This window comes from Manis pentadactyla, chromosome 8, assembly GCF_030020395.1.
Source record: "Manis pentadactyla isolate mManPen7 chromosome 8, mManPen7.hap1, whole genome shotgun sequence".
In the NCBI taxonomy this organism is placed as follows: Eukaryota; Metazoa; Chordata; class Mammalia; order Pholidota; family Manidae; genus Manis; species Manis pentadactyla.
This window is the reverse complement of record NC_080026.1, coordinates 35,627,938-36,781,370: the sequence shown is the minus strand read 5'-3', so window position 1 is coordinate 36,781,370 and position 1,153,433 is coordinate 35,627,938. Positions and strand designations below refer to the sequence as shown.

Below are 1,153,433 nucleotides of genomic sequence, written 5' to 3'. Positions count from 1 at the left end.
TGACCTCCTGACAGTGTTCAAACATCATCTGGACCACTGGTGTTTCAGTTGTACAGATAACATGGCTCTAGCTGATGTTTCCTCATTGTAAGTTAACACCCTGTGTTCAACTGTTTACTGAAAGTACTGTTGATTAGACACTACTCCTCTTCCCCAGCCAACTGCTGCCTGGCTCCCCCTTACCACATCAGGGCTCCCCACTACAAGGCCCAGAATATGATGCAAGCATCCCCTTCAAAGCTATCTTTCTTAAATCCCAAACTTTCAAGGAAAAAGTTATGCTCTGCTTTGAAATGGTGGCTGGTAATTAAACTTAATTATTTTTTCTTCTTTATTTCAATGTAGTGTTCATAATGCAGGAATTTAATTGAGTAAATGTCTAGAAGTAACTATAATATAGCAACATAAAAAAAATTCTGAGAGCAAAGATAAAATCATCCACAATTTCATCATCTTAACTCCCTTACTTCTATCATTTTGATGCACCAAACTATCTGTTCTATATGTAGTTTTACATAGCTGAAGTCAGGTTCTACATGAAATGTTGCATACTTTAAAATTTTGCTTGTTTTCATGATATCATCAACATTATTTTCCATGTTGCATTATGGGGATGGGGGGAGTTTCTAACTACTGTTTTTAATACTTGTATAATTTTCCTTTAGATGTCTTATAAATTATTTTTCTTCTTTAAATAATTCTGTGAGTAATATCTTTGTGCATATGAATGCTTCATACTTTGGCAATTTTACATGGACTGATTATTGTTCCTTCTCTCTTTGATAAGCTCCTCCTCCACTCTCCACTCTTTAATGGTCAGGATTCTCTTGGATTTCATGAGTTATCCTCTTTTCACACTCCTCTTCTCCCCTAGGCAAGCTCATCTACAGTCAAGGTCTCATCTCTCAAATATTACCCAGGGTCCCAGACCTATTTCTATTAACCCAGCAAAAATATACCATGTGATACCTACTGAATCCTCAAATAGTTTCTCCAATACTAAATACCAACTTATCCCAGAAATTGCTCTGCCTTTTAGGTGGATATGTAATAGCACTCAGGTAATGGCACCCCATCCATCCAGTCTCCCAGGTTAGCAACCACATGACAAATTTTCTTTCTTCTTTCATATCTGATAGTTCTCAAGTCTCCTCTTAGAAATTTCTTTCACACCTCAGGCTGCTTCTCTCATGGACTCCCACAAGTCCACTACCTTGGTCCAGGCCTTGTCTGCTAACAGGTTTCCATGCTAACAATTTTGAAATCACCCCACTCCAACCAGTCTCATCTTGAAGTTCACCCAAACCTGTATCTTCTTTTTTTTTTTTTTTTTTTTTTGCTGATAGCATTGTCAAACTTGAGCATGCAACAGAATCACCTGAAGGGCTTGTTAAACCAGAGATTTCTGGGCCCCATCCTCCATAATTTCTGGTCAGTAGGTCTGAGGTGGGGACAGAGAATTTGCATCTCTAACAAGTTCCCTGGGAATGCTAATTCTGCTGGTCTGGGGACCACATTTTGAAGACCACCATCTATAAGATAATATTTAAGCTTCTGATTGTGCACATTTTAGAATCTGGGCTCAGTTTGCTCTTCCAGCCTTGCTCTGTAGAACCGGTCTATGAAACTACTTTCCTGCTATGTTAAAATTGCCAACTATGCTCAGTTCCTGATGGCTTTCAGAATTGTCCCTCATTGTATATGGCTGCCTGAATAGGCCTCATATTCAAGTTTTCTTTTTCTATTGGAAAACAACTACTACAAAATTATGAACTCAAGCAAGTATCTGAACCAAGTAAGTACTAAAAATGCATAAAACAAGAGCAACCAACATGAAGACAGTTCTGTTTAAAGGAGGAGTCTCTATTGAGCTCCTATTATCCTCCTGAGGCTATTGCCAAGTCTTCAGATTTTTTCCAAAGAAACCAGAATTCAAGATTTCTAAGCAAAATTTCCAGATTCTTAGATGCTGGCAATGGATTAAAAAAAATCTAAAACCAAGAAACCATATGCTGGCCGAATTCAGCCCAAGGCCTGTAGGTCTGCAACAAACATTGCATCTTGACCTTGTCCAAGCTAAGCCCAGTATCTGTTCCTCAAAGCAACTGTCTTGATGTGTCCCACCCCCAACTGTACACTCAATGTGGTCACACATACATACATACGCACACATAAAGGCTAAGTTGTCCTGTCCTTTCTGCTCCTATGGCACTTTTGTTAAACTTTATATGATAGCATTTATTTCAATTAAACTTTTTACATAAGTGTTACTCCCACTGCAAAGTAAGAAGCTCAAGAGCAAAAACTAAGTCTTATGCTTCTTTTATTCTTATATTTATTCCAAATGTAGTGTGCCCAACAAGCATTTGCTAAAGAACAGAAAGCAGGATAATCGACTGAATGTGCTAGTAAAGGTAAACTCTCCTTTCATGACGTGGAACACAGTATTTTGTTCTACATAGTATAGCCGCCCTTTGTTCGACTTCCTCAGTGACATATTAGATTTCCCACAATGAAACATTCAGATTTCAGCCATGCTTTCAACAGATGTACGGAAAAACGTTAGTCTAAGTAATCTAATATAAACACTGGAAGTATTTAGATCAAGCAGCATTATCTTGGCCTGTTTTTCCAGAAGGAAAAGATGGGTGTGATTCATGACAATGACTAAAGGCATCAGTATTCTCTTATCATAACTCCAGGTAATCTTTCAGATGCATGCAATTAATCACAGTGTTTAGAAATGGGAAGATTTATGCACCAACCCAAGAGCCAGCTGTCTTCGACCTACTTAATCCCCCCCAAAAAAACATAAGAACAACAAAAAACAATTCCATACTATGCCTGACAGAGAGGAAGTCAAACCAGAAAATTCTTTATCCTCCATCCTGGACTTTCTTTTACTCTTGAAATTATCTAGCCTCACAAACCTATGTATGATGTGAAAGCCATCAAACAAATATAAAGTTGAAATTGAATTTAACCAGAGGGCTTCTTGAGCCCTGAAGTTCTTCCATAATAAGAAAATGGTATTGTCAATGGTGCCCTTCAAGTCATACTTCCAGTGTAAATAAAAGTCATTGCAGAGTGGAATACAAAGTCAGATTTTCCATCATTCCTTATTAAACTCTAAAGCATGGGGAAAGAAAAAACACTTTCAGATAATTGAAATTTTTTTCAATTATAAAACAGAACTTCATAACCTGAAAGGCTTTTTATTAACCAAGACTCATCTATTGTAGTCGGGCTGCCCTCTTATTGGAGAGGCTCCTGCCAGTGTAATTACAGCTGCTGATTCTGCTGACAGTGCTCTTCAGTTCCCAGAGTCCTTATCTGTGGTGGATAAGTCTTCACACAGCAGTGCTAGCACTATGTACCATGTTCTGTGCCTTCACATTTTAGCACAAGAGCTAATCTCCATACTTCTAATTTACTCTTCATACATTCTTCCCCTAGAACCAATTATATTAAGCAGCGTAAAAGAAAAAAAAAAAGTTAACAGGTTACATTACATTTTAAAATGTTTAAATTGAGCTGTTCATCCTTAGTCTGCCTCTCCCCGTTCACACTGAGTAACCTTCATGCTCTTATATAGCACATTGATTTTTATATTATGAATTAATATTTTCTTTAGGGAAATACTTCTGATTTCCCATATCCTCCAATATAAAAAGCCTGAATCAATAAGGTCGTTGCTGCCGATGCTATTGTAATTACTTCTTCTCTTGGTAGACACTTTCCCATTATGAAGCAGGTGTGGGATAGAGCTCGTGCCACAGTCCCTGTTGGAAATCACCCAGGCTACCACAACTGTGTCCTGCCAGTCTTGCTCTGTGCAACCTTTCCTTCCTTCACTTAGCTTTTGTTGGTCATCTTCAATTCTCTTTCCCAAAGTATGCTTTTAATTGTGATTTCTCGCTTACGAAGAAAACTTGAAATTAGTTCGAACTACGCTGGACAGCAATTAAACATTTTTTCCAAAGCTGTTGAACAATATGATCCTAATTTTACTTTCCTAGAAGAAAAAAATGGGGAGGGGAGCACCTTGAGTCCAGGTGCCCTGGCCTAGTGGCCTGACTAGTCAGCTGCTCCTGCTACAGGTTCCAGGTCTGTGGACTCTGCTCGTTGCCCTTAGCATATAGTTGGAGAACTGTGCTTTATCCCTGTGATAAAATCTTCTTGGATGACTTATTTCAGGTTGGACATCCCGCTCACTGCTCCACAAAGACCAAGCTGCTTTTGGTGCCCTGCTTGTGACTTCTGTATGTCTTCCACTTAATTACTGCATTTTACAGTGTTTCTCATAAGCATTCTTTTGTTATTCAGTTTCTAATGGTCCCATATTATACCTTTAAAACAGAGGGAAAACATGGACACCAACAAAATGAATCACATCTTCAGAATCTGGCTTCAAACTCACTTTCTCTCTTAGATATGTCACAACAAAACTCACTGGGCTCCAATCATGCCAGCAAGCCTCTTGCACTTTAATCATACCAGTAGCTGCTTTTGCATAATGACATATATTCCCAATACATATTCCTCATGTGTTTCCTTGCATTTTTCTGGAAACCTTATTTGATAATGAACTCCACAAGAGCAATGACCTTTGCTTTCTTTAAAATTTCCTCCAACAGACATAAGCACAACCCTGGATTTGGAGTCAGTAACTCTATCATTTACTAGTAATAGGAACTTGAGCCTTTCTATTAATCTCTCAGAGGCTTGATTTCTTATCACTAATAATAGGAATAATCATGCCACCAACCATGTCATCTCAATAGGAAGGGCTGTGGCTGAAGATCAGATAAGCTGTCATCTATTAGGACACTTTGTAAACTGCCAAGTCTCCCACAGATGCTCTAACAATTATGCTGAATAAATACTGCTGATACATAAGCCAGTAAATATTTAAGATAAACACAAAGAGTAGTGATTTCTCCACTCTTACCATAGTCAACTAAAATTCATTTTAAGTTTTCATCTATTTTCTATCCACATGAAGAAGCTGAAGTCCTCAGCACAAATGCATAAGGATTAGGGAGGCACTAGAAATATGTAAAGAAGACCTGGCATACAATTTTGTTAAGATATGCTGAGAGCTGTGGCAAACTGGAGAACCTACATGTTATCTAAAGCAGAAAGGTGGGACTGCATCAATTAATTATACCATGCAGAAAGGATAGCCAAATATTTCAAGAGAAACAGCAATCCATACTTTTATAAATGAAATATCTAGATTTTTTAATTTTGGCTTTTAGTTCAGTTTTTAAAATAAATGTATAATGGTCAACTACATTGGTAATGAATATGCCCCATGGGTCATAAGACTTCACAACCACTGGCTCAAGGTTCCCAACAATTGAATTTGTATGAATAATCAACAAGTGTTCCTGAGAACTGGTGATAACTAATTCTGAAACAAGTTTTTTAGGTAATTTTCAAAAGAAGTATAAGGCACGGTCCTTATTATCAAAGTACAGGAATTGGTCATTATTAAGTGCTTAGCATTTATTCAGTTACTTTGTATAAGTAATCAGTTCACTTAATATAACCCCTATGAACTTATAAGGTGATGACTACCAGACACAATTTACTGATGAAATAAGCAAGGTACAAGGAGTTAATTTCCCAAGAGAATTGGCATAACCAGCAAGCAGTGAAATAATAATTCAAACTCAGTTCTGGCTATTGTTAAAACTCACGTTTCTCTACAATGGAAAGGAACAGAATCAAATATTAAAGACCTAGTGAATAATTGGTGACACTGTGATACGACTTAAGGGTGTATGTAACTCTGAAAGATTTAGTGGAGGATGGGGGCCCTGAGTTAGTTAAGATTTGGATAAATGGAAGAGAAGTAGAACGTGCAGCATGAATGAAAGCTTGGGCACAGAAGAGGAACTTACCAGGTCCTAACAGGTTTTTTTCCCCCTCTGTCTCTCCAGCAAACACCCTCCAGCTTCAGTTAAGGAATACGTGTGGGTTTTGCTTGACTCAGTGTTTACCCATATTTCAGTAAAAGCACTCTTTTGCTGGTTTCCTTCAGGGAACCGTTCTGGCACTTCACTAAGGCTGAAGCTAGAGTCACTTGCCCAAGGACTCAGGCATTCAGACATTCTGAACCCAGAAGCCAAATGGAATGAACCCCATGGAGGCAATACACAATTGTGAGGTGTCTCTTCAATCCCCTGGGTAGACAGTTTTGCTCTTCAGAAGGTACAAGCCCGATCGCCCACCAGATGCTATGGCGGTGGCCCATGCAACACCGCACCTGTGCATGGTCTTGCCCTCCTCTGAGTCACTCTTGCTGCCTGGGATCACTTTCCAAATGAACTGCCTCTTCCAAGTCCTCAACTGATGTCCTGCCTTGGGGGAACTTAGGACAAGACAGCTACTCGAGCTGAGATTCTCAAACTGTCTTCTGCCTAGCCTCCCCAAGGCAAGGTTATTCAGCTTGTAATCTGATACTGAACTATCCTCTACTTTTCTAACTTCCTTGTTCCACTTGTATCAGCAGGCATCCATTTCTGTCCCTTACCACCAAGAACCCTAACTGATTTACAGCTTTATTTCAAGTGGACCTATATTATACCACTGGATAATAGAAGGAAAGTTCTGCACATATACAAATATAGAAGTCTTACTGATGATCAGTGTGCTTTTGCTTTAAATGGTAAGAAATTCTGAAACATCTGAGAATATTATTGAATGGCTCTTGAAAAGCTAACGTTATGGGTGGGCTGTACAGTCATCTGGCAGTGATTCATGGTGTTTCTGCCAATGCCCACACCTGGCATGATGAAGTGCTGAAATCCAGCATTTCCCTGAACTGCCTGGGCATCTAAGACCAAGACTCCATCTGCATTTATACCTTCTTTAATAGCTCACCTAGCACTTCCCTGAAATCATTACCTTTTGGTGTTTCCCACCTAAGGGCCATACCTGTGACAGAGTAATCCTTGGAGGAAAACACAAATTACTTTCTACCTCCCCAGGCAAGGAAGTAGGGGGCAGACACAAGATTCATCCTTACATCTACTGGTTTCTGAAGACACTGTTTATCTACAAAATCATACAGCTGCAACTGCCACTTCAAATAAATGAGCCAGATTCCTATTAAGTCCAAGTGTAACTATCTACTTACTCTATCACCTTTCTCCCTACCAGCTATTATTAGGTCTAATCTCAGTGGCTTCAAATATACAAGTATAGTCTTGAAAAGTGGCCATTTTTCTAAAATCTGTAATTGAAATTGCAAATAGAAAATCCACATTATTATAGTGCATCTGGTCCTTGTTAATTCTTAATCTCCTGTATCTTTTACTGTCATGATTTTTCCAGATGTGCAAGTATCCCATTAGTTAATATTTTACATAAACTACACTAAAGAATTGTTGAAACGAAGTAGAAACTCTGTGGCTCCCAACAGTCTCTCCATACAGGAGCAGTCTAAGTCTAGCTGACCAAGTGCCAAGATCATAAAAATCCACTGACTAAGAAACTTGCAAATGAGTCCAAATTTCCCCCAGCCTCATTGGGTGTGTGTGGTAATTTACACTCTGTTTGATTTATAAAAGAAGAAATGCTAAGAGAAAACCAGCATTTCACTAAAGTAATTTTTAGTAACTTTTTGATAACTAATACCCTACAAAGAAATGGGTCTTTCGTCCCCTAAAATAGAACTAGAACTTTGGGTTTGCTTTTTAACAATGGGTTAAAAAATAAAACTTGCCATTGGACTGCTTCTTGAGATTTTCTAGAATGGTAGCTTCCAAAGGTAGCCCCTTATTAGAATCACCCATGAGTTATTAATAAAGATTCCAGGGTCCCACCCTAAAACTATTGAAGCAGATTCTCGGTCAGGTAGGTCAGATTTCCCTGGTGATTCTGATATTCAGCCAAGTTTAAAAACCATGGCTAGAGTCTAGAGTCTGAAGATTAAATATTGCCTTAGCAGTTAAAACTTTAGTACTTGTGATTATAATTTTATTATATTAATTTCCTTTAGATTTATATTTTAGAAGAAAGTCCTGGATGGGAAATCATTTGACCATTATTTTGCCCAAATCCTCCATTTTGAAAAAGCCCTTTGCAAAGTTGAAAGAGACCTTCAAATGATGGATTTGCCTGCTGGGGTCCTGACCGTTTTTCGCAGTACCTCTGATTTCTCCTGGCTTAGAAGCGCACCTCTAAGAGCACGAGGACAGGCCTGACGGGAGGATGGGAGTTACTTCCACCCCGGCCGAATCATCAGGACTGAGTCAGGAAGCTGGAAGGCACCTGGGGGGACCACCTGGCTTAGTTCCGGTCTTCATTTGGTTGTGACTGGCTTCTAGGAATTTCAGAACTGTTCCAGGAGAGTTCACTGCTTGTGTTCCGGTATCCCCACAGTGAGGGGATCCTTCCGGAGAGCTGTCTGGTGCTGCTACCAAGTCGGCATGTCCTGATCCTCAGTGCAGGGAAAAGGGTGTATTTCTCCATCGTTCCCTGTTTACTCCTTAGGACCAAGAATCTACACTTAAAACAATATGAAAGGATGGGTTATAACCCTACTAGGAGTATAGTACCATAAAGAGAACCACAGACCGAAGTAAGAAATTTAGACAGTAGTACCAACACTGCCACAAACAGTATGCAAACAGGCTCATCACGAATACTCCAGTGTTTTAGTCTCTTCATCTGCAAATTCAAGAAACCAAACTGTTTCTGGCTTAATGTTGTGTATGTCTTAATTGTTCCATCATTCATTTACTTCCTCATGGAGGCCCTCGACTGCCTTCCATAAGCTTCGGTGAGCTGCGGGCTGGGTAAAAGGAGGGAGAACAATAAACATGCTCCCTGACTCCAAATGACTTAGGGGCATAAGGAAATCAGACAAATAATGAATGATAAATATGTAATTACACTGATATTATTTTGGTAGAGGAAAAGAAAGATGTTGAGGCAGTCTAAAGGAGCCCTGCGGTCTGGAATCTGTCTTCCCACAGACAGCACACCTGGCCCTCTAAATCACTCAAGTGTGGAAAGGCAGATGGCCCGTGTGTTCCAAGAACTCTCCAAATGGACTGAATTACCCATTAGTATGAAACTGATCAATCTTATTAGATTTTGGCAGCTCCTAGAAGATCATATTTGAGAGGAAATATCCACATTTGCTTGTAGAATTATATGAATAACTTCCAAGAAAACCAGTAGGGTCTCCAAACTTTAGAGACTAAAGTGATGTGGCTCCAGTGTTAGCATTATTACTTGGCTACGAACTAGTGACAAGGTCAGTCATAAATTTAGCCCCATTAACTTCACTTAGAAAAAGTGTTTTATAGCCACAAAATAAACTATTAACATTGGCTCTTCTCCCAAGCATGAGTTGACTATAAAGGAACCCAAGAGTATATGGATAGCTTGGTCAAATTTATCATCAGTAATAGGAAACATCTTCCGTGGTATCCTATTTGCTGAATACTGGTTGGTGGGGGGGAGTGTTAACCCAGTATTAATAAACTCCAATTACCAGCCATTTCTTTAAAATGGGGCAGCACCTGTAGCCATCCAGGATGTCTTTGGGACAACTGCCACTGTGATACACCCAACAACTCTGTGAGGCAGGTGGGATGATGAATGATATTACCTGCCCATCTGAAAGAAGAAAACTATGGGCTAAGGGGGTTGAGTGAATCACTTCCAAATCATGTAGCTAACTGGCAAACACGTACACATGTGTACATACACACAGACCAGAAATCTGTGTCTATACCAAGGGCTGCTATGTGGACACTGGCAGTGACTTTAAAAAGAATAATCCATGGTAGACGATACATAGATTAGATTACTTAGAAAAGAACAGACTATGGCTAGTCTCTGAACATCCTACCAAGTCCATTGCATTCTTTCTCAGAAAGCTGAGAGCCCAGCAACTATACTAAATATCGAAGTAGGTATATATCATATGTCTTGTTTTCTTGTTTGTTGTTAAAGAAAAAAGACCTTAAGCAAGAATCCTCAGTATTGTTTTAATTTCACCTGAAATCTTTCATTATTATTGTTACTGTGATCAGCAGCAGTGTCACCATCATCGTTTTTATTATTCTTTTGGGATGGAAACTCAAAGTCTACAATGTGAAGCTGGCCATGTAACAATAATGACAAACACTTGTTCTGTCACCTGAGATACATTCTTAGCAATCCCTCCTATATTTACCTGCTACTCAAAGAAAGTATGAAAGCTCCTAAACATACAGTCTGACACAGAATCAGAGACTATAGATGGGTTAGCATTCAACACATGTGATTAACATAACTCAGGTTTTATGGGCTTGAATTGATATTAGGTTATCAGAAATTTTGATTCTGTAACAGGTTGAGTTGTGAACTTTAAAAAGTATCTCTTACTCTCAGCAACTATGCAAAAAGCTAAAGATTTTGATGTAGTTAAGTAGAGCCAGGCATTATGAAGAGCTCCATATTGTTTTTTTTTCTGATAAAAACAATTAGTAATCTATTCACTAGAATCATTGATGGACATCAGTTCATTCAATAGGTCATTGTGTTTCCTGTCATTCAGTCTTCCCACACTTTTTCACAGGGGCAGTCATTGGCTGGGACCCTCTTTGGATGAGACAAGCCATTGAAGAAACAATAACTACAGCCTTTCTGAACTGCACCCTGGAAAACACAGCCCAGCATGCTGCAGGGGTAAAAGGCAGTGCCCAGTCTTGTGTCTTTGAAAGCGTGGCTTAAAAATAGCCTGGGGCACTTTCCTGTTTGGTGAGCTCAGCAACAGCTGTTCATAGCCCACATTTCTTTCATACTTCCCTCCTCACCACAAAGAAAATACAACTAACACTGGTTATAGGGATGGACGTTGTTCAACATAAATGTGATTTAAAAATAGCACAGGAAGAGTCATAGACACAATGAAGGGAAAAATGAGGAAAACTTAGGAGGAGTAGAGAGAGTAGTGGGGAGACACTTCCAAACAATGAGAAATTTAAAATAAGCAGGAAGGCAAGAAAGAACAGGATTTGTAAAGGTTGCTTCTGTTGGTGTGGAAAGAGCACCATGGTGGGAATTATAATCATCAAGATTTTTGTTAGCTCTGACACTCACTCATTAGTCCTGCCTTCTTGGGCATGTACCTTAACATCTCCCGGCCTCTTCCATAAAATGCGCTAGGGGCAGAGGAAATAGAGCTAAGTCAGTCCCTAAAAACCCCTCTAATTCTGAAAGTGTTGTATTGTTTGAAAGAACACAAAATGTGGGCTCGTGGACAGTAGAGGGAGGAGCACTGGATTTACCTTGTAAGTACTGACGTTCCAGTTGCCTATAGAAGAGCAGTAAGGAGTATGAAGATGAGGCAAGCCAAAGTATGCCCGGCTTGAGGGCCACCTCTTCCCCCAATCTAGGAGGACTGCCTAAGGGGGTGGTGAGAAAGCTGTCCTCACAACACCAAGCTATAGCAGCAGCCCAATTCTCAGCCATCCACAACCTCACAATTCCCTCCTATCTTCCGTGGTGCTCACACGAAGGCTCCTTCCCAAAGCTCACAGAGTCAGGATGGCAGCACACAGCCTCTGACTGGAAGCCATGCAGCATGCAGGTAAAGAGCTCAGGTACTGGAGTCAGCCTCAACTCTGCTGAATACCAGACCATGACCTTTGGTCAATTACTATTTCTCTGATCTTCAATTTTTTTCTTAATTTACTAAAATGCAGCCAGAAATGCAGCTATGAGTGTTAAATGTAGTTATCAAAGGGCATGACACAGAGTGAGCACTAAATACATGCTATCTACCATTATTTGGGAACATTATTTTTGTGGGGTGTCTTCCTTACTTAGCTTAGAGAAAGGTTTTTTGCTTTTTTTTGGCTAGTTTTTTAAAAATTTAATTTATTTTTATTTTTTTGAAGAACATTATGTTTACTAGGCTCTCCCCTACCCCAAGTCCCCGCAACACACTCCATTACAGTCACCGTCCATCAGCACAGTAAGATGTTGTAGAATCACTACTTGTCTTCTCTGTGTTGCAAAGCCCTCCCCTTTCCTCCACCCCCCACATTATACATGCTAATCATAATACCCCCTTTCTTCTTCCCCACCCTTATCCCTCTCTACCCTCCCATTCTCCCCAGTCTCTTTCCCTTTGGTAACTGTTAGTCCATTATTGGGTTCTGTGATTCTGCTGCTATTTTGTTCCTTTAGTTTTTCTTTTGTTCTTATACTCCACAGATGAGTGAAATCATTTGGTATTTGTTTTTCTCCGCTTGGCTTATTTCACTGAGCATAATACCCTCTAGCTCCATCCATGTTGTTGCAAATGGTAGGATTTGTTTTCTTCTTATGGCTGAATAATATTCCATTGTGTATATGTACCACATCTTCTTTATCCATTCATCTACTGATGGACACTTAGGTTGCTTCCATTTCTTGGCTATTGTAAATAGTGCTGCGATAAATATAGGGGTGCATCTGTCTTTTTCAAACTGGAGTGCTGCATCCTTAGGGTAAATTCCTAGAAGTGGAATTCCTGGGTCAAATGGTAAGTCTATTTTGAGCATTTTGAGGAACCTCCATATTGCTTTCCACAATGGTTGAACTAATTTACATTCCCACTAGCAGTGTAGGAGGGTTCCCCTTTCTCCACAAGCTCGCCAACATTTGTTGATGTTTGTCTTTTGGATGGTGGCCATCCTTACTGGTGTGAAGTGATATCTCATTGTGGTTTTAATTTGCATTTCTCTGATAACTAGCGATGTAGAGCATCTTTTCATGTGTCTGTTGGCCATCTGAATTTCTTCTTTGGAGAACTGTCTGTTCAGCTCCTCTGCCCATTTTTTAATTGGATTATTTGCTTTTTGTTTGTTGAGGAGCGTGAACTCTTTATATATTTTGGATGTCAAGCCTTTATTGGATCTGTCATTTACGAAAATATTCTCCCATACTGTAGGGTACCTTTTTTGTTCTATTGATGGTGTCCTTTGCTGTACAGAAGCTTTTCAGCTTGTTATAGTCCCCACTTGTTCATTTTTGCTTTTGTTTTCCTTGCTTTCCCAGGATTGCTTTGGCTATTCGGGGTCTTTGGTGTTTCCATATGAATTTTTGAACTATTTGTTCCAGTTCGTTAAAGAATGTTGTTGGCAATTTGATAGGGATTGCATCAAATCTGTATATTGCTTTGGGCAGGATGGCCATTTTGACGATATTAATTCTTCCTAGCCAAGAGCATGGGATGAGTTTCCATTTGTTAGTGTCCTCTTTAACTTCTCTTAAGAGTGTCTTATAGTTTTCAGGGTATAGGTCTTTCACTTCTTTGGTTAGGTTTATTCCTAGGTATTTTATTCTTTTTGATACAATTGTGAATGGAATTGTTTTCCTGATTTCTCTTTCTATTGGCTCATTGTCAGTGTATAGGAAAGCCACAGATTTCTGTGTGTTAATTTTGTATCCTGCAACTTTGCTGTATTCTGATATCAGTTCTAGTAGTTTTGGAGTGGAGTCTTTAGGGTTTTTTATGTACAATATCATGTCATCTGCAAATAGTGACAGTTTAACTTCTTCTTTACCAATCTGGATTCCTTGTATTTCTTTGTTTTGTCTAGAGAAAGGTTTTTTATTTGTTTGTTTTTCCCAGGTCCTTCAATCTCCTGAAACACTCCATCGTCTTTGATGAAAATAAAACTAAACTAAACTAAAACAACCTGCTAGCTTGGGATGGTCACATAGCAGTTGATCACACATTGACTAAAGCTCTATCAAGCAGACAAAAATCAGTTCTTAAACCCCTAATGTGGACTGCTTAGTGAGTAAATCTAAAGATTTAAAAATGGACTCCAATCTATAGTTGCAGTTCCCTAGGGCAACAAATACAAATTTTTGCATCTAGCCTAGACATGCAAGGTTTTCCTTACATTCACCCCTCCCATCAAGAACAGGGACATAGCATGTCTGCATTTTGGCAATCTCACAAGACAGGGTATTTCCTCTAGTTCTGCTATGGTTGAATTGTGCTGAGAGATCAACCAAGAATAAATGGAAACTACAGGCATAAGATGCTAGCTTTTGTGTTAGTCTTTTCTATAGACACGAAGTGAGATCATCCGGAAAGACCCCCAAGGGGCAAATCATCTGAAGTGAGAGAAGAACACTCGGAGGAACTAGTTAATATTCAGGGACATACAACTTAAAAATGCCAGAACTGGGAGAATAGACAATCATCCATCCAGAAGGATTTATGATTATTCCTGAAAGCAAAGCTTTAATAGAACTATATTTTCTAGTAATTTTTACTTCTAAGGCACATCCTCTCACAGCAAAGTATAATTAAAGAATTTTAAAGTAGCAAGAAACCTTAACAGACTCTTTAGTTGAACTCCTTCCTTTTATTTGCCCAGGTAATTACTTGTCTGTATTTTTTGGCTGGGCCCTGAGTACATCTGTTTAAATGTCCAAGGCTCTGAACATTAGAGATTTCAGTTTGAAATCAGTGTGACAGAAGAGACATGCCTGAGGACCTACCAAGGAAGACAGCACACCCAGAAACCCAGGAAACCCAGGGATTAATACAATTGGTAGAAATTGTAATAACCAACTCTTTCAACCTATGGTTTTGATTTCACACAGGGAACTAGACAGGTTCCAAAGAAGAGATTTCCAGGGCACTAGGTAAAGGTGGCTATGGAAGAGGTTAGGAGAAAAGAGGCTTAGGATGATGGCGGAATAAGATCTGGAGTGTCCCTCAGACACCGTCGATCCTACAAAAGATTGAGAAGCTTCCCTTGGCAATCCTGTTCTTTTGAACATAACAATTTCCCTAAGGTCCAAGTTGGGAGCACTCAGGACAAATCTTCCTCTGCTCAGCACCAATCCCTGAAATCCTGGATTTGGGTGCAGCCAGGTGGTGCAGTGGCCTTTAATCCATTTCTTGAGTGGAGTTTGTCTAGTACATTGGTCCCAGCCCAAGAACAGCCATGGAGAGTAGCTATGGTGATACTAGCTTTCTCTAGGGCCCTGAGGGGTCACCTGTTCCCAGCTGATTTCAAAGCAGGTCCAGAAAGCAAAACAGGCGAATCCTATCGACACTTTCTAGATTTCTCAGGCCTACTGAGTGGGCAGCTAAGACATGCCCTATGGCAGTAACAGTGTGTGCTGCAAAGTCCAAGAGGATCACCAAGGTTATGATTGAATCTAGGAGCATCTCTGAGCAAATGAACCTGGCAGGAAAGAGGAACAATGGAAAGAACAAAGGCAAAAGATCCCATCAAAAGTTCAAAACACAATCTCTGTGGCAAGGGCATGTTCTGCACTGTCAGCATAATGAAGACAAGATCTAGAACCAAGAGACTAGGGTTTGCTTGGAAGGAAAGTCAAGTAAGGACAGTGGGAGAAAGAGGCACCTTATGTATCATCATTCAGCGTTAAGCCAATATTTTTAATACCACTGGACATAACCAGTCAGACCTGGACTGCTGGTCCCAGGAAAACAGAACTAACACAGTTGACTACAGTATTTTTTGGTGCCTGATTAGAAGAAAATGTTCTTTTTCAGCCAAGTCTTCTTCATGGAATCAAGCTCTGCCTGTTTTCTTTGAATTTTCTGAGTTCATAAACTGTTTTATGGTTTCTGCTAAGAGCTGTGAGTTTTCCTCAAAAGTCTCAAGTATGTCTACTTACACTTCCAGAGGAACCAGAAGAAATTGCAGGGAAACACTAAGGTGAGGAAATGGGAAAAAAAATAGAATTTGATATTGAGAGAGAATATGAGAGACTCTCAAACTCATCTCAAATTCACCTAATATTTCTAATTCATATTGCTCAATATTCATTCATTCATTCATTCATTCAATAAATATTGGATATTTATGACATGTTGGGCCCCAAAACCTTTTTAGGCACCTAAAAAAGGGTAATAAAAAGCTGTGCTTGTGGAGTTTGCCACTTGGCATAGGAGACAGTCAATATACAAATAAGCATGTAATTAATTTCAGGTAATGATAATAGCTCTGAATGAAACAGCAGGAATTGGTTGCCTGTGGTGACCTACTGTAGATATGGCAGCTAGGGAAGGACCTCCGGGAGGTGGTAGTCAGGCAGAGGTTCCTATAAAGTGAGAGAGGGAGTTTTGACAAGAGGTGAAGGATTAGTGAGCCTTTTCTCTGAGATATGAGCATAGTTTAAGGGCCTTAAAATGACCAATACAGCTAAAGCCAAATGGGTCAGGCTAACATGGAAACAAGAGACAAGTCATTTCCCCACCCAGGGCCTGTTCGGTAAGGAGTTCAGCATATTGTTTGCCATATATGGGTCTGCAATGTCTTTATGTCTGTTCATAAAGGCTTGTGAAAGTTTAAGGTTCTTGTAAGTGTGCTTAAATCTTTTTCATGCATTTTCATTGCTTGTATTATAGGAGGGCTATTTTTTCATTTCTTCTCTATGCTACTTTCCCCTAGAACTCCTGTTCTCCCAGTGCTTTCTGTGAGGCCAACCCATTACAGGCCAGAATGCTTGCTCATTCCTCTGAGCCATCTCTCAGTCTGATGCCTCTGCTCCACATGCTACCTGGTCCACCAGCACTGGAGGCTGGATCTAGTTGGGTTTTGCATGTAGGTCTGTGTCATCTCCGGAGAGGCCCTTAGTAAAAACGTGGGTTTTGGAGTTAGGAAAGATGTGAATTCTAATTCTAGCCCCACCACTCACTAGTTGTAGACCAGTTTCTCAGCCTCCATGGTAAAATGGGATGGATGTACTAGCACCTACCTTATAGCATGGTTGCAAAGAGGGTACAGTATAAAAAGAATGCTCAGTAATTGTAGTTGCTGCCAGCAGGTCTGTAGGTGCTTGTGGAAAGGGCTATGCTTTTGATTTTCAGTTATGTCTCACAGTACCTACAATACATTCCCTGTCAATGGTCTTTGAAGATAGCATAATCTGCTCCAAAAAAGCTACATTTGGAATTATCAGGGACAGATTCCTTCCCAGGTTCTGTCACTATTTATATGACCAAGAATAAAAGTCTTTTAACTCCTCCAAGACTCAGTTTCCGTATCTATAAAATAGAAATAATCATCATAAACTCACAGAGGTGTTAGATATAATCTATGAGATAATATAAAGAAAGAAGAAAGCATTTTTTGCTCTAGAATTGTGATGCTGTAGCTCTTAACTCTTGATGGTTTAATATAAAATCTAGTTATATAAATCCACAATCCCTATAAAAGGGAATTCATAGACTAAGTACCAATTTGTGACAACTCCTTGCTGGACTAATCAAGGAGTGGTCAGAGTCATCTTGCAGTTGCCAAAAGTCACAAAAAGAAGGCCAATGTTTAAAGTCCCTGTGATTTAGCTCAGGTCTATCAGAATCCCATGTCTTTTTTTCCAAGGCGAAGGTCATTTAATGATCTATGCACTGGTAAGCCTGATGAATTGTTTTGTATTTTTTTCAGCTTCTACCTGAAGCAGTCATGTGATGTTATAAATATCTCAGCAAGTGGCAGTGCAAAGATGGGTGTAGCTAGGAAAGGTCACTGTGCCCTAGTAGATATGTTTGGCAATGTTTTGCAATACTAAATGATACTATGACCTTGATGGGATTTACATTTTGCTGATATACTTCAATGTGGTGTGGACAGAGCCAGATGTAAAGTAGCCAAAGACTTTGGCAGGTATGAGGGCCAGTATAGGTCCATAGGGCAGGAAGAAACTAGACTGGACATAGGAAAAAGAGACGCATAGCTGAAAGCAACAATTACCATTAGCTAATGACCAAATAGCTCTATACTATTCTTGTTTAAGACCATCACATTATCTTCACCATAACTCTGGCAAGCTTATGCAATCTGGTGACAATATGGACACTACTAAAATATTTTGCTGGCCCAATCTATGGGCACCATGAGAGCAAGGAATTCTACATTTTGCTTAGTGATGTGCCTCCAACACTACGAATGGTGCCAGACACACAGTAGGCACTAAAAAAATGTTAACAAAAAAGGGAATGAATGGATGAGAATCTTATGTCGGGTTTCCTGCTGGATTCCTAGAGCATTTTATACTGTGGTTACAGAGCAATTTGCATTTGGTCATCATTCTCTTACACAATTAAAAGCTTTCCACTAATTATGTTATATAGCTAGCTTTTCCACTTACAGTACAGAGAAGGGTACTGAATTAGAATGGGCAGTGCCACTGAAAGAAAGAAAAGTGTGAACAATGAGTAAGATGATGTGACCAAGGTCACCAGAAAGACACTGACAAAAGGGACGGACTGGAAGGTCTAAGCTCAGCCAGCTCCTCTGTGCTCCATCACCTGAAGACCTGGCTGCTCATTTTCTGGGAAGCAATAAAGCAAAGAGACAGAGGTTGGGTTTCTCTTACTTACCCAAAAATTCATTCTAACATCAGGAAAAGACAGGTTTATGAGACTAGGTTGCTAGTTCTTCAGCTTGTTCTGCATGGGTACGCATTCTTTGGCTGGCTCTCCTGTTCAGAGATGATGCTACAGAGCATAATGAAGCCTCTGGAATGGGGATTAAGAGGCCCACAGAGGGCTCCTCTTCATACCTTTTTACTATTAGAGGGACATATATTTGCTTCTGCAACCTGAGGCTACCTCTTCATTGCACCTGAACTGTCTATCCTTACCAGACCAAAAGCCAGACAGGCTTACTGACAACTGTGTTAATAGGGCCTGACTTCTACTGGAGCCTACAGCTTTCCCCTGACCCTCACTTCCTGTACACTCAAATTTCTCAATTCTCTCTCTCATAACAACCTTCTCTGCATTCCCACTGCCATGAACTTAATTTGGGAAAAGCCCAGGAAAAAGTTGCACTAACAGAAATATTTCTTAACCAGTCTCCATGCCTCAACTCATGCCTTCAATCCATTTTCTAAACTTCCATCCCAGATGTGATTCTAGAAGGCAATCCTAATTGTATGATACTGTAATGGAAAACCCGGTTCCTTAGCGCAGAACATGAGAGCCTTCATGATCTGGCTTCTGTCTCCCTTTTCAGCTTCATGCCCAACCCCTGGCGACACTGCCTCACAGCTCTGCTAACCCACTTGTTATTCCTGAAGCACGCCAGTACACTCAGCTACTGTGCCTTGGCCCACCCAGTTCTCTGTCTGAAATGTCCTTCCCTGACACCTGCCTGCTAATCTCCTTGGGGGATTTTTTAAACCTATCAGAGGGTTAAATCCAGTCTAAATCTCTGTGGTTTCTCTAATGCCATTAGGCAGACCTCAACCTACTCATCTCTGTGTTTCCCCAGCACCTTCACTTTCTATCATAGCAACCATAACACTAGATTAAAATTTATTTGTTTACTTACCTCTCCTTGAAGACTGTGCTTGATTTATGTGAATACATACACATACACACACAGAGCAATACACAACAAATGCTCAGTAAATAGCTGTGGACCAAATAACTGAATAAATGTATTACTGTCTCTTAGATTTGTCCTTTCATTCTTCCTGATAATAATTTGGTTGCTGATTTCCCAGATACCAGAAAGCAGCCAGTAGAACACTTGGGGAAAAAGTCAACTATACTGCCATTTGGAAGACTGAGGGGATAGAAAATATGTCCTACCATGCCCAAACAAGGCTATTGGTCTGTGGGAAGGAAAGAATAAATATCCATTTACTATATTTGAAAGGGAAAACTGAAAATACAATCGTTGGCAGTGTGCACTCCCCAAGCATTTACTGAGCCCTACTGTGTGTTGATCACTGAGCTATATGCTGGGGACATGCCAAAAAATGGGGAATTGTTCTGGCTGACTAAGCAGTTAGAGACAAAGCTGGGACCAGAGGGTGGAGCCCACACAGCTACTCAGCAATTCACCTGGCAGAGTTCTGCAGTTGGGTGCCTTGTCTTCCAGTCATAGAGGACTAGATGTGTACAGACCAGACCAAGCAACATGTATGCAGACTTACAGAATAAGGTAACAACCAGACGTTACCTACCAAAAGCAATCAGTACTTAGACTCATTTAGGATTTGTTAGTCCACTGGCAGAGCATCTCCTTTAGTTATTACAGTTCTTTTCCATGACAGCCTATGTCCAAAGGGCTACAGTTTACTTGTATATAGAAAGACCTCCCAACCATTGATGGATAGGGTGACATACAAGGATTCAATCCTGAGACATGAGCACAGAGTGGAAAATAGAGGCTCAATTAGTCACACATAGACATAACCCCACTAATTCATCTGGGTAATATAAATAGTAGACCAGGGAAGAATTACCAGCTAAAAAGTCCATTTAAAATAAACAAACAGTAAAACACTTCCTTTGCTGGTTACTCTCAGGCAAAATTTTATGCCTGCCTCATACAATGTCACAATGTCTCATGATCAAAATTAACTTAACACACTTCTCTGATGATCATATGTTCATTCAGAAATTCATTAAAACCAGGAGCATGTATAAAATCCAACAACATTCAAGGCGACAGAATGTTGTTTTTTTAACCAAGGTTTTAGTCCAATATATCTAACAAAATGCTTTTGGAGATAATATTAGCAAACAAGGTCAACTCTCTGATGTTACTTATAGACAAGCAGACATTACTTGCTTAAAAAAGCAGTTCTTAGGGAATCTTTCTTGAATCCCTGATTGATTACAGCAGGAGGAAGTCTTGTAGAAGTGGAAATCCTGTTCACCTGGGAAACAGTTAACCTGGTGGTGACCCATGGGGGCAGTTCTTCAACTCAAGTCTGGGTATTATTTCTGACTAAAAATTAGCCGCCTTATGAAAATTACATTTTCCACATGCTTCTTGGTCAGCTCCAATCCATTATCTTTTCTGAAGTCTACTCTGGGTCCTCCAGCTCCTGTTCATCTCTATTTCCTTAACTATTTATAGGATTCATTTTCTATTCCTCTTGGTTTGGATGTAATTTACACATAATCAAGACAGAGAAAATAAACCCAACAACATTCAGGAAAGTGCTAACTAAGCAAACAGCAACTGCTCAAAAAATGCTTTCTGAGCTTTATAGCCTCTTTGTAGCAACTCAACATTGGCAAGACCTGTGGTTCCCAGCCCATCAGATCAGCTCACTTGCGAACTCATTATAAATGCAAATTTATAGCCCCACCCAGACCTGCTGAATCAGAAACTCGGGTGGGACCAGTAATCTGTGTTTTAATGGGCCTTCCCTGTGATTCTGGTGTAGTCTCAAATTAGAGAATTACCATATTAGGATTACAAATCCCCATCTTTTTGGAAAAATTTGACCAGTTTATGAGAAGAGAGAAAGATTGAGGTTCTTATAATGGATTCAAAGAAGTTAGAAAATGAGACAATTTCCAATTATCTTTGCAAAGAGCCACCTCTAACAGAAAGTGCACATAGTAAAATTAGACATCTAAACAAAAACAAAAACCAAAACAGAAATGTTTGTCTAACAGAGCAACACAGATGATATTTCTGCTTATCAGGAAAGTTGCTTAGCACTGAGTGTCAAGACAACCACAACCTCCTGAATTAATTCAGATTCTGGGCCGAATGAAGGTGCAAAGCTATTCCCATGGAAACTGAGCACTTTACAGATTGATAGGGTTATAGAACATTTAACTGAGCCAAGGCAATTGCCAATTTTGAAAGATCAGCATTGAAAATTTGATGCAACACATTTATTTTTGCAATATCAGACATGCTTCATCTATATTTGAGGATAAAGGACTGTCAAAATTTGATTTACAGGAAAAGAAAAAGCCTGACTACAACACATCCTATCATTTTTGAGCCCCGGCCAAAGTGAGGCAGAAGCTCTGTTTTCTTAATACTCCCTTAATTACAAGGCGACTGTTTTGAAAACTGGTATTAAGCGGTTGCTAAGGCTTCCTGCCTGGGAGTTCAGCATGCCAAGTTTCAGTCATGAGCACACTATGAATGGGCTGAATGGGTCTCACCCACCCCAAGGCCGTGCCACAGAGCATCCACAGGAAGGTTCTGGGGAGGCAACACAATGTTAATAGTGGCTCAGCCTCTCCTCATTTTCCAGATTTTCCTACGGTTCTCACTAATCACCTTGTCACATAGGACTTTCCCTGAATTAAAAAGGGCTGTGTCAAACAGCTGCAGATCTGTTGCTGCCATTTCTGAGCACAGAGAACCACGTGGAAGTTTGTGAGACCTCCAAAAGATGTGTTTGTTTGCCCTTTGGGCAATTTCAGTGTTTCCAAATTTTATATATGACTGTGACCAACCAGGAAGAAGGCAAATAAGTTCAAAGCAAGACTTAACTAGGCTCAGATATAGGCCTTTGTGTCTGGTAAATAATAGAGAAGTAACCACAGGGGATTTTATCTCTATGTCCTCAGAGAGATACAAAGGACCTCAGGTAATACAAACCAGAATGCTCAAAATGAGCAAGTGCACCCCACAGAGCTAGGCTTATACTTATCTATTCAAACATCTAATGCCCCTCTAGCTTTAAAATTCTCCACTTCTCTGATCTTGTAAGCTCCTCATAGGGATTAAGACATTGAAATTTCATGCCAGGTTTTAGTAATTTAGGTTGTCAAGAAAGAAAAAGTCCACAAGCAACACATGCCGCAAATTTGAGGTTGTTTTTGTAAATGCTTAGCATTTCAGAGCTGTGCCTTCCATTTTGAGGAGCCAGTGGTAGGTTTCAGAGTTTTCTATTTTGGAAGGTATGTGTCTCACCAATGGGTTTCAGCCCCAGGCAAGTTCACTCCTGATTCAGTGAGACTGGAAAGTGACACTGGAATGTTCTCGGAGTGAAAAGGTTTATACCCAGCTTTATTCTCACAGTGGCAGGTCAAGCACTAGAATCCCACCCACCCCAGGGCAAGTCTGCACAGCAGCAAGCTGGTCTCTGCTTCTCAGTCTCTCCAGCCCGGCAGCCATCTCAGCCTCTGTCCTTAGGTGCTGCCACCACTCCAGCCTCTGCTCTCCTGCAGCCATGCAGCCCAGAGCACTGGGCGGAGCTCTTAATACAGAGTCAGTACTAACATATTGCCCATACGTGTGCAATAGGCAAGTGGACAAGGGTCAGGTGAGACTCCTGGCCATAGGAACTTTCATTTTCTCTACAGTATGGTAAGAACAACAGATTTTTGGTAAGCAAGTTGCTGAGCAAGGCTTGGGGGTTGGGGGTGAGGGCGGGTGGGGAGGGGTGCAGACAAGTTCATGGATTCCTATTAGGATATAATTGCTCCATCTCATCTGCCCCCAGTGGATGTCTAATACTGCAGATAGTATCAAACCCTATATATGGTTTTTCCTATACAAACATAATTACAATAAAGTTAATATATAAATTAGGCACAGTAAGAGGTGAACTAATAATAAATTAGAACAAGTATAGCAACATACTATAATAAGTTATGTGAGTGTGGTTTCTATCTCTCAAAATATCTGAATATACTGTTCTCCAACTCTCCACACACTTCTTGTATGATGTGAGATGATAAAATGCCTACTGATGAGATGAAGTGAGGTGAGTGACCAGACACTGTAGCATAGCCTCAGGCTACTGCTGACCTTCAGACCTTATGTCAGAAGGAGGATCGTCTGCTTCCTGACCACTGTGAACTGTGGGTAACTGAAACTTTGGAAAGGAGACCACAGGTAAGGGGGAACTACTGTATTTACACCAACGTGAGGGAAGGAGCAGTGGGAACGGAGGTCAGCAGTGGCACAGAAAAGGAAAGGAAAGAGGAAAGGGAAGGCAGCGAAGACTCTAAGAGACGAAGGGAGTTTGTACTCCTTCTCCAAGAGGTAATTAACTCATATCACAGAACTTGACATGATTATCTCACAAGCTTTGATAGTTGAGTATCTTGGCTGCCAGAAGCACAGCTGTTTGATGGCTCCAAGAATAACCCAGTCCTTCCTGAAATCTAGCAGTCCTGCTGTGGCCAGTGACCTTTGGGTTCAAGGAACTTGCTGGCTGGCAATATTATTTGAGCTCTAATACACGTTGCCAACCCATCCTTTGCATGGGAGGAGGCGGTTCTGTCAGACTCAAAGGGAAGTTATCAATAACGTTCCAGTTACAGGATGGAGGTTGCCAGATGTCAACAGCTGTATCTGTTTGTTTACAACCTGTACATATTGGCCAAATTCAAGCTACTTTTGGTTTCAGACAAATGCTAAATTGGTAAAATGAACCAGCCTTTTTGAGAAGAAAAGTTTTCTATTATCTGGATGTGAGATAAGTATTTAACTCATAAATCTTGCTTGCAGTTAAACTATTACAGGAGAAGGAAATATCCAAGTTTTTCTGCCTCAGTCATCTGAGTTCTAAAAATGCACAAGCTAGATGGAATCTCTCAAAATACATTTTCAAATCATCACGTGATGAAACCCACACCAGGTGGACACATCTTGCTATCTCTATTAAGATTATAATACAGGGAATACTACAAAAAACAGACCATGACTCAATGCCAAAGAAAGGTGACATTAATGCCCATCTGTTCTTATTTGGCAGATTCCTTGATTTTCAGAGGTAAAGAATGGATCTCAACTTGTTTCTAAGCCAAAGCTATTTTTCAAATACTTTCTCTGATGATTCACAAATACTGTAAATATTTAGAAGTTTGGACTTGGTTATCTGGAAATGTATGACTGTTCAACCTGAAATTTGCTTGAGTCCAAGTCATCTTTCAGAAGAAACACAGAATCTTATTAAAAGATTCTTATTAAAATGCAACTGCTTTTAAGAACTTAAATGTTGATTTTAAATTTGCAAAGCAATGCCAATCATGGGTGACTTAATTCTAATAAATTTTCCTCAGGAAAATGTCTATTCACTATTAATTCAACTGTAATATAAATTTCAAAAGACTTAAGCTTCAGCCCTCTAAAAATTATACAATTATGTAGACAGTCTATTCCAATTTATCCAAATCAGTGAGGTCTGACCATTTATTCAACCCCTCTGGGGTTCATGAAAGTGTGACTTTTGACAAGACTTTTCCCTATAATTTACAATGCAATCATGCTTATTACTGACACATGTCTTTCTATAGCCGAATTTAGAAAGTAGAGGAGTTCTGATGAACAACTTGGGTGGGAAGTCTATAAACCATCCACAGTAATAATTTATCTCAAATACCAAAGGTCAAGTGCAATGGCCACATCCAATGAGACAACAATGCCCTTGGCAACGCAGGATCCTTACATTATTGTAAAGCTGACAAGGTAGCTTCAAGCAAAATGGATTGAAAGTCCGAACATTAAGTGGGGATGGCAAAGTGACTTAAAATAAGTCTATCTTGAGACATTTGAAAGAAAACTAAGCAAATAATTCATTTTCAGAGAGTATAAATTATGTAATATTAAATTTTCCTCAGCCTTGAATCTTTATAAGTAGGCTTTTTATGATAGTCATCTATTTGTGCAGGTTTCTTTCTCTATAAGATCTCTCTCTCCTCCCTGTTCATTGTGCCTGGAATTAGAAATTTCCACCATTATCACTTACTTAAATGCAACACTAAGGAGAGGCCTGCTATGCTTTCTCAGTCACTGAAACTCCATCTTTTTGGCTGAGGACACACTAATAGCTGGAATCTTGTCCCCCCTTTGGTGCTGCTCACCCTATACAAGGCACTTGATATCATAAGGAACTTAACAGATCACTGGGCCCCTTCCTCTGATCACAAAGGTGAGAGTCCAAAGCTCAGAAGAGAATGGAGAATTGTTCAGGCTGACTCAGCAGTTGGAGACAAAGCTGGGGCCAGAAGTGTGGAGCTCACGCAGTTACTGTGCAGTCCACTCCCCGAGCATTTCCTGAGCGCCACCGTGTGCTGGGCACTGAGCTATATGCCGGGGGCATGGCAACGGACTCCAAGTGTCTTTTCCCATAAAAGCTGGCAAAGGAAGTGAGCTGAACAAACTTGAAAAACAGTATACAATGGATCTACCATTCTAAGTGTAATTATAGAAGTGAGTCTTTAATTAACCTTTTTTTTTTCATTCAATCTAAGGAATTTAGTAACTGAGATACAAAAATTATTTTCTTACAAGATTTCCCTTAAAAAGAAATACTAGAACTTAGAATCCAAAGTTTTTAACTGAGATTCCAGCAAAATTAATTTAACTTTATAATGAGATTTTTTTCACTTTCTTTCATTTAAAGGATATGAATAGAGAGCTCAAGCATTTTAGTTATAAACTCGGAATTAAAGTTGTGTTTATTTGTTTAGTCAATTTATTAGGTGTGTTTACAAAGAATATGGACACAGAACTCGATCTGATTACTCTTGTTGTTCAGATCTAACTGGTTACTATTAACAATGGTTAAGTTATTAACTTTTCTAAAGGATCAATTTGTACATTGTCATGGATAATGGTGAATCTTACTCAAGTGTGAAACCTTAGTCCATTCAGTTTTTCATGAATTCTCTTAGATAATTAGTTTCAAGAAATACCACCATGTGGCACCTGATCATTTTCTAGCCCTCCTAGGAATTTCTGAGCCATGTGACAAGAACACTAACCACAAAATTAGATAGTGAGGTGACATTAACATTCAGTATTTGACCAGGGTCTCCCTAGATTTTTGAGTGCCCATTCACTTCACATACTAGAGATAACCACAATGCCTACTGCTTTGGGGCCTGGCCTCGGGTTTCCTCAATACCTCAAAACCTCAGGATAGCTGTCTGATCCTTTACCCATATAATCAATTGGTTCTTATGTGCCTTTTCCCAAATGTGTTGGATTTATTCACTTTTGGAAATGCGCAGAAAAATAATGCCCAAGTTGTGACCTGCCATTTATGTGGTCTTCACCTAAGCCTCAGCCATGCAGAAATTATGTGCCACTGTCCTGTTTCACTCCAGAACATCACATAAATGTTGGCTGATTTTTGTGGACTGAGAGAGCAGAGAAATTGGATCCATTTATTGGGAAGCCATTGTGTGTATATTGTTGTTTAATCACTTTTCTAGTTTCTCTTTTTCCTTTTGCCAAAGAGCCACTGTCTCTGGAGTTATTCCAGCATCCAGACTAACTCCATGCTCCGTCCTCTTTCCTCTTTATGTTGGGGAGCTATGCCATCCTCTAGACGTTCATCAAGGGCCAAAGCAGGGAAAGGCTCCTGAACGCAGCCCTCCAAGCACGTGCCCTGAGCTGCCGAGGCTTCCACCTGTGTGGCTTCCCCAGGAGCTCTCGCCAGAGCGCTCAAGAAGGCATTGCAGAAATTCAGAGGAAAAAAATTACTGATTTTTAAAGATACTTACGTTCTTTAAAAAATGTAATAGGAGTGCAGCCCCTTGGACATAATGTGCTTGATGAATATTTAATAATGAAAGGATGAATGGTAAACTTCCAGATTTATCTGGGAAATGACACTCTTGTACAGGTGGGCCCTTGGGTGGGGGCTGCCACTTTTCCTTGCCCTGTGTAGTGGCAGGCACTGGAGAGCATCTTAGATGTAGCCCAGAGGATGAGCCTTGGCATCTGCAGGGGGGTGGGGGGTTGGTGGGTGGGCAGAATCGCCTCCAGCTCTTCCGGGAGAGCCGTCTTTGTTCACTGAATAAAGAGTGCATGTAGCTTACTTACAATACTCACTAGAATAAAGCTTTACTTGGTGGCTGTAGGGACACATAAAAGGAGCACAGCCAGTGCCACTAGCAATGACACTTATTTTTTCCTTTGTTAGAGTGACTGTTGCATTCCTTTTCTTTCACCCAGCCATTCATGGGACATCTTGGATGCTCCCCTCTTGTAGGCTTTGGGTATAACTGTGAAGAAACCAAAACTCTACTCTTTATCCTAGTTCTCACACTATCACAGTTCTCATTGCTGTGGGATATAATTTTTCACTTTCTCAAACAAATTTTTTTTTTGTTCTGCTGTTTCTTGATGCTTGTGTAATTCCAGAAGAAAATGGAGACTCAGAAAAGCTGAAAGGATTTGAGGACCTAGCTTGGTCTTGTTTTATGACACCAAGAGCTATATACCATTTCTAGCGGCAGTTTCATTTTCCTTTTAAGGAAGTCCTGCAGCAACATGCTTATCAACAACGGCAGTAATCCTTAGCTGGATCCTCTGTGAGCAAAGGACCCTGAACACGAAACGTGTGCCATGCATGGCTGTGGTTTCACTAATAAGCCGTGTTTACTTTTCCAGTTTTCCACTGGTGTCTGGTAACCACATAGGGAGAAGGACAAACTATTTCCTGCTCCTATTAGACTAAGACTCATTCTAGTTAATCCCTCATTTAATACAAGTTTTTTATGTCATTAGTTCCAGACAATATTTAATTACCAAAGAAATGTAGATTTGATCCTTAATTGAGTGTTGCAAATAGTACAGGGGATGGAAAACCCAAGAAAATGACTCTTGATCAGACTTGGTTCTGGCTCAGGAACTTGGTGCCACTAACTTAAGTGACTTGGGGCCAGTTACTTAAACTTTCTGAGCCTCAGTTTCTGCATCTCTAAAATGGGAATCATAATACATGCATTACAGGTTGATGGGAGAATCATTTGAATTAGCTCCAGGAGAGAGACATTGACTATCTTGTTCACCTTTTTGAAGGACAAAGCACAATAAATATTTGTTGAAAAAAAGACAATTAAAATATGTATGATGGATCTGGGCACTTTCTAGCTCATCACCAACGGCCAATAATCTACATTTAATTTACGCTCTTTCTGCTTTGTCTTTCATCTACTCAGGAGATCGGGGGCCAAGGTATGTGTAAGAATAAATGTTAAGTGAATATAATTTGCAATGAGGGAAGAACTTTTATAGACTCACATGCCAGAAAAGTCTGTCAGAGACATGCGGGAGGGTTATAAGGTATCTACATCCCTCTGTATTAACTGTAGGAGGCCCCCGTTCTTTGCTACAGAACACGCAGTTGACCATCCCCACTGGAGCTGTCAAGGGTGGAGAAAGGAAGGACACTTCCAGGCAGGAGCCAAGGCCTGGCAGTCCTGGTTGTGACTCTTCTCTTCGGCCCCTAATGAAAACACCCTCCATGCTTGAGGACAGGCTTTCTAGGCCCTCAGAGCTCTGGGGAAAGCACTTCAACCCAAAATATCATCTATGTTCTGTTTTCCATCACAGGAAAAAAAAAAAGGTCTAATGTTAAATGTTTAGCCCCATGGGAAACTACTACCACAAATTGAATTTTGAAAATTCAATTCAATTTAAAATCCATTTAAGTCTATTTTTAAAAATCTTTTGGTGAGTCCTTTGCCATGTGAGGAATCTCTCTAGAAAGAGGAAGAAAAACCCTGATTTTGAATAAATCTAGATTCACATAAATATAACTTTCTTAAATTGAGGTGTAAGGGCATCATTTGCAAAGGAGCATGGGCCTGCACCTCTTCCAGGTACTTCTTCAGAGCTGTCCCATCTTCCCATTGCTCAGAAACTTGTCTGGACCTCTCATCACAACACAATGGAGGAGAGTGTCTATGCACAAGGGAGGCCAGACTGTTATCTGAGCAAAGGCCTCCAAGCCAAGAGGAACCTGTTTTGAGAAGGGACCACTATAAAACTGGCCAGGAAGCTATGGCTTCCTGGAAGTGGCCAGCCCCTTCACTGCAAGGAAAGGAAGCCAGAAACTCACTGACCAAAGCACAGAGAAGCATGCTGCTCTCAACTGTGAAAGGATGCATGTGGATGGTGTAGATGTTAGCTACATGAGCCTGGTAGTAAGAGAGACCTTGGTGTATAGTATCACGTGATCCTGGACAAGTTATTTAATGTGTGAGCCTCAGTTTCTTCAGTTGTATAAGGGGGAGAGTATAGAACCTCCCTGTAGAGTTGTTGTGAAAATTAAATAAGCTAACATAAATAAAATATTTAAGCCCAGTATCCAGAAAATAGTAAATATAATGTTATTTGCCATAATTATTATCAATAGCATTGATTCAGATGGGAACAAAAAGCCATATGGATATTTTAAGGTCATCTGTTCAGTAACACTGTCATCAGTTCATAGTAAATGACCACACATTGAAGGGAGTATGTAATTGACACCCCCCACTTTCCATCTCAGAATTCAGTATTCTATACATGTTGGGGCTACTCTATACTAAGCCAATGGCTGGATCTTGGTTTCTTTCCCTCCCCAGAACATACCAGATCTATGCTTCATTCTCTCAAAATCCCTCCTCAATCAAATGACAATTGGATAAGCTGGTTCCATTTACACCAGCCCTTTAATAAAGGTGACATGATTCAGCTCACTGTAGCACTTAAAAAATAATTTTAATTCTAGAATCTCATTGCCACTCAGCACTCACATCTAAGGTAGCAATGCACTCAAGCAAAGGATTAGGCCCTAACTAGAAGCAGGCTGTAAATACTATGTAAGGACCCTGGAGTTCCTGCTCCGTTTAAGTTACACTGAATTCCAATCATGCATTTTATCTTTTGGCATGCATACATAGGTGCCCAATAAATGTTACCTCTGGTGATAATAAAACAAAAGTCTAACTTTCAAAAGTGAAATATCCAAAAGACCATTGTCTGCATTCTTGGCAGCAGCCAGAGAGCTAGTTTTCCCAAGTCAGCAGCCTCTAAGGAGGCTGGCCAGGGGCCAATTCCCAGGGTTGGCGCATTCCTGGGACCTGGCAAGAGGCCACTGGGACCCTGTTTCCTCTTTCTCTCTCTTTATGTAGTGGAAAATCTTTCCCGCTTCAGCCCCTCTGAGTCTGCTTTCCCCCATCGAAGACCAGGAGTCACATGGGAAATGATCCCAGCCCCTTCCCCAAATCTCATCTCCCACTGCTCCAAGTTGGCACAGCTCAAAGCAACTGAAGGCCTAAGACAGACAAAGGAGTGCTCTACAGCCCAGTCTCCAGCCTGATCCTATCTGGGCCTGGGCTGAACACCCGCAGGACCCTGTGCACAGGGAGCCATTGTACACTTGGTTACAAGGCTATGGGCACTTCTGGAAGCCTTTGGAATAAAATTGCCTGTTATAAATAGACATTGGCCAGGCTTCAAGGGTGAGAGCAGTAGGCCAAAAGTTCCAGAAAAATATAATGCTTCATATAAGAAGGTCTACAATATAGCTCATTAACGGGGAACTACTGAGCCGTTGGACTCAGAAGAAAGAAACCCAAGGCTTGGTCAGATATAACCTGTAGTTAACACCTGGTGAACATTTCTGGCTGATAACATCATGGATATGCCATTCAGTTTTTAAACATCATACATTCATATACCCAAACCAAACACTTAAAAAAAATCTTTTCTAAATGCCTCCTTCCATCTGCAGACAAAGAAAACTGCCATCTGGAGTTGCCACGTCAGCCGGCTCCACATATTTTCAGAGTTGAGGAGGAGACTGCATGCCAAGCCCTGTGCTGTGGGCTCTATTGGAATCCTTTCCGTAATTCTTTTGACAGCTCTTTAAGTAAGAGATTATCACCTCTTCCTCTAGACGAGAATGCAGAGCTCAGAGAAGGCAAGTATCATGGCTAAGCTCACAGAGACAAGGCAGTACGTGGCAGGTTGAGATTCCAATACAGCTCAGGCTGGTTCTCCAGCCAGCCATGCTCTTTCCACTTCATTACATGGCATGGATTTCCACTGTACCCTTTCAGATGAGTGCTCTGCACACAGTAGGTGCTTAGTACATGTTTCTTCCTGCTGTAAACATAAGCTATTATTGCTGATATTTCTGGTAAGTTTAAGCTTAGCAGGTAGAAGCTTCATCACTGCCTTAATTACAATACCTTTCCTTTGCAGAGTCCTACACAGTCTATAAAACAATCCCTTTATTCCCTTGACTCTCATAGAGACCTCACTACTGAGCACATAGAGATTCAGAGAGTTTAAGAAACTTGCTGAAGGCCACACAGCTACTAAAGGGCTCACCTCAAGTCCCAACAGATTTGGAGTTCTACTGCAGTAATCAACCCACTGCATCACCCTCCTGGCACCTCTGCCTCCACAGAGCATCTACCCAGGCCTGCACCAGGCCTTTTCATTAGGACCTCTGAGAGAAGACCGTGTCATTGACCACACAGAACTTACACTGTGAAGGTGTCATATCTGGTCAGACCAAGTGGGTGAGACTGAGAAAGCAACACATGAGACCCCATTTCTAATACTATAACAACCGTAAACTAGTATGACCTAGATGGTGTTTTCTTCTCATTCCAGAAATGTGGGAAGACACATGGAGGCTTAACAACACGCTCCTAAATAATCAATGGATCAATGACCAAATCAAAATGGAGATCCAGCAATATATGGAAACAAATGACAACAACAACACTAAGCCCCAACTTCTGTGGGACACAGCAAAAGCAGTCTTAAGAGGAAAGTATATAGCAATCCAAGCATATTTAAAAAAGGAAGAGCAATCCCAAATGAATGGTCTAATGTCACAATTATCGAAATTGGAAAAAGAAGAACAGATGAGGCCTAAGGTCAGCAGAAGGAGGGACATAATAAAGATCAGAGAAGAAATAAATAAAATTGAGAAGAATAAAACAATAGCAAAAATCAATGAAACCAAGAGCTGGTTCTTCGAGAAAATAAACAAAATAGATAAGCCTCTAGCCAGACTTATTAAGAAGAAAAGAGAGTCAACACAAATCAACAGTATCAGAAACGAGAAAGGAAAAATCACGACAGAAATGTGGGAAGAGAGGACTAGGTGGGGTATGTGTTCTACAGGATATATTTGCTGGATGCATTCTGTTGGCCCCTATACATCCTCTCTCTGCCCTTCTCTGCACTGCTCTGGGCCTCAGGCTGCCCTGTGGGCCCCTCTCCCCTGCGTTCCAACTGGGCTTAGCAAATGGGAAGTGCTGGGAGAGCCCTGGCAAGTGGGAGCAGAGTGTGGTGGGAGTTTTCATGTCCTGCTCCCCTCCCTGCTTGGCCAACACTGGCTGGTGGCATCGCTCCACCTGAAGTGTCATTTCCTGCTAAGTGGCTCTCTCCCTGTGGCCACATGGTTCTGTGGTGCTTCCTTCCCTGCCCTCCAGACTGAGCAGCAGTAATGGCTTCCACAGTTTCTAGCTTTGGGGTGCTGCACTATTATCCCGTTGAGTTCTCTCCATCCTGCCACCCTTTGTAAGAGGCCCTTTATTAAATCCTCCCCCATCCTGACCTGACTGTGCCATCTGTTTCCTTTTAGGGCATCACCTGGTACAATAAATAAACAATAGAGTTGATGCAGTTTTTATAGGCAAAACTATGGAATGTTATTCAGATCCTTCAGAGAGGATGAGAAATGCTAACCATGTTAGACTGGGCTTTCTTCTACCTTCACTTCCTCTTGCTACACCTTACCAAACAGGAATCAGGTCAGATTTTCTGCCTCAGTGACTTACCAGCAGAGCTCCAAACCTGGCCTGGGAGATCTCCAAATAGCACCTTACTGCTGTCATTTGGCTAGGACGCCCTCTGGGGAGGTGGGATGATAGCACGAGCACATCCCAGGCATGTCTAGTTGGCACCCTTGAGGACTTCACACTCAGCCTTGCGCTCTGCCACCCAAGATTACCACGAGTATCCATGGCCATGCCATCTCACAGGATAGCAGGCCTCTGATAATGGCACCTTCTCACAAAAAGGCCAACAGTTTCTGAGCCTGCTTATCTGCTGGCTCTAACAGATGGATCCAGAATTTATAAGACTAGATAATTTTATTTCCTGCAACACATCTATGTGCGTGAGAGCAGTCAGTGGATTAATTGTATTAGGAAACCTACCAAGCTGAAGACAATTGCTTATAACTAAGAACCAGAAAGGTGCTGAAAGGCAAGAAGGCAAGCCATCCTCAGAGGCATCTTGGGAAATGGACAATTATGATCCATTTAGCCTTGTTAAGGAACTGAAATTTATGAGGAAGAAACATCTGGAACTGCCTGGAAAGTAAAGGAACCCAGAGGATTCACTGTTCGGGCTTGTAGAGAGCAGTCTGGACAAATGCAATTCCATGTCAGGAGAGAATTGCAAAATTAGGACATTAAAGGAACAGAATTGAGGCAGTGCATCTGGTGTTACATGAAGCATTTTAATACAGTGGCTCCTGGATTTGCTCTTAAAATATTAATTGAAATTGGGATGAAAATTAGGGCTGTCATTTGAATTAGAAAACTGGCAGAAAGATTATAAATACTAGTTAAGCTGAGCCAAGGCACCAGAACATGGTAATGCCACAGAAAGTAATAAAAATGCTGCCTAATTCACAGCCATGAACCCTGTGGATGTTTAATAAATATTAATTGGTAATAATGAACTTTAGTGTGGGGTGGTAAATTACTGTGAGACAGGCTGCTGAAATCCAGCTAATATATGTATATATACAGTTGGTATAACATAAACTGATAAGTGAATGAGAAGAAAGGAAATCAAAATGATTTAGCTACATGATGCATTTTGCCTGCATCACAAAGTATGGGTAAGAGAACATTAATAGAGGGTGGGAGGGGCACTAGAGGAGACAAGAGGAAAGTTAAGATGATAATTCAGAATTGCAATAGAGCTTTCTTATGGTCTCGGCAATTCCTCAAGTATAAGTCAGGCACCTTGGAGTCGCACGCTATTCTTTTAAGGCACTGTGGTTATCTCAATAAATTTCTGCTTCAGGGAACACAGGGACACCAAAGATTAAATCTGGACCAATTTCCTAGAGGGGGATATGAAAGCTCTCCTCCTTGGGGAAGCATTTCCTAATCAACACATCCAGAAGAGCAACCTCCTCTTTCCAAATCCCATCACTCTTTGTTTGCACCACCATATTCCTCCTGCTATTGCTATGATTTGTGTATATATGACTGGGTTTTTTTAAGCTTTGTAAAGCAGAAATCACACTTTGAATTTCTTAGAACTCACTCAGCTCTTTCACTCCTAGCACTTCACAGTGCTTCAGACCTATTGGGTGCTCAGTTCCTGTGCTGATCAGTTAGGAACTCTGGAAGGGAAGGCAGGAACCTATGAGAGAGGACATCCAGCAGACTATGGGGTGTGAGGACCAGCTTCCACAGAGATCGATGAAAGCTCTACCTCTGCCTAGAGACAAAGCACTAGAGAGTCTGCCATGGGAATGATCTTAGGCTGGAGGAGGAAGATGCAGAAAACTCAGTTGCCATGGAAACTTGTATGATCTGATGATTCCCATTGTTGAATGATGGAGAGACATCAGGAGAATGACAAGCAGATCGCTGAGCCCTTAGAAAACACAGAAAATGCCAAGCAAATGTCTCTGCTCATCTGTACTTATTTCTGCTGAAGATGCAGTATTGTTTTCATCATCTATCAATAACATAGCATTTGCAAAGAGCTTTCAAAATGTTTCCAGTTCCTGTTTTGATTTAGTAATCTCTGAGACCTCAAATATGCACAGTGCTAGGTCTGAGAATCCGATTATACCTATGGACTTATTCCCCAGAAAAATGCACATACACATAATAGCTAATAAAATATACTTCAGAGAATTCAAAACTCCTGAAGTCTTTCCCTAAGTTTGTCCTATCAAGTACCTTGGGACTCAAGAGGGTCCAGATACCACATTAAAATCTCTGATGTAAAACAAAATTCTTTATACACACACTACAATCATCCTTGGAGAAAACTGAAAAGCAGGGTGTCATCTATTCTCTCCCCCCTTCCCACCAGCCCTCAGTGCCTTCTCCAGGTGGATTGCCCCTCCTCCATACCCAGTATCTCCTGCTGGTGTGTACCTCACTCATGAACCGCTACAAACTGCTAGGTTCACTCATTTATTCCTTCATTTGACTGAGTGTTTTCTATGTGTCAGACTTGAGGGATACAAGTGTGAATGTGACATGGCTCATAGTAGCTGACAGTTCAGTTAGGGCTGATTTTGCTTCCCAGATGTTTAGCAATGTTTGGAGACAGCGTCAGTTGTCACAACTGGGGAAGGGTGCTATTGTCATCCAGTAGGTAGAGGCCAGGGATGCTAGTAAATAACCTCCACTGCACAGGACAACCCGCAACAAAGAATACAGGGCCCAAAACATTCCAGTAGTGCCTGGATTGAGAAACCCCGCTCTGGAGCAGACAGGAATGTGGCATTGGGGTAAGTGCAATGATTAAGACCAGAAGTGAGAATTCAGGCAGCTCAGGCAAGGACATTTTCATAAGAACTGTGGAAGGTACGGCTCCAATGGCAATCTGTCTTATTTCCAATGATGAGAGGAAAGAAAAAACAGGGAAGAGTCACTCAGGGTAAGCCATCACCTAATGAAGGCAGACTTTCCTCTGGGCAATACCAGAGGAGGCAGCACCAGCCACAGGTGGCGAGCAAACAAATGGCATTTTGGGGGGAATCTCCTCATGGGAAATGAGTGCTGAGTCCCCATCCTCTCCATCTGTTAGTGTTCTGGCCAAAAGAATGTGCAGCCACTTGCTAGGATCATCACTCAAGTTTTAAACCCTGCTGCTACTGGGAACAGCTGTCATTCGGCTGTGTCCCGTCATTCCCCCTTCCTCCTTTCTCTACTCCCATTCTGGTCAATATTTCCACCTCGTACACATACACACCACAATTAGGCCCCATGTAGGTAAAAACTAAAATTATAGATACATGGTATTAAATACATTATATATTTTATATATGCTGTTATAAACTTTAATCTCTGTGGAAGTTGGTTCCAAGACCTGGTTAATTAGAAAAAGCACCAGACCAGAAATCAGCCCTACACCAAGTTTCAACACACGCATTCTTTATTCCTTGTAATTCTCCTCCAGCACCTCCACCCCTCTGACCACTGTTTGGCCAAAATCACATGTGGTCTTTCTCATCAATAGGCACAGAAAGAAAGGGCAGTTGTGCGGATGCACAGGTACACCTCCAACCCTACTGAGGAGGCACTGTTGGAGGTTGGGAAGCACCCTGCAAGGAGTTCCCAGCCACGGGCAATAAAAGGCATTCTGCCTCTGAGCTGGTAGCTGTGCAGTGGCAACAGTCTGGAGGTAGCCAGACTGCCACTGAAATCCCAGCTCAGTCACTCAGCAGTTCTATAGCCTTGAGGAAATAAACTTGTTAAGCTTCACATTTCTCACTTGTAAAAGAGGAATAATTAGAGTTGCTACCTTAAAGGATTGTCGTGAGTATGAAGTGACAGTTTCCATCTAAAGCACTGAGCAGAGTGCCTAGCACATAGTAAACCTCAATCAGTTCTGGCGATTACTTCTAAAGGAAGGAAGCCATCCCAGTCCAGACTCAATGCCTGAACATCCTGAGCTGTCTGCTAACAGGACTTCCATATTACACCCACCAGCCCTCACTGCTGACATACTCAGATCCCTTGGCTTGGGCTCACTCACCCTACTTCTGCTCCTGTCCTGAGCTGCATTTGGACTCTGCCTCAGCAGCAGTGCTGCTCAAATCTCCAGGCTCCCTTCCAGCATTCTTCTTGTTGGGGTCTGATCACCTTCTGTTCATCTGGAACCTCTTTAAGACCTTAGCAACCAGGTATTGTGGGCAATGCCCACCTGGCTAAGCCTCCTCTGTGTTCTCCCGGCCCATCTGCACCAACTCTCTCCATAGCCCCCAAAGATCTGTGCTGCTGGAGGGCAGCTGAGCAGGGCATTTTTCCAGCATTTTCTTGTCCTGCTTCGATGGGCTCAGCTGGGCTGTAGGCAGACTCACCAGGTAAACATTCATGTAAGACTGACACTTCTCTGACCCCACCATTGCCAGTGTCAGGGGGACAGTCACAGATTCAGCATGCCACTTTGGAAAGGGGGCTGACGCAGGCCAAAGCTGAGCTATTATCCATCTGTTACTTTTTTCGAAATGGCTTTAGCTGGATGCTCAGATATCACCACACCTTCCCACATCTGGCTTTAGTGCACAGTCTTTCTAATTCTCAGGACATCCAGGAGATGGTTGACACAACAGTGCTGTTAGTGGGGATGAAGCATTTGGGGGAATAGAAAGCTTCCTCTCATTCACTGACCCTCCTCTACTTGATACTCACTTGGGAAATCTCAAATGATCTTCATATCAGAGAACAAAGGTCAGGTTTCCAGAGAGCATCTTGGCCTTTGCCCAGTGGTCAGAGGCACAGAGGACACTTTACTTTATATATGCTCCCATTAGTACAAAGGATCAGAGGTAGTTGGGACTTGAGTAGCTAATAGCCTTCTCTGGCAACCTGGTGGTTTGTGCTCTGTACAGCATTGCTGTGGTGAGTGGTGGTCTAATTATAGCACCAAGAGAGTCAAGAAAGCTACAGTCATGCCTGAAACATTAGAATATGCATATGTTCTCCTTAGTATTCATAATCTACTGGCTGCACTGAGCTACACTAACAATACCCCTATTTTGCACTTTGAAAAAGTCTTAGCAAGCTTTGAGCTTTCTAAAATATTTCCCTTTGTTTAACAACTTGCTACTTGGAAACATACATCTTTGTTCACCAACCTAAACCTGCCCTTTGCCTGCCTTGGTGTATTGCATAGCTTGATGGTAAACATAAATCGCTACTAAAAGTTAGCTCCCAGGAAAAGGGAATTTGGACTCCCAAGTTTCCTATTTCTCCAGTGTGAGCAGATATCCTTTAGAATCCAACTTGCTGCTTGTCTTTATAAATAAATAAAGATTTCTTGAAACATAAGCCATAGCCAATTGTTCATGAATTGTCTATGACTGCTTTCCTGCTACAAGAGCAGAGTTGAGGAGCTGTGACTACTCATCAGGCCTGCAAAGCCTAAAAGACTTATTTTCTGGCCTTTTATAGAATTTTCTGACTCCTGCTTTAGAATCACTTCCAATTACTAACCAGGGGGGAAATAACTGGAGACAGAGCAGCAGATACTTATATTTGTGTATTTGTCAGGGTTCTGTTTCTCTATATGTGTATATATAAATATGCATACATATATAGGAGGCCCAGGGAGGCCAGTATGCAGTTCCAGCCCAAGCCGGAAAGCCTGGGAATTAGGCGGGCAAATGGGGTAAGTCCTATTTGGAGCTCAGAGGCCCGAGAACTGGAAGTGCCCCTGTTGGAGGACAGAAGATGGATGTCTCAGCTCATGCAGAGAGCAGGTCCACCCTTCCTCTGCCTTTTTGTTCTATTCAGGCCCTCAACAGATCAGATGATGCCCTCCCATGGGGGTGAGGGCCGTCTTCTTTATTCGGTCTACTGCTGCAAGTGCTGATCTCTTATGGAAACACCCTCACAAGCACACCCAGAAGCAATGTTTTGCCAGGTATGCAAGCACCCTGAGCCTAATCAAGTTGACACATAAAATTAATCATTGCAATTTGATGTAAGGAAGGAGTTTCCCTGGGAGAAAGTAACTCAGCAATGAAATGAGCCGTCCCCAAGGAGTAGAGAGCAGTAGTCTTGGGTTGTTTTCTTCTTCTATCATAATTCTCACCTACCAAATTCTCTCCATCACTTCAATTTTAGTACCTGTGTTGCTGAAGTGAGCACTCCACATTGCTCTGAAGTGTGGTTCTAGCTACAGGTCCTCTGTGATGCCTCCCACATCTTCCTACAATGACCTCCGTCCTATCGCTGTCGGGTCACACTGTCTACTTCCTCAAAGTTATATTATTTTTCCTCCTTATTAGATCAGCTTCCAAAAATAAACTATAAACTCCTTGAGGAGAAATATTTCCTTGTATCAGTCAAGAGGCCCCTGCAGGAAGGAGATGCACACTAAAATCATCTAATTGAGGAGCTTTTGGTAAAGGAACTGTTCAACAAAGTACTGGCTGGCTTCAAGTAAACCAACACAACATGGGCTGACAATCTCCAGAGCCATTACTACCAAGGAGCCTCAAGGAGAATGGAGAAAGAGAAGGTGCCAGAATACAGAACTGTGGTTATAACTGATGCTGGAGCTGGGGAAAGGACTGCGCAGCAAAAGCAGTGACCTTAGGCAGAACAGCCCAGTCGATGTAGTCCATGACCATGTACAGTAAGAGCAGAAAAACAATGCCCTTGACCTCTCTCTCCTCTCAACCTGTGACCTGCTGCCAGGTCGTCCCACTGGCCAACCCAACCAGATGCTATAAGACAAGGGGTCCTTTGGTTTAAGGTCCATGTGGTACATCATCCAGGGGTGACAGCCATATAAAGAAGGATAGAGAGCATCTGGAGAGAAAAATGGTGACTATCCAGAATAGCCCATAGCTACTAAAACATCTTAAATATAACACAGATTTTCAATGTTGCTTGTAGATCTGACTTAGTTAATGTGGAATTCCCAATTACTCTAGTGATTTTGATGAAAACTGTTAAGAGGCTGAAGGATGAATTGAAGGGCTTGTGTAGGGTCTTTCCACTCCTACTAGCCCATCAAAACTGCACTGCTATCAGAACCAGGGATCTGGTATACCCAATATTTTGTCTTCCTTTCAGTGGGGGAGAAAGGAATGGGACACCATGAAGGAATTGATCATTCCTAAGAGAAACTGTGACTCCCATCTGTGTTTAAAGCCAAAAGTAATTTTTCTCAAAATTAAAAGAGAGCATTTGCTATTGAAATGTAAGCTGGTAGGAAAGGTAATTCACTCCCCAGCCTCCTCATCAGCCAAATGCTATCATAGCTGTAAGTGTCAAATAGCTATACAGGCAGCCTGGGAATGATTCTTGCAAATAAAAAGGCACAGTGTGAAAAGCTGACATTTTATGATCAGAAAACATCCTGAGGCAGGATGCACAGCTCTGGGTCAAGAAAAGGCTTTGATTTCTGGGGTGATTTTTATTGTTACCAGAGAGAAGACTGTACTTGCCTTGAATCTGCAGCTACTCAGCACACTCCTACTGGTGGAGGCAAACCTGTAGTCACTTGTCTTTCTCTCAGGGTATTTGCATCCCACACTGAAACATATTTTTCACTTCAGTTTCACTTATTTGCCATTTTCTTCTTAAAAAGGATGATTTATCAAGTAAAAAATCAGCAACATCAAAGAATACTCCAGAGGTACTAGGGTGCGTGCCCACACAAACGCACGCATGCACACACACACATACATGCACATACATGCACACACACTTAAACCCTCCCCTGTGTCATGGCCTGAAAGCAAAACTGTGACTAAGGACCACAAACTCACATCCCCCAAATGGGAGCTTCCTTCAATATATGGACTGTGAGTTTCTTTATTCTGTGGTTCCTCCAGCCTAAAAATATAAAAGTTGTTGCAAAGGAGCTATGATTTCTATTCAACACTTCATGATTTGATTATGTAAAATAAAAAGTATAATGAAGTTAATAGAACCTTATTCTTGCAGTACATTATGAGGAATATTTGTCCTGCAAAATGTAACAGTGGAAATTTCTTCTGGGCCTTCTACCTCTCAAAAATATGGCTCATAATGATTACTGTAGTGGAATTTCAAGATGTAAGAATTCGTATTTTTTTTTTCACTGTTAATTTTTCCAAAAGGACATCTTCTTTTACTGGGATATTATATAATGAAAAAGAACTGAAGTTATGGTAGGAGACCTCAATTTTACTTTTGGATGTACTCTAGTTGTGCGACCTCAGAGAAAACATTTAACCTCACTGAATTAGTTCTTCTGCAAAGTGAGGAGACTGGACAACCCATTACCAATTTAGCATTTTATGATTTTAAAATAATATAAAATTGAACAAAATCAAGTAAAACAAACATGCCTTGGCAATGAAGATTGTGTTTTATGATGCCAGGTGTTCTTTCTCCTTTCCCTTGTATTTCTTATTCCCCAGCAACAGAATCATCCTTATGTGCTTCTAGTTATTTGCCTCATTATTTGTGTGACTTCAGCACAGAGCCAATGAGGGCAATGTCTTGGGTTCAAGTCCTTTACAGACCAGTCAGCTTTATTCTTATCCCCCTTCATCTCTCTTCCTAACGGTCACAATAAAATTCACTCAAAGGGCTTTTGAAGGGTCTCACTCTCAAAGAACCATCTAGAAAAGAGCACTCTCACTGGCACTGTACCAGAAGTAGTGTCTTACATAAGAAAAGAACACTAAAAAGGAGGGTAAAATTATAGTGAGATGGCCTAACTTTTATAATATCCAATAGCAATAAGCACCCCCATACAGTGGGCCACATAGTCATTGGAAAGCCATTCTTTGTCAGGCTTTTCCCAAAATTGTATACAGATTTAACACATAATCTGCCTCTAGGAAACAAGGAAGATATTTCATTATCATGTAAAAACTCTCTTAAGCGTCATTTAGGGAGATTTAACAGGATTAAGTTTCTCAGGTAGTGCCCAGCAACAAGTTCTCATTTTCACAGTGCTCTTTAATGTTATAAGAAACAGATTCACAACCCCCAGAAGACTTAGGGTCAAGCCATATGCCAATGGGAGTGCAAGCATGGTTTCAGGCTTTCAGCTAGCACTGGTGATATGACAGGCTGTGATTTGTGCTCACAGTCAAGCCTGTCCCTAAGCAACATGTAAATGTGGGCAGAGATTTCATTGAGACTGTTTCCTCCTTCTCTGATTTTCAGACAGCCAATGCCTTCACAGTAAACCACTTCCCAATCTTCTATTTTCCCCAACCCAGCCTTGCATTCTAGCACTCTGTTTGTTACCAATATGCTCAGCAAAATTCTGCTCATGCAGTTGATGTTTGGAAATGATCCAAGACCTTTTATGAACAAGCGCTACTGTGAATTATTGAAAGATAATAGCTCAGCATGCTTGTTTTTATTAGGTCTTTGCATATTCTCTGGGACCTAAGAGAGAAATGGCAACTTTAGGGACTAAGGATGGTATTTTTGGGTTAAGAGAACCTTTCCTGTGCTGCTCAGATCATACTACACGGGCACCTATACCCTCTGCCCAGGCATAAGACAGACCCCTTTGGTAGGTTGATAATGTAAGAAGTGTTTTCTTTGGCAAAGGAGAGGCTGAGAAAATATCTTTTTATTCTATGTTTTCCCAGAACTTGCAAAGCAAATAGACATATGAACACACATACACACATACACACACACACACAAAATCTTCACCACATTCTACCTGTATATAGGAAGGCCTAAGGGATAAGAAAATAGCACATCCATTGGGAAGAAAATTTAAAATGCTACAAAAGTTCTCATCCTTTGAAGTTCTTAGGCTGGTCAGTGGACAGCCCACATAGACACAGAAGTTAACTCTAATAACAAGAGAAGAACTAGACACAAAGGTTTAATGCAGGCCTGTTCCCAAGTCCTAGAAACTCACACCTATGAGCAGCTTATGATATGAAGCCTCTGCAGTTTGGGGTAAATACTACTCATATGCTGCCCATGCAAGAGCCACAGCAGCAGCCCTGGAAAAGTGCAACTAATAAAGCAATTCAACAGGTATTTTATTGGTACCTGCTCTGACCCAGACTCCTGGCCAGGTGGTCAGAGTGCACAAATACACCACTAATGAACATGGGAAAGAAGGAACTACACTAAATTCAATTTCAGTAGTTGAGCAAAAGAAAAAGGTGACTTGCCTGATTTGATTTTTGGCTCTGTTCATATGCATTATGGAATAAAAGAGGTGACCCACATATCTTAGCTCACACTATGAAAGACTGGCCAACCTTCAGAAACCAGTGTCTTAGTCTATTTCCTTTGGCTGACCAGATTCTCATACACAAAAGCAACCCAACCATGTTGTTAAGAATGATGCTTATCATTATTGTTAAGAATGATGCTTATCATCATTAAAACTTTAAGAAAGAAAGTTTATGGACAGTTGAACGAGTTTACATACCTAAGAAGATCTCAGAGACTTTCTTCACTCTTCAATATTTGACGCTCTATTGAATTCTCATTCAACTTAACCCAAACTTAAGATAAATGGCAACAGAACAACTATATACAGGCTTGGCATCTGGCATCAGCTGTACAGTAGTGTTTCTGTGTAGGTTAATGTCTACTTCAGCTGGAATTAATATAATTATATATAATGCTGACAGATTATGACATTTCCCTATTATGACACTACACAAACATTCCAATAATTTGCTGGCTTTTGACTTTGTAAAAAATAAATGAAACAAAATCTCAGGGGATATTGCTAATGGGATAACTGGAATAGAGGTATCAAAAGCACAGGGTTCAGGAAATAACAGTCAAAGAATAATGCATTTTAAGCCAAAACTTATAGAGTGGTAAATGAATATTTAGTACTTACCACAAGACTGCTGTCTAGAGACAGCCTTTTTCCAAAGTCCCTTTTCTCAAGCTGTCTCTTTCCCTCCATGAGTGAAGTTATTTATTTTCCTTTGTGATTTATAAGAATTCCCCTTCTGTTTCCAGGGTCACTGCAAAAAGTGAGCATGTGTTTTACTATCCAAGTGAAGAGTGGTTAGGCCCTTGTTTTTTACTTCCTAAACAGGAACAAGTGTTGGAAGCCAAAAATACCCAGACCCAAATAATAATTATAGAACTGGACTCTCTCAACTAAAAAAAAAAAAAAGACCTCTTTGGGTTGCAAATGTCAGAATCATCTTTATGGAGGCCCCTGTGTTTTTATAGGTTTTGCTAATGGAGTTGGGGAACGGGTTTGCAGGTCAAATCAGCAGACTGTGGAAAAAAGTAAACAGTCCATTTCATGCCACACTTGCTCCACACCCTTCCTCTATCAGCCAGAATCATTCTGTTACTGTGCACAGAGATGCTGTCTGCAAATTCCATGAGATCAAACTGACAAAACCACACTCCATAACCAAGAGTTGTCAAGCCCAAGGCCCAATGAGGGGAATCTGAAACATGACTATTATTGTCAATATTTCATTTAAAAATATTTCATTTACACATATTTAAGGAACATTATGAGATACATTCCCTTTGGACAGGCTGATTCAGAATGAATGGTGGATGACATCATTATAATCAACGAGTATTTGAACACTCACTGCATTTCACCTTTATGATAGCTAACCCCTCCACTCCACAGAGATTGCTTATGAATGATCAAGTAGTCTGACTAATAAGGATGCACCATATGTAATAAGCACTAGCTTCTAGTTTTCACCAAGATGTAAAAGTCTTCAAAGAAAAGAAATAGGTCTGATCCCAGGAGGCATTCCTACCCATTAGCTAACTAATCTTGGGCAGTCATTTAGCTTCTCTGAAACTCATCTTTCTCAATTGCAAAAACATAACAATGGCAATCAAGTGATGTATGTAAAAATTGCAATAAATTATGACTTACATATAAGTTATAATTATGCACAGGTTACACTGAAAAACAGTTAACCTTAAATACTAGCTAGCATAATTAATATGTCTTTGATGATTCAGAAGGCACTTTGAGGTACAGAAGTTTCCCATAAGCTACACAAAACACATAGCCATTGTACCACTGAATTTAATAAAATGCCATACCAATCTGTTTTTATACAAATTAGTTTTTAATAAAGCTGAAAAGAAATATTTTTCACAGCTTTCTCAATCACTTCAAGTTTGATGAGGGTGCAACAGACTCGACCTCTCAGTCCATGGCATGCAGCCCCTTTTCTTAGTTTCTTCTTCCAAGAAGAGGGTTGAGACAGCTATGACCCAGACAGCATATGCCCAAATGATATCCAACCGTTGGAAACTTTTCCAACCATGGGCTGCCTCTTGTTTCTTGTTTTTTCTCTCACTTTCAGAAATATTAATGTTAATTCATTAGCAGTCCATATTGAATTCAAGATAAAATCCAAACTTTTCAACATCATATTCAAGGTCCACTCCCTGCCAACTAGTATTTTACAATCCCCAGATACACCGTGCATGTTTATGAGGCCTTGCTTTTGATCATACCTCTCACTTCCATCTGGTCCAGCCCTCTCCTTGTCCCAGTGCCTGGCTCCAGTCCCATCTCCCTCACAAGACCTTCCTAGTCACTCCATTTGGCCATGATTCCTTTCTCTCCCAAGTTTCACAGAAGTCCTACTTACTTTATTTACCACCATCATTGCCTAGGAGGACTTTTTTACATATAGTAAATTTTTAATATTTTCTTGTTGGTAGAGCCTAGTAGTTAGAAAGAAACAAACTATCAGCAGTATTTTTCAGAACGAAGTTAGTTCTATACTAATGTCTTATGTGAAAGGATCAGTTAACTGAAATTTGAGGGGCTTTTCTCTTCCACTTTAGAATTCCACCCACTTGGCAGGCCCGTATCTCAGTGACTGCGTGCACTGGGGGCCCAGAATACCCGCTCTGACAATGAATCCCACCACAGAGTCTATTCAGGCTCTGAGATCTCTCCCTCCACCAAAACTTGCCCTCCAAGTCTTATTCTATAGAGCTTTGAAGTTTGATAGATCATAACAGATACTCCTTTGGCATTTAGCACATATTTGTTCAGTACCTAATGTATGGAAGACCCAGTACTTAGATGCCGGTGTCACAGCCATGTATGAGAGAGACCAGGTCCCTGCCTTCATGAAACTTACATTCTAGTGGGATGATATAGAAAATAAATAAGCACACAAGTAAATTCAAACTATGAGAGTTACCTGCTATGATGAAAATGACCCCCAGTATGTGGTGGAACAGGGTGTCAAGTATGTGGAAGAGAAAAACACAGTAAGGGTAGCAGCCAATGTAAAAATATGAGTAAAGATCATTCCAGGTAAAGGGTCCAGTCTTTCCTCTGGGAAGGACCTGGGAAAAAGCTTTGTGTGATCTAGAATAGGGGTCCAGTTTCTTAGGAACAAAGTAAGCAAGGAAGAGAATATGCGAGACAAGTTCCATGGAATGATTAGATCATACAGGGTCTTGAAGGCCAAGGTAACTTATTTGCCCTAAACACAATGGTTAATCTTAGGGTATAATTCTCTACTTTCCTTCTTATTTGCTGATAATGTTAAATCAATTAACCTATAAAATGGCAGTAATAATAGGACCTTCTTCATAGTAGGCTTCTTGTGATGATTAATGTGATGCTCCATTTTAAAGAGTTTCCAGTACCTGGCACACAGTAGGTAAGCTCTAAATATTAGATATATTGATTATCCTTTCTGATAAATATGATTAAACTCATTAAGGAGCAACTGTGGTGACTGGATTTTATGCCCTGTAATAGACTGGCGAGGCTGTCATTTTCGGAAATAAGTATCCTTTTGACAGTTCTTAAATAGCCTAATCTGCTCCATGGAAGGCTGATTGAACAGTTTATCCTGGTCAGTTTCTTTTCATATTTTATGTTAATTATATGGCCAGAGATTGACGGTTAAAATGCTTAGCAACTGACACAGCACAGGTATCGACTAATCAGAAGGGCAGAGTCGATGGCAACAAGCCGCACTATGTCCTGGCCACTTATCAGCCCAGTGTATGTACCACGCCCATTGGAAGGACTTGAAAGTTTGTGAATTACACCATAAAACAGTCACGGAAAGGATCAAAGTAGTTATCCAAAAGAGTCAGAGCAAGGCCACCCAAAAGGAACAACATGAAAAGGGGTGGTATCCGCAAAGGAAAAGTCAGGAAGGCAGATTGAGGCCACCTCTGGCACTCAGGCAAGGAGATGGCCCACATTTATACACACGCAGCAAGAACTCCGGGTCTAGAGGTGAAACGAGCACGTTAGATCCCACAGGCACGCTCATGTTACACTGGCCATTTGTACTGCCCAACAAACTTCCTTGCTCAGAGAAGTCTGTCATCAAACTACCTTCTAATTTTCTTTGATTCCCATGTAGTTTTACTTACAGAAGAAGAATGTGCTGACCAGCAAATGTAAGTAGGCTATCTTTTGGAAAGTTACATTTTTAGTACAAATTTGCAATTTAGCATCTGACTATATTCATCATTTATGTATTTGCGTAGGTTGTTAAGTCAGCTTTTCTGCCATAGAAGAACAAGACAGACATGGGGGCTTTAACGACAGAAATTTGTTTTCTCACAGTTCTGGGGGCTGGAAGTTCAAGATAAAGGTGCCGGCAGGACTGGTTTCTGGTGAGGAATCTCTCCTTAGCTTGCCTTTGGCGGCCTTCTTTCTATACCCTCACGTGGCCTTCTCCTTTGCATGCATGCTTTTCTGGTGCCTCTTCCTTTTCTCAGAAGGACACCAGTGCTATTGAATGAGGGTCCCACTCTTAATATTTCATTTAACCTTAATTTCTTTAGGTTAAAAGGCCTCTTCTCAAAATACAGTCATATTGAGGCTTAGGGCTACAGTATGAATTTGGGGGGATACATTTCAGTCCATAAGAGTTTGTTTTAGTCAGATTTCAAAGCATATCATATTTCAGCATACTAATCATCAAATTTCTGAGTCTAAAAAGCAGAGAACTCTCTGGGTGCCAGTGGCTACTCCCAGGCCCTATCCCTCTCATTATCTGACTGCTGGATTTCACCCCCCCAACACACGCACACACCATGCCCGGCTATACTCATCTCTGTATTGCAGGTCCAGTGCTACATTATGGAGACTTAGATGGTCAAGTTTAATTCTGCCAATAGGAGACAGTGAGAGATCAGAAGGCAACAGAAAGCGAGGAGGAATGTGTTTTCAGCTCCAGATGGACAGCATCAATAGCAGGTGACAACAGGCTCCATCCAGTAACTTCTGTGATTCCTCCAGCAGCTCAGCCTGAGAAAGGGCAGTAGCAGCTTCGTGGTCTTTGAGTACCACCACCTTATGCCTCTTTCTCCTCCAACCCTTCCAATGGCTTCATAACGAATTCTTTGCATTGAATCCCTCTCTGCTGAAATATCTAGTTTCTCTTTTCCAGGCTTAACAATGACTGATGCGTACCCCACAGAAATACTTTTGTACATGTAGTCAGCCTGCCTTAGACAACTCCTGGCTTCCTTCTTGTGGACCTTCTGATATAATAGCATGGAATTAGAAACTCTACTAGACCCTAAGCTTCTGGACAGCAGGGACAGTATTTTATGCTCTGTGCTCCTCTAAGTAGGTAATGCCTGATGTATAACAACATGGCAGACACTCAATAAGCAAATGAGTGAATGACTGTTTACAGCTGTCTTTGTGAACATGTGAAGAGCAGGGCAGCAATAGAACATTGCTACACACAGAAATGCTGTACACATTTATAACACTGAAATTACTTTTTTAGCTGAACACACAGACACACCCAAGCCGCAAAGAAAACATTTTATCATGATTTTAAAACTATCATCAACCTAAAAATTACTGTTTCAGCCTTGCCTGCACTTACAAAGGACCATGACCTCCTTGGGTTCATGTCTGTTCCATTTCTTCTTACAACTCTGGTTATAAAGGACACACATCTGCCTCTGGGTGATGGGCTAGAAGTCTCTCCCTCCCTTCATGGGGAGGAAAACGGCCAGAGATGCGAAGGAAGACAGGATATTAAGCATCTTTTTTTTGACTAATGGTCACTGATACTGATCTCCCCTCCTCCCTCACATACATCTCTCTCTAGCTGATGAAAATACTATTATTTGTATCTATAGAAATCTGACTTGGCTTTAATAAACTCTCTTTAATTTTCCTCACAGATAGTAATGGTCTTTCAATGCTAGACAGACCCTTTAATATTCCTAAAGATGTCAGTAATTTCTTCTTTGTGCTAGACTTTGTTAACACATTGTATAATTTTCAAGGGACAATAACCAAACACCATCATCCAATAAAACCTCAAAGGCATATTTCCTCACATGTACATAATTGCACATATGTAGACACATATTCTCACATATACAGATACAAACTCTCATATGCTTATACACATTTTGAAAAGTTTTCTCCATCGCAATTCCTGCCTCTCTGATTCCACTACTTCCTACCCCTGGTTTGACATTTTAATGGTAGTGTCAGGAGAAATGGAGAAAAATGATAGAGCCAGAAGGCATCAGAAGATCTGACTGCCAGCCCTCTTTGCCATATAAATTTGAACACATTGCCTGTCTCCTGTGAGTTTACATTTCCTAATCTGTTCTCACCAGGTTACTGTGAGGTTCCAATGAGATACAGTGTGAAGAGGCCTTTCCACATGTAGATTCAAAATATTTTTTAGTCAGCCTCATTAAGCAACAAATAATGCAAAATGTGATTGTTTGAAGCCATATAAACATCCAGAGAAAAGAGACTGCATCAAACCCATTGGCACGTTCCTTGCAGGACCCAGCACACTGGCTTCTTGGTAGTAAAAATCCAACAGGGAATAATTTTGGGATTGAAACACACTGAAGATGAATCAAGAGGGCAGTGAGTTTCCTGTCCCCCACAAGGCAGCTTAGCACATCTCCACCCTGGCTGCTCCTTAAAATCAAGTGGGGAGATAGCAAAACATACCAATGCCCAGATCTCATCCCAGGCCACTAGTATCTCCACAGTGACAGGCCCCAAGCTCCAGAGTACACTGAGGGCATTCAGGGTTGGCAACCACTGGTTACAGCAGTGGTTCTTAAACTTTGCTGCATATTGTAGTCACCTGTGGAGTCACTGAGACCCATCCCCAGATCCCCAGACCAAATAAATCAGGATCACTAGAGGTGAGAACCAATCATCATTATTTTAAGATCCCTGACTGTCCCAACACATAGGCAATTGAAAACCAGTTTGAGAAGGTGAAGGGATGCCCCCTTTCTGGATCTCCCTCCTTTTTGCAAGGGCTAAGGAATACTCAGATGTTGGCAGCAGTAATTGTATTTCTTCAGCCATTGCTGCCTGCAAACTCTGAGCTCAAAGAAGTGAAATGTCAGATACAAGCAATTTGGATCTGCACTTTCCTCCCTTCCTCCACTCTCAGGCTCCTGCTTAAACTGGTCTTCGACTTGGGCAGAAAATAATGTTGACTAAAGATAGAAATAACAAATCTAGATTCCAAATTAACGCACAATGTCTTAGAAAGTTAAAATGAGGCAATCATCCAGAGAATGATGGAATGACCATTCAAAGACAAGAGTGACAGAAAATCCTGATTCAGATGCTCCCAAACCAGCTTCCTCCTTTCTCTAGACTATTCTCCACGAGCACCATGCTCTCCTTTCAAAGTGCAAACATCAGGAAGGAAAAAAAAGGAAATGGTGAATCTATAAAATTTGCTTCTAGACACCAAGCAGAATATTTGAAACTCCTGTCAGTTTTTCTTTGAAATCTTTCCATCTCAGTCTATTAAGTCTACATAAAAGAAAGCAATTGGCTTATTTATAATTTAAACACACATACACAGCAGTTTCCTTGTGAAAGATATATTGGCTCAATAACTTTCTGCTATTGATACATTCATTTGGGAAGTATATGGATAGGGATGTGTGTGTGTGTGCACACATATGCATATCTATGAATTGTTATGTGCACTACATGTAAGTGTGTGAATGTGTACGAGTGCATGAGAGGGTGTGTGTTGTGTGTGTGAGTGTGCATGCTTGTGTGTATGTGCACTCTGAACAGAAAACCACTACCTCCCTTTTAGACGTGTGTATAAAAATAACAAATTATATGACTTTCAATAATAAATGACTATTTATATCCTAAGAGCACCTTGAAGCTGATTTAGAAGAAAACTGAATGCTAACAGATTTCCTGAACATGGTGTCCATCGTTACCAGCAAGATTAATGGCTGGAAGCACTCTGAGGGATGTGATGAGCTTTTTGTCTTTGCAGTGGAAAATTTTGCATGATGATGACAATTGGTTTAAAAAAATAGTTTCATGAGCTCATGTATTAAACTTTTCACCCTAGAAACTATTTAGTAGCTTGTAGTTGATGAATTAAATACTAGATAGACCTCTAAGAGTCACTGCTCTGTAGTCCCCTCCTCAGATACGTGTGCCTCCAGCACAGGGGCCGGGGAACTACAGTGGATCTGGATCTGGTGATCTTTGTTATTGTTCAGCATGCAGCTTCAATAAACAGGAGCAGTTAAACAATTAATATTAATTTGAACTAAGTTCCTTAGGAATGGAGGACAGAGAATGTTCTTGGAACCTTTAAAACATCCAAAATTCAGTAATTTCCAACTCTTATTATTCAATTTTTAAAAATTGAGGCATAATTCACACCCTGTAAAACTTACCCTTCTAAAGTGCACAATTCAGTGTCAACTCTATTATCCAATACTTATTTATGTGCTACAAAGACTGGGGGTTATTATTTTCTCTCAGCAGTGGCACAAAGAAGTTCCATCAATCACTGCTTGAAGGTCAGTCGAGTCTGACTATCCCAGGCCACCATCATTTTGTATAACAGCATCCTGAATAGTCCTGAGTTCAAATTCTCTAGCTGAAAATTTCTGTGACCATCAGCAATTTCTCTGATGTTGAGCAATTTAACTCTTGGCCTTTGTTTCCTCTTGGATGAAACTAAGATTATAATAATAACAATAGCAATTGCCTTAACGAGATGGTTCCAAGGATTAAAACAATACTTGTCTTAAAATACTGGAGTAGATACTCAGTAACTATTAGGTATAACAACTGAATTCCTTTCACTCAGAATTCAGTCATATTTACTCAATATCTGTTTTGTCCCAGGCTCTGTTAGGCCCTGAAGAGAGAAAGAGAAGAAGAAAGAGGAGAAGGAGGTAGAGAGAAGAAGATGCAAAGGAAATAATCTCAAATTTCAAGGAAGCTTAAAATTTAAGAGGGAGAGAAGATTTATATATTGACAGTAAAAAGTTACCGAATGCATGGAGGACAGAAAGAAGGAAGGAGGGAAGGAGAGAGGGAGAGAGGAAGGAAGCCATTGCAAAGAAGGTTGGGGTAACTTACCCATCATTCGAAGTATTTCCAGCGGATTTCCAGACAGAAACTACTGCTACATTTGAACAGTGTACGAACTAAAAACTAAGAGACAGAATGGCAGGGGCTTGGGCCAGGATAAGCATTTCATCTCTGGCTGCTCTTCTCAAACCATCTGTTCTTTCTCTCCCAGCCTTCCTTTGTAAAGATTTTCCCCACTATTTAGTTACCTCCTCTGACTCTTCTCCATTTATCTCTTTAAGAAAGGTTTCTAGTTCTTTACATGAGATGTCTACATGTTGCCTATGAACTCTTAAGGGGAAAGTCAGTGTAAAAATGAAACAAACAAGTAATTTTTTAAAATATATACAGTGTACACATAACCCCAGAAAACTGGAAGAATATTTAGTTAAGCATCTAGGGAAAAGAATTTTCACACTGTGTCATCTGCTAACACTAATGAGTTAATTAAATTAGAAAAATTCCACTGCCGAAAGCAAAAACATCCAAATATGTGGGATGCTGGGGGAATTATAGGCCCCGCTACTAGATGCATTCTGTTCAAGCTTTTTTTTTCCTTTTGAGAAGGCTTTGGAGAGCGACACTTAAAAAACCATCCAATTTCAAGAGCGTATTTTCCATCTGGGTCCAGTTAGGTAAGAGTACGCTCTAAACTCTGCAAAGCCTGCTGAGAAGCACCATGACTTAAGAAAACTGTTTATGCAAAACAATGTTTTGTGAAGATCCAGCAAAAGGTTTAACTGTGATGTTCCCATACATTACTTAATTCATTATTTGCCACTAAATGCCTTTGCGCACAAGTGAAAAACCAAAATAATTCAGGAAGTAGATACAGTAAAGTAAATCAGAAGCCAGTATATTTTGCCAAGGTGTTAGCTGATAATTAGGATATTTCCAGCTACCCAGAAGCCTTCTTCCCTTTAAGAGGTTCTTTATAATAACTCCTTCCACAACTCCCTTGCCCCATATAAAATGATGTGAAATAAATCCTAAAACCTAGTAAATCAAGATTAAGGGATTAAACCTTCAAAACTCACTAATATGGTGAAAATAATAGAAAATTCTTAATAAACCATAAAATGTAGAATATGATATTAAAGATGTCCTAAGTAGTAACAGCTGTCAAAATGAAATGTAAGAGAAAAGTTTCAAATATATTTATCTTTTTCTATTCAATGTTGAATTAAATTTAAGTGCTGTTCACTTGGGGGTTGGGAAGTGAGCTCACATCTCTTCATGAAGTAAATTAGTTGATGACCACACACTTATACTACAGCTAGAAAGAGTTAGGTTTAGGTTCTCAATGTATGCACGTTTATGTATGATATACGTATGCATATGTATGGATGTGGACTATATACATACAAACACATGTATTGGTCATGTTTTCTTGTCACCAGTTCTCTCTGGTTATGAACAACAATAATCAACACATAATTACTTATACTTTTTTTTCATGTGATGGGGTGTTTCGTTTTATTTGGGCTTTGAAGGCTCAGGAACAAGAAAAGGTCTAGGGGTAGTTGGATAAACCAGTTCTTAAATTCAGGAACAGGAATCACTGGTGAAGCTCATTAAAATGCAGAATCTAATTAAGTAGGTTTGCAGTAAAGCCTGAGATCCTGCGTTTCTAATAAGCTGATGCTTCTGCTCTGTGGATTACACTAGTAAAGGATCTGAAACCTAAAATAGAGAATTTAGCTGTATACAAGAGTGAAATCCCAAGAATTTTCCCATTAAGCTATGCTCATCTGGCTAATTGTTTTGATTTGTTCTTGACATAATCAAAGATATTTCATGGACTATGGTTTAGGTCATGTACAATGATTCATGTGTTAACTTCTATTCAGGACATTTGCAATCCCAGAACCTGAGTTTATGGTCTTTTCTGGGCCCCCTCTCTTCACCTTCCCACCAACAGAGTCATTGCCTCTAAAATAAACCTAACAAGTGGTTGGTTGCCCTGTCTCTGCTCGTCTCTTCCAGTAACAAAACTCACTGCCATATACAGCAGCTCATTTCACAACTGGGGGTCTCATATGGTCGGAAGGTTTCAATCCGTCTCTTGGATTTTCATGCACTGGCTATATCTCTGTTCCCTGGAGCAAACAGAACTTTTCTCTTATTCAAGCAAAATACCTCCAGTTTCTTCAACATTTTCTCTTCTGAGAAAGTTGCTGCTACCCCAGCCCTCCTTGTCACTGTCTCTGACACACCTAAAACTTGATAACACTCTGAGGGAATGACGCCTTTTATTCTGATTGTCTAAAATATTACATCATAATATATGCATTTACTCATTGTAAAAGATAAATGCAGTAAAAAACGTATATAGTGAAAATCGTATACTTTTATTATCCCATGTTTTACTCCTCTCCCCAGAGATAATCACTTTTAATAGTTTTCTATTTGTTTACCTGCAGATATAGGTAAATATATAAACTTGACATTTTTCTTTCTATATAAATAAGATCAACATCTGTTTGTCTGTGACTATACTTTTTTCACCTGATATATTCAACACACATGGGTCTGATTTTTTTTTTTACAGCTTCACATTATTCTATAGAATGAATTCACAATAAACTGTTTATTAATTACAGGTAGAAATTTAGACAGGCACTGATATTTTCTGATTCTAGACAGTCCTTCCATGAGTGCTGTATATGCCTCTTTTATGCCTGTGTTTCTCTACAAGGTGTATTTTCTAAAGTACAAATTTCTACAGTTAATTAAAATTGTTTCAGTTTTGATAGAAATTGCCTAGTGGGCTACTAAAAATACTTTACAAATGTACACTACCACTGAAGCATGTAAGACTACTTACTTCCTACATAATCACCATTGCTGAATAGAACCAATCTTAAAACTTTTCCAAATTGGTTAGTAAAAGAAAAAAAAAGATCTCATTGCTTTCATCTACATTACATGATTATTAGTGAAGTTGGGCATCTTTGTATGTTTATTGGTCATTTGAATTAATTTTCTCTGCATTGCCCACTTAAATTACTTGCTTCTTTAATTGCCTAATAGAAACTATTAATTCATTTTGAATATTCTTTGTTAACAGGCATTGCAAATGTATTATCTCAGTCTGTCTCTTGGTTCTTCACTTAGTTCATTATTGTATAGAATAGTATACTTTATTTGTGGTCGAATGCATCAATCTTTTCCTTTTTTATTTTCTAAATTAAAAGAACATTTTCCATTATATTCTCTTAATACTTTTATGGTACCATTTGAATATACATTTGTGCTTGGTGTAAAGCATAGATTTAACTTGATTTTTTGAAAGAACATTAATTTTGTGGTTGAAGTACCCCTCAATTTGAAATTCCTCCTAATATTAAAGTTCAAAGATTCTTTTCCTTGACTAATAAAAAATACTTATCTATTTGCCTATCTTTGCAATAGTACCACACTGCTTTCTGAAGCCTTAGTAAATTTTGATGTCTTGGGCAGGTTTCCCTGTTGTTCTGTTTGGAACTTTTCTTGGCTATTTGCGCTTATTTTTGTCTTCCAGTTGAACTTTAGGACCAGCTCATTATGTTCTACCAAAAGTACCATGTGGATTATTATTGGGTTAGATTTAACTTTATAGATTATTTGGAAGAGAATTAACATCATAATATTCTTGAGTCTTCCTATTTAGTGATGTGAAATGTGTGTTAGATTGCTTAATGGTCAAAAGTTCCTCACATCCCAGGATTTCTTTTCTCCCTTGTAAACTGCGTCTCTGATGCTCTTCCAGGCTAGGGGTGGTGTCCATTTCTCCATTCTTGAATATGGAAGGACTATGACTCTCTTGACCAATAGAAAAGGACAAAAATGATACTGAGACTTGAATTTTCTATCTTCTTTCCTAAAGATGACTTGAAGCTTCTGCCTTCTGTCTTGGAACCCTGAGACCACCATGCTGTGATGAAGCCCAGCCTAGTCCACCGGAGAAGTGCTGAGCTGCCCTAGTTGACAGCCAACCAACAGCCAGACATCTGGGTGAAGCCACCTTGGGCACTCCAGCTCTAGTCAAGCCCTCAGATTACCACAGTCATATGAGTGATCTCAGGGGAGACCAACAGAGAACCCACACAGATTGCCAACTACTGAGTTAGGGGAAAAAAGTCATTGTTATTTTAAGTAACCAGGTATGGGAGTGGTTTGTTATACAGCAATAGATAACTTAAATAGAATATTTCTCCATTAATTTGGGTCGTTGTTCATGTCCTTAAGCAAAGAGTTATAACTTTTATTAAATAACCTTGGGCATATCATCTTTAAATCCCAGGTATTTTTTGTTACTCTTGAGAATAATTGTTTTAAATTACATTTTGTATTGGTTATAGGTGGTATAGAAAAATCAATAAACTTTGAATTTCTGTTTAACCATTTTCCTGAACACTCTTGCTGGTTCTAAATATGCTTGTTTTTATTCTGTTGGATTTTCTAAATACAAAACAGCAACACTTTTGGCTCTTCCTTTCTAATATTATAATTCTTATTTCTTTCTCTGGTCATATTGCATTGACTAGAAGAGCAAGTTGATAGTTTCATTCCTTACTTTAATAGAATTAATTGCAATTTTTTCATAGTAAGCCTAAGATTAGTTTCTTTGTAAGTACCAATTACCAGATTGAGGAAATTTCTATATATCCTTGGATCTCTTAGAATGCTTTAAAATGCTTTAATTTTAAAATTAACATATCAAAAAATATACAAAGTAACAAATACTCATATACCTACCATCCCTATTTAACAAAGTTAATCTTTTGCCGTATTTGCTTTAAGTTTTTGTTTCTTTCCATTTTTTAAAGAAAAAAATGGCAGGTATAGTATACAGCCCCATTAGCAACTATCATGTTGTGGGGAAGCATATTTGTTGTACAGAATTATATTTTTACTATGTAGGCGTACACCAAGAACAATGAGTAGCATTGTTTAATGTGCATTTTTATCAAGTTTACACATATTACACATATAGTATCATGTTTGCTCTATTGAATTGCTACTTTCTTTTCCACTTAATGTTACTGCAATTTTTTTTTTCACTTAACATTATGGCACCAAGATTTATCTATGTTGATAAAAGGAATCCTCATTCGTTTTCAATATTTTAAGAATCTTACTAAATGAATCTATGACAGTTTATCCAGTTCCCAAAAAATGGGTATTTAGATTATTTCCAGTGTTTTGCATTCACATTATAAATGATGGGTCAATGAACATTCTTGCTCATGCATTCTTCTGAACAAAAGCAGAGTTTCCCTCATTCAGAGAACTCACTGGGTCAAGGTTATTCACATGTTGAATTTATCAGGGAGTGTCAAAATATTATTCAAAAATGGTTACACTATAGCAATTTATTCTTACGTGAACAATATTAAAATCTCTGTTTTCACCTGACCCCTGGCTTTCTACTATATGATCCAGCAATCCCACTGACGGGTAATAGATCCAAATGAAATGAAATCACTACCCAAAGAGATACCTGCAATTCTGTGTTTACTGCAGCACTACTGACAGTAGCCAAGACACAGAAACAACTTAAGTGCCTGCTGCCAAATTAATGGATAGAGAAATGTCTCACACACACCCACACAGAAATTACTCAGCCATAAAAAAGAAGGAAATTCTGCCATTTCTGACAATATAGATGGACCTTGAGGGCATTATGCTAAGTAAAATAAGTCAGATAGAGAAAGATAAATACTATAAGTGCCCACTTACATGTGCAACCTGAAAAAGTTGAACCCATAGAATCAGTAGAATGGTGATTGCAGGGCTAAGCGGTGGCAAACTGAGATGGTAATCAAGGGGTACAAACCTCTAGTTATAAGATGGATATGTTCTGGGGATCTAACGTACAGCATGGTAACTACAGTCAATGATAATGTACTGTATACTGGAGAGTTGCAAGAGAGTAAATATTAAATGCCTCCACCACACAAACATACCACATGGTAATTATGTCAGGTGATGGAAGTGTTAACTAACCTTAGTGTGGTAATCATTTTGTAATATATACATGTATCAAATCAACATTGTATAAACTTAAACTTACATAATATTATATGTCTTTTATATCTCAATAGAGTTGAGGAATAAAAAAGGAATGCTTAGTTATTTTTTGCATTGGATTAGATAGCCTCCTATGTGTTTGGACTTGAAGGCAGTGTCTCTACTATGGGTTGATTACTATTTTCTTTCAACACTTATTCAGGGTTCTTCCCATGAGAAGGAGCCACATCTGACTGGAAAACACTGAGCCAGGTATTAGTCTTTCTGAGTCTTGAGTCCTTCCTCTACATCAGTGTTTCTCAACCTTTCTCATCTTATATGATGTACCTACTCAGCACCCTTAACATTTTTTTCCCTAATTCCTCCCCTTTCACCATGAAATTTTAATATCACAGATACACTGTATATTTATTTATGTACCATAGTCCTTTGGAGGACCACAAACCACTGAGAGATGTCTAAGTTTTTTATCCTAAAGATCAATTGTCTTTCCCATTTGGAATGTTTCCATCTAAAGAGTCAAACTACTTTCAGGTTTCTCAGTTTCCTTTTTAATTACTTTTTAATTGAAGGGTAATTTTGACTTGATTCTCCTACATAATCAGCAAGGCCTATGACTCTTTTGACCAATAAAAGGTGACTACAATGACAGAGTCTTGAATTATTTCACTATATGGTGCAGTGTCTTATGGGAAAAGTCAAGAAAAAAGATGACTGAAAAGTCAGCAGCTGCAAACCCAAAGGGATAATAAATCAGGAAGACAATGTAAATGAGGCTAACCCCAGGGGAACTGCATCACCTGGGAGCTCACATCCTGTCCAAAAAGGGCAGCTGGCACTCAACAGCACCCCAAACCACCATGTAGGAATGAAGGTCCATTTTACCAAACAATTCAATTTCTCAAGAGAGGCTCAAAGTTCTGATATTTAAGTAAAGTCTCTCAATTTTTATAGATTGCTTAGATTTAAAAATTAGATTTCACAAAGCACATAAAATTCATCTCAGAAGTATGCAGCCTATAAACGACAAACGTGCAAACTTGGGCTACATGAGTTCTCATAAACCTCCCTTTTCTAAAATTTTATAATTATTTTTAAAACTTCTGAATTAATGTAAAACAAGAAGATTGCAGTCTTAAATACTAACACAAAAATCTAACAGCAATGGATGGGGGAATGGTAATTTAATTTCCCATCACCTGCCTAGGCAAATGGAGGAAATCCAAACTTTCTTTTCAAAGATAATTTATTCTCCTTTTATGTGAAGTCAAAATGTGGAAGCAATTATCATAACTTATAGAATAAGTTCATAAAGCATACAGTTTTTTTCTCCTTACTTTAAAATTAGCATATTACCTGGGTTACTGAATAATTTTTTAGATATTCATGTGTGCCACTGCAGCATAGAGATTTAAAGTTCTCTCCTTCAAAGCCAATTCTATATATTTAACTCAATAAGAGTTTCTGAGGTATGTGAATACATACTTTTGTAATGTTTTGGCTGTCTTTATGTTTTTTTTCTTCCTTGTTAGTTTTAGTACTTCTGTCTCATCCACACAAAAAGTAATTAAGGTCACGTGGATATTTGATATGTCACACTCATCGAATTACCTGAATTATGACCCCATTGTTACCTCATATTTTGCTGTGTAGATGGTTTCTGTGGGGTTGGCACATCTTGATACATTTTGGAAATTCAAAGGTAAGGTTTGTATATTTGGTTCTATCACTATCTACCTATATACCTTCAGACAAACTATTTCTCTAGTCCTCAGTCTACTCATCTCACATATGTAGGGAAAAGAGCTAAGTGGTCTCTAGTATTCCTTTTGGCTTTAAAATATTTTAATCTATAAAACAATTAAAGGGATTAAAACTTTTGGTTTTAAATTCATTGCATCTCTTATTTATAGCCTTATTAAATCTTAGTTCATATATTATAATACTGATTCATTTAAAGTATACTGTTCAGGGGTTTTTAGTGAATTCACAGTTGTGCAACTATCGCCACAATCTAATTTTAGAACACCTTCAACAGCAAAAAGAAACCGCACACACATTAGTGACCCTCCCCCATGCTCTTCCCCCTACCCAGGTGCAGGCAACAACTAAATCTGTATTGTCTCCCTGGGTTTCTGTTTTCATGGATAAACATTTCATATAACATAAATGGAGCCATAATAACTGATCTTTGTGTCTGACTTCTTTCACTTAGCATAACGTTTCCAAGGGTCATCCATGTTGAAGCATGTATCAGCACTTCACTCCTTTTTATGGTTTAATAATATTCCTTTTCTGGATTACCATATTTTACTTATCCATTTACCAGCTATTAGACATTTGGATTGTTTCACATTTTGTTATAAACCTTCTTGTATCATTTTTTTGGATGGATGTATGTTTTCATTTCTCTTGGGTATATATCTACAGGTGAAATTGCTGGGTCAAATGGAAATTCTTAGTGTAGGATTTTGAGGAATTGCCAAACTATTTTCCAAAATGACAATAATATTTTACATTTTCACCAATGTATTAGAATCCCAGTTTCTCCACACCTTTGTTAGTATGTGTTATTGTCTCTTTTTTTATAGCCATTTTAGTGGGTGTAAAGTGCTGTTTCACTGTAGTTTGACTTGCATTTCTTTCATAACTAATGATGTTGAGCATCTTTTCATGTGCTTATTGGCCATTAGTGTATCTTCTGTGGAGAAACATCTCTTCAGACTTTTGCCCATCTTTTCATTAGGTGATTTGTCTTCTTACTTGTTCAGTTGAAAGAGCTCTTTCCTCATTCTGGTTACAGGTCCCTTGCCAGATATGCTTTTTGCAAGTATTTTCTCCCATTGTGTGGGTTATCTTTTCATTTTCATGATCATGTCCTTTGATTCACAAATATTTTAAATTTTACTAAAGTTGAAGTTAACATTTTTTTGTTTTGTTGCTAAGTTTTGGTGTTGTATCTTAGAAACCAATGCCTGATCCAAAGTAATGGAGATTTACTCCCATTACAGGAATTTCATAATTTTAGCTTTTATAGTCATATCTATGATTTTGTGTATAATGTGAGGTAGGAGTCCAGATTCATTCTCTTACACAGTTGTCTTATTACTTTTATCAAAAAGCTATTCTTTCCCCCACAGAATTGTCTTGGCACTCTTGCCAAAAATCAATTGACCATAAGTGTGATAGTTTTATTCCTGCACTCTCATCTCTGTACATTTGATGTTTATGTCTAGCCTTGTCAATACTACACTGTCCTGATTACTATATTTTGTAGCAGGTTCTGAAATTGGGAGTCTCCTAACTTTAGTGTTCATTTCCAAGATGGTTTGGCTATTTCCCATATAAATATACCTTATATTTCCATATGAATTTGACCATCAGTTTATAATTTCCTGTAAAAAGCCAGCTTGGATTTTGATAAGGACTGTACTGTCTGTAGATCTATTTGGGGGTGTTGCCATCCTAACAGTGCTGTCAACTGATCTATGAAAATGGGATGTCTTCCCATTTATTTAGATTTTTAAAATTTCTTTCAACAATGTTTTGTAGATTTTGGTGTGCAAGTCTTGCACTTCATCTACTAAATTCATTCCTAAAAAATGTTACATTCTTTTGGTTGCTATTGTAAGTGGTATTTTTTTCTTAATTATAATTTTAGATTGTTCACTGCATGGTATCTCTCTAAAGTTTCAAGTTGAAAAATGAGATAATACTTCATTCTGACTTTTTTTGCTTTAATTGATGCACTCATTGTAATTTTAGTTTGAAGTAATATATTTCTATTTTCCAGTTTTATCTTTATATTTCATTTTTATTAAGTCATGAAAGGACTCATAAGAGTTGTACACAGTATGTTTGGATTGAAGTTCAACTGGATACTTAGCCTAAACACCTGGAATAAATTTCAATAAACTTCAATCATTTTTTACTAGCAGTCACTGAACACTTACTGAATGCACAACACTAACATTGTCTTAGCAGCCCATATTGGCTGAAAACGCATTCCTCAACCATCTAACAAGCAAACTGCATTTAACTCCCATGACCTCAGAAAACAGTTATTAAGAGACCAAAACATGAATAAATACCCTCATCATTTCAAGCTTGTTGCTTTGATTAAGTGTTAGCATTTTTTTCCATTAGAGGAAGCATTTCCTTTGGCTGCCAAAGAAAAAATTATACTATGAAGCCAATTTTCAATCTTACTTTTGGGGAACTCTGTTCAAACCTTTCTAAAGCTGCCACCGTATACTGGCTTTTAAATTTATGCTAATGTTGCTGAAAATATAAAATGTAATTATATGTCTTGGAAGAGGAATAAAATAAATTCTGACTACTATGTCTTTTCCTGACAAATACCAACATGCATTCTAATAGAAAGGGTCATGTTCGGTCAGTAGCTCTTGAAAACTTTGAGGGCCAGAGGAAGTTAAATGTCCAACACCCTGAAAAAATATAAACATTTAACATATGCACATTTTTGTGCATACTTTTAAGAATTTGTGATTACTCTGAAGCTCAGTCATGGACAAATGGACCTCAAAGTAAGAATTTCCCATTGAATAATAGTTGAGAAAGATCTGCAACTGTCAGAGGCAAATTCCCTGGAATATTTATGTAAACAAGGTGAACATCACTATGAACCAGAAACTGAGCTCAGAGAAGGAAAAAGGTACTGAAGTCCTGGGCCTACTGAGTTTTGGGTCTAGAGGCACACAAAAAATGGGAAAGAGTTTGACACCTAATATGCAGTGATATTAAAAATGTTCCATACTGTTTGAAGACCAAGGCTCTCTTCATGAAAACATCAGGAAAAAAGGATCCCTCAATCTTGAAAGAAGGTTGGCAAAAATCACCTGCTGCCTGAGACTACAGCTTATATAGGAGGATGATCTGCATAGCAGAAGGAAAGAAAATCCCAAAGATAGGACTTGAACACAAGTCATTTGCAAGCTCAGCTTCATCTGAGATGTGCCCAATTTTATACTACAGCACAGATGCATCAAGTCAGTTGTATACAACCTGGTTATGGACTGGATGTCTGCTGGCCTGTGGTAAGCATCCACAAATCCTCTAGAGGAACAGGAGTATGCAGAGAGCAGGGAGGAAAAATTCCATTCAAGATGAAATGAAACATTTAAAGAATATGGGAAACATACGGAGGTTCCTTAAAAATTAAAAATAGAACTACTATGTAACAACCATATTATCCATCAATCAAATTCTGAGTATGTATCCAAAAGAAATGATATCACTACCTTAAAGAAATATCTACACTCCCATATTCACTGCAGCATTATTCACAGTAGACAAGATATAGAAACAGCCTAAATGTCCATTTGATGAGTTGATAAAGAAAAAGTGGTGTGTGTGTTTGTCCAAATACAACAGAATATTATTCAGCCTTAAAAAATAAGGAATCCTGCCATTTATGACACCATAGGTGAACCTGGAGGACATTATGCTAAGTGAAATAAGTCATACACCAAAAGAGAAATACTACACAATCTCAATTATATGCAGGAACAAAGAAAGCCAAACTTATTAAAGCAGATAGTAGAATGATGGTATCCAGAGACTAAGGGGTGGGGAAAATGCGGACATGTTGGTCAAAAGGTACAAAGGGTCTGTTATGCTGTGTGAATAAGTTCTGGAGATCTAATGTATGGAATTGTAACTATAATACGACAATACTTAATAAAATTATGTTGTATAATTGGAAGCTGCTAAGAGGACTTATCTAAAGTGTTCTCCCCCCCAATAAGAATGAGTAAAAATCAAAACATAACAATGAAATTTCTTAAGAAGAATGAGAATTTTTGATACAAGAATTGGCAAATAAAAAACACAAATAAGTGGAGATGAAGAGCGATATACTATAAACATGGATAAACAAAGCATGGTCTGAAATAAAATGCCATAACCAAGATAAAGTCTGGACAAGACAATCAAAAAAGAGAGAATTAGTGAACTAAAACATTGTACTGATGATTCACCTAGAATAAAGCATGGAGAAAAAGCTGGAGATGAGAAATAATTGATCAAAACACATCTAAAGGGCTCCAAAAGGAGAAAATAAAAGGGATGACATAGAAAACATACCCTAAGAAAGAAGGGCTAAATTTTTTTTCAAAATGGAAGAACATGTGTTATGATTGAAAACATAATATCAGTAAAACATGTACAGTATTAAAATTATAGAAAAACCAAGCTAAAGAGAAAATCCTTAAAGTTACTAGAGATGTTTTTAAAGTGACATACGAATGGAAGCCGATTAGATAGCTATAGACTGCCAGCATATTTTTAGTCATCAAATACAAATTTCTGGGTAAGAAAATAAGGTGTTCAAAGTGTTAAGGGCAAATAAGTATAAACCTAGAATTCCAAACTGAGCTAAAATAAAACCCAAGAATGAGAACAAAATAAAATCTATTTAGGCTTATTAAAACATAAATGTTTACTTTTTCCAGATACTCTTTAAAACACTACTGAAGGATATTTTGAAAGTAAAGTTCATGATTTTTTTCTTATGGTCCTTTTTTACTTTGGTATAACTTTTAATTTAAAATATGATAATATAGTAAATTAAACAATGAAGTTACTTTTTCAAAAGGAAAATAGCAAAGTAAGAAAACAACTGAAATAGAACTGTAAATGAGGACAAAAGATGAGAGCAACATTCACAAAAAAGTGTAATTTAGTAATATAAATTAATTAAAGATGGTAATAAAAATTTTAAATAAACTTTATATAATATGTTAATTACATTATGGTTCTTCAAATTCTTAATATCCTCATACACCTTTGAGAAAAATTCTTGCCAAAATTATTTAAGGAGACTTTCCTGACTGTATATATAATACATGGACTGGAGGTCGAGAAAGTATCATTAAGTATGTTTACTTTTAGTACCTGGCTTAATACTCAGCAAATAGTGGGTAGTTGATAATTTTCTGGTGAATAACTATTTGCAGAAAATAGGAAAAAGAACAATAACAACAGACTAGTGTCAACATTGTATTGTAATTCATGTTGACTGAGTAAGAAGTAAAGGATATTATTCCTAAAACATAATGGGTGGCTCAGAAAATGGTTGGAGGATGGGAAACAGACTCAGGACTAAGTTCTCTGAAACAATCCCCCAAACCACACTGCAGAACTGGGCTTATAAGGAAACTGCTGTCACTGCCTCAAAAAGCTACTCCCCACTGTACCCCGTAATAAAATCTCACTGTTCCTGCTGCCATCACCCATTCAAGAAAATGGAAAGCTTTGCACAGAAATTGTCTGCATGCTATACTCACTTCAGGAGTGAATTGTTTCACAGAGTGCATCTGGTTGGCAGAGCCCAAGTCATATGCCTGCATCCTAGCTGCAAAGGAGGATGGAAATTTGAGTTCTGGCTTCAGTGCTGGCGAGGAGGTGGTCATAATGTCAGAATGTCCCCAAACAGAAAATCTGTTCATAAGATGACAAGCAGCCACAGACATGACAAACGTATATTATACTTATAAAAATGGGAATGCACACTATAAAATTCTCTACCTTCATCTATGTAGTATCACTGAATGCCATTAAATATTCTTCCACAGTATCATTTTTGAAGCCTGCACAGACTCTCATTGACTGGGTAAATCATAATGCGTTTTAGCCATCCCTTATTATTAAACAGGTAGGTGGTTTCCAAATTTTCATTACAGTTACTTAACTGTAAAACACCCACGTCATTTGCCTCAGGTTAAATTATGATCTTAGAGATGTTGTTGAATGTCATCTACCATTTCTCTTTCATCTCACAATATCCGGACTTACCAACACTTACATTGCCTCCAAGTAATGAGCTTTGGAACATGCTACCATGTTCAGGAGCTCCAGCTCCTGGTTCTCAGTCCCCTTTGCTTCCCTCACTGCCACAACTGGAGTGAAGTCAACCTTCACATGGATTTCCTGAACAAGTTTTACACTAATTTTCTTCCCATTACCATTTGCAGTCCATTTGAATAGCCATGTTCTTACCTCCTGAAAGACTTAACCTCTGAAAACTGTAACTCCCAGATACTGCCTTTAGGACAAAACCTTGAGGTTGTCTACTTCTGGATGCAGTACTGGCATAATGGTTATCATCAGAGGTTTAGGAGCTATTTGGATCTGGTGTTATTATGTTATATAAGTAAGTTAGCTTCTTTGAGTCTCAACTTTTGTTATTTATAAAATGGAAATCATAGCACTGCTTTATCGTAGGTAGGACCACAACACTATTTGCATCATAGGGTTGCTATACTATATAAGGATTCAATGGGATAACTTATATGAAGTACTTAGCAGAGTGCCAGGCTCATAGGGAGTGGAGTGTTCAAGAAACATCAGCTATTAAAAATAGCCATTATAAAATTGCCTTTTTTTGTAGGTCCCTTGAAGTTTCATATCCAGTAATATTATTTCAATGCAATATTATCACTACTGAAGTCCAGAAATGAACTTCCCATCAGCATCAAAACCTCTGGCCTTTTGACTGTCATCACAGTGCCTGGCCGTGAGCCCTCTCGCACCTTCATTCCCCCTATATCCACCCTAGATCCCAGGATCTGCCTCACATGCTCCCCTATGAAAACATATTTCTCTTCCTAAAAATAAATAGTATTTGTTTTCTTCTTTGCACTCCCACACCTTGTTCTCTCAGGTACTTTGTTTAGCCTTCTATTGGAGTGAGAACTCATGAATAAACCGCAAGTGTTGACATGTCTATCCTTCCCACAATCATTCTCCCTCAAGGTCTGGACCACAGCTGGCTCATCTAGTCACCCAATCCCAGTACTGATGCTTAAGACACACTCAACTTGTTTGCAATGAAATCAAACTCCTGAGCAATGGGTTTCTTTGCAAATAACTTATGCTGTTCCATGCCTACTTAGAAATAGCTGGAGATTTGTATAACCACTTTGATTTGTAGCTTGAATTAAATATTACGATGTCTGGAAACTGTAACTCACCCAGAGAAAGCTGAGATTCTGTCTCTCTTTTATGTCACCTCAGGGTACTTAACCTGGAAAAAGTAAATTTCTTTCTCATGACCCCATGAAATAATCCTTCAGATTATCCCCTTCTAATTAAAATATATAAAACTAAATACACATGTATATACACATCCACATGTAGATATTTTTCAAAAGAAATACATGTAGAAAGTTCTCAAACTGAAAAGTTAAAATTATATAGAAGCTTCTGTGGGAAGTGACAAAAGTTTCCTCTGTACACACTCCCAATTTTATCTTCCCAATTAGAAAAAAAAAACACCTATTAATAATTTACCTTCCTAGAATTTTTCTGACCATATATATAAAATGTGTGAAATTAAATATATAATGTTTTGAAACATAAATGGTGCCCTGTTCTACATAATTTTTGACAACTTTTTTTGTTTGTTTAATAATTATCAAAGAGGTCTTTCCATATAAGGGTACAAATGGCTCCTCTTCAACCTTTTAATTGCTACATGGGCTTTATGGTATGAATGGAGCATTATTTGACTATTTTCTTATTGATGGCCATTTAGACTGCAAGTAACTTATCTCTATTACAAATGATGCTGTAATGTGCATTCCTGTGCACATCTCTTTGCACACATAGATGTCCTTTTCTAGGATAAATAGCTAAAGGTCCCCTCTACTTCTGAATATGCTCACATTTCTACTAATTTAAATCAATCACTAGTTCCTTCCTGTTGTGTCCCAATGATTGCTTGTTTTTGGCTCAGAAATGCAGAGACTGATGCCCACAGGTTCCCAAAAATGTAGCTACCAGCCTTCAGAATCAAAATCTGAAGTGTCCCTGACTATACAATAATTCACTTTCAAGGCATTCTGAGTCAATAACCTAGAAATCCTGTGCCCCCATTCTTCAGTGACCTACTAATCATGATCTCAGGGTAACAGTAATTCTTGATAGCTTTGAAAATCTGAATTAAGGGTATGCAGGAAGGCAGAGTGCCTTTAGATCCCTGGAGAACACAGGCTTATGCAAAGTCCTGATCAAGTCTTGGGAAGACACACCCAAAAAGTAATACAGAGACATGGTACCAAATACCAAAGCAGCTGGCATGGAGACTTTGAGACTAAAAACATTTTTTTCTTCATCCAATTTTCTTCATTATCTGCTACTGAATTGCTTTTCCCTTAAGCTCTTCTCAGCAAAACTTTCTGACTGTTCCTGTCTGAAGTCAATGTAACAGGAGATGCAGAAATAACCAAGTTGGGTTGCCTAATTCGCAAGGCAGTTCCCAGAGCAAGACTTCTTTATCAAAGAAACTGACCAACGCAGTTAGTTCTCCACCTCCCTTTGCCTGTGATCTGCACAGATTTAGTAAGCTAGAGGTCAAGGCAGAGAGTGACGGTGGTGATGAAAATTGAAAGGCAGATATGGACTCTAAAAACAAGCATTTTTGTTTCAATGGTCCACATTGTGGTACAGCATGTATGGCTGCCTGAAGACTGTGCTGCCCCACAAAGGCAGCCTCCAAACTGAAATCAGCTTCAGTCAGTAACACACAGAGCTCCTCTACTAGCTACCTAGATGCTAGCTGTAAGAATCTACACTGTGTAATTCTTCATTGGTAATAAGTATACATCAATAACACCTAAGAAACAAACTGAAACATTTTGAAATCATATGTGAGAATTTGGAACTTTACAAGAACACAGGATGATGTGGGGCAGAATTCAATGGTCCCAGTACTTATATTTGAAAAGACTTACAACCACTTAAGCATAACCCCAATGATATTGGAGAAAATGGCACAAAACCCTCTTCATCAAGCAGAAAATGCTTTTGATTTTTGTTGAAAAGATTAATGCAACTAGTTAAAATACACTAATTATTTTAGTTTGATGTAGTGCCTTCTAAGTTCAATGAGTTTAACCAGGAAATCTGAGGGTGTATAAAATAACATTTTGCTTCTGTTTAAAATGGCAAAAACAGAAACTCTGCAATTCAAATGCCTGTGCTCTTACGCATATACACACATACACAGCACATCTTACCCTGCCCACCTGGCACAGTTCAGATCTTCTGATACAGTCAAAAGTATTCAAGAGAAAGCCAGTGGCAAATAGTACCCCAATGAGGAGAAGCTCCATAAAAAGAAATTTTCAGGAAAGACAAGTAACGAGAGAGAGTTAGGGGACTCACCCTTGCTCAAAAGATTATATATTTTCAAAACAGCAGAAAGGGCTTAAAAGGAGTATCTAGAGGAGTATAATCTTTCAGATTTTCTACAGTGACTGCCTCTGTAGACCCTCCCTAGAGCATTCTTCAACTCTGTATGATAAACCACTCAATTATTTTCCATGTACCAAATGCATCTTGCACTGTAACATTTCCAGTGATGTCATGGATGCATCCAGGGAGTAACAGCATGGTTGCCATCCTAAGTGCAGCACATTCACAAGGCTTTGGAAGGAGAAAGGGCAGTGCCTGATGATTGAGGGGTCCACCCCCAGCCCTGTTGCTAGAATGTGCCTGTTCACAGAACTAGGAGACTTTAAAAAAAAAAGAAAAATTGACCCCTGAATAATATGGATTTGAAATGCATGGGTCTGCATATACATGGATATTTTTCAATAAACATAGTGGAAAATTTTTGGAAATTTGGATATTTGAAAAAACTCACAGTTGAACTGCATAGTCTAAAAATACCAAAACATTAAGAAAAAGGTGGGTCATGAATGCATAAATGTATGTAGATACTAGTCTACTTTATCACTGACTATCATACAATCAACAGTAGGCTATTAGTAGTTGAGTTTTCGGAGAGTCAAAAGTTACATGTGGATTTTTGACTGCACATGGAGGGGTCAGTGCCTTTAACTTACACACTGTTCAAAGGCCAACCATACACCTCCATGTAAAGCCATTGCAGGCAGATGAACCACTCTGAGAGACACAAAGATCCTTCCTATTAATTCTAAAATCTTACCTCTGCATTGTGCTAGCCTCAAATACTTGAGTCTAGAAAAAAGAACAATTCTTCATTCAGTGCTTCAAGAGATAGGAAAAGAGGGTGAGGAAGGAGGCAAGGAAAGGGAAAAAGGAGAGGAAGGAACACTATTTGTATAAGGCAAGAACCTTCTCCTCTCAGCCAACTACCAGTCTTCAGTTTTCTCAACACTATTCCTATATGCTCAAATTGTACAAGCTCTAAGAGGACATGAAGAAAGTATGTCAGTCCATGGTTTAGAAAGTTTTGCTGTTGCCAGGGAAACAAGATTCCTGTACAGCTATTAGGAAAGAGTTACACAGGTTTTCTGTTTATTTACTTCCAATTTCTCTCCCAAGAATTTGTGATTACTTATAATCATACACACAAAACAAAATGATAAAATAAATAATTGAGGAAGTAAAGCCAATGGGAAGATTCAAGCAAGAAAATAATAAAACCAGGGTTAAGATTAAATAAAGAAATGTACAATATGCTGTCAAGGCTAGAGGTGATGCATAATTTTGGCTTAAAGTTTTGGAAGCCTTAAACACAAGCAGTAAATCACACAGGGACATGTACACAGAGCTGACTTGTGCAAGAACAACAAGGCAACTGTTGCCAAACCTGGTTGCCCAGTGATATCACCTGGGAAGGTTTTCAAAAATTCAGTAAAGGACCAGAATTCCTGGGACGGGCAGCGAGGGAAGGAATTCTGGGAATATGCATTTTTTAAAAAAGAAAACCTCCCTGATGTCAGTTCTCCTGGTTAGGTCAGGCCCACACAGGAAAATCTTTTTCTTTTCTGAAGCAACTCAAAGTCAACCAATTCAGGAAGGACCTTATTTACATTTGCAAAAATCTCTCCACCTTTGCCATAAAATATAACCCAATCACAGGGTTGACATCCAGTGTTTTCTCAGGTCCTGCTCACAATCAAGAGGGAGAGGATTATATATCAGGTGCACATACAACACCTTGGTGTCCATCATGAATCCTGTCTACCACATACAAAAATAAGAGAATGAAAAATTACAAGTCTTCAGAATATATCAGGAACAGAGAACACGTTAAACGTGCTGATTTGGCCTTGAACTTTCTGGGAGATGAAGTAAAAAGGAGACATGATCAAACTACTTACTACTTTCTGGTCAGTTCCTAGTACTGACTTATACAAGGTATTTATCCTGTCTTTACATAGGAATCCTGAAATAACACTGCATTGAAGTAAGGTGGAAGACATAAGACAGAGTTAGATTGAACTTGACCCAAAATAACTGTCAAGTAGCAGGTGTGTTGGCACCCACTGCTCCTCTATCATGAGGAATCGGCAATGAAGGGAACAGAGCTCAATGGAGTGCTTGGTTGATATCAGATACCATGGCCTGGTGATTGGGGTGCTCATAACAGAGATTCACCATGAAGAGATACCATGAATTGTTCCAAGGGAAATGAGAATACTAAAGTAAGAACAAAAACTGACGTTAGAAATCAGTGGGATCAAATGTGTGAGAGACCAAGAGCAGAAGTTCAGGAACTACATAGCCTCCAATGCTTCATGCAGAAATGTTGCCTTGTTCTGATTGTCCACTGACTATTATCTGGGGGAACCACTTTCAGTGTCTCAGCTCTGCTTTATGGTGCTCGTAATTGGCCTGAAGCATTCAATCGAGTGAACTGTGTCAACCCGTGTTCCATTCACCTTCTAAAATAACTCTGACGTTGCATGCAAACTACTTTTTTTCCTTCCTTCTTCTAATATATTGTCTTTTTCTTCCCTCTACTAATACATTAACTCTTTTTCTTTTATCTACTAATACATTATCTCTTTTTATGACCCTACTCAATTCCACCTCTTTCTGCTAAGGCCCATGTGGCTGTCTCCCTTCCCTGAATGTCTTCTGCCCCTGTGCACAGAGTCAGCACTGTCTGTGTAACATAATCACTCCTGCTCACCTACATCTTGTCTCTTCAATCTGAGCATTTGGTCCTCAGCAATGATGTCTTCCAGGTTCTTTCATCTTTCAGTTTCCATAGAGCTTATTAATTTAGATTTACAAAGCCAGTAAATGGAAGAGGACTTAGAATCCTCCAGCTCACCTCTGTTCTCAAAGAAGGCCACCCCATCACTTTCTGAGAATCCAGGGACAGGAAATTACCTTATAAGGTCTCAGCTTCTTTTTGTGAATTTCCCAATGATCAAAAGCTTTGCCCAGTATTAGGCCATGATTGCTTTTCTTTAGCTTCTATCCAAGCAGGGTTCTCTTGAGTAAATTAAAACACCACCTTTACCTTCATATATTTTTAATGGGAACATAAATGGGTACAACCACCTAAGAAAATTAGCAGCAATATCTCCTAGATATCCTGTAATGTAGCAATCATACACATACACACACACACTCAACAGGTATGTTTATGTTTATTCACCAAGGAACATGTACCAGAATATTTATAATACCACTAGTCTCAAACAGAAAACTATTCAAATGCCCATCAATAGTAGAAAAGATACGGTGTGATATAATTACACAATGGAATATTACATAATAAGCATGAAAACTCTATAACTAAACAGTAATATGGATGAATCACACAAACACAATTTGAAAATAAGAAAATTATACATACTGTGTGATTGCATTTATATAAAGTACAAAACCAGCAAAATTAATCTATGCTACTAGAAGTAAGCATGCTGATTTCCTTAAGGTTGTAACCAAAAGGGATTGTGAGGAGAGCTTCTGAGGCACTGGTGATTATTTCTGGGTTTGAGAGCTGGTAATACAGTTGTATTCAGTGTGTTAAAATTATCAAGGTGTACACATGTGGATTTATCTGTAAGTGTATTACATGTCAAAAAAAAAATTTTAAATCCTTTTCATCCTCCAAATGACCAAATAAATCAAACTCCTTCAGTTAATTTTTAATAAATATGGATTTTAGAACATTCAAGATCCTAGTCACCTTACGAAACCTTTGAATTTGGCAAAGCTCTGATCATTCATTTGGTTTGTTGTGTTTTTTTTTTTAATGTCCCACATGAGATTAACTCCTTTCCTCCAGTATTTTGTGAACCCTATAAAGACAGGTGTTTTCCCTTTCTAGTCGCTAGTAGCATATAAATTCAGGGTCCATCATACACACAGAAAATACTTTCCTCCTCATTTTTAGAACATGCAGAAAAAAAAGATGGAATTTCCATGAGGCCTGTTTGATTAAAAAACCCAAGGATTCTCTTCTTTTTTTAAGTTAAAGTCTTCATTTACCCAGTGAAGCCAAATTTTATTTTGCTCTCTTCCCTCAAATTGATCTAAAGACTGACCTTTGCCCTGATTTATGAGCCCTTTTCAGAGGTTTCTGTATGGAGAGGTGGAGACTATTATTAAGCAGACTCCTCTAAAGCAGTGATGTGGTATTTCTCGCTTCCTTTCCTCCTCTGTCATCCACAAACTGATCTAATTTCTGAGTCCCTTCCTTACAATTTTCTCTTCTTGAGGAAGAAGCATACTGATTTGGACAATAAGACAATGAGAAAGAAGTATTCTTAGTCATGTAAAGTTAGTGGCATCATCCTTCCCAATGGGCTAAAGAGTAAGATAAATGTGTAATAGACACAAACCACATCTCTAATGGAAAGAGAATTCTGGGTTCTAAGTAATAGAATGAAAATAAAGCTTTCAAGGTTGATAAGGCTTCTGGCCAATAACTTATCTTTCCAGAACAAATACTGCCAGAGAAACCTGCAGACATTCACATCATGAATGCTGGTTTTCTCTCTGTTCACATGCTCATTTACACACTTGGCATGCTTGGATGCTGTACAAGATTTGCTGAATTTTCCTTTCTCACTTTACACTTCCAAAGAATATTCATGGGCATCAGTCAGTTCTATGAACAAATGGTAAAGAGAGAGGCCAGCTTCTTGGCTATGCTCATACTCCTGTATCCCAGCTGCCTTCATAACCCATGGTTCAGTCTATACAAGCACAGTCCACCCTGCCCCAGGCTTTATAGACAAAGGAAAAGAGAAAATGAAATTATGAATCTGAAAAGGTTCTTACCAAGCCCACTGAGGAACCATCTCTAGAAAACTGAAGACACATGTCAGTTCTTTATAAAGATCATACAAAACAGAGAAGGAAAATCTAAGTGAGCTACTCATGCAGAAACTATTTAATCAAAGAGTAAAGACAATTATAACATCTGTTAATCTTCTGTGGAGGTCATAATTAAATGCCTTGGAGATACACCCTTTCAAGGGTGATGCTCTAACATCTGTTGAGAGGCCTCAGCCTTGTGCAGTGACAAATCACTTTGGCAGTTTAGGAAAAAGGGACTTTTGGGGATCACAGACCCTACAGAGCCCCATGCACGCAGCCCAGACATGCACCCACTGTTCTGGGTGAGGGGTTTTGGTGCTCAGCTTTGGAAACTGTCTGTGTGGTGAGTCAGACCACAGCCATTGTGTATTAAGGAATAACAGGATCATAGAGCCAGAAATGGCCTTGAGACTGTGTGATCTCCTCCTTCACTTTTCAGACAGGCAGCTTAATCCCATATCCTACAGCTGGCTGTGGCAAGACTTTACAAGCAGGGTCTTAAATTTCCTTCCAGATTATATTCCACTCCACCAGGCTGCTTACTCTTTTGGTTTCCTGTCTTACTTAGGCTTGTAATTTGGATGCTTCTTTGTTTAACAGGATCAGCATTATAATGAGGTACTAGGGCATTTGAAGTTTAAGGAGAGGTGCAGAACCAAAATGCTTCCCTTCTTCTCTATACCGTGGTCCACCATGACACTGACCACCCTCACTCCTCCTCCACTCTCCCTCTGCGGGGAAGGTGGGGGAGCAGAAACAAAGGATGAAGGAGAACAGCAAAAGATATGAGAAAATAGGGGGAGAAATGGAGAAAGAGAAAAATGTGAGAGAGAGAGACAGAGAAATAAGGTGGGGTACAGAGAGAAAGAGATGGGGAAGTAGTAGGTGGCAGGAGGGGCTAGGGAAGGTGAACCATGGATGTAGAAAAAGGATATCAAATTAAGACCCCACCAAAAGGAGCTGGATACTCCTTACCCATCCTATTCCATAACCTGGTTCCACTGTACTTCAAATAAGCAGATTTACACATACTAAAGACTACAGGATTTGGCAGTTTTGCCAAACAAAATGCAGAGATGATAAAGCCAGTGCAACACATCCATAGATGCAATGTGTTGAGCAATGAAAAATATGCCCATATGGTGAGAACATAATAAGGCCCAGGAGAGGGCTGGGAGTGGGCAGTGGGGATAGTTTTGGGCTGCAAATACTGGTTTGTGACAAAATGCTGAGTAAATGGGGCTCTTGACATTTGGCATCAGGATTAAACAACCAGTTACTATGAAGTTACATAGTAACTATGACCAGGACACATAATGTTGCCATCAGCCCTCTCATTTCCTTCAGCCATCACCTACCTACAAGGGCCCATAATGTCCTCAGTGATAAGGAGCAGGTAATGATGATAATCATCACCATGGTTTGCAAGTCTGCTTTTGTACTGGCACTCCAGGTGCTTTATCTCTTTTAAGGCTCACAGTGATCCCAGTTCAAAGTCTTACTCTGCAGTCTGGAACATATTAACCCTTCATTGCCTTGTTTTTTTCTCATTTTACCACTGGACCCAGGAATTCCATTCCAAAAATGGGATCAATAGTAATATCTATCTCAGAGGGCTATTTTGATGATTAAATGAGAAAATAGAAATAGAAAGCACAACAGGGCCAGACACATTGTTAACATTAATAAATATTAGGTGAAATTATTCTTGATATTATATTTTATGGATAAGGAAACTGAACTTAATGCAGTTAAATAACTTACCTAAAGTCAGTGGAAATTAAAACAGAGATTGGAAGCCAGGTATATCCAAGGGTAAATGCCACATGAGTGTGAGCTGGGGCTATTTGTTTCGCATCACTGTATCTATATTAACTGACTCCACTGTTCTAGTGTATGATGCAGCCTCTCAGAAAAAGGGTATCCAGAAAATCTCCATTTCAACCTGGGAAACATAAAAGGATAGATCATTCAGCTCAGGATATTTTCCTCTTGCCACTCCTCTGCCCTCATCAGTGAGAGAAGAAATCCTTTTCAGTTCTCTTCTTCATTCATTCTCATATCTATAGAGCCCCCATTTGACAGGTGTCATGAATACTGATGCTTACAGAACTGGAAGTAAACAGGCACTTCCTCTCTCATTGAAAGCTAGATACAAAAGAATGCCACGCCTCCATGCCCTGAGTCCTTACACATTCTGAATGCTGTGAGATTTGAATCATCAGTTGAGTTATAAAAAAGGAATGGGTTCAGCCAACATTATACTTAACAGCAAGAAGCTGAAAGCTTTTCCTTTAAGATCAGGAACAAGACAAGGATGCCCACTCTCCCCACTTTTATTCAACATAGTTCTGGAGGTCCTAGCCATGGCAATCAGACAACAAAAAGAAATAAAAGGCATCCACATTTGCAAGGAAGAAGTCAAATTGTCCCTGTTTGCAGATGACATGATATTGTACATAAAAAACCCTAAAGAATTGACTCCAAAACTACTAGATCTAATATCTGAATTCAGCAAAGTTGCGGGATACAAAATTAACACACAGAAATCTGTTGCAGTCCTATACACTAACGATGAAGTAGAAGAAAGAGAAATCAGGAAAACAATTCCATTCACAATTGCATCAAAAAGAATAAAATACCTAGGAATAAACCTAACCAAGGAAGTGAAAAAACCTATACTCTGAAAACTACAAGACACTCATGAGAGAAATTACAGAAGATACCAATAAATGGAAACACATCCCATGCTCATGGATAGGAAGAATTAATATTGTCAAAACGGCCATCCTGCCTAAAGCAATCTACAGATTCAGTGCAATCCCTATCAAAATACCAACAGCATTCTTCAATGAATTAGAGCAAATAGTTCTAAAATTCATATGGAACCACAAAAGACCTCGAATAGCCAAAGCAATTCTGAGAAGGAAGAATAAAGTGAGGGGAATTACACTCCTCGACTTCAAGCTCTACTACAAAGCCATAGTAATCAAGACAATTTGGCACTGGCACAAGAACAGACCCATAGACAAATGGAACAGACTAGAGAGCCCAGATATAAACCCAAGCATATATGGTCAATTAATATACGATAAAGGAGCCATGGACATACAATGGAGAAATGACAGCCTCTTCAACAACTGGTGTTGGCAAACCTGAACAGCTACATGTAAGAGAATCAAACTGGATCATTGTCTAACCCCATACACAAAAGTAAACTCAAAATGGATCAAAGACCTGAATGTAAGTCATGAAACCATAAAACTCTTAAAAAAAAAAAACAAAGGCAAAATCTCTTGGACATAAACATGAGCAACTTCTTCATGAACATATCTCCCTGCGCAAGGGAAACAAAAGCAAAAGTGAGCAAGTGGGACTATATCAAAATAAAAAGCTTCTGTATAGCAACAGACACCATCAATAGAACAAAAAGACATCCTAGAGTATAGGAGAATATATTCATAAATGACATATCCACTAAGGGGTTGACATCCAAATTATATAAAGAGCTCACACACTACAACAAACAAAAAGAAAATAATCCAATTAAATAATGGGCAGAGGATCTGAACAGATAGTTCTCCAAAGAAGAAATTCAGATGGCCAACAGACACATGAAAAGATGCTCCACATCACTAATCATCAAAGAGATGCAAATTAAAACCACAATGAGCTATCACCTCACACCAGTTAGCATGGCCACCATCCAAAAGACAAACAACAACAAATGTTGGCGAGGATGTGGAGAAAGGGGAACCCTTCTACACTGCTGGTGGGAATGTGAATTAGTTCAACCATTGTGGAAAGCAGTATGGAGGTTCCTCAAAAAACTAAAAATAGAAATACCATTTGACCCAGGAATTCCACTTCTAGGAATTTACCCTAAGAATGCAGCACTCCAGTTTGAAAAAGACATATGCACCCCTTTGTTTATCACAGCACTATTTACAATAGCCAAGAAATGGAAGCAACCAAAGTGTCCATCAGTAGATGAATGGATAAAGAAGACGTGGTACATATACACAATGGAATATTATTCAGCCATAAGAAGAAAACACATCCTACCATTTGCAACAACATGGATGGAGCTAGAGGGTATTATGTTCAGTGAAATAAACCAGGTGGAAGAAGACAAGTATAAAATGATTTCACTCATCTGTGGAGTATAAGAACAAAGAAAAAACTGAAGGAACAAAACAGCAGCAGACTGACAGAACCCAAGAATGGACTAACAGTTACCAAAGGGAAAGGGACTGGGGAGGATGGGTTGGAAGGGAAGGATAAGGGGGAAAAAGGGGCATTACAATTAACACACATAATGTAGCAGGCATGGACTTGGTGAAGACAGTATAACACAGAGAAGACAAGTAGTGATTCTATAGCATCTTACTATGCTGATGGACAGTGACTGTAATGGGGTATGTGGTGGGGACTCGATAATAGGGGGAGTCTAGTAACCATAGTGTTGCCCATGTAATTGTACATTAATGATACCAAAATAAAAATAAAAACAAAAGGAATGGGTTTACAATGTAAAATTTGGGAGGAGCTTGCACTAAATCAAAGTCAGAAAACTTGCTTACATCTATCAATTCTCCAAATACTTGTTAGGTCACCTACCATTTTCCATCCACTATTCTAAGCGCTAAGTCTATACTGTTAAACAAGATAGATAAGGCTCTGCCTTCATGGAAGTTAGAGCCTACATGGACACATGTTCTTAATCAAATATTGAACCATATCTTTAATTACACTAGTGATAAGTACTTTGGAAAACAAGTACCTGAAGTGACCCGAGTATATACACGTAGGGAAAGCCTTCTTGAGGAATGGCCATGTAGGCTCAACATGAGTTGTCCCAGTGAGGATAGGAGAGAGGGTAAGGCTTCCTAAGAAGGGGAGATTTTGGTAAGAAGAATTCCTGAAACAGGCCAGTGAGTAGGAAGAGAAAACTCTGCCCTAGCCCAGTGAATGACTTTAGGAAAGTCATTTCAACTCCCCACAACTCTGTTTCTTTTACTGGAAAACAAGTGTGATAGAGAACTTGTTTGGGCTCTCCAGTTCCCACAGATACTCTGGATTCTCTTTCCCTGTGTCCATGTCAGTGGCCTACCATAGAGTGAGAAGATTCTGATCCAGGTGCTGGGAACAGAAAGCCCACTTTTGTTGATGGGTTTTCCCATTTCCTACTCAAATGTAGGAAGTATAAATCGCTCTTACGATAGGAGAAACATCATTTCATCCCCCATATTCAATATCCAATACTAGTTTCCTCCTGAAAGGCTAACGGACCAGTGCTCCAACTCTGAAGGAAATGTCATATACGACTTTTCAAACAAAATCCTGGCTTGGCCGATGGATTATTAATGATCTATCTATCTGAATTCCCCAATTTCCCCCTAAGAAGATAATGAAAATGAAAAGGTAAGACTTCTAATTTACCCAGATAGAAAGAAATACAATATATTTTTACAAATTTACTTTGACAGCTTTACTGCTCTTGATCAGCTATCCTAAAACAATGGCTACTTGAACAAGGTAACTTGCAATTGATTTCAGTGAAATTTTATTCAGTTTAATAAGGCCCTCTACTGGCAATCTCCGAAAACACAGTCTCTTTCAAATTATTTAAGTAAATTGTTATAACTACTCTCAATAATAAAGTATCTCACATTCCTGATTATACAAATCTCGGCTGAAAGAATGAGTGAAAAGAAAATGAGAAAAGGATGAAAAAAATGTCATTTCAAGTGGGCTGTTCATTTAGTTATTCATAAAATAACATTACATGAAGTATTATTTGCTTTCCTCTGATGAAGCTGTTCTAGATGTCAAAGGTACTCAGAAACAAAGGATATTTCTTACACTACAATGTACTGAGTATTCATGGAACGATAAACAAATTATAAATGTTATTTACCAACTACAGTAAACCAGATAGTGTCTGTTTATCCATGTATGAATAGCTGGCTGTAATTAGAATAAAAGAAATGTTGAGGGTGGGCCTTTTACATTGCTTCTGATATGGCATGACTAATAATTAACTTCTCCCATGTGACAACTGATGAGAAGACAGTAAATGATGACTTAAGAATTTAACTATTCATCTAAGAAGAATGTTTTAAAAGTAGGTTATCTTTGACACATTGGTCAAAGGGCTGTTGGAACAACTGGAAAAACTGAACTATAGACTCCTGGAAAACTACATTTTTTAAATGAGGTAATTAATAATATTTAGAAAAAATATTTTTAACAGAAATAAAATGTGATTATAATAAATTATTTGACTCAACATAAACATTATTTGAAATTATGATAATCACTAAATAACATATAATTAATACTTGTCATATATCCTGTTGGAGTACAGGGAAGGTATGGGAGGTGTAGGAAATCTATCATAAGGAATAAACAGACACTATACTATAAATAGATCTACCAACATTGTTTAGAAATGTTACAGAAAAAACAGCTGAAAGAGCAGAAAAGGCCTCTGAGGAGCAAGACCGAGGAACGGGGAGGCAAGGGTGGCCAGGGTGGCTCAGGGGACTGCACAATATAAGTTGTCTTCATATAAATTTATATACATATGTGTTTATATGCAATGTTTATATAGATAAACATTTTATTACTGTCACATAGTATATGTATTTATATATGCATAGATGATATATACATCTATGTATTTATAGATTATGTATACATTTATATACTTATATAAGCATTTTAATACTACTTGCTTTTCTAAATTAGGAGCATATATTAGATTTTTTTTTAATTTCTAGAAACAGGCCGCACTGACAATGGGAACCATGTGGGACATGTCTTTTGGGCTGGCCTGGATCAGAGTTCTCTGTTTCCAGATTCAATTTGCCAAATGAAGCAAGTACCCTTCATGGAACATTTCATCACACATACATCTCGACAGTAACACTTCTTCCCACATTTCAGAATTAACAGCTCTTCTTTCCACACCATAATATTTATCTGCCATATTATTATCTGAACTTATATTCCAAAATGGGTTTGGGACTTTCCTCTTGAACTCAGTCCACTGGGTTCCTAAGGTGCATCCAAATTCTACTTAAAGGAACTATTAATCCAGAAAGTTTATTTCTAAAAGAAGAGATCTGGTTTCTTGCCCTGAAAATACCAAGATTAATTTATGAAACGACTGGGAAGTACCTGTTATAACTGAGTTTTCCAAACCAACATGACATACTTCATTAGACAAGTATGTATTGGGGCATAGTAAATGTTGTGGGTAATGTTCTAAGTATCCAAGAGATTTATTGTTTCATCCCATAAAGAAAGCACTACAGGGAATCCAAAGTTCCAAAGGTATTAAACTTTGTAGGATTAGAGTAGATAAAAACAAGACTAATAAGGTACCTGTGTTTAATTTGTTCTATGACTTGCCTGTGTTCAACCTCAGCCACTCTGTTTAAATCCACTATCACAAAATACTACCACTTCCCTTGGTGAACTTTTCTAGGGAACAACCAAATGGCTAAATATTATTTCCATTTTCTTAAACCTAAAGCCCTTGAATTACACTCTTGATCAAGCTGAACTCAGCCTGCCAGTACTCATACCAAGAATACACATAATCTTGATGTTTGTTTAGGCATAAACTTGGACTAACCTGCAAGGGAATTCATATCTGAGATTAAAAGACAAAAATACTGAAGGGCCAGGTGTGGGCTTCAGACACTTCTGAAACACTAGAAAATGTGAATCACCAGTTCAGCTGGTTGACATCTAGATGTGTTTACCTGATTTGCTGCTTGGCCAATATAATCAGTCCAGGTGAAGACAAGAAGAATGAAAGCTCTACTGTGTGCAATGCTCATGAGAAAAAATCCTTCCACCTCGAGAGAGCAGCACAATGAAACGATAAGAACATGGGCTCCAGTTCAAATCATGCCTCTGCCTCTTACAGCCTATATGACCTTTGTGCATTACCTCATCTTTGTGAAGCTCACCATCCTTGTCTGAAAAATGAGTATAATGATCATGATGACACAACACATGCAAAGAACTTAGAAATGCACTTGTGTACAGTAATCACTCAATGGGAAAGAAAACAGTTTAAATTTCCCCTGACAGTGCCCATCAGGCATTCATTCATACATGTATTTTTTCATCATTTTTTAGGAACTCGCTCTGTGCCAGCTGTGGAGCCATGCATGAGATTACAACTTTGGCAAGGTCCTGGAAAATAAATTGAATGGATGGAGAGGTGCCCAGGGCAAGAGTCAAAGGTGACGATGTGCTAAAGGGAATACAAGCCCACGTGTTCCAGCAACAGAAAGCAGCTCTTGGTAACTAAGCCAGAAATTCCCAATCAAAACTTCTGAGGAACTTGTTCACTCTGCCTGGGTCTAAATACCACTTAGAGATGCTGATACAGTAAGTCTGGGATGGGACATGGGCATCTGCGAGGGAAATATGACAATAGCTAGTATTTGCTAGTATTTAATGTATGCCTGGTAATATACTAAGTGTTTGAGCTATATTAATTTATTTAATCCTTCCCTATGCCCCCATGACATGGGTGTTCTTATTATCCACATTTCAGATATGAGAAATTCAAACAGATAAGTTATTCAAACAGAATTAACCAAGGTCACAAAGTCAGAAAGTGGTGGAAGCAAGACTTGAGCCCAGGCAGCCTCATCCCAGATACCAAGTCCTCAGTCAATATGCCATGCTGCCTCTTAACCCTCCATGGAAGATTCAGGTGAGCTGTCAGGCCAGAATCTCCAGGGCAGATATGTTAGTACATGCAGAGGAGTAAGGAAGTGAGGAGCCAGGTAAGCTGGTGGACATTCCATCAGGAGAGGCCCTGTTTGTATGCTGAGGAATGTGGCACAGAGAGCCTTCAACCACCGTGAGGAAGAGTTTTAAGCCACTCAGCACAGTTATGTGATAATTTGCCAACCAAGTGCAGAGAACTGGGTGTTTGATTCAGGAAAAGGGATACTTAAGATCAGCAATTCACTCATTCATTTAGCATTATACACTGAACACCAGCTCTGTACTAGGTGCTGTGAAGATAGGAAGTACTAAAGCATAGTCCTTGTTTTCAGTAAGTCATTTACTTATGTGGCAAAGAGCTCCAGGTCCCACAGCAAAAGTCAGGACAAGATACCATGAGGGTCCAAAGAAGCAAATCATCACTTCAACCTGGAGAGTCCGTGGAGGCTTCTAATAGGCAGGGGTATCAGGGGTAAGGAGTATGGAAGGTTCCAGAGAGAAAAGGAATGTCAGGTGGGTAGAATCTAGTTGAATGTTAGAACCTGAGGTCCAGGCTGCAGCAAGAGAATGAAGGGGGAGGAGAATCAATGAGAAAGTCAAGGGACATGTCTACTGGCAAGAGGGGTCCCAAGGAGGAAGAAGAAAAGCAAGTAGTCAGTAAAAAGAAGTTTGAGACTTGGATCTAAAGCAGAGACACAAAATGCCAGAGCAGGGATCCACCTGTCGTCTCTCAACCTGTACCCGATGCAAAATGCCTTCAGTATTACTTCAACTGCCAGAATTGCCTTGCTTGCCTTTTGGCCATCAAAACTGAAATAATCACAGACTTCTTTAACAAAAACGCTGAGGAATAGAGACATCAAGAAATGTACCCAGAGTCAAAGACAAAATAGGAATGCTCTTTCCTTGCTCCCTTTATATACGCACATAGCCCTGCTCCTACAAGAAAGCCTGTTAAGCATGTATGGCTCCATTTCTTGTATAATCTTTGGAACTGAAATGTGGAATACATGCCAGAATGAGCACGGGAGACTCAGTTTCTGGTTGTAGTGCTGCCACTGTCTTGCCAGGTGACTGGGCAAGTCATTTTCCTCCTCATGCCTCAAGTTTTATTTCATAAAAAGGATAAACTTTACTAATAATTTGAAAGCTGTTTTTGTAGCAAGTCCCTTATTTAAATGAAAATTCAGAAAAATTACTGAGCTTTAATATATAAAACATATCCAGGCAGAATGCACTCTGATGGAAAAATTTGAGGCTGACAAGCACACAGGAATTTGCCCACCTTAGAACTCCATGGAAAACAGTGGAATTTTTTAGGACCTTTCTGGCACTAGTTTCTTACAATTCTCTGAGACCAGAGAAAAAGGGAAAGGCAGTGAAGGCTGTCATAGCTCCCCAGGGCTGGTCACTCAGTAGCTGAACTGAGGAGCAAGGCTGATCTCCATAAGTGAGTCAGGGAGATCGCGTGCAGGACATAACAGGCTACCAGCACTTCCTGCCAATCCACATAGCACTGCTGTCAGTTCTAGGTGGCAGGAATCAGCCATGATTCACCACTGGCTGCAAGGGGCCGAAAGGCAGGCGCTCAGGAGCAAACCCAGCAGCTTGAAGCACGCAACAGAAAGATAGATTCACACGGTTCTTAAGCAGAACTTGCAGGTGGCTGGCCCGGGGCAGCGGTGATAAGAGGGAGCCCATGCTTCCTATTCCCCACTATTTGGAGAATTTTAAAGAGTCCAGAGGAAAACGACAGACAGGTTGTAAATACTGAATCCTGAGCTTGCCAAGTACCAAGTTTGACTACTTTAGTAGTACATTAATTCAAAGTCCTAACTCAGAAGACAACTCAGAACTGTGAGAATTTCTCCAAAAACTCGATGGGAAAAAAACTGGGTAGAAACAGTTTCAATTTCAAACATTTTTCTATACTTCCAAATTCCCCAAGAATGAATGAGCTGGGGTGTGCGCCTGTTTGTGAATGTTCAGGGAGGGGACGGAGGCAGAAGGGAACAAGACATTGTAAACAACATGCACATATGAGAAATCTTTAAACCACAGACAAAAACAGAAAGTGGGTTTCCCCCTCTAGCATACCAGTTAATTAAAAATTGGTCTTTATAGCTTTCTATTAAAATTCCTAGCTCAACCTAATAGTTTTTTGTATGGTTGGTTGCTTTTTAAAAAATTCCAACCTTCCTGCAGAGGCAAATGTGGATTAGGAATACAGTATCTTGTTAGCATCTACACCCTGGTGCCTATTCTCAGGGACAACGAGTCCCGTACACCTACCCCATCCACTTTAGCACATTGTAATTAATTGGAACAAATGCATACTTGCTGCAGCAGCAGAGAGAGCCTGTAGAAATACGTAAACATCATCATCTCACTTTAAAAGGAAAGCAAGCTGTCTAAACAAGAAAAACTGTTACAAGAGTTTTTTAAAAAGTCTCAACAGTCTTACTTGTAGTTAGCTCTTCAGTCAACACATGTCACAGTCCTGGAGACAGACACAGAACTGCAACAACTCTCTCCAGCTAAAAATTTCCTCCCGAGTTTATCCTGTTTACTTTTGAAGCATTAAAAGGCCATGCTCAGAAAACACGCTCAGTTTTCCTGAACATCCAAACAGGCAGCAAAGTCCTGCAGTGAATTTGGAGCAAGTTTGCGGAGACTCGCTCCCTGAGCTGCGGCTCCGTGGTTGCTCCAAGCTTGTAAATACAAGTTCCGCGGACAAAGTCCCAAATGACATCACTGGCAGCTGCTTACTGTTGAGTCTTTATTAACTGACTGTCAAAAAGAATGGAGGGGGTGGGGAGCTAGAGTATCTTTTCTGCAGCAAAACCGGCATCTTGGAGTAGACTCCAGTTATACATACATAAATAATCCCATTGATTTCGAATTTTCAAGAGCTTGGTTTCTCTCCAGTCGGCTCCTTTCTCCTGAAAAAAGACTTGAGAATTGCCCTCACCAATTTATGTGGGATCAACTGAAGACGGGAAGAAGGAAAACTTTGAAATACCAGCACAGCACAGCCCCATCCAGTTGTTTGCTCACCTGTTTCCAGTCAGCTTCAGAGTCTGATGATTCATAAGTATATAAATATTAGTTAAGTCTTACATTGCCTCACAACTTGTACTGAGACATATATACCTGGCTAACATTTTTCTACATGGATTGCCCTGGATTGCTACTCTTTTTAGATGCACTGTAGAGTTTTTCAACTTGGGGGTACAAGAAAGAGCTCCCTGAAATGTAGGCAAAATGCTGTGTGCACCTGCAAATAGGCTGGAGTTTTTCTGAGATGTGTGCTGGAAGCTTTCTTCAGATTCTCAAAATGTTAATGACCTACCTGTGCCACCCCCATCATGCAAAACACAACAACAGAAAACCTCAGCCCTGTACAGCTAGTATCTCAGGGAGACTGCAAGCCCAACCCACTTCCCACTACCAAGATAAAAATGGGTACTTCCTCCCCTATTTTCCACTCTCTCATGGAATCTCGCTTGTGTCAGCTGGTTCTTAAGGTTTTTATGATCATCTCTTCACCTACCCCATCCCCACCTGGAGAAATCAGCAATCCTACACTGCGTCCCTGCCATGGACCTGGAACTCTAGAGGCTGTTTTCCTTCCTTCCTCTGAACTGCCCTATTTTTATTTATGTGCTGCTTTTTATATACTGACTTGTATTTTTAGCTTGTTTTTAGCTGTCTGTGTTCTGTCTCCCCAGCCCAGTGTGAAAGGTCTTTGAGGGCAGCCAATGTGTTGTGTTGTTTATACCCAAATAACCAGCCCTCTGTAGTGAATCTGAAGCAGAAATGGGGGAGGTGGGCACTGAGGGTGCAGGCAGGAGTAAGGGTAGATTCAGTGGAATGGGGTATATATTTAGAGTAAGCATTCTCCCTACCCTGGAAAACAATGACCTCACATCTCACTAATTACCCATGGAGGATGCTCAAGCATCAAAAGTTCTTTTTCTCAAAGAACATAGATAGATTACTGATTTGGTAGGGTCCCCAAATATTCCACTTTCACATAAGAATCATTTATAGGAAGTGCATGTCTTGTATGTCACTAATGGGTTTAAATCAACAACATTTATGGAAAACAACTTAAAAATACCTAAAGATTTTGTAAGTCCAAACCCTTAGACCCAGTAATTCCCCTTTTTCAGAATGATCCCATAAATATGCTCACACAAGAGCCTAAGGATATAAGATCAAGAGTGTTCTTTGCAGAATTATTTGTAAACAAAGAGACAACCTAAATATTCATTAATCAGAGAAAAAGTATATTATATAAATTATGATATATGTGGGGTATAAAAAACTTGGAGGGGATTGAAAAAATGTACTAACATAGGAGGAAGTAGGTAGTTGCTCATTGAATGAATAAAACAAATTACAGTACAGAATTTCTGTGTGCTGGGGGGAATTATGCAAATTATCAACAGTGGTTATCCTTGGTCAGTATGATTGGGGAGTTTTCACTTCATATGCTCCTGTGTGGTTTGAATTTTTTTCTCAATGAGCATGTTCTACTTTTGTTATTAAATAATAAAAGTACATGATTGTACAATTTTCAAGATTAATTACAAGGAGAAACCTAGCTATTCCCACAAGTGTCTGACAAATAGTAGGTGCTCAGTATATGGCTGTTGACTGGATGCATACTGATGGGGTTTTTCCTAGGTTACAGCACTTCCTGGAGACAAAATGGGGTAAAGAGGGAGAACCAGGCATTGGGTTTTCATTTCTGATTGAATGAGACCTCCTCCCCTTAAATGTGAGGACTGATTTGAAAACCTCTTAGACTCTGTCCACCTTAAGAAATGATTAAAGTTAAGTGCTCAGAACATAAAGTGTTGACCTTTCCCTTGTGCAATTGCTGTTTGACAAATGGAGTTTTAAGGTAAGACAAGTATGAACCACTTTGGTTCAGTTCATTGGTTGCTAGCAAGCACTGAAAGGAAAACTTGTAAGGGCACAGGTTTACCCAGCTCCTTGTCATGGCTAGTCTAACATTAAGGAACTCTGTGAGGGAGTCGGGGGGGGTGGGGGTGGGGGGCAGTCAGGAAAGTCTAATCCACAGGAGTCTTCAGAGCTTTATTAAGAAGGTACTTGGGGCTTTGGAAGGCAGTGGCCTGTGGTGATGGCACAAAACACAAGGCTGTCTGCCCTAGGTATGGTCTACAGGTCTCTATAGTGGAAATTCCCAAGTATAAGCCCTGTATTAGATACTATGTTTTTCTTTAGGGAAAAAAATATGTTCAAGAAAAAGAGTGATTGAAAATTTCCACCAAGGTACGACAGGTTTTTCGAAGCACTATTTCCATTCCTCTAGAGAAAACATACTGGAGTCATGTCTTCCTTCCTAGTGAGAAGGTATCTCATATCTGTAATAATTTCAAGAAAAGGAAAGCACAGCCCTTATTTCCTTGCATGTTTTTATTTTGCTATGATCCACACATTACAGGAAACTGAGGCCACATTCTATTTAAATGTACATTTGGAGCCCCTTGGGTGTGATAGTTATACTTTAACAAGTGAGAGTTAAATACAAGTATTTAACTTGACTTACAACTTAGTATAAAAACAAATAAGGGAAAGGTGTGGGGGGGAGCTGTTTTCTCCACCTCTATCAGGTGCTCATTAATGCTGCTGCCAAAATGTCCTGCACCTGCTGAGATGCTTGGCCCACCTTCCCTTCCAGTGCCTTCTAGTCCTTTATTTAGGCAATTTTTCTCTCCCCAAGGGGCCTGCCCCTCACCCATGGAGGATTGCCAGGCAGTGTTATCACAGGCATGTGTATGTCTATTTCCTTGTTCATGTTTTTAAAAGTCTTAATGCTGCATTCTTTATGTTTAAGTGCTTTCCATCTTAAACTGGAAAATCTATAAAGTAAAAGCAGGTAATCAGATCTGCAAGGTGTAAACACAGCCCAAAAGGCCCCTTAGAGGGGCTTGCTGGTGATGATCATATATTACTAGAGACCCAACAAGACATCACAGGTGCAGTTTCTACTTCCAGTGTCCGATTTCCTCTCTGTCTACCCCCTCTCATCCCCATAGACAAGTATAATTACTGCCATTTATTAAGCTTTTATGTGTGCTATTTAAATACATCACCTAATTTACCTTTAAAATAATCCTTTGAGTTGCTTACTATTTTCACTTCTCTTTTACAACTGATGAAATGGAGGCCCAGAGAAATAATGTGACTTAAGGAATTTGACTTTGATCACACAAACAGTAGGCAATAGGTCTCAGCTCAGGTCTACATGACCTTCCAGTGTCCTGGGGAGACCTAGATCCCTCTGAGGATTATAAATATTGAAAAGAGATTTGATAAACCAGTGTGAATCATGGCAAATTGGAATTAGATGCATGGAGTCATCATTAAAGTGCTGAGTTCTGATTCTTGTATTTGATATATGGCAGTGGACATTCAACAGATATTCAGACTCCAATCTCAAACTAGTGTGACTTTTGCTGCTTTCTATAACCTGCCCCTCTGCTTAGCAATTAGAGGGCATATAGCATAGGCCTCAAAGACCATGAGAATCACAGTCACATGACTTAGTCCCACACCATCACCCTGGAGTGAATTCTCCATGCTTTTAGAGATGTGCAAGATCCAATTGTGAGGAGAAAATACTGGAGAACAAGCATTCAAGTGTGCTTACTGCCTGCTTCCCTTCACACTGAGAGCCTTCAGTAAATCATATTCCTTTCCTCAAATGTCTATTTTTTTCTGGTAAAGTTAATGGTTCTACCAGTGCTTACAAAACAGCCTGTTGCCAGCCAGTAAACTGTATTAGGAGTTAATGTGATCAGAAATAGGAAACAGAGATTTTAGAAGGAGTAACATAGGAACACCTCAGCAATCCTCAAACAAATTAGCATGGCTTTGAGAGTGTGAGTTTCTAGGGGCCCTGAGAATCTGCATGTTTAGAAAGTGGCCCACATCACTCTTATGCAAATGGTCCTCAGACCACATTTTAAGAAGCATTGGTTATAAAAAGAAAGGTAAGTATACAACCCTCTTGCCCACAATCAGACATTGATGAAGATTGTGTAGCTTTGTTCAGGTTCCTTAGGAAAGAGCACTGTGATCAACTGACAAATTCCTGGTACCCATTACCAATGATAGCTCACATTTGACACAAAGTTTGTGCACAAAGTGTAACTTGGAAAAGAAGAAACAGGTGCCCATTAATGGTTCCAAGCACATAGTTGGATGAAGATGTTTGTTGGCTTTAATTGCTTCAGATGTCACAGTAGTCCCCATACATAAATCAAACCACAAGAGTAAACCATAAAGTGTGAAGAAGTCCAACAAAGTTCACATTACTCCATACCAACTGCTTTGATGCATTTCATGATATATCACATTTCCAACTTCCAAATGCTCTTTTTCCTCACTGGGGGAACAGAGAGCTGCTTTCCAGTACCCTCAACACATGGGCAGTCTACCTATCGGGTTGTCGACACTATGGTACACCACCGCTGGAGTGGGGCTGATATGGCAGTTGCCTGTTGAAAGAGGTGAAGTGGGGAGATGTAAAATTTGTCACCCACCATGACAATTGTCCTGGAAATAGTGTGCCATACCCCCAAACATTTGCTTTCTCAGCCAACCTATGCTCCAGGCCCAGCCCCAGGAGGGTGAGCAAGGGTTAATGTTCCTGAGGCACTGGAAGGCTCCTGATGAAAGGCGCTATGTAAGTATAAAGTATCACCGTGAAGTTGGAGGATTTTATTTCAGTCTCCTGATTGTGTTGTTGACAGTGCATACTGTGAGTTTGACATTTTTAACTACTTTGCGTGCCCCAAACAGAAAGGGCTGGGCAAGAAGAGGTGGGAAAAGGGGAGGGGTCAGGGGCCATGTTCTTCCCTTGACTTTGATTTCACACCAACCCAGGGCCCAGCGATAGTCCGGTTTGTGAGCCGGGTCCAACAATGCTACCTCAGAGATTTATGTTAATTCATTAAACTACAAGATGCAAGCTGCATTCCTTTTAACCTGAGAACAGAGTCCCCCTGAAACCAGAGCCTGAGGGAGGCCTTGAGGGACATGGATGTCTGTAAACGGAGAGAGCAACTCGTTTTTTTGGCCCATGGTGATTGTCTAAATAAAAAGACCCTGAGTTCGATTTTCACTAGATATGGAGAGGCCAAATTAAAATCAGTGACAGCACAGGGAAGGAAGAGGATAGAGACAGCCACTGACTTTCCCAGGTGTGTGATATCTCTGATGTTCTCAGATTGCTGTGTGATTAATGCCTTCAATAAAGTCCACCCTGAATGGCCTGACAGTCAGTGCCCCAGGTTCCTGAAACACACTGGGGCTCCTGCCCCTAACAGCCTCACCCACTCCGCCTCATATGAGCCTCTGACAACAGCCCTGGGGTAGGAAGAGGAAAGGCTGATATAATGTTAGGATGCCCCAGGGAGGAGGTGCCCTGGGAGGAGGCAGGGTGGGGTTCCCAGGGGACAGACTCCTCAGCTTGAACCCCTGCCTACTTTTCCTCAAATGGCCAGCAAAGCCCTGGGCTGACTCAAGCACTCAGGTGGCCCCAGCTTTCTTCCTTTCATTCTGACAAACTTTCTCAAGTTAAAAAGACAAAAGTAGGGATGCTGGCAGGGAAGGCACGCCAGGGGTCTGTTGAAAGGATGGGCTGGAAAAGGGGGCTGCGTTTTCTTCTTTACTTTCATTTTTCTTTTGGAAGCACACACAGACACACACACAATATAAGCTCTTTTCTCTAATCATCTGATATTTTAGGCTCCAAAAACATCATATTTTTGTGGCAAGTATTACTCAAAGGCCCTTTAGAAAAGCCATCCTTACAGATCAGAGAAGGAGGCCACTCCCATCTGTCTCCAGCCAAACAGCCCTGGGAAATCAACAGCAGTAGCAGAAATGGATGGGCAGGGGCAGAGAGAGAGCCCACTTAGATGCAAAGAGCACATGTGGAAATACAGGCCACAGTTTCAGGGGATACGGAGGGCTGGGCCTTGCCTCAGGTGGGCTTTTCCAGGTCCAGGGCAAATACTGCCCTCCTGCCTGGGCCTGACAGAGGGAATAAGTCACCATGCAAGCATGGATGGATGCGCATTTTGCCTCTCACCCCAGAAAGGAAGTGCCGGTTCCTTCCTCACATTCCCAGGCAAAGCTCACTATGATGAACTACAGTACTGGAATCTTCCATATTTCCTCTGAGGAGTCAGAAAGCCTGCAGGACCCAACTCTGTGCTATTAGACCTTTGGAGATAATAGCTCCTTCTGCTCTATTGTCACTGCTGTTTTAAACTTCATACAGTAAATAAATCCAGGGGAATTACTCTAAGACAGATTAAGCCTTTTCAAGGCACAATAATCTATTGTTAAACCTAAAAATCTACTAGTGGAGAAATTATTTTAAAGTATAGCCTTCGTATTGACAGCAGAGACTAACCATACAGTTTATTAGTTATCACTTAATATTTTGGCTGATTATAATAACGCATGTCCTATTGGTCAAGGTTATAAGATGCTACTGCTGGTTAGAAATCACTTAATGATATGGCTAATACCTTCTGAATAAATATAAAAATGATACATTCCTTGTTTTATATAAGAAGAGTATAGTTAGCATAAGGAGGCCTTGGATGTTATTTTAGCAATAGGATACTTTTGAAATGAAATCATAGGAGGAATTTGGTTATGCAACACAGTTCCTAGGGTGGTATCCCTGGGTGAGGGCCTACAGCTCCCCCTAACAGCCCTCCTCAACTCCCACCTGCCAAAAAGAGCAGAGAAAGGATACACACTTAGGTGCAGTGCTGGATGAACTCAACAAACCACATTATTCTTTCCTGATCCACGCCATCTCTTTTTGACCCATACCCTCTGTACCACCCAATTTAGCACTTAATTATATGCAGCAAGGAGGTGCATGTTCACATTTGCTTTTGGTAGGCAACTCTTAGCTCCCAGCCAGATTGTTGTCATCCTGATGCGTTAGTGTAGGAACTGTGGAAATACACAGTCTATACATCAGTAGTTTCCTTTGTGCCAGCATGGTGCTAGGCATATACAAGCTGTTTAACCAAACGGGCTTATTCCAATTGGAGACAGAGACTTAAAGTCACAGGTGGGGCTAAAAGGTAAGGGCAAGCAGGTAGATTTAATCCAACTTGAGATGCCAGTCACAGAATTGAGTGGATGGTAGGGAACAGGGGAGGCAAGGCATCAGGGCCTCAGATCAGGGAACTTAACTCTCTTCTGTCTTTTTCTCCTTTTTTCTTTTCCTTCTTCAGCAACCCCTCTTCTAAGCCACATGTCAGATGCAGATTTTCATGACTGCATGCTCCTCTAAAATACAGTCACTATCACTCAATAATGGTGAAAAATATTTTTGGAGTATAGGTATATTATTTCTAATAAATGTCACGTGAACTTGAGGGCTACACTAATGTATTCATCTTTTAAATCATTACCTTTTAAGTTAGTATTGATTTTCGAATTCCCTCACTGGTTCTTTCACCAAATATTATGTGGAGCAGTTTACAATTTATACAACAAATCCTCATTGAGCACCTCCTATATTCCAGGTTCTATGCATATTTTAGAATCTAAGCTTCTATGAATATTCACAGAATAGTCTGTGGGTGTCTACTAATTGGGAGATATAATGGAAAAATTGAAAAAATAATTTCTACTGCTGCTGTTTTGATAAAGATAAAGTCAAAATGAAGGAGCCATTAGTCTAAGGGTGAGAGGTGGTAATTGATATTTCATGTTAGAAAAGTTAAGACAACCTGACAATAAAAAGCAGCTAATTCAGCAGGATGCAACAACATTTTGGACACAAAGAACTTAGTTATTAGTAGGGAGCCCAGTTAATCAATGCAAATGTACTTGTGGACTAAGAGTGAACTATGGTTTACATGAGGTCAGAAAGTCCAAAGGTCACTGAGAGTGAAACATATCATCTTGTCAGAGCCTTTCCTGTAAACCTTTCCATAGTTTGGAAACAAAGTAAACGGATCTTGCTCTCATTTCAATGTAGAGACAAGACCAGTATCCATGAAACTCTTTGGGCCTTGTACTTGGATTAAGCAACCCCGACAATGTACTTTCAGAAGCAGGAAACCTCCCCACTCCCTACACCAAACTTCCACACCAGTGCCAAATTATGTCTAGTTCCCAGGGGAGACTCATTCATTCACGGAGGGGGCAATGGTGGATATACCAGGTCAGTTTGGGGTAGAAATGGGCTTCTCACTAATTTAGCATGTATATGTTAAATAATTTAACTGATTTAACATGAAACATGTATGTCCCTTGAGGAGGAGAGAAGGAAAGGATGTTTCAGAATCAACGAGGAGAGGGCACATATGGAGGGAAGGCTTTTAGGGTATTTCTATGGTGCACATGGGTACAGGAGCAGTCCAGTCTAAAGACACTGACTCAGGACGTGGCCTGACCCTTATAGCATTGTAAGTATTCAGTGCATTATAGCATTTAGCTCTGGTTTGTGACCTAAATTTATTGCCTATTTTATCATTTTTTCCCTGTCTTCAGCAGTTCGTTCCAAATAATTTTCTTTTTTAATTCATTGCCCTCATGTTCAATTTCCTTTTGATCTATATTTATTAGCTGCCAAGTACATATGAAGCCCTGCAGGAACCATCAATAATGTCTCTGTTCCCTGTCACTCTTAAGTAGATGGAAAAACACGTGCGCATGGTTTTCCAACCCTCCACTTGTCTATTATTCCATGGCTTCAGTTGTAACTCCATGAGGTGACTTGGGAATATCTTTGAATCAGCCTACACAGGACCAAAGTTTAGCACTGAAAGTCCAGTGTCTCGGGGAACCCCTTGGTCCAGGCAAACCAAGAGGGTTGATCACCCTAAACCTACCACAATTTCTATTAGAATTTCCCAAAGCCTCAAAAAAATGTAAGTGGAAACATTGTGTCTCTATATAAATCCTCTAAGACCCCCAGAATCGTTTCCATCAGCCTTACCTGTGTAAAGAGCCTACAATGGCTCCTCTAGTTCCTGTTGAGTCCCACCTCCTACAATAACATAAACTATGCTCCAGCTTTTTCAAAATTTGCCTTGCTCAAGGGCTCAACCTTCCCAAAGTGACACATATCAGATCCATATTACTGACCCAAGTAGGACGATAAAGGAAATTCTGAATTGATGTGGGTTTACAGGAAAGTCTCTGACATCATGCTCAATTGACACCCTATTTCTTCCTTTTCCATCCTAACTTGTTCCTCTTTCCCAAGGGCCACATGCACCCCACAGCTGTCTGCAGGGTTGGCACAGTCTCTGTCAGGCCGCATCACACTTGACCTCCTCTCGCCATCCAGCCCACAGTGTTCCCTCCACTTCGGCAGGTGCCTCTCCCCAGTGCACATCCTAGAATAGCCTAACCCAGTAAAAGGACAGACGCCTTCTCAGTTTCTGCTTCTACAGAGTCCAACCTTGTCATAGCCTCAAACTTTGAGAACTTTTAAGTACAAAAGGGGAAATTATGGTTTCTTCAGAGTCCTCTATAAAATCCATTTTTCTTAGATAACTGAGACACTGAATCAGGGTGAGAAATTATGATCTGGAGAGCCACAGGATGTGCCCCAGTCCAGAGGCAACCCAACAGAGAATCTGAAAGAAACACACACTTAAAGCAGAGCAGTAGCTTGAATTATTAAATAAGTTGTCTAAAGTCAAATAATAACAGCTGGAATTGTAACGACCACAGGCATTTCCACTGCATTTAGTATGTGCCAAGTACTAAGCCCTTTCATAGTGCCTACATCTCTTAACCAATTAAACTTCACCACAGCCGTATGAGTTAGGTCCTTTCATTACCCTCATTTTACAGTGAGGAAACTGATGCACACCAACACTGAGTAACTTGCTCAAAGTTGCACAGCCAGTGAGTAGGCCGAGCTGGATTTTAACTCAAGCTGCTGGTGTCAGTCTCTGTTAAACTGTCCCCATCAGTGATGTGAAAGGTAATGTACTCCATGTATTTATAATGAGATTAAAGAAGAGGGTGAACAGTTAGTGAGAAATCAGGCAATGTGGAACTGAATACACACAGAACTCAAAAGGACTCAAATGGGACAGGAGAATAGCACAGCACACACATTGATTCTGTGTCTATTCAGGCCTCGCTCCCATCCTTCCTTTACAGGGCAAGAGGCTGGCTCAGGGTTGACCAGCCTAGTCTGCATGTGAAGGCAGATAAGTAGCTGTACCTGGCTAGAGTAAAGGATTTGAAAACAGGAATGCAGGTAACTCTTGCAGAAACAGGAAACTAAACTGCCTCAGTGGAAAGGAACCAAGTGATAATGTTAATAATGCCCTAATCTCACTCCTCACAATAAACATCATCCTCCATCATCAATAGACTAGATCAATATTTTGATGATCTTGCTTTATCCCTCAAGAAGGAAATCCTCTGTCTTAAACTGAGAAACACCCAGGCACAGTGTCAAACCTCCATGCCAAGGTCCCTGTGGATAACATGTATGTATTTTTCTCTCCCCATTATGGTTTCCCCATGAAAACATCATTCCTTTAATTCCCTGCAAATCAGATAGATAAAAACACCGTATTTTTGGCTTCCATATATGTCAATACAAACAATTGTTTTCCTTTTGTCCAACTATGGTGCTTCAGAGAAGCTGGACAAATCAATGAGCACACTGTCAACACTTCATTGAAAAGGTACAGGGGAAGCTATGGATTCCTTCCCTGGCACTCGAGAGGCCAGAGTTTCCTGGCTTCCCCTTGTGAACTGTTTGCTCACCCATGAGTTACTACTACACTGGGATAGCCAGGTTACTGCTGCTGCTTGGAGATGAAATTTTAAACCATATTCTATATCCTTTCTCTCTCCTCGAGAAAACATAAAAAGAGGAAGATAAATTTTTTTTAAACACTAATTGCAAATTATTCATATGCCAGGTCTTTGGTCAAGCAGGATCTAAATTCCTATACCTCTGTTTCTCTGAGCTCTGTGTATTATTCAGATGGATGTGGAGACTGAACACCAGGCTAAATGCATAGAAGGGAAAACAGCTATTTTCTCTTTTGCCATGGAAACCCTGTGCACCATGGGAAGCTAAGGAGAAATGAACAGCTTTAATAACTTGGGGGGATGGAAGAATGGAGTTTCAATGCAGCATAAATCACAGTGTCTAATGCAGGCTGTTTCTGAAAGCTCAGGGAAGCTTCTTGCTCACTTAGAAAAGATCAGCATGGTTTACTCCCCAGCCAGATTAAGCATTTCCCCACAAGCTTTAATCACCTCTCATTAGCTTGGAACACTCAGTGTGCAGGCCCTCAGAGATAAGGGAAATCAGTGTGGATGGGCTTTGTTTGGGTTTACATGTGTTGCTTCCATCCTGATTACACAATCACACCATCAGAAACATTAGTCATGATTTTGTAAGACCATGTCTCAGTCTCAGACATATGTACAAATATATGAATATATGACCCATCCAGAATATATAATAAGTATAAAGTCTCTCTCTCTCTCTCTCCCCCTCTCTCTCTCTCTCTCTCTCTCTCTCTCTCTCTCACACACACACACACACACACACACACACATGAGCTTCCTGGAAAATAAATAGTTCCAAACTCCACAGTTATTTGCAATCAGTTATTAAAAAGCTCAATTGACACCCTATGTCTTCCTTTTTCACCCAAACTTCTTCCTCTTTCCCTTATCTTTGCCCACTGTTCTCATGTGATTTAAGTCAAGAAGAACTCAGTAATATCTATATCAGTCCATAACACTCTTTTTCAGAACTGTTTGACATGGAATGACCTCATCACAAGTTAATCCTCCATTGCTGCTAAAATAAATCTGTATTGAATGACGACATTTGTTTTCCTCTCTTCAATATGAGTTTAAAAATGTTTTAAAGTAAACTCAGGAAGGAAATGTGTCAGATGGATCTGGGTTCCTAGTGAATAGCATCAGAGCATTGCACATGTAAGACATGGCTGGAGACAGTTATCTAATTGGGCTTCTACACCTCTTCCCTTTCTTCATCCACTTCATATTATGTAGGAGTTCTTCCTATGGAAAGTGAGCCCTTTTAGTTGGAACACACTGGCTAACTCAGGCTCCTCTGCTCTTCCCAGTTGAATCTCATTGGCTGTCCCAAGGCCCAGGTGTCAGTTTGGGAATGCATTCTCCCAGGGCAGGCATCTGGCTTTGGGTCCTTGGCAAACTAACTGCGACAGGTTCCTCCAACAGCTGTTGTGGTAGGCTGAACTTCCAGGTGACTAAATAATCCTGCTCTCTGGCCTGCTCATGTGCTTGGATTGGAGCCATTTCCCTGGAATGGGGCTGAATGAAACATGGCTGTCTGCTCACTAACCACAGCTGGGTGTCCATGGTCTCAAGTCCCTTCTGAAATCATGAACTGTCCCCTTATCTTTCCCAGGTCATGATAAACCTAGAGTTATCACAGACATGACCTTGGAAATATAAGATCTTTCATTCACCTGAAATGGAGCTGAAATTTCACTTTCTTTACGAATAATTGTTAAATTTGATAGCTCTGCTTTGAAAAGCAGGAGCTAATTCTAATACTGACTTGAAAATAGTCCTTTTTTGCGATATTGGGTATGCCCATACAATACACATGCAACTACATGTGTATACCAGATAAAGATATGGTTCAAGGAGAGGTATAATCAATGAATTTTCTTTGTCCAAGGACACAACACCATGTCCTGGAGAAATAATTAAAAGACTGCTTAATGTTGCTGATAAGCGAGTATCTGTGGCCTCCCATTGAATAAAAACACAAATCCACACATAGCAGGTAGCAGTTTAATTTAATGATAGGCTCTGCAAGGGGATTCTATAGACCAATGGTTTTAAAAATGTGGTTGCTGGACCCCAGGATCAGTGTCACTTGGAAACCTATTAGAAGTGCAAATTCTCAAGCCCAACCCTACCTACTGAATCAGAAACTCTGTGGATAGGACCTAACAATGGTTCAACAAGCCCCCAGGTGATTCTAATGCAAGAAAAATTTGAAAACTACCATTCTAGGCAATTGATATAATCTAATTAAGTGAGTGTGAGAGTGGTTCTGGAGTTACACAAGCATGCTCTCTAAATAATCAACCCACTGTGATCCATCATTTGTGTAAAATGTGAGCTCTGTAGACATCCAGATGTATCAACGCATCACTAAATTCTACTCAAAATCCCTTCAAGGGATAGACATAAATACCCCCATTTTACAGATGGTAGAAATCTAGGTTGCTAATCCAGGTCTTTCAATTAAGACAACATAAAAATCGTTTTGGTTCACCCTTTCTTATATGAATGACATATTTTCAGCCTCCTGGACCAGTCAACCTGACAAGAAATCTGAACTCCTAAGACTCTTCTCTGAGCCTTATTCAGCCTCGACCAGGTAAGAGGTTGAAATAGGGATTGTCTTGCCCGAAGGAGACTGAGAAAGGACAATGGAACATTCTTGGGGTAAGAGGGTTTACATCGAACTTAATTCTTATGCAAGAAAAGTTTGAAAGAGCACTGGGCAGAGCTCTTTATATAGTGACAGTAATACCTTATTGCCAATTGGTGTGAGAGCATTAGCCTAGTAGAAGGTCAATTACGTCATTCAATAGTTTAGGGTTAGGTGAGGATCCTGGCCATAGGAACTTCCATTTTCTCCACAGGGATAGACTGTTATTTGTTGGAGATAGCTCCAGTCAAAAATACAAAATTTTCATAGATAAAATCATCTTGCAAAGCAGAATTTGGGATGATATCCACTCTTGATAAGACATGGTGAAACAGGCATTTTCATATAATGCTAACAGGAGTTGTAACCTGATACAATCTTTCTGGGAAGCAATTTGGCACATCATTTGACTAAATAATTATACTTCTTGGAATTGATAAAAAGGAAATTGTCCAGAGATAAAAATGATTAATATATAAGAAATTTCTCTGCAATAGTATTTTTAAAAATGAAAAAGAAGGAACAGTCTACACTTCAAATAATACATGGTTCATAAACTGTAGTTCTTCCATAAGATGGACTGTAATGCAGCCATTTATAAGATTCTTGAGTACAAGTTATTAAATAATAGTCATAAGATAAAGTTAAGTGAAAACAGGGTACAAAGTTTTCTAAACAGTAAGATTCCATTTTTTAAAATGACTTAAAACACAATATACTCACAATACATACATCCATGTGAACACACAGAGATATTCATCAAAAGTGACTGAATAGGAAGCACTGATATATTAAGAATGGTTACAGTGTTTTATTACACCAAATCTGGGGAAAAATTTTTACCACCATTTTACAGATCAAAGAATGGAGGCCCATAAACACTAGCTAGATTGTCCAAAATTACTTAATCAATAGAGATCAAAGTCATCCTTGTCTAAATTAAAGCCCATGCTTTGCATACTCAGTTGTCCACTACTTTCTATGGGTTAAGTGGTTTGACATATCATGGTTGAGTTGGGAATGAACACAGGTTTATTACTTTTGTTCTTATTCTATTTCAAGGAACACACAAAATATCATTTTGTTATAGGTCATAAACCACCTCCATCTAGATTTCCTCCAATTATTTCAAGAAGCAACAATAATAAAAATTATAATTATTTGATGCATAATATATATTAGGCATGTGCTAATTATTTTACATATGTTATTTCATTGAATAGTTTTCATGACAACTCTGCATACTACAAGCACTATTCACCTTATTTTGCAAATGAGGAAACTGATTCAGAGGGTTTAAGTATCCACCCTGTGCACACAGGTAGAAAGTATCAAAGCCAGAATTTAAACATCTGCTGAACTACAAAATAAATGCTCTTATTTTGCCATTCTGAACTATTTCTTCAGAAAAATATTTACCCAATTCCTTGCATCTCCTACTCTAGCATCAAGTTCATGTATTTTGGCATAAATAACATCTTGGCATGATACTGATCATTAAAAAAGAGGAAGTGGGAACAAACAGAGTTTGGCTTTCATAAGAGTCTGGAAGTCAGGATGAACAGATATTAGAGATAATGAGCAGGTCTGGCATTTTTTTCCTCAACATCTTTAGCAGAGAGTTCATTAAGAGCTGAGGTTTTCAATAGTAAAGGTTCATTCAGTTACAATTAACTCAGGCCCTTAGTAGGGCCTCATTAAATGCATAAGCATTAATGACCAGTTGAAGCCAAACATGTTCTAGGTGTTTAAATGCTTGCATCTAAGAACACCCCAGCAAGTTGCCAACACAGGTGCCATGTGGCTCACAGGCCAATGATACCCTCACTGAATCCTCGATAGCTCCCTCTCATTTTGCTTCCAATTCCTGGTCAGTTCCTGACCCTCTGACCTGGGAGCTTGTCTCCTCACTTGCCCCTAAGACCCGATGCTCTATGTGGGTGATTTATCATTGCCTCAACTTCCTCTTTCAACTGCAACTTTTGATCATTATTTGATCCCACACTATTACATCAGCTTCAGGAAAAGAGGTTCCAGATTATTCCTCAAGGTCTGGTACACTCCCCTTGGGTTCTCCTCCAACAAACAGGAACCATGCACTTTCACTAAGATGTGAAGCACTGTGAGAAGAATAGTGGCTAGTCCATGCCCAAGTTACCTTCTGTTCATCTTCAGGGTGGTGACTATGTGATGTTAAGAGATCCAGTTGGTACTGAAGACATTTGGCACTTGATGTCATTGTAAGGTGGCAACATCTCACATGCACATACGTGCACACAAACTGCCTTCAGAAACTGGGCAGGTAACAAAAGTGAAGAGCGGGGTGGGGGTTAGTGAGAATGGTAGGGACTATGATGAACTGGGAAGTGCATGGCCAACAAAGGTATCAACATCTACAGTTTTTTAAGCATTTAGAGGAGCCAAACAAAAGAGGTCTATAGCCAGCTCGCAGTCTATGAATTGGACAATCAATATTTTAGCCTTCATTAACTGTACTTCTTTCAAAATTTGAATTCAGAGAAAAGTAGGGTAAAGGAACTCATAAGGGGTGTGCCCTGGCCCTAATCTAGCAGGCTACCATCAAAGCCCCTGAGTTTCTAATTTTGCTTCATGAAACAATAGGCTGACACCTATTTCACTACAGTCATCACTCACATTTAAAAAAAAAAAACAAGTAGTGGGTAAGAACAAGAACTCAGGTGCCAGATTGCCTGGATTCAAATCCTAGGTACACTATTTACTAGCTAGGAAATCTTGGGTAACTTACTTAATCATACTCAGAACTGCAAAATGTGGAGATTAATGGTACCACTGTCTCACAGAGTTGTTGCAAATTACTTAGAATCTGGCACATAATAAAGGCTCAGTGTCAGATAATGATCATTGTATGACCAGTGGAAATGCGGCAAGTCTACTTCTGAGAAGATAACCTGAGTACAACATACTCAGTCATCTCTCAGTACAGCAGGAAACATTAGAATGGAAAAATTTAGAACAAGTACATCTTTCTGGAAAAGGTATTGATGTGGGTGACAGAAGAGCAGTTAAATTGTGTACACACAGTCTCCACCTGAAGTGAAGGATGGGAGTAGTTCTCAGGATGGCAGAGGAAAGCTAGACAGGGTTTGAAACCAAGTTTATTGAGTCTGGAATGTGGTCCCTAACCAACTTTCCTGTGCCATGAGGATGAGGTGTCCTGCCATATCCCTCTCTCACATTCTCCCTCGATGTCATCTTACTTTTAAAACACCTTCCCATCGGCATCCAACCCATGCCTCTCTCCTAAAGCACCCACGCTAGAAAATTGCCATCTCTCCCCATCTCTAACCCAAATGCCAAAATTGTACAAAGCAGTCTGATTTAACTAATTCCCAAGACAGTGCACAAGACTAGTCACCTCACTTGCATTTTAACCTTTATCCCCCATCAACACTGTAATATTCCCTCTAATCCAGTGTTTTCAAACCGCAGTTTATAACCCATTGGTGGTTAAATCATTTTAGTGAGTCCAGGCTGTCTTTGTGTTAATGCAATAAAATAGAAAATGTTAAAATAGAATTTAGAATTAAAAGGAATAGAAAATAGAGTGCATTCCATGTAGTAAATACATCTACCTATATCTCTATATATGTATATGTCAACAGTGTCATAATGTAAAATATGTGTTTTTTTAAGTCGCATTTTATTTAAGTTGGAAATTTTGCATCAGGTTAATGCTCCCTGTGTTCCACAGCCTCATTGGTAACGTCCAAATAACAATCCCTGCTTCACAGGACTGTTGGGAGGAGCAAAGGAGAAAAAGCATCTGAAGACTGGAGCTCAGAACTGGATACATAAAATGTGTTTCTTTTTGAATATTCATTACGAAAAGAGTTTAAGAAACACTGCTTTCATGGAAAATCCCATCGGCCAATGTGCTTACATTCTGGCCTAACAGGACTCATGACTCCCTTCTCATTTCTTCCTCCTTCCCTCTTTCCTTTTTCTTTCCTTCCTCCATTCATCAGAAACTTCCTGAGAGCCTACAGAGAATCAGGTACCATTCTAGGCACTAGAAGTATAGAAGAGAACAAAACCCATACGTCCCCCACCCTCATGGAGCTTACATTCCAGAAGGAGAAGTGATGCAATAACACGTAAAAATAGACATAACATGGAAAGTGGGGACAAACGTCATGAAGAAGCAGTAAGAGCAGCAGGGCATGGAGGTAAGTGCTGCTGCAGGTCAGAAACTGTCTCTCGAGTAAGGGGGCACTGACGCCGACTTGAGAGAAGGGAGGAAGAAAACCAGGATAATGTTTAGGGACAGATGTTCCAAAAAGGCCCTGAGATGACAATCTGCTTGGTGCTGGGAAAAACAGCAAGAAGCTAGCATGACAGGAGCCAGGGCAGGGGGTGGGGATTTGAGGAAAAGAGTGGGTGGTGGGTAGAGATCAAGGTAAGCACTGTGGCTTGCACTTGAAGCACAAGTGGGCCCACTAGTGGTTTGGAGCAGGGCACTGACCTGATGCTGCTTACATTTCTAAAGGAGCACTAGCGCTTCTGGGGAAAGATGGGAAGCAGAGAAGTCAAGGGAGGCCCTAAGACACTAGGTGGGACATTTTTTTTTTTTAATCCACACAGTGACATGCTGGGTGCGTCTGGCCAGACAGTGGAGATAGTGCCATGTCTCAGATTTGGGAAGCACTTTAAATGTAGATCAGACACACTGATGAAGTAAAAATGAAAGTGAAATGAATTAAAAATGCAAGAATAAATCCAAGGATTTTACCTGAGAAGCTAGAAAGATGGAGTTACCTTTCCTGAGAAGGGGGAAGACTGAAAGTGAAGCAGGATTTAGGAGTAAATTGGGAGTTGTTCTGAATATGTTAAGGTTTAGTGCCTATTAAGCATCTAATTGGAGAAGTCCAGAATGCCACTGGATATATGAGCCTGGGATTCAGGAGAGAGATCCAGGATAGAGATACAGGTTTGGGAGTTGTCAGTATATAACTAGTATTTAAAGCTGAGAGGCTGGATGAGATCACCAAGGAAGTGCACATAAATAAAGAAGAAAAGATATTCAGACAGTGAGGTAATGTTCAGGTACATTATAATCTTCTTCATGCCCACCAGATGGCCGAAACCCCTTTATATGTGTGAAGGGAGCTGAACGGAAATATCTGGACCACTGCATCAGGAAGGCTGTAGTTCTTCCATCCAGGAGATAGTTACTGACTGTCTACTAGTGCCAGGCATTGATGGCCTCAAGGAGAAAACAAGATGCAAACACATTAGGCCTTGAAGGCAAAGAAGGGACTCGTTAATGTTCATGCAACTCAAACTGACGTTATTTCTGCAGTAAAAGAAATTTCATTGAGTTTCTCCCCGCTGCCTGAAAGCACCTTGGCCAGGGTGCTTTGCAGGGTAAAGACCACCAGTGGGCTCGGGCTGAAGCCCCTCCCTGCAGGAGTCCCCCAGCAGAAGCTTCTGCTGCCTGCCTTCCTTGTTGACCACTCTGCCTGACCCTGCCCTGCCTCCCTTCCCTCCCTGAACTCCAGGATCTTCTCCCGAGGAGTGTCCACCTGGCTGGACCTGGTGAACAGGGCAGGCTTCTCACTTCTCTGTTCCAAGCGTCCTTGTCTCAACACTTGCAGAGAAAACTAGCTTGCCTGGCTGTGGGCTTGGAGGACGGAAGGGTGAGCCTAACAACCAAGGTAAAACCCAGCACAAAGGTAATGACGAACCCAAAAGGAGGAGTAACTGGTGGATTCTCATTTTAGTGAACTGTCATGTGTCTTTAAATATCATTGCCTAAGGCATGATTATTGTTCACAGTGGCCGCCTGTAGGTGTGTGGAGGGAAAAATCACTTTCTGCTAAGTGCTTTGACTCACTAAAGCAGAAAACTCTTCTGTTTTAATAAGCAGTATTTTTTTTGCCCTTTCATATTTCTGAGCATTTGTTCAGTGGATATGCCATGGTGAGTATGTGGGATGTATGCATGTGACTGTGGAGTGTGTGTGTGTGTGTGTGTGCGTGTGTGTGTGTGTGCAGTGTCAGTGAGTGGCATGTATTGTGCATGAGTGTTTTTAAGTGTGTGTGAATGGTGTATGAGTATGTGAGCACGTATGCAAGTGGTATATGTGTGAGTTCTGTGTATTTGAGAGAGAGAGAGAGAGAGAGAAAGAGAGAAAGAGAGAGTGTGTGTGTATGTGTGTCACTTGCTGAATTTGTGTCATTCCTGTGCTGGGGCCCAGACTGCAAAGTAGCTGTAATAAAGCTAAGACCCACTAGGCAGGAACTTCCTTCCCCACCTGGAAGATAAAGTAGGGCTGCATGTCAGGTGCGGCAATGAATCATTATTTAGATCCTAGTGATCAACATTAAACTAAGAGCACAAATAAACAGTGTGAGCTAAGCTGGGGCCTCACAGAGCATTCGGATTGCTGGATTTCCCTTCCTGATGAGGCTGTGTGTTTGCCAACCGAGGTTTCCTGAAGTCACAAGTCTCCTAAAACAGCTGTCCCATCCTGCTGCCAGGGGAGCTGCTGCTGTCTCCTCCTCCTTCCAAATACTGTAGGATCTCCCACTGCACTGGGAGCACAGTCCCGAGTACTTCTAGGAAGGAGAGGGGAGCACTGCAGGGCAGGCCAGGAGAGAGAGTATAGTCTAAAAATCCCGGCCCTCCATAACAGCTTGGAGAAAAGTTTAGCTACAACTTTTTTTTGGTACCCGGCTCCCTCAACTCAGATAGAGGGCTCCTGGGCTATACTACAACAGAAAAAAAATATATATTATAACCTTTGGACCCCATGTTAGAATGTGCAGAGAACTTTTACCAATATCATACCTTTTGTTCCTCTTATCAACCCTGAGAAATGAACTGAAGCTCAGAAAAATCAGTATCATGGAAGCAGCCTCAGAAATGAGACTCAAGCCCAGGTCTTTTATTTTGTCCTAATTTTTATCATAAAAGTAATACATGCTTATGATATGATTATTATTTTTCAAACTATACAGAGGAGCATAAGACAAGAAAGAAGTTTAAAACTCTGTTCACTTCTGGGACTTCAGAATCAGTCCTCAGGATAATTATCTATTGTTCATTATGTCTTGTATGTCCTTCCCAAAACGGTCATATCCTTTTTTAAAATGTAAAAAGGATTATTTGGTATATAGATACACATGTGGTATACAGATTTTTCACTTGACAATCTACCTTATTCAGTTTTCATATTAGTATATACTATCTACATAAAATCTTTTGAACCACTGCACCTTACATTATTCAACCAATTCCTTACTGATGAATGTTTAGATGGTTTCAAACCCAAGTCTCTCAGAGCAGGCTTTCTTGCTAGCAAACTGTATTGCTTAGTCGGAGAATGAGAGTTCCATGTCAGTTTCAAACAAAATAAAAGTTACTTATGTGTGTAGGTATTTATTTATACACCTAATATCAGATAACGCTTAAGACCTTCACGATCATATTTCTCTTTTCTGAATCCCTTTGTCATTTCCATGCTCTTGAGCTTGTCCCTATTACCCTATCAAACCTCTAAATTGCTAGCAAGGCACTGGAAACAATTTCTTGACTTCATGGATGCCTTGTACTTTCACAATGCTGAGAACTACTCATTAGAACACCAACAAGTTGGTGTCACAATGACCAAGCTGCTCACTGAATTTTCCAGTTTTGATCATTGATCTGACGTTGTATAACACAAATGCACGGATATCATAAAAGTAATACATGCTTATTTATTACTTCTATTTACTTTCACAAAAGGCAAGTTTCATTCTTCTTCATAATACACTTTGCCTCCCATGGCCTTTTATAAAAGGGAAAAGTTTATGTGTTTGAAATGAGTATAAAATCTATGTTCAGGTTTTGATAAAAAGTGGTTTTTGTTTTTGTTTTTTATCAGAAATGCAAACATTCAGAGATTTTACACAGTCCCACAGTTTATGAGGCTAGACGTCCAAAATCAAGCTGTCAGTAGGACAATGCCCCTTCCTAACTTCCGCTGGTCACTGGCAGTCCTTGGCGTTCTTTGGTTTATACCCAATTTCTGCCTCTGTCACATGTGGCATTCTCCTTGTGTGTCAGTGTGTCTCTGAATCTTTACCTTTCTATAGGGACACAAGTCATTGGACTTAGGGCCACTTTAATCCAGTATGATGTCATCTTAACTTGATTGTTTCTGCAAAGACTCTATCTCCAAATAAGGTTACATTCACAAGTGCTTAGGGTTAAGACTTCAACATGCCTTTTTGGGAGGATACATTTCAACCCACAACAGACAGGTTATTTCATCTTAAGTGCAAACCTGGCACTGTTGAAAGTCTCATGTGTGACAAGTATGGGAAGAATGGGAGGCTCTCATAGGCCCCAGCAGGAAGGAGCATGGGGATCAGTTACCGATGCCCCCTGGGAGTTGTGGGGGAGCCCATAGGCTCTCCTGCCAGGTGTCTGCCTCACTGCCCCAGAGGATGGGAGGGTGGGGGGAAGTGAAACTCCCATGTGGAGTGTCTAGGTGGGGAATCTGCGAATCTGGCTTGGCAATAGGAGGGCGCCTTCCCAAGGGGCATCCTAAAGAATTGGATAATGCATACATTATCTTGCATATAAGACACACTTCACTGACTTCAAGGCAGGCCTGGCCTTCACTATGTTAGCTGAAAAGAAAAAGAGAGACAGGAGAGGGGCAGTGCAGGGAGACATGTTGTGGGAATGTGGGGTGCTGGGAGGCAGTGAGGCCCCTCTTGCCCTCCACGTCTGGGACCCTGGGTGAGACGCCAGAACTCAGGAGGGTCTCCACAGGCATCTGCCTGGAAACTCTCTCCACTGCCACAGAGGGCATGAAATCAGAAATGGGCAGGCGAGAGGAGCTTTCCCACTGCCTTTTGGGAAGAATCCAATCTTCTTATCCATGCCTAGCAACAGTTTTAAAGCCAATCACTCACACACCCCATAGAGAGGTGAGGAAATGCCAAAAGATTCTGAAGAGTTGGAGTTGAAGCTGCCTTCTGTCTGATCCACTGGCTGCCGTTCAGTTTCCCCAGGTTTGCCTACCATCCAGCCTAAACAACCGCCCTCTGCTTATTCAATCCCAAGTGAGGGGCTTGACTGAAGGAAGGGACTCACTGAAGGAAGTGCCTGTAAAGAAAGTGAGCCTGTCTTTGCCATAATTTAATAATAGATCTTACAGAAACTTAATTCAGTTAGGGAATCAGTTGTTGTCTTGTACATATCCAAATGGCCCATATCTTCAGATGAAATGGACGTGATTCCATGAGCATTTGCCAGATAGGATATTTATCTTCTGGTTTCTCAAGACCAGAACTCAAAATGAGAGAAAGAGTAAGGGAGAGAGGGAAAGAGAAAGGGAGGAAGGGAGGGAGAGAGAGAAAGTTGGCCTATAGGGAAAAAGAAATACTTTTGTCCTGGCACATCTGCAGCAAGCACACAAAAGCCTTTTTGTTCCAAGGCCAGACCCTAAACAATGAGCCGCAGGGGCGCCTTTGAGAAACGCTCACGTGCCCACTGAAGCAGAGCTGACCATGTTACGAGCAGGGAGCCTGGGAGTTGTCTATAAATTGGTGTAAAATGGAGTTCCATTATAAATCCCTTTAATGGGAGGCAGCTTGGACACCTCTCCCTCCTCCTGATGTGTGACACTTTCTCTCTCCATTTGAGAAAAGGTCCATTCCTAGAGGGCAGTGGCAAAAGTTCTTTACAAGTGAGTCCTTCCTGATGAAGAGACCTCTGACAGCAGCAGTCAGACAGACACCAATGTGTGGAGATCTGCACACACTCTCAAGGCTGTGGCTGGATGGGGACAGGAGGGTCCCTGAGGCACACCTGGCTCACCTCCAGGGTTCCTTTCCTGTGCCTCATGCCCCCAGGCAGGCAGCACCGCATTGCAAGCAGACTCCAACCCCTTCCCACAAGCATGTTCTGAGCTGCTTTCTCAGATTTGTCTGCATATGCATCTTGCTGCTCTTCTGATTTCTACCTCCGACTTCAAACTTCTTTTCTCATGTGAGGTTCTACTTCAACTGTCACCAGGCCACCACCCTGCCAACAATCCCCACAGCTCCTGTTCCTGAGGACAATGGGTTTCACTTCTCCCTCCCGTCATCAGCCTCAGCCCACCCGGGGTAAAGCTCCAGCCCCTCCCAGCAGAGCTCACCCATGGTGCACACAGACTGACTGACCAGACGTGGACTGATGGGAGGGCAAAGCGAATTGTCTGCAGATGAGCTGATGGAAATGAAATCCGGCCTTCTGAAATAAAAGGCAGCCAGTCTGGCTTTCTGGCCTCTGCATGAATGATGTGTGTTATGTATTTATTCAACCACCATTGCAGATTGGAAGACCAGGAATGCACACCAAATCATTCATTCAACAAATATTTATTACGGACCAACAGTGTGCCAGACATGGGTCTGGGCACTGAGTATACAGTGGTAAATAATTTGTTTGCTTATTTTTAAGTCCTTACCTTGAAGGACTTTTTAAACACTTTTTGCAAATGCAAAAGTCCTGTGATGGAAACAAGCCTGGCATGTTTGGGAGTAGAAGGAGGTAAGCACAGCCAGAATGCAACCCAAGCAGTGGCCCTCAGGAAGCAAGAGGTCCGGCAGAACCCATCACAGACCTGGAAGCCCTGGGTCAGGTTAATTTTATTCTAAGAACAATGAATAGGAGGGTGAAGTCATCTGAATAATGTTTTTAAAATATCAATATATCTGCTTTGTGCAGAACAGATTGCAAGAAAGCTAGAGAGGAGAAGGGAGACCAGTGTGGAGGCAACTGTGGTTCTCTCTGTCAGTGTGGACAGGCATAGGCAGTGCCCTATGAAAGAGGGTGGGAATCCAAAGAGAAGGTCTGGAACAGTCTTTCCAATTGTGGAAGCCATGGAAGGGGCAGCATTTGATCTGAGCCTTGCAGATTTGGGCACAGCACAGGTGAGAGGAAGGGAGAATCCATCCTGGCATGATGAGCAGAGAGGTGTGAGTTTGTAGATCAGGAGTAGGCAGTGGTGCTAGAGAACCTGAGGTGGTTGCAAAGGCCAGAGAGCCAGGTGGAAGCCCTCGTCGTTTATTTTTCAGGTGAGAAAGAGCCACCGGGATTGTTCAGGAGGGAAGTAAGGGCACAGCCATCTCTGGCAGCAGTGTGGAAGGTAGTTTCAAGAAGAGTGTAGAACAGGGATCTGCAAACTTTTTCTGCAATGGGCCAGATAGTGACTATTTTAGGCTTTTCAGGCTATGAGTTTTCTTTTGCAACAACTCAACTCTGCAGCCCTAGACAAATACATAAACAAGTGGGTGTGACTTGTTGCAATCAAATGTTTCTTATAAAAATAGGCATGGGGCCAGATCTGGGCTGCAGGCTGTAGCTTGTCAGACTCTGGGTTAGAGGAAGGGAGAGAACTTCACCAGCTTTGCTAACAAAGGATGTGGAGAGGTGCCTGTGGATAAAATGAAAGTTCCTGTGACCAGGATTCTCACCTGGCTCTGGTTGGCTAGCTCAGTACACACATGTGGACAATACATTGTTATTGACTCCATATAAAGAGCTCCGCCCAGTGCTCTGGGTGACGCGGTGACACAGCTGCAAGGCTGCAGGACAGCAGAGCAGAGGCTGGAGTGGTGGCAGTGCCGAGGACAGAGGCCCAGAGGATGGCTGTGCGGGACGACTATGCAGGCAGAGAGGCCCAGAGGATGGCTTGCTGCATGCAGAGTCAGAGTGAACTGGATTTTAGTGATTGACCTGCCACCATGGAAATAAAGTTGAGTATAACCCTTTCACCCCAAGAACATTCTACTGTCATTTCTTTGGTCACATTGAATCCATAATGAACTTGCCAGGGGCTGAGACTCATTGGCAAGACAGTGCCTGGAAGGATGACACATCTAAAGGCATTGTGCGGATTGTCAGGGGAGACAGAGAAGAATGGGAGGGGAGAATGACTCCAAAATTTCTAGGCAGAAGGACTTAATTCATTAGCTAAGATAAAGAGCATGCAATTGGTAGGAGGTTTAAGCTGTAGAAGAAGATGAACCACCCCTACCTCCCAAACACATAGAGAGGAGAAACAAAGGAAAGGAGCGTCTCTGCTTCTGGACAGCCAAACCATACAAACCAGGGGCTCCCAGAGAGTGTCTCTACCTAGAAGCAGGCTGGGGGCACTGAACATATCAAAGAATTAATCCCTTGCCTGGCTTCTTGCACATCTTATTCCAGTCCTCTAGCCATTAGGCAGCACCTGTTTCCTGAGCACCTACCAACTAGTCAACCTTGGGCCACGGATTCTGAGGAGCCACAAAAGACATGGTGTGGCCCTTACTGTAAACATGGATGAGGCACAAGCCACTGGAGGGCCTAGGGCAGTCCAGCTCATGGCAGTGTCTGGGAGTGCTTCCTGAGGGAAGAAGGGGCCTAGAAAGGCAGATAAGGCAGGTGACAAGTCCCAGTGCGGATAGAAAATGCAAATCAGCCAATGACAGCAATGTACAGGACTGACCAAGACGATGGACAACGAGTCTAGGCTGTTACATAATTAACATTGAAACAAATGGGGGAATTTTGACTTTTTCTTGGTTTCCTGTAGCCTTACTGCACTTGGTAACTCTGAGAGGCAACAGAGCACAACAGTAAGAACATGGACTCTGGAGGCAGCAAGGTGGTTTGGATCTCCATCTTTCCTATGTCACTTCACCCCTCCAGGCCTGTTTTGTTCCCCTGCAAGGGGAGAAGGTAGTAACAGCACCCTCCACACAGGACTGACGTGGGCATTATATGTCAGTACATGTGCAGGGCTCAGAGCTGACTTGGTTCAGGATGCCCTGCGTCAGGGCTCACTTCTGCAGTTCCTGTCCTGTTTCTGCTCGGGGCTAAGTAACAGAGAAATGCGGGAAGTGGCTGGAGACCTAAGGACTCCCTCTGCTCCATGCTGAGGACTGCCTATTTCTCTTTTTCTCACTCTAAACATCAAGGTGATGAGAACAAATGAGCCAACCTCACAGCTGTCACGATTTCCTATCTTCTTCCCATGCTTTTCTGGGAAAGATTTTTCTTTCTCAAGATTGAAACCAGGCAGGTAGAGAGCAACATTTTGCAGTTTTAATTAATACAGATTTATCTACCTCCCAGGGCAGTTTGCAGGATTAATCCCTACCTGGTGCCACAAGCTCCTTAACAGACAGGCACTGTGTTCTCACCAAATAAACTGGACTCTCAACCCTTAAGCCCAATTCTCTCAGTCACTGCCCCCTCATCTCAAATAACGGCCTCTTGCTCACTTTAAATTGGTTGTTTGGTCTCTGTGAATTTGAGTTTATCCTCTGCCTGGTGCAATTATGTGTGAAAAATCCTTGATCCTTGCCTGGGGTGAGGGGAGGCAGGGATATTCGTGTGGTCTGAGCACTGAGCTTGGGTTCAGTCCTGAAGTGACTCTGACAGCTGATGCTGCAGCCTCTGACCTCCTTGGTGGGTTTCTGAGCAACTCGTGGAGGGTGTGGAGACCTTGGGGGTGGGGGTGGGGGAGTGGGGGGCGACAGGGGTGAAGGGGACTCACAGAGGGAGAATGAGCAGGGTTGGAGGATATGGATGGATTTGATAACTTGGTGGAATAGCCTGAAACCATGGCCCCTGAATTAGTCATAAGGCCCAGTTTAGAAATTGTTGCAAGAAATAACTCTGCTCATGGATTTGTAAAAGCTTGTTATGTATAGGGTATATCAATATAAATAATTTGCATCTGGGGTTTTTCCGAGCTTAGTACTTTGCTTTTGTTGATTTGATTTGTTCCTATGTGGGCATCTTACTCCCTCAGAAAACCCACAGAACAGTGCCTCAAAAACATATCAGCTCTTTGAGCATATTTAAAATTTCATTCCTTGCTACTTTAGCATGTTTTACAGAGCTGCAATGACCTGGGTAAATCAGGTAGAAAAAGACAGCAGGAGGCCTCCTCTGAGGCTCCAAGAGCCATAATAAAATGTTAGAAAAGATACCAAAGAATACATTCACTAAAATTTATATAGCACCCTCCACACAGGACTGACGTGGGCATTATATGTCAGTACATGTGCAGGGCTCAGAGCAGATGTGTATGCCACAATTGCATCAGCGGTTAATGTAGAGAAAAATGCTAATTTTCACGTGAGTTAACCAGTGGAAATGCCATAGTCCTCACCTTGGCCTTGCTAGTACTGACCAGACCTAACTTGAATCAGATTCTAACACAGCTTCAAAAATTCTTCAAAGCAGACTTTCCTAAATAAGGAACAATGCACTCTGTCTAGTAATATGCCTTATGCAAAAAATAATATCAGATCCAAATAAGTTTAATAAATATCCCATATTACAACATCTCTTGGGAATTAACAATGAGAGAATAAGACACTTAAAGGTCCTGAGAAATCTGTAGAAAAGTGACTGCCTTAATGTACTTAAACAGGGAAGTCTGTTTATCACATGGAACTTACTAACAACTCCTGAAATAGTTTTCCATCAAAACACACTTTGGACTTAGTTCACAAATTCAAGGAGTAAGCTCATGCTGCCCTCTCAATATTGGTGATAAGGACAACTGAGAGACTCTTAAATATCCATCTCCCATCTAAAACACCTGGGTCCACAGTGAAGAATAGAACTAGTGGCTGTCCCTTTGAAAGCCTCTTAAACAGTGGTTCTCAAACTCTGGTATTTATCAGAATCACCTGGAGAGCTAATAATAAGTACAGAGTCCTGGGCTTGTTGAGTTAGGACAGCACCTGGGCCTCCGAATTATTACCAAGTTGTCCCCACGATTCTCTGCACACTGGAGCTCTAAAAGACAGCTCCAGAAATGGAGAGGAACCCAAGAAAGGAGGAGGTTTTTGGCCTGGCCTGAGAGCTTGTCAGAACCCTGACCCTACAAGTACTTGCTGAGTGCCAACCATCTTTAGGCTTCCATAGTGGTAATATCTTGGGGCATTTTAGGAGGTGTACTGTTTGTGGGATTTTTTGTTTGTTTGTTTTTGCTCCAGATATTTCCCATCAAGGAATTAATAGACAAAATGGAAACAGCACAAGGTACAGCTCAGTTGGCCTCCAACTGTCCCCTTTTCTAAACAGTGCCTTTCCTAAACTCATAGCCGATGACCTAAGGACAATGGACAGCGATTGAGAATGAAGGAGACCATCATTTTCTCTCTCTCTCTTATTTTTGCATCTCCAGAACTGACCCTGAATATACTAAAATCTACAATGTTTTAATGGCTTCCCTAAGTTATTAGGTCAGTATCTGTACTATATAGAAAACCCTCATTACTTCCAACCCCTTTAATTTGTAATTTTAATAATTCTGACTTGAGAAAAAATGCCAGAAAGCTGTTTCCAGGCAGTTTTTTCACAAAAATTGTCTAATTAACTTATTAATGACCTCTGAGTTATGGAGGTGCGTTCACTGTTTCCTTCCCAAGCCTACTGCCAGACGTGGGAGACCCCTGTTGGAGCGGGGCAGACCATCTCCATGTAGATGGGATAAAATTGCATCTCTTCAGTTTATTATTCAGCCAGTTTACCAAGTCTAGCCAGCCACCCATACTCCCTCTTAGAGAGAGTTTCCTCTCAGTCAAGGATCAATTAGATCTACATATTGGCCCAAATCAAACAAGTGAGACAACACTGGATTAGATCCGAAGACAGGGTTGAAAGGGACTGAGGATGTGAGACTCTCTGAAGAAGGCTTCCTGTGAATAACAAATACTGTACATTATGAAATACATTTGAAGATTCCTAAGGGTATTTTAATGCCCCCAAAGTTTAAATATGACAAAGCATGAAAAAAAAGCACCCATAATTATAAAAGTCCAACCTTAAATTTACTAAAGGAAATGGTGAAATGCCTAAGCACTTGCTTAGAAAGAATGCATATCCCAGACAAGCATGATTCAAATTCTTCCATCACTGCTGATATATCCCACCAAGGAGCCACAAGGAAATCCCCATGTGTACTTTCTTGCAGGGTGAGTCTGGGACTAATTTTAATGACAACATCATAGTCATGTCCTTCAGTCATGTCCTGATAGCTCAATACTGATGAAACCCTGTAATAACTTACTGATATTAACTCACATTTTGTTAGAAAATTCCTACTCCTATATCAAGTTTCAGTGATTCAGGAAACTTTTTTTATTTTAATCTGTGGATCTGGTGAATACCTAATATGACTCTGATTTAAACATTTCATCTGTTTCCAAGATAAAATTATTTATTCTATTTGATGACACTCTTAAAAGTGGCTTCTTTTCACATCAAACAACTCAACTGAAATAGAACTACACGTCTAGAGTCCTTCTTATTGAAACTCACTAACAGCCTTTTCTTTTTCAACATATCTTTTCTAACGCTTAAATAACTTTGCTTTCTAAAGATATGTTTCAGCCATTTTCAAATATTTTTCATCCACCTTGTGAGAAGGGTTTGTAAGAGTGTATAAAATTAATATATTAACTATATATTCATTATTTAAGAAAATATAGAACTAACCACCAAATTAACTACTAGCTCTTTTTTAGTCATTTTACTAAAAAGTAAATTCTAGTTGCAGAGTTGTCCGAATTGCTGAGGATCAAGGAAAGGAGGATCACGTGTATTTTTGGTGAAGTTAAAGGGGCAAGAGTCCAGAATGAGTTTCACAATTCATAGTAAAAAATTTTATCCATTAAAATAAAAAAATAGCAACATTGCTCTTTTGATCAAAAATGTTATGCCCTACAGACCCGGTACTTCTTTAGTATTACTACCTTAGAGTCAAAGGCCAATAGCTTATAGGCAGACACACAGTCATAATGAGGACATTGTGGAATTGGAGAGTCGCTTTCTTGCCATGGAAAGGAAAGAGCACTAGCATCACCAGGACCAAACTAAGAGGCAGGTTCCTCGGCGTGGCTCTGCACCACCCAGCATGCCACCTGGGACAAACCTGACCCCTCTCCATGTGTATTCTCTCTAGGTGAAATAGGGACAACAGTCCTAGCCTGACTGCCCCCATGGTTTCTTTTGGATTCAATGTTGATGGTAGAGGCAAGTATATAGTATCATAATTGAATACTGTCAGTCTCACCTTTTCAATTTTTCTTGAAATGCCCTCACAATTATCTTCCTAAAACAAAGTTAGATCACATAACTTTCACCTTCAGAGACTCTTACTTGCCTATTATCTAGAGAATAAAGTTCAAACTCTTTACATAGTATTCAAGATCTCTCATGGTATGCAGGTTTCTCCTACTACCTCTCTCTGTGTTCCCAGACTAATGAATTTATTGGCACATTTTCAACATTTCATGCATGCACCTTCATACTGGGTCTTTGCACAACCTATCTAGTCATCTCCTGACAAAATCTTGCTCCTCCTCAACATTCAGGCCAAATGTAACATTCCCTTAAAGATATTTTCCCTGACATTATTCATCCATTCAATTATTATAAAGTGATTTTTATGTGCCAAGCATCAGAATTGTATAATTTTCTTTTCCCTACAATGGCATTTTATTGCCTTTCTAATGGAATTCTAATGTCAGCCTGCTTGGTGGGGTTTTTATTACTTTACCACTAGATTGGAAGATCTTTGAGGAAAGAAATTATTCATGTTTCACCCATGCTAGTGCATAGAAGGCAACTGATTAATGTTTGTTTAATGAATAAACTCTGTTTTGCTCATCTCAAAATCCTCACAGTTTTGTTATATAGTCACATGAGCTTAGTGGCACGTCATAAGCTCTGAATGGCTGAAGGGCAATTTCTAGGAAGAAGTAATTACAAGTCATGCATATGAAGGCTTTTATTACTACAAACTAGGAAAACCATGCTCTCATCTGCTGCTTCCCTCATTAGTGTCTAGAGACCAGGACGGAAGCAAAGTTGAGACTATGGCCACTCTTCCTGATTTGCTCTTCCTCAAAGATGACCATTCTAACTTCATGTCTAGGATAATCTATATGGATGGCTTGGCCTCCTCCATCATGCTGGCCCACCAGAGCTGGGTTTTATATCCCAAACCTCACCAAGATAGTGAATAAGAAAGTTGTAGAGACATAATAATGATCCATCACAAATTTTGGAAACTTTTTCCCAGAATGATAAAGTTCACACATTTGGAGACGGTGTGTCAAGACTGACTCATAACAAATAACAATAATAATAAGGCAATTAGTAGAAAAGAGGGTACCACCCATACAGAGCATTTCCTTAAGAATTTTATTCTAGATTCCTAGGTCAGTGTCATTCTGAAGAAATGTACATTTTAACCTTTAAAAGCTTACTTAATCCCAGCAGAAGGCAACTGATCTAAGAGAAGCTGGAGTCCTTTCCTGTTTTCTGGGGTCTCCTTCATCCTCATTGTCAATAAATAACTTCAATATTCTACCCACAATTCATGCTGAATAGGGGTTCTTGCTCTTAAATCATTTTTCTCTCCTTAATGCCATGGAAAGAAACACAATGGGCTTATTTCTGTGCAAAATTGTGACCTGATGGCTGCAAGAGGCATATTTCTCGTATAATAGCCAATCTTGCAAGTACCCTGACGTCCAGAGGATTGATGAAAGAGACAAAGGAGGCAATAAACTGTTCAGATGAAGATGAATTGGAAGTGTATTTGTATGGTAGCAGTGTGTGTCTTAGGAATACGCTGGGAAGGTAAGGAGAAGGGAGGCTGGAAGAGATAATTTCTCGACTCTGGACTAAAGAACCAAAGGATAGTCTAAGAGCCCCTCACTATTACTGTCCAGGCATCTCTGATCTCCATACTGCCACCAAAAATAGCAATCAGTACCCAAAAAGGGGGTACTTTCCTCTCAGTGTGCCATGCTACACACCCAATATCCAGAAGAAGAGTTAATAGTCTAATCTGCAAGTGAAAAATGAAGCTGTTCAAATGGTCTGGCTGTAGTCCACTGGTTAAAAGCTAATAAGTGTATGTATACATGCATACACACATACATACTACACCAAAGCTTTTAAAAATAGACCAAAAGAAAACATGACAAAATGTTTACAGTGCTTGTTCCCCAGTGATAGAATACTATAGGTTATTTTACCTTCTTTCTATCTATCTATATTTTCTACAGCAAACTTTTTTTTCAAATAAAAATTTTTCTTTAAAAGTCTGCTTTTTATTAGCAATTCTTTCACCTGACAAAGACTTCCAAGAAAATACAATCTGTATTGGTCAGAGGGATGGAAGGGTTAACAAGGTGCTTTAGTAAGAAGGGAAGAATACAGAGTCTTTGTTTTCAGGGCTTTTGGGGGCTTTTGTACTTTTTCTTTTCTGTTCTTAGAAATGTGAGAGTGACCTCCTACCCAGAGAAATGACCTTGGATTTAAATTTGAAATACTAGCACAGTCTGAATGCCTGAAAAGGGGCATTGCATTTGAGAACAAGAGGTGAAGTGTCCCTCTGTTCTTTGTTGACACATGATGCATCCATTAGATCACTTGCAAGATGCTGCATCTCTCAGAGACCCCTCCATCTCTGCTGGATGCAAAAAGCACTTCTCATCCCCTTCCCCTGTCCTCAAAGTCACAGTAGCCTAGTCTTCAAGGTGAGACCCAGAATGTGGCAGAGAGAAGGCAGGTGGTTATTTGAGGAGAATTCACCCTTTCATTTTATTGCTTTCTTTTGCCGCATCTGTTAGGATGGCAGGTTCACGGGCCTCTCAGTTTCCCAGGTTCTGTGCTTTCACTTGTTTGCTTGGCTGTCAGTCAGAGGAGACAAAAGAATTCTCCCCTTTAAAGGTTTCTTGTGGGGTTTTTTTTGTCTTTCTTTTATCTTAAAAATTATAGCAAGACTTCTTACCCCCATGAAATGACATGATGTCTGAGATTTGCTTTAAAATTTTCTACCCAAGATGAAAAGACTGGGTGAGAGCAACTAACAGCCTCTCCCTGTAGGCTCCCACAGGCTGTTAGAGACCTTTCACTTCTAAGTGAGAGAAGCTAAAACTTCCTTTCTCCTATTAAACCCTCTTCAAATAATCCTCATTTTCAAATTTCTAATCTTTTTTATTACCGACTGTCCAGGATGGTGGGTTTTGATCTAATTTGTTCACTTACAGCACAGCCTATGTAGAAATGGCTAGCAGTATCCTATAGAATGTGGGTCTACTTACCACCTATAGATTTCAGCTTTGGTATGTCAGCTAAAATTCTCAGGCATCAGGATGGGCATTTCAACACTGTTCTGTGGTCACATATGTACAATTACTATTTTGCTCACAAATAAAAGAGTAACATTTCTCTCAGTAGATAGCTCAATGCTTAATCTGGCTACCATCATAGGATATAACAGACTTCCAATATTCTTGAGAACCTCAACACCATTGATGATCTTAGAATTCACAGGGAAGATAAGACGGAAATTTGAAATGAGAAAATGCCAAGCAAACTTCTAGAGTGATACCCCAAGTTTAATTATGGAAATAAGATCTCATTGTGTAAAGAAAAACAGAAGTTGGCATTGGCTAAAATATCTGGACTTAGTTTTACAACAAATGACACAACTAATTTATTCCCACAGAAAAAAAGCAAAATCTGAATTAACTAAGAGTATCTGGGTTGAAGAGGCATATCTTTCTTTATTGCTATTTGATCTCCAAATGTAAATACTCTAAACAGTGGTTTTTACTAAAATATTTATAAGTGTGGCATTTCATTACATATCCTGAAGTACTTTTTAAACTGCAAAATGATGAAGAAATATGATACCATGATCACCAAGTTCATCTTTTATTTTTTATGATTTTAAGCTCTTTTTAACAATCAATGTAAACATTCTCTCTGAAGAACTACATTTCCCTTTGTCTCCTTGTTAATACACTGATTCTAAGAAATGCTAAGAAAAATACAGATGTAAGTTTTGGCCACAATATGGTAATGTGGCAAGGAACTGGATCAGATTAATGCCAAGAACTACTTTTGTTTTGTCTCCTTGACCTATAAGACTGACAGAATAGATGTAAAGCCTTCTACAATGCTATCCTTAAGAGGGTTTTGCTGTTCAATAACTCTGTCCACTCAGAACGTGTATTGAGCACCTACCACAAAGCACTGGTAAGCAACCAGTACTGAGAAGGAATACCTCAGAATGGATGCTACAGAGTGGATTCCCATGAAGGAAAATGACAGCATTAAGAAATCAAAAAGCGAAAATAAACAGTTTATGAGGGCTAGGTGGAGCATCCCAGAGCTGAATGAGTTAGACTTACATATCCAGACAGTCCCTTGAAGATCCATTCTCCTTCCTTCCCCAGAATCCTAGAAAAATCACAGGACAGTAAAGTCAAAGCCTGTGTCACATGCAGACATTCCCCCTGCACCGTCTCTATCCTTTGATAGAATTATTTCCCTAACTGGGAAGCTCACAATATGAGAATGGCCTGCTCCACTCTTCTAATGTTCACTGGATGCAAAAGTACTTTGTAATGGGAAGGATTTATACAGATGTCCAATGCTATGATTATTGAGAAAGATTTTCTTTATGAAGACTTTATTATCCATCCATACAAGGCCAGGACTAAAATTAAGGTTGCAGGAACAGTAGCTCAATAGTATTTATCTAGCTCACCTCTCATCAAAGAATTTTAGCTCCTATTCAATTTGTCAAAATAACTCAGGAAGTATCTTATAATAGCTTGAAAACAGAATCATCTAGGATATGAAAAAGAGTTAGAGACTTCTAACACAATCTTTTGGCTATGATGTGGAACTCGCCACAACCCTCCTGTCAGTTCCAGAGACATCTATACTATTTCTTGAAGCTAAGTGAGAAAAGTCCTCTACAGCTGCTTTTGTTCCACGTGGGGCCTCACTCTGTTCTGAGGCCTCCTTCTTCATTCTCTTCCCTGTTCTAGAGGTGGTCCAGCAGTCCCTTCAATGAAGTAGGAAAGCGGCTCTTGTCCAACTCTGAACAGCACATGACTATACTTAAACTATAAAACAGGAGTTGGTTGCATTCATGGAGGATTAACAGAAACTTGAAGAAAGAACTCTTTTAATTTTGTCTCCCTCTTTCTCAAACCTCTTGCATGAGTCCTTGGAGAAAGCACTCAATCTTCTGAAGCAGCCCTCTCCCATGATCCACTGACAAGAAACAAAGTTCTGTCCCCCAGGTGTTGTCTCTGAGGAGGAGTTTCTACCCACAAGCTTCTCAGCCCCTCCTACAAATACACCCCAGTGGGGATGTGCCACACACCTCCAGACACCTGGAGTAGGATCACCACAGATCAGCAATGCTCCATCCTCCACTTCCTACCTCTGTGTTTTTTGTTCAGGGCACAATTTCAGACACTAGAATTTTCACAGCATAGCTGATGGGATTAAAAGGCTCAAAGGCACTATAAATAAGTTGGCAATAATTATAACACAATTGCTACCCAGTGTCTTCCAGTGCATATAAAAGCATTCAGTTATTGCACTATTCATTTGTTCCCCCTTCAGCATTATGATGCTATTTGAGTGGAACCATTTCCTGTCCTAAGAATTCCAATAGACTCAGGATTCAGGACTCTGACATGTTTCAGCACACATGTGATGATTTTGGATGCCATATTATACATATCATTCTTTTAATGAAACTTTTAATTTAATGTTCCAACTATGAGATACAGATACAAGAGAAGAGTTTTAGAGTTAAAATATTCACAGATTGGTCAAAATTTAGCAATCTCTAAAATCTGAAAGCAAACTGAAACAAAGTAATCTATGTCTGGGTTGGTATCATAATGTGTAGAGAGGAACCAGTGACTTTCACTGAACATTCTTAGTGGAATATATCCTAAGATAGAGTCACACACACACACCTGAACTAAACAACTAACAATAAGCTCTTTGTAGTAATCAATTGTTGAAATAGGTTTGGCAGTTATTCTGAGACTACTGCATGTATATTGTAAAATAAAGCAAATTAGTAATTATGTTGGTGTCATTACAAATTGATTTTTAGCTTTTCAAAAAGAAATACAGGTGTAAGATTAGTATGGCTAAGTTAAAATTCTGTAGTCCTGAATGTGAAGCAGAAGAACCTATTTCAATTCACAATATATTTTATCTTAAATATAATACACATATGTTTGGACTCTGAATAATGAAAAAGCCCTGGAAACAATGACCAACCCATTAGCAATGAGCCTCCCCTAGAACTCAGACTGGGCTTTCCAAATATCAATTTCCACCAGAAGGAACCAGGGTTCCTCATGTAAATAAATGACCACAACATGAAGCAGCAGATATATACAAAGGGAGACGGACACATCTTGTCATGCCAGAGACCAAGGAAGTCTCACTTCTAAGACCATGCCAAAAGGATTCAGAAGCTAACTCAAAGGGCTCCTACTGGCCAACATGAGAAAAATATGAAAATAATAATATTAACTGCAGCTGTGTCACACAGAAGCAGCAGACTGAAAGATTTATTGATTAACTTTGAGGTGTGCTGGAGTGGCAGGGATCTGTGGGAACGTTCACTGACAGACACCATTTTTCTTACTCTCCCTCAGCCTAGTTGGCCAAAGTCAGTTCTGACTCTTTGTATCTACCATGCCAGCACTGCTTACTCCACCCTAGTATTCCCATACAGAGTGGCCCTGCTAACATGCCTAGCCAACAGGTGTCCCACCAAAGCAACTACCACTCCAGGAGGGAAGGAGTTAGCCCCATCCACCAGCATTCTTGCAGTAGTCCTGCTGGTCACTGCTGAGACACAGGCTGACAGCTGGCCTAGCTCACCAGTGCACTGCAGGTGCTATAGCCAAGGCTTTCAGCCACCACACTGCAAGGAAGAAAAGCCACCACACTGCAAGGAAGTCTGGAATAGTCACACTGATCATTTCTGACTGCCAGGCAGAGGGCCAGCCTCACCCACCAGCCTGCTCACAGCAGTCATGGCTCAGCCACAATAGGAGAGTGCACACAGCCTAAAAAGGGGACATCCCTGGAGCACTTGGTCTTGGTAATCAGGGAATACTGTATTAATGGGCACTAAAGGATGCTTACCACAAAAGGCTACTGCTTCCAGACCAGAAGATATAGATGACCTACATAGAAACAAAGAGAGCCAGACAAAATGAAGAAGCAGAGGAACATGATCCAAATGAAAGAATAAGACAAAAAATCCAGAAAAAAATTGTTAAATGAAGCAGAGATAAGTAGTCCACCAGATAAAGAGTTCAAAGTAGTGGTCATAAAGAGAATCACCAGACTGGAGAGAAGAGTGGAAGAACTCAGTGAGAACTTCAACAAAAAGACAAAAACTATAAAAAAGAACCAGTTAGAGCTGAAAAATATATTAACTGAAATGTAAAATACACTAAAGGGAATCAAAAGCAAATTAGAGGATGCAGAAGAATGGATTAGTGATCTGGAAGACAAGGTAGTGGAATGCAAACAAGCTGAGCACCAAAAAGGGAAAGGAATTTTTTAAAATGAGAAGATGCTCAAAGATCTATATGACAACTACAAGCAAAATAACATTAGCATAATAGGGATCTCAGAAGGAGAAAAGAAAGGGGCAGAAAACATATCTGAAGAAATAATAGCTGAAAATCTCCCTAAGCTGAGGAAGGAAACTGACATCCAGGTCCAAGAATCACAGAGAACCCCAAACAAGAAGAACCCCAAGACACATAGTAATTAAAATAGCAAATATTAAAGATAGAAAATTTTAAAAGCAGCTAGGGAAATCCCATAGGCTGTCAGCTGACTTTTTAGCAGAAACTTTATGGGACAGAAGGGAGTAGGATGATATATGCAAAGTGCTGAAAGAAAAAGAAGAAAAAAAAAACCTACAACCAAGAATACTCTGCCCACAAATGTTATCATTCAGAATTGGAGAGATAGAGTTTCTCAGATAAACAAAAGTTCAAAGAATTCATCACCAATAAACTGTCCTTACAAAAATATTAAAGGTGTTTCTTTAAATGAGAAAGAAAATGTTATCACTAAAGGTGGTGAAATTAAGAAAAGTAAAAATTTACTGGTAAAAATATATAGTAAAGGTGGCCAAACAATCATCTACAAAGCTAGTATGATTTTCAAAAGACGAAAGTAGTAAAACCAATTATATACACAAAAATTAGTCAAGGGTTGCACAAAATACAAAAAAATGTAAATTAGGACATTGTATACATAAAATATACAAGAGTAATAATAAAAAATACTGCTTTTAGAACATGTTCATACTTAAGTTACTATCAACCTTATCTAGACTGCTATATACATATAGGATACTATATATGAACCTCATGGTAACAAATCAGAAACATATAATAAATAAATGAAAAATTAAAAGAAATCCAAGCATAACACTAACAAAAGTCATCAAATCACAAGGGAAGAGAGCAAGAGAAGAAACAAGGAACTGAGAAAAACTACCAGAAAATAACTAGAAAACAGTAAAATGGCAGTAAGTACATACCTATCAATAATTACTTTAAGTGTCAATGGACTAGATGCTCCAATCAAAGAAGACAGAGTGGCTTAATGGATATAAGAACAAGACCTGTCTGTATGGAGCCTACAAGAGACTCACTTCAGATCTAAAGACACATATAGAGTGAAAATAAAGGGATAAAAAATATATTCCATGCAAATGGCAGTGGAAAAAAAAAAAACACTCCAGTAACAATATTTGTCAGACAAAATATACTTCAAAATCAAGAATGAAACAAAAGACAAGGAAGGGTATCACATAATGATAAAGGGATCAATCCAACAGGAGAATATGACAATTATAAATATCTATACATCCAACAGAGGCGCACCTAAACTTATAAAGCAAAAATTAACAGACACAAAGGGAAAAATTGACAGTAATATAATGATAGTAGGGGACTTTAACTACACTTACATCAAAGAATAGATCATTGAGACAGAAAATCTGGAAAATCTGGCTTTGAATGACACATTAGACCAGATGGACTTAACAAACGTATACTGAACATTCTAACCATAAGCAGCAGAATACATATTCTTCTCAAGTGCACATGGAATGTTCTCCAGAACAGATCACATATTAGGATCACATATTAGGACACAAAACAAGTCTCGATAAATTTAAGATTGAAATTGTATCAAGCATCTTTTTAGACCACATATGAAACCAGAAATCAACTATAAGAAAAAAACTGGAAAAAAACACAAATACACAGAGGCTAAACAACATGCTTATAAGTATTAATGGTCAATGAATATATAAAAAAGGAAATCAAATAATACATGGAGACAAATGAAAACAGGAACACAACAGTTCAAAATATGTGGGATGCAGCAAAAGGGGTTCTAAGATGGAAGTTTATAGTGATACAGGTTTACCTCAGGAAATAATTTAACGTTATGACCAAAGGAAGTAGAAAAAAAAAGCAAATCCCAAACTTTGTAGAAGTAGGGACATAATAAAGATCAGAGCAGAAATCAATGAAATAGAGAATAAGAAAATACAAAAAAAAATCAATGAAACTAGGAGCTAGTTTTTTGAAAAGATAAACAAAATTGGCAAACATTTAGTTAAACTCATCAAGAAAAAAGAAAGAGGACACAAATAAAATCAGAAATAAAAGAGAAGTTACAACTGACCCCAAAGAAATTCAACAGATTATAAGAGAATTCTAAGAAAAATTATATGCCAACAAATTGAACAATGTAGAAGAAATGGATAAATTCCAGAAGCATATAATCTTCCAAGAATGAATTAGGAAGAAATAGAAAATCTGAACAGGCTAATTATTAGTAACATAATTGAATTGATAATTAATAAGCTCCCAAAATTGAAATCCAAGATCAGATGGCTTCATAGTGAATTATTCAAAACATTTAAAGAGTTTAAACCTATCATTCTCAAACTATTCAAAAAATAGAGGAGAAAGGAATGCTTCCAAGTTTATTCCATGAAGCCACTGTTACTCTGATACTAAAACCAGACACTACCAAAAAAATATAAAAAGAGAAAATTACAGCCAATATCCCTGGTGAACACAGACATAGAAGTCTTCAACAAAATACATTAACAAACCAAACTCAAAAATACGTTAATAGGATCCTTCACTATAACCATGTAGATTTTATTTCAGGGATTCAAGGATGGTTCAGTATCCACAAATCAATCAGTATAATATTCCACATTAACAAAAGAAATAATTAAAATCATATAATCATCTCAACAGATGTTGAAAAAGCATTTGGCAAAATTCAACATCCATTCATGATAAAAACTCTCAATAAAGTGGGTATAGAGGGAATATAACTCAATATAATAAAGGCCATATATGACAGACCATAGCTAACATCATACTCAATGATAAAAAGCTGAAATTCTTTCCTGTCAGATCAGGAACCTTACAAGGATGTCTAGTCTTATCACTTTTATCCATCATAGTACTGGAAGTCCTAACCACAGCAATCAGACAAGAAAAGGAAATTAAAGGCATCCATGTTGGCAAGAAAGAAGTAAAACTGCCACCATTTGCATATGACATGATACTATACATAGAAAACCCTAAAGACTCCACCAAAAAAACTATTAGAATTAACAAATGAATTTAGAAAAGTCACAGAATACAAAATCAACACACAGAAATCTGTTGCATTTTTATATATTAGTAACAAACTAGCAGAAAGAGGAATTAAGAAAGATAAACAAAATTTGGGAGGTTTTCAGCTATTATTTCCTCAAATAAGTTTTCTGCCCACTTACAATTCAACAAAAAAGAATAAAATACCTATGAATAAATTTAACCAAAGAGGTAAGAAATCTGTACTCTGAAAACTACAAGATATTAAGAAAAAGAAATTGAAAACATAAATAGAATGATAGGTCATCCTCATGAATCAGAAAAAATAATATTGTTAAAATGTCCATACTACCCAAAGCCATCTACAGAGCCAATGCAATCCCTATCAATACCAATGGCATTTTAGAAGAAATAAGCCCAAAATTTGTATGGAACCACAGAAGACCCAAATAGCCAAAATAACCTTGAGAAAGAATAAAGTTGAAATTATCATGCTAATTTCAAACTAAACTACAAAGCTATAATAAACAAAACAGTAGGTATCAGCACAAAATAGACACACAGACCAATGGCACAGAATAGAGAGCCCATAAATAAGTCCAAGTTTATATAGTCAATTAGTCTATAGCAAAGAAGGCAAGAATGTACAGTGGGAAGAATCTTAAATAAATGGTGTCAGGAAAACTGGATGGCTACATACAAAAGTATGAAACTAGACTTTGTTATACCATATAAAAAGAAAACCTCAAAATGGATTAAAGATATAAATGTAAAACCTGACACCATGTAGCTCCTAAAAGAAAACATAGACAGTAAACTCTTAGACATTGGCCTTAGCAATTTTTTTCTGGATGCATCTCCCCAGGCAAGGGAAGCAGTAGCAAAAATAAACAAGCTTAATAGGGACTACATCAAACTAAAAAGCTTTCTGCACAGCAAACCATCAACAAAAAGATAAGGCTATCTACTGAATGGGTGAATGTATTTGCAGATGATATTTCTGACAAAAAGTTAATATCCAAACTATATAAAATTCATACATGTCAACACCAAAAAAACCCCCAAATAATCTGATTTTAAAATGGGCAGAGGACCTGAATAGATATTTTTTTTCCCAAAAAACATATAAACATGGCCAACAGACACACAAAAAGATGCTTGACATCACTAATCATCAGGGAAATGCCAACTGAAACCACAATGCGATATCACGCCACACCAATCAAAATGGCTACTATCAAAAAGACAAAAAATAACAAGTGGTGGCAAGGATATAGAGAAAAGGGAACCCTCATGCACTGTTGGTGGGAATGTAAACTGGTGCAGCTACTATGAAAAATAGTATGGAGGTCCCTCAAAAAATTAAAAATAGAAATATCATATGATCCAGGAATTCCACTTCTGGGTATTTACCCAAAGAACACAAAAACACTAATTCCAAAAGATATATACAATCCTCTATTTACAGCAGCATTATTTACAATAGCCAAGATATGGAAGCAACCTAAGTGTCCATCAATAGGTGAATGGATAAAGAAGATGTGACCCATATATATGTATAACGGAATATTACTCAGCCATAAAAGAGAGTGAAATATTGCCATTTGTGACAAGATGCATGGACCTAAAGGGTATTGTGCTATGCGAAATAAGTCAGAGAAAGACAAATACCATACTATTTATATGTGGAATCATAAAAATCATGTTTTCAAAATGTAATCATTTTTATCATTGATAACATTATCAGTGATATAAAATTTTAATGATAATGAAAAATGTTCACAATGGAAAATTAAAGGAGGTTATAGAATTATATGGAAAGTATGATTTTCAATTATACAGATGTGTGTGTGTTGTATCACAGAGGGAGATTTGACCTGAAGTCTTATTTTAAAGATGGCTGTTTTAAAACTTGCTTGTAGTGTCTCACTATCTCTGGGGAGAATCTTCCTGGCTTCTGTGTGGTCCCTTCAAGTTATGTAATATAAAGCAAGAACAAATATGTTAAATGTGTTGAAGCAATCTATATGCAAAAGATTCTGAGATATTCTATGCATTTACAAATTATCTCCCTGAAGATCAGTTCTTTCAGAGAATGTTTCTTCTCTGAACCTGGTCTTAGATGGCCATCTACCTTCAAATCATTGCTTGTTCTTAAAAAGATGTGATATTATTTTGTGATCAGTTTTTGCAAATGGAGATGTTTGATCTTTTCCAGATCAGAAAAGATCTGGAAATCAAGGACCATGTTGGGCTTGAGGCAGCAATAACCTACACTTTGGGAAATATTCTCTAAAATTAGTATGAGTGATCATCTGTCCCCCTGGCCAGATACACCATCTCCATTTGGGCGGGGTTGGGGGAGCTTTCATTTCCTGAAGGGAAGGGAAGCTCCTTCTTTCAATCATTCTGTAAAGGGGTTAACACTGGAGCAGTCAATGAAAACTGGAGAGAGCGACTCTTGGACTCCACTGGAGTGGAGGATTTCCATTTCCTTTGGGACTGGGGCCAGTTCAACTTTATAAGTAGGCATTTCTAGAAGCAGTTTTAAGTTATTTTTTATGTTACATTTGTCTTCTCTATTGTTTAAATGTCAGTACATTGTTCTGAAAATCACAGCCTATTCTCAGCTATGCATGGGAAGCTAGAGAAGGGCTATCCCAAGAATTGAAAGGCAAAGAGATGAACAGTGTTTTGTCCTGAAAGTTTAAGTGTTGAAACCACTAGCGGTCATGATGGGAGGCCCAGGGGAGGAATCAGCAAATTGGTCCATATCACATGTATAGCAGCAGAGGCAGCAGGGCTCTATGCAGCAGAGGCCAGAACAGAACAAGAGTCTGTTTCTGAGCATTTATGAGGTCCAGCCTTTAAAATTTTCTCAGAAGCTGCTAAGGAACACTTTTGGCAACTACATTGTTGGAAGTCAAGCTAGCATAATTGGACATTAAACACAAAGGTTAAAGAAAACTAACAAGGTGACCTTATTTTGTTAGCCTCAGGCAAAAAAGGGCTGCCTGGGTTAATAGTTTATATGCAAATATGTAAATGTATGTGCAGGGAAAAAAAAAGACTAGAAGGAAATGCACCAAAATGTTAATGAATTGGGTCAATTCTTGCTGTGGGATTATTAGATATTTTTCTTTTGTATACTTTCCACATTCTCACAAAATTTCTACCATAATAATGAGAACAAATGTTATTTTCTAAAACTCATCAAATGGCCTTCTTTTAAGCATAGTGTATAAATGTCTGAAAGGTTGCAGTTTCCCAGAACTCTTCTGTCTCTCCCTGTCTGCTTCAGAGATTGGCCATCTCCTCCTGTAAACTCTATATTTTGTATTCACAGTGATATCATTTCTCTTTATCATTTCTTTAGTTTCTTTTCAAATATTCTCCTCCATGCTGTTACCCTTAGGTTCTTCCAGGAAGACTTACATTTTATAGTGGTCAGAATTACAGAAATGCAACTGTAATCAGTGAGAATCCAATCAACAGCCAAAAGGCAAGGAAGGTGTTTGGGGCTGTTTGGTCTTTCCCAAAAACTAAGAAGTCATTTCATCCACATAGTACCCTAGATATAATAGATTTTTAAAACTTAATCACATATAAAGCCAAAGACTTTGAAACTTATTTGGGGGGAGATTAGGACTGCACAGGGCTTAATGGGTGGCTTGGAAGAGACCCCTCTTTCCTCCAGCCCTCCTGCAGAGGGCTGCTGTGTAGCAGCAGCATACACAGGCTGAGGACCAGTAGCTTGCATCTGGAGATCCTGGCAGCTAAGGCTGGTCCAGAGCACCTTGCCTTTTCCTTCAGGTCACTCCACAAAAGCAGATGATTGGTAAGTCTCCAAATCCTAACAGAAATGAATAAATTCATCCTCTATTTTTCTCTGTCACAAAGCTAGTATATCAAAACTGGTGAAGGGAATGGAGGAAAGGAGTACAGGTAGGGGAAGTCATGTTCCTGAAGACAAACTGCCTACTTCATAACTTGACCAAGAAGGAACTCATCAGGCACACAGTACAGACACCAAAGTTTCCCCTTCCTGGGCAAATGGCAGCCTTCATCAGTAACCAATTAGGGGCTATCTTTCATCAAACCCAGAGCAGCCTCATGGCCTTTCTCAACTCCTTACTGCAGGCAGCCAATGCCAACTGATGAAGTCAGCATGGGAAAGGCCAGCCCTCTGTCATGTCCAGCCTAGGGCAATATTCTCTCTCATCTGTAGTGTACCCTGAAATTAAGGTGTGTCAAAAGAGTCAGACATGCAAGCAAGGAGAGGGTGTCTGGGACAATGGGCAACATCCCCAATGTCAGGCTCAGGCAAAGAGCTGATCACAAGACAGCATACAGATAGAGAGGGACAGGCTCCTTCTCATGAAGCAATTTGTAAATGCCAGGCAGTTAATAAACACAGTTAATCCACAACAAAACCCTGAGAGATGGATAGCATCAGCTTCATTTCATAGATGAATTTATTTTATTGAGGTTCTGAAAGTTTTTGTCACGATTCAAGGGGTCAGAGCTGGGGGGAATTTGAACCCAAGTCAGTCTGATTAGAATACTCTTGTACTTTCAATGGCACTGCTAAGTAGCAGGCATTTAGAAGATAATAAACCATGATTAATTGGGCTCATGAATAGGTGTATCTTACCCCAAATCACATAATCTTGAAGACTGTCTAAGGCTTGGGACAAAGAGATCATTGAATTATTCAGAAATGTGTTGCCTTATCCTGAGTAAAGAATAGAGCTTAATCCTTCAAATAGTCCCTCAAATTTTATCTGTACATGGTTAGATTGAGATTTTTACGAGCCACTTCTGTCTTACCTTAATCACTGTGCAGCTCCTCTCCAGCTATGATTTCTAAGCCTCTCTCTTTCTCAGGGAATATTTCATACATGAAGTAATGGAATGAAGAGCTATGCACTGTGTTCTATCCTTTTGGTTTCCATTTAAATTTACAGCTTGCTTGTATGAAAAGATTCCCAGGGCTTTAACCAAGGTGGTGATTATACTGTCTATCAATTAGTTTGCATCTTAGCACAATGTTCGTGTCTCCTTTCCACTCCCTCATAGCAAAGGGCTGTTGAACTCAACAGATACACACACATGCTTTCTCCCAGGCATTCTGACCGAGTTACAGAGTGTGTGTCACCCAGATGTGCCTGCCACAAGACGTTAGTTGTTTTGGAAAAATTAACAAAAACATACTTATGCTAGTAAACTCCCACAGCTGAAATCAGCTTTTCACTACAGTACTATTTTTTCATGACCCCACTTTAGAATTAATTATACTGTTGCCATGTTACATTCCTCTCCACACTAAAAATTTTCAAGCTAAGGAATCTTTGATAATTTTCTAGGGAAAATCACTTTTATAGGGCTTTCATTTCTGAATGTTGAAATGCTTCCTTTGTGTTCTTTTTAAGTGATTACGGTGATAAGAAAAAAGAAGCTAGAAATGGTACAGATGTTGCCAGATAAAATACAAGATGCCCAATTCAATTTGAATTTCAGATAAACAATGATTTTTTTTTCATGTAAATATGTCCCATGCAATATAGGGACTTATACTAAAAATTTTGTTATTGTTTATCTCTAATTTAAATTTAACTGGATGTCATACATTTTGATTTGCAAAATCTGGCAAACCTGTTAAGACAGAGAAAAAGGAAGGAGGACAAGATTCATGGGTATTACATATATTTGAGTTGATATAATAGCATAATCTATTAGAACAACTACTTTAATTCACACATTGTGATAATTTTAAGTAAAGAAAGGGAAAAAAAGGATTTGGGGAAATGAATGAAAATATATCAAGGGCCACGGAGGTTATAGGACATTATCGGGGAGGACTTTTCATGAGATTCTAGGAATCCCCAGTGTTATGGCCAGTATAATGTTAGATCTGTCAGATCTAACACAGAAATTAGACTTCCTTGAAACTGTGGGAGATTAAGGGAAGTACTCTTCCAAACTGAAAATCAAGCTTCATATTGTTTCTGCAGTTCTAGCAATTTTTCTAAGTTGATCTTCATTTTTGAATAAAACCTGGTATGATACTATAAATCCTATCTAATATGTCCTCATAACCACTAAAGACAGGCATCTTAATTGAATAATCAATGGATTTGTTGAAGCTACCAAATATAGAGCATTGTGCTCAGAATTAAAGTAATAAAATGAAAACAATGGTTTGTACCTAAAAAATACAAAGAGAGAAAGATAAACTATGACAAACAGCACAATACACATGTGTTGTATGAACGCATGAATAAAGTACTGAACAGCCAGCTGGAGGTGGGAATGGGTCAAACCTTCATCAAGGCAAAATCTGAGCCTAACTTTGAAGGAAGCATATGGTTTCAATATACAAGCAGTGAACAGCAGTCACTCCAGGGTTATGAACAAACACAGAAGGAGTGAATGTTGATGATGATAATCATGGTCCAAGAAGCACAGGGAATTACAGTGTGTGGAGAGTCTGGTAGCTGACAAAGTTGCAGAAAGAGTAGCTAACAGTTGCACTGTTGAAGAATTTTAATGTTAAGATTATATATTTTGGCAATAAAGAAGTTATCAAAGATTTTCAAGGGCAAGAATAGTCCTAAGATATGTTTTTCAAGAAAGGTAACTGTAGAAAACAATATGAAAGCTAGACTTCAGAGTTTGGAGATCAGAATACTAGCTTAGGAGTATGCTGACTGTCCAGGAGGCAAGTTTATATGAAGAAGCAGCAACAGAAAAGAGAGCAATTGAAGACTGACAATGCTGATCAGAGACATAGAATAGTAAGAAGAAACCGGAGTCATAGAAGTCAGTGAAAGAGAAAGTTGAACTGAGAATCAGAGCTTTCAAGTTGGCAGCTCTCAAGAAGAGTTACTTGGATTTAGCAATAAACCATCCCTGGCAGAATTTTCAAAGGCAATGTTAGATCAGTGGTAAGGTCAAGGGCTTGGTTGAAGGATGAATAAAAGTGTTTCTGCTCCCAGAAATATAACTGATAAACACTGCAAACTCTTTTAAATGCATGTCTCACTTGAAAGGAAGGGGAAAATCCTAAGAGCTAAAAAATCCACCCAAACAGCCAAAGAAACCAAAAAGGAAGCAAAAACACAAAAAGGAAAGCTAATGCTGAATTAGTGATCATGCTGATAGAATTTCACATTCCAGGGACCTAGAATCACTTGGGAAACAAGACACAAAGCCTCCACAAGGTGGGAACTAGAACTTAGATGCCCACAAAAACTCAAGACCTTTGAAAGACTAAATGCTCCGTGAAATAGTGGACTAGAAAAAAACAAAATCTACTCATCTACAAAGGAAGACAATATGGAAGCTTATCATGTCAGCTTCAGCTCTTGTTAGGAAAACAAAACCTCCCTATGCCTTACCTAGATAAGATCTAGAATATTTCATGGGACATACTTAGTATTTTTTTAATGTTATTATTTATCTGAAAATAAAGTTTAACAGTGTCCTGTATTTTTATTTCCTAAATCTGTCAAATGAACCTTCCCACCCATTCCAGTATCCAAGAATTTTAAAATACAGACCTATTCCATGTGAGCTTTGAGTTCAAATTTATACAAACATCAGGGTTTGTAAAACCACAAGCCAAAATGCTAACTGAATGTTGCCCTGATTTGGTAGCATCTCAGAATGTGTAGCAAAAGCAAATGCAAAGGAATAAAATGCTCACCCAGAGCTCTCAGGATTTCCACAGATAAAGAGTGTCAATTTAAGTTTCTATTCTGAGTTGTATCTAAGGAAACAGACACTAAGGAAAGGAGTTTGTAGGACTAAAAACTATAAAAGTAGACTCTCTAGGACTTCATATATCAGAATTTTTGAGAGAGAACACAACACAAATAAGCAATATTGAAAGAGAACTAAATTGGACTTATAGATATTAAAATATAATCATTAAAACATAATTGAAATAAAAATTCTTCAATGTGTAGTTCAAAAGGTGAATTGGACAGAATATGGAAGGAAGAACTAATGAATTGGAAGATAGAATTTTTTTAAGTTTATGGAATGTAGCAAATAGACCTAATGAAATTAAAGAGTTTTAAGAGAAATGGAAAATGAGATTTAACATACATCTAATTGGAGTTTCAGCAGGAGACAACATTTGAAAATACAATGACCAAAAAATATCCTTGATGAAAATCATGAATCCTCAGACTCAGGAAGTACAAAAATTTTTTAATTAATATTTTTAAATCCACTTAAAAATTTTTTTCAATCCACACCTAGACATACCATACCAATTCTACAGGTCACTAAAGACAAACATGACCTTAAAATCAACCAGAAAGAAAATATTTTTTTTTGTCATCATTAATATACACTTACATAAACAACACTGTGGTTACTAGATTCCCCCCATTATCAAGTCCCCACCACATACAGAAAATACTTTCAAAAAATACATTAGACTCACCCCTACAAAGAGATTAAATGCAGATCTCTCAGAAGCCATGAGAAAATAACTTCAATTTACAATTTCATACCTAGCTGAATCTCCACTCGAGAGTGAAGTCAAGGAAAACGTATTTTCTGACAAACAAAAATTTTAGTTTACCATGAATTTTTCATTAAAAGAATGACTACAGAATGTCTGAAATGAATGGTAAGCAAAGAAATTGTTAAATGTATAAGTAAATCTATTCAATCCTGGCAGTAAAAAATAATATGATAATGTCAAATTAGAGAAGTACAATAAGTAACAAGATAGAAACTAGAATATTGCACAATAAAAAGTTTGTAAGACTTTTTTCCCATAAGGGAAGTGATAGCTGTTAGATTAAGTTAAGCACACATACAGACTTTTAAGGGTAACTAGTAAGGCAATAGGGTCTTTTAAAAATTAGAGGAAAAATGAATTAAAACAAAACTCATTGTAATTATGAATAAAAAAGTTCTTTGAAACTAGGCTTACATTCAAATATTAAACTTCTGTCAAACATAAGACCATTAGCAATGTTTTAAAAAATATATAAGAAACCAAACAGCCACAGAGTCAGAGGAGTATTTGCAACATACAGATCCTTACAGAGTAAACATCCAGAATATAAGATGCCTATGAGTCAGAAAGAAAAAAAAATTCACAGGAAAAAAATGACAAACAGATAGGAAAAAGCCTGTCACAAAAGAGGCTACATAAGTGACCAACAGATGTAAGATAACCTGGTCAATCTTGATCATCATTAGAATACCTCTCTGAGGTACCATCTCATACCACCTATCAAATTAGCAATAATTAATAAATTTGGACAGTATCGATTGTTGAAAAGAACGTGGAGCAATAGGAACTCACACATTACTGATTGGAGTACAAGTTGGTTCAATTATTTGAAGGACAAATGGCAACATCCAGTAAATCTGCCAAGGCATAATCACTACAATTCAGCAATTCTACTCCTAGGTATATATCCTTGAAAACTCCTGCACATGTACACAAAGAAACATGATCATGGCAACATTATTTGAAACAGGAAAAAACTGATTTATAAAGTAACAAGCGATGATCAATAAGGAACTCTCTCTAAATTACCTAGTAAGAAGCTAATAGGATTAGGAGCTTCCTTCCTAAAGGACAGGCTGTACTTCCTGTTGTCCCTCCAAACCTTCAGGAGTTAGGCAGCTTACATTCCCAACAACTGCACACAACTAATACTTGACCCTCAGACTATTTGACACCAAAGCAGTCTGACTGTCCCCAGTCCTATGAGGATCTTATGTTCAGTTCACAGAAAGAGAAACAGGGTGGGAACGTCCCACTGGTGGAAACTCTCTGCAGGGGACCCTTCCAACACTGCATCCAAATGCACTTGAGCTCAAGTGCACCTTATGTTGCTGAGGGACCACCTCCCATCACTTTCCTGCCAGTGAGTATCTAATTGCACCAAGTGATAATGCTGATATCTGCCCTGACCTCTTGACACAAAAGTTGCAAACTAAGTGTCCACCATAGAGAGTATATGAATTATGGACTATTATACAATGGAACACCATCTCCATGGATGAATCTCACCAACACAGTAATGAATGAAAATTCTAAGAAGATACCAAGTTACAAACATATAGTATAATACCATTTATATAAAGCTTAAAAATACAGGAAACAATATGACACATGATTGATTATGTGTGCATACATACTTAGCAGTACTTTAAAGAATGATATGGAAATGATAATTACCAAGTCCAAATTCATGATGGTGGTTGCATCATTGTGTATTTGGTGCAAGTGAGATGGGTCTAGAGATGGGCACACAAGAACATCAATTTTATTGGTAATACCTTATTTATTAAGCTGAGTGGTGATATTCAGTCTTCATTGTGTTCTTCTATACACTTTCTTATCTTAAATATTTCATAACAAATTAATGAGAATGAGGTAAGGAATGATGTATGCAGAGTCAGCACATATCACTCTTGTAAAGAGGAAATTTACAAGGGTTGAGGAAGGTTTCTTGGTTTATGGAGATGTAGGACCCCTTGGAGGCCACCCAAATGGGATTCAGTAGGAAGTGGGATGTTCTTCAGAATGTTCTGAAGTCATTGACATGCTTATAAATAGAATCGTATTTTCACTGGACTAGGGAGTTGAACTGTATAAAAGTTTCCTTTTAATTAATCAAGCAAACTTCTGCACAACAAATATTCATTTTGCCTATTTTTAAAATACCAAACAACCCCTACACACAAAATCACTTCACTTGCAAATAAACTGCTTTCTGTTAGTTATACAAATGCCAAAATTTCAGCTGGAATTGCATTGATATTCATTACATATACTTCTGATCTCATTGGTAGCTCTGGCTGTAAGTATTTGCCCAATGAATGAATGAATGGAATGAATTAAAAATCTCTTAAAGAATGAATGTGTGCTTAAATGGCTCAAATTCACATTGACTGCAGCCAATGCACAACTTTCAACAAATATGAACAACTACAAATCAAGCACTACACTACCCACTGATGAGAAGAAAGTTAAATTGCTTCTTAAAAGTCCCTGCCAAAATTGTATCATAACTTTTATTATTTCTTATGGAAATGACTCCCCCATTCTTAAAGCCTTTATGAAAACAAGGATTTTGCTCAATGTCTCTTTTTTTCCCTATTCAGCAAATAGGCAGAGATATGGGTAAATAAGGGTGAAAAACTGTACAGTCAGTAGCTCTTTGGGGGTTTTCTGGCATGTGGAGATCTTTTGCATCTCTGTTTACATGGACATCAGAAATTTGTTCTTAGCTGTAAGAATAGCAATGTAAGCAACAAGATATTTCTCTGCTTTCTCATAGTAAAAGATTTCAATTATTTCTTTCCTTCTTTTGTCTTACTGAAGTTCTTTATCCCCCTTCATGCAACAAAAATACTTTATGAGAGAAAAATACATTTCTAATTTTAAGAAATACATTATTTTTACCTTTCTCAACAAGCTAGCGGCTTCTTCGACAGCTGCATCTGGTTCTTCATTTTTCTGGCCACCAAGGGTGAGGTTCCTGAAGTTTGGTCTATAACCCTAGCCCATTGCAGGAGGCCAGCCAAGAGCTGGGAAGACTCCGGAAATAGGGTTTCTGGAACAGGCCAGAGTCAGGCACCAACTGCCCTGTCCATGGTCATCCCCTGCTCCTGCCTGGCTGCGCCTGGCACTAACAGTGGGAGATGATGAAGGCAAGCACGTGGGCACAGCTTCCTGCCAGGGCAGGAGCCAGCCCTCAGGCCACAGCCCAAGAGCCTGCTCGGGGAGGCTGTGGTTTGTCCAGTTTAACCAGCTCAACCTGAGGGAACCTCGTGCTTCGCCTCAGCACGCAGGGACTAGAGTAGGTGGCAGAACTTCAGTAAGTCAGATGTCTGCTTAGCAAAGCCACCTTGAGTTCAAACTCTTCCAGAGCAGGCTCACCGTCAATGGCCTCTGCCATGGAAGTGGAAAACTTGAAGCAAGATGTCTTTCCCATTTCATGATCAATACATCTATCCTGCTTAAGCCCTCATCAGCAGATCAGTCCATCATCTTTCACCATTTTATCCAGATGAACCTATAAAAAGCCTTGTCTTCAGAATCAGGCAGTCTTCGCCTGTTTTTTTCTGCTGTAGCAATTCACAGAAGAGTGTGAATCAGTCAGCCAGAGGGGAGGGGAAGGAAAATGTGGTTGATCTACCCTAACAAGAGGGGCTGGGGAATTAAAATATTTATAACTAGAGTATAGTCTTCATGGAGTGAGGCTAATATGTTTTTCAAGCAGGCAGAACTGTAAAAATTCAAAACCAAGATGCCTGTGATATTTCACATTGTCCCTGAAATATTGACAGGAAATACTACTTGCAGAACGACTTTTATAAAGTTGAGATAATATCGTGAGAAATCTAACTGCTGAGGAACTGGATTCCTGGCTTCTAATAACAGTTGGTCCACTCATTTATGGCAGTAAATAAATGTTATGAAAGTTCACGTAGAAACCATTACCTAAATGGCTAAGTATGAAAGGCGTGCATTATGGTCAGGCATGCATTTCTGGCAAAGGAAGTACAAGTTTGTTCACAAAGTCTTTTTTTAGATTACTTTGAGGAAGAATGTCATCATTGGAATACTGCAAAGCATAGCAAGTTTCATCTTTTTTTTTTCTTTATGGAATGAGAAATGACATCAGTTTACATGTCATCTGAGAAGAAAGGAATTTATTTTGTTGAAAGGCTTCCAAATCTCCCTGTTTTTGGTAGGCTTTGTTCTGAAACAAACTTTATCATTGTTAATTGTTTGGCCATTTATGGGATTGGTAGCTAAATAAAAGTTTGTTCCATCAACAAGTCTGTACATTTATACATATTTTATTGACCTAGTAATTTTACCACTGTTACACACCCATGACAATTTTAAGGAAATGCTAACATTTAAAGCCCCATTATTCTAAACTCAGTAGGAAAATGCCATGAAGAGGAAAATCTTAAGTCATTTACACACACACGTGTGTATGTGTGTATAAACTCTCTCTTCCTCCTCTTTCTTATAGTAATAAAAGGATTCCAGCCATTCCTCAAGCCAGGATCCCAAGAATCATGCAAGGCTTCTCTATTCCCAGCTCCTTCATCTATCTCATAGCTGGGCTGTAACTTCTCATATTTTAATCATTCTTAAATATATCCCCACTGCCATTGCCTCTGTTCAGTCCCTTGATATTTTGCACCTGAATTGATCCAACAATCTCTCAATCTCCCCACATTCAATCTTCCTGTCTACAACCCAGTTTCCAACTAACTCCACTATCCTATTCAAAATCACTTTGAGGCTCCCACAGCTTTGTAAATAGAATGCAAAAGCCTCCATATGGTACCCCAAATCCACATGAACTGGTCCACCTTTTCTCCCTCCAACTCTTTCACCATTCAACATACCAGATACATGGAAATAGTTGCAGCTGTTCAAAGCACCAGATTCTCTCTCATGTGTAAGCCTTCATATCTTTGGTTTCCTTTGCCTAGAAAGCACTTGTTCCCAACTACACATACCCCCCCACACACACACCTCCATCTGAAACTTTTACCTGTTGAATTCCTACTTGTCTCTTAGAACTCAGCTCTGCCATTATTTCCACATGTAAGCCTTCCCTGACATGCCTCTGCCTCTACACCTTGGTTAAGTGCCCTCTCTGTGCTGAGTACTAAGTGTTTAACATGTTTGTGTAATGAATTCTTTACTCTAGTATATATTTCCAATCCCATGAAACCTCTGATGTGACCATCATCATTTGCTTGCAGTCTCATGAATACACCATGTACATGCTTATCTCCACATCTTTGTCCACCCTGTTTATCCACCTTGGGATGGTTTCCTTCTTCTTTGGGGAAGATTTCTCTGAACATTTCAACCCTAGGCAGTATTTCTGACCTCTGAATTCATGGCACATTTTGTGCGTGTTTCTCATTTGACATTTATTTATACATAGGGCTGGTGACATCATTTATATTTTTATTTTTGAGTTATTTAATTTTTTAATGGATATACACATAGTCCCCCTGCCAATTATACATTAAGCTTCTTAAAAATAGGGACAAAATATTACTTTGTACTCTTCCTTCTTCCCCAAATTCACATAGTTCAGCACAGCATACATAACAGATAATCAATGCATATTTAACATCTGTTATGTGATTAGAACAAGACTGATAAATGATGAGAAGAGTGCACAATGTAACAAATATGTTTTGTTTTCAAAAGAATAAATTATTTCACATGAGATCATAAACAAAATGAGAAATTCATGATCATGAACACAATTTACTGTGGGCTGGCATGTGAACGTAAAGCTTTGTAAAGCAGCAGCTGCAGTGGAAACTATAATTATCATGCCAACAGTGTGAATGCACTCAGCTGTAGGACAAGCCAGATGTCAATCAAAAGTAGAATAAAAACAAGATGTACACTCTCCAAACCAATTCGTATGTATATTTAATCAAAGAGCTAACAGTCCATATGGCAACAGTAAAAGGAAAAGAAAATTAAAGGAAAGATAAAAAAATGCAAAACACTAAATGTCAAAAATAAATCAAACACATCATTAATACAACAACTGTAAGTGGGTTAAACTCCCTTAATAACCATTTACACTCATCACAAACAAAATCCAGTATGTGCTTCCTAGAAGAGATACAGATTAAACAAAGGGATTCTGAAGGGCCTGTTCATCCTACAACTATTTTTTGGAAGGGTATCTACTGTATACCAACAAGATGCTACATGACATAAAGGTTAAATGTTAAAAGATAGAGATCTACAAGGCAACTACAAACAAAAAGGAATCAAGAGTCACACTATTAACATTAAAGAAGCAGCGCTAAAGTCAAGAAGCATTATGTAAAACAATCATTTTGTTTATTTGTGTGTTCCTCATTGGAAGTGATAAATATACCTATCTATCTTAGAGAATTGTAAGTATTAAATAAGAAAATTCATCTAAAACACCAAGCATAATACCTGCCACAGAGCACATACTCAAAAACTATTGGCTTTTTTTTTAGTATCTGCATTAGTATTAGTATTAACAAGATAGATAGTCATTTATATTCATGCTGCAGAAAACATAGCATCAAAGTATATAAATAAAAATATTAGAGAAATCCTGCCATTTAAAACAACTTGGGTGGACCTAGAGGGTATCATGCCAAGTGAAATAAGCCACGTGGAGAAAGACAAGTATCATATGATTTTACCTATTTGTGGAATATAAAAACAAAACAAGACAAAATGAACAAAACAGCAGTAAACTCATACACACTGAGAAGTGACTGGTGGTTACCATGTGAGAGGGGCTGGGATTGATGGGTGAGGAGGGTAAGGGGGATAAAGAGGCACAAAAATTCTCAATCATAATATTGTTAGGCAGGAAAATAGATATGAGCAGGGTGAAAAGAGAGTAAGGTCAGTAAAGCCCACTAAAGGGCACTCAAAAATTTAACCAGTTAAAACCAGAAACCCAAAAAAGACTCAGAGTTAATAAATTAATCAGTTAAAGCTCAAAAGGCCAGGAGCAACTTGGCCTGGAATGTTTGAATATTTCCCAGATAAGGAGGGTATCTCAGCATAGCCCATGTTTTTATTGTGTTAATCATGCAGGCCCAGCTTATTTTTTTAACTCTACCTATATGCTGTTTTCCTCCTTCAGCCCTAATCAAATAATTTGAAACCTGGGCAACCAATTTAGCAAGCAGGCCCAGCCATAAACAACATAGTAAAAGGCAGGAAGGATCCCATCTTAAAGATTAGATTGCATTTTAAAACCCAGAAAGTTAAGAAGTAAGATTCTTAACTTACTCTTCAGCAAGCAGACAATAACTTAGCCCACTTTGGGGACTGGGAAGGTGGTCTTGTTTAATATGCTCCCAGACCAAGAAGCTGGTATCTCAGAAAGAAATCAGAGCAGTAAATTTCTTGTGTTAAGTTAATTTTAAATATTTAGGAACCACTTAACAAGTCTGCATATTAACAAGTCTTTGTCACATTCCTGAAAAATCCTTAAAAGGGCAACCCCCAACCTTTCAGTGTGCTCCTCTTTCTGAGGTCACCCGCGCTTTGTAAGTACATAATTGACTGTTTCTTAAGACTTTTCCTCAGTCTTTCAGTGCACACCTCCCTCCTAGGTCACCTGCACTTTTTAAGTTTGTAGACATTCTCTCCAACCTTTAAGGGCGCACCTCTCTCTGAGGTCACCGGCACTTTGTAAGTGTGTAACTTTAAACTCTCTCTCTTCAACCTTTCAGTGCGCTTCTCTCTCTGAGGTCACCTGCACTTTCTAAGTACGTAGCCTTAAACTTTCTCAAACCTTTCAGGACACCTCTTCTCCCTGAGGTCACCCATACTATTTCTCTCTTTAAGTAACTTTAAATAAATCTTTTACTCTGCTTCACAACTGTATCTCTTCCCTTCAATTCTTTGTTGTGGCGGGGACAAGAACTGAGGCAAATACACAACACCCCCCCAACATATTTGATGCCATAACTCAGATGGATTTCCATCCCCAGGAATGGAACCGACCTCTCCACCAACAATATGAGTTGGTACAGCATGGAGAATATAGTCAATAATTCCACAATATCTTCCCATGTTGACAGACAGTAACAGCACTAGTGGGAGTGAGGATTTAATAATGTGTATAACTGGTGAACCAGTGTGTTCTATATCTGAAAATAATGTAAGATTATACACCAATGAAACTTAAACAAAAAAAGAAAAATATTACAAATATTAGGAGAAATTTACAGACTCATATTAAGAGGAGAATGAGTAGGTTTTACTGCTCCTCTTTTTGTTCTTGAAATAACAAGTGACCAAAAAAATGGTAATAGAATATAATAATAATAGTTATAATAATAATAATAATAACAAATATATATATATATATATGTATATATGTTAGAGAGATCTTAACAAAAGCATACCTTATACTTAGCCTAAAAATTTTGAAGATCTCAATCTAGAGACAAGTTTCTCTTGAAAAAAAACCTTTTTAAAATTAACTTAATAGTTAAACAGGAGAATTTAAAGAATTTAAAGGAGGGAAAATGTTCAAAAATTCTTTTTTAAAAAGCTGTTCCATTATTACACCCAACTAATTTGAAGAAAAAGATAATTTCCATGCAATGATAACAATATCATCACCACCATCACCATCTTTATCATCACTATTTTATAACAGCCAAATATATTTAATGCTTACAGTGAGCCTGTAACTGTGATAAGGGTTTCCTTATATAATCTCATTTAATCTCACAAAGCTTCCATACAATATAGGTGCTTGTGTTTACATTTTATAGATGATGAAACTCATGTGTAGATAAGTTAAATAACTTACCCAAGGTTATAAAACCGGCAAGTGAACAATCCAGGATTTGAATTCAATGACTGTGCTTCATTGCCTTCTCTATCTAAACAGTTTCTAAAATACTGAAAAAGATGAATGCCTTCCGAATTAATTCTGTGAAACTTGCACAAACCTGATAGCAAAACTTGAGAAGCTAGAAAATAAAACAAAAAAGAGAACTCCAGGTAAATAAGCTAGCAAATAGTAAAAATGGTTACCTATAGATGGTGGTGATGATGATGTTTATGAATTTGTAAATAAAAGAGAAACAAATGAAGACTTACAGTTCAGAAAAGGAAGAAGGAATCATAAACAAGAATTATTTGCTATGATCTAATCTCTTACAGCACTAGACCAAATAGATCATACATATCTATACAGATGCAAAAAAGACATTTATGAAATTCAACACCTATTCCTGAGTTTTGCTAACTCAAAGTGAATCAGAAATAGATGATTACTTCTACAATATGGTAAAGAACTTCTATCCAGAACTAATAGCAAAACATAGTAAATAATAAAACATGAGCTTCATTCCTCTTTGCACCAGGGACAATACAACAATAAATGAACAAAACATTTCTAGCAGTACAATGAGAATAGAAATAGAAAGAGAGGAGATACATAAATATTTGGGGGAAATTAGTGTTTCAGACTTTCATTTTTTTGCTTTGAAAGGTAAAGGAAAATAAGTAAATCAAGTTTGGTAATTCCACACTCCAGGCAGTGAATGGTATAAGTACTTCAAACAGATTTGAAGTAGAACATAAATCCATACTTTTATGGTTATGCAGTTTCCTTTTCTAACCTCAGAAACTTTTAGAATCTTTCACTTAACAATTTTGTGCTTTTACCATATGCTGACTCAGAAAATAGATTATGATTAAAACCTATGAGTTCAATAACATTTAAAAAGGTCACTGTAGTTCATTATACTATACCCCCCCCACACACATATGCATACACATATATTATGTTTTCCTATATACTTCTGAAATATAGTGGTATACATATGGCTGTTGGCATTCTTATGAATTTATAACATCCTTCACAATAACCGCATAGCCCTCCCACTCATAGGAGCTCATGGCCCACAGGCAGGAACAACTGCTGAAGACATCTTCAGAAATTAGGAGAACAAGAAATCTGAGTGGGAGAGTATGGCCCAAAGGAGATGGGCTCTTGATCTAACAAGTCTACAAGACTACTCAAGAATGGCGAGGTGACTCACTATTTTACAAAAGCTATAAAAGGTACCTGATAAGCACACAAAGTTTGGTTCCTGTATTTACATACTGAAATGGAAGAACTGTGATTCACCCATGTAATTCCTAATAAGAAAAGATCAGATAGGGAAAAGCAAGGTCTCAATTTTAATAGAGAAAGATACATATTACATAGTAAAGAGAACCAATGATAATCACAAGGGCAAGAGAAGAGGATTAGAAGTGTTCAGTCAGATAGACATTCATTCTAAGAAAAGAGAACACACAGTTTATGAATATAAATTTCCACTGCCTCCCAACAGAGTCACGTACATACTTGCAGAAAGATTTACAAATAAAATAGTGAACAGTAACAATTAGATGGAAAGCAGCAACTTATTGATGGAGGACTCATCCATTAAAAGCTTTTCTACTCAAAATGGATCACAGCCAGAACTTAGCTCTTCATTCCTCCCTGTAGTATGCATTCTTGGTGGCTACTTTCAGAACACTGCCAACACCATGACACATTTGCTTTATATAGCTTTTGAGTTGCTCTGCAATTTCCCTCTAGCCAAAGAGTTTTACAAAAACTACTAGGGGAATAAGAAGCACAGACAGGTTGTCTCCCAGGCTTGGAATCCTTGCCTGAGCAGTTACTATCTAAATTTCTGCTGCTTCCAGTAGAGGTAGAATGGATAGTGATCTCAGCTAATTATTATTTTATCACTGAGTTTAGCTGACTGTATGAGGATGAACTGGTGACCTGAATCCAATTCTCTTAGTGATTTGTCACCACCCACATTGAGATTTTTTTTTTTAATCCAGGTAGAGCTAGAGACAAGCCCAACTCCAGCCTTATTAACTGGGAAAAAATTTTACCTTGCCTCTCTGAACCTCAGTCTCTTGATCAGTAATAGGAAAAGAACATTATCACATGGAATTATCACAGTAATGAGCTTAAAGTACATGGTTCACATCAGGCTTTGCCAGGGGATGCTTCCTCACTTCTCCTCTCTTATGTATCTTAGGTTCCCAGTTTTAGGGATCAGAACTTGGCCTGTGCTAGCTGTAATTTTGCATCCAATTCTGGTTTTATGACTTTTAAATGAATTTTAGTATTAGAGACTGTCTTGGGAAAGCATTTTATCACCTCCTTCAGGATTCAAAACTCAACGTACTCTCCCTTCTCTATCCTCTCTTTACTCTGCCAGCAATTGGAACGTGTGCTGTCAATTCAAAGCACATTAAAGAATGTATTGCTAAGCTTCTCTGTGATTGTTCACATATGTACGCCTCATTTCAAATAAATGGTAAGGTTCTTAGAAATAAAAAGAATGCTTTCTATTCTTTTGTTCCCCTACAATGGAGCCCAGTTTACTTCTCCATACATAGTGGCACTCAGTAGATACTTGTTATCCACCATCACTATTATGAAACAAACTAGGGAATTTTTCAAAAATAAACATGAGTCTCATTAATCAAATACCTTGTAAATGTCTTTTAAAGATAACACTATTACAAATCACCTTTAATTGATCTGTAAATTCAAATGGTTAAAGAGTTGGGCAGAAATTTCTATAAATAATCTTTCTCATAAGTTGCAAAACATTTTCAAGACTTGATTCAAGCAAACTCAGCAACATCTAGGACCAGATCCTACAGATCAATGAGTGGTTGTCGAAATGTCTGGAGGCAGGTACTGCATTTAGTCTAACAAATAACACACTTCTGCAAAAATCAGCCTTTCTGTTATAAAGAAAAACAGAAATGGTAAGATCACAGACTTGAGGACTGAAAGAAAATTAAGGAGATCAGGTGGCCCAGCCTTCACCTTTAGGAAACTACAGTGTTATTATTACATTTTACTGATCAGACAACTAAGAAAGTGTTTTGATCCTTTTTCCAAGATGAATGTTGAGGGGCTTTTGAGGGTCAGGAAAAGTTCTGGTCATGACTAGACCTATAAAGGCATCTGGTCTTTGGGTCTGGTACATTTTTTTTGGTACATCATATGCAAGTTTAATAAATTCCTCCAATCTCTAGATTTGGAATTAGCAAGATGACTTAGATACATAGTAGCACCCTACTCCCAATATCTTCCCCCTCCTGGATCAGGAGCAGAGATTTTCTGCCTGTGTCAGCGAAGACTCCATGTCCATCTCAAAGGCTCTGCCTGAGCAGCTTCCCCTTTTGCAGATTTTGGTTCTGGGCTGATGTCACTCATGTCTTATCTCTTGCTAATGTCCCAATGATTTTGGGGGACAGTGACTATGTCATATTCACAAAACTTTCCTAGTGCCTTGCTCAATACCATGCACACAGCAGGTACTTAGTACTGTTTTTGAATGAATGAGGAGTGCCTCAGGTGCTGAGTCTACGGGTAGTAGTTTGATCAGTAAAATTGGTGAAGGAACCACATGCCCTATTTTCCATCTTCTTTACCATCATAGAGTTTCCTGATGGGGCTCTTTTCAATAAGACAGAGATGCCATAACCTTCAACTGGGGTCTTGGGGCAGATTCCTGTGTCACATGGCAGAAGCATGAGGCTTGGCAATTCACCCGAGTTACCCCTTCAATCAAAGCTGCCTTCAGCTGAGAACTTAAACTGTAGGCAGACACAGACCATCATTCACTCAATCATTCAGCTCTTTTTTTGGGCTCAACTCCTACATTTCTAAATGAGGAAATTATTTACTCCTACAGCTAGTGAGATCATAGCAACTTTATGAAGAAATATTCTCTGAAGCAATACTGTCCTCAGTATCTTTTATGTGATTTTATTCTACTGTGGCAATTTTCACTTTTCTTAGTAGATTTCCACACAAAAGCCTAGTTTTAATGTACTGGTAAGTCAGTCAAGGTAAGCAAAAGGTACATATTTTTTCTAGAGGTGAAATTATATTAAATCAATGTAAGCCACCATACCCATTTTAAAAATTCACTTCTGATTTAATTTCTTTTCTAATATGGTCTTAAGTTAGAATACTAGCCTAGCATCTGGCACAGTATGGATGTCAAGAGAGAACAGAGCCCCATAACATTAGGAGAGGTTGAACTTCCCACCCTACTTTGGATAACTCTCCATCAACTTTACCATAGACACTCATTGAGATCCTGCACAGGACTAAGAAGGACTTGGGAGATGGTCTTAGAACGGTTTTCTCATCAGTCCAGATTCTCAGGGTATGGCCTTCTCTGCCTTGCCCTCCCTTTCCCAAGTCCAGAGAGGAATGTGATCCCAAAGGTCTGAGAAAGGGCCTTAAGTGCCATCCTTAAAGTAGTGGATGATACAAACAGTGGTGCTAACAGAGGGAATTGCAACTACTAAGATTAGAAGCAGCTGCTGAAACTTAGTAACATGAGATATTGGCAGCAGGAATTGAGAGAGGTTCCATTTGTGAGACAATATGATTCTGATGCTCAGCTGAGCATATGTGGGTCTGAAAGTTACATGGAGCTAGAAGAGCTTGGAGAAGGTGTGCCTGTGTATTCAAGGCCAGAGGGATGGGACCATAGAGGACAGAGCTTAGTAACTAAAAGCATTAATTGAGGACCCAAGATTATAGCTTTCACAGGGGACCCATTAGCTGCTAAATTATCTGCACTCTGACAGATTTTCTGTTAGATATTTATTCTCATAAATCTTCAAATGTTTAAATGTTTCTCTCTCCACCTGTTCAAATGTGTGACATACACCTCAAAAGCAGAAGGACAAAGGAACATCTTGAATATTAGTCAATAAAATGCATATGGGTTCTAGAGTCAAAGAGAACTGAGGTCAAATGCAGACATTTCCACGTTATTTATTTAACCTTGGACAAGCGATTCAGCTTCACTGAGCCTTAATCGCTCCATCTACAAAATAGCCATCTTTTAGGAGGCAATGAGGTAAGATGCACAAAGCACCTGACACATGGTAACACCAAAACAGAAGCGATTGTTATGCTTTGTGGTTAGAATAGTGGCAGGCACACAGTAGGTGCTCAATAAGTATGAATGGAATCCTATCATCAGAACTCAAAAAGCAGACCTGAAAAATGGGACATGGGTTTTGCCTGCTGTCTGGGATCTGGAAAGCAGCCTTGAGAAGAGGGGAGATGAACCTAAAATAGTCATAGGGAGTAATAAAGGTAAACACCCACCTCTCCTGTCCCCAAATACTCTCCCCTGCTTCAGAGTTCCAGCTCTTCCAGGCAGAGATTTCACTGAAAAGGCTCTTGTGTTAATGGAGTAAAGAATTATCAATAATCGAAGTCCAAATTAAAATAAAAGGTACCAAGTGTAGGACCATCTCCATTATCAGTCTGGACTCTAAATACAAAGAGGATTTTTCTTAAAGCTTCACAATTGGAGTTATCTTATTTCTCCATGGATTCAAGTCCTAATAAACAAGAGATGATTCCCCCATCCAATTCTCCCATCACCACCACCACCATCACAAAACAACTTTATCTCTCTGACATAAAGACAACACACCTCATTGTGTCCCTGACCAGCTTCCCCTCCACCCACCTTCACCATGCGCCACAGTAAGAAACAAGGCTGGCAGTGCAGCTGCTGGTCAAGGGTATGTGTGCTGGGGAAGAATGGGAGGAGGTGGCTGCATATTAGCCAACCATTAATGAACAATGTTGACAGTCCGAACCACTGAAACCCACTTAATGTATTTTTTCACTCAATTGGAGGTAATGATTGCTGCCCAAGAGGGAAATACCCTTTAAGCATGGCATGTGGCCTTTGCAAACTTTTTACAAATTAATGGCTGGATTTATTTACCTTTCCTAACCTTAAACTTTCTCTCCTATCCCATAAGAAAACTGTTATTTACAAAGATGAAGGAGGGACACCTACTTTTTCAGATGTCAAGAGACATTTCAGCCAGCAGTTCCAAAGGACAAGAAAAACTGTAGCAGGACAATAACAAATTAATACTTTTCATGGTGTCTAGAAGCCTTTGCCCTGAATATATATGATCAAAATAAGAACCCAATGTTACTTTGCAATGTGGCCACTTTTATTATGAGCAGATCACACAACCCGAGGGGCTTTGTAAACTGCAGCAAGTAGTGAAGGGAGCTGGGAGAGGCAGAAGAGAGAAGGTCCTCAAAGCTCTGAGTCAGAGCTCAGCTATTTGGGGGATTCCACTCATCTCCCTGGGGGTTAGCAAAGCTGAAAAGACATCCAGTTCTGGCCCCTGATGATAAACAAGGGAAAGAACCCAAAACTCCACACAATTTTAATGGTTGAAAGAAGCCCTAAAAAGAACTACCTTAAAGATCTGGAAAGTTAAAAATGAAGGCAATGTTAATAGAAATGTATGGGCAAGGCTAACACTTTTGGCCCACTGTCCTCCCATGGCAGAGCCCACCATCTCCAAGCACCCTTTGCCCTCCTTAGAAGAAGGCTGATGTTGAAGGGGGTAAACAGTCCCTGTATATCCCAAGGGTCCTTTGGATCATTTTGAACTGAAAAGAAAATCAGACTTAAGATGATAAACTGGCTAGCAAGAATCCACATATGGGTTATGAAAAATTGACTGTAGTCCCTGCAGCATCCTATAGTCATCTGCAATTTCAGAATACATCCTCTAAGCCTGTATTTAAGGGGCAATGGGAGCTGTATATTAGTGGTGTGTAAAATATGGTTCCTGACCACAGGGAGATTACAGTCTCATTAGGAAAATAGGTCATGTGAAATATTGAGAGGACTAAAAACAAGACGGAAACAGTTTGGCTCTGAGACTCACTGATAAAAAGAAAGGAATTAGAAAAGCTGAAGGAAGAGTCGTTCTTCTATCATTCTCAGACTGGGCCTTTTCAGCATCCTCTCCCCCTCTTATTTTGGAGGGTTCCAAATGGAAGGCAGGTGGGACAGGGTGCTCCTTAAACCCCTGCCCACACAGTGCGGGCACACAATTCTGCTCAGCCAGCCAGAGGCTCACGTCTATTTCTGGATCTAGACCTACACTGTAAAAAGTGGGGGACAATCGAATGTACTCACGGTGTCCACAGTAGGGTTCTGCAATGGCTGTGATGTTCTGGCCTTGCCACCCTGGCCCACCATTCTTGGAATTCCTATTTCTGAGGTGCTGGATTTGCCTTGGTTACATTCTCTTTGCTGGGTCTCCAGTCTCCTGCTGACTGTCTGAGTCCCTGACTGTGGCTACATACACTGGTTTCTGTCATTTTGACCCAAAATACTGACTTCTATAGCCATCTTACTTGTAAGAACTGTGCTTATTCATTTTTCCTAACCCTGGAATTCCGGTCACTACATCTCCTTGGGAAGGATATATTTAATTGAAAAAAATGTAAAGGCATCCAGTGACAAGTACTCTGTTTTGGGTGTGTTTGTTTTACCACTACCTGGCATGTAGTAGAAGCCCATTTTGGTGTTGTTGAAAAAGTCCTGCCTCTGGAGTCAAATTAAATTCCACTTCTTACTTGGAACTCCTCAGGATCTCAGCCAAGTCACTTCACCTCCCTGAGCCTCAGTTTCCGCATCTGCAAACAGGGACAACAATTCCTACCTCATTGGACGATTGTGAAAATTAAATCAGACATTAAATTTGGAAATAACAGTTCTTTCCAACAAATGGTGCTGGGACAACCTGTAGAAGAATGAAGCTCACCCCTGATTACCTCACATCATATATAAAGATTACCTCCATATTGATTACAGACCTAAATGTAAAAGCTAAAACTATAAAATTCTTAGAAGAAACATGGAAGTAAATCTTCATGACCTTGAATAAGCAATGAATTTTTAGAGATAATAAAGAAAAGTACAAGCAATAAAAGAAAAAAATAGATAAAAAGGACTTCAACAAAATTAAAAGCTTTTGTTGATCAAAGGATCTATCAAAAAAATGAAAAAACAAACTATAGAATGGGAGAATATATTTGCAAATCATGAATCTGATAAGGGCCCCATACCAGAATATATTGGGGTGTCTGGGGAGAATGAGTGACTGTTAATATGTAGACAGTTTCTTTTTTGGTGGTGAGAATGTTTTAAAATTACAAAGTCATGATGGTTGCACAAACTGAATATACTAAAAACCACTGAATTGTATGTTTTATATAGTATGCTATCTCAATAAAGTTACTGCAGATAAAGTGACAGTGTATATATAATCATGCACATATATAAAATGTATACATCTAGGGGCGGAAGATGGCGGCGTGAGTAGAGCAGCGGAAATATCCTCCCAAAACAACATATATCTATGAAAATATAACAAAGACAACCCTTCCTAGAATAAAGACCAGAGGACACAGGACAATATCCAGACCACATCTGCACCTGAGAGAACCCAGCGCCTCGCGAAGGGGGTAAGATACAAGCCCCGACCCGCGGGAGCCGAGCGCCCCTCCCCCCAGCTCCCGGCGGGAGAAGAGCAGGCAGAGCGGGAGGGAGACGGAGCCCAGGACTGCCGAACACCCAGCCCCAGCCATCCGGGCCAGAGTGCAGGGCGCTCGAAACTAGGAAAACAGGGCAGCAAGAACAGTGAGCGGGCACTGGAGGCCGGGTGCCGGAGGACATAAGAAAAGCACGCGACCATTTTTTTTTTTTTTTTTGCTTTTTTGCTGTTTTGTTTTGGTGAGCGCTTTTTGGAAGTCTTAAAGGGATAGGGACCCCAATACTAGGGAAACAGAGCAGCAAGACCAGTAAGCAGAGGCCTGAGGCTGGCACCGGGGAATAAAGAAAAATGAGCGACCACATTTTTTTTTTAATTAAAAAAAAATTTTTTTTTTCTTTAATTTAAAATTTTTTTTCTTTTTTTTTTTGGTGGTCGTTGTTTTGTTTTGGCGGGTGCTTTTTGGAAGTCTTAAAGGGGCAGGGCGGGACACTTAATCCAGAGGTAGGGAATCCGGGGATCTCTGGGCACCCTAACCCCTGGGCTGCAGGGAGCAGGGAGGCCCCTTCCGGAGATAAATAGCCTCCCAGCTGCTCCTGCTCCAACGCGACTCCACCATTTTGGAGTAGCTGCCCGAGCCAGGCCACGCCCACAGCAACAGCGGAGATAAACTCCATAGCAGCCGGGCAGGAAGCAGAAACCCTGTCTGCACGCAGCTGCCCAGCACAAGCCACTAGAGGTCGCTGTTCTCCCAGGAGAGGAGGGCCACAAACCAACAAGAAAGGAAGTCCTTCCAGCCATCACTCGTCCCAGCTCTGAAAACTATTCCTATCACCATGAAAAGGCAAAGCTACAGGCAGACAAAGATCACAGAGACAACACCAGAGAAGGAGACAGACCTAACCAGTCTTCCTGACAAAGAATTCAAAATAAGAATCATAAACATGCTGACAGAGATGCAGAGAAATATGCAAGAGAAATGGGATGAAGTCCGGCGGGAGATCACAGATGCCAGAAAGGAGATCACAGAAATGAAACAAACTCTGAAAGGGTTTATAAGCAGAATGGATAGAATGCAAGAGGTCATTGATGGAATTGAAATCAGAGAACAGGAACGCATAGGAGCTGACATAGAGAGAGACAAAAGGATCTCTCCAGGAATGAAACAATATTAAGAGAACTGTGTGAGAAATCCAAAAGGAACAATATCCGTATTATAGGGGTCCCAGAAGAAGAAGAGAGAGGAAAAGAGATGGAAAGTATCTTAGAAGAAATAATTGCTGAAAACTTCCCCAAACTGGGGGAGAAAATAATCGAAAAGACCACGGAAATACACAGAACCCCCAACAGAAAGGATCCAAGGAGGACAACACCAAGACACATAATAATTAAAATGGCAAAGATAAGGGCAAGGAAAGAGTTTTAAAGGCAGCTAGAGAGAAAAAGGTCACCTATAAAGGAAAACCCATCAGGCTAACATCAGACTTCTCGACAGAAACCCTACAGGCCAGAAGAGAATGGCATGATATATTTAATACAATGAAACAGAAGGGCCTTGAACCAAGGATACTGTATCCAGCACGACTATCATTCAAATATGACGGTGGGATTAAACAATTCCCAGACAAACAAAAGCTGAGGGAATTTGCTTTCCACAAACCACCTCTACAGAACATCTTACAGGGACTGCTCTAGATGGGAGCACTCCTAGAAAGAGCACAGCACAAAACACCCAACATATGAAGAATCGAGGAGGAGGAATAAGAAGGGAGAGAAGAAAAGAATCTCCAGACAGTGTATATGACAGCTCAATAAGCGAGCTAATTTAGGCAATAAGATACTAAAGAGGCTAACCTTGAACCTTTGGTAACCAAGAATTTAAAGCCTGCAATGGCAATAAGTACATATCTTTCAATAGTCACCCTAAAGGTTAATGGGCTGAATGCATCAATCAAAAGACACAAAGTAACAGAATGGATAAAAAAGCAAGACCCATCTATATGCTGCTTACAAGAAACTCACCTCAAACCCAAAGACATGTACAGACTAAAAGTCAAGGGATGGAAAAACATATTTCAAGCAAACAACAGCGAGAAGAAAGCAGGGGTTGCAATACTAATATCAGACAAAATAGACATCAAAACAAAGAAAGTAACAAGAGATAAAGAAGGACACTACATAATGATGAAGGGCTCAGTCCAACAAGAGGATATAACCATTCTAAATATATATGCACCCAGCATACATATGTGAAACAAATACTAACAGAACTAAAGGGGGAAATAGACTGCAATGCATTCATTCTAGGAGACTTCAACACACCACTCACCCCAAAGGATAGATCCACAGGGCAGAAAATAAGTAAGGACACGGAAGCACTGAACAACACAGTAGAGCAGATGGACCTAATAGACATCTATAGAACTCTACATCCAAAAGCAACAGGATATACATTCGTCTCAAGTGCACATGGAACATTCTCCAGAATAGACCACATACTAGGCCACAAAAAGAGCCTCAGTAAATTCCAAAAGATTGAAATCCTACCAAACAACTTTTCAGACCACAAAGGCATAAAACTAGAAATAAACTGTACAAAGAAAGCAAAGAGGCTCACAAACACATGGAGGCTTAACAACACACTCCTAAATAATCAATGGATCAATGACCAAATCAAAATGGAGATCCAGCAATATATGGAAACAAATGACAACAACAACACTAAGCCCCAACTTCTGTGGGACACAGCAAAAGCAGTCTTAGGAGGAAAGTATATAGCAATCCAAGCATATTTAAAAAAGGAAGAGCAATCCCAAATGAATGGTCTAATGTCACAATTATCAAAATTGGAAAAAGAAGAACAGATGAGGCCTAAGGTCAGCAGAAGGAGGGACATAATAAAGATCAGAGAAGAAATAAATAAAATTGAGAAGAAAAAAACAATAGCAAAAATCAATGAAACCAAGAGCTGGTTCTTCGAGAAAATAAACAAAATAGATAAGCCTCTAGCCAGACTTATTAAGAAGAAAAGAGAGTCAACACAAATCAACAGTATCAGAAACGAGAAAGGAAAAATCACGATGGACCCCACAGAAATACAAAGAATTATTAGAGAATACTATGAAAACCTATATGCTAACAAGCTGGGAAACCTAGGAGAAATGGACAACTTCCTAGAAAAATACAACCTTCCAAGACTTACCAAGAAAGAAACAGAAAATCTAAACAGACCAATTACCAGCAACGAAATTAAAGCGGTAATCAAAAAACTACCAAAGAACAAAACCCCCGGGCCAGATGGATTTACCACGGAATTTTATCAGACATACAGGGAAGACATAATACCCATTCTCCTTAAAGTTTTCAAAAAAATACAGGAGAAGGGGATACTCCCAAACTAATTCTATGAAGCTAACATCACCCTAATACCAAAACCAGGCAAAGACCCAACCAAAAAAGAAAACTACAGACCAATATCCCTGATGAACGTAGATGCAAAAATACTCAACAAAATATTAGCAAACCGAATTTAAAAATACATCAAAAGGATCGTACACCATGACCAAGTGGGATTCATCCCAGGGATGCAAGGATGGCACAACATTCGAAAGTCCATCAACATCATCCACCACATCAACAAAAAGAAAGACAAAAACCACATGATCATCTCCATAGATGCTGAAAAAGCATTTGACAAAGTTCAACATCCATTCATGTTAAAAACTCTCAGCAAAATGGGAATAGAGGGCAAGTACCTCAACATAATAAAGGCCATCTATGATAAACCCACAGCCAACATTATATTGAACAGCGAGAAGCTGAAAGCATTTCCTCTGAGATCGGGAACTAGACAGGGATGCCCACTCTCTCCACTGTTATTTAACATAGTACTGGAGGTCCTAGCCATGGCAATCAGACAAAACAAAAAAATACAAGGAATCCAGATTGGTAAAGAAGAAGTTAAACCGTCACTATTTGCAGATGACATGATACTGTACATAAAAAACCCTAAAGACTCCACCCCAAAACTACTAGAACTGATATCGGAATACAGCAAAGTTGCAGGATACAAAATCAACACACAGAAATCTGTGGCTTTCCTATATACTAACAATGAACCAACAGAAAGACAAATCAGGAAAACAACTCCATTCACAATTGCATCAAAAAAAATAAAATACGTAGGACTAAACCTAACCAAAGAAGTGAAAGACTTATACTCTGAAAACTACAAGTCACTCTTAAGAGAAATTAAAGGGGACACTAACAGATGGAAACTCATCCCATGCTCGTGGCTAGGAAGAATTAATATCATCAAAATGGCCATCCTGCCCAAAGCAATATACAGATTTGATGCAATCCCTATGAAACTACCAGCAACATTCTTCAATGAACTGGAACAAATAATTCAAAAATTCATATGGAAACATCAAAGACCCCGAATAGCCAAAGCAATCCTGAGAAAGAAGAATAAAGTAGGGGGGATCTCACTCCCCAACTTCAAGCTCTACTATAAAGCCATAGTAATCAAGACAATTTGGTACTGGCACAAGAACAGAGCCACAGACCAATGGAACAGACTAGAGACTCCAGACATTAACCCAGACATATATGGTCAATTAATATTTGATAAAGGAGCCATGGACATACAATGGCGGAATGACAGTCTCTTCTACAGGTGGTGCTGGCAAAACTGGACAGCTACATGTAGGAGAATGAAACTGGACCATTGTCTAACCCCATATACAAAAGTAAACTCAAAATGGATCAAAGACCTGAATGTAAGCCATGAAACCATTAAACTCTTGGAAGAAAACATAGGCAAAAACCTCTTAGACATAAACATGAGTGACCTCTTCTTGAACATATCTCCCCGGGCAAGGAAAACAACAGCAAAAATGAACAAGTGGGACTATATTAAGCTGAAAAGCCTCTGAACAGCAAAAGACACCACCAATAGAACAAAAAGGTACCCTACAGTATGGGAGAATATATTTGAAAATGACACATCCGATAAAGGCTTGACGTCCAGAATATATAAAGAGCTCACACGCCTCAGCAAACAAAAAACAAATAACCCAATTAAAAAATGGGCAGAGGAACTGAACAGACAGTTCTCAAAAAAGAAATACAGATGACCAACAGACACATGAAAAGATGCTCCACATCGCTAATTATCAGAGAAATGAAAATTAAAACTACAATGAGGTATCACCTCACACCAGTAAGGATGGCTGCCATCCAAAAGACAAACAACAACAAATGTTGGCGTGGCTGTGGAGAAAGGGGAACCCTCCTACACTGCTGGTGGGAGTGTAAGTTATTTCAACCATTGTGGAAAGCAATATGGAGGTACATCAAAATGCTCAAAACAGACTTACCATTTGACACAGGAATTGCACTCCTAGGAATTTACCCTAAGAATGCAGCAATCAAGTATGAGAAAGATCAGTGCACCTTTATGTTTATCGCAGCACTATTTACAATAGCCAAGAATTGGAAGCAACCTAAATGTCCATCGATAGATGAATGGATAAAGAAGATGTGGTACATATACACAATGGAATACTAGTCAGTCATAAGAAAAGGACAAATCCAATCATTTGCAGCAACATGGGTGGAGCTGGAGGGTATTATGCTCAGTGAAACAAGCCAAGCGGAGAAAGAGAAATACCAAATGATTTCACTTATCTGTGGAATATAAGAACAAAGGAAAAACTGAAGGAACAAAACAGCACCAGAATCACAGAACTCAAGAATGGACTAACAGGTACCAAAGTGAAAGGGACTGGGGAGGATGGGTGGGTAGGGAGGGATAAGGGGGGAGGAGAAGTAGGGGGGTATTAAGATTAACATGCATGGGGGGGTAGGAGAAAAGGGAGGGCTGTACAACACAGAGAAGGCAAGTAGTGATTCTACAACATTTTGCTATGCTGATGGACAGTGACTGTAAAGGGGTTTATAGGGGAGACATGGTATAGGGGAGAGCCTAGTAAACATAACATTCGTCGTGTAAGTGTAGATTAGTGATACCAAAAACAAAACAAAACAAAAAAAAAAGGGCAGTTCCTGTGTGGTAACCTCCAATGAGTTCTACACAAGGGTATAAAGGGCATATAAAAGTGTAGGCAAAGGGTCTGTTTGCGTTTATACAGAAGATCAAAGGCTAATTGGGCTACCCCGAAAATGAAACAAGATACGATATGAAAGAGAACTTCCAACATCAGCACTCTCTGGAAGACTCATGCCAGAATATGATCATCAAAAAACCCCAACAAAGATCCACGCACTGCTACAGCTGTATATGCACTCATCCCACCAGCTCCTGGACTTGCCATGGGAATGAAGGAGATATCTAAGCTGGCCTGTGCATACAGTAAAACAACAAATTTGACTGGATCTATACTGTTGGAACTCAACCAAGAATTAGGAGAAGTGCAAATTGTAGCGCTCCAAAATCTTACAACTACAGACTATTTACTGTTAAAAGAACATAAGGGATGTGAACATTCCCCAGGAATGGGTTGTTTTAATTTGTCTGATTTCTCTCAGACTGTTCAAGTTCAGTTGGACAATATCCACCATATCATAGATAAGTTTACACAAATGCCTAAGGTGCCTAACTGGTTTTCTTGGTTTCACTGGAGATGGCTGGTAATTACAGGTATGCTTTGGTTATGTAACTATACTCCTATTATGTTAATGTGTGTGCGCAATTTAAGTAGTAGTCTAAAACCTATACATGCTGAAGTTACTCTACAAGAAGATATGTCAAAGAAATAATCAATCTTCCCAGGTTTTCTTCCGCCTGCTACTTCTATAGCTTTTCTTCTTCCTTCCTAATTACAACCCTTAAATAGAATTCGTGCCTCATATCAAATTTACCGAGTATCATAATTCTTCCAAGTGGTAAAGATACCTCAAGACAAATGCTGGGCATAGAAGCTACAGGGCATAAATATGCAAAGAAATAAAAAGCTCACCATTTCAAACAATAAGGCTTCTCTCTCACGTAACAACTTTACATTTCCCTGTATGGCCCCGGAAGATGACTGGTTAGCCAGAGACGGGAAAGATTCCTCAAGGGAGGAACAACCTAAGACAGGCACATTTGCAGGGGGTTCATCAGGTGAGAAATTGGGGATCAACAGAGGTGGGGCTTAGAACTTCACCCCCCCGTTCTGAGAGAAATCTTCTGCATACGTGGATGTTTTATTGCCCTTGTCTAGCTTGGATTAACACATAGTCTACAGGCACACACCTGATCATCTACATTTGCTCTCTTACAACACTAAACTATGTTTTCTACCTTTATCTTGTATCTACCTACCACTTCAGCATTTTATTAAAAATAATAATAATAAAGAGAGAAATGTGGTATCCACATATAAATCAAGTATAAAAACCAAATGAGTATTCATATTTGAACTGACTCTTTATAGTTCATAATGCATGAGCAAAACCGAATGTTTCTGTGATGACTGCCCTTGTACTGTTCACTATGTAACTTATTCATTATGTAAGAATTTGTTCTCCATGTAAGAACTTGTTTGTTATGCCTCAGAAGATTGGAGACTGACGAAAATTAGGCTTGGGGTGGATTAATGATTGTGCATTGAGCATTGACTCCCCTATACAGAATTTTATTGTTGTTAACAACCATTTGATCAATAAATATGAGAGATGCCCTCACAAAAAAAAAAAAAGAAAGAAAAAAAAAAGGACAGACTTCCAATGGTAAAATAAATAAGTAACCGGGATGTAATGTATAGCATAAGGAATATAGTCAAGATAATGTAACAGCTTGGTAGGGTGATAGCTGGAACCTAGAATTATGTATATAAATGTTTTATCACGGTGTTGTACACTTGAAACTAATGTAATGTAATACTGTGCGTCAACTACCCTTCAATAAAAAATAATTATCTAAAAACAAGAAAAAAATGTATACATCTAACCACTGTATACAAATATACATGTACTAAGTGCTCAAAATATTTTAGATTTTATTGCTTTTATGTATGATGATTGATTGATTGATTGATTAGGCAGAAAGTACTAGAGACAGAAAGACTAATGGAAGGTGGTTCAGGCTGGATTAGTACATGAATTCCTCTCACCCAAAGCCATTAGACTAATGTGTTCTTTCAAAAGAACCCTCCGAATTTCTCCCAGGAGCTGTAAGTTGTGTTCATATGTATTTCACCTGTATTCTCACCTGTCATTACTGTGTCAAATGCCCCAAATGATTCTACCTTCATTGGCCTTCATCCCTCCAGTCAAAATGCACTTAGAATGTTGCTGAGAAAGTACTCCTTTTCTCCTCTTATGAGGTGGACTCTGACTTTCTTGTTACCTCAACTCTCAGCATTTTCTTATTGCTTAATTGCATATAGAGTGAATTTACCATAAAAATCTAATTCTTGACACTCAAATTCTTATTTCAAGGTTTTTTTGTCTCCATTATTTCATTTGCCTGTTTTTTGTAAAAGCATAGCAAAAAGATTAGAAGAATACATGCCAGTATTCTAACAGTGAGTATGTCTGATGATGGGATTATATGTAATTTTTTAAATCCTCTTCCATATATACTTTGTGATATTTTTCAATATTTATAATAAATCATTAAAACATGCCATGAATATAAAAACGTTGTATACCTAAAATGGTATAAATTAGCCCCAGATGGTTTATGAAGATAATTATCTCGAAGTCAAGATGCCCTCAAAGGTATATCACAAAGTTACTGGACTAAATGTGTATGTGTTTGTGTGTGTGTGTGTGTGTAAGAGAGAGAGAGATTTATGTATACTTTGTCTTCCATGCTTCCCATGGAATTAGGAGGACCTGTGTCTGCCGATTGCAGGTCGAGGTAATTGGCAAATGTTTTTTCCAGTTTGCATATTTAACATGGCGACTTGCACCCATTTTACATACACCTTTTGACCTTTCCTTATCACCTTCTGGCTGGACTCTTTTAGGTGAAGAAAACCAGAGTAATTGGTATCACCATGCCACTTCTCCTATGACAGTCTTGCAAAAAAAATTGAGTCTAGACAATAATTAAAGTCAGAAATGTAACTTAATTAAAGCACAACTTTCCCAAGCCCAGAGGGCCATTCCTCAGTGCTTGCATACAACCCTGCACACAGCAGTGTTGATGTAGACTGCACTGGGGCACACTTGTACAGGCCTAACCTTCCCTTCCAGTCTCCTTAAAGGATTATGAGAAAGAACCAGGGTCAGGGTAGCTGGCTTAAATGGGTGTGAAGAAGATGGAAGCAGGATGTTCCCCTAAGTGTGTAAGGACAAATGGCAAGAGTCACAGTGGTGTACTTAATACATCAAGGAAACAAACTGAATTTGATTAGCCAGGAGCCTCGTAAACCCTACACAGAATCTGTCCCAGAAAATAACAAACCAGCAACCTAAGGGGCTTTGATGGCCTTTAGATATATTTCAGTTGGCCTACAAAATATTATTTTGTAATTACTGCTAGCTTTTAAAATGGTGAGATTTTTGGGGGAGCCAATATGGCGGCGTGAGTAGGACAGTGGGACTCTCCTCCCAAAAACATATATATTTTTGAAAATACAACAAATACAACTAATCCTAAAAGAGAGACCAGAAGACACAGGACAACAGCCAGACTACATCTACACCAGCAAGAACCCAGCACCTGGGGAAAGAGGTAAGATACAAGCCCCGGCCCAGCGGGACCCGAGCACACCTTCCCCCAGCTCCCGGCGGGAGAGAGAGGGAGCCCAGGACTGCTAAACACCCAGCCCCAGCCACCCGCACCAGAGCGCAGACACAGTGCATGCGTGGAGGGCTGGAAACTAGGGAAATAGGGCAGCAAGACCTCTGAGTGGGTGCCGAAGCTGATGCCCCTGTGACAAAGAAAAGCGAGGGCTTTTTGAAAGTTTTGAAGGGACAGGGATTTAACAGCTAGATGGAAACAACACAGGTCACAGCCCAGTGACTGGAAATTACAGGGAAAACCGGGCGCACTAACCCTCTGGGCAACAGCTCTGAGACCCCTCATGGAGGTAAACAGCCAAACAGCCGCCCCCCGCCCCTGGCCCATTACCCATCCAGGCGCTGCGAAAGCAGAGAAACAGCCTAAGGCAAAACACGCCCACAGAAAGGCAGAAAGGAAAATTCCTACACTTCGGCCGGGCAAGACACAAAGACCCAGCCTACACACAATTACACAACACATGCCACTAGGGGTCGCAGTTGTCCCAGTAAAGAAAGGCCAGTAGCAAGTGAAAAGTTTGGCCCTCCCAGCTGACAGTCAATAGCACCTGTCAACATGAAAAGGCAAAAAAATATGATCCAGACAAGACTAACCCAGACAGCTTCAGAATCTGCTACATCTTCCCCTGAGAAGGAACCTGGGGAGATAGATTTATCCAGTCTTCCTGAAAAAGAATTCAAAACAAAAGTCATAACCATGCTGATGGACTTGCAAAGAAATATGCAAGAACTAAGGAAGGAGAATACAGAAATAAAACAAACTCTGGAAGGACTTCAAAACAGAATGGATGAGATGCAAGAGACCATTAATGGACTAGAAAACAGAGAACAGGAATGCAGAGAAGCTGATGCAGAGAGAGATAAAAGGATCTCCAGGAATGAAAGAATTTTAAGAGAGCTGAGTGACCAATCGAAAAGGAACAATATACGCATTATAGGGATACCAGAGGAAGAAGAGAGAGAAAAAGGGATAGAAAGTGTCTTTGAAGAAATAATTGCCGAAAACTTCCCCAAACTAGGGGAAGAAATGGCCTCTCAGACCACAGAGGTACATAGAACTCCCATGACAAGGGATCCAAGGAGGTCAACACCAAGACACATAATAATTAAAATGGCAAAGATCAAAGACAAGGACAAAGTATTAAAGGCAGCCAGAGAGAAAAAAAGTCACCTACAAAGGAAAACCCATCAGGCTATCATCAGACTTCTCAACAGAAACCCTACAGGCCAGAAGAGAATGGCATGATATACTAAATGCAATGAAACAGAAGGGCCTCGAACCAAGACTACTGTATCCAGCACGAATATCATTTAAATATGAAGGACGGATTAAACAATTCCCAGACAAGCAAAAGTTGAGGGAATTTGCCTACCACAAACCACCTCTACAGGGCATCTACAGGGACTGCTCTAGATGGGAGCACTCCTAAAAAGAGCACAGAACAAAACACCCAACATATGAAGAAGGGAGGAGGAGGAATAAGAAGGGAGAGAAATAAAGAATCATCAGACCGTGTTTATAATAGCTCAACAAGCGAGTTCAGTTAGAGAGTAAGATAGTAAAGAAGCTAACCCTGAACCTTTGGTAACCACAAACTTAAAGCCTGCAATGGCAATAAGTTCATACCTTTCAATAATCACCCTAAATGTAAATGGACTAAATGCACCAATCAAAAGACACAGAGTAATAGAATGGATAAAAAAGCAAGATCCATCCATATGCTTACAAGAGACTCACCTCAAACCCAAAGACATGCACAGACTTAAAGTCAAGGGATGGAAAAAGATATTTCATGCAAACAACAAAGAGAAGAAAGCAGGGGTTGCAATTCTGGTATCAGACAAAACAGACTTCAAAATAAAGAAAGTAACAAAAGACAACAAAAGACATTACATATTGATAAAGGGCTCAGTCCAACAAGCGGATATAACCATTATAAATATATATGCACCCAATACAGGAGCACCAACATACCTGAAACAAATATTAACAGATCTAAAGGAGGAAATTGAATGCAATGTATTCATTGTAGGAGAATTCAACACACCACTCACTCCAAAGGACAGATCCACCAGACAGAAAATAAGTAAGGACACAGAGGCACTGAACAACACACTAGAACAGATGGACCTAATAGACATCTACAGAACTCTACATCCAAAAGCAACAGGATACACATTCTTCTCAAGTGCACATGGAACATTCTCCAGAATAGACCACATACTAGGCCACAAAAAGAGCCACAAAAGATTGAAATCCTACCAACCAACTTTTCAGACCACAAAGGCATAAAACTAGAAATAAACTGTACAAAGAAAGCAAAAAGGCTCACAAACACATGGAGGCTTAACAACACACTCCTAAATAATCAATGGATCAATGACCAAATCAAAATGGAGACCCAGCAATATATGGAAACAAACGACAACAACAACACTAAGCCCCAACTTCTGTGGGACACAGCAAAAGCAGTCTTAAGAGGAAAGTATATAGCAATCCAGGCATATTTAAAGAAGGAAGAACAATCCCAAATGAATGAATGGTCTAATGTCACAATTATCGAAATTGGAAAAAGAAGAATAGAAGAGGCCTAAGGACAGCAGAAGGAGGGATTTAACAAAGATCAGAGAAGAAATAAATAAAATTGAGAAGAATAAAACAATAGCAAAAATCAATGAAACCAAGAGCTGGTTCTTCAAGAAAATAAACAAAATAGATAAACCTCTAGCCAGACTTATTAAGAAGAAAAGAGAGTCAACACAAATCAACAGTATCAGAAACGAGAAAGGAAAAATCATGACGGACCCCACAGAAATACAAAGAATTATTAGAGAATACTATGAAAACCTATATGCTAACAAGCTGGGAAACCTAGGAGAAATAGACAACTTCCTAGAAAAATACAACCTTCCAAGACTTACCAAGAAAGAAACAGAAAACCTAACAGACCAATTACCAGCAACGAAATTGAAGCAGTAATCAAAAAACTACCAAAGAACAAAACCCCCAGGCCAGATGCATTTACCTCGGAATTTAATCAGACATACAGGGAAGACATAATACCCATTCTCCTTAAAGTTTTCAAAAAAATACAGGAGGAGGGGATACTCCCAAACTAATTCTATGAAGCTAATATCACCCTAATACCAAAATCAGGCAAAGACCCCACCAAAAAAGAAAACTACAGACCAATATCCCTGATGAACGTAGATGCAAAAATACTCAACAAAATATTAGCAAACCGAATTTAAAAATACATCAAAAGGATCGTACACCATGACCAAGTGGGATTCATCCCAGGGATGCAAGGATGGCACAACATTCGAAAGTCCATCAACATCATCCACCACATCAACAAAAAGAAAGACAAAAACCACATGATCATCTCCATAGATGCTGAAAAAGCATTTGACAAAGTTCAACATCCATTCATGTTAAAAACTCTCAGCAAAATGGGAATAGAGGGCAAGTACCTCAACATAATAAAGGCCATCTATGATAAACCCACAGCCAACATTATATTGAACAGCGAGAAGCTGAAAGCATTTCCTCTGAGATCGGGAACTAGACAGGGATGCCCACTCTCTCCACTGTTATTTAACATAGTACTGGAGGTCCTAGCCACGGCAATCAGACAAAACAAAAAAATACAAGGAATCCAGATTGGTAAAGAAGAAGTTAAACTGTCACTATTTGCAGATGACATGATACTGTACATAAAAAACCCTAAAGACTCCACCCCAAAACTACTAGAACTGATATCGGAATACAGCAAAGTTGCAGGATACAAAATCAATACACAGAAATCTGTGGCTTTCCTATACACTAACAATGAACCAACAGAAAGAGAAATCAGGAAAACAACTCCATTCACAATTGCATCAAAAAAAATAAGATACCTAGGAATAAATCTAACCAAGGAAGTGAAAGACTTATACTCTGAAAACTACAAGTTACTCTTAAGAGAAATTAAAGGGGACACTAACAGATGGAAACTCATCCCATGCTCGTGGCTAGGAAGAATTAATATCGTCAAAATGGCCATCCTGCCCAAAGCAATATACAGATTTGATGCAATCCCTATGAAACTACCAGCAACATTCTTCAATGAACTGGAACAAATAATTCAAAAATTCATATGGAACCACCAAAGACCCCGAATAGCCAAAGCAATCCTGATAAAGAAGAATAAAGTAGGGAGGATCTCACTCCCCAACTTCAAGCTCTATTATAAAGCCATAGTAATCAAGACAATTTGGTACTGGCACAAGAAAAGAGCCACAGACCAATGGAACAGACTAGAGAATCCAGACATTAACCCAGACATATATGGTCAATTAATATTTGATAAAGGGGCCATGGACATACAATGGCGGAATGACAGTCTCTTCAACAGCTGGTGTTGGCAAAACTGGACAGCTACATTTAGGAGAATGAAACTGGACCATTGTCTAACCCCATACACAAAAGTAAACTCAAAATGGATCAAAGACCAGAAAGTAAGTCACAAAACCATAAAACTCTTAGAAAAAAAACACAGGGAAAAACCTCTTAGACATAAACATGAGTGACCTCTTCTTGAACATATCTCCCGGGCAAGGAAAACAACAGCAAAAATGAACAAGTGGGACTATATTAAGCCGAAAAGCTTCTGTACAGCAAAAGACACCATCAATAGAACAAAAAGGTACCCTACATTATGGGAGAATATATTTGTAAATGACACATCCGATAAAGGCTTGACATCCAAATATATAAAGAGCTCACCAACCTCAACAAAAAACAAATAATCTAATTAAAAAATGGGCAGAGGAACTAAACAGACAGTTCTCCAAAAAAGAAATACAGATGGCCAACAGACACATGAGAACATGCTCCATATCGCTAATTATCAGAGAAATGCAAGTTAAAACTACAATGAGGTATCACCTCACACCAGTAAGGATGGCTGCCATCCAAAAGACAAACAACAACAAATGTTGGCGAGGCTGTGGAGAAAGGGGAACCCTCCTACACTGCTGGTGGGAATGTAAGTTAGTTCAACCATTGTGGAAAGCAGTATGGAGGTACATCAAAATGCTCAAAACAGACATACCATTTGACCCAGGAATTGCACTCCTAGGAATTTACCCTAAGAATGCAGCAATCAAGTATGAGAAAGACCAATGCACCCCTTTGTTTATCGCAGCACTATTTACAATAGCCAAGAATTGGAAGCAACCTAAATGTCCATTGATAGATGAATGGATAAAGAAGATGTGGTACATATACACAATGGAATACTACTCAGCCATAAGAAAAGGGAAAATCTTACCATTTGCAGCAACATGGATGGAGCTGGAGGGTATTATGCCCACTGAAACAAGCCAAGTGGAAAAAGAGAAATACCAAATGATTTCACTCATCTGTGGAGTATAAGAACAAAGGAAAAACTGAAGGAACGAAACAGCAGCAGAATCACAGAACCCAAGAATGGACTAACAGGTACCAAAGGGAAAGGGACTGGGGAGGATTGGTGGGTAGGGAGGGATAAGGGGGGGGAGAAAAAGGGGGGTATTAAGATTAGCATGCATGGGGGGTGGGAGAAACGGGAAGGCTGTACAACACAGAGAAGACAAGTAGTGATTCTACAACATTTTGCTACGCTGATGGACAGTGACTGTAAAGGGGTATATAGGGGGGACCTGGTATAGGGGAGAGCCTAGTAAACCAAATATTCATCATGTAAGTGTAGATTAATGATAAAAAAAAAAAAGCAGTTCCTGTGTGGTGACCTCCAATGAGTTCTACACAATGATATAAAGCGCATATAAAAATGTAGGCAAAGTGTCTGTTTGTGTTTATACAGAGGATCAAAGCCTAATTTGACTACCCCAAAAATGAACTAAGATACGATATGAAAAACAAGTTCCAACGTCAACACTCTCGGGAAGACTCATGCGAGAAGACGATCATCAAAATACCCCAACAAAGATCCATGCACTGCTACAGCTGTATACGCACTCATCCCACCAGCTCCTGGACTTGCCATGGGAATGAAGGAGATATCTAAGCTGGCCTGTGCATACAGTAAAACAACAAATTTGACTGGATCTATATTGTTGGAACTCAACCAAGAATTAGGAGAAGTGCAAATTGTAGCGCTCCAAAATCTTACAACTACAGACTATTTACTGTTAAAAGAACATAAGGGATGTGAACATTCCCCAGGAATGGGTTGTTTTAATTTGTCTGATTTCTCTCAGACTGTTCAAGTTCAGTTGGACAATATCCACCATATCATAGATAAGTTTTCACAAATGCCTAAGGTGCCTTAATGGTTTTCTTGGTTTCACTGGAGATGGCTGGTAATTACAGGTATGCTTTGGTTATGTAACTATACTCCTATTATGTTAATGTGTGTGTGCAATTTAATTAGTAGTCTAAAACCTATACATGCTGAAGTTACTCTACAAGAAGATATGTCAAAGAAATAATCAATCTTCCCAGGTTTTCTTCCGCCTGCTACTTCTATAACTTTTCTTCTTCCTTCCTAATTACAACCTTAAATAGAGTTCGTGGCACATATCGAATTTACCGAGTATCATAATTCTTCCAAGTGGTAAAGACACCTCAAGACAAATGCTGGGCATAGAAGCTACAGGGCATAAATATGCAAAGAAGTAAAAAGCTAACCTTTTCAAACAATAAGGCTTCTCTCTCACTTACCAACTTTACATTTCCCTGTATGGTCCCGGAAGATGACTGGTTAGTCAGAGACGGGAAAGATTCCTCAAGGGAGGAACAACCTAAGACAGGCACAGTCGCAGGGGGGCCATCAGGTGAGAAATTGGGGATCAACAGAGGTGAGGCTTAGAACCTCCCTCCCCCTGTTCTGAGAGAAATCTTCTGCATACGTGGATGTTTTATTGCCCTTGTCTAGCTTGGATTAACACATAGTCTACAGGCACACACCTGATCATCTACATTTGCTCTCTTACAACACTAAACTATGTTTTCTACCTTTATCTTGTATCTACCTACCACTTCAGCATTTTATTAAAATTAATAATAATAAAGAGAGAAATGTGGTATCCACATATAAATCAAGTATAAAAATCAAATGAATATTCATATTTGAACTGACTGTTTATAGTTCATAATGCATGAGCAAAACTGAAAGCTTCTGTGATGACTGCCCTTGTAATGTTCACCATGTAACTTATTCACTATGTAAGAATTTGTACTCCATGTAAGAACTTGTTCGTTATGCATCAGAAGATTGGAGACTGACGAAAATTAGGCTTGGGGTGGATTAATGATTGTGCATTGAGCATTGACTCCCCTATACAGAATTTTATTGTTGTTAACAACCATTTGATCAATAAATATGAGAGATGCCCTCACAAATATATATATATATATATATATATATATATATGTATACACTTCCAATTGTAAAATAAATAAGTAACCAGGATGTAATGTATAGCATAAGGAATATAGTCAAAATATTGTAACAACTTGGTATGGTGATAGCTGGTACCTACAATTATCATGTATATAAATGTTGAATCACTGTGTTGTACACCTGAAACTAATGTAATACTGTGTCAACTACCATTCAATAAAAAATAATTATCTAAAAAAAAATGGTGAGATTTTACCTAAAAATAGATTTCTAGCTTCTTTTAAATAATTGAAAAAATTAAAACACAGAGCCAGTTCCACTTTGTCAACAATTGTTGATACTGAGTAACAGCTACATCCTGCAGAGGGTCAGCAGGACATGCTCTCCAGTTCACCCACATCTCATGAGTCTCTGCCATTTCTCTGCCTCAGTGAGACCCAGTGGTAGTTCCATTTATTATCATGTAATTGATTTGGTTTTACTCACTCCTGGTAGTTGTCCATTATTTATATCACCTGTATGTGCTTTGCAGATATTAGGGTTTGAGGCCTTACCCACCTGCCTCCTGTTCCCAAACCCCTTTTTCTGGCCTATGCCTTAGCATATTCATTCCTTTATCTAGAATTCTTTTCTTTATGCTCACTGGTGCTTTATTAGAAAACAAAACCAGGTTCAATCCTGGGACTATCTTAAAGGCAATATAAACTTCTGAGAGAAGAATAGATTGATCTAATATAGAACACAGAATTAGAGTCAGTAAACTCAGATTTGTGTCCCAATAGTAACTGAAACTAATTTAGATTGTTGGAAAAATGTGGAGTCAGATCCAAGCTTCTCAATTTTCTAGTTTTGAGATCCTGAGCAACGTATTTAACCTCTATGAAGTTCTTTCCTTTTCTGTAAAATTTAAATATTTATTCTGCCTGTCTTACAGAATTGTTGTGAAAACTAAAGAAAATATTCCAAGAAGGTGATAGGCCTAAAGGAGTTTCATAGAACTGAATCAATTTAGGATAATTTTAGGGGGAGCATGGGGAATAAATTATAAATTACTTTGGGTAGGTTGGCAAAAAATCCACATTATCAAATTTTCCAAATTCTCTCGATGTAAATGTGAATAGTGTAGCAGTGTGGTTTCTGATTTGTTTTTGCCATTTATCCAAGTCTATGGGTTGTTTACCTAAATGTACAGTAGTGTTTTAAGTGTGTACATGACCTTTCTCCATGATGCTCAAGAAGACCCAACTAACTAAAAATCTTCCTGCCATAGTGTCTGCAGTACCCACTGTTACAGGAGTTTCCATATACAAGAACTTTGAAATTGGCTTATGCCATACATCTGTTACGTATACACACTTTTTTGTATGTGAATTACTAGGTATAACTACAGCATTCTGATCTATGGCATCTATAAGAGATGATGGTCACAATACAAATAACTCTTTTGAATTGTTTTACATTTTTCTATGAAACTATTAGTTACAAATAATTTTGTATGGCTGTTATTCTTGTTGTATTATAAATAAACACTGCTAATTAATATTTGATGCATTTCCTTCTAGTCCATATAATCATTTTTTAATTTATCATCATTTAATTGACTTTTAAAAATCACTGTATTAGTTATATATTTCATCTTATGAATGTAACCTTTTATTTATTTGATTGCAATGCTGAATAGTAAAGCTTCATGCTACTAATTATGATATTAATATATATTAATCAAAGATAAATTCAGCAATACAAAAATATGCAATAAAGAAAGTAAAAGTTATCTTCTCATTTTAGTGGAAGTACTTTAAACTTTTGTTTGAATGCAGATACACATAGGTAGGTAAAGACATAACTTTTTAAAAATGAGTTTGTGATACTCATTTATTTTTAGTGTACATTTTTCACCAGCTGTTTCATAGGCATCATTCCTATCAACTAGATCTGCATCTGTTTTTCATGGCTATATGGTATTCCATTATGTGATTATACTATGATTTATTTAACAATCACCTATGAGTAGATGTTGGATTACTTTGTTTTCACTAGTATAAGTGGTACTGTGTAAATATGCTATGAAGATTCTTTGTAGACCCATTGATTATTTCTTTAAGATACATTTTTACAAGTGCATTACTGAGTCAAAAGCGTACTGTCTCCCACCCACATTGTTTCTCTCTAAATTTGTCCCAATTACATTCCCACCAAGAATAAATGAGAATGCTTGATATCTATTTCATCAATGGGGATATTTAATCTTTGCTAATAGGTAAAATTACATCTTGTCAATTTCATTGGTAGTCTTTTACTTATTAATGAGATAGAACATCAGTTCAAATGCTTCTTGGCCATTTATATCTGCCCTTGGCAAATTATATTTAATGACCTTCAACCATTTTCTATTGGGATAGTAATCCTTTTGTTGTTGACTGAAAGAGCTCTCTCTAGTCCATAATTTATTTGACCATTCACCTATTGATGTTGTTTTCCATATTTTAGTATTATAAATAATATAGTATGAACATTTTCATAAGTAGCTTTTTTTACATATCACATATGATTTCCATTGAATAGGTCAAAATTAGAATAGCAAAGATTAAAATACTTGAACACATATTGCCACAATGCTTTCCATAAAAGCCACACCAATTTACACTCCCACTATCAAATTATGGGTTAGCCTACCTCATAGCAATCCATTTCACATCCAATCAGAGTTGGATTGGATTGCAACAGAATGCAGATAAAGACATAAAAGAACATGGCATGTAAGTCACAGAGTTATATTCAGTTATTACTCTTTATTCTCCTCTTAAGAAATCTTACTCTTTCCAGGGATTTTGACAGTCAATCCTACAGGATCTCTAGGAGACTGGCTAGAAGAGGAGGATCTGAACATTTTGGTAGAACTGAAATGCAGAGGCACGCAATATTCACCTCCTTTAAAACCTGGCCCAAACCTAGCACCTTCAGTGCTGATTAAAAAATATGACTGCTGCTAATTAAAGATTAAAAACCCGATTAACACACCCAACTTCCTACCCTCCTGTATTCCACCAAGGAAGTCTAACCACGTATTGCGCAAATACCTGATCTCTTAGAAATGCTAAATCCCTGTAAATCCAAAAAAACAAGAACACAGCTATTTCCTGGCAATAATGTGACAGTAATGACTCCTGAAACCAGGCAGGGATAACAGGAAATAGTACTTGCCCTGCGTGTTTCAGACAAAAGCTTAAGCCAGTGAAAACATGCAAATTTTACTCATTCAGTAAATAAACAAAAAACCTGGCAACACCAAACTTAAACCAATGGTCTTTCAATAACCCAAAGTAGGCAGGTTCTCGGTTCTGGGTGCTTTTCCCAGTGAACAAGTCACATAATTTGTCAAAAATTACAGCATGTGGGGGAATGGCAGCAGCAGCAAGAATGCAAACATGCCAGCAATGCCTATGCAGAGAGCTGATAAGCAATGTCTAATTAATGGTTCTGAAGTACTTCCCAGGTAGAAACCCAATAGCAATATTAAATAATATCATCATCCAGTTAAGGCAACTAAGAATTATCAGCCTGTTTTTCTTCTTTCAAACACAGGTTACTGAACAAAAACAATCATAACAAGCAAAGCTACACCAGTAACATATGCTTTAAGTTATGTGTATTTATTTATGTCAACTATAATTTGTATCTAACTTAAAAGTTCAGTTATATGTTTTCCTATTATGATTCTGCTAATTTTGGTTGTTCTTCCCAACTGTTACTGGTCATGATCATATTATAATCAACATTTCCTAACCAATAGCATCAACCTTGCTACATGATACTCTACAACATGAAAGTTTCTTGCACATGGTGTTATATTTGTCATTTGCTTTTAGCAGGAACATTTCAGAGTCTGATTATTAAGGGTACAGCTCCATTGTGTCTCTACACATTCAGTTACTACTATTTATTCTCCTCTTAAGAAATCTTACTCTTTCCAGGGATTTTGACAATTGTGATGACTTTTAAACCATTTTACTGACTCAAAGCTCTTTTCTATGCTCCACGTATGTGCTTCGAATTGCTAATTGGTCACTTCCACCTAATGACCCACAGAGAGCTCAGCCTCACATACCCAAAACACAGCTCTCAAGATTCCTTCATTCCTATTAAAACCCACTTCATTTTTCTTTTAGTAATAATATCACCAGGCTGATTCACTGAAACTCTTATGGTAAGCTAGCCTCTTTTGCTTTTCTCTCTTCCCTCCTTCCACTTCCACATCCATCTCTGCTGATCAAGCTTTTAGAATATCTGCTCTGTCACCCCTTCTCCATACCTATGACATTGGTTTGGGTCCTCTTCAATTGCTGGTGAGTCTATCGCCATAGCTTACTGCTCTCCCCAGGATCTCTTCTACTCACGCCTTGACAGAGCTGCCAACAGGCTGTTTCAGAAATGATAAGACCACAACACTGTTCCTAAAGCTCTTGCTGACTTTCTGCAGCCAACAATATAAAACTGTTCATGGGCAAAGGTATGCTTATAAACGTAGGAGAATAGAGCATATTTAAGACTGTGTTTGCCTGATCCATAATGTTAAAATATTTGACTTGTGGCATATGGGCCTCTATTTGCACTCTTGCATCATGCTCAAAAACAGGTAAGGTGGACGGGGAACAGAAGATGGCGGTGTGAGCAGAGCAGCGGAAATCTCCTCCCAAAACCACATATATCTATGAAAATATAATGAAGACAACTCCTCCTAGAATAGAGACCAGAGGACACAGGACAACATCCAGACCACAACCACACCTGCGAGAACCCAGTGCCTCTTAAAGGGGGTAAGATACAAGCCCCGGCCCAGCGGGACCCGAGCGCCCCTCCCCCCAGCTCCCGGCGGGAGAAGAATAGGCAGAGCGGGAGGGAGACGGAGCCCAGGACTGCCGAACACCCAGCCCCAGCCATCCGGACCAGAGCGCAGACACAGTGCATGCGTGGGGTCCTGGATACTAGGGAAACAGGGCAGCAAGACCGGTGAGTGAGTCACTGAGGACAAAGAAAACGAGCGGCTCTTTTTTTTTTTTGAGAATGCTTTTTGGAAGTCTTAAAGGGACAGGGACCCCAAAACTGGATGGAAATATCCCGGGACACTTAGTACAGCAGCAGGGAATCTGGGGATCTCTGGGCACTCTAACCCCCTGGGCAGCAGGGAGCACGGAGGCCCCTCACAGAGATAAATAGCCTCCCGGCCATTCCCCCTCCAATACAGCTCCATTTTGAAGAAGCAGCCCAAGCCAGGCCACGCCCATCGCAACAGCGGAGATAAACTCCATAGCAGCCGGGCAGGAAGCAGAAACCCTGTCTGCGCGCAGCTGCGCAGCACAAGCCACTAGAGGCCGCTGTTCTCCCAGGAGAGGAGGGCCACAAACCAACAAGAAGGGAATTTCTTCCAGCCGTCACTCGTGTCAGCTCTGCAAACTATCTCTATCACCATGAAAAGGCAAAATTACAGGCAAAGATCACAGAGACAACACAAGAGAAGGAGACAGAACTAACCTGGCTTCCTGAAAAAGAATTCAAAATAAAAATCATAAACATGCTGATGGAAATGCAGAGAAATATACAAGAGCTAAGGGATAAAGTCCGGAGGGAGATTACAGATGCCCGGAAAGAGATTACAGAAGTGAAACAAAATCTGGAAGGATTTATAAGCAGAATGGATGAGATGCAAGAGGCCATTGATGGAATAGAAACCAGAGAACAGGAATGCATAGAAGCTGACATAGAGAGAGAGAAAAGGATCGCCAGGAATGAAACAATATTAAGAGAACTGTGTGACCAATCCAAAAGGAACAATATCCATATTATAGGGGTACCAGAAGAAGAAGAGAGAGAAAAATGGGTAGAAAGTATCTTTGAAGAAATAATTGCTGAAAAATTCCCCAAACTGGGGGAGGAAATAATCAAACAGACCACGGAAATACACAGAACTCCCAACAGAAAGGACCCAAGGAGGACAACACCAAGACACATAATAATTAAAATCGCAAAGATGAAGGACAAGGAAAGAGTTTTAAAGGCAGCTAGAGAGAAAAAGGTCACCTATAAAGAAAAACCCATCAGGCTATCATCAGACTTCTCAACAGAAACCTTACAGGCCAGAAGAGAATGGCATGATATATTTAATGCAATGAAACAGAAGGGCCTTGAACCAAGGATACTGTATCCAGCATGATTATCATTTAAATATGACGGAGGGATTAAACAATTCCCAGACAAGCAAAAGTTGAGGGAATTTGCCTCCCACAAACCACCTCTACAGGGTATTTTAGAGAGACTGTTCTAGACGGGAGCACTCCTAAAACTAAACAGATGTCACCAGAGAAAATAAAATCATAGCAAAGAAAGCAGACCAACCAAATACTAACTAAAGGCAAAAAAATAAAATCAACTACCCACTAAAAGCAGTTAAAGTAAACACGAAAGAGCACAGAATAAAACAACCAACATATAAAGAATGGAGGAGGAGGAATAAGAAGGGAGAGAAGAAAAGAATCTCCAGACAGTGCATATAACAGTTCAATAAGTGACCTAAGTTAAGCAGTAAGATACTAAAGAGGCTAACCTTGAACCTTTGGTAACCACGAAACTACAGCCTGCAATGGCAATAAGTACATATCTTTCAGTACTCACCCTAAATGTAAATGGACTGAATGCACCAATCAAAAGACACAGAGTAATAGAATGGATAAAAAAGCAAGACCCATCTATATGCTGCTTACAAGAGACTGACCTCAAACCCAAAGACATGCACAGACTAAAAGTCAAAGGATGGAAAAACATTTTTCAGGCAAACAACAGAGAGAAGAAAGCAAGGGTTGCAGTACTATTATCAGACAAAATAGACTTCAAAACAAAGAAAGTAACAAGAGATAAAGAAGGACATACATAATGATAAGGGCTCAGTCAAACAAGAGGATATAACCATTCTAAATATATATGCACCTAACACAGGAGCACCAACATATGTGAAACAAATACTAACAGAACTAAAGGGGGAAATAGATTGCAATGCATTCATTTTAGGAGACTTCAACACAGCACTCACCCCAAAGGATACATCCACCAGACAGAAAATAAGTAAGGACAAGGAGGCACTGAATAACACAGTAGAACAGATGGACCTAATAGACATCTATAGAACTCTACATCCAAAAGCAATAGGATATACATTCCTCTCAAGTGCACATGGATCATTCTCCAGAATAGACCACATACTAGCTCACAAAAGGAGCCTCAATAAATTCCAAAATATTGAAATTCTACCAACCAACTTTTCAGACCACCAAGGTATAAAACTAGAAATAAATTCTACAAAGAAAAAAAAAAGGCTCACAAACACATGGAGCCTTAACAACATGCTCCTAAATAATCAATGGATCAATGAACAAATTAAAATAGAGATCAAGGAATATATGGAAACAAATGACAACAACAACACAAAACCCCAACTTCTGTGGGATGCAGCAAAAGCAGTCTTAAGAGGAAAGTATATAGCGATCCAGGCACACTTGAAGAAGGAAGAACAATCCCAAATGAATAGTCTAACATCACAATTATCGAAACTGGATAAAGAAGAACAAATGAGGCCTAAAGTCAGCAGAAGGAGGGACATAATAAAGATCAGAGAAGAAATAAACAAAATTGAGAAGAATAAAACAATAGCAAAAATCAATGAAACCAAGAGCTGGTTCTTTGAGAAAATAAACAAAATAGATAAACCTCTAGCCAAACTTATTAAGAGAAAAAGAGAATCAACACGATCAACAGAATCAGAAATGAGAATGGAAAAATCACAACAGACGCCACAGAAATACAAATAATTATTAAAGACTAATGTGAAAACCTATATGCCAACAAGCTGGAAAGCCTAGAAGAAATGGACAACTTCCAAAAAAATACAACCTTCCAAGACTGACCAAGGAAGAAACACAAAAGTTAAATGAACCAATTACGTGCAAAGAAATTGAAACGGTAATCAAAAAACTACCAAAGAACAAAACCGAATTTACCTCAGAATTTTATCAGACACACAGAGAAGACATAATGCCTATTCTCCTTAAAGTTTTCCAAAAAACAGAAGAGGAGGGAATACTCCCAAACTCATTCTATGAAGCCAACATCACCCTAATACCAAAACCAGGCAAAGACCCCGCCAAAAAAGAAAATTACAGACCAATATCCCTGATGAATGTAGATGCAAAAATACTCAATAAAATATTACCAAACCGAATTCAAAAATATATCAAAATGATCATACACCATGACCAAGTGGGATTCATCCCAGGGATGCAAGGATGGTACAACATTCGAAAATCCATCAACATCATCCACCACATCGACAAAAAGAAAGACAAAAACCACATGATCATCTCCATAGATGCTGAAAAAGCATTTGACAAAATTCAACATCTATTCATGATAAAAACTCACAGCAAATTGGGTACAGAGGGCAAGTACCTCAACATAATAAAGGCAATATATGATAAACCCACAGCCAACATTATACTGAACAGCGAGAAGCTGAAAGCTTTTCCTCTGAGATCGGGAACAAGATAGGGATGCCCACTCTCCCCATTGTTATTTAACATAGTACTGGAGGTCCGAGCCACGGCAATCAGACAAAACAAAAAAATACAAGGAATCCAGATTGGTAAACAAGAAGTTAAACTGTCACTATCTGCAGATGACATGATACTGTACATAAAAAACCCTAAAGACTCCACCCCAAAACTACTAGAACTGATATCGGAATACAGCAAAGTTGCAGGATACAAAATCAATACACAGAAATCTGTGGCTTTCCTATACACTAACAATGAACCAACAGAAAGAGAAATCAGGAAAACAACTCCATTCACAATTGCATCAAAAAAAATAAGATACCTAGGAATAAATCTAACCAAGGAAGTGAAAGACTTATACTCTGAAAACTACAAGTTACTCTTAAGAGAAATTAAAGGGGACACTAACAGATGGAAACTCATCCCATGCTCGTGGCTAGGAAGAATTAATATCGTCAAAATGGCCATCCTGCCCAAAGCAATATACAGATTTGATGCAATCCCTATGAAACTACCAGCAACATTCTTCAATGAACTGGAACAAATAATTCAAAAATTCATATGGAACCACCAAAGACCCCGAATAGCCAAAGCAATCCTGAGAAAGAAGAATAAAGTAGGGGGGATCTCACTCCCCAACTTCAAGCTCTATTATAAAGCCATAGTAATCAAGACAATTTGGTACTGGCACAAGAAAAGAGCCACAGACCAATGGAACAGACTAGAGAATCCAGACATTAACCCACACATATATGGTCAATTAATATTTGATAAAGGGGCCATGGACATACAATGGCAAAATGACAGTCTCTTCAACAGCTGGTGTTGGCAAAACTGGACAGCTACATTTAGGAGAATGAAACTGGACCATTGTCTAACCCCATACACAAAAGTAAACTCAAAATGGATCAAAGACCAGAATGTAAGTCACAAAACCATAAAACTCTTAGAAAAAAAACACAGGGAAAAACCTCTTAGACATAAACATGAGTGACCTCTTCTTGAACATATCTCCCGGGCAAGGAAAACAACAGCAAAAATGAACAAGTGGGACTATATTAAGCCGAAAAGCTTCTGTACAGCAAAAGACACCATCAATAGAACAAAAAGGTACCCTACATTATGGGAGAATATATTTGTAAATGACACATCCGATAAAGGCTTGACATCCAAATATATAAAGAGCTCACCAACCTCAACAAAAAACAAATAATCTAATTAAAAAATGGGCAGAGGAACTAAACAGACAGTTCTCCAAAAAAGAAATACAGATGGCCAACAGACACATGAGAACATGCTCCATATCGCTAATTATCAGAGAAATGCAAGTTAAAACTACAATGAGGTATCACCTCACACCAGTAAGGATGGCTGCCATCCAAAAGACAAACAACAACAAATGTTGGCGAGGCTGTGGAGAAAGGGGAACCCTCCTACACTGCTGGTGGGAATGTAAGTTAGTTCAACCATTGTGGAAAGCAGTATGGAGGTACATCAAAATGCTCAAAACAGACATACCATTTGACCCAGGAATTGCACTCCTAGGAATTTACCCTAAGAATGCAGCAATCAAGTATGAGAAAGACCAATGCACCCCTTTGTTTATCGCAGCACTATTTACAATAGCCAAGAATTGGAAGCAACCTAAATGTCCATTGATAGATGAATGGATAAAGAAGATGTGGTACATATACACAATGGAATACTACTCAGCCATAAGAAAAGGGAAAATCTTACCATTTGCAGCAACATGGATGGAGCTGGAGGGTATTATGCCCACTGAAACAAGCCAAGTGGAAAAAGAGAAATACCAAATGATTTCACTCATCTGTGGAGTATAAGAACAAAGGAAAAACTGAAGGAACGAAACAGCAGCAGAATCACAGAACCCAAGAATGGACTAACAGGTACCAAAGGGAAAGGGACTGGGGAGGATTGGTGGGTAGGGAGGGATAAGGGGGGGGAGAAAAAGGGGGGTATTAAGATTAGCATGCATGGGGGGTGGGAGAAACGGGAAGGCTGTACAACACAGAGAAGACAAGTAGTGATTCTACAACATTTTGCTACGCTGATGGACAGTGACTGTAAAGGGGTATATAGGGGGGACCTGGTATAGGGGAGAGCCTAGTAAACCAAATATTCATCATGTAAGTGTAGATTAATGATAAAAAAAAAAAAGCAGTTCCTGTGTGGTGACCTCCAATGAGTTCTACACAATGATATAAAGCGCATATAAAAATGTAGGCAAAGTGTCTGTTTGTGTTTATACAGAGGATCAAAGCCTAATTTGACTACCCCAAAAATGAACTAAGATACGATATGAAAAACAAGTTCCAACGTCAACACTCTCGGGAAGACTCATGCGAGAAGACGATCATCAAAATACCCCAACAAAGATCCATGCACTGCTACAGCTGTATACGCACTCATCCCACCAGCTCCTGGACTTGCCATGGGAATGAAGGAGATATCTAAGCTGGCCTGTGCATACAGTAAAACAACAAATTTGACTGGATCTATATTGTTGGAACTCAACCAAGAATTAGGAGAAGTGCAAATTGTAGCGCTCCAAAATCTTACAACTACAGACTATTTACTGTTAAAAGAACATAAGGGATGTGAACATTCCCCAGGAATGGGTTGTTTTAATTTGTCTGATTTCTCTCAGACTGTTCAAGTTCAGTTGGACAATATCCACCATATCATAGATAAGTTTTCACAAATGCCTAAGGTGCCTTAATGGTTTTCTTGGTTTCACTGGAGATGGCTGGTAATTACAGGTATGCTTTGGTTATGTAACTATACTCCTATTATGTTAATGTGTGTGTGCAATTTAATTAGTAGTCTAAAACCTATACATGCTGAAGTTACTCTACAAGAAGATATGTCAAAGAAATAATCAATCTTCCCAGGTTTTCTTCCGCCTGCTACTTCTATAACTTTTCTTCTTCCTTCCTAATTACAACCTTAAATAGAGTTCGTGGCACATATCGAATTTACCGAGTATCATAATTCTTCCAAGTGGTAAAGACACCTCAAGACAAATGCTGGGCATAGAAGCTACAGGGCATAAATATGCAAAGAAGTAAAAAGCTAACCTTTTCAAACAATAAGGCTTCTCTCTCACTTACCAACTTTACATTTCCCTGTATGGTCCCGGAAGATGACTGGTTAGTCAGAGACGGGAAAGATTCCTCAAGGGAGGAACAACCTAAGACAGGCACAGTCGCAGGGGGGCCATCAGGTGAGAAATTGGGGATCAACAGAGGTGAGGCTTAGAACCTCCCTCCCCCTGTTCTGAGAGAAATCTTCTGCATACGTGGATGTTTTATTGCCCTTGTCTAGCTTGGATTAACACATAGTCTACAGGCACACACCTGATCATCTACATTTGCTCTCTTACAACACTAAACTATGTTTTCTACCTTTATCTTGTATCTACCTACCACTTCAGCATTTTATTAAAATTAATAATAATAAAGAGAGAAATGTGGTATCCACATATAAATCAAGTATAAAAATCAAATGAATATTCATATTTGAACTGACTGTTTATAGTTCATAATGCATGAGCAAAACTGAAAGCTTCTGTGATGACTGCCCTTGTAATGTTCACCATGTAACTTATTCACTATGTAAGAATTTGTACTCCATGTAAGAACTTGTTCGTTATGCATCAGAAGATTGGAGACTGACGAAAATTAGGCTTGGGGTGGATTAATGATTGTGCATTGAGCATTGACTCCCCTATACAGAATTTTATTGTTGTTAACAACCATTTGATCAATAAATATGAGAGATGCCCTCACAAATATATATATATATATATATATATATATATATGTATACACTTCCAATTGTAAAATAAATAAGTAACCAGGATGTAATGTATAGCATAAGGAATATAGTCAAAATATTGTAACAACTTGGTATGGTGATAGCTGGTACCTACAATTATCATGTATATAAATGTTGAATCACTGTGTTGTACACCTGAAACTAATGTAATACTGTGTCAACTACCATTCAATAAAAAATAATTATCTAAAAAAAAATGGTGAGATTTTACCTAAAAATAGATTTCTAGCTTCTTTTAAATAATTGAAAAAATTAAAACACAGAGCCAGTTCCACTTTGTCAACAATTGTTGATACTGAGTAACAGCTACATCCTGCAGAGGGTCAGCAGGACATGCTCTCCAGTTCACCCACATCTCATGAGTCTCTGCCATTTCTCTGCCTCAGTGAGACCCAGTGGTAGTTCCATTTATTATCATGTAATTGATTTGGTTTTACTCACTCCTGGTAGTTGTCCATTATTTATATCACCTGTATGTGCTTTGCAGATATTAGGGTTTGAGGCCTTACCCACCTGCCTCCTGTTCCCAAACCCCTTTTTCTGGCCTATGCCTTAGCATATTCATTCCTTTATCTAGAATTCTTTTCTTTATGCTCACTGGTGCTTTATTAGAAAACAAAACCAGGTTCAATCCTGGGACTATCTTAAAGGCAATATAAACTTCTGAGAGAAGAATAGATTGATCTAATATAGAACACAGAATTAGAGTCAGTAAACTCAGATTTGTGTCCCAATAGTAACTGAAACTAATTTAGATTGTTGGAAAAATGTGGAGTCAGATCCAAGCTTCTCAATTTTCTAGTTTTGAGATCCTGAGCAACGTATTTAACCTCTATGAAGTTCTTTCCTTTTCTGTAAAATTTAAATATTTATTCTGCCTGTCTTACAGAATTGTTGTGAAAACTAAAGAAAATATTCCAAGAAGGTGATAGGCCTAAAGGAGTTTCATAGAACTGAATCAATTTAGGATAATTTTAGGGGGAGCATGGGGAATAAATTATAAATTACTTTGGGTAGGTTGGCAAAAAATCCACATTATCAAATTTTCCAAATTCTCTCGATGTAAATGTGAATAGTGTAGCAGTGTGGTTTCTGATTTGTTTTTGCCATTTATCCAAGTCTATGGGTTGTTTACCTAAATGTACAGTAGTGTTTTAAGTGTGTACATGACCTTTCTCCATGATGCTCAAGAAGACCCAACTAACTAAAAATCTTCCTGCCATAGTGTCTGCAGTACCCACTGTTACAGGAGTTTCCATATACAAGAACTTTGAAATTGGCTTATGCCATACATCTGTTACGTATACACACTTTTTTGTATGTGAATTACTAGGTATAACTACAGCATTCTGATCTATGGCATCTATAAGAGATGATGGTCACAATACAAATAACTCTTTTGAATTGTTTTACATTTTTCTATGAAACTATTAGTTACAAATAATTTTGTATGGCTGTTATTCTTGTTGTATTATAAATAAACACTGCTAATTAATATTTGATGCATTTCCTTCTAGTCCATATAATCATTTTTTAATTTATCATCATTTAATTGACTTTTAAAAATCACTGTATTAGTTATATATTTCATCTTATGAATGTAACCTTTTATTTATTTGATTGCAATGCTGAATAGTAAAGCTTCATGCTACTAATTATGATATTAATATATATTAATCAAAGATAAATTCAGCAATACAAAAATATGCAATAAAGAAAGTAAAAGTTATCTTCTCATTTTAGTGGAAGTACTTTAAACTTTTGTTTGAATGCAGATACACATAGGTAGGTAAAGACATAACTTTTTAAAAATGAGTTTGTGATACTCATTTATTTTTAGTGTACATTTTTCACCAGCTGTTTCATAGGCATCATTCCTATCAACTAGATCTGCATCTGTTTTTCATGGCTATATGGTATTCCATTATGTGATTATACTATGATTTATTTAACAATCACCTATGAGTAGATGTTGGATTACTTTGTTTTCACTAGTATAAGTGGTACTGTGTAAATATGCTATGAAGATTCTTTGTAGACCCATTGATTATTTCTTTAAGATACATTTTTACAAGTGCATTACTGAGTCAAAAGCGTACTGTCTCCCACCCACATTGTTTCTCTCTAAATTTGTCCCAATTACATTCCCACCAAGAATAAATGAGAATGCTTGATATCTATTTCATCAATGGGGATATTTAATCTTTGCTAATAGGTAAAATTACATCTTGTCAATTTCATTGGTAGTCTTTTACTTATTAATGAGATAGAACATCAGTTCAAATGCTTCTTGGCCATTTATATCTGCCCTTGGCAAATTATATTTAATGACCTTCAACCATTTTCTATTGGGATAGTAATCCTTTTGTTGTTGACTGAAAGAGCTCTCTCTAGTCCATAATTTATTTGACCATTCACCTATTGATGTTGTTTTCCATATTTTAGTATTATAAATAATATAGTATGAACATTTTCATAAGTAGCTTTTTTTACATATCACATATGATTTCCATTGAATAGGTCAAAATTAGAATAGCAAAGATTAAAATACTTGAACACATATTGCCACAATGCTTTCCATAAAAGCCACACCAATTTACACTCCCACTATCAAATTATGGGTTAGCCTACCTCATAGCAATCCATTTCACATCCAATCAGAGTTGGATTGGATTGCAACAGAATGCAGATAAAGACATAAAAGAACATGGCATGTAAGTCACAGAGTTATATTCAGTTATTACTCTTTATTCTCCTCTTAAGAAATCTTACTCTTTCCAGGGATTTTGACAGTCAATCCTACAGGATCTCTAGGAGACTGGCTAGAAGAGGAGGATCTGAACATTTTGGTAGAACTGAAATGCAGAGGCACGCAATATTCACCTCCTTTAAAACCTGGCCCAAACCTAGCACCTTCAGTGCTGATTAAAAAATATGACTGCTGCTAATTAAAGATTAAAAACCCGATTAACACACCCAACTTCCTACCCTCCTGTATTCCACCAAGGAAGTCTAACCACGTATTGCGCAAATACCTGATCTCTTAGAAATGCTAAATCCCTGTAAATCCAAAAAAACAAGAACACAGCTATTTCCTGGCAATAATGTGACAGTAATGACTCCTGAAACCAGGCAGGGATAACAGGAAATAGTACTTGCCCTGCGTGTTTCAGACAAAAGCTTAAGCCAGTGAAAACATGCAAATTTTACTCATTCAGTAAATAAACAAAAAACCTGGCAACACCAAACTTAAACCAATGGTCTTTCAATAACCCAAAGTAGGCAGGTTCTCGGTTCTGGGTGCTTTTCCCAGTGAACAAGTCACATAATTTGTCAAAAATTACAGCATGTGGGGGAATGGCAGCAGCAGCAAGAATGCAAACATGCCAGCAATGCCTATGCAGAGAGCTGATAAGCAATGTCTAATTAATGGTTCTGAAGTACTTCCCAGGTAGAAACCCAATAGCAATATTAAATAATATCATCATCCAGTTAAGGCAACTAAGAATTATCAGCCTGTTTTTCTTCTTTCAAACACAGGTTACTGAACAAAAACAATCATAACAAGCAAAGCTACACCAGTAACATATGCTTTAAGTTATGTGTATTTATTTATGTCAACTATAATTTGTATCTAACTTAAAAGTTCAGTTATATGTTTTCCTATTATGATTCTGCTAATTTTGGTTGTTCTTCCCAACTGTTACTGGTCATGATCATATTATAATCAACATTTCCTAACCAATAGCATCAACCTTGCTACATGATACTCTACAACATGAAAGTTTCTTGCACATGGTGTTATATTTGTCATTTGCTTTTAGCAGGAACATTTCAGAGTCTGATTATTAAGGGTACAGCTCCATTGTGTCTCTACACATTCAGTTACTACTATTTATTCTCCTCTTAAGAAATCTTACTCTTTCCAGGGATTTTGACAATTGTGATGACTTTTAAACCATTTTACTGACTCAAAGCTCTTTTCTATGCTCCACGTATGTGCTTCGAATTGCTAATTGGTCACTTCCACCTAATGACCCACAGAGAGCTCAGCCTCACATACCCAAAACACAGCTCTCAAGATTCCTTCATTCCTATTAAAACCCACTTCATTTTTCTTTTAGTAATAATATCACCAGGCTGATTCACTGAAACTCTTATGGTAAGCTAGCCTCTTTTGCTTTTCTCTCTTCCCTCCTTCCACTTCCACATCCATCTCTGCTGATCAAGCTTTTAGAATATCTGCTCTGTCACCCCTTCTCCATACCTATGACATTGGTTTGGGTCCTCTTCAATTGCTGGTGAGTCTATCGCCATAGCTTACTGCTCTCCCCAGGATCTCTTCTACTCACGCCTTGACAGAGCTGCCAACAGGCTGTTTCAGAAATGATAAGACCACAACACTGTTCCTAAAGCTCTTGCTGACTTTCTGCAGCCAACAATATAAAACTGTTCATGGGCAAAGGTATGCTTATAAACGTAGGAGAATAGAGCATATTTAAGACTGTGTTTGCCTGATCCATAATGTTAAAATATTTGACTTGTGGCATATGGGCCTCTATTTGCACTCTTGCATCATGCTCAAAAACAGGTAAGGTGGACGGGGAACAGAAGATGGCGGTGTGAGCAGAGCAGCGGAAATCTCCTCCCAAAACCACATATATCTATGAAAATATAATGAAGACAACTCCTCCTAGAATAGAGACCAGAGGACACAGGACAACATCCAGACCACAACCACACCTGCGAGAACCCAGTGCCTCTTAAAGGGGGTAAGATACAAGCCCCGGCCCAGCGGGACCCGAGCGCCCCTCCCCCCAGCTCCCGGCGGGAGAAGAATAGGCAGAGCGGGAGGGAGACGGAGCCCAGGACTGCCGAACACCCAGCCCCAGCCATCCGGACCAGAGCGCAGACACAGTGCATGCGTGGGGTCCTGGATACTAGGGAAACAGGGCAGCAAGACCGGTGAGTGAGTCACTGAGGACAAAGAAAACGAGCGGCTCTTTTTTTTTTTTGAGAATGCTTTTTGGAAGTCTTAAAGGGACAGGGACCCCAAAACTGGATGGAAATATCCCGGGACACTTAGTACAGCAGCAGGGAATCTGGGGATCTCTGGGCACTCTAACCCCCTGGGCAGCAGGGAGCACGGAGGCCCCTCACAGAGATAAATAGCCTCCCGGCCATTCCCCCTCCAATACAGCTCCATTTTGAAGAAGCAGCCCAAGCCAGGCCACGCCCATCGCAACAGCGGAGATAAACTCCATAGCAGCCGGGCAGGAAGCAGAAACCCTGTCTGCGCGCAGCTGCGCAGCACAAGCCACTAGAGGCCGCTGTTCTCCCAGGAGAGGAGGGCCACAAACCAACAAGAAGGGAATTTCTTCCAGCCGTCACTCGTGTCAGCTCTGCAAACTATCTCTATCACCATGAAAAGGCAAAATTACAGGCAAAGATCACAGAGACAACACAAGAGAAGGAGACAGAACTAACCTGGCTTCCTGAAAAAGAATTCAAAATAAAAATCATAAACATGCTGATGGAAATGCAGAGAAATATACAAGAGCTAAGGGATAAAGTCCGGAGGGAGATTACAGATGCCCGGAAAGAGATTACAGAAGTGAAACAAAATCTGGAAGGATTTATAAGCAGAATGGATGAGATGCAAGAGGCCATTGATGGAATAGAAACCAGAGAACAGGAATGCATAGAAGCTGACATAGAGAGAGAGAAAAGGATCGCCAGGAATGAAACAATATTAAGAGAACTGTGTGACCAATCCAAAAGGAACAATATCCATATTATAGGGGTACCAGAAGAAGAAGAGAGAGAAAAATGGGTAGAAAGTATCTTTGAAGAAATAATTGCTGAAAAATTCCCCAAACTGGGGGAGGAAATAATCAAACAGACCACGGAAATACACAGAACTCCCAACAGAAAGGACCCAAGGAGGACAACACCAAGACACATAATAATTAAAATCGCAAAGATGAAGGACAAGGAAAGAGTTTTAAAGGCAGCTAGAGAGAAAAAGGTCACCTATAAAGAAAAACCCATCAGGCTATCATCAGACTTCTCAACAGAAACCTTACAGGCCAGAAGAGAATGGCATGATATATTTAATGCAATGAAACAGAAGGGCCTTGAACCAAGGATACTGTATCCAGCATGATTATCATTTAAATATGACGGAGGGATTAAACAATTCCCAGACAAGCAAAAGTTGAGGGAATTTGCCTCCCACAAACCACCTCTACAGGGTATTTTAGAGAGACTGTTCTAGACGGGAGCACTCCTAAAACTAAACAGATGTCACCAGAGAAAATAAAATCATAGCAAAGAAAGCAGACCAACCAAATACTAACTAAAGGCAAAAAAATAAAATCAACTACCCACTAAAAGCAGTTAAAGTAAACACGAAAGAGCACAGAATAAAACAACCAACATATAAAGAATGGAGGAGGAGGAATAAGAAGGGAGAGAAGAAAAGAATCTCCAGACAGTGCATATAACAGTTCAATAAGTGACCTAAGTTAAGCAGTAAGATACTAAAGAGGCTAACCTTGAACCTTTGGTAACCACGAAACTACAGCCTGCAATGGCAATAAGTACATATCTTTCAGTACTCACCCTAAATGTAAATGGACTGAATGCACCAATCAAAAGACACAGAGTAATAGAATGGATAAAAAAGCAAGACCCATCTATATGCTGCTTACAAGAGACTGACCTCAAACCCAAAGACATGCACAGACTAAAAGTCAAAGGATGGAAAAACATTTTTCAGGCAAACAACAGAGAGAAGAAAGCAAGGGTTGCAGTACTATTATCAGACAAAATAGACTTCAAAACAAAGAAAGTAACAAGAGATAAAGAAGGACATACATAATGATAAGGGCTCAGTCAAACAAGAGGATATAACCATTCTAAATATATATGCACCTAACACAGGAGCACCAACATATGTGAAACAAATACTAACAGAACTAAAGGGGGAAATAGATTGCAATGCATTCATTTTAGGAGACTTCAACACAGCACTCACCCCAAAGGATACATCCACCAGACAGAAAATAAGTAAGGACAAGGAGGCACTGAATAACACAGTAGAACAGATGGACCTAATAGACATCTATAGAACTCTACATCCAAAAGCAATAGGATATACATTCCTCTCAAGTGCACATGGATCATTCTCCAGAATAGACCACATACTAGCTCACAAAAGGAGCCTCAATAAATTCCAAAATATTGAAATTCTACCAACCAACTTTTCAGACCACCAAGGTATAAAACTAGAAATAAATTCTACAAAGAAAAAAAAAAGGCTCACAAACACATGGAGCCTTAACAACATGCTCCTAAATAATCAATGGATCAATGAACAAATTAAAATAGAGATCAAGGAATATATGGAAACAAATGACAACAACAACACAAAACCCCAACTTCTGTGGGATGCAGCAAAAGCAGTCTTAAGAGGAAAGTATATAGCGATCCAGGCACACTTGAAGAAGGAAGAACAATCCCAAATGAATAGTCTAACATCACAATTATCGAAACTGGATAAAGAAGAACAAATGAGGCCTAAAGTCAGCAGAAGGAGGGACATAATAAAGATCAGAGAAGAAATAAACAAAATTGAGAAGAATAAAACAATAGCAAAAATCAATGAAACCAAGAGCTGGTTCTTTGAGAAAATAAACAAAATAGATAAACCTCTAGCCAAACTTATTAAGAGAAAAAGAGAATCAACACGATCAACAGAATCAGAAATGAGAATGGAAAAATCACAACAGACGCCACAGAAATACAAATAATTATTAAAGACTAATGTGAAAACCTATATGCCAACAAGCTGGAAAGCCTAGAAGAAATGGACAACTTCCAAAAAAATACAACCTTCCAAGACTGACCAAGGAAGAAACACAAAAGTTAAATGAACCAATTACGTGCAAAGAAATTGAAACGGTAATCAAAAAACTACCAAAGAACAAAACCGAATTTACCTCAGAATTTTATCAGACACACAGAGAAGACATAATGCCTATTCTCCTTAAAGTTTTCCAAAAAACAGAAGAGGAGGGAATACTCCCAAACTCATTCTATGAAGCCAACATCACCCTAATACCAAAACCAGGCAAAGACCCCGCCAAAAAAGAAAATTACAGACCAATATCCCTGATGAATGTAGATGCAAAAATACTCAATAAAATATTACCAAACCGAATTCAAAAATATATCAAAATGATCATACACCATGACCAAGTGGGATTCATCCCAGGGATGCAAGGATGGTACAACATTCGAAAATCCATCAACATCATCCACCACATCGACAAAAAGAAAGACAAAAACCACATGATCATCTCCATAGATGCTGAAAAAGCATTTGACAAAATTCAACATCTATTCATGATAAAAACTCACAGCAAATTGGGTACAGAGGGCAAGTACCTCAACATAATAAAGGCAATATATGATAAACCCACAGCCAACATTATACTGAACAGCGAGAAGCTGAAAGCTTTTCCTCTGAGATCGGGAACAAGATAGGGATGCCCACTCTCCCCATTGTTATTTAACATAGTACTGGAGGTCCGAGCCACGGCAATCAGACAAAACAAAAAAATACAAGGAATCCAGATTGGTAAACAAGAAGTTAAACTGTCACTATCTGCAGATGACATGATACTGTACATAAAAAACCCTAAAGACTCCACCCCAAAACTACTAGAACTGATATCGGAATACAGCAAAGTTGCAGGATACAAAATCAATACACAGAAATCTGTGGCTTTCCTATACACTAACAATGAACCAACAGAAAGAGAAATCAGGAAAACAACTCCATTCACAATTGCATCAAAAAAAATAAGATACCTAGGAATAAATCTAACCAAGGAAGTGAAAGACTTATACTCTGAAAACTACAAGTTACTCTTAAGAGAAATTAAAGGGGACACTAACAGATGGAAACTCATCCCATGCTCGTGGCTAGGAAGAATTAATATCGTCAAAATGGCCATCCTGCCCAAAGCAATATACAGATTTGATGCAATCCCTATGAAACTACCAGCAACATTCTTCAATGAACTGGAACAAATAATTCAAAAATTCATATGGAACCACCAAAGACCCCGAATAGCCAAAGCAATCCTGAGAAAGAAGAATAAAGTAGGGGGGATCTCACTCCCCAACTTCAAGCTCTATTATAAAGCCATAGTAATCAAGACAATTTGGTACTGGCACAAGAAAAGAGCCACAGACCAATGGAACAGACTAGAGAATCCAGACATTAACCCACACATATATGGTCAATTAATATTTGATAAAGGGGCCATGGACATACAATGGCAAAATGACAGTCTCTTCAACAGCTGGTGTTGGCAAAACTGGACAGCTACATTTAGGAGAATGAAACTGGACCATTGTCTAACCCCATACACAAAAGTAAACTCAAAATGGATCAAAGACCAGAATGTAAGTCACAAAACCATAAAACTCTTAGAAAAAAAACACAGGGAAAAACCTCTTAGACATAAACATGAGTGACCTCTTCTTGAACATATCTCCCGGGCAAGGAAAACAACAGCAAAAATGAACAAGTGGGACTATATTAAGCCGAAAAGCTTCTGTACAGCAAAAGACACCATCAATAGAACAAAAAGGTACCCTACATTATGGGAGAATATATTTGTAAATGACACATCCGATAAAGGCTTGACATCCAAATATATAAAGAGCTCACCAACCTCAACAAAAAACAAATAATCTAATTAAAAAATGGGCAGAGGAACTAAACAGACAGTTCTCCAAAAAAGAAATACAGATGGCCAACAGACACATGAGAACATGCTCCATATCGCTAATTATCAGAGAAATGCAAGTTAAAACTACAATGAGGTATCACCTCACACCAGTAAGGATGGCTGCCATCCAAAAGACAAACAACAACAAATGTTGGCGAGGCTGTGGAGAAAGGGGAACCCTCCTACACTGCTGGTGGGAATGTAAGTTAGTTCAACCATTGTGGAAAGCAGTATGGAGGTACATCAAAATGCTCAAAACAGACATACCATTTGACCCAGGAATTGCACTCCTAGGAATTTACCCTAAGAATGCAGCAATCAAGTATGAGAAAGACCAATGCACCCCTTTGTTTATCGCAGCACTATTTACAATAGCCAAGAATTGGAAGCAACCTAAATGTCCATTGATAGATGAATGGATAAAGAAGATGTGGTACATATACACAATGGAATACTACTCAGCCATAAGAAAAGGGAAAATCTTACCATTTGCAGCAACATGGATGGAGCTGGAGGGTATTATGCTCAGTGAAACAAGCCAAGCGGAGAAAGAGAAATACCAAATGATTTCACTTATCTGTGGAATATAAGAACAAAGGAAAAACTGAAGGAACAAAACAGCAGCAGAATCACAGAACCCAAGAATGGACTAACAGGTACCAAAGGGAAAGGGACTGGGGAGGATGGGTGGGTAGGGAGGGATAAAGGGGGGGAAGAAGAAAGGGGGTATTATGATTAGCATGCATAATGGGGAGGTGGGAGAAAGGGGAGGGCTGTACAACACAGAGAAGACAAGTAGTGATTATACAACATTTTGCTATGCTGATGGACAGTGACTGTAGGGGGGTTTGTGCGGGGGGACCTGGTATAGGGGAGAGCCTAGTAAACATAATGTTCTTCATGTAATTGTAGATTAATGATAAGAAAAAAAAAAGAAAGAAAAGGGGGATTACTCCCTGATAGGATAAAACTAACTGCAAATCACTGATTAATGCATGCTTTAAATATCCTTAATTTTGATCATTTAAAGGGTGTCAGATGATCAGCTATGGAAGTACATTTTTCTGATAATATTCCTTTCTCTTAAGAAAAAAAAAAAAGCAATTCCTGTGTGGTGATCTCCAATAAGTTCTTCACAATGGTATAAAGGGCATATCAAAGTGTCGGCAAAGGGTCTGTTTGTGTTTATACAGAGGATCAAAGCCTAATTTGGCTGCTCAGAAAATGAATTAAGATACAATATGAAGAAGAACTTCCAACATCAACATTCTCTGGAAGAGTCATTCCAGAAGATGATCATCAGAAAACTTCAACAAATATCCTGGTGCTGTTGCAGTTGTAGCTGCATTCATCCCACTGGATCCTGGACTTGCCATGGGAATGAAGAAGGAGATATCTAAGCTGGCCTGTGCATACAGTAAAACAACAAATTTGACTGGATCTATACTGTCTGAACTCAACCAAGAATTAGGAGAAGTGCAAGTTGCAACACAAAATCTTGTGACTATAGACTATCTACTGTTAAAAGAACATATGGGATATGAACAGTTCCCAGGAATGTTTTTTTTTAATTTGTCTGATTTTTCTCAAACTATTCAAATTCAGTTAGACAATATCCATCATATCATTGATAAGTTTTCACAAATGCCTAGGGTGCCTAACTGGTTTTCTCGGTTTCACTGGATATGGCTGGTAATTGTAGGACTGCTTTGGTTATGTAGCTGTATTCCTATTATGTTAATGTGTGCACGCAATTTAACTAGTACTTTAAAACCTATACACGCTTATGCTACACTACAAGAAGATGTGTCAAAGAAATAATCAATCTTCCCATGTTTTCTTCCGTCTGCTACTTCTATAGCTTTTCTTCTTCCTTCCTAATTACAACCCCTAAGTAGAATTCGTGCCTCATATCGAAATTACTGAGTATCATAATTCTTCCAAGTGGTAAAGATACCTCAAGACAAATGCTGGGCATAGAAGCCACAGGGCATAAATCTGCAAAGAAGTAAAAAGCTAACCTTTTCAAACAATATTGCTTCTCTCTCACTTACCAACTTTACATTTCCCTGTATGGCCCCGGAAGATGACTGGTTAGCCAGAGACAGGTAAGATTCCTCAGGGGAGGAACAACCTAAGACAGGCACAGTCACAGGGGGGCCATCAGGTGAGAAATTGGGGATCAACAGAGGTGAGGCTTAGAACCTCACCCCCCCTGTTTTGAGAGAAATCTTCTGCATCCGTGGAAGTTTTGTCGCCCTTGTCTAGCTTGGATTAATACTTAGTCTATAGGCACACACCTGATCATCTACATTTGCCCTCTTACAGCACTAAACTATGTTTTCTACCTTTATCTTGCATCTACCTACCACTTCAGCATTTTATTTTAAATAATAATAATAATAAGGGAGAAATGTGGGATTCGCATATAAATCAAGTATAAAAATCAAACGAATAATCATAATTGACCTGATTGTTTATAGTTCATGATGCGTGATCAAAACCGAAAGTTTCTGTGATGACTGTCCTTGCACTGTTCACCATGTAAGAACTTATTCACTATGTAAGAACTTGTTCACCATGTTAAAACTTGTTCGTTGTACTTCAGAAGATTGGAGACTGTTGAGAATTAGGCTTGGGGTTGATTAATGATTGTGCATTGAGTCGCCTATACAGAATTTTATTGTTGTTAACCATATGATCAATAAATATGCGAGATGCCCTCTCAAAAAAAAAAAACACAGGTAAGGTGGACCTGATGCTGAGGTGACTAATTACTCTGGTTCTCTCCTTAACATTTTTTAAAGGAACAGATTTATTGAGGTATAATTCATATACAATCATTTTTTTCAAAGAGCACATTTTAATAGTTTTTAGTATATTCACAAAGATGTGGAACTATCACCAATATCTAATTCCAGAATATTTTATTATCCCCCAAAAAGAAACACTTTGCCAATTACCAATCATTCCCTCAATATCCCTTTTTGCTACCCCTAACAACAATGAATCTATGACTCTATAGATTTGCCTATTCTGGAAATAGGCCTATTTTCACATAAATGAAATCATACAGTACATGGCTTTTTGCTTCTGTATTCTTTAATTTAGCATGTTTTCAAGCTTCATCCATTTTGTAGTATGCATCAATACTTAATTCATTTATATGGCTTGGTAATATTCTACTATATGAATATACATTTTTTAACCTATCAGCTGACAGACATCTGGGTTCTTTCTGCTTTTTGGTAATTATGGTTAATGTTGATAAGAATATTCACATTCAAGATTTTGTGTGGACACATGCTTAAGATTCTGTGCATATATACCTAGTAAAGGAACTGCTGGATTATATGGGAACTCAATGTTTAGTTTCTTTGAGGTATTCCCAAATCTTTTCTAAAATGGTTGTACCATTTTACATTACTACCAGCAATGTATGAGGTTTCTAATTTCTCCATATCCTTGTTGACATTTGTTATTGTCCCTCTTTTTTTATATAGCCATCCTAGTAGATGCCAAGTGATACCTCATTTGGTTTTGTGTTTACCCTTATCACTAATGATGTACATATTTTCATGTGTTTATTAGACATTTATCTTCTTAGGAGAAATGACTGAGTTCTTTGCCTATTTTTAAAATGAGTTTTTTTTCTTCTTATGAGTGAGTAGTAGTAGATCTTTGCACATTTTGGTTGAATAATATTCCATTGTATCATCTACAAGTTCCTTCTCAGATGTATGATTTGCAAATATGTTCGTACATTATAAGTTGTCTTTTTACTTCCTTGATGGTGTCCTTTGAAGCATGAAGGCTTTTAATTTGTGTAAAACCCCATTTACCTTTTTTTCCTCTTGTCACTTTTACTTTTGGTGTCTTATCCGAGAAAATTACCTAATTCAAAATCTTGATTTACTCCTATTTTTCTTCTAAGAGTTTTAGAGTTTTAGTTCTTACATTTAGTTCTGTGATCCATTTTGAGTTAATTTTTGTATAAGGTGTGAGTTAGGGATCCAACTTGATTCCTTCATATGTGGATATCCATCTTTCACAGCACCATCCTTCTTCTCCACTGAATTGCTTTGGCACCCTTGTCAAAATCAAATGACCATAAATGTAAGGGTCTATTTCTAGACTCTTAATTCTATTCCACAATTCTATATGTCTAGGCTTCTGCTAATAACACTATTTTTATTACAGTTACTTTGTAGTAAGTTTTGAAAACAAGAACTCTAAGCTACAACTTTGCTCTTCTTTTTCAAGGTTATTTTGACCATTCTGGGTCACTTACACTTCTACATAAATCTTAGTATCATCTTGTCGGTTTCCTAGAAAAAAAGCAGCTTGAATTTTGATAAAGACTATGTAGAATCTATAGATCAATTTGGGCAACTATTGCCAACTTAACAATATTAAATCTTCTAATATATGTGCATAGGGTATCTTTCCATTTATTTAGATCTTCTTTAATTTCGTTCAGCAATACTTAGTAGTTTTCAGTGTATAGATTTTGCACTTCTTTTAACTTTCTTCCTAAATATTTTATTCTTTTTAATGTTGTTACAAATTTCATTGTTTCTCTTCATTTAATTTTTAAATTGTTCTTGCTATGTATACCCAAAAGTTGATTTTTGTATATTGATCTTGTACCCTGTAACTTTGCTGAATTCATTTGTTAGGTCTTTTTTTTTTTTACAATGGATTCCTTAGGATTCACTATGCAAAAAATCATGTCACCAGCAAATAAAGATAGGTTTATTTATTTGTTCCAGTCTGGGTGCCTTTTATTTCTTTTTCTTGCCTAATTGCTGTGACTAAAACTACAGTATAATGTCAAATAGAAGTGGTAAGAGAAAACATCTTGTCATTTTGCCTGATTTTAGGGGGAAAGATCTATCACTGTCAAGTGTAATGTTAGCTCTAGGATTTTTGAAAATGCTTTTTATTAGGTTGAGGCAGTTCTATTCTTAGTTTGTTTAGAGTTTTTATCATGAAAAGATGTCAGATATTGCCAAGTGTTTTTTATGCAACTATTGAGATGATCACATGGTTTTTGTCTTTTATTCTATTAATATGTATTATAGTACATTTATTTTCATATGCACTACCAGTCTTGCTTTCCTGGGATAAATCTCATATAAGCTTGCATATAATCTTTTTTATATGTTGTTGGATTTGGTTTGTTAGTGTTTTGTTGAGGATTATAGTGTCTACAGTCATAAGACATATTGGCCTATTTTTGTTCCTTGTTTCTTTGTCTGTTCTGGTTATCAGGCCTTGTAGACTGAGTTGAAAAATGTTCCCTTCTCTTATTTTTTGGAAGAGTTTGTGAGGGAATAATGTTAATTCTTTAAATGTTTGATAGAATTCTCCAGGTAGCTATCTGGCTTGGGCTTTTCTTTGTGGTAAATTTGTTGGTTACTAAGTCAGCTTTTTTACTTGCTAAAAGTCTATCCAGATTTTCTGTTTGTTTTTGAGTGAGTTTCAGTATTTTTTATCTAAGAATTTATCTATTTCATCTAGGTTATCTAATGTAACAATCTACTTGGATTAATATTTGCTGTATTTCAATAGTATACAAAAACTTGGCTTTTATATAGCTCCATTTCCCACCTTCTCCTTTGTCCTTTTATTATTGTACACATTACATCTTTACACATTCCAAGTTCATCAACATAGTTTTAAACTTACAGCTTTGTCCTTCGGGTATCTTTTAAATAGATAAAGAGAGAAAAAAAAAAGGCATTATAAACAAAAGTACATGTTTACTAACTTATATTTTACCAGTGTCTTCTATTTCTTTGTGTGGATTCCAGTCACTGTCTACCGATATTTCATTTCAGCCTGAAAGGATTCCTTTAGTATTTCATGTAGGAATGGTTTGTTACTGATACATTCTATCACTTTTGTTTATGTTTTAATTTCTCCTTCATTTATGAAAGATATTTTGCTGGATATAGAATTCTTAGTTGACAGTCTTTTCTTTCAGTACTTTGAATGTGTCATCCCATGACTTTATGGCCTTCATGGTTTCTGATGGGAAATTAGGTGTTAATATTAGTGAGACCCCCAAATACGTAATAAGGCACTTATCTCTTGCTACTTTCAAGATTCTCTTTTTAATTGGGGCAATTTGATTGTAACATGTCTTAGTGTGTATTTCTTTGAGTTTATCCTACTTGGAATCACTGAGTTTTTTTGGATATGTAGATTCATGTTTTTCATCAAATATAGGAAGGTTTTAGCCATTATTGCTTCATATTTTCTTTCTGCCCCTTTCTGTCTCACTTTTCCTTCTCAGACTCCCTTTATGTGTATGGCAATACATTTGATGGTATCCTACAGGTCTTTGGGTTTCTGCTAATTTTTCTTCATTCTTTACTTTCCGTTCTCAGATTGAATAATCTCATTTGACCTATCTTCAAGTTTTCTGACTCTTTCTGCCTATTCAAATCTGCTGCTGCACCGTACTAGTGAATTTTTCCCTTTAGTTATTGTACTTTCCATCTCCAAAATTTCTATTTGGTTTCTCTTTATAACTTCTCTATCAGTATTATCTGACTGGTGAGATACTGTTCTCATCTCTTCCTCATTTCTTTATACATGATTACCTTTAGTTCTTTGAACATACTTGTGGTCACTGACTTGAAGTCTTTGTCTAATGAGTCCAATGTTGGGGCTTCCTCAGGGATAATTTTTATTGAGTGCCTCTTTTTCCCTGTGTATAGAACATTTTCCTGTTTCTTTGTATGTCTCATAAGCTTTTTTGCAAACTGGAAATTAAAAATAATATAATGCAGAAACCCTGGAAATCAGGTCTCTGCCAGCCATTGTTTGTTGTAATTATTGTCTCTATTTGTTTCATGTAACTTTACTGATCCTATTCTGTGAAGTCCATGTTTTCTGTTATGTGTGGTTAGCTGAGTGGTCAGCTAATGGCTGGGGAGATATTTTTTAAATGCCTTCATTCACTAAGTCCTCCAGCCTTTGCTGAGGGGATTCCTGTGTATGGTGGGGCACACCTTCAATTTGTCAGCTGTTTACAGTTCTTCCTTGGCCTTTATTCCATTTATTCAAAGCCTAGACGTCAGCCATAGGTGGGAGATTATGGCCTTTTTGGGTCTTTCCTGAGAAAGTGCATACTTCTGCACTTGTTCATGCCTTTTATATCCCCAGGAAGATGTACGAGCTTTTGAAGCCCTGATGGACATATCATTCCCCACCTGTTAATTTAAAATTTTTAAATTAACATCCTGTTTGCCCCAACTGTAATTGCTGCTTTAGGCAGTGAAATGTTAAACAGTTACTGTGATTGTTTGTGACAGGTGTCCCAGGAAAAAAGGTCCTCTGCCCTGACTGAGTTCTGAATGATGTCCCCCTAAGACCAGAACTGCAAATAGGAGTCTCCAATGAGCTACCAGGTCAAATCCTGACAATTTTCTGGGAATGAGGCTCTTTGTGGAGCTCCAAACAGGTTTTTCCCCTTCAGTGCTTCTAGGCTACTGGTTTTTACAGCTGACATAATCACAAAACTGTTGATTTTCAAGACTTCCTCAGAGCTGAGAAGAGGTAAATGGGAATACAGGGCAAGTTAAATGATACAAATGTCACTATTCTTACTGAGGTTCAGGTGTTTTGCTCTGAATAAATAGTCCTCAGGTTGTTGCAAAACTTTATTTTATTTCCCTATTTCTACAAATGTTGATTTGACCATTTTTGTCAGTGTTCTTACTTTTATGGAGGAGTAGAATTTCAGAGGTATTTATTGCACCATTCCAGAAGCACTTCTCTTCCCCTTACCATTTATAGAATATAGAGACTACAGTCAGAAGTTTAAGTGTTTTTATCTTACCATATACATTGTTGTAAGGTAATCTTTGTTGGGTATCCCACCCCTTGCCAGAGCCTCCTTCCTCAGAGATATCTCTAAGTACTTTAAAATGTTAAAGGTAAACATCATTTTTGACTTGTTTTCTGTCATTAAATGACAAGTCACGATTGTTACCTAATATAAAGTAGAATTTCAACCAAACAGAACACAAAGACTTAAAATTTTTAATCAAATATATACTGTGAGGGTGGAGGGTTGTCCCATTACAAAAGAAATACTCTATTCTCTAGGATTTTTTGTCCTAAGAGCAATTTTTGACACCCTTAATCACTGTAGATCTCATACTCTCCTACCTCTTTTGTTCCCCCATCTGTAGATCCAGAGATTCATTACTGATATTCACCAATGTTCAGCAATGATGACCAGGGACCTGCACTGATATCTCAGTCCTATGACTAGCTTTCACCTTGCTAAGACACAAAGTAGATAATGCAATAGATTAACCTATTAACTAATTAATCTATTAATTAATTGATGCACTAGGATGGAAACAAAACAATAACCAGAAAGATAAACTATATACAGGATTATAACTACAGGTTAAGGTACAAACTTAGGTTCAGAAAGCCATAGGATTAAATCTGGTTGCACCACTCACCAGCTCTGTTATTTGAGGAAGTCGCTTTACCAGTCAAAGCCTCTGCTTCCTCTCTGTACATGGACACAATGTCTACTTTATCAGGATATTTGGCAGATCAAATGAGCTAATAAATACATAGCACTTATGTAAACCATGGTTTATAATAATCACAGTAAGTGATAATATTAGGTAGTAACCAGAATACTCCCATTCCTGAGCAAACTAACCATAGCTATATGAATACATTACAGTTTTGAAAAACAAGGTATGTTTCAAAAGTGAGACCACTGCCTATAGGTAGTTTTCCATCTCTCACCAGAGACATTTCCCAGGCTGATTTACATTCATTAATCTCCCTCATGTGAGATTAAAGATGGCAGCACAGAGGAGAGACAGAAGCTTCCTCCTAAAACTGGATACAATTAGAAAATATAGTTGGCGCAACTAATTCTGAGAGAGCAACAGGAAAGAGGATGGCACCAGACTGCACACACCTGGAGAAAAGAGCAGATCTCACTGAACGGGGTAAAGTACCAGAGCTGTGGCTCTGCGGGACCGAGCCCCTCTCCTACCCCAGGTCACCGGCAGGAGGAAGAGAAATGGAGCAGGGAGGGAGTGGAAGGCTTGGGACTGCTGAATACCTAGCTCTGGAGATCTGCTCTGGGAGCACAAACCTACATTTCATGGTGCTTTCATAAGACTCGCATGACTACCGGGTTGGAAAGTTAATACAGGCAGAATTCCTGGGGAGACTGGGATTCCAGCTGCTTGTGGAAAGCAGGGATCCTATCTGGCTGCTCTGGGACAAAAACTTATACCTGTGTGACTGGCCCACTGGCTCAGGCCGTGGAGACAGGCACAGGAGCCAGGAGCCGGGGAACAGCTCTTTCCTCCCCCCAGGCACCAGTACAGCTCCCCAGTGACCCCAGACATTGCTTCAGGGGCTGAGCAGCTCCAGAATAGAGCTTCTGGACACCAGAGGGCACCATATACAAATATGAAACACCAAAGAAACCTGGTCAAGAGTAAAATTATTAATACAATTCCTGAGAAAGATTTAAATAATATGGACCTCATGACTCTTCCTGAAAGGGAGTTCAAAATAAAAATCATCAACATTCTAATGGAGGTACGAAAAAAAACATCCAAGAACTCAGGAATGAATCCAGGTCAGAGATCCAATCGTTGAAGAGCACGATGGAGGGTATTAAAAGAAGGTTGGATATGGTGGAGGAGACAATAAATGAAATAGAAACTAGAGAAGAGGAATACAAAGAAGCTGAGGCACAGAGAGAAAAAAGGATCTCTAAGAATGAAAGAATATTGAGAAAACTGTGTGACCAATCCAAGTGGAACAATATTCGCATTATAGGGATACCAGAAGAAGAAGAAGAGAGAGAAAGGGATAGAAAGTGTCTTTGAGGAGGTAGTTGCTGAAAACTTCCCCAATCTGGGGAAGGAGATAGTCTCTCAGGCCATGGAGGTGCACAGATCTCACAACACAAGGGACCCAAGGAAGACAACACCAAGACACATAGTAATTAAAATGGGAAAGATCAAGGATAAGGACAGACTGTTAAAAGCAGCCAAAGACAGAAATAAGATCACATACAAAGGAAAGCCCATCAGGCTAACATCAGACTTCTCAGCAAAAACCTTACAGGCCAGAAGGGAGTGGCATGATGCATTTAATGCCATGAAGCAGAAGGACCTGGAACCAAGATTACTTTTTCCGGCAAGATTATCATTTAAATTTAAAGGAGGGATTAAACAATTTCCAGATAAGCAAAAGCTGAGAGAATTTACCTCCCACAAACCATCTCTACAGTCTATTTTGGAGGGTCTTCTATAGATGGAAGTGTTCCTAAGGTTGAATAGCTGTCACCAGAGGTAATAAAACCACAGTAAAGAGAGTAGAACAGCTAATTACAAAGCAAATGCAAAATTAAATTAACTATCCCCAAAGTCAATCAAGGGATAGACAAAAAGTACAGAATTTGATACCTAATATATAAAGAATGAAGGAGAAAGAAAAAGGAGGAAAAATAGAAAAGAACCTTTAGATTGTGATTGTAACAGCATACTAAGTAATCTCCCTCATGTATGCCACATGCTACCCTCCTATAAATCACAGACTTCCAAGGGATGTCATTCATTCACTCATGCACACGTTCATATGGTCAACATGTACTGGGCAGGTTACACATACCAGGTACTAATCTTAACATCAGTGTAGGGTAATGAACAAGTAGACAAGATCCCAACCCTCATGGAGATGGCCTTTCAATAGGGAATGGAGGCAGATTCAGATGACTCCATTCCAGCACAAGAGACTTAAAAAACCTCTAAGATAGCATTTTTCTGATTCTCATGGCTTGAGTTCTGCTGTGAACCAGATTTCACCCAGGAGACACCTCCTCCCTGCCCTTAGTAGTATTTGAAAGTCAGAGTGAAGGTTATGAGGTAGATTCTGTTTCTACTCTTACTGCTAGAGGTTTTGGGTATTCTGCAATCTCTCTAGCTAAGGTTCCAGTATCCTATCTGCAGCTTCATGTGTTTCAAGAAAAAGAGATACTCATTTTGATGGAGATGAAAGCAGAGGTCATGTGATCATGGAGATAGTGGTGGCACCAGCTTCCAGATTCGTAGTTCTGTTTAGTGACAGAGACATAATGGTAAATTCTGTTGTGTTGTCCTAAGCATTATGTCAAATCTCTGCCTGTTCCCACACTCCTACAAGATTTTATATGTCACCTAAAAAAAGTATAAAACCTTTCTGCTTCAGCCAGCTGAAATGAATTATGTTATCTGTTACTTAATCCAGACCAATACAGGAAAATAAATAATAGGAAGATAAACAATACAAATATTGTTTATAATAAGTGCTACAAAGAAAGTTTGATATAAGACTAGGTTAGTTTTTTCAGACAGAGTGGTCAAAAGATGTCCTTAGTGAACTGAACTGAAGCAGAGACCTAAAGGAAAGGAAGAACTAAGGGAAGACTTAGGAAAAGAGAGTTCCAGGTGGAGCAAACATCACTAGCACAGATCCAAATTTGGCAAGAGTTTGGCGTATTCAGTCCTCAGAAAGAAGAACAGCATGGCACAAGGTGAGACTAGAAAATTAAGCAAGAGCTACCACTGCTCAAAGTGTGATCCAGTCTGGGGCTAGTCTGCAAACTATTTGCTAAGGATTCATGATGAGCACAATGTAAGTGTAAACATTTAGAATTTTTGTTGCAATCTGACATCACAACATTCAAGCAACAATTTTGTCATATTTAATAAATCAGTCCATAACAGATTGGAAATTTGAAAAAAAAACAGTCCTTCACCACAAATGGTTAAAGCAGTGTTCTCCAGGTCTAACTTCTCAGTCTTTCCTGTAAAGGGCCAGACAGTAAATGTTTCAGGCTTTATGGGGCTGTCGGAACTCTGCTGCCACTTCTCAGCCCTGCTGTGGTAGCACAAAAGCAGCCACAGATAATAAACAAGGGGGTGTGGCTGTGTTCCAATAAAACTTTATTTATGAAAACACAAGTTGGGCAGATTTTGGCCTGTGATGTGTAATTCATCAACCCTGGTCTAAGCCACAGGAAGGAGACTGGACCTGACTCTAAAGGCAATAAAACCACCTGCTTAATTGAGGCCATCTCTCACTTGATCCTTTCTCATCCTGCAGGTATTTGTAAAGGCCTTGGCTCACTGACCCTAAATCAGAAAAACCGTGCAGCTCCTCCCAGTTCCAATTCAGTGTTCGCATAAGCAACCCTGACTGATGAAGTCTCTATATTCACAGGCTTGTGTTTAAAGGAGGGGTCTCTTTTGCTATTACCTGCATCCCCAAGGAATGACAATGACACTGTTTACCCTACATTAGGCTGATGAGCAGCCCCACAGCCATAAGAGGTCATACCCTTTCATTCTACAAGACCTGGTCAAACAGGTTCACATTGTCCTCTGGGACATTAAATCACTTCAGTGACAATTTTCTTAGGTTTAGTACCCCATTTTTCTTCCATATGAAGTTACATCTCTGTCCAAATGGATTTCTGTGACCGCTGCCCATCTCTGGCTCTTTTGGTATGCCTAAAATGATTATATTGGACAAGACTATTACCTGCCTCTGGCTCTTTGGGCATGCCTGAAATGGTTATATTGGACTACAGGCCCCACACACACATAGCCTTGTTTTCCTCTGGGCTCAGATGCCACCACAGGCAGGAATATTTTCTATATCCACATGTCTTCCTTCACACAACATGCATTTCATAAACACAACCCAACACCCGCACAGTAGAGTGCCTTATTCTCTCCCCAAGGTAGAGCCTAGCCCGTGGTGTGTGCTGAGGAGATGAACCCCCACCAGTAGGCCTCTCTCAGAGGATATAGAGCTGAGGCAGTTCTTTCTGAAATCTTTAAGATTTTTTTCATTAACTCACAACAAATTCAATGGGTAAAACTCTGCTGTTGAATGTTTCCTTAAAATATCCCTTCTGGGCCTACCACCGTTTATCTTGGCAGCAGGTAGCTTGGAGAGTTTTGGAAAGTCTCAGTTTGGCATAGCCTCAGAGCTACTGGCACATTAAAGATTAATAAAGTGCATTTAACTGAGCCCAGGACACTGCAACATGATCCTTCACCATGAAATGTGCAAGATTCTTTGTTTGCAATGAACAAAACTGAAGCCAAACAGGGCCTACCATGACAGGTTAAGATAGGAAACAATCAGGAACTTTGCATGTCTTTTGCTGGTAAATTGATGGGTAGGAATCAATGCCCCTGCTCAGTCACACTCTTACTTAGCATTCTCAGGGTTTTAAGGTGGGCACTGAAGGATGACCCACAACGCTGGGTATTTATTGAGTTTGCAGGACCACAAAGATAGGGTGAGCACAGCTGCCTTCATCTAGGATAGAAAAAAGTGATTCAGAATAAATTCTCAGTTTATCAGCTTCTCCAAAGAAAGTAAAGATAAAGCAAAGCATTCCAAACATTTTCGATTTGCTTTCATGAAACAGAATGCTTGTGTCTGACTGAATATTAACCCAGGAGTAAGAAGACGCTTTTCCCAAGCATCATGTGGGGCTGACCGCAGAATGACAAGACGTAAAATAAAAATAAAAATTAAACAAGCACGTACATCATAACAATTAGGTTCACAAGCGGGATCTACTTACTGTCAATCTGGGGACACCTGGCACAGGCAGCAAATACTGGGACAGGTCGGTGGAGGAAAACATTTAAAAACGTGTCACTCTGAATTCTGGAGAAGCACTGGCAGACCCCACGTGCTGGGTAATGCCTTGGGTCTATGTCCACAGAGCAAACCCCTCACATCCTCCAGAAAGATCACAGGCACACTGCACTCTGCACATCAGAGCTCAGCAGCAGAGCACTTGGCTCATCGGACGCTCTTCCCTCCACATCGACATAAACATTCAAGAGGAAAAAAAGAAAAAAAAAATCTGTCCTTACCGAAAAGGCATGGCAGACAGGGACGGTGAACGTGTCACTTAGCCCGCTCAGTACTTTCTCTTTCATTCGCCCGTGTTCTAACGCTACTGATGAGAGTTCCCGGGGTTTTTGGATCTTCCTTCAAGAGTTTTAATCACCGGCTTCCCCAGCCCGGGTTTAACAAACACCGCTGTGTTCTGTCAATATTTGTATGCAGCACCACATTGGGCAACCGGCCAACACACAGAGTCTCAAGAGGCGAGGGGAGAAAACTGACACCCTAACAAACATGTTCCTCTCTTTTGTGTGTTTTAAGGTGGTGCTCCAAGTGTCATCTCTGATTCTGACAGGGGCTAAAGATAGCCTCTTTTCATGACTTTCTCCACTGCCCCCAGACGCCTGGCAAGGCTGCCTGAGCTGGGTTCCCCAAAGTTTGTTTTTGTCTCCCTGCCCTGAAGTTCTCCACACAATCGCCCGGCTTGCCTCTCCACCAGCTGCACTTTAAATGTATTTTAATTGGCTGGAATGTCGAAAGAATCCATTTGGCAGTCGTTTACATGTGAAGCACGCCCAGGGCAGCTGAAAGAGGCCCCAGAAGCGGCCGATTACTTCATCAAAAGCTGCAGTTTGAATACCATTGACTCCTACATAACTAGAGTGAACTCAATTCTATAGGCAAGGAGGAGTAACTAATAATTTGCTGAGAAAATTCTTCATTCATCTAAGAGCAAAAAATGCAAAGGAAAAAAAAATCCCTGCAGACACAACAGTTCTTATGAAAGGCTTGATTTATAGCCCCCAGTTCTCCTCTTCACAAACATTGACTTTGTATAGCATTACAAGAGGGGGTATAATGCATAATTTGGTTTGCCTGAAAAGTTAATTTAAGTAATTTTCCTTTTGAATGATCCCCTGAGATACATCATTCTATTACCTCTTTATACATTAGCCATATGCTACAATACATATTGTCAATACTTGTGGCATTTCCTCATTCCCTTGTTTTTCTTGGTTGGTTGCAATAATTAGTTTGTGGCTTCCACTAGATCCAGTCACAAATAAACTCACTCTGAGTTAAAGTGGATAACCATCACTACACAGAATTTGCAAGGCAACTTTAAGTTAAAAACACTCTGACACAAATGTCAGTTTACACAGATTCTAACATCAAAGATAAAGTGGGGTGGGGAATATATATGCATATATGTCTCAAAAATAAAATGAGAACATATACAATATATAAGATAAGAAATAAATGGTATAGCTTTCAACTGGTTCTTTACCAATGTTGTGCTGAGAAGCCTTTTCAAACACACAGAAAACTGAGTTTACAGATGTAGAAACCCTGAGAAGTATATTCTGAAGAAGCACCCCAATTAATCCTGGTTTTCACCTCTCATTAAAAATTCCTGGTTTAGAGTCAGAATATCTAGGAGGATCTTGGCACTCTGAGGATACCTTTCAATGGAAAATATGAGCCAGAGAACATTGTCAAATTTGTTCTGATGCCTTATCCTCACTTCAATAAAATTATCTGTGGTTAATAACAAGACAGTACAAGAGAAAGAATGGTGCATGCAAGTTGCTTGGGTAGATTTGTCGAATAGTCCAGCGACAGAAAACAGCACCCCAAGAAAACAGGCTTTATTTGCAGGAAGGAAGAGGAACAGAAGATGGGGAGAAAGGACAAGGGCCAGCTCCATGGACATGCAACGAACTCTATGGTCGCACAGAGCCCCATGTTCATAAGGGACCAGCTCTTAGGTTAATGCCATGCTGATGCCATCTTGAAATTCTTCACTCTTCAGCCAGGGGCCCAGTATCTCCACTTTGCACTGGGCCAAGCAAACTATATAGCTCGTCCAGAGAGAGACAGTATAAACCGATTTCAACACATAGCTGAGACTGAAAAGTGCTGGGAAGACCATCCAGAGGGTGAGGGTAACACTACTTCTGGCTTGCCCTACATTGTGCCTTAGATTTTGGAGGTCCTGAAAGAACCAAGGAGGAGATTTGGGAAGAATCCCTCCAGCAAACACAAGGGCTGAGTGATCTGGCAGGTTCTGACTGGTCTGCCATCTGCTGATGGTTTACTGTTTGTTGTGTGACCACACTTCATCTTACTGGCTCAGAGGGGTTTTGTTTGTTTGTTTCCCACAGTCAGTCCCCAACTGTGTTATTCTGTGGGCAGAAAGCTCCACGTGTAACTATCATCTATTTTTATATTCCACTAGAGCCTTGATTCATGGTTTGACAAAGTTAAACTCTGTGCCAAAGGCTCAAAAGCACTGCTGGCCCACTGCTGTGGGGCCAAGAGCTCCCAAGTTACTGAAGTGCTATGAAATGAGTACCCACAGTCACCTTCTGCTCCCTAAGTGTTCTCCAGGACCAGCCCTTCCATCTGGGATTTGGCCTGCTCCAGTCTCAGCAAAAACCTTACAAAAAAGAATTTTTCTTCTACAAAAGAAGTTGGTCTCAGATATCAAATATATGTTGTTGGTATCTTGTACCTGTTAGCTGGATTTCTAGCGCTCCCACACCGGTACTTAATAAAACAAATTAGCATTCTAGACATAGAGTAGAATTTAGAAATAAGCTGGCCCAAACTACTATTTTTTTTTTAAAAGGATAACTGAGATGATTAATGACTTCCCAGAAAGTCAATAAAATGTGTCCAGGTCACACACTGCGTTTTGCTACACATGTTCCTAGGTTGGACTCACCACCCAAGTGGTTCCCCATTCTGACTTGCCTACTGACTTCTAGATATTTTCCTGGCTCTTGTCTACTTTCACACCTCCTGACTTAATTTCAAGTGCCCAAGTCCAAATTCCTTGCCTCACCCTGATGAGCCACTCATACACAACACTGAGCATGCTGCTTCTTACACAAAGACACATGGCATAATTATCATAGAACAAGGCCACCTAGGAATTCTTAGATCTTGTGACAGAAATTCCTCTGCCACTTATAGAGCTTTATTATGTATCTTGGCAATCTTACTCCACAGTAGAGGCAGGTTTGAGAAGCTCACAGTGCCCAAGGAATACCAAAGCAATCCTGTTTTAATTCCCTGCCAGAGCTTGTTAGATCATGTGGTCCCTTTTTATCACACTCTGATGCATAGGCTTCAATAGGTCAGCGATTCCTTTGTAGCAGATCAAAATGCAGCCATATAGGGACATATTATGGGTCATGGACACATAGCAAGAAACCATTTATTTTCTGGATGCAAAACAATCTATTAAAATAATCTGGTAAGTTCTAGAAGTCACAGAAAAGTCAAGGGTCAGAGCCAGGAAGGCAATGTGAAAGGATCTATATCAGAATGGGAAGGTCTTGGTGCTGCAGAGAAATAAACCAAATGCCCAGTGAGCCCCTTTTCAAGCCCTGACCTTAACTGGGCCTCATCATCATCATGTGTCCATTGGTAGCATGAACAAAGCTATACAAACTGTACCTGCCACCCAAGGTTAGCACTGGGATGTGCACACTTACTACACTCCTCAATCTGAGAAGCCCTGACGCCATGTAAGCTTGGAGATTATCGGGGCCCACATGACAAACCTAGGTCAGCCAGGCAGTAGGTCAATATCCAAGAAGGCAGATGAAGCAAGGAAGTCCCAATTTCTGGCAAACCAGAAAATTCACGCAAGGCAGGTGGACAAATCATTGAAAAACAGTTAAAGCCCAGGTCTCTCAGTTCTTCAGGAAATAAAGGGGAAAATCAAGGAAGACCACAAGTAGATTAAGATACCAGTTTTTCAAAGATGCTGATAAGAGGCTTCTGCATAGAGACTCAGGAACCTTGTCTGAAACACAGCCAGGCTGTCCCTTAGCAGTGGTGTTTACTAAGCAGTAAAAAACCATAAAGATAGGCCAGACAGAGCATTTTGTTTGTTAAATTCAATCAGACTGTTATTAATGGAACACAAGCTGAGTGTAAGGTCCTCCTCAGGATCACAGGAATGAGCAAGAAACCATCCTAGCACAGGGCTGTGCAAATCTGTGCTCGGGCTGCCGTAACAAAGCACCATAGAGTAGGGGCTTCAACAACAGAAATTCATTTTCTCACAATTCAGGAGGCTACAAGTCCAAGATCAAGGTATTGGCAGGGTCAGTTTCTTCTAAGGCCTCTCTCCTTGGCTTGTAGACAGCTGTCTTTTCCCCGTGCCTTCACATGGTCTTCCCTCTGTGTCTCTATGTCCTAACCTTCTCTTCTTAGAAGAGCCCACTCTCATGACCTCATTTTGCCTTAATTACCTCTTTAAAGACTCTATAGATAAATACAGTCACATTCTGATGTATGGGGGTTAGGACTTCAAAATATGAACTAGAGGTTGTGGGGGGCAATTCAGTCCATAAAAGGTGTTTTTTGGATCATCTCAGGACTAGCCAGTGTTTGTTCTTTCCACAATGTGACTGAATCCATATTAAGTGCCTTGGAAGCCATTTCTTCTCCCCTCAAAGCCATCTTACTATTTGCCCAGGATGGAGAAATTTGGATTTATAGATATTAAGAGGTATGCTGGAGGACCCAGAAAGCCAATATGACTCTAGATCCCAAGCTCTTAAGCCAATACCTAGCTGTCTTTCCAGAAGCCAGGCTGGTTGGTATTTGACTAAAATGACTCCCAAAACACCTGATACCCAGAATCTGTATCTCATACTCCCCGAGCTCCTGGAGGTTGGCTGTGATAGGTCCAATCTATCAAGCATTTACTGAGCATTGATCAAATAGGCCAAATTTCTCTGCTTGCTCACAATTTTGCCCAACAGATAAGATATTCTCAAAAGTGAGGAAAATTGATCATTAAGTTTTAGAGAAAGATGAGACCTAAGGACATGGGTCTAATGACTTGAGGTCTATTGAGGAGCGTCCTATGGTTAGAAAGGGAACCTGAAGGCTGAAGGGGAAGTTTTAGGTCAATGTTGAGACTTCAGGAGCCAGAAAACCTTATCTCAGGTCCTGAAAGTGACAAATATCCCAGAAGCTATCCCTTAGAACCATACTAGAAGCCTTGAGCAAATGGAGGATCACATCTAAGGAAGGAGAAAAAATGAGGGAAGAAAGAAAAGAAGGAAGGGAGGGTAGGAGGGAGGAAGGCAAGGAGGAAAACAAGGTAGGAAACATTTGACTAGTACCCGCTATGCGGCAGGTATTATGCTAGACGCTACCTACATTGTCTCCTCTATTCCTCACAAAATGCTATAAAGTAAATAGTGTTTATCTTCATTTTACAGACTCATAAACTGATGCTCAGAAGTGTTACAACTTTTGCTCACATGGTCACAGAAATTGGCAGAGCCAAGATTTAAACCCAACTTAATGTATATTTTCCTTAAACCATCCTGGAGCCAACTCTAAACTAAGTAACAAGGAAACAAGTAGGAAGTTCATGGCTCACAGTCAGTGAGACTGTGCTAGATGACACAGACCTCTGATGGGTCTCCTCATCCCCACAAGTTCAGTGCCTCCAGAGGGTCAAAGCCCCTGGGTGTGAAACCATGACACTGATCTCCAAGCAGCCTGGCTGCTGGTGAGACAGTACGATCCGCTGTGAACTGAAGTGAGAAAGGTCAGAGAGGCTGTCTGCTGATGGATAGGGCTGGCACAAAGCTAGTTCTGATAATAAAATAAAAGGGGTTTATTGATGGGGTTCACTTACTTTATGCAAATGATTCCACTCATGTATTTATTCCTTTGTTGTGTGGGGGTTTGCCTCAGTAAAATATATCAGCTCCAACCACCAGGGAAAATAAATCTTTCTGGCCATTCAGAAATCAGACTCCAGATTCTGAGCTAGATGAGACATCCTTTTAGAGAAATCAGTGGGCTGCTAAGCACAAGGGAATTCATATGTTGTTTATCTAGTGAATAGATAACGATTTATAGCTGTGAGAGAGACAGGGGCAGAGTCAGAGAGGAGAGAAAAACACCCTGAATTGTATTTGTATTCAATGACTGCATTGATACTTAAAGAGCTGCCAGAACATCAGGGATGAATCAACAATAAACCAATATTTTGGCAAGCCACAGATGGTGGGCCATATATGAAGGTGGATGCCAAAAACAAATACATAATTCCAAATTCCATTTTATCTTAACCATTGAAGAATTCATCAAAATAGTGAATAAGAAATAAAATGATTTCTCTGGGTTTAGAAATGCATTTTTGGTGATTCTTCCTAATTTTTGTCACACAAGGGTGGTCATGAGCACTTATATCCTCCAGGGTTTCATTTACCAATTACTTGAGAAGCCAGTTCAATAGCATGTTTGAGAGCCAGCCCACGCAGCGTGCTTTCAGTGGACCAGGTCTTGTTCCCAGCACCTCAGGTAGGACAGCTTTATGAAGGTCAGTGTGGTATTACTCCCGTTTTACATATGGAAGAACCAAGACACGGTTACTTGTCTTTCATTCATAATGACATAAGTGGGAAAGCAGTGATTTGAACCCGGAAGCTTAGCTCCTACACAACTGTCTATCCAGAGCTTTAGAAGTTGAGCTGACATAGAGACCCAGCTTTATCTGATTTTGTTTTATTGTCCTGACTGTGCTTCTACAGCTTTCTCCAGTGGTCAGGGGCTACCTTCTCCTCACCCCTCACATAGGGCTATACAAATGCCCAGTTTTATACAGGTATCTTAAATGTTGTTATTGCTGTTTTGGTTCTGCCCAGGAAGACATTGTGCTAAAGCATGCTGTACAGACTAAACTTTTCTTGTCAAGGCTCAGTACCTTCAAAAACAAGGTAATGTTTTAATTTGTTTTAATGAGTTAATGTTTTAACAAATTAAAGATTTTTCTCATGGGCACTTTCTGCCTACAAAACTTACCTGGGCTATTTACAATCTTGTTACTCCTCCCCATACACCAGAACTAAGGTAAAAAAAAAAAGGACACCTAGAGGTAACTAGGCAGGTCCCAATGGAAAGAGCAACCCTCACAGTCTTGCTTAAGGTCAGCCTCTCCTCTGCCATTTACTGTCTGACCTTGGGTAGGTAACTTAACCTCTCTGAGCCTCAGTCTTCATCCCCAAGGAGGGATGATAATGTGACTTTGGAAGGTATTCACAGATCATAAAATGTGAAAATGCCTGGTTTATTATTAGTGGTCCTTAATTCATGTTAATTCCTCTTTCCCTCCATTGTCATGCCTAGACCAAAGCTGACATGAAGACAGCTGGGCATTCTCAGAGCCCTCTTCTCCGGTGCTCTCGACTAAAACACGCTGTAGCCATGCATGGGGCTCCTAACAAAATTACCTTTTGCTACATACCAAAACCAGTTGCTAAGAAGGCGTTGTAATGGTAAATACCTATAATGGTAAATAACATCATTTAATTGTCCTGTAGGACTCTTGAACTGAGCATTACTGAATTCTAACTATGTTTGGAAGAAACCAGAAAACACAAGGACTCACAAGCCAGTCTGCTCACCAGACTTATCCAGGGTGATAAGCCTTTAAAATGACTCACTGATAAGGATACATGTAATTATTTAATAGCTTTAAGAATCATCTCAAAGAAAAATCTTATCCTATTTTTTTAAAGCAGCAAAACCAATAACAATTCTTTAAGTGTGATTGCACTTTAAAAAGTTAATCTTTCAAAGTCACTATATTTAAAGGGCATTTTTCTTATCCTCCCCATTGGCCATTTTTCAATGTCATCCCTCCATTCTACTTTGGTTCCTTTTCATTAAATTATAGGAAAGGCATTTAGGAAAGTCAGATTGGGGAATGTCATGGCAAAAAAAAAGGAAACAATTTAAAAATGCAAGCCCAGTAAAGCTAGAGCTAATTTTTTAATATATAAGCACGCTAAGTTTAGTAAATGGCAGTTTCACATCCAGCAAAGATTTCTGGAAGAGATCAATAATGTAATTATTGATTTCTTATTTATGTATTTTAATCCAAAAATGGCTTGAATCATGTATGAGAAGAAGGGAAAATTTATAATAGCAAGCAAGCACAGAGATCTGACAAGATGTGTACAAAATGATGATATATGGGAACAAAAAAACTTTAAGAGGGGAAATCAATAAATGACCAAAAGGGAAGTCATTTACTTTGAAGCCTAAGATCAAAACAGTAAGATAGTAATTAGAGCATATTTTTCCAGGGCTGAGTTCCTTTATCCTTCACTTTTAGATGATGACTTACCCAAATGCACATAAGTAAGAAAGTTTTTGTTTTATATTGACAGAACACCTTGGTGATGAATAAAGAAGAAGTAAAAAAGACTTTTGTCCCAAACCTAATAGAGTTTCTGGTTCAGTTAACCTCTGTAGAAATTATAAACACTTAGGAGAAAAGCAAGATTGAAGTACTAACATACCTGTTCTCTGAAGTGCCAGATAAAGGGGTTCATTTGCAAACTACAATTGTAATCTCAATTCTGTACCTCATTTCATTTCAAGTTCACATGATTGGTCCTCAGGCTACCATTTGTCTCCTTGCTTTCTTTCCTTGTCCCAATCTCTCCATTTACTCACTTGTTACCCATCTGCTCTAGATAATCTTACTGTAACACTTAACACATTATCTTCAAACACACGCACACACACACACACACACACACACACACACACACACATACACTCCACACCCCCTGCAACATCCATCCACAGTATGACCAAGGGATATAATATCTCTTCTTGGCTGAATCTTCCAAGGCTCAAGGTAAATCCTATCTCCACAGAGAAGTTTCCATTCCCGATCACCTCAGTCTGCAATGAAATAGGCATTGTTCCCTCTTCGTCAATGTTAAGGGGCAAATAGTAGTAAAATATGCCTTATACTGGGATTTCTTCTATCCATTTACAATTGGTTGTAAGCTTTGAGCATTTTTTACCTCTCCGACCACTGACATCTGGATTTTGCACAGAGACAGTGATCAACACTCTGCTCACCAAAGGCTGGTGCCCTTTCTGGTGTCAGCAGTCAGCTTTAAAACTCTTCCAACAAAAAGAAATAGAAAATTCACTTAAGATTATTTGCCTGGCTATGATGGGGTATCAAAGACCCATGAGAGGGTTATTTCTGTCATGGCATAGAGCAGGTGGCCTGAAGTCATATGATGCTTGCTACCTGTGTGATGCTGGGATAGTTTCATAACCTTTCTGTGCCCTGGTTTCCTCATTCATAAAATGGAGATTGTAACACTTATAATGGCCAATAGTTATATCATGTTCCTTAAGCCTTTTGCAAATAACAATTCATTTCATTCTCATAACACCACTATAAGATAGGAGTTCTATTCATATTTTATACATAAGGAAACAGGTATAGAAAGGATATATTTCTGGCCCACAAGTCACAGAAACAAAGTTCCAGGGCCAGAATTTTAATTTAGGTAGTATAACTGCAGAGCCCATGCTCTTAACCACTAAGGTAAACTGCCTCACTTCTATCATAAGTAGTACTATGTGCTCTTAGTACAAATTTAATAAGGACAAAGAATACATATATGTTATTGGAGACCATAAAAGGAAGATACAATTCACCCTTTTTTTAATGTAACTGCTTTATAAGATGCAAGGGGGTCCATACAGAATGTGTTGCCTTCTTTGACAGAGCAAGAATTAGGGCTGTTGAAAGGACAAAATAAGATGGGCATGTTAAGCAGTCAGCACAGTGCCTGACAACTAATGTGACCTCATGAGTTTGGAGCCATTATTGTAATTGTTATTCTGGTAATGGTGGTCACTGGGGCTCAGGCACCATTAAAGTCACTGCTGGCTCTTTGCCCTGACACTGTTCTGCTTTACTCTGACCAAATCTCTAGTTGGAATCAAAGACAGATGGATGGGGTCAAACTTATCCCTTAAGGATATGAGGGGAGGAGCAATGAGGTACCCCCCATGGTTTGATGCCCACCTCAGCTTTACCGTGGAAGATCTAGGATCTAAACAGTTCCTCCACACTGCAGCCAAACTAGGTTATTTTGCTCTCCTTAATGTCTTGTACTTTCCCAGTTCTAAAGCTTTGCTCAGTCTGTGCCGTCCACCACAAATTCTTTCTCTCTCATATGCACTGGAGTCTGCCAATTCTTCTAAGTACCTTGAAATTTTACCACATGCACAAAGCTTTTCCTCCTTCTGCTAAGTAAATGAATGCTTTTATCCATTTACTCATTTCACAAACATTCATTGATATCTATTCTACTGGGTGGCAGATACTTTGAAAGGCACTGGAGATGATCAAACCCAAAGAGCCTCAGCCTCTGCCTTCAAGAGAATGAGAAAAATCCATGATTAAATGCCATGTGGTAAGTGCTATGAATGCAAGTTGGACAATATTGCTCCTTCCTTCCTTTGAGCTTCATATCCACTTCTTGGCATTGTTTTTGAGACTTAGCATATTCTGTCTGCTGTTAAGTTATTTATGCTCCTCTTTTACACCCTGATTACTATATAAACTGATTAGTATATAAACCAGGGCCAAGGAACATGACTTTTGCTCCATAGATTATCAAGGCAACCTGAAGGTCAGAATCTCCCAAATGCCTAAGAAATACTTTTTGCATTGAACCCACCATGCTGTAGGTTATAAAAATACTCCATTTACAAGAACAATTCTGCACATTATCATTAGGAAAAAAACAGAGATGTTTCTTCATGACCTTCCAGGGTTCTTTACCAGGCAACACCCAACCTACCCTCAACCACACTCAGACACAATGTGAGAAACAGGGAGATTTAGAGCTTCAGTTGCTTGAAAGCCATTGCTTTGGCAATCCAGCAATGACATATGGCTCTTTATTACTGGGCCTTACAGCCCTGAGCAATTTTATCTGCCAAAGGGAGAATATTCACTTCAGAATTTTGGATGTAAATATTCAGTCTCTCGTGCTTTGCATGTCATTGCTAATGGTATATGAATAATGATCCAAGAGAAGTATAAATAATCATTTGGCTCCACAATGAAAATAACAGTTCTGACTATAACCAGCAAAAAATGAAATAGTGCAAACTTCAAACTCAAATCAGGAGGTTATCATCTATATCTGCCTCAGAAAGGAATTCTTACAGTCAGAGGACAGAATGAATTTTATTTTAAGGAAAGCGCCAGCCCATTTCTGCAACCCTATTTCAGTCAAAAAAATAGGCAGACCCCAAATTACAAGTGGGTTATATTTCTAAGGCATTTTGTACGTTAAATGTTCAGAACCCAATTCTAACATGACTATATAATGGTGATCCAGTTTCCAGGAATAAACCTTCCACAAGGGACCTAAACATCTTTGAAAGTGTTTCAATGGGAACATGGGATTCCAGTCCAATTCTAAAACACAGGAATGGGAGGACAATGTGCAAGAATTGATTTGGCTGCTCAGTATGGATAAGCAGGTGTCCCCTTCTGTGTCTGATTGTGAAAATGGCCACAAAGATCTCCTATACACATGCCTGTTTGCAATGTGACTTAGCAGCTCCTCCAAAGGAAGTGGTGGAGTCAAGATCTTCCATCTTGAATCAAGCAGTAGAATCTCTGTTTTCATCCCTTGAATTTGGGCTCAGCCACTTGAACTGCTCTGGCCAGTGAGACAATAGCAAATGTGATACAAGCAGAGACTTGAAAAGTGCTTGTGCATAAGGACTTACCCTCTCTTGCTGCTTTTGGGAACCCTCCATAGCCAAGTCTCACCCAAATTAGATCAAGCCAGCAACCATTCACCTGAGGGAGTCTGTCCTAGACCACTTACCCACATCCAAGCCACCAGCTGACTGCTGAGATCAGCTGAGCACTCTAAGACCAGAAGAAATGGCCACCCAATCCACAGAATCATGAGAAATGAGAAATGTTTGTTGTTTTAAGACATTTCATTTTGTTGACATTTTATGCAGCAAAAGCTAGTTGGTACACCTTCATCCCATGCTATCTGGTCCATGTAAATCTCTACCCAAATTCCACATTTTGGGTAGGGGAAACACCGACCCAGAAATTGGTTAAGCTATGCTCAGAACTTAGTGTTGGAAGTATCTCCCTCTTTCACAGTCCTGGGGTAATAGCTGAAAGGTAGGAATTGGGATGCTGGCAATTGCCAGAAGAGACCATCCTGCAGTCTGACATGAGCAACACCTATGGTAGCACTGATGGGGGAAGAGGGGCTCTAGGATAGAGAATGTGAGCAGTTGGAGCTATAACAGTATGGGAAATTCCAAAGTGAAAGATTTGTATATTGGGGTCTGCCTTTCCCCAGCCAAACCATTCAAATCCACTCTAGCATCCACCAAACACCCTCTAGACCTACACAGGAGACTGAAGGTCCTGTAAAGGGGGCCCGGGTAGGTTCCACACCCTAGAAGAAGCTTGGCATGAGTGTTGAATGAGTCCAACATACCTACCACATAACTAAACTCTGGCCAAGTTCCTCGCTCCTGACCATTTTGCTCTGATAACTGCTTCCCTAACTGTGCACATTTTCTAGCACCAAATATATGTATTTGGCCTTGAGGTGCCCTGAACCCAGCACAAATGCCACCCTCCCTCACCACCAATGGCTGTTACTTGGCCAAATCAGTTCCTGCAGGGCCCAGCGCCAGAAGTCCTCCTGTCACATTGCTCCACAAATCCCCTTGCCAATCCGAAGTGAAACAAAAACTGGCCTCTTCTTGCCATCTCTGTCATGACTCCATCCTGAGCCACACTGAACTCTGTTTTGTCCACAGTCATCGTGAACACTGTGTCTATCAGTTTCATTTTCATGCTTTTCCCATATCATGTACATTACTAATAGACAGTTTTAAATTCCTTTCTTATCTTTCTTTTTGAAGTTTATTTTCTTTATTCTGCCTGAATGACTTTTAATTTAGGTCACTTCACTTTATCCCATATGTCCTCTACCATACATCTGTATTGGGACAAAGCGATATAAACCTATAAACTATTTGTGTAATTATCTCTTTTATTTTATCTGAAAGCAAGAATTTGTTTTTGTTTATCTAGTGGTTTTCCCAATTTTTCTGTTATAACATCTTTCTAGATTCTGGTTTTTTTCAGCCAACATATGACTTAGCCCTCCCAATTTCATGTTCTCCAAAAATGTGGTATATGGGCCTTCTGTGTCTTCATCCAGGTTCATGATAAAAACTGTCAAACAAGAAAGAAAACTTTGGCACACTGCTAAAGATCTTCATCCAAACAACCTCAAATCATTCATGAGATATGAATCTACCAAACATTATAGGATCTAACCCACATTTCGAGAATGCTATCCTGATCATCTCTCAAATGCCTGAAGACAGAAAAGGAACATTCCATGCAGGGGGGGAATAAAATGACAAAAAGAGAGGAGAAACATACGATCTCTTTCTGAAATGGAGAACATTTTCTTATATTAAAAAATTGAAGAGAGATTAAACATGGCAGTGTGAGAGGTGAGACAGAGGCCTCCTCCTACAACCACATATAATACAAAAATATAATTAATACAACTAATCCTGAAAGAGCAACAGGAAAGAAGGCTGTGCCAGACTGCATACACGTGGAGAAAAGAACAGACCTCACGGAACAGGGTAACATACCAAAGTATGGGCAGGACCCAACCCCAGCTCACTGGCAGGAGGAAGAGAAATGCAGTGGGGAGAGAGTGGAGGCCTAGGACTGCTGAACTCCCAGCCCTGGAGATCTGCTCTGGGAGCACGAACCTACATTGCATGGTGCTCTGGAGATAAGTGGGGTTGGAAAGCTAAGACAGGCGGAATATCTGGGGAGACTGAGATTCCAGCTGCTTGTAGAAAACAGGGATCCACATCCAGCTGCTCTGGGACTAATGAAAGGCGGGCAGTCTGAGAGACTTCTTAACAGTGAAAGGGCTGCTAAAGGGGCAAGGATTACACAGAGCTTACTGGTCAGGAGAAAGAACAGGTGGACAAAATTGCCTAGCCGCACTCTGCCCTACAAGTTGGGGACTTTCAGGAGCTGCATCCCCCTGGCTGGCTACACAACTCCGAAGGCCCTCCAACATGACATGCAGCCTGCTGCAAATTCCTCCCAGCCAGCCGGCAACAGCTCACATACTGGCAGCTCATGCCTGGGTCAGGCCAACCAGAGGGAAGCCCCACCTATGGCAGCCACAAACACAAAGCATAGAGGCTTACACCTGTGTGCTCAGTCCACTGGTTCTGGCAGTAGAGGCAGGTACAGCAGCCAGGAAGCATACACCACCCTCCAGGCGTGAGTGCCACTCCTGTGCAACCCCCAAAATCACTCCAAGGGCTAAGCAGCTCCAGAGAGTAGAACTTCTGGGCACTAGAGGGCACCACATACAAATATGAAATGTCAAAGGAACCTGGTGCAAACCAAAATCCCACAAACACTAGAAAAACAGTCAAGTGAAACTGAACTCATGAATCATTCTGAAAGAGATTTCAAAATAAAAATCATAAACATGCTCATGGAGGTACAGAAAAATATTCAAGATGGAGATTCAATCATTAAAGAATAAAATATCAGAAATGAAACATACAATGGAGGGATTTAAAAGCAGATTAGATATAGTGGAGAAGATGGTAAATGGAATAGAAATTAGAGAAGAGGAATACAAAGAAGCTGAGGCACAGAGAGAAAAAAGGATCTCTAGGAATGAAAGAATATTGAGAAAACTGTGCAACCAATACAAAGAGAACAATATTTGCATTATAGGGGTACCAGAAAAAGAGAGAAAAAAGGCAAAAGGCATAGAAAGTGTCTTTGAGGAGGTAATTGCTGAAAACTTCCCCATCTGGGGAAGTAGATAATCTCTCAGGCCATGGAGGTGCATGGATCTCCCAACACAAGGGATGCAAGGAAGACAAAACCAAGACATATAATAATTAAAATGGAAAAGATCAAGGATGAGGATGGATGATTAAAAACAACCAGAGAGAGAAAAAAGATCACCTATAAAGGAAAACCCATCAAGCTATCATCACACTTCTCAACAGAAACCTTACAGGCCAGAAGGGAGAGACATGATATCTTTAATAAAATGAAACAGAAGGGCCTTGAACCACTAATACTCTACCTGGCAAGATTATCATTTAAATTTGAAGGAGTGATTAAACAATTTCCAGATAAGGAAAAGCTGAGAGAATTTACCTCCCACAAACTGTCTCTACAGTGTATTTTGGAGGGAACTGCTATAGATGGAAGTGTTCCTAAGGCTAAATAGCTGCCACTAGAGGAAATAAAACCACAGTAAAGAAAGTAGAACAATTAATTACTAAGCAGATGAAAAATAAAATCAACTACCCTGTAAGTCAGTCAAGGGATAGCCAAAAAGTACAGACTATGCTACCTAATATATAAAGAATGGAAGAGAAAGAAAAAGGAGGAAAAAAAGAAGAATCTTTAGATTGTGTTTGTAATAGCATACTGAGTTGTTAGACTGTTAGATAATAAGGAAGTTACCCTTGAACCTTTGGTAACCATGAATCTAAAGCTTGCAATGGCAGTAAGTACATACCTATCTATAATCACCCTAAATGTAAATGGTCTGAATGCACCAATCAAAAGACATAGAGTCAAAGAATGGATTAAAAAAAAGACCCATCTATATGCTGCCTACAAGAGACTCACTTCAAACCCAAAGACATGCACAGACTAAAAGGGAAAGGATAGAAAAAGATATTTCATGCAACTAATAGGAAGAAAAAAGCAGGAGTTGCACTACTTCTATCAGACAAAATAGATTTCAAAACAAAGAAAATCACAAGAGAAAAAGAAGGACATTATGTAAGATAAAGGGGTCAGTCCAATAAGAGGATATAAGCAATATAAATATCTATGCACCCAACACAGGAGCACCTATGTAAGTGAAACAAATACCAACAGAATTGAAGGGGGAAATAGAGTGCAATGCATTCATTTTAGGAGACTTCAACACTCTACTCACTCCAAAGGACACATAAACTAGACAGAAAATAAGTAAGGAGACAGAGGCACTGGACAACACATTAGTACAGATGGACCTAACAGAAATCTACAGCACACTCTACTCAAAAGCAGCAGGATACACATTCTTCTCAATCGCCCATGGAACATTTTCAAGAATAGATCATATACTAGGGCACAAAAAGAGCCTCTTTAAATTCAAAAAGATTGAAATTGTACCAACAAGCTTCTCAGACCACAAAGGTATGAAACAAGAAATAAATTAGGCAAAGAAAATGAAAAATCCCATAAACACATGGAGGCTTAACAGCATCCTCCTAAACAATAAATGGATCAATAACCAAATAGAAACAGAGATCAAGCAATATATGGAGACAAATGACAACAATAATTCAACACCACAAAATCTGTGGGACACAGTGAAGGCCATGCTCAGAGGGAAGTATATTGCAATACAAGCCTACCTCAGGAAAGAAGAAAAATCCCATATGAACAGTCTAAACTCACAATTAATGAAACTAGAAAAGGAAGAACAAATGAGGCTCAAAGTCAGTAGAAGGAGGGACATAATAAAGATTAGAGCAGAAATAAATGAAAGCAAGAAGAATAAAACAATAGAAAGAATCAGTTAAAGCAGGAGATGATTCTTTGAGAAAATAAAATAGATAAACCCCTAGCCAGACTTATCATGAAAAAAACGAGAGTCTACACACATAAACAGAATCAGAAATGAGAAAGGAAAAATTACTGCGGACACCACAGAAATTCAAAGAATTATTAGAGAATACTATGAAAAATTATGTGCTAACAAACTAGATAACCTAGAAGAAATGGACAACTTTCTAGAAAAATACAACCTTCCAAGGCTGAATCAGGAAGAAACAGAAAATCTGAACAGACCAATTACCAGCAACAAAATTGAGTTGGTAATCAAAAAACTACCTATGAACAAAACCACTGGACTGGATGGCTTCATTGTTGAATTTTATCAAACATTTAGTGAGCACCTAATACCCACCCACCCATCCTTAAAGTTTTACAAAAAGTAGGAGAGGGAGGAATACTCCCAAAGTCATTCTATGAGGCCAGCATCACTCTAATGCCAAAACCAGGCAAAGACACCACAAAAAAAGAAAATTACAGACCAATATCCCTGATGAACATAGTACATATCAAAAATACTCAACAAAACATTAGCAAACTGGATTCAAAAATACATCACAAAGGTCATCCATCATGATCAAGCAGGATTTACTCCAGGGATGCAAGGATGGTACAATATTAGAAAATCCATCAACATCATCCACCACATAAACAAAAAGAAGGACAAAACCACATGATCATATCCATGGATGCCAAAAAAGCATTCGACAAAATTCAACATACATTCATGATAAAATCTCTTAAAAAATGTCTATAGAGGTCAAGTACCTCAACATAATAAAGGCCATATATGACAAACCCACAGCCAACATCATACTTAACAGTGAGAAGCTAAAAGCTTTTCCTTTAAGATCAGTAACAAGACAAGGATGCCCACTCTCCCCACTTTTATTCAACATAGTACTGGAGGTCCTAGCCATGGCAATCAGACAACACAAAGAAGTAAAAGGAATCCAGATTGGCAAGGAAGAAGCTAAGCTGTCACTGTTTGCAGATGACATGATATTGTACATAAAACACCCTAAAGAATCCACTCTAAAACTACTAGATCTAATATCTGAATGGAGCAAAGTTTCAGGATACAAAATTAACACACAGAAATCTGTTGCAGTCCTATACACTAATGATGAACTAGCAGAAAGAGAAATCAGGAAAACAATTCCATTCACAATAGCATCAAAAAGAATAAAATACCTAGGAATAAGCCTAACCAAGGAAGTGAAAGACCTATACTCTGAAAACTACAAGACACTCATGAAAGAAATTAAATACCAATAAATGGAAATACATCCTGTACTCATGGATAGGAAGAATTAATATTGTCAAAATGGCCATCCTGCCTAAAGTAATCTACAGATTCAGTGCAATCCCTATCAAAATACCAACATCATTATTCAATGAACTAGAGAAAATAGTTCTAAAATTCATATGGAACCACAAAAGACCCCAATAGCCAAAGCAATCCTGAGAAGGAAGAATAATACTGGGGAATTACATTCCCCAACTTCAAGCTCTACTACAAAGCCACAGTAATCAAGACAATTTGGTACTGGCACAAGAATAGATCCATAGACCAATGGAACAGATTAGAGAGCCCAGATATAAAGGTAACCATATAGGTTAATTAATATATGACAAAGGAGCCATGGACATACAATGGGAAAATGACAGCCTCTTCAACAACTGATGTTGGCCAAACTGGACAGTTACATGCAAAAGAATGAAACTGAATTCTCGACTAACCCCATACACAAAAGTAAACTCAAAATGGATCAAAGACCTGAATGTAAGTGATGAAACCATAAAACTCTTAGAAGACAACATAAGCAAAAATCTCCTGAGTATAAACATGAGCAACTTTTTCCTGAATGCATCTCCTTAGGAAGGGAAACAAAAGTAAAATGAACAAATGGGACTACATCAAGCTGAAAGCTTCCATACAGCAAAGGACACCATCAGCAGAACAAATAGGCATCCTACAGTATGGGAGAATATATTTGTAAATAACATATCTGACAAGGGGTTAACATTCACACTATATAAAAAACTGACATGCCTCCACACCCAAAAAAGCAAATAACCCGATTAAAAAATGGGCAGAGGATATGAGCAGACAATTCTCCAAAGAAGAAATTCAGATGGCCAACAGGCACATGAGAAGATGCTCCACATCACTAATTATCAGGGAAATGCAAATTAAAACCACAATGAGATATCACCTCATACCAGTTAGGATGGCCAGCATTGAAAAGTCTGAGAACAATGAATGCTGGCAAGGAGGTGGAAAAAGGGGAACCCTCCTACACTGCTGGTGGGAATGTAAACTAGTTCAACCATTGTGGAAAGCAATATGGAGGTTCCTCAAAAAACTAAAAATACAAATGCCTTTTGACCCAGAAATTCCACTCCTAGGAATTTACCCAAAGAATACAAGTTCTCAGATTCAAAAGACATATGCACCCCTATGTTTATTGCAGCACTATTTACAATAGCCAAGATATAGAAGCTACCTAAGTGTCTGTCAGTAGATGAATGATAAAGAAGATGTGGTACATATACACAATGGAATACTATTCAACCATAAGAAAGAAACAAATCCTACCATTTGCAACAACATGGATGGAGCTGGAGACTATTATGCTTAGTGAAATAAGCCAGGCAGAAAAAGACAAGTACCAAATGATTTCCTTCATTTGTGGAGTATAACAAAGCAAAACTGAAGGAACAAAACAGCAGCAGACTCACAAATTCCAAGAAAAAACTAGTGGTTACCAAAGCGGGGTAGGGGAGAAGGCGGGTGAGAGGGAGGAAGAAGGGGATTGAGGGGTATTATGATTAGTACACCTGGTGTTGGGGGGATCATAGGGAAGGCAGTGTAGCACAGAGAAGACAAGTAGCAACTGTGGCATCTGACTACACTGATGGACAGTGACTGCAACGGTGTATGTGGGGGGGACTCAGTAATATGGATGAATGTTGTAATCACATTGTTTTTCATGAGAAACCTTCATAAGAATGTATATCAATAATACCTTAATAAAAAATTGTTTAAAAAATACTGAAGTGATCTCTCTCACTTACCAACTTTACATTTCCCTGTATGGCCCCGGAAGATGACTGGTTAGCCAGAAACGGGTAAGATTCCTCAAGGGAAGAACAACCTAAGACAGGCACAGTCGCAGGGGGCCATCTGGTGAGAAAATGGGGAGCAGCAGAGGTGAGGCTTAGAACCTCCCCCCTCATGTTCTGAGAGAAATCTTCTGCATACATGGATGTTTATTGCCCTCGTCTAGCTCGGATTAACACATAGTCTACAGGCACACACCTGATCATCTACATTTGCTCTCTTACAACACTAAACTATGTTTTCTACCTTTATCTTGTATCTACCTACCACTTCAGCATTTTATTAAAAATAATAATAATAAAGAGAGAAATGTGGTATCCACATATAAATCAAGTATAAAAATCAAATGAGTATTCATATTTGAACTGACTGTTTATAGTTCATAATGCATGAGCAAAACTGAAGGTTTCTGTGATGACTGCCCTTGTACTGTTCACCATGTAAGAACTTATTCACTATGTAAGAATTTGTTCTCCATGTAAGAACTTGTTTGTTATGCCTCAGAAGATTGGAGACTGATGAGAATTAGGCTTGGGGTGGATTAATGATTGTGCATTGAGCATTGACTCCCCTATACAGAATTTTATTGTTGTTAACAACCATTTGATCAATAAATATGAGAGATGCCCTCACACACACACACAAAAAAAGTACACACTTCCAATGGTAAAATAATAAGTAACCAGGATGTAATGAATATAGTCAAGATATTATAACAGCTTGGTATGGTGATAGCTGGTACCTAGAAGTGTCATGTATATAAATGTTGAATCACTATGTTGTACACCTGAAACTAATGTAATGTAATACTGTGTGTCAACTACCCTTCAATAAAAAATAATTATCTAAAAAAATATATATATATATTGAAGTGAGTCTATAAAAAACAATTCCAATTTATTTGAACAGCTCCACATCTGAAAGTGTTTTGAAAGTTGTACTTGTTTACCTTAATTTAAGAAAATTAAATACTCTCTCACCTTTATTTCTATAAAACTTGATTCCTATGTTGTATTTAGAGCTGGCAGTCATTAGCGTGGTTCAACAAATAATTCTCTTTCTTTTCTTTCTGGATGCATATGGTTTCAGTTCCCCAACCTCTTTAAGGTTTGGAGTGTTCATACGACTTGCTTTGTCAAAAGAAATGTGAGTGAAAGTGCTGTGTTGTTAGGGACTGAAGCTGATTTTCCTGTCATGGTCTCCTGGAAAGCAAATGTGGAGATGAAGCCCCATCAGCACGACCATAAGCAGAGCTCTTGTGCTGAACTACATCGAACTTGTATGCGAATGAGGAGGCACTGGGTGTGTTCGTTACTGCAGCACACACACCCTGTCCTATCCAAACTAGTATAGAGTTTTCCTGGGTATACACATATGAGAGTGTATGTCTGTAGGGGGCTAGGGGAAATGAAGATGAATTGGGCATGGGGCTAGAGCACTGGCACAATAGACAAAATTCCCTGACCTTATGGAGCTTACATTGTATTACAGGAAGCCAATAACCCTCTGACTTTTCATTTCATGTTTTTCAGAAATTTCATTATCAGTTGTGTTTATAGTGGGTTTTATCCAAGAAAGCCGCACATTGGACATCCTCTTTCCCTCAGTCATACAGTGTTGGATAAAAGACACTGTCTTACCTTCTTTCTTGAATCCATCTATTCTGAAGCATGCCCTCAAGGCAAGGGGTCCTTCCATTCCCCCCTCAGCAACATTCAGGCTGCTGCATTTGCTCCACCAGCTCTAGCCAGCTCCCAGGTGAGATCCTGATAGAGTATGCATCACATGCTGAGTTGGAAGGGCTTCAGCTGGGATGTCCTAACATCCTCTGCCTCCCCAGTTTCTCAGAACTGCTGGAGTGGGAGTAGGGTGGGAAGGCAGGTGGAATCCAGTGGTGAGGTGTGGGTCCTCAGTTTAGATTTCTTTTTTGGTTTGTTCTTGCCAGTGTACCACAAGCAGTATGTTTTCTTTCATTTATACTTACGCTGGTGGCTCATCTGAATCAGCATTTTTTTTAAAGTGCACCTGTGATGCTGTACTCAGCCCACAGTGAAGAACCCCTCAGCACAGGTGCCATTTCCAAAATGACAGAAAACTCTTTCTCTAGAAGGTAATGTGCTGAGGCCTCCCCATGGAGAGTGAGCAGTCCCCTTATTAGGTAGAACAGAGTTCCTTGCTTTTTGGAGTGGGTAGAGATGAAGCTATTACTCAGGAGAGACATTAACCTTTAACAGCACCTATGCCTGTTGTTCCTCGGTTAAGTTCCTTAGAGTTCATTCCTCCCACTGAGGGAGGGTCTGCCAAAATCTCCTTCTATACAATGTACCTATATTAGATGAAATCTAACATTTATTTTCTGTAAACTCATGCACCTTACTGAACAGAATGTGGATTTTTCTCTTATTTAATGCTCAGATTTTGATTGTGATTAAGTTCTTTTTTACCCCTTTCTTCTCATTGTGAAATAATCTGCCATTCGTTTCCAGCAGGTCTGGTCAGTGAGTTAACTTTCCTGACATTTAAGCCCTGGGCTTCCAGAATTTCAACACTTGCCTTTATTTACATCTCCAAGCCTTTAACTGGGCCTTGAGAAGTCATAATCCATTTAACTAATAGTCCTGGCCACTATGTTGAGAAAAAGAAGACAATGAAAAAGCTTACTGAAAAATAAGAAAATATAAGAATTTATCCTCAGGCATCAGCAAGTTGTCCCAATTTCTACAGCAGTGTCATACAAACTGCACATTGTCACATATTAGTGGCTCACAAAATCAGTTTAGTCATTTGTGACTAGCATTTCCAAGGACATAGAATAGAAAATATCAACATCTGCCAGACTTAAGATACTGTTTTGTGAAATCGTATTTCATATACACACCTGTGAATGTGTTTGTGTGTTTGCAGTTCTAGGCTTGAGTGTGGCTGTGATATAAAACATATTGAAGATCACTCATCTAAAGGGTCTCGGGTGACAAAAAGTGTTGGAATGGCCCTTTACCATGTCCTTCACCTTCCTATTAACCACCTTCCCCTGTGTCTTTCTGCCTCCCAAATGCCTCACCCTCTTCCCATAAAGCTGGTTTGGTCCAAGTAATAGAGTGAAGCACATTAAGGGTGAATCTACATGAGCATTGGATTTCCATCAATCCAGTCCTGAAGTCGGCTCACATAACCTTTTGTCTAGCTAGAGGGTGTATTATAGCTAACTGTACAGCCAAGTAAAACTAATTCACAGACAGCCAATGGAGAAGCAGAAAACCCTGTGTGAAAAATTCCACCCAAGTTTGTAGAAACAAATGTTTTGAAGGCAAACAGCATTATATACAGCTCAGGTAACTTATTTTCAAAACACAGGGCGTTTTCATCATCACCCCAAATTTTAACACTAAGTAACCCAGCAGAGCAATATTGGGAATTTAACATCCATTTTCAATCACTCTTTTACCGCATCTTTTTGCTTTTACCCCTGGATGGCTTGTCAAATGAAAGCCGAAAGTTTGAAGGAAAAAAGCCAAAGTCAAGAGTAGAATGATAATGCTTGGGAGTGAATAGAGGAAGAGAAAAATGCAAACAAGAGCAACCCCCAGGGGGATAGGAGAAGAGAAGTTTTGGGAGAAAGGGACCCCACAGGGGCAGAACAAAACATGTTCAGACCAGCTTCAAGTAATTCTTCATGGCTGGGCACAGGAGGAAAGGTTAAAATAACATGTACTTCCCTCAGTAAAACTCAAATACAAAAAGACTGAGCAGGACCAGGGTTTTGTATTTGCCTGCACCTGTTCTCTCCAGGAGGACCTGGTAGACACTGGGAATGGAACGCATTACAAGCAATGATTTTACATTTGATGGGTAAATTAATGATGAAAATAGACACGGCTACGACAACCATGTAAGCAATTATCATGTAGAAAGGTAAAATGAAAAGAGTCGTATTTATTAGACCATAGCCTTATATATTCCAGATAATAAACCAGAATTGGAATTGAACTTCCCTAGATATTCGTCCAAGGTAGACATCCATCCAACCCCAGGTCAAAGACACATTTGGCAAAGCTTGTTAAATGCTGTGAGCTTCAAATGATATGCCAGAAATCATTTTTTTGCAGTGGACTCCCAACTAATTTTTAAGAGTCCCTCCATTAAACTCATTACCAGTTTTACTGCTGAAAAGATCAGAATCAAATTGCAAATATGTAAGTCTAATATTTTTTATGAAGTAACTTGAAAAAAATTATCAACTTCAATAATCTAAACATTGACTTTCACAAACTAAACTGTAGGCAAACATCTTGATTCACAAATAGTACTTAACCTTTTAGGCAACAATTTTGGTGAATACTAAACTATTTATTACCTGATTTTATTATCTGCTCCATGCTACCAGGGCAGGCAGTTCTGCAAATATTTACTAGTACCTAATACAATCATCTTTAAGGTGAAAGTATCACCCTGTATGTTTTTAAGGCTTACCATTTGATATAATTTTACACTTACTTACAGAAAATTTGAAAAACTGTAATTTATACCTTTCTTTTTTCTTTGTCAGTCTGCCTAGAGGTTTATCAATTTTATTATTGCTGTTACTGTTGTTTTTCCCCAAAGAACCAGCTTTGGGTTTCATGAATTTTTCTCTATTTCATATTTGCTTTCAATTTTATTTTTTTCTGTTCTTGTATTTATTATTTCTTTTCTTCTGCTTGTTTTCAGTTTACTTTCTTCTTTTCTAATTTCTTAAAGTAAAAACTTAAATTATTAACTTAAGACCTTTCTTCTTTTCTCATGTAAGCATGTCATGCTATAAATTTTCCTCCAAGTACTGTTTCAGTCACATAATGCAAATTTTTACATGTGGTATTTTAATTTTATTTAAATATATTTTAAATTTTCTATTGATATTTTCTCTTTGACACATTTGTCATTTAGAAATGTGTTAAATTTCCAAATATTTTAGAATTTTCCATCTGTTATTGATTCCTAGTTTAATTCTATAATGGTCCAAGTATACTTTGCATGACTTCTATTCTTTTTTAATTTAAGGTTTGCTTTATGTCATCAAATATGGTCTATATTAGTGAGGTTTTCATGTGTTCTTGCAAAGAATGTGAGGTCTAATGTTGTCAGGTGGAGTACTCCATAAAGGTAAATTAGGTCAACATGGCTGATCAAATTGTTTAGGCCTCCTACATTCTTACTGATTTTCTGTCTGCTTGCACTGTTAAATACTCAAAGTGTTGAAAACTCCAACTATATTGGTGAATTTGTCTATTTCTCCTTTTAGTTCTATCTGTTTTTGCTTCATGTATTTTGAAGGTCTGGCTAGGCACATACACATTTAGGATTATTATGTCTTTTAAGAGAGTCAACCCTTTTATCATTTTGGAATATCCATCTTTATCCCTTATGACATCCTTGTATAAAACCTACTTAGTTTGTTTAATACAGCTACTTCAACTTTTTTACAGTTGGTGTTTGCATGGCATATCTTTTTCCATTCTTCTATTTTTAGCCTATTGATATATTTATATTAAAGTGGGTTTCTGGTATGTAGTATAGTGTTTGCATAGCATTTTTCCTATCCGGTAGGTTGTCTTGTTTTCGTATCCTATCTAACAATCTCTGTCTTTTAACTGGTTTGTTTAACCTGATCATATTTAATGAGATTATTGATACAGCTGAATTAAAATCTACCACCTCGCTAGTTGTTTTCTGTCTGTACCATCTGTTCCTCTTGTACTTTGCATTGGAATTTCTACTAGAATTGCAAATTGGAGAATTGCATTGGAAGGCAATTCTCCATGTTTCTACATGTTTTGTAGCACCTACTGTCTCAGACTATGTTTGCAGGAATGTTTGTATAAGCAAACAAAACAAAACCTGGAAGGACAGAGATAGTGTCTACTTCTAAAACAGAAGACAGATTTGTTTCCTGACTAGGAAATCTGACCTTTGTTCTGTGAGTTTGGTTTTTATTTGCTTTGTTTTTAGGTTCCACATATAAGAAAGATCATAAAGTATTTGTCTTTCTGTCTTATTTCACTTAGCATAATGCTTTCAAGGTCCATCTGTGTTGTCACAAATGGCAGGATTTCCTTTTATTTTTATGGCCGAATAGTATTTCATTATGTATGTATATATGTATGTATGTATGTACATGTACATGTATCACATTTTCTTTGTCCATTCATCTGTCAATGAATGCAGGTTGTTTCCATGTCTTGACTATTTTAAATAATGCTTCAGTGACCATGGGGGTGCAGATGTCTCTTCAGCAGAACGATTTCATTTTTTTCAGACATATATTTAGAGGTGAAATTGCTGGATCATGGTAGTTCTATTTCTAAGTTTTTGAGAAATAAATAATTTTAAATAACAGAGAAACCCTGCTATTCTCTTCAGCCCTTTAACTCTGTCCTTCCCAAGGAAAGGAGGATTTATTTGATTGGTGACTTGAGAAATAGGTCATTATCCATGTTTGACTTAGACCCTCTTTGGTTCTCTCCAATGAAACCTGTGAGCCCAAAGACCATGTTCCTTTCCTCATCTGCTCTTTTGTCCTTCAATTAGCAAACTAACACATGAGGGTAGAATCCTCTACTGGTAAGGAGGCTTTTGTTGTTCAGTCTTAGATCAAACCCACAATCTCCAATCCTGCTCTACCAACAAAACAGTAGGTATTTGGCACCCGATCAGATGTTTGCATCTTTTTCTCCTTGGGTCACAATTATCATTCATCAAAACCCCATGAGTAGTAGAAGAAGAATTTGATGAGATGAGGTTAAACAAATGAGGAAGTAGAAAGGGTAAGTCATGGAAGACTTAGGTTGAAAGCAAAAGTGGAGATGATAACTACTGCCTCTGAGGCTGGTATATTTGCAAAGTGTTAAGTGTTAATGCATGAAGAAGAAGTGCCACACTTGTTTTTGGCCCTGGGGAAAAAACTGATGGTGGATCTTTCCTGTGAACTACTTCCTTTGCACCAGAATATCCCTGGCTTCCTATTTTGCCAAGGGAAAACCTTGGGCAGCAAGCTATAAGAACTTTTTTGAAACCTTTTGCAGTGCCTTAACACTTCCAAAAGTTGAGCCATAATGTGAGGTTTTGTAAACTAATGATCTTTAAAGTAAAAAAAATTCCCTTGATCGAATTCTATTGATCAAAATTGTACTTGTCATGGTAAAACACTCCCTCATGTAATGCAAATATTCGCAGGATTTTCTAAAATAGGTCAGCCAATAACATAACTGGTTTGGCCCTATTGTATATGCCAAGCAGGTTATCAAACCAAACCAATAACCCTCCCATTTGTATGCAGGTCAGAAAAGAAAGATTCCTAAGAGATGTCTACATTATTCCATGAACAGAAAATACTGTAGCAAGATATTCATATTTTGATCTACAATGCCAGTAAGCATTTTTTATTGTCATTATTATTTAGCATAAAGCATCAGGCTCAGAGACAAGCTTTCATTCAAACACAAAAACTATTCGCCTTTGTGATACAGGTGCTATCTGTGTCACATAAAAACCTTTTCTATATTCTTGTAAATAATGTACTGTTTGTAACAGATGTCAGTTCAAAGCATAATTGTAAACATTTTGTGCATGGTAGTTGCTGTAGTGTTGATACCCTGGACTGTTGAAGTCTGTGATATAAAGATGGGTAGCAAAAAGATATGAATAGCTCAAAGAAGGAGCTGAAGTAAAACTATTATTTTGTTACTTACTAGAAACTTTCAAAATCTTGTTCTCCAAATATACTGGGACTGAACCAATTTAACTCCCACATTTGACCTTTATGAATTGAGAACAATGTTTTAATTTACATAAACACCATCACAAAGAAAAAGCCATTAACCTCATTCCAGTATGTCTGAGAAAATTTTTAGTTCTTAAGAAAGTTTAATGAAAGGTCAATTCAAACTCTAATTTCTAAAAATTCATGATTAACTGAAAAGATATGAACAGCAACACATATTTATATTTAGGGCAGTTAGAAAAACTATAACTACTAGGCTACTGATCTTAATCAGATATTCAGGTACATAATTTTTGAAAAACTATTGCTTTCAACTGAACTAACTGCATTTATAACCTCTAACAAGAGGTACCATGAAGAATGGGGCAATTCCTCAACCTGGAATAGAAGATATATCATAAATACATTTAAAGTATATAAATGGTGTGTACATGTCACTTGAAGATTGTATCTAAGCAGTCTTGGGATTTTAAAAGTGACTTGACATGATTATCTGACTAATTCACACACGCACACACATGTACATACCTAACAACTACTGAATGATTAAGCTTGGGAAAGTTAAGAGCAGGAAAAATGATTAATGCAGATTGATGATACAAGCAGATCAAACCCTCAGGGTAATTATTCAGAATCAGTTTTAATCTGGTTAAAGATTATTTTCCTTTTCCTCTTTCCAAATGGGAGAAATTTTCCAGATGCAAATAGAACAAAACAAGTCTATTGCCTTTTGCCTTCTTTGACTCCTCCCCCAGGACAAAGCAGAAATCTCAGCTCTTGCCTCCAGAACGAGCCACCCTGGTAGCTGACGGAACCCTGAGAGACTCGGGGCCAGAAGAGATCAAGGCCAAGAATTCCTTCAGCAGGTTACGGTGCTACAGGAGCAAAGGCATGTCCAGACTACCCCAGAGAGCAGAGAACAGCCAGAGAGGATCTAAAGGGTGGTGTTGGTTTCCTATTGATGCCGTAACAAATTACCAGAAATTCACTGGCTTAAAACAGCACAAATTTATTATCTTGCCATTCTGTAGGCCAGAAGTCCATCATGCTTCTCAGTAGGCTAAATTCAAGGTGACTGCAGCGCTGTGTTCTTTCTTAACGCCCTAGAGAGGAATCCATTTCCCTGCCTTTTCCATCCTCTAGAGGCCACTCACATTCCTTGGTTCATGGCTCCCTTCCATCTTTGAAGCCAACAACGCTGTATCCTTCTGACCACTCCTCCATTGTCACATCTTTTTTCTCTCTTCTTCTGCCTCCTTCAACTTTTAAGGACCCTTGTGATTACACTGGCAATCACACCAGATACACACCATGCACCCAGAAAATTCAGAATAATCAACCAACCCCCAAATTTTAATCACATCTGCAAAGTACTTTTTGCCATGTAAGAGAACATATTCACATGTTCTGGGGATAAGGAAGTGGACATTTCGATGGAGTGGTGGGCATTATTCTATCTACTACAGAGGCTAGTAGGAATGTACTTTAATCATGGTTACTATCAATAGTGATTGTCTTTCATGGGACCAAGCCACCAATGCATGAATGAGTGACCAGACATTTCAAGTCATATCCTGGAAAACCAATCACCCCGTACAATGTATACACTATAACTGCACTTAAACACAAACTATCATCCTCAAATACTGCCTTTGAACTTTCTTTCTTAAAACTATGTAAACAGCTTTAAATGAAGCTGTCTCTTTAAAATAACTGCCTGAAGTCCAAAAAGGGAAAGACTCTTGACAAAACAGCATTTGCTTGAAGGGCTGTTGACATCATTTGCGAATGACATGTAAGAAGACAAGATAAATAATTTTCTATCAGTTTTCCTCAAAACTGTGTTCTGTGAAGCAATAGTCTTTGAGATGCTACACACACACACACACACACAGGATTCTGACCAAGGAGATGCTGAACATTATCCACCTCTTAAGGATTCTCAACACATGTCAACATTTCAAAGGTCTGAGAAGTTCCACAGTAAAGAAATATGTGTATGGTCCATCTCTGGCTTTTTGAAAAGTACAAAGGGAGCATCCCACTGTAATTTGACTTCTGTTTTGGTCCTCTGTTGTAATCACTGATCCCACACCCTTGTAAGTTTCCCATTTGGTTCCAGAATTCCTTCTGCTGAGCTTTAAGTCAGTCTACAGTAAGCTTGCAGACTTCTGTAAGAGTAGTTTACAAATTTATCCTGATTTAATTGTCTACTTCCTCAAATATATATACATACACATATACATAGACATTAAAAATATTTTTTACATTTAATGTGTAAATTATATACATGTACTACTGTACTAAAATATACATACATCAAATAGATAATCATAACATAAAAATTAAATAAGCATTATTTTATATATTATAATTATTATGGTCACTTCATATGACCAATAGTATCTCAAGGAGAAGTATACATTTGGGGTTAGAGTTGTCTTTACTACACTTGGATGTCAATTCATTCTATCAGCAAGTTTCCTCCCTGATTTTCAATGCTTTGGCCCATTACTTATCAGATCTTACAAGATTATGGCCGTTTTTACTTCACAGCGTCATTGAAGAAGTTCTCATCCTAGAAGTACAAGCAGCAGCTATTTCATGTTCTGGGACCTGACTAGGCTTGCTTTTTTCATCTTGGATATGTTCATATGTTTGTTCATTTTATTTGGTTATTTTGCAGAACTTATTTCAAGCCATTTGTCTATTTTGTGAAGATCAGTTTAGAGAAAAGGAGATAACATAATATGTAATTGTAGTTAACCCAGCACATGTGTCACAATAAGCTGAAACCAAAGGGGGGCAGTACTGATGTGCCCTGTCAGCTGTAGGATATCCATCTTCATTCAGCATTTGCTTGGCTTGGTAAGCAGAGGGCCTGCTGACACACAGCCCGACTTTATATATCTGTATATCAGATATTAGCAAAAATTGATTCCTTTCTCCCTTTTTTAAAATAAAAATCAATAAATAAAAGTTCTAACATTTTCCTCCTGAACCTATTAGTTTGTCGTGTTCACCCTCCAGGAGTTCTCCCCAAATTCCACGACAGCCTTTCATTCCAAAACTATAGCTATGAATTCAGGGAGGTCAGGATTTAATTCCAGGTCTGCTATTCTAACCCATTTCAGAATTGCAAGTCAAAGTGCTCAAAGGTGCCCAGTAGTGCTCTCAGGAGGATAAACATGGGATTTTTGTTTGGAGAGATCAGCCTCAGGAAGATGGGGGCAGGCCTGCTCTGAGACACTGATCTTCTTCCCTGAGGGGGCTGCAGTCCCCTGGAGCACAACAGGCTTCGTGGTTAACTCAATGTGTTAGGACAGAAAAAAGGCCGGGTAACACTAGGGAAGCTCTTTCCCCAGGCCTCAGGTCCCATATGGAGGTACACCCATGAGTAACATTCTTGGGCTCTCCTGAGGAGGCACAGCTAACTGTTGGGTCATTGAAGAAGTACTCATCCTAGAAGTACAAGTGGCAGCTATTCCATGTTCTGTGACCTGACTAGGCTTGCTTTTTTCATCTTGGATATGTTGGGTGGACAGATTAGAGCACAGAAGCTGGATACATGTAGCTCAACCCTTTCCTTTTTCTAGGGCACCTGCCTGGCCTGCAAATGAGACACTCATGGGTAGAGGACAGCCTCTATCCCTACTGGGGAGGCCAGTGTGTGCCCGGGGCTGCCTTTGAATACATGTGCATGTCTGTTCAATTCTGAAGTTCCATTTTAGATAGCCCACTGTTGCCATATCCTAAGTCACATTCTCTCAGATTTTTTTGGGCTTATCCAATTAGCTCCTTATTTACTCTAAAGTGGTTCCAGACTGGGTCAGGAAAATGTAACACTGAAAAACTGGAATATCAGGCAAATTTACTTTAACTCAGTAAGTGTCTGTTCCTATGCCTGCAAAATGACATTGTAGCATCTTCCTTTTAGGGATTACCTAGCCCAAACCTTAACACTTATCAACTATTTATTACGTGCAGGCATGTAGTAAGTCCTTCGTTACATTTTCTCATATTATCTTCACAATAACTACCCAGGTGGGGATTATTAGCATCCCTGTTTTAACATGAAGACACTGATACTTGGAAAGTGAATAAGAGCATGGACCATGCCCTCATGAAACATATTTTAATGGTGAAGCAGGGAAAGCATTCAGACCTGCAGCCCAGGCCTGGATTCCTTTCCAGAAGAGCAAACCAAATGGAGATGACAGGGGCTGAAACAGGAACTTGGTATAAAATGAGTGCCCTACCACCAACTAATTATTCTTTTCTCTAGTGGTCTTCGTGGTTCAGTCCTAAAAACCCTACTCCCACACCCAAAACCTCTTCTTTGTATCCAGAGTACTTAGAAATGCGAGTCATGGCACCTCAGTGACTCAGGAAATCAGCTGGTGGTTCAAGGTCAACATTTTTCTGAGGGAGAGGAAGAGAAAGGAAGGAAATCACACAGAAAAGGAATTGCCAGTGTGTATACCAACATAAGGACCATATTATATTATTTAATGAAATGACGGGCATGCATGTGTGTGTGTGTGTGTGTGTGTGTGTGTGAGAGAGACACTAGGTTGATGTATTTTCTTCCTGAGGATCAGGATCCAAAATATTTTAAATTCATGATTCCATCTACTTTGGCTCATTTTAAGCTTGTTTTCATGGTGTTAAGCTGGTTTCAACCTTGCTTAAATTCTCCTTCCTCACCTATCTTTCTAAGCTGCCTCTGGAAGAGAAAGGAAGGAGGCCTGTGTGCGTAAGACAGTAGTAAAAGGGACTGTGGCAAAAAGTGCAGATAGAAGTGGGAAGAGGTGGATGGTCAAGTCTGGCAGGCCTTGAATGGCTTATATGGATTTTGTTCTTAAATATAAAGGAAAGCCTTGGAGGACTTTAGATGAGGAAAGTGGTGTGATTCCATTTATATTATAAAAAGATCCCTGTAATTGCTGTGTGGAGAGTGAATGGTTCAAAACAAGTGAGACAGGTGGCATGTTTTAAGACAGCAACAGCCTAAATGGAAAACAGTCAAGTCTTATGTATCAGCCAGGGTTTCCTCAGAGAATTAGAACCACTAGGAAATATATAAAATAAACATCATACCTAACACAGTGGGAAGCCAGATACAGTCTATGAGAGACTATTGTTTCTGTGCCTGGTGCTAGAGCTTGAAGGCCATAAGGCAGGCAATTGGGAGGGGAGCAGTCCAGGAAGTGGAGGAAGTAAGGACAAGTAGGAAGCTGTGAGGCTCAGCTGGAAGTCACCAGGAGAGTCTGCAGCCTGCGCTCTCTCTCTCCACCTCCAGGCGTTCGTTTGGATGATGCCAGATTCCGGAGTGAGAAGCTGGACCTGTCATCAAGGTGCTAAGATTAAGATATACCTGGCCCAAGACTCAGGCAAGCTGGAGCAAAAGATATGCAGGAGCTGGAGACTATAAACCCAGCCACTCCCCAAACCAAGGAGGTGACACAGCAGATAAGCAACCACATAGGTGAACTGCAATAGCCCTATGCTCTGCACCCACCTTTTGAGTGTAAAATGAAACCATCCCCTCATCCTCTGTTGCAAATCTTATGCAAAGTTTTTCTTGAGGTCTTTGATAACTAGGAATTATGCATGGAAGAGAATTCTAGGAAATGTGTTTCCAGCTTAGCTAAGTTGACATGAAACAAATACATCAGAAGGGCTTTCCTTGTGCACAGAAGAAAAGCAGCTTTAACTTTGTGTTCCTGGGAAAAAGACAACCCTCAAATGGAACATAGCTAAGAAAAAATCCTGCGTAAATAATAACTCACAATCTCAGCATGTTGAGAGAACACATTTATTTCTTTCTCACACAAAGCCCACTGTAGACCTCAGCAATTCTGTAAGGCAGGTCTCTGGTAACCTGTCTACCCTATGGATCCTTCATCTCAACACAAGGCCACATGATCACGACAATAGAGGAAAATAATGGACCTTGCATTCTTCAGACTGAAGGGTTTACTGCACTTCTGTTCACAGTGCTTTGACGGTCATAAGGCATTATCACCATCATTATCACTGTGGTCCTGTGGCATGCAAGGCATGCACTGTAGACACTCCTGCCACTCACATCACTCTCACCAGGTAATAAAATAGCATTTCACCATCACTGCCACTGCACTAAAATGGCATATCCAAAGGTTGTGTTACACCCATCGGCAATGTGGTATGATTTCTGCATCACTACACTGCCTGCCAAACTCATGTTTTGCACTGGGCTGCCACAGATGCTCAACTATTCAGAACACTTTTGAAGTAAGGTGTTGAGGTTCCCTGATTGAACACCCATCTATTGCCTAGAAAAGAAGAGTTTCACTTTGATGTTTTAGTAATTTTAATACAAACTGAATTGGCCCTAACAGAGATCAGGGGCTGTGTGATGTTTTCAAAAATCACAGCTGAGATCAAATGTGTGGGTTGTTTCCTGAAACAAACCAATTCTCCAATTCTCCAGCACCAACTGGGTGTCCAACAACTCAATTCAATTCTAACATCTTCAGTTAGCACAGATCCTCCCAGATTAAGGGCTCAGTCCCACAACTGCCCCCAGTTTAGATGCTAGCCTCAAATGGGGTGCCCAGGCTACCCACACTTCTGCCTGGCCAACTACAGATTTGAGAGCTCCCACAACACCACTCCTTAAGGTCTGATAATTCACCAGAACAACTCACAGAACTTCATAAAGTGCTGTATTTACTATTACAGTTTATTAAGGATATAAATGAATGCCCAAATGAAGACATACACGGGGTGAGGCCCAGAAAGGTTTGAAGGGCAGAAACCTCTCCTTTCCCCTGGGGACATGCCCCACCACTAGCACAGGGATTTGTTGACATACTTACATTCTTGGGAGATCCCTGAACCCCACTGACTAGGGATTTAAGGAGATCTTTTTATGTTAGACATGATTGATTAGATCATTGGCTATTAGTGATTGAATTCACTCTCTAGTCCCTTTCCTTTCCCTAGAGGTTTGGGAGTGGAGCTGGGAGTTTCAACCTTCTAATCATGGCTTCTATGTTCTGGCAGTCTCCTATCCTGAAACCATCTAGCCCCCTGTGGATAAAATGAAGGTTCCTGCGGCCAGGATTCTCACCTGGCCCTGGATGGCTAACTCACTACACATGTATGGGTCATACGTTGTCACTGACTCTATCTATATAAAGAGCTCCACCCGGTGTCCTGGGTGACAAGGTGGCACAGCTGCAAGGCTGCAGGAGAGCAGCACAGAGGCTGGAGTGGTGGCAGCGCCAAGGACAGAGGCCCAGAGGATGGCTGTGCGGGCAGATGCTCAGAGGCAGAGACCAGCTTGCTGCATGCAGACTCGCTCTTAGTGAACGGGATTTTAATGATTGACCTGCCACTGTGGAAATAAAGTTGGGTATAAACCCTTTCACCCCAAGAATATTCTACTGTCATTTCTCTGGTCACACTGAATCCATAGTGAACTTGCCGGGGGCTGAAACCCATTGGCAAGAAATCCCACTCCCACCATCTCATAAGCATACGAGGATAATCATCACTCAGGAGATGCCAAGGGTTTTAGGAGCTCTGTGGCAGGAACTGAAGAGAAAGACCAAATATTTATTTATTTTTATTATTCTACAAGGTCTAAAGATTTTATGACAAGGGGAGAAAACTCCAGCACTGCTCAGAGTATGAGAGAGAGGTAGGAGTGCTTGGCACCCTGGCAGCATGTACTAGAAAGGCAAAGGGGATGACTGACAGATGAATGCACACAGACATCCTACCAAAGATCGCCTAGAATGGAAAAGTTGGGGTTCTACTCCCTTCTTGAGCAATGATTAGCTGTGTGTTCTACTACGCATCAGAACTGAGCAGAGCAGAGCTGAGAATTCCATGCATGGAAAACAGCCCATCTCCTTCAAAGAAGAAAATATTCTAACCCTGTGTGCCTTTCCTCAAAAACAAGAAGCTTATTTGGGTTATTATCACTTCGAAGAATAAATAAAGAGTATTAGATAAGCATTTATTTACAAACTACCCCAGATAACAGTGGTTGCAATGAAAGTCAGAGGTAACAGGACTGTGTATTTAGGTGTGTAGGAATAATAGAGAGAGAGAGAGAGAGAGAGAGAGAGAGAGAGAGAGAGAGAGAGAGAGAGAGAGAACTGTGGAGGGCACTGGCATTTCCTAATTGATGCCATTCTCCTGGGAGCCAGGACTCTGTGACTGCTTAGGTGAATGATATGGACAATTACCTTGAATTGAGTAACTAATTAGGTGCTTTCATTTCAAATGATATACAGCCTTGAAGGCACTCCAGGGGAGCCAGGAATTTTTTGGTTTTGTCTTGTCTGTCTTTAAGACTGTAAATAAGTGATAATGTGTGTAAATGATGAAAACAGAAAGTTTTTAAAAGGTGACACAAAGGAACTCAATAATACATCAGCTATGTTTTATCTATTATTGAGTGGAAAGAAAAATATTTCTCAGTTTTAGATAAACATTTTCCCTTTGGGGACCAAGTTTTCTGGGTGTTCTTGTGCTTCATCCCTTATTTGGACCTGGTTGGTTACACAAGCATGTGCAGGGGTCACCTGATTCAAGGCATCCCAAGAAATGACTCCTTCCCAAGTGAATAAAATCCACTTAACACCCTCTACTATCATCTCTAGGCCTGTATTTAAAATGCAAATATCTCTGGGGTAAGTGGAATACAGACACTTTCCAGGTCCCTCACAGTGACCACTGTGAAAGAGGTGACAGTGATGGGATGCCTTCAAGAGAAAAGGGAGGGCCTCTTGGCAGGTAAGGCCTCATTAATCATGGCTTAGAAAACAAATATGCTGAAACAAATTTAAGTCCTGATTCCTCTGTTTCTTCCCCTTTCTAGGCTGATTCTGCCAAATGTTCTTCATCGCTGGATTCAACCTTCATGAGACAGGGACCGTGGGTGTAGTCAAAGTAGGGGGAGGGCCTCTGAGAAAATCAGGGTGGAATATTTACAATCAGAGTGATGTAACACTGGGCAAAGAAGTCCCTGTTGAAACTCTATGTTAAGCATTATGCAAACTCAGGGTCACACTAATTCTCTAGGGAAAGATATCAGACTAAGAATATAGACATCTTCAGTGAGATCAGTTAAAGGTCAAAAGGCCAGGAGCAACTTGGACTGGAACGTTTGTGTGTTCCACACCGGTATCTCAGCATAACCAGTGACTTCACTGTAAACAGCCCTAGCAGACAGACAATAGCTGAGCCCACCTTGAGGGCAGGGCAGCTGATGCAAGTCCACACCCCTAAGCCTTTTTTTCATGTTCCCAAAAATCCTCAATTGCCTGTAAAACCCCTAGACAATGCACCATCACAGACTCTCTTGTCCCCTCCTGGCGTGAGCTGGGAGCTCTGTCCTTTCACTTTATCTCTAAATAAAAGCCTGTACCTTGCTCTCCTACCTTGAGTGTTTGTGAAGCTCATTCTTCGGCTCCACAAACAAGAACCCCGGCATCATTCACACCTCGCTCAATTCCACCTTTTCTTCACCCTTTGATCCTGACCTTGAAGCTGGTGAACTTGCTCTGTTCCCTCAGCATTTGCTCCCAGTTTTTAATTTCTGATGCAATTACAACATTAGCTCAATGTTCCTTTCTTTCTAGTAAGTCCATCCCTTACTAGGTATGTAACCACGAGCAAGTTAAACTCCGTGCTTCAGTTTCCTCGTATGTAAAAGAGGAAAATAACAAAAGGGAAGCAGCAACATGGATGACATGTCACCACATGAAGGTTTTTGAATCTATACAAAATAAATGAGGCTTGATCAAGAGAGAAAAAAGATCTAGAGGGTCTGAAAGGTCCACTGTACCAGGCCAGCCTACTGATGCCTGCACAGAACATTCATTTCTCATTCCACAATATGGGGCTTTGCCTTAACATAAAAATAAATTCATAATGTCAAAGAGGCTACTTTTATGGGAAACTTGAGTTCCAAGGACTGGGTCATTATATAGTCCAATTCCAAGAGTGTCATTTCCATAGAGTTTATGTGAATGGTGCTGCTGGAGTTGTAACTGTGCACACCAAGGGACTAAGATACTCATTTCAGATGTGAATTTACTAAGTTTTGCAGAAATAAATAAATAAATAAATAAATCTCCTCCTCCTATGCCATTTAAACCTAAAAGGGCCCAGATCAGCTTTAAGAGAGTGCCCCTTCATAAACAACAAGCTGCTCCTACAGTTTAGCCTGGCTTTGTCACTAGTACCTGTGAGATCTGGAACACATTGAAGAGTCATTATATTTCATTGATGAGAAGTACCTCAGAACCTTTGATGATCATTTAATTCCAATCCTGATCATTGAATCCATCCAGTTCATCCGAGAGAGATAAAATGAGTTGCCTGATATCGCAATGCTTGTTAACTAGATCAGAACAAGAAGCCAGGGCACCATGCTGTGAAAGCCATTCCCACTAGATCTTAATGTCTTTGAGGTCAGCTAACTACTTCTTTATTTTTGTCCCTCCAGGAAAATGTGCAGTTGTTACAGTTGCTCAGTAAATGAGAACAATATAAAAGAATGTGCTAAAGCACTTCCAAAGAATAGAATCATAAGCACATGTAGAGTAAGATTATTATATCAGGCATTATTGTTACAACAGGGCTCTAGCAGAAGTCCACCCCTTCCTAGATATGTAACCATGAGCAACCTCTATACCTCAGTTTCCTCATATGTAAAAGAGGATAGTAACAAAAGCTTAGAACAGAACCTCTGTGCAGTAGCAATCAGTGTTAGCTATAATCATCACTTTCCAAACATTAAGATGGTCTAGTAAAGACTAAGAGTTCGATGTCAATTTACATAAGAAAGAACATGGTGAATACTGTATTGTCCCAGCTTATAGATAATTTTACATACTGAAATGGATTTAAATCTCACTTCAGTTTTAATGACTATTTCTCTGAGTATGTACCCCTGATCAATCATTCAGCAAGCTCACCATTTAATAGAGGAGACAAATAATTTATACATGGTAAATACACCAAGAGATATCAGTGTTAAGGCATGTGGCAAAGAAGAGGGACTACTTAATCCTAAAATCAAGACCTGTGATATGTCATATATATTATAATTATATATGTACATATATGTGTGTGTATGAGCCTGCATGTGTATATATATGCATATTTGGCCAGGTCCTACGACAACAAAATTCTATGTAAAAATCCATGCTGATAATTTTCTATTATTTTAGATCCAAATAGAGCCAAAGGACAGTTGGGTGGGAGAAGGGCCTAACTTTTAAGAATGAAGGTTCCTTATTTCATGTTTATGTGGTATTACTTGTTTAAAATTTTCCTTTCTGTGAGTAGCCTCAGAGTTTAAAAGATAATGACATTGGCTTTTCTATGATTCTTTAGGATTGTAGTAATTAGTTACCTAGCTCATAAAAAGCATTTTGAGTCATCTCCAAATGGCTCTATTCTAATAAAAATCCCTTGAAAGGAGAATTTCAGAAACTATACCTTGGAATTATAGAACATATTTGCTCCTAACATATAGCATCTTAAATTGTGCCACGCATCTCCTGTAGCTAAATAAATACTCGCTGCAGGACTATGTTCTTAGAACTCATACTTACAAGACATTGTACTGGGTGTCATGGTGCTACCAAGATGGGTGTGACCCATTCAAGGAATCTGTATGGTGGTAGAAGGATACTGAGGGTGGAAAGTTAATAGTTAACAAGACAGAATGGGCTACGGACTGCAAGAGAAGTAGTAAGATTTGCATCCATGGAGGAAGGTATGATGGACTCTTACTTATGGGGTCAGAGAGAGCTTCAGGAAGATGGGGCACTGGAGCCACTTTTAAGGGCAGGAAGTCTTTTGACAGGTGGAGGAGGGAAGGAAAGGACATTTCTAGCATTGCTGGCAAAGTTTGCTGTGTGCACAAAGGCCTAGAGAGTGGATGAAGGGGAAAGCTAACCTACTAGGTTAACTAACAGTACACAGAAGTGGAGCCAGAAATTAGAAAGGTAACTGAGGCTCCATTACGGAGCACCCTAGGAGCTTCACTATATTCTGCAGGTCCTGGAAAGTTGTTCCAAATGTTACGAGTAACAGAGTGACATGAGGAGTCATATACATTTGTGGTTCTGAGGGTGGAACCTGCAATCAAACAGACCTTGGCTTGAACCCCAGCTCTGCTGCTGAGGTATTTAACTTCTCTGTCTTGATTTCTTCATCTGAGGAAGGGGAATGACAGTGACACCTAATTGTAGGGTTTTTATGCGATATAATTCAGATGAGACATGTGAAAGAAATTAGTACACTGGCTCCTACTGAGTAAATATTCAATCGATGTTGAGGATGACAGTGACTACTATGATGATGAAATAGGAAGAGGAAAAGGAGAACAAAAACAGAAAAGCTTCTGGACAATGAGGTTAAGGTTTGAATTCATTTTTATGTCCCAACACCTACAACAGCATCCCTTGGAGATACTGTTGGTTTTGTTCCAGACCACCACAGTAAAGTGAGTCAAATGAAATTCTTTAATTTCCCAGGGTCTATAAAAGTTATGTTTACTCTATACTGTAGTCTATTAAGTGTACAATAGCATAATGTCTAAAACAATGTCTGTGCCTTAATTAAAAAGTACTTTACTTCCAAAAAATGCTAACCATTATCTGAGCTTTCAGAGGGTCATAGTCACTGAACACAGATCACTGTAACAAATACAATAATAATGAAAAAGTTTGAAATGTTGAAAGAATTACCAGAGTGCAATAGAGAGACTCAAAGAGAGTGAATCCTGTTGGAAAAACAGCACTAACACACTTGCTCAACTCAGGGTTACCACAAACCTCCAATTTGTGAAAAACACAGTATTTACAAAGCATAATAAAGCAAGGTATGAAATAAAACAAGGTATAACTGTATAAAGCTTGGCACGTTGTAGGTGCTCAAAGTGTTTGCTGAATTAGACTAAAGAATAAATTTATCCCAGGGAACTGTTAAGTACAGTAGTCCTCCTCTATCTGTAGGGCATATGTTCTAAGTCCCCCAGGTGGATGCCTGAAACCGAGGTTAGTACTGAACCATATACATACATACATACTTATAATAAAGTTTAATTTATAAATTAGACACAGTAAGAGATTAACAACAACTAACAAGAAAAATAAAACAACTGTAACCTCACAGGTAGTCCACTTTCGATGAAACCTCTCAAAGTTCCCATTAACACAGAGGAGCCAAAGTCCCTTAATCATGTTCCAGAATGTAGAAATTAGATGGGGTAATTAGAGATTCAAGAAAACGGAAGTTTGCAAAGCAAGGTAAAGCAAACTAAACAGACACAGGATTTATAGTTCCCCCTCCAGGCCATAGATAAACTTGACTCATGTATTCTTGAGACATTTTACAGGAACTTAAACCCTCACAGGACAGGTCACCTCCTAAAAACAAGCACAGAGACCCCAGACTGGCTGGAGTCAGAACACTGACAGTTAAAACTCCTGAAACAATCCTCTGGCACCTCACCACTGACTATCAGAAGAATGGGAATAAGCTGATCACACACCCTGCACCCCTTTCCCATAATTTTGCCTTTAAAAAGTGCTTGTAAGCCAACAGGGAATTCAGAACCTTGGGCATTAGCCTCCAGTTCACCTTGCTTGGTGCCCTGCAATCAATACCCACTTTCTTTCACTACATCCTGACATCAATGTTTGGCTTTGCTGCACGTCAGGCAAACAGATATGGGTTTGTTTGGTTCAGTAATACAATTATGACAATATATAATAATAAAAAAGTTAAGTGAATGCTGTCTCTCTCTCAAAATATCGTATTGTATTGTACTCACCCTTCTTGTGGTGACGTGAGATGGTATAATGCCTAAGCGACTCGGGGAAGGGAGGCAGATGGCGCAGGCACTGTGACGTAGTGTTAGGCATGGTGCGGCATTAGGCGTGACATAGTGTTGGGCGTGGCATGGCATAAGGCGTGATGCAATATTAAGCGGGACAGAGCGTTAGGCATGCTGTGACACTGGGCAACTACTGATCTCATTGGGCCAAAAGGAGGATTATTTGCTTCTTGACCATAGTCGACTGCAGGTAACGAAATCCTCGGAAAGCAAAACCACAGTTAAGAGGTACTACTGTATATCTATCTGTTGCATATCATCACCATCCTCAGGGTAATAAGGGAAAACAAATGTAGGCAAAAGAAAGCAGCCTGAAGAAGAAAAATGTGGACTGGATCATTTGGAGTGGTTATGAGAAAAACTCTATAATGAGAATAATTACTAATTATGCCAGCGTAATCTATTATCTTTACATCACAATTGGAAGGAAAATGTCAAGGTCAGTGAAAACCACAAAGCTGAAATGGAAAACCTGGCACTCTTGAGAGGTAATTGGGTGTTCCTACTGGTTTCCCTCTCGTTAGATTTGTTGTAATTATTTTTAAAACGTCAAGACATAATGACAAGTGTGTATTTCAATATAACCCTGATGCAATAATCAAAAGGGCATTTAAAATTCACTGTACAATTACAGTCCCATTAAATCTAAGTTAACTGCCCATTTGAGTCACTAAATCTAATCTGTTACCTTGCAACACACATGCAGTGCGTTTCCATCATGACTGAATCATAGCCAGAATTTGCTCACAGCTCTGGGAAAAGTTCTGCAATAACATTTTAACAAGTGCTGGGTGATGCATACATGGAATAACAATTTGCCTACAGACTCACTGGAAGGCCAGTGCTCATTTTATCACATCAGCAGTGGGAAAAAGGGCAGGACCAACTTAATTTATGCAAGCAACAGGTAGCCTGATACATGCTGCTTGCTCTTCCTACTTTTCTTGACAGGGCATTTTTGAAAGCATTGCATGTCTTTGCACTCAAAGACCTGACTTCAAGGCTCCCCCATTTTCTTGTGGACAACTTGTGAGGGATCAACCAAGATGATCCCTAGTTTGCATTCCTCCACCCACCACTATAAGAACACTTCAAAAGAGTCCAAAATGGGACTGGCCTCACAGCATTCAAAACGTGCATTCGGGACTTAAGAGGAAATAGCTTTGAAAAGACAGCATCAAGTACTCCTGGGACAGGCAAGAGAAAGAAAAGATCCTGCAGGGAGGCAGCTGGCCCATGCAGCTGCAGAAGAAAGCAACGTGATGGATGGCTTCCACTGGGGACAATGGACAGCCTTTTTGTTCCCAGGTTCCTGCACTCTCTCCTTTGACCTGCCTCACTGACCTGTGTGCTTGTGCACATGGCAGGGATGCCCTGGCCCTCTGCAAATTAAAGCAAGTTAAGGCTCAGCACGATTGCTCATGCAAAGGGCCCACTGCCTGCTGCTCCCCTGCCCCCATTTTCTTGTAGTCTGGCCAGATGGTGACAGGGTTGGAGGTGGAATCCTGGACTACAGAGGACAAGGCTTCTAATATGCAAACTCATTCCAGGATTAGCACATATCAATTGCACAGAAATATAAGAACTGAGGGATGGGGGTGAGCACTTGTTTTTCTCCAATGGAGAGAGTAAGTGATCACACCCAGCTGGTTGCTTAAGGCATAACTAATTTGTGTTCCCAGAGATATTTTCCAATTCAAAGTAAAAAGAGGACAGATCCAAGAAGGTGAAATTCAGCACATTCCTCCCAAAACAGCAGATTTCTGGTCAGCTTTGTGGTTGTGAAAGGTAGGTCCTGGCCTGCAGTGGCCCTGTGTGCCTCGTCCACTCTGGTCTTGGGATCCTTGTCCATAAAGCATGTTAATACTTTCTAACCCTTCCTGGTCATGAGAGCCCCACTGGAATAACTGAACTTAAAAACACTATGAAGAAAGAAAAAGACTGAATGACCTCACTTACATGTGGTATTAGCAGTACTGTGACCTAAAAAAATTGAATTCATAGAAGCAGACAGTAGAATGTTAGTCATCAGGGGCTAGGGGGTGGGGGAAATGGGGAGATAGCAATCAAAGATACAAAGTTACAGTTATGTAGAATGACCCAGTTCTAGAGATTGAATGCGTATAGCATGATAACTATGGTTAATAATACCATATTGTAATTTGTAAACTTGCTAAGAAAGTAAATTTCAGGTATTCTCACTATAAAAAAAAATATGTGAAGAGGTATACATGTTAGCTTGACTGTAATAATTTCACTATGTGTATGTCAAAAGATCATGTTCTACACATTAAAAATACAACATTTTCATTCTTTAAATTAAAAAAATTTAAGTGAATGTAAGTGACAAAAAAATACTGTAAAAATAATGAGCAGGACTCACCCAGTGACTTAAAATGTATAACATTTCACAAAATATTGCAATCAGTGGTGAATGCCAAAATCCGGTAATAATACCTAATAACTATAAATTACTCTGCACCTACTTTGTGGCAGGTAAAACTGGAAGCACTGAAGTCAAGCATCACTAAGCCTGGCAACCCTGCTAGCGAGCCTTATTCCTAATCTCATTTTACGCAAGAGGAGATGCAGGCTCCCAGGTGTTATGTGACCTGCCCCAGGTCATGCAGCTCATGAACAGGTGAGCAAAGTTTGAACCTAGTCACCAGCCTGGAAGCCTGCACTCCTCCCTCTGTGCCACATCCCCTGTGTCAGACTCCAGAACCCCAAGGCTGTCCTGGAGCTCAAGTTCAGGTCTAGTGGGAATGCAAAGAGGTAGGTTGCAAAAGTTCAGGTCTAGGGGGAATACTTTCCACCCAGACCACCTGGGCAGTGTCGTGTCACCATCAACAAGCCTCCACATTGACACACTGACCCCTCATCACCAGCAACATGCCTTCTCAGTGACTTTGGGTCACTTCTCACAGATGTCACCTCTCTACCTGAAGTTACCACATCCAAAAGCACATACATGTCTGCCCAACCAGCACATCCTGTGATTGCACCACTCCCAGTCACTGGGTGGAAACACAATACCACTGCTCTTCTCTTCCCTTCTTCTTCCACCTCCACTCCTGCAGCCCCCACCCTAGTTTAGGCCTTTATTATATTCTACCTGTGTATTTATCGTAATGACCTATCCTATTTATCCTAGAAATAGATCTAATATTACTTCCTGTAATTACCTTGCTCAGAAAATAATCACTCCCTGTTATCACCACAATGAACCCTAAACTCTTTAGTAAGAATTCAAGACTCTCCTTAATCTGACTTTAACCTACATTCTGGGATGAAGCCCCCAGTTTTCTCCATCACATACATTAATCTGCTTCCAGACCCAGCTAGTCAGAACCCAGCTGGGCAGGATTTGCTGAGGCAAGGACTAGATAGCAGACAGATATTCCATAGCTGAGGGGGCTCTGGCAGCTGCGCTTAGACATCTGGGCTGGCGAATGGCCTGGAGCAGATCAAGGGGGTCTTGCCAAATCAGTCATGCCAGGCACAGGACCCACATTCCATATCTGCCAAAAACAAGGTATGTTCCCAGGTCTTAGGAAATTTGAACACCAGTCAGGATACAAGCCAGATAGAGGGAACAAGACAGAAACATCAGTCAGGAGTTCTCTTTCAAGGTGGGAGTTAAAGCACAAAAAACAAGTAAGAGCCCAGGTATTTGAATAAGGATAACACAGCAGAACAGACTGGCAGGTAGATTGCCTGGTCCCTTAAATTCTTTGTAATTTAGCAGTACTGTGGCCATAGGTTTGTATTGTTTCGCTTTTTAATTCCTTAGGTTCAAGTTACAGTAGTAAATCATAGGCATTCTCAATCTGCCTTCCCTACATCAGAAGTGGAGGTCTGTGAGCAGGGAAGCATAAGCTGGAACGCCGGTGGTGGAGCCCTTCGTGATATGTAGAATGTAGTTTACCCCTGCTTTTTGTTTCTACCATGCTGAACGATTTGAAAAATTCACTACATCCCTGAAAAAATATAACCGAAGAGTGAGTTCCATAATTTGTGTGGCTGGTTTTATGCACAATTATGTTTCATGGTTTCTGAGGTTCCTGGCAGTTATATTTGTAACTTGCCCTAGTGCTGGGATGTTACATTTTGATATGGGAAGGGTGGAGGAGAAATATTATAAACTAGGGGAAGATGCTGGGTTCTTGGGCTCTCTCCCTCCCCCACCGCACTATGTAACTTATAAAGAAAAATGTGATTCTTGTTTTGGAATTTGGCTTTAGTCACCAACTAATTCTTTGTCATAGTCATCAACCTCAGAGTCACAGAGCCCTACAGGCACCGTTCCACGTCCTGGGCTCTCTGTTTTGTCTGATATTCTAGTGTTCAACTTCAGCACAACTGAATGAGTCGATAGCAGCAAAACCACTTTAACAGAATGGATGCCTTAAAAAGATGTAATTCTGGCTGGATGTGACACAAGCACTCCAATATTGCCACAAAGAAGGAGACAGCTTGCAAGTGCTTTTTTCTAGAACTGATGTAAATTAGAACATTTCCTAAGATAGGAGAGCCTAGAGTCATTTTCCAGTTGACTTGTCATATAACCAGGGGGCAAGCTCCCACGTCACCATGCAATGCAGATGGAAACCCCTTGTAATTTCTCTGGGGTTTTCACATTTGTGCATTTATGATGTGGAAAATCTTTAGTGTGTGGCTCAAAGTCTGAGCAGGCTGGTGGGAAGCTTTCCAAAGCTAAACCTGACATAGCAGGTGCTTAATAAATAGCTGTTGATAACCACTGTGAGAAATGAATGTCCTTCTCGTCACTCCACGCTCATATACTCAGCAGTTGCTTTTGAAATTTCAGTCCCTTCAGCAGCTCCAGGAATCCTGCTATATACATTTTACCGCCAAATTGGTGTGAATATAAAACTAGGGTTTGGGTCCATTTTAAAGAATTTTTTTTAAATAAATGAAGCCTTTTATTCCATTTGTCCAACATATATGTATTGTTTAGTATTTATCAGACTTTATGGCCTCCATCATCACTTAAACAGCCTTCCTATGTTTGGAGAATTGTGCTTCACTCTCAGCCTGACCTCCCCAAGGTGGAAATTAGTGTTGTATACATTTTCCAGCCTTGGATGTCAAAAATTGGATGCACTCACAAGAGGTGTCACTGTACAGTAAGGCGAAGAAGGCAAAACCAGGAGGAATGTTCTCCAGCCTGTGCTGGAGGAAATACTGTGATAAGTGGCAAAAGTGGCAGAGGCCCTTGCCTCATGTCCAGCATCAGGCTGGCATCTGGTATTTATGCCCAATGGAAGAAGCAGTGGGGTCTTTTCTGACCAACTTCACTGGATGGATAGGGATTGGACATTGCCCCTGAGTGAGTGGTCTCCAAGCCATAAATTCTGTGAACCCTGAACTAAAATATTTCATTTGTACATGTGCTTTAATTAGCTAGAGATTCAGATATTCCCAGTTAAGAATGCTGACTGCTATTAACTGGTATATAACTGGTCTGTAGCTCTAGTTTCCACCTTGGGGAGGTAGGGCTTAGAGTGAAGCACAATTCTCCACACATAAGAAGGCTGTTTAAACGATGATGGAGGCCACGTGGCTGAGACCACATTCCCACAAGGAGTGCTGAACATTGTGCTGAATTCCATAGTAGATATGGGGATTCAAAGACAAGACATGAGGGCAGCTTCCAAGATTCCACAGCCTAAAACAGGCACAGACTCGAAGGTAATACAGAGTGATCAGAGATGAGAAGTGGGCACACGGAGTCACGGGTACAGCAGGGCAGAGGGAAGGGACAGCGCACGTGGGAGGTGCACTTCCGTGAGCCTTAGCAGTGGTCCTGACGGAGCCTCAGGCCACAGAGCCTCAGGCCACACCCTTCTAGAGGGCTCAGTTCCACCCGGGAACATCTGGGATGTCAGGTACAGCAATCCTATCCCCTGTAGGGCTCAAAATTAAGCACGAGCCCAGCCCGGAGAAACCGAAGTACAGCCTCAACACCTGGGCTCCTCCCTCTATCTTGCTGTTGATCAGATCTGGGTTTTGGACTGGAACTTCATGTCTAGGAAAGCTGTGGCCATGGGGACAAACACAGCCACAGAGAACTCCAGCAGCTGAAGTGGGGAGTGCAGGGAGAGTGAAATTCATTGGCTCAGCCAGCTACTAACTGCAGGAGGAACGAGTCCTCGTTTGAACCTTTAGCGGGATGGAGCCCAAATAATTGTTTGGGGGTACGTCTAGCCTGCGAGGGCAGTGCCCTTTCAACATCTTCTTCTCAAGGTCTGACCATCAATGTTGCCATAGTGTTTCATTCTGCTTCCTTTAACATGTTTTATTTATTAATTTATATGATAATATTAACAACGCTATAGTCCCATGGGTCACAGGGCAGCACAGTAAGGAGCCAGGAGATAGTGAAAATGTGGCACCCAGGGATGAAGCCAAAATTAAAGGCAGAGCAGGAAATTTGGGTGTGTAGGGGCTGGGCAGAGGGGCAGAAACCCACCGCACAAGGGAAGGAACGAAGCTGGTAAGTGTGGTCCCCAGGATCGGGTGTGCTCGGATACCAACTCCCAATACCTGTGCAGCCCCAAATCTTTACCTCATTACCCTCCCCGGGTTGGGTCCTCCTCCCTGCTGCCCACAGGGGCACCTTTGGGCCTAAGGAGAGGTCTGTCAGTGCGGGTCAGAACAGCAGTGTGTGCCTTCTGAATTGCTCTGCCACCCCAAAAGCCTGCCTCTGCTAGTGGATTTGAACCTCCCAGCAATGACTTTGCCTAAACCACAACTAAATTGCTTTGGACATCATACGCAGCAACCCTCATCAGCAATAGTCACCAAACTGTGATTGTTCCCTAGAGTGCCTTCTCCGACCTGAGAGTAGGGGCCTCCCGAGGTGGGACCCCTCCCAGGCTAGACATCAGGTTCCTTTATGGTGTATATTCACGGTGAGAACACAGGGAACGCCCTGGCCGGTTCTCTTGCTGACGATCCCTTCTTACATCAGAGAAGCAGTCTCAGCTCAGGCCTGGTATGTCTTCAACACCTCCCTTACAGTTGTTAACCTTCTTCAATAACAAGAAAACCAGTCTCAAGCTTAGGACTTCCATGACAACAATAGCTAGCTGAAAGGTATTAATAATGTTTTGTTTTCATTCTATTTATACAATGGATACAAAGATACACATGCTTTATTATTTACCTACTTACACTTAGGGTAATAATATTGATATTAATTTCCCTTTTAATTTTTAAATATATTTTTAAAAATAAATTAATGCAACAGAGACGAAGCAAGTAAAATGTTTAAAAATTATGAGGACATAGAAATGGGAAGGCCCTGGAATAACTGGTTTGGTGAGCACACCCCTAAGATGTGGCTCTCCACCCGGCTTCTCTTTGCTTTCTGGCTCAGACTCAGTTCCTGGGGCAGGGTGGGGTGGGGGGAGGGGTCTCACCACGGGCAGCCAGCTAAAGCTGGGGCGTTTTTAAGTCGTTGGTATCTTTTCTCTTTTTTAAGTTGTTTTCATCGATGTTTGTCCTTCGCCACATTTCCCCATTAGGGGGCGGGTTCCTTGAGGGTAAACACACTGTTGCTCCTCTCCTTCCAACTTGCTCACAGCTGCCAGTTGCAGTACTGGGCACACAGCTGGCGTTTGATAAAGGCCACTGCTTGACATTCAACTCTCAGGCAACACCCTACATCCCCATTAATGCCAGACACGGGAAAAAATAGGTCATCTCTTTGGCAAAGGCAGCAGGATTCGTCAGCACAGGATCTGTGAATGGTGTAGATTAACAGCGACAACAAAAAATAGCAAACTCAGCCTTTTGGAAAAACTATATCTTTGTTGCAAAAATGTCAAAATGTCTGAACATGGCTAAAACCAGGGAATTTCCATAGTTGAGTTGTGTGGTTTAAATAATTAGACTTGAAGGCCTGGCATGAGATTACTGTGAGTGAAACATGAGCAGGTTCCAGGCTAAGTTTAGCCATGTGTAAAGAGAAGCCCCTTAGACTGACAGGCAAGGAATTAAAAGAAGGAAGAAGTCAAGAAAAGAAACTGAAGCCTAGAGAGCACAGAAAAGGCTTGTGTTATATGGGCTTGGCCTAGAGAAGGGTGTGCAGAAAAATCAGGCGATATGGGGAATATATTTGCAATTTTACAGAAAGAGTCCAGTCTATATTGCAGGCATTTCAGGTATTTGTTTTAATAACATTCTAAGTGAAAGCCTTGTCTCTGGTAATAGAATTTATTTCCATTTTTACAAAGTCAAAAATGAAAAATAAGCTAAAGCAAAAGAATCTAATTTGCTATAATAAGGTTTTGTTTTTAGTCACTTATATATATGTGAAATAATGGGACCTTGGACACCAGAAGGCATATGTTGATCATGGAAATGAAATAAAAATAAAATAAAATCTTAGACACCCACTCATAAATATTGACCTTCCCTTTTCCCTACCTCCAGCTCCCACCTAAAACTTCACACGTGTGTGCCCACACACACACATACATTCACACACCCAGGGAGAAATAACAACACTGGCTTTCAGAGGCTGTGTGAGAAAAACTGTGAGCTGACCTGTTCTCTAGATAGAACACATTTGTTCAATAAATTCATCACCTCTGCGTGGAAGTCCATGGAATTTGACACTGCTGCCAAATATGCTCAAACTTAGAAGTGGTCAGGAATACCACATGGTTCCAAGTAGCCCACTGGAGGCTTAGACTTTTCAGGGCCCCCTTGACGAGGGTCCATCAGAATTAAACACCAGATCCTTTCTCAACATGGTCAAACTCATCTTTCATCAGCCAAAGGTTATGGTCATATTGCAGGCTATGGAGCCAATACAATTTCTCAGTGTCAATTCTTTTCTCAATTCAACCTAAGCCAGGTACCCTGTAGCCTATTTAGCACATCTTTTGTCCATAATACTGCCAAGAAATGCTCATGAATCTTTGGCTTCATCAATTCTCCCCAGTTTTTCTTGTTCTTGAAATAGCAAAGGTATGACTCCCACTTCCTGTTTATATATATTTGAAAATGACATCATGAGTTCTGAGCCAAAGTCACCCCTCCCTTTGTTCCTTTCATTTTTGTATCTTTAAGATCACTGGTCTGCCTATTTCCAGGACACAAACTAATTTTGCATTCTTATCCTATAAAGCCACATGACTTCCTCTGTATTAATTGACAGTCAGTCTTACCAGTACCAGGAACAGTCATCAGTTATGCAAATTGGGTCAGATCTGTGGTCCATGTAATATCTTCCAGTCTTGGCTAGAGGACCTCTTCCTCCTCCTCCTCCTCCATTTGCTTCCTCCCTTCCGGAGGTCCTGCCTCTCCAATGCACCCACGCATTGACCGTGGTTCATAGACACATGTGGGAAATCTATCCTTGACCCCCAGAAACCTAGTCTAAATCCTTATCACTTTTTTCACGTTCCCCTGATTATAGCCTTTATCCTTTTTTTCCTACATGGGGCAATGTTCATCCAGAACCAGTTATTCAAAGAAGAGGAATTATTTTTGGTGACTCTTCTTTTGTTCTTTAATTTTTGGAATCTAATTGCTGCTATGAAGGAGTCATTGGAATGGTTGAATGAAATATCACTGTCTTGTGTGTGCATATTCATGTTTATACACATACAGAGCCAGAGCCATGGAAAGAGTGGGAGTTTATAGTCAGCCAGACCAGCTCCCCTAAACACATCAGGCACCATCATTGACCCTTATAAGCTTCAATTACCTGATCTGAAAAAAAGCAATGAAGATACTACAAGCTAGTTCAGTAAGTTGCTACAAGAATTAAATAAGGCCCTTTGCACAGTGTCTGAATGTAAGGTCTCAACAAATGCTAACAAAATGTTAGGAATGGTAATTTTATTAGTATTTTAGTTTTAGTATCAGAATTACAACTAGCAGTGGTACAGTACTGCTATTATTTGAAATCAGAAGACCTGGTTTCCAAACTAGCCCTGTGAATAACTTATTTTCCTAGAACAAATCTTTGAATGTTATTTATTCCTCTGCAATAGAGCATGAGGGTTAAGACTGTGGATTCCTATTCTAATTCGTCGTCGTCCTCTCCATTTATTAGTTTCAGAATGTTGAGCAAGTTCCTTAACTGCTGTGAGACTCAGCTTCTTCATCTATAAAATGTAGGTGATAATAGCACCTACTCCAAAGGGCCATTGTACTTATTAAATGAGTTGATGCATGTAAAATGTTTAAAAGTGCATGGCACATAGTAAATGCTCAAGAACTGTTTTTAAAATCTGTAATAGGATGTACTGACATGCACCATGCATGTTAGGGAGAAGATTTGAAATAATGCATGACAAGTGTCCATCCCACCCCAGCATCTGCTGTAAGTGGTTCCTATGCCAGAATTGTCTTGAATTACCTGAGGATATTTTAATGAAACTAATGCTTCCTTCTCATCCCAGGCCAATTACCACAGAATCTCTAGGAACAGAGCCAACGCATTAAAAAAAACTCCTCCATATGATTTTAATGTGTAACCAGGGTGAAAAATTGCTTATAACATACCATTTGTTCATAAGCATTTATTATTTAACATTATCTTCTTCTACAAGACATTATAAAAATTGATGCTTTTAGAAATGAAAGTTTAGGTCCACACATACATACATATCTATATATCTAAAGATGACCCTCATCTACCAAAAAAATGCTTAAAGTATTTCATATACTTTAGCTAGAAGGTGTAATAATATATATTCTAGGAAAAACTATTTAATATTTTAGCCTTTTAAATTATATGGACATTTTGTTAATGCAATCAACCTCTTTTCCCAACAGCACCCAGATGAATGAGGCTGGTGGCAATGGACTTGACAGGGCAGAGGGTCACCTGCAGCTTTAACCTCCTTCCAGAGGAGGATTTGGGTGTGGGCATACTTGCCCCCTCAGTAATTCCCAGGCAAGTCCTGCCTGCTAGTTCTTTGGCTTCCATTGAGCCAACCTTGAAATTAACTCTCACCTCCCTCATGGGCAGAGATAAATCACAGGAGGCCCTGATTTCTGGTTGGTTCCATTAGGGTTACTGCTGTTTAACTGATCTGCCAGTTCTAATATTATTTTTAAAGTCTCTTAGGATAGCCTATTATGTTACCCATCCAGGAGCCTTTTACACCTACTCCCCTACTTTACACAACCCCAAATTTTGTTCAGATTTTAAAGTACACAATCTCAAGGGATACCTTGTGTTTGCTTTTATGGCCATCATGGTAATCCATTTTTGTTGTTGTTATTGTTAGTGAATCGCCTTGTAGGTGGGCAAGATTTCCAAGTCTGGCTAATAAGGGAAAATTGGCTTGAAGGTATATTGGAAATATTTCTTACTTGGCTTAAAAAAAGATAGGGAATTCAAAGATAGTCCAGCCTCTTCACTCTCTTCCTTGAGTATTATTGTGTGTAGATATTTTGAGACTATGATGGGAAAATATTTTCTATATGCAGAGGTTGGAAGAGCAGAAGAAAGGCAAGAGCCAGGGTCCATAGTGAAATTATCAAGCTTTTGAATCGACTTTGAAATTGCCTACCTTTTGGCATCCTAGTCTACAAAATAATCAAATACTTTGTTACTTAGTCTACCATTACTTAAGAGTCTATTACATGTAATCAGAAGGATGTTAACTGGTAAATCTACTAACATAAAGGCCCATAGTTCCTTCTAGGCCAGGGCTTTCCAATAGCATGTCAATATTAGGTTTGGCTATATATAAGCATAGCTTAAACAAGTAAAAGTGAAAGAAGTTCAGAAGTAGGGACTCCAGAACTAAGGATGGGTCCACATTAAGAACTCAGGCTTCTTCTCTCATTCTATACTATCATCCTTAAGCTGCCATCTTCAAGACCTCATAGTCCAAGGTGGCTGAAGCTCCAACTATCACATTCACATTCCAGGAAAAATTAAGGGGAAAGTGTGAAAGAACAAGACAGGAGAATACCCTAGACCTGAGTCTCCCATAAGGAATATCCTGGAAGTACCATAAAACACTCTATTTATAGGTCATAGACTAGGATTAGGTCGTACGGTCACATCTTATTGCAAAGAAGGCTGGGAAATATCTTCTAGCTGAGTACATTGATGTGGGGCCCTATTTTTAAGAAAAGAGGTTAAAATGGATAATGCAAAGACAATTTCTGCAGACAATCTCTGCAACATAGGGGATAAGTCCTCAATTAATCTCAGTATATTCTTCCATTAAACAAAGGTGACAGAAGTTGCTTTATGCAAAGTCTCTCCAAAGAAGTTGGGCTGGTGGACACTACATGCATCAGATGTCTCCAGTGTGATAAAATGTTTGTGCCTTTTAAGATGGCACTTTTAAAATGGATAATGTATTTTAAAATGAAATTGAAATCAAGCTGTTGGGTTACATGCAACTCAGAAAACCAGTGAAAGAAACATCACTAGTGACACCGAGGTTATGCAGAGGATTCTGAAACTGCCCAGGTACAATTTGAGATGGGAAACCATCAGAAGAAAGAAATAGCACTGAGTACCACAGCTCTAATTATCAAAGACGGTTTTTTAACTTTAGTTTTTAAAAATTAATTCATGGGAAACAACTAGTATACTAACTGTGTGCCAATCAAACTTATTCTGAAGGAAAATTTAGGATAAAATATCTTCTGCTAATTTGGTTTAATTTAAAAGTATTCTGGGAATAAATAGCAAGTTACTTAAAATACATTTAACTTTTACTGCCCCTTATTTGTGTAAACCACTGTTTTCTCAAATCTGTGGCAGCAAGGGAAAAACATCTGGAACAAATTGAGTCCTGGAACTGATAAGACTGTGACATTAAGTTCTAATTTCAAATATTGCATATAATCAAAAGTCCTATTTTTCTCATTGTTAGCTTTATATAAAATAAATGTCAGAGATTTTGACTTACAGTATAAATTCATGTTGATAAAATACTATGTTGTCTATTCAATGTTGTGGAATCTGGAGTCAGATTTAATTTGAAAACAGAATTCTGCTGCCAAAAAATATTTGGAAGCAATTGCGAAATTGTTTGAACACTTGCGTCTTATTCTAAAACTGAAAGTCAGCCCAAATGTGGTTTATACTTCACTTCTGAGTTCCAAACCAAAAGCATAAAAACAAGCATTACAAATCTTACAATTGGATGGAAACCTTACCTGCAGCCATATCCTAATTTCTGCCTGGATATGACTTTATAGCCTATCTCAGACCGTATGCTTGGATTGTAACATCCTACCCCCACAAATCACCAGCGTGGCATAATTTCAGGCTAAATTGATAACAGGAACTTTCCCTTGAATTCTCCACCCAAACACCCCAAGGAAGCAGATATGTCTCTAAATCCACCAACTCACCATCATCTCTCTGCCAGTTCCATCTACCAGGCTGGCCATGCTCAGCGCAGCATCTTCTCAAGCTCTTTCTCCCAAGCTCTGCAAACACAGGCTCGTAGCCGCCGCTCCCTGATTAGTTTCCATGTTCTCACATCTATTACTCACTATCTCGTTGCTTGGTGGCTGCTAAAGGGTCTCATGCTGCATGACGCCCAAAATGTGTTATTATCTCACAAGATTTAGAAATCTTGCATGCAAGCAGAAATGGAACCGGAATTCTTCCTGTGGTTTTCAGTGCTGCTGCGTGAAGCTGCCTCAGTGGCTGCAGTGAGCCAGGAGACCTTCTCCTCCCCAAGAGCAGCCCCTCTTGGATTTGTCTTATGTATCAAGTTTTCACATAAAATGTCATCAGAACAAAAGCTGCACATTTATGTACAGAACTTTGGAAACCTGGTTTCCTCAGAAACGGCTTGCAGAAAAGCAAAGCGCTTGCTCTCCCTGATACGTGAAAAGTGCCAGCACTCATACCACACACCCACTGTTTTGAAGCAACGCATCCCTCTTTTTGTTCTAGAACAAGAGAGGCCACCTGTTTCTTGTCTTGTGAATTTGAAAGCATAAGGTTTTTGTGCATGTTGTCCCTATTATGGACTTAGAATAATATTCCAGTGCAGTCCTTAACCCTTAACTGAAGATTATTTTTAAGGATCAGTCCTCAGGGGAAAACCACTTGATCGTTCCAGCTGTACCTCTCATGACTGTCTTAGACTCAGCAACAGCTGTTTCAGGGACTGGCATCGGAGCTACGAAGACTCAGCACACTGTCCCTTCTGGGGCATTTGGTGGCATCCTGGCCCAGCAACACATTGTCCTGTACTATGTCCTACAGGTGACTTTCAGCCTGCCATGCTTTAAAGACTTCCTGTACCTCTTTACTTCTCAGCAGTGCTGCCATATAGCCTAGCAACTGAGTCCATGAACCCCGGCGTCAGACTGCCTGAGATTACATCCCCACTTTGCCACTTACCTGCTGTGTGACCTTGAGCAAATTGCCTCACCTTGCTAAACCTCAGCTTTGTCAGCAAAAAAATGCAGATTTCAACTATGTGCTACTTCTTCGTAGGTTGCTTTGATAAGGTGACATGGGAGCATGGCTCAGCCTGGGTCTGGCAATGCTTGGTCCTCATCAGCTAACATCACAAATAAAACTAGTGTCCATGCCTCCAGTAATACAAAAACTATGTACCAGGGGCCAGCTGGCTTATAGCCTTCCTAACAATTATGTGCTGAACAATGAAGGGACAGATCCATGAAGTCTGAACTCTCTTACAGAGTGTGGACCATCAGAAAGCACATGAGCTTTGCTGCCAGCTGGCTCTGAGTCCACATCCTGGTCTCTCTGTTCCAATCATTCAACACATGGCATCTTGGCTGCCTGGAATATTAAATGATGAATGTGTCACATTGCAGGATGACTGAGGATGAAATGGGGTCACTCTGGAATGTCAGAATGGACTTGACTGGGGTCTCCTCCTCCTCAGGGAAGGTCACCTAGAGCACAGGGAGTTGGGTGCAGCCCCTTTTGGGGTCCAGTGAATAGAGGCTGTTTTGGAAAGGAAATAGATGTATTCTTAGCATAACACAATCAGGGTTACAGTTCTTAGGAAATAGTGTTGAAACTATGTGAATAGGGGGTCTGTCAAGAGGAGTTGTCTTTGAGCTGTGAGGTTTGCTGCAGTTTAAACATTTTAGCCAAGAACAAGCTGCAGCCAGTGTGGAAGTTTGCTTTTTGGCCCTCCCTATACCCCAGGTGATCAGCACTCACCCTCTCTCCCAGCCCCCCAGGTTGGGAGACCCCGAAACAGTGCTTTACTGTCCACACTGAATGGCAGCAGAAACCGCAGAGGAGCAATGCCTCAGGTAAGTGGACAGCCAAAGCAGGGAAACACGTCAGATACAAGGGAGAATATGGAACTTGATGGTTTCCAAGGGAGGATAGATGGTTCCAGAAGTCTGGGGAGGGGACTCTAGGGAGGAAAAGGAAGATTAAATAGAGAGGAACTTGGGGATGGGGCTGCAACAGCTATGGAGGTGCCACTAAGAGCAAGAATTTCTGTCCAGCTACAAGAACAGCAGTTAGCTGATGGCCTCTAGCTGTTATTGCCTTCAGAATTTGTCTTGGCTGTTTTGCTGAAACCACACTCTTCCTGGGCATCCACCAGCCAGTGACAGCAAGACAATCTGACTATGTCCACCCAAAGCAGAACCTCTCTAATGGGCATCTTTGTTCCAAAGCTCTCTGCTGCATTGGCTGAGGTTGGTTAGACCTGCATCACAGCCTGAGGACTCCCCACACCATCTTGCTCTTCTTTCTCTTTTCATCTTTCACAGACATTATCTCTCCCCTGTTCCCTACTCCCCTTCCCTAAATATCTTGTGCTCCTAACTCAGTCTCAGTATCTGCTTTTTGGAGGATCCAACTGACTTGGGAAGAAGTATCATTAGAAAAGGACAGAGGATGTTCCTGGAAGGCCCTTGAAAAGCCTAAGAAGCATCTACCCTGAACATCCTTACGCAGTTAAATCCTGCTTCTCTGTTCTGGGCAAGGTGGTTTGGTGGCCAATTATTAGGATTAGGGCCGAAATTTGAGGATTAGGGCTCAATAGTCAACTGTAAATACCCCTCCCTCCCCCACCATGGTTTGTTTTGAGCATATTGTCTGATCCTTGATTAGAGAAACACTGAAATCTTCTGGCATTTTTGTGTTGGCATTAGGGCACAGCACAGGAACAGCCATCTACCACAAGGTCATTGACAGGCATCGAAATAGCATGACTGAGAACTCTGGGTTGTGAGGAGATCTCCTTCTAGAAAGACTGTATAATGCCAGTTTTATCAGCCCTGGCCATTCTCCCCCCAGCAATAGCTGGAGACATAATGGAAAGAAAAGGGAAGGAGTTACTTCAGAATGTCCAGGATGTAAAACATAGCTCAGCACCCTGAAAATAGTTCATGCTCAAAAATTTGTACTATCTTTTATCCATAAATTGATTTAATCCTACTTTTCCAAGCTAATCTCCTATGTCTGAGTTAGGTTCTCCTGCATGTAACAGGGCTCTCATTGAGAGTGACTTAATATAAAAGTTTATTTTCTCACTTTCATGAAAGACATCGAGAATTGAATGGTAGCTCTGTGGTCAGCAGGGGCTGAGGCACTGTGTTCCTTTTTGCTCTGTAATCCTTATCTTTAGTTTCCAGTTTCAAGATATGATCTCATTATTATGAATATGATTATCTCTCAAATCAACAGCACAGTGCTAGGCACTATTTTAGTTACTGAATGAACCATGTGCTAAATTAATTATACATTTTTCTAACTCATTTATTCTCTAAATAAAGTTCAAATTATTCCTCCTTACAGTGCACTCAAATGACATTTTCTTTATCTTCACAGAGTTGCATAAAGTCTTCCCATTGCTTATTCCCACTCATTTGGCATTTAATCTCACCAAGGGACTTTGTGTAAAAAGTAACCTGAAACATACACTATGTATATGCCCTCTATCCAATCAGATGCCCTACTCAAGCATAGATGTCTAACCTACCTTCAGACAGGAGACAGGGAGGCTGTCATCTTATGTCAAACACTGCTAACTGCCTGTGACATATCTCTTCCTTTCCCCACTAGCAGAACTCTGATTTGAAGTAGAGGCATGATAGAAGGCAGTGATGTTCCCAGCTTAAACAAAAAAAACTATCTTCCCATCCCACACAGCCCTAGCCAATGAGCTGGATAGAGGGCCGTGTGACACAGCCCTAGCCAATGAGATACAAATAGGAATTATTCAATGATGCCTTTACGAAAGCTCTTTTGACTTATCTGGCATTCACATTTTTGCCTTTCATCCTTCCCCTCTTGCCCAGCTGTAACACAGACAAATGTAAGTGGTGGAATAACCATCTTGGAAACCATGAAATATGCATGAAGATGAAAAACACATGGTAAGAATGGCTGAAGAGAAAAATAAGCAACTGGTCCTGCTGGCACAGTGGAGCTGAAGCTCTGGACTTAATGTGATAGAATGTTTAGTAACTCTTACTCAGGTCTCTGTAAAGCTCAGCAGAAAGCGGTGCTAACCAGTACTCCCGGGGGGCTGTGGGGATGTCCAAGCAGCTAAATGGTCTACCTAAGTAGAAGTCGCTTTTGGATTGGGTGCTCACGTAGCACAGTATTTTATATGCAGACTTCCCGGAGCTGTGCTCCTTTAATTGGAATCTGTGGCTGTGTTGGGCACTGTGCTGTTGCTGCCAGACCTTCCATAGACACTGTAATTCCTGTTCCCTTCAATTTGGCATAATGGACAATAAGTTTTCATCATTAGTGGTGCCCCAAATGTCAACAACTTATGCATTTTCATGAAGTCATCAAACAAATGAAGGGAGAACAGTAAGCCATGCATCATTCAGAATGCAACAGAGGGAAAGCTGATGAAAATGACATGCCATCCCAATTATTTCTTATTTATCAAGACTCACATTTTTAACCTGGTATGGCATACTTTTAAAAAAAAACTCTATTTTATCACATGATGCTTAATCTAATTCTAGTGTGTTTCAGGAGACAGCATAAATCTTTTGGCCTCACTAAATTCCAAGAAATATTTTTTTTTCTTAATCATTGTAAGTAAGTGTTAAGAAGACACAGTTGGCCCTTCAACTCTCAGAAAAATTCAACTCTCCCTTAAACAGCTTCACGGGGTGACCAATCAGTGGTCTCCATTTGCCTGAGACTCAAGGGTTGTGAGGATGCAGAAATTTGCCATTACAACCGGGTAAGTCCCAGAGATGGATTAGTCACCCTGCCATCCCAAGCCTCTCAACAAAAACTAGAAAGCGGTGGAAGGGTTCAGTGCTTCTCTTAAGTACAACTCACCCCTCAGGCCCTTTTCTCAATGTCTGTGGTAAGTCATTTAATGGGCATTTTTAACAAGTCTAGGTGCCTGTTTTATCACTCATGTTCCAGGCACCGGTCTAGGCCCCGGGGCATGCAATCATGAATAAGAGAGATGAGATCCTTCCTGCAACACCATTTGAGTAGGGAAGATTGCTAATAAATAAGTAAAAAATAAACAAGATAACTTCAGAGTAGGAAGAGTGACAAAGAAACACTAGAATGAGAGAGGAATTGCTAGAGAGAGCCAAGGAGAGTGAAGGCACCACTGCCCTTGGCCTTGTTGCGACCCCCTCAAAGCTTGGGACCTCCCGGAGGCTGGTGGGGGGAGGGAGGATTAGCGAAGCCTGTGGGCTGTGAGGACACCCCTACTACTGCACCTGCGCCCTCCCTTCGAGATGGCATGCCAGGAACCTGGGGCCCCACTGCCCCACCCCAGTGACCCAAACCCCTTTGCCCTCTGACTGCTGGTGGGCTCAGCAGATCAAAGGGCAGGATGAGAATGAGCTGGATGTTTATCCCCCTGACTCCCTGCCTAACTCACTGTCACAGGTTGGCTGAAAGGAACAGCTCCCGTCAGGTGGCCCTTTCCTGCAGCCATGCAATCTGGGTTCTGGAAACTGCTCCCTCTCTCATCCCTTCAGACTTGCCGGTACCTTTGTAAGGATTCTCCTTATTTGATTCTCCCCAGTTTCCCCATTTGAGTGTGACATTTGTTTCCCACTGAGTATGAATTCCACGCAGTATTAAAACATAGAGTATTTGCTGGAAAAAGATAGTGTATATCCTACATACCCCTCCTAAGGCAGGGAAGTTTCTAATGTATCGTCAGAGCACTTCCATCTAAGATGCAAGTGCTGCATTTGAAGAGGCAAGATTCAGTTGTCTGCAATATTTGCTTATATGCAACATTTTTTTTCTAAGACAGGGCTGAATAAATGAGTATTTTATATACTTTACAGGTCTCTTAATATTTCTCTTGAATAGTACTTTTCACAATTGAAATTAGTTATTTGTATTTTTTCTTCCCATCTCCTTATTAAACTCTAAGTTCCGTGGAGACAGTCCATGGAAATGGTCCATGAAGAGATCTGCCTCACTGCCTGCTGTATTACTAAGACCCAGAACAATACCTGAAATAGAATTTAATAGATAAATATTGTTTGCAGATGGAACTGAAGGAAGGACGACAAGGGGACAGAAGAAAGAGGAAAGAACGTGGGATTTAGAATTGGAAGATGAGATTGTGGACCCCAGTTCCCCAGTTACCTACCATTAGCTCTGTGTTCATACAAATCTCACTTCTCAGGGCTTCTACTTCCAGACCTATATATATATATACAATTAAGATAAGAACACCTTCCTACCTAATATTTATGGAGATCAAATGAGGTAATACTTATAAAAGTAAATGAAGCAGTAAATGAAGAGGCTGTCAAATAGAAGATGTTATTATTACAATAAAACATCAGTCAGGTGGGGCCGGGCCTGGTTCTTCTGCAGCACACATCAGCTTTTGCATGGAAATATATTATAATTTTTTACAGTTTGCATTGCAGAATAATACGGCTCAAGTGGCTGCAAACCTTGGAATCCAGTAATATGCATCTAGGTGTTCAGGAATTCAGACAGCTGTGTATAAAACATGACAAGATAACATGTGCCTTATTCTCCCTGGCTCCTAAAGCAGTAAAGTGAAATGAGATGCCAACAGACATAATCACTTCAAGCAGCTTCAGGTGCACGGTACACGGGGTGCCCTAACTCCATCACATCCAGAACACCGCTGCCAGAGGGCCACGTAGGAAGGCGTGGGACTGAAAATCCTAAGAAGCAGGGAGTTAACAAAAACAGACAACCCCCCTTCGCTATAGTGGAGTTAAATCTCTTTTGAAGGATCCTGAAACTAATAGCATATGTTGATATTGTGTATGGCCATAATCCATGTCTAAATCGTAGGGCCAAGTTACCGTTCAAGCTCTGTGGGCATGTCCCATGTCACTGCACCTTTCTAATAGTTTCTCTCTTGCTGGGTGTTCTTTCTTCTTCCACTTTTCAAAGTTCTGTTTACTCTTCAAGGTACTCACTGAACTTTCCCTAATATTGCATTGGCTTCCCCATTCCTTTTCCCTAATCAGAGTTAATTACTCACACCTTTGGGCTTCTGTACATAATCCCCTGTTCAGAGGTCTCAACATGGTCTGACCTACTTTATAGTTTGCTGTGCTAACAAAATCATAAGCTCTTTGAGAACAGAAACTAGGATTTATTGCTTTTTTTCATTCCCAGTAGATAACAGTGTCTAGTATAGAATAGGTCCATTATTTACTATTTATTTTGTGCATTTATTTGTCATATAATAGATACACTTAATTGGTATATAATAGATGCATTTATTTAGAACCCAAGTGGAGCTAGGCACTAAACCAATTATACATGCAGTACTTTTAACACATAGAAAGCCTGAGAGTTAAATATTATCTGCATTCTGCAGATGAAGACACTGAGGCTCAAAGAGGTTAACTAATTTGCCTAAGACCATATAAAAGCCTAATTTTCAGCCCAAATCTGACTCCACCACAAGATGCAAGCAATCAAATATCTTACTCATGACAGTGCAACTCCAAAACAAAAGACAGTACACTTACAAGAGGAAGGGCAATTGCTATTATGACTTTACTGTACAATCTTGAGAAATGAAAATTATCATTGTCTCTCCCTTGCCAAAACAAACACCAACACAGGGACATGATTTTGCTTTACAATTTTTACTGAAAGCAAAAAGATTGCATTTTCTCATTTGTATTATTGAATTGGAAATGTTTTATGGATTAATGAAGTTGAGGAATGAGTAGCTACTAAATCTAGCCATAAAAGGAGACATTCTGGATCATAAAGCATATTTTATTCATCTTGACAGTTTTAGTTTAATTTTAAGTATTTATGATATTACTTCATAGCAAATATGTCTAATTCATGGAAGCTAGGTAATAAGAAACCCAACTTTGGAAATTTGCTCAACCTTTTGCCATTAAAGCTATGTGTAAATGGATTTAGGACTAAGAATTATGGGTTTTATGTAGTAATGACATGAAAATTATCCATATTCCACTCAACTGTAAAAGCACTACTGCCATGGCTACTACTGTTACTATTACCAAGACAACGCTTGATTTTGTGGAGATAAACAACTAACATATCCTCTATTGTATATCGTTCGAACTGAATATGAAAAATGCCACAATGGGGAGTCATTATTATACTTTAAAAACTTTCACCACTTGAGCTTACTTTAAAAAATAAAATCATCATGCAGTGTAGATTTTGTAAGAATTACACATTCTTATGTCAACAATGTTTTTACTTTTAAAAGAAACAGGTGAGTCTTACAGAAAATCATTTTTTGATACTATACATTTGGGGCTAGGGAAAGAGCAAATGGGATTTTAAGTGATTTAAATCTTCATAAAAACCACAGCTATGACTCCACCCCCAGCTGTGTGGGGTCCGGGGTTCAATGGTCTGTGACATATTTGTAAAAGAAGACAGAGAACATAACCTGTGGCTTCCCTGAAAATTCTTGCATGAAAGATTTGGCAGTGATTTTGGGAATCACAGCAAGGAGGTGTCATAGGGGTTTCTGACCCTGCTCATGCTTATGACCAGTTGTTAGTCATAAAAACCCACCGAGACCCTCTCTGTTACCCATAGTTCATATTTTGGATACCAAAGAGGAGAGTGCCAGAGTATGGAAGAACTCTATTTTGAAAACACAGCAAAAATTAAAATAAGAGAAGACTTGAGATCCAGTTTCTACCCTGCTAAGGAGTGGAAGACAAGAGGAACGCCGGTCAGGCTGCTCCCATCACTGCACCTGCGAGCTCTTCTGCTCCAGCACGCTTTGGAGCTTCCAAAGTCTCTCCATCAATACTGTAGAAAAGTGCCAAGAAGCTTTCCTAGTATTTCATCATTGATCTGCGATGCAGGCAAATGGCACACCTGAGCTGCAGGGACGGGGGCAGTGAAGAGCTTTTGCTGCCATGGGAAGGCCCTGGTGGCTGTTGGACACTGTAGATTAAACTCTGCTCCCTTGTAGAAGCTGAATATGATAGGGAATGAGCAGAGGGTAAGAATGCACAAGAACAGAGGCATCCCCCCCAGACCACAAGGCAGACCATAACATTTTCAGCAGATACCATCTCAATTTTAAAAAAAGAAAATCCACTTTACCATGTAGCCAGAACCATTTGGGCCAGGCCTCCCATTCTCAAGGTGCTTTCAGATTTAGACTTTAGAAGCCATCTTTGAAAGAGGCTTTCATATAGTTAGTTACAGAGATACATGGACAAGATGGGAAAGTGGAGGTGAGCATCATACATTTTTAATTTACTGCCCACTGGCTGGATTCCACCAACCAACTTCAGTGAGCAATGAATAGATATATGGAATAAATCCCACGATTATCTTTTGTGTGTATATATATTTTTTTATCTAAAAATCAAAAAACGTAATGCTTTAAAAATCTTAATTTTTTAGCATACTAGAAACTTCCAAATGTGACACTCAAGAGAGCAACACCAAAAGTGAGAGAGAAAGGAAAAAAAGGGAGCCCCCTGCATGTCTGCTCAGATCCTTTCCATAGAATGTCCTTTCCGGTCTCAGTGCTACAAACCTACTTAACTCTCACATAGTCCTATCTGTTTCTGAGACACACTGACCTCTCCCTCCTCAGAATTCCCACAGCACTTCAGCACCTGTCATTCTGGTACTTAGCTATTTTGATCTTTCAATCTGATCAAAGAAACTTTGACTTCCACGTTCATTTCCTTCTTTCCTGGCAAAATTCTACTCAAGCTTTAAGCTCAGGCATCTCCTCCTGCAAGAACTCTTCCAAGGCCCACCTCGCTTGGGCCCCCAGCCCATTCATCATCCCCTATGTGCTCCTTTAGGGTACTTGGCACCCCTCTATCTCAGCCCCTGCCGCAGCAGAGAGATGGTGTTTAGGTGTTGGGCTCACTAGGCTGGGATCTGTTCTGAGTCAAGAATTCTGTCTTAAGGAACCTTCTCTCCCTGGCAGCCAGTACAATGCATGGTGCAGAGCTGGAACACAATAAATGATTGTTGAACTTCATGAACTACTTTGATTTAGTTATTCCAACTTAAGCCTTATCTCCCTTGTCAGTCTCTCTCTACTCCACCAGATGGGTAAGATGTGTATCTGATCATACAAACATCTCCAACACTTGGTGCATAACAGGACTTAATATTTGTTGAATGACTGAATGAATGTGTCCTGACCTTAGCCTCTCACTATAATTTCAGAAAAGAGAACACAAAAATTTCATCTGTGAAAGTATTTTTCTTATTTACAACTGATTTTTATTTCTAAATTTGCTGGTAAGAGGATATCATAGATTTTCTTTGGCTTTTGCCAGAACAGAACATCTGCTAGGGCCTAGAAGGAAGATATACCTGTGGTTAAGGGTGAGGCAGGAACTCGAGAATTTTCCAGATGTTTTCAACAAACCTCTGATATTTAAGTTATCTAGGGAAAGTCATCAATGAGGTCTAGCTCAGGTAAAATAAAAACCATTGCCAGCGTTCATTCAGTCATTCACGTAATTTGTCAACAAACATTTATTGAACATCTCTAGGCTAGGTGAGGCTATGTGCTAGCTGTCAGGGAAACAGATGGGTAACAGACAAACTCTTGTCCTCCAAGACTTCAGAGACTAGCAGAAAATTAGCAACAATCAAACTAGCAACTCCAATTCTGTGTGGTAATTGCTGTGTCAGCAATAAATGTGGGGAATGGGCGAAGCAAAGATTAGTTATTCATTCTGTACACTTGCCTTTACTTCCTGAATGGGCAGGATCCATGTGTGAGAGCAGGATGCCAATGGCTGTGTAAGGCTGGTGGTTACCCTGACTAAGAAGCTGATGGCAGGGCGGCCCTGGGGCAGGAGTGAGGGGGAACAGAGAGTTGTCTACATTAGGATCTTTCTTCTCCAGGCGCTGGGTATGCACCACGGCCTCCTAAGCTTTCTCATGCATTTGAACCATCTGGGAAGTCTGCTAAAAATGCAGATTCTCATTTGGTAGGATCAAGAAAAAGCCTAAGATTCTGCATTTCCAACAAGCTCTAAGGTGATGATGATGCTGTCTGGGAACCACACTTGGAGGAGCAAGAAGACAGAAGAAAGGGTTGCTGGCTTTCAAAGGCCAACAGAATTGAATGCCACATCCCAGCTCTAACATCTATTATCTTCATGGCTCTTGCTGAATTACTTTTGCTTTCTGATTCTCAGTTTACAGCATTTGTATAAGAGGATAATCAAGTCCACATCATAAGGCTGTCATGAGGATTAAATGAGAGCCTTTGGAATAGGTACTCGATAATTACTAGCTATTACCTGGGGGATTTCCATTTGTTCCTCAAAAGTCTTTGGAGATTATCAGAAAAAGCTCTGAATCTTCCATAGCCAAATAGGATCTTCCTTACTTTTGGTCTGTATTCTTGGTTTTTCTTCACATGGGTCCACTGTCTGTTTGGGATTTCTTTTCTATTCCAAACACCTCTCAGTTTCATATCAGATGCTATTCATGAACTAGATGGCTTGTTTATCTGGGTTATTAATGAAGTTGTTAAGTGAGGCTGGAGGGGGAAGCCAGAAGAATCCTGCTCTCTGCCTCCCCATAAATCACCACCCTGAGCTGAGGCAGCTTCTGCCCCTTGTCAGTTCCTATCATCCCACTCATCTCAGTGAATTTGAATGAATTTCATGATTAAAGTTTCACTAAATGCCACACCAAACATTCTCTAAACTTCAAGGTCAAACACTTCAACAGCACTTGCTTTTGTCTTCTCAGCTTCCAGTTTTATCACACAGAAAAAGCATGCAGGTGCATCTTACAGGATAGGAGTTTTCCTTTAAACATCCCCACTGCTGATTCCCCATAAAGCTGTTATCTCCTCGGTGTTGAGCAGCTTGCTTTCAGCCTCACCTCTCCACCTGACAGGTAACCAATTGGCTCTGCGTATAATATAAGCCTTTTACTTCAGTAATAAATCTTACAGCTATACAAACGACAGCCTGTCCATGGCTCCAGACCCCCACACATTCATGCTGCTAGACCCAGGCTGACATTTTCCTTCCTCCTCTCACACACACACAACCTCCTCCACATACAGTCATGTGCTCCCAGACCCATGAGAACAACTTTGCTGTGATTCTGACCGGCTTGGGTTCACATGCTACACAATAGAAGAATAAGCCTATTTGCTTTTGCAAATGGAAATAAAGTATTCCCCACCTGGAATCTGCAAGGCTTTCCACTATTCAAATACCTCTACATGTTAACATCATCAAATGAGTCTTCCTTGGGCCTCTCTGAACAATTCAGGATCAAGTGAGTTGATAGCCACAACTCCAAACTCTTGAAACACTAATGGGACTCTACAGAAAAGATCAAAGAAACCTCGATTCCCATTGCCAGGAGAAGGATATGAGGGGAGCTCAATGTGGTAATGATAACAAAAGTAACCAATGTTGATTAAGCTCCGCAATGCACCTGGCTTTGCACAAAATGCTTAACTCTTGTTCCATACTCATCACAAGCCTATGAGGGAGGACCAGTTATACAGCCTTTATGCAGGCAAGGAAACCAAAACTTGGTGTGGCCAAGTCAGGACCCAAAGGCAAAGATGTATGCACGGCCAAGCTGGCTTGCAGTGCAGGCAGCTGACTCTGGAGTTTGGCTCTTGGCCAATGTGCACTTGGTATCACAAGTCTCTTAAAACCACAAGACTCCACTCAGCTTCGATCTTTGCCAGGAGACCAATGATTTCTTCCCTGATGGCTGGATGCATGTGAAGATTCCTAACTGTCCATGAACCACAATTGTGCTCTTTTAATTTTTAAAATAAAAAGTAATATCTCTAAATCCTTTGGAGACAATGAGATAGAATATGGTTTTCTGGATTTCCATTTTTATTGCAAAAGTGATAATGCTTGTTATAAAAATTTAAACATTATGAAACTGAAATAAGTTAAAATTTTCTCTTTATTTCTTGACTTGGCCATACTAAGCTTTTGTTTCCTAATCTGCATAAAGGCAATAATGATTTGTCCTCCCTCACAGGCTTGTGAGGAGTATGAAGTAAGAGTTAAGCATTTTGTGCAATGCCAGGTGCATTGTGAGGCTCTGTCAGCATTGGTTCCCTTGGTCTTCACTGCCACATTGAGCTCCCATCATCCCCCTCTCCTGGCATTTGGAACCAAGGTTGCAAGTTGACCAAGTAATCTGAAGCAGCCAAGAGACCAGAACAACTAACTTAGAATGCTCAATAGGGGGTGTGAGTATGAATGACAGACTATGGCCAAGTAACTACCAATAACAAATGTAAGAGGCCCAATATATGAACACTCCCTGAAGTGCTACGTGCATTTCAGCCCCGTAAATCCAACCAGTGTTCATCATCTCCCAGAATAAGGGGACAGTTCTGTTCAGAAATGTGGTCTCTACCATCGTTCTCCTGAAATCTCTTAATAACCTTATAAGCCTTTCTCGTTTTCAAAGCTCCCACTCTTGGTTCATAGATTCTACCTTTTAGTTATGAGGAAGTGCTCAATGCAAAGCTCAATGCAAAATACCAGAAACTTTTTTTAAGGACAAAGGCCCGGAAAGTACATGTTCTAGACTTAATTGCCAAATGATTAAATGGTATAGTTTTGAGAAAAAATGTGTCAACAAATTATAGTCTGCCCCAATGTCTATCCTGCTCCATCTGCTTGTATGTGGGAATACATACACATTTACACATTTACACAGACACACACACACACATAAACAGTTTGTGACCCATGTTTTTAAAGACTATTTTGAAATACAAGTCACAGCCAGCTTAATAAAACATACTTGAGGCTGTGTTCTGTTTGTTCATTAAACTGTGAAGCATTTAAAATTACAATTAATTCTAGGTAAATTAAAGATATGACAGAGCCATGGTACCACTAGTAGAGCATTTTGTGCTAATATCTTGTTTTACACTGAATCATCCTGCTGAAAGATTTAACAGCCCTTCATATTTATAACTGCTTTCTAGATTTTTTTTTTTTTTTTGCCTACCTCAGTTGTCAAAGCATTAATGAAACTGGCTTTTGGGAAGAATTCCAATTCAGAGTTATTTTTCCATGAGGTACTTAAGACTCCACACAGCAGCTCGTGATTATGTTGGCAGTGGCTTTGCATAACTGTTGGTTTCCTGTAGCATAAATAAGTGAACAGTTAAGAATGCTAATGTTTTGCTTTGACCAAGAAAAAGCTCTCAATAAATGACAAGGAATTACCCTCATTGGACTACTTAAGTTTTTTTTGTTGTGGTGATGGTTCTTTAAAGGGGTACAATAAACCAAACCAATGGAGATAAGTGATTATATAATACATGCTACTGCCTTGAGATCATCCTTCAAATTAAAAAGAAAATTCATTCATTCAAATTATCTGATTCCCTAAGTCCTTTCTAGTTGACAAACTCAACTGGAAAAAGGCCATGAGGGTCTTTGGTGAACACCGATGCAGGCAATGTCCAGTTGTGGCAAAATGCAGTAGTACAAAGCCCAAGCCTTTGCCCTGTTGAGACTTAGACCAAAAAGGAAGAAAAAGGAGCCTGGGCAAGAAGAGAGAACAGACCAGGAGGTCAGGAGGGAGAGACTGCAGAGGAGAAAGCTTGGCAAGAAGGGAACATGCAGATGGAATTCTGAGGAGCAGCTCCTAAGAGAGGCTTGGCTTCACGTCAGTTGTCATGGTCAAGAGCTGTACAAGAACTCAGGGATGAAATGTTAAGGACTTTGCAAAGAGCAGCACACCTTTTGCTTCATCTACATCCTCCAAAATGCTTAGCACTAACTGTTCCCCAGACAGTCTCATTTCTCTTCACTCTGCCCTCTCATGCAACAGCCCAGCTATATTGAGCAAAAGCCAGGTAAATGTCCTCCCAGAGTGCCCTGCTGTTGTCACTTGCCTCCCACCTTCCCTTCTCCTCCTCTGTCCTGTGAGCTTCCTAAGGCTCATATTCCAGACAGGGAATCCTTTCTGTGCAGGATGGGTCCACAGCACGTCCTTGGTGCTGAGTCATGTCTTATGTGACTGCTATTCATGGGTTCTTACTTGTCTGTCTGCCCCACTAGAAAATAAGTTTCCCAGGGTAGGACCATGACTTAGATGATTTTTATCTTTAGAGTCTAGTTTAGTGCTGGCGTACAGTGGGCTCTTTGGAAATGTTTTTTGAAAGAAAGAACAAATTCATTAATGAGATGTGTGTGTCCATAGTTGTCACTGCCCTCATTTATGTGTTACCTGGTGATAAAATACTAACAAGTATTACCTTAAGTAAATCATTTAAATTGATTATTTAAGTACTTTTAAATCGTTTTAAAATACCTTTAAAAAGTATTTTAAAAATTAAATACTTTTTAATAACCTAGTGATTAACTAGAAAACATATATATCCCTATCAACCTAATGTTATAAAAAACATTACATTATATATCAAACAGTATTTATTTATATAGTATAGGTTCACACCAATAAGTTTCACAATGAATCATTTATAGGCATATGTTACCTTCTCTATCTGCCATTAAAAGAACTAGTTGAACAACCATTTTTTTGCCAAGAAAGAATTTTTTTATAATAGGCATGTCCTTCATACACAGAATGAGAGAGAATGGTATAATGAACTACATGAACTCACACCCAACAATTTTCAGCTCACTATATTTCAGTAGATATCTCTTAGAGAACTCCTTTTGAAATATAATATCAAGATTTCACCTACAAAATTAACAATAATTCCTTAACATCTAATACATAGTCAGTGTTCCAATTTCTAACCAAAACCTAAATGTTAATAATTTACTATAGTTTATGGAATCAGGATGCAAGTAAGATGCATATATTATGACTTTGGTAAATTCCTTAACTTTCTTTCAACCCATACATTCCCCACTTCATCTTCTTCTTTCTTACAGTTCAGTTGTTGAAGAAATAAGGTCTTTCATCTAATCAGATTCAAGTTTTATCCATTGCCATGACTACTTCAAAGAGAATGGTGTGTTCTTGGTCAGCTGGCACGTAAAATGAGGTCGATCCTCTTTTTTTTATTATTTTGGTATCATTAATCTACAATTACATGAAGAACATTATGATTACTAGGCTCCCCCTTCACCAAGATCCCCCCCACAAACCCCATTACAGTCACTGTCCATCTGCATAGTAAGATGCTGTAAAATCACTACTTGTTTTCTCTGTGTTGCACAGCCCTCCCCGTGCTCCCCCCACACTATACATTACATGGTAATCGCAATGCCCCCTTTCGTTTTCCCCGCCCTTGTCCCTCCCTTCCCACCCATCCTCCCCAGTCTCTTTCCCTTTAGTAACTATTAGTCCATTCTTGGGTCCTGTGATTCTGCTGCTGTTTTGTTCATCAGCTTGGTTCTTATACTCCACATATGAGTGCAGATGTACATAAAAAACCCTAAAGACTCCACTCCAAAACTACTAGGACTAATATCAGAGGTCGACCCTCTTTTTGTGATGCAGCAGTCACTCACGCTCAGTGCCAAGATCCACCCATTCATCAGCAGTGCCATCATGGTGATATTCCAGTGTTATCACCTCTTCTCTTGTTAGTTAGACACTTCTACAAATACAAATTTATCATTATCTACTATTTAGTTACTACAGTGGTCAGTTTGTATAGAAAAGACAAAATAAATATTAGGCATTTTTCCTTTAGTGTTCATCATAATGATTTGGTCCCCCAGCATCCTTCACTGGTGAGCAATAGGTTCTTCATCCAACATCATTTGAACTCACGGATTAAATTATGGTTGATGAATATCACTCCACTGCAATTAGTTTCCTTGTTTGATCCTCAAATTGTTCCATCTTTAACCAGTGGAGTCTGCTTTAAGTTGGCTCTTGATTCTTTTTGATATGAACCTAGTAGTCCATGACAGTCATTTTTAAGACAAATTAAAATATCCACAGAATAAAGAAAATTTTCATGCAGATAAACACCTCTCTTCTCTCCCAGTTGGTAGCATGTCTAACAAAAAGGCCTTGTTACCCACTGAAGTGCACTTGATTCAGAGACCCCCTGAGGAATGTTCCAGGAAAAAGACTGGAACCCAGGGGCTAGAGGAATGTCCTGTTTCCCTGCAATTTATTCTCCAAGTACTCAGGAAATACTAGTGTTTTTTGTTAACTCTTAGGAGGCTTACATTGTTGTTTTCTTGAAACCACAAAGCTCCATTTGAGTTGACGATTAGTTTGTAAGAGTATATAATTGCAGCAGTCGATTTCATAACGATTCCTTCCACAAGTAAAAATTAAATATAATGTAGGGGACACCCAAGATCCAAATGGCAAATGGGATTAGTCAAGGTGATCCCATGGGGCTTGACTTCTCTTTGACTACTTCCATCTAGTGGTGGGCAGTCTTCCCATCTCAGGACATGGCCCAGATGTCAAAGGCTCAGCAATAGGACAGCTGCAAGGGTACCAAAAAGGCACCAGCCGCCACTGATAAGTGTGCAATATCTATTCCTGAAAGTGCTTACAAACAATGGGAAAAAGTATTTGCCTTGGACGATTTAGGGTGGGTTATAATTTAATATAATAGAGTGGGTAAATCAATTTGGAAGTTCCTTCCAGCTCACGTGAGACTAATGTTGTCTGGCCAGTTAAACAGAAAATATAAATACATACATGATCGTTCTGTTTCCTATCAGCCATTAAGCATTTTTACTGTCTCATTCTCACTCCCTCAACACCATTTTTCTCATTCCTTCATTCCTTCATTTAATCATTTGTGCAATAACTAGGATTGAACAAATTCTATATGCCAGGAGCTAGGGATACACCATGGTGAACAGAATAGGTAAGATCTTGGCTTTTAAGGAGCTTTCTCCCTGGCTGGAGCACATAATCAAAATAAAAGTAAATAACTCTACAAGACAGTTTAGACAGTGACATGTGCTATGAAGAAAATAAAACAGAGCAAAATGATGGAGAGCTACTGTGGGGCTAGCAAAATGGCTGCTGGGAGAGGGCTGCAGATAAACTAGAATAAGGATTGGTAGGTTTTCTATAAATTGCCAAACAGTAAATATTTCAGGTTTTGTGGGCCATATAATCACAAATACAGATCTTCCTGGACTTCTTTATGATAGAGCTACCACAGGTAAAAAATACCCTTAACCTACCAAAGATCATAGTTTAGCCTAGCCCACCTTACACGTGTTCACACTTACATTGGCCTGCAGTTGGACAAAAACATCTAACACAAAGCCTATTTTGTAATAAAATGTTGAATATCTAAAGTAATTGAATGCCATACTGAAGGTGAAAAGCAGAATGGCTGTATGGGCACAGAATCACCAATGTATTCCTTGTTTGCCCTCATGGCTTGCTGCCACTCCCAGCATCACGAGAGAGTATTGTACAGCGTGTCGCACACTGGGAAAAGATCACAATTCAAAATTCCAAGTATGGTTTCTATTGAATGTGTATTGCTTTCACACCACATTAAGTAAAAATTTCATTAGTCAAACCACTGTTAAAACAGGGACTCTCTGTACTCAGCTCTGCCATTGCCGCATGAAAGAGGCCATAGGCAATATTTACATGAAATGGTAGAGCAATAAAACTTTATTTACAAACACAGGTGGATTTGGCCCACAGGCTACAGTTGGCTGACCCCTGAACTAGACATGTATTTCATTTAAGGCTTGATGGTCCTACTTGAGAGGCCAGTATCTTTCCAGAATAGTGTTTGTAGACACACCAAAGCCAATCTATTATTCTAACCACTTTGCAGAGAAAGTTGGAGGTCTTTAACTCCTACTTGGCTTAAGTCTCACTACCCAAGTGTATAATAACTGAGGATTTAAGATAGTACTCTTAGGAAAAGAAAGAGGATAATTAAGCTTGACTTGAGCCATTTACTGCAGTGACTGAAGCACTCCTCTGCAGGAAGTCCAGAGAAGCCACCCAATGTGTACACTTATTTAGCAATACATTGCACAAATCCTAATAGTTTAAGTCCACTGTCTCATAACCCTCTGCTTTCCATGTTGCCTCTTTCATTCTCTCTCTCTCTTTCCCACCACATTTGTCAACCAAGATTTACCCTTTGCAAAACCACAATGGCTAGTTTTTGTCAATTCGTATTTCTCCAGATGTTTTGTGATCTCATTCCTTCTTAATGTCTCTTAGGTCTGCCTACCTCAGAGGTTACGCTGGATGGTCTATAATTTCTCGTCCCCTGTCACTCTAAATGGGTCCCTGGCTAAGGAACAGCGCCTTTCAGTGAGGTCAGCCAGAGAGAGTCATGCATACCGTAAACATGCAGTGAGCTGTTCAGCAATAACATTCAGTGGAGTTTGCTTTCATTCAGAGGCCAAGGGGATTTGGCTGAAAAAATACACAAAAGGCTGTTCTATTGGAGCAAACTTGACAAAGTCAACTGCTAGAGAAAACTAGAGCCAGACTTTGGATATCTAGAAAAGGAAGAAAAGATACTTTTCCCATCCAGTTCTTTGATGTCCCAGGATAAGAAAACAGATACTATATGTGGTTGCCTGTCTGTTCATTATGACTTCACTCTTCTCATGATTCAACTGCAGTGTCAAATCCAAGTTCATCAGTGACCTGCCCCCAAATTATGGGCTTACCTGCTAGAGGCACAGCCTGCTCTGTGAGTGGGTCTGCCCCAACTACACAAACTGATGGAAATGTGCAGAATCTAGTGCTGAAGGAACATGCACTGCTTAGGAGCTTTGCCATATGCTCATTTCTGCGCCTTGTTTCTCATTCTCATCTTTTTTCCTCTGAGATACTAACCCAACCTGACAAAACTCAATGGTTCCTGAAATTTGCATCAGATTTTCCTTGCTCTTACAACCCTAATTCTAACTTTTACCCTTTGACCCTGTGTGATGCAGTTGTGAGCAAAGAGTCCTCTCAGTTTCCAATGCAACCCTGACAGAGCTGGGCCATCCAGGCTAGTGCCACCCAGGCTCCTTTGTAGAGATTGGAGAAGTGGGAAAATCATTTACCAAAAGCTGAAATACAGGAGCACAGGGATGAGCGGAAACAGAAACTGTACATGAACCCAATTCTGGAAAGTCACATTAGGCCCAGAGTTAAGGGCTGGTGCAGTTTCAAAGGGCATCAGTAAAAACAGCCTTCAAGTGTGCTTCTGGGAGGTGATCTAGGGCAGATAAAACCTGAAATATTGGACATCATGGCTGGAAACCCAACCACAGAGATATGGTGGCAGCAAGGTCAGAAACATGAAGGGAGTGCAGACCAAGACAGAGCTGCTGAAATGGGGCTTCTGCCTGTGGCCTAATGAACAGCCACATGGGGGTCCTTGAGCATGCAGTGCAGCAGGGACCAACGTGCAGCAGGCAAGACTTGGTCTTCAGCTGTCCTTGGCCTTACATTCAAATGATTGCAAATTCTCCTGTTGCAGCTACACAAAAAGGATTGAAGCAAAAGGTTTTGTCCATGTTGGGCTACAGTGTTCAAGAGGATGTAGCATCCCTCCCAACCCTGCCTAAGATGTAGCTGGTGAGGAGGTGGTACTGGGGTGGGGGAGAAGAGTGGAGATAGCCCCCAACTGCTTTCAGAGCCACCCTAGGCCATCTCAGTTTCTCTGTAAGAAAGAAAGCGGTTTTTTCCCAGTGTGGGAAGAATGTGGCGTAGGGAGTCTCTGTCAAGTAAGCGTGTGAAATCAATGACATCACCCATGGAGACAATGAATTGTCTTGAGTCACTAGCATCCTGGCCCCACATAGACCTCATGGTGTTGCAAGCCTGCTGGTTGAGATCGAAAGGACAGCCCGAAGTCATGAAAGAATGTTGACTGGTCCACATTAAACTGGAACTCACAAATGCTGGCCCACACCACTGAGCAATAATGACTAAAAGTGGCCTTTTTAATATGCCCTCACCCCCACTCTGTGATCTAAAATGTTACAACTATGCCCACCATTCTGCAGAAGGCTCGGTCACTGGTAAACTCAGGTGGTTCATTGTCAGGAACCAACAGAGGGGGGAAGTTTCCCAGACCGAGGCCCAGCTGTTTACACCAAAGCCTACTTCTCTGATCAGCAGTTAGGTCTTATCACTCAATGGAGATGAGCCACATCTAGCATACGAGCAGCACAGTGTGCCCAAGTGGGATGCAGGCACGCAGAGACGGCTGGAACTGGACACGCCTCTCTCCAGGCCTCTCCCTGCAGGGATGAGAGGCTTCCCGTTCCTGAGGTGCTCCCTTTGGTTCCTGATCTGCCCCCCCTTTCTTCAGGCCAGTTCTTGGAGCCTGCCTGTTCTCAGGCCTTTGCCTCGAACCCTGCTGGGAGGTGACACCAATCCAATCAGGTCATCCCTCAAGAGGTAGGACAGACAGACAGAGGCTCCCTTACCATTTCTTGCCAAGGAAACATTTGAATGTTCACACAGTCCTTCAATGGCTCAGCCCAGATAGTGCTAAGTGGAAGATGGGAGATATTCACAGGCCTTTTCGAATGTAACAGGAGGAAATAAAACACTGGATCATCACTAGGATAACCTGGTTTCAGAGCATATTATTCTATATGGTGTGGGGCAGATCACTCTCCCTGAGCCTGTTTCCCCTTCCCCTATCCTCTCTTTCTTTCTTCATAGTAACATATCAGTGAGCACCTTCTCTCTATTAGGTTCAAGAGTAAATTGAGAAAAATAATAACTGCTTCACAGAACAATTGTGAGAATTCAATTAGTGATCATCGATAGTCCCATGCGTAGCACAAAGGAGACATTTAGGAAATGGAAACTCCTAAGCTTCTCTGGGTACTGACAGCCTCAGTCAACTGAACTGGATACTCAAGGAGTCTCAGAAAGAACTTAATTGTTCATATTAGCCCTAGGTGGCCAGGCGTCTTTCTCTTCCTAGAGGTAACTGCAACATGCTAATGAGTGTTCTCCGCGGCCAGGAAAGCAAGGGGAAGATGAATAGTGTGAACTTTCACAGGTTGGTCAGAGGAACAAGACTTACACCGTATAATGTTGTTAGGGAAACCTCCCACTCTGTGTTCAAAATTCTACACTTAAGAACAGTCCTGAAAATCAAAGCTGAGAATTCAAGAGCTGATGATTACTGTAAAATCTCAGCCACAATATTCTAAAAATCCTTTTAAAATTTTCATCTGAAGTTCTAACAACATGAAAGTCAAGAATTTAATTAAAAAACATTTAGAGCGACAAAGGCCTTTTGGGATAACTGAGGCTAGATATTTGATATATAAAGAGACTGGGGGGAAGAATGGCCAGAGGACAAGTGTCTTGCAAATAGTTAGTGAAAGAGCAGGAATTACAAAGCACATCTCATGATGCCCAGTTTTCATATCCATCTGGTTTCTGCATTTCCTTGAAAGAAAAAAGAAAATGCAACCTGGGTTTCCTCACAAAAGAAAAAGGAGATACGTATGGCTGACAGAGCATGGGCTAAACATTCTGCTTATGCAGTGTAAGCCCAGCTCTGGCTACCAGGCTGGGTAGCTGGGTTCAGGTAATAGCACCATCTCCATGTTTGCGACCAGAAAGCTCTTAAGCAGCTGCCGAGAGCTTTGGCTCCTTTCCCTAACTCCAGATATTACAGGCATGCGACTCTCCCCACAAGAGTAATAGAACACCCAGTGTGTACTTGGCTAACAGACTCACTTCCAGTTCTTTTCCCCACTCTGTCCAAATAAAGGCAACTTCTCGCTGCCCATCTTTTGTCAATAGCGTTTTTGTGCTACCATCCCCAGGGTCACTGGTGGTTTGTTCTTGGACTGTTTTCTGGAAAGCTTTTTTTACTGCCATGCTGAGCCTCTGCAGTGAGCTTAGAAGAGCCTCAGTTACACAGGGTGCCTCAGAGAGAAAAGAAAAGAAAAAAGAATTGCAATATTAAGCTGGCCTATCCCAAACCACACAGTGGCAAGCTGGGCACGTGGAGGTATGCCTTCCTCAGACTCTGAAATCTTCTGCCACTAAGGCAGCAATGGATAGGTCAGGAAATAAGTCTTTGCTGGCTGAGACAAGAGGGTGAATCTTTGGATTTAAATTCCTCTCTTCACTGCCATGGATTTAACTCAACGACTATGCAGTGAGCAGCTGCTCTAAGCTCAGTGAAGTATTATGTCAGGAAATAAAAGAGAGACAAAGGCGGAGAAGTTATATCCCTGCCTTCAAGGAGACTGTGGTCTGGTGAGAACAGAATAGTGACCTCACACCCATAACACGAAGCAGAAAGTAAGTAACTCATTTAGCCATTTGAGTGTTCTTTCCTTCTGTAGACATAAGTTGTGGTGTCTGCTGTGTGTCAGGGTAAAATGCTTAGCACTGGCAATTCAAAGAGTAAATAAGCCTGGATCCCAGCCTTCTGGGAAATCATTGTCCCATTGTGGATATATATTTGTCTGGTGCCATAAGATAGTCAAAGGAATTCAGAAGGAAGGACTTTCATTATGAGGTGACTAGACCAGCCCCCAAAGCAGAAGTGACATGTAAGGGAGAGCTTGTACATTTCTTGTGCTATACTTAGAATCAGTTGTGTCTCCAAGGACATCTAAAAACAGAGGTGTAAAGGAAGGGTAGTCCAGGTGAGTATATAGCAACTATAAGTAACAGAAAGAATCATGCATTCATTCATCTTTCCAACGTGAAATGTACTGCTGGAACCCACACTTTAAATGAAGGGAAGTTTATCTTCATAGATGTGTTCCTGCTGATAAATGAATAAGGAATGAAGGAATTTAAAATATCACCCTTTTGCCACTTCTTATGAATGAATGGTTCTAAGCATCAATGACTGTTAAAAGTGAGAAGAGCAGATGTTATGTGCCTTCTACACCACTATGAGTTAGTCTTGACAAAAAATAATCTGTAAATCAAATCTGTAGATCTACCAATCAGTTTATAGGAAATACAAGGGACAAAGGAACATACCTAATAACATCACAAGGATACAATTAGCGACATCCAGACTGTGGGAAAGATCTGAGGACAAAAGAACTGGTTTCTTCAATGAATAAATTACAAGAGAAAGAAAAAAGAAGGAGAAATGACTAGAGCACCTATAGATTAGAAGACATTTAAAAATGTTATTGACTCAGTCCCAAATGTGGACTTTGCATGGATCCTGGTAGGACAAGCTGAAAAATAAAGCGATATACAACATAAGAGTATATGCTAATATTAAGAAACTATTGCAATTTTTTATTTTGAGCTGTAAATGACATATTGTCGTTATATTTCTTAAAAGTTCCTTATCTTTTAGGAATGTTTGTGGATGAAGGGACATAATGTGTGAGACTTGTTTCAGTATAATACAGATGGGAAGGATCCAGGTGGGAGTATTGTTGCTGATACTTGTTGAAGTCGTGATGAGTGCATGGGAGTTTATTATAGTATCTACTTTTGAAGGTGTTTTATTATTAAAAGGTTAATAATAAAATCAAAACAATAATAAAGCAATGGAGTACTGAATAAGGAACTGAGTAGAGAAAGGCAAAGACAAATGGCAGAGACATGTCTGCCTTGGCCTGAAGGGAAACCCAACCCTGGCAGGCGGCCCAGCTGGGGAGGTGCTCAGGCCCTGACAGCTCTTGGCTGTTTCTCTGTCTTGGCTCAAATTCTCCTTTGTTTGGATTCTCCTATCTCTTTTGAAAATCTTCTCACCTGTAATATTCTGGCTAAGCTTCACCTACTCTTTGCAGGTTTTCAGGAGCACCACCCCCTCCCCAGGCACTTCGGGCACCCCCAGCTCTGAGCTGTGCCAAAGCACCTCAAACTCTTCCCCCATACTGTCCACCTCTGCTGAGCCCAGGGACTGTATCAGAATGCATGTTTGTATTCCCCATGCCTAACAAAATGCTGGTCACACCACAGACACTGAAGGCATTAGCTGAACAGTGAGCGGGTGACCCCGAACTTCGGGTGGCCAGACGAAGGGAGATGCCATTTATACAAGCGAGGAGACCGGAGGTGTTGGACGGAAAAGTGGAGGATGCATTTCATTTCAGACATATTGGGTCTAAAGTGCAAAGGACTTATGCTCAGAAAAGAAAGTTGGAGTCAGAACTACATACTGGAATACTGGAAGGCCCCTACAGAAATGACAATGTAGGCCCTTGGAGTAGATGTACTCAGAAGGTAAGAGGAGCATTCAGTGAGAAGGCTTTTGAGGATACTGAGACTCAGAACTAAGAGGGTACAACCAAGGGAACACATGCTCAGAACTTTAAAAGAGAAAAGAGAGTGGTCCAAATTTTTATAAAGGAGGTGGGGTGTAGGACAGAATTTCACATGGATTCTCAGAAAAATGAAGCCCTGTAGACAGACTAAGTTATGCCAGGAAAGGAAGCCCCTGGTGCCCTACCAGTAAAGAAAAGGAGTGACTGAGGCTAGAAGCCAGACTCCAAGGGGCCAGAGATGTTGAAAAAGGAACATCTAACTGTGGCTCCCATTTCATGAAGCTGGTGATGAAGAGAGGGTAACAGGTGGCGGCGGCAGAGAAGGACTTGGTTTAGCATTGCAAGAAACAAGATTATGATGCAAAACATTCCTGGGAAAGACATGGGGAAATGAGAAACTCCTGACTTCCAACCTCTGAGTATTTGCTCTTTGTTTTCCTTCTGTGTCTGATGGAGATAATAAAATGTTACTCTCACTGTTTCTTAGAGCCATGAGCAAAATTATACAAAAATAGATAGCATTTATGTAGCAATTACCATTGCCATTTCTAAGTATTTTACTTGTATCATTTTATTTTATTTTACTTGTATTGGCTCATTGAAATCCCAACCCAACCCTTCCAGTAAGGTGCTAGTATTATCATCCCATTTTAGAGGTAAAGAAATTAAGGCATCAATAGTTTAGGCAACTTGAGCAAGGTCAGTTTGTGAAAGGGCGATCTGGAACTTGAACCTGATGATCTGGCTTAAAAGTCTGTATTCTTAACCACCACACTCTATGTCTTCTTATGCAAGGTGAGGTAAGTTTTATTATCTCCATCTTATGGAGGAGAAAACCGGTTCAGTGAAGACAAGTAATTTGTCAAACAGTCAGAGGCAGAGCCAAGATTCAAATCCATATCTTCCTGTGCCAAGAATTCTTTCCATTACCTACTGTTACCTTGTTTTGGTAAAGACACAAGATGTTACCTGTGAAAAGTGAGAGAAGATTCCAGGGAAACTGGGCACCTGCAGAGAACTTTTAAAAGAAAAAAGTTTGAAAGAGTTTTTGTGAATAATGCAATAATGAGTCAACAATTTCAGTGCATATGTTATAACCAAAAAGCACATTCCAACAGAAAGGAAGAAAAGTCATCAATAAATATTTGTTGAATAAGTGAATTAATGAATGAAACTGCTAGACAGCTCCTCCTCCTCCATCCATTGAACTCCAGAAACATAACCCCAAATAAGCTCTATCAATAAAAATAGCAGCTAGTACTCATTGAAGCTTATTGTATTCCCAGTACTGTATCAAGCATGTTAAAGATATAATCTCATTTACTTGCCATAACATTGCTATCAAGTACTATACTATTACTGTTACATCCATTTGACAGAGATGGCATATGTGCCTTACCTAAGGAAACATACTAGTAAATTGGGGCCTAAAGTTCATTTGGACAGGCTCCATAGCCTATTCTTTTTTTTTTTTTATTTAGATGTAAAATTTCCTTTATTTATTTATTTATTTATTTTTTGAGAGGGCATCTCTCATATTTATTGATCAAATGGTTGTTAACAACAATAAAATTCTGTATAGGGGACTCAATGCACAATCATTAATCAACCCCAAGCCTAATTCTCAACAGTCTCCAATCTTCTCCATAGCCTATTCTTAATCACTAAAAATGCTGGTCAGAGTTTTCCCTGTCCACAAGACTTCTAGGATACTTGGCCATGACCTCACCTATTCACATCTCAGGGCTCCCATTGGGAACTGTCTAATCCAAGCCCCTAACTTGGCTGAATTTAGGGGGTAGGCATTTAGACCAAGTACTGTTCCACTAGGATTTGATGTAAAAAGATGGGCTGGAACCATTAGATTTATCATGTGAAGATTCAGAATTGGCTAACCAAGGCTCTAAGAAGTTTGGAAGAAGAAATAAAATTGTATGAGCATGAGCAGGGTTGGACCAGACAGTCCCTGAGGACCATGTGTAAGCAACTGATGGAATAAGGGGAGAAGTCGTACCTTTCAGTCTTCTTGTTCTAGTTCCAATGAGGTCTGGAAGTTGTGAGTTCTTTACTCTGGGCCATTCTTCAAGAGGGCACCCAGTGGTCAGCCTGTCCTGGTATTCACAGCCCTGTGCAGCCTCCTCCCACAGGATTCGTATGTATGATAATAGAATATGGTAACGTGATGGTATGTCCCTTCTGGATCATAAAAGACTGTTAGGATTTAAGACTGGGATTAGGTCATAAAAGACTGTGGCTTCTGTCTTGGGTTTTCCCTCTTGGATCCCTCTGAGGGGGCCAGCTGCCACGTCATGAGGACAGTCAGGCAGCCCATGGACAGCTTGCCTGCAAGAACAGAGGTTTTCAGCCAAAAGCCATTGAGGGGCTAAGGCCTGCCAATGATGTGAGTCAGCTTGGAAGCCAGTCCTACTTTAAGGTGGCCATTGAGCTGCAACTTTCTAAGAGACCCTGAGTCAGAACCACTCTGTTAGGATGCTCTTGGATTTCTGACCCACTGAAACTATGAGATGTAAATATTCATTGTTTTAAATGACTAAGTTTGGGGGTAATTTGTTACATAGCGACTTGTCACTTAATATATTTTCCTAGCTCCTAGGAGACCTCTGTTCCATGTATCTATTGTCCTATATGCTTCTTTTTAAAAAGCACCCACTTCCTTGAAGTAGTTTGAATATGACTTTTTCTTCTGGCTGTAAAGTGCAGACCTGAACCCAAGCCACTGCATTTGGCTTAGAGACATCTCTCCCTGGAGCCCCGACAATTTTCTTTAATTCCTCATCCATTTTTATCCCATCTGTTTTCTCAAATAACTGCCTGGGTTTGGACCCATCTTATTTTCTTCTTGTATCTGCATCCACTGGGTTCCAGGCCAGGTGCCCAACTGTAACCTGACAGGCTTGTAACTTGACTCCCAAGCCCCAGTTAGCCGACCATCTGGGTGCTCCCCTGGCCTGGCTGGATGCAAGCCCAGCCAGCCTTCCGGTCTTCTTTCTGAGTCTCACAATACTCACTTTAAAATGTGTCTTCTCTTTCCACCATTGCCAAAGTCTCAGCCTTGAGGAGTACTTCTATTTTTGTTCTTCACACTGCTTTTCTAAAATTCACTGCCATGTTCACCTTAAACACACCTTCACCTATACCTACAACATGGCAGGTATTATGCCAGTTACTGGGATTATAGAGATGAAATGAGGCACAGCCCCAGTTGTCAAGAATCTTTCAGTCTAGTTAGAGAAATAAATAAATACTAATTAAATGAGATGTGAAGATTACCATAGAAATGGTGACATTTGAGTGGTTCAGAAAAGCCAAAACAGGAATTCTCTAATTAAAGCATGAGAAGGGAATTGCAGACAAAGGGAGCAGTAGAGGAACATTTTGCAAAACCAATGAAAACAGAAAATTCTCCTTAGAGCTTGCACTAGTTAGTTACTTAGAAAGTAGCCATTGCATACACCTGTACTTTGATCAAGTAATTCCAAGACTTTACCTTACAGATATCTGAGAGCCTAGCCAAAAATGGATCTTATGAATAAATTCAAAATGTAGTTGAAGACATAGATGCACAAATATTATTGCAACCTTATTTTTCATTAGAGGAAGAGTAAACAAGACCTAAATGCCCATTGGTAGTGGACGAGGAGGAAAAGATTGCACTGTGTGTGTACGTGCTTGCATTCTTGCTTATTAATTTATTCATTCAAAGGATATTATTTGTTGAGCTCCTTCTATAGGTGCTGCACAATTCTGGAAGCTAGAGATACCGTGGTGAACAAGATACCATGTAGAACACCCAGCTTCCCTTTTAATGCACATTATATGCATAGCCTACCTCCGCAATGAAAGGAGAAGCTAGTAGTAACTGCTGCCTGGGGCGGGTGCACTGGAGGGCTGAGGGTCAGGAGAGTGAGCTTCACTTTTCCTCTGCATAGCTTTTGGTACTGTTTGAAGTGTTTACAATGTTCAACAGTTATCTAGTCCCCTCTCAGTTTTTAATTAGAAAAAGACAATAACCACTTCACATCATTAAGCCATTTGCCTTGAGTCAGATTTACTGCTGTTTCAAAGCACTCATTGTAAACTCCCTACCCATTCAATTCTTTCTCTAAAGATAAACTCAAGCCAAGAAATGATTCTGGAAATATCTCTCAGACTGATGGTTTCTGGTCTGAGTTTATCTCTGGACTAGAGTAGGGTCAACTGTATTCAACATGTGTGATTTTTAAAGAAGAAATTCCCCCCTAAAGTCATGGAGAGAAATAAATTGATTTTTGTGATAGGCTCTGAGTTGGTTACTAACACATAGTCCCTCCTGCAAAAGAAATAACAGAGCTGGACATGATTAGTATCATTCTAGCCATTGCAACAACATAACTTTTACAAATGATTCCCAGCAACAAGGCAGGAAGAATGTGCCAAGATTCAAGTAGCAGCCCTAATGGCCGGGTTTTGCAATAGTTCTGGGAGGAGGGACACTTGCTGAAATATAAGACATAATGTTTTTGTTCAGGTCCTATGGAAACACCCAATGCTCCCTCTGCCAGCTGACTAGCTTGCAAGCAATATATTACCCTCATCTCAAACCAACATAATTCATTAATAATACTGCAGTTAGAGAACTAAGTTTAAGCATGCATTTGGATTAGGTGTGATCTGTGATGACAGAGGTTTCAAACTAAGCACAAATAACAAGAATGGATATATGCAGGCTAGGATGCTCACTGTGGCTATTTATCACAATTACAACATTTTCCTTCGAGGTGGAGAAATGGAAATAAGAACCCTGTGGATGAGCCTCAGAACACCTCTGACTGGTTCCAGCCACACAGAGGAAAGCACTGTTCGAATGCCCCCACCCCCACCCCCCGCCAGCACTCTGTCCTTGTCAGGGCTCTCCTGACATCCTACATCATCCTGGCTGGTCCTGTCAGACATCTGTCTTTAAACAGAGGCTGCGATTCAGACCTGACCAGATGAGAGTCTTGTGATACCTACCTATCCATGCCTCCCCAGAGCAAAATGAGGTCACTAAGTACCTGGGAGGGTCACCCCTGTGATTGGAGGCAACAATCTGACCTAAGATTCCAGAATTTGAGCCTCTATCTGCCAGACTCCATTGAAACTCCCTCTAACTTACATTGACTTCAATGTCTCTTTTTGTTCTTTTCCACAGCGTTTTATGGACAGTGGGTTCCCCTCCCTGCTGGATATGAGGTGTTGTAGCCTCCCTGGGCCAAAACCACTCTTGGCCCAGAAGGCTCATACTTGGCTTGCAGACAATCTTGGCAGATACTGCCCATGATGTGGCTCAAGGCCTGCTCTACAGACTTTTAAAGCAGTGGAACCAAAACAAGGAGACCTCAGAATGCAATGGCTAAACATTGCAGGTTCGGTTCGATTTACAGGCTAAGAGAAATATCACAGCCAGTGTTAACTGGATTGCATCTACATGTAAGGTATAATTACTCCTAGGGTCTATAGCATTTCAGTATCTTTGACATTCTCCCCTGGGTTTCACAGTATCTGGTGTACCCTCAAAAGCACTGTCACTGTAAGACACATATCAGTGTGAGCAAGGAGAGACTACTTGGGTATGTCCAAACCAGGCTATATGTCAGGCACGCTGAGAAGACGCTGGCAGGCACAAGCAATGTACACTGCCTTACTCCTCACCATAACCCTGGGTGAATAGGATATGGAAAACATCACTATCCCTCTTCACAGATGAAAAGCTAAGAGTAAGAGAACAGCAATGGTTTCCTCCAAGTCACAGAGCTAGGAACTCACACAGGCAGGATTTGGACCTGCTTTTATGACCCAGAGGAAACACTCATCCCACCAGCCTTGGTAGCACTAAGGCACTAAGGTCTTATAAGGCAGTTGAGTGTGTTTCTGGCACATGGAGACATATGCCCAGGAAACAGGCACAATTACATGCACAACTCCATGCACTGAGTCCTTTATTTTCCTGTAAGCAGCTGATCAGTTTGTTACCTCCATTCTACCAAGAAAAACCCAGGCAATAAGGGGAATTCAGAAAAAAAGGGATACAAAGTAACTAATGAAAGGGAGAATAGTTTAATCCAGAAGTAGAAAACATTACAGTCATATGACAAATAATTTTCAATTAACGATCAAGACATATCTCAGGGTGACTGTGTAGAAGTAATGAGAGTTGCCAGAAAGTCCCTCCACTGCAAGTTTCTTCAAGAATCTGCCACTTGAGCCTAAAAATTCCATTTCCTGCTTGCCATTCATTTGTATCACCTTATTAACCTTTAGTACCTTGTCACAGATTAAAACCCAGCCCTTGCATGTAAAAACAAGGCCCTACAGAGAGCAGGGCCATGCAGGAATAGAATGCGGGCTAGGTTTGTTTTAGACAGAGAGCAGCAGGTGAGTTCTGTGGGTCCGAGGGCAGCTAGACCAAGCAAGTTGGTGATAGGGTGATACAGTCTGTGGCATTTGGGGCAGTAGCAAAGTGACAGAGATGCTGTCAGTGGGGAGAGTAGCAGGGAAGCTGGTCATCTGGAACAGAGTAAGCTCCTTGGAGCACTGTGCATCCACATGAGTTTTGTGCAAGGTGGGTATACAGGTGGGACTTTTGCTTTAAACTTTATGCATTCATTTTAATGTACATAGAAAAATTACTGCCATCTTAGCAAGCCTGTCATTTTACAGATATTAGTGCTTACAACAAAGCTAGGTTTTTAAAACGCAATTTGATTTAAAATCAATCTGATGAAAAATGCTAAGTTAAATTTAGCATTTTACACAGGAACCTGAGACATGGCAAAAACTATAAAGGTGGCATCAAAATAACCGCAGTTTTGAAAACCCTGATTTAGACCCTGGCATGTTCTCAGCAAACATCGAATGCCTCCTGGGGTGCCTGCCTTCAAAGGGTGGTGAGACAACAGGGGTGTTACCAAAAATGTGCCACAGACTCTGGAGATGCACAGAGGCAAGGGACCTACTCAGGGAGACTGCCCAAAGAGGGGTGTGAGAGCTAAGTTCCGGAGCCTTTGTAGGCGTTGGACAAACAGACAAGCATGTGAGGGGCATGGTGCCCAGCCAGAGCCCATCTGCATCAAACCTCGGGCATCTGGAAGCAGCTACTTTTTCCACCGCCTCTACCTCTGTGAGCCTCTACCTCCATGGAGAGTGGCTGGCGGGGTAGCAGGTAGACAGGAAGGCAAAGTGAGAAATGACAGGCCAGCCAAGGGGGCCAGGCCCAGCAGATACTGGAGGCCCACCAGCACTCTCTGCTGGCTGATCTGATTCTTAGTCCCAACCCTATCCCCAGCCTTGGGTCTGGGCTTCCCCAGGTGCTCTGCCTGCTGACCTTCAGAAGCTCTGAACCCCCTTCCTGCCATTCAGGCTGCTTCCCCCAAATCACCAATTCTGACACTGTCAATACCACCAAGCCCTGCTCCCCTTTGTATGTGTGTTTGATTATTCAGCCTTTTCTTCCTGACTAGACTGCTGCACAAACCCAATGCCCTCCCTGCTGTGGGGAAGTGAGGGCCTAGATCCCTTCCCACAGGACCTCCTAAAATCAGGTGCATTGTACCCATGGATAAAGCCACATAGACATGAACAGACAGTTGATTGCCCTTTTCCTAAACGAGTGCCCTTCATTTCAGAAACTGCGAAAACGTGCATTAAAAAGTGAAATTCATTTAAATACCTAAAATCCACTGGCAGCGGCATTCAGAAGAGCAGCCAACTAAGAAGCAGCAGTTGGCACCACCACTGCCTTGGACTGCCCCACTGGGCCCTGCCAGTTCAAAGAGAGAGGCCCCGATGGCACCCGGGAGGCCAATAAAGGGCCATTTGCAGCCTTGAGATGCTGCAGGGAACATGCTGCTGGTACGAATTGACTCATCCAGCAATGACGTAGCTGGATACCTTTAATGAACACCCAAATACACTTTTTAAAAAGATTTTACAATCATACCTTTCTTGCAACCAATTTTCTATATTGTTCTACCCCAAAAGAAGGAAAAAAGAAAAATTAAGTGATTGGGGAATAATAGAAATATTAAAGACCTTTGCATCTCTTTTGTTCTTTGGTAAAAGAAGAGGACCTTGAGCTGAACATAAGTGCTCAATAAATATAAGTCATATAAGGTTATGGATCCAAAGAACACAAAAATACATTTGATCCCTTGCTGAGTATTTTCCCATAGATGTTGTTAGGAGGCACTGAAATGAAGGCAATACCAATATTTGTCACAGCCTGTAATAAGTGTGATATTCACCTTTGTTTTGTATCATTGTCTCTTGTATTTCCAGCCCTACACCCACATGGTCAGCAACATTGGGGGACCCTATTTCCCTTCCACAGGCAAGGAAATCGAGGTGTAGAGGAGACACTGCCACCTGGCCTGGTAGCTGACAGAAACAGATCCCCTGACTCCGATGGCTCCTCTCCTGTATCTTATTTCAAGTAATAATTGTGCCTCAACCCTGGTTCTTAATTGTGTAGAGATGCTTCATACTGATTTCCTAAATGGGAACAACCTGGAGAGCAAAGACTTTGAAGAAAAAACTGAATCTTATTTCTAAAGCAAATCTATTTTACAAAGAGTTACCAGGCACTCAACCAGTGAGTGAGCCTGTGTGCAGCCATCACACTCTGAAGAAGAGGGGGTTAAGGAAGGAGTGAGAGCAATTTCCTCAGCGGTGAGCAACACCCCTAATTCTAAAGGTGGATTAGCATGCTCAAAGAAAGATAGTTTTCACCTTAAAGTTAGAATCTACCATGGAGATGCGGTAATTTCAACAAGAGATGTCCTGTTCCCAAGGACATCTCTTCCCAACAGTCTTCCTCTCATCGCTGAACCTTCAGAGTTTTCGTGTTTCTCCTCAACAAATTCCCCCCAGAATTCCATATGTTTCATCAAACTATGTTTCTCTTTTCCATTTTATGAAACTTGAAATCCATTCATACTGTGAAACTTGCCATCATTAAGCCTGTTTCCCTTTAATCAGGGCAGTATACAGCCCTCCTGCAACAGGTACACGCTATACTTCGCCCTAAATTAGTTGGCATTGGCTTCTGTGTATCTGACCAAATTACAGCTTAGGGATGATGTTTTCTTTCTCCCCTTACAGTGTAAATTCTGCAGGGCAGAACTCAGAGACTCATCCCTTCTTGGTGTCCGCTTTCTCGTTTCTCTGCTCCAAAATGTCTAATTCTCTTGGAGATATTGTTGATTGAGTCTGCCTCCCTCTCCTCATAATCCCTTTCTCTCAAAAACCATAATCATTTTCTCACCTAAAGACGATTTTATCTGGCAGATAACAAAATCATAATTCAACAAACAACTCCCATGTGCTCAATGAGACAAATGTCATTTAAAATAGTATTAGCAGTTTAACTACACTTTATATTTTACAAATTACTTTCACATATATGAGCTCCTTGTTTGCGAATTCCAGGCAGTCTTCCTGACTAGAATTCCTGTTATCCCAAAGAGAAATCATGAAGGAAAGTATCTTCAATTGCTTAATTCATTTCAGCTATTTAGGTATGAATCTAATCCACACAGTTTTGCTGTTATCACTTAATAGCCATTTTTTTTTTAAGTTCAAAGATTCCATTTTTCCTGGAAAGAAGATTGTATTTCAGGATTAAAAAGGGGAGGGGAGTTTGGTGAAGAAATGATTGCTGTTTCATTAAGAGACCTAATGCAGCAACTTCACCCTTTCCAGAGGACTTTCACCAATTTTCTGCTTGCTTATCTGGATAATGATCTTACTGGGAATTAAGAAAACACAAAAAAGGTTTAAGCTGTTCCATCCACCAACTGTTTCTAAAGACTCTTAATTTAATCCAGGGAGGTACCTTTCTCACACCAAGTAATCCTGTTGGGAAACCTCTTTGTACTTACTGTGAGCAGCAGCTTTCATTCTTCTAAACCAACAATGAAGGATCTAAAACTGGGGGCACAGCGCTATCTAGTGTTCGAATGCATAGACCCGGAGCTTTGAATCAGGTGGCTCTGTGATGACTGTTGAGACCACTTCTGTCTGCATCTCCACCCAGAATCCGAAAAACTTAGTTGTTCTCTTCCATTGAGATATACAATATTGTTAGGACATTTGGTGAGCAGCAAATTCTTAATGACAAGAGTCTGTCCTACCTGCTTAATGACAAGGCTTTCTCTCCAATTATAGAAATACGGCTTAACGGCTTAGGTGGAGAGTTGCTCAGAACAGGCAATTAAGCATGGAGGATGGAGAAACCAGGCCTTCACGATAAGATATGGTAAACTCATGGACCAAAAAACCATTTATGGACACAAAATAATGTTGAGTCTACTCAGTTCTGAGAAAACAGGAATTTGGAGCATGATGATGACGGTAATGGTGGTGATAGTGGTGATGTGATGGCTAACATTGAATGCATACTATGTGCCATGTAAGTACCTGTAATAATGTATTAAATCCACCTGTAGAAAAAATGGAAGATCCATGGCCAGGATTCTCACCCGACCCTGGTCTGCTTGCCCCCTGACCATGCACTGTGCTCACAGGTGCAGGCTTGCACACATGTGGGCAATGACTTAATATTGACTCTGTATACGAGCTCCACCTGGTGTTCTGTGGTTGCAAGGCAGTGGAGAGGCCCAGAGCTTGGCTCGCTGCATGCAGACTTGCCCTAAGGCATATGGAATTCTAGCACTTGACCTGCAACCTCCAGAATAAAGATGAGTTTAAACAGTTTTACCCACAATGTTCTATTGTCATTTCTCTGTCTCACAGAATAAGCCAGAGTGAACTGGCCCAGGGCTGAAACCCTCAGACGAGACACTACTCACAACCCTGTGAGGGTCATTTCACCGTCGAGAAAACTAAGGCAGAGAGTGGCTAAGCACTTTTTCCAGGGCTCTACAGGTAAGTAAGAGGCAAATGTAGGACTTGAACTAAAACATTTCAAATCTGGAGCATGTGCCCTTAATAATGATGTTCAAGAAAGTGCTCATTTTCAAATTTAAAAAGTCATCTCCTTCTGTAGTATACCATCTCCAGAGCCAGAACAGAGAAGAAGAGTAGAGTAGCATCCAGGGTCCCACAGTCCACATTTGCAGACTTTGCTGTGACCAGGCTCTCTGGTTTCCTATTTATCCCCTCTTCCCACGTGCGCTCATAGTGCAAACTGTTGTGCTGACCAACAGAGCAGCCTTGATGTTGCGACATGGGCGCATGGGCTGGTGCTGTTGGAGCCGGAAGAGGCCCTGCAGATAACTTTGTTACAGTTTCCCCTCCATTTTATGGATGACAAAACAAGATCAAGAGATAGTTATTTTGCACATTCAAATTTATTAAATACTTATTGGAGACTTCATGGAGGAAGGCACATGTGTGCCAGACCCTTAAGGGTATATTAGTTTTTAACCAGTGTGGATAAAATGAGAGTTCCTGTGGCCAGGATTCTCACCTGGCCCTGGTTGACTAGCTCAATGGACACCTGTGGACAATACATGGCTGTTGACTCTATATAAAGAGCTCCACCCAGTGCTCTGGGCACGACACAGTGGCAGGGCTGCAAGGCTGCAGGAGAGCAGAGCAGAGGCTGGAGTGGTGGCAGTGCTGAGGACAGAGGCCCAGAGGATGGCTGTGCAGGCAGAGAGGCCCAGAGGACAGCTGTGCGAGATGACTGTGCAGAGAGGCCTGGAGAATGGCTGTGTGGGACAGAGGGGCCCAGAGGCAGAGACTGGCTTGCTGCCTGCAGACTCACTCTGAGTGAACGGGATTTTACTGACTGACCTGCCACCTGGAAATAAAGTTGAGTATAACCCTTTCACCCCAAGACTGTTTTGCTGTCATTTTCTTTGGTCACACTGAATCCATAGCAAACTTGCCCAGGGCTGAAACCCATTGGCAGGACAACCAGTAAATGGGGCTCAGTGTATTAATTTCTTGGGGACCCTCTAATAAATTACCAAAAATGGGTGGCTTAAGATAACAGAAATTTATTCTCTCACTGTTCTGGAAGCCTGAAGTCAGAAATCAAGGTTTCCTCAGAACTGCACTTCTTACAGGAGCACGAAGGGAGAAGCCACTCTTTGCCTTCTCCAGCCTCTGGAAGCTTGTGGTCCTCCCACTGCAAACACTGCCTCTCTGGCCGTATTGCCTCCTCTTCTGTCTGTCAAATCTCCCTTGGCTTCACTTTTATACGGATAATTACCACTGAATTTAGGGCCCACCAGATAATACAGGATGACCTCCTTACCTTACCTCCTTAATTAGACCTGAAAAGACTTTTTCAAAATCAGGTAATATTCACAGGGCCTGGAAATTAGGATGTGGACGCATCTTTTGGGTAGTGGGGGGCACCATTCAGCCCACCAGCCACAAGCAAGGGCAAGGGCAGCCAGAAAGCACATGGCGAGGCTTGGGGGCCAAAAGCCATCTGGCTTGGTTTCTGGTACATCCTGAAATCAGGCAGTCAGTTCCCCACCCTTGTTCCTCTCCTTCAGTATGTGTTGGCTATTCTTGGATTTTTACCTCTCCATATAAACTTTAGAATCAGTTTGTTAAAATCCACAAAATATCTGGCTGGGATTTTATTAGGATTCCACTGACTCTGTAAGTTACTGTGGGAAGAAGTGCTATATTGGCAGTGCTGAGTCTTCCTACCCCATGAACTGATTGAGTTTCTGAAGGTCCAGTGGAAAGTTTGGTGTGGCCAGGTTGTGCAGACCTTCCAGGTGGTGCTGAAGATGGTACACTTTCTTCTGTGAAGGAGAAGAACTGAAGAATTGCAGGCAGAGGAGTGACAAATTCAGATGATGCCTGAAGCATTGTGTAAGATGGCCAGGAGAGACACAAGGGAGGCCATCGTTTGGGGGGCCTGGGAATGGTCCAGTCCCAGTGCAGTAAAGGCCTGAGTTAGAGCAGTGGCCATGGGAACTGAAGGAAGGTAGAGACTGTGGCAGGTGGAGGTCATCCTCCCGCCTATAAAAGCAGTGATCAGCAGTGCACCCTCAAACAGGAGGGCTGGAGAGCCCCCAGCCGGCTCCACATGTTTCACTCACCATTTCTGGGTGAAGCTACCTGGTCCCCTTTGTGGTGAGAACAAGGAGTGTTTCATTCAAATCTCATCTTTTTAAATCTTATGGTGGTGTGAGTGGTGATGAGGTCAGGGCAGATGCCTTTGTACACAGTAGATGAAGGGCCCCTTTTGCCAGTCCACAGCTCTGGTACCTGGCCGGTGTTTAGCAATACACTATGTACAGTAAGAGATGCCAAAGAAAAAAAGAAGTCATTCTTATCCTCTAAGTGTTTATAAACTAGTAACACAAATACAATGAAAGTGAAGAGGATTTGCTTTTGACACACACTAGCAAGTCAGGTAGCCTGGAGTTGAAACTGGGGGGATGGAATCACAAAGCCCAGGACTGTGTACAGCCAGTGAAGTATACAGGGTATACAGGGTGAAAAGCTGTGTTCATTCATTAGGCAGCACAGTGTCTGGCAAGGGTAACTGCCCAGTAAAGCATGGCTACTGTAGAAATATGGGGATTTGCATAAATATGGGGAGCTGCAGGGGTGGGATCCCTGGCATGGGTTTCAGCTGCACCCACAGGGGAGGCAGGCTTTGGAAGAAAGAATAAAGGGAAAAAAGGAGTGGTTTGTAGGTGAGGACAGCCTGACGGAAGATGCAATGCTAGGGCTGCGTAGTATCCAGCTGTCCGTGTAAAGGTTCCTGCAAGGATCCGCAGGTCCCGAGCTGTCAGCACTCCCACCCTCTGGTAGGCTGTCCTTCTCTCTGTACGTCCTCTCTCCGAGTGCAGTGCCTCCTACGACTCCCATTACATCTCTCCTCCACTGCCCTGTGTGCCCAAATTTCCTGAGCATTTCATCTAATAGGAGTAATAAATGGACTCTTACTGAGGTATCCATGGCTAATCCACAGGTGGACATATATACATAAACACAAACCCACATGTGGAAATGTTTTTTCATTGAATTTTTTTGCATTGATTCAAAAGTGTGACTATAATGGTAGCAATTTCACATGTTTAGAGCATGGTATTTGAGTCAGAGCAGCCTCTGAAAATGTAAATAATCTTGGACTATATAGTTGCACCTACAATAATCCAATTGAGGATAAATTATTAACATATACATATGTCAGACATCTCTTTTCAACAAAGTACTCTTCTTAGGCTTTCAAAGAGTCCCTGCATAATAGGAGACTTGAATTCTGGTGTGAGTCCTGCCTCTGGGAAGCTGTGAAAATCCTTTGCCTCGGCCCCTTGCCTCAAACTGGCAATGCTCTTCGCACCGACTCTCTCCTCAATTCACCCATTGTATCCACTGTCCCTGGCTCCATCCTCTTCCCCGCCCCCGCAGGCCAGTTATATGGACCGAACCAAATGGTGTCCTTGCTCTCTGGCTTCCAGCAGTGTTTGGCTAATGGGAGCCTTGGCCAGGCAGCAGAGGAGGGGAGGAGAGAAAGTCCAGAGTGTCTCTTCTATGTCACCTGCTCTTGCTCAGCAGTCATTGTAAGCAGATTCCTCCCTCTATCTATGGAAGGGAATAGCTCCGGGAGGCCCTACTGACTCTGAGTTGGAAACTGCTCTCTGCCTCACCTCTCAGGCTTTCCAGACACAGGTACTGACTACCCCTCTGGTATCCCTATGCCCTGCTCACACCTTTGAAAGAGTCCCTTTATGAAACTCTCTTCAGTTGGTGCCATTTTTACTTGCTGGGGCTGCGAGTAACATGCCAGTCATTCCCTGTCTATTCATTGGCTCACACACTTGTCTAAAGAAAACTGCTTTGTCTAAAGCCCCACTCCCTAAAAAGCCAGGTGTTGTGCTATGTGAGTTTTCTGCCCACCCCAGCCACAGCCGGCTGGCCCAAGTGTGGTCACCTAACAAAACATCCCATCGCAGGCTAGATTGCAGCAGATGAGCCCAGCCAGTCAGATTCACCTCTTAGGAACTGAGAATTGAAGGACAGAGACAACAGGGCTTCAAGCTGCAGAAACCAACCCGTAGGAATCATGAGGCAGACTTGTGGAAATATTCAGGGTCACGTTCAAGTAAATGGTCGGAGGCAGCTGTGAGGAGAAAGAAGAGAAAATGGCAGATGTGCAGAGTGGTGTAGGTAAGCTGCTCCCTGAAGCTGTGTCATTGCTCAGTTATGACGTCTCACCTCCAGGAAGCCCTGCAAGAAACTGTTCCTGAGCTTGAACTCCCATGAGATCACTGTATTGGTAAAAAAACATTCCTTGCACTGTTCACCATGTAACTTATTCACTATGTAAGAATTTGTACTCCATGTAAGAATTTGTTCGTTATGCATCAGAAGATTGGAGACTGACGAAAATTAGGCTTGGGGTGGATTAATGATTATGCATTGAGCATTGACCCCCCTATACAGAAATTTATTGTGGTTAACAACTATTTGATCAATAAATATGAGAGATGCCCTCACAAAAAAAAAATATATGTATATATATATATAAACACACTTCCAATTGTAAAATAAATAAGTAACCGGGATGTAATGTATAGCATAAGGAATATAGTCAAAATATTGTAACAACTTGGTATGGTGATAGCTGGTACCTAGAATTATCATGTATATAAATGTTGAATCACTGTGTTGTACACCTGAAACTAATGTAATGTAATACTGTTGTCAACTACCCTTCAATAAAAAAAAAAAAAACATTCCTTTCCTTGAACAAACTGAGCACCTCGTATCTGCCAGGCACTCTTCTAGGCCTATTGAGAATAGAGGTGAACAAAACAGACAAGGTCCCAGCCCTCGAGAGGCTGACAGCTTGTGGGTTAGTGGTGACAAAATGGTGTGTGAAATACACTTGACAGGATAAAAGTTAAATTACAAAGAGTCTTAGAGACAGTAGTGTCTCCTAGAGAATGGACACAGATGCTAAAACTATTGAGTAAAACTGTGATGAGAAATGGGATATTTATAGTGTCAAAATATGTCCTCATTAGTTACTTACTAATTAAGAAGGGAAATGTCATTGTTTTACAAAAGGGAACCCTGGAAGTCACCATCTTACCAACTGGTCCAAATCAATGTCACCATTGCCAGGATGTGGCCATCAAGTGCCTCCTGATCTGGTGCATAGAGAAGGATACAGCTTCCCTTCCATGGTAGTCCAGCCAAAAATGCAAAACCTGAGTCTAATCATCGAAGTCAAAAAAGATGCGTTAAGTCTTCCCTGTTAAACGAGACCAAGGAAATATGATAACAAAATGCAAAGTCTGACGCTGCATTAGATCCTGTGATTTTTTTTTAACTGTTTGTTCAAAGGACACATGGAACACTTACTGATGAGCAAAATGAGACCTGGAATACTTACATAAAGACATTGGACCAGAGCACACACAACCTGCTTCTCAAGTTATGAGCTTCCCAGTCTATCCTACTGTCTCCCAAAAATGTAAATTCAAATTCTAGTTTTTTATATTATTTCTATATGCTCATCAGCTCACCCAAAAATAATGTGTAGCCATAAAATCTTAGCAATGACTCTCCCTCTGGTCTCAGGACTCCTGATGCCCGGAGAAAATTCTGTCCTGCTGTTCATACCTATTAAATGACAACCTGTCATGGAGCAAAACCTGATAAGTTGGATGAATTTCCATTTCTGTTCAAATCCAATGTCTGATGATGTTTCAAAAATAAAAATCCAAGTGATCAATGGTTTCATTGTGGCAGTATCAGTTCCTGCTGAAAGGTCTATATTTTTGGATTTAAAAAGTATTTCAAGGGGCAGTGAATGTTTTGAAAACTCTGGGAAACTGGGAAAGAAGTTCTAGGTAACAAATGTCTATTCAGGGACTGAGTATAAAGCACTGATAGATGGCTTAGGTTTGGTGTCAGAAAAGATAAAGGAATAAAAGGAAAACCTTTAGCTTGCTTGAGGCTTTCTGGTGGGCTGCTAAAGCTTAATTGAGACACAGTGAGCTGTACAAAAAGGTGTATGTTACATAATAGAAGCTTAAATGAACAGGCATCACCAATGAGAGAGAAAGAGAAATGAAAGCAACTTTTTGTACTGACAGACTTGCTGACTTTTGGAGCTTTTCATTTTTCTCCAAGATAAAAATGTACATTTGATCTTGGTTTTGTATCTATCATTTTTATTAAATATGGGTGTCTCTCCCTCCGTGATGAATTCCCAATTTCCAATATTAGAATGTCCTCAATTGCTCAACATTTGATTTCACTCTGTGTGTTTTTTTAATTAATTATTTCCACTCAGTAAAAGTGCTTTGCCACTTGCTGAAGCATTAGACATGTATAGTAAAAGCATGGCTCTGCTGAACATTTCATCTTTGACCTGGAAGAAGAGAATAAAGGACAGGTCCACTGAATACAGTGAAAACTCTTTTGAGTGCACAACACAAAACTGATCTAACAAAATAAACTGTGGTTGGTAAGAAGTCACTTTAAATAAGCCAAGAAGTGGGAAAAAACTGAAAAGAAATGTTTAATAAAGATTACTATATTGCCAAGATGAAACAAAGATACATATTGAATAATCATCATATTAGCAAATACTGTGTGTCATGGCATAATTCTAAACACACTGTATATAAAATGCACTATATATTAGCATAATGAACTAACATGCATTAACTAATTTAATCCTCACTAAAACCTTTGAGGTAGGTACTACTATTAGCCCCATTTAACAAATAGGAAAACTGAGGCACAGAGAGAATGAGTAACTTGACTATGTTCTCACAGACTGTGAGTATCTGGGGTTAGATTTAAACCCTAGCAGTCAGGCTCCAGCATCCATGCTCCTGCTCACATTCAATCAGCCAGTAAGTATTTCATGACTTTCATGAGTACTGTGTTTTCAGTACCACCTAGACTGTATTAATCAGTTTTTGCTGTAGGAAGAGAAAACCTCATTCCTAGTGGCTTACTGCAATTACTTCTTGTCCACATTACATAGGGCTTTGGGTTGACTGTGACTTTGGTTAGCTCTGCTGGGCTGGGCTGGGCTCCATTCAGCGAAGTCCCATGTGTCTTCTCCTTGTAGTACCAGGATAAGGGAGGAGCCCCTCTCTGGGACATGCAGCGGACAAGAATTTAAGAGCAGTAGAGAGAAGTTAAGCAGAGTACATGTTTACTGCCTCTGCTTGAACATAGCAAATGTCCAGTCTGCTCACATCCCACTGGCCAAAACAAGTCACATGGCTAAGCTCCAAAATCAACTAGATGAGGCTGTCTGCTTCTCCCCTGGCTGGCATGGGCTAGTCATACAAAGGAAGTGAAGGCTGAGAACAGTAACTCAATAGCTCAAGGTCTCATTATCCTTCCCAGGTGATCTCACAATTCAATTAAGAAAATAAGACTAGCATAAAAATAACTAGAGAACCATGCCAGATATGGGCTATCCTTACTTTTCATGGCCCCATGTTAAATGAAACTTGTTCACATAGGAAACATGTTCTTGCTTTGCAAGATTCTATGGTAACTGAGGTTTGAGCATGTAGTACCATGCAAAGAAAGGATGCCTGTACTTAATAATAATACTTAATAAATACTTAATTGTGAAATGGTACCTTAGTGCAAGTTCTCCCCAGGGCATTTCAAATGAAATCCAAACCATGCTCGCAAGGCCCCAAATCATCTATCTTTTGCCTACCCACAGACTCCATCTCCATCCATCCCCTTTTTCATAATCTAGCCCTAGGACTTTGGCACATGCTTTTCTCTGCTGAGGGCCCTTTCTCCCAGATCTTCACAGGGCTATAGGCACTGAAGTCTCACATGAGAGCTGATCTCTCCAGAACTTTCCTGGACAGTAACCTAAGTGAGCCCTCCACCACTCTATCTTTTCCAAGTCTACTATCCTGATTTGCTTTCAATATAAGCCTTTTTACCACTTGAGACTCTTATCAATATATGTGCTTACATGTTAATAGCTTATTTCTTTTATTGGAATGTAAGCTCCAAAGAGCAGAGAAATTGTCTGACTTGTCATCATTCTAATCCTTATTGCCTATGTCACTGGTTGGCACATGCTGGACATGCAATAAGAATTGTCAGATAAATGAACAGCTGTGGATGGGGACCAGATCATATAAGGACCTGTGATCATGTTTCGGATTTTAGTGCAAATGCGCTGGGAAAACTTGCATAATTTTCTAATTATACATAGTCATATACAGGTTTCCTAATTGTCCCTTGTGCTTTCTTAATCCAGTTGTGTCATTTCTGGGGTAGAATCAACACTTCCTAAACTTGGTCACATTTTGGAATCAGCTGGGGTGGGGGACAGGGGGCAACTTTAAAAAAGTCCTGCTTCTTGGTCCCAACCCCCAACATTATGATCTAACAGGTCCAGGCTGAGGCCTGGGAACAGGAGCTTTAATGATCCCTGATATTCAACCACATTTAGGACCCACTGGTTCCAGGGGCACTGAAAGTCCCAAATTGCTTTTTGGCTTATTGAATGTGGCTGATTTGAGCACTTGGCTTAATTTTGACAATGTCTGACACATAGTAGGTGCTCAATCAAGATTTGTGAATTGGCTTTCCAATAAATATTTAATGAAGGAGTAAATGAATAAATAATTTACATGCTGCTGAAGACAAAGTTGAGAGAAAGAGAATGAATTTGTAACTAATTGTTTTGTGTTTCCTCCTCTCTTCCCTTCCCTTGACTTTTCAAATGCCACACACCATAAAATTCCAATAGCTAATCTCACCCCACAGCTGTGCCACGTCATTAAAAAGTGGAAATTGAAATTCTAGAGCAACCAAGTCTTCCAAATCTACTATATTTTCATGCCAATTTCTAGGAATAAACCAGTGGAAAATTAAACAGAGTAGCCCTGAAATGGGGACTAGCCTGGGGCTGGTCCCTAGGAAAGCTGCCTCAACCAGTCTACATCTTTGAACACACATTTTGCCCTTTTGATGGGGCAAAAGCTGAATTCCTTCATTCCAGATGCCAGGATAAGCAACACCAAGAATAGTCATGGCACACAGCTGCATAGCAGTTACCCTGATCGAGATGAAAGTTCAGAAAGCAATAGAAACAAAAGAGCTCAAGGCAGTAGAAGAAACAGGTGTCTCCTTTCCCTGGCTGGGAGGAGTCTTTGAGGGCTCTCATTTGAAACATACTGCAGAGCACAACTGCTTAAAGATGGCTGCCTGGGTCTGTGGCAGGTTTTTTGAGGTTCGCCTAAGTGAAGTCAAGCTCATTTCTGTCTTGGAAAAAGACAAGGATGTAACATGCTGTCAAAATTTCAAAGAATCCAGAAGTGTTTCAACTGAAATCTGGCTTTCACTACTCCTCCCCTCCTCTGTTGCTCTTGTAGGGAGGCACACTTGCTACCAGCGCCTCCTACAGAAGCCAAGGAAAAGAACAAAACCTGAATTACTCATGGTTGTTTGTGAGAACCCTAGGAAAAGACCTGGGGCCTTTGTCCAAAACGGCACTTGAGAATATCATGTACACATGTCCTCCCCTAGCTACTAATGTATCTTCTTACTCCCTGGGTAGAACATTATGACTCAAATTATAACATGAAATGGTCAGACCCATGGTCCAGCATTCCCAAGAAAGGATCCGTGTAAAGGAACATGGAAGGTGTCCTATTTATAACCTTTCTTCCTGAATGCCTAACCACTCTGTGATGCTGTGAATCAATCCTCTAAGATCTATGTTTGCTATCTTTAAATCTTTTTAGAACTTAATATTTTCAGTAAATTGTCTTCAACATGTGTACCCTTTGAAGAACTAGTTCCACAGATTTGTTTCTTTCCCTATCTCACTTCTTTAATTAGATGAAACTTGGGACACTGGATTAATTAACAGGACATAGTCCTTAATAAAACAGTGAAACCGAATATAACAGGAGGTACTTTAGCCACTGCATAGGGTAGATCATGCATCTCACCTTGAGACTAAGTATTTCCTTCATTTGAAATAGCTGAGCTCCTAAACATGGCACTTACACAAAGTGTATAATTTGTCATGAGTTTTCAATATGAAAACTGTTTCTCTCAACAATTGAGGTATGTAGAACAAATATTTTCATCCAACATGAGTATCAAAAGGTTATGCAAAGATGCAGGGAAGAGACAAGTGTGAGAGAAGCATGGTAAAGTGGGAAATTAGCAAATGTGAATTTCAGCACACACTTTATACCTCAGCATCAAAACTTGATCCCATAACTTGGTAAATATATGGCATTTTATTAAGTAGTAAGCCTCCAATGGTGGAGGCTCAAGAATCTGACATTTTTAAGCTTTCCTTATCACCTACCATGGCCAGAGTCAACTTCTCTTTACAGGCCCAAACCATCCCAGGCAAATCCCTGCTTCATAAACACTAGCCAGGGCTTTGGGGCCAAAGTTCAGTATGACATCTACCCAGTAAGCTGCCTAGGCATGGAGGCATGTGGGGCCAGTTCTCCTAGACTAGAAGCAGAGGTGGGCCTCAGCAGTCTACCCCTTGCCCACTTCTCCAGGCCCACCCCAGTTCTTCAGCTTTCCAAGGGTAGGATCATCTAACTAACTACCCTGGAATGCATACTAAGGACGGGAATGCCATGAAAGCATTTACTTAACAGTAAACCTTAAAATTCCTCATCATAAGAAAAGAAATGTGTAACTATGTGTGGTGATGGATGTTAACTAGACTTATTGTGATGATCATTCCATAATACATGCAAATATCGAATATCATGTTGTATACCTGAAATGAATATAATGCTGTATGTCAATTAAATCTCAGTTTTTTTGAAAAAAGGGATTTGCCCCTATGGTTTCATGTATATTTGTTTCTTTCTCCTCCTCCTAAAAGGTTTTCCCTTAGAGAGATAGCCTCGTATATATCACCCCTGAGCATGGAGTGTGTCCTTAACCCACACCAGAGCTCCTCTCCATGATGGAGCTCCTGGAAGTGGGTAGTCACCAACAGTGATATCCCATAAAAAGACCTGCAATAGTGACTTGAAAATTAATAAAATTTGGTTCACCCAAACATGATTAGACTGCATTTTTTAACCAACCATCATACATAAAACATTTGGAGTAGTGCAGAGCTTTCTGAGGACTAATTGCTTTATAAATGTAGACATGTTGTGATCCTTCCAGAAGGCACAGCATAAAAAACCAAATCAGAAACTAGCCTCAATCATAGATTTTTCAAATCCCTACAAATTGATATCTAGCCTTCAGGCTGAGAAATATTCTGCAGAAAAGCAGCCTTTCTTATAATCTTCTTTGCATAGAGGTTGGTTTGCCCACTAATGGTAACAGGTGGGCATTTTCAGTCTAATTTTCTCATTCAGTGGAGCCAGTTACAAAGCCTTCCTTTTACCAAAGTGTTTCTCCCTGATACTTATCTGATGCAAATGTTAAGAATAGACTAATTAATGTAGGAACCTCAAAGGGGATCTCAAAGGACAAAAATATCTGACATGTCTGAGGCTTGTGCTGGCCTGGTAAGTATGCTGATAGTCCTGTGAGTGACAAGCATCATTGGACATTCCCCAGTTGAATCATTTCATTCAGGCAGATGGAGAGGACCTTTCAGAAGGACAGACCACTGATTCTCCATAATTTAAAGGAGAGAGCCACATTATGCAGCCCTCTCACTTGAATTATATAAAACTTAGAGAAAAGCATTCCCTCTCTGTGATAGGAGTGGAGGCCCATAATAGCCATAGAACTAATTTCCTGAAAGAGTTCTCATTTGCACACTTAGCAGCTGCTGGGAGAGACGTGAGCAGCCAGCTAGCGTCTACAGTGAGCCAGATTCCCAAGCTCAGAGGAAAGACGACGGAGGCGTGGCCAGTGGGGAAGCTGGTCACTGATTAAACACCAACATTAGTTTTGCTGTTAGTCTCCAGTGTTAGACCATTAGTTCCAGGACCCTGCTGAGACCCAAATGTTGCTAGAATGGGAACATTCTTAAGCATTCAGTCTGAGAGGAATGGTCACAAATGTCATTTAGGGTGACAACTTTTTCCTACGTGAAAACCAGAGCAGCAGTGGAAAGGCAAGTATTTTGTCATGACATCAGCTAATGTGTCGACTTCTGACATGGCAGCAGAGCAGTGTCCTCACTTGTGTGTCCAGCAAGGATGTCAGAGGCCTTCCTGGGTACTCAGGTACAGAGCATCCTGAGGGAGCTGCAGGGCATGAGGACCCGGTACAGGCATGAGGACACCAGAGCGGCATCACTGCTGGGAGGCCAAGGGGTCAGATGTTCCATTTTCTTCCTTTTTCTCCTGTCCAGCCTCTAGTAGGAAAAGGGCAAAGTAAAATAAAAGGGAGTGAGGAGCCTGACAAAATTTTGGTTAGGAGGGCATTGATCCGAGATTGGCCCACAGGAAATAAATATGAAATGGACAGGGAGCAAGGGGAGCCGAGGGTGCTAGGAACCAAGTCCACGAGCTGCACTGATGGTCACAAGTGGGTCAGCTGAAGTCCGTCACACTGCAACAAGGGCACTAGCAAGTGGGAACCTAAGAGCAAAGTCCGGGGTTTGAATCAGAAAGAACAAAGACTGACAAGAAAACCACCATGTGCGTAGAAGCGGAGAGGAGGACAGGTAGGCGATCAGAAAGACAGGCAGGGCCGAGGCCTCGTGATTCACGGGCACTGCAGGCTGCGCCCTGCGTACGGGACATGGGAAGATAGCATGAGACAGCACCAAAAAAATAAATAGGTGATCATATAAAAGTGTCTAAAATCCAAAAAGAATATGAATGGGAGAAGTTTGACATTATAAGTAGTCGATTATCCTGAATAATCATTCAAAACCAATAGCTAGGCACTTTTCATCTTTCCAAAGTGCTACAACATTAATTATTTGATTCTCTTAAAAAATTCTTAGTGAGAAGATAGTTCTGATGGTTAATTTTATGTGTCAGCTTGATTAGCCACAAGGTGCCCAGATATTCGGTCAAACCTTATTCTGGGTATTTCTGTCAGAGTGCTTTGGGTGAGATTAACGTTTAGAAGCAGGTTGTTCTCCCTCCTGCGGGTGGGCCTCCGCCCATCACCTGAGGCCTGAAAAGACCAAAAAGGCTGACCCTCCCCGAGTAAGAGAGAATTGGTCTTGCCTGACTGCTTTCAAATTGGGACACCAGCGTCTTCCTGCCTTGGACTTATACTGAAACACTGATTCTTTCTCGGCCTCCAGGTGGCTGGCCTTCAGAATGGGACCACGCCACCCTCCCTCCCGGCTCCTTAGCTTGCTGGCTCACCTGCAGAACTTGGGACTTTCAAGCCTCCATAATCAGGTGAGCCAGTTCCTCATATATGACACGATATATGATATATGCATAAAGAGAATAAAATATACCAATACATTTGTGTATATAGATAAATCGATTTGTAAAAAAATTACATACAAATATATAGAGAGATTTGTTGGTTCTCTTTTTCCTGAAGAACCTTGGTGAATATGATAGTATTACCACTATTTTATAAATGAATAAACTGAGCTCTAGAGAGATTTAATGACCACCACAAGGTCACAGGAAAGTTAACAGCAAAGAAGAGCTTGAACTCAGGTCTCCTAACTTAAAGTTGTGTTGACTTGCTCATCCCCATGCCTGGGATAAGGTCATGGGTAGATACATAACCCATAGCTTTATTTTTTAATCAACTGACTTTACTTTTTTAGAACAGTTTGAGATTTGCAGAGAATGGAGCAGATAGTACAGAGTTCCCATATACCTCCTGCAACTCTTCCCCTCCCCTATTTTGACATCTTGCATTAGTGTGGTACTTCTGTCCCAACTAATGAACTAGTAATGATATATTTTATTAACCCATGTCCATACTTTATTCAAACTTCCTTAGTTTTATCTGATGTTCTTTTTCTGTTTCTGGATCCCATCTAGGATGCCACATCCCATTAGTAGTCCTATCTCCTTAGGGTCCATTTGACTGACTATTTCTCAGATTTCCTTGTTTTTGATCACTTTGACAGGTTTAGGAGTATTGGCCAAGGATTTTGTAAGATGCCCCCTAATGGAATCTGTCTGATGTTTTCTCATGATTGGACTGAGGGAGGTTATGAGTTTTAGGGAGGGAGATCAGAGAAGCAAAGTGCCATTTTCAACACATTGTATGAAAGGTACATACTACCAGCATGATTTATGACCATTGATGCTGACTTCGATCACCTGGCTTAGGTAGGGTCTGTCAGGCTTCTGCACTGTAGGGTTACTCTCTTTCTCTGTACTCTTTGGAAGGAACTCATAGTGTACAGCACACACTCATGGGGAATGGGGAATTATATTTCTATAGGATGAAGTATGCACATAATATATTTGGAATTGTATACAGGAGAATGGTCTCTTCTCCCAATTTATTACTAGATTCAGTGATTTTTTGGGCTCATAAATATATGTATTATACTTTGGATTATGACCAATGTTATTTGATTTTATTTCACAAATTATTCCAGCTTTGGCCATTGGGAGCTCTTTCAGTTCACCTCTGTGTCCCTTTGACATACCCCACTGATGAGTTATTCTTTGCTGTGTTTTTAGTTTGTGCACTTCCTTACTTTCTGGTACTACAAGATGATCCATGTTCGTCTTGTGTATTTTGTTCTCCAGTCCTAGAATCAGCCACTTCTCCAAGGAGCCCTGGTGCCTCTTACTGGAGAATGGTATTAGAAACCAAGATCTGGATATTAGGTGAGCTCACTGCTGCTGGGGTGTCATTACTTCTAGGCCTTCTCAGTGACAGAGCAAAAAACTATATTTGTATATACCACTATCTATAAACATTTATATATGTAGCCATCAACATCTACATTAATAAACATTCATTCTTAGTGATGTCTCCAACTCTAATCTACATTGATCGTTCTTTTAAACTATTTTTATTTTATTAAGACATAGTTGACATATAACATTATCTTAGTTTCAAGTATACAACAAAGTGATTGAATGCTTATACATATTATGAAATGATCACAATAAGTCTACTTAATATCCATCATAACACATAGTTATGCTTGTTTTTCTTGTAATGATAACTTCTAAGATAACTCCATTAGCAACTTTCAAATGTACAATACAGTATTATTAGCTATAGTCACCATGCTGTTCATTACATCCCATGACTTACTGATTTTATAATAGAAGTTTATATGTTTTGGCCACCCCACATGGATCATTATAACCTCCTCCCCTTGCTTATCTGCAAAGTCCAACTCCAACAGTGAGAAACCTTGATCCCACCATCAACCATCCATTTGCTAACTTATACAATTCCAGTATACAGAATTGTTAACCTGTACCTTTTTGGAAAACAACTTTATAAACTAGAATACATCTCTTAGTACAGTTCCTTTTGCATTTAGACTTACAGACTTCATTAATTTCCAAACTCACTTAGGGCAGCACCTTTCCCCATCCCCTTCAGTGGGTTGTTTCATATATTTATAATACAATTAATTCTCTTGTTACAGTGTACATTCTGTCCTGAAATTCCCTGATTTCCTAAACTAGTTTGTAATTTGTGTGCATTAAGTTTCACTCTTTGTGCTATAAATTTCTATGGGTTTTAACAAATGTGTAACATCATATCCAATATTATAGTATCGTACAGAATATTTCAACCCCTTAAAAATCCCTTGCACTTCACCTATTCATCCCTCCCCCATCTCCCTCTGGCAATTGCTGATCTTTCTACCTCTATACTTTTGCCTTTTCCAGAGTGTCATATAGTTGGAAACATGTAGTTTATAGCCATTTCAGCTGGCTTCTTTCACTTAGCAATATACATTTAAGATTACCCCATGTCTTTTTGTTGCTTGATAGCTCTCTTCTTATTGATGAATAATATTATTTTATGAATGTACTACAGTTTATTTCTCCATTGACTTATTGAAGGACATCTTGATTGCTTCCAATTTTGGACAATTATGAATAAAGATGTTATAAATATTTGAATGCAAGCTTTTATGTGAACATTAGTTTTCCACCAGCCAGGTAAATATCTAGGACCATGATTGCTGGATTATACTGTAAGATCATGTGTAGCTTTGTGAGACACTGTCAAACTATATATCTCAAAGTGGCTGTACCATTTCATATTCCCCTTAACAATGAATGAGAGTTCTTATTCCACATCCTCATCAACATTTAGTATTGTTGGTTTTCTGGATTTTAGTATTTTTAATAGGTGTGTAAGGGTATCTCATGGTTGTTCTAATTTGTAATTCCCTAATGACAAATGATGTTGAACAGAAGATTTTTCATATATTTTAGGTACAAGTTCTTTCTGAAATATGTTTTGCAAATATTTTCTCCCAGTTTGTGATTTGTCTTTTCTTTTTCTTAACAATGTCCTAGAAAGAGAGCAAGGTTTTTCATTTTAATAAGGTCTTTTTTCTTTCATGGGTGATGCATTTGGTATCATATCTAAAAATTTGTTGCCAAACCCAGAGTCACCTGGATTTTCTCCTGTTATCTTCTATAAGTTTTACTGTCTTTGAATTTTATATTTAGGCCTTGAATTCATATTGAGTTAGGAAGGACATGAGGTCTCTGTCTGGATTTTTTTTTTTTTGCACATGGTTGTAGAATTTTTCTAGCATCATTTGTCAAAAAAAACTATCCTTTATTCTTTGAATTGCCTTTGTTCCTTTGTCAAACATCAATTGACTGTTTTTATGGGTCTGCTTCTGGGCTCTTTATTCTTGTCCATTGATCTAGGTGCCTATTCTTTAATACAATGCTTTCTTGATTATTATAGCTTTATATTAAGTTTTGAAGTCAGGTAGTATTAGTCCTCCAATTTTGTTGTTTAGAATTGTGTTGACTATTTGGGGTCTTTTACCTGTTCATATAAACTTTAGAATCCATTTGTCAAGATTCACAGAATAACTTTCTGGGATTTTTAACTGAAATCACGTGGAATTTATAGATAAATTTGGGGAAAATCGACACCTTAACAGTAATGAGTCGTCCAGCCCATGAGCACAGAATATTTATTTAGATCTTCTTTGATGTTTTTCATCAGCATTTTATAGGTTTCTGCATATTTTGAACATATTTTCTTAGATTTATCCCTACATGTTTCCTTTAGTGACATAATAAAAATGGTATTATATGGTTGTTTTTATTTCAAATTCCAATTATTCATCCCTGGCATATTGGAAACCAATTGACCTCTGTATATTGACTTTGTATCATCTGACCATTACTATAATTGCTTATTAGTTCCTGGAAATTTTGTTGACTCTGTGGGGTTTTCTAAATAGCCAATTATGTCAACTGTGAGCAAAGCAGTTTTATTTCTTTCTTTCCAAACTTTATACCTCTTATTTCCTTTTCTTGTCTTAATTCACCAACTATGACTTCCAGTATTGAATAGGAATGGTAAGGGGATGTCATTGCCTTGTTCCAGATTTTAGGTAAAGGGCAGCCAGTTTCTCACCATTAAAATGATGTTAGCTGAGGTTTTAATCAAGTTAAGAAATTTCCCCTTTATTTGTAGTTTGCTGAGAGACTTTTATGGTGAAGGGGTGTTGGATTTTGTCAAATACTTTATCTGAATCAATTAATATGATCATATGATTTCTTTAGCCTATTGTGGATTGTAATAATTGATAATCAAATTCAAATTTTGAGCTAGTCTTGCATATCTGGACTAAAACCCACTTGTTTGTGGTGTATAATTCTTTTATACATTGTTGGATTTGAGATTCTGTAGCTTGTTAAGACTCAGAAAATAATGACTAGTCTCATTCTTTGAGGCATTAAAATATACACTATCATTTAAAAACCTTTTTCTTTAGAATACTATTTAAAAATGCAATACTATTAATAAATATTAAACACTAAATCAACACTAAAAAGTAAAATACTATTAAAATATTTAACTTTTCATCCTATTTAGAATTTCTTGCCTCTCTGGTTTGTTTTGCCTCCTTCTCTAGACTTAGATGCCAGCAGCAGGGATGGGAGACTTGGTAAGAAAATTTGCTCTTCTTCCCACCACCTCCTTCCTGACTCACTATCTGAGATTTTTGACCACCCCTGGGATGGCTTAGGCTTGGGAGGAAAGGAAGAAAACACTTTTCTACATGATTAGCACAGCTGCCATGCGCCTTGAGCCTTGTTGATGTGTCACATTGCAGAAGTGCCGAATCTCTCATGAGGCATATGGAAAATTCTTCGGAGGACCAGTTCCACACTGGGGCTGGGGGCTGGAGAGCCCTCCACCTGCAGGTCCCCTGCCATGAATGATGTCTCTTCTGACTGTCTGCTTCGGATGCTCCACTCAGTCTCTGGCTTGCTGTGGTTCTCCCTTCTAGTGGGGATCGCATCACCTCTCCAGAGGGTCCCCTTGAGGAGGCCCCTTTATAAGGAGACTAATGCCTTCAAAGGACCCACATTAGGCCCACATAGGAAATACATCCATACACATCTGCACCTCACCAGTCCAAGGATACCTTGACTTTCTGTCTATGGGGTGCAACTGTAAGTTTTACCAAGTGTGAGTTAGATGCCTGTCTTTATGTGTCCAATTCCAAGTGATTATAGCAAGCAGTCCAATTACCTTTTTTAATGTTTGACCTAAGGTGAGGGAAATCTCCATATCCACTCCTGCCCCACTTCAACTTTTCCCTGGGCAAGATGTGGACAACATACCAGGTGCACTGACCACTCCCTCCTCGTGAAGTCCTGGCTCCCTTGCAGGGCCTGGAGGTGAGTGATGAGCTGACAGAGGCAGGACCTCCTCTCTTCCCCCCAGGTATGTGGGTATCTCTTATTCATAAATGGCCCTCTCCAAACCACAGAAGCCAACGAAGAAAAAGAGGTAATGAGAAGCCAAAAAAAGACCACAGACTGGAGGCAGTTTTCCCCCAAGGGAAGTGAAAATTCCTATCATCAACCTTCCTAGAAAGAAGTCAATCTCCTGGCAGGAAATGAAGACCCCTAGAGTGGACCTTAGACCTGGGGAAGGGGAAAATTTTGCTCTCTGGTCCTCAGAGCTGGGGACCAGAGCTTTAAAGGGCAGACACCACAGAGCACTGCCAGGGTAGGGGTGAGCTGGCCCCCTAGCATGTGAGGCAGGACCCCAGCCAGGCCAAGGAGAGCTCTGCTTCTCAGTGGGAAAGGCATTTCTGGTGATGGTGCCTTAGAGAGGGCTCTGGTCCCATAGGAATCCTAGTGCTTGTGGAGGTGCATGACCTCCCTGCTTTCCAGTATACTCAGCCTCCAACTTACTGCTATCCAAGGTAGCCTGGTCTTGGCTGTGCAGCAGGGAATCTAGGGAAAGACCTGTCCCTTGCTTGGAGAAGAGTGCTAACAGGGAAAGCCATGACCTCTCTCTGCCCACTGCTCCCTACTTGTGCCGGATAGGTGGGGGCAGCACAGGCATGGTTGAGCTCCAGGATGAGAAGGCTCGACTGGGAGCCATGAGCCTGCAGTGACCTATTCCCAAGGTCCCAGAGACAACACCAGGGAGGATGTCAGTACTAGCCTGGGAAGGTGCAGGCTGGAAGTCAGTCTCGCCTTCATCCGGGTATAATGAACAGAAATGTAGCCTTGTTTTTAAGCAAGTGCAGGGAGGCTCAGACCTACCAATTATAGGAACAAAGCAGTCAAGAACTTCAGGCCAGAGACCAAAACTGCATAGAATATATTCTGCTTGTGATTTCCCCAGTGGAATTGTTGGTCTTCTGTATGTCTTTTCTCTAATGAGTAGCAGTAAACTCTCAGAGCGAAAAAGGTTATAGTTTGTTTTGGGGGCACAAATAATAGGTGGACAGAAAATTAAGGCAACAGACATATCTGTTAATCAGCTTTTCAGGAAAAATAATTCCAAGGCATAGGTAAAGTGGGGGTTTCATCACAGACGAAAGGGAAGTGGTACTTAAGGCCAAAAAGGAGTGTGTGTAGAAGGGCTGGGCTTGAGAAAGCTCCTATCTCCTCCAACAAAAATTGGAAAACACCCTCACTCCTCTGCAAAAAAATCTGGGTTTTGCAACCTAGCACTCCAGAGTTAGCCACCTGCCCCTGAAGCTTATGCGTCTTTGGGAAAATTGTCTCTGAGCCTCAGCTTCCTCACCTTTAAAATGTAGCTAACACTGCGTCTACTTACTTTTGGCTTATTGCAGAAATTAACTGAGATAAAACATGTAGAACACTTAAAACAGAGTAAGCACTCAGCCAAGTTTTTTTTAAAAATCTTACTCTACTCAATATGCCATAGGGAGAACCCTGACTTCCACACAGTGCATTAATGGGTGTTCTTAGTGAAGATATCCTGAGATTTTGAGATAAACTTAGAAGTTTGGCACTGGAAGTCTTCAGTCTTCCAGAAAATCCATTTATTCAGAAGGTTTTTCAAAATAACCACAGTCATTTTGACAGGATTAGGGTGTGTGTCACCCTCCTCTGTATCTTCACAGCCTTATAGCTGCTTCAATGGATAGACCCTAAGACTTTGGGTCACCAAAGGCCATGCAGCTGACACCTACTCCTCTTGGGATGCTCACTCTAGGGAAAGTTAGCTGCCATGCAAAACATCCAACTGTCCTGAAACCACCCTTCTGAAGAGGCCACATGGAGGCCTTCAATCAACAGCCATGGCCAGGTGACCAGCTCACAGCCAGCATTAAATCCCACCCTGAAAACAGCCATCTCGGACATCCAGCCCATGGAGCCTGCAGATGACAACAGCCCCAGCCAACCTCTGGTGACAAACATGAGAGGTCCCAAGTGAGCACTAAGCCAGGGATGTTTTTAATTTCTGACTCACAATTTGGTGAGCAAAATAAAATGGTTGCCACTTTACGTGCTGAGTTTTGAGCATGTAAGACATGCTATAGAAACAAGAGCATTTGTGTGGAATATCCCATTAGCCTGTGATGAAAGGTAGGCTCAGTGTGGCAGTACTCTCCTCACACCACAGAGACAATTCACCTACACAAGTAAGTGCCCCATGAACGCAATGCTTCTAGATTCTTCCCATTTCCCTAATGCCTTTTTGGTCAGTGAATTCAGAATCCTAGAAATAAAAAGCCTTTTTCTCATCCCCATCTCTGCCGCCTGCCTGATCATTTTGATGCTGATGCACAATAATTCTGTGTTTCTTACGTTCCTCCTAGTGTAATGAGTGACTCTCACGCTCCAAACCAGGACAGAGCACCTGTGCCCACTGCAGGTGGGACTGTAGTCGGCAGGAGACCAGCAGATGGGCAGGCCCCGCCCTCCCTTCAGCAGTGCGGCAGCCCCTCTGTCAGCATCTGCCTGTGTGGAAAATAAACCATTGTTGGTGGAATTTGTGAGCCACCAATTTGTCAATAGTCATGCTTTTGAAGGGAGGAGGGTGAGGGTGGTGAAAAGAAATACAAATCCTATTTTTTGATCCTCTGGGGTTTCATGTCTGTTTCCCTGCCATTAAGATTTTTGAGAGATAGAGTATGCCTGGGAAAAATACCGTGGCCAAGGGAAAACAGTACAAATTGGTTCCCATAGCAACTCCTCAGAGAAGAGGAATGGTCCCAGCCAGCCTAGAGAGAAAAGTAATAAGACGAAAATATGCTCAAACTTAACACTTCGTGACTATTTTTCATTAAGTGTTTCATTTTATGTAACTTGCTTGCTGCACATAATATGATGCTGACCATGGAGTGTTTCCCTGTGATTCCCTGTTTCTGAGGAACTCCTGAAATGCAGAACTACACTCTGAACTATACTATGTATAATGACATAGTCTACCTCGTTAAAAGAATAGAGCGTAAAATGTATAATGTAAGAGAACCTTAGAGAGTCCAGCCCCCAGACCTAACATGCCCAATGTCATTCTTGATTGAATACTTGAAAGTTTACCTTGTGTTCACTTTACTTACCTAAAAATGGGTTCCTTGGTGTCTCCCTATTTCACAGGGCTGTTGTGAAGATTAACTGAAACACAGTATAGAAAAATCTTGGTGCAAATCAAAAATACGGACACAGTAGTAGTAGCAGCAGCATTAGTAATAGTAGGAGTATTAGTAGTATCATCGGGGGTATTGGCACAACTAGAACAGAGGTGTCTTGAGTATAACACTAACCTTGCTTTTATCTGCCACTCTCCCAGTAATGGAGTCAGAGCCTCTTAATGAAAATATAATGGAACAGTATCCATCCAACCAAGAGTCAATCTCACCCCGGTCAGACCCAGTCAGGGCTTAGGTGATGTGACAAAAGATAGAAGAGTCAAAGTATAGTGAGGTTCCAATCACATCTCCTACCATTTATTGGTTTTTTTAATTGGTTCTCTGTCCTGTTGTTGGCAGTACTTGCCTCTTCTCACAGGGGCATTTTAAACACCACAGCTGTTATGACCCAGGGAATGTTAAATGGATTGGGGGAAAAGAAGAATGAGAGAGAAAATGAATGCCAACCAGACAGAACAAGAAGTTACAGAAACATTATTTTGGCCAACAATGAAAACCTAAACCTTATATTTAAAAACAATTTTGAAATAAATAAATGCATATTCTTTTGTTTTAGGTTTTTCTACCAAAATCAATACAATATTGGCTCTCAAAGTAATACACCATGAAAGGCTGTGGTTTGCAGTGCAATTTTAGCACTGCTATTTAAAAAATGACCTTTGAGCTAGAAATTAAGCTCTATTACTTCAGAATTTAAAACTGTTAGTGATCAAAATTGTGTTATCTCTTCTATTCTCTAAATCATTTCCCAAGTTGGCCATGAATTATTTTTGGTTGTTTCCAGAAATCACACTCACCTTCAAAGAACAAAAAGTCACCACCACTGAAGATAAGTAAAAGCTTGTGTTCTGAATGCAATTAATTCCTACAGAGGCTTGAAACTGCTCTGGGCAATAAAGATATTGTGGAAATAAGTCCAAGATGATTACTTTGCACTAGAGAAAAATATGGCTGTAAAAGTCCCAGTATATTTGGTTCTAAAAATTAATTATATTACTTTGTAATTTGAACTTGAATCATTCACATATTCATCAATTTGTTCATTCAACAGATGCTCATTTTCACCCCTACAATACAGGTACTGAATATTAAGCTAAATATAAGGTAGTCTTACCTATATACTAATGATTTCCAAACTTGTATTTCCACCTCTAACCTCTCCTTGCATTTTAGGTCCATATTTATACCTGCCTTCTGGAACCTCTACCTTGATGTTCCTTAGATAATTCAGACTTTATATATGAAACTTTTTGTCTGGCCATATCATTTGGGAACAAAAAAAGCTTCCTTTTGTTTTTCTATTTAATCATTGTAGCACCAATTTATTCTTACTAATAGGAAGTCCAGATGCTCCTTCCTAAGGCCAATACTTGCCCAGATTCTTTGAGGTCCTACAGATTTTTTCAGACCCAAGGGGTCAGTGTGATTTCAAAAGCCAAACATAGAACTATAAGGCTCAGTTTGCCCACTACATTCTTGAATATAATCACAGAATGAACACTAGCCCCACACAGGTCAATGGTGTTTTGCCTTGACGATATTCTTGAACACCTAGACCATGTTCTACGCACTGAAGAGATGCTCTTGGTCATTCCAAGGCATGACCACCCCAGTATGGCCTGCCCGTGTCTACTGGCCTCGGCCACACCCTGCTTCCCTCACATGTAAACCCTTAGGCAGCCCGGACTCCCCTCCTGGTGGTTCTCTCTGCTGTGATGTCACTGTGTTTTTTCCCTCACTCTCCTCTGTATTAAAATAAAGTAAAATATAAAAAATACATAAATGCTAACATAAAAATGCCCATGTCAGTGTTCTGACCTACACTATCACTGTACTCATAACTAAGAACTTTGAGGACCTGCTATGTAGCGGGCACAGATACTGAATAAGTAAAATCTAATCACTATCATCAAGAAACCTAGATTTTGGAGGACACAACCAACAAGCAGAACAATCCACAATCATGCTGGGTGCTTCAGTGAATAAGGTGCTGTGAGAATCAAGGGAAGATCTTAGCTACCTCAGAATTTATGAAAGGTCTGACTCTATTGCTCTTCTTTTGGTTCAGACCTTTAGGCTTTTGGTTTATGAACAAGGCAGTTTCAGGAAAATGATCTGATACATCAGAGTTGTTTCTATAAATCAGCAAACTTACAGGGATTCCTGTAGTGTCCCTGAGAGAAAAGGCAGCTGCTATGACCTTGTTTTCCCCTTTCCCACAACCTTCAATGCTCCCACTTCTAGCTCTTTTCTTTCCCCTGTGAAATAATTTAATCTTGTATGTGCAAAATGGCTTGTCAAAAATGCAGCATGTATGGGGCTGATAGCTCCAGAGGGGGATTGTACACAAGCACAGGACCTACTAGTTATGCACAGCAAGTGGGTTAGAATGTCTATAGCCATAAACAGCCTCTGAATCAGCAAGTTCTGAATCCTCAGCTGTCAGGCAGTGGAATTCCAATAAAGTGGGTGAGCACAAACATCAGCAAAATGAATCTGAGACCTGAAGTTGATGACCATCTTAGAAAGGAAGGCTACCCCTTCATTTATTTCATTCTGCAACTCGCTCCTTTGGCCACATTCAGATTTCCAGAACACAGGTAGCTTAGGCTTAATACACAGGTGCAAACACATATTGGTCTCTCCCATGCCACCTTCAGTGATACCAGAGGACCCCTTCCAGTGTTTTCAGGAGGGTAAGGAACTCCCCCTCCATTCACCAGCCATGAGAGCAGAAGTTCAGTACAGAACTACCACGTCCCAGGCACCTGTGATGATTGGGAAACGTTGAAGGGATAATTTTAAAAAAGGGAAAAATGGACAAAAAAGGGAAAATGGACTGATTAAGGGGAAGCAAAATAAGGATGTACCACAATTAGGCAACGTAGACTGCTGATTGCAGCATGTCACTTATGAGACGCCCAAGAGTGTACTTAACTAGACACACTAGTCAACAACTGGATTGCTGAGGAGGGCACCTGGGCAAGTCATTCCATTTGGATTAAGAAATGAAGATTATTTATCTGCAAAAGCGCCAGGGCAGGGTAACACATAACCCAGCTGTACACACTATTGCATTGCCATGGCTTGCAATGCCAAGTTACTTAGCCAGTCACTTAGCAGGACCTTGAAGAAACAATGAAACATGTAGGTCATCTTCCATGACAGGAGGAGACAAGAACTGGAATGTGGTGGACAGAAAGGGAGGTAACCTGAGGTGTGTCAGCTCCTGTTCAGCCACTTTTATGCAACAGTTTCTAATGTTTTACCATGTTCCAGGTACCATGTATGGGAATATGGAGAAGAACAAAGCCCTCAGAGAAGGGATGTGTGTGTGTGTGTGTGTGTGTGTGTGTGTGTGCATGTGCACATACACACATGTGACTGTGTAGGGGAAGAAGCAGGCCCACTAATAACCAGTTACATTACAATGTGAAAAATGCCATAAGAGAAAGACATTGAAGACGAAGGAACAATTAATTCCGCCTTGAGCAGAGAAAATGGCACAGGTCTAAGAACGTTACTAAGGGAAAGACTGACTTAAATGCTGAGAAGGTTGGGCCAGTGGACTGCTAGGACCAAACTCACTTCCCAGTCAAGGAAGGGGGCTTTGATGCAACTCCCCTGGCCCATTTCCACAGAAGACAAAACCCTTTTTCTCTCAACAGATTTCCAATCAGAAACACATTTGCCAGACCCACCCATCTTCACGTTTACAGCTCCACCTTTTAGCTGCAACACATGGGAACCCGTCAGTCTGGGTATGGGGAAGTTGGGGTTTCTATGGCCAGGATCCTCACTGAATTTAAACCACCTGATGATGTAATGGGCCTGTTGCTAGGCTACCACTTCCACACCTTTAGGCAATAAGCCATTATTGTGCTATAAAGAGAACTCAGTCCGTACTCTGGGTAGAGGCAGAGATGTTAGTGCTCAACCTACCGCCAGTGAACAAACTGGATAATAAACCCTTTCACCCCAAAGAATGTTCTGCTTTTCTTTGGTCACATTGAATCCATAGCGAACTTGCCCATGGCTGAAACCCATTGGCAAGACACTGGGGATAGGGACGCCCCAGGAAAGCAGTGCAGATGCTGCCAGGCCATCAGCTCTTGGGCAGGCTGGTGGCTGGAATAGTCCCTGGAGTCCCCTGCCTGTCAACCCCATGCTGCCGAGAGCTTCCAGGCCCCCAGTCCCTCTCTTGACTCTTGCCCCCCTAGTTTCTATAGACTGCCCCCAAATTTGCTGCATAGACTTTGGCCAGCCATCTAGCTTTGCATTCTGACTTTTGGTCTCTTTACTGTCTCCTGACTGACTGCCACCTGGAAGCAGGAGGTCCCCTTCCACCATCCCAACAGTCCTCTGGCTGCAGACCACAGCTAGGCTTGGTAAAGAAGTTGATTCTTCAGGGAGCACAGCAGGAAAGCTCTCACACTGGCTTCTCTCCATTGGTCCTTCTGGATGGATGGTTCTTCTGTGGCAGAGACAAAGAGAGACTGTCTTCCTTCTTGGCCCAGCACCTGTCTGTGCCACAAATCCTTTCTGAGCACTGGGATCCAGTAGTGAACAACACTGTGGAACATCCTGCATTCCTGGGGTTTGCATCTAATGGACGGAGAGAAACAATAAAGTAAAAATTACACCATGTTAGATTATGGTACTTGCTACAGGGAAGGGGGCAGAAGAGGAAGGACAGGGGAACAGAGTACCAGGGGTTCAATTTGATATAACATGGCCATGATGGACTGACTATATTTCTGTGTGCTACACAAGATAAAAGAAAATCCCAACTTCAAAAAATGTGAGAAAATTCATTGTGAGAAAATTTTGACTAGCTGGTTGAAGGCAACAAGTCAGGATTTCACATGCCGTTATGTTTAGAGAGAACCAAAATAAAAGAAAACCAGAACTGACAATAAGTATTATAACAAAATAAATATTTAAGTACTTTAAGAACTTTATTTACCTGACTTTGTATCCCAAGCCAAACAACACTTTATTCTAAGATATGGGGAGAACAGGAAAATTTATCCCCAGAGATAGGCATGAAAAAATTAAGAAATTGCTATTTCAAGAGCTAGTTCAGGCAAAATGATTTTTCTTTCCTTTACATTTTTTTTCTCCTGATAAACTCTTTCCTTCCTGTCCATTTTAAGAAGATTATAGTCTGTCTTTGGTTCATTGCTTCAAGGGTGGTAATGTGTCAGGGAGGAAGTGTTCAGTGGACCTTATAGGATTTAGATCATAACAAGATGCTTTGGAGAAGCATTATTAAAGAGAGCAGCCCCTCTGTTCCCCTCTCCCTTCACTGCCTCCAGCACCAGGCAAGTACTCTCATAAGAAGAGGCCAGGGAGGGTGGGGTGAACTGGACAGCTATGCTTCCCTATGTGAGCAAATGATATTCAGGTGCACCCAATCCTGCAGAAATGAGGACCCAGCTTGATCCGATCTTCCATTTTTCAAGAGTACCAGAAAGCTGAATCTTCATATGACATCCCAAGATTTTCAAATGCTAGCAGGAAAATCAAATGTCTGTGTATCACACGGAGCCAGTTAAACAATACAACTGTGGACTGCCTTTGTTTTCTGGCCAGATTTAGCTTGACCACAAGTGTGGCACTTCTGCTTTAGAGGGAAATAAAGGCAAACACCAACATTGGGTAACAAGGAATAGAACTCTTCCTTAGCCCCAATCCATCAGTACAGAAACAGTGTGTGCAAGAGATGTTTGCAGAAGACAGCCACGGAAGTGAGTGGCATTCCACATCTGAGATGCTGGGTTCAGAAGAGAGAGAAAATGTAGGACCATCAAAAGACCAATCTTCTCAACTACATGGCAGACACAGGAGCTCAGAGCCCCCTGGAAAAATCAGAGCAACCCTGTCACCTAAAATCTGGAGCAACGTGGGCCCCACTACACAGTGATAAGGTGCAAACCAGTTTGATTTGGAACACAAGGACGGGGTGACTCAACTCACAGCCAAATTATCTAAGAGGAGGACACTGTACTCAGAGAGGTAGAGGGATCTGCTGGGTTTGTACAGTTAAAAGATGGTATTAGCAGTCAGAAGATTGGAGACTGTTGAGAATTAGGCTTGGGGTTGATTAATGATTGTGCATTGAGTCCCCTATACAGAATTTTATTGTTGTTAACAACCATTTGATCAATAAATATGAGAGATGCCCTCTCAAAAAAAAAAAAAAGATGGTAGAAGCAGGAGCTGAGTGCTGGTCTAGCTTCCTGGCAAGGAGATGTTCTTTCAGTAACACCACTATGCTGGGGTTTGAGTTTATTCTCCTCAGTTCTTGTCCCCACTGCAAAAAAGAGATAAAAAGAATTGAAAGGCAAAGACACAGTAGTGAAGCATAGCAAAAGTTTTATTTGAATACACTCCATGGGAGGAGCAGGCCAGAGTCAAGGTAGACAAAGACAGGTTTACTTGAATAAAGCAGAGAGGTAGGAAAAACAGAGGGAAGAAAGGGAAGCTCATTGAACTCCTGCTCAGCATTGGGCACATCCCCTGCCAACTCCTAAAGCCAGGGTCACCTGGCATCGTGTCTACTTGAATCTTCGCAGCTAAGTAACTAAGTCCCTACCACTCCAGGATTTGGGAAGCTGCAGAGCACTAAATGGAGTGAGATAGTGTTTCTGGGAACTTCCCAAAGGCAAAGAAGGCAGATTTTCAAGCTACTGAAAAGCACAATAGTACAGCTGCAGTTCCATCTGGGTCACCCAGGTGATGGGAACTTGCAAGCCCAAATCAGAGCTCCCAGCAGCCCCTCCTTACTTATCTGGAGCAGGACAGAGAGAGTGAAGACTTGTGCTTAACGTCTGGAAAGTAGAATGAAATAGCAAAGGGACAAAGACACCACTGGAAGAGGACAGAGACAAAATGTAGTAAGCTGAGCAGTAAGAAGCCTTTTAAAATTACACAGTACAAGAAAGGGGAGTATGGGCAACCTCAGAGAGGAGGTGCCCCTAAGGGTTTAGGGTGTGGGGTTTTATATGACTTTTGGGGTAAGAGTCAGCATAAGGCATGATGTATACAGTTGATTTATAATCCTTTGAAGTTTTGACTTAAGAATAGTTTTATTTAGGTGACTGTATTGGTTTGGACCTCAGCATTCTTTGTCCACATAGGTTTATTTACACTTTGGAGGTCCGTCTCCTGCCCTGGTTGCAAAGTTCCTTGATTAAAGGGCTGGGAGAAGAGGAACGTAGGTTAAGTTAGAGAATAAGTTGGGGCTTTTAGCAGGCTCAAGTCAATTTTACAATGGCATGATCTAATTGGTATAATGAAGACTCAGGCTGCACTGGGATACTTTGTTTTATTTGGAGAACATCCAGACATTCCAAGTTGCTTCTGGCCTTCGGAACTTCAACTCATTAACTCACTAACTCTGTGAGTCCCTCTGGCTCTCTGGTTTTTTCTGGTCAACTCTTTGAGCCCCTTTCAGTGGGCTGTACTGGCCCTATTCTTCCTCCACCCAGTCACATCTATGTTTCTGCCTAACAACTATGAATTCCACAGTTGGCAGATGCATCAATCAAGGAAGACAAAGAGAAAGCAGAGGAGGAGCAGGAAGAAGAAGAGGAAGAGCTTTAGAGGGATGGAGGAGGAAAGAGGGGGGGAAGGAATAAGATAGAAGCAAAGAAAAGAAGGAAGAAGAAAAGGAAGGGAAGAATGGAAAGAGAGGGAAGCAAGCAGGAAAGGGAAGCCAGAGAAAGATGGGATGAAAGGGAAACGGGAAGGGACCGGGAGGGAAGAAAGAAATGCTGCAGAGGGAAGCGGACAAAGCAAGCGGAAACAGACTGTGGCAAGGGCAGAACTTGAAGGGAGCAAGAGGGAGACGAGGGAAGGAAGCATGATGAGGAAGGAAAGGCGAAAGAACAAAGGGGAGGAAAAATGAGGAGCAAGGAAAGGAGACCAAGAAAGAGGGAAGGCGGAGGGAAGGATGATTCAGACGCCCATAAAAAAGTGAGTGACCACTGCCCTTTACACAGCCTCTAAAGGAGGTTCCCCCCCGCCTCTCTGGGCTCTAGCCCGGCTGCAGGTGAATCAGATAGAAATGGGAGAGGAAGGGAAACCACAGCAAAGACAAAATTCCTTTGCCTTCTGTGCCTGGGGCAGTGTGGGGAAAGGGCTTGGGCAGCCTGAGGCCAAAGGGAAGCCCAATTTAACGGATGATTTTTGTACTGAGAGCTAGGTCTAGCAATAGCAACTCCATACACTGAAATCTTTGTTATCAGAGCAGGAAAGAATGAAGGCATTTACTACACCATTCATGTTTCCCCAGGTGGTCATGCTCTGCTCGCCTGCCCTGCCCTCAGAGGACGCGAGGGGCCCAGCAAGGCTGGACAAGCTTGGAAACATTCTTTACTCCAAAGCTGCAGCGGCTTATGAAGAAGGTGTTAAGGTGTTCCCCAGGATGTGAAAGACAAGGTTGGTACTATTTCCACCCTGGTATTAGGCACCTGGCCACCCACTACCTCCAGCATTCACAGGGAAAGAAATGGAAAACAAAAACTAAAAGCCCTTTTCTTGAAGGGCTAGGCTCATGGTGGACGCTGCCAAGGTGGAAAGATGGAATGTTACTCTCTGAACTTAAAGTCCTGTATTATCAACAGATTCCAGCTGTGATTTCTGGTAGTCTCTGGAATGTTCTGCCTCATTGCTTTCTGAATCTGGGAAATGAGGACACCATCCACATCAATGGAGGATGAGCAAACCTGCTCTCCTCTTTTTACAAAAGAAACGGAAAGGGGTGGATGAAAACCATCATTTCTTAAGTTGAGCATGGAGAGTTTTAATGACTTCATCCTTACAGGTAAATGAGTATCTTGTACCCCCCCGTGATGCCTAAACCCTGGCACAGCATTTGCAGGTTGCAGATGTCTGCTCAAAACTGAAGTAGAGTGGTGCATGGGAAAGAGCTCAGCACTGTTTTCCCCCGCTTTGACAATAACCAAACATAAGTCATCAGCAAGTCACTAGACAGCTCTGGTTGTTGATTTCTTCATCTTCAAATTAGCACACTGATTTGGTTTAGGGGTCTCAAACTGGTGGCCCTGCAGCCGCATCTGGCTAGCAGACATGCTACATGTGGCACAGGCCATGTGACGCCAGGTCTGCCTGGCTCATGAGTTGCATGGGTGACATCCTGCGGGTCCTTACTGTGATGATACAGCACCCATTCCCCCAAGTGAGCAAACAGGGTGGTACCATGCCACTGTCCTTCCTGCCCCTGCCACCTGCTTTCCAGGCACCTTTGGTGGCTTCACTTCCTCTGTCCACCTCTTCAGTGTGGAGGTTCCTCAGGGGCTTCATCCTGCCAGTATGCACAACAAACTCAGGGTGCTCACTTCAGCCCTCAGTGCTTCCAGGGCTGAGTAGGTGATGCCCCAAACTACATTTTCACCCCTAGTCTGCTCTGCTATTTCTGAGCATCTCCATTTAGATGATGTAATGCACTGCAATCTCAACATACCCCAAATGCAACCCATGCTTTATCCCTTCCCTTCTCTATCAACCCACACCCCAAACTCTGCCATTCCATTGCTTGGATTAACAACTTGCACTTCTCTCTTTGCCCGACAAACTCCTGTCCTCCAGATATTGGCCTGCTTTCTCAAAGATGCCCACTCTGACCACCAACACTATGCCTCTCTGTAGTTTCATAACTCCCTGGATTATTACCTCCCTCACAGCTGGGCAGTCATAACTTATTCACTCATTTACTATCAGCTCCAGAAAACAGGCTCCCTGTCTTGTTCACCGTTACTTCTCCTGTATCTAACACTGTACTTGACTCAGTAAATAATGTTGAATAAGAAAATTAAATTGAGACAGACACTTGCTCCTCTTTCCTAAAAATGTATAAACAACCCCCAAGGATCCTTTTGTTCATTTTCTTCTCCTAAGCTTAGCTCATAAATCAATAACTTACCATGATACATTCTTCTCCAGTTATTGTCCAATGATAAAATTTGTTCACTGAAGCAAAAACTATTGTCTGTCTGAATTCTCTTGCATTTAAGTCACTGTCTCTGTGATAGCAGGATAACCACTAAAATAGAAATGTTTGCCAAGGATTGGAAGTTTACCACTTAATTCAACATTGGGTAGATCTGGTAGAAATGAATTCCACAGTACATTAGATGTCTCTTGCTGGGAAGGCCTTTCTGAGCCTGGATAACATGCATGACATGTTTCTGGTGTTAACAGAGACTTGGTCCAACTTGCACGTTTACAGAAGATGGGTCTCTATCCCTCTCATCTCCAACCTCTGACCCCTTAACACTCATTGCCACTTCAAGCAGCACTGGCATGGTGATTGGGTTTTGTGCACATGATAACACATTTGCAATTCACCTGCATCTTTAACTTGACCTTGGCCATAGGACTAGGTGGTTGAGGTGAAGATTAATGAGACATTATTTTTACACGGAATACAAAGAACCTGACGTGATTGTGTTAGCAGCAGCCATGGCATTTGTTGCTCCTTAGTGACTAGATTTTGCTCCTTGAATTCTGAGCAGTGGAAAGTCAATGCAAACTGTTTTGAGGTAATCACTTATAATGGAGAAAAGTAAATTAAAATAGTTCTTGATATCTTTACAATAAACACTATTAAGAGTGAAGTCTCTTGAAAAACAGAAGGGTAGAGTAGAAAAACCTCAGAACAAGGGCTTAGCACCACCACTTCTAGTTCTGGGACTCATACAAGCCATTTAAAAACCTCAGCGCTTCTGTTTCCTTATCAGCAAAATGGGAACAATTATTCATGAAAAGGAGGAAAAATGAAAAATCAGTATTTAATGTAAGAACCAGCTAGAGCCACTTTTGTATAAATTGGGAATTCAAATCTGGGAGATGGCTCTTTATTTAGGAAAATACCGTAATGAGGTTATTTGAAAACAAAAGGTGAGACGGTCCAGAGCATGGTCTGAAAAAAAGAATATTAAAAAACAAAAGCAAACAAACAAAAACAAACAACAGAGAAAGGAATTGTTCTGCCAATCCAAGTGAGAGAAAATATAAGCCCAGAGGAAAGGCGTAGCGAGTCATCGGAAGTGAGGAAAGAAGAGGCCATGTGGGCAGCAAGAGGGCTCCTACAGTGTGGCAGCAGGTGTGTAAGGCACTCCCCATGTGAAAAGTGCTTAGATGTCCAGGAATGGGAACATCTGAATGGGATGTGGAGTGGTTTTCTGCCTATGGGTAATTACCTCCCCTTTTCCCCAAATTTTCAATAAAGACTGTAGCACACAACAACCTGGTGTGCGAGGTGAATTGCCAGGATGAGGAAAGGGGCTGACAGGACACAGGGACAGGAGGCACAGTGCGTTTGCAGGTCAGGGTGAGACAGCGTCCTGAAGCAGGCGGCCAGCCAGCTGGTAATGTGGCTGAGCAGGGGCTGTAACCTCCCTCTCTATGTTCCATCCCCAGCCCCAGGCTTGTCTCCTCCAGAAATTCATGGAACCACTGGGGGCTCCTGCCCATATCACCACAGAAGGGCACCTTGAGTCCTTTCTTATTTGGACATTCAAAAGGAAAGGGACCCCAAAAGCCTGAGGGACCTGGATGCATGTGGGTTTCAAAGCTGTCCTGACCACCTCATAGAGATGCAGTAAGGACCACATCAAATAATAGAAGGGAAAGTAGTTGCACAAAAACTACTTTTCAAAAGTAAAGCACTTATTGAAAATAAAGCGATTATTATAAATAGTTACAACATACAAAGTGAGGTACTACCGTAAGTAGTAAGAATTGAACTATTAGAGCACAGTCTGCGATAGACCCAGATAAACCCACTTCTCCCAAGCAAAGGCAAAGGACTCTGCCGCTCACTCGGGTTCATTAGGAAGGCTCAGAGCAAGTTAGATCTTGCTGTTGTTACAATAACCAAACACAAGGCTTCCAAGCATATTTTATTAGTTAAATAACAGTATTTAATAAGCAATATGAGAGGTATACAATGGAGGGATTAATAAAAGGAAGCATTATTACATAGCCGCTGAGTACAGAGGTTTAATGAAGATTGAAATTCACAGAAACTTTGAGAACAAGAGCAAAGTTGGTCAGATGGACGTTCCAAGCCCCAGTCCAGCACAGAGTAACTGTAACCTTGAACAAATCACTTAGCCTCTTTCGGCTTCTTGTCCTCAGCTGTCAAGGAGCAATAAATATGCCTGCTCTGTCCTATTTACCTCTCAGCATTGTGAAAAGGATAGAATGAGACAATACATACAAAAACCTCTTAAAAACTATGAAATACTGAAAAATAAGGCATCATGGTGAAGAAATCTTTTCTGAGTGTTTATTTCTTCATCACTTTATATCTGCCTGGTGTTAGGTGAACTTTGCATTAGGCTGTGCTTGCTGCATAAAATGTCTGATCTCTTTAAAACTACTCAGTGATAAATCACTCACCCAGCATCCTCAAGGGGCTTGGTTCTACTCCCCTCCCATATGCTGGAGAACAGAAGGGCAGAGAGCAGCCCAGAGGGAAAATGATTCAGCTCAGGATCACCTTCTGGTTGTTTTTATATGCATGACAACTGGGAGCAAATACAAAATACCAGAAAACAGTAACTGCATGGGATAGCAGAGTGAGATTGCAGGTCCCTTTTTTATGCCTTCAGTGTTTCCTTTTTGATAGCTGTAATGTTCTTGTGCAATAAATAAAAATAAGGAAGAAAATCCCCTGATATACACTTTGCAACACTTAGCAATTTACAGAGTGCTTTCACAGATAGCAGTTGGATTCTCACTACTGCTCTGTGAAGTGGAGAGAGTGTTTTTATTGACCCCAATTTACAGCCGAGGAAACTGAGGCTTGGAAAGAGAACACAGGATGGAGGATCAATATGTTCTTTCCATTATTGGACTCTACTTGCCAGAATAAAAGGAAATAGTGCTCCAGGGAGGAGCTGATAAGAGGAAAGGAAAAGGGGAGATATGATCTAGCAGAAGTTTCCTCAGGAGATTGTTCTAGAATGAACCAAGGTCAGGCTGTGACTCAGGGCAAGACTACTAAAGGCTTTGGAAGATTGGTGAAGATGGTCAGAGACATGTAAGATTGTACTGATCTTGCCTATGAGAAGCAAGCTCTGTATTTTCATGAATACAAATGAGCAAGGAAACCCTTCTCTCTCCCCAAAGGAAGATTAAGCCCCAGTGCAAACACACATGGTTGGGATATTGGGGGTATGGGCTTTTTCATGTAAGGGTTTCTGGAGGTCACAGATTTTTGTTGTAATTTAATGACTTTAAAAGTCTGTCAAGATTTTATAGAACAGACAGTTGTCCAAGAAGAGTTGCTGTGAGTCAATAATATTAGCAGGCAGTGTCTTTGAGGGGGCAGCAGGTCTGAATGGTAGCCGAGCACCTTGTGTCCAGGCTCGTAGTGGATCCAAGCTGAGGAGACACACAGGTTTGGACAGCACTGAGCAGCAGGACACTGAGTAAGGCAGTGGTGCGAAGAGGCAGCCCATAGACCAAACCTGGCTCCTGGATTGCTGTTTGCAGCCCCCAGAGCTGTTATCACAGGCAGTGGTGGTGTTTGACACAAAAATCTACATCTCTAACTTCTTTTGAAAATAGCAAATGTTCTGGCTTCCTGGGCCCAGGATGCTGGCATGGAGGCAGTTTGCTGGGACACTCTCTGCTCTTTCCCAGGCACCCCTAGTCCAGGGCCTTCATGTACTTTATCTGGATGGGCCCTGTAGGCAGTTGAGTTCAGGACCCTACTCTAGTGCTGAAGCAAAGATTTGGAAGACAAGCCCAGACAGCTCCAGGAGGCAGCTCCCAGAACCCAGGGTAATGCCAACTGGAAAACTTTCTTTGCCTGTGTTGCACAGGCTCTATTTTTTCAGTTCCTCCCATGTCCACCTGCCTGAGGCACCCAGACTTAAAGGTTAACTGTCTTCCTCCCTGAGGAGAAGCAGAAACCAAAGCTGAGCAATGGCAGAAGCCCAGTTGCAATGTTTACCAGGAGACCCCAAACAGAACAGATGGGCTCAGAGCCAAAAAGCCTTTGGGAGCAAATAAACAGACAAGCAGCTGCAAGAGCTCTGCTGGAGGATGTCTGGAGCAAATCTTCTCAGCTTGGGTGATTTGAACCAGCATGCCTTTTGAAGGCTCTGCACCCCACTCACACGGGGGCGCTTTTATCCCTAAGACCAAAAATGGGAGTCTCTGAGTTCAGTCCTGACTGAAGAGGAGGAGCAGGGGAGGGTGAGGCTCTGACTAGCCTGCTGCCTCCATCAGGATCAGCTGCATGCCTATCACAATGAAGACCTGCAAAGTTATCTAAGAAATAAATGACTGGATCAAGTCTGCATCTCTGACGTTAATGGTGAGACGGCGCATTGGTGCGACCGCGGAGGACAACATGGCCATTGCTAGCAAAACCACCAAAGAATATAAACTTGGCTCCATCAGTCCTACTTCTTGGAATTTATCTTAAGAGCAATGTACACACAGGTACAAAATGGCATGTATATGAGTTCATTCATTGCAGTTTTGTTTATGCCAGAAGATTAATTATATCTTATGGTACAACCAAAGAATGGAATACTATGCAACCAATTTTTTAAAAAGAAAAATGTGGCTTTAGGTACTAATGTGAAAAACTGTCCCCCAAAATGAAGTGATAAAAGCAAAGTCTATAACAGTAAGTGTAGCATATTATCTTTTCTATGTGAAAGCAGGAAAGATTTAAAAAAATCTATATTCATGTTTGCCTTTTAAACTTCACACACACACATATAAAGAGTAATAAAAGCAGAGATCTATCTGGGGCAGGTAGTAGAATAAGGCAGATGGGGGATGGAGTCTGGGGGGAGAAAGCCTTTTCACTGACACCTTAATTGTTTTGCATTTTGAGCCATATGGATGTGTTGCTATTTAAAACACAAAGACATTTCTTCTTGAATGTCCAGTCAGCAGGTGGAGGCATCAGTGGGCCTGGGTCCCACCAGAGCACAGCCTGGGTAAAGCCAGGGAGCACCGTAACCTCAAGATCCAGGGCTAGATCTTCGAGAGCCTGCTCTGACATGCCCTTCAGTTCACCTGGAGGTCCGTAAGGAAAGTTAAGGGCCCAGAAGCAAACTCAACAAACTCATTACTCAGGATTTGGAATAGCACCATTGTGGAACATGACATTCTTATAATTATTAAAATATAACTAAATGTTTATATATACTGACAACTGTTAACATTCACACAAGTAAATCCATCGAATATGAGGGAACAAAAGAGATGTCCCTGAGGTGCTGTCTGTTTGTGCCCAAGTGTAGGTATGTGATGACTTTTTCTAGAGAATTTCAAATATACTTCTCACCCTGCGACTCTCCTTGCCACTGGGGCTTTCAGGCCATGGAACTTGACATTTCAGGAGGGGTCGACTCCCAGTAGAGCAAAGTCATAATAGATGTTGGGCTGACAAGAAGTCTAAAACCCAGCATGATTCAGAAAGAAAGGAGTATCTAGATTTTCTTAGCCTCTTAGGAGTGAAGCCTGGAAGATCCAGACGACATGAAAATGGGGTCATATGAGGACACAATGAGAAGGTGGCCATCTGCAAGCCAAGGAGAGGGGTCTTACCAGGAGACAACCCAAACAGCACCTTGGTCTCAGACATGCAGACTCCAGAATTGTGAAGAAAAAATTTCTGTTGTGTAAGCCACCCAGTCTGTGGAACTTTGTTCGGGTGGTCCTAGCTCACTAAGACACACCCAAGAGCCCCGTGAGCTGTTGTTGGGTGGGATGTCCCAGCAGGTGCAGCAGGAGTTGGCACTGTGTGTTCCCCACGTGTGGCACATAAGGCCTCAGAGGCCCTAGTGGGGGTCTAGCTGGTGCTGCAAGCCCAGCAGAAGCCTGGGGTCCCTAAGGATGGATCAGAACTTTGAAACTGGATACAAAAAGTGGAAGCCAGTGTCTGCAACATGAACGACCCTTTATCAAACTATCTGGACAACCTCATTGGCTCCCCATTGGTGGCACCAATCCCACACATCACAGTCCTGCCTCACTGCACCAGAGGCCAGGGATTGCCCAGAGCATGCCCAGCAGATGCCATGCAAGGGTCTCCATCTTCTCTCCACTGCCCTCAGGTGACCTAGCCACACACCTCCTCCTCTCGAGTACACAGGGACCACTTTGTTCAAGAGAAGGGAAGGAGGCAGGGAGGGGCAGAAATAGGAAAAGCAGCATTTACTCCAAAGAAACCAAATTACCTAGAGACACTGTTCCAACTATTGATTTAGCTAAGATTGCCAGACTAAATTAAGTCCCTCCTGAGATTCCACAGCTCTCCTAGGAAGGGGCCTCATAAGGGAAACCATATCAGTAACAGTGAAGGAAGGAAAACATTCCCCTGCACATCTGAGTGGGAAGAGTAATCCATTAATCCACTTTCGTAAGTAATATATCTATATGTATGTGCAACACCTCTGATTTGTGAAAGACCATCTAGGGCCTTACAGCTGAGCACTCCACTCAAAGGAAGGACTGAATGCTGTGTAAATTTTAGACAAACTTTCTTTCTGATTTAGGATTGCCCAGGGGAGCCTCTGATAGCACTTTTCTGGCTTTGTCCAAAGCATGTACCATCTGGGCACATGCCCTGATAGACTACAGCCTTAGAGTACACTCACACTTCCAGCCAGCAAAGCTGCTCCTCTCGTCTCCATGAACCTCCCTACCGCCCCTCCACAATGGAAAATCTCATGGCCTTGGGGCCACACTGCCCATATACTGAGGACAAATGAATGGGATTATTCATCTTACTGTTTACCTTTCCCACAAAACACTACACTATTGCTGGATGTGGAGATACCATGGCTCACGACCTCCCTGAAGGTCAAAAATAAGGAGAGGAAAAACCAGATCGGATGGACAGCTTAGATCCCCACCCTGCCTTTTTTCTGGTTTTGCTTTTTCAAAGCAACTGCATGTGTCTTATAGCTGAGAAGCAATCCAAAACAAAGCAGAAATGCCTTTTCAAATAGGTTTTTATCAATGGCGAGCAATCAACAAGTATTTATGGACTCCTATACCTACTGGAGGAGGCAGACAACCCCAGAGTCCCAGGCACTTGGCAAGATCTGCCCTGGCTCAGACCCCAGGAGGACCCCAAGAAATCAGTTCTCAGGAAGCACAGTGAGAAACTCACAAGATATCAGAAACTTGAGCGAGGTCTTAACGTGGGAACCGAGTGGGATGGTCAAAACCAGGAGACATTAATGGGGTAAACAGGATGGTGGAGAAAGAAAAGTGCTGCTAAAAAGCAGAAGAAAATGAAGATGAAGTGGGGCAGAGGAAGGGTACAGTGCAGTTCAAGGTGGGTTTGAGACCCATTTCACAGGCCTTGGCTTATGGTTTTCCTGCTTTGTTTTGGCCTGGTTTGTTTCTTTTTCCTGTGTTGCCACAGGATCATCCACACCTTTACAGTCCAGGGGGACACAGAGTGTTGACCTGAAGGATGAAAGCTAGCTGTGTAGGGCATCACACACACAGGGAACCAGAAAAGAGGCACAGATGACGGCCTGCCCAGAAGCGAGGAGCATCGCACCCAGAAGTCCAGGGGAGGCTTTCTGGCCTACAGACTTGGGCAGGGCTGCACAGATGGGAGCCAGTGGATACACTGCGACTCTGCATCTCTTGACCCAGAGAAGACCTGACCCTCTTCTTTGTAACCTCAGCCGAGCTCAGAACACCTTGGTCCTCCAACCTATCTCTCACAGGATGGTCCAAATCTACTCTGTCTGATATGGTAGCTACTTGCTGCATAGGCTATTGAAATTGAAATTAACTTAAATGTCATTTAATTTGAAATCTAGTGCCTCATGTACCATGTAAAGACAACACAGAAAGTGCACATTTCTATCTAGCATCACAGAAAGTTCTATTGGACAGAGCTGGTCCAAAAAATATTTCATAGTCAGTGGCAGTCCAGTAATATCAGTTTAGGCTCAGAATATATGGAAACTTGGGGTTGGGAAAATACAAAAGTAATTTTAATCTAAAAAAAAATCTTAATGTAAATAGTTTAAATTACTGAATAATTAACCAAAAAGATTATCCCAAGAAATTTCAAGTCCAGAACTAAGATTCCTACAAAAAACTAAAAGGGATTTCATTGATTTTCCTTGATTCTTTCCTAATAATGTTTCTGACAAATATGGAAAAAGAATTATGGTCTGAATGGTTTACAGGAATCATAAAAATTTCATCCCACTCACCAGGGAAATTTTGAAAATTTATGCTTTTTTGTCTCTGCCCACACAGTCACTTTGTGTAGAGAACACAGCTGTTCGTCTATAAATGATCCGTGGTGTTTGGGTGACCTCTGGGGTGGTCTGCAGACATTGTGCCCATTAGCAACCCTAAATATTTTGATAGATAACTAAGGCAGGCAGGGCCATCCTATGGCCCCAGATAAAGACCTAGCATGTACCTGTCACATTTTGCATTCATAAATCAGCCAAAAAGGTTTCAAAACCTCCACCTTGGAGTAGCAAAAATATGTAATGGAAAATGATAAATGATCACGTAGCTGCTCAGAAAGTCCCCTGCAGCTCATGAGCTGCCTTGGAAAAAAGCTCTTCAAAGAGCAGCCTGGTTGATCTCAGATCAAAGAAGAAAAGCAAAGGAAAAAAATCCAGACAAGTCATTCACTCCATTGTCTGCTGATTTGCTTTAAAATAAAAAAAAAACAATAATAATTTACCCAATGACAGTATGGCCATATATTATGTACTCAGTCTCTTTAGACGACTCTCCTTTAGTCCTTCAGTCATTAGATCCAACTCATGTGCATTTTGTCCATGAATGAAATGATTCATCTTTTTTAATATGATTCTTTCCCCTTGTCATGAAGATGCAGAACAGTGATCGATTCTGAACTCTGGGGTCTGGCTTGGCTGGGGTGCTTTTTGTTGTAGCTCACTAGCAAAAAACAGTAAAAAACTGGAGACACTCACTTGGATTTGCCCACAGAATGGTGGTTATGATTACTACCTAATGCTTATTAACTGCTTACCATGTGCCTGGCACTAGGCTGAGCAGGATTCATGTGTGCTCTTATTTGACCTTCATAACAGCTCCACAAGGAGAGGCCACTAATACCCACGTTTGGAGAAGACAGACTGTGAGGCACAGAGGCACCCAAAGTTAGCCACTTGCAGAGCGAAGACTCAAAGCAGGTGTGTCTGGTGCCACGGCAAGGCTCTTACCCACCAAACTGTACCAGCCTCCATGAAGCTGGGAGACAGTCTCCTCCAAGAGAAGAGGGGTGCACAGAAGACAAAAATGAATGTAAACCAGGCCGGAAGTTCCCCAGGGGGTGTCTCAGAGGATGCCGAAAAGGAGGCTGGAGAACAGAGACCAGCAGCCTTTACATTTCAGTTGGGACAATGCCTACCAACCCTTTGGGGGTCATCCTATAATTATATAATTTATTAAGTAGTTCACCTTTTCATTTTTCTCTGTGGTATAACAAAATCAAAAGGATTTTGTATTGTTTTGAAGGCAATAGGATGAGAAGAAATTTGTTACATTCTCTGCTTGGGTTTCATCCAGGGAGGGGTGGCCATGTACCAGGACCCTGCAGGAGAAAGGGGGATCAGACCTCTCAGAAAGGCCTCAGGGGTAGTAAGGAAAGTTTTGTAGATGCATACTCCCCCAGGACACATCTCTGGGCAGAGTGGGGCTATAAATGTGCCGATGTCTTACAGATCAATTAAACTTTGGTTGATCAGTTAATCTCTTTACCTAATTTACTGACACCTGAAATCCTGAAATGCCACTATTAAGACTTTCCATTTAGTTTAAGATGTTACTTTCTAGTAAAATTAAATGTGACAGGTAGAGTAATTAGATTTTAGGCCAGGAATAGTAAAAAAGATTATCTGATAAGCAGTCTGTCAGTGAATAGAAGAATCTGGAAAAAAAGAAAACTGGGTATATATTTTGGCTCCATCACTAACCAGTTTGAGATTTGGAGCAGATTACTGAGTCTTGTAGGGCTTCTGTGTTCTCATCTGTAACTATGGATTCTACCCACTCTTCATCATTTTACTAGGAGAATCTCTGACTTAACTTGTTGAAGATGCCTGGTCCACAGCAGTGCTCTTACTGTTTCGGCAGGAGAAGCAACATGCATTTATTCAAACCTACAATGTGCTGTGTCCTTTCACATAAGTTTTCTTCCTTAATTTTCATGACAATCCATTTTACTGGGAAGGATAGAACATTGGAGAGATTGAATAATTTGCCCAAGGTCCTATATTTAGTCAGTGGTAGAACCAAAACTCAAAGCTGGATTTGGACTTTGAGTTGATTGTCCTTTTACTTTAGCATATAATCTCTCAAGAAGGGAAAAGGAAAGACTGGGGAGAGGTCCTTGCCCTTGATCTTATCAAGCTATGCCACACAGGCAGCCATCTTCCCTACCCATGGACAGATTCTACTGCAAAAACTAGGATTAAGTTCTCTTTCGTCACGTGGCAGACCGGATGACCTCTTGAGCTTCTCTGCATTTCATGGAAGCTTTGCTCCATGCCAAGCAGGTAGTATTGATTACATTATTACAGGATAACAAGCAGATCCATGAAGCAAGCACCAGAACTGATTGGGCCCGGTTTGCTATAGATTCAAGTTTTCTGGCTGAGCAGCTTGTGAATTGAATTAAACCAAAGCCATTCCTGTCTTCTTTGGGTCTTGGACATTGGTATATTCTTTGAGATCCTTCTCCGGGCATTCTGGGTCATGAACCAAAGAGCTAGAATGCTCTTTCCAGTGCACATTGCAATGGTCTTCCCTACTGACTCGAGGGGAAATATAAGGAATGGGACACCAACAGAGAGGAGACAGAAAGAGAAGCAAATTACTATTCTTTTGATGCCAACCATGTGGTGGGCAATGCATCTGTAACTTCTTTCCATCATCTGCAGTAATTTGTATTACACCCTTTTAACACAGTGAATAATTTGGAACACTAGCATTTCTAGCTCAGCCTTTGATCTTATCAAATGAGTCCAAGAAGGTCAAATATGGAGGGGACTCAGAATGACTTTTAGCTAGGATTCAGATAGTCTGATAACCTGGTGAAGAAGGCCTGCTGGAACTTCTTGGCATTAAGTCTAAGGAGCCTCCTGGCAGACAAATGTGCTAAGATAGTTGAGTGAGAACAGGCACATGTTCATTGAGTAACTAAGATCTATTCCCCACCTCTTTCTCGTTAAAAGAATCCGATTAGTAGTAGGAATACCAATATGCTTAGCTGAACATTTGCTTTCCCAGCATTCCTTGAAGGAAGAAGTGATCATTATTACTGAGTTCTGGCCAGTGAGACACGAACAGAAATCTGCATAGAGATTAGGGAAACTTCTACTTTCCAAATAAAAGGGGAGAAATGGAAGTGGTACCACCTTGTCTTTTCCATCTTCATTCTGCCTTTAAGTATGAATATGATGTCTGGAGTGGCAGCATCCACCTTATGACCATGAGGCAACAGTACAGAGGAAGCAGTACAAACTAGACCAAGAGGTTGGCAGAGAAGTTGACCTGATATTATTTCAGTATCTACCTCCAGACTGTTTGTCACATGACAAAATTATATCCCTGTTATTTTAGGCTTCTGCTGTTTGATTTTTTTCTATCACTTCAGGCCAAATATATTCTTCACTAATACGCCCAGCAACAGTCTGTCTCTTTTTCCACATTAGACCATTGTCAAAGTACTGAGGAAAGCAGGGGACTTATGGAAAAAATAAGTTAACAGAGCTCCTTCTCTTCAAACACTATACCCTTCCAACATCTCTAGCTTGAAAGGGGGAGAATGTAGTATGGGTTAGAGCCCTTTAGATTTAAAAGTGACAGACAACATCCATAGCTGGCTTGAGTAAAATGAGGAACAAATTGGCTCACAAAACTATCAATCCAGGGGATGGTCATTCTTCAGGCACATTATACCCAGGGTCTCAGACAACATCATTGGGCCTGGATCTGTCTTGATTTTTCTATTCTGCTCTTCTTTGTGCTGGCATCTCTTACAAAGGCTCTCTTTTTATTGCAGCCTACTAATTCCAGGCTTGTGTTTTCAAAAGTTCAAATCCATCAGACAAGGAATGCACCTTTCCTGGTATTGCCACAGAAAGTGGAGTTTCATTTGCCTGACTTGGGTCATATGCCCATTGCTGGAACTTGGGGAGGAAGTGGGCTAATGACGCCTACACAGGCTACATGGACTGATTATGGGCATGGGGTGGTTTGCCAAGGAAAATACATTCCCCAAAGACATAAGGGGTTCTTGGCAGGCAAAAGCAATGCCATTACTGCAGAGATGCTCTTCCCAAACCTATTACTTAATAATAATAAAAGGCTAGGCACCAGAAAACTCCATAACTTGGCTGTGGTGGGAACAGTGATGCTCCCTGAATATGGAAAACACCAGAAAATTCCAAGAAAGAAATCTCAGACAGTAATGGTGCCAGAAATAGACTTTTGGGGGTAATACATTTAAGACATCACCCAAGGTCATTATTATCAGAGTCCAATGTCTTATGTCAGTAGATAGAGTCTGAAGCCTGTTTTATCTGGATTTTCTATTACTATAGGTTTTTTGTACCCAAGGGTTAGTAAGAACAACAGATTAGACCCTTATCTAACAACTACTTTGAGCCCATCTTGTGCAGAGTAGTTAGTGGGCTGGGGAATTGTGAGGGAATCTAAGACTACAAGACATGCCAGCCCTCAAAGATTCTACAAATATATTATTCAAAAATAGCTAATAGTGCAAAGCAGAATATGTGGAGAACTGGGACTACTTATACAGAAAAAAAAAAAGAGTGAAGGCTGAACATGTCAAGGAAGAATCCATGAAGAGAGAATGAGTATTCAGGCTGTGAAGAGATATTTCCTTGCTATGAAACAAATACTCCTCTACAAATCAAGGCTTTTCTCTTTCCCAACATCTCCAAATCAGGAGTGCAAAGTCCATGTTTGGCTTTCCAAAATTTACCTGCTCCTCAGGCCTGACCCAAGGGAGGGCAGGTGGGAGTGATTTACAAGCACCCTGCAGAGACAGAGCTGACCACTGTGGGTGGGCTGAGATGGTCCCTTCCAGGCAGGTCAAAAGCTCTCGGGTCATGCAGGCAGCATGTGGAGTCAGTCCACAGGCCATCCTGCTCTCATCTGATCCAATCAAATAAACAGCAGCTGTGGGAGACAGAGGGGGCCATGCTCAAAGGGCACATGGGGTCAAGGGGAGGGCACTTGTCTTAGGATAGAGGAGACGGAGGACATTTCACTGCTGAGGGAAAGGCTCCACATGAAGGCAGACTTGTATACACAAGAGAGATAATTAATCAGAGCAGGATTCCTGGGGAAGCAAGAGGGTTGTCGCAGGGCAAGGAGGAGATTAAAGATTAAACCTAAAGATTAAAAGGAATTTAAAAAGTCATCCCATTGATATGTGTGGACCTTATTTGGATCCTGATTAAATAAGTAACTCTTAATAAACAATGAGACACTAGAAATTCTAAAACAAACTGAATGCTTAAAATATTTAATAAGCGTTATCAATTTTTCAGAGGCCTGGCTGGAGTTAGGGTCTCTGGAGGCCGACTCTGAGACAAGAATTCATATGTCAGTGCTTTTTTATGGAAATGCCTCCAGGAAAACATGGTAAGGGAGCTGGAGAAGGAAGACATGGAAGAAGGAGGCACAGGGCAAGGGTGCAACTTGAGGCAAAGTCCCAGCCTCAGCCTGAATCTGCAGGGAGCGCCAGAGTGGAAATTACACTGCAGAGATTGTCCCGCCAAGAGGCAAGGGAGCTGGGCTTTCATAGCTAGGCAGCAGTTACTGGCTATGGGAGGAGAGGGGACAGGAGGCACTACTGGCTCTCGGTGGGTCTGGGATTATCACATACTCTACATCACCACTTCTGGAGAGCACAGTCTGATCTTAAATGTGGACAGGCCTGACAGTAATCTCCCCCAAAGCCTAGGGCCCTTCATGCAAATCAGCCCCTGGAGCCAGGCAGGAGTGTCTCCAAGCTCCCTGAAGCACTTATGCAAATCTGGAGCTAAAAGTGACGTTTCCTTAAGCATTTTTAATGAAAATCCTACCATGTAGCACATCATAGCACTAAGGTCAATGAAGAAAGTTTACTGAATATAATTAAACTGTTCTAAATGACTTACAGTGACTTAAAATATATCCCATACAAAACAAGTTCCAAAGAATGCTATAGGTGCTATGCAGAGAAAATTTTCCTAACCCACTATGTCTGGGAGAAGAGAACTCACTCAAAGTTAAGTAGATGTCTTTACTGCACGACAGGGCTTTTGGGAGTTGTTAACATGCCGATGAGCAGTATAGGTCTCCCAAAGGTAAGGATTTCCCAAACCAATAATGTATGTCATCAATTCTAAGATGCACATCTTTTCCCCCATTTAAACATTCTGAATCCAGATGCATCTTACAATGGATCTTAGGAAATAGAGATAAGAAACTACAAAACTAAAAGTTTTCAGTGTACAGCCCAGCTTCCAGTCTAAGTCCATCCTAAACAATCGCAGTATGAACAGAAAGGGAGCTAAAAGGCCTACTATGTATGCACTGAAAGTCCTACTGTGTGCCTGGCATAAGTGCTCAGTTTTCAAACTGTCTTCCACAAGACATAGAGGGACTGATATCTTCTCTCCCCACCATAAGGAATTTGGAGTTTTGTCTGATTTACTGGTCCCAGACATTGGTGAAAGTCTCAGCTCCCCACTTGGTCCAGAGCACCCTCACCTGCCTAAATAACAAGAATTCCTCACCCAGGGGTTCCACCAGAACAGACTCCTCAGCCTTCACCACTGGCAGGCTCCCGCCAACAGCCTGTCCAGGCAGCCTTGTGGCTGTGCCACACAATTTATGACTCAATACTGAACTTTCTCAGTGGTCTTGACTTCTGCCATCTTCTCAATTGTCCCTTTTCCGTTCAGATATTTTTGTCCTGCTTTACAAGTCCTTGTTTTTCATCTGCTGCAGGCTGAGTCAGAAAACCAAATCTGCTAGAATAGAGCATCAACTGTGAATCAGAAAATTCTGAATAAAGGTCTAAGGGCGTGATGAGGGTTCCAGACTTCACAGTGAGGGCTCCAGGGCTTCACGGTGTGACCAGTGGGGAGGGAGCGGCTGGGATGGTGCAGCAGGGGCCAGGAAAGCCAATCACTCTTTCAGGGCACCCTGAGGTGTCCATTTGCAGTCACCCAAGGGAGTGTCGCAAAGCTGGTCTTAGTTCAGGCAGATGCTCCTCTGAGGAGCTTCCACCCAGGGGAAAGATACTACAGACAACAGGGAATTCCTGAGTTCTTTCCTGGAGGAGTAGCAGGTTTGAATGGTCAAGAACTCAGTCCACCTATAGCCGGAGACCAAGGTGGACAATATCCCTGCCTCAGGCTGGTGTCGGGAACAGAGAATCGGGCCCTGCAGGGTGCAGGAGGCTCAACAAGAGGACAGAGGCCCCGTCCTGCAGTTTGGGCCAGCTCAGCTGCCCCTCAGTGATAATCACAAGATTCAGGGTCTCGTCCACATGAAGCTGGGCCCCCAAAGGCCCACAGAAGCCAGGTAAGTCCCCTGGCAGCCAGGCAGTGGGTCAGTTGGCAGGTTGGCTGAGAGAATGAAGGCAGCGCTCACCACTGAGTTGAAGGGCATCTCAATTTGAATTTTTGAAACATGCTTTGCAAGACAACCACAACCCCTCTTGGGGAGAGCACGGCCTGAGGGAGGCAGACTCCAAGCAGGAGAGGGCCCCAGCGAGCACCCCACGCAGGTCAGGAGGCAGGAGGGCTGACAGAAGGCCTCGGCTGCACAGGAGGCAGCCACCTCCCTCTCTCAGGGCCTCCTTTGTTCACGTCCTGAGACCTGACTGTGGTCCAAACAGCAAGCCCGAGGGTGACTTCAGTGAGGAGGGGAAATTCTGCCTAAGGCTCTCCAGGGACCCAAACTGCCTTGCTCGAGGCCTGCCCTGGGCCCACAGTGCCCGCAGTTGTCCCTGAGTGAGGAGGCTCTCGAGGACTGCGGGTCCACAGGGCTTTCGGGTCAGTCTCACGTGGTGAGTCAGAAGGCCACCCATGACTCTGATCTCAGATGATGGCCAGGTTAAGGGTTTGAGGGAGTCATCTTCCTGAGGTGACATTGCAGTTGAGGTGACAAGGAGAGAAGATGAGATCAACATTTGATCAAGTCATTCAGCCCTTGAGGGCCGACAGAACTCTTTCCACAGAAACCTTACCGAACTGCCCTCTTTTCCTCCCTTCTGCTTCACGAAAAGATGTGCAAGCGTCGTTATTCACTCCTGTATGAGCACCAGGCAAACAAGCACTCCCGACATCCTGCTCTTGCACTGCACAGACATGCCTGACTCGTGTGCCCTTTCTCTGAATCTTACTTTCTCTATGGCCCTCACACTCCCACACCCCCTCAGGATTAGGAGCCAACCTTTGGTGAGAGCACAGGCATATGGGCCAGCATCTGTCTGTTCAGTTAAGAAACAAGTGTATTTCCCTTACCATGTGCTGGGCACCAGTCTAGTTATTTTACAAATACTAACCCATTTAATCCTCATGAGGTGGGTACTACTATTATCCCCATTTTCAGATGAGGAAACTGAGGCACAAAGAGGTAAAGTGATTTGCCCAAATTTCCCCAGAAGCCAAATCTTGCATGCTGTATGTTCTCACTAATTATTGACCAAAAAGAAATCCTACTGATTGTGTATGTGTGTGTGCACACGTGTGTGCATGAGTGCCTTTGTAAGATGAAAGAGAGAGAGAACTCACATGTGAGATACACATAATAGCTCCTACACTATTATAAACAGAACATAGTTTGTGCATAGAGCCTTCCTTTGCTAAGCAATGTTCAAATATATCCCCATATTTTTTCTTTAGGTCTTGCCTCTTTAAAGAGGGGTCTCTCTTGTTTGCCGAGGGGTTTGCTGAAGGCAGACCAGATGACATCTTGAGGTCTTTCTAAAAAGGTACTTAATGGACATGCATGGTGTGCCAAGGACCAAGCTGCAAACTTTCCCTGCATTACTTTATTTAAACCCTCAACAATCCAAATGTAGTCTTTTTATTATACCCATTTTGGAGTAGAGGAAACTGAGATTTATGGGGATTAAGTAACTGTCCCAGGATCCTATAAACATGGTCCTTCTGACTGCACACCCCAAGTTCATAGCCTTCATGTTAGATGGTAAGGTAGTGAAGGATGGGGGTTTATTGGAAGTGAGGATAGGAGTTTATGGCCTTTATTGGTAAATATAATAAATGCACTTACCAAATCTGACACAGTGAAAAATAATAATCTGTAACTCTTGGGGAGAGTTTGGGGAAACAGTTACTGAAATACCTCTTGGGAGAGAATTAATTGGTACACATTTTCTGGAGTGCAATTCAACTCAAAAGCCCTTAAAAAGTGACTATGCTTTAATTCTGTAATCTCATTTCTAGGCATTTTGCCTAAGAATATAATTGGACAATTATACAGACATATGTGCAAAGCTGTTTATTATAGAAGTTATTACAACAGTAAAGATCTGGAAAAATCAACCAACAATAGGCTTATTGGTATATACAATGTAAGGATTTTATGGTTCCTGGGTTAATTTTTCTTCTTTATATCTTTCTTATCCATGTTAACTTCCAGGCCAGAGCTGGTTAGGTGCCATTTAGCTTCCAAATAACTTACTCATCCATGGAAAGAGAACAAATACAAATTCATGGAAAGTTCTGCTGCCAGCTGATATACTGACAAGAAATAACATATATGATTTTTTTGGTTGACATGCAGGTTAGAGACCAAAAATAATGCTTTTTTTTCTTGAATAAAAGCTGGAAAACAACCCATCCAAGGTGTTTGTAATGGTTGTTTCTGATTAGTGAGATTTTAATAATTTTTGTTTCTTGATTAGCTGAATATTCCCATATAAAATAGTAACTGTGCAACTTTCTAAAAACTAAAAAATATTTTAAAAAATAAGCCCTAGAGCAAAGAAAGAGGAAGTCGCTGACATGGTTCTGAGAAGTAAACAACAAGGTCTTATGTCCTAAGTCCCCTCAGGAAATCGTACACCACACAGCACCTAAATGCCACTGGAACCAGTTCTGGCCTGAAGTTAAAGTGTATGAGAAAGATATAAAAAAGACAAATCAAGTCAACCAAGGAACCATAAAACCCTTGGTATTAACTAATCATCAAAGCAAATGTAGCAGAAATCATTTGAGAAGAAGCTTCTTATCTTCTACCCTTGAAAATTGATTCTAAAGCAGTAACTGCCTCTCCAGCGGAGTGGCCTAACCTCGGAGGCCCACTGCAGGGGAAGGGGACCGTTGACAGCATTGCCTGCATGATCTCAGGTCAGGGACCCAGCGCCTCTATGGACAGACCATGGGGAGGCGCCCTGCCTTCCCACTCAGCCTGGGTTCTTGAGTGACTTCCACACCCATGAACTGTGAATAGTCACCCCACCCCCACCCCAATTCCCTTGGGAACCCCACTCTCTTAGCAGCAGAGAGTGTATACCTCCTGGGATACTGGGAGGTTAGACTCTGAGAATGCCAAGATCCCCAGGGACCCACAAGGAAAGATTTCATTTCATATCTTCAATATCTGGAAATATGAACTGTGACAGCCTTTTGTAAAGCTATTTGGAAACATCTATCAAAACTAACTAGCTACATATCCCCACCCAGCAGTTTTACTCCTGAAATCCATCCCACAGCAAGATGCAGGGTCACACAGGGAAGCAACAGAGTCCATCAGGGGGCAGAGGCAGTGAGAACATGTGGCCAAGAGTCTTCACTGTGGTCCCCAAGGGAAGGGACAGTGAGGCAGGGCACACGGCGTCCAATTGGCTAGTTTGAATACTTTCAGCAAACAGGCTCAGGGGCATAGAGGCTGCCCCTAGCTTCCTAGTACCTGATCCAGGTGTGATTCAGGCAGGACGGTAGTGGCCCAGAGTGTAAAAGCCTGATAGAGGAGGCGTGGAGCATGGACTCTGGATTGGATTGCATTTGAAAGGAGCACTCCTAGGCAGGTCCTTTCCAGTCTATACGAAGTGGTTAACTAACCCTGGGAGGGGCAGTCTCAATTTACAGCTGACCAGGCATCCCATGGTTCACATTTCCCCCACCCAGGGCCAGAGAACTAGGAGAGTCAACCAATCAGGCTGCAGAGAGAGAATCATAACAAGGCCCCAGTCCTACAGGGACCAACACTGCAAGGGGAGAGAAAGCCAGAAGTGCTGTCTGGGTGGGTGAAGTGTCAGTTGTACATGGGACCCTGTAACTCCAGGGGAAAATCCCAGGGCAAAATACCTTTGAAACTGAAATCAGTCAAAGGGAGAAATAAAGTTTAAGAAACCCATTTATTTCTTAGAAGCAGTAGTCCTACATCTCTCTCAACCCCAACCCAGCTGCAAAAGAAGTGAGAGCTCCAGCCAATCACTCCAGTCCAGATAAGCCCTGCTAACCCATGTTAATTACCTACTGATGTGGAGATGGACTACTTCTCTCCACCCCTTGGAAACACCTATTGATACGGAGATGCACTAAAGCCAGGCGAGAGATTCTGGAAATATTGCAATTTTTACCACAGACCCTCATAGGCCACAGAGCACATGCAGCCTGTTGAAGACCTTCACTTCTAAATTTGGGATTATAATCTAATTTCAAGGCCCAGCATAATGTGCTGCATTTCTCTCTGGGTGATATTCTGCAGAGAGAAACTGGAGACTGAGGAGCACCTGAGTCCCCCAGGGGAGTAAAGAAGCCAAGGAGGGGGAGAGACTCTTTCCTTCCCTTGTACCAAGACCAAATTCCAAGACATGGGTGGCCTTGATCATGAAGTGAAGCATGCTCCAAATGGGAAGTCTGACTTCCAACGGTGCATGTGCCTATGAGGAAGGAATGGGCCATTGCTTTCAAACACGGCTCACTTGCATCCCCCACCCAATCTGGGGGAACTGTGGCACCACCTCCTCACTCCATCTACTTCCTAAACAGCGATTACTATTGCTCTTACTCTAGAAGAAGGGAAACCAGATTGGACAATACTCCTGCACTAGTCTGGGAATTTAAAGGAGAGAAAGAGTTTGTCTTCATCTCAGCCAAAGCTGGGATGGCACCCTGCTTTGAGCTCCTTCTCAAAGCTCCTTCTCAAATTATTTAAATACTTAAAATCACTTGTGACACTTGCACAGAGGCAGATATTGATCTGATATTTGTAGTGGTCAGGAAAAGAATGGGAATGACCGCTTTGGGCAACCAATACCCTTATTTAATGAGCGCAAAAGTCTCCTAACCAGGAGGGCTGTGACTTCCCTGCTGTCTCCAGCTAACCCAGCAGCCAAATTGTCTCACTTAGCACCTAGAATCCCCGGGATGGTCTCTGGGCCCAGTCTGAGGCAATATCTGAGCCACTTGGCTATGGGAAATCCTTGACATCCATGGGTTTTGCCTGACAAGGCTGGATGTTCCCAGCTTGGACAGCCCTCCCCCACTCTCATATAAGGAGATACCTTCTGACTCCCGGTGGTCTTGGGCTGCCTGAATTAATGTGTTTGTGCTGAGACACATTTCTTTTTCTCATTATTAAATGCATTTTGAATTTGGCAAGATTTTTTATTTTTACAAGACGTGTTTAAAGACATTAATGTGACTTCTTGCCCTTTCCTACCACCTTTCCATTTAGGACACTGCATGCTCGCTACTCACCAGAAGAGCTGTCTTTTTCTATTTGTCACTAATCCATACTTCAAGCCCTAAAATGGCAGATATGTAACCCCAGCCTGTTATATAATGAAATGGGCAGCCACCCCCCTACCAGCGCCTTTTTTTCTCCTCAAAGGCAGACTGTAAACACAGGTCCTGATGACTGATAATAATATGCCCACCCCAAGAGGCAGGCCCAGCCCTTCACCATGTCACCCCCTCCCTAGTGGACTATGAGCTATTGGAGCCAGCTTTTAAAACTGTCTCATAGGGCTGCTTATCTCAGACCTAAAGAACATACAGACCCCACAGGGATCTTGTTAAAATATAGATTTGATGCAATAGGTCTGGTGAGACCCAAAATGTTGCATGTCCAACAAGCTCCCAGTGCTGCTGAAGCCCCTGTTCCACGGACCACACTGAGTAGCAAGGGCATAGGGAACATACCGCACTGAGCTTCGAACACATGCATACACATACGGGCTTGCTGAGGCAAACAGAGACAGCTTACAGGGGGACACTGTAAAAATGGTGTGTTTGTCTGTTTCTGAATTAGACTGCTTTAAAGATCTCTAGATTCTCACATGGCTTCAAAGGGCTGTCATTTTGAAAACACAAACACGTCTTCTAAAAACAAAATCTTGCAAATTCAAAATGCATTTAATAATGAGAAATAGAAACAACTGAGAGAGAGAGACAACTTTGGGCCTCTTGGTAAGTCCCCAGTTGCTCAAGGTCCCAGAGGAAAGCACTGACTTACGGATGTGGAAATTGAAACTGAAAAGGCCCCAGAAATAAGGGCAGGTAGCCCCCGGCTCCGGAAGCCCGCAGCTGGGCTAACACAGACCGTGCTTGGGCTGTAGGAGGCTCGCTGCGCTCACTTAACGGCAAGATGGCTGCTCCTGAGGGTCCACCTGTATTTTTGCTGATACCACTGTAGAGGACAAACCTTAATGTAATTTGACCAAAAAGAGTTTTGGAGTTGGATGCTTTTTCGTTTTCTTCTCTTTTTTCTCCAGTTTTGCCTCAAGAAGAGTATCACTTGGAGGTGATACTTGTTTGCTGTCCTGAGGCTTTTATAGACCGTACACATCCTACTCCTCTTTGTATAGACTAAATATTTAAGTAATACAGGATGAGATCACCGGGGAGAATTCACAGAAGGGTCCATATCCTTCCAAACTATTCAGTAGCCAACCTCTCCATTTTCAGAAGGCAACCTCACCTTTAAACAGTCTGCGCCCTTCGAAAGCACTCAGGTCACGACTCGTCTTAGGAGGGCTGCGTGTCAGCCGCCTCAGACTCACTTCAGAGGCCCCGGAATTTAATGCTTAAATGCTGGCAGTGCCGAGGTCTGTCCTGGGATTCCTCCTGGCTGACTGGCGCCTGAGCTGCTCTGTTTGCTTTAATCTCATTAGGCTCCCTCCGAACTGTTTCTAAGCTCTCTGGCGCCATCTCCTGGAAAACTGCAGACATGGCAAAAAGGCCAGTTTCCCGCCGGAATCCCAGGGAAGAAAAGAGCACTTCAGGCCATTTGATGGGTGTTCCTGCAACAGCATGTTGCCTGTGTTCCTACCTCTAGTAATGTAACCATGTACATACCGGCTCTGAGAATTATTCATTTCTCTGCCTTCCCAACAAATAAACACTATATTTTTCCTTTCAAAACATTTGTTAAATCTTTGCCTTGTGCCAGGCCCAGTGTTGGAAACTAGAAATGAAAGATGAATAAAACATAAATGCTCCTTTTAAGGGGGAGGGCCATATACAGTGCTCAAAGCTCTGGAGCCCAACTCCCTAGTTATGAATACCAACTCTGCCACTCAGTATCTGTGGTCATGAGCAATTATATAACCTCTTTGTGACTCAGTTTTCTCATCTGAATAATAGGCATAGTAATATCTACCCCATAGTGTTATGAAGACTAAATGAGGAGAGTGACATCATCAACTTGGAAAAATTAAAATTTTCTATCATCTTCCCCACAAAGAACACCAATTTTTACAATCACCATGGACAAGAGGGACTTTGTGGAAATCCAGGAGTGTAGCAGAGAAGTTCCAGCACATGGTTGGAGCAAAAGGACATCTAAGACTGGACACGATGAAGAGGGTAAGAGATGAAGAGGGTAACAGTTTCCCTTAGCTGCATCTCCCCTTCCAAGTCAGCACAGCTCAGCACCAAGAGAGAACTTCTTGGCCAGTGATTCTTCCCTCAGGGAGAAGTGAGAGCATGTGAGTGAGTGCCTGGCTTCCCCACCTGTTCAGACACTGCCAAGAAAGTCCATTTGTCTCTTGTCCCACCCAGAAAACTGAGTTTTGAGCTGCACAACTGGGGGATGCTGAGTGGCTGAGAGGACAGCAGCCAGGGCTCCAAACAGAACATACAAGGGAAGGCAGATCCTCCTAATCACACCAGTGACTCCATGGGAAGCCCACCCATGAGCCACTGGGGAGGCCTCACCTGCAGGTCCCCCCACCGGGTAAGCAGGCATCCTCAACACTTGGTACACTTCACCCACAAACCCCACTGCACCCTATGGCCGGTTTTTTGTGTATACTACCAATGGCACCAAGAATAAACCTTTGCAGATGGCTAGTGAGCATGTGCAGAAAGCAAGCCTGACTCCACAGGACTGAGAGAAAACACACAGAGCTGAGAATGTATCATGACCCTACGAAAAGCAAGCAAAGGGAAGCTGTCAACACCCAACCTAGCTTTGCAGGCATACAGTCTTACTCTTGAGGTCAATCTTAAGAGTCATCCCTCAATAAAGAACAAGAAGAGTGGAGTAGGTGTATACATAGAAAAGATCTGAGAATACTCAGAATCCTTAACATAGCTGAAGGAGGGTATTTCTCTCCAAAGCCAGTCAGTAAAGACTAGAGGAAGTAAATGTTTCTTCAAATGTGAAGACAGCACGGTAAAATTTCAAGGAACATGAAAAATCAAGGAAACATGACACCACCAAAGGAACACAATAATTTTCCCATACTGACCTCAAAGAAATGTAGATCTGTGATTTGCCTAATAAAGAATTCAAAATAGTTGTCTTAAGAAAGTTCAATGAGCTACAAGAAAACACAGAAAGACAATTGAGTAAATTCATACATGTGCAAAATGAGAATTTTAACAGATAGAAACCATAGTAAAAAAATTAGCCCCAGAAATTCTGGAGCTAATGAATGAAATGAAAAATGCAATAGAGAATATCAACAGCAGGCTGGGTCAGACAGAATAAAGAACCTGTAAAGTAGAAGACAGATCACTTGAGATGATGAAGTCAGAAGAAAAAATAATGAAAAAGTGATGGGGACGGCCTTTGTCTTCTCACATGTCTGAACGCAGAATGGGAAAGCACCTTCCCCCACATCTGAATACAGCATGGGAAAGCACCGGTTTGAGAACAACTGGTGCAGTCCTTGGACCTTATCTGCCCACTGAAGCATATCTTGTCTTCGAAAATGAGCCAAAAAGCCTCACTCTGAAAACAGGGAGACCTTGAGGACGTGTGAAAACACCGCCCATGCTTACTGGGCAGACTTTAAGAAAATCAACAAGGTGCTCTGGCCCGTCCCCCCTGAGAAGAGAAAGATGAGTATAGCACTTGGCTGAGGTCCGAGAAAGGCAGTATAAAAATAAAGGTGCTGTGCCACATTAGGCTGCAACCATTGTCTGTCTGTCTGTGTTGTCTGTGTTATTTGTTCTCTCATTTCACCCAAAGAAAACGTGCGGCACACTACAAAAAGGATAAAGAAAGACTATGTGACTGTCTTGCCAATGGGTTTCGGCCCCAGGCAAGTTCAATATGGATTCAATGTGACCAAAGAAATTGACAGCAAAACATTCTTTGGGGTGAAAGGGTTTATTACCCAGCTTGTTGTCCCGGCCGTAGGTTGAGCACTAATGTCTCTGCCTCCGCCCAGAGCACTGGGCCGAGCTCTCTATATAGTACAATAATAGCTTATTGCCTAAAGGTGTGGAAGCAATAGCCTAGCAACAGGCCAGTCACATCATCAGGTGGTTTAAGTTCAGTGAGGATCCTGGCCATAGGAGCCTCAACTTCCCCACAGTGACCTATGGGGTACTATTGAGAAAAACAGTCTACACATTATTAGAGTCCCAGAAAAGAGAAGAGACATAGAAAGAGGCAGAAAGCTCCTTTAAAGAAATAATGACTGAGAACTTCCCAAATCTGAGAAGAGATGTGGACATCCAAGTTCATGTAGCTCACATTACCTTTCCCAATAATTTTAACTCAAAAAACACATTATAAGAAAGCTGTCTAAAATCAAACACAATGAGAATTTTAAGAGCAGTAAGAGAAGAAAGATTTCTCACATATAAGGGAACCCACGTAAGGCCATCTGCAGATTTCTCAGCAGAAACCTTGCAGCCAGGCCTTGAAGATTCGGATGATATAGTCAAAGTCTTGAAAGAAAAAAAACAACCAACCAAGAATATTTTACCCAGGAAAGTCATTCTTCAGAAATAAAGAAAAGATAAAGACTTTCCCAAGCAGCCAAAGAGCTAATAGAGTTCAGCTCCACCAGAACTGCCTCACAATTAATGCAGGAAGGAATTCTTCAAGCTACAATCAAAGGATACTAGTAACAGGAGTCCATATGAAGATATAAAATATGCTAGTAAAGGTAAGTATACATAGTGTACTTAAATATATAAGTATATAAGTCATATTCAAGATGCTCTAATACTATAATATGGTGGTGTATGAAGGACTGAACTATCATATAAAGGTTAATGGACAAAAGTATTAAAAATAACAATAGCTACAATCATTCATTAATGGATCCAAAATATAAAAAGAGGTAAATTGTGTCATTAAAAAAACACAAAATATTGGAGAGAGAGTAAAAGGGTAGAGTTTCTGTATGTGATTCAATCTGAGTTGTCAGTTTAAACGGGACTGATATATCTGTAAGACATTTTATGTAATTCTCATTGTAACCACAAAGCTAAAATCTACTGTTGATAACACAAAAGATAAAGAGAAAGGAACCAAAACATACCACTGTGTTAAATTACCAATTTACAGAGGAATAAAAGAACAAAGGAATCACAAAACAGCCAAAAAACAATTAATAGTCAGGACATGGAAACCAACTGGTGATGGATAAATGGATAAAGAAGATGTCACAGACACATACAATGGAATATTATTTAGCCACAGAAAAATGTTAACCCTGCTCTTTGCAAAAACATGAATGGATCTTGAAGGCATTGTGCTAAGTGAAATCAAGCCAGAGAAAAACAACTGCTGAAGGATCTCATTTATATGTGGAATCTAAACAAGCTGAGTTCATAAAAATAGAGAGTAGAGTGGTTAGTTGACAAGGGCTGGGGGCAGGGGGAGAGGGAAGATGATGGTCAAAGGGTTAAAAACATCCAGTTAGAAAATGCATAAGTTCTAGGGATGTAATATACAGCATGGTGATTACAGTTAACACTGTATTATATACATCAAAATTGCTGAGAGTAAATCTTAAATGTTCTCACCACACACACACACACACACACACACACACACACAAAAGTAATTAGGCGTGGTGAAGGAGGTATTAAGGAGGCTTATGTGTATCATTTTACAATATATGTATATCAAATCACAGCAGACATCTTCACTTACAGGATGTTTGTCTTGCTAATGGGTTTCAGCAGCCCCGGACAAGTTCACTATGGATTCAGTGTGACCAAAGAAAATGACAGCAAAACAGTCTTGGGGTGAAAGGGTTATACCCAACTTTATTGTCACAGTGGCAGGTCAGTCACTAAAATCCTATTCACTCAGAGCGAGTCTGCATGCAGCAAGCTGGGCTCTGCCTCTGGACCCCTCTGTCCGCATTGCCGTCCTCTGGTCTCTCTGCACAGTTGTCCCACACAGCCGTCCTCTGGGCCTCTCTGCACAGTCATTCCGCACAGCCATCCTCTGGGCCTCTCTGCCTGCACAGCTGTCTTCTGGGCCTCTGTCCCTGGTGCTGCCACCACTCCAGCCTCCACTCTGCTCTCCTGCACCCTTGCAGCCCTGCCACTGTGTTGTGCCCAGAGCACTGGGCGGAGCTCTTTATATAGAGTCAACAGCCATGTTTTGCTCACAGGTGTGCAGTGAACTAGTCAACCAGGGCCAGGTGAGATTCCTGGCCACAGGAACTCTCATTTTATCCACAATGTTATATGTTGATTATATCTCAATGAAACTGGAAAAACCAACAACAAAGATTAAACATGTTTGTAAACATTCAGAAGAGTTAAGACATGAAATGTTTTTAAATAATGAAGTAAAGAGGCATAGGATTCAGAGGCAAAACCAGCCCTAAGGGGGAGGTCAGGAAAAGCTTCCCAGATAAGACAGCGAAACTGGTCCTAAACCTGAATCTAGCAGCATGAGCAGGGGCCCTTCCAGGGAAATAAAAGAGAAGCAGAGACCCTGTAATATTCAGGCACCTAAGCTTCCTTTCTTTGTTCGTCTGCTGTCTCCATCTTCTCCAAGGTTCTCCGGAGGGAAGAAGAGACAGGCCCAAAACCTAGAAGTCCCCATTGGCTAGGATGACAAAGGAGTGCTCCTGCGTTTTGTTTTCAAAACCTCATCTTGGATTGGCCCGTCCTTGGACAATTGGTCAGCCAGTCTCCTAAATATAGTCATGTTTCACAGGTGTCCTCGGTGACTGGGCCAGTTTCAGCCAGAAACGTGCTGCAACGGAGATTCCAAGTGGATAATGTGAAAGAGCTGCGTTTTCTCTGGGTTGGAAGGCCCTGCGTGAGAGAAACGCCGAGCAGAGCAACGTTGGGGGGCGGATGGAGGAAGACCAGCCCTTAGTGAAGTCCAGTCTCCCCTGGCTGGCTCTGCAGAGCTTCCTCCCAAAGAACCCGAGCCCAGCCCGAGAGAGAACCCAGTCCAATTTGTACTGGACAGTAGAGATCAGAAACCTCCCCCGTTTACTTCTGTGTGCCTGGTAAAGAGAATTTTCAGGAACAAGCAACAAAAGAAGGCTCTCACTCATGAAATTCACACCCCGCAACCTCACAGGTAAGACGACTCCAGCCTTCTTCTCACCGCAGAATTTTTAAGACAAGAACTCTGTGAGCGCCCTCCATTCCAGCTCTGACTCTTCCCCTTACCATAGTTCCCTTTGCTGCCCAGGTGTTCTTCTCTAACCACCCCATGCCAATTAACTGATGTCCCAAAGCAGATACAGAGGGGAAGATGGGCATATAAAAGAAGCCTGCCCATTATTGTTCGGCTTCCTCTCCCAAAGGCAAGTTCCCAGAGCTCAGTAGTTGACACCCAACAGAAAGAAGTGATACTGAATGAATTGCTCATCAGGACTTCAGTAATTACTGAGCTCCCAGTTGGAACTTGCTGAGTGTACCTGTGGAGCATCTGGCCTAGGGCACTGCAGATTTCCCACACCCACAAGTAGAGGGTTTAGTTGTGTTATAGCCAACCTTATTTATGGAGTTCCCCAAATGCGTGTGCAGTATAAACTCCATAGCTATAGCATTAGTGCCTTGGTTCGGTGTAGCTCTGAAATAGCCTTTTATTTTTCTTTTAAGCTGAGCCAGAGTCACAGAGGAAAAAGCCCTCAAAGCCTGTTTTCCATCTACCTTGTTCTGGAAGCTGGAGAACAGCCTCATGCATGGCTGGCACCCATTCTGTCCCATGAGCATACGTCTTGCCAACTATAATCCTTAGTCCTGTGACTCTTGAAATGTGGTCCCCAGACTGGCAACAGCAGCATGAGCTGCATGGGACTTGATAGAAATGTGGAGTCATGGGCACCCCTCCCTCCATACCTCTTGAATCAGAAACTCTAGGGTGGAGCCCAGAAATCTGTATTTTTCTTTAAGTCCACCAAGCAGTTCTGAGATGCATGCTCAGGCCTGAGAACCACTGACCTAGTTTTTGCTGTAAAGGACCAAATCACACGTATTTTAGGCTTTGTGATACATGTATTTTTGTTGCAACTACTCAGCTTTGCTGTAGTACTGTGAAAACAGCCATGAATGCCATGTAGGATAGATGAGTTCAACTGTGCTTTAATGAAACTTTACTTACAGAGATAAGCAGGAGGCCAGATCTCATCCCCAGGAAGGTAATTCAGTGACCCTGAGTTTCTATGGTGTTTGCCAAAGATTTTTTTATTTCAGCATATCTCAGATTCTGGGTTCTTTTGAAGTCCTTTTTGTTTTCTGAGGTTTTTTTTAGAAATTGTATTTACCCACAATAAAAAAGAAGTAAAACTATACAGACAAGTAAAAAGCATTATATCTTTTCCAAAGGCCTGGGAATTATGTAATAGACCCATTTCACAATGAGGAAAACGAGGCCCAGATAGGACACGATCAGGGCCCGCCATGCTGCACAGTCAACACTGTGCCCCTTGAGCACAAAAGAGGAACTGTGTCCACCAGAATTGTGCAACGGTGACCCGGACATATACTTACATTCAGCCCAGTGCTGATCCCAACCGAGCGGCCCCTAGAAACTCAGTCTCACTCTCTCTGATTTAGACATCTACACTACTCTACCTCCTCCTATTTGGGGCCACACAAACAAGAAACAATGGAAGTGGACGAAGTAGTTAATTATTGGCCCATGTATTTCCCTAGACTTTATCAGCAGATGATCCTATTCTGTCTACAGGCAGCTGAACCTCTTTCCTCACCATTATAAAGTACGAGCATTTTCAGCAGGATGGGAATAGGTTTGGTCTAACCAGAATGGCACCTAGCTCTCATCTGAAGAGTTTTGGCTAATGTGATTCCTCCAAAATTGGGGGAGGGAAGGGGGAAGGCTTCAGTCCAGAAACATAATTATCAAGAAAATTGTAAATTGACATGCTGGGCTACCTCACTAAAAGCACAAGTGAGGTGTTGTGCATAGCCTGATGATAACGGAAAAAGTGTGAAAGGACTTGTATTGTTTCTCATTGACTTTGGATTAGGGTGAGATTATTTTACGGTAACAGCCCCCAAGTTTCAGTGGCTTTAATGCAACAAAGGATTGTGGGTGATGCAAGTCCCTCTATAAGGCAGCTTTCCTCCTATTGCTGCTCTGGGGACCAGGTTGTTTAAACCTTGCAGCTCTGCCCCTAAAACAAAGCCTCCTGTAGATCACACGGCCTAGGAAAGATGGGCATGGCTTTCTACTGCCTCTGCTCCCAGGTGACTCAGACCTAGGCACATGGCCTACCCACTCTCAAGGTGGCCTATCTCACGCATGCCTGGAAGGGGAGAACTGCAGATGATACTAGCATATCTTTCCACAGCACCAAAGGACATCAGCTAATGCAAAAGCTGACCACAGCTTGGAGGAGGGTTCCTAAGAGCCCTGACATGTCATATGTATATTTAGGCATTGTCATTCCCAAGCATCCATTAAACATGGACCCCTGATCTCACAGTTCTCAGCACAGGCCTATACCAGATTTACTGTGACTGCTTCCCCACTTTGTAGGTCAGATCAGCTGACAATACAGACAGAAAGGGTATCCATGAAAGAGGGCAGACAGGGAATTACCACCACTAACAGCAAACACAGAAGTGGAAACCAAGACCAGACAAGCAGTGAGGTGCCTGCTGTGTCTGTCTGCTTGACTCTTTCCATTCTCCTTGGCTGTGGACACAAACCCCCCTCTAGCAGGACAAGTTCCCCCTCTAGAGTCTCTTGCTTTAGCCCACTTCAGTATCTCAGGCTGAAAGGTGACACTGGATAAAGCTCTGAAAGATAAGGGCCTAGGACTCCCCTTCCTGTGCTGATCCTCTGCCTGCCCACTCCTCATCTGTCCAGTGTATGTTTCTTTCAGAAATACCCATTGTGTGTGAGGCACAGCGATAGGAGCTTCATATGTATTCTCTTATCTAATACTTCAATAGCCCTGTGAGGAGGATGTTGTACTCCTTTTGCAGACTAGAAAGCTGGGAATGAACTAGGTTCAGTCAGTCCTATATGAGGGTACACAATGAACAAATGGCAAAACTGGAACCCACACTCAGGAATGACCATTGCAAAGCCAGATTAGGGTACATCTGCTGTGCCATGCTGATTTCCTAATCCTGGCTTTTGTTTGCATTTGTCAAACATCCAGAGGGTGCCTACAATGAGTCCTACATTGTCACAAGATCGACATGGCAGAGAGAGATGCCCTCCGGTTGCTCGCAGCCACAAACGTAGTGGTAAGGATGTGCACACAATGCTTGGGGACCCCAGAGGTGAAGTTGTAATCCACCTGGAGAGGCTGGAGAAGATTTTAGAGAGAAGGTAACTGATTGTTCTGAGGAGGAAGACTTGGCGGCTGAGGAGGTGGGTAAGAGGGAGAATTGGCACTGGCACCCACTAGTGCCCTTTGAATGTCAAGGTCCCGGTGGGGCAACAGCAGGCATGTGGGATTGGACTTAAGTTACTTTGGGGGGAACACAGATCACACACCCTCCCAGTTGCCCATGGCGACCCCCACACATCCGGAACAGCCCCTGGATTCAGGCCAGCAAAGCCAGGTGGTAGGACTGGTCACGGTCAGCTCCTCATACGAGCATCCATATGAGGATGTGGTTAAGGCTGCTGAGAAAGGACTAGAACTGGCCCTGGGCCCTGGGCAGGAATGGGTGGTCCTTCCAATCTCCCAGGTAGAATTCATCTGTAAGAGTCTCCATGTTAGTGGAAGTCTGGCTCTAGATGCAGAGGAATAATGTAGCCCAGTGTTCTCAAAGCATGGGGGCCAGACAAGCGGCAGCATCAACTGGAAACTTGTTGGAAATGCAGATTCTCAGGTTCCATCCCAGACCCACTGAATCAGTTTCTAATCTGTGGAGAAATCCCACTCCAGAAATTCTGTTTCTCTTCCCAGAAGACACTTGGGAGCTTGAAGGGCATATAGGGGTTTGTCGTTTGACCCTTGCATGGGCCTGTCCCTCCCGCCCATCATCTCTTGGACCAACCTGGGCCACCCCCAGAGAACCACAAGCTCTCACTGCCTTCAGGCATCGCATGGCATAGAGCAGTGTGAGAGCAAAGGAGGAATGGTGGGGGTATTGACATGTGGAGTGATGGGTTGGTTGTCCAGGGAACAGCCTGGAAGGGAGTGAGGGGGCACTGGACCTTGAGAGGGAGAGAGAAGAGGTATGCTGGAGCTGAGACTATAGACTATTAATGGTGCCACAAGGACACAGCTATGCTGTGGGCATTGTCCCAGGTGCCAAGAGGAGGGGCAGGAGAGAGAAAATATGGGATCCCCTCAACAAAGGAGCAGTTAGAAAACAGAGTGCTTCAGTTTAGCACACTGTTTATGGAGCAGGTACTCTGTGCCAGGCACTATGAAAGCAGAGGCAATTCAGAGAAGTGGTAAGAATGTGGACCCTGCAGCCAGACTGCCTGGGTTTGGATCCCCATGGTGGGTGATGCTCAGCCAGGAGCTGAATAGACACGACAGCTTTGTGTTCAGATAGAGTCTGTTCTGAGGGGTCACAACCTTGCCTCTGGCTGGACAGTGCTTGAATCATCCTGGTTGTTATGTCTTTTGACTGTCACCTGTGATGTCACTTACAGAGTGAACTTAACAAGTTATTAAGCCTCTCTACATCTCCATTTCTTTATTTGTAAAATGGGAAAAGTCACAGTACCTACCTCAAATAGGTACTGTTATGAGGATTAACTAAAGTAGCATAAGGGCTGTGTTGAAAATGCTGCTTGGTGTATAGGTTCTTGTTAAATATTAGCTATTTTATTCTTCTCAATTAATTCTAGCTAAATTAATTCTCTCCTAACTATGAATAGTGCCTGAGCAAAGGCCTGCTTCCTGGAGTTAAGATGTCCAGACAGAATGGCCTGAGATGTTAAAAACAAAAACTTGCTTCCAATAGGGACTTAATTCCAGGGCTTGACACCCACGGTCAGCTCAGAGCAACAGGCGACAGCTGGATGACTACAGCTCGTGGGGGAGGGACGATGACACCAGCGCTGGGCTGTAGACAAAACAGAGCCACTGCACATGCTAACAGCCTGTTCTGCTCCAGAACATGCAGGTGTTCTGACCCAAGGACTGGAACAGACCCTTGGAGTCCATTCAATTATGGGGGAATATTTAGATCCAGTTGAAACCACTCCAGATTGTTGGCTCTTATTTTAGATAAACAGGATAAGCAAACAGCCTAAATAAGAACTAGTAATAAATACTCTTTTCCTGTCTTTGTAATTCTTCAAGGTCAAATGCTCCAAGATTAATGTCTCATGGGGAATGTCTGAAGGATTTTTGGAGCATTTGCTTATTTGGTTAATAAAAATTCTTTACATCATACAGACCTTTCACATGTGTGTGATGTGCACAGTGCAGCAGAGAAGAAAGGACAGGTGGTCTTATCCTCATACTAAACAACTGGAAGCTGAGGCCCAGTGAGTGTAGGTGGTCTGTCCTGAGGCTCATGGGCATTTCCCGTGGAAAAAGGGACATGAAACCATCACTCTAGAAATAAACAACCTTTCCTCCTCATTGACCAGTTGGATTCCTTTCAGCACACTCCTTCCCCAGACACTCACCCCAACAGGTTTTCCTGAAGATGTCCATGTACACACATACCCACACACATCAACAATAAAGAACATGACTTCTAGCGGGGAGCAGAGCCTCTCATCCCAGCAAAGACTGGACACCCCTGATCGTTCAACTACTACCACCACCTCCCTTGAGCCTAAACTACTGAAAGTCAGTTCTACACATGTTTTCACTCCTTCTGGTCACAAAAGAGAGAGGTAGGTATATATCTTCTGTATCCTAAAATAGGCATTTTGGGGTATAGCAGAATGAAGTATTTTAAAAATATTTAAACTACATACATCTCTGCAAGAGAGATCACCAACTTCATATACAAACAGGATACTATGCAAGAATTAAAATAAGAAAGGAACTGATGTGGTAACTTACAACTTTTCAAGCAAACCTGGGCAGGAAGACATCACTTGCAACCATGGAGAAGAAGAACTAGACAATCTAGTGTTTATTATGCCATCGGTTCAAATGTGCAAATATATTCAATGTATTTTCAGGCTCCAGTCTAGCAAAATAAGCTCCACAGCCTTACAGAAATAATAAGTAAAATAAACATTCCTTTCCATCATGAGAAATCATGAAATCAGCTAAAAGACACCAAAGTACTTCTAGCCTGTAACACACTTGTTAATTTAGGCCCAATAAGCGCTACTGCTATTTTGTGAGTTAGACAATAATTTCATGAGAGATGCCTAATATGCATGTCTTTATGTTGGTCCTTCTCCACTGGAGGCAGGGAGAATGCCCCACACAGTCAGAGCTCGGAGCTCCTCCATGAGCAGTCTGATCAACATCCAGTTCCAGCACATGACGATGAATGAGAACAAGGCGTAGAGCCAAGGACCATCAGTTCTTCAAATAAAACGAACCCCTATTTGGTCTTCTGATACTGCCCTGAATCCTAATCCAGGGCCCCCATCCTCCCTGCCTCACAGCCTGACCAGTCCCCAGCCTTTCTGCTTTTGGTTTCCTTGAATGGACGCTGGCCAGATTAATTTTCTGCCTCCAGACATGAACAAACCGTTGAGCACAGTCAAGCTGCTCAGTCCCAGGGAGTCATCTGCACAGTCTGGCCCTGCTACACCTCGGCCACTCCAACCGTTGCTCCCTGGCAGAATCTGCCACTGCAGCCAGAAGAGCTTCGACATGACGGCTCCATCCTCCTTAATCCATCCAAGAAGCTCTTCCTTCCTCTTCCTGACCTGTTCCAAGTTCTTCAAATTTCATCACTTTCATAAGTGTTTCATCAGTGCCACCCTCTAGTCTGAAGGGTTCTCCTTTCCTGATCACTTTGAGAAAAGACCAGTAATTACTAAAGTCTGGCATAAGATTTTGCCATGAGCCAGCAATTCCAAAAAAATCCAGGGCATGTATGCACCAGGAGAGACACTGGAAAATTCGTGGCTGCACTAATCGTAATAGCCGCATACTAGAAACGACCCAAATGTTCACCAGCTGGAATAAATAACTTGAATGAATGAATACAATGACTTAAAATACAGCAGTGTAAATGACATGGGCAAATCTCACAAACATAATGACAAAAGAAAAGCCAATGACAAAAGAAATGGGGGAGTGGTTAGAAAGAACACAAAAGGGGTTCTGGTAACAACCTGTCAATGGATCTGGAGGCAGGCTAATGGATGTGTTTATTTTGTGAAAATCGATTAAGCTGCATACTTCTGAGAAGTACAAATTCTCCTGTACATGTTATATAAAACTTACATTTAAGGTGTGTGTATGTGTATAACAGAGAGAGAGATACTCCCAAGTGGAAAACAGGGGGAGAAGGAAGTAGTTCAGAAACCATAAATGAGATCCACAAGCACAGAGGGCTGGCTTCCTGGGCATGTAGTTACCTCACACAAGGCCCTGCGCTGATATGGTCCATGGTTCAAAGCTCTGCTGTCACTGTCTTACTATTCTTCGTAACTTTGGAACCACGGACCTGCATTTTCTTTTTACCCAGAGCCCTATGGATTCATAGCCAATTCTGAGTACAGGTTTATTGCCAGCTCCCAGTATCCAGGAGCTCTGAGAGCAGGTCACTGAATTAAATAGATTTAATCTCTGAAACACTTTTGGATGCCTTTTCAGGGAAACTAGACTGCAGCTGCCTTGCTTACCATAAATCCCAGGGAAGTCAGTTGACTTCAAAGCCTATAGTAGGTCAACAAGGGGTGGGGGAGGGGCTAACCAGAGGGCGGAGGGGGCCGCTACCCTCTGAGTCAGTTCCTGCACGGCCCAGGAAAACCATGTGGTTCAGCCAGCTGCTAGAGGAGAATACCGAGTCCCCACTCTGCTGATTACCGCATCTCTGGCCTCTTTTCCCATCAAGCCGCTGATTGATAAATTTGCGAATGGGTCGTGCTTATCTCAGCAACCCCTTCTCCCTCTAGGGAATGAGCTGGCCTCAGATTGCCGGTGTTTCTGACTCTCCTCCAGGGGAGGGTCTTTCCACCGTGCGGAGAGAGGGACTGCCATTTCAAGCGCCATAAGTTTCGGTCGGGGGATGGGCATGCCTAATTCTGGGGGCACTGATAGACCTAAAGCCGTGCCTGCCATCCTGAGTTCTGCTAGAAGTGAAGGTGACATGTGGCTTCTACCTGCCTCTCCTCTGTCTTGGTTCTCAAATCATTCAGAACTTCGGCGGGGAAAGAGAAATTCAGCAGATTTCTGACCTTCTAGAAAATTACTGTGCTTTGCCTTCTCTTTAAAAATAGCATCAGAACTCTTGTGCAAGAGCTACCCGCAAATCACCTACAAAGTCCCACGACTACATCCACATGATGAAAACCAGCCTCCCTACTGGCTGCTGTGTGCTTGGCTTCCAGCACGAAGCTCTGCCTCTCAGATAAAACAACGCTGTCCTCCCTCCAGACGCTAATGAGCTTTCTTCTCCGTTCTCCTCCTTCCCACTGCCTTTGCGGACAGGAATCCAGCCTGTCCTCACTGGGCAGCCCAGCCACCAAGGTTACTGACTCTCCTTCAGTTCTGGGAGTCCAACCAGATAGGCTTCTTACCCTGAAAATCACTTCCTGCTGAATTAAACCCAATTCCACACTCTGGGCTGAACAGCTGATACAACAGCCTGACCATTATCTCTGTTTTCCACCTGAATTTTGTTCATAGTTCATCTGCTGAAGGCCCAGGAGATTTTCTGGGGTTATTTCACATGAAAGGAAGAGCTCTCTGGTTTTCAACTGAGAATCGATAAAACTCCCAGTGTACACCTCAAATAACGGCTCCTGCTGACTCCGGGTAACCAGTCTGATGGCTGCACTCAATTTCAATTAGCCTAAGGAAACCTTTCCTTCTCATGTGACAGTAGCAATAATAGCTTTTTTTTTTTTTAAATCTGCTATCAACTGACAGAATTCCAAATATGAGCCACACATTTTTACCACTCGCTCATCTTTGGAGCATCTGTCCTTCTGCGACTCCTCTATCCACGGGCTCCCTCACCTCAGCAATTTCACATCACCATGCGTGCATGCATTCATTTGTTCATTATCTGCTTATTCATAGCACTAAGTAGGCATTCATCCCTCTGCCCTACTCTCTTTCCACAAACTTTGCTTTGTGTTCTTCCATTAGTACCATTCCCAAAATGTCTTCCTTGATTAAGTCCATTCTCTTCTGAACAGAGCCCTCTGACTGTTCTCTTCTGTGTCTACTCAGTATTAACTGCCTAGTCTGCTCGTGCTAAACTCAGTCCTAACCCCCATGGCTCCCCACACACATGTATTAAGCTGTAGTCAATGAAATAGGGAGGAGGATCTGGAGTGAATCAATTAAAGAGTAGGCCCTTAAAGGTTTACAAAAATCATATCCAATATTTCACTGTATTTCAAATAAGAAATATTTGTATGGATTTTTGTAATACAACCTATGTGAAGTATAGCTTGATAAAATCTCCCCGATCTGGGGGAATACAAAGAAAATATAAGGATTGTGAACGGGGACTTGCCCCTGTAAGAAATGATCTGACCCTTAGCCAAGGGAAGGCAAAGTCTTTCTGTCAGTCTGTCCTAGAAGTATGGGATTCATCTACGCCCCCAAGACAAGACTCATGTTTCATAAACCTGTGTTCAAACTCTTTTCCCTGCTTGGAAGGCCTTTCCCTCTCCTCTATAAAATCCATCTGCTCTCAGTGAGCTATTGTAAATGTAATTTCATACTTTAGACTTTCCTGGGTCTACCAATAGTAAGTGGCCTTTCTTCTTCTGAATTTCCTAAAAGATGCCTCACTATGGCCCTGATTATACTGTGGCCAATATTAACACCCATCCACCCTCCTGACAGTAAGTTCTCTGATGGTAGGAACCACGTACAAGTATGACTGTTATGCCAGATCCCTAAGGTACAATAAAGATGTCTTTATTCTTTCTCTCAACCAAATTAAATCAGTGCTAAGCTCTACCATCTGGCTGGAGACACATTAGATTTCAGCCTTTGGTGGGCTCCCTCCAAATGTCTGCCTTCCTGCCACCGCCATAAGATGGTACAACAGCATCAGGTTTACGTAAGACCAGGTTATATGGACAGAGGTCTCCTCCTCTGAGTAGAGTGGTGTCAGCTTTGGTGCTCACTGCCCAAGCTCACATGGTCAAGTTGAAGCAGGTGGCTCTACCGCCTCATGTCATCTCCAAAGTCTACTCTAAAGCCTACTCCCAATGAGGCCTTCCCAACCCTTCCAGCAGGATAGATCTTTCTCTTCTGAACCCTGTCTCTTCACCCCGTTTGTGACCGCCTGCATCTGCCTTGGTATCTATTTTGTACACACCCCCTCCAATTAGTCCTACCCTGGGCTCAAGAGGAAGAAATTGTCCTGGTCATGTTTGTATCTCCTACCAGAGTACCGCTAGACTACAAGCTCCATGAGGTCAGGCACTAGTTCTGCTCACGCTCTGTGTCCCTGCCTAGAAGCCTGATAACTGGTAGCCGTTCAAAGAAATATTGACTTAAATAATAAATACCTCCTCCCCCTACCATCAAGGTGATTCGCTTTTAGCTGTGTTTTTATTTTCTGAAGTTGGAAGATGCATTCAAAGTCATAGGGTAATAATTCTCCCCTAAAGTAAAAGCAAAGGCTCTTCCCCAACCAGGACCTCCCTTGAAAAGCAGAAAGTGAAAATCAAGACCCTCATCTATTTAGAAGGCACATTCTACCACCTCCTCCTCACTTCCATGCCTGTGGTCCTGTTACAGAAGATCCTTACCCCTTTCAACTTTCCCTTCTGCACAAGAGAAATTCAAGCAAACATGAGCAGAAATTAAAATTCTCTCAAATATCTACATGGAAGCCCTTCTTAGGGGCCATTTAGGCCATTCTAACTAGTATTTTCACCTCTATAATGGGCGGCAATAAGATTTCAATATGTTTGCTTGAAAAGAGCAAATAATTCAATTAATTTGATGTGCTAGGCAATCAAGAATTAACAGTGTATAATTCTAAGTGAGAATGACGCTGATGACTTTGTGGATGACCTTAGAGTACTGTGAGGAACCTGGTTCTCGGTGCTGATGGAATCATCATATTTTAGCTATTTAGGTTTAAATGGGCCTCTTCTAGTAGGATCTAGATCTGCACTTTCCCATACAATAGCTACTAGCCACCTATGGTTATTTAAATTTAAATTCAACAAAAGATTTAAATTTTCTGCCTCATTTGTCACATAGTAAGTGCTCGAGAGCCACTTGCAGCTAGTGGCCACCATATGGAATAGTGCTGTATCACATATCTATCAGTACAGAAAGTTCCATGGAATAGCACCTTGGAAACACACCAAGTTGAAAAATCATCTCAACAAAAAGACTTGCACTTAAATAGGGAATGTTCAGTAAACCATTCTTTTTACTACACGCCAGATTCTATTGTATGTGGTTCACACACAGTGTATCATTAAATCCTCACAATTGGGAGATACATAGCATCACAAAGTATCACAGGCAGGTGACTCTACGTGATACAAAGTTGAAGACCAGTAAAATGAGTCAGATGAATGACCCTACTTACCCACTTCATTTTTCTTCCTCTTTACCCTCCTGACCATAAAGCCATAAATGTCTCACAATGGGATGTGTCCTAACTCCACACCCAGAGAGATGGTAAAGGTAATAAATCCCTAGCACAGATGCATGCCTGAGAGGGCTGCCTCCCAGGGACAATGGGCAGCTGTCTCACAGGGCAAGGCTGGTGCACTGAGGCACAGGAACACCATCATTACCTGGTGGGATTTTTGCATTGAGATATACTAATTACCAGTATGATGGGCAGGGAGTAAAAAGCACCATTTCTCTTCCAGAAAAATTAAAATAACATGCAGCCGGCTCTCTGTTAACCACAGAAACTGGAACAATGAGAACACAGGCTATTGAAATTCACAGATAACTCCAAAGCTTTTCTCTAGCCAGTGACAGCAAATGAGCTCATTTTCAGAGGTTTCAAGGCCAATTCTAATGCAAAAAACAGAGATAGGAATTGTGTGAATGCCACACACATATACACACATATTATACATATGTGTGTATATGTATATATATATATAGAGAGAGAGAGCTTGGGAGGAACCAGCCCAGATACCCATTCAGGCTCAACATGGTTCTGCTAAGCCTTAAGGCTTCATGTTTATAAACTCACCACTCATTCAGGACATTTGGGTTTAATGCAAATTAACTAAACTGCCATGCAGCTCATTTGACCATTATTGAGGTTTTAAAATAATTAAGAGTGAAGGCAACTGATTAAAGCCTTTCAAGGCTGCTGTAGCAGTTTATGAGTTATATAAGCGCCAGATTTAATGTGACTCCTCTGTGACTGTAGATTAGCTGGGGGGATGTTCATTAAGATGGAATAAAAAGGCAACAGTAGCCTTTTGTTTCATGTTCCCTGACAGCATTCCAGGGCGCTCAATGTGCAGCCATAAATAACATACTATATTTCTATAGCATTTTACAAACAGGATATTATTATTTATCCCATTTGTTCCTCCCACTAATCCTATGAGCTTGGCGAGGCTGGTGTTATTCTCTTTGTTTTACAGTAAAAGAAACTAAAGCTCAAAGAAGTTAAGTGCTTGACACAGATAGAGAGGGAACAGAGGCAAATTGCCTAGGCCTGCCAGCTCCCTATCCAGTGTTCTTGCGGATGCTATGGTGCCTCTCTTTCTTAAAAATCATGCTTCTCCAAAAGCAGATCCTCCCTCCAGTCTGAAATTTCTAAAGAGAGATTCATTACTTTGGCTTAAAAGCAAAGATTTGTATATTAAAATAGAGAAGGATTTTTCACCGAGATGGAAGAATGAAAATATTTTTGTTATACTCTCTCCTTACAACTCCATTAAAACTATAAAAAGAAAGAAAAGAGAGAGAAATAATACTATTTTAAATAAAGTAAGGAAACAAGCACACAGCCAAAACATAAACAATGGAGCGTATCTGCCAAATACCACAGAGCTGAGTGTAGTTGAGAGCATATGGTGAAAGCCAACTCATCAGACCTCACAGAAGACGCAGATTTTCCCCAAAATGAGTGTCCCTAAGAAAGAATGTCATCCTTCCATAAATCCTACCAGAGACTTTGTTTTAAACAAAGGGTTCTTGCTAGCTCATTTTATGATTTATGATAATGTGGCACTGAAAGCAGTGGGGAAAAGACAGTCTTGTCACTAGGCATCACTGATCAATTAGATTTCCATATCTAACTGAAAGAAAACCAGATCCCTACCTCTTATTGAGCAAAATAATCAATTCCAGATGAATTATATATTGAAATATGAAATGTGAAACAATGAATCTTCTCTAAGAGAAAAAAACAGTAGTATATCCTTATGACCTTGTAGTAGACAAAGATTTCTAAAAGACATGAAACCTACCAACCATAAAGGAAAAGATAATAAATTAGACTAAAATAAAAACTTCTGTTCATCAAAAGACTCCATTATGAGTGTGAAAAGACAATCCACAAAAGGAGAGATTTTTAACAATACATATAACTAAAAGGGACCCATATCCAGACTATAAAAGAACTCCTACCAGTACATATGAAAAAGATAACCCAATATAGAAACAGGCAAGGAATGGCCAATAAACAGAAATTATGTCTATATGTATATCTTTTATATATAGGAAGATGCTCAACATCTCTAATTATCAGGGAAATGCAAATCAAAACCACAATGAGATTTCACTTCACACCTGTTAAGATGGCTACTATTTATTTAAAAAAGAAAAAGATAACAAGTATTCATAAGTTATAGAGAAATTATGACTTTGTAAACTCTTGTCCTTTAACAGGAGAAAGAAAATGTGGCATGTACATACAATAGAACATTTAATCTTTAAAAAAGAAGGAAATTCTACCATACATGACAACATGGATAAAACTTAGGACATTATGCTAAGTGAAATAATCAAGTTACAGAAGGACAAATACTGCATGATTCCACTTATATATGTAAAATAGTTGGATTCATAGAAACAGAATAGAATGGTGGTTGACAGGGTCTTGGGGGAAATGGGGAGTTGCTGTTCAATGAGTATAAAGTTCAGTTTTGCAAAATGAGTAAGTTCTAGAGATCTATATAGCATTGTGCCTATAGTTAACAATACTGTATTTACATTTTGAAAAATTAAGAGGGTAGATCTCATGTTAAGTGTTCTTACCACAATAATAATAATAATAGTAAAAGACCAAAAAGGAAAATATGCCCAGGTTCATTAAGGGAAGTACATATTAAAACTTCAGTGAGATACCACTGTACTACCTTTTGCATGGATAAAATTTAAAAGCCTGTCAAAACCAAGGGAAAACAACAATCTACAGCAACTGAAACTCCCATATGCTGCCTATTGGAATATAAATTGTACAAACACTTTAGGAAATTGGCAGTAGGCACTAAGTTTCAACATATGCACATTTAGTAACCCAGGAATTCCTACATATGTATCTAACAAAACATTTTTTTTAATTTAAATTCAAATAAAGTCAAAACATAGAGAAATTCATGTTTATGAGCACCAGAAAGTTATGTACAGTAAAGTTCAAACATCAGTATTGATAATAGCCTCCAAACTGGAAACAATCCAAACATTCATCACAGCAAAAGAATTTTAATAACTTTTTTGTGGTATGTGTATAAAATGAATTCACTACAGCAAAAAAATACTTAACTATAACTGCTTGTAGCAACATGGATGACTCTCACATGATAATGTCCAAAAGAAGCCAGAAAGTAAAGAGTATATAATGCATGACTCCATGTGTTAAAGTTCAAAAATGGGCAAAACTAACTTATGGTGTTGGAGGTCAGGATTAAAGTTACATTGAGGAAAAACAGAGGTGTTATTGGATGGGTAGGTACACAAAGGGTAATTTTAGAATGCTGGAAATAGTCTTTCTCTTGACGTAGTTAATAGGTGTATTTACTTTGTATACTTAGTGTTGGACTTTTCTGAGAGTTATATATCAATAGAAAAGTACATTTCATTACCATAAAAGTCATAGCCAGTGATCATTACATTAAAGCCAATGATCTTTCCGTTAAAGATCCAGCATCAAGGAGTCATAGAATAGGTAGAGGAATCTCTATTAAGACAGAATTCAATTCCTTACAGGGACAGGAAACAGAAATCTGAAAGAGAAACCCCACCAGCATCCTATTTCTATTCTTTCTTTTTTTTTATTAAGATATTATTGACATACCCATAAAATCACCCCTCTAACATGTAAAATTCAGTAGTGCAGCTATCACCACTATCTAATTCCAGAATATTTTCATCACCCCAAAAAGAAAGCCTGTGCCCGAATCACTCACACCACCAACACCCTCTCTCTAGTCCTTGGCAACTGCTAATCTACCTTCTGTCCTACAGATCTGTCTATTCTGGACATTTCATTTAAAAAATTGACACATTATATGACCTTTTGTGGCTTCTTTCACTTAGTATACTGTTTTCAAGGTTCATCCATGTTGTAACATGAATCAGTACTTGATCCTTTTTATGGCTGAATAATATTCCATTGTATGGCTATACTACATTTAAAAAATTTATTCAGTAGTTCACATCTTAGTTGTTTCTGCTTTTGGACTATTACAAATAACTGTGTCATGAACATTCATGTGCAATTTTATATGGTTTTATGTTTTCAGTTCATTTGGGTATATGCTAAGGAGTGGAATTACTGGGTAATATGAAAACTCCATGTTTAACATTTTGACCAACTGCCAAACTGCTTTCCAAAAGGCTGCACCATTTTATATTCCCACCAGCAATATATGAGGGTTCCAATTTCTCTGCACCTTTGTCAACATATGTTATTATCTGTCTTTTTTTATTCTAGCCATCCTAGTGAATATGACATGGTACCTCATTAAGGTTTTATTTGCATTTCACTAATTACTAGTGATGATCATCTTTTCATGTGTGTTGGGACATTTGTAAATCTTCTTTGGAGAAATATCTATTCAAATCATTCAAGTTTACCCACTTTTAAATTGGGTTTGTTGAGTTGTAAGAGTTCTTTGTATGTGCAGTCTGTAAATAAATCCGTTCTCAGATGTATGATTTGCAAATACGTTCTTTCATTCTGTGGGTTGTGTTTGCACTTTCTTTATGGAGTCCTTTGAAACACAAAAGCTTTTGGTTTTGATGAAGTCCAGTTTAATCTGTATTTAATTTTGTTGCTTCTGCTTTGTGTCATATCTGAAAAACCATTACTTGATCTAAACTCACAAAGATTTACAGATGTGTTTTCTTCTAAGAGTTTTATAGTTTTAATTCTTACATTTAGGTCTATGATCTGTTTTGAGTTAAGTTTTATATATAGTGTAAGGAGTCCAAATGTATTCTTTTGCATGTGGGCATCCAGTTGTCCCAAGATTAATTGAAAAGACTATTTCCTCATTTAATTTTCTTGGCACCCTTGTCAAAACTCATAAATAACTGTAAATGTAAGGTTTTATTTCTGGACTCAATTCTATTGCATTGATCTATATGTCTACCTTATGCCAGTGACACACAGTCTTGATTCTTATTGCTTTGTAATAAGTTTTTAAATTGGCAGGTATAAGTTCTCCACCTTCTGTTCTCTAAATTGTTTTAGCTATTCTGAATTTCTTGCATTTTCATATGAACTCTAGGATCATCTTGTACAATTCTAAAAAAGCAAATGTCAGTTGGGGTCTTGATAGGTATTACACTGCATCTATAGGTCAGTTTGGGGAATATTATCATCTTAACAATATTAAGTTCCCATTCATGAACATGGGATGTCTTTCCATTTGCTTCAGTCTTCTTTATTTCAATAAACTTTTTAAGTTTTCAGTGTGCAATTTACACTTCTTTTGTCAAATTAATTTTTCAGTACCTTATTTTTTTGCTGCTATAGTAAATGGAATTGTTTTCTTAATTTCATTTTGGGATTGTTTACTGACAGTGTATAGAATTACAATTGACTTTTGAACATTGTTTTTATATCCTGCAACCTTACTGAACTTTTTTATTAGCTCTAATCATTTTTTATGGTGTGAAATCCTTAAGATTTCATATATAAAAATCATGTCATCTGCAAATAGAAATAGTTTTTATTTTCCTTTCCAATCTAGATGCCTCATATTTCTTTTTCTTGCCTAATTGCCCAGATTAGAACCTTTAGTACAATGTTGAATGTAAGTGGTAAGAGTAAACATCCTTGTCTTGTTCTTCACCTCAGGAGGGAATAATTTCAGTTTTTAAACATTAACTGCGATGTTGATGGTAGCTTTTACATAGATGCCCTTTTTCAAGTTGAGAAATGCCCTTCTATTCCCAGTTTGATGTATGTTTTAACATAAAAGAGTGTTTTATTTTGTCAAATGCTTTTTCTGCATCTATTGAGATGATCTTGTAGTTTTTTTCCTTCTATCTACTAATACTGTATTATGTTAATTCACCTTTGTATCTTGAAAAAACTGAATTCCTCGGTAAAATTCCAGTTGTTCATAGTGTATAATCTTTTCTTAAATTGAGCTATTTGAAGTACAACATTATATTAGTTTCAGATATACAACATGATTTGATATACTGTGAAATGATCACCATAATAAATCTAGCTAATATCCATCACTATGTCACTATAAATTTTTTCTTGTGAGAACTTTCAAGATCAAATCTCTTAGCTACATTCAACTATACAGTATAGTATTATTAACTGCAGTCACCATGCTTTTCATTATATCCCTATGACTTTTTTATTTCATAACAGAAAGTTGTATGTTTTGTCCACCTTCACACATTTTGTCCACCCTTCACCCTCTGGCAACCACCAACCTTTTCTCTGAATCTATGAGTTCAGGGTGGTACTTGGTTTTTGTTTTGATTTTTTTCAGATTCCACATATAATTGAAATCATATGGTATTTTTCTTTCTCTGTCCAACATACTTCATGTAATAAAATGCCCTAGAGGTCCATCATGTTGTTACAAATGGCAAGATATCCTTTTTTATGGCTGAATAACACTCCATTATGTATATGTGTATGCATATCCACATCTTCTTTATCCATTCATCCATCAGTGAGCACTTAAGTTGTTTCGATGCCCTGGCTCTTGTAAATAATGCTTCAGTAAACATGGGGGTGCATGTATCTTTTAAGTTAGCATTTTCATTTCTTTCAGATGAATACTCAGAAGTGGAATTACTAGATCATATAATAGTTCTATTTTTAATTTTTTGAGGAACCCCCATACTGTTTGCCAGAGTGGTTGCACCAATTTATGTTCCCAACAATAGTATACAAGTGTTTCCTATTCTCCACATCCTTGCTAACACTTATTATTTCTTGTCTTTTTGATATTAGCCATTATGAGTGTGAGGTGATTTTGATTTGCATTTCCCTGATGATTAGTGACATTGAACATCTTTTCATGGGTCTGTTGACCATCTGTAAGTCTTCTTTGGTAAAATTTCTATTCAGGTCCTTTGCCCTTTTTTTAATTGAATTGTTTGGTTTTTTGCTATTGAACTGTATGTATTCTTCATATATTTTGGATATTATTCCCTTATCAGATATATGATTTGCAAATGTTTTCTACCATTTGATATGTTGCCTTTTCATTCTCTTGATGGTTTCCTTTGCCATGCAGAGGCTTTTAAGCTTGATGCATTCCCACTTATTTTTGCTTTTGTTGCCTTTGCTTTGGTGAAAAATCCAAAAAATCATCACTAAGATGCATGCCAAGGAGCTTACTGCCTTAGTTTTCTTCTAGGAGTTTTACGTCTTTACTTTCTTTCAGGCCTTACTTTCAAGTCTTCTATCCATTGTGAGTTATTTTTTGTATATGGTGTCAGATGGTGGTCCAATTTCATTCTTTTGTGTGTGGCTGTCCAGCTTTCCCAGCACCATTTATTGAAGAGACTGATCTTTACATTGTATATTCTTGGCTCCTTTGTTGCTAATTGACCATATATACATGGTCAATTATATATTATAAAATCATTATACAATTTATATATATATTGGCTCTTGATTATGTTCCATTGACCTATGTGTCTGTTTTTATGCCAATATCATACTGTTTTGGTTACTATAGCTTTATAATAATATAATTTGAAACAAGGAAGTGAAATGCTTCCAGTTTTGTATTTCTTTCTCAATACTGCTTTGGCGATTGAGGGTCTTTTGTGGTTCCATACAAATTTTAGGGTTATTTGCTCTAGTTCTATGAAAAGTGCCATTAGTATTTTGATAATGATTACATTGAATCTGATATGTTGCTTTGAGTAGTATGGCATTTTAACAATATTAATTATTCTAATCCATAAGCATGGAATATCTTTCTATGTATTTGTGCTCTCTTTAGTTTCTTTCACCAAATTCTAACAATTTCAGTGTACAGGTCTTTCACCTCCTTGATTAAATTTATTCCTTGATTATTGTATTCTTTTTGATGTACTGAAAATGGGATTGTTTTGTTAACTTCCTTTTGATAGTTCAATATTAGTGTATAGATATGCAACTGATATTTGTATATTGATTTTGTATCCTGCAACTTTACTAAATTTATTTACTAGTTCTAATAGTTTTTTTATTGCATTCTTAAGGATTTTTTATTTATAGTGTCATCTGTAAATATTGAGTTTTACTTCTTCCTTTCCAATTTAGACAACTTTTCTTTTTCTTACCTTATAGCTGTGGTGAGGACTTTCAGTACATTGATACTGTGACAAGTGGGCATCTTTGTCTTTTTCTTGATTTTAGAAGAAAAGCTTTCAGTTTTTCACCACTGAGTATGATTTTAGGTGTGGGATTGCATTAGATAGCTTTTATTACACTGAGGTATTTTGTCAAGAGCTTTTTCATAAATGGATGTGAATTTTGTCAAATGCTGTTTATGTATTTATTGAGATGATCATATGATTCTTCATTTTGTTTATGTGATATAGCATCACATTTGATTTATGGATGTTGAACTACCCTTGATCCTGGAATAAGTCCCTCTTGATTGTGGTATATGATCTCTTAGATGTACTGTTGAATTTGTTTGCTAATGTTTTGTGGAAGATTTTTACATCTATGTTTATCAGGAATATTGACCTACAATTTTCTTTTCTTATGGCATATTGGTTCAGATTTTGGTGTCAGGGTAATATTGGCTTCATAAAATGAGTTTGGAAGAGTTCCCTCGTCTTCTATTTTTTGAATGAGTTTGAGGAGAATTGATATTAGTTCTTCTTTGAGTTTTGGTAAAATTTACTAATGAAGCCATCTGGTCTTAGACTTTTGTTGGGAAGTGTTTTTTACTGATTCAACCTCATTATTAGTAATCAGTCTGTTCAAATTTTCCATTTCATTGTGATTCCATCTTGGTAGGTTGTATGTTTCTAAGAAATTATCTTTTTTTTCTAGGCTATCCAGTGTTTGGGCATATAATTGTTCATAGTAATCTTTGTATGTAGTCACAATCCTTTACATTTCTATGGTATCATTCATAACATCTCTTTCATTTCTGATTTTACTTTTGAGTCCTCTCTCACAGCCTTATGATCTTTTTTTCCCTGTAAGGTTACTAATGAAGTTCCCTCTTTTGTTACTGACTTCATTAATTTGAGTCTTTTCTCTCTCTTTTTTTTTCATCTGTCAAGCTAAAAGTTTGTTAATATTTTTGATCTGTTCAAAGAACCACAGGAGTAAACAAGAAGAAAGATTTATTTACTCACATTGCAAAAAATCCCAATGTAGTGAGGCTCTGGGTAGGTTAATTCAACAGTTGCAATGTCATTGAGAATCCAGATCACTTCCATGTGCCTGCCCTGTGATTCTCATGTTGATCTGGCCCTTGCTTGCCCCATGGCTGCCACATCTGCAGGTGTCCGTGCAGATGTGGTAGTGTCCAGTAGGAGAAGAGTAAAACACCAAAATATTTTCAAGACTTCCCTATAGACCCTCCCCCACATTTCATTGCCAGAACTAAGTAATATGCTCATCCTAAATCCAGTCTCTAACAAGGCAAATGGGACTATAATTATGGTCATAAATTATATATAGGATGAGGCCTGAGCAAAATTATAATAAAAAAGAAGCAACTCAGTAGATACTGCCTGAACTTGGAACAGGTAGTTAAATGTAATGACTCTAATTTCTGACAGTTTTTCATATATTTCTTTATGAATTTTAGAATGTTTTTTATTTTTTTAAAGAAATTGATGTGTCTTATGTTGGAAGAAAATTATTTGAGATTTTTTTTCTATGTTCATATCAATATCAATACTCTATTTAATCAATACACATACTATAATCCCAGTTTATAAAAATGGAAAACCTCATAAATGGTAGCTATTTTTACTAAAACATGACTGGAAGAGTTGTCATGTAAATGTAAACAGCCTATAGTTATTTTTTTATGTCATTATCAGCCATCAATACCTTTGTCAAAATTAACCCAGATTAATTTATCTGTCACATTGGAAAGCAAAACAGAGTACAGCTTGGGACGAAAAAAGATTTCAGAAAATGTATAGAACTGAACGGAATGTCATGGTGGGAGAAGGCATGGGGATCTTGAGCAGCTCTCAGATAGCAAGGCAGTGCTTGGAGCCATATGGGAGGGCACACAAGGGCTAGACAGTTGATTTTCTTGTATCTCCCCCTCCTAAATGCAAAGAAAGTCTCCTGTGAAACATTGGAGGTCTGAACCACAGTATCTATTTAATATTGACAATATGGCCTTGGGCCAGAAGTTGATGATACAAGGATGACTATGACTCAGTTCCTGCCCTCAAGCACTCACAGTCTAATGGGAAAAATGAACTCATAAAAAGCAATTTTGAGTGCAACAATGGAGGCTGGGTGGTATGAGGTACAGCAATTGCCAGAGGGGGAGAGTGATTAATTCAGTTTCAAAAGCAGAGACAACTCTATAGAGAAAAAAATAAAAATCAAAGGATGCATTTGAGTTCACCAAGTATAAAACAGAAGAAAGGACTTCCCAGAAACTGGGAACGGAGATTTGAAGCAGCATGGCCTGCTTGAGGAAGCACAGGCCAGAGAACCATCAGGAGAAGGATGATATTGATGCAGTGTGACAGTGAGGGAAAAAGCCAAGAGGGGAGCCGGGGACCTGACCTCAGAGCACCTTCTTTGCCTCACCAGGAAGAGTGAAGCTTATCCTGTGGATCATGGGAGCTACTGAAACTTTTTAAGTAAAGAAAGGTACCACCTGAAATTTTTAGAAAAAGCCCCTTGGTAATTCTTGGTAGTTCTATGGAGCACATATCGGAGCAGGCCAAGACGGAGGGCTGGAGAACCATCAGGAGAAGGATGCAGGTAATAGGTGTTGGTGCCTGATGAGGGAAGTGATAATAAGAAGAGACAGAAGTAAAAAATAGTCATTGACTGTTTATAAAGGCTGATAATGAGAATGCAGAAAAATAAGACATTCAGGCCTCTGGCTTGAGCAACTAGGCAGGTACCTACAGGAAGTGAGTTCACACCAAGGACACTGAGCTCACTCCAAGCTGTTGGTAGGACAACCCAGTGAAGATGCACATTTGGCGGCTAGACACAGGTCTTGTCCACAAATGTTAATTTAGGAGGCTTGAGCTGCCATCCTCTACAGCTACATGGGGAGGTCAATTGGCCTGGGGAGAGAAGAGAAGATAGGGAGGGAAAGTAGGGGAGGGGAGCCTCCACAATTCAGGAATGAGTGAGTCAGTCTCCTGACCAGGACAATCAGAGAGGTCCATGGAGAGACAAGAAAAATCAGGGCATCTGAATCCAAAGGATGAAAAAAATTCTCTGAAGGAAATAATAATCTCTGTAAAAGCAAATTTAAAAAGAGGAGGAGGAGACATACTCAGGTATCACTGGCAGGGAATGATGGTTACGCATCCCAGAACTGCACGGGTTTCCGTGCCTTTTCTCCAGGGAAAGGTGGGGTGTGATCAGGTGGGGCCTGTGTATCCAGGACCCTGCAAGAGGGAGCAGCAGAAACCTGTTCCCGCAGGAACCCTTCTTCTCCACCCACCTGGCCTGCCACAGGGGAGCTTCCTTGGTCAGCTTTGTGGAGAAAGTGCAATCTCATTATGAGGGAGTTTTCAACCTACATATGCTTCCATCTCACCCTCTTCTCCCATCTGACATCATGAGAAGGAAAAACTCAGAACCCTCCAGGAGGCAACTGAAGAGAAGCCTGAGCAATTGTATCCACTTTGGTTTCTTTCAGCCATGGGCCACAAACTGAAGGTGGAAGATTTCCACATCCTGAAACTCAGGCTGTCAGCCTGCTCCCTCTGCCACCCGAAGGTGGACAAGTCTGTTTGGAGACACACACACACAGCCTGACAGCACAAGGACACCATCCACATCAACTCCTTGGGGAACAGGATAGAAACAGACTTTTACCAAGAGCCAACTCAGTGCCAGGTGCCAGGTTAGAGCTACGTGTCTGTTAGCTCACTACGTAGGGGCTGAGGTATGTGGTTTCATGCCTGTCAAAGAAACTCAGGCATGCACCCTCCCTAAGACCACCTGGCTATTAGTAAATAGAACAGTCAGGGTTTGGTACCACGTCTTCATGATCCAAAGTCCAGGGGTTTCCCTCTATAAAGAGTTAGTTTCTGTTAAAATGTTTTTAACATGTTAATGGCTCACTATTCTTCAGATTCTAATACGCAGATGAGTTTCAGAGAGAAAGACATGAGTCCCTGTAATGTTGTATGTAACTGAGCTTTTGTAACTCAGATAGTATTTCAAGGATCTTAAGTTTCATGACAAATCCACTTTCTACATCAAAGCACCCTTTCACGAGCAAGGAGCCATTCCCTAATCTATCTCAAGTTTCATGTGTCAAATTTCCTTAAAGCAGAGCCCACTTCTGCCACTAAAGAAACCAGCCACCCCGAAAAAGCACCAAATCTAAAGTCATGCTTTGTCCGCAGTGAGAGCAGAGGGGCAGAGCTGGGAAACCATCCTGGAGGAAGACCCCAGTGTTCCCACCTTGCCTCCACAGACACCCTTCTCCTCACTGAGACGCTGGTGAGACCCCAGGACCTCGAAGCCCACTCTGTCAGGTCATAACAGACTTTTGTTCCTATACATTCTTGGAACTTCTGCCTGACTCAGCACAGAGTTGTCCTTTCCCCTGGTCACATGAACCCCTCAAACAGAGATAGACTCCGGGGAAACTGAGGTGCATCACTTGGATGCGTCTGTGAATCTCTGACTCCTCTACCCCTTCTTAACTTCGTAAGTCTATAGGAGTTTCCCACTGCACTGCCCAGGAATTAAACAGGCTAATTCAAGGACAAGTGTGGATAGTTACTTCCATGCCCTCCCTCTTCCTGCATCTGTCCTGAACTTATGAAGAAGTTTGTGCAAATCCTTGTATACCAAGTGGGCTGAGCCTGAGGTTACCCAAACAGAGACACTGTTCTCTTAGCTTGGACTTAAACTCTCCAGCAGGCTCATCTTTCATGCTGGTCATCTGTGTCATCTACCAAATGTTCCCAGGTCTTCTCCTGGACACAAGTATGATTACCCTTCCCAGCCCCTTTAGAACTGATCATGTGGCTCACTTTGGTCTATAAAATGTGAGAAGTGACATGTGTCACTTCTAAGTGGAAGCTTTAGGAGACAGTGTGATGGTGGAGACAAGCATTGAGATGAACCTGCTGTCAGCCTCCGTCCCTAAGAGATGATCCTGAATAGAGCTGCCTGTCAAACCTCAGGAGTCATCAAGGAAAAAAAGCCCATGGGAGTCCTTAGGAAAACTCCTCACAGAAGAGGAGGCTGATTGGGGAAGACTTAGGGAGGTTGAGCTGGTGCTGCATAGGAGTGGAGGCTGAGTAGGTGGTAATCAGGTAAAGGGGCTGATGATACGGAGCAAGGTGGAAGGATCATTGCAAGAAAATGAAACAGCATGTGCAAAGGCCCAGGGGATCAACAGCCAGAGAGTGAGGAGGGAGGGAGGAGGGTCATCAGCTGGCTTACCTAAGGACTCCTTCTTCCCTGGTAAACGCTGGTACCACCCAACCCCAACCAGAGAAAAGGAAAAGAGAGTGAGAAAAAGAAAAGGTATAGTGGAGGAGAATGAAAAGAACAGATAAGTGGATTTAAGAAAAAGAGGGCTTAAGGAGAAGAACAGGAAGCCCAGGAAATTCAGACTAGAGGAGAAACAACAAACCCTAGGCAGTGGATGGGATAATGGCCCCAAAAATGTCAAGTCCTTGCCCCTGGGACTTGTAAATGTGACCTTATGTGAAGAAAGGGTCTTTGAAGTTGTGCTTAACTTAATGACATTGAGATGAGAAGACTGCCCGAATTAATGGGTCCTAAATGCCATCACAAGTATCCTTATAAGAGAGAGGTAAGAAGCAGCTCTTACAGGGAACAAAGCCGTGTGACCACAGAGGCTGCGACTGGAGTTTTTGCCACCAAGGAACACAAGCCAAGGAGCACCTGGTACCACCAGAAGCTGGAAGAGGCCAGGAATGGATTCTTCCCTAGAGATTCTGGAGGGAGCACAGCCCTGCTGACTCCTTAATCTCAGACTTACAGCTCCAGAACTGTGAGCAAATGCATTTCTGTTGTCTGGGCCACCCAGGTTTTGATTTGCTCCAGCAGCCACAGGAAACTGGTGCATGAGATGCCAGAGAATAATTCCTGCTGCTTCTTGGTAGTCACCCACCCCTACCCCCAACACACACACACACACACACACACAACCCCCCCTTCCACCCCCTTCCCCACCCCACACACACCCCTGCCTTAGCCTCCCAGCCTCCATTAAGCACTTCTTGCATTTTCCTACCTGGGTTATTCACTAACCCCACCCTCCCTTTTCCTTCCTTCCATCCAGCCAGGCCCCACCCCTGCACTCGCTCCCCCGTTCCCCTTCTCCAGCCACCCATCTCATACTCCCCCAGCCCTGTGCCAAACAGAACCACCATGTTGTTGGCTGTGTTTCTCCCCCACAGATGGATTCTAAGCTCTTGGAGACAAAGATCTATAATGAGGCCCAAGTATTCTGTTCAGTGTCACTCACTGCACAGATTTGAATGCATGAAAGGCAATTGATAAATATTTGCCATTTGCTGATAATTTGGACTTGGTTATTACCACTGTAGTAAATAACCATTTATGAAGTGCCTGTTAGGTTTTAGGCATTAAATAATGAGAATAATAGGAAGAGCCATTATAATGAGCTGTTATCATGTGCTGGCTACTGTGACATGCACTAGAAATGCATTATTTATTTAATCATCACCACCATATTTTGATTATTATCACCTTTATATAGATGAGTGAGCCAGGCTAAGAGAGGTTAAGTAATTTGCTCAATGTCACGGAGCTAGCAAGCCTCAGAGCCAGAGTTCAGATTCAAATCTGACTGGCTCTCAAAACTATGTCTAAGTAGCATATTTTGGGGGAGAAAAATCCAGATTGCCCTATGCAGCCATGTCCTTGGCCACTGTTTTAAGGTGCTTTCATTTCTGAAACATTTTGGGGTATTCCTTAGACAATGTGAATCCAGGTTAATCAGCTTGACATCCGAGTCTCAATTCCAGGACCTGCAATCAACCGAGTTAGCCTCTAGGTGGCACCAAAAAAGTGCGTCTGAGACAAAAGCCGCCAAGCCAGGGAGGTTTCTGACTCTGAGGTGTTCCAAGGGGTGAGCTCCAGAGGCAGGGAGGCAAAGCCGCCCAGAAGGAAATAAGCCAAAGGTCAAAGAAACGGATTGAAAAACATGTTTCCTGAGGTAGGGAATGCTGACTTGAAACACCAGCAAATCCACATGCTTGTATTTCAGTGAAAATCATAATCCTGAGAAATGCAAACAATTTAAATACATCTGTTTACCAGAAGCACACAGAAATCCCGTGGGTGCTCCAAGAAAAGAAAAATTATAGGCACAATCACCGGTAGTTAGGATGTCCAAACACCTTTAAAAGTCCTTGTTGAAACGGCAGTTCTTAAATGATTCAATTGCCTTCTAGCCAAAACACAGAGCAACAGCCATAAATACACTATAATTAACATCACACTCAGAGCAAAGGAAACTTTGAAAATATTTCATTTAGCATCTCAAAGAAGTCACTGATATTCTTCCCCATGAATGAGGATATTGTCAAATAATTTATCCAGAGCCAGCTGTGATTCTCTGGGCTGTAAAATACCTAGAGATTGCTATGTATTTAGTAGGAAGAATGACAGCTCATTGGACAGCACCACATTCCTAAATTCAGGCCCTGCTGGAGGGCTGGATTCCTGCAAGATGTCTTGTCCTGCACCACTGCTGCACCAAGTGGTTCACAGCGTGCTTCCCATCTGTGAATTTTTTGCAACGAGTACATGAGGAGGAAAATACAGCAAGAGAGAGTGGGCTTTGAAAACTGTGCAGCAATTTGATCTTGCCATGATAGGCCAGGCTGTGATTAGTTCCACAGAACTGGAAGAACCAGTTGGGATGCTGCCAAATTGCTGGTGAGTCATTTGTGGCAAGAGATATGGACTAATCCCATGCAGCAAGCCCTCTTATTGATCTGAAACAGACTGGAAATGAACTGGCCCCACCACAAGTAGTTTGGCAGATTTCTCCAACCCTGTCCATCCAGTGCCCTGGCCTTGAGAAGCAAAGGTTGCTAGGTGGGTGGTGATTAGAAGGGTGGCTTTCAAAGTCAGAGGGAGAGAAATCCAATTGTCGCTATTAATTACCAGTGATGTGGCATTAGGCCCTGACTTTTTGGGTCTTTACTTTCCTTAATACTAGGAAGGGGCCAATAAATACTTTGTAGAATTGTTGAGAGAATACAAAACGAGATGGAGGTGGTAAGATTATGAACACGTAGATGGTTTTCACACCTCCTCAGTCTCCCTCTGTCTGTCCATCTCTCTCTCTGCAAATAACACCCTTTATCTGTTTGGAGAGTTTTTGAAGAGGAAGCCCTCTTGGTCCTCAAGAAAACTGCATTATCAATACAATTTTGAGAGACCCTTAGAACCAAGTCTCTGGGTTCAGTCACTCATCATATCCTCTTGTGAGAGAGGAGAAAAATATAGATTAATGGACAGAAGTGAGAAAAGAGAAGGGGCTTAGGAATGGAGTGAAAGGGGCAGGAAGGATTCTCTTGTGTGGGAGGACAAAAGGATGTCTTAAGACCTGACACAGAGGCAGTGGGAGACATAAGCTTGATGCTGATTCTGGAGGAAGGTTCCAGAAGAGATGGCCCACTGCTTGGAAAAGTGGGAAGCACTCACAGGCCCTAGAACTCCCGGGACAGCCTGGTGCACTGCTCAGAATCATGGGTGAGCCACCACCCCTTCCTCCCCCAGGGCCATGCCAATGTCCCGGCTCTATTCCCTGGAAGGCCTTGACTTTGTCCACACTACATCCAGCACCTCACCTTGATCACCTGGAAAGTGATGCCCATCCAGGACATATCACCTTGCTGTCTCCATCTTAACCTGTCACCCCCAGTAAAATCTGGAGCCCTGCTAAGTGCCAGGCACTGCTTCAACAACGGAGATCCAGGAGCCAGCTCAGTCCCTGCTCTCCGGGAGCTTGTTCTCCAGATGTGGTGGGAAAGACTAAGAAATATCAAGTAAGTGACAGTCCCCCATCATGGAATAGTGGTACCCTGTAACTGCATGCAGCATAGACAGTGTGCTCTGAGTATTTGACTTTACACTCTGGGGCAGGGCTTCATGCTGAGCCATAGATGGAACCCAGATCTAATAAAAACATTACATCTTTATTCTCACTAGCCTCTAACTAAACTTAACATTTCCTTTAAATATGAAAGCAGACAGCCATCAAAGCTCCTCTGATTCTGTAACCAAAAGAAATTACTGACACTTGCATTTCACATTACAACCATTGCAGGTGTTTGGAAATATCATTTATGCTTATCACTTACGGTAGTTTGAGACCACTCCCAGATCTTAACACAATAAAAAAGAGGCACATACATTACTGTATCACATATATCGGGTTTTCAAAGCTTCAATAACTATATTCAGTATAATTTGCGTTCTCCATTTAGAAACATTACTTGTAAACATTACCCTGGAAGGATCAATGGGGTTTACTAGCCCACCTAAGAGGTCCAAGGCACAGAAAAGACAAGAACCTTTGGTCTAGGGCTGCTGTTTCTTAACATCTGAAGGACCCTTATCAGGAATCCAACCTCCAGGGATTGTTAGCTCATGAAAAACCCCCATTAGTCAGGCACACCCCAGAGCTCTGTGGTGGCTTTCCCAATCTGGCAGTTTTGATCAGTGCTAGAGGGCTTACACATTCGCATCAGGGTTACTAAAAGCCATTTATCTTGGTGGAATAAGTGGTGTTCAATATATGTAGAAAGAATGTAAATATTGCACAGGAATATTTGTATGAACAGGGATATAAGAATTCAGTGAACCCAGATGCCTAAACCTTCTCAAATGGGACACAAGGCCCTCAAACTCCCATTTGATCACATGTTCAGATATTTAGATGAAAATTCCAAGAGGATACTTAAGCTATCTTGCCTCTCTTGTCTAGGTGTTATCTCCTCTACCTCTGATTGATTGAAGTTCTGGGCAGGGAGTTATGGAACTATTGAGGGAACTGAGTTCCATAAACCTACAGAACAAGTTTGTATGACTGTTTTGGTGCTTGCTTGTAACTCTCTGTTTGTATGTGTGGCAGTTCTTGAGACCTGCTTCCCTTGTGGCATACTACCTGGTAGCACGGTTGTGGGAAGGAGACCACAGAAATGACGGAGCCCACCCACCGAGAACATCTCAGAGCTCGCTAGAGCAAGGGAGTCAGCCATCATCCCTGGCACTGGGAAGAGACTCATTGGCAGGCAGAGGAGTGGGAAAGCTTTATAGTGGAAAAAGGAAGACTTCTAAGAACAGGTTGCTGGTGTAAGGAAGCTGGAGTCAGGCCATCTAGGAACAGAGAATTGCATACAGTTGACTGGAGAAGCATATTTGGATTTCTCTGCTTGGTCTTGAGTTGGAAGCTAAAAAGTAGGGAAGTTGGTTTGGCCTCCTGGACTAGGTTCTCCAGAGGCTGTGGGCCACTGTTGTATTGTCGTATACAGCCTGGCCATTGTGGCCATTGCATATTCCATCTGGCAGGGCGTCTAGCAGTGAGCTCTTAGGGATGGCTGCCCCGAAACAAGGTTTTGACTGTGAGAGGCCAATCAGTTCAGGTCTGTTCACAAGACGCACACACGCACACGGGCATCTCCAGCCTAATAAGGTCTTGGATACAGGGCATCCAAGGTAATGACGAACCAACTTTCACATCTGTACCTGAAGCAGCTGCAGTAAGCATGATTTACTCCCCCTGAGCTGATGTGGTCGATGATACTACTCCATAGGTAAAGCTCTGGACACAGTGCCTGATACATAGTAAGCACTCAGGAAAACACTTATTTTTTTAAGAAGAGGTAGCATTTTGCTAAGGAAGTAGACTCCATTGCCAGTGCTTCTCAACCAGGAGCAGTTTGAGCTCCCACGGAATATTTGACAAGGTGGAGACACTTGATTGTCCCAAGGAGTAAGGGATGCTCCTGGCTTCTAGTGGGCAGAAGCCCAGTTTGCTGCCGAAATTCCTGTGATGCACAGGACAGCTCCACAACAAAGAACTATCCAGTTCAAATGCCAGTCATGCTGAGGTTGGAGGAAAATGGAGGAGGTGTGGGTAACAGAGGGCTATCCTGGTGGCAGTACAGCACAGTGATCAAGAGAGTGGGCTCTGCAATAAAAGGGTGGTTTGCACCCTGCTTCTGCCACTTCCTGATGACTATGGACAAGTTGCTCGACTCTTCTAACCGTGGGGCCTCCCTCGTGGGGCTTATTGTGAACTGACTTAAGTGAATTCCATCTTGCACATTTCTTAGGTTCCTTTAGGTGGTAGATACAGATAACCTAAGAGGGTTGAGGTAGGGGAGGGTTGGCCAACTCTTCCTCTACAAGATAGCCACCAGGTTGCAAAGGAAGGGATTTTCAAAATTCTGGCCCACATGTAGATATTTGTTAGCAAGCAAATCCGGAAGTACTCAAGTGCCTGTGTGTAAGCTCTTGGAGATCTCTATTTCCCCACTGAAACCCATTTCTAACAGTTACTACACTACTTTACAAGCCACCAGTTTCACCAATCAAATATTTCCGACATTCTCTAAGCTAACAGAACGTCTGCTCTTGATGGAGATGCAGATACCAGAAGCCTGTGTTAGCCCTCTGGAGAGGGTCCCTGATTAGAGTGCTAGCTGACCAGTCCCTCGTGTTCAGAATGCCAGCTGCACCTGGGTGACTGCCTAACTGCCACTCACACACAAGAACACATTGTCTGCTTCAAAGGTTTAAAATAAGTCACAGACCACATAAGGGAGCTCAGAGACATAACCTATGCAAAGCATTTAGCACTCTTCCTGGAATATTAGGAAATATGCAACACATGTTGCTATTTGTGTAATCGTTTTTTAAAGCCTTCCTCCAGCTCCTTGAAGAAAGGAAGGAGAGTTTTAATACCCAAGGGGAGTAAGGAAAGGAAGGTGATAGCATTTGTTGAGCACCTACTGCATACCAGGCACTTCATTGCTTCGTGGCATTTAACTGCACAACCGTTTGGCTGGGTGGCTTGATTTTCACTGATTCCCACATGAGGAAGCTGAGCCTCAGATGGCACGGGTACCAGGCCCAAGGCCGCACAACCAGATAGGTGCCTGAGCCAAGACCGAAACCCTTAGATGGGAAAGGCTGCCAAGTCCCAGCTGTCTTCACAGAATTGCACTTTGAACTCCCAGTGATAGGAAGATAATCAAACTCAAGTATCAGGAAGATAAAGCTGAAAAAGTAGGAGACAAGTGGGAATTACACAGAATCACTGCCAAAGGCTGCCAGCCAGCTCTCCACGGGGTGGGGACGAGGGGACATGGTCTGACATAGAGGGGGCTAACTGAGTATTAGCCACCCAGAGTTGTCACAGGGTGGCTTCTCCCAGAAGCAGACTTGATTCGGGGGTGCAAGACAGCAGCAAGAGAGTAGGGGCAGGCAGCAGGAGAGGCAAGGGGAGGAGAAGGCTTTTGTGCAACTCACAGGCAGCTTTGGGGCCCTGGCTCCCAGGCAGGCCTTAAGCTCCATAGGCTATTCTTGCTCTTCCAGTTCCCCTGTCAGGGACAGCTCCAGTGTGCTTTGGCAGACCTCTGAAAGCACACAACAGCCGGCCCCCCGGAAGCTCCGGACTGGGTACCAGCAGCGTGTACAGTGGTGGTCATGGCCAGCACCCAAGGGTGTTCATCCTTGGACATCCCATAAAAGCCCAGTCCTTCCCTGGGCCCACATGGCCCCCGGATTAACCGTGTTGGGCTGTGATATTGAGGCTTAGAAACAAATTATTTTTTAATAAGTAAATGAGAAACAGAAACTTGATGTTTTAGTTGCTTTTACAACTTACTGAAAGATGCATAAATTATTTCTACATCATTTTAACCTTCTTTCAAGATGCATCATTTACGTCTCAGTAGTTTTGATGCTACCTAATATTTACTCAATACTAAATTCAAATTATAGCAAATAAATATTAAATAATACCTTGAAACTCATATGAATACATGTATTTGAATTAAAAGATGATGTCAGACTATTTATGTCACCAGAGTCAGATTTAATTTGATTTAGCGAAAACAAATTGATGGAGATGTCTTTTAAACTGCAGGTTCCTGGGCCCCATCCCAGGTCCACTGACTCTGTGGTGGTAGGGCCCTGGAATTTGCATTCTTAATCAGGCTCCACAGAGAATTCTAGTCTCATCTATGAAGTCTGAGAATCCCTGTGATGTCTGCCCTCAGGTGAGCGGGGATGTAGAATGAGCAGTGAAGGGAAGGGGGAGCTAGCACCCTGGCAGCCTCATTCTCCCAGGTGCTTGGTAAGGGACCATGTGATAAAAAGCCTACCTCCCTTTCTCTTAGACGGTGAAAAGGCTGTGTTCCCTTCTGGCCAAAAATACCACATCTCTAGAGGCCTACTGAGGTGGTTCAGCAGCTAAATAAACCAAGTTGGGGGAGGCAGGCTGGATTTCACAAGGGAAATGAGCTGGAGAGGAAGCAGAATAAAAATGATGGGCCTGCCAAGTAAAGCAGGTGAACATTAACTAAGGGTGATGCTGCTCAAGCTTTCTTTGAGATGCAGTGGAAGGAGAAAAGAACTTCTTTGAAAGCAGTCAGCCCCAGAGTTACAGCCAGAGAACATCTCTGTGGCTTCAGGGAAAGAGTATGTGTCTGTGACGGAGAGGCTGTGGGTTCAAGGCCTAGCTAGGCCGCTCATTTGCTCTGTCTCTCTGGGAGGAGCAGCTCACCATCCTGTCCGTAGAGCTCCTCACCTATAGAAAGTGCACGATTTCCCTCCTTTCCCCATGCCTTTGGAAAGGTGGGCTGATGGAGTGGGCTGTCTGAGAGAAACTCCTCCCCATGGACAACCATGCCTACAGTTGTGCTCCACAGGAGGGAACAGGAGCACCTCTGCCCCCAGTTTCCAGCCCCACAGTCTACTTCCCACCGCTTGACCACAGCTGGTGCTCGCCCACCAAAGACTTTGAACTTCCTCTTCTTCCTACCTAGTCCGGTCTTTCTCTCCACCTCCATGTTGGCTTGAGGTTCTTTTTTTCGCCTAGGACATTCTTTTCATCTCCACATGCTGCCTTCTTATCATTCAGGTCTCAGCCTAACTATCACCTCTTCAGGGACACCCTCCCCAGCCTCCTGTTCCCGTATTTTTCCCCCTCTCTCCTCCCCAGGCCCTCTCTATTATGTCACCCTCTCATGTCTTTGTCTCAGGACTCAGCACGCTCTGACACCATCTCTTTCCTCCATTTGTTCATGGGTTGACTGTCCAGGCCTTCACGGCGTGTGAGCTCCTCAAGGGTAGAAGGCTTCCTTCCCATGAGCACGCCCCTGGGGCACGGTAGCCGCCCGCACCTAGCCACAGAACAAAGGCACACACTGACTTGTCCCTCTCTTGCTGCCTCTGAGCCCACGTGCCCTCTGTTCCACTACCAGCTCTTCCCTTTATCTCTTTTGGTCTTTGTATCTCTGCCCTTCCCCCAGCCCCCACCTCATCCTCTAGGGCCCCCGGCTGGGACTGAGACAGTTTCCCCTACATGGCACTGGAGAGGAAGGTGGTATAAGCCCTTCCACTCCTTCCAGGACACTGGGCTAAAATAATCCAGGTTCAGCAGGAGTCACCAAAGACCTTCTCTACCTAATGTTGCTAAAAACATGGCTCTAATGTATCATTCTGCCCACAGTTTCTCCTTCTCATCAAAGACAGTCTTACAGCTGCTCAGTTCCAGAAGGGTGGGACTCGGAAGGTGGAGGGTGAGAACTCCATCCTGGCACGTTATCTGACAGGCATTGGTGATGAGATATGGGGGGGTCCAAAGTGAAAAGCCCTCCACGGAACTAGAAAAGGAGGAAAGTAAGATTGCCCCCCAACAAGCAAGCAGGAAACTGACCAAGCTTGTATCAGGACTGCACACTGGGGCACGTCTCAGTGAAGGTGCCAGCATTTCTAAAGGAAGACTCTCTCCTGGACAGAGGGGTTAGTTAGTCCTGGAATTAGAGCACATTTTTATTAAGCCTCATTAACTTGCCAAACACCTCACTGAGAGATATCCTTATATTAGTGCCTATAATCTTCCCTGCAGCCCTTTCTTTGCTGTAACTGCTCTTATCAAGACTAGATTACTGAAACCCATGGGAACAGGAATTCTTTTGTTTCTCCTAATTCTTTTGCTTACAGTTTTGTCCAAACATCACAGCACACACACAATACTGGAAGGAACAACCAACATTGGTTGATTAATTCCTCTGGCCAGAGGTGTTCCTCCCTTGTGAAAATAACCTCCTCCCTTTGCTTCTGCACTTACCGTGACCGATTCCTTGCTCTTATCCTGAGGTCTTTCACCTTTCTGTTCCTTCTGTGAGGAATGCCTCTTTCATCTTTGACAGACACCTCTTATTTTAAAGCAAATAGCCTGGCATATGGCTGAGGGTGTTCAAAAGCTAAAACTTCCCATTAAAAAGTAAGTCCTGGGGATAAAAGGTGTAGCATGGTGACTACAGTTAATAAGACTATATTGCATATTTGAAATCTTCTAAGAGAGTACATCTTGAAAGTTCCCATCATAAAAAAAAAAAGAATGTGTAACTGGCAGTGGATGTTAACTAGACTTAGTGTGATCATTTCACAATATACATAAATATCGAAAATCATGTTGTCCACCTCAACTAATGTAATGTTATATGTCAGTTCTCTTTCTCTCTAAATATGTGTGTATATAATGTATATAAATGTGTGTATAATATATAATATGTATATAATATACAAACACATATATTTAGCTTGGTGGCTGGGCAAATAGACATCTGAAAGTAAGACACCCATGTCTGAGGTACTGCCACAAATAGCCATGTGACATTGGGCAAATTAACCATTTGTGTCTGTTCCCTGCATTGAATGGATCTAAGAAAAGCTAATCCTACAGCTATTGTAGGAGTTAAAGCATAAGGAGCTAATTATTACAATAAGAGTTAAAATGTGATTAAAGACAAAGTACAGTACCTGGAAGGGAAAGACAAGCTGGAGGGCATATTTTGGTGAGACGGTAGTAAGTGCTGATCAAATGATACCTGGTAGAGGTTTTTGGTTTGCAAGCGAAAGAAATTGCATTTGACTAACTTAAGTGCTTTTTTAAAAAGGAGTTTATAAAGATCTGGAGCACTAGTGGGATCAAAGAGTAATCTGAGTGATCAGCCTTGGGAAGGATGGGCCTAGAGGGAATCTTCACCTGTTGAAATTCTGGGTGTTGTACTGAGACGATTTAGCTCCAGTTGCCTTCCATTCTGATCCGGGTTTCAGTTCCCTTAAAACTTAAATTCTGGGATAGAAATTCTGGGTCAGGTTGTGTGTTTTCTTCTGGGGGGAGAAGGAAGGCAAGAACGGTGATTGGGAGTCACCAGGATCATAAAGAATGGGGCCCAGGTTGAAACTGGTATCAATTTCCTGTCGCTATCATAAACTACCACAGCACAGAAAAGAATAGAACCTGTGTTCAAGGCCTGCTGCTCCTTACATCTGAAGGGCTCTCATCAGGAATCTACCTTCCAGGGACTTACAAATTTATTATTTGTTATTTTATTATTTTACAGACCTGGAGATCAAAAGTCCAAAATCCATCCCAGTGGGCTAAAATCAAGATATCAGCAGTGCTGTTACGTAACATAAGGTAATCATGGATTTACTGTTGCTTCACCTTTGCCATGTAAAGTAACCTGATCAGTGGAGCAATAGCCTATTATATTCCCAGCTCTTGTCCACACTAAGGTGAAGGGATTATGCACACCATCTGTAGGTCTGAAATGTACCTTTTGGTAAGGTGAGGACAGACAGGTAATCATATTGTGGTACAGCAAATGAGCGTTGGCACAAAGGTGTGATTGAGACCTTATGGGAAATTATGAGCAGAAGTGTCTGGAGAAGGTGGGGAGGAGAGAGGGGTTCAGAAAGGAGGCGAATTCTGAGCTGACTTTTGATGGATGAGATTTGGAAGCTCACTTTTAAAGCGAGCTTCACATGTAAGCCAGGGGAAATCAAATACAGGTTTCTGGGTAAAAGACTAATGCTTTAATCTAGACCACAGCTGAATTTTAAAGAAAAAAATGCCAGAAATTAAATCCAGGCAGAATTAATCATTTAATCAGCCAGTCAGGCCACCTTGACTTGCTCTGGTGATTTAAGAGGGCTTAGACAAAGCATCTGGAGCCCATTTCTAAAGCTTGCCGCATCTTGAAATTCTTCTCATTTTAGGATTCCTAGTGAATTTTCCAAATCTTTTTGCTAAAAAATGCAAGAAAAGAGCAGACATATGTTGAGTTGCTGGGAGCAAAAAGAGTCATGATACCATCTAGATAGTATGGTAGTTGAATTCACCAATCAACCAGTTGCCCTGGGCTTATTAGTCTCTTTTTAATCTTATATTGCAATATAGAACTGCAGGATGGCGTGAAATGTGAAAAAGAAAAGGGAGGGAGGAGGAAAGATTTTCAAAGCAAGCACAAAATTGAAAGGGAGCAAGTAGAAAGCAGGGCATGAAGTTCCAGCTGGCTAGCAGTGATTGATCACAGCTCCATTTGCTATTAGAGTTGGCCATGGCGAGGGTTTATTCCCTACACATTCCTTTTTCATCAGTTCCAGGGGTGGCCCAGCCTAGAGTTAACCAAGCCTGAAGTCTTGGAGAATTCAAAGATTTTTTTTTTCATATTTGTAAATTTTTATCTAAGTAGCACATGCACAAATTTTTTAAAAATCAGATTTTACAGAGGGATTTGTAATGAAAGACAGCAATGTCTATCCCATGCTCTCCTCTCCAAAACCTATTTTCAGTTGTTTGAAGAGTTCCTAGCCTACCTGCAAATGATGTGTTTATGTCACTCTTGTTTGGTGCACATTTTAAGAGAAGATCTCCTGACTCTCTTCAGTAAACATAGATTTAGCTTCCATGTGGCATCATAGCAACCCCTCACTTCCATAAAGTTTTATTACTTTTTGTACTTCCTCTATTGATTATTGTTATCACTTTAAATGATATTCCATAACCTCTATTTTTTGTTCCTTTGTCTGTAAACAATAGGGCCTTTCTTCCTGCATTGAAAGGACTTTTTAACAGGTGATGCCAACAGGTGAAAGTAGTTACATCAGTTGTTAATAAATGGGCCACTGAAAAGGTATTTCCTGTGTAAATAAGCTTAAGAAACCTTGAGTAAATAGAACAAGTTTCTCTGTAATGGCTCATCTCAGAGGCTTTGATGTGCAAATCTGTGCTAGGATGCCTCAAAGGGCATGTAATGTGTAGCATTTCCCAAACTTTTGATCATAGGGATGTTTTTTCACAGAACATCTATTACTGTCTTAGGGAAATGCTTGTAGAAAAGCAAAGGAGGCAATCTCCTCTTTGATGTGATAGGAGGAACATCAAATCCCCTTTTAGCCAAATGGGAGTAGTCCGCTCCCGCACCGAGCCCTTGCTAGCTACTGGTGCTGCACTAAAAGCCAGCACTGTGCACCCCATGAGCTCAGTACTAGTAGTATCTCCATTTCACAAAGAGGGAAACTGAGGCATAGCAAGGGTAGTTTGCTCAATGTGCCACAGCTAGTCAGATGGTGGGGTCAGGATTCAAACTGAGGCCTCAGGTTTAGAGTTCCCAAACCACACCATACTGTCTTCCCCATGAACTGCTGCGCTTTCTGAAATGAGGGCAATGCAAAAGGACTTTTCAAAGACCTTAGGCATTTTAACTAGACTCTGTTTTTTCTCTAATCATCATGCTGTCTCTTATCTCCACAGAGCAATTTATAATATTTTATAACAGCATGTATGTTCCCTATCCCATTTGAGTCTTCTCTCACCCAACCCTGTTAGTCAAGCTGATGAATATATAGAAGTTCAGGGTACTGGTCAACTCAACGTAGCTAATCAAGGATTTAAACAATCAGGAGTTTGTCTTCTTACTGGCTATATCCAAGTGAGTAAGTTTCCAAATTTAGCAAAGAAAAACTGGCTCTGGTTACCTTAGGATTTCATGTAAAGAATGAATTATTCTTTTAGTATAAGTATGTCTGCAATATTTGAGGCACACACTAAAACATTATCCATTGTTTATCTGTAACTTTTATCCACATATTATCTGGCAGCCTTATGAATAAGAACAGAATTCAGAACACAGGCTTATGTGAGAGAAGAGCAGAGGAGGCTCAGGGACCAGGAAGCAGTGTGAGAGTACCCTAGTTCTCTGAGCTTCCTTGCTAGTGTGTGCCAGTGGTGTAAGGTGGACAGGGAGATACTGACTCCCTAAGCCCTCCTTGCAGCTATGGAAGCCTGGACTGGCAGAAACACAAGTGGCAACTCTAGCCACAGCAGTCTCCTCCAGGGCTCTGTGAACGGTGTCCCGGTTGGCAAGGTCTAACCGTGCGCCCATGGATCTCTCAGGCGGTATCCAGAATAGTTGCATGTAGACCTCTACCTCAGCAGCCAGCTGCAAAATGCTTGGCTGCCCATCGTGGGCAAGGGACCCATGGACCCACGAGAGTTCATATTCCAAATGCCCACAGAGCAGGGCTCACAGCCCAAGCCACAACTCATTGCAGTCAAAATGCTCAGGGATCCCTGGCAGGCACGGCTCCAGGCAGCGTAGGCCCACACAAATCTCTTTCAAATATATCCGTTAAGTACGGCTTTGTGGCTGATGGCACCTACTAGCAACCCCACTAGCTTCCCAGTGATGGCTTTGCGTGCATGTTCTACAAATTGGAGTTTCACTGTTAGTTTCCAATACTTAATATGCAAAAGATACTTGTCATTGAACTCTGTTTGCAGTTATAAAATAAAATTTAACATACCATTCATCAATAAAAGAAAAGGAGGCCTATTAAAGTCTAAATATAACTAACTCTTGCAAATGTTTGAAGGGTCATAAAAAATGGTTTCGAGTCTTTTATCATCTCTGTGTGAAACTGTTTTCAATGCTGATGAGAACGTGAAGAGAACATATTAAAAAGTCAATTAGGATTTGCTTGTAACCATTAAGACATAAAACTTGATGGGAAAAGCTATGTTGACTTCCACTTTCACTGGGACGTAGAAAGTCCCAAGAGAACATTGCTCCCACCCTAACAACAAGAACAAGCCAGGTGAGCTATACAAAATCACAATTTTTTGAAAGCCTGTAGGAGCGTTCAGGTTGTAAAGAAACCTAATGAACCAAAATCCCGAAAGTGACAAGGACTTCCTAGGAGAGATGCTTTTATCCTTGCCAGTGCAGTGAACGGAAGAGGAAGCTGGTAAGAACAAATAGCTGAACCTTCAGAGCAATTTTAAAGCGATTTAGAATCCCCAGGGGCTCAGACCCCGAGGCGGTCTGTACCTAGCCCCTGACCTTTTCCCAGGGGTCCTCCATGAGTGTGCCCAGGACAGCACTGGGGGCACAGTGAGACCGCGGAGCACAGCTGTGCCTGCTGACTCCGAGCAGGACTGAGAGAGCTGGCCCAGCTCTACGGTCATGGAGCTGAACATGAGGCGGCAACTGCTCACCCCTGGGTGGGGGAAGGGCAGCCGGGGATGTCATTTGACCCCAGGTGCAGGTGGGCGGGGCCTGCGGGAGTCCCAGCAGGAGGCCGAGGGAATCGCTCCCGCGTTACACTAGGTTAGGGCCTTCTCCCTACTGGGGGAAGGGCTGCAGAGCCTGCTGGAGTCCAAGGGCAGAACAGGGATATTGGGAGAAACCCCCAGGCCTTGCACTGAGCCCAAGGCAGGGCTTGTATATCTGGGAGAGGGCAGAACGCAGACAGGCAAGACGCAAAACCAGACAACACCTGCTAAAGCCCAAGACTGAGAGAAGAGTTGATAAAATCCCCCAGGGCCTTCATGTCCCAAGTCCTGTTAAAGGGAAGGTTCTGATTCCCCCTTCAAATAATGTGAAGCCCTTGGTGAACTGAATCTAACTAAAGCAACAACACTTTAGACCAAGATAACTTTAGGGTGTCTCAAACTTTCTCATTCTGCAAAACAGAAAAGGTCTGCCATTTTCTAGATAGGACTATTCTTTTCTTCCAACTCCACTATTCATTTGTAATTCATGATGCCTGAATTTAATCAAAATCAAATTAAAAGACACATGAAAAAAAATGGAAAAAGTTACTCTTCCCTAAAGAGAAAACAGTAAATAAAACCAGACCTACAGAGTAGAATTGTGGGAATGATTTAAAATATTAATAATAAATATAGAAAACGATAGAGTGGAAAAAGTGAACAGATGGACAATTTCAGAGCCAAATGGAAATGCTATAAATGAAAAATATATCAGATATAAAGAATTCCTTCAGTGAGTTTATTAGCAGACTGGACATATCAGAGAAAGGAATCAGAGAAATTGAAGACAATCTGAAAATTTGCATTTGAACTCTATTTGCATATATGCAAATATATACGTTTTATATATGCAAATATATATAAAATCAAACACATAAAATATTCAGATGGTCTAGAAATTTTCTAAAATATATAAGACATTAACCCAAGATTCAATAAATTCCAATCCAAGGAAGAATAAGTACAAAGAAACAAAGATGTGTCTAAAGAACTCTTAGACAATTCATAATCAAACTGCTGAAGAGCAAACATAAAGAGAAAATCTTAAAAGCTGCCAGAAAAAATAAGACATATCAAGGGCAACAACAATAGAAATTATAGCTTCTCCTTGGAAACACTGGAGACAGAAGACAGTAGAATGACATCTTTATAGTGTTGAAAGGAAAAATATCAATCTAGAATTCTAGGTCCACTGGAATTATTTTCCAAAAGTGAAGGTAGGCAAAACAAAGATATTTTCAAAAAGTGATGGAAATTGTCTCAAATGAAGCTCTACTGTAAAAGATATAAAATAAATTATTTAGGTATTTTATTTCTCAAAAAGAAACCCACCAGATAGAGACCAGTTCTTCAGTAAAGAATGAAGAAAATTAGAAGGAAAAAACGTTAATAAATATAAAGGGTATTCAACACACACATAAACACACATATACACACTATAAAGACTACTGATCTTTTACAGTAAAAATAATAACAATGTAATATAAGGCTCTGGCATATTTAGAAGTAAGGTTTTTTGACAAGAGCACAAAGGGTAAGAATGGTAATTAAAATACATTGTGAAGTAGTAGAATAATTTTTTATTGTAGATGTGACAAGTTAGAGATGCGTATTATAATCTCTAGATCAGAAAAAAACAATTCTGTACTACAAAAAAAATACAAAGACATAACCAACACAGAAAATAAAAATTAAAATGAATACCTAAGAATACTTAATTCACACCAAAAAGAGGCAGGAGGAATTAAAAAAACAAAGAACAGAAGAAGCAACATAAAATATTACTACAATTGATTAAAACCCACATATATCAATAATTGCATATGGACTAAAGAGCCAAATGTAAAGCCAGAGATGATAACATGGACTGAAAAAAAGGAAAAGCCAGAGATTATCAAAATGGCTTTAAAAAAGTACATTGTTCACAAGAAACACACTTTAAAGACACAGAAAGCTTAAAAGTGAAAGAATGGAGAAGGATATAACATTCAAATGTTAATCATTAAAAATCTACCATTGAGATATTTTATAACAAAGCAGAACTTCAAGACAGAATATCACCAATATAGACATTTCATAATAATAACAGAGCTAAGTCATCAAGAAAATACAGTGATTTTAAGTGTTACAGAGCTGAAGAAAAGTATAGATAGATCCAAAATTATTGTTAAAGAATTTAACACCTATCTCTCAGCAATTGATAGGACAATTAGACAAAAAAATTAACAAAGACATGTAAGCTATAACTCAACTTATTTGACAGTTAAAGAACACTACACCCAACAACAGAAAAGAATTGTGTCATCATTTTAAGTGCACATAAAAAAATTCACCAAGATAGACTGTTGTCTGGGCCATAAGGCAAGTCTTCATAAATTTCAAAAGTCAAAATTGTACCAAATACGTTCTTTGGCTATAACAGTACTAAATTAGTAATCAATAGCAATAAAATATTCCAACAGAATTTTCTGCAATGATGGAAATGTTTTATATCTATACTAACCAACAGTAGTCACTATCCACGTGGGACTACTGAGCACTTGAAATTTGGCTTGAGTGACTTCGCAAATTAATTTTTAATTTTAATTCATTTTAATTAAATATCCACATATGGCCAGTGGCTATTATGTTGGACAGTAAAAATCTAGAAAGTCTCCAAATATATATCACACACAAAAGATTTTAGGTGAATCAGAGATCTAAACCTAAAAGCTAAAACTATAAATCTTATAGAATAAAACACAAGAAAATATATTCATGAACTTGGTATAGTAAGAATTTCATAGAGAAACCAGTAACTGTAAAATAAAATACTGATAAATTAGACTTCATTAAAACTAAAATCTTCTGCATGCAAAAAGTTACCATTAAGAAAAAAAAACTTAAGTTCTAGTTTGGGAGAAAATAATTGTAAAATAACACCTGACAAAGGAGTTGTATCCAGCATATATGAAGAGTTCTTAGTACTTGAAACAAAAAGACAAATGAACAAATAAAAGTGGGTAAAGGTTTACCCAAACACCTCATAATGGAAGATTTATAAATGATCAAAAAGCACATGAAAATCATGTTCAACTTAATTATTTATCAAGAAATTGCAAATTAAACAATTAGATATCACTACCAACCAAGCAGAATGGCTGAAATTAAAAACACTGATACCACTAAACATTGACATAGATGTGTAAACAACAGGAATTCTACTGGTATAACGTGATACCATTTAGAAAACCAGGAATTTTGTATAAAGCTAAACGCACATCTACCATATTACCCCACCACTTCACTCTAGGTATTTATCCATGGAAAATGAAAATATATGTCTACAAAAGGACTTGTGCAAGAATATTCATAGTAACTTTATTCATTAATAGCCAGAAACTAGAAACAACCAGCTAGTCATCAACAGGAGACTGGATAAGCCATATATGGCTTATTTATTTATGCAATGAAATATTAACCAGCAATTAGAAGTAACAGATCGCCCATACATGCAACAAGTTGAGTGAATCTTAAAAACATTATGCTTAATAAAAGGAGCCAGACACAAAGGAGTACACATTGTATTATTCCATTTCTATGAAGTTCTAGAATAGGCAAAACTCTAAGAGTCCAGATCAAATAGCTGCTTCTAGGTTCCAGGTGTTGACTGAGAGCAGGCACAAAGGATCTTTCTAGAGTCATATAACTACATTGTGACTGGGAGGTATGTTTTACTTGTCAAAAATGACCAAAAGTATACACATTTAATCTGTGTGTTTCACTGGATGTAAGTTAAGCTTCAAAATACATTTCTAATATATAATGAAGCTATGTTCAGGAAAAGCAGGCTTAAGTGTCTCATTAAAAAATGCAGAATACTTTGGAAGTATAGTGCAAATTCAATATTTAATATCTTCTACAATATATGAATTTTATTTTTCTTATTTTATACACACACACACATATATATATATATATATATATATATGATTTTTTTGCACCCAGCCTTATTGAAATGCTCCAGAATGTCCTGCTGTTTGTTTCAGCATGTCCTGCAAATGTAACACTTTTCCACATGGGCCGCAATGGGAAATGCTGAGAAGTACCACTCCGCCTGGAGTTGAAGCAGAGATAGGACTGGGAGAGAGAATGTTTGGGAGGCAGGATGCACAAAAATGTGAAGGGCTGTCTATGTCATAGGGCTGCTGTAATGATTAAAGTGAAATGGAGGCTACAGAAGTAAAATGGTATCATATATCTAATGTTCTTGGCACAACTCTTGGTTCCATAGCAGGTGTTAGTAAATATTATCTCCTCTCCCCTCTTGGGTTCTATTGTTTTGGAGAGGTGTGGATTTTCTCTTTCTATATGGAAACCGACAAGTTGTATTTAAGGAAACATTTTTTAATACCTTTTTTCCTACAAAACGTTGGAGTAGTCAAGGGATCCAGTTTGGGTGGCTCTTCAGAAATGGGCTAATTTGTGAAAAAATATTCTGAGTCTTCATAATTGCGGTCTTAAGCTACATGCAAATAAGTAATTCAAAATTCATTAATTGGTCTTGATGCAATCATGTGAGTTATGAAAAGGGTAATATTTCTGCAAAACTGAAACTTTGTCATAATGAAGATGTCAGTAGGGAGCTTTTCAGAAATATAAATTGACTTCTTTCCAAACAATAGGCAAATACTTAATTTAAAATATCAAAGTTAGAAATTAATTTATTTGTTGATACGCAATTTGTTTATTTATTGGTATGCAAGATGAACCAGGAAAAAAAAGTTTCTTCAAATAGTCCTTATCATTTAATCTCTCAAGTTAATTTAGGAAGAATATGTCATGGATGAAAATGTCTTTCAAGGCTGTTTTAAGCCAGTAAATTGAAATAAAGGGTTGGTTTTTAAGTGGTACTACTGTTTTAGACTCAGGGTAATTATCAAAATAAGGAAGGTGCTGGGTTTTATTTCCTGCTTTGAACATGAGGCCTGAAAGCTAGGTTTCTTTTGGGTTGTAACATATTCTGTATTTCTCTAACATTTGACTTTTATTTTATAATTTTCAAAGACATGCATGGAGCACCCATGGAATGCCAGGTCACACACATTTCTGCTTTTACCTTTTCATACCCTTCCTTCTCCCATTTCACAGTTGGTGGAGTTGAGGGGCATCACAGGGTGGTTAATATAGCTACCTAGAGTCCACAGCTGATAGAAAGCTCAGCTGGGATTTAAGTCTTATGCCGTCTCTATTTCCCAGCAGTTTCTATCATCCCACCCTGACTGTGGGCACCCATAATCCATGAGGGAATCTGACGGGAAGAGGCCACTATGGCGTCAAAACACCCTCAGCCTTCTGCAGGAGCGTGTGTCAGACAGGAAGATCTCAGAGCAATGCGGCCGACGGCAGAAGCACCAAGCCGGCAAACGCAGCTTACAGGGCTCTCCTGGGGTCTCTCTGCCCAGCCCAATCCCCCAAAAGGGTTTCAGTGATGTTTGGTTTTCCCCACCTGGGTGTGCTTCAGAGCATCTCTGGTCTAGGATCCCGGCTCCCCACGCCCCAGGCTACTCACAGCAAGCAGATCCCAGCATCCAACAAACACTCATTTCTCGGCCTGCTAAGGACTGTGAGGATGAGTATTGGCCCCTTGCATGTACAATAAACAGCACCCAGCTACCCTGGTGGATTCAAGAGGCATAAAAGGCACACTTTTGTGTGATGTGAGAAAAGACATCACAGTCTGTTGCAAAGCTATGAAACTCTCACCATTTTATTCGCCTCCCAAGGGCCTTCTGCAATCGTTTCTCTTTTAACTAGTTTAAATTATTTTTCTTATCTAAGTTGAATGCCTCAGCTAACTCAGGAATTGGTGAACTTGGTTAATAGGACTCCTGAGGAAAGCAAAAGATGAACAGATTTGTCTTTTTTATATTGGAGTTGTTCTTGCCAATGGGTTTCAGCCCCAGGCAAGTTCACTATGGCTTCAATGAGACCAAAAAATGACAATGGAATGTTCTTGGAGTGAAAGGGTTATACCCAACTTTATTCCCATGGTGGCAGGTCAGTCACTAGAATCCTGTCCACTCAGAGCAAGTCTGCATGCAGCAAGCTGGTCTCTGCCTCTGGGCCTCTCTGTCCCTGCAGCTGTCTCAGTCTCTGTCCTCAGCGCTGCCACCACTCCAGCCTCTGCGCTCCTGCAGCCGTGCAGCCCAGAGCACTGGACAGAGCTCTTTATATAGAGTCAATAGCAACGTATTGCCCACATGTGTGTAGTGAGCAAGCCGATCAGAGCCAGGTGAGAATCCTGGCCATTGGAACCTTCACTTTCTTCACAAGTTGACATTTCGTCCATATATCCATATAAGTCACAGGCAAAGCTTACATCCTTCCTAACATGTACCTTTTTGTTTGCACTTTATATTGGCTTCAGAAATTGGAAAAATGAGGATTTGGAAGCAATTTCCCTCATAAAACAATATTATTGGCATTAAGACTCCTTATCTGTACTTTTCAACAGGTTAATATTTATCCGCAATTACCTGAGACTTAGTTATAGCCTTTAGGACACTCTTAACTTTTGAGTGACCATTCAGTACCAGGCACTTTAGATATGCTTCTCTAATGATTACCCTGTAATAAAGATATCACTTCTGCATTTTACCAATAAGGAAACCAAGCCTGAGAGATTAAATAATAACAAAAACAGCAATAAAAGGGAAAGTTAATAATTAGTAAGCACCCACTAGGTAACAAGTACTGTGCAAAGTACTGTGTATATCCTTGAAAACCGCATCCCATTTCCTCTTCACAGCAACACAACGAGCTTGATACTATTATTACTCCACTTCACAGATAGAAAAAAGAGATTAGAGAGGACAGGTAACTTGCCCCAGGTCACATAATTCGTGAGTGGCAAAGCTGGGATGCAAACATGGGTCAGATTGACACCAAGTCCACACCGTCACTCTACTTAACAGTTGGATTCCAACCCAAATCTAACTCCAAAGCAGATACACTTTCCACTGCCATGTTTCCTAGCAAGAAATACCAACACCCTTCCGTGTTTGGAGCACATGCTTAGAGTTTGTCAGACCCATTCCTCCACTGCCTCCTATGGGCTGAGTGACCTTGTAGGTGTTACTCAGCCACTCTGAGCCTCCATCCCTGATACCTTAAATGGGAGAAAAATAGTACCCACCTTTGAAGATTGTTGTACAAATTAGATGAGAAAATGTTGAGAAAATCTTGGCATTTGGTAGATGATTATAAACAATAACTGCTATTATAACATACCAAATAAAGATATACCAAATAAACAACATATTTAGGAGCAAAATATCACCCATGTTTTCCATCATAATCTTGTCATTACCTAGCCTGGTGACTTTGATAAGTTACACTGAGGTCTCTTAACCTCAGTTTATTCATGGATAAGATGTGAACAAATGGCTAGATGTTTTTTAAGTTACCTTCAAACTCTAATATTTGAATATATGAATATGTATGAATTGCTTTGTAATTTAGAGATTACTATAAAATTTACTGTATTATTACCATAATCACCTTCTTGATCACAGAGCTGAGAAAGAGAGCAGAGTTGATACCTATTGGCAGGCACTGTATGTGTGTGTTCTATTCTATTTCTTCCTCAGGTGCCTCCAAGGGGTTGGTATTTTGAAACAAATGTTACAGGAGAATCTGAGGTTCAGAGAGAGAAAATGACTTGCCTGAGTTTGGACAGTCAGACAAGAGGGGATAGCTTTCAAATTCACATCTATCTGTCTACCACAATCAGCCTTGGAAGTGTCCTCTGAAGATTCACCAGGCTCACTGGGAACTTCAGGACCAAGGGGACATATCTATCTGTAGCTTCAACAAGTACCTCGCCATGTGTAGGGATTTTCAGGCCTTGCACCTTTCCACGTATCTCAGCCACGAGGAGCAAAGGAACCACTGGGGAAAGGGAAGGGACACAGGAATTACAAGGCTCCTCTCCCTACTGCTGGGCAACCAAATGCAGAGCACCCTCTCAGAACTCAGAGTAAAAATGCTCCTTGAAAGAATTTGCTATTTCCCCCCAAAAGCAGGGATGTTAAAAAAAATGTAGGTCTACAGTTTATACTGGTTCAATTTGAATTATATATGAGGGGTAACTATAAATTTTTAATTTATAATTTGAATAATATATTGAGGTGGGGCACTATAAACTTTAAAAAATAGATTTTCTTTTTTTGATCATTTTTAGGCTCACAGCAAAATTAAGCAGAAGGTACAGAGAGTCCCCATGCACCCCTTGCCCCCACATGGGCACAGACTTCCCCATTATCAGCATCTGCACATTTGTTTCTATCCAACCTGCACTGACACATTATCAACCAAAGTCCATGGCTTACGTCTGGGTTCGCTCTTGGTGGTATAATTCTGTGGGTTTAGGTAACTGTAGAATAACATGTATCTAGCACAATAGTATCATACAGAGTAGTTTCACTACTCTAAAAATCTTCTGTGCTCAACCTATTAGTCCCTCCCCACTGCCCCATCAGTTCCTGAACACCACTGCTCTTTTGACTGTCTGCATAGTTTGTCCTTTTCCAGAATATCACGGAGCTGGAATCGTCACACAGCATGTAGCCTTTAAGATTGACTTCCTTCACTTAGTAATAACACATTTAAGATTCCCCCATGTCTTTCTATGGCTTGACAGCTCATTTCCTTTTAGCACTAAATATTATTTTAATATTCTGTAGTACCACAGTTGATTCACATTCTAAAGAACATCTTGGTTGCTTCCAAGTTTTTAGCAATTATGAATAATCACTATAAACATCTGTGTGGGGGTTTTGGCATAGACATAGTTTTCAACTCCTTTGGGTAACACCAAGGAGCATGATTGCTGGATTGTGTGATTGATGGAACAGCATGTTTGGCTTTGTAAGAAACTGCCCAACTGTCTTCCAAAGTGGCTGTCCCGTTATGCATTCCCACCAGCAATCCTGTTGTTCTACATCCTCACCAGGATATGTTGTCAGTGCTCTCGATTTTGGCCATTCTGATAGGTGTGTAGGGGAATCTCGTTGTTTTGATTGCATTTCCCTAGTGACATATGATGTGGAGCATCTTTTCATATGCTTATTTGCTATCTACATATCTCAAATGGTGAGGTGACCATTTGGCTCTTTTGCCCATTTTTAAATTGGGTCGTTTTTTTATTGGGTTTGAAGAGTTCTTTGAATATTTTGGATAAGAGTCCTTTATAAGGTGTGTTTTTAGCAAATATTTTTTTCCCCAGTCTGTGGCATGTCTTTGCATTCTTTTGACCCTATAAGCTTTTCAAGTCTTAAAGCCTTTAAGGTTATATCCCAGGCTTAACACCATCTCCAATCTGTCTGAGGCTGGGGAAACTGAAAGGACTATATTGCTAACATGGATGCCTCCCAGCCCCCAAACACCAGAAGTGTTAGCAAGGAAAATTACCTGAATTCAGATCCTATGCTACTATCTACCAATCCACGCAGACAACCAGGTCCACTTTATCTCAGATGTGGTTACAGAGGAGCCTTGGGAACATGGAATGTGCAGACTGCTCACTCACAAAGCACAGAACCCCGCTCCAGAATTTCCAGTCCATCATATCAGGGGCTTAATCTGAGCTCTACCTCTGACAGGGACTGTTGCTGGAATTACAGGTAAGGAGACCCTGAAGATCAAGTTTGACAAATAAGCATTCATTAGTCTTTCATTATAATGAAATATTATGTATTATACATCAAGTGACCCCTATGTTTATGACATAAATTAGTTATAAAGACATACACATTTCTCAAGTTAATTATAATCTTCTGGGCACTATATGACACATATAAATGTGAATTGCTTTTCAGGTAAGAGAGGCAATATATGTTGAGAATTACTGTGGTTTATTGTATCCATAAAATCTTAGATTAGGGAGAGAACTTAAAGTTCATCTCATCTAACGTTCATTTCAGTACAAGTATCAGAAAAGCCTCGATGGGAACTCTAGTTCCAAATAACTGGCTTTGTGACCATAGGCAAGTTGTTTGATGTCCCAAGGACTGTGCCTTCTCTTCTGTAAAATATGTATACTAAACTTCTGGTTAGACATGGCTGATGGAACACATGTGTTTGTCTCTACTCTGTCCTGAAACTCTTTTAAAATGACAGCAAATAATTTTTTACCCATGAAAAACAAGAGAGTGGGAGAGGATACATTCATGGGCAAACCAGTTACTGTCCAGTGATTCTACAACAAACAAGTTTGTTTCATGTCACACTATTCCATTATTGTTTATTTTTCATTATATTTTAAACCTATCTCTTATCATTTAAATATTCAAAAATATTTACAATTAAAGTATAAATATTTTGCATAATCATATTTGTGAAACCATGAAAAACATGATGTTTATGTGAATATAACAGTATTTCCTTGACAGTTTTATCATTTAACTAGTGGACATCCAATGATCTCTTGGTTCCTACCATATTCACCCCCTTATGATCATGACTTATATGTGGTCTTTAGAATAAACCACAGCATTCTGAAGACTTTTTATATATAAGATGTATTTTATATAAAAAATTTCATTTTTACTCTGATTCTTAGAGTAAGACTTAATTATGTCAGTCTTTCTTATTGTAAACTATAGGAACTCTAATATAAAGTATCCATAATAGAAATACAATTTATTTCTATTTTTCTACTATTTTTGTTATGAGAATAACTTGTTCTTGGGACTTGAAAGAAGCCATTCCAGAATGAAAAAGTTCAGAAGTGTGGTTACTTCTGCAAGATCCAGGTGGGGAAGGATGATAGGATGTAGAGGAAACTCCAGTACATTGACACACAGCTATTCATTTGTGATATTATTAATATTGCTTGAAATAATTCTTTAAGAGGCTACTTCCTCATTCACCTCTAATGTACACTTAAAGAGCAACTTGTATGAAATAAATTTAAGTAATGATAGTACCATCTTGCTTAACATATCATATGTTTGCTTTCATTTGATTGCCTTCATTTGATTGCTTTCCAAGAGAGCAGCCACTTTGACAACAGCAATATTCAATGCCTGCAAATGTGTATCATCCACACACCTGTGAATATGCATCTTGAGCACCTATCAGCTATCTGTGATGACTTGTTTCACTTGTGTTAAGAAAACATCTTAAAGTGCTCGGAACTCATTAGTTTCTGCATTATCATATAACATGGTCAGTTCATATACTGCAGCCAGTTATAAAAGGCACCCACCTGAACCTCAACTATGAGAGCTTACAGTACAAGAAATACAATATATTTATACCCACTCTATTTCCACTTTAACAACCCATATGAAGAAAAGTTGATTAATTATTACCAGTCTGCAGGAAGTTGGAAACAGGCTTAATATTACACTGTCTCTAAAACGTAAGTAAATGATTTTCTCCTTTAGCTGATAAAGGTTAGCATTTTTCTTAAGCATTAATTTTGAAAAGAAATTTTACAGATTGCAGTAATGTTTCCCTTCTGTATACATGTGAATAATGTAACTTAATTACATTTTTATTCTGATTCTTGCATTCTTTTATTAAATAATTTTCTTCAAATGAGAACTAGTCCCTCTAACTCCATCTCTGTAGCCATTATAAACATGTGTTCCTTTGTTAGGACAACTCAACCACCTGGTGCTGAACATTTAATTTGAAGAGAAACTCCAGCACCTGGCATTAACTAACTGTTAGTCTCTCTGCATCTATTTCAGCTGTGATCTTTGTGTATTTGTGTTAGTCATTTCACTGACATTTTATAAAGAAAAAGAATGCAGAAAAAACTAGGAAAAGAGAACAAGTAATAGTAAAGTCAAAATGATATGATGTGGTAGGATTTTCGGTAAAAAAATAAATGCAAAATTAAAGAGATGGTTATAGTGTCTTGCCAATGGGTTTCAGCCCCAGGCAAGATTGCTAATGATTCAGTGTGACCAAAGAAAATGACAGCAAAACGTTCTTGGGGTGAAAGGGTTATACCCAACTTTATTTCCAGGTGGTAGGTCAGTCACTAGAATCCCATTTACTCAGAGCAAGTCTGTATGCAGCAAGCCAGACTCTGCCTCTGGGCCCCTCTGTCTGCACAGCTGTCCTCTGTGCCTCTCTGCACAGTCGTTCCGCACAGCTGTCCTGTGGGCCTCTGTCCTCAGCGCTGCCACCACTCCAGCCTCTGCTCTGCTCTCCTGCAGCCTTGCAGCCCTGCCAGTGTCGTGCCCAGAGCACCAGGCAGAGCTCTTTATATAGAGTCAACAGCCATGTATTGTGTGCAGTGAGCTAGTCAACCAGGGCCAGGTGAGAATCCTGGCCATAGGAACTCTCATTTTATTCACATATAGAAAGTCTTTTAAAGCTGAAAAAAATATATTTTAGAATTTAGTGTAATAGGTAAGATTTGCTCATTTTATAAAGAGTGTGGTAGGCGTCTTGCCAACGGGTTTCAGCCCCAGGCAAGTTCACTATGGATTCAGTGAGACCGAGGAATGACAAATGGAATGTTCTTGGGGTGAAAGGGTTTATTACCTAGCTTGTTCTCCTGGCCATAGGTCAAGCACTAGAATTACATCTGCATCCAATAGTCTGCAGGTCTGTAATCCTCCTACTGCCTGAGCACTGGGCAGAACTCTTTATATAGTGACTCAGTCAATAATAGCTTATTCCGTATGGGTATGGAAGCAGTAGCCCAGCAGCAGGCCAGTTACATCATCAAGTATTTTAGGTTCAGGTGAGGATCCTGGCCATAGGAACCCTAACTTTCCCCACAGTATAATAATTCCTATTTCATATCATTTTTATGAAGATTAAATGTAAATATACATAAAACACATGTCAAGCATGGTGCTTCACACATAGAAAGCCTTCAATAAATTATACCTATTAGTTGCTCCCTATTTATCGAATGCCCAAATAAGCGGGTATTCAAAATCTTAGTTTGAATTGAAATATGATTGGCATACAATATTATATTGGTTTCAGATGTACACCATAGTGATTCAGCAATTATATACATTGCTAAATGCTCACTATAAGTAGTTACCATCTGTCAACATACAAATACATTACAACATTATTGAGTTCATTCCCTATTCTGTATTTTTATCCCTGTGACTTATTTATTTTATAATTGGGAATTTCTGCCTGTTTATCCCTTTCAGCTATTTCATCCATCCTTCTACCCCCTTCTCTATGGCAAACACCAGTTTGTTCTCTATGTTTATAAGTCTATTTTTGTTCTGTGTGTTTGCTTATTTGTTCATTTGTTTTGTTATTTAGATTCCACATATAAGTGAAACCACATGTTTGTTTTTGTTTGACTTATTTCACTTAGCATAATACCCTGTACATCCTTCCATGTTTTTGCAAATGGCAAGATTTCATTCTTTTTATGGCTGAATAATATTCCATTGTATTTATGTACCATTCTTCTTTATCCATTCATTTATCAGTGAAACCTTAGGTTGCTTTAGTATATTGGCTATTGTAAATAATGTTGTGATAAACATAGGAATACATATATCTTTTTGAATTAATGATTTTGTTTGCTTCAGGTAAATTCCTAGAAGTAGAATTGATGAGTTAAATGGTATTTCTATTTTTAGTTTTTTGCAAAGCCTCCATACTGCTTTCCATAGTGGCTGTACCAATTTATATTCCCACCAGCAGAGTAAGAGAGTTCCCTTTCTCCACATCCTTACCAACACTTATTTCTTATCTTTTGGATAGTGGCCATTCTAACTGGTGTGAGGTGATATCTCATTATGATTTTGCACTTCCATGATGATTAGTGATGTGGAGCATCTTTTCATGTGTGGGTTGGCCATCTGTGTGTCTTCTTTGGAAAAATATCTATTCAGGTCCTCTGCTCAATTTCTAATCAAATTATTTGGTTTTTTTTTGGTCTTGAGTTATATGAGTTCTTTATATATTTTGGTGGATATCCAAGTTCTCATCTGACCTTCCCATTAATAGAGACCTTGATACTTCATTAGGTCATCCATTCCATTCTTAGACAGACCTGATGCTTAGAAAGGCAATTTTTATATTGAGTCAAAATCTGCATTCCAACTCTCTGTTGTTGGTATCAGTTGTTCATTGAAACAACATGTCTACCACAACCCTTTCGACATTTGGCAACCTTTAAACATTTCTACATGGCTACATTCTCCTCCTCCAGGTCTTCTCTTTCTTGACAGTGCTCTTTAGGAAGTTGAACCTGGAAATGACCACAATAGTCCACACTAATGTAGCCAGGCCAGAGCTTAAGATTAGTGTTACCTAGAGATTTGTATTTTATGATTATCCCACCCTTCTTCTGGGCACTATAGTTGGGGATTATGATTATATATTATTACTTAGAACATTTTGCATTGTAGATGACAGAAAATTAGCTTGAGTTAAAAAAGAATTTATTATATTCTATCAGATGATAGAAAGAGAGAGGAAGAATGCCACCAAGCCATGAGGCAACTGACCAAGGAACCTAAATTCAGACAAAGGTCTCTCTTTCCATCTCCCACTTGTCATCATCGCCTCTCTCCCCAGGCCAGATTCCTCTGCAGTCACAATGGTGGATACATGCTACCTATAAACCCAAAGCTTTACCTCTTAGAACCCAGGCTTCCAAAGAGAAAGTGACCTACCATTCTCTGATTTTAAAATTTTTAATTAATACAAACTTAATACTTATTAAGTGAGAACCTTTAAAAGTGCCAGAGATGATTTTTGGATATTTTTCCAAAGAAGACAAACAGATGGCCAACAGATACATGAAAAGATGTTCCATATCACTAATCATCATGGAAATGCAAAATCATAATGAGATAATCACCTCACACCAGTTAGAATGGCCACTATCCAAAAGATTTTAGAATCGTCAGAGATGGATTTTCATTCTTGAGTCAAATGTCCACCCCTGAAGCCATCAACTGCAGCCAGGGGACCAGGTCATGTTGTGGCTTAAGTGGTTTTATTACAATCATTTAGATTAGGTAAAAGGGAAATTTTTAGAAAAGCTGTGTTGGACAGACAGGCCTGCAAATGTTCACACTGGAAGATCCATTGTTTTGAGTTTCCCTTTTGTGGGACTGGCAGTTAGTTAAACTCCCACATCGTTTATATTTAAAACTCAGTGTTGTCTCATGTGTCCCGTTCTACACTTGTAATGTTGGCTACCTGAACCTATGATATAATTTACACATACTGAATTTCCAAACATATTTGCGGCCTATTGAATTGTTGTATCATAATTTCTCATAAACATATGTTCCTAATGAATTTCAATTGTTTACTTGAAGTCTGGCTTTCATATCATCATGAGTGGATGAGAAAATGAACAGTCACAGACAGAACCTTGTTGCAGTCTATCAGAAATTCCTTTTGGAGTTGACTTAAATCCATTAATTAACACCTGCTGGGTCAAATTATTCAACCAAAATGCTGTCTTAGAAATTAGTCTTTCCAGAAGCACATGGAAGTAAATGTCAGACACTGAGGTTAGAAGATCCATCATCTCCTGCCAGGGGTAGAAACTCTTTGAGGAGCAGTGTTTCTGCAACACTGAAAAAAAGGGAGAAATTCTTACACAGTGACCTGAATTGCTGATTTTCCCCTAACAGAAGAGGTGGCATACCCTGTAGCATTGTACAGATCATTATCTCAACAAGTCACTTTTCTCATGAAAAGCAAGCTCATAAAAAATTTTCCAAGAAATCCCAGTGCTTACAGGAAGGACAGAGTCTGTAAAGCCCCAGATAGAAGGAGTTGGGCAGATACCTTCTGTATGATGTCCAGATGTTGGGCCCAGGACAGGTACTACTCTAAGCTGCCTCCCCACTGTGCTCTGATACCCTCAGCACTCAAATACGAAGTCATGCATGGAAAGTTCGGATTTCCTTGAATATTCCCTCAGCAGACTTGGCTGGCACCATTTCATTTTCTAGGTACTTCTCAGTTTTTAACTGGTGTGTCAAATTGTGTTATCAGTGCAGTGAATGAATTATGCAATTCAGTTACAGAAAGCTTCAACCCAATTTTGATGCTAAATATTCAGCTTATTCATTTATTCTTCCATTCATTTAACAAATATTAATCAGGCATTTAGAATGAGTCAAGCTGTGGAGATAACTTAATTCATAAAACATAATCCCTAATTTTGTAAAACTTAAAAGCTCTACTTCAGCCAGACAAGTCTGCTCGCTGACCACTGAATCTTCCAGCACTTCCCTGACCAATCTTTTAACCCAGAGTTCTTTCCATGCCAAGGTCTCATGTTTTAATCCATCTCAGAGGGTGCCTGCTCCTCCACAAGGCTCCCAAATCAACCCAGCCTGTGGTGCTCTTTCTGCTGAGCTCCTGTAAGTGAATTGCTTGTCCACTCATGGGCAGCAATCAGCTCCATTTGCTAGAAAGAAAGGAGCTTTGGAGTGATCCACATTTATGTCCCAGCTCAGTGACTTACTAGATTGTGTATTCATAAATTATTATCATCTAGTATTTATGAGCCACATGAGTAGAGTGAGTATAATGCCAATTTAATAGAGAAGTTCTGAGTAATTTATTCCACATGACATGTTTTTTTAATACAACCACCCAGTTCTCTAGCAGTGGTGTAAAGAGAAGAGAATACAACTTGGAGCTAGAGGAAGAGTGAGTGGCTCTGTACTTCTTGGCTTTGCTCCCTTGGAAATAACATCATTGCAATATCTGAGTCTCAGTTTCCAGAAGGGCAAAATAAGGATAATAATTCTTATTTCAATGACTGTTGTGAAAAGGAATCAGGAGAATTTATAGAGAGCTAACATTTTATGAGCTAGAAAGTACAAAACTCATGGCGTATTCTGTCTTGGTGACTGTTAGGGAAGTTTCTCTGTCTTGGTGACTGTTAGGGAAGTTTCCTAATGGTAACCAGTGTTAACCCAATTGCATCAGTGACTATATCTTCCATTTCTCTCCTGAGCCTCTTCTTTTCCTACAGAGCACAGAGACAGTCAGCAACCCCAGCGCACGAAAACACATAGATGCAGACACACATACACATAGACGTGCATACACCTCTTCACATTCTGTTTTACAAACTTTTTAAAAATATATAATATACATGCAAAAAGTATACAAATCTTAACATAGTTTGATGAATGTTTTATAAAGTTTACCCAGCTCAACTCACAAAACATTACCAGCAACCCAGAATCCTCCACCTCAGAATCTGTCTCACACGGTTGGCCACCATTCCAACTTCCATAACCAAAGATTAGTTCTGCCTGTGTTTTTATACTTAATATAAATGGAATCATACAACGTGAACTCTCATCTGGGTGCAGGCTCATTTCACTCAGCCTGAAGTCTAGAGATTCACTCTTTGTTGCAAGTAACAGTTTGTAATTTTGTTGCAAGGTCATTATTTTCATTGCTGAATACTATTTATTGTATGACTATGCCAATGATCATTTATTCATCCTACTGTTGATGAACACATGTCTTTCCACTTTGGAGATACTTCAAACAGTATGATGAACAGTCTTATACTTTTTTGGGTACACTATGTATTTCTATAGTGTGAATACTTAGGAGTGGAATTACTGGCTCATAAAATGCACATATGCTCAGCATTAGTAGAAACCACCAAACACTTATCCAAGGGAGTTGCACTGATTTGCCCTCCATTTGCTAGCAGTGAATGAAAGTCCAGTTGCTCCACTCCCTTGCCAAAATTTGGTTTTGTCTGTCTTTGTTTTGGCTGCTCCAGTGAATGTATAATGGTATCTCATTGTGATTTTGATTTGCATTCCCTGATGATTGATGAAGCTAAACATGGTTTGATATATTTATTGGGTATTTGGATATCCTCTTTGATAAAATTACTATTTAAATCATTTGCCTAGCTTTATATACTTCTTAACAATTTTCAGTTCTTTATATATTCTAGATATGAGTCTTTTTTATTGAAATATTATTGATATACAATCATATTGGTTTCAAATGTACAACTAGTGGTTCAGCAGTTACCCATATTATTAAATCCTCACCCCCTCTAGTGCGGTTACTATCAACATAGAAAGATGGTACAGAATCTGGATATGAGTCTTTGTATATGTACTACCAATATATTCACAACATTGAATGTGTTGTGTGGCTTATGTTTTCCCTCTCTGAATGGTGTCTTTGATGACTAGGAACTTCCTCATTTTAATAAAGTCCAAGTTAACATTTTATGGTTAGTACATTTTCTATCTTATTCAAGATACTTTGTTTACGTGAGATAATCAATATATCCTTGCCTTTTTACTGAAAGCTTTTCTATTGTTTAGCTTTTACATATATAACTCTATAATGCACCTAGAATTGGTTTGTGTAAGAAAAGGATAAAGATTAATTTTCTCAGGTAGATAGTCAAATAAAAACACCATGTATTAAAAAGATCTTCTTTCTAGACTACATACTACACTATACACTTTTGTCAAAGATCTGGTAACTGTACAGATGTGGGACTGTGTTCTTTTCCTTTGTTTCTTTATCTGTCTTTATGTAAACCTCAATATGTCTTAATTTTAGTAGCATTATGGTTGTCTTGACATCTGATAGTAGAAGTTCTCCAGCTTCTCCTTATTAGTGATCGCCTTGACCATTTTTGATCTCTTACGTCTATATATGAATTTTAGAATCAGCTAGTCAATTTCTACACAAAACCTGCTGAAATTTTAGTTAAGATTGTGTTTAATCTAAAATTAATTTGGGGAGAATGTACATCCTAATGGTTTTAATTCTAATTTAATTCTAACCCATGAAGGGTAATTCTAATTTAATTCTAACCCATGAAGAGTAACTCTCTATTTAGGCTTTTTAAATTTCTCTTGGCAAAGTTTTCAGTGTAGAAGTGTTGATCATCTATTATTAAATACACTCCTAGATTTTAGAGGTTTTATACTAATGAAAATTACGTCTTATTCATTTTAATTTCATCTGCAATTTTTTATCGCTGGTACATAAAAATACAACTGGTTTTATAACATTGTACTTGGATCCAACAACCTAGATAATTCGCTTATTCATTCTTGCAGTTTGTAGATGTTTAAAAAGATTTTCTATGTACACAATCATGTGTCTGAATAATCACAGTTTCATTTTGTCTTTTCTAAACCTTATGACCTTTCTTTTTATTGCCTCTCTGCATTGCATAAGATCTCCATTTTTCTTTTACTAGAAATAATGATAACAGATGTCTATATCATGCTACTAATCTCAGAAAAGTTTTAATAATTCACTCTTAAATTGACTTCTCTTCCTGATTTACTAAGAATTTATATCATAAATCAATATTTGGTTTTATCAAAAGCTTTTTCTGTAGTTATTAAGATAATCATTTGATTTATCTCCAGTTCTCTGTGGATGTGGTGAATTATGTTGATTATTACTGGTAAACTATCCTGGAGCAAACTTCAGTTGGTTGTGATGCATTATCTGTATTATATATCATTGAATTCCATTTCCTGGTATATTATTTAGAATTTTTACATATATGTTCATGCTACATATTAATGTCTACTTTTCCTTATAATATTTGTAACTAATTTGACTATCAAGGTTACGCTGGCCCCATAGAAAGACTGGAAAAGTTAACTTCTTTTTCTATTTCCTAGAAGAGTGTCTATAAAATTAGAGTTACTGTTTTCTTTAATATTTACAAGAAATCACCAAAGAAAGCATCAGGGCCAAGAATATGCTTTATGGACAGTCTAAAATAAAATGTCTAATTTCTTTTGTAGATATATGTTATTCTGATTACTCTTTTTTATTGTGTCACTTTCAGTAAGTTATACTATTCAATGAATTTAATTTAAATTGACAAAGTTATTTATAATGTCTTCTTTTACATATCTATAAGATCTATACTAATGTCTCTATTCATTGCTGATATTAGTTTTTTGTTTTCTTTCTTTTTTTACATCATTGTTGCCATAATAGTTTTATCAATTTGATTAATCTTTTTCAAGAAGCAAACTTTTGATTTTCTTTATTGAATTTCATTTTCTATTTTATTTTTACTCTTATAAAAATAAATTTATAATGTGCTTTTTAAAATTATTTCCATCTTTGAAATAACTTATTGTAGGTAGTATTTTGTTTTCTTTGTTTTAAGATGGAAACTTGAATCAGTGAATATATAGCTTCTTATCTTCTAATATATACATTTAAGAATATAAATTTTGTTTGGTTTTACTGCATGAATTCTCTGTTTTTGTTAATCGGAAGATATGTCTATCTGGGTTTTATATTTGAAGGATTTTTTTATGATAATTGAGTTCTAGGTTGGCAGTTATTTGCTTGATCACCTTTTAGCTGTTTTACACATATTATGACTCACCACATTTTCACTATCATTGTTTTTAAATTATCATTTAGTTTAAAATATTTTCTGATTTCCATTATGTTTTTCCTTCTTTGATTCTGAGTTACTTAGAATTTTATTGCTTCATTTAAAGGAATCTATGCTCTTCTAGTTGGCTTTTGTCACGGGTTCCAAGAACACTTTCACTGGACTCAGTCATGCTCCGAATAATTTCAGTCTTTCAAAGTACACTGTAGGTTGCTTTATGACACAGCATATGGCAAATTCTAGTAAATGTTCCATGTGCATTTGAAAAATGCTCTGTATTCTGTCATTGTTGGATGCAGTGTTCTATGTTAGATATTTAGAATAGCTCCAGGATTTTTGCTATTATACATCTTACTGTATGTGTAATTTTTGTTATTGCTGAAATATTTCCTTACAGTAAATTGTCAGCATCACAAGGTCAAGGGATTAAGAATATCTTTAAGGCTCTATTTATACAATACAGCTTATTAAAAATATTGTATCTAATTACAATGTCAGTCAGAAATGCATGAAATCACCCAATTCCCCACAGTGTTGAATGTTGTAATTGTTTTGTTAATAAAGTGGATACTAAATTGTAACTCAAAGTTGACAGTAATTTTCATGTCTTTGATAATGAGACAAGATGGATGCTTTTCTAGGTGTTCGTTTACTCTTTCAATTTCCTCTCATATAAATTGCTATTCATCTGTTTTCTAATCTACTGGGATCTTGGTACTTCTAGAATAAATTTGAATGAGTAAATCTACAGTAACAGCAGTTCACCCTTGGCTTACATATGTGGTGCCAATGTTTTCCCAATCTATTATCTTTTTAATTTTAGCTTTGGTATTTTTCACTATATAATCATGTTCAATTAGTGCAGATTTGAATGTGTGACTACTCCTATCACTTCAAAACTATAACAATGTCTGATTCATTACCATCTTCCTATTTCTTTTTTCTTATTCTAAAGCTTTTATTAATGTATGGTTTAGAACAGCACTGCCCAATAGGAATATAATGTGAGCTACACATGTGATTTAAATTTTTCTATTAGCCACATTCAGAAAGTAAAAAGAAACAGAAGTAATTAATTTTAATTATATACTTTATTAAATCTAATATCCAAAATAAGGGCAGATTTTGCTTTGCATGGTTCCAATATGCATGAATTTCAGTTACCATTGCTTAGTTAAATAATACTAGTTTTCCAGTAACACCTGGTTCAAATTTCAGTTACTATTGTATATTAACTGTGAATAATTTTATAGAGTATAAACTTTGCTGCTAGAACTTCAGTACACAAATGACTACAAAAACAACACGTGTGCCGTCATTGTCAGTGACCAGTCATATCATCAAAGACCGTTGGTGAACTGGTCACTGCACATCTCTTACCGAGTTCATGCATAGATAACCCAGTATGTAGTGGTACTGCCTCCTTGTCTCTCCGTGTGACATTTTACAAACATGGAAAACCTAAACAGGGAATTGGCCAACAGAAGTGAGAGGATGACAAAGAAACAAAAAATGATACTGTGGAAGCTGAAAGTAGTTACGATGAGAAGAATGAATGACTGTGGGAGGATCTCACTTCTGCTGCTGAAGAGACTCTGGATGTGCAGCCAGAAGAACTTAGTGAAGGCAAACTTATGGCAATAAATGAATATTTTGGTCATGATGAAAAGAATGCCAATGGCCCAGATGAAATGACACCAGCAAAAACCTTCACTTTAAAGAAATTTTCAGAGATATTTCATGACCTTGGGAAAGCAAAAGATAAAATGTTGGGATCTGATCTCTGAAAGGAGTATGACAATTCAAAGCTTAGAAAAGATGCCTGCTCCATACTCTAAGTTACATGACAAGGAGGCAGCAGGCACTCTTCAAACTACTCTTGATAAGTTTATTACAAAGGAAAAACAATCACTTTAATCTCAGTGTTTCTAATATTTAAATGACTGTGTACCAAATAAATTAGTTTTACTACTATATTCATTTGTGCATACATTTATAACTGACAGTAAGAATTATTCATGTTTGGACAACAATTTTTACAAGTCACACAAGTATCATAATTTCTTCCCATTGATTAGTACAATCATTTGTAAGGTTTTGGCTTGCACAATCAGGTTTATGTTTCTGCACCACCACACAAAGCAACGACTGCCTGTAGCAACCAGCATTTTAACATAGAATCAGTATAAAAGTGTGATATATATTGAATTCTTTTTTTTATACTGTCTTTAAAATGTAATACGTATGCATTTACAGAACGGTTCCACTCAAACTAGGCACATTGCAAGTGCTTAATAACCACACAAGCTCATGGCTACAGTATTTGACATCATAAGTCTAGAGTTTCCTTTCTTCTCAAGCCAGAGTTGAAAAGCATGTGCATTGGTGTGAATATGAGTAACTGACTAGTAAGTGGCTGACCCGACAAATCAAAATTTAATATGGGGAACAGCATGGAAATACGCTGTCTCCCTCGGTGATAATGAAGGCAGACATTACTTCAGCCTCCTCTGGAAGAAAAGCTGCGAAAATCAGCCTTGAAGTGTTCTCATAAACTCATTGGAATCAGCCTCGTTGGCACATAATGGGGAAGAAGAAAGAACTGGTCTTCTAGGGAAATTCTGGCTCCTCAGTATCCCAGGTGAGCTGAAGCAGCTTGGCTCATTTCAACTCTGAGTGATTTGCAAGAGCTTTTTGGTTAATACATTACCTCCAAAATATCACTTAGATTCTGAGGGTCTCTGAATAGGGAGTAATCTGCTTAGAATTTTGAAAATACCTCTGCAAGTTAGTGCAATCAGCAAACGATTTATCTGATTTCCTCCTCAGTCCCACATTCTGGGAACTCCCAGCAGCCTAGTAGGAATGGCAACACCACCTGCTCGGCTGTTGGTTTGCAGGCATCTTCCTGCCTAATATTCCCCCAATGATTACTCTGCCTATTGTCCCAATATCTCTAGATTTTTCTTTGGTGAACAAGATTATAACATCTACTCCACTTTCTTATCCTAGCTCCACCTGACAAGTGGCCCATAAATACTTGTATACAGTTAGCATCTGAAGTTAGATGCAAAATGTGTGTGTGCACACACTTTCTTTTTTAAGCCACTGCACTTGACTTTTCCATTTAATGAAACTTGGAAATGTACCACAGTTGCCTCATTCTCTGTAACAGCTGTATTGTTTTCCATTGGATGGATAAAACAAAATTTATCTAATCCCCTATAGATAGACATCTAAATTGTTTCAATATTTTATTAGCAAAAGTGATGCTGCAATAAGTATGTATATATACATATACTCATGTTTCTGTAAGACAAATTCCTAGAAATGTAGTCATTAGATCAAAGTGTAGGTAGTTTTAATTTTTGTAGATTTAGCCACATTACCCTCCATGAAGGTTTTGCTGAGTTATATTCCCACTAGTAATACAAGAGAGTTCCAGTTTCCCCACACACTCAGTCTGCATAGGTGATTTAAATTATATGACCTTTTCCATGCTTTTCTTAGGCAGAGCAATCTCAGCTTATTCAGTACTGTATCACCAGTCACATGACCTAATGAAAGATTTTTGTCTGTTCTACATTTTCCTCCAGTGGAATCTTTGCAATCTACCTGGCAGCATTTAGGCTGTCTTTTCTCCATGGCCCTGAACCCTCAACCCTCCTTTTCATCCTCTGTGCTCACAAGGATCTCTTCCACAATGTCCCTGGGGGTGCATTGTCTGAGTCAGCCTTCTTAAGTCTGGAAAACCTCCAACTGGCCTGGGAGCAAATGGCTTGGGTAAGAGTGGAATTTTCATCCCCCACCCAGAGTCTGAAGCATTTGTCATGTGAGGTACACAATGTCCTTCACTAACTCCATTTCCTTGGTGAGTTAGCCAGATGCTGTTGACTAAATCATGTTGCATTTTTATATGGGAATACCATACATCCCTGAAAAATGAACAGCTGCATGTATCAACATAGGTGGATCTCAGGGATGTATTGAAAGCAGAAAAACAAATCACAGAAAATGCTCTATTAATTAGTAAAACAAGCAAACCAAGTGATGTGTTTATTCATATACACACGCATGGTAAAACTATAAAGATTTTGAGAGAATGACAAATACAAAATTCTAGATTGTGGCATCCTGGGGCAAGGGGAGGAGGCAGGGTGATCAGATCAGAGACGGGCCCAGGGGTGCTTCAGTGGTGTGGGCAATGTCCTGCTGCTGAAATTGTATGTGGGGTTCTGGTTGCTCATTTCATTCTTCTCCGTAATAACCTCCATGCTACTTATGTACTTTTGTATATACAACTATTTCATAATAATTTTCTGTGGAAATCTTTGGAAGAAGTATAAACTAGAAAGATAGTCATAATATATTAAGTAAGGAATAACAGATAAAATGGTATGTACATTATGATCCTACCTCAAGCAGGATACATACACAGACACACACTATATTCTATATCAATAGTTATTAAAAAGATAATAATGGATATCTGGATTTTAGAATTATAATTTTTTAAACTTTTCTTATTTTTCTGATATGGATTCCCAATTTTTCAACATTATTTTTTCCTTTTGTAAAGAGAAAATATTTTGAAATATGTAAAAATAATCTAACAGAGACAGTGCTCAAGATGGCAGCATGAGTAGGGCGAGAGAAATCTCTTCCCAAAACCATTATATTTTTGAAAATACAGCAGATTCACCTATTCCTAAAAGAGAGACCAGAAGATGCAGTACAACAGCCAAGCTACATCTACATCTGCGAGAACTCAGCATCTCACGAAAATGGTAAGATACAAAGCCATGACCTGGCGGGACCCGAGCACTTCCTCCACCCCAGCTCACCAGCAGGAGGAAAAGAATCAGAGTAGGGAGGGAGGGGAAGCACAGGACTGCTAAATAATGAGCCCTAGTAATCTGCACCGAGAGCACAGACACACATTGCATGGTGTACTGAATATTAGAGAAATGGAAAAGTAAAATCCCAGAGACTGCAAGCGGGTCCCCACAGCCAGCTGCCATGGGACAAAAGAAAAGCTGGAGCTTTAAAAGTCTTAAAGGGACAAGGGTTTAACAGGTGGACAAAATCATCCTGGCACACTCAGCCCAGCAGGCTGGGAATCTTAAGGAACTTCAGGTGCCCTAAACTCCTGGGTGGCAACGCAGCTCTGAAGTCCCTCATAGTGATATCATCCTGCCATTCATTCCCCTCTACCAGCGCTGCAAGGAAACTGGCTGACCCCCACCAACTGCTGTGGTGCAGCTAGGGAGCAGCCCCACCTACAGCAACCACACAGGGTCTTCTACCAGTGCACAGATAACCAGGCCAGACCCAGAGGCTGCCGCCAGCACAGAGCTGCCTGGCACAGGCAGAGGAAGCTGGGGCAGGATCCAGAAGGCATGAAGGGGTGCCATTCTCACAGGAGAACACACCCGGAGCATCTGAGACCCCTGCAGTGCCCTAGGCTATTCTGAGGGCTGCCCCACCCATGGAAGCTCAGGGAATTGACCCAGAGACTGCTCCTGGTGTGTGGGTAACCAGCACAGGCAGCAGAGATGGGCAAAGCAACCAGCAAGCAGGAAGGGACTTTGTTCTCCCAGCTGACACATGTGCCACCTGCCAGCAATCACTTCTATTGTCATGAAACGGCAGAAGAAGTTGGTCCAGTCAAAAAATCACTCAAACAACCCCAGAGAGAGGGCCAGGTGAGAAAGATATAACCAATCTTCCTGAAAAAGAATTCAAAATAAAAGTCATAACCATGGAGCTGCAGAGAAATATGCAAGAGCTAAGGGATGAAGTCCAGAGGGAGATAGCAGAAAATAAACAATCAATAAAATGACTTAAGAGCAGACTGGATGAGGTGCAAGAGACTGTTAATGGAATAGAAATCAGAGAACAGGAATACAGAGAAGCTGAGATAAAGAGAGATAAAAGGATCCCTAGGACAGAAAGAATATTAAGAGAACTGTGTGACTAAACCAAACAGAGCAATATTCACATTATAGGGGTACCAGAAGAAGAAGAGAGAGAAAAAGGGCTAGAAAGTGTCTCTGAAGAAATAATTGCTGAAGACTTCCCCAAGCTGGGGAAGGAAATAGTCTCTCAGACCATGGAAGCCCACAGATCTCCCAACACAAGGGGCCCAAGGAGGACAACAACAAGACATATAATAATTAAATGGCAAAGATCAAAGACAAGAACAGGGTATAAAGGCAGCCAGAGAGAGAATAAAGATCACCTACAAAGGAAAACCCATAGGGTTATCATCAGACTTCTCAACAGAAACCTTACAGGCCAGAAGAGAATGGCATGATATATGTAATGCAATGAAACAGAAGGGCCTTGAACCAAGAATACTGCATCCAGCAAGAATATCATTTAAATTTGAAGGAGGGATTAAACAATTTCCAGATAAGCAAAAGTTGAGGGAATTTGCCTCCCACAAACCACCTCTACAGGATATTTTAAAGGGACTGATCTAGATGGAAATACTCCTAAGGCTAACTAGATGTTACCAGAGAAAATAAAATCACAACAAAGAAAGCAGACCAACCAAATACTAACTAAAGGCAAAAAATAAAATCAACTATCCACAAAAGCAGTCAAAGGAAACACAAAAGAGTACAGAATAAAACACCTAACATATAAAGAATGGAGGAGGAAAAATAAGAAGGGAGAGAAACAAAGAATTGCCAGACTGTATTTATAATAGCCTAATAAGTGAGTTAAAGTTAGATGGTTAGATAGTAAAGAAGCTACCCTTGAACCTTTGGTAACCATGAATCCAAACCCTACAATGGCATTAAGTACATATCTATTGATAATCACCCTAAATGTAAATGGACTGAATGCACCAATCAAAAGACACAGAGTAACAGAATGGATAAAAAAGCAAGACCCATCTATATGCTGCTTACAAGAGACTCACCTCAAATCCAAAGACATACACAGACTTAAAGTCAAGGGATGGAAAAAGATATTTCATGCAAACAATAGGGAGAAAAAAGCAGGTGTTGCAGTACTTGTATCAGACTAAATAGACTTCAAAACAAAGAAAGTAACAAGAGATAAAGAAGGACACTACATAATGATAAAGGGCTCAGTCCAACAAAGGATATAACCATTATAAATAACTATGCACCCAACACAGAAGCACCAACATATGTGAAACAAATACCAACAGAATTAAAGGAGGAAATAGAATGCAATGCATTCATTTTAGGAGACTTCAACACACCAGTCACTCTAAAGGACAGATCAACCAGACAGAAAATAAGTAAGGACACAGAGGCACTGAACAACACACTAGAACAGATGGACCTAACAGACATCTACAGAACTCTACACCCAAAAGCAGCAGAATACACATTCTTTTCAAGTGCACATGGAACATTTTCCAGAATAGACCACATACAAGGCCACAAAAAGGGCCTCAGTAAATTCAAAAAGATTGAAATTCTACCAACCAACTTCTCAGATCACAAAAGTATAAAACTAGAAATAAATAGAACAAAGAAAACAAAAAGGCTCACAAACACATGGAGGCTTAACAACATGCTCCTAAATAATCAATGGATCAATGACCAAATTAAAATAGGGATCAAGCAATATATGGAGTCAAATGACAACAACAGCACAATGCCCCAACAACTGTGGGACCCATTGAAGGCAGTTCTAAGAGGAAGCTATATAGCAATCCAGGCCTCTTTAAAGACGGAAGAACAATCCCAAATGAATAGCCTAAAGTCACAATTATCAAAACTGGAAAAAGAAGAACAAATGAGTTCCAAAGTCAGCAGAAGGAGGGATGTAATAAAGATCAGAGAAGAAATAAATAAAATTGAGAAGAATAAAACAAAAGAAAAAATCAATGAAACAAGAGCTGGTTCTTTGAGAAAAATAAATAAAATAGGTAAACCCCTAGCCAGACTTATTAAGAGAAAAAGAGAATCTACACACATAAATAGAATCAGAAATGAGAAAGGAAAAATCATGACAGAAACCACAGAAATACAAAGAATTATTAGAGAATACTATAAAAACCTATATGCTAACAAATTGAATAACCCAGAAGAAATGGATAATTTTCTAGAAAAATACAACCTTCCAAGACTGACCATGGAAGAAACAGAAAATCTAAACAGACCAATTACCAGCAGTGAAATTGAATTGGTAATCAAAAAACTACCCAAGAACAAAACCCCCAGGCAAGATGGATTCACCGCTGAATTTTATCAGACATAATATCCATTCTCCTTAAAGTTTTCCAAAAATTGGAAGAGAAGGGAATACTTCCAAACTCATTCTATGAAGCCAGCATCACTCTAATAGCAAAACCAGGCCAAGAACCCACCAAAACAGAAAATTACAGACCAATATCCCTGATGAACATAGATGCAAAAATACTCAACAAAACATTAGCAAACCGAATTCAAAAATACATCAAGAGGATCATACACCATGACCAAGTGGGATTCATCTCAGGGATGCAGGGATGGTACAGCATTCGAAAATCCATCAAGATCATCCACCACATCAACAAAAAGAAGGACAAAAACCACATGATCATCTCCATAGATGCTGAAAAAGCATTTGACAAAATTCCACAAACATTCATTATAAAAACTCTCAACAAAATGGGCATAGAGGACAAGTACCTCAACATAATAAAGGCCATATATGACAAACCCACAGCCAACATCATACTGAACAGCGAGAAGCTGAAAGCTTTTCCTCTAAGATTGGGAACAAGACAGGGATGCCCACTCTCCCCACTGTTATTCAATATAGTACTGGAGGTCCTAGCCAAGGCAATTAGACAAAACAAAGAAATACAAGACATCCAGATTGGTAAAGAAGAAGTCAAACTGTCACTATTTGCAGATGACATGATATTGTACATAAAAAAACCCTAAAGACTCCACTCCAAAACTACTAGAACTAATATCAGAATTCAGCAAAGTTACAGGATACAAAATTAATACATAGAAATCTGTTGCTTTCTTATACACTAACGATGAACTAGCAGAAAGAGAAATCAGGAAAACAACTCCATTCATAATTGCATCAAAAAGGATAAAAAATACCAAGGAATAAACCTAACCAAGGAAGTGAAAGACCTATATCCTGAAAACTATAAGACACTCTTAAGAGAAATTCAAGAGGACACTAACAAATGGAAATTCATCCCATGCTCTTGGCTAGGAAGAATTAATATTGTCAAAATGGCCATCCTGCCTAAAGCAATATACAGATTTGATGCAATCCCTATCAAAGTACCAATAGCATTCTTCAGTGAACTGGAACAAATAGTTCTAAAATTCATATGGAACCACCAAAGACCCCGAATAGCCAACACAATCCTGAGAAGGAAGAATAAAGCAGGGGGGATTTCACTTCCCAACTTCAAGCTCCACTACAAAGCCACAGTAATCAAGACAATTTGGTACTGGCCCAAGAACAGTCCCATAGACCAGTGGAACAGTATAGAGAGTCCAGACATTACCCAAACATATATGGTCAATTAATATATGATAAAAGAGCTATGGACATACAATGGGAAATGAAAGCCTCTTCAACAGCTGGTGTTGGCAAAACTGGACAGCTACATGTAAGAGAATGAAACTGGATCATTGTCTAACCCCACACACAAAAGTAAACTCGAAATGGATCAAAGACCTGAATGTAAGTCATCAAACCATAAAACTCAGAGAAAAAAATATAGACAAAAATCCCTTGGACATAAACATGAGCAACTTCTTCATGAACATATCTCCCTGGGCAAGGGAAACAAAAGTAAAAATGAACAAGTGGGACTATATCAAGCTGAAAAGCTTCTATACAGCAAAGGACACCACCAATAGAACAAAAAGGCATCCTAAAGTATGGGACAATATATTCATAAATGACAGATCCAATAAAGGGTTGACATCCAAAATATATAAAGAGCTCACACACCTCAGCAAACAAAAGCAAATAATCCAATTAAGAAATGGGCAGAGGATCTGAACAGACACTTCTCCAAAGAAGAAATTCAGATGGCCAACAGGCACATGAAAACATGCTCCACATCACTAATTATCAGGAAAATACAAATTAAAACCACAATGAGATATCACCTCACACCAGTAAGTATTGTCACCATCCAAAAGACAACAAGAAATGTTGGTGAAGATGTGGAGAAAGGGGAACCCTCCTACACAGCTGGTGGGAATGTAAATTAGTTCAACCATTGTGGAAAGCAGTATGGAGTTTCCTCAAATAACTAAAAATAGAAATACCATTTGACCCAGGAATTCCACTCCTAGGAATTTACCCTAACAATGCAGCAGCTCAGTTTGAAAAAGACATATGCACCCCTATGATTATCGCAGCACTATTTACAATAGCCAAGAAATGGAAGGCAACCTAAGTGTCCATCAGTAGATGAATGGATAAAGAAGAGGTGGTACATATGAGCAATGCAATACTATTCAACCAAAAGAAGAAAGCAAATCCTACCGTTTGCAGCAACATGGATGGAGCTAGAGGGTATTATGCTCAGTGAAATAAGCCTGGCAGAGAAAGACAAGTATCAAATGATTTCACTCATCTGTGGAGTATAAGAACAAAAAAAAAACCGGAGGAGCAAAACAGCAGCAGACTCACAGAATCCAAGAATGGACTAACAGGTACCATAGGGAAAGGGACTGGGGAGAATGAGTGGGAAGGGAGGGATAAGGGGGAAAAAGGGCATTATGATTTGAACACATAATGTAATGGGGGGCACACGGGGAAGACTGTACAACACAGAGAAGACAAGTAGTAATTCAGTAGCATCTTACTACACTGATGGACAGTGACTGTGATCAGTTATGTGGTGGGGACTTGATAATGGAGGGAGTCTAGTAACCATAATTTTGCTCATGTAATTGTTTTATAATGATACCAAAATAGAAATAAATAAATAAGTAAATAAATAAGTAATAAATAAATAAAATAATCTGACATACTAAAAGCCACTACCAAGTAGTTACTGACAGCTAACTTTTACTGAGCTGAGTTTATTCTGTTCTGTGCCAAATGCTTTACAAGCATTTTCATATTCACTCGTCTTGAAAAGTCCGCGTAATCAGCAGTACTACCCTCATTCCACAGAGAATAAACTAGAAGCCTGAGGTATTAAGTCACTTGCTTACAGTCACATAGTTAGTGGCAGAGCTGAGATCAACTCCATCTGTCTTCCTGTCAAGCATGTGCCCCAGCCAATACTCAACTGCCTAGGGGAGCCCAAGGAGCTACATTGTGTCAATAAGCCTTACAATTTTGCCTCACTCTTCAAGCTCCTAGCTAGCCTGTTGCTTTTTCCTGGATGCTGGCAGAAGTCACAAGACTCCTGGGTCAGAAACAATGGTCTTCAGTAGTCTGAGCCAGTAAAGCCTGAGCATTCCGTCGGTTCGTGTCTGTTCCTTATGCTCTCGAAGTCCTGCAAGGCAGCACAGGTGTCTACACACATCTGAGTAGTGTTGCAGGAAAGGAGCACTGACCTCGGGAGATTTCCCACCTTCGTAGCAAGTGGAAGCAAGCCTGCTCTGCGAGAAGGGTTACCTCACCCCTCAAACTACTCAGAGCAAACACAATCCTGAGAAATGTCTCAAGAAAAGATCAGTCAGGGCCTTGAATTCCTGCCATATGTAGCAAGAATGTGCAGGACCCGTGGCAGATTGCTCCCCAGCTCCTGAATGGTCAAGACTCTGAGCTGCACATTACAGGAACCCAGCTCAAACAAAACAAATAGAACAAAAAAGAAGGGCTGAAGAGAAATGCATTGACTCAAAACTCCTCCCTCTCCCTCTCTCTTTCTCTCTCCCTCCCTCTCTGTTGTCCTCACTGATAGGCAACCCCCTTGTGGTCCTAAGAGGACTGCCTGGAGCACAAACCCCAAAACAGCATGCCTTTTTCCAACCCTTCTCAGTAAGTCCTAGAATCAAGTCTCAGTGGTTCTGTGTGGCCTGGACTAGGTCACAGGTCCATCCTAAACCAGTGACAGGGACCAGGTGATGCAGTGCTCTGATTGCCCATACCTGGGTCCCATGCCCCTTTCCAGAGCCAAGAGTGGGATCAGTTCCTCCCCAAACATAAGAATAGGATTTTCCCCCCAGAAAACTTGAGTGCTGTTAACAGAAGACTAAGGAGTGAATGCTGATGAGACAAAACACATACTGTGCCCAGGAATGGATTATCGGAAAAACATCATGTATAATATGCAATAAGATAGTTGGGTAGACGAGGTGGATCATAAGGTATGTTGTAAGATTCACAAAGCCTCACAGATCTCAGTGGTTTTCTGCAGAAATGGTGCCGACTGCTGGCACTACCTGTGACTTCTGACATTTGAAGCGGTTATTGAAGGTTGTCACAGCTTGGCTGCACCCACATGCAGTGAGCATGGGGATTTGCCAATACAAAGAGGGGCAGGGGAGAAAGAACAAGAACTGTTCCAAGCTAATCGGGTTAGAATTTATTTCAATACCCTCCTTCAGTCTGATGTGTCTTTTCTTCTGAATTTCCTAAAATTAAGAACCAGGAGTGATATTCCAACAAGATCATACCCAAGGGAAAAATCCACTGGCAGGAAAATTATCCAGGTGCCCAAGGTTGCTTTTGCTAGAACATGATGTTTTGGATGAGATGGGAGTATTCCCTCATAGTGGCTTAGGGATTTCCAGCTAAAACTAGCAGAATCAAAAAGATTGTACCATTACCAATATCTGGGCTGAGTCTAGGCTTTTAAGGGGAAATCATAGTTGTCCAATTTCTCCTTCATAACTACCTTCACCACCACAACCACCCCTTTCCATTTTCAGTAAAGTAGCACCTAATTTTGTTAGAACTATAATGATGGCAGCTGAGAGTCACTGACTCAGAACCCCCGGCCTCACAGAAGGAATGAGGACTGTAAATGTCACTCACAGGCACAGTCCCTCCTCGCAAAGATGTCCCCAGTAAAGGGCAGAGGCCAGGGCAGAGCATGTATGAGTGTGTGACACACATGAGTGCAGAGTAGGTTGCAAAAAATAATTCTGATTTGAGTCAAACTCAATAGCAGAATGGCCCTCCTTTCTCATCTCTACCATGTGATGCTATTTCTCCAACTTAATCCAACCCACTTAGTGAAAATGCAAGTATCATCTTTTCAATAAAATGAACTTTTGTAACTATAGAGAACACATTGGCGAGAGGAAGTCCATTGCAGACCTTGAAAGCCACATGCAGCATTCTGAGTCTCCCCTCCTTCCCATCTCACCACCTGAAGCCTAACTAACAGAACCCATTCTGTTATGCCCAGCTCTATACTGTGTATTATCATGGATGCTCTTTCCAAAAAATTTCTCATCCTACAGCAAGAGTTTCTGGAAGGTAAAGACCATGTACTAGTTATATATTACTGAAAACTAATAACACCCAAACTTAGCAGGTTAAAACAGAAAACATTTATTATCTCACAGTTTCTGAGGGTCAGGAATCCAGGTGGCTTAGGTGGGTGCCTTTGGCTCAGGGTTTCTCCAAAGGCCACAACCAAGGTGTCAGCCAGAACGGAGTCATCTAAAGGCCCACCATGGGCTTCGAAGGCAAGCTCCCCTACTTGGCTGTGGGCAGAATTCAGGTCCTCACTGCATGTTGGCCAGAGACATCAGTCCATTTGCACATGGACCTATTCATGGGACAGTTAATAACAGCAGCTGGCTTCCCTCAGAACGAGCCAGAAGAGAAAATGAGAGAGAGGGCAAGGTAGAAGCCATAATCTTATTGTAACCTAATACTAGAGGTGGCAATTCATCACTTTTGCCATATTCTGTTTGGTAAAAGCAAGTCACTAGGTCCAGCCCATAACCAAATGGAAAGATTCACAGGATCATGAGCACCAGGAGGTGGAGATCACCAGGGCCTTCTCAGAGGCATCCTTCCACCAACCACATCTCAAGTCATGTGGGTGTGCCCTGCACCTAACAGAGGGTCAGACAAATGATAGGCTCAATAAACTTGTTGCACTATAATTAATCCACTCCAAACCACTCACACCAAGTAGAGTAGGGTACACACAAGAAATAAACAAAGAATGGTGTGGTTAGTATGAATTTTATTCCACCAACTCATATGTGTGAGAATTACAAAATTTTCTATAACTCAATTTTTATTTGAGCCCTCATCCTGCTTGGATGGCAAAAATGTAATCTTAGTCCATGGAAATCCACTTCCACTCTTCCCGGGATAGTTTTTCAGTTCAAGAGAGATAACTTAGTGCCACAGCCACTGGGGGTGGGGGAAGAGGATCTCCTACTCATGGGTGTTGGCTGAAATGTGCCTCACCCCATTTGCTACTCAGTCACCTATCCATATTTTGAGATTCCTGTTCATGTGGCCTCTTTGGGGCAATGCTTCTCTGTTTTACTTATGACCCATTGTGAAGTTCCTGAGCCAGAACAGGATGCAAGGTTCTCACCCAGGCTTTCTGTGGTCCATCTCTTGAGATATCCTGCTCAGACTTAACCCATTTAGGCTCTTGCAGTCTCTCCGGATTGTGGCTGTGGAAGAAGGTAGCAGAAACCCCTGCTCTCCAACCCATCCAAATTCTCTGCAACAGCATGAGCTCCCAGTCCCTGCCTCTGAAGTAGTTTGCACAATGGCCTTCTGAGACCTGATGATTTTTCTGTTCTCACTGTCATATTTCCAGCTCTCTTCTTCCCTCTGACCCAACCCTCAGCCCAGACAACCCTTGTCTAGTCTGAGAATAGAAGACTAGAGGGAAGAAATTCTTCTGTGTTGGCTTTGTTCTTCTCCTCTCAGAGGCAAGCATGCCCACTTGCTCATCTCCACGCTTTCGTGTTATTTCTCTACCCTGTCTGGCACATTCCACCTGCTCTTCTTCATGCATCAGGCTCCTGATATCTGAAGCCAGGGACTGGTAGGCTACTTGCCCTTTCAAATCCCTCCCCAAGGCAATGAACATGGAATGAATCTGGCTTGCACAGGAAGGAGAGAGAGAGAAAAAAAAAAAGACAGGAGGGAATTAGAAGGAATATTTTTTTATTGGTGAATCTTTCAAAAAAATATTTTCCTCAAAGGCAAATAGTTTGCACGAAGCCAAAGGCCTAGAAAGCCTTAGCTAACACTGTGAAAAAGAAAGGAGAGGATGCAGGGAGCCAAAGGGCAAGCAAAGGTGAAAGCCGTGTTGGTCACACAGACGGTGCAAGCGGGAGGAGGACCAGGGCTGTGCTCAGCGCTCTGGCGGATGACTTCTCACCTCTCCCTCCTCGCTCTCTTGGTCCCACTGTGCACAGGCCTCTGGCCCACTGCCTTTAGCCACTCCTACCATCAGAAGGAAGCTTCTGGGGCCTAGCATCTCCCAAGCATTCCATGATCTGGGCACACTCCTGAGGAGGTGCACAGCCTCCACTTGTTTCAGAAGGAAGGGAAGCCCAGGTAGAGCCTCTCTGGAAGTAGGTTGCCATCTTCAAGAGTCTGGGAATCTAATAAGGTGGCATTATTATTAAGAAAAATTATTATTAATGCAGCAATAGTACACTAATAGTAAAAAGAACACTTAAATTACTAAATTCCCTTATTGTTTTCAAGTTTCTCCTTAATTCTCACATCCTACAGTTAGCTATTACTAATTCTATAACTGATAAGGAAACTGAGCCCATCAGGACAGGGATTTGAGACATTGGCTCAGATATTCTTCCACTAAATTCAGTGACCTTTCAATTAAAATATGGCAAAATGGATCTTTCCAAGTAAAGAATAAAAAGCTGAACCATTCTCTGGATTGGTATGAGCAATCATGTACATTATTCTTTTCTTCAGTAGAGTTTCTTACTAGAAAAAAAGAAGATAATTTTTCATTTCTTCACTTTGTTTCAAATATAAAGAAAGGCTGTAGCAGCAAGAAAGAGTAAAGTATTCTCATGAGATTTCTGTTTGCCTATTTTCTATTTTTATAAAGACTGGTAATTGGAGATGTCAAAGAAAAAAATGTAAGGTGATTTTTGTGGCTTATTTGTTCATCTGAATATTATTGCCAGTTAGCTCAGTTGTTAGCACACCTTTTGAGCAAAGATTCCAAAGCCAGGTGAAGCAATCAGCATGGTCAGCCCGAGACAGCAGCGACAGCCGCCCAGTATGGGGTTTCCTTCTGTCACAAGAAAGTGAACTCACTGCAAGCATTGGGTTGATTGTGGTCAATTGCTATTGTTATTTAGTTCTCAGGGGTCAGTCCTGACCAACCCACCTTCTTCTGGGGCTGAGGTATCCTGTACAGACAGATGAAACTGCTACATAAGAAGAACTTTTGTGCTGACCAAGGGTTCTCAAAGCAGGAACCAATGATGTTTTTTTGCAAATTATATAACAACCTTATATTGGCTGAAGACAAAGTATTTAACTTTTCTACATTATGTTTCATGATGTCTCAACTGTATGCAGATTCTGTTATGAATTAATAAAATACAAATTCACATAAAAGCATTTTTGGATTCAAAATATGTTTTTTTCCTTGTTTACTTAGGCAAAAAAAAAGTTATAGTAATCCCCCTTTGTCCATGGGGGATACATTCCAAGACCCCCAGTGAATTCCTTAAACCAAAGATACTACTGAACCCTGTATATATTTTTTCCTATACACATACCTGTAATAAAGTTTAATTTATATATTAGGCATAATAAAAGATTAACAATAATAACTAATGATAAAATAGAATATGTATAACAGTATACTGTAATAAAAGTTATGTGAATGTGGCCTCTCAAAATATTTTATTATTCTGTACTCACCATAACTGTGATGTGAGATGATAAAATTAATAGAAAAGTACAGTTTTTTCCTTCCAGGAGGCAACAGTAATACTCGCATTATAAGGGATTTTGGTGCTCAAAACTGTTGGGAATCATTGAGGCAAGTTATTCAGATGACTCATGCTCAGAACATTTTGAAAGCAAAAGGATTAAAATTCATCCTGGAATACTCTCCAAGCTGATCTACAGATTAATGCAATCCCTACAAAGTCCCAGCTGGCTTTTTTTTTTTTTTTGCAGAAATTGACAAGGTTACCCTAAAATTCATATGGAAATGCAAGGAATCTAAAATAGCCAAAATAATTTTGAAAAGGAAGAACAAGTTGGAAGACATACACTTTCCTGTTGTAAAACTTATTACAAAACTACATGAATCAAGACATTATGGTATTGGCATAAGGGTAGACACATAGCTCAATGGAATAGAACTGAGAATCAAGAAACAAACTGTCACGTATACAGTTGATTTATTTTCAGCAGGACTATAAAGACAATTCAATGGGCAAAGACCAGTCTTTTCAATAAATGGCTTCACATGCAAAAGAATGAAGTTGGACCCCAACCTCACACTACGTCCAAAAATTAACTCAGAATGGATAATAGACCTAAATGTAAATGCTATTGGAAAAAACATGGGAGCAAATCTTTGTAACATTGGATTAGGCAATGGCTTCTTAGATATGGCACAAGAAGCCTAAGTGACTAAAGAAAAAATGGATAAATGGGACATCAGCAAAATTTGAAACTTTTTTTTACTTTCAAGGATATCATCAAGAAGTGAAAAGACAACCTGCAGAATGGGAGAACATATTTGCAGGTCATATATCTGATAAGAGGGTGGAATACAGGATATATAAAGAATCCTTAGAACTCAAGAAAAAAAGACAAAGAACATAATTTTAAAATAGACAAAAGATTTGACAGACATTTCTCCAAAGAAAATATATAAATGGTCAACAAGCACATGAAAAGATAAACAACATTCACATTGGGGGAAATACAAATCAAAACCACAATGAAATAATCCTTCATACCCATAGGATGGGCAGAATCAAAAAAGACAGACGAAAGGAAGGGTTCAAGATGGTGGTGTAGGAAGATTCTGAACTTACCTCCTTCCACAGACACAACAAATTTACAACTACATGTGGAATAATTTTCTCTGAAAAAGGTCTGAAAACTGGATGAACAGGGCCTCCACAGCAATGAATAAAAGGGAAGCATTGAAATGGATAGGAGAATCAGAGACATGGTCTCACAAAAAAATCCCACCCCAGTATAGCAATCCATGATCAGTAGGAATCTACTAGTCCCGGAACCAAATGCAAAAGCATCTGTTTAAAGAGCACCTAGACTGTATGTGAAGGAGATCCATTTACTAATCTTAAAGTTTAGATTTAAGGCAGGAACTTGTTGGGACTCTCTCTGAGGACAGAGAGTGTGGTGGGTGCCATTTTTACAATCTCCTTCTAACTTGTTAGTTCAGTAAGGTGTGCCCCACTGAGGGACCCACCCACCCTCATGCCTTGGCTGTGGCCCCACCACAGCAGGCAGGAGTGCATAGCTGACATAGGGAATACCCCTTGAACACCTGTCTCAGGTGACCAGTGGGGATAGTGCTTTTGAGCCCCACAGGATATCTCATACACAAGACCACTCCTTCAAGACTGGAAAAGGTAGCTGATTTGTCTAAGACACAGAAACAAATAGAGTAACGCAAAATGAGGAGACAGAGGAATACATTCCAAATGGAAGAATGAGACAAAACCTCAGAAAAATATCTTAATGAAATAGAAATAAGCACTCTACCTGATAAAGTGTTCAAAGTAATGGCTATAAAGTTACTCACTGAAGTCTAAACATAGTGAGAACTTCAACAAAGAGATACAACATATGAGGAAGTACTAAAGAGAAGTTACAGAGCTGAAAAGTACAACAACTGAACTGAAAAATACACCAGGTGGGTTCAACAGCTGATAGGATGAGGCAGAATGGATCTGAAAACTGGAAGACAAAACAATGGACCTTACCCAGACAAAGCAGCCAAAAGAAAAAATATTAAAAAGTGAACATACCTTAAAGGACCTTTGGGAAACATCAAGAAGAGTAACATTCATAGTATAGGAGTCCCAGAAGGAGAAAGAAGAAAGGAAAAATGGCCAGAAATTTTACTTGAAGAAATAATAGCTGAAAAGTTCAATTTGGGGAAGGAAATAGACATCCAGGTCCAGGAAGCCCAAAAAGTTCCAAATAAGATGAACCTAAAGAGATCCACACCAAGACACACATAGTTAAAATGGCAAAAGTTAAATATAAAGAGAGAATCTTAAAAGTAGCAAGAGAAAACTAAATTATTATATTTAAGGGAAACTTCATAAGGATATCAGATTTTTCACTAAAAGCCTTATGGGCCAGAAAGGAGTAGCATGATACATTCTAAGAGCAGAAAGGAAAAGTTTCCAACTCTCCAATTAAAAGACAGACACTGGTTGAATGTATTAAAAAAAACAAGATCCATCTATAGGCTGTCTAAAAGAGACTCACTTCAGAAGAAGAACACACAGACACTGAAAGTGACGGGATGGAGAAAGATATTCCATGCCAGTGGAAGTGAAAAGAAAGCTGGTGGAGCTATACTCATACATCAAACAAAACAGACTTTAAACAAAGTCTCTAGTAAAAGACAAGTACATCACAACATGATAAAGGTATCAATCCAGCAGGAAGATATGACATTTATAAATTTTTACACACCCAACATAGGAACAACAAAATATGTAAAGCAAATTAATGAACCTAAAGGGTGAAATTCATGGTAATACCATAGTAGTAGGGGACTTTAAACCCACTTACATGTATGGATAGATTGTCCAGACAGAAGTCAATAAGGAAATATTGGCCTTAAATGACACATTAGAACACATGGATGAATAGATATTTACAGAACATTCCATCCAAAAGCAACAGAATTCACATTCTTCTCAAATGTACATGGAACATTCTACTGGATTGATCATATTAGGCCATAAAACAAATTTCAATAAATTTGAGAAGATTGAAATTGCATCTCGCATCTTCCCTGATCACAATGGTATGAAACTAGAAATCAATTAGAATAAGAAAACTGGCAAAACCACAAAAATGTGGAGATTAAACATGATCCTGAACAACCTATGGGTCATGAAACAAATCAAAGGAGTAATAAAAAATACATACAAATGAACACAGTAAAAGACATATCAAAGTCTACAGGATGTGGTAACAGCAGTTCTAAGAGGGCAGTTCATAGCAATACATGCCTCCCTCAAGAAACAAACAAACAAAAACTGGAAAAATAACTAACAAAAGAAGCCAAAAGTTAGCAAAGAGATGAAATTATAAAGATCAGGTGGAAATAAATGAAATAGAGGCTAAAAAACAATAGAAGTGATGAAGGCACTAAGATCTGGTTCTTTGAAAAGGTCAAAAATTGACAAACCTTTAGCTAGGTTAACCAAGAAAAAAGGAGAAATTAATAAATAAAATCAGAAGTGAAATGGAACTTAGAATTTATACTACAGAAATACAAAGGATCATGATAAACTGCTATGAACAATTATATGCCAACAAATTGGACAACCTAGAATAAATGAATAAATTATTGGAAACACACAATCTTCCAAGGCTGAATCATGAATAAATGGAAAATCTGAATAGATTGATTTCTGGTAAGGAGATTAAATCTGCAATCAAAAGTCTCCCAACAGACAAAAGTACAAAAACAAACAGAATTCAGTGGTGAATTCTACAAAACATTCAAAAAATTAATACCACCCTTCTCAAAGTCTTCCAAAAAATTAATAGAGGGAATGCTTCCAAATTCATTTTACAAGGCCAGCATCACCCTAATAGTAAAACCAGACAACACCAAAAAAGAACAAAGAAAAGAAAATTACAAGCCAGTATCATTGATAAATATAGTTGCAATATAGATGCAAAAATCCTCAACAAAATATTAGCAAACCAAATTCAACAATACATTAAAAGGATCACACACCCTGATCAAGTTAGATTTATTCTGAGAGTGCAAGGATGGTTCAACATCTACAAATCAATCAACATTATATAACACATTTACAAAATGAAGGATAAAAATCATATGATCATCTCCATAGATGCATAAAAAGCAGTTGATAGAATTCATCATCCATTTATGATAAAAACTCTTAACAGAGTGAGTATAGCAATAACATACTTCAACATAATAAAGGCCACAATGACAACTAACATCTATTCAGCTAACATCATATTTAATGGTGAAAACTGAAAGCTTTTCCTCTAAGATCAGGAACAAGAGAAGGATGTCCACTCTCATCACTTTTATTCAGCGTAGTATTGAAAGTCCTAGCCACAACAACAAGCCAAGAAAAAGAAATAAATTTCCTCAAAGATCAGGAACAACACAAGATGTCCACTCTCACCATTTTTTTTCAACATTGTACTAGAAGTTCTGGCCACAACAATCAGGTAAAAAAAAGAAATAGAATAGGCATGCAAACTGGTAAGGAAGAAGTGAAATTGTAACTATTGGCAGGTGATGTTATACAGTATCATGTCAGAAAACCCTAAAGACATCATGAAAAAACTGCTAGAACTAATAAATGAATTCAGTAAAGTTTCAGGATATAAAACCAATATATTAAAATCTCTTGCATTTCTGTATACTAATAATGAACTAACAGAAAGAGAAATTAAGGAAACAATCCCATTTACATTTGCATCAAAAAGAGCAATACCTATGAAAAAATTTAACCAAGGAGGTAAAAGACCACTGAAAATTATAAAATATTGATGAAAGAAATTGAAGGTGACGCAAATAAATGGATATTCCATGGATCAGAAGAATTAATATTGATGATAATACCCATAACAATCTACAGAGTCAATGCAATTTCTATTAAAATTCTAATGGCATTTCTCAAACAACTGAGTACATAATTCTAAAACTTGTAGGGAACACAAAAGATTCCAAATAGCCAAAGCAATGTTGAGAAAGAAGAACAAAGGATCATGCTCCCTGATTTCAGACTATACTACAGACCTATAATAACCAAAAACTGCACATAGATAGCATAAAAATAGATACATAGAATAATGGAATGGAGTGAAGAGCCCAGAAATAAACCTACACAATGGAGAAAAGACAGGCTCTTCAATAAATGGTTTTGGGAAAACTAGACAGTTATGTGTGAAAGAATGAAATTAGACATCTATTTTACACCATATACAAAAATTAATTCAAAGTGTATGTATTTCAGGCTTAAGTATAAGACCTGGATCCATAAAATTCTTATAAAAAAACACAAGTAGTAAGTTCCTTGACATCATTCTTAGTGATGTGTTTGTGGATCTGACTCCAAAGGCAAGGAAAGAGCAGAAATAAATGGGACCACATCAGACTAAAAAGTGTCTGCACAATGAAGGAAACCAACATCAAAATGAAAAGACAACCTACTGAATGGAAGAATATATTTACAAATCATATATCTGATAGGGAGTTACTATCTAAAATATCAAGAATTCATACAATTCAATAATGACAAAACAACCTGATTTAAGGGGCAAAAGATCTAAAAAGACATTTTTCCCAAAGAAGACATATAGATGGCCAATAGGCATATGAAAAGATGTTCAACATAACTGATTATTAGGGAAATGCAAATCAAAACCACAATGAGATATCACCTCACACCTATTAGAATGGCTGTTGTCAAGATGATGAGAAGTAAGTGTTGGAAAGGGTGTGGGAAAAAGGGAACCGTTGTACACTGTTGATGGGAATGTAAACTGGTGCAGCCACTATGGAAAATAATATGGAGTTTCCTCAAAAAATTAAGAATAGATCTCCTATATGATCTAACTATTCCACATCTAAGTATTTATCCCAAGAACACTAAAACAGTAATTCAGAAAGATATATGCACCCTATGCTCATTGCAGCATTCGTTATTTACAATAGCTAAAATATGGAAACAACCCTAGTATACATCAATGGATGAATGGATAAAGAGGAGGAAGTATAAAAATACAATGGAATACTACTCAGAGATAAAGAAGATTGAAAGCTTGCCATTTGTAAACATGAATGGACCTAGAGGGCATTATGCCAAGCAAAATAAATCAGAGAAAGCCAAAATACTGTATAATGTCACTCATGGGTGGAATCTAAAATAACAAAACAAATGACCAAACAAAAAACAATGCAAAAACAAACTCATAGATATAGAGAATAGATTGATGGTTACCAGTGGGGAAGGGTAGGGGAAGGTGCGGGGAGTAGGGGTTGAAATGAGAGGAGACCAATTGTATGGTGATGGGATGGTAACTACACTTTTGGTAGTGTACTGCATTATACGTACTGGTGTCAAATCTTAAGTTGTATACCTGAAACTTATATAATGTTACATACCAATTTTACCTCAATAAAATAAGATGGATAATAACAAGTGTTAGCAAGAATGTGGAGAAATTGGAACCTTCATACATTGCCAGTGGGATTCTACAACAGAGCAATTACTTTGTAATACAATTTGCCAGTTCCTCAAAATCTTAAACATATATGACCCAGCAATTCCATGCTATGTATATACCCAAGAGAATTGAAAACTTACATCCACACAAAACCTGTACACAAATGTTCACAGCAGCATTATCCATAATAGTTAAAAAGTGGAAACAACCCAAATATCCATCAACTGATGAATAACAAAATGTGGTATATTCACACAATAAATATTATTTGACAATAAAAAGAAATGAAGTACCGAACATGCTACAACATGGATGAACCCTGAAAACAATATACTAAGTGAAAAAAGCCAAGTACAAAAAGCCACATATTACATTATTCTATTTATATGAAATGTCAGAAAGAGGAAAATCCATAGAGATAAACTGGCAGTTGCCAGGGGATGGGGGCTGAATGCTAATGGGTAGAAGGTTTCTCCCAAGGTGATGAAAATATTCTGAACTTTGACGGTGGTGATAGTTGCATAATTCTATAATATACCAAAACACACTGAATTGTATAGAAGTAAGCAAACATTTTCTGTAAAGGGTCATACAGTAAACATTGTAGGCTTTGTGGGCCATACAATCTTTGTTGCAGCTACTCAGCTCTGCCCTTGTAGAGCAAAAGTAGCCATAAGCTGTATGCAAGTGAATGGATGTGGTTGTATTGTAATAAAGATTTGTTTACAAAAACCAGGCAATAGTCCTCAGCACACAGACGTAGTTATCTTTACTCTAAACAGGGAGGTCTTTGAGGCAGGGGCCATGCTTTATTCTTCTCTATGTCCTCTGAGGGCCTAGGCAGTAGGGGCTACTCAATATATACTTACTTGAACTGAACAGGAATGCCATTGCACCATCTTCCTTCCACAGACAAAGTTGTTACTAACATTTCTTCCCTCTTGGCCTCTGGCAGTATATGGGGATGTAGTGACCAGTTACCCTCTGGTTGGCTGTGGAAGAGGTCCTGCAACATGCAGACAGCTGGGCCTAAGATGCAAAGAAGGGGATGGAAATAGCATAGGAACAAGTGCCAACCAACTGATGAAAATTAAATATGAGCTCATTTAACAATGGAGTTGCCTCACCCGGAGCATTCCTGGAACAATAGCACTGGCTGCAGAAAAAAGGTCTGGGCTAGGTGTCCCAAGGACTATCCCTCCTAGAGCTATAGCCTTAGTGCAGACCCACGTATCCCTAACATATCTGTCACGCCAAGCGGAAGTAGAGTGTATGATTCTCTTCTGAGGAAGGACTTTGATGTAGTGTTCCAATCCTAGTTAAAGCTTTGCTACAGACTTTACCTAAGAAGCCCGCTTGCAACATTTACCCAGAGTCTCCAAGGAGAGAGGGTAAATGCATTAGAACATTTACCATTCTGACTTAATGGGGTTGTTTCAAATTGTGCATGTCCCAAAACTATAAGGCTCCAGCAAAGGCTAAGACGAGAGATGGAGCAATAAGATTTTGTTCCATTAAGGGCAGTAAGAGAAAATTAGGGCACATTTTCCCTCTCTGGGTTTTCCCAGTGATAAATGTTGGGGATGTTCCATTGATCATTTCTGCTCCTCTGTATTCACAGGTCTCAGCTCTCTGCAAATAACACAGCCTGCCTGTCCTCCCTTTAGGAAGACACCACAGAGTGAGCAATAAGTATGAGCTTTGAGCTATGTCCAGTGGTGGGGGTAGGTACAAGTCATCCCCACCCTCTGACCTATTTAGAGCTTAGTGACCTCAGTACAGTGGCTTATTATATGTGCAGTCTAAGCCGAAGACAATTACAGATAAATAACTACTAGTTTCCATAAAACCATCATGCAGTTGTTTAATACTCAAGCAGAAAATATGTTGGAGAAACATTACTGAATATTTTAAAGAATCTTCTCTGTAACAGAACATGTCAGATAGAAATGGTGCTATAAGCTGTGACTCTGTTTTTTCACAAGGCTAATTTACATGTTTGTTATGTCTAGAAAAACAGACTATGATATTTGGAAGATACAGTTATCCAACATATGGATTTATGTACCTTTATTTTCTTTTAAAGTTTCAGGTACCAGAAGGAAAAGTCAGAAGGTCTACTAGGCATTGAGCTAGAAAGGACATGAGAAGTTATCTATATCCAGGGTCTTCAAAGCCCCTTAGGGCAAGTATAAATGGGTACTGTCCACTTAGGTCACAAGTGGACAATTGGAACCAAAAGATCTCTTAATTCAAGATGAGCACACATAACCCATACTAACTCTGCATGACTGTAATGCTCTAAAATTACCAGCCAGGTTCCTTGCAGTGTCCCACTGTCAGGCATTTCAGAAAGTGGTACTGGAAGGATCAAGTAGAGCAATGGTGTGGACACAAGGAGACAGCCTCCCCATTGAAGATGTATAGTGGTTTTTTCCTTACAGAATTGCCAGCTTGCAATAAAATCCCATGTCATTTTATGAATTTTACCTCTATAAATTCAAAACAAAACACAAGTCTGTGTTGTTAGGACACTTTCAGCTGCAAGTAACTAAACTTAATGAGAAGCTTAAACAGTAAGTTATTAGATCACATAGCAAGAGGACCAGAGATAAGAAGGGGACCAGGTATGTGGTAGTAGAGTTTCAGCTCCATATCTCTGCAACTCTCTCGTTCCTCCCGTTCCTGCAGCGCTGGCTTCATCAACAGCTGGTGGCAAGATAGTTATAGCTGATCAAGAATCTGGATAGTGACAATGTTGAAAGGAAAAGGACTCTATCTTACAGCCCTTTATTAGGATCAAAAAAACATAATTGCCCCCAGGCAGGATCACCCTCATGCTTCAAAGGCCAAAACGGAGTTGCATGGCCCTTTCTAAACCAGTTACTATATTAGAATACTGGGGACAGGGGTCAGGGATCACCTTTCTAGAAATCACCTAGAGTAGGGGTGATTACCTGAACAGAAATCTGTTAGGAAGAGCAAGAAAAAATAGTAGATAACCAACCAGACCCACAGCAAACACAGAGACCACTGTGTCAGGCGTGGCTCAATGCTCTAGCGTTGGGGCTCCCCCTGCCAGTTAGCCTACGTACCTGCAGGCTCCATGGTCCCCCCACCACCACCCCTCCAGCTCTAGGGCCGATTCTGACCTGAGATGGGAACTCTGTAAGGAGGGGGCTGCCTGTGTTTAAGTTACCTGTTGCTGCACGACAAAACTGCCCCCAATCTTAGTGGTCTAAAGCAACAATCATTTTATTTGCTCACAATGCTGAGTCAGGAATTTGGGCAGACACAGTGAAGACTCATTTCTGTTCCTTTATCCCTGGGGCTTCAGCTAGGGGACTGGCCAAGACTATTCAATCAGAGCCATACGACTGGGACCTAGAGTTTGGTTCTTGGCTGGGTTGCTTGGCTGTCTTCTGTGTTAAGATCCCACCTGGCTAACTTGGGATTCCTCACAGCATAGACTATAAGAGTATAGATCCAATGTGCAAGTGCTTACCAGGCCTCTAAGTGATCACATTTGCTGATGTTTCATTGGCCAAGGCACATTGCCTGGCTGAGCCATGAGTCAGTATGGGAGGGACTATACAAGAGTGTGAATACTGAGAGAAAGGCTTACTGGGGCCATGAATGCAGCAGTTACCACCACCTGGCTCATCCTTGATTCCTGTCCAGACCTGATCCTGTGCCCCAGTTCTGGTCATTTTGCTCTGCCATCTCCATGAGCTGTCACCTTGAGCAGCTTTCTCTTTATCCACAACCTAAGCCACAGATAACCTATAAAAAGCAGCTACACCAATCTTCTCTTCAGCGCAGGGCTTTTCCAACTACCTCTTTCACTCCCCTTTGAAGCTCTTCTCTCCTATCAGTTTGTCCTCCTTCCTATCTACAAATTGTTACCATATCTCCCCTGGCCTAGCCTCTTTGAAATGACAACTATTACTTAGGACAAGCTGTTTGACTTTTATTATTGGGTTTCAACTCAGAATCTATCCCTTAGACTGCCTCTTTATTGCTCTGCACCAGACTAACTGCCCTCCCCAGGCCCCACCTGGGCTTCTGGGTCCAGCACCTTAGAGCCTGCTTGGCTAAGGATAGCATTCAGATCATCTACATTCGCCTCCTGGTCCTGAGTCCTTGACTGGGAACTCATTCAGGGCTCCAGTTCCTCCAGGACTGTCAGCTTCCTCCCTTCTCCCCAAAGGACTTGAGTCCCATCCTGAAGCCCAGTCCAGAAGAGGAAACTTTGCTATTGGCTGACACATTTCCATGGCAGTAAGAACAACCTGTCTTCTAAGATAGCCAGTGTCCCAGGTCCAGGGATCCTTGTTCTTTATACCACCTGCCTGGAAGGAAACATCCCTGCTGCTTCGTCTATGAACAGGACACTCAGAGATGGGGATTTATGGGCCACATAATCAAACCAGGGAATAACTGGTCACAGAAATAATGGACACTGAGACTAGCACATAATCATAATCTACTTTCTAGTTCCACCTCTTACTGTTGCTGTCTTTATCTTGATGTCTTTACCTTAAATGTTGACTTTATCTTTACTCTCTAAAGACCATTTCCTCTAATGGCAGGAACCATGGCCACCAGTAGCCCTGGAATCTTTAGTGGGTCTGGATTTCAACACCCAAATTAAAATTCCTTAGCTCCCAGAGCAGAAGACTTTATGCCCAAGCTACTTAGCAACAAAGAGAGAAGAAAAAGGTTTATAGGATTTTTAAAGCCTTTATTATTGCTTATTTTCCCACTCCATTTTGACCTGTAGCAAAAAAGGAGACTAGAAGCAGGAGGATGGAGATAAGCAGGAGCCCACCAGATCCCCAGGTCCTGGGAGTCTGCATGGAGCTCTTCAGTGTTCCCAGGTGGGACCAAGTCCTATGAGTCCTATGAAACTGCCCCACCTCAGGGTGACTTTTATACACTTGCTTGGGCTTATAAATCCAAAACTCTTATCCGAGACCTTTGGAGTCAGATGAGTTTTAGGACTTTTCCAGTTTTAGAAACATAGGCTATATACCATGTATTATGTGTCACGCCCAGTGGGTGTAGAGCAGCACCCCTCAATCAAACTCATTAACTCTTTTATGGTAAAATGGATGAATATTCACACTTTTAAGATAAATCATGTTTATATAGATACCTGTGTTAACTCAGGTCAGACTTTGCTACAAAATGCACAACATAAACCTTTTGGTTTTCAGAGTTTAAGGATTTCAGAGTAAAGGATACAAGATTGTAGATCTATAGCAGGAATGTGGAGAGTGAAACTAAGACCTGTCTCCCAGTGTGAAAGACCATCTCTGATGGAAGCCAGGGTCTGTGGTGGGTTTAGCGTGTGTGAGGTAACTGTGTCCGATGCTTCTACCTCCCCCATGCCTACCCAGCCATGCTCCCAGCATCAGGAAGACCACAACGCACCCCTCCCCAATATTTCCTGCCTCACTGTTACCATCTACCTAAGAATCGACTTTCCAGGAAGAGGCTACACACTTCAGTTTGTCCAGCTCTAGACAGGAAGCCATCAGTGCTCCTCCCATCTGGCCCTACATTCCTATTTCCCTAGGTCATCACAAGATGTCCACAATTCCAGGTATGTCTTCTCCACTAGGACTCTCACTTCCATAGAGTTTAATACATCCCTTAATCAAACCTGATTTTCTACTCCTTCAAACTCTCTCAGTGTGCCCTCTGAAACTCATGGTCCATCATCAGCAATTTCCTTCTACCTTAATCACTGAATGTTTCCTTCTCCTTGTTCTGGCTGAAGTTAGACTCTTGCCTGAGGACACTTTCCCTACCCCTGCAGCCCTCCCATATCATAGATTTACCTCACCCCTCTTGCATCACTGAGCCTGTGGTGGGAAAGGTGTCCTCCTTACTCCTCATTGCCACTTTCAGACCATCATTCCTCCCTTAGAAGCACACACACACACACACACACACACACACACACAACTTCTTTGAAACTCATGCACCATATGACACCATCTATTGCTCCTCCTCACTAGAGTCATTTAAAGATCTCTGGACCACTCCTCTTCAATTCCCTCTCTCTCCCCTGATACTACTCATACAGTGTTTGATGCTTTCAGTGTTCAGCTAGATGATACCTCTAGGACCTTCACGTCTCAGTTTTTCAATCTTCTCATCTCCACTTAATTTGTCCACCCTCTCTGCTCACCCCATTACCATTCACTGCCTCATTGCACAATCTGTATTTTGAATGTCCATTTTTCCAATCAGTCTTGTATCTCTTGATCTTATTCCCACTTGCCTCCAATACCACTGACTCTCAGACTACATCAGGATCTCTAACCCTGCCATCATCTCCCCCTCCATCCACCTGTACCCTAACCTCCCTCATTGGAGTCCATGTTCCCTCACTGTGATCATCCCTTCACAGGCATAATCAACTCTCTTTGCTCTCTTACTCTGTCAGACTCACCTGGCAGAAAACCCAGTCCTGGTTGAATCCCACTTTCTGCCTGCTTTATGCCCACATAGCTGAAAGTGGTCAAAGAAAAAGCACACAACTAGGATAAGTTCTCAATTTAGTCACTCTGGCAAGCCCCTAGTGCCATTTGTCACTCCCCACATCCCCTTAGTCAGTACACTCCCCATCTCAGTAATGAGTAATTCACCCTTTCTGTCTTCTCAGGTTGCCCACCCCCTTCCATTCCAACTTTCAGCTGAAGACCTTGACTTTAATTTCACTGAGAAAATAGAAATAATCAGGACTTTCATATGCCTCCATATGCTTTTCTCACCCTCTTATGCTCACACTCATTTTCCTTCATTCTGTGTGTCCTTCATTTCAGCTTTTCTCTGAGCATTTGATTCAATCCCTTCCTCCTGAAGATCACCATTTCCACCTCACTTTTTCTTCAGTTCCACCACAGTCACCTTAAAACAGTGACCTCAGCCCCAAAAACCATTGACTTGTTTCTCAGTGTTCCAACTCCAAATTCCTAGGATGAAAAACTTGATTGGCCCAGCTTGAGTCAGGTGTTCCCCTCCAGTCCAGTCAGCTGTGGCCGAGGAACGGGGGTGACACTGCACCTGAACCTCTTAGAAAGAGACTGTGCTCTGAGGAGGCGAAGCAGGGTGATAGAAACTATAAGACAGCAAACAGCCAAAAACGAACAAACCAAGAAGAAAACCCCTCCAAAAGTTTGTTTTCCACCAGAAAAAAAAAAATGACTACAACAGGTCATTTAAAAATTCAGAGAACAGAGCTTTACAGAAATTACTGAGAAAGGAGACATTGTTACCAGAGGAATCTGAGGCAAGCACATATTTCACTCTGTATCCTGTAGACAATAGGAGTCCCAGAGCCTGGAACTGGCCATACTGATCTTTAAACCCAGTATGGAACATGGTACCTACCACTCAGTATTTGATGGATTGAGTGGGATCCCCTGGAAGATAACAGTGGCCGTGGAGGTGGTGGGGGGTGCGAGGAAGGACAGCCTTATGGGCGCTGCAATTCTTGTCTCTAGACAGGCAGAATTCAAGTTTTCCTGAAAAGGCTGATTTTTCTCTAGCACTGAATATTGTAAGGCATTGTGAAGAGAAATCTTTATTTGGACGACATTTGGTCCTATAATGGACAATGGCCTCATCTAAAGCTGTGCCAAAGATTCAAAACTGCCCTTCAGCTCTCTGTTTCTTGTGTTATCCCTCTCTAAAAGCCAAGGGAGTAATGTGGCATCACACGTTCAGGTTGGCATTTCCATGGAGAGAGGAGCTAATCCAGTAGACTCCCTGCTTTCTGACCAATCACAGGAAGAAAGCTTAGAAAACCTGGAGATGTGGCTCTGAGCAATGGTGGGGGGAGGACTGGCAGGCAAAGAGGTGAATCAGAACCGCCTGGGAGGATTTTTCAAAGTGTAAACCTCCCTCCACTGTGATTCTAATATTACCCGTGTCCCTGAGAAAGGGGGTAGGGAGGGATCCAAAAGAATCCCGGCATGTGTATTTTGAAAAGTACAATTCCCTTTCCCTTCCTCCACCCTTACCCTCTTGACTACCAATAACCTAGAGGGATTCATTCGTATTTGATATGTCTTTCTCCAATATCAGTATACATTTTATGTATGCATATACATATGTATTTATATGCCATCTCATTCCAGAAAGGATGGCAGATGGCTTACAAGGATACATAGAATATTTAAAAGGAGCATAAAAAAATAGAAACAAAATGCCAAAGAGAAAAAAAGTTGGAAATTTAAATGTGAGTACCCCTCTGTACACTTTTACAAAGTCCAGCTGGCTTCAACTCAAGAGAGGCTGAGCTCACCAAGAGGAGACATAAGCATTGAAGGTGAGCTGGGTGTTCAGGGGGCACATGAGCATCAGGCAGTGAGTCATCTCCTGGAGAAGCTGATCATCTGTTACCAAGATGGGGACCCTGGACTCTTGAGTTTCCACAAAACAGAAACAATCTCACCTGAAAGAGAGGTGGGCAGCAAATTCCCATTTTTTGTAAAATCAGGGTTGCCCCACGGTGTTCATAAGAAAGCCTGGCCAGGACAGCACTTGAAATTTGAGGAATTAGAAGGATTGTCATTAGTAAAGGATTGTTATTGTTATTAGGTCTTATTACTGAGTCTCCTAACCAGAGAGATGCCCCAGGTTGAAGCACCTGGAATTCAGCATTTGATACTCAGATTCTATCTTGACCAGTGACTGAAGTAGATTAGAAATCTAGGTCTTCCTAATTCTGCTTCTATTTGATTAATTCTGCTTACTGCATATACTACAAATTTATACTTGAAGGGTAGGAGCGATCATACTTGGAACATGAACAGGTACAGATACAGGATCCCACAGGTGGATGGAAAACATTGATGTATGTGTGGAGTACAAGGGAGGAAGACATTTAGGCGAAGGAAGGAAGAAGATTAATTAATTCCAGCCCTGGATAATAATAATTACAGCTAATATTACTCAGATCTTTTAAAAGCTGGATGCACAAAGTAAAGTAACCCAGTCGTGGATATATTTTTATACTTCAGGAATGGCACCTCTGACCCTCTCAGTGATTTCAGTCCTTCAGATAGTTAATCCTACAGAATAGCATATGGGTATGAAAGATATAATTTGGTGATTATGCAAAATTTAGGATATATAGGAGGAAATTAACTAAAAGCAAAATTCTCCAAAGTATTCAAAGAGGATAAAAATGGATTTTTCTCTCATGGCTAGGTCTAATGATAAGAATAAATACCAACTATTTATTAAATGCCTACTATGCATCAAGCTCTTTATAGTCTCTCTAAACCTCATGACTTCCATGAGGCAGTACCCAATTCAGAGAGGAATAAACTGGAGCTCAAAGTACTTTTCCTACCAAACAGAAGGAACAGGCATAAAATCCAAGTAACAATAGCATTCTTTCCCAATTCTGTCATCTGCTCACCTCAATACTGAAGACCAAAAAAGCTGGCAACGCAAAGAAGCTAATTAAGGGAAAAGTTAGTTTCCTTGCTAGTTAGGATGTATGCCTTACCAGTCTCTTAGGAACCCAGTGGAATGTATGTCATGATATTAATGGTAACCAATAAGGTCATTAAATCTTGTTGATTCTCTATCCCAGCTTTCTCCTCCACTCCTTCTCCACTCCTGCCTTAGTTCATGTGGAAAGAATATAAGCTTGGATTGGGCCAGATTTATTGATAAAGGTTCTATAATGGTTAATTTTGTATGTCAACTTGACTGGGCCACAAGGAGCCCAGGTATTTGTTCAAATGTTATTCAGGGTATTTCTGTGATGATGCTTTTGGGTGAAATTATGTTTAACCCAGTAGACTGAGGAAATCAGACTACCTCCCTGATATGAGTGGACCTCAACCAATCAGTTGAAGGCCTGAATAGAACAAAAGGGTAGACTTATCCATGAGTAGAGGAGAGTTCTCCTGCCAGATGGCCTTCAAACTAGGACATCAACTTTTTCCTGACTTTGGACTTGAAATGAAGCAGTGACTCTTCCTCGGTACCAAGCCTGCCCACCTTCAGACTGGAACTAAAGCCATCAGCTCTCCTGGGTCTCCAGCTTGCCAGCTCGCCTCGCAGATCTTGGGACTTACTAGCCTCCATCATTATGTGAGCTAATTCCTTATACTAAATCAATCAAGAGCTCTCTCTCTCTCTCTCTCTCTCTCTCTCTCTCTCTCTCTCTCTCTCTGCATCTGTTCAGTCCTGTTTTTCTTGATAATTCTGACTAATATAGGCTCACTGAGCAGAGAATCCATATTTGATGATTTAGCTCAAGGAGATAGGAGCAGCTCCAACATTTTGCTTGATTGGTTAACTGAACTGTTTATCTAAAGGTAGTCTGTAGTATATAAAGATGAAATGCCATAATTTCCTTGTATACTATAAAGGAAGGTATTCAAAATTCTAAAAAGACTGGGATGCAAGAATGCATTGATCACATAAGGCCTCTAGAAGGGTCCAAAGAACATACTCTACACTAAGGCTGTGACAAATTCATGAGGGGAACTCCTGGGCCAGTCTCCTTAGAATTCTGTGGCTGTTCCTCTCTGTAGGTCAGATACTACAGTGTGAACTGAGATGGAACTGTGACTTCTAAATGCAATGGGGATGATAGGATTCTGGTGGCAGGGGGCTGAGTGACAGAAGAGTCAAAGCAGTAATCAGAATAGTCGGACACCCAGAGATCTTCAGCACTGCCTAGTTGATCATGCTTTCCCTAGAACTAAAATAGTTAGGGAGTTTATTAAGGTCTTACTTTACCTGTATAAGCAGAAAGCTCTAAGGCTAATGAACAGAAGTCTAGCTTCAGTCATCAAATTGAAGAGTCACAGCCTCTCAAGCAATTCCCAGACTTGAGCCAGCTCACCAACCGAGTCATTGGGTCCTTGAAGAAAAAGCCTGCTACACTGTCAAAAATTTACACTGTCAGAAATGTATTTCCCTCCCCACCTTCTCCAAAAGTACCTGTGACTATTTACTAGAGTGACTATGGCTTGGGGAAGGAGAAATAATCAGACTTTGCAGGGATTATGGGACAGTGGGTCTAAACTGGCAGTAATTCCTGGAAGTCTGAAGTGTCACTGTGGTCCACCAGTCAGTCTGGAGGTTTAGGAAGGTCAGGTGACTAGTGAAATTTTGGTTCACTTCATCTGAGAGTGGGCCCAGTGGATCCCTGAAACCATCCTGTAGTACTTTCATCAGTTCTGGAGGGCATAGCTGGTGTAGGGTAGACATAACTCAGCAGAACCTCACATCGGTTCTCAATTTGTAGAGTGAGGGCTAGTATATGGTAGAAAGGGCCAAGTGGAAGCCACTAGTATTCTCTAGACCACGAAAATAGTAAACCAAAAGCAATAGTACCCTTCTGAAGAGACTTCAGAGTTTAGTGCCCCATCAAGAACTTGAGAGATGCAGGGATGGTAATTACTACCACATCCCTGCACAACTAGCCTATAATAGGTCACCTGTGTAGAAAACAGATGGAGGCTGAACTATCTAAAACTTAATCAAGTGGTGAGTTCAGTTGCAGCTGCTCCTCCAAATGTGGTTTTGTTCCTAGAGGAAATCAACACATTCTCTGGGACCTGGTATGCAAGTTCCAGCTTGTCAAATGCCCCTTTCCTTTTAGCAGTCAATGCCAGCAGAACACCTTCATTGATCTACTTCAGAGCCACAGAAACTCTCCAGTCCTATCCCATAATCTAGTTCACAGGGACATGACTACCTTTCCATCCAGTAGGATATCTGTGCTGGTCCATTACATTCATGACATTTTGCTAATTGGAACTGGTGAACGACTCCTTTAGGTACACTGAGACAACATTTGAGAAAGATAAGGGAAATAAATCCTGCAAAAACCTCAGTAAAATGTCATTGTCTGGAGCATGTTGAACTATCTCTTCCAAGTTGGAGGCAGGCAGCTACAGCTGGCCCATCCTGGACAGTGGGTCTCTGGATTTTGGTGGCAACATATAGCCATTCACCAAGTGACTTTAAAAGTTGCCCGTTCTAAGTGGGTCCCAGAATAAAAGAAGGCTTTAAGTAGGTCCAGGCTGCCATGGAAGCTGCTCTGCCACTTGGACCACACAACCCACAGATTTAATCATGCTGAAAGTGTCAGTGGCTGATAGGTATGTTGTGTGGAGTCTTGGAAGGCATCTGGATGTGAATCACAGAACAGATCTTAGGATTTGGGACAAAGCCATGCCATCTTTGGCAGATAGCTGCTCTCTCCTTTTGAGAAATAGCAATGGCTTGTATCTTTCCAGTGGGTCTTAGTGGAGGCAAAATGCTTGACCGTGGGACACTGCATGATTATATGACCAGTGGAAGTGGCATATATGACATCAGGCTTGAACAGGTCTTGAGCACACAGTCACATGATGAAGTAGGCAGGCCCCTGTGGCCCCTCCATCTACGGTTTGGCCTTCTCTCTTTGAACCTACACCTGTGGCTTCACAGGGCGACCCCTAACATCAGCTGACTTGGGTGGGGGAGGAGGAAGCTTGAGGCATGGCTTAGAGTCGGCTCCTCACTTGAAAGCAGGTAGCTGCCCACGGCCTCCCCACACCAGGATAGGCCACAGGACAGTGTGAAGGGACATACTCCCAGCAGGTGGTGTTTGGAGCAGAGTACCTGATTGTTCATTTCACCTGGAAGTACAGATGGCCAGAAGTATGGGGCTAAGCTGCTTCGTGGGCTGTAGCTAATGTTTGGGCTATGCTCAGGGACTTAGAAGGAACAAGCCTGGAAAATTAATGGCAAGGAGGTATGGGAGAGAGGTATGAGGCTAGATGTCTCCAAACGGGAATGGGATGTGAAGGTGTTGCAGAAATGCTCACTGAAGGGGCTCTTATCAGAGGAGAGGCCTAATAATCAAGTGGATAGGATGACTCATCCTGTGAATACCAGTTAGCCCTTTCCCCAGCCACTCCTATTGTTGGTCAATGGACTCATGGACGATGTGGTCCTGTGGCTCAGGATCATGGACTTCTCTTCACCAGGGCTAATGTGGTGTCAGCTCCTGGTGAGTCCAATCAGCCAAATGCAGATTCAGGAAATGAGAAATGACTGCCAAGACCCTTGAACTGTGTCCCAGGACTAAAATAATCACACATCAGCTGTGCTCATCAAGGACCCAAAATTCCTCTCTTATCTGCACACATCTTGGGAGGATGTGATTTCCTTTTCATTCCCAGTAAACCATGAACCTCCTCCAGCCTTTCACCAAGAAGCACATATTCTTATCATGTGAAACTGCACATACTCCTACTTTCACCCAAGAAAGGCCTGTGAGCTCCCATTCTAAAGCCTCCATAGCTGCCACTCATTGTCTCTAATGCTTTGTCTTTGAACCTTCCCCCTCCCCCACACTAGCAGCTGACCTGATCCTTCCTGGTGAGCCAGTCACATTGTCATCCATCTTTCATTATTCTGATAATGTCATATGTTTCCTACCCCCAAAACTATTTTTGCTTGTGGCTCAGGAGCAGCGATGGAGGGAAGAGGGCCACCTCAGAGGGTGGACGGGGAAGCAGATCTCATCTTCTGACCCCCTCACCCTGGGTATTCACAGTGGCGAATGATAGGAGCCCCCTCTTCCTCCAGACATTTCTGCTCTTCCGAATTTCTCAAAACTTCCTCTGGGAAATGCTACCCCTGAATCATGACCAGGGGGACCTGGGTCTCAGTGATCCACACTGCAGACTGCGGTCAGACCCAAAACGCTTAGGGACTGGCAGAGGTGTGGAAGGAAGTCAGGAGTCATGGTGAGACTGAAGTCAAGAGCCCTCTTTAGAGGCTGAACCCTGGATACTAACTTGCTTAGCATACAAAAGCCATTAAAAATACCCTTACCTCTTAACAATGTAAGTGTTTAATAATAGCATATTGAGTAGCTATGAGAAATCATATTTTCACTATTTTCAGGAAGAAAGAAGTGACCACAAAGTGTTACGTCTTCTTTAAGAGCAAGTGGCAGAATAATGTAAGCCCATTTGCTTATTTGCTTTAAAATTTAAATTATTGACTATGCCCAGGAAAAAAGTCTCAAGCTGTTAACAGTGATTTCTTCTGGAGAGTAGTTTTGGTGAGCAAAAATTTTCTCTTTCCTATTATATACAATTCTGAATTATTAGGTTTACTTAAAATAATAATTATTTTTGTAATTCAAAAATAACTAAAAATCATGTTTTGAAGACTAGTAAATAACAAACTGTTGATTTTCAAAAGTGGGACACAGTGTAAATAAAGGCTAAAATCCCATGAAACATCCCCAATAAAAGAGGGAAAGACATTAAATGGAAGGAAATAATTCAATATGCACGCACAGGTTAATTTTGGGGTATTAATGTTATAGGTAACACATGTCCTTCAGGATATTTTTTGTATTCCCAAAACTTATAAAATGTAAATTAATTTTTGAATCAGAAAAAAATAGAACTTTTTTTTCTTTTATCATCAGGCTTATATTATTACTAAGCCAGGATAGCTGGATAGGACTCACATTTCTTTTTTCTCCCCACACCAAATTGTGTGGGGAGAATTTTCTCACGGATTCCTGTAGAGAAAGTTGAGACAGAAAACTTGGAACCATCCTGCCATGGCCACCTGGGAAGCAGCCCCGTGGGCCACCTGGGCTCTTAGCTGCCCCACCTGCCCCTCCTGGTGTCTCCAGTGGCCACTGCTCCACTTTATCAGTTCACTGGCAGACTTTTTTGTACCCAGTTCACTAACTCATATCTGCTTTCAAGCACCATTCTCTTCCTTTTATCAACAGTAGAAATCGAGTGGAGCATATTTAACTCACTGACAGAAAGGCCAGTCCACAGCAGACATCTAACTGCTCCTGCCCACGTGTTTTCAGGCTCTTAATGCCAGCCATTGGTGGCACTAAGGGCATGAGAACCACGTGGGCATAATCCTCGTCTTTGGGTGCTCATATAATAGGCAAGTTGGAGAAAGGAAAGGGGGCCAGAGAGGAGCAAGAAACAGGTTTAAAACTACTGGGACTCACCAGTAGTGATGCTAATGAGCAAAGGAAAACCACAGCCATTGCCATGGAGACAGGGAGAAAATGTAGGATGGGGAAGAGGAGAAAAGCAGGGCGGAAGCTTGTCTGTTTTCTGAAAGCAGGGCATCTCCATATGGTCCCCAGCCCAGCAGCATCAGCGTGTTATTGGGCCCCACCCCAGGCCTCCTGGGAACCGGAAGCTCTGGAGGTGGTGCCCAGCCTTCTGCATTTTAACAGTGCTCTTCTCCACGCCTCCCCTCTTCACTTCCCTCAGCCCAGCCTCCACCATGAGATTCTGACATCTGCTAAAGCTCTAGGGCCACCGATCTAACATTCAGTGAGGGGCAGATGTTAAAAAACCCAGAAAAGCAAACACCCAACAGAAAACCTGGCAGAGATGAGTCACCTGCACCTCTTGGCAAGACCAGAAAAGACACCCCAATAGAGGCTCTCCCAAGAATAGCCCCCCAAATGTCCTGTTCTGGCTGCAAATTGATATCTGGAACTGTTTATCATATGCTAGTTCCAAAGGTAAGTTAACCGCCTATTCGAACAACCCTGAGGAAGAACGCTTGCCAGTATTTCAGCCGTTCCCAGGAGCACTGAGAGAGAAGCCAAATTCTGTGGATCTAGAGAACCACGTAAATTCCAACCTGCCTGCACAGGTGGTAGGATGTGATACATTCCTTATTAGAAATTTGAACACGATGTGACAGAGCACACAGGGAGCAATCCCGGGCTGCTGGAGATAAAAAAGACAGCTGTACTGAATAGACAACATTTAATGTGGAGCTTGAATAACCAGAAGGATTCTACCACATGGAGGAAAGATCAAGAGCAAAGGTCAGGAGTCATGAAGGCCTCGTGGGTGGGAGAGGACAGAGAGGGAGACGCAGGCTGGGTTCCGAAGAGCCCCCATGCCAGGCCAAGAAGATAAACTTTCTTCATAGAAGGTTCTGAAGCAGAGGAATGGGGTGATGAAATAGACAAATAGAAAGACCGTTTCACCTGGCTGGAAATGGATAGTAGAAAGGGCCAGTTAAGTAGATTCTGGTTGATTTTTACTTTTGGTTGTTTGTATTTTTTTCTACCATGGATATTTTAATCACCACTTCGTTTGCAATTAAGAAGTGTGCTGGGGATGCCATGGAGATCCCAGCTTAAGACACCTCAGAGCAGTGGCTGAGACCATAGTAGAAGGGTTAACACTGCAATGGGGTGAGGCCATCTGTCCTTCGAGATCAGAAAGAAGGCAATAAATATCATGAAATATAAATGTTTGAAGTGGAATAGAGCTGAGATCATTTACACCAGAGCCCTCTCTTTCCTCAGTAAGGAAGGCAGCAACCTCATCGCCTGAGGCCACAGGGCAGGGCTGGGGGTGGGGGCGTGAGGAAAGCTGCTGAGACTTGGAACGCTAATAGCTAACACCCCTGGCCTGTGTGTGTCATGTGCCAGGCACTGTCCTGAGTGTTTATACATGCTGACTCATTTAAGCCTCACACCACCAGGAGGCCTCATCGTACCCGTTCTACAGAAGAGAAAATTAAGGCACTCTGGTTGCAGACACCTAGGTGGTATGTGACAAAGGTAGGATTTGAGCCCAGGCAGTCACCCTGCTGGGACTCAGAGAAGGAATGCCCCAGGAATGCCTGAAAGATCCTAAAGTAGCATTGAACTCCCAGCTAAAAAGCCATGTACTCACCACAGCCAAGTACTTCAATCGGGAGTACTGTTTTCACTCACTCCTACAGAGGGCCCTTAGCAGAACTATCTTATCTTCCCTCAAGGAAGGACTTCTGGGGCCACCCTCAAAGCATGGCCATGTGCTGAGTTCGCAGAAGGCAATGAGCTCTCACGCCATGTGAGAAAGCCTCGGCTGGAGCGTTCCCGTGGCAAGCGCCAGCTGGGGGCAGGTGGACGCCCTGCTGAGCCTCAGGCCACCCGTGTCCCCGAAAGCAGGGAGCCGCTGTGGGAAGAGGGCTGCTTCCCAGCCACCTCATCCTTGCCTCATCCGCCTGAGGAATTGGAAGTTCTTCAAGTATTTGAGGGAAGAGCAGCTGCCAACTACGCTGAGTCAAAGGATCTAAAAATAGTTCAAGAAAGCACAAAGACAGAATGTGAAAATCAGATTATCTGGGAAGCCATGCCAAACTTAGAAAAACTACAAGCTGGGCGGGGAGCAAGAAAACAGAACTGCGGCCTCGGTAACAACTGCCGCCTGATCGTTTGCTCAGCAGCACTCTGCCCGCTGTTCTTTCCTGTTCTTTTCTCCCTGGTGAAGACTCTCTCAGGCCACTTGCACTTGACATCAATCAAATCAGATAAGCAAACTGCTTTGCCTGGTCCTGAGCTCACTGTCAAACGAAATCCTGGGACAAAGAGGGCTCCCTCCACCAGTCCCTGCCTTCGGTGCCTGGGCCTGCCTTACATGCAAGCAGAATAAATTGTAAAACCTTTTATTTCCAAAAAATGCCCAGCCCCCCAGGGTCCTTTCACATGATGTTTTGAGATGCCCAGAAGAGATGCAGCTGAGGTATGGGTCAGTTAGAATGCATTTGGCTACTGCATCAGAAACCCTCCTAAATGGTGGCTTCACCCGTAAGGGTATATACATTTAATATAACAGGACAATTTGGGGAAGGTGGTTCCAGGGTCACTGTATAATTCTACACTGCCAGTGCATTGGTCAGGGCACTGGGGGGCCTTGTCACTGTCTTTCACCTGAGTTACATAGAGGGGCTCGTTTTTTGCTCAGGCTGATGTCTTAACATGCTGCCCTTGCCAGCGGGCAGTAACATGTTTCCCAGCTACAGCCTGCAATTGGCTCTCTTGCATTTTCTACCTCCTGGAGGCCACTTGCATTCCTGGACTCATGGCTCCTTCACCCATCTTCAAAGCCCAGCTCTGCTACCTCTGCTTCCACCCTCACTTCTCTTCCCCTCTCCTCTGACATCTTGTCTGACTCTTTATGGAGATGCTTGTGGTTACACTGGACCCACCTGGACCATGCAGGACAATCCCCCCATCTCAAGGTCCTTAAAAGCTAATCACATCTGCAAAGTCCCAATATATTCATTGGTTCTGAAGATTAGGGGACCAATATTTGCCTACCACTCAAAAAAGTATTTCTTTGTCTATGTCCTCTATGCTTTCATTCACTCTAAAGAAACAAACCACTCTTCCTAAAGATTTATGTCAGGTTATTCTGGAGGTTTCCACGTGTATTCCTCAGACAGTGCTCTTGTTTGCCCCATAGCGATTTGGCTACCTCATGGCAGATGTGATTAGGTTAATGGTTGACCCTTTAATTTGGGTCACCCTGGTAATGCTTCTTGACAGTGTGTATTAGGAGTTTTCCAGAGAAACAGAACCAATACTATATAGAGAGAGAAAGAGAGACATCTTATAAGGAATTGGTTTATGCAGTTATGGAGTTTGACAAATCCAAAATCTGCAGACTATGTTCCAGTTTGAATCTGTAGGCTGAAGCTGCTGCAGAACCAGGAAGAGCTATTGTCCCAGTTTGAAGGCATCAGGAAGGAGAATTCTTTCTTACACAGGGACAGCCAAACTTTTTGTTTAATTCAGGCTTTCAGTTCACTGGCCAAGGCACATTAGGAAGGGCAATCTGCTTTACTCAGTCTGCCAATTTAAATGTTAATCTCACCCAGAAACATCCTGAAAGAAATCCCCAAAATAATGCTTTACCAAATATGTGGGCACCCCATGTCCTAGGCAAGTTGACCATAAAATTAACCATCACACAGTGCCAGGGGCAGGGATGGCTGCTTGTGCCCAGCTGAGCCCTGTTGGACTGGGTGTCACTAAGGACTGACAGCCACTGGCGCCCACTACAGTTTGCACCAGGGATGCTCAGAGGCCACCAGCACTGTTGCCCCTCTCTGCAGGGTCAGCACACCACCTGGGATCTGTGGGGCTGATGCAGGGCAGCCTGACGCGCCACCACAGCAGGAAGAGAACTTGTGTTGTCTGCGCCAAACCCTTCATGTGGCTACCTCTTCCTGGCAGAGGTGTGCGACGTGACCCACATCACCTTCATCTCCTTCTTCACCCTCTGAACCAAACTAAGAACTTTAGCTTTCTTTCCTGTTACCTTGAGCTCTTTCCCACAAACTCCTTTATTTTTCACATAATAGCCCCCCTGGCAGGCCTCTCACACCTCCTCCCCCACCATCTGCTCTCCACATGATCAGGAAAACCTGGGTCCTAAATAAACACAGTTCAAAATTTTAACCAGGCTGGGAAACCTGCTGAACATCTCAAAATCTTCAAGAGTAAAGGAATGAGTCTCTGATGTCAGCAGTGTCCTGAGTATCTGGGGCTGGGCAAGTGGGAAGTTTGGGGCAGAAGGATATGACAGGGGACTCAAGCCATATCAGATAGGCCCTGTCCTGTCTCTACACTGAGTAAGTTTCCTGAGAACAATCCAGTTTACCTACCATCACCCACAGATCCTGCCCTTGGGCAACCTTTTTGGTCCTGAGCTGCCCTTGAAATGTGAAGATGCTCCAGCCAGAACTCCTCTCCCTTCCCCCTTGGTGACAGACAGAGTAGCTGAATAAGAGTGGCTCACTTTAGCTTGCCTTATCAATTGACCCAGCTGATCCAGACAGACACAGACTTCCCAAGACCCTAGGAAAATGCTTGCATATTTCATAGAAACCTAATACAGTTGAGCATATGGAGGGTGGAAAAGAAAGAAAGGCAAGGTAGTTTTTCCCTCGTGGCCGGGCAGGCTGGGCCAAAGCAGTGCAGGTCATGTGCTGGAAGCGGGAGCTCGAAAGTGCCAGGAGAAAAACTGACTTCTTAGGCCCAGTCCGCAGAGGTAGGTGGGCAGCAGAGGCACTGAGCAGACTTCAGGTTCAGGGAGCATAAGCTGCTCAGGGGGCCTTGACAGAAACCTTTCAGCCAGGACAGAATAGGGGCTGACCTTCAGCTCTGCTGCACACAGGTTCCTGTATGGCTTGTTTCCCAAAGGTTAGTCAGGGGCACCCTTGTCTCACATCAGTACAGGGTGGTAGCTAAGATGGCAGACTAAGAATCAGATAGCCGGGTCTTAATTCCTGCATAGCCCACCTGAGGAGGAAGATGTAAAGTCACTTACTTTATCTCTCAGAATGACAAATCTTCATCTATAAAGACCTGTCTCATATGAGATTTAATAACAGTAGCATTACTAACTCTGCAGTGCCATCAGGGACCCAGATTTCTTTCTACTGTCTCTCTAGCACATGACCATTCTCAAGCTCAGCTAATGGTCCAAGATGCCCTTGGAGCTTTCTAACTGTAGGCTAGAAGGAGAAGAAAAGTCAAAATGGCAAAAAAAAAAAAAAGGCCTCTTACAGTTTAGTCAGCTCCTTCTAAGGAGCTGCCCACACAAGATACATTTCTGCTTCTCTTTTAAGGAGAGAGCACAGCCACATGACAAGCTATAGGACACAAGAGCACCTGGGAAATATTCTTTTATGTGCTTTCATTAAGCTGGATTCATGGCTCACCATCCCAAACATAATCAGGCTCCTGTTACTAAGGAGGAGGGAGAAATGAACGTTGGAGGAGACAATGAACAGTTGCCACCAAGCCTCCCTCCTCCAGAGTCCCCTTCTCGGTCACTCCAGTTCCATCCTGTTCACTTTCTCTTGACAATAGGGCCAAGAGTCAGGTTTCCCGAGAGGGAGACTGGGACACGGGCACAAAATTTAAGGAGGACCTCACTGTCAGGTCTGTGCAAATGCTGACACTGGGCTTGTATGAACTGGGAGTGAGAGACTCCTTCAATTTTGCATCCTGGGCACCTTGCAGACCTCACCTTAGTTCCATCTCTGCCTAGAGTTGCCAGGTGAACATGCCCAGCCCTTTCTTCTCACCACATTGTGCGTGGCAATTTCTTCCCATCACATCTGGTTTTCCAAAATGGGCAAACCTCTACTGGGATCCTCAGAATTTCGATCAGTTTAGGTTCTCCGAGACCTTAGAAGTCTTCAGAACACCCAGGTCTCATCTTCACAGCCTCACCCATGCCCCACCGAGCACAGGTGAATGTGTGCAGATGGTCAGGCTGGCTGAACTTCACCAGGAAGGGCAAAGCCAGCCACCCCATAGGACATGCCTCATTGCTTGGATTTCCGAACTGCTGCAGAAGGCTTGCAAAGGCAAGGGCTGCAGCTGGCACCATTCCTCCCACCCCCACCTCTGCTTTGAGTTCTTCTAAGAACATGCCAGCCACACTAGCACTAGTATCTCATAAGCCAGCTGGCCTGAAACAAGTCTGGATACATTGTGGGTTCTATACACAATAGGTTAATTTCCAGTCCAATTATAATAATGGTAATAATTGGCCCCACTCAGGGAGCTGGCAATTACCACTATTTTTAACCTGCATCACTAAGGCAAATGGTTTTATGTATAGCTGGTTCCAAAAGCGCTGAGTTTTCTCCAGCTGGGTAGTCATGTACCAGAGTCACACCCACCCTTCTCTTCTCTGATGCTCTTCTCCATGTGGCGTCACCTACAAGCCCCAGGCTCATGGGCCCATCAACCTGTTCTCCCCTCTTGCCCCTCCTTCCCAGCTGGCTCTGCAAACCAGTAGAGATCTGATTTATCTGTTACCATTGATGGATACTTGGTGTCTCTTGAACTCTAAGCCCCACTCAAGGCTCCTATTCTTACCTCATCATTCCCAAAGGAAATGTGTACTCCTAGTTTTATTTTGACAACGCTCTTCCTAAACCTTGGCGTGGGTCTCCTGGCTCTGGGTGTTTTTCTGACATCATCATAGGCCTGACCTCCTCTCTCAAAACCTTTGCCAAGAAAGAGGAGGTATTGGCAGAACACCAGGAGAACCACACCTATTGGGAACCAAGAGGGAGAGAAACCCTCCACAGCCTCATGCTTTGTACTGTGGATGAGAGGAGGAAACCTAGAAAATCTCTTTTCTGCAAGGATCCTAGGGCAGATGAAACTTCTAGCAAAGCATGATGCCTACTTTGCAACATCTCTTTCTGGTCCTGGTGCTCGGGTCTATCTCTTATCTTCCTTCTGTATCATGACCCCCATAGTGGCAGAGATTGTATATTTTTCTGTTGTCACCCAGAAGAGTTTCTGACACTGTCTATACCCAGTATTTGTTAAATGAACAAATATCATTGGGCAGTTCTATGGCCTGGAAATGTTCTGACTTCACCAAAGGGGAGTTCAAAATAAGTCACATTAACATCATTCATATATCACATGCGTTATTTCAAAAGGGCCCAATAGATGATTTTCCTTTGTGTGTTCTCACTGGGTTCTTACAAATGGGTAAATAAGAGGACAGAGCCAGCACTTGGTAGAGCACAGGAGGGCACTCAATTTGCAAAATTTAAGGGAGTACCAAAAAACTCAGGAATCATACAAATAATATTTAAATGCAATTGCGTTCGTTTTCCAGGGCTGCTGTAATGAAGTGCCACAAACTGGGTAGCTCAAAGCAACAGCAGTGTATTCCATCACAGTTCTGAGTGTGAGAAGACAGCAGGGCCAGGCTGCCTCCAAAAGCTCTCCAGGCAAATTCTCCTTCCTCTTCCTGGCTTGGGCCAATTGCCACAGTCTTTGCTCTCCTTGGCTTGCGTCTGCATCCCACCAATCTCCACCTCCATCTTCGCGTGGCTGTCTTCACACTGTGTCTCTGTGCATCCCACGGCTTTCTTATAAGAGCACCAGTCACTGGACATAGAGCCCACCCTAATCTGATATGACCTCATTTGAACTAATTACATAGGCAAAGACTCTTATTTCCCAAAAAGGTCACATTCTGAGATTCTGAATTTGAGAGGGGACATTATTCAAGCCAACAGAGAAATACTTCTTTTCATCCAAATTAATGCAAAAAAAAATCCATGAAGGAACATTTCAAAATTCTAAATAATGACAGCATCTGCCCCTGTGCTAGCAGGATGCTCCTCATTCACCTGCCCCTAGACCCAGCCCTTTTCTAACCTCTAGAACAATGTCAGGGAGCTAGGAAGACATGATACACATTGATTTCTTCTACCAGTTTGCTCTGTACATGTTCTCGCGAAGAACTGTCACCTGTTTCTGGGGTCAAAGAGTACAAGCTCAGTGAAAACATTCTTTTTCCCTCTCACCGAGCTGCGCATGCTGACATGACTCCACTCTTAACAAAAGAAAGGCATTTAGGAGAGAGGCAGAGCCCATGCTTTACGCCCGATGAGACCTAATTATTGCAAAGAGCATTTGAGAGAGTAAGCAGCCATGGAAACAAGAACCTCCCTGAGGCTCCAGCCCTGTGAGGAATCCTAGGGAAACAGCCCTAGGTCTGCACAGCAGCCTTTCTCTATCGTTCTAGTAGCTTGCCGTACACTTGGAAAGGTTCCCAAAATTTCCAGAGAAGACTTTACAGAAAAACACACAGTCTCTGCCTGTACTTTGGTTTCTCAGCAAGGGACCAGAAGAAATAGCACAGCTGGGGCTGCTGTGATTCAAAAAGTAGGTCATAATATCCTTGAATCAAATTCCTGGGGCTAACGGCCAGCCGCAGGCACCATCACAAGCTGGTTCCACGTGGTTTATTTTTCCTTCCTTTCTAGAGTTGCAGAGATGAAAGTGATGAAATACTCAAGTGTTTCTCACTCTGAAAAAAGAAGTGGCAGAGAAGTCAGCACTTTTAATATCTATGGATTTTTTTTAATACATACAAAATTCCATGCACCTTCAAGTGTAATTTCCATGAAGTCTAATGGACGATGCTGACATTGAATCATCCTTGGGTGCAAAATGAGAAATGTCTCAGAGACATATCTGACTCACCCAGTGTGTCCCAGGCCAGAAGTGTGGTGGCAGGACTGGAACCCAGGACAAAGGCATGCCTTCAAACACTGAAATCATGCATCTGGTTCACAGACTACATGCAAAGTAGCGGTTCTGATGGTTTTATGATCCTTCAGATGACTCTGGAGAAGTTGAAAACAAAAGCCAAAATTGCTCTACATCACAAGCCTGTGAAATGGGCGTGCCATCACCCATGCAATTCACTTCTAGTAATTTGCCCTCAAGGCACAATCAGTAATATACCCACAACCGGATCTGTAAGGCTGCTTACGGCAGTGTAATGAATGATAGTGAAAAGTGGGGGGAAAATAGCCCAAGTAGGGGCTGGTTAAATAAACTGTGAGGCACTTATGGCTGAAGGGCCCCAGGCTTTCCAGCCCTGTGCAGTTACCCTACTCTTTAATACTCATATAAAACAACTGGACTTCCCATTGTTTATGACACAGGCATTCCTGAATGTTTCCAACAATTTGTGGGGAGCAGCTATAGGAACTGGTGGTAGCTATCACCCCTTGGTTCATGCTGCTCTTGACTTCTATTATCTTCTGGCCATATATATTTTTTTATCCTTCCTCCACTTTACTGCAAATGTGGAAATAGCCCCCTTCCTTCATTTCTTAAGTCATAACTTGGGTGTGCAACTATGGGTACCACAGTCTTTCCAAAGGAGATCACAAAAAGAATACAGAGCAGAAAAATACAACCTGAATCTCAAAGTCAGGCATCACTATTCCTAAGTCCACATTTTGTGCTTCAGCAAAAGGAGCTCCTCATTGACCGTCTCACCTCTTGGTTCTAGCCCACCTTCCCCTGCTAGAGTCAGCTCCTACTTACATCTATGCCTTTCTCACTTCCCTGGGACATAGGCCTGCAGCCCCTGACTCCACATGCCCAAACGAGGCCAAAAACCTGCAGCCAGCAGAACAACCCAAGGAGGCAACTTCTTCTGTGCTCTTTGTCTCCCTGTCTTAGGCTTTGGCTCCAGTGCAGGTCTTAGTTCTTGCCTTCGCATAATCAAAACGCTCATTGAAATATTTCTTTTATCCTAATTTTTTCACAAAAGGCAATTTCTCCCTCAAATGAATTTTGCTACCACACCCTAGAGAAACCAAGACAAACTGCCAATAGCTTTTAAAATAGCAACTTATTTTCCTTCCCACCACACATTTAATTGAATTCCTCAGAGCCATTAAAAGTCATGTTGTAGAAAAGTATTTAATGACATGGAAACAGTGTTCACGGCATATGGATAAGTGACAAAAAAAAACTATCAAAAAGTACGTGCAGTAGAATCCTAATTATGTGAAAGTTGTGTATATATTTTATTATGAAAAAAGGCTCAGATTTGGAAACATATTGTTGTGTTTTTCTTGTTTCCTTCCTACATCCATCTGCCTTGGGGTGAGGCATATTACAGATGCCAAGAGACAGAATTACTGTTTCACTTTTGATACCCAAAATAGGACTTTACACCTGAGATGGGCTTGAAAACAGGGCACTGGTTAAGGAGAACCATTCAACATATCAGTGGCTTTGCTTTAGAAATTTAAGGGAGGAGCAATGGAGACAGAGTGTGGGAGATGTTCGCGGAGAAGCGGCATCCCCTGAGTTCAGGGGACCTGAAGCAGACTGGACCTTATCCTAATCGCCTTGGGACTTGGGGCACAGCCCACTGGGCAAGGCAAGCCCACGGCACATGACTGATAAGGCAGAGTGACACAGCGGAGCTGAGCCAGCATCCCCTTGGGGCAAGGATTCCAAGTTAAAACAGGGACAGATGACAGTGTGTGTGGACCAAGCTGGTCAAGAGTAAATAGAAGGTGTGGTAGAAGGTATGGGGCTCTATGGTATTCACAGCAGCCATGGAAAGTCCTGGACAGCAGAAAGAGCCCCCTGGCCTCTGAACAAACTGAGAAAGAATAGGACACATGTCAGCAGTCACAGGTATCAGGGGCAGCAGATAAATGCCAGCAGAATGTCCAGAGATGAGCCCAGGCCAGCTGTCTCTCAGCACCAGCAGTTAGCACCTGGGGGAACTCCAGGACAAGCCCAGGGTTCCCCTGGTCATGTGGACATAGAATCTCAAGCCCCATATCCATGTTGCCAAATGCCATTCTGGGTGGAGTTGCATGAGGGGGGCAGGGAAAGAATCTGAAAGACTGGGCAATCCTCCCAAGGAGATGAAGTTAAACCTAAGAACACTGTATAAATTATTGGCTTGGACAAGGTTTAAACTCCACTGAGCTGAAATGAGAATCTTCCAGTGATCCTGCATAGCAGATGGGGTAGGGATCAGAATGGGGCAGTGGCTCAGAGGATCAGAGTAGTTATAAGGCAGTAGTTCTCAAACTTGAATGTACATTAGAATTGCCTAAAGGGCCAGCTAAATCACAGATCTCTGGATCCACCCCCAGAGTTTCTGACACTCAGGAGGTCTTAGGTGGGGCCTGAGAGTTTGCATTTCTAAGAAGGTCCCAAATAGTGCCGGTGCTACTAGTCCGGGAATGACACCTTGAGAACCATTCTTCTGGCTAGTTAAGGACTCCATTGTCTTGGCACAGCTCAGTGTAGTGATGTCGAGGTTTCTCCATCGACCTACCTATGACCAGAAGTACATAACCCAAATGGCACTTGTGGTTATAACCAGGTTGTCGGATTATGGATAATTTGTATTTTTTACTTTGCACACTCTAAACTTTTATAATTACCTAAAATGAGCATCTTTTACTTTTGCAATCTGAAAAGAATATACCAAAAGTGTTATTCAAAAGGCAGAGAGACTTGCTGCCCTGGATCCATCTAATACAGTCCAAGAAAACAAGTGTAACCAAAGGGTCAGGCTCTCACTCTTCCTGCCACGCTTGGGCTGCTGCTTCCCTTCCCTAAAACTTGTTCTATAGATACTTTACAGCAAAGCCTTTTACGGATAGAGAAAGCAGCCACCAAATAGGTGTTATCTGAGGGGTAAAACACATCCCACAGGTCCTTAAATATCTCCCTCATCTACCTGCTCAGGTCCCCCAGAAACTGCTCCACAGACTGATCCCTGAAGAAAATTTAAAGATGTGCAGCATCACTGACTCAGCCTCTGTGACACCTGATAAGGGTCATTGTTCACTTTCCCACCAGGGAAGCTGTAATATAATACAACACCTGGCTTGACCTCAGGTCACTAGGAGACAGCAGGAGTCTGAGGGGTTGGGACAGGTGACAGATCGATTTTACTGGTAGGTTCAGTACCAGAAGTTCCAGGGTACATGACCCAGCCTGAAGGAAGTAGTGGGCAGCTGTGGGCATCTGGGGGTCCACACAGGAAGGGGGCCTGGAGAGAGGGAGCGGAGGCCTACTTGCACAGGTAACACTGACTGAGCATCTCAGGGCCCCAGCCTGGCAACAAGGCAGCCGGGGACGCACTGCTGCTCCCAGCTGGCCCCAGCCCGCCTCAGGACAGCTCACACGCACAGGGCCTTGGCGGTGGGCCTGCTGCAAAGAACAATTGACCAATACAGGTGGAAATAGTACATTTCACACACAATTAAGTTTTAAAAGCAGTTGGACTGTTTGTGGAAAATTGTCCTTTGACTGTCTTGGGACATCTTATTTTTCCAAAGGCAAATTTCTGGACAAGACATGGTGCTGGAGGCCCAAATATGGCTCATAATTAAAACCACAGAATGCGTGGTGATTCTTTTTTAAAAGAAATCTCATTTCTTACAGAGACTCGGCTTACCTTCTGCAAGCACCACTGCCCTACCTTATTTTCAATCTATTGCCTTGTTTATAAAAATGGCTCAAATATGGATTTCTTAAACTCTGCTTCGGGGATATCTCAGGCTTAGAGCTGAGCAGACCAAGAGGATGCATTTACTTAAGGCATTAAAATCCATCTTCTTTGGCAGTAACACTCTGCCAAAGAAGTTGATTATTCCCCTCCCAGCTCAGGGAATAAATCCTCCAGCAGGCAGCATTAACAAGCTATGGAGTAGTTCTCTTGAAATAGTCCACTGGGCTGAAAATCCAAGTTCTCTGTATACAAGATGACATGGATATTGCACACAGGGGCACAGATGGCCCACTTACTGCTCAGTGTTTGTCCATTCCTATTTTATTCTCCCTGCTTGGCTGTAAGCTCCTTGTGGGCAGAAATCATATCTGGATCTTCATTGTCAGTGTGAAGGCCTAGCACTGTGGCTGGTGCATGGTAGGCTCATTAATGTTTGTTGAATGAATAAATGATTCAATAAATGCATAATAATGATGTCTCTCATAGAAAGAACATTTACTAGGTATCCAACAATATGTTAGACATTTTATAATTCCATCTAATCCTTCTAACAAATCATTTTATAAATGAGAAATGAATGGAGGAGATGAATAAATGGGAAATGAAATGAGTGGTGAGATTAAATGGGAAAAGAACAAGAAAAGAGAGGATAACGATAAAGGGAAGGAAGGGAAGGGTAGCTGAGAAGATGAAGGAAACCAGAAGTGGCACAGAAGGTGGGGGAAGAGAAAGGGTAGGACAGAAAAGAAAGGGGAAGGATTGGCTAGGGAGGGAGGCAGTGAGGAGAAGTGGAAAGGGGGGAAGGAAATAGAGAGGCAGAGAGCGAGGGAGGGAGAAATCAGGCACTTGCAAGTAGCTTTTCCCGGAGGGAGGCTCCAGTAGTGGAAAGCACTGCAAGGATTTTAGCTGAGGCAGTAGAGCACACCACCTGGAGGGGTTGACCAGAGGGGCCTAGTGCAATGCCACAACAGCAGTCGGCACCAAGAATCCGACAGGAGTGACCTGCTGGAGAGCAGGTCCTGGCAAAAGTCCTCTCCCTGCAGGTCAGATCAGAGGACCAAGCAGGCAGACTTGGTAAAATCTGTCAGCAAGCAGAGAAGCCAGAGAACTGGATTAGAAACCAGAGACTGGTTTACCAACAGAGGTTACAATCCCAGCTTACAAACAAGAGACTGAGGCCCAGAGCAGAAGGCAGGAATCCGTTTACAGAAAAGAAGCACAAGGCAAGTGCTTCCAGTCAGACTGAGGGGAGATATTTAATATATTATGGCAAAGTGTTCACATATTGTTTGTTTTTAAAGTAAGGACTTCAGACACATAAGCCAATGAAACAGAACAGAGAGCCCAAAAATAAACCCATGTATATATATATGGTCAGTTAAAATATGACAAAAGAGGCAAGAATATACACTGGGAAAAGACAGTCTCTTCAATAAATGGTGTTGGGAAACCTGGGCAACTACATGCCAGAGAATGAAACTGGTTTACTCCCTAATGTCATACACAGAAGTAAACTTGAAATAGATTAAAGACCTAAGTATATAACATGAAACTACAAAACTCTTAGAAGAAAACGTAGGCAAAAGTCTCCTGGAGATAAGCATGAGTAATTTTTTTCTGGACATATCTCCCTGGGCAAGGGAAAGAAAAGCAAAAATAAACAAGTGGGACAACATCAAACTAAAAAACTTCTGCACAGCAAAGGAAACCATCTACAGAACAAAAACTCAACCTATCATATGGGAGAATGTATTCAAAAAAGATATATCCAATAAGGGGTTAACATCCCAAATATATAAAGAACTCATGTAACTCAACACCAATAGTAATAATAATAATAATAATAATAACCCTATTAAGATGTAGGCAGAGGACCTAATAGACCTTTTTCCAAAGAAGACATACAGATGGCCAACAGGCACATGAAAAGATGCTCCACATTGCTAATCATCAGGGAGATGCAAATCAAACTACAATGAGATAACACCTCAAACCAGTTAGAATGGCCACTATTCAGAAGTCAAGAAATAAGTGCTGGTGAGGATGTGGAGAAAAGGGGACCCTCCTACACTATTGGTGGGAATATAAATTGGTACAGCCGCTATGGAAAGCAGTACAGAAGTTTCTTAAAAAATTAAAAATAGAAATATCATACAACCCAGTAATTCTACTTCTAGGAATTACCTGAAGAAAACAAAATCTCTGATTTGAAAAGATATATGCACCCCTATGTTTACTGACACATTATGTATAATAGCCAAGATATGGAATCAACTAAGTGTCCATCAATAGATGAATGGATAAAGATTACTGGTACATATATACAATGGAATATTATTCAGCCATAAAAAGAAAGAAATTCTGACATTTGTGACAACAGGGATGGACTTAGAGGGTATTATACTAAGCAAAATAAGCCAGGCAGAAAAGACAAATACCATATGCTCTTACTTACATATGGAATTTAAAAACAAAACAAAGCAAAATGAACAAAACAGCAATAGGTTCATAGACACTGAGAAATGAGTGTTGGTTACCATGGAGGAGGGATTGGGATTTGTGGGTGAAATAGGTGAAAGGAATAAAGAGGCACAAAATCTCAACTTTAATATAAATTAATCTTGGGAGTGAAAGTACAGAATAGAGAATATAGTCAATAGTTCTGTAGCATCCTTCTGTGTTAACAGATAGCAACTACAATAGTTGGGGTAAACATTTAATATTGTATATAACTGTTGAACTACTATGTTGTATAATTGAAACCAATTAATATTGTATAGCAACTATACTTCAAAAGTAATATGTATAAAAATAAAAAATAAAGTAAGGACTTCATTGGGGGGAAAATATGTGGTCATTATATAATAAAGTTAGGCAATATAAAATAGAACAAAGTTCAAAGAATAAAACTCATTAAGTTGTATTACCTAGAAAGAAACCTTGTTGCTGTAGATAGATTTCATTTCAAACAACTCTAAGCATGTATACCCAGAGAAACATAGATAAATAAATGGAGGGACACACACAGATGGACACCTGAACAGACAGGTGGATATTTACTAAATGTTATCTTTAAAGTATTGAAGTTCATTTTATTGATTTTACTTACATTTGCTTAAACTTAAATTTGTGGCCCAAATTCATATTTCCTCATGGTGTGAAAAACCACGATCCAAAGATATAACTTTGGTCATTCCAGACTGTGATATTGCCTTAAGGAAGGCACAGAGCAGAAGCAAATGCAGTTCCTCTCTGGAAGACCACCTTCATTCCAGGCCCCTGAGAATTTCTACACAACAAGCTCCAAAGAAAATGAGGAAGTCAGAGTTTAATGTCACAAAACACATAGGAAAACAAGGCGCCACGTTTGAGAGGGCTAACACAACATGAAATGTTTCAGATAGAATGATCGGACACATAATTTAAAATTATGTTTAATATGTTTAAAGAAAGAGAGGGTACACTTGAAGATCATCAAGGAACTGAAAACATAAAGTGTACCCAAACAGGTTTAAAGAACCAAACAGAACTTCTAGAAATCAAAAAAAATATTCTTATAATTGAAATTAATACTTCAATGACTGGCAAAGCAGATCAGTCACATCTGAAAAGAGATGTAATGAACTGGAAGTAAAAAATGAATTATCCAAAATTAAATTCAAAGAGAAAAAAATTAATAAAAAGCATGAAGAATGGAGTAGGAAGGTATAACATATATACAGCTGGAATTCCAGAAAGAGGAGAAAGAGAATGAGGCAGAAGCAATCTTTGAAAAACTAAGAGCTAAATATATTCTAAAAGAGAAATACATCCTGAGATACATCATAATCAAACTGAGAAATTCCCAAAATAAAAATCATATCATAAAAGAAGCTAGGAAGAAAAGACAAATTAATTTCAAAGGAACAATAATTAAGCTACAAATCTCTTCAACATAAACAGGAATATAGTGGGATGATTTCTTTAAAATAAAAATTAACACTTACTATGTTATCTATAATGTGCCTAAGAAATGTTCTAAGGGCTATACTTGCATTAATCCATTTAACCTTCAAAATCACAATGAGGTAGGCACTACTATTCTCATTTTACATGCAAGAAAACTGAAGCAACAAGCTTAAATAACTTTCCCATACTGATACACTAGTAAATGTAAGAGTCAGAATCAAATCAAGTTAGGCTGGTTTCTGACACTATGCTCCTGACTATGACATTCAATTAATTCTCTGTGCTGAGAAAAATAACTGTCAGCCTGAGTGTTTTACCCATGAAAATATCTTTCTAAAATGAGGCCATAGGTAGTTTCCTCTTCTGATAATGGCAGACTACATAAAAGTCAATTAAAACTTTGAATCTGTAATTAAAAATATTCTCACAATTTTTTTTAAAATGTGAGACCCAGACCCAGACCCAGATGGCTTCCCTAACAAATTCTATCAAATATTTAATAAAAAAATAAAGCCAATCTTACACAAACTCTACCAAAGTAAACAAGGAAACATCCCAAATTCATTTTTTGAGGCAAACATAATCCTGACAAGAACATTATTACAAGGAAGCAAAATTATAAGTCAAACCCACCCATGAACATAAATGTAAAACCTTAATCAAAATATTAGCAAACCAATTCCATCAGAGCAATTTAGAAGAATCTGTTCAATTAAAAATGTGTTTATCCTATGACCTGGCAATCATCATTCTGGGAATTCATTCCATAAGATTTAACTGCCCTCATATAAAATGGTAGGGTTCACTGCACCATAGAGTATTCATTGCATCATTTTTGTATTAGAAAAAGATCGGAGGCAACCCAAGTTTCTAACAATAAAGCCCTCATTAAATAAATGATTGTACATTCATACAATAGCATATTGTACAGCTATATAAAAATAAAGACAACTTCTATGTATTATATGGAAAATTTCTAAGGTATAGTGTTAAATTTTTTAAAAATCAAAGACAACAGCAACAGTGTTTACAATACACTGGCTGTTGTATAAGATAGAAAAATAATTTATATTTATGCTGTTTGTGTGAATACTAAGGAACACCAGAAGATTACAAAAATCTGTGTGGGGAGTAGGGAAGTAGGTGAGGAGGCAGGTTGTAGTCAGTGATAGGAGAAAGAATTTTTTATTGAACTTACCCTCTCATAATGTGTTTTGACTTTTTGAACCAGGGACTGTATTATAAAAACCAAATAGATATATTTTAAAGAATAATAATCTGTTAGAGGAGAAGGTAAAACAATATTACAATAAAATACATGACAAAAAAGTATAGAAAGAAAGAAAGACATGATTGAAATTGATACTCATTGTCAGAGATATTGAGCAAACACATTGGTTAACTTTAGAATGCAATAGGTAAGTATTAATGTTATTATTTCTAGACTATTACTGAAAGAATAGAAATAGTGGCATATAACTTCTGAATTTATAGAAGAAAAAATGGAATAAGAAAAATATTCAATCTCTCCAAAAGAAGAAAAGAATAATGGAAAAGGCACAAAATAAGACATTGGAAATAAATCTAAATATACAAGTAATAACTATATATATATATATAAAAGAATAACTACATATAACTATAGTTAGATAGAATGTTCATTAATACATAAAGAATGAGAAATTTTAAAAATCCAATTATATGCTATTTATGGTCATATATAAACATAAGGACATAAGAAGGTTGAAAATATGTAAATAATGTAATGGAAAAACTATACCAGGTAAATATTAACCAAAATAAAGATATTTAAGTTATATTAATGACAGAAAAAAAATCAATTTTAAAGCATAAAGCCTTTCTGGAAATAAAGTTTAAATTATGTAACATTTATTTGATCTTATATAACAATAAAATATTTATTTAATTGGTATAATATACATCTAATAACATAGCTTCAAAAAAAATAAAGCCAAACTTGACAGAACTGCTAAGAGACATAGATATCTATCTCTCAATCATAGTGGGAAATTTTAATGTACCTTTCTCAAAAATGTATGGTTTCAAGCAGACAGAAAAATAAATAAGGATATAGAAGATTTGAACAACATAATAAGCAATGTTGATCTAATAGCCATATACATAACTCTGGACCCAATAATAAGAGAAAATATATGAAACACATTATAATCATTTGTAACAACTAACTTTGCTCTGGGCCATATAATAAATATATAATAAATCTCAGTAAATTTTAAACAGCTGGTAGTGTCTGACTATGCTTTCTTACTACTAGTCTATTAGTATAGAAATTCACAACTAAAAATGTAAAACATCTAAAGAAAATTAATTCCAATCTTACCCAAACTATTGAAAGATTAAATAAAACTCCAACTCATATTAGGAGGCAAACATGACCTTGACTCAAAAGCAAAGCAAGTCATTAAAAGACAGTAATATTACAGTCCAATCTCACACATGAACATAAATTTTAAAGCTCTACACTAAATATTATGTTCTGTCTATTGGAAGAGAAAGAAAGGGTTAGAAATCAAAGTTTTGCTGACACTGTGGACAGAATGGCAGATGGGAGAAAGGAAGTAATGGTCCAAGGAAGAAGGCACTCATAACTCTTGCTAATAACTGGGGGACTTCAGCTCTGTTTTGCAAGAGTTCTAGGTCTAAGCACCAAATCCAATTCCCATGTGCATTTTCAGGGCATGGAGGGAAGTCCTCATCTTTCTGCTATAAAATCAACTTAGCTATGTAAAATTCTTCAGTCAGTGTGACTTAAGAATTTTACATAGTGTGCGTAATTCTTTTTTTTTAAGGTATCATTGATATACACTCTTATGAAGGTTTCACAAGAAAAACAATGTAGTTATTACATTCACCCTTATTATCAAGTTCCCCCCCATACCCCATTGCAGTCACTGTCCATCAGTGTAGTAAGATGCCACAGAGTCCCTATTTGTCTTCTCTGAGCTACCCTGTCTTTCTCATGACCCCGCACACACCATGTGCACCAATCATGATACTCCACAATCCCCTTCTCCCTCCCACACCACCCACCCTCCTACACCCCTCCCCTTTGATAACCACTAGTCCGTTCTTGGAATCTGTGAGTCTGCTGCTATTTTGTTCCTTTAGTTTTGCTTCGTTATTATACTCCACAAATGAGGGAAGTCATTTAGTATTTGTCTTTCTCTGCCTGACTTATTTCACTGAGCATAATACCCTCTAGCTACATCCATGTTGTTGCAAATGGTAGGATTTGTTTCTTTCTTATGGCTGAATAGTATTCCCTTAAGTATATGTACCACATCTTCTTTATCCATTCATCTACTGATGGACACTTAGGTTGCTTCCATATCTTGGCTATTGTAAACAGTGCTGTGATAAACATAGGAGTGCATATGTCTTTTTGAATCTGAGAAGTTGTTTCTTTGGGTAAATTCCTAGGAGTGGAATTCCCAGGTCAAACGGTATTTCTATTTTATATTTTTGAGGAACCTCCATATTGCTTTCCACAATGGTTGAACTAGTTTACATTCCCACCAGCAGTGTAGGAGGGTTCCCCTTTCTCCACATCCTTGCCAGCATTTGTTGTTCCTAGTCTTTTTTATGTTGGCCATCCTAACTGATGTGAGGTGATGATTTGTGTGAGTAATTCTTAAGTGTGACTTAAGCTCCTTACCTCATAACTCTGTAAGTATTATTTCACTGTGTTCTTGCTTGTATTGTTCCTCCACTTCTCTCTCCATGCCTCTCCATTTATCATGAAGTAATTGTTGATTTATTTATTTCTAGAATGGCTCATATGTATTTATTCCCAATTTGCTGATGTAATTTATTTTGTGTCATACATTTGTGTGATATGATTATAGACATTGTTTCACTGAATTTTGCTATGGAAGTTGAAAGAGAGCTTGGCTCTTGTTCAAAAGACTTCCTTATTCTGCATGATGACCTAAAGAATGCTTTTTCCTTCTCCAATAAATTTACAAGTATACATCTCAGAGTTTACTGTCCAAACCAATGTTTTTCTACAACTCAGCTTGTTTTTCACATCAAACTCAGGTAGTCCTTTCAGGAAGTTTTCTTCTATGAAATCTTAAACAATTTTTCTATTTTATCTGCAGGGTTCTTTGCTTCATATTTATCATCATTTGATCATTATTGTCTCTCTTACATAACTGTTATCTTCTCTTTCTCTAATTCTTTAAGTCTCCTCCTCTTAAATAATTTAAATTTATTGAATTTAGCTTTTTCTGGATTTCAATGATTACATTTCCAGCCATAATTATTCTATTCCTTCCTATTTTTAATTTTTTGTTGCTTCTGTGGTGAAGGTGTTTTATTCTTCATTTTCCTTTCTTAGCTTTCCAACCCTCATTCCTATCTCATGCAGATGTTTTATCATGTAATTTCTGAGCTCTTCTAAAATTTAAATTCGAGTTCTTGTTAAATTGTATAAAATAAAATATTTGCAGGGAATTTTCTTCCGTTCCTTATGTTCCATTCCAGAATGGTTTTTTCAGGTGTCAACTGAACTCTATGTTCCTTTTGCAAATTGTTATTATTTATATTATTACTGTTATTTTTGTTCACTGTAATTCATTGACTTAAGAGCCATTTGGCTTCTTTTGATATTGCCTGTGCTTAAAAGGGAAGCTCTGTTTTATGATGGAAGGTGGGTGAATTTTCATTGACTCCCTTCCCACTTGAAATATGTTTCTCATTACTCCAAACTTGAGTTGAAGAGCTGAGTATGAAATTTAACAGAGGAAGAGATGAGTGTGGGCTGTGTGCAGTCTTTGTTGGAAGACTTGGCTCCTCTGACCTCTCTCATCTGAGATTCAGTTAAATGTCCTATCAAAGAGTTCATTCCTCTTAATAAATAAAGTGGGCAACCTTAGTCCTACACTTGGGTTTTGAATTATACTCTTAATTCAGTGTGACTCCCTGGGGGACTGTGCGTCATCTGAGGCTGTCAGTTCCAGTTGTTTACTTCCTCTTTTCACCCATCTCTTCCCAGCAGCTGTTTTTACTTCTCCAGATAGAAAAGATCCTGGGCTTCCTGTTTAACTTTTATTCATTTTCCTCACCAATTAGAGAATATATGCAAAAGTTCTCAGGACTTTGTTGATTAATCTTCTTTTTTCCATATCCTACTTTAAGGGGTTGGAAAGAGAATCATTTGTCTTCTTGGTCACTATTTTAGAAGGTTATGATGGAGTTGTGTTTCTTTCTTTATTTGGTTGCTATAGAGTTTTATATTTGTATTTCTTTAGGGAGGTTTTTTGGCTGCTTTTATTTTTTTAGACATAGAGGGAAATAAATTCTGTGCACCAACTTCATTCCACTACATTATCTGGAAACAAGATGGATACATACTGACATGGAGAGATAAATTGTTGAGTTAAAAAGATTATGAAACAGTGTTTACAATTTTTAAATTATTATTAAAACACACATATGATCAACTTGTGCATGTATCTATAAACCAATGTCCATAGATATTGATAGATAGATAAAGATGTATACATAAGTCAATACATATCAACATAGATACATATAACTATAACATGTAAATTTTATGATATTGGTATAAATTTTTATTATAGAAATTTTATATAAAAATATGTAAATGTATATACCAAAATGTAAATACTGGTATTCTTTACACGAATAATTTTCACTTTCTTCTTTATACTTGTCTACATTTCCTAAAATTTCTGCAATACACATGCATTGCTTGTTTTAAAGGCATTCTATTGTGTCCATTTTTTCCTTGGTTCTATTTATAGCCTGCCTTTTTTCAAAATGTATTTGACATGATTTTTCAGCAGAAGAAATAGACAGTGAGGTTAATGAAACAGAAAATCAGGACCAAGGGAAAAACAAAGAAAGCAAATAAGGAAAGGGGAGAGGAGGAAAGGAGTAGCAAGGATGATCTGATTTTGTCCTGAAATAAGTTGCAGCACGTTCAGTCTGGAAGGGCCCTAAGCCCTTTCAGGGGAGTCAGTGGGGTCCAATTAGGAAAAGGGGAGTCATACAAAGGATGAAGCGGGGGCCAAACCTACTTCTGCCCTTGAGCTGAAAAGTTATTTCCCCACATATCCCAGCAGAAATCATCCAGCCAATGCCATCAGGACACATATGAATGTGCTTTCAGGGAGATCTTAACAAATCAACACTTGGAACATTAAATGGGACATTAGAATTGAAAGCTAACAGGGGGATGATTGTTAGCTAATTGTTCTCCTCTGCAGGGGCAGGGGTAACATCTTCATATGACTGTTCACAAGGTTTGTGGTGGATTACTACCTAAGCATGTGGATTGGACAAGCAACCCAGTTGCCCGTTCTGCCTGCACACATACCTAGACTATTATTTGATGCTGCCTCATTTTTGTTAAGCATGGCAGAGTATATTTCATCACCCAGCACCCTCCACCCCAGCCACTATCCTAATGCCTCCCCATTCTCTACAGGATAAAACGTAACTTCCACAAACAGTTATTTCAAAGCTCTCACTAATCAGTCACACCCTGTCCATCTAGATTATTTCCAACTCAAATTAGCAAAAAGTTTCTCAGAATGACAGATAGGAATATATATAACCCCATAACTTTCCCCCTAAAATCCATCTGCCTAACAGAAGACATAGATATATAAACTAATACCAATAACAGAATGTAGTGATGGAATAATTCATTCATCTGTGTAGTGTGAAGGGGCTCTTGGTGAAACCTAAGATGGCTAGGAGTCACTGGAACTGGGTCTTGGAGTAAAAAGGAGAACTTTGCCAGTGTGTAAGCTAAGGAAGCTATTCCAGGTAGGATGAGAAAAGGGTACAAAAGTGTGGATGTACATTTTGGAGGGGAGGTACAGAAATCAATCCAGAGATGCGAGAGTATAACCGGCCTATTGCACTGTAAAACTCTCAGACATTGATGACTTTGCATTTCATGGGGTGGTGCCCCTGTGAATGGTGCCCCATGAAGCTGTGCAACATCAGTGGCCCCTGAGCATCTAGGTGAGAAAGGGGACATGACTAGAAAGATAGTTTGAATTCTAAATAATTTATACTTTGTTTTATGGAAATTAAGACAACTATCAGGAATTTTTAAGTCTTGGAGTGACTTGATCATGTTTGAGTATTCAAAAAGACATTCATCTTAAAAGATCACTCTTAAAGTATTCAAGAAGATTGTGTGTGTGTGTGTGTGTGTGTGTGTGTGTGTGTGTGTAGAGAGAGAGAGAGAGACACAGAGACAGAAAGAAAGAGAGATTGATGAGAGAACTATAGTTCTGTTAGGAAGCAGTCACAACAGTTTCAGCCAGTGACTGGGAAGTGAGTACTGCGGTGTCAGGGTGATCAAGTGAATGGGACTTATGAGACTTGCAGAGACAGACTCAAAGGAAACGAGTGACCCATTGCTGGTGTAAGAGAGCAAGAGTCAACAACAAGTCTGAGTGGGTGAGAACAGCAGGCACCAACATGAGAAATTCCAGGTAGGAGCTTGTTTCTGGGGAATGATGACGAGTTTCACGTAAGTTATATAAATGTAAGAGGCTTATGGGACATTAAAATAGCTAGAGATAAAGATCAGGGATTCTTTAGCAGTGTCCTGGCTCGACATGTTGATTGTAGTTGGAAGTCTAGGTTTTTAGCTTTCAATGCTGATGTAGACAACTGCAATAGATCATAACACTCTTCATAGCAACTAGAAAAAACTGTAAGCTAAAATAAAATGTATATTTTTAAATGAAATCAGAGAGTTGCAAAAGCAAAGAAGTTTGAAGGAACAAAATGCCAATAAAGGATGAGATGTCGCTGGGTGAGAAGAGATCAGAATGTCTCTCTGCTGAACCTTGACACAAGTCTGTAGAGAATCCAGCTTATCCCAGGCAGAGGGTCTTTACAGGGATAAAGATAAGTGAGTGGAGCTTAGAAAACCCTGTAGGCTGGCAAGAGAAATTGGAATCCTTAAGAGTTTTAGATGTAGAACTAATTCTTCTCCATGTCCACCCGTGGAGCTCCATTCTCCCCATGGAACACATGCTGGGTGTGCCGTCACAGCTATGAGAGAAGCTGGGGCTGGGCTGCAGAGCAGAGGCATCCACAGTCATTCAGTGCTTGGAGTCCACAGTCCCTAGAGAAGGAAGGGCCTATAGAGCACCTTAACCCTTATCTCTCACCATATGCAAAATTAATTTGAGATGGATCTATGAAATGTGAAAGCAGAAATTATTATTTTTTAATTGATAAATTGGGCCCGGTCAAAATGAACAACTTTTGTTCATGACAAGACACTGTTAAGAGATGTCTTACCATTAAAAGAAAGCCATAGACTGGGAGAAAATATTCACTATGCAAATGTCTGCCATAATTTGTATATAGAATATGTAAAGAACTCCTAGAAATCAATAAGCAAAGCCCAACTACCTAATTAAAATATAGGCAAATGATTTGAGGAAGCATTTCACAAATGGGGATATCAAAATGATCAAAAATATATGAAAAGGTACTTAAAATAATTAGTTATCAGTGAAATACAAAGTAAAACCACAGAGAAAATGAAACTGCAAGCATTGGTGAGGATGTGGAGAAACTGGAATTCTCAAATAGTGGTATGAGTGCAAAATGGCAGAACCGCTTTGGAAAACTATTTAACACTTTCTACAAACTATAATCCTAAGCTTTCTCTATGGACAAGCAATTCTACTCCAACCTAATTAACCAAGATATATAAAACTATACATCCACAAAAGGATTGTAAAAAGGTTTTCAAAAGAATTTTATTCATAATAGCCAAAAACTGAGAATATTCTCCATCAACTATAAATAGATAAGCAAATAGTGGTGTAAATGGAAATTGGATTAACAATGGAATACTAAATGACAATGAAAAAAAGAATAAGCTATTGATACACACAACATGGAAAAATCTCAAGAAATTATTACATAAAAGAAGCAAAATATAAAGCCACCACTTGATTCCACTTATATGCAACCCAAGAACATGAAATAGTTATATAAATATAGTTAATATATAAAGATAGATGGGAGAATAATTGTTCCCTTGGGGTGGGGAGTGGCAGGAGCCATTGACCGGGGAAGGATACAAGAAAATATCTTGAGTGGATAGAAATGTTCTAGATTTTGATCTTGTTAGCAATATGGGTATATGAATATGTTTTAAAAAGTCACCAAAGTATACATTTATGATTTGTGCATTCTCCTGTACAAGATAATTGTATCTCTAGATGTATTACCCTGAAAAATCTAATATCACCCATGCAGTGTTCTGGCAGAGAATCATAACCTCAATATAATCATAAGGAAATATCAAATGAACACAAAATGAGGAACTTTCTATTTTTAGAAAATGTTAATGTCATAAAATACACAGAGAGACTGTGGAAAAGTTCCAGGTTAAAGAAAGCTATGGAGACAATTCCATGAGATAACTGACCCTAGACTGAATCTTGACAGGGAAGGGAATGCTAGAATGCTATACAGAACATTGCTAAGACAACTGACAAAACTGGATTGTAGACAGTAAATTAGATTAAAGTATTGTATCAGTATAAACTAATGAAGTTAGTAACTATACTCTAGTGATGGTCTTAGAATAAACTCCCTAAAGAATTTAGGTGTAAGGGGTCACGACATATATGATGTGCCTTCAGTGGATTCAAAGGGAGAAAGCAAATGATAAAGCAAATGAGATTAAGATGAATCTAGGTGGGTTTTCTTTTCATGGTACTATTTTAATTTTCCAAATTTTTATAAATTTGGAATTATTTACAGATTAAAAGTCTTTTTTTAAATAAAAACACTTTAAAAGGTGCCCATAGTGAGAAAAGAGCAGATTAGACTGGATGTATACTGGGTGATAATGCCAAAGTGCTAATAGTGGAATTATGTAGAGATAAAGGATAAACATTAACTTTTTTCTGTATTATTTGAAAGTGTCACACTTCTAATATTATCAAAGGAAAGGTTATTTCTATTTTTTCAAAGTACAAAATGAAAACTGAAATGTGATTGTACTCATTTTCTCTGGTAGCTCAGGCTTGGGGCAAAAGCCAAAACATAAAACACCTAAGACTTCTTCATCCTTTAAGACTCAGCTCAAATTTCACCTTCTCTGGAAAGTCTTCAGTTTTACAAAGGATTCTTTTGGTTGCAAGGGACACAAACCTAACCAAAACTAATAAAAACCAGTGGTGAATATGTTGGCTGTTGATATACAAGGAAAGCTTGAGCAAACAATTCAAAAAGAGGGAGAAGTTCCAGTTGGGTTGTAGAAACAACTGGAATCAAAATATAAGGCCACCAGACTCTTTGTCTCCTGAATCTCTCTTATTTGATCACCATTCTCTCTCACTGCAGCCCATTTTTCTCCACATGACAAGAAATATGTTACCTGTAACTCCTTGGAACTTTTCATCTTAAAATGTATGCTCTTTAGAAAGAATCAGAGACATTTCAGGGAAGGAAGTAGATTGGCCAAGTGTAGTTAGGTTCCTTCCCTAGACCAATCAACTATGGCCAAGGGATATGGAGCAGCTTGAGTGAGGTCCCTCCATTGGACCGAGAGTTGAAACTATGTACAGATAAGGAAACTTTTTTAGGAACCACAGAAGAAGGAGGTGATGCTATACTCTCCCATAATTCTGTTTCAGAGCTCAGATCATTTTCGGCTAATATTATGCTATTTGTGTGCTTGCCATACTCATCAGTAGACTGTAAATTCCTTAAGGGTAAGAACCATGTCCTTTTCTCTATGGATATTCTTCACATCAGTGGCATAATGTGTTCCATGTAATAAATAGATTACAATCTCCAAGAGGAGAGAAATGTTATTCACCATTTTCACTGAACCTTGAACTATGCCTGACACATGATAGACAATAAATGTTTGTTGAGCAGAAGAATAATACATGGTCAGTCTCTACAGGATGGATGGATGGATATGTAGGTTTTCTTTCAGTAAAGATAAATTTGTCCTCTGGGGCAACCAAAGTATGCTTCCTGGGCCTGGGTTGGTGGAGCTGACTGTGGCCATCAGGCAAGCCCAGTCCATTAACACTTGGAATGGTCAGGCTCTGGTGATTCCAGAACAGACATCTGGAATGTCATCAGTACGTGCAAACTGTGCATTGCAACTTTAGGACTACGCGTGAACTGGAGAATAAATTTGTCTTCTAAAATGTTTTCTTTCTCTGAAAGATAAAAAGTCATCTGAACCCAACTTAGAAGCATTGGTTTATGTAGGAATTCAATTACAAATGCTTGGATCTGTACTGCACACCAGACAGTACTCGCAGTCTGGACACCTAATAGAAAACAGGATGGGCATAAATGTGCTGGTGCTGGGAAAGGAAAGTACAAGTTGCTAACAAGGTATATAACATGTGGATAGAACCTAGCCTTGGAGTCATGAAGGCTCCCTGGAGGAAGTGACATTTTAAGCTCAGACTTGAAGAAATAAGTAGAACTTGACTAACCAAAGAGCCCAGAGAGAGGGAAGCACTCCAAGTAAAAACCAACAGCTTGGAACATAAGAGGAACTGAAAAATAATCAAGTATGTGGATCAAGACTTATCTATAAGGATGGCCATTATATTTTTCTTTACGACACTGAAAAATAAAAATGACCCAAGTGTCTGACAACAGGGGAACCATTCAGAGGATTTTTAGGGCAGTGAAAATGATGGATACATGTCATTATACATTTGTCCAAATCCAGAAAAAGTACAACACTGAGAATGAGGCCTAATGTAAACCTGGGACTTGTGTCAGTGAAAGCACATTAACTGTGGCAAATGCACACCCTGGTGGGGGATATTGACGATGGGAATGCTGCACATGTGTGGGAGCGGGAGGTATCCGGGAAATCTCTGTACCTTCCCTTCAATTTTGCTGTGAACCTAAAACTGCTCTTTAAAAAAAATCCTTTAAATAAATAAGCTATGCTGTCCAAGCAATAGAATCCAACAAACCATTAAAAATAATGCCTCAGATAACAATGCCCAATATAAATGGAGTTTTAAGAAAAAGTAGAAGTGTATACAAACACTGTCGTCCACATTTTGCCCTATCTGTATTTTATCTTATGTTTGCATTGCATGCCCAGACCAATTACCCCACAATTCTACCCACAGTCATATCTGGGTAGTAGAAAACAGGTGATAATCATTTTCTACTTTGTGCTTTAGAGTGTTTTTCAAAATGAACATACACTTCTTTTGTCACAGAAAAAAATTCTAAAGAAAAATGAGACTTGCTTTTTCAGTCCCTCTCTCTGCATGCCCTCCACGTGAAAGCATTGGTAAGCCCAACAAAGGCCCAGCAAGCAGCGGAGCGGAGCAGGCCCCAGGCTCTGCTGCTCAGCCAGTGTGCCTCTCTTGGGTCCCTCTCATGCCACATTCCGTAGGAGGCCCCAGGTCAGAGCCACCTGGGGTGGTGACAGTCCTGCCCAAGCCTGCTCGCGTGTGGGCATTTTCCTCCCTCCCCAGGGTCTGTTTTACCTTCCTTCTACAAGAGCCAGCCCTCTCAGAGTGGCCTGACTGGATGAAAGGAGCTTTAGTAAGGGGCTCAACTGCAGGAAGAACACAGGAAATGGAGCCAAGCTGCTTTAACCAAGTAGTCAGGACCAGCTGCTTCCCTGTGGCTGTGGCACCAGGAGTGGACATGCCTGAGCCTCTGCTAAGGGACAAAGGGCTGCTGCTTCATGGCCACCCCTTGCCACTTCCTACCCAGTGCAGAGGTGGCCCCCTCTGCCCCAAAACAATGGCTTCCTTCCAAGGTGGGAAGATTCCAGGAGTGAGGCGGGAGTGTGGGAGGGCTCTGGACGTGAGCACGTGTGAGCCGTTGGTCTCAGCTTTGGCTGGCACTGGGACCGCGGGAGAGCTTTCAGAGACACCGATGCCTGAGGCGCACACCCGGAGGTCCTGATCAAGTCTGTCTGGGATGTGGCCCGGGCCTGGGGATCTGGTGCCCTTTCATCTTCTCTCCAAAGCTTTATTCCTGCCTTGCATTTTCCCTCCTGAGCTGCTCCCTAGTGCCCTTCCCACACCACCATGCTGCCCAGCTCTCTCCTCTCCATCTTCTAAGCCAAATTTGGAATCCTGTTTCCTGGAGCAACTTCCAGTTCTGCTACTAAGCCTGTGCAGTCTTACGGCAAGTCTCTTTACCACTTTGAGCCTCATTTCTCACTCAAACGGACCTGGTTTCCTGTCCTTCCAACCCTTGTGGAACGAGCCTCACAGTGTCCCCTCCCTGAGACAACAGCAGCAGCCGGACCGCAAACACCTCCTCAGAGGTCTGGATTTGGGCTCCTCCAAGCTTCTAAGTGTTAACAGTTCAACCCTTCTGCTTTGTTCCCTGCAGTTCTAGAGGGAGAAGCTGCTTCCCACCATTGCTACTTCCTCAATACCTTGGCACTGAGCAAGAGTAAACAAATGTTTCTGGCAATTTTTTAGACTTTGCACACCATATGGTCTCTGTTGAAACTATTTAACTCTGTCATTATAGCACAAAGAAGCCATAAACAATATGTAAATAAGTGAGTCTGGCTATGTTCCAATAAAACTTTATTTACAAAGGCAGCAAGCCAGATGTGGCCCACAGGTTGCAGTTGATATAGATCCCTGCCTTATTCTCTTTTTAACCATCTCAGTTACCTAGTTCACATATCTATTTAACAATTCTTTATATTAAATTGTCTCTGTTCAAATAACTGTTGTTTTTGTCCCTTAACTGGACTCAGCCTCATAGAACTTCTCTGATTTTTTTCATTAGGTGGGGGAAAAAATTTAAAGTATTCTCTTCAACTCTACTGCATTTTTGGTTTTTTATAAGCATAGGTTTTTTTGGAAAAATTTGACCTAAAAATGTATTTGCCCTTAATAAACACTTCGTACTACTATTCCTCTGCTTTAGCAGCAAAGGAAGATTATTTATGTTAAATATTTCATTTAACTTTTTCCTCTGAGGATGAAATCTTTGTACCCTCAGAAATACCACTGCTTAACATTTTGAATTTTTGCTCTGATTCTGACAAATTTGTGTTTTAAGCATATATTTTTAGAAGAAGCAAAAGAATAATAGCTGCACTGCCAACTCCAGGGTGGTTGTGAAAAACAAATTAGATAATGGATGGAAAAAAATGCTTTGAGAAGTTAAAAATGCTGTGCAGATATGAGAAGGTGGAAGAAATCACAAAATCCTTTCAGCCTACCTAATAAAGGCTCTTAGTGTAGCTTAGGGAAATATTTAATCTACTTAATTCCTGGTTTTTAAGTGCATTTCTTTTGTAAGTGGATATTCCTTGTGTGTTCTTCCTAGTCCCCTGCATTACATGTGTACAAGATGACGGGCAGAGGCCATGTCTCCACTCCAAGCAGGGTGCAGCCATGGGTCACCGAGCTCTTAGTAAAGGCCTTGGGATTGAGGGTTGGCTGGAGATTGTACCCACCCCTGCTTCTTTGTCCTTGATGTCCCCTAAGAGAATCCTCCACATGGAAGCATTCCATCCCAAGGTAATCTTCACTACAGAATACCTGGGGAAGGAGAAAATTTATATTATACCCTGAAACAGGTATAATCTAGGGTCTGTGTCCTTGGTTGGACAAAAATACTGAAGTTAGGCACTTCCTTCCATTATGAATATAGGCAACAGTGTGGGCAGTATCTGTGACTTTCTTATTAACAGAAATCATGGGCATTTTCATATCACATTAAAGGTTTTGTGTCTGGAAAAAGATCCTATACTCACCACTACCTCAAAATCTGTGATGATTAGACCCACTGCTAGATCTTTTTATGTAAAGTGCCAATAGCAAAGCATATATGGTACTGTATCTCAAATTTTTAAAACTATTTTGCTAATTATACTTCAATATAATTGGTTTCCTTTGTAACCTTATGTGTTTAAATAGATCTACAGGCATCACCAGATGACCAAGGGGCACATGGTACACAGAAGGTTCAGAACCCTCACCCTGGGATAATAGGCATGTTCTCCCAAGATGTTTTTTTCTTATTTACATTACTGAGGCTATATTTTTATCCTCACTGGTTCCGCTCTTTCACTCCCAGATTCTTACACATAATCACTCCAATTTCAAATTCTTCACCCCACTGTACCATGTAGAGCAATTCACCTCAGCAGCTACATCAGGGTGCTCAGTAAAATGAGGGTCTCTCCCACCATAAAACTCACTTTCCTTTGAAAGCAGTTGACAGATTTTTTTTCCCTTGAGGGAGATGTTGGAGTCTTATCCACTCCATCATAGGCTTACTAAATTATCTGCTCAAGAGTAATTTTGATGAATTATTGTAGGAAATAAGATCTCAGAGTCCAGGCTTTCAGAACACTTTATTATTTATCTAAAAGTCTCATACAAGAAGAAATGAAACAAATACACGTAACACAAAATTTCACGCCCAGGTCCTTGAATGCCTTTCTAGACATATAAAATTTAAATCTACAAAACAAACAATGGATTCTTTTTTGTTTTCTGATATATTCTCTTTCGATGTTTGTGTGTGTGTGTATATATATATATATTATTAAAGTATCATTGATATGCAATCTTATGATGGTTTCACATACACAGTGGTTTCAACATTCACCCATATTATCAAGTCCTCACCCCCTCTATTGTGGTCACTGTCTATCAGCATAGTAAAATGTTATAGAGTCATTGTCTTCTCCATGCTGTACTGCCTTCCATGTGACCTACATATATTGTCATTGTAAATTATAGTGCCCCTTAATCCCCTTCTTCTCCCCTACATCCTCCCCTTTGGTAACCACTGGTCAATTCTCAGTGCCTGTGAGTCCACTGCTATTTTGTTCCTTCAGTTTGGCTTTGTTTTGTACTCCACAAATGAGTGAAATCATTTGGTATTTGTTTTGTCTTTCTCCACCTGGCTTATTTCACTGAGCATAATACCCTCAGATCCATCCATGTTGTTGCAAATGGTAGGATTTCTTTTCTTTTTATGGCAGAATAATATTCCATTGTGTATAGTACAACATCTTCTTTATCCATTCATCTATTGATGGACACTTAGGTTGCTTCCATATCTTGGCTAACAATGGATTCTTTTAGATACATTAAATTAAGAAGCAAACCAATCATGGCAAAATACCCCAATATGACAAGATAATTTCTTCAGTTCTCTTAAAATAGAGCCTGGGTCAGCAATTTCTAAAGAGCCATTTGTTATAACTGACTTTAGAAAGAGGTTATGCTACTACTTGTTCAGAATAACTAAAAACAAGGTCCTTTTTTTTTCTAAGATCCTTTTAATGCAGTGTTTAATTTGGTTTGCTAGAACTGTGTGGAGAATTTTTGCATCTATATTCATCAGAGATATTGGCCTGGAGTTTTCTCTTCTTGTAGTGTCCTTAATCTGTTTTTTTTTGATATCAGGATAATGCTGTTCTCATAACTGAATTTGGGAGTGTTCCCTCCTCTTCAATTTTTTGGAAGAGTTTGAGAAGTAATATTGCAATAATTCTTCTTTAAAGACTTGGTAGAATTCACCAGTGAAACCATCTGATCCTGGGTTTGTCTTTGCTGAGAGGTTTTTGATTACAAATTCAATTGCCTTACTCATTGCTGGTCTGTTCAGATTTTCTATTTCTTCATGAATCAGTCTTGACAGGCTATATATTTCTAGGAATGTATCCACTTCTTCTAGATTATCCAGTCATTCATAATAGCTTCTCATGATTCTTTATATTTCTGGTGGTATCAGTTGTAATGTCTCTTCTTTCATTTACAATAGGTTTATTATTTGAGTCCTCCCTTTTTTTCTTGGCTAGTCTAACTAAAGGCATGTCAATTTTGTTTATCATTTCAAAGAACCAGCTACTAGTTTCACTGATTTTTTTATATTGCCTTTCTGGTTTCTATCTCATTTATTTCTGCGATAATCTTTAGTACTTCCTTCCTTCTGCTAACTTTGGGCTTACTTTGTTCTTCTTCTCCCAGTTCCTTGAGGCATAAAATCAGGTTTGTTGGGTTGTTGTTGTTGTTTTTTGAGATATTTCTTTTCTCTTAACGTAGGCATTCGTTGCTATAAATTTCCCTGTTAAAACTGTTTTTGGTTGCAAATCACAAATTGTGGTATGTTGTGTTTTCATTTTCATTTGTCTCAAGATACTTTCTGATTTCCCTCTTGATTTCTTCTTGGACCCATTGGTTGGGCAGGAGTGTGCCTGTCAGATTTCCATGCATTTGTGATTTTTTGTTTTCTTCCTGCTATTGATTTCTAGTTTTATATCATTGTGCTTGGAAAAGATACTAGCTATTGTTTCAATTAGATATTAAATTGTTAAGGGTGACTTTGTGGCCCAAGTTATTATCTATCCTGGAGAATATTCCATGTATACTTGAGAAGAATGTATATTTTGGTGCTGTTGGTTGGAGTGTTCTGTATGGGTCTGTTAGGTCCTTTTGGTCCACTGAGGACCACTATTTCCTGATTAATTTTCTGTCTGGATTATCTAGCCAATGTTGACAGTGGGATATTGAATTCCCCTAATATTATTGTATTGTTGTCATTTCTCCTTTGAATTCTGTTAATATTGGCTTTAAATAGATGCTCCAATGTTTGGTGCATGTATATTTACTTTTGTTATATCTTTCTGATGAAGTGACTCCTTTATCATTATATAGTGACCTTCATTGTCTCTTGTGACCAATTTTCTCTAAAAGTTTACTTTATCTGATGTAAGCATAGCTACTCTTGCTCTTTTTTGGTTACCATTTTCATGGACTATCTTCTTACATCTCAATTTTTGGCTTACATGTGTCTTTAAAACTAAAGTGACCACATTATAGGCAGCAAATTGTTGGATCTTGTTCTTTAATCAATTCAGCCACTTTGTATCTTCTGATTGGATAATTTAATCCAATTATATTTATAGTGATTATTGATAGGTAAGAACTTACTATTACCATTTTGTTAATTATTTTCAACTATTTTTTAGTTCCTTTCTTCCTCTCTTACTGTCTTCCTTTGTGATATATTTTTTGTAGCACTACTTTAATTCCTCTCTTTTTACCCTTTTCTATCCACTATAGATTTTTTCTTTGTGGTTACAATGAGGCTTACATAAAATATGTTATAAATGTATCAGTCTATTTCAAGCTGATAACAACTTACTTTCAAGCACATAAAAAACTTCTACACTTTCACTTTTCTTCCCCCAACATTCTATATCATTTATGCCACACTTTACATCTTTTTATATTGTGAGTCCATTAACAAATTATAACTTTAGTTATTTTGAATATTATTGTTTTTAAATTTGTATACTAGATCTCAAAGTGATTTACACCCCACTGTTACAGTATTAGGGAATTCTGAATTTGACTACATATTTACCTTTATCAGTGAATTTTATACTTTTATATTTTTTCATGTTGTTACATATCATCCTTGCATTTTAACTTGAACTCCTTTTAACACGTCCTGTAAAGCAGGTCTAGAAGTGATGAATTACCTTAACTTTTGTTTGTTTCTTTCATTTCTGAGAGACAGTTTTTCTGGGTATTGTATTCTTGGTTGACAGGTTTTTTTCTTTCTGCACTTTGAATGTATCATCACATCCCTTCCTAGCCTGCAAAGTTTCTTTAGAGAAATCTGCTGATAGCCTTCTTGTGTGTGGCAGGAAGAGGAAGCTTCTGTATATGTATGTGTCTATATGTGATAAGTTGTGTTTTTCTTGCTCATTTGAGAATTCTCTCCTTGTCTTTGACTTTTAACATTTTTGTCAGAATGGGTCTCATAGTAATCTTTTTTGTGATGATCTAGCCTGTGGTCCTTTAAATTTCCTATACTTGAATGTTGATAATGCTCCCAAGATTTGGGAAGTTTTCAGCTATTATTTCTTGAAATAATCTTTCTGCCCCTTTTTCATTCTCTACTCCTGGGACACCCATGATATGATTGTTTTGTTCACTTGATAGTGCTCCATAATCCAAATAAGCTTTCTTCACTCTTTTTTCATTCTTTTTTCTTTTTATTCCTCAACTGATTATTTTCAAATGATCTGTCTTCAAGCTCACTGATTGCTTCTGCTCATTGATTGCTTCATGATTGACTGTTGTTGAAGCTTTCTATTGAATTTCTCAGTTCTGTTATTGTAGACTTCAGTTCTAGGATTTCTATTTGGGTCTTTTGTATGATTTCTATTTTTAAATTAAACTTCTTATTTCCTCAATGTTATTTTCCTGCTTTCATTTAGTTGTCTGTGTTCATTTGCATTTGATTATTTCTTTGGGATGATTATTTTGAATACTTTATCAGGCAAATCATAGATCTCTATTTCTTTGGGGCCAGTTACTGGAGCTGTACTAGTTTCATTCAGTCGTGTCATATTTGCCTGATTTTTCATGATCCATCTAGTCTTGTATTGGTGTCTGTGCCCATGAAGAAGCAAAGGTCTCCATTCTTTATAGGTTGCTTTTGTCAAATAAAGCCGTTCTTCTGTCTTTTCCCTTGGCTGATGGAATTACCTCTGGAATTGCAGTCATGCTGGGTTGGAACCTGTTATGAGTTCATTTGGTCTGCAGTAGAGTCCACAGTTGGCCAGCTCTTTACCAGGGGGTCAGAGACACATGGATCCTATGTGGTCACTGAGTGAATGGGACTTCTTCCAGTAGCTTGTTCAGTAGGGTGGCACTGGGGAAAGGGTCTTCACTTTAGGGTCCTTGATCAGTGAACCTATTACCACATGCATGGTAGGCATGGTTCTCACCAGATTCCTGGGAGGGCTGCTGCCTGGTCACTGGACGGGTCCTAAGTGGGCAGGAGTGGCCCTGTACTGTGGCTGAAAAGGGCTAGAACCAAGACCATGTGCTGTTTCAGGTTCCACAGCCATGACTGAGGTTTGTAGACATGTTGCAAAGATGACAAAAAATAAAAAATAAACAGTGAGACTGCATCAAATTAAAAAGCTTCTGCACAGCAAAGGAAACAACAAATGAAAAGGCAAATTTCTGAATGGGAGAAAATATTTGCAAATCATATATCTCATCTCATAAGGAGTTAATATCCAAAACATATAAAGAATTCATACAACTCAATTGCAAAAACAAAACAAAACGAAAACACACAAGTAATCTAATTTAAAAATTGGCAAAGGATCTGAAGAGACATTTTTCTAAAGAAGACATATGGATAGTCAACAGGCACATGAAAAAATGGTCAACACCACTAATCATCAGGGAAATGCAAATCAAAACCACAGTGATATATCAGAACAGTTACTGTCAAAAGTGAAAAGAAATAACAAGTATTGGTGAGCAAATACATCTTTGTGAGGATGTGGAAAAAAGGAACCTTGGTACACTTTTGGTTGGAATAAAAATTGGTGCAACCATTACAGAAAACAGTGTGGACATTCCTCAAGTAATTAAAAATAGAACTACCACATGATTCAGCAAGTCCACAACTGGGTATTTATCTGAAGAAAACAAAAATTGTTCGTTGCTGCATTATTAATAATATCCAAGATATGGAAGCAACCTAAGTGTCCTTTGATAGGTGAATGGATAAAGATGTGGTGTGCACATACACACACATGCACACACACAATGGAATATTACTCATCCATAAGAAGAAGAAAATCTTGCCATTGTGAAAATATGAATGGAACTTGAGGGCATTATGCTAAGTGAAATAAGTCAGACAGAGAAAGATAAATACCATGTGATCTCATTTATATGTGAAATCTTTTTAAAAATACCAAACTCATAAATACAGAGAAGAGATTTGTGGTTACAGAGGCAGGGGATGAGGGATTGGAGAAATGGATGAAGAAGTGGGTCAAAAGGTACAAAATTCCAGTTATAGAATAAATAAGTCATGGGGATGTAATGTACATCATGATTACTAGTTAATGATACTGTATTGCATATTTGAAAGTTTCTAAGAAAGTAGATCTTAAAATTTCTCATCACAAGAAAAAGAATTTAATACTATGTATAGTGACAGATGTTAGACTTATTGTGATCATTCCACTATATATTCAAGTAATGTATACATGAAACTAACAAAATGTTATAAGCCAATTATATGTCAACTTAAAAAAAGAATAGTTCAACCAGATAAAATACATTGTATAATAAACAGATATTAGAAAAATGGCAGATATTACACTGTAAAATTTTACTCAGAACAAGAGAAAGAACTGCCTATAAACAAAAAACAGCTCTTTTATAGGAAATGTACAAAACCTGTAAAGGAAAAATTTCAGTATTCCTGAAGGGTACAACAGCAGAGCACTGGAAAACAAGCAGAGTCCAGCAGTAAGAGATCAGGTGAAAAGACCATGGTAAAGCCACACCATGGAGTACTATACAGCTAAATAAAAAAGATTTGGAGGCTCTCCATGTATGACAAAGAAAGTTGTATAGGTTGTACAATAAGTGAAGAAAGCAAAGACTCTCATACTACCTTTATTATGTTACTCTTTATGTGAGAAATAGCAAGGAAATAAGAATAAATATTCATACTTTTTAGTGATAAAAAGCAAGGAAATAAGAACAAATATTCATACAAAAATTCTGTGCTCCACAATTTGCAGAAACAAACACTAGGATGATAAACAGGAAATTAATATAAATATAAATAAAATGGGGAATAAACTGGATGGAGTTGAAAAAGGGTAAAAGTAAACATTTTAATGTATATCTTTTTATATTGTTTTGATTTTATTAAACCATGAAACTATATTGTCTATTCAAATAAAATAAAATTTATCTAAAATGTTCAAGTGGAAATATTTCTCTAGATGCATATATTTTTTAGATTTTACTAAAGGTTTTACTAGCACCAATTCATGAAAGACATCATTTTTTACAATTGTAACTAGCGTAATACAATTTACAATGTGTTTCAATGAAATACTGTATTATATTACAATAAAGTAATTGCTCATTTGTCTATGGAGAAAAACAATAAATCACATTGTTCTTATTAGAGTAAAATGTTAAGATTCCCATTTTCATTATGTAAATGTTTTTATCCACCTTTTGAAGTGTAAAGGAATATTATAAAAAGGTCTCTGTATTTAAAAAGCATGTTTTAGAAAAACAAGATTCGCGAAAGACTTTTTAAAACAAAAGAACACCCCCACATTCTTGCTTTTCCTAGAACTGGGACTTTTTATTCCTTGGCTTGTGTTCTCTTAGTAAAAAATCAAAAGTTTTTCAACCTAAGACCATGATGAAAATAGAGCTCTGGTTTTTAAAGTAGTTTAATTCATACTTTTTAGCTTTACACAAATAAATTCACACATCTTTCCTGGCCATAAAAGCACACAGATTTTAAGAAAATATTTGAACAGAAGTACTCATAGCTTTATCAGTGGAAATTCATACTTTCAATCAAGTATTTTTTCCTTGTTTACTTGGAAAGAGTTGCAAGTTGTCAGTCATTCTCGAGACTCTGCAATCACAAAACACTCTTTTTATTCAGTACTCAAAAAAATCTGTGTTTGTTTTGATGAATGATTGTGTCTTTGGGGAATTTTCTATGATCCAATATGTTCCATTAGTGATCAGTTATCGGAAATTGTGAAGCTAGATTTTTGCCAAAGACCTAATGGTTGATTATGTATCACTCTTGTTAGGCTTGCGGGGCCCTTATGTGATGCACTGATGGCTATGCAGCATCTTGCCTGGCATTGTTCCAACTTCATTTCTATCTAGAGGGCCTCATCCAAACCATGGAATTGTTCTAAGATGAAATACTTATAGCAAGTCCATGAAGACAGTCCTCACCATCATCAAGAGGTCACACACGAAAGACCAACGTTGACATATTTTCCAATGCAGGTGCTGGTTTTATGGAACTCATTACTAAACTACTTGTTGAGGTATTGTTCATGAATGATGGGAATGAGTAAAGGCTCAGAGACACTGAGAGCTGAGGTACAAGGCCAGACGGCTGGAGGAAAATCTTTCTGGCAGACATAGCTAGCTGCAAAAGTACCCAGAGTAAAGATAGTAAAGATGGTTAGTTAATAATCCAATGGAAATATGGAAGCTCAGCTTTTTCTAGTCTCTGTCAAATCCGGAGATCATATAACCTGTATCTCCAAAGAGTTCTTAATTATTTCTTTGCAAGCTTCACATAGTCTTCACTCAGTGACTGACACAAAATAAACCCCTTTTCCTCTAGAGTAGGGGTCAATAAATGTTTTCTATAAAGGATTAGATGGTAAATATTTTATAATGGGTGGGTCATACTGTCTCTACTGCAACTCCTCAGCTCTGGCTCAGACAATACAAAAACAATGGGCATGGCTGTGTTCCAATAAAACTCCATGGACAATGAAATGTGAATTTCATGTACTTTTCACAAATGAAATAATTTCTTCTTTTCCTTTCAACCATTTAAAAGTGTAAACACTGTTCTTAGCTTGCAGGCCATACAGAAACAGACGACAGGCCAGTTTGGCTTGTGGGCCATAGTTTACCAACTGCTATTCTAGGTGTTAGATGAAAACAGCTGGAATATAAATTGAAACCATCCCCTTCCAGTTTCATACAGGCTGAGCTCTCTGGCTGCAGAGCTGCATGTTCATTGTGATCATTGTCTTCTTTGAAAAGTCTACTTAATTCTTGCTTAATGTCGTAATTTTTGCTCTTTACCTTGTCAAAGCTTCTCAAGCTCACAGGGCCTGTGCTTAGAATTTATGGTTTATTTAAGCCCTTACACAAAAATTGGAAAACTTATCCCATAAAATTGGAAACTTATCTGAGTCTATGTTGAGGAATGTATTTTTGGAGCAAAGTCTTGGCAAAATAATAATGTCTGCTTTCCTCTAGAAAAACCGTTCTCAAGGTGTGGTCACCAGATGGGCAGCATAAGTGCCACCTGGAAACTTGTTAGAAATGTGGATTCTTAGGCCCTGATTAAGACCTACTGAATGAGAAACTGAAGATGCAGCCCAGAAATCCATGTTTTAACAAGCCCTCTAAGGGGTTCCTCGTGCATACTAAAGTTTGGAAACCACTCTCCTTGGAAAAGTCCTTAGACCCTCTAGAAAATGAACATATTAATCAAAACAGAGGTATCACTTGATAGGAGAAGGCTGATACATCTAATGTGTTGGTGGGTAAAAGGCATTCAGTTCCTAGTCTAGTCCTGGATGGTTCCTGGACCAGCTTCCCTGCACTGTAAGCAGTAAGCACAGGCAATGACAGCTGCTATATTCAATAATCCAGGTACACACAGGCAGTTCTGATTTGTTCTGTTCCCTCCACTTTCCCAGGTGTCCCCCTCCAACTGACATACTGACTGGTAGAAAGGACATAGGAGTTAGGGGATGAGAACATGGTTGTAAACAGGGTAAAGGAGGCAAACTGTTGTTCTCTTGATGGTCTTTCTAATCAGGGGCCTTGTTCTTTAAATCATAGTTGTTTTATGGTGGGTCTGTGGCAAAAGAAAATAGATGGTCCTTGAGAGAGGCTGTTTTAGTGGCTGCCACAGTTCAAGCAATTTCCCAAACTAAACTCATTTGTGTAATTGATGTGAGCTATTGATCATGGTAGAAAAGGCAAGAGGATTGGGAATGGGAATATGCTGGAGAGGAAAAATAATGCATTGGCCAAGGAAAACAACAGAGACCTGAGTTGGGATCCTAGAAGGGATGGAATTAGCCCTGGGAACTATGGGGTGAACAGGGCTGACGTCCGCATTAAGGTGCCAGAGGTTCACTAGCACTAGACTTGTCTGCCATCAGAGTCAAAATTTCCTGACCTCTTCACTAGGTGTCTAAAAGTATATGGACTCTAGCTTAGAACAAAGAAATGTTGTTTATGTAGGTCATTAATGTAGGGCTCAAAACCTTGTCTGCTTATTCTGAACATAGGTATTAAGGCATTCAAGTGGCTGCGAAGGCAATTTGGCTTTGATTGGAGGTGCTCTAAGCTGATTCTCCATCTCACCAGGGTAGCAGCCCTCAGACAGATGGGACTTTTGCAAGGGTCAGAGTCAAGCGGAACAGTGCTTCTGACTTACTCATTGTCAGTTCTCCACTCAAGGTGGTCCACATCGGAAGATCAAGTCCATATACACCATGTTTGAAGTGCAATACATCACCATATTTAATTTATAATGTAAATTTCAACTCAGTGTGCATACAGGTCAAGGAGAAAGGGAAGGTTCCTTTATGAAGCATTCAGGGAAGGTTTGGGGTCATTTATGAGATAATGGCTGATTGCTCTTCTTCAGTTCTTCATGCATTAATCATCTAACTAGATAGTGGACAGAATAAACAAATGATAACATTGAATAAGTAACCCAAGTGTAAGAAAACTCTATGTTTCTGTCCATAATGGGATGTAGGATTGGTAGGTGGAAGGGGGGAAAGGGAAGGAAGTTGTGGGTGAAGTGGCTGGAAGAACATCCTAAGTCCTGCTTCAGTAGAGGGGCAACATGTGGGAGTTTCAGAAGTTTCCAAGGACATCATGTCTTCCAATGTCCTGGGGTTCAAAATAGTAGCAATTTGTTGGATGGGGTTTAGGGAAAAGTTTCCACTAAAGTATGAGGTTATGACCCACTGCTCTTATAAACTTTTAATTTGAAGGGACTTAAATTAGCTTCCTCCCTTTCTTCAAGTTTTGGATCTTACTGTGCCCATGGAGGGCTGCTCAGGTGAATTCATTAGTCATTCTCAGCTTCTTGGCAAAAGGGGTGAATAAGAGGCCCACAGGCAGTCAGACAGTTGAAGCTTATGTGCCATCCAGAGCTAAGGAGGAGTGGGGAAGAGTCTAGGAGTTTAAAGGGAAGGAAGACAATTCACAAAAAGATGAAAAAGAGTAAATGTTTCCTAAACAAATGTTTGCTGGGCCACATGGAAACAATGGGACATGGAGAGGAATTTCAGCAAGCTGACTTTGCTAGGTTCCTCCCTGTCCCCCAACCCTAGTCTGTATTACACTGTGGTTATCCACGGTGATAGCTCCCTTCCTGAGGCTGGCCCTCTACCTAAATTCTTTTAGGCAGTTAGGGGGAAGACCAAAGCATTCTAACTTCTGTAAAGTAATCAGCCTAAAATAATCCACATGCCAAAGAGACACGTTTTGGAGTGGCAAATCTTACTCTCCTGAAGGGTCGTATAGGAAAGAGATCATAGGTGGAAAATGGTGACAGAGAGAATAAAAAGACAGGGAAAACTCTCCGTTTATGACCAGAAACTGAAACAACAAAGCCTCTGAAACTGAACCTATTCAGGTTCAGAGACAACTGCCTGGGCCTAGACAGCAAAGGGAAGTCAAGAGCAGGAACTGAAAGTCATGAAGCAGGAGGCCATGCTGCCTGCCCCTGGCCCACAGGGTCTCCAGGTCACAAGGCTACAGACCCTGCTGACCACACTAGCCTGATGGGAAAAGATACCAGGGTCTCGTATTTTCAAGCAAACACTATAACTCACTAAAATCGGCAAGCAGGACAAAAAACAAGGCACATATTTCCCAGAAGCATGTACTTCAGTTCCCCAGCATTGTTAGTGCCTTAAAGCAGGAGTCAGCAAAGGGCCTGTAAAGAGCCAGACAGTAAGTGTGAAAGGCTCTGGGCCTACAGTTTCCATCACAACTACTTAACCCTGCTGTTGAAGCAAGAAAGAATGAATGGGACTGTGTTCCAACAAAATTTTATTTGTGGAAACTATTATATGAAATTCATATAATCTTCACATGGCAGAAAATGTTATGATTCTTCTGATTTTTTTCAACCATTAGAGTTTAAAAGCCATTGTCACTGAATTATAGCTTTAAAATGACTCATTTTATGTTACATGAATTTCAACTCAAAAAACAGTTAAACCACTTTAGCTTGTGTGCTGTACAAAAACAGATGGTGGGCCAGATTTGGCCCACGGGATACCACTTGTGACCCCTGCCTTAAAGGTACAAACATTATTTTAGATACCTATATGTGGAACTAGATGAATACTTAATACATTATTTAATTCCACTAAGTAGGCTGTGTATGATAATAAACAACTTTTAGAGACAGACAGGCAAGTTACACACGTATTCATTAATCTTCCCAAGATTAGGTCCCATAACCAGTCAATGGCAATGTCAAGATTTGAATGTTAGGTCTTTCTGTGTACCTTTCCTTCATGAAAAGTAGAAAAGCTAACAGATATTGAATATTTAACACATGCCAGATGCTGCTCTTATTGCTCTAGGCCAGTGCTTCTCAACCAGTGAAATTTGCCCACTGGGGACATTAGGCAATGGCTAGAGACACTGTTGGTTATCACGGTGGGGGTAGGTAGTTACTGGCAGGGAGAAGGTAGAAGACACGGATGGAAATATCCAACAATGGATTGAACAGACTCCCACAGTAAAGAACTATCCAGCCCAAAATGTCTATCGTGCCAAGTCCAGGAAATGCTGCTGTAGATGTATTATCTCATTTAATCTTTACACCAACCCTGAGAAATAAGTGTCCTTACGATCCCCCATATAATGGATCCCCATAAACAGATGAGGGAACTGAGGTTTGGAGGAGTTAAGGAGCAACCCCAGTGTCATCCAGCTAGCAAACTGAATCTGAACTCTGTACCCTTCCTTCAGAAAGGCACACGCAACTGCATATACTGGTTCCACCATGCCATACTTCAGAGGCACTATTGCAGCTTGAAACTATGCATTCGTTGGTGGGATTATTCCGTTACTTCTCCCACTACACTAAAAGGGGCAGGGACCTTATTAGTCTCCTCTTACCTTTGTATCCCTGCACCTCACCCAGGGTCTGCTTCATGAAAGATACTCAGGGAATGAATGAATGAATGAACAAATGAACAAGTGAATGAAAATAACATTATACACAAATAATTCCAGAGCCCCTGCTTTTACCATCACTGTAACTTTCCATTTATTTCAATAGATAGATGATGATTGATGTAGATAGATAGATAGATAGATAGATAGATAGATAGATAGATGATAGATAGATATAGATAGATGATAGATACATACATACATACATACATACATAAATACATACATAAATATATACATAGATACATAGATAGATAGATGATAGATAGATAGATAAACTTCACATTAGTGAATTCTTCTCCAAAATGAAAATCCCTTTCCCTTCCAAAACTCTTTCTCTCCAGTTTTGGAGAGAAGTATTTTTAAATCTTATGGCACACATTTCTTATCCTTAAACATTGAGCTGAATAATTGAACTCAAACATTTACACATTTACTTAGTGCTTTTAAACTCACAGAGGACTTCCCATCTTTATTATCTTGTCTTCCCAAGAACCCTGTAGCAGGTGTTCTAATATTATTATGCACCTCAGCCCCCTTTGGAAAATGTGAAACAGCTGTGAGGGGTGGTGACTTGCTAAAGGTCACACAGCTGGCACATGGTGGATTTGGGGCTCACCCCTGGGTGTTCTGGGTCAGCCTCTCATTTTCTTTTCCTGAAGCCTGCTGCTGTCCCCCATCAGTTAACCTTGCCTTGAGAATTCAGGGCCTCCTTCTGCCCATGGGTTGCCTATGCTGACATGCTACAAAGCTATGTGAAGTGGTTATGCCTCCAGTCGCTCCAGTGCTCTGTTCTCTGTACACAGAATTGTTATTATGTACTGTAATAAGTTTTAGTCTCTTCCTTCATAGCTTTGTAGGAAACAGGCCCATCTTTAGCAGCCTCCCCTGACACATACACTCTTTATTAGCTAAAGTTCTCCTCCGAAACAAAATCAATAGGGTATATATATAGATATATATATATAAATATGAAGAGATTTATTATGAGGAATTGGCTCACATGATTTGGGAGGCTGACAAGTCCCACGGTCTGCCTTCTGCAAGCTGGAGACCCGGGGAAAGCCAGGGGTGTAATTCTAGTCTCTATCTAAAGGTCTGAGAACCAGAGGAACCAATGGTGTAAATCCCAATCCAAGGGCAAAAGAAGTTGGATGTTTCAGCTCAGTCAGGTAGGCAGGAAGCAAAAAGAGGGCATCTCTTCTTCCTCTGCCTTTTGTTTTATTCAGGCCCCTAGCAGACTGGCTGATGCCCACCCACACGGAGCAGGGCAATCTGCTTCACTGAGTCCACAGATTCAAATGCTAATCTCACCACAAACGCTCTTACAAACACACCCAGAAATAATGTTTCTTGATGGAAGGTATTTTTTTCTCAGCAACATTGTTAATAGGTGTAGAATCTGAATAAGTGGTCCTTATAAGTGATGTGTGTATAATAGGACATAATGTAAGTAATGTGCTAGCACTGCATATTTCCTGTTTCCTGGGCACTTTTTAAAGTGCTTCACATGGATTAATGCATTTGCCCCTCACATTACTAAGAAGCAGGTACCATTACTCTCTCCGTTGTACAGATGAGGGAATGGAGGCACAGCGTCACTCCATCAGTCAGCTGTGTAGTCAAGATCACACTTAATATTTCATCTGCCTGGAACATCTTTTTAACACCACACCCTGTCCCATTCATCCCTTACTCACAGTTGAAATCTGATTGAGATTTTAAGGCAGATTTCTGACAGCAACCTCCTCTCAAGCAACCTTTCTTGACCTTCCTGACCCAGCAGCTCCCTCGCTCTCACAATTCTGCCAGAGCTTTGCTCCTTTCTTGGCCTTGTGCCTGAAACCTGACTCTGCTTTGTAGCATGGCTATTGGAGATCTTGTCCATATTCTATAGTGAAGCTTATCAAAGCACTTCTGTGAAACCAACTAAAGTGTACTAAAATAAGTTGTTGGGTCTTAATCAGTATTTTCAAAAATAAGTGGAGTGGAATGGAATAGAACAGAATTTTAAAAATCACAGTGTGTCTTATCTAGTAAAAGCAAGAATTGTTTCATGAGATTTTTGTATCAGTGAGGTTTGTGTGTGTGTACATGTACATGCTAGGTTGAAAATATATATTAGGGGGAGTTATTGTATAAAGGGTGTTAATTTTCAGCTTTGCAAGAGGACAAGAGTTCTGGAGATCCATTACACAACCCTGTGAAGTCCTTCACACTCCTGACTGCACGCTTAAAGATGGCAAAGAAGGCAAATTCCATATTATGTGTAGTCTACCAAAATTAAGCATAAAATAAAATTTTAAGGTATTTCTTACCATGTATCAGGGCCCAAAAAGTTTCAGAAGCACTGCTCTATTGGTTTGAAATCATTATAGGGCTCAGAACATGTGTGATTCATCTTTTTATCAAAGCAGTACACACCCAGCATAGCAGCACCCACTCCAAGAAAACTCATGAAGGGTCCCTGGGACTGATGACATCACTCACATGAACACGTTTCCTTGCCATCCAGGGTAACCCATGCTCCTTCCCCATCGTTACAGCTGCCACAGAGTCTACCCCAGCAAATACTGGGGAGGAAAATGATGAGACCCGAGGTGGGCTACTCTGATGGCAAATGGTTCTCTGGTCTCTGATAACATCCCCACCATGCCTGTGGTTGAGTAAGCTGCTCCCACTTTGGGAGAGGAGCCCTTCCCCCAGCCCTCAGCATCCCAGGCTGTGTGTGCTCCCTGTGTCATCTGCACGGTGCTCCCCATGCATTCTTGCTCTCTTCACCAGGAGGGAGGCTTGGCATCCCCAGGAGTGGAGGAGCTCTCTGAAGGGTGGTGTCTACATTCCTCCCAGGACAGTCCTGGTGACAGCCATCCTGCTGCCGAGCTGAGGATATGGGCAGAAAGGCTGTTCCTAGACACTTGGGGACTCTCCTGGAGCTAGAACCACACAGGCAACCAGAGAATGAATGGGTCTCCCCCTCAAAGAGGTGGTATTCTTGTGTCACCATTAGTGGGTAAGTGGTCTGTGACTGACTTTATTCCTTTAAACAGGCCCAGACAGGCCTGGAATAAGGACTAGGCAGTAAGGGGTGTTCTGACACCATGTGTAATACTAAAAAATAATACTTCCCATTGTGGAATGGGGTTGGCACATGGATAACTGTTATATGTAGGGGACATCTTACTTTGTTAACATGAACTAGAGATTGCATTATCTGAATTGGTTGTGTCTCTGAGAGTTGACTCGTTAATTGCCCCCTGGACAACAGAAAGCATAATCTGTGTGACTAAACCTCACACTGGCAGGAAGAGCTCATAAGAGACCCAACTCAAGTGCCAAGGCCCACAGAGGGCTGTCCTGCTAGGTCCAGTGCTAGGGATGGCAGTCTCCAGAAGGGGAGGAGGAACTGGGGGATGGAGGCCAGAGGGAAGAGAAATTTGGGCAAAACCAGCCCTCTGGGACAGGGCGGTGGGCCTTTCCTGAAGCCTCAGAGGTTTGAAGTGGCTTCTCTTCAGGACTGCTGCATTGCACACCTCCAGGGGCTGCTGTCTCCACCACATGCTGAGTGATGGCACCCCCAGAGTTGGCAGTGAATGTACATGTTAGCCCCTGAATCTCTCCGAGTCAGCTGACCTGAGGGGAGGGAACAAGGCTAGGAACTGGGGTGTGTCACCTCTACGAAGGGCTGTGCTTTTCTCTTGGTTGCCATAGACGGCAATTGTACAGTGTAAGAAGTGTCTGCCTGTGTGGCCGTTCCCTTTCCTTACCCCTCCACTACACCAAAGAGATCCAGCTCTCTCTCCCAAACAACCTGAGGAGGGCTTGTTGTGAGATACTGAGGGCTGGGCACACAGAAAGGGCACTCTGCTCAGACCCTCCTGGGGAGGGCTGGTCCCAGTGGGCAGGACACAGGAGCCCAGGGACTGCCGGAGCTGACGGGTGGCTAGGGGAGAGGTCCCAGGCTGTGCTGGGGGGTGAAAGCAGGGGATCCCACCAGTCACAGAGGAACACCTCAGGGGCACATCTGAGGCAAGCATCTTCCTCTCCATGTCTTCCAAAAGAGGGCACCCTTCAAGGAAGAAGCAAACAAAGTCGCACATACCTTTTGGGTCCAAGGGCAATGAATTTGCTCTCACCTTTTTGGGCTGTGAAACATTCTGTGTGGCTTCTGATCTGGAGAATCTTTACTTCTTTTTTCTTTCTTACTTTGTGCTCTTTTAAACAGGACAGCATTTTTTTAAAGATGTAATCTTCTAAATCAGAGGAAAAATAATTTTTCCAGCTGTTTTCTCTTGGAGCAAAATAAAAGCAAACAGAAATCCTCCAACATGGAGGGCAGCCCCACATAAGCAAGATCAGGTGCCCCTTGCAGGAATTCTCTCCACAGGGGGAGGAAGCAACGAAGCAGAATCTCAGCTCCCCAGGGATTTCTGATATGCCTTTCTGCAAGAATGTGTCTCGATACCCCCCTTCCTCGACCTGCATCCCCAATACTGAAATAGCCCTAACTAAACCCAATCCTTTGGAGGAAGTGACATTTTAGCAGTCTTAAAAGTTGAAGTAGATGTTTCTCCAGTAAAGAAGGCAAGGAAGGGTGATTCAGACCAAGGGACAGAGATTTGGAAAAGTGTAAGCATTTAGGACACTTCTACAGGTCATTTTGTTTGGAAGGTGCCCAGGTGGGACACAGGTGGCAGTGATGGGAAAGAGAGTGAGCAGGGAGGCCCAGGTGGATCCAGGCTTGAAAAGCTAAAGAACCCTTCCAGCTCCAAAGTAGTTCCTATGTGTTTGCAAGAAGTTAATTTCCCTATTTGGATAATATTAAGTATTCAGCTGGGAGAGAGGAGGGCGGGGGCGGGGGGGAACTTTCAACAAGGCTAAGAGAACCCACACCTTGACAATTCACTCTGCTATCTGATGAGCACTAAATTAACTTCCATATTAACGCATTATGTAGAGATAAGACACAGAAACACGAATTACAAGATGTGTAAGACTCTTATTACATTTCCGAGGAATACAGTGCATGTGTTGGTCTGAAGCCCGAGAAACCTAATGCAAGAGAGATTTGCAAGGAACAACTATACAGAGACGGATTACCAGGAGAAATACTGGAGCTGTTTTCTTTCCCTCTGTGAATGGAACAAGATAAGACACATTTCTTAAAAAATGTAACTGTTTCTGACAAGCTCTCCACTGACTCCCTCTCCCACTGCCCCCAAGTGCCACCAGGAGGGAGACCTGCTCTCACTAGGAGGCAGAGAGCCCAGGATCCAGCCACAGGGGCCTCCTCAACACTGGTCCCAGTGGCCCTTGCAAATGAATTCTGCAGATTCTGGGAGAAAATGCTAGTCTTGATCCTCTCAGTCTTGGATGATGAATTAATGAATTCCCATGTGGATGAAGACACGGAGACTCCATCACCACCAAGCCTAATCCTAATGCATTTTTAACCTTCCCCCTTTTAACCAGGCACCAAAGAGGAAAGATTGACCTAAAAAGATTCCCTGGACAGGCTCTCAAGAAGCCAGAAGGATGTGTACCACTTTCTGTGAAAGGCTGAAGGCCCTGGGAGTAGAGGAGCTGCTTGGCTGTGGCTGGGACCAGCTTGGGCCCCTCAGGACGGTCTGTGGCCTGCTAGTCCTCTCTGCCTTCCTGTGGAGAGTCCAGCAGGTACATAGCAAGTGAGCTGCCCTATCCTGGAACGAATAGAGACAAGAACAAGGATTTGGTCTACCTGGACCTTGCTGCAGCCTTGGGCAAGTCACTGAAACCTTCATTTTTATCACTTGTTCAATGAAGAAGTTGAGCTTCATGATCTCTTCTACCCTTGTGAATGTTAATATCCTACTATCCCTATTATTCTATTAATTAGCAACAACTTTAGGCTTTCACATTATGGTAGACATTGTGATGAGCCGCCCAGATGACCCTTCAGTGAAGACCTTAGTGTCCAGTAGTTGAGAGTGTCACAGAGAGGAATGACCTGAAGCTGCAGAGCTGTCTGGCCAGGGTCCCAGCCAGTCCTGGGACAGCTCACACTACTGGCTACAGGGTATAAAGGCCTGGCCCTCCCACCCCTACTGACACTATACCTACAGATGTTCTAGATCCAGAGCACCCTGTGCAGTTGGTCAAGGCTTCCTTGGGTCTCAACTTCTCCCTCTACCCAATCACACTTCAGCCCCTTCCCTCCACAATGCTGCTCCCACAGCTCCTCCTTAACGAGCAGCCTGCATGCTAACCACTTCCCAGACTTGGCTTCCTAGGGAACCTAACCTGCCATGTCTGTTTCCACAGACTCCATATAATTTGAGCCTCTGATTGCAGCCCCTACCAAGACCTCCTCCCTCATATTATGAATGAGGAAATGAAGGTTCAGGGAGTGATTTACCAAGTTCATTCCATTGACAAAACTAGGGAGCTAAGTCCTCAGTTTCCCAAGTCTTGATCGTGTCCTCTTTCTATCACAGCTTACTGCCTCACAGCCAACTTATCTCATTTTCCTTGCATGGTGGAGAGAGATAAATCAATTCATCCATCCATTGCCACTGCAAGGAAAAATAATAAGCAAAGGCATTAATTCATGAGTTATTCACAGCCTCTACTTTAAATAAATAAAGCATCAATTTTCACTTCATTTTTTTTAACCTCCTTGTGAAGCCAGATCACATAGACGCACAAGTTCTGGCTTAGGAATCAGGACATGAGTTTTGGTGTCAGATTCTCACTCTTACTTTGAAAAGTGGTCGCTGTTTGATATTTATTAGGCTCTTTCAGATCCCAAGACCTATTGCTGGGGGATAATGGATGGGGTTAAGGGTCGGGAGAAGATTAATCATGCTGTGTAACGATAACCAGTGATGATGGTTGTGTAAGATGTTGTCACTGGGGGAAGTTGGGGGAAGGGTACACAGGAACTTCCTTATTATTTTTGCAATTTCTTGTAGTTAAAATTATTTTAAAAAAGAAAAAACCTTTGAAAAATGTAGGAAAATGGAAGTTCCTATGGCCAGGATCCTCACCTGACTCTAATCTACTTGCCCACTGAACTTGCACAGTGATGTAATGAGCCCACCTTGCAGGCACACACTTACACACCAGCTGGCAGTGAGCCGTTACTGTCTGTGTTGCTGTATAAAGAGCTCCGCCCAGTGCTCTGCTCTGGAGGTGGAGGCTGAGCAAACTGTAGATTACAGACTTATAGGATGCAGACGTGTTTCTAGCACTCCACCTGCCACCATGAGAATAAAGTTTGGTATCAACTTTTTTACCCTCAACATTCCATTGTTGTTATTCGGTCTCATTGAATCCAGAGTGAACTTGCCCAGAGCAAGACCCTCCAGTGAGACAAAAAATTAATAACCGAATGATGATTGCATTTATTCTTATAGGGAATGGATGACTTGAGGTGGGATGAAGGGGGAAAAATGGGCAGATTACAGAGCATATGCAGGGTAACTATGGCACACTAAGCATGTGGTTTTGAAAACATATCCACCATGACTAAAAAACATAAGGGCTGACATTCTTTAAGCCACAGCCTTGAGAAATGTCTGCCTCAGCACCTGTTTTCTGTTTGGGTTAATCTCCCCCAGATGAGTCTCTCCTACAGCCAGGAATACATCCTCTGGGTCTGACTGGTGTCTTGTCAATGGGTTTCAGCCCCGGACAAGTTCACTATGAATGCAATGAGACCAAAAAATTGACAATGAAACGGTCTTGGGGTGAAAGGGTTATACCAACTTTGTTCCCACGGTAGATCAGTCACTAGAATCCCATCCACTCAGAGTGAGTCTGCACACAGCAAGCTGGTCTCTGCCTCTGGGCCTCTCTGCTCCCACAGCTGTCTCAGTCTCTGTCCTCAGCGCTGCCCCCACTCCAGTCTCTGCTCTCCTACAGCTTTGCAGTCATGCCACCATGTTGCCCAGAGCTCTGGTCAGAGCTCTTTCTATAGAACCAATAACAACGTATTACCCACACACGTGTAGTGAGCAAGTTGACCAGGGCCAGGTAAGAAACCTGGCCATAGGAACCTCCACTGTCTCCACACTAGTAAACAGTTTGTGCAGGCTGCCCAAAGTGGCTGATTTAATATAATAAAAGCAAACAATTCCAAGTTACAAATGAACATCTGGCCAGTGGTTTGTAATGTCTTGTCTTTATTCAAAAGCCTAGAGTAGGAGGAGCAGAAGCCACATGCAGCTGGACCCAACCCTGTGTAATGGCATCAGGGACTGTCCCCTTCCAGCCCACAGGCCCTAATCAAGAGCCATGAGTGGCACAGTCAAGCAGGCTGTCCAGAGCAGCCCCTGGGAAAGGACCCTGAAAGCAGGAGCTGTCCTCAAATCACTCAAGGATTGAACATTTTCAGTTTTGAAACTGAACTGCATTCCAGGATACTGTCAACCATAAATCAAATTCACCTTTAAAAAGCTAAGAAACTAATCACCTTAATGGAGACAGGTGCCTCCTATCACAATATCACACAAAAGGTCCATGTTTTCTCCAAATTCTAATATTCTCCTAAGAAAAGGAATATTTTTGCAGTTACAAGAAAAAAGTACTAACCCAAACTGCTCTTGATTCAAATGTATGCTATCTTAATGGGGTTTAATGTCCAATTGTAGATAAAATGAAGGTTTCTGTGGCCAGGATTCTCAACTGGCCCTGGTTGGCTAGCTCACTACACACGTGTGGGCAATATGTCATTATTGACTCTATACAGAGAGCCCTTCCCAGTGCTCTGGGTGACACAGTGGCAGGGCTGCAAGGCTGCAGGAGAGCAAAGTAGAGGCTGGAGTGGTGGCAGCACCGAGAACAGAGGCCCAGAGGATGGCTGTGTGAGCAGAGAGGCCCAGAGGCAGAGACCAGCTTGCTGCATGCAGACTTGCTCTGAGTGAATGGAATTTTAGTGATTGACTTGCCACCGTGGAAATAAAATTGGGTATAACCCTTTCACCCCAAGAACGTTCTACTCTCATTTCTTTGATCACACTGAATCCATAGTGAACTTGCCCTGGGCTGAAACCCATTGGCAAGAAAACCAATAAAATAGAAACGACCTCTATTTTATATTTCAATGTCCAAAGTCCTGAGGACAGTTTGATGTTTCATCCATGCACATTTTGAAGGTTGTCTTGCCAATGGGTTTTAGCCCCAGGTAAGGTCACTATGAATTCAATGAGTTTGAAAAAATGATAATGGAATGTTCTTGGGGTGAAAGTATTTATACCCAACTTTATTCCCAGGGTGGTAGGCCAATCACTTGAATCCCACCCACTCAGAGCAAGTCTGCATGCAGCAAGCCAGTCTTTGCCTCTTGGCCTCTCTGTCCCCACAGCTGTCTCAGTCTCTGTCCTCAGGGCTGCCACCACTCCTGTCTCTGCTCTTCTGCAGCCATGCAGCTGTGCAGCAGCCCAGAGCACTGGGAGGAGCTCTTTCTATACCTGGAAAACACCACCCTGCCCAAGATAGAGAATATTTCCAACACCCCAGAAGGTTCCTAGTCACAATATTTAAATAACATTTAAATATAATGCAAATTGAGCCTCCAGCCTCCCCAACCTGGGTGGCCAGCTCATCCCAGATTTGGATTAAAATCCCTGCCCCAACATAGTCAGCTAAGAGGGGTGGAAAGACTTATCTTAAAGGCAGGTGCAGTTTTCCAGAATTCCCACCAACTGCCTTCTCAAAGCAAGCCCATGCCCTTGAGAACATTTTCTTGACCAACAGAAAGAAGCCTGAAGGCAAGGATGAAGGGAATGGGGACTGGGTGAGAACAGCCATGAGATGAGGTTTAAAGGAAACCCAGATCTGGGGGACAGCAGAAAGGTAACAGTGAAATCTGAGAGGTTAGACTTATAAATTAAATCATTCTAGGATGCATTTAAAAATCCTTCATACTTAGAATCTTCCTCCCTGAAGGTTTCTCTAGGAGGGGCATGACTACCTACTCTTCCTATTAGAAACTTGCTGTGTCTTCCAGAATTCATATCTTCACTGAAAAGGGGGGTTCAGTAGCTTCCCTGATCTCCCAAAAGCTCAGCCTCATGTCCTTCCCACAGAGCCTGATTAGCTGATGAACTCAGCCAAGTTGAACTGAAGACAATTTTAAATCAGGCACTTGAAACTGTGGACTGGATTGAGGCCTTTAGAATCAGATGGGGTTAGGATAACCTCAACCAACAGAGAAAAGAAGATAGTAAGTAGAAGGCATCATTTCTCAGAGGATCCAACTTATTCTCTGTAATCTGCAAGCCACTTTACCCCCACTTGCTATCTAGCATAAGTGAGAATTTTGAGGAAATAGCAAATGTATGGGTTTAGAACTTTCTTTTTCTTTTTCTACAAGTTGGGGTTTGATTCAGCTGATTTCAACAAGGTTGGAAGAATGTGTGTATCTATAGCATGAGATCCCAGGTGAACTTAAATAGAAGTTCAGCCCCTGCTATGGAACTAGTAGGCTCTGGTCACACCTTAGAATTTCTAGTTACATTGAGCTGATATAGAGAAGGATTTGTTTTCTGTCTTCAGGAAGGAGAAAGAGTTTTGTGCAGAGATGTCTGGACAGAGAAATCCCACTTTGCCCTGAAGGTTTATTTTTTCACCTACTATTTATAACCTGCCCCCCTCAATAGTGTTTTTCTGATTATGATATGCAAGTATCACACATTCATCATAAATAATTCAAGCAACTTGTAAAAATATGTTTAAAATACAGAAATATATTGCACAATCCTAAGATAACCAACACTAATGTTTTAGTGCCCATTTTTGTAAGCATCTCTTTATGTGTACATGCATTTATGTCAGTTTATAAAAACAGGATCTAGTATGGATGACAATTTTTCCTGTGGACACCTTTTCCCACCTCTCTCTGTCCTCATCCATATCAGCAGCCCAAACCCATCTCCATTTTCCCCAAGTAACCTATGTGTCTTAGCTAAAAAGCAGAGCCTGAGACAAGGGTTTGCATACAAGTCATTTACTTGGGGAAGTGAAAGCAAAAGGAGTTGAAAGATGAGAAAGAGTAAAACAGAGAAGGAAGAAAAGCCAATGTAAGGGAGCTTTATTGAACTGGAGTCACTACCATGAGCAACTGGGGCTCAATCAGTCTGCAACCCTCTACAGAGTTGTGTGGAATACACTTCAGAATTGTCCACCTGTGGAAGGATGATGGAAACATTTATTCATAGCTTGTATCTCCCCTCGTTCAAGGATTGCCAGATGGTGTACTAATTCCCTCTTACTTTTAGATTGTGTGTGAGTGAGCAGCTGCCAGACCACCATACCAGTGGTCCCATAGAGTGGCCCCAGGCAGAAAGTGAGAAACAGGATACAGATGAGAAAAGGTACCAGAAGGTTATATGTGCATGAAGCTGGTCACTACAGCAATAGAAACGGTAAAGGGTGGGCTGAAGAGGTGGAAGGCAAGTGACATGAGAGATGACCAATACAGTTTACACCACTGAGATCTGCTCACATCCTCCACTGAGTCCAGTGACAATCTCCACAAAAGTTTTAATGCAGGAGGGTTAGTGGATCAAGCTACAGTTCCCCTAGCTGCAACTGGTCCTAATACTATTGCTGATGTGCTTCATGTTTTTCTTCCACACCCATTCCAGAATTCCCTCACCCTCAGCCAAACCTTCATCCTTTGTTCCTGCAGAGTTGGGACCTTAGTTCCCTTACTGTTGGATCACGGTTGTTAGGGTGGCCTATTTATACTTACACTTGGCATGAAGCATGGGTTCCAGACATGCTCCTTTCTTACCTGACTGGGGCAGCAACCCTAGCTCCTCATAGGACTCAGGGTCAACTATCCCCACCAGTATAGTTCTTTATGGTCCACTGGCTCAAGGAATCAAGGAAAAAATGACTAGGTAATACCCTACTGATTCAAGCATGCCTCCAAACCCCCATCCACCCCACCACCTTGGAAGCCTCTAATCCAACAGAACATAAGCTTTCAGGGTAGGGATTATGAATTCCTCAAGTGGGTCACTAGGAGCAATGACAAGGGTGGCTAATCCTTCTTTCACTCACTGGTTCCAGGATCCATGCATTCTGGCTGTTGGAGACCCAAACCATATCCTGACCATATCAATAACACATCTTGGAAGCTACACTCCAAAACCAGAGTGTTGTGCCCAGGATAACATCTTAAAGGACTCTAATAGGTGTTTCGTCCTTCTATGAGGATGTCAACTTGCAGGTGATGTGCTATGTGGTACACTAGTGATTCCTACAGTCATACATGTAATGGCACACCTCTTGTATAAAATGTGTTCCTTATCCAAGGCAATATTATACAGGCTCTGTGCTGGTAAATCAGGCATTCTGTAGTACATTACAGATACTTTTAACACTATTGGTGATGCTGGCAGTCAGAGGAATCTCTTATTCAGGGTAGGTGTCAATTATTATGAGAACAAATTGCTACCCCCATGAGGGGCATCTGAAGGAATCCACCTGCCATGGTAGCTGGATGGTCTGATTGAATGATGTCATCACATTGAGAGTTTGGCTATGATTTCTTTGTCTAGAAACTAGGTGTTCATCAGGGGAAGTAGCTAGGTTAGCCTTGATGAGAAGATGCTTATGCTGTTGGGCCCAGGTACATAGCCTTGATCCCTCTTACTATGGCATTCAGGGAACTATTGAATGAGCCCTGGGGTGGCCAAGGAGAGAGGCTGACTCTTATCTACACAAGTTGGGCATTCTCTGTGGTAGGTGCTCTGGTGAGAATTAACATTAGACCCAATACTCTTATGCACTGTGCCCACTCCCATGGGCACAAATGCCTCATCTCCTGACTTCCTTGTCTCATCTGCCCATCTTGTTCCTTTCAGGCCCCTGACCACTCAGTCAAGCCACTTACCACTGCCAGGAGTCTGTATATAGTCTCTGGCCGTCTCTGTCTCCATACAAATTGAGTAATTGTTTGCAGGAATTCCCATACAGAGGATTTCTCTTCTCACTGTCCTAAGGGACACTCCTGGTGGGACTACTATCTGAAGGGTCTGTTTTCACTTAACACCAACAAACTGAGCTTACCTACCTATGAACGATGCCCAAGTTCTTTCCTCCTATGTCAGTGGGTCATAAGAAACCCCCCATGGGGCTGCAGGTGTAGGTTGATGGAGAGGAAATGGTACAACAGAGGAAGGTGGTGTGGGAATCAGGGCTACCTGTTCATGTCATTTACTTGTACCCTCTGTGTCTCTTCATGTGCAATCTAGAATCTATCATTTTTGTAATGTGACAGATTGCAGCTTCGACCATCCAATCTTATGATTTAGTTCATGCCATAATGCCCTCCTTTTGATTGACCCAAGTTGACAAACAAAATGTAGATCAGTATTCCCAAATGTGTTAAACAGCCTCCAAAACAGAAAGAGGCAATATAGGATCTCCTACTTGGTTGTAGGAAGTACAAGAAAAAAATGAGTTGTATTTTACAACTTATTGGGACTGTCCTTGCATGTTCCAGACCACTGGGCTCCTAAACACTTCACTGATGCACTAGAGGCCAGGGATTATTACCAGCCCACTTGCTGCCAGCAACAGTCCTTATCACTATCTGTCAGTGAGGGAGCCAGTGTCACAATTTCATCTTGAGATTCTACACTCTAAGGTCATTTCTCGGACCATGTGTCTTAGCCTAGATTTCCCCCCAGGAAACAAAGCCTGAGACCAGGGCTCACATGCAGGGGATTTACATTGAGAAATGATCCTAGGGGGTGGCAAGGGGGGACTGGGGAGAATGAAAGAGGGGAGGGAGGAAATCCAACCCTTCCATTCTTTAGCCTGCCCCAACCATCCCAGTGAGTGCTGGATCCCACTGGGGATACTGTGTTAGTTTCCTGTGGCCGCTGTGACATGCTGGCTTAAAAGAACATAATTATTCTTTCATTATTCTGTTGGCTACAAATCTGAAATCAAGGTGTCAGCAGGACCACACTCCGTCTGAAGGCTCTAGAGACGAATCCTTCTTTGCCTCTTCCAGCCTCTCGTGGCTGGTTGCATTCCTTGGCTTGTGGCTGCATCTCTCTGTGCTCTTTATATCACCTTCTCCTCTGTGTCTGTGTCTTCTTGTCTACTGTCTGTCTCTGATTTTTCTCTGTCTTGCTCTCAGAAAGGCTTGTCATTGGATTTAGAGCCCATTCTGATAATTCAGGACAATCTCTTCTCAAGATCTTTAATTTTTTAATAGAATATATTTGACATATAATATTGTTAAAGTGTACATGTTAATTTGACACATTTATATGTTGTAATATGATTGTCATATTATAAGGCATATGAAAGATAAGGATAATTAGCTCCTCTATTGCATTACATAGTTGTCCTAGTCTTTTAGAAATTTGATGATTATATTACAATATGGTCTATAGTCATTAGACTGTACATGAATTCAATCACATCTGCTAAGATGCTTTTGCCAAATGAAATAACATTCATAGGTGCTAGAGATTTGACATGGACCTCTTGGGGGAGGCCATTTTTTTGGCCTACTCCAGATGCCTGAGTATCTGTGGGGAATGTACATCAGAATTGCCCATCTGAAGAAAGGAGGAGGAGAAAATTAGTCCACCAGCTCCTGAATCCCATTGGTCAAGGGTTGCCATATGTGTGTTAACCATGTTGAACTTCCAGGTTATGTATGCATGCATGATAGTAGGTGGGATCCAGTAGGCATTCTATACAGGGATCAGAAATCCTAAGTGAAAGTAAGCAGTGGAGCTGAAGGGAGGTGCTGTCAAGTTACGCCTGCCTGAAGCTGGTAGCTGCAGCGAAGTCTGACACAAAATATGGACTGAAGCACAAGGAACAGAATAAGAAAGTAGACAAATGGAATGACATCAAAATTTAAAACTGTACATCAAAAGACACAAACAGAGTGTAAAGGCAGCTGATAAGATGAGAGGAAATATATACAAATCATATATCTGATAAGGTGTTAATATCCAGAATATGTAAAGAACTCCTACAACTTAACCACAACAAAAACAAATAACTGGTTTAAAAAAAATTGGCAACATATTTGAACAGACACATCTCTAAAGAAGATATACAAATGAGCAATATATACATGAAAAGAAACTCAACATCATTAATCATAAAGCAAAAGCAAATTAAAGCTATAGTAAGATACCACCTCACACTCACTTTGATGGCTACTATCAAAAAAAGAAACCAGAAAGTAATAAGTGTTGGTGAGGATGTAAAGAAATTGAAACCCTTGTGCATTGTAAGTGAGAATATAAAATGATACAGTCACTATGGAAAACAGTGTGGTGGTTCCTCAAAAAATTAGAATTAGCATATGATCTAGCAATACTAACTCTGGGTATATATCCAAAAGAATTGAAGGGTCTAAAGAGTGATTTGCATACCCAAATTGAAAAGAGCATTATTCACTAAAGCCAAAAGATGGGAACAACCCAAGAGTCCATCAACAGATAAATGGATAAACAGAATGTGGTATGTAACATACAGTGCAATATTATTTGGCCTTAAAAAGGAAAGAAACTGACATATTCTACAACAAAGATGAACCTTGAGGACATTATGCTAAGTGAAATAAACCAGTTACAAGAGGACAAATACTGTAGGATTCCACTTATGAGGTCCCTAAAGTAGTTAAATTCATAGACAGATAGTGGAATGGTGGCTGCCCAGCGCTTGGGGGAGGAATGGGGAGTTACTATTTAAAGGGTTTGGAGTTTCAGTCAAAAAAGTGAGACGAGTTCTGGAGATGGATAGTGGTGATGGTTGTATACAAGATGAATATATTTAGTGCTACTGAACTGTACACTTGAAAATGGTTAAGATGGTAAAATTTATGTTACGTGTATTTTACCACAATTTAAAAAAAATTTTCATGAACATTTTTTAAAGGTAGACTGAAAAGATGTGAGGTGGGGTACAAGAGATATCTGATACCTTTATAATAACCTGAGTTATGTCCTTCCATTTTGTTTCTTAATATTAATAGAATCTTATAAAGACCATATTAAACAACTCTTGTACCTATGCACATCTACCAAACATATGAGGGATTACATTTTTGTATAAAAATGGGATCAAATCTCATATACATTTCTACGTCTTTTATTTGCAACTCAAATTCCTCCAAGTCAACTGAAGAACTATTCCTTCTGATATTCTCACACTATTTTGTGGTAAGGCTATATCCCAATTTACTCAGCCAATTTCTTCTCCTGATGGGAAATCAGTTTATTTCTAGTTCTGCAATAGTAAAACACATCTGCAACACATATTCTTACATGTATTTCTGATGGTCCAGTGTGGAGCTCTATGGAGAAAGGAGGTCAAGGTTGAAAGTCACAAGTAAGATAGGTATAAGCAGTGATGCTTTGGGGCCTTGCTGATAAGATGCAAGAGCTCTCCCTGCACTACCCTGCAGACCTGGCATTGGAGGACACAGGCAGCCCAAGGGTTGCATGAATGGTGTGCCAAGCAGAGTGCATTCTCCTGGGATCTCCATCAGCAGAGACAGGACATAAACAGACATGTCTCTGAGTGCAGGTGAGGTATTTTTGGAGACTCCCAGAAATCACTGGGGAGACTGTGTCCAAGCTTTGAGTTTCCACAGTCACCCTGCAACCATTTGTACCACAGGTTGTTGCAGCCTGGGGACATCTGGATTAAACTGGGAAGGCTCCGCACGTTCCTCTTCAAGGAAACCGTGATGCATCTCAAAGCAACTTTGCTCTGAGAAATTCAAGAGATTTGGGGTTTGGAATCTTCACAGGGATTCTACATTTTGCAGAGCAAGCTAGAGAATTGCATAAGGAGCTTTATTTCTCCTCAACAGTAAGAGTAAAATAAACCTAGCAGGAGAGGATGCTGGGAATATAAATGGCAAATATCAGAATGATAAAAGATTCCAAAAAGTGTGTGGTCTGAATAAGAGAGAGAGAATTTGGAGACTTTATCCAGTTTCCCTCCCTCTCAGTGATTCTTAGTTCTCTACTTGATTATCATACATTTAAAATTAAAGTGTCCATGAGGGTCTTGGAATAGAGAAAATATGTCCAGGGGACCCTGTCCAGGGACACACTCCATGCAAGCACACCAATCACCTGGATTTATTTTTAAGTTCACAATATACTGAAGTAGCCAGTAGAAGGATGGTTAAGTGTTCACTCTGGGAACACTGTCTGTGTTAATGCTAAGTCATTTACATAATAATTTCCACAGAGCTGTATGCCGTTTCCACCTGACTCTACTCTCCTCACACATTCAGACATAATTACAATATTTTAGATATCTTTAAAACTCAGAGGGTGGAGAAAAAGAGGAGGCAGAGCAGGAGAGAGAAAAAAATTAATTTCTGAAATGGCCACAGATTTCCTGCCCCACCATCTGCTCTGCTATCCTTGCTGCCTCCTCCTTTCAAACTGAAGCTTGCACCCTATCCCCAGGGCTCTGTGATGTTTGCAGGATAAAGTTCAGTCTCCCCTGCCAGGTTGGCAAACCCAGCCCCAACCTCACCTGCTTTGATTTCCTGCTGCCCAACCCCCAAGTACCAAGCCCTGGCTCCCCTTTGATATCATTTTCTCTCTATCAAGGACCCCTCCCATGATCAGCTCAAGCTCCACCTCCTCCAAGAATGTTTCCAAGAATGTAAGGCCCCCCTAGGAAGGGAGTTTTAGCATATTTCGTTCACTGATGTCTGCCCATGGAGCCTGACACATAGTAGCTGCTAAATAAGTATTTGCTAAATGAATGCAAAGCTAAGGATACTAGTGACTCAATCTGTCTTAGCACCTGCCAACTATGAGAACATCTGTGGCTGATCTCACCTGCATTTAGCTCCTTCCTCGTTGCCATACAGTGCCTCATCTGCCCAGGCAACTGGTGCATGGTTTGTCATTGTCTGCCTCTCAGATGGAAGGATCCTGCAGAGTAAGGGTCTCTTCTGACTCTCCTTTGAGCTGTCACTCACTACCATATCATTCAGTTAGGCTGTGGGCTGTTTAGTTTACTTTAAATCCTGCAGCATCAAATGCGTAATAAATGTATATGTTAATTTTCATCTTCTACCATCCCCAGGGACAGGGGTTAGTTTGAAATCTCTAATCAGGCAGCCACACACCACAAGCCTTCAGCCACCGTTACATCCAATCAGCACTAGAAGGTTTCCTGAGAGCTTGAGGGATGGTGGGAAGTATTTTTTTTCATCACTGAAAGGCACGGTATGTGGATTGCCTACAAATACCACTCAGGCTCATCTGCCGTCACTTAAACAGAGTGCCAGCCTCTCTCTCTTGGAGAAGTGCAACAGCTTCCTAACTCAGCTCTTTAAACCTGCTCCCCTGAGTAGTCTTCAAGGAGACCATGCAGCTCCAATCCAGTCTTCACCATGCAAAATGATATTCTAAACCATGAGGCTAACTTGTTCCTCATTCTCTTAAAGCTCTTTGGTAGCCTCTGTGCAGTGCATAGCTGCAAAAGGGCTTCAAGGCCATCCCCTGCCCACTTCTGCCTAGCTTCATCTTTCACCACCAACTACCTTATCACCTCCCCCCACCACACACACATACACACAACCATTTTACTCCACACACACTTACAGAGCTCACACTGTCTGGTGAACAGAGTTTGGGGACTCATACAAATGCAATTTCCCACTTTATCTACATCGGCTGAATGAGAAACAATAAGTTGAGTCTATAAACCCCTATAAGGCATTTCACCTGTGAAGCAGAAGTAATTCTCTCACTGCTGATTCTTCGCTGCAGAAATTTCAGTGAATCCATTGAGGATACTACAGTTTTCAGGTTTTAAGGTTAAAGAATAGGTGACTAGAACCACTGCTCAGAGGGAAAAGGCTAAGCACCAACTCTGAGTATCATTGCTTTGGTGTAAATTATTGTTGGTCTTGGGATGCAGAATAACAAACCAGCCAGCAGGTGAGCTCTGATGCCGTTTTGTTTAAAATCAAATCTCGAGGGGGCGGAAGATGGCGGCGTGAGTAGAGCAGCGGAAATCTCCTCCCAAAACCACATATATCTATGAAAATATACCAAAGACAACCCTTCCTAGAATAAAGACCAGAGGACACAGGACAATATCCAGACCACATCCGCACCTGAGAGAACCCAGCGCCTCGCGAAGGGGGTAAGATACAAGCCCCGGCCCCGCGGGAGCCGAGCGCCCCTCCCCCCAACTCCCGGCGGGAGAGGAGCGGGCAGAGCGGGAGGGAGACGGAGCCCAGGACTGCTGAGCACCCAGCCCCAGCCATCCGGGCCAGAGTGCAGACACAGTACGTGCCCAGGGGGCCCTGGATACTAGGAAAACAGGGCAGCAAGAACAGTGAGCGGGCACCGGTGGCCTGGCGCCGGAGGACACCAGAAAAGTGAGTGACCACTTTTTTTTTTTCCTGTTTTGTTTTGGCAAGCGCTTTTTGGAAGTCTTAAAGGGATAGGGACCCCAATACTAGGGAAACAGGGCAGCAAGACCGGTGAGCAGATGCCTGAGGCTGGCGCCGGAGAATAAAGAAAAACGAGCGGCCACCCTTTTCTTTTTTTTTTTAATTAAAAAAATTTTTTTTAATTAAAATTTTTTTTTTTTTTTTTTTTGGTGGTCGTTCTTTTGTTTTGGCGGGTGCTTTTTGGAAGTCTTAAAGGGACAGGGCGGGTCACTTAATCCAGAGGTAGGGAATCCGGGGATCTCTGGGCACCCTAACCCCTGGGCTGCAGGGAGCAGGGAGGCCCCTTACGGAGATGAATAGCCTCCCAGCCGCTCCTGCTCCAACGCGACTCCACCACTTTGGAGCAGCTGCCCGAGCCAGGCCACGCCCACAGCAACAGCGGAGATAAACTCCATAGCAGCTGGGCAGGAAGCAGAAGCCCTGTCTGCGCGCAGCTGCCCAGCACAAGCCACTAGAGGTCGCTGTTCTCCCAGGAGAGGAGGGCCACAAACCAACAAGAAGGGAAGTTCTTCCAGCCGTCACTCGTCCCAGCTCTGCAAACTATTCCTATCACCGTGAAAAGGCAAAGCTACAGGCAGACAGAGATCACAGAGACAACACCAGAGAAGGAGACAGACCTAACCAGTCTTCCTGAAAAAGAATTCAAAATAAGAATCATAAACATGCTGACAGAGATGCAGAGAAATACGCAAGAGAAATGGGATGAAGTCCAGAGGGAGATCACAGATGCCAGAAAGGAGATTACAGAAATGAAACAAACTCTGGAAGGGTTTATAAGCAGAATGGATAAGATGCAAGAGGCCATTGATGGAACTGAAACCAGAGAACAGGAACACATAGAAGCTGACATAGAGAGAGACAAAAGGATCTCCAGGAATGAAACAATATTAAGAGAACTGTGTGACCAATCCAAAAGGAACAATATCCGTATTATAGGGGTCCCAGAAGAAGAAGAGAGAGGAAAAGAGGTGGAAAGTATCTTAGAAGAAATAATTGCTGAAAACTTCCCCAAACTGGGGGAGGAAATAATCGAACAGACCACGGAAATACACAGAACCCCCAACAGAAAGGATCCAAGGAGGACAACACCAAGACACATAATAATTAAAATGGCAAAGATCAAGGACAAGGAAAGAGTTTTAAAGGCAGCTAGAGAGAAAAAGGTCACCTATAAAGGAAAAGCAATCAGGCTAACATCAGACTTCTCAACAGAAACCCTACAGGCCAGAAGAGAATGGCATGATATATTTAATACAATGAAACAGAAGGGTCTTGAACCAAGGATACTGTATCCAGCATGACTATCATTCAAATATGATGGTGGGATTAAACAATTCCCAGACAAACAAAAGCTGAGGGAATTTGCTTTCCACAAACCACCTCTACAGAACATCTTACAGGGACTGCTCTAGATGGGAGCACTCCTAGAAAGAGCACAGCACAAAACACCCAACATATGAAGAATCGAGGAGGAGGAACAAGAAGGGAGAGAAGAAAAGAATCTCCAGACAGTGTACATGACAGCTCAGTAAGCGAGCTAAGTTAGGCAATAAGATACTAAAGAGGCTAACCTTGAACCTTTGGTAACCACGAATTTAAAGCCTGCAATGGCAATAAGTACATATCTTTCAGTAGTCACCCTAAATGTTAATGGGCTGAATGCACCAATCAAAAGACACAGAGTAACAGAATAGATAAAAAAAGCAAGACCCATCTATATGCTGCTTACAAGAAACTCACCTCAAACCCAAAGACATGTACAGACTAAAAGTCAAGGGATGGAAAAACATATTTCAAGCAAACAACAGCGAGAAGAAAGCAGGGGTTGCAGTACTAATATCAGACAAAATAGACTTCAAAACAAAGAAAGTAACAAGAGATAAAGAAGGACACTACATAATGATAAAGGGTTCAGTCCAACAAGAGGATATAACCATTCTAAATATATATACACCCAACACAGGAGCACCAGCATATGTGAAACAAATACTAACAGAACTAAAGGGGGAAATAGACTGCAATGCATTCATTCTAGGAGACTTCAACACACCACTCACCCCAAAGGATAGATCCACTGGGCAGAAAATAAGTAATGACACAGAGGCACTGAACAACACACTAGAACAGATGGACCTAATAGACATCTACAGAACTCTACATCCAAAAGCAACAGGATATACATTCTTCTCAAGTGCACATGGAACATTCTCCAGAATAGACCACATACTAGACCACATAAAGAGCCTCAGAAAATTCCAAAACATTGAAACCCTACCAACCAACTTTTCAGACCACAAAGGCATAAAACTAGAAATAAACTGTACAAAGAAAGCAAAGAGGCTCACAAACACATGGAGGCTTAACAACACGCTCCTAAATAATCAATGGATCAATCACCAAATCAAAATGGAGATCCAGCAATATATGGAAACAAATGACAACAACAACATTAAACCCCAACTTCTGTGGGACACAGCAAAAGCAGTCTTAAGAGGAAAGTATATAGCAATCCAAGCATATTTAAAAAAGGAAGAACGATCCCAAATGAATGGTCTAATGTCACAATTATCGAAATTGGAAAAAGAACAGATGAGGCCTAAGGTCAGCAAAAGGAGGGAAATAATGAAGATCAGAGAAGAAATAAATAAAATTGAGAAGAATAAAACAATAGCAAAAATCAATGAAACCAAGAGCTGGTTTTTCGAGAAAATAAACAAAATAGATAAGCCTCTAGCCAGACTTATTAAGAAGAAAAGAGAGTCAACACAAATCAACAGTATCAGAAACGAGAAAGGAAAAATCATGACGGACCCCACAGAAATACAAAGAATTATTAGAGAATACTATGAAAACCTATATGCTAACAAGCTGAGAAACCTAGGAGAAATGGACAACTTCTTAGAAAAATACAACCTTCCACAATTGACCCAGAAAGAAACAGAAAATCTAAACACACCAATTTCCAGCACTGAAATTGAAGCGGTAATCAAAAAACTACCAAAGAACAAAACCCCCGGGCCAGATGGATTTACCTCGGAATTTTATCAGACATACAGGGAAGACATAATACCCATTCTCCTTAGAGTTTTCCAAAAAATAGAGGAGGAGGGGATACTCCCAAACTCATTGTATGAAGCTAACATCACCCTAATACCAAAACCAGGCAAAGATCCCACCAAAAAAGAAAACTACAGACCAATATCCCTGATGAATGTAGATGCAAAAATACTCAAAAAAATATTAGCAAACCGAATTCAAAAATACATCAAAAGGATCATACACCATGACCAAGTGGGATTCATCCCTGGGATGCAAGGATGGTACAACATTTTAAAGTCCATCAACATCATCCACCACATCAACAAAAAGAAAGACAAAAACCACATGATCATCTCCATAGATGCTGAAAAAGCATTTTACAAAGTTCAACATCCATTCATGATAAAAACTCTCAGCAAAATGGGAATAGAAGGCAAGTACCTCAACATAATAAAGGCCATCTATGATAAACCCACAGCCAACATTATATTGAACAGCGAGAAGCTGAAAGCATTTCCTCTGAGATCGGGAACTAGACAGGGATGCCCACTCTCCCCACTGTTATTTAACACAGTACTGGAGGTCCTAGCCACGGCAATCAGACAAAACAAAGAAATACAAGGAATCCAGATTGGTAAAGAAGAAGTTAAACTGTCACTATTTGCAGATGACATGATACTGTACATAAAAAACCCTAAAGACTCCACCCCAAAACTACTAGAACTGATATAGGAATACAGCTAAGTTGCAGGATACAAAATCAACACACAGAAATCTGTGGCTTTCCTATACACTAACAATGAACCAATAGAAAGAGAAATCAGGAAAACAACTCCATTCACAATTGCATCAAAAAGAATAAAATACCTAAGAATAAACCTAACCAAAGAAGTGAAAGACCTATACCCTGAAAACTACAAGTCACTCTTAAGAGAAATTAAAGGGGACACTAACAGATGGAAATGCATCCCATGCTCATGGCTAGGAAGAATTAATATCGTCAAAATGGCCATCCTGCCCAAAGCAATATACAGATTTGATGCAATCCCTATGAAACTACCAGCAACATTCTTCAATGAACTGGAACAAATAATTCAAAAATTCATATGGAACCACCAAAGAGCCCGAATAGCCAAAGCAATCCTGAGAAAGAAGAATAAAGTAGGGGGGATCTCACTCCCCAACTTCAAGCTCTATTATAAAGCCATAGTAATCAAGACAATTTGGTACTGGCACAAGAACAGAGCCACAGACCAATGGAAGAGACTAGAGAATCCAGACATTAACCCAGACATATATGGTCAATTAATATTTGATAAAGGAGCCATGGACATACAATGGCGAAATGACAGTCTCTTCAACAGATGGTGCTGGCAAAACTGGACAGCTACATGTAGGAGAATGAAACTGGACCATTGTCTAACCCCATATACAAAAGTAAACTCAAAATGGATCAAAGACCTGAATGTAGGTCATGAAACCATTAAACTCTTGGAAGAAAATATAGGCAAAAACCTCTTAGACATAAACATGAGTGACCTCTTCCTGAACATATCTCCCCGGGCAAGGAAAACAACAGCAAAAATGAACAAGTGGGACTATATTAAGCTGAAAAGCTTCTGTACAGCAAAAGACACCATCAATAGAACAAAAAGGAACCCTACAGTATTGGGGAATATATTTGAAAATGACGCATCCGATAAAGACTTGACGTCCAGAATATATAAAGAGCTCACACGCCTCAACAAACAAAAAACAAATAACCCAATTAAAAAATGGGCAGAGGAACTGAACAGACTGTTCTCCAAAAAAGAAATACAGATGGCCAACAGACACATGAAAAGATGCTCCACATCGCTAATTATCAGAGAAATGCAAATTAAAACTACAATGAGGTATCACCTCACACCAGTAAGGATGGCTGCCATCCAAAAGACAAACAACAACAAATGTTGGCGAGGCTGTGGAGAAAGGGGAACCCTCCTACACTGCTGGTGGGAATGTAAACTTGTTCAACCATTGTGGAAGCAGTATGGAGGTACATCAAAATGCTCAAAACAGACATACCATTTGACCCAGGAATTGCACTCCTAGGAATTTACCCTAAGAATGCAGCAATCAAGTATGAGAAAGATCAGTGCACCCCTATGTTTATCGCAGCACTATTTACAATAGCCAAGAATTGGAAGCAACCTAAATGTCCATCGATAGATGAATGGATAAAGAAGATGTGGTACATATACACAATGAAATACTACTCAGCCATAAGAAAAGGGCAAATCCGACCATTTGCAGCAACATGGATGGAGCTGGAGGGTATTATGCTCAGTGAAACAAGCCAAGTGGAGAAAGAGAAATACCAAATGATTTCACTCATCTGTGGAGTATAAGAACAAAGGAAAAACTGAAGGAACAAAACAGCAGCAGAATCACAGAACTCAAGAATGGACTAACAGGCACCAAAGGGAAAGGGACTAGGGAGGATGGGTGGGTAGGGAGGGATAAGGGGGGGGAGAAGTAGGAGGGTACTAAGATTAGCATGCATGGGGGGGGTAGGAGAAAAGGGAGGGATGTACAACACAGAGAAGACAAGTAGGGATTCTACAACATTTTGCTATGCTGATGGACAGTGACTGTAAAGGGGTTTATAGGGGGGACCTGGTATAGGCGAGAGCCTAGTAAACATAATTATCGTCATGTAAGTGTAGATTAGTGATACCAAAAAAAAAAGGGCAGTTCCTGTGTGGTAACCTCCAATGAGTTCCGCACAAGGGTATAAAGGGCATATAATAGTGTAGGCAAAGGGTCTGTTTGTGTTTATACAGAGGATCAAAGCCTAATTGGGCTACCCCAAAAATGAACTAAGATACGACATGAAAAAGAACTTCCAACAACAGCACTCTCTGGAAGACTCATGCCAGAAGATGATCAGCAAAAAACCCCAACAAAGATCCACGCACTGCTACAGCTGTAGATGCACTCATCCCACCAGCTCCTGGACTTGCCATGGGAATGAAGGAGATATCTAAGCTGGCCTGTGCATACAGTAAAACAAGAATTTGACTGGATCTATACTGTTGGAACTCAACCAAGAATCAGGAGAAGTGCAAATTGTAGCGCTCCAAAATCTTACAACTACAGACTATTTACTGTTAAAAGAACATAAGGGATGTGAACATTCCCCAGGAATAGGTTGTTTTAATTTGTCTGATTTCTCTCAGACTGTTCAAGTTCAGTTGGACAATATCCACCATATCATAGATAAGTTTTCACAAATGCCTAAGGTGCCTAACTGGTTTTCTTGGTTTCACTGGTGATGGCTGGTAATTAAAGGTATGCTTTGGTTATGTAACTATACTCCTATTATGTTAATGTGTGTGCGCAATTTAAGTAGTAGCTTAAAACCTATACATGCTGAAGTTACTCTACAAGAAGATATGTCAAAGAAATAATCAATCTTTCCATGTTTTCTTCCGCCTGCTACTTCTATAGCTTTTCTTCTTCCTTCCTAATTACAACCCTTAAATAGAATTCGTGCCTCATATCAAATTTACCAAGTATCATAATTCTTCCAAGTGGTAAAGATACCTCAAGACAAATGCTGGGCATAGAAGCTACAGGGCATAAATATGCAAAGAAATAAAAAGCTAACCATTTCAAACAATAAGGCTTCTCTCTCACTTACCAACTTTACATTTCCCTGTATGGCCCCGGAAGATGACTGGTTAGCCAGAGATAGGTAAGATTCCTCAAGGGAGGAACAACCTAAGACAGGCACAGTCGCAGGGGGGTCATCAGGTGAGAAATTGGGGATCAACAGAGGTGAGGCTTAGAACCTCACCCCCCCTGTTCTGAGAGAAATCTTCTGCATACGTGGATGTTTTATTGCCCTTGTCTAGCTTGGATTAACACATAGTCTACAGGCACACACCTGATCATCTACATTTGCTCCCTTACAACACTAAACTATGTTTTCTACCTTTATCTTGTATCTACCTACCACTTCAACATTTTATTAAAAATAATAATAATAAAGAGAGAAATGTGGTATCCACATATAAATCAAGTATAAAAATCAAATGAGTATTCATATTTGAACTGTTTATAGTTCATAATGCATGAGCAAAACCGAAAGTTTCTGTGATGACTGCCCTTGTACTGTTCACTATGTAACTTATTCACTATGTAAGAATTTGTTCTCCATGTAAGAACTTGTTTGTTATGCCTCAGAAGATTGGAGACTGACGAAAATTAGGCTTGGGATGGATTAATGATTGTGCATTGAGCATTGACTCCCCTATACAGAATTTTATTGTTGTTAACAACCATTTGATCAATAAATATGAGAGATGCCCTCACAAAAAAAAAAAAAAAGTACACACTTCCAATGGTAAAATAAATAAGTAACCGGGATGTAATATATAGCATAAGGAATATAGTCAAGATATTGTAACAGCTTGGTATGGTGATAGCTGGTACCTAGAAGTGTCATGTATATAAATGTTGAATCACTATGTTGTACACCTGAAACTAATGTAATGTAATACTGTGTGTCAACTACCCTTCAATAAAAAATAATTATCTACCAAAAAAAAATATCAAATCCCATCTCCATCACACACTTTCTGTGAGAACTTGGGCAAGTTATTTAATCTCATGGTGATTCAGTTTCAGGGTATGTTAAATGATGGCCATAACAGCATCTACTTCTCTGGATTTTTGTGAGAATTAAATAATACCTATAAAGTACCAAGCATAATGCCCAGCACATAGTGAGGAATCAATAATACAGCATTTATTATTACAGTCACCCACTTTATAATGCAGAGATCACTATATTGTTACCTTGATGGTATAATCATGTGCAGAGGGTGATGGAGTGTGGTCAAAGAGCACCATCTTGGAAACACTGTCCAATCTCAGCTCTGTCACTTACTGACTGTGTGGCATTTGCTGAGCCTCTTCCTAACTCTGGTACTTGATTTTCTCAATGAAAGTATTGAATGAAACAATGCTCTTTAATTTTAGCACTGGAACCCTCTTCCTAATGATAGCTTTCTGGGGCTGCAAACATAGAAAACAGTGAGAAATGATGCTGTTCCTCCAAGCTGTCCCTGCCCAAGCCCTCTAAGATACCTCTGGCTGCCCTTAGAGCTCCTTGTTGAGATCACTAGCTGACCTTAATGGATGTTTAAGTCATGTAGGAGTGACTTTCCCTTCAAAGTGCACTCAAAAGTTCTGGCCACAGAGTGAACACTCGATAAATATTAGCTGTTATCTCTGCTGGTTGTCATTGATAGTGACGGAAGTTCTGCCGTGCCTGACATCCTAACAAGCCACTCTGTTCACACACACATTCAAACACATGTATTTTGAAGAGCCTGTTATGTGCTCAGGCTCTGGACTAGTGTTGGATCATTTGAAGCATGTCATCTCTCTAACATGAGGATGGTAAATTTTCTCTATGGCCCAGTTTCAGTCATAAGATGAAAATGAACTTAACACAGTGACAAGGATCCACAGGAACCAATCCCCAGTCCAGGCTCCTTCCACAGTCCCTTTCCTAACTGCTCTAAAGCAAAACAAATCTCTGCCAACTAGTCATTTCCTTTTTCAAGAATACTGAATAAATACCCTGAGTTCCCAACCAAGAAAATTCCCATATGACACAGTCTGAGAATGTCAACCATGGGAGCCCAAGAGATTATTTTTAAAAAAATACCCATCCTGGGTAAATGAGCCCATCTAGCTGTTTGCATACATCAGCGAACTGAGAAAGAGAAGGTCAATGACACCTTTGGGAGGAAGATTCTTAAGAAGGAACAGAAATCCCGTTGGCCATCGTGGTGGCTGTCATTAGTAGGGAGAGATTTCTGGAGAGGAGGATAAATCCTCGGGTCCCAATGATATAGAGTGTCTCTCTTCACTTCTAACCTTGTAGGACTGGATGGTGGTTTATTAAGGAAGCCAGTGGAGTTTCCTTACAGATGCTCCTCTTCACCACACGTCACCCTGTTTCCCACAACTGCTATGTACTCACCACCTGCTTCTACATCAGCCTGTGCCCTTTCTGTCACTGTTCTTTAAAGAACTGGCCCATGCAGAAGCAGATGAGGTAGGGGCATTGGCAGGCTGACCCTGCAGAGATAAAGTGGATTGGGCTCTCTCTGAAGTTTCACCTTTAGGAGATTGCTAGAGAGTGAGATGGCTAGTGAGGATTGGGTCCCCCTCTCCCAAATTCCTGTGTTGAAGCTCTAACCTGCAATGTGACTGTGTCTGGAAATAGGGTCTTTGGGAGGTAATTAAGGTTAGAAAAGGGACAAGGGTGGGGCTCTAAGCACACAGGATTTGTGCCCTTAGAAGCAGAGACACCAGAGAGCTTGCATCTTGCTCTCTCCACATGCGTGTTCAGGGGAAAGTCCACATGAGAACACTCAAGAAAGCTCCGTCTACCACACTAGGAAGATGTCTCACCAGAAATCACATCCTGCTGGCACCTTGATCATGGACTCTTCAGGCTCCAGAACAGTGAGAAGTAACGGTGAAGCCACACAGTCTGTGGCGTTTGGATATGGCTTCCCAAGCCAAGACAGAGACATTTGTGTGGTGTACCAGGATGTCTCATATGAGGCTTTGGGCTGCTGAGCTGACAGAGGAAATGTATCAGGGCACTTCATCTTCCCCTAGACAGAGACTCATGCTGGCAATCAGAGCCGACTCCATTCCATTCTTTATAACTCTCTGGAAGCGTTTGAATTCTCTGGCAATGTGCATGTTTGTGCCTTTGCAATGTGGCAAATGGAAAAGGGCTTTGAAAGCCTCTGTGAGACCAGGTTTTTGAAAACCTGGCTTAGTGGATGAATGACTCTTAGCAAGGATTTATGCTCCATCCCTGCTAACTAACCCAGAGCTTGCCCCAGCCTTCGCCACACTGCAGGGATCAATGTCAGGAAGGTGGTGGTAGGAACATGCTTCCAGTCCAAACAAAATACATTTAAAAATATACAGAAGTGCATATACACAGATAATCTGGTTCTAATATATGTTCATTGGAGAAAAACTGAAAAATTCACTTAAATATGAAGAAGAAATTTTCATAATGCCCTGCCTAGATGCATTTCCTTCCAGTCTTTAGTGTCTGTGTATGTAATTTGTTAACAAAATTAAGGTCATGCTATATAGCAATATATACTCCTCTGTCATTTAACATTATACAGCATGAGCATTTTGTCAAGCCAAGAGGTTTCTTCCAAAACAACAAGTATTAATTTAATGGCATTTTTTTAATGCCGTGTGATTTTTACCCAAGTCAATACATGTATTAATATAAAAATGCAGAGGGATAGTAGGAAAGGGTGTGATTGTAGCTTCACTTGCACATTTCAACACTCCTTAGTAGTATTGCCAGATACTAGGATGAGCTACCAAGAGAAACTGGAGAATCTCTTCTCTCTAGAAGAATTTGAGAGCAGAAGAGTTCCATCCAGCTGGCATGGCTTCAGCAGGTACTGGAATCACATCAGTGCAATTTAAAAAAATCACATGGGCATGCCAGGCATTTTAGGTCACACTTGGGCACGTTTCCTCACCTTGTTGTCCAGACACAGCCTTAGAAGGAGGCTGACAGACAGACAGACACACTGGTTTCCCTCCTGCAGGCTGGTGCCTAAAATCCCAGATTGTTGAGTCCACTCTTTCCATCTTGTGGGTTAGGAAACTAAAGTCTAGGAAGTGGAGGGTGAGCACTGGTGAGAAGCAACGCTGAGGATTCAGGCCCTGCCCCCTGGGGCTTCTTTCTGTCGCAGTCTGGTTTTGCTGCTATAACAAATAGCACCAATTGAGGCGGGGGCAGAGGGGTGTGGGTTGTTGCTTATAAACAGCAGACATTTATTTCTCACAGTCCTGGAGGCCGGCAAGTCCAAGTTAAGGTGACAGCAGATTTGGTGTCTGGTGAGGACCTGCTTCCTGGTTCACAGCTGGCCTCTCGCTGCATCCTCACATGGAAGAAGGGGTTGGGGGCTCTGTGAGCTCTCTTTCATAAAAGCACTAATCCCATCCATAGGGCTCCTCCGTCATGACCTGAGCACCTCCCCAAGGCCTCCTAATACCATCACATCAGGGGTTAAGTTTTAACATCTATAGATTTGTTAGAATTTGTTAAAATCTATTTAAAATCCATGGATTTGTGGGTGGTCAGTCAGTCTATAGCCCTCTCTGATTTTTTTATTACAATGAAGACTTTTTCAGGCATACCCAAAAGTACAGCAAAATAAGACAAGCTCCTTGTGGCCACCACCCAACTTCAGAAATAAAAAATATAAACAAACCTCTGTGCTCCCCTCCTTACATCCGGCCCTTCCTCCCCACTTCACCAAGTGGTGACCATGGGGGTGTGTCTTGAGTGTGTTCTTCATGCCCATGAAGATTTTCATAACTTTACTTCATATGTGCATATTAGATAGTATATTTTTCTGCATGTTTTAAGCTTTATATATTTGCTGTCCTACTCTGGGACCCTTCTGCAACTCTCTTTTTTCATTCAGTTCTTTTTAAAATTAAGCTGTATTTTAACACCTGTAGCACTCTCTTTTTTGAATTTTTCATGATATTGTTACTATTCACAGGTTCGTGAGCATTTACAATATTTTGCCATTACAGTGGCACAGCAATGAATATTCTTGCACGGGTCTCCCGATAGTTCCAATGCTTCGTCCACCAACCTAAGCAGCCTGTGATAGTAGCTACTCCCAAATGTGTGTAGATTCCAGTTACTACAGTTCTGCTGGAACTAAATGCATACTGTGCCATCCTGGAGAGAGTGGAAAGGAAGCACAGCAACAGTGGAACGTACAAGTTCTACCCAGAACAACTTGGCAGATGGAAATACATGTAAAAACCCCCTCTTAAAAAGTAGAAAGGGAACAGAAGTTCCAAGAAAACCTGTTCCCCCACCACCCCCATGATCAATTCCCAAACTCCTCTCCCAGAGAAGCTCCAAGGCCTCTAGGACAGATATTCAGGTATTTATTGATTGGCAAGGATTAAGTCTGACTCTGTCTTTTTGACCATTAAATTAAAAATGTCCTCGATGTTGAAGTTCTTCTGAAATATTTGACTAATTTCCTGGAGCTGAAATATTTTGTTCCCACCATTGTCTCTGAATTTTTTTCAGTAACAAATTTTTAAGCGAACGCTCTAGAAGACTTCAAGCAACACCATCAAGTAGCATTTATTCATTTAAAGTTCTGCCCTCCCTTTCCATTTTTAAGACTCTCAGAAAAAGTTAAACATTTATCATTTTGACTTGGTCTGTTTTAGCAAGTGCTAAGATTTTTGCCCTGAGTTTTTAGCTTTTAATGAAGCTGAAATTAAAATGGCTCTCTTGACCCAACTACAGAGGAGATTCTTTTATGTAATGTCCTTCACCTGCATGAGAATCAAGCTTATTAGTCTGTCATTTGCCACAGAAAATGAAATTCTTTAAATCTCAGTGAAACAATGTTTGTCTTTGGCCCTCTTGAACGAAAAGATGAAGGATTTAGACACAAAGAAAACAGACAGTTGAAATCTTGGCTCCTTTCCTCCCCAGAATGTGCTTGCTCCAAAGTAGGTCAGACTGTTGCTATAAATTTTAACAGTCCTCTTTAATTCTTCCACTGGCTCCACTTGGGGCCTTGGAGGGAGGGGAACTTGTCCATTTAATTAAAGAAAAATCACAGTAGAAAAAGAAAGGCTTGTGAAGTGTTGATGATCTCCATCTCCACCCCCAATGAGTTCATCAACATGAAATTTATTATCAAAAGAATTACTGGTGGTGAGACAATTATTATACAGGGCCTGTTTCAGTAGCCTGCCACGGCTGACCACAAACATTCAGTCTCGCTGCTGGTGTCTGAGGAGGCTGACACACAGCTCGGGAGAAAGGCCCAGATGGAGCTCCAAGAAGAGGATCCCGGAATGAACCTCACCACACTGAGCTTGAGATCCCTCCCTGGAAATCTCAGAGAATGTCTTTTCAAACTAAGGACTGAGCATAAGCTTGCTAGAAGACTTAGAATTCAACAGACTGTGGGTGATGTGAATAGGGTGAAAGCATTCATAATATATGAGTACATACTTTTCCTGAATCCAAGTCCTTTCTTTTCTTTGGCCTCTAATTTATATGCCTACCTCAGCCATGGAGTGGTACAGTCATTCCCAAGAGCAACCTCACCAAAGAGTAAATAGTACAATTTGCCACTTAATTAAAATGTTGCATATAAATTCTAAGTCTGTATTTGTGTCTTCAAAAACTTTAAAACTCTTTTTGGAAATCAATTGCAGGCAATAAAACCTGCAGGGTTTTAAGGGATTTTAAAAGGACCTCTAGTTTATTCTCTTACCACATCTGAGTCTCTGCAAGAACTTATTTTGGAAAAATGGCTCTTCATTAACCTTTCATGGAAAAAATTTTCCAGTGTTCCCCAATTAACCAAACGTAGTACCATGAACCAATTCTTTCTTCTAAGTATCTGAAAGATAGAGGCCCTTTTTTTAGTCTTCACTGGGAAGGCATATTGTTCCTCTATTATATTTTATGTCTCTAAAGTTACTTTTTTAACTGTATTCATCAGTTATTGCCCAAAATATGCTACCTCAGAAACAATCCCAAAACTCAGTGACATAACAAAAGTGTGTATTTTTTGTTCAGGCATTTGTGGGCTGTTAAACTAATCTAGGTCAGCATCAAGCTGTGGGTGGGAACTGGAGCAACTCCATTTGCCTCTCATTCTCCTCAAATCAGTGGTTTCCTGAGGATGGTCTTCCTGGGTAGAAAAGCAGAGGCACAAAGAACACACCCAACCCACCATAACCAAAGTCTAAGCTCACTTCCCATCCATGGACACTCCTTTGGCCAGAGCAAACCACATGGCCAAACCAAGATCGATGAAGCCAGAAGACAAGCTTCATTTCTCATGATAGGAACTGCAAACTCACGTGACAAAGGGGGTGGATTGGAGGACAATACAGGTACTCTGGTTTATCGCCCCCCTCTGCTCTATGTTAAACTAAAGCAGTAGTCCACAGCCCCACTGGGAACCTTAGAAAATGCCACGGAGAATCTGATAAAATTTCTAAATTTGCATGTCAGCTTTTCTATTGACTGACCGGGTAAACTTGGGGAAATTATTCATCTTTTCCAGGGCCCAGTTTCTGCATTTCAAAAAAGGGAGAGCAAATTTACTTTACTTGACTGTTGGGATGACTCAGTGAGATAGTATGTGTTTAAAGCTAGCATAATGCAATGCCCATGGTAAAATGTGCTTAATAAATAATAGCTGTTAATATTGGGCCATTCATTTAATAGGCATTAATTGAGAATTTACTAGATGCCAGGCATTTTGCTAGGCCATGGTGATACAAAGATAAAGGACACAGTCCCTGAAAATGATGACTATGCTTCAGTCAGGTAAGAGTCACTAGGGAAGAGGCACCTAACCCAGCCTGGAGCATCAGAAAAAGTCTCCTGGAAGAGATGACATATAAATAGAGTCTTGGAAAATGAATGGGAATTTTCTAGTTAGATGGGGAAGTGGGTGCAAGGAGAGCGTTTCAGGCAGAGAAACAGTCAAGAAGAACCTGGTGTGCTCAGAGGACTGAGTCATTCAGTGGGCACGTTGGAAGGAGGGAGAGAAGCTGGAGAAATATGATTGGGATAGGGGACAAGTTTAGTTATCTTAAGCTTCCTTTACTCTGAAGTTAGGTTATATGCCAAAGTCATTAGCCATCAAATGGTGTCCAGATTGGAAGCATTCATTTAATGACATCTTTTCCAAGTTACATTAATGCTTCATGGAGTCATTAAACTCCGGTGACCCGGTACAGAGAGAGGTCCGGAGTCTGCAGGAAGAGATCTTTAGTCACAGTTGCTAGGAGGAAGAGAGGACCTTGACTGCACTTTCAATCCCATGAAATTCAGCAAGGGCTTAATGGAATGTCCTTCTGTGCCCAGTGCTGTACCTGGAACTTGGCGTGGGGGGTTGAAGTAGGGTGAAATGTGTGAACAGACAAGAGCTCTGCTTCTAGAAGTTCTTAACCTTGAGGGTTGGGATCTAGCTAAAAGGACCCCAGAGTACGTCCTGTAGAATCGCTGCAGCTATCACATGCGCCCCATTCCCTCATCCTCCAGCCTGTTTCCTCTCAGGCCACACCCACTCTGCGGGTTATGCTTCCTGCATCAGTCAGCAGGGATCCCCTCCACTGAGCAGGATGATCTGGCAACGCTTTTCTGGGTTTCATCTGATGCCGGCTCCCTCTGTCCAGTCTGCACTCCCTATTCTTTCCCCAGGAAAAGAAGATGGAGTCATTGGGGGAAGGTTGAAAAATAAGGGAGGCTTGGACTCATTGTGTATTGTCTTTCCTTTGGGGACAGATAAACAGACTATGAAGCCCATTTTGTGCTTCATGAGCATTGAAGATAGGGATTTTAAAAAGCTGATTCTAGGAATGAATTAGTAATGAGCTTCTGCTGAATTTTTTCAAGTTGTACTTGTCACACCATTCAGTTGTTACCACTCCTTTTGATGGATCCACAGGGTTTATTTTTAATTTGCAAGAAATTCAGAGCTTCAGGACAGACTCTCTGCTAGTGAATCCTTCAGGCCAAGGCTGTTCTTTCCCCCTGTAGGGCTGTCAGCTCAGGGGAACCCCTCATGCTTCATCATTTTGCCCCCAGATTCCACCTCTCCAGATTCTCACCTGAGCCCACCCTGCTTCTGCCACCTGAGTTCACGCAGTTCTTTCTTACCATAACCAGCTCCACTCCTAATGCTGGACCAGTAATGAAATGAGCCTGTCATCTCCTCTTATGAGTATTGGGTGCTATTTCATTTCATCTCATCCAAGGATATTGGGAGCCCAAGGCCAGAGACTCCCTCTCAGACCTTCCTGCTTTCCCAGCTCAGAGCCAGTGGGTGAGATTCACCCTCTTTTGTGAATGATGACAATGGGGCTGGCCTCCCACCAGGAAGGCTTTGGAGGCAGGCCCTGCCCTGACCTAAGTCAAGCAAAATCCAATTTTCTAATTCTATTCATTTCCTGTTGCAACTGTAACAATTTACCACAAACCTGGTGGCTGAAGACAACCTAAATAGATTATCTTACAGTCTGGTGATAAGACGTCTGAAGTGGGTCTCCCTGGGCTGACATCAAGGTATCATTAAGGCTGCATTCATTAGAATAGAATAGAATAGAAGAGTAGTAGGCTCTCGAGGAGAACTGACATGTCCAACTTCTAGAGGCTGCCCACAGTCCTTAGCTGGTGGCCCCTTCCTCCATCTTCAGAGCCAGCAATGATTGGTTGAGTCCTTCTCCCTCTGCATCACCCTGACACTGACGCTTCTGCCTCCCTCTTCCACATTAAGGACCCTGTGATCACATTGGGCCACATGGACAATCCAGGATTATCTCCTTTCCTTCGCGTCAGGTGGTTAACAACCTTAATCGCATCTGCTCCCTCAGTTCCCGCTTCCCGTGTAACATACCACATTCACAGGTTCCGGGGACTGGGGCAGGGAGATGTTTGGGGGACCATGACTGCCAACCACACTAATCAGCATGAGGGAGACATGCAAGACAAACATTTCCCGAGCTTGGTTAGTGGGACAGACACCACTCGAGACAGACACTGCCACTGGGTGGACAGCTTTGAAGAGGACGGGCCATGGAAATACCGTGAAACATTGCCTTCATGCACCTTCTGTCCTCTCAGTATTTCAGGTTGCCAAAAAGGCAGGCGCCCTTCCCTTTGTTTATGGCTGTGGCTCTGACATGCTAATGGCAGAGAGATTCTCTAGCCTTGAAAGAGTGGGGAGAACAGACGAGAAGGGAAGTTAAGCCTGCCTTTCTTACATCTGCTGCGGGCCTCTCGGAGCTGTCATGTGACCTCGTTCTGTGGAGGGTTTCCTCACATGTTCCAGGAGGATGAGGCCATCTGCTTCTCTGTCTGTAATTAGTTGCACACATGTGCTTCTGCCACTATCACACTATGTCATTATGTTTGGTTTTTTGAAAGGATGATGTGTGCCTCCCTTATTTGAGTTAAGACTTCCTCAGACAATAGCACAACTTTCGTTTGGTTCTTACACCTCCCTCAGCAGTGCCTGAGAGAGGGCGCTGCGCTTTAGTGGATGCAAAATGAATGTGGATTTGGCTGGTTAAGGAGTCCCTGGGGGATGTCTGGAGTCCTTGCATAGCAGTGAGGCCTCTAGCATGCTCCTGCCTCCTGGGAAATAGGAGTTGCAATAAACAGGAAATCAACTGCCATCAGTTCTCAAAATCTTGTGCAAGCTGCTCGGCTTTGCAATTCAGGACAGAACGGAAGCACTGCTAGTCATCCAGAGCCAGGAGACTAGAAGGGAGAAAGGGGATCTTAAGTTGGAGGTGGGTAAATCTCACCATTTTATCCTCAAAGAGAAAAATGCTGGCAGTGGGAGCCAAGCAGAGGAAAGGGCAGGTCCTAACCTGAGGGGCAGGGACAAGGGAAGCCCTGGGAATATCGCAGGTGGCGCTTGGTTCAAAGCTGATGGGAGAGTGAACAGGTGAAAAAACAGCACGTCCCTTGGCTAACTGGTGTCACACGCTCTTGTTTTTATGGTAGTAATAACAACTAGCATATCAACAAATTACCTGTGTGAAAAATATGGAAAGAGCTTTCCTTTCAGGAAATGTGTTAAGAGAACCAACTGCTGGCCTGGGAACTTGCCCCAGACCCATTTTAACTTCTGGGGACTGGAGGATGAGAGGGGAGTCAGATCACATGGCCTGGGGGTCTCCAAGAGGGACAGAAGCCACCCATCCTGGAGGATGGGCATCTTGTCTGGGCGGGAGAGCCTACGTGGAAGTTGTCCCTACTCCCCCACCAGGCCCTGCTGCCCTGCCATTTTTTGGTGGAGAGCAAGGGAAGCCCAAACCAGGTATTCGGAACTCACCTGTATCATTAGACTTTAACAAAAGCAGACACTGGGTGTGGTCATGGTTTCTATCGGTGAGATATTTTATTTTGAATATATAATACAGCCACATACTATAAAACTTAAAAAAAACAAAAGGATACACAGTGAAAAGTTTTCCCCCTACCCCTGACTCTAGGCACCTAATTATTTCATGTGAAACAACTAATATAATTAAGTTCTTACATACTGGCCAGAAAATTTTAATTCATATATAAACAAATACATGTAAGTATTCTCTCCCCTCATATTTTTGTTTATAAACCCTTAAATCTTTAAAAATAGGCTTTATTTTTTAGAGCAGTTTTAGGTTTACAGCAAAATTGGGAGGAAGGTACAAAGATTTGCCATATGCCCCCAGCCCCCACACATGCATAACCTTCCCCATTATCAATATCCCCTACCAGGTGATACACTTGTTACAACTGATGAGCCTACATGAATACATTATTATCACTCAAAGTCCATGGTTTACATTAGGGTTCACACTTGGTGGTGTATATTCTGTGAGTTTGGACAAATGCATGATGTCATGTATCTATCTTTATAGTATCATACAGGGTAGTTTCACTGACTCAAGTCTCCTGTTCTCCCCCTATTCATCCATCCCTGCCCCCCAGCACCCTGGCAAATATGGATCTTTTTATTCTCTCCATAGTTTGGCCTTTTCCAGAATGTCACATAGTTGGAATCAGACCATATATAGCCTTTTCAGATTGGCTTCTTCCCCTTAGTGACCGCATTTAGGTTTCCTCTATGTCTTTTCATGGCTGGATAGCTAATTTCTTTTTAGTGCTGAATAATATTCCATTGTCTGGATGTACCACAGTTTATTTATCCATTCACTTACTGGAGGACATCTTGGTTGCTCCAAAGTTTGGGCAGTACTGATTAAAGCTGCTATAAACATCCATGTGCAGGTTTTTGTGCAGGCATAAGTTTCAACTCATTTGGGTAAATACCAGGGGGAGTAATTGCTGGACTGAACAGTCTCCCCTCCCTTTTAACACAAACAATAGCATCCCATATACAATGTTCTGCCTCTTGCTTTTTTCCTTTATATCTGTTCCAATGAATTCTTAATGGTGATTTTAAGAAATTGCATGGAAAGGATCATGTATCTAAGCCTGTGACAATCAGGACACTTTTTTTCTTTGGTGAGACATGACCATGGAGGATGAAAATTCCTGTTGAGGAAAAATCATGGTATAAGTAGCTGATTAACCTTAAACCGTTGGTGAGTTACTTTCTGGAAGCTGGGACACCATCATGGGGTACACGGGTTAGTCACAGGATTTGGCAAAAAGAACAAAGGATCTAGACTCAGAGCTGGTTCAGACCCTGGCCACCCCCTCTTACGAGCTGTGTAGCCTTAGATGTATCATTCATGGATCATGGTCCTTCATTTCCTCATCTATAACATAAAGCCAATAGCAATGGTATGTCCCAGGTTTTTGGAAGAGCCAATAAGATAATGCATGACAGGGGGCTTTAAAAAGCATTAAGTGGCTGCATTCATTCTCTCAGCAATATCTGCCCAATGCCTGCTGTACATCCCACAGTTTCAGGAACAGGAGTACTGGGTGGAAAGATGACATGTCCTCTCACACCAGTGGGGCTTATGTTCTCATGGTACAGGGAGAATGAACAAACAAATCAACAACAAAATTTTAAAATGTAGTGCTGTGAAGGAAATAAAACATGGAGACCTGACAGGGGTAGTTGGAGGGTTGCCCAAGAGGGGAGGTCAGAGAACAGACCCACCGAGGGCTGCCTATGGAGCTTCCACCCATGTGACGAAGGAGGGATCTCAAGGCTGTATATAAATTCTGTGCCCATCCAGGGCCCGGGGAGTGCTGGGCTGGGGAAGGAAGGCTGGTAGAGGGACAAGTTGTTTTCCCCTTTTTCAAACTGAAACTCCTTCTGCTGGTGCTTTCCCTGTCATGAGGCATGTCTGGGGCTGACGGCACAGAGTGGGGCAGCAGAGCCCACAAGCTTCTGTAATACTACTCTCATCCATGCCAGATCAGGATCAGGAGACTCGGCGGAGAGCCTGTCCAGCTACGTGCCTTCCTTCCATGCTGCCTCTGCAGCTGGGCCAGGCTGCTTGCTTATTTGTTTGGATTGTTGGATTTTTTTTCCTGCTAACACTGTAAAGCAGTGTGTTTACATATGTGTGTGTTTATGAGATGGTGTGCACTGGAAGAAACCAACTTTGCTCTAAAACATGTACATTTATAGAGCAGTATTTCTAAGCTCTTGCTTAGACTTGCTGTACTTCTAAGAGCAGTAAGAGCTAAAAGCTTTTCGGATTCACCTTCCATTCAAAAGGAGGACTGGAACAGCCTCAGGCAAGGCTAACGTGTCTTAAACTGCAGAAAGCTAATCCAAAGGACACCCACCTAGACTCCTAGCCCTAAAGGCCCCAGAGGTTCCTGAGAGGCTCCCAGCCTAAATCCAAGTTTTTTGCAGGCAACCTGGTGAATAATAGTTGTAATAACCATCCTCTATTGAAGTCATACTATATGCCAAGTGCTCGAGCTAAGTATATTCCATATATTTCTTTTTTTTTTTTTTAATGCAAGATACTTCTGCGATGGGTCTGAGGGATTGGTAGGCAGGGGAAATCTACAGGAGAATCCATACCATCCTCTAAGGAAGGCTTGATTTAAATAACATTATGTTGCTTGACAAAAGACAAAGCTAGTCAGTAGCAGAACTGGGCTCCCAACACAGAAGCATCTGATTCTAGACCCAGTGTCTCTCATCTACAGCACTTCATTCAGGCCCCTGTGTCCCTGCAAGGCACCCATATCCTTAGGTTGCTGGTCTCCTGCTCCGGGACCCCACTAGAGACCACCAGCAGTCCCGGTTTCCCAAGCTGGGTCTGGGTCTGGCTACTGCTGGTGAGGAGTTCCATATAACCTTTGACTGCTGCTTGTAGGATGCAGGTGGGCTTGACACTGGCCTTCCTGCTGTCTCATTTGGGTTCCTGCCTCTGTCCGCTGTCCCCTGACCAGCCTTAGCAAGGTGGAAGACCAGGATAGAAATCTATTCTGATATTTTCTTCCTCACAACCATCTATCAAAGCCTACCTATACCAAAAGTATATTGGTGGTTGCCTAGGGCGGGCAAGTGGGAGGAATAGGGCAGGACCACTCACGGAGACGGGTTATTTTCAAGATGATGAAATGTCCTGGAATTAGATAGCAGTCATCGCTAGACAGTACTGTGATTGTACTAAGAACACTGGATCTTACACCTTAAACTGGTCAGTTTTATGGAATGTCAAATACACCACAATAAAGCTATTAAGGAAAAAAACTCCTTTCCTTTCTCATTCCCTGTTTCTGCATGGCTTTTTGGTGATTAGCTGTGGTGAGTTTTAAGTATGTCTACACATCTTTGACACACTTCCACTCAAGAAACAGAGCTTAATTACCCTCCCCTTTAGTATGGGCTGGACTTTGTGACTTTATCCCAAAGAATGGCATGTGCCAAAGTCAGAGAGTCTAACTTCTAAGACTAGGTTATAAAAAGCATTGGGGCTTCCCCCTGCTCCTCTCTCTGGTATCACTCATTCTTGGAGGGAAGCCAGCAGCCAAGGGGTGAGGGTACTAAGCCCCGTGGGGAGGACCCAAGGCCTCCTGCCAAGAGCCACAGGAGTGAGCACATGGGAAGCGTTCAAGACTTCAGGTGCTTTCGACCCTTCAGAGGTCTGCAGCCCCAGCCAGCATCTCCACCGCAGCCTCCTGAGAGACCCTGAGCCACTCACAACTGCCAGCTAAGCCCCTCCTGAACTCCTGATGCACAGAAGCTGTGACGTAAAACATTGTTCCTGTCTTAAGCCACTAAGTTTGAGGATCATCTGTTATACAGGAATAAATAACATTAGATATAGTAGAATACATGATTAGATAACTCATTACGTTATACTAGCTAACAATTAGCCAATGTAGGCTAAAATTTGACAAACACTGGTGGGTTAATGCATTATCCCTCCAAAATGACACCTTTTCATTTTAACAGAGGATGCCTGGAGGCACAGTGCCTGATTCAGAAGCACTGTGACAATGGTGAGCATTTCTGTCTTGGTGGCAGGCCTGTAGGGAGGTTATTTTTGGTTCAGGGCTGAGGAGTTTATGCGACTTTCTAATCATTGCATGCAGCCAGCTGCCTGTGTGTCCTAGGACTGTCCCTACTGTTCCCCAGGTGGCCTAGAGAGACAATCCCTGTCAGAGGGATATGGGCAGGGACTCAGTAATGTCACCCTGTTCCGGTAACAGGAGAATGTTCCCCTCTCTCCAGGACTCTCATTCCCCTTTCTCTTCACGGCACCAACTCCTTTCACTATATCCCATCTCACATGAATAAAGGTCAGCCATTCTCTCCTCTATCTCCTTCACTGAGGGGGTCTTTCCATTCCAGATAATTATATCTTTTCTGCCTGCTGACTTTTCCTTTTTTTCATTTCTTTGGTCTCTTTTGACATTTGTTGGTGCTACAGTACTTTGGAAGTCCTGGAATTCATCAACAATTTACCGAGAGCTGGGGATTGGAGTGTAAGAGGCCTAGAGTCCCCAGCAATTGCTTCAGAGTGTTTTTATGCTTGGCTGAAACAGAAGTGCACATGCACACACACACACACACACATACACACACACACACAGCACACCACCACCCCAAACAACCCAGAGGCTGGTGTGAACCTCACCGTGGACAGGCCTGGGGGGGATGGATAACCTGGCTGAAAGTTATTACTAGGTAAAAGAAAACCAAAACCATTCATAAAGGATTGATAGTAATCTCTCAAGCACACATTATCTCCTTTGATACATTCTTTACCTTCCGGTGTTTCATTTCTCTCTCTGCTTTGCATACGTTCACGAATTTTCTCTTTCACTAATAGTGTAAATGATTGCTTCTCCAAGTCCTGAGTTTTGTGGTTTAATTGCTGTACCTCTTTGGAAACCATGGACTATACTGTGGCCCCAGGATGCCTGTATTGGGCTCTTTGGTGCCTCAGAGTGCTGCAGGGGGAACTCACGGGAATTTCCTGGATGGGATATTTTAGACTTTTTTTCTTAAGGGGAATGCATCAATGCTTGACATTGAGGGGGCAATAGCCTGAGATAATTCACAGTTCAGCATTAGACCCAACTATGTTCTTTTTGATAACACCACATCTTTGTAAATTGGACTTTCAGTGGTCACGATAAAAAGGAAATGTCATCCCAAATTCGATGTGGAGCAGAAAATGAAGATGACGGTGCCCAAAGCGATTCCAAGGTTTGTGAAGCTGCCGTGTTCAACAGGCACATGCATCCTGCTCCTCAGTGATTGTGATCTGTTAAGAATGGAATGACAGTTTTTCTTTCAGTTTATATGCATTTTCTCTTCAAATAGCAATAATTATTAGGACATATATAAAGCTATATATTAAAAACATACATAAAGCTATAAAGCTGTCTGGACACAACGACTTAATACATGGAACTCTTAGGGATTTCCTTTGGCCTCAGTTGAATTACCTGCAAGGGTGAGCAAAAATATGCCTTACCTGCCCAAAGAGAGCACAGAGACCGGCTTACCACTTAAGGGTTCTCTCACACCAAGAATCCAGGATTCTACAGTGATTAATGAAACTGTAGAGTTTCCAGGCCATTGAAACAGGATCTCTGTGTGCAAGATAAATAGATCAATGAGGTAGAAAAAGAACTTCTTCTTAATTTAAGCATTGAAATTCATTAAATAAAAGAAATCCCTTTTATTTGGTATATACACATAATTGAGGATCCAGTTCTTTGTTTTTGGCCTAAATTGGTAGGAATTTTGCACAAATGTAGGCCAGGCTTGATTTTCAATGAGATCCTCCCAGGTTCCAGGCATTTTTCTCAAGGCTGACTTTGAACCTGAGTAATGAACTTTTCCCTAATCCCATGGAACTATGGTCTAAATCACAACATGATCTCTGCCACTGTTTTCTTTGATGTTTTGGATTGTTTACTCACAAATTGCACTTTCTTCTGAACTGCAGTCTCACAGATCTTCTACTTCTCTCTTTTGCAGTTCTTAAGTCTTGTCCCAGTTGGATCTTTTGCCTAAAGTTGTACACATAGTTAAATCTCATCTGCAAATGAATCACCCTCCATGGCCCCTGCATAATCATCTAGTTCTCACTTGAGCCCTTACACCCAAGCTTCAGAAAAGAGTGGTCTAACCATGCTTTAACCAGGGTTAGGAGCTGCCTGATCTCCATCTAGAATATACCTTCTTCAGGTCTGATATGCCTGACCCTGTCCATAGCATCTGACCTGGGAAGGCTAATTGAAACAAAGATGCTGGACTCCACCTCGGAATTTCTAATTTAGTAGATCTGGTCTGGGGCTCTAGAACATGTCTTTCTAACAAGTTCCCTGGTGATGCCAAAATGTCTGATCTTCAGACCACTGGGAAACATTACTGGGAATGATTTTGCTTCCCCTGACCCACCCTGAAACTTGAGCATTTGGCAATATCTTGAGATATTTTCGGTTGTCAAAACTTTGCAAAGGGGATCTTGGAGGTGGTGCAGACCTGGGATGCTAACCATCCTAAAATGTATGAGACAGCCATACCCCTCCTTGCAACAAAGAATTATCAAGACAAAAATATCAATGTCACCAAGGAACCCTTGAAAAACCCTTTCTTTGAAACTCCCTTTGGCTGGTTGATCTCGATCACACCTTGTGCTTATCCAATAGGTCCCTATAGCATTTGGTTCCACCTCATATATGTCTCGTCTGTCTTCACCTCTTCATTTTCACTGCCCCTCCTTATCTGAGACTTCATCACCTCATATATGGATTACTTGCTGCAGTAGCTTCTGAAATGGACTTTGTGACAAGGCCATCCCTCCCAAATCAACATGAAGTCTGAGCATGTAGCTTTCCTAGTTAAAAGCCATCCGTGCTTCCCCTCCCCACTCAGGGCCTCAGTGAGAAGACCTTAGACCCTTGGAGAACTGAGGCCCCTGCCGACCTCACCAGTCTTGTCTGTCTACTGCCAACCCCCGACATACCATGCTTCTGCTCAACAAAGTTAAATACAATTGCCCAAAAGTACCATCTGCTGTCTCATCTCCAAGCACATATTCTATTCTCTCTTCCTGGAAAGCCTCTTTCTCAATCTCTAGTTGGCTAATTATTTTCCAACCTTTAAGACTCAGCTCAAGTGCCACTTCCTCCAAGGAGCTTTCTCTGCCTCTCCTCACCTGCTGAGTTAGGTGTATATCTGTGCTCATCTATCCTGATGCTTATCACTCAGAAGGGACAAGATAACATAGTGTTAAACACTACAACTGTGGGTGAAACTCCGTGATTTGAATCCCAGTTCTGATACCTACCAGCTGTGTGACCTTGACAAACCCAATCAGCAATTTGTGTCTCAGTTTCCTTAACTGTAAAATGGGGCTGATACGGTATCTACCTCAAAGTATCAAATGCTCTAATATACAGACATACTTTATTTTATTGTCCTTTGCAGATATTGCATTTTTTTACAAATTGAATATCTGTGGCAATCCTGCATGCTGCAAGTCTACCAGCACCATTTTTCTAACAGCATCTGCTATTACAACTCTGCTGTCTTAGTTACAGATGTTGAAGGTAAGGTGCAGAGAAATTAAATGACTTGCCCAAGATGGCCCTTTCAGTGGAAGGGTCTGTCTATTGAAACAAAGGTTTTTCAAACAACCATACTAATGCCATCCTCTTCTAACCTTTCAGGAAATAGAGGCCTGAGGCTTCTTATTTAGTTACAAAGTGGTTTTCAACTTCAAATTCTAGAATCTCAAGAACTCTCAAAGCAAATTGTGAAGAAATAAGCAAAGGGGATTTCATCTCTGTTCCAGTCATTGATTGACCTCTTTCCTAACTTCTCTGACATTCTAGATCCAGCCTACGCCAAAGCCTCTTCTGTCAATGCTTAGCATATAAGAGAAGCTCAATGGATGCCCATTGAACTTTGAATCCTCCATAATTTCTATCAGTGGGGGATTATCTCTCTCCTCCAAAACACATCTTCTGCACCAGTCAATGGCAGTTGTTATAATCTCTCTTATGACTATTTATGCACATCCTCTTTCCAGAACTAGATTATAAAATCCTGAAGGAAAGGATTATGTCTAATTCATTTCTATACATTAATATCAAAACTTCATCTCAGGGAAAGAGCTACTATAATCATTTAAGCCTTGCTGTAAATTAAGATACATCATTTCTCATGCCACATTAACCCAGACATATTGCAATAACAAACAACCCCCAAATATCACGGATTCAACTCAGTGAAAGTTTCTTACACATGGTACAGACCTCACAAGGGTCAGCAGAGGACTCTGCTTCATATACTCCCTCAAGATCCAGGCTCATGGGGGCTTGACCAGTGGCCTCCTCAGCTGCTACAGCTAGCAAAAAAGGGTGCTGACGGCCTCACACTGGGTGTCTCATACCTTGGCCTAGAAGTGATGCAGCAACTTCTGCTCAAAGCCCATTAGGTAGAGCCAGGTATGTGGTCTTTTCCAACTGCAGAGCACAGAGAAATCTAATCATTTCATGTGACTAGAGAAGGGGAAAACCAGATGTGGGTGAGCCCTAGAAGTCTCCACCACACTACAAGTTTATAAAATTTAAGCTTTATTTGTAATAGTGGAATGAAAGATAACAAAGTCCCCACCATACTCAGAAGAATTATCCCTTTAACAGATGTGGGGTTTTTTTTTGTCCTAAATAAATGGAGAAGCCACTGAGGAATGAACAGTGCAGAGAGAAGGTATCCAGAAATAGCCTTTCCTTTTGAGCCAGAGTCAAACAGGAGCCTTGAGCAGACTGGCAATGTACACTCTGCTTTTGGGAAATGCCAAAGTTGTCTCTTCAATCAGAGTGGATTTTTAGAAGAGCACAAAAATTCTTTAACGTTCTCTAAGCTGCTCTCTGGCCTGGGCCCAGGAAACATTGTTATTGTAACTCAGATCGTTGGGATATTTGGCAGTGTATGTTCTTGTTTGCCCCAGTGCAGCTCTTTATTTATTAAAGCCTCAGGGCTCTTCGGGCCATGGTTTAGTGTGTTAATTTATGTAGTTTGCCTCCCTAGAGAGAAGACTAACTTGAGTACCCCAAGCTTCAGTATGACCCAGTTTACTGCCAAGAAATCAACTCTGAAGATTTTTCTTTCCTCTCCTTTTTCATTATACCTGTAAAAGGTACTTGGGATCTGCATTAGGCAAAAAGTTAGGATCCAACACCTCACCCCTCCCCTGTTAAATGCTCCTTTCTTCCTTCACTCCCAACATGTATCAGACTCTCAGTTTAATTCAACCTATTGTAAATTAATTCAGTAAATCCAATATTTATCGAGTGCTAATTATATGCAAGCCATAGGCTACCATGAAATAAATAACACCTAGTCCCTGTCTTCAAGGGGCTAGGATTGTACAGAAGGTCCCCAATTTACAATGGTCCAACTTTTTTGACTTTATGATAGTGGGAAAGCATAAGCATTTAGTTGAAATGATGCTTCAGGTTTTGAATTTTGATCTTTTCCTGGACTAGGGACATGCAATATGACACTTTCTCAAGATTCAGGGCAATGGCAGTGAGCACAGCTCCCAGTCAGCCTTGCAGTCAGGAGGATCAACAACCATTACACTTAACAACCATTCTGAATCCATACAAGCATTCTGTTTTTCACTGTCAGTACAATATGCAGCAAATTGTATGAGATATTCAATACTTTATTATAAAATAGGCTTTATGGTAGATGATTTTGCCCAACTATAGGTTAATGTAAGTGTTCTGAGCACATTTAAGTTGAGGTAGGATAAGCAATGTTGTTCTGTAGGTTCAGGGTCTTAAATATATTTTCAACTGACAATCAGTTTATTGGGATGTAACTTCATCATAAACCAAAGAAGATCTGTACTGGGAAGACCTATATGGAGACAAGTTTTTCCAGGAGAGAGTGTCAGGTGCACAACTAGAAATAAATACAAGAGTGATGTGGAGGAGGGGGCAGGCATTCTGCCTGAGAGGCGCAGGGCAGGAGGTTTCTGAAGAAGGGTGCCTGACTTTGGTCCTTAAAGATGGGTGAGAGTTTGCCAGAAGTAGATGACTGTGTGTCCCAGCCTGGGTCAAAGTATGATGGGGTAAAATAACATTCCATGCTTGGGGAACTTCAAATAATTTCAGCTGGCTCAAGCACAAAATGAGTGAGAAGAGGTTTGGAGGTGAGAAAGGGGCCAGATCATGGTGGACCTTGTTCTTTGAAAACAGTTTAAGCCATGCCCTTCCCAAGAGTTTTGGAGAATGGATTCCTGAAGACCAAAACATCTCCAGAGGTCCTAAAATAAATTTCAGTTATGCCGACAGAGTCCTAACAGAAAACAGCACTCTCCCATTAGGATAATTTAAAGATGTGTTTATTTACAAAGGAATTATTGACTGTGATTGGAGTGAGGAAGGCCACAGGGAAAATGTGATGTCCAGAGGCCCAGTAGCAGAAGAGCTGTTACCACCAGCAGGCTGGAGGGATGGAGATAGGGAGTAGATCGTGGAACCCAGAAGGGGAAGTTGTATAGAAGAAAGTTGTGAAGGGGCACAGCCAGGAGAATAAATTCTCTGACCACCTTCTCCCCTCTCCCTCCAGTTTTCTGCCAAGTGTCCCTATGGACCCACTCCAACCAGAAGCCAGAGCCCATTGACATAGCTGAAATCTACTCTACAGGCTGTGAAAGACAAAATACAACAGACAATTAATGAGATGATTTTATCCAGGCTATTGCAATAGAGAGAACGTTCATTAATGAGCAATGGCTTACAGAAAAGGAAGGGGAGCTGGGGTTTTGTAGAGGCAAGTAAATAAGGGAATCATGAAGAACAGAGATGGGTCTTATCTATATCATATGGGGAAGGGTGATTCTTTGTGGCTAGACATTTCCCAGAACACAAAATGGTAGGGGACTAACTGTCACTGTTTTGGAAGCATAGGCTCAACATTATCAGTTCCTCCTCTCCTTCAAGAGGAGTGAATATTATTTAACCCTTAACAACTCAGAAGCAATCATAAACCTCCTGAGTACAGTGAAGTTGGGTGTAGGAGATAGTCTCTCAGGGACTGCTTTTGGTCCAAAATCAATTGAACAAAATCGATTGAACCTTCTGTTGAGGAGTAGTGTCAAAAACCAGTTCTTTTAAAGTCCTGGGTATCCGGCATCTTGTAAAAAGGAGAAATATCAATATAAATGTTGTAATAAAGCAGAGAGCCAGGAGCTGAACTTTGAAGGTTACTGGTCTAGTGGAATCCAGGTCAGTGGAAGAAAATCTTTCAATTATGTAACTGCACTCATTGAGTTCTTGAAGCTAGAATGTGAATGCTCTGGTGATGTCCTGGTCTTGGTTAAGGTCTTAGATAAAGGCATACATGACCTCAGCATTTTACTGGACTTCCTTCCCTAATGCCTCAGACAATAGCTAGTCAGGGAAATATCTCACCCATGCATGGCATGGTCTGCTGAGTGATGAGTTCTTTGGGGTTTATATCAAGTCAATGGATTTTAATTCTCAGGGCTCCTTCAAGGGACCAGAGGAAAGCCACTTAAGAGTCCTAATAGTCAGGAATATAGATGGTCAGTTTTTAGTTCTTCATGACACTAGATCAGAGGGAGGGAGGAAAATTAGGAAATGTAGTGTGGAGCTTTGTAGCTAGACATTGATGGGAATAGAAAGAATAAAAATTTGGTGTTTTTGGACAATTTGCCCAGGGCAACAGGATCCAGTCCAATCTGCAGGCAGATACCACAAAGAATGGGGGAAGGAGAAGTAAACTAAATCTCTACCACATAGGACAGAGTTTGTGTATCCATCAATTATTTTTTTTTTTAAATAATTATTTTTTATTGAAGGGTAGTTGACGCACAGTATTACATTACATTAGTTTCAGGTGTACAACACAGTGGTAGAACATTTATATACATAATTCTAGGTTCCAGCTATCACCCTACCAAGCTGTTACAATATCTTGACTATATTCCTTATGCTATACATTACATCCCGGTTACTTATTTATTTTACCATTGGAAGTCTGTCCTTTTTTTTTTTTTTTTTTTTTTTTGTGAGGGCATCTCTCATATTTATTGATCAAATGGTTGTTAACGACAATAAAATTCTGTATAGGGGAGTCAATGCTCAATGCACAGTCATTAATCCACCCCAAGCCTAATTTTCGTCAGTCTCCAATCTTCTGAGGCATAACAAACAAGTTCTTACATGGAGAACAAATTCTTACTTAATGAATAAGTTACATAGTGAACATTACAAGGGCAGTCATCACAGGAACTTTCGGTTTTGCTCATGCATTATGAACTCTAAACAGTCAGTTCAAATATGAATACTCATTTGGTTTTTATACTTGATTTATATGTGGATACCACATTTCTCTCTTTATTATTATTATTTTTAATAAAATGCTGAAGTGGTAGGTAGATACAAGATAAAGGTAGAAAACATAGTTTAGTGTTGTAAGAGAGCAAATGTAGATGATCAGGTGTGTGCCTGTAGACTATGTGTTAATCCAAGCTAGACAAGGGCAATAAAACATCCACGTATGCAGAAGATTTCTCTCAGAACAGGGGGGGTGAGGTTCTAAGCCTCACCTCTGTTGATCCCCAATTTCTCACCTGATGGCCCCCCTGCGACTGTGCCTGTCTTAGGTTGTTCCTCCCTTGAGGAATCTTACCCGTCTCTGGCTAACCAGTCATCTTCCGGGGCCATACAGGGAAATGTGAAGTTGGTAAGTGAGAGAGAAGCCTTATTGTTTGAAAAGGTTAGCTTTTTACTTCTTTGCATATTTATGCCCTGTGGCTTCTATGCCCAGCATTTGTCTTGAGGTATCTTTACCACTTGGAAGAATTATGATACTCGGTAAATTTGATATGAGGCACGAATTCTATTTAAGGGTTGTAATTAGGAAGAAAGAAGAAAAGCTATAGAAGTAGCAGGCGGAAGAAAACATGGGAAGATTGATTATTTCTTTGACATATCTTCTTGTAGAGTAACTTCAGCATGTATAGGTTTTAAGCTACTACTTAAATTGCGTACACACATTAACATAATAGGAGTATAGTTACATAACCAAAGCATATCTGTAATTATCCATCAATTATTTGCAATTTTCACAGAGATCAAAAATAGCTCAAAGGCAATGAGCAGAGCCAGAATCTGATAACTGAGAAGGATGTGCTATGGACAATGCATGGTTTTTCCACTGACCCACAAAATTTCTCCCTGTAGTCATCCTCCTCTTGAGCAAAACTAATCTCCAAGAAAGACTATTCTTCATACCAAAATAAGGCTAATCACTAGAATTGGCCTAATTATTTGCATAGGTACAGCAAGAATGGTAATTTACCATAAGTAGGTCTTCTTACATTTGCTTTGATGAAAATTTTCATAAGGAATCTCAAGTCGGACTTTTCAAAGCCTCTTGGAGCTAGGAAGCCACAAACATTAAATATCTTACCTGCAGTACTCACAGACTGAGGTGAAATCCACATTTTCTGAGGTTTCCCAAATTATCCTAAGATTCCTGGGTCTCCCAAAAAGTGAGAGCTTTCTTACTCACCTATACCACTAGAAACTCTATATGCCTGGTACAAAGGCAATTTTTCCAGAAGGGCTTTGTAAACATTGGCTCTATAAAGTCAACCCTTGTTTCTAAAAAGTGTTTGGTCATATTTGAAGTGAGCATCATCCTCAAATATAGCATTCCAGGCAAGGTCATGGCTTCATGGCTTTCTAATTATACCCTGCTGACAAGGAAGACTGATCATTATAGAATCTATTCAAATAACTATGTTGTCATGAAAAGAAAATACTTGATAGTTACTGAATTCTAGAGGGGTCACGTAAGCAGAAAAAGATAAAAGCATCATTTCTGTTTTCATAAAAGCACAATCTACAAAATTGTTATGAGTTATAGACAGCTATATAAAGGCACCAGAAAATAGAACATTAAAATATCAACAATATTCCTAAAATAAGCCACATCATCCTTCATCATCATTCAGTCCTATGCAATTAATTCTTGTTCTGTTCTATCTTGGGCTAGCAATCTTATGAACCCATCTTTTTTGACTAATATCCTAGAAATCTTGACTCAGTCCACTTTCTCTAAATTGTTTCAGTGAAGCCTTCAGAAGTGTGTCCAAACGTATCTGGCAAGGTCCTTTTCCATGGGCTCTGAGACAGCCCTCTGTGGAAGCAAAGCAAGCTGGGCCCATGTCTGAGTGGTACAGGTAAGCTCTTTCAGGGAAGCTTCAGAGTAAAGCAAAATTTATCTGTAGATGAAAAAAGACTCAAAATGGTTGTGGTTAATTTATTACTGATCATTTTCAAAAGTGAAAGCTCTGATGCAGTTTCATTACATGAATGATGTAGCTGTGAAGGAAATTTAGGTGTTTCTATGATATGCAAAACAAAATAAAAGTTGATCCAAAACACGTTTTAGGTAAAGTATCTATAAAACATAATGATTAATTCTATTTTAAAAGAAGAGTGGATATCATATCTAATTTTTTTAAATGGATAAACATGATCTTTTCAGAGAAAAAAAAACTCTTCAGATTTAACATATAATAATTCTAAGACATAATATACATGCATATGAAGCACATAGTTAGAATATACCAGGATTATATTGAGAATATCAAGTAAAGAGATTCAATAGTCTGGGGAAGGTCCTATGTATCTATAATTAATAAAATTCCATAGGTAAATGATATGAATCCTCACTAGAAAATCACTGATCTGGCTGCTAGACTCCAATTCAAGTTGCTAGATTCCAATTAAAGAAGTAGTAGTAACCAAGTTAACATTTTAAAAAATAAGTGAAATTATGACTATTAATACTATACTGTTGTCATCTAGTATCAGGCAAAGCAGCACAAGGACTCCAATAAATAGAAACATATTATGGACAGTGAGGGTACTGAGAATTCTCTGGAAACTTCCCATATGGCATATCATTTGAAAATATTTGTATTAATAACATTTATCCATACAAATTTAACCTAGGGAAGGTTAAGTGTCTTTTCTGATTTGATAGCATTTTCCAGGCAACTCATCAATAGTAACAAATCAAATAAACCTAATTATCAAAAGTTGTGGGGAGATTTGAACACTGGATAAGATAGGATCATAGAGTAACAAAAATAACACTTGGTTACCAATTTAATCAGAGTGACAACAGATTTAAAAAATAAACATAGGGAAGGACTGTGATGATAAAGACCCTTAGTTCTTTCAAAATTGAGACTTCAGTTCTTAAATTCTTAAATAATATGGCAAAGTCAACATAAAGCACAGGAAATTATTCTTGCAATATACAGAATCTTTGCTATCTAGGCAGATTGAATAAAAGATAAGAATAAATATTTGCATTCTCTTATCAAGAACAGACCAATAATCTCAGAATATTTTGTCATTTTAATTGAGAGAAAACCAAATTCAAGTTTTCAATAGTACATAGACATTAAAGGGGTTTTTTTTTTTTGGAAAATCTTATAAATAAATCATAAACCTTAGCCAGCTTTGACCATGGCAAATAAAATTCCCTTTCTGCAAACTTTCTACAACATTTTATACCCATTCAGGTTTTGTCCTGAACTTTCCTATTTCTCATTCTTGAACAACCAGTCGTTTAATTTTAGGGCAAAACTGCTCTCTTTTTTTCTCAACAAAAACACATCCTCTTTAGTACAATTTGTCAAAGTGGTAAAAAATGAACAAATTTATAAATAAATCCAAAAATGTGGCTTCTCTATATCATATGGGAATTTTAAGAATATTCAGTTTATGTGTTTATTTATCTCAAACAGCTTTTTAAAAGAGCTCTTGAAGGAATACAGCATAAATTCACAGACACATATACATACAGATAGTGCTCAAGAACTTGTAGCTTTAATTTTAAAGTTTCAGTCATGATTCAAGCATAAACACAGAAATGCAAAATTCACCAGTTCATATTAAAAGAGCTGTTCCCTTCTCATTTGTTACAGCTCCTTCATTGATTTGAGTTCAACATAGACAAACTGACAAAGAGAAAAGAGTAACAGGCTGGATTATCTGTCGCCTCTCACCCAGCAGAGACACGGTCTCTATAAATCATCAATCCATTTATAGAGATCACAAATGGTCAGATCATAAAACCAAAAAGAAGCTGGCACTAGAAATCAAGGAAGCACAGGTATCCCCCACTTACTCAAAGTTTGAGTTAGGCTACTTCACTTTTACGAAACACCTACATAAGTACAGTAATGGCTTTTCTCATAAAAGGGAAAATCCCCTTTGGCTTTCTTTCAGTTAACAAAAACAGGTACTAATGTAGATGTTCCCTAAAAGCAAAGTGGCATAATGCGAATTTTTGGAATGCATTAATGCCATTAATGAGGAATTTCAAAGAACAGGAAGGAGACCATGGGGTTTCATGCAATCAGGTAAAGGAGTTGTGAAGAACAATGGTGGTGTTTTAAGTTGTATTGGCAGGGAGGAGTTCTTTTCCTTTAGCTGTTTACTGTAACACAAAAGGGGTACGGGGTACGGGTTCAGAAAACAAAAGGATAGGAGGATTTCTTAACTGTTGCTGTTTTCGTGGAGCCTAGGACTCAGATAAAGTTTAATATCATGAGGGCTTATCAAGCAATGAAACATACACTATGGTTGTTATTGTTATTTTAGTGGCTTTTGACTTTGGCGTCATACCCAGTGATCACTGTAATCCATTGTAAGAGGCATCAGAAGATTTCTTTTTTTTACTGTATATCAGTAAATACTAATGGCATAGAACTTTAAGTGCTGAAGTTTAAAGGTGATTTATCTCTTAAACCTGATTTCAGGTAGTCAGTGGCATTCCTGCTCACTTGCTGCACCATGTGGGAGGGAACAGCTTGTACAAAAGCATCTACACACAGTGAAGCAGCTTCAGGGCACCCAGTCAGCCTGTCCGGAGAGTGGAGAGAGGAGCGGCCAGGGAAAGGGGAGGCTGGGGAGATAGCTGGGGACAGGGGCAGGAGGGCCCTGTGGGCACCTCTCACAAGTTAGAACCCAATCTGGAGGGGGATGTTAAGGGTTTGGAATTAGAGGGCTGATGCCATTTTACAAAGAGCTTGAGCCTTGTGGCCAAACTCTCCGGGTTTGGTGCAGATTTTGCCACTTGCTGGCTCTGTGATCTCCGGCAAATTACTTTCCCTCAATTACCTTCATTGTAAAATGAGGTTAATAGCCTAATTTTCCATGGAATGCCGTGATGTCATATAAGTAAAGCACCCAGAATCATGTCTGGCATGTGGAATTAGCTATGGCCACTCCTGGAACTTCAGTTGTTGCTGTTCTTACACTTTTCTTGCCTAAGTGTTGCTCTCTGGGAGCACTGACACAGTGGGCCTTCAATATGCCCCTGCGGGAGTGGCGCCGTGGCACCAGCCTCGCTGGAAGCTGTGGGGGTGGGTAAGGGCTCCACTTGGTACCGCATCTGCCTAGATATTTAGGCTACAGTGACTAGAGCCAACTGATCAGATTAAATAGTGCGGTATTGGTGGGTGGGTGTGGGTACAGTTCTGCCAGTGCCACTGGAAACAAGCTTGACTAATGGCTATGGCTCTGGTTTGCACTGCATGGCTCCAGGAAGTTTACTTCTACATCAGTATCTACCCAGAGCCCCAGTTTGTTTGTTTGCTTATTTTTATTGAAGCATAGTTGATGCACAATACTATATTGATTTCAAGTGTATACACAGTGGTTCGAAAGTAATATACATTGCTAAATGCTCACTACGTAAGTGTAGCTACCATCTGTCACCATTCAAAGTGATTGCAGTATTATTGACTATATTGCCCATGCTGTGCTTTTCATCCCTGACTTATTTTATAATTAGATGTTTGTACGTCATTATCCCCTCCACCCAGATCACCCACCCTCCCCCCATGGTAACCATCAGTCTGCTCTCTGCTTATGAGTCTGTTTCTGTTTTGTTTGTTCATTTGTTTTGTTTTTTACATTCCACATATATGTAAAATCATATGGTATTTGTCTTTCTCGGTCTGACTTATTTCACTTAGCATAATAACCCCTAGGTCTGTCCATTCTGTTGCAAATGACAATATGTGATTCCTTTTTATGTTTGATAAATATTCCATTGTATATATGTGCCACATCTTCTTTATTCTTTCATCAGTGGATGGACACTTAGTTTGCTTCCATGTCTTAACTATTGAAAATAATGTGGCAATAAACATAGGGGTGCATATATCTGTTTGAATTAGTGATTTTGTTTTCTTAGATACAGTCCCAGAAGTGGAATTACTGGGTCTTATGGTATTTCTGTTTTCAGTTTTGTGAGGAACATCCATTACTGCTTTTCATATTGGCTGCACCAATTTGCATTCCTACTGATAGTGTAGGAAGGTTTTCTTTTCTCCATATCCTCACCTACACTTATTATTTCTTGTCTTGTTGATACTAGCCATTCTGACAGGTGTGAGGTGATATCTTATTGTAGTTTTGATTTACATTTCCCTAACTATTAGTTATACTGAACATCTTTCTATGTGTCTGTTGGCCATCTGTGTGTCTTCTTTGGAAATTGTCTATTTAGGGCCTATGCCCATTTTTTAATCAGATTATTTGTTGGGTTTATGAGTTCTTTATATATTTTAGATATTCGTCCCTTATCAGATACATCATTTGCAAATATATTCTTTCATACAGTAGGTTGCCTTTCCTTTGGTGACAGTTTTCTTTTCTGTGCAAAAACTCTTTAGTTTAGATGTGGTCCCCCAGTGCCCCTGTTTAAACTTCTGCTACAGTGAAAATGGAGAACTCCAGTAACACACAGGCAGGGAGAGGCACTGAGGGCCTAAATATGTATGAGGCTTGGAATGCAAGGAAAGTCATAAAGCAAAAGCAAAACATTGAATATGTTTGTCAAAATAAGTGACGTGTTTCATCAAAATATGAAAAATTCAAAAAGCAGCATCTCAGCTTCCTCATGAGGATGGCCACACAAAAGTAGATCCTAAGATTCTCATCTGACACAGAGATTGTGCCACTCCATAGCCTTCATTAGCAATGCCAACTTGAATTGTTTCTAGTTCCCAGACCAGATGAGCTGGTGAATTATTGAATTATTCTGGAGCATTCAGTCTTTCAAATTACCATGCAAGTGCCTGCTGGCTGTAGACAAGGGCCATCAGCATGACTCAAAGTCACTTCTGTCTTCCACCTCACTTAAGGATGGCATTACCAAGGTATGTGGCATAGCTGAGAGAAGGGCAGCAGGGACCACCACCATCTTTTGAGATCATGGAAACAAAATGCCCATTCCTTTCCCATTATTGACATAAATTGCAATTTGCAGCCTGAAACATTTGGATGAAATACCCACACACACCCTGCCTCCCAGTCCCTGAAGCTGGTTAGAAGGACAAAGAGAAAGACAGAAACCTGAACACCCATGGCAGAAAGATCCATAGAAAAATGCCTGTTTCCATATTAATTTGGGTAGTTTCATTATTTTCCTTGCTTTCAGGGGCAGCAGTGGTTTATACAAATAGATTGTTAGTACTACGGGGAGTTGAAGTTTACTCAATCACTAGGAGAAACAAGGCTTTCAGAGCTTTTGACCACGACCTAGTATAAGAAACACACTTTCTCTACATTTGCTCTCTTACAACACTAAACTCTGTTTTCTACCTTTATCTCGTATCTACCTACCACTTCAGCATTTTATTAAAAATAATAATAATAGAGAAATGTGGTATCCACATATAAATCAAGTTTAAAAATCAAATGAATATTCATATTTGAACTGACTGTGTATAGTTCATAATGCATGAACAAAACCGAAAGCTTCTGTGATGACTGCCCTTGCACTGTTCACCATGTAACTTATTCACTATGTAAGAATTTGTTCTCCATGTAAGAATTTGTTCGTTATGCATCAGAAGATTGGAGACTGACGAAAATTAGGCTTGGGGTGGATTAATGATTGTGCATTGAGTATTGACCCCCCTATACAGAAATTTATTGTTGTTAACAACTATTTGATCAATAAATATGAGAGATGCCCTCACAAAATATATATATATATATACAAACACACTTCCAATTGTAAAATAAATAATTTTTTTTTTTAAAGTAACCGGGATGTAATGTATAGCATAAGGAATATAGTCAAAATATTGTAACAACTTGGTATGGTGATAGCTGGTACCTAGAATTATCATGTATATAAATGTTGAATCACTGTGTTGTACACCTGAAACTAATGTAATGTAATACTGTTGTCAACTACCCTTCAATTAAAAAAAAAAAAACCAAAAAAAAAAAAAAAAGAAACACACTTTCTAATATGACCTAGCACACACATCCAAAACTGAAGCAAGATTTCCACGGTTTAAGTAGGTCCGCCAGGGCTCATTACTAATTATCTACCTGAGGTCACTGAGCGACTGAACATGGAGCTGGGAAGAGTGGCACACAACCGGCTGTCAGCACACACTGCTACGCACGTACACAGCACCACCACTACCACCACCGATTAAGACTGCTGAACTAGGACAAAGAGCACTTTGGGAAACCCTTCCTAATTTGCAAAATTTGTAAAATGAGGAAAAGAGTCAATGCACAACACCTAAAAACTGTTTTTCAGGTAGACTGTTTCAGTATGCACCCCCTCTCATATTTTAATCTTCTGTTGCAGATATTCCAAGAAAGGTGGTCCCTCTATTTTAAGTCATTGACTTCTCTGATTTTTCTGTGACTTCTCTTTGCTTCATACCAGATGACACTTTTTTAGAAGTAGTTTTTATAGAGCCCTAAAAAATTAAGTTTGATACCCTATAAAATAAAGCATGTGTGTGTGTGTGTGTGTTAAACTTCACATGACTAGGTATTCTGAACAGTTGGATGGATATTGGTAGTTTTCCCTTAGGCCTTAAAGTTAATGTGCCAAATAAAATAATTGTATTGCTGCATAACAAACCACCCTAAAAGTCAGTGACATTCAACAATAAGCATTCTCACATTTGAGGGTTAGCTGTGGAGACTGCCTGCTCTTCAATGAACTTACTCTTGTTTGAGGAGCAGCTGGAGGCTCCACTCTAAGCTGGGTTAGGGTGGGGCAGCTTCACTCCACTCATCGCACATCCATCTCATGCAACCACTGTGCCAAACTGACGGAAGCATTCCTTCTCGTGGCAATGCCAATAGCTCAAAAGACAGGAGGAAAATTTGAAAGACCCACTGAGGTCATTACTTTTGCCTTTTACAATTAGTCAAAGCAAGTCACAGGGCCCAGCCCAGAGTCTGAGGGTAAGGAGGACATGCCACCCACAGAAAGAGAGCACAGCAACATTTTATGACAAGGGGCATGGTTCCAAGGAGAAGTAAAGAATTAGAGGCTGTCCTAGGCTGAATAATGCACCTTAAAGAGGTCACACCCTAATCTTTGCACCCTGCACATATCACCTCATATGGCAAAAGGGACTTTACAGATATGATTAAATGAAGGATTTTGACATGGAGAGATTATCATGGATTTTCTGAGTGGGCCCAACCTAACCACAAGGGTCCTTATCAGAGGTAGGCAGGAGATCAGAGGTAGAAGAAGGATATGGCCAATGGAAGCAGAGAAAAAAAAGGCAACGTGATAGGAGGCAAAGAGCCAAGGACTGAGGACAGCCTCCAGAAACTGGAAATGGCAAGGAAAATGAATGTCCTTTGGAGCTTCCAGAAGGAATACAGCCCTGCCGACACTTTGATTTCAGTCTTCTGACCTCCAAAGTACTGTTGCTGGGTAGCCGCGTCTGGGGAGGCCTTTCCCTGTGCACCAGGTGAAACCTAAACCTGGATGGGGGAGAGTTCTTGACTCTGATTGCGAAGGAATTCTCCAACAGGTTGGAAAAGTGTAAGGAAGGAAGGAATTCATTAAAGTGAGAGTAGCAGGGAATGGCACCTGCCTACAGACAGCAGAGATCAAGGAAGCTGAAGTAGGGCAGAGAGAGTGAAGACTTGTGCTTAAGTCTAGAAAATAGAATGAAATAACAAAGTAACAGAAACACCACTGGAAGAGCGCAGAGACAAAACACTGAGCTGAGCAGTGAGAGAGCTTTATTTAAAAGTACTCACTTAAAGAAAGGAGAGTGTGGGTGACCTCAGAGAGGAGGGCGAGCTTAAAAGGCTGGGGGTTCTTTTTTTTAAGGATTTTCAGGAATGTGACAAAGGGCCAGGGGATATAGACTTGTAAAGTGTTCTCAAAATGCTTTTCTCTGGTGAGAGACATTTTATCTCCTCTCATCTATTATCAGTCCTCCAGGTAATTCTGCAAAATTAACTTAACACAAGGAACTGGTCAGTTCCTCTTCAGGATAGCAGCTTTCCTCTGGGAACATATCAATCAAGACTGCCCACCCTGCCACCAAGTGGGTTGATTATTATCTATTTACTAAAGAATATGTTAAGAATTTTACCTCCTAACTTTCTGGTTTTTAAAATGGAATCTTAGCCTTAAGACTGAATCCTTCCTGTTCTTATTATACTGTTTATATCTTGGCTTTTTGGAAAAATTAAACATGATGCCTGTCCCATGTCTCTGCCCTATCGCAGTATTCGAGAATAAATTTGTGTTGTTTTAAGCCACTAAATTTGTGGTAATTTTTTATAGCAGCAATTGAAAACTAGTATAGATTTTGGTATGTGGATGTGAGGTGCCGCTGTAACAAATACCTAAAAATGTGGAAGTGACTTTGGAATTGGGTAATTGGTAGTTACTGGAAGAAGTTGGAGGAATATGATAGAAAAAGCCCAGGTTGTTTTGACTATTAGTAGAAATATGGATGGTAAGATCTGCTGGTGAGGGCTGAAAAGGAAACAAGGAATATGAGGTTGAAAATTGGAGGAAAGGCAAAAGACACAGAGTAATAGAATGGATAAACAAGTAAGACCCATTTATATGCTGCCTACAAGAGACTCACTTCAAACCCAAAGACATACACAGACTAAAAATGAAGGGATAGAAGATAGAAAAAGATATTTCATGCAAACAATAGGGAGAAAAAAGCAGGTGTTGCACTACTTGTATCAGACAAAATAGACTTCAAAACAAAGTACCAAGAGACAAAGAAGGACATTACGTAATGATAATGGGTCCAACAAGAGGATATAAACATTATAAATATCTATGCACCAACACAGGAGCACTTACATATGAGAAACAAATACTAACAGAATTAAAGGAGGAAACAGAATGCAATATATTCATTCTAGGAGACTTCAACACACCACTCACTCCAAAGGACAGATTAACCAGACAGAAAATAAGTAAGGACACAGAGGCACTGAACAACACACTAGAACAGATGGACCTAACAGACATCTACAGAAATCGACACCCAAAAGCAGCACATTCTTCTCAAGTGCACATGGAACATTTTCCAGAATAGACCACATACAAGGCCACAAAAAGAGCCTCAGTAAATTCAAAAAGATTGAAATTCTACCAACCAACTTCTCAGATCACAAAGGCATAAAACTAGAAATAAGTTGTACAAAGAAAACAAAAAGACTCACAAACACATGGAGACATAATAACATGCTCCTAAATAATCAATGGATCAATGACCAAATTAAACAGAGATTAAGCAATATATGGAGGCAAATAAAAACAATGTCCCAACTTCTGTGGGACACAGCAAAGGCAGTTCTAAGAGGAAAGTATATAGCAATCCAGACTTAAGCAATCCTTCCTTAAAGAAGGAAGAACAATTCCAAATGAATAGACTGAATTCACAATATTGAAACTGGAAAAAGAACAAATGAGGACCAAAGTCAGCAGAAGGAGGGACATAATAAAGATCAGAGAAGAAATAAATAAAATTGAGAAGAATAAAAAAATAGAAAAAAATTAATGAAACCAAGAGCTGGTTCTTTGAGAAAATAAGCAAAATAGATAAACCACTAGCCAGGCTTATTAAGAGAAAAATAGAATCTATACACATAAACAGAATCAGAAACGAGAAAGGAAAAATCACAATGGACACCACAGAAATACAAAGAATTATTAGAGAACACTATGAAAATCTATGTGCTAAAAACTGGATAACTTAGAAGAAATGAACAACTTTCTAGAAAAATACAACCTTCCAAGACTGACCAAGGAAGAAACAGAAAATCTAACAGACCAGTTACCAGCAATGAAATTGAATCAATAATCAAAAAACTACCCAAGAGCAAAACCCCCGGACCAGATGGATTCACTGCTGAATTTTATCAGACATATAGAGAAGACATAATACCCATTCTCCTTAAAGTTTTCCAAAAAATAGAAGAGGAGGGAATACTTTAAAACTCATTCTATGAAGCCAGCATCATTCTAATACCAAAACCAGGCAAAGACACCACAGAAAAAGAAAACTACAGACCAATATCCCTGATGAACATAGATGCAAAAATATTCAACAAAATATTAGGAAACAGAACTCACAAATACATCAAGAGGATCATACACCATGATCAAGTGGGATTCATCTCAAGGATTCAAGGATGGTACAACATTCGAAAATCCATCAACATCATCCACCAAACAACATCCACAACAACAAAAAGATGGACAAATCCACATGATCATCTCCATAGATGCTGAAAAAGCATTTGACACAATTTGACATTCATTCATGATAAAAACTCTCAACAAAATGGGTATAGAGGGCAAGTACCTCAACATAATAAAGGCCATATATAACAAATCCACAGCCAACATCATACTTAGCAGTGAGAGGCTGAAAGCTTTTCCCCTAAGACCAGGAACAAGACAAGGATGCGCACTCTCCCCGCTTTTATTCAACATAGTACTGGAAGTCCTAGTCACGGAAATCAGACAACACAAAGAAATGCAAGACATCCAGATTGGTAAGGAAGAAGCCAAAATGTCACTGTTTGCAGATTACATGGTATTGTACATAACAAACCCTAAAGAATCCACTCCAAAACTATTAGAACTAATATCTCAATTCAGCAAAGTTGCAGGATACAAAATTAATACATAGAAATCTGTTGCTTTCCTATACACTAATGATGAACTAACAGAAAGAGAAATCAGGAAAACAATTCCATTCACAATTGCATCAAAAAGAATAAAATACCAAGGAATAACCCTAACCAAGGAAGTGAAAGACCTATACCCTGAAAACTACAAGACACTCTTAAGAGAAATTAAAGAAGACACTAACAAATGGAAACTCATCCCATGCTCTTGGCAAGGAAGAATTAATATTGTCAAAATGGCCATCCTGCCTAAAGCAATCTACAGATTCAATGCAATCCCTATCAAAATACCTACAGCATTCTTCAACAAACTGGAACAAATAGTTCTAAAATTCATATGGAACTAGAAAAGAACCTGAATAGCCAAAGCAATCCTGAGAAGAAAGAATAAAGCAGGGGGAATCTTGCTTCCCATCTTCAAGCTCTACTACAAAGCCACAGTGATCAAGACAATTTGGTACTGGCACAAGAACTGACCAGCGGAACAGTATAGAGAGTCCCGATATTAACCCAAGCATATATGGTCAATTAATATAAGATAAAGGAGCCATGGATATACAATGAGGAAATGACAGCCTCTTCAACAGCTGGTGTTGTCAAAACTGGACGGCTACATGTCCGAGAATGAAACTGGATCATTATCTAACCCCATATACAAAAGTGAATTCGAAATGGATCAAAGACCTGAATGCAAGTCATGAAACCATAAAACTCTTAGAAGAAAACATAGGCAAAAATCTCTTGGACATAAACATGAGCAACTTTTCATGAACATATCTCCCCAGGCAAGGGATACAAAAGCAAAAATGAACAAGTGGGACTATATCAAACTAAAAAGCTTCTGTACAGCAAAGAACACCATCAGTAGAACAAAAAGGCATCCTACAGAATGGGAGAATATATTCATAAATGACATATTTGATAAGGGGGTGACATCCAAAATACATAAAGAGCTCATGTGCCTGAACAAACGAAAAGCAAATAATCCAGTTAAAAAATGGGCACAGGATCTGAACAGACACTTATCCAAAGAAGAAATTTAGATGGCCAACAGGCACATGAAAAGATGCTCCACATCACTAGTCATCAGAGAAATGCAAATTAAAAACACAATGAGATATCACTTCATACCAGTTAGGATGATGGCCACCATCCAAAAGACAAACAACAACAAATGTTGGCAAGGATGTGGAGAAAGGGGAACCCTCCTACACTGCTGGTGGGAATGTAAATTAGTTTTACCATTGTGGAAAGAAGTATGGAGGTTCCTCAAAAAACTCAAAGTAGAAATACCATTTGACCCAGGAATTCCACTCCTAGGAATCTACCCTAAGAATGCAGGAGCCCAGTTTCAAAAAGACATATGCACCCCTATGTTTATCATAGCACTATTTACAATAGTGAACAAATGGAAGCAACCTAAGTGTCCATCAGTAGATGAATGGATAAAGAAGAGGTGGTACATATGCACAATGGAATATTACACAGCCATAAGAAGAACACAAATCCTACCATTTGCAACAACATGGATGGAGCTAGAGGGTATTATGCTCAGTGAAATAGTCAGGCAGAGAAAGACAAGTATCAAATGATTTCACTCATATGTGGAGTATAAGAACAAAGAAAAAACTGAAGCAACAAAACAGCAGCAGACTCACAGAACCCAAGAATGGACTAGCAGTTACCAAAGGGAAAGGGACTGGGGAGGATGGGTGGGAAGGGAGGGATAAGGGGGAAAAAGGGGCATTATTATTAGCAGACATAATGTAGGAGGCAGTGCATGGGGAAGGCAGCATAACACAGAGAAGACAAGTAGTGATTCTATAACATCTTACTACACTGATGGACAGTGACTGTAATGGGGTATGTGATGGGGATTAGATAATGGGGGGAGTCTAGTAACCATAGTGTTGCTCATGTAATTGTATATTAATGATACCAAATTTTTTTAAAAATTGGAGGAAAGGGGATTCTTATTATATAGTGACAGCAAAGTGAGCTGAATTGTGTCCTATACTTATGTGGAAAGAAGAATTTATCAGTGATGAACTTGAATACTTAACTGAGATTTCCAAGCAAAGTGTGGAAGTCACAATCTAGTTTATTCTTATTGCTTGTAGTAAAATATATGAAGAAAGAGATAAATTGAGAAAAGAATTGTTAAGCAGATGGAACCAGGACTTAATGACTTTAGGAAATCTCAGCCTTATAGATTGCAAAAAAAACCTAAAATTAGAAGATCTACTGTCAGGCAAGCATGCTCTGGAGAAAAAGCAAAGGCTGTGTGTCGACAATCTTTTGCTAGTGCCTGGGACGAAATTCAGTCACACAGAGGGCTTATTGAAGGGATTAAGGATATGACTCATGGATTCTGTCAGCTATCTCACTGGCCTATCCAGGAAGAGGAGAAGGAAGCCTTTTGTCTAATGCAGGGTATCTCTGTGACATACACAAGAGATTCACAAGGTTCTTGATCATGTTATACTGGCAGAAACATCTAGCTTGAACTGAAATGGATAGAGGCAACAACAACAAAAAAGACCGTTAGACCCCCAAAATTCTACAGATAGGAAACAGGTTCATAAAGCTATTCAGGTGAAAACATGTGCTCTTCTTCATGAAAAAGGAATGACTCCAGGTGCACTCCTGGGCTCAGAGACTGGAGCCAAGAGATACAAAGAATTAATCCCAGGCCCTGAACTAGAGTTTTCACAGTTGGCTTTCAAAATTTCTTGGCACTGGGGACTTCTTCCTACCCTCTGTTTTATTCTTTTTTGAATGGGGTTGTCTACAACTGTTATCCTATGCCTGCCTCACCATTGTATTTGGGGGAGCAGATGACTTGTTATCTAGTTTCACAGGTTTATGGATAGAGAGTCATTTTGTGCCCAGGTAGATCATGTCCAGATCTTCTCAGTCATTCTTGATTTAGATGGTGACAATGAAGTCACTTGGGACTTTTGAATAGGTAATATTCAGAGAGATTTTGAACTTTGAGTTGATGCTGTGTATGTCGAGTCTTTGGGGGATATTGGGAAGGGGAAAATGTATTTTGATGTGGGAAGGATGTGCATCTTTGGAGACCAGAAGGCGTAATGTGATAAATGAATAAGGATCCTCCCAAGATGTTTACATCCTAATCCCTGGAACCTGTGAATATCACCTTATATCCCAAAAGGTGCTTTGTACCTGTGATTGTTAAGTATCCTTAGAAGGGGAGGGTTATCCTAGATTACCTAAGTGAGCCCTAAATATAATCACGAGGGTCCTTAAAACAGGCAAGAAGGTCAAAGCAGGGAGAAGATGATGTGATGATGGAAGCAAAGACTGGAGTCTGCAGCCAGGGACTAGAGAATACCACAGCATCTTGAAGCTAGCAGAAGCAAGGAACAGGACCCTCCAAAAGGAACCAGTTCTGCTGATTTTAGCCCCTTAAGACTCATTTTGGATCTCTAACCTCCACAACTCCAAAATAATAAATTTGTATTATTTTAAGCTGCTAAGTTTGTGGTAATTGTTATGGCAGCAATTGGAAATAAAACAGGGTCATTAATACAATCTTATATAGGAATAAACCTAGCTCCTCTATTTTTGTACATAATGTCATCTTATGCATTATAATTATTTTTTAAATATATGCTATTATTTTTAAGTGATGTAGTTTGTGAACATTTGACATTCCCAAATGTGATTTGACTTCATTTTGGAACTAACTTATCTTCCAAGAGAAGGCATCTTTACTTTAAAAGTGAAAGTGAGTAATAGGATCTGAAATGCACAAATATGCATTATAAGCAACTAGAAACATAATTTAAAAAGGTAAACCTAAAAGTTATATGTCATGGATCAACAAGTGCTGATACAGGAGTGTTAGGAGTCACCAAAGGGAATTTTGCAGTTGCAAATGACCCCTCCTCCCAATTAAAAGCCATTATAAAGACAGAAACAATGGGGAAGAAGAAAGGAGAAAAGAAAAGAGATGTGGAGACCTATGGAGCAAGATGTTCTGGGGCAGCTAGATGGGATGACTAGTAGACAGGAGAAAGGGGGTTTGTTTAATGTATTGCTGGAAATTATATAAACGTATTTGGATGATCTTTAAAGTTTTCAAGAAATATAGAGTGAGAATATATGTGATTTGGGGATTTCTTCTGGTTGTTGGAAGGAAGATACGTAGCACCTATATATAACTTAGGATCCTTTGTCAAGAGTTACTTTATCATTTGGGAATGCTTCAGTTTGCAAGTGTTAGAAAAGTGGACCAATGTTACCTTAACAAGTAGGGATTTGTTTCCTTCATATAACAAAAAGCCTGCAAATACACAGTTGTGAGACTGGTTCTTCAATGACCCTGGCTCTTTTCATCTTTGTGTACCAGTCATCTGAGTGACTTTGAAGCATAGGCTTATATCTTGAATGATGGCTGATGCAGCTCCGGGCATCATGACCTCATCCAAAGGCAGAAAGTATAGGGGAAGCCAAGGTGAGAACCTGTCTCTTCCTACATTTCTATTATAAGAAAAAAAAACCCCATCTTTCCCAAAATCCCTCAGCAGATTTTCCCTTAGATCTCATTGGCAGAATTTAAGTACCTATTGTCAATCCCCCAGTACGTGCAAGAATCTGGCTTTCCAGACTGTGTAGTGGGCTGCAGCAAAGGAAATGGGCCTGGGAATGGCTTTTGGATAGCCATTCAATGCTGTCTGCAGCAAGTGTCCAGTCTCCTCTTTATTCAAGGGGCTCCAGGTTGGTGGGCAGCAGATTTGGGAACTGAGGGCTCTAACTCTATGTAGGAGTGAGGTCTGGCCTCCACAGAAATGTCACAGCAGTCCTCTTAAAAAATGCTGGTGTTCCCCTCACCAGTGGACTTCTCAGGGCAGTGGCAAATATTTATCTTCTGGCCCATCTTGGGGAACATGGTATTGGAATGGATTAGTAGGTCACACTTGATAAATCTGTTACATCATTTCCCTGAATTCTTGGATTCCTCCTGCTACATAATATCAAGGTATTTTTGGCATCTCATCTCCATAAGCAGAACTTCAGCAGCATAGACCTTAAAAGCCCAGAGTCTAGGACCAGGCTATCTGATTCCAATCTCAGCATTATCATTTAAAACCTCATGTGTGAGATGGGTGAATCTCTGAATGCTTCAGTTTCCTCCTTTGCACACGGGGATGATAATCTTACATGCTTATCTTTACGATTAAATAACTTAATATGCAGAAGTATTTAAATAGTGCTTGGCACCTAGTTAAGAGAGCTGACTGCCAGCTAGCACTGTTATTTATGCTGGCCTCCTGAAGTCTAGATTTTAACAACCCACTGAGCAGATGACTAACAGTCTCAGCAGCTCAAGTGAGCATGTTGAGTCTAGAATTTGGTAACTGCCCCACATCAATAGATTGATCCTGATCTAAAACTATGTTTCTTCCTCTTTGATCTAGAATTCTCAGGCTCTCTTGTCACAAGTATTCCCCAGATTTTTGCCTTTATAAATAAGGAGAATCTCACAACTCCTGTAACGGGTAAATCTTCTCCCTCAGGGCTTGTGTTTTCAATTGGTCTCCTGAGCTGTGCTGGAAATCTAATCACTGCCTTCATTTGGCAAGGGAAGCCAACAACAGGCTTGAGGGGTGTGGCATTCAGTCATCTGAATTCTCTCCTGCCTCTCCATTCAGTCCTCAGGGTGTTTTTCTGTTCTAATCAATGCATTTGGTTTCAAGTAAAAGAGTGTACAGGCTGTGAATTTAAGTAACTTTGTAATGGAGCAACCCCCAAGATCAAACTTTGTTTTTGGTTTTTACCTGTCTTGACCTCCAGTTGCTGGAAAAAAAGAAATTGTGTTTTATTGTCATTTCCTTGTCGGCTGCAGAAGTCATAGAATCCATGGCATGTATTTCAGCTGAGAATTTAGGAATTTGAGCTGAGAAATTAGGAGTTAGGGCTTGTTATTTTCTTTCCTTAAGCTGTCCAACTCCATAAAAAACAATCACCTTAGTCCCACAATCCTTACAGTCCTCAGTTGCTACTTGGTCCACCCAAAGGTAGATTTAATGGATATTTGATTTCATGTGAGTACAGTTGATAATTTTAAAAACTGTTCTGCCATTGCATGACACAGGCTGCCTGCATTAAAACCCTTTAAACCAGTTGGATTTTTAACTCTCAGCCTTAATCAGATTAGGTAAACGATCCCTGATTTCTTTTGTTTCTCTGAGGGTTTGTGCCTGGTGATGCTAATGTTTGTATCAATCAGGCTACTTAAGTGCAAGCAACAGAAATTTACTTTGATTTTAGGAGAAAAGGAATTTATTTCAAGGAAAGGTAGAGTCAGCCCTCAGAAGCATATGATCTAGAAACAATCCCTAAAACCATGTCATAGAACTGGTAGTAAAGACACTGCTGTCTCTACCACTATATCCTAGAAATCTCAGCTTGTATGGTCAACACCACGGCATCTATCACTGTTCTAGACATTTAATCAACCACCTTTACCATCAGAAGCTCCACATCCCTCCAGACTACATAGTGAATAATTTCCAAGCTGTTAAATACAGTTCAGATCATGGGCAGGGAAAAAAAATTCATCTGTTTATTTCACAGCGCTCTGCTTCAAAACTGAATCACATGGGTCCCAGGTTTATAAGGTTTGTATACACTATTATTTGGTTGCTTATAATTTCATACAATTTGAGTAGGTCAAAAAATATCATTTATGTATTGTACCTTAAATATCTCCTTTAGTACTTAGTGTACTCTCCAGAGTGATTTCTGACCTGATCATCATTTCTTCCTGGTTTCCTGGGGGTGGACAGCCTAGTCGAGAGAGTGGGAAGATTCTGGGCCCTGGAGTCAGAAAAACTGTGGATTCAATCCAGACTCTGGCCTGATCAGTAGTGTCCATCAGGGGGCATATTACTTAGTTTTTCAGAGTCTTGGCTTCTTCTGTAAGAGAGGTGGAGTGAAATCTGCTCCATGCACTGTTATAAGAATGAATACAATTTAAACAGAACTTACTATGAGATGTTTAGAAGCAAGAAACTTGATTGTGTGGACAGAATTGTGTTTACTAAATTTGCAATTGAGCAATTACATAAGGTAAGGTACATGGGACAAATAAATGGAAAGAAGTGGAGCAGATTTAGCAATACCAACAGACACTGTTACATTGTTGTGAAGTAATCCCAAACATCCTTTTTCTTTTACTCTAACACTCGTTTTTCACAAATGGTGGACATGTTAAAGATGAACCACTGTTCACCAGGTAAGTAAGACCTTGACTATCAGCTGCCAGGGGTTTTGCTATGGAAATCCCGCAGAGTTATTTTCTTCCTGTCTAAGTTTGTAATGAATTCTTTCTTGAGAGGACATAATGAAATATACAACTCCACTCTAGCAAGCACCTTTATTTCTATAAGCAGTGTCCTTTAACAATTACTAATATAAATTACAATTTTAATTCTGTAAGAAAAACAATTGAGATAGTATTAATTTCCCTCAAAGGCCTTACAAGTATATTATTTATACAAATAAATAGAAAATATATAATACAAATATGCTTGTATTATATCAAATACATATGTTTTATACTTTATTTCTCTATATACACATACACTTAAAAAATTCTGAAATAATAATCATCTGTAATAACCTCTATAGAAGTAGGGCTGCAATGTTTAAATGATGTCTTTCAGAAATCTCTAGTCAACCAGGTGGTACAGTTATTAACCATCCTTGGGAATTTGGCTTCCAGGGGAATCAATTAGGATTAGAATCTGTACCTTCTATATCCAAAGCACAGAAAGTCCTGGCCACCAGATGTCACCATTCTTCTATTTCCCTTCCAGTACCCCAAGAGAGCTGGACATGTTTTCTTCCAAGGGACTGAGGGAAATGCGTGCTTCCCAACATTCCTGGGATTTCACCAAAAGGTCTTCGTAAGAGGAATTGTCTCACACATGTGGTTCTGAGTGTCAGCTAGATGGTTCTGACAGCTGAGGATCCAAATGGCTGATAATTTGGGACTCTTCTGGTTAGGAAATGTGATAGCCATTTCCTTCAGCTTAAAGTGAATGGTAGGACTGACCTATTATGCCTAGACCCTAGAGCTAGCTCAATGCAGAAGGCACAGGGTGAGTTTTACTAAGATCCTGGAGTCAGGGCAACTCCCAAAACACTTGGGCAGCCCTAAGAGCTCACTTCCAAAACGAGGGAGTTGGACTAAGTCACTTCCAGGGTATAAAAATTTAATGATTCCCAATTTTTAAATGCCTCTGCTTGGGAGGTTGGATAGCAGAGTGGGATGATCTAAATTCAAGAAATCCTACCCCAGGAAGCACAGTCATGGGGATGGAGAAATCCTACAGGGTAGATGAGGGAAAGTTAGATATAAATCCTCATACAGTAACCTGATGTAGTGACTGGTTATAATAGCACCTGGAAGTTGCTGGTGTTATGAACCTTGTCATTTCCGCCCTAAGTAATTCACCAGGCCACTCTCCTTCCATTCCACATTCTACTTAACAATGATCTATAATGCTTAGTGTTGTAAACATATGGCATTCTCTCTCCTGGGGCTTGGTTGAATTTAATATGTCATGTCAGTCAATGTTCTTTGTGGTGCCTTCAGGGCATGGGATATGTTTTATTTCGTTTTGAATTTACAACAGGACGATGTTCAGCTAGTTGGTTCAGAGTATTCATAAAACTGGGGGGGGGGTGCGAGGGGAGAGAAAAAGAGAAATGAAATTCATTTATTGAGAGCCTACTAAGTGTCAGGTATTGCTATACACTTTAAGTATATTTTGTTTCATCTTTATAAAGAAACCTCATGAAGCAGCAGTTACTATGCTCATAGATAAAGAAGCTGAATTCAAATGATTAAATAAATGGCTTGCCCAGGTCACAAAAACTAAGCAGCAGAAACTCATGCTGTTACATATAACCCATTCACTCAATGAAGGAAAAAACTGAGACTCAGGGCATTTATTAAAGTTGCCTATACCTGTAGATGGCTGAGCGCCCGCCCCCCCCCCCCCCCCCCCCCCCCGCCCCCGGCTCCACCTCACTGAGCTTCACTGCTTGAAGGGTGCTTGGAGTGCTGGACTGCACCACTCTGGAGGATGCATGGTCATATCAGTATTTGCACACTGCCCTTGACCTTGCTGGAATATTATTTATTGCAGCGATCAAACTGTCTCCCTTGCTCCTTTCCCTCTTTGGGCTGCGGAATTGAGAGGCTGGTAGAAGTCCCCTCCGACAGAGTTGAGAGTTTGCAGACGGCCCCTGAGAGGCTGGGGCGTTCCGAATTGGCTGAGCGCTGCGCCGGGGAGGGCGGGGAGTTTGCTGCGCGTCCCTGGCCGGAATCCCTGCTTTCTCGAGCCGTGAGTCCAGAAGCGGGGAGAAGTTGGAGAGGTTGGGTAGTGGGTGTTGGAAGAAATTGTGAACAGAGCCCCCCACCCCGCCCTGGTCGGCTGAGCCCCCGAGGAGCTTCTCTGTCGCGTCTGGGCCAAGTGTGGACGCGCTGTGCGCGGCCCCGCCAGGGCTGGGAGTTTGCAGATCGTCCCTGCCGCGGCCCGCTCGCGGCGGCCCTGCGGCTCCTGCCGCGGCCCCAGGCGCGATCCAGCCCAGGTAGCCGCGCCGCAGGCTCTGGGTGCCGCGTCCCCGAGCCCCGCCGCGCCGTGGGCCCCACAGAGACGGCGACGAGTGCGCGTGCCGGCCGCTGCTGCTGCCCAGCAAGGAGGTGAGAGCCACGGGGTCGGAGCAATCGCGTGGAAGCTCGCCATCCCGGCGGGAAGATGCACGCAGAGGGGAGCGCGGAGGGCGCGGGGAGCTGGGCGAGGGCGGGGACAGCCCGCACGGGGGCGGCTCGGCAGGGGGCTTTCGCCCGCCGCCTCTCCGTCGCCTACGTGGGTGCCCCGGCCGCAGCCGCTCTGCGGGACGCGCGAGTGCAGACAGGGACGCGCCTTGAGGTGCCCACCTGCCCGGGGCAGCCCCTCCCCAGGGGAGACGGGCCCCCAGAGTCCTTGAGCAGAGGGCTTGTGGGCTTTTCAAGGGACTGTCCAGAGGATGCTTTGGTAGCGCGGGCTTGAGGCGAACGGCGGGGTAGCAGATGGGCGCTCGAGCGCCTAGGAACCTGGGGGGTCACGCTGCACATTGGGCCGGGCTGGGGTCCCCGGGACGTGGGCGAGCAAGGCGGGGTCAGCCACGGGCCAGTGGGGGGGAGGAAGAGGGAGGCTGGCTCCTGGCCCCAGGGGAGGAGGAATGCGGCGGGCACGCGCTCTGGCCCAGGGGACCCACGGAGGCCCCGGGGTGCCCCCCTCCCGTTGGGTTCGGCCGCCGGCCGCGATCGCTTGTGCGCTCCGTGAGGCTGCCTGGCCGGAGAGGCTGCGGGGAGCGCAGAGCCCACACCCGCGCACACACTCCCCAGAGCATGCTCAGTGCGGCCCGGGGAACTTCCTGCCGAGTCGCCAGCGGCCCCGGCCCGCTCCCGGCCCGCAGCTCGCAAAGTTGGGGGCGGAGGGGCTTGCGGGTGGGGGGCGCGGCGCCCGTCTGTGGCCCTTTAGAGTCCCCGGCCCCTGCCTCGCCTTTGCTGGCCTCTCCGCGCTGCTTTCGCTGACCACCCCTGCGGCTGGGAACGGGGGTGCGGATGTCATCCCCTCTGCCCGAGGCCAAGGTTCGAGGCCGGGTGGCCAGAGGCCTGGCGGTGCGGCCGCTTGCCGCGTGGACCGGGTGGAGATGCGGTCGCCACGCGCGCGGACCCCGCGCCGTGAGCAGACTGGGTGGAAGCGGGTGTGTGAGCCCGGGGACGTTCGCTCACACTCGCTGTCATACACGAAGCTGCGGTTCGTAGCTACCGCGCTGAAGAGGGAAGAGGTGGTGCTTGCGTTGTCCAGCCGCGTTTGGAGCGCCAACAGGGTGCTCAGAGCCTGGACGCGGAGGGAACCAGACGATGCATTGGTTTTCAGAGATGTGCTGATCGAGCTTTAGGGCCCAGTACTTCTGGTACCGGCCGCCAGGCCTGGCGCTGCGGCCCAGTTAGGGAAGGTTGGGCACTTACGGGCCTAGGGGGAAAAGCTGAGGTTTGTATGGGGTTCGAGTGGGATAGCAACAGTGTACCTGTGATCACACTCAGCTCCAAGTGTTAGGAGCAGGATCTCATTCTAAAGAGAGGCGAGTGGGAAGCTGGTGTTCTTTGCTCGTGATCATTGTCAGGACCTGAGCCGCTTGGTTGTTTTTATTCTAAGAGACACTCCACGACATCCCCACTCCCACCCCTCGCCCCGTATTAGCTACCGTGTCACCCACATCCTGAGCCTTGACAGAGGAGCAGAACTCCTTTGTTTTTGATTCGAGAAAATCATGAAACAGTTTTTCATAATAGGCAAACCATCACAGATCTGCCTTAATAAATGAATTTTTACCCCCTCCCTTCTTGCCTACAAATTATTTTTTGTTGCTATTGTTCAGGGATAAATTAAGTATCCTTAAATTTGATACTGTTAGGATTAGAGCAAAGCTCCTCTTTCTGGGGGCCTTTTTATTTTTCTTCAGTTACCAACTTGATGTTCACATAGTGAACTTGAAGTGGAGAGGTTCTAGAAAAACAAGGTGACAAAGGAAAGGGAAGATGCTGCCCTTTTTGCTCCTTTTAGGGAGAGGGAGAAGAGGAGAGGGAAGCTGCTCAAGCCTGACACCTGCGTTTAGCAGAGCTGGGGGCTTGGACATAAGGTTTGGGCTTTTCCTTTGGTCTCCTTCTTTGTTCCATCTTTTCTTCCCAGGTCTGGGATACTTGACTGGAGTGGCTGGCAGAAAGGAGTCTACAGGCCTGGTTTGGGTCTTTGCAGGCTTTGTATCTGCACAAGTGGCACCACTTAGTTGTAGGATGGACTGCAAGGGCTGGAGGGCTTGGGACTGCCCAGCTCTGCCTGTGATATCTGTGTGCTCCAGCTGATGCTGCAAAGCAGCTCATGGGCTGTTTAATTTTCTTAGTAGTGTGCATTTCAAGTGCTTTGTGTTTGAAGTGTGAATGCATACTCATTTTTATATATTCACACATCCGTGTGTGTGTGTGTATATATATATATATATATTCTTATAAAAAATCATGTGCATATGTATGGACATATGCAGTGCTCTTTGGTTGCATCTTGGAGCTGGAAGGGACCTCAGGAGATCATAAGAATTCAATTTTTCTCCCTTTCCATTCAGTTTTCTCAGTTTCAGAATAACTACACCAGCCTTCTGCCCAGCTGTCCTCAAAAAGTACTGAAATGTCAAGTCCTCAGTGATCTTAGCCCAGGGATTCGCCTTTGGTCCCTCCCCTGAGGAGTGCGGCTCCTCAGGATCTGTTCTAGACAGCACTCATTTGACATGACTTCTTCTAATGCTCCGTGTGGCTCAGTCACTGCACAGTCACCCTCAGATTGATTTTGGCAGAGGACAGGCCTGTGTCCCCTGCTGATATGTCTGGAAAACTGCAAAGAGAAGTCATGAGTAAGTCTTGGGTGGGAAGTTCACATCCTCTTGTACTCTGTGGTCATCCAGGCAGGTGGTGGCTCTGCTCCTCCTCATGAGGCTTAAAGAGCTGTGGGGACTCATATTATTCCCTCCTCCTGGCTCCCAGACAGTGGTGTGGTGGTTGGGGGTGGTTTCTTATGTGACGTTCTATAGTAGGACTCAGGAGAGCTTGTACTGCCAGGCACTTTGTCCCTGGGGTTTTGTTATGGTGGGGGTCAGTTTGAGAAAGGGTCCTGATGTTAAGTGAACAGTTAACCGATAGTTTTGGCTGAAGGAAGGTACATGTGTCCCAGAATCCGGGTATATTTAAAAAAAAAAAAAAGAGATAACTTTATATTTGGGGAGGGTACCAGGTGGGTGACAGTTAAGAGGTTTGGGTCAGAAATAAACTTGGGACTTGTTCGTGCAAGTTTTACTAGGCTGCCTTTAAATTTCATAATTGCTTTGAAGTATAGAGACACTCTTAATGACCAGAAGATGGTTATACTTTGCCATTTCTGCTTGGAATTGAGTACAGATCTCCGCAACTCTGTCTTCTTAAAGATTCTAATCTAAGCCGTGTCCCTGTACTGTCTTTTATCCTGTGTCAACATCAGAAAGCTGAGCACAGTTGTGACCTCTGTTCCTGCAGATTTACTCAGTGCGTGTCGACTGGGCGGGCACCATGAGCCATGTGCTGTGCTAGTGCTGGCTATAAAGATATCCTTCTTCAAAATTACCTTTTCACTTTTAATTTATCTGACCTTTGCCTTCAGTGTGTTAATGCAAACTAAGAGCTCCTGGAAGGCCGCCAGGGTGAGTCCCAGGAGCCTTAGTACTATAACCATGTTTTTAGCTGGAAGAGTTGGGACTTGAGCTGTGTTTGTCCGCTTGGGCTATTTTATTTATTTACTAGATTTTTCAGTGCCACGATTAAATGGATCCTTCCCTGACTTTGTTACATCTGGAAGGCTGTATGTGTGCATGAGAGGGGTTGGAGGAATCACTTTATTACTTCAAAATAACCACAGCTGTCTTGCCTGAACACATAAGCTTCTGGAAAGCAAACAGGGGCCTTCCTGTTGGGGCCTTTGGTTCAGCCTCAAAAATCTGGACAGGCCAAGGGGGATAAGCTGTCATGGCTGGGTTTGGTGGGGGCAGTACTCTCTAAACAGGCACCCCCACTGCCATGCCTGTGTTCATGCCTGCTGGACCCAGGGTTGCAGCTGGGGCAGTTACCCTGGATGGCTAAGGAGTACTTCTTCACCCCATTACCCATGAGTTCAGGAGTCAGGTGTATCCAAGTTCTTGTTACCTGAAAGAGTTAGTACTGGTGTTTGCAATTAATTTCTTTAGAAAAAATTCAGTACTTCATGGTTATCCCTGAAATAATAACAGCTTCACTTATTTGCACCCCTCTGATACTTGTGGCTGGCCCTTAAGGGAAAGTGTGTGGCCTGCGCTCGCCTGAGTTCCACTCCTTAGTGTTGTAGTTTTGAGCACAGTGTAGAAGTCCTGTCATGCTGGAAAGATACTGTTCCTAAGTATTCTAAACAAAACAGTCTTCCACTGTAATAGTTTAGAATCTCTTTAGTCTCTTAGCCCACCCATAGGATGGGTTGTGTTAGTGATCAGCATAGAGATTGTATTTCTTGCTGGAGAAATTTTGAGAACAGGTGGGTGAGAAAATAGGAACTCTGGTGATGAAAAAATCAATCTTCTATTATTGACATGATTGTGAATGATTCTTTTGTATTTCCTATGCTCCTCCCTACAACACTGCAGTAAGTGTTGTTGTTATTTTCGGTTTATACAGAGGGCGACCAAGACATTTGGAAGTGGTGAAACCTGGCCCAGTTCACACAGCTAGCAAGTGGCAGGCTGAGGATTCGAACCCAGGCAGTCTAAGTCTAGAGCGCACGTTAGCTAGACTATGCATAGTTGTTCAGGCTAGCAAGCTCACCCTTCCTTCCTTAGCCAGCACCTTCCTTCCAGCCAAAGCCAAGAAGAGGCTTAGACACTATGGGGCTGGAAGGGGCCTTGGGGATCCCTCTGGATCCCTTCTCTTTCTGTCTGAGGTCATTGGAGTGCAGACAGGTAGAAGGACTTGCTGGAAGTCTCACCAACAGGCAGCAGTCACAAAGCTGGGCCTCAAATGGTCCCATGGGAGCAATTGATAACCAATGATAAGCAGTGTGCCGCCTTTGCTTATGGAGTTGGTCCAGGAAGAGAATATGACTGTCTTTGGCTATCTGCCCCTCCCATTCCAAGAACCCCCTGAACCCAGCTTCACCTTGGGATTTGGCTGGTGAGCTGGTGGGCGTGTCCAGGTCTCTTGGACATCCCCAAATGGGAGAAGCTAAGCGACTTAACGTGTCTTTAAGAGAGGTGTTCTGTTCTCCATGTTGCCTTTTAAGTTTGACATCTTAAGAATATAGTCTAGCGTGGATTTTACATTCACTCAGATTTTCTCTCTTCCTCTATGCTTCTCTGTTTCTGCCTCTCTCTGTGTGTCTCAGGGCTCCCGGGACCTCTTTGAGCATTAATTTTCATTCTTTAGGAGCATGGAGTGGGCAAGGGGTGACCTGGCAGAGGCATCAGGGCTATTCCTTGACAGTTCCTTAATAAGGGTGGGTGGGGATATTCGCACTGCGTCTCTGGAATCCTAGAAAGATTGCTGAGGCCCTGCAGAATAAATCCCTGGGATTGTCCCATTTCCTGGAATTTTCCCATCGAGCATAGCAGTGCGCCCATTTCCTTCCATTTTATTCCTTATATATGACCCAGATTGCATCAGGTGCATCTGTGCTCTCACCTGCTCCTGATTCTGAACGTTTCTGGTTAATAAATAGCCCCTAGCTGCTTAAGGAGTTTAAAGTCTAGGCCTGGCCAGGGCCTACACAGAAGAGTTAAGTTCAGTTATGAGGCAATATGCAAATGATGACCACATTAATTCAGTCCACATGACCAACTTTGGGCCTCAGTTCTTATGTTGAAAAGTACAAGGGGGTGGAAAGAGCTCCAAAGTTGTGTTCAGTGATAATGTTGTATAAGCCTATATATGTGGCAGAGGAGTAGAGGGAAGAAAGAAAATTCCCTTATTGAATAAAAAAGCAAATTCACATTGTTATGTGGTAGACTCTCTTGAGTAGACAGTTGAAATGCTTACCTAGGAAGAACCAACCCTTTATTATCACTATCTTTTGGGATGTTAATTTGTGTATGTTTAGAAATAAAAAGCCTTGGTCCCTATTTCTCAGCCTAGAAATAACCTGCTTTCCTAAGTAAAGCTAGTTTGGGAAATTAAGATTCAAGGAGTGCATGACCAGGCTCACAGTGTTGTGTAGTTACAGGGCCAAGTGCCCTGGGGAAGGTGGCTAAGTATTTACACTGCCACAGGCTGGGCCAAATTCTGTTTATATGCCTCATCCCTCTTCCCTGTGAAACAACTACACTGAATACCATTCTTCATCAAAGAGAGTTTGATACCATTCTTCCTGCAGCTGTTTTTTTTTTTTAACCATCTGTTATTCTCAACTCTCTGATTGTTTTATTTACTAGTGTTCATGCCAATGAGGAGTTTTCTCTTAGGCATCTTGCTTAGGAAAGCACGGTCTCTACCTCACGCTAAATATGATCTCTCTGTTTCTTTCCCTTGGGTACTTTTCCAGTATTTCTGTTTGCTGTACTTCTCTTACCCCTGTCTTGTAATTTCTCAGAGCCACCAAGGTTCAAGGCAGCACTAAGTGGGGTTTGGAAGGGAAAGGGCACCTAACTTCATCTCCCTTCCCAGTGGTGTTCATCATGAGTGCCCAGTCTTACATGAGACCTTTGCAAACACAGCCTCAAGCACTCCCCAGTCCGTGGGGATTGCCTTCCCTCTTTATCAGATCTCTTGTCTCCAGTGACCAAGAAGGGTGCATATTCCTCTCCTCTCTTTATGTGCTTTCTAATAATTATGTTTGCTGGATTTTAAGCAACGTTGTTATGTAGGTGATCTTTCACTGTATATTATTGAGTACATACAGGTGTAATTCTCCTGGATACATGTTATGAACTTTCTTCTATAGGTTCACCATTCCTTATTTGCTATTCTGATACCCAGTGAACTCCAGAAAGAAAGGAGTTTAGAGCTCTGGTGGGCCCGACTGGAAGCTCCATTGCCTTGCACAGGGCCTGATGCCAGAGTCACATGATCACCTGGGCAGCCCGGCATCGTGGGTCAACTCCAGATGGGCAGGTGAGGCCTCTCTGCAGTGAGCTGGCTGTCTTCATGCAGGTCTGTTCAGTGCTCTATGAAGTCCAACGAAGTGGGACTGTGTGTGTGTGTGTGTGTGAGAGTGTGTGTATGTGCATGTGCACATGCACGTGTATTCACATCTGCATACCACTAGGGTGTAGCTGTAGATCTGGAATAGCCATCAGTGAAATGAATTCTGTAGAAAGTTTTTGTGGAAGAACTTCATTAGTATGGTTTTTCCCTTGGAACATGTCTTGGAATTGCATGGTAATGTTTTTATTGTACCTTCATATAGACTGCAATAAAGTGTTTTCCATGATAATGAGTTGCTTATTCCATCATCATGCCTTTTCTCTAATTGCCCCTATAACCAGAATCAGATGCAACTGTCTATTTTTGGTGCCATGCCTGGGTAGTGTTCTCCAAGTTCCAGAGTTTCTTCCCAGCCCAGTGGTTTCAAGAGACACTTTTCTATTTCCTCATTGTCAGCCTTTAGTGTGAAGATTACAAGTTTACATAGTCACTCTGTTACTGTTGTAATAAATAACCACAGACTTAGTGGCTTAAAGTAACACAAATTTGTTGTTTTATAAATCTGTAGGTCAGACGGCCAGCAGAGGTTTCATTGTCTAAGATCAGAGTATCCATTCCTTCTGGAAGTTCTCGTGTGAATCTGTTTTCTTGCCTTTCCCAGAGACCATCCACATTCATAGACATGTGCCTCCTTCCTCTACATCAGAACCAGCAGTGTTGAGCTGAGTCCTTGTTCCTCTGCCCGCAGGCTGGCTCTCTGACCACACATGGGAAAGGTTCTTTGATTATAAGAATCTATGCTATTAGGTTGGGCCCACCTGGATAATACAGGCTAATCCTCTCATCTGAAAATCTTTAATTTAGTCACCAGTCCTCTAAGGTGACATATGGACAGGTTCTAAGGCTTAGGGCTTGAACATCTTTGCCACCATTTTCCTGCCTCTCATAGTCCTCAAAACTTTTTGTGAAGAAATGGTTTTTTACTCTTGATGTAAATAAACTCTTTTGTGAAGGAACTTTGTGGTCACAGAGATACACTGATTTCTTGGTTCCTCATCTTTTTGAATGGATTCAAATCAACTGTTTGCAAAACACACTAAGATTTGAGTTGTGCCACGGGCCAGACATTGAAATATGCACATTTACATCTTCCAGCCTCTGTGATTGTCAGGAGTCCTACTGTTACATTGAGAAGACTGAGCTGTGGCAGGAACTTGCCCAGGGTCATGCAGCCAGAAGTGGCTAAGCCAGGGTACAAAAGTGAATCTCATTGATTTCCAAAGCCTCTGCTCTTCTCACTCGGCCTTTCTGCCTTAGAAGTGATAATAGAAAAACAAAATGAGAACTGGTAATGGGGAAACTTAATGTAAAATCTCTCTGCTTCTGCCAGGGTGATGGCAAACAAGAAATACTGCGTGTGGTAGACTGACACACTCAGGGCCTGATGAACAGGCCTCCCACTCTTTGCCTTGTTACTTTGTAGTCCCCTTCCTTTCCCTCCGCCACCCCTGGGCTTAGTCACATGACCTGCTTTGGCCAGTGGGATGTTAGCAAATGCTGAGTAAATGGTTATAAAAGAGCCTTCATGTTTCTGATTGCCTTTTACACAGCTGGGTTTGCTCTCTCATGTCCACTCCATCTCCATGAGAACATGTCCAGGCTAGCCTGATGGAGAGACCTGAGAGACACCCATTGGGGTGAGCCCGGTGGGGTCAGCTGAGGCCATCCTGGACCAGCCAGCCCCCAACTGAACTATCAGCTGCTTGAAATCTCCGGAGACTCTTGAAGATCAGTTAAGCCTGTCCTAGATCACCAGAACCACCCTGCTGGCCTGTAGAGTTGTGGAAATGGCTGATGCTTATTGTTTTAAGCCACCCAGTTGTGGGGAAGTTTGTTATACAGCCCTTGCTAACTGATACCTTGCTCATTTCAGATATTTGAATAGCATAAGTGTTTTTAGTGTCCTTTTGAAGATTATTTTGGACCACTTATAACTAATTAATATTCTTTTTAAACATTTAATATATTTTAAAATATTAAGATTATACTGTAGGCCCAAGACCTTGCCCATAATAGCTTACAAAAGATTTATCTTTTTTTTCTTTTTTTTAAACATGAGAGTCCTTTAAACTGTTACCAATTGCAGTCAGGAGCAGACTTGTTTTCCCTTCTCAAACTATTATTTCCAATATGGTGGTGTTTGACCTCCCTCCCCCCAACCTATAGTAAGAAATACATATTGACTCAGAACTCACACATACAGCAAAAAAGTTTTCATGTAACAGTGCTTACCTTTCTACTCATGTTTTCTATTCTATTTCATTTCCTTAAAAATTGCAAACCAGGAGTTAGCACTGTGGCTGATGTTCATTCTGTAAATAAAGTTTTACTGAAACACAGCTACTCCCATTTGTTCACGTATTGTTTATGGATGCTTTCAAGTTCCAATGGCAGAGTTGAGTAGTTGTGAGAGATTATCTCTCTGTAGTAAAACCTGATGTTTTTACTATCAGGCTCCTGAAGAAAAAGTTTTCTGACACTTGCACTGAGTTGATGTCATAACCCATCAGTTAGTTAGGACCTTCCATTTAGAAGACAGTTGTCAAGTGACCTTGAGCTCTCCTGATACTCTCCTGGAAATTACACTGAACAAATCTGATGGATGTGAAAACTTAACTTTTTTCCTTTGTCATACTCATACTTTCTCTTCTATTTACTTAGATTTAGCAATTAAGTTTTTGCTATTTAACTTGTACCTGATTGACTTATGTAGCAAACTTTTGAAGCATTTCTAAAATGTTTTGTTCTGAGCAATATTATGCACCCTCCCCTTTTCTAATTTAAATGAGGCCTTCTTGTGGAAACTAGCTGGAATTAAAGTGCACACAAATTCCATTGAAGTTGTAGTTATTTATTCATTAGATTCTAGCAGCACCTTTTCTGTGATGGAGACCATTAGTAGGAGAGTAGTAGAACAGTGATCTTGGCTTCTTTTAGAACACCCTTCTGGCAACTGGTCCTTATTGCCACATTGCTGATTGAAGATGATTTCTCAGCATAATTAAGTTTAGATACATTAAATCATGAACTTTGGGGGTTGGAAAGACTTTAGGAAAAAATTTCTTTTTCACTCCAACCAGTTGGGCCCTTAAAGGCCAAATTCTCGAACACCTTAATTGTCCAAGCCTGTCAAAGAAGGACAACATTGTTGGCTAATGAGATTGAGGAGAAGGAGCTGAGGTGGAAAAGGATTCAGGGTGATCTGGATATATCTTCCTAGAATTGGAAATGCCAGGTGAAGAATGTTCACTGTCCCGTTTGTTTATTGGCAGTGAGAGCAGAGTCTAAATAAATGAGCTTCAACCACACTGTGAAGGGCTTAGGTCCAATCTGAGGAATGTCCCCCAAATATGGTAGGTCCTTTAGCATTATAATAGGTTCTCTTGGGCATTTTTGATCTTAGCTGCCTCCGTTGGTTCAGGCAGGGGACCATCCCCACAAGTGGTTGGGTGTGTGTCAATAATAAAGACTCTTCTGGGTGCTAGCAACAGAAGCCTGATAGAGTTTACTTCCGCAAAGTGGAGAATTCACATTCGGCTACAGGAGCAGGAGCCACCTGCAGCCTGGGGGCCCCAGGAACTCCCTTTACCTCTTCTCTGCCTCCATCTGCTTGGCTGCTTAGTTCTTCTCCCTCCTTTGTTCTGCTTTTCTTGTCCCACAGTGAGGGCACATATTACTGGATAAGCCATCCAGCAAGACTGGTCTTTCTGTCCTAATGCAAATTCCAGTTTTCCTGGGGGGTGTCCCCTGAGTGACACAGCTTTACATCATCACCCAGAGGTAGGCAGAGCCTGAGGGCTGCAGTATGGATTTTGGCTAGCTCTTGGAGCCTTGCAGGGGCAAGAAACTTGTGGGGCAGTTTTGGTTGTCAGTAATTCAGGGGTGCTGCTAGCACTTACTGGGTGGGGACCAGGGATGGTAACCATTTGCAATGGACAGACCAGTCTTACGCTTCAAAATATATCCTGTGTCCCACTATGAGATGATCATGGACAACAAAATCTGTTTATTCCCTGACCTAGAGACCTAACCTACATGTAAATAAAGAATATTTTGCATGTTTTAAGTACACATTGACTTTCCCAGTTGATGAGGAAAGACTGTACCTTGTTTTGTTGGGAAATTTACCAAGAGGTGTTTGCTATCTTAGTAAAATCATTCATACCACCTATGGCATCTCCACATTTGTAACTGACACGTTTTTTGAATTTACATTGAAGTACAACATCTAAGACTCCATCATGATTTGTAGATTGGTCTTGCCCACCCAACTGATTTCATATTGACATATTCTTAACACTAACCATTTAAAAAATAAAGAACAGTGGCTCATGCATGGGGTGCAACTGACTGAAAAGAAAAAGGAGAGAGCACAGATGTTGGCCCCATACTGCTCTTCTCCATCAGTGGTGAACTCTCCATTGTGCAGACCCTCCTCCTTCCCATATGTGTGGTTTATGGCTCCTGCTGGGCCAGGGCTCATTGTGGTGTCCTGCTCATTCTGGAAAAGCCGAAGGGGGTTCCGGTTGCAATCAGATTATCATATGAATTTCCTTTGAGCAACTGCAGCCCACTTTGCAGGGCTTCAAGGGGATCTGTGAGCTTGCATGGGAAAATATTACACCTTGATTTTCACTAACCTCTAACCAAAATTGAGCAATTCCTTAACTGTTTCTTTTTTGGCCACAAATCACAGTAATATTAGCATGTCCATGGCTTTGTCACCAGTAGTAATCCAAAATTTTCATATCACACTATATATGGCGTGGATGTCTTGAAATACCAGTATTCGTTATGACATTAAAATTGTGGTAATTACACCTGCTACTAGTGTTCTTAATAAACATATGCATTATTATATCACAATTTAAAAATCATTTTGGTAACTGTATTTAAGTATAATTGACTTCCTCCTTAATCCCACATATTGCAGTTTATGCATTAAAAAGTTCCCGAGAAGGGGTCTTTCGGTCTCACCTAATCCTGAGAATGGGTTGATGGTACAGAAACCATGGAGTAGAACTGTGGAGTGCTTGCACACTGCACCCCTCACCACTGCCCTGTCTCTTCTGTTTGTCCATAATTGTACTCTGCAGCTGTGGCCTTTCCCCAAGACTGCCAGATAGGGGTGTCGAGGGGGTATAGGCTTATCTTCAGTTGGCCTCTGTTCTTTGACAATGTCAGAGAATTGAGCTTGATCACCCTTGGCTCATTCTTTTGTCATACACGAGGAGGCAAGTTTGTCAGAACATTCCTCTGGCAAGGCTGTATTGATCAGTACAAGGCCCATGATGCATTTAAAGCCAAAATGTTCTGATAAATGAATCCTAAACAGAAATGTGATTTCTGGTTCACTTTTTCAAATGGAGAAAAACCACAGACATTCTGCAGGAAAATTCCTTATATGCATACCAACTTCTGTTTACTTCTTCCTGTGCTTCACAGTTGCATAGTCACAAAGCACCTCTAAGAAGTATCCCATTGCCCAGGAAATAATGTCGCACAACTGGCTGCCAGGGGTGTTTCCCTGTTACCATATGGCTAGTGGGGGGAGAGGTATTTCCTAGAGAAGAGGATTTGGGATGGAGGTGGACAGTGCCATGGGTGTGTACTTCCTCCTGGTTGTGACCTTGTCACCCAGCGAGCCCAGCCAGGAGTGTTGTGCCTCAGCTCTTGCTGGATTTTTGGGAATGGTGTCAGCCTTTTTCTTTCTGAAAACCTCTGTTGGTAGGACATGGCTTTGCCACTGAGTAGCCCACTGCTCTGTTCCTTGCTGTCCTCCAGACACAGTCAGTATTATGCTGCCTTGTGCATTTTTTCCTCTTCAGCTTCTAAGTCTATATTTAGAGCATGAACATGCTAAACATTTCCTTTCTAATTCTTTAGAAGTTGAGCTTGGGGAGGGATCCTCAAGCATTCAATACTGATATCTTAGACAACCATGTTAAATAATGGTGGGAATAAAATGTTTTCATTTTCTGTTTCAAAGAACATGCTGAGGATTGGACTTGAATAGTTTCAGATTTTTAGCCTTCATTTTTCTATGGGTTTAGGAATTGATCACATTTCTCACTGAGTCAAAGCCACTCCCCTTAAGGAAGTAGGAGCAGCCCCATTAATGTGATTGATATCTGTTACTGCTTGTGTCAGAGTAAAGAGAACATTCGTGTATTTAACAAACTTATCAATAAAGTGACAGCATCTCTGTCTTTTTGTAAAAGGGAACAGCCAAGTTCTGTTGCTTACTGAGCAGCTGATTGCTATTACAGATTCACGTGGGTACTGTTGTGTGGGTGCTAGTCAACCTGATTTTTAAAGTGAGATACCCTCATATCCTTTTATTGAGAAACTCTCATATCATTAGATTGGTAAGGTCAGTTTTTTTGGCTTAAGAAAGCAGGAAATTCACCAAATTCATTGGCTGAGGGGTGCTGATTTCACTAAGTTGAAGGGTCTCTGAATAGCTCCCCCAACCCACATTCTGAGTCACATTCTCTTGGTCTGTTTCTCATAGAGGTTTGGTTTGGGATGAATTTTGATCTTAATCATATCCTTGTGGAGAGAGTAAATAAAGTCCAGAAGCTCTAGATAGATTACAGGAGTTTAAATATCCATGAGTGATTCGTCTCCTGGTCAGATGGAGGACAGAATTATTTGTGCAGCTGTTGGACACAGATAGATTGCATTACCATTTTATAGACATTATCACTGTGAAAAGTAGAAAATACAGGTCCGTCTTCAAACTGAGAATTGAAAGGTGAGGACCTCCCAGAGTGGTGCTTTTCCACAGAAGTGGCCCTCTTCGGTATGTAGCTGGTGTACAGGGCAACACTAGGCATTCCTGGGGACCAGGCCTTGAACACATGTCTAATTCCATGCTTATGACAACCCTGTAAATTAGAATTCCTTGTTTTCTTTGAATAAACTTTGAACAGAGGTGTGGAGGTTTTGTGTATTTTGTCTGTGGTGACTCACGTAATCATAAGGTGCACATGTAATTTATCAGCCAAACCTGACTTGAGAGTGAAAGTGCTAGCAGTGATTGTACTGGAGTAACAGATGTACATGGGGACACTTGGCCCCCCTGCGAATGATGTGCAGATTGGGGTTCTAATCCAGGTCACTGATGCCCAGGCCTCCCTGTTCTCTGTTAGCTGCATGAGATCAGGCTGCCTCATCTACAAGTAGATTGATACGGCACACTGAATAACTTTCTGAAGATGAGTTCTGCATTACGTATGGGCCATAGAGAAATTCTTCTAAGGCTAGGTAAAAAGTTGCTTTTGGCAAAAGAAATGGCTCCTAGAGATCTTCTTTATATAAAAACAGAAGGGGCTTTGTTGGGAAGGCAGATGGTTTTCTCTTCCTAAAACCTGGCTTTCCAATTTTTTGTTTAAAAGAATGGATCTACTTTAGCATTTATAAGAAAGGTAAAGTGAAACTCATAAAATCTCATATCCAGGGTAAACATCTTCATAGCCCACGGCTGTTGTGATACAGAGTTGATAGAATGAATTCTTCACCGGTAATGTGTGTACATGAAATTTACTACCCCTGTTTTTACCACTCTGCCCATTGCTGTTGTTGTACAGGCCATCTTGTGTATTATAATCATTACTAAGAGACCGCTGAGATAAAATCCCAGCATCTGAATACATTGCACCAGATATAAGTATCTGGCTTATGACAGGCCTCTGTGAGCCTCAGACACACAGGTGTGAACACATGTAGCAGAGGTGCAGACATGAAGACAGATGATGCTCCAGCTACTTATAACTGATATTACAGCCCAACCGTGAGAAGTAGTAGAGACCAACGCACAGCACTCCAGGATTGATGTGTTCACTGTGTCATGTTCTCTTGCTGCCTTCTAGGCCAGTTGAAGGGTGAAAGCATAAGTGTCCTTACGCAGCAATTCTGTAAATACCATGGCCTCAAAAAGCCCTGCTGGACTGCCGTTCCATCCTCACATGCCAAACAATGAGGTGCTGTTCAGCAGCCACTGCTGGAGACCTGGAGCAAGCTGGTGGGTGCGTGAGAGTTAGGTTCGGTTGGGAATTTGGGGTCTGGCTTTTGGCTGAGAGCTGTCACTTGGCTTTGATTCCACACCCAGGTTTGGGAAGATCCACCTCCTGAACCTTAGAGCATCCCAGGAGGATTGAAACTCAGAGAAGGCAAGAGGGAAGTTTCTGGCAATGAAGCATCAAGCCTGCCCCCTTTGGAGTGACCAGCGTGACCAGGACAGGGACTGGGGGGCTCAGGGATCACGCACTTGTGATTTGATTTGAACTGTTCCCTGAAGAATACAGTGGTTTCTGGTAGTTCTTCTGAAGATCTGGACTTTTCCCTGGAAATAAGAGAACCACAGGTCACAAGACAGAGAAAGGAAAACAGGGCTGGAGGAGAGACATGAAAAGGGAAAGCAAGGGGACAAAAGAGGTGGCCTGGGTGTCAAGCAGCAGTCTTTCTGCTGTGGAAGATGAAAGACTGTGGAGGCTGCAGAGCTGCTGTGCCGAGTCTTCTTAGGACAGGGCAGGAAATCTTAGCTGGGAGGTCAGGAGTTCTGGGGGCTGGCTCTTTCCCTTCATCTAACTGGCTTTGTGAGCCCCTGAGTTGTCTTCTGCATAGTGACCAAGTTGGGTCCTGACTTCTGGCTCTACAGGTCTTTGGTGGTGAGCCACTGAACCATGGTGGTAGCGCTCACCAGTGCAGCCGAGTACTTACATGGCAGCTTGGGGGCACAGAGGTGAGTGCAACACCTGACCCTACATCTAGGTTGTGACCCTGTCTTCAGCCCTTCCATTGCTCCAGTCATATGAAGAGCAGCTCTTAATGAAGCGTTTATTATATGCTGGGCATTGTTATGGATACTTTCCACTGATTTACATCTATTAGCTCCTGTAATCCCCCCCATACCCTATGAGGTAGGTACAACTGTTCTAATTTTAGAGATGAGGAAACTGAGGCACAGAGAAGTGAAGAGTAATTGGTCCCGGTTTTCCCAGCTAACAAGTGGTGGAGCCAGGATTTGAACTCAGGGAGCCTGCCTCCAGAACTCACACTGTGCAGCACTGTCTAGTATTCTTATCTCTGTGGCTGGCCTGTCAGCTGCCTGAGAGCATCAACCATGTCTGCCTTGTTAACTATTTGTATTCCTAGTGCCTGGCCCAACAAAGGAAGGCTCTTGGGGCATTGTTATTGAATGAATGGATGGATGGATGGATGGATGGAGTAGATAAGCAGGTTCTTCAGGGAGCTTATGGTCTACAGGAGAAGACAGATCCGTGAACACCTAATGTGGGTCAGTGTCAGGCAGGAAGGGTGCTTAGTCCAGTCTGGGGCATCAGGGAAGCCTTCCTTGGGTGGGTGATGCCTGAACCGAGCCTTGAAAGATGTGCAGAATTTGGGAGAATCAGGTGGGAAAGGTGTGACGAGCAGAGGGGCCAACTAGCATGGCCTCAGCTGTACTGAACACAGAGGGCGAGGCAGGGGCCATTGGAGAAGCACCGGGTCAGAAAAAGCCGTCCCTGGGAAAGAGTTTGGGCTTGCTCCTGAGAACAGTAGACACCCCCTGGAAGGAGTTTGGCAGGGGAATGACATGGGCAACTTTGGATTTCGATGGGGTGTCCTGGCTCTAGTGTGAAGGGTAGAAGGAAAGGAACGGGGTTGGGGCAGGGGTGAGGCAACTACAGTTGTCCCAGCAAGAGATCATGGGAACCTGCAGTGGAGAGAGGGTAAGGAGAGAGATGGCTAGAGGGGCAGGAGGTGAGGGCGACCTGTCTCTTGGGGCATGTTGTGATCAGGGTGTCCTAGGGCCGCTGGGGTGCTCTACAGGTGCTCCCACGATAGTGCGAAGCTGGGCTGAGCCTGGTGGGGAAGGCCCAGGGTGAATGTGCGTTTAGGCATTGCCTGCATCAGGTGGTGGTGAAAGCCAGGAGGGTGGGTGATATCAACCTCCCAAAACAGTGTTACTGTGGAAGAGCCAGTCCCTGGAAGCTGAGTCAAAGAGGCCCTGGAGGAATGTTTAGAGAGGGCTGGTCCTCCCAGAGTACAGCATGGCCACTGATAATCCTCACTGTAGTGAGAAGTTTTTGAGCTCTTACAGTTATGAGCACTTTGGGGACTTATGCTCATTTGCTCTTTATAAAAACCTGTTAACCTTGAAAAGAAAACTGGCAGTTATGCCAGCAAAAATAGGTTTATTCGGGAAGAGCGGAGAATTGCAATTTGCAAAAAAACAAGCTCTTGTCGAATCATAGGCAAGTCTGGAGAAGAAAGGAGAGGACCCTCTGCTAGAGAGGAAGGGGCAGGGCTGGGAGCAGCTGTTACAAACAGAATCCCTTGGTAGAAAAGAGGGAGATGACATTACTTGGCTTCTTTGGAGGAGTTGTGACAATCTCATTGGCTGGACTGTTGCTGGAGGAGGAGAAAAACCTTTCTTCCGGGCTGGTAAAACAGTAGCAAAAGTGGAATCACCTTGCAACGGTACTCTCCTCCTGTTGGGTCTGCACTTGATGAGTGGCAGGCAGTGATAGCTCCCCCTGCTGGCCTCCTGCTCCATTACAGTGAGGTTTCTTTTTTTTTTTACAATAATAAAATTATTTTATTTGCTTTTTATTGAAATATAGTTGACATACAATATTAGTTTCAGGTGTACAGCACAGTGATTTAACAATGATATACTTTACAAAATGCTCACCACAATAAGTGTAATTAACCACATGTCACTATACAAAGTTATAATATTATTGACTATATTCCCTATGCTGTACTTTTCACACCCCTATGATTTACTTATTTTATAATTGGAATTTTGTACCGCTTTGTTCCCTTTACCTATTTCACCCATCTCCTTCCCTCCTCCCCTCTAACGACCACCAGTTTATTATTTGTATTTATGAAGTCTGTTTCTGTTTTTCTTGTTTCTTCATTTGTTTTGTTTTTTAGATTTGCCATATAAGTGAGATCATACAGTACTTGTCTTTCTCTATTTGACTTATTTATTTATTTATTTATTTATTTATTTATTTTGGTACCATTAATCACATGAACAGCATTGTGGTTACTAGATTTTCCCCATTATCAAATCCCCACCACATACCCCATTACAGTCATTGTCCATCAGCATAGTAAGATGCTATAGAATCACTACTTGTCTTCTCTGTGCTATACTACCTTCCCTGTGACCCCTCCTACATTATGTGTGCTAATCATAATGCCCCTTTTTCTCCTTATCCCTCCCTTCCCACCCATCCTCCCCAGTCCCTTTCCCTTTGGTAACTGTTAGTCCATTCATGGGTTCTGTGAGTCTGCTGCTGTTTTGTCCCTTCAGTTTTTGCTTTGTTCTTATGCTCCACAGATGAGGGAAATCATTTGGTACTTGTCTTTCTCCGCCTGGCTTATTTCACTGAGCATAATACCCTCTAGCTCCATCCATGTTGTTGCAAATGGTAGGATTTCTTTTCTTGTTATGGCTGAATAATATTCCATTGTGTATATGTACCACCTCTTCTTTATCCATTCATCTACTGGTGGACGCCTAGGTTGCTTCCATTTGTTGGCTATTGTAAATAGTGCTGTGATAAACATTAAGTGAGGTTATTTTTTATTAATTGTCACAAACCCTGTGAGGTGTTACTCTGACCCCCATTGGACAGATAAGGAAAGTGAGGCACAGAGGTTAAGTCACAATTCCCTAAAGTCACATGCATCACATGACCAGAGGACTTGGTATATCAGGCCCCCAAAGTTTTTATTGCCTTTGTCAATATGCAAATCTCTGAGGACCGTTGGCACATCCCACCAAATCATTTCATTTGGGGGCTGACAAGGGGAGGAGGGTGTTGGAGCTGTCTTGAGGGCATGAGGAGGTAGGCTCAAGGTGGTGTCTGCTTTGCTTTTTAAAGGATGAGAGGGAGCCAGCTGAGGAGATTTTGAGGATATAGGCTGCAGAGGCACAGGGTTTCAGGACATATGCACCAGGTGATGGAGCAGAAGGATGGAGAGGAGAGGAGGTCTTGGAGGAGGTGGCAGAGGCTGGAGGGAAGAAATTGGGAGCGGCAGAGCTGTTGCCAGAACTGGAGGGGAGTTGTGTGATTCCATTGAGAGGAAATAGTCAGAAAAAGTAAATCCACAGAGACAGAAAGCCGGTTAGTGATTGCCAGGGGCTGGGAGTGGGGGAGAATGGGGAGGACTGCTTAATGGGCCCAGTGTTTCTTTTTGGGGTGATAAAAGTGTTTTGGAACTAGGCAGTGCTGATGGTTGTACAATACTATGAATGTCCTAAATGCCTGAACTGCGTATTTTTAAAGGTTCTTTATATGAATTTTACCTCAAAAAAAAATTGGGTGGAAAAGTAGAAAGGAAACAAAGTGGGTCACATCCAGCGACAAGGATTTTCTGACCCCTGCTTGCTCCCTATTACATTAACAGCCTTACTTTCATCATTTCCCCATGCCTGACATTGTTTTGTTGACTAACAGGTAGGCATCTGTCTAGTCCTGGACCAGCACCTGGCGCATAGTGGGTGCTCAGGAGATGTTGGAAAGCAGGAAGGAGTGGCCAAGTGGGTGGGTGAGGCAGAAATAGAGTGTTGTGGGGTGCTGGTGTGGAATGGTTGACTGAACATAAAGGGAAGTGTCCCTGCCTGAGGACAAGGGAAAGTGCAAGTTCCTGATGTCACAAGCCTTCGGAGGAATGTACGAGTGCCCTGGAAACTGCCTGCGTGTTTGCAGTGTATTCATGGCCTTGCCCTGGTGCTGCTCAGTTGCTCAGTGCAGGCGAGAAGGGGACTCTTCTGTGAGACTGAATTTGTTGTTACACTTTAGGGATTTTGCTGGGTGATTACATGGAAAGAAAGGGATTTGGAGTAAAGAAGGCATTGGCAACAAATGGTTCAGCTAAGTGAGGGAATCTGGGAGATATAGGCCATGGCCCCCCCAAAAATGGAAAGAGGTGATCACAGGACTCTCAGGCACGACAAGCAGGCCATCAATGTTGGCAGTGGAGACCAGGACAGCTGACCTGGATGGGCGAGATGCCAGGGATGGGGCTCTGGTGGAGTGAAGGTGAGGATCCCTGGGCTCCAAGTAGTTGCTGTGTTGCAAGCCCAGGGTAGTGATTTCTAAAATTTGGTACTCGGAATAACTTCTTGGGGTATAGGAAGAAAATATGACAAGTTTAACTTAACATTTATTTTCCCCCTTACAAATTAAGGACTTACGTTTTAGTAATAGTTACATGTTCACTACTTGAAAGTAGATTAACATACAGTAGGGGTGCACACTCACTTTTTGCTAATGAATGTTTGACCAAAGTAGTTGTGAAGACTCCTGGTTGGGAAGGTTGGGCGAGTCCTTGGATGACATGTTTTGAGTGTGTCATGAGACCAGGTCATATGACTTGGTGAAACAGAAGCTCTGTGTCTCCTGTGTCTGTCACTGCCTCCTGGTTGAACAACTAGGGATACTTTCTGGAAAGGGCGTAAGATTTATGGGGAGTGACAGGCTCATTGCAAACCCATTATATGCTGTAGATAACATTTTTTAAGTGATCACAAACCATTTGCTGAATATTTCTTGTAGAATTTTAATACCAACTTCAGTAGTTACTGGAATTCATCCCCATCCCCTGCCTGTTTTTGTTGTTTTTTTTAATAGGTCATTTTAAAAATTTCCTTCTCTTCTGACTTTTTGGATATTCAATTATGTTCTCCCCTCTCCCCCAACAGATAATGACCTAGGGAAGTTTTTTTTTAAGACCTTGGGCTACCATTCTCCTGAATCTTAAAATTTCAGCTGAAAGTATCTCAAAATCTGAGGAGTAAGGGGCAGGAGAAAGAGTGGGGTCCTGAGCCAAGAAACCTGGCTTCCAGTTCTAACTGTGCTGTTTTGAGCTGTGTGCTTCTGGGAAAGTTGCTTAACCTCCCTGATGAATGGTTTCATTTTAAAATTGGAGAGGTGTGATTATCCATCTGATAAGGTTGTGAGAAAAATTACAGGAGTTACTGATGCATATGAAAGTCTAGAGCCAGGACTCTGTAGATTCTTGTTCTTTCTTCTCCCTGACCCCACCCATAGTTTCCTCTTCTGCTTGCCTCTTGTTTATTTCCACCCTGGTGGAAGAGACAGATAAGAACACAGGGTGAGTCGCCCAGACTTCCTGTTGGGCTGGTTTAAAGGCGGCCATGATGTTGGTTAGCCCGCTCTTTCCCCATGATCTCTCTTGTGGGTTCTCTTCCACAGTCTTTGTTCTATTTTAAGGAGCATTTCAGGCATCTGAAGTTCTGTTATGATGCTTGCTTAATGTTGAAACAACTCATTAACTACATCCCCTCCCCTTCACCCCATTAAATGCCTTCACGAGGAACTGATTTCCCAGGATGGAAAACAAAATAATGCCACCCTCTCCTCCCTACCCCATTTCAGATATTAAGTCAAAGGAAACGAGTTTCTGAGAACATTTCCAATCAAAATGTGTGAGTACGGTCATTTCAAAAGCCCTCTTGTAATTATGGAATGGTGAAGCTCCCTGTTTGAAGAAATGGTGATGTTGATAGCTAGCCCCTCACCCCACCACCCTGCTAGCACCCTATTTGGGACGTTACCTAGGATAGGTTTGCGGACTGCTGGGTTCCTGTCTGGGTTTATCTCACTAAAAAGACTCAACTGTTTTATCTGCCTGAAGACATCATCACATGAGTGCCAGGATCTTGGGATTTAAAAGGAAGTTTTTTGAAACTTTGCAAGTGTTTTATCAATAGCTTCCTTTTCATGTAGCGCCACGCTGCTGGGCTTCCCTCCCGGCTGGGGTTCTGTGCACTGCTTCTTTGACAGCCATGTGCCTGTGTGCTGGGTCTGATCATGCCATTCTCTCCTGCATTTAATCAGAGAACTCTAATACTTCTCAAATGCGACAGTGTGAAAAGTCATTCTGGACTCTTTAGAAAAGGTTATGAAGAAAAATAGGTCTTTGAGTTACTTGGTCTAGCTCAGTCTTTTGCTAAGAAAAGTGTGTAGTGGTCCCTCCCCACTCCAGAAAAATATTGTATTGTTTAGTTAAAAATAACTACCTCTTAATTTATAACTGGAATTGCAACAGAGATATTACTATGTTTTGGGTTTCCTTTTTCTTCTTTTTCTGAGAATGATTTTGTAATATCAGTCTCTGCTTTGAAGTTCTTAATTATTCTATTTCTGTATTAGTAAGATGAGATAATAGTACAGCATTAGAGCCAATTCAGGAAGAGAGCCTAGTGCTGTACCTGGTATAACAGCTGCTCAATACATGGTAAACGCTATTTTAAATTCAGATTAAAGAAGAAAAGCATTCAGCTTCTATGCAAGCAGCGTGACACTCTAAGAAAAGGAAACTATTGATTAAACACTTAGAAAGTTTCAAAAAAACCTCCTTTTAAATCCCTTGATGTTGGCACTCAGGTGATGGATGTCTTCAGGCAGATAAAACAGTGGAGTCTTCTTAATAGAAGAAATAGGGATTGTTTCACATGAGTGGTACTTGAAAAATATTGCTCTAATTAAAATATACAGTGTAGTTGGTTTTCAGACATTTTACATATCATGAAGGAGCCTTACAGAGTTACTTATAAAAAAAGGAACAGCCTCTACTGGAAATTAGCATGGGATAAGGTTGAAGTTTTTTTTATCTTCCCTTCTGTTTGAGATCTTAACACCTCCTGGTAGAACTGATGTTGAAATGAGTGAGTTCTGGAAGCCTGTGCTCTGACAGCGCCCTCTCCTCCTCCTGCCTCACCTGGAATCTCTGAACTTGAATGAGAAAAAACTTCCATGTTGATGTACAGTGAATTCTAACCAAATGTTGTGATTTTCTTCAGTTATGAACAAAGGTAATAAGTCAAAGTAGCATTAGAAGTATCTCAACTTTGTCACCATTAAATCCTTGTCACACTACAGTTCTAGATATCTGCAAATATTATTTACACTCTCATCCCTGCTTCAAAATGTTGGTAGATAACAGAGCTACACTTAGATCTTTCTACTTCTGCATTCCTAAAGAACTTCTCATGTTACTGTATCACAATGTAAAAACACTGTGACAACTCTAAGTGTAGTTTGTCTGAATGCTTTGTGTTTCATTTTGTGCATTTAAAAACATTATTCAGAGGAGATATCCAGGGTTTTCCCGCCAATGCCAGTGGGTCCATTACACATTAAGACCACCTCTTCACCTGTGGTTTAAATTTTATCCAAAAGGACTAGGAGTAAGCCAGTGGCTCTCAATCCTGGCTGCCAGTTAGGATGCCTGGAGGAGCTTCACAACTCCCAGTGCCAAGCTGTACCCAAGACCCATTACACTCAAAGGTCTGGGGGTGTGACCTGAGTGATTACAGATGATCCCCATGTGCAGCCGAAGTTGAGAACCGTTGGTCTGTATGTTCAGAAAAACCATTCTACTTCCCTCTTTCTGACTCTCTAAATAGGAAGTTATATTTCATGCTCATGGTAGAAAATTCAAACTGTACAGAAGAGCATGGATGTCAGACCTCCCTAGAAAAAAAAATGATTGCTGACAATTTTTGTGTATGACAATCATTATAGACATACACATCCACACATGTATCCACAGTGGGGTTTCGCTGTGCACGTTAGACCATACAGGTATACTGTGCAAGTGTTATCACTTATAGAGCATTTTCTTAACCAATTTCCGAGCTAGTCCTTGAGATTGAGTGCTTGGTGTTTTGATTTGTGTGAAACTAGGCAGTCTGATCCATCTAGGCCCAACTCAGGAGTAATTTGGAGACCATGAATCCTTATTTCCCTCTTTTAAGAGCTAGTGCAACAGAGTGGAAAGAGCAGCATTGGGGTCAGGCCCATCTGGGTTGCTTATCCATGTAAACTTCTTTGAATCTGTTTGCTCATCTGTCAGATGGAGACAGAAAATGCTTGCTGGCAAGGCTGTTGTGAAATGGGCATGAGGCTGGTGACAGGTAGCTATTATTCATCATCTTCTTGCAGATTGTACTCCCCAAAGGAGCTTGACCTGTTCCTTGGGCCCTCAGGGTTCTTTTTAGCATGCAGATAGCAGAAAGCACAGGGTATGTAAAAAAATCCCTCTGCACCTACTACAGACAGAGTCTAAAGGCCCTAACCCCATGCCATAGGGTTGCTATCCTCTGATTGGATTAGGCGTTGCATTCAAGGCCACACTGAAGATGAATTAGCCTTGGTAAGCTTTCTCAGCCTTGTACTCAATACCAGGGTAACAAACTCTTAGAAATGCCCTCACATGCTTATTGACCTACATGTTTGCATTTCATCTCACTTGCAGAAGCAATTATGTTTAGAGTGAAAGCCAGTCTCAGAGCTCTTGGGAGGAAACAGAATTCATCCCCAGTGGTTTGAATGAAGACTAATGAACAGTTGCAGAGGTGCTGGCCAGACTCCGTGTGGCACCTGGGGACTGACAACACTGGGAGACATTATCACCACCAGGGCTGAGGGGACACAGGGAGGAAGTAGAGTTTCTGGAACCCAGTGAGTTCTGGAACTGGAGAGGGGCTGCCCAGCAGGAGCTACAGTCAAGAAGAATGGTGCCCAAAGATGTGGCATCCAAGGAGGAAGAGAGCTGGGAAGAAATACCCTTAACTCTCTCCTCCTTTCTTAAAACCCCCTACTGGGCCTCTGCTGGGCTGAACCAATGGGAAGCCAGCAGGCAGGGGCACCCAGGGGAGCCCAGTCAACAGGTGTCAACTGGTCAGGACACAGAATAAGGCTGAGAATAGAGGGGGGCAGGGCAGAAAGAGTAACCAGATAGCCAGCATGGAGGTTCTCAGATGCCAGAGCAGTGTGAAGTGCCGGTCAGCATGCCGAGCACCGAGATGGTGCAGGCCAGTGCTGTTTGCTTGCCCTTTGCCTCCTAGGATGTGGATGGCAGCTTGTCCACGCCTATCTTAAAGAAGCACCAGCAAGGCCATCGAGGCAAAGAAAGCAGGAGGAAGAACTTCACCTATTATAAAGCAAACCCTGAAATCATGATCTGTCATATTTTTCTGAGCTCTGGCTCTCTTGGTATCTGTGTCCAGAAGCTTTTGATGGGAATTGTCCCCCAGTTAATGGCGACCACTGTGCAGGCAGGCCACCCAAGTCCTGGGGTCCAGTGAGGGAGATGTTAATTTGGAAACTTCTCTCTTGTTTCTCCTGACACCCATGCCAGGAGATTCCAGTGGTCATCTCTGGTAGCTGGGAGACCACCACTGGTGTAACCCCACGAGCCTCTCTGCAGGTTGGCCTGCTGGAGCTCGGGAAGACCAGGCAGCTTCCATAATTTGAGCCTTCCAATATACTTGAAAGGTGAGAAAGTGCACAGGAGGATTTGAAACACCAGAGGGAATCTCAAATATTTACATGTGAGAACTGAACATTTTTTAACACCAAGAAGCATAATACAACCTTCATGCTTTTCATAAGATAATTAGAGGAGTCACAAAAGTATGGAGACATAGCTCGTTATGGGGTGGTCTGATAATGGGATGCCAGTTTAAAGTCATATGCTGAATGTCTTCTGTTTCAAGCCCATTTTGGTATCTCTGTGACTCCACTGGGAGAAAGTACCAGAAGTCTGGGTCTGAAGCGGCTGTGATTTGGGCTTTTGTCAAATCTATCCCCTACCCCTCCAGGTTCTGTATCCTTTGATTCCCTCGACACCTTCTCAGACCCAGGTTTGGAAAGATTGAAGGTTGGGGTATGTATGCATTTGGCACAGTTACCAGGCTGACAGCTTACAGGGACCTCCTGTAGAGAGCAGAGTGGTCCAGCTCACCACTGTGGTGACAGCCCTTCTTCCAACTCCAGATGTGGACTTTCTTGGATAACTGCCAGCCCACAGAGACTTCACCAAAGGAAAAGAAGTAAATATGGAATCAGTGTCTTTTTTTTTTTTTTTTCAAATAATAAACTGTCTGCTGAAAGATTTGGGGGCCAGAGACTTGGCTGATGAACCTGGTGACCTGTGTTTTATATCCAGGTTACATGCAGATGTGATTGAGACTATCTCAGTTTTTAAAGAAAGTGTGAATTGTTCTCCCACCGGGGCTGTATATTAGCAATGCATGAATAAAATAGGGCAGCCTTTTGCCAACTTCAGTTGTGTAAAAAGGACCAAAGTAGCTTATTTAGAAAGGAGATGTTAGGCCCCACTGTCCCAAGGCTTCATGTCTTGCCAGTGGGTTTCAGCCCCAGGCAAGTTCACTCTTGATTCAGTAAGACCAAAAAATGACAATGGAATGTTCTTGGGGTGAAAGGGTTAATACCCAACTTTATTCTCACAGTGGCAGATAAAGTGCTAGAATTCCATCTGCTCCAGAGCAAGTCTGCATGCAGCAAAGCTGGTCTCTGCCTCTGGGCCCCTCCATCCCTGCAGCTGTCACAGTCTCTGTCCTCAGTGCCCACCATCACTCCAGCCTCTGCTCTGCTGCATCTGTGCAGCCCAGAGTACTGGGCAGAGCTCTTCATATAGAGTCAGTAATAACTTATTGCCCACATGTGTGCAGTGGGTGGCTGACCAGGGTCAGGTGAGAATCCTCACTATAGGAACTTTCATTTTCTCTACATGTGGAGTCCACTTTTTTAGCCAACACCCCAGGTGGGTTAAGAAACATACCTTAGAAACTGCAAAATGGGATGTTGACCCTCATAAGCCATTTTTAAGGTGCTGACACTTGATCAGGAGATCGTTGGTCTTTTTTTTTTTTTTTTTTAATCAGAATAGTAAAATTCCTCAGGACCTGCTTTCTAACTGTACTGTTTTGTTTTGACCCCTGTACCTCAGGCAGCCTATCTTTGGCAGGGCAGATGCACAAGTAATTTCCCTGAAGAGGGAGCCTGCTGTCACACGGTGGGAGATGTTGTCTTGTTTAAAAACAGAGAAATAAAACCCTTCATTGAACTTGGTGGTCTCCCTGAAGAAGCTAGGAAAGTAATACAGTGGTATCTGTTTGTTTCAACCCTGTGTTGTTATTAATCCTGTTCCAAATGATAATGCTTTCCATTTGCAGGCTTGCTGTCTCAGAGGAGTTTTATGTATCGCATACTAGACCCTGCTGGGTGATTAAGCCACTTGCTCAGCATCTTACTAAAGGCCACTCGAGAACGATTTGCTTATGGCAGACTGCACTTCTCAGAGAGTTCACTGAGTGGCATGTTAAGTGTTGCTTATGGTTCCTTTGGGAGGGTCCTCAGGGCTGTGCTATGGGGTTGAGTTCCAGAGAGATGGGGTTTGCCTCCTGATCCTATCCCATTCTCCTTCCTACATCATTAGAAGCTTTTTGGCTCCTTCAAGTGGGACAGGGACAGGGCTGTAACTCTTCCATTTAAGGTCCATCATTCCATAGGGACAAAGTCGAAGAGCCCTACAAAACAAGAGGTGGTTAATTTAATGCTTTCGTAATGAAAGATGTAGCGCTTTTTACCCACCAGGTTTCAATTTAGAATACGGAGACTTTGTGGCTAATTTAGGACTGAGCGTGAGGAAGATGAATATGGGACCAACGGGTGGTGGAGGGGACGGATAGTCATGCAAGAGGGAGTTTCAGAGGGGCTGTCTGCCTACTTCTACGGCCTTTTAAGACAAAACCCTTCAAAACTCCAACAACCGTGTGGCCTTTTCATGATTGTAGTGAGTGAGGCTGTGACTGATTCACACGAGGAACCAGTACGTTCACTGTCCGCCATTCCCAGTCACCCTCTGAGGCCGCCAAACTCCACACCTGGCCTGTCCATGCTGCATTCAGACATGTGGGACAGAGGGCTAGTGGGCCAGTGGGCCAGCAGGCCAGCTCAAGGCTTGTCCTGGGAAAGAGGAAGCCCATGGTGCCCTGATTTGACCCCTCATGGGCTGAAGGAGGCCCCTGGCTCCGCCTGTTGGTTGGGGAGGCCCCATTCCCAGGCTCTGTAGGATGATGGGTGAATCCTCTGCCCCCACTTCCCCTTTTTATTTTAAGTCGGGAACACTGATCACACCCCTCACATGCTAAATCTGACCCAAGGAGATGGTTGAACCCTGGCCTCTCTAAACCCATACCATTTACCAAGTCATAGGCAGGACTTTTCTGGAATTGCAAGTCACCCTCCCTAACTAACTGCGAAGCAATCAAAATTATTAAAGGAAACTCCTGCTTGTTAAAATGTGAGCAAGACAGTTCATCTAAGTTTGAATCTGACCAGTGTTTATGATGGTGCTGTGTATGGCATCGTGGCCATTTGCGACCTTTCTTTGGGGATAATGACATCCATTCTAAACAAGGAACAGATTTTTTCCTCAGAATGCTGAAGTTTAAGAATAACAGGGGCTCGCTTGGATGCTGGTATTTCTGCCACAATGACGGCCCTCTGTTTTGGGTTAGCCCTGTGAGACAGGTGGCCCTCTTTTTCAGCCCTTACTCTTAAGTCCGTGATGGAAGGTGCAGGGAGCTGGTTAGAAGGTGCTGACTTGCTTCTGGGGCTTTAGAGCTTATGAGGCAGCCCCTGGGAGGGTTCAGTCTTTATCTGCCACCCAGACATTTCTGTTGCTGGGACATCTCTGCTGCCATCCCCCTGACCCCAGCCACTGCCATTTCTTGATTGGGTGGTGCAGTGGCCTCTGCTTCCATTCTCCTCCCTGTCCACACACCGTCCACCTCAAGTGTTTGAGAACTCAAACCTGCCCATTATCACAAGCCTACTGCTTCTTCACTGTCCTGCTGAGAGGCAGTGTGGTGAGGTGGTCAGGAGCTTGGGGCTGAGGTTGACCAGCTGGGCTCTGATCCTGTGCTTGCTGGGTGACTCGAGGCAACTTCATTAACTTCTGTCCTTGTCTGTAAAATGGAGACGATGGTGATAATAGGACCTACTTAGGGGTTGTTGTAGGGTCACATTTTTATGTGGAGCATTTGAACCAGTGCTGAATGAATGTTAGTTATTATGTTTGCTGTCAATATTCTGCCCAAAATCCGAGGCATTCTTACAAGCTTAGTTCCCAACACAGGCTCTTGACCAAGGCTGTGTGACATAGCATGATCTGAGGCCAGGCAGCTTCTCCACCCTTTTCTCCCAGCTACTACTCCTGCCTCCTCCTCTTGTTTTCTACCCACACTGGCTTCTTTCAGCATCTCCAAAGCACCAAGCCCTCTCCTGCTCCAGGGCCTTTGCACAAGCTTTTCCTCTACTGAGACTGTTTACTCCCTTCCCCTTTTACCTTGGCCACCTCCTGCCCCTCTTCCTGCCTCAGCCTAATGGTTCCTTCCTCAGGGAGGCCACCTTGGACCACCAAGGTAAAAGTGGAACCCCACCATTCTCTGCTGTACCACTCCCATTCTTTCCTTGCACTCTGCCACAGTCTGTAGGTTTGCTTGATCTTCAGGCTCTACTACGCTTTACGTTTCATGAAGCCATAGCACAGACCTGGCCTAAACTGGCCACACTGCCCCCTGACTTTTGATGAAGGAATGCTACTACTCCAGCTGGACTCATGCACTTCTTCCCTGATCCAAGGTGATGCACGACCACAGATATGTAGTGTTTATTTTCAGACAAAGACCTTTCTGAGTGCATTTCCAGGTCACAGGTCAGCTGTGGAGGAGGGAACATATAGCCTGGTGGTCCTCAAACTGTAGCATGCATCAGACACACCTGGTGGACTTGTTCCAACACAGATTGCTGGGAGCCTCCCCGCGTTTCTGATTGCGTGGGCCTGGGATGGGGCCTGACAGTTTGCATTTCTCACAGGTTCCCAGGTGATGCCCATGCTGCTGGTTTGGGGCCAGGCTTCGAGAACCACTGATAGAGATACACAGATAGCAGAGCAATTATCCTAACAGTGCCCAGACCCCGGCCAGGCCCTGAAACAAAGGGAACGAGGGCCAGGGGAAAAGTGTACAAGGTGGCTTGTTACCGGCAACCCAGAGGAGTTTGTCCTTGTCCCTGTCCCACTCTCTGTGCATGTCCCTGCCCCCACTTCTGTGTGAGGGTAAAGACCTCAGAGTAGGAAAAGCTTTTCTTCCTACTTCTTCTGTTGCTCAGGTGGTAAAACCTAGGGGCTATAAAGGCTTGAGGTGCATGATCCCCCAGGAGAAGAATGTTTTAAAGGAGCTCATTATAATCCTGCTTTAAGGGCCCTAAAGCAAGGATTCTGGTGGTTTGATTCAGGGAAGATTTAGGATAGTTATTGATGGCAATTCCTGTTGCCTGTTCCTCTAGAAATGCTTCTTGTAAAGACTCTTCCATTGCTTTTCTCAGTTCCTCTTCGCAGAGGGCCAAGAAAGCTCTTAGGCTTGCCAGTGGCCCTTGAACAGGTAGTCACTCTGCAGAGGCACGATCCTCTCCCTGCCTTCTTCCCCGTCATAGGCTCCGCGATATTTCTGTGGGCACTGGGGGCTTTCCATGGGCTCTGAGCAGCTCCTCATCTCTCCGTGCCAGGGAGGGAGGAGGCGTTGCTGGAGCAAGGCTTTGGAGTCAGACCCATCCAGGTTTGCTGCTGTTCTGCTGGCGTCCTCAGGTAAATGCCTTCTGGTTGGTTTTTCCTGTCCCATAAAATGGGGGTGGTGTTATCCCGGGAAGGGGAAGCCTGTGGTGAAGGGATAAAGCAGAGATCAAGTTCAAAAGGCTAGCCTGTGTTCACACTGCATGTGACCATGAGCAAATGATTGAATCATACTAAGTCTCAGTATCTCCCCTCTCTGGTTGGGGATTAGAATGGTACTTACATCCTAGGGTTCTTGGGGAGATGAATACATGTGAAAATGGGTAGAATGCAAATAAAGTCTGTAGTTAATGGTTGTATAATGTTAATTTCTTGATTTCTTGATACATGATAAATGTATCAGCTTGTGTGTAGGATGTTAACATGGGAGAAGCTGGCTGAACAGTATACAGGAAGTCTGTGCCACCTTTGCAACTTCTCAGTATATCTGGATGAAAAAAATGTTTGTAAAGCATTTAGCAAGGTGCTTGGAATTTAGTAAGCTCTCAATAAATGGTGGCCATTACCGTGATTAATACAGTTACTACTATATCAGTTGTAACCAATATGTGTCCAGCTGGCTGCTCTATACACGGCATATGAATTTCCTTTTGCTGCTACAACAAATACTAACTGGTAGCTTAAAATAATGCAAGTTTGTTATCTTACGGCTCTGGAGGTCAGAAGTCCAAATATGTCTCACTGGGCTAAGGTCAGGGTGTCAGCAGGATTGCTTTCTTTCTAGAGATTCTGGGGACACTGTTCCCCTGCCCTTTCCAGCTCCTAGAGGGAGCCCATGGTCCGCCCTGCATCTTCAAGGCCAGTAGCCAAATCACTTTGTCTTCTGCTTCTACCATTACATATGCTTCTTCTCTGACTCTGAAGTTCCTGCCTCTGTTTAATGAGGTCTCTTGTGATTACAGTGGGTTTACCTGGATTAAGTCAAGATGATTTCCTATCTCAAGATCCTGAATCACATCAGCAAAGTCTCATTTGTTGTGGAAGTAATATATTCATAGGTTCTGATGGTTGGGACAAGACATCTTTGGGGGGGCGTTATTCTGGCCCCTACATCTTCCTTCTTTTTTCACTTGCCTGTGTCCCACGTTCCCTGTACAGTCCCCTGGATGGAAGGGTGTGGGGAAAATGGAAGTTCCCATGGCCAAGATCCTCACCTGACCCTATACTACTTGATGATGTAATTGGCCTACTGCTAGGCTACTGCTTTCACACCTGTAGGCAATGAGCTGTTATTGACTGAGTCACTATATAAAGAGCTCTGCCCAGTGCTGATTATGGGCCTGCAGACTGTTGGATGCAGACATGATTCTAGTGCTCGACCTACCTCTGTGAGAGTAAAGCTGGGTGTAAACCTTTTTACCCCAAGAATGTTCCATTGTCTTTTCTCAGTCTCTGAATCCATAATGAACTTGCCCAGGGCTGAAACCCTCAGGCAAGACAGAGGAGCCTGTTGTTTTATTTCCTAAGGTAGAGTTGATGCTCACCCAAGGGTAGAGAGGAGCTTGCTCTCCAGCTATTTTCCTTGGAAGCCTGAGCTCTGGGGGTGGTGAGTGCCAAGGGTTCAGGCTGTTCTTTGGTGTCTAGTAGGTGTGTATGAGGTATAGCTAGGCACCATGGTACTGAGTGTCCATATGGTAATGGACTCTGATTTTTCAGCTGAGGACTTGGTACTTTTGGGCACAAAAATGGTGACACCAGCTATCTCTTGGTTTACAAATCATGCTAATGTCAGTACTATTGGGTCTGAAAGCTGATTACCCTAACCCAATATGAGTCCAGATTGTAGGTCATAACTGAGCCTGGATGTCACACTCCCCGAGTTCTTTATTCAAGGCCTTATTCCTCCCCCTTGTCTTCCTCTTTACCTGCCCATCTCTGTCTAAGTCTGGGTTGTTTATCTTGGTAGCAGTACGGCTGTTGAGCACTTGAAATGCAGTTAATCCAAATTCAGATATACTGTAAATGTAAAATATACATTGAGTTTTGAAGACTTAGTATAACAGAATGGGGAATATTTTTTCATTAATGGTATTTTCATATTAATTACATGTTTACAGTAGTATTTTGGATATATTGGGTTAAGTACAATACATTATTAAAGTCAATTTCACCTGTTACTTTTGTACTGTGGCTACTGTGTAACAGTACCATGGAACATTTTAAGTTATGTATGTGGCTTGCATTATATTCCTTTTGGTGAGTGCTGGTCTAAATCCTATTCATAATTAGTGTGTGTATGTGTGGGGGGTTCCTGTTATTCTTGTTACAGCGTCGTGTAAGGGACTTCCCAGGACTTCTCTTTTTCTCTTTCCCATCTCCCTCCCGCCCTTCTATCTTTCTGTCTCCTCACTCCTTTTCTGTGTGTTTGCTTGCGACAAGTCTACTAACTGAATCTCCGGAGATGGAAATATGAGATCATTTGAGCCATATAGAGTTGCTCAGAAAAAAAGGTACCTGGTGCTTTACACAGCCCGCAAAGTTCGGGAGTTAATCACTACTTCCAGCTCCTCTTCTTACTTTGTGTCCTAGAAGATTCTGTTTTTTGGGGGGAGGGGGTGCTGTGGCATATCTTTTTAAAAGCCCCTGGGGGAGTCTGATACCCTTCTTCCCACTCTGCCTTAAAAATTGCTGCTTTGAAAAGGGCAGTGGTCCAGTGGGTTCTAGACAGCATCAGGTTACCTGGGAAGATTGATGCAGATTCCTGAGTTCTGTGCTGCTGGTTTGTGTTGGGAATGAGGATGGATTTACCCCCAGCAAATCAACAAACTCATTGCCTGACTAGTGTGGTGGGGCAGCCCGGGTCACATGGTAAGCTTCCATGTCCACTTCTGCAAGATGCCTTCTGGCTTGGCTGAGCCCCAGAAAGGGCTGATGAGGAGGAGGGTGGCTGCAGCTCTGGACGTATGTATGTTGGGGTGGCAGGATCTCACCTGCGTTGTGTAGACACAGCTGGGCCGCCCCATGCTCCCAATACTGGCACCTCAAGATGGTTTGTTGGGCCTAAGAGGTTATTCTTTCCTTAGCACTCTAGAGAAAGGACAGATCAAGAGTGACTGGCATGTATGTGATCAGGACAAAGGTTATGGGGAATGGCTCTGTGGTTAGGCCATTGGGGTTCACATCCTGGCTTCACCACCTCTTAGCTGTGTGACTTTTGTGGATTACTTTAACTCTCTGCATCTCAGTCCCTCTGTCTGCAAATAGTAGCAGCTCCTATGAAGAGTTGTCACAGAAGTTACACGGCGAGCCTTGGGCTGGTGAGTGGCAGTCAGGAATGCCGCTGCTGCTTGCTGCGGTCACTAGTGTTACCTGATATTTCTGGTGGACGTCTGCCTCTGATCAGCCAAGGGGATCCAGCTGACTTATGGCTTTAGCAAGGAACACTTGTGAGCCAGGAGGCAGGCAGGCCAGGAAAGAAGGACAGCAGGAGGTGGTGGAGGACGGAATTGAGGAAAGTTGGGGACACAGGTGCTCTGAGCATTTGGGGACACTCTGAGTTTGCAGCTCTTTAGAGAAATGTGGGCCCTTGTGAAGCAACACTCAGTCACCCTGAATTGCGACAAGCCTTCCTGGACCTCCTTGGGACCGAATGCCTGGCGTTGCGTCCCTTCTAGTAAGAGCCTGTGTGCCCAGGACAGCCCAAGCCTTGAGGGCGCTGTGGGGCCCTGTCTGGGGGCTGGGCTGGGCCTGGGAGCCCCTGGAAGGAAGTGAAGTCATTCCTTAGCTCTGTGGAGTACCCCATCCTGAGGAGACACAGATTTCTGGAGGGAACCTGGTTACCTGGTAACTAACTCATATCCCTTCTGAATACTGGCCTTTCCCCTTCCCCTCCCCTCCAGGCTTTGAGGGACCTGAGCCAAGGCTTGGTGCATTGGGCCTGAGCTTGGAGGGGGTGGAAGCCAGGAACTACGGAGTCCAGGAAGGGGAGAGTGGGAGCACTGGTTTTCTCTTTGCTCTGAGTTCCCCTCCGAGTTTTCAGAAACCTACAAATTGATCTGAACGAATAGTGTTCATTTTTCTTCCCAGTAGGAGCATGATCCTGGCCAGGGGCTTCCTTTGTAAGGTTGTAATATTCCATACACTTGTTCAAATATTTATTTCAGATCTGTGGATTTTTCTCAGATTCGATCATAGATCCTTTTTTTCAAAAACTAACCAATTGTACCAGTGGATTTTTTTTTTTCGGGAATGGCCTTTCTAGTGTTATATATAAATATAAGTAGCTATGAGTATTATGAAATTAGCAAAGTGATAACAATGAGGGTGTCCACATTTGCCTGAAGGAAATGGGTCCCCTTGCCCTCCTCATGGGAACTTTCATGCATTTTCTGAGGGCCTTGCTGATGACCCGAGGAGCCAGGGCAGTCAGCTGGGAAGGCCAGGGCCTGGTTTGTGGGCTTAAGGAATGGGACTGGTAGATGACAGTGATGTGAGCGAGGAGCGTGAGGGTGTTTTTTTCTCTCTGGCTGTGTTTCAACCAAGTTAAAAATCATATTTTGTAAATGCCACAGTTTGAGCTGCTGACTGTGTACTGGGAGCTTTAGGTATATTCCCTCACCTCATCCTTAGACTAATCTCTAAGGTTGATTGTTAATTATTGAGGTTGATTGTTAATTTCACTTTGTGGATAAAGATACTGAAGCTGAGTTGTTGAATAATTTCCTCAAGTACCCCAGCTAGGATCTGAACAGAGTTGGGATTTGAACCCCGGTGAGGTTTATGCCCATGGCCATGTTAATTCTGTGCTACCTGACATTTTAAGGAGACTTACTAATAAAAAAAGAGGGGTAAAGGAGCATTTATGGAATGCCTGCCAGGAGCTAGGCACCATTGTAAGTGCTTTACCTACCTTGGAGGGGGTGGGGTGGAGAGGGTAGGTACAATAATTACCTGCAGAGGTGAAGCTGAGGTGGTATGTGTCTTGGTAAACAGTGGAGCTGGATCAGGAGGCAGCCTGGCTCCAAAGCCTGGGCTTCTTCCCTCAGGATGGAGCCTCCACGGACTCCTGGTTGGCAACTGTGTACTGAAGGGGTCCTAGTGGTCAGAGAACCCACTGTCGGATAAGAAACTGACAAGCATGGAGAGAAATTATTTTCTGTGGCTTATCACATACTTGAGTGTTGATTTTGTGCAGGATTCTGGGTCTAAAATGCTCCAGAGATACCAAGAAGCATGACTAGCCCTGCTCTTGAGGGGTTGATAGTCTGGTTTTGGGTCCCCCACACAGGGACCCAGCTCTTTGGGTCTGGGAAAGGTTCCCAGAGGGCAGGTTGTTTCTGTTATAGGAGGGTAATTTGCATGTATTGGGGGTAGGGCAAACCAGATGATAGAGAGAAAGAGAATAATAGTTAGCTTAACAAAGCTGTCCTTCCTGACTTAGGAGGACCTCAGGCCAGCATTTGGTCTTAGAGATGGCAGTACCTGAGCCACCTTATTGAAGTGGAAAGGCCTGGCCTCATGGTCTCTCCCAGGGTTCATCTGGCAGGTGGTCACAAATGGATTAGAAGGGAAGAGGATGAGGCTGGAGAAAGTCCACCAGGTTACAAAGCTGTTGTGAGCTGCTAGGCAGGAAATGGTTAATGCTGGAACTCCCATGAGGTTAGTGATTCAACTGGTTGTAGTTCTTAAGCCCCATGAGTAATGCTGAGAAGAGAGGCAGGAAGCAATTTTACTGATGGGACTGGGTTGGGAGAGGCAAAAGGGAACATTTACCCAGGATTAAATGACTTTCATAGGCTCTGAAACAGGAACATGTTAGTTATCTCCCTACCCCTTCACAGGAATGAATGGATTTGCATTTTTATTAGAAAACTCTCTACTTTGATTTCTTGTTCCAGCTTTACAGAGTTGCCATTCATTACTTTATTATTGTGGTGAGAGAGGCCCAGGCCTGCCTTATTTGAGTCTGGAACTGTCAAGGGGTTGCCAAAGTTCCCTGGAGGAGTTGGCAGTGGAGGTGGCCTTAAGACTTGGGTCTACTGTTTTATAGACCAGTGTTGGCAGTCATGAAGGCTGGCTCAGCTTGGGTGCAGAGGTCAATCCCAGGGGCCCTATGTGCAGACATAGCAGGGAGGAAGGAAAGTGAAGCAATGAAGAACCCAAGGAGAGAGAAGTGCTCCGTGTAGGGCACTTGCAGGTTGTAACAGTGGAAAGTCATATTGGTGACCTTGCCTGTTTGACACTCTGCATGCCCCACCCTGGGCTGTTCTAATCTAATAGTAAGCAACACTATTTTAGGATCCTTCCCCAAACTGGAACTATACCTAGACTTTCTCAAGTTTTTATTCCTGGAAATCTTTTAAGTAACTCCTTTCAGGTCAGGTATCACCAAGGGGACTGAGGCTATCTTTTCTTGCCTGCTGTTAAAATTGTCATTGTCACCAAAAGCTCGTCTCATTTCTGATTATCCAACTTTTAGTGGAGCAATTGAGAGTGATTGGTAGCAAAAACAATGATTTGAGAGGTAGTTTCCTTGCCTTGATTTCTTTAATAATTAGAAATAAAAGAACGTATCTGGGGACTTTGTCTTGCCAGAGAGGAGTAGCAGAAGTTGAGTTCTCAACAGGAGAGCACTTTGGTGAGGATGCCCCCTGCTTGGTTGGTTATGAAGGTCTTTGTGGAGCTGCTCCTGGGTATCCCTGACCTACAGTTACAGAGGGTGGTTAATCTTGGATGGAAGGGCTTATGGTGATGTTTCTTAGGGCCTCTCATTTCTGACGCTTTCTCTTCTGGGAGCTTAGTCCACTTGCTTTATTTATAAATTTATCAAATGACCTAACTTACCAAGGAATGTTACACAGTTAGCCTGATGAAAGCTTTCATTAGTTCTTTGGGAAGAGGTTCTGTCTTCCTGCACCCTGATGGTGGGATGTTAGAGGAGAAGATGCCGTCCTGAAATCTCTCTAAACCAGTGCTGTCCAGTAGAACTTCCTGCCGTGATGAAGATGTTCTATACCTGTGCTGCCCAACATCACAGCCACTAGCTATATTTATTGAGCACTTCAAATGTGGCTACTATTTCTGAAGAACTGCATTTTAAATTAAATTTAAATAGCCACATGAAGTAAGTGGCCGCTATATCGGACAGCAGTGTTCTAGATGATGGCTAGAGATGACTGATAGCTACATTTAGAACTTAGATATAAGTCCTAGTTGGGCAGGCTTGTTTGTGAGGGGAAATTTAAGGCACAGGTTATTCTAGTGGATATTAGAAAATCTAGTAGATAGCATGAAATTGTGAAATTGTATTTAAATGTTGAAATTCAAAGACAACTTGGGTTGGTTGGAGCTGGAGTAGGCAAAGATAATGATGGCACACCTTGCATTCAGGTCTTCTGGAATAATGTCTAGGCAGCTAAAAATGTTCAGTCTTCTCTTGCCTCCAGGGAAGCAGTATTATGGAAGATTCCATGCTTGGGAGCTTGACAGATCTGTATGAAGGTGGGGGTCACCTCTGCAAAATAGATTTCTGAGCCTCAGTTTCTTCATCTGCAGAATGTGTGTAATAGTACCTCAGAGAGCTTACATAAAGCCCCTAGTGTCTTGGCACATAGGGTGTTCTCTGTTAATGTAGGCACTACTATCAGAAATAGGATTAGCATGCGTAAGCATATATAAACTTCATGATGAGACTGAGTTCATGATCCTTTTCTTCAAATCCGCTGAAGGGGGAGAACTCTCTCTTCACACGTATTGAGCTAGGAGTCCTGAGACTGTCACAACAGGTTGAATGAAGTGTGCAGAGACTCTGTCATACACATAGAGACCCTCGGGAAATTGAGAATTACCGTGTGATAAATCCATCTCTTCAGTCAGTGGTTAGGGCACAAGTTTATCAGTGCATATTACAACCTTCAGAATTTCAGCTTTCATTCTCCCCCCCAGGAAAAGGATTAAGTAGAGTTTTACATCTTAAACACTCTGGGTTTCTGGGCATTTATTTGCATGGGCTTTGGACACCTCCTAGAGAGGATTCCATTATCATTTCCTTATCTGCATTCTCTGTTTACTTGAACACTTAAGGTTGATTTAGTATCTTACAAGAAGTGAATGTTGTCTTCCAGACATCATTAATCTCACCTTTCTTATCCAGCTTAAGTGTGAAATTAATCAAAAAGAGTAGGGAAATTAATATACTTTGGTGCTCACAATTCATCAGGAGACCTCATGGCAGGTATGAAATTAACACTTTGGAGTTATACCTGCCCCAACCAATTAAAGATGTAGAGAAGGGTTATTCAGTATTTGGGAAATGCCCCTTCATGCTCTCCTGCATTGGTGTTTGGTTAGAGGATTGGTGGAGTCTGGTGATAGGACCCTTCAGTATTGTGAAGTCAGCATAGGACCCGTAGAAAGCACCAAGCAACTTTTCTTTCCCCCGTATTTCACTTAGATGGATGAGATACAGCCAGATGGTTAATGCATACAGTACTTATTTCCTGTCAGTTTGCCCAAACACTTGAAGTTTTGGTCTCTATTCACAATAAGCTACATTTCATCCCAGGTTCTGTGTTTCCTTGTTATGATGTGGTATGATCAATTTCAAAGGCTACATTGTTACGAACACACCACAAAAAAGAACGAAAAGTTGTAATTCCAACTCTCTGTTACAGTTTTTGCCTAGGTTGATAAAGGACACAGTTTTGTTCCTAAATTGTTCCCGTAATTACATCAGAACTAACAGGCAGCAGTCACCTTCTATTAGGGGTAGAAGGAGCCTTACTATTTCAGTGATCACATAAGGTGTTGAATGAATCATCCTAAGCCTCATCATGAGGAATTAAAAATAGACGTGAACAGTTGACATCATCCTATAGCAGGTTTTTAAGGAACTGAAAAATGCCAGAGTTTTTTAAGGAAGAGCACTGTCTGAAGTGATGTTGCAGCCCGCATGCTAATTGCCTGCTGGGAGTGGCTCTCAAATGTGAACATGCATCCATGTCTTCCGGGCCCCCGCCCCAGTTCCGTAAGGCGGGTATGTGGCAGGATCTGATATTTTGCATTTCCAGCTTCCCAGCTCCTGTTGGTGTTGCTGGTTAAGGGACTACACCTCGAGGACTGTTAGGCTGAGGGACAGAAACAGGTGGAGTTAGGGGATGGTTCCAGAAACAGAAATTCAAGGTAAAGTCCCTAGTACCTGTTAAAATAATTTTTATGAGAATTCAAAATTTGATTTTGGGATGGTGTGCAAGTTGTATGAAGAGTATCTGTTCTTTGTGGCATTATAAATGAGCATTAAAAAGAGTTACATGCCTAGATAAGTGGTCTGCTGGCCCTCCTGGCCTTCTGTCTTCATGTCTTGGTAAAATCTTGGATTAATTTTGTTGGTAACAAATACTCTCTATAATCCAAGTTACTGATGAATTCAGAAGTCGTAAGGTTTGAATTTTTTTCTCATTTGTAAATCAAGCACACTTTACCTGGCTTTCATTTGTAGAACAGTCACTTTAACGGTATTTTCAGTCCCAAGCTACTGAATTGGTGTCACACCTGCATGACAAAATAGCTGTCCACAAAAGGAAAATATAAGGCATTGAGCATCACCAGCGGTCATGAGTGGCTCTGGGTGGTTCTAGAACTGCCTTTTTACTATCTGATTAATTTATTATACTGTTAGAGCAACCACAGTAATAATTGCTGACGTGTGTAGAGGCTAGCTGCCTCTCTGAAACTCAGATCCAGCTTTCCAGCACCCGTGCTTTTGACTGCGTTGTTTTAGATCGCAAACCCCACCACTGCTCTCTGAATGAGGTACTGGGATCACTTCTGTTTCAGACACAAAGGGACGGAGAGTTGGAGAGGGAGTTGGTTACCCTCGCATGGTTTATGAGAGTTAGACGTCTGTGACTGAGTCCAGGTAGTGTAAGCCATTTGGGACAGGCTTACATTTGATTTTATTTTGGGAAACTTTGAATGGAGGCTTGATGAGAGACCTCACTGCAATGGGAAGATGCTGGAAAGTTTTGAAGAGCGATGCAACCAAATGCATTTAAGGTTAAGGTTGTGTAAGTTCTGATGTCAGCGACCACTCCAGATCTTTGTAACAGCAATTTCACTGGGTGGCGAATTTAGTTGCTCTGCCCAACATAAGATAAAAGCCATATGGAGCCTACATTGTAATTATGGGGGTCTTTTTCTATGTGACTGATATTCCACAGGGAAGATTGAATGACTTAAAGCTTATGAACATGGGTGTAATTTGTTTCTAGTGTGTGTATCTAGGTGGTCTCATTTGAAATCTCTTTTCCAGGTAGGAAATTATTTTAGAACCATAGATTCCCTTCACCTGTTTTCTTGTGAATAAACATGCAGGACAGCTTTCATGTTCTCAGTGAGCCACCTTTGCTTATTAGGTGGTGGAAAAGGAGAGAGAGACAACCTGCTTTGAGTTATGTCCATGGTTGTTTTTGGCACCAGATTCTGAAGGTCTCTATTTGGAGAGACAATGTCCATTGGGAATAAGAGGATATAAAGCTCACATGTAAATTTGAAAAGGGATTAATCCAACAGATTCCACGACTGAAGGGCATGAGTAGGGGTGGGAGGTGTGAGACCTACAGATCTGGAATCAGTGTCATCAGAGCCAGAGTAGATACTGCAGGGGTGGTCCTTGAACATGCTTGGTTTATCATGGCTCACCTGTAGAGATGCTTTGAATTAGAGGTGGGGAGGGGGGAAAGGTAGGCAGGAAACTCAAATACACATTTCTAGTGAAGTGCCACCCTAGAGTGCCAAGCTTCTCAAGTAAGTTATTTTGTGTGTGGGCCACTGACAGTTATCTTTTATCCAAAATAAAAAATAAGAATACTCAGAGGGGACTCAAGATAGTGGCGTGAGTAGGGTGGTGGAAATCTCTTCTCAAAACCACATATATTTTTGAAAATACAACAAATACAACTATTCCCAAAAGAGAGACCAGAAGAGACAGTACAACAGCCAGACTACATCTACATCTGCAAGAACTCAACATCTCGCGAAGGGGGTAAGATACAAAACCATGACCTGGTGGGACCGAGCACTCCCCCCTACTGGTGGGAGGAAAAGAGTCAGAGTGGGGAGGGAAAGGAAGCCCAGGACTGCTAAATGACCAGCCCTAGTACTCTGCACCGGGAGGACAGACACACATCCCATGGTGTACTGGATATTAGAGAAATGTAAGGGTAGGGTCTGAGACGGAGACTGCGATTGGGTCCCCACAGCCGGCTCCCCTGGGACAAAAGAAAAGCAGGTACTTTTTAAAAGTCTTTAAGGGACAAGAGCTGAACAGCTGAACAAAATCTTCCCAGAATACTCAGCCCAGCAGGCTGGGAATCTTGAAGAACTTTGGGCCCCCTAACCCCCTAGGGGGTAAAGCAGCCCTGAAACCCCTCATGGCAATAAGCAGCCTGCCATTTGTTCCCCCCGGCTGGCACTGCAAGCAGACTGGCTGACCTGGCACAGCTGCGGAGCAGCCAGAGAGCTGCCCTGCCCACAGCAACCACACGGAGTCTCTTCGCAGCATGCAGCTAACTGGGACAGGCAGTGGAAGCTGGAGCAAGGTCCAGAAGACACGAAGGAACGCCGTTCTTGCAGGAGAACACACCCGAAGCAGCTGCAACCCCCCCTTTACTCCCCTACTTGCAGTGCTCTAGGCTAGCCCAAGGACTGTCCCGCCCACAGCAGCTTAGGACATTATCCCAGAGACTACCTCCTGGTGTGCAGGTAACTGGCATAGGCAGTGGAAGCCGGAGCAAGGTCCGGAAGGGATGAAGGGGCCATTCTCACTGGAGAACACACCTGGCATGGCTGTGAGCCCCACAGTGCTCTAGGCGAGCCCAACGGGCACCCTACCCATAGCAGCTCAGGAGATTATCCCAGAGACTGCTTCTCAGTGTGTGGATAACTGGCACAGGCAGCGGAAGCCAGAGGAAGGTCTGGAAGGCACAAAGGGGCGCCGTTCTCACAGAAGAAAACACCCAGCACGGCTGCAACCCCCTGCAGTGAGCTAGGCTTTTCCTAGGGCTGCCCTGCCTACAGAAGCTCAGGAGATTATCCCAGAGGCTCCTCCCTATATGCAGGTAACCGGCACAGGCAGCGGAGAAGGGCAAGACGACCAACAAGCAGGAAGGGACTTTGTTCTCCCAGCTGACATACATGCCACCTGCCTGCGACCACTTCTAGCACCATGAAAAGGCAGAAGAATCTGGTCCAGTCAAAAATCACTCAGCCATCCCCAGAGAGAGGGCTTAGTGAGATAGATATAACCAATCTTCCTGAAAAAGAATTCAAAATAAAAGTCATAACCATGCTGATAGACCTGCAGAGAAATATGCAAGAGCTAAGGGATGAAGTCCAGAGGGAGATAACAGAAATGAAACAATCGATAGAAGGTCTTAAGAGCAGACTGGATGAGGTGCAAGAGACTACTAATGAAATAGAAATCAGAGAACAGGAATACAGAGAAGCTGAGGCAGAGAGAGATAAAAGGATCTCTAGGAATGAAAGAATATTAAGTGTGACCAATCCAAGTGGAACAATACTCACATAATAGGGGGCCCAGCAGAAGAAGAGAAAGTTAAAGGGCTAGAAAGTGTCTTTGAAGAAATAATTGCTGAAAACTTCCCCAAGCTGGGGAAGGAAATAGTCTCTCAGACATTGGAAGCCCACAGATCTCCCAACACAAGGGACACAAGGAGGAGGACAACACGAAGACATATAATAATTAAAATAGGAAAGATCAAAGACAAGGACAGAGTATTAAAGGCAGCCAGGGAAAAAAAAAAGATCACCTACAAAGGAAAACCTATCAGGCTATCATCAGACTTCTCAACAGAAACCTGACAGGCCAGAAGAGAATGGCATGATATATTTAATACAATGAAACAGAAGGGCCTTGAACCAAGAATACTGTATCTGGCACGATTATCATTTAAATATGAAGGAGGGATTAAACAATTTCCAGACAAGCAAAAGTTGAGGGAATTTGCCACCCACAAACCACTGTGACAGGGTATTTTAAAGGGACTGTTCTAGATGGAAGCATTCCTAAGGCTAAATAGATATCACCAGAAAAAATAACATCACAGCAAAGAAAGCAGACCAACCAAATACTAACTAAAGGCAAAAAATTAAATCAACTATCCACAAAAGCAGTCAAAGGAAACACAAAAGAGTACAGAATAAAACACCTAACATATAAAGAATGGAGGAGGAAGACTAAGAAGAGAGAGAAATAAAGAATCACCAGACTGTGTTTATAATAGCATAATAAGAGAGTTAAGTTAGATGGTTAGATAGTAAAGAAGCTACGCTTGAACCTTTGGTAACCACGAATCCAAAGCCTACAATGGCAGTAAGTACATATCTATCGATAATCACCCTAAATGTAAAAGGGCTGAATGCACCAATCAAAAGACACAGAATAATAGAATGGATAAAAAAGCAAGACCCATCTATATGCTGCTTACGAGAGACACACGTCAAACCCAAAGACATACACAGACTAAAAGTGAAGGGATGGAAAAAGATATTTCATGCAAACAATAGGGAGAAAAAAGCAGGTGTTGCACTACTTGTATAAGACAAAATAGACTTCAAAACAAAAAAAGTAATGAGATAAAGAAGGACATTACATAACGAAAAAGGGGCAGTCCAGCAAGAGGATATAACCATTTTATATATATATATATATATATATATATATATATATATATATATATATGCACCCAATACAGGAGCACCGACATATGTGAAACAAATACTAACAGAATTAAAAGAGGAAATAGAATGCAATACATTCGTTCTAGGAGACTTCAACACACCACTCACACCAAAGGACAGATCTATGATACAGAAAATAAGTAAGGACACAGAGGCACTGAATAACACACTAGAGCAGATGGATGTAACAGACATCTACAGAACTCTACACCAAAAAGGAGCAGGCTATACATTCTTCTCAAGTGCACATGGAACACTTTCAAGAATAGACCACATACTAGGCCACAAAAAGAACCTCAGTCAATTCAAAAAGATTGAAATTCTACCAACCAACTTCTCAGATCACAAAGATATAAAACTAGAAATAAATTGTACAAAGAAAACAAAAAGGCTCACAAACACATGGAGGCTTAACAACATGCTCCTAAACAATCAATGGATCAATGAACAAATTAAAACAAAGATCAAGCAATATATGGAGACAAAGGAGAACAGCAAAAAGCCCCAACTTCTGTGGGACGCAGTGAAGGGAGCTCTAAGAGGAAAGTATATAGCAATCCAGGCCTATTTAAAGAAGGAAGAACAATCCCAAATGAATAGTCTAAAGTCACAATTATTGAAATTGGAAAAAGAATAACAAATAAGGCCCAAAGTCATCAGAAGGAGGGACATAATAAAAATCAGAGAAGAAATAAATAAAATTGAAAAGAATGAAACAATATAAAAAAATCAGTAAAACCAAGAGCTGGTTCTTTAAGAAAATAAACAAAGTAGATAAACCCCTAGCCAGACTTATTCAGAGAAAAGGAGAATCAACACACATAAACCGAATCAGAAATGAGAAAGGAAAAATCACGACGGAACCCACAGAAATACAAAGAATTATTAGAGAATTCTATGAACATCTATATGCTAGCAAGATGGAAATCCTAGAAGAAATGGACAACTTTCTAGAAAAATACAACCTTCCAAGACTGACCAAGGAAGAGACAGAAAATCTAAACAGAACAATTACCAGCAACAAAATTGAATTGGTAATAAAAAAAATACCCACAAACAAAACCCCCAGGACAGATGGATTCACCACTGAATTTTATTAAACATATAGCAAAGACATAATACCCATTCTCCTTAAAGTTTTCCAAAAAATAGAAGAGGAGGGAATACTTCCAAACTCATTCTATGAAGTCAACATCACTCTAATACCAAAGCCAGGCAAAGACCCCACCAAAAAAGAAAATTCAGACCAATAACCCTGATGAACATAGATGCAAAAATACTCAACAAAATATTAGCAAACCAAATTCAAAAGTACATCAAGAGGATCGTACACCATGATCAAGTAGAATTCATCTCAGGGATGCAAGGATGGTACAACATTCGAAAATCCATCAACATCATCCATGACATCAACAAAAAGAAGGACAAAAACCACATGATAATCTCCATAGATGCTGAAAAAGCATTCGATAAAATTCAACATCCATTCATGATAAAAACTCTCAACAAAATGGGTATAGAGGGCAAGTACCTCAACATAATGAAGGCCATATATGACAAACCCACAGCCAACATCATACTTAACAGCTTGAAGCTGAAAGCTTTTCCTGTAAGATCGGGAACAAGACAGGGATGTCCACTCTCCCCACTTTTATTCAACATAGTACTGGAGGTCCTAGCCACGGCAATCAGACAAAACAAAGAAATACAAGGCATCCAGATTGGTAAAGAAGAAGTCAAACTGTCACTATTTGCAGATGACATGATATTGTACATAAAAAACCCTAAAGACTCCACTCCAGAACTACTAGAACTAATATTGGAATTCAGCAAAGTTGCAGGATATAAAATTAATACATAGAAATCTGTTGCTTTCCTATACATTCACAATGAGCTAACAGAGAAACCAGGAAAACAATTCCATTCACAATTGCATCAAAAAGAATAAAATACCTAGGAATAAACCTAACCAAGCAAGTGAAAGACCTATACCCTGAAAACTACAAGACCACTCCTAAGAGAAATTAAAGAGGACACTAACAAATGGAAACTCATCCCATGCTCTTGGCAAGGAAGAATTAATATTGTCAAAATGGCCATCCTGCCTAAAGCAATCTACAGATTCAATGCAATCCCTATCAAAATACCAACAACATTCTTCAACGAACTGGAACAAATAGTTCTAAAATTCATATGGAACCACAAAAGACCCCAAATAGCCAAAGCAATCCTGAGAAGGAAGAATAAAGTAGCGGGGATCTCGCTTCCCAACTTCAAGCTCTACTACAAAGCCACACTAATCAAGACAATTTCGTACTGGCACAAGAGCAGACACACAGACCAGTGGAACAGAATAAAGAGTCCCGATATTAACTCAAACATATACGGTCAATTAATGTAAGATAAAGGAGCCATGGATATACAGTGGGAAATGACAGCCTCTTCAACAGCTGGTATCGGCAAAACTGAACAGCTACATGTAAGAGAATGAAACTGGATCATTGTCTAGCCCCATGCGCAAAAGTAAATTTGAAATAGATCGAAGACCTGAATGTAAGTCATGAAACCATAAAACTCTTAGACAAAAACATAAGCCAAACTCTCTTGGACAGAAACATGAGCAACTTCTTCATGAACATATCTCCCCGGGCAAGGGAAACAAAAGCAAAAATGAACAAGTGGGACTATATCAAGCTGAAACGCTTCTGTACAGCAAAGGACGCCATCAATAGAACAAAAAGACATCCTACAGTATGGGAGAATATATTCATAAATGATGTATCCAATAAAGGATTGACATCCAAAATGTATAAAGAGCTCTCACACCTCAACAAACTACAAGGAAATAATCCAGTTAAAAAATGGGCAGAGGGTATGAAGAGACATGTCTCCAAAGAAGAAATTCACATGGCCAACAGACACATGAAAAGATGCTCCAGATTGCTAATCATCAGAGAAATGTAAATTAAAAGCACAATGAGATATCACCTCACACCAGTAAGGATTGCCACCATCCAAAAGACAAACAACAACAAATGTTGGTGAGGATGTGGAGAAAGGGAAACCCTCCTGCACTGTTGGTGGGAATGTAAATTAATTCAACCATGGTGGAAAGCAGTATGGAGGTTCCTCAAAAAACTCAAAGTAGAAATACCATTTGACCCAGGAATTCCACTCCTAGCAATTTACCCTAAGAACGCAGCAGCCCATTTTGAAAAAGACATATGCACCCGTATGTTTGTCACACCACTATTTACAATAGCCAAGAAATGGAAGCAACCTAAGTGTCCATCAGTAGATGAATGGATAAAGAAGAGGTGGTACATATACACAATGGAATATTATTCAGCCATAAGAAGAAAAGAAATCCTACCATTTGCAACAACATGGATGGAGCTAGATGGTATTTTGCTCAGTGAAATAAGCCAGGCGGAGAAAGACAAGTATCAAATGGTTTCACTCATATGTGGGGTATAAGAACAAAGCAAAAACTGAAGGAGCAAAATGGCATCAGACTCTCAGAACCCAAGAATGGATTAACAGTTACTAACGGGAAAGGGACTGGGGAGGATGGGTGGGAAGGGAGGGACAAGGGGTTAAAACGGACATTATGATTAGCAGACATAATGTGGAGGGGGTCCGGGGAGGGCTGTACAACACAGAGAAGACAAGTAGTGATTCTATAGTATCTTACTATGCTGATGGACAGTGACTGTAATGGGGTATGTGGTGGAGACTTGATGATGGGGGGAGTCTAGTAACCATAATGTTGCTCATGTAATTGTAGATTAATGATACCAAAATTAAAAAAAAAAAAAGGAAGGTATAATGTTGTTTGAAAATGGGATTCTGGTTTTTCCCAGCTTCTTTGTCGTGGTCCTGTAATTACTGCCTTATTCTTCTTTGATAGAAATCATGGGAATCCAATTTCATCTACAAATACTTTCCCAGTTTAGGTAATAATTAAGAGGGGAAGATCAAGACCTTACTCCGGGAAGAGATTGAGGGAAGCTGCTTATACTGAGAAAAGATCATTTTGGGTGAAAAGTTAATGTAAGCTAAGTAGGAGTTCTATTTCAAAATTCAGGAAGGAGAAAGGACTTCGTTCAATGTTTTCTTCATCTACATACACAACTAGAAGTGGCTATAAACTATGCAGGAAATGATATTTCAGATTAATTGAACATTAAAGCTTTGTTGAGGATAGAAGTGAATGGCCTTTTGGTTTCTTGGTGGCTATGAATTTTGCTAATATATAGAACCAAGGGTGATGCAATCATTTGCCTATGACTTGGAGTAGCTTGTCTGATTAAGGTAAAATCAAGATTGGTTTCTTAATGTGATTAGTATTTAAAAATCCTATTAGAGAATGTTGCAGTAGGTAAAGGGTGATGAACTTTTTTTCATTTTTCTTTTCTTTTTTTTTGCACATCACTAACACTAAAACTTTTTGAATCTTACATTCTTAGTCCTGGTAGTGTCCGTAAGTCATTATTGCCTGTGTGCTTGATCCCAATATTCACAAGGACAGTTGTCATAGAATGTGCCAAATGATTTGTCAGTGAAAACATGCAGAAAAAGAGTAAAAGCATGGGAAATAAGTTGACACTGAGGCATCAATATCATTTCATCTTATTTTCCATTTTATTAGCCTACTCTAGAACCCATGAATGAAGTGCTTCTGATGTTGACCATTGTGCTTAGGATTACTTTCTCTAAATGTATCTTGATAGCTGGATTTACTGAAGTTAGCAGCTTTTTCTGTATCCTGATACTCCAGTTTCAAAAACCATTCCTTCACCTCAGAGCTATCTCAGACAGAAGCTTATATGGAAAGGGGGGCATGTGGTCACTGGCATTGACTTAGTTCCTTCTGACCTTTCATCCTTCTTTAGTAAACGTTTATTAAAGCCAGTTTCATGGAGATGGGGATTGGAAATTGAGTGCAGGTTAAGCCAGTGTATAACTCTGGTATTGCTCAGAGATGGTTGACACAGACAAAAATGTTAATGCTGGGGAGGGTAGTTCTATGCTGCAGAACACACGAAGAGGGAATTGGCTTGTTTGGATCAAAAATAACAAAACTCTCAGACATTTTTCAGCAGAAAATGGTACATACTCTTCTGTGAGGGCCTTAAGTAAAAGGTAGACCAGATGGTCAGATTTACTGGCAGTCAGTTTGAAGATGTGTCTGTGCAACATTGTCTGTTTTTTCCCCTGTCTTCTTCTCCTCTCCTCCCTTCCTACTGAGATGTCTTTCAGTTTTATAATTATCTGCTGATAAATTCTGTGAATTTCAGAAAAACACTGTACATATCTGTTAAAGGACGTGTCCTTCCCCTTTTGTTTTTTCATAAAGGAGTTTATAGAGGGAAAATATTAGGTATATCAGAAGCACATAGTAGATATTTTTCTAAAATGGCTCTTCACTGCTTTTTTTTAGTTTTATTCTTCAAGGTAAAGTGGCTATAAGTGATCTGTTCTATTTGAATAAACAGGCTTGCAATTCAATTGGCTTTATCTTATCTTGCAAGTGTTTTTTTGTGATAGAGCTATCTCATTTTAAAATTGGATGCATACCTATGCTCGGGACTGTGTGTGTGTATTAATGTAGTCTAGTCCAGAAAGCAGTAGGATTGCTAAAATGCTTTGATTTAATGCCTCCTGAGACTTAAAACAAACAATGGTTTTGTGCAGCTGATCCATCTTTGCCAATGTAGCCTTACTCCTGCTGAACTAATAATAGATGGATTTGGGTCTTAACAAGGGAGATAATACAGTTTTTTAGATAAGTACCTCCAGGTGTTGAAGTCATAGGGCTTCCCACCTAGCTATTTTTAGGTATCTTATTTGGGGGAGACTATATTAAAAGGCATTTGGGTTCCAAAATAGGGCTGTGGTAGGAAGCCAAGGAAACAGTTTCTGTTAAGGCTTCAGGAATGTAGAGGAAGCACAAGGTGCTTTGGTGCTTGAGACTGAAACAATGTAACAGTGTATTCCCCCCCCAACAGGACTCAGTGGTATGGAACATCTGGTTGATCATAGTCATGGAAGCCCATTAGTTTATAATACGGTATCCAGATAACCTTTACAGAGATAAATTAAAATATAACTAGCATCCTGAATACGTGACCTAATAGCTCCCACTGCAATGGTTCCTGGGTGCTGACTGCCCCTCTAACCTTGTCACGAATGTATAAAAGGCATGGCCCTGCTGCACTCGGAGCTCAGCCTTTGGATATGAATCCGCTGAGCCAGGGCCAGCACTAATAAATGCTGCTTCTCGCCAAACGTCTCCGTGTCCCGACTCCTTGTTCGTAGTTTCCGCGGTTTCTGCAACATGAGAAGCAAAGTTCATAGAAGCTCTTTGTCAGCCTCTTTGCAATGGATCAAGTCCTTAAAGGGGAAAAACTTAAAAATGTTTTTGTCCTTGTGATTTCAGGAGCAATTACTGTTCTCCAGTGGACATTGGAGGAGGATCCATTAGGTCATGTAAGTACTGAAGTAAGCAGATATCCACCTGGACCAGCACAAACCCAGGAGATCTGCCCTTGGGAGGGGAAGGACCAGGTAGTTCATGAAAGTGTTGGCAGTCGGAACCATCAAAAATACAGACATTAGTTCAAAGGGGCCAAGAGGTGGCTCTGCCAGTGCCACCCCAGACCTAAGGGACACCTCTAGCTGTCTGCTTAAGACTTGGGGAGTTGCTCTTTTGGGATAATTTGGCAAGGATATTTTATCTGACTAGAATCTAAGTGGAGCAGAGGGCCATTTATTTCTTTATTCAGTGCTTATCAAACACAAACTTATTTAGCTTGATCACGGCCAGTTACTCTTACGTAGAAGGCTGGCCCCTTCACAGCAGCCCAACCAAAGCTGGTGCAGAAGCTGACGCTGTGAATGTAAGCAGTCAGTGAGCTAGAGTGTGACTCAAAGGCTGCATGATCTCTGAACTGTGTCTTTATCAAGGAACTGTTGTTCAAGGAGCACATTTTCCTACATCCCCAGTTATGAACATATTTTATGGAGGAAGCAATTGGCTATTTACTTCCTTATTTTAATGGTCTGAATAGTCTAGTGTTTATAAAGCCACTGTGCAGGCTATCCTTGAGAGTTACCTTAGTAGATGCGACTTTCAACTTGGGAGCAGAATTTTTGGATTTCACAGCCTGATAGGATTTTGGTGTCAAGGTTATGGGACCAACAGAATGAAACATTAAACATTCCTAAATCTTCTTTCTTTTATGTACGTGAGTTTTTGAAGAAACTTTGTTACCAACAACATCGCAGTGGTGGGGGGAACAAATATGCCAGCATCTCATAAGCAGATGAATGTCTTATGTGAATAAAAGCCTTCATGTTAGAGCTAGATAATCATGTGACCATGTGACTTCTCAGAGGCTTCTCTGTAGTTGTCACCTTGAGTGTGTGTCCTGCTGTGAGAAAGAGAAATAAGGCGTGTCATCTTTAGAACCTCAAAGGGATTTTGAATCTCTAAAGACACTGGATTTTGCCTAAGATGCAACAAGGATAGTTAATCCATCCCTCCACCCCCAGCCCTGCCCCCCATTCACACACCACACATATCACTTAATTGGAATGGGACTTCATTTTAGAGACTGAAATACTCAACAGTCTATCTTCAAGGGTCTGATCTGAAATTACTTTAGTGTTGACAGATAGGGAAGGCCACTCTCTTAGCTTCCAAGAATTGTCAGGCATTGTGCAGCTGAGGGTAACAAGCTGGCCTGGTGGGACTCAGAGCTGGGACTGTAGTCCCTGATTTCCAGTTGCTGTGGCTTATGCTGTGAGAAGGATGAGCATCTGCCTGCCTTTCTGAGCTGTGATTTCTGTGTGTGGCAGCATCTGCACTTTCCTCCTGCTCTCTGCTCTGCACTGTGTAGGGCTGACAGCCCTCAGGAAGCAGGCTGATGTGTTGGCATCGTGTGGCACTCCTGGGTTGTGTCTGTCTGCCACCAAATATGTTGTCACCTCCCCTCTTCACTCCGTACCTAGCTGCCTTTGGAGAGGCCTCTGGGCTCCTCTGGGAATAACCGTTGAAAGAGCAGCTGTCTGTCAGCCTCCCCGGAGCCAGCGGATTGGGCCATGGTTGGAGTGGTTCCTAGTGCAGAAGACTTGGCTGTCGGTGACATTTATAACTTGAAAGCCATATCACAGATGAAGTTTGCATTTCTTATAATCCTTTAAATTGTCTTCAGGGTATAAAACATGTGGCCTCTACACACTTTGGCAATCTGCAGGTGGGTGGCCATAGTGGGGTCTCCCTGCAGGTGTAGATGCAGCTTACCATTCCTGCCTGACCATCCTGTGAAGTCCTTGCTCTTCTGATTTAGAGAGGAAGAGTTGACCTGGCTTTATGCTTAGGTTTATATGTAGTCATAGGAGTCAGTTTAGATAAGGAAGATTGCCTTCTAAGAACAAATGACTCTTTAACTCTGCCTATCAGAGAGCCTGTGATAAAGAGAATATTACTGGGAATTTAATATCAGAAAATATATCTCAAATGGGTTGGTAGATTCTATACCTGTTGGTTGTTTTTTTTTTAAATGCCCTCATTTCTCAAAGAACCAGCTTTTAAGCTTCATTTCTTAAGATATGATTAGAAGAGAAAGATGCAGTGTTCATGGTAGAAATAAAAACCCAAGTTCCCCCCACAGATCATGTGAGCATGTACAGCCAAAGACAGTGGTGAAAGTGCAGAAGGGAATGGGAATTCATTTTCCTGTGGGTCTGGCTAGACTGTAAATCCCTGGAGGGCAAGACATAGCTTACTGCTCCTCACACTGCCAGTGGCTGTCCCAGAACCTGGCACACGGCCGCATGATGAGCTGAACAATCAGTGTTAAAAAAGAAAAGGTTTTAAGTAGAAAATTTTTTGTTTCTATTTCATTTTACCCTGGTAGTGTAGACATTGAAAACACATTTCATCAGCAAATCTAGATTATGGGATTTGAAGTTAATGACATTTTCCTGTTGGTGTCAAAGAAGAGTGATCTGGGAAGAGGTATAACAGAAATGGGAGTTTAGATGGCCAGCCTTAGATGTGATTAAAATAAAACACCTTCAGTGCTTGTGCTCAGATTTCTTCCCATGGTTCTTGGGACGTTAGGCGTGTGTGATGAACTGTAGGTACGTGACCTTGGCTGTGCGCTGCGCAGCTCAGTCCGGAGCAGAGCCTGCCTAGAGTGGGGCAGGAGCAGATTCTTGAACCAGCCTGATGGTGGCCATGGTCTCTGGAAGGAATGTTGGCTGAGGAGTGTGTGTCCCCTTCCTGGCCATTTGCCCTTGGTGCACATTTGTATTCCATCTCAGTCTTCCTTCTCAGGGCCCACGAAGTACTGGAGTTGGAAGACAGTGCTCTTAACAGCCGCTGCCATTGTGGACAAAGGGGCATGGTGGGTTAATGCCCCTTTCACCCTACCTCCTTCCTGCCCTAGGGGAAAGGGGGCTGCTGGGGCAGAGGTCAGGGCTTTGGGCAGCCACAGCCCTGTCACCAGGGGACACACACGGAACAGCAGAGCAGCTGTCTTCACGAGGTGTGCCTGGCTTTGATGACTAATTGGAATTGCCGGTTCACGGCAAGAGGTTTCAAAGCGCTTCATGCATCGCATCTATTCTCTGGTTTTACTTTTTACTGGCCTCCCATGTAGTGGGTCCTGCTCAGCAGAGTGGATGTTCTCTCCACATCCTGTTCTCTTCCCATAATACGTCATCATGCATGGTGCCACATGCAGACAGCTCATTTTGAAATAAACCTCATTTCCCTGAGCCAGTATGGGGTTGCTCACTGTTTGTCGACCTCCCAAGAAAGGAGGCCATTTCACTTTGCCTCTCAGGTTTAGAATGATGGACAGACAGCCTCGTCAGGCAAGACCTGTTGACAGGTTTCTAGTCCTTTCTTGTTTTACTGTAGCCATTTTCTAGGACCAGAGTCCTATGTTTTTTTAGGTGCATTGATGGATGACTGGCCATTCACTTACTCTTCCTTTTGGTCTGAGCCTCGGGATGGCATGCGGGATGGGTGTCCACAGCTCACACCTGGGAAGGAGAAGGAGCTGCTGAGCCAGTTGAAGCAAACCTGGGAGAGGCAGGAAGGCTTGGGGTGGGGTGTGTAGCCACCTCGGGAATTTGGTGGAAGAGTTTAGGGATTCCAGGAGCTTGGAAAAACAGTTTTTAAAAATTCTACCATCATGAATGGGTTCAATAAAAATAAATTACTAGGAAAATGAAACAAGGAAGTCCAAAATACAAGCCTCCGATTTTATTATTGGATTCAAAGACATAAAATTATCCTGTTAAATTGCTATCAAAGTTTCCAAAACACCCTCAATTTTGGTACTTATGTCTTCAGAGACCGCGGTCACTTTGTGGACTGGCTCTGCCTGTGCCTCACCCCCTTAGAGTAGCACTGACCTCTCTGAATCCTGTTCTTGTGCTACGAAGTGGAAGTGGTGCTGGTCTGCAGGGCACTGCTCTCCCAGACAGGCAGCGCCGGGGTGGAAACAGGTGCTCATTCCCGAATGCCCCACCCAAATGGCGTTCCTTTTAGACATCCTTCAGGGAGAGACTGCTGGGGATTGTTTCCTCTACCTCATCAGCCACCTTGACCCAATGTCTGCCCAGCTTATTAGAAAGGCATGTGTCCTGCATTTGTGACCTTCTGTAACAGATGGAGCTCTGTGTGCATGCATGTGTGTCTCTCTATGTGTAGTCATTTGCACCCAGTGTGAGTTTCTTTCTGGTTCATAGTTTTAGGCTGGTGGTAGTGTTGGTGAGGAAATGACCCCTTTTAAGAAGCATATAGCAGACAAGGCTAAATAGTCTTTTGAACACAGGCGCCCCTGGATCACCCCGTGGTAATCTTCATTCTAGCCCACTGGAGGTGGGGGACAGCTGGAGGAGCCAGTGTAGGGGGATTTTTGGCTGGGCCTGGCAGTGGTTAATATAACTTTCCATTCATATTCCATTGCCTAGAACTTGGTCACCTGGCCAGTCCTTGCCAGGAAACATAGTCTGTGTGTCCAGGGAGGAGAGAGCGTGGATTCAGGGAGTAGTGAGCATGCTCCGTCGCCTCCTTTCTCCTGCTTCTCTGACTCATTATCAGAATCTTGTTCACTATTGTATTCTTTTATCCAGTGAACTTGTTTATTCCTCTTTTATGCCTTGTGTGATTATGGCCAGGCATTACATTTTTATGCTTTAGGTTAGAAACAGTGATAAGAAAAGAAAATGGAAGGTTGCCTGAGAATTAATGGACAGTGATTATGCCAGGAGTAGCGGCTGCTGACTGTGAGAGGAAGTTGGCTATGTGCCATAGGCCACATTTGGATTTTTAAAAAAATCAAGGTATTTATGAGTTGAGAGTAATGCTTAGTCTTTAGAAAGTAAATAGCACTTAAGCAGAGGGAAATCACTGGTGCAGGGGCAGCCAGTAGCTCATGTTGAAGGGTGGCAGAGGTAATATAACTTGATGAAAAGCTGAAAAAATCTGAATTTTTATAAGTGCGCTTTTTCCCTACAGCAGTGAACTTAAAAAAAAAAAAAGAACAAACTGTAACACCTGGATTTGTTCTCAGTCCAGAGAAGCCAGAGAGTCAGAGCGTGAGAGGTGAGACCGCTGGGCAGAGAGGGATGATGTGTGTGTGTGTGTGTGTGTGTGTTGGGAATGGTCTTGGCAGAAGAGTTGCAGGCTGTAGCATCCTTCTGGAGCCAGTGTTTAATGAGTCTCAGCAGGAGAATGGGCCTGGGCATTTTGAACAGAGAGCTTACAGAAAATTGAGTATGTCGGTGACGGACGAGGGAGGTCCAGAAGGAAGATGTGATGACTCAGAGACTTGCAGCCACAGAAAGATGTCCAGCGCCCAGGGCCACAGCTGGGTGCAAGTTGGTGGTACTTCAGAAATGGGGAGTGGTGCCCCCATGGGGGAGATAGTGCCGGGCAGATGCAGAGAGGGCAAGATGCCCTGGCCGCTTCCCTGTGGCTGCCCTCCCATCTTCTTAGGTGCCTCCCACAGGCCAGCCATACATGGAAACCGGCCGGCCAGGGAATTTGGAAAATGCAGTATGCTGTGATACGTTGCAAGAAGGACAGTGTGTGTGGAGATTGGATTTGAAAGCAAACAGGTAGGTGGCTGGCATGGGGAGTGCAACGTCTTGGTGGAAAGCGGGAAAGGTAAATAGATCAAGAAAATGCTTTAGGAAAGAAATTTTATGAGTTTTGATTTTTCATTTCTTTCCTCCATGCCATATTCCTGCCTGTGTGGTTCTGTTGCCTTCTATATTTTTTTCATAAGTTTGCTAATGCTGTGCACACCATGTGATATTTTATGGACACATTTGCCTCCCTAGTAGTAACACCTAACGTTTGTTGAGTGCTCCCTGGGTGCCAGGAAGGCAGTGTTCTTGGTGCTGTGTCTGTATCGATTCATAGAATCATCAAAGCCACTCTGCAAGGCAGGTACAGTAGATCCTCACTCCTTGTGGATTCTGTACTTGCAAATTTGCCTACTTGTCTGTTTGCAATACCCAAGTCAATAGTTGCTGCACTGTAGTGATCATTCACAGACATACAGAGTAGAGGAAAATTTGAATGGCCTGTTGCTTACCTTCCCGGCTGAGATGGAACAAGCAAGCATGAGTTACAGTGCTGTTGGCCCTGAGTTCATTGTTTCTTTTTTTAATAGGCATTTTTTATTAAAATTAAGTTTATGTACAATATTATCTTGGTTTCAAATGAGCAGCTTAGTGATTCAGCAATTATACATTATAAAATGCTCACCATGATAAGTAGTTACCACATTACTATACAAAGATGGTACAGTGTTATCATATATGTTCCCTATGCTGTACTTCCATCCCTGTGACTAAATTGTTTTATAATTAGAAGTTGTACCTTTTTATCTCCTTCACCTATTTCACCTACCCTGCCTCCCACCATGATAACCAACCATATATTCTCTGTTTGAGTCTATTTCTATTTTGTTTGTTTTGTTTTTCACTTAAGTGAAATCTTATGGTAAACCTCTTTCTCTGACTGATTTATTTCATGTAGCATAATACCCTCTAGGTTCATTTGTGTTGCCACAAATGGCAAGGTTTCTTTCTTTATGGCTGAGTAATATTCCATTGTATGTCTATACCACATCTTCTTTATCTGTTCATCTGTTGATGGACACTCAGGTTACTCCCATATTTTGGCTATTGTAAATAATGTTGCAGTAAACATATGGGTGTGTGTCTCTTTTCCTTAGTGGCTATACCAATTTACAATCCCACCAGCAGTGTAGGAGGGTTCCCTTTTCTCCACATGTTGTCAGCAGTTGTTACGTCTTGTCTTGTTGATATTAGCCATTCTGACATGTGTGAGGTGATACCTCATTATGGTTTTGATTTGCATTTCCCTGATGATGAGTGATGTTGAGCATCTTTTCATGTGTCTGTTGGCCATCTGTATTTCTTTGGAAAAATGTCTATTTAAGTCCTCTGCTCATTTTTAATTGGATTGTTTTTTTGGTGTTGTATGAGTTCTTTATGTATTTTTAGATATTAGCCCTTTATCAGATATATCATTTGCAAATATTCTCCTATATGTTAGGTTACCTTTTTGTTTTATTGATGGCTTCTTTTGCTTTGTAGAAGCTTTTTAGTTTGATATAGTCCTACTTGTTTATTTTTGCTTTTGTTTCTCTTGCCTGGGGAGACATAGCCAGAAAAAATTTTCTTATGTTGATGTTTAAGAGTTTGCTGCCTATTTATCTTTCTAGTAGGTTTATGGCTTCAGGTCTTATATTTAAGTCTTAAATCCATTTTGAAATTATTTTTGTGTATGGTATAAGAGAATGATTTAGTTTCATTCTTTTGCACATAGCTGTCCAGTTTGCGCAAAACCATTTGTTGAAGAGACTGTCTTTTCCCCATTGTGTATTCTTGTCTCCTTTGTCATATGTTAATTAACTTTCCTGAATTCATTTATTCTAATAGTTTTTTGGTGGAGTCTTTAGGGACTTCCATCTGTAGTATCATGTCATCTGCAAATAGTGACGATTTTACTTCTTTCTTACCAATTTGGATGCCTTTCTTTTTCTTGTCTGATTGCTGTGGTTAGGCTCTCCAGTACTATGTTGAATAAATATGGTGAGAGTGGGCATCCTTCTCTTGTTCTTGATCTTAGAAGAAAAGCTTTCAGCTTTTTACCTTTGAATATAATGTTAGCTGTGGGTTTGTTATAAATGGCCTCTCTTATGTTGAGATATGTCGAGGGTTTTTATCTTGAATGGATATTGAACATTGTCACATGCTTTTTCAGCATTATTGAGATGATTATACAGTTTTCATCTTTCCATTTGCTTATGTGGTGTACCGCATTGACTGATTTGCAGATAATGAACCATCCTTGTATCTCTGGGATAAATCCTACCCTGAGTTCATTGTTAATGATTCAACAGCATATATTAAATAAAGAGTCTTAAAACAGGAACATATAACACATAGTTATATATTGATCGGTTGGCAAAAATGTTCTGATCGGAGGCTCACAGGAACCTAACCTCATATTTCCTGTAGGGGCCATGGTCTAGTATTCACTAATTCACTGTTCACAATGACTATACAGAACACAACTACTGTGAGTAATGACAATCAGCTGTGCTGATTTTATCGCCAGATACTGAGGCATGTAGAAGTCAAGGAAGCTGCTTAGTGTCACCCAGTAGGATCACATCCTAGACAGCCTGGCTCCATGCCCTTCATTCTTCACTGCTGTGTACTACTGTCTTTTATATCTATTTCATACTCTTTTCCATTCTTCTGAATCTGTTGTCAATGCTGCTGAAATCAACCCTATGGCTGTTTTCAATGACTGAAGTCCTTTTGATAAAGCTAACCATTAGCTCTGATTGAGAATCATGATGTGTATAAGCCCATAATAGAGGTAATAGTATTTGACATCTGTATGAAAAGCTCCATATATTTCATATGAGCTGGTTTGCACAGCAGTATCATGAAGGTCCCATCACCATCCGATTCATAGACAAAAACTGACGTCTTGGGAGGTTGTGATTTGGTCACGCCTCCAGGGTGAGGAAGTGGTAGAACAGACTCACATCCAGATTTCCTGGCTTCAGATCCCTCATTCTTTTTTGCAATATCAAGACTGGCTCCTGACCAGGCTTTGGGGACTAAATGCTTCTGATCTGCTGCTGTGGCTGTTCTGATTTGCTACTTCCATTCTCCTTTGACCTGGAGAAACTACAGAAAGTGATTTCAAGGGAGGGGCCAAAATGACTATTTCCATGTGTATAGAAGACCTTTTCATGGGGTGGAATGGCCTTTTTAGAATGATGATCTTTTCTTTTTCCTGTTCCACTAGGGAAATATTTGAAAGCAAATGATAAAAGAAAAATACTGAGAGGGCTCTTGGCATTTTCTTAATGGTATACTCTCTCACCTAAACATTGTGCCTGCCTCGTCTCTTTATTGTCCTATGTGTATATTAAATATGTGTGTTGGAGTAAGAGGTGTACTTAATAATTAAAAGGATACAATAAGAAATAAAGTCTCCTTCCCCTGGTTGTGAGCAGTGCTCCTGGAAAGGCGTTATGATTTCCACCCTGGTTGATTCTCCGCTGGTGGTGAGCGGAGGATGTTTGTCACCTCTTGGGTGGCATGTGGGGAAGAGTGTGTCACTGGCATGTAGTAGGAGTAGAATTTAGGGATGCCGATAAACAGCCTGCAATGCACGGAACAGGCCGACGCAGAGAATTCATCATTCCAAATAGTGCTGAGGTGGGAGCACCTGCTCTACCCTCAGTAGGAACTGCAAGGGCTGTCTTAACAGTGAAACACAGAAGCTTTTGTGTCTGTGTCTTCAGGAGACTTCTGCATTCACGGTTCTTTTTGCTTCTGGCTGTGCGCAGCTGCTCCCCGGGGGTGGGGCAGTGGGAGCGTCCTCTTCAGGTGCTGCTAGACTGGGGTGGTGCTTGTCTATAGATACCAAGAACAACAAAACTGACTTCAGCCCATCTGCTTGTTTGTTATCATAATGTGTGGACAATTCTCAATGAAGCCAGTGACAAAATACTTCCTGGAAAAAAATCTCTTTTGTCTGAGTTGTAAATAATTGCTGCTATTAATAATTATATACAAATATATGTAAATTTATATTTATTTTTACTTACCCTTTAATAAACATTGTATTCTGTGAGGAAATTAATTTGGAGAACTCCTTGTCATACGGTTGGCCCTGACGCACAGTTTGAGCTTTGTGTTGCTTTGGGAGTAGTGAGTTCCTAATAGCTCAGAGATGTTCGAGGTTGCTGTAGGCATGCTGCACGCTTCGTGCCCCTAACTCCTAAGGTGCAGCATGTTCCTGTGTTTAAGTAGAGCTTTGCAATAGGCAATGGTAGCGCAGTTTATGACAAAGCAATGGAATTGGAGTTTCCTCAGTTGTTGCTCTGTGTGACCATTGAGAATTTTTACATATGATTCATATCTTGAACAGTGAAAGAGTGAGAACACATAGGTGGAATGTTGTTTGGTAAACACTTATTTTAGTTTGTAGAAGAAAAATTTCATTGAATTGTAGAAGTAACTTTAAAATTGGTATTCTTTTTAAATGGTGGTTTTAAAGCTAAAAAATGATTCAGGCATATGATGATGATTGCTTAATGTGTGATTGTGGCTGGAAATAATGTTGTCATATGGAAGAGGGAATGTTAAATAGTGATCATCCTATTTAACTGGGCATCCCCTATGCTAGGATGCCCTGGGCATCCCCTATGCTAGGTATGCCACTGCTAGGATGACTGGATCTGAGAGAAAAGTGAATCAAAGCAGGCCCAGCAAAGCATTTAGGGTTTATGTTGATCTGGCTTCTGTCTGTGTGAAACCGGTGCTCTTTGAAAAGCCACATGGGATTGAAGTTCTGACCTACTGTGGTCTTTGTGAGAGTAGACAAATTTTGCCCTCCACCCTAATTTTTAAAACTTCTTACTGATTTATACAGTAAGAGCAGTGTACACATTGTTAGTATACAGTATGAATTGTCACAGCCAAGCACATCTGTGTAAACCTACCTGGATCAAGAAGCAAAATGCAAACAGGACCCAGAAGCTTCCTCTGGCTCCCGTCTAGTCCAAATATCTGTTCATCCCATACCAGGGTGATCTGACTTCTAACAGCACAGATCAAGTTGGCCTATTTTTAGATGTTAGGTAAATGAGGTTAATTGTACAATACATAAAGAGAAGACTACTTTCTTACCCATTTCTCTGAATTTTGATTCTTACTGCAGACATTCCAAAATGTGGCAGTTAAACATTTTGGCAACTTTCAGTGGTAGATTTAACAAAAATTCTCAGTCTAGTTCATGTGTGGCTTCACTAATGGAAACATTGGCTTTTGAGGTAATAACATTTAATAGGCTTGCTTCTGTAATGAAGAACACAAACAACCAAATTATGATGTCACTTTGTTGGGCTTTAGAATTTTATTTGGAAGGCAGATAATTGTATAGAAATTAAATTGGAGTTTGTGTATGTATTGAAGCAATCAAGTTCATTTGAAGCTAGAGTAGTTTATAGGCTTAAAGTGTGGTCAATAAGCTAAATACACCCTATAGAAGCTTATAATTGGATTTGGGATGGAAACTGTAACATTGCTGTGCACTCTGATTGCATCAGTGTATACAGAATAACATTTTATGAATGGTAAGCATGTCTTGTCTATAGGGACAGAATAGATAGGATGCTTAATAGTTGAAGTTTGAAGTTGAAGCCACAGGGATCTGAAATTGCCACTGTGGGGAAATTCAGGGCTCAGTTGAAGGCTTTCAGAAATGTTACACTGTTAAATTAACATAAAACTAATTATTTAGAAAAAATAGCCTTCTCTGCAACCATTGTCCATGGTGAATATATGTACTGTCCCTCCTTTCTGGATCTGCCAGAGGCTGGCTCATTCATGGTAAGCTGCGGCAGCCGTCGGAAGGTTGGTGTGGCCCCTACGAAGGTGTTACATGGCAGAGGGCCACATGGGATGTGAGAAGAGTTTGCCATGAAGTTTCTGTTGGTCCAGGCAGACAGGAAAATGAATAGTTCTGGCAAAATCGCTAAGTCAGGGATGTTTGTCTCTGAAAAGCTGCTCTTTGCTCACTTAATTTTTTGGTCTGTGTAAAACATCCTCTTCTTTCTTTCCCTTTTAGGGGTTTCTGGCTGTCTTCTCTAATTAAGCCAGGGGAGAATCATACGCTTTATTCTTTGATACTTACTTGTATCCAGTTGTTCAGTTTGCCTGTTTTTTTGCATTTTCAAGCCTCTGATGCAGGAGAGGCAATGCTTGTAAATAAAAACCAGTTCAGGAAATTATATCTGAAATGGGAATCAGATCATGTCACACTCCTGGGCTTCAGGCTTTTAAACTACCAGGGAGCCCTAAGTCCTGCTGTGCCATCCAGGAAGCCTGGGCAACCTTGTCTCGCTGCGAAGACTTGCCTCGCACCCCCTGCCTGCCCGGAACGGTGCCCCTGAGGGTGGCTGTTCACCGCTGCCTCAGCTCCATGCACAGGCTCCTCTCCCAGCTGGGGAGGCCTTCCTCCACCATCCTCTTTTCATCTTTCAAGATTCCAGGGCTTTCTCACTCACAGAAGGCTTCCTTGATCCCCCCAGACAGGATGAGAGTCGTTTCTTCTGTGTTCTTGTGATACCCTGTTGAGTGTCAAGTACTGCTGCGTTTGTCCTCTGGTATGTGCCCTGCCGGGTAGGTGCTCAGCAAGTACTTGCTGGACCAATAGATGGAGTCCACTTTTAGACTGTATTCTAATGATCTGTTGATGGGTCGGTCTGTCTCCCCCACTAAAGTTTGAGGGTGGAGATTGTGCCTGTTTGGCATCACATACTCAGTGTCCAACAAAGATACTCACAATGTTTGAATGGAAGGCCCATGAGGCTGCCCTGTGTGGAGAGCATTTCAGAGGCAAGGGAGTTTTCCTTGCACTGCAGTCATTTGTATGGAGTCCTGAGTGTGTGGGCAGAACCGCGTCCTGCAGTGCAAAGGAATCCCAGAATACTGTGGGGTACCAGCTATGCCCTGATACTCCCGCATCCCTACCCACTTGTTTTCCAAGTGGGAGTGCTTCTTCATGTGGGAAGGTGGTGATAGGAGTGTTCATCCCTCCCAGAAAACCTCTGACAGTGATGTCCGTTACCCTGCTGATTGTTGATGCGGGAAAATATCCGCCAAAAAGGAAAACAAAAAAGTGGGTTATGTAAAGACAGTATCAGTTATGATCCTCTAAGGGAAGTAACCGCCATGTTTACAGGATTGCTTTGCAGCCTCATAAAGGCCCTGTGTTGCGTGTCTTGTTTCATTTCTGTAGTGATTTTGGTATGAGTACTTCCCTGGATTCATGTACTTGGCCCCTAGTTGTATCATAGTGCTGGTTCTTTAGTTCCCAGGAGAAGTTCAGGGATGGGCTAGAGCTTTCCCAGATTTGAGCCTTTCTTTCCCCACCCTGCTCAGATCTTTGGCAATCACTTACTTGCCAGGGAGTGCCAGCGGGGGGTGAAATGAATAACCAAGGAAACAACAGATTCAGCAGGAAAACAGACATGCAGCTGTAGTATTTTCTACACCCTGCTGAGGTACTGAGGCCTCTGTCCACAACACATGCCCTGTCCTCCCCATCAGATAGTTCGTGGTTCCGAAGGGATTCCAAGTGGTGGGATTCCCTGGTGTCCTGAGAGCCCAGTGTTAGGGGCTCTGCTCCCGGCACAAGTTTGAGGACCCCTGGCGTTACGAACACAGACACGTTACCTGAGGCCATGGCTTCTTGCTCCAAAACTGGAGGACGGAAAATGAAAGAGAAGACTGATCTCAAAACACATTCCTGAGCCCTGCCTCTCCCCAAATGGGAGAAATGAGCAGGTCACTGTGGATGGTCTGTGTAAAGCCCGTTATGATGCTAGCCTGGAATGCACAGGCCTTCTGTGCAGTGATGGTTCCTTTGAAGGGAACACCCTCCAGTGACTTGGGGACAAGGGCAATGTGCTCAGTCTTAGGGGTAGAAAGGAGACAAATGCAGATGGAGCAGCCACAGGTGAGGGACTTCTGTCGAGACAGTCTCACCTGGCTGGGAAGCTGTGTACAGAGTCTGCTGATATCTGTTCTGCCGTGACAGTGCCACCTCGGACGGACAGTCCTTTTCCCGGGCCTGAGGTGAGCAGGCTCTGTGTCACCATGACCTGTTCTCAGTGCCACTCCTCTTGTCCAGAGGAAGGGAGGAAGGTTGGCTTTGGGCAACATGGAAGCACTGAAGGCAGCTTTGGGGGTGAGGTTTCAGGCAGGGGTGGGGCTGTCCTCTCCTTCCCTCTTCCTCACCCCTCAAGGAGATCCCCAACTGCCTGGACTCCCCGAGGGGGCCGAGGACTCCACCTGCCAGGCCAGAGGTCCTGTCAGCTGCTGGTTCCTCACTCCAAGGTATGGGGTCTGGTGGTGGCTCTTGGAAGGATGAGGTGCTGGGGCTTCTAAGTGATGGGCGCAGAGATGGCTGCCTTCCCCATCATCAGCCCCAGGGACTACCTGCTGGGGCTCTTTGCATTCTTAGGGCCAAGCCCGCAGTTCCACGCAGGCGCAGCTCAGTGAGTGGTGGCAGAGCCTATGCCAGAAAGGGGGTCCCTGGGGACATTTTTTACCTAGTCAGAAATTCTGTCCACCCTTTTAGTTGAGGAAAGGATTAGAATTGGCAGCTCTGCCCACTTGGGTAAATTCATCAACCAAGAATCGCTTTGAGAATCTCTTATGTAAATGTTGGGTGGTCACATACTTTTGTAGGACATCTTCAACCTATTAGGATCAGAATCACAGGGTAAGTTAGGTGGAGTGATTGGCTCAGTTGGATGGAAGACTGCCAGGTGACCTGGGCAAGCTCCTTACCTCCTGTACCTCAGTGCCCTCATCTATGAAATGGGAAAACAGCAGTACTGACCTGTCAGGTTGCTATGAGCACTGGGGTGAATTAATACATGTGGTGGGTCTTAGCTGGGAAAGCAGGTACTCAGAACATTTCAGCTGCTGTTGAGTGGAGGAAATTTGCTATCATTAATGGTTGGTGTAAATTTTAGCAGATGAAAATTTTGTTATTTGTTCCTGGGTATTGAACCAGTATAGAGCATTTGAGTTAACTGTAAGTGTGTGTGTCTGTGTGTGTGTCTGGGGAGGGTTCTGCCACCAGCTGGTGCACTGCAGTACAATTACGATGCCATCCACCTGAATTAGGGCAGATCTCATAAGTTTAAGGGGATGGTCCCCATAAGACGGCTCCTGCTTCAGATGCCAGCTGCAAGTGTGGTCCCCAGAGCACTGATACTTCCGACCAGTAAGCTACTAATCCAGGAGGTTCCCATGACCCCCTCGGGTTTGGCAATTCACTAGAATGACACTCAGAACTCAAGGATTTTATTTTATTTCGAAGGACCTAAACCAAGGATTTTATTTTATTTTAAAGGACGGAAATCAGGACCACCCGAATGAAGAGGCACATAGGCAAGGTCCGAGAGGATTCCCAATGCTGAGCGTCCATCCCTTCTCCCTGTGGTGTTAGAGTGTGTCCCCTTCCTCGCACGAGGATGTATTTACCAACCAAGAAGCTCCATTCAGCTTGGTGTCCAGAGTTTTTATTGGGCTTCCTTACACAGGCATCATTGATAAATTCACTGGCCATGTGGATGAACCCAATTGTCGGTCCCTCAAGATCGGGCTCAGAGTCCCAACCCTCTAATCACGTGGTTGGTCTTTGGGGTGATCAGCTGCCAATATGTGTCCATCTTTCTTAGCATAAACTCAGGTGTGATCCAAGGGGCTCGTGAAGAACAAAGGTACTTCTGTTACTTGGGAAATTCCAAGGATTTAGTCTCCCTTTCAGGAACCAGAGACACAAGCCAGTCACTATTTCACAATAGGGTGTTATGTTGGAGATAGTAAGGTACAAGTTGGTGGCCCGGAAAGGGAGCCCAGCTCTCCTCTTGTCTCGGTGTCATTGCTGTAATCCAGTGTCAGTTTGGATTTATGGTTAGGCAGTAGCAACAGGTGATTGGCCTTGATAGCTCTAGCTTTTCTTTCTTTAGAACAACTTTTATTTAGTCTCATGGTGATTAAGCTGTCTTTCGGGATTCTGTAGTGACCTTCTACTAAATGAATCACAAAGGAAGCATTTCTGAATTTGAATCTTTCAAAAATGTGGCTTTGAAACCATCTGTGATGCTATGTGAGTACCATAAGTTGCTGACTGGCAGTGAGCTGTCCTTCTGGCTCCCAGGGGTGCCCTCGTTAATAAGTGCCCCCCAAGTCTGGATGGACACAGAGTGCTGGCTTTTGGATAGGCAGTCCTTCTGCATTCAGTGGTGCTGACCCCCGATGCCCTGAGGTCAGGCGGCCTTCAGGCTTGTGGCAAGAGCTTTCATGTGGGCGCCCTTGTTAGTCTCAGTAGGTATCAGTTGAAGGGTCTGATTTTCCCATGTGTTCTTTGGTTCCTGTAGCATGTGGGGTCTTTATAGTCCATTTCTTTGATTCTCTGGTTTTCCTTTGTTATTCCAGACAGTACAAGTCAGTACCTGTAATGAAAGATTTTTTTCCAGAGGTTTTGTCATATTTTCTTAAGCATTTTATAAGCATTCTTAAACATTCTTAAGCACTAAACTTCTGTTGAAGAGAATTACCTAGAGGGCTTATGAAGATCTTTTTAGGGCCCAGATGTCTAAAGCACCCTAACAAGGTGCAGAACTCATAGGAGGCTCTTCCACATCCTTTTGTGTGTGTGTGAAATATATAATAAAACATTTTATTGTTTTAACTATTTTTAAGTGTATAGTTCAGTGACATTCATATTGCTGTGCAGCCATCACCACTATTGAATCTCCAGAACTTTCTCATCATCCCATGTTGAAACTTACCCTTAAACAGTAACTTCCCATTGCCTCTACTCCCAAGCCCTGGAAACCACCGTTCTTTTTTGTGTCTGTATGAGTTTGAGTACTGTAGGTCCCACAGATTAGTGGAGTCATACAGTATTTGTCCTGTTGTGTCTGGCTTCTTTCACTTAATGTAATGTCTTTGTGGTTCTTTCATAGTATAGCATGGGTCAGAAGGTTTTTCCTTTTTCAAGGCTGAATAATATTCCATTGTGTGTACATACTACAATTTGTTTATCCATTCATCCACCAATGGACATTAGGTTGTTTCCACCTTTTGGTTATTGTGAATAATGCTGTGGTGAACATGGGTGTGCAAATATCTGCTCTAATCCCTTCAGTTTTTTTGGGTATATATCTAGAAGTGGCATTGCTTGATCCCAAATCCTTTTTTAACACAAGGAAACAAGCCCATTTTCTTTTATGTGATTAGTGTGAATAGGCAAATAATTACATGCCAAAGCAGTAAACCCAGGTCACCTTTTGATGAAGGAGCCAGTAGGAAGTTAATAGTCTGCTTTCAGATTTGGTTTGCCAGAACAGAGAACTTTGTCTATCTCTTACGGGACTTCCCCACAAATGGTGATGTTGAACATGTAAATAAAGGTTAGGGTGTGATTGGCAGGATGTATTTCCAGTGGTTCCCTCTGCCAAATGTTCATCTTATCCCTTCCTCTTGTTCTTCCTCGTAGTTCTCCATGTGGTTGTATGGTGTAGTGTAGTGGTTAACAGCTCTGACTCTGAAAGCAGATTACCTAGGTTCCAACTCCAGCTCTTCCAGTTACCACTGGGCAAATTACCTTACCTTCCTGGGCCTCATCTTCCCCATCTTACAATGGGATTAAAAATATAACCCTACATTAAACAGGTAAATCACTTACAACAGTGCCTAGCACATAGGAAGTGCCTAGTAAATGTTGTAGTTTTTATTATCGATGGTCATTTGCACCTATCTGACTGGCAAATAAGTGACAATAAAATATAGATAATAGAAATTCCAGTATACCTTTGAGAGCATATGGGTATATGGGCATTTTAATACCTTGCTGGTAGGGTATAACTTGGTATAACTTTTCTGAAAGACAACATGGGAATATTGATATGTCAGAAGCCAAAAAATCCTCTCATCTGATCTTATAATTCCTTTATTTTAAGGAAACTGGTGCAGTCACAAAGGTAGGAGTGAAAAGCAGTTTATTGTTGTGTTTATTTTTTAATAAAGAAAAATGGGAGAAAAATAAATGCCTAATACTTTAGAATTCAGTAAAACATGTAAGTGCAGTAGAGTACTATTTAGCTCTCAGATTGTGTTCAGAAAATACTTACCATCATGGGGAAGTGTTCAAAATGTATTGAGAGAAAAGGCTGTAAGAAAGCAAGTATAAAACGATTTTGTGATACATATGTATGTACATATATGCACCATATATGTGTGCTTTTGAGAAACAAATATCTACCATACTTCTAAGGTCTGCAGCTGATGGCATGAGAAACAGTTTTTAGAATGTCTATGTGGTTTTCTGGTTATTTGGCACTGGGCAAATGGTTGGCATTGAGCAAGTATTAGGTTTCTATTAGAGAAAAAAATAGTAACTTCACTTGGAAAAAGATGACTTTGGTCGTTGTGAGATTCAAAGAAAGCAAGTCCTGCAGAGTGGGGCTCCCAGGCATTGCTGGCAACCCGTGACAGGCCAGCCTTGGACCCAGGCATGGGGCACTTGCCCCTGGAGCCATTCTGCCCAGAAGCCCGGCTTGACTGTGAGCCTGCAAGTCTTTGGGTATCTGTGTATGCAGGGCAATCTCCCCTCCCTCACATATCCAACGTCCTTGTGGTTTCTTCCCAAAGAGCTTTTAGCCGAGCCACTGTGAGGTTTGCTGGGATTCTGCATGGTGGGAGGGCATTGTTTAATCAAGCTTGCTGAAAGCTGGCTTTTGCAGGATCCCATTTTTGGATCCCATTTTCCAGTCTCGTTAAGCCTCCCTGGCATGCCTAACGCAGACATTTATGTCCTTGTAGTTTTGTGCCTAAAAGGGTAAAAATAAACTTGCTTGCTGCTCAGAATTGATCCGGAGCAGTCTGTCTTCCGCTGGACTGTGGATGCCAGATGGTGTTGCACCTCCTGCTGGGTTAATGAATAGGCATTTGCTAAAAACCTTGAGCTGCTCTTGAATCGTTCTGTGCACCCTAAACACAAAACTCTGTGAGTGGCAATTTGCATTTGTTTATTTATTTTTTCCCTTTTTGATTTTAGGAAGGAGAAAGAGGTGACACTGTCTCTCTGGAATAATTTCCTGTGAATTGCATTAATTTTATTGCTAGTGTTGTATAGATATATATCCCTAAATAAACATGTTGTGTCAACTTCTGGGAAAAGTATATTTCTTCTCAGAGCTGTCTGCAAATGGAAGCTTTAAAACACAGTTCTGCTTCTGCCTTCGGTGGAACCAGATGCATGTAGGTAGTAGTGGGAGTGGAGCCAGTAAAAGTGGGGTTTGTGGCTGTATTACCACTTCCTTGGGATGTTCCATCTGCATTCTGGGCCATGCACTCTCACGAAAGCCTTGGGCAGTAACAAGGAGGTAGGTAGCAGAATATTACCTCTCGAGTCCACCTAGTAGTTGGTCACAAGTTTGGAGATAAGGTGGCTGTCTAGGTGTTGTGCAATAATAATAAATGTTTGAATCCATCTAATCTTTGCTCACCCGTGAGCAAAGATGGTTGGGGGATTTTCAGAATCCAAGCTTTGGTCTTGCCAACATGAATTATTTTCCTGCCTCAGGAGTTGCAGACCCCTCAGAGAATATAGATTGGACCATTTTGCTCTAATCATTTAAGCAGATTGGGAATCCTGCCTTCGTCACCAAGTCTTTTGAGAGATAGGCGTCTTCCTGTGTCCTGCCTCCACTGTTCTGCACTGGCTAAAGCATTTATGTTTTGTGAGTATTTGTGCCTCGGCTTGATATTAGTTGGTACTTGGTGGCTTAAATGGTCAATGCTCCATGAAAACCTCACTGTAGGAAGCCAGTAAAGGGTCGAAATTGGGAGCTGTTATACCAAAATCCAGTAGCCTTGCCCCATCGTCCAGGCAGATTGCTCAGGATGTTAAGGTCCAGCAGTATTTATTAATGGCTGTGGCTATGAAGGTCACATGTCTGTTTTATTTTCATGGTTTCTGATCTCAGATGTCATCAGAACACAGATGGCATTGGTGTTGTTCATGATGGGATAGTCAACTTCCGGAAGTGATATACCCTTTGGAATATTCCTGTCAAAGGGTGGATTCTTTCAGGTTCCTAAACCTAGAAATGGAAGAAAGTTCCAAACACTATTCATGGAATCTGAACTGTCCTATATACCCTGTTCTCATGTGCAGTGTTGGACGTAGCACATTGTTGTATCGTTTACATATGTAGGTTCTATTCCTTTTAGTCACTCTGAGCAGCGGGTGGAATGGGTTTCCTTTAACCTCATTCATTTGTGCAATCCTAGTACTACTGCGTTAAGTAAATCCCATTGTAAAGTTTGCCTAGAGCCTTTTAATGTCTATAATCTTTGCTCTCCTTGATGCTTGGTGTGTGTGTGTGAGCAAGAACTTCTGAATGGGCTGGGTGATCTCCATTCATTTAATTCAGAGAAATTAAAAAGTGGCCTTTATTCTGTGTGCTGTTCTGGGGGAAGACTACCAGTTAGCTTTGATTTGAGGCCTGGGGAGTCTAGGCTTTGCTGTGCCCATAAGACTTGTTCTCTCCAGCAAGTCACCTAATCTGTCTGGGCATGTAGAACAAATGAGGTCTCCCCACCTTTAAATGCTGTGAGTTTAAGAATAAGGTATACCTGCACTACTTGGGTGTGGGGGGGAATTCCAGGATATAAAAGATTAGATTATCCTCATGGAATAAAAAATAACTTTTTATTGGCTTATCATTCAAGGTAGCTCTCCTAAGGCTCCTTTTTAGCACTCTGGATATGGTCTTCGGGAGAGAGACTTCTCATTGCCTATATTGTTCTTTAACCTTCTGTTAGACACTGTTTAGGGCCTATGCTATCTAACTAAGTAGCAGAAGTGGAAACTTCCTCTGAGCATAGAAGTGGTCCAGATTTGCCTTGTGTTTGGGAATTACAACTCATGGCCTATCCTTGGTGTTTGAAAGAATATTTTTTCCCCTTTCTTGAAAATATTTTAGACTGTTGGCTCTGGTGCTCAGGTACTAGCATGGATTGTATATTTAAAGTTTTTTTTCCTTCAGATCTTAAAGTAAAAAAAAAAATTATGTAGTATCTAAGGGAACTTAAAACATTCTTCCGTGTGGTGTTTTTGGATTCAATGTAGGATCTATTTTCAAAGCAAAGTGATCACTTAAAAACATGACAGCTCAGATTTCTTCTTACACTAGCTAATTGTTTTCTATTAGGTGTGAAATGGTTTTTCTATTCTGTACAGCTCCTCATAAATGATAGTTGATACTTGTAAATGTTATGGATCTTTGGCTCCACCTTTTTCCTTTAAAGGCTGTGCCTCCTATCTTAACAGACTAAGAAGTATAATAGTTTGAAGGGAATACTTGTGTGTTAATTGGATTTACAAGAAGAGTTCCTTAAGTCATAGGCTTCCCCTTTGAATTTTCAACTATTTAAAAAATTCCTCTCAAAGTAACACAGTTAATTCAATGATTTCGTTCATTCATTAGTTCACCAGACATTTATTGCATTTTTACTATGCCAGGGACTGAGGTGCATGCAGGGGAGTGGCTGGCGGATCAGGGATGCAGAGATGAATAACCAGTTCTTGCCATCAAGAACTCAACACATTCGAGAGTTAATAGGCATATATACCACAATATACTTAAACCCATTTAAAAAAAAGCCCTCCAAGCCCTTAGAAATTGGGATATTTTTCCATTCGAACTTTGCTATGATGTTGAGGAAATTTCTGAGTCAGGAAGGGCCTTCTAGGCAGAGGGGAGAACATTGGCATTGGTGAAGTGATGTTAACACTTATTCCAGAAATAGTAATTATTGGTAGAAAATTCACTTAAAAAGGAAGATTGAGGCATTGATTGTTCAGAAGAGGACTGCTTATATTTTCAGGTGGGCCTAACACTTCAATTTCCAGGCCTGGGATTAAAAGGAGATTTTTTAGTCTACTGGTAAAACTTGCTATCCTTTGGTATAGAAGATGATACCGTCTGCTCTATTGTTAGGTGGAGGAAGAAAAGGAAGGTGTGGAGGGCTCACTTCTTGATCTGTAGTCATTCTTATATTACATGTAGGAAAGAAAACTCTTGAATTAGGATTCATGTCGAACTACTCTAACAGAAACCCAAACAGTAGTGTCTTAAACGAGATAGAGTTCATCTTTCTTTTATGTTAACATTGGCTAGAGTGGTATGTCCATTCTACTAAAGTCTCAGGGTCCCAGCTCCTTCTGTCAGTTGCTCTGCCATCTCCAGTGTTGCTGTCCTTCGTATGAACCCAGACAAGGGAGGAAAAAGGGTGGGAGGCAGGGCAAGAGGAGATGATGACCCAGAGGTTGCATGTGTTTCTTCTACTCACACTGCATTGGGCAGAATTCGATCCCATTGCCACCTACTGCCAGGAGATGCTCGTAGTCTGCTCAATTTCCACTTGTGTGGAACAAGGGGAGAATAGCTTTGGGGGAAGGGTGGCAGTCTAACAGAGCCCTGTTTGGACCCTGTCGTCTGTGGCTGATGCTTTCGCTAACTAGGAAGAAGAGGTTCTTTAAACCCTGAGTAACCAAGAAGGGTAGCCGTAGCCCACTTTCTTGGAGTTCTTTGTATTGAAGAATTAAAGAGATTTTACTATCTCCATCTGCCTCTTCAGACTCTCAAGCTGCCCTCCAGGAGCATCACCACCATGGGCAATACAAATGCGCTGCTGGACATGCACACTGCTTGCTCTCCAGGTCTGCCTGGCACTGAAGATGTCCGGCATTCTGACTTAGCAGTCCTCAGAACTGCTGAGCAATTGGCAGCAATGTCCAGGGAGTTTGCTGGAAGGTGCCTTTTGCTCTTGGGTCCAGCTGGACATGAGGCTTGGCTGTCTTAGTCCATCTGGACTCCCTCCAAGGTGGCCGAGTTAATAAGATCTTCTGGGCATTTCAGTACAAAGTAGCCTGTGGACCTGGAGTTCCCTTCATGTGGGTTAGCACAGTCATGCCACCGTGTTTCTTGTAGCAGCTGCTCCCAAACATGCCTCCAGACATCGACCACCTGCAGGAGAAGCTGGTTAAATATGTGGGTTCCTGCAGTCCACCACAGTGGACCAACTAAAGCAGGTTCTTGGGGTGGTGCCTAAGAATGGACATTTAAGCAACACCCCTTCCACATGGGGCTGATGGCGGGCCAGGTTTGGGAACCACTGCTTGGTAACCATTCACTTACTACTTACAAGGCTTGGTAAGCACATCACATTTCCCCTTCCATTGAGGAGTTTATGTTTCAGCTTAATTTGTAAATGGTAGACTCAGTAAGTATGATAGAAGCAAAAGTTTGTTTTCGGAATGAATGGTATTTGTGTGCAGCTCCCCAGCTCCGTTGAAATGTATTCTCATGGCATATTAAGTTGTCTTACAACATTTCAGTTAACAGAAGGTAAAAATTAGCACACCAGGAAATGGCTGCATGTTTATCATTTCAGAGAAATTAAATACTTTTATATCTTCCAAAATTGGTGATAGATTTGAAAGTAAACATTAAACTCCATTCTGGAGTTTTTATGCTAAGCCAGTGTTTCTTAGGGAAATCTTTTCCACATAATTTGACTAAATTCTTAAAGTACCTGACTCCTTCCTTTCTTCATTGTGCACCTTTGCTTCCCATTCTCCACCACTCCCAGGAGGGCAAATGTTTTCATGTTTCCTGATAAGACTCAGAAGCTTGTGTGTCCCCTAGAACAAAGTCTCCCAGGTTGGGGCTGGAGTCTTGGAGACAAACAGGGCAAAATGCTTTAATCTGTAGGTCCAACTGTTGACTGAAAACCACTTTCCCTTTTGGGCCACCTGTTGTCTGCCAGGCTGTGCTCCTGTGGAGGCTGGTGGTTCAGGGCTGGCTGCAGGTTGCAGCTGTATTTTGTTTGCTGCTCTCTTTTCTTTTTGTAAAAACAGTAGCCTGTACTTCATTCTTGTATTCACCCTGTGGGGATCAAGCATTAAATCTCTGTTGAGAAAACATAATGATTTTCACTGTGTTCTGCATGCTTGTCCAGCAGCTCCTAAATGTCAGCATTCTATGTTTTTCTCCAACTATCTGATCATTTCTATATTCATTCTGTGGTTTTATTCCTCTTGTCATTCAGTATTTTCTTCTTAGGGTTGACCAGGAATCCTCTGCTTTTTCTTCTCCTCTTTTATTTGAACCTTCAACTTGGGGACGGTTACCCAAAGATCCTTTGCTTGGGAAATGCCCCTGCATAATGACTGCTCAGCAGTCCTGTTGCTGTGTGGGTGAAGCAGGTATTGATTGGGTACCACCTGGGTGCCCTGTACATGGAAGTTCAGCCGATGGCAGGATTGAACATGGTCCTTGCCTGCAAGAATGTCAGTGGTCTGACAAAAATAACACCTCATGCACAGTTAGACTCCTAATGCCATTGACTAGAAGTGTGTTTCTGGAATACCCGAGGATTTAATTCTGTTTGCCTCAAGTTTACTTCTCTGAAATGAAGAATTGATTACATAGGCCTTTAAAGATGGCAAGAAGTCTTTTATTTGGACAGTGATGACTATTTTCACTGTCTCTCCCACCCCCCAATAAAGGCTGAGAAAGTCACAAATTTAGGGAGGTATTCCAGAAATACGTGGATGACTGACCTTGGTAAGGACACTTAATAGTCATGCTTGAAGGTTTCAACAGATTTCCTGCCAAGGGCATGTAGCCTTCAGCTTGATTGCTTCAGACAGGGCCATGTGGAGGTCCCCTGACACTGTCTCCTTTTGGGAGTTCTGGAAGTTTCTTTCATCTGTCCAGGGATGCTGCCTTTGCAGAGAGACAGCTCTTCTTCCTGGGCCATGGCACTCATTGCTTGTTAATGGTACCACTGCTGTCTTCCCTTCTTATCTCTAACTAGCCATTGTTCAGTGTAAACAGACGAACCCAGTTTGTCTTTGAATGTCACCTCTGTCAGTGATCTGCCTGTCCCCATGCATTCATTCACTCAAGGAATAGTGGAACACCTGGGCACACAGCCCTGTTCTCATCTCCAGTGGTGAACAAAATAAATGAGTCCTCCGCTCTCATGGAGCTTATGTTCAGGCAAACAAAATAAACCAAATAATTTCAGATAGTTACATGCCTGCAAAGGAAAGGGAAAGTTAAAGGAGAATATGCATTTTATAAAACAACCAGGGATAATTTGATCCCTTACATGGAGATAGTGAGTTGAAGAATGAGGGGTCAGCCATGGGAGGAATTTGTCAGGCAGAGGAGAAAGCATACACAAAGACCTTGGGAGGCCAGAGCAAAACGGGCAAGGTTGTTCTGGCGGGGGTGGGTGTGGGGGGCGTGTGGTTGACGTAGCAGAAGGCCTGGCCAAGACAGCCTGCATATACCCAGGGTAAGGAGTATTGAATTTCCTTCAAGTGTGATGGGCAGTCATCGGAATAAAGAAGACAGCTTTATTATATAGCCAAGAAGCCTGTGTGAATGGCCTCACATTACTGTCAGCGCCAGTATTCTCGGGTTACCTACTGCTTTGTGGACATTGGCGATCCAAGGGCCAGGTTATAAATTTTATTCCCTAGAAGTGACATGCCATGCCAGCTTTGCTGCCTTAATAGATTGATCCCACACAGTGGAGGCCTTTATCTGCCACAGCAGAAGCTGTACTTTGTGACTATTTTGACTGGTGAAGGGTCTGTGGAAGGAAAGTTTGGGCCGCTCTGATGGTCCGTCTACCCCCACACTGCTGTTAATTAATACTCCTACTTGACTCTCTGTGGTGTAGGGAGAGGAAAGGGAACTTGAATAAAGTCTGGAGCAAGTCACTGTTAGTCCCTGTTCTGTGTGCTGTGACTCTCTGTCTCCCTCCCCTCCCTTTCCCTGCCCCAGGGACTGTGCCTGGGGTTTTCTATGTCTTCCTCTACTGTCACTGCAAATGATTACCAGGGCTCATAAAGACTTAAAGGTTATGTGCTATATAGCAAATAAAAAGCACATCCATAGACTTTAAGTTATGATAGTGCCTGGGAGTCGATAAATTGCGTTGGATTTTGAGCACAGACAAAAAAAAAAAGATTTACACTGTCATTTTGGGGAGTTTATCTCTTGGGTTTATTTGTTCAACTGCTTTAATAAAGGCTGTCTTTGGGCTTGCGCTTACTCTGGGAGCTGCTTCCTAATGATGGAGAGGATGTGGTGTTGGCCTCTGGGGCCAGTTTGGTCTAGTTGATGCAGGTTGACTTGTGAACCAATAGGTACAATAAAGTGTTAAGTGATAATGCAAAGGGAGGTCCAGGCATCATGGGAGCATAAATGTGTCTTTGGGGAGCACCAAAGGGGGGTTGTCAGCACACTTTGAGCTGGTGCAGGGGATGGGGTATTGTAATCCTCTCTTATTCTTTGGCCATAATAAGCAAATAATTTTCCCCTGTCCCTTCTGTTCAAAAAGCCTCTCTCTTTTCATATTCTTTGGTGTTAGGAAGCCAGCAGGTAGAAGAGAAGACAGTTTGCTGGGGTGGGGGAGGGGAAGAGGAGCATCACATGGCCTTCTGCAGCCATGGGAGGCCCCTCGGGAAAGAAGTCCCCATCCTCTGCCATGTCCAGTCACCCTGTAGCAGCTCCAGTCAGGGTGAGCAGTTTTTATGATTTGCCTCTGTATCCTTTTCTCCTTTTGCCTCCGGGGTGACCTGTGCCTGTCAGACCCCCAAGGCCGACATCACTACTTAGTTGAGGCGACAGCTGCAGGAAGCTAATGAGAAAACAGAATGGCTGCCCGAGGAGACCTGGGTGGCCGCAGGGCACCAGCATCTTTATTGGATACACTGCTCGGGGGCCCGTCTCCCTGTGCCAAGTACCTGCTGCATTTTTATTTTTTATGAATATGAGGACAGTGACTACTCATTCCTCCAGAAGCTGCTGATTAGCACTCAGGTTTAAACTGCTCCAGGCTAATGTGTAGTTTGCTGTCTGTAATACAAGCCGTCAGGGTTTGGTATGGTTGCTAAATTATTTTTCTTCCCATTATTATTAATACAGTAGTTGATTGATACTAATGAATGCATGCAACTAGTTTTATAGGATTATGATTATTATTGAATGCTTTTGAAACCGCCTAACCCAAGAACTTGGACTTGGCAGTAACTCGCATCAGTCTGGGTATTCCTCTTCCCTCCCACCCCCTGCCTCCTGCCCAAGCAGCCACTAGCCAGAATTTTATGTTTATTGCTCTTATTTAGCTTGTCTACCATGTGGCTGGCCCAGGATGGGGTACCCAGATAGGAGTGTTCTGGAGGTATCTGCCTCCAGCTGCCAGCCTCTGTTGCCTCGCTCACTTTTTTTTTTTTCTTTTTTTATGTGGATGAGTGGGTGGGGAGGGAATGTCCTTAGGGACTGCCCCTACTTGTGAGATAGCAACATCTCATAGTTCGTTCAGCCAGGATCTCTTTAGTCATTCTTAATCCTGTAAGGCCCATTTTTCTCCTCCTGTAGTAATCATTTTGTAATGTTCTTTTTGCTATCCTGAATGCAAGTCAAAGATAACATAACCTTACTAGCACACATTAATTTCAAAAAAGAAAACCCATGCAATTTCATAGCTAATGTACAAGAGAAATGAAAGTAATGCATAATCAAATAGGTATTTTGTTACCTAAATGCTCAGGCTCAACTGTACTAAGAAGAGAAAAAGAAGTCATCAGATAGGTCCCTGCACCTACCGGTAAAATCCCCTATAAATACAGCAACTCCAAATACAGGGTTGACTCAGTGATTCATAGAAGTGGCTTTGTCATCAGTGATACAATTTTTTTTTTAAAGCCTGTGGTAAAGTTCAGAACAAACCAAAGTGTATTCTTGGCTCTTCATACATGATAGGTGCATTCTGGGAAAGTTTAAGAATATGTGAAAACTGCAAAAAGTAGTTTGTCCTCATATTTGCTCCTGACTAGTGGGTCTTCATTTCCACAGCAGGTCAGATGCCCCCTGGGTGCTGGCTGGTGGTACAGATTCCTGGGCTCTCCCCTTGGAGATCAGCAGGAATGGGGGGGACTCTGGAATTTGTACTTTTATTGAACATCCCTGGTCATTCCAGTGCAGTTAGTGGGTCCTGGGACAAGTTTTGGGATATACCGTCTGAAACTGTCTGTCCTTATATGCCTGGAGTGCTCTCTCAGGGGAGTCCTAGTGAAAGGGGACAACAGGACTATCTTTTATTTATTTTTTATTTATTAATTTTTAAAATTTTGATATTGTTAATGTACAATTACTTGAACAACATTATGGTTATTAGACTCCCCGTTATCAAGTCTCCCCCACATACCCCATTACAGTCACTGTCCATCAGCATAGTAAGATGCTGTAGAATCATTACTTGTCTTCTCTGTATATACTGCCTTCCCCATGTCCCTACCCCCCTACATTATGTCTGTTAATCGTAATGCCCCGTTTTCACCCTTATTCCTCCCTTCCCACACATCCTCCCCAGTCCCTTTCCCTTTGACAACTGTTAGTCCATTCTTGGGTTCTGTGAGTCTGCTGCTGTTTTGTTTCTTCAGTTTTTTCTTTGTTCTTATACTTCACAGATGAGTGAAATCATTTGATACATGTTTTTCTCCACCTGGCTTGTTTCACTGAGCATAATACCCTCTAGCTCCATCCATGTGTTGTTGCAAATGGTAGGATTTGTTTTCTTCTTATGGCTAAATAATATTCCATTGTGTATATGTACCACTTCTTCTTTATCCATTCATCTACTGATGGACACTTAGGTTGCTTCCATTTCTTGGCTATTGTAAATAGTGTTGCGATAAACATAGGGATGCATATGTATTTTTCAAACTGGGCTCCCGCATTCTTAGGGTAAATTCCTAGGAGTGGAATTCCTGGGTCAAATGGTATTTCTATTTTGAGTTTTTTGAGGAACCTCCATACTGCTTTCCACAATGGTTAAACTAGTTTACATTATCAGGGCTATCTTATTTTAATATTTTTTAATAAAAGAACTGTTGGTCTTCCAAGTAAGCTAAGGATCAGTCACAGGAGAAATGATCCGGTTTTTGGTGAGCAGTGTAAGGTACGTTTCTAGCTCCATGATTCTTAAAAAAGGCATCTTCAAAAAGTGGGATGCTGGAGGCATTCCAAAACCGTAGAGGTACCCAGGGTCTTATGAGGCACGGAAGTATGAAGAGGCCCAGTGGTGTTCTAGAAAAGGGTAGGAACTGATCTGTACTTGTTTTTGTACAACTCTTGACTGATTGTGACCTTAAGCAAGACATTCAGCCTCTGCAGATGGAGTGATCAGACCTCTTTGACCTCTGAAGGCCCAAGGCACTTTGGTTTTAGTAGACCGCTTTCTTCATTACAAATATATTGAACTCGCAAAATATTGAACTATTGAAAGTTATATTTTAAGATTGCATCCAAAATGGATTATATTCATTTTTATTTTAAAAGAATGAAAACATTGTTAAGGGCCCCTAAAAGTTTCATGGGCTTTAGACTCAGTGTATCATCCCTTGTGGATAAGCTGGCCCTGCACCTTTCCATAGATTCCTTTTTCACCTGAAGAAGTGAGGTGGCAGTTACTTGGCAGGAATGTTGTAGGCATTCGATCTGATATGAGCAAAATCCTCTAGCATATTCACTGTCTGGCATAAGTGGAGTTGTTGTTTATGGGCCAAGAGGAAGCATTCCATTTAAGACCAAGCTTTTGTACAGGCATTTGTAAAAAGTTCAGACTTGCCCTTTCACTGCTTAATTTTTCTTAATTCATCATTTTGTTTACATGGAGATTCTTTTCCCTCCTAATCTTCATTCTCATTCTTGCCAACACTTCTTGCATGTGTCCTTGTGCTTCCCACCATCTATCAGGTTTGAAGCCCCTTGCATGCCTTTGGGAGGATCACGTGGTCACGTACTCAACTTTTAAAGGCAATTGAATGGCGACGCATTTAATCTTACTACTTCTGGGAGGATTTCTTCATATCGATCCTAGAAATCCTTATTTCTGCCTGAGCAGTCTTGTTCTAGGCTGTGTCTTCTTCCCAGACCAGTGGGATTATCTCTCAGGAAGCTGAATTGAGAGACTCAACACTTAGTTGGTAGCAAGCTGGCTGATAGAGAGGAGAGAATGGGGCACAAGTAAGAGAGGGAGTGAGAATGGAGTGCAGGACCCCAGGAGGAGATCTTGATGCCTTTGCTGTTGGAGCTCAGGAAATCATTATTCCTTCAAGCCCAAGAGGCTGGCTGAAATGTTATCTTTTCAGATAATTTGATACTGCCCTTGGATCGTAAAACCACCGAGCAGCTTGTGAACAAGTACTGAGCTCCTGATGTGTGCCAGGCACTGAGGATGTTGACCTCAGTGAGGAAACGTCCTTCTGGGAGGGAATCACACACTGCTCAACAAACAGCTGAGACCATTTTGGGTATTCCTAAGTGCTCTGAACGTGACAGAGCAGGGCAGTGTGGATGTGTGTGACTGAGGGCCTGCTGTCCCTAGGCTGGGATGAAACACATTTGAGATGAGGCTTCAGGGAGCAAAAAGCACAGTCCTGCATAGATCAGGACAGAGAACATTCACAGCAGGAAGGGCAGCCAGTACAAAGGCCCCGAATTGGGAACGAGCCTTGGGACAGTCCAGAAGAGGCCAGAGGCTGGTGGGCATGCACGCTGCTGCACAGGGAGAGAAAGGAGAGAGGTGGAGGGCCAGATCGCATAGATCATGGTCCCGTGTGGAGTCTGAGTGTGTCTGGGAGCCCCTGGATGGTTTTACGGCTGGAGTTGGTATCTGATTTATACATTTGGTGACCAGTGCCCTGTGGAGGGTGAAGGCTGGTTGTGGCCATGAGGGCGAGTGAGGCAGAAAGACCAGCGGGGAGCCATGTCCTAATCTGGGTGGGAGGTGAGGGTGCCTTGGATTGGGGGTGAAGTAGTAGAGATGGTGAAAAATAGTGATATTTGGGATAAATATAGGAGGCAGAAGTATTAGAATTCCCAGAAGATTAACAGAGAGGTGGGAGGGAATGAGGAGATGTGCATATGCAGCCCGGGTTTGGTTTGAGCGCAGGGTGTCATTTGCCAGGCAGATGTGCATGGCCGTCTGGAATCAGCTCCCTTCTGGGCCAGCTAAGCTGGGGCAGTTCCTAGACATTCAGGTGGCCAGTGAGGAGACACTTGGATATTTGGGTGTGGTGTGCACTCCCGTGAGGGGGTCAAGGCTGAATGTATGAATTTGAGATCACGGCATGGGGTGCCCTCGCTATGGGAGAGGAGAGAGAGAGGAGGTCCCAGGACAGAGCCCGGGGCTCTCCCAAGGTGGGGAGGCCAGGAATGCTGCAGAGTCCCGAAGGCACATCAATAAAATGAGCAACACTGTAAATAGAAATCCCTACAGAGATGACAGAAAACCAGCAGCATGCCTTGCCTTGAGAAGGAACAGTGATTAATAGGTGCTTTAGAAGTGTGATGTTCTTCTCTGAAATATGCTACCTGAAGAGGCTGTTGCTAATTGAGCAATATGGTCCTTTAGGGTCTTAACATTGTCTCATATTTGTGGTAGCAATTATTGGCTTTGTGGCAAAGCCCTTTGACATTTGTGGATGGAATGTATTCATTATTATTAAGTAGAATTTCCTGAAATGAATGTCAGTTTTTTTTTCTCCTAAGCTTTGCTTTATGAATTACCATAAAGTGTATTTAAGCAACTCATGAAAGGTGAGCAGAAAGAGAGAAGGGTGAGTTCTGAAGCTTCTAAATGGCCTCTCTCTGCTGAACCTTGGCATTCTTCCACATGTAATGGGCAAGAGGCCTAGCACGGGTAGATGCTAAGGACCCCCAGGTTGCTGCTATGAATAGTAGGATGAGCTCGCTCTTTCCTCTCAACCAGGCCTTCCCTGATCTGTAGCACACATCTGGGGGAGAGGGGCCATATTAGTTTCCTATTGCTGCTGTAACTAATTACCACATTTGGTGGCTTACAGCAACACACATTTATCTTGTGGTTCCAGAGGTCACAGATCTGAAGTGGGTTTGTAGTAGGCTGAATGATGCCCTCCAAAGATTTCAGGTTCTAACTCCTAGACCCTGTAAACATTACCTTACATGGTTATGGTACTTAATTCCATGCACAACTCATTCTACCCATCACAGGAGGCAATTATTTATGAATCATATATAACATGAGGCAATTGGTCTGTCAGGAAACCTAACTTGCCCACCTGAGGTTATGGTGGCCTGGTTATCTTCCTTCTCCACCTAGTGAGCCAGCCAGACGTTCCCTTGCAGCCTCCATATCAAGCTTGCCTTCTCAAGGCACACAGCAAGCCTCAGCATGATGCTAACAGGGTAAGAAAAGACAGTTGCTTACCGAGATGCTGATCGTGGGCTTCTGCCAGGCTCAGAAGTGATTTTGAAGAGCCTAATGAATGGCCCTTAGAAAGCGTTGCCTTCCTGGGAATCTTGAGCACAGTTGTCAGATCTGACACCAGGCTGAGTGATGTGTATTGTTTGTGCTTTGCCAATTGCCTGCCACCTGCCTGCCACCACGTAGACCTCAGGAGGTCAATGCCTGTAGGCTTGGTAAAATGGTTTTCCTCGGGTTGGGGAAGGTGTAAGAGTGGGATTAGCTTTTACTACATTGCTTTGTTGCTTTGTGTGTCAAAGCTCAGTAAGGCTCAGGGTCTTAGCTGGACAGTGGCCATTCCTGTTTGGAGGTGAAAAGATCTTGGGTACCATTTCAAAAGATTCACATTTGTCACACTGCCCTAACCCTGTCAGCTCTGTCGCTGTCATGCTGGTGAGGCCTATCTCGGGGAGATGAGTGTAGGAGGCCCAAGGACACAGCATATCAGCACTGAGAACTGGTATCATTAATGTACAATTACATGAACAACATTATGGTTACTAGACTCCCCCCATTATCAGGTCCCCACCACATATCCCATTACAGTCACTGTCCATCAGCATAGTAAGATGGTATAGAGTCACTACTTGTCTTCTCTGTGTTGTACTGCCTTCCCCATGCCCCCAACTCCACATTATGTGTGCTAATCATAATGCCCCATTTTCCCCTTTACCCCTCCCTTCCCACCCATCCTCCCCAGTCCCTTTCCCTTTAGTAACTGTTAATCCATTCTTGGGTTCGGATAGTCTGCTGCTGTTTTGTTCCTTCAGTTTTTTCTTTGTTCTTATACTCCACACATGAGTGAAATCATTTGATACTTGTCTTTCTCCACCTGGCTTATTTCACTGAGCATAATACCCTTTAGCTCCATCCATGTTGTTGCAAATAGTAGGATTTGTTTTCTTCTTATGGTTGAATAATATTCCATTGTGTATATGTACCACCTCTTCTTTATCCATTCATCTACTGATGGGCGCTTAGGTTGCTTCCATTTGTTGGCTATTGTAAATAGTGCTGCGATAAACATAGGGGTGCATCTGTCTTTCTCAAACTGGGATCCTGCATTCTTAGGGTAAATTGCTAGGAGTGGAATTCCTGGGTCAAATGGTAGGTCTATTTTGAGTTTTTTGAGGAACCTCCATACTTCTTTCCACAATGGTTGAACTAATTTACATTCCCACCAGCAGTGTAGGAGGGTTCCCCTTTCTCCACATCCTAGCCAACATTTGTTGTGGTTTGTCTTTTGGATGTTGGTCATCCTATCTGGTGTAAGGTGATATCTCATTGTGGTTTTAATTTGCATTTCTCTGATGATTAGTGATATGGAGCATCTTTTCATGTGCCTGTTGACCATCTGAATTTCTTCTTTGGAGAAGTGTCTGTTCAGATCCTCTGCCCGTTTTTTAATTGGCTTATTTCCTTTTTGTTTGTTGAGGTGTGTGAGCTCTTTATATATTTTGGATATCAACCCCTTATCAGATATGTCATTTATGAATATATTCTCCCATACTGTAGGATGCCTTTTTGTTCTGTTGATGGTGCCCTTTGCTGTATAGAAGGTTTTTAGTTTGATATAGTCCCACTTATTCATTTTTGCTTTTGTTTCCCTTGCCCGGGGAGATATGTTCATGAAGAAGTTCATGTTTCTGTCAAGAGATTTTTGCCTATGTTTTTTTCTAAGAGTTTTATGGTTTTATGAGTTACATTCAGGTCTTTGATCCATTTCGAGTTTACTTTTGTGTATGGCGTTAGACAGTAGTCCAGTTTCATTCTCTTACATGTAGCTGTCCAGTTTTGCCAACACCAGCTGTTGAAGAGCCCGTCATTTCCCCATTGTATATCCATGGCTCCTTTATCATATATTAACTGACCATATATGTTTGGGTTAATGTCTGGACTCTCTATTCTGTTCCACTGGTCTATGAGTCTGTTCTTGTGCCAGTACGAAATTGTCTTGATTACTGTGGCTTTGTAGTAGAGCTTGAAGTTGGGGAGTGAGATCCCCTTGCTTTATTCTTCCTTCTCAAGATTGCTTTGGCTATTCGGGGTCTTTTGTGGTTCCGTATGAATTTTAGAACTATTTGTTCCAGTTCATTGAAGAATGCTGTTGGTATTTTGATAGGGATTCCATTGAATCTGTAGATTGCTTTAGACAGGATGGCCATTTTGACAATATTAATTCTTCCTAGCCAAGATGAGTTTCCACTTGTTAGTGTCCTCTTTAATTTCTCTTAGGAATGTCTTGTAGTTTTCAGGGTATAGGTCTTTCACTTGCTTGGTTAGGTTTATTCCTAGGTATTTTATTCTTTTTGATGCAGTTGTGTATGGAATTGCTTTCCTGATTTCTCTTTCTGCTAGTTCATCGTTAGTGTATAGGAAAGCAACAGATTTCTGTGTATTAATTTTGTATCCTTCAACTTTGCTGAATTCAGATATTGGTTCTAGTAGTTTTGGAGTGGAGTCTTTAGGGTTTTTTATGTACAATATCATGTCATCTGCAAATAGTGACAGTTTGACTTCTTCTTTACCAATCTCGATGCCTTGTATTTCTTTGTTTTGTCTGATTGCCGTGGCCAGGACCTCCAGTACTATGTTGAATAAAAGTGGGGAGAGTGGGCAACCCTGTCTTGTTCCCGATCTTAGAGGAAAAGCTTTCAGCTTCTTGCTGTTAAGTATGATGTTGGCTGTGGGTTTGTCTTATATGGTCTTTATTATGTTGAGGTACTTGCTCTCTATACCCATTTTGCTGAGAGTTTTTATCATGAATGGATATTGACTTTTGTTGAATGCTTTTTCAGCATCTATGGAGATGATCATGTGGTTTTTGTCTTTCTTTTTGATGATGTGGTGGATTAGGTTGATGGATTTTTGAATGTTGTACCATCCTTGCGTCCCTGAGATGAATCCCACTTGATCATCTTGATGTATGATCCTGTTGATGTAGTTTTGAATTTGGTTTGCTAATATTTTTTTGACTGTTTTTGCATCTATGTTTAGCAGGGTTATTGGTCTGTAATTTTCTTTTTTGGTGGGGTCTTTGCCTGGTTTTGGTATTAGAGTGATGCTCGCTTCATAGAATGAGTTTGGAAGTATTCCCTCCTCTTCTATTTTTTGGAAAACTTTAAGGAGAATGGGTATTATGTCTTCTCTATATGTCTGCTAAAATTCAGCAGTGAATCCATCTCATCTGGGGTTTTGCTCTTGGGTAGTATTTTGATTACCAATTCAATTTCGTTGCTGGTAATTGGTCTGTTTAGATTTTCTGTTCCTTCCTTGGTCAGTCTTGGAAGGTTGCATTTTTCTAGGAAGTTGTCCATTTCTTCTAGGTTTTCCATCTTGTTAGCATATAGATTTTCATAGTATTCTCTAATAATTTTTTGTATTTCTGTGGGGTCCGTCGTAATTTTTCCTTTCACATTTATGATTCTGTTGATGTGTGTAGATTCTCTTTTTCTTTTAATAAGTCTGGCTAGGGGCTTATTTATTTTTTATAGTTTCTCAAAGAGCCAGCTCTTGGTTTCATTGATTTTTTCTATTGTTTTATTCTTCTCAAGTTTATTTATTTTTTCTCTGATCTTTATTATGTCCCTCCTTCTGTTGACTTTGGGCCTCATTTGTTCTTCTTTTTCCAGTTTCAATAATTGTGACTTTAGACTATTCATTTGGGATTGTTCTTCCTTTATTAAATAGGCCTGGATTGCTATATATTTTCCTCTTAGAACTGCCTTCTCTGCATCCCACAGAAGTTGGGGCTTTGTGCTGTTGTTATCATTTGTCTCCATATATTGCTTGATCTGTTTTAATTTGGTCATTGATCCATTGATTATTTAGGAGCATGTTGCTCCATGTGTTTGTGAGCCTTTTTGCTTTCTTTGTACAATTTATTTCTAGTTTTGTACCTTTGTGGTCTGAGAAGTTGGTTGGTAGAATTTCAATCTTTTTGAATTTACTGAGGCTCTTTTTGTGGCCTAGTATGTGGTCTATTCCGGAGAATGTTCCATGTGCACTTGAGAAGAATGTGTATCCTGCTGCTTTTGGGTGTAAAGTTCTGTAGATTTCTGTTAGGTCCATCTGTTCTAGTGTGTTGTTCAGTGCCTCTGTGTCCTTACTTATTTTCTGTCTTGTTGATCTGTCCTTTAGAGTGAGTGGTGTGTTGAAGTCTCCTAAAATGAATGCATTACATTCTATTTCCTCCTTTAATTCTGTTCGTATTTGTTTCACATGTTTGGTGCTCCTGTGTTGTGTGCATAGATATTTATAATGGTTATATCCTCTTGTTGGACCAACCCCTTTATCATTATGTAGTGTCCTTCTTTATCTCTTTTTACTTTCTTTGTTTTGAAGTCTATTTTGTCGATACAAGTACTGAAACACCTGCTTTTTTCTCCCTATTATTTGCATGAAATACCTTTTTCCATTGCTTGACTTTTAGTGTATGTATGTCTTTGGGTTTGACGTGTGTCTCTTGTAAGCAGCATATAGATGGGTCTTGCTTTTTTTATCCATTCTGTTACTCTATGTCTTTTGATTGGTGCATTCAGTCCATTTACATTTAGGGTGATTATTGAGAGATATGTACCCTATTGCTATTGCAGGCTTTAGATTCTTGGTTACCAAAGGTTCAAGGGTAGCTTCTTTACTGTCTAACTGTCTAACTTAACTCTCTCATTAAGCTTTTATAAACACAGTCTGATGATTCTTTATTTCTCTCCCTTCTTATTCCTTCTCCTCTATTCTTTTTATGTTAGGTGTTTTATTCTGTACTCTTTTGTCTTTCCTTTGACTGCTTTTGTGAGTAGTTGATTTTATTTCTGCCTTTAGTTAGTGTTTGGTTGGTCTGCTCTCTTTGTTGTGATTTTCTTTTTTCTGTTGACATCTATTTAGCCTTAGGAGTGCTTCCATCTAGAGCAGTCCCTTTAAAATATCCTGTAGAGGTGGTTTGTGGGAGGCAAATTCCCTCAACCTTTGCTTGATCCCTCCTTTATATTCAAATGATAATCGTGCTGGATACAGTATTCTTGGTTCAAGGCTCTTCTGTTTCATTACATTAAATATATCATACCAATCTCTTCTGGCCTGTGAGATTTCTGTTGAGAAGTCTGATGATAGCCTGATGGGTTTTCCTTTGTAGGTGACCTTTTTTCTCTCTCTGGCTGCCTTTAATACTCTGTCCTTGTCTTTGATCTTTGTTATTCTAATTATTATATGTCTTGGTGTTGTCCTCCTTGGGTCCCTTGTGTTGGGAGTTCTGTGGGCTTCCATGTTCTGAGAGACTATTTCCTTCCCCAGTTTCAGGAAGTTTTCAGCAATTATTTCTTCAAAGACACTTTCTATCCCTTTTTCTCTCTCTTCTTCTGGTACTCCTATAATGCAAATATTGTTCCATTTGGATTTGTCACACAGTTCTCTTAATATTCTTTCATTCCTGGAGGTCCTTTTGTGTCTCTCTGCTTCAGCTTCTCTGTGCTCCTGTTCTCTGATTTTTATTCTGTTAATGGCTTCTTGCACCTCATCCAGTCTGCTCTTAAGTCCTTCCAGAGATTATTTTATTTCTGTTTTCTCCCTCCCAACTTGATCCTTTAGCTCTTGCATATTTCTCTGCAGCTCAATCCGCATGGTTTTGACCTTTATTTTGAATTCTTTTTCAGGAAGATTGGTTAAATCTATCTCCACAGGCCCTCTCTCAGGAGTTATCTCTATAATTCTGGACAAGACCGTATTCTTCTGCCTTTTCATGGTGATAGAGGTATCTGTAAGCAGGTAGTGAGTGTGTTAGCTGGGAGAACAAAGTCCTTTCCTGCTTGTTGGTCACCTTGCCCTTCTCCGCTGCCTGTGTGATTTACCCGGACACCTGAAATAGCCTCCAGATTAATCCCCCAGATGCCGTGTGCGGGGTTGCCATCAGGGTTGCCCGGAGCCCTGCAGGGAGTGGCAGGCCCATCAGGTGTGCTCTCTTGGGAGAACAGTGCCCCTTCACACCTTGCCCCCTGTTTCCTCTGCCTGTGCCAGGCAGCTGCACACTGGTGGCAGCCTCTCGGTCTGGCCTGGTTGCTGTGCACCGGGAGGAAATTCTGAGCGGTTCCTGTGGGCGTGGCCACTCTCCAGCTGCTCTGCTTATGCAGGTGGGCGCGGCCCCTCTTAGGCTGTCCTCCTGCGACAGGCATACCCAGCCACCATGGGCGCACATGGCCACTCTCCTCCTGCCTGGCCACCACAGGCACACACGCCCCTCTCCAGCTGTTCTGCCTCCATGGGCATGCGCGCCACTCTCCGGCTGCTTGGCCACTGTGTCAGGGCTGCACCGGCTGAGGGAATGACTGGCAGGCTGCCTATCGCCATGAGGGTCTTCAGGGGTGCATTACCACCCAGGGGATTGGGTTGCCTGAAGTTCCTCAAAATTCCCAGCCTGCTGGGTTGAGTGTGCCAGGACCCTTCCTTCCAGCTGTGAGGCCACTGTCCCTTTAAGATTTTCAAGAAGCACTCACTTTTCTTTTGTCCCAGGGGAGCCCGCTGTGGGGACCCGCTCACAGATTTTACTTTTCCGTTTCTCTAATATCCAGCACACCATTCAACGTGTATCTGCGCTCCCAGTGTGGATTATTAGAGCTGGGTATTTAGCAGTTCTGGGCTTCCACTCCCTCTCTGCTCCGACTCCTCTCCTCCCTCCTGGGAGCTGGGGTAGGGGGAGCGCTTGGGTCCCACCGGGCCACCACTTGTATCTTACCCCCTTCATGAGGTGCTGAGTTCTCACAAATGTAGATGTAACCTGGCTCTTGTACTGTATCCACTGGTCTCTCTTTTAGGTATAGTTTTATTTGTTGTATTTTCAAAAATATGTATGGTTTTGAGAGGAGATTTCCACTGCCCTATTCATGCTGCCATCTTGGCTCCTCCCCTTTGTACTTTTTTTTTTCCTATCCCTTTTTATTACCTCTGTGACAGCTATTTAATATTGGGAACACTTCCATCTATAGCAGTCCCTCCAAAGTAACTGTAGACATGGTTTGTGGGAGTTAAATTCTGTCAGCTTTTGATTATCTGGAAATTGTTTAGTCCCTCCTTCAAATTTAAATGATAATCTTGCCAGATAAAGTAATTTTGGTTCAAGGCCCTTCTGCTTCATTGCATTAAATATATCATTCCACTCCCTTCTGGCCTGTAAGGTTTCTGCTAACACATCTGATGATAGCCTCATGGGTTTTCCTTTGTATGTGATCTTATTTCTCTCTCTGGCTGCTTTTAATAGTCTGTCCTTATCTTTGATCTTTGCCATTTTAATTATTATATGTCTTAGTGTTGTCCTCCTTTGGTCCCTTGTGTTGGGAGATCTATGTGCCTCCATGGCCTGAGAGACTATCTCCTTCCCCAGATTGGGGAAGTTTTCAGCAATTACTTCCTCAAAGCCGCTTTCTATACCTTTTTCTCTCTTTTCTTCTTCTGGTACCCCCTATAATACGAATATTGTTCCATTTGGATTTGTCACACAGTTCTCTCAGTATTCTTTTATTCCTAGATATCCTTTTTTCTCTCTGTGCCTCTACTTCTTTGTATTCCTCTTCCCTAGTTTCCATTTCATTTATCATCTCCTCCACTGTATCTAATCTGCTTTCAAAACTCTCCATTGTGCTCTTTAATGATTGGATCTCTGTCCTAAATTCATTCCTGAGTTCTTGACTATTTTTCTGTACCTCCATGAGCATGTTTATGACTTTTATTTTGAAATCTCTGTCAGGAAGATTTATTAATTCAGTGTCACTCGGTCCTTTCTCTGTTGTTGAGATTTTGCTTAGAATCAGGTTCCTTTGACATTTCATATTTGTATGTGGCACCCTCTTGTGCCCAGAATCTCTGTTCTCTGGAGCCGCTCAGACCCTGGAGTGACATCAGGCATTGCAGGGGATTGGTGCTGGTGCCTGGGGGAAGGATAGAGCTGTTTCCTGTTCCCTGGATGCTATGCCTGTCACTACTGACAGAACCTGTAGGCTGAACACACAGGTGTAAGCCTCTATGCTTTGTGTTTGTAGCTGCTGTAGGCGGGGCTTCCCTCTGGCTGGCCTCATGCCAGGACATGGGCTGCTGGTTTACAAGCCAGGTGCAGGCTAGCCAGGAGGAAGACACAGCAGGCTGCATATCATGGTGGGGGGCCTTGGAACTGCGTAGCCAGCCAGGGGGATGAAGCACCTGAAGATTGTTTAAGTTCCCAACTGTCTTGCCAATGGGTTTCAGCCCCGAGCAAGTTCTCTGTGGATTCAGTGTGACCAAAGAAAATGACAGCAAAACGTTCTTGGGGTGAAAGGGTTATACCCAACTTTATTTCCAGGTAGCAGGTCCATCACTAAAGTCCCATTCACTCAGAGCGAGTCTGCATGCAGCAAGCCGGTCTCTGCCTCTGGGCCCGTCTGTCCTCACAGCCATCCTCTGGGCCCCTCTGTCTGCGTAGCCATCCCACACAGCCATCCTCTGGGCCTGTCTGCACAGTCGCCCTGCACAGCTGTCCTCTGGGCCTCTGTCCTCAGTGCTGCCACCACTGCAGCGTCTGCTCTGCTCTCCTGCAGCCTTGCAGCCCTGCCACCATGTCGTGCGCAGAGCACTGGGCATAGCTCTTTTTATAGAGTCAACAGCCATGTATTACCCACAGGTGTGCAGTGAGCAAGTCAACCATGGCCAGGTGAGAATCCTGGCCACTGGAACTCTCATTTTATCCACAGCAACCTGCTGGCAGAGTGCACCCAGACAATTTTGTCTACCTGTCTTTTGTCCTGAGCAGTAAGCTCTGTGCAATCCTTCCCCCTTTAGCAGCCCTCTTGCTGTTAGGAATTCTCTGTGCCCACCCAGATAAGCCAGATATGAATTCCTGTTTTCCACAAGCAGCTGGAATCTCCGTCTCTCCAGGTATTCCACCTGTCTTAGCTTTCCAACCCCATTAATCACCAGACCACCATGCAATGCAGGTTTGTGCTCCTAGAGCCCATCTCCAGGGCTAGGTGTTCGGCAGTCCCAGGGCTAGGTGTTCGGCAGTCCCAGGCCTCCACTCCTTCCCCACTCTGTTTCTCTTCCTCCCAGTGAGCTGGGGTAGGGGAAGGGCTTTGGTACATTACCCTGTTCTGTGAGGTCAGCTCTTTTCTCCAGGTGTATGCAGTCTGGTTCAGCCTTCTTTCCTGTTACTCTTTCAGGGTTAGTTGTATTAATTATATTTTTGTATTATATATGGTTTTAGGAGGAGGTCTCTGTCTCACCTCTCATGCCTCCATCTTTAACGCAATCTCCTGCTTTCTTTAATAAAACTTTATCCTACTCTCAGCCTCTGGTGAAAATAACAGCATCAATAAGGAAAGGCCCCACTCTTGTGATCAGTGTGAGCTTCCACAGTTTCTTGAGAGCAGGTTGCCTGGTGGTCTCTGTTGCATCAGCTTGGCATAGGCTGTGTGCATGGAAGGACCAAGACCTGGCCTGCTACCCTTTGCCCCTGGTGGTCACTTGTCTTCCTCTTTCTCTTTTGTGTCTGTGTGTATGGGATTGGCCTCTGTACAGCAACCGAAAACCTCTGATTTACTTGTGGCAGAATGATTAAGTTAATTCCTGAGCTACCTCTTGCCCAATGTTGAAAGAATGTAACGCAAGAGTTTTCTGGAAATTTGGAGCATCTCGAACTTTCTCAAAAGTGAAGGATCTGGTTTTACATGGAAAATCATGGGGAAGACCTGAATTTCCCCATTCTTGCAGTCTGTTCCTGTCTTGTCAAATTTCTCTGGAAATTCTCCTTTATTATTCAGTTGTGTTATATCAAACTATTATTTTCCAGGGAATGGGAAGATGTCAGTAAGACTTTGAGACTTGGCATTTCTTGACTGATGGTGGTAAATGGACTGGTTTGAATGCTGAGCTCCACTTGGAGTAGAATGCTGATTTGTTGAAGCTGATGCTTATGTGAAATATTTGACTCATCTTCTTGACATCAAGATACTGTTTTGCTCTTTGGAAGGGCTCTATCTGGACAGACCTTTTGAATATTTGCATTTTATTTCCAGAGAGTTTGCTGCTGACTTGGGTGAGAGTGTCGCTCTTTGTACCCCCTCACTCTGAGGAGGAAAGAAAGGAAGCCACGTGACAGGCTGGCAGCAAATTGAATTAGGGGCTGGAATTGCAGGTCAGTACAGGGGGTAGCCCAAGTGATGAAATGCCATTTTGTCTGATCAGACATTGGGCTGGCTTTGGAAGCATTAAGTCTGGGTGACCAGGGGCAGACTCCTTCCCACTTTAAGGCACACCTCATTTGTTTAGAAAATATTCAAACATAAATATTGGCTCAGGCTCCCTCACAGCTCGAATCCTTGAAGATTCTAAGATCACCCACTCATTCATTCCCCCCATTCTTAGCTTTCACACTATGGATCACATGACAGGTAGAAGTCTGCCAGGATTAGGTTTAGGGCTCAGCTGGGACCTGAGCTAGCACCTGACACTCAGCCTCTCATCTTAGAATGGAAGATTTAAAAGGACACACTCCCAAGTCTCACTTGGATTTGTTTAATGTATATTTGATTCCAAAGGACTCGGTTATGTGCTTTTCCTTTGTGCTTATAATGGACTTTATAACCTCCACTGTTTTAGATGGTGACCTTAGAGAGGCACTATTTTAAGTGTTCAAGGAAGCTGATGGGTTCTAACAGGCTCCATCATCTTTTAGCTATCTGCGAGAGAAGCTTGTGGAATTGGTGTCTTATACTAAGTAATATTTTGCCTTCACTATATGTTTGATTTGTTGCAGTGAGATCAGCAGAAATAAGGAACAAGGTCCAAATCAGACCAGCTTCATTTGGTTTAGCTGAATTCATAGTACCAAGCCTGGACATTATAGTTGTATACAGAGGTGTCAGTAAGTAAAAGATGGATAAGTCTGAAGCTTGTTCAAATGGAGGTCCTGTGAGCCCAAACTTGATTTTCAGGTTTTGCGTGGAAAATTCCCTGTTGTGGTCCAATACACTTCCAGGATAGAGGGACTGCAGAGAAGAAACATGAAGGTGAAATAGCTCAGAACCACTTGACAACTGAGAACACAACCATGGTGTTACTACTTAGCATGGAGCCCAGGTTTTTCTGTTGGTTGAGGCAGCTTCATGATCTAAAAAATTTACTGTGAATATCCTGCAGGAAAATTAAAGCTTGACTAGGAAATAGTCCTGGGATCTGAAGCATACTAGAGAGACCCAGGTCTCCTTGTGTAAGCAGGTAATATGATGCATTCCCCAGCTATTTTCCTGAGAGTTTCACACCCAGTATAGGAAGGTGATCAATGAAGACAGATTTGGCATTGTTTTTTATGCTGCTCTTTGCCATTTCTGCTCTTTAACTAGGGACTTCGCAGGTCCTCAGTGATGAGGGACGTGGGCATGGGGTGGTAGGGGCGAGGGCTCTAGAGCTGGGGGTGTGGGGTGGTGTGACTCCTGTGGTGGGCAGGTGGGGGCCGGCTGAGTGGACTGGAGTTATGGAGTCTTGCTTAACACAGGGGTGCTTTTGCCAACAAGTAAGGCCAGTGCGGGCTTGGCAGAAGGATGATGTCAGTAGGATAATGGGATGGTGTTTCCTAGGACCCCAATGGTTTGTTTTCTTGTTAGCTATTCTAGGGATTGTGTAAGGAGGTTGTTATCTCTTCTAAGAAGATAAATGTTCCTCAGGTAAGATCCTCAGAGGCCCCAGGTGGATTATGCCCAGCATGGTGTTGGGTAAAAGTTGAATGAATATCTATGATTTGGGGGTATGACTTTTAGGACTTTATGCTGTAACTGTTATTATATTCTATTGGGCAGAAGGGGATGGGTAGTTGTGTGTGTGTGTGTGTGTGTGTGTGTGTGTGTGTGTGTGTGTGTGTGTGTGCGTGTAGTGTAGTCAAAACTGTGTTTTTATAGCTGAAAAGAAAAAAAAGAAAGCTTTTTTTGAGCACTGATAGGTGCCTGGAACTGTGCCAAGACAGGACTCTCATGTTACACTGTCTCAGTCACTGTCACTGGATTCTCTATTTTATGTATGTGAAATTGAGGCTTGCAGAAAGCTTAATAATTCACTAGACGAGAGTTACCTGGGAGAGTGTAAGGGAAAGTAAGTGTTGGTAGCTGGAAACTGAGCTGAAAGCCACCCTCAAGAGGAAATCCATCACAGAGACACCACGTCGGCCCCCAGTGCAGCTGGAACCCTCAGCAATCACATTTATTAGACTGTTTTATTTAAGAAGTACAGTTGAGTGGGGAGCTTCCTACAGTACAGTGCTGCTGCTTCCCAAGACAGGTTTGGTTGCTAGTACATTTTCCTTTTAGAAGGCAAGCGCTGAGGCTCACTGCCTCCTGTGGATTTCAGACTTTTAAGGTCAAAAGGAATAAGCCTGGACCTCTGCTGAGAGAAGAGGTCTTTCACTTCCACAGACTGAGTTCTTTGAGGGCAGAAGACCTGTCTTTTGTATCCTCAATGCTGAGCACCAAATGAGGCCTTCTGTTGGCTGAAGGGAAAACACTTGGAGAGTTGCAGGGAAAGAGTGGATCATGACGTAGAGTAGGGTTTTTGTGCCTTGCTCTTTCCCAAAGAATTTGATGTCATCACCAGAAATTGTCCTGAGATTGGTTGAGAACTGGTTCTCAGGCAGGTGGTGTGCATGGAGGGTGGATACACTAGGCAGTCAGGAAGTGCTCACTGTGACTGTGATCACTGGCTGCTCGGCAGTGTTATGAGAAACAGGTCCTTGGTCCTTCGCTTGCATTCCTTTCCTCCTAAAGGAAGCTTACCAGAACACGTGGGATGTGTCACTGGTGAAGGTGCCAATGAATCCACTCTGACTTCAGACACAACAGATCATGATACACCTCTTAACATGTTGCCACACTGTGCTTCACAGCGCTGGTTCTCCAAAAGGCACAGAAGAGAAGCTCACAGCCCTGCCCTGTAGGGACGTCACCGCCATGTTAGACTCTTCATTCATTGTCAGTTCACTGTTACCACAGGACAAGCTGCCCCAGCACTTGGTGGCTTGCAGCAGATCTGCAGGCCAGTTGAGTGATCCTTCTGGTAGGGTAGTTTCACGCAGGTGACTAGGTGGTCAGTCTGCTGGCCTTTCCATATATTGGGGGGTTGACTGGCTGAGTCCGGTCTTGGGTGGTGTCCGTTGGGACAGCTGAGTTCCCTTCCATGTGGTCTGCCCTCTTGCGGAAGGCTAGCCCACGTTTTTTTTGTGGTTCCAAGAAGGTAAGCAGAAGCGTGCAGTGAATGCCTTGTGAGGCCCGAGTTCAGAACTAGTAAACCATCACTTCTGCCTTTTATCAGCCAAAGCAAGGTGTAAGAGCAGTCCAGATTCAAAGGATAAGGAAGGAGACTCTTCTCAATGGGAGTTGCTGTGCAGAGTCTTACTGCAAGGGGCATGGATACGAGGACACCGTTCATTGGGGCATTAGTGCAATCAGTCTGCCTCATTCCTTTTACATTCATCCCATAATCCTAGGGGTCCCTTAAGCATTCCTTACTTCTCTTGTTCCATTCTTTATTAATTAAAACTCGGGGAAGACTGTGTACCATTTACTGTGCATAGTCTCTGAAGATGTCACCAAGATGAGTAAGACACTTCAGCACTGCAGAAGTTCATGACCAAAGGGGTAGGGGATATGGACTTGAAGGTGGCCAAGAAGGAGAGGATTGGAGAGAGCCCAAAGTTTAGTGGATTGTGACCTAGAGGAAGGATTGAAACATGTCTGTGGGTGGAGTGGCTTCCCAGAAGAGGAGCTCAGATACACCTGGGAGCTGGGGGCAGGAAGTGGTTGGAGAGAAGGGTCAGAAGTGGTGGGGGGACCTCAGGAGCTTGCTCTGGAATCTTGGTTTACTGTAGGGAGGGAGTCATGGGAGTTAAGGTTGGGCAAATGTGCTTGGGTCTTGGGCTGGGTGGAAAAGCCTGCCCTTAGGTTTGGGGTCTTAGACACTTGATGGCTGAAAGGCAGTTGTTAACAAATTATTTCTGTTTCCCATTCCTGTGACCTGTGTACTGGAAGGAACGTATGGTGTGATGACTGTGTATGGGTGCTTTTCCCTCCTCAGGAGGCAGGAAGGTGAGAAGGTGTAGTTTTTGGAGTCCAAGCTGTCTGCTGAGGTGCCCTGGGTGCCCCAGGAGAGTCACATGGGAGCCATAGGATAGTGCAAAATTTTGCAAAAACACAGCTACATCTGCCTGACACCACTTAGCTACTGCTGTTAAGTTGTTTGGACCTAACTACTTAGTAAATAGAGCTTTTATTGTTTCTTTTGGTTTAAGGGTATCATGAAAAAATTACTGAATTACAAACATCTCAGTAAAGTGGAAAAATTAGTTTGCAAACCTCTGGTGGAGTTCAGAGTACTGCGTTTGAGTCTTGCCTTGCCTCTCGTCAGAGGTGTGACCTTGGGGCAGTGAATTATTTTCTCTGACCATTTTCCTCATCCATTATGTGGAGATGGCACCTCCCTCTCTGGGGTTATGGACAGGAATAACGAGTTCATATAAGCAACGTCTAGAAGTGGAGCTGGCCAGCACAAGCACTGACCACAGTAGCTACCCTTGGGCCTTCCCACTGTGAAGTTAGCAAGGCCACAGCTGCTGGGCTGCAGAGGTCAGTTCTGTGAAGGCAGCAGACACACAGTCCAGGTGCCCCAGTTGGAGGAAGTGAGGCCTGCAGAGAAGTTCACGAGTCTTTGAGCAGCAAATAGGACTTTATATTCTTTGTGAAAGTACAGGCCAAGGTGGATGCTTTTGTACATCTTTATGCTTGTCCCTGGAATCCCAGTTCTCCCCCCAGCCTCTCGTTTTAAGAAACTGACTTTTCTAACACAGTGCTGGTTTCAAAGTGATGTGTTTAGGCACCTCCATTCATAGTCTGTCTCTTTGCTGTGTGCCCAGCCCTCAGATGATATGGCCTGTCTGTGCAATGGATGTCTCAGGTGAAAGGAGCACGAGATGATATCTCTGCCTTTCCTGCACTAAGGGACAGCAGCAGGACGACGAGCCGGGAGGGAGTGTCCCACAAGTGCCAGCCAATCCCTGCCACACACCAGGTGGTGCTCTTGTTGGTCATCATAAGCTGATTTGTGATGTTGAGGTGCCCCATTATTTTTCATTTCCAGTCGGTCTCCTCCTTTTCTCAGGAGGGCATCAGGTTGCATTGGGTTAGATGTTTGCTGTCCTCAGCATGTGGCTGTGTGCATTCATGCATGTGTGTGTGGGGGGGTGACACTGTTGTGTTTTCTGCAGTGGTGATCTGCCCACTCTCCTCCTCAGCCCCCTCTCTCCTTCAGTCCAGTCTGTCTGCTCCCCTTTTGTCCAGGGAACTTTTTCTTTCTCCATCTCCACAAATGTCCCTCTGACTGCTTTTCTCTCTGACTTGTCACTGGGATTTGGCTGTGGCCTCATTTCACATTCTGATCGTATGCTTTTTGGATTCTGGCAAATCTCTTTAGCATTTGTTTTTCACCTCTGCATGCTATTCTGTTAGCAGTTCAGTGAGCCCTTTCCAAGCTAATTTCTCCCCATTTGCTTTTTAATTAGTTTTTCTCTCTTCCACTCCTCTGGCCTGTCTTCCTTCTGTGGGTAACCAGTACAAGTCCCACTATTTCTGGCATGCTTTTAAGAAAATGTGGGCTGGAGGAATGCCAATCATGGTTATTATTTCCAGGGTGCTGGCTTCATCTTGAAATTTTCAGTTTATTCGTTTTCCATCTCACTGTGTAGTACAGTTTATGCCGTTTGTAGGCATTTCATGATCTACAGTAACTTTCCAGAGGCAGAGACTTGGTATCTCCCTTGGAGTATTTGTTGGAAAGGATTCGTATTTTAAAAATAAAGTGTTCTGTGTAATGGTTAACCTATATCTTTAAGTCTTCCAGAAGACAGAGAGCAGGCTTCCATTTATAGATTATAGATTCAGGCACAGTCCATAGAAACCCAGAAATGTTAATACCTTTAGTATCTATGTATATTTTGGGGGAAATAATGTTCATAGCTTTTATCAGACTCCTGTAGGAATCTATGGCCCCCAAATATTAGAACTCCCTGCAAGAGTTATTTAGAAAGCCTGTAGAGATTTGAAATTATAATATGTGATCTGGAAGACAAGGATAGAGGCTGCAGGAGCAGATACCTGTTTCTAGTGAGAATAAAACCCTTATTAGGCACCTTGGGGTGCACAAGTCCAGTTAACTACAGCTATGACATCTAAACAAGGGGTGGTCATGCAGGAGGTTGAGATTTGTTTTTGAGAGCCCCTCCTACACCAATTCTTAACCCACTGGGTTGACTGCGATAGACTGAGATTTTTAATGGAATAAAAGAGAAAAGTTGGGTGCCTTAGTAATGTCCATTCTAAAGCATACCACATCAAACTCTGTCCTCTGTGACAAGGCAGCTCAGTTCTTTGGAGCGTCATGTAGGCTGTAAGGTGGTTATGGGTCTCTGCTGGAGTTCCTACATCTTTGCTACTCAAAGGGGATGAACAAACTGGTAGTATCATTGCCACCTGGGAGCTTGTTTGAAATGCAGACTCTGGAAACACACTGACTCTATATCTACAGAATAACTGGATTTCCAGGTGATTCTTGGGCACATTTAAATTCAAGGAGCAAAGTTCTAGGCTCAGCTTGTTTCATGGCAGTAGCTAGATCTCTCAAAGGCATTGTATCCTGGCCATTGTCCCTTAATGTTTTAGATTAAGTGCTGATTTCCTATTACTTTTATGATAAATTCTAATACAGAGTAATTTAGATACATAACTGTATGCCTGTATGTGATTTGATTTTGTACCTTTCTGTGAATGTTCACAAGCAAATACATTGATCACAAAAATAATCCTTTCTTGCCTTTCTGCTTGAGGTATGGGACAGGAAGATAGCATCATGCTTACCTTACGCAATCACCATAGAAGGCACTGGGGGCAGAGACACTGGTTCTGTCTTTTAGAAGTGTGGTGCAGCGAGATACACATATCAAAGGGTCATTTCATCTTATTGAACTATATCTTCTGATAGTGTTAGGGAGAAAGACAGACATGAAACTGGGTGGAGAGAGAATAAAGCCAGTAAAGCTCACTAAAAGGGACTCAAAGAGTTAGTCAGATAAAACCAAGGAGCCAGAAGTGACTCATAGAGTTAATTAGTTAATTAGTTGAAGTTTCAAAGGCCAAGAGTGACTTGGAATGTCCAGATATATTCTCCAGATAAAAAACAATTCCCCAGATAAAGAAATATATCAGAGCATAGCTCGAGTCTTCATTGTACCAATTAGATCAGCCTCCAAGGCCAAAGATTGTCAATCAAGGACTTCTCTGCCCTACCCCATGAGGCAGAACAGGGAAATGGGACAAGGGTCAGGCTGTTGTAAAATCTACTTAGCCTGTGAAAAAGGCCCAGTTTATTCTTTAACTTAATCTTATGTTGTTCTTCCTCTTCTTCAAGCCCCTTATCAATTAAGTAACTTTGTGACCAAGACGGAAGCTAGACCTCTGAAGTGTAAATAAACTTATATAGACAAAGAATGACAAGATCCAGATCAACACAGTCACCTAAATAACCCTATTCTTAAGGCTTTATGAATCACCTGTACACATCATGCCTTATGTTAACCCCTACCCAAAAGACCCTATGAAACCCAGACCCTAAACCCTTAAGCACACCTTCTCTCTGAGGTTGCCTGCACTCCCCTTTGAGTGTGTGTGCACTTTTGCCTTAAATAAAGACTTCTTACGGCTCAACTTACTACATTTTGTGTCTGCGCTCTTTCAGTGCTAAACATCTTTGTTACTTTGCTATATCATTCTATTTTCCATACTTAAGCTCAAGTGTTCACTGTGTTTCTGTTCTATTCCAGATAATTAGGGAGGGGCTACTGAGAGCTCTGATTTGGGCTTTGCAAGTTCCTGTCACCTGGGTAACCTGGACAGGACTGCAGCTATAGGATCATGCTCTTTAGTAGCCTGCCTGAAAAAATCTCCTTTCTTTGCCTTTGGGAAGTTCTTAGAACATAGTCTCACTCCATACAGTGCTCTGTGGCTCCCCCAAATCCTGAGGTGGTAGGGACTTAGTTCCCATGCTGTGCAGATCCAAGTGGACACTGGATGCCAAGTGACCCTGGCTTTAGGAGTTGGCAAGGGATATGCCCTATGCCAAGCAGGAATTCAGTGAGCTTCCTTTTCATGCATCTGTTCTTCCTTGCTCTCTGCTGCCTGCAAGGCAGCTGCCATTCCCTACTGTTCTTGCTTCCTTACCTTTCACTCTGACTTTGCTGTGTCTCCGAACTGAATTCCTTCCCAGCAATAGCATAAGGAGCCAGATGATGAGTGGATCAGTGTGTGTTGGGGGGGTGGGAGTAGGGAGAACAAACATCAGTGTTAACTGATAGGTTGACAGCCATATATGATAAATACATTTTTAGAGTTTACAAGAATTCTGCCCTCTTCATGGAGGCTGCCCTGATGCCTTCAGACTGAATAGATTGCAGCTTCTTTCTTGTCAAGTAAGTAGCTTAAGTAGTTGTTTGTGTAGTTACAGTCTTGGTGTGTAACCTGAAGATGTTTGTTGAGTGCCTTTTCTGCTGCTCTGCCCCTTGGCTAACAATTCACCTTGCCATTAAGTGGGATGATATCTACCCACCATGACCTTTTGTCCTTGTGACCCGAACTTGAAGGCATACTATGTTTCAATTTAATGGTTTTCCTTCCAAATTGCCTAGCTAAAGCATGGTTGCTCATCTCTGTAGCAGAAATAGCTCCACCTGAAGATTTAGGAGGTGAATTTTGACTCTCTTGATGCAAGTTTCTTAAGGGTTTCACAGAAGAGAGAAGCAGTGACCCTATAATATTTACTTTGTGTTTACAAATGTGGAACATAAACTATATGGGAAACCAGAGGGTGTTTGCAGTCAGCCTATTGCTTTTTTTTTTTTTAACTAGAAGCTCTTTTTCTATACCCTGACTAGCTTTTCCACACTCCTTTGCTTTGGAGTGAAACTTAAGATCAAATTCTGTAGTCACTTACTAGCTGGGTGAGCTTTGGAAGTGTAGTTAGCTTATTCTGTGAACCTCGTATGTTAAATGGGGAGCAAATACTTCAAAATGGTTATGAAGAACAAAGTGAGTTGGTACATACAGTTTCTAGTAGACTCCATGCAATCATTTATTTGTTGTTGAGTGCTTAGCATTTAGCTGGCAGGGTTGATGGGTACTAGGTAGGTACTATGTTGAAAAACACCGATGAATAAAAGCAACAAACACGACTTGCCCTCCTTGGATCTTGTATTCCTTCAGTATATGACTAAACTGAAGTTCTAGGCAGGTAACACAAAATGTTAAGTAGCCTGTGTAGGTTCTATGGAAGATTGGAGAGCCATGCCTCTGTACTGTTTCTGCGAAGATCCCCTGTAACTCCAGGGGAAATATGTTCCCATCCTGGGTCAAATAAACCTTTGAAGCCAAAATCAGACAGAGGGAGAAATAAAGTGGGAGAATTCCATTTATTGCTTACAAGCAGTCATCTATTCTTGCTTGCCTGTGTCTCTTGCAACTCAGCTACAAAAAACACTCCACCAAACCTCTCCAGTCCAGGTGCCCACTAGCTTCCTACCCTCTTGTAATCACCTATTGATGTGGAGATGGTCTACTTCTCTCTACCCCTTGGAAACACCTATTGATATGGAGATGCATGAAGGCCAGGTGAGAGATTCTGGAAATATTGCAGTTCTGCCCACATTCTCTCACAGAAAAGGGGTCAGTGTTACCAAAGATTCCCATTTTTTAGGAGATACCAGAATACCAGATTTTTATGTGGAATCTCCCTCTTTTTCAAATGTTGACAACTAATTTTTTTTTTTAATTCCTTACCCAGTTTCTAGTCTAGCATCAAATAATAAGGGTATATCCTTATCAACAAATGTGGTTTTGATGTTGTACCCTCTCTGGCCACTTTACCATAAAGCATGACTCCATCCTCCACCTCATCTTCTGTTCACAAGACACATTTCCAGTGCCTGTATCCAGGAGCCATGGCTACACTGTCCTCCTTGTGAATCAGGGACTGCACAGTAAGAAACCTGACCATAGCATGACCACCTGTCTGTGAGGCAAAACAGCTTAGAAGGCCTATCCTGGATTGAACGAGGGGGTTGGTCTTGTTACTACCATGTTCTACTTACCATTGTCACTTGAACCCAGAAATGAAAACCGGAATTAGGGTGTTGTAGAGACTAGCTCTTCTTGGCAGGACCTTCATTTATATTCATTGTCGGCAGGGTTTGGCATTTGTGAGCACTCAAGTTCTGAGCTACAAATTTTGCTTAAAACAAATAAAAAATAGTACTTTTCAAAACACGTTGGCACCAACTTCTTTGTCAGTATCACATTGTTATAGACTGTGTACTGAAAAGCTGAACTCGAACACATGTCAGCTTACCTTTGAATTGCATAGTGTGGTTCCTGGGGGTGAACTTGGCAGGGAAGTCTTCCTCAAGAAGAGTAGTCCCTGGATCCTCTTCATGATTTTCTTCAGCATCTCCTGTAGCCTTAGGCTGTTCTGTTTCATGTCTGGTGTGAACTGCTATATTCTTTGGTTAGTTCCAGGTGCTTTGGTGTGGCAGTCGCTGGTGCTAATAGGTTGTCACGTCTATAGTTCTGGAGATCGGTAGGTGGGAACATTTCTTTTAGGCCCCAGTTGTTGAGCTTTTCACTCACCTGCCACCCATTAGACAAAACGAAGCCTGGTTTAAAGGCCCAAGGCAGGGAGGAATTGGATCCGGTAAATATCAGGCTCACAATGGTGATTTCTAAATGAAAAAATTAGCACAAAGTTGGAAGGATTTATACCGAGGGAGTAATTTTTCTGCTAAACAGAAAAAGAGCCAGAATATTCTTAGTCACTGTTTCAAGGCATAATAATCAGAATGGCACTGAACTAGTGTGTGATCAGCCACGGGAGCATCACTCATTACAACATTACGTGGGATTGTGCATGTTTAGGGGGTTATGGGAAAAGAAGAAAAAAGAAACAGGAGTGAGCTTGAAGGTAAGAAGGGGTGTTGCTTTGAAGGGGAAGGCGAGGGTTCACAGGAAAGTTGAGAAGGATTCTTAGCATTATAGATGTATAAACACTCAGAATCAGCTTTCGGCAAATTATAGGGTAAGAAAAGCCCCAATTAAAATCCTTGTTTTGGTGAAAGTTGCCTAAGGTTCTCAGCCAGAGGATACTACACAACTGTCTTTCCCTGGGGGGAAAAAAAAAAACATATATATATATATATATATATATATATATATATATATAGCATTTCCTGAATGTATCTGACCATACCACAAGTGACGTTACTGATTTATAGCCTCTTAGCTCTAGATTTGTCACTTTTTCCTGCTCTGTGAAACTGGATCTGGGCCCCTTAAATATTTGTCCTTTGTTTTTGGCACAGTGGTAAGCTTTGTCAGTAGAGAGTGATGGAGAGACATTGCTGGAGGAAAGGGTTTTAATTCCTGATTCTGTGTGCTCTGTGGGAGGGCTTTTCCAGGCTGTGTGTCCTCTCCAGTGTCCTGTTCCTATGGCAGGAGCACACAGTGGCCAGCAAGCCTTCCCTGGAAGCCCCTTGGGTGATGTTGTGGCAAAGTGCCTCCATTGAGATACCTCCCCATGAATACCTTTACCTGGTACCTCAGAGGACACATTCCTAGCATATTTGGCCAACCAGCACCACAGTGGTTTCTGTGCCCTCTCCAACAAAATGAGGATCTCTGCCTTGGGGATGGGGCCTCTTCCTTAGGCGCCCCATCTCACTTGCAGGGGTAAGAGGCGCTCATTATAGCTGGTTTTCCTGTATGCTTTCGAGTTCCTTGTATACTTCTTACTAGTCAATCTCTTGTTACCCCAAAATCCCTGGTTGAAGTTAATAGTTGTTTGTATTAAGCTTTTCTTATTCAAAATACTGGGATTTCCATCTCCTAATTAGACTCTGACAGATATAGCACACCCTGAAGAAAAAAAGGATTGTTAAGAAAAATTGTGATAGGCTCTGAAATAGGCAAAAAAAGGTTACTTAATATAGAGTGTACCCTTCTGGGTTATCTGTGCCTTTCATTTTCTTTAAACTTGTAAACTTTGTATACTTCGGCAATTTGTAGAAAAATGATAGTAATAGAAATTCTTGTTCATGGAAATGCAAACTAATTTTGTCCAGTGGAGGTGCTATCTATCATTCCAAAGAAACCAGTTTTATATAAACAAATTTATTTCAACATTCCTGATTGCCTACATATGTGTGTGTTCTTTGCATTCTCTTTTATTGTCATACCCTTCTGGTTCCTTCTTTAATTAATGAGCTAAATAAAATCTTTGAGATATGTTCATTTTATATGTGTAAGAGAGTCATGATTTTATCTTTAAAAAAACAAACCCTATAATGGCATGATGTAGTAAGGAGCTCATGAGATATGCCTACTTAGATTAAAATATACTGTAGATAATGGTGATATGAATTGCTAGAAAAATGATTTAAATGTACTTTTAATACTTTATAAACCAAACAATAAAATAGAGAATATTTATAAAGAAAAATAAAAAAGCATTACAATTATGTTTTGAAAATAGATGATCATATTCATAACATAACCACAGACTGGGAGAATATACTTGCAACTCATATCTGACAAGGAATTTGTATTAAGAATATATTAAAAACTCTTCCAACTCAGTAACAAAAAGACAGCCCAATTAAAAAATGGGCAAGGAATCTGAATAGATAACTCACCCAAGAGAAACACAAACAGCCAATAAATAAATGACAAGGCTCTTATCATTGTTAGTCACCAGGGAAATGCAAATCAAAACCACAGTGAGATGTCACTTTATATCTACTAGGATGATTGTAATAAAAAAGATAATAAGTGCTGATGAGGATGTAGAGAAATCAAAACCTTCATACACTGCTGGTTGGAATGCAAAGTGTGTTGCTACTGTAGAAAAAAGTTTAACAGTTCTTCAAAATGTTAAACATAGTTACGATATGACCCATCAATTCTATTCCTCCCTGTAAACCCAAGAGAAATGAAAACATATGTCAACATGAAAAGCTGAGCATGAATGTTTGCATAGCATCTTTATTCATAATAGCAATCAAGTGATGAACAGATAAGCAAAATCAGATACTGCTCTACAGTGGAATATTATTTGGCCATAAACAGAATGAAATATACTGGTATCTTCTACAACAAGGATGAACCTTGAAAACATGCTAATTGGAAGAAGCCAGTCACAAAAGACCACATGTTATCTGATTCCCTTTGTATGAAACTTCCACAATAGGCACTTCAATAGAGACAAAACAGATTAGTGATTGCCTAGGGGTGGGAGTGAGGATGGAGGATTAGGCAATGATAACTAAAGGGTATGGGGCTTCTTTTTGGGGTGTTGGAAATGTTCTAAAACTGATTGATAGAGTCACACAACTGCGAATATTAAAAGCCATTTTACACTTTGAATGGGTGAATTGTATGGTGTGTGAATTAATTCTCAATAAAACTGTCACCAAAAAACAGTAACCAAGACTAATAAAATAGTCAAATAAACCACATTCCTCAGTGGTGGGTGGTCAATGCTGCCTGTGCATGAATGTGCAGATCCATCGTCCTCATGGCGGAAGATCTTCTTGGGCTTTCTTTTCTGGTGTCCTCTCTTAGAGAACTTTTCTGTTTATTTGGAACAATAATTTCTTACAGGGAGATTATTGCAAAGTGAAAGGAACCCTGGCACGGTTTGCTGATGGGTGTTCTTCCCGCCTCCTGTCCAGCTTCGGGAAGCAGCTGGGAGAATGGATACTCTAGCTGAACCTTTATTTTTCCTGTTCTTTTATCACTGCTTAAGTGTTTAATGTCTCACTTTATGTCTTTTTCTCTCAGGATCTTGTAATGGTGGCTGTTGAAAGGAATCTGCATATTCGTTGAGCCAAAAATGGTATCTAGAGCTTTTACTGACAAAAACCATCCAAAGAAGAACCACTAGGCTAGAACACTGGACCAAAGTAACAATAAAAAATGTACTGGGAATAAACAGGAAGTCCTGCAACCCAGGTTCAAAACAATCAATTAGATCAACCCAGAATGGAGAAGACCTGGCTTAATTCCAGTTATAAATAAAACTATGTTGCTTTTAATTGAGGCGTGGTGGGGAGGCTGAATAAGAGCCCAAGATTGCAGTGGCTTCCAGAAAATTGACTTCTGGTTTTGTTCACACCCCAGGTCAACCACTTACTAACTGAATGGCCTAGAGCAGGCTACTTGGCCTCCTATATCTCAGTTTCCTCCTCTGTAAAATGGCAGTAATAGTACTTCCCTTATAAAGGTGTTCTGAAGATAAGCCAGGTTAATATTAGTGAAGCCTTAAACAATCTGTACCTGGCACAAAATAGGCATGATATGATGTGCAGGTGACAGAGTTAAAGAAGTGGGGATTCCAGGTTAACGGTCATGACAGTGCCAGTACTTGGCAAGAATCAGATCCCACAGGGAACACTGGGCTCTGGGTAACAGAATCGACTGAGGGAAGTCAGGCTGGGGGTGGGCCTGATGGAGGAGGGACTGGGAGATACGAAGGCAGTTTAAACAAATAATTACTGAGTAACTTTTGTGGGAAAACGTATGTGTTAGATGTGGGGACAAAAACCTCCCATCACGTATGTAATGTGGGGTAACCTCAGGCTTACCAGAAGGGGCACCTGGGTTAGGACTGTAATAGGAGGGCTCTGTACTGGTATCTCGGTCTCAGGTTCCACATATATAAAATGGATGTTTTTGTTGGCTGTGAGGATGAATTAAGATTTACTTAAAGCATCTAGCTGTTGCACAGTGAGTACTCAAGAAATAGTACCTCTTATGTAACATACTTAATAATCGGGAACGAGACACACAAAAATAACTATGGCACAGATGTTAAATAAAAGTCATGAGAGGTACAGAGGTCTCTGGGAATTGGAGAAGGGAAGGAGCTTGTGTGTTTAGAGTCTGACAAGGCAGTGTTTTATTTGAAAATGGCCTTTCCACGAAGATTGGGATGGAGAAGGAGGCTATGGTGAAGAGGCTGATTCTGATCATCAGTGATCCTGTAGAAGGGGTCCCTGTGGGTATGGAGAAGGTAACTACTTTTTACTTCCCCTTCTACCACTTAGGATTCTTGATATGTTCCCTTTTTGTCGAAGGGGTTCTTGGAGTGTTAATTCTGTACCTCAAAGAAATGCAGCTCCAAGTGAAACTTGAGCTGTGGCACTCCCCTGGGAAATGTTTGCGTGGGGGCCTCTTCCTGTTTCCCACTAACCTGGACTCCTCCTCCAAGTCAGAAAAAAGGTGAAGACATTTGTTGTAGGATGTTCTGTTTTGAAAACAAATTCAAGTCCGATTTCCTAGGGCATTTAGTCCGTATTATAGAAATGCTGGAATCCAAGAACCTCTAGATTCTCTGGGGAACCTCTCCATCGGGTAGGTTTCTCCAGGTGGTGGGATGTGAGGATGATCTGATTCGGGCCGAGTGGCTGGTGGAGCTTGGCAGTGCCACCCTTTTCACCTGCTGTGTTAGGTTGCCCCGGTACTTAACGCCCAGTCACACAAGGGAGAGGGAATTTCTCCACTAGAGGAGGAAAACTGTTCAGTCAACACTATATGATGTAGCACCGTGGCCCCGGCGCTGTAGAACCTTAGGCAGCCTTCTGTGTCCCCCCTTACAGACCGGCTTCTCCATCACCCTGTCTTGGTGAATGACGCACTCCGTCTCCTCAGCTGCTCATGTTGAAAGTCTAGCGGTCATCTGAGACTCCTGCTCCCCCATTCCCTCCATGGAGTCATCATCCATTGCCCTGCCCACGTGACCTCTTAAATGTTTCCAGCTCCTGCTCTCTACCTACCATGACTACCACTGCCCTGAGGGGACTTTATCTGACTCATTCCTCACCCACAGTTGCACAAACTGCCTCTCTGGGCTCAGATCCTCTACACAGCAACAATGGTCAAATATAGAGGTCTCTCCATTCCTAAAAGTCTCCAGGGACTTATGTGGTTGGGATGGTGGTTCTCATTGAACAGGGGAGGTTTTTCAGAATCATCTGTAGACTTTTCGGAGTATTTAGGTGTGGGTCCCATCTTGGACCCGTAAGTAGAAGGGGGTCACTGGGAAAGGTGCTTGGGCTTCTTTATGATGAAAAAATCTCTCTTAACAGGAAGATATGCAATCATTCTTTAACTTAATCACTTTTTATTTTGAAATAACTATTTCACAAGAAGTTGCAAAAAGAGTACAGAGTGTCCCATGAACCCAGTATCCCCCAGTGGTGCCATCTTTTATGCTCTAGTAGGATATTAAAACCAGGAAATTGATATTGATACATTACAGTTAAGTAGATTACAGACATAAGCATGACTTAGCATGACTAATGCCCACTTCTCTTGCCCGATTAAAATGTAGCACTTCCCGTTACATGAACGATTGGGTCATTTCTTCCCTTCTTTGGGACAGTTCGCAAATGGTGTGGACATTCTTGGTTCTGTGAGTGGTGGCGCTGGTGGCGGAGCGTGTTGTATGTGGGTGTGCATTAAGAGTTTGAAAGCTACCACTTGTTTATCCTTGTAAAGTGGAGTATACTCCAAGGAGCTTGCCAAGAATAAATTTGAACAGTGTAATTCTATATGGTGACCTAATGTCATAACTTTCTTATGTGAAAAGTCTGAACTGCCACAACAGGTTTTATGGCAGAAGAATAGTACAGACATTTATTCTTCTTGAATGAAAGATACAGGTAGCTTAAAATTATGTCAGTGTGAATTGTTTCCCAGGCTTGTGTAAATCTTGGTTTGTTTTATCTTGTTTAGATTATAAAACATATGGGGATAAGGCTTGTTTGGTTGTTTTTCAGTCTTGTTTTGGTTGTAAATCTGTAATACAGCACCTGCCAGGGAATGGCTCTATGCAGTGCATCAGAAGGTGTAGTTTTGCTATGAGAGATGCAGTATTATTATGGGCTATAATGAATTCAGTGGAATGGATTTCAGACTTCTAGGTGCTGACTTAGGGAATTCCTTGAAGCAGCCACCCTTACCAATACTGAATCGGGTTTGGTGACTGAACTCAGCTTGTTTTCCTCTTCAAACTGATGGACAAGATTAAAAAAAATACAAAAACCCACAAACCTTTGTATCAGTTGTGGTGACATTTTGCTGATACTTGCCTGTACATTTTGTGTGTGTTGTACTCGGACTTGCTTGTATCTTTTGAGAAAGGAACTGAAGAGCACTAAGAACACCATTACCTGCTTCAGAATAAAACTAGGTCAGAGAAGGCCAATTGCAGTTTCTAATGGCTGACCTCGGGTTTTCCCACCAGACTCACAGAGGCGTCTTAGGAGTTGTGACACTTCTTCAGTAACCTCACCTCTCCTCAGGGGCCAGGCATTGGACTAAGCCTATTGCAAATTAAAGCCCTGCACAGTAGACGTTTTAAAGATAAGGAAACTGGATTTCCATTTTTGTAACTTTCCAAAGGAGGCACAGGGCCAATTCATGTCAGTGCTGAGATTGGAATCTGAATCTAATTCCCAAGTCTTTCTACCACCCCAGATTGCCTTTCCATCCATGCAAGACACCGCGGGGGTTCAGCTCTGACCCTTTTGAATGATTCCAAAGCAGGCTTCTGAGAAAGTATTGCTTTCACGGTTGAGAAGCTGCCTTCTGAGGTGTATCTCCTGAGTGGAGAATTCAGAACCACATGGGTGGCATGTCCCTTGATGATGAGTAATAACCTCATTAGAGTAAGAAGGAGACTTTGTGGCCCAAGGAGAGAAGAAAGCAGCCAGCTGACAGTTACTCATCTGATTCATTTCTTTGTGTTTCTTGCACTTCTTGTTAGCGAAGTGGTGAAGCAGTTACTGGATCTAAGGAGTCTTGGGTGAGTTGTTGAGACCTCCACATTCTTCAGAGATTCCCCCAGCAGTGATGGCTGCATTTTCTAAGGATAAAACCAGCAAGCATCTTAATTGACCAACGGGTTACAAGGACTTTTCTAAGCAAATATTAAGTACTCACTTTGCAGGACTTGAATCCCTTCCTTCAAAGAGTTTGAATCTTAACAGGGAGCAAACTGTGAGGCTAAAATGTGTGTATGTGTCAAGAGTTAGCACATTATAGAGGTGTGTGCATAAGGCACAGCGATGTGACTCTGTCCTTCATCTAGGGTGACCATCCATCTCTCTTTGCCTGGGATGGGAGGGTTTCCCAGGTCACAGGACTCCCAGTGCTAGCCCTGGGACAAAACTGGTCACCCCATACCTTCAACAGGCTTTGTGCAAGGTGACTTGGGCAAGTCACTTAAGCTTTCTGAATCCTGGGGCCTGAATCTCTCCAGATGATTTTTAAATTCTTTCCCAGTTTCTTAAGATTGGCAATTTGGTGTGACTGATTCACCAGCTTGTGTTGAGTAGAGTGTGTGGACTACAGGCTAGTGCTCAGAAGCCTTTGATAGTGATGACCAGAAATCAGTATTTAATTGAGAACAATACTGGCTACTGTTCAGGAAGTTAAGAACAGGTAGGCAGTTAGGATAAAGTAACAGATACCTGTAATGAGGTGGATTGAGCTGGTGAACAAGATTGTAAATTCCTTTGAACTTTGGCCCACCCAGAATTTTTTTTTTTAAACCCTTAGTGCCAACAATTAAAAATACAGAGATTTGACCCCAAACTCTGGGTTTTTGGCTACTTTGGTAAGATTGGAAGAGCTGGCCCCCCACCCAGACTGCCTTTCCTAGAGTTATGAGGTAGTGCCCCTTCTCCATGAGCACATGGTCTATAATTCATTATAGTCCCCTCCTCCCCCACTCTCCCACCTCAGACTTGTGTTCACCCCCAACCCCATCTTCTCCCTGCTCATTTTTATTACCTCCCTACTAAGGTAGTTCTTAACCCCAACTGCACCTTTGAATTTTGGAGTGTGCTTAAAATTATATTGGCTTTGTGGCCCTGCCCAGACCAATTACAGCCTTGGGAGGGTGTTTGGGCTGACTTTTGTGTTCAGAAAGCCTCCGCATGGGATTTGGATGCCCAGTGAGGACTGAGAACCAGTGCTCGGCTTGATAGTGGGGTGGGTTTTGATGGGAAGAATCACCGTATTGCAGAGGAGATGAGGACACGGTTCACCTGATCCTGTTGACCGGGGCAGTCACATGGGAGTTAAATGTTAACTGAGCTCACTGGGAAAAAACCAGGGAATGTTTAAAAAGCAAATACCCTAGTGTTGTATTCATGGCACGTTTAGCTAAGGTATTAATAAACTCACCCCAGATCCTGCGGGTCTGCTGTAGGCATTTAAGTCATTATAATAATGACCACAGTTTTTTGCATGGTGCGATTATAAAAGTATTTTTAATGGGCTTATAAATTTAGTGGTCATGAGAGGCAAGTGACATGAATTTAGTATATTTGAGGCTAAGGATGAAAGAGAGGACACAGTTAAAATGAGGTTTAGTGGTTTTCTGTTTTACATAATGGCTGCATTCATTCATCCAGAATTCTCTCACTATAAATCAATCCCTATCATCTCTTGCCCTATCCCTCTCCCATCCAGGATCTCATTCTAGACTATGAGTATGGTCATCCTGAATTGTTAAAAAATTCAAGTAGATGGTAAAAAAAAAAACACAAAAAAACTGTTCTCATCGGAAACTTAAAATGGAAGGAACTTCAACCCCATCTATTTCTGCTGCTTCAAGGCAGACAAAACTGAGGTTTTGAGGTGTCAAGTGACTGTTTCAGAGCTGCACCCTTCATGGAGCTCTGCATCCTGCTTCCCTTCCACCAGCTGAGCCCTTCTTCTCAGGACCCTGCAAGTGTGGAGAAACTGGGTCCGTCTGATGCCATGTGCCTTCCTTCAGCAGCTTGCAGTCACAAGCTTAAGGAACTTTCTTTGATTCACCTTTTATCCCTCGGTGGGGCCTGGCCTTAGCTGGAGCTCAGATAATGAGGGATAATGAAGGAAAGAGACCAAGTCAGGTCACAGTGTCTGCACGCATTCTCCACCTGGGTCTGTGGAACCCAGTGGGTGTGCCCTGGGAGGAGCCCCTGAGCAGCAGTGCTCTGTGCTGCTCTGTGTGATGGGGAGGAGAATTGGGTGTCTCATCTTCTGCACAATGAGTAGGACCCTGGAGAGCACACAGAGAGGTCCTTCCCGTGCCTGTTGGCTGATAGGGTCTCACCTCTCTACTTGGCCTCTCTTGGCCCTTTCATCTAGTTTTCATTGTATGGAAGATACTCTAAATGCCACACTAATGTCCCTTTGATGAAATCACAAGAGCAAAATAGTAAGATTGATAGGTCACTTTCTAAACCGGTGACTTGTGTCTGTAATCTCTCCTTTCCCTCAGATGGCCTCTGCCGTATAAGGGATGGGTGTGTCTGTCCTCTGGCTATGTTTCTGGCTGCTGAGCTCTGACAGCACAATCATTTAGCGCATGTCTTTGAAATTAAGTCCACGCGATACCCTCCATGAGGCTCCACGCTCAAGCCATTCTGGGTTCTACTCTCTGTCATGGAGCCTAGACACCTCCTGGCAGAGATTCTTTGCTGGCTGGGCTGGAGGAGGACACGAGAAGGTGTCTGAGGGTCACCTGAGAAGTTACTGTCTTTTAAAAATCCCCAGATAGAGTAGAAGCCCAGCCCAGAATGGTAACAACAGAATTTGGAGAAGAGGATGAGGGAGTGCTCTGCTTAGGCCATAGATTTGGAAGAATTTCTGCCTGCTTATTAAATCACTGGCCCCTCATTTGAAAACAGATGGCTTACAGGGTTTCCTTGATGAAATGGGGAGAGAAGCCTAACCCTCAGTGGGAAGCAACTCAGATATGCAGTTTATTGTTATGTGCCAGTCAAGTGACTTAATCCTGGTTTTTCTAAAGACTTACTCCTTTTATTCGTAAGTTTGGACACCTTTGGGGCGGCCAGCTCCCTGACAGGTGTGTGGGCATTTTGGGAGCACTGGTTAAGCAGAAGCCAGCCAGACAGCTAGAGTGTCCAACTGCTTCACCTCCAGTAGCTGTGTGACCTGGCTGAGCTGAGTAGTTCATGCCTCGGTTCCCCACTAAGTGGGGGTGGTCACAGCACCTCCCTCATGAGCTGAGAGGGTGTGTGTCAAGGTGGTAACTGCAGCTTTTATTTCAGTGACGATTAGGACAGTCCTGCCTTCATAGAGCAGATAGTTTGGTGGCAACCAGGGTCCAGAGGGGAAGCCCTGGGGTCAGCCTGTGTGACACTTGGGACATTTGACCCTGTTTGTGCGTTCCCCATCTTCCCTACTTCTGCACTCCACCCCCAATCGGTGCCTTATTTATGTATAAACAAAGAACTCAGCTTATGAATTTTTAGAGCTGTCCCATAAGTCTGTATTACATCCATCACCAAGTGATGTGGTGGCTTTTTTATGAAAGGTGGTTTGGGTCAGAGCCGTAGAGTGACGGACCCAGGCATTCCAAGATACCTGAGCTGCTCGCCCTTACGCTGATGGCCCTAGACTTGTCCTTGCCTGCAGTCACTTCTTGGGCTGTCATCTTCCTTGGGAGCCCTCCCTACTTCTAAAATTCTCAATCTATTACAACTGGAATAGAACCAGCGGTTGCCAGGAGAAACCAAATAATCAGACTGGTTAAATCAGTGTCCTTGGTTTTATGAAAATGACTTAGCAAATAGTCTGAGGGTTCTTGAAGGGTGACTGTTGTGTCCTTCTGACCCACCCTCTGCTCGTCTTTTTCTTTAAAGACCGTGTGATTACCTTGAGCCAACCAGGATAATCCAGGATCATCTCCCTATTTTAAAGTCCACTGATGGGCAGTGCAATTCCACCTGTATCCTCAATTCCCCACTGCCGGGTAATAGAACAGGTTCTGGAATGAGGATGCGGACATACTTGGAGGGCCATTGCTTTACCTACCACAGCTGTCTTGTTCCTTTTTGTTTAAGTACTTACCATGATATGTTTCAAAAAGGATTTTGTTTTCTTTTTTAACACATTTATTATCTCACAGTTACTGCAGGTCAGAAGTCCAGGCACATGGCTGAGCTCCCTCCTCAGGGTCTCACCAAGCCAAAATCAAGGTGTTGCCAGAGCTGCAGTTCTCATCTGAGCTTGGGGTCTTTTTGAAAGCTCACCTGTTGTTGGCAGCCCTAGTGATGGTAGGGTTGAGGTCTCCATCTTCCTGCTAGCGGTTGGTCAGAGTTCTCTCAGCTTCTGGAGACTGCTTGCAGTTCCTTGCCAGAAGTTGCCATCTGGCTCCGTAGGTGGTTCACAACTTGGATGTTCGCTTTCTTCCAACCAGGCTGACTGCATCTCTCTGCCTTCCTCTTCTGTGATCAGCCAGCTGAAGAAAACCTGCTTTTCAAAGACTCACCTGATTAAGTCAGGCCCACCTATAACAGTACAAAATCATGGGAGTCTCCATATTCATAAGTTCTATCTACTCAAAGGGGGTGCAGACTGTATGAAGGGGTAGGTCATTGCAGGTCATTTTAGAATTCTGCATACCACACTTTATACTTATAAAAAGACAATAAGATACGGGTGTATAAGGGTGTTCTTGTTTTTTAAAAAAATTCTTACTGAGGTATAGTTGAAATAATATAGTTTCAGGTGTACAGTGTAGCAACTTGACATTTTTATACATTATAAAATGCTCACCATGATAAGTGTAGTTACCATCTGTTGTCATACAAAGTTTTTGTCAACATTATTGACTGTGTTCCCTAGGCTGTACTTTCCATCCCATGACTCATTTTATAAGAAAGTTTGCACCTCTTTATCTCCTTTGCCTATTTTGCCCATCCTCCCACCTCCCTTCTCTCCAGCAATCACTAGTATGTCCTCTGAATCTACATGAGTTTGGGTTTCTCTTGTTCATTTGTTTTTTTGATTCCACATATAAGTGACATCATATGCTATTTGTCTGTCTTTCTCTTATTTCACTTAGCATAATAATACCACTTAAGTCACAAATGAGTAGATTTCATTTTTTATGACTGAGTAATACTCCATTGTACATATATGCCGCATCCTTTTTATCCATTCATCTATCAGTGGACACTCAAGTAGCTTCTATATCTTGGCTGTTGTAAACAATGCTGCAGTAAACATAGGGGTGTGTTTTCATTTTCTTTAGGTAAATACCCAGAAGTGGAATTGCTGGATTGTATAGTATTCCTATTTTTTTTTTTGAGGAACTTCTGTATTGTTTTCCATAGTGACTGTACCAGTTTACATTCCCCCCAACAGTGTATGAGAGCTCCCCCCAAAATATTAAAATATGTAAATGAGAAGATAAAAATACATTTAAAATTAGGTAAGGATATGAGGCAAGGAGAAGAAAATAAGAGTAGGAAAATAAGAGGACCAAGGTTTAAATACAAAATAGAAACCACTTTACTTTTTGAAAGTGGACTATGATTTTGGCTCTGAGCTTTTCCTAACAGCTGTCTTGAAGAAGGAAGCAATGTCAGTTATATTTTTAATGTGTCATTAAGTAAAATCTGACCAGTTTGTTCAGAAGCCCAGATAAATATTCTTGATGCTAAGATCCAAAGAGACCTTTTCTTCTTTAGGTCCTCCTGGATACATGAAGTATAATGAGCAAAACCATTGCCATGTTTTAAACCCAGTGATTTTTCACCTGGTCTTTTAAAATATGTATATTTATTTACTTACTTGTTTGCTTGTTTGTTTGTTTATATACTGATTTCTATTTTAGGTCAAATGTGTATTGCTTTGAAGACTGCTTCCAAGACATGGTCCAAGACCAGGCCAAACTTAGGGATTCGAAATATCTAGAGCAGTGGTTTCCATCTGGTGGTTCTCATGCCCCAGGGATTCTCCAATGTGCTCTGAGCTTTTATTCTGAATGGCAATGACCTCTGTTTCCCCATTTTTATTTTTGAAGGTTATTAAATAAAATACATATTGACATATATGATCTCTGATCCCTTTTAAAGGTGGAAGAGTCTGAGAGCCTACCAGTATTTAGCAAGCGCTTGGATCGTGGTTACTGATGTTTAGAAGAGTGCTCTGCACTAGCAACCCCGGGGGGGTTTGAAAATGATATGTTATAATAAAAAATATTTATTTATATCCCTTAATGGACTGTTGGTTAAAGACAGGATGCATTAGGAGCACTCAGGTCAAAGTATAAATTATTGAGCATTGTGCTGATAATTCTGTCGTGTTCCCTGCGGATTATCTCCCCTTTAGCCAAAGGTTGCATTCATCTGATCAGGATTTCTTTGGCACTATCATATGGCATTCCTTAAAAACATTTAGAAAAAGAAAATATTATGACTGTTAACGGTCATTTTGTCTCTTAGTTTATTAGGATTAAAGATTCATACACCTGTAAAGTGTTATTTGTGGAGAAGTGCTTTCAGATAGCTGCCGGAAACCACCTGTCTTATCCTGATATTTAGAAACAAAGCAAAAAAAAAAAAAAGTAAAAATAAACTTGTGGGGGTTTGGAGATGCCAGTTAATCATAGCTTTCATGCCTTCTGGGTTCTGAACTAGAGGAAACAGAAGCCAGATGAAGATTAAAGGACAGTCCCAACTTTATTAAAGCAAAGCTATATTGGAAGATGTGTCTTGGGTGTAAGACCTTCTGATCCACCCTGGATGGAATCCATGCATCTACCCAGGTGATAGCTGGGCAGCTGTGGGTGAGCTCTTCTTTCCTTTAGCCCATGGCAGCAGGAAGAGAGTGAGAGTGTACCCATTCCCCTCAGGGCAGGAAACCCAGCAGGCCCCCCAAGCTTAGATGCTGTCCTACCTCCCCCAGAAGACCGGTGAGTGCTCTGATGCAGAAGCAAGAACAGAATCCTTTCTGTGATTTCTTCCTGTGATTCACACATTCCGCTTTAAAACATATCCAGAGGAAGTAAGGAGTCCTCCCTTTGTAAACTATTTCATTTGTTTTTAAATTCAGATGCAGGAAATCCAAACATTGGGCTGTTTCTTGTTTAGTTTTGATGCCAGGGCCAGTAATTAGATTGCTATCTGGTTTTGAATATGCATCTGGCCCCTACATCAAGTGTATACTAATAAGAATGTAATTTTAGAATTGATTTTGTTGACAAATCATACTTTTTTCTAATAGAATTAAATTAAATGTGGTGTGTTACAGGCTAAATGGGCAAAAGGTAATTTGTCATTCATCATTTTGAATGTTAGCAAAGATGGTACCAAAATGAATGAACTTCATAAGCCTTAATATCTTGTTTCAAAATGAAATAAGATTTTACTTTAATATTCTATCTTTATCATATATATATATGTAAAAATTAGGAAGTGATTAAAAAGTTCCAAAGGGGTGTGCGTATTTGAGAGTGAGAGCCTGAGAGACTCTTAGAGGAGTACATTTGTCACACAAGGTTGGGCTAAATCGATCTAGAACAATGGATGGATTGTGTATCCCTTAAGTCATCCTTCAAATATAGTTTCTTTCAGCACAGCTTTGAAAGGCTTTTTCAGTAGCTCAGTTACGTGCCCTGGAAAATATCAGAAATCAGAAGCATTTCCAGAAATTAAATATTGGTTGACATCATCTTTTGCAAAATTAAGGCACCTAAGGAGGATGCTTGCCTCAGTCGAAGGCTGTTCTACTTTGAATTCAACTGGGAAAGCTCTAGCAGTTGTGAGGTGTTCTAAAGTGAGCACCTCAGCAATTATAAAACAGCTAAAACTCAGTTAATCCCTAGTGATGTCTGACTTTGAGCAGTGCAAAGTATATGTTGGGAAGTGCCTGAGGTGGTTTGCTATATGGAACTATGTGCTGTATCAGAGTTAAAAGTTGGAAGACATGTATCCAAACTGTGTCTTTGATTTTAGCATAGTGGATCAAACTCCTGCAGTTAAGAAGCACTACCAGTTACTTTATTTGCACTCCCAGTTCACAGTGACACACCTGTGCCACCTGCATATTTAATTTTCATCTCAGCTGGATGCATCTCACAATTACTAGGAATATCTGTAAGACAGTTGGTGTTACTGACATGCATCCAGCTTATTCAAAAGAATACCAGTTGTTAAGTTTTGTGCTCATTAAAAAGGAGAGGAATTGTGCCACATTCTCTGTCATCCCCCACTGAAAATTGGTGTCTGATTTGCCCCATTGTTACTCTCCTGAGAAGAAGAGCAGTGAATCTCTCTAATGTGCAAACAAGTACTGGGGATCTTGGTGTAAACACCAGTTTTGAGTCATTGGTCTGAGGATAGGCCTGGGATTCTGCATTTCTAACAATCTACCAGATCGTCTTAATGCTGCTGGGCTGCATACCAGACTTTGCAGCAAGGGTATAGAGGTGCTGGTTACTGGAAGCATTGGTAGACATTGAGGCCATTAGGTTATCTTTTCAATGATTTCTCACCTTTGAAGCCAAATGCCAAAGAAAGGCTAATTAAGCCCTAACTGTCCAGCATTATTCTCAACAGGTCCTTGCAGTGCATGGTGGCGATCTAACAAGGCTCTGTAGTGGACCAGCTCTTCCTGAGAGGCTGCCTCCTTCGGCACTGGCCTGAGAAGACCAGCTTGCAGTTCTTTAAGGGGAAAATCAATATACCTTGCAGGTGGATTGTCTAGTAAGCCAGTGGAGCTATGTTTATAGAGAGCAGAGAGTTCATCTTGAGAAACACTGGGATAGACTGCATTGCATCCCACTAGGTAGGACCCAAGGGCTGGTAAAAGGAACATCTTTTCAAAGAAGTGGCTGCATATAAAGTGAGTCAGCTTAAAAATAAGAACACCCCAGCTAGGGCCACATCTCAGATGAAGTGAATCAGAATTTTGGGGTGTGAGACCTGGGCATCTATGTATTATAAAAAGGAGCCCAGTAAGATTCCTCAAGGGAGGAACAACCTAAGACAGGCACAGTCACGGGGAGGCCATCAGGTGAGAAATTGGGGATCAACAGAGGTGAGGCTTAGAACCTCACTCCCCCTGTTTTGAGAGAAATCTTCTGCATCCGTGGATATTTTGTTGCCCTTGCCTAGCTTGGATTAATACTTAGTCTATAGGCACAGACCTGATCATCTACATTTGCCCTCTTACAGCACTAAATTATGTTTTCTACCTTTATCTTGCATCTACCTACCACTTCAGCATTTTCTTAAAAAAAAAATAATAATAATAATAATAAGGGAGAAATGTGGGATTCACATATAAATCAAGTATAAAAATCAAACGAATAATCATATCTGACTTGATTGTTTATAGTTCATGGTGCATGATCAAAACGGAAAGTTTCTGTGATATGACTGCCCTTGCACTGTTCACCATGTAAGAACTTATTCACTATGTAAGAACTTGTTCACCATGTAAGAACTCGTTCGTTATGCTTCAGAAGATTGGAGACTGTTGAGAATTAGGCTTGGGGTTAATTAATGATTGTGCATTGAGTCCCCTATACAGAATTTTATTATTGTTAATGACCATTTGATCAATAAATATGAGAGATGCCCTCTCAAAAAAGAAAAAAGGAGCCCAGGTGATTCTTCAGTGCATCAAGGTGGAGAGGCCCTGGTCTTGGCAGTCCTTAACTGGGACGGCAGGAAACTCTCCTGAGATGCCCCATTTTAACTTGAGTCAATTCATCATTGGTGTAGTCCGAGGGTGTGACCAGGCCCTAGTCAGGCTGACCTAAGGTATTTGCAGTATTTGGGAGAGTTGATTGGCTCATAAATGGGTGGACAGGTATGCTCATCAGCCAGCATCTGATGGTTGAGGTTCTTCCCTAAGAAAATGCAGACCTGGGACAGTGTATGTCCCAGGATCTGCCAATGCTTGGGACTTCGTATGCCATGTGGACTTACTGTAGCCCCATTTTAGAAAAGATGGAAAATTCGTTATAAGGTTAAAATCTGATAAGCCTCTGAGTGCCTACTTCAGATTGTGTGTGTGTATGGACCTTCTCATCAGCTGATTAAAAAACTTATTTAACCTGTTAGTCTTTATCAAATCAAGTGCTTGGGGAGCTGCTCTATTCCTGCAGACAGTGCAACTACAGAACTCATGGGGTAGGCCAGCACCCAGCCTGTGACCCCTGCAGGTGAAGGAAGAGGGTCCTGGGAGTGGGGTGATTGGCCTGTGGGACTCAAGGAGCACTTGTTTAATAATGAGCTCTGTCTTGAGGGCATTGCCCTGTTTTTTGGAAATAATTTTTATAGTTTCTGTGGCTTTTTTTTTTCAACTGGGTCCGTTTGGGGCCTGTCATCATTCATAGATGTTTTCTAGATATAGGGAGTTGCCAGAAATCTGATCTTCAGAGGAAGAAGTCATTTTATACTTACCATAAAATTTCTTTGTCACTTTACTGTCCTTTGGCTCAGAGTGAAAGTGAACCTTTTGAGTGTTTCCATTCAACATTGAAGAGACCTACCTAACAAATTTACACTGTGATCTTTTCACAGACCATTCCTTTTCTTCTTCTTAGGGAGTCATTATCAACCTGCCATAATGTGCATTCATGGTTTCCTGGGCTGAATGCCAGATGACAGTCCTGCTGTTTTTAAAGACTGACTGATGTAGCGCTGTCCAGATTTTGTCTTCTCAAAGCCTTCTTCCTTGGCTTGGTGATTTATAGACTAGGTCTTTGTGGAGCAGAGCCCCAATGCCATATACTAATTAGTAGGTGTGGGCTCAGCCGGCCCTAGAATGAGCCCCCTGGCTGGTGCCAAGAGAGGGTTGGCTGAAGGATGTGGAAGAAAGTGAGACTCACCTGTCAGTCAGCTTGTGACAGCATCAGCAGGTGGCCCCGATGCTCTGGCCTTGAGCCTTAGTGGAGGGCTCTGTGCTTCAGGGCTGCTGGTTGACTCCTGAAATCCCCCTGGTTGCTTCTCCTTGCTCTGCAATCTAGTCCTACGGGCTGAACATCTCTGAGTCTCTTTGTGTGGGGTGGGTAAGGTCCTGCTCGTTGGTTATGGCAGGGGTTCTTAACTGGAGTGTCTTTTCCTCTAGGGGATATTTGGTGATGTCAGGAGACATTTTAGATTGTCACAGTTCTGAGAGGAGGGTTCTAATGGCATCTAGTGGCTAGAGGACAGGGATGCTGCTGACAGATGTCCTACAATGCACAGGACAGTCCCCTCAGCCCCCCATCCACAAAGACCTAGCCTATTTTGGGCCAAATGTCAGTTGTGCCAAGGACTGAGAAAGCTCTGGATTAAAGAGATTTATTTCCTTTTTCAGGGATCCATGCTTTTTGTTTCAGTTTAGTAGATGTTTTCTGAATTCTTGAGTTGCTGCAGTTTCATTTTTTGTTGATGGGAAATTCTGTCAACTGTGAATACCCTGTGGGCCTGGTGAGTGAAACCCACGGGCCACGTGAAGAGCTTATCTGATCCAGCAGTGACAGCTTCCTCCTCTCTCCTCATCTGCTTTCCCCTTTGTGCACCTGCCAGTTATGTGCACACCCAGGAGGCTAAGTCAGGATCCCATCTTCCTGTGCTCATTTCCAGCTGCTCTCCCTTCCCCTCTGCACCCTCTAGTGGAGATAGCCACCTGTGAAGTGGCCTGAGGACCGTGGGGATGCGGATGGGTGGGGAGGGAATCAGAGGCCAGGAAGGAGGGCCTGTTCTGGATACAGAGCTGATAACCTGTCCTCAGTATTTGGAAATTTATTTTGCTGTTGATGCAGGTTTGGAGCCCTGAACTACACTCCGGGAGCTGTCAATCAGGCAGTGGGGATAGAGGCTGTCCTTCTCCTACCCACACCAAGAGCCCAAGCAGAGCATGACACGTGCCCCTTGGGTGCAGGGCTGTCTGGCTTTGATGAGTATGAAGGTAAAATGACTGGGACATTTAAAACCCAGATGTGGATAAAAGCTCCCCAAGAACACCAAAGGTGTGTGCTTTTAGTGGGTGTCTTTCAGTTAGTGACTCAAAGTAAGACTTGTTTAGCCAGTTCTGAAGGGAACAGGCTTGTTTTCACTTGGACTGTAGTTTTCCAGGACAGGTCAGAGGACCAGGTCATAAGGTGGAAGAGAAGGGCCCTGTGCGTACCTCTTCCTGGGCAGCACCCCTGCTGGCTCCTGAGCTGCTTTGCTCCCTGGAGTGGGAGGTACGCCAAGTGATTCCCACAACTGTCACTTCAGACCTGGGGCAGCTGCTGGTGGCTCTTTGACAGGTGTTGAGGTGGTGGCCCCAGACCTATGTATCAGGGCCATCCAGAGGAATGAACAACCGATCTCAGAGATATCTTCTCAGGACTTTGGACTTATTCTGGAGGAAGAAGCTACTTCACCTCTCTTTTTAACAGGACAAGAACACTATATTTAGAACAAGAGTCTCCTCCCAGAACATCTGCAGTCTTACACCAGTAATCTGTAAATGTATTTTTCTTCCTATCATCTGTTGATTCTTCCAACCCCTTGAAGTTGGTAGGACATGGTGTGAGACTCTCAGCTCCTCAGTATACCCAGACTATGGTTTCAGGTTTGTGTTTCACACTAAGTCTCTTCTGCTTTGAGTTTCTGCAGGCAGCTGGTAGACACAGCATGGTGCGGAGGAGGCCGCATTGCATAGGAAGCAGGACTTGGGCTGGACAGATGAGTATTCTGACTCTTCCTGGAAAATGTAATGTTTTCTGGGCCTCGATGTCCTCCTCTGTAAGTGAAGGGTTTGTACTTGCTTATTACCTTTCTCAGCAAGACCTAATTTAGTACCCCAGTGTGTATAGAAGTCTGTCGCATATTTTAATTTTATCGTATTTCCTTTTAAAATCTATCATTTGGCCAGGGGAGCTCTGGGGAGCAGAGAGTTAGGAGTTTGGTAGGATGGGGAGCAATTATTTCAAGGTTAAAATCCAGTTGGTTTTTGTACCACATTTTGGTTGCAGAGTAGTGGCAGCCCAGGTTCACTCAGATTGCAAGTGGTAATGGCTACTATTTTTTAAAATGGTTTTCCAATCACTCTAAGTTGCACTTACTGTAAATTGATACAGAGGTTAGAAAGAACAGTAGTAGTATATTTGTTTCAGAGTTGAATCATTAATATTATCTAAAGACTGTTGTTACTACACATAAAGAAATCGGACAAGCCTCTGAAACTTACAATTTATGATTGACTCTCCTCTAGCATTTAATTAGCATATCTCAGTGTTTTCCCTTGTATATGCGTGTACTGAATTTTATAAAACAAATCAGCAAACAAGACACAGCCAAGCATTAACTTCCTGACCAAACAACATAGAAATTTAGAGTTCAGACTCAACCTATAGAGGTAGCTAAGTAAGTTTTGTTCTGAGTCTTTATAGTATAAAACTTCTTCTGACAATTTTTTTGAAGAATATATTTTAAACCAGGAAAGATGAAATTCAAATACAGACATTTGTGGAACCCCTGAAACCTCTCTGGGAACTCTGAAGTCCTTTGGAACACAGTTTGACAACTGTGACTAGACTCATTCACCCCCTTTACATCGAGTTCTAACAATGTTCTGTGGTTATACAGCTTTACCCACTTTATACATGCAGAAACTGAGACAGACTTGGCCAGGATCACAGTGCCAGTGGGTAGAACAAACTGTAGATCACAGGTTTCCAGGCCTTGGGGGTGCGGGTTCTTAAAGTTCTTCTTCATCCCCGCTTCTGATGTCTCCCCACGATCATCTCCCACAACCAGGGAGGAAACCAGCACCCTCCACCAAACGTTACCCTTCCTTTGTTTCCCCTTCCATCCCTTGACACGGACATCTTATTGTTCCCTTGATCACTGTTCCTTCTAGAATTTTTTCCCGGAGCTTTCTTTCCCTCTTCTAATACCTACCAACCACCATAACCACTTTAGTTTAACCCCGTCTATTCAAGAGCAGAATGATTTTTCACTGCTACTTGGCAAAATCTTAGGGTAAAAACTTCTGAGAAATACAGTCTCTGAGGGCCCAGTTCTGTGCAGTTCACACCAGAAGGAGGTCTTGGAGGTCATTGCCCATTCAGGTTTCTTCATCTCATTTTCACCTTCCTGTCCTTTCATCTAGCAAACACTTAGTGACCACCCACAGTGTGCAAAGCATGGCCATGCCGGACATTTCCTGTCTTTGGAACATATACAGACCCCAGAGGGGACAGGAAAGAAAGGATTATCCTGCAGAAGCCCTTCAGAAGGAGCACAGACTCCTGTGTGTCCCAAGGAGCATGAGCTGTTCTCCATGTGCAGAGCCCGCGGGGGCTTTATGCACTTGGGGGATGTGGGTGGGATTTCCCAAGGCACCATGGAAGATCAGCATAGACTTAGGATTTCCTGAATGTTTCTGCACAGGATGAGGCGAAAGGCCCCAATAACCCTTACTTAAAGACAGGTAGGAAGTAGTTCAGGTGCTGTACACTTAGGGCAGAAGAGGCGTGTGAATGGCTAAGTTCAAGCATTGCTGCCCCATGAATGCTGGCCCTGCAAGCAGTAATGGGATTGTCCTGTGGTTGGGGCTGGCACTGTGCCTGAAGGGCATTTCCAACATCACGCATCCCTTCAAGAGATGAGTCCTGATGTAAGAGCCAGGCCCTCCCACGATGTGTGGGCACCTGAAGGGACTGCTTCATTGTCTGTTTAATCCCTTGGAAGGGTTCTGTCTTTCAGTGTGCTCTCAGATGGGCTGAGAAATTGGCATCTGACTGGCAAAGCAAACCTTGCTTTGAAGGGTGGTCTGTGAGGCTGTTCCAGAGCTCATAAGAACAGCTGTGTCTGGTACACTGGTGGCAAGTTTCTCTGCGTGATTTCCTTCTGTAACTAGGCCTGTGGTCACCCTCAGCCATGGTACAACCTGACCTTGGTTGTTGTCTGGCCATGAGGGAAGGGGTAGGTCCTTCCCGGGGCTGCAGTGAGCCCATGAGGCTTACCCCTGCCTGCCTTGCAAGTACAGCTCTTCCTCTTCCCAACTTTGAAGGTGGGCTTGCTTGCTTTTCTGGGGGTTAACAGCTTTATTCAGATATGATTCGCACATATAGTTCTCTCATTGAAACTGTATAATTCAGTGACTTTCGGTATATCCATCAACACAGTCAATTTAAGAAAGTGTTCATTATCCCCCAAAATACACCATACACTCTCAGTCACCTCGCAGTTTCTCTGTTTCCTCCAGCCCTAAACTACTGTTGTACTTTGTGAAGATTTGCCTTTTCTAGATATTTCCTATTAATGGAATCATACAATATGTGGTCTTTTGTGACTGCCTTTTTTTACTTCACATAATTTTTCACGAATCATCCAGGTTGTGACACATATCAGTCCTCCATTTCTTCTTCTTGGTGAATGGTGTGCCAGAGTGTGGGCGTATCACAAGTTCATCATTTGTCAGGTGATGGGTGTTTGGGTGGTTTCACTTTTTGTCTATAATGAATAATGTTACTGTGAGCATTTTGTATAAGTTTCTGTGTGGTCATATGCTTTCATTTCTCTTGGGAGAATTCCTAGGAGCAGTGTTGGCTGGGTCAAAGGGTAACTCAGGGCTTAACCTTTGAGGAACTGCCAGACATATTTTCCAAACTGGCTGCACTGTTGTATATTCTTAGCCACAGTATATTAAGGGTCCAATTTCTCTACATCCTCACCAACATTTCTTCTTATCTGTTTTTTTTATTATTATTATAACCATCCTCATGGGTGTGAATTGTATCTCATTGGGGTCTGATTGGCATTTCCCCAGTGGCTAATGATGTTGAGCATCTTTCATATGCATTTATTTTTGAAATTAAGAGAATTAAGTATTTCCTTGCTAAAGATCTTTGATCACATTTGGAAAGGTAGAAGTCAGATTTTGTTGTGTTGAGGAGGGCATGGGAAGGAAGGAAGTAAATGCTGTCTTTGTAGGAAGTGCAGGAACAGAAGAGATACATAGTAAGCTGGTTAACGGCAGTGATGGATCGAGAAACTTAACTCCTTGCAAACAGACGTGGTACAAACTTCTTTTGGGTGTGGAGGAGATGAGGTCATGTCCCTGGGCTGGCCATAAGACCTCCTGAAATGTACTGTGTAGTCCTATTTTTTCCTGTTGGGTCCACTTTACTAGAGGATCTTGGCATGCCGATTCTGAGCCTGATCAACTTTTTGATCACTGTTGTTCTGCAGCCTCTTAATTCTGTGGCCATTACTGATGATTGTCATTAAGACTTTTTGTGGCACCACCACCCTCTGGTGAGGATTGCTGTCCTGTTATTCTCTTATTACTGTGGAAGTTGGGGGTATCTCCAGACTAATGATTTTGAAAAGTCTTTTAAAACTCTTAGTAGGAATTGTAGGGATGAATTCTAATTGAATTCTCTGTATGCTCCGTGTATGCTGATACAGTGGCTACTATTTCAAAACTGTAGATTCCACTGGAGAAAAGGATATTCCTGGCAGTTCTATAGGCACTTAAAATCCGGGCCCTCAATAGTCGGAACTGTGCTTGGAACTGAGGGATTTTCACCCCAAACCTGTATGTCTCAGCTAGAGTAATGTAACGTTGGCTGGGTTTCTCGACCACATGTTTTGTCCTTCAAATGCACCACCAGGGTGGTTCTGACTCTTCCCCAAAGAGAAACCCAACACCTTCAGCTTGCTCAGTTCTTGGGTCTGGCCTTTTCTTTGCTGAACTCTGCAGCCTTGCATGGCTTCTTAAGGGACTAATTGAGGAAGCAGAGTGGGGCTTCCCGTATGAAAGTTGACAAGTCATTTCTGTGCATTTGGGGTTCTCTCCTAAAATAGTAAAAAATAAAAATAAAAATAAAAAAATCAGATGACTGTCTCTTTTGGTACAGCGCCCAGTGTACTTGCGCAGGAAAACTCCCCAGCCCTGGGGTGAAACTGACTGGTGTGGGTTACCGAAAAGGCAGCGCAGCCATTTCCTGAGGAACAGGGGCGGCGCCCAGGTAGAGGGATGGCTTCCTGAGCCTCAGCCCCTCGAGGATAGGGTGTCTGTCCTGTTCCTTGTTTGGTCCCTAGGGCCTGAGCGGTAAGCGCTCGGCACACACCTATAGAATGAGTGGAGAAAGGGAGGAAGGCAGGTGTCACGCCGCTGGCCTGCATTTAGAAGGGATGGGGAAAGTGCTGGGTGCCGGGACAAGCTCGCTTAGTCGGGGGGAGTTCATTGTGCCGCCGGGGCCCGTGTCTTTCCCTGAGAAGGGGTGTGGGGGAATCCTTTGAAGGATGGCATAGGATCGTACCCAGAAACTGGTGAACAGTCTGTGGGGACAGACAAGCGTTCTCCAGCTGGAGCCTAGGAAGGAGCCTCGCAGGCTGCAGCCGCGGGGGACGTGATCTGAAGCAGGCGGGACTGGAGCTGGGGCTTACTGAGTAGGCAGGTGGGTTTGGATGATGGGTGTGGTATGCGGAGAGCCCGCCGGGTAGGGGAGCGACTTGAGAGAAGTCCGGAGCCCCTGAGAACGCGTGTGCAGTGTTACTGGGGTGGAGGGTGGGCGGGAGACGGAGGACCTCGCGTGATGAAGGAGTGCGCAGTGGGGTTCGAGCCCCGTTGTGCTGGCAGTGTGGTAGAATGGCCAGCGGCAGCACCCTTCTGCCTGGGTTAGGGCTCTCAAACTTGAGTGGGCATCAGAATTGCCTGCAGGGCATGCTGAAGCATAGGAAGCTCCCCACCCAACCACCCGGTTGCTGATTCAGTTGATTAGCACATATTTTGTATGTTGTATGTGTTATATACTGCATTCTTACAATGAAGTAAGCTAGAGAAGAAAATATCTTTTAAATGCTCTCAAATCTCCCCCAAATTTTGCAATATAATTATAAAATCCACATATAAGTGGACCCATGCATTTCAAACCCATGTTGTTCAAGGGTCAGCTAGAGTTCTTAATTGTATAGAACTCTTGTAAGAATTCAGTGAGCTACAGAGAAAGACAAGTACCAAATGATTTCCCTCATTTGTGGAATATGACAGTGAAGCAAAACTGAAGGAACAAAACAACAGCAGACTCACAAACTCCAAGAAAGGACTAGCGGTTACCAAAGGGGATGGACGGGAGAGGGGGGGAAGAAGGGGATTGTGGGGTATTATGATAAGTACCCATGGTGTGGGGGGAATCATGAGGAAGACAGTGTAGCACAGAGAAGACAAGTACTGACTCTGTGGCATCTTACTACCCTGACGGACAATGACGGCAATGGGGTATTGGGGGGCACTCGATAATATGTGTGTGTGTAGTAGCCACATTGTTTTTCATGTGAAACCTTCATAAGAGTCTATATCAATAATACTTTAATTTTAAAAATTGCATAAAAATAAATAAATAAAACAGTGAGCAAATTCAGTGAGCTAAAGCACAGTAGGCTTTTATCACAATGCCTGGAACATATCTAGAATTTACTATTTACTGTTTATCATTAGTATTAGTAGTGGTATTACCAACTACTGATGACTCTTGATAGACAAGGGAAAGACAGGGAGAGAAAAGAGCCACACAGATTCACTGCAATGCTAATTGCTCCAAGATCCCGTTATCATTTCTCCTTGGGCTGCTTATGAAGAATCTTTTGAACTGAAACATATGCACCCTCTGAAACATCCTGGGTTAGCCCCCCCTAGGAGATCATTGCTCAGCCCTTCCCTTGGCACACTTAGAAAATGGTGCCATTTGTAAGCTGGCTCGTTCGTGGGTGTAGAACTCTGGCTGAAAGGGCGGGTATCTTGGCCTACCTGTAATCCATTCACATCCCATGCTTTAGCTTTATTTCTTGGGAAGCCTTGATTAGGATCTGGCTGCATTAGTATTGAAACTATGCCCTTTCACCTCTCATTTTGCCCCATCGTGTGAGTGAAAGTGAGAACCACAGGAAAGCAGGTTACTGTGTGCACCACATGCCAGGCTGGAGTGTGTGAGTGGTCAGTAAAATGCAGCTCTCACTCCGGTAGCTAGAGTGGAAGGACCACTGGCTACCCCAGGCATAGTCTCTCTGTGCTGCTGCCAGGGAAGAGGCCTCCTGATGTCCCTGAGAGATTCAGCTTGTCTCTGGACACTGTTAATGAAAGTTGCCATCATTAACTCCCCTTTCCTTGGAGCTCTCTCCCCTTTCCTTGTCTGATTGCCCTGATGGACCATCCACTTTCTTGCTCACCACTCCCATTGCATGCTCTAATCCTTGCCAGAGCATATAATAATGACTTTGTAAGCTCAAGTTACAGAGGCACAAAAGTGCCCTATGGTGATGTGACTCCACCCTTCACTTGGGTTTTTGCTGACATTCAGCAAATATCCTTCCATCTCCTCCTCACCTTGCAAAACAAGCTTCCTGTTTTGAACTTGGTCCCAACTGGAACAAGCCTGCTACACCTGTTAACACACTGAAACACACATCTCCCCCTCTGTATTTGTACAGCTTTTTGTCACCTAGACAGATCTCCCCTCTCAGCTTACAGAATCATGACATAAGTTTTTGAACCAGCAAATTAAGAAAAAAGAAGTTCACATTTTACAGCTGTTTGAGTAAAAACATGGCATCTGGTTTATTTCACTGTTTTGCCATGATCGTTCTGCTAACTGTTCTCCTCCTTTACAGTAGAATGGAAGTGAGAAAAGGAAATCGGCTGACGCAGGAGCCAGAGTGAGACCAATGAACCCACAAACCCAGCCTACACCATGAACTTGTGTCTCCCTTCTACGCTTTAAGAGCCAAGGGCAGGTGAAGTTGTTGGAAAGCAATGGCTCTTTTTACTCCATGGAAGTTGTCCTCTCAGAAGCTGGGCTTTTTCCTTGTGACTTTTGGCTTTATTTGGGGAATGATGCTCCTGCATTTCACCATCCAGCAGCGAACTCAGCCTGAGAGCAGCTCCATGTTGCGTGAGCAGATCCTGGACCTCAGCAAGAGATACATTAAAGCGCTGGCCGAGGAAAACAGGAATGTGGTGGATGGGCCATATGCTGGTGTCATGACGGCTTATGGTAAGTGCATTGTTTCTGGGGCTTCGTGTTTGAGTGTGGCTTTACTTTGCAAGGACCCGAGAGGCTCTCAGACTTGGTCTTCTCATGGCTTGAGTGTATCCTTGGCCACTGCCTTCAAGGCAGGGAATTGCACACACGTATAGAAAGCTAAAGCAGTGCCATTGGGGGGATTCTGAGCTCTCGTGTCCCCTGACACCAGCCCCAGGAGCAGTGGACCACAACAGTCAGCATTCGATTGTTGCCTCTGTAGCCAGCTCCGTCTCCCTCAGCATATTTCTGGATTGCATGATCTCATCTGGGAGGATGATCAGGGAATGCAAAATAATATTCTCATTATCTTTCCCCAAGCAAAACTTAATTAGGACTGGTGGGAGTAAGGTAAGGAGGGTGGGGAGAAATGTCCTTTGGATGCCAAGAAACCCAAATGTGTGCCTCCTTCCGGCCAGTATGCAGGGCCTCAGGGCTCCTGTGCCAGCTGAGAACTTTAACCTCTGGCTTTCAGAGCTTGCTGCTCTTCTTTCTGGTGCTTGTCTCTAAGTACTCTTTCTTTGAAAGAAATCTTGTACTCTTTGCCTTTTTTCTCTGGTGCCTAAATCCCTTTTTGAAATGAAGCTGGGTGAAAAAAAAATCCACATACGGAATATTATTTTTGTTTGGCAAAAGTTATACTTAATATAGAAAAAGGAAGCAGTCAACAAGCAAAAAAAAGAAAAAGTAAATCACATATAAATCTACTCTAGGAAATAACCACAATTAACATTTTAGTATCTATAGTTCTGCTATTTTATATATATATATAAATATATATTATATAAATATATATTATATATATAAATATATAATATATGCTTAAATGTATATACAAAAATATATGCATATATAGAGAGACACAAATTACTTACAAAAACTTATATAAACAAATAATGAAACAAAAATTATAAACAAAATTTGTATCATGCTATTTTTAGAGAATCCATGTCCCAGCTCTGCTGTGGTCCCTGAGTACTAGAGTGGACTTGATCTGCAGATGACCTCTTGTTATTGTTCAGTGACAACTCTAGTCACTGAATGGAGACCAATGTCCATAGGGTTTGGGACCCTGAAATGTAAGATAAATGAGATACAAGGATGAGGTTGAATGAGATGGAAAAGATCGGTCTTTGTGACCCAAGTGAGGACTGTGAAGTATGGGAGTTCACACAAGGTAGTTGCTGAAAACATGCAGCGACAGGTTGAAGCCTGAGTTCACACAAAGGAAATCATACTCAGTTTTACGTGTGTGTGTGTGTGTATATACATATTAATTTTTTTAAAGGATCCAGGAAACTTGGTTACTTATTAATTTTATATATATTTTGGTAAGGAGAAAATGGTTGCTTTTAACACATAATGTGGAAATTCTTTTTCAGTGCCTACTATTTGAGTGGTCACACTGTCTACTTTTAATCTCTTCTTTCAAGATTTGGCAGTGTCTATAGGTGTTGACTTTTAATACATCCAAATCAAATGCCATCTGTTTTGATCTGATGGATCAAAAAAATGAGACTCCATTTTAAGAGCCTACATTGAAAAACAATAGGTAATTTTTCAGAGGATGCATTTTAAGATTACTCATTGACTTTGATCTGTAATATTTCCTGAGGACTATAGTTAAGCCACCAGAAAAACACAAAGAAAGCAGATTGTCACTATTGGTTTTCCCAGTGTGCAAAAACTAATACAACAAGTAAAACAGATGCTGTTTTCAGGTTTATGGTTCAGTGCATTCCATGTCACACATTTTAGGGGAAAGAGGAGCAGTCAGTAATAATTTCCTCTTTCCTTTTATCTCTGTCTATCAAACTTTTTCCATGGTAAGGAAGAAACCACATGAAGGTGAATTTATAGGCTTTAAATTTCTCTAGTTGTTTTGGCTCTTTATTTCTCATGTGCTGCTGAGCATCTCCTGCTGTGGGCTTCCTCCACATTCGGAAGGCCAGTGATCTGGTCTTAGCTTTTCAGCCTCACAGACACATTATATTTTTTAGAAAGCTACCAGAAAAACCTAGAGTGGTCTATTAGAATTCCACCTACTTTCTATGCTTACAATCAAAGGACTTCAGAGTTTAAAGAAACTACAGAAATTTATCCCAACTTTCTTTCTGTACAGGTAAGCCTTAACAAAGTATTTTTCTTTTTCTGAGAAACAACAGAGAAATAACCAAACAGGCCCCACTGGCAAGTCTAACTCACACTGCTATTTTTCTCTATCATCTGATCAACTCAGCATGTCAATTCAAGTGGTCTTTGGAGCTGAGATTTTGGAATTTTCACTGGACTATGGACTGTGCATATGTGCCTGAGGCATTGGCAAAACAATCCCACTAAGAGTTTCTCACCGTGGCACTATTGGCGTTGAGGCTGGATAATTCTTTGTTGTGTTAACGTTTATCCTGGTCTATTGAACTTCTTCCATAGGAAGGAAGAAACCACATGAATGGTAAATTGGCTTTAAATTCCTACTGTTTGCACACTGTGGGATGTCCAGCATCTCCGCTGTATCTACCCACTAAATGCCAGTAGAACCTCCCATAGGGTTGTGACAGTCAAAAATGTCTCCAGACATGCGGGGCAAAGTTACCCTCCCTCTGCACCTTGGAGAACCACTTCACTAAGAATACAAGCAGCAAACACTCTCTAGGAGCATCTTCTTACAGAAGTTCTCAAACAGATAACTGTTTTTTTGTTCTTTAAAATTTGGCAGCCTAGCTTTCTCCCTGGGTCTCAGTTCTGGGCACTGACAGGTGAGACTGAGCAAGACGGTATAGTCCAAGACCAGCCCTGGAGAGCTGGAGAGCCATTCTGTGCTTCTCCTAGGATCTCTCGGTACTGGTTGTGGGCATGAACAGCCAGGCAGCTCTGATAACACTTGGAGATGCAGCGACTGCAGGATTTTCAGTGGCTTAGCTGGGCTGGTAGAGCGTGGATGAGGGTGCACAAGCTACTGGCTTGCAGTCTGTCTCTCTACCACAAGGCAGCCCATGTACAGAGTGCTGCCGAGATGTCTGATCTGAGGAAGTGAAGAGCTGATCCTGTGTAACTGGGAGTTGTGTCTGGTTTGAATGAATCCAGTTAATAGACCTCCCCCCTCCCATATCCTTTCCTTCTTCCTCTCATATCATTTCCATGTTGGTATATTCAGAGGTTCTTAGTATACTATAAACATGTCTTCAGTAACTGTGGCCGGTGAAGAAGTATAGTAGATGTGTTTAGATTATTACTGATTTATTAGAATCCCTGACTTAAGATCCTAGAGCAAAAGGATTTAACAAGCTATAACGTGTTAATTTCAGGTTAAATTCAGACCTTTGCCTATTTGTGTAAATAGTTTTATTGAAACAGCCACTCCCATTTGTTTATAACAACTTTTGTGACAGAAATATAATACCAGTATTTATTTCATATGACATCTAAAACATACTGACTCCATCTTTCAGCAGTTACCATAGTTGATTATAAAACACTCCTCTGACCATGCCCCTCTTTGACGCCAGAATTTCCCAGGACTGTCATGATCTAAACATGGTCAGCAAACTGGCCTTGGGGCCATGTCCTCCCATTTTTACATGTGAAGGATTTGGAACCAGCACACCCTTTTTTGAGGGTGTCTGTGGCTGCTTTTGTGCTCCAGTGGCAGTGCCAGAGAGACTGCAAAGCCTGAAATGTTACTGTTTGATCACTTATCAAAAATATTTGTCAGTCCCTGATCAATAGAGTCCCTGGGTCAGTCTTTTTAGCTACAGGATTTTGTTTGGTGTCCCAAGTCTTTCATTTCTGCATTTGGATTTGCTCAAGACTTCATCATAAGACCTACATCCAAACGCCATGTTTTTCTGTCCTTGGAAATGCTGCTTCTTAATGGTGTGATGGTTGGGAGCACAGGCTTTGGGGCCACCCAGCTGGGCTTTGCTACGTACGTCCTGGGCCCTGGAGATACAAAGTACTTCGAGCACAGAATGTCCGTCCTTACCTCAGCCATGTGAGTGGGAAGTGTGCACAAGGGGCTCCTCTCGGGAAATCTTCTCCTCCCCTATCCTTGCTCTGGTTATTTCTTAGAAGAGAGACTTCTGAACCTCTGGGATTTGGTAATTCAGAAATAGTGCTTGGAAGATGTCCCAGGCAGCCTGTGTGAAACAAAGCATTCATCCCTGGGTGTGGAGGGCATTTCTGTGTGCCTGCCCCTTGGGGAGGACTGTGTGGAGCTAGCCTCCTCTGCATCTCCCAGGCCCACATGCAGAGCCAGGCCTGCCAGTGACTTCACGGGAATTGTGTCATAATTGGTGTCACTTGCCCCAGTCAATGCCATTCTTGTTTCTGAGGTGAACTGATCTCTGTCTCTGATGGCCTGACCCAAATTCTGATCCCCAGTGATCACTCTTATCTACAGTATGGGCCTGATCCACTTGCGTTCCCTGCATAGTAGGAATGGAAACCTGAGGCAATGGAGACACCCCTACACACACTTGTGATCCATCCATACTTTATTATCCCTGACCTTTCTCACCTGTTTGCTTCTCTGGGCACTGGGATGCTCTGCCCTGGACCAGTCCCCCGCTCAGACGGAAGCAGCTTTGGGCCCTTAGCTTCTCTGCCAGCCCCCACCCCATATCCTGTTTCCCTGCTGCTGGATCCCCCCTGACCTCCAGGTCTCTGCACCTGCTCTTCCTTACCTCCTGTCTTCCGGTTCTCTGAACTTCTCGGGCCTGCACTTGATGGGCTCTTATCTGTCAAGCCTGTCACTTTGGGAACTGTCTGTGCCACTGGCTGGTATATATCAGTGCCATCTAGGCATTGTGTGTACAGCTGGGAAAACATCAACCAGATCTCTGCTCTTACGGAGGCTGTTGGATTTGGGAGCGGAAAAATAAACAGGACAATCCCAGACAGTGATAAAGTCCAGGAAGAAAAATGACAGAAGGAGATGGGATTTTTTTTTTTTTTTAAAGCACTGAGGAGTTAGCTTTGGATGAGAAGGCCAAAGAAGGCTTCTCCCAGGGGGGGTGTTTAGCCCACACGACACCAAGCTGCTGCCGGGTGGGGTGGGAGGAGGGAGTTGTGGCAGAGCATGCCAGGTGCCAGACGGGCTGTGTGCCAGGTCCTAAGGCTGCATGTGCACTCCACAGGGGGAGCAGAGGCAGCCGCAGCTGGAGCAAGGAGCAAGGAGCAGTGTGGGCACTACCTGAGCACTGGGCAGAGGTCAGTGTCTAATGGCCCTGCAGGCTGTGGGTCTCAGTGTGAAGAGAGGGAAGGTGGGGAGGGGGTGGGTGTTCCTGAGTGTGACCTGGCTGGTGCTGGCCTTGGCCTGCTCCGTCACCCACTGTCACCTCCGTAGGTGGGGAAGAGAGGCAAGGAGGAGGTTCTTCCTGTTTCCTTCAGTCTGTAGGTATACCTACCATGAGGGTAGAGAACCGGGGTAGGGCTTTGGTTGCTGGTCTGGGGGCCTCGCTGGCTTGGGGATGCCTGTCTGTGTCCAAGGCAGTAACACCATGTAGGGTTCTGCACAGAAGCTGATGGGAGGCCCCCACCATGGCCCTGGGTGGCTGCATGAGGTGGCTCAACTAAGGTAGCCCCTGCACCATGTTGCAAACCTAGGTAGTGTTCTGAGTCACATAGAGAGCTTTTACATGTGTTTCATTCCAGCTTTCTTATGGAACTGAAGAAGAAAAAACTTAACGTTGGATGTCATTGGAGATAAAAGCCTGTGAAGGTTTTACTTTGACTTACATTTTGCTTTTTGTCTCTGTTCCCACCACTATTACCAAGGATCTGTTTTTTGGAGGGCTGGGTGATGTGATAAGACACCATCACCAAAGCAGAAATTCTCCACCCTCGAGGAAAATAGACTGTTCTTTGGAATTAAACTGTTAGGAAAAAAATGAGCTGGGTAGTTTGGTGTGTCTGAGGAGGTCTTGATTATTCTACTGTAATGTGGCCAGGGTGATAAAAGAAACGTCTTTCTGCTTTAAAACGCTTGGAACCTAGGTCTGTTTGTGGCTTGGGGCTCTTGCAGTGATCTGCTAGTAGAGGGCCAGCCCACCCAGCACCCCCACGAGAGCCTGGCCAGGTTCACAAGCTACCCAGCCAAAGGTCTGGGGAGGCCCCAGGAGTGCTGTGGACAGGAGTGCAGTCAGAACACGGGGGCCTGGGAGGAATCAGAGGCTCGTTCCTTTACTTTCTTTGCCAGCAAGGCCTTTTCCTTCATGCCTCAAGTCCTGGCTGGAGGGGAGTGTGCTCATGTGAGGGGGTTTGACCCGGGCTCAGAGTAGGCCAGTCGCTGACGTGGGGTTCCTCACCACGCCCGGTGGTGGGTGAACCTGCCTGGTGGTGGGTGGATTCTTCTGCCAGAACTGCTTGGACAAGTGTCATGCCCCTGTGGCCACCGTGAGAGCTGCTCGCCCTCCTCATGCCTGCCTTCACACCTCAGCTGCCTCTCAGGGCCAGTGGGCGGTGGCTGAGCATCTCTTGTCTGAGTCCCTGCATCTGCTCTTCCTTCCACCTGTGAGCCTTCCTTCCTGGGAGCTCACTCCTGCTCTCCTTCTGTCCTTTCAGAGGTAGGGCCCAGCCCCTCCTTCATCCTCATTCTTCACATTTACACTACCTGTCATTGCATATTTATTGTATATGTTTGTCATCTCTCTCCCCCACTTAGAACACAAGTCCCCAAAGGGCAGGGAGTTTTGTGTCTCTTGTTCCCCACCTTCCCCTGAGTGAATAGCAGCACGTCTCCCACCTCAACTCAGTCTGTGTGGTACAGTTATAGCCGGGCTAATTTGAAAATCACAGTGATACAGTAATGTTTTTAGTGAGATTGGAAACATGAAGAGAGTCCCTGTGGACTCTGTGTCGAGGAGGTCCCAAAAAGCTATTCTGTATGATTCAGACATGGGAGCCATTGTTTATTTCTGGAAAGCAGACAGTTTATACATGGCTTAAGGAAGGGCTCTTTACTAGATGTCTGAGCTTGGGCAAGTAACTGATGTTTCAAGAGCCTGCTACCTCTTTTATAAAACAGAAGATATAATTTCACCGACCTCATAGGCTTGTTGTAAGGATTGCATGTGACAAAACTTGTTGAAGCACCTATATTAGCAAAGTGCATTCATTACTGTGAATTGTCACTAACTGGCGGGCATGTACTGCATCTGTTACCACCCGACCAGAATTGTCTGTGTAAACCTGACATTGTTGACACGTTTGAACACAGGGCTTCAGGAACATGTTGATGTAGCTGTCCTTAGCATTTACAGGCAACAAGACCTGACCAGATATGGGAGGAAACAAGCAGTGCTCCAGAGGAAGGGGGGTGTCCTTACAAAGAAAAAAGAAAAAAAGAAAATTTTCTTACTCTCAAGTCCAGATAAATTTTGATTTCCCTCCAGTCCTTTGCAAATAGATATGCATGTGTATGCTTGTTTAAAAAAATAGAAATATTTTATATACAGTTTTTAAAATTCACTTTTGTGTAATTTTCTCGTGAGATATTTCTAATCGCTATATACTTTACTTCCTCATCCATCCATTCAGTAAATATTTATTGAGCTCCAGATGTTAATGGCTGGTGGCAATAAACAGAGATGACAGGACAGACTTCTCTGCCTTCCTTGAATTTCCAATCTGGCGATTTACAGACGGACATAATGTAATTTAATTTTTTTGGTGGATATTTGGGTAATGTCTGGTTCTTATCTATAATCAATAACACTACTCTCTTTTAAAACTAACACTCCTTTTAATGTTTTTGTACAGAATGAATGGCCTGTATTTTGCTCATTACTACAACTGTATTATCTTTCTGTGGGAAGGTCACTTGAAAATTAATTTAAAAACATATAACTGATGAAACTTGACATTCCTGGCAGTCAGTGGGAGTGAGAGATTGGGGTTAATTCCTTTCTCATTAGCACCTTTCTTTCTCATTAACACTCTGTCTTTGCTGGTTTCTCCAGAGCAGTAAGTGGGGCTGCTTTTTGGCTCTGTTGTTCTCACTCTGCCTGTCTGGCTAACTGTGGTGAAGAGGGACTTGCATTAGGAATGAGTGCAGATAGAAATTATTTTTGGCAGTTCAGATGTGCTCCTTGTTCATTGCACAGTTGGTTCTGTGCTAGTCAATCATGGCAGCTGTACCTTAAACGTAGTTCTCAATCGTGGCTGTGCTTAGAATCCTTAACATGTGGGTCTGCAGATCTTGAGTGAGCTCCTTGAAGATAGGACTGGGTAACTGTGAGTCCACAGGCAAAACTAATGCACAGCAGGCTGGAGAACCTTCGCTTCAGAAGCAAGTCCCAGGGAAAGGGTGGGGGCATAGCATAGGCCCTAAGTATAGCCTTCTTGATAATTGTTCAAGGGTTGATCAGCTTGATGATTGGGGCAGTTGGGGTTTAACCATCCAGCCTCATGGCTTTAGCTAACAGACCTATCAGCTGACAGACCTGTCTCCACCTGCAGGACCTCCTTGCTGAGATCCCATCTCCCCGGACTCCAGCTATGAAGGAAGGCATAACTGCCAGTTTTATCTCCTTGGCTGTCCTGCTCAAGGATGTGGCAACACCTCCCAGCCCCTTCTTACCCGCTAGTGTCATGGCTTTCTGGAGATGAAAACTTGCAGAAGCTGTCAGAATACCTGTTTGAGATTTTGTTGATCTCACCCTTGATCAAAGAACATCTCTGGCCTGATAGAAACCAAAGTGTACTTTCTCCAGGGGCACATCTTAAATGTTTTCGATGGTGTTGCTCTCATCTATATCATGTACAATAATTTTGAGGAACACAGAATTGAGGTAGTAATGTTGGGATTAAATTTTTATTGGTAAATCTGAAGCACAAACAACATTCTAAAACCCTATTAGTAATTTAAATTTGTAGTCCTGCTGAGGACACATTTTACTGCTATAGTAACTGTAAAACACAATGCTAAATATAAAAGTATTATACTAGAATTTGGAGGAATGTTTATATCTTTTCTTTGTTAAGTGCTATGAAATTATTCTTGGGCGTACAGTCTCAATGGATAAATGGGTTATCAATAATACTAAAACAGAAACCAGAATACTCTGGTATTTGTTTAAATTTGCAGTAAAGCTCTTAATAGTTTTTGCAGGTTTACCTGTAAAATACAAAGGTGAGGAATATTTTCATCACCTAGAAAGGTGTAATTTATTTGGCCTTATTTGTGGGAAATTGTACTTCATTTATTCGTTGGTCCCTTCATTTGTTCATTCCCTGAGTTGCTAATATAATCCATGCTAAGTATTATAATGTTCTAGGCACTGTGCCAGCTGGTAAGAAGACAAAGGTGGGCTTAACATCATCTTTGTCCTCGTGTGTTTTATTGACAGGCTCTTTTATCTTGTGTTGGACTGTCTTGAAATAATGACTCAAATAGGTGCTTCAGTTGAAAATGAACTTTTTTTCCTTTTGTGTTAGGAGAGAGGGGAACACCACCATCATGCTCCTCATATTGTCCTGGCAGGATCCAATGAGTTAGTCCATGTAAAGTACTTAGGACAGTAGCTAACACACTGAATTTACTCCGTGAATGGTGGTAGTGGTGACGGTGAACGTCAGCACCCTCCTCCTCATTGTCGGTTCCCTCAGCCCTACCGCACAGAGTCACAAAAGGTCCATCCAGTAGGTGAGCTCAGCAAGGGACAGTAGGCCACACTCACTGGTGGGCTGTATTTTAAGAGTTGAGGTAGTAACTTCTTAATGCTGATATGACTGATGCCTTTGTATTCTACACTGGGGATGCTCCACTGATGACTGATATCGCAAACTATGGGTTGGAGGACTCTGTCCATAGTCCTGTTGACTTTTAACAAAAAGGCAAAAGATTACCAGCCCTGATGAGACCAGCACAAGGGCTAGCCTCTGTCAGCTCCAGAGGGAGGCTGACATTACTCATTGTCCTTCCCTTCCTGTTTGTAGCCATGCCTCCTGCCTCGAGGTGGAAGTCACACAAGAAGGCAAGGTCAGGGAATGGCTGCCCACACTGTCATTCCCTCTGTGTCAAAATTCTCTGTTCTCTCTCTACAGAGGGGCAGTTGGGAAGACAAGGATTGGGAGAAAATACCTTAATTAGTGGTTCTTAAATGGGGGTAATGGTGCACCCCCTCCCACACTCACTGGGACATTTTTGGTTGTCACGTGGGGGGACTCCTACTGTCATTTATTGGCTAGAGGCTAGGGAGGCTACCAAGCACTCCACAGTGCACAGGCTGAGGGGTGCTGGTCCCACAGCAAAGAATTATCTGTCCCAATGCATCAGTAGTGTCAAACCTGATAAACCCTGAGTTAACCCAACCTAGGAGGCCAGGGCTTATGTGTGTATGGCTAACTACAATTGCTGGTAAAAGTTGATGCCATTTTTACATGTGGACACTGGAGATGGGAAAGATTGATATCCTTTATTTGAGGAGTGTTTTCTTTTTTTAAATTGACTTACATACAACAAAATGCACTAATCTTAGTGTATAGATTGATGAATTTTGACTTGTGTATCACTCCTGTAACCATCACCCAGATCAATATCAAACATTCCTATTAATTTGATTTTCTTTACCCTTTAGCCTGTGGAATAGTTTCTTTATACTGAAAATACAGCCACTTCTCAGTGGCACCATTGGCCTCATCAGCATGGTTAGCCTCTGGCAGTCTTGAGAACTAGCTGATGCTTTTGATTCAGTGTAAGAGCCAAGCCGGAGACTGACTCCTGCTGTCCTTGCCGCCTAAGGACGTGCCAGGGACGGGCTGTGAGTCATCTGACCCTGTGGCTGCAGCTACCAGGCGAGAGTGATTTCACCACACTTTGGATAAAATGATAAGGCTTTGCGTCCTTCAGGGAGAGATTTCTTCAGGAAGGATGAGAGCATTTTCCAGAGCAAGGTTTTCTTTCTTATTAATATATGTAATAGGCACTAATGTCGCACTTTCAGTTTATTATGTGCCAGCTGGTGTTCACAACATGTTATAAATATTAATTAATTAAGTCCTCATAACAACTCCAAATAGGTAGGCTTATTTTTATTTATTTATTTATTTATTTTGGTATCATTAATCTACAATTACATGAAGAACATTATGATTACTAGGCTCCCCCCTTCACCAAGTCCCCCCCACATACCCCTTCACAGTCACTGTCCATCTGTGTAGTAAGATGCTGTAAAATCACTACTTGTCTTCTCTGTGTTGCACAGCCCTCCCCTTTCCCCCACCCCACACATTATACATGCTAATCATAATAACCCCTTTCTTCTTCCCCACACTTTTCCCTCCCTACCCTCCCATTCTCCCCAGTCTCTTTCCCTTTGGTAACTTAGTCCATTCTTGGGTTCTGTGATTCTGCTGCTGTTTTATTCCTTCAGTTTTTCTTTTGTTCTTATACTCCACAGATGAGTGAAATCATTTGGTATTTGTTTTTCTCTGCTTGGCTTATTTCACAGAGCATAATACCCTCTAGCTCCATCCATGTTGTTGCAAATGCTAGGATGTGTTTTCTTCTTATGGCTGAATAATATTCCATTGTGTATATGTACCACATCTTCTTTATCCATTCATCTACTGATGACACTTAGGTTGCTTCCATTTCTTGGCTATTGTAAATACTGCTGCGACAAACATAGGGGTGCATCTGTCTTTCTCAAACTGGAGTGCTGCATTCTTAGGGTAAATTCCTAGAAGTGGAATTCCTGGGTCAAATGGTAAGTCTATTTTGAGCATTTTGAGGAACCTCCATATTGCTTTCCACAATGGTTGAACTAATTTACATTCCCACCAGCAGTGTAGGAGGGTTCCCCTTTCTCCGCAACCTTGCCAACATTTGTTGTTGTTTGTCTTTTGGATGGTGGCCATCCTTACTGGTGTGAGGTGATATCTCATTGTGGTTTTAATTTGCATTTCTCTGATAGCTAGCGATGTGGAGCATCTTTCCATGTGTCTGTTGGCCATCTGAATTTCTTCTTTGGAGAAGAAGAAATCTGTGGCTTTCAGAAGAAATCTGAGTCTGTTCAGCTCCTCTGCCCATTTTTTAATTGGATTATTTGCTCTTTGTTGAGGTGGGTGAGCTCTTTACATATTTTGGATGTCAAGCCTTTATCAGATCTGTCATTTACGAAAATATTCTATACTGTAGGGTACCTTTTTGTTCTATTGATGGCGTCCTTTGCTGTACAGAAGCTTTTCAGCTTGATATAGTGCCACTTGTTCATTTTTGCTTTTGTTTTCCTTGCCCGGGGAGATATGTTCATGAAGAAGTCGCTAATGTTCACATCCAAGAGATTTTTGCCTATGTTTTTTTCTAAGAGTTTTATGGTTTCATGACCTACATTCAGGTCTTTGATCCATTTTGAATTTACTTTTGTGTATGGGGTTAGACAGTGATCGAGTTTCATTCTCTTACATGTAGCTATCCAGTTTTGCCAGCACCATCTGTTGAAGAGACTGTCATTTCCCCATTGTATGTCCATGGCTCCTTTATCATATATTAATTGACCATATATGTTTGGGTTAATGTTTGGAGTCTCTATTCTGTTCAACTGGTCTGTGGCTCTGTTCTTGTGCCAGTACCAAATTGTCTTGATTACTGTGGCTTTGTAGTAGAGCTTGAAGTTGGGGAGCGAGATTCCCCCCCACTTTATTCTTCCTTCTCAGGATTGCTTTGGCTATTCGTGGTCTTTGGTGGTTCCATATCAATTTTTGAACTATTTGTTCCAGTTCATTGAACTATTGGTAATTTGATAGGGATTGCATCGAATCTGTATATTGCTTTGGGCAGGATAGCCATTTTGACGATATTAATTCTTCCTAGCCATGAGCATGGGATGAGTTTCCATTTGTTAGTGTCCTCTTTAATTTCTCTTAAGAGTGCCTTGTAGTTTTCAGGGTATAGGTCTTTCACTTCTTTGGTTAGGTTTATTCCTAGGTATTTTATTCTTTTTGATGCTATTGTGAATAGAATTGTTTTCCTGATTTCTCTTTCTATTAGTTCATTGTTAGTGTATAGGAAAGCCACAGATTTCTGTGTATTGATTTTGTATCCTGCAACTTTGCTGTATTCCGATATCAGTTCTAGTAATTTTGGGGTGGAGTCTTTAGGGTTTTTTATGTACAGTATCATGTCATCTGCAAATAGTGACAGTTTAACTTCTTGTTTACCAATCTGGATTCCTTGTATTTCTTTGTTTTGTCTGATTGCCGTGGCTAGGACCTCCAGTACTATGTTAAATAACAGTGGAGAGAGTGGGCATCCCTGTCTAGTTCCCAATCTCAGAGGAAAACCTTTTAGCCTCTCACTGTTCAGTATGATGTTAGCTGTGGGTTTATCATATATGGCCTTTATTATGTTGAGGTACTTGCCCTCTATGCCCATTTTGTTGAGAGTTTTTATGATGAATGGATGTTGAATTTTGTTGAATGCTTTTTCAGCATCTATGGAGATGATCATGTGGTTTTTGTCCTTCTTTTTGTTGATGTGGTGGATGATGTTGATGGATTTTCGAATGTTGTGCCATCCTTGCATCCCTGGGATGAATCCCACTTGGTTATGGTGTATGATCCTTTTGATATATTTTTGAATTCGGTTTCCTAACATTTTGTTGAGTATTTTTGTATCTACGTTCATCAGGGATATTGGTCTGTAGTTTTCTTTTTTGGTTGGGTCTTTGCCTGGTTTTGGTATTAGGGTGATGCTGGCTTCATAGAATGAGTTTGTGAGTATTCCCCCCCTTCTATTTTTTGAAAAACTTTAAGGAGAATGGGTATTATGTCTTCTCTGTATGTCTGATAAAATTTCAAGGTAAATCCATCTGGCCCGGGGGTTTTGTTCTTGGGTAGTTTTTTGATTACCACTTCAATTTCATTGCTGGTAATTGGTCTGTTTAGATTTTCTGTTTCTTTCTGGGTCAGTCTTGGAAGGTTGTATTTTTCTAGGAAGTTGTCCATTTCTCCTAGGGTTTCCAGCTTGTTAGCATATAGGTTTTCATAGTATTCTCTAATAATTCTTTGTATTTCTGTGGGGTCCGTCTTGATTTTTCCTTTCTTGTTTCTGATTCTGTTGATGTGTGTCGACTCTCTTTTTCTCTTAATAAGTCTGGCTAGAGGCTTATCTATTTTGTTAATTTTCTCAAAGACCCAGCTCTTGGTTTCTTTGATTTTTTCTATTGTTTTATTCTTCTCAATTTTATTTATTTCTTCTCTGATCTTTATTATGTCTCTCCATCTGCTGACCTTACGCCTCATTTGTTCTTCTTTTTCCAATTTCGATAACTGTGACATTAGACTATTCATTTGGGATTGTTCCTCCTTCTTTAAATATGTCTGGATTGCTATATACTGTCCTCTTAAGACTGCTTTTGCTGCGTCCCACAGAAGTTGGGGCTTTGTGTTATTGTTGTCATTTGTTTCCATATATTGCTGGATCTCCATTTTAATTTGGTCTTTGATCCATTGACTATTTAGAAGCATGTTGTTAAGCCTCCATGTGTTTGTGAGCCTTTTTGCTTTCTTTGTACAATTTATTTCTAGTTTTGTACCTTTGTGGTCTGAAAAGTTGGTTGGTAGGATTTCAATCTTTTTTAATTTACCGAGGCTCTTTTTGTGGCCTAGTATGTGGTCTATTTTGGAGAATGTTACATGTGGACTTGAGAAGAATGTGTATCCTGTTGCTTTTGGATGTAGAGTTCTATAGATGTCTATTAGGTTCCTCTGTTCTAGTGTGTTGTTCAGTGCCTCTGTGTCCTTACTTATTTTCTGTCTGGTGGATCTGTCCTTTGGAGTGAGTGGTGTGTTAAAGTCTCCCAAAATGAATGCATTGCATTCTATTTACTCCTTTAATTCTGTTAGTATTTGTTTCACAAATATTGGTGCTCCTGTGTTGCATGCATATATGTTTATAATGGTTATGTCCTCTTGTTGGACTGAGCCCTTTATCATTATGTAGTATCCTTCTGTATCTCTTGTTACTTTCTTTGTTTTGAAGTCTATTTTGTCTGATACTAGTATTGCAACACCTGCTTTTTTCTCCCTTTTGTTTGCATGAAATATCTTTTTCCATCCCTTGACTTTTAGTCTGTGCATGTCTTTGGGTTTGAGGTGAGTCTCTTGTAAGCAGCATATAGATGGGTCTTGCTTTTTTATCCCTTCTGTTACTCTGTCTTTTAATTGGTGCTTTCAGTCCATTTACATTTAGGGTGATTATTGAAAGATATGTACTTATTGCCATTTCAGGCTTTAGATTCGTGGTTACCAAAGGTTCAAGGTTAGCTTCTTTACTACCTTACTGTCTAACTTAACTCGCTTATTGAGCTATTAAAACACAGTCTGATGATTATTTCTATCCCTTCTTATTCCTCCTCCTCCATTCTTCATACGTTGTACGTTTTGTTCTATGCTCTTTTTAGGAGTGCTCCCATCTAGAGCAGTCCCTCTAAAATACCCTGTAGAGGTGGTTTGTTGGAGGCAAATTCCCTCAACTTTTGCTTGTCTGGGAATTGTTTAATCCCTCCTTTGTATTTAAATGATAATCATGCTGGATACAGTATCCTTGGTTCAAGGCCCTTCTGTTTCATTGCATTAAATATATCATGCCATTCTCTTCTGGCCTGTAAAGTTTTGGTTGAGAAGTCTGATGATAGCCTGATGGGTTTTCCTTTGTAGGTGACCTTTTTACTCTCTCTGGCTGCCTTTAATACTCTGTCCCTGTCCTTGATCTTTGCCATTTTAATTATTATGTGTCTTGGTTTTGACCTCTTTGGATCCCGTCTCTCGGGAGTTCTGTGTGCCTCTGTAGTCTGAGCAACTATTTCCTCCCCCAGTTTGGGGAAGTTCTCAGCAATTATTTCTTCAAAGACACTTTCTATCCCTTTCTCTCTCTCTTCTTCCTCTGGTACCCCTATAATGCAGATATTGTTCCTTTTGGATTGGTCACACAGTTCTCTTAATATTGTTTCATTCCTGGAGATCCTTCTATCACTCTCTGCATCAGCTTCTATGAGTTCCTGTTCTCTGGTTTCTATTCCATCAATGGCCTCTTGCATCTTATCCATTCTGTTTATAAATCCTTCCAGAGATTGTTTCACTTCTGTAATCTCCCTCCGGATGTCATCCCTTAACTCTTTTATATTTCTCTGCAGCTCCGTCATCATGTTTATGATTTTCATTTTGAATTATTTTTCAGGAAGTCTGGTTAGGTCTATCTCTTTCTCAGGGGTTGTGATTTTGCTCTGTATCAAATTTTTCTACCTTTTCATGGCGATAGAGATAGTTTGTGGAGCTGGCGCAAGCGATGGCTGGGCGAATGTCCCCTCTTGTTGGTTTTTGGCTTTCCTCTCCTTGGAGAACAGCGACCTCTAGCGGCTTGTGCTGGGCAGCTGCACGCACACGGGGCTTCTGATTCTTGCCCGGCTGCTATGGAATTTAGCTCCGCGTTTGCTGTGGGCGTGGCCTGCCTCGGGCGGCTGCTCCGATATGGCGGAGCCGTGTCGGAGGGGAAACGGCCGGGAGGCTGTTTTATCTCCGTGAGGGGCCTCCAAGCTGCCCTGCTGCCCAGGGTGTTAGAGTGCCCAGAGTTTCCCGGGATTCCCAGCTGCTGGGCTAAGTGTCCCAGGATGCTTCCATCCAGCTGTGGGGCCCCTGTCTCTTTAAGACTTTCAAAAAGCACTCGCTTTTCTTTGTCCCAGGGGTGCCTGCTGCAGGGACCCACTCACAGGTCTTGCTGTCCTGTTTCCCTAGTTTCATACACTGTGTCTGCACTCTGTTGGGGATGGCTGTGGCTGGGTGTTTAGCAGTCCTGGGCTCCCTCTCCCTCCCCGCTCCAACTCCTCTCCTCCTGCCGGGAGCTGGGGTGAGGGGCGCTCGGGTCCCACAGGGCCGTGGCTTGTATCTTACCCATTTGCGAGGCTCTGGGTTCTCGCAGGTGTGGATGTGGTCTGGCTGTTGTCCTGTGTCTTCTGGTCTCTCTTTTAGGGAGAATTGAATTTGTTGTATTTTCAAAAATATATGTGGTTTTGAGAGGAGATTTCCGCTGCTCTACTCACGCCGCCATCTTGGCTCCGCCCCTGGTAGGCTTGTTTTTATCACTCTTTTACAGATAAGGAAACAGGAACAGAGAGTAAGGACTCAAACCTAGGAAGTTTGGCTCCAAAGTCTGGACAGTTAACCATGGCTTTGGATGACAGACCCTGAATTTTATACTTGGTTTCTTTTCTCTCCCTGGCTCTTCTGGCTGGTCCCAGTTGAGGCATGAGGGAGTTAGGCAGACCTGAATCGAGTTCCTTTTCTGATTTGTTACCTGTGTAATCACTGGCATATTACTTCATGTCTGTGAGCCTCAGTTTTCTCACCTGTAAAATAAAGTCATACCTACGTCACAGAAAATATGAAAAAAATGGGATTAAAAAAATATATATGTGTGTGGCATGTAATAGGCATTCAGAAAATAGTAGTTCCTTTCTCCCTTTCTTTGTTACAGTCATATGTTTCGCACTATTGCTCTAACATCATGGCTGGCCTGTCTTCAGGTAAGACACACTGAAGAGCAACAGCTGGGCCTGATCAGGTGGTGGTTTGAATGAGTGAACCAAGTGCTGTAGAGCCTACCCTTGTGAAGTCTGATGTCTGGGCTTGGACGAGTGGTGGGGAGAATGAGGTTATGCCAAGCACACAGAACCAGACTTTCAGGATAAAATGTGGGTTTTGTTTCTGTTCGTAGTTTTTCATCAGCTCCAGCTATGCTGCCTGGAAACCACTAAGAACACAAGCTTCCGTGTAAATGATGTATTGATGTTTCTATTCTGAAGAGTTTCTCTCTTTACCTGGCAAAATAGGACAGCCCAAGTACCTCTCGGCCAAGGTCCATTGGCCATGCTCTGAGCTTGGTGAATTGATCGGGTGTGTATTTCTTTCTTGGCCAGATCAGAGCACCTGCTCAGAGCACGTTTGCTCTGTTCCCAGCAGAATGGAAAGTGGCATCTTCTGGGTTTCAGTTCAGGACTTTCCCACATTCTGCCACCCACATGGTACCTCTGCCCCAGCCTACTCCCGCTTCATTAATGAGCTTGGATTCAGTTCACATGGTAGCTGTCCTATTGTCCTTCTGCCTTTCTCACATATACAAGTTAGTATGTCTTTGTTTGATCATCCAGAGGAGAGGAGGGACTAAGTTAGTCTTTGTGTATGTGTGGCATATCTTGTGAACAAACTTAACGAATGCTTATGTAGATGTAAGGATAATGTGTCTGTGATTGGTCTGAAGAGGAGTACAGTGCTCTTCAACCCACAGTTCAGATGTCTTAAGAAAGGGAATCAACTCTTAAACATAAGCAACATAAGAGAATATCCCCAGCATCTAAAACAATGCCTGGCACATAATAGTTGCTTAATAAATATTTCTTGAATGGATGAATGAATCTAGTTTTTATTTTAAGTATCTTTCTAAATCTCATTACCATTAACTCTGGGTTATCCAGCATGCCCAGGATCTAGCACAGTAACCTTTATTAAGTATTACCTTATATAACCAACAGAAATAAAGACATTGCAAAAAATTGGGCCATATTAGAGTATACAGCTCGGGAAAACAACAATGAACTTGATTGAGAAGCTACTTCAGCTTGCTGCCCTTTGGAGCTGTCATTCTGTGTGTCAGTAAAGATCATGTACAAGGAGGAGGAATTGATTAAAGTGTTTTGGTAGGGTGCTACGTAACAGGAGTTTTCTCTGTGGGCCTAATAGATGAAAATAATTTTTATGTCATTTATTGCCAGCTTGCATTGCAGAACAGCCGATTTTTTTGTGTGTTCTCTGGGCCACTTGAAGATGGCCTCTGTCATCTTTTAAGCTATAGTTTGTTTGGACTGGTCTTTGAGCAGTATCTTTGGACTGTGCCACTTCCGGTTCTTCAAGTCAGAGAGTGTGAGCAAGAGAGCCTGTGAGTGTGCACATGCCAGACAAATACACAAGGGCTGAACAGTTTTTGAACTCTGCGTTCTCTTTTCCAGATCTGAAGAAAACGCTGGCGGTGCTCTTGGATAATATTCTGCAGCGCATTGGCAAGCTGGAGTCAAAGGTGGACAATCTTGTAATCAATGGCACAGGAACAAACTTGACCAACTCTTCCACAGCTGTTCCCAGCTTGGTAGCACTTGAGAAAATTAATGTGGCAGGTAAGAACAGCAGTTCTGTGCCCTGACATGGAGTCAGACCCTGCTGTAAACTGGGAAAAGAATGAAGGAGCACAGTGGTTCTTACTAGTGTAAGATTAAGTCCATAAACTTACCGTTGCCCCTGTAAGTATTTTATTTTTGAATTACATGTTAAAACGTGTTACAGTCTCATCATGATGTGGGATATCTGGTGGTTCTATGACATATTTCACATAATGAGCTCCTGGAATTCACTTTGAATGAGAAGATTCAGAGTAAGTGAAATGGGTAAGTGAAATACAGAGGGTATCAGGAAGCTCATGGCAGTTAGAGCGCCTTCGTCCTTCCCATTTTCATCAGACAGTTTCAAAATAGTTACATGCAATAGATTCTCTCCTCTCTGTTGTTAAAGAAGGGCCACCATTGCGGAACATGCCTCCCTTGTACCTATGGGGAAATATGAATTCTGGAAATGGTGCTCAGGAAATGAACGGCCCTTTCTGTAGCCATTCTTGGATGCCAGCAGGCAGTTCCCACTGGAATGTGTTTTGTCTGGCCCCTTCTTGAAACTGGAATCTTGGATGAGAAGAAAGAAACTCCTGTTACGTAGCACCCTACCAAAACACTTTAATCAAAATCGAAAGCAAAACCCAAACCATATACAGCATGTATTGTCCACAGCTCACAACACCTGTGACATGTATGGGATCCCACCCTCCCCACTGACCCCCACAGCAGCCCTGTTACACAGCACTTTGTGGTTGAGCCAGGTGTTGCTTGCCCTTATTAGGGTAACCGCTGCTGTTTCCTAGGGACCCAGCACAAAGCAAAGAGCTTGAGGATTAGAATTAGGTGTCTTGGGTAAATGGTTGTGAATAGCTTGTCTATGTACCTGGTAGGTGATAGCCAAACACTAGTTGATGGATAAAATAAGTAGCTGGGTTACTTTGGAAATTTATAAATCATTTCAGTACACTTTTTGGCGTGTTTCTCTCTGCCTCTTTCTTACAGAAATTCACAGACTTAAGTGGGAGAGATGCTTTTACTTTCTTACCTCCCAGTGTCAAAATATTTAATTGTTTCACATTATGCAAGGTTTTTGTATTACCTTTCTGTTATGTTCTTTGCCCTTTAGCGAGTTTTAGATGGCAAAATATATTTCTAATAATCCAAAGTATCCAACTAAACAAAGGTATTAAAAATAACTTTTAATTACAACACAGAAGCAGTGTCATCTAGGCCATAAATCCTGTCTTCCCTGCAGTTTCCAACAGCTTCTGTAATTAGAGAAGAAAACCTCCCACTGTGTTGAGCTGCTTATTAATAAATGGAACCCATGCCTCTCCCAGCCCCACTCCTCCACCCCCGTCCCCAGTAGGAAATGCTATTGAAAAGATCCTATCTGATTGCACAGCTGCTCTGTTACCATATTTCTAGGGGTGGGGAGGGGTGTTTTGCCTCTGACTTTGCTGCCTCCCACTGCCTCCGTCCTTAAGGCCCATGTAAACACATCCACTATCATTCTCTTCCTTGATAAGGGATCTTGCTGACTGTCCTGTTTGTGTGCCAGGCCCACAGGAAGAGTTCTCTGCCTGGGCTCCAAGTCCCAGGGTACACAGTTGTGGGTAGACCTCCAGGAATTAGGGCAGGGAAGGAGCTGGTGGCTACTTCTTTCAAATGGGATCCCATCCCCACATACTGAGCCAGTTTACGTGTTAACAAACATCTCTTGCATATAGTCTCAACATCATTAACTCCTAGTGGGGCTCCCCACCACCACCAAAATATGCCACTGGTTACTGAGATTTTATTAATATTCAAAGAACCAAAGTATTTTGGTTCTTTTTCCTTTGTGGGAAAGGGGAGCAAGTTTAGAGTTTTTTCCCTAAAAATTAACCACATTCTTCTTTGCACCTTTCATTTGTATGGGATATGCTCCATGCCTTTGAGATTTTTACTAGCCAATTAGGAAAACTACATATATGAATAAAATAACACAAACCATGGTTGCTGTAAGTGGAAGACATCCCACAGGAAGGTAAACTTTGAAGGTGGGTAGGATTGAGGCATCTGGATCTTGTGGAGGAGATGCAGACTAGAAATGGACTGACCCACAAAAAAGTTGGAAAGAACGAGAGGAAACTAATCCAGCAGCCATCCTGTAAATAAATACCAGTTATTATTCCTGACCCTTGGAGGCACATGATTTTATCTTCTCAGCATCTCCAAGAAGTGGTTTCATAGGTTTTACTGAGCTCAGGTATTTGGGAGAGGGGACCCCTGATTCTAGGATCCCCTGAGCTCTGCTGTGACCTAGTGACATGTAGAGAAGAGACTGTGAATGTTCCATATCGCTTCCATTTGTAAATCATCATAAATGCATGCGTATAGAGAAATGTGCTACCATTTTCTTAGAGGTTCCTGAAGAGCTAACGGTTTCCTGGCATATTTCATTCCTTGTCTAATGAGGTTCTGTGTGTCTAAGGGTTTGTGTGTAACCGTGCGTGTGTGCATGTACCTCACCTTCCTTAGACATTGCTGTGGCCACAGTGCATGTAGGTGTGAAGCAAGAGTTGAAGGCATCCTCCTGTATGCCCGCTGCCCCTAAGGTGGGAGGGTCCATTATGTTTAGTTAACCCCGATGTATTTCTAATCGTTTTGCTGTGCCTATAGATGAGGATGCCAAAAAGGAAGACGAGAACTTAGGTTCATAGGCCTCCTTCATGAAAAGCCCCTCATTGCTTTTGTTACCCTCCCTCCCATCTGTGGTCATAGAAAGAATGGCTCTTGAGCTGTGAGAGAGTTCCTTTTTAGAGGGTTCCAGTCCTAGTTGAGCGAAGTTTTTCTTTCTCTTACTGCATTAAGACATGTGGTAATTGCTCAGAAATGTTCTCCCTGGTGTGTCTTTACTGCTTACTGATGTTTCTGATTACTGACTGTTGTATCTTATTGCATGCCGATCTATCTTCTGGTTGGCTATAAACTGCTTCTAATTGGGCACCATGGCAGTTGAAGTGTTTCCTCATTGATTTTCTTCTTAGGGACAGGTGAGTGTTGTGTCCGTGTGTCTGTTCTTTCTCTGTTTAGCTGTATTCTGTGTGGTTTTTACACAAGATGGCTTTTCTTTCCAAGTTTATCGCTCTTGGGCTTTTTTATTAACATGAAAATGAATGTTCCCCTAGAGAAATTTAGGTGGGAATGAACTTTATTGAAATCGAGAATCAGATTAAGCTGCATTTTTGTGCTTGGTTTATCTTGTGGAAAAGGCAGAATCAAAGAAATGAAAAAAAAAACCAAATTTTAAGAAATTCCCTCCCTTCGACCAATCACATAGCAAATCAGTTTCTCCAGGTTTACTCCCTGAAATAACTTGCATGTTCCCTTGCCAAAGTGTCTGCTTTCAGACTGAAGCTTTGTTTTTGTGAAAGGCCTATTCTGCTTTTCTCTAGTTATGTGATCTTAAATGACAAAGTAGAGCAAAGAGCATTGGGTCTGTAGTTCTTTGCCATGTACTAACTTAGGGGGAATATGTATTAATGAAAATGCTTGCCTTCTGAGGACTGACAGTGCCCACTTTGTCTTTGACCATCTTGTCTTGTGCAAAGCCTACCTGTTGGAAGTTCTCAATAAACGCGGCCCATGTGGGTCAGATTGTGCTGGAAGGGACAGCATTTTGGTAGCATTTGGTTTCGGTTCTTTTTCTCCACTTCTTCTTGTGGGTATTTGCTTTGAAGTGGGACTTGGTGTTTCATTTCCCTCTCTCAGATCTCAGCAGACACCGCCTAAGAAGCAGGACTCCGTTTTTGTTGGTCATGACTGAGCTTCCCATAGATGAGTCTGTGCTGTACAGCCTTCAGAGAATGTGATTGATTGTTACAAATTTAGACCGTAATATTTGGGGAGGCTGGAGACATTGTGTATCCCTCTATAAAAAGGAGGGGAGTGAGCATGGGTATGTGGCTGCTGTGCATTTATTTAATTGTACCCTGAAGAACCAGTTGTCCTTCACATCAGCTGAATAACTCACTTGTATTGAGAATTAGATAAAAGGCAAAATGTCATGATAGCATCCCCTTTGTATTATGACTGCTTGCAATCACAGGGTAGATAGGGAACCACAATCACAAAATCAAAGGTGTAGGCATAGCTCAAGTGGCCGTTTTCTTATATTTAGTCCAAATTGAACTGTTAGGTGGCCCTGCAGTCCCCAAACATCAGTTGCAGCATATTCTAGTATTTGCATTTGAAGTGCAGCATATTTGTACTTGGGTGCTGTTCACAATAAAAAGCACCATAATTATTGTACTTATCATCTGAAAATTGAAAATGCAAACTGTCCCTGCTGAGTTCCAGGGCTTGCCTTTGGAAGTGCAATTTTCCCCTCTTTGTGCTGCTAATGGACCTGAAATTAAGCGGCCCCTGTGGGGTTTCCTTGTTGGTGTACCCATGTTACCAGTTGCGTTGGAGAAGCACCCGAGGTGTCGCAGCCCCTGCCAGGCAGGTGGCTTTCCCTGGTTCAGTTATCAGCCAGTGAGTGACATCCCGAGTCTGCCTAGAGAAAGGAGATTGCAGAGTACTTTCTTATTTGAGCAAGAAACAAACGTGTTTCTCCTGTCTACTGTCACTTTTTGTTTGATTCTTTGCAAGGGCAGCAATAAACATTTGGCTACTTGTCAGAAAGAGTTCTTCTGGTATCTTCATAGAAAAATGAGTATCATTGTCGGTGTGGTTTGCACTTTGCATGGCCCAGGGAGTTTTGATTTTTATCATGAAGGAGAAGGAGGGCAGGACAAGGAAATGGAAGAAAAATACAGTTCAGGAGAAAGTGGTGCTGACCGTTGAGCCTGTGTGTTTACAGCACTGATTCTCAGCTGCGAGATTTTGTCCCCAGGCAATGCTCAGCAATGTCTGGAGACATTTTTGGTTGTCACAACTGAGGAGGTGCTGTTGATATCTGGTAGATAAGAGGCAGGGATGCTGCCAGACACCCCACTATGCAAGGGCAAGTCCCTACAACAGAGAACTCTCTAGCCGCAAGTGTCAATTGGCCTGTGGTTGAGAGCTCTGACACAGAGGCCTCCTCAGAGTCTGGTGTTCCTATGTACGATCAGCGCAGAGAGGCGCTGAGTCCTTCTGGTTTCCTGAGGGGCCAGCTGAGACCTAACGCCCCCTTCCCTCTTCCTAACAAAGCTGTCAACAAGTCCTCCACCACCTACCACTGCTAGCTTTGCAACTAATTTTTGACACCTCTAAAAAAGAGATCTTATAAATTCCTAGAAGACTGTTTTGGGATCCTGACCTTAAGAAACTCCTTTCCTGGACCCAAACTAGTAAATTTTTAGCAATTTTCATTTTCCTTCTGCTTATATAGAAGGTTATTATTTTCATGAAAGAGCTGCTAATTCAGAATGATGATGGCAGAGTAGTCTGAGAGAGTAGATTTAAATTACAAGAATGGTTTAGAAGAAAATCCATTTTATTAATTTTAAGCAGAGTATGTAATTATCAAGATATGAAAGAGTAAATTAAATGAGTTAAGGAAAACAAGACAGGTCCCCAAAGATCTAATTCACAGCATGAAATACCTTGCATAGCATATTTGGAGCAGTATAAAATGAGATAAGACTGGAAAGGCAGGTTGGGGGATTTGTGAGTTTTCAGGGTAAAACTAAGGAGTTTCTCTTTTGTTCTGTGGGCACTGACAGCTGATGAGGGTTTGAAGCAGGCAGGTGATTAGCTGAGATCTGTATTTGCACAGGAAAATTAATGGCTATGTGGAAGCAGGATGCTTTTGCAGGGGTCACCCCAGAAGCCAGGTGAGAAAGTTCAGTTGATTCAGGTAGGAGTCATGTAGGCTAGACTTGAAACTAGCATGAGGTCCAGGGAGAAGGAGCTGACGTGACAGGGGCACCAGAGGACCACGGGGAAGGGTGAGGAGCAGTCATAAGGATTCCCAAGGATATAGCTTGAGGGATGAGAGGGTGAGGCATTAATTGGGGGAAGCAAGCCAGCAAGGACAGGATTTGGGGGAGACAGTGGCCAGATGGTGATGTGGATGTAGGGAGTGTAAATTGCCTTGCTGCGGGCGATTCCTTTAGGAGTGTCAGTTTAAAGGAAGTTGAAAGGTTGGTTCTAGTGCTCTGGAGATGAGGACCAGGAAAGGCCAGGCTGCCTTGTTCAAATCCTGGCTCCACCACATTGTACCTGCGTGACCTTCAGCTTGTTTCTTAATCTCTCCATGGCTGGTTTCCTTATCTGTAAAATTGGGGAAATAATAGTAGAGCCCATTTCAAGGAGATTGCCAATGAGGAGAGTGAAATTATAAACTGCTTAAAAACATGCCTGGTACGAAGTTAGCACTGAATGAGCACTTGCTAATTACAGTTTAAAAGCTCTGTTTGGACTTTTGATGAAAAAATAGTAGAAATTGCATTAACTAGTTACTAAGTTATCACCACTGATGATGGTGATACAGTTAATAGCTATATTTATATGGTGCTTTATAGATTAGAAAATATTTTCACATATATTACTTCACTTGGGTGCTTTAAAATGTGCAGTTCCCAAATTGACCTTTTGTCAATACTTAGAGACCTTTTTATCAATATTTAGAGGCTTAGCAGGAAATCCGGTATTTGTCAGTAATCTCTTGGTTGCAAGAGGCCAAAAGCCTTGAACAGAAAGGGAATTTGGAGCCCAGGTAATTGGAAAATTCAGAGGGTGAAGCTGAGCTCAGCACTGCTGGATGCAGACATGGGAACACGGTCAAGAAGCTCAGCTGTACTGCTGTGTTAGTTTAGGTGATGCTCAGCATGGTGACGGAAATGGTCACAGGTGGCTCTGGCCCTCTGGCAACAGTCTTGGGGAGGGTTCTGGTCGGCTTGGCTTGTGATACCTGCCCTCCGTGACCCACTCACAGTGCCCAGGCACATCCTGACTGGCAAGACCTGGACTGTGTAGGTCACCCTGAGATTTTGTGGTAGTGGGAGAGTCCCCAAAGAGTTTCCGGGGAAGCAGGTAAAATAGGTGTAACTACCAAAAACCCATACCACATTACAGTTTGGATTTCCAGGGTTCTCCTAAGCTTGACTCAAGCTTCTCTTTCCTTGAGGGTTCAGAAGGCAAAGCTTCTGGAATGCTTACATTTCTGGCCCCATCTTAATGCTGCTGGGGCCGAGTGCACTTCAGCCCTGCCTGGGACTGGCCTAGCCCACAGCATGCTATTTGTTTATGCCCTTACACATTTACACGTTTTGGCCCTCAGCCTAGAAAGCCCTTTTTTCTGGCTCATCTTTCAAAACTCATCTATGCTTTTCTTGCTGTCACTCCCACTCCAGAGATTCCTGGGGCCCTTGCTCTGCGTATCCCTGGACAGTTCGTTTGATGCTCTGCCAGGCTCTAAGCTCTTCAAAGGCTTGGGCAAAATACCCTACACTTTTCTTGTAAACCCAGTACCTAGCTGGGAACCTGGCGAATAGCAGGTTCTCAATAACCAAATGTACTCCTCCCTCTCCTGAACACACACCAGGTCACCACTGTCCTGGAACTTCGATCAGGACAGTGATGGCCATGTACTCAGTTCTAGATCATCATGTCTGCCACAACTGTCACCCACTTGGGCAGTTTCTTGAATATTTTAGGAATTCCAGAAAGCACCTGGGAAGTTGACTGCTATATGCTTTTGCTTTGCTACATTTTCTGAAAACTGAGATCCAATAAGAAGATAACTTATTTTGTAATTTCTTGGTGGCTAATTAGAACAATGCGAGTAGGATTAAAGATCATTCTAACCAGCTACACTCTATCAGAGATTGCTCTGAATGAATGGTTCTTGCAGAAAAGAAGCAGGGACCCACCACTCTTAGTGCCTTGGGACCCATTACTGACCCTTCAGGGAATACATTGCTTTTTTCATTTCAAAAAGTGAGAGTTTGTACCCCTGTGGGTTATACTGTTCTCCCCCAGCCATTTGAGGGGAAACAGCTGGCAGAGCAGCAGCTCTTAAGATCGAGCACCGTGGGGCTGGCCTCGGGAACCTGTGCAGGCTGTTCTTTCATGTATGAAAATACCTCCACCCAGGGGTGTTCTTTGGGTGGGAGATAGAATGTCCTGAAGTCAAACTTGTTTTAATCAGAAGACCACAGATCCCACTTGCTCTAATTTGGCTAAATGAGGTATGTGTACAGTGCTATCAGCTTACATATGGTATTGATTGAGTAGGTATTCCACAGCTACAGTGAAGCATATGCTCTCCTGCAGGTACATTCTCTTCTCTTTGCCATTGGCTCCTTCACCTACTTCCATTGACACATATTTTATGCAGGCATTCTAGAACCTGAGATTTTAAAATTCAGACAAGTTTTAAAATTAAAGCTGTTTTGATAGAGGTAGGGGAATGAATCCATCTCTGTGTTGTTGAAAAGGTTTTTTTTTAGTTTGGGGAGTGTTTGTGGGATTTTCTTTTATGCTGTGCTTTTGACTTTGCATATCCCCAGCTTCTAGAATTAGGCGACCTCAATAATAATCAGTTACTAGTTTTGTTGTTGTTTTTCCATTCTCACTGTATCTTGGAAAAAGGAAGAGATAAACCATATATGGTGAAGGTGGTCAGAAATGCTTAGCTGAGCTTAGAAGTTAGGATAACAGGTATCCAGTTAGATACGTTATTATGAGGGGCTGAGAGCTGCCCTGCAATTCTAGACAGCAGAAATCATGTTCCTTGCATTCTCCTTCCTCTGGCACTCTACACCGTTGGGCATTAAATCAATCTCCTGCGCATGACTGCAGCCCCCAGTCCATTTATGTCAAGCTGATGGCCTGTAGCACTGACAGAGCCAGCAGAGAGACTACGTGTCTGAGGTTGACGGAGGGTTTAAACTGCATTTTGATTGCCTTGTCAGAGTTGGCTGGCTACACTGTTAGCTGGTTTTAAGCTGCCTTGATGTTTCATGTTGGTGAGCTTATGTGTCAACATTTACAGTAGGGACTCTGCACCCTGGTACAGTTGGAGATGGGCTCTTGCACCAGAGTCATTGTAGAGAGTTACAGTGAACATCAGGGGAAAGGCTTGTGCTAATGCTTTCCCCTATTGGAGGATGGGCTTGGGCAGCAGCCATAGGATTGTGGTTCACACAGACTCGACACTGCCTACCTGGGTTCTCATCCGAGTTCCGCCACCACCTGGCTGTGCATTCTCCATTAAACCCAGTCAGTTTCCTCACCAATAAAATGGGTCAAGTACCTGTGCTGTGGTAATATTGTGAGGACTGTGAGTTATTATATGGAAAACACTCAAGGCCAGGTACAAAAGAAATCAGTAAGTTTTGACCATTGGGACACTACTTCTATGGACCCAACTCACAGTTTGACCCCTGAGCCAGTTGTATAGCAGATGGTCATTCCTTGATGAGTGTGTGAACTAGCCAGTCTAATGCTGTATTTAAAAGAGAAAACTAGACCTGGGAAAGGGACTTCTGGAAGCTTCCTGGTACTCACAGGCTGGACCTGGTCTTTGGCATCAGATAATCTTGAGCACAACCATGACCCCTTACTTGCTTGCTGTTGGCACTTACCATGGCTGAGCCCTGCCTTTATTCTCTAGACAGTGGAAATAGTAGCCCAGCAAGGGTGCAATGAGGTCGTGTGTCCTGAGAGCCTGGTGCTGCATCTTATCCCCACTTACCTTCAGACCCTGCCCTGGCTGGTTAATCCCTTGTTAGCAGTGAGGGGAGGCACAGACATAATACAGCAGACACTGCTGTGTCTTTATAAGACGGTGCTGTCTGCATGGTGCCAGGCTTGTGAGAGGCAATGGAAATACAGCAGGAGAGAAGCTGACTGCCTGTCAGGAACATAGGGCTCACATGTCACCCGGGGGCTGGGGGCAAGAGCTTCTGGTGGTGCTTGCAATGCCTTTCTTGACCCTCAGCCTAGAGCTTCTTTCACTCTGGTCCAGAAGGACCTATTGGCTTTGCTTGACCTTTTGACCTTGAGAATGACCTTCAGATTCTGGCTGTCTGGAGATAGGGAAAGGAATGACCCACAGGAATTGGGATGGACTTGAGGCAGAAGGGATTTCACTGTGAAACAGTGGAAGCCCACAGCCCTTGTCACAGCAAACTAGCAGTCTGGAAAACTGTGCCTGACCCCTCGCTGTACCTTCTCGCTCCAAAGTAGGGAGGGGAATTCCTGTGCCACAGAGCTCAGCTCTCAAGGGAAGACAGTCATTAACCTGTCTAAACTTTATGCTAATAGCACTCTCCATAATTGCTTTCATTAAGTATGGTTACTATACGCAGTACAAGTTACAGCAAGGTAGCAGAAGAACAAAGTAAATATTGAAGACTTTATTTCAGGGTGCAGTTGGGGCAAGGAGAAGATTAATAAAAGCTGACTTGGATGGTATCTGACACCAAAATATAGTGAATCACTTGGATCCAGTGGTTTCTCTTCAGTGGCTTTCTGGATTCCAACTCCAGGGAGGCAGATGGGTGTCCTCCAGGGGGACTGTGGTGAGCTCTGCTCCCTCCTTAGGTTTCTGGTCCCTGTCAGGCAGAATAACATAGTGATGAAGAGAAGCTGCCTTCCCTGCACTTCCAGGAATGCTGTGAGGATTAGGAAGGTGGCTGTTGGCCCATGGCTGTGCCATGTGTTGAGGACTGCTGTTCCCTGAAGGGAGAGGGCCAGAACTGGCAGCTGAGCACTTGCAGGAGAGCCCGTGATGAGTGTGTGCCCATGGCTGAGCGTGCTGACCTGTCGTCCAAGGACGTGGGGGATTGATATAGCCGTGGTCTGTATGCCTCTAGGCTACCGGTGACCGAAAGCAGCCTGATCTCCATCTTCGGCTTTATGTAATAGGGTAGTATTTTCAAAAGAAAAGCCTTCTAAACAGAACATTTATAGGATAAAATTTTACTGCTAAAGATTTGGAAATTAAGCAATAAAGCAAGTGAGGAGCAGCAGGGAAGGGGCGCTGTGGGGAAGTTGGGGTTCCTATGGCCAAGATCCTCACCAAACTTAAGCCACTTGATGATGCAGCTGGCCTGTTGCTAGGCTACTGCTTCCACACCTTTAGGCAAGAAGCTATTATTGTGCTATATAGAGAGCTGGGCCCAGTGCTCTGGATAGAGGCAGAGATGCTAGTGCTCAACCTACCACCAGAGAACAAGCGGGTAATAAACCGTTTTGTCCAAAAGAAACATCCTACTGTCATTTCTTTGGTTGTATTGAATCCATAGTGAACTTGCCTGGGCTGAAACCCACTGGCAAGACAGGCACTGTTTCAGGTTGTGCGGTTTGTCAGGGAACACCTCTGAAGAAGTGACCCTGCACAGAGGCCCAGGTGAGTGAGGGAGCTGTTCCAGGCACAGGGGTCAGAGGCACATTCCTCCTGGGTGTGCTTAAAAAACACTGTTGTTTTAATCTTACTGTAGAAGGTGGCTTATTAAGCCCCAAGAGACCATTTACTACCAAACCAAATCCTTTGTGACTTACACTTTTTTGAGAGAGTAGGACTGGAACCATGACCAGGTGTTGATTGTTAATGTGGTGGTTGCGGTGTAGTGATGCCTAGGTGAATGCCGGACCAGAGCACAGGCTGCACGCTCAGGCGGCCGGGTTTGAGTCTGAATCCCATCAGAGTGATCTTGGCCAAGTCACCGAGAGAGGTCACATCTCAGTCCCCTCACCTGTACCAGACACTAGCTCATGGGGACACTGGAGGGCCACTTGAGAAAGTGCTGTGAAGGGCTGGTATACAGTGCTTGGAAAATACCACTACCGTAATGAGCAAAAAATGGTTTCAGCAAATGGTTTTAAAGGCTCTTCATGTGACTTTGTTTCATAGAGCTTCTAACCAAAGCTAACAAGCTTCAAAATTGTATGAGAGGCACCACAATGGGGCAAGTTCTATTCATTTGCCAAAGAATAAGCTAAATGTAATCAAGGCTTTACCAGAGGATCTCATATCTGGAGCAGGGTCTGGACTTTGGGTGCAGAGTTTGTGGAGACCAGCTTCTTATCTGTCCCAGATCAGATTTAAAACCATTGTTGAGGAATGTGGTGCTTTTACAGAAACTGTTCTCAGGTTTGGGAATGTTGGTGTATGATCTTCTTTAGAAAGCCACAGTGAATTATCACTGGTCCTATGTGGTATTTGTAAGGCTTGACCTACTTTGGAGTTCCTGATTTTGGCTTAATGCTTCCTGAAAAATGGTACTTGGATAAGTACTGATCATGGTATGTCTGGCTCCTACATCCAAATTTTCTAATTGTTTAGTTACCTGCTCAACTTCCCTTGACTCAGTGAAATTTGGGACATAAGGAATCATGGTGGGGGATCTGGCCCTACCTCTGAGGCAGCACAAGAATCCCTTCTAAGCATGACATCTATCTGCCTACTCTGTTCTTAGTCTCCAAAGGGGAGAATCGTAGATTCCCTGGCCAAGAGGTTCCCTCTGTGTGATGTCAGGGCTGTAAAGACATGGGCGTCCATGTAGGAAGTTCCCTGAGAATTAGTGACTGCCGAGTGATTGGCCGCATTCGAGAGACTTGAGAGTGTAAACTGGCCGTGAGCTGAGAAATACCAGGCTAGGAACTGTGAGCCACAATGCAGGAATGTAGGCCCAGCACCAGGAGGTCTGGCTTCTAGGCCACTGCTGCTGTCAGAACTCACTGTGAGATCATCTAGTGTTTCAGTTTCTTACTTTATAACCAGTTTTCATGGACTTTAAAAAGTAGAAGAGATGAGGATGTTCAAATCTTTTTCCAAGTTTGAGGGACTACAACCTTCCCAAAGTCCTTGGGTGGGTGATCTTACAGCCTTATCTGAGCCATTCCAGATGTTACACAACTTCAGTGGGCCATGTTCATGTCCTAGGCTGTATCCGGTCAGCAGACAGGGGCCAAATCTGGCCCACTGCCTGTTTCTATAAATAAAGTTTTGGAATACAGTTTTACCCACTTGCTTCCTGACATAGCTGCTTTCGTGCTACAACTACAGAATTGAGAAGCTGTGGTAGAGGCCGTATGGCCCACAAAGCTGAGAATATTTGCTCTCTGGCAGTTTACAGAAAAAGTTGGCTGCCCTTTGGTCTAAAGGAGCAGTGTTCTCAGAGTGCGTTGCACAGTCTGGGAGGCCCCCATGTGCTGTGGCCCTGGTGGGGCTCAGCTGCTGGGTTTGAGGCAATTGTGATTTGGTATTTTCACTTGCTGATCTTGGCTTCCCCTTCGAGAGCAGCTCCTCATCTTTGGAGACTTGAGTCATATTCCTTTTCAGGCCGGACATACTCACCACCCTCAGGCCTGTCATCAGTCCATTCCTGGTGCAGTGTCCCGATTCCTTGCCCCTCTGGATGCCCTCCTCTGAGCATGTGCCAGTTTGGAAGGCCCTCTACTTAGGGTGGGATGTCAGAGCTGCGTTCATTCTTCCAGAAACTGTGTGGTCCTGAGCTCAGAGAAGAGGGCACTCATGCAGTCTGCACACCAGGCTTGCTTAACATTGCCTGAATGCATAGCAGTCACGGGTGCAACTCTGAGTCAGGGATCAAGCCTTCCAGTGTTTTCTGTATGGACTATTGCGAAGGTGGGTTGTCTTCCTATACCCACTCCTCTTTTGCTCCCTGGCAATTCATGAGTTATTTGTATCTCCAGAGTATGGGATTTACCTTAATCTCTATTTAATATCATTTTATTTATTTTCTAAATATTTGAATATTATTTTGACTCTTCGAGACTTTTGTTGTCTTTTGAATTACTAGTTCTTTCTTACAGATGAGTCATCTATATTTCCATTTTGGCTTTCATGATGATTCGCAATAGAGACAACTTCTGGGTCAGCTCAGGTCTATTGATCAACATTGTTTTAGTATAGTTGCTCGATCAGTACAAATACAGCTAGATAGCCTGCCGCTTTCCCATCTTATCCACAAGGGTATCATTAAAGAGCTAAAGTCGAGATGTGTGTCCTGGGATATTTCACCATTTCATTCCCTCCATCCTGGTCAAGTACCCTTTTAAAAAGGGCAAGGGAGACTTGTGGATTATGTTAGTTCAGTTGGGTTTCTGAGCACTCTTAAATCATCTGTTCAATTATCTTCTCTAGAATTTTGCCTGAAATAAACATAAAGTTTATTCTTTCTTTTCATAATCATATCTCCCCTGCCACATTTAAGGATGGAAGAAACATGCTCATCCCTGGTCTTTGCAACACATTCTTAGTAATGGTGTATAGCTTCCTCATCTGTCAAATCTACATCACACTTATTCTTGCCATCCTACAGGTTTTGGCAGTTGAAACTAAAAGCACAGTTATTGAAAGCACTATTAAAAATATATAAAGCACTGTATAAATTTATGATGAAAATAATCACCTGCATATGCCTCATATGGATATAATGCATTGACCTTTGTAAATGCCAGTCTAACTAGGAATGTTCTGATTCATTTTCCAACAGTATATATACTTTTTTTTTATTTCACTGCTTTACATCTCATATCACTTGAGCTTTCATTTGCTACTTGTAAAAGAGAGCTCACAAATCCTTTGCCAGTTGATCAGATTCCCTTTGAAATAGCTGCTTTCTTAATAAAGGATGAAGTTGTAAAAATGTGACATGGTAAGCTAGTCTCTGCTGATAGCTCTTTGAAGTCTGTCTCTTCTTTCAGCCCTTCTCAAGCCTCACACATGAGGCAGTAGTTGAGTCTGGGAAGAAGAGCCAGTGAAGGGATGAGAACACAGTTACTATTAGTGAATAATGGCTAAACAGATTAGACTGGTAGAGTGTTTATAAAATAGAATGAAAATAAAACCACCATTTATTGATGGATGATTATTATGTCCCAGGCACAAATAATCATTTTCAAGGATTGTTATGTCCCAGGCACAAATAATTATTTTCAAGTACTTTGCTCATTCTTTCCTCAGAGCAAACCTGCAAAATAATTATCCCAATTTAGTAGAAGAGTGACAGGGTGGGGGATAGTGTATAACCTGCCCGAGTTGCTGAAAGCCTGAGCTAGGATTCAGATCCTCGTTGGCTCAAATCTAAAGTCCACATTCAGAGATGCTGCCCACAGCTGGGACAATGGAATTTCATTGAACATCAATACTGAAAGGTCACGAATGGGATGCTTTCAAAGATGAGAAGAATTTTAAGCTTGAGAAATGATAACCTGAGAAGATCTTTTTGGTGATTTGAATGTGACTGTAAATGTTTGAGGTGCCAAGCATACTTTATTATGTGAGTTTGGATTTTTTGTCTTTTTGCCATTGTGTGTTTAACTGCCCTTTGATTTTCTTCTTAAGTATTAAATATTGAGAAATATCAAAAATTGTTTTCCAGTTTTCATTGTTTTTCCTGCTTTAAAAATTTTAAACGCTGTAAAAATGCTTGACAGTATGATGCAAATTCATTGTAGGAAATTTGGAAAATACAGAAAAGAATAAATAAAAATGATCTGTAATCCTCTTAACTGGAGCATATGACTGCTAACTTGTTGTTATTTCTTTCTGGTCTTTTTTCAATGCATGTAGTAATAAAAACTATAATTATACTCAGTATGATTTGTAAATCCTGAATTTTAGGGAGGGACTCTCTCATGTCTTTTTTTATTCTTCAAAAGATTTTTAAAATATCTACATAATATTCTCTTATTTCATTAACTAGATCTCTATTTTAAAACTTTTCCCCCTTTTTTCCTGTTACAGAGTTTCTTAGATAATGAATGGCCAGGCCTGAAATATGAGCACTTTTTAGGTTTAATTTTCATTTTTATCAAATTAAGACACATACATAATTTTAAAAGTCAAATAACACAAGGCTTATAACAAAACCTCAGTCTCCTGCCCTGTATTTCTCCATTCTCCTCCCCTACTTACATTCCTCAAGTGCAAATATCTAACTCTTTTTAGTTGCTTTTTCCACTGTATATTTTCATATAACTCATTAACATGTTTATGCCACTTTTTCTTATCGTACAGTTTTTGACATTACTGATACTCTTACAGAAAATTTTCTCACAGAAGAAGTGAAGTTAGCTCTCTAACAGTATATACTACATACCACCATTGCTAGGAACCCCTTCACACACACTTTTTCTCCTCATCCTCCAAATTCTTAACAACCTGATTTTTTTTTTTTGTTAAATCAGTCGTCAGTGCTACTCAGTGAAGACACTGCTTAGTCACCTTGTAAAATGGTTTGATAGTGAATTTGCCTTTCTGATCCATTTTTGTTTTTTTTTCCCCAGAGCTAGTAGTTTACTTTTTGCAGTTTTAAATTTCTTATTTTAATTAATGTAGTATGTATTTACCAATTACTGTCAAGGTTCTGAGAATGCACCAGTGAAAAATAAAACAGAAAGTCTTGCCCTTAACAAAATTTAGCCCTAAACTACCTATCAGAACCCTTCTCAATATGGCCAACAGATCAGCAAGTCTATGGGACATGTGTTTTGTTTAGCAACTCTCTTCCTGGAGCCTTCTGTCCTCCTCTTGACTGGCCTGGTTGCTTTCTGAGCCTGCCTCTTCCCACACCCTGAGAGAACCCCTTCCCTCTCTCCAGTGCTAGGTCTCCTATTTCCTGGATTCTGTGTCTTCCTGTTGATTAGCTCATCCAGGTAAAGCTCATCAACTAGCAGCTTCTTGAGAAAGAGGGAACATGGGGAGAAAATTTTTGAAATCTCTTGACTGTTCAAAAAATTGAGATATAATTGACATATTAGTTTCAAGTATACAGTATGATGATTTGATATTTGCATATATACTTGGCCCTTTAACGACACAGGTTTGAACTCTGCAGGTCCACTTATATGTAGGTTTTTTCCAGTAAATGTATTAGAAAATTTGGGAGGATTCATGACAATCTGATGAAACATTTTCCTTTCTCTAGTTTACTTTAAAAGTACAGTTTATAATACACATAACATACAAGATACGTGTTAATCAACTATTTACATTATCATTAAGGCTTCTACTCAGCAGTGGGTATTAGTGGCTAAGTTTTTGGGGGAGTCAAAAGTTACATGCAGGTTTTCAACTATGTGGGGATCAGCACCCCTCACCCCATCTTGTTCAAGGGCCAACTGTGTCGTGAAATGGTCCACCATACAAGTCTGGTTAATGAAAACCATCTTTGTTCTACCTCGAGTGATAAATTGGTTAAATGTGGAAAGAGTTGAATATAAAATTCAAGGTTTTTCTAGGTTTGGAAATTACTTTCCTTAAAAATTTGAAAACTTGTTCCTTCGACCTCTGGTTTTCAGTGTTATTTTTGAAAAGTCCAGTGGCATTCTCACGCCTGGACATAACCTATGGCCCCTCTGGAAACTTGTGGGATTTTCTTTCTGCCCTGTGTTCTGACATTTCTTGTGCCTGGTGTGGGCCATATTTCAACATGATTCTTACCCGTTAGCAGACTCTTCCACTGGGTATTTTTGTCTTTCTTGTCTGGAAAGTTTTCTTGAGCTATATTTGATGGTTCCTTTTCTACCACATCACTCCCCATTCTTTCTTACTTTTTCTTCTAGAATAACAGTTGGAATCTGTACTTAATTGATTTCCTCTTTCCTCATGCCTATCTTTTCTCTCTCTCTCATCCTTTTTTTCATCATTTTGCTTTTTCTGGTAGATTTCCAGGACTTTATAGCTAGCTCCTCTACACACGTGTTAATTCTTCTGTTTTAGTCTTCATTTCCAAAGGTGCTTGTCCTTTCAAGGTTCTTTAAAAAAAAAAAAACAGCATCCTATTCTTGGTCTGGTTTCATGAATTGATGTATTTCTTTGCTTACTATCAGATATTTATTATATCTTAAAAATATTGTTGAATTGTTTTCTGTTTGCTATGTTGTCTGTATTTCCTCTGGGCTTTGTCCTTTTCCTTTCTCTCTCTTTCTGAGTTCGTTTGATTTCTTTCATGTTAGAACGTTTTCTCAAAGGTCTGATAACCTTTAGGTGTTATTTCAGTTTCGAGGTGCCAGCCATCTGGAACACTGTGGTTGGCCCCGGGTGAGGATTGTTAGCTGCTGGGCTGTCTCACAGGAAACCGAAGATGACTTAGAAGCCCCCAGATGTCAGTATTAGTGTTTTATCTCTCTGGTTAGTTTCCTCAGAGATAAATCCTTCGGTGCCCAGGGTAACAGAAGCATCACTGCTAAAACTCTGCTGCCCAGCTGAGAAGCGGGTGCCTCTTACAGTTTGGATCAGGGACCTCACTTTCAGTTCTCTATCCTCTCATCTGTTCTAGGTCCAGAATCTTCTTTGCTTCCGTCTCTCCAGAGAGTATGCCTTACACCAGTCTCTAGTATAAGCATCTTAACACTTGATGGACATAATAAGTTATACTCTCACCAATAACATATGCTTTTCTCATATATTATATTTTACACTCTCTATCTAAAGCTTGGTATTTTCCTTTTTTAAAAAAAACTTTAGGGAGGGATGGGGGGAAGAAAGGGGGCATTACGATTAGCATGTATAATGGCGGCACGGGGAGGGCTGTGCAACACAGAAGACAAGTAGTGACTCTGCAGCATCTAACTATGCTGATGGACAGTGACTGTAATGGTGTTTGTGGGGGGGACTTGGTGAAGGGGGGAGCCTAGTAAACATAATGTTCCTCATGTAATTGTAGATTAATGATACCAAAATAAAAAAAAATAAAAAATAAAACTGCCAGTATGCTACATAGAAAATAATATTTTACATGTGTTGCATTAATTACTAGAGAGTCTGGATGTTTTCCTCACGTTGCATGGGACTTGTGTACGTTATGAACATCCTCTTCATATCCTTTCTTGTTTTCGTACTCTTGCCCACTCATTTAGGTTTGAATCCTATGGCTGGCATCTGCAGGTGAAGGTCTCCTTTGTTTTTGTTGATTTTGTGTGATTGTATCTCCCTGACATGGTGCTAGCAGACTCCTGGGGAATAGAGGCACCTGAAATGCTTTATCTGCTGTGTGATGAATATTGTTTATCAGGTCGGTCAACACCGGTTCAGCTAAAAGCCAAAATGGCCACCTAAGCCCTGTTTCTCTGCCTCTTACAAGTTCTATATGTGAATTACACTAGTGGTCAGCCTGTGGTGTCCCATAGATCACAATCTAGCTCACAGCCTGTTTGTGTAAAAAAAGTTTTACTGGAATACCACTATGCCTGTTTGTTTAGGTATTGCTTATGGCTGCTTTCACGCTGCAGTGGCAGAAGATAAGTAGTTATGACAGAGACTGTTAAAGTCTAGAATATTTATGACCTTTTAGAAAAAGTTCACCAACCCTTGAAATAGACGTCTGCTGGTTGCTTAGTACCACATAAATATTTGCAAAGGCTCATGAAAATGGATGGTTTCTTATTCTCATGAATAAAAACTAGTAAGTGTGATTGTCATGCCTTCTGCAAAACTAATAAATAAGGTGACGGTGGCAGTCATTTCTTCACATGATGTATGTGAATGTAATACCTGTGTCAGCCTACCCTTTCATGAACTCCCCCAGGTAACTGGTTTCCAGGAATGTTGATTTTGTGGGCACATTTTACTCTAAAGCCACCCCACTTCCCTTTCGATTCTCCTCCCTGGCTCCACACACTTTGGGAAATATCAGATGTACAAAAGGGGCTTGACCTGCTCAAACCTCTCATTATCAGTATTTTCACAGCATCACAAAAACAAATTGAGTTTAAAAATACTAACAGCTGATGGATACCAATGGTTAGCAGGCAGAAGCTCAAAAACTCTGTTTAAACCATCCATCTTTTTTGGATGTCCTTCATCACACATGCCCAGAGAGCCCCAGTCTTCCTCCTGTGGTTTTTCCATGTCCACGCTTGTGGGTATCCCCCCATCCCCTTCAGGATCCAGACTCACTTCTCCAGGGCTGTGCCCGTGCTGGGGGCTGGGCACCCTGGCTTGGCCAACCCCTGCTTCATGGCCTTTGCTCAGTGCCGCTGCTCTTCTGTGTGGACCTGCCTCTACCTCTCCGACTCAGGGAGGAGGGTCCCTGCAGGCTCTGCCCACTCGGAGACTGCCTTTTCTTGTCCTGTGCTAATATCTCCTGTGTTGCTCTTCCCTAGCCTCTGCCAACATCAGCTCCCCTTGGCAGTGGCCTGAACACAAGCTGCTGCTTCCCATCCACTCTCATGCATGCTTTGTGAGGCAGGGGTGTCTTGGCAGCAGCACACGGTGGTTATGTACCTATAGATGTGGCAGAGCTGGGTATGGTGTACAGCTGTGCATGCAGAGAGGGTTAGCACAGCCGGCCTGAGACTGCTGTCCTTAGAAAGGTTTTGGTGCATGGCTGATGACAGTCAGTTTGGCTATTGGGAGGGCTCCTGCCATTCCCTGCTAAGAGTGGCTCACTTGGCCTAAACTGTGAAATAATATGGTTTATGCTGAACATCTCCTTGCCTTCTGGGAGTCATTAAACATGTCCTGTGAACTCCACTAAGGGAGGACTCTGAAGCTTGGGCCTGGCCTCCTCTGGACTTCGCCCCCTGCACCTTTCCCTTCGCTGGCTGTGCTTATATACTGTTACAGCTCTTAGCTAAGAATCCTCCTAGTGAATCACCAAACTCGGGAGTGGGCTTGCACCTGCCCCTGATGCATGGCTTATTCTCAATGCTGGTTCTCAGAATGTCCAGATCTCTCCAGGCTACTCAAATTCGAGACAGACTACCCAGTATATGATAATCCTACACCATATTCTTGTGTTCATTCATTCTCTCTTTCAAAAAGCATGGCCTTGGAGCCACTGAAATGAAACAAGAGGAGCCGTCCTGTAGCTCACCAGGGATGCACTATAGTGTGTTCTCCGCTTTGACTCTCCTACTGGTCATGGCTGGAGCTGTGTCCTTTTTCTTTCTCTGATCATGTTGCCTGGTAAGAGCCCCTCAGCAGTCTCTAGGGGCTTTGTGAGAGATTAAAGCAGGTGAAAGAGCAATTCCACTGACAGTGCAGTAAATTGGGGGCTGTGGTTTGCTCATCCCCTTCCTCCGTCATTCTCTTCCTTCCTGTGTTCCCCGCACGCAAATAGAGCCTGCCTTCCTGCATCTGGTCGTGTCTCACAGTTGGTTTATACTGATCTCTGAACATATAAGTTGTTTCTCTAACACCTCTCCTGATCTTCCATCAGGTTCCCTGTTGGACACGTGGCCTCCAAGTCTGGTTTTGCATTAAAAGAGGCACCCCTCCCCTAAAAATGGGCACTGGCTGGCTGGCCAAGCATAATTGGTCACTGTGGCCAAGGGGCTTGCCGACTCTCTGTTTTGTTCCCTCCTTGGTGTCTGCTGACAACAGAGAAAGAAATACTGGAGGGATTCAACTACAAAGCAAAACCAGCTCCTTCAATTCTTTTCAATGGTAGTAAAAAAAAGCATTGTAGACAACACTTTCCGCAGTGGAGGCTGACAGAGCAAGACCACTTGATGAGTCTGTAGAATATGTGGAGTCTGAAAATGGACTGCATAACTCAGTAACTGCGTTAATTGAGCCTCTTCTAGGTGCTGGGGACATAGTGCAAAATGAAATGGACAAGGACCTCATTGCAGAAAGCTTACATTCTCATTAGGGACAGAGAAGCAGATAGTCAGGTTTGCATATAGTCATGTCAAGAAGTGATAAGTTGATTTTTTTTAGAAACCATAAAGCAAGGTTAAGAGAGAGAAAATAGCCTGGGACAAATTTGAGAGTTCATTTGGGATAGTTGGGGAAGGCTTCTGAGGGAATACTGTTGGAGCCAAAATCTGCATGAAGTGAGGGAGCCACTACCTGGAAAGCACTGAAGACAGAGGGAACAGCAAGGAGAGAGGCTGGGAGTCAGGATGTTCCTTAGCATGTCTGTAGGCCCAAGTGAGGCCATTGTGGCTGGCATGCAGTGAGGGTAAGAGCAGTCTGAGCTGAACTTGACTGCCTTGTAGGCCAATTTAGGGTCATTCACTGGGTGCTGTGACAGTATATTTATGCCAACTGTGACAGCACCTGCATGGTTACTTAGTTTTTCCTAGAAGCTGATAAAAGTTGGCCCATCTTTTGATCCGTATTTGGTGGTCACTCAAGCAGTGTTAAACATGGCACTTCCTCTCTCTGTTTATATCAACAGTCATAAAGTTTGGTTCTTTTGGGGACCTTTCATGACTGTTTATCTAGAAGGTTCCCTTTCAAAATCATTCATCCAGTAGGCTGTGTCAGGACAGGCTGGGTTGAAATGTAATTGTCATTTTTTAAATTTTTTGTTCTGAAATTTGCCATTTGTAATTTGTGGAAAGGTTGGGTCCATTCAGAATGAATTAGTTAAAACAGGAGCTTTCCTTTCCCTTGGCAGGTAAAAACGTTGCCTCATTTAGTGAAGAGTTTTCAGAGTGTGTCTGTGCCTGTGTCCTCAGAACGGAGTGTACCCCAGGAAAGGTAGAACCGGAAGCTGTTCTAGAATGTCCCCGCTAGTTCTCCTTTGGAGGAGAGCAGTGAGGAGTGTCATTCACTCAAAAGCCTCCTGCTCCTCAGTAGAACACCTGAGACCCGACTCCCTGCTTTTTCCAGTTCGTCGTGTTATGTCCAGAAACACGAGAGTTTGCTTCTAGTGGTAGCTCTAACTTGAGGATAAAGCCAATTTCTGGTTTCTTTATTTTGAAATAAGAGGATTATCTCTGAGGTCTCCCAACTCCAAACTTCTATGATCTTAATAGAATTTTGCTTTATTCCCTCCCACCATCCCTGTCCCACCTTGGCCAATCCAGGGGCCCAAACATCACTGAGGGTTTTTTTTTCCCCCATTAGAATCTCTCTTCCTCATTTTATTTGCCTTGGGCCTTAGCTGGTGGCTGAATTTCTGTTTCAAAGTCTCTGTTCCAGGAGCAGCTCTTGGAGCAATTGCCTGTGCTGTAAACTCTCCTTGACATGTGGGACGTCTTCTTCAAAGCATATGACTTGCTGTTCTTGCAGCTCTTCGAAAAGCCCCTGCAGCTGACCCACGTACCTAAGTTGGGAAGAACAGGCCTGGAAGGCCATGGTTCAAGGTGGAGTCTCCAGGTAGCTTTCAGATTAACAAGGTGAGGGGCCTCCACCCACCCCTTGGCAGATATGGGCCTGGCTCAGGGCAAATCCATTGTTGGCACCGGGATGAATAGCAAGCAAGCGTGCCTCCAGGTGAGGTGGGTCCTTAATGCACCTTCACACATGAGAGGCAGCCTATTCTCATTTAATTACAATTCATTTTGGGTACTGCTGTGCACCCTGGCCCCTCCTTAATGATTTTATAACACATATATGATAATAAGTCTTCCTATTCATTGAGTAGAAAATATGAAAATTGAAAATGGATGGTGGATTCATTAAATTGCAAACGAATCCATTACCAGTGGGCACTTGGACCCAAGCACTAGGCTATTGACTCGTGCTGTGATTTTAATATAATAAGTATGGGGGGAAATAGCACAGCCTGCAGGTGTTCATACAAGTAAGTGTTTTGCTCCCTTCTCTTTCTTCCCTCTTTTTCCACATAGCTGCCCCTCTCTTTTTCCTTCCTTTCCTCTTTTTATTCCTGCTTCTCTCTCTGCCTCTACATTGAGGAAAGCCAAGCCAGAAAACCGTCTCTGAATGGAGTTGACTGACATGGGGATGTGCAGCAGCTCCCGGGTCTGTGGCTGTGGCTTTGCTAGGACGGGGAGAGACCCGCTTCTGTCCTTGCCCTTCATCCCTTCCTTCACAGAAGCCATGGAGGGTGGGAAACATGGGGGCGGTGGGGTGGGCTGGAACCCACCCTGAGGCAGGACACCTGCCCCCTTTGTTCCCCCACCACCTTTGTGCCTGCTTGTGCTCTGGGTGTTTCAGTGTCGGAGGCAGGAGGTGGGCCTCGTGGGGAACAGCTCTAGGGCTGCTTCACAGAGCATTTCCTCTTCAGGAAAGAGATCCTGTCCACTTCCCTGGTGGCCTCAGTCCTTTTGCCTCTGAGTGAGGGTCAGGCTGAGGAGAGAGATGTGACTGGTCTGCACTGTTTGGGGCATTAATTAAAGACAGCACCTCTTGGCTAGCCCCATGGGCCACATACATTATGGGAGATCTCCACGCTGGCAGTAAATTCTTCGTTTTAATGTTTGCATTTTTACTTTCATGTTTCCAAGTCTTCACATAGGGTCTCAACATAAGGATATTATTGGGGTGCTGTGTGATTTTGCCTCAGAAATCGCTAGTATTGAGCATTTAGGTATGGTGCTCATATTTCTGAGACAAATTTAGAAATACATAGGCTAACAAAGGATTCTTATCCCCACCTACATCCCACTGCAAATCAAGTTCTGTATACAGGGATGGTAGTCCTATATGCTGAGGCCTGTGGTTTTATAAAAGGCAGGTCCAGATACAGTTTTGGATGTCCTCAACCGTGATTGATCATTCGTGGCTCTTAATGGGTATGGAGACGTCAGAAGAGAACAATTGGAGAGTTGGTATGGCAGCAAGATCTAGAAATTATGGTTAAGGCATTTATAAATTGAATATAGCCATAGTAGAGCCAGATTGTGCTAGAAGTGTTTGCGGAGGCTGGCCATGGAACTGGGAGTTCCCTGGGTCCACATCCCCTACATGGCATTCTTCAGTCGGGCAGGGGAAGTGCAGCCACTTGGGGGTGCTCTCTCAAGTAATTTCCAAACATTAGAGCGGTGAAATAGGATATAATTGTAAAGAAATCTTCATGGTGTCTTTGAAGTATTTCCCCCCGTTTGGCCTTCTTTTTATTATCTTTTTTCTCTGTCTTGATTATAGTAGATAGTTCTATAATCATTTTACTAAGGGTATTCATTCCATTTTGACACGTCACACAGGCTCTCTCCAAGATCTCTAAGAGCAACAGCGGTGGCCTGAGAGTGGTGTCAGTGACGTCACTGGCCTCAGTCAAACCAGAAAGGTTGCATAGTTTCTCTGGGAAGCGTCAGGAGTGCTGTTGGGGCAGCTTTGATGACCAGCAGGAGTGGTCTCTGGAAGCTTAAATTATAGGGAGCTGCAGATTGTTTTTCAGCTCGGTTTCTTAACCTGAACATAACAAATACTCCCCTGTGGTAACCTAAACTCTGCTTAAGGATAGGGGGATGGGTAAAATGGCTTTGCAAAATTCTTTCCAAATCTATGGATCTATTATTTGTAGTGCGACCCAAAAATGATTGCATCTTTTGGGAGGAAGAAAGTAAGGTGGAAATCCTTGGGAGGCATGGCCAGTGGTTCATCTAGTAATGTTTGGCAGCTTCAAGCACACATGTTTGTTCTTACTTGAATTTTGACCGTTTGGAAAAAGAAATAGTCTAATCTTGGCCCTTTAGGCAAAGAGGCGGGATGGAAGGAGAAGCAAGTGGTGAACAGACTAAATTCACTAGAGTTCTTGCAGCATGGGAGGCAGAGCCAACGGCATATGAGTCATGTTTTCTACATGGCTGTGTTTCAGGAAATTGGACTGGGGACTCCCTGGTAATCAAGAAAAAAAAACCCACACAATTAAAAAATTTGCTATTATCATATATAACTAGCTGAACTTGGGAGTCAATTTCTAGAATTTGTGGATACTAAATAAACACCAAATATTAAATTACTTTATTAAATATTAAATTTAAGTAGTGGCTGGCTCATTCAGTTTTTCTGAATATACTGTTCTTAATATCCTTGGCTTGAGGTTTTTATTGGTAGAAGGTTAAATAGTCTTTCCCCCCCCCTTGACAGCATTTATAACTTAAGGTTCTTTTGCTTCCTCTTTTTGTCCCTCTTTTGTTTCTTCCCTTCACCCTTTGGAATTAATACTTGAAGCAAAAATCACTTTTCTTATCCCTTATAGAGTCTATGAAAGATAGTCAAAAATAGAAAATCTGTTTGTACAACTCACCTTAATCTACAAATGCTTTAATCTGTTTCATATAAACTCTCTTCTGTTTTTTTATTTTACTTTACTAGAATAGACTTACTTGATTATGAAGAGAAAAACCTGTATTCAAACTATATTAAGAGCTGCAGAATCTAGAAAAGGGTAGATGAGAATGATGATTTTCAAACTAGTTAATATGAAGAAATTATACTTACCCATTGCATAGTTTTTGTAATTCTTGGAGCACGATATAGTTTGGGGACAGATCTTCCAGTATGGTGGAGGGAGCTGCTTGGCAAATCCTCTCTAACAAAGCAATGATAATACTGGACAGACATGTTTTCAGGGCTTTGGAAACTGATGAAAGGTGTACACCGCATAAAGAGGTGATTGCTTGTGAAAAACTCATGAACTCTATGTAAAACAATGGTAGTTGATAGTGTTTTGCCTGGAGGTGCTGCCATTCTCTACCCCGACTCAGCAGGACACTTCTAGAAGAGCAAAACAAACTGAGAACAAACCAGCAGAGTCATTGATAGAGAGGGGGTTAACTTGATTTGGAGCAAAGCACAGAAAAATCCCATGTCCAGTCAGTAACAGTAGTGATCTTGTCAAAACAAAATGGGAATACTACTGGCCTAGTTAGATGGAGGCTGCTTTCTGGTTCAGGGCAATGAACCACAAAACTAGCCATATTTTTAATATGGAGATGGGGGAAGATGGCCATAGGTAGCATTTATAAGCTCCACAGATCTGTTCAGGTAAGACCTCAGAGAGGGCCCAAGCTGTCTGTTCATCCTTAGCTGACCACGAACCTGTGTGCACACATGCAAAGGAAACATAAAGGCAAGGCCAAAAATTAAAAGGTTGAATAATGGAGTCAAATACTGCTGCATAGTGAATGTGCTACCAACAATCTTTGACCAATATTGGCTGACTACTAAGCTGTGCAGATACAGGGTGATCTTGGTACTCTAGGATTAAGAATAAAAAACAATTAAAAAATAAATATACCTGAGGAGAGACATCAGTGGCCAAGTACCACGGAGGAAACAAATTGTAAATAAACAAAATAACAGTAACAATATATAATCCAAAACATCTCGTTTAAGCAAAAAATTATGAGACATGGAAAGAAACAGGAAGTGATCTATATTGACTGGGGAAACAGTTTAATAGAACCTGTGAGTGGGTCCAGATCTTGAACTTAGCAGACAAAGACTTCAAAGCAGCTGTTATGAAAACTAAAAGAAACCATGCTTTAAAAATTAAAGAAAAGTATGATGATGATGACTGAACAACTAGAGAATCACAACAAAGAAACTGTAAAAAAGAACCAAATGGGAATTCTGGAGTTCAAAAGTAGAAGTAAAATAAAAAATTGACCAATGGGACTCATGGCAATGTCTGAGATGTCAAAAGAAATAATTAGTGGGCCTGAAGATAAATAGAAATTATCCAATATGAAGAATGGAGTATAAAAAGAATGATCAAAAATAGTCTCAGACAGTTCTCCAAAGAAGAAATTCAGATGGCCAACAGACACATGAAAAGATGCTTCATATCACTAATCATCAGGGAAGTACAAATTAAAACCACAATGAGTTATCACCTCACACCAGTTAGGATGGCCAGCATCAAAAAGACTAAGAACAACAAATGCTGGTGAGGATGCGGAGAAAGGGGAACCCTCCTACACTGCTGGTGGGAATGTAAGCTAGTTCAACCATTGTGGAAAGCAATATGAAGGTTCCTCAAAAAACTAAAAACAGAAATACCATTTGACCTGGGAATCCCACTCCTTGGAATTTACCCAAAGAATACAACTTCTCAGATTCAAAAAGACATATGCACCGCTATGTTTATCGCAGCACTTTTTACAATAGCTAAGATATGGAAGCAACCTGAGTGTCCATCAGTAGATGAATGGATAAAGAAGAGGTGGTACATATACACAATGGAATACTATTCGGCCATAAGAAAGAAACAAATCCTACCATTTGCAACAACATGGATGGAGCTGGAGGACATTATGCTCAGTGAAATAAACTAGGTGGAGAAAGACAAGTGCCAAATGATTTCCCTCATTTGTAGAGTATAACAATGAAGCAAAATTGAAGGAACAAAATAGCAGCAGACTCAGAGACTCTACGAAGGGACTAGTGGTTACCAAAGGGGAGGGGTGTGGGAGGGAGAAGGGGATTGAGGGGTATTATGTTTAGTATACATGGTGTGTGGGAATCACGGGGAGAACAGTGTAGCACAGAGAAGGCACATCTGTGGCATCTTACTACACTGATGGACAGTGACTGCTTTGGGGTATGGGTGGGTACTCAATAATATTGGTAAATGTAGTAACATTGTTTTTTCATGTGAAACCTTAATAAAAAAAAGAAGAAAAAAAGAATAGTCTCAGAGACCTGTGTGAATTCAAGCATGTTGATATATATGTGTAATAGGAACCTCAGAAGGAGAGAGAAAAACAGTGGGTAGAAAAAGTGCTTGAAGAAATAATGTCTGCAAGCTTACAAAATTCGATAAACATTAATCTACTGTCCAAGATGCTCAGTGAACCCTAAGTAGTATAAACATAAAGATATTCACACATCATAGTCATACTGTTGAAAGACAAAAAAGATGAACAGAAAATTTTGAAAGCAATTAAAGAAAAGCAACTCATCACTCAGAAACAGTGGTGCCTAGAAGACAGTGTTATACTTAGTGCTGAAAGAGAAAAACTTGCAGTTAATTCTCTTTCCAGCCAAACTGTCCTTCAGTAGTGAAAGCAAGATGAACCCATTCCCCAGACAAATGAAGACTCAGAGAATTTGTTGCCAAGTAGACCTGCCTTGCAAGAAAAACTAAAGGATGTCTTTTATGCTAAAAGAAAACTGGCACCAGGTGGTAACTTGAATCCACACATAGAAATGAAAAACACCAGAGAAGGTAAATGTGTAGATCAATATAAAAGGTTGTAGATAAATACGGGTATGTTGTTTTCTTTTCTTAAGATCCTATAATAAATAATTATAATATTTTTGGGTTAATAACATATATTAGTGTGATTTATGTGTTTAAAACCTTATGTTAGCAAAACAAGAAAGGTTCCAATTAGTAACAAGCCTCTACACTAAGAAATAAGAGAAAGAAGAGCAAAGTTAAACCGAAAACAAGCAGGAATAAGGAAATAATTAAAATGATAGTGGAAATCAATGAAATATAAATCAAAACAATGGAGGAAATCAGTTGAAACAAAAGTTGGTTTTTTGGAAGGATTGAGAAAATTGACAAATACTTAGCTACACTGATGAAAAAGAAAAGAGGAGATAGAAGTTACCAAAATCATGAATGAAAAAGGAAACATCACTAATGACCTTATAGAAATTAAAAACATTACAAGGGAATACTGTGAATAAGTTTATGTCATCAAGTTAGACAATTTTGATGAAATGGACAAATTCCTTGAAAGACACAAATAACTCATACTGACTCAAAATTGAGTAGCTCAGTAACAAAGAAATTGAATTAGTACTTAAAGCCCATCCAAACAAAGAACATTCCAGGCTCATGGCTTCATTGATGAACTCTATCAAATATTTAAAGAGGAAATAATACCAACCTGTCATAAACTATTGTGTAAAATATAAGAGGAGGAAATACCTCCCAACACATTCTGTGAGTCCAATATTATCTGAATCCCAGAACTTAGACAAAGACATCACAAGTAAATCTAACTACAGACCATGGATTCCTATGACTACAGACATAAAAATTCCTAAAATTAGGGACTCAAATCCAGCAAAATATAAAAAACATTATATATCATGACTAATTGAAGTTTATCCCAGGAATGCAAGGTTGGTTTAGCATTCAGAAATCATTACTATAACATACCATATTAATAGAACAAAGGTCACAAATCATATATCATCTTAATAAATTAAGAAAAGCATTTGAGAAAATCCAACTCATGAAAAAATTCTCAACAAACTAAGAAAAAACTAGGAAAAACTTATAGGTAATGTCATACTTAATAGAGAACAACTGAATGCTTTCCCCCTTAGGTCAGGAAAAAGGCAAGATTGTCTAATCTTGTTGCTTGTATTCAACAATAAAGTATTGTTTAAGCTAAGCAATGGGTAACAGTGGTTCATTATATCATGCTTTCTACCACTGTGTATGTTTCAAATTTTTTCTAATAAAATTTTAGTAAAAAATAACATAGGTTATTAAAAAAAAAAACTACCAAGTCCTTCTTAAGTCTGTTGTACTTTCTGTTCAGCTAAATTATTTAAGGTCATGTAAGTAATTATTTTCTTTTTGAGTATGAATGTGTATATCTTTATGTGTTAATGTTGAGTCTTTGTATAAATTATATAATTGGAAATTTAGAGTTAAAACATAATATCTATATGTAGTAAGTCATGTTACTTATTTTTTTTCTAGCCCTGAGAATGATCAGAGAATTGGAAAAACTGTTTATATGGGGAATTGCACATCATGGAAATCAAATTTTCTCATTACAAATCCTTGTTTATCAGATTTTAATATCAGCCAAATAAAGTCCTGAGTTTCCAGGTGTCAGAAGCTATTTTCAATATGACATAAGTTTAGGACCACAGATCAGTGTGGGTGGATGCTTGGAATTTCTTTTGATTAGATGTTATCAGAAACCAAAGAACTGAATCTAGAAGGTTATCGAAGAACTAAATATAGACTAGAAATTGGAGAAAAGGGGGTGAGCTTGTTTGGTGGTGGTGGTTGAGTGTGTATGTATAGATGGAGGCTGTTTGTGTTTGCTTGGTAGAGGCCATGGGTTGGAATTGGGGCTGGTTGGGTGTAATGTGTAAAAGCTGAGATGACTTCAAAGCAATAAGCATGAATGCAGGTTAAGAATCTAGCTTCGTGGAGAAGGCAAAAGAAGAATGGAAGGAGAAAAAGTGACATTTAAAAAATTATTTTTTAACTTTCCTCTGAAAGAGAGATGTCCTCATTTGAGAATATTTTTGTCTTCAGTGTTTCTAACAGCACTCTTACGTCATGCCTAGAAACACACGGACCTGCCATTTCTTCTTTTCCCCGGGGGTTCATATCTGACCTTTCCAAGGTCACCACTGCCATTATTAATTCACAAGAACTGTGTCCATTGTGTGAGCCATTGTTGTTCTGGGGAATACAAAAGATAGCTGATACATGGTCACTGACCTTGTGGAATTTAGTCTTACTGACTTTGCAGTATTTTGGGGTGATGCTCAGGTGTTCACACACAAAAACACCCCAATCAGAGAACAAAGTGAACACAAGACAGAGTTCTAGATTGTCTGGCACAGACTTGAAATTGGATAGAAAAATTCACAGGCAACCTGAAGGTATCTATTTGAGCTGAAATACTCTTGAAAAATTTCACGGATGAGGGAGAGTTGGAGCTAGACCTGCAGGCTGGGTAGGATTTTGAGTTACTTGCATGACCTTCATTAAGTTGAACAAATGGGAACAAGATCTATATTTAAGTTTTTATAGTTCTTTGTTGTATTTTTTTTAATGGAGTGCATCTATCTGTATCATCTTTATTCAGCTTGGTGATGAACTGAAAGTGTTGGTAAGGGTAGCTGTCCCCTCCCTTCTGAGTCCATAGTGGTAAGGCCAACCCAACAGGAGGCCTGCCTGACAGACCTACAGGTTTCTCCCTCTCTTATCTAGTAGTTAGGTAATATTTAGGCAAATGCCTAATATTTGTCCCCTGTCTCACCTTGTAATTTTTCAGTAACTTCAGGTTGGGTATGTACAGGCTGTATCAAAAAAAAAAAAGTTTCTACTTGAAAGCTGTCTTCCTTTAGTCCCATGGGCTGTGTCAGAGCCTCCCTGGGCAGGGTCCCCATCCCCTTCCTGTAGCAAACACCCCTGGAACATACAGACCTTGTTTCTTCCCAAGTTCCTCCCTGGCTTTCCCTCTGCTTTTCCCTCAGTTTATGTGGAACTCTGTGACTATCCTCAAGCTCATCTGTGTAATTTGGTCATGTAGTTACAGCAACCATTAGTGATTATTCGTGGACTTGCAGTTCTGTGGCTGCAGTTACTGTTAGAGTTTCTGTGTTCTTGTGAACAGAATGGAGGTAATTCCTGACGGTATTGGTTGTTCACTGTAAGTTTTGCAGGAAACAACCATTTTCTGACCCTTTGTTTTGTTACTTATACCTAATTCTGAAAAATGAAAAATTCCTAATTTCTCCTCCTATTTCCTTACTTAGACTTCCTTTCCTTTTCATTACTTACTTACTTAGCAACTTAGCTTGAGAGGCAGAGAGCTACATACTACAAATAGACTGATAAATCAGGGGTTGCATATTGTGAATTGAAGTCAAGTGATTTCTGTCAAAGGCTACAGACAGGGAGGAATGAAATCACAGCCTTTCTTCTGTGGAGTGTCTTTTGGGTGACTATTTCCTGGGACTGCTGACTCTTTCTGAATACATGCAGTTATATTTTATAGCAAAGGCTGTTATTTAAACCCCTCTTCAACTTTGGGCTGAGCTCAATAAACACATAATTAACTAGTCTACTCCCAATAAGAGGCACCTAGGTGCAGTCAGTGACCGAGAAAAATCCTTTGCCAACAGGTTGTGCTTAACTCTGAGGTGGTAATTTCCAGAATAAAGAAAACATATCAGTTCTCTGTGTGCTTTTGTAACCAGCCTGAACTGCAAGAGCCCCTCACAGTCAGCCCACAGTGAAACATGTGATATCAGGGGCCACTGAAATTACTGTTGCTTGAGGGGCTTTATGCATAAGAGCTTATTGAAGAGTAAAAGTCTTTCCTCTGAAGGTGGTTGGCAAAGGGTTAATAGGTGGAGATGAACGGAGTGAAATAATATTCCTTCATCTGTATTCCTAAGTCACAGAGCATACATTTTTTACGCAACTTAGCTTAATTTTTATGTGAGAGCAAAATTACATATAATGTAAGGCACAGATCTTTAAGTATACAACTTGATTAGTTTTGATAAATGTGTACATCCATAAAACCAGCACCGCAGGCAAGATACAGAACATATTTATCACTCCAGAATGTTCCCTTGTGCCTCCTTCTATTCAGTCTGCACCCCCATAGGCAGTCGTTGTTTTGATTTCTATCACCATAGATTAATTTTGCCTGTTCTTGAGCTTCATAAAAATGAAATCATACAGTATAAACATTATTTTGTGTCTGGCTTCTTTCTGTCAGCTTAATATTTTTGAGATTCATCCACGATGTGGCATATATCAGTAGGGTTGTTTTTTTTTTAATGAGAGAATGGTATTCTGTTTTATGAATAATAGCATAATTGACTTACCTGTTTACCTGATAATGGACATGTGAGTCATTTCCAGTTCGGGACTAATGAATAATGCTGCCAGAAATACATGGGCCCATCATTTCTCTAAACAGTAGACTATATTGCCATAAATTGTTCATAATTTTCTTTTATTCTTTTACCATCTGTGGAATTTGTAGTGAAATCCCTCTTTTAATTCCTAATATTATTCATTTATATTTTCTCTTTTTCTTGATCACTCTTGCTAGGGGTTATACATTTTGTTTATCTTTTTCAAAGAACCAACTCTGGCCTTGTTAATTTGTCTCTCAATCATGATTAAATCACAGAAGCAGAACCAGTAGGAGGGGACTTACATGTATGAGAAGTGTATGTGCACATGCATGTGTGCACATATGTGTACATTACAGGATTTGTTAAAGGGTCTCGACCTTACACAGTTGCAGGAGCTGGTTTAACAGTTTCTGTAAGGTACTGTCTTTGTGTCTGATGCTGGAGTTTGAAATCCACAGGTTGGACAGCCAAGAAGGAAAGGTAAATGTTAAGTAGAGGAGAGTAAGAACATGGTAAGCCCACAAATATGAGCGGGAGCCCATGGTGACAGTGACCCCCATGCGTTTTCTTTTCTTTTCTTTTTTTGCCCCTGAACTTGGAATGTAGACTTTGGCAGAAGCTGAGGCCCTTTGTCTTGAAATAAAAGAACTGAGGAGGAAACAAATCATTGCTAATCTACTTCCTAGATAACAAAATAGGAAAAAAATCTGTAAGAAGTAAAACTGATCACAGCACTTGATAGAAAAGGGGTTGAGAAACTTTTTCTGTAAAGCACCAGATAGTAAATATTTAAGCTTTGTGGACCATATGATCTCTGTTGCAGCTGTTTAACTCTTGCCATTGTCATTAAAAAGCAGCCATAGACAATAAGTATATGTGTGGCATGGCCATGTTCCAGTAAATCTTATTTACACAAATAAGTAGTGGGCCAGAATTGGCCTCTCAGATCTCTCAGATGTAGTTTGCTGTCCCCTTTTCTAGAGATTTCAATATTTTTTATTAACTTATCACAATCTACTTACTGTTAATATTCCAAATGTCATGCTTAATTCCATTAATCCTGCATCCCTTGTACTGTTATTGGTAGATATCTTCTATCTACAAATGTTTTAAACCTCATTATACCATATTATGATTTTTACATTAGACAGTCTTTCATATTTACCACTTACTAACATTTCTGATGCTTTTCCTTTCTTCCTGTAGTTCCAGATTTCCATCTGATGGTATATCCGTTTCAACACAAAGAACTTCTTTCGTTAATTACTTTCCATGAGGTCTGCTGGTGGTGAATTCTCTCATCGTTCACTTATCTGAAGATGGCTGTTCTTGGGCCAGCAATTTTCAGGACAGAATTCTGGGAGAGAATTCTGCATTGACAGTAGTTTTCTTTCAGCACTTTAAAAATACTGTTTCTTTGTTTTCTGGTCTCTGTCTTTTTCTGATGAAAAGTCAGGCAACATTCCTGTCTTTGCATGCTTTCATGTAATCCGTCTCATTTTCTCTGGCTGCTTTCAGCATTTTCTCCTTGTCTTTGACTTTTAGGAGACTGATGATTGTAAATGTAATTGTCTTTGTATTCATCTTGCTTGTGGTTCACTGAGGTATTGGATCTAAAGTTAATGTCTTTCACTAAATTTGGCAAGTGTTAGCCATTATTTCTTCAAATATTTTTCTTCCCCATTTTCTCTCTTTTCTGTCTCTGTCTCTGGGTATCCATTTACAGAGTTCAGCCTGTAAGATGTCCCAAGGTCACTGAGGCTCTGTTCATTTTCTCTCCTCAGTATTTATTGTTCTGTCTTTCAGATTGAATAATTTCCATTCTTTTGCTGTTTCCAAACTGTTGTTAATTCCATTCTGTGAATTTTTCATTTTGGATAATATACTTTCTCATTTCCAGAAGAGCAAGTGTCTTTTTTTTCTTTGTCTTTAGTCATATTTATAAGAGCTGCTCTTAATTTGTCAATTCTAATATATACCATCATCTTGGGATATGTTTTTGCTGACTGCTTTTCTTGACTTTGTTTCCCATTTTCCTATTTCTCCACATTTATTAATTCTTTATTATACATTGGACATTATTTATGTGATGTGTTGTAGAGTGTTTGTATTCTATTATCTTCCTCCAAAGAGTATTCATTTTTGTTTCAGCAGGCACTTAAATTACTGACTTGCCACCTTGAACTTACAAAGTCTTTATGTTAGGGTTTGTTGGGTGAGTGGTTTAGTTTTTGCTGTAGTCTTAGGAAGTCCTAAGTCTTAGGACTGATGCAAGACCTTGAAGGGGTTTCAGTGGAAAGCTTGAAAGTTAACCAAACCCCTCTGGCCTGGCAGGATTCAAATTCTGACAACCCCCTCAGTGAACAGCAGCTAACTCTCTCAATGCTTCTAGAGTTTTCCTTGGAGTCCCCCCTATATATGCTCTGTTTTGGGGTCATTCAAGGATTCCAAGATATTTTATGTACAGATGTTGAGACTCCCCTTCTTTGGTTCCCTCATTTTGTAAATATCCTGTGTCAATTTGTAGCCACCCCTATTCCCTTTACTTACACTAAGACTGTATGTAGCCTTTTGCTTACCTTCTAGTCACCTCCCATGCCCAGATGGAGAGTCCCATCAGGGGCAAAGCCATGTAAATGTGGATCTAATGCAGTGCAGTTCCCTTTTTTAAGGATTAAATTCCTTCTAGAGTCCCAGATTCTTCATTGTCTTATTATAAGTATTACCTATGTGAAGATTTTGCCAATATAGCTTTGCTGCAATTGCCAGTATATAACATCTCAGCTGTGTTTTATGAAGAGGTCCAAGGTAAATGGATCCCACACTTCTTGCATGCTGTACTGCAGTCCCGCAGGGTACCCTGTCTGACAACCTGACCGATTTCTTATCACTGCTCTGCCTCCTGCACTTCAGTATGCCAGCCCTTTCTTGCTTTCGATACAATAACCACCATGTCTGGATTGGCAGGGAGAGAGTGTTTTTAGTGATGGCCCTACCTCTGCCCTGGACACCATTCTAGATACTGGCATGGTGGAGCACGTCTTCTAATGAAGACCTCCAGGTAGTAATCCCACCACCAGAGGAGCAGAATACTCAAAGAACTGACTAAAAACCAAAAACCAAATTCCAGTCTGGGAACAGACTACTTCCTGAAACAAATTCCCAGGCTTTTGAAAACCCTTGTGTTTCATTCAAGGAAGAACTTGCATTCACATATTTACTAACCTTTTCTATTGAGTAGATGAATAACATTTCAGGGTAATACTTACGTTTAAGAACATGCACATTCTCTCAACTTCACAAGCTGAGTATCATTGTCCAAAAGTACATGGTCTTAACACCAGGCATGTTTCCTTTCCACAGGAAGAAAAACCTGCTGAGGGCTAGGGAGAAGAGAGCAAAGGAATTAAAAGACAAGCTGGTTTTTCAGAACCATCCCTTGCCAAGGACATAGCCAGCAGGCATAGCGTGTATGTTTATGTCAGTAGGCTTGTAGTGTTCGTGCAACTTGGAATAAGTCAAATGAGACCTAAAAATTAAGTAGCTCTCAGCCTTTCTTCAAGCTTATACACAAGGTTTTGATGTACTTGTGGGTGTTCTCAGAATTTTAGGCCTTCGGCTTTTTTTGTTCTCTTTCTACTTTTTCTAGTACCCACTTATTATCAAGGTGTCATCTTACTTCTAAATTAATGTACAACTTATTTTTTCCATGTTAGAAAGGGAGGAGGAGGAGGAGGCTATAACCAAGCAACCAAAACAAAATGAAAACTCAGTTTATATGAGAGAATGAGAACGAAAATTGTAGTTGATCATCTATGAAAGGAACAATCAAAGCACTTCTTTGTTGCTTATAGATGTCTGGATGGCCAGTTAGAACACCTGTCCTTTACGAATAGCCCTACAAAGGCTTCTTGACAGGTGGTTCAAAACAGTGGCCTATATGATGTGAAGAGACACCCATATTTGTCAGTTCAGTATAATTAAAATCGCCTAGAGATATAGTCTATCTTCTATAGTTATTAATTCTATGTTCTTCATTTTCAAGAAAGAAGTACAAACATACACTCACACATGTATGAACTGTGTATGTATTTCCATTTTCCTTAACAAAATGCAAATTCCAAGCATCTTTGACAGTTTCATAAGAACAGTCAGAAATATGTGAGCTGTGCTTAACTATGTTTTAGAAGAAAAATTGAACCGCTTGTTGAAGGGAATGAAGACAGATGTGTGTGCTCCACATTCCAGGGCACACTGCTGCGTAATGCATCTTTCCTTCTCCAGTAAATTGCATGTGTGAGAGGGGAAGTTATGAAGGCTGTGCCCTACTTCACTTATTGGAAAAGGAAAATAGGTGTAAAAATTGCCTGAGGGCCCCAACTTGAAAAATGGTGTCGTTTTGTAAGTAGAATCTTTAACTTTTAATGTCTTCCACCTCCTTCCCCAACTACTTCCTTAAATCTAAATTATCAACTGTGCATCAAAATCTGTCAGTATGGTATCTTATTTTTTTAAATATACAGAAACATTTTTTCTGGAAATAGGACATCGGTATAACTTTTTCTTTTATGGTTGATGGATAAAACTAGCACTCTCCCAACTCAGTGACTGTTAAGCCCATTTATTGTAACTGGATACATACATAATACCCATGTGGAAAATTTTATGTCCTTGTATTGTTACTTAAAATGCTGAAGAACATTTTGTTGCAATGACAGCAAAAATTAAGTATAAATTTACAGAATGTGGCATTTACATAAAAATGAATACATGTAGATTTATGCATAAAAAGAACTCTGATTATCCAAATCATAATGCAAACTCAATTTTGTTTTTCAATCCCAGAACTATTAAAATATACAGTATATGCCCTTGTGCTATTTATTTTAAAAGATTTGAACTTTTTCCTTCTATAAACCCAAACCATTTTAATCACTGTATCTCTGACTTTGACAAGCATTGTGACATAAAATGAATCAGAGATGGGCTACACAGACCCAAAGAATGTATGGACAGTTGAACAGATATGTTGGGACAAAGATACAAATTAAGTGAATGGGAAGTAGTGAGCAGTATTTCAGTGTGGGGTAGGCAGTCTCTCTTTCTCATGGCTTTATTTCCTTCAGCATTCCATATTTGACTTCCAGGGTTGTTCTGAGGGTGACGTGAGGCAAGCAATGAGTGCCTGGCACAGAAGGGGTAACTCAGATGTCAACAGGTTTTGCTGACTGTTGCCTGAGGAAACAGGCTCAGGAAGGTTCAGGAACTTGCCCAGGTGGTCTAGCTGGGAAGCCTCGGAGGGGTCATTCCCACTGAGGTCTCTTGGAGGACCCTTCCAGCCCCTGCCCTTTCAGCACATAGTTGACTTTTACTCACCCTTCCTGCCATTTCCATGGCTAGGGGTGAATGTGGTCAAGAACTTGAACTTACTGGAACGCAGGAGTGCTGCTCTGTCTCGCAACATCTTACAGTGTCAATTTCAGGAGCAGGTTGCTTTGTAATGAGAAGGTGATGGGCAGTTCTAGAGAGAGAAAGTGCCTCGCGTGGTGGCCAGAGAGGGGACATGAATTCGTGAGAGGATTGGTCTACTCTTTGAAGATAGAGGAGACAGGAGACAGATATTTATAGCTTTATAACTTCAGAGGTTGAAGCAATGCCCCTTTGGAGATACACTGGAAAATTTTGAAAGGATTTACCAATTACCTACAAAGTAGTCACCAGTGAGAGTTTAATTAAATGAAAATGGGTGTTCAAAGGGCTATTTAAGAAAGATATTAGAAGCTGCTGTAAATCAAAGAAACGGTTGAACATTCATAATTGTCATTATAGACCCTGAGTGGGAAGAACATCTTGGACTTCCTTAAGGTGAAAGACAGCTTTTGATCCTTGATGACTTCCAACTTGAGGTGTAAACTCTATTCAGCTCTAAAAACTTAATGCAGTAGAATCTTTCAAGGTACATATGGTAAAATTTTTATCCTCAAATATGGCTCTTGCTCTGTTTTTTCTTGGATTTCACATTTTTCAGCACGTTGTTTCTCCATTCAGATGCTCCATTACTTCCCCACAACACTGTACCCAACCACTCAAGGGTATGCAGCCACTTCCTGTTCCCTGCCGTGCTGAGCTGTCTTCTCCTAAGCCTGGATTCTGTGGCATGAGGTGCCGGCTTACCTTTCCAGCCTTAATTCTTACTGCCCTGAGTCCTGTGCTGTAGCCAGTTGGACTCCCTCCCCTCTCCCACATCCTCTCAGACATAGATGATTGGTTGCTCTGACCTACTGGGGTTGGGTTTGCTCTCTGAGTAGAATGCTCTGTGAGCTGAAATACAAGATAAAAATCTGTTTTCCATGTCTGGCCTTTCCTCTTCCTCAGTGTACCCACCTTATTTCACCATTTATTTTACTAGTTCCTGATGGCGGTGCCCATTAGAATCACCTGAGGTGAAGGGAGCATTAAAAAAAAAAAAAAGGCACTTTCGGAACCATTCCCAGACTGTTTAAGTTAGAATCTCTGGATCATAGGGTACATATTTAAAGTCATTTAAAAAGTGATTTTAATATGCAAGCAGGGTTAAGAAGGGCAGATTTATTCTGTGATCTTGGCCAAGTTACTTAGTTTCTCTGGGCCGGGGTATCATCTTCTGTAGGATGGATCACATTTTGTGTGTACCTTTTGGTGAGAAGAGAGAGAACCAATGAGAAGGGGTTATAGGCGGAGCCCGTGGCAGTGGGCGCTCAGTCTGTGTTGCTGTGACTAATACTGTTGGTCTGTGTGCCCTTCCTCCACTACCCTCCTGTCTAGTCTTACTTGGGTTTTAAAGCTCAACTGAGATCCCACTTGTCTGGCAATTCCTTAAGGTGCAAACAAAGCCACTGTAACAGAGACCCAGACATACAATGCCTACACGAGACAGGGGTTTCTCTTTCACGTGGTGATCCAGTTGCAAGCAGGCCAGGCCTGCCAAGTGAGTGCTCTCCACAGGGCGGTTCAGGATTCCCAGTCCCTCCTGCTCTGCCGCGTCGTTGCATGGCCATCTTCCGGCCCACAGGAAGGGGGTCAGAACTGTACACTCAGCCCGGCAGATTTCCCCTCCTATCCTCTTGACCTGAACACAGTCGCATGGTCACCTCCAGCTGCAGAAGAGGCCCTGACTGGGTGGCCAGGTGTTCAGCTAAAAATTCTGTGACTGTGGCGGGAAGGGAGATGAGGTCTGGGTGAAGGTCGATAGGCTGAGACATCCGGGCTGCCATGGTAGGCGTCTTCCTCTTCTTACCTGTTCATCTATTGTCTCTGTGGCTGGTCCCTTGTTCTGTGTTGCCCTGGGCTGTTAACTACCTTTTCTAGGGTGTAAGTTTTAGGTATATTCTCGGCTTCCTTGAGATTTTAAGCTTGCTTTGTGTTCCTCTGTGTCCTTCCTAGGAAGGTACTGAAAGCATTGCAGATGCTCATTGTCGTATAGCATTTGTTGAGTGAATCAGTGGCAGAGTTCTGTGGGTTTTGTTTCTTTTCTAAGAGCTTTATTAAGATATCACTGGTGTACCATGCAGTTCACCCATCAAATGTGTATGGTTCAGTGGCTTTGAGCATATTCACAGGGTTTTGCAACCATCACCACAATCAATGTTAGTTTTCACTAGCCCCCCCATCCCTAGCTGTCCTTCCCCCAGCCCTCAGCAACCGTTCATCTACTTCTCTTTCTGTAGATTTGACTATTCTGGGCATGTCATATAAATGGAATTATATAATATGTGGTCTTTTGTGACTGTCATCTTTCACTTAATATTTTCGAGGTTCATCCATAATGTAGCATGAATCAATACCTCATTCCTTTCTATGACAAGTAAGTTTCCATTGTATGGATGTGACATACTTTGTCCGTCCATCAGCTGATAAATATTTGAGTTCTTTCCATCTTTTGGCTATTATGAGTAATGCTTTTACAAACACTCATGTATAAGTTCTTGTGTAGACATGGGTTTTCATTTCTCTTGGGCATATATATCTAGGAGTGGGTCTGCTGGGTCACATGGTAACTCTATATTGACCTTTTTGAGGAGCTGCTAGACTGTTTTCCACAGTAGCTGCACCATTTTTACATTAGCACCAGTCATGTTTGAGGGTTGTACTTTCTTCACATCCTTGCCAACACTTATCTGAATTTTTTATTATAACCATTTTAGTGGGTGAGGTGGTATCTCATTGTGGTTTAATCTGTATTTACCTGGTGATTTATGATAGTGAGCTTTTTCTTTTTTTGCATGTCAGTGGCACATACTTAGCATTGAAAGTTTTCTGCTCACGATGCATATGTGCCCCTGGGTATGTCATAACCAACTCTTCCTGCCTGAACATGCTTAGGAATCTGGCATGCATTCATGAATACCTGTGCCTGAGAGCTTATCAGAATAGAGGGGTGGTATTTGTGAATCTGACCTTCCTAGAGACCCAGCCCCTCCTACTGAGAATCTTAATCCTGAGTCCTCTTTTTAATTCTGTTTTAGCAACAAGAGGAAAAGCCTTATTAATGCTGGCTTAAAAGCTTAATTAGGCAGACAATCCTGTAAAAAAAGTAATAAATGACAGGGTATGACAAAGGGAAGCATAAATAAAATAACTAGGATTATTTTGCTGTTACTGTGGTTTGAAATTTTAAAATGATTATACTTGGCAGTGGGTTTTCATAGTCTTCACAACTTCATTCGTTTTACATGTTAGTTCCATTCTTGAAAAGTCGTGTACTGTTGAGACACTGTGCAGTGAATATGATTTTCTTGTTGACTTCTGTTACATCGGCAATACTGTTGGTAACAAGTCCATGAGGGCCTTGGAGATGCTTATTCAGCAAGAAGCAAGAATTTGTCATTTTATTCTTCTGTGTTGACTCTTCAGATTTTCAGTTCAGAATGTGAAGGTGGTAGTGATGGTAGTAATATGCCTTTTAATACCTAGAAAAGCTGTAGTGGAAATAATCTTGACTCAGAAGATTTTGAAAGAATTTTGTATAATCAGTGAATGATGAAGGCACTTGATCTTTGCCTCAGTTCTACAAATTGGGAATGGCAAGTAGTTTACTAATATGGCTTCAGAAGACCTTTGCAGCTCTAAAATTCTTTGGTATGATGATTGTATTTCTAGCTTCTTAGGTTAAAAAAACAAAACCAACCAAATATGAACAGCTCTTTTCCAGGTGCCCAGTGTGCGTCCCTGGCGGTCTGTGAGTTGTGCCCCTTACCTGTTGTGACTCTCCAGCAACTTCAGTGGGCAGAGAGCTTCCTGTGACTGTGGGCCCTGGTGCTGGAGTATGTGCACAGGACTCACTCATGGAAATTAAATCATTCTTCTCATAATGCAAATGTAAAGTGGCCCTAAATGAATATTTGCCAAACTGAGAATGACTGGTGAGGTCATTTTTAATGGAAGATTGTATTTCACCATGGCTGATTTTTATCTGATTTATTGCTGCTAACTCCTGAAGAAGGCCAGCTGATGGAGGTGCTGGCACGAGCTCGGTCTCCAGGCTGCGTGCAGAGGTTGCGTCAGTTCCCGGCTGGCACAGAGCAGCTGGGCCCGTGGCGTGCTCACACAGATGCTCTGCAGTGGCATCTGATAATTGCAGCTGCATGTCCCTATCAGGTGTTCCGAGGGAAACATTACCTCATCTTACACAAAAACAGAATCGCTGGAGACCCTTTATCTTTGGAGAGGAAATAAATATGTGTAGGGTGACTTTGGGTGGAATGGGGTCCACACTCAAGAAGATGGCTATCTTTGCTGTTGGCAAAGGAACTGGACAAGGAGATTGAAGTTAGTTTCCTGAAACTTTCTGGGGCAGACAGATGGTCATGCTTTTTGAGGTTTCTGAGAATTCTCTAAACCCACTTTCTCTCTTTTCTCCCCCTTCCCTTTAAAATAGTGATGGTAAGAATCCGACGCTGTTGACCTATCACGTGCCTGTTCGGTTCTAGATATAAAGCTAACAACACTGTTTTCTACAACTTCTTCAGATGTGCCTTTTCAAGCCCTTGTCTTTGCTGTAACTAATGTGCAGAAAAGTAGGCTTTGACAAAGGAAACACACTTCTTGATAGGGTCAACTTTGCGATAACCGTCTTCTGTGTGGGGCTCCTTTAACAAGCTCCTCCTCACTTACTATGCCAGGAGCGTGTACTCAAGTTTCTTACATGCAACATCACCTGTGAGCACTGGCAGAATCGGGATTTAGAGTGACTCCTGACTGCCAGCCTCTTCTTGTTTGTTTTGAGCGTCTTTTTGTAACCATATTTCTGGATCTCTTTTGTTCAACAGTGAGGAGTGGTTAGTATTAACTTTAAGTTTGTAGTAGGTGAGTGTTTCATGAGGTTGCAAAAGTTGGTAGTTGATGATGCTTCAAAAACACACATGACAGCAGCTCGATGTATGTGTGTTGAACTGGGCAGCTAAAGATGAAGGTAAGCATCCTTGTATGGTACCCAGGGGGGTCTTGCATTTGACTGGTAAATGCGTCAGGACAATTAACAGATGATTCATTAAGATCACATCTTACATAACTGGAAGCCTCTGTTTTTTAAATACCTATAAGGTATGAATATCAGTAACTCACACAGGCAGTAGGCCTCCTCCCCTCTCCTTGCATTAGAAGTGACTCTTCTTTTTTTTTTTTCCTGCCATTTTCCTTCTGTCGACCCCAGATTCCTTAGGCTGAGCATAGTGTATAATCCAGAACTCGGAACTTCTGGTTCCCTAATTCTGACTGGGAGCTTCCCTCCCCCTTTCTTGTGTGGCTCTTCCCTCTTCACTTCTCTGGGATTTGGGCTTTTCACTCCTTTGCTACATTTGTTCACTCATTTGTTTAAAAAAATACTGTGGAGTTGCCAGTGTCCCGCTGTGTGCTGGGTCACAGCACCGGAGGGGCTGTCCTGCCTCCCAGGAGCACCGTCCCAGGGGCGGCCGTGTTGTCTGTGGGCCGCCGCCCTGAGGAGCTCCTTGACGGGACGACCATGTCTTTCAGGGGTGCAGCTCTGACATTTCAGCACATGGCAAGCAGCAGGCTTTTGAGTCACATTCCAAGTGACTATTGGCTGAGTGTGGAGGTAGATGCTAAGGATTTTCAAGTTTCTCCTTTCCAAACTAGATAAGGAGGTCTTCCTTTTTCAGGAGGATGTGGTTAGTAAAATGTGATAATCTATGTGACAGCACTGTAGGAAGGCAAGTAATACATCACAGGAAGTTAGTGACCCCCATCTTCACGCCTGTCTCTCCCTATTTCTGTTCATGCTGCCCCTTTGAGACCATCTACCATTTATGTCTGCTCTCTCTGCCCTCACTTGCTGCCCACTTTCCTTCCTTCCTCAGGCAGAGGAAAGCATGAGAAAAACTGTCTGGCTCCATGTCTCTTTGTCTCTGTCACCTCCAAATGTGTATGTGAAATGCTGCTGTCCCAGTATGTGTCTCTCTCAGTGTATGTAGGAATGTTGGGACGGTCGCAGGGAATCTGGCCCTGCAGCTGACAGGAACGCCTTGTGTGTTATGACATCTTTTGCTGCTTCAGTTCCTGCTGTACATGTGTTCTTCAAGTCATTAGTGTTTTTGATAACAAGGGAAGTGTTCTTTTAGATTAAGCCCAACATTCGAGCCCCTGCTGCACTGTGTGGTATAGGTCACTGATGAAACAACAGAATTGTCACACATAGATGATCTGCTGTTCGTGCAATACCTGGGTGACAGTACCATAGAATCAGGACAGAGGGGGTTTGTTTCTGGTGAAAGATACAAGGTGGGCCGGTGTGTGAGGGTAAGGAATGAAACTCAGTCCCAAGCAGTAGTAAGAGCTGAGCTTTGCTTACATTAACATCCTTTTTTTTCCCCTTGGCTTTCCACCATTTAAAAAAATTGATGTATCAGACAGTATGGGGTGAACAGCAGAGAGAACCTTCTAGTAACATATCTTGGCAGAATCCTGGCTTTGTGAAGGAGCCTCATGTACAGTAAACTAAGTCTCCCCAGAAAAGCAGTAACAGTAACCTTCTGTGGCCTGGGGTTTTTGTCTTTTAACCAATCTTAGATTGGAGACCCTTTCACAGGTAGGAAAGACTCTTGTGGGCACAAACTGCCAAAAGCATCATTTTTTGAGTTTTTGTCATTGTGATGGAAACAAAACAGGGAGCTGTCCTCTAAGATGTGCTGAAACTCCTCAGGCGCTGAGGGTCCTGGGGGTCTTGCTCAGGTTACTACTGGTGGTCAGGTTCCAGGAGCACTAGGAAAGCTGTCACCTCTCTTTTCTCTCTCCACAGACCCTTCCTACCCCGGAGACTTAAGTCATTAATCTTTGGAAGCCATAGTCTACTGAAACCCATACTGTGTAACTAAATAGAAAAGTCATCACAAGATACTGGAATCGCAGAGGGGACCCTGTTGGATCACTGACAAACTGCCCGTTGGGGGAGAAGTAAAAACCATGGCCTAGCAGGAGTCTCCACTCAGTCTGCTTCTCCCTGATCAGAGTCAGGCCCACGGGGAGGCAGAGCATGGTTCTTCTGATTCAGTCAGGCAGCACTTACTGAGTGCCCACTGATGGAGCAGGAAGACGTAACCTTCACACAGTGTCCTCAGAGACCTGGAGGGGAGATGGACAACGTAAAGAGGGGAGCAGGATTGTTTACTGTGGTGGGAGGGATGTAAACAGGAGGGCAGCACTGAATCCTAATTAAATCCTGGTTTGGCATGGGAAGGAAGGATTTCCTTCTGAATGTGATGATCAAACTGGGTCTCAAAGAAGGAGGGGGTTTAAAGAAAAGTTTTTTAATGAGAAATAGTTAACATGCAACATTATATTAATTTCAGGTGTACAACACAGTGATCGACAATTATATGCATCATGAAATGCTCATCTTAAGTGTAGTTACCATGTCACCATACAAAGATATTATAATATTATTGACTATATTCCCTATGCTGCCCTCTTCATTCCCTTATTTATTTTATTCCTTGAAGTTTATCCCTCTTTATTCTCTTCATTTATTTGACCCATCCCCCATCCTCCTCCCCGATGGCAACGACCAATTTGTTTGGGTGGGAAAGGTAGAGGGCAGAGGGGGTATAGGAAGGGCATTCCTGGCAGAGGATACCTGAACATGTCCTTGAAACAGTCAGGTGAAGTCTGCAGAAATGAGCATCCTCATTTTGGGACTTTCTTACTGGTATCGAAAACACGTGGGATCTGCACCTATTTTCGTAAATAAAGTTTTATTGGAATGTGGCCATGCCCATTCCTTCCCCTATTGTCTGTGACTGCCTTCCTACCACAACCCAGATGGCCTGCTGAGCCTAAAATATGTACTGTCTGGTCCTTTACAGAAGAAGTTTGCCGACTCCCCACCTAACATTTTTATTCCTTGGAACTCAGAATGAAGAGGACCCACCGGCTCTGCCCGCAGCCCTTCGTCTCCAGATGGTTTATTCCACCCGTGTTGATGTCTCTTCACCCCACACCACATCTCCAGCCCAGTAGCCTCTAGTTTCAATCAATTCTGGCTCTGAATTGATTCCAGAACTAGAATATACCCATAGTGTGTGGAGGAAAGGGGGCATTTCCCCCTAACTATCCCCTTAAATGTCTGATCACCCGTTTTAGACTCTGCTTACTTTATTGGAACCTCGGCTACTGCTTCCTTGTTTGATAAATGTTTCCAAGCAAAATCAGAATTAAAAATAGCCATATGAGTAGTAGTCACTGGAAAACATCTCTATTGTCTGGTGAGGCAGTCCTTTTGTGAGTGGATTCAGGAGCTGGCTATCCCCTTACATGTGAGAGAGAAGCTAGGCTATGGGCAAACGCACCACCTCCAGCCGGCATTTATTTCAAAAACACAGAGAATGTGTTTTCAGAAGCAGCTGTGCATTTGAAATACTGGTTTCCTGGATATAGTGAATGAAAGTTGTGTGGAATTCCATAGCAAATGCTTTTCAGACTTTTAAGCACCTGCTGTGGTCTGTGCTGTCAGCTGTTGGGAGTGCCAGACCAGACTTTTTACAAATGTTAGCTTATTTAGTAAGAGCTGAATGGAATAGAGGTACAGTTACTTCGGTTTTACCGATGTGGAAACAGAGACCCGACAAGCTAAATAAGTACCTTCCATGTTAACTACTAAATGACACTGCCTCTGATCTGTGATAAGGAGGATATTGATTTTTTTATGCTCTGATTATCCTTAGCAAGTAGAATGCTCACTGAAAACACTGAATCAGGAGGTCAAGAATTTCTGTTTCAGACAATCAAAGGAACTGATTTTCAGGGGGCAGGTCCAACTAAAACCCCTCTTAGCACTAACTTTTGTTTCTGCTGCAGTAGCCGACATTGTTTAAATACCACTGCCAAATGATACTGTAGTTTGAGATCTCACTTCTCATTAGTACTTTGTGTAGAAAACTGTTGGCAGTAAGTAATGGTGACATTTTCCAAGCGTGTCTAAAAATATAGTTTGTCCAAAAAGAGAAGCATGTAGGTTTGAGGTGTCCTACTTTCCAGCTAAAATGATCATTCCAAAACCAAAATATGATCTTAACCATCCCCTCCTTCAAACTCTTCAGCCATCTGCCATGCCCTGAGCATAAAGGCCAACCAAGGACTTTATCATGGTGCTTGGGGCCTTTCTGGTTTGGGCCCCACCTGATCTCTGGTCTGGCCTCTCAGTACCACACACTTGACATTCCAGGCAAGCATGACCTTGCATTGGGAGCCCCTCAGTGCCTTGTCCCCCTGCCTGACCACTCCTGCTGCATGTTCACGTCTCAGCTAAGAAGTTCCTGGATCTGGGAAGCCTTCTTGGACCCTTAGTGACTTGGGCTGGTGTCCTCCCCGTGCCTGCCCAGCACAGAGACTATTACACTGTTGTTCAAGCACTTACTGCTCATCTGCTGTCCATCACTGAACCATAAGCTTCTGGGAGGCATTCTCTTCAGTTTGGGCTCTGTAGGTAGAAGGAATAGGAATCCACTTGAGCTCATTAACAGAAGGGAGTTTCTTGTGAGGAAGTACTTGAAGCTATCAGGAGATCTTTGTGGAAACTGAGGATCCTTGCAGATGCATCTTGAGGCTTTCTGCTCCTCTGTGCATTGCTTATATTTGCCTCTCTCTGTCTTGCTGGCTGCCTCCACTAAAGCCCTTTTCTTTGCAAAGCTGCTCATGACCTCGGCTTCTCTGCAAAGCCTCCCATGGCCCCACTGGCCCTGGGGAGCCCTCCTAATCCCATGGCATCATTTCCTGCTCCCCACTTGTTTGGTTTCTCAGTTTCCCAGTTGCAGATTTCCAAATGAACACTCTGGCTGGCCTAGCTCACCCTTTCAAGGTGGGCGGCACAGGTCCCAGGTCTCTGGCCGTCCTTTAGGGGGCCTTCTTTGGGTCAGCTCACTGCCGTCCAGTCAGACCTGTTGTCAGCTGGCGGGGTTCTGTGGGTCAGAGCATGGCTCCCTGTATAGATTTCTTTTGTTTGTTTGTTTGTCTCCCTGCCCCTTGCTTGCAAGTATGTTGGACTTACGGTTCATAAACTTCATGATACCCTTTGTTCTTTTCATCATTTACAGATATCATTAATGGAGCTCAAGAAAAATGTGTATTGCCTCCTATGGATGGCTACCCCCACTGTGAGGGGAAAATCAAGGTAAGGCAGAAAAGATGCACATTCATTTGCATCTTCCTCAGTCCATACCCACCTCCCCTCCCCCTACCCCTTTCTGTGCCTCCCCAGCTACACAGATGGGCAAGCGAGCCCTTTAAGGGAGTCCTTTAAGGGATGCCTCACTCCTGCTAGTTCTGGGCTGTGGCCATGACAACCCTTCTCTGCTTATGCCAACTCCACCGGGTCAGCCAACAATGACTCTGGCCGGTCAGACCCAAAAAGCCTGGGCCGCTTGAGGCGCCTGCTGTGTCTTTGAAGCTGCCACCCCCTTGCTTTCCCAGCCCCCAGCAGGTGATCCTTCAAGGGCCTAAGACAAGGGGCTGCCATTCTTTAGGGTCCAGCTTCTCTCTCCCCCAGGCTGAAGCCTCAGATTGTGATTTAAATGTTACATTTGCATTTGAGTACCCAGGGACACTTGGCCACCCTTTCACTCCTAACATTTTTTTAAAATCCTATTTATACGGCCAGCCCTTGGGCAAACCACTTCCCTGCATGGTCGTTTTCAAAGTTTCGGTTCAAATATATACTTAGGATGGTGAGACCGAAGCCCAAAAAAACACATACGTGGTCTCTGTTGGGGACTTAGGCAGCCATTGCTCCCCCGCAGCAGTTCACGCTGTTTTCCAGGCTCTGTGCTAGACCAGTGAAATGTCCTCTGGGAATGTCAGGGAATCCTCACAGGGGTCCCATTAGGCACTTGCTCTGTGTAGGACAGTTCTCGCCATTGCATCTCCTGGGCTTTACTGTCTGGTGTGTCCTATGTCATTTCTCTGCTCCAAGCACCGCTGCTGAGGCCCAGCCCAAGCCAGTGTCTACCTGTGGATCATCCAGGGGCCAAGTATCTGTTATGTTGACCTCACCCAGTGACCCAGAGCTGTAGGCCACTCCCCATCCTGGCCCTTCATGCCAGGCCTCTGCTACCAGCAGCTCAGGGCCACCGGGAACGGGCTGCACAGAGATGTTCTCACCTGGCACTTGTTGTTTCAGTGGATGAGAGATATGTGGCGCTCAGACCCCTGCTACGCAGACTATGGAGTGGATGGGTCCACCTGCTCTTTTTTTATTTACCTCAGTGAGGTGAGTAGCTTCTTGTGGCTTCCGGGGATAGATGTGTGTAGTCAATCTATTCTGTAGCTGAGCCAGAGTTTGAAAAGTTTAAAAACGTGAATTGTTTTTACATGGTGGACCTATGGTTCCCTTCATTACTCTCCCCCTTGCCCCTAAACAGGGTGATTTTATTTTTTCTTAAGGGAAAAAACAGGTTGATCTTTAGGGAAAAAACAGGTTGAGTTAGCTCTTTACTTTTTTTCTTAATTTAAAAAAATGTGGTAAAGTACACATAACATGAAATTTGCCATCTTAATCGTAAGTGCGCAGTTCAGTGGCATTAAGTACATTCACATCTCTGTGCAACCGTCACCACCACCCATTTCCAGAACTCTTCTTCTTGCAAACCTGAAACTCTTTCCCCATTAAACAGTAACTCCCCATTCCTCCCAGCCCCTGGCAACCACCATTCTGCTTTCTGTCTTGGTGATTTGGACTCTAAGTCCCTACGTAAAATCATGCAGTACAGTTGGCCCTTGAAGAACATGAGTTTCAATTGCAGGGGTTCACTTATATGTAGATATTTTTCAATAAATACACTGGAAACTTTTTTGTGATTTGTAACAGTTTGAAAACATGTGAACTGTGTAGTCTAGAAATAGTGATAAAATTAAGAAAAAGGTATGTCACAATGTGTAAAATATATGCAGATTCTAGTCTGTGTTTTCATTTAACACCATAAAATATATACCAATCGATTATGAAAAGTTAAACTTTATCAAAACTTAATAAACATCCAAACAATTGCTGACTATACAGGATACCATTTGCAGTTGAGAGTCATGTATACAAATTGTTGCAAATTGCCAAAAAAATTTTTCCAATATATTTATTGAAAAATTTCTGCATATTAGTGGACCCCATGCAATTCAAATTCACATTCAAGGATCAACAGTAGGCTATTGGTAATTAAGTTTTGGGGAGTCAAAAGTTAATATGTGGATTTTTGACTATGTGGGTGTCTGCACTCCTAACCCTCGGTGTTGCTGAAGCGACAACTTGTTTCTTTTTGTGATTGGCTTATTTTACTTAACATAATGTAGTTAAGGTTCATCCATGTTGTAGTCTCTTTTTGAATTCCTTTCTTTTAAAGCTACGTGATCTTCCATTGTATTATGTACCACATTTTGCTTTTCCATTCATCTGTTGGTAGATATTTGGGTTGCTTCCACCTTTTAGCATTGTAAGTAATGTTGTTATGAACATGGGTGTACATGTAACTCTTCGTAGACCTTGTTTTCAGTTCTTTTGGGCATATATCCAGAAGTAGAATGGCTGCATCATATGAGGACTTTATTTTTAATTATATATATTTACATATATAGACACATACACACACATATACACACACAAAAGACTTTATTTTTAATTGTATATATTTACATATATAGACACATACACACACATATACACAATATTTTAATATATTTTTATGTTTCATATTTTATATACTATAGTTTTATATATTTTTTCATATGTATTTATGCATTTATGTATACACATAAATGTATATAGTATTAAAAATACCTTATATATTACATATATATTATACATATACTTATTTATATAATATAAATATGTAACACATATAGTGTGTATATATATGTGTGTGTGTGTGTGTGTATACACATATACATAAAATATATAAACCAATGTGAGGAACTGCCAGACTTTCCAAAGCATTTACACCATTTTGTAAGGCTTCCCACCAAGAGAGCACAAGTGTTTAGTTTCTCAACATCCTCACCAACATTTGCAATTTCTTACAGTCGTTACCCTCATGGGTGTGAGGCAGTAACTCCGTGGTTTTGATTTCCTTACTGATAAGTAATGTTGAGCATCTTTCATGTGCCCATTGGCTGAGTTAGCTACTAACTTATAGGCTGAGTTACTTACTCCAACGTTTGTTTGTTTTCCTTTTTATCTGCTGGTCATTTTTATTTGTAGCCTTGAATTTAAATAGCAGGGTCTTTTGGGGGTTGCGGAGCATTTTACAGACCACGTGGCATATGTTCAGTGCTTCAGTGATCTCCCATTCACCTTTAGGAGAACTGAGGGGGTGGGTAGAGTTAAGGCTTTATCCAGGGCAGGCCACAGGGAAAGCGCTGAGTAGGGCTTGGAAACTCGCTGGCTCTGCCGCCACCTTGGCTCTGCCGCCACCTTTATGGACAGGACAGCCCAGGGGGTCTGTGAAACCAGTGCTGGCTAATTTCAGAGGATGTGCACTTGGTAGGTTCTTGGCTGCTGTTTCTTTTTTATTCTCTCTGGTTTGGTGGCTGTTGCTGTTGGACCAACAGTTAAAAACAGCTCCCTGGTGCTACCAGGAGGAAGGAAAATGCCTTTCTGAGGCTAAGTTACATGCTTTTGCTGTAGTTTTCCTTGTGGGACTCAGGCACCTCTCCTCTGTGTTGTAAGGTGACAGGGATGGCTTTTTGGGATGGAAGCCAATGCAGTGTTGCTACAGGACATGTGGCCCTGGGTTCTGTGGAGTTTGTCCCTCTCCTGCACCTTTGTGTCTCCTTCCTCTAAGATTCCCTCAGGCTTTTTTATTTTTATTTTTGACAGTGTTGCACCATGCCCACTTCATGGCCACCTTGGGAACCCTCAGAACTAGTAATGATAGTTGAAATACCCCTTGGAAATTAAAAGCACAGGGAGTTAGTTGGGTGTGTGGTGCTGACATTAGCAGGCTGCTGGCAAATTGAGTTTGTAATGTTCATTTGAGTGTTTCTAGCTTGGGTAGCCTGTGGCCCGCCTTCTCATTTCCTTCTCCAGATGAGGAAGGCCTGGGGCCATGGGTGAACCTTCACTCCACCTAGGAGAAGTCATTTAGATGCACCTTCCTGCTCTGAGGAAAGCTTCCCCCTTCGGTTTAATTTTCAAAAGTTTTCTTTCCCTTGCCATTTGATAGAATTTAGTCAGAGTCCAACTGTGCTCCCTGATTGACAAGCTGAGTTAATATCACCCCTTCCTGACAGTTTGCATGTTGAGGTGGACTGTGGCAGGAAAGGTAGAGGATTTTACATTCCCTCCCACCCTCTTTATCCATCTCAAATCCAGAGCTGGGAAGGTGTGGGAGAATGGTCCAGAGGAAAGCAGAAGAGATTATTTGTGCCCTAGTTCCCTTAAAATGCCACCCTACCCCTGCCCACAGTGAAGGAACATGTAGCTGAGAGAAAAGGGGGGGGAGGTTCTGGTAAAGGTAAATTGAGAGGAGTGAAATAGATCAGGCTGTGTAAAGATGGGACGATCATGTACACTTCATATTGGAGCCTTGGTGTTTCATCAGAGCCTTTAACTGTTTTTTTTCTCTCCCCCAGGGTGTTTCCTTAGCCTATTTCACTTTCTTCTTACACAGAAGAGCAGGTTTTTCTTTTTGTTCAGCTGAATTAGTTCAGTGAACATACTGAACATCTGTTCTATCCTTTGATTGTCAACAATTCCTGAGAACTCATTTTCTTGGCACCATGCTATGTGTTCATTATCTTTTTTTTTTTTTTTTTTTATTGAAGGGTAGTTGACAACAGTATTGCATTACATTAGTTTCAGGTGTACAACACAGTGATTCAACATTTATATACATGATAATTCTAGGTACCAGGTATCACCATACCAAGTTGTTACAATATTTTGACTATATTCCTTATGCTATACATTACATCCCGGTTACTTATTTATTTTACAATTGGAAGTGTGTTTATATATATATATATATATATATATATATATATATATTTTGTGAGGGCATCTCTCATATTTATTGATCAAATAGTTGTTAACCACAATAAGTTTCTGTATAGGGGGGTCAATACTCAATGCACAATCATTAATCCACCCCAAGCCTAATTTTCGTCAGTCTCCAATCTTCTGATGCGTAACGAACAAATTCTTACATGGAGTACAAATTCTTACATAGTGAATAAGTTACATGGTGAACAGTGCAAGGGCAGTCATCACAGAAGCTCTCGGTTTTGTTCATGCATTATGAACTATACACAGTCAGTTCAAATATGAATACTCATTTGGTTTTTATACTTGATTTATATGTGGATACCACATTTCTCTCTTTATTATTATTATTTTTAATAAAATGCTGAAGTGGTAGGTAGATACAAGATAAAGGTAGAAAACATAGTTTAGTGTTGTAAGAGAGCAAATGTAGATGATCAGGTGTGTGCCTATAGACTATGTGTTAATCCAAGCTAGACCAGGGCAATAAAACATCCACGTATGCAGAAGATTTCTCTCAGAACATGAGGGGGGAGGTTCTAAGCCTCACCTCTGCTGCTCCCCAATTTCTCACCAGATGGCCCCCTGCGACTGTGCCTGTCTTAGGTTGTTCCTCCCTTGAGGAATCTTACCCGTCTCTGGCTATGTGTTCATTATCTTAAGAGTCCAATGGAAGAGGTAGAATGGATGCAGGTAATTGAGCCTGGATGGGGGTGGAGGTAATTCCCCTAGGAAGAGAATGAGGAACTTCTTTTTCAAAGTTTTCATCTGAAAATAACCTTGAAATTCCACACTCTTAAAATAAATTTCCATCTTATCATAGTAACATCTTAATAGGTGTCCCTGTAAGGGTTAGAGGAGAACTTCACCAGTGTGGCCACTTCAGGAGGAAGTACTGCCCTAGGGCCTCTGACCTGACTTCAGCTTGCGTTTGATGCTTTCTAAACTCTGCTTTTGGGAAATAGACTTCTTTGTGCCTCAGATTCTTCCTTTATAAAACAATAGTTTTAATTTTGTTGTTAAAGAATTCCACCATGAGGATTTCTGAGTATATATATATATATATATATATATATATATATATATATATATATATATATATATATATATATATATATGGGAGCATGCTTAGAATAGAGCCTGGCAGATAGATGACACCCAATAAACATTGCCATTTGCATAGCTTTTGATATTGTCAATATTTGAAGATAATTGTGGGGACATTTTATATGGGACCTTGATTTCATTTTAGAATTGAGTCAGTTTCTGGTTCTCATTCAGTAACCTAATCTAATTTTTGAGCCCTTGACTTCCAGTAATACAGGAATTCAGCTGTTTTCCTTTTCTCTGGGTAGGACACTTACATACACATTCGAGTTGTGAGCTGGATGTATGCAGCAGCTGTGCACCCTACCTTTGTTAATGTGAAATTATTTGAAATGTTTTCCAAAGCCAATTAATTCCATTCCAATGTTTTTTAAAAACCTGGACGTATCTATGGCTTTATCTTTTTTTTGCTCAGTTTCTTTTTTCTTGCTTTCTTAAACCTTTCCTTCTTTTGTTTACTTCATTTAACCTGTATTGTCTGCCAGGTTTCTCTGGCAATTGGGAACATGATTAAGAGAGACATCTTCATTTAATTTATTTACTTGATCAACAGATGCACAAGTGACTTATTTTCTTAATCCTTATTGAAGAGCCAATTCTTGTTTGCATTTATGTCTAACTTCAGAACTTTGACAGATGTAAGAAAGGACATGAAGTTAAATGTCTCTGGCATGGTCAGTTGCCAGTGGAATTGAGGCATTTAGATTCAGGCCAATCTTAGGAGATGGCATTCTTCCTCGTTTCTTCCCATTCATCGCCTCAGTGTGTCACCTTCCACTGCATTATGAAATTATAAACTACTTTTACCCTCACGAATGTGAGGTCTACAAATCTCTTTTGGTAAATCCTAGGAAGTAAAGCCATCAGCATTTACCCACAGACCCTCATCATCCCCACAGATGCTGGTTCTGTGTCTGACACTGTACTAGGGATGGGTCGGAGTGGTGGAGGTCTGGTCCTTGCCCTTGGTGGATAGCAGGCAGGGAAGAATGAACTGAGTCCCACTGTATGCCGGACACCTCAGAAACCTCTCCCTAACTCTCTGAGCTCCATGACTTGGCTCTCTACTGTCAGAGTTGGGGAGAGGTTTCTGAGGTGTCCGGCATACAGTGGGACTCAGTTCGTTTTTCTCTGCATGCTGTCCACCAAGGGCAAAAGTCACGGAGCTCAGAGAGATGAGGTTGCTTAGTACCTCTGCACCTGCCATTACTGTTGCCCTTTCATGTTGCAGGAGCACCAAACTCAGGGAAGTGATTTGTCGGTATTGACTTTGCATTCAGTTTGCACTCAGGGCCACTTGTGTTTGGAATAGGTTAGTATATAGAACAGAATTTAGCTAGTCTGCATTCATCAGTCTTCATAGCCACTTTTCAAATACTCACAATTTTAATATCCTACCCCCAAAAAAGAGTGACAGCATGGATTCTCCCTGGGACATAACTCATGGAAACCAGGTGCTCAGCCTTTCCAAGTGGTGGGGGTGAATGAATGATTCATTAGACAGCCTTGCATTTCCAGATCATCAGGCAGTTCATTTTCTGTATCTTTTTTTGTGAGCCATGTAACTACTCTGTTACAAAGACAAGGCCCTATAAAGTAATTACTTTGTCATTGTTTTAGGTATATTAACTTAGCCCTCTTCAGAGCCTTTTATTGCTATCAGCTGTTATGAAACTTAGAATGAATTTCTTTACCCCTATTGATATTATATTGATAGATGATGCTGATATATCTAACACCCACACATATTTTTCTATTTATACAATTATTCCAGCAATAAGCAACCATCACCCCCTCCAAACTTCTTAATTTGTTTGTGCTGGTTTTCCTTAAGCACTTCTGTTGCCATTGCCAGTATAGTTGCTCAGAAATAATCAAATTGCCCAGTGATGAATTGCTAGATGTTAGGATATGTACAAGCTGTTGCTTCAGATGCCAGTTTGAACGGGATGAGTGAGTGTTGTGTGCACATGGGTGCATGAATCGCTCATAAAGGAACAAAAGAAGCAATTTCATGCTTTACACATCAATCTTTTTCTTATATTTCACCAACAGGCATAAAGGTCTTTGCCTCTTTCTGTTCTCCCTTGGCAATATGTAAAACTAATATTGGCTGAGCTTGCTATTAACCTTGAGTGTAAATTCAGCATACTTAATCCTTTGATTAATGCCAAGATTAATGCTCAACAGCAAAGGTTGAAAGCTTAAATGTTTGTGAATATGAGCATGAAATGAAATACTAATAACCAGTACAATGATTTGGATTTATGGGCTGTGTTAGCTGCTAAAGATAACTTGGAAATGGCGTTGCATAGACTAATTTTTCAAAGTGGGCTGTGATAAAGAATTGACTCTTTAGGTTGCAGGAGAAAACTATGAATGAAAAAACATAGTTAACATTTGGGGGTGGGTTGGGGAGTACTTTAAAAATATCACTGAACTGTTGCCTGAGAATACCAACATACACCTCCTAAATGTTTAGCCGTTTGAAAGAGGAAATTCCCTCTCTGTGAGATAATATTTCTTGGCGGTAAGGGAGGTGGCAGAGATTTATGATCATGTTCTTTTCACTTTCTAAGTTCAGCTTTTATTTGTATCTTTTTCATCTATGTGTTTTCATTGCTTTTATTACCTACATTCTAAGACATCCTCACAGAAAGGATTTTTTAAAAACAACCCTGAGTTTACAGAACAGTATTTGTCAGTCAACCTAACTGACCTCTCAGTTCTCTGCCTTCAACCTCTCCCTGATCCCTAAGTTTATCTTCTTAGTGATGCCTTCTGTTTGTAAGTTTCAGGTATTGCAACATTTATATTTAGACTTAGTGCTGAGGCCTCCACCTTACAAAAATTTGAGGCATAAGTAGCAGGACTTGCCTACTCCAAACCAACACCTCTTTGCACCTTGAAATGCATATAGCAGATTGGGACTCCAATGTGTTTTTTACAAACTTTTAAATACTGTCTGTTATGATTTCTTTTGCTTGTGTTTTCATTGAAACAGTTGTAGAATTTTTGTTTTAAACTTTCTTAACATGGAAATTTCAAAGTTACAGAAGAGTGTAATAAACCCCCGTGTACCCATGACTCAGATTTAACAGTTGTCAATTCAACTCATTTCATTTACACTCTCCCTGGTCCATTATTTTGAAGCAAATTCCAAAGGTCGTATCCTCCTCTGTGAGTATTTCAATATGTATCTTTAAAAGAGACTCTTTTAAAATAAGTAACTACTCCCGTTGTAACTACTAATACCATTTCATATCTGAAATTAACATATCATTAATATCATATATACCAGGTTAACATTCTCATTTTCTAAGTAGTCTTACTAATTAAAGTTTATTTATTTGAACTGGGTTTCAAGTAAGGAACATAAATTGTAATTGTTGGTGTCTCTTCGGTCTCTCTTTAATTTTAGGTTTCTTTCCATCTCCTGTTTTTTCCCTGATATAATTTTTTTTTAACAAACTTCATTTGCCTTAGAGAGTTTGCTATACTCTGAAAGTTGATGATTATATCTCCATGTTGTTACTTAACTTGTTAACCTGTGCCTTGTTAGTTCTCATAGTTGATAGTTAGATCTGAGGCTTGATAAGAGTCGAGCTTTATTTTTTTTTGCAAAGCCTTGTCATGGATAGTATTATATACTTCTGTCAGGAGGCATATAGTGCTCCATTGTGTATCTTTTTGTGATGTTAGAAGCAATTGATGATCGGTGGCTAGACTCATTAATTCACTAGGGAAAGGTTCCCTCTTAATTTATCAGCAATACCTCTATGAATAGAAGTGACTCTTCATCTGGTATTTGGTTTCCCCAAGGGACAGTTCATACAGGAAATCTTTTGTTTATTTCTCTCTTTGTTTTCTAGCATCTTCCACTGGTGACCAGTATCTTATTTGTCTGTTTATCTTCTTGTTGGTTTTTATCATTATGAAGTCATTTATTGAAACATATTTCATATGCTCAATCCCTTCCAAGTATTTTCTAACTGATTCTCAAATTGCCCCTTTATTGGCCAGTGGGAACCAATTCTCGAAGTGTCTTCTGAATCCTTTTGATCTGATCTTGATCATTTTTAATGGTTTTTGGTTATCTGGTATGACCAAATCTTCCAAATTCATCTTAAACAATTTCTGCCCTAGACCTGGAATCAGCCATTTCCCTAAGGATCTTTGGTTCCTCTTAATGGGAGGTAACCTTAGAGATCACACTCTGGGTGCCTGGAGCCTTCATTGTTACTGGGTTTTCTGGGTGCCTGGGATATAACAGTGAACTAATTGACAAGCTCTCCTCATTAAGTTATGTTTTGTAGGAAGAAACAACAACAACAAAAAACAGTAAGATATGTCTCCTAGATTGTAGTAAGTTGTGATGGAGAAAGGTAAAACAAGTGAGGGGGCTAAAAACTGTTGATGAGGAATAATGGTGTCAGCTTTAGATAAGTCAGAAAATGCCCTACAGAGAAGAGGGGAGAGGATGATGTTTGAGCATCTATTTGAAGGGAATAAGAGAGAAAGAAATACAGATATCCGACAGAGATGTTTAGGGGGCAGTGGGAACAATAAGTGCAAAGGTCCTGGGGTGATCATCAACATCCAACATTAAGAACAAGTGCATGGAAGGTAATCTCCAGAGAGATGTTTGTCTGTTTTGTTCACAGGAGTAATGGTGTCTGGCAGATGTATTTATTGAATGAGTGGCACTATTTAAAGCATTAAAAAGTGGGTGGTAGATTATTTTGTTTGTTCTCAGTAACTTCTGCCAGTTATCACCTTTCTATTCATTAAAAAAAGGTTACTGTAAAATTTGTAGCATTAAAATCTGTAAAACATTAAGTTTGAGACATGAAGTAGAGCATTTTGACCACTTACTAGCAATTTTAAAATAATGCTCTTTAATATATCTAAAAGGCATGGCTGGAGATTAGATTAGACTATCAGAATGGAAGGCTTCACAGAAGAGGCACAGCTTTCTTGCCCATGTTTTATTCTTATTGTCACTTAGCACTCTTTGCCTGGATCTATGCTTCAGTCAAAATTGCACATTAACACCAAAGAGGAACTAAGTCCCTGTTCCTCTAGACTAAAACTATTGTTGTAAGTTGGGTGACTCTGGCTGTCACCGGGCCCTCTGTGCAGATGCAGACCTGATGGGGCCTGTTTGGGCACCATGCCCCAGGAAGTGCGCTCACTGACAGTGGGTAGGCAGTATCTCTGCATTGTCTGTGGCTGGCAACAGAGGAATTCATTTGCTGCCTCTCCTGTGTAAAGGAAAATTGATAGTTCTACAGCTGTTTGGGCTGGGCTTCTGAAACTCTGGGGCACCCTGTCCATTGGTAGCCCACTGGTTTTGTGGCATGTGCAGAGTTGCTGCAGCTTTGTCTTTACGTTCTGGCCTTTGCCTGATACCCTGAGCAGAACTACATGGATTGCCCTAGCCCTCGGCTCTGTCTTGCCATTGTTGGTTTCAGACTTCCAGTTCGTAATATTCCTGCTTCCCTTAGTGGGTGGGAGCACAGTATTATGGAGAACACAGGCCTGATTGCCTTTCTGGAGCCCCCTCCTACCTAGAGCTTTGTGGCCTAGACCTTTCCCTTGAGTTTTCAGTCCAGTTTCTCCTGAGTTCAAGGGAAAGCCTGCCTGGCCTGCCACAGTGTCTTGTGGAAAGGTTCTAATAAAATAATTAAGAATGGACAGATGCCACGTACATGGAAAAGAGCATCACTGTCATGACTGTCTTTAGTGCTCAAATCGTGTCTTTGATTTATTCATTCACTACTCAACAAAGAGTGACTGAGTACCTACCATGTGCCAGGCACTGTTCTTGGGGCTGAGGATTGAGCACAGAATAGGCAAATTGAAATTTCTTCCTTACGGAGCTTACATTTGGATAGGACAGCAAACAGTGGTCAACCATATTTACATGAAATAATTTCCGCCAGGGGTGAGTAATCCAAGCAAAAAGTAAAATAGAGTAAGGATGTAGAGTGGCCAGGTAAGCAGGTCGCAGAAGGCTTCTCTGAAGAAAAGTTGGAGCTTAGTGTGGAAGTTAAGGGGGTGATGCATGGAACTGTGGAAGAGTGTTTCGGGTAGAAAGAATAGCAGATGCAGGAGCCCTGTGGTGTAGGGTTACCAGGCAAAATAGAGGCTACCCAGTGAAATTTGACTTTCAGGTAAACAATAACTTTTTTTTAACTATAAGTATTAGACAAATACTGCATGGTCCCTATTTACACTAAAAAAAGTAATTGTTTATCTAAAATTCTAATTTAGCTGCATGTCCTTCTTTCACCATCCCCTGGCCCTGGTCTGGTAACCCTTGTGAGGTAAGAATGTCTGTTTGGACTTGCATGGAGGTTCTTGGACGTAGGGCAGGGTGACTGAGGCAGGCATGTAAGGGTTGAGGTCAGATTCTGTAGGATCTTGTTATGAATTCTGGGTTTTATTCCGAGTGCAAGGAGAAGCCACTGGTGGGCTGGAGTTAGTGCATGGTGTGGTCCAGTTTAGGAGAACAGTGAACCCTCTTGCTGCACAGACCAGATGTTAAGGGAAGAGTTGCAAGGAGGGAGCTACTGCTCTCCTTGTCCTTTCAGTGCCACCCCATTGTAGAAGCAGATAGAGTCGTTTGATGGGTTTTACACAGAGGATGCAGGCAGTAGTAGTCTAATATCGAAGACTGGACATACTTAAGGCACTGCAGGAGACCGGTGTCTGCTTTCCTTGCATGTGGTGTGGTGATCAAGTGCCTGGGCTCTGGAGCAGGACTGATGGTGCTCAGCCCTCAGCTGTGGGCCCCCTACACTTGCGTCCTTCTGGCTGAAGAGCTGCCTTTCCCCAGGGATGATTTGAAGACCAAATGAGGTTATGTGTGTAACATGCTGATCCTAGTGTTTGTCTCCTGGTGTATTGGAGTTTTGATGTTATCCTTTGTGTCCCTCACCCCGCCACCCCACCCCAGACACAACCATTTCTAACCAGCAGTTTGGCCACAGTTTTAATCACTTCAGGTGTTTGGTGCAGAAAACTAGTCTACGTAGCTGAACCACCTACATGTGTAGACAATTTGCATTGCCTTTTTGAAACTTTTATAGAGTGGGCAGCAGGTTAGAGTCGGGTAGAGAAGTCCTTTTTTTTTCTTTAAGCATATACCTTAATGAGCAACTTCATTTGCTGTGTCATCCATATAACAAATATATGTATATATGTGTAGTAATCAGTGTTATCAAATGAATAGACATATATAGTCAACTGTATCCTTTTGATATATAGCCAACTAATCTGATAGGATGATGTCAAATTCTTTTTTTCAGATCTTAATAGTGTAATAGAACTATTACTAAGTCACCTGAGCCAACTCCTTCATGTTTATAGATGAGAAAACTTGAGAGTCAAATGGTTTGAGGTTATATGCCTCACGGTTTGTAGAGTTGGGTGTCAGATCTTTTTGGCTCATTCTCCTTGCAGTTCTCTTTCCCATCACCAGCTCTCTTGTCCTTCATAAGCTTGGCCGTTCAGGTGACTCTAACATACCCTGGTCAGGGGAGCGACAGATCTCAGTTGTCTCCCAGCCCACATACCAGTTGTCAGCCCCGCTGCTCACTGGTGAGCTTATGTCTGCAAGGTCCTAACCCTTTAAGCCTAGTTTCCCACAGGTAACCTGGCAATGGTACCCACATCAAAGGGCATTTCAGGGCATTACATGAGATGGCGCACGCAAGCTTGCTTTCTTTCCCTGAGGCCCTGACATATTGTAAACCTTCAGTAAATTATTCTATGCTTATATGACTCCCTTAGAAATTGTTCCATTGATGTTCATTGTAATAAAACTCATAATGTGCAGACCAGCATAAAGGAGAAAATGAAAGTCTCTCAACCTGCCCTTTTCCTTGCTTTACTTGGGTTTCACCAGATTCATAGGGGAATTTGCTCCCGGAGGGGAACCCCCTTATTTCCAGAGCTACACACCCATAAGACCATCATCTAGAGATCATCTCAGAGTTTTCTTATGCATTTTTCTCATTTAGTTTTGGTTGCACTCAACTGTCTGAAAAATACAGCATGAAATTCTGTATGTTGGTGATTCATTAGAGCAAAACACTCACGTTAATCACAAGAGAGGCTGTTAACAGCCTGACCATTATTCTTCCAAAAGCATGAAACGGTTATACCTAAGTACATGCATATATACAGTAAACCTCTTACATGTTTTTGTTACAATTTTATTACTTCTTTTCCCCTTTAAATTCCAACTTGAGCTGTATATGGATCTACCAGCAGTTTCTTTTTTTCTTAAATATAATGAGTTCATCCTATGGACCTTGAAAATGTGACCAGCTTGAGCTCTGTTTAGGGACTTTGCTTTGATTCATGTTGCTCATAATGAAGCTTCAAAACCTTCCCAGATCAAAGAGGTTTAAATCATTGAGAGGAGGCATGTCAAAAATCAGATTGGTTAATTTTCTATCTCCCCATTCAAGGAAAGTGATTTATAGGACCCTCTCCAAGGAATATGTGCTAATGTTCCAGAGTTCTAGCCTGGCTGGTCTTTTTCTGTTTTTGCTGTCTCCTTATTTTGTGGCCCAAGGGTAGGGCCACTAAAAAGATTAGTTCCTGTCAAGGAGTTTTGCTTCAAATTGAAGTTTTTAGAGTAATGATTCTGCTCCTCTATTGATTGTTGCATGCATGTCGCCATGAACTCAAAGACGGTTTTCAATTCTTAGACTTAGTGTGGTGATTTGTGGACTATTTTAAGGCTACGCAGTCCCTTCCTTGGCAGGGGTCTTGAGGCTGGGCTGCCGGCTCACAGGAGTCAGGAGGGGTTGGGGCACTAGGGGGTAGACAGTAGACAGTGGGAGGGTCCAGGGCCATAGCTGTGCATGACCGCACCCAAGACAAATACAAAATTCTGTCCTAGGGTCACAGGTGGAAAGGTGTGCCCAAGCCAGTGGAGGAAGGAAGGTGACAAGAGGTAGGTGTGGGACACTAGGGTTCTGAGAGCTGGGAGGAGAAGAGATGGTAAGAGTTATTTGAAGTAGAGGAACTTCCAGATCAGAAAGGTGGAGGGCTTGTTCTGATGTCTAGCTTTCTTGGCAGGCTGCTGACCTGGTGGGTTAACTCCTTAAAGGACCCTGGGTAGATGGGGCAGAAAACAGGAATTAAGAGGTTGAGTTACTAGCCTTGAGCAAGATTTTCCCTGAGTGTTATATTAATGATCCTGTTATTTAGAAAAATGTTGCTCATTTGAGGGCTGTTTGAGTATTTGGAATTACTTGCTGGCTTTCTTCCAATCTGGGTAATCCTCTGAGGTCTCAGGAAGAAAAGTTGATTTTTTTTTTTCCTTCTCCCCATGGAGAAATTGGTTTATGTGTAATTTAATTATTAACCAGTTACCCTATCAGTGTGTACAAAAATAACCTTAAAAGTCCACCATCCTCATTCTGTGTCAAGTTATTTATAATTAGTTTTTCATCCATTACGAGTGAATATGCAATGGCAAGATTCTTGCTGAAAGCTAAAATAGACTGACTCTGTTTTCCCTATTTTCAGGAATGCCCTTGAAGCTTTGCAAAGTATTATCCAGTGATTTAAAAATAACAAGAACTGACATAAATGATCAGTTTCAAAGAGGAATTAAAGTCTTGAGCGTTCTGTAGGGAAGTCATATTTTTGAAGATCACCTTGGATTATATTTTCATTGGAGTGACTTTTGGAAGATTCTTCTTAGGTCAGAGGAGTGAAGAAGGAATGCACTCTCCTTGATCAATTGCTGGTCTCACTAATGTCTCTCCTTTTGGCTGATTTCCTTTATTCATAGTCTTGGTTCATCTCTGCCTGCTGTGCTATTCGTGGGGAGATTTTTTATCCTGACATGTTGCTGTGTACATTTAGTATTTATTTAGTGTGAGGTTGCCTTCAAATTTGTACCCTGCTTGCTCATCCCTATCCTTCTTGTGTAGGTTTGAAAGTCTCACAGTAGGTTGGAATCTATGTGAAGCCTTCATGTTATCCATTTGCTTTAGAGTAACGTTTTATTTAGTCCACTTACAACAATTTAATTTGAGTTAAATAATTCAGTCCAGCCTAAGAAGACAAGGTACAGAGGTGTCCAGTTCTGCGTGGACCAGCTGCAGCTCCATCCACTTGCAGGGTCTTCTTTCCCTCAGGTTGTCCCTCATTTTTCACATGTGTGGAGCTCCAGGTGATAGGGCTGCAAGGTCTCAGTAAACAGACATGGGCATCCAAGCAAGCTATTATTTTCTTTTTTTTTATGAGTGAAGACCATTTCAGCTTTCCTTAAGGAGAGTCGTTTTGAGTCTCCTGAAGTCATTCACAATTTTATTCCACAAGAAGACAAAGAAGATATTGTACTTTTCCTATCCAGGGAGTCCACCCTCCCCGAAGCTTTGCTGCCCTCTGCTTAGTGCAGTGGCAGATGGCTTTATGCAAATCACCCAGTTATTTTAGACATACTAAAAATCATCTTACATTAAGAGCAATTCTAGATGAGTGAAACTGATGTTTCTTGGAAAACTTATCCATAGCTGGAGGGCAAGCCATCCTGACTGTCTTGACATTACTGACCCAGGAAGCTGCAGCCTCATACAGTCCCTGCCTTCTCAGTGACCCAGCATGTCCCCCACCCTATTGCTCTCTGTATTTCCAGAGGTCCACTTGGCCATACAAAAAATTTGTTCAATATAGAAAAGCCAGTGAGGTAAACTCTTATTTAGAGTTTAGTACTAGAAAAGTTTTAAGAAACTGGGTATCTTCCTTTCATTCAAAAATGAGATATTTGTAACTAGTTTTATTTTCCCTTTTTGACTTGGCTGTCAGGAATCTCAGAACTAAGTTTTATGTTCAATTACAGTAACTATTCTCAGCCTTTGATTTCTTGGATTAATCCAGTCTTTTCTTTTTACTAGCCCCACTTAACTCTCATCTTTCACCTTTGCTCTAATGGCTTTCTTAAATCTATTTTATTTATAAAATAAAATTTTAAGCAGGTGGAGTCCTTATCATTTACCATTAATACCAGGACACTTTTAGGAGTAAAATAAGAGCAATTAATAATTAATCTGGGACAACAGCTTAAACTGAGATTGTCCTGGGCAAAATAAAAATATGGTGTCACTCCAGAAATAAATAATAAATGTAACAGAGAACAACCATTATTCCATTCCCAGGTTGGGGATAATTAAAGATAAACATGTACCCTAAAGACAGAATCAAAGTTAAGCTATGTGCTTCTTATTTATCATGTGTTACATCTGTTGATTAGAATTTAATATTTATTACCTCTTGGGAAATTTTGTAATTAGCCTCTGTATCAGTAGAGAAAAAATCCTGGGCTTTTAAAAATGTATTTAATTTCTACTAAAGGGGAGAGGGGGATACTTTAGATCTGGAACAGTGATCACAACAGAAGTTTCATTTGTTTGTGATTTATGAAGCCTTGGATAAATGCACTATTGACCAGTATCAGATTTCTAATGACTCTATCTTGTTTTTCCTAAGCAACTTCTCATAAACTTTTGTAATATCTTGAGCAGCCAGCTGATACTGTGCTTCAAGCCTGTTTACAGAGCTATTAATAAATGCTGTGTGGCAACTCCAGGAAAAAAAAAAATTTGTTCAAGGGCTGTTTATTAGCCATCATTAATGACCTCAATATATACTCGGAAATGGGTGATATGCTGTCTTGGAATTGTGTGGCCAGACTGCATTACTACTCAAAGTGTTTTTCATCTCTCCTTTACTAGAAAATATGCATTTGCCTAATTTTCTTTGTTAACCTTATTGAAGTAATTCCTTTAAAATCTGGCACTTTTCCTTTCTCTTTTTCTCCTCCCCTCATCTCTCTAAACTTCTAGGTATTGACAGAACAGTCTTCCAGAATGGCTCTCAGCATCACTGAAGGGTTTTTTTTCCCCTTTCATCTCTTTTTCAAATAGCTTTTACCATCTCATTCCTTGAGATAGTGAGAAGTGAAGAGCCAGAAAATAAGGGAAAGCCTTGATCGATTAGCCTCAAACTGTCAGCTGCATTGCTAATTCTGAGATAAATGATTGAGTTCTATGGCTCAAATGCCATGCTATGTCCTTTCTAGACATGCCACTGCAGATAACAAATCATTCCTGTCCTTTTGCTAAATAGTCACAGCGGCACCTTTACATTCTCATTCCCCTGAGTAATGTTCATCTTTCAACTTTCTGCCACAAGCCCCCTTCTCCTTCTGGTGTAGAATTGTAAGGATTAAATGCTTAAGGAATCAGTTGCTGTAAAGTCCTTGGAAGGACAGATGTAAAGTGTAATCATGTGCTTCCTAGGACCTTTGCTGATTATTGTTTCCTCTGAGAGGACGCCTGTCTACAGGTTGGCAGCTAAAAGCATGAGAGTCTAAATCGTAATAAGAACACAGTTAAATAGTGCGCTAGTTGTGTGCCAGCAGCTGTGCTCAGTGCTTTGTACGTACAGTAATTCATTTGTGGATTGAACCACCATACCTAGTGTCTCTGATATATTTTTCAGGTTGAAAATTGGTGTCCTCATTTACCTTGGAGAGCAAAAAATCCCTACGAAGAAGCTGATCATAATTCATTGGTAAGTGCTTTTGGGAAGTAGATTTATGATTTGGGTCTGATGCCAAATGATATTTGTAGAATCTTCTAGAAATGCCATCTGTAACCTACAACAATGGTAAAGTGAAGAACTTCTATCCCCAGTCCTGTGGAAGTTTGAGTGACCAAATCAGTCAACCAGTTGGCCTATATTTTTTGAGCAGTTCCCTGACAGTTCCTAAGTGATATGAAGTAAGACCTGGAGCCAGATATGGAGGCACTCTGTGATCTAATGACGGTGATGGTTATTAATAATGACCACATCTGTGTAAACACTGATATATAGGTCCATGGAAGTTGATGAGGAAATGGCGATCTCAGCCTGCAGGGTTTAGGAGAGATTGCAAAGAGCTGAATTTAAAATCATGGGTGAGTTTATACTAGATCAAGGGAAGAAAGGTGTCTGTGTGAGGAGAAGAGATACAGTGCAAGGGTGTGGTATTTCAGGGGTATAGGCATGGTTCCGTGGGATAAGGTTAATAGGGTTTTGCATGAATTGTGGTGAAGATGAGATTGGGAAGGAAGGCAGGGGCTGTGAAAGGCTTTCTGTGCCACATCAGAAGCTTAAGTCTTTATTCTTAGACCAGGGATCAGCAACTTTTTCTTTAAAAGGCCAGATAGGAAATATTTCATCTTTCCAGGCCTTGAGGTCTCTGTTCCAACTACTTAATTCTGACCTTGTAGCCAAGAGGGCAGCCATAGGCAAATATGTAAATGCACGGGCGTAGCTGTGTTCCAGCAAACCTTTATTACAAGAACAGGTAGGTAGCCAGGAGGATTTGGCCCAAGAGCCATAGTTGACTGACTCATGCTATAGGCCAGGGGAAACTTGGGAAATAATGTTGAACCAAGAAAAGACATTATCAGACGAGTGTTTAGAATGAGTTATGGTGACTGCTGAAAGATGGAATCAACAGGTTTTATTTAGATGTTACTTGAAGTAAATAGTAGTGTTATTTTTCTGTATTTCAGTCACTGGTTGTAGCCAGCTATATTATACAAATGTTCTTAGATTTTTAAGTTTTTGCTGCCCGAATTTACATTTTATTCAGCTATGGTAGGAAAATGGCTTTTAAATTCCTTAGAAAATAATGACTTTTTGTTTGTTTTGGACTGGAACAAAACTAAAAGATGAGCATTTACTTCCCTACTTAACTCTGTAGACAGCATAAGGCTTTTTTGGCAACCTACACAATTAGAGGTACCCTGTTAAGAATTGACATCAGTTTTCCCAGGCATCAGCTGCCTTGCAAGAGATCCAAGTGGCGTATAAATTTCGGTGCAGGAATTTCAAGGTACATGAAGCATGCTCACTGTATTAAAAAAAACATTTTAACATAGCTCAAGGCTTTGCAATGACTGTGCTGCCTTTCTCAATTTCTAATTTTTTAATGATGTCCCTTACAGCAGATCAGCAGCCAGTGGCCTTTGCTTCAATTTGCAGTCATAGGACCTTAAAGTAAAATTGTGCAGACAAGCCTCACTTTTGAAGCCCTGTATTTAATTGACTATGTCTTTCAAGTTTCCAAATGTCACATGAAAACCATTATGCTTTCTGACTTCTTATCTTCTATTCTTTTTTATTAAATTCCTGTTTCTAGGCAGAAATTCGTACAGATTTTAATACTCTCTACAGTATGATGAAAAAGCATGAAGAATTCCGGTGGATGAGACTAAGGATCCGGCGAATGGCTGATGCATGGATCCAAGCAATCAAGTCTCTGGCAGAAAAGCAGAATCTTGAAAAGAGAAAGCGGAAAAAAGTGAGCTTCTGATTAATTCAGTTCAGTTAGATGCCAGTTGTGTGTTTTTGTTTTCTTTTTACAATTCGATTTTGCTTGGAAACAAGACTTAAGAGAAATGTAATGTCTCAAAATGATACTCCCTCAGGGTGAATCTGCTCAGTTTCTTGGACAGCCATTTTTGGGCTTTCCTTCCCCCAGTTACAGTCATCTTCCTTAGCAGGGACTGGCACACGAGTTCCTTGGGTGGAGCCAAGCAGAGTACTAGCCTGTCAGATTTTCCTTTGAACCATATGACTGTCTTTCTCAGTGGCATGGAAACTTAACTTTCTTGTCTTTACCCGAATACAATCTTTGAGAACTGCCCATGACATCGTCATGACAACTTCATAGTTTTGCTCTTTGTCATTTCTGGGGTTTGGGCACCTGATGAGTCCCATTTCTGTTCTGTTTGGTGAGTGCATCTGCTTATGTTCCTGAGACAGAGATGCTATGAATTAAATTTGAGCCAATTTTTTGAAGTTCATGGGGAGATGTTAGAAAACCTCAGGAATACCACTGAGCTTGGAAGATCTTCTGTCCTATTAGTAGTGGATGAAATGGCCATGGCTTTAGTTGAACTGCTCTGAGGATGAATAACTGAGCAAATAAATAATCTGTTCCCATATCTAAAAATAAATTAAAAATGAGTTTCATATTCCAAATGAGACTAATTTGATACCCTCAAAAAAGAAACTTGCAAAACCCAGAGTCACAGTTTGGTGGCTCAGTTTTGCTCAATTCCCTTGAGTTTATAAGACAGCAAGACCAACTGCCTGGCACCAGACAGTCATCTATCGAAGAACAGATAGTCAGAAATGCAGATGGGCTGTAAAAATACAGAAAGAGTATTTTTATATAATCCTATATGGTAATCTCCAGTTTATATTGTTAAATGAAGAAATATTGTTAGATGGGGAGTAGTGAGCATTATTTTTTTAAAGGGAGGGAGAATTTATGTATCTGTATCTGTACCTATATTTATGCCTATAGATATATAAACATATGAATAATATGTAGAGATGCTTATTGTTCATATTTTTTAAAAAGAATCATAAACCATGAAATTAAAAGGAGATGGGTGGTAGTGATAGTCACACAACAGTGCAAATGTACTTAATGCCACTTATAAATGGTTAAAATCATAGATTTTATGTTCTATATATTTTACCACAATAAAAAAAGTTCAAAAAAGGGAAGTAGCATGGAGGCAACAGGTAGAGAGATTAGGCTTCTCTGAATGTATCTTAATTTGTAGATTTGATACTAGAATCATTTTACATAGTGTAAAACAAAATTCAATTACAAAAAAAGCAATACCTAAAAATCACAAGGAAAATAAAACAAATGAACTGACCTGTATCCAGTTTTACCATAAACACACAAAAGAGGATGATTCTTAGTGACTAGGACACGGTTAAGTTCAGCATTTCCAATGGGATATTAAAAAAGGAAAAAATACTGCAAAAATATCATAAAAGAAGTTTTACTAATCATATGGTCAGTGTACTGGAATAAAGCAAGTGAGTAATTGTTAGTGTCCCTGAGAAGCGGTTATTTTCAGGGTGGGAGAGAAGAAATACAGATGTAGGATGGATAATGTTATGTAAAGGCACTATAATCCCGAGTTTGAATTGGAATTGCTGATGTGAACTCCTGATTTATTTTATCCTTGAGGAAAATAAGTTTCCAGCTCTGTCCACTGAGAAATGATATACATAGTGTATAAACTGGAAAAGCCTAAGCACGAGACTTTGATCTTTAAATACCATTTCCACTGAATGGTATGAGAGGTTCTTGGAAAAATGGCTAAGGAAGATCTGAAACAGAAGTTGTACATGATGAGCTTGGAACACTTTGTCATCCTAGGGAGCAAAAAACTATCAAAGACTCCAGGGTTGTGTCAACAGAATTTACAAGCCAACCTAAACAAGCCTCTGTTGGCCATGATAGGACAATTTAATGATTAGTAAGGATAGTAAGTGGCATTTATTGAAACACATCAAATATACCTATGATTTTATTTGTAAAATCTTTATGGTCATTATTACTTACAGTAGGCTAAAGAACAAATTTGTTACTTTGAAAATGGTAAATAAAGGGAAAGAATTAAGTATTTGCCTGGTTTGTTCTATGTAAGCTGTACCTCAGAATAATGAAATAGTTGATGAAGGTAGCTTCTCTTTATAATAAAGTATTCCAGCTAATAAATGCAGAAGGAATGATAGAATAGCACCATTTTGCAACACCTCATGGATGAATGCATCTAGTTAGTGATCACCAGCAGCTGCTAACATGACAAAATAGAGACATCCAGGCATTGTCCCCACCAATGGAAGTCCTCAGCGCCACCTATGGAGTAGTATTGCCAAAAAAATCAAATATTCATTTGATCATGTATACAAGTAATTACTAATTTACCATAAATACCAGGGACAGAAGAATCTGTTACACACTCAGCCCCCTCTCAAGTGTGAGAAACTCTATTAGAGATGCAACCCAATTTGTTTGACAAATAAATTACAGTCTCTCCCCCAACCCTCCCAATGATGATCAGGTACTACAGTATGTTGGAGAAGGTTGGAAGATACGTGAGGCAATTACAATTTATGCACTTCCTCTGACATCTGACTCCAATAACTGTGCTGGAAAAAAATAAGGGACAGTTGAAGAAGTGTAAACATTAACTGGATAATGGATGATATTAAGGAATTAACAGGTATTTTAGGAGTGAGAGTGATGTTATGATTATGTTAAAGTGAATATTTATTTCTTTTTGAGCTCCAAACTGAAATATTTACAAATGAAAGGATACAATGTCTGAAATTTGGTTCAAGATAAGCTATAGGGGGTTGAGAGAAAATGAGGGTGTACATTAAATAAGAATTGTCCCACATTAATAATTGTTGACATTACGTGATTAGAACTGACTATATTGTCATGTCATCTTTTGTAAGTGTTTCATATTTTCCATGTTATAAGCTTAAAAATACCCCAGCTGTGGAGAAAAGCCCAAGACTATTAAAAGATATTTTATTGTCCTAGCTTACTCTCATTTAAGTCTGATTTTCCAAATATAGCCTGCTTTTTATAGGGTATTCCTCTAAAATAACAGTGAGAGCCATTTCCTTCTATTCTTTGTCCCTGCTAGAAAAACTGCTTACCCCATATTGCGATTTCATTAGAAAGTAAACATGACTTGAGAATTGGTTGACCGCTTTTTTGGTGCGTTACCATGGAGTTTGTACGTGGTTCAAAGGGATCTTCTTCTTTGTGTTTTTTCAGGTCCTCGTTCACCTGGGACTCCTGACTAAGGAATCTGGATTTAAGATTGCAGAGACAGCTTTTAGTGGTGGCCCTCTCGGTGAATTAGTTCAGTGGAGTGATTTAATTACATCTCTGTACTTACTGGGCCATGACATTCGAATTTCAGCTTCACTGGCTGAGCTCAAAGAGTAAGGAGATTACTTTTCAATTTTAAAATCAGAACACAAAAAAGAAATTGTAAACTCTTAAAGCCTTCTATTAGTGTATAATTTCTTGTGGAGGAAAATGAAAGTGATAATTCACTAAATAGGAGATAAGAAGATTATTTTCAGGAGCTAAATACATACACTGTGAAAAGGATAATATGTTTTCATTGTAGCTCTCGGCTCCAGAGGCTTCACAAATGAATGCCAGAAAATTCAAACTAAGGAGCTTATTCTTTGCTATTACAGGTGCTTCCAACATCTGCAGCACAAAACATTACTGACTTTCCTAATTCCCTGTCTCTTGCTGAAATTCATACCATTCCCTACTCAAAATCAAGCTTTCTAAATCTTAGAACAGGGCAGGTTCCTGTTTATAATTTAATTTGGATAGAATGAGTTTTCAGTAAGCCAACTTTCAACTCTGAGTGTGTTAACCAATTGGGTTTTCTATTTCTCTGAAATTTGCTTCCAGCTCTAGCCCTCTCTTAATCCCTTTTAGATTGTCACAGCTGGCTAAGCAGGAATGCTTAGAGCCCCTTCACTCCTTCTGGATGACTGCCCATGGAGACTTGCTGCCCAGCAGCCAAGTTGTCATGTTGCACTGTGTCAGTGTTCCAAAAGAAATATCTTGAATGAATATTCTAGAGATGGAAGGGATGTTAAAACAAAATATGGCCCACCCTGCTCCTACTTCATTGTATAAGATATGGACACCCAGAGAGGTCACTTGTGTTAGGTCCAAGGTCCATGCCTGATTAGTGGCAGTATTGAGATGAAAGCAGTAATATCAGGAAGATAACAGGGGCCATCAATGTGAAATGATTCCATATGTTGAAAGTGTGATAAGAGTGATTATAGCAGTAGTGTTAACACTTATTGATGACAATAGCATTGGTGATGACTATTCACAGCTAACATTTGTTGAGCACTTACTGGGCATTAGATACTAAGTAATTTACATGATTTTGCAAATTTAGTTCTTAGCACAAACCTGGAAGTAGGTGCTATTGCTTTCTGCCTTTTAAAGATAAGGAAACTGAGGTTCAAACCAAAAAGGAAGTTGTTCAAGGTCACATGGAGAGTATGTGGGAGAGCCAGGATTTGAGTCCTGTGTCTGTCTGACTTCCAAGCCCATACTCTTGACTACTGTACTGCATTGCTCCTTTCAGATCTAGACAAACTTGATGTCTTCTGAACCTCAATCATTACCCTTATCCTTTTAGCATGCTGCCTCCTGCTTGCTGTAAAACACATTGGGTGCACAACCTATGGAGTAGAGACATTCATTCTTTCAGTGCTTTCCGTGGGCTGGTTCTTGGTATGGTATATACAGAGATGAACAGCATGTGGTCAGGAGGTGCCAGTCTTGATAATTACAGCTAATACATTGCATAATCATTACACTAAGTATAGTGTGGTTAGTACCAACTGAGGTGTGGCTGCTAGAATGTAAGCATAGGGATACTGAAACTGTGAGTATGATTCACCACTATGTATTTAGCACCTAGAATAGTGCCTGTGCACAGTGGATGCTCTTATTTATTGAACAAATGAGTGAAGGGATGAATGAATGAGTGGGTGGGTGGACAAATAGAGCACTCTGAGAGCTCCAGGGAGAAGTGTTCCCTAGGGAGGTCAGAAAAGGCATGTTAAGGATCTACCAGGCAGAAAATTTGTTGGCGAAGAAGTCTGTAGAGGTCTTTAAGCACTGGTGAGAAGTCCAGATGCATTTTATTTAAGAAAAGAATTGTGGAGGCAGCATAGAGTGGTTCCCAAACATGCCTGCACATTAGAATCAACTAGAAATCTTTTTAGATGCTTAATGCCTGGTGCATAATCCCAGGCTAATTAAACCACAACCTTTGGGGTAGCACACAGGCTTAACTATCTTTTGGTGCACAATTCAGTTGTGCTGACAGAGTTGGGAACCACTGAATGCAGGCGGACCAGGAATCAGCACAATGGTGCATGGGCCAAATGCACCCATTTGTTTTTGTTAATATTAAGTTTGATTGAACACAGCCACAATTATTTATGTATTATCTATGACTACTTTTAGTCTCCAAGGGCAGAGTTGAGTAGCTGTGACTCATGGCCTACAAAGATGACAGTGTTTCCTATCTGGCTCTTTACAGAAAAAAATTTCAAATTTTTGGGAAGAAATTGGCTATACAGAACCTAGCTCTTTCGGAAGTGCAGAGGAGAGGAGAAGGGTGCCTGAAGTGGTGGCAGTGTGGAGCTAGAGCAGAGTCCTGTGGATGACTCTTGTCCTTTGGAGTAGGATGTCCATAATTTGGTGAAGGATTGTTATTGCCATGAGCAGGGATAAAATGCATCCATGATGACAGGTTTCTGGGTAAATGGCAGTGTGGTTAGTTTAGTTGTTATTCACTCCCACGTGAAGTGGGTGTACAATCAAGTATGTTGACTCTCAGTGCAAGGGTGGATGTGTATGGACAGGTGGGTGAATGAGTGGATTGAAGGACAGGTAACTAAGAAGTATAAACCATAGTGCCAGGTCTGTAATGCAGTCTGGTTCCCAAGGAAAAGTTTGAGAAAAAAATAGAGAAAAAATTAAGAAATAGTACAAGACAGTATAGAAAGACGTTTATGTTGTGGAGGCTAGAAACTGAAGACTAAATTTAGGAGGTTAGAGCTAGAGTAATAAACAGGCTATGTGGGAGAAACTGATAGTCACTGAGTACCTAGCATATATTAGGTACTTCCATTTCAGTACCTCCTTTAGTCACCCAGAGAGCCCTGGAGAGGTTGCTGTCGTATTTTCTCTGTGTCCAATCCTGTTTTGTGGTAGTTTGCATGAGGATGAGGGAAGAGTCAGTAACCTGCCTAAGATCTCCCAGCTGCTGGTTAGTGAAGACAGATTCAGACCCAGATCTCTCTTGGTTTCAAAGATGGGTTTGTATGCCACTACTTGCCTTTGCAAGAATCAAAATTCAGGGCTCTGGATGGGCCTTGATGGGTGGGTAGAATTTGGGCAAGCAGTGGATTGGGAAGGGTCATACCATTGGGAAGGATGTTTATTTGCCTGTTGAAGTTACTAAGTGTAGTACCTTGAAGTAAATCATTTTTCTTTTTTCCTCTCTTCTGCCTTTTCTCTAGAATAATGAAGAAGGTTGTAGGAAACCGGTCCGGCTGCCCAACAGTAGGAGACAGAATCGTTGAGCTCATTTATATTGATATTGTAGGACTCGCACAATTCAAGAAAACTCTTGGACCTTCCTGGGTTCATTACCAGTAAGTAATACATGGCTGTGAAGTTTTTAGAGTTTTTTTATATTTTTGAACAAGGGTTACATGTTTGCAGGCAGAAAAATCTTATCAAATATCATCTTTTGAACTGTGTGGAATATGTTTCTCATTGCTAATTGAAATTCAGATTTTCCACAGTGACTTTTTGCTTTCAAGGGCTATTCATTATTTTCATTGATTTCTTTTAAGAGTAGAAAACAAATGTCCAACCTCCTCTTTACCTTCCCTAATGCTTCACATTCTGCTCTCCAGGCTTGCCTACACCAGTCTTATTTATTTAATTAAGTAGCAATTTGGACATTACCATTTCTGTGTTCCTCGGGATGACTCACTTCTCTTTCCTTTTCCCTCATCAGTATTCCTATGATTTTTGGAAGACAAAGCTGTGAATACCTTGTCTGAATGCAGAGGTCTTGCACTTCCTAAGATAAGACTCATGCTTAGTAAGACCAGAGTGCAGGTGTTAATTCTGCGCACAATCTTTATTCTTCAGCAGAAGAGTTCAGTGTTTCCCTGGGTGTGGGTTTGGGACCATGACTTAGTATTTGCAATGATTTTACTAGGTAAAATCCACCATGTGTTTCTTTTCCATTGCTAACTGACATTGAGTTATATAACGAAGTTCATCAATCTTTTGCTTTTCTTCCAATCTTTCTGAAAAAGAAAAAGGCCTAGCTTGATGCTACTACACTTTCAACCCTAACACTTGTGTGAATTTTTAATAAAATAAGAGTAGCTGTAAATTTGAACCTTAAGCAGGCAAAAATATCTAGTTTGAATTTAATGATACTTTTTAAAAAAAAGAAATGTGCCATTTTGTTATGTTCCATTATTTGCAGTTGATACTGGCTTTTATTAATGGTCTCTAAATGATTCCAATAAATTTAAATACATTTTATTTAATGGGGTCAATAGTACAGAAATTTGGGTAAAAATCATAAGTTAGTGCCAGCTTTACCAACTGATAATAAATGTTAATCTGCAGTTTGAACCAACTTCCTAAAAGAACAGTCTGAAAAACTTTTCAATGAGCATGACCTAGAAATTCCTCCATGTGTTTCTTTTCCATTGCTATTGGTAAAGAGATATCTTAATGCATTCTTTTAAATTAACTAATAAGTGAATCCCTAATGGCCTGGACTAGGTCTATTTCATGTCAGCTTATAGCTTAATATTACTAACTTTATTATTTATAGTTTAATATTATTTTAATATTATTAACTTTATTAACAAGGTTTTGTCAGATTGGAAGTCCTTTAGCAATTCAAAAGAAATGAGAATTCTAAGTATTAAGAATCTTCTGCAAAACATAAAGGTGGGGAAACACCCATTGTCTGAATTTCCTCACAATTTTCTTTCCAATAACAAATGTTTTTCCCTGAGTAGTGAAATGCTTGTGGACAGAAGGGAAAGATGATTGAGAAGACACTGTGTGCATTTCATTTCTTTTTGGATGCAGCTTCACATAAAAGCAAAATAAAAATCTTGGTTTGGGCCAGGATAGTACTCCACCTTTTGTGTTTCTGTGTCAGGTTTATCCTGTTTGATTTTTTCTTGAAATCTTCCTAAATAACAGGCCATCACATTTTTTCTCAGTCATGTGGAAAGAACCATCTTTCTTCTTGGTTAATAAGCCATGTCAGTAAACATACTTTTTTTTTCTTTTTAGCTACAGCATTAAAAAAAAAAAATAGGAAGGCAAAGTCACTGTTCTCTGGCATTTTGTGAATGGCAGACATCTAATAAATGTGCAGCAGAAACTGGGCATTAAGGACATCCCTAGACTCACATGCCATTAAGGAGGGCTTTTTGGGTGGGAAAATGTTCTCAGTGGTAGCATTTACGTAAGTTAAAAAGGATGATTTCATTATTAAAATGGTCACCATTGATTGGTATTTGATTCTTGTTGGATGACAAGGCACCATCTTGGAGGGGATTTTATGGAAGAGTGTGTTGTCGATCTCCCCTTTAATAAATCATCTACATTAGTGAGATTAACTGGTAGGAGGTCTGTAGCCTGAAATCTGTGATATGATGAAGCTAAGATTTCATCAAAAGGCCAAGGAGGTCCTAGAGAAAGTTTCTTTACCATTTCTTTCCCTTTTGAAGATTAGAAATGACTGGGGCTCTCTGTATTCATCTTGGTTGGTGGTAGATGGTATGAGTTCCATTAAACGTAAAGTTACCATCTGATCTTTCATTTAGGAGCAAACTTTCAGTCCTGTTGATCTTGAAAAAATATTTGTGAATGCTTATCTAATTTTTTTAGGGACCGAGAAAATTCAGTTAAGCATTTATTAAATACCTACGTGTAACTAGTATGTTCCTAGGTACTGTAAGACTCATACTCACTTTCTTTCGTATGAGGTCTTAGCTGAACATTGAGGACAGACAGAAAAGTTAGAGAAAAGTAGTCCAAGAGAGACTATGTTTTACATCCAACTCCAAATGAGAAAGTAGGTCCTGGCAAGGAGGTTGTGAGCATCCATCCCATAATAGTGTGTGGCTGCGAGCTAAGAGAATGTTCCAGGAGTCTAGTCTTTGGCATTGCTACAGCGATCCCTGTCAGAAGGTGGCCAGCTGCCACAGGCAGCAAAGCAAATATCTTTCTAAGTCATCAGTCTATTCCTGATGCTCCATGCACACAAAAGACATTAGAGGAACTGCATAAATATTAACAACACAAACACAGTTCCAAAACACACAGACGTAGAAAGTGATTGAAGAGGAAAACTATAGTGTGAAGCCTCCCCTGTAGTAGCTAGAGACCAATCTTTTGCCTCTGGTTTGTAAAACGAACCCCACAGATAGGCTTAAAAATAGGCAATTCCCAAACCTCAGCCTCAAGCCTGTAAGGATGTAGAATCACAAGTTTTTGAGACATCCGGTCACGCATTGCACAGCTGTGCGTTGGGAAGAAGCCCATCACAGAGTTTACGTGAGGTGGTGTAGGAGCCCAGGCTTCCAGTAGGTAGGCTCCTGCCAGGCATCTCTACTCCTCAGGTTTGTTTTAATTACCCAAATTTAAAATAAAACCAATAAAACTGCAAGTTAAAATAGAGACACCAGTGAAAGAAAGCTAGAGAAGAATGGAGACTGTTAGAGCCCGTTGCAAATTAGTGGAAGCAGCCAAGCCTTCAAGGGAAAAGTTCCTTACGCCAAGGGAGGCCTGTTGCTCCCTGCGGTGCCTGCACAGGATGCTCTAATCTTTGAATCTTAGCTGCGGTCTCGGGCAGGAGCTGAGTCTCCCAGAGCTCCGCCTGTCAGTGGTCCCTCCCTGTCCTCCTTCCTCTGGCAGTGACCTTCTGCAGAGTTGTCACTGTCCCCCCTGCTGTTTTTTGGGCACTACAGAAAATATACTGCCTCCAACCATTTGCTTCCGTATCTTGCTTTAAAAAAGAAGTTAAGAAAGAGTTACTTAATGTACAAGTTTTTAAATGGATAGTTTTTAATTAAGAGTTTCTTAATTAAGTTACATTTAAAAAATTCAAGTTAAGGAATGAGAATGTGTTATTAAGAGAAAAAAGAATGCCCTGAGTTATTAAAAGAGCAGGGAAAGCATGCATTGGTCAGTTCTGTGGGTCACTAAATCTCTTTTTCCTGGACTGTGGGCTCCCATTTCTGTCCACCTGTTTGTTGCCAGACTGATGACTGTTCTTGGTGATATTGTGAAAGTTGTCACTATGATGACAGCATGTTCCCTGAGAGCGATGGAGGAGTCCAAAACAAAGAAACTGAGTGTGTACTTCACTTTGTAGCCATGACCCACTTTCCGTCCACTCTGCCTTTCCTCTTTTCTTCTCTTCCTTGTCTAGACAACTGGTGGGGATCTCTGATGAGAAAATCATCGTACTAGATGACAATTTACATTTTCTAAAAAATCCAATTGCTGTTTGGTTTTATTTTTCTTTATCACATGTTGACACAAAAACAAAAATTGAAAGTGACTTCTTTGTAGTGGAAAAGGGAGGAAAGAAACTGAGTCTTTGCCATCATCTGATTGTAAAATGTGGGCTTTAATATGTATTTACTTTTATGCTTATTAGTCTAGATTTTTATTGGCCAGTCATGAACTAAATTTACATCATTATTTTGAGCATTAGTGATGAAATAAATGTAACCAAAAATCAGTGAATTCTGTTTCTGTATTGATTCCTTTCTTCCAATTGATCTTCCTTTGTGGGCTCTAAAGCAGAAATCTGCAGGCTATTTCTGTACAGGGCCTTATAATAAATATTTTAGGCTTTGCTGGCTATTTGGCTAACTTGAAAACAATAAACAGTTGGGTGTGGCTATATTCAAATAAAACTTTATTTTTGAATGCTAAAAATTGAATTTCATGTAATTTTCACATGTCATAAAACATTTTTTTTTCAACTATTTAAAACATAAAGATCATTCGTAGCTCAGAGACCACACAAAAACAGACAACAGACCAGATTTGGCTGACCCTGCTCTAATGCTTTAGTGGAACAGCCAAATGAACATCTTTTATTTTACTTCTTCAGGCTCTGAAAGAAAGCAGTAATGTTTACTGTCCAATACATAAAAATCATCACTGCCTATTGAGTAAGATTCTAAACTTTGTCTGAAATAAAATACTCCTGTTAAAGGATGAAAATGTTGAATGATTGTTGAAAACAAAAGGGTAAACCAAGTGCTTTAAGCAGCATAAACCTCCGTCTTTGCTGAGGCTGCTGTGACAAAATACCACAAACTGGGCGGCTGAGAAACCACATTTACTGCTCACAGTTCTGGAGGCTTGGAAGTCCAAGATCAGGGTGCCAGCATGGTTGAGGAGGGCCCGCTTCTTGGTCTCAGACTTCTCGCCGTGTCCTCACGTGCTGGAGGGGACCAGGCAGCTCTCTGCTCTTTTATGAGAGCGCCGATCTCATTCATGCTGGCTTTACCCTCGTGAACCTAATTGCCTCCCAAAGATCCCACCTCCTTATACCACCACCTTCTGAGGTTAGGATTTCAACTTATGAATTTTGGGAGGGCATAAACATTCAGACCGTAGCAACCTCTAAAAATGGTTGCTCTTTGTTTCTTCAACAACCACTAATCAGGTACCACTGGATGCTCAGCCCTGGCTATGGGTACAGCAGTGAACACGGTAGTCTACAGTTCCAGTTCTCATGGAACTTTCTATTTTGCTGGCATTTGAGTGATCTTCTGTGATGAGTAAACTACTATGAACATATCATGTCTCCTGTATAAGAGCTCAGGCTCGAAAGGCACACATAGAGAGATGTTTGTTGTATGCAAGCTGTTCTAAAACCTCTCAACTTCCTGCCCAGAGCATTTCTAGTTAAAAGTGTTTGCCCACTCATGGTAGTCCCTGAGGGAGGGGTTGGAGCTTTTACCTTTAGAACGCTGGGGTCAAGGTCAAAGGTTTACCTGCGCTGCCTTTTCCTTGCAGGTGCATGCTGCGGGTCCTGGACTCATTCGGCACCGAGCCAGAGTTTAACCATGCTAACTATGCCCAATCAAAAGGCCACAAGACCCCCTGGGGAAAATGGAATCTGAACCCACAGCAGTTCTACACCATGTTTCGTGAGTATACATGTTTGACCTCTGCTTTCCAGAATGCCACCAAAGACCAATGGGAAAATAATTAGACCACTGTGTATTTTGGCTTATGATTCCCAGGACCCTTAGCTATAGAAAGTGTGCTATGGAACCTGGCCCTTGGGAGTAACTGAAGGTTTGTTTTGGTATTATTAATTGGAGTTGAAAAGCCATCTGAGCATTTTGTGAAAAGCCAGAGATGCTCTAGAGAAAAATGTTCAATGTGAAGCATCCCTGGAAACCATTTGGGAAAGGGCTTTGGGTGACTGGATTGGCAGGCACTAAACACACAGATGCTGTTTAGGGTCCACTTGATGACTGACAAGGAATAAGGTCTTTTGTGTGGATACATTTTCCAAAAAATTAAATCTTAATTATTTAAGCGCCAAACTTTGTAAAGAAAAACGTTAGCTTTTAAAAATGAAGCTACTTTAAAGTCTCTTTCATACTTCCGTGGCTTCTTTTAACACTGAGCCCAGAGTGAAATCCCACCTTCTCTTGCTCACATGGTGCCACTAATGCTTGTTTTAGGTGGTGTAGTGGGCACCCTGAAAGGTGGTGAACTAACTGGTCCATCTGTGGCCTCGGGGCGTTTTTCTGTAGCTTTCTTTCCCCACGCTCACCATTTCTTACTGCTGCGATCCATTTACCTGCACCTCACTATATATGGCATGTTAGGTGACAGATGGCTGGTCAGCATGGTAATTAGCTGAGGACTATGAAGGCAAATACCATATTTGATTGTGTTCATGTGAAATTAAATTTCTTGTTTAAGTCAGTAGCCCTTGACAATAAGGTAAAGTCCTGTTCTGGAAATGATAGGCCACATGAGTTAAACAGTTCATTTGCATGCCCAGCTTGGAGAATTCCCATTTTCCAAAGTTATCAGGATAATTTTAGTCCAGAGGTTTCCATCCTAGACTTCATATATGAGATGTGAATCTGTTTCCTTGTTAAGGCCCAAGGGACCCCTGCCCTGCCTTTTCCCTGTGTGGGGATGTCCTGCCCCCATATATAGCCACCAAAGATGTAAACATCCACAGTGTCTCAGTGTCACTAAATGTAACAGCAAACACATGGGATTAATCCTTGGGTATGAGGTGTGAGAGGAGATATGGCAGATTGGTGGAGCAGGGGCAGGAGGTGATTTTAAAAGTCAGCTTCATGTTTAAAAGTTCTTTTTAGCCCAGAAAGATTTGTGAGAGTGTGTTATATGCATGGTAAACATTATTATTATTGTGCCTGGAGCTGTATCATCCTGTTACTGCAACCTGTCCCTGGGGCACAGTTTAGGAGACAAACTAATATACGGCATGTTAGGTGACAGATGGCTGGTCAGCATGGTAAGGAATGATTAGACTTAGCCTTTGGTTTGACTTTACTGTATAACCCTGAGGGGCTGGGATGATAAAACAGGTGTGTTTTATCAATTGGAAAAATGTTTGCTGCTCTAAAATACCTGAAATTGCCTGGATGATAGGCTATGTGTATCCCCTCCATGAGTTGGTATTTCTCTATATTCAGGGAGTAGAAATAGGAAGCTCTTCCAGAAAATATAATATTCTCTTTTGGAATGTTATAATTCAGTCCTGAAAAACCTATTTTGTTCCCCCTAACTGGGGGATTTCAGAAATGTTGGCTGATTGAAATAAAAGAAATACACAGCTTAACATGTAACTAAATATGAAAACAGATTAATTCCTGTTAACCTGGGAATAGAGTAAGTTTCCTAACTGACTCAGAATTCACCATAAATTGGAAGGAAAATTGATACATTTGACTGCCTTTAAAAAAACCTGTATGCAAAAAGAACAACAATTAATACCATAAGGAAATCCTACTGCAGAGGACAAATATCACTAATACATAGAGCTTCTAAAAACTTAAGAAATTCTACAGTCTGAAAAGAGAATGGGCAAAAACTGCAGCTAGTTCAGAGAAAAAATAAATGTATTGCCCCATGATATAAAAACAATAAACTCATAATAATAATAACTCATAACACAGAAGTCTCAGATTATACCAAGATGTCAAATCCCACATATCTGAAAAAGCAGTAGCATAGCGCTTCCAGGAGGGAAGCTCAGGGAAAGCGTCTTTTCCTCCCTAATGGTGAGAATGCAGCAGGTACTAACTCGTGTTTGTCACCATCTAGCAGAACTCCCAATGCATCTTTCTTTGACCAAGCAGCTGATATCTAGGAATTTATCCCAAAGATAAGGGAGCAAAAGTAAGAAATGGCTTGTGCACAAGGCCATGTATTGTGGCACTGTCTATAATAGGGCAAGACTGGAAATAACCCAAATGTTCATAACAGGGCACTGAGTGATAGAGTGAAGTTCAGTGTCACTGTAAAAGGGGTGAGGAAGGTCTCCAGAGCTCTGGAGGGAGATGTCTAGTGTATATAAGTGATCAAAACCAAAGTGCAGGGCAACATGCAGAGTTACTCTTTCTATATAAGAAGAATATGGAGGAAGACTATGTGTATACATTCATGGACATGAATTTGCTTGTATTTTCAAAAGAAAGAGTGGAAGAATAAATAAGTTGATAAAAATGATTACCACTGTAGGAGGGGTGTGCAGGGTCAGGGATAGCAAGGGGAGGCTTTTTAACATACCTTATTTTGACTTTCGAACCATGTAAATATTTGACATCATTTAAAAAGAAAAATCAGAAGGAAAGCATTCAATGAAAACTGGTGACAGGTTGAAAAAAATGAAACAAACCCAGTGATATGTCAGGCTGGTATTAATCTCTTGCACAGAGAAAATTATTATTTCTAGCGACTTTAAGACACAATCTTTGAACTGTACATGTAAAGCAGGAAATAATAATATTGTTATTTGAACCCACTGTAGGTACACTCTAAGAACTAAGATTATCAGTATACAAGAAGGGGGAGTCCTTTAAAGAATTTGGCCATAATCTGCAGCTTGAATAGGAAATATCAGTATGAACTTATTTTTGCTCTATAAAAAGGAAATGTTTCCTAACTCTGTACTTCTCAAAGGATCAAAAGTAAGGACAATCCAGTAGCAAGGAGTATCCTTAGCACTCAGATTGGGATTCCCTACATAACTTGCCCGCAAAAGGAACTTCCTGCCCAGATGCATAGCTGATTACAAGTCTAGGGCAGAAAACATAGGTCATCGTGGCATACCAGGAAGAAGGAAGCTGAGAAGCAGCCCTGGGCTGGAGTCAGAGGACACAGGAGCCAAAGATGGGGTAGTTTGAGCATCAAAAATAGTGACTGCAGTGGCTTTCAGTAAAAACAGTAACAAATAATCTACGAGTCCAGAATGATACTCCAAACAAGAAAAGCCCACAAAATCAATCGGTCACCTTTGCAAATGGCTAGGATACCATTTCATTACTCTGAAAAATAAAGGGAAGGGATCCGGCTTTGATCCTGCCTTTCTAGGATAAATTGTATTTAAGATAATCAAATAGTTGATAAGGGAAAGTTGTTCATCATGGACAAATCACAGCTAATAAATGCAAAGGGAATGAAGAATTAGAAAATCAGCATTTTAAAACTCCTAATGAGATAGTGGACCAGGTGGGGATTGCAAATGGCTGCTAAATCCATCAAGTAGCAGCTTGATGGAAGACTTCCTGTCTTGAATGGAGGAAATAGGGAAATAAGCAGTTTGAGAACTTTTCCATGTTGAGATGTGTTTGGGCTGGAGAATTTGCAGCAGAAAACAGTGACTCCTGCTTCCCTGAGCCTGCCCACAGAGAACTTGGGGCCATGCTTGAGAGAGGGTCTTTACTTCCCCCAGGACAAGGGGGTGGGGTCCACTCCAGCCTCCTCATTCCCACAGACTCTCATTTCCTTGCTCTTTCATTCTAGTGGTATGAAGTAGTAAGAAGAACATGTCAGAAGTTATATTTATTTATTGTTAATTTTTTAAATGAAATTTACTGGTACGTAATATATGGGCTGATAGAAATGATCATATAAATATGTACATGCATATAAATATGTACTTGCATATAAATATGTGAAAGGAAAGAAGAGATGTGAACTCAACCTGACAGGGACCCCTCTGTTCTGGCCAGCAGAACAAAGAAGGTGTCTCTTACAGGCTAAGAGGCTTTTTATGGCCAGGTTTTTTGGTGGGCTTTTGAGAGGATGGGTTAGGGGAAAAGTGGACTATGGCTTGCTGATGTGTCCTCCAGAAGATGCTTGTAGCCTAAGTAAGATGGTACATCTAGGTCTCTCTGAGATGGCAGGTGGGCTTATTCAAGAAGCAGTAGCTGGTGCTATTACTGTCTGGGCTCTATCAATATATACATTAACTGTGGGTGTACTTAGATTGTTTTCTAAGGTTGGGGTGCAAAATGAGGTTTGCAGACCATAGAAATGGTGCTGTACTCATAGAATGAAGTCATCTTCGAGTCCAGCTTTCTTGGGAGACTGAGCAGTGTTCCAGCATGTGTGCCAAGCAGAAAGAGGATGGGGAAGGCTGGTCAGACAGGGCCCAGCTGGAGCAAATACAGAAAGAAAACACACCATTGCTGGAGCATCTTAGGAGCAGTGGAATGAGAAAGTCTTGACCAGAGCGCATGCCTCTTGAATATTTAGAGTGCACATCCCACTTTAAAGCTGCTTGCTTGTATTTCTGCTTTAACTCATTTCCTAAGTTTTGGTGGACCTTCTACAAGTTGAAAAGCCTGGTTTTTCTTTATCAGTTTATCCCATATCATGGGATTTCACTGCACCATCCCATCTCTGTATCCTGTTTGCAGCTGGGCATTTTTGTATGTGTCCCATTAGACTATTCCTAATACCTTCCTACATAAGCAGCTTCTCCATGGACCAGTTGAGTAGCCATATAACACTAAGGGCATTTGACTAGATCTACTGAGTGATGGTTGTTTCTAAGAAGCTGACGATCCGGTTATTCCTCCCTCAAGGCAGGCTGCTTGTGGCCACACTCTGGCATGGCCTGTGAACTAGGCACTAAGGCCTTCCTCCTGCTACCAAAGCTCTTGAAAGCTCAGGTTGCACCAAGCTGTTGCTCCTCAAAGACCACAGTGCCTTTCCTTTGGCCCATGGAGTCATGTCCCAAGTCCATAGCAAAGTACTCAGAGCCTCCTGCCCTTCCCTCAGCCCTTTCTCCCAGGGGCTGGCCCAGCCTCACCTGACAGCCTGCTGGTCTCTGAAGGTGCCACACAGATTTCTCACCACTCTTCCTTCAAATCACCCTGATAGCAGAATTTTCTTTTTTGCTTAAAGACTCTATTTAGATGATTTTCTCCCTCTTTCCAATCAAATTAAAAAGAAATGTAACCCAATTACAAAAATGGGAAAAGCATCTCCAGATGGGAAAAAGGCTCCCGTACCCTAATGTAGGCATTACTATCTTTTTCATGGAGACATTTTTACAAAACCATTATTTTGAAGACAATTTTATAGTCCATCAAGTGACCAGCTCCTAATTTGTATTTATTTTGGGATACTTTTGTTATTCTTTGTTGAGAATTCATTATTGATTTTTCTAGGCTTGCCAGGGACTTGACCCAGTATTGAGAAGTTACTTCAGTTAGTGGCTTCCCGTCTGCTGTGCATACTACTTTTTCTAAACTCCCGAAGGCGATGTCTTTTATTTTTCTCAGTCCCCAAAGAGGTACAGTATATCTCAGTAAATGAATGAAGTCTGCCAACACAGGAAAACAAAATAGAGAAGACATTTGCCCATTCCATTTTATAAGAAAACTAAACCTCAAAGTTGATGGCTTGTACCTTGAGTTATCCGATATTCAGATGGTGCTAATTATCCGCATGACACCCTCTTTCACATCTTCATCTGGCTTCTGTAAAAACATCAGCAGAGGTAAAACACCTTTATCTAACTGAGGTTTATCCTCTCTTTCCCTGGAGACTGTGGCTAAAAGTAGCAATAGCAGGGATACCAGATTCAATTCCCTGGTTTCAGGCAGAGTTCATCTCAGTCTTATATTTATTTCCTATCAAAGTTTCAGTAACATTTCATCATCTGTTTAACAACCTCACTATCCATGTCACTCTCCTAGAACATTTCCTCTTCTCTAGACAAAGTCTGTTTGCATTGGTTTATTCTTAATTAGTTTTTTAAGTACCTGCAGTATTTCGGCTGCCATTCACCCACCATATGAAGACAGCAAAGAATTTGCCTGTTAGCTCACCTTCTGCAGTTACAGTCAAGGCTGGGGAATATTCAGCATTCTTGGTACATGTGGACATTTGGGGCAGAAAAAAACAGGGAGCTACAAAGGACTTGAGTGAAGGTCAGGTTGGGGATTCTGGAGGTGTCAGTTTAGAGCCTTCCCCTTTGACCTGCAGCCCCTTTCCTTGCTTTACACTGTGGCCCCTGCTGGCCTCTCTGATGTGGCCTTGGCTCTTCTTGGCTTTTAGGTGGCTTCCAGGGAACCACGTGCTCCTTGACATCCAGGCCACGCAGTGTGCTGGTGCTTTGTGTAGACACCCCGTCCCTCACCACCACCCGCCCCATACATACACCCACTCATCCTCAGGGAGGAGCTGTGTGCCCCAGAAAGCGTTGCTCCCTGAGCTGCACACCCTGCACTGTGGCTCTCACACTGCCTCTATTCCAGCTGTGAGCCCTGCAAGCCTGATTACAGCCGAGTCCTTAGTACCTGCAGTGGTGGCATCATTGCTGATAAATATTTGCTGAATTAATGAATAAATAACCAACAGACCCAGTGTTTTCCAACTTCAAAGTGGCATTAATTAAAACATAGGTCAGGTCTGGACACTCCTGTGCCCACAGTGCTGTGGCATTGCACTGTAGGAAAAGACGGGTCATCCTAATGGCCTCAAGTCCTCGTGTGCTCTAGCCCTGCTGCCTGTCTGGCCTCATCTCTTATTACATGGCCTCTTACTCACTGCTCTCTCACCTCCTTGCTGTTCCTTAGATGGGCCAGGCACACTTCCACCCAGGACCTTTGCATTGGTTATCCCATCTTCCAGAACATTCTCCCCTTTGACTTCCATATCTCCTTCAGATCTTAAGATCAAATGTCACTTCAGTGAGACTAACCGTCACCTCTCCCTTTTTTAAATGCAATTCCTTTCTCCCCCAACTTCCTATGCCCATCTCCTTCCGTATTTTCTTCCATAACTGTATTACCTCCCAGAATTTATACTTCACTTATTTGTGTTTATTTTCCTTTTTCCTCCCCTGGACTCTGAGGCATGTATTAGTAGGGGTTTTGTCTGTATTGTTCCTTGCTGAAATTCCAACACCTTGAAGAATGCCTGGAATATGATAGGCATTCAGAAAATATTTATTGATTGAATTAAATTGAACAATAACAGCTTATCTGTTTTTTAGTCCATGCAACAATGCAGAGAAAGGTGAGAACTGTTTTACACATTTGAGGTTCCAGAAGTTTCTTGAAGCAGTGGCCTCCTGTTACTCTCATTCCTCGAAGTGTTAAGTCACACTATTGTGTTTGTTCAATACCATATCATCATCAACATTCTAACTCTTTGCACTTTTCCCAGGTCTGGGTGCTCACGGTCATGTTTATTTGCATGATCAGGTTGGTATAGTGGCTTGCAGACCCAAACTTTTGCCAGACAAAACACGAATTTTAGAAGCAAGCCCTTTCCCTTTGTGTAAATGACGAACTTCCTGGTTTCAGCCAAGAATCGGTTTCTTCCATGGGCAGTTTCATTTGTAGGGCGTGACGAGCGAAGGAGGTGTTTGTGATTCAAAACTGCCTTTTTGGTCTTTAACTTGAGTCAGAAGACTCTTGCCTTTTACCCTCTGTGCAGACCACTGAGTAATAAAATCAACGTTGCCATTTCTTCAGCCTGAGTCTGTGCCTTCAGGAGTGACATTCTTCTAAGAAGTCCGTTCCCTTCTAAGTTGTTTTCTTGACACTTAAAGTATTTACTCTGGCTTGCCTCTGTCAACAGCTCAGGCACTCATCTTTCAGCTCAGCCAGACATAAGAGTTTCCCAAGCCTGTACCCCAACCTTCTCTCTCTCTCCAAGAGACTGCCATTGCCACTATTTGGAGGAAAAAAAATCAGTTTTGGTAAAATTTGAAGCATGATATCACTATCTGTGTACAACTTTTAAAACCAGACTACTTTTTGTATGATGTGACTTTGTTTTTTATAGTTGTTTGTACCATGCCAGTTTCCTCATCACTGGAATGAGCATCATGAATATGATGGCAGCCACTATTCTTCTCTGTTTTGTTTTAAAAAAATTTCAGATATACATAAAAGGTGAAAGAAATGCACAATAGAAGCCCACAGCCTAGACTCTACAATTAACAGTTGGCTTTATTTGTTCTATGATGTAACAGTCCATATGTCTGTTTTCTCTTTATCTGTCAATCCACCATTTTTTTTGATGCATAAAACAGCAACCCTTAGATGTTTCAACATAATATGATTAGCTAGAGTTCAGTATTGGTCATCTAACCAATTGTGTTTATTTTCTTTATCTATACCCTGGAAACATTTTGCTTACGAATTTCCTATCTGCCTCCTCAGCTAAACATAAGCTCAATGAAGGGAACTGCACTCATGCTGTTCTTGTTCACTGGCATATCCTTCACCCCTAAGAAGAGTCAACTTAAGTTGTTGCCTGGTACATGTAAGTGCTCAGTAAATATATACTGTTGTTGAATAAATGAGAGTATTTAGAAACCCATGATGTTAGAATTTTAGAAGTCGGTATCACTGATTGGTTTCCCTTCTTCTTGATATCAACTTTGTGTCTTAGATAAAGAGAGATGTTAATTTATCAACTGAATAAGTACTTATTGAGCACTTATAATATACCAGGCCCAGGCTAGTTTCTGGGATAGAGTGATGAGCTGCCTTGGCCAATGACTAGTCCTATGAAGAATGATGGGCTTTGGTTTGGAGCTTTTATGCAAAGAGAATGATGCTAAAAGTGGTTTAGGCATGCCCTCTGCTGCCTGGTGATGTAGATCTACCTAGAGAGTCATTCACACCCAGTAATTAAGTGTTCCTCATTGACTTAATCAATCACGCATTCAAAAAATATTTGCTCAGTTCCTTCTATGCTCCAGGAAGTTAGAGATATGTAAAACTTAGCTCAGCCCTCAAAGAACATATCGCCTATTAGGGGAGATAATGTGTGATAAGAGCTCTAACTCTGTATGGTCCAAGAGGAGGAGGATTTATCTTTGTCTTACAAAGTTAGGAAATCCCTCACCTGGGAGGTGATGGCAGCTGAGACGTGAAAGGAAGAGGGAGTGATAGATATGTCAGACTTATACCAGCATCAGATGGGAAACATGGTACTAAAAAACCCCAAGTAGGTTATCATGGAGCAGAGGTGTCACTAGGAGGGTGACCTGAAGTGATACTGGAGTCCTAGGAATGCTGGCCCCTGCTTCATCCTGAAGGAGGTGAAGATTTTCACCAGGAAATTGCTGTAGTCACATACATGCTTCAGAGCACACCTAGTCAAGCAACACAGAGGATGGACTGTAGTTAGAGAGCAGACAGAAAGGGAGGAAGTATGGAGACTGCTTAGAAATCCACGGCAGAGTTCACCAGCATGCACTGACATGCAAACTGGTTGATTTAGATAGTCAAAAATTGGAAACCTCCTCAGTGTGGTAGAGTGTGTTAGGCAGGATTTGTGTCTTTAGTGACTTGGTCATAGCGTTTGTTGGCTCGTGTCACTGGGAATTGTTGAGACTGGCTTTAAGCAGAGCTGGAGTCTGGGCTTGGAGAATATCTCTATTATCGCCCTGTCTCAGCTTCGCCTTTCTCCAGATCGGCACCGTTTTCAGGCAGGTGGTCCTCACGTGGGCATGCAGATGACAACTGTGGTACTCAACTTCCACTGGGCCAGCTTAATGGCTGTAAACAGAAAGGCATTGACTTCAAAAGTAGCTCTGACTCTAGCCCTGGAGCAGCTGTAATTGGCAGGACTCAGATCATAAACCCTTCTTTCAGCTGAGTCTTGGTCGGGTAGTGTCCTCTGGATTAAGTGCCCGTCCCAGAGGCATGGGCAGTGGGGAGAGTTAAGGGGTCAGGAAGGGCAGCAGCCCAGCCCCCTGAGGGGGACAGAATGGCAGGGCCTGGGAGAAGTGGTTGGTTCTGCAGGCAGGGCTGGCAGCCCGGAGCCCAGACATCCCAGCTGACGGAGTGAGTCCAGGCCCTGAAATACTGTGCTTCTATAACAAGCAGGGATGAGCCGAGGTTGTTAACCCACAGAGATACCAGTGGCACACTGTGTAAGTGAGAGAAGTTCACTAAAGAGTAGGTGTAGTAGGATCCAATTTTGATTTGAGGATAAAAAAGATGCAAACACCCGGAATAAAAGTTCACCGATGGTGGTTATTTCTAGGTAGTAAGGTGATGGATGACACCTTTTTTTCTTCTCCTTATCTCTGCCTCTGTTGTCTAAAAAGCGTTTTGTACTGAAAGTATATTTCTGTTATAATCAAGAAAACCAAAAAATCCCATTTCTATTTAGGGAAAAGAAAAACTTACCATTGCAGACATCTCAACAAGTATTGATGAGACCCAACTAAGGGAAGGAGCTGAGGGACTTTGAGAAGGTGATGTCCTTAGGACATGTGGACTGGCTGGCTCTGAGGGCTGAGGGGGAAGCCCAATCTGGCTCTGGGGTTTCTGCCCCTGGTGACCTGGTGGTGTGGGGGTCCCCAACACTGAAGAGCCAGCAGTCATTGAAGGCCAGCAGGCACCCTGTTAAAATGAGTATTTCCACTTCTCAGATGTTTCCGACTTAGTCGTGGGAAAAGCAGACCTTGCGGATGTATGCAATTGAAAGAGGGTCAGCTTAATGAATGTGTTGAATTACTTTTAAAGGAGGACATTATTACTGCTTGGAAGACACAGAGTAATGCCTCAGTTATTACATAGTTGGTAAGCTCCATGAGGGGAGAAACTCGTCTTTAGTTGTACCGCCTCAGTACCTAGCATATAACCTGGTTTGTACAGAGTGCTCTAAAATGTTATTGAATGAATTAATTCAAGCCGACTAAGAGTTGTTCTTAAAAGAAGTCATCCCTGTAATCTGCTCAGGAAACTCATTAAGCTGATTTGTAATTATTTGTAAATAGGCGCTTCCAAAGTGCTTAAAATAGTGCTTTTCTCAATAAATGTTTGTCCTAAGTTATTTTAAGACCACTATTAATGTTTAGCAAATCTGCTCCAGTTTGAATCATGTAAAAAAAAAATCAGCTTAGTCCCACATACATACAGCTTAAGATGCTCAAGAAAACAAGGTAATCTGCACAGATTTTATTCCTTCATCTTTCATGTGTATTTTGGTCTACCTTAAAACATTTTCCTCTAAAGCATGTTTTACCACTGTAGTTCACAGAGCCCAGAAAATAAAATATTTGGACTATGAGGCGGTATGTTAGAGTCTTTAAGGAGCTTGGGATTCGGAACCAGCTGGTTCCCAGTGTTGCCATTTCCTAGCGTTCAGACTTGGGTAGTTTAAGTAACTCCGTCTCTCTCTATTTTCTCATCTGTACAAACATGTTATAAGGCTGTCATGAAGATAAAAAGAAATAGTCACTATAGAGCACTTAGCACAGAACCCAGTGCATAGAATTCAGTATCAGCCATTTTTTTTAAATCACATTTGTTTATCTCCTGGGACTGAGTGATTTCCAAAAGTACAGTATTTCCTGTGTCCCATTTACAATGGGATTCCTTGATTTATCTTGAAATGTAAACCCTCCTAACACAGCTCAAGTCTGTGTTCCCATCTTAAGGCAGAGCAAGACAAAGTTTGTGCTGAGGTTAGATGTCTACTTCATTTTAGATACTATCAATCTGTACTTGAGGCTTTTAATTAATTATAAGCAGTTTTAGGACTTGTGTTCAGACCAGGGCTCTCAGCAACAATGTCACCCAGCAGGCACCCAGCTGCCGGCCAGCTCCAGGGAACAAGCCACAGGGTCGGTGGTCACTTCCAGTTACCTGTTGGGTGAGTCACAGCTGAGCAACCCTCGTGTTGCCAACACTTGGAGTCCTGTGACAGGTTCAGCGCTGCCAGGGAAGAAGTCTGAAGGGTCTGAACTCTGCTCCTGATGGCGGTGCCGCTTGTAAGCGCTGCCAGTACTTCTCCTTAAGTCTCATCTGAGGTCCTTAAACCACCTACAGGTTGCCTGGTCTCAAGTTAGCATCTGCAGAGGAGAGAAAGGAGTTGAAATTAAGTATTTGGATGAAAACTTAGATGGAGGAGAGCTTGTACATGGCATTCATTCCTCGTACTATGTCAAAGTTGATTTGGCCCTAAATTATAGTCCTAATGCAGTAGAAGCCCATCATTCCTCATGAGTTTTAATGGATTATTTACTCCCTCTCCCTCTCACTGTTCAAGCTATAAGCTAGGGGAATCTTTGACACAAAAACAGATACATATGAGTTTTTTCCTTTTGGGGTTTTGACAGTCATCTTACTTTTGATTGCACCTTAGTATATTATACTTTTTAGCCTAGGTATTTTAGATGCTAGATTATTTCCCTTTGTTAAGGAAGTGCCCATGTAGGGACTAGATAACTGAATCGCAGAAACACATCTGTAAAGCATGGAGCTTTAGTCACCACATAAATTTCCTGAAGATTAAGAAACAATCTAAAAGTTTAAAGCATCAGATTCTATTTCAAAATTTTTCCTATTAATCAACAGTTTTTCAAACTGTGGAATGCTTTAAGCTGCCTTATTGACATATTGAAGGCACACAGACTCTTTTTCCCTCCCCTAAATTCCTTCAGATCCCCGCCCAGGTCCTCACAAAGAAAACAGAAGTAACCGTTGCCTCTTGTTGGCAGTAGAATTTATTTGGTAATTTACTTCCCAGCCAACTACAGCCATTGCTATTGCCTCCAGGCACTTGTTCAGAAACACAAAAATGAAATACAGATGGACCAGACCTATCACAACTCCTGTCACAACCGTATCATCTCCTCATTCTGTCACCCCCGCATTAGGCAAAAAGTCCAGGGGACTGCATGGTGATGACGCAGTATTTATGCAGTTCACGGCTTTCTGCTGGTGTCCCTTCGTTCTTCTGTGGGGACGGTGTGAGTGGGTCCTGGGGCTTCATGTCTTAGGCCTTCAGTGCGGGCCCAGCCCAGCCCATATTATAGGGCTTGTGTGTGAGCTCCCTACCTGGGGAAGGGCTCCTGAGTCCTTGAAAAACCAGATCAAGACAAAGGAATCAACTTCCCGTTGGTTGACCATCCATCGAGAAAGGAATATGGCGAAGCTGCACTGTGTGGATTTTGCTGAATGTGGAGTCACTCTCCATTTAAGTTAGAGCTGTTCTAGTCAGGCCAGACTCAAGCAGAGCAGTTGCTTCATTTACTTCTCGAGGCCTCTGCAGGGCCATCTTCTGAAAACCAGATTTCTCTAGACAGGCTGAATGCACAGGAGAAGAGGTTCTCTGCTTCATCAGGAGAGAGTTTTCTGATTATTTCTTCTGGTGAAATTATTAGGTAGAAAGACAGACATGAGCAGCCAAAAAAGGGAAGTTAAGGTTCAAAGAAAAAGCCCCCCACATTCTGCCCAGGTAGGGGGTCCCATGTGAAGACAACAAAGGCTTTTCAGGGAGAGAACTTCCTCCTCAACCAGATCCCAGTGGGGGGCGATCAGACGGAACTAAGAACTGCCCAGGTCACACCTCAGTGTGGGGAAAGAACAGGCTTACTGAGAGGGAGAACCATACAGAAAGACCTATAAATCAAATAACCCTACCTTGTCGGTCAAAGAGATGCCTTGTAACCAGAAGGCAGTATATAGGCCTCCCACTGAACAGATCAAGGCCTTTGTCTACCTTGACTCTGGCTGGCTCCTCCTTTGGAGTGTATTCAAATAAAACTCTCACTCTCCTTTGCTATTGTGTCTCTGCCTTGCAGTTCTTACTTACGGGAAGGACAAGGGCCAAGGAAAACAAACCCAGCCCTTTAGGAGTAACAAAACTTCTAAATTTGTAGGCACGAGAGGCAAATGGTTGAACAGGATGTGGGGATGCCTTCCTGCTTGGCCAACTGTTAAAGTAGAGACATTTTAAAACTCAAATAGTGAAATATCCAGAGGACAATGCCTTTTGTCTTCCAGAAAAATCTATTCTGTGAACTAGACGTGGTTCCTTGCAGTGGTTAGCTTTTGGAGGTGGTTTACATTCCAATGAACTTCACCTTTTTATCTGTCTTGATTCCATCCATCTGTTCAGTCCAGCCTCATAATTCCATCTTTCATTAATGAGTAATTCTTAGAGGAGGTGCAAGGTTAGGGTGATGTTGGTTGGTTTTGCTTCCAAATTCCCCCAGCTGGGTGGTGAACACAGTTGGAGCTGGACCCTGGACCACATTGTGTGGGGCCCACAGACAACGGCTCACCCCTATTGAGAACCACTGATTCAGCCCCACCCACTGCAGATTCTAGTTGGTAAAACCTGAATGAGGGCATTTCTGTCAGGAAACAGTAGCCTTATACTGAAGAAACAGGAAAGGGGAGAGCACACAGCTCAATGCTTTCTAGATAGATGCATTTTCTGCCAGGAAAAAAAAAAAGGCCGGATTTGATTCAGGTTACTCCATCCAGGGGAGAATTACTCTCATGTGAAGGTTTTACTTGGGATACGTAGGAGCAGGCAGTTGCTTCTCCTCCCAGGTAAAGAAGAACAGGGTAGAATGAAAAGATTTAATTATGTACAAGATGGCTTGTATTAGATTTGTAATTGTTGTTGTTTCTTCTTGCTGATTAAATCCTAACTGCTCTGTCCTTTCTTTTCCACATCAGCTCATACCCCAGACAACAGCTTTCTGGGGTTTGTGGTTGAGCAGCATCTGAACTCCAGTGACATCCACCACATTAACGAAATCAAAAGGCAGAACCAGTCACTTGTGTACGGCAAAGTGGATAGCTTCTGGAAGGTGAGTCAGTCTCTGTGCATGTGTCTCTCTGAAAAGAAGCTTGTTGGGTAATTTAATCTAACTTTGATCCAGGGAGTAATCAAGCCAAGTGCCCAAGGCTTAATGGGATCTGCTTAGAAATAAACAAGAATATGCAAGGATTTGGTTGTTCAGCATTTGGGTATCTAATAAAGACTCATCTGTACCTGCTCAGCTGTAAGTGGCTGTACAGCAAAGCCCTGTACTGATTGCATGTTGGAAGTGACAAATGACAGCTTCTTTCACATCTGCACTTGCTTCTGAAAGCCAGGGCCCCCAGGGGCTGGGTATCTTTCTGGAGCAAGGCATTACACAGAGAGACTCTTTGCCTTTACCTTCTGTATAAAGAAGGTGTATAAAGGTAGGCAGCTCCCTTTGCCTGGGGGGCATGCAGTGGCCTTAGCATCATCTTTGCTGTGGTCAGTACTCACCTCCCTGGGAAAGGAAAATGCCTGCTGGTGCTGTGGGTAGAGTTTGTTCTGCTCAGTTCTTGTCCCTGTCAAAACAACTGAAAGGAAGAGACACAATAGCAAAGCAGAGTGAAAGTTTTATTTGAATACACTCCAAGGGAGGGGTGAGCCAGAGTCAAGGTAGACAAAGACAGCAAACTTTTAGGGGAGAGCTTATTTATCATGTCCTTGCAAGGTGGTGCTGCTTTGATTGACAGAGTGAGGTCTTTTGATTGACAGCTCTAGTTATATGCCCATTCTTCTCAGTGCACATGTCTTTTCCCAAAATACACACAAAAAAGCCCATGAGTCGGGGGGCAACACTGCAGTTTTAGTGAGATGATGATGAGGCACAGTTTGGGTGGTTCTTAGTTTTGTATTGTGATCTAATTGGAACCGGTTTGGCCCAGTGCTGATAGGCAAGGAAATTGTTATCTCCCTGCGAGATCTTTGTTGTCTTCAAGTGGGACCCCCTAACTGGGCCGTTTTTCCTTGAACCTTGTCTTCTCTTTCCCCAGCTGCTCATGTCTGCCTCTACCTAGCGTTTCCTCTTCAAGCAGCTGGGACCCAGTTCCTTGGGCATCAGGGCAACAACTGTTCTGGCTGCTTCCTGCTGAGGGAGGGGTGGTGTACATAACTGGGCCCCAGTGCTTGCTCCCTGTCAGTGGGGGTTTGGGGTTATGACTGGTTAGGTCCTGCAGGGCCCGGGCTCCGGGAGACCACATCAGGATGAAGGTTCTGGTGGATCTGTGCAGATGGACGGGAAGGATGTCTGGACTGGCTGACAGCCATCTTGAATAATCAGTTGTAGATGTAGAGCCTAAAGCCAGGAAGAGAGAGATCGAATAAAGAGGTTAAGGAGTGCTCAGCAGAAAGGGCTACGACTGGTAAACTAGGGGTAATGCCAGAAGTAGGAGGAGGGACATTAGCCCTGGTTCCCAGTTTTAGGCTGTCGTGCCCAGTTTGACTCCTGTCTGCGGAGTCTAGGATCTGGCGGACGTCTGCCTGTGCTTGGCCTGACTGATGTAGAAACAGCATTCCTCCCTTGATATAGGCAGGTTCCTCCCTTGCTCACCGTGAGGTCTAATGCTCTGCGGTTTTGAAAAGCCACCCTAGCAAGTGAGTCTAATTGGCTCTGAAGCCCTGACAAGGCATTCAGTCCCTAGGCAGGAACCTCCAGAGGCTGCCCCTGCAGTTCCCAGGGAGCCGTGAGCCCCACTGCTAGTGAGAGAAGGGGCCCCACCCATTTGGTCAGCTTCGATTGGTGATACACTGGACAAGGGAAGGATGTATTGGCCATAGCCAAGGACATGTCTGTTACTATAAACCCAAAGAGCAGCATCCAATCCACCTGAGAGGGAGCTTAAAATAGGCTCTATGTCCAGTCACCTGGTGTAGTCCCAAAGAGGGGGACAGGTGGGCAGTGAAAGGTAGTGAACAGGGCAGTTACAGTGCTGGTGCTTCCCCATCCATTTGGAAACTTCTGCCCTCAAAGTTGAGTAGTCTGGGCAGCTAAATTGTCTACTTTGAGGGGAGAAACAACTGGGTGGTGGGATATGGTTTGATTAAGTTGCCCCATGGGTCTGGAAGAGAGGGTGCCTTGGGCTGGGCTCCAGAGTAGCTGGTGGCCTGCTCATGTGAACAAGATGTACAGTTAGTGAATGACTGATTTAAGAGCAGACTGACAAATGTGTAGGCGGTGGGCCACCCTTTACAAAAATCAGTCTGGTCGGTGGAAACTTACTAGGATGCTTTAGCTCATTTGTCACAGGGGAGGCTGTAATGCTCTCCCAGGGATGCCTTGGTCCCAGACGTTAGCGAGAACAGCATTCTCCCAAGAGTCTGGGCTCTGTCCTGGGTTCTCCCTATCAGTCTGCACAAAATATAGGGAAGTCTGATGGGAGGGTCATTCCCACAGAGTGACTCGAGATCCCAGTTATTGTAGAATATTCTGGCCTTACATCAGGTATTACCAGGAAGCTGTGGGGAAAGGTACAGCCTTCCCACAGACAGCACAGAGGGGGAGTAAATGGCAGAGAAGTTGGCTTACCAGTAAGTCCCAAGACAGTGCAGGCTCTTGAGGTGAGGGGTCTGGAAAAGGAAGTCAGAACAGAGTAGGTGGTCCAGTATCCAAAAGGAAGTTCCTGTCCTACCTGCAACATCCATTGGTGCCCTTGGCTCCAGTCCAGTGATGGTGATGTGCAGTGGGGCCCCATGGAGGGGGCCACGTCAGTCCTGGTTGAGCAGTTGCAGGCCTAGGGCTGCCTCAGCTACCCACCACCTCAGATCCCTTCAGTTTGGGGGCAGAGGGCAGCCCAGTGCTCTGCCTTTCCGTGTTTTGAGCAGGCAGTGACAGGTGACCTATCTGTCCCTTGGGGGACATCCTTTGGCCCAATGTCCTGCTTTGCAGCAAATACAGCACCTCGTGGAGGCCCCCTTGCGTGTGGTTTGTGAACCAGCGGGCTGCTTTCAGCCCTGTAGGGCCACCACCATCTGGGCACACCTGGCCTCTCTTTTCTGTTCCTCCTCCTGGTGCCTCACCTTTTTCTTTCCCTCTCTTGAGCCCTGGCCTCCATGACCTGCTCTTGCTCGTAAAAAACCACAGTTGCTACAGTAAGCATGTCATCTGTCCTGGCCTCTGAGTACTCAACTACCTTTTGGAGTTTCTTCCTAATGTCTGATTCTGACTGGGTCAGAAATCTGTCTTTCAGGGTGAGTCTGCTCTCATGTGAGTCTAGGTCAAATTCATATGTTTAATGAGTGCCTCTTTAAGCCTTTCTAGAAAGGTGGCTGGGTTCTCAGCAGACTCTTGGGTCAAAGCAGATTTTTGTATAGCTTATAACCTTCTGTCTGCCAGCCTTAAACCCAGCCTTTATGCATATCAAATAATGATCCCCAAACCAGCATTGGTCAGACTTAACAATAGTCCCATCCGGGATCCAGGAAGGGGATAGCTGTATGTCCTTGTGGGATAATTAGGTTCTGTTAGGTGTAGGTTGTTTGCAAATTTCTTTGGCTCTCTAGTTCTGTGTCTGTAAGAGTCTGAGTCAGAATGACCTAGACATCTCTCAACTCAGATCATAGGCAACTGTTACATGTTGGAAGCTCTCTATATAACCATCAAGATTGTCAGTACAGCTTCCCAGGTCTATTTTAAGTTGTTTAGGTTCAGTGAGAGAGGAGGGCTTATGCACAAGCTGGGGGCCGAGTTCCCCTGCTGCCTCCGCAAGGGGACAAATCCTCTGTGGAGGCAGTGGTTGCTGTCCCACACCAGGGTGGCCCTCCAGATCAGGGGGATAACAGGGGACATCAGGAGGAGTAGAGGTTTCTCTGAGGGTATTGCCTTGTTTGGACCCATACCCTCCATAGAAGGCTTAGGTTCTAGGGGTTGAAGTGTTCCCAGCATCAGAGGATGCAACCCAAAAGGCTATTGCAGGGAATCAAGTGTTGTTTCCCCATCTAAAATGAATGGGAAGGACTAGTGAGTGAAGCAAGCCTGATGTTTTCAGGTCATTATCCAGTAGCCTAGTGCACATCTAGCACCAAACAGTGCTCTGGATGCCTGTTTCCATCCACTGCAGTCATGACAGCCAGTGAAATGGTACCTTTTGACTGACATTAGTTCCCAGGTATCTAGATCCAGCCTAGGAGGAGAGCCCTATTACACTATTAGAGCAAGGCTTGAGAATCAAAGGGTAAAGAGTCCAAGCAGTGCTTCTTGGACATCCCAGGGGAGCATCCATTAAAAGTATCTGGCATATCCTTCTCCCTGCAATCTATTGGAGGGACAGCATCCTCAAGGGGCAACACTCCTAGCTCCAGGATTCCCTAGTGACATTAGGCATTAAGCAGCAGCATTACATTGAGTGGGTGGTACTTAAGATTGTTTCCCCTTATAGGAAGGGGCAGGGGTGGAGTTATTCCAGTCATTCACAGAGGAAATGGGAGAATAGGATTCTAGGGGAGCAATCCTCAAGGTAACTTCAATCTCAACACCTGTAGCAGCAGCTACAGGTGCCAGGGTAAAGAGGAAGGAGAGGAGGGAGATGGCTCTTAGCTGAGTCGCAAGAGTCAACAAAAGGCATAAAGGGAGAGTTCTGGCCAGGCGAGCCTCCTGGAGATCTTAAAGCCTCATCAGGGGTCAAGAGAAAGAGACCTGAGTCAAGGTCTGGACCCAGAGAGACCACCAAATTTGTTGATAAAGATCATCTTGGGTTGCCCAATGGCCTAAGGCAGCCATGAGAAAAAAGTTGCACCAGGGAAGAGGTTTTGGCCATGGGCTATGTTGCTCCTGCAGATGCCTGTGCAGGCAGGAGAGGCAGGTTCACAGTAGGAGATCATGGTTAAGTTGGACCTCCAAATACTATCAAGAATAAATGTCTCCATTCCCCTCTAAAAGGGAAACAGAACAAATGCAGCAATAGAAAGAACTCTTGAGTACAAAAGGGACATTGAATCATCAAAGCGAGTCAGAAGGCTCTTAGCTCCTGCAGGGAGCTGTTGGTGAAAAAGTGTAAAGGGAGAATTCTGGGACTGCTCTGGGCAACATTCCTGAGGACCTGGTCATGACCCGGCTCCTGAGGGAGGGGTTCTCCACAAGGTGAGCCCAAGCAGGTACTACCTCTGGCTGGATCTGGTGGACATCTCTTGGCCAAGGGGATCATGAGTTGGGGGTCTCCAAAGGATCCCTCAGAACATATCAGAGGGAAGCCTGTCATGGGAGTCTTAAGATCAGTGGCCATCCTGTTGACTTTTAACTGGCTATCCAGTGCTTGAGTGTTTGGTAGTGACAATAAGCTTCTGATTAGCTGACCTATAGGTAACGCAGAAAGCAAAAGAGGAAGAAAAATATGGTGAGTAGGAGATATTCAAGAACATAGAAAAGGAAGTCTCTTGTATGGACATGTTAAATACTGCTTAAGGATTTGCCACAGGGTTGGAAGTGGGTGTTTTTACAGTGTGCCTCCATTGCAAGGATGTTGTCTTGCAGTCAGCAGGGTGCCTAATGCAATCTTCCCTGGTCTATAATTGACATGAGTCACAGGAGTCTTCTTGCAGCAAGCATCCTAGTGGTGTTTCCGGGTTTGACCCATGCCCACAGGTTGCAGCTGTTTTTGTCCACAAGAGACAGAGAGGAGGGGAAGGACCCCCAGAGGATAGGTAAGTAGTGCCTCCAGCCAGGGAACAAGGCACATGCAACTTACTCAGAGTTGCAATCCAAGTCATGGCACCAAGTATGTTGCGGGTTGAGTTGGTTCTCCTCAGTTCTTGCCCCCACCAAACAAAGAACTGAAAGGCAGAGACACAATAGTGAAGCACAGCAAAAGTTTGATTTGAATCCTCCTCCAAGGGAGGAGCTGGCCAGAGTCAAGGTAGACAAAGGCCCGATCTTTTAGGGGAAGGTCTATTTATCATATCCCAGCCAGGAGTGCCTCTTTGAGGGACAGGGTGAGGTCATTTAACAGTTCTAATTATACACCCATTCCTCTTGTTGTGCATGTCTTTTCCCAAAATGCACACAGAAAAGCCTGTAGTGGGGGGTAGGGTAGAGTAAAACCACAATTTTAATGAGATTATGATGAGGTGTGGTTTGGGCAGTTCTTAGTTTTCTTGAATTGCCCTTGTGTTGTGATCTGGTTGGGACCGGTTTGGTCTGGTCCAGATAAGCAAGGAAGTTATCTCCTGCAAAGCCTGTGTTGTCTTCAAGTGGGACCCCTAACTGGGCAGTTTTTTCCTTGAACCTAATCTTCCCTTTCCTCCACTATTCATATCTGTCTATCTACTTAACACTGGGGCTGACTGCAGGCATTTTGCTCAGAGAGATCTTGGACAAAACGTTCTTGGCCACAGTGTGAACCATTTTTCCCAAAGCACTGGACTGTTGAGCTCTAAAGGGACTCTTGGATGATTTCTAGGGTCCAACAGAAGAACTGGAATGGGGTGTGACCTGTTGACATGACATGTAAATCTTTTCAGATGGAAAGTCGCCTTTGTATGCAAATGTCATGCTTTTGGGGTTTTTTTCCTTGCTTTATTTTGGGACCATGTTTATGTAGGACAGAACAGTATCCAGGACTTCAAAACATGCCTCTTCGTAAGCATAAAAGTTCATCACTTTCTGGCACGATCAGGAACTGCAGTCTCATGTTGTCCTGTCTCCCATATTGAGGGAATTAAAAATCCAACCACTGAGGGAGGACAAATGATGGACAGGGAAGAGAATTCCCTGCTATTGGTTTTCTGACCCCATGTTCAGGAAAGGAAAAGCATGCCACCCCTCTTTAGTTCTGAAATGCTAATTATGCCAAAAGGACAATTAAATCAGCCTATTTCCAGAGAAACTGATTTAATCCCAGGTAACTTCCTTTGCCATAAACAGCTAGAATTCTTAGTTTAGTTCAGCTGGGGTTAATTTCACCTCATGGGGGACATTTGGCAATGTCTGGAGACAAATTTGGTTGTCATGACTGAGAGAGGCATCTAGTGGGACTCAGAACAGCCCCACAACAAAGAGTTGTCTGGCCCAAGGTATCAGTGCCAAGGTTGAGAAACCTGGGCCAGTAAATAAGAATTATTTCCTACATATATTATTCCACATTTTCTCCTCTCTAGTAAAATAAAATCAGTTGAGATTATAAGTGGTTATTTAAGGTGTTCCCATGAATTTATACATCTTTGCTTCCTTTTTATCAGAGTCTCTCCTGGCTTAACAGAGTGTTCTTCCTTTGACTCTCAGCTAAATTTGGGTTAAAAAGAACATGTTGGGTATTCTCATTCTCAGCTTGGTTGTAGAATGAATGAATCCTGGTAGTGGTGTTAGGGAGATGCCAGCTCTTTTAACAACATCAAAAAAATACCCCAGCAAAACTCCTTTCTCCCCTCTATACCTGCTCAAAGAAAATAGTTTACCTGTCTGTGTGGACTTGACCTTGAAATTATATCAGTTCTGCTTTGGAACCAAGTGCAACTTCCTTGTAGATGCCTCTTAACAACTTTTTCAATTTCCCTAGAACAAAACAGTAAGTTGGTTCTGAAAGCTTTTTGGCTACTTTTTTTGGATGAAATAATACTGGAACTAAAACGATGATTTCCTTGATGCCAGTCAGAGTCCCAAAAATGTAAACCATACTGGCCCAGGCTATCTGGGTGTGATCTGGAAATGCTTCCGAAACTCCACGGGTGACCCACCCACCCTTGTTCTGTGCGTCGCCCAAGTGTTACAAAGGCTATGTGGCAGCACTGTGCCTGTCTGTATTAGTCTCTGCCTGAATACCAAAAAATCTGGGGTATTCTTTCAATTTTATTACATAATTATTATCAGTATTCTTTGATATGAAAGGCCTCCAAAGATGAAAAATACTGTAAAGTTTTCACATAAATTCGGGATTTCTCTAGCTTTTGAACACAGACCAGTATGTTAGAGTTGTTTCTTTTTCTGAAATATCCCCATGACGTGGTACTTAGTGATTGTGCATGGGAAACACATGCCTTCAGTGCAATGTTACTGCATCCACGTTTCCAGAGTTGCAGTCAACATGGATGTTAGCAAGCAGGAAGTTTTGTATTGTTTCCCCATCCCTGCCCCATTCTCTCCCCTTACCCAGTGTCCTCTGCTCAGAGATCTGTGGAAAGGGGAGGGTCACTCTAGGATTGCAGAGGGGGCGAGACAGGTGTGCACGAGATGATGTCGGGAGGTCCTCCTTCACCCTCAGATTCTAGGACTCACTGAAATTCTGAAGGTGCCTCCTGTGCTGTCAGCCCTCATGGGCTCCTGTTCTTTTGAGGGAGTCTCCCCACCTGCTGGGGCACTTGAATGGGGAATGCCACCGCTAGCCCCCTCCACCAAGGGTGACTGTCCCACGGGATGTCCTCCAACCCAAAGCAGTGGTTGGCCCCATGCTTTTGGCTCAGAAAGCCAAGCTGGACCAGGGAGGCTCCTCACCCAGCACTGGAAAACAGGACAGTGAGTCAGGGGGACAGAAATCAGAAGTCATGTCCAGAGTTGTGATGCAACCGAAGCAGAAGCCTTCCAGGAGCGCAGTGATGACAGCGATGAGGAGGCAGGACCGGTTGGGAAAGGGAGAGGGAGCTGTTGAGACAATGATGGAATAGCTACAGGAAGCAGAGATACGGATGCCTCATCTAGGAAGATAGACATACAGACAGAAACAACCCATGCAGCCTGGACAGATGGACAGAGAGAAACAACCCATGTAACCTGGAGAGAAAGAAGAAGTAGCTGGCAGAGTTCCTGGAAGTTTTCTTTTTCCAGGTCCTGCATCCTTTAGTCATCCTTTGTTCCCTTCCAGTATCCTGAGTGGTTTCTGTTCCTGATAGTCATATCAAGGATATCTGCTCAGATGTTTGCCTTCCCTGCATTCCACATGCCTATCAAGAAACACAGTCTATTAAATACAGAGGCTCAGGAAGGGGCTACCGCCTCAACTCCCCCCATCAGCCCCCAGTTCGTGGCTGAAGTCCCCTGTGCTCTTGTCCTGATGTTATAATACATAGTGGGAGAGAGAGGACCTTGCTGCCTGACTCTAGAATCCCGAAGACAGCACCTGAGAAAGCACCACTGCCCCAGACCCTTAGCGTCAAATGAGACAGCCTGCAGCCTACTCCCTTTTTCTTTTTTAGCCCAAGAACCCACAGGTCTGGGTTATTGGCACCTACCTCTAGGGCAGCCCAATTGTCATCATCAGCTAGCAACATGTGCCTAGAAGAGAAGTCTATCCAGTGTGGCCACACTTCAGGGCCTTTAGCATCCTATTACCTAAGGTCATCAGGGAATGAAACATCAGTCAAGTTTGTAAAAATGAGGGATTTTGAAAATTATGGAAATTAAAAGTCTTGCTTAACTATATTACTTAGTTCCATGTTTCTTTAAAAATACTCTCCTCCTTTGAGGATAACTGAGTCCTAACTGAATTGGATTCTGAATCTTCTGTTGATGATGTAAGGTCAACAGTTTACATATCTGTGATTCCACCATGTGTTCTTATTACTCATTGATACACAATTGCTGCTGAAGGAATGCCCTCAAGGTCTTTGAGCCCCTCAGGGGAGCAAGCATAGCCTCTGAACCCCAAGTGGAGGTTCAGACATTAGCCTGTGGTTCTCCAGCACATGACATCAGGTTCCTGACCTGAAATGGGAGCAGTTACAACTGCCACATCATGCAGGGCTCCTCAGCCTTGAAAGTGTGTGAGAATCACGCAGGATCTTGTTGGAACACCGATTCTGATTCAGACCCTCTGGCATGGGGCCGAGACCCGGTGAAGTGCTATGCTGCTGACAAAAGCACGCCTTGGGTAGCGAGGCCTTGGGATGTCTGGGACTGTGTGGCGTGCTTGGCACTGAGTAGCTGACCAAGCAGTGAACAAATGAGTCCGATCTCTTCTTTACTTTTGCCTGCCTGCTACTCTTGTCAGACGGCCAACTGTCATGTTACTTTTGAGTCCTGTTAGTGCCTGATTCCAGCCACCCCAAACTCCTTTCTGCTAAGTGCCCTGGCGAACCGCACTGCCTCTCATCCTTGGTGCCTGACCCCCCAGAGTGGACGAGACCCGTGGGAAGCCGTGGACTCAGACAGTGTCGTCTTTGTCATCTGGGGTCCTGGTTTGTACAGTCTGTGCCTGCCACCGTGGTCAGGAACGCAGCCTTGGAGCCAGATAGCTGGGTTCACGGCCTGCCTCTGCCACCAGCTTGTTTCCGGGTTCTTGATTTTGTTCTCTGTCACTGAGGCTGATGGGTGAGCAATACATGAAAAGATGAAGTGTGACCTCACTAAAATGTCTGTTAGTCTAAAGACAAAGCCCCAGGCCCTAAGCCTGCATCTCTCAGTAGGCATTCAACAAAGGCTACTACTTATGTGATAACTAACTAGTTGGTAGTAAAAGAAGGCCTTATATTAGTGTAGTGTTTACCTTTTTCCAAGCCTTTCACAGCCATCATTTAATGTCACTGTGATGGGATGTGCTCTAAGTTTAAAATGCAGCCATTGGAGGGTTTGGGGAAATGGTATAACACTATCCAGTTTATGTCAGGCTCCCAGCTGATTCCGTCTGAGGAAGCAAGGGCGGCTGTTCCCTTCCTTCACCAGGCTGATTCTAGACGAGGTGCTTACTCAAGAAGATGGCGCGACTCAGCCAAGTGACTCGGTCCTTTAGCACGTGACGTGACAAGTCCAGAACCAGGATCGGGGTTCTGACCTCCCACCTGGGGGATCTGGCTCCCTGCTGCTACTTGAGGAGCCAGCCTTACTTGGAGGGTGATGCCTCCTTTAGAACGGGAAGCAGAAGCCAGGGAGTGAGGTCTGTGTGAGTGACTTACGTGGGCAGCAGGAGCCCTGGGCAATAACAGGTAAAATGTTTCTCCCAGCTGCTTCCTCCACAAGCGGGGAAGCCAGCGACAGCCTTGCAGCCTTTTAGAGTGGATAGCCTTATTTGAGCAATTGAGCAATTCAAGTTGTTTCTGGCTTTGGACCCCAGGGACCTGGCTTGCCCAGCCCTAGACTGCTTGGCAGCAACCAGAGTCACCCAGTCTCAACTGAATTTGGAAAACTTCTTTTTATCTAGATGTCAAACACCATATGGTTTTAAAACGTCCCCTAGAATGACAAGCAGTCCCATACCCACAGGCCTAAGAAATAGGGCTGCAGTCTTTCCCTCATCTCCTTCCCTAGCTTCCTGCCCTCAGCCCATTCTCCACTCGGCAGCAGTCAGTGATCTTTTTAAAAATGTAAATTGGATTGTGTTGCTCCTTTTCTCAAACCCTCCAATGGCTTCATTTTAAACTTAGAGTTCATCACATTACAATGAAATCCAGTCTTCCTTGGGTGGCTCAGACAGCACCCATTGCTCTCCCTCAGTTCCCAGGCCCTGGCTCTGCAGGGTCCCACATCCCACTCCCTCCACCTCTGTAAGGGGTGCTACCTGCCCCGGCTTGCTAAGGGCCACCCTGTCCCACACACATGCCCTCAACCAAATGTCACCCCTCCCATCGCTATCCCGGCATCCTCTTCCTTCCTTTTATGTGATTCTAATCATTTTTTTGGTCATGTCCTTCTTTTTCTTTCAGTCTCTACTTAGTTGCTAGACTCGTAGGCTCTTTGAGGGCAGAAGTCATTGATTCTGCTTTGCCTAACACAGCACCCAGCACAGAGCAGGCGCTCAGTGACTACTGGATGAATTCATATCCTTCTCATTTCATTTCACACTGATCTGTCTGGGGATCCTGGGATATGGCTTGGAACGTGTCCTGCAGTGTGGCACTGCCCTGCGCATTCGGGTCTGAGGGACTCTGGGAGAAGGGATTTGAAGGAGAAGGGCTTCCCCTGTGCCAATCCTGCAGCCCACAGACAGGGAGCACAGATTGCAGCCCCCCAGTGAAAGTAGCAGTGAGATGGCATGGGAAGAGGGCGCTGTGTAGGGCAGCAGGGGCCTGACCCCAACCCAGTCTGCTGGGCACCTCCAGCCTCAGTTTCCTCACTGGTATGCAGGAAGGTATAGGTAAAAAGAAATGAGTACTGATAACAACACCACAGCAGGCCTCAAAATAATTATGCTGGGTGGAAGAACCACTCTGGACCATAAAAAAGAGTCCCTACTGTATGATACTCTCTATATAAAGCTCTGAAAAATTGAAACTAATCCATAGTGACAGAGAACAGATGGCTGGTTGCCTGGGGAAGGGTGAAAGTGGAGGGGAGGATATGTCCGCTGTCTTCATTATGGTGATAGATTCACAGTATATCCATATGTCAGCACGTATAAAATTGTGTACTTTAAATATGTGCCGTTTATTATATGCCAGTTAAACCTCAGTAAGTTGGCAGTGACCTGTGAGCCAAATCTGGCCTATGACCTGCAAGGTAAAAATGGGTTTTACATTTTGAAAGTCATAACAAAAGAGTATCTGATGCACCTTAAGTGATCCCACAGTCTAAAATATTTGTACCTGTTCCTTTAGAGCAAGAAGTGTGCTGACCCCTGGATGAGTTCAGTGCTCTTTAGAGCCCTGGGGACCACTGCTGTAGGAACTGGGGGGGCAGCCACACAGTAAGGGCTCCACTTACCACAGCAGCCTTTGTTTGTGGCACAGATTTGGATTTCCAGTAAGATATCACTGGGAAAAGGGCTCCACTACTCTAAGCAACCGAAAATCTTGGAAGTCTCTAGACTAGGTGACCTCTGAGTCTGAGATAGAATCCCTTTCTAAAAAGTATGCAATTATCTAGCTCACTGATTTGGTTAACTTGGGCTTAGTTTAAATTAATGCAAAATTAGAAATGTGAGTTGCTTGGAGAAATGCTGTTTTATTTCATAATAGGAATTAACTTCTCTTATTATATTGTTTTAATGAACTGTCAAAAACCTTGGCAATTAAAGAATGTACTGAAATTGTTGAAAAGAACACATTTTTATAAGTAGGTTGAACCTTGTCCTGTTTTTTCTTTAACCTGCTTGGCCACATTTTTCTTCCCAGATAATGTAGAGATAAACCAGATGAATTTAAAGCTACCTTATGTGAAATTGGCAGACATTTTGTAATAATAAAATTGAATCAGTTTTGTTGAATTTTCCTGGAAAATCTAATGTGATCACAGCTCTTGGTTCTGGTTACAACCAGAAGAGCATTCTGGAGCATCTCTGTATCTCCTCTAGTTTATTCCCCTTAAGGGGAAAGTCAATCAGGAAAGACCTTGTCATGATCCCTTGGCGACCACACCTGCCAGAAGCAGGGAGCAGATTGCTCTTCCCCGGGGAGGAGTCCAGCGTATCCCAGTGGAGATGTAAGCCCTCCAAGGCAGCCACTCAGCAAACCTCAGTCACTTGTGCATGTATTTCTTTCTGGCTTAGTTCCTGGCACATGATAAAGTGCAGGCACATTGCAAAGCCTTTCCCCCCAAAAAAGAGCCTTTCAAGTGCAGACTTGGTGAGGGGAAAGCAGAGCAGAGAAGAGAAAGCAAATGCAAAGGGAAACATCAGAGATGAATCACTGGCTTTTTAAGATTCCAAGGGCTGCGATCCCGAGGACATAGAGATTTTTCAAAAATAGTGCTGGCTGTGTGCTGACTGTAACCTAACCCCATGTGTTCTCCATCATAAGCATGTCAGTATTTAATGAGAAAATGTGTGCAGGAATGAACACTGAACCTGGAGCTCCGAGATCCCTGGGAGAAACATCCCTGTCTCTTCAGTAGTAGGCTGCTCCCTATTAAAGCAAGCTTTCTGCTATCAGAAACCCATTGAAGTTTACTTGTCCACTGGTAGAATATACATTCTCTTTGTCCTACTTCTGTTTAATCCTGGAAATACTGATTGGAGATGGTCTGGAGCAGCTGATGGAGTTCTGGGTGGGGAAGCAGATGCCTGGAATCTAATTTGAGCTGCACCACTCACTGGCTGCTAATCCTTGGAATTCATTTGCCCTCAGGTCTTGCTTTCCTCATCTGTAAAACGAGGCAGAGGACTGGATATTCTCAAGTTCTGCTCCCCAGAGTTGTTCCATGATTCTATAAACTAAACTCCTTTTGGCCTTCTTTAATTCTTGCAAGAGCAAGAGCATGGAGAAGATAGCCTGTCAGACACCTTTATGGGCCGTCAGAAATAGGGCAGAGGGATGAGAATTGGGTCAGGCCAGGCACAGAGGCCATAAAACCAAGTGCCCAAGGGAAAGCTGGGGCTGCTGTGACTTAGCATCCATGTGTGTAAAAGAGATTCAAGGGGTTTGTTGTAAGGCCATGTGAATCAACAGTGTGAGGTGCCACCAACAATTGGAAATGGGCCTTCAGTGGAGGTATGACATGTAGAATGAAAAGCTGGTAGTTCCCATCCATTTGAGAGCACCTACTGCTTGCCAGCCCCTACCTGGAGTACCGAGAGCATGGACTCTGGAGCCAGAATAGTGGGTTCCATCCTTGGCTCTACAGCCATGTGATCGCAGACAAGCGCCCAAGGCCCCCTGTGCCTCTGTTCTCTCATCTGTACAATGGGTGGTAATAATAGCACCTATTTTAGGGCTCTTGGGAAGATCATGTGAGTTAATAAATATAAAGATATTAGAACGATGCCTGGTAGTCATTAACATCTTTGTGAGTTTTTGCTCACTAATTACTAATATTATCTAGGCAAATTACAGCGTTTTGATTGGAAGGATCAAAATGTGGGGAGATTTAGAAGCATGCTTTATCAAGACTGAAGAAATTGGCATGTCTGACCTGGAAATAAAGGCTTGATGCTGCAGGTAGGCAGGCAAGGAAGGGATGGCAAACAGATGAGGAACCACATTTGTCCCGGATGACCCTCAAAAGGGCAGAAAATAGGCTGCTAGTGACCTTGCTGAGCTTTCAGAGAATGACAGAGGAAGCATAACGCAGCTGATCCACCATCTAAAGATGAGGTGAGCCTCCTGGGAAGCCACGAACCCCCATTGCTGTTGGCTCAGGGATCGTTGGCAGGGCGTTGGGAGCAGTGTCACTAATGCCAGGGTGACGTGGGACTGTCTGCACTGTATTGGCAACCCAGAGATTCTGTATTTGTAGAGCACAGGTAGAAAAGGGCTTGAGGGAGAGAGATGGGCAGGAGCACTCCAAGGAGGAAATGCTTATCCACAGGCTGGTGGCATCAAGGAAACACGTCCAGCGGACCACTGTCTTGTTGGGCACAGTTTTATGCCGCAAGCAACAGATACTGCCTCGGACCCCACAGTACGAATCTAACTGAAAGACATTTTTGTTTAGGCAGCACACTGGTTTTTAAATTGGGAAATTTGCTATTTGGGACAGATTGTCTGAAAAGCCAGAATTCCCAGCTTCTCTTGATGGCGTAGGGGATATGGTAAGCTGGGACTCATTCCTCACATGCCAAAGATGGGCTGAGCTGGGCAGTGGCTGCCTGCCTGTGTGGATTAGGGGTTGTTCCAGAGATGAAAGTCCTTCCAGGGCCTTCTCTAACCCCCACCATGACTTGTTGGCCTCCCAAGATGTTTGAGCTTACAGCCTTGCACCAGGGAGGCCAGGAAGAAGCCACTGTTTTTGTCTGGTCCCCTCAAAGAATAGGTTTCCTCTGAAGACAGTAAAATTAGAGAAGGAACTTTGAATGGAATAATAAATTCCATGCTTCATCCAGGCCAGCTCATCCTATGAATGGCCTGTCTAAAAGTCTGTCAAGTTTGGAGGCGTAAGGGTGGGCAGAGAGGAAGACACTCTTTTTTCAGCACACAGCTCAAACAGGATCCCCAGGTTCTCGAAATCTGTGTTAGACTCTTTGAGTTTTCTTTCTTGTCAGAGCCCAGCTCATGAGCATTTTCCAGTCAGCAGCCCAGCTCCGAATAGGGGCTGCCAGAGCTGCCTCTGCCAAATTGTCTTGTGGTTGAAACAAAGTTTTATTTTTTGGGCTGGTGATTGGTGTGGATGGGAAGAATGCTTGTCAGTGGGCTCTGATTCTGGGGTTGGAGCCTGTGGGCTTACTGCTTTTGCATAATATAATCCTGAGGTTTCTTCCTACCTGGGAGTGCAGACCTCTCCTTAGAGTCCAACTAATCAATCCTCTCACGGCTACAGTTGTAAGCAGCAGCTCTGTTGTGGGTCCACGCAGGAACTGGGTATGGTCCTCTGCAGGAGGATTGATTGATTGATTGATGTCCCCCAAGGACCCGCCCTCTTATTTCCATGTAATAGGAAGGCACCTGAATTAATCCACGCGAGGGTGATATCAAGCTGGCATGGATTCCAGGGACTTCTCTCTCAAGAGAGAAGCATTCTCTCAAGAATGCTTGCCTTTTAACCCAGTAATTCTCATAACAACCTGCAGGAATTTGAGAGATTACAAAGCATTTCCACAGGTGAGAGTCTCAGAGCTGTTTAGGGGAGACTGATGCATCTTCAGGTATGGATGAGTGTTGGTTATTCAGTGCCCTTCCTTTCAGTGGAGCAGGTGTACTCTGGAGGGGTCAGTGATGAGCCGAAGATTTTTATTAAGAGTAGTAGGGTTTTAGGCCTTGTTGCAGGCTTTGGGGGAGGCATTGAGGGGTCTAGGGGTGGAGAGAAGTTTTCTTGGTGCCCCTCACAAGAAGCCCTCACAGTTGCCTACTCTGTCCTGCCTGGCAGCACCCCCAGAGGCATCAACAGCTGAGTGGAGAGGACTGCAGTTGTGAGGAGAAAGCATATAAAAGTATAGTGGGTGAAAAGAGGCCCCTTGTGCTCAGCCGAGGGTCTCCTCCAAAAGCCAGGACTGACTTGGGTAGCAGGAGGCTGAGGCAGCCAGCAAACGTCCCAAGGGTGGGGTGCTTCTGGAAGGGTCCGAATCCCTGCCTGTCTGCCTGCCTGCACTAATAGTGCTGGGATGAGTTCATTTGTAGCTCTTAGTAAACACAGCTGTTGTGGTTGTAATTTGCCTCGAGGCTTTTTACTACAACTCCAACTCTAAGTTTGGCAACCGATATGGGAACAGTGGTGTTTAAGGGATGGGAAACTAAGTTGCCATCTAAGAGCAAGAGAGAGAAGAGCAGCAGCTGTCTCTGGACAGAGCCTCTGAGCAAATGCAGGCATGTGAAAGCCATGCTCCATGGAGGAGGAGGCAGCATCCCAGGAGGTGACCAGAGGGTCGTAGGTGCCCAAATGCTGCTCAGCACAGGGAGCAGCCAGAGGACTTATTCGGACAGGAGTTACAAAAGCACTGCACGGTCGTTCCTTCAAGTGGAGAAACAGTTACTACGATCGTTTTTGAAGGGAGAGAGACAGAATGCCCTTGAATTTCTAAGTGTGAAAGGCATAGCTTTCTGAATGTGATTAGGCACAGTTATAAGAATAACTGAGATACTGTATTGATTATGATATTTTCCTCGAAATAGGTTGTCACTAAAGCACAACTTATAGGAGAACTATTCTGAGATGAGAATTCTGGTCACAGTCTGAATTACGGCAGTCATGCCAGGCAGCACTGGCTGGGGCCCGAAGGAATGGCCACGCGTTAAATACCGAGGACTGGGGCACAGCCGCTTGGTATTCCCAGGCACCTCCCTGCAGTGTCTCGGCTCAGCTGATGTTGTGCAGTCCCCGGGAGACTTGAGGTTGCCAGGGGCACTGCCACCCTCCCCATGCTGGGAGGGCTTCCTCGGGGAAGGGCAACTTGGATGCCTTCATTTGAGTCAGGAATGTAAAACCCTGAGGCGGCCCCAGCTTCCTCCTGGGTGAATCAAGTCAATCCCCCATCGGCACGGCTGGGGAGGGGTTCAGACATTCCTGAAAAAGGGTGCCTTCTGACAAGTTTCCCGCCTTACATCAGCCCTTGTTTGGAAGCTCAGCCACAAAAGTAAAATCACAGCAGCAGAAAAGAGTAGAAGTTTGGGTTTCTGGAGAGAAAATGTTTCTTGGAGAGAAAAGCAAAGTGGAAGTACTGTTTGACACTTGTGGTGAAAAAGCAACTCACACATCTGGGAATGGGATTCCGCTAAGCCAGCTGAGTTGAGTATGCTGGGCCAGTTGGAGTTTGCTGTCCGCACTGCCATGGAGAACAGGTAGATGAGGTGTCAGGGTGATTCAGCAACCAGGTGGCTTCCCGTGCCAGCTGGAATCCTTGAGGAATACTTTTGAGTAGAAACTGAAACCATGGATTTGCCCCATGGAACCGTCTACTCTAGTGCAGAGCCACATCACTGAGGGCTTGAAAGAGGCCCGTGAAAGACAGAGCTTGTCAGCGGAGTCTCACATCAGAAATACAGACTGCGAGCATATTTTACAATGTGGAGTGTTTGTTAGAAGCCAAATCAAGCATTTTATTACAAGAGGTATTATGACATTGAGTAACAGTGATAAATCAGTAGAAAATATTTTTTGAATGTAATAATGTGTGTGCCTCTAAAATCATATTTAGCAAGCATATACAATTTCATCCTTAAATAAAAATCATATAAACAGCATATGCTCATAAAATCTGGCTGTGCAGCCCTCAGTACTGAAAGAGTCCATCTGTACTTGAGATGAATCAGGACTCCCCCTGGAGAATCCTGGTTCAGCCTCCAGGGACAGCAGGCCTCCAGGGAACACTGGTGTGAGCCCTGCTCAACTGGAGTTTTTACAGCCGGCCTGGCCTTTGCTTCTCCCTTCTCTGTTTCTGTTTTTGGCGAGATTGAGCTCCTTGGGGAAGTGATGATGAGAATGGCTAACATTTGAGTGCTTCCTGTGTACCAGGTATGATCTCACAATAGCTCTATCAAGCCAATACTGTGAACCCCAGTTTTGAGTGAGGCACCCGATGGAGGTTGAGGTCTCGAAGGTAGTAAAGGGCTGAGTCAAGGTTTGAATTGAAGGGGCATGTCCTGGAACCACTACACTGGACCGCCTCCCAAGGAATGGTCTCTCTCTCCCTTTTTCTCTCTCTCTCTGGCAGATTCTTCCTCTTTCTCCTGCCCATCCTCTCAAATCCTAAGTGGCTGAATACATCCATGATGACATGGGACCGATTTCAAGAAATAGTCCTGTAGGATTCTTAGTTGGAGACTTACGATCCCTTATGAAGAGCTAGTGACACTGCCTGGTGAAACTCATTGCCTTTGTCTCAGATCTGATAGACATCTAAAGATGAAATCTGGCCGTTGTTAGTGTATTTATAGTGACTGTTGTCATCTAGAGCCAGGTATTAGGAACTGCTTGCATATTGGGACTTGCTGAGGCATGTCTGCCCTCAGAGAGCTCAGGGAGGCAGAAATACTGACCTGGACATGTGAAAAGTGAGGGAAATTTAAAAATGAAGGTAAACAAGGTGGTAGAGCATGAGATGGGTTTGGAAGGACAGGTCAGGAGTACGGGGACAGGACTTGTAAGGCACGAGTGATGGCATGTGTAGGGGTTTGGGGAATTCCGTCTCCTTAATTAAGTGACAACACACCTCCCTAAGTGTAGGGGAAGGTGAGGGCCAGTACGTAGTGCTGGTGGAGGGAAGGCCTCAGAAGCTTTGACCTAGCTATTTTCATCCTCTGTCCAGGAAGCTGGGGAGATTCATGAGCAGAGGAGGAGTCCATGGGGCAGCGCCCTATGTTCCTGCAGCTTGTCCTCAGCCAACACTGGAGGGCACCATTCCCATTTCAGGGAATGGAGTAGAGCAATATACAGCCCCCTTGACCCAGACCAGTTAGAGGTCATTCTGGGTCCTCAAGCCTGCTGAAGTTTGGGGGCCTCCAGATGGTGCCAACTCACTTGAGTGAATACTCAGGTAGACAGGAGCCTCCCACCTGCCCTGCGAGGCAGCACCTTTATCTGCACTGCCAGGAGGAAGCCAGGCTTGGGAGACACGCAGTTCAGACCCACTGCCACAGGATGGCTGTGTCAAGTTCAAAGACTTCCTTTACTTTCTTTCTTTTCTTCCTCCCTTTTGTCTTTTCCTCTTTTCTTTGCCCTCTTCTCTCATTTCCTCCTCCTCCACCCTTCTTTCTGTTTCCATTTTTTTTTAAAAGTATAGATTTGCTAGAATTGATGTAGAGAATTTGTCCTAAGTCAGACAGTGTGTTTTTATTTTGTTCTTCTTAACTTAGTGATGTTTTTGTGAAACGAATTGGCATTTGAATAATTTAAGCTAGTGACCATTTGAGTAACAAACTGAAGGAGAAGCAGAGGTGTAGCTGCTTTCATGGAGGAATCTCTCAGCGCTGGACCAGAGAGTGGCCTGAAAGCACAGTGCATCTGGTCTGGAAGAGCCTTGCTCTTGAGCCCAGGGGAGAGAAACTACCCCTCATCCTTAGTAAATGGCTCACTTGATGGCAGCTGAAAGTGGTAGGCCTCCTTCATTGATTAACTGAGGCCCAAGTCCAAATTGGCTTTGCTTACTTATGTTTTCTGAGAATGTATTCATTCTTGCAGGATGACAATGCAAGGATAGAGCCCCCCAAAATGGAGCCCACTTGACAGCTAGGGTGGGTCTTTCTACTAACACCTCCCAAGGGGATATGTGCACTCAGTAGACGTAGACAGATCCCAGCTCTGCCATGAACCTTGTGTCTGCTCTGCCCAAGGGGCTTCACATGCCTAAACCATGTTCTTATCCCTCAGTTGGGCTCCCAGCACCTGCTCTGCCTACTTCGTGGGGTTGACATGAGAATCAAGTAGGAGGGAATTGTGCAAATTCTTTATCACAAGCTAGACATGTATACCCGGGAGCTGTTCCTCTCCTTCCAATCGAGGTGTGTGCATGTGGAATGAGCAGGATACCCCACCGACAGTGAGTTGAACTAGAGCTGACTTCTCTCCCATTACAAAGTTGGGGGATCAGCAGCCCAGGGTGGGGGCAGTTTCTCCACATCAAGTCACTGAAGACCCAGGCCACTCCTGTCTTTCTGCTCTGTCATCCTTAGCCTGTTGGCCCGTGGCCTTCTGGTCACAAGCGTTGACTGGAGTCCGCAACCCGCACAGCCACTGCAGTAAGAAACAGAGTTTATTCAGAGTCTTACAAGGACCAGGACCAGGGATGACAGTTGATCAGAGTTCTGATCAGACTGCTTCGTCCAAAAGATGGTTTATATCCAGTTTGCCACAGGGGAAAAGTTACATTAATTAGTATATCAGAGTGTCCAGGGGACATTTGGTTTAGTGCCCTAAAAAGTAGACTGTGCACATTCTGTTGCTGTGTGCAAGAGCTGGCAAGGGTTAGGATTGATCTTTTTTTTTTTTTCCATACCAGCCCTGGACTATGATCACCAGGGTTATTTTATTTTATTTTATCATCATTTTTTTTAAATTAAAATACCATTGATATACAATCTTACGATGGTTTCACATAAACAGCACTGTGGTTTCAGCTTTCACCCTAGGACTGATTACTTTTTTATAAAGGATTCTATCAAGGACCTGAGAACCTGCCTCCCACTCAGCTTTGTTTTCTTCAGTCGTTCAATACATTTTTCTTCTTTCCCGTCGGGGAGGGCCTGCCGCAGTCATGCTACATGGGCAAGAATGGCTGTGTGGCTTCGTCACAGCTCAGCAGGAGCTGTCCTGGCCAACTCAGGGCCTCTGCAGCTCACAAAGCTCTCCTCTCCTGTGGGACCACTGTGGGGGCCCTAACATTTCATTGGTATTTCACACCAGGACTCCTGCGATCATCGCAAGCGTATCTGTGGTCAGAGCAGAAAGAAGGGTGAAGGGGCCATGTCTGTTCCTTTTATCAGGAAACAGGAGCTTCCCCTGATCATCTTCCACTGCTCGTTCTCATTACCTGGCCTGGGTCACATGGCCATCCTTGGCAGCAAGGGAAGCAGCAAAAGTGGAGGAAGGAACTCTCTCTGTGATGGGCTTAGCTGTAGGAATTCTCTGTGTTCTCAAGAGTAGTGGGTTCTTGTGACAAGGCAGAAGATAATGACAATGGACTTCGTGTCTGTGGCTTATTCACTTACCCCTTTCTCTTTACCAAAACCAGATGACACCTTGGTGGATACAGCACATTTTAGGAAATATCGATAGAGACAGAGTCAAAGCCTGTGTCCTCCCAGGGCCCTGCCTTCTCCAGCTGATGTGACTTGATCATTCAGAGGGCTTCCACCACCAAAACTGATCTTTTTTTTTTTTCATGATTTTGTCTTTTTTCCCCTACCTCATTCCTCATTCCTGTTTTCTGGAGCAGAACTTCTGCCAACTTCTCTTCTTACAGACAGCTGGCTAATGCCACACTGGCCTCGCTGCCACGTGTCCATGCAGGTACCTCAAGCTAAATTCCAGCACAGTCCTCAAAAAAATACATGTGGCGTCTACTACACCCAGTATACACCTGCCAACTTTTTCTAGCTCTCCACCCCTAACCCCACATAGATGGCCTGCAGACACATGAAGTTCCATGACCTTGGCATGAACTAAGCCAGCCTGTTGGTTATCAGCTTCCTTCTGCTCAGCAACAAATTCATCCTTTCTCATTGCTCTGTGAAAATGGATGGACCCTGAAAATATTTCGCCTCTGCAGCTGGCTGTAAAGTATTCTCAGCAGACAGTGCTAGAAAGACAATGCAGGAGAAAAGGATTTTGCATCTGGTTCTCTAGTGGCTCCTACAGCATTCAAGTCCTGTAGGAGGGAGATGGAGACTGTATAGCTGGGGCAGAGTGTGTGAGCTCAGGGCTTAGCACCTGGGAAGCAGAACCTGTGGCCAGGTTCTCATCTGTTATCATCAGTCAAAGTCCCTCTCTCTCATTTACCCTTACCAAAGTCAGATTTTACAGGCCATTCAGCCACAGATATGTCTGTAGGGTCTATAGGCAGGACCTAGCAATAAAAAGCATGGGGTTTTAGAGACACGTTAGGATTTGTTAACATGCTCTGCCACTTGCTGTGTACTCTTTTACCTTACCTCCTTTAATTAAGCCTCTGCTCACAACTGCACAATGGGGGTAGGTTGTGTGGATTGAGATAATTTTAATCATTGAAAACATTCAGTGTAGTACCTAGCATATGGTAATCTCTTGATAAATGCTGACATGGTTATGCTGTGACTGTTGTCGAGGCCCTCCAGCTCTCAGTGGGTGAGTGGAGTGGATCATTTCTGGGTCTCTTTCACTTGGAACCCTCACTACAGTGTGCATCCACCTGGTCTCATGCCTCCTGCCTCACCTCATCTGTGTATATGGCTTTCTCTCCCTTTCTTCCTCTTTCTATTCTCTGCTCTTTCTCTCTCCCCTGCTCTTCTTCATCCTGTTCTTCTTATGCTTCTCTGAATCTTTCTCCCTATTTTTAGCTTTGTGCCGTAATGAATCAGCAATGGTCTGATAAGACAGTTTAGAAATATTTGCTTAGGGCTTTGCAGAAACACATGTGCATTCTGAATATTTTACTATCTTGTGATGACTTGCTAGTATTACTTGTCTAGGCTCAAGTGTTCCCATCTAGTTCTGTTCTTTCAGGAATAAGATAAGAAGGGAGCGTTCTTCCAGCCTTGGTCCAGAAGACAGATGAGTCACAGCTCAGGAACAGACACAGAGGTCTCAGTGTAAGCGGTTTTTTGGTCCTTGGGAGGAAACATCTGTAACTTTCGAGGGCTCCCCTTTGCCAGCTGGATATGGAGTTCAAAGAATTAAATTTTATGCAGGCAAACTAGCAGACGGAGGCAGCCTGCCAGCACCTGGAAGCCCAGAGGAAGTGGTTCTGTGGGCGAGGACCTCCTAGGGCAGGTTTGGTATTACCAGCCAACAGCTGTAGGCTCCAGGGCAGGATGCCTCAGGACAGACACCTGGGGTCTGGTTCACATTTGCATCCCCCGTGCCCAGCCAGGCCCTGGCCACAGGAGGAGCAAAATAATATTTTAAGAGAATGAAAAGGGAGCATGGGGATAAGGTGGGAGAAGAAGATGCTGTTGATTCCATCCCCTCCTAATAGCAGCTCCAGCATTTTCCAGTGAAAAGAAAAAGAAAACTCAAGTGGTTTACGTCTTGGAGCTGTGTTCCATGGTGAAGTGGTTAGGCCATGGGCTTTGAAGTTGATCTTGACTCCATCCTTTGCCCTGTGTCCCTGGTCATGTTGTAACCTCTGCAAACCCAGCTTTCTTGTCTATAAAACAAGAATAACCTTCACAGTGCCTGGATCACAGGGCTGTAGCTATGAGATGAGGAAAGTCAAATGCTTAGAGTCTGCCACAAAGTAAGTTCTCAAGGACGGCTTGCCTGCAGCCTCCTTCCCTCTAAGTCAAGGAAGGTGTCATTTAGACAGAAATTTTTAGCACTAAGAAAGGGGTTAAGAGATCATTCTTGACCATTCTTTGCCCTGTTTGTCCTTTACCCCGCAATTCTTTTAAACTTCATCTGCTAAATGAGGGTCATACTCATCTCAAAGGATTGTGGGGTGAAGTAAACAAGAACTATGCATGTCACATGGTTCCTAGCACACAGTAAATGCTCACTAAATGGTAACTGTTATCACCTTATTACATCTTATTACTTAGCACCAAATACTCATCATTTATGATTGCACTTAAGTTAGCTTTTTGGAGAAAAACCGTTGTCTGGGCTCAGCTTTATGCCATTAAAATGCAGACGCACCCTCCCTAGCCTTGCTGTGCTGCAGTTGGAGTGGTTAAGAAAGGAGGGGGCATGGATTAGAGGCAGACCCTGCCTGCTTAGGATCATAGCTTTCAGCAGGCTATGTGTCTTCTCCAAGCTTCAGTTTTCTCATCCACTACCTGGCAAGTTTGTTCCGAAGATCTCATGAGAGAAGAGTGTAAAATACTGGTGCTGTGCCAGAGTGGAAGCCATTGTTTTATAATTATATTGTAATTCAGTTTTGCTTTCACTGCTGTCTGGTTAGCTCTTGCCACGTTTAGCTGTTTGTATGATAAAAAACACATTAGAAATGTGTATTTTTAATGAAAACCATTATTTTGCCACACCCCAGCCAAGTGGGTCATACTCAATTTCTAACTTTCCAGAGGGCAAGAACCTTGCTTCATCCCTTCTGAATACATGTGTACCTAATGCCATTTTTCTAAGGTCCAGGCCTGTATAAGTAAAAAGGGCTGTTAAGTTTGCCTTCCTGGAGTGTATACTCTAGTCAGGAAAAAGAAGGCACTGGATAAATGTACAGTACAGTGGCACTTTCTATGCAATAATCAAACAAGGTAAGGAAACTGAGAATGATGAGACTTGCCCCCTGTTTTTTTGGACAAGGTTCTCTTTTTTTCTTTTTTAATGTATGCCTACCCCTCCTCCCCAAATTCCAGTGAAGTCCTTATATATGAAGGGCCTGTGTCAGTTTTTTTTGTGGAAATGAGTTCTGAATTACTGAATCACAGGCAAGTTGAGCCCGTGCCTTTGGCCTGATTATGGTGACTTTCCAAAACAGTTGTGGTTCCAGGTACTCAACTAGATGCCTGTAGAGAGTGTCAGTTTCAGAAATGCACACATTTTCCAGAAATTCTGCCCAGGCTCCCAAATGCATGTCTTAGTCTCAGCTGCTTCAGAGCTTATAATCAGCTCTTGTGAACTTGGCCTTTAGAGATTTGTTCTCTCCATCATTTCAATTTGCAGTTCTTTAGAAGTTGAATTTTAGCTGCCTACATTCCCTGGGCCCTGCTTAAGTCTTTTATGATAAAAAACACATTAAAAATGTGTATTTTTAATGAAAACCATTATTTGCCTAAAAAGCTCTGGTTACATGAAACAAGTTTGGGTTTTCAGGAATTTAGAAGAGCCTTTGTGATCTGGCCCCATCTGTACTGTTAGCTGTGGTGCTTCTCAGCCCCAGCTGCTACTCTGTGAGTTACCTGGAGAGCTGTTAAAAATCAGTGCCCAGGCTTCACCCCAGACCGTTAGATCAGAATCTCTGTCAGCCTGATAAAAGTACCCCAGGTGACTACAGAATACAGGCAAGGATGGCCACCACTGTTAGAGAGACTTCTGTTGTGTCCTGTGGGAAGGTTCAGGCTGCCAGGCAACCTTCTTTAAAGGGTGGCTTTCAAATAAAGCATGCATCAGGATTGCCTGGTAACTCAGCAAAAGCAGGTACCACCCCCAGAGATCTGGTGCAGTAAGACTTGAGTAGGGCCTGAGGATCATAGGTGTTCTAGGTAGATTTGATACATAGAGTAGGGGAATCAAACTTAGAGCTTTTCAGCCTCTGTCTCCCCAGATGATTGATAGCCATTGTGCTGGAGAATTCAGAGTAGACCGTAAGATCCCTAGATCAGCCTCCACGTCTCAAAGCCTGATGAAGCCACATCTGCCATTCCCTTTGTCACGTATGCCAAAGCAACAGCCCATGGATCGTTGGGGCTGCCACAGTGGCCACACACTTCTGCACCCACAGTCTGAGTTTTGTGCATATCCAGTGTCAGGTGTGTCTGCTACCAGACCTCTTCATGCCACCTGTTTTGCAATTACATGATTTCATAATTATAGAAGCTGATAGTATACACATGTGAAACCTCAGAGCTGTCCTTTCTATATAAACTAAGGTTGTAGCTTTGGAAGGATTTGATCAAGATGAGACCTCTGAAAAGAAATTCACTGTTAAATTAGGGATTGTTGAAGACATCTGTAAAATAATGGGAAAATTCACAAGAATTTTGAGGCTGCATTTACACTGCTCTGCAAGTACTTTTAAGTTTACATGACACTTAAATGTTACTGACTGCAGTGTAGTTTTAGGTTAAAATAAAACATTCCTGGGATATAGGCATCACTTTTCATTTTTGTCTGCTTTAAATGATGCTGTTAGCTGATCGATTACTTCTCCCTCTTATGTTGACTAAGAAACAATGAGCAGTGATGTCTGCTGTGGGTGAGAGTAGCTGTCATAAGCCACTAACATATTAATACAGGGTTATTTTTCTATTTATTTGAATAATAGCACATAATTTAGCGAACTTTCTATTTTTCTTACCAAACAAAGTACCTCTAATTTAAATCAAATACTGAAAGGAAAATAGTTTAAGGACCTGTTACTAATCTAGCTACTGAGTTGTACTTCATTGAAAGGTTTGCTTTTGAAATTATCTTCCTCCTCCTGGCCTCCCCAGCTTATTTCCAGTACTGCTTTTGTCCACTTTTGCCAGCTGGTATCAAATTATTATTTACCATACAGTGGTTAATCTCAGCCGTAATACACCTCACAGCTCTAAAGCAGAGGTTGGCTAACTTTGACCCACAAGCCCACCACCTGTTTTTGTATGGGCCATGAGCTAAGCATGGTTTCTATTTTTTTTTCAATTAAAAACAAAAAAAGAATAATAATGTGTAACTTGTGAAAATTATATGAATTCAAATTTCACTGTCCCATAAAAGTTTTTTTTCCCCCATATAATTTTACTAGAACACATCCATACCCATTTTGTTTACTACTGTCAGTGTCTGCTTTCACCGACATGGCAGAGTCCATTAGTTGCAACAGAGATTTTCTGGTCCACAAAACCTAAAATATTTTTTAATGCAATTTAAAAACTAAAAACAATATACCCGTTTCTCCCACCGCACCCCTCTCTCCCCTGCCTCTGGTAACCTCCAGTCTGTTCTCTGTGTCTGTGATCTTAGTTGGGAAAGACAGGTTGATAGATAGTAGAGGGATAGGTAGATAGATTCTACATATAAGAGAGATAATATCTGTCTTTTGTGTCTGACTTATTTCACTTAGCATAATGCCCTCAAAGTCCATCCATGTTGTCACAAATGTCAAGATTTCATTCTTTTTGTGGCTGAGTGATATTTCACTCTGTGTGTGTATGTCACAATTTCTTTATCCATTCATCTATCAGTGGACACATAGGTTGTTTCCATATTTTGGCTATTACAAAGAATGCTACAGTGTGCATAGGGGTGCATACATCATTTTGAGTCAGCATTTTCATTTCTTTCAGATAAATACTCAGAAGCAGAATTACTGGATCATATAGTATTTCTGTTCTTAATTTTTTGGAGGAACCTCCTTACTGCTGTCCCTAGCAGCTGCACCAATTTACATTCCCACAGGGTACACAAAAGTTCCCTTCTCTCCACATACCTAGCAATGCTTGTATCTCTTGTGTTTTTGATACCAGCCATTCTGACTGATGTGAGGTGATATGTCATATATCATTGTGGGTTTGATTTGCATTTCTCTGATGATTAGTGACATTGAGCACCATTTCATATACCTGTGGCTATCTATATGTCTTCTTTGGGAAAATGCCCACTTTTTAATTGGATTGTTTGTTTTTTTTGCTATTGATTTGATATTTTCACTGATTCAACAGGTTGCCTTTTCATTCTTTTGATAGTTTCTTTTGCTGTGTAGAAGCTTTTTTGTTTGATTTAGTCCCACTTGCTTATTTTTGCTTTTGTTGCTTATGCTTTTAGTGTCAGATTCAAAAATCATAATTAAGACCAATGTCAAAATGCTTACTGCCTATGTTTTCTTCTCAGAGTTTTATGGTTTTAGGTCTTACATTCAAGTCTGTAATTCAGTTTGGGTTAATTTTTGTATGTGGTATAAGATAGTAGCCCAGTTTCACTCTTGCATGTGGCTGTCCAGTTTTCCCAGCACCATTTATTGAAGAGACTGCCCTTTCCTCATTGTATATTCTTGGCTCTTCTGTCTTAAATTAGCCGACTGTATACATGTGGGCTCTCTATTCTGTTCTGTTGATCTGTGTGTCCATTTTTATGGCAATACCATACTGTTTTAATTGCTATAGCTTTGTAATACAGTTTGAAGTCAAGGCCCGTGATGCCTCCAGCTTTGTTCTTTCTCAAGATTGCTTTCACTATTTGGGGTCTTTTATGGTCCCATACAAATTTTAGGACTATTTTTGCTATATCTGAAAAGTGCCATGGGAATTTTGATAGGGATTGCCTTGAATCTATGAATTGCTTTGGATAGTATGGACATTTTACTACTAATTCTTCCTATCCATGGGCACAGAACATCTTTCCATTTACTTGTGTTTTCTTCAGTTTCTTTCAATAATGTCTTACAGTTTTCAGTATATGGGTCTTTCACCTCCTTGGTTAAATTTATTCCTAGGTATTTTGTTACTTTTGATGCAGTTGTAAATGGGATCGTTTTCTTAATTTCTCTTTCTGATAGTTCATTATTAGAGTATAGAAACACACCAGGTTCTTATGTATTGATTTTATATCTTGCAACTGTACTAAATTCATGTATTAGTTCACTAAGCATAAAAACATTTTTTATCTGCCTCTTTAAGAAAAAAGTTGTAGACCCCTGATGCAAATACCTGCTCTACCCAAGTTTCTTGTCTGCTTAGCTGTCCCTTTAGGCAGCCACTGCCCCTGTACTGCCCTGCTGTCCTTGAGGGCTTGCTGGTAGCCTGCCTTTAAAGGAAATGTGTTAGATGTACTGGGTCCATTTTTCAGGGGTTCCTTGTTCATCTACTTAATTCTGGCCAAACCTCTGCTGGCTAAGAACCTGGTTCTTCTGAACCATAAAATATTTGTAATATTAAATCTCTGCTTTAAAAATTGCAAATGGATTAATAACTATTTGATTTTTACAAATACACATTTATTTTAAATTCCTCCAATTTCCTTTGGTGCCACCATTATCTTTCTGAAGTGTGATATACAAGCACTTCTGCTGTGTTATGATATCTGTATTCCTGAGGAATCTCAAACTACATAATTGCAAACTAAAAACAACAAAACTTATGAGAAAAGTAGAGTGGGCTAATGCAAATCTAAATAATTTTGAACCACAGCTGTTATAAAAAATAACAATCCTAATAAAAATGGTTTTAAAAGACTCATTTAAACCTAAAATATGAATATTATAATAGACAGCTTTACTTTTAAAATAATCAATTTAGCATGCTTGGGCAGTGCGGTGCTTAGAATGATTTGAGGCTATCTCTATATGTAATACAAAAAGGGTAAGATGCACATGATGGGAAGAACCCCAGGGGAGCACTTCTAAGACAGATCCCCTGGCTGCACTGAGCCAGAGGGAGAACAGGTATGGTGTGTGGCACGGTGTCTCTAGCTTATTGCATGCAGCTGACAGAGTGTATTTTGCATTGAGCTTCTATTATTGATTCGAGAGAATATTTAGCTGGGAAAAAATTACCTATGAACCAAAGCAACTTACATGTTCTGTTGACAACATTCTCTGCTTATCCTTCACATATGAGCTTATTGACTTGGCAAAACATACATTGTAGCAGAACTGACTACTTCCTCCTTTAGTCTCTGTCTTTCTCCAAATAATGTTATGCATTAAACAGTCTGGGCAGGAATATCTGAATCCCAATAACTGGCAAAAAAAACCAAGCAGATGCCAAATAAGCATTAAAAGTTTCAGGTCAGCCTTTATGTCAAGATTGCATGTTACTCCACAATGTATGTTAAATCCAAAGAGAATGAAGAATAAAAGGGTGATTGGAATGTCATTAATGGCTTAACCTTTCTTGTGTCATTTATGCTTCTCACTTCTGGCTCCCACTTTGAGGAGCTCTCAGCTGCTGATTGAGCAGTTTGTTCACTTCAGATGGGCACCATTATGCACAAATGTACATCACACAAAGTAAGGGTGGAGGGCAAAACTGCTTTAATACCACCAGAATTTGAGATAGCAAGGTAAGCCTGAAAGAGTGTGTTCTAGATGTAAAAGTACAATTTTTTTAAGGTACACAGAAGGTTGGGTATTTATGAATATGTATCAGCACATGTTTAGAACATGACAATAGGAAAGTGAAAGTCTTTAGTAATATGACACTGTAGAAATACAATAAACCCACTGAAAATATTGAACATTCTCAGGAGGAGGAAAAAATACAGAGAATTAGACTTTGATAAATGCTTGTTAAAATCTAGCATTTTTACTGAAGGCCTATAAAATGAGGTCATCTTGGTCCTAATACATGAAGAAAATATGGAACAGCTAAGCAGAAGTTATTCTAAGCAACAGTAGAGTCTCTTGGAAGGTGAGATAAGGTATAAGTAGCACCTTGTTTTCAGCCAGAATCATATCACAGTAAGCGCGGGAACATTTTGGTATGCTAACAAATCCTTAAGAGGGCATCAGAGCAACAATTTAATGCAGAGTAAAATAATAGGTTATTTTTAAAGGTGCAAAATTAGCTTGTGACTGGACTTCAGAGAATTAGTTAGTGTCAGGGTATGAAAACAGCTGTCAGAGGCAAAATGTAAAATGTTTGAGCAATCATTGATGGAAAATGCAGAAGGGAGGTGTGACCTCAGAGGTGTTAGAAGAAATGCTATTCAAATTAGTGACTATGTAGATAAAATATTGGTGTTAAAATCTCCGAAAATTGGAATGCTGCAGTTGGTAGGTTTATGAATTGAATTAGAATTGCATTCAAGTGTAAATATTAGATTACACATGCACGCACACCATAAGAAAGAAAGTTTTGTTTTTCTCCTACTTAACAAAGATAGGCAATTCCAGGGCTACTTTAGTGGTCTGTCGTCAGGCACTCAGGCTATTTCTATCTTTCTGCTCCACCGTCTTAGTAATGATGTCCATCCTCAAAATTACCTCTTGATTCAGGATAGCCGCTGGAGCCCCCAGCCATTAGGTCCTCAGCCCATTTAGGATTCAACAGGAAGAAAGGAAGGATAGGAAGGCCATGTTTCCCTGCTAAAGCCACCCTCTTTAAAGAGGTCTATTGGAAGTTGTATCTAGTCTTTACCTATCCCAGTTCCTAAGGTGGCAAGAAAATGTGATCCTTAAGCTGGGACTGTTGCCACTCCAAATAAAAGTGAGGTTCTGTTGAAGGAAGATGAAGTTTGCAACAAAGGGGACATGTGCTGAGCTAATCTTTTTATTAAATTGAAAGGGTAGGGAGAGTAAATGCCATATGCCTAGGAAACATGTCTGTGTGGGACATCTCAGTATAAGTAAAAGTTGGGATGAAGATAAAAATAAAGAACAACAAAAATGTTACCATAGTACAAGTATGTCAGGACCATTTGGCCAGAGAAAAGATACATTATGATGCATTCTCATTACTAAGGTGGCATAGAAACTTCCATAGAGCGGTGGTAAAGAGCTATGTTATAATCCTTATTCTGCCTCGTTACTTAAAAAATGACCTAGTCAAGTTTCTTGATCTCTCTGGGCCTCAGTGTGTTCCCCTATAAAGTGGAAATAGCAGTCCTTTCCTCCTAAGGTAGTTGCAAGGATAAACTGAAATGCCACATAGAAAGTCATAGTACAGAGCTGAGAGTCAAGTGCAGGGCCACTACACCCACCAGTGTATCCATGCCATCTCAGCTAGAAGTCCCATTTAGCTGAGAGCAAATGACCAGGCAAGCTCTTGCCTCACGCCACCTCTTGCTGGAGGGAAAAGGAGGAATCACACTCATCCTTGTGACTTAGTCCTAAACAACACAGAAAAGTTGCTTGGTGATGTAGGACAGAAATGGCAGGAATATTGGGAGAAAGCAGCCCTCTGGTAGCCATAGAGGGTTGAGTATCCAACTACCTGCCCAGGAGCTCCAAAGCCAGAAGAAAAATAGATCTGTGAGTGGAAGACTGCGAATGGAAGCCCCCAATGGAAGATGACTGGCCAGGTGATTGTTGAAGAACTTGCCACATAATTCTGTGATCATGGCAATCCCCAGGGTGAGAAATTAGGAAACGCCAAAATCACCAGCTTGAGTTCTTGGAGATCAGAGCCTTGGATTTAAGAAGGATGCGCAAAAGGGCAATGAATATAGGGAAGGTAAAGATCTGAAATGTAAGGTTAGCATGGCCACAGATACAAAGTTACCACCTCTTCCCAAAAAGTTGAGGACAAAAACAAAAAAGAATTCTCCTACTTCCAAGTATCTGAAAGCTTTCTTCAAAATAAATTACAGTGACTCTTTTTTTTCTTTAAATGGGAATTTTATCTGTTTGTCTTGGAAATATTCTAGTAAAAGGCAGTCTAATGAACATCCCTGTGCTCATCACCCAGCTCTGCCAGTCATGTATCATTTTTCTCCCCCGCCATCAGGTTATTTTGAAGTAAACCTAAGACATCTTAACTCAGTTCCTAAGTACTTCCGCGTGTACATCTAAATAAAACATAGTGACTCTTTTTACAAAATTCAACTGCGGTACCATTGTCAGACCTAAAAATAATTAAGAAGCTCTTAATATTGAATACCCGGTGTTCAGATTCCTTAGATTGCATCATAACCTTTTTTCATTTCGCTCAGTCAGGGTGCAAATAAGATGCACATACTGTGACTGGGTGTGTTCCTCAAGTCTCTTTTAATGGAAATTTATTTGTTGAAGAAACCAGGTTATTTATCCCATAGAGTTTCCCACAGTGTGAAATTCACAGTGTGAATTTTACTAATTGCATACCCGTGGTGTGGTTTACCATCTTCCTCTCCCTGCTCTATTTTCTCAAATTGATAGATAAGATATTACAGCTTGATCAAATTCAGGCTTGATTTTTTTCAAGTCTCCCTCGTAGGTGTGGTTGGGTATTAGCATGAGGAAGCATGGGAAGTCTGTTTATCTTGGTTTTCTTTATGTTCTGAGCCATTAAGAATTATTGCCTAGATTCATTAGTTCATTAGTGACTGCAAATGGTGATATCCTAATTAAGTGTCTTATGAACTCACTTAATTTCAATATTTTTAATGTTTTTCAGTCCTTTGAAGTTATTTTTACTGATTCTATATTGACTTTTAAATATAACCGATTTAAATTTCATATATGCTAAGTTTGGTAACATCTGAAAAGTCATCTAAGGAAGAGGCCTGGATAACATCTGCACTGAGCTAACAACCTCTGCCTCTTCCAGATCTCCTTTTTTGAAAGGAAAGCTTTCTCACTGTAATTTTTTTAAGTAGAGTTAAGTCTCAGCCTCTGTACTCCTTCCATATGCTTTACCAGCTGAACTCTCAGACCTACTAGCTAGATAGGCTCCCTAGTGATTAATTTTTTCTCCTGGAGACCTAGAGGCCTGCAGTCATGCACATATGGTATCTAATGGCTTGGTGGGTAACTGAGTTAATGGTGTGTGAAGGTGACCTGAATAAATTTGAAATCAAAACTAACGTGGAATATGGCAAGCTGCGCTACAATAAATCTGGGGTACTTGTGCCTTTGCCTAAGTGGGTGTTAGGTGACTTGCAGAGAAGCTAGGGAGCCTGAGCTCAGAAATCCTGTCAAGGACACAGTAAACTGAATGCATCCTTTCCTGAAAGTTTTAAATGAAGATGTTCACTGCCCCTTACAGATATTCTGCTGGCATTTAGAAGATAATTGCTGCTCTTTTACAATTACTCTGACTAATGACCAAGACAGAGCAGGCACTGGTTTGATTACATCAGCTTTTCCCAACCCTACGTTCTAGGAAAAAAAGATGCCCGCAGAATTTGACTTGCCTAATCCACTTTGCTGTGGGTGTGTGGTCATTTGCAATCTTCTGGGGAGGGGGCTGGATTGCCACTTTGTCTTCAGTTTGATTTTGATTGTTGCAGCCATGTCAATGAAAAAGGTTTTGAGCATAACCTCCCAATCCATAGATACTAATTTACTGGTAAAATGTACAGTACTGTGGTAATGTTATATACATTCTAAAAATAATTTTAAACTGTAAGTAAACATTTTCATGTCTTTTTCTTACATCCCATGAACCTTTTTGTGCATTCCACTTTGGGGTCCACTTCCTTAGTTACATGAGGTAATGTCTGAGGTTCCAGGGAAACTTTGGTATCCTCCAGACAAATAGGACACCAAAAGCAAAATACAACTTTAGTTTTTAAAATCAGAAAATGTGTAACAAAATCGTTCTAGTTATTTTCAACATACAAGTTTCTACTTTTTTTCAGAAATGAAATTTTATTTTGAATCCCATAGCAGAGCCTCATAATCATTTCACAGGTAGGACTTCTTGAAGGACGTTAATACATTTCCATAACTATCTGCATGTAGTAGTCTGGACATGTATTCTAGTACATGAAACTTAAATACCCACCCCCCACCCCCGAAAATCTAAATAAGACAGTGGTCACTGATTTTTGCTAAAATAGTCACTGCAGAGTTCCTGTCAATCATCAAATTATTTGAACCCATATCTCCACAGCAATAGGCCACTTCACTCCCCCACATAGTTTCTTTTACTGGGTAAACATCACTTCTTCAGTGTAGGTTGTTCCAACTCTCAAACTTCTGCTACTCTTTGTCTTGTTCAGACCCTAGAGATCTTTGCTTCTTGGACTCCTGTTTCATTTGGCAGATACTGATTGAACAACTCCTGCTGGCATTGATCTAGACTGATGATCAGAAATGTATTTGACTAGGTCCTTGCTCTACACAAACTTGGAATCAAGGAGAGGAAGGAGTCACACTGAACCCTTAAGTGATGTTTAACAAGGTGGGAAACAGACCAGAGGAATTAGAGGTCCCTTGGCTGGGGGAGGCAGGTGGGTGCTATTAGTGATCTGTTTGAGTGTCAAAATGTCAAAAAGAAGGAGCCACTCAGAGTGCTTCAAAAGGGTACTGCCTAGGGTGGTAAATGGCAGATGGTTTTTCTAAGCAGGAGAGTCTCCTGAACAAAGGCGAAATAACAGTTAGCCATGAACGCGGGATAGAGGAGAAGGGCTGGACTAGTGTGGACCGCAAGGTTGCAGAATCCTGAGAAGAGCCCTGGCCAAGGGTGGCACAGCTCACTGTAGTTTTAAGAGTCCCTTGTCCACATTATCTCATGTGAACTTGGAATCTGTCTGGAAAGGAGAGTCATTGTTACCTGAAGACTTTGGGTGCAAATGAGTGAAACCACTTGCCCAGTGGCACATAGCTGGTAAATGGTGGAGCCCAGGCTGAAACCCAGATCTCCTGACTCCAGGCCTTTCTTCCCTTGACCTGACCTCCCTAGGGCAGGTTACGGGTAGCACGGGCTTGGGACAGAGCTTCAGAACTCACACAGAGCCAGAGAAATGTGAGGGGCTTGACAGGGGGAGGGGGCGGGCTGACTGAGTGGGAAAGAGGAGAATATAGAAAGTGTGGCCGAGGTTTTCCAAAATGATGGACAAGTGTGAGACCTCAGCTTTAGGTGCCCACTGTGTCTTAGTTCTTTCTTTTTCAAACCCCTTCTAAATCAGATACTTGAGTTGCTTATCCTTCCTAAATATATTTATTTACAGCATTTTAGATTCAAATGTGTGCTAATTAGGCTGGTCACTTGTATTTCACTGTCTTTATGTTTCCAAATAGTTGGGAATGAAGGGAAGAAATTTCAGGAAGCATGTGATTTATTCAAGGAGAGGGAGGGGGAAGGTATTTTTAGCTTCCCTCTTAAAATCAGCCCTTCACTGAAAGACCAGCAGTTAGCTGTACTTTGAAGGGAACTTGCATTGCTTGGCCATGGTCAGAATCCCAGTCTGTACAATGTGGCTTCCTCAAAAAGCTCAGAAAGATTATGCCTGAAATTCAGAAGGTTGTTCTTAGTTTCCTCAGATCAAGGAAAGGAAGGAGCTGGAGAGAGGCTTGTGTTTTAAATGGCCTGGTTTATTACATGTCAGGTCTCAGCCTTTACAACAAAGATGTGTTGACACTAGCTATTCTGAGGGGAGAGATTATGCACATTGTTACAAACTGACACATCCATCATCATGTAGTCCTGGGTATTAATGCATATGGCACTGGGCTCAGTGCCTTGGAGAGGAAATGTAACAAGCACAGCCCTTATGAACTAGAGCTTAAAACTAGAAACATGCTGTGGCCATGTGGTGGGAGCAAGCCCATGTGGTCCCCCCCCCCAGAGGTGGGGGAGGATTCCCTTGGGCAGTGGTTCAGTGCAGAGGACAGAAACCTCGTGGATGAGTGAAGGGTCTGCCCTTTGTCATGGAGCCATTGTATCCTGGGGGTCAGTGGGGGGCCCTTCCAGAGGCACAGCAGAGAGTGGGAGCTGTAATTGTGTGTGGTGTGTGTGTGAGACAGTGTGGTGGGAATTATGACCCCTTAATATTGCAATAAACAAAACCCATTTGTTTCTGTGTGCTCTCCTATGAGATAATAGGGCAGGTTTAATATCCCCTTATTTTATAGGTAAGAAATCTGAAGCTTGGGAACTTGCCCCAATCCCCACAAGAAATTAGTCCCAGAGCTGGAATAAAAACCCAGCTTGCTTCATTCTTGACCCCAGACCGCCTACTAAAGTTTACACAAATGCACACAGGTCCCCAGTAAGGCCATAGTAATTCAGATCATTCATGGGGTGGGGACTGGCTTGTGGGTTCAAAGGCTGTTCACAGACAGACCTATTCTCGCTTCTCTTACTCTGACTGATGAAGCCAGGCTGGTGAAAAGTAACCCAACTCTGCCATTCTGGGAGATGGTGTAAGTGCTAAATGCCAGATACTGGCAATAGCCCCCAGAAACCCTCCCCATTTCTGAGGTAGTGCTGTTCACACGGGCATTGCCATCTCCGCAGGGAGAGTGTCCCAGCTCGGTAAGTCATGGCCTGTTCAGAGATGTCACCTTGGCAGTTAGGATCTGGGCTGGCCCCGGAGGCCACATTTGTGACCCACCTGAATCCACCTGCTTTGGTACCCCAAAGAAGTGCTTGTATTAGGGCTCCAGAGAGCAACACCTCCAAATACTGCCATAGGGTCAAACCATTTTGTTGAGTCTCTTACAGTAAATTAAACACTAAATGAAACTTTTTTTCATTCCCAGACTATGTGTGGCTGTGTTTCTCCACAACACAGTGGCCCAGTGTTTTTTGTAATTCAGAATCAAATTGATGGCCCCAGACACCCCTCACTTGTTCTTTTTTGCAGGGACCAAGGAAGAACTAGAAATTATAGAAAAACTAGAAATTACTCTTCCTCCTGGCATAAGGCAATCACCAGTTGGATATGTATTCTGCCAGTCACTTTGTGTGTTCATATTTGTGTATCTTGCTTTATGTGAAAGAAACTATTTGAAATTAATAAATGTTCCTTGATAAAATGTAAGATAGATGGACTATTATGGCTTCACTGCCCACTAACGTGAATACAGGAAGAGTGTTGCCTTTGGAGTCAGTGTCAGATCTATAGAAGTTACCACCTGAAAATAGAAGATATAATGTTATTATTCATTACTGAAAGAGACCATTACAGAGATAATATATTTTCCCTTTTGTAGAAAAATACATTTAAGTGATTAAAAGGTATTAATCAACCTTTCTGTTTTCATACGGAGGTACTTTTATTCTTTATTGACATAATTATGTATACAAAGTTCAGAAAAGAAAAAGTTCACTGTTTACTTTTCTGATCATTGCTGTTCATTTTATGTCATGGTTATTACTGACAATAGTCTCTGACCTACAGGAAGGGGTGTTAACAAATGATCCCCTTTGGGTGTAAAGTGAGTTGGAGGCCAGCCTCAGTCTGACTCTTTGGGGAAGTGGAGGTGGAGAATGAATTGTTGCAGAGCTAGAACCTCCTGGTGGTCAGGCATTGACGCCCCTCCGTGGAGGGCAGTCCTCTGCATAAGGGCAGCTGTGAAGGTAACACCCAGGGATGGGTGAGTTGCTGGGAAAGGGAACCTGGGTGGCCAGCAGCAACCACTACACCTCCTTTTCTTTGCAGACGAATGGGTGTAGCACTTGGGAAGGCAGAGAGGAGGTCCTTGAAGTTTTACACTTCAAAAACATGGACTTGTGGGCTTTCAGGACCTTCAGATCATCAAGCCCCTCATTTTACAACTGATAAAACTTGAAGTCACAGAAGGTGTAGTAGGTTGCCAGGCTTGTCCAGGCAGTTCCAGGGAAGCTAAGCTTGTACCAAGCCTCCTGCCTCCCAAACAGCTCACTCTGAACAGCCCTGCCTAGTCTCACCCAAGAAAGAGGCTTTCTTCGGGTAGCTGGAAAGATTCACAGGGGAGAAGGTCATTCCAGGTTAGACGGCGGGGTGGCGGGGGTGGGGGTGCAGGGGGGAGGAACTCCTTGCTGGGCATTTCTTGAGGGGTATGTAGTTGACGAAGTGTGGTTCACAAGGAAGCATTCCATTCCTGGGCTTTGGCAAAGTGAGACAACATGAAGTGAAAATGCCCGACCACCTTCTTCCCCCTGGACTCTCACCACTCCCACCCACCCCACCTCTCCTGTCTGTGCATGCTTTCGCCACGCAGAAGCATGCTGCCCCGTGCCCCTTGCCTTTCTCCTTTTCTGTGGTCTGATAAGGAAGTGGCCTTGAGTCCCCTGGCCATGTTTTTGCCACTGCGCTTGATGGCATGGCCAAATGTGGCCCTTCCTTGCCCCTCAGTGTCCTCACTGCGAAATGAGGCCTCTACCACACACTGTAGGCATCGGTTTCCAGACCAAAGTCATCCACACCAAAGCCACACTTTTGTTACATCCATACCCCACCTGGACTGTTTTAATTACTTGATATTTTTAATAGATTCATTTGTACAATAATTACTTTAGCTTTGCTGTAAGTGATTAATAAGCATTAAATCACATGGATATGTTACTTATGTTTTTCTAAGCTACATATAGATTTACAGCTATTAAAACTAAACTTTTTATCCACATTCCACCTGAAATCACCTTATATATGTAACCGTTAAGTTGAAAGAGTGGGACTGTTGAATTCAAGCAAGAAACTTTTTACTCCCTTGAACTATACAGTTAGTCTTGGCATCCCCTTGGATACAATTTTGAGCAGGTCCTGTAATAGCCAAGGGGGGGAAGCCCTTCTGTTACTTTTAGTTCCGAGAATAACCTGAGTACAATAATGAAAGTATCAACTCTAGTTTGACAGTGGCAACTCTGAACGTGGTTTTAAGTTAAGCTCCTCCCCTCCCGATTCTAAGCACTTCTTCGCCGGAGAAGCCTGAAGTGGCCAGGACACGTGGTCATCTTCTTACCCTCCCCACCATCTCCCTACCTCCCAGATGGGACTGCTGATAGTTCCTGCACAGGTACAGTGGGGAGCAGGCAGGAAAACGCGTGCATGGATAAAACTGGCACCATCTAGTATTAGTGTTACCTGGGCTCAGCAGGTAGGTGCCCAAAGGGGGTCTTTTCTCTAGCAGGACTGCTGCAGGTCTTGGGGTCCCCCCTCCTCCCAGGGATCACTCACCTGCAGGAATGTGTTCAGGGCTGGTTACCAGCAGCCCACCTCTAGGGCCCTTGGGAGAGAGGTCTCGTGGATGGAGCACACCTGCACCAGGGAACCAGTCACCCATTCCTTTGGGACACTCTGGGAGCCAGGCTCTGCTCAGGGCTTCTCCTGCAGGGCATCCTCCCAGCCCATTGCCAGCCAGACAGCATGTCAAGGCTTGGGTCTGGCTTATGCTGCGTGCCCCAGAAATGCCCAGGTATACACACACAACTCAGCCAAGTGGTCTGGTCCCCTGGAGGCCCTTTTTACCTGGATAGGGAGAGCAGGGAACCAGCCAACAGCTCTCCAAGGATCGCCTGCCTGCCCCCCTCTGGGGGTGTGGGAGGTGAGCTGGCCACTCACTTTGGGAGGTACTCAGTGCTGTGGGTTGACTGGCCTTTGGGGCCTCAGTTTAATTGGTGGGAGAAGCTCCCTGTCCACAGCATCACCCACCCCCACCAGTATGGCTGGGATGCTCTTCTGGGGCAGTGCCCAGCGCCAGCTCCAAACCCCTTCCCTGGGGGCTCCTTGCCTGGAGAGCACAGGACAGGACTGCATAGTGACTGGGTCTCCTTCGCCTTCAGACAGCATCTGATTGTCAGGCACTGGCCAAAGCCCCTCAGGATGACATCTCCTCCAATTTTTCAGGCATGGGTGAGATGCACGGTTGAGTCCGTTCCATCCCCAATTCACTGACCCTGTGGAGGCTGCATAAAAAACGCAGCTTCTATGTTGCCTCTTGGTTTCCTAAGCTCCCATTGTGACACCTGGGGTGGGTTGCAAAGGTCTGTTTTGAACTTTTCAGCCTGTTTTCTAAGCACAGCAGCATAGCCAGTGGGCTTTGTTTGCTCACAGCTTGCAGCAATGAGAGTAGGTAAGGGGCCTCCTCATCCATAAGTGATGCCTCTCCACTGGGCAGGGACAGGAGCCAGCTTTGCACTTTGAGGACTTCCTGTCCTTCTCAAAGGAGAAAGAAGGTCATGTCAAAGGGCTTCCTGTTTTTACAAACTGGCTGGCAGGTCCCCAGGGTCCTATAAGAGGCATTTTTATTCAGTAGTGAAGGAGAGCTCCAGTGCTCAGGCAAAGAAATCCCTGAAACCTCAAAGTGCTGGGAAAGGAGGAGGCAGACTGCTCACCAACCCATTCAGACTGAAAGATCGGATGGGGCATGGGCATCGGTTCAGAGTGGACAGTGAGGTGAAGCCTCTCCATCTTGCAACTCCTTTCTAGCTGGCCCCATTTTGTGGTTTGGGGGCAGTATTAGCACCATGTATTTTAAAATGGGGGTATATATCTAAAGAGCTTTACATACATTTTATCATGCTCAATTCTAGCTCAGCACATAGAGAAGGTGTCTAACTGGCAAGTGATATTATCCCCTACTTATAGATCCATCAAGTTGCAAAAACCGGCATGTTGCTCCTTCCGCATTACCATTTAGCCTGAGAAATCTCCCAGTGTTTTACTGTAGGTCAAAGACCACAATTTTCATCTCACCCAACAGCAGAATGACAAGTAAAGCACTTGTGACTATTCTTCCCTGTCACTCCTCATCTATTCTTTGTCCTCTGTTCTGGACTCAAAGGGAGGTTGTCCAACCATGCATATCATACATGAGTGCAGCCATACATACGACTCTTCACCCGCTGACCTAGGTGAATCATAATTTATTCCAGAAGAGGTCTAGTCAAAAATAAGTGCAGAGCCCAGTACAGCAAAGGCAAGGAGATTCCCTTCTTTTTGTTGCCCGCAGGCCAGTTTGGAGGCAAGGAGACAAGGTTCCCTGAATGCTCCCACTGTAATTATTGAGCACTGTCCTTTCTCCTTGAGAGGCAAGGATTGGGGAGGAGGTTTTAGGGTAGTCAGGCTTTGAGACTCTTAGCTTCTCAGGTCTTCCAGAGCCCTGAGAGGCCTGGGAGGGACACAGCGAGGACCCCCAGCCAACACACACCTTTACCTTGAGAGGTTAGGTGACATACATGAGCCAAGGACTGCAAAGTCGAAATTACTCTGTGATGTAAATTGTTCCTGCCTCGCTACTGAAATTCACAGGGATTTGCATTTTAGAACTTCTAATCTTGGAATTAAAGATGTTTTCTCCTTGTTGAATTTTTGACTTCAGGAACAGGCAGATGTAGTTTCTTTTGGTCTCCCTCTTTTCCTTCCTTTTACCTCACAATTCCTAAGAGAGAACCTTACTCCTAAGAGAGCTATGCTGAAGGAAAGAGGAATCAACTATGAAATACGCCTTTTAAGGTTTACAACTCTCCTATTTTATTTTTCGTTAAAATACACCCTTAGGTAAAGTCATGGACCATAAGCTCATTTGCTGGAAGAAGGCTCTGTGGTAGCATTTGGCTCCTGAAGCAGGTGGGCGGGTGGGAGGCAGGCCCCGGCCCTGGTTTTCTGAAGGAGCTGGACCTTGCCTGGGACCCATCTTTTCCCTGAGACCATAAACACATTGTGGCTCATGAATCCTTTTTGCTTTCTTGTCCAGCCAGTATGTGTTTACTGAGCCACCTACTCTGCGCCAGACCTCTGCATGTGCTGAGCCGCAGTGCCCTGCCCTTGAGAAGTTCACTGTCCCACAGGGTGGATGCACGGGGACAGCATAGTCCATAGAGCAGGAGGACAGTATTAAGAGAGAAACTGAGGCATATTACAAGACTTGAAGAGTTTATTTGAGCAAAAATCAATTCAAATCGGGCAGCACCAAACCAGAAATGGTCAGGACCACTCTGTGGACAGAGGCCAGGATGCTTATACAGAGAAGGTGTGGAAGCAAAGAAGGTTTGGCTCTAGCTTAAAGCCTAGTTGGCTGTTTTGCGACTGGTTGGTTTAATTTTGTAACCTTGATGCATTATAGGCTTAGCTTACATGGGCTGCCACAGCATCAGAGCCACATTAGTCTAATGGCCTACTTGTTTAATTAGTTATGTTAATGGCACAGAGGAGGCAGCAGCTAACTTGATCCGAGGGAGCGCAGGACTGCAGACTAGTAAAGGATGAGGGGGAAGGAATCCACCCGGGAGAGAAAGAGAGGGAGGAAGGCACGCCAGATGAAGGCAGGGCAGGCCAGACGTATGCCAAGAGCAGGAGGGTTTGGGAGTGAGGAGTAAGTTCATCATAGGTGGACCTCAAGCAGAAGAGGAAAGGGAGTCATCAGAGATCAAGCTGGAGAGCTTGTCGGAGCCCACACTGTGAAGGTCCTGTGTGTGCAGCTGACGTGGTCTCTCTGCCACAGGGAGCTTTTAAAGACTTTATATAGGGGAATTAAATCTTCAGTTTGGGAAACTAGTAGCACTGAGGAGGGTGGATTGAAGGGGTGAGGGTACAGAAGTAGTGTCTTAGCCCAGGGCCTCTAGAAAGTGGAGCCTGAGGCAAAGATTCAAGTATTACTAGTTTTAGGGGGAGAGGGTGCAAGCCCAGGACAGTAAGCTGAAGGACGAGGGGAACTGAGGCCATGAGGAGTGGTGTGAGGTCAGGTGATGGAGTGTATGACCTGCTGGCTCCCGCCTCACTGGGAGTCACACAGACGGCAGCGTGGGCACGGGGCGCTCTGGATCCTGGAAGGTTTTCAAGGAGGAGCTGTACCTTAGCACAGTCTGTGGAAGAGAGAAAGGGCAGATTTATTTGCCCTGCTTCCTCCTGTTTTCTGCTTCTCACAGACTCTGGTTCACCTCACAGGGAACTAGTGCCCTTGTACTTCTCGGGTGCTGTTAAGGAATGGGGGCCCCCCGTCTCATGGTGTCCTTCCCAGTCTGATGGTGGAGGGCAGCCTGGCTTGTGGGAGCACCAACTGAGAAAGGAAGAACAGGAGGCATCAGGGGAATCTGAGAAGGTTTATAAGGTCCTGTCCCCACTCAGACGAGGAGCTCAGCTCAGCGATGACGACAGTAGTTCCAGCAGGAGGGCGTGGATGCCAGAGTGAACAGAGGCGGCCAGGGTACAGAAGATCTTCATTCACTAGAGTCCCTAAGTCCATCCCAGCCTTTCGGGGAGTTACATCACAGTAGTGGTTAGTAACAGGCTTCTGTGGCTAGTTTTGGGCAAGTCATACTCTTTGGCCTTGTGTTTCTTAAGGAAAATATATGATGCATCAATCAGTGTATGTTTGTAAAACCATGGAGTGAACCAAGTCCAGTTTCTGTACTTGTGGGAAAGGGAGTGGAAGCTACTACTTTAAACATAATTAAAAATCCGTGTTGGTCCAAATGGAGACCCCATCACAAGTGTGCTTGCCAGGCCTCCTGCTGAAATGGCAGATGCTGATGCTGCAAGCTCAGGCCACAGCAGGGACTGCTGACTCTGGGGACCCAGGGGAGGGCAGGGGTCCACCAGGGCCAAGTCAAGCTGTGGACTGAGACACTGCCAGGACCCGTGTGCTCTCGCATTGGCCTTCTCTGTGTGAGGATTTAAGTTTTCTGCGTGGAGCCCGGCCTCCGTGCAGCGGCGCTGGGCTCGTTTCCACAACCTAGTTCTGCAGCTCCCTGCTTTGACTCTGGAGAGGCCTTGATCTTCCACACCCACTCAGCCCTTCCTGGGAGGATGCTCCCAGCTCAGCACTTACCAGGTGCTCTCCATGGACCAACCACCTCTGGGCAGAGCGACAGAATTATTTTTTTCAAACCTGGAAGGTTATAAGGTGCCATGTGGAGGAGGGGAGGAGGAAAATTGGGGTCCAGCAGAAGGGATGTGTGTGTCTACACTGGGAGGCAGGAGTGTCTCTGGATAGCACCCACTGCAGGCAAGAGTTCAGAATGCTACCATTCACCAAAGAACATCCCCACACTCCTTTTGATTGCCTTTCAAATTTGTAAGTGACTGGGTTTCAGGAGTAGACAATTTTCTTTGACCTTGGTCTCTTAGGTCAGAGAGAAAAAATTTTCTAGGGAGTGATCTGGATCCAGTTCTTCGATCAACAAGCAGTCAAGTTCCATGGTGTGACCTTTACCCTGGGCCAGAATGTCTAAAATAAGGGAGGAGAGGGCCATGCTGGAAAATGTCCTCACCCAGCATAGCCACCAACCCACTTTGGGCCTTCCCGTGAGTTGCAAAAGGCAGGCAGAGCCATGCTAATTTAAGAAACTTTAGTGCCCGTTTTCTCAAACACAAAACATAGCATTGTTCATTGGAGAGAGAAATGGATCCTTTGAACCTCCTCATGTTAAGGACTGAGCCTTCCAGTGTGGTGGCAATGGCAGAAGCTTTGAAGTCCTACAGACCCATTTCTGTATTTTCTTGATCGCAAATATTGAAATTTTTTCTATTTTAATTGCCTAATATACTGAATATACCCACCACCCAGATTTATAGATATTAATATTTTGCAATATTAAGCAGAGAAATTACATACTCCAAGTATCATTAAAGCTCCATTCACTTTCCCAGACCCTCCCTCCCTCCTCAGTAATCCGTATCATTTTCAAGTTGGTGTCTGTCATCCCCATGCATATTTTTGTACTTAAACACAAATGCCTGTATGTAAGAAGATTATCCATATGCATAATATTGCCTAGTGTTGCTTTGTGTCGTTAAAAAAGAACCAAGCCATACAAACTTTTGCCATCAGTCCCAGTGCTGCTGCTTATAGAAACCGTGGACAAGTCACATCACCTTTTTCAGCCACAGAGATCTGTTACAATGCTGGTGTATTAATCCTGGTGCAGTCCAGGTAAGGATCAAGACCTGGAGAGGAGAAGACAAATTTGGTATTATGGAGGCAGAGTCAACAGGACTTTGTGACTAATTTGATGTGTGCAATGGCAAGCTTGATTCTGGTGCAGAATAATGTCTGTCTCTGAAGATGAGGAACACACAGGAAAAGCAAAATGATGGCTTCCCTTTCTGACCTATTGTGTTGGGATTGCATGCAGCACATCCAGGTGGAGAGGTTCAGGAGGCAGTTGGATATTTGCACCCGAAATTCAGGCAAAGGTACAGAGCTGGAGTTGGCTCTGTGGGTTCCTTTAGCATTCAGTGAGCATCGACTTCGGGAAGGGAGGCAGAAGGTGTGAGTGGCTCCTCTGTCACCTTTACCCGGAATCCATTGCATGACTTACCCTTACACAGTTTCTACCAAACTCTAACAAGTGGCAACAAGAGCCTTGGGTGGAATCACCTAGTTGTCATGTCAACTTCAAAGGTTAGAGTTCTGTTCGAAACATTTTTTTTTCCTTTAATAACCTGCTGTGATTTTCTCGTTCATGAAATTGCATAAATCCTCTCTAGAGGTAATTTCTACTTCCAAGACTTTACTGAGCCTTAATGTTACTACATTCACAGACTTTATTAACCCCTGCATGTACTTCTTTAAATTGCATGAACTTGTCGTCTTGTTATGCTTCAAGGAGCCCCTACCTTTTCCGGGGCTCATGGCAGTACCTGAGTATCGTATATAGTGTTCTCTTCCCAGGCATGTGATCCGGATCCTTATCTTGGGTCTGTCTGCAGCCAGTGCTCTCTAGGACGGAAACCAGGTGGCCTTTCGCTGCTCTCCTTTGTCACTCACTGCAGACCTAGTCCAGGGGCCTTTGGTGCATCATCACTAGCGAGCAGCTGGCTTTTCACAGGGAAGTGTCTCCTTTCGCTTAAAGCAAGGGTGCCTGCCCCCACCCCTGCCCAGCCCCTGTGAAAGCCCAAAGGATGCCCTGGCAGGCTGCCTTCTGAGAGGGGTCCAGCCAGAGCAGCCCAAGTGAACATGTGGGTGGGGAAGTGCAGTCGGCTGTTGTTATTGTAAGGCTCCGGGGAGACCTGGGGAATTTGGGCTAGGGGACAGCTGCAGATGCCGCGGGGCCCAGAAGCAGCTCCGGCCCTGGTGTTCTCTCCTCTGTGTCTCCCTGCTTGCTTTCTCACTTTCCCCTCATTGCCTTTTCTCCTCCTCCCCCCTCCACCCACCCCACCTCCCCCTCACTCTCCTCCTCTCCCCTTTACCCCTGTCATGCCTGCGGGGTGACGTTAGGTCTCAGTCACTTTCAAGGTCCCTCATTACCAAGTGCCTGTCTCCCCTTTCCTCCCCTCTTTCAACTCTTACCTGGTTCTCTCCCCACCTCCACGCCCACCCCACACCTCGCAGCTGGCTTCCTCAGGACTTGTCTCTGGCCCATAGTTGCCCAGACTCCAATACGGAATGACCTTTTTGTAGCCCACAGCCATCTGGCAGTAATCTCTCTCCGTGCAGGAGTCTGAGCTCCCAAGAGAGGGTCTCACGGCTCAGCTCAGCTCCTTGAGCCTGGCCACGCTGTCCCAGGCTGCTGGCCAGTGTCCTCCTCAGGTCAAACACACACTGAGCTGGTCGCCCTGGCCAGGGGTAGCATCACAGAATTTCCTGCCCGCGTGCCGGTGGCTGAGGATGGGGATGGGGTCTCTGAGAGGGGGCATGTGTGGGCAGGGGTTATGGGTACATCTAGCGAAGCACTGTGCCATAGAACCCCTCAAATTAACTTACCCTGTGGAGGTGATCTTATAATTGGCTTAAGCTGTGGATGGGAAGCCATGGTTATAAACTTCCTGGTCACATGTGCACTAATTTCAAGTAGACACCTCTAAAATAATGGATTTGGCATCATCCAGCCACACCAAACATGGCATGAAATTACATTCTCAGTCCAAGTGTCTATTTTATTCATATGTTAGGATGCAGGGATGGACTCAGTTGATTCTGAACAATATCATCCTGGTACATAGAATGGAGAATGTGGACTGTATTGTTTTTCCAGTCGTGAGGACTTCTGATACACAATTTGAAACATGTATCTCCCAAAGTTGCAGGGCCCTTTGTAATATTCTCTACCAGGACAGTGACTAACAGAGGCCAGGTCCTGAACTCAGCTCATGATGCTATGAGGGTATCCCTGGCACCCGAGAGGTGCTGCGGCCCCCTCACCAGAGCCCCCTTCCCCTACTCTGTGCTCTGTGGCTGCTGACGCCACACCCGTGTCCCTTGCGATCTTGAGTCACCAAACTGCCTATTATTACATTTTCCTGGAGTGTGTGTGAAAGCAAGCTTAGAATGGGAAAACCTTGTCCCACTTCTGTACAACTGGAAAACATTATGGAACTTGAATCTTTCAGATTTCCACCAAAAAAAAAAATTGAAAGCAATCTACAAAATCCAGTTTGTGCAAATTAGTCACACGGAAATGCGAGAAGGGAAAGTAAGCTTGCTTCCGCTTCACAGGTGGCTTTGATTTAGAAAATATGCCTCAAAATTTAGTACAAAAAAGAGGTTTGTTTCACTTCTAATAAAAATAAAACTACTTTCGAATGTTTCAGGGTTCATCAGAGTTTACATTTAATCTTTTTTCCACTTTTGTCTACCTGGATATGCTCATTCTCTCTCCAGCTGCTAAGTCAATCAGTGTATATTGTGGGAAAATCTCATCTCTCTATGATCTGAATTAGGTGGGATCCAGTTCTGACAACATGCATTAATCACCACTAGAAATAGTGGCAAGAGCCAGGGATGTTTGTATTCCTCAGGGACAGCTTAGCATCTCTGGACAAATATTCCAGTCCAGCTGACTGCCTTCTCTGGGCTTTCTTTCCCCAAACTTCCTCCCCCATTATGCAGGAGCCAAAAGCAAAGTGTTGGGTCCCTGGTAATTTACTAAGTGCGGACAACACTAGAAAACAATTGGCCTTGAGCTCTCATTGGTATTCAGTAATATGTTGCTATATATATATTTCTTCTTGAAAAACTGTACAGTGGCAATGTAACTGATTTTGCCCTCAAAGTCTGATTGGATTACTTTCTAAAGAAACTTTAGGAGTTAGACTGCCAAATTTCTGCAGTCTCTGTCTTAAGAACTCCTGTCTCTGTGGCCTCTAGCTATGAGACAGGTTGTTTCAAGAATGAAAAGAGAAATGTCTTCTCTTTCTTCCCTCTTTAGAATAAGAAGATCTACTTGGACATTATTCACACATACATGGAAGTGCATGCAACTGTTTATGGCTCCAGCACAAAAAATATCCCCAGTTATGTGAAAAACCATGGTATCCTCAGTGGACGGGACCTGCAGTTTCTTCTCCGAGAAACCAAGGTAAGTTTTAGTAGTTCCATAAAAATTCATCAGTGATGATGTTTACAGGTTTGTTGGCATTGAAAGTGGAATCGGAATCTCTCATGCTTTCCTTTCAATGCTTCAGTAGCTCTCTAGGTCATGTCTGGCCAGTGGTTTTCTAGACTGCAGTGTAAATATGAATTGTAGAAGGAGGTTGCTACATTTTGAAGTACATTTGCTGAGGACCTACTCTGCCTGGCGTCAAGCAAGGGGCTGGGAGTACGGTGGCCACCAGGAAGAGGAAGGCTCTGTCTTGAGGGTCAGACTGATGATAAAGCAGCAGCTTTCACAGCAAGCCGGGGGTGCCTAACTCCTCCACCTCCATAGTCACCTCTGATCAAGAACTCGGTCCCCAGCTAGCTTTTCCTTGCACCTCCTCATTCAAAAAGTTTACACTGGACACTGAAGATGTTCAGATGTTTGGAAGAGGGAAAAGTCTCTTTGGGCCCAAGGAGCAGGGAATGAATGTATCATGAAAGATGGGAGAGATGAAAGATGAGTGGGGTGTGGGTGCATTTGGCATTCAGACAACCAGGAGGAAGAGTCAGATGGTGTTGATGGAGATGACACATTCAGGAGCGAGCCAGAAACCAACCATGTAGTCCAAGTCCTGGGGAATCATGGAGGATAAAATCAGACAAGTCGCTGAGATGTCCAGTTGCCACAGACATAGTAGACAGTTCAGACCATGCACTGTAGGTAGCTGGGGAGCCACCCATGGGGGACCGTGTTAGTGACATGGTGAATGTGTGGTTTGACACTGTGGGGAGATCCACGCAGTGTCTGTAATTCTGCCATGGAAGTATCGTGCAGTTAGAGGACTTGCCAGTAGACCAGAATTTGGCCTTGAAGGGTCAGTTGGCATTTGAATGTATTAGGTATATTCCCTCATGCTTAGTAACACTCTCTTATTTATGAATATTGCAAATACTTATTGAGTAGTTGCTATGTGCCAGGCATTGTACAAGGGATACAAAAGTAAGGAAAATAAGCACCATCTGTCTTAGGCTTTCCCAAAGTGTAGGGAAGCTTATCAATAGTGAATTTTTCTGCTTGGGTCCCTGACTGACTGTGTTTTTGTCTCCAAGGTGGGAGAGACAAGCTGAGTGTGTGAATTTCTGTGGCTTAAGAGTGATCTCTAATCATTACGTGATACTTGGGTTGTGGAAATTGTGTTCACATCTGTGTCCTGTTTAATTCTCAGAGCAGCCTGGAGAGGTATCAGGGCAGGCACCATCATTAGCTTAATTGTAAACATGAGGACACACACTGGAGCATGTGCCTTGTCCGCAGTCACTCGGCTTGTCTTGGAGGTGGCCCTAACTCAGGATTTTTGTATTGCATATTAAAACTCTGCTAGGCTTTCCATGCACCAGCCTCGTGAATAAACACCCAGTCAAAAGAATATGCAGCGCCTTTCTGTCTCAGTTTCTCTGTATGTAAACGCATTTTATCATTTGTGTCTCCAGGTCATTTGTGTGATGCCATAAGGAAAAGAGCTTGATAAATTATTTATATCCTTGGCCAAAGATCCGGTTTGTTTTAATTAAGATTTTTTGTCTTCACAAGGTCTCATCTGTAGTCTGATGACTGTTGGTGGCAATTCAGGAGTGAAGTTCATGCCCCACTTAGCGCTGTTGGCTCCCCACACACCGTCTCTCTCAGGATGACATTTGAGAGTCGTTGAGAGTGCCAGATTCCTTAGTCTGTTTGCCATTTGCCTCATTTTACTTTTCTCCACATCAGACTGTGGAGAAAGCTCGAGCTCCTTTAAAATTACACTTGGCAGCGCTGGTTTTCAGCAGCATGTCATTACTGTCTCCCGCACTTCCATTAACCCACCTTGTGAACGTCGTACTCAGCCTTGCAAATTTTAAAAGAACCCTTACTTACCTACCATTCACTTACCCTGTCTGAGAATGGCAAGTAGGTCCCTGATGTCTAGGAGAGGAAAAGAGGCCCAGGCCACAGTGTCAGAGATTGCCTGACAGCCAAGGACGACAGCTTGAATGTTGAGCGTAAGGGGCATGTATTTTGCCTTGAAAAACTGGTACCTTCAGAGGATGTCACTGATCCCATTTTGTATTTCCTGTTCATCTGACTGGAATATATTAAAGTACCCCGAGTGGAATTATGGCTAAAATAGTTGGCAAATATGATGAAAATGAGGCAGTGGATTGCTGAGACTCCCCTTAAACCCAGAACACAGCAGCAGGCACTAAAATGAATGAATCTTGGGCTTTAAAATAATGACACTAAAGACCACTCGGGCTTTGCATCTATAACCTGTTCTACCTCTAACTCCTTCCTCTGTGTCTCTGAGCAATTTAAAAGTGATTTATTCCAATCCATGTTGAAAGTGGAGAACTGGAGATGCAGAGAAGCAAATGTCTGTGGAATGAATGGGATTCTCAGACTCCACAGACTCCTCACCAGAGAGAGGCAAGCCTGGTGCTCCTTGGGGTTAGAGACATATTGAAATGATTGATGCTTAATCAGCTTCTGACTCATTGTTTTTCTTTATGAGCCATCTCTGAATCTCTGCACCAAGCCCCACAAACCCTTGGCTCAGCAGAATTTTGTCCTGACATGCCATTAGGGGCCCAGGTGTCATTAGCAGGCTCCAGCTGCAGGGAGCCTCTAAAGACAGGAGAAATTCAGTATAGCACTAAAATTGGGGCTAAAAGAGCTGGGGAGTTGTTGAATCTGGAAGATTCTAATAGGCATATAAATTTAGATGAATCAATTATTTATCAGAGGACTATAGACAAGTCAGTCAGTCCAGGAAACTCTAGGGATGCAGCTTCAGCCAGCAGATCAGGACTGGCTGGGGTGGCATGTTTTATGTTTAGATTAAATGTCCATCTCTTATAATGTGATCTCTTTGTTCTTCCTAATTCTAACCTCGTCATGCCCACCTCCCCAGTCTTACCGTGGGAGGGTCCTGGTGGAGTGGGGCATTCGCATCCTAGGTTGGAGGAACATTTGGAATGAGAACAGGGGCCTCCCTTTGTACAGTAAAACTGAGAACAAATCCTGGCTGTGGAAAACCAGGGAAGAAGCTGCCGCTGCTCAGGCTATTGCCACCCCCCTTCTCTACCTGAGCCTCCCATCCTCCCCCACGAGCATGTGGTGGCTCAGGAAACCCGGGTTCCCTACCCCGTCTGCTCTCCAGCTTACCTGTCGGCTCATCTAGAAGCCCAGGCAGGGTTGGAAGATGAACTGCGTGTGCGCGGTCCCTGTTCCGTCCCCTCCTCATAGTCAGCTGTAGCCCTTTGCATGGGCTCAGATGTGGTGGCAGAGCCTCTTTCAGAAACCCAGGCCTTGAAGCAGCCCCCACCAGTGGGCCGGACGCCCTCAGCTCCCTGACGGCAGAGGGACTCTGCTTGTCCTGGTCACGGCTACATTCTCAGCGCCTAGGAAGTGCCTGGCTTGTTGAAGGCCTTCAGATGATTGGATAAAGATGAAGAATGGAATCAGGATGAAATCCATCAGCATCGGGGATAAGGGGGCCATGACCCTCGGAGTGATTTCTTGCTTTTCACATGAATCATGCACCCAGATCCCCAGAATCTCCCCAGCAAGGGACACCATCCTTCTGATACTCCGTGCCTGCCTCTCCAGGCTCTTGCTCACGTCTGGCTCTGCGAGACGGAGCCCAGAGGCCTGATTTCCGAGGAAGCAGTCCGTCTTCCATTGCTGTCTCAGATGCTGAGGTATTTGTCCCAGGCAGCCAAGCAGCCCTCGTCCCAGTGACCAGCACCTGAGCTCATTCCCATTCCACCTAGATGGGAAGAGTCCACATTTACATGCATTGCCCTCCCCTCTCCCTTCCCACATATGTATGTAGAAGGACAAGTGTATGGAGAGAAGAGTTAGTAACCTCTCAGACTTCAGAGCCCATCCCACACACAAGTACACACAGAAACGGTCACCATCTCCTCAGAGAGACCTGTGGTTGCTGGGAAGATGTAATCTATTGGTATTTACTCTTTTGCTTAGGTACCTGGCAAACTTGTATTAGGTACTGAATATATCCCAGGCCTTATTCTAGACATTTTTGGTACAGGGAGGGCAGTTTTGCTCCCAAGGAGTACACAGGTGTGGTAGAGGAGACAAACAGGTAAGTGGGTAATTACAACAATGTGGAAGGTAAATAGGTGGAAATAATAATAAAAATTAATGACACCAACTTAAAACCCCACTGTGATGCTGTAGGCAGGCTCAACCACCCAGGTGTGTAGATGTTGCACTGTGACTTAGGAAGTCAATGAACTAGCAGGTGAGCTGCTATGGGGGACGGGAGCTAGTCATCAGTCACGTTTAACACAGCACATTTGTGTTCTTGTGGTGCCCACAGCCACAGCATTTTTACAACAGTAACAGCCGTTTTCTCTACTCCTTCCCATGCTAAGCCTTTTCCATGAATTACCACCTCATCACCAAACTCCCCTAATGCCTGGGGCCTTGTGCCACCTCACTGTGAAAACCCCAGGGTCAGCCTGGAGCAGAATTTGGGTGAGAGAGAGTGGGCAGGGAAGGCTCCTCCAACGGGTGACCCCTGATCTGCCTTTTAATGGTAAACATTCACAATAGCATGACTGAAGATGGTCAGTATGTACAGTTTTAAATTTATTCAGATATTCTCACTCCCCCATCTCCGAGTTAATGCATTTGCAATGTAAATTGTAATGCATTTGATTTTGTGCCAAGAATTTGGTACAGGAACTTTCAGTCTTGATACCATTGTTTGTGTTTTGTTTGTTTCTAGAAGGTCACTTAGGTAACTGGACAGAGCCCAGGAGTCTTTCCAATGAGCTGGTCTCCAGGAGATGGCCTTTGATTTAGCAGCCAACTTTGACAAACTTCGGGCACTTAAACACGCTTGACAGGCATCTTTGTCTCCTTCACCCCTCGAGCTCTCTATGAGAGACTCCTCTGGCAGTATAGATTAGGGGCTTACGAGCCCATGAGATGGGGTAACCTAACCTGTAGGGGAGATATTTTGGCCACTTGTCTCTTCCTTCAGCATCAGCTGCAGAAGGGAAGACAGATGTCCAGAGTGGGACCCTTTGGGCTACGTTAAAGCATTGCCTCTCAGGAAAGGAAATGTTCTTCAAACCCAGCCATTGTGTGGCTGCCTTGTAAAGACGGAAAAGGCATACCTATTACAGAAATGTGATGACTCCTGACCATTGGATGACAAATTAACAAGTAAAGCACAACAATAGCCTATGGCTCATGGGACTGGCCTTTCCATGGGGCAGTCACTGTAAGCCCCGTCCCCTCTCTCTTTGGATGGCTCTCCCTCCCTTTTAGTAGTCCAGATACTTCATGAAACAGAACTTGTTAATACAGATGCAGGTGCTGAGCATTTTGTAAAAACCCACCACCACAACTCCCGCACACCTAAGCTCCAGCTAAATAATACAACGTCACAGATACGCAGCTATGTGAACTGGATCTAGACTTGAACTTGATTGCTGTTTAGTGAGTATTTACAAAATGCCAACCCTTGGAATACATCCTTTCCATGAAATATCTCATTTAATCTTCACGGCAGCCTCATGAAATAAAACACTATTACTTTTACCATTCTAACACATGAAATGACAAGTTGAGAGAGTTTATGTTACCTTGACTAAAGTCCTATAGCTAGAGAGAAAACATAAATGGACCTCAGATAATCCATAGAAAGAGGCATGTAGTGATTTCCCAGTTACAGAACTAGGAATTGAACACTGGTCTGCCTGACTCCAGAGACCGCTGATAATCTTCTCATTGTCCTGATAAATTTGTGCCAATAATCAACTATATATTTGCTAAGCTGAGATTGATTCATTGCTCAGACTCCCTCCTGGACCACCCCACCAACTTGGCAAATTTAAAAAATGTGCGTCTAGTGTGTGTCTCCTATTTTGGATTGTCCTTGATGTTCCCCATCAAGAGTGACTGGAACCTGACCAAATCCAAGGAGCCTTCCTAAGGACTACCTTTGTTCACATTTAGAGAATTCTGTGTTAACTCCTCCACTTAGGGGGTTAAAAACTTCATTTCTCCTTTTATACAGAATAAAAACCATAGTGTAGAACTGTCCCAGTCCTGTGCCGCAAATAAAACATATAGTGCTACATCTGTTCTCTTGCTCAGTATTAGCTCAAAAACTTAATTTTCAAGCATGAAATCCCTCTGCTTAGGCATGCTCATCAGTGGAACTGGAACTGCAGCCATGGAGATGTCCTGTCGGCTAGAATATCCTCATTAGATTCTGGGCTTCTGAAGCCAGATGAGGTATAAATAAAATATGCCCAGCTTCTTCCTGAAGGGTTTTGCCTCTGTACTTGAATGCATTTTTGTCCCATCTCTCACCCCCCTGCTAAGGAAATCTGTAAGCAGGCAGAATGACAGGGGTTGGGGGACCCTCATGGTTAAGGCACCAGTGTGTCAAGGCCGTGCAAACTCACAAGTTTGCAGAATGCCCTTTGGGGGTGATGAACTCTGATCTACCCTGTTGTCATTCAGACCTCAAGTGTGCTATTTGACCTTAATACATCTACTGTTATAATGTCACAGGTAATGAGTACACAGGAAGCAAGAAAAAATTGCTTATTGACAGAAGTGACAAAGAACCGTTATTTTGGTGTTTCCAAGTAATGCATTTCCTGAAATCCTAATTAGTGTGACGAGAAAACTCATTGCCAAGAAATTGTGTGGTAGTTTTTAAGCTTCATTCTAAAACTGTGAGGCTTCGGAGAGTTAGCCCAAAGTGTTTATTTTATGTGTACTGAAATATTCCAATGCCAGCAGGGCAGAAGAAATGGTGCAAATTGTTATTCAGATATAATTAAACTTAGGTCACATTCAAGTCCATTAAGCAACAGCCTCAAATCCTTTTAATTAATGGGTTCAAATTGGTTGGTATGAATGAGCTAATTAAATTTTTTTCCAGGATTTTCCATTTAAATAGACCACCCTTGTGCTTCCTGCATTTCCTCCAAAGTTCTTCTTTGCAGTTTAGAGTTGATGGAGGGTATCAGCACTTCATGGCAGACCCTGATTTGCAGAGGTCAGGAGACACTGTGAGCCCCAGGTCTCTGGTTTAATCCCTGCAGACCCCTGTCTGCATCTTCCAGCAACTTTCCTGTCACAGTCAAAAGGATCTGGGAGCCCTGTGCTTTCCTGCACCCAACCACGGCCTGATAGAGGTCATCTTTCCCCAGGAGAGCTGGCACATCCTCCCCAAAATCTGATGGGAAAGGCAGATCATGGAGCCCAATAGCCTCAGGAATGGTAACCCTGGATTCTCCCTGTTGGTTGAAGCTGGGATGTCTGGGATGAGTTCTTCCCACTCTTTCCTTCCATTTCTTCTGATGCTGTCACATACACACACACACACACACACACACACACACACTATCCTTGAGCTACATGCTCAAGTCACACCCTATACACATATGTTCTCTGATAATCTCACACCTGTTAGCAACATACTAAGAATAAGTTCCAGAAGCAGGCCTCCAAATGGTGGTGAAGATGTCCCTTATACCGTACAGTTTCCAGGCTCCTGCTGCCACGTTTTCCCTCGCCCCCATGTGTCCAGTGGTTCTGCCCCTGGGGAACCGTCAAAGCCAGCTGTGGGAGCTCTGCTGGGCCCGCGATGCTTCCCTCCTCCCCAGCCACCCCCATGGACATCCCTGACCTTGTAGTCAGTCATCCCAAGGTTTATAGGAAATCAAAGGTTATTCCTCCAAAACAACAAAAAGGTAAAATATTCTGTTCTATACAAAAGAATATCCAGTTATAGGATTGGGAATCTATCCCGAAAACCTGGAATTTTAGTGTCTTGCCCCAGAAAACTCCCCATGGGGGCTATACAGCCTCCAATATGTCCAGCGTGGGCCATGCACAGCATTTAGTCCTGGAATTGCATGCCTAGCACGTACATTCTGCATCTTCCAGTGTTGCCCAGGGAACCGAGCAGCTTGGTCCCGGGGTACTCTAGACAGAGCCATTCTAAATAATCATTCAATTAAAGCAGCAATGGACAGGAGTGCCGGGGAGAGGGGGCCTAGGGAGAGGAGAATCAAGCATGTAGCCACACAGCGTTCAGCAGTATCCTTCACTAGGGGGGGCCTGGCTGTGGGTATTCCTCCACTGGTGCCCTGGGGCCCAGTTATCCTTTGTCATTTGATGTACCCCTGGAGACTGGAGCGATTTCAGAATTAGCTTCTTGATGTGGGTGTGGAGTGCTCACAGCTCACCAAGCCTGCCCGTCAGTGACCCACCGCCCTCCAGCTCTAGGTGATGGGGGAACAGGGAGGTATTATTTTTATGAGATGTTTCTTTTTTTGGACTGAGGAACCAGTGCCACTGAACCGCAGTGAGTCCCCTTTGTCCCGGCAGCTCTCAGCTAGGGTGCTAGGACGACTCTGAGTATGTTTTTGCTGCCATCTATTGTCTGCCTTGGAGAAAAGGCATGGTTTGCTTCCTGGAGGGGACAGCAGCCCTGCCCATTCAGCCACTCTCCCCACCTTGAGAGGAAAGTGGAAACCAGGATGTTGGTGTCCCCCAGTGAAAACACCACTCTGAAGACCTGTGTTTACTGACATACCATCATTTTAAAGCAGCCCCATTTGAACTGTAATCAAACTGCCAAGTGACCTTTCTGTCCCTCCACCCAGCACCACTGAAAGGGCCTGTTGTTCCTTCAGTTCAATGAAGAAACCTTCTGTTTAGTTAAGCAAGTGTTTTTCCAGTCGTGTCTCCCAGTGAGTTACAGAAAGATTATTGTTGGGCCTTGGTTTTTGTTGTGTTTTTATTCTTTTAATAACCTTACCTCCCTACTCCACCAACTGCCTCCCAACACTGACCACTTGGCTGTTTTAGCGAAGGAGAACATGGTGAGCTGAGTGGCTTCACGAGCCTGTGGAGGGCCCTGCTCATGTTTTTCAGATCCTGATATAAGCTGACTTCTCTTTACCGACTCCCCGGGGCCTGGGGACCTTCCAGAATCTCTGAGGTTCCATGTGGGAGTGGAGCATGGAATAGCCCCCATGAGCCAGGGACACCAGGCCTGACTGACTGTTTACAAATGGTGTGCTTTTCTGTCTTACAGTTGTTTGTTGGACTTGGGTTTCCTTATGAGGGCCCAGCTCCCCTGGAGGCCATTGCAAACGGGTGTGCTTTTCTGAATCCCAAGTTCAACCCACCCAAAAGCAGCAAAAATACAGACTTTTTCATTGGCAAGCCAACTCTGAGAGAGGTAAGCATCTGTAAAAGTCATTCTACTTTCAACAGTATGATAATAGCTATTTATCAAGTGCTAGGAGCCCATTGAAACCTCATAGCCTTGGACGGTAGATATTATTCCCACCCCTCTACAAAGCGTGCGATCTTTTCACTCTACACGAACTCTATCTTAATTCAGACAGACATCTCTGACCTTCTGATTAGCCAAAGTCTGATTTTCTGAATGTTTAGAGTTTATGGAATAAGAAAATCACCAGTAGCAGGTATTTTTGAAGAACCTACTCTCCAGGATGGGCTGTGGGAAATAAAAAGTGGGCTGTGCAGTCCACTTAAAGAATGGGCGGCCTTGCGAGGCAGGAGGTCTCATGGGTGACTGAAGCAGTGTGCCTGGGACTGCAGCCCACATCAGCCACCACGGCCTGAAAGTAGTCCTGCCACTGAACGAACTGTTTGCAGATGCCTCATGTGAACTGCCTTCCTAGCTCCTCTTGAAAATCCGCAGTGGGTGATGGATCACCATTGGAGGCAGTCAGATTTGATTTGGGGCAATAAACAAAAGTCATTTAGAGCATAGGAGTGATCACGCTGGGTGCTTCTGAATCTGGGCAGAACCAGGTGTGTACAAGAAACCAGAAGATTGATTTTCTCGTTATTTCTGTGTAGTTAATAAGTGACTCTGTGGGCTGCTCCCAAGGAGGAAGCCTCTAAGTGTTGGAACTGTGACAGTGCCCTTGCCCATTCAGGGCCTTCTTTTGGGGGGAGTGGGGAGGGAACACTGATAGACAACCCTCCATGACACAGCAGCCATGCAGGAGCACTGTTTTTAAAGCATATGTTTTTCAGTTCTGCTACATTTAAACCTTTCTGGGTCAATTCCCTTAACCCTTTTCCCCACATAGTACATAAAATGCATTTTTCAAGATTTTTCTTTACTGATTAGAGATCTTACTAGTTCATAGAGTTGATTATTTTAAGAGTTCTCTCTGACCCTCCATATCATTGGTGAAAAGGCTAACGGAGAGGGAGGAAGATCAACAAAATCTGTAATTTTCCTCAAAAAAAAAGAACCTTTGGCGCAGATAACCTCTGATAAGGGTTAACTCTGTGTGTATGTGTATGTGTGCATGTGCGGGGTGGGGGTGTGTGAGTGGCTGTTTGCTTGCTTTTTCCTTCTAATATAATGAATCTGAATTCCTCATTTTGGAGAGTTGTGTTTTTCGGGGAGGTCAAACCTTAGCCGTTCTTGAGCCAGGTGCTATGCTATGGGAGGTGCCAGGGCACAGATCAGGAGCTCTCTGTCTAGCACCACAGAGTTTATTCTTGGAAAAGGTTTGAAGAGACGCTCCCCAGCAATGAGAACATCTCAATTTAGCAATCGCTGCTCTAGCATGTGACTGACTTCTTTAAGATTTTGGAATTCAGGGTAGAAAATGCAGACAAATTGGTCATCCCTACATTTTAATTTAGGTGTAAGAAAATCTCTGAAGTTTTACTTCTGCCCAGAATTATTTGTAATTTTCTGTGTTTATTTTTACATTTTTGTTTTAAAATACACATAATATAAAACTTAGCATTTTAACTGTTTTAAAGTGTACAGTTCTGGCATTAAGTACATTCACAGCGTTGTGCAACTATTGCTACCATCTATCTCCAGAACTGAACTTATCATCTGGGCAGAAACTCTGTGCTCAAGAAATGGTAACTCCCCTTTCTCTCTTCCCTACAGTCCCTGGTAACCTCTCTTCTACTTTCCATCTCTATAAATTTGCCTTTTCTAGGTACCTAATGTAAGTGGACTCATACAGTGTTTGTCCTTTTGTGACTTAACATAATGTCTTCAAGGTTCATCCATATTGTAGCAAATGTCAGAACCTCATTCCATTGTATGGATGTACCGCATTTTTTATCTATTCATCTGTTAATGGACAGATCGTTGTTTTCCACTTTTTGTCTATTGTGATTGATGCTGCTGTGAACCGTTAATGTACAAGCATCTGCTTGAGTCCTCGCTTTCACTTGTTGGGGTGTGTACCTACAAGTGGAATTGTTGGAAATTTTTTTGAAATAATTTGGTCTTACAGAAAAGTCGCAAAAATAGTAGAGTTTTGAGTGTATCCTTCATTCAGCTTTTCCTAGTGATAACACGTAACAAAACCAAGGTCCAGTTACCAAAACTAAGAAGTTAACTTTGGCACCATAGTATTATCTAAACTACAGACTGTATTTGAACTTTCCCAGTTTTACCACTTATGTCCTTTTCCTGTTCCAGGACCCAATCCAGGGTCTCACATGACACTTAATTTGTCACATCTCTTTAGCCTTCTCTAATCTATGACAATTTTCTGGTTCTTCATTGTCATTTATAACCTTGACACCTAGGCAGTTTTATATATGCTGTCCCTCAACTTGGATTTGCCTGATGTTCTCTCATGATTCATTTGAGCTTACTCATTTTTGGCAAAAATAGCACAGAAGTGATGTAGCTTTCTCAGTGTATCATATCCCGGGGTGCCTGATGTCGATATGCCTAATTACTGGTGGTGGCTCCTTGACCACTCGGTTAAAGGTAGTGTGTGCTGGCCTTATTCACTGTAAAGTTACATTTTTTTCTATACCGGGGGAATAAATTAAGACTCTGCAAATGTCCTGTTCTCAGATGTTTTCCCATTTATTTTTCCTGTGTATCAGTGCATCTTGCCTGTGGCAGTTACTACTGCAGTGTTCTAACAGTGATGGTCTTTGTCCCTCATGATATTTTTTAATGGGTGACAAGTAAAGAAACTCAGCTCTTTTATTACTGCAGTTCCTCTGTATTTAGAAAATGATGAATTCAAAGCATCTTAGATGACTTGGCAACTGGCACCTGTTTGTTTTTGATAATTCCAAAGATTTTGATGGCACTTTGTTACAACTTTTCTCCTGAGAGAAAATTTAGGATGCACTTAAACACAACCTGTTTCCCACTGAATGTTGTGGTGTTACAGAGATCAGCCAGTATGAGGCTGTTGAGGAAAGTATGTCTGTTATTTTCTGTCAGTTGCTGTCACTAAGTAACTTGCTCTTTGTTGAGATCCTGGAATTTTCACGGCATAAAAAGAGAACAGGCGCTGGAGCAGCCCTCCCCTCACCACACTGTTCCCTCCTGTCCCTTCAGATAATTCCACCAGAGCCTCTAAATGATCCTCTGGCTAGAATAGCACTGTGGGATCCTTTCAACAGTTGCTCAGCAAGTGACCTCACACACACTCAGTCAGCCCTGGGCTCCCCCAGGAGGGCTGGGCTGCAGAAGGTCAGTTGACAGATGTTTATTGTGTCCCTATGGGGTCCATGGTACTACTTGCTGCATTGGGGGAACGTATGAAGACACATTTCCTATTTTCTAGGCATTCAGTATTTGATATGGAAGAGTGATAAGAAAGATGTGTAATCAACAGACATACATGAAGAGAGAGCTAAGTAAATCAGGGAAGGGAAGCTAACTTGGAGTTGTGCCAGGTGGAGAATGTGCTGGGTTAACTGAGAACAGGGTGGCGGAGGGAGGAGCTGTTCTTCAAAGGAAAAGGAAGAGCCAGGGGAGGTGTTTCAAGCTTAAGAGGTGTGAATGTTGATGAGTTGGAGAAAAACACCAAGAAGGTCACTTTGCTTTTATGCAGGAGGGCAGGTTCCATCTGATGTCCTCCTCGTCTGGTCTGCGGGAGAGCAGGCTGGGAGCCAGAAATACCTCAGCTTCCAGAGGAGCCAAGGAACTTGACCTCATAGGCAGGGCGGCCACCGGCTCTGCTTTTTCAGCTCACAAAAGCCAGAAAATACCCCCTAACGAAAGACGATTGTCTTTGGGAAAGTGCAATTAACAGTTTTACAGATTGCTAAGGATCAAAAAAACCCTTGGAATTATTCTTTTCTTTCCTTAGCAAATGGAAAAGTTTTAACCAAGTGCACATAATTACCAAGCTATCTTTTTATGCCCTTGCTATCTTTCCAGCTAAGTGACAATTCATTCATAGAAACCAATCCAGATAAAGTGCATATATGTCTCTTCTTTGCCTTCATTTGAAGAGAAGAAAAAGCCTAAATTTCTAAATACGAATTAGTTTTGCTCTTATTTTTGCATTGAACCAATTTTTAAACCACAGTGTACACACTGGAAAAAGTTCCATAGTGCCTTAAGTAATTTGGTCAGTTCAAGTTATACTTTAAATGTAGTGTAAATTGGGTTCTTATCTTCATATTGGGAAACATATTAGTAGATTCTTGGTCATTATTCTGACATTTTATAAACAATTAGAAATTCTGTTACTTCCTAGTTTGTTTTTTGTTTCATAAGAAGAACTCATGTTCTCCTAGAGATTTAATAGCCACTCTGAAGTAATGTCTCATATTTAATAGGATTTTCATTACTTTTACTAACTACTCCAATAAATTTACTGATTGATAAACAATGAAGTATCTCGGATCAGACAGTTCTCAATAAATTAACAAGGAGGAACATAATGTTCAGAGGGGTAATAATGAATCACAAAATGTCTTACTCATAAAATTAACTTTCCATAAATGTAAAGGAATAAAATGGTAAAGACTCAGCATTTTGTATTTTCAAAGTGCTTAGAGCAAACTTTTAAATAAGCAGGGACCTTATTTAAAGGAAGGGGAGGGGAGACAGTCTGCTAATATGTAAATGGCTAACTAGTGACACTGATGGTGACTTTAATTTATCCGATTCCATTGGAAGACTTAAGTAGTTTGTTCTCCAGGCCACAAAATGAAAGTGGTGTGACATTGTGCTCATCTTCAGAAAAAGTCTAACACAGGCATAAATTCAACCTGGGATTTTTTTTTTTCAGATTGGCAGATTTTAAGAGAGTGATGAGCAGATGTGTTTACATGGACTGTATTTTGGCCTTTATCTTAAGAGCTCCATCCTTTAAAGTTGTCATCGTCCTTCCTGTCAAAAGCTAATCTGTTGTTCAAGGATCTAGATTTGAATTTGCTCTGCTACTTTCTGGCTGTGTGGTCTTGGAAAATTGTAAACCCCACGAAACCTCTGAATCCTCATTGATACTTAGGAAACCTAATTAATACTGTGTGTTCTGGTGATTAGCAGAGTGCCTGGTCCAGCATAAAGCAGATATGTGTTGCATCTAAAATACGTGCTGAAAAAAAAAAAAGGACATTTCCCCAGCTCCATGAGCCTGTGGGCCCTCTGTAGATTCTATCACTGACTGTACAGCTGAGCAAAAGCAGAGGGTACATGTCAGAAGGGTGGGGAACTGAACAGGCCGGTGAGGGGGTGACTCTGGCAGAAGAGGCAGGAGCAGAGTCTGGGACCGGCACCTCAGAATCACATAATTTCTGTGAAAGGGTGTCAGCAAAGCCTGGGAGCTGAGGCTCAGTAACGTATTCTGTGTTTCCTGCCCCAAGTAGTGAATATATACACAACGCTAGCATGCTAGGATACACAGAATGGTGCCTAAGAGCGAGATGGAGAAGCCAGTTATAAGTCATCCAGTCTTCTGAGTATACTGAAATCTGGATTTAAAAAAAAAGAGAGCCAGCCTAACCTCTACCAGGTAGGCCCTTAGCCCTGCCAGACCCAGCACCCCTTTTATTATAAATATATGGTAACGTCTACTTTCCTCTCCTGAAAAGAAATCCATAAATAATATACCATGCTTACCTATGTAATTTCAAAAAAGAATGATTCCCTAACTCTAATATAAAGGAGAAATAAAAAGGAAAATCATTTACAATACGGTCATACCTATCTGTTTGTGTATATAGTCAAGAAATACTATGCCTTATGCAAGAACTGCACTCGAAGACATCATGTCTCATTCCTTCTTACAGTGAATAAGTTTGTATTTAAAAGGAATAAAATACTCAGCTGAATATGGTCAGCTTATAATTGGTATTATGAAAGAAAAGCTAAGTTTTAAACATATGCACACATATCCAATATGCAATTGCTATTAATGTGAGAGCTACAAATACAGACTGCTTTGGCCATGTTGTGCTGGAGACTCAGACAATTTGGAGTGGCACTGACGTTGCTGCCACAATTTTCCTGAAATGATAAGGCTTGTTGGTGAAGTTCCAAATAAAACAGAGCACAAACATCCCTTGATTTACATGGTAATTATGTTCCTGGGAAATTGAATGTGTGTTAAAACTGTGCCAAGGCTTTAGATTCTGTGAACCCGCATGCAAGCCCAGCGGGGCACGCAGACGCTGTGTGGAAGCCGACAGTTCTGCCCCATGAGGGACTGGAGCACGCACCCCAGGGTGTCTGACGTGTCTGGGCCTCACCCATGGATCAAGGCCAGCATCCCCCAGTCTTCCTGAGAACTGAAAATGTTCTCCCAAGTGTCCAGAATGTTCCCTACACACCACGACCTTAAAGGGATACAAGAGAAAAGGTGGAAACAAGTTGGAAGAGTGAATTGTGCTGTGAAGAATGGATTCTTCAAGAGCTGAGAATTATCAGTATTCACACTGGGTGTCTTCGGACACCTTTTTCTTCTTAAAATAAAACAAATTCCTTTAGAACACAAACTCCCTTTCCTTGCTTTCTTGAATCCAAATTGTCTTTATAAATATTAAGGCTCCAATGTTATACTCATGGTTCTTCCTGAAACCATTCCAAAATTCTGTTTTTCTATGACTGTAAAGGCTTTGGCTGTGTTGCAGTGTTCTCATGCTTACCTGTCTATCCTACCTGGTATTTTATAACAGATATTCATTGGATCCAGGTGATTTTCAGGGCTGGGATATGACAGAGGGCAAACTGTTCATTATTCTGTGGTGTGACTTTGGCATTTAAAGCCACCTGCAGCAACCTCCGTGTCATCTGGGGATGGCATTCTAACTCTTCTTTCCAAGTGGGATTCAAGATGTGGAGTTATCACTGTTTTGCTGTTACCTGCCTACAGGGGCTCTGGAGGTTGTGATCGCCAAAGGGGAGGACAACAGTGTCGTGTTATCTACACAAGCACAGTTCGGTACCATAAAAAGCATAATGCTTCATCTAGCACAGAAGGTTTTTAATAAAAAAAAGTATTTGTGAGACTGAGGTATTCTGTCTTTTCTTTTCCAGCTGACCTCCCAGCACCCTTATGCTGAAGTTTTTATTGGCCGGCCACATGTTTGGACTGTTGACCTGAGCAATCAGGAGGAAGTAGAGGATGCAGTGAAAGCAATTTTAAGTCAGAAGGTTGTTTCTTTTATTCAATTTTTCTCCATTTGTTAAGTGAACGGCATCTATGGAAAGCATCACAGGCACTTTGTTTGAGTTATTGAAATATTTCCATGTCAGCTTAACTTTGGAATTAGAAAACAGCCATGCTGTAGGATTTGATGTGGGGATTCCATGTTCTGTGAAATGGAAACAGAGCTGGTGTCCAGCTGTGTGTGTGTGCCTACAAACCCTTTTGACATGACTCCTGGGCCCAAGACCCGACAGTAGGAACTTGAATTATACTTGTTTCAGAGACTTGATTCTGTAGCTCTCACAAAGATCAGAAAAAATAGACCTGCTCCACTACAAAAAGTAAGAAGGATAAGGAAATGCTGGGAAATGCTTTCATATTGCATTTATTTCTTTGGCTTTTCTACCTAAACATCTTACAGAATTTCCTATAAGTGAGTTACCTCTCCGGATTCTTCTGATCAGTTTGGCAGACATTTATTAAGTACCTGCTGTATTCAGAGCACTTCTGAACCACTTTAGGGGACACTCGCTCCCATAAACATAATCAAGGCTGGCTCCCTGCCTGTAGAAAGCTTACCACCCAATAGGTATGGGTCAGGTTATCTTCTCTCCCGACCCCAGGACTGCCAGGGACTCTATCAGGTGCACCTGCCCTGTAGATCCCTCCTATTGGAGCACTTTTTACACTCTTATAATTCCTTAAGAGAAGCATTGTGGACATGTCTGTGTGGGCAGGCTCGAATCAGACAGCTCTGGATGGGTTCCAGCTCTCCCCCTTCATAGGAGCACCCCCTCATGCTCCTTCATCCAAGCCTCAATATCCTCATCTCTCATGTAGGCTATTACCTACTTCATAGGTACTTGTGAGGATTCCATGAGAGAATAAATATAAAGCACGTAAGTGCAGTGTCTGCCAATAGCAAGTGTTTAGTCAACATTAAGTTAGTATTACATATACAATAATATAATCTTTGTTTTGTCATTGATAGTCCGAATTTCCAGTAGACTAAGCGACATGAAGGCAGGAAGTATACGTCTCACTACTGTATTCTTAGTACCCAGCATGGTGATTTACCTCATGAATGGAGAGACAGAGGAATAGATGTTTGTAGAGTGTGTTCAGTGCCGACACCTGTGCACAAAAGAGAGAATTAGAAGCAGGCAGAGGCTTCCTGGAAAATGCAGCATTAAGTCGTATAGGATGAGTAGGAATTTACAAAGCTGAACTGAGAAGTGAGCCTTGGAGGGCACAGGTTCAATACACACTGTGAGTAAAGAGGAAGAGATTGGAAAGGGATATATATATCCTGGGATGAATAGAATGCAAAGGGCCATTTTTCCCCTTTGGGAAATAAAAGGTAACCCACTGAACTGCCAGTTTCCTCTTATCCAGAACGTCTCCCAGGGAGCAAGAGCACTACTCCGTGTTAGCCACGTCCTGCCCGTTACAGACAGCCTGGTTATTGAGCTTTGCTGCAGCTGCGCAGAGCTTCCCACGGCTGGCCCGTACGTTCCCAGTCCTGGTCTCAGCGGTTTGGGGCAGAAGTTCCTCAGACCTCAGTGGCCGAGCCCAGAGAAGTGCTGAGCGGAGCATGGTGCCGCCGGGCTGCCTCAGATACCTGCCGCACGTCTACCGCTTCACCACAAGAGGTCATTCCATGGAGAGCAGAGGCTCCTTCTCCCGAGTCCCCAAGCCCCTTAGTGTATTAGTTTCTTAGGGCTGCCGTAACAGGAGAATGACAAACTTAGTGGCTTTAATAGCGGGTTTTATTCTTTCAACAGTTCTAGAGGCTGTATTTCTGAAATTAGGATGTTGGTAGGGCCATGCTCTCTGCAAAGCCTCTGTAGAGGACTCTTCCTTCCCTCACGTCATCCTGCTGGCCTCACAGATTCCTTGGCTTCAGATGAAGTGCTTTAATCTCTACCTCCATCACCACATGGCACTCTCCCTGTGTGTGTGTGCTCATGCATATGTGTACATCTATATGTACACTTTCTATAAGGACTTCTTATCACTCCCCTTCCTACAAGGACATCAGTCATATTGAGTGAGGGCCCCTCCTGACTCAGTGTGACCTCATCTTGGTCATGTCTACAGAGACCCGATTTCCATGTGAGGTCACATTCATAGCTATTGGGACTTCAACATATCTAACATATCTTTGGGGGAAACATCATTCAAGCCACAACGTTAGTTAAGTGCACATACCCTTGAAGAGCAGTGATTTAAAAGCTAACAAAGAAGCAGAAAATCTTGAATCATGGAATACAAAAGTTTTTAGGTAATAGATTCCTTTTGCCAAACAAATCTAACGGGCATGCTGATATGTAAAGCACTGAGAGTGGGGCACTATGTTGTATTTGCTCACTCCTACATGAGACTGGCTCTGTTCACTCCATGGAACCTTCAGGGCTCCACATTTTAAAACTCTGATCAACGTTTTCCACTTTATTCCAAAAACTACTTAAGACCACTTAAGAAACAAAATTATTATAGTAGCTCTTATGTACAGAGAACCTCTTTGTACACATCTAGAATCTTTCCCTACATCTTTATGAGCTTAATCTCATTTAATTCTTCTGTAAATGAGAATATTAAGGTTTAAAGAAATTAAATAATTTGCCCAAGATCACACAGCCAGTAAATAGTAGAAACTGGATTGAAGCCTAGGTCTCTTTGACTTGTTTAAAATGATATAAAATTTTAAAGGGGTTGGGAGGAAAGCATGAAATAAAGTAAAAGGAAAGATAAGAGTAGAAAAGAGACATGAAGTAACAGGTGAGATTAATACAAAACTATTGTCATTAAAATCCTTATACTCATTAGAAATGGGTCAGAAATTTGATGCCAAGCTTTCTAATATTTAATTACAATATTTTAAGTTACTTGACACTCAAAACAGCAAAGCATGACTCATCATTAAGCAAGAAAACAGTCAATAAAACCAGATGTAGAAATGGCTCAGATGTTGGAATTACCAGACAGCAACTTTAAAATGCTAAGATAAATATATTAAAAGACTTGATGAAAAGGTGAGCAACATATGTGAACAGATGGGAAATTTCAGCAGGAAAATAGAAACTTTTTTTTTTAAGCCAAATGAAAAAATGTTAGAACTAAAAAATATGATATCAAGAATCAAGGACTCTTTCAGCAGGCTTATCAGCAGACTGTACACAACAGAGGAAAATATCAGTGACCTTGAAGACTTAACCAATAGAAATTATCCAAATTCAAACACAAAGAGAAAAAAAAGAATCAAATAAAAAAGAGTATATGAGATCTGTAGGACAGTATTAAAGAGCCTAACCTATGTGTAACTGGAATCTCAGAGGAAGGAAGGAATGAGCAGAAGAAATATTTGAAAAGATAATGGCTAATTTTCTAAAATTAATGAATGACAACCTACAGATCCTGGGAGCTCAGTGAAGGATAAATATAAAGAAAAAATATTGAACATAAAAACATAAAAACAAAAGGGGAAAAAGCCTTGAAAGCAGCCAGAGAGAAATTTATAACATTAAGGGAGATAACACTGTGAACGCTCACCAACTTCTCATCAGAAATAGAAGAGACTATAAAAGGAGCCAGAATATGTAGGGCCTCTTAACAAACCATGATAAGGATGCAGGATTTTATCTTAGGTATCATGGGAGCAGGGGAATGACATGTCCTAGTTCACGTTTGAAATCATGAAGAGAAATTGCAGGATATGTCTGATTTAAAATCCCATAGTAGATAAAGGACTCAATTCCTGGCCTTCTGGTACCTTCTAAAATCATCTCACTAAATGATGCCAACCACCTGTCAGGTGGGACCATGGAAGGTCTAGATCATCCACAGCAGAACGGCTAATGGAACTCACTGGCAGAGGTGGCTCAAGAGTACGATTTCCTTTTTTGCTTTTCCTTTATAGGAAAATTGTTTGGCTTCATATCCATTAAAAATGTGAACTGGTCACAGAGCAAGCAAGGAGTCAGCATCCCCTTGATTAAACTGGGTTTGGTTGATAGGAAGACACAGGAAGAGCCAGTTTTCTGTGTTTATTGCATTGAGCCCTTTGCATTAATTCACTTCCATTTCTAATGGATGCCCTTTGAAAAATGTTGTAGGAATGGTGTTCAAGTATTCAGCCTGTTTCCCACCACATAACTGGATCTGTTGGTCTCATTACAGAAGGCCACCACTGTTTATTTTACTTTAGAAATTTTACTTGTTCCCTTTAAATCAGACCAATATGACAAGTCCTCTGTTGTCATTTCTTTTTGTTCCTTCTGTGAGCCTTTAGAAGGAGACATATCTGTAGGCCAAACACAGAAAGCTTCTGAAATTACCCATGGGTTAAGTAAATAAATATCCTTTAAAAGAAAAGAAAAAAATATGCATTTGGTATGAAGGGCTGTGTCTGGGTCAGAGAGGACACAGCCAATGCAAAAGCTTGAGATGAGAAGGGGCAGGATTGCAACGTGGAAGTCAGTGTTTTAATTTTTAAAGGTATTTTGAGCTCTTCTGGATGAACTGATCAAGAACAAAATGATCTCTGTTCTTGCAGAATAGTTCTGCCCTGATATCAGTATTCTTATGGCTCAGCCTCTTCTAACTCTCTCCCAATGGATATAGGGAAGGATGGCTGAGATTCAACCTCTGTGATGTACCGTTTGTGCATAAAAAAATGTGTCATGAAATTGGCAATCATGGTTGAAGATTTCAAATGTAATGTGTGAACCAACACACCCAAAAAAGGGGAGAAGGTGCCTGGAGACCAACTAGTTGGCTGCCCACAGAAGGATGTCTGCTCTGTCGAGTGTCCCATTTTTAGCAGGCTACAACTCATAGATGTTTTGTACAGTTCTCCACCCTGTAGATTTGAGATAGGCAAGGGTAGCCTTAAGAGGGAGATGGTGAAGGTTCCCCTCTATCCTGTTGCTGACAAGTGCTGTTGGGCCCTTTAAAGCTGTGACAGACTAATTTGTTGGTGATTTTTCTCCCTAGTGAAATTTCTACTCCACTTTGGTAATACTAGCTCACTTCCCTGAAAAATAGGCATCATAGTGTTGGCAAAGATGCTGTGCAGCAATGATCAAACCCACATTTCTTCCTCTTCCCTCAGGTGTCACAGTATTGATCAGATTGCCTCCTATGCCCCAGTGAAGCACCTTCTAGGATTTCCTGCTACCCTTCAATGTTAACTCTAAGCTCCTAAATGTAGAAATCTTTTTGTGAAATACAGTGAAGCTCTTCCCAGCCTTGTCTCACTAGCCCCATGATTTCCAGCTCTATCCACCTGCTGTCCTTCTCTCATGTCTGATGTCCCACTACTTGCTCTACCTGAAACATCTTCTAATCTTGGCTTGCTAGAATCAGGCTGGTCTTAAAAGCCCAGCATGAACAGACATCTGCTTTGACCTTCTAGCCTCCCAGAACCCTCTAGCTGAACCCTTTTTGGTACTTCATGCACCTAGTTTTGTACCAAGAGTTCTTTAGGTACATGCTCACCTCACCTACTAACTCAAACCAGTGCTTTTGTCACCGTGTTGTGTCCTTAACCCCTCATCACATGCCTTTTGCAGAGCTGTGAGCATGCATTCATTCAACGGTGTTTGTTGAGTTCTTATGTGTGCCACACAGCTCAGTGCTGGGATACAAAGACAACCCAGCAGCCATGGAGCCTGCCTCATGGAGTTTACCTTCTAACAACTGATACACCCTACCTTTTGTTGAACGCCTACTATGTGCTAGACATGAAACTAACACTTTACTCTTTTTCTTCCCATACAATATTCACCACAGCTTAAAAGAGGTGGGTTTCTCTTATAGCCATTTTGTACATGAGATGATAGGTAATTTAATCAGGGTCCCACAGCTAGTAAGGAGCAGAGTAAGGTGGTGAACCCAATTCTGTTCACATGCAAGTTCATAGTCTTAGCACCTCATGAGGCTGCCACCAAGTGTTGGCACCTGATTCAGTGAAGGATTAGGTACGTGTCATATGTTCTGTGTCCTCCTCTTTCATGAGACCATGTTCTGTTTCTGCAGATTGAGCCATACATGCCATATGAGTTCACATGTGAGGGGATGCTGCAGAGGATCAATGCTTTCATTGAAAAACAGGTAAAGCTCTTCATGGTCCACCTATCCTGTTTCCCCACAGGACTCTCATGAACAGTTAACTGTTCACCATGTTTCAGTGGTTATTTTCTTGGCTTTGGAAGATTTCAGAAGCTGGTTAATTACTTGTTGGAATTTTAAAACATGCCCTGTCATGGTCACCCAAGGGAGTCGGTCTGTCCTTGGGTTAAAAATGTTCTTTATGATGGTGAAAGGTCAAGTGGAAACTTATAGTGGGAGAGAATGGATGGTCGAGATGACCAACAGACCTGTGTTCTGATTGGATTCCAAGGAGCATCACAAAGACTTGAGCGAGGAAAGGGACAACGAAATGGCTCTCTGGCCCTGCCTGATGTTCATTTCTCACCCTAAAAATGTCAAGAACTGAAACCAGTGGTTTATAAGCATTCCTTTAATACGTATTCAGTAACTCCAAGCATGTTAGGACTTTTTAGTGATTTTCAAACATCTTTAAAACAGGACCCCTTTTCAAATGAAACCTAAGTAAATAAAAGAGATAAAAAGCAGAACTTCGTTTCAAAGCAGGGGAGGGTTCCAAGAGTCCCCCCGACCCCCAACAGAGTTTGGAAACTGGCTGGTGCTCCTGGAAGAAAAGGCCAAGTGTGTAGATGTGGTAATTTTGTAACGTTTTGATTCCTTGGGCTTCAAAAGCAGCACAGCTAAAAATAGACTCAGAGCCCCTGGGGCAGGGGTACATGAACTCCTAGACCAGAGCCCCAAATAAGGGACTCCTTAAAAGGCAAAGCAGTGTGTCTTGGGGTGATCAAGAGATCTTTACATATTAGGGGATGAGGAGTGTGCAGGCTGAAAATAGAAATGGTGTGTTGGAATGTAAGTAAGCATAGACTGTGGGCCCAGCGTGGGTTTCAGAGGTGGGATTTGAGGTGGCCAATGGGTGAGCAATGGGCAGTCCTGACTGCTGTTGGCGAGGCAGAGCTCGGCCCGGCTTCGGGGGCATGTCTGGTATTCTGGGTGTTTGCTCTGCAGCTCCGCCACCGGGGGTCCAGTCCCACCACCAGGACTTTCTGATTGTATGATGTGGGCATGTTACTCAGCATGTCTGTGCCTTAGTTTCCTCCCCCGTAAGAGGCATAATAACAGAGCCCCATAGGGCTTATGGGAGGGTTAACTGAGCTAACACACGTGAAGTGCTTAGACTGGGGCTGGCACATAGTGCTCAACGAATGCATTCTAGTACTGCTGATTACCTAATGTATTACACCACACTATATATCATATCATATGATTATATTGTCATACATTCTCATGTAAGTATAATATCTCCTCAGACTTTACCATGAGGACTCAGCATTTAATCATTACCTCATTCAGTCTTTGTACCACATCTAAGTTAAGAATGACCCAGCAGCATCCTAACTTCAGCAGCCATTTACACACAGACTCCATGCCATTGTGTACCTGGCATGTCACGGTGTTTCACCCCATTTAATTCTCACAGTAATCCAGGGAGGTGGCAGTGCAGCCCATTCTCTGGGGAACGGGAGCTGAGACTTGCAGCCACCGGCCCGCCCATCATGGATCGGGGTCTGGTGCCAGTGTGGTCTGAGCGCAGGCTCGCCTTCCCACCTGCTTTTACCTCGCGGAGCTGCCAGCCCCTCCCGCTGGTGGAGAGCAGCCCCGGGTCTCCTCTGGCAGTGAGTGTGCAGACACCTCAGTTCTTACTGTCACGGGAGTCTGTCAGGATTCTCCCAGGACCCCTGCAGCTGCTCCCGAAACCACATTCTCCTTTCCTGTCCCCATGTCCTTGCAGGGAAAGTAGTTACTCACCTCCATGTGTATAAAGGACTCTTCATCAAGTTTGACCCTTGAATCCCAGCCAGTCCTTAAAAGTTCTCCTATGGCCGATTCTCTGCAAATCTATTACTAAGCTTCCTTTCAACCAGGAAAGCCCCATTCCCCAAGCAGACCTTGCTAAATGCTCTGTCACACAGGGCCACACTCAGCTGGCTCACCTCTGGATCCCAGGTGCCCTGCCTGGTGCACTGCAGGTGCACAGTATTTCCAGTTGAAGGAATAAGTGTATGAGAGGATGAATGGCTGTGTGCACCTTTTTTTTTATTCAGGTGTAACAGGAACCCAGATGCTCATCTGGACCTTATGATTTGGAAAACGTGTCACTAAAATTGTCTTCTGGAAAACATGCTGAAAAACTGCCCTTTCGCACTACCCACTAGGTGTAGACTTTTCTGCAGATTTCTGCAATTCACAGAAATCCAGAAATTTCTTTTGCCTGCTGTTGTTAATTCTCTCATCCACTGTGTACATATTTATCAACTGGAGTGTGCCATGGACTCTGGTGGGATTAGGGGAAGAAATGACATCAAGGGACAGTATCAGGTAGCTTTAGGCATACAGAGAAGCCAGTGGAGTCCACAGGCAGTGCCCCTCCCATCAGTCACACCCAGTAATAGTGACGTGAGCAGGATGCTTTGGAATCGCGTAAGTCTTCTTGCAGCTGGGAAGGGGGGAAACGGGAGAGTCTCTCTGAAAGCATTTTACAGGAGATGAATCTTGAAGGCAAACTGGGGGTTTGGAGAGGACGCTACAAGTCTACACACAAAGGCCTTGGGGAGAAAGAGAAGTGGTGGCAAATTATCAGAAGTTCATCATAAAAACAGGCTTAGGCTCAGCCAGAGAGTTCTGATTTGATTCTGGGACAACAGGCAGCTGAAGAAGGGGATAAGGATGGTAAGGCTATCAGACGGTGTTTTAGGAAAATCATTCTGGGAATCTTGTGTTTGGGGCATTTCTCACTTAATATTCTCTAGGTGCTGCTAACAGGGCCAATTTTGAGTTCATCCCTGGCCTCTGTGGAGAGTTTTATTGAAGCCAAAATGTTCCCCCAACTCCAGAGGGAAGACAGGAAGCCAAGACCCCACTGGTTCACAGATTGGGTGCTCCACCTTTAACCATCAGCTCAGGCTCCAGTACATTAGAGCTTGGGTGTTTGTTGTTTTTGCAGCTAGAAAAATATCTTCAGAGGACAGTGAGCCTGGAGAGGGGTGTTTCTGCTATGAACAGGAGCCTGAAGCTCTAAAGAGGTGATAGCAGCTCAAACTTCCTTCCCTTGAACTGCAGGAGCGCTGCAGCTCTCTGCCTTCAGAGTCCTTCATGTGATCTGCAAGGGGGATGGGGAGGCTCTTACCCCAGAACCCTTCCAAGCTTGTCCATCACGTTCACCCAAGGCAGCAGGAGCCAGAGGAAGCCAACTGACAGCCATTGGAGAGTCCCAGGCTTCAGGGTACAGCTGACAGCAAGAAACCTCCCTCATAGCCAGCCAACCTGGGCACCAGCAACCAGTGGGGAAAAAATCCTGGCTTTAGTAAAACCACTTGCTTTTTTCCCTTGATGTCCACTCCTCCCCTTTATTCTAGGAAAAATGTGGGTTTGGGTTGCAAGTTCTTTTAAATCAGTTCTCTAGAAAATGTGCTCTCCCCCAATAGCTGGGGAGATGGTGCCTAGGAAAACTTTGGAATCTAAGATCAGAGCATTATTCTTCCCTAACCTGACTGTGTCCGGGCCAGTTAAGGTTCTCATTATGCATTTCTTGGGAAAGACTTAGGTATCTGCCTCAGGCCAGAGATTTACAGGTTCTTTTGAAGGAAAAGCACCGTTTGGATTGATTTCTGAGAACTATACATATGCTTTTCAACCCTATTTTCTGCTTCCTGTAAAGACCTTGTGATACACAGGATGATTGTGCTCACATTATTTTACAAGAGCTGTGTAATTCATGTGAAAAGCGTTCTGGAGATAGGAAAAAGGGTTAACTCCAAGAGCTGCTGTGGAAGCAGCATTAGGTCCTGGGAAATCTGGCTCATCAGACCCTGCCTTGAACTCCCTGGGAAGTGGGAGATGCAGGACAAGCCAGGTAGTGAATCTGGATAGTCCAGGGTAGGGGGTAGTGGTGGCGGTGGTTGACTACAGGGAAAGAAGAAAAGGAAATGGAAAGCAAGGAAGGTTGTCACCAGCTTGGGGAATGTTTGCTCTTTTGAAAAATCAATGGCTGCTGTTTGCCCAGCCATTCCTGATCGCACAGAGGCTGAGCAGCTGATGACCCAGCACTGGTGCCTGCAGTCTGGTTCTGCCCCCACTCTGTGACTTTGGGCAAGTTTCCTAACTTCTCTTTGCTTCTTGCTCTTCTGTGCAATGGGGGTAATACTTCCTATCCCTAGGGTTGGTGGGAAATCAGTAGGTTAATACATGTTTAGGACTAAGAACAGTGCCTGGTGTGGAGTAAGTCCTCCGAAAGCCTGACTACTTGCTGTGGTAGGAGCCCAAAACCATCTGAGGTGTGTTTAACAGCTTTATTGAGGTGTCATTTACAGACCATAAAATTCACTCCTTTTAAGGATACAATTCAGTGGGTTTTTTAAATAGTAAATTGGTAGAGTTGTGCAATTTCCACCGCCATCTAGTTTTATAACATTTCCATCTCCCCCAAAACACTCATTCGTGCCCATTGTAGTCAGTCCCTGCTCCCTACTCCAGGCCCAGGAAAACACTGCTCTGTGTTCTGCCTCTACGTTTGTTTGCCTTTTGTGGAGATTTCTGGCTTGTTCCATTCAGCATGTTTGTGAGGTTCGTGCACACTCATGTGTCAGGTCTTTTTTTTAATTGCTGACCCGTATTTCATTGTGCGCGTATACCGCAGTTTGTTTATCCATTCACCACTTGGTGGACGTCTGGGCTTGTCTCCAGTGTTTGCTGTCGTGAAGAGCGCTGCCATGCGCATTCCCACGCATGTGGACTGGGCGTGCATTTCTGTTCCTCCCAGATAGCCCCCCGGGAGTAGAAGGGTATAGAACGTGGGGGGTTATGTTTAACCCTTTCAGGAGTGAGTTTGTTGGCTCTGAGATGAGTATGTGCAGGGATCATCCGTGAAGATTGGTCACCGCAGCTCAGCTTTACAGCCAACTTGCCCATTGTCCTTCCAGAAACACACATTCACACCCGTTGCTGGAAATCGGCCCCACTGGCCTCCCGCAGACAGAGTTCACCCCTCTGAGGACAGCACGGGCTGAGAACGGTGACTGCCAACAGGCGACTGAAACGTGTTCAATCCAGTCAATCAGTCAATATTTATTGAACGCTTTTTCTGGGCGAGGCCTTGGATCTCCCAGCTGTAACATAAATAGCAAATGTGTCCCTTATCCCTCAAATATCTGGTTTCAGCTTGGCCCAAACCCCAATATCGTGGCCTAGAACCAGTACCACTCCTCCTGTGTAGGCCAGCTCCTGACCTGACCTCCTCTAGATTCTGCCTGCCAGCTGGTATCTGAATCTGTCTTCTCGGCTCCAGTGTGCATTTCCACTGAAATCCATGTGCGCCTGATATGTCCTAGACCTAGTAATGCTACTAAAGGTTTGGCCAGGACTGGGTGGGGAGCAGAGAGTTTGTGCAAAAGGTTCCCTCACATGCAACCAAGCAGGGAGGACAATCCAACCGCTCCATGCGGTGCTTCTCTTCTGAGGAGCAGCCCCCACCCCATCTTCTCTAGCTCTCTTTGTATTTTTGTGAATAATGTTTTCCCCATGCCCTTACTTAGCCTTCATGGAAAAGGCAGTGCCCTTAATTATTTTTCACAGTAAGTTGTGCTCATTTGTTCAAAACACTGTCTCATGCATTTGTTGATTAATAAACCTTCCCTATTAGAGCTACTGCAGGAAAATTTCAGAATAGTCAAGCAAATTTAGGGAAATTTGGTGACTGGATGAAATAATTGTTAGAGAAAAAAGCAGACATTCTGCGTTCTAAGTGGGGGGCTTGTTAACCAGATTGTAAATTACTGCTTATGTCTCCCTCTGGCTGTATAATGCCTCTCTGGATTTAGAATATTGTCTTTTTATACTTCTACTTTGATCAAAGCTCCAGGTTGCCAAAATCATTCAATTCAGTTCAACAGCTCTTTATTGAGCACCAGGTATCTGCAAAGCACCATGTTTGTGAGAAGCCACTAACTCCTATTCAGCCTACAAAACCCAGCCCAGAAGTCCCTATTTCTTGGAAGTCTTGTATGATTGCTACTACCACCACCCTTTACTGCCCCAGAGAGTTCATTATTTCCCTCCTCTAAGTGGCCTTTACATCCTGTTTGGACATTTGTACTGTTCTGTAATTTTTTAAGTGTTGTCATCTCTGATTAGACAGTCTCTGGGCTCAAAAGCCCAGTGCTCAATCTCATTCATGTTCATATGTCCAGCACCCAGCATGGGCTTCAATAATAGTCTTTTGTAAAGTTTTGAATGGGTGAACGAGAAATTCTTCAAAGCCAACATAAGATACGAGTGTTTGATAGAGATTTGTTGAACTAAGAAGCGTGGATCTGGCCTGAGGCCATTCTGTCCCCTGCACTTTGCAGAGCTTCCTAACTGTCTTTCCACTTCTGCCATCTCTTCTCAGTGCAGCAAATCCTATCCCTCCTCTGCCTGTAACTCTCCACTGGCTTCCATCCCACTCCAAGGGAAAAACAAAGCTTGAAGTGGGCCCACAAAGCTCTATGTGTGAAACCTCCCAGACCCAGTCTCCTCCTCCATCTGGCCCCTAACACACACACACACTCGGGTCCAGCCCCGTGGAACGCTGTACCCCTCCTGGAACATGCTAGACACTCCATTGTCAGAGCCTCTGGTCTTGGCCTACCTCTGCCCAGGATGCCCCTCCCAGGTGCATGACTTCCTCGGGTCTTTTCTCAAATGCCACCTTCTCAGTAATGCCTTATCTGCATACCCTCTGCCCCAGTCTTGATCCTTTTTCCTTACTTTAGTCTTTCCTGGGACACTTAACACCTTGTAAACATTATATAAAGCTTATTCATTGTGTTCTTCTGTCTCCCTCATTGAATATAAGCTCTATGAAGGCACATGTTTTTGCTTCTCTTTTTTTTCACCCAGTCATCCCCAAGGCCTACACAAGTCCCTTGTACATAGTAAGAGCCAACCCACAGATGGTGCATTCCTATTAGGCACTTTTTTAAGCACCTATACATTATAGTAGTCCCCTCTTATCCCAGGAGAATATGTTCCAAAACCCTCAGTGGATGGTACTGAGTCCTATATATACTGTTTTTTCCTATACTTATGGTCTTCTTTCCCATACATATGATGAAGTTTAATTTATAAATTATAAATTAGGCACAGTAAGATATTGATAGGTAAGAATAAAGTAGAATAATTATACTATAATGAAAGTTATATGAATGTGGTCTCTCAAAATACCGTATTGTTCTCACCCCCTTTCTTCTTACATTAGATGATAAACTTCCTCTGTGATGACATGAGGAAGATGAATAATGTAGGCATTGCAACACAGCGTCAGGCTGCCACGGACCTGGTGATGATATATCCAAAGGCTTCCAGACTGCGGTTGACCATGGGTAACAGAAACCATGGAAGGCAAAACCTTGGATAAGAGGGGACTCCTGTATAATTAACCGAATCCCCTCTTACAGCTCTGTGAGGTAGCAATAGATAAGTTCTTCATTTTAGGAGAAAACTGAAGAACAGAACGATTACACGACTAGCCCAGATCATTCAGCTGGTAAATGGAGGAGTGAAGTTCAAATCCAAGCTCTTAACGCTTACACCTTTGTGCTTCTTAGCAAATATTTTGTTGCATGAATGAATCAGTAAGCGAGTGTTTACGGCGAGGAGACAAGGCAAGTTGGCAGTGCCTGTGCTGAGGCTGAATGACGCAGAAGACCTCCAGCCTTCCCCGTAGATGTGAAAGCAGGCGCAGAGAGCTTGAGGGACATCTGTGAAGTCCTACAGCTGGGGGCCAGAATCAGAACCCCGCTCCCCCTGCTCCCTCCTGCCTTAACCTGGTGGCATGCTGAGCAGGGACACCTTTAGGCCTCCCTCTGTTCAGTTTTACCACCTTCAAGCTTCCGGTTAGTTCTAAGTCTTAAGAAGGTCCTGCTGCTATTCTTACTATTTCTGGTCCTACTGACCCCCAAAACAGACTGCTGAGAGATGCCAGACCAGCCCCCAGTGGGCTGCGAGCAAGCCTGACGGGCCCTTTCTCCTGTGTGACTGAACCAAACTCACCTGTTGAAGAGAGCCTCAAGTGGCTTACTAAGATATGAGCAAATGGGGCGAGTCCACCATGCAGCATATCCTGCCGTGGTTGAAGCAAGGTGCAGGGCACTTTTCCAGGCTTTCCAGGCCAGCCCTGGCTTTTGTAGATGCCATGCCTGCAGTGCGTCCAGCCTCTGCACAGGCTACAGGCAGCCCCTCCTCAGAGGCTGGTGAGCATCAGTGGAGCACCTGCTGTTTGCCAGCCTTCCGCCCAGCTCCACCCTTTACACAGTGTGTGAGCACCACTCTCTGCAGTCACCATCGACATCACCCACTCCTCACCATAAACCTGAAGCTCAGTCTCGTCCCCGCCCTCACATCAGAGCCAGATCCTCACTGTAATCGTAAACATATCCTGTCCTTATAGAACACCTAAACATAAACCCTAGCCCTGTCCCCTGGATCTGACCCTTCATCAGAATCAACATCACCGATGCCTCCCCACAACCCTGAAGGTCAATCTCACTATTGCCCACACATTAGAGCCGGACCCTGACTCTAACAGTAACCCTATTCATCCAGGTGTGGAGGCAAGACCAGACGGTGGCAAACGCCCCAAGCTCCCTGGTGGAAGAGCTTCACAGCTGGCCTTCTGATGTGAAGCACACTCTTGGCTGCATCACCTCATCCAACAGCAGAATCTTTCTCTTCGTTTTGGTTGTACCCCTTTGACTGCTTCACATACCACATAATGCTGAGAATGAATAAGAAGCAGTTTCTTATGACTCTGCCAGACTCACTGGGTGTGGTGATACCCTCAGCTCTGCCTGTAGTTATCGCATAAGAAGAAACATTCTGTGCTCTTTCCATAAGCTCTGGAAGCCAAAGTTTGAGCCTTCAGCTGTTGTGGGCTTCCAGCTTCCCAGCCTAATCCAGGGCTGGGCCAGGCTAAGTCCTGGAAGCAAAGAGAAAAATTCTCACTTGGCTTCTAGTGATGTAGACAACCAATCTGATCTGGATTTCTTTGATGTTAGCCTGACTGATGATGCACTTTGGTATACACTGGATTTAAAATCTCTTTGTTCTATAGTTAATGGCTGTGGAGATTATTAGATTGCTTCTGAAGAATTATAGGCAAGGTTGCTTGTATTAACCAGCCAGAAGGACAAACAACAAAAGAGCAACATTTACTGTATCCAAATGTCTGTCCACGCCCTCAGCTCTGAGCAACAATAACTACATTCATCATTGTCTTTCCTTCTTTCTATCTGATGGCAGCCATCCTCATGGGATGGGCGGAGTGTAAAAGGCAAGCCATCAAGCTCCCATATGCTCCAGGTAACAGTGACAGCCACCAGCGAACACCATGTCTCCATCCAGGGTCCCCCGGGTCTGTATGACCATGCTGTCACCCTTAGTAAGCACCTGAATTGTGTGCAATATCATCACAAATCTGATGAGGCAAATAAGGGTCTTCTGCTTCCTTTCAGAAGATGAAGCTGGATCCGGAATCTCTAACTAGTCTAGAATATTCCTCTCACCTTCGAATTACTCTTGAGAATCCCATTTTTTCAAGCTGATATGAATCCATGTTCCAGGTTTCCTGCCAGCTGTGCAGTGAAGGGTTTGTCAACCGCCAAGCTCACTCAGGCCCAGACAGTTGCATCCCCTCCTCACAGGATCCTGTGACGTGGGGTCGACAGTGGGTCCGCCTCACTCGCTGGGGGCCCAATCCCTGCTCTGAGGAGCCTGGAGCAGGGGCCGGCACTGAGCGCTCACTACCGCTCTTCGTCAGCACGCGCCCCTTTTGGGAAGGAGGCGAAGCAGGAGCTGCAGGGAATGAGCAGTGGCAGCATCTTCATTTTCTCTGATGAGGAGACTGAGGCCTCAGGATATTATTTCGCCCAAAGGCTCACAGTCAGCAAAGAAGGCTGGCTAGACCCTCAGAGCCAGCTGCCTGTAGAGCCTGGAGTACATTTCGCTTTGCAATTCATGGTTTTCTTTGTTCACTAAAAGTAATGTAAGCACGGGTTTAAAAAGCAACACAAGCAATACAGAAGGGCCACATGGAGGCAGCCTGGCCTGCATTCTGGGGCTGCACGCACCTCCCTGTGAGGGGATGGGGCAGAGTCCGGTCCTCCTGCAGCACTCCCGGTGACAGACAGGGTGGAGCGAGAAATGGGTCCTCTGCCTGCCCAGTTCTGGGAGCCCCAGGCCCTGACATTATTAATCAGGTCTTCTCCGCACAGAGTGGGGGAAAGGAAACATAAGGAAAAATAAAATATTCCAGAGGGACATACAGTGAAAAGTAAATTTCCTTGCCCCTCCTGACCCTGTTACTCCCTTTCCCAACCAGGGGTATTCTTGTGAGAGCCTATGCATATTTCTATGTGTCTGTCTTCTCTTCTTTGCTTGACACAAATGGAAACACAGTATCTGCCATCCTTCACCTGCTACTCTCACTTCTCAGTAGTTCTGGGGATGTTTCCATGTCAGTGCATAGAAACCTGCTGCATTTTTTGGTATTATGCTGCTGTAGCACTCTGTGCTCTGGGTTGGCTTCTTTGTGGAGTGAATTCCTGCAAGTGGAATCCAGAGCCCAGGACACTCCCAGCTGGGCACTGCTGAGGGCTAGCCTGCCCCAGGAGGAGATAAACATGCATGGCTCTTCTGGCCTGCTGCTCAGACGGTACCTTCTGCAGCTTGGGATTTGGAGGAATCGGGGTAGGGCTCCAAGGACACCATGTCGGCAGAGCAAGCTCTGGAGCCAGTGGTGTATGAGTCCGCACCGCTGAGACCTACTCAGCAGAAATGAAAGCTGGGGCCCCAGGTTAGAGAGTTGCCCACTCCTCACCTGCCCTCTCCTTGTCCCCACTCCATCTTCCTGCCCACCAGCCAGGCTGCTCATTCATCCGCTGCCCAGGTGACCCACTGCCTGCCCTGGCTCTTCCTTGGAGGTGCTGGTTTCCCCCACTCCCTCTAGGTCCCACCGCTTTCAGCACGCCCCACTAAGGATCCAGCTTAGTGTGCACTGTAATTGTTTTCAGCCAGCAAGCACGGAGCCCTACCAAGGCCAGGACCAGCTATAGGGTCTGTCAGCGACGCCTTCAGCTCCTTGCTGTGCTCCCGTGCTTCAGCATCGAAACTAGCGTTCACTAAACAGTGCCATATTAGGTAACTGCCAAATTATGTAGACCCTGAAAATGTCTTTGGAATTAGAGCAGAGCGAACAAAGCAGCTGGTGAAGATTTGCCTGGAGATGGGCCTTCAAGGGTGGAGGCTTGACTAGCTAGCTGGCTATGATAATGACTAACCACTGTGACTAGTAGGCATGGCACCATGCATGTGACATGTGTTACCGCCCATCGTCCAGCCCTGTGTGGGGGATGCTGTGTCCACTGGGTAGACAGGTGAGGACCTGTCCCAGGGCTGTTCTAGCCTAGCCCGGTTTCCACCCCAATTCTGTCTGGCTCCCGCCTCCTGCCCCAGTATTACTGTTGCAGCAGGCACCTCCCTTGTTGGGACTGTTTGGCAGGCTGGGGATCCACACTTGAGTCCTTGGTCTATTGGCTGATGGCTTCGTTGTCATTCCAGGACTTCTGCCATGGACAGGTGATGTGGCCCCCGCTCAGTGCCCTGCAGGTAAAGCTTGCTGAGCCCGGGCAGTCCTGCAAGCAGGTGTGCCAGGAGAACCAGCTCATCTGTGAGCCTTCCTTCTTCCAGCACCTCAACAAGGACAAGGACATGCTGAAGTAAGTGCTGCGGGTAGGGGGCAGCGCTCAGCCTCCTGCTCACAGAGTCTAACAGAGGGACAAGGTCTTCATTTCCAGATCTGTGAGCTGTTGGGATAAGGTGTGGAAAGGGGGGGCAGGTTGCAGTATCTTGCCCCCCAGGAAAACCCAGCATTTTTATTGTTAAGTAGATGAAGTCACCTGCTATTCTGATATTTTAATAATTTGAATGGGACTATTGTCTTTGCGTAAACAATGCTGTGTCTGGGCTTAGAGATTGTGGGATGTGTTCACACTGCTCATGTTAGACCCACAAACCATGGGAGTGGAGACGGGCATGGAACCATGAGCGTGGATAGACCCACCCCTCAGAGAAGCCAGCTCCCCAGGGGCCCCTAGTGGAGTCTAAGCAGTGCAGGTGGTAGGTGACAGTCTTCGACCCTGGAATCAGAAAGGAATGAGAAATACACGCAAGGAGCTGGCACAGAATTGTTCACAGCCACATTCCCCTTCCGCAGCCCCGGCCCTGTTTGCACTTTATTCCAGCACCTTTGCCGTGTGGTGCATTCCAGGGCAGTAAGCAGGCCTGACTCTGCCAGGTCCCTTAGCAGGGAGGTGGGTGCAGCCCTGGAACCCAGGCCAGAGCTGAAGCAGGAGGGCCTTTCTGTGCTGCTTGAGGTTTCACCCTCCTGCCTGCAGCACTTGCAGTGGAGCCATCCATTGCCTGTTACACTGGCATTTTGAGTTTGGTGTTTGCAGGTTAGGTTTCTTTGGGCCTCTAACTCATGTCCCCTATTAGTGCAAAACCTGTGCTCCCAATTTTGATCCCGGCCCCCCTGGGCCACCTACTGCTTAATTACCTAACCTCCCTTCCATAACATTTGGCTGTAACTGCGAGGCTTCCCCTATGAGATTTGCCCTCCCAGTCCTGGCTATTCAGGAGAGCAGCAGTCCTGCTCCAGCCTCCAAGAACACATTTAGGGATGGAGCAGACTCGGCTCACGCTGGCTTTACACCCTGTTAGAGCAGTTGGCCACTGGTTTTCTCTGCACAGTTGTCTGAGCTGGCCTTCTGTTGTTTGTAAGCCTTACTATTGTCAAATGTGTATAAAACCCTTTTTGGAGAGAGAACGTGGCCTCTGGCATTGGCGTACAGAGAAGCTCCCCTGAGTGGTGTGTGGGGAATGCGCTAGTTCCCCATTCTTTTTATGTGAAGACTGGGTTCAGAGGCTGCCTTGAATCTACCATCAAAACAAAAGCCTGGCCAGAAGAAAGTGTGGCACCTGCCCTGCAACCAGTGAGACCTCAGTGAGAGGGTGTGATGGTCTGATATTTATGGAAAGACTACAATGGTCCAAAAAGCTTCCATTTCCTAGGGATTTAGGAGGTGTGTCCCATCCGCTCCCTTTGCAAACAGCTCTTGTAGAAAGGCAGCTTTTTGAGAGCCCCACGTATTGCTGTCTGTCTGTACCGGAAGTCTGGAGTCTTGGGATAGACTAGGGACTGTACACACAAACTGTCTCCGTGCAGTCCCCAGCCCCACCTCTGGAGGAGGAAGTATGAGAAGCTGAGCCCAGGAATGGAGCCCAAACATTCTTCTCATCAGCACAGCCCTCCTCAGCTAAACAGGGGTGCCAGTGGGCCAGTTTGCTCTGTTCTGTCAATCTTCTCACCTATCAAATGGGGACATCCGGTGACAGTTGGCTATTGTGCCACCCATGCTGAAGACTGAGCAGAAGGGCCTCTTCTCCCAGAGAATTTTGGGCAGCGGCGGAGGCCCGAGGCCACCCGGCTAAGACCGGAAAAGCCAGCCCCTCCCTGGCCACCTGCACTTACCGTGCAGAGCCCAGGACAGCAGAGGCTTTGGGGTGGGGCTGTCCTGCAGCCAGGCCCAGTGCTGTGGGGTGCTCCCACCCCCTTTGTAGATATGTGGGTTTTCTGCCAAGGAGGCTGCAGTGAATGCTAATTTTGCAGTAAAGCTGCCTGAAATTAATTCTCCAAATGTAAGAGCCCTATTGAATGCTTTATTCCTGCATCTGTAAATGCTGATAATGTAAAACCCTAGCTACCTGGCAGTGTGTGGAGTGCCTCCCCAGCATGAGGCAACCCTGGCCCAGCCACATGCACACAGCCACTTAGCCCTGAGGGGCTCCTACCAGCCATGCTGCTCTTCTCCAGCTTGGGGCCTGGTTCTGCACTTAAGCTTCTCTCAGTGTTTGGGTATCCACATCCTTGAAGAACCACCTCCCCTCGTTGTGTAGTATGAATTTATATCACACAGATCAGGCCTTTTGTGGCATCCCATGCTGCCGTCTTGAATCAGGGACTCAGGCCATTATCTTTGAGCTCCTATCACGCCAGGCATGATAGATGTGCTGGAGAGGTGAACCGGACTCACATGCACAGAGCATGCGTGGCTCAGATGTGACCTGACCCTGACCCAAGGCAGGGGGTCTGGAGGGCAGAGGTCCTGGGAAGGGCTGGAGTCCATGCTGGTGTGGCCCAGGGGGAGGACTTCAGCCCCATGAATACGAACGTGTCTCAAGTATGAGTCCTTGTTTATAATTTTGCTACCTTCCCAACTTGTATCTTCTAAAATATTAAATCATTGAGTTTGGGGTGCCTTTTTGAAGAAGAGGAGTTCCAGGCCGTGAAGTCTAGGCTGTGAGCACTTTCATGCTTGAAAGGAAGGAGGTGGCCCTGAGTGAGTCATCCTGGGGGTGTTTAAGGGACCTCAGCGGAAACGGGGTGGGATTAAGCAGGAAAGGGGTGGGGAAGGAAAGGAACTCCAGGGCGGGGCAGGTGGGAGGGGCAGGAGCAGCGGGCAGGCCCTGCTTCCACCCCTTCATCCTGTGTGCGTCCTTCTGTGTGTCGGGAGGGATGGGTGTCTTCTGCCCTCCCAGGAAGCAGGCAGTCCCATGGGAAGGGGGAGCTTTGCTATTTTATTCTTCAAGGGCCATAAAATGTAAAGCAGGGGCTCTGAAGCCTCACACCCATCCTGTAGGAGAAGCTGTTTAGGCCCGCTGGGGAGAGGTCGGCACCGCAGGGGCCTGCAGACAGGAAAGGGCACGCTGCACCAGGGGCCTCGAGTGGGAGTGGGAGAGGCAGTGTGTGAGACAGACGTCGCAGGAACAGAGGAGCAGGAGCAGGGACATGCACATCCTGAAAACGCGAGGGACTTAGCCGTGGGGACTGAGCATTGCTGGGCTGCCTTCCAGATGCACTCCAGCAACTGGGGAAAGTCACCTCAACTCTCTGATGACTGTGCTCACTAGTTAAGCAAGAATGCTGGAGTGGCCTTCCTGAGGACCCAGGGCTGAGGGACAGGAAGCTGAACACACAGAGCTCCCTGGGGGCTAGGGTGTTGGACGGCATCCAGAAGTGACGGGAGCCATGTGCGTCCACAGCACCCTATCAGCAGAACCTTTGAGGAGGCACCAGGGGTTCCAGGGCACATCTGCTGCCTGAGCACTTAGTGGTGGCTTTGGACATCGTCCCTGGGCAGGCTTCTTCCACTGCAGCCTCAGTTGAGCTGTGCTCACACATGGGTGGCTGGGCCTGGCATCTGAGCCCAGGTGACTGGGGGCAGGAGCAGGAGGGTTTCTTTGTGGCTCCTGACAGCTACAGCCTTTGCCATGAGGTCTGAGACTAGTTATAGCAATTTCCACGCTCCTGGTTAGCAGTGTACCAGGCAGATGGCTTGAGTTAAGACACAGCAGCTGCCATAATTCACCTAAATAAATAAATAGCATAAGCATAAACCTGTTTCCGAAGGCCACATTCCATATGGAAACCATTAATGGACCGTCGTACTCCGGGGACCCTTTCTGTGGGTTGGCCTCAGGGATATCCTGTGAAGGACCTGGTAGTCCCAAATCTCTGACTCGGTTTTCCTTAAGGAAATCCCTAATACCTCTGCTTCCTGCCTTCGGCTTCATGGTCCCTGACCTTAACCCGTTGGGTGCCTCCATATCCCAGCAGGTACCCAAGACCAGAGGTGTTAGGGCCTTTAGAGAAGTTGCAGAGCTCTCTGGTGCCTGCAGGAGTAAGATAAGAGAGGGTCCACCCTCCTGAGCCGTCAGCAAACTCACCAGAAGCCCCAGCAGGTAGGGGGATCACCCGGGGGCAGGCACAGGCCAGGCAGTTAGCGGGCTGGAGGAACTGGGGACAGGAGTGATGGGAATGTGATGCTTTCCCCCAGCGTTTGGGAGTTTTCCAGCAGCAGCGGGAAAGCCAAAGCTGCCTACCTGTGTGCCCACCATGTCAGCAAAAATTAAGGCTTCTGTGAACAAAGCAAAATGGAAGCAGTTGGCATGTGTAAATTCACAGCATAGGGCAAGGGAGGAAGGTGGCATGGCCCAGCCAGTGTCTGCCAGGGCAGGGTGGTCACGGTGATGACTGTTACAGTGACAGCAGGTGCCCCTTAGTGTTACCCAGAGCTAGGCTCTGCTGGGAGCTCCCCCACGCTCGTGTGACTCCTGCACCTCCCCTGTGAGGTAAGGATTTTTATCCCCATTTCACAGAAGAGGAAACTGAACCACAGAGAGGCTCAGTCATTTGTTCAGGTTACACAGCATGTAAGAGATGGAGCTGGGACTGAAACGCAGCTCCGCCTGGCACCCTACACCTTCTCTGAATTGGGCCCCATCCGGCACATGGGGCCCCATGCTGGACACCGAGTGAGGCCTCCGTCTTATGGGGGAGTCAAGAGGGTGGGACCCATGTAAAACAAGGCCGCCAGGGTCTCCAACCCACAGACAGTTCAGCTGTTGAGGAGACAGCAGAGGAGCAGGCGCACAGGGTTCTCACCAGGGCCTCGATCCACCCCCCTGAGCGGCTTCCAGTTTTTCCCATTACGGACAGTGCTTCAGGGAGCAGCCTGGAACGCACCTTTCTGGATCCTGGTTGCCCAGTGGCAGCCAGTCGGCGGGTCAGAGGCCGGCTGCCATTCATTCCCAGAGCGGGAGGACCAGATGTGCTCCCACCCCTCGGGAGGGCGGCCCTACAGGGCTTGTGGCGAGAACGGCCCCTCATCGCCGCCCGGCGTGCTTTGTCTTCCTCTTCAGGTACGAGGTGGTCTGCCGAAGCTCAGAGCTGGCCAAGGACATCCTGGTGCCCTCCTTCGACCCCAAGAACAAGCACTGTGTGTTTCAAGGTGACCTCCTGCTGTTCAGCTGTGCGGGTGCCCACCCCGGGCGCCAGCGGATTTGCCCCTGCCGGGACTTCATCAAGGGCCAGGTGGCGCTCTGTGAAGACTGTCTATAGCGGCCACAGGCTAGGCCGCACGCACGCACTCTGCTGGGGAAACTTGGCTCCAGCCCCTCGGGGCAGGCCGGGGGCAAACAGGGTTCAGGGACTCTCTCCAGAGCCTGAACTTTTTGGTGGAAGGTTTTGATTTGGTATTGCTACTACTGCGGTCAGAGCACTGCAGTAGGGTTTTCGTCAAACAAAATGAGAGCAGATGTCAGGCCAGGAGCCTGGCTTCTCCCTGGCACAACTTTATTTTATTTTATTTTTTTGAGGAGCAGCTGTAGGGAGACTGTCAATGCAGCTGCTCCCAGGTAGCAAGAGTCTCAAGATTCACTTAAAACGAAAAGACCAGAGGAGGTGAGCTGGTTGGAAAGAACTTTCTTTGTATGGGAACATTCCTAAACCCATTAATTTATTTATTTGGGAGGGAGGGCGGGGGAGTGGGGGAGGGCCAAGAGGGATAGATCACACGTCTTGTTCCTTTGATTTTCCACTGTTTACCATCCACCTTCACTGTATTATTCCTGTCTGCTTCGGGCAGGGGGCAGGAGGAAAAGACGGGGTGCACTGTGGGGCTGGGGGCATGCTTGAGGGCAGCTGTGGGGACCTAGCTCTTCAAAGTGGATGGTGGCAGAACAAAAAAATCTGTGTGCTTGACAGATGGCAGCTAGAGGATAGGCCCTCCGGGAGTGGGAGGCGTGCCTGTGTCGTCCTGAGGGACCAAAGGTGGGGCTGCCTTGTAGTCAGAGGCAGCTGTCCCCCGTGCCTCCCCACAACACACAGCTCCTTTCCAGTCAGGACCCCTTTAGGAAGGACATGAACTATCGGGGAACTGGCATTTGCTAGTTGGTGGCAATTAATCCCTCCCTCCTCTGGAAGGAGGAGAGTAGAAATGTGGGACTGAAGAAGCTACTCTTGGACTTGAAGGTTGTGTTTGTTTGCCCCGTAAGAGGGTTGTCTGAGCTGGAACTGAGACAGGAGAGAAACTGGCTCCGAAGATCCACCGGCAGAGCGGGGCTCCAGACAGGTGGGCTGGCGTCACATTCCCTCTTACAGTTGGTATCACTGAAGTCCAGGAATGGGGCTCTCTCGTGCGCTTGGTGTTGGTGGGGGAGCAGGGCCTGGCCCAGGATGAACGCGCTGTGCTGTCCTGACCAGCCCACGTGGTATGGGAGTGGATTGCAAGGGGCAGGGGACTGGTGCTGGCATTTACTCCAGGCATGAACATGGAGGGGGATGAGCCAGTTGGCATGTCAGCGTGGTCAGACTCATTGGGCCCCGCCTTCCCAGCCCTAGAGTCCCTGAGCTCTGCCTTTATGTGAGATGCCTGCTCCACCCAGCCCTGCCTCTGCACTCAGGGTAGAAGGGTGTTTGCTGTACCACCCCTGGCATCTCCGTGCTGGGAGGAGGGAGCCCTCTCCTCCCTCTCGCAGGATGTCCCCTTTGAGAGCTGCCGTGACCCACCCAGACCTCACTGGGGTCGTGAGGGCCTTGGTCTCATAGCTCTGTGTTCTGCCCCGGTGGCTGTGTGCTTCCAGCAGCCGAGCAAGGCTGATTGATGGCTGGGGGGCTGGGGGGCTGAGGCTGGAGGAAGAGTTGTGCTTCGTGAAGACCTCAGGCAGCTTTCCTCTCCACAGTGTGGAGCCTCCGGGTACAGCGAGTCGGATTCAGCCTGCTTCTTGATTCTTCCCTAGTGCATAAATAATGCCACACACACAGCCAGCCCTTTTTTCTTAGCCCCTCAGTGGGTCTGAATTGCACCTCCAATCCTAGGGAAGGGAGGGGGTAAGAAGCAGCAGCCAGAGCTCCCCCGTCCGGTGGTCCCTGAGCACATGGGCCAGACAGCGCTGAGAGAGAGGCCGCGGCCCCAAGCGTCCGCGCGGGGTCCCCTCACACACTGGCTAAGCACAGCCTCTACTTGGGCCCGGCAGCACAGGCAGAAGTCCAAAGCGAACTCTGATGATAACGGTATGAGTGAGTGTGTGTGTTTCTGTAAGCTTTGCAAAGACAGTTCCTGCAGTAGGGGGGAAACAACTGTCTTCCTTGCTGTTAGGAACTGCTTTTCCCCGTGAATGGGCTTCTTGGCTGCACCCCAGGTTGTGGGAATTGACTTGAGCGCCCAGGCCGGCAATTCCTGGGCCAGTGACGCCCTCTCGTGGACTCTTCTGGGAGCTTCCAGCACTGAGGATGTCGATGCGGACATTCGGCCAGCAGAGGGAGCCTGCGGGCCAAAACCAATTTCCCACGCTCAGCCAGATTAACCCATTTTGCAGAGACCTGTTCAAACAAGCAGAGGGACTCAGAAAGTAAGGACGCTGAAAAGCAGCGTTCTTAGAAACCTGGGCAGTTGTGCCTGCCTTGTGTTGCAAAACTGCAGGGACTGTGTCCCAGCTGCACTCTTTGCTGAGCCCAGGGCCTCTCTGCCTTCCTGTGGCTCTTCTGCACATCAGGACCCTCAGGTCTGGCCCTGCAGCAGAGCCCTTTTCCCCTACTTGAAGATCATCTTGCTTCCCCAGTCCAGGATTGGTTGGAAGTAAGCAGGGGTTCTGCTGGTGGGGCTGCTGCTCAAATGCACACTCCAGTTGTTGAGGTATTAAGAATAGAATTGGCGACACGCACATGTGCTGCTGACCCCAGGCCGCCACATATTTGGTCCACATGTGGTCAGGGACTCCCAAGAGGAGATTGGAGAGGGGCCTCCGTGTGCCAGGTGTGGGAAGAGGGAGGGCTCCCGCCTGCCCTTGGGGAGAGGAAGACACTTTGCGGACTGTGGGCTGGGAGCCTTTGGTGGTTTGCAGTGCTGATCTTCACAGAATCCGAAACCAATCCATAACTGAGGACAACTCCACAGGGAGAGAAATCCTGCCAAGGGTCAGTGTCTTCCTATGCTGTGGCGTTTCCTGGTCTGTAAGCTTTTGTACATTTTTGCCTAGATGAAATTTGGTTTTTTTTCCCCACTGTGATCCTAAGTTCTTTAAAAACTTGAGGGAAAATACTTACCTAATTTATTAAAAGAGAAAAAGCTTTCCTTTGAAACATAAACACTTTCATGAGTAAAAACTCCTGAGCAGGGAAACACACTTCTTGCAATGCCAGTAAACACCTCATTTTATTTTGTGTATGTAATTTGATTTGCACATGTACAAAAGGAGATGCTTTTTGCATTTTTGCCTAGATTGGGGTTTTTGTTACTGCTGATAGTTTGCTTTTTTGTGTTTGCTCTGTGTTCAAAAATATTGTCTGTTTCTTATATGGTATTTATTGTTTCTCTGATGTGCCTTTTCACTTTTCTTTGGGGTTGGTTTTTGGAATCTGTGTGCTGTCGGAAGATAGGAGACTCCTCCAGTTTGGAGATAGGACACGTCTTGTATAGTTCAGGCTGGGTGCTGGAAACGCCCTCCAAGTCCCCACAGTGAGCATGCACACATGCCCCGTGAAGTTGTGCAAACCCCAGGAGAAGGGCTGGCTTCCTCCAGACTGGCCCGCGGCCTCCCTGGCGGCTCAGCCATGTCTTTTGGTCTGAGGACTGCTGGTTGCCTGCATGCCAACAAGCCTGTGCTCCCTGCCACCTAGGCACTTGGTGAGGGGTGGCTGGGGCAGAAGACCACCCTCTCAAGGCCTTGCACTGAAGGTGAACAGTCCCCACTGAGCTCATTAGCCCTAGAGCACTATTTGATTAATATCATGAAGGGAAAGAAGATGCACCTTTAATTTTTATTTCCTTAGTGAATGCAGGATTGAGGAAAGGTGCCTATGTGGCTTCCCCTTTGGGAGTAGAGCCCCAAGACAACTCACTGGTGGTGAAGGCATAAATGTATCAGTGGGACTGAAACTGTGTGATGTTTATAGGTGGGTTTGTGCTTTTCAGACCAGACCATGGCAGGCCACCCTGTTCCTCCACCAAGGTGGCTTACTTAGATTGTGTATATAATTGGGACGTTGCTACTTTCTCCCATGCCCCCAAAATTCGTGTTTTCTATAAAAAAAGTCTTTTTTGTTAACGACAGGCTCTGTTGTGTGTGTTACTATCACAAGCCTGGATTGTTTTATTTATTTAAAAATATTTTAACTCTCACATTGGCTTCATTCTAATCCCATCCTTATACAGCTGCAGAGCACCTCCAGGTGAAGAGATGGATGGACATAAATAGATTCAGACTGTTCAGGAAGGTGGGAATTTCCTAAATTTGAGGGTGAGTTTCTTTCATCTTGTTAGTTTCAACAAAAAGTAGAAAACCAAGTTTTTATATTAGAATGCCAGATTGGCTGTCTAGTCTCAGATGCAGAATAAAAATTGCCCTCACTTTCTTAGCACTTAGGGGCTTTGTGATGACTCAGTGTTTAGCAGTGTCTGGCACATAGTAAGAAGCCCTAGTAAATGTTAAATGTTATTAGAATTTCATGAAATTTGAGAAACAAAGAGCTAAGCTCACTATCTGTTGATTCAAAAGTAATACCTATATGAAAATATGATTTCAAGTTGATGGAGTGTTGTAGGAATGACTGGTTTAGGACTCCAGTCCCGTGTGCGCCCTGCTGGTTGTGACGTCACCATACCCCTGAATGCACTCACTGAAGATAGGCTTGATTTTTACCCCAGAGGAAGCTAGGCTACAAGAATTTGGAAATTGGAGATTGAAAAAGGGTGACTTTTGGCCACATACTGGACCTTACCCCACTGATGTCTTCTGGACCATTTCAGGGTGTTGCTTTGTAGGACTTCTTGAGCTAGAAATTTAAATGAGTTCTCTGAAAGACTGTACCCTTTAAGTCAAAGTTAACTATTCCTCTGAAACACAATAGAGATATTTCTGGGTTTCATTTAAGGAGAAAGCAACGAACAATTTCCAGTCCTTTCGGGGACTGGAAATTACTCATTCTCCAGAAAGTCCCTTTGATGGCACCTGCTGGCCAGGGTGGCCCCTATAGTCCAGTCCACAGGAATCAGACTCCCGGGCTGGTTGCAATGGCGCCCCCCAGACCAGCTAACCTGGAAGCCCCAGGACTCTGAGCACCCAGGTGTGGCCACGGCAGGAGGAGAGTGTCATCAGAGCCACTCCCAGGAGACTGCTCACAATTTGTTTTTCCAAATCACCTAAATATGTTTGCTTTTTGTTTTATTGGAGTTTAAGCCTCTTCCTTGGCCCTAGTCTGAGTAGATTGCCATTAGGGAATATGGAGGAGTTTGGTGGAGTCCAGTGTTTTTTAAATTCCTTTGGAATCTCTTCAGCTGAATCAACAGTCTTACACATCTATGGACGTAAGATTGGATTTGCCTTCTTCAAAGCAGCATTCCCTCTATCCCAGATTTTGTGGAGCCTTAAAGTAGCTCCCCTTCCCTGCAGCTGTGAGGCCTGGCCAAGGGCAGCCATGTGCTCATATGGAGGACAGGGCCTGTGCCCGTGGTGGATGGGGGCTCAGCACTGGCGGGGCTGGTGGTCTGAGCACCTCACTGGGACAGTCAGACGGGGACATGGTGCAGTAAGCCTCCTCTGCCAAAGCTGAGCTGGAGCACACTTGGGAAACTTTTTGCTCACTGTCCTACCCAAGTGTAAGGACAATGATGGAACAATTATTGCCAAAGGAGATGGTGACGTCCCTTCTAATGTGTAGCTGTCACAACCTTGATGTCTTTAAACTAATGGCCTTTCGCATCTGTGTCTTCAAACAACTCCTGGTACAACCATTTTCTACCATTCACCTCGGAGTTAAGTAGTGCAGGATTCTGCAAGGTGTTGCCATCCAAATGTACTGTACCGGCATAGAGAGCACTGCTTTGTTTTCCGCTATTGTAGAGAAAACTAGGGAGATCTTTATTTTTAAATAAACTTTTCTTGTGTGACAGGTGGCAGTGATTTGTGGGGGCTGGGTGGGTGTGGGGTCACCTTCAGATCACGTCCAATGCTGGCACCCACGGACTGCGTGTCACCGTTCGCAAGTGCTCCACTGTGTGATGGGTATGGTGCAGGAGTGGAGGGGGAGAGGCTTCACTACTGAGGGTTCGCGTCCTTCCATCACATCCCCCTCTACTAATTTCCGAGCAAGCTCCCTGCCCCTCACCTAGAAGGGAACTGAATTAGGCTGGTAGGCTTTTTTTCAGTTGAGATAGCTGGGTACTGTATCAGATGTTTAAAGATCTTTAGGAGGTGCTGGTAAAACAGCCTTTAAAAGACTGGGGGCCTTTTAGACCTGAAACATGTTTTCCCACCTTAAAAAGAGCACTTTCTGACCCAGGGCTCAGCAGTCCATTGGCACTGGGTTGGGCGCATGCCCTGGAAACAAAGTCAAGTCTGTGCCCATGCCAAGGTCTTGTCTGCAGGTGGTGCTGGAGGGCCACGGCCTGGGGTACCGTGCTTCCCATTGTGTGTGGGACACAAGTCCCAAAGAGGGTGCCAGGAAAAACCTGAGTGCTTAAGCTCAGGGGCTGCTACATCACAGCCGCCCCTCACTGAGCTTCCACACTATATATTAAATACAGTGAGAAAATCTGCAAAAAAAGAAACCTGTTGAACCTCACATTTACCAGACCTGCTCATTTTTCCTACATAACATATAGAGAATACTCAAGTGCTTTTGGAACAAGCCACACGGCAAGCATCAGATCGAATCAAAGTCAGTGGCCTCTTAGAATGGATCCCCTTCCCCTTCCCAGCTGGGAATAGCCCAGTGGGAGACGGGGCACTGATGGGGAGGCCTGGGGAGCAGCCGGGCTTCAGGCACCACCACACGAATGTGTGGCCACTTGCATCCCCTCCCTGCGGGTGGGCCACAAAGCCCATCAGGCCATCCTTGCCCATGACAGTAACAACACTCAAAGATAACCTTGTACCATACAAAACAGCTAAAGGTCTTTATTGGTCACTGTTGCCCGGACAAACAGCAGTGCCCGAGGTACAGAAAGGTGGGTGTTGGAACATTTTTATGGAATCTACACCTAATGTTACATAAACTGAGAACATCTCGTTCCCTTAGGGGTAAGCCATCTCTAATACACTGTAATGTACCATTACCACTTAACACAGCATATAGATATATGCATATATGGGTAGGTTATATAATTATTTATTACAAATAAACTGTAGTTCCACATCTCTCAAAAATGAATCCTGTTTTTTACATGTATGTTCAGGTTCTGAATGTACAAGAATGGGTCATGTGCTTAGTTCGTCCATGCAAAGCTCATACATATATCACTAAGTACTTTAAAAATAGAATGGTCTCCTTTGGAACAAATCTGTTTAGATTTAGGATTAGTAAAACAGTATGAAACTAATGAAATACATTGATAGAAATTAGGAAGATGATATATACTTATGGTTCTGGGTATATAAAGGGGATGAGGGACAAAAGGGTATGGTCTTCCCTTAAAATCTGCCAGGAGATGAGAGACTCTGGAATGAGGAGGCAGCTGGGGCCACGTGGCTGCCAGAGGAGGTGGGTCTGGTCAGTTGCTATCCATTTCAGGCTTGAGCACCACAGAGGAGCTTTCTGCCAAGCAGAGAGCTTATCCTACCCACAAGAACCTTTTACTCCAGGAAATGGAAAAGGTCAGTCCCCCCTCGGGCACCCGTCTCCCCTCCTGTGCGCATTGTTCTAATGTGTTTTGACAGGCAGTGGAGCCGTGTAGATAGACCTGCCGGGCAGCCCTCGTTCCCGTGCACACAAACTTTCTACAGAAGAAACTGGATGTCAGTTAGCCATTGGCACCGCCTGCCTGGGTGGGAACCGCTCCTCGTCCTGACAGTCTTCATGCACATGCAGAACTGCAGCTTGTCCCCACTGGCCGCCGTCACTCAAACATCTCGTAGTGGCGCGTCTGCCTCACCCTGGGCACCATGTCGATGAGGAGTCTGCAAAGAAGAAACAGCTCACCCCAACGCAGCCCTCTGCAGCCCTGAGCACTAGGAGGAGCAAACCAGAGGCTTCTTTTTTTTTTTTAAGTATAGGTTAATATAGGTTGTATAACCATCACCACCATCTAATTCCAGAATATTTTCATCACCCCAAAAGGAGACCCCGGACCCACCAGCAGCCACTCCCCATCCTCCCCTGGTAACCACTAGCCTACTCTCAGGCTCGGGATTTGCCTATGCTGGACATTTTCTTGGAATCACACAATGTGCGGCCTTTGCGTCTGGCTGCCTTCATCTGGTATAACGTTCTCACAGCTCTGCCACGTTATATTTACCCATTCATCACTTCACAGACACGGGGGTCTCTCCTTTTTGCCTAGTATGAATACTGCTGCATGAACGTTCATGAATAAGTTTTTGTGTGTGTGTGTTCATGTCTCCGGAGTATAAGCCAGGGAGGGGCATTCCAGGGTCAAATGGGAACCCCATGCTCAACATTGTGAGGGGCTGCTGAACTTCCACAGCTGTTGTACCGTGTCACATTCCCACCAGCAATGTAGGAGGGTTCCAATTTCTCCCTCTTTATTATAGCCATCCTGGTGGGGGACAGGAAGCACTTCAACATTTGGAAATGCGGGGCCTTTTAAAAATGGTTCTCTCAAAAGCTAACTCCAGCCTGGCTGGTGGATGTAGAGTCAGCAGTGCCTGCACAGCCCTCCTTGAGTGAGAGGACGGCGGGGGGCTAGGACCCCAGGTGGTCTGTCCACAGCGTGGCCCTTCCGCACTGCCGAGAAAGCTCTCCTGTGTGAGGGCCTGGCCTCTGGCCGGGTGGTGCTGCTTGGCCTCCCCCCACTCACTACAGCATCATGACCCGTGAGGACACCCCAGTGCACCAGCTGTGCAGCATGTGCCCATTACAAAGGGGCATCAAAGGTTAAAGGGAGGACCACGGTGAACTACAGGGACAGCAGACAAGAGTAAAGGAGGCCCTTTTGTGACTTAAAGCCTAGGCCTCGTGTCAAAGCCCTTGCCTCATTTTGCTGGGGGCCCTCCGGTCACCTGACCTCACCCAGGCTGTGGAGGGACACAGATAGGATATGTGAGTGTCAGGGTGGGATACAGCACTCCTGGCCACCCAGATGAAAGCAGGAACTTACTTGACCCCGTAGGCAAATATGGTGAGGCCGATGAGCACACCTATGCTGCCGTCCAGATACCAGACCGCGGCGTTGTGCTTGAACACCTCCGCACTCAGGAGAATGGAGAAGCCCATCACGCCACCCACAAGGGAGTTAAACCCTGGAGGAGGAGCATAAAGAGTCTTGATGCCAGTGCCAAGCAGACTTTCTTAGCCACCAAACACCAGGTGTGCCTCCACATTCCAAAGCATGTGCTGTAAGGAACGTTGCCCAGGAGCATGTCTGTGGGTGACAGCCCTTCCCTCAGACAAGCTTGTCGAGTGTCTGTTCAGGTATCACCAGACATGTCCCTGGCTACAGCGTCATCCCCACTGGCCATCTCCATCCCCTGCCAGGCACTTCTGCCTACAGGACACAGCACGTGTGTGGTTATGGTGAGCCCTCTATCCCTGGGGAGCCCACAGCATCCAGGACAGTGTCTGCACATAGATTTGAGTCACCACGTACCAAAGTGGGGCCTTCTCAATCCTGTGAAGTCAGGTGGTTATCCTATGTTACTGACGAGAGAACTATAAGCAGAGTGAGAAATTGGGCTGGGCTGAGCTGGGTTGGGCTGGGATTCTACCTGGACCCAAGTCCTTTCCCTCCAGTCTCCCTCCCTAAGAACATGTGAGGATTTTTACTCTCCAGGAAGAGAGGCAAAATCTAGAACTAGCGACACAGTTGCAGAATGGCAATCAAAACAGAGCTGGAGCTAATAGACACTGATCACCATCTCCTTTGACATGGCACCTCATTTGGTCCCCACAACTTAGCTATCATGCTCCCGTTTTGCCTGGGAAGGGAATGGCTTAGAGCAGCTTCTGGGGTCTCGCTGTGGTGTGAGCCACAGGCTCCTTGCCTGCCTCGGCAGGACAGTGGCCAAAGAGAAGTTCTAGGTCGTGCAGGGCCGAAACCTCTCAAAGCATTAACTCCAGGTTCAAACAGGAGGATGGAGATGAAATGGCCTTGAACACATTCACTGGGGGCTGAACATTAGGAAAGAGAGAGCGTGGGGACAGAGATGATTAGAGCAAAGCCAGGGTGAGACCCCTTTCTAGGACCCACAGGGTAGACCTCAACAGGCTGCTCCCTAATGAGAACATAATGGGAACAAGGCAGGTGCCGGGCCTGCACGGCCCTCGGGGGTTGACTGCTGCATCCCACCCTCCCTGCACATCTCTCTCTTCCCCACTCCACTTCTCAGCTGACGGCACGGCCTGAACTTCCCAGAGCACACAGGTTCACTGGACAATGCCTCCTCTCCCCAGCTCCCAGTCCACACCCTCGCCACCTGGTGACTACCACCCCACTTGCTCAGCTGCTTCGCAGTCCGCACTGCTCCCATGCAAGGCTGACTGCCCCCCGCCAGCTCACCAAGGGGCTTTGATCTTGAAGTCCTCCCTCTCCTGGGTCATGCCCACTGGGAGGAAGTGGACCTTACCAGCCCCACTCACACTGCCCTTCACAAAGCTCCCAGCAGGCTCATGTGCCCAGTGCACTGCCCACTCAGGTTCCCTCCTCCCAGCACCCTCCCTGAGGTCGCCAGTGACACCATGCAGCCCGGTACGAGGGTGAATCCTGGTGTCACCCTGCCTCGAGGAACACTTCCTGCAGCCTTCCAGGCCCCTACAAGCTGTGCTTTTCCTCTCCCCCCTCCAGCTGCCTCTTCTCCATCTCCTTTGCTGACCAACCCTCTCCACTACTCTCCTCTGGCTAATTGCCTCCAAGCCAACGTCTCCCAAATTTATCTCTTTTGTCCTGACCTTTCCTCCTGGCTGTAGACTCACTCATATAAGTATCTCAAACTGAATGTGTTCAAAGCAAAAATCTCAATTTCTGTCCCCAAAAGCCTCACCCTCTAGCCACCATCCACCTAGCTGCCAGGGTCAAAACTCTAGGAGCCCAGCTCTGGACCTCTCCCACTCCCAAAAATCTAACAATCCACAAGTCTAACCCATCAAGTAATTCTTCCAACTGTTACCTCTAAAACTCATTCTCAGTCTACCTGTCCCCCAACCTCAGCCCTCCTCATCCCCTGCCTATACCCCTGCAGTGCCTCTTCACTGTCTTCCCTGCCCCACACCCCCACCCCATGGCTGCCAGAAGCCAGAGTGGCCTTGGTAAGTGCACAGCAGCCAAACCTTGCAGGAGAAAACTGCCTGATTCTGAACACCTGCTGTGATCGGTTCCTCCTGCCCGTCCCTCAGCCTAGACCCCACCTGCAAGCTGCCTCCATCCCAGCCTGAACTCCTAGGCCCTCCAGGCCCCCTAAAGGGCTTCCCAGCTACACCCTCCATCCATTATCCTACTTCATTTTCTCCACGGTCCTCTACTTCATAATATGGTATTTTTAACTCTTTTTCTTTCTTACAAATATTTCTCTCTTCCACTAGAAATGTAAGTTTCAGGACAGGAATTCTATCCCTTCTCTTGCTATATTCAAAGTCCCAGAGCAGGCTGGCACTGCTCAGGGGCTCAGCTGATTATTGCATTAATTACTGAGTTATCAGATGGAGGAAAGAGGAGAAGGTGTGGGGCAGGGCCTGAGGGTGCTAAGAAGGCTCCTACTTAGCCACAGCTGGGCTGAGCTGTCCCAAGAGAGGATGCCCCCCTGCCCAAGCTCAGGGGCCTCCCTGTCAAGGCAGGGGCTGGGGCTGGAGCTCTAGGGACACTGCCCCCAGGAGGGGGCTGAAGCCCAGGCAGAGGGTTTATTCCTCAGTTTCAGGGTGTGGCCCAGGGCTCCCTGGAGAGTCAACCTCCCCTCTTCTGAGGCTCTCCAGAAGGTTCACTCATATCTGGTTAAGCTTCTAACCCAGTTTCACCTGAATAAAGGTGATGGGGTCTAGGGAAGGCCAACTCCACCTTCCTCCCACCGGGGGGCTGTGTCCTCCAGAGACCCTGGGAACTATGCTGGCAGAGGAGGCCAGGATGTGCTGGAGCCTGGAGCTGGTGAGGGTTCTTCAGGCAGGGCCTCTGCCCGCCCTCCCATGTCTACCTGGGCCACCCCTGCCCTCCACCCACAGCACCTCTGCCCACCAGCCACTAGGGCCTCCTCTGCCAGCCAGCCAGCTGACAAAGCTTTCTCTAGGTATCTGGGGAGAATGGAAGGCAGGCACCAAGTGGTGACTTTAGCTTTACCCAAGATGCGCCCCAGCAGCTCCAAGTCCCCAGGCCAAGTCTTCCACCCTTAACCGTGGAGGTGAGGGGCAGGCAGGCCCCTTCCCCATGCTGCCACCTGGCTTCCCCTTCTTAGCAGTGGCCCTGTGTGGTTTGTTTCTGAGGCTCCTTCACGCTCACTTCCCTCTGGACAATGAAGAAATGGGCTCAGCATCTCCTTCTGCACTCAGCTCATGGAGCAAACTCTCCTAAGCCTTATATGTTCTAGAAGCACAGCGGCCTCTTGTCACCGCACTGGAAGCTCTGTGCAGCCCAACCCCCTCACCACATGCCAGAGCTTACTTCCATCTTGCCCTGGTCTGGGCCTCCACCTATCACCCCCAGGTTCCGGCTCCCGCTGCAGAGCCAGGTGCAACAGGACCTACTGGCCCTCCCCCTGCGAGAGGCTGGTGTTCACCTTCTCACCTCTGCTGCCCCTTGAATCTTCCTGTTATTTTTAACAAATGTAATCAGACCAGTACTCTTTTTAAGAAATCCCTGTAGCCCAGAAAGCCTTCAAAAGCCTCAGCAGACACCATTTCTCTGTCACAGGCTACCTGGGCTGGGGTTACCTCTCAGGCATTCTCAAACATGGGGAATTTGGGGCTGGCTAGAGGAAGGGAGACAAGGAGGAGACAGCCACTGTGTCCCGGGACGAACTGGAATCCTTCACACCCCTGCTCCGTCTCTGTCCCAAGCACAAAGCGGGCACTGCCCTCAGTGAAGCCTGACAGAGCTCAGAAAGGATGCTGAGAACATGAGATTCCCCAGCCAGCCGCTAGATGTCTCCTCAGCTCCACCAAGGAAGCCAGCTCTGCCAGCAGGACAGCCTAGCCTGGCGTTTCCAACAGGAGGAAACCCATACAGGCTCCCATTCTGGGTTCATGTCCCATTCACTGCATTCAAATCCACACAGCTCTCAGCACAAGCAGCCTCTTTGCTGCCCACTCCACCCTATACAAGCTCCCAACAGCACACAGTTGATGGAGTCATTGGACGTTCACCTACACCTTCCAGGGGGAGCTTCTGACTTGCTCAGCTCCACTCACCTTTGCTTATAAGAGGCTGACTCATTTCCGCTTCCCCTGTTCCAAGCCTGCACAGGAACTGCAAGGAGCACACAGGGATTGACAGGGGGGGACCATCTGAATCTGCCTGTCACCTCAACTGTGTCAGAGCCTTCCCAGCTGCACCCATCCCACAGGAAGACCCTGAGCTCCCAGCCCCACCCACCTTACCGGCACTACACACAAGGCCACTGGCCCCTAGGTGCTGCCCCAGCCCCCCCGGGCCCACAGTGAAATCCAGAGCTGTTGTAAAGAGTAAAGGCTGATATCAGTTTGAAAACACACAGTCATGTTGGAGGCCATCCTGATTAGAGGCACCACCAACCTGCCCTTAGTGACTAGATAAGAATCTGTATAATCAAGCACATTAATTTTATGCAGAAAATCCTGATTAGAAGTTTGTCGTGTGCCTGAAAACCCTGACTTGGTTAGAACTGAGGGAGTGATAGAACGGTCAGCCCGGCCCCTCAACCCAGAGAGGCTGCCCGCTGTCCCCTCAGGCGGCCGTGGACGGCTCCCAGCCTCCAGTTCAGAGCTTCTCCAAGGGCCTCTCCGCAAGCTGCTGCCTGATTCCTCAGTAGCAGTCTGCTGTACGGAGTCATTTTGCCTTAAGTGATGCGCAGCCAGAGCCTTGTCCTCGCAGCGGCCGGGCGCACTGACCGCAGAGCCCAAGCACAGAGAGCGAGTCACAGGAGGTCGGCTGCACTGGCCGGCACAGGCGAGGCCGCCTGGGGCCGCCCCGCGCCCTGCTGCCCTCCCCTGAAGACCCTCCCGGCTGTAGGCGCACAACCCGGGGACGGAGGACCTGGTGGATCGGCCTGACCTGCTCCCGGTCCTGCTCCAGCTTGGGAACCAGCCACCGCAGCAGGGACAGGCGAGGCCTGCCTCCCTACACCACAGCAGTTTGCTCAACATGCTTCTTCCTCGGAGAGAAAGCCCTTGGTCTGCCCTGCCTGGGCCAGAGCAGGAGGGCGCCTTCCCAGGGCAGCGGCCACAGGGGACACGGCCACAGGGGACGCCCTCCAGAGCCAGCCCCTCAGGAGAGCCCGACATTAACGGGAGGCAAGGCTCCCGACGCCAGCCTGCCCCCACTTCCCGAAGTGCGGGAAGGACAGAGAGGAGATAATTACAGGTAGTTCCCTCGCTCTGTTCATCAGTGATGAGTAAAACTGGGATCCCAGACAACACAATTAGCAGGAGGCTGTAATTACTGCTGCGTATTTGCTGACACTCCCACCAAACTAAGGATTGCAAGCACACGGACCTGTGGGGCCCCTTGTGAGTAACAGGCTTGGGGATGGGGGGGGGGGGCCTTTGCTCTTTGCAATAGCTCTATTTCTGTCTGTCTCTCTTATCAAGCCCCGTGGCCAATTCATCCCGGAGGCCCGCCCATTCCACCAGCATATCCTCAAATCCCCCACATCCCGCCCCCTTGGCCCGCACCCCTGTCCAAGCCACCACCACCACCACCACCCAGCAACCCAGAGACCTGTCCCTGCTTCAGCGCTGGTTCCCTCCGCTCTGTTTGCCACTGGACGGCCAGAGAGCTCTTTAGAAAACATCCATCATGTCACCTCATTGTTTAAATATTTAGCAAAACATCCAAGATCCTACCCAAAATCCTTAATGAACTGCCCTTGCCCTGCAAGCCCCTTCCTCCTGTGTTCCCCCCTCCCCAGTGCTCCCTGCTGACTGGCGCAGCTGCCCCCAGGCCTGCCTTCTCCCTCTCCTGCTCCAGGAGAAGAGAAATGGAGAGGGCAGCACGGGACACACTGCTGGAGAAGCCAAGGTCCAGCCGGGCCTCTGCTCTGTTCAGGTCTAAAAGGCCCGGGCACATCTGCAGCCTCAGAGCAACACACAAAGGTGGCTGGAAAATCCACACCCAAACACTGCATTCACGTTCACGCAGCCTTCAGCTCTTGGCACAAGGAGCCCCTGCTCATCCCTAAGAAAAGGAGGACTCCGTGGCCAAAGGGGGCATTTAATCTTCCAGATTAAAAAATGGAAAACCACAAAAATCACAGGAAATGAACACCTCTCCCCAAATTCTGGGTCTGGTTCTGAGAGGAAGGGGCACCAAAATGGGTCAGGGCCTTGTAAGACAATGTAGCTGGGTCAGCTTGGTGCCCGCTGCCTGTGAATCCATGATGCCCCAGTGGGTGGCACGGGCATGCTCACACCATTCTCGTGGGACTGACCCACATGCTCTGCCGAGCCGGCTCTGGTAGAGATAGAGAGAGCTACCCACTTACACCAGAGGGGTTAAGTTGCAACAGCACTTCTGAGAACCAGGCAAGACTCTTCACAGCCACAGGCCAGAGCCCTGAAAGGGGCCATTCCAATCCTGCATTGGAGCTGGTTTCTGCAGCTAACAGGCATCTGGGAGAGACCCAGGCACAGAACCCCGGAAGGCCCTGCTGGTCCGGTGTGATGCGCATTGCTCCTGAGTTCAGCCGCATCCTGACCAAGGACAAACTCAGGGGTTCCTCTGGGAGTCAGGGAGTCGGGCTGGGCCGCCTGGCACACACCCAGGCCTTCACATTGCTCCGCCTCAACCTCCCAGAGTCAGAATCTTCAGGGACCAGGTCTAGGAACCTGTGTCTTTAACAAACACCACAAGCCGTTCTGATGATGCCAGTACAGTGGTCAACTGACTGCCTCTGAGTTTCCCTGGTTTTACAGTCAGCATGTTAGATCATGGAACCCCCCAATTTCTTCAGGCTGTTCAAAGGCACCCCCACCCGCACACACACTCATAGGTGACACCCTTCCCAGGGTTACTGCCATAGAAAAGCTGGAAACATCACTCTGACTTCCAGCCCGCCTGCCCCACTGCACAGAAGCCCAGCTCCCAATGCAGCAGAGCAGCACAGGGCGGGATGAGGAGTGAAGGCCCACAGCATGTCCCCACGCTCCATCACTTGGGAGAGAAGGGCCCTCTGCCCTGCCGCTGCCCTGCCGCTGCCCTGTCCACAGCGGATCAGCAGCCACCCCTGCGTGTGCACACAGCAGAGAAGTTGAGAGTTGGGGAAAGGGGGGAGTTCTTTACTTAAAAAGGAAACCCAATGATTTCTGCTTTATTTTGTGCAGACACACCCACCAACCCATATGCTTTTGCCCTGTGACCTCTCACCCCCGGGGATGGGGGCTCAAGCTCAAGAATGAAGGAAAGGAAAAGAGCCAGATAAGTGTTTGTCAAGTTTCCCATTTACATGCCAGCATAGTTTATGGACTGAAATGCACTTTTCCTAATTTCACACACCCTTCTCTGTCATCCCAAAGGCCACTCAGGAAGCTCTTCCTGACCCCTAGGGACACAAAGGAACAACATTTCTGCCTGGTTTGGGTTTGAAGCAGAACAATTCCCAGTGAAGCCTTGGTGCCTGCAACTGGAACCCTCAAGTGAGCACCTCACTAGCTAGAGTGGCAAGTGAGCATGGAGAATCCAAAGGAAACTTTTCTAGAATCCAGAAAAGACATTTACTTTTTATCTGGAACAATGCACGTAAAATGTAAGGCTCCAGGAACACTTTGTGTTTCACGATTAAGAGCCTGGGGAACCCCAATCCACCCTGTTAAGGAGGTCAGGGTAGAAGTGATTCATGAAGAATTTATTAAATTCCCAGGGCACATCTGCCCTGCTATGGGGACCCTGAGAATCATTCAATATCCTGGGAGGGGAGGACAAATGGATTCCAAACTGTTGAGCTCTTCTGTAAGACAATCAACTAAAAGTGTCCCAAACAGCATCTTCCCTCACTGTGAACCCCACCCCCAGGGACTGGGCCCACTGGCCTAACTCACCATCTGTTATGAGTGCTCTGCTGGTCAGGACCTTCCCCAGCATGAACTTCAACACCGCCAGAATGGTGCAAAGGATCCCACTTAAAATGGAGACACTGAACAGGAAATCATCCTGGAAAAGAAAGTTCCAGATTTCAACAATTCACCTCCTGCAGATTATCTGCAAACCACTGGCCTTAAAGATCACCTTTGTTCCCAGGACAAACATCAGTTGGGTGTGCTGACACCAGGTGGAAGTATATTGCTTGTTTTCATATCTCATTTACCTGTGTCACTGGGAAATGAAAAAGATGATTAAAAAACAGATAATCTAGATTTAAATTTCCTTAGAAAGCTGTTAAGTATTTCTTTTCCTGTAAGAGATTCTCTTTCCCACTACTCTGCTGAAGTGATCGGTAGTTATTGATCAATAATATAATAGAGTTGGTGAGAATGCTAAAAAACAGTACCTTCTACTTAGACTTTTATATGCACTATACAGAGTGCCTTCCATGCCACTGTTTAAGAACTCTAGTACACATCAGTGCACCACTAGCCTAAGACCACTTCAACACAGCCAAATGAATTTGCGAAAGGGTCAATTATGGCTGGAGCTACTTATAACTGTATTTTTTCCTTGAATTCACACAAGGTAATTGGAACTTCAAATATAGCCTTCAAGGTGGGAAAAATGCATCTAAAAATACAGTGTGCTATCGATGTTGCCTTAGCACTTCCTGCAAGTTGTTACCTTACCTCTGCAAGCAAATGAGTGAGTCAGGCACGACAAGCAAGCACCAGTATCTCATGACATCAGGGCACACCGAGCTCCTCACCTTCGAGCTTCCATGCGCCATTCCCATGAGACATACTCTCCAAATTCTCTAACATTAAAATACAACTGCCAGCAGAATTCTGATAAAGCAAAAGGATTCCTTAAGCCCTTTATTGTTCAAATTCACTAACCTACTCACAGGAAGGTGGGAAGAGAGAAGACAACCTGTTTCCCTGGGTTCAAAACTGAACAAAGTCATTGGAAAAATAATCTCACTGGAAACAGGTTGTCTGCATAGCATCAAAGTATCTCCCCCACAATACTCATCAATGGTGGTTGATTTTAACATATGTCCACAAATTCTTTGCTACTCCTTCCTCCAGGAGGCACAGCTTAATTCCCTCTTCCCTTGAACATGGGCTGGACTCATGACTAGTATCTAACAAACAGGGTATGGAAGGGGAAAATAGTAACTTCGTAGTGGAGAAGTGATCTTGGCCAGTGATCTTGGCCAACAGATCAAGATTAGCATGACCATTAATAAGTTATGTTGGTACCATGTGCCTTCAGACATGATATGCCATGATGAGAACTTTTCTACCCAAAAATCCATAACCTCAGCTGAACTGCAAAAATCATCAAACTCACAAAGAGGGACAGTCTACAAAATATCTGAGCACTACTCTTCACACATGTCAAGGTCATGTTCAAGCCAAGACTGAGAAAATGTCACAGATTGGAGAGTAAGGAGACATGAGAACTAAATGCAACCTGGTGTCCTGCACTGAATCCTGGAACAGAAAAATATCATCAAGTGGAAATCTGAATGGAGTCTGGAGCTTTGTTAGCAGGGTTGTAATCTCCTACTTTGGTAATTGTACCCTGGTTGTGTGAGCTGTTAACATCAGGGGAGGCTGGATGAAGGGTATACAGGAGCTCTCTGTAATATCTTTGTAACTCTTATAAATCTAAAGTTATTTCAAATATTAAAGTTTTCTAAAATAAGCACCTTACTGACGTTTCACCTCAAATTATCAGTAAGGACTATATCAAACCTGGCCCCAGCACCACCACCGGCCCCCCCAAATCTGGCCCACCACCAGAGATAAGGGGGAGCATACCTTCTGTATAAACATGAGGTGGTCTTCAAATCATACAGCACGGAAACTGGAAAAGGGCTTAAATCCATGCTGCATGTGGGGAAACCAAAGCTCAGAAAGAGCAGGTGGTCCCCCGACCACAGCAGCGATAAGCAGCAGAGTGCAGGGCTCCCTACCACCCTCCGCCTCCCCTGGGCAGGCTGACACTACCAACCCCTTCTGAATCTCTGAGCCCAGGCTGGAAGGTGGTGAAAGCCACAGGCTAGTTTTAGGATTCAAAAGCAGTTAGGGAGAGCTGATGAAACCAACCTGGGGGAGGATCCTCGTGCCGATGTGTGATATTATTAATGGCACACTAGCTCAGGAGAACTCGGTCAGTCAGCTCTCGACTTCGGCCAGCTTTTCTCCAGGATGCAGGACCCCTACACTGCACGCCCCCCGCAGCACAGTCTGACCTGGCAGGTGAGAGCCCCGATGACCTGGTGTACGCTGACAGGATGATGTTTTCCAGCTCTTCTGAGCAAAGCCAAACCCAACAAACCACCGGATGGCGCTGGCCCCTCCAGCCCCCCACCCTTGAATACCCTCCCCTCCTCTTACTGTGCTCCAGCCACCCTAGATTCCTCCCTGCTCCTCCTACAATGCTTGGGCATTCTCCCACCTCAAGACGTTTGCCCATGCTGTTCCCTCTCACTCCCTCACCTCTGTCATATCTCTACTCAAATATCACCTTCTCAGGGAGGTGGTTCCAGACTATAATCCCTTCCCATCCCTGATCTCTTTTTAATAGCATGTTTCACATTCCAACACACACATGGCTATTTAAATTTAAAATAAATAAAACTGAAACTCAGTTCCTCACTTGACTAGCCACATTTCAAGTGCCCCATAGCCACATATGGGTACAGGTAATAATGTTGGAAAGTGCAGACTGAGAGCATTTCCATCATTGCAGAAGGTTTCACTGGATGGAGCTGATGTAGAAACAAGATGGTTTTTCCATCTGAACGGGAGAACGGAGTAAGTGTAGGCCAGGACACGTACAAGACAGGAACAGAAAGAGACCTGGACCCAGCAAATGGTCAAAGATGAATAGTTAGGCAAGGAGATTGCCTCACTCCTTGTTTAGGATCAGACCCTGAGTTTAGCAGACATGGCTAAAATTTATCATGACTAACACCCTACCTCCAAAAGGCACCTAGGGATTGGTTCTGTTGTTATTGTTTTAATTATTAATAGTGTGGTATGATTAATACATGATAAAATGTACAGGTCTTAGATATTCAATTTGGTGAACTCTGTCAATGGTAATGCTCAGGTATCCATTCCCAAAACAGAACACAGAGCACTTCCACACCATAGAAAGTTCTTTTGTGTGCCCCCCTGCAACCAACCACTTTCTGACTTCAATCACCAGAGACTGATTTAGTCTCTTCTTGAATTTTATGTCAATGGAATCATACAATATGTAATCTTTGTCTGGAGTCTTTCATCAACATAATGTTTTTGAGACTCAGCCATGTTATTGAAGATAGCAGTAAAGTGTTCTGTATTGTTGCTGAGTCTCATTCTAGTGACAAGTTTCGTATCAAAGGCTTTTTATAATTCAATCTAAATGCCTCCTGTTGACTCCAGGCTTTCTTACTTAGGTTCCCAATGGAGATGAGCAGTTGATCATGCAAGGAACAGGCAAAATAATAGAAAGGAAGCTGATAGGGCCTGTCCAATCATTGTTCAAAATCTTGGCAATCAGGACATCCTAATGCAACTTTCCAACCCCTTCAATGTGCTGGGATAAAACAACTCCACCCACTGTCCCTGTTCTGGAATGCATGTTTGTGTCCCCCAAAATTCACATGTTGAAGCCCCAATGCCCGGTGTGATGGTAGTTAGAGGTGGGGCCTTTGGGCAGTGATCACATCAGGAGGGTGGGGTCCTCATGAATGGGATTAGTGCTCTTCTAAGCACAGGCACAGGTGAAAGACCTCTCTCTCCCTCTCCTGCTCCCTTTCTCCTTCTCTCTCTACATTCTCTCTCTTTTTCTCTTCCTCCCCATATGGCTATCTGAAAGCCAGGAAGAGTACTGTCACCAGACACTAAACCTGCTGGCACTTTGATCTTGGACCTCTCAGCCTCCAGGACTGTGAGAAATAAATATTCGTTGGTTAAGCCCCCAGTGTATGGCATTTTGCTAGAGCAACCAGAGGGACTAACACAATCCCATCACTCCCACCATCATCCCACACGTCAAAACAGCAGCAGAGATGTGAGTTAAATCAATTTCATCCTCTGACTGGTTCACATTATCATATGAAATGGACAATCCCAGTTTCTGGCTGATATTCAGCCAGCAGCAATTCCTAACATTGTGACACTGAGTTTCCCCATCCTCTCTGCCCCCACTCCCATTTTTCTATACAGCCTCATCTCAAAGCATATTTATTCATGGTGTTGTTCATAAGAAAACTGTTTGTAGAGAAAATGAATTTGGTTTTTTGCATTATCATTTGTCACCTCCTACTTTAGGCTTATTCCTTTTCATAGGTGACACCAGTAGCTGCAAATCCAGGTTACAGTTCACTGTGTCCACTGATCCCAGACAGAGGCCATGTCTGAAAACCCAACCCACCCATTCCCGCAAAGACTGGTACTTTCCCTTTTCACAAGAAGTGTGACAGCGCGTGGGGGGAATGCAGGCTTACTTTCTTACGCCTACAAAAGAAAAGCGTCCTTTGCTTTCCAAATGAGGACAGATTTCAAACCGTTGTGACACTACATGTGTTATAGAATTACCTAGGGAAATGCTAGTGCTGGCTGAATAATAAATGTCTATTGATTTATGGCCCCAGGTGAAATTAAAAGTCACCCTCATCCTCAGATATTTTTGTCACCCCCTGGCAGATGAGAAAAGCCGCAGATGTGGAGGAAATTATTCCAAGCACAAGCCCTCAATTTCCCCTGGTTATTAAATTATATTGAAAATTGCCCCATGCATTCACATTAAATGACTCACAATTTTTAAATTAGCATCAGACCATTTTGATGTCAGGAGGGTCAAGAGTTGGTATTTAGACAAACAGATAGGCAGTCAGAAGGTTCTGCAGCCAGTGTACACTGGGGTCACTTGTGGGACTTACAGACTGGGGAGCCCTGGTCCCTAGTGACTTCTGGCCAGACTGGCCAGCCTGACTGTTGAGGCCCTGCAAAGTCTTGTGAAGGGAACAGATGTCCAGCTCCACAGGCACCACAAAGCTGAGGTTGGCAGGGTCACAGGATGCCACCAGGGAAGGCAAGGCAGTGTCAGCTGAGCCACTGTGACCAGCTCAGGGACAAGGAGGGCACTTGGAAGTGCCGGGCTGCCTCTCCAACTCGCAGCCAGGCTTCTGTTAACTGGGGCATCATTCTGATAGCTGTTTTCTGAGGCAAGATAGGAAAGCAAGGCTCACTGCAGACAAGCACTCTAATCCCTGAACACTGCCATGGAGTCTGACAGGAGCCATCCCAGGCTCACACACCCTCCTCCCTGGATGGCCATCAGGCACTTAAAGTGTCACCTCCCAGTTCCCTAAATCTGGAACCAAGCATAACGACACTTCAGCTAAACCCTCATGACACAAAGGCACTGCTGCCCTTGAATAGCTCTGCTCTGCGAAAGAAGAACCTTCTGACTTCCTGCTTTTGCTCCCTGTTGGTCTGAACACCATGCCAATGAGTATCACACCGCACGTCACTATCAAATTAGAGAGCTCCTTACATAACAGCCATAATAACACAAGCAGATACTATTCCTTATGCGCATTTGAGGTGAGGCTGTTTCCCAAAGGCTTAAGAAACAATTTTATTTTATTTTAAACAAAACCCTCACATGATGCCTGCTAGGTAGAAATTATGATCCCTTATAGAGAGGCTAAGTAACCCCTAGGGTCAGGTCACACAGCTGGTCAGTGATGTGAAAGGTATCCAAACCCTATCTGCCTAATCTAAAATCTATTATCCTTCATCCCTTAAAAAATGGAGGCCAACCTTCTTCTAATGTTGTCTGATGGCCTTGAGTTTCCATTCTAATTAAATAAAAGGAAAAAGAATAAACCAAAATGCTAAGACCTCTGCTTCATATTTTTGAAAATGACTTAAAAATTAGGAGAGATAGCAATTAAAGGTGGTGGAATGAACATACATAATCAGCTTTTGTAAGGCCACTAAATGGCAACATAGTGGTATTTTTTTTAAGGCATAAACCCATGGGTACAAAAAAAACAGAGGACAAAACCACAAAATTGTATGAGCAGGCAAACAGGCAGAAGAATGGTAGCTGCCTTAAAGGTGCAGGGAATGGTGGAACCCTAGGAGAGAGTGTAGGCCGAGCAGCAGGATGTCAGAACCCCTGAAGGCTCAGGAATCAATGCCACTGCACCTGCCTGGGACAGGGGTTAGAGGGGAAACTACAAGCAGGAGGGTTAAGGGTGATCTTTAACACACCCAAACCCCCTCTCCCACTGCCCAGAGTGTCCTGGTGCTGTTCCCCAGCAGGGCAGCAGACGTATTCACTGCAAAGAGCAAAATAAAGGGCCTTTGCCCTGGGCATGCCAGATTTAGCTGAAGGCAGGGTTACTGCATTGAAAAGTGGGGCTTTGGGAAGTTTACCTACTGCCCTGCCAATTTTATGATGGAGGAAAAAACCCAGATTTTAGATAGAGGTTAAATGAAAATAAAGATACAATTTCTTTCCAACTAAAGTTCATGGATTCCTCCAAATTCTATCCATAGACCCAAACCCCAGGTTAAAAACCCCTGCCCCAGAGTTAAGATCACATTTGACAAGCCTCACCCACACACAGTCATAAATATGTACTTTTTCAATATAATCAACCAATAAACACCAGACTTTTGGAGTGCCATCTAATATGAAAGACAGAGGCCTAAAGAAATAGAAGAATGTTACTTGGCAACAACAGTATGAGGAGGGAAGGAAACTTAAAAATTATTGTTAACATCATCAGAGATAGAAGATATTATACCTGTCTATACAAGAAAAGGGTGTTATAAGTAGAAAACATAAAGGGAAAAGAAAGTTCCTAGAATTTAAAAACACAGTAACAGAAAATAACAACTTAAAAAAAAAATTAATCAACAAATGCAGCAGAAGATAAGGTTGAGGGATTCTCTCAGGAAGTAGAGAGAAAATTAGGAGACTAGCCTAGGAAGTCCAACATTTGAATAATAGGAAGCTAAAAATATAGAACAGAGAAAAGAATAGCAAAAAAAAAAAAAACATTAATAACTCAAGAATATCTCCCAGACTGAAGGACAAAGGTTCAGAATGAAAGGGTCTGCAGGCCTAGCATAATGCATGAAATAAAAAGTCCCCCAAGGCTAAAAATGATAAACTTTGAGAACACTGTTTAATGATAAACAGAAGATCTTACAAACTTCCAGACAGGAAAGCAGGGATTTTTTTAAAAATTAATAAATAAACAAAACCCAAAGGATTATTAGAGTAGCAACTTCTCCAAAGCAACACTAGAAATTAGAAGATAGTAGATCAATGCCTTTGAAATTCAAAGAGTAAACCCCTTTCTGCCCAGGTAAACCACCAAATAAAGTGTGAGGACAGAATTACAATATTTCCAGATATTTAAAGTCTCAAAAACAATTTTCTTTCCCTGTGCCTATTTCTTAGGAAGCTACTGTAGGATGTGCTCCTCCAAAGCAATGGAGGAAACCACGAAAGACAACATGAGATCCAGTAAGATCCAACCTAAAAGTAAAACGAATCCCCAGAATTACAATGAATGATGAGATTCCAAGATGACAACTGTGGAGCTCACCTGGTGTGTGCACATCGTGGGTGAAACTGCAACATTTCCAAATTACCTCGCCTGGCTTTAGTGTATTTGCATATCCTCAGGGAGTTCATCTCCATATCAATGGGTAATATTACCTGGGCAACTGAGGGCAGGTCTGAACCTGAGAGTTTAAAGGGAGGGGCTGGCTTGTTTGCTTGCTTGCTTTGTCCGGAGCAGAAGAGAGAGACAGCCCTGAACTGTAGTTTGTAAGCAATAAACGGGTTTTAAACTTTATTTCTCCCTTTGACCAATTTCGGTTTTTAGAGGTATTTTGTCCCAGGATTTCCTTTTCCTGGACTTACACCTGGCGCAGTCAGCAGGGTGCCTCTGAACCCAAAATCTGTCATAATGGGTGCGACCTTTGGGAGGGCTGCTCCTGGGATGGTGGGGAGGCCCCAGTGGATGCAGCGGCAGAGGGTGCCACTTCACCTGTTATTATTCCCCCAGCTGTGGGGCTTCCAAGTTGGGAACCCCTAGTGGGGAATTGGTCTAGGGTAAAGTACCTCTTAGAGGGGTGGGGCTTTCTCCAGAATTGGGGAAGGGTGGAAACACCGGAAGCTGCAGAATTAGCCCTCGTGAGTTGGACGACTGCTTGGAGACCATAGGGGACGATGTAGCAGCTGGCATTGTAGGGTCTCTTTTAATCGAGATAGTGGAAAATGTTATGCAGGAGAATATGAGGATTATCGAGGGACTTGGGAGACAGACACACTTCAGTATTGCTTGGAGGAGCTGGGCAATAACCTATGGGGATGCTGTTAAACAAAAGAGACAGTTACTGAAAAGGCAGGTCATGCTCCTAGGAGACTCCTTAGCAGCGGCAAGCAGGGAGACGGCAGGAAAAGCGGCGTTGCAGGAGGCCGTGGGGGAGGGGGAGGAAAGAGTAGCACCTTCAGCCCCAGAAGTGGTGAAGGAGGAGCCATTGGTGGAGAAGCCCGGGGAAGAGGAGGAGGCGGGGCCCCTGGCAGATCTGCTACCCAGGCCACCACTGGAGGTGCCATCTTCTACTGTTTTAAAGGCCCACCCAGTTGTAATTAAGAAAATTAAAATGAAACAACTGCAGGCTCCTCAGGGGGAGGAGCAGTTCCCTCCCCAGGTTGTGGAGCACACCATGCTCCATCCCTATACCCAGGTGGGCATGAGCCTCCAGTATAGGCAGAGGCCATCAGAATCTCTGCCTACATGGCTTTTACATCTCTGGGATATGGGGGTGGAAAACGTTGTGTCAGGTACTGAGGTGACTCGAATGGCTTCCCTGATGACTCACCCTTCCCTCCAGCAACTGTTGCAAAATGCCTGTGACGCCTCAGGGAATCAGACACTCCTGGAATGGCTGACAGGTGCCATCAGGGTAGTTTCGCCTAATCAGGGTGATTTACCATATTTCCCAGTAGTTGTAAAACATATGCAGAGCTCCAACAGGTACTGCAGGAATTGGGTATAAAAAACATCATCTATAATATGGGCCCCCAGGGCGCTGAAGAGTTGTTCACTATAGGAATAAGAAACCTGGTGCTGCATACAGCTCCCACGTCTCTCTTTGGGTCCCTAGTGAATACTCTTGCCTCCCACCTAGGGCAACCCATAAATGAGGCTACTCATATATTAGCTGATCTGGGGGAGGTTGAAACAATAAGGGCAGGGAGGGAAGTAGGGGCCACTACTGAAAAGAGAGGTGCAAAGGACCCATGAAGGTCTCAAGGACCCAGATCAATTTGGGTTGATTTGATAAAGGCCAGGGTAGTGAAAGAAAAACTCAATGGGCAGCCCAATAGAATATTGTTAGAACTGTGGCAACAATTAAAGCCAGAGTAGCAGTTCCAGCTGCTGAGGTCCAGGACATGGAAACCAGAGTCAAGACCACATGCCTGGCCTGTGTCCCTGCAAAACTTCATGGAACACAGTACTCAGGATTCGCCTGGGCCCTCATCCCCACAGGAGGATGATTGGGCATCGCAGTTCAACTGAGGGGGGGGAGGGGGTCAAACTCCCCACCTTGGGGGACGTGGTGGGGACCATAGGCCACATGTAAAATTAGCAATTCATTGGTCCCCTGTGAATGTACAATGTGTCCTGCGCTGGTGGACACAGGAGCTGAGTGTTCTTTGATTTGTGGGAACCCTGAGTGTTTTCCCAGGACCCCTGCTGTGATAGATGGCTATGGGGGTAAGGCAATTAGAGTGAAGAAGGCCCAAATCTCATTGGGGATAGGGCGTTTACCCCTAAAGGAGTATACCATCTACATTTCTCCCATCCCTGAGTATATTTTGGGGGTAGATATCCTGCAGAGCCTGTGGTTACAGACCACTGCAGGTGGGTTCAGACTGAGGGTATGTGTGGTAAAGGCAGTTCTGAGGGGACATGCTAAGCACCCATGTGTAGCTCTCCCTGTACCTTGGGAGGTGACAAATATTAAGCAGTATAAATTGCCTGGGGGTGCACAAGGAAATTGCAGAAACTCTACAGAAGTTGGAGTTTCCTTTTAATTCCCCAGTGTGGCCAGTGAGAAAGCCAGACGGCTCCTGGCGTATGACTGTAGACTCCAGGGAATTGAATAAAGTCACACCCCCTTTGTATGCTGCTGTCCCTTGCATAGCAGACATTGAGCTGGGAATGTATCATTATGTAGTAGACCTTGCTGATGCTTTCTTCTCTATTGAGACAGCACAGGAAAGCCAGGAACAGTTTGCCTTCACGTGGGAAGGCCGGCAGTGGACATTCACTGTCCTTCCACAGGTATAACTCCACAATCCCATCATCTGTCATGGGCTTGTAGCCCAGGACTTGGCCACATGGAGAAAACTGTAAACAGTGTGGCTGTATCACTACATTGATGATATTATGCCCACATCTGATTCTCTCTCAGATTTAGAAGGGGCAGTTCCTAGACTGTTGCAGCATCTATAGGAAAAAGCATGGGCTATGAACAGCACCAAGGTTCAGGGACCCTTGTCTGTGAAATTCTTGGGGGTTGTCTGGTCATGTCAAACTAAAGTTGTTCCTGAAGCAGTTATAGGCAAGGTCTAGGCTTTCCCCACCCCTACCACTTTGGCAGTATTACAAGAGTTTTGGGGTCTTTTGAGCTACAGGAAAGTGTTTATTCTGCACTTAGCATAAATTCTGAAGCCCTTATACCGGTTGGTATGAAAGGGCATCAGATGGGACTGGGATGAGACATGTGCAGCTGTTTTTACTGCTGCCAAGTGCACAGTCAAGGCCATACAGGCCTTGAATGTAATGTACTCATCAAGGCCCTGTGAGCTAGATGCTTATGCAACCGAAGATGGTAATGGATGGGGTCTTTGGCAGTGGCTTGAATGGACACGCCAACCTATTGGATTCTGGTCACAACTATGGAAAGGAGCAGAAGTCTGATACACCTTGATAGAGAAGTAACTGGCTGCTGTGTACCACACATTGCTGGCTCTAAAGCCCATTGCTGGAACAGCTCTGACCAAGGTAATAACCACCTATCCCATCGCAGGGTGGGTGCAAGACTGGACCCAAAGGCCATAGAGTGGCGTGGCACAGACACCTACACTGGCCAAATGGGGCGCATATTTACAGCAGCTCAGCACCCTCTCTACTAGCCCCTTAAGTGGAGAACTCCAACGCTTATTAGGGGCAGTGACGTATACCAGTGGAAAGCAGGAAGAATTTGCTTTTCAGCCCTTGGTAGCCAAGACTCCTTATTAAGAGGGAAAAGCCCCTATACCTGAAGATGCTTGGTATACAGATGAATCCAGTTGTGGGCAGCCCCCAAAGGAGGGCTGTGGCTTTCCATCCTAAGACTGAGACAATATGGATGGGGACGGAGAGAGGAAGAGCAGTCAATGGGCTGAGTTGCAGGCAGCATGACTCGTGATCACCCAGGAGCCCTCCCCCATAGTTGTCTGCACTGACAGCTGGGTTGTCTATCGGAGCTTGACCCTGTGGCTACTGACATGGTATCATGCCAACTGGATGGTTGGTCACTGGCCTCTTTGGGGGCAAGAGTTTTGGCAAGACCTATGGGCCTCCAGTCAGACTGAGACTGTTACTGTATATCATGTGACTGGCCATTTATTTGCCTTTGACATCCCTAGGGAATGATGAAGCAGACACACTGGCCCAAGTGTGCTGGCTAGAAGAAAAGCCTGCCTCTGATTGTGGCCCAATGGCTGCACCAGCAATTACTGCACATGGGGCAAAAAACAATGTGGGCTGTAGCCCGTCAGTGGGACTTGCCTTTGACCTTTGAAGAAATCAGCAAAACCCAGAAGGAGTGCCTTGTGTGCTCCAAGAGGGACTTACACTGAGTCCCACAGCAACATGGGATCATAGTAAGGGGGCCAATATCCCTTGTCAGGTGGCAAATAGACTATATTGGGCCTCTGCCCATATCAGAAGGATATCAGTATGTCATGACTTGTGTGGAGGCGGCTACTGGACTATTGGTTGCTTTTCCTGCACATCGCACAGATCAGCAAACCACCAAGAGGGGCCTGGAGCATCTCTGCAGCCTATGGCCAGCCACAGGTGATTGAGAGCAATCAAGGCACCCACTTTACTGGACATGCATTACAAGAATGGGTGCAGCAATTAGGAATAAAGTGGAAATTTCATGTATCATATAATCCTACCAGGGCAGGCATGATAGAGAGGTATAATGGTTTGTTGAAATCTGGCCTGAAGTCAGACGCCAGCAGTCTACGGGGTTGGTCAGTTCGCCTATGGACAGTGCTGCAGCATTTGAATGAGAAGCCACGTAAAGGAGCTTTGAGCCCTGTGGATATGCTCACACACCTTGCTGCCTCTCCTATACAATTGTACGTCCAAACCAAAGAAGAGCTATTGAAGCCAGGATATGGCCAGCAGAGCAATATCCTGCTGCCAGCCCTACTGCATTAAGCCCTGGAGACACTTGAATGGACCTGGCCCTGGATATTTTGACACATGGACCAGCGAGGGCTGGCCCTTCTGGCACCTTGGGGGAAAGGCCTGGAAGCTGGCCTCGAATATATTCCTGGAGTAACAGCACAGTGGCCCCCAAAGGTCATGGTAATGTACCCAAAATGTCCAGGAGGTAAGAGCATCTTGCGGGGAGTTTTGTTTTATTTTACGGCCAGTGCATGTACCTCCCGTAGCCCTATATATGAACCCACAGGGAGGGGGGTAAAAGTCTGGTACACTAGACCAGGATGAGATCCCATTCCTACCACAGTTCTATCACAAGACCACTCTCTTGCATGTATTCAACCTGATGGACAAGATTTGCCTATGCTGGTGTCATTAAAACATGTATCTTATCACCCTGAGGGTTATTTTCACCTACAGTCCTCGTGGCCTGGATGCACCCCCTGGCTGCAGCTGCTGCATGATGATTGCTCTGAACCCTACAGAATGGATGGGCTATGGACTTAATCGGTATAAGACTTTGAACCTAGCTGAATCCTCTGGCTTGAGGACTGTCATGGTTTTATTGCTGTTGCTATTGTTATGTTATTAGTCTGGTCACAGTGCTCCAGTTTTCTCACCCATGGCCCATTGCAGAAGAAGTGGAATGAGTACATTGTAAGGTGAGATTTCTAGAGGGGTGGCCTGTGGGTAAAATTGTAACATTTCCAGAGTATCTCGCCTGGCTTTAGTGCATTTGCATATCCTCAGATGTGGAGAGAAGTTCATCTCCATGTCAATGAGTAATTATCTGGGCAACTGAGGGAGTGTGTGAACCTGAGAGGTTATAAAGGGAAGGGCGGGCTGGCTGGCTGGCTGGCTTGCTTGCTTCTTCCAGAGCAGAGGAGAAAGATGGCCCTGGACTGCAGTTTGTGAGCAATAAACGGGTTTTAGATGTTTTTTCTCCCTTTGACTGATTTCAGTTTTTAGAGGCATTTTGCCCGGGGATTTCCTCTCCCTCGACTTAAAACATATATACGTAAGTGTATGTTTGTGGATGTGTGTGCATGAGAACTTTATATTATATATTCATTTACTCCTCTCAGGAAAAAACAAATGTACTGTAAGAAAGGAAAAAATGAATCTTATAAGACTACAGTGCTCAGCTATGAATAATATTTATAATCAGAATAATAACAACACAGAATATTGATCTAACCAATAACAAATTCCAACCAATAACAATGTAACATACTGGGTGAAGGCAATTAGTCAATGGGGGATGGTTAAATCTCAGCCAGAATGTAAGCTAAGTAATCATGGTTATAACTGAAAAAACATGAAATAGCAACATATGCATGTTACTTAGAGATATGGAGATTCAAAGTTTTAAATGCCTCTAGAGAGGGGGGTGTTTTTTATAATTAGTCTTGTAGAATAATTGGCTATTTAAATTAAGTATGTGTACAACTTGGATAAAAATTAAAACAGTACAAAGAAATTATTTCAGGGCAGTCATTTCTGAGTGTATTAGTCAAAAAAAAAAAAGAGAATTGGTAGGAGAGAAATATTAAGAGATCTACTGCAAAGAATTGGCTTATATGCTGTGGGGGCTGGCTAGGCAGGTCCGGGATCCCCAGGGGCCAGTCACCAGGAAGGACAGGCTGGGACACGCGGGCACAAGCCGAAGCTGCTGTCCACAGCAGAATTTCCTCTTCCTCAGGGAAGCCTCAGCTCTGCTTTTAAGGCCTTTCAATTAACTGGATTCAAGCCCACTGAGATTATCAGGGATAATCTCCTTTACTTAAAGTCAACTGATAGAAGATGCTAATCACTTCTACAAAATTCCTTCCCATCAACACCTAGAGTCCTGTTTGAATGAATACCTGGAGACTGCTGCCCTGCCAGTTGCCACAGACACCTGACATCACACTGGGTAAGGCATTTACCTGCTGGCCTGCTCCATGACATGGTTATCCTGACACCATTCACTGGTGGTGGCTCTTGTCACTAAGGAATCCAAATGTTTCTCACCCATAAATATCAGGGCTCCATCAGAGCTCAAACAGCAGAGTGTACGTTAGGCTAGAATCTGAAAACCAGCCCACACCTCAAAGATACAATGTGGAAAAGCACGGAGCAGAACAAACAACTGTGGAAACTAGCTTTGCCAGCTCTTTACATAATGACTATTTTGTCTCTCTTATGGTTTGAAAACAAACAGAAGAAAAAATAAGAAAGAAACACCAGCAGCAAACGCTAAAAAGGAAAAAAACAGACAAACATAAAACTGACTTACCTGCCTCCAAAAACTGAGTGTAAAACAAAACAGAAGGAACTACTAAATCTGAGAGCTTAAGGAACTAGAGGGCAAATCCACTTGGTCTATGAAATCAAAAGCAGGTTTTCTAAAAAGATGAATGAAACCAAGTTTTGGCAAGCTGGCTTAAGTGACAAAAAGCAAGAGCACAAATCAATGTTAGCAATAAAACGGCACATAAGTACAAATGGATTAGAGATTTTTAAAAAATCATATGACAATAACAGGTACAGCTTTGATACAGTAAGTTTGGAAGCCTAAATAAAATGGGCAATTTCCTACAAAATCAAATTTTTTAAATGGTTCCAAAAACAAACTATGGCAATATTTGACAAGGCAGGGGGAAGAAACTTCAATAACAGCAATGATGGTAATAGTAGAAGCGACAAACACCTACTGTGGCACAAAGCGCTGGACACTTTTTTAAATGCTTCTTAGATGCATTAGCTGGGCCAGTCCTTACAACTCTGTGAGGTAGGTACTAATGTTATGTTTATAACACATATACATATTTTACAGTTGGGAAAATTGAGGCCAAAGAGGTGAATAACGTGTCCAAGTTTCACAGCTAATTCACCCAGGCAGTGTGGCTCCAGAGTTCACTCTCTTAACAGAGAACATAATCTACTGCCTCTCCAAAAGGCAACAGCCCCAATTTTGTAGATGAGTTCTACTAAAATTTAAGGGAACAACTAACTCTGACATTATATCTAGTACTCCAGAGCACAGAAAAATAAGAAAATAGCTACCTAACTCATTATATGTGATACACGAGGACAGGGGCTTTAGACCAATGTTACTTAAAAGCACAGATAAGAAAATCCGAAATGAAATAGTAAGTGGAAACAAGCAATTGGCTAAAAGATAACACTCTTTGGCCAAATAGGGCTTATCCCTTCTACAAGGATGCTTCAATATTAGAATATGGATTTGAAATTTTAACATCTTGAAGAAAAAGAAACATCTCAGTATGTACAGAAAAAGTATGCAAAATTCAACACCTATTTGTGATTACAAAAAAGCTTTTAGCACACAGGAAACCAAATAGTCACAACAAAGTCAGCAGCAAACCATTCAATATTGAATATCTTGACTAACAGATAAAATAAAGAAAAGGAGAAATATTAGAATTGAGAAGAGACAAGCTGTCATATAATATATGCAAAATAACTGACTAACAAAACTTTAAAAAGTCAGCAACATTACAGACTAACAAAATCAGCATCCAAATAGCTTTGACTTTTTTGTACAGTAATTAGTAATTAGAAAATGAAATAAATATAGACCCTTAAAATAGCAACAAAACACAGGATCTAAAGGAATGACCCTAATAAAAAGGTATAAACTCCTTAGGAAGAAGATTACAGAATTTCACTACAGGACATAAAGGAAAACATGAATGGAGAAAGATGAAAGGGAAGAGCCAATAGTTAAAAGGAGACAAGTCTCTCAATACTAATAACCTTAATTCAACCTCACTCAATACTCCCAACAGGATTTTTCATTAACCTCATTTCACAAAATGATTTTGAAACTCATATCAAGTGCTACAAATGCAACATTAGTCAAAACCACTTTGAAAATCCTAGAAAAGAGGATAACTGGACATTAAGATTTTTCATTACAGAAATTTAAAAGTATGAGTAGTATTCCATTGTATGGATGTACCACAATTTCACAAATTCACCCAAAATGATATACATTTGGGTTGTTTCCAGTTTTTAATATTAGAAATAATTATGCATTTTATCATGCAGGCATATATTCTCATTTCTCTTGGGTAAATACCAGGGGTGGAATGGCTGCATTTTATGGTAAGTGGATGTTTAACTTCCTAATGAACTTCTGAACTATTCTCCAAAGTGGATGATCCATTTTACTTATTACTCACTTTCAGTATATGAGGGTTCTAGATGTTCCACATATATTTATTTCATTGTTTTGTTCATTCTGGACATTCTAGTGGGTATGTAGTGGTAGTTTATGGTGGTTTTAATGTGTAATTCCCGGATTATACAGGAATTACACATTTTATTAATTTCACATTATATTAATGTGTAATACCCTAATGCATTTTTTGTGTGTGCTTACTGGCCATTCTTTTACCTCTTCTCTTGTGAACTGTCTGTGTAACTCTTTTGCCATCTTCTTCTGTTATTTGTCTTATTATTAAGCAATTCTTTATACATTCCAGGTATAAGTCTTTTTGTCTGAACAGGTTGCCTGTGGTGTCTTGTCATTTTCCTAATGGTGTCTTAGAAGAGCAAAGGTTTTTTATTTTGTTGAAGTCCAATTTTTAACCTTTTTATTTCATGGTTCTTGCTGTGGGTGCCATGTCTAAGAAAGTTTACCAATCCCAAAGTTGCAAAGATTTTCACTTCTGTTTTCTTTTAGAAAATTTAGAGTTTTCAACTTTTACATGGACACTTATGGTCCATTTTTAGTTAACTTTTAGATAAATGGGTGCTGTCCATTTTTGACCATATGGCTCTCCAGTTATTCCAGCACTATTTGTTAAAGAGGCATTTTTCACTGGATTACCTTGGCACCTTTGTCCAAAACCAGTTGGCCAGATAATTGTGGACCTATTTCTGCACTCTATTCTCCTTGAACTAATTCCAACCAATAATAACCCACTTTCATCAGTGCTCAGTTCTCTTCTGTTTAGAAAGTAGGCACTTGGCTTGAGGATGAATGAAGAGATCAATCTTGTGGCGGTAGTGCAATTATTGTGTCTGAAGTAACCAGAGTGGGACACCACTGATAGTCAGACACCAGGAATTTCTGCCTTCCCTTGCACAGTGCTGAGGTGATGTTGGCAGGGGAATGTGGAGGACCTTGTGAGTGATTTTTTAAAAAGTACTTGTCAGTACAAATCTCAAATTAAATATAGTTATGCTTGAGCACATGTCATAGAGATCAGTGTCTCTATTGCTGATGGTGGACTGAGGAAAATATGGGTTATTGCACATTAGGGAACCTACAGCATTACCCAATCTGAGCTGAGCTGAGAAGAGCAACCCTAAAGGCATTTCCTGGACACTTCAGTACTGCCTAAGCTTCCAGAACTAAAGGCATCAAAAGATCCACCAACTTCCTTAGAAACCTCTTCTCTAGTTCAATAATATCAGCCAGCTTCCATTCAATAGTTACATGCTAAGGATATCACATACATCTTTTTATTTTGTTTTCTTAACAATCTTACAAAGAAGATGTTATTATTTCCATTATACAAATAAACTGAGGCAGAGAAAGGGCTGTCACCTGCCCAGACTGCTCCAGTGAGGAAGTAGCAGAGCTGGGATCTGTCTCCCTGACTTCAGTGGCCCCACCCTCAACCATTAGGCCACACTGCCTCAGAGCACTCACCCGGTACTCAGGGGACCTTTAGAAACTTGCTCCCTTGATGAGGCACTCGCCTCAGAAGACCTGAGACTGACAGGCCAGCTGGGTGGGTGGCATCTCTGTGACACTCCTCACCTGCCCCAAAACCTTTACTGCCAGCCCCACCATTCTCCCTCATTTCCTTCTGTTAAACACCTCCTGCATCAGAAGAGATACCATAAAGAATGGGCTGGAAAGACTGCTAGGGGCAGGCAGAGGGGAGGCAAGGTTTGAACTTGAGGTGACAAGAGGAATTGAAGGGATGAGTGTCTTCACATAGAGCACCTTCAACAGTGGTAGAGGCTAAAGGGGAAAAGGAAGGATTTGAAATAAAATGCCTGGGTAGGAAGTGGTAGGCAGGGAGTGACTGCAGATACCAGAAAGAGAAGGAATGAGTATAGAGGTGAGATTTCCATGAAGTGGGCAAGAAGGAAGCTCAAAGATTAACTGTGGTAAGGGGGAAGGCCCTGAGTGAGAGGGAAATGTACTTTGTACTGAAAACAGGAGTGTGGGAAGGAGGCAGGCCACACTGTCCCCATCCTCTCTCCATAAGGCAAAGACTCACTGAGAGTAAGATAATAAAAGGCCCAGAGTTACAGCTTGAGAAGGTAGGAGTTACTGGGCTGAATGCTAAACACTGTGCAAACCCAAAAGCCTACAATCTAAGAATCAGTCACTTCTGCAGGTAGAAGATCCTTGGCCAAACTTCTTGTCTGTGGATCTGCCAGTGCTATCCTAAAATATCCTTTACAAGAGCTTTACCTCTAGTTTTGTTCAAAAGAGTGGAAGCTCACCTGAAGCTCTTGCAGGAACACCACTGACCTCCACCAACTGCAGAGGCAGGCCATGCTTCGTGTGTGGGAGACATTCAGCAGCTCTTGTTGAACAGATGCACCAGTGAAAGATGATGACCTCCATGCCAGAAACCACCTTCACATTCAGGAAATGACACATAGCTAATGACTGATGCCTGCAGGAAAATGAACAATTGAGAGGGGCTCCCTTTTACTGCCAGAAGCTGCTTTGTCTGGTGGCCAGAATGGAATCTTCGGCAAGAACTTAGTAGAGATAGTCTAGGGGAGGCTTAAAGGGCAACCTTGCTACTCAAGGAAGAAGAATCAAACTTATGCTAAGCGATCATCTTTGATCTACAACACAAAGTTGTTTGCCTTTCTTCCTTTTGCTTCCTCGTCCTTTGCATCTTTCTCTCATTGCTCCTTCCTCCTACACAGAGACACCAGTGTCAACAGGAAACAAAGATGTGAGAGACATCAGGTGCCCCTGGAACCTGTGGCTCCTGCTGCTGCTCTGCTGCAGCAGCCGCCTGCCCCCCCCACCCCCCCGCACCATGCCTGGTGCCTTGTCCCCCACAGCCTGCCCTGCCATTCCCACTCTCCCTTCAGATATCACATGGGGGGTCTGCTCCTCTGGGAAGGCCCTGGCACACCTTCCTCACCTCCAGGCTCTACGTGGAAGCCTTCTCTGTGTTCTCATATGATAGTTTTCATCACAGCCTTTATCATCCTAAACCAAATGTTGTCAGTTAATGAGACTCTACCCCACTGCGAGCTCCTTGGCAGCTGTATGAAAAGTCAAGGGTTGAGGCACTCCCTAAATTGTGAACTCCTTGTGAGCAAAACCCAGCCCTATGAGAGGTCAAGAGCTTTGTAGAGCAATGTAGAAACTCTAGCCATTGGTGCTATTTTACTTTGAATCCCCAGTGCCTAGACAGAGGGTCTGGGCATCAGTAAACATTCAAATGGTAGCAACTGTTACCAGTATCAACATATTGCCACAGATTACTTATTGCCAATCTGTAACCATTAATTATTTTAATTATAATTGTAATTACTGTTATTGCCACATGACCATTTAAGGAGGTTGAACGTGGACACTGGCCAAGAGCTCAAGGCAAAGAAGCGAAGAGAAAGCTCACAGGCAAGGATGAGACTTCTAGGGCCTTGGAATCAGGACCAGCATCATCTCCTCCTTTTGTACAGCATAATACATTATACAGAATTTCCACATCCATTACATCATTTAATTCTCATAATCTCTGTTGTAAAGTAAGTAGGTAGCCAGGCACGCATTTCAAAGAGCAAACTAGTGCTCAGAAAGGAGACATGATCCGCCGAAAGTCACAAAGCCTGTGAGTGGTGAGTTCAGCTTAGCGGTCTTCAACAGCACGCTGAGTGTTCTCGGAAAGAGTGGCCCAAGGCTGGCTGCACACCTAAGCCCAAAAGAGGACACCTGCAGTTCCTGGCAGCCAGGTGGAGGCCAGTGCAGGTAAAAGGCACAGAAAAGCTCAGTCTGAAATTACCTAGGGCCACAACTCAGGGAACTGACTAGTGATTCAGAAATATCAAAAATCAGAATGTTAAGGGCAGCAGCCACCTAGTAGCAGTTTTCTAATGCCAATTGTTTTAAACAAATTGCTCATCTGATCTTTATTATAAACCTCTGGCATGAGTACTATCTCCATTTAAATATGAGGAAGCCCAGAGTCAGTGGGACTAAGTGACGTGCCTGAGGTGGTCACAGGGGTAAGGGACAGAGAGGAGATCCACGCCTCTGACAGGTGAGCCCACCAGCTCCACCTACGTCCTGCCATGCTAAGCACCTTCCTTAAAGTGCTTCCTTGCACGCCATTCCATGCACCCCATGACTCCCCTCATTCCATGCTTGTCCTACTGTATCTTCCATTGCTTCTTAGTCAACCTGCTTCTGAGTTTTTCAAAAGACAAAGCAATAGAATGAGGTTGTAATACGAGGTGGAGATAACAGGAGCAAGCAAAATGGCCAGGAATGGGACCAGCTGGGGGCCAGGACACCTCCCACCAGCACTCACCTCCAATAATGGCCAGACCCGTAAGTAGTGAACAGCAAGACCACATGAGCCCACAGCACCAGGAGCCCAGACAGCCCCGGACTTGGAGATAAGGCCTCTGCCACCAGCCAGCTGACCACCTCAGGAAGATTACCTCCGCTTTCAGAGTCCCCACATCCTACCAGCAAGGAGGAACATACCTTCTGTCCCCTCTTACCAAAGCAAGCCGAAAGGACAGTGTATCAGGGTAAAAACAGGAAGAGGGTGATGCTCCTTTCAAAGCAACCCACAAACACTATTGCTACACATCTGCAGCAGGTGCCCTCTGCCCCGACTTCTAGAACAATAAAGTCTTGGAGAAGGCTCTCTCATGATCTGTTTCATTAACAATCCAATGTTCATTAACAATCCAACACAATCACCTGCAGGCTGTGAGGGAGCAGTGTGTGCCACATGCTCATACAACCACGGATTCCCATTCTGGGGCTCCGGGCTGGCCTGACTTCTCCAGCTGGACACCGAGTGGCAGGGGACACCACCAAGGCTCAGATTCAACGTACTTCTTGTTTGGGATGTTCCTAACTATACAGCTTTTTTACTTAAAATTCACCCATTCTCTCTCTCTTGCATGTATTCTCTGAGAATTGTGCACCTGACATTAAAAAAACAAAGCTGTCCAGGAACAGACTCAGGTAAGTAAAACTTCTGACAAACCCACAATAACAACTTGTTAGAAATCACACATAAAAAAGGCAATTCTGCAGCTGAGGGCCAGGATGCAGCTGTAACTCAGACCTAAATTCCTAATATCAAGGCCCTGAAGACCCCTGGTTTCAACCACCAAGGTCACAAGCAGCCAAGAGGCATGCTTTATTTGGCCTCCATGAAACTGTCCACCCATTCTCACCAAGAGTCTTCAAATATTGTCAGCTAGTTGCCAATTTATTTCAGAGTCAATGTAAGTTTCCACTTTCTCTTGAGATCTTGGAAGATCTGACAACTCTGAGTCCACATGCCTATAGCGCAACTCCACTAGAGGGCAGATGCTTCATCCGGGCACACACGTAGGCAGTTCCAGTTTTCAGGACTGGCTTCTGTGAGCACCAAGTTAAGGCTTCTAATTTAGATGAGGCACTGTGGACAAATGCTCATTTTGAACATTTTGGCTGCTGCAGGCCAGGAGTCGGGGGTCTGGCTGTAGCCTGCTGGCTTCCCCCAACTTCTAGAGTAAAGAGTGGGAAAGAACCCAAAGACTCAGGATTGAGACACAGTTGGCTATGAACCAGCAGCACTTACCTGACCCTCCTGTGCCACCCAGCCAATTAGAAGGCTTTGCCCCGGTGATGTGAGCTCACACACGTACACTACTTTCTGTGACTCCAAAGTGTTAAGAGAACAAAACAAATTGGAAAAACCACCTGAAGTCTTTTCTTCAGAGTTCTGATGTGATGACCATAAATGGGTGTGATTCTTAAATCCCACACCAGGATTGACAAAAGATGCAGTGGGTTTGAGTTTTCCAAGGACAGGGCCAGTCTCGTGCAAAATCGTAGAGCTCTTCATCCTTGCTGAACCCCACCTGGGCTAAGGCAGTAGTAGATATTTATACCTCCGGGTAGCATTTCAGGTGGTGAGCTTCTTTTCTGTAGAGTATTTGCACCACAGGTTGTGAGACTTTTTGGTTAAAAATGGTTCCACTACCAACAGAAAACAAGGAGAGCCTCTGCAAGGGTCTACGAGCACAGTTACCCAGTCCACATCAAGTCAGTCCAGCTGCAAATTAATTTTTAATGCTTAAATGAATGTCTCAACTAGGCTCGTGCTGAAAAGTCCCACCAATAAACATTTCTTAGAGTGGAGGCATGTTTCCATTCCCTGTGAAATGCAATGCTCTCTGACTGACATCCTAATTAATCACACTTAATGCTTTCATGTCCACCTAATGCTTTCAAGTATCACCTAAGATTCTAATTCTGACAGAATGGAACACAGGATGGCAAGTTTGATGGAGGAAAAAATGGGAAACTCCAGGATCCCAGCTGACTAGGAAGATTAGAATGAGACAGCACAATAGTGAGATGAAGAGCACAGAGTGCAACAAACCCAGTAATATTTGCTTCAGCTAGCTCTGCTTCTGCAGAAGACTAAACACTAGAGGTAGGCACATTCCTACCCTGGCATCCATCTTTCTTCCGTGTCACTGGATATCACAGAACAAGCTCCCAGCTAGCTATGATGATAAATAATAGTGATCCTGGGGAATTACTAAAGGCATGGTTCTGATCTCAGCTGGGAGCCGGGGGCAGCTTAAAGCAGCCGCTTTAATACCTTTACTAAATTCAGTATAACGTCCCTTGTGTGCACACACACGTGCATGCACGCACACACTCACAAATGCCTTACCCCCAGAAGTATTAACATTTATTTTTTTAAAAGCAAAATTACAGGTCTAGTCATTTAGGCCGTATGTAAAATGGTGCACATAGCAAAATTCAAAACAGATCACATCCTAAGAGAAGAGCCCATATTTGGCATTTAAATCACTGCAACTTATACACAGAGAATCATTGTAATGGCAGCATCTTTATCTACTGTAGGTAAATTGGCTGCCTTCTATGAAGATATTCTGTTAGGAGGCTGTAAAAATATTTTTTTTCTCAGCATTCATAAGGGGAGGGGAGAAGAAAGAATTGGAGTGTAGGTAATAACTCTCAAAGCAGTCAAAGACACACCAATAGGAAACTGTGTCCTCCAGTTACTGCATCCAAATGTCAGTTGGACCAGGAAACCTAATGTGAATAGATTTATGTATTGAACTGAGGTGCAAAGGAAAAAGCAATTTTTATTATAACAGTCATTGAAAGGATGCAGAACAACAGATGCACACAACACAGACTGGATCACTCTGCTATATAAAAACCACCCCATTTCTTTTTACATAAAAGACATCTTGCCTTAAAAATAGTCAAAAGATCTAAAGAGAGAGACACAGAACCCAGTAGCAGTTCAACTATTTGAAGTCTTTTCATCGTCTCCAGTGCTCCTCTCTGCCAGCTGGAGGGTGCGGAGTTTAATACCAAAGCGTGGAGGCTCTGGCATGAGACATCCCGAGTCATTCACATTCTGAAATGAATTCTTCTGGACTCTTAAATGCTGTATATTCTCTCCCCGCCTCCCACCCCCCCACCCAATTTCCCCAGTAAATCTGCAGTGAGAGGTCACACAGGAGGCTGGCGCCTCCAGGAAAAGTTGTTAAGGAAGAAAGACCTTACCACTTCTGGGAGCAGCCTAGTTGAGAGGTCATGGATGGCTTTGACCACTATACATATGGATGACAGAAGGAATATCACCCCCAAGATGACACAGGCTCTGCAAAGAAACAAAAACATGGAGAATCTTAACTACTGATTTACACAACGACAGTGACAATGACACAACCAGAGGCAGTTTGACCCAACCATAAGTCACCACACTCCCACAGTGGCCACCCACAGTCCCAGAACTGATACTGAATCATCTCCAGGAGAATACAGTCCCCAGTCTTATCACCATATCAACCCCATTTTGGAAAGGGGCTCACCAGCCTGCATAATCTCACAGCATCCCATGAATGCTGGCATGGAAGGGCCTTCAAGGCCATGAAATCCACCACCACCACCACCACCCGGGCCTGGGAACTCAACATTCCACTCCGCCAGGTGGGCGGTGCGGAGTTTAATACCAAAGCGTGGAGGCTCTGGCATGAGACATCCCGAGCCCTGCCATTTAACATGGTGCTTGATCTCGGTCAAGATACTGAACCTTCAGCCTCTATTTTCTCACTGTCAGATGGGAATATTTCCTATCTGAAGATGAAATGAGAGAATGCACAGGCATAAAAAAGTAACCCATTAATGTCAGCTTAAACAAAGGAAAAGGAGAGCCCACCTTTCTGATAGGATGGATAGACACCTTCGGATTTTCCCACAGGGAAAAAGGAGGGATGATTTCGTAATGACAAAAGACAAGAGTGTTCATGGCTAGAGGGAGCAATTCTTTAAAAAAAAAATGAGAGGAAAGAAGGCAGACTGAGGTCAACCATGACACCCAGCCCAGGAGGCAGCAGGAGCAAGTCAAGGCGAAGGTCAAGGGTAAATCAGAGGACACACAGCCCGGAGGGCGGGGTGGGAGCTGGCAAGGAAGTCCTTAGGGGCTCGGTTGTAGAAGGTGTCTCTGGCAAGCCAGACACAACTCAGGGAAAAAAGGTGGAAAGTCAAAGTAAACAAGCAAATAATGATGGCAATACAAGGGTCAAAATGGCAAATGAAAATGAAAGAGAAAATACAATGACTGCACTTAGCCCTACATCATTCCTGTCTCAACCTCATGTCTCCAACGCTTGGCAGCCTCCTTAGCCCCCTTCCCCAAGCTAGCAAATAAAATCATTTTTCGTGATCCACGTTGGGTTCCCTTCTCTGTACTAACAGAATGTCCCAAACTGCCCCCATAACATGAAGTGGTACCTACTTAGAATCCTACAAACCTGTTCCCCCAAACCTAGACATCAAAAATAAGCCGGTAAGAAAAGAAAAAAAGCTGGTAAACAAGGCTGCTTGGAGTCCACATAGGAGGCTTCTAATCCACACTCTAGCTATAGGTTTTACTCTTTGAAAAACACAGAAAAGAAGGGATCATTTCAGGCAAGGGAAAAACACAAAAGAACATAGAGATATAGGAAAGGTAGTGAATGGGCTGGGGCTCCCAGTACAGGCTTAAGCAGAAGGAAATCCTGGCCCTGCACACCAGATCATCTGCCATGGGTGCCATACATCCTCATAATGAAACGTACACTCAAGGGGGAGACAAAATCACTCAGGCAGTAAGTACACACCAATTCAGTGGCAGGAGTGCAGAACACCCACTCGAGGTAGTGAGCCTGGGGCTGGCAACCACGGTCCTGGCAGGGCAGTGGGGGTGAAGGGCGCATTAGGCGGGAACGAGGCACACCTACTAGGAGCCCTTTAATGACAAGATACTGGAGCAAAACCAAAGAATCCCAGGGCGTGGAGGATCAATGCTCCCAAAGCAGCCAGCTCCTGAGTCCCAGCTGTGCCCATAGGGAAGATGGCTATGAAATAACCATTTCTACCTGCAAGCTAATGGGACCGTGAGAGGTCCATTACAGGAAAAGAGCTTTAAAACCAGGAGAGGCCTCCAAGGTATGTCTTGTGATGTGTTTTTTTCTCCATTCAAACAACTCCTAAGTGACTAGCAGAGACTCTCTCTGATTTACCCTTTCAGATCAATTCAACCACCAACTCGGTGCTTCTCAACCCTGCTGGCACACTGCACTCCACTCACCTAGGGAAATGTTTTTTGATGGTTGCCCAGGGACCACTCCAGTTCACTTTTATCAGAATCTCTGGGGTGAACCTAGGCATTCGTATTTGTTTAAAAGCTCCCCAGGCAATTCCCATGTGAACTAGGGCTGAGAGTCCCGGCCTAGACTCAGGTGAGGCGCTGTCCTCCGGGAGCTCCACTGCGGGGGTAAAAAGCCACAACTCTCTGGAAGGCAGGCAGGGAGGGAGCCACCATCCCAGCTGATGAGGAAGGAATGGGGTGTAATGGTCCCAGAGAGGCTCGCAGTGTATCTGTTCCCCAAGCAGCTTCCTCCCCCCAAGACAGGAGGGCAGACAGCACTTGGGTGCCAGACCTTCTACAGACGATTTACCACAATATCCTCAAAAAGCCTCCATCTCCACACTCCTAAAGGCGGAAAGGAACAAATGTCTGAGCATCTTCCTGACAGGTTAGAGCGGTGCTATAGGAAGCGCCTTCCCTGGATGGCTGCAGGCACACCTCTGTAATGCCCAGAAATGGATTTGGATTTTGCTTACATTTCATAAGGAGATGAGTAAGTATAAAGGATGCAATGGGCTCCTTACATATTATTTTGCTTAAATATCTTTAATCAAAACCATATGACAAACCCCCTGAAGGGCAAGAACCACATTTGTGTATCTCCGTGCCTGGCACATAGCAGGTGCCCCATACGCATCTGTGCAGTGACTGTGATCATTAACTGATTAAGCAATCACTAGCTGATTTGTGCATTTCCCCCCATGGAGCTTCAGCTTACCAAGGGATAGGAAGAGGAAAGACACTCTCATTCTTTGGCCCAAAAGCCTTTGGAACTGCCCACATCATAAACAACTCTGAAGTGAAATGATAATCAAAAGAAACTGATGATATGGATTATTGGAGCTGAATTTTACAGAACTGTAATCATAATTTCTTCACAAATGTACCTATGAATATGCCCCAGATGTTTTTCAAACCTATTCTCTTCTTCTTTTAAATGGGTTGCAAATTAAAAACCAGTCACCCTTCCTTCAACACTGCTGGGATCTTATGTGGTGGAGCCGCTCCCCCAGCCTAGAGCAGCTATTATTAGCAGAGGGTGTGATGCTATTTTTAAACATTTTGTTAATAATATATTGTCTTTACACAGCATCTTTCTCCTCAGGCACTCAGAGTTCTGCACATCAGCTCATAAATGCCCTGGAGGCCACTCACCAGACCTGGGTCTTTGTTTCTCCGCTATTTTATGGGTTAGGAGGGGGAGAGGCATGTTCCCTAGACACAAGTAGCCAAAATGGGGGAGTCAAAGATTAGGAGGTTTGACCAAGGTCACCCCAGGAATTTAAAGTCCAGCCAGAAATACAACCCAGGTCTCCTGATTCCCTCCCAGTGGCCAGTCCCGGTCACCCACCTGGCCACTCAAAGGCTCTGGGCATCCACATCACATCCTCACACCACTGCCCTGGGGCTGCAGCAAGATGTTTCCAAGATGAAACAAAGATCTGGGTTAGGAGCAAATATTGCAAAGAGGATTGCTTCTGAATCTGCGAGTGTACGCTGCTTCCTGGTCTGGGGGAGACAGGCAGGGGAGCAGCAGAGGTAACCCCCGAACCAGCACACCCCGGCCTTGCCCTGCAGCGGCAGGCCTGGCAAGGAAAGAGGGCAGCCCGTGGGCCTGGCAGCATGGAGGGGCCAGGTCACTGGAACGAACGTAGACTCCTCCCTCCTGCACAAACCCCAGAGGGGGAAAACCTTCAGAGTCAGAAACAGGCAAATGACCAACCACCCCTTCAGCATAATCCCCCACCAACAGAAGCTGAAGCCGAACTTAAGTTCCCATAGAACCAGTGGTTGTCAAAGTGTGGGGCATGGATCAGCAGCGTCAGTGCCACCTGGGCGCTTGCTGGGGGAGCTGATCCTCCAGTCCTCCCGGACCCACGGAGTCCAAAACTGTGGGGATGGGGCCCAGTAATCTGTGTAGTTCTGTGTTTTAATAAACCCTTGGGTGATTCTGGGACACACTCAAGTTTGAGTCCTTATTAGCCTTGCTAAAAACATTTAATGTCTGAAAGAAGACCAGTAAAATCTAAAGAAATGGTTAAAGCCACTGACACCTTTTTTTTTTTGCTGCTGCTAAAGACTGCAAAATGCTACTTGTGCACAGTACTGTAAATCTATGAATACAGCAGGAAGCATTAATTTTTGCCTCCAAAATTCTAAGAGCAAAACCTAAGGAAATATACTCTCATATCCAAAATGATGTCATCTGAATGTCTGGTCCCTTATCAGTTGTAGTTTACAAACCTGTGGTTCACATTAATAAAGTCCAAGTCTTATTTCAATTCTATTTTCTATCAGACCCAAAAGGCCCAAAAAGACAGTCTTCTAATCACCCCCTAATTTACAAAAGACCTAAAACACAGTATCCCTGGCAATTAACCCAGTCAGTCCCTAGCTTAAAGAGTAAATGTTTTGTTATTTTTCACCCTCATGTCCAAAGTACTTCTAATCTGGGACATCATTCAGATATGAAATAATGAAAAATAAAACAAAGGGAAGGAAAAGTGATCAACAAATGGCTATGGGCCACTGCTCTTCCGCTGTAATGGCAATGCCAGACATTTCACTCACAACTCCCATCACTAGCACACCCACGCCCCCCCTACTGCAGGACTCCCTCCCCTCCTCCGCTTGACTATCCCAGGCTCAGGACCTCTCCTCTCTCCACCCACACCCCCGTCTCTGTCCTCCAGCTTTGACCACCCACATGCTGCGCTGTGAACAGGCTGTGGTGTCGGGGAGGGTGACCTGCACCAACGTGGCCAGAGCTCTCCACCCAAGTGGCCCATACCCTCTCCACGGTAAGAGCATCCATCTCCTCAACACAAAACCACTAAAAACCTCTTCTTACTCAACAAATGGCCCTTTGCTTATCTTTGCAATAATACACAAGCTGACAAAAACCCACTCGAGTAAAATTGCATTTAGATGGGGCATTCTTCCTGGCTTCCATTTTTTAACACAAGGGATTTGTTAAATAATTAGATTCTACAGCAGCACAGTCCAAAAGAATTTACTGTGAAAGGGGCATCATGCCTTCGGTACCTTCTACCAACCAATGCGCCATTTCCCTTCTTCCCTCCCGCATGCCCCCAGCTCCCCAGGTTCACATGCCAGGCCTCACTCTTGTTCTCATCTAACATCAACCAATCCCAGCCACAGCAACGGCTCCACCAGGGGTAGCTGCAGTTTAGAAGCGGATTGAACTTTAGTCATTCAGATTTTAAGGTCTACATGCCAAGCCCTGAGGCGAAGGTAAATGAAATCTATTTCCAGCTTCCCAAGGATAGGAAACATAAAAATCATTATGGGACAGTCATTACTTATGAATGTGAAAACAAGTAATGGACAAGGAACAAAATGAAGAAAGGGGTCAAAACAAAACACAACCTGGAGACAGAGTGGGAAGGAAGGATGACTCCACAGAGTGAGATTTCAGCTGGGTCTAGACAGACAGAGACAGGAGTCATGAGGCAGAGAAACTGGAAGCCTGTGGAGGTCACTCTGAGGGGAGGGCAGCTGATAAGCAAAAGGGTGAAGACACAGCACGGTGGGGCCCCACTTCAGTAAGACCCAAAGTGAGCTGCTGTTCTGGAAAACCTGACCTCAGAAGGGCTTCACCACACAAAGAAGGTCCCCCTGTGTCCTGAAAGTCCCCTCAGACTGGAAGTCCCCTCAGAACAGCAGGCACAACACACATGGCACTCACAATGAATGCAGGTGGCCCACAGAGCAGCACGGTACAGTTAGCAGTTACATATTTTAATACATACAGGGCAAAAGTCACCAGGTGGGACACATACATCTGAGGCTGGGGAAATCTTCAGGAGGTCACTGCAGGGTTTACACAGGGGAAGCCCATGATGTGACCTGGGCTTCACGAAGACCCTCTGACTTGCAGTCTGGCAGGGCTGGGGCAAAGGAAACTAGAAGCAGGGGAGCCAGCTGGGAGACAATGCAAGCAGTGCAAGAAAACAAAATGATAAGTCCCTGTGCAGGGGCCCTGTGAGCTGCCAGAGACCACGAGGGCCAGACACCGAGGAGGTAGCAATGATGGCACTTGGTACCAGCTGGATATGGGCAGCAGAGAGGATACAAGACAACCCCAATTTTGAGACTGGCCCAAAGAGGTGTGGCAAATCCAAGAGCAGGAGACACGAGGCTGGAGTCAGGAGCTGGTAGGGGAACTAGGCTGGGACTTGATAACCTTAAGGAAGAATGTCCAGACAGACAGAAACTCAAGCTTCACCAAAAGGATATCTCCTGAGCCTTACCATCCAGGCCATTTTCCCGGGGCTACTGGGCTCACTTTGCTTACTTTGCTTTTTCTGGGGCGTGGAGAAGGAAGGAGAGCAGAAAACAGGAAATAGCCATTCTAATAGTTGCCAAAGACTGACCATATCCTCTACTTCCAAAATACACTGCAAGGGGACTGCATGCTGAGACTCACGGCACCAGCTCCTTTAATTCATCAGCAAACACTGACCACCATGCCTGTGTTCTGGGGCCAGGATTCAGCAGCAAACAGGAAAGCGAGTCATTGCCTGCTCTCGTGGAGCTTACATGGGGAAAGACAGACAATAAGCACATTATACAGAGAACTATAAAGCAGCCCCAAAAAAAGAGAATAAAGGGACGTTCCTTTACACCCAGTGGTTAGACTTCCATCTAAGAAGGTGTCACTAAACCAAAGGCCTGAAATATGGGAGAGTGAGATGTATGGTTACCTGGGAAAGAACACTGCAGACAGAAGGAAGAGAGGACAGAGGGTCCCACGCAGGAGGGAACCCAGCATATTCACTGAGCAGCGACGAGGCCAGCATGGCTGGAGCACAGGCTCCATGCTGGGCCGTAATACCACACTAAGGACTTGGGCTTTTACTCTGAGTGAGACGGGAAATCAACAACAGATTCGGCACAGAAATGACTTACATTTAAATGGAATCACTCTGTCTGCTCTGTTGAGAACAGACTGGTAGGAGCAGGGAGACGAGAGGGAAGGTAACTGCAACCATACCAGAAAGGGAGGAGAAGAGGACAGGCAGGGAGCTGGTTTCCTCCAGCTACTAGGAGGTACAAGGCAGATTTGCTGATAGTCACTATTTTTGACCTAATGAATAAGAAGTAGATTGGTGGGTTTTAGAAACACTTAAAAAGGACTTTCAGAGTAAACCTCAGTATCAGAGGTGATAAGAACATCCAGAAATCTTACTACTTAAGCAAACTTATTATTCAAAGGGAACCATATAAGCATCTTCAGTATCAGATCAATCATCTGTGCATCAATTTCAATTTTTTCTTAAATATTTACTGACTGGGTAACTACTTGTCTATGCATAGAATATATCCAGGCAAATACTCAAAGAGAACGGTAACAGCCTCTGCAGAAAGCATATGGAGAACAGAGGCTTGCTTTTCACTACACACCCAATCATACTTTTTAGTTGTATTTTTAAACAATGTGCATGTACCATCTATTAAAATAAACACGACATCAATGTTAAGATTGAGGGAAATATTTACTGAGGGTCTAGCAGATGCCAAAAAGCCTAAAACGCACTAGACACAAGGCTAAGACATTCCTTTTCCTCAAAGAGTAGAGAAGGCATTTAAATCACACAGGAATCTTCCAGAGAAACTGAGACCTGAGTTGACTTTGAAAAAAAACCAAAAGAAGTTAGCTTAGTAAGGAGTGAACTGTATGTTTCAGGGAGCCAGGTTCTTTACTGCAGCGGACAAGGGGATGGATGGGTGTCAGAAGAATACAAGGTTAATGCCCCATAGGCCTGTGGTAGGTTGTTCACAACAATTTGATCTCAACTACACATTCCTACCATTGCCACGTACTCTTCAGCACCGCTGTGTAGCAGAAGGGTGCATCCCACATCCCACCCACCATCAGGCTTGGACACATGCCTTGCTGCGGCCAGTGGAGCGTGAGTGGAGACCTGAGCAACAGCTCTGCATGGCAGGCTTGGTCTCAGTTCTGTGCAGGGCCACGAGAACAGCACTCCTCAGAGAGGAGCTAGTCCTTCAGCTCCAGACCTGGAATAAGTACTCAGAACAAGGCCACCGCCAAATTTGCCTAAGGTGGAAAACAACTGAGAAATTAATGCTGGTGGTTGAAATCACTGAGATGTGGAGGCTGTTTGTTACTGCAGCAAAACAGACACAAGGTTCTTGACAGAGAAACATTTCATGACAGTGGTTGCAGTAAACGGCTGTCACCAGAGCAGCACCCGGACCTGAGCAGGGAGTTGGCTGCCGGCTGAGAATCACTGGGGAACACCTGCCTGAGCCAGAGCCTCCCTGCGGCAGGGAGGAGTCACTCAAGGTTCAGTCCGTCCTGCGTCACAGGTCCATACCAAAACCACTTCTTGAATGAATATTCTGAATGAATCAAGAAGATGTGCATGAAGAGAAGCTGCCTCGTGATTTCTAGAACACCGGCCTCAGCGTTGGAGGCATCAGGCCCAGCTCTCAGTTCTGCCGCTGTGGGAAATGAAAACTCTGCACCTTCAGGACACATGTTCACTGGCATGACTCAGTTAACTGAATCTTTTACTTTTCATCCCTAAGAAGTACTCTGTTGTTTCCATGGTAACCTAGTCTCCACTGTTGCTACCTACTTGATTATAGTATTTAAAGTAATTGGTTTAAATTGTTCATTCACTCTGATCCACTTTGGGGAATCTATCCCTAAAGAGAAAGCTTTTCACAGAAAAAATGTTCACAGCAGCATTATTTATATTTAAAAGTGGAGAAGTTAAATGTGCCATAAAAAGAGTGTTTAAGTAACTCTGATACAGCAATTTACATTATTAAGTGCCATTTTAAAATTGTTTTTATCAGTAACAAGAAAGTGTCCAAAAGATAAAACAGTAAGTAAAAAAGCAGGATATAAAATTGCATGTATACCGATTAGAAATGAATGAAAAAAAACCCTAAACCCAAGGGAAAACATGGCAAAGGAAATACACTAAAAAGTAACAATGGTGAGAAGATGAACTTTCTTCCCTGTTACTTTTTTGTATGTAGTACTTTTATAATGAGAAGAAAATTTCTAAAAAGGCCTTCCAAAAAAAGGAAAAAAAACATTTCCTTTTATTCCTTTTACTAACATTTATTTCATTGTATTTATAACATAACGTCGTAAGACATCAAATGCTGGTCTCTCTCAAGTCTCAGACTTGCTGCTGCAAATTAATCAGACTTGAGCAGAGCATCCACCATGTGTCCTGTGCAGTGAGGGGAACACAGGCAGAAGAGGCACGCTCTGTGGCGGGCCACAAGCTTACACCCAAGCGCGGCTGTTCATGTCTCCTTTTCCAAAACTTGATTTACTCATGAGTAAAATGAGAATGATAAAAATACTACTTCGCTTCCAAAATTGTTGTGAGCATGAATAAGATAACAGATAAAATGCCACATGTCACGAAGATGATACCAAACAGAACGTAAAATACTAAAGATAACATTTCTAATTAAAACCCATGGCATTTTCTTCCACAACTGGGATTTCTGGTAAAACCCACCGTTTAGCATGCCCAATTTGAAGCAGAACCTTAGGGCCAAGTCCTATAGGTATGAGTTCCCTGGAGCAATACCCCTTGGCATGTGGGTAAGGGCGTATGGCTTGCAGAGAACTCTCCCAGATTTCTCAACCAGTGCTGCCATCTGACAAGTTCAAAGGGCTGGATGAGGGAGACCTGGGGAAAGGAAGAGCTGGGGGAGGGCCTCAGCCAAGTCCACAACCTCACCAGGATTATCAAGCTAGTCAACAGCTAAATTGGGACACAAATCTGAGTCCCACATAGACAAGCTGGAATTTTCTTTACGTAGGAGCTCTGTGGATTTTCACACACATTCAATTTTTGTGCAGAGTTTTTTGTACAAACTTTTCTAACTTAAACAGCAGTGTTTCCAGGGTCACCAAGTTGGGGGTGGGGCTCAGACTCCTGGGTTTTGGATCTCACCTTGTCATTAGCTTGGGGAGGAATAGGAAAATAGCCAAACCTCTCTAGACCTAAGTTTCTCATTTGAACGTGAGTAACTCTGACTTACTCTTACTCAGTAAGGTCCAGACACTACAATTCTAGTCTAAATGTAACAATGGGATTCTGACTCATTAAAGATTTTTATTTTAAATCAACAGGTTTGAGGTGCAGATTTATTTGCATAACCAAAATGTAAGAACTGAACTGTAGGCATACCTACCGGCAAGTTAGGAGAAAAAATATGAGTTTCCCACTGAGCAACGTGCAAATCATGGGCTTCCTTTCATATATTACTATAGAGCCGTCAGATGGCAAAAAAAATCCACCATGTTTTTGGCTCAATCTTCTTTTTTTTCCAACTTCTCTCTGAACTATACACTCTACTATTTAGAAGGGCTGACATTTCCCACAGTAAGAGAGAAAAAATAGATAATGCAAAAACAGAGTATTTTAAAAAGAAAATGTTATTCACCCATTGAGTTGGGAAACTGATTTTCTCAACAGAAAATGACTTTAAATTATTTGAATATTAATATACTATAGCCTTACATATTAAAACTTGGGAAAAGTACATTAATGATTAATTCTAAAGCCTTCACTTGAAGGAGCTAGTTCCTGAAAATTCTGAAACTTTAAGCTACATTGCTTATTAGAGTCACAGAATGCTAAGGCTTCCCTATGAAACACAGATCTGCCTATAAATAAATAGGCCATTGGTTTGGTCCCTAATTCAGGAGTGCAAGCTGAAAACATAGGCAGTCATGCCATCTCAGGAGATGAATGCTATTTAGTGTTTACACATCCATCACCACCCTGCCCATCTTAAGAGTGGAGAATTAAGAAACCTAAGTAATTTGCTGTAGTGCCAAACAAAAATAAGGACGTTGCAAAGTGAACACAGGTGTTTTTAACCACTGGGGGTCACCTGAAAGATGGCAGAGGGTGTAGCAGATGCTTTTGAAATTACACCGCACCCCTTCCGCCAGGTCAGAGTGCAGCTGCTGCCCTGTGGATGACTTCAGGCACTGACAGGGTCCCAGCTCAGGTGCATAGGGCACAGCTCTCAGGGGCTGTGGAAACTCAGCTCCCACTACACCACAATTCCACACCTTTATTGGCTTTTCCTCCCTTCCTGCCTACCTCTCCCCTCGACCTCACTTTTGCTTCCTGGGATTGCACCTAAAATCATAGCCCAATCAACCACTCCAAGCCAGGTGCTTGCCTCAGGCCCCAATCAAAAATAGGGAGAGTTCCAGGCAGAACTTAGAAGAGGGGCAGTCACTGTATATTGTCAAAATAAAGAGAAAGCAAGTAACTCTGAGATAACTCAGAGTCTGACCACAAACATCCATGTGAACAAAGCAAAGGTGGACGTGGGACAGCAACTTCACATTCTCCTGGTTTTGCGGATTAAATCTGTCCAGGGCCCCCAGAACTGGGCCATTCTCCCAGACTCAAATATCCAACTGAAAGCAAAGGCTTGGGCACACCTGCTGCAGTAGCTTATAATTCCCTATTACTCTTTAAGAAACTCACAGATCTAAAAGCAAGGCTGTGCATAAACCAAGCAAATAAATGGGATTAGAGAGCCCAAGGAAGTGAGACTCCCTCCTTCAAGTCGTTCCAGACCTGGCCTCTGAAATTCACTGCACTCTTTTGGCAGCAGCCTTTAAAGTCTCCCCATAAAAGGAGGTCTTGGTGAATGGGTGCTTAGATTTGTGCCTGGTTCATATGAGCACAGAGAACAAAGCTCCACCTGGGTGTGGACTACGGGGCAGGGATGAATTTAGAGCAGAGACATGAGCTCCCCACAGGCAGATGAATGCACGAACGTTGGCCAACAGACCTTCTGGTGGCTGGCACTGTCCAGAAGGGAAGGGCGAACCGAGTGCTCAGGCAGCATGACCAGAAAGGCAGAAAAGGAGAGACATGAGCGATATTTAAATCACAGAAGTATCTGCCGAGTGAGGGGGGTGACTACAGGGAGAGAGGCTGGCATGGACAACCACATCCGAACAGCATTCCGGGTCATGTTTGGGCACAAAGTAGGGGCCAAGACAGTTCATGTTACCAGTCCCACCCTAAACATATCCATCTGGAAACCAAACTCTCAGGCCCACAGACAGGTGAGGGAGTGATGGGAAGTACGCCTTGTCATAGCTCACCAAATTGCCAGGCTACCACCTTAGGAAGGGAGGGAGGAAGGCAGGGACCATTTTAACAAGACAACCTGCCACTCTGCACTGGGTATTTCCACATATTCTCTCAAAGAATCAAACCGATGTCCTAAAAATGACTCGTGTCAATCCGCTGATTTAGAATGTGAACACCACTAATTAGGAATTATCACTCACGATGTCTGCGAAATCCATCATAATAGTCTGGTTATTGGTAGTAACAGTGGAAGCGCTGGTCAACCTTCATTCTGAGGCAGGAGACAGCAGCATTAAAACGTGGGCTCTGGACCCAGCGTGCAGCCTCACTATGAGCTCAGGAGAGCCACAGAACCCCTCTGCCACAGTTTCGCAATGGGGATGGCAGTAGGAACACTGGGAGTTAATTCATGTACACAGAATGTTAGCACAGTGTCTGACATATTTTTAAAAAAACAAGTGAGCTATTCATATACTGCACAAAATATAAGTGATCCAAATACACAAACCTCTCATTCTTTTGGACCACCTCCCACTTTCCTGTGCCAGGGGCCTATAACTCATCCCTTGAAGTCCAATATGCCTCATCAGCAGCCTCCCATTACTTCCCTGTAGCCCAGCAAGAACAGGTGGTAAATTATTTAAATGAGACTCAAACAGGCATGTCCGCCCAAAGCCACAGGCAAAGGGACCATGACAGGTAAACCTCTTGGTCCCCAATCTGGCAGCTCATTGGAACCATCCATGGGGCCCTCAGGGAGGTCAGACTACTGGGCCCCACCTTGCAGTTCTGACCCTATATTCTGCAGAAGGGCCCAGGCAGTGGTGAGTTGTTAGCTGTGTTTTGTTTTGTTTTGATTTTTACAAAGCTCTTTATAAAGTTTTATGAAGCAAGAGGCATGGGAACTTTAATCCTAAGACAGAGGTATGGCTGTAAATCAGTGCTTCTCAACCAGGGTGGTTTTGCCCCCATCCCTGCTGGGAGACAAGGAGAAATTCAGCAATGGCTGCAGACATTTTCTAGTATTACAACTTAGGAGGAATGCTACTGGCCTCTAGGGTAGAGCCCAGGGCTGCTGATAAGCACCCACGAAGAATTATCTAGTCCAAATGCCAACCATGCCAGTGCCATCAAAATGTCAATCCTGCTCTCAGGCATCTCTAGGGTATGTTTTTCTCTTCATGGACATCAGCTTCCCAAGTTCATCAACTTGAGCCAATTCTCAGGCCCAAGACGATCAAATGGGTAACACATTTGGACAAATGAATGGGCATTCGTTTTGAAAGAGCAGTGATGAGCTCACAGAAAAAGCCCTCCGTGACCTCTGTGCACGAAGGATGAACGCAGACATCATTTAAGAGGAGCACACCAATAATCCTGATGCTGGAGACTGTCAGACAGAGCTGCTCCTTTAGGCCAGTGAGTACCGGCTCCACCTGCCCACACCTACTGAACGGACTTTGCCCACACCATCCCACAGACTCCTCAGAACTGTCCTGCATGCCGGGTATTATCGTCCACTTCGAGCAGCTAAGGAAACTAAGGTTTGAAAGGTTTAAGAAGCATGTTCAAGGCTGCCCTGCAACACCAGAAGCCATGCGCTGGCCACCTGGCGGCCTGCTTCTCAGCTCAGTCTGCCTCTGTTTCTCCAGAACATGATCTTATGCCTTACATTCCACAGCCCCTACCCTGGATCCGTGGAAAATTTCTAGAGGGTGGTGGGCACAGACTCTGGGGTCTCTATAAGCTCCACTGATGACTCCTGAGCACTTGAGGTCTGAGAACCAGCTGCTGTTCTTCAATGGGCGTAGTTTGTCCAAGCATTTAGTGAGGCCTACTACTGGGGGCTTCTTGCCCGCAGAGGGCAGACACTGGCTATGCTGCATAAAGACCACTGCCCAATTCCCCCCCAAGAGAAATAACCAAAACGCTGGCTCACATGATCAGAGAGAAGGAAAGAATTTTTGAATTTGAAACCCTATGCAGGTTAGTTTCTAAACCATTTTGGCACCAGCAGTGTTCGAAGTGCCATCATGCGAGGCCTTGGTGGACATGTAGATTAGATAATTTGCTCCCCAGAAGTCCCACAACCAAAAATTATGAGAGCATGTTTGTAAATAACCCACTGTGCCTGTGTTGGGAGCCTCAGATCTAGCAGCGACTTTATCAACCGTAGCCTTTATTTGCGAACAGAGACAATCTTGTAGGGACAGGTTGCCAGCCACATGGGGTGAATGATTATGGGAACAATAAAGAAAAAAGTCATTTATTATTCCCACCATAATTACTCTACTGGCTCATCTAAGGCCGATTACAATTTTTCCTCCTGTTACAAGTACCCCATTTTGTCTGCCCAATGATTTTGAATTAAAGTAACCTGCCATGGCTTTTTTTTAAACAAAGAAGAAAGAACGATCAAATTCCATACATGTTGAAAGAAGATGCCGCGTGGCTCTTAGCAGCCCCTAAAATGCTCTTTCCCTTCCTAATTACCAGCCCATTGGCTTCCTGACAGATGGGGAAGAATGACACCACCCTGAGCAGAACTTATACAATGAGGCCCCCATTAATCACAACTTGACATTCAATCTGCACCATTAATGCCAGAGGTGGTTCAACCAAAGTAGAGAATCGGGGTCTTGCGGGTAAGGCCTGATGCATGTGTACACAGTAATTTTACTAACCATTAACATGCTTTGTGTAAAACAGTCTTCCAATTCAAAACCATGAAAGAGAAAGGCAATTTGCACCCCTCACTGAAGAAACAGCTTGTCAGTGGGTGTGTAGGTGGGGGCGAGAGTGTGTGCTATCACTGAACGGCTATTCTATCACAGAATAAAAACATCACCAGCCACTCAATTAAGAGAATTATTCATGGGCCTGTTAAAAGGTCACATGCCAAAAACTTCACTTAACAGCAAGGATCCAAGGTGTGGCATTCAATTTTTTTTTTTTAAGTCAGACATGACTGGAAATGAGGACAGGCAAAATTTCACTTAGAAATAAAGCTAGTACTGATGTTCAAAACCCATTATTGAGAAAATGATGAGGGCACTTCTATACCCCCCCACCCAACAGTCCCACCTTCTCAGGCATCTGCTGTCTCCCCACCATCCGGACACCTTCCTCTGCCTCAGGCAAAGGAGCTAATATTTAATTCATCTTGGCATGAATTACTCTGGTTATTGCGTGGCCTCTTCCAGGCACTTAGGATCTGCATGGAGAAATGAGCTTTCTTCTGTTCAAAGCATTAAAGATTTCATTAAACAGAAAAACGTGAAGAAGTGGGGAGAAGCCCTGGAGTCCAGCCCAGTAAGCCATGTTTCTCCTAGGGGAGATATGTTACCCTCACCACCACCCCCCACCACCCCTGGGAAACATCTGGACTGTACGTACAGCCAGATGGGTGAGTATAAGTAGTATCTAGTGGGCAGAGGCCACAGTGGCTGCTGAACATTCTACAGTGCACGGGAGAGCCCCACAGCAAAGAATTATCTGACTCAAAATGTCAATAGCGCTGAGGTTGAGATAGCCCATTCTACTCCACCATTTAGAGCCTCGTAACCTAAAGTGTGGCTCAGACCTACAGCATCGACACACCAACTAGGAGCTCGTTAAAAATACAAGTCCTTCCCAGACCCGCTGAATCAGGATCTGCATTTTAACCTCCCAGAGTGATTTGTAAACACATTAAAACTTGAGCCACCCTTGCTTAGAACAATGGTTCTTAAAGTTGGCTGCTCGCTAATCTCCTGTGTAGCTTGATGCTTGGGTCCCATGCTCAAACATCTAGGTGTTACTGGTGTGGGAGAGTCCTGGGCATCAAAGGGTGCCTAAAGCTCCTCAGATGATCCTAACATGTAACCACGGTCCTCAAGTATGTTAAATCAATGCTACTCAGAGTGCGATCCTCAAACCAGCAGCCTCAGCACAGCCTGGGAATTTGTTAGGAATACAAATCCTCAGCTTGATTCCATCCCTTCTGAGCAGACTGGAGTGTGCCCTGACAAGTCCTCAGGGGATTCTGGGCCACAGTCTGGGCGGCACTGCAGTAAATCACATGGCCCCCAACCACCTCGCAGTTCAAGGTCATGTGGAATTACAGTTGACCCCTGAACCACACAAGGATTAAGAGCACCAATCCCCCTGTACAGTCAAAATCCATGTTTAACCTTTGACTTCCCAAAAACTTAATAGCCCACTGTTGACTGGAAGCCTTACCAACAACATAAATAGTCAATTAACAGATATTTTGAATGATGTATATTTATATACCATATTCTTATGATAGAGTAAGCTAAAAAAAAGGAAATGTTATTAAGAAAATCATAAGGAACAGAAAGTACATTTACAGTACTATACTGTATTTATGAATACCGTAAATTTGTGTCATCTATTTACAAGATGAATCACCTATCAGAACCTACATCAATATTGTCTTACATGATACAAAACACTCCAGATGTCACATGTATTACTAAAACTAGATGTCAAAGCTGAAAAGGTAATGTAAAAAAGAAATTCATATTTAGTTATGGGCATAACAATTTGTGCACTAAAATGCCACAGCTATGGCTACTTTATTGTAGCATAGTGTGAACAATACAATTGCTTCACAAAAACCTAGCCTGTGCACTAATGAGTGAATCATTATAAAATTTTTACAGCATGCAGTATTATAGTCATAATAATACAGTGTTGGAAACATTACTTTTTTTAAAAACCACTTACTTGTGAAGATAGGCGGATAGGCAGTTTCTCTAATTATGAGAGACTTACTGTAACAATACTGCAATTCTTTGAAAGCAAAGTCATACAACAGTAAGAAAAGTAACAGATTATTGATTTTATGTTATATATCACTCACCTTACACCTATGTAAAGATCAGCTATCCACTTCCATATAAATCTTGCACATGAAGCTTATACCATGACTATTTAGGTGATGGTGACACAAAAATGTCTCACATAGTTCCTGCTGTAGTTATTAGATTTTCCCACACTCACATACATACGCTCTACATATAAGTTTATTAACTGCATGACATGATGATCATTCACTATTCATTAAGTGGAAGTGGGTGATGATAAAGGCCTTCATCCTCGCCGTCTTCACGCTGAGCAGGCTGGGTGGGAGGAGAAGGAGGAGGGTTGGTCTGGCTGTGTCAGGGGTGGTGGAGGTAGAAGATGGAGGAGGTGGAACGGGAGGCAGGAGAGGCAGGCATGCTCGGGGGACTATGGAAATACATCATAATTTCTGGTTTTGCTTTTTCATTCCTCTAAAAACATTTATATGGTACCAATCCTTCTTCCTTGGTTTGCTTTAGTTTCAGTACCTGTCTCATGGAAGGGACCACATTGTAAAAGAAGTCAAAAGCATCCTGAAGAGCTGGAACCCTCTGCCAGACTGTCTGATGTCAATTTGCTTTCTGGCACTGCTGCTTCTGCATCTCCTTCCTCATCGTCCGGCGCTGGCTGGAAGCCCTCATCTCTTGTCAAGTCGTCTTCTGTGGGTTCCTCTGCTCTGGTCTCTTTGCTCCAAGATTCATATCTTGAAATCCTTCCCCTCCTTTTTTGCCATACCCACAACCTCTCTCATGATTTCCTTGATTGGCTCTGTCATAAATCCTCTGAAGTCATGCACAACACCTGGGACAGTTTTCTCAGCAGAAATTTATGGCTCAGGGCTTGATGGCTCTCACAGCTTTTTCTGTAACAGTGATGGAACCTTCAAGTGTAACCCTACCAGACTTTCATGGGGCTCTATGGGGGGGTCTCCTCCATAATGTGACAATCCTTTCCATAGAGTGCTGCATGTAGTGAACCTTAAAGGTCCTTATGACCCCCTGATCTAGAGGCTGAATTAGAGACACTGTCTAGAAGCAAGCAGATACCGACACCTTTGGAGATGAACCCATGGGGTTCTGGGTGGCCAGGAGCACTGTCCAATATCCAAAGAACTTTAAAAGTCAGTCCCTTACTGGCAAGGTACTTACTGAGTTCAGGGACAAACATCCATGGAAACAAGCCAGGAAAAGGGTTCTCCTTGACCAGGCTTTCTTGCTGTACAACCAAAAGACTGGCAGCTGGTGTTTATCTTTTCCCTTCAAGGCTCAGGGTAGCAGCTTTGTAGATAAGGGAGTCCTGATCATAAACCTGACTGCATTTGTACAAAAGAGCAGAGCTAGCCTATCTCTTCCTGTCTTTAATACTGGTGGCAACCGCTCTTCCTTACTAATAAATATGTCCTTTGTGGCATTTTTTTCTAGAATATGGTATGTTTGTCTGCATTAAGAACCCGTTCAGGCACATATTCTTTCTCCGCTGTGATTTTCTTAATGGCATCTGGGAGCTCCTCTGTTGCTTCTTAATCAGCAGAAGCTGCTTCTCCTGTTATCCTGATGTTTTTTAAGCCAACCCTCTTTCTAAAATTATCAAACCATCCTTTGCTAGCACTGAATTTTCCAGCTTCAGATCCTGCACCTTCCTTTCACTTAAAAGTTATTGTACACTGACTTTGCTTTTTCTGGAATCATGATGGAGTCCATGATGCTTTTCTTAAAGCAACCTTGCACCCACATAGGAGCTATACTTTCAAGGAGATAAAAAGGTATTTCACAAAAAGTGTGAGGGTTTTATACCTGCTGGGATGGCTGTAGCAACAGCTTCATAAATTCCCTTTTTTTGCACCATGGTTCTTATACTGGATTTGTTCATCTTGAAACGGTGGGCAACCGCAGCTGCAGACCGCAGTCTTTAGTTCATATTAAGCAGTTCAACAATTTCTTGTAATGTCATTATTTTTCTCTGCTTCTTGGGAGCCTTTCCGTAGCACGAGTGGCACTTTGTATGGGTCACTAGCTGTTATTCAAGGTTTGCAGTATTACACTAAACATGATGAAAAACACACCGGAACCATGACAGGTCACTTTTTACTGTGATATGTTACTGCAGAGAGAGACTGCTCAGGTAGAGATGATGAATGTCACCTTAAGCAGATACTTGCAACACTCGAGCTTGCAGCAATATAACATGGCTACAATATTATCAAAACAGTATTACTACAGTTAATTTTATGCAGTTATTGATATATTTTTACTGTAGTTGACACACAATATTATACTGGCTTTAAGTATACAACATAGTGATTCAACAGTTATCTACATTAAATGCTCACCCCCATTAGTATAGTTACTGTCTGTCAGCATAGGAAGATCTCACAGAACTGACTGTATTCTCTAGGCTGCACTACCATGTTTTATATATACTGTAACTATATATACTACAACTGAAATTTTGTGCCTCTTTATCCCCTTCACCTATTTCATTCACTCACCCCAACCCCTCTTCCATCATAACCACCAGTTATTTCTGTGTCTATGAGTCTATTGCTGTTTTATTCATTTTGTTTTGTTTTTAGATTCCACATACAAGTGGTATATATGAAAATATTATGGCATTTATCCTTCTCTACCTGGGTTATTTCCCTTAGCATAATATCCTCTAAGTCCATGCATCTTGTGGCATATGGCAGGGTTTCTTTCTTTTTTACAGCTGAAGAATATTCCATTGTGTGTATGTACCACATCTTTATCCACTCATCTAATTGAGGGACACATTGTTTGCTTTTACATTTTGGCTACTGTAAATAATGTGGCAATAAACATTGGGGTGCACCCCCTTTTCAATAAAGGATTGTATTCTTTGGGTAAATTCCTAGAAGTAGAATTACTGGGTGGTACGGCATTTCTATTTTCAGTTTTCTGAGGACCCTTCACACTGCTCTCCACAGCGGCTATGCAGTCATGACTCAACAGTGCTTCTTTACAATTTTGTGTTTCTCTAGAATTGTGAATAGCACAATGTACTATTTGTGCTGTGTTGTTTAAGTTCTGGTAATTTTTAACTTTTTATAAAAGACTTGTATGTATTTGGTAGTAAATGATAAAAATAGGCTAGTATCTACATGTATTTTATGCATTCTGACATATCTTTTTCTTAATTTCTTCACTATTCCTGGGCTATGCAGTTCATGTGTGAGTTTTTCAAACTCACAAATCTCCAAAACAATTTTCCAATATATTTATTGAAAAAAAATTGTGTATAAATGGACCCACACAGTTCAACCCATGTTGTGCAAGGGTCAAGTGTATCATTGTATTCTTCCACATGATACAAAATCAGTCCCTGGACAACATTGTGAAGGCCCGGGAGCTGCTGTAGGGGAGATATGGACAATGGAATGGATAGTCTGCTTTTTAGACTGACCTCTGGGTAAAGGTGCAGGTATACAATTTGGAACCACTCAAGGGAACTTTCACCTCCCAGTTTGTATTTGCAGAAAGACCCACTGAAACCGAGCCTGCTCCTCGTGTTCTAGCCCCTCACCTGAGAGCAAGGTGGGTGCCACTTGCAAACCGCTGCAGAACCCACACCTGCAGAACCCAGACCAGGTTGGACTTCATGGAACATGGCCAACTAATCAATCTACCAAACCTGTGGGATAGATGGGGTCCAGAAAAGCTTCCCAGAGGAGGGTCTGTCTTTCAGGGAAGTAAGGTTAAGGGAAGCACAGTGAGGCAACAAGAAGGCAGGATGCTGCAGGCATTTATACTGCACAACAAATTCATCCACCAGCTAAAGCAAGGGGTTCCTGCAGAGAATAAGCCAGAGAGATGGTTTAAGCCAGACCACAGGTATACCCAGGTGTGAGTACTTCTGGTTCCAGCCACAGTGCTGGGCATACACATTTCACAGCTGTTTCAAAGCTACATTTGCTCGGCCTACAATAGGTCAAAAAAACCATTTTCCTCTGTGCTTAACACTATCTTTTCTGAAGCCAATAGGGAGGAAGAAAGACCTCCTTTCCCCAGCTTAATGAACAAAAAGGGAAGCAACACTTCAGGAGGCAGTTAGCACGATGATAGTATTTTTTAAAACCACCCAAGACCTGTAAAATATTTTAAGTAAAATAGTCATCTGCATCAAAAGTCTCTCAAGAAGGAGCTGAATTAAAATCCATGCTGAACAAATCACCTGCGTGACATGAGCCTTGATGGGATTAATAAAGTCATTGTATGTAGGTTAGCTACTTCTAAATCGGAGTCAACACTACTTCCGACCCAGCAGTGAAACAGCTCAGCAATGCAGTGAGCTAACAGGTCCTTTAGGAAATCAGTTCCAAACATTACCATTTCTAAAGTTCCATGTCTGGCTTTGCCCTGATTGGGCCATTAAAATCTATTTTAAGAAGGACTTGGTAAACACTCATCCTCCAAGCCTTGTCTTTTACCAACCAACCCCAATCAAATTTTCACTGGGAAAACCTAATAATAAAAACTTATATAAAATACCTCTGCAAGACAGCAAGGTCCAGTATGTGCTGGTGGAGACAGATGAACAGATGAGGCCTCCCACCATTCACGGTCTAAGCGTTGGCCCTGAACTAAGTCCTTATAAAAACAGCTAACCTTAGAACAAAATGGGAGCAAATAATGAGTTTTTCCATTAAGTATATTTCCTGCATTCCTCATAGCCTTTCCAATCATAGAGTATTTTTCAGACATGACTACAGATCTTCCTTGATTTACAATAGGGTTACATCCCAATAAACCCATTGTACATGGAAAATATCATAAGTCAAAAAGGCATAGTACACCCAACCTATCAAACACATCATAGCTTAGCCCAGCCTACCTTACATGTGCTCAGAATACTTACATTAGCCTACAGTTGGGTAAAATCACCTGACACAAAGCCTTTTTTATAATAATGTATTCAACATCGCATATAATTTATGGGATACTATAGTGTAAATGAACATCAGAATAGCTGTATGGATACAGGATGGTTTTAAGTGTTTTGGCTGCTTACCCTCAAGACTGCGTGGTGGACCAGGCTGTCCTGCCCAGCAGTACAGGAGATGATCCTGCTGCCTTTCGCAAGGCCAGGGAATGATTCAAATTCAGAATTTGAAATACAGTGTCTACTGAATGTGTATCACTTTTACACCTTGTAAAGTCAATAATCATTAAGTTGAACCATTGTAAGTCGGAGCCACTGTATTAGCTGTAACTAGGAACAAATCTCATCTTCTTGGTAATGAAGACATCACTGTCTCCCTTCCAGCCTCTTATTCTCACTTTCCACAGCTCCTCTACAAATCTCTACACATGCATGTATACATCAGTATGTGTTTCTACGTGTGTGTGCCTGTGTATGTGTATGTGTATGTGTACATGGCACTATAGGGAGAGACAAGAGACAGGAAGCAAGGAGGGAGGAAGGAAAGAGAACTTAGGAAGTTTGTAGGGAAACTTCAAAAAGAAGTAAAAAAATTTCAGAGAAATTACAGAAAATGCTCCAGACGGAAATACAAAAGATTCTTAACACTGGCAGGACACTTGCCAAAAGAAAGTCCCAAGGCCCCAGATCCTGCTATGACACAGCCTGAGGTTAGGGCGTGAAGGAGGGGAGCAGGTAAGGCAGGCAGTTTCTGCGGTATGAGGGCTTTACGGTTTCCAGAGCAGTATGTGGCAGTGAGGCCACCATCTCAGGGACTTCCCATTCCTGATCTTCAATGTCCTGGGCAAGGCTACTGGGGTCACCTCTCCTTACACTGGGAGTCATTCTGGACCTGGCTCCAACTATGAACATTAGCTGGGAAAATGTCAAGACTGAAAGGATGCCAATAAATAATCACGACACGATGGGGGAAACTTGGATGAGGAGAGATTTAAGAGGAACATAAGAAAATACTCAATTTAATTAGCCAAAATCACAATCAAAAGAACAGTACAAACATATATATTAAACACAGGTCCAAAATGGACTGAGCCTTGGAAAACATCTTTTTGACATTAAAGGCAAAAAAGAAATCTTTTCAAGTGCCATCCAGAGCAAAACTCTCAGGGGAGCTACAACCCAAGAAAAAAGGTCAAAGTTAAAACAAAGGAAATCCAGATTAGCACCACTTCCTCATTCTTTCTCCTGGACCTCCAATCAGACAAGGTACAGAAAATATAACTCATTAAGAGGACAGAGAATACAAAGGGCACTTGAATAGATACCCCTGGTCATTCTAACAGCCCCAGGTCCCAAGCCCCATTATCCCAAACACTGAGAGACCATTCAATGTTACTGTGGAAAACCTCCTGGAAATCTTTGAAAAAGAACCAGGGCAAACAGGAAACAATTCTAAGTCTGGAAACAGGTCTCAGTATTTTTAAATAGATCTTAGAAAGGAAAGGTTGATATAAGCTCTACTTCAAATTCTTTGATGACTTAATTCAACAGATTTATTATAAACATTCCGAAGTGAACAAGATTTTGTCCAACTAACCTTAGTTCACCATAAATAAATCCCCCTGGCCTAACTTCATTTCCTTTATAGATGACTTTACTGGCATAGTAAACCAGGATATTGCCTTGGTTTATATATTTTGATTTTATGAAAGTATCTGTCAAGAGTTCGCTATAACGTTCTTATGAACAAGACAGAGAAATAAGGGTAATTCAGTGAACTAAACTCTGGTTGAAAATTTGAAGTTAAACACTTCTTGAAATTTTGGGATTAGTGAAAGATAATCACTTTGGAGTGAGGTCTCTGGGGTCACATCTTTTTTTTTTTTTTTGAGAGGGCATCTCTCATATTTATTGATCAAATGGTTGTTAACAGTTAACAACAATAAAATTCTGTACAGGGGACTCAATGCACAATCATTAATCCACCCCAAGCCTAATTCTCATCAGTCTCCGATCTTCTGAAGCACAATGAACAAGTTCTTACATGGTGAACAAATTCTTACATAGTGAATAAGTTCTTACATGGTGAACAGTGCAAGGGCAGTCATCACAGAACTTTTGGTTTTGATCACGCATTATGAACTACAAACAATCAGGTCAGATATGAATATTCGTTTGATTTTTATACTTGATTTATATGTGAATCCCACATTTCTCCCTTATTATTATTATTTTTTTTAAATAAAATGCTGAAGTGGTAGGTAGATACAAGATAAAGGTAGAAAACATAGTTTAGTGCTGTAAGAAAGCAAATGTAGATGATCAGGTGTGTGCCTATAGGCTAAATATTAATCCAAGCTAGACAAGGGCAACAAAACATCCACGGATGCAGATTTCTCTCAAAACAGGGGGGGTGAAGTTCTAAGCCTCACCTCTGTTGATCTCTGGGGTCACATCTTAAAAAAAAAAAAATCTAAAAGGCAACCAAAGTTATAATGGACACCACTTTGCCTCTGTCAAATTTTTTAATGAAAATACCCAGGACTAGTTGGAATATAAATTGTCATAGTCTTCTAAGACAATTTAGTAATATGTATCACACCTCTGACTAGAAGTTCCATTTCAAGGAATTTTCTTGCTAAAATAATGAGATACATGCAAGAATGGACAAGGTTCTTTGTTGCTGTGTTATAACAGAAAACAAAGTATTCAATGAAAGAGGAATGGTTAATAATGGTGCATCTACAAGGTAATTAACCAACACTTAAAAGTGAAATACATCAGGATTTTTAATGTGGAGAAATGCCCACTCCAGCAACTTCGGGAGAAAGTAGGATGTACAACAAACACATAGTATTCACTCAATTTGGCAAAAATGCACATAAACCTATACATGTGCATAAAAGAAAGAGATGGAAACAAAGTTAACCATTTTCTCTGGTTGGTGGGATGAGGGGTGATTTTTATTTTTTTACCTTGAGATTTTTCAATTTGAAAATAATGAATATGTAATAATTTAAAATCATTAAACATTAGATTTTTTTTTACAATAGGTTTTCAAAATCATAAAAAGAAAGTTAAGAGTATCAGAGCAAGGGCTGAAGGGCCACCATCCAAGGTTGTGATAGAAATGCAGTAGGAAGGGTTTCTACACTGGAGCCCGAGGCCACTTCCAATCTGATGGCCAGCCCAGGCCTTCCTAGGAATATTATAATCATGCAGATTAGAAGCCCTACAGCCTCACTGAGTCCCAAACTGAAAGACATGCAGGGGCCGGAGGAGGGGCAGCACCTGGTTGTCCCCCTTCAAGTTCATCCTGGAAACATCCCCATTTCTTCAGATGCCTAAGAAACAATTCATCCTTCACAGTGGATACCCTCTGATTCTCCTCTTTACGAGGCAGTTGGAGGAGGAAAAAGACTGATTTCCCAGTATGAAATGCACCCCAGCAAAATCCAAAAAGTCTTCCTCAATAAATCTACCCAAGTCATTTTTATTATTTAAGAAGAAAAGGACCTGAATTAAAGGTTTAAGCCTTTTTCTTTAACTCAATAACATATGCCTTCTTTGGAACTAAATCTAATAACCTGGGCTTCCTACTGGGGCTGGAGGGGGAATAAATCAAAATAACTATTTCTGGAAAGTAGCTAATGTACAAATATATTTTCTCTCACAATAGAGTGTCCCAACCACAAGCACCCACACATGCACATGCACCCTTCCTTTGAAATGAGCCAATATTATAAAGCTTAGGACCCAAAGAGAAACTGATTTACACACTTTTCCATACTTCCTCTCCTATGCTTTGATTCTTCCTGGTCTGAGTTCCAACAACTTTTACCAGTTTATACTATAGTCTGGTTTGTATGCAAAGGGGGGAGGGTGGGTTTACATTTGTTCTGCTTTGTAAAGACTATTGAAATGAGTACTTAGGTTACTATTCCAAACCAATCCAAAGAGTTTCTCATGCAGGCACCCACCTTCCTGCTGGTGAAGAGAAAGAAAGGGGCAGTAGACAGAGGTTGACCATAGTGAGAAATACATGCGGAAAACTATTCTTAAGTCATTTCTTTCTCCCAAGACCTTTCATCAGCCAAATCTTCCTCCCTAAGCTCTTTTACTTTTAATAGGCTGTGATATTTGCAAAATGCAGATTCAATAATAAGGAAACATGTATTTGATCCGGAACATGTTTGCCACTGCCTCCAACAATCACATTTCTAGAAATACAGAATTGCAGGTGAATTATGCAAAGGGCAGACCCAGTTTTGTGTAGTCTATTGTTTGTAAGTCTGTCCCTGGCTTTACTTACTCATGATATTCAGGAAAGTAACCACATACAGACCTGCAGCTGTGCCCACACAGTGAAGGGCGCTTGGGGAATACTGCTGGCTTAATGTGCATGTAAAATAGGTGAGTTTCACATCCCCTGCATATGTTCCACATTTTCCCATGCATTTGTGGCTGCCAGCATTTCCAATCACAGTGGCCAGCAGTGAACAACCAAGATTACAGATCAGTGGCAAACAGCAGCTCACCATATTTGGGGAGTGACTGGTCTCCTGGGTAAGGCACACACTTACCAATGAACCAGCTTCCACCCTCATGCAGGATACAGGTTGAACTAGGATGCACTAAGGGATTTTTAAACTATTTTTAAATAGTTATCCTTTATTAAAGAAAAAAGTACCCGGTATTTCAAATATAGGGCCTAAAGGAATACACAACGGTGTGCAGAGCTTTATGTGTGAATAGTAAATGGCATCAGAGCTCAAAACAGCAAAAGCTGGAAAAACTCACACTGTAAAGGCAAGTGTGGTACAGCTAAGAGTTTAACTCCATGAGCCATTAGAAAGAATGGGATGGATACACAGATAGATTTTTAAATGTCCTCGGTTTTATAGGTCAAATAAAGCAGGTTCCAGAACATTATGTACAAAAAGGTCCTAATATCATTTCCACAAAGTCATGTGTGCATTTACATAGAAAATATTCTGGAAGCACACACATCAAACAGTTCACTGTTACTATCTTTTATGAGGGCAGGAGGAAAGAAGGAGAGTAAGTGGGGATGAGAGAAAACTTTCATTTTAAAAATGTTAATTTAAATGTATTTTTCTGCAAATAAGCACCACCATTACAATCAGTGAAATGAATACAAATATTTTCATTTTTAAAGAAACAACACAGGGCCTCACATATTTAAAGAGCAGCAGAATTCCCTTACGACAAACCACCTGAGCTCCCTGACATTAATTATGTAAGCAGATCTCTTCCCTCCCTGGCTTAATAACTTGCCTGTAGCTTCCCACTGCTCTTATAATCACAGCTCCTCCCAAGGGTCCCAGAGCCCTGGCCGCCTCCCAGCTTCACCTCGCCAGTGCTCCTCACTAACTGGGTCCAGCCGCAGGAACCAATTTTTCTCCCCTCAAGCATACCAACCTGGCTCCCACCTTCAGGCCTTCGCTGGCACCAACACGTCTATCCAGGAATGCTTTTTCTTCAGTCTCCTTCCCGCCACCTGAGGGATCAGTTCAGGGGCCTTCCTTAACACCTGACTTCGGAGGAGACCCCCTCACATCCCCTGCCCTCACCCTGGTCGGTTTTCTTCACCTCTCTCTGTAGTCACGTTATTGTCCGTCTCCTCTCTGGGGTCCATGAGAGAAGCTGGGTTGTCTCTGATTTCCCTGTGCCTTGGAAAACCCCTGCTTGGCACATAGTAGGACTAAGTAGGACTACTATAACTCAGCCAATAACTCATTGAATCAATGAATACAGGTGAGAGTCACATGTTAGAAAATGCATCACCTGACAGGAATCTGATTGGTACAACTGGACTTTTTCAAAACAAATTTTACTTTCTCACATATGAAACAAAAAGCACAAGAAATGGACTAAACACCTCTCTGACCAGAAACTGAATGCCTAGATCATCATTCACCACCCAGCAAAGCAGCCCACATAGAGAATTCAAAGTAAAGGAGAGGTTTAGATTCACTACTATTTAACGAAAGTCCCTCAAGATTTACTTATCCATGCATCTCACTCCACTTGGGAAAGGCAGAGCAGAGTCTCTCCGTGACGTCCTTTCCTGAACTCTCAATCCAAACAGCCAAACAAACGCTGAGGAGGAGCAGATATTTAGCCAGACTGGGTTTAACCATAGCCTGCAAAACAGCTTGATAAAAATAGGGGTACAAGTGGGTATTGGGATACAGGGGCCTAAATATGTCATTTCCCAAACTCCCACCTGTTCTCTCAGACAGGACTTGTCAACAGAGCCTTCATACCGCTACAATTTCCTAAGGCCACTCAATTTCAGACCCCAACACATGCTTTATATTCTGGAAGAACTGCACCTTTGTGAACCTGGTTCTCCCATGATCTCAGCCTCAGTCACCTTGGGAGACACAGAGAATCTGAACTTTGACTGAAAAGCTGGTAAGGTCACTGTACTGTTTGTTTATACAACACTGACATTATCTTTCACACAAGTTTTCTCTTTAAAACACACACACAGACACACACACACACACAGAAAGAGCAAAAGATTTCTTGGCTAGAAATTCCAAGAAATGAGTTTTGGTGGGCGCACTAACACCCACACTAAATGATCCCTTTGTAACAACAAACAGAAGCAAACAGAGAAACTCAGCCACCTTGCCTGTTCTCACAGTCACCCCAGAAAGCTACGGAGAGGTGGAGAGGCGGGGTGTTAGCCTTTCCATTTAGAGCCTAGGGCAACTTCTGCCCAAAAGTCCTCTCAGAGTCCTTCCCCTCTAGTGGCCTGCATTCAAGAGTTCAAGTTAAGGGGAGAGGGGCCGATGGCAAGTTGCTCTGTCAATGAGCATAAATTCTCAGTCATACAAGAAGAGTAAGTTCTAGAGACTCCAACTCCATGCCTGTGATACCAAAACAGTACTGTACACGCCAACGTTTGTTAGGGTGGACCTCATGCTAAGCAGTCTTGCAACAACAAAATAAAAAATAATTAAAGAATGTAAGTTTATTATTTTAACTGTATTTAAGAATGTATACATTTTATACATATATTTAATATGTTTATAGACTTATTTTGTATTTGTGTGTGGTATATACACGCACACACAGATACACACCACTTTTCAACTATTCAATAGTTCTTCTCTTTTGACCCTTTTCCTGATACCTCCAAGGCAGGTAAGACAACAGTTTTAATCTTAACAGATAAAGAAATGAAAGCAAAGGGTAGTTACATTATGTGTAGCAGAAACAGGCCTAAAACGTGGATTTTTTGCCTCTCAAATTGGGAGAATGACTTTTTGGGGGAGCACTGGGAACGTGAAAGGAGATCCATCCACCAGCCCTTCCAGCTCTCCAAGCAGCTGTGAGACAGCCAGGTGGGGGTCTGGAGCTGTTCACAGCTGTTCTCTCCTGAGTGCACCCCACTTCTGGCCCACCTGCCGTCAGCACCCAGTGACTCCACAGGGCCTCCCACCTGTACGTCCGGGGCTCAGGACAGTGCTGCCCCAAAATGAAGAAATGAAGGCAACACCAGGAGTCCGGATTTGGTGCATATCACCTGCATAAATCCCAGCTCCACAACTCTGGGCAGGTAGCCATCTCTCTAAGCCTCCATTGCCTCGTCTATCAAATTGGATTCCTGACACCTGTCTCTCGTAGGATTGTTCTGAAGATTAAATGAGATAAATCAAAGTACTTAGCACAGTACCCAAAGCATGGTAAGAAAATCAGTAATTAAACTGTCCTAAGAGTTAAACTTTTAGAACAAAACCTATCAGATCAGAACAAAAACTCTACAAAATCCCATGGCTCCCAGGTCATGCTTCCCTGTCAGACTGTAAAATCCACAGCTGTATGTTGCGGGCCTATGGGGCACTCAGAAAATATGAAGGGGGGGAAAAAAAGACTAGGAAGCATCCATTGCTGGCAGATGGTGACAGTATTGACATAACTAAAGAAAAAGCTCATAAAACAAAGGATTGGCCAGCTAGAGAAACAAAAAAGGTGATTATAAAGGCAAAAATTGTAGATCCTCCCAAAGTATGCTACCCAAAGGAGAAAGAATCAGAATCTCAGTCAGTGTCCTGGTCCTAAAGGCAGTTCCTTTTAGACCCAAACAGCATCTATGATACACAGACCAATATATCAGGCTCGGAGCTTAATGCCCCTAAATATTGCATTTACCTAACCCCTGCTGGTTCCAATGCCCAGGATTTCTAGGTGGGTCTACCTACAGGGAGAAAATTGAAAGAAACCACATGGATGCCCAGACAAGGTCTTATGATAGAAATAGTTTGCATCCATTACTACATTAGCATGCTGTTCCTACACATCAGTACCACGGGCTTGACCAATCTGGGCAGCCTGTCTTTGTGCCATTAAAACCAAGCCTCAGTTTGTACGGCCAAAAGGCAGCCTCTGCAGAGCCATCTGGAGGCCAGGACGACTCATCAGAGGGGTGGGGGGCCTCTTGGGGAATGCTTTCTCCAGACACCAGTTACTTTACTAGCAGGAATAAATACAACTTCAAAGCGTCTTTGGGAATCAAGACAAAGAATCAAACAAGAGAAAGGTGATTCTGAAAAGCATAAGAACCCTCAACTATAAACCAAAACCACAGTGAGGTATCATTCACACCCAATGGATGGCTAGACTCAAAAAGGGACATAACAACAAGTGCTGGTGAGGATGTGGAGAACCTGGAACCTTCCTCTCCTACATTGCCAGTGGTAAGTAAAATGGTGCAACCATTTCTGTTTTAGAAAACAGCTTGACAATTCCTCAAATGTTAAATACAGAGTTACCATATAACCTAGCAATTCTACTATGTATAAACCCCCTCAAAAAATGAGAGCATAGTTCCATGCAAACACTTATACACAAATGTTCACAGCAGCATTATTCACAAAAGCCAAAAAGCAAAACAACCCAAATGCCCATTAAATGATCAATGGATAAATGAAATGTGGCATAGTCATACAATGGCATACTATACAGTCATAAAAAGAAAGGAAATGGAGGAATTCCCACATTGGAGGAATGCTGAAAACACTGTGCTAATGAAAAACTATGTGAAGGAAGAAAACATTATGCTAAGCCCCAAAGGACCACATAGTATGATTCCATCAACATGTAAGGTCCTTAACAGAAGAAACTACAGGAACAGATGGGACAGCAGTGGTGGCCCAGGGCTGGGAGGGGGAAAGAGGTCAGGAGGGGCAGGAATAATGGACGCTAAAAGGAGTGGCTTCATTTTTGTGGTGATGAAAATGTTCTAAAATTGATTATGGTGACAGGTATACAACTCTGTGAATATCCCAAGAGCCATCTCACACTTCAAATGCATGAACTGTTTGCTATGTGAATTCTATTTTAACTAAATTATTTTTTTAAAAAAACACCTATCTCTATTTTGCCTGGAAAGCCAACTGTGAAAAATAACCCCCATTTATCGGATACCTATTATATGTCAAACACTGTGCCAAGAAACTTACCTATATTATCTCATTTGTTTCTCATAACCATCTCATGAGGCAGTTAGAAACTACTCTAAAAACAAACTGAAGTGTGCCTATAGATGCCTGGCATTCAGCAATACAAACAACCTACATTCGGAAAGATGCAATTTCATGGTCCACCCCTGCCTAAAGGCAGGCTCCATGCCCCAAGTTGGGTTCCTTCATAAGAGAAGCAATCATATATAAAAGCAGCTGGTGGTATTGGTGGTAAGTACAACAATGCCCAGCAGGGTAATCACAGGAAGGCAGTACCAACATAGAGCAGATGAGAGCTTTAGTCTTTGTTCCCAGACTGGTTTGCTTTTTAAATTCCCTAAGAGAGAAAAAGTATGCTTTAGAGAACTGAAAAATAACATATGCACCTTACAAAATATCTTTCAGAAAACGCAGAAAGTATAAAGGGGGAAGTATCATCAGCTACAATCAACAACAACATTTCAGTGTTGAGTAGTCAATGGCAAAATGCTATGCAAAATTATGTTGAATTTAAAGTGTTCAAGAACTAACACACAGGACAAGATCTGGGGACTGAAGGGAGGAGAAATAGGCCTTGAAAATTGCGACCCTAAAACTTCGAAGCCAACTACAGAGAAACCAAGTCCACAGAGTTTTCTCTGAAAACAGGACCCCTCAGAGAAGGGGAAGAGCCTGTGAAAATCTGCCACTGACAAGGGTAGTCGCAAAGAGAAGGGCCTTGGTCTCACTCGTGTGCCTCAGAGCTCCCCACTTCAAGGAGGACTCCAGAACTAAGTCCATCACCACCACGCATGGCAGTGGTTCATGCTAGGGCAGCAGAGGGTGCAAAAGAATGACAAATACCATGACTTCAGGCTCAGATTTCCAAAGGGTGACCATTCTCAGGGTGAAACAGGGGCCCGTCCACAGTGCTGGGCCCTGGTGTTCTCAGGGAGAGAATGCTCTCCACCCAGCAAATGCTCCATCCTGGCAGCCGGTGCCAGAGGAGAGGCCACAGCCACGGACAAAGGTGGGCTCCTATTCCTTCACAGCAAAGCCACAGAGCCCTCTCAGCCCAGGACCCAGTAGGCCCTACCCAGCAGCCAGCTTGGCCTGAAAACAAGAACCAAAGTCGCAGAGAGCATGGAGTCCAGACTGCAGCAAGACAGACAGTTGTGTGGCCTTTGAGATGTTAGAGGGCTGTGGTGCTTAGCAGGGCAGCCATTTGCCAGGGGAGCCGGGCATAGATGCCCCTAGGAATGCCAGCCCCAGTCCCAGTCTGCCCTGCAGTGAACCAAGCAGTTTACCTATGTCTGACCAACTGCCACCATTTCCCCACCTTCAGAATCAGAACCAAAGCCCAGGACTGCCTTTCAAATTATATAATTTTACAGTTCTGATTCTTCTGGATCCCAAACCACCTACCCTCTTCCTCCAATTAAATTTTCATGGCAGCTAATTGCTAGGAAGTGGCATTTGCAGGAGGAAGGAAGGGGGCCAGAATGAAAAACTAGTAAAAACCAAGACATACAAATGATCGTTTGGAGAGGCAGTGCTGCATGATGGCAACCGGCAAATCCCAGAGCAACCAAGATGCAGATTCAGATGCCAGTGCATCCTTTTCTAGCCCTGAGGTTTCAGGAACAGTATTTACGCTCTCTGTGAAGTTTTAAATAATACCTGCACTTAATGGGGGGCCCAGCATGATACCTCGCACAAAGCCAAGGGCTTGGTAAACATTTACTGGAATCTTAATAAAGGTTATCAAAACTGTGCAAAAGAGGAATTGTTTCAATAGTTTAATCTTTTATTCTCTAACTCTTTAGCAAGCACCCACTGAACACCAGGCATTATTCTAGGGACTGAGGCTAGAAAGGGTAAGACAGTTAAGGAATACCCTCGCCCTCATGAGCTTCAAGTCTTGTAAGGGCAATGGACTATAAATATACTAATACATAAATTAAGTACAGGTAATGAGATCTATGAAGACAAAACATGGCACTGCAAAAGAGGCAGAGGGCAGGACAGGAAGGACCTCGTCAATTATTAGGTTGTCCTTCCTTAGTCACCTAAGTTCTAGCAGCCAGAGTCTGGGAGAGGCTCCAAAACAGAAACAAAAGGCTTCTCACGCCCTTCTGAAATTATGGCATACCATTTCCCAAAAGAAATACAAACACTGAAAAAGCATTTGTATTTCTTTTGGGAAATGGTATGCCATAATTTCAGAAGGGCATGAGAGCATGCTCAACTAGACTGGTAACCACAGAAATACACATTAACATGGAGATTCAATTTTCCACCTGGACCCATGGCTAAGGTCAAAAAGACCTGTAACACTGAGTGCTGGCAGAGGTGAGTAAGCAGACATCCCGCCCCTGCCCGTGGCCGTGAAAATCAGCATGACCTTTTTGGAGCTCAGTTTGACACTGGGCACCAAAATTACAGGTTAGTATATTCTTCAACCCAGACTTTCAATATTTATCGTAAAGAAATAAGAGGACAAGCATTAAAGTACAAATGTGTAAGGACAGTTATTTTTCAGGTTGTTTCTAACCCCAAGACACTGGAAACAACTCATGTCTTCAGTAGAATATTGCTTAAACAAAATATGTTAAATCTATACACAGAATACCACATCATTATGAAAAAATAACATACCTCTATTTATTCTAAAATGGAAAGATGTTCAAAACATAGTGAAAGTAGAGAAAAACCAGTTTACAAAAGGGTACATATAGAACATCTCTATCCTAAAAAAGGGGGGGAGTGTATATGTCACCATGCGTATGTGTATACGCACACACAGACACAATATACACCAAAATGTTAGCTCTTGCTCTCCAGGCGGAGGGCCCTATAACAAGCGAGTTGTACTGTATTTTCGTACCTTTATGCATTACCTCAGCTTTTTATAAGACTCATATGTTGCACTGTCTTGCCCCTCACAAATCAGATTTCTTTTGGCAGTGGGGAGATGAAACCAGGAAATAAAGCAATAATCTTTTAGCACCTCTCTGCACCACTATCCCGTGTCCCTAGGTCAGAAGCAACCTTCTAAATAGCTAAAGCATATGTTTGGGTTTTCAAATTTCCTCTTTGAAAATTCTTTTATTCCATACTCTAGAAAAGCAAAATAAAACAACAGCACAATTTCAAATTATCCCAGGAAGACTAACAAAAACAGTTTTTCAAAACTCTAGGGATGGAAAATAAGGGATCTAACCTTTTTTGAGGGTACGTGGATATTACATTCAGTATCATGTTTACTTTTCACCACAATGCCATTTGGTAGCTGTCATGGCCCACCCCCTTTCACAGATGAGAAAACTGAGGTTTTGAAATAATCGTTAATCACATAAGGTCCAGAGCAGGTGAGGGTACCTCTGATGGAAGACTCTTCTCAGGGACAGTAATAATTTCCTGTAGCTTCTGAAACAAAGCACCACAAACTGAGGGACTTAAAACAACAGAAATTTATTCTCTCACAGTTGTGGAAGCTAAAAGTCTGGAACCAAGGAGCCAGCAGACCCACATGCCCTCGGGAACCTGTAGGGCGGAATCCTGCCTTGCCTCCTCTAGCTGCTGCTGTTTACCAACAGTCCCTGAGCTCCTTAGCTTGCAGGTACCTCACTTTGAACTGTGCCCCCACTGTCACATGGTCATTTTCTTCTTGTATGTTTCTGTCTCTGGGTCTCTTCTCCTCTTCTTATAAGGGTTCCACTCATATTGAATGAGGACCTCATCGAATTTGGTTACATCTGCAAAGACCCTACTTCCCAAAGAGATCACTTTCTATAGTACTGGGATTAGGACTTCAACTTTTGGGGGAACACAATTCAACCCCTAAGAGGGACCAAGGAAACCTATACTCCTTCCTCTCATGCACCCTGCCCATAGCACTATTACCTGTTAATGCCACATCTGTACCATGGCAGTTTTCATATGTCCTTTTCATGACAGTGGAAGGCAACTACATTCAGCCTTCAGGCAAAACTAAATCCAAACTATCCAAGGCAAATGAGCACGGGCTCTGTCAAGGCTCCACTTACTCCACGGGTTCTCAGGCAGTCACTGAGGGCATTTCTCAAGTTATTTATTCTAGCTTGGGTTCTGTTCTCAAGTTAAAATACACTTGAGTGCTTTGTAAAGTTAAGAGCACTAGGCAAATGTGGAGGGAATGCAATTCACCTTCCTGGAGCCCCCGATTTAGGATCAGACCCAATACCCCATGAGAAGAGGGGTATGTAGTACTATTTTAGTACTTTGTTGGTATAACTCACTGTCGTTGCTGTCCACTTGGATCAGATACCAGAAGCAAATTACCAATTCATCATTGCTTGATTAAATCAGTTGTTTTTCTTTTTCAATTTTTGAAGGTGTTTCCAAAAGCAGCCAGAATGCTGCTGAAACCAGTAATCAGATCACCAAAGCCACCCTGCCGACTGGGAGCCTCCAGGCCAAGGCATTTGGCTCAGTCAAGTAGAAAAGAAAACAGAGCAAGGATCCTGCCTGGGTGAGAATGAACGTGTCTCACTTATTTCCAATGGGAAGACACACAAAGGCTTTCTGCCTCTCTAAGAATAAATACCTACCCCAGAGCTCTCAAACTCACATTCCAATATGCTGCTGAGCGTACTGCCGTTTGGAGGTACATTTGGATCAGGAGAACAACCTCCTGGGTATGTGTTTCTGCCTTGGTGTTGCACAATTAGAAGCCTGAACAGGTGAGCAGCTTCCCATCTGCCTTCATCTCTGCAAGTCAATGAGCTGGCAGCCCAAAGAGACAGCTGGGACTGGGCGCCTCCCACCTGTGCTGCCATCGTATGCAAAATGTCAGAGGTCCCCAAAAAGCAGCAAGCTGTTCCTGCTGCGGCAAGCATCCTGATGGCCCTCTGCAGCTGAGGCTGGGGGTGCTGTACTTCCTGCGGCCTTACACGGTGCACAGGGCTGAGAATGGCTGAGGCAGCCACACAGTTTCCCCGTGTCTTCTGTGATTGCCAAGTGCCTCCTGCACTGATTTCTCCCCCACCCATCCCCAGCACCCCTTGCTTCCCTCAGTGTCTTTCATTTCCAAGTCCCCTGGACTTTATTAACAACTTTTTTTTTAATAGATTAAAAATGATCAAACTATCTAAAGAGGCATTGTCCAGTATAGCAGCCATTAGCCACATATGACTACATTTAGATTAATTAAGATGAGACAAAGTTAAAAATCTGATTGTCCAATCACTCCAGCCAAATGTCAAGTGTTCAGTGGCCACATGTGGCTGATGGCTACCATACTGGATGGTACAATGTGAAACATGTCCATTATTATCACAGAGCTTGAGTGGACAGCTCTGCTCTAAAGGATATAGTGCACATGTCTCCCCTCTTCCTGCTGTCCCCAGCCCCCTCCCAGAGGCGACCCTGTTGCCAGTCTCCTTTGTGTCTCCCAGAGATTTTTTATATGCCTCAACAGCATGTGGGATGCAACCTCTTTTGTTAAAACAAATGAGAAAAGACCCTAAACACTATTTTGCTCCATGCTTCCTTCACTTAATGAAACTTGGGAGACCACAATATAAGTGTACAAATAGTGCTTCACTCTTGTGAGCAGCCTCACAGCAATCCACTGTCACCCTGCCTCCCGCCACCACCCTCCCTTATAACCACTCTCCTCTGGTGGCCCCGCTGTGTGGCCCTGCTCCCCACATCCAAACGCTTTCATCGCACTCCAGTCTCCACATCCTCAGGCTCCTGTCTGCCTGCTGCCCAAAGCTCCTGGCCTAACAACCTGGCTGCTCGCTGAGGATTTGGCTTCCCTTCCTTTGAAGCGGAGGCAGGGTTTTCTCTCTCATCTGCATTCTCAGAGCCTGTCTCCCTGTGGTGAATTCCAAACCAGCTCTCCAGCTTTCTCGGTCAACACTTCCGGTCACTCTCAGCCTTGACAGCCCACCACACTTCCTGCCGCTGCCCCCACCTCCTGGCCCCTCTCCTTCATTCACTGCATCTCCCCTCAACTTCTGCAGAGGTCCTTCAACCCCAGGAGGGGCATCCAGCCAACACCTGGCCCTGGCCCTTTGTCCCCATCCTACCTCAGCCACCGCTCCTGCCCCGAGTCCACGCCGAGGAATGATCCCCTGTGAAACCCTGGTTTCCAGCCCCCCACTTCTAGATCAGTGCTGCACACCAACTGCTGACCGTAGCAAGCAGGACTTCTGAGCTATGACGACTATTTTGTTAACCTCGCCAGGGACATTATGCTGCATAAAACAAGCCAGTCACAAGAGGACAAATACTGTACGATTCCAAGTACATGAGGTACCCAGAGTGTCAAGTTCATAGAAACACAGTAGAATGGTGGTTGCCAAGGGCTGGAGGGAGAGGACAAGGAGAAGTTGTTTAAGGAATATAAAGTTTCTTTTGCAACATGTTCCAAACAATATGAATATACTTAACAGCTACTGAGCTACACATTTCAAATGTTTAAGGTGGTGAATTTAATGATATATGGGTTTTTGGGTTTTTTTACCACAATAAAAAAATGCAGAACAAAACCATCGCGGCTGCCCTCTGTGGTGGTGCTGAGGGCGTACCATCTTCTTCTGAGCACCAAACACCCCATCACACCCACGGTTATCAGGAGGCAAGGCTGAGGAAGCTTCCTCTCCTGTTTGCATTGGCATTCCATGCTCAAGATTCTTTCCAAAGCTTAGAGTCAAGATAGGAAAAATTAGGGGAATTAACTAAGGACCAGTTGGCTATTTCCCCATTCTCTTGAGCACTGTTGTCCAGCAACTAACTGAAAATCAACGTTTATTCTAGCTATGCCTCTCTAATTAATTCATGCTCATTGATATGCAAACATCAGCTTCTCAGCTGGCAGTGATATCATGAATTTTTAATTTACATAGGATGAGCCAGAGATTAAAACTTTAAACTAAAGCCAACAATACAGAGGACTGTGTCATTTTAATCCCCAGATTAATAATCTCCAATTGAATTCACTGGCAGCATCTCGTGAACTATCATCCGGGAATTATCAAAGGAACTCCTCTGTGAGTTTTTGCCTTTTGAGTATGAATAGAGATATACAGTTTTTTTTTAATGGTACCTATTTAGGGGTCATTGAAAATAGTGAAGCCAAAGACATCTCTTGTCATCAATCTTTCAATTTTGGGAAAACTCCAGGCCACCTAGCAAATGCTCATAGAGATCCCAACAGTACAGAGAAGCCACTTAACAATTTGTAGATTTGTGACTAGTACATAAGAAACTTATTTGAGCATAAAAGACATCAGATAAAAAAAGCAAATTAGAAGAGAAAAATTGAGAAATGCTGAACTCCATTCCTTTGTGGACTGCAAATCAAATTGTGAATTATTAGTTCTAAAATAAGAAAAAGAAGAGTTTTCTCTTTTGAAGGCAACAGAAATATAAGTCACATATGTGATTTTAAATTTCTGAAAGCCACATTAAAAAAGAAAACAGATTAAAATTAATATTAATAGTTTATTCCTTCCAGTATATCAAAAATATTCTTCTATTAGTATGTAATCAATATTCTTTAAATTATTAATAAAATGTTTACATTCCTTTTTGTTAGTAAATCTTTGGCATGTAGTGCGTATTTCACACATCACCTCTTAGTTCCAACACGCTATATGTAAATGCTAACATAGCTACTAGTGGCTACTGTATCGGACAGTGCAAGTATACAATGAAAGAATATATGTTCTTCTGACAGGACAGGGGCTAGCTCTTGAAATCTAGCATATCTCAACATTGTTCTCAGTGTATTCCTCAAGCAACAGCCAGCAGCAACTTAGGTGGGTGTGTCAGCTGCTCCTTCTGACAAACCAGTGTTAATTCAACTCATCATTATGGTACCATTATGGTATCATTTGAAATTTTACAAAATCATTTTACTACTATTGTTTCAATTTTTTCAACCATAAATTGACTCATTTTTTTTAAAAATTCATATCCTAAACAATGTCATCTGTATTACCACACATTTGATACTCTGTATTTGTTAAAAAGATCTAATGCACATTAAAATAAATATTTAACACTTAGAAGTTTTGTGCTCTATCTAAAGCCAACAAGAAGCTAAATTAAAATTTGTTCACATTTGTTAATCAGTTGTGGCACCATCTTTCAAAAGCTTTCCATTTGATACATGCAATCTCAGATATATTACTCTATCTGAGTCCCCTGGCACTCAACATTTGTATGTTTGAGTGGGACCTAGCATCCCATCAAGGATACCTTCTGTCTGGGCACCACCATAAACACAGCAAGACAGCATTTACCCATTTGGATTCAACTGTCCAAAAGCTGCAGAGGTGAAGTAAAACTCTTGTCCTGATGACTAGCAGTGGCTCAGGCCCAGGGTAGCTTCCTTAATAAGTAATAAGGGTGGGCTGGCGAGGTTTAGTGAATTGCATCTGTTAATATTACATTATATATTGTATATACATACTGACCCTATGAAGGAGGCATTACTGTTCTCCTGCTTCTCCAGATGAAGAAACAAGGCATACAGCAGTTAGCAGCTTCCCATGGTCACAGAGCTAACATGTAGTAGGGCTGAGATTCAAACTCTGAAACCTGTGCCATTATCATCTAGGGATTACAAATGGAATAAAGTCATAGAAGCTGGAAGAGACACATGTTTTATGGTCACAAACACAAATCTCTCAAAGATTTGCGCAAAATCATCATCCACAGGATGTGGAGACCAGGGAAAGCAATACCTTCGAATGCAGAGAGAGAGAGAGAAGACAAGTAGATTAATCTAGAATGCCCTCAATATCCCTCCATAAATTGTGGTGGAAAACATCTTACTTAGAAAGAAAGAAAAAAGCGTGAAAATTGAGGGGAACAAAGATTCCAGTAAGACAAAGAGAAAGAAGATGGAAGGATGGATGGACTGAGGAACAGCCAGACCAATGGATAGATGGACAGCTAGAAGACAGGCCAATGAGCATACAAACATTCACTCCAGGCTCAAGAACAGAGGACAGGGAGAATTACAAAGGAGCATCCCATCTCTCCGGCCATCCCAGGAGAGGCCTATCGTATGGCTCATGTCACACCAGCCACTCTCAAAGGCAATTTGGGGTGCTAGGCTCATCAGTGCAACCAAAGCTACAGGGTGGCTGTGCTGACAGCCTAATTATGTGGCCTTTTTTTGCAAGGGTTCCGCAGTGTGGGAAAAGATAAAAATCCACTTACATGTATTCCCTATGGGCAGAGTGTACGGCAGCCGCGTTGCTGTAACGCCAAAGGACAATTGCTGATGACAGGACATCGAGGATGGCATCAAACTAGGAGAGGAAGACAGGGTGTTAGTGGTTTTCCAGAGTTAATGGTGCACAACTGTGAAGACAAGGCAAACTGTTCTGTGACCTCCTAGTAGAGGCTTCACGTCATTATAATCTGGGCCACTCATCACCCCACAATGGATCCTGGGGATCCAGAGCCCAGGGCACCTGACATGCTGGCCTGGTGGCAGTGCCATGGCTCACCCCATGCCTTGTGCCACTTGCACAGCCTGAGAAACCACACTCTGTGGTGTGGGGAGCTCTGTTTCCAGCACCCTAGAGATCTGGGGGCTTACATTGTTCTGATACATGTGAAACTAGTATCCCCTTGGTGGGCAAGATAATTTCAGTATTTTCTGATATTGCAAGTAAAAGACTTGTGGTGAGGATTCCATATTTCTAGCTCTCAATGGGATTGTTCCACCTGGGGGCCAGAGCTAGGTGGTGTCATCCAGGGCTCCTCAAAGTTTGCCAACACTTTGAAATTGTATTCAAAATTTCATGCTTTTGTTTGAATGAACGAGTGAACATGAGAGAGACAGAGAAGAGACAGAGGAAAGGAAGGGAAAGAGAGGGGGCAGGGGGAGGGGGAAGGGGGAGAGAAAGAGAGAGAGTGTATGTGTATGTGTGTGTGCACACATGCATTTTTTTTGGAGAGAGAGTCCATACCTTTTAAATGATTCTGAAAAGAATCTGCAACCCCAGAAACATTAATCACAGCAAAGGGAAGAAGTGGGTTTGGAAACAGAACACATACCCTCAGGACCCCTAGAGCTATGCAGGAGGGGTGCTTGAAGTAGTCTTAGCAGAGTCACTGCACCGTACCACACTTTTCACCTGGACAATTACAAGCACTAACACTCTCTTGAAGAGAAGGGAAAGTTCACCCAAGTTTTCGACATGCCTCACCCATAAAATATCTAAGACCCATTTTCTCTAACCAACTCTCATCAGGAAACAGGCTGGGACTCCAGGTTACCCCTGTACAGACTGATCTATCCTCGTACCAGCAGCCCCAGCCAATCTCAACCCCCGAGCCCCTGCCTGCACCACCAAATGCTTCACTCGTCTGTGCCCATTTTCAAACCTATAGCCTGTACGACGAAACAAGGGCTAAAACCCTCAAACATCCTCTCAACTAGTTATGGATCAGGTCCTCTGATCTGTTCTTGTGAATTATATAGTGTGGTTGCAGTTTACTTCCATTAAACTGTAATTTTTTATAGATGCTATTTTGATAAATGGTAAATTTGTCATGCTAAGCTCTCATCTGCTAGCCACCCTCTGAGAGTCCAGCATGAGATCTGTGGGCCCAGAAAAAACGTGCAAAATGTCACAGAAGTACATTTCAGGTTACTTACTGCAAACCCAAAAGCAGAGGCGCTGTACCGCATAACGGAGACAGCTAAAAAGAAAGAAAATATTATTCAGAATATTTTAAGACCTCATAGATATTTTCTCTCATTTGTGAGTATATCGGTATATTTGATATGGCCTTTTAAACATCACTGGGGAAGTGCCAAGAGAATACAATTGAAAATTACTTGTACTTGTAAAATCTGAGAACTGAAAAAACTGAAGAGTGAAGTGAAAGGATTGCAGACTCTACCTCTGACAGCTTCCCTTCCCAGTGGGCTCTGAAGCACCAAAGGACCAGCTTCAGAATGAAAATGCTTAAGCAACTGTCAATCAAATGACTGTTCAGACTTTGAGAATTTAGCAACTGGGAACAAAAGAGCTGGGAACCAAACTGAACTTTCAAAGTAAAAGTGCAACCATCCAGCTGTCCTCATAATAAGGTAATTAGTGGTGGCATCTACCATTGCTAACAAAGGGGAGAAAAATCTCTCTTGCCCATGAGAGCTTAAAATCCCATGTAGACCTCAATAAAACTGTTAAGAAAAACAATAACAAATCACCTTACACAACAAATGTCTACAAATGTAGATGTTACATTATAATTAAAACATTTAACCATATTCAAAATCCATCTACCTTTTTGACCAAGTCAACTGAGTAGCCCTTTTGTCTAATTCTGTGATCTGTTCTGTGCCAAAGCAATGTCCAGTTTCAAAGACTGTTCTCAGTTTGACTTGATAAATGCGTATCTCCAAATCAACGCCACATTTAACAAGTGTACGTCTACCCTCCACCAAAGAATGAAACCCTCTCTGATGGCTGAGCAAAGCTTTGAAGTGGATTGTCCCAGACACAGGAGCTGAAAGCGTTCGATCATGGAGGAAGAGGCGTGGGCATGAGGCATGGTGGTCAATAACCATCTGGCCTCCCACTCAGCTCACCACATGCTCCTTTTCTGTCCTATCCAATAAGGTACAGGAATGGGCCCTGGACGGCCATGGTTTGCTTTGTACCCCTGCCCCCAGCCATACAGCGGTCATCTGACCCAATGGGAACCAAGCATACTTCATTTTCTGTGATCTAGAAATTGAGACTGAGAGTCTAGTTGGTCAATTTATGTTGGTAGAACTGAAACTTGTAAATACTGGAGGTAGGGTTGGCCTCTGTTTGCTGTAAGGACAGAGGAGCAGAGAGACCAGCATGAGGTAAACAGCTCTGGGGCAAGAGTGCGACTGGCCTCCAGAAGTTTCCAAGCCCTTCTTGAGACAAGCTATGTGAGGAGAATGCAATCCATTAAATTCCTGACCTCCTGTTTTTGAGATGAGCTGCTCCAGGTGTCCCTGTTGATGCTCTTAGTGGCCTAGGGAGAAGCCAGCTATGTACAGTGACCAATTGTAGCTTTCAGGGACACAGGACCTTCCCAAGAGCTCAACTCAGGAGCCACATTGGCATATGCAAACTAGGAGGGGTTGCCCTGAGCGCCAAGGTGCCCTGGAGAACCCTGAGCCTGGCTTGCAGGAAGTGCTCAGTGACTGTCAAGTCGACTTAATAAAATTTCATTGAAACAAGTCAAAATGAGTATGTGGTTTTTTTCCTTTACAACCTGTTTTTACAATAGCTTAGCTGTGTGCTTTTTTTGGGTTATTTTTCAGTAGTGGAAACCTTTTTAACTCCTACTAACATCTTGCACAGACGTTATATTCAACAGACAGAGAAGAGCTGCCGGGGCCGGAGCTCCTGCCCTGTCTCTACCTGGCACCACGGGATGGAGGCACAGCTGGGAAGGTGCTCCACTCGCTATCAGAGGGACCACCCACTTTCCAAGCTGTAAACTGTCACTTTAAAATGTTTTAATCAAGTTACTTGGTAATACCAAACATTTATACTGTGGGCTACAGATATCAGAGATGGATGCCCACTTGATTATACTGAGAAACCCAAGAAACCTTGTCTCAGAGACTCTGGAGTCCAACAAAAGAAGACAGCCATTGAACAGTGGGGTTTCCCACCTTGACTGGAGTCAAGGTGCATGATTTCAAAGACTCAGGATTATACTGGGAAGTTCCGACTGTGGGAGTGAGTTAAGCATGGCCCATAGATGAAGAACTCAGAGCACGAGTGGAATATTAATACTCTTCTATCTCCATGCACCAAGGGAAACACAAGTAAAAACGCTGCAAGTTAACCAAGAGTCCTTCACAGAGGGAAAGACTGACATGTTTCTTTTACTCATGGCAAACCGAGGGTACCATGAAGGGCCCTCCGCGTGGCCTCAGCCCTTGCAACTTCCCCCTGCAAGCCCCTCCCTGGTGCTCAAAATGAAGTCACAGCAAATAGTCATTAGCACAGAACCCGAGAGGAAGAGGTCAGTGGCCTTTAGGAATTTCTGAAGATTGTCAATTAATAACTTTACTTTCTCTGGCTGTCACTGAATGAGACATCCTCATTCTGGAATAAGAACAGACTCAAAGGAAAGGATCAAACTGGTTTGGGCAGCCTCTGCTCCCAAGAAAGAGAGCCAACTGCAGGGTTTTCATTGCAATTTCTCCAACTTTCCTCACACTGAGAGAAAGTTCCACTTACAGAAGAGCAGGCCTGAGCCAGGATGACCCACCAAGGCCGAGATTACAAGGCGGATGCTCCCGGAGCCCCACACGCATGGACACCCACCTTGCAGGCAGCTAAAAACCACCACAGGTCCACCCGACGTCTAGTGGTGCCTTGAAGGCAGGAGCAAATTCAGCAGCAGACAGCAGACGAGGGCCCTTACCACCTAGGACAATCAAGCTGCGTGCTGGCAGGATCCCCAGAGAGACGGGCAGGCAGGCAGCCGTGAAGAGGGGCTGTCTGTGGCAGAGGCCCCCAAGTGGAGGTGGCTGTCAGCTCGAGGTGCAGCCCCTTTGACACACACCACGCTGCTCTGGAATGGAGTGCCCAGCTGTCAGAGCCTCCAGGTTCACCTGGATAACACTGCTATCAGCTTCCCCTGGGGCAATTTTCAAGCATGTTTCTGCTTCTCACATTTGGAACTTGTCTCCAACACTCAAAACTTAAACGTGTACCCAGGGAACCAGTGGCCACCAACAGCCATGCAAACACAGGCCATCAGAGCCTGTTGCCCAGGTCCCTGAGGCCTCGGCGTCCCGCCTCTTACTCCCATGCTGAGAGAGGAGGCAGCCCGCCGTCTGATCATGCTGGCCTTACACAGCCCAAAATGCATGGGTACGATACGAGTGAGCTCCTCTCATTTTCCATGCTGTCTTTTTAACTAAGACACAGAATCCTTAAAACGTTCATAAGTAAAGTGAAGATCTATAGTTTGGGGCCTTCCAGCATCCATTCCCCATTTAGTAAGAGCAGCCTGAGCCTCTGGGGAACGCTGCCTCCCCCGCCCTCAGATTCCGTGGTTTGGGGGGGATGACATCATCCCCACTCAAGCACATCCTTGTCCTACAGTCAAAGGTAATGATTCAAAGATGGCACAATTCAGTGTGAGCCAACGAGAACCCCCAAGTTTTTGCTGAAAATATTGGGAGGGGGATGTCTTTGTAAGAAGGACTTGTAGAGCTGGTGGCATGGAAACAGGAACTGCAGGCACAATGCTGCCCCAAACTGGGGGAAGGCTGCCTCAGAATGAAGCCAATACAGAGGGAAAAGCACATATTAAAGATTAAGAGACACAAATCAGACCCCTGACAACATGGCCTGAATGTCTGGCACAGCCCCACCTGAAGTCTACCTCTGCATTTTCAAGTACGGCAGCTAATAATTTCCTTTAATTTGCTTAAGCCAGTTTGAGTTGAGTTTGTTTCACTTGCAGTCAAATGAGTCCTAATACAATACACCTTGATCCAGCAATTCCATGTCTAAGAATCTCTTTTAATACCTAAGAAATGGGAAAAAAAATACCTTATACACAACAGGTTCATAGTAGAGTTAAGCAATTTATAATAGCAAACACTGGATGCAATTTAAATGTCCAGCGGGGTACTGACTAAAGTATGGTCCATTCAGAAAATAAGCTATATGCAGCTGTTTTTAAATGTTTCCAAAGAGTTCTGTTGGTTGATGCTTATATTAGAAGTTTAGCTAGAATAATGATACTGATAACACATAGGTAGCATGTTTAGCGCCATCAGTACTGGTGTCATGGGGTGGAATGGGTCTGAGTCAGGAGGCATTCTGACTAGAATAGGTTCAAACTTAATGAGGTGGTCAGAAAAGTCTTCACTGAGAAGGTAACATTTGAGCAAAGACCTGGAGGAAATGAGGGAGTGGGCCATGCAGTCACCTGGAGGAAGAACCTTCCAGATAATAGGAAGAATCCGTGCAAAGGCCCTGAAGTGGAACACCTGACATGTATAACACCATTTTGTCTGAAGTAAAAGTTCTGGAGATAATAGATTTCCTTATTGCTTAAGCAAAACATTAGGTAGAAAAGGTCAGGATACAAGGTGATATACAGGAAATAACTAGCTTTAATGCACAAATATGTTTAAAAAATGCACTGAAAACAACTAGGAAAAAAAATCCCCCAAATGATAACGGTGGTTAATCTTTGGTGGGTGGGAATATTTGAGTGGATTTCTTTCCTTTCTACTTTTTTGTACTTTCCACACATTTTCTACAACCATCATAGATGACCCATTCAAATCAGAAAAAAAATCCATTTTATTTAGGGGAGAAAATTACCTGACTCATAACAACTTACACAAAGAGTGAAAATGGAATGGCAGAGCCATATTTATAATGCACACCCCAGAGCGGCTGTGCTTTGAGCTCAGGAATGCTTCCGGCCCCACAGGAAGGATACTGCCATACATGTCTTTACTACGTCTAAGCTTCTGTGTCTTTCTAAGCCAAATCACCTACATGAGCAAGTTGCAAATGCCCCCATAGAGCTCACAGGAACACAGCAGAGGGCAGGCGAGCCAGGATATGGAACATGAGCAAAATGTCACTCCCTGTTCTAAGGGACCTCCTGCCTCCCAGGTTTTTGCTTGTCCTCCACTCTACTTTCATTTTTGTGTCAATGGGGTAATAACAGCTGCACTCCAGCAGCACACATACAACAGAAGTCTTAAATAAATATTTATGCAGGTCTGGTTAAAGACCAGACCTTCTTTAAGTCACACTCAGGCCAGAAAGCCCATCAGCTGGAAATGCAAATTCAAACAGAAAGACAGCTGGAAAATGGAGCAGACCCAGGCAACCCATTGTTAGGGCAAAGCCAAATGCAAATCATGCAGCTGAATAAGCAGCAGGCTGTGAGGGTTGTGAGGTTCAGACAAAGTGCCCTAGAAATGCACAGGGAGGTGAGTGTGCCAGCAAGGCAACTAGGGGTCAATGCCGAGAGCCCTCAACAACGTTAAACAAAGAATGCCATTTCAATTGTCAGCTGGATTTATAACAACAATGAGGACCCATCTGTCATTCTCTCCAAAGTCAGGCAATAATTATCTTGAGCCTTAACACTCAGTAGCAATACCCCAGGCTCCATAACACCTCCAAGTTGCTAAATTATGTGGCCAGTAAAGCTCTGTTAATAAATCAATCTCTCCTTAATTAAACCACTTCTGTCACTCAGACACCCAGCATCAGCCTCACCCACAGTCATGTGACTAACTCAGCTGAGAACCCACCATCATCCCCTTTCATCGTGCCTGCTGCACCCTAGGAAGCAGGACAGGTGGAGCTAAGAGGGGTCAAAATTGATTGGTTTATGTTCTAACTCACTGCCACAGAACCTCCAACAGCTTCCAGACTCTCTCCCAGTCGAGCAAGATTACAATGTATTTGTGATTGGAGGCTGAATTCAGTCATCACTGATGAAAAAGAGCGAGAAACAGTGTGAAAACAAATCAACAAAACTACGGTTTGGCTGGATAAACGACTAACCCCAGCCGCAGCACAGTGCCCCAACCTTTGTTTCATCTGTCTAGACCAGAATTTGCAAAAGGGCTTCCTGACGATGAAACCTAGAGGTTTTTGTTTGACCTCTTCAGTATTATTCAAACAACAGAATTGGCTACCCACATGTTTAAATGAGGAGACTTCACAAATTAAACAAAGAAAAGAAAGAAAAAAAACCAGCTGGATTTGTGGCTTCTCTCAAAAACCAGAAAATGCCAACACTGGCCAGTCCCTGAGTCTGGCTAGGATACACACCCATGGTCACCTGCCTCCCCTGCAGCATTAGACCCAGCTGGCCTGGCTCAACTTCCTGGTCACTCTGGGTGTCCAGCTGACCCAGGAAGCTTGGGTGTGGGACTTCAGATGTAGCCCTTAAGCAGCTTAAGGGACAGGACAGTAGCTTCATCTCCCTACCTGCAGTTCAGCAAAACGCCTGCGAAATATTCTTTGTGCGGCACGAACAGCAGACTCCAGTGTTTCCTACTATAATGTCTGGCTTGTGGCAAATTACAAAAAGCTGTACTGTGGGCCAGGTTCACAAAGCCTACATCATTCCTTTGTCTTCTGTAGAAACTGAGAACCGTCAATTAGCCCCAGACTGGGCTTCCCCAGTCTGCAGACAGGCAAACCCTTGCCAAGATCTTGTAGACAATCATGAATCTCGTTCTCTCACATGACCAAGTGGTAAGTGGCCATGGACAAAAACTGGCCATACAGTCCTCCTCCAATCTCACACCCACAATAACCTGTGTTAACCTTCACAGGCATGGGCTCGGAAAATAGAGGTTGGAAAATACTGCACTTGAGCCACTGCCATGGGAGTGGAGAGTGTCATTTGACAATGACATGGGCTGTTTTGCAATGAAAGATGTATTTGCATTCAGGTTTATAATGGAAAGCAACACCAAATGTCTTGCCAGGACACCCCATATCCTTGTAACCATCCCCCTGCCTGTATCTCTCTGCCCCAGTATTTATGACACGCAGCCCAAGTGGTTCTACCTGCCACACTCCACAGGAAGTCCAAGGTCTTTATAATAGATAAGGCCCCATGCACAGACCTCCTCCCCTACCAGACACACGGGCTCACTCCACTTCAGCCCCACAGGCCTCCTCACTGGCCTCCCCCCAGACTGCATCCTCCTGCCAGGCTAGCCTGGAGCTCATTCCTCTGCCTGGAGCATTCTTACCACAGGATCCCACTGGCCCCCTCTCTAATCAACTCAGGTCTCTAGTCCTTCAAATGCTAGATCACTTAATTGACCTATCCTGGCCACCCTATTTAATTTACAACCTGCCCCAGCTCCCACAGCTTAGTTCCCCCTTACCTTGCTCTATGTGCTTTATCCTGAGCATGTATCATCTTGTATACACTACCCACTGTACTTATCTATGCAGAGTGCATACCATCTGCCCCCTCCCTGGAACAGAATGTAAGCACAACAAAGGCCTTAAGCTTCTCTGTTTTGTTCGGATGCCTCCCACGTGCCTAGATCAATGACTAAACACATGAAAGCATTCACACTGAATGACTGATTGAAAGAGAACCTTCCCCTTTGCTCCAACCTGAAGTAAACAGTCTTCAGGGAGAAAGACAGAATGAAGGTTCAACATCCAGAGAGGTCCAAATGCATTACTGGGCAGCCAGCACTCTGTGGGGCATAACTGAGAAACCAGCTTCTAGAAGGGCCATTTTTTTTTTCACTTTTTTTAAATTAGTTTTATTTTGTTATCATTAATCTACAATTACATTTAAGACATTATGTTTCCTAGGCTCCCCCCTTCACCAAGTCCCCCCCACATACCCGTTCACAGTCACTGTCCATCAACAGTAAGATGCTGTAAAATCACTACTTGTCTTCTCTGTGTTGTAGGGCCCTCCCTGTGCCCCCCACACACTATACATGTTAATCGTAAGGCCCCTTTCTTTTTTCCTGCCCTTATCCCTCCCTTCCCACCCGTCCTCCCCAGTCCCTTTCCCTTTGGTAACTGTTAGTCCATTCTTGGGCTCTGTGCTTCTGCTGCTGTTTTGTTCCTTCAGTTTTCTTTTGTTCTTATACTCCACATATGAGTGAAATCATTTGGTACTTGTCTTTCTCCACCTGGCTTCTTTCACTGAGAGAAGGGCCATTCCTTTAAGGTGAACTTGGAGCATCTATAAATGGCAAAGACCTAGGACTATGGAAAGAACAAGAACAGTCCTGAATCCAGAAAGCGATGAGCCAGCAAAAAATACTACACAAGAAAAAAATCAGCATGAGAACAAGTCAAGGAGAGTCTCCACCTTGAACCAGGACAGCCCGCTGCCTCTAACACACACCACACACTCACTCTGCTTTATTCGTAAAACGTGAAATCCATCCGACTCCCATTCCAGAGTGGAGATCAGCACCAGCATCATTGTCACAGGAATGTGGGTTGGACAAAAGCCTCTTAACAGGGAGAGACCCAATTCAGACAGGTTCTCAGAGGTCATACGCACAGCAGGCACCAGCTCAGAGACAAAATGCCAACAGCCCGACTTTTCATGCTGAAGTTTCTCCAGCAGCACAGCACATTTTCACTTGGTGGCTTCTACAAACTGGTAAGAGGAGGAAGAGCTGCTTGAAGCCATGGTTACCCAACTTCCATGGACAGTTACGGACTCTCTGCAATGGGAGAAATAATCTACCCTCACTGCCACTTTCATTCCAAAGACCTCACTGGCCAGACCTAATGGGAAGAGCGCAGTTCTTGTTGAACATCAATTCCATGTTCTCCCTTGCACATAATCTTACTCCTCCTGTGCTGTGGCTCCCCATGAGGCCAGCATGGCTGGCATAAAGGAAGTCTGTCACCTGTCGACAGCCAGACTACAGGCAGCCCAAGGCTGCAACCTACCCAGGCCAACACGAGCAACCTACCCAGGCCAATGCAAGCAGCCTGAGCGCACCAGTGATTTTTTGCATTCAATAAACAAATGCCTACTGAGCATCTACTACATGCCACACATGGTTGAGATCAGCTTGGGATACAGCAGTTACCTGCCCACGATTTGGAGAAATATGCCTCTTAAAGCCTTAAGCATTGCTTAAGCACAGAAGGCTGCTACTTTCACCTCATATGTAAAGTAGTCATTGAATAGAAACAGAGGTGGGGGAAACTGTATAAATAGAACCTTCAAGGTTTGTCTTCTCTAGACCTCCCTTCTCAATGGGGTTGCTGGGAATGTGATGCCTGAATGCTCATTCTCACTCCGTTATTCCTGACTTGGCTTGGCGTCCCTCCTGTGACTCCCACAGCCTCCTGCCCCTACTGCCCTCACCTCTTACCATGCAGGAATGATCCTTGTGTCTTCTTGCACCAGCTAGGACCACCTGAAGTCTGACACCACACCTACACACTGCACCTCTTTGACTCAAAGAGCTGCTAAAGGAACTTTTTTAAAAAACAACGTATTACGGGGAAGAGGAATACACTGAATAAGACTTCAAAGACTTGGCTTAAAGAAATGGTGCTGAATAAATATTTATCCATATGAGCTGACTCAAAGTCACTAGAAGACCATTAACATTATCACTCAAGAGAATAAAAGTTAAAACATAGAATAAAGCCCTTTCTCCCCTCCTCTCCTACTGCTGTCCTCTATGAAAACCATAGAAGCAACAAAAAGAATGAAAAACTACAGAAAGAATATAATGATCAAAGAAACTAAGGAAATGGCCAACCTCAAATGCTAAATTATAAAGAATATCTACCAAATACATTACATTTTACCTTACACTGAGGGAAGATACTGAAAGCTGGTAACACACTTGAGTCAAATCTTATGCAGAGCTCAGAGTTTTCCACAATTTGATTATAATTTGGTTACAATCATGAAGAGCCTAAATAATTACCCCTCATATGCAATAACAAGTTTGGGACTGAGCTGCAGCATCCACTCTGAAGCCCTCTGCCCATATTCCACACACTAGAGAGCAAGAGAGGTGAAACCAAAGAGTTAATTGCTCAGCCAGCCACTGGTATATGAATCAAGCATTTGGAAAACCAATGGCATTTTCAATGACAGGAGCAGAGTGTGCACTGTCAGACATGCCGTCTTCTCTTGCTCACAAGGCATGGGCATGTTCGCCAACACAGACTACCAACCTCAGATTAGGATACTTGAATTAAAGCTGCATGCTGTTCCCTTCATGCCCCGGCTCTCCATAAAGCCCCAATTATTGGAACAGTGAGGTACTCGCAAACTGGCAGACAGAACCAGGGAACCAAAGATAATTAAGAAGTGAACTCAACATACATAAGGCCTTATGCATAAGTAAGGCCACCAGACAGTAAGTCAATATGGGAGTACCAGTTATTTCTTTATTAGCCACAAACAGTAAGAAAATACAACTTTTAAAAGATACTATTTTCAGCAGTATACAAATCACATACCTAGGAATAAGCTACTGAAAAATATGTAAGACCTCTACCTAGAAAAATAACAAAACATTATTGAGAGAAATTAAGCCTAAACATATTATAGCATGTTCATGAGTTAGAAGACTCATTAAGAGCAATCAAACTCCTAGCAAGTTTTTTGTGAGGGAACTGATAAGAAGCTTCGGTTTTACCAAAGTTTAAGTGGAAAGTGAAGAGTCAACAATAGCCAAGACATTACTGAACAACAATCAAAACAAAACTGGAAGATAGACACTACTAGATATCAAGATTTCAAAGCTAGAGTACTTAACACAGAATAGTAATGTCACAAAGATAAAAAGACCACAGAACAAAAGAAGATCCACACATATACAGTCTCTGGATTTATAACAGAGGTGTTTCTGAAGTATACCGAGGAAAGAAAGGTCTTTTCAATAAGGTCAGGTCATTAACCCTATCTCACACCATAAACAAAAATCAATTGTAGATGAGCTGTAGATATAGATATGCTAAGTAGAAGATAACACAGGAGATATCTGAAATATGGGAGAGTATTTCATAACCATGGCAGAAGAAAGAGATTTCTTAAATAGGACATAAAAGCTGGGAAAGATCAGTAAACCAAGTACATTACAAACAAAGTACATTACAAGACCCCATTGAAGAGCAAAACAGCAAGCCACAGAGTGGGAGAGGATAATTACAATACTTATAACTACCAGAAGACTATATCCAGAATATACAAAGAAATCTAACAAATCATTAAAAAAAAAAAAAAAGAGAGAGAACAACCCAATAGGACAATGGGCAAAAGACTTAAGAGGTTCCTGATGAAAGATGATATACAAATGACCAATAAACATATGAAAATATGCTCAATTGCATTAGTAACCAGAGAAAACAAAATTAAGACCACAAAGATATACCTACACAAGTAAAAAGGCTGACCATTTCAACTGTTAGCAAGGATGTGGTCCAATCTTCAGTGCTGCTGGTGGAAGTGTCAACTGGTACAAACACTTTAAAAACTGTAAAACTGTAGCTGTGAAAACTAATCACATTCTATGACCCAGCCATTCCACTCCTAGACACATATGTACCCCAAAGAAATGCATACATGTGGACCAAAAGATGCTTACAAAAGTATTCACAGCAGCAGTGTTCATAATTGTCAATACTGGAAAAATCCAAATGTTCAACAGAATAGCCAAACTGGTGGTATATTCATCCAATGGAATAAATACAACAGTGACAATGAGTGAATTAGATCTACTTGCAACTACATGTATGACTCTCAAAAAATAATGATGAGGTGAAAGGAGACAAACACAAAAGCATTCCCTGGACAGATGATCTACTTACGATTCAATTTGTATAATGTTCAGAAACAGAGCAAGCAATATACGATGGCAGAGTTCAGGGTGGCGGTTACCCCGGGGCAGGGAGTAGTGGCTGGGAGAAGGGTTTCCCAGGTGACAAAATGAGTATGAGGTGGTTACATAGGTGTGTTCACTTTGTGAAGATTCACCAAACTGTGTAATATTGATTTGTGCACTATTGTGCATGTCTATTAGCCTTTAAATTTTTAAAAGACTACTTACAAATCAGTGCTTTAAAAAAAGCCCAAGAGCCTAAAGAGTAAGTGAAGAAAGGAAAGGAACAGGCAACTTCAGAAAAAAAATCTCAAACAGCCAATAAACATAAGAGAACAAAATTGAATAAAAGAAAATTAAGCCTGAGTTCTATTTCACTGATTAGCATGGCAAAAATAAAAGGATTTTTTAAATGCAGAGTGCTGGGGAGGGTATGGGGATACAAATTTTCTCACTCAATGTCAGTGGGAAAACCTCTTTGAAGGACAATTTGGAAATGTTTAGCAAAACGGAAGATACACATTCAGTGAACCCAACAGTTCTATTTGAGAAATATATTCTATACTGGTACTTGCACAGGTGCAGAAAGCATGCATACAGGAGTGTTTATTAACAGCAAAACATTATCCACTTAGCCATCCATTAGTTAAGGGAGTGATTTAATAAATTATCAGCCATTCATACTATGATATCATTAAGCCATTGAAAAAAATTTGTAATGCAGCAAAATGTGGTGAGTGAATAAAACAAGGTAATTAATAGAGTGATTATTAAAGTTTATGCATGTGTGTACAGCAATAAATATATCCACATGCAGATAAAATTTCAGAGAAGTTACGTGACTAACTGTGGGTGATGATTACCCCAGATGGGACTGAGAGTGAGTGGCTGGAAGGATGCTCCATTCCACTGGATATTCTTTTGTATGTTTTGGTTTTCTTTTTCTGTGTTTGTACCTGCTTTATTTCCAAGATGGAGATAAGAGATTCAGGCTCCACAACCAAAGAAAAGCCTAACCACTTTTGACCTGACCACTGCCAATGAGTTACTATGGAGTTGCTTGCCATCATAGGCTTAAACTGGATTTGGCTAAAAAGGGCCTGTGCAGATAGAGACTTAAGTTACTGGCATTTTATACTATCTCAGCATACTCTCCAGTTGAAAATCAAATAGATTCCTTATTTGTCAATACCCACAAAATAAAATTAAAATAGAGAAGCAGAGATTCCACAAAATTAAAGTCCCAAAGATAGCACCTTTCTCTATTTGCTACAAAACGTTTCCTTCCTATTGAGGATAATGCAAATGGAGAACCAAAAGGCAGAGAAACAAATGCAAACAGCCTCAGTGACACAACTGTCCTGGACATTGTAGTCACAAAGGTCAGAGAACAAATTCTGCAGTGATTAAAAAGGACAGGTCTCTACTTGACTACACTGCTTAATCTGTTAGGGGTTAAAAACTTACATATTCTCTTTTGTAAAGGTTGCTGGCACATCTGAGGTAGATAATTCCATAACTTTAGCATTCTTATCACTTAAAATAATAAAACTATACCCAAATGAGATTTATAACAGAATAAAAAAATTTAGTCAACAAATATGACTCACTTTATTTGAAAGCTTGTGCTGATGTATTTAGGGGTGTCTTATGTCTCACTAAAGCATCGCCAACCTTCATTAACCTTGAACATGAGTTGTTAAGGCCTACAAAAAGGTAGAAACAAGAATAAAGGAAAGAAATCTTAAGTCTGGCTTGTGAGTCAACAAATGCATTAGCTATATACGTGCCCTGTAAGCATTCTAAAATGATGACATAACAGCAAAGAAAAGACACCATCAGGTCATCAAACAATCAATACAACTTCACAGAAGCCTGGGAATAAGTCACAAGAACAAGTATGGAAGATACAACCATCTAAAGTTAAATCATTATAGAGTCTCCAGGATGTCACCTAAGTGGAAGGCCTGTAGTATAACTGGTCACCCTGATACCAACAACCTGAACTGAGCTCAGATAGGATTTTATAGATGGAAAGCTGTGTTTGAGGCATTTTACATGAACTGGGATGATCTTCCAGTGATATTGAGCCATAAACCAAATATGAATCAGTATTGATACCCCAAATGAAAATTAAAAATAAGGAGTCATGGTTTTTCTTGATCCTATAACAAAAATTCTTCCCTGATAAGACAAGCTTTATTTCCACTCAGTGCTGATAAATAACTCTTTGGTATCAGGACAGTGAATTAAATATTTCCAAACTCTCTCCCATGGTTGACCCACCTACTCAAGGCTTTTCAAAATGAGTTCCTTGGACACTGTTGAATTAGGTTTCTGTCAAAATTTAACTGCAAAGATTTAATTAAAAAGAACACTTGAAAAACACAGACAAATGAAAGGGGGGATGGCCTTCACACCACATACCACCTTTGTAGGTAGGCTGAATGTTCTAGACACAACCCCATGCCCAGTCCCTGGCCTAGATCAAGCCTCTGATACAGTTATTACCCATCATCCATCAGGAAAATAAGGCCATATTCTGTTTCCATACTCAGAGGTGGTCCTCACAAATGTCCATCAGCTACCATCAACAAATGGGACCCATACCCTCAACTCTGATACTGTGGAACCTTTTCCTGAAATCCACATACATACATACACTAGAAAGTTGTTTTTGCTCATTTTGCTTTCTTCTCTCTTCTGATGAAAGGAGTCTTCTTTTGGGGCATCTGTCCTTTCCCAGTGAAGGTAGTTGATACTAAGATGACCCTGCCTTCAGGGACAATTCAAAGCCACTACATATTAGAGAGCTGGCCTGACAACGAAGCTGACACAGAAGAAAGGAGAGGAGAGAGTAAAGGCAGAAAGTGAGGAGGAAGGAGACAAAATTCTGACGGCATCACTGGAGGCCACAGCTCCAGCCAGTTGCATTCTGTGACATGTCTAGTTTGTTTCGCTTAAACTAGTATGAGGCATATTTCTATTGCTTGTAACTGAAAACCCTTGACTGTTACAACATATGTATATCTCTTTCAATCAGAACTCAATGCTAAGGCTCACACTACTCTCCCAAGCATGTTGGCTTCACTTCAGAGATAAATTAGGAAACCAATTCACATGAGGATTTCTTCAAACATAAAGCTCCCCTCAAATTATAAATAGCCTGAGTCTTAAGAATCCAATTCCAATCCAAGAACACAGAAGGACATACCAATATGAAAAATACACAGCTAATACGGTCATGACTGAAATGGTATTGCCTATTTACATCGCACTTTGCACTGACCCTCTCTCACTTGCATTTATTCTCTTGCAATCAATAGCACACACCTAATGGCCAACTAGGCTATGGTTTGACCACAGAACAGGGGACTCTCGGCCAGCTCACCTCCTCCTGCCCCAACCATGAGCTTTTCTCACTACCAAATTAAGAGGAAAAAAGGCCTCAAGTATTGAAATAATTTTTACTCAGGGGAAAAAAAATGCAAAGAATTCTCCTTTACAGATTTTCAGAGAGTTTTAGAGTACCTATGTCAGGGGTCATAAGACCACCCCCAGGTTCTGTGATTTGATAAAAGGACTCTACATGTTCATTACATTGGAGATACATATACATGGTTATATCCACAGCTAATATTTAACACAGCAGAAGGACATGATGCTCCATCAGCAGATGGAAATGACGCACGGAGTGAAGTGCAGAGACCCAGCACGAGAGTCCTCTCCCAGGGGAGTCAGGGAGGATCCCTTCATTCTTCAGAAAGTACCAAAACTCCAGACTCCCAGAACGTAAGCATGCATTCAACACAAGCTGCATTGTTTGTACAGTTTAGGCTCAGGAAGCCCCTCTTACCATTGAGAGAAAAGTTTAGTATCAGTGTCAGAACTCTTTACTAGCCAAGTTCCCACATGCCACCCAAGGACCAACCTTGCAATCAGGCTTTTTCTAAGGATAGGCAGTGGCACACCTCTATGTTTTTATATTTTCTTATTGAAGTATAGTTGATACCCAACATTATATTGGTTTCAAGTATACAACATAGTGTATTCAACAGTTACCCATATTATTAAATCTTCATCCCAAGTAGTGTAGACACTATCTATCAGCATAGGATGATGGTACAGAACTCCTGACTATATTCTCTAGACTGTGTATTAAAATTACGACTGAAATTTTGTGCCTCTTTATTCCCTTCACCTATACCCACTCACCCCAACCCCTCCCCCATGGAAAACACCAGTCACCTCTCAGTGTCTATGAGTCTATTGTCATTTTGATCCTTTAGTTTTGTTTTTAGATCGACATGTAAGTTAAATAATGTAGTATTTCTCTTTCTCCATGTCTTGCCAATGGGTTTCAGCCCCGGGCAAGTTTACTATGGATTCAGTGTGACCGAAGAAATGAAAGTAAGATGTTCTTGGGGTGAAAGGGTTATAACCCAACTTTATTTCCATGGTGGTAGATCAATCACTAAAACCCCGTTCACTCAGAGTGAGTCTGCATGCAGCAAGCTGGTCTCTACCTCTGGGACTCTCTGCCCGCACAGCCGTCCTCTGGGCCTCTCTGCCTGCATAGTCAACCTGCACAGCTGTCCTCTGGGCCTCTATCTTCAGCACTGCCACCTCTCCAGCCTCTGCTCTGCTCTCCTGCAGCCTTGCAGCCATGCCACCGTGTAGCCCAGACCACTGGGCAGAGAGCTCTTTTATACAGAGTCAATAGCAATGTATTGCCCACACTCACTTGTGTAGTGAGCTAGCCAACCAGGGCCAGGTAAGAATCCTGGCCACAGGAACCTTCACTTTATCCACACTCCTGGCTTGTTTCTCTTAGCATAATACCCTCTAAGTCCATCCATATTGTCACAAATGGCAGGATTTCTTTCTTTTCTATGGCTGAATAATATTTCATTGTATATATGTACCATATCTTTATCTATTCATCTATTGATGGACAATTTGGTTGCTTTCATATCTTGGCTGTTGAAAATAATATAGCAATAAACATAGGGGTGTGTATATCTTTTTGAATCAGGGATTTTGTTTTCTTCGGGAAAATTCCTAGACATGGAAATTACTGGGTTGTATGGCATTTCTACTTTTAGTTTTCTGAGGAACCTCCATAATGCTTTCCATAGGGCACACCACTATGTTAACCTTTTCTGCACCAAAGCTTAAATCCTCCCACAGAAGTGAGAACTGAGCCCAGAGACATGAAGTGGCTTGCCCAAAATCACACAGCAAAGCTAGAACTAGCATCCAGGTCTCCAGATTCACAGTGAGAGGATACAGTTTCCCCCACCCTCAGCCTCCAGACACGTGCACACATAACTTCCAAATAAGAAGCTGGCTTCTGAAGGGAGACTGCAAATGAGGACACAGACAACTTTGACTCTCAGATCACAAATTCTCCATGGCAACGTTAACTGCATCTATCACTTGAAAGTTTCGCTGATGGAATAAATACAATTTTTAAAATCCTCCTATTCCCCCTCTTAGAAAAAGATACTGCTCCAAGCTCATTATCACTTTAATTAAAATCATATATTTTCACTCAAAGTTTGAAGAGTCCTCAGAGATAATCTATCTAGTCCAACGTCTTTATTTGACAGAAAAGGCAGTGGGGTCCAGAGAGGAAAGGAACTTAACTAAGGCTAACACGTCTAATAGCCAGGCCAGAATCCTCCTCTCCTGACTTTAGGTCTCCTGCCCTTTTGGGGCATCATGCTGTCCTTCCAGCCCAGGCTTAGAGCTCAGAGCCCAAATGTTTACTTTAGGCCCTCAAGTGCTTAATGATCTAAAATGAATTCCTCTTCCTGACCTGTGCAAGGAAGTCTGTACAGCCCTGCAAAGAGCCAATATTCCTCAAATAAAAGAATAAAAATGACTACTGCACAGGAGAAGATTTCATATCACATTCAGACGCTATCACTATGTATCCCCCTCCACATATTCACAGTGACCCAGAAATACAACACAGTACCAGATCTGAAAAGATTTGACGCACTGGAGACATGCCCCACAGATGAAGCCACTGGATCGGCCACCAAGGGCCTTCTGTGCCCTGTCTAGCTCCTGTGCACGCCCGTGCATCTGCTATGTATGACAGGACAATAAGAGCTATTTACAGGGCCAGACACAGGAACTCCAGGCTTCCCAGCACGTCATCTTTACCATACCACACACAGAGAGCCACTGGGCACATGAGGACAGAAAATTAGCCACTTGTCCACACAACAGATTCTCAATGGGTGTAACCCAACATCGGGAAAAACCCAAATCATGGGAATGTTTCCATATTCTACTGTGAAATGCATATCAAATTTAAAAGCTGACAGATAGAAGGGGCTCCATCCAGAAAGTGACATTCAAGGAGTATCAGAAAATGTAAACCCAGTGTTTCTCAAGTGGGAGACACTATGTCCCCCAGGGGACATTTGGCAACATCCAGATATGTTTTGTCACACCTGGGGAAAGGGCAGACCCCACTGGCATCCTGTGAGTTGAAGACAAGAATGCACACAGCACTCACAACATAAACAACCCGCCCCAGTGTACCTGTAATGCTGAGACTGAGAAACCCTGTTCTGAAGAAGTAAAGGCCAGCTCATAGTTCTTAATAATTTGTGGGAAAAAAATGACTCTGAGAATTCTGTGCTGTTTTAGTTTTAAGTACAATGATACATAAAGATAAAGGCAAATATTCAATGGAATTTAAAATATAATTCAATTAACCAGAGGATTACAGTTGCCACAAATTTTAGGTAGAATTTCAGTTTGTTTATTTCTCTGTTTTAGGGCTTGTATCCTTGCATCTTGCAAAACTTCAAATGCCTTTGGGCTGAAATGTGGTCATGACACTTGGCTGCCAGCTGCACCTTGGCCTCTGTCATCAGAGCCCAGGGAGTTGAAGACCCTTAGGTGGCTTGGAGAGAGACCCACAGCACAGAGCATGTCTGGGCAGCCACCATCTGTTCCATGACCTGCGTGCCAGTCTCTGCCTACTGCCCAGCAGTTTGTATTTTTAATTATGTTTCAAAGGGATTAGAGTAAAATTTCTCTAAACCACTATGAAAACACTGGTATAAATCAAGATGGCAATTAGGAGTGAAAACAGTAAAGCAGCAGCAGATCCTGGTAACTTAGGAGACAGAGTAAGTGATACAATAAAAATAAATAAGGTCTGCATATAGTGTGCTTATAGGGGAAAAAATGGCCAATCACTGAGTAAATCAGAGCCTGGACACAAGCCATACCAAAGATAGAGGGGCGTGTGTTCACATGTCACCTTCTCCAAAATTTTTAGTACTAGTCAAGTCTTTCGGTGTTCTTCAAATTTGTACCCAGAAAGCACTGATTTGGATGAAGAAATTATCTGAAGACCAAATGAGAGGGTAAACTCATTAACGAGAGCTGTAGGGCTTCCCGATTTCCCAGCTGCCACATGGGAACAGATTGCACAATGGCTCAGTTTAACGCAAACCCCCATACAGCTGTGCAGGCTGTTCACTGCCCAAGGGCTTCCTACCGAGGGCTGAAACCCTAACGTGAAGGTTGCACACACTCAGCAAAAAGGACCTTTTCGAATGAATATGCTCAAAGGTGTCCCATGTCCTAGCAATGATTAGACCACACAGCAGAGAAAGAGGCAGGAACCATTTGCCAAGCAAGGCCAGCTCAGATAGGTAGAGAGGCTCTAGGGAAGAAGGGGGCAATGTAGGGATTCTTAGCACAGCATGGGACGCCAGCCAGATGGAAGGAAGGGAAGGCAAGTTGTGACCTCCTTGGCCCTTGGATTTTTCTTCAGCCCGGCTTGAGGGGGAAGAACAACAGGAAGGAGATGGTCATAAAGCACAAGTACTGGTATCTGGGGATTACTTTATAAAGATGCTTGGCCTTGACTTTCCATCTGCAAAATGGGACCTGGTTAAGCAGTCTAGAAAGAAATCCATCTAAATCATGATCAGACCCACCACCCACTATCCTTGCCTCTGTACATTTGGGTGCCAAGACTGAGAACCACATCCTCTGCTTTCAGACAGTTCCCCAGGGCAATGCTCATGCCTGCTTTTACTCCAGCTCCAGACACTTTTACTTAAGAACTGCCCTGTGTGCGGGGCTGCAGGCACAGAAATGAATAGAACAATCTCTGCTCCTCAGCCCATGGTTTGGTGGGGGAGACAAACACATATGCAGTATTCTTGGGATTTTTCCTAGCCCCCAACCAACCCTCTGTGTCACATTCCTAATGGTCAGCATCTCATCACAGAGAGCCTCTCCCAGTCCCTGGGAAAGGAGAATGAGTTTGCCACAGCAGTGGGTCCAGTCTGGCTCGGAGAGAACACGGAAGGTCTCACAGAGGAGCCTAGTTCTATTTTAAGTGCGGCAACATCTCAAAGGTGGGCAGGAGAGAAAATCCTACATCAACACCAGGCACATTTTGGGGAGAAAGGTCTCCAAGCAGTACTGATCCCCAAGAGAGTCACTAGGCTTGAGGACCCAGGACTTGCTCACCAAGAGGTGAGCCCAGGGATGAGGCAGGGAGCTCCATGGAAAGAAAGTGGGGAAGGACCTTGGGGATGTCTATGCTTAAGAGGTGGCAGAGATGGAAGTGTCTGGAAAAATCAAAGGAACCCTGGGAGCTGGGAGGTTTAGTGCCTTAGTGATGGTGGGGAGGGGTACTTGACTGGTCAGGTGTTGGGGAGATGGGGCCAAGAGACGCAAAGACTAGAGAGGATATGAGGATTTCGAAAATTCTTACAGATCTTAAGGAGAAAGTCACGAGGTAGGGGACTGTGACCTGTCTGTGAAATTCTACAGAGTGGTTTTAGTCATGGATGAGAGGATTAGGATATTTCTCACTAAGCCCTAAATGAAAAGAACAAAAATGGCAATAGAGCCTTCTGTAGCCATGTTTTCAGGAAAGCTACATCTCCAGTTGTAAGGGTTTGATCCCAGAGAATAATTTTAGCTTGCAAAGTATGCTCTCCCGGTATAAAAGGCACCCAGTAAGTGGCCTTAAGAATTTTAACCTCAAAAAAATGGCCCAGCAGGACTCCTTGCCAATTAGGTGGAATGCCTCTCACCTTGGTTTTCTTTTCAGGAGAGAAAGGTCTCCCACACGAACCAGCAGGAACCAGCACGACAGGCACATAGGCCGGCCTCCCCTGAGCCAGTCTGCTGACAACGCTGAGGGTTTAGGACCAGCAGGGGACATAACTTTCTAAAAATGCAACGCACCTACAAACAGGAAGGGTACACTTTACACTTGAAAACAGGCCACCTCCATTCTCCTGACGCACATTTTTTCCTTCCTTCCCCTGCTATAAATGCAGTCTGAGGAGGGAGGTAGCAACAATCCTTTACAATCTGCTAATGTATCATTAAACAAAGATACTTATATGTGCTCTCTGATGATACACTGCACAGCCAACTCTTTCTAAATCGTGTAAATACCTTATGCATTATCACTTCCCATCCAAACCACTGTTAGCTTGTTGTGACTGATCTAGCCTAGAAGTCTTCCAAGAGCCACAGCAATCTTACTCCTATTTCTAAGTCCCTCCACCAACCTCACCCCAGTGCTAGACAGAGGCTGACATAAGAGCTCCCAAGAGATGTTTCTTTAACTTAATGAAGGCAGCTGCCACTCTTTAAGCATTTTAGATAGATAACATATGTCACACACATACACAAATATATAAACCATACACAGATATGTAAGCACTGACTCTAACTCCTCTCAACAGCCAAAATCTGCATTCTTTCTCCAAGGGAACCACCCATCTCCTTCTGGCTGGTCCTTTTCTTCTTTCAAGAGTCCCCTTGTTGGACACCATCAGCAGAACAAAAAGGCACCCTACAGTATGGGAGAATATATTCATAAATGACAGATCCGATAAGGGGTTAACATCCAAAATATATAAAGAGCTCATGTACCTCAACACCCAAAAAGCAAATAACCAGATTAAAAAATGGGCAGAGAATCTGAACAGACACTTCTCCAAAGAAGAAATACAGATGGTCAACAGGCACATGAAAAGATGCTCCACATCACTATTCATCAGGGAAATGCAAATTAAAACCACAATGAGGTATCACCTCACACCAGTTAGGATGGCCAACATTCAAAAAGACAAGCAACAACAAATGCTCCTGAGGATGTGGAGAAAGGGGAACCCTCCTACACTGCTGGTGGGAATGTAAATTAGTTCAACCATTGTGGAAAGCAGTATGCATTTCTAAAAGTAGAAATACCATTTGACCCAGGAATTCCACCCCTAGGAATTTACCCAAAGAAAACAAGACCCCAGATTCAAAAAGACATATGCACCCCTATGTTTATCACAGCACTATTTACAATGGCCAAGATATGGAAGCAACCTAAGGGTCCATTGGTAGATGAATGGATAAAGATGTGGTACATACATACAATGGAATATTGTTCAGCCATAAGAAGAAAACAAATCCTACCATTTGCAACAACATGGATGGAGCTAGAGAGCATTATGCTCTGTGAAATAAGCCAGGTGGAGAGAGACAAGTACCAAATGATTTCACCTATCTGTGGAGTATAACAACAAAGCAAAACCTGAAGGAACAAGACAGCAGCAGACTCACAGAACCCCAGAATGGACTAGCAGTTACCAAAGGGAAAGGGGTTGGAGAAGGTGGGTGAGAAGGGAGGGAGAAGGGGATTAAGGGGTATCATGATTAGCACACACAATACGGGGCGGGGGGGCATGGGGAAGGCAGTATAGCACAGAGAAGACAAGAAGTGACTCTATAGCATCTTACTATGCTGATAGACAGTGACTGTATTGGGGTATGTGGTGGGGACTTGATAATAGGGGAGAATGGAGTAACCACAGTGTTGCTCAATTCAAACCTTCGTAAGATTATATATCAATGATACCTTAAAAAAGAATCCCCTTTGTTGCCAGGCAGCTGCATCTGGGGAGGTCTCTCCCTGTGCGCTAGGAGAAACATCAGCCTGGACGGAGGAGGGTTCTTGACTCTGACAAGAAAGAATATTAAGCATGTCGGAGGAGTGTAGGTAAGGAAGGAATTCATTAAAGTAGTAGTAGTAGTGAATGGTGGCAGCCATGTAGGCAGCAGAGAGCAAAGAACAGAGGGAAAAAAAGGAAAACTTGTTGAACTCTTGCTCAGCATAGGGCAAATCCCTTGCCAACTCCTAAAGCCAGGGTCACCTGGCGTCCAGTGTCTGCTTGAATCTGCACAGCATGGGAACTAAGCTCCTACCACCCCAGGATTTGGGGGAGCTGTAGAGCACTGGATGGAGTGAGACTACGTTCTGAGAACTTCCTGAAGGCAAAGAAAGGAGATTTTCGGGTAGGCTACTAAAGAGCATGATCATACATCTGCAGCCCTGTCTGGGTCATCCAGGTGACAGGAACTTGCAAAGCCCAAATCAGAGCTCTCTGTAGCCCCTCCTTACTTATCTGGAGTAGAACAGAGACACAATGAACACTGGTGCTTAAGTCTGGAAAACAGAATTAAACAGCAAAGGAAGAAAGACACTTACCACTGGAAGAGCACAGAGACAAAAACGCACTAAGTTGAGCAGTGAGAAGTCTTCATTTAAGGCAAAAGGTACACACTCAAAAAAAGGGGAGTGCAGACAACCGAAGAGAGGTGGCACACTTAAGGGATTAGGATTCTGTTTTCAAATGCTTTCTAGAATGGGGCAAAGGGCCAAGGGGATGGGGGGAGCATGCAGACTTGACATGTGGTCTCATGATATCTGTCCCTGTGAGAGACACCGTGTCATCATCCATAGTCTGTCCTCTAGATCTTCTGTAAGATAAACTTAACACAAGGACTTTCTTTATCCTGTCTGTTTCCAAGATAGTGGTTACCCTCAAACAGTGGGAGCATATCATTTAGGACTGCTTGCCCTGCCTTAAGATAGGGTGGGTTTTAGGAATCTTACCTCCTAACTCCCTGGCTTTTAAAGTGGAATCTTAGCCTTAAGATGGAGTCCCTCCTGTTCTTATTATACTATTTATATCTCAGCATTTTTAGCCATAGGCAGGAAAAATTAATCATGATGATTGTCCCATGTCCCTGCCCTCGTCACTTTTATCAGCCAAGGTCCCAGCAGGGAACAGAAGTTGCCTGAGTTGGAGCACATGAAGCAGCTTTACCTTGAAGGGTGAAGGAAGCAAAACTGGGATGGTGAGTCACCCAGGAACTCATAGCAGAAGCTGGTTCCACTTCTAGGGCTGGAGTGACAAGAGGGAGAAGCAGTGTCCCCACCACTGGCAAGAGCTGGCACCCTCTAAGAGAAGGGGTGAGAAGGGAGGGAGAAGGGGATCAAGGGGTATTATGATTAGCACACATAATACAGAGGGGCATGGGGAAGGCAGTATAGCCTGCCCCTGAAGGAAGTTACTACAGAGCTGCTATGCCAGAAGCTCAGAGCAGGACAGAGGGAGCAGGGAAGTGTCCACAACCTCTCTCCCTCCACCCTGCAATCTCCAGCAGATGGCTCCCCTGTACCCAAGCCACACCCGTATCAGCTGGGAGGCATTCCCCAGTTCTCGCCCACCTACCACTGTGAGCCTCTATGCCCACAAGATATTTACCTTTATCCTAAATAAGGGTAAATATTAGTTTCATAATTTAAAAAGAAGAGGAAGAGAAACAATAGTTTCCAGATGAGATGTGCAGTACTCTGGCAGGCTTTCATTAAATGTCTTAATCACAGATTTAGCTAGAAAAAGAAAAGTCCACATGTAGTTTCTGCTCACACTCTTTTGTGCTCTGGATTTGCCCATTTCAAAACAATCACTCTCACCAAAGCCAAGTAGGAGAACCCAGACATACTCACTTCAGGGAAGAGCAGAACACTGAGGCCAAGTTAATGCCTCCACTGCACTGGCATCGCCTTTCTAGAACCAGAAATGCAATGCGTGATGTTCGTGTCAGCCAATTATATTTCCATCTTGCTACACAAGTGAATAAGGAGGCCTTGCAGTTAAATTTTGCATGTGTAATGTTGCATGCAGCCTTTGAGATAAATTTGATGAGGAATTGCAGAAGGCATCTGACAACAGTTCGCCATGACACAGTTAATATGAAAAATAGTGTATGCATTCAAAATAATACGAATATAGGACTGTGATTGCTCTTCTTTTGTTTTGTCCCAGTAATCAAACATACAGCCTAGATGCAGTAATTCTGATCATGTAAAACCTCATTGCCTAAGTAGATATATAAATAACTGTGTGTGTGTGTGTGTGTGTGTGTGTGTGTGTGTGTGTCCCCATGTACATGTGCATACAAAGCATCAGTTTTGGTATAGCTCAGCCAGGTGGAGCCTGACCATATTCTCAGGAAAGAGCAAGGTAAAAAAAAAAGGAGACTGCTCTATTCCCCAACAACTTTACCATGTTCCCTCCATGCCCATATTCCCTACCACAGAGACACAAGCCTCTGTCCTTGATGCTTCCGGTATTCAAACAGAGACACAATAACAAAAGGAAATAGAAGTTTCCAGCAGGTGCAGCACTTGGAAAGGATCCAAAGCGGCAGGATGGCATCTCTGGAAGCGGAGGGAGAATCTGCTCGCTCACACCCCACCCCACTTTCCTACAGCAGACCCGTCTGTCCTGTGACTGGCTTCCCCAAAACTCCTAGCTCCTCTGGAGTCCATTCAAAGGGCACTCTTCTACCGATAAAAGGGTCACTATTTCCATAGAGCTTTTCATAAAAGGATTACTGGTAAATTTTCCAGCTTACCAAAACATTTATAGTGTGGACATAGAACTATTTTTCAAAACTCCATTTGTTTTTTCTCATAGTACAAAACAAAATGGACTTAATACCACACCACTGTAAGCTATATATCTACAAACAGGACTCTGATGCTATCATTGACTCTGGTAATTTTTCAGGATGATTCCTCCATATAACTTTCTTTTTAAGCATATCTGAAATTTCTTCCACTAAGTACTCTTGGGGGGAGAAGGGGGAGATTTTAAAAAATGGACAGTCACTGAATTACAAAGTTTTGGATTCATCTAAGTTCTGAGTGTTCCTGCTGTCATCACCTGAATGACATTCAACCCTTTTTTTCTCCAAACTGCCCACTTACAAGGGCAGGAAATGCTCTTTTAGGAGCATGTACAATTAAGGTGGTTATGCAGGACCTAGAGAAAGGCACACCTGGATTTGAACCTAGTTATGACCCTACATCAATCAGCCACAAGGACAGGGCAAATTGTTCAATGTTTCCAAACCTCCATTTTCTCATCTGAAAAGTGAGATACTAACTCAAAAAGTGGGGAAAATTAGAAGGAATATGTATAAATGTCAGTCACATAGTAAACAATTTACTTCTTACTGAATGCGTATTTCTTTCTAATTTCTTTAGCAAGTATTTCTTCCTAAAAAAAAAAAAAAAAACTAATTCCCAGTCCTTGGTTAATGGTAATGATCTCTTATACATGACATGAAAGACCCTGTATGATACCAAATTGAGAAAAGCAGAAGTATTTTACCTGTCCAAGTACATGGTGATAAAGGAATTTCCTTAAATTGAGAAGATGCATTTTCATAGCCTGCTAAATGCTGCTGTCTAGACCTCAGTGACTTTTAGAGTGAGGGAAACACAGGTCAAGAGTTAGAATTCATTAAGGGCTAAATATTAACTAGTCCATCTCAACCCCATAAGTCACAACCATCAATTTAAGAGACATAACACTATACACTGGATCTTAATTAGGAGGATTACATAACTTTAAGAACCAAAACCTAATCTGTCAAGCCCAATAAAGCAGGTTGATGGACATACTATGGGATGCTATAAAATATTCCTTTTGCAAAAGAAGAGCAAAATAAAATGATTGTTCAAGTGTTCACCAGCTACTCCCTCCCCTTGCAAAATACATAATAATATATATGCAATAAAATTCATTCATTCATTCATTGTGCAAAGGATGTCAGTCTTTGGGACCAAGAAATTGATCTGGAACTAGGCCCAAGAACAACACATTTATAAATCAACTCACAGTCCCGGAACATAAAGGCAAGATGAGGGTGGTGGTTCTGGTTCAGTCCAGCTCTGGCCCACCGACCTCTCCAGGAGGGATTTGTGAGATGACCAACAAGGCTGAGTTCAGTTCCAAGATCACATAATGAAGACAAACTTCCTGACCACTGCAGATGCTGGTGCCAGGGAGAGCAGGGTCAGTGCAGGGAGACGCTGCATCAAGGGTCAGAGACACAGTAGGTGAATAAGAACTTGAGTCCACAAGGCACAATTAGCATCAGCAGACACCATTTCTGGTTGACCCTAAGCTTCCTTTTCTTTCTCTTCAAACCAAGCCTCTATCACATAAAGTAGCTATTTGACAAATAACAGATTTCTTCCCCTTAAAAAGCCAATAGGCTTTAAAAAAATTAACTGGAAAATACATACCCAATTTTCATACCCTCTTTGTAAGGTTTACACGCAAATAGCCTCAACAACACATCATGCTTGTCTCCTTCAAGAAATATCTGAAAATTTCCACTTTACTTTGGTGAAAAAAATTGAAAGTTAACGTTCACATTCAGTCCAGAACTGGGTCCATATTCATCCAAATATAAAATAGCAGCTACCACCCCACTCTGACTCTATTGCCTCTTTCCAAACTGCTCCCCAACAGTCCCCCACCTACAACAGCTTAGAACATTCTGCATATTCTTTGGGCGAGAGCTCTTAATGAGACTGATGAGGGGATATTCTACTTTTAGCTTCTGCATCCTTTCCCACACGTACACTAATTATTCCTTATTAGCCACAAAGAAGACAACTTTACCCAAAGCCTAAGAATCAAAAAGGTAACTATCCCTCCTACATTTGGGCCACTGATTCTCCATTTTTAATAATATGCAGTGGCTCATTACATGGTTATCTATAATTGAGGACTTTGTCCTAATGGTGTCATAAAGCTTGAGGAGTGTCTCTGTCACCCTGAGTGTGGATGGACATTTCAAGATATACTTCATTCAGAACTGCTCGGGTTCACACACACACACCCTAAAGAGCAGAGGTTCATGACAGAGCACAGGAAATGCAAAAGCTTTAGGAAACTTTTAGAGGGTTTCCTTGAAAGTATGATCATTTCAAAAAGGGAAGAAAGATAGCTCTCTGCTACTGAAAGATACCTGCTGAGAGAGAAAAGAACTGAAGAGGCAGGGAAGGGTAAGTTTTACAAATGTGTCTGTTTTTGCAAATGCATGCACCTGAACCAATCAGAAATCCCAAGCCAACTTGGCCCTGACACACAATTACAATGACTTGCAAAGAACCAATTAATCATAATGCTCAGCCTATAGGATGAGGAAGAAATTGTAATTTTGCATCAGGTTGATGCCTTATTTTATGGCAACATTAACTTGCTGGCAGCGGAAGAAGAGGAGATGGTGGTGCTGTCTCAGGTGGGGCTGGAGGATTAGCCTCCATCTTGACAGTAGAGGAGAGGCAGGGGGCAGAGGAACCACTTCCAGGATTCAAGGAGCCTAAATTCTCTTACCTGCAAGGAGTAGGAAGGAATCCACCTGCTGGAACTCACCCCATATGCCTCCTAAGACATCTCTACCTCAACTTCCTCTAATAATGGCACCAAAACATACTTCTCTATTTTAGGAGGCATCTCTGTGCAACAACTGTTTCGATAAAAGAATGTAATAACTTCATTTTTGCTTACTCCTGTGGAAAGAGAAACACTGGGGCTTCCACAGAATGTTACTATTGGCATAGCAGTTACTTGGAGCACCTGCTTTGGAACCCAGCTCCCTGGGTTTGAATCCTCAACTCACCCTTGCTAAGCATGTAAAATTGGTCAATTTATTTAATGTCTTTGCACCTTGGTGTCTTTATCTGTAAAATGGGAATAACAATCTCTAGCTCGTAGAGTTGCTGTGTATGGGAGTTAATCACATAAAGCATCTAAAATACAGAGTAAACACCTGCTGGTATGTAAGCTTTTAATAATTAGCTCTCCTCATCATTACCTGCTGGACTTTCCTATTTGTTAACTTATGTCATAAAACTTTCAGAAGATAAAAGTCTGATAATAGGCTCCTACAGATTTAAGGGAAAAAAATCAATCAAAGGAAATCCAGGGCTAATGAGGCAACTCCACTCAAAACCCCTTGGAGAAGGCCAGGACCTTCAGAGTGGGAGGTCACTTGGTCTGCAAGGTCAAGAAGGGAGCTGATGCCAAAGGAATTCTGGGAAAAGGACCTCATCGTGTGCATGGCAGCCACCTTCAACCCATTCTCTAAAACCTTTAACAGGCTCTTGGTGGCCCAGCATACAGACTCGCAATCACTTCACGTCTCATGGCCTCCTACCCCCACCTCCTCTCTCAGGCCACAGTGGCTACCCAGCGTTCTGAGAAGCCTGCTACCCACCAGGGCCACTGCCTTGCCCTTCCCTATGTGGAATGCAGTATCTGCATGCTGTTCCCTCACATCCTCTATACAATTATGACTTCCTCATGACTTGTCCTGGTCACATTAGTTAATGCATAAACTGCTAGTTCTGTCCTTCTCTGTTCCCTTCCCAGTTTCATTTTTCTCCATAGCACTAACAACTGAATATGTATTTTATTTCTTTTGAATCCATAAGAGCAGGGATTCTCTTCATGGCTCTACCCCTGGGGCCTAAAACAGTGCCTGACACATAGTAGGTGCTCTACAATTAAGCTACAAGACTGTTGCACAGGAGAGGCATGCTACTATTAGAAGTTAAGTAAACGATAAAGCACACATCACTAAACTCCCCTTACTCTTCTAGGATGATATCACATGTTCAAATGCCCTAATTGATATCCAAGTACATTTTCTCAGCTACTGCCAGGAGTTGAGCTGAGGAACAATGCAATCCCTTGAAATGAAAAGTATAAACACACCGTGCTGCCGAGAGGACTGGATCACAGAAGGGCAGCAACTTGAGCAAAACACAAACTCACTGCCCAGCCACAGTGTTCAAAGCACCACCCACGAGAGCATGCACTCACTGAGCTCCTGCAAGACCATGGAACAAATACCTGCAAAATGGTGAGTAGGGTTGCCAGGTGGTCTACACGACCCCTTTAGTGTTCCCCATGTGAAAACTACAGGTGGAATATCCCTCCCACAAACTAAGTTTCAAGCAAGATATAACCCTCCAAGTTTATTTGCAAGACCAAGTACAGAGAACAATTTTTGACCATTTCATTTTAGAAAACAACTCCGAAATCACTTGTAAAAAAATAGTCCAAACACACAGAATGAAGACCCAAGGTTATTGCTCAGGAAAGAAAGTGTGGGCGGTAACTTGTGTTGGATTCATGTATAGAAGTTTATCAAAATTATCCACAATGTGAAAGTATCCACAACACTCCCAGGCTTGGCATGTAAATACAGGTCGTATTTCCATTCATAGTGAAGGAGGCTGGGGCCCACCAAAGCCACGACTTGCCTAGAATCGCAGAGCTAGTCAGCTGCAGAGTTCAAGGCCCAGCTCCAGGCCCCAGCTGCACACAGGGCCCTGCCACTTACCCCACATGTGCTTCACGACCAAGGCACTTCAAGGACACCTGGCTGTTCTTTAGTTAGGAACTTAAGAGACAGGCTCCACATCTGCCTGCAGACATTTTAATTCTATCATAGCATATCACAGGTAGAGGTGTTTATGAAATGTATACCTTCAATTTCTACTCCCCTAGAAACGGGTAGAAGAGGTAGCAGCCTCACTCTTAACCTAATTGATTTCCAGGTAATGGTTACAAACTGAATCATTTGGAAAAAAAAAAGCAACCTTATCATCTCCTCTCCATTTCCAGCTGGGTGACTTTGAGTAAGTTACTTAATCTCTCTGCTCCTCCATTTCCTTTTAAAGGATTAATGTGATAATCAAATGAGTTAATACAATAATGCGCTTAGAACGATGCCTGGCATAGTTAATGCTGAAAAAATGTTAGCTATTATTATCAGTAACATTTCTTACAAACATAATGTAAAATTGGGATATTTCATTAAAAGTAACCACAAAAAGAAAGGAATATTTGCTTTTTCATTTATAAATAAGGTCAAATTTTAGTATAAAAGCTGTATCACATATGGTCCTCTTGGGTGGTTTATTTGTGCATAGGACTTAGACTTTTTGAAATAATTGCTCAGTGAAGTCTGTGACAAAGAACACGCTAGGCCCCAGACAGTTCAAAATCTGGGTTGTCAATTCTAAGAAGTTTTACAGTTGAGTCAAGGTACATAAATGCCACTGAAAGTTTCTGGATGATACTTGTTATGGAAAGGGCTGTTTCCAAGGCAACTTGCTTCTCTTTAGGGATCTCTTCATCTCAAGCCAAGCTGGAATCAGTGGGCTAGGGCTGCCATGACGAAGCACCCCAGGCTAGGTGGCTTAAGCAACAGAGACGTATTGTCTTACAGTTCTGGAGGCTGCAAGTCAGCAGCTTGGTTCCTTCTGGGGCTGCAGGAAGGACCCAGCTCCATGCCTCTCCCCTAGCTTCTGATGCTTTGCTGGCAAATTTTGTTTTCCTTTGGCATCTGCCACATTACCCAGTTTTCTGCCTTCATCAGCACATCCATGCTCCGTGCATTTGTGCCTGTGTCCCAATTTCTCCTTTTTATAAGGGCACCACTCATACAGGACTAGGGCCTCACCCTACTCCAGTAGGACCTCATCTTAACTGATTATATCTACTGGATCCTATTTCCAAATAATGTATTGTGATATACTGGGGGGTCAGGACTTCAACACATGAATTTTGGGAGACATGATTCAGCCCATAACAGCTGTTGGCAGAGTCCAGCTTGGTCCCACCAGTGGGATCAGGTCCCGTCACAGGATGCTGGCCATTACTGAAGGTTTTAATTAATGACAGAAATATAATAAAGTGGCAGGGGTTATTATAGCAAGCCACCTGAAGTCAAGCATCGCCTATATTTGGTAATTAATTCACTAGAAAAACCCAAAAGGATCCTTTCATGCTTTCCACACCTATAAAAAGTGGACACAGTGGCTCTGAGTCCTTTCCCATGAGACCTGGACAAAATGAAAAGGTGGGAAGACAGGGGTCTGATAAGGGTCAGTCTTTGATTTAATTTCTAGTCCCAGAGTCCTGGAAAACTATGGTCCTTAAAGTCCTTTAAAAAAGGACCCAGAAGAGGTCTACCCTTGACCTTGAACCCAAGTATCATCCCCATCCAGGATGCTGGGTTAAGGAGACCATGTACACAAAAACCTAGACCCCTGCATAACTCAGTCCCCAATGCCAGCCTTTCCACACATGGAAGTGTACATGTTCAGGCCACACACCAGTGAAGACACCAAAGAGACCAGAACACACAGGAAAATCACACAGCAAGTTCACAGAACTCCATCTCCTCAGTGCTCTAATTCTGGAATACTAAGACTCTAAATATGAAAGCAGTTCCTTAACCAGAGGGCCTAATTGCTACCCCAGGGTTTCTGGTTGATGGGACTCCTTTCCTCAGTAACAAAGACTCAGTTTTGCCATATGATGTCAAAAACGTGTCCAGAGACCTCCAAGAGCTAATGAAGAGGTATTCAAACACAGAACAAGTAGGTGTGCACTTCAAATCCAATTACTGCAGAGTGTTTATATTTAATATACTTTTAGAAGGAAAGCAACTTCATAATGTTTCCTGTCAGTCACAGTCTGTAAATTGCCACACCCAAAGAGAAGTAGGTAGATATTGCAGAAGCCCGAAAAAAAAAATTGGACGTGAGTCCCTTCAACAACAGGTGGATTCATCCGCTTACCTCCAGGTCCTAGATTTACAAACACTTCTGGAACCAAGAGAATTCATCATGTGAACATGAGGACTGCTGGTTTCCCCAAATCCTACTATATGGAGAGCTCTGAGAAGAACCTAGAGCATCAGTCAGGCCACAGGCCTGGAAAGCTGTTAGGTGAAGCCATTCTCTAGCAACTCTATGACAAAAGAGTGAGTCAGAGAACCAGAGCGGCAGGGGAAGGGGGCCCACGATTCTGCAGTGAAGGCATCTGCCACCACGGTTAAACTATGCCGCCCCCATCTCTGTCACATCCTCATCCAGGCCAGAGAAGCAAAGCCAGACAGCAAAGACGATTATCACCTTGGGCTCCAATCTCCAGGTCCCACATCAGATGGGACTGGAGCATCACAGCATCCAAGAGGGAAGACAAGGCCATCCCAGGGCACATGGTGAAGGCACTCAACCAGCACATGCCAGTGTCCAAGGCAACACACAGCTCAGGACAGTCAACCATTCAGACATTTGTTAGATGCTGTGATATAATAAGTTTATAAGAAATGCATATTTAGTCATTCATATAACCAAATACCTATTTCCAGGGTATATTTGGTCTTCATCCACAGTTCCTGAAAACACTGCAGTCTTAAAGGTGAAACAAGTGTTTGTCATGTTAATGAGAGACTTTTGCCCCACTCCCCACCGGAGGGAGGCTGAATCAGCCAAGGGCCCATAATTTAGTCCATCGTGACCAGGCAATGAAGAGCTCCCTCACCCTCTCACTGCTCTCTCCTCTGCCTGCTCTGCTGGGTTGGATCCTGCTTCTCAGTTGGGGAGAGCTCTGTGCTCAGGGAGCCAGGCCCCAAGCTCCACAAGGGCAGAAGCTCCTTTATTTGGGACCTTGCCCTATGTTTCTCTTCATCTGGCTGTTAACGTATATCCTTTGCAGTATCCTTTATTAAACTAGTAAACCTTAGTGTTTTCCTGAGTTCTGTGAGCCACTCTAGCAAATTCATCGAACCTAAGGGAGAGGTCGTGGGAACCTCCAGTCTGTAGATGGTAGGTCAGAAGCACAGGGAACTGCCTGGGGCTTGTGACCGGTGTCTGAAGTGGGGGCTAGAGGACAATCTTGGACAGAGCCCTTAACCTGGGAATTTGGTGCTGTCTCCAGGCAGAGAGCATCAGAATTGGGTTGAGTTCTCCAACACCCAGCTGGTGTTCCAGCACTTCTTGGTGTTAAGTATGTGTGGGAAAACCCCCTCCCACATATTTACACACGTTGGAATCGGGTCTGGGTACTTGAAGGAAGTTACACTACTATTACTGTTGTGTATAATATTGTTGGTGTTACACATATACGTATGGAAAAAATAAACCATGGCATTTGCTGTCAGAGATATCGCAAATGCCCACTGTGTTCTAAGGACATATGCTAGATGGGGTAGAGAACCTACCCACGTGTATACCCCAGGATACACACATGAACCCTGATGCCTAGAAACTCAGGCAAGTATATCACAATGTAAGTTTGCCTGTCATAAGAGTAAAGGGCCATAAGATTATCGCTTCATGGGAGCAGAATCAAGAAGGGCTGCATGGAATAGGTGACATTTGAGCTGGTATCAAAGAGGGGCAGTCAGATGTGCAACAGGAGAGGTGGCCATTCCAGGTGGAGATCAGAGGACCAATGAGACTGAGGGGCTGGGTTCATGAAGGATCTTAAACAGCAGACTAAGGAGCACAGGCTTTACTTAATGGGGAATGGGGGGAATATGAGAGGTACTTTAAAAGGTTTACTCTATTCCAGCAACCGCTAGGATGCACTGGACGAGACCCAGGTTGAAGGCAGGGGGTGTAATTATGAGGCTGCTGCAGTAATTGGTGCACAAGGTCGCAATCCCCGGGTGTGAGGGGCAGCGGACGGACATCTGGGACTTGGGTGAGCCCCGAGGTACAGACGGAACACACAGGACCTGGGCACTGAAAACAGAACAAAGGCAAGGGTGGAAGAGCCAACACTTCAAGAAGCATGACCCACTCAACACTCACAGAGCAGCTGCCGTGTACAGGGCACGGGCAACCCAAACGTGACTGAGACACACCCCTAACCCTCAGGAAACCCAATGAGACAGAAAATCAACAATGACAAGACTAATGGCAATGGCTGTGTGACTTGGGCTACAAGGATAAACAGGCTTGCTCTTATTCGTCACTCCCTCAGATTTAAAACTCCCATCATCTTTTGGGACCTCTACTCTCCAGTCCCAAGCCCCACTGATTGTTATGTTTTCTAAGAGTTATTGATGAGTCATACCCAAACCAATTAATTGCCTGAAGTTTCAGGCTGAGGGCCCCATTTTCAAACAAAGACCTACTGGACATAAAGAAAGGTTAAGTAACTTGCCCAAAGTCACACAGTCAGTGGCCAAACCAGCCTGTTTGCCTCTAACTCTGTGTTCTTACCTGCCTCCCTGACCTGCAATCATCCACCCAACCCTTTCTCTCACTATGAGAGCCCCCAACTCAGCCTGACCACTGTCACTTGGCATCTCAGTTTTTCCCAGTTCTTACCCAGTGCTTCTAAATAAATCTGCCTAAGACCAGATTTGCATCACACCACTTTCATTTACAAATGTCCATAGCTCCCCAATGTCTACCAAATAAAGCTCAAATCCACACAGCCTGACATTCAGGGACGCCTACCACTGGTCAAATGCCACCGCTTACATATGTCACTACCTCCCATTTAGGTTTTAGGAGCAACAACAATTAATGTTTTCCTGCAGCCTCCACAGCCTGTAAATGTGCATTTATATATATACATACACATACACCATATAGCCTCAGAAATGAGAGAAAAGCAATGTCATAATTATCTTCTATTCTCATATAGTACTGTACTTGGCTTTTTTCCACAGTCACATAGCATCCTCAGATTCCAGGAGCTTCCATTTCATTGGAAATATAAGATGTGAAGGTTTTTAGGAAGATAAGACAGTAACTTGTGTGGTACAGATTAAGCTATGGGCTCAGAGATGAGAGAAATCCATGTGAACTGGCAGGATCCAGCATCAGAGGCAGATTAGAACTTAAGCTGAACTTTAAAGGTTGGGACAGAATAGAGACATAAGGAAAGACACAGGCTGGCACTTTCAGCTTCTCAGAAAACAAGGAAATTCCCTAAAAGTCCCATCATGACTTTAAAAGCATTCAAGATGACATTAGGAAGCCCGGTTCTGTAGAACAGAACCTGACTGCTGATGAGAAAACCAGACCCAGTGCCACACACCATCCCCCAGAGACTGGCTGTTGAAAAGGGCACCCCAAGCACACAGTGGCCGACCCCAGGCCCCACCCACACCTCCCAAGATCTGAACAGGACCATCAGCACATCGCTGCTCTTGGAAGGCATACGCCTGATGCTGTCTGCAGTTCTCCTGGGAGGAGATCTCCTAAGGAATTGATGCTCTGATGAGAAGAAACCACTCTTCTCACATGTTCTTGCAAGGTGCTGACGACAGAGTCCATGCAGTGCAGAGGGGAGCAGGAAATGCAGGGAGGAGTGGAAGCAAGTCAAGCCCAGAATTGACTGTTATTGCTTCCCCAGATCAATGAGTCTGGGTCCAGGCAGTTCAGAACGTGTGCTGCTGCAGGGTTAATAGTGACTAAAAGCTCAGTTCATAAAAAATTGAAGATGACTCTGACTCTGGGCTTTTTTTACATGCAGAGGTTTAACTCAGGAAGATGCTGGCGGCCTTGTCGTGATTAACCCCTAAGCAGGCTGCTCAACCACCCTGTAGCCTTTCTGGAGCATTCCTGCCAGAGGAAGCATGGAAATCAACACTCGAGACAGAATAGAGGGGTCACTTAATGAAGTGTACAGGTTCCCAGGTAAAGAATGTAAAGGTTGTGACAAATGTAAAGCTTCAGTATCAAGCAAATACCAAAGAAAAAAGTTCAGTTATAGGTACAACCCTTGAACAACAGGACAGCTGTGATGGCAGCCCCTCCCCACCCCACCTAGCAGAAGCAAACATGTGCCAGCTAGCTCATCCTATAAACACCTTTCATCAGCATCATTCTAATTATAAGAAATGAAGGAAAGAAAGGAGAGAGGTAGGGAGGCAGCAGGGAGAGAGAGGGGAAAGGAAGGAGGGAGAAAGGGAAAAGATGAAAACTAAAGCAGCCTAATGTTTATCTAGTTCATCACCGGCTTATTTCATTCCATTATATGTGGACCTTAACTTTACTGAGAGTCTCTAATGAGCGTGAAGCAGTCTGACTTCTGCTAGGTACTAATTACATCTCAGAGCTTATTAAATAAGAGCTCCCTTTTCACACACCCAAAAAGTCATTGCCACTAAAAATAAAAATGTAGACTAGCTACACGCTGCCTGTCACCATTCCCTCTCACGCACAGCAGGATACAACAAAACGTATGTGCACAGAAACTCACTTTCCAGCTCCGCAAGAGCTGAGGAAGCAGCAGAACTGTAAATCAGGGAGGCACACCCGTGGGCAGAAATCCTGCTCACTAATTTTGTTAATTTGGGTTCATTTCCATCTACTAGTTTAAATGATCAGCAAGTAGATATATAATCAAGTACACAAGTGTGCCAAATTCAGAAGAAAGCATGGTAGCCAATTGTCTGAAAACCAAAGGATATGCAGAATATAAACTATGGTATAACCTGCAGCATGGACTCAAGGTCGATTTCTCTCTCTCTATCTCATGACCTCTCTCTCTGGAGAAAAAAGAAGACAATAGGAAGTTCAGGCAAAAGCAAGGCAATGAGTTTCACTGAACAAAAAAAAAACCTATTTCCAGGCAGCTTGATGCATGTTCCGAATTAGAGTATGTACAGATGGATGATGAGTTATACACAGACCATAACCTCTTTACCTGACCTCCCCTTACACACTTGCTGGAGTAGCGGACACTAGTCCTTCTGTAAAACGCTGTGACCGGGCTAGGCTACTCTGCCTGGATGCCTGCCCAGTTCAATATTTACTAGATTTTAGGCAAGAAACGATGTTGTCTGCTCTCAGACATGCTTATATTTGTTGCACTAGGTAATTGGTTTGTATGCTAGTGCAATTACATTATTTGTATTTAAAAACAACAGTTTGTATTTGCTAGTTATTAAAGTTAATTATTAAAGTTAATTATTAAAGTTTGCTAGTTATTAAAGTTATTATTGTATTTGCTAATTAAAAAACAGTTTGTATTTGCTAGTGCAATTACATTATTCTAAATACTTACAGTAACAATAATAACTAACACATACTCTGTACCAAACAGTGTTCTAAGGGTTTTATTTGTATTGATTGGTATCATTCTCACAGTAATCCTGTGAGGTATTTCTGATCATTAGGTTTATTTTACCAAGGCAAAAAATTGAAGCCACACCCCAGCTTTAAGCTTAAAGTAGCAAAGCTCAGAACTGGACTGTCTGTCTCCACAGCTCATGCATCTAACTACAAGGCTTTGCTGCCCAAATATTAGGTAAATTGATATTCGTGAGGACAAAATGAAAGAGCAGTTTCTAGTAAGTAGATTAAATGTCTTGGAAAGACTCACTAAAGCCACTTTGTTGAAAAATAGTTGACCTCACATCAGGTGTGGCAAGATAATTGGGAAAGACTGGGAGAAAAATAAATGATAAAAAATGTAGACCCTCTGGGCTCAGATGACTTGACAAGTGTGTTATGTGCTTGCTCAGCTTTAATTTCAAGCATTGGGAATCAGAGCAGCAAGTTCTGGATACAGTTTATATCAGAACTCCTGGCACTGAATCCATATCAAAGAAAGGATCTATCTGTTTTAAGTATAGATGTATAGACTTTACACAAATAAAGTTAAATATAACATCAAAGATATCTATGTCCCCAACTCTACCCTACTTTTTTATTAACCAATTACCTATTTGATAAAGATGCTTCTGCTGTGGGTACATGTGTTGACACATACAGACCCACATACACACATCCAGAGCTACCAAGAACCTCAAAATAGAAAATGCTGTCTAAACAAGTCTAGTGTTGCCCCCCATTGGAAACAAGCTCCTTGAGTGCAGGCTTTGCCTGCTTTGTTCACTTTTGTATCCCCAGACCCTGGAAAACACCCACCACAGAAAAGGCAATCAACTGATATTTGTTGAAGGAAAGAATGAGAATTATGTGCAATGATAATACTGGCTAAGCAATACGAGACCTAGATAAGCAAAATCGCATAGAGTATTGGAAAGGTTCCTCCAGGTATGAAGGTGAATCTGGTTTGTGACTTAATTAATAGTATAATCCTTGGCCTACCTCTGCTCCAACTGGGTAATGAGCAAACAATAGCATAACATTAAATACAGGCAGAGGACTAAACATGGTGTCTAATGAAAGGAAGGGAAGGGAATAAATGCCTGAAGACCTACTAAGTACCAGATGCCTCCAGATACATTTTTGTTTTAAAACAGAAAATCTGTAAAGCAGGTCTTATCCCCTTTAAGAGTTTTATCTACTTACCTACAGCCCCTCACTCTGATTAAGATTTAGCTTACACGGTAAAATCTTATCCAGTGTGAATGAAGAATGGTAGGACCACTTCACAGCCACTCACAGGTGACCTCTTTACAAATGACCAGGGAATGGGGCATGAATAAGCCTCTGTTGAATAATTAAAATAAGTGATACATACTTAGAAGCTGTACTCATCCACTTCATGACTTCTTCAGAAAGCAGAGGAGCATGGCACACGGCAAGGAGCACCTAGCCAGCGGTTCAAGAGACCTGAATAAGACCTTAAGAGCGCAAGAGCCATGTGGTTTTCAGCCAAGCACAGCCTCGCAGGGTCCCAGTTCCCTCAGCTGTGAAAGGAACTAAATTTGCTCCATGAACCTGAAGACAATTTTAGGCCTAAGTCCACCATAATCTTGGTGGCCCCAGCCAGTCATAACCAGGGCTGCCGGTGATTTCAGGGGCCCTGGGCACTTTTGCCCCTTCCTCCTCCAATTATTAATTAATTACATAGCAATTACACATTTTATTTTACAGTTTTATACATGAATATTCTAACATAACATATTTTAAAACATTTTTATATATTAAGTTATACATTAAACTCTGAATTAGTAGTATATATTATCACATATTAAAACATTTTCTTCAACCTAAAAGTTCTGTTTTTCCTACTGATTTTAGAGAAATTAAAATAATGCCATGGGCATTACACAAAAGTATCAGAGGCCCTAAATACTGCATGTTATGGCTAAAGGTTAAGTCAACCTAAACCTGAAACACCAGGGACAAGTCACCCAACCCTCCTCCCCTCTCCAACAGGCCCAGGCACAAGAGCTGTGTTTATACGCCACACAATCTTGGCAAGCGAGCGGCAAGACAGGGAGCTCCATCTGGCTGCACGTGCAAACAGGGGCCAGAGAGGGCAAGGCTGGAGCCAATAAGGCAAAAACCAACCCCCCAGTTTAGTCATAGCTAAACAATGAACATGCCAGGGAACAGATGCCAGGCAACTGCAAAGATAAGCCTGCTGGACTTGTCCGCCAACCATGTCCTTCCTGTCCTCCTGCCTCCTAAACTGGTTCTGAGATTTTCTGGTCTAAGTGACTCAAATGCAGTTCACTCAACAGATATTTATACAGTGCCTACTATTTGCCAGACACTGTTCAAGCTACTTGATCCATCCAATCAGGAAATGAAAACTAAGAATCCTGCCCTGGAGCTAAATTCTTCTGGGACAACAGATGATAAACAATAAGCCTAATAAATAAGTATGCCATACATCCAGAGGTAGAAGGGGATATGAAGAAAGAGGCCGAGCAGAGGAAGGAGGACCAGGAATTCTGAGTGGGGTCGGCGTTAGAGGATTAGCGTGGACAAACCAATAACCTCAGTAAGAAGGTGGGGTTTCTGCAAAGACATGAGCCAGTGAGATAAATACTGGGAAACAAAGTATTTCAGAAAGAGGGAACCAGGAATTGGAAACAGGAATGTACTGTTCTGACTCTCTAACTGTCCTTAAAGGAGAAAATTAAAATCTGTTACTAGCAGCTGAAAATCTCTACCTTAGATGGAGGAAGGGATTAGGGACCTAATTCGAAGAAATTAGGTCTAAAATGTCCACTTAGAAGTTAGACACGTGTACCCCATAAATGGAGAGAGAGAGAGGTAGGGGCTGTAGGTATACCTACGGTAGTGTGGCAGGAAAGGGTTAAATGCCCACCATTTCACTCCTGGCCTTCCTGGGCAAATAGGTTGCCATCACGTGACATAGTTCTGGTCAACGGGGTGTGAATGCAAGTCAATCATGCTGCTTCCAGACCCAGCCTCCCCCTCACGCCTGTCCATGCTCTCTTCCTCTTCCACAGCAACTGCACCGACCTCACTTTTAAGATGACAGCATCATAAGATAAAGGGCTCTCAGATTCCCGATTCACTGCTTGGAGGATGACAGCCCAGGAGGGCTGCCAACCCTCACAGGATGTGCCCAACAACACAGGATGTGGTGTGAGTTGGAAACTCTGAATCAACTGTATTAAGCCCGAGATTTCTAGGGCAGTTAGTAAAGCCCAGCTAGCCTGAACTGCCCTGGCTAATGCACCAGACATCTCTCCAGGGCAGATACTCTAAGTGGAAAGGACCAACACCTCTGACAAGTCATTCCTCTTTGGAAATGCTTCAGAAAGGGTGAATGAAGACTTCCTGATTTCCAAGGATCAAGGACACTAATTAAACCTTTATCATCCTGGATTTGTCTATAAATTATTTCATCTTTTCCCCTTTGAAACTCTGACAGAATTCTGCAGGCTTCTAAACCCAGTCCTTCCCTGGTTTTGTGCTTGTCTCACTGGCTAGTCCATGTCTTCTTCTCGTATCCCTGAGTCAGGCACTCCACCTCAGCTGACATGCCTTCCTCCTGAGAGCCCCATTCCCTCTCAAAGCCTTCCCTCCTGCTGGCACAGTTGTGTCTTCTCCACCCATATCTGCAGTCCTCACCTACTTCTTCAGCTATAATCCCTATTGGAACCTGTTTGCTGGGGTGTGATGGTTAATGTTGTATGTCAACTGTATTGGGTCATGGGGAGACCAGATAGTTGACTAATGTTATTTCTGGGTGTCTGCAGGGGTGTTCCTAGATGATATTAAGCATTGGAACCTGTAGACTGAGTAAAGCAGACTGCCCTCCCCAACGTGAATGGACATAATCCAATCCACTGAAGGCCTGAATAGAACAAAAGGACAGGAAAGGGCGAGTCTGCCCCTCTGCCTGACTGCTGAGCGGGAACATGGGCTTCTGCCCTTAGATTGACACTTGTACCACTGACTCCTCTGGTTCTCAGGCCTTCAGACGCAGACTGAACTACACCACCAGCTTTCCTGGACCTCCAACTTAGGGACAGCAGATCATAGGACCTCTCAGTCTATGTAATAGCCTGAGCCAATTCCTGTTAATAAATTGTGTGTGTGTGCACATATGTGTGCGAGCGTGTGTATCCTACTGGTTCTGTTTCTCTGGAGAACCCTAGTACACAGGGTATGAACACTGTAAACTAAAAGCTGTATTCCAACACAGAAATTTACCTTGCCTCTAAAACATGCTGCCTCATCTACAGTCATTTGGATCAGTAATAACATTAGCCTTCTGGCCACCTGAACTACAAACTCGGTCACACTTGACTCTTACTTCTCTTTACCAGTCCCAAGTCATTTCTACCTTATCTCTTCCTGCTGGAAGAGATCACCCAGGAAATCTCCCTCAAGGGGCCTGGGCAGATTTTACCTTTACCAAGGCTTTTTCCTTTTGGTTACCAGACTCTCCCCTAAGTTAGTTCAAGTTTAAAGACCCTAAATGTCTCTTCAAAAGTGAATGAAATTTCATTTTATTATAATAGTTTATATAAAGGCCACATTTAAACTGAAGATCATGAGAGATTTTAGTGAAGTAATTTAAGACAGTGAGTTACTACACCCCATAAAATCCCAGAAGCCCTAGTAAAGAAGCTCCATTAAAGAAGGGGTCTCCTGGCCCTCTGCCCAGAGCAGGTGAGGTGACTACTGCAGCGCCTTCTGAAGACCACTGGTAGAATTGCTGCCCCTTCCCTGACAAAAGGAAGCCGTGCAACGCTCCTCAGGATTCCCAGTCACTAGGATCCCCCACACACACGCACACACACCACACACACCATACATGTGCACACTCGTACACATACACACACATCCATCACTGCTGCACGTGCTGGGTCTTGCTTGGCAGGGTGACAGTCATAACCTTTAGCCCTCCCTGGGCTACAGAGGTTCCCCTTCTTCCCCTGAGACCAGCAGGGCAGGACGTAGTGACACAGCTGCTGCCGTTTTACTCCAAAATGGTGAGTCAGCTCAATCAATGAATGTTTCAGCTTTCAAACTCTGGAGTTGGTCTTTGGACAGTCTAAACCTCTCTGCAGCACCTCTCAGGTACTCCCAACCCCAAACCCAAGAATTCAGCTCAAATTTTCTCTCTTGCCTGAGCTATTGCAATAACCAGTCAACTGGTCCCAGCCCAGCTCCTTCTCTCCACTCTGCTGCCATAGTAGCTGCTGACAGACACATCTAAGTCTCACTCTCCCTGACTTTAAACTTTCCACAAAAAATATTGGTATGCCTTAGGATGGTTACTGCAGCACTGTTTATGGCACAGGAAAACACAGGGTGAGGGGTAATGACCATCCATAGGGAATGGTTAAGGAAACTCTGTTACAGCTACACACAGAATATTACTCAGCAGGTAAATACCATAGCGAGGTTTATACGTGGTAACAAAGAAAGGTGCATTAGATATACTGTTCATGAAAAAGCACTTTTCAGAACTTGAAATGTGTCCTTAGCAGTTAATGGAAAACAAAATCCTCACAATATAGCAAGGTATTTTCTCTGGGGACATATGTGTCTGTAAAAGGATTTAGTGAGGTCTAAAAGGTCACTTCCCAAACTGGTTATAGCAGAAGCTCTGGGGCAGGGGGAAGAGGAATAGGATTGGGAACAGGGGTTCCCTCATAGGAATTCTGCAAGGCAACAGTAGTCACATATGGCATCTGTAATTTAAAATGTTAATTCACATATTGAATTCAAAAAAGTGTGTAACGTCTAAAATGTTTTTAAGCCTCCTGCATCAATAAGAAAAAAAGCAACCCAGTTTTAAAAAGTGGACAAATGACTTGCATAAGCATTTCACAAAAGAAAGGAATCATTGGTCAATATATACAGGAAGATATTCTGTTTTGCCAATAGAAGGGATCTCTATTAAAATATTAAATGCTTGATTTGCACCTATCAGTTTGGCAAAGATTTCTTTTTTTTTTTATCCAACCACCTTGGAGGGACATTTTGAATGAGCTTAATATCTTGGCCTTAGCAATTTCTCCTTTGTGCTCTATCTTACAAAAGTTTACTTGAACAAAAAAAAAAGTGAAGAAACTCATACAGGGATGTTTGCTGCTATGATATTCACAATAGTGAAAATTTGACAACCTCAAAGTCCATCAACAGACAAGTGGTCCAACAAAATGTGGACATGGATAAAATGAAATGCCATGGGTCTGAGAAAGAATAAGACTGATCCAAACAGGCTGATGTGTAAAGACAATAGCAACATATTGTTTAAGTGATAGCAATAAGTTTTATACAGCTAAGAGTCGGGGCACACACAGCTGGTAATAGAAATCACTGCTGGGGTGATTTGGGTGGGGAAGAGCATTCACTTTTTCTTTTAAATACTTGAATACTAGTCAGGAAAGTTGTTTGCTTTTTAGAAGGGGATACAATGAAATTAGGTTATTTTTGGTAAAAGTTACATTGGTAACTTACATATGTTTCAACTTACAAACTCACTGCTTTCAAGGTAAATCACTGTTTCTGAACACAAATGTCTTTATCTGGCACCAAAACCACCCTCTAAATCAACTTGCAGCACTTGCCCTCATGAATCCCATGTTCTAACACCAAAACTTTTGCTCTCTGGAAATGCTAAATTCTTCCTTTGCTCACAATATTTTCCTCCCTGTTTTCACCACAAGCAAATTCCTGGGAATTACCTGACCCAAAGTCTCCTCTGCAAGTTGCTTCTGACCAGCTCTGCAGAAGCACTCTGCTTAAAGTGTTCCAAGCTGTCTCTATTCCACCAGCGCCAAGCTGTCTCTATTCCACCTCCTGGAAGAGTTGGGCTGGGGGAACCCAGGAGCTCCGGGAACACCATGGCTGTGTCTCATGTGTCCCCAGAACCAAGCAAAGTGTCAGACACAGTGTGGTTGCCAGTATTTGATGAATGCATGAGCAGAGGACAGAGCTCTGGGGGCAAGCCAGTGGAAAGCATGGAACATCAAGAGGGTAAGAGATATCAAACAGCACAGTGTCAGTCAGAAAGGATGGCCAACAGCACTAAATACCACAGAAAATTCAAAGGAGACTGAGATTAATAGAAGAAAAAAATCTAGACTTGGTAAACTTCAGTTTGATGAAAAGCAGTTTCACTGGAATAGTAGAGTAATGAGCTATGGGTAAACGGGCCTGAATGTGGTGAGGCAGTGAATACAGATCCCTGAGAGCTCTGGTGTTTATAGAAAAGGGCACAGAAGGTTTTAAGGGATGTTGGGAGCTGGCAATGTCTACAGGCAAGGGCAAGGACAAAGCAGAGAGGAAAGCCAACATGCTGGGTGGGATAAGGCCAAAGGGACTGATAAAACAAGACCTTGCAGAAAGCAGAAAGGGGAAGAGGGTAAATGAAACAGACCAAAGGTCCAGTCTTTAAAAAGACCAGGAGGTCAGCATCTGCTACATCTTCCCCTGAGAAGGAAAAAAGACCAGGAGGTCCAGGCACCTCTTCTGTCAGGGGCTGTGGGGCAGGGGAGCCCTTGCTGAAACAAAACTTGCCCATGTAGGGGACCTTCATCTCCTGATCAGGGCAGAGCCAGGCCCTCTGCTCTGCTGGAAAAGATGGTACAGGAGGCCCAAAGGAGGACAGACTTGCAGAGCTGGGACCAGATCCAGCTGTGGGCATTCTGTGCTGACCAAGGCCAGCTCCAAGGATGGAGCTCTTCTTTTAAGTTAGTAGTTGAACTTCAGAGTGTACCAGTCACCTGCAGGGCTGGTGAAAACAGACTATTGGGCCCCACCCCAGAGATTCTGCCCTAGAAGGTCTAGGTGAAGGCCCCAGGATAGACATTTCCAGTAAATTCTCAGGTGACACTGATGCTGCTGGCCGGGAAGCACGCTTTGAGAAGCACTGCCTTAGTTCATTTGCCCAAAGAGGGTACCTGCATTCAGAAACTCACACACGTATGGACAGCATCATGTTAAAGAGAGCTCCAGGAGGCTCTCGGGATTTGCTTCTCAACCCTGGCTGCACGTCAGTCCCCTGGGCAGTTTTACAGAAGATCCCATGTCTGGCTCTCACCCCCAGTGAAATTTTGACACAGGTTGTCTGGGCCAGGGGCCTGGGAATATTTTTTTAAGTTACTTTGGTGAATACAATGAGCAGCCAGGGCTGAGAACCACAGCCTTAGGGAATCCACAGGAGGAATGTGGAGTGTGTGGAAGTGTCCCAGGACTTAAGAGTAATCACTACAGATGAGGCAAAACCTTTAATCCAAAGAGTTTCTTTACCGACACTATAATTTCTGCTCCCAAACCAGCTTTTGAAAGAGGCAGGTCAGTGGTGTTCAAATAACAAGACACAGGATGTTATAAGCACACAACTGACAGATCAGATATAATTTACAACACTTGCTTTTACTCAAGCATTGTGAAAAATCAAACAAAAATGAAATTTAAAGGACTATTACCCAAAATACGTACCTTGTGGCCAAAAGTCAGTTACTAGCTCTCTCCATTTAAAAAACAGACAAAAAACTATTATTTTCACCCAACAGAATCCAGGCTATCCCAAAATGGCAAGGATCAGAATCACTTATGCATACTTGGGCCTCACCTAACTTCCCCACACATTCATTCAATGTTTATTGAAAATCCACTATGTTCTCAAAGACAGTGCAAAGGATGCAAAAATTAATGAGAAACACAGTCCCTACCCAAAAGGGACCAACAGGCTAGAGAGGAGACAAATATCTAAACAAACAAAAAGTATGATGAAGTGTTAAAGGTCAGGGGTCAGCAATTTCTATGGAGTTTAGTGAAGCCATACAGGAAAGTGTGCTTGCATTTAACTAGTGTGCTATGTTGTATATTTTAAGCATGATTCTACAGAGCTATGCAGACAACTGACTAAATCTTGAAATATTCAGGTGTCTACTGGGGCTGGAGTAGAGACAATAAATAAAATGGACGTTTACAAGAGTGACAAGCAAAAAAAACAAAGATAGACCAAAAATAAAATGAATTCAATTCTTTTCCTGAAAATAATGCTGGACTCAACCCATTTGACACTTTTTTTTGTAATATGAAGGAGACATGGCCCAGTGGACTGTTCACACATTCACTTTACACCATGGCTTTCCAGAGAGAAAGATGCCAACCCGCCAGAAACCACCCGCGGAGCTCTCATCTGACCACCAGAGCAGGTAGTAAAAAGCACAGTGTCACGCTGGGGTGAACAGGCATAAACAGCAAGCACTTGCAGAAGAGCAATCCAAGCAGTAGCCAAATGACAGGCTCACAAATGAGTCCAGATGTGTGCCTGAAAACACTGGCACATCTGCTCAACAAGCCAAAAAAATGGAGTGTCCCAGAAGAATAAGAACAAAACAGAAAATGTACCCAATCCTTGTATTACTAAGGCACCTTCCAGCTCAAGGAAAAGGGAAAATCACTGGCATCAACCAAAACTAACCTTTAGAATCATTACAAGTAAGTTGTAACCAAGAATGCTTAATACGTAAGACTCAACCTCCTTATCTGAAAAATGGAGATAAACCACCCACTTTATAGGGTCTTCAAGATGACTAAATGAGGTTTTGCATAATGCCCAGGAACTAATTGGATATGTTGATAAGTATGTTCCAATAATAAGTTGACAATAAGTAAACACTGTGTATATTTCTCAATACCCCCTCAAGAAATAGGCAATGGTAAGAAAAGCTCTAGAAGATGATGCATTGCCTTGCACTCAATACAATCTCCCTCACTAGAAGACCTGTGAAAACCTGACAATTCATAAAGACAAAAGACAATAAGACAATTCATATGGAAAAATATGCTTTGGTAATTTCAAGGATGAATGACCCCTATGAAACTCCTGTAAGAAATAAAGCTGGGGATTTTTAACAACTTTATTGAGATATTCATATACTGTAGAATACACACACTTTAAGTATATATTTCAGTGATTTTAGTATATTGACAAAATTATGCAACCATCACCACAATCAACTTTAGAAGATTTTCATCACCCCAAAAAGAAACCCTGTTCCCATTAACAGTTAATCCCCATTCTCCTCAGCCCCCATCCCAATCTACAAATCTGCTTTCTGTACCCATTCCATTTCATATAAATAAGGTCATAAAATATTTTGTCTTTCACATAGTATCATGTTTTTTCAGCCATACTGCTGCCTGTATCAGTACTTCATTCCTTTTTATTGCCAAATAATATCCCACTGTATGGATACAGCACATTTTATTTATCTATTCATTGATGATGAACATTTGGGACATTTCTATTTTTTAGCTACTATGAATATGCTACTAATATCATTCGCCTACTAGTGCTTGTGTGGATGTACATTTTCTTTTCTCCTGGATATATACCTACGAGTGGAATTGCCAGATCATATGGTAACTCTATGTTTAACATCTTGAAAAACTGCTAAACCATCTTCCAAAGCAGTTGCATCATTGTACATTCCCCCCAGTGGGTTTCAATTTCTCCACAACCTCACCAACATTTGTTTTTGTCTGTTTATTGATTACAGCCATCCTGATAGATGTGAAACAGTATCTCTTTGTGACTTTCATTTACATTTCCCTAATGACTAGTGATATTTAACATCTTCTCTTTTGTTTATCGGCCATTTCTATATCATCTTTGGAGTAATGTCTATTTACATTATTTGCCCTCTTCTTAAAAGAATTATCTTTTTATTGTGACTTGTAAGAGTTCTTTATATATTTGATATATTGCTTTATCAGACATATGATTTGTAAATATTTTCTATTATATAAATTACCTTTCCACTTTCTTGATGGTATCATTTGCAGCACAAAAGTTTTAAGTATAGGAAAATTCTACTTTTCTATTATTTCTTTTGTCCCTTGTGCTTTGTTAGTCATATGTATGAAGGCTTTCCCTAACCCAAAGTCACCAAGATTTATTCTAATTTTTTTTCTAAGAGTTTTATAGTTTTAGCTCTTATATTTAAGTTTATAATCCATTTTGAGGTAATTTTTTATATATGGTGTGAAGAAAGGGATACAGCATCAATCCACCATATTTTAGGTGGCTATTAACCTAAGAAAACCATTTCTCGAAAAGACTGTTCTATCCCCATTGAATTGTCTTGGCACCCTTACAAAATCAAATGGTTGTAAATATAAGGGTCTATTTTTGAACTCTCAATTCCATTCCATTGATCTATGTATCTATTCTTATACCAATATCACACTATTTTGATTACTGTAGTTTTGTAGTAAGTTTTAGAATTGAGAAGTTAGCGCACCAATTTTCTTCTTTTCAAGACCGTTTTGTTGATTTGGGGTCCTCTGCATTTCCATATGAATTTGAGGATACACTTGTCAATTTCTGCAAAATAGAAAGCTGGAATTGACTCTATAGATCAACTTGGAGAGTAATGCCACTTAATAATATTGAGTCTTCTAATCCATGAACATGGGATGTGTTTCCATTGCTTGGATCTTCTTCACTTTCTTTCAACAATCATTTGTAGTTTTAAGATTCAGGTTTTACACTTCTTTTGTTAGGCTTATTTCTAAGCATTTTATTCTTTTTGGAATTGTTTTCTTGACTTCATTATTGACCTTTTAATTGCTATTGCTTACAAATGTAACTGATTCTGTATATTTGTCTTGTTTGTATCCTGCAACCATGCTGCACTCATTCATTCTAATAGCTTCTTACTGAATTCTTAATATTTGTTATATACAAGAGTATGTCACCTGCAAACAGAGAGTTTTACTTCTTCCTTTCTTATCTGTATATATTTTATTGCTTATCCTTGCCTAATTACCCTGACTAGAACCTGGTACAAATGTTAATAGAAATGGTGAGAGTAGATATCCTTATCTTAGCAGGAAAGCATGCAGTCTTTCACTATTAAACATGATGTTAGCTACAGGTTTTTCATAGATGTTCTTTATTGGACTGAGGAAGCTCCCTTCTACTCCTTGTTTGTTGAATGTTTTGATCCAGGAAGGGTGGACTATGAGAAATGTTTTTTCTGTGTGTTTTCAGGTAATAGTGTGGGTTTTGTTGTTTATTCTATAAATATAAAACATTGCATTAATTGATTTTCAGATGTTAAACCAACCTTGCATTCCTGGGATAAATTCCACTGGTTATTGTGCAAAATGTTTCATGTTGATCAATTCAGCTTACTAGTATACAGTCTACATTTTTAAATATATTTTTCATTGAAGTATAGTTTATATACAATATTATATTGGTTTCAAGTATACAACATAGTGATTAGAGGCAGTTATATACATTATTAAATGCACACCCCAACTAGTGTAGTTATTTCTGTCAACAGAAAGAACTTTCTGTTACTTTCTGTCAATAGAAAGATGTTTCTGTTGAAACTACTGACTATATTCTCTATGCTGTATTTTCATCCCTCATCCCTGTGATTAATTTATATTATGATTGAGATTTTACGTTCTTTGTCCCCTTCACCTATTTCACCCACTCATCCCAACCACTCCCCCATGGTAACCATCGATCACTTCTCAGTGTCTATGATTCTACTGCTTTTTGTTTTACTTTCCTTTGTTTCACATGTAAGTGAAATCATATGGTATTTGTCTTTCTCTGCCTGGCTTATTTCACTTAGCATAATACTCTCTAAGTCTGTTCATGCTGTCACAAATTACAGCCTATATTTTAATTGTGAAAATAAAATAATTCTGCCATTTTGAGAAATGATCTTTGGTATCTATCAAAAAAGGTATATTATACTGAAAAGTGACCACTGGTCTTAGCAATTTAAAAATAACATTGCTTGTGCTAGGTGATTAATTTGTTCAATACCTCACAGTTTTAAAGTTCACAGTAGCTTCAGCATTTTATCCTAAACTGTCTTCAATAGTCAACTAACAAATTACTAAAAATAAGTACTGATTACATTATCTAAAGGGCATTGTTAAGTTGGATTATAACCTGTATTTTCTTCTATAAATTCTATTGAAACTCCAAGTGTAGCAGCCTTGAATATTCAAGCATTAATGTCTATAGCAAATTAACCAGGCTTAATTTTAATAATGTTTAAGTGTCTCTTAAATAACTGCCACCAAAGATACCATGTCTTTACAGATTATCACCCTGGAAAAATAAACACACAAAAAAATGATTTTCCTCTGCCTGTTTCTCTAAACAAGGATCAAGCAGGGTCCCACCAACCTGGAGTGATAAACTCACTCTGAGTTCATCTTACTAAATGATCACCATGTATATAGTTGGGAATGCCAGACCCATGTTCGTTACAAACCTTGGTTTTTTTTCCACTAAGCTTGCGTATACACTCCACCATGTATTTTTTTTTAAAGGGCCTACATATTCCAGACATTAAAAATCATGGGCACGACTTCAGGCAGTGAAGGAGGGAAGAGGTCAATAAATCCTTTCTCTAAAATATAACTCAAGTGGTTAAAACTGTCAAAAAAACCTACAATCATTTCAAGTCTCTAGAAATTAGCCAGAGTCATACAATACATCGAGACACATATGTTCACAAAATACTGCTCAATTCTGGATAAGTACAGTGAGAGTCTATGACATTCCTGACTGGCATTACCACCAACGCCCAGCCCAGCTCAGTGAACAGGAAAGACAGTGCTGGCTGAGAAAACTGGTAGCATCGCTGCCAGAAGGAGCTAGCTTGATTTGGACCAAAGGGTGGAAAACCCATGGCCAGTAGATAATAGGAAAAGTGTATTGCCTAGCCTGAAGCTGCAATCCTGGTTTGGGTATGCAGCACACTAGGGGACTTGCCAGAAATTCAACAGGAACTGTCTGTACAGCACTTTCAGGAAGGTGGAGTGAGGGCCTCTGTTAAAAAAGAACAATGTATTGCCAATATTATCAAAATCAACTTTTTCAGAGCTCTGGAAATTAACCAGCGACATGTAATGATTCAAGAAGCATTTATTATTTATGAACATGTTGAACCTCAGTAAGTACAGTAGGTTCAGGACATTGGAACTTGACCCACTCCCATCCTCTTCTCTCCAGCTCCCAGCAGCCCTGAGAACAGCTGCCCTGCAACCACGGTGACTGTGAAAAGCAGCAGCTCCTGCAGCCACCAGAGGGGGTATAATAGGTTCAGGACTCCTTAAAAAGCCCCACCCCTCATGTACTGCCACTTTTTGACCTAGGCCTCATGTGTTGCCATATCCCGAGCAGAGGTCTGGGTGCAGAGTAGTGTTCAGTGTACAGTGGTCCCCACCTTGTCTACAGGCTTGCTTCCTGGGGTTCAGTTACTCATGGTCAACTGCAGTCCAGAAGCAGATGATCCTCCTTCTCTCATATCATCAGAAAGTCAACACTAGCTTAACTCTGTGTCACAGTGCCTACATCATTCACCTCACTTCTTCTCATCACGTAGGCATTTTAACATTTCACATCATCACAAGAAGAAAGGTGGGTATAGTAAAGTAAGACATTTTGAGAGAGAGACCACATTCACATAGCTTTTATTACAATATATTATTATAGTTGTTCTATTTTATTAGTACTTATTGTTGTTAATCTCTTACTGTGCCTAATTTAAAATTAAATCTTATTGTAAGTATGTACATATAGGAAAAATAGTGTATGTAGGCTTCAGCACTACCTGTGGTTTCAGGCATCCACTGGAGGTCATGGTCTGTGTCCCCCATAGATAAGGGGAACTACTGTATTTCTATATACTATATACTAGCAATGAACCATCTGAAAATGCTATTAAGAAAGAATCCCATTCACAACAGCTTAAAAAGAATACTTAAAATTAACAAAATAAGCGTAAGACTTGTTACACTAGAAACTACAAATGTTTACTGAAATTAAAGACCTAAATAAAAGGAGACATGTTCCATGATGATATCCAGTAATGTTAAGACAGCAATTCTACAAAAACCGATATATAAAACACTATCAAAATTCAAGCAAGTTTTTTTTTAAAGAAATAGAAAATCTGATCATACATTTATATATAAGTAAAATGGACCTAGAAATCTCAAACCAATTGTTAAAAAGAAGAACAAAGCTGGAAGAGCACGACCTGGTTTCAACAGTATGAAACTATAGTACTGAGAACAGTGTGGTATAGACATAATAATTAATGATATAGAATTGCGAGCCCAGGGGAAAAAAGCTTACACTTCAGGTAAATTAATTTTTGACAGAGGTACCAATGCAGTTCAGTGGGGGGAAATGATCTTTTCAACAAACAGCACTGGGAAAACCGAATACCCATACGCAAAAGAAAAGTGTATGTAGACCTTTATGTCTCATACCATATACAAAAATTAACTAAAATGGGTAACAGACCTAAATACAAAAGCCCAAACTATGAAATCTGTGGAGGCAAATGTAAGAAAAAGTCTTTGTGACCTTGGATTAAGTAGCAAGACTTCTTAACTATGACCCTAAAACAATTCATAGAAGAAAAAGTTGATAAACTGAACATAATCAAAATCTTCTGTGCTTCAAAAGATACTATTTAGAAAATGAGAAGACCATTCAATACTGGGAGAAAATAAATTTGCAAATCGTATTTCTGATAAACAATTTGAGCCCAGAATTTATATACAGAACTTACACCGTTCAATAACAACTCAACTCAATGGGGAAATGACAGCCTCTTCAACAGCTGGTGTTGTCAAAACTTGGCAGCTACATGTAAGAGAATGAAACTGGATTACTGTCTAACTCCATACACAAAAGTAAACTTGAAATGGAACAAAGACCTGAATGTAAGTCATGAAACCATAAAACTCCAAGAAGAAAACATAGGGAAGAAGCTCCTTGATATTGGTCTTGTCAATAATTTGTTGTATGAAATACCAAAAGCACACGCAACAAAAGCAAAAATCAACAAGTGTAGCAAGCTTCTGCAAAGCAAAAGAAACAATCAACAAAACAAAAAGGCAACCTAAAGAATGGGAGAAAATATTTGCAAACCAAATATTGAATAAGGGTTTTATACCCAAAATATATAAAGAACTCATAACTCAACAGTAGTAAAATGATCCAATTTTTAAAATGAAGTAACTCTACAGACATTTTTCCAAAGACATCCATCCAATGGCCAACAGGTACATGAAAAGATGGCCAATATTGCTGATCGTCAGGGAAATTCAAATCAAAACCACAATGAGAAATCACCTCACATCTGTTAGAATGCTATTATCATTAAAACTAGAGATAGCAAGTGTTGGTGAGGATGTGGAGAAAAGGAAACCCTAGTGCACTGTTGGTGGAAATGTAAATGGTGCAGCCACTATGGGAAACAGTATGGAGGTTCCCTAAAAAAATTAAAAATAGAACTACAATATGATCCAGCAATCCCACTTCTGGATATATATATCCCAAAAAATGGAAATAATATCAAAAAAGGTATCTGTTTACAGCAGTATTCACAATAGCCAAGATATGGAAACAACCTAAATGTGCATCAATGGATTAATATATAAAGGAGATGTGGTACATATATACAATGGAATGTTACTCAGCCATGAAAAGGAATTCCTGCCATTTGTGACAACATGGATGGACCTTGAGGGTATTATGCTAAGTGAAATAAGTCAAAGAAAGATAAATATTGTATGATTTCACTAATACATGGAATCTAAAAATGCCAAACTTGTACAGAAAATAGAATGGTGGTTACCAGGAGCTGGGAGATAGGTGAAATGGAGAGATGTTGCTTAAGGGTACAAACTTTTAACTAGTCAATAAATAAGTCCTGGAGATCAAATGCACAGCATAGTGATTAAAGGTATTTAGACTACTGTATTATAGACTTCAAAGGGGCTGAGACTAGATCACAAAAAAGAAGTAATAACTATGTGACATGAGAGAGGTGTTAGCCAATACTCTGATGGCAATCATTGCAATATACGAATATATCAAATCAACAAGTTTGCACAGCAAAAAACCTATACAATACTATGTCAATTATGTTTCAATTTTTAAAAAGAGTAAACTACTGATACTCGCTACAACATGGATGAACCTCAAAAACATGCTAAACGAAAGAAGCAAAACACAAAAGACTACATATTGCATAGTTCCATTTATATGAATTTCCAGAAAAGGCAAATCTATAGAAACAAGAAAGCAGATCTGTGGATACTTGGGGCTGGAAGCAAGGACTGAATGCACATGGACATTAGGGAACTTTGGGGATGATGAAATGCTTTACAACTGGATCATGGCTGCATAACTTTATAAATTTTACAACTGGTAAATTTAAATGTAAATTATACCACCATGAAAATCATAGCTTGGATGGTACAGCAAATGTGCTTGTTTTCCATCCCTGCACTGCCTCTGGCACTTCCACATCAGAGCATCAGTGGCTTCACTTCCTTACAGGGAAGATGCTAACTGCTGTAATGAAACATGTAATGAAAAAAAGAAGACCTTTTTGCTAAATTACAGCAAAGGCCACATCTCTGCATCACCAAGGCTGTGGTGAAACTGAACAGTATGAAGCATTTGGCTTCCAGGTGCAAAAGACAGCAACCGAGTGTGGTCTGTCGTTCTGTACCAAGGCAAATGATGCAGGTTTCTGCTTGACCCCGCCTTAAAGTGAATTCCCAGCAGCACGTATTATGAGAGAAAAACTCCAAATGTTGTACAGACAAGTCCGTTTATGGTATATGTTGATCTTCAGTAGAACAAATCAAGCACTTTTCTTAAATCCTGACACACTATCAGCCTGCTTGCTGAATGGGGCACTGGCTGCATGGAAGCACAGGGCAGGCCCTTGGAGTATTTTGAGATTAAACAAATTGTCTTTTTCACAAGAAGAAAGCAGAAAGAAAGAAGGCAGAAGCAGAGAGATGGTATCTAAAACACACAAACAAGCAAGAAATGTTCTCTAACCTCTGACCCAACCACCACCCATTTCCTAAGAAGGATTTTCAGTGCCCTCCATCCTGCTGTCTCTCTCCAGAAGACTGCTGACAGTGGTCAAAAAGAAAAAAGAAAGGGACAGAAATCTCATCTTCTCATCAGCCCTTGGCCTTGGGTGTTCTCCTTTCCTATAGGACAATGCAGTCCTCCGACAAATCCTGGAAAAAGCCACTCAACTAAGTCTGCACACTCAGCAGCATATTTAAATTCATCTCATGACTTTCATTTACATTTTGTCAAACAGCATTCATATCTGAGGACTAGTTTAAACTAAGAATTCTAGAATGTTAGACATGGAAAGGACCAGAGCATTCACAATATCCAAACTTCCCTGTTGTAGTAAAAGGGAGATAGGCATTCGGGGCCCAAACAGGCAAAGCAAGTTTCTTAAGGTTCAGTTAGAACAGCCAATAAGAATTCTGGCCTGACTCTGAGATTAGTGTTCTTTCCATTATTCCATGCTTCACTTTTACAACAAAAAGGAAAATCATCCACGACCAAAAGACAACTGACAGTATCATGACTACTTGGTCTCGTCAGTGAAACCATAGAAAACATTTCACTCTGCAACTAGGTTTTCTTAATGTGCAGACATTAAAGTAAGGAAATCACTAAATGAAGATGGCAAACAAAATTACTGGTCTATATATTATTTCCATGAACTTTCAGAAACAAGAAGCCCCAGACACTATTATCCACCACTTCCACAATGTAGGACCAGCACATAAAGGCAGGTCTTAAAATAAATACCTGTGTTCTGCTAATGCTGAAGAGATGTTCATTGCTGAAAACTATGGTCAGGTAGTAGAGTTACATGGAAAGAAGCATCAAGTGTACATGAAAGTTTCTCTCTTTAAGAAAAAAAAAAGCAGTTATATTTTAAGAAATCAATACACATTCATTGCCAAATGTAGACTAAACAAAAGAGTATAGCCAAGAAAATAGAAATCATTCCTAACATCACTGCCAAGAATCTGTCACCAACCTTTTTTCTGCCTAAAATGACAGAGCCATTTCTTAATGGAACTATGTTGCACATACATGTTTTTTTCAATCAGGGACAAGTCACCTGCAGCTCTGAGACAGTGTCACGGAGCACGATAGGCAATTGGGGATGTCCGGAGACTGGAAGCAGAGACACCTGGACAACAACTCTGACTTTTCCTTTACATGAGATGTGGCCTTGCTGATGCTAAGTTTAGCTCAAAACCCAAATGGGTCCTGAATGGCTGAAAATATTGCCTATGAAAAAAGATCATTTCACAGATCATTCCTAAATAGTGATATAAAAGGGACTATGACACAGGACAAAACTAAGCCTAAACTTTTCTAATCTGGCAAGTTTACACTTTTGGCAGACAAGGTCACCAGCCAATGAGGAAGTCTGTCAGGTGCAACAGCTCACCCCACCAATGATCTCACTGTGGTGACATCCTATCTCCCCAAACAATTCAGAGTATGTAAGCTTTTCCCTAGTGTATTGGTTTCCTATTGGTGCTATAACAAATTACCACAATTTTGGTGGCTTACAACACCACAAATTTATTATTTTACAGTTCTAGAGGTCAGCACTCCCTCATCAACCTCACTAAGCAAAATCAAGGTGTCAGCAGACCTGCATTCCATTTGGAGGCTCTAAAATCTGTTTCCTTGACTTCTCCAGCTTCTAAAGGCTGTCTGCATTCCTTGGCTCATGGCCCTGCATCACTCAGACCACTACTTCTGTCATTAAATCCTCTTTACTGACCTTGACCCTCTTGCCTCCCTCTTTGAAGGAGCTTTGTGACTTCATTAGACCCACTTAGAAAATCCAGAATAATCTTCCCATCTGAACTGTGAAACCACATCTAAATCTGCAAAGTCCTTTTGCCATGTAAGATAACATATTCAGTTTGTACAGATGAGGACATAGGCATCTTTGGGGGGCCATTATTCTGCCAACCATACTTGGTAATAAAACATTCCTCAGAAATGTGAATTTTAATGTATGTTCAGTATTCTATCTTATGGGTGAGTCCAATATTCTATTGTTTCTTTTACGTCATTTCTAAAAATTTTCACTATTATCAATAATGCTGAAATAGAGCTGTTAAGAGGACTGAATGTTGGTATCCCCTTCCCCCACATTCATATGTTGAATTCCTAACCCTCAATGTGAAGGTATTAGGAGGTGGAGCTTTTGGCAGTAATTAGGTCATGAGAGTGGAGGCCTCATGAATGAAATTGGTGCCCTTTTGAGAAGAGACACAAGAGCTTGCTCCATTTCTCTGCTCTCCACCCTACAAAGATGCAAGGAGCCAGCTGTCTGCAACAATGGAAAGGGCCCTCCCCGGAATCCATCCACGTTGCCACCATGTTCTCAGACTTCCAGGCTCCAGAACTGTGAGAAATAAATGTCTGCTGCTGATAAGCCACTTCGTTTATGATATTTAGTTACAGCAGCCCAAACTAAGACACTATACTGTACAAATCCTTCAGCATTCCCGCAGTTATTTTTTAATCTAAGGATCTGACATATGACTAAGGCTCTTGAGAGATGTGTGCAAACTGCCCTCTGGAAAGACTTATTTACATGTGCAACAGCATCGTATGCCTATTCCATACCTCTTGACAACATGGAATATTATCATTTTATTCAATCACTGTCAATTCAGCTGGAAATTTAGCTTAATGTTTACATTTGCATTTCTTTTCTTTCCAGTGACACTCTATTCTGTACGGTGTGTTTATTAGTAACCCGTATTTCATCCTTTGAAATTGTCTGGTTGTGTTCTTTGCTGGTTTTGCTAATAAAATAGAACATTTCTCCTTAAGTATTTGAAAAATGTCTGTCTTTAAGATTGGTCTCTCTTAGGTGTATTTTACAAATATCCAGCTCCTCACTTTCTTTTTGCAGAGTATTTATGGATGTTTGTGACTAACTAAGTCATCATAAAAAATTGTTTAATTATCAGGCTTTTCCCTTTTGTACATATTTTCTCTTACTTGACTTCCTTTATTGCTTGTAAGCCTAAACTGGAGGAAAATGGAACAGTGAACTCTAAGTAGAAAATGTTAGATATTTGAGTTTTACTTAATATAAAAATACTCTCATACTAAATCAAATAAAAACCATATAAGAACACGATAATTTATTTTTTACATTAAATTATGTAAATAAAGGATCAGCAATCTATAGCCTGCTACTTATTTTTTACGGCCCATGAGCTGTTTGGGAGGACAAAAAGAGGCATATGCAGCAGAGACAGCATGGCCCACAAAGCCTGAGGTATTTCCTACCTGGTCCTTTAGAGAAACAGTAATTCATCGGAAATGGATTTTAGTGTATATGGAGAGAAATATAAGCCTTTTGTTCTTTTAAAGAAATTTAACTAACTTCTCCAAAACTATTAATTATATCCTTCAATTCTTCAAATTTGAAATGCCACTTCAACTGAAAGAAGAAATAGAAATAGCTAGTATACATATAAAAAAGGTACAATCTCTCCAATTACAATGAATTAATACATTTGTCACTACCAGATGAGAAAACATTACAAAGGTTGATAATACATAACATTGGAGAAGATATGGGGAAATATCAACACTGATTTTCTTGGTGATAGCATGACAACAACCTGCCTGGGGACAATATTACTAAACCATCAAAAAGTGAATTTCATAAGGTTCTGACTCAACAATTTAAATTTTGGAATTTGTACTACAAAAACCGTCACAGAAGTTCTTACTACAGTGTATACACAGCTACTTCTTGAAGTACCATTTACATAAAATACTGACAAAATACTAGAAAATTCCTAAATGCCTATCTGTGTAAAATAGGTCTACTGCATAATTCAGTAGACCTGGATTGATCAGAGCCTTCACATTCCCAAGAAAACCTGCCTTCAGGACTGGCCTTACCTAACTCAGGGAGATGAGCACTAGGCCCGTAGAATATCCTGCCTGACAAGAGTGTTTTCATACACCTGATGCCTTGGGCTTCATCAGATAGTTGATGCTCACAGTATGATATATGGCTGACACCTGTGTTTGTTCTGAAGGGCTGGAGTGTGAGTAGCTGAGGCCAGCCATTCAAGCATGCCTGTAATGACTCCCAATAAAAACCCTGGACACCAAAGAGTCCTTCTGGGGAGCCATCAAGCCTGAACATGGTCGTGGGGGCACCCAACACACTATCAACTGGAACTTTGATAAATTGATACAATGTAACAGTATATAGCCATTAAAAGGAATGAAACAGACATACATATAAGCAAACATTCACAGTAGATGCCCACAACATATTATTAAATGATCAGTTAATTGTAAAACATGACTGGTATGACCTTACATTTTTAAAAGCTACCTTTTATTAAGCATTCATGATATGAACAGGCCTCATCTGAGTGTTTCCATGTATTTTCTCATTTGATCCTCACTACAACCCTGTAAGTACTATTACCAATTTAAAGATGAGAAAAACTGAGGTACATAGAAGTTAAATAACACATCCAAAATCACACATCCAGGGTTTGAAACCAGGCTCTCTTAGCATCAGCCTTCTTGACCAATGCACCATATGTGAATATATTTGTAGTTCTATCTGTGTATCTTAGGTATATTTGTAATATTCCTTAAAAAATTAGTTATTAATAATAGTTTCTTCTTGGGAATGAGATTATAGGAAGAAAAGTTGTGACTTCTTTAAACTTTGATATATGTTGTATATTTGATGTACAAGCATTTATTAATGTTATAATAATTTTTTGTAGGTTGTAAGATCCACCTTGTCATAAGCTCAGTTTTAATAGATACATTGGGGGTTTGGTTTTGCTGTTTTCTTGCACTCACCAGGCTTTGAATCACTCTGTTTTATTTTAATGTCTTCAATTTCATTGTAACTCTGATTATACTAGTCCTTCCTCACCAATCTCTATCCAGACTCTAGGTTATTTTTGCACATTTACTTTTCTAAATAAACTTCAATGTCATTTTATCTAGTTATCCAATAAAATTCCATCAGTATATTAGAGTTGTTTGCATAGGTTTCACACAGGAGTACAGCCTTACTAAAAAAGAGAATGTCACTTCAGAATTTGTAATTCTAAGGAGCCTGTCTCAAAGTTGGCATCTGCTCTCTGTGAAGAAAGGATTTGATGGACAAGCTGATCAGTGTTGACCAGCCATTCCAGATGGACATATAAACAAATGGGAAGAGCTACATCTAAACACTTACGATCTATTTCTCTCATTAGAGATATGCTGAATTACACACCAGTATCAATATTCATAGGTCCTCTGAGGCCCATCAGTAGCAATGAATTCTCATTCATGCAAAATATGTACTATGTGCCTATTATGTGTCAGGATTGTTCAAGGTACTTGACTGAGTAACTTAACTTCTCATTTTGTAGCTGTCTGAGCTTAGACAAGTTACCTAACCTCCCTGATCCTCATTTTTCTCATCTGTAAAATAAGAACAATAATCATACACCTTTAGAAATTACTATGAGAATCAAGTAAGACAACATGGTAAATCTCTAGAACACAGGAGGTACTTAAGAAATGGCAAGTACCCTCACTCCTAATACCCCAGCACATACCCAACCAATTCCAAAGCAGTAGAGCTCATTTTCAAAGGAAAAAAACCCTCCAAATAATACTCCTTTTATTTCCATGATTTTCAAATCAGTGACATCTTAATATCTCTGAATTTCCTTTATTAGGTCCCTCATCTCCAGTGGAGCACTGTGCACAGGAAGAAGAGGGAAAACACCTCATATCGGAATGGGAAAGGAAGGCAGGAGCAGATAACCTGGATAAGGGCGCTGCTAACAAAGCCATCTCGGCATGAGCACTCCCATTGTGCTCCTGGAGAGCCAAGTGCCGATCCCAAGAGCACGGTAAGAAATGAGACATTCCTGAGGGACTGAGCGGGGTCTGGCAGCCAGGCCCCCTCCCCTGCCCAGGTTTGGTTAGCTTTCACACCGTCGCCATGACAACCCCATCAGAAGACACACCACCTCCAGTCTGAAGCACAGCCTGTCCTCTTCACTGTGAAATGTCTAGAATGCTTTTTGAAACTGATTTTTTATATCTGTGTTCTGTGTCAGGGGAGAAGGGGGAGTTCTGGCTGTTAATCTGTGGCTCAGCAGATTAAACAAAACACAAACACACACAACACTGAGCTAAGACAGACTATGCTAATGATAGAAGTAAAACATTTTGACAGTCTCACTCAGCTAAGTGTCAAACACTTGAGAAAAAGAGAAATTGGTTTAAAAAGGAAAATCAGCAACCAAGTACAAATAAAAGCCTAAAAGGAATGAACAAAAGGCAGCCCAGAGCCTCTGCAAGGCAGAGAGGCCATCCCAATAAAAAGGAAAAAGCAGACCCCAAAGAGATTTACCAGGTCTTTGATGAGGGTGGGCTCGAGATAAATCAAGGTAGGCACTGAGGTTCTGCCTCTCACAGGTAGAGAAGAGTCAAAATAAACACAGCTTGTTCAGTCCTCACAGCAAAAATAAAGAACAATAAACCGGGTGTGGGTGGAAGCAGGCATTTATACACACACCTCACAGACATAGCACCCAGCACTTAAGCCAACACCTGTGTGGCCACCAGCACTTACCAGTTTCCACAAAACTGCCACCCACCCATGAGTAGAAAATTCCAGAAACACAGGTAACGTGGACAGCCAGGTAATCTTTCTCCCACAGAACACCTCACCACATACTTAACCAACATGAAAGTAGAATGGGGCTCATGCTCTTCCCTCTAAAATTAAAAAGTGCCCCTATTCTGTAGCCTCCCTCACTGGGACAGCAGTCAAAGTCCTGTTAGCTAGATTTATGTCCCAAATAGGAAGTCAAAATTTTAGTCTTGGCAGGGAAATTAAACAGCACAATGATGCCGCACACAGCAAAAGACAGTTTTTTAAAGTTTTTCTGGTCACAAAAAAATCATGGTACCAGGCAATCACTTTCAGCCTAGCTAGTGAAAGAGAAAGGCAGCAGGGAAACATGGGGATGTTTTATTTTTCCTGATCTATTTCTCCTAGGCCAACAAAGGAATACATTTGCAAATCTCTCACAGGTCGTCATATGCTCCTCTTCTTTCTGCTAAGCTCGTGGGATGCCAAGCCTGGAGGGGATATACCTATCCCGTGGGCATGAAAGAGAAACTCTCATGCTACTGAAGGTGGAGAAGCAACAGCTAGAGGGCCTGACCCCTCACAGGATTGTGGACTGCCTCCCTCTGGAGTCTCATGAGGAGAATAACCTCCTGCATGACTAAGTCACCCTGGTCAGGTTTCCTGGCTACACCTATAGCTACATGGCATCCTGTGCTGGAGGAATTCTGTCAGAATCCTGGAGCCCAAGTTCTCTCACATTATCATCAGTTAATGGCACTGCGGTGTAGATGAGCACAAGCACCAAATCATCAAACACTGTTACCCGGTAAATACTATCACTTCGCCTAAATATTTCAGTTATTTTGATGTTTTTGCCAATCACTGCAATTTTGCCAACATTATACTCAGTTCTTAGAATGCAGTTCTGAGTACATTCCAAAACAGTGATTTCTCCATTAATTACATTTTCTTTTCTTGTAGCTGGCAGCATTCAAACGCTCACCTGTGGAGAGGATTGAAGAAGGGAAGAAGCAAGAATAAATGACCTTGTTTTCCCAAACTGCTCCAAACACATCCATGGTAAAAGGTAACCCCCCTTGGTGTCTGCAACTGGCAAGGGGTGGTTAGCATCCTACAGGGACAAGCACTGTATCTGCTGCACGACCCACCTGTGTGCACTTGACCTGTCACGCTGTCTCCACAGCAGCTTTATTTTTTGGTTGGCTCAGGTGTTTTTAACAAGACAAACTCTCCAAACTAATGTACCACTAACGGTGTATTTGCTGCTCCGAGGGAAAGGCAAATCTTCCCACCTTCAACCTGCTGGCGCTCCACCCTCCTCAGGGCTACAAGATCTTTCCCAGACAACCCTGTAAATGTGATCCTTAGGGGATTCAGAGGGGGGAAAGATTTCACTTTAACTCCTGCAGTTTATTTAAATCCCATGTTGGGCTCACATATACATGGTTTCCATTTCTTTTGAACTTCCTCCCTACAAATTCTTACAAATGTTCTAATAATAAGATGAAACCCAGAGAAATTACTGACCCAATGTGTTGAAGGTAGATATGATTTTAAATTATACACATCTGAAGCCTCCACTATGCTGCTAATTATTCCCATTTGTTCAAACACTATGAAAATGAAAACAATCTTGCATCTCAGAACACCTCTTGGATAAAGAAGTCTCCTACTAAACTAAGTTGTAATTAAAATATCAGGTTTATAATTCTAAACCAATTAATTAAAATAAGATTTTGAGTCCTAGTATGCTCTACCACAGAGATTCTCAACCTCGACACTAGTGACATTTTGGACCAGATAATTCTTTGTTGTGGAGGTTATCCTGTGCAATGAGGGGAGTTTAGAAGCATCCCTGGGTTTTAACTATCAATAATGTCTCCAGAGATTATCAAATGTCTGTAGGGGGAAAAAATCGCCCCCTGGTACTGCTGCTCTAGCCGAAAAGGACCTCTCTCCACACACTTTACAGATGAGAAAACAAACCCAGAAGGGCCAGGAGGCAGGCTCACTACCAACAGAGTCCAATCAGTGGCCACCAGAGCCCATTGGGCGTGTGCCAGGGGAGCCACACCGCGGCTCTTTGTGCTCCATCACAAAAGGGGCACTGTTTTGGGACTTAGGCAGTGGAAGACAATGGTATTTTAAATTAAAATAAATGTTACCAAAGGCATGTTTTAAGGAACTCAACACTATTAGTCAGCAGTGTTTTAGAGATCCTGGAATGAGAAGTCTGTTAAATTTCATGGCCAACTTGAAATGTTTGGCTTTTCTTCTGTTTCTATTCTAACTCAACAACTATTTATTAAGCATTTTGCAGGCATCTTCAGCATTAGTAAAGCAGAGACAAGTCCCTGCTTCAGCGCATTAGCAGTGCAGTGAACTGACAGCAGGACAAGTTCCCGAGTCACCATGGCCCAGGTAAAGAGCCAGGTTCCATAAAAAATTCAACGAAGTAATATAGAAGCTCAGAAAATTCCCATTAGCTTGGAAGAAACCACAAAGGAAGTAACAACTGGAATGGGCTTTGCAAGATGGGAAAGGCATTCTAGGAAGAAGGAATAGCATGCGGGTAGAAATTAAGGAGCCACTCACTGGGACCCCCGAATTGCCCAACTGCCTTAGGAATCACTGAGCCTCTAAGTGGACAAATGATGTAAGTGAAGCTGCACTTCCAGGAAATTATTTCTGTGTAACTGCACAAATAAATCAGGGACGGGATGGACTGGAGAGCCATCACAGCTGTGTTGAAAAGGCCTCTGAAGCACAGCCTGGCCAAGAGGAGAGAGGACCAGGAGGCAGTCTGTCATTCCTGGCCTAGAACACTAGAAACAGTTAGAAAGAGGCTATTCTACCAGTGTGAAAAAAAGGCATTGTGAGAGCTGGCCTGAAGTTGAAGTGTGACCTGTGGCTGTGTCCCAGGAATGGGACACACACATGAGAAGGTGCAGACACAAGTTAAGGGGAGGCAAGGAAAGAGGATGGGGGGGAACATGACCATTGCCTTCCGAATCCTAGTGAGTGGTAGAACTACCGTGCCGTGAACAGAATCCCTGAGGTCTGGGAAAGAACTGATCCCAGGGGAGAAAGTGAGTTCAAGATCTCAGGGGGACACCTGAGAGAAGTCCAGTAAGAGAGGAAGAAGTGGGCAGAGCTATGGGAAACAATCAGGACCGAGATTTACTTCACCAAGAAAAGCAGTTACGGATTTGGACTCTTCTGTACAAGTTGACTCTTGAAGCTTTAACCATAGATTAGATCCCTATGAGAAGGGTGAGAGAAAGCAGAGTTCATAAATGCCTGGGTTCAAGAAGCAAAAGTAAAATGACGGATAAGTAATAGAAGCCACGGAGGAGTTTCTAACTCAGCGGAAGGAGCAGGGGAGCCAGATGCAGGCAGAAGTCCACATGCACCAGAAGATCCAGTAAGACAAGGCCTCACCACAAGCCTGGGTGCCTCAAGGCTGCATTTGGATTCGGAGGGGCAGCAGCAGGGCACAGAGAAAGACACTGCTCTCCAGAGTCCACAGACCTGGATTCATATGCTGGCTTTGGCACTTGCTGGTTTTGAGACATGAGACCAGTTACCAAACTGCTCTTTGACTCCTTTTCTTCAATAAAATAAGGATAATACCATTCCGGACACGTGAGCTGTGGCGGGGAAAGCACATGGAGCACCTCACCTAGTGCCTGGGCCCTCATCAACAGCTCCCCTTCCTCTCCCGTCCCCCCTGCCCCACACCCACACTGTGAAGGCCAGTGACTTGCCCTCCCTCTGCCCCATTAGGTAAGGGAAGCACTGAAGACAGGTCTGCACCCATCCAGCTAGTGGTATTTGCTGAATGGCTGAATATATGTTATGACATAAACCAACCAAAAGAAAGTGTGACCATGGGGTGGGGGAGAAGGGTGTGGGGTGACAACTTAATACAATACAGCAAGATCAGCAAACATTTTCTGAAAAGTACCAGACACCCACTCTTTTAGGATTTGAGGACCATATGGTTTTTGACACAACTACTCAACAGTACCCTTGCATCATGAAAGCACCCACAGACAATACGTCAATGAATGGGTGTGGCCGTGTCCCAGGAAAGCTTTAAACTGACAGAAACAGGCAGTGGCTGGCCGGTAGGCCACGGTGGGACTGACCCCAGCCATAAAAAGAGGGTAAGGCTGAACAAGGCAAACAGTCTCCAACTGCTAACACTAGCTGCTAAGTTTAGAGAAGAAGGTAAGAGACATGAGAAACATATTGAGACAGGACCAAATTTTAAAGAATCCCAGCCAGCAAGTGTGACAACTGGCTTCCTGGGTGTAGTTTTCACTGTTCTTGAAGAAGGGGAGGGAGGAAGACAAAGAGATTGACTGAAAAATGTAAAAGCTCTCGTGGAAAATAAGGTAGAGAAATGTGTAAGTAAAAACAATTATGAGTATCCATCTGCATTGTAAACTGAGAGAATTTTAGTCTCTGATTCCTTGCAGCTTCCTGGGCTGCTCTGGAAAACGGAAATGCTGCAACCTTAGTTCTGGTGGCAAGGCTGGTACTCAATGCTCAATGGAGGGCTCTTCCGGCCCTTGATTCAGTGCATCCCTGAGCTTCCCTTATCCCCTTAAAATGCTTTATACTTCCTTTGCTAAAGGAACTTGCAATTCATCCTTCTTTATACCTTTCCCATGACGCATCAGTTCGATACCATTTGGCATCTCAGAGTGACAAAATCTCCCCACAAGAAGTCAAGATTGAAAGGAAAGGAGCGACACACAGCAGCAATTCACCGGAGAATTCCGCTTTATTAGGGAAAGGTGCTGGGTTATATAGGAAGGGGCATGAGCTGATTGAGGTGTCACTTCTACGGGGCTGGTGGCTATTGGCTAGGTGCTGGGATTGGGAGGGGGGCGAGGGGTGATTGGGCTTCAGGTGGCGCCGGCGGGAACCGAGGACCCGGAAGAGAAGCAGGAGGTTCGCCATCTTATGGGTGGGGGCCCTTCAAAGATCATTGGGCTGACAATTCTCATTAAGAGGAACCAGACCAATGTTCCACACTGCAGGGTCCTGGAGAACCCCTTCATGCAGCAGAGGGGAGAGGCAGACAAGGGACTCTGGTCTTATCTAAGTCTTTAGCCAGGGAGATAAGATGAGGAAAAACAGAACCAGCTTATGTAGAAACAGATAAATGTGGAAACCCAGACACCGACACCAACAAAGGGCTCAGAGCTTCAGAGAACAGAGAGTGATTACCTGCAGTCAGGAGTGAGGAGGGAGGAAGATCTCAGCCTGCCTTGAAGGGTGGGCAGGATCTGGAAAGGCAGAGACTAGGGAAGGGTGTTCCAAGTGGAAAAAACCATGTGAGCATGGGCACAAACTCAGGTCAGCAAGCAGAGACCATATATAAAGGACATGGGGTTGATATTTAGAAGGGAGAGTGCAGAATGCTTGTGCTGGTTGTTAAAACCCCCCAACCCTCCATATCAGAAGGTATAAGGCTGCCTACCAGCCCCCACCCCCAACCCCCATTATGCTTTATGCATGTCTGCCGCTTTCATCCGGGCCACCCTCCCTCCCACTGCTGCTATGGAACTCTCCACAAGTCTCCACAATCCAGTTAAAGTGAGAACGCTGTGCAGCAGGGGCCACCAGCACCTGGCCCAGCACCAAGTCCTGCGCCCATTCTGTTGGGGTTGCACCCTCACCGCACCACCCAGGAGTCAGAGGCCTGTGCCTTTCTTCACTGAGCAAAGGTATACAAAGGAAAGGAATAAAAATGAGGCTGGAAACACCCACTGGCACCAAATCTAAAGGCACATTAACAGAAAGCTGGTTCAGAAATCCAGACTTGCTTCTAAAGTCTGTAAAAAGTGCATTAACTAAGTATTTCCTAGGAAAAATGTAATACATAGACATGGTTGAAAAATAAACTGTATAAAACAGTGTTAAGTTAAATTCCACAAATATTCTGTGAATATTCAAGAGTACATAAAAACTCAACCTTTTTTAACACAAATAGTAATATAATATATATTGTGTATTGCTTTTTTTTCAACATACTAATGTATCTTTCATTTTGTTCCAAATCAGCAAATTATACACACCTCATTATTAGTAATAGTCACAGGGCATTCTTTTTATTATACAGCTCTACCTTAATTTATTTAAGCAGTGCTCCATTGATGGACAGGTCATCACCCACTTTGCTATTACAAGCAGCATGACAGCAGACACCATTGTGTGTCAGTCTTTGTGCACACACATCTATGTAAAGTTGCAAGATAAATCCTAGTGGTAGAAGAAATGCTGGATCTTCACCACTAAAGGTTCCTGAGTGAGGGGGGAGGCATGGAAACAAAGTAGGAAGGGAAATAGAGACATGTGTGTCCAGGTGGGAAATCTGGACAGAAGAGTATGAAGGACTAATGGGAGATGATGGGGAAAGGCCACTTAAGAGGTGGTAGCAACATGTAGGTAAGAGGACCTGATCACAGGCAGGGAAAGAAGGAGAGAGACAGGATTTCAGGACCAATCCAAGTGAACCACCAGAGAAAAAAATGAGCTGAGTTAATGACCGATGATAGGGAGACAAGTGGAAGGACACATAGGACAGTGAAGAAAAGAGGGGAAAAAAAAACAAGCCAAAAGAGTGTTCCCAAACCTGACAAACCAGGAGGATATGGGTACCAAACAAAACCTTCAGCATGGGGTGCTCTGTCTTGAATGGACAGACAACCATGTAGACTTTATTAACTGTGGCTGGAAATGTCTCACTGAGCTCCAGAGAGGAGACAGGAATGGAAACAGGAATAGAGGTACCATCCACAGAGGTGGGCAGGATCAGACCAGGCAATCGGACAGAGAGGATGGGGAAAACGCACAACGGTGTGACATGGAGGCCAAAAGAGGGGCAAGTCAAGGTAGACGGTGGTAGGGAGGGAGAAGTAAGCACAGAGCAGAAGGGACAAGTGACTCCGGCAGCCTAGCCCCACAGTCTCTCAACACAACTGGCAAAGTTACTAACAGAAAGAAAGGGAACAACCCTGGAGCTGCACCCAACCAAGTTAGCACTGAGCAGAATAGCCACAGGGGCCGGAGAAGAAGAGTACAATGGGAGTGGATTTTTCTTAGGATAGAAAATCAGTTCAGAGTTTATAAGCAGAAAAGAAGGCTAACATGAAAAGAGCAGAGAGAAGAAGAAAAGACAGAGCAAAATCTCAGGACTATTGGCCCCGAATGCCTCATGATCATGACTGATGAGAGAGACTGATCCTCTGAAAATCAGCCCTGTTTACACTGTTTAGACACTGCCATCATTTCTTTTTGTGGTTTCTAGTTCCAACTCTAATTTCCCATTCTCTAGTAGCCTTTTGCTTCCACTGGAGATGCTGTCAGCTACTAATCCCCAATGGCATTTCTATAGTAAGAGAAGTTTTGCAGAGGCTCACAGCAAAATGTCACCGACACAGCTGCCATCTAAATGTGCTCTATTTGTGCATCATCTTGTCCGTGGAGGACTCTCTTGTCTACTTATAGCAAACTGTCTACTAAATCAGAAACAAGGATCTAGAAAATGCAATAAACACAAGCAGCAATGCAAAGGTGGCACACAACTCTTCCCAAGCCTCAGGGTAGTAGATAATTTCCAAACTACTGTTGGAAATGAAATGAAAATTATTTTTTTCTGAATATGCCCAGTGTCTCTCAGGGAAGGAAAAAGTTAATGTTTCTTTGGTTCATTCCTTTACTGTCAGGTCAGTAACATAATTAAGTTCAGCAAGTTACTTCTTTTAGGTATTAAATCATCTTTCCTCTCAAACACAAAGAGTACCTGCAATTCAATTTTCTTTTAAAAGAACTAGTTTTCCCAGGTTGCAGTTTATCCAAGATTTGTTTTCTTCACAGCTACTTCCATTTATTAGCACTATAGCTCCAATTTTTAAAATATAAATTATGTAATCAGCACTTAGGCAAAGGTTAAAACTCAAGTCAATAAATGCAAAATCAAAAGGTAAAATTATAAACAGGTAGAAAAAAAGGATGAGCTAAGACAGCAGAGCTTAAGGACTAGGGTCTCTCCCTTCAATAATACCTAACAAAATTATAAATAAATAAATAAAGACTCAAAAAGACAAAAAGAAGAAAAGAAAAAGGAAATGGGTAAAATTTCAAAAAAGAAAAGAAACATACTATTTCTTTCCAATATGGCAGCATATTGAAAACTCTCACCAACACCCATCAACATAGAGAGAAACAAGATGAGAAAATGGACAACAGCCTACAAAAGTCAAGTAAAATGGCATTGACAGGAGTAAATTTTCTCCTTTTCTGTGGTATCTCTAGACTCCAGTGAAGGCCAGGGAAACTGCCAGCACTTGTTATTTGAGGCAGTTCTCTGTGAACTGAGGAAATGCTGAGGGTAGCTCTACCCAATGGGAGCAGACACTTCCCTAACTCTGAGGGTGTAAACCCTGGTTTAAGAAGTTTAAACAAATCTCACAAGAGAAAACACAGCTCAAGTCATTCAAAAGAGGCTGCACCTAGATTCAGCCACGTTCTATCCCAAGCCCCGTTTCACCTACTATGCACCTTCAAGCCACAGAAAACTTAAATGAATACAATACTCAATGTCCCCAAAATGCAGCTCAGAGAGGAAGACGAGCAAGTTTCATTTAAAATGGGAAGGATGTCATGGAGAAATCAGATTCACTTTATTAAAGAACAAGTCTAGTTAGAACTGTCTATGCTAAGCTGTGCAATATGACAAATAGCAAGGAAATGTGCAGACACATTACACACAAGAAAACTGAATATTCACAACACTGTTTAGAAAATTTAGGATGTATACAGTCAGAAAGAAAACATAACTAGAAAAATGAGAGGAAACTGCCCATGAGTGTATATGCTCAGTAGTAAACAAATTTGATGTAAGGATAGTCAAATAAACAATGGCCCAGAAATAGGCCCACACATATACAGTGAACTGTTTCCCAACAAAGGTACAACAAAAGTATTCCAAGGACAAAAGGAAAATCATTTTAACAAATGTTGATAGAATAACTGAATATCCATTCAACTGAAGAAAAAAAAATGGACTCTGACTCCTACCTTACACCATATACAAAAATTAACTTGAAATAAACTGTAGGCATAAACATAAAAACTACTATAGAACTTCTAGATGAAAACATGAGAAAATACCTTTGAAAACTGAGGGTAGGCAAAGATTTCTTATACAGAACACAAGAAGCAAAACCATTTTAGAAAGTAAGAAATTAAACTTGAAAACTTCTGTTAAGGAAAAGACATGTTTAAGAAAGTAAAGGCAAGCAGAAGACTACAGAAGACACTGCACAATACATATATCTGACAGAGGAACTACTAAAAAATATGTATATAGAAACATACAGTAAAAACACAATAGGCAAATTAAAATGGGCTGCTAGAAAATGTTCAAATGACTCAAAAAGGGCAGGAAAGAAGAATCAGACAAACAAAATGAAGAGGGAACAAACAGAAAAAAAATAATAAAATGATATGCTTAAAGGAAAGTATACCAGTAATTATTACATTAAAGCTGAATGGTCTAAAACACATGAATTAAAAAACAAAGATCTTCAGAACTGAATTTTTAAAACAACCCAATTATGTGCTATCTAAAGAAAACTTACTTCAAATAAAATTATATCAACAGGTTAAAAGTAAAATGTTCAAGAGATACACCACATAAGCATGAATCAAAAGAAAGCTGGAGTAGATTCAGACAAACTAGGTATCAGACAAAACAATATCAGAGCAAAGACAACTACCAAGGGCAAAGAGGGACATTAAATAATGATGCATGGGTCTATTCATCAGGAAAACATAACATCCTAAATGCATATGTATCTAACAACAGAGATTCTAAACACCTGAAAGAAGAACTGAAAGGAGAAATCCACAGTTATAAGTTGGAACTTCAATACTAGTCTCACAAAAATAGAACTAGTAAGAAAATCAGCAAGGAAGAGAACTGAGTGACACTAGCATCGAACTGGAACTAACGGACACTTAGAGAATACTCCACCCTACACCAGTGGAATACACATTTGTTTCAAGTGCACATGGAATATTCACCAAGATAGACCATATCCTGAGTCACAAAACAAATCTTAATAAAAGTAGTTGAAATCATACAAAGAATATTATCTGACCATAACGTAATTAAAGTAGAAATCAATAATGGAAAAAGGAAAAGAAAATCTTTAAACATTTATAATTTAAACAATAGAATTCTAAATAATCTATGATTTGAAGAGCGTGCCTCAAAAGAAATTGCAAAATAGTTTTAACTGAAAAAAATTAAATACAACATATCAAAACTTATAGGATGCAGACAGAGCAGTGCTTCAGGGAACATTTAGATCATGAAATGCTTATATTGAAAAAAAAAGGGATATCTTAAGTCAATAATTCTAGTTTCTATATTTAAAACTAAATTTAAAAAAGCAAGAGGCTGAAAGAAAATAATAAAGATGAAAAATCAAGGAAACTGAAGACATAAAAATTAAAAGAGAAAAATCAATGAAACCAAAAGCCAGTTCTTTTACCAAAAATTAAAAAAGTCAATAAAAATTATAAATCTCAAAGTAGACAAAAAAAAAATAAAGAAAAAAGCAAAGAAAAAGAAGATGCAAATTACCAATTTCAGGAATGAAGGAGGAGGTATCACTACAGACCCCCCACAGATATTAAAGGAATAATAAGGGAATACAACAATAACAAAAAAAACTCCTCTATGTAATGACTCATTTTAAATTAAATTGATCAATTTCTAATAAATAAACTACCAAAATTCACTCAAAATGAAAAAAATAAACTGAATAGTCCTATAACTATTAAGGAAACTGAATCCATAATTAAAATCCTTCTAAAGAATAAATCTCTAAGTCCAGATAGTTTCACGAGCAAATTCTACAAAGTATTTAAAGAATAAATAACTCCAATTACATGCACAGACTTCTAGAAAATAGAAGAAGGAATGCTTCTCAACTTATTTTGTAAAGCCAATATTACCCTGACACCAAATCAAAGAAAGTATAAGAAAACTATAGACCAATACCCCTCATGAATACAGATGAAAAAAACCCTCTACAAAACACTAGTAAAATTAAGCCAGTTATATATTTTTTAAATAATAATAATAATACACCATGGACAAGTGAGGTTTATCCCAGGAATGCAAGAGTGATTCAATACTCAAAAGTCAATCAATGTACTCCAACATATTAACAGTATAAAAAAGAAAAAAAAAACATGATTGTTAATTGACAGTTGTCAAAACTCAACATCTATTCATGTCAAAACTGTCAGCAAACTACAAATTTAAGGCAATGTTTACTCTCACCACTCTTATTCAACATCATCCTGGACATCTTAGCCAGTGTAATACAGCAAGAAGAAGAAATAAAAGGCAAACAGATTGGAAATGAAGAAAGTAAACTGTCTCTATTTGCAGATGGCATAATCGTCTACATAGAAAATCTCAAGGAATCTACAAAACAGAAAAAAAAAACTCATAGAACTAGTAAGTAAAGTAAGCAAGGATCTAGCACCAACACACAAAAACCAATCATATTTCTATACATTGACAATGCATAACTGTAAATAATTTTAATATTTACAATAGCTCCAAAAACTTAAATGTAGGAAAATCTAATAAAATATGTAAGTAACAGCATGCTAAAAAACTACAAAACCTTGATGAAAGAAGTCAAGGAAGAACTAAACAGAGAGGCAGTCTGTATTCACAGACTTAAAGATGAAACATAAAAAAGATGAAAATGCTTCCTGAATTGATTGTAGATGTAACACAATTCCAATCAAATCCCACAGGACTTTTTTCTAGCTACAGATAAGCAGATTCTTACCTATCCTTCTTATCTATTCATGTTGTAAGGTGAAGGAACTAGCTAAAACAATTTTGAAGCAAAAATGCAATGTTAAAGGAATTACAACAGTCAATTTGAAAACTTGCTACAATGCAAGTGTAATCTTTTTAATTATATTTCAATTCTTTTATCAATTTTTAGTTTATCGAAATTAAGTTTTCTATAAGAGATACTACAAAGAGAATGAAAAAATAAGCCATAGACCAAGAAATATTTTTAAATTACATACCCAGCAAAAGGCCTTTTTCCAGAGTATATTAAAAAATTGTCAAAACTCAACTGTAAGAAAACGAATAATCCATTTTTTAAAAATAAGTAAAAGACTTGAACATCCACTTCAATATGGATATAGAGACAGTAAATAAGCATGTGAAAAGCTCTTGTCATTACTCATTAAGGAAATGCAAATCAAAATCCTGTTGAGATACCATTACTTACCTATACAGAATGGCATAAATAAAAACACCGCTTATACGACTTAAAGTGCTAATGACGATGTGAAGCAACTGCTGGTCAGAATGCAAAATGGTACAATCACTCAGGAAAACAGTTTGAAAAATTGTAATAAAGTTAAATATATACTTGCCATATGGCCCAGCAATCCTGCTCCTAAGCATTTACCCTTGAGCAAAGTTCAGTAAGCTACAGCCCTTGGGCCAAATCTAGTAGTAGCCCAAATTCAGCCAGGCTCATTTATGCACTCTTTATGCTGCTTCCTGCTACAACTGCAGAGTTGAATTGTAATGGAGGTTGTTGGCCTAGGCCTACAGAGCTGAAAATAAATATTCTGTGGCCCTTGACAGAAAATGTTTGCCAACATCACCCTAGAGAAAACAGGTTCACACAAAAACTAGTATACAAATGTTTATAGCAGCCCTATTCATAATTGTCCAAAACTGGAACCAACCCAAATGTCTGTCCTTCAAACAGGTGAATGCATAATCAAACCGTGCTACATCTGAACAATGGTATACTACTCTAAAAATGGGAACTATTGACACACGCAATAATTTGGATCAATCTCAAAAGGCCTTAAGCTGAGTGAAAGAAGCCAGTCTCAAAAGCTTACATAATGCAGAATTCCATTGTATGACATCCTCAAAAAGGCAAAACCATAATAACAAACAACCGATCAGTGGTTGCCAGGGTTGAGATGCAAGAGGTAGGTACAAAGGGACTTGTTCTATATCCTAATTATAAAGGTGGTTACAGAAATCTATACATTGTTAAAACTCATGCACTGTATACACCAAAAGACCAGTTCAATTTTACTCTACGTTAATTTACAAAGTAAAGTTTTTCAAAAGTAAGCTTTGGGCTGACATTCAAGATGGTGGAATGAGAGGTGAGATAGAGAATTCCTCGCAAAACCACAGATAGTATGAAAATGTAGTTAATTGATACAACTAACCCTAAAACAACAGGAAAGAAGGCTGAACCAGACTGCACACAGACCTCATCAACAGGGCAGACCTCACAAAACAGGGTAACATATGAAAACCTTAATCAGCCAGGACCCAGGCCCTTCCCCCATCCCAGCTCACAGATGGGAGGAAGAGAAATGGAGCAGGGGAGGAGGTGGAAGCCTGGAACTGCTGAATACCCAGACCTGGAGGTCTGCTTTGGGAGCAGAAACCTACACTGTATGGTGCTCTGGACATTGGGGAGCTCAGACAGGTGGAATGCTTGACAGACAGATTCTGGCCATTAGTGGAGGAGGGGATCCACACCTGGCTGCTCTGGAAGAAGGGAAAGGCAGGCGGTCTGAGAGGCTTCCTAGCAGTGAGAGGGCTGCTGAAGGAGCGGGGTTTGCATCGAGCTTGCTGCGTGGGGGAGGGGAGATCTGGACAAGCTTCTCTAGGCATGCTCTGCCCAGCTCGTTGGGAACTTTGAGGAGTGCCCCAAGCACCTGGCTGCCTACTCAGCTCCAAGGCCTCCCACGGTGACACACAGCCTGCTGCACCTACCTCCTAGCCTGCCAACACTGGTTCACAAACCTGCAGTCACTGTGCTGGCATCAGGTCAGCCAGAGGGAGGCCCCGCCTACAATAGCTAGAGATGCAAAGCACAGAGGTTTACAACTGTGTGCTTGGCAAACTGGCTCTGACACCAGAGACAGGCACCACAGACGGGAATCAGAAAACAGATCTTTCCTCCCCCAGGCATGAGCTCCAATCCCCTACTACCCCCAACCTCACTCTAGGGGCTGAGCAGCTCCAGAGACTGGAGTTTCTGGGCACTAGTGGGCACCACACAGAAATATGAAACGTCAAAAGAACATGGTACAGAACAAAATCTCACAAACTCCAGAAAAAGGCCCAAATGAAACTGAACTCACCAATCTGCCTGAAAGAGAGGTCAAAATAAAAAACATAAACAAAATATGGAGATACAAAAAAATATTCAAGAACTCAGGAATGAATTAAAGTGAGAGATTCAATCATTAAGAAATTCCTAGAGAGGGGACCCAAGATGGTGGCATGAGTAGTTCAGCGGACATATCCCCAAAAAAACATAAATATTTTTGAAAATACAACAAATACAACTATTCCTAAAAGACACCAATGGATACAGTACAACAGCCAGACTACATCTACATCTGTGAGAACTCAGCATCACACAAAGGGGGTAAGATACAAGCCACTGCCCAGTGGGACCCAAACGCCCCCTACCCCAGACCCCGGCAGAAGAAAGGAGTTGGAGTAGGGAGAGAGTGAAAGCCCAGGACTTCTTCACAACCAGATTTAGAAATCTGCACCAGGAGTGCAGACACACAGTGCACAGGGTGCTGGATATTAGAGAAACCGAAAAGCAAAACCTGCGAGCAGCTCCCCACAACCAGCACCCCTGTGACAAAAGAAAAGCAAGTGCTTTTGGCAAGTCTTAAAGGGACAGGGACTCCACAGCTGGACGAAGTCAACCCAGCACACTAAGCCCAGCACCTGGGAATCCTGGGGAACTCTAGGCGACCTAACCCCCTGGGTGGCAGCGCAGCGCTGGAGCCTCTCACGGTGATAAGCAATCTGCCAGTCGTTCGCCCAACTGGCATGGACCCCGACATACCGGCTCAGTAGGGGGAGAGCAGCAGCGTGTGCCAGGGACAGCGGTGCCAAAGGGGCCCGGGAGAGGCCCGCACGAGACTGTAGCAGTGGTGATTGAGCGGCCCAGAGCAAGCCCATGTGAGCTAGCGGAGGAGGCAACAGAGCGGAATATGCTAACCCACAGTGGCAATGCACAAGAGGCCCAGGAACAGCCCGTGTGAGCCAGCGGCGGCGGCGACAAAGCAGCCCACTCAAGCTCGCAGCAGCAGCAGCAGAGGGAACTGGGAGCAGCCTGTGGGAGACTGGCAGCGGGAACCAAGCACCCCAGGATGGCCCGCACATGCCGGCAGTGGTGCCACCAGAGGGGCCCAGCAGAAGCCCACACAAGACTGCAGTGGTGCTAACTGAACAGCCTGGGAGTGGCCCATGCCCGCCAGCAGTGGCAGCACCAGATTGGCACGAAGGCAGCCTGCGCACACCTGTGGCAGCACCAGAGGGGCCCAGGAGTGGCCCACAGGAGCCAGCGGCAGTGACGGCACAGGAGCAGCCACGCTCCAAGCAGCTGCCCAAAAATCTCAGCCAGGCACACAGCCACCCGGGCCAGATCCAAAAGCTGCTGCTGGCACACAGCTTCCCAGCAGGGATGCCACTTATGGAGGAGAGTGCACCCAGTGCCCCTGCCACTCCCCACAGGGCTCTGCGCTACTCTAATGGAGACCACGCCCACAGCAGCTTAGGGGAACAACCCGGAGGCTACTCCAGGAGTGCGGGTAACCGACACAGGCAGAGGACAAGGACAAGGTGACCAGCATGCAGGAAAGGACTTTGTTCTCCCAGCTGACACACTTGCTACCTGCCTACAGCTACCTCTATCACCATGAAAAGGCAGAAGAATTTAGTCCAGTCCAAAAAGTCCAGACAACCCCTGAGAGAGGGCCAGGGGAGACAGATCTCACCAATATCTCCGAAAAAGAATTCAAAATGAAGGTCATAACCATGCTCATGGATCTACAGAGAAATATGCAAGAGCTAAAGGAGCAAGTACAGAGGGAGAATGCAGAAATAAAACAATCTCTGGAAGGACTTAAGAGCAGACTGGATGAGGTGCCAGAGGCCATTAATGGAACAGAAATCAGAGAACAGGAACGCAGAGAAGCTGATGCAGAGAGAGAAAAAAAAGGATCCCCAGGAACAAAAGAATATTAAGAGAACTGTGTGACCAATCCAAATGGAACACTATTTGCTTATAGGGGTACCAGAAGAAGAAGAGAGAGAAAAAGGGATAGAAAGTGTATTTGAAGAGATAATTGCTGAAAACGTCTCAAAACTGGGGGAGGAAATAGCCACTCAGACCATGGAAGCACATAGAACTCCCAAGAGAAGGGACCCAAAGAGGACAACACCAAGACACATAATAATTAAAATGGCAAAGACCAAGGACAAGGACACAGAATTAAAGACAACCAGAGAGAAAAGAAATGTCACCTACAAAGGAAAACCCATCAGGCTATCATCAGACTTCTCAACAAAAAACTTACAGGCCAGAAGAAAATGGAATGATATATGTAATGCAATGAAACAGAAGGGCCTTGAACCAAGAAAACTGTATCCAGCACGATTATCATTTGAATATGAAGGAGGGAATAAACAATTCCAAGACAAGCAAAAGTGTAGGGAATTTGCCTCCCACAAACAACCTCCACAGGGTGTTTTAGAGGGAATGCTCTAGATGGCAGCATTCCTAACGCTAAACAGATGTCATCAGAGAAAATAAAATCAAAGCAAAGAAAGCAAACCAACCAAATACTAACAAAAGGCAAAAAATAAAATCAACCACCCACAAAAGCAGTTAAAGGAAACACAAAAGAGCACAGAACAAAACACCCAACATATGAAGGATGGAGGAGGAGGAATAAGAACTGAGAGAAATAAAGAATAATCAGACAGTGTTTATAATAGCTCAATAAGTGAGTTAATTTAGACAGTAAGATAGTAAAGACACTAACCTTGAACCTTTGGTAACCACGATACTAAGCCTACAATGGCAACAAGTACATATCTTTCAATAATCGCCCTACATTTAAATGGACTGAATCAACCAATCAAAAGACACAGAGTAACAGAATGGATAAAAAAGCAAGACCCATCTATATGCTCCTTACAAGAAACTCACCTCAAACCCAAAGACATGCACAAACTAAAAGTCAAGGGATGGAAAATGATATTTCATGCAAACAACAGGGAGTAAAAAGCAGGTGTTGCAGTACTAGTATCACACAAAATAGACTTCAAAACAAAGAAAATAACAAGAGATAAAGAAGGACATTACATAATGATAAAGGGGTCAGTCCAACAAGAGGATATAATCATTATAAATGTACATACACTCAATACAGGAGCACCAGCATGTGTGAAACAAATACTAACAGAATTAAAGGAGGAAATAGAATGCAATGCATTCATTTTAGGAGACTTCAACACACCACTCACTCCAAAGGATAGATTCAGCAGAGAGAAAATAAGTAAGGACACAGAGGCACTGAACAACATATTAGAACACATGGACCTAATAGACATCTATAGAACTCTACACCCAAAAGCAACAGGATACACATTCTTCTCAAGTGCACATGGAACATTTTCAGAATAAACCACATACTAGGCCACAAAAAGAGACTCAGTAAATTCAAAAAAACTGAAATCCTACCAACCAACCTTTCAGACCAAAAAGGTATAAAACTAGAAATAAATTGTACAAAGACAGCAAAAAGGATCACAAACACATGGAGGCTTAAGAACATGCTCCAAAATAATAAATGGATCAATGACCAAATTAAAAAAGAGATCAAGCAATACAAGGAAACAAATGACAACAACAGAAAGCCCCAACCTCTGTGGGATGCAGTGAAAGCAGTTTTAAGAGGAGAGTTTATAGCACTCCAGGCATATTTAAAGAAGGAAGAACAAACCCAAATGAATAGTCTAATGTCACAATTACCAAAATTGGAAAAAGAAGAACAAATGAGGCCTAAAGTCAGCAGAAGGAGGGACATAATAAAGATCAGAGAAGAAATAAAAACAAAATTAAGAAGAAAAAAAATCAATGAAACCAAGGGCTGGTCCTTTGAGAAAATAAACAAAATAGATAAATCTCTAGCCAGACTTATTAAGACAAAAAGAGAATCAACACACATCAACAGAATCAGAAACAAGAAAGGAAAAATCACAATGGACTGCACAGAAATACAAAGAATTATTAGAGAATACTATGAAAACCTACATGCTAACAAGCTAGAAAACCTAGAAGAGATGGACAACTTCCTAGAAAAATACAACCTTCCAACACAGACCAAGGAAGAAACATAAAATCTAAACAAACCAATTACCAGCAATGAAATTGAAGTGGTAATCAAAAAACTACAGAAGAACTAAACCCCTGGCCCACATGGATTTACCTCGGAATTTTATCAGACATACAGAGAAGACATAATACCCATTCTCCTTAATGTTTTCCAAAAAATAGAAGAGGAGGGAATACTCCCAAACTCATTCTATGAAGCCAACATCACCCTAGTATGAAAACCAGGCAAAGACCCCACCGAAAAAGAAAATTACAGACCAATATCCCTGATGAACGTAGATGCAAAAATACTCAACAAAATATTAGCAAACTGAATTCAAAAATACATCAAAAGGATCATACACCATGACCAAGTGGGATTCATCCCAGGGATGCAAGGATGGTACAACATTCAAAAATCCATCAACAACATCCACCACATAAACAAAAAAAAGGACAAAAACCACATGATCATCTCCATAGATGCTAAAAAGCATTCGACAAAATTCAACATGCATTCATGACAAAAACTCTCAGCAAAATGGGTATACAGGGCAAGTACCTCAACATAATAAAGGCCATATATGATAAGCCCACAGCTAACATCATACTGAACAGCGAGAATCTGAAAGCTTTTCTTCTGAGATCAGGAACAAGACAGGGATGCCCACTCTCCCCACTGTTATTCAACATAGTACTGGAGGTCCCAGCCACGGCAATTGGACAAAACAAAGAAATACAACCAATCCAAATTGGTAAAGAAGAAGTCAAGCTGTCACTATTTGCAGATGACATGATACTGTACATAAAAAAACCCTAAAGACTTCACTCCAAAACTACTAGAACTGATATTGGAATACAGCAAAGTTGCAGGATACAAAATTAACATACAGAAATCTGTGGCTTTCCTATACACTAAAAATGAACTACCAGAAAGAGAAATCAGGAAAACAATTCCATTCACAATAGCATCAAAAAGAATAAAATACCTAGGAATAAACCTAACCAAGGAGGTGAAAGACCTATACTCTGAAAACTATAAGACTCTCTTAACAGGAATTAAGGAGGGCACTAACAAAAGGAAACTCATCCCATGCTCCTGGCTAGGAAGAATTAATATACTCAAAATGGCCAACCTACCCAAACCAGTATACAGAGTCGATACAATTCCTATCAAATTACCAACAGCATTCTTCAGCAAACTGTAACAACTAGTTCAAAAATTCATATGGAACCACCAAAGACCCCGAATAGCCAAAGCAATCCTGAGAAGGAAAATAGTGGTGGGGGAGGATCTCGCTCCCCAACTTCAAGCTCTACTACAAATCCCACAGTAATCAAGACAAAAATTTGGTACTGGCACAAGAACAGACCCACAGACCAGTGGAACAGAATAGAGACCCCAGACATTAACCCAAACATATACGGTCAATTAATATATGATAAAGGAGCCATGGACGTACAATGGGGAAATGACAGTCTCTTCAACACATGGTGCTGGCAAAACTGGTCAGCAATATGTAAGAGAATGAAACTGGATCACTGTCTAACCCCATACACAAAAGTAAATTTGAAATAGATCAAAGACCTGAATGTAAGTCATGAAACCATAAAACTCTTAGAAAAAAACATAGACAAAACTCTCTTAGACATAAACATGAGCAACTTTTTCATGAACATATCTCCCCAGGCAAGGGAAACAAGAGCAAAAAAGAAAAAATGGGACTATATCAAGCTGAAAAGCTTCTGTACAGCAAAGTACACCATCAATAGAACAAAAAGGTGTCCTACAGTATGGGAGAATACATTCATAAATGACAGATCCGATAGGCTTGACATCCAAAATATATAAAGAGCTCACGCACCTCAACAAACAAAAAGCAAATAATCCAATTAAAAAATGGGCAGAGGAGCTGAATAGACAGTTCTCTAAAGAAGAAATTCAGATGGCCAACAGACACATGAAAAGATGCTCCACATCGCTAGTCATCAGAGAAATGCAAGTTAAAACCACAATGAGATATCACCTCACACCAGTAAGGATCGCCACCATCCAAAAGAAAAACCACAACAAATGTTGGAGAAGATGTGGAGAAAGGCGAACCCTCCTACACTGCTGGTGGGAATGTAAACTAGTTCAACCATTGTGGAAAGCAGTATGGAGGTTCATCAAAAAGCTCAAAATAGAAATACCATTTGACCCAGGAATTCCACTTCTAGGAATTTACCCTAAGAATGAAGCAGCCCAGTTTCAAATAGACAGATGCACCCCTATGTTTATCGCAGCACTATTTATAATAGCCAAGAAATGGAAGCAACCTAAATCAGTAGATGAATGGATAAAGAAGATATGGTATATATACAAAATGGAATATTATTCAGTCATAAGAAGAAAACAAATCCTACCATTTGCAACAACATGGATGGAGCTAGAGGGTATTATGTTCAGTGAAATAAGCCAGGCGGAGAAAGACAAGTACCAAATGATTTCACTCATATGTGGAGTATAAGAACAAAGAAAAACTGAAGGAACAAAAGAGCAGCAGAATCACAGAACCCAAGAATGGACTAATAGTTACCAAAGGAAAAGGGACTTGTGAGGATGGGTGGGAAGGGAGGGTTAAGGGCGGGGAAAAAGAAAGGGGGCATAATGATTAGCATGTATAATTGTGGGGGGGGCATGGGGAGGGCTGGACAACACAGAGAAGACAAGTAGTGATTCTACAGCATCTTACTACACTGATGGACAATGACTGTAATGGGGTTTGTAGGGGGTACTTGGTGAAGGAGGGAGCCTAGTAAACATAATGTTCTTGTAATTGTAGATTAATGATACCCCCAAAAAAAAAAAAAGGGAGCGAGCACTGCAGGGCTCTGGGAAGCAGCTAGTGTTCTCTGAGCTGGCCCACCCTGGTTGCCGAGGTGCTGAACCCTCCCATGTCCCTGGCCAGGTCTGCCAGTCCCAGGGTGAGGTCCCCCTTCTTCTGCAGACGGCCAGTCTCCCACACCAAAACCTGATCATCACACCTCCTCCCTCCCCTCCCTTCTTACCCAACCCCACTCACAAAAAAAAAAAAAAAAAAAAAAGAAATTCCATATCTGAAATGATACATACAATGGAGGTATTGAAAAGCAGATTAGATGTAGTAGAAGAGACGGTCAATGGAATAGAAATTTGAGAAGAGGAATAGAAAGAAGCTGAGGCACAAAGACAAAAAGGAATCTCTAAGAATGGAAGAATATTGAGAGAATTTGTGTGATGAATCCAAACGGAACAATATTCATATTATAGGGGTACCAGAAGAAGAAGAGAGAAAAAGGAATAGAAAGTGTCATTGAGGAGGTAATTGCTGAAAACTTCCCCAATCTGGTGAAGAAGATAATCTCTCAAACCACGGAGGTGCACAGATCTCCCAACACAAGGGACTCAAGGAAAACAACATCAAGACATGTAATAATAAAATGGCAAAGATCAAGGTAAAGACAGACTTTTAAAAGGAGCTAGAATGAGAAAAAAAGATCACATACAAAGGAAAAACCATCAGGCTATCATCAGACTTCTCAACAGAAACCATACAGGCCAGAAGGGAGTGGAAAGTCATATTTAATGCAGTGAAGCAGAAGGGCCTTCAACCAAGAATAGTATATCCAGCAAGTCTATTATTTAAATTTGAAGGAGAGGTGAAACAATTTTCAGATAAGAAAAAGCTGAGAGTATTTTCCTCCCACAAACCACCTCTAGAGTGCATTTTGGAGGGACTCCTAAAGATGGAACTGTTCCTAAGGCTAAATAGATGTCACCCAAGGAATAGACAAAGAGAACAGAAAATGAATCATAACATACAAAGAACGGAAGAGGAAAAAAAAAGGAGGAAAAAAAAAGAACCTTTAGGTTGTGTTTGTAATAGCACAAAAAGTGAGTTAAATTAGACTGTCAGATAGCAAGGGAATTACTGTTGAACATTTGGTAACCACAAATCTAAAGCCTGCAATGGCAATAAGTACATAGCTATTAATAATCACTCTAAATGTAAATGTTCTGAATGCACCAATCAAAAGACATAGAGTCACTGAATGGATTAAAAAACAAGACCTGTCTATATGCTGCCTATAAGAGACTCACTTCAAACCCAAAGACATACACAGACTGAAAGTAAAGGGATGGAAAAAGATATTTCATGCAACTAACACGGAGAAAAAAGCATGAGTTGCAGTACTTGTATCACACAAAATAAACTTCAAAATAAAGAAGGTAACAAGAGACAAAGAAGGATATAACATAATGATAAATGGGTCAGTCCAACAAGAGGATATAACTGTTATAAATATCTATGCACCCAACACAGGATTACCTACATATGTTAAACAAATACTAACAGAATTAAAGGAGGAAATAGAATGCAGTGATTTTAGGAGACTTCAACACACCACTCACTCCAAAGGACAGATCAACCAGGCAGATGATAAGAGACAGAGGCATCGAACAAAGTATTAGAACGGATGATCCTAACGAACATCTACAGAACACTCCATCCAAAAGCAAAAGGATACACATTCTTCTCAAGTGCACAAAGAACATTTTCAAGAACAGATCATACACTAAGCCACAAAAAGAACCTCAGTAAATTCAAAAAGATTGAAATTGTACCAACCAGCTTCTCAGATCACAAAGGTATGAAACTAGAAACAAATTACACAAAGAAAATGAAAAAGCCCACAAGCACATGGAGGCTTGATAACATGCTCCTAAATAATCAATGGATCACTGACCAAATAAAAAGAGATCAAGCAATATATGGAGACAAATAACAACAATGATTCAACAACACAAAATTTGTGAGATGCAGCCAAGGCCGTGCTAAAAGGGAAATATATTGCAATACAGTCCTACCTCAGGAAAGAAGAGCAATCCCAAATGAACCATCTAAACTCACAATTAATGAAACTAGAAAAGGAAGAACAAATGAGGCCCAAAGTCACTAGAAGGAGGGACATAATAAAGATTAAAGCAGAAATAAATAAAATTGAGAAGAATAAAACAATAGAAAGAATTAATGAAACCAAGAGCTGTTTTTTTTGAGAAAATGAACAAAATAGATAAACCCCTAGCCAGACTTATCAAAAAAAAAAGAGAGTCTACACACATAAACAGAATCAGAAATGAGAAAGGAAAAATCACTACAGACACCACAGAAATACAAAGAATTATGAGAGAATACTATGAAAAATTATATGGTAACAAACTGGATAACCTAGAAGAAATGGACAACTTTCTAGAAAAATATAACCTTCCGAGATGGACTGAGAAAGAAAAAAAAATCTGAATAGACCAATTACCAGCAAAGAAATTGAATTAGTAATCAAAAAACTACTAAGAACAAAACTCCTGGACCAGATGGTTTTACTGCTGAATTTTATCAAACATTTAGTGAAGACGTAATACCCATCCTCCTTAAAGTTTTCCAAAAAGTAGAAGAGGAGGGAATACTCCCAAACTCATTCTACGAGGTCAACATCACTCTAATACCAAAACCAGGCAAAGACACCACCAAAAAAAAAAATTACAGACCAATATCCCTGATAACATAGATGCAGAAATACTCAACAAAATATTAGCAAACCGAATTCAAAAATATCGTTCATAATGATCAAGTGGAATTCATCTCAGAGATATAAGGATGGTACAACATTCGAAAATCCATCAACATCCACTACATCATCAAAAAGAAGGACAAAAACCACACAATCATCTCCATAGATGCTGAAAAGGCATCTGACAAAATTCAACATCCATTCATGATAAAAACTCTCAAAACAATGAGTACAGAGGGCAAGTACATCAACATAATAAAGGCCAAATATAATAAACCCACAGCCAACATTATAATTAACAGCGAGAAGCTGAAACCCATTTCTTTAAGATCAGGAACAAGACAAGGATGCCCAATCTCCCCAGTTGTATTCAACATAGTTCTGAACGTCCTAGCTATGGCAATCAGACAACAAAAAGAAATAAAAGGCATCCAGATAGGCAAGGAGGAAGTCAAACTGTCCCTGTTTGCAGATGACATGATATTGTACATAAAAAATCCTAAAGAATCCACTCCAAAACTACTAGATCAAATATCTGAATTCAGCAAAGATGTGGGATACAAAATTTATATACAGAAATCTGTTGCATTCCTATACACAAGGATGAACTAACAGAAAGAGAAATGAGGAAAACAATTCCATTCACAATTGCAGCAAAAAGAATAAAATACTTAGCAATAAACCTAACCAAGGAAGTGAAAGACCTGTACCCTGAAACTACAGGTCACCCTTAAGAGAAATTAAAGAGGACACGAATAAATAGAAATTCATCCCATGTTCTTGGCTAGGAAGAATTAGTATTGTCAAAATGGCCATCCTGCCTAAAGCAATCTACAGAATCAATGCAATCTCTATCAAAACACCAACAGCATTCTTCAACAAAGTAGAGTAAATAGTTCTAAAATTCATATGGAACCACAAAAGACCCCAAATGGCCAAAGCAATCCTGAGAAGGAAGAATAAAGCAGGCAGAATTATGCTCCCTGACTTCAAGCTCTACTACAAAGCCACAGTAATCAAGACAATTTGGTACTGGTACAAGAACAGACCCATAGACCAGTGGAACAGAATAGAGACTCCAGACATTAACCCAAACATATATGGTCAGTTAATATATGATAAAGGAGCCATGGATATACAATGGGGAAATGACGGGCTCTTCAACAGCTGGTGTTGACAAAACTGGACAGCCACATGTAAGAGAATGAAACTGGATTACTGTCTAACCCAATACACAAAAGTAAACTGAAAATGGATCAAAGACCTCAATGTAAGTCATGAAACCATAAAACTCTTAGAAAGCAATATAGGCAAAAATCTCTTGGACATAAACATGAGCAACTTCTTCATGAACATATCTCCCCGGGCAAGGGAAACAAAAGCAAAAATGAAGACGTGGGACTATATCAAACTAAAAAGCAAAGGATACCATCAGTAGAACAAAAAGACACCCTACAGTATGGGAGAATATATTCATAAATGACATATCTGATAAGGGGTTGATATCCAAATTACATAAAAGAGCTCATGCACTTCAACAAACAAAATGCAAATAATCCAATTAAAAAATGGGCAGAGGAGCTGAACAGACAGTTCTCCAAAGAAGAAATTCAGATGGCCAACAGGCACAGGAAAAGATGCTCCACATGGATAATCATCAGAGAAATGCAAATTAAAACCACAATGAGATATCAACTCACACCAGTTAGGATGGCCACCATCCAAAAGACAAACAACAACAAATGTTGGCGAGGATGTGGAGAAAGAGGAACCCACCTACACTGCTGGTGGGAATGTAAACTAGTTCAGTCATTGTGGAAAGCAGTACAGAGGTTCCTCAAAAAACTAAAAATAGAAATAGCATTTGACCCACGAATTCCACTTCTAGAAATTTACGCTAAGAATGCAGCAGCCCAGTTTGAAAAAGACAGATGCACCCCTATGTTTATCATAGCACTATTTACAATAGCCAAGAAATGGAAGCAACCTAAGTATCCATCAGTAGATGAATGGATAAAGAAGATGTGGTACATATACACATTGGAATATTACTCAGCCATAAGAAGAGAATAAATCCTACCATTTGCAACAACATGGATGGAGCTAGAGGGTATTATGCTCAGTGCAATAAGCCAGGTGGAGAAAGACAAGTATCAAATGACTTCACTTATCTGTGGAGTATAAGAACAAAGAAAAAACTGAAGGAACAAAACAGCAGCAGACCCATAGAACCCAAGAATGGATTAACAGTTACCAAGGGGAAAGGGACTGGGGATGATGGGTGGGAAGGGAGGGATAAGGGGGAAAATGGGGCATTATGATTAGCACTCATAACGTAGGTGGGGGGACACGGGAAAGGCAATATATACAGAGAAGACAAGTAATGATTCTATAGCATCTTACTACGCTGATGGACAGTGACTGTAATGGGGTATGTGGGGTATGAGAGTGTGAAGATTTAGTTTATGACTCCAAAATGGGGGAGTCTAGTAACCTTAATGTTGTTCAAGTAACTGTACATTAACGATATCAAAATTTTAAAAAAATTTTTTAAAGTAAACTTTGCTCCTAATATGATGGCCTTGTATATTTATTCATGCCTAGTATCTGAGCATTAATATACCTAACAGTCTTAATGTGTAAACATATGGTACAGTTCTTGTTGCTGACTGGTTTTGAGCTTCAACTTTTCTTCTGCTTCTTTCAATCAAATGAAAGTCCTGGGCCAGTCGAAGGAGTCCAGGGACTTCAACCCACTATGTTGGATTCATGGAAACTACACAAGAAAAACTGTTCCAGGACACTGCAGGATAACTGTATTTATAAACAACTCAGTCCACAATTTACATCCACTTGAAGTTGTATAATTATAGAGGTAAATCCACTGAAGTCCATTCCCAGTTTGGGCTTCCAGTTTCCTCCTGTTTCTCAGAATGTTCTGCCAACACTGCCAAAAAGCACTGTAGTGCAAGGTTTCAGTTTGAAACCAGACCTGCCATTAATCAGGGGTGTATTCTTGGCCACATCATTCAATTACTCCATGCCTCAATTTCCTCATTCACAAAGGAAGCCCCTCCAGCTCAAACTGAGTTCATGTTATCATTACCCATTAATTTATTAATCAAAATGTCTAGGAAGCATATTTATTAAGCATTTTAAAATAAACTAATAAACAGGAAGCATGTATGCCCAAAGCAAACTCATAAAAGGAATATTCTCAGCCTTCTTATGAAATTTAAAAAGGAAAACTCTTAGTTTCCCCAGCATGCCTTACCTCTCAAAAGGGAGTTGGAATCTAATGGCCCGAATGTCCTACCGACCTCTTAAAATCACCTATGTAGGATTCTCTTCAACAATTACTGAGCACTCAGATACAGGAAGGATTATATCTAGACCCTCATTCCATTGAAATTGTACAGTAGGCAGGCAAGTTCAATGTAAATTGTGAAGGTTGTAGACCAGGTCTCCTGGCACAATTGATGAAGGGATTTATGTTCTCCAGACCCTACAGATGTTAAGAAAATAGCTGACAGATCAAAATCACATCATGCCACCATCATTTTGAGCATTTAGAAAGCCTTATCTGAGAAGAGAAGACACATATCAAGGATATGAAGAACCACCATCCATGTAACAAAAAATTATTATATTTACATTTCTATCTTAACTGTATCTTCAAAGATGTAAAAGGAAAAGACAGTAACCCCACATAACTTACAACTACTCAGTCTGTGTAAGCATTGTTGCTTCTAATTATAATAGGCTTCCTGAAGGGAGAAGCATGATTCATGGCACTAAGAACTTGCTTCTTGCTAACAGTATTAAATTGTAATATTTCCTATATTCTTTTAGCCCTTCCTTATGAGACACAGATGATTCACATCAACCAGAAGTAAACACTTCCTCAGGGTAGTACTACACTTGATGGTTCATGGCAAAAAACTTCAGTGGTGCTGAAGAATCATTTCAACTACTAAGGAATCATTATATATCGATTTATTTGTAGAGGGACAAAATTAAATAGAAAAAGGACTGAATGTCAGAACTCTGGAGACATAATTCTCTGACCTATGACATACCAAAAGAAAACTAACATTTGAATCTATCAAAGTAAAAAGGTTTATGCAACAAAATAATAAGCAAAAGGTTGAAGAAAATTTTTACATGAAATAACAAAGTATGATACCCATAATACATACAATTCTCAAAACTGAGGGACCCTTAAGCTTCATGGAACACAAACACTCACTCCCATTTCCATCCCTCTCATGACTTAGGGCTTGTAATCAAACCAGTGACCAATACACCCTCCAAGTGCTAGTTGCACTGGAAATGTTTACAATCCCTTTTACAAACAACAATAACCCAAGTGAAATGTAACCCACTGAAGCATTCTCTATGGTAGTGAAAAGGTGGAATTTAGGAGCATAACAACTGCTTAATGTTTAGGTACTTGTTAACTGAAAGATGTTGATCTTAAATAGTAACTGAAACAGAAACATGCATTAAGTGTTTATAATGATTAAAAACTTGCAAGTGCACTGAAATTACATTAAAGTATGGATGCATATTTTAATTATCAAAAATTTCAAGCCACTTAAATGTCAACCCATATTGGAATGGGTAAAATAACATAAGGTATTTCTACGGAATATTATACAGCCAAGATAAAGAATGCAGTAGGTCTTACGTTCTGACAGGCAAAGATGTCTACAATATATTATTGATAGAAGAAAAGGAAGGTATAAGGCAATATGCACATTATGACCATATTTATGTGTAAAACATATATATATGATTTATTATGTATAGGTATTGCATAAAAAATGTGGAGTTATATATTTCAAATCATTAACTCTTAAAAAGTGTGCTTGAAAACTATTTTTCAACTTAATTCCCTTCTCTATCATATATTTGTTTGACCTCAATTACTATTAAATTTAAAAAAATCAATTCCTTGTATATTCAACTATCAAACCATAGGGAATGGAAGTTGCATGGCCAGGATTCTCACTAAATCCTAATCTCACCCATTGTGTAGTGTGATGGTGTAATACCTAGCCTACTGTGCAGGCCCTTACTTGTATACCCATTGGCATAAGCCATTACTGCCAGTATTACTAAAAAAAGAGGTTCCCCAGCACTAAGAGCAGAGCCTAGAGAAGAGAGCAAGAGAGCAGGAGAGAGGGTAGGAGAGGCTGCAGGCAAAGGCAGAGCATGGGGCAGAGGCAGAGATGGAGGCAGAGAAAATTCTGGGCTTAAACTACCACCATGAGAATAAAGCTTGGTATGAGCCCCTTTTAACCCCAATGCCCCATTGCCATTATTCAGTCTCACCAAATCTAGAGCAAACTTGCCTGTGGCTGAAACCCTCAAGTGAGACACAAAATGAAATGAGCAAAAAAATAAAACAATAATGAAGTAATGAAATTACAGGTGATGACATAAATCAAATCAAGCCTCAAAGGTTGATTTCTAAGTAAAAGTTTTAGAAACAAGGAGCTACAACAGGTGGGAATAACAATCAAATATTTTATTGTTAACTTTCTTCATTTGCAGATAGGTATTCACTTGCAGATTCCTATAGCCTTCAGGAAGGAAGCTTCTATGAAGTGTGGATGAAAGCATGTTAGGACACAAAACAATACCCCCAAAGCATCAGTAGAATATATAGGAAGAAATCAGTTAAGAAAAAACTCAGCTCACTACTCCCACTTATCAGTTCTAAGTTCACAAAACCTAGTCTCAATTCAGGATTCTATTTGCTTTGAAAACAAAAGCAACATGAAAGGCCTTGGTGTTGTTTTGTTTAAATGATCAATTCTCCCATCAACCACTATGCATAAAGGTAGTCAATGTATAAGCCTAAAAAATTATCTATTTTTAATGCATTTTCAGAATATCCCAGCCTTGTTCTGACTACTGATAAGGGCAAAGCAATTGTCACATTAATGGGGAAAAGTAGAATGCATATTCCAAAGCAGGAGATAACATAAAAATCGCTTAGGATTTTATGAAGCTTCAGATTGCAGGGAAACTCAGAATACTTCAAAAAGAATGAGGATAAAAGGATTTGAAGTCTGAGAGTCCAGACAATCAAGGTCCCGCATCTTCCCCTACACTGACCGCAAACCCTACACTGACCTCTTCGACTACAAGGGGTGACTGAAGCGGCTCTTGGCGCGCCAACATCCAAGACCCGCCAGAAACAGGATGAGCAGGGAACTCCCTCCCTGCTCCTCAGCTGGGTACCATCTACTGCTGGCATGTTAGCTTATTTACTCTACAAACATCTCCCAAGTACCTTCCACTTCTCCTAAGCTTGGAGGATGCCCTGGTAAAAGAGAAATCCCTCCCACTGTTCTCAGGAGCCCATATTCAAGCAAAGGGGAAGAAATACTTAACATCAGCAAAGAAAGAAAAACCTTCACATGATGTTAAGTTTAAGAAGAAACAAAACAGAGCAATTTGATCATGTGATAGCAGCAGGGGGATGCTGGGTTAGAAGGAGGTCAAGGAAGGCCTCTCTGCAGAGGGGATCTGAGCCAAGACAGAGGAAGGCAGCCCTAGTCAGGAGGTAGTGAGGGGAGTATTCCTAGGACATGTGAAGGGTAGGCAGGGGTTAGACCACTCAAGACCTGGAGGCCACAGTGAGTTTAGATTTTCATTTAAATGCATTGGGAAACCACTGGAAGCTTTTAAAGTAAGAGAGTGGGAAGATTTAGTTTATGACTCCAAAAGGTGCTCTATTTGTTATGGAGGGGTAGGGGTAAGCCAGCCTGGACGGGGCTGGAAACAGGGCTCATAGGAGGCCCTGGGAATGGTGCAGGCAAGAGAGGATGGTGGCCCAAACAGCAGAGATAACAAGCAGTGGGCAGATTAGGGACACATTTTGGATGGCTACTCATGAATTCACAGATGGACTGGGTGCAGAGAAAAAAAAAAGAACACATCAAAATCTCAAATGTCATTTTGAAAATAATTGTTTTTTAAATAAAAATAATTACTTTACTGGTCCCCAATCAGCAGTGCATGCTTTAAGACATTTCTCTATACTGGGACTGATTTATCTTCCAAACTAAAAGTGTCCACCAGGTAACTCCAGCCAGCATTTCAAAGTCAGGCACCCGAGGCCCACGGTGGAGCCAGTCATGGCAGAGAAGCAAGAGAAACCAGTCCATCAGCAAATCCAAATCACACCCTCACTAGCTCCACATTTTAAACAACTGAGCAAGATGGTCACATGCATGCCGGTATTGCTGAACATCTCCAATCATCTGCCCCATCACTTTAAAAAAAAAGGAAGGAAGGAAGAATGGGAGAGAGGAACAGCGGGAGGAAGAAAAGCAGAGAGGGGAGGGGAAGGTTCTTTTCCCGATAGTTTAGAAATAAAAGGAGGCCCTGAGAAAAAGTGTTTTCACATAGAAATGCATCATTTTCACCATGTATTTACTCTCATTAGAACTTACTTCATTCAGCTGGCAAATGAAATTTGCAACCATGTTCATATTCCAAAGCAACAGCTTACAGCTTTGTTCTAAATCTTCCTTTACAGCAGATGTAGATGACACACATCCAACCAGATCTGAAGATTTTTAAACTTTGAGGTTCCTTAATTTTTTCTAGTGGGACACAGCAACATTTCCTTAATTTCAAGAGGTTTATAATGACCTCAGGGTGGTATTTACAGTATATAACCCAGTTAAATTCTAAAGAATCAAGGCCAATTTAACTTCTTTCATTTCGACCTTAAGCAAATGTGTGCACAACTGACACACTTACACACTCCTGATAAAACATTCTGACAATCCAAAGTTAGGGGACTGAACATGTGCTCTAGCTCTGCACATATCCTGGATGAGTATGTGATTTTAAAAATGGGTTTTTATTTTTTAATGGACCTCAGAATTAGAAATAAAATTTTACATGGTATTTCAAGGAAGCATTCATGGAGTAAAAAAGCATTACTTTGTATTCATCCCATTTCCATGCTCGGTATAGTTTCTCCTTTTTTAAGATGGACATTTGAACTGGCTAAAATTCATGTGATCTCTTTATACATAAAGATGTAAGGAAAGGTATAATAAAAGGACAAGAAAGATATATTCCAAACTCGCAAACATGGTTATCTTTAGCTACGGTGGAGACAAGGACAGAATGGGGATGTTGATCCAAAACACCTTTAGCTTTATCTGTACTGTTCATAAGATATTTTTTCATAAAATTTTAATTTCTCTATGCATACACAAAAAGGCTAGCTATAAATATGACCAAAATTTTAATAGTGATTCATTTAGGGTTTGAGGGGTGAGTAATTACTATTCTCCCCTTTATATTTATCTCTCAGGAAAAGAAGAAAAGAAGGGAGAAATGGCTTAATTCATTCAATCTAATTTATTGGCAGTGCAGACGTGAACTCTTTCCAGCGTTCCCATGACCTACCAGATGATGGGCTTCAAAATAGTGAAGGACAGCAAGGAGCCTTCCAGGACCCTTCACAACGCTTTATACCTAATAACCAAATTACAGCTTCTCTGTGCCAGGCCTGGGAGACTTGGGGCTGTCTGCCCAGCTGACAAAACCCCCCTTTCTCTGGGAACCAGTGTGCACCAAGCCCACTCCAGCAGGTGCCTGGTGGGACCAGAAACCTCCCAGCCACCACCAACAGCATGGCTTGAGCCAGGCACCCAACCACAGGCCAATCAGACTCCCTGGCCTCGAAACCCCAAACTGGGTCTGCAGGACTTCTCCATCTCTGTGTGTGACCGACCCTCTCTTTCAGGCGGTCACAGCTCACCCTGTGACCCAGTGAATGAAGGAAGCCAGGCTGCAGAGAAAGAAGAATTAAGCAACTGTGCCATGAGGCACAGAGGCAGAAACGATGCCAGAGTCCTAGCCAGCTTTCTAATGCATGAAGGCGCACATCAGGTCCTGGCCCTGAGCTCCAGGTGACCTTCCTGTAGGAGTAAGTCTTATGATCAAGCCCTGATTTTGGTTTAAAACAGCTCAGGCTGATTTCTGTTATTTAGGAATTTGTTAGTCCTAATATTTCAAAGGCTGCTGGGTTGCCCCCAAGGTTCTTGGTCTGGTTAGTGAGAAAACATGCAGCACAGAACTCAGCAGAAGCCCCACGGCTCATCAAATTCTAATTTCCTCATTAACTTCTGGCTGCTTCCTAAAAATTCAGAGATAATAAACCCTGGTGGGAGGCCCTGGCTCCAGCTATCTGGACCAGCATTGCATTACATTCTGGGGTCAATTTGCAGAGTGACTTCTTAGAAGTTATGGTCAAGCGCTCCAACCATGTACCCACAGGTCACCCTTCTGCCTGGGAGTCCCTGCTGTAGCCTGGATTAGGAGCATCATCAGGAGGACTGTGCTGACCTTCCTTGCATTGGGGCACAGATGCTGGATGCTCTCTGCACACGCCTTCCTATGTCCTTCCTCCATCCCTCCAGGCAGGAGTTGAGGAGGCGGAGATGCTGGGACATTAGGCCCAGCTGCCCAGGTAGTAGGTGGCAAAACCAGGGCACTCAATATCTGATTCCTGCCCTTTCTACCACACCCATTCATTCTCAGGTGCTCCAGAGCTGACCAGTGAAGACTTCCAGCCTCCACGACTCCACAAGGACACTGTGATAGATGAGCACCAAACCTGTGACTCTCAGTAACCCTACAGGCATGGTCTCTCTGAAGGACCCAAACAGTGCCACCTTCCCCTTTTTTGCTTCATGGCTCTCTTCTCCCATCTGGATTCATAAGAGTTTTCATTGAGACCAAGCACTGCTTTCCTTCTTCAGAAGCCCCAGCTCCATACTAGCTTCCCTAGTGAGCAGCAGGCTTTCCTTATGGCTAGTGCACACTGGTTCTTGTTACCACTTTATATCCTTGGAGAGGAGCAACTAAGATGCCCACGGCTTTGACTACCCTCTCCCCATTCTATGACTCAGTAGACAGTTTCCAATTGCAGGCTGAGCTGTGTAAGCTCAATGTCAACTTCAGCATTGATCAGCATCACCCAGAAGGCTTATTAAAACAGGTTGTTATCATCCACCACATCAACAAAAAGGACAAAAACCACATGATCATCTTCATAGATGCTGAAAAAGCATTCAACAAAATTCAACATCCATTCATGATAAAACTCTCAACAAAATGGATATAGAGGACAAGTACTTCAACATAATAAAAGCCATATATGGCAAACCCACAGCCAACATTATACTTAACAGCAAGAAGCTGAAAGCTTTTCCCCTAAGATTGGGAACAAGACAAGGATGCCCACTCTCCCCACTGTTATTCAACATAGTACTGGAGGTTTTAGCCAAGGCAATCAGACAACAAAAAGAAATAAAAGGCATCCAGATAGGTAAGGAAGAAGTCAAACTGTCACTGTTTGCAGATGACATGATTGTACATAAAAATACCCTAAAGAATCCACTCCAAAACTACGAGATCTAATATCTGAATTCAGCAAAGTTGCAGCATACAAAATTAATAAAGAAACCTGTTGCATTCCTATACACTAATGATGAACTAGCAGAAAGAGAAATGAGGAAAACAATTCCATTCACAATTGCAGCAAAAAGAATAAAATACTTAGCAATAAATCTAACCAAGAAAGTGAAAGACCCTGAAAACTACAAGACACTCTTAAGAGAAATTAAAGAGGACACTAATAAATGGAAATTCATCCCATGCTCTTGGCTAGGAAGACTTAATATTATCAAAATGGCCATCCTGCCTAACACAATCTACAGATTCAATGCAATCCCTATCAAAACACCAACAGCATTCTTCAAAGAACTGGAACAAATAGTTCTAAAATTCATATGGAACCACAAAAGACCCCAAATGGCCAAAGCAATCCTGAGAAGGAAGAATAAAGTGAGGGGGATCTCTCTCCCTGACTTCAAGCTCTACTACAAAGCCACAGTAATCAAGACAATTTGGTACTGGCACAAAAACAGACCCATAGACCAGTGGAACAGAAAAGAGAGTCCAGATATTAACCCAAACATATATGGTCATTTAATATACAATAAAGGAGCCATGGATATACAATGGGAAGATGACAGCCTCTTCAACAGCTGGTGTTGGCAAAACTGGACAGCTACATGTAAGAGAATGAAACTGGATTACTGTCTAACTCCATAGACAAGAATAAACTTGAAATGGATCAAAGACCTGAATGTAAGTCATGAAACCATAAAACTCTTAGAAAAAAACATAAGCAAAAGTCTCCTGAAAACAAACATGAGTGACTTCTTCATGAACATATCTCTCTGGGCAAGGGAAACAAAAGCAAAAATGAACAAGTGGTACTATACCAAACAAAAAGGTTCTGCACAGCAAAGGACACCATCAACAGAACAAAAAGACATCCTACAGTATGAGAGAATATATTCAGAAATGACACATCCAATAAAGGGTTGACATCCAAACTACACAAAGAGCTCACGCACCTCAACAAAAAAACAAATAATCCAAATAAAAAATGGGCAGAGAAGCTAAACAGACACTTCTCCAAAGAAGAAATTCAGATGGCCAACAGGCACCTGAAAAGATGCTCCACATCACTAATCATCAGAGAAATGCAAATTAAAACCACAATGAGATATTACCTCACACCAGTTAGGATGGCCAATATCCAAAAGACAAACAACAACAATGTTGGCGAGGATGCAGAGAAAGGGGAACCCTCCTACACTGTTGGTGGGAATGTAAATTACTTCAACCATTGTGGAAAGCAGTATGGGGGTTCCTCAAAAAGCTCAAAATAGAAATACCATTTGACCCAGGAATTCCACTCCTAGGAATTTACCCTGAGAATGCAGCAGCCCAGTTTGAAAAAAACATATGGACCCCTATGTTTATCGCAGCACCATTTACAATAGCCAAGAAATGGAAGCAACCTAAGTGTCCATCAGTAGATGAATGGATAAAGAAGAGGTGGTACATATACACAATGAAATATTATTCAGCCATAATAAGAAAACAAATCCTACCTTTTGCAGCAATGCGGATGGAGCTAGAGGGTATTAAACTCAGTGAAATAAACCAGGTAGAAAAAGACAAGTATCAAATGATTTCACTCATCTGTGGAGTATAAGAACAAAGAAAAAACTGAAGGAACAAAACAGCAGCAGACTCACATAATCCAAGAATGGACTAACAGTTACCAAAGGGAAAGGGACTGGGGAGGATCAGTGGGAAGGGAGGGATAAGGGGAAAAGGGGGCAGTACGATTAGCACTCAAATGTAGGGGTAGGATGGGGGCGGGCACAGGGAATGCAGTATAGCACAGAGAAAGCAAGTAGTGATTCTATAGCATCTTACTATGCTGATGGACAGTGACTGTAATGGGGTATGTGGTGGGGACTTAATAATGGGGGGAATCTAGTAAAAACAATGTTGCTCATGTAATTGTATACTAATGATACCAAAATAAAAAACTTAACAAAAATTAAAAAATAAAAAATAAAAAAACAGAGGTTGTTGGGCCCACCCCTAGAGTTTCTGACTTTGTAAGTCTGGGGTGTTGTCTAAGGATTTAGCAAGCTCCCAGGTGCAGTAAACTGAATAACGGTCCCCAAAGATATCCAGGCTCTGAGAGAAGAGAAAACAGCCTCTCAAGATGCTGTCTGTGAAGGGGAACACTCAGATTATGCAAGATCTGGTAACAGTTTATGTTTATTAGACACTTGCTGTATGCTAGACATCATTTGTTACCTCATCCCTGGAACCTGTGAACATTAACTTCTATGGCAAAGAGACTTGCCGATGGGATTCAGTTGAGGATCCTAAGATGGGGAGATTAATCTGGATAATGTGGTGGGCTAGAATCTCAAGGGTCCTTATGAGAGGCAAGTGGAGGAAGATTTGATGACAGAAAAGGAAAGGCAATGTGACAATGAGGAACAGAGATTAGAGAAGTGTGGCCACAAATCAAGAAATGCTGGCAGCCACCAGAAGCTGGAAGAGGCAGGGTTTTCCACTGGAGCCTCCAGGAGGAACCAGCCCTGCTGATACCTTGACTTTAGCACCATAGGACTTAGCTCAGACTCCTGGCCTCCAGAACCATAAGAATATACTTTTTTGTTGTTATAAGCCACTCAATTTTGGCAGTTCATAACAACAGAGAGAGGAAATTAATTAGCAGGTGATGCTGACAGTGCTGGTCAGAGTCCACTCTCTTGGAGGACCAGGCACCCCAACTATCTCTGGCCACAGATGATGCCACTCTCAGGATCAGGTCTGTGGGATCAGTCCCCTGGAAGAGATGAACAGTGTGCTATAAGGTGAGCACACCCTACCGCACCCCCTTCTCTTCTAATTTGTACAGTGGCAAAGAGCACAGCAAAGTGCTTATAGGGCTGTGTTAAAAACCTGGCCCTGCTACTCACTGGCCCTTATGGCCTGGCCAGTCTCTTAACCTCTCAGTGCCCTACTTTCTGCATCTATAACTTGAGGATAACGCCATCAGCCTCAAAGCACTGTCAAGAGCATTTAACAAGATGGTATGTGTAAGTTCTGCGTGGCTTGTAGAAAGCTTCACCAAACATCTGCTACTATGATTATTTCTGTGACTTGAAACTGCTTTTAAAATAGTGTATTGCATATGCCCTATGCTGATCAACAGAAGCCTCCTTATTGTTGATGTGTGTTTATTGACACCAATTCCTAAGTCGCTCCCTCTGAGATCTGATCAGATCATCTTTTAAATTATCAGGAAGAGAAACAAAAAATAGTAAGCAGCTTTTTATATAGTCATATCCTCAACCCTGCCCATCCAACTTCCCCATCACTGAGGCCCTGCCAGTCTCCCCAGCCTAATTTCTCACTGCTCCCCCTCACCAGACAGACCATCTACTCCCAACTTACTAAACTACTTCAACATCCACCCTTGTTTACAGCTCCACATATTCCTCTTCCTCTGTCTTGAAAGCCCACCTTCTCCAGCACCAGCACAGCCATGATGGGTTCCGATTCTGCAAGGAAGATACCTCCATGCTCCTGCCCAAGGGCTGGCATAAGACAGACTCTCCCTATTCTGGACCAACTGGGAGAACACGACTTGGGAGTTTCACCATCCAAGGGGGAGACTTTCAGTGAGGACCAAGAGCAGGGACTCTGGAGTAAGGCCATCTTGGCTCGAAACCCCATTCCACCGCTTCCTCCTTTTATGACCTTTGGCAATTTACTCCAGTTCCTCAACTATAAAAACGAAATAACAGTATCTCCCTACCACATAAGGATTCAATGTGGATTAAATATAAGGCAACACATGTAACAAATGATGTCTAGCATACAGCAAGTGTCTAATAAACATAAACTGTTACCAGATCTTGCATAATCTGAGTGTTCCCCTTCACAGACAGCATCTTGAGAGACTGTTTTCTCTTCTATCAGAGCCTCCACCTCTCAGAACATCATGAAAGCTCCTGTGATATTTTGCCTTTCACAGCCAGTGTATGAGCCACATTAGAAAAATCCATAACCACTCATAATGGCCCCTTGTTGATCCTAGGAGGAGGGTAACCTACTGCTTGAGCATCCTTTTTCACCACACATGGTGTGGGTAAAATTCTAACATTTCCAGAATATCTCACCTTGCTTTAATACATCTGCATATCAACAGGAGTTCAAGGGTGGAGAGAAGTATGGCTTTAGGGCATTTGCATCATTCCTCAGGGGTGGAGAGAAGTTCATCTCCATATCAGTGGGTAATTACCTGGGCAAGGAGGGCTTATCTGTACCAGAGAGGTGAGGGGGAGGGCCAGTTTTGCTTCTGCTGGAGCAGGAAAGAGAGAAGGGCCCAGACTGCAGTGAGCAATAAACAGATTTTAAACTTTATTTGTCCCTAGAACTGATTTTGGTTTTTAGAGGCATTTTTGCCCCAGGATTTCCTCTCCCTGGACTCACACATGGCTCAAAGGGTCTAATGACACCCAAAATCACCCCACACCCAATGAAGTGAAATGCTCCTTCTGAGAATAATCAAATACAGTATTGTGTCAGAAGCTGCTGGTTATCTGGATATTTATTCCCTCCTTCACCTACAGTAATGAACTCCAGTGTTTAGCTCAGTACACGGTATCCAGAAGACAGTCTTTACTTCCAGCCTTCCTTGCAGTCAGGGATGGCCAATGAGGTCCGACTGTATCTTCCCGGTGTTTCCCCTACAGACACAGGGAAAGCTTTCTCCTCCCCCACCCCCTTCACACTGACTGGCATGCAGGCATGGAAGGTGGAATGTAGAAACCTCTGCTAACCATGTGGACACAATCAACATCCTAAGGAAGGCAGAGCGAAAAGGAAGGAAACAGCATCTCTGCTCCCATGGATCCGTCACAGCAGCCTCGGAGTGTTTGTGCTCAGGCTATCTGTTTAAACCACAGTTATTTGGAGCCTCTTACAGCAATCAAGCCTATATTCCAACTACTTCAAACATGTAACAGCTTCCGAGGATATCAGGAAAAGAAAAGTTTAAAGTAGCTTCTAAACGAAGATAACACTGTGAAATTTCCCAAAGTGACTACTTGGAAAGGAACACTCGTTCAACTAGAGTATTAGTTTAATGAGTCACACAGTGTACAGTTAATCATTACATCTCCTGAGACGGGAAGAAAAACCAGTTCAGTAGTCTAAACCTGCAAATATCACCCAAACACATCCAGTGACATTTACAGTGTTCTCTCCTAGCTTTCTGTAACCACAGAGTTGGAATGCTATGGACCTTCCATTCTAATGGACAAAGCTCAGGACCGGCTGCTGGGATTTGGGCTGTCCCCAGAGCTGCCGAAGCAGCGAGACCTGCTGGGCCTCACTTCCTACAACTGTAAAACACCGGGGCTGAGAGACTCTGAGTGGGTCAGAAACCAAAACTCTACAAATAAAGAAAGAAATGGCCCAAAAGAAGAGGAAACAAAACTATTAAGGACAGAAAATGAAGAACCTGAAGCCAAAAAAAATAGCCCATTAAAAACAATAAGCCACTGCCACGTGGCCATTCCTCCCCAGTCAGCACACCTCCCTCACCCGAACAAGCCCAGAGCGTGCATCTGTGTTCTCTCCCTCCCGCCAAGGGAACTGGGAGCAGCAGGGAACTTGAAGGGACGGTCTGGAGAGTCCAATCTCTTGCTCACTGGCATTAACATTTCTTCCAAGTACTCGGATTCCCTCCACCCCCAATTTAAGCCCCTAAAACCAGAAAGTAGGTCTCACATTTTTGTTTTTTGGTCTTTTCTATTACTTCTGGTTCCCCTTTTACTAGGTTTAAAGAACACAGGGATTGTGAAAAATGGGCCTTCTGGTGTCCTTTCTCCTCTTCACGCCATAATGGAGGTTTACACATGGTAAGTACATAGTTAATTTATTTTAAACAAATGAGTGATCCCCTAAGGACCCAGCCACAAAATAACCCACAAAGGGGGTCGGGTGTACACATCTTTTTCCTTTGGAGGCAAGATGAGTCTGTGTCTGTTTCACACCTGGAAGGCCCAAATCCACCGAAGGAAGTGGCCATTTCTCCACTTCTGTTGCGCAGCTACATTCCCTAAATGAACTCTCACACCAAGAGACTCACTGGTTCCCAGCCTGCAGCACGTGCTACGTGAAGGAGAATGCAAGGAGGGAACCAAGCAGGAGGCCAGCCGCAGCAGCACCTGTGGAAACAGCACCTCGGCCTACTCCACCCTGCTTCTGAAGAACAGGATGGGGAACGAAAAGTCTGATCCCCTCCAGCAGTCTGGCACCGTAAGGACCAAAAGTCCCTCCCCAAAGCTAACCCAAGTTCCTGAGCTGCCCCTTGGGAAATCCCTCCCAACTTGGTCAATGGCCTACTGAGACATCTGAGGTCTCCTTCCGACCTCCTGTCACATGGAAAAGAAAACCCAATAGTCAGGAGCCCTGGCCACCTCCACCCCCTTTTCTTTTGGTTTCCCCTCTGCTCACCTCCAGATGGAAGAAAGAAACCAGATCCCCAAAAGATTCCCTAACACTCGGGGGCCATGCTCATTAGCTAGAACAACTCAGCTTCCAGAAAAATTCTGCATCCCAGGGTGAGGCAGATTGTATTTCAAAGACGGCTACACCAATCTCTTTCCTATCCATGGGAGCATCTTACAGTGTAACGCTGACACTCGCCATTCAGAGGTGGGTCTATGCTCCCTTCCCCATCTCTTGTTGGGGAAGTTGTACAGATCCTTGTAACTTCCTTGACAAAGAGAATGGGAAAGGGATGCAGCACAACTTCTGAAGCAAGCTCATGCAAGGTAAATCAGCTTCCACCTGGTTCTCTCTTGGTACACATGCCTTCAGAGCCTTGAATCAACAAAGAACTCTGGCAATCCCTGAGCCACTGTTGCTATAAAGATGACATGGATAGACCACAAAGGGGTGGTCTTTCCAGAGATGCCCAAGGAGCCCCAGCTGTTGAAGGGTTCCTGACCAGGCCCCCAGACATGTGAGTAAAGAAGCCTTTGAGAGGACCTAACTACAGCCATTCCCAGATTGCAACCTCATCGGGGACCCTGGGTCAGAAGCAGCCAGCTGAGCTGCTCCCAAATTCCTGACCCACAGAAACCATGAGAGATAAAGAACTACTGTTCTTAAGCTCCTCTGTTTTTATGCACAGTGCCTGGAACACAGGATCTTTAGTACACATAGCCCCTCCTCCCAAGATCATTATTTACCACCTCTGGGGTAAATTTAGAACATCTTGTCAGTGTTGAATTTAATTTCACAACCCAATCTCCTGGTAGGATAAATGGCACTTTTTTTTTTTTAGTATGAATGTAAATTTTTGCTTCAGGATGTTGAGAATTTCACAATACCTCTTTCAAGGTTACTTGAGAGACCTTGAAGCACCGCAAGCTGGAGTTAGGCAATCCCCCTGGCTGCAAGTGTATGACCCTCTCGTGTTTCCCAAGGGCAGACCCAGAGTGGGGGACCTGCAGAGCTGGGCAAAATTTGGGCCTCCCTACTCCCTCCTGAATGTTCTTGCCTTCACACCATCCTTCCTCCACTGGAACGGCCACAATAAAGGAGCCTCTGAAAACCAAGGCTCGGTTATTATACAGAACAAAACAACAGGACTGGAGACATTAACTGCATTGGCCAGAGCTGCTGGAATCCAATGGCTGTGGGTAACAGCAGCAAATGATGGGGAAGGGGAAGAAAGGCTTATGAGATGAACTCCAGCAAGAGCTGGGGAAAAGGGCATGGGGTGTGTCCTGGGAGTGGGGGCTTTAATTTCAGAAAACCAAAGGCCTTTTAACTGAGTTTGGCTGGAATCTGAGATCACCTGCTCCCCATTTGTAACTGGAAACCTTTCCATAAAGAGACAATTACTTGACATTAAAGTCCCCGATTTTAAAGGACTTGGAAACCAACACCACCTAAGTGCTTGCATAAACAAAATATCTGTCTGGTATTCTAGCTCATTTCTTTTCTTTCAAACACTGATCCCTTCTTCCTAATAAGGACATACCTTTACATGAATCTAGGGACTCAGTGCATGTCCTGTAAAAGGCTGGCCCTCTGCAAACCACGCTATTTGCAAAAGCTTCCTCAAGACAATTTCTATCCTGTCAAGTCATGTCTGCAGCCCTGTACTTGGGATTGTGTCCCCTGCCCTTCCTCACCAGCAGCTTGCTGGCCCTCAGCAAAGGCTAATAGCAAATAATCCACGTGCTGGCACCAGACCCATAGTACTCAGGTTCCCTGAGGCTGCGGGACCTGCCTGTGTTTCAGAATCCTCTTTGTTGGCAAAGCCAGCTCAGCAGACCCAATGATACTAAGCTGATACTCAGCAACAGACCTTCTGAGGCCAGCCCAAGCCACTCCACCAGCGAAAAGACCCATCCCTCCCAACTCCTGTCCTTGCCAGTCTCAGCATCAGTCACCACTACTTCTTCCCAAACTGCTCGCAATCCTGCCACAGATGCCCATGGGGCACTCTCTCTCCTATGTCTGCATCTCTCTCTCCAGCCTGTGACCTGGAACACTGACCTCCCAGGGTTAAAGCCACAAATCAACTCCTCTGCCCACAGCCAGCAACCAAGAGTCCCCTGCCTTGTTTTGCAGACCCCAGGGATGACCCTACTCTCCACTCCTTGCTGACACTGCCCCCTCACTCTCTCCTGGGCCCTTTTCTTCTCATCACTGGCTATAAAACAGAAATGCTGGTTTTAGCTTCCCATATGCAGCCCACATATCCCTACAGAGAGAGCACAGCAGAGCAGGAGGAACACAAGAAGTGGAGCTGGCAAACACGAGCAAGGCCGAGCCCCAGCACTGATGGGCCCCACACAGGCTGTAAGAGCCACACTGACTTCCTGGATTCAAAGCCAGCTCTGTCCCTCACTAGCGGTGTGACATAGGGCAAGTTACTCAACCTCTCTGGCCTTTGGCTACCTCATCTGCACAATGGGATAATGAAAGAAACTGTCTGCTAGGCCTCTTGTGAGGGTGAATTAAGCTAATAAATGTGAAGTGCTCAGAACCTAGTTTGGCATGGTAAATGCTCAATGTATGTGGGTCTGTAATTATTATTGATTATCGTTATCCTCACATGTCTGCTACAGTTCACCCACCACCACCCTTCACCAGATTGCTCTAAGGATAAAAAGGGATTTGGTTTGTGAAAAGTACCTTGTAAAGTATAAAAGTATGAAAAATTAATCAGCTGTTGCTACTTGTCTCAAAAAAATTCCTAACCTAGATCCTGCTCGTTTAAAGGCTTAGCTCTACTGAAGGAGAACAGAGTAGAGGCAGGAATAAACTAAAATGTAGAATATAGTTCATGAATATCTATACCTTTGTATTGTAGAAATCTGTGTGTCTATATACTACATCCCACTCACCTCCATTTTGGAGGTCTAGTAGACCATAATATGAATATATACAAAACTGAATTAATCATCTACCCCCCACAAAGACCCTGAAACCAGATTATCACCCCACATTCCCTAACTCCACTAATGGGGCCTTCATTCATACAAAATTCTGGCAAGTCATCCTCCACCCCCTCAATCAAAGCATTCGAATCCTATCCCTGGCTCCCCTTACTGGGAGGCCTCTTAAGGATGTCTCTGCTTCTAGTGTGTACCCTAAACTCCACCCAGGGCCAGTTTTTCAAGAAGCAAATTTAATCATGTCACTTCCCTACTTTAAGTCCTTCATGGTCCCATCAACCACAGCAGTGGCACAAAACTTTTGGTTCACAAACCCCACTGAAAATCTAATGAACATATCGTGGACCCTCTCCACAAGAAAGTGCACAATGCCTAGAATTTCCCATACAAGGAACCCCTGGCATCCTTCCACTGACCTAGGATAAGGAGCCCTGATCCTCAAGCTAAAGCCCCATTTCATAAGCTCACACAAACACTTCGTCTGCCTCTGATTAATCTACCTTCTTTTCTAGCTCTCTCTCACCTTGTGCTTAAATGACTCCAAGACCCCACATTCTTTCAAAGCTATAACTTCCAGAAAAGGAAAAAAATACAATAAAATTTTGTCATTCATTTCTGTATCCATAGGACCTAGTGCTAAAGCATGGATATGGGTTAAACAAAATAAGCAAGTTTATTCTAAACGAGCACTTTGTCTTAAATTTTGTGATAGACAGAACAATGCCTCCCAGAGATGCCCACATCCTAATCTCCAGAAGCTGCAAGGATGTTACTTTAATGACAAAAGGGATTTTGCACGTGTGATTAAATTAAGGCTTTTGAGATGGGGAGGGGATCCTGGGTAATCCAGGTGGGCCCTATATAATCACAAGCATCCTTAAGAGGGGAGCAGGGAGGTAGGAGAGTCAGAGAAAGGGACGTGGCATTAGAAGAAGTTGGAGGGATCTGATTACTGGATGGAGGGACGCCACCAGCCAAGAAATACAGGCAGCCTCCAGTAACCGGAATAAGCAATAAAACAGGTTCTCCCCAGAGCCACCGAAAGGAGCACAGTTCTGCCCACAACTTGATTTTAGCTCACTGAGGCTGATTTTGAACTTCTGACCTCCAAAATTATGAAATAACATGTTTTTTAAGCCAGTAAGTTTGTAATCAGTTGTTACAGCAGCAATAGGAAACTAATACAAACTACCACACAGGCCTATATTGTATATTCTCTTGACATAACTGTTTAGAGTTCTAAAACTGTGATGTCCTGCGCATCCTTCAAGAGGGGCTGGTTTATTAAGGTGCAAACCTACAATGAAGTACGTCACATCCATTAGGGGGGGAAAAAGGTTGTGATTTCTCTTTTGCTCATTCACATGAGCACACAACACATTTTTGTCAAGAGTAGAAATTCTTCCATGTTTCAGAGTATACTTCCTGCACATGAATCAGGTCATACTACATGCACTACACTCTAACCTGCCTTTTCACTTAATACATTACTTCACAGGTATCATCCCAAGTAGCTCTTCCTCATATCTGAGAACAGGACTGAACATCAACTTTTACTTTCTATGTGTTAATTCTACTTTATAATTTCAAAAAGCAATCTATGATTACTTTTCCACTTGAGGGAGCCTCAGTCTCAGAAAAGTTTCATGTCAAAATTTCATTTTGATCATTACACAAAAGAGGCCATGTAATGGCAAAATATAATGAAACACATCATCCTGCTACCCTTATTAACAAAAAAATAACCAGTGAAAGAAATCTGAACCATGTAGTGATGAGAATTACATTTGCATTTAAACTTTAGCCATTTTAGTCAACTGAGGTTTTCCAAACCCTCTATTATTTCCACATTTCCAGGGTGGCTAGCTGTCTAATTATTAGTCTCACTGAGAGATGTTGACAAACTAGCACACGATAACAGCAATAAGATATGTAGCACTGATTTCTCAAGGGACCTATATGCACAGTTCACACTGGGAAGGATATGAATAATTCAGATACTTCCTGTCTGAAAAAAAAATGATTTTTAGATATCTAAGCCTAAATCGGATTGAATTAATTAAAAAAGATGAATAAGAAGGAAAGTGTATTCTGTGCCTTAGCTTCACAAGTTACAGTTGCAAATTTCATCTAGTCTCACCATAGGGCAGCCTCCAAGTGGGAGAACAGCCCTCATTAACAAATCTGAGCTCAGGATTAGCTAGGGAGCAAACTGCCTGCTTTCTCAAAAGTGAAAAGGCCATGTAAAAGCAATCACTGATTATTAGCAGACATCCCACAGAACACAGCTCCCACCCCCCAAAAAAAGAAGACCCCCTCAGGTTAGCCCCCAAATCCTAAAGAAACATGTCAACCAGATAGTTTCTGACTGAAGAATGTGAGAGCCTAGCATAGTCCAGAAGAGATCCTCCCGACCTCCCCCAAAGTCCCCCACCCCCACCCCACCAAGATAATTCTCCTAAATCCAGCTCTTAATTCAATTGCCAGGAGGAAAGCTGACCTTCTGTGATGCAAGGTACAATGGAGTGGGGTGATGGTAAGTGTTTACCTGGCTCCCTGGGAACAAAAAAGGTGCTGACTTGTGGCATTTCCCAATTCCCATGGTATAAATAAATACACCCACTGCTGCCAGTGTCAAGCTACCAACTTGATGTCACCCATTTATAAAAATCCTGAAGAAAAAAAAACTCCAATGAGTAGCTCTCCACCCATGCTCCAAAAAATAAAGTATCTCACATCCAGATGCCTGAATTTCACTCATTCTTGTGCATAAAGAGTGGAGTTTTTTGTTTGTTTTCTCTTTAAAAGCCATGTCCTTCCCACAGTTATCTATTAACAGCATTGTTTAGAACTGAAGTGGACATACATACATTCATATTTTTTTCAAATAGCTTTTTTGAGATGTAATTTATAGACCATGTAATTCCCTGATTTAAAGTGTACAATTCAATAGTTTTTAGTATATTCAGAGTTGGACGGCCATTACCACATTTAACTTTATACCATTTTCATCAATCCAAAAAGAAACTCCTTACTCTTTGGAAGTCACCTCTCACTTTCCAACACCCCCAGCCAAAGGCAACCATTAGTCTACCTTCTAGATCTATACCTTTGCCTATTCTGGACAGTTCACATACATGGAATCATTTAATATCACAGAGATAACATAAATATAAAAATGTCTATAGTGGATCTGTGGCATCTTGCTGCACTGATGGACAGTGACTGCATTGGGGTATGGGTGGGGACTTGATAATATAAGTAAATGTAGTAACCACATTGTTTTTTCATGTGAAACCTTCATAAGAGTGTATATCAATACCTTAATTTAAAAAAATGTCTAAGACGAACAGACCATAAGGAATGAGAGCTGTATGAGGCCAGTGCTAAATGAATAAATTAACCACCCTCACTATTATCTTGTAGAACTGTCAACTGAAATCAACACAACTGTTTTATTTAAGAAATTGTTTTATTTGAACCAAATTTTTGAATCTAGACCTAGGAAGATATAATTCCTACCTACAAAGATTTTATATCCATGAGGACACAGGCAAGAGAGATAGAACTTCAAAGGGGGTACATTTCATTTACATAAAATATTGTACAAAGAAAAGAATAGGAGTGGGGGGCAGTGCACATCCTGGAGGGCACCTGGTGCCAAAGGAAATTCAGGGGAAAAATAAGCATTTTGTTCATCCTTTAAAAGAAATACAGATGCCAATAATTGTTTAGCCTTTAACTTAATTGACAGATTTTTTTTTTTTTTTAGTTTTTCCTGGGGGGCAAATTTAAGACTCCCAGAGTTAATTAAAACCTTCAATAATTAGGCCTTAGAAATATTCTTTGTGATCCCCAGTATAGATTCTAATAAGTTGCTCTAAAGCCCCTTCATTTTGGAGACATCTTAAATACTTTTTCTGCATCAGGGGATCTGTGCAGAAAAGAGGTTCCAGTTATTAACACATCAAGCAGGTGTGGCATGGATACATCTGAGTCTTAAAGGATCATGCTAGACACATTCCCATGCTATCTATGGGCGTGAGAGGAGGCGAGGATAACAGTCTCTTTAGGTGAGTTGCCTCATCTTCCTTTAGGGGTGGAGAGGGCATGTATCACATCTTATCAGTGCTGACCAGACAATTCCTGACTGACTCCATTTTTGGGAAAGGCTGGAACTACATTTAGGTTAGGTAGTAAGCCCTGGTTGGGTGACGTGGCCCAGCAAAGTGCCCGCTTGTTGGGCCTGTCTTGCTTTTTAACAGAACCAACTGATAAACCATCTAACCAGAATAGGAAAAAATCCAAGACGTCCGACACATCTATGTTTCTGTCAGCAATATTTCTTCTACAGTTCTCTGAAGAAGCCATTTTAACCAGACACAGCTGCCAAGGAGAAAGAGATGTAAAATATCATTAAAATGGCCACATCCCATTAGTGTAACTTGTGACACCCCAAAATCAAAGCAGACCAGCTTCTGATGCCCCTGCTCTTCTATCTTCCTCCCAGAGACATGGGTGCTCTGACCATGCGGAGAGAATGATGGCTTTGAAGATGCTCCGGGATCCTCACATCCAGACAGAGGCTGCAGAAGGACCAGGCCCCACTGGCCAGCAATGGGGCTGTTTTTGAAGGCACGTCCCAAGGATTAGCAACTTGATCTTGCCATGCCCCTCAGTCAGAACAAAATCCCACTCCTTGTAAGAGGAACACTCCAGACAAAAAGCTTACTGCAAAATCTACATAGGAAAAGGCAAGGGGAAGACAGAAAATAAAGGTGCCAGCAGCACCTTGGTTTCTTTTGAAACCAAGAAACCACTTGCTGTATTTTTTTTTAACCAAACCATGTACTACCTTTAAATGAAAAAGAAAAAAACTTCACATTTGGGAGGGAAAAAAAGATAGTTTCAATCTCTGAAGTCTTTTTACAAAAAGTCACACAAAACCAACAAAAACAAAACTATATGTATTATATGACCACAGCTATCTGTTTCTTAAAATGGATTAAGTTGTACTTAGGAAAAAAAATATTAAAATGGCTGTCCCTGGGATATGGGAGGGTAGATTATTTTCCAGTTTTTTAAAACATGATGTGTTACTTTTAGCATATTATTTTGTAAAGCACACCTAAGTAACCTTTATCTTAACTAACTGCACCCACATGCCACCCATGAGTAATCAAATGGACAACAGGTTTTTCCAATATCCCTAGATACAATGGACTGAATGAACAAAGTCATTATTGTCCATGACAGTTTGCCAGCAAGGAGAGAGCTCTGGCCATGAAAAGTTCCTCTACCTTCCAGGAAACTCACCTGCAGCCAGACGCAGAAAACAAGTGAGGGCCCGTGCTGCCCCAAGCTGACCTGCAGTGCCTGCTGTGTAGGGTTCCTTCTGGCATCAGGAAAGCTAACTGATTCCAGCTCACTGATCCTGCAGTTTCAGATGAAGAGTACATATTTTCTAGAACTGCTTTCTTTAGAGCTATTTAGAATCATCGCTAACACACCTGTCTACTAGCAAACACTCACAGGTGAGGGGAGCTGTAGAGAAGCTCGGAGGTTTCCTGTCCACACGCCACACCAGAGCAGGGAGGGATCTCAGGGTTTTAGAATCTAGACTGATGTCATTGAGGCTCAAGGTCAAACAATAGCAAAAGGGATGCCCTGCATCATTGTCATGCACATGAATTTGTTACTCTGGCTACCTTTTCAGACTTTAGAGGTTACGAATGTTCTGGAAAAGGAAAAAAAGGACCATATTTTTGTCTTTGTGTAAGTAGCATGGCAATGAATGGACTGTCTGCATTTACATCTAGATCCTTCTCACCAGAATGAGCTCTTGATGGGAAAGGATAGTGGCATCTTTATCTGTCAGCTTCTCTTCCATGTCACTGAGGAGAGAGGCTGAAGGGCATTGAGGTGAACACAGCCACTCCTGGAACCTTCAGACCTTGGTTCAAGCCCAGCCTCTGCTATTCACATGTTGTGTCACCCTGGAAAGGTTTCCCCCCACCCCATAACAGAACCTATGAAGCCAGAACCAGAGCAGGTACACTGGGCAACATGTACAAAAAGCAACTGCAAGCCTCGGCACCCTCACAGGGCACAATCTAACAGTAGCTGTTTGGGTAGGTTATTATTTTTCCAAGCACAAAGCAGGTGATCAATAAAGGTCTGCTGAATAAATTAATCCTTTCAGGTTATTGGTTTTTAATTGCTTTAAATGGATTTTTATTGAGCTGTTTTGTTCTAGTCTAACTTCAGGTAATAAGTCATATTTTAATGAGGCCACTGTTACCTGAGAATAGTTTCTACCATGAAAAAACCTTTCCAAGATCTATCTATGTACATGAAAATAATGGTTTCACACACAGAGCTGACACAACGCTTTAACAACTACCAGAGCTCTGGCCCCCATCAGCTGTAAGGGTCAGCATCTGCTCACTAACGCAACACCAGGCATCAGCCCTCTCAACTGCTGGCTGGTGGGTATGTCCAGAGGCTATCCGGAGTGATGGAGTGGATACAGGGCTGGAGGCCGGGGGCTTGGGGCAGTGGCTCATCACCAAGCCTCTCTGCTGTTTTAACAACCAGCAGAGCCACCCTAGTATGTAACCACCAACTACCGTTATGGTAGTGTATGTGCATATATGACGATACACGTATGTCAAGCTTTGTTTGCTTGTTCCATCACCTTTAGGGCACATTTATTCATTTTAGGTCACACACAACATGAGGAGAGGTTTTCTCTACTTAGGGCAAGACTGGCATTTCAAGTAGTTGACAGGTGTGTGCCATCACCCCCCATCCACCCACTTCGCTCATTTTCACACCTGCCTGGCATGTGTGTGAATTTACACTTAAAACAACTTCCCAAGTACTGGGAGTGAGCAAGAAAGTGCTCAGGGTTGAAAGGAAGAGCATCAGGTGAGGAGCTGCAGACTGATTCTGGCATTTACCAGGGCTTTAGGAAGCATTTTATCTGCTCCACATCTCTGTCTTGGAAAGGACCTATAGTGAAGATCATTATCCCCACTCCACAGAAGACTGAAGAGGCTCAGAAAGCCTCAAGGTCTTGCACAAGGTCACAGAGCTGGCGCGTGGTGCCCTACCCAGAAAAACAAGCTCTCTAACTCACAGGCTTGTGCCAGCTCCCCCAACAATGGAGTGATGCTGCAGCGGGGGGCTCGCGCAGGGTCCTCACCCCCCACCAGCTCCCTGCCCATCCCAGCCCAAACTACATCTGTGTCCCTGCTCCCCTAGCCACCCTACCCTATCCAGCCAGGAAAAATAAAATTTTAACTTGTTCCTTCAATGCTAATTCCTACAAAAATACAAAGGAACCAACCAAGCCACAAGACAGACACAGAAAATACCCCAGAACACATGGCTCTGAGCAAGGGTTATGGAGGCTAGTAAAGGGAGGCTGCGGAGGCAAATCCCGGCTGCCCATAAGTCTCTGAACCTTGTAAATGGCTGCAGGAGAAAAAAGTTTTCTACATAAGGTTTTAGAGCAAAAATTTTTAACTTAAGCCTTAACAGAATTTTTAAATCATTTTCTATATATTTCATTAGTGCTTTCTTTTCATGGATTTTGCATTTTAAATGGATGTTTACCCTTGGGGATAGATAAAAGGATGAAATAAAAAGACTAAATTAAAGAAGTGATTTAACACAGAAAGAAGAAACCTGTAGAAACTACCCTTTAAAGTCACTGCTCAAATTTAGCCGAGCATCCACCTCCCACAAATCTTTCTCTTTTTCATTTATTAAATCACCAAAACATCTCGTTCTCATCAGTGTTGTATTCCCAAAGGCTCCTTACGGACCACATTACAGGGCAAGCTTCCTAGCTATCCTTCCAACAACCAACCAGTCTGTCCGTTGGGCAATTACCTACATGCTGTCCATTTCAAGAGTGGGGACCGACGGCGACCTCGTCCCTGCTCAACAGGTCAGGGTTTCTGGCAGGCAGGGCTCACCACTGGTTCAGGGAGGGCAAGGACGACCTCGCCCTGCAGCCAGAGGCCTGAGTTTGAACCCACTCCACCACGTGAGGGCCGAAGGACCTTGAGCCCGTTGTGACCTCCCCATCCTTCCGTTTCTTCACTGAGTTGTGAGGATCGCCCCAAAGCAAGATAGCCTGGCATACAGGAAGTGCTCAGTAAACATCAGCTTTACAATTCTTACCCTCTACAACCACTGCAAACTATTTGAATACACAACAGTTAAACAGGGTATATTGGGTAATAAGGGATGGAAACTGAATAGTAGGTGTATGCCTTCGCCCAGCTTTATAACCACTAGACCAATTCCTTCAATTCTTGGGTAGTTGGAGGCAGCCTTGACAGCCACAGTAATTTCCTGTTATCCCCCTCTCTGCATACGACTCACACACTACACGCACACTGAAGCCCCTCATTTCCTGCCCAAATGTCCACCGCAGCCAGCTGTCAGGGTGCCCTGCTCCACCCTCCACAGGTCGCCTGGTGACATGCACACCGGGTCATGCCACACAACCATCTGACCTCTTCTGGCAATGCTGCCTGGCACCAGATGGAGCCTCAGCTCCATGCCAGGCAGGCGGGCCCTGCATCTGCTGCCCCAACCTCCTCCAGCTCAGCAGCTTGCAGGTGAATTGATAAAAGAAAGTGAATAAAACTCTGGACATACCCTCCTGCCAACAAACCCCATTCCTCTGCTCTGGCCACACACATCTTACCATCTGCCATTCCCCAAGGGACTCTGCCTCCTGTCCCACCACACAGACACACACAGAGAAACAGAGGGGCCCACCTGGAAGCCCCGCCACTCAGCCTCCACAGCTGGGCTCAGGCATCGCCCCTTCCCTCAGCAGAGCCTCGCCTGCAGCACTCAGGGTATCCGGGTTTGCAGAGTCGCCCCTGCCCACCTCCCCCACGACAACAACCCTGGTGTCTGGCCCAGAGACCTCAGCCGGGGGCTGCTGATGGGACAGATGGGCAAGTCACCAATAAGCCCCTTTATCTTCTGGGAACAAAAGAGCAGGATGTCCATATATGGCCATTTGAGTTTCCATATGCCCAAAATCACCCTCACAGAAGGCGTATTTTCACAAGTGTAAATCTGGAACCCCAATATAAAGGGAATTTTTTTAAACTAAAGGTTTGGGGGAGAGGGACACACATTACACATGGCAAACAACCCTACTTCACCAAGTACTTATTTAAGAGATGTCTTAGAGAACAACTACAAAGTGTGCATGCAATTAACCCAAAGGAGGCCACTCGGCCTTGCCACCCGTCTCAGCCAGAACTCCTCATCTGAACCACAGACCACAGAAATCAATTGGACTGGGTTTTCCCAGTTCTCTTACACCCATGGTGCATGACTACTACTATGCCAGAGGCACGGGCAGAAGTTAATTCATTGCACACAACACTTCATTAGGGCATTAGGGCTTAATTATCAAGGACAATCTGTATTGAAGAAAGGTGGGCAAAGGGGGTTTCTTGTGAAATTTTATTCACTTTCTTTTATCACTTCACACAGCTGAAAACTTCTCTTCTTGTTTGTGGAGGCCAAGAATATGTGCCAGATCATGCTCAGCTTGTTCTACGGGGGTCAAAAGCACATGTCAGTCAACTGACCACTTCATGCCTCTGCATCAGCCACAGTAAACCAAGGTGAATGGTGTCCATTCCTTTGTAAGAGGCATATGGAAGGAGAATCAAGTGAGAAAGTGGGCCCAGGTCCTTAGAACAATGGCTGTTAGAACTGAGGGGATAAGAGAGTTCCTCACTCGCATACCCACACAAGAATCTGGAAGCCAAGGCCCCAGGGACTGCAGTGACTCTAGTGACTCTCAGAGTCTCACAGCTGGGACCTCAAGTCTCCTGACTTCCAGTCCAGTATTCTCTCTACTTAATTGAAACCCCTTAATTGAAAACCAACTCATTCTGGTTAGCCAGAGATTCCTCAAGGGAGGAACAACCTAAGACAGGCACAGTCGCAGGGGGGCCATCAGGTGAGAAAAAGGGGGATCAACAGAGGTGAGGCTTAGAACCCCCACCCCCGTTCTGAGAGAAATCTTCTGCATACGTGGATGTTCTATAGCCCTTGTCTAGCTTGGATTAACACATAGTCTACAGGCACACACCTGATCATCTACATTTGCTCTCTTACAACACTAAACTATGTTTTCTACCTTTATCTTGCATCTACCTACCACTTCAGCATTTTATTAAAAATAATAATAATAAAGAGAGAAATGTGGTATCCACATATAAATCAAGTATAAAAATCAAATGAGTATTCATATTTGAACTGTTTATAGTTCATAATGCATAAACAAAACCGAAAGCTTCTGTGATGACTGCCCTTGTAATGTTCACCATGTAACTTATTCACTATGTAAGAATTTGTTCTCCATGTAAGAACTTGTTCATTATGCTTCAGAAGATTGGAGACTGACGAAAATTAGGCTTGGGGTGGATTAATGATTGTGCATTGAGCACTGACTCCCCTATACAGAATTCTATTGTTGTTAACAACCATTTGATCAATAAATATGAGAGATGCCCTCACTCTCTCTCTCTCTCTCTCTCTCTCTCTATATATATATATATATATATATACACACACTTCCAATTGTAAAATAAATAAGTAACCGGGATGTAATGTACAGCATAAGGAATATAGTCAAAATATTGTAACAACTTGGTATGGTGATAGCTGGTACCTAGAATTATCATGTATATAAATGTTGAATCACTGTGTTGTACACCTGAAACTAATGTAATGCTGTGTGTCAACTACCCTTCAATAAAAAATAATTATCTAAAAAAAAAAAAAAGAAAACCAACTCATTGGTTAAGCTATAAACAATGAGAACTTTTCTGATAAACAGGGTTGATTACAAAGTCCAAATCACTTCACACCAGAACATAAATTTCTGTGTATTAAAGATTCTTCAACTCTACGGGTTCAGTGTGTGGTAAGTCCTGCTCATTTGTGGGCATGCTCACTGGCAGGCAGCAGGGCTGACTGATCCTGTGTGCCTAGCACAGCCCCTGGCTTCACGGCAGGTGTTTGGGGAGGAAGCTTATCAGATTTTGCCGTGAAAACAAATACAACCGCCAACAGGTAAAAGGACAAGGAGGGCACTAGCGCAACTCGCTTCAGCAATTCACCAAACTTGACACATCAACACTAGTAAGATTCCCACCCCTGGGAAACCTGGGAGAAACACTTTAACACTATGCCCTCAGTTTCTAGTGGTCTCTGAAGGGTATAGTTTAATTCATGGAAAATTCAAAGCGGTGAAAGAGGCAATTGATTAGCAATAACTGATGGTCACCGCTGCCTTTTACTTGTGCTATACCAACCTACACAGGCACGCACTGGCTCCAGTACTTGCCACAGCCCTGAGGAAGGGGCTGTTACCTTGCTTTACAGATGAGGAAAGCAAGGCCTGTGGAAAGGTTCAGCACATTGTGCAAGGTCAGAGGGAACATGCAGCAGTTCTTGGCCTCACAATCACACCACTGTTCATTCACTCTCTTAACAAGTGTTGGGCTAAGCAACTTCTCTCTACTAGTAACTGAGAAGATTTGTTAATCCTGACCACTCAAGTGTTTCTCTAGTGAGGGTGACAACATATGAACTACCACCCATAGGGCAAGATGAAATGAGCATCAACTAACACTGTGAGCAGCAGGGTCACTGGAGGAGTAGAGGTGGGCACACTAATCAATTCTATGAGCATGAGCGGAGGCTCAGGCAGGGTCTTGAAGGAGCTCTTGAGATTGTCCCAAGGCGCGGACAATGCGAAGGGCATCTTCTCCTGAGGGAAGTCCATGAGGATGAGGCACCCTTGGAGCCGAGCCTCAGCTAGTGAGGCTGGACTGAGTGAGGGGTACTGAGAGGCAAGGAAATGTGGCGGCCCACCACCCCATGTTCTGGAAGCACAGAGAGACATCCTAACAGCAGAATGAATCAGTTCCCAAGAGCAAGGTCCACACAAAACTCCAACAATTTCCACACTGTCCAGCCTGACTCCAGTCTTCATGTCCACACCTTGCTGATGTCATAACTAAAATAAAACAATAGCTGCTTCTCTAGACATTCTCTTGGGTGCTGAGTTGGCAAAGTAATTGGCTGAATGTGTGCCCACTCAGAAGTCAAACACAGTTAAGCATCATGTTTAAAGATCCTGGCTGAGTTGGCTGCTGAAGCCAGTCATCACATCTAAGAGAAGTATGACCCTCAAAAATATCTGTTTCCAAAATTCCCATTTAATTGCCCTAGACTTCCACCATAACCCACCACTCAGGACTTTCTTCCTCTGCACAAAGCATCAGAACATTCTGAATAACATGAATTTCTAATCCAGGAAGACCTATGAATAGGCAGAAAACAACAGATCAACCACCTAATCAGTAACTAGAAGTTTTATCATGAGCAGTTTTAGGGGAACAATTCTGCTCTTTGCTAAAAAGAGCAATTCAGAATGCTAGCTAGGAGTATCAGAGCATGGAAATGAATTATTTATGAGTAATAAAGCATAATTTGGCATCATGTTACACCTATATGGGTTATAAAGTAAGGAGTTTCCAGAAAAAACCTCTGGAAGGTCCAGCAGTAGCTTAATTTAGACCTGGAGCCCCTACCACAGCCCCCACCCTCCACATCTCTTGCTTTACAGATGAGGAAAGCAAGACCTGTAGGAAGGTTGGACATTGTCCAAAATCAGAGGGAGCAAGCGCTTGGTCTTCACCTCATGATACACACACCTGCTCATTCACTCTCTTAACAAATCGGTACTTCATGCAGTCCCTGTGTAACTATTACAAAAGGAACATGGAAGGAGGAAGCACAGTCAAAACCAAGGAAAGGAGTCTTTGTCTACAGATCAATCACAGTCACTAAGACCATTTTTGCAAAACTACCACCTTACAGATGCTTCAGCATGATCATATCTGCATTATCCATTCAGGAATGGCAAATAGAGTTTACACTTCGTGTGGACTTTTTTCTACTAGAGATGGAAAAATCCAGCCCCAACCGGCCTAAGCAAAAATGAAATGTATTAACTCGTGTCACAAAAATAAAGTCTAGAGCAAGACCAGCTTTCAGTACAACTGCATCCAAAGACTAACATTCTGTGTGCCTGTCTGTCCTGAGCACAGAAATGCTGCCGAAGATCCCACACCATGTCCACAACTAAGGCAGGAAGAAAGGAATACCACCAGGCCCTACTGTCCCTTCTATCAGGAAAGCAAACCCTTTTCCCGAACCTGGGACCAGCCCGATGAACCTCTGCTCATGGAACACTTGCCCGAAGTTCACACAGCTCTCCAGACTGCGGAAGCTGGGGAAGAGAAGATGTACCCGCTGCCCCACCTCCAAAGCGTGTGGAGGAGCAGAGGCGAGGCCAGTGACAGTGGCAGGGAAGCCTGCCGCCAGGCTCAGAAAAGCAGCTGTACAGCCCAAAAGCAATCAGACCGCACTGGAGCAGGAGAGTGGCTGCTCTAAGAGGCAGAGCTCCAGAAAAATGGAAGTGGTAGATTATCTTTTGGTCCTGGGGATACTCGCACAAACAGTTGTTGTGCTAAAAGAGACCCAGAGAACCTAAGCCCATCATCATGGGCAGTAGGCAGGCCTGCTTCCTGCTCTGGAGGAACACACTCTATCTTCCAAGGTTGTGAGCAAGCCTGCCCTCTGTCTAGGAGATACTATCTCTACCTTCCAAGGCTGTTCACCATGCATTTATCTTTGAAAAGATAATCTGAAACAAAGGGAGTCAGTACCTCTGCTTGCAAGATGTACAGACATATGAGAGACCCAGGAAGAAATGCCTCCCAACAGGGAAGACAGTTTAAATATCCACTTACTAAAATAAGTTAACAGAAATGTCACAAGTGATGACTTTTAGAAACTCAAGGTTTACAGAAAAGCACAGAACCACCATTGGGAATGGTTGCCTCTGGGGTAAAAGGTAGCCATGTGACATGGAAAGAGGGAGGGACCCAAGGGGAACAGTTTTTTATCAGCTTTAGCACTATTCGACTTAAATCATAAGCATGTGTCATTTTGATAAATAAGCTTAACCTTAAAATATGTAAAAATTTAAAAACAAGACCCAACTAATGTGTATTCATTCCCTGGATTCAATTTCAACATTACACTAACTAACAGAGACAACCAGAGACCTCTCTAAAGGTGACAGAGCCTGACTGTGATGTGCCTACAGCAGAGGTGGCAATACTCATTCTTAAATGACATTCAGCTGTGCAATGCATGATCCAGCTGACAGTTAAGTAAAGCTATTACAAGTGGAGGTCAATTCTTTATACACCACACAAGCCATGATCAACATTTACGAGCCCTGCACTATTTTCATCAGAAAATGGATCACTGGTAAAAAAACAGATCCTAATTTATCAACCAAATAATGGAACACCAAAACAATGTGCAAAGGACCATGGGATGACATATATCAAAGCAATTCCAAACTCAAGGAGCTTAATAGGTCTGTCAATACCACCAGCCAAGTCTGATTAACTAACAGAGAAGAGCCTTGCACTGGAGAGTTCAGAGTTCAGAGAACTGACTGGAAGGGTGACAAAACAAGCTCTGGAAGCTGGCAGAAACCAAGGGAGCTAGGTGCAGAGAACACAGCAGCAAGTCCAGCCTGTTCACTCCATTGCAGGGCCAGCTGCGGTTGCTCAGCACCCTGCTACCTGAACCCTGGCCGGGCTGCCAGCTCCACCACCATGCCTCAGATGCCACTGTCATCTCTGGTGCCACAGGGCACCCTGAAGGGCCCTTCCCACTGGATGCAAAGCCCCAGGCAGGAGCTTCTAATTGGTTTAATTTTGGTTTTAACTCAGCCCTAGCTACAAGCATCCTGGGAAAATAAGTTTCTTCCAGCCTCCCAGAGCTCTACCTCCCCTCCCACTGAGACACAAATGGTGAGGGTCTCCAAACACAGAAGAAGGGTTCAGAGGCTCACAGCCACGAAATAAAAGGAATGTCACCACCGCAGGTATAAAGAACACACCATGAGAAGTCAGCAATCAACCAATGAGAAAGGAGAAATGTAAAAATCTCTAATCCTTATACATTTCCTCTTTATACAAATTCATACATTCTCCTGCTCTTTTATAAGTGAATATATTAATCCTCAATATGTGCTTAAGCAGGGAGAATAGTAGATTGTATATCACCTGAAGTTTGGGGAGGAAATAATTTCAGTCCCCACCTCACCCAATCCCTCAGCTATCACTATTTCTCCACTGGAGGCATTCACAGATGCTCTTCCTCACATTATTTCCAAGGAAACAACAGACATTTAGCAGCAATGCAAAAACTGACCTTCAATTTTCACCAAAGTATTAATCCTACTTAAATGTCTCATAATACTGAACAATGGGGTGTCTTCCTCTCAGGACACAAATACGCACACTCTCTAGAACTATGTCCAATCTGGTAGCCACTAGCCCCTTGTACTAAGAACATGAAATGTGGCTAGTCCAAACTGAAATGTGCGTAGGTGTAAAACACACACTGGATTTCAAAGAATTAGCAAGAGAAAAACTTTAAAATCCCTCATTAACAATTCTTATATCTTATTACCAAGAGCTGGTATAATATTTCCAACATATGGCACTAAGTAAAAAATACCAATAAAATGAATTTTACCTGTCTTTTTTTCTTTTAGCATAGCTCTTGAAAAATGTTTAACTGCATATATGTGGCTCACATTTGTGGCTCTAATTCTATTGTTTCTGTTAAACAGTGCTGATCTCGACACATGGTGCCTCAGCTCATGTCCCCAAATGACCAGCACTTATAACAGCCACCCCCTCCCAAGAGGCTTGCCTCCACTCAAGGCAACACAGACCCAGAGGTGTTCAGGGAGACCTGCTCAGGGCTGCGGCAAACACAAGTGGGGGAAACGTTTTGCAGTTCATCTTTTCCTGGTGTGTATGAATGAGTTAAACAGGACGGATGCAGCTAGAAAAACTAAGAGCTTGAGCTTTTCTGACAAAATATCATGACTTCCTAAATTTTAACAGCCAAATATACCATAAGTTTACTACATGTGGACTTCGTTTCAAACTAATGCCCAAACAAGTATAAAGTGCCCTCAAAAATGTGGTTTCTCCAAGGAACTGCATATAAAGCCCAAAAGTATACTCCACCCTGCCCCTTTGCTATTACATAAACTGAATATCCATTGACTTATCAAACTTTAGCTATATCAGCAAGTCATAAAAGAGAAAAATCTTCAATCAAGTTAAAGGATGGACTTAGTTCATCACAGGAAAAAACACTGTATTCTTCAGAGCCTTGGACAAACTATCAGAAAAACCTCACCTTCCCTTTGGCCTCAGCTCAGCACAATTAAAAACAATGACCTTGGCTCTCCCTTTACACTGCTATTCTCTAGGCTAATTAAACAGATCTTGTACAATCAAAACTGTGGCTGTTCCACCAGTGTAAAGACTAATAATAAAGTGCAAATACTAATGAAACCCAAACACCACTAAAATAAAGATAGAGCCCTAATAATCACTTGAGAGGGGTCTTACTCATTAATTTATTCAACAAAACCTAAATGCCCATCTACCTGCTCCAAGCGGGTGGCATCCCAGGTGCTGGTGACATAAAACAGAAGAGAACAGGGCCTGCTCTTGAGAGGTGCTCACAGTATGATGGGGGTTGGTGGAGAGACACCCTGACAACCGAGGGGGACATGAGGGCAGTGGTCCATACAAAGGGCAGTGAGGGCCCAGAACCACAGTGAGACTTTGGAAGAGCAGGGCTGCTGAGTTTCAAGAACAAGCAGAACAAAGCTCCTCCTCATCCCTCTGCGGCCGGCCTCCTGCAGAGTAAGCCCTTGAGTGAGCTCCCTGACAGGGCAGTCCCTGCCTCCCTGGAGCAGGCAACAAGCAAAACACTAAGTCCACCCAGTTTAGGCACCAAACGTAAAGGGCATTCTCCAATCTGAGTATATCATCATGGAGTTATATTTTGCTCTCCGTTTGACTTATTTCTTTCCTTCTCTCAACTGACTCTGAACTTGGGAAGAGATAATGGATGTTATTCACTGGATCTCCAAAAAAACTCTAACACATATACACAAACACAGACACACCCTTTTTATACAACCTTGAGGTACCCCCCAGGTTTCTAAAATAGCCAACACTATGCACACAAATGACCCTCTCCTCCAATGCCCACTCCCAACTCATGGCAGCCTGCCTTCTGGGCTTACCACTCTGACATAATGTTCTCTGCAATGTAACTACTGACTTCATAACACCAAATCCAATGGACACTCTGCTCAATCTTCCCAAAGGAAGCATGTAATATCACTGGACATACCCCACTACTTTAGTGTTTTATTTGGCATCTATAGCTTTCTGCAATTATTGCTCTCTATGGTAGGCTGAAAAATGGCCCCACAAACAATATCCATACCCTAAGACCTGGAGCCTTGAATGTTACCTTATGGAAAAAAAGAGAGGAGGGAGGTCTTTACATATGTGATTAAGGACTTTAGATGGGGGAGAGGATTAAAGATGGCGGCATGAGAGGTGACACAGAAACCTCCTCTCAAAACCACATATACTTTAAAAATATAGCACTTACAAACTAATCCTGAAAGAGCAACAGGGAAGAAGGCTGCGGCAGACTGCCTACATCTGGGGAACAGAGTAGACCTCATGGAAAAGGGTGAAGTAACAAAGTCATGATCCGGCAGGACCCAAGCCCTTCCCCCACCCCAGCTCACCAGCAGGAGGAAGAGAAATGGAGCGAGGAGGGGGTGGAGGCCTAGGACTGCTGAAAACCCAGACCTGGAGATCTGTTTTGGAGTACAAACCTACATTACCTGATGCTCTGGGGTTGGAAACCTAAAACAGGCAGAACACTTGAAGAGGCTGAGATTCTAGCAGCTTGGAGAAAACAGGTACTCACAACTAGCCATTCTGGGACAAAAGAAAGGAGGGCAGTCTGAGAGACTTACTAACAGTGAGAGGGCTGCTGAAGGGGCAAGGATTGCACAGAGCTTGCTTCTCAGGGGAAAGGACAGGTGGACAAAACTGTCCTGGAGCACTCTGCCCAGCAGATTGGGAACTTTCAGGAGCTTCAGGCACTCCATTCCCCTGGCTGGAATTGCAGCTACAAGGCCCCCCAGCGCAATACGCAGCCTGCCGCTACTTCCTCCTGGCTGGTACTGGCTCAGAAATCAGCAATCCCCGCCATTGCATCAGGCCAGTGAGAGGGCAGCTCCACCTATGGCAGATACAAGTGCATAGCATAAAGGCTCTTCCCTGTGCGCTCATCCCACTGACCCTGGTGGTGGAGGCAGGCACTGCATCCAGGAAGCAGGAAAGACCTCTTTCCTACTGTCAGGTACCAGCGCCAATCGCCTGCAACCCCCACCATCGCTCCAGGGGCTGAGCAGCTCCAGAGAGTAGAGCTTCTGGACACTAGAGGGGGCCACCTACAAATATGAAATGTCAAAGAAACCTGGTTCAAACCAAAATCCTACAAACACCAGAAAGAGGACCAAATGAAACTGAACTCACCAAATATCATGAAAGAGATTTCAAAATAAAAATCATAAACATGCTCACAGAGCTACAGAAAAATGTCCAAGACCAGGGTGCCCACTCTCCCCACTTTTATTCAACATAGTTCTGGAGGTCCTAGCCACGGCAATCAGACAACACAAAGAAATAAAACGCATACAGATTGGCAAGGAAGAAGTTAAACTGTCCCTGTTTGCAGATAACATATTGTACATAAAACACCCTAAAGAATCCACTCCAAAACTACTAGATCTAATATCTGAATTCAGCAAAGTTGCAGAATACAAAATTAATACACAGAAATCTCTTGCATTCCCATACACTAATGATGAACTAACACAAAGAAAAATCAGGAGAACAATTCCATTAACAATTGCATCAAAAAGAATAAAATACCTAGGAATAAACCTAACCAAGGAAGTGAAAGACCTATACTCTGAAAACTACAAGAAGCCCATGAGAGAAATTAAAGATATCAATAAATAGAAACACATCCCATGCTCATGGATAGGAAGAAATAATATTGTCAAAATGGCCACCCTGCCTAAAGCAATCTACAGATTCATTCCAATCCCTATCAAAATACCAACAGCATTCTTCAACAAAGTAGAGCAAATAGTTCTAAAATTCATACGGAACCACAAAAGACTCCATATAGCCAAAACAATCTTAAGAAATAAGAATAAAGTGGGGGGGGGGATTATGTTCCCCAACTTCAAGCTCTACTACAAAGCCACAGTAATCAAGACAGTTTGGTACTGGGACAAGAACAGACCCACAGACCAGTGGAACAGAATAGAGAGCCCAGATATAAACCCAACCATATATGGCCAATTAATATATGATAAAGGAGCCATGGATATACAATGGGGAAATGACAGCCTCTTCAACAGCTGGTGTTGGCAAAACTGGACAGCCACATGCAAGAGAATGAAAATGGATTATTGTGTAACCCCATATAAAAAAGTAAACTCAAAATGGATCAAAGACCTAAATGTAAGTCATGAAACCATAAAATTCTTAGAAGAAAACATAGGCAAAAATCTGCTGAATATAAACATGGGCAACTTTTTCCTGAATGCATCTCCTCAGGCAAGGGAAATAAAATAAAAAATGAACAAATGGGACTACATCATGTTAAAAAAGCTTCTGTACAGCAAAGGACACTATCAGCAGAACAAAAAGACATCCTACAGTATGGGAGAATATACTTGTAAATGACATTTCCAAGAAGGGATTAACATCCAAAATATATGAAGAACTCAGATGCCTCAACATCCAGAAAGCAAATAACCTTATTGAAAATTGGGCAGACAATTCTCCAAAGAAAAAATTCAGATGGCTAACAGGCACATGAAAAGATGCTCTACATCACTAATTATCAGGGAAGTGCATATTAAAACCACAATGAGGTATCATCTCCCACCAGTTAGGATGGCCAGCATAGAAAAGAATAGGAACAACAAATGCTGGCAAGGAACAAAACAGCAGCAGACTCACAGACTCCAAGAAGGGACTAGTGGTTACCAAAGGGGAGGGATGGGGATGGGGAAGGGGAGAAGGGGATTGAGGGGTATTATGATTAGTACACATGGTGTCAGGGGATCATGGGGAAGCACAGAGAAGACAAGTAGTGATGCTGTGGCATCTTAATATGCTGATGGACAGTGACTGCAAAGGGGTATGGGGGGACTTGATAATATGGGTTAATGTAGTAATCACAATGTTTTCATGTGAAACCTTCATAAGAGTATAGTATATCGGTGATACCTTAATTAATTAATTAAAATAAATTAGAATAAATAAATAGATCTTACATGGGGAAGTTATCCTGGGTCATTCAGATGGACCCTAAATGCCATCACAGGTGTCCTTACAACAGAGAGGCAGGAGGAGATATGAAAACACAGAAAAGGCACTAAGAACAGAGAGAGATTTGAAAGTACTGGCCTTAAAGATTAGAACGGTACAGCCACAAGCCAAGGAATGCCAGCAGCCACCAGAAACTGGAAAAGGTCAAGAACAGATTCTTCCTTAGAGCCTTTGCAGGAAGAAAGACCTGCTGGTAACTGACTTCTGCCCAGTGATACTGATTTTGGACTTCTGGCCTCCAGAACTGTAAGAGAAAAATTCCTGTTGTTTTAAGCCACCCAGCATGTGGTGATTTGTTACAGCAGTCACAGGAAACTGATACATTCCACTCCAACTGCTCTGCTTTCTAAGTTTTCTGCTAGTTCCTTGTTGTCTGCCTACCTCAAAGAGAATCAGTCTCCAAATTCTGTCCTCTGCCCTGTCCCTGCCTGTCATAGCTCAGGCTTCCTAACAAAATGTACAGACTGGGGGGCTTCAGTAACAAACATTATTTCTCACAGTTCTGGAGACTGGAAGTTTAACTTCAAGGTGCCAGCAGGTCTAGTCCTGGTGAAGGCCATCTCTTTGGGTTGCAGACAGCCACCTTCTTGCTGTGTCCTCCCACGGCTTTTCCTCAGTGCATGTAGGCAGAGAGGGAGAGGAAGAGAGAAAACAAGCTCTCTGGTGCCTCCTCCTCTTCTTATAAGGACACTAATCACATAACAGGGCCCCACCTCCATGATATCACCTAAATCCAATCACCTCCAAAAGGTGTCACTGCAAATACCATCACAATAGGGATTAGGGCTTCACTATATGAATTCTGGGGAACACATTTCTGTCCCTGCACCTCCTCACCATGATCCTAGGCTGCCTTGCCCACCTCACTTCCCTAATGCAAAACACCCCCTCAAAGTCCATCTCTCTATCTGCCCACATCCCAACTGACAATCAGCTGTTATTCTCCAAGTACCACAGGACCTAAACTCAGTATCAGCAAACTGAATCCATCTCCTGTCCCCAATTCACCTCACTCTCCTCACTGCTATGAGAATCATCTTTTCCTTCTAACCTCTTATTTCTGTTAAGAGATTCTGCCATTCACACCCTCTAGGCTCTGCAAGCCTAACTCTTTCATCCAAATACCTTGAACATCAGGAGGTACTGGTATAAGCCCTGCCTGAAACCACAATATAAATAAATTTAAAATCTGTTTTAAAACTCCAATAATTTCAGGTGATCAAAAACTGAACCAGAGCCTACAGCATGAAGAAACTTTAAACTAATGCAAACTTTACCTGCATTCTTGTGAAGTAGTGTGAATTCTGCATCTCTGGAGGCAACAGTTGATAAACATCCCCTGTTGATGACATAACTTAGACACCTCGAGCATTACTTTAAACAAGACATTTACAGACAAAGTTGGCCAAGATAGTGGATGCCAAAAACCATCTCACACAGAAAAAGCTGAAGTGTCTGAGATGCTTAGTCTTTAGAAGAAGTATCAAAATGGCGGGGTAAGTGTACACCGAAGATTTGTGTTGTGGAAAATGAAGACTCATCCTGTGGTTAAGAGCACAGACTCTACAGTCAAGTACACCAGGATGTGAATATAGACTCTATCTTTTATTAACTGTGGGAGTTCTGGAAAACACCACGACTTCTCTGAGCCTTAAAACCCCCATCTACAAAGACGATGATAACATTACCTTGGAGCACCATTGTGAGAATTAAGTGTAATCATGCATGTAAACCATTTAGCATGATAACCAGTTTATATGTGGCTTGATAAATGATAGCTAAAAATAAAAAATTACTAAGAAGCAATAGTTAGAAAAATTTAAGCAAATTCCAGCTGACCATTAAAAAAAATTCTAAAACTAGGATTGGGCAGCATAAACTGGGTCTCACTCAATTACTCCCGACACTAGATGTATTCAAAGTCTGGACGACCATTATAATTTACCTAAAGAGAGTAAAGAACCTCAGTGAGGGCAGTTCAGACCCGCTAGTGTCTGGAAAGAAGGCCCCTCCCCGATGCCGTATGGCACTGACAATGTTGGAGAATTGGAGGACTGCAGCCATTTGCATGGTGAGTTTATCATTTAAAGGTAATGAGATTCATTAATGACTAAGTACTTATTCTTACTTCACCAGAAATAAACCACATCTGTCCTTGCTTAGAACAAAATAAGCCATCTTTTGTCATTTAAAAATCATTTTCTAAGAATGCTCTCTTTATGGGGCATGTGAAGTTTAAGCTTCTGCTCTTAGGAGACTGGTATATCAATTACTCTATGATAAATATCTATTCACTTCTGATACCATATCCCCTCATCTACACTGAAGAATAACCTGGGATTTGATCCAAACTCTCACAAAATGACTATATGTACACATACTCTTTTTCAAAAAAATAGCAAGAGGAATTCATTTTGAAAATATGCTTCATCAAATGAATAAAGTTCATTTGTCATTTGAAAATGCTGCAATGCTTCTAAATGCAATTAACAGAAATATCAGAAGTCTCCTTGGGTAAATAAAGGCATCCTGGAAAGGCACCAAAGTGAGAAATACAAACTCCAAAGTTTCCTGGAAAAACAAAAATGATGGTAATTTTTTTCTTAATCTCCCTGAATTCCTCCATAAAAACATCAGAGAAACTAGCAGAAAAACAAACCCTCAAACATTGACAACAAAACTAAGTGAAAGGCAACTGCCACAAAACACAAAATGTGAACCCTGACCTACACACCATCAGTGATGACCAGGAGGCAGAGGGAAGGAAAGAAGAACCCCCAAATCAACAAATAATTCCTGGGATGAATAACAGGTCAATCTGAGAAAGGCAACCTAAACAGAGAAAGCTTTACAAGCTCCAATATGTAAGCAGGGACAGGGGAATAACAGTCGAGGCTGACTGTGCCGAAGCTCTGTGAGCTCTGAACTAACAAGTCAAAGCTCCCTTCTGGTACAGAACTCCACAGAGAAGAAATCACTAGAAATAGAATCCAAACTGCAAAGGCCAGAGACAACTGAGGTAAAGGAAAGTTCTACGTAATGAAAAATGTGGAAAAATAACAAAACCAAAGAACAGGCAGCAGCCTGAAAGAAAGATGCCATATTTTTTAATTGCTTTGTAAAGAAAGAGTTTTAGAGCCATTGTGCTCAAAAAGCTCTCCAGACTTAGCCTTTCTCACAAAAACACAAGACTCAGCACTTCAAACATAGGTAACAGAAGACTGTACTCAGATATTAGACAATAAAAAAGAATGAGAAGCAGAAAACTGTCCCTACATATGATCAGAACATAGCAAAAAACATGTTCACAAATATGACGCCAACCTTAACATAACTTCTCAAAACAAGCAAAAAGAAATTAAGAAAATGTATGGAAATATACATAAAATCAGAATCTAAAACTTCATAAATGCGTGATGAGAGAAATAAAATATTTGGTGAAAAAAAGATAATGAACCTCAGAAAAGGATTAAAACCAAAAGAAAACTTTAATTTCAGCAATGAAGAGGAAACTAGAAGGAACAAGAAAGCAAAAAATTCACAATACTTTTAGAGAACTAAAGATGGAAAGAATGAGTATCTTAAAACCCAAAAAGAAATGAAGTATTAAAAGGCTTTGAGGAAAATTGATAGATATTAATGACAGGTAAGGAAGATCCAAAACATATATAATATACCAGAAATTTCTAGAGCAAAAAACCAAAGCAACAGAACAGAACAAATACTAAAAACTCTAATACAAGCTAACTTTTCTGAAACAGACATGAAACTACACTATGTAGCTGGAAAAGTTGACCAAGAACTGCCACCACCAAAATATACTTCATTAAAACTCTCGGGCATTAACAAAAAGAAAGTATTGGGCACCCAAGAAAAATATGAAGTCACTATTTTTTTTAAGAATAATTATCTTGAGATATATGCTTTATTATTTTTTTTGGTATCATTAATCTACACTTACATGAGGAACATTATGTTTACTAGGCTCCCCCCTTCACCAAGTCCCCCCGACAAACCCCATTACAGTCACTGTCCATCAGCTTAGCAAGATGCTGTAGAGTCACTACTTGTCTTTGCTGTATTGCACAGCCCTCCCCATGGCCCCACACACACATTACACATGCTAATAATAATATCCCCTTTCTTCCCCGCCCCCTTATCCCTCCCTTCCTACCCATCCTCCCCAGTCCCTTTCCCTTTGGTAACTATTAGTCCATTCTCGGGTTCTGTGATTCTGCTGCTGTTTTGTTCCTTCAGTTTTTTCTTTGTTCTTATACTCCACATATGAGTGAAATCATTTTGTACTTCTCTTTCTCCGCTGGCTTATTTCACTGAGCATAATAGCCACTAGCTCCATCCATGTTGTTGCAAATGGTAGGATTTGTTTTCTTCTTAAGGCTGAATAATATTCCACTGTGTATATGTACCACATCTTCCTTATCCATTTATCTACTGATGGACACTTAGGTTGCTTCCATTTCTTGGCTACTGTAAACAGTGCTGCAATAAACATAGGGGTGCATCTGTCTCTTTCAAACTGGGCTGCTGTATTCTTAGGGTAAACCCCTAGAAGTGGAATTCCTGGGTCAAATGGTATTTCTATTTTGAGCTTATTGAGGAACCTCCATACTGCTTTAAATGGTTGAACTAGTTTACATTCCCACCAGCAGTGTAGGAGGGATCCACTTTTTCCACAACCTTGCCAACATTTGTTGTTTGTCTTTTGGATGGTGGCCATCCTTACTGGTGTGAGGTGATATCTCATTGTGGTTTTAAGTTGCATTTCTCTGATGATAAGCAATGTGGAGCATCTTCTGATGTGTCTGTTGGCCATCTAAATTTCTTCTTTGGAGAACTGTCTGTTCAGCTCCTCTGCCCATTTCTTAAATGGTTTTTTTGCTTTTTGTTAGTTGAGGTGGGTGAGCTCCTTATATATTTTGGATGTCAACCCTATATCAGATCTGTCATTGATGATTATATTCTCCCATCCTGTAAGATACCATTTTGTTCTATTGGTGGTGTCCTTTGCTGTACAGAAGCTTTTCAGCTTGATATACTCCCACCTGTTCATTTTTGCTTTTGTTTCCCTTGCCCAGCGAGATATGTTCATGAAGAAGTTGCTCATGTTTATATCCAAGATATTTTTGCATATGTTTTTTTCTAAGTGTTTTATGGTATCACAACTTACATTCAGGTCTTTGATCCATTTTGAATTTACTTTTGTGTATGGGGTTAGACAATGATCCAATTTCATTATCTTACATGTAGCTTTCCAGTTCTGCCAACACCAACCATTGAAGAGGCTGTCATTTCCCAACTGTATGTCCATGGCTCCTTTATCATATATTCATTGACCATATATCTTTGGGTTAATGTCTGGAGTCTCTATTCCACTGGTCTGTGGGTCTGTTCTTGTGCCAGGACGAAATTGTCTTGATTACTGTGGCTTTGTAGTAGAGCTTGAAGTTGGGGAGCAACATTCCACCCCCACCCCCCACTTTATTCTTCTTCTCAGGATTGCTTTGGCGCTTCGGGGTCTTTGGTGGTTCCATATGAATTTTTGAACTATTTGTCGCAGTTCATTGAAGAATGCTGTTGGTAATTTGATAGGGATTACACTGAATCTGTAGATTGGTTTGGGCAGGATGGCCTTTTTGATGATATTTATTATTCCTAGTCAAGAGCAGGGGATGAGTTTCCATTTGTTAGTGTCCTCTTTAATTTCTCTTAAGAGTGTCTTGTAGTTTTCAGGGTATAGGTCTTTCACTTCCTTGGTTAGGTTTATTCCTTGGTATTTTATTCCTTTTGATGCAACTGTGAATGGAATTGTTTTCCTGATTTCTCTTTCTGTTAGTTCATTGTTAGTGTATAGGAAAGCAACAGATTTCTGTGTGTTAATTTTGTATCCTGCAACTTTGCTGTATTCCGATATCAGTTCTAGTAGTTTTGGAGAGGAGTCTTTAGGGTTTTTTGTGCACAATATCATGTCATGTGCAAATAGTGACAGTTTGACTCCTTCTTTAGTAATCTGGATTCCTTGTATTTCTTTGTTTTGTCTAACTGCTGTGGCTTGGACCTCCAGTACTATGTTGAATAACAGTGGAGAGAGTGGGCATCCCTGTCTTGTTGCCAATCTTAGAGGAAAAGCTTTCAGCTTCTCGCTGTTCAGTATAATACTGGCTGTGGGTTTATCATATATGGCCTTTATTATGTTGAGGTACTTGCCCTCTATACCCATTTTGTTGAGAGTTTTTATCATGAATGGATGTTGTATTTTGTCGAATGCTTTTTCAGCATCTATGTAGGTGATCATGTCCTTCTTTTTGTTTATGTGGTGGATGATGTTGATGGATTTTAGAATGTTGTACCATCCTTGCATCCCTGGGCTGAATGCCACTTGGTCATGGTGTATGATCCTCTTGATGTATTTTTGAGTTCAGTTTGCTAATATTTTGTTGAGTATTTTTGCATCTATGTTCATCAGGGATATTGGTCTGTAATTTTCTTTTTTGGTGGGGTCTTTGCCTGGTTTTGGTATTATTAGGGTGATGTTGGCTTCATAGAATGAGTTTGTGAGTATTCTCTCCTCTTCTATTTTTTGGAAAACTTTAAGGAGAATGGGTATGATGTCTTCCCTATATGTCTGATAAAATTCTGCAGTAGACCCATCTGGACCAGGGGTTTTGCTCTTGGGTAGTTTTTTGATTATCGCTTCAATTTCATTGCTGGTAATTGGTCTGTTTAGATTTTCTGTTTCTTCCTTGGTCAGACTTGGAAGGTTGTATTTTTCTAGAAAGTTGTCCATTTCTTCTAGGTTTTCCAACTTGTTAGCATATAGGTTTTCATAGTAGCCTCTAATAATCCTTTGTATTTCTGTGGGGCCTGTCATGATTTTTTCTTTCTCATTTCTGATTCTATTGATGTGTGTTGATTCTCTTTTTCTCTTAATAAGTTTGGCTAGAGGCTTATCTATTTTGTTTATTTTCTCAAAGAACCAGCTCTTGGTTTCATTGATTTTTTTCTATTGCTTTATTCTTCTCAATTTTATTTATTTCTTCTCTGATCTTTATTATGTCCCTCCTTCTGCTGACTATAGGTCTCATTTGCTCTTCTTATTCCAATTTCGATAATTGTAACTTTAGACTATTCATTTGGGGTTGCTCTTCCTTCTTTAAGTATGCCCGGATTGCTATATACTTTCCTCTTAAGACTGCTTTTGCTGCATCCCGCAGAAGTTGGGGCTTTGTGTTGTTGTCGTCATTGTCTCCATGTATTGCTTGATCTCGATTTTAATTTGGTCGTTGATCCACTGATTATGTAGGAGCATGTTATTAAGCCTCCATGTGTTTGTGAGCCTTTTTGCTTTCTTTGTACAATTTATTTCTAGTGTTATACCTTTGTGGTCTGAAAAGTTGGTTGGTAGGATTTCAATCTTTTTGAATTTACTGAGGCTCTTTTGGTGGCCTAGTATGTGGTCTATTCTGGAGAATGTTCCATGCGCACTTGAGAAGAATATGTATCCTGTTGCTTTTGGGTGTCAAGTTCTATAGATGTCTATTACGTCTATCTGTCCTACTGTGTTGTTCAGTGCTTCTGTGTCCTTACTTATTTTCTGTCTGGTGGATCTGTTGTTTGGAGTGAATGGTGTGTTGAAGTCTCCCAAAATGAATGCATTGCATTCTATTTCCTCCTTTAATTCTGTTAGTATTTGTTTCACATATGTATGTGCTCCTGTATTGGGTGTATATATATTTATAACGGTTATATCCACTTGCTGGACTGAGCCCTATCATTATGTAATGTCCTTCGTTATCTTCTTGTTACTTTCTTTGTTTTGAAGTCTATTTTGTCTGATACTACTACTGCAACACCTGCTTTTTTCTCCCTGTTCTTTGCATGAAATATCTTCTTCCATCCCTTGACTTTTAGTCTGTGCATGTCTTTGGGTTTGAGGTGAGTATCTTGTAAGCAGCATATAGATGGGTCTTGCTTTTTTATCCATTCTATTACTCTGTGTCTTTTGATTGGTGCATTCAGTCCATTTACATTTAGGGTGATTATTGAAAGATATGTACTTCTTGCCACTGCAGGCTTTCTATTCACGGTTAACAAAGATTCAAGGTCAGCTTCTTTACTATCTTACCATCTACCTTAGCTCGCTTATTGAGCTATTATAAACACAGTCTGATGATTCTTTATTTCTCTCCCTTCTTATTCCTCCTCCTCCATTCTTTATATGTTAGGTGTTTTATTTTGTGCCCTTTTGTGTTTCCTTTGACTGGTTTTGTGGGTAGTTGATGTTATTTTTTGCCTTTAGTTTGTATTTGGTTGGTCTGCTTTCTTTACTGTGATTTTATTTTCTCTGGTGACATCTATTTAGCGTTAGGAGTGCTTCCATCTAGAGCAGTCTCTCTAGAATACCCTGTGCTGGTTTGTGGGAGGCAAATTCCCTCAACTTTTGCTTGTTTGGGAATTGTTTAATCTCTCCTTCATATTTAAATGATAGTCATGCTGGATACAGTATTCTTGGTTCAAGGCCCTTCTGTTTCATTGCATTAAATATATCATGCCACTCTCTTCTGGCCTGTATGGTTTCTGTTGAGAAGTCTGATGATAGCCTGATGAGTTTTCCTTTGTAGGTGACCTTTTTTCTCTCTCTGGCTGCCTTTAATACTCTGTCCTTGTCCTTGATCTTTGCCATTTTAATTATTATGTGTCTTGGTGTTGGTTCTCCTTGTGTCCCTTCTGTTGGGAGTTCTGTGTACTTCCTTGATCTGAGTGACCAGTACCTCCCCCAGTTTGGGAAATTTTCAGCAATTATTTCTTCAAATACACTTTCTATTCCTTTTTGTCTCTCTTCTTCTGGTACCCCTGTAATGCGGATATTGTTCCGTTTGGATTGGTCACACCATTCTCTTAATATTCTTTCATTCCGGGGAATCCTTTTATCTCTCTCTGCCTCACCTTCTCTGTGTTCCTGTTGTCTGATTTCTATTCCATTAATGGCCTTTTGCACCTCATCCAGTCTCCTCTTAAGTCCTTCTAGTGATTGTTATTTTTCTGTATTCTCCCTCCCAACTTTATCCATTAGCTCTTGCATGTTTCTCTGCAGCTCCATCAGCATGATTATGACCTTTATTTTGAATTCTTTCTCAAGAAGATTGGTTAAATCTATCTCCCCAGGTTTCCTCTCAGGGGATGTCTGGGTTATTCTGGTCTGTATCAAATTCTTCTGCCTTTTCATGTCAATAGAGGTAGTCATGGGCCGTTGGTGCATGTGTCAACTGGGAGAACAAAGTCCCTTCCCGCTTGCCTGTTGCCTTCCTCTCCTGTGAGAACGGCAACCCCTAGCAGCTTGAGCTGGGCAGCTGTGCGCCGATGGGGCCTCTTAGTCTGGCCCGGGCAGCTGCGGAGGTGACTCCGTGCGGCTTCTGTGGGCATGGCTGGTTTCAGGCTGCTGCTCTGCTGTGGCAGGCCGCACCAGAGGGGGAACAGGTGGGAAGCTGTTTATTGCCGTGAGGGGCCTCAGAGCTGTGCTGCTGCCCAGGGGGTCAGAGCGCCGAGAGTTCCCCAGAATTCCCAGCTGCTGGGCTGAGTGTGCCGGGACGCTTCCATCCAGCTGTGAGGCTCCTGTCCCTTTAAGACTTTCAAAAGGCACTCGCTTGCTTTTCTTTTGTCCCGGGGGTGCCGGCTGTGGGAACCCACTCAGATTTTACTGTTCCATTTCCCTAGTATCCAGCACACCATGCACTGTGTGTCTGTGCTCCCAGTGTGGATGACTAGGGCTGGGTATTTATCAGTCCTGGGCTCCCACTCCCTCCCCACTCCGACTCCTCTCCTCCCTCCAGGGAGCTGGAGTCAGGGGTGCACTCGGGTCCCACTGGGCCACAGCTTGTATCTTAACCCCTTCATGAGGCACTGGGTTCTCACAGGTGTAGATGTAGCCTGTCTGTTGTACTGTATCTTCTGGTCTCTCTTTTAGGAATAGTTGTATTTGTTGTATTTTCAAAAACATATATGGTTTTGGGAAGAGATTTCCGCTGCCCTACTCACGCCACCATTTTGGCTCCTCCTCTCAAGTCACTTTTAAAAGAAAATCACACTGTGGTCAAACATTGATAGCAATGCTGCAGACCTCAAGGCATAATATATTTATGATATGTGTGGAAGAAAATGTGAACCATGGATATTATATTCAGCCAAGATGGCCTTTAAGTAAGAGTGTTCATGAAAAGAACATTATAAACAAGTGCAAGAGCTCAAGAGATATTGTTCCCATGAACTCTCCTTGAGGAATCCAGTGGAGAAAGAGCTTAAATAAAGTATAAGGACTGGCAGCGACTACTAGAAATATATTTATCTGTAGAACTAAGAATAAATGATGGTTATAAGGACAACAGGAGAGTATGCAATGTCTATGCAATCTGACAATACAAATCCTGCACAGTATGTTAAAAGGGGAAGAAGCACTGGAAAGAGTACAGGTAAAGAAGAATCCACTCACTGATTGCTTTAGGGGTACAGACTGTGAGTAAAGGATAGTATTTCCAAATTAGATGCTGTGGGAAAGAGGGGAGAGGAAAGAAAGGGTTACTAATTCACAGTAAGGAATCAATAGACAATAGCCAGAAAAAGTTGAGGGGGAGGATAAAAGGTATCATATGAAGATACAAATACAAGTAACCATTCATCTGACTTTTATTCCTCCTCTCTCTGTTGTCTAACTCCAGATTATTTTATACGGTTTTTAAGCATACAATAACTATAGAACAATATAAGAACCAGCACCAGTGCATTCCCCACCTAGTTTTGACAAATCCTACACTTCAGCTATTTGCTCCAGAACTGTGTGTTTTTTCCCTAGGAACACTGCAGTTATGGTTGAAGCCTTCCACATAATCCTTCACTGAGTCCTTGTCTCTGCCCACCCCAGGACAGCCACCATGCACATTAGCTTACCATTCCCATGCCAGTTGTTACACACTAATGGATCCACAAGCAATGTATTGTATTAGTTAAGATTATATAATTGATAAGGTCTTAACAGCTTTTTTATTCCTCAGCATTGTTTTTCAGATTCATCGAAGTAAGAGATTCTCAGTAGGGCAGTACTGCACTGAAGGGGGCATTTGGGAATTTGTAGGGTTGGCATCAGTTGTTACAGCTCTGGCTTGGAGATGAGAAGATCACAGTATTTAGTGGGTGGGAGGGAACCAAGGAGCTTAATATGCTAAAATGTTCAAGAGAGTCCTCCACTATGGAGAACATTCTTGTGTTCCACAGGACTTTCAATAACCCACAAGATACTCATTTATGTGAAAAATTATCTGAGTCTAGAACTCAACTCGATTTTACCTATGCAAGAGAGTGTTTTGTTTTTGCATAGTTTTAAATATATACTGATTTTTTTTCCACTAAGGTAACTTACCATGTAAATCAAGAGAAGAGTATGCTTACTTTTATTCAGACCTTTACAGAGAATTATAAACCAGTTCAAAAAATTAGGTCACCACTGAGAGGTGACTGGAGATTACCATGAGGGAGAGGTTGGAGTGGGTGGCAGGGGGAGAGGGAGGGGGGTAAAAGGGCACAAAAATTCTCAATCATAATGTAAGTTGGTCATGTGGGTAGTAGTGCAGCATGGAGAATATAGCCAATGATTGTGTAACATCTTTCTACATTGAGAGATAGTAATCACACTAGAGGGGTGAACATTCAATAATATGGGTAACTGTTGAACCATAGTGTTGGGTATTTGAAACCAATATAAGGTTGTATAACAACAATACCTCAAAAGAAAAATTAGGTCACCAATGGCAACTCCCATCCAGGTATTCAACACACAGAACACTTGAATCAATCTGCTCTAGCAGCTGTCACATCCAGATAATTCTACACGGGTATACCTATGTACCTCATTTAGCCCTTACTTCAAAATTTCATAAAGGAAAATGTCAACAATGCAGTGCATCTCCTTTGTTTCTTCTCTTAGATCCCAACTTTCTCATTATATGCAAGTGTAAGCCGCTAACTACTTATCAGTTGTATCTATTAATATCATCAGACCAAGCATTCATAAACTCAAATATACACTATTTTCTTCAAATTACCTTCCTTTTAACATGCAAATTAAAACTACAATGAGACATCACCTCAGACCAGTTAGGATGGCCAGCATCGAAAAGACTAAGAACAACAAATGCTGGCAAGGATGCAGAGAAAGGGGAACCCTCCTATACTGCTGGTGGGAATGTAAGCTAGTTCAACCATTGTGGAAAGCGATATGGAGGTTCCTCAAAACACTAAAAATAGAAATACCATTTGACCCAGGAACTCTACTCCTAGGAATTTACCAAAGAAAACAAGTTCTCAGACTCAAAAAGACATATGCACCCCTATGTTTATCGCAGCACTATTTACAATAGCCAAGATATGGAAGCAACCTAAGTGTCCATCAGTAGATGAATGGATAAAGATGTGGAATACTATTCAGCCATAAGAAAGAAACAAATCCTACCATTTGCAACAACATGGATGGAGCTAAAAGATATATGCTCACTGAAATAAGTCAGGCAGAGAGAGACAAATGCCAAATGATTTCCCTTATTTGTGGAGTATAACAACAAAGCAAACCTGAAGGAAGAAATAGTAGCTGGCTCATAGACTCCAAGAAGGGACTAGCGATTACCAAAGGGGAGGGGTGAGGGAGGGCAGGTGGGGAGGGAGGGAGAAGGGAATTGAGAGGTATCATGATTAGTGCACATGGTGTGTGGAGGGTCACAGAGAAGACAGTGTAGCACAGAGAAGACAAGTAGGGACTCTATGGCATCTTATTACAGTGATGGACAGTGACTGCAATGGAGTATGGGGATAGACTTGGTAATAAGGGTAAATGTAGTAACCACATTGTTTTTCTTGTGAAACCTTTACAAGATTGTATATCAATGACACCTTAATTTAAAATTTTTTTAAAATTACCTTCCTTTTCTTTCTCCATTTTACTGCATTTAGGATATAGTACTATTTTTATAAGTGGTGTGTATTTATAGTTAATTTGAAGATGGTCAAATGGGGAATGATACAATATTGGTTATAAAAAGGGCACATTGTGTCTGATAAAGCTGAAAACTGCTGCTATATATAGATCCACTGTGTTAAGACACAGATACTGTCCTTTGTTTATCAAATCTCCTGTTAATGGACATCTATCTGTCTCCCAGTTTTTTGCTGTTACTAACAAAAGTGCTATAAATAGTCTACTTATCTCTTTAAACACATATAAAAGTTGCACGCTTTGTAAATATCTTCTCCGGGTGAGGGGCTCATCTTTTGTTTTATATGGCTTTTTCTTATGCCCAAAGCTTTTAGTCTGCTTGTACTTAAATTTAATGTGTATTGATGTTAAATTTACTGTTTTATTGTTGTAGTTAAATGTATTGATGTTTGTGCTTTCAGTGTCTTAAATTTTTTAAATCTTTCTTCACTGCTGTCATATGGATATTCTCATATTGTCACCTAGAAGTTTCCAATTCTTACCTCTCAGGTTTAGTTTCTTAATCCACTTAGAATTTATATTTGTGTATGGTGGGAGGTAGAAATTTCTTTTCATTTTTTTTCTATGCATATAGCCAATTGTCCCAGTATAATTTCCCCTTTAGGATGTGTGATGTGTGATGCTATCTGCCACATATCAAATTCCCATATATGTGTCATACTGTCTCTGAACTCTTATTCAAGTTCTTTGGTCTATTTTTCCCTAAAAAAAGCACAACCTCAAACTGCTGTGGTTTTAAAAGTTTTGACAAGTGCATGCACGATGTTATTCAAAATCACTCAACTATTCTTAGCCCTTTATTCCTCTGCATAAATTTTAGAGCTTATCAACTTAATTTAAAAAAAAAAACAGTATTGGAATTCTGAGTTAAACTGCGTGTATTCAGGTTAATCAAAGAAGAATTGATATCTTTATTATATCATCTCCCCAAACATGAACCAAGGAATTATCTCTTTATTCAGATTTTACTTTATACACTTTAATAATACTTCATAACATTCCCCTTTAAGGAATTATATATATCTTTTATTTTTTCCTTTTGGTTTAATACAAGAAATGGTATCCTTATGGAAATTAAAAGTTCTACTTCAGTGCTGCCATGTACTGCAGACAGTTGATTTTTGTATATTATACATCTATCCAAACACAGTAACCTGTGGAAATTTATTTCTTCGAAGAGCACCTGCATACTCCCTTGGCTTTTCTGTGTAGAGCAGACTATAATACCCATGAGGAATGATGGTCCCTTTGCCTCCCTCTCCATTCCATATACTTTCATTTCTCTTTCTTTCCTTACTGCACTAACTAGGACATCAAGACTAATGTTGCAGAGATGTGGTAACAACAGGCATCCTAATCTTCATTTCAGATTTTAAGGGACTGTTTCTAATATTTACCACGTACAGGTGTTGTTGTTTTAGATTAGAAACCTTTTATTGGGTTCAAACAATTCCATTCTTAGTTTGCTAAAAGTTTTTCTTGCCTTGAATGCTATCAAATGCTTCTTTTATATCCATTGAGAGAGGCAATGATTTTTCTCTTAATTTTTCAAATGTGGGGAATGATAGAGTAAATATTTTAATCACACCATTCTTGCATTCCTTGAATAAACACAATGTGGTAATGATGATTATTTGTTTTGTTATATAAACACAGATTCAGTTTGTTAATATCTTAATTTTTTTTCATCTATATTCATGAGTGATACTGACCTATAAACTCTATTGTCTTTGGTGTCAAGGTAGTACTAATGTCAAAGTGGTATGGGAAGCTTTCCTTCTTTTTCTGTGGGTTGGAGTACGTGAGATTAGGATATGTGATTCCTGAATATTCATAAAAGCACCTGTAAAACCATGTTGGCCTAAATCAGTTTCTCAACCTCATCACTGATGACATTTTGGGCCAGATACTCCTTTGTCATGGGGGCCATCCGTGCACTGTAGGACGCTTAGCATCCCTGGCCTCTGGTACCCAGATGCCAGTAGCACCCCTACTCCCAGTGTGACAACCAAAAAATGTCTCCTGACATTGTCAGGAGTCCCTGGAGAATGGAAGGGGGTACAAAATCATGCCTAGTGGAGAACCAAGGTCCTAGATTGACTTCTTTAATTTTAATCACACATACTAAGGACTTGTTTGCTCTAGACAACCATGGCTCATTATTTTTCCAGGAAACTATGCATTTCACCTAAACTTTCAAATTTATGGGCATAAAACTGTAATAGTCTCATTTCTTAAATTTTTCTTACTACAGCTCTCACTTTTGTTGATTCTACTGTATGTTTTTCTCTTTCATTAACATTTACTCTTAAATGTATTATTTTCTTTCTTCCACCTATCTTGGATTTACTTTTTTTGTTTCTTAGCCCTTGTTTTAGATAGCCTTCTCATCAATTTCCAGTTTGTCATTTCAAGTTCTCAATAACTTCCAATATTTAATAAAACTCTGTCCCTCAAAATACTCAGAAATGTGTTGATTTCCCAACATACACTGTGATATCTTAGCTATATTTGATCTCAAATGATCATTGCATTGTGGAGAGGGAACATTTGTCTATAAGATAGAGAGTCTCGGTAATGTGATGAGACTTTGTGACTATGGAAGTGGTCACCTTTTACAAATGTTCCATGATGTTAAATCATACATGCTGGATGCATGGTTTTACACTGACCTACTGGGTCAGAGTTGTTTAAACAGAAAGTTGCAACCCACTAGCAAGACATAAAATCATTTTGACAGGTTGTAACCAGTACTTTTTAAAATGAAAGAAGAGAGAAATGATAATAGTGCACATTTTTTTTTCTTATTTTAAAATCACTGACATCAGGTCACTCACAACAAATAGCATGACAGTTCAATGGCAGCACTTTTAAATTTCCTAGTAGCACAAAAAGACACGCTGCATATTATAATCAAAAGCTTCTTATCTATGATGATATGTATTTTATATATATATATATATATACGTATAAGTTCACATATAGTAGGTCACATAAGCATTTTTTACTATGGATAGCAGTCAAAAATGGTTGAAAACATTGCATTATATATGTCAAATCTTCAATGTCTTCAGCAGTTTATCTTTTCATTTATCAACTAGTAAAAGAGATACAGTAAAGTTCACCAGTATGATAATGATTTGTCAATCTCTACCTATAATCCATCACTTTTATGGTTGCATGTTTTGGAACTTTGGTGTATATAAACTCACAAATGTTTTCTCTTGAACTGAACCTTTTGTTTATTATAGTAACACCCTTTATGTCTAATAATGGTTTTTGTCAACTCTATTTTCTCTGATTAATATAGCTACACCAACTTTCTTCTGTTTGTATTTGCTAAGTATATCTTTTTCTATCCCAATAGTTAAGACATTCTGTGACCTTACGTTTTTCATTTATCTCCTATTAACAGTATACAGCTAGATTTTTTTAATCCCATCTCTAACTTTTAGCTGATGGATTTAACCCATTTATACTTTTTTAACTACTGTAATGTTTGGATTTGTTTCTCCATTTTATTTTGTACTTCCTATGCTTTCTCTGTGCCCTTTTTTTTTTTTTTTTTACTTCTGCTCTCTACTGAACAAGGGCAGTTTTCTAATTCTTTCTTCCCTCCAATGATTTGAAAAGTACGTACTCCCTTCTGTTAATTCCAAACATTCAGATGCTTCTAAAAACCCTGTTCTCTATTTCCTCTCTTCTCTGCTCTTTGAATTCTTAATTGTTTATACTGGAATTTTTCCTATCTTCCATGTCTCTTAGAAAATATGAGAGAAAAGTATCACCTTGTGCTATATTCTGGGTAAATTCCTCAGACTACATTTTAGTTCACTATTTCTCATTGGTTTCTTTACTACATTTTTCATTACAAATTTTCCTGTTTGGCACTCCCAGGGAAACATGGCAGGATGGTTCTTCACTTTTACTTCTGCTTCCTCTAAAAAACCTTTAAACTAAGCGGCTGAGGGATTTTTTTTTTATTTAAAGAAAACCATTAGAAAAAGAAAATGGAAGAGGCAACCGGAACTATTTTTGGAAGCTATAGAGTATATGGGCAAGTAGTAATTGACTTAACAGACTCCAGAAAGCAAATTCCCAACACAACCATGCGAAAGCAAAAAGGCAACCCAATTTACACATCAGGACACCCAAAAAAATAAGAATTGGTGTACAATGTAATAAAGAGAAGACTAAAAATAGCATGATTGGTTCCAAGCCTATTTAAAAAGCCATTCTCCAGATTCCCTCCCCAACTCTGCAGAGACAGCAATACCCTCCCCACCAGCTCTCCTATCAGGTGATCAGAGGTTTATTCTCCGGAAAAGGTACAGCAGTCTCTGGTTTGAGGCACACCAGATTCAACAAAAGGTGGGAAAACCAAACTGAAAATGGCAGCCCAGTTAAGGATTCTGAACAGAATGCTGAGTCCCAATCCTCCTCCCCACTCAGCTCCCAAGATTCAGGCAGCCAGCCATTTCCCATCCAGGCAGAATATCAGAAGGTTCCTCTCTGGGCAGCTGAGCAGCCCGAGAGGATTGATCCCAAAGTCATAAACTAGAATCTACCCATCAAAATGTGCAAGCACATCACCCTACAATAGAAGCCACCCACATGCTCAGAGGTCTGTCAGCTTTTAATGCCTGCTCTTAATAGGAGCAGACTATCAAGTATCACCACTCAGAAGATTCCTCCCCTAACAGGAGAAATGAACCCAAGGCAAACAGGAAAAATACAAAAGGCACCTTATAAGAAGACAATACAACAGAAAAGACTTTTTTTAAACTATCACTAATATTTTTTAAAACAATCATTTATCAGAAAGATAAGAAAAGATCTATTTAAAAAGATCAATAAAGTCAGAGTTGGACAATTTTGAAAAGTAACACTCAATTTTTAAAACAAACTTGATAGTAGAAATGAAAAGCTCAATAGAAAGGTGGGCAGGTAAAGTTGACGACATTTCCCAGACAGTTGAGCAAAAAGGAAAAAGCAGCGAGCAGCACACAGGATAAAAAGGTCCCACCACATCAAGTCTCAGGCAAACGATTAGGATTTAGAATGCTTTAGGACTCTAATAGCAACACTAAAAATAAGAATAGAATGGAGCAAAACCTTCAAAACTCTTAAGGAACATTATTTCCTACTGAGAATGTTCTATTTAGCCATCAATCAAGTGTCAGAATATATTCATGACATTGCAGGCTTGAAAGCTTCACCTCCCCATGTGCTTTTTCCTAGGGAGCTGGGAAAAGATGCATCCCCCTAAAAGGCAACAAACCAGAGCAAGAGGGAAAACATGGTCTCCAGGAGAGTGGGGACTCCAGAGGACAGAAATGAAGGGAATACCCAAAAAGTTGGCGAAGGGCAATCTTAGGGCACAGCTGTGCACCAAGTACGAAGGGCAACCAGGAATGAGAGGATGTGTAACGGCCCCGAGAGAGAGTTCCTCGAGAAAATCTGACAGGGTTATCTGTGCCTCTGAAAAACACCAGAGACCCTGAGGTTGGGATAGTAATGCTGAATTTAGAGTTCAATAAGAAATAGATTAGAGAAAAGCAAACATAGGAATAAGCAAAACAGACATTAAAACCAGAGAAAATTAAAAATTGGGCAGGGAAGAAGTAATCATACTTCACCACATGGCTCAGTGAGCAGTATTTATAGTCATAATAACGCAAACTGTATAACCGCCACCCAAGAATGGGAATTCGGGAAGTTGGCTTGTTTATGTGAGGCCAGCAGATGAGTAAACAAGTGAATCACCTTTTTTCATGGTGGGAAGTCAACAAATAATGCCTAAATGACAAAAAATCAAAAAAGAACTGGCACCGGAGGTCAGTTATTTACACATACATAAGTAAATACAAGGATCAACTAGAAGAGGTAAAGGGGTTGCTGGGAGTGGGACGAGGAAGAAATAGGAGAGAGAATGGGGAACTGCAGCAATCTGCATCCATATTACGGCTTCAATAAAAATAGCAAAAATATATTCGATCATTGTCCAGTTGTTGCTCTTTTCAATCCGTCCCTTTCATGTGTTTGACTCCTTTTAAGTATCTACTCATAATTACATTAAATTAATAATTATAATATTAAACTTTTTTTTTTACAGATCTTTCCAGGTGCTTCTCTTATCTGGAATTTGAGTTCTAATCATACTGTTCAGTCACAGAGGACCCTTTTCTCAAGAGCTTTCTAATGTTGGAGCTTCATCCACAGGACACTGCTGGACCTCAGCGGAGGTTCTGCACTTGCTTCTTCCAGGGGCTCCAGGGGAGTTTCCCACCTGGGACCACATGTCAGCTTGAGGGTTCCTAGGCTAAGCGGGTAGTATGAACTCCTACAGTGGATGCTGTGGTGTAGCTCCTGGATCCCCCCTCAGGACCTTGGCACTCAGTTCCTACAGCTGCCAGGAGTGAGGGCTGCTGATGGCTCACAGCTCCATATCTCTCCTAGAACTGCCCTCTACTGAAGGAAGTTGCTTGGGGCAGCCCACACCAGTGACTGGTCTAGTCCCCTTGCCTCAATCGGCCAACTGAAGGTCCATCCCAGCATCTAAGTCCCTATGGGGCAACAGCATTCAAGTTCAACTTCTCCCTCAGCTTCCCTTGCTCCCTTTCATGTATTATTCCTATTGCCTCCACCCCCAATAAACCTCCTGCCATAAATCTCAGTCTGTTTCCCAGGAAATCGACCTACAAAAATTCCAAATACAAGTTTATATGAAGTCAGACTCGTGGTTGTGAATTCCAGTGACAGTCTCCCCCACCCTCACTCCACAGAGCTGGACTGAAACAGACACATTTCTTCACTGGCTTTCTGGGCTGGTCCACTCTTTCATTGAATGTAAAGTCCTCTAGTGCATTTGCTTTATTCTGAGATCTTAGTTTCCTCCACCTGCCTGGTCTGGCCAAGACTGCTGTTTTGAGCTCAACTGCGCTCCTCTCCCACCCACCCAAGTTCATATACTGAAGACCTAACCCCCAGGGCTCCGAGTGTGACTGTATTTGCGAGATGGGTTTTTAAAAGAGGCAATTCAGTTAAAATGAGGTCAGTAGGGTGGGTCCTAATCCACTATGACTGATGTCCTTATATGAATAGGAAACTGGGAGAGATCATGTGAAAACACAGAAGATAGCCATCTACAGGTCACCGAGAAAGGCCTCAGGAGAAACCAACCCTGACGGTACCTTGCTCTGGGACTCCAGCCTCCAGAACCATGAGAAAACAAATTTCTGTTGTTTGAGCAAACATTCCCAGTATGTGGGACTTGGTTATGGCCGCTCTAGCAAACCTCTGCAAGCATGTTCCATGCCTGTGTGGCCATTATAACCCAAGCCCCTCATCCTGAGACCAGCAATCTCCCCACATCCCCACCCTAGAGCAGCTGTAGCTTCTGCACTGATAGCTCTGATGTTCATCTCATTCTTGGGGCAGGGGGGCTGCAGGAGGCTCCTGGGGGTTATAGACTGCCCTTCCTCTAACAGATCAATGACATCCTTTCTTGAGCATTGTGTCTGCTGAGGCAGGCTGGGAGGGCTTCAGGTTATCTGTCCTACCCCACCGCCCTGTCATTCACTCTGACATCTGTAGAATTCACCTTCCCATTAGACCTGAGCTCTTTAAGGGAATAGGGGGACTGTTCCATTTCCCAGCAGAGCCCAGGGCCCAAGCAAGTAGGAGCGAGGACCCGCCCAGCCTGCTGAGATGAGTCTGGCTGGGGCTCACTGCCCAGCTCCCAAGTCACTACCAAGGCTATGTGACAAGAACACCACTGTGCTAATGCTCTCTAGCCACAATTAATTAAATGCAGGGAGAAGGGTGGCAGAAGATGTGAGCAGCTGCTGCAACCCCTCCTCCACTCCCGGCCAGACACAGTGGCTCACTGTGGGCGAAGGGTCTCAAGAAGATTGCTCCCCAACAGCAGCTTGAGTCCCTGTCCACAGAACCCTGGCTCCTTCCTCCAAGAACAGGCAGAGGGCGAAGACGAGTGGGGGAGGGGAAGGAGGGGACAGGGAGAGAATGGGCTCCTACATCCCCACCATTTACAAAGCTGAAGATGTCCCTGTTACCACTTCTCCCTTGTTTTCATTCACTTGAAAAAGCTGTTATTCCTTTTTCTGGAATCTTTACCTGCAAACATACATCCTCAACCTCTGCAGCCACTGTGGCCGCAGGAAGGAAGCATCAAAATTTACTCCAGTCCGACCAACATCAGAGGGGCTGAGGCACAGACTGGGGAAGAACGGGGCCTCACCTCTGAGGAGTGCGTCTTAGCGCAAAGAGCAATAATGCAATGATTCCAGTATTGAGTGTCAAGTTTCTGACTGGAAACAAAGGGGCTTTGGAATCAGCCTGGAGGGCCAAGGAAGGCTTCCTGGAAGAGGCGGTCTATCATTTCAGTTTTGAGGTATAACTAAAATTTAGCTAGAAAGCAAAGGGTGGGGGTCAAGAACAAAGGGCATCTGGGGCCAAGGGCAGAGCAGGTGCAGGGGTGTGCAGACAAGAGCAAGATGCAGCACTTCAAGAACTACAAAGAACATTTCTGGGCTAGAGGGGCAGTGAGCTAGGAGATGGGAGGAGAGAAGTCCAGCCAGGAAGGAGGAGCCAAGATCATGAGGGGCCTCATGGTAAGCAAAGGGGCCTAACATACTACTTGTATTCCAGGCGCCATCAGTGAGCTAGCCCCATGCGGAGTGGGGGGAAGCAGGGGCGGTGGTGGGGGGGGGGGGTGCCAGAAGGAACAGAATCTTTGATGACATGACCACCGAGCATGAAGAGGGACCCAGAGGCAGGGAGCATGCAGGATGAGGCTCTCAAACCACAGTTCAGCCTATTCCCCCCTCCTGGTTCCCCATCTCAGAAGCAGCATCTGTAGTTATCATTCAGCCAGCATGCTTCCAGGGAGCAAGTTATCCCCCTGAGCACCCCAAGGATGTGGCTCACAAACTTCCTGCCCACATCTCCCCACCTCCTCACCCACTCCAGCGGTGGCAGGCAGACGGTGGCTGGGAGGTGGTTCCTGAAGATTCTCCACATCAAATCCACTTCATACAAAACTGAAAACAGAAGCTTGTAAAGAGGTCTGTGCTAATTGAAAGACCAGCAGATAAGATACCACCTAACATAAGAAGCAACTGAAAAAAAAAAAAAAAAAAGAAGCAACTGGAAGATTTGTGCACCTGGGCTCCTACCCACACGGAAAATATCCTGAAGAAGATACAAGACACTAGCAACAAAGCTTGTCCACGGGAAGCAGGTACTGGGAAAAAGAGGATTTAGCATAGACAGAGATTTGCATTTTGCACCTTTGTCTCATGAATTTGTATAAAGTGCACACACACCTTTCATCAATAAAAATAAATGCAAAACCAGCAAACTACACAAAGGATCGTTCTATGAGCAAAAGGTAAGCTGTGTGTTAAGAGTGTTTGTTTTTGGTTCATGGAAATCTGTAGGGACGTGGGCACAAGAGACTAGGGTCTCACATCCCTCATTTTCTAACAGAGGTGGGGGCATGAAGGGAGAAACCATGGTGAAGAAAACACAGCTTGATGGATAAAACTGTGCGGGGGCGGGTATGACTACACCTGGAAGAAGAGTTAGCCACATGGAAATCTGGGACAAAATGAGCTTGGCACACAGCCACATATTCCAGTCCTGAGGAGAAACTGGGGCACCTGAGAAAGCGGGGCTAAGGCCAGGTCAGGCGCAACCTCTAAAGCCATCGTAACCATTTAGATGTTACTCCAAGGGCACCGAAAGCCACTGGAAGGTCTTGAGACTTCTCCAGTTCACAGTGTATTAGTTGAGAGAATACCTAAGAAAATTCCCTGACATATTTTGCTGATTTTATAGAAGAGTTTGTTTCATTTTATCCATCTCTCAACTCTTAGCCTCACAATTTAAAAATAAGTCCCCACATTTTACCATTCCTCAAGGACGAGTTTACGCTAAAATCAAGTATTTTCTAAAACCCACAAATAAAAAGAAAATCACCCCTTTCAGAATTTTTTCTAATTCTTCAATCTATTGATTCACTACATTTTTGAGCAAGCTTTTTCTGAGAAGACCTTGGTTTGGAGCAACTTTTTTTATTTTTTAATGGAGCTGTGTCACATAGGAAAGGTTTTCCTTGGAGAATGTGTCAAATATATCTTCATTTCCCACAGAAAATGTATTGAGTGCCTAAAAATTAACTTGCACTCATAAAAAACCTGAAGAAAGAGTCAGAAGGCATTTTCCTAAATTATTCTAACAAAGACATCAATGATGTCAGAACCCTGAGTTTTGAAACAGAAATTCTGTTCTCTTTCTAGCCTTATCATTAAAAGAGACTTTCTTTAAAGGTTTGTTCATAACAGGATTGCCATTTTCCATGCTGCCTACTGATTATAAACAGAACCAATTTTAAAACCATACCAGGGCTCTCTTTAAAATATTCAAGATGTATTACCATCTGGTTTATATCAGCATTTTTAACAGGTCCAAAATCTCTATATGCCAAAGTATTATCAAAAATAGTTCATATCCTTTTTCAAAGCACATATTCCTTTCAAGACACTCTCAAGTCATAAACTTTGAAAGCTCACCCAATTTTTCAACCATAGTTACATACATAATTGATTTATCAGATAATTTAGTGATACTGACTAAAGCTGGTTTTATCACTGGGTCTTTCAGAAACTGCTAATTTGAAAAAACACAGCATATCTGATTACCTGGAAGTTTATAAGAGGTGAAAGGTAATGGTCTTTATTTGAGATGTACAAATTATGTAAAAATATGAATCTTTCCAGATGACTGAGAAAAAGAGCTGTAGGAAAAATGGAAATTTCGTAGCCAGGATTTTCACCTGATCCTCATATTGCCCACTGTGTATGTGCCTATTGCACAAGAGCATATTTGTATACCTGTGGGCAATAAGCCATTACTGCTGGTATTGATATAAGGAGAGCTCCACCCAGTCCTAAAAGCAGAGGGAAGCAGGAGAGCAGAGCCTAGAGAAGAAAGCAAGAGAACAAAAGAGAAAAGGGCAGAGGCTGGGAGGAGAGACTGGGGAGCCTGGAGTGGAGGCAATGTCTGGGGCAGAGGCTGGAGGCAGGGGCAGAGACTGAGATGGGCCTGCCGCGTGCAGACACTCTGGTGACCTCATGAGAATAAAGCTTGGTATGAGCTTTTTACCCACAACGTTCCATTGTCATTATTCCATCTCACTGCATCCAGAGTGAACTTGCCCAAAGCCGGGAACCGCCTCCACCCAGAACGACAAGAGGTGTCCCTGAAACTTACATACTCCATCACCTTTATCTTCAAGCACAAAAGACACAGCACAATTTCTTCAGAAGATGGTCAGCTAAGACTCAGCATCCACGATTAAATAGAAAAATGGCAGGTGAGAAGGTGAAGATAGGAATTCCAACTGACGCCAGTAGATGCAGCTTTAAGCTGCTGCCCTTATGAGAAAATGCCCATAGGGACAATCCAGTTGTCTCAAAAACATTTCAATTGTTTATAAGATAAATGAGACCTAAGCCTGGTATCTAAACAAACCAGATGAAATTTATCTTTTTCTAAGAAATATTTTCCTTCCACTTAACCAAAAAAAAACAGAAATTTTTAAAAATCCCAGTTCATTCATTTAACAATCTCAAGTACTGACTGGTTCCATACAAGGATAGAGGCTCTTCCTGCCCCAAAAGAGTTTACCATCCAGCGGTGGCAAGAAAACATGATAATAACAGCCTACTTCTCTTCATTATTATCACCCCATCACCACCACCCTCCCTTTTTCACCCTCCTCCCACCCCCACCACCACTACACACACACAATAAAGCTGCTTTATATAGTTAAAGTAAGAAAAAATACAGTTAATCTACATTTGGTTTAACTAAACCAAAACAAGTTGAAAGCAACTCAGGAACAAATTGAATGTACTACAGAAAATAACAGAGATCATCCACATATGCAAATGCCAACATTTTATAGGCAAGAAGTTAGAGGATTTAAATTAAATATGTTACAATAAGGGAGTAAAATCATTCCAAAAAGAAAAAGACAGCCCTTTTCACAAATCAACATTCTAATTCCACATGCATTATGCAACAGTCTTTTCCTATTAAAGGAAATGGAACAAAATTTTCAAGATAACCCAACAGATCAGGTACAACATATAAAACCAAAATTTCCACATAATTTTTCCCTATTATGTGATTAAGTACATCAAATGCAGTATTATTCTCCCAAAGGAAAGGCCTGCTCAATATTTTTTCACATTCAGGTCCTCATTCAAACACCCACATGATAAAGTCGTAACAGCTCTATTAGGCACACAGACATGTCTGAGTAACTATTATTCTGTTTGTAAATCACCTCTCTTCATTCCACTCCTCATCCTTTACATATGTTAATTTTGGCATCTGACCCAGAGCCCACCATCAGCCACCACAACCCAATCTTCCTCCAGGGACATCAGTCGACATTGTTATTCTTATTTCAGCAATAAAAAAGAAGAGGAAGGAGTAGCTATTTTCAGGAATCAAAATTCCTCTTGATTAGATTTCTGGCTCACTGGTAAATGTTGATATCCTGAAATGCATTACCCTCTGCTTCTGGTTGGCTTTTTTTAGAGCCAAGATATGGCACAGTGTTTCCAATATGAACTGCTTCAAGTAATATATGTCTGGTTTTGCAGGGAGTATTTGGTCAAATTCCATTATTCTTCTTGGGAACCAACACTAACTCCCAGCATCAGATCTAAGTGTGCAGAATAGAATTTTAAACACACAAAGAGCAGAATCTTCTAGGGAACACAATCCTTTATTCTCCTATTCTGAGAGATGTCACATGAGACATCTTGCATGATACTTACCACTTAGTAGATCTATTAAGCTAATAAATTAATCACGAAATGTACAAAATACATTCTTCTTTTCCCAGCATAAAATTTTTTTAAAAGTGGTTTCTACTTTAAAAATGGCTGAGCTAAAGCTGAATGTCATTGCTTAAGCCTGTAAATCATTGCATGATTAATAAGAATAAATAGCACATGAACAATTCTCTAGGCTATAAATGTTAGCTGAGAAAATATTTGTCATTGAGCTTCCTAACACCCAAACGGTATTCTCCATAGGCAGAAAGTAGAGGATTACCCATAGGCAGAAAGATTTCAATTATCTTAGTATTTCTTAATTATAATCAATGTTTCCTACGGCCACTGAAAATGAAAGGGGATCCTCCCATTTTTCTTTCATTAAAATGTGCACATGATTTTAACCTCAACCTTACACAGACATAATTGCAGGAAGAGAGAGGATGCACTGCAATATTGTACTCATCAGACTGTATTAGGCTCAAAAGACGAATCTCAAGGATCTGTATTTGTCACGTCAGCCCAAGATGAAGGCATCCACCAAGAGAATATTTTCACTATTCAGCTGGCAGCCAGAATCTACTTCCACAAATCCACATACAGGATTATGAGCACCAACGCTCTCAGTTCACTCTCCATTTCTGCTGAACCACTCTTGCCTTTGCAGAGGAGAGAAGCCATTTTACTAATTTATAAGTACCTTGACTTTGCAACCATCTTAAAAAAATTTATTCATCAATAATAGTCAACTAAAAGCAAAAGCGCATCCCGCAGGAATGAGACTAAAGCAGACAACAGCGGCCCGTATTGATCGGCCAGATTCAGGATACTCACTAAAGGCAGCCACAGCCAGGGCCAGGGTGACAATAATGGAGAACCAGGAGACCCACAATGCCTTCTTCCTGTAGTTCTGGGCTTCATGAGGTTTTAGTCGAGTGCTGCTTTCTAGTAAGCCTGACAAAAACAAGGAGAAAAGGAAGTTAGACATTTCCTTATTAAGAAACCCACAGCCAGAGCTACACTTTCTTATCCACGGACTGCAAACTGACAGCCCAAGGGCCAAGATGTGCTGTGTTTGGCCCACACTGTGTTTTAACAATTAGGAGAGTTTACACGGAAATCAGGCTTTCTGGCATCTCTTGAAAAATCAGACTCCAGGAACATGGGGCATGTGTCCCTGGAGGGCAACAGCAGCTATCCTCATTAGAAAGACCCTGCAGACTCACTGCTCCTTCACCTGCCATCCCCCTGCCCACATGTAAACTCACTGGGTTCATATCAGTGCTGCTCTAACAAGGCCCTTCCTCAGGAAAACAGCACAAATAACCCACATTCAGTTGGGCATTTGGGCTCCCCAGCTGTGGGCACTGATTTGCATTGCGCCACCAGCCCAGCCCCAACTGGTACACTGGGTTTTGCCCAAAGCAGTGAGTCATGGCATACAAATGCCCTCATTGCTCCCTTGTACAATTAACAAGGGGAAAAGGACCATTTCTCTTCAATTACACCCAAAACAGCCACCAGGCTGAAATTTTATGCCATGTTTTTCTTCTTTCCTTTCTCTGCTCTACAGTATCTATCCCTTTATACCAAACATGAATCAGAAATTTCTCTGAATATTAAAGTAGGGTAAACCTGCTAAAACTGGAGGCAGCTTCCTCAGCAAGTCCTATGTAAGAAAGGTTTGATTTTGTCTCCTATGATTTCAACACTGAGTCCTTAACGACAAAAATTCAAGATTTAAGGCAATACCCAAGCTTCAAATGCCTTGAGTCAAAGACTAAAATATCTTCAATATGACCAGTGTGCAATATATCACATCTATGCAACATGTAAAAGACATCATCCCATTTGACTGGGCACCACACTAAGCTCCTCATTGCCAAAAACTGCATCGTGCTCAAAAGTTTAATAAGGACCCTGTTGAAATTTCTCAGTTCCATTTACTACCCAGACTCAAGCACCCTGAACAAGTCCTGAGCAAAGCAAGAGGAAACATCAAGAAGGCTACTTAGTGAGCCAAGTTTACTGCCAAAGATTTTTAAGTAATCAAAACCTGTAGACGTACATAGGGTCAAAAGGTAAATGAGATTGCAAACGGTAGGTATAAACACCATCTCCATCACCTCACTGTAAAAATCTCCCCATAACTTCCTTAACAAATGCCCTTGGATGGAAGAAAGAAAAAAACCTTCTTCTTGTCAAATTCTATCCTAGGTACAAGCAATTGCAAATTAAAATCTACTTGTTTTTGTCCCTTTGTCTACTTCTTCCATAGCTCCCAAAAACACCCCATTCTAATTTTCAACTATGATCACCCGTGTCTCTAATTAAAGCCACAACCTAGTATGAGGAGGTCCCACACACTTCCAGTAATTTGTCTCTTTTCCCAAGTAATATAAAAATTTTCCTTCACCCTGGACAATTAATTTTCAAGAAGGGAAGCCATAACATTTAAGTACTGACTCAAATAGGCAGTTCATTTACTGGGTATTTTGACAGCAACAATCTCAAGAGGTTTGGCCACTGAGGGTTAAAAACAAAGTTCATTTTAGAAGTAGATTTAATTTTCTAAGAGAAACAACAATGATCTGGGTTTTCTATTCGGCCACATGACATTTATTTTTCCTTCCAGAGCCAGCTGTTTCCAACAATATGGCTGGCCCTGGTCACACAGATGCACCTACACGCCTCCCCCCAGGGGGCCGGTCCTCCCACGGAGGAATGTGGGAGGTCAGCTCACGCAGGCTGGACTGCCCTTCTAAGGGGACACCTAGGTCCTCATAGCAGCAGGACTGGGGGTTCTTCCCCAGATCTGATCCTGTGTGTGCCTCCCTCAGAGATGTTTCATATTAATTTTTTAAATGCAGTAAATGAAATGAGAACACTGTCCAGGAAGGAAGGAACCTTCCCATTTCTATCCAACCTTTGCTTATTTCCCACTGATTTTCCTTTCTGAAAATACAGCCCATAACAAGGAAGGAAAACTTCCCATTCCCCAAAGGAAAGTGGAGTATGAAGACCTACACAGACCAACTTGTAGGAAAGAACGGTCGGCACACAGGTGCCTATACCGGCCGCATGCGCACTCACAAGCCATGGAGCCATGGTGAGAATTGCCCCAAGTTTTCAAAGCAAGCTGTGCTTCAAACATAGAAGGCAGCACAGCCTAGGGAAAGTAAGGCAGGCCTCAGATCTGCATGCAGGGCTGGGTCCTCGCTACCCATAGTTGGTCCCCATGGTCAAATATCTAATCTTACTTAAATGTCACATATTTGTAATCTGGGCCTGGCAATACCTGGGACTGGGACTAATATCTTATTATTCGGGTAAGGAGGAATGGAAATATTATGGGGAAGTTGAAGCCATCAGTCACTTCATGCTAGTGTGAATTAGTTCTAATTGCTTTCTCTCAAGAATTAGTCATGTGTGGATCCCCTGAAGGAAAAGGAATATTAATTAGACGGAAAGGTGGTAGGAAATGCTGAACCATGTAAGACTCTAAAACTAGGCTGGATGCTAAGGCTTGGGGCAGGATGATGGGAAAATACTTGTGGAAAGGAGAGTGGGTATTAAAAGGGAGGGGTAGAGACAAATTTGGCCTATTTTTTGTGTAGTTAGTCCCTAAAGGTCTGGGACCATAGCACTCTTGCTCCCTGTACTACAAGGCTCAGCCAAATGAAACTGCAGGTACTGACACTGTAAGCTAGCTAGTTCTGGGAATCAACCCGCATCACCTCTAAGGGAAAATACCTCTAGAGTCCCAAAACACTAGGTTATAAAGCAAGCCTTTCACTGAAGTTAGATGAAGTTTGTAACTGGGTCCTGATAGCTTAGGAGGTTAAGACAAGAAAGGCCAAACATAGGTCTACATCCAGGGTACCCATCCCCCACACCCTCACAGGTATTCCGACTTCGAAGTCACAAGGCAGGCAGGATGGAGAGATGTGGAGCAGGCAGCTGCTGAGCTTCCCTCCTCCCCAGATCCTCTCACCATTAGGAAAAGGATAGCAGCAATTGAAACGTTCCCAAGAAATACAAAAATCGATATTGGAAAGATGTAGCCCCATAAAAAAAGTAACACAAACAAAATATTAAAATAAACCTTCCCAGGTAACCTTCTGATTTAATAAAAATGACTCATTCATTATTAACTCTTCACTGTCAAGAACGTGTCACACAAAAGAATGTCACACTGACTTTCAGCTTTCAACGCCACACAGCACAAGGTTCTTTGGGGAACAGGGCTCATCCTAACAGAGAGCCTGTGTGTATGCAGCGCTTTCACACAGTGACAGTTTATGAACAGTGAATGCTTTCATGCTATCACATAATGGAAAATGAAATTCAGTTGACCAGTGAAAAATAACCTTAAGAATTATTTTAGAGCTTTTTACACTTGAGCAAGAGCAGCAAAATGATGCTAGATGTTAACTCACCCTAGCATTTTTTTTTCCCTCCTATCATTTTGGGGGATGGGGAGAAATAGGCCAGCTTTTACAGATGACCTGCAATGCTACAAAAATAAAGCTCTGCCCAGAGTTCTATCTTTCTTCAATACAAAAATGTTAAATCCTACAATATTTTAACTGCAATGTAGAAGGGTAATTAACACAACCTATAACAAAACTGATAGGTTTTGTTGGGGACTTGTCACCAATCATCAGCTTTACAATGATATCTAATTATGTGAAAAATAGGGAGAGGAACTGCAACATAGGTGCAGAACTTGGTGCAACTGGAGCGGCTCAAGTTCACCCCAGCATCCCCATGGATTCTCGGGAATTGCCGTTTCCATGTCATTCTATTTCACATGCTACAGTTCAGAATTTCTAAGAGGAAAAGAGTATATCCGAACACTAAGCTGACATAAAAATGTACAGGAGATACTAAGAATAGGACAGAAACTGCTAAGACTAAAATATAAAAATCCACCACAGCCAAAAAAATAAGGCTTCCAAGAAAATGGGGTGTTGGTGGCGATGAGCCGGCTCCCCGCAAGGGCCTGGCTGCAAGAAACCCGCTTCGGCCACTAACAGGTTTTAGCAGAGCCACTGAGTCTTTTGGAGGGGGCCAATTTGGACTTGAATTCAGCAAGAAACAGAAAAGGTATAGCGGTGACCAAAAATAGGGTCCGCCGAACAGAAAGGAAATGAGGGTCGTAGGAGGAGAGAGACACGGGAATGTAGAGGGGAATCTCTTCGGTATCATTCAGGCAACTCAACGGGGGACGACGGGGAGAGTGGCTGTGTCGGAAGGTAGGGATTGGCGTCCCAGAAAGGGTCGTTTGGGCGCTTCCAGGCCAGTGTCTTGGGAGGGATTCTGAAGGGGCTGGGACGCGTGCTCTGGGAACCACCAGGTCCCAGTGGCATTCGTCCAAAAGAGGCTGGTGGCCCAAACCCAAGTGTCTCCCAGTCGTCTGCCCCGTCACCAGACAGCGGGGCAGCGGCTCACGGTAACCTGTGTCCCGCTGACTCCCCGTCTCCGGGGCGGGCACACCGGCGGCCACCGAGCGACTCCATGAGGCTAAGCCCGCAACGGGAGGCTCCCCCGGGGAGCCGGCGAGGGTCGAAGGGGGCTCAGTAAGAAGGGTGCACCGAGCTCACGTTCCTGCGAGCTGAACGGGGCTCGCAGTCCCCCGGGAGCACTCGACTCCAAAGCAAAAAACGCCTCCCGCAAACTTTTCCGGTGGGCGCTAGAGGGGCTGGGCCTGGGGCTGGCGGGCGGAGGGCGGAGGACGCGGGCCAGGAGGCAGCCCGGTTCTCGGGTTCCGGGGAAGGAGCACCGGCCGCGGGAGGTGGAGCTGCCGCCCTCGGCTCCCGGCGCCCTCGCGGGGAAGTCCCGGCTCCGCGCGCCCCGCCAACCAGCGAGCGGCGGCTCCTCCCCGCGCCCGCCGGACCGGGAAAAGGGGCCGGCCCGGGAGAGCGCGCTCTCACCTCGATCCTCCAGCCCGTCGCCGAACTGGCCGCTCTCGCTGATCCGCAGCTGCCGCTCCTCCGCGGGCTGCGGCTGCTCGCGCGCCGAGGAGCTCAGCGGGCCCGGGCTGGGGGCGGCGGCCGCCGAGGGCGCGTGGCCCCGGGGCGGCGCCGGGACGGCGGGTCCCGGGGAGCTGCGGCGCTCGCTGCCCGCGGCCGGCTCCATGGCGCGGGCGGCGGATCCCGGCGGCGGCGACGAGCGCGGCGCGGACTCGACTCAGAAGTGCGAGGCGTCGCGGCTCGCAGCGGGCGGAGGGACGGACGGACGGCGCGCAGAGAGCGGGCGGGCACCGCGGGGTGGAGGTGCGCCGGCTGCAGAGGGGGCGGGAGTGCGGAGGAGCCGTGAGACTCGCGCGGCCGGTGGCAGGGGCTGGGGCCGCGTCGCCGCCGCCGCGCTCCGCCCACGAGGGCAGGTGCGGGCGGCAGGGACCCGCCCCAAGGCGCCGAGGCCGGTGGGGAAGGAGGGGATCGGCCGTGCCAGGGGCTCCGAAGCGCGGAGACCAGCCGGCGGCTCGGGCAGGGCCTGGTGAGGGTGTGACGGGAGACGTGCCCCACCCGCACCGCGGGATTGTGCTCAGAGGGGACCCTCTCGGACCCGATCCCTCTGCTGTCCGGGAAGCCAGCGGACGGGCTCGGGCAGGAGAGCGGAAAGCGCCCTAATTTGGCACCCTTCTCCTCTGGAGCGGAGCCTCACGGGCTTGCGGCTGCCCATCCCCGCTGCCCAGGGAAGACGAGGTTCGCTGCCCACAAGCCCATCCGGCCCCGGCCTTGTAAGAGCTTCGATTCCCCCCTGTCTCTCTCGCTCTAACTTACACGGACCAAGTGCCCAGGGGACCACTGGGCGCTCCAGAAGATGTCCGGACCCAAGGCCTCCCCATTACTACTCTCGCTGGGCCTTTGTCCCAGCCAGTCCCCCATCAGCTCGCTCTTTCCCCCATGAGTATTCAAGTCCTGCGGGTTCTTTAGGACTCGTATGGAACGAGCCCTCCTACGGAAAGGCTCCCCTGGCTGTGCTGGCGCGGCCGACTTGTCCCCTCTGACCGGCGGGAGCTCGGACCGGCCGAGACCACGACCACCCCACGCCCTCTCTCCCGTAGCCCCGAAAGGTGCAGAGGGGGCCCGGCCATTTATCAGATTCAGCTTGAATTAAATGGTATCAACATACAAACTCTGTAGTCTAGATTCTATCTTTAGATAAATATCGGTCTTTTAATTTAACAAATCCTCTAAAATGCTAATTCCTCATTTAAAGCCTGACTACTCATGTGGGGGGAGGGCGCTCTGTTGTTTTGAAGACCAGTTTCTTCTCTCATTCTCGCTTTGCCTGCGATGGAAATAGGAGTGGGATTTAAATGCTTTTGTGGTGCGGTGGTAACATCACCAAAGGAGGAAGAAGGTCTTGTTTTATTTTGTGTTGTTGGGTCGGAATGAGAAGATCCCAGTTGACCTTGGCCAACTCACTTTACCTTTTTGACCTCTAATTTCTATACAAATTGAAAGAATTGAAGTAGTTCATTTCAAAGGCCATTTCTTGCTAGGAAAAGAAACAGGGAGGGAGGGAAATAAAAAAGTACTAAAAGAAAGAAAAACGCTGATTGTCTTGGATACAAAACAATGAAAACATCTACTCACCAATCCTGGTTCTGTCCTCTAAGGCAGACAATGCTGCAGATACTTGCACACACACACACATACACCCCACCTCGTGGCTCTATTCCACGCTTTTTCCCTCCAGGTTATGCCGTTTGATTTGTCAATGGCTTTCAAACATTAGAATCACCTGGGGAGTTTAAGCACAAAACTCCCACCGCTAGCGATCCCACCGCTAGAGCTCTGATAGAAGTGATGAAACGGGTCTGGTCTGGGACGTCGGCCTCGGTATTTTGTTTAAGTTCCCTCCCCATTCTAAGAGCCCTGGTCAGCTTTTATTAGTTTGCTTGTTTATTTATTAAAGTGCTGATGAGATTCTGATTCAGTAGGTTCTGGGGTCGGGCTAGGAATCCTCATTTGGATCACACACACCAGAGATTCTGATGTGAATTGTTCAGGATCGCCTTTGTGATTCTCCCTACCTAACTACCCTCCACAGGGTGGGCCCTCAAGTTGTGCCCCCTACACACGCCGCAGGTCTGTGTCTCTCAGAGAAGCAAGTATCAATTTTCTTCCCTCTGGTTCCTCAATCGTTTTTCTAGTCCAGCGCATTTCAAATGTGAATATGCAGCCAGGTAGAAAAAGACAAATACCATATGATTTCACTCACGTGCAGAATCTAAAGAACAATACACATGAACAGAAATAGACTCAGATACACAGAGAACAGATTGGTGATTGCCACGGGGGAGAGAGTAGGGGGATAGGCAAAGTAGGGTAAAGAGGTACAATTGTCTAGTTATAAATCAATTAATCATGGGATAAAAGCACAGCATAGTGAATATAGTCGGTAATATTGTAATATCTTTGTGTGAAGAGATGGTAACTACACTTGTGGTGAGCACTGAGTAATGTATATAATTGTCAAATCACTATGTTGTACACCTGAAACCAATTTATTGTATAGCAACCTATACCTCAATAAAAAAAGAGACGAATATGCAGATGAACCCTGGGATTCTTGTCCAAACTGCAGATTCTAACTCAGTAGGTCTGGAGTAGAGGCCAAGATTTCTAACAAACCTCCAGGTGCTGCTGAGGTTGCTGACCTGAAAACCACAGAAGTAAGGCTCTAGGAGTTATTTATTATTCATGCAATAAATACAATTTCCTTCAAGTTCCAGCTGCCCTGGGTCAATAAGCCATTCTGCCTCCTCCAGGAAGATTTCTCTCTCTCTCTGACTCCCCGGGGCATCCTTTTTGTGAACTCTGAGTATTTAATAATTCACTGTTTATTTCACGGGTGAGGCAAGGGTTGTGGTGCTTGCCTGACCC

At 41.9% G+C, this 1,153,433-nt stretch overlaps 3 protein-coding genes and 2 long non-coding RNA genes across 22 annotated transcripts in view; 3 read left to right on the top strand and 2 right to left on the bottom strand.

Moving 5' to 3' along the window:
- The window catches only part of NCKAP5 (NCK associated protein 5), a 1,007,163-nt gene extending 745,384 nt beyond the window's left edge, over positions 1-261,779 (bottom strand). For 2 of the 13 annotated variants that reach the window (XM_057505665.1, XM_057505674.1), the window contains exons 1-3: positions 138,925-140,985; positions 121,182-121,230; positions 44,073-44,202 (exon numbers count right to left, since the gene is read on the bottom strand). In XM_057505665.1, coding sequence (XP_057361648.1) covers positions 44,073-44,141 — 69 coding nt within the window. In that variant the 5' untranslated portion in view covers positions 44,142-44,202; positions 121,182-121,230; positions 138,925-140,985. The other 11 variants (XM_057505668.1, XM_057505667.1, XM_057505675.1 and 8 more) reach the window with 11 other exon arrangements.
- On the top strand, positions 185,302-202,623 carry LOC130684546 (uncharacterized). The gene is made up of 3 exons (XR_008998833.1): positions 185,302-185,757; positions 185,813-187,627; positions 195,587-202,623. It is a non-coding gene; the product is annotated as an uncharacterized LOC130684546 (long non-coding RNA).
- A 39,452-nt stretch (positions 261,780-301,231) lies between the features above and the next one.
- On the top strand, positions 301,232-303,388 carry LOC118912979 (uncharacterized). The gene is made up of 3 exons (XR_005025024.2): positions 301,232-301,351; positions 303,032-303,161; positions 303,269-303,388. It is a non-coding gene; the product is annotated as an uncharacterized LOC118912979 (long non-coding RNA).
- A 269,483-nt stretch (positions 303,389-572,871) lies between these two features.
- MGAT5 (alpha-1,6-mannosylglycoprotein 6-beta-N-acetylglucosaminyltransferase) lies at positions 572,872-908,749 on the top strand. 5 transcript variants are annotated; one of them, XM_036886671.2, is made up of 19 exons: positions 572,872-573,271; positions 623,997-624,046; positions 666,882-667,036; positions 703,671-704,050; positions 723,079-723,243; positions 772,003-772,079; positions 773,085-773,174; positions 790,572-790,643; positions 792,262-792,423; positions 795,727-795,896; positions 799,035-799,169; positions 804,607-804,740; positions 819,549-819,682; positions 868,558-868,707; positions 877,844-877,990; positions 885,068-885,184; positions 891,219-891,293; positions 902,943-903,100; positions 908,145-908,749. In XM_036886671.2, the coding sequence occupies exons 4-19, from the start codon at positions 703,810-703,812 to the stop codon at positions 908,341-908,343; spliced, it is 2,226 nt and encodes a 741-aa protein (XP_036742566.1). In that variant the 5' UTR covers positions 572,872-573,271; positions 623,997-624,046; positions 666,882-667,036; positions 703,671-703,809; the 3' UTR covers positions 908,344-908,749. The 5 variants fall into 5 exon arrangements, with proteins under 5 accessions (XP_036742566.1, XP_036742565.1, XP_057361646.1 ...); XM_036886670.2 differs by having other exon boundaries at positions 703,668-704,050; XM_057505663.1 differs by lacking the exon at positions 666,882-667,036.
- Positions 908,750-915,151: 6,402 nt separating this feature from the next.
- Positions 915,152-1,151,482, bottom strand: TMEM163 (transmembrane protein 163). Of its 2 annotated transcripts, XM_036886672.2 has the most exons (8): positions 1,150,470-1,150,800; positions 1,145,368-1,145,487; positions 991,939-991,982; positions 990,489-990,580; positions 949,768-949,864; positions 925,390-925,501; positions 917,339-917,480; positions 915,152-916,178 (listed from the first exon to the last, which is right to left on the bottom strand). In XM_036886672.2, exons 1-8 carry the CDS (start codon positions 1,150,672-1,150,674, stop codon positions 916,118-916,120), a joined length of 873 nt encoding a protein of 290 aa, XP_036742567.1. In that variant the 5' UTR covers positions 1,150,675-1,150,800; the 3' UTR covers positions 915,152-916,117. The 2 variants fall into 2 exon arrangements, with proteins under 2 accessions (XP_036742567.1, XP_036742568.1); XM_036886673.2 differs by lacking the exons at positions 915,152-916,178; positions 917,339-917,480; positions 925,390-925,501 and adding an exon at positions 949,360-949,587 and having other exon boundaries at positions 1,150,470-1,151,482.
- Between the last annotated feature and the right edge of the window lie 1,951 nt (positions 1,151,483-1,153,433).

Bases quoted from the DNA above. Each gene is read 5' to 3' on its own strand.
- MGAT5 (XM_057505663.1), top strand. From the start codon at position 703,810: ATGGCTCTTTTTACTCCATGGAAGTTGTCCTCTCAGAAGCTGGGCTTT. The intron at 704,051-723,078 runs GTAAGTGCATTG...TCTCTTTTCCAG, and splicing joins TGGTGTCATGACGGCTTATG to ATCTGAAGAAAACGCTGGCG. The intron at 819,683-868,557 runs GTGAGTCAGTCT...TTCCCTCTTTAG, and splicing joins AAGTGGATAGCTTCTGGAAG to AATAAGAAGATCTACTTGGA.
- TMEM163 (XM_036886672.2), bottom strand. From the start codon at position 1,150,674: ATGGAGCCGGCCGCGGGCAGCGAGCGCCGCAGCTCCCCGGGACCCGCC. The intron at 990,581-991,938 runs GTAAGTAACCTG...TTCCTCTCCTAG, and splicing joins CCTCTGCTTTTGGGTTTGCA to TTTGATGCCATCCTCGATGT. The intron at 917,481-925,389 runs GTGAGTTAGGCC...CTCCTCCTCCAG, and splicing joins CAGAGCACTCATAACAGATG to GGTTTAACTCCCTTGTGGGT.